The sequence below is a fragment of the Sabethes cyaneus genome, chromosome 1, assembly GCF_943734655.1.
Source record: "Sabethes cyaneus chromosome 1, idSabCyanKW18_F2, whole genome shotgun sequence".
NCBI lineage: Eukaryota > Metazoa > Arthropoda > Insecta > Diptera > Culicidae > Sabethes > Sabethes cyaneus.
The window spans coordinates 21,813,878-22,872,702 of record NC_071353.1 but is presented as its reverse complement, the minus strand read 5'-3'; the positions used below and the strand labels follow the sequence as shown (position 1 = coordinate 22,872,702).

Sequence of the window (1,058,825 nt, the reverse complement as noted above, 5' to 3'; positions counted from 1 at the left end):
CCTCTGCATCCTTGAAGCGAAATTCTAAGCACGGATTCGTTGTAACAGCTAATAATCCTGCCAGCGCTACTTCTTCAGACGCGAATGTTGCTTTTCTTCTAATAAACTACAATCACTCTTCCTGCCTTGGACACCGTGGCAGCTCAGTTCCGAACCAGCTTCGCACCACCACGGCACGTCTGCTACTGGACTGTCTGACTGCCGTCGTTCAACTGTGTATCCTTACGAGCCATAAATCTTCCACTGCCTGTAACAGCAAAAGCAATGGCAAAGTCTTGCTGGAGGCTCTCGCCGGAATCGTCTCAATGCCGACGAACGGCCAGCCCACGGTACGTTTAGGATCAACCGAACAGAGTCGACCTTTTGATGCCACCGTCCGACACCTACTAAACCGGCGTTTGGTGTGGCCGGTCCCACCTACCTGTCTGACTCGATCAATCGGAGGAGGAAAATCGCGGAAAATAAGATACGTGCGATGCAATTCGCTCTCGGCCTGGAAAGCGCCACACCACCCGCTGAGAAAGATTCCTGCACGAAACTAGTAATTGGATCCCGTTCCATGAAGCAACTGGTTGCTTTCCACGCTGAGAGCCGAGCGAACGGCGGTGATTTTATGAATGAAATTCATAACTACGCTCTCTCTCCCATGATTTTCCACCATACACTCTCCTGCTGTTTTCCTTTCCTAATTGCACTCTTTTTTTCTTGTTTGCACACTGTCAACCCACCTCCAATGTAGTAACGGTTTGCTCAGACGAACTGCAAAAACTGGGCCATCCTGCACGAAAAGCATGTGCTTCTAGAGGGACAATCTCAGACCGGCAGGCGGAAGAACACGGTAGCTAGGGATGGTTGAGTTTTACCGATTACATGCAAGGAAAAAAGTGTTTGTCGAATAATTAAATTTTATCATTGAAACATTTCAATCGCATTACGATTTGATCTTGATTTGAGTCTAGATTATTCTTAGAATTTTTGACAAAGCTGATGCGTTAAAAACGAAAATGAAAGTTAATATTCATATATTGTGTTCATTTTATTTTATTTGCAGACTAAAATAACCCTAAAGACTTAAATTTTCTTGAAATCCTAATGAATAATTCTCATAGCTTACCGAAAACTTTACGAATTTCCGAATTTTCAAATGTTTTAGAAAAGCAATTTGATGAACTAAATGATAGAAGCATGAATGCCGACTTGGAGGGGCGGACGTTTTTTGTGAAAGAAAGTACGTTATGGGTGGTAAGAATTTCGTGACAAATATGCACTCATTTTATTTCGATCTATTTTCACAACAACTCCTCTCTTCAGAAGGTCCGTTATTCATGATTTGTTTAACAAATAACCTCTGAAATTTAAAATCTCCAGTGGACACCGAGTAGCGAAAGAAGTGGCGAAATTAATCTCATCTAAATATCAAATTGTTTTAGCCTCAAAGTGGCCTGGGGTGAAATTAACCCCAAGGTATAGGCAGGTCGAGAATATATCCACCAAAATTTCTATGATACAATTTATATTTTATGTATTTGCCATCAAATCTCACATAGAAAAAGCGAAAGAGGGTTTCCCATGAGTTTGCCTTTGGTTTGTTTATAGAATTCACCTTGAAATGTTAAAAAATTGAGTTCAATGCAGCAATATTTAGTATCTAAGTAAAAGCGACAAAAGGAGGTCACAGCTTATTTTCAATCTGTAGGGATCGGCGGAAAGTCCGGCCTCAAAAGATTTTTTCATCGTCCGCTGAAGCTCTGATTCACATCTTCACTACAAAAAACTAATTTATTTATTTACTTTAATACAAAACGATGTCTTTTTACTGACTAAAACTCAATCAAACATCTCATTCACAGTCAATTTTTTGTAATATGAAGAATGCCTGGAAATATCATTGAATTCAGAAGCTTCTTTCTATCAGAAATAAGTTGGTTACAAAAAAAAGTAACGCAAATTTACAAATACCCAAATTAAGAAAGGTTTCTATACGATAGACTTTGCAGCTAGCTGTTAAGAGTATAAAAGTATCAGGGGGCTAGCGCTACTGTCGTATTAACTCTCAATCGAGATTCAAACATGCGGCGGCTGAACTGTTAGACCACTGACCTCCATTTACTCAAAATTAATCTAATTTATACGAGATGGCGTCGGAGATCGGAGCAAGAGCAAAGCAAAATAAACTTATCTAGTAATATTTGTCGCACGACATCGGACAGACGTCGTCCGACACAAGCGAAACTTTTTCTTGCGTTGTTGTTACATCGGATGAAAAGTTATTACTAGGTAGGAACTAAATTCCTTTTTCCAAAATTTGACCTTCTGTTTTACTCGACAGACTTCGCAGCCAATGGTTAGGGTATAGGGCAATTGCCGGGCTAGTACTACAATCCATTTGACTCTAACAATCTATCCCAGCTGAGATTCGAACATACGACAACAGGATTGTTAAACCAGCGTTACGCCACGGGTCACCTGAGGGGAAAGCAAATTCGCTAAAAAACCGTGTTCGACTGTGTTCCACGTAAGGGAAACACCTGGGAACCCATCATTTGATTGGTGTCATACGAGATAAAGCAGGCTTCGTTTTGCTCATCTTATGCATATCATCATACAGAGGCAGAGCAATCTGCTTCTCACAACGATCAACTTCTTCGTTTTCTTTTCAACCGTTTCCTCTCCCTCCGAACGATGCCTGAATACTGTCGTTTCAAAGAGAATATGCGATAGACAATTATATGGACTGGAATGATTTGCTCCGTGACCTTGAGAGCATGCATTCGGTAGCGCTCCGGCAGAACAAAGAAGATGACACCAAACTGATGCTCACTCGCCGGCAGAGCAAAGCACTGCAAAAGTAAAACAAAACTCGTCTCGTCGGAGGAGGTAACATCCGACTGAGCAAATCGATTCGGCTTATGCGCTTTGCCAATAAAACGCCGAGAATTGAGATTTTTTGCGGAGCACGGCAGAAGTCTGTGATAAAGTCATTCAAGGAGACCCATACAACTCAACGGTAGCAGAAAATCAAAGACAGCTGACATGGTAAAGGTCAGGAAGGTGTTGAGTCTGTTCAACCACCGGACGAAACTGTTCATTCGCAATTCAGCGGGAAAAACAACGAAAAAACGGTTTTAAAATCCGGAAGGCACCGAACCGAAACGACAAACAAAACACGGTGACCAAAGTAGCCAAGGGTAGCTGACGAAACCGAGGTGGGTCGTGAGGGACTACAAGAATTACATGAAGGTGGACGCAAAGCAGTTGCCAGTTGCCAAGGCAAGAGTTTTACGTTGCCTCATCACGGTTGGCCATTCTTCAGGAGGCAGGGAAATAGAAGGCGTACAAATTCGCCAACAAATTTGTGGTTTGGCAAGCCTTTTGTGGCTACGGCAGCTGTATCGAGTATGGCGAGTACCAAAGCAAAGCAAAGCCTAGGTGCTACATTCCGTTATCGAAACTTGACCTACTGTTTTTATACGACAGACTTCGCAGCCAGCTGTTAGAGTGCAGAACAATTGCGGGGCCAGTTGCTACGATCCTATTGACTCTAACAGCCTCTCTCAGTCGAGATTAGAACATACGACGACTGGCTTATTAGGCCAGCGTCATACCTCGAAGCCAACTGGGAGGCCATCAACGAGCACATCTACCAATACGAGTGCCTCCCAAGGGCATGCTGCCCTCCCTTCGGTCTCACGGGACAAAACCCTGTTTTGACGAATGAATTATTTCGACAAGACGGAGGCCCGTGGCACACCTCGAACTGTACTCAAAATCGGTTACAGGAACATCTACCGTTCTGGGCTAGTCTATTCTATTTAGTAACTCGGGGCCACTTTGTCGCTCAGTCACTTGTACTACTGTTTTTGTAACAAAAACTGTCATAATGCAAGAAACAAAGTCTTTTTTTTTTTCATTTGTATATGCCATTGTCACTCTCTTTGTCAGTTCCTCTCACGTTGTCCCCCAACCACTTATAAATTTGTCTTCTTCTCGGACACAAATAAACCTTTTTTTCGCTTTTGAACCTCCCCTTTTTTAATGACCACCCTGTTCCCCCTTTCAGAAATAAAAACAACTTGTACAACTTCTATCGTTCCAAATGCAAGAGAAACGCACCCCTTTAACCATTTTTACCTTTCTCCCCCCTTGTAAAAGACCGTCCACCTTTTTTGTCAACCCCCCGGTGCTGATTCTTCACGTTCCTCGTCCCGCTACATGTCGGTTCCTTCCCAGTTAGCTCCCCCTTTTATCATGTAAAGTTTATTTCTAATTCCCGTCGTAGTAAGGATAGCCAGTTTAATTTTCATCATTTCTTAGGTGGATTTAATGAATACTCCAAAAATTTTGCTGCTGATTTGACTCAAACACACATACTTTCCGATCCGTGCCATTTGAATTCACTAAAATGCGATTAATAAAGCATTTTATTCATATTACGCAACTTACTTTATATATTAAATTCGTCGTACCGTTTTAAAATCCGTCCATCAAAATTTTTCATCGACCGAACTAAAAATCACAATAATGTTTACGAAGCTAGTGCGCATGTATTTGTGTAGGACGGCATGACAAATGTTATTCTGCAAAATTTTTGCAGGTCATGCAAGTTTTCCCGGCTGCAGAATAACTACAATGCGTTGCGTGAGTTATTTTCATTTTATGAATGACGGAAACTGAAACGATTAGAAGACATTTTCCTCTTCGTCGCACAAAAAAACGTAGGAAATTTGGCTGCTAGGAGCTCTTTAATGAGAAATCGAATTTAAATAAATCTCAGCTCACTTTGATTGATCGCGTTTGATAGTCACCAAACTAAAATATTACGGAATAACTAATTTTGCATTGTGTGACATAAAAATCGCTGATATTTTTTAATAATTTGTGTTTGGTAGGACGGGAATAGGCAATTACGACGAAGCAGCAACATACCCTAGCTAATTATGCATCGGTTTGCTCAATGAAAATCGCTGTAAAGGAAACGAAACAAAGGTTTATTTACCATATATGAAGTAATTTGCGGTTTCGTCACTAACGAGAATGACATTAGCTGCGGCTCGTTTATGTAGATGTGAGAGGAGAGCGAAGAGTGGAGGAGAGGATCCGGGAGTTTGATATTTGATGTTTTTGATATTATTCCTACTGCAAACAGCCTCAGCGAGGGCCCCAGCTAATGTCAAAAAATCTTTATATGTGTGCGTGGTGGAATATTTCATTCCTCCTCGGTCGAACCCCCCTCTTTTCTCAAAATCAGTTGCGCAACTGCAATCGGTTTAAATGCAAGAGGAATGCAACCCCTTTTTCTTATTTAGATCTACAAACCCCCCCCCCCCCCCCTGTTAGGGATTCCCTCTTTTACTAACTTCCCAGTGTTGATTCCCTTATATCAAGGAATATGTGTGCCAAGTTTCATGGAGATCGGTCAAGGCATTCTGGAGTAATGGTGGAACGTACATACAAACATACTCACGCTAAAAATCGTATGTGTGTCAGTTATATTATCATTATACACGATTGAAAATCAACTTGGGGGCACTCTATTAAGCTTTAGTTACAATGCCGAGCATGTTAAGAGTTATTTACGATTATTTTCCAACATTGATGTACGATTTGGTGCTAGTTGAGTATCAAATCTGTTCTGCTGAGATAGTAAAATATCATTTAAAAAACAAGCTTAATGCAGCTTTTAGCGTGATTTCATAAAACTAAAACGTTCCATTTGAAATACATATAATGCATTACCTCTTCGGTTACGTTGGCAGAATTTGACAGTTTTCGCATTGAGCATTGTTTGAAGCTCCAAAACATAGCTGAAAGCGTGTGCACTTCGTTTGGGTATTCACGCACATGCGCTGAACCTTGTGTTACGATGCACTGAAAAAATAGCGCACTTCAGATAAATACCAAAGCATAATTTTCGATTACTTCATTCGTAAATAAATCACGCCAAACAAATTTGAAAAGGATCAATAATAAACTAAACGTCAGCAAACCGAATGAGAGACCTATGCTAGTCCAGTAAAAAATAACTCAAACTCGATTTGTTTACATTTGGCTTATTGAACATTTTCGAATATAGGCAAGCGGTAAAGCATTATCGTAGAATAGAATAGAATTATTGTAGTGATTAGATATGTTTTTCATTAGATGTCACGATTGTTCTGTTTTATCACTTAATCTATTGATAATAACGACTATACCTTTAAGTTAATCAGTTCTTTTTTATCAATAAATCAAACAAATCAACAAATGATATGTACACTGCAAAAGCCGGTCTGCTATTTTCATGGTTGATTCCTTTCTTATTCAAAATCTATAATCGTCTTGTTTTCAGGTAGGCAAAAAGTTTAGTGCGTGACAGCTTTCACTAAAATAAACCAAACAACCAAACAAAAAGTCTCACGGCAAATTATGAATTGATTTTAAACTCAATTCTAACTTCGTCAAAAAATTGTTTAAGTGACATCTAATTTCTACCATAGTATAAAAAGCAAAGCAAAGCATAGGTGCTACATTCCGTGTTCGAAACTTGATCTTCAACTGCTTTTGTTCAACAGACTTTGTAGTCAGCTGTTAGAGTACAGGACAACTGCAAGGCTAGGGTTAATGCTACGATCTTTTTGACTCTAACAGCCCCTCCCGGCCGAGATTCGAACATACGACGGCTGGCTTGGTGGGGCCAGCGTTGTACCTCGAAGCCAACCAGGATAGCCTAAGCATAGAATACAGTAAACAATTTTCGAAAAAATACAAATCATCAATGTGATGCCAAGATCACTCTTATACCCACCCACGTCAGTTTTTTATTTCTGAACCAATCTTCCAGTAAAAGTAAGTGATTGGTTGCTAGGCAAATAAGGCATTCTTTCAGTTCTAATTACACCATTAAAATCGAAAACCTTCAGCTCATGCTTAGGTCCGTGCGCGTTCAGACAGTCTACTGTTTGCTGGTAATAAACAAATACCACTCATCGCGTTTGTTTATAAACAGAGATAAGTTATGCAACTTGCTCCGAGGCTGATTTCGACGCTAAATGCTTATTGTTTATTGGGTGTGTGTAATCAACCACCTGAGATAATACAAATAATTCTGGTACTTACACGTAAACAAATGTACGTTGATCTGATTAGAATCTTCAACACATTACTCAGCAGACTACACATTTACCGTTATCTCCTGAATCATCCTGGTGCTTACTAAGCGTTGGACCGGGTGCACACTGTCTTGTGAAAAGCACCTGTAGAAGCGCTATATGCAAACACTAGCACTGTAGTTTTAGGAATTATTGTATACGGTAATGTTCATTATATTAAACACGAAGAGATGCGAATTTTATCAGCATTATGTACTGAAATCTCGTCCAATAAAGTCAGATCCTCAGCAAATGCACCATCATCCATTGGAATCAAACTCTTCACAAGGAACGTGTATCTGAACTACCACAAAGTTATTCCAATTGAATTTAGTGCAAATGTGTTTAAGCAGTAACATACCCGAGTGACTATTCTACGTTTGGCAGAATACTTTTCAAATTAAAACATAACTAAACGCGTATGTGTTCAAGTGTGGACCGGTAATTTCAAAATAACAATTAAAGGAATCTCCCGAATAAGGCGATGGGTTGTGCTCTACGTCCACCACGATATCTCAGTTGTACATTAACCAATAAAGGTGATTTTTGGTAGTTGTCTAGATTATAGTAGATACTAAAAATATACCAAAATCCGCTACCACCGCCAACTACCGCCTGCCATCTAACGCAGCAGTCATCAGCCACCCGCGCCCGTTGGAGGAAATGCTTGAAAGTATAAATTAAATAAATTAAATTAATAATAGTTTTTTTTTCTTTTCTTTTCAACGACGTATAGCAGTCGGCTTTTACTTTTCTGTTGGGGAAGAATAAGTGCTTAATGCGAGAAATGAAGATTCAGGCAAACTGAAAATTCTTGATATTAGGCCAAAAATATAGACTTAGCGAAGGTGAGAGTCGAACTCACAGCTCCCAATCTCCAGTTGAGCGTGTTGTTTAACCAATTACACCACTAAGCCGTCTATACTCTGTGGTCTTATATCAAGGTTTTGTTATGACGCTTGCCTGATTCTATCATTCATTCGCACATTTATCCAGCGCGAATATATTTTTGTTGACTGTATGTGTTGCGACCGCACAGATTGATAGACATATAGCTATTCGGTTTGCGCTTAGCAACGTTAGTCGATAACCGTTCGAGCTAGCGGTTACATGTAGTGTGAGGATCCACTACGTATTTTTCTTTTTTCTTTTCTTTTCAACGACGTATAGCAGTCGGCTTTTACTTACTATATTTTTGGCCTAATATCAAGAATTTTCAGTTTGCCTGAATCTTCATTTCTCGCATTAAGCATTTATTCTTCCCCAACAGAAAAAATTAATAATAATAAATTTATCAAGGGGTTGCTGTACAGAGAATTACGCATGTAAGACTGTTGAATAATTCTCATAAGTTTGATTTTTTTCCACTTTTTCGTTTATCGTTCGTTTGATAAACAATTGATAAACTAGCAATATTATTGTAAGTCATTAATCATTAACTGCAGCTAATATTTTATAAATTGAACTGTGTGGTATGTTTAGTACTTTCTGTTTCATGACATATATATATTCAGGAATTAGAAGTACAAGCGCAAGGAATTAGAAGAACGCCGAAACTGTTCCCGAGGTCCATTATAGGTAAAGAGTCCACTGTAGGTTAACTTACCCTAGACTCAGAAGAGTAGGTGCGCCATCGCGTCGGTAATCATCGGTATCATTTAGTTTACGACAGCATTCAAAGACCTGAGTGCTGAGCCGAGTCAGTCATCTGCAGCTGGTTAAACTCGTAAGACTTGTGCGATTTTTCGTGGGAGTAATTTAGGCTTTCACACTTACTTACTTACTAGTAACATGTGCTTCATAAAAAGCAGTTTTGGTGCTACATTCCCACAGAATGGCCAGTGTCCTAACTCGAAATCAACTGGGAAGTATATGTTGCTCACAACTTTCTTATTTGTACGCTTTTTCTTTTTCCCTGGTGTCTCACAGCCTCAGGGTCGGCACATGTTCGCGACTTATTGTTAAGAAAACACTTTTCAAGGAACATTTTTGTTGTATAGCAGCTTACCAAGCGCTTGTTCTACTGGATTAAGATTCCCGTAATCTCAGTGATGTGACCCAACGTGGTCAAACCGGTGCAAGTACTGCCTAAAGCAGCCGCCAGATAAGAACTGTGTCAGATGGAAATGCACCTCTTCATGGTTCCTCCTCATCCTGGTCGATAGAACCGGTGTGAGTCTGTCTGTCCAGCTACCGTTGAAACCGCATCCCATCTTTGTTGACATTTGGCCATGTACTCCTCTCTGACAACTTTCCGGACACCTCTGGTTTCCCGTCGCATATAACACTCCTTGTCTTCCACCAATGAAAAGCCGATAGGGATCATTCCTGCGATGACGCATAGTGCCTCGGATGAAACTGTTCGGTAAGCACTCGCATGACCATGAACTGGAACGTGCCGTTAAGCCTTGCTGGATTTTGTTTGGCCTCCAACGCTGAAATCTAAGCTAGACCTTCATACCTGAGAATGGACAGGACGAGACATTAGCCAGAAGTGGACGCTTCGATCGTCGATCATCACTCCTAGATGCTTCAATACTCGCTTCGTGGCTATGGCGTACTGTCCAACAGTGTTTTCCACTCCTCGCTACACCACTTTGCAATTACTGACCAACAACACTTCCATCTTGTGGTGAGTTAACTGCAGCCTCGCTCTTTGCATCAAAGCATTTCTACCTCTTCTTGCGTTTCGCCTGCTATCGACAGTATGCAGTTGTACGCAAAGCCAACGAACCCGGCCATCTCGTACACCAATGCTCGGTTCTGGAAGTAACTCTTCAGGTTCTTGAACAGGTAGTCAGGGACTCTCATTCTATGCTGTAACGTGGCCATAGTCTCCCAGCTGGTGCTACTGAAGGCGTTTTTGACGTCGATCGTTTTCACCGCGCAAGATCCATCGCCCGTTCGATTTTATTTGGCCAACTTTTCGGCTTTTTTGACTACTGTCCGAATAGCGTCAAATTGTTGACTTCCTTGCCCCCTTTCCGAAATACGAATTACATATTGGACAGACCGTGTGCACTCTCCGCAAACTTCGTCAACCTGTTGAGAATGATCCTTTCCAACAGTTTTCCGATTGTATCTAGCAGACAGATTGGTCTATACGATGCTATATTTCCAGGAGGCTTTACCGGCTCTAGCCTTCTTCTTTTTCAGGCCTCTTGCAACAGCACCGACCTGCTTGTTATACACATGTACACTATCGGCATAGTCCGCTTCGTCTTAGTAAGGAGTAGGTGGCCACCACGCTGGGTCGAGCTCTCTGAACTCGTCTCCTTGCTTTCAGACAGCTACTGGGGAGGTCGATGAACTGCTCGTTCCACCAATAAGCTGGTCACCGTGGGATCTCTGGCATTGATGCGAAACAACACAATTAATTTTGGCATTGATGTGATGCTATGCAACATGCCCTCACTAACGTGTTCGTAAGCCCTTCCACGGTCCGATTTAAGGTTTGTCGTCTTCCATTTTCGCTCACACTTTTCTTTACTCTCTCAATTAGTGAACTAAATCTCGCTTTTCTGTACTGTACTCTTTGACCTCAGACAAGATAATGGCTCTGACTATCTTTTCTCTTATCGACCTATGACTCTTTGCTCCAAGCACTCCACCATCACACGAGAGATGATATCTTACCTCATTATCGCCACTCTCAGTCCACGCTAGTTTTCCATTTGTCGCATCGAGAAAAGCTGCTCGCAATAGGGTGTACCAACTATATAATGAATGAATTATTTCTCAAATGTCTCCACCTAGGAGAATCTTAGGTTCCAAATCTTGTAACCTGCATAACTTAGGTACTTACTTTGAGCTTTTTCATTCGCTTTTTCATGCCAAACGAACGTTCATCACTAAGGGCTGTGGCATCCCTAATAAGCCCTGTTTTTATGATTATAGATTTTTATAGATAACCTCTGTTACGTTGTACCCTACGAATGTACCTCATGAATTCTCTTATTTTGGATGATAGACGGCCTAATAAAATCAATGCGCCTGAGCATGACTGCCTAAGACTCGAAATAAATTACAAATACTATTTACTATGCTACTGTCCCCTCGTAATCTATATACTTTTATTGTATAAATCACCACAGGGTTTTGCACTTTTTAGATTTGAGTTACATAGCATCTCATAACAGAGTGGTTCGCCACAAGTGATCAATAAATAAAACGAGATATTCTAGTTGTATATTTTTCCAGGAAAATGATTACATGAATAGGTTTATCGGTATAGTGTCTGTACATAGGGCGTTTATGTATATAAAACCTAGTCATACCGCACACGAATGGCTGTTTTCTGTTCGTTCTTATCATAACAGATACATGGTTCATCGAAGCTGCTGATACGGTGGGATACTAAGAAACGAGCATTTAGTATCCACCATACCCAGCACTTCACCTCACAGTTAGTGATAATGAAAGGACACTACCTTGAGATAAAATTTACAACAGTTTTGACAATAAAACTTTACGCTAAAAGCAACTATATACAAAAGTTCGTGTTCAGAATGAGGTAGAGTTTCTATATGTATGTCCTCTTTCGGTCCGGGGACGGGCAATTACTTCCCTATCGAGGCAACCTTCTCCATCGCCTTCAACACGGTATCTTCGTTGGCCAGGAACCGTATACCACCGACCATTTTCATGTTCTCGTCAAAGTCGAAGATGAACGGAATACTGTTGGGTAGGTTGAATTTCATAATGTCCGCATCTGAAATTTCTATAGTTCGTTAAGTGTTCATAACCAACGGGGATATATTAAAACAGGAAGACCCAGATTAGCCATTTGTTGTAGATTCAGTTTGCCAAAAGCAATACAAGCACCAATTGGAGAAGAAAAATAGAAATATAAATGAATTATTAATAACCACCACCAAATGAAATAGTTTTTTTGTGAAATTATTGAACACGTTTCCACCCACTTAACGTTCGATTCCTACCTTTAATATGTTTCACTAATCCGCGTAGGCTGGTTCCGTGGGCCACGACCAGGACCTTCTTTCCAGCGCGTACCTCGGGAATGATGGTATCGGTCCACTCGGGCACCACCCGCTGCATTGTCGTTTCGAGTGTTTCCGTTTGCGGAAAGTCAGCCTCGTTGATGTGGCGCAAGTTCGGGTTGTTCCGAATAGCACTGTAGTATGGATTGTTTGCTTCGATCGGTGGCGGTGGAACGTTAAAGCTTCGTCGCCAAATCTGCACCTGCGGTTCACCGTAGATATCCGCCATCTGCCGCTTGTTGAACCCGGTCAGGGCACCGTAGTGCCGTTCGTTCAACCGCCAAAGCTTGTGAACCGGTATGTGGGTAAGATTCAACTCCTTCAAAATAACCTCCAACGTCTGGTTGGCCCGTCGCAGGCAGGAGGTGAACGCCACGTCGAAGGATATGTTTTCACGTTTCAATGCTGCTGCGGACACTTCCAGGGCGTCCCATTCACCTTTTACGGAGAGAGAGAAAGAAAGATTAGGTCATAGCTGACAAAGGTGTACAAACAAATGATTTGCCTCAGTGGACAAACATCCAAATGACGTATCAATAGATGCAAACAACCCAAGAATGGAAATGGCGTATGCTAAATCAGTTGTTGTTGTGGGAGTTGTGCACAGACTATAGATTACAAAAGCGACAAGGCTCTCAAAGCCGCCAAATTTTGAACCAAAACGGAGAGTACCATCACAAGTCAAGGTAACTCTCCGTTTTGATTCAAAATTTAGCGGTTTTTGAGTGCCTTGTTGCCTCTGTAACCTACAGTCTCTGTAGAGTTGTGGCATGCTGGTATTTATACCACATCACAGGATTTTTGCCTGGAATGTGGTATGTTTGTTGTTTATACATTATTTGAGTAGTTGCCGGTACCGTTTAACTGGTATAGAAAAAATTACAGAAGTTTTGGCTTCTAGCTTCCCGTCAAAACTGCAAAAACGATATGCGAGTCAGTCGCGCAGGATAGAGAATCTTGGAATATCACATTGGCGATCTACTGTCAAATTGAACGTACGGTGTTTTTGAGGTGAAAAATATGAAATACATTTCATAGTGCGATATATAAGAGAATGGAGAATGGTTCGGATTTGTGTTGATTTTCGGAGGATTTGGGCTGGGCAATGGTGCAAAAGGGGATCATCTTTTTGCTGTTTTTTGAGCATATCCAACCCTTCAGTTGCCCTGGTCGAAGGGTAGGCATGGATGTACATGTAGCTTGAGCCGACGAAAGACCATGTCCAACGTATATTAAAGCTGAGCCGGGAAAAGGTTATGACCAATGTATATTCCGGTTGATCCGGCTAAAGGCCATGACCAACGTACATTAAGATTGGCCCGGAAAAAGCCTATGGCCAATGTGTATTGAAGTTGAACCGGGAAAAGACTATGGCCAACGCAAATAAGCATTGAGCGAGGGAAAGTTTTTGGTAAAACCATATTGAGGTTGAGTTGGGAAAAACCCATGGCAAACACTTGCTAGGGTTGAGTCGGGAAAAGAAAACGTTAAAACGTTGGAAAGCTAGAATATCATGACCACTCGAATATGCGTGTCATAACAACGATTTTATGATGAGTAGTAATTTCTATTTTAGATGGTCACATTACAAAACGGAGAACGATTTCCCTACATGTAATGTATGAAAGTTAACGAATTTGAATGTAACAAAATAGAAAAAATTGATGACTGCACCAACAATGTGAATAATCTGTAATTGACCTGAAATAATATCAATGTTGAATTGTACATTTTATGGGGGAGGATGTGGTATCTTAGTATTTACACCATATTAGAGAATTTGCCTGGAATGAGTAATATACGTTATTTACGCATTATTTGGGTAGCTGCGAAACATCAAAACAGGGAGCGAATTTTGTTTTTTTTTTGGCAGGACAGTCAATCAGCAAAGCAAAACGACACCTTTATCTTTTCTATGTCCGACGTTTCGATGTATTTGACATCTTTTTCAAGGGGTTAGGACCCGAAAAAAACTAAATTTGTGAATCTCCAACAGTCGATAACCCCAAGTCTAGAACCGGGAGCTATATCGAGAGCTGTCAAAAAGAAACTTCATCGCCGTATGAAACGTCGGCACTGGGAACGCGTTGTTGCGGATGCTTGCAATATGTTGTATGTCACATTGTGTGGCAAAAAAGTGGAAGCGGAATGTTTTAATAAAACAAACGGAAAGTTTACTTAAACAATCGATCACCAGTAACTAGTTAACAAAACTGTTGATAAGATAACACTCAGCGTTGGTTATGGGAATGAAAACGATGATGATAAGCTGACTATGGAGGAGCATTTCGAAAGGAGGCTTCAGTAGCTCCAGCTCCAACGATTACGGCTGAATTTTCAAAAAACTGCAAAACGAATTCACTTGCTTCAAGCGTGAAAGGTTCAAGGGCAGTATTTGACAGTCTTTTTCGATGTTCCGAACATGGTTCGGTCGAACTACGTTAATAGATTCCAAGAGGGCGTACTTGAGTTCCTGGCGATTTTGTTACTAAGATCCTTAGATGGAAGACTGTACATTTAATGTGTAAAGACTGTATTCGATTCCAATTATGTTGGATACACAAAACAGGCTGTTGTTTTTTTCTTTAGGATCGATTAGCTACAAACTTTCTGGAAATTTTCTATCAACCACACACAATTCTAGTTTATTTTTGATTATTTTTGGGCTTTTATGAAGGTTTTTCTTCATGATAGTCCAAAATTTCTCAATAGAGCGAAGTTCCGGAGTGTTTGGAGGGTTATCCTCCTTTGGTGCGAAAACACAGCAGTTTTGTTTTTGTACTGGTCTAAGACAGGCCGCAATAGTGGCTAGATACCAAATATGTCCAACACAGTGTCAGGTCTTTGTGAGGTATCAATAGAACATATATCGGGCCTTTGAAAGGTATCAGGGAGCTAAAAATAGAGAAAATCATGCATACCGCATTCACAATAATAAGTCCGACATCACCCATTCTTAAATTGATGAAGAAAAACCCAGATCCCAGAACTATATCCGCAACGAGTTTTAAAAAACTCTCCGTTGCATGGAAATCAACCAACACGGTGAATTTACGGAAACCGCACTGCACTGTGTAGTGACGTTAATTGAGAAATTACTCAAATCTCGAGTAAATTTTCAAATAGACCTAAGTTCTCTTCGCGTCTCCACTCTTCCGCTTTTTACGGCGATCCTAATGCATTTTAACACATCAGCTTTGCATAAAACGGTTGCCGGAGTCACTAGTTAGCTAAATGTGTTGAAAATTTCCTTTTGTATGCATTTATGTAGCCGTGAAAGACGGAAGAGAGGAGACGCGAAGAGAATCTCTCATTGTTACTTAGGTCTATTTGAAAATTTACCCGAGAAATATTAAAATACGGCACATTGTGCTTTGCTTGATATTGAAGAAGCATATGACTAAACGCCCTTCGTTTCAATTAATACGGCTCTCTTTTAAATCGACCTCACCAGAATGAGCTAGATTCAAGCAATGCTTTCGAGCAGAGAAACCACAGTATCATTGAAAGATACGTCGGTCACGATTTTAAGACTGTCCCAGTGCCCAGTAGTCCAAAAGGGCGAGAAGTGTAACTTTTTTCCTAGTATCTTTTGCATTCATTTTTATCATTTACGATCTTCAGTACTTTTGTTCGTATGAATATCCCCCTTAATCTAAAACTGTCAAAAGTTAGTCATCGCTTACTATAATGAAAATAAAAAAATAACTTTTTTGTGTTAGGAAATATAGACATAGTTTCTTCGGTAAAGTTGTAAATATTGTAAAAACAAGCAACTTTGCCGAAGAAAAAAAAATATATCTTTGTCGAGTGCTGAACTATATGGCATATTCTTCAAAACTTCTTTAAAAATTGGTTTTTCATGCTTAACTTTTGTTAGTTGCATTTTACAGGAATACAATGTTCTAGGAAATTTTCGAAACTCTCAAAATACACGTTTTTGCAGAGGACCACAAATCTCTTGGACCTTTACTTGCTGAGTTATCGCATACTCAAGCTATAAATTTATGAAATCAGCGATTTATCTTAAAGCTTAAGTCGAGTACTCCAAATTTGTAAGGGTTCTGCTTGTCCTCAATCACCCAAATGAGATACCTTTTATGTGTTTCGCGTTCGCGAAAAGCTCGATCGTTCATTTTTTTGCGTTTGTAGATAGACACATGGTTTCTTCGGCAAAGTTATAGAAAATATAAAGATAAACAATTTTGCTAAAGAAATAACATTTCTTACCCTTATTCTGCGAGGCGAGTGACGTGACTATGTTGCAGTCACCGCGAATCAGGTGACAATTGTCACCTAGGTGACTCGCCTTGTCACTTAGGTGACAAGGGTTTCTTACCTAGGTGACACGATTGTCACTTAGGTGACTCGACTGTCGTATTGAGTCATATTGAGTCACTCGCAGAATAAGGGTATCTATCTACATCGAGTGCAGAGCTGCAGAGCATTTTCTTGGGAATTCATTAAAAATAAGTTTCTCATATTTAGCGTATGTTGGTTGCATTTTACAAGAGTATATGGTCCTAAGCGATTATTGAAAGATTCAAAACACATGTTTTTGCAGAAGGTTGCAAATCTCTGTGACCTTTCTTTACAAAGTTATCGCTTATTTAAGTTTTATTTTTCCTTAACTTCACGAGCCAAAAGCGATAACTTTCTAAGGAAAGGTCCTAGAGATTTGCAATCTTCTGCAAAAACGTGTATTTTGAGTCCTTCAAGAATCTCCTAGAACCATATAGTCCTGTAAAATGAACTAATTTTTAAAGAAGTTTTAAAGAATATGCCATATAGTTCAGCACTGGATAAAGATAGAAATTTTATTTTTTCAGTAAAGTTGCTTGTTTTTACATTATTTACAAATTTGCCGAAGAAACTATGTCTATATTTCCTAACACAAGAAAGTTATTTTTTTATTTTTATTATAGTAAGCGATGACGAACTTTCGCCAGTTTTAGATTAAGGGGGATATTCATACGAACAAAAGTGCTGAAGACCATAAATGATAAAATTAATGCAAAAGACACTAGCAAAAAAGTTCCGCTTTCTGCCCTTTTGAACCACTGTGCAGTGGCTTTTCAACCCAATGCCTTTCTGGCAAACAAAAAAGACGTCGCTGCTTTATTTGCACAGGGCCTCGCACGCACACCGGCTCTGTTTACAGGTCACCTCAGTATTCTAAAAACTATTAGCATTAATCCCCTTGTTATCAATAATGAGCACAGGATGGCGAAAAAATACCATTTTAATCTAATATTTCGTGTATTTGAACCCATGTGTGGCCCCGATCTCCGCTCAGGCTCAATTTTTTTCTACACATATGAATCAAGAATCAAGACAATCAAGTGGGATCAGAAGTAACTAGCCCAGGAAAAATTAAAAATATTAAAATTATTAAAAATATCAGCACCTTTATGAAACATAATGCAAAACTAGTTATTCCCTAATATTTTAGTAAGTCTATCATACGTGATCAATCAAAGTGAGCTGAGATCTATTTAAATGCTTTTTATCATTAAAGAAGTTCTTCCAGCCAAATTTCCTACGTTTTTTCGTGCGACGAAGAAGAAAATGACGACTAATCGTTTTAATTTCCGTCATTCATAAATGAAAATAACTCACGCAAGCCATTGTCGTTATTCTACAGCCGGGAAAACTTGCATGGCCTGCAGAAATTTTGCAGAATAACATTTGTCATGCCGTCCTACACAAATACATGCGCGTTAGCTTCGTAAACATTGTTGTGATTTTTAGTTCGGACGATGAAAAATTTTGATGGACGGATTTTAAAACGGTACGACGAATTTAAGAAATAAAGTCAATTGCGTAATTTCAATAATATGCTTTAATAATCGCTTTTCAGTGATTTCAAAGTTCACGGATCGGAAGGTAAGTGTGTTTTAGTCAAATCAGCACAAGAATTTTTGGAGTATTCATTAAATCCATCCAACAAATGATGAAAATTAGAATGGCTTTACTTACTACGTCACTTATAGTCAATTAGGAAACACTAAACTTTTGTTGTCCGCTGTTTCTTCTATGACGACGCTGTTCGCGTCGTGTGCGGTTCTCTTCTGTTTTGACTATAAATATTGTTTAATCTGATGATGGCTGAGTAAAAACAGTAAGCCGAAACGTAGTTTAAAAAAGTTATAAATTTGAATTTTCACCGAGAAACATCAACCCGGAAGCCACAAAATAAACCCTATTTATTCATTCTTCTAACAACATTCTTCTAATAACAAAGAGTAGAATTACTAAGAAAAGTTTCATCCTCTTTGCTTTAAAAAAGCCTGGTACCTCTTTTAAAGCATTTCGATAATCATAAAGTTGTTGGTCTAAAGTTCCATTATACAAAAACGAACTTCGAATGACAGCAAAGCAGTAATGTTTAATTTTGTACTTTAAAACCAACAATCCACTTCATTTTCCACATCTCCGGCAAATCTAAAAATATGTAGATTAGTATTAACGCAATGTGTTTAACTGTTTTCATTTATTTTCCACTATCAAGGACCGAGTAACCGACTTAGGTTTTAACTGAAGTATATTATGACTAAAATTTAATTCCCAGATAGCAAACCGTGGTCTCAAATTAAAATGCAATAGAACACCAGCTAGTCTCAAAGAAGCTTAATTCATTTTTTTTCACATTTTTTCCCGATGGCAAAACGTTCCCATGCTTGTAAGTTTTGTTTACGAAGCAGAGTCTAACTTTCAATCGCAAGCAACTGAGACTCATATGTTACGGTTCGTTTGACAACCCAAACAGCAGCGGTTGCGTGATCTAATTACAGTAACAAATATAGCACTGTCGAATTTAAACCCGCTTCTTGAATCGTAACAGAGAGACTGACTCATTAACGAACTGCTTGCTACTGTAAAGCAATGTCAGGGAAAAAATCAAATATCAACAAAATAAAAACATAGTCGATCGAAACTGGTACAAGGTGTAATACATTATTCATGCAACCAAATAAAACGGAAATTTTCGACGAAATTCCTTTGAAATGAAAAGATACGAAAAGCACTTACCTTCTTCACTGAGACCCACATCGTGCCAACCGCAGAAGAGATTCATCTTGTTCCATTCACTTTCGCCGTGACGAACGAAAACGACACTATATTTTCTCTCCATCACTGGTCAATGCGGTTCAATGGACAGTAAGTAATTAATCGTTTTCTTGGTAGATATCGACGATCACTTGTTTTGCACTTGTTTTCAAAAAAAGCACTACTCACTGGTCCGCTCAGCTATTCAACATTTTATCGACCATTCCGGCAAACATCTGCAAACGAAAGTAGCAAAGTCTCTATCAAGTGCATTTATCTGGACACCAAAAAAGCGTACGTTTTATACGGCAAAAGTAGCTAGAACAGAACAAGTTTCAGCTTCACTTGCGTGTTCGTTTGCTCCAAGCGGTCGACTGAATGTAGCTCGCTAGAATCGAGTGCCTATAAAAACAGACAGCGTCTTATGTTTACCAACATCGTACTGACTACTGATTAAAGTCGCCTACTTCGCTTCTGCTCAAGCTTACGGGTGCGGTGAAGCAACTCAGAGGCAGCGAGGTGGCGTCGGATATTACATATTTGTTGGCAGTACGTTGGTAGGTAGGTACTAGCACAGATTAAAAGACACGATAAATTGAACATCCTGTTGAATGTATGTACATGTAAATACCTAAATGCTATCTACCGGGGGAATGGCACTAGAAAAACAAACGATCGTTAAAAAAATAAGTGGACTCTGATCGCCCGATCATCCGTCAGGGCAGAATCAGAGTACCACAGACGAGTAGTCGTTTTTCGATCAAACTAGTAAAATCACGTGTTACACAGCATTTAGTTCACTACAGATTTAGAGCTGCTTGAAGAATGTGCAAAGCGGTGAAATCTATGGGTAATACCTTATTAGGTTACAAGTTTATTTCTATGTAATACATTTTAGCGATAAGTACTAATTCATGAGGCCAGCTTCTTCGCTTAAAGATTGGCCTTCGCTTATCTTCGCTAGTGGTAGAATATTCGAAATGATGGAATTCAAATAGTGCTCGCTCCTATAGAACTCACTACTTGCAAGCTGATAAAGTACGGTGCTCTTTGCTCAAGCTCAACTCGTATGTCATTAATGTAGGTCAGAAATAATGATGTGATGAGATGCCAGAGAGCCGTCGGAAATCGATTGAGGTGCTTCTTATTGCTGCTTGTCTACAATCGCAAAATGAAGTGCTCAACTCGTCAATATAACGTGATAAATTTGTCGTTCAAATTGTCTTTATAAAAACGGCAATTATAGCATTATGTAATCCTACCAGCAATAAGAAATGCTTGTGATTTTACACTTGCGAATTTCAAATATTTGATTATTGAGAATGGTACAAGAAATTTCCCGAAACAACTGGTTGCTCTTTGCACTGTTCCAGAAAACTTGAAAGGTATTCTGGAATTTTATCATTGTTCAAATGTAAGCTTTTCCAATAATAGAAAAATATTTGGCAAATATTAAGCAGAAATACACAGTCGAAAAGACTAACGGTACGAACACTCTAACCACTCAGTAGTATGGTATGAGCTTTTTCTTTTAAAATGAAATATTTTTAACAATTAGATAAATGACCATGCGTTAGAAAACGCAAAGAGTGAGCGAAGTAGTCTGTCTTCTAAATGCACATCAAATACGACCAATCTGAGACATAGAAGCTAGCTCAATGAAAGGTTGATTGTTTTCGTTTTCTTCTTCTACTTGTTTTTCATACGGAAAATTTAATTCATGAAATCAAACATGCTCGGATTTTTGACGGGTTTAAAACTTTATCGCACTTAAATACTTCCCCTTACTTGCTTACTTAATCAGCTCCAGGCCGTAGTTTCCTCAGCTGTACGAAGAAGTCGTCTCTATTCCACTCGGTCCATGGCCGCAATTCGCCAGCCACGTAGGGTGCGTAGGGTCCGCAGATCACCTTCCACTTGATCGATCCATCTTGCTCGCTGTGCGTCTCGCCCTCTCGTTCCAGTCGGATCGTTATTGAGAACTTTTTTAACCGGGCTGTCGTCCGACATCCTCACGACGTGCCCAGCCCATCGCAGGCGACCGATTTTTGCGATGTGAGCGATGGGTAATTCCCTGAGCAGCTGATGCAATTCATGGTTCATTCGTCTCCTCCACGTTCCGTCTTTCATCTGCACTCCACCGTAGATGGTGCGCAACACCTTCCGTTCGAAAACACTAAGGGGGCGCATTGGTCCTCCATGAGCATAGTCCATGCCTCATGACCGTAAAGGACTACCGGTCTAATCAGCGTCTTGTAGATTGTTAACTTCGTGCGGTGGTGAATTTTGTTCGATCGCAGCGTCCTACGGAGTCCAAAGTAGGCACGATTTCTTGCCATAATGCGTCTTTGTATTTTTCTGCTGGTGTTGTTATCTGCGGTAATCAGTGAGCCCAGATACACGAACTCTTCTACCACCTCGATTTTATCACCGTCTAAATGAATCCGGGGGGAGATCAGCATTCGCTTCTCTAAAACCTCTTCCTTTCATGTATTTTGTTTTCGATACTGGTGTTGTTTTCGACGAGCTCTACTGCGCTCGACCTCGTGGTACCAGCCGGGATACGAGCAACCTTGGGGGAGATCGGGTAACCAACCACGGTGGAAGCAGGCTTTGCAAGCCGCCACCAGGAAACAAACTAAAGCACGGAACGAAGAACAAGAAAATTCAGACTAGAACAATCGGAACAGACCCACGCAACCAAAAAGGACTATGGGTCGGAAACTCGGGACGTGGAACTGCCGATATCTCAAGTTCCAAGGGAGCACCCGAGTGCTCTCCGACGTATTGAAGAGCCGCAAATTCGACGTCTTAGCGCTGCAGGACGTATCCTGGAAGAACTCAACGGTACATACATTTTGAGATGGACATATCATCGACCAGAGCTGCGGCAACACACACGAGCTGGGTACAGCTTTCATAGTGATGGATGAGATGCAGAAACGGGTGATTAGGTGGTGGCCAATCAATCCTCGGATGTGCAGGTCGAGAATCAAGGGCCGGTTCTTCAGTATAAGCATCATCAACGTGCACAGCCCTCACCTCAGAAGTACTGATGACGACAAGGATGAATCTTACGCGCAATTGGAAAGTGAATACGACCGCTGCCCAAAACATGATATCAAGATCATCATCGGGGATTTCAACGCTCAGGTCGGTCAGGAGGAGGAACACAAACCGGTGATTAAAGGGTTCAGTGCACACCAGCTGACCAATGAAATGGGCCTAAGACTTATCGACTTTGCCGCCTCCAAGAACACGGCCGTGCACAGAATCCTACACAAGTACACCTGGGGGTCACCAAATCAGACAGAATCACAGATCGATCACGTTTTGATCGACTGTCGGCACTTATCAGACATCATTGACGTCAGATCCTATCGCTAGCGCTAACGTTGACTCGGACCACTACCTAGTGATGGTTAAGATACGCCCAAAACTCTCCGTTCTGAAGAACATTCGGTACCGACACCAGCTTCGGTTAGATCTCGCGCGGATTAAGCAGCTAGATGTCGTCATTCGAAGCTACGTTGCCGGAAGAGGACGGAAGCTGTACGAAGCCCTCTCGAAGACTGTTGGAAGACCAATAAAACTGCCATCAGCAGTGTAGCGTAAAGCTCCATCGGGTATGTGGCACGGAATCGGCGGAACAATTGGATTGACGGTGAATGTAGGAGGGTAATGGAGAACGGAGAGGAGAACGTTGCGCGGGCGGCCAAATTTCGCAGTGCCACACGTCAGAACAAGGAAAGACACAAACAGAAGAAGATGCAGCGAAACCAAATCTTTCGGGAGAAAGAGCGCTACCTGGAAGAACAGAAATATGCAGAATTGGAGCGGCTGTATCGTTCTCAAGAAACACGAAAGTCTACAGGCAGTAAGGCAGTATTCTGACGGGCGATCGTGAGGTGACCGATAGATTGAAGCAGCACTTCGATGAACATCTGAATGACACCCAGGCGGAGAACCATGGCGGCAAGGAAAGCGATTTCGACGGTGCAACGAACGGGGAAGAGGTGGCAGCACAAACGATAGGTGAAGTTAAGGAGGCCGACTAATTGTTAGAATTTGGGACACGGAACAGCTGGCGGAGTGGAAAGATGGGGTTATCTGTCCTATCTATAAAAAGGGCGACAAGTTGGACTGTGAAAACTATCGAGCGATCACCATTCTCAATGCCGCCTATAAAATGCGGGCTGTCTCAAGTCATTTTCCGCCGACTATCACCAATTGCGAACAGATTTGTGGGAACTTATCAAGCCGGCCTGGTTGAAGGTCGGTCTACAATAGATCAAATATTTACACTGCAGCAGATCCTCCAAAAGGGCCGTGAATACAGAGTTCCCACGCCCCATTTGTTCGTTGACTTCAAAGCCGCATATGATACCATCGACCAGAAAAGGGTACGAAAAATCATGGACGAGACAGCATCCCCAGGAAGCTCATCAAATTCATCCAATCTACGATCTATGCTGTGTTCGGGTTTCGGGTGGATTGTCAAGTTCCTTTGAATGGCACAGAGGGCTTCGTCAAGGTGATGGTCTCTCATGTCTGCTGTTCAACATAACGCTACAAGGTGTTATGAACCGAGCGGATATCAACACGCGGGGCACGATATTCAATAAATTCATCTGCTTCGCCGATGACATGGATATTACCAGCATAACATTTGCGGCGGTGGCTGAACAGTACACCAGACTAAAGTGCAAATCAGAAAAAAATGGGTTAAAGATAAATACGTCTGAAACAAAGTACATGCTGGCCAGCGGAACCGAGGCCGAACGATGCCGCTTGGGCAGTCGTATATTGATCGACGGCGATGAGTTTGAGGTATTCGACGAATTTGTCTACCTTAGCTCACTGGTAACGTCGGACAATGATCCCGGCCGCGAGCTTCGGAGGCTTATTATCAGTGGAAGTCGTGCCTATTATAGACTTCACAAGCAATTGCGGTCGAGCAGACTAAGTCCCCGTACAAAGTGCACCCTGCACAAGACGGTTATTAGACCGGTTGTTCTCTACGGGCATGAAACATGGACAATGCTCGGAGTTTTCGAACGACGACTGCTAAGAACGATCGTCGCGGCGGCGTACAGGAGAAGGGAGTATGGAAACGGAAGATGAACCATGAACTCACACAGCTCTATGGCGAATCCAGTATCCAAAAGGTAGCTAAAACTGGACGGATACGATGGGCAGGGCATGTTGCAAGAATGCCGGAGAACTACCCTGCAAAAATGGCGTTTGCCTCAATTCCGATAGGAACAAGACGACCGCAGCGCAGCGAGCAAGATGGTTAGACCAGGTGGAGCGAGATGTAGCGGAGAGTATGCGGTGTCCAAGAAATTGGAGAGCGGTAGCCCACAACAGAGTTAATTGGAGAAACCTTGTTCAACAGGTTTTGTCTTAGAACGGCAAGCCACCTGAGTAAGTAAGTAGAACCGGATTCGAGCCCACTTCTCCTGTCAGGGCCTGTGGATTGCAGATATTGATTAACCTTTAAAGTACAGCGGACCAGATAAAAAAGCGACTCCACAACCCCTTTATTAAACGTGCGACTCTGCCAACACAGGCGGGTTATTTTTAGACACAACTTGTTCCTCTTCCTCCTTCTATTGTAGTCAAACTAATGGATAAGAAGTTTAATCTAACTCGTTTTACCAACGGGAGGACGAAACTGTACAGGCACTTGCTAGTTACCAGGAACTGGATCAACCTTGTGTTTTGTCACGTGCACGTTACATCACTAAGTACTCGGAATTACAAAACTATTTCGTTTGTTGTCATATTAAATGTTCAGGACCACATTGGTCACACCCGGACACGTTCTGGAAACGATCCTATAAACTGCACACGCCGCTATAAGCTTGAAATAACAAATTACAAATAAAAGCAGAAACGGCTAGGAAGAGATTTCAGTCAAAGCAGTTCAAAGAAAAGCTTAAATACAAATCAAATGGATGATACCTACATTTTATTTAAATCTAAACTTTGAAAATTCGAAGAAATTACACAATTTAACCTTCATTTTTGACATCATTACACTCCTTCACCGTCAGGTTCTCCCAGAATATAATTTTTTTATAATCTATTGCTGGCCGAATAACGTTCAACAAAGCTGCAAAGCATGCTGTAACTGTTTTGCGTTTATTCTTGCACGTTCTTGTGCAAGTTAACCCTTTATAAGGCCGTGGCAACTACGCGTAGAATTAACACAAACTTCAGCGACACATAATGTTAACATTCGGTAGAACCCATTTATATTCTTTTTGTTGAGAAAATTGCTGAAAAACTTGAAAAAATTGGTGGCAATATAGTTGCCACTACCCGTCTAGCGCAAAACGTTGGTGGCAGTGTGTTTGCCGCAGCCCGTTAAGCCCAAAAACATGTTCTCGAATATTGGTTCCACGTTTTTGAATAAATCCGCATAACCTATCACAAAACGCCGTAAACTGAACATTACCATCCAAAAAGTTTCCAATTTAATGGTTTTTCTACGAATTTAAGCCAAATTTACTGTTGACACTCAAAAACCAAGATTTGTTTTCATAAAAGTGGTTCGTAAATTACCATTTTTACAAATTCAGCGATTTAAAAACATTGAGAATGTTGCCAAAGGCTATCAGAACATATTGAGTACATAATATGCTAAAACGATATTGTTAGAAAAGCAAAAACAATATTTTTCGTTGGTGGCAATATAGTTGCCACTGCCTTATAAACGGTTAAGGTGCGTTTAAACTGGGCAATTTTTTGGCAACATGTGGAATGCAACATGCGGTATGCGACATGTAGCTAGTTGTTGGTCAATGTTGGTTCTGTTGCCACCTGAATGTTCGGGATACGTTGCCATGTTGCTTGGAAACATCGGGGAACAGTTTGGAAAAATTGCATGCCACATGTGGCCAATCTAAACGCACCTTTACTTTCAGTTGCACGTTTTTCTACGTGTGACTTCCATTTATGGGCTTAGGTAGGGTCTTGTTCTTGTTTTTGCACGTGTGGCTGATATCGATTTATGGGCTTAGACAGCCTAACAACCACCACAATTTCGCGAATTTCAATCAACTTTTGGCAAATTTTGTCAATTATTATTGTTTATTGAAGCATCATTTACTAACTCTGATTTAATTAATCTCAATCTATAAAATAAGTTGTGCATAGCTTACATTTCAATCTCATTCAACTGTCTAATATCTGATAAGCAAGCACCACACTAGATTAGCCCTTACTGCATCGCTTTTCGTGAGGGTATTTGAATAATATTAGGAAAGAATGTAGTTTCCTTCAACTCACTCCATCATTTTCAATCACACTCACTCATCACACTCAAAAATATTACAATTTCTCACATTTAAAACAAAAATGTGACCATCAGGTTGTATCGGGTTAAAGAATAAAAAGAATCTCAAAAACGCGATAGGGTTTGCTTTGAACAAAATCTGTTGGGTAAGGATTAACATGAATCAATCCTACTACGCCAAATAGGGACAAATTGCAAAGCCTTTTGTTTAATGAAAGGTACGGCGCCGCCAGCTCATATTATGGGATTTCGTTGTAGAATTAAGCTATAATAAAATGCGCAATACTAGACAAACATTGCATTGACTGACTCATTGTGCTGCTACGTGCGGTACCGCCGCATCCGCACGGATTCTATTATGTTTATCCTGTCAGAAGATAAGGCAAGAAAAATAGAACGTTTACGAGTTCGGTAGACTGTCTGCTCTCATGAGATAACGAGCCACTTGGTAGCCACTGCACTGCTATGTCGCAAATCGGGAAATTGTCAGGAAAAAAATGTTCCTCTTAGTTTCATTCCAGTTCGATCTAGATATTTGCCAGCGATACTTTCGTTCGACAAGCTGCCTATATATGTATTAACGTAAGTTTTGTCGTCCATGAGAGCGCATCTTTCGTACTTCGCAAGAACGTCATCGGTACAACTTCCGGGCACGGTTCCTTTTTGGCAGTTTGCTGTGGTTTTACAGGTTACACAATATCTACGTGTCATACGACCTGAGAGAAAAGTAGGGTTCGAATTCGGTTATAATTGGCTCCCATTATAGCTTGGTTCAATCTACAGATCTCCCAGCCTGATAAAAAGAGGACGAACTACGACCCTAGTAAGCGTTGCTTCAATGATCTTCCCTTATCTAATTTTCCGCTCGTTCCGCTTTACGTCTTGTTCCACTCTGTTGAATACTATAAACACATTTGATATCATCACTTTCTTCTACCGTTCCCTCCGTCTATTGGAAAGACTACTGTTACCAACAAAAATAGTTGGAAAGTTTTTCATAGTGGAGGCCAAAATTCGTGGCCAACAAGAGCAAAAAGCAAAGCCTTATAAACGTCTTTATAAGACTTGACCCTTCTTTATCGACAGACTTGATAGCCAGTTGTTAGATTACAGGACAATTACGGGGTTAGTTCAACGATCCTAGTGACTCTAGCAGCACCGCCCAACCAAGATTCGAACATACGACGACTGGCTTGTTAGACCAGCATCGTACCTCAAAGCAAACTGGGCGGGGCCAGCAAAAACAAAAAATATCTTAAAATACTCACTCTCACATTTTCGAAATACGATCACAAAATTGCAAAATTTTCAGGCATATTTTTACTTAATTCAGGGATTCATTCTCAGTCTTCTCACCGAAATTTTATAGGTAGCAACAAAATGTACAATTCTGAAGGTCATCTAGGTGACGTTGGTCATCTAAATGACTGTACAAATGAAGAGCCCTATTCACAGAGTCACCGCGCCTTTTTTTGGTTGATAGCACAATTTGCAATTCTGATTCACCTAGGTGATATCCTAATATAGGCATATTCCTAGTGTGTAGTAATTGTTATTCTGGTAAAATCTAGAAAACCCAACTTCAACTAAGTTAAAATCTTTGACATTTTTAAACCAAAAAATACTCCTAAAAATAAATTATCAGCAATTTCCGAATTATCAATCAGATTGCAGATAAACTCACGTCAAATGCCAATCGACAAGCTTTTTTTTCACTGGAAATGTTGTAAACTTACTTAGCTAATTAGATGCCTCTAAGTAAAGTATTTGCCCCTGAAGAGCAATTTGTTACAATAGTTACTTTGCAACAAGAAATCACCATATGCCAAGTAAATCACCGCTGTTCGTGCCGATGACCTGAAGCTATTTTGAAGGTCAGTCGAATGCAATGTACGTACTGCTTAGTATCGGAAGCACAAAATGTACGTTCACAAATATCTCAGCACACGTGTTATCTCACAGATAACGAAGGCTACCATGGAAGTATCGAAGAAGCAACACCATTCCTATACTTTCAATATTATTTCTACCAATAGATTCAATTCATTAGATAGACGGATTAACATACTACAACCGGTAAGCGCCAGTTGAATGTCCAAGGCTATTGAGAATATTTTAATTTTATTTTTCTTAAACTGTATGTTGTCAGATTCCATTCTTGTCTATAAAACGTACCGCTTGAATAAATTAATTCAATGTTATTGCTACTCACGATTCTCCCGAAGGTATGCTCTGGAATGTGCAGCCAAAACAACAAACAAGACACAGAAAACTACTGCGTAGCAGCACAACACTCCGTCTGCAATCCAAGCGTATAGCGGCACTATTTTCTAGCTCAAACTAAATCGATAGTGCAGTCAAAATCAAAATAGTAGCTTTTTCTCAGAAGCAAAAACTCCACAGACCTAACACTGTTTGTCGTCAGAAGAAAACTGACAGTCAGTGGTAGTCGATAAGTTAGGAAAAATTGACTTTTCCCTACACCGCACACAACTAACCCAGCAAAACAGTCACTCAAAACGTAGCACTCGACTCGGACTCGGGGCGTCTGCAGCGCAGAGCGCACATGCTTCAGAAGCTTCAGAAGCTGTTGTTGATGTTGATGATGATGGTGATTCACCGCGCAGCCGAAGAATCAAAAACATTCCCCGCCTCGTTGCTCGCCACTCCATTCCTCGTTGCTTCTGAGAAACCATTCACCAGCACCACACCTCAACCACAATAAAGCGCAACCATTCTCAGTACGGTACGATAGGTACCGCTACGGAAGGAAGGCTTCCAGTCCAGCAACAGAACTGGTGGCGATGGCGATCCAAAACAAATCGCTCTCTTGCTCTCTCGCCCGTAGCGTATAAATGCTACTATTCATTCGAATAGGTACGCGCTAGTGGTAGTCTGATGATTTTGAAATCATTTACGATAGCATCCGAGCAGAGGGGCTGCCGATACTTTTGTTAATCGAAAAATCCTCTGGATTGTTTTAGTTTTCTTACAAAAATTGGCTATTTTTGATATAGTCAAGTCTCATTATTATTGTACAAACGCTAGACGATTTGCGAGAAACACCTTTCGGTACCTTCGGTTACATAACTCAAAAAGGGCTTCATGGGCAATGGATTCGTTCTATATTTGGTTGATGTTAAATCAGACCGGACCCAGTCGTAAAATTTAAAAGAATAAGTTAATGGCAGCAAACGATTCGGAATTTCCTAAGGTAGGGTATGTTGCTGCTTCGTCGTAATTGCCTATTCCCGTTCTATACAACACAAATTATTAAAAATGTCAGCATTTTTATAACACACAATGCGAAACTAGTTATTCCCTAATATTTTAGTTTGTCGTCTATCATACGCGATCAATCAAAGTGAACTGAAATCGATTTAAATGCTTTTTATCATTAAAGAAGTCCTACCAGCCAAATTTCCAACGTTTTTTCGTGCGACGAAGAATAAACTATCGACTAATCGTTTTAATTTCCGTCATTCATAAATGAAAATAACTCACGCAAGGCGTTGTCGTTATTCTACAGCCAGGAAAACTTGCCTGACCTGTAGAAATTTTACAAAATAACATTTATCATGCCGTCCTACACAAATACATGCGCGTTAGCTTCGTAAACATTGTTGTGATTTTTAGTTCGGACCATGGGCGTAGCGACGCCCCCCGTAGCGTTTTGCGCAGGGCAAAGCAAATTTGATGTCCTGCTTGAATACGCCGCTTGTTGTATCTATGATCAGGTGCGACGGAATTTATTACTGGATTCTCCGTGAAATAAATAGCTTGTTAAATGAAAGAAAATTAGAACAATGTAACGTCCGTATTAATAGAATTTTGTTGTCCGAGATACTTTAGCTGCGTAATATAGATAGTCAAGTACGGTCACGCGTTGTTTTATTTTGCCGAAAATTTTGTCTTTGACGGACAGGGCTGAGACCATAGTTGATCCATCTCGCCTGCCGAAAATTTGTCCCGTTTCGCCTTCCATTGCAAGCTGATACTATTTGTCTTCTAGCCCGCTGGATGAGATACTGGGTATTGTTATTTCGTCTACTGCTGCTGCTTTGTTCATATTTGTGCTGTCCGTAATTGAGGAGCACTCATCTACCACTTTTGATTCGTCGCCGTCAACGATTACCGTCCGCGAAAAAGGCACATTCGTCTCGTTTGAGCTTCTGTCATTCATGTATTTGGTCTTCGACGCGTTTATTTTAGGCCCAATCCTCCTAGCCTCCGCTTTTAGTTTAACGCATATGGCCTCTGTCGTGGCAAAGTTTCTGGTTTTAATATCAAAGCCACCTTCATAGCCAAGAAGTTTGCTACCTTTACTGAAAATTAAATCACTCGGTTCGAAATCTTCGAAATTTTGTTAAAAGAAGAACACTCAATTTCAACAAAAATAGCTTTTAACTGAAAATAATTCCACTTTTCCTGAATAAACTCCTTACAGTTAGGCTATATTACGGTTAGGCCGCGGTGGTGGCGGTACGTTCCGGGTACCAACAGAGTATCGGAGAACGGATTTCAAGAATGATTCTGAAGCTTTAGGTCAATACCTAAATTGTTACGTAACGGTTCTTGAAAATTCGAAAACTTATCAAAATGGCGGCAATTTTTCCAAAAGAAATGTGCTTTTTCAACGAAAATCACCAATTGAAAATTGAAAAATTGAGATACATCAAAAAACGGCTACGTAACCATTTAGATAATTCATTTTTAGAAGCTGGAACAAAACATTTCAGCCAAATCAGATCACTAGATTCTGAGATACACGTATTGCCAGCTAGAAAACATGGTATCGAGAAAAACGCGTTTAAAGTTTCGTACTACGATGCACTTGCCTTGAGGTAACCTTACAGTTTTTGCCGAAACTTTTCAACAAGATCAGATATCAAAAAATCTTCTTGGCATTACATTTCTGAAGGTATAATCCTCTCGAAAATGTAAAAAAAATAAATTCGATTTTTCAGACTTTTTTTATGACTTGGTTCGGTCTAACTTAATACCGACCATTTCAGCCTCGGCAAGGTTCTATAGACCAAATTAAGACGACGTCACGGCTGGTAAACGGCTGGGTAATGCGTGCCATCGGTGCCTTGCACATTGGGCATAAAATAGACCCCACAGTGGTCCTCAGCCTCTTACCCAGCAACTCCTACCCCTACCCCCTCGTGGTACTAGCCGGGATACGAGCAACCTCGGTGGAGATCGGGTAACCAACCCCTGTGGAAGCCAAGGTCGTATGCTGACAGAGGAGGAGGGCTTCTTCGAGCTACGTTGGCCCTCCGGCGATACTGTGGGGTTGGTTGCGGGCTTTGCAAGCCTGAATCACTAAAAAAAAATCAAAGCAATGTACTCCGTAAGTAATAATAATAACTCTAATCGGAACAATCGGCAAAGACCCAGGCGACCAAAACGGACCATTGGAAATTAGGAACATGGAACTGTCGGTCTCTAAATTTCCTCGGAAGTACCCACGTGCTTTCCAAAGAAGTTGTAACATGTGACCATGTCCCATAGTAAAGTAAATACATCGAAAATTGTATTTGTGTTGCATATCAGGAGGTAGGAAAAACAATTGTTAGTTTTTAAGATGAAATTCCCGATCGAGACGCCGCGGTTGCCAATGGCTGTAACACACGGGTCGACCGAGAGCAGAGGAGATGCGTAACGCTGGGGAGTCCTGCCTAAGCCTGCGAGAGGGCGTTGCTAGCCGATTGTAAGGAGTGGGGGCTTTTTGTTCGGTTAGTCGAAGCGATCGGACGTGTCTCCGCTGTTCTGCTATGCTTCGAAGTGCCACGCGGTTACCTTTTCGGTCGTAAAGTGTGGTTGAGAAGCCTGCTATAGTTATATCGCGGAGTGCCGTGCGTGGACGCAAGATAAACTCGTTAGAAGGTTATATAATCATAATCATCCCGTGAAAAAGTTAAATTGGAAGTGTTTAACCCCCCCCCCCCCCCCCCCCCCTACCTTCGATCCGTCATTCCGGACGAGGTACGTGGAAGTCCTGTACAGTGAAATGAGCCTCCGTACGCCGTGTGGCCATGTAGTGCGCGACGGTTAAATCCCCCCCCCATCCGAGTGTCCATAAGCAAAGCATCTGTTTATCTTCCGGTGTGCCAATTGGGATTAATCCACGAATGTAAGCCGTATACGCCACGTGGTTGGGAATTATGTACCAGCGCAAAGTGAAATCCTCTCGTCGACGTGCTGCTTCAAAGTGTGAGCCGTTAACAAACGTCCAAAGGCACCGACAAGCGTCCTCCCGTCGAGCGGCGATCCGGTGCTATTATAGATGCGCCTCCGAAAGTCATCCTCCCATAGTTCTACGGTCACGTATTTAGCCAAACCGTCAAACGCGCGTCCAGGGAAAGCAACGATCGTTAAAATCGGTGAGATAGGCCGCCCCCTGGGATTCAATGGTAAGTCTTCATGCTCGAATCAAGCCGATAAGTGAACCTTTTACTTACAAAGTGAAGAGCCCCAAGTTCGACATTGTAGCGCTGCAGGAGGTATGCTGAAAAGGAACGATGGAACGTACGTATAGAGATGGTCATACCATCTACCAGAGCTGCGGCAATACACACGAACTGGGCACCGCTTTTATAGTGATGGGCGAGATCCAGAATCGGTCGATTGGGTGGTGGCCGATCAACTCCCGAATGTGCAGATTAAGAATCAAGGGCCGATTCTTTATTAGCATAATTAACGTGCACAGCCCTCACCTCGGAAGTACCGACGATGACAAAGACGAATTTTACGCGCAGCTGGAGCGTGAATACGACCGCTGCCCAAGACATGATGTCAAAATTGTCATCGGCGACTGTAATGGTCAGGTTGGTTAGGAGGAGGAACTCAAACCGATGAATGGACGATTCAACGCACACTCGCAAACGAACGAGAACGGCCTAAGACTTGTCGACTTCGCCACTTTCAGGAACATGGCCATACGTAGCACCTTCTTCCAGCATAATCTCTACCATCAGCCAGACATAATCACAATCGCGCTGCCGGAAGAAGTGAGTGAGAAGTGAGAATGAGGAAGTGTTGGAAACAGTCATGAAAACAGCCATTAACAGCGTAGCGGAGAACGTTCTAGGCCGTGTGGCACCGAATCGACGTAACGAATGGTTTGACGGGGAATGCCAGCAGATATTGGCTGAGAAGAACGCAGTGCGAATACAAATGCTGCATAAAGCCCCCCGTCAGAATGTGGAGCGATACAAACAGAAGCGGAGACAGCAAACCCGACTTTTCCCGAAGGAGAAAAAGCGCCACCACGAGAAGAAGGAGCACAAAGGACTCGAGCAGTTGTACCACTTTCACGACACACGGAAGTTCTATCAGAGACTCAATAATCTCGCAAAGGCTTTGTGTCGCGGGCCGAAATGAGATCTTGACTGTCGACCGTGCGGTGACCGGAAGGTACAAGCAGCACTACGATGAACACCTGAATGGCGTGCAGGCGGAAGACCATGATAGCAGAGGAAGTTACCACATTGGTGTGGAAGAAAGATGGACCTCCCCCATTGACAAGCGAAGTTAAAGAAGCCATCCAGCCGCTGAATAATAACAAAGCAGCGGGAAAGGATGACATTGGAGCGGAACTTGCTAAAATGGGCCCGGAAAAGTTGGCAGGTTGTCTGCATCAACTGATTGTCAAGATTTGGGATACGAAACGACTACCGGAGGAGTGTAAAGACGGGGTTATCTGCCCTACCTACAAGAAAGTCCCCAAGTCATCTTCCATCGACTATCGCCAATAGCCAATAGATTTGTGGGAAGTTACCAGGCCGGCTTCATGGCGGGTCGGTCTACAACGGACCAAATCTTCACCCTGCGGCAGATCCTCCAGTAGTGCCGCGAATTCCGAGTCCCCACACATAACCTGTTCATCGATTTCAAAGCCGCATGTGATAGCGTAAACCGACAAGATCTAAGGAAAATTTTGGACGAAAACGGCTTTCCGGGTATGCTTATTGGACTTATCATAGCTACGATGGATGTGATCCAGCGCTATATGAGAATGTCGGGTGGATTGTCGGAGCCATTCGAATCTCGCAGGGGACTTTGACAAGGAGATTGTCTTTCCTGCCTGCTATCCAACATTGCGCTTGAATGTGTTATAAGACGAGCTGTGGTAGAAATGCGGGGCTCGATTTTCAATAAATCCAGTCAATTTATCTGCTTTGCTGACGACGTGGATGCTGTCGGCAGAACATTTGAGGCGGTGGAAGATCAGTACACCAGACTAAAACGCAGAGCAGAGAAGACTGGATTGAATAAGATAAACACGTCTAAAACGAAGTACAGGGCCCGCATGGGCAGTACCGTGGTAATCGACGGAGATGAGTTCGAGGTAGTCGACGAGTTCGTATACCTTGGCTCACTGGCAACAGAGGACAATACCAGCCGTGAGAATAAAAGACGTATTAACAGCGGAAGTCGGGCCTACTACGGACTCCACAAACACTTGCGGTCGAACAATTTGAGCCCCCGTACAAAGTGCACACTGTACAAAACGCTAATTAGACCGGTTGTCCTCTACGAAACGTGGAGACTGCTAGAAGAGGACCTACGAGCACTCGGAGTTTTCGAAAGGCAGGTGCTAAGAACCATCTTTGGCGGAGTGCAAGAAAACGATGTATGTATGGAGGCGAAGAATGAAACACGAGCTCGCGCGTTTCTACGGGAAAGTGGTTAATGCTGGACGGATACGTTGGGCAGGACATGTTGCTAGAATACCGGACCACTATCCTGCAAAAATGGTTCCAGTAGGAACAAGACGAAGAGGGGCACAGCGAGCGAGGTCCTGGAAGCTGTACACGATGATGTTAACGAAGCACTTGATGATTGCTTGATGATGGACGATAAAGCCTAGGTTAAAGCAGACTTCAATTACCCTCCCGGGTAAGAGTTTTATGCGGTAGCAGGAAGAGGAAAGGTGGCAGACATTTTCAAGCATATAAAACTGTAGAATTTCGTTAAGAAATGTCTGGTTCGGTAGGCTATCTGTACCTCCGGCTTAAAACAACATTTTCATTGCAACCGAGACCGTCAGCCGGGAAGTTTATGTGAACGAGTGTCTGGAAAAACATGAAGTAACATGATTGTTCAGTGTTTTTGGTCGGATTTGGCATCACTAATAGAAGTTATTAGTGATGAAATCGAGCTGTTCGCCTAAGAAATAAAAAGGTACTTCAGGCGTTTCGGTCAAACCGAATTTTTCAGTTGGACCATCTTGCTTGCGAAGAGCCTTGGTATTTTCGAACGAACGTATAAAACCGGAAACTTAAAAAGCGCTGAATTTGATCGTTTTTCGGTCTCTTCTTTTGCATCTTTTGGTCATACTTTGACCACTCTTTGGTCATTTATGTCACTTTTTATCACTTGTTAGTTATTTGTATTGTGCTCTATTTTGGGTCTATTTTTATGATTTTTTTGTGTTCTTTTAATCTTATTCTGGTTTTTCCTCCTTTTGGTTGCTTTTTAATAACCACTGAATGAACTGTTGAGCATTTGACAATCATTTTTGGCAGTTTTAGTTTTGGAATTTAGCTAATTTTAAGGCATTTTTGATTACTTTTTAGTCACGTGATCTTTGTATCTTTTTTAAATTGATTTTTGATTACTGTTTAATTTCTTTTGACCAATGTTTAGTTACTGTTTTAATCATTTATGCGATCTTTTTTATCTATTTTTAATTTTGTCTCGATAGTCTTACTTTTTTACCTTTTGGCTTCTTGGGTGACCTTTTGATTACTTTAATTTTAATTTTTAATCACGTTAATAAACATCTTTAATAACTTCCGGTTAAAATTTCGAAACTTGATAGGTTAATTTCAGTGGAAATAACATCATTTGGTGTATCCTATAAGGACCGATTAATGGATGATTTATAGACCTTGTTCTAGTTTGACATTCGGACTGAAACAACTCATATAGGAAATAAGTTTTATGATTTCTTCCGATTTAATTACCACACATTCTAAGACTTAACATAATTCCCGCAAAAACAATCAATACCAGCCATACACCAGCCGATGCTGGCCGGTCACCAATCGTTCCACAATGGTGCAGCAACTGTGGTGAATCTGTATAACCTGCAAACTACTTCGGTGTCATACAGCTCCAGGTTACTTCTGGCCCTTGTATTCTCTCATGTGGGAAACAACCCAGACCGGATAGGCCAGCACACCGCAGAAGATGAAAAGTCCATGGACGCATTTTTCCTACAAAACGCAAACACAACCATGTTACGTAATGAACTTTGACTGCGGATAGTTTTATCAAAACAAGTGATACTCAAATTTACTGCCCGGTTAAATCCCTAAACGGACAATCGGAACATCATGACGGGGGTTGGTAACCAAAAAAAACTTACCCCGAACGAAACTCGCACTTGGGGGAGTCCTCCGGTTACCGAACCAATGGCTCGCTGCTGCATGAAAAATGGTCGGGCCACGGCAGCCAATCGCGGTACGTTGTTCATTTTATTAGTAGGATGAGAATTCCGAGATAATGCTGTAACGATAAGTATAATTAAAGTTCTGGAAAGCAGTATAATTCGTAGAAGTAAAAATTTACTTACATCAAAAACTCTCCCTCGTTAAAGCACCAGCGAAGAAAAATATGGCGATGAAAAATTTAGCAAATTTGACAGCTGTCTTTTTATGCGATGTTATTTGAAGGAGATATCCAAGATATCGTTTGAAAATTACGTAATACACGTGACTTCTGTGAACTCGCCCACCAAGATTCTCACCCGAAAGAAATGAAAGATTTCAATTTCAAACTTGAAATCTTTCATTTTGTAGGGCAGTAAAACATGGTGGGCGAGATCCGCGTTTATAATAGCAGTGTGAATTCACCCACCATGAATTAACCACCAAAACTGACAATTTTTGCACAGCGGCACACATATAAGATAGCGCCTGAAATGGCTAGCACTAGAACTAAAGTTGTGAAGGCACCCACCAAAATTAAAAATAAAATAAATATTCATGTTTACTGCAGTACAGACAGTGGATTACTAAACCAAAAAAAAATCAAATCAAAAACTAGCTAAATAAAAAAATAAGGTAAGAAACAAATTGCTGCAAAAGCATTATCCTATATGTATAATATTATGAGTACAATTTTAGGGATACCTATTTGACTCCAGCCAGGCAAATCAGAGAGTATTTAAGTTGGTCGACCCAAAGCATTATGTTAAAGGACTATAAAATAAAGGACAATAAACTAAATCAAATAAACAATAAAATAAAAACTAATTAAAATGAGGTAAGGTACAAATAGCTTATATTAATCATTTTAGGGATATTCAACCAACGTGCGCTTAATATGAAAGCAAATATATTTCGGAAAACCTAGCCATGAGAAAAGTTAAACTGAAATAGCTAGCTAGGAGCACCTAAAAGTCTAGACAAATGAGAAAATTTTATGATTCTCGGCTCAACACGCTCTAAATAACTAAAAAAGCACTCGAAGAAATATTGAAGACACCATATTCTTGATACTTAAGTCGCACATGGTGGATTATTCGTGACTGCCTACACTAAAACAAGAATCATGGTAATTGTTACCATATTAGAGGGTAAAATTAAGGGGACACACCAGTGAATTTTTGCAGAAAAGATTTCTGTTTAGCTTAAGCAGTGTTCTGGTCAAAATTACTATGCGTTACTTTCGGCGTTACCCCGATACCCGATGGTTTTTGTTTCAGAGTACCGATATCAAAATTCGGTGAATTGGGTCTAGTAGCTAAGACCTCAAGCGACTCAGAAAATACTTAGTTGCTCGGCCTAAACGCCATCTATGAGCACTGAAGCAAAAGAGGAACATTTTCCATACACTAAGTACTTGAGTCATTCTATGGTGGATTACTCGTGACTGCCTACCGATATCAAGATTCGGTGAATTGGGTCTAGTAGCTGAGACCTCAAGCGACTCAGAAAATACTTAGTTGCTGGGCCTAAACGCCATCTATGAGCACTGAAGCAAAAGAGGAACATTTTCCATATACTAAGTACTTGAGTCACTCTATGGTGGATTACTCGTGACTGCCTACCGATATCAAGATTCGGTGAATTGGGTCTAGTAACTGAGACCTCAAGCGACTCAGAAAATACTTAGTTGCTCGGCCTAAACGCCATCTATGAGCACTGAAGCAAAAGAGGAACATTTTCCATATACAAAGTACTTGAGTCACTCTATGGTGGATTACTCGTGACTGCCTACCGATATCAAGATTCGGTGAATTGGGTCTAGTAACTGAGACCTCAAGCGACTCAGAAAATACTTAGTTGCTCGGCCTAAACGCCATCTATGAGCACTGAAGCAAAAGAGGAACATTTTCCATGCACTAAGTACTAGAGTCACACTATGGTGGATTACTCGTGACTGCCTACCGATATCAAGATTCGGTGAATTGGGTCTAGTAGCTGAGACCTCAAGCAACTCAGAAAATACTTAGTTGCTCGGCCTAAACGCCATCTATGAGCACTGAAGCAAAACAGGAACATTTTCCATGCACTAAGTACTTGAGTCACTCTATGGTGGATTACTCGTGACTGCCTACCGATAACAAGATTCGGTGAATTGGAGCTTTCGCCCCTCGAGACGGGATGATGGAGATCAGAGCGAAAATCGACGAGCTCTACGAGTTCGTTAAGGAGAGGCATAACGTCCACACGCAGATCAAGCAGTTGGTGGCGAGCATTAAATCTGCTATGACTACAGTTGAGTGCGAGCATATGAAACTCGAGGCTAGAGCTTTGGCTGCTGAAAACGCACTTAGCTATGCCGCGAAGAGAACGGCTGAACCATCATAGACGAGTAGTGAATTCTCGCACGGACAAAAGGAAGAGGGAAACGCCTGTTGAAGAAGAGGAGCAAAAGAAAGCTAAGAACGAAGAGGAAGACAATCCGGTCCAAAGCAAATGTAGTGGATGGCGTACCGTCGCAAGCAAGAAGGAGAAGCAGAAACAAAATGAAGTGGAGAATGGTGAGCAGAAGAAGCCCAGGCCTCGGCGGGAGAGGATTAAGGGTGATGCGCTGGTTGTCGAAGCGAACGCCAACGTTTCGTACGCAGCGATCCTCCGAAAAGTCAGAGAAGCCCCGGAGTTGAAGGAACTTGGAGAGAAAGTGGTAAGAACCAGGCGAACTCAAAAGGGAGAGATGCTTTTTGAACTGAAAAAGGATCCATCGATTAAGAGCGCGGCTTTCAAGGATCTTGTTGCCAAAGCACTTGGAGACGAAGCAAACGTGAAAGCGCTTTCCCAAGAAACCGTGATCGAGTGCAGGGACCTCCCAGAGTCCCAGTAAACATTTTCATATGCATATCAGAGTAACAAATGGGTTAAATCTACTTATATATACCCTAAAAAATCGTATCTGATGCACAAAACCAGCATATGCGTACTAATTTGGAGGCCATATACGTACTACAAAATATACGTTAACAATTCCGCTTTATTAGTCTTTGTGTGCGATAAGATCCGACTTAAAGCAATTAGTTGCACAATGATATACAATTCTGTACTGGAAGTCGTAAGTCAATCACTTGTTGTCGTCAAATACGATAGAATATAAACTTGTGTGCGTTTCATTAGGCTATTTTTACGATCCTGAATTTATTAAAAGTCAATAACGATAATTTTCGTACATTGATATACGAGTTGGTGTTTGCTGGGCTCTCTTCCAGCCACGACAGAACAGGATGTAAGGAATGCGTTGAAGGTACAGTGCGAATTGGGCGACGTACCGATGGGAATCCGGCTCAGAAAGGCATATGGTGGGACGCAGACGGCGACGATTCGTCTCTCAGCGGTAGCAACGCCCAAATTACTGATGAAGGGTAAAATTAAAGTTGGGTGGTCAGTGTGTGTTCTGAAAGCCATCCCTCGTGTGACCAAGGAAATGGAACGTTGTTTCAGGTGCTGGGGCTTCGGTCATCAGGCGCGCAACTGTGAAGGTCCGGATAGATCCAGATCGTGTCGGAAATGCGGCGAGAATGGCCATTTTGCAAGCGACTGCGCAAAGTCACCGAGGTGTATGCTCTGCAATAATTCAGAGAGAAATGACCACACGACGGGAGGCTTCCAATGCCCAGCGTATAAAAAGGTGACGACGGGTCAGCAGTGATGGAGGTGACCCAGATTAATCTCTATCATTGCGACATAGCACAACAACTGCTGTGGCAGTCGACAACGGAGTCGTGTGACGCCGCGATAATTGCAGAGCCGTACCGAATTCCTCCCGGTAACGGTAACTGGGCAGCTGATAAAGCAGCAATGGCTGCAATACACGTAATGGGCAGTTTCCCCATTGAGGAGGTGGTTTCTAGTTCGTATGAAGGTTTCGTGATTGTCAAAATCAACGGGATCTACGTATGCAGCTGTTACGCACCCTCAAGATGGACCATGGAGCAGTTCCACCAGATGCTGGACGCGCTGACCGAAAAACTCATCGGGCGGAGGCCGATCACCGTTGCGGGAGACTTTAACGCATGGGCTGTGGAGTGGGGGAGTAAATGCACCAACGCCAGAGGATACAGTCTGTTAGAAGCCCTGGCTAAGATGGAAATTGCACTGTTCAACGAAGGTACCTTTAGCACCTTTCGTAAAGACGGCCACGAATCCATCATTGATGTCACTTTTGGCAGTCCATCCCTGATGCCGAACATAAATTGGAGGGTCTGCAAAGGGTATACCCATAGCGATCACTCACTCATTGTGCAAAAAGTGCAACTTTTTTTGTTCAACACAATGAGCAGAACTGCTTTCAGAAATGAGAAATAAATCCACACAATGAGAAACAGACTAAACACAATGAGAAAAACTGACGCGCAGAAAAACTTCTTAATGCGCTCTTTAAATGAGCAACTTTCGGTTTTGCTCCCGGTCCTCTCGGTAGCTACAGCAGTAAACGTGGAAACAAAACAACCGGTGCGCGTACAGCAACTATAGACTCAGAGGCATCAAGACAATCAAAAGTCGTTAAATTTTGAATCTTAGCGGAGAATTGCCTTTGTTTATAATGGGACTTTCCTGTTGGTGCGCGTCAAGAAGCAAATGTATGGGAATTCAAATGTTGCCATATCTAAATAACATTTTTCGCACTGTTGCCGTTGTGGCATGCCTAACCATATGATGCAGTTGCGTTCACGGGCAGCCAAACTCAACTGAATATACTAAATGTAAGAATCATGATTCAACTGCATTAATGGACTAATATTTTTCTGATGGCAATGACCGCTACTGACAATCGCCGTTTTTTCTCAACGCACTACCCATGTTAAAACTACCCGTAGTTGTCATACGTCAGCGCATCGCATCAACGTATTCAAAGTGTATTAACATTCTCCTCAATGAGTAGCACAGTGTGCGGTTGCTCATACAACTGCTTTCAGCAAGAAAGAGCACAGTTAAAATGAAACGGAGCAGAATAAATCGCGTTGAAGACTGAGCACAGTTTGAATTTTTCTCTTCACTTTTTTTCTTCTGAGGAGGTGCCATCCCTGGCGATCACCAGGAGATTAAATTTAGTATCGGCCGACGAAATCCGGCGATAAGACAGAAAGCCAGAACCTACGAGCGGAAGTGGGAGACGACGGCCTTTGATAGGGATCTTTTCGTCGAGGCACTCCGGGTGGACCGACAGTGGAAGATCGATCCTGAATGAGAACGAGTTGACAGATATATTGGTCAGGGCATGTGATGCTACCATGCCCAGAAAACAGGAACCGAGGAAAGAGCGGCGACCGGCTTATTGGTGGAATGCAACAATTAGCAACCATCGTGCTAGTTGTCTCAGAGCCACAAGACGCGTCCAAAGAGCCAGAACTGAAGCAGATCGGAAAGAACGTAGCGCTGCGTTTAGAGTGGCCAGGGCTGCATTGAAACGGGAGATAAAACAAAGTAAACGCAACTGCTTCAAGGAGCTGTGCCGAGAAATAGACGCCAACCCCTGGGATGACGCGTACCGAATCGTTATGGCAAAAGTAAAAGGTCCTGTGACAATTAGGGAGTTGTGTCCGAATGAGCTGAAGGTTATCGTGGAGGGACTTTTTCCGACGCACGCCCCTACGATGTGGCCAACAATACCGTACGGTCCAGAAGAGAGGGCTAGCGCTGATGTTCTGCAAGTCTCAATAGATGAAATAGTAGCAGTGGCAAGACAACTAAAAATTAAGAAGGCCCCTGGTCCTGAAGGGATTCCTAACGTGGCTCTTAAGGCAGCAATACAAGCGTTCCCGGATTTGTTCAGGACCGTGCTGCAGAAATGCTTAGAAGATGGTAGCTTCCCGGACCGATGGAAGATCCAGAAGCTAGTGCTGTTGCCGAAGCCAGGGAAGCCTGCGGGGGATCCAGCGTCATACAGGCCGATATGTCTACTGGATACATGCGGGAAACTCCTGGAGAGGATACGAGTTATACAGAAGGTGAACACGGTCTGTCAAACATGCAGTTTGGGTTCCGGAAAGGGAATTCCACGGTGGATGCAATTCGGACAGTGATCGAGCGAGCCGAGAAGTCGTCCAAACAGAGGCGAAGAGGAGATCGTTTTTGAGCCGTTGTAACGATCGACGTAAAAAACGCCTAACAGTGCCAGTTGGGAGGCCATTGCCGAATCGCTGCATAGAATGCATGTCCCGGGATATCTATGCAGAATACTGAGGAGTTACTTCAGGAATCTGACGCTGGTTTACGAGACCGCCGAGGGGCGCAAGACGATGAAAATTACGTCTGGAGTCCCACAAGGCTCCATCCTTGGCCCAACGCTCTGGAACGGGATGCACAACGGTGTACTGTCTCTGAAGCTGCCTAGAGGCGCGGTGATCGTCGGCTTTGCAGATGACATCGTGCTATCGGTGACAGGCGAGTCACTGGAGGAGGTAGAAATGCTGGTGACAGAGGCGATTAGAACTATCGAGAACTGGATGCATGGTGCAAAGCTACAAATCGCCCACCATAAAACGGAGGTTCTGCTGGTTAGCAACTGTAAGGCTGTGCAACATGCAGTCGTCACCGTCGGAGAGCACATTATTACTTCAACGCGCGCGGTCAAGCATCTGGGAGTAATGATAGACGACCGGTTGAACTTCAACTGCCACGTCGACTACGCTTGCGAGAAGGCGGCGAAGGCTATCAATGCGATAGCCAGAATCATGCCGAATTGTTACGGGCCGAGTAGTAGTAAGCGGAGACTGCTGGCTAGTGTGCCATCATCGATACTGCGGTATGGAGGTCCAGTCTGGATCGCAGCACTACAATCGAAGCGGAATCGCGAGAAGCTGAATAGTACCTTTCGACTCATGGCTGTAAGAGTTGCCAGTGCATATAGAACAATATCGTCGGAGGCAGTATGTATTATCGCTGGAATGATCGCCATCAGCATCATGCTCGTGGCAGATAACGGCTGCTACGGACGAAGAAACATCAGAGGAGCCCGGAAGCTGGCGAGAGAAGAGTCGCTGAGCAAATGGCAGCAAGAGTGGGATAGGGCCGAGAATGGTAGATGGACGCACCGACTCATACCGGTTCTGTCAACCTGGTTGAACAGTAAACATGGAGACGTCGGGTTCCACTTGACGCAGTTTCTCTCGGGTCACGGTTGCTTCAGGCAATACCTGCACCGGTTCGGGCACGCTGCGACCCCATTCTGCCCGGAATGCAGAGAGACGGTAGAAACACCACAGGGTTTTTGAATGTCCTCGATTTGCCGCGATACGAAGGGAGATGCCGCCCCTGATGGTGGAGAACATAGTAGGCGAAATTTGTCGGGAGGAGAGCGTGTGGAATGCCGTCACCGGCGTTGTAGCACAGATTATGTTGCAACTGCAACGACAGTGGAGAAACGACCAGCGAACTAGCGAAATCCCGATTAGCAGACAATCTTGACAGACGCATCGGTGGAGTGACGAGCATGACGGAGCAAACCAAGCTTGGACAGAAACACTACGAGGGCGGCCGTGAGAGGATAGATGTTATTTTGATCGCTATCCCTGGATCGGTTCGCATCTTGATAGTGTAATATCTTCACAGTTCTATTAACGATCATTTAGTGTGTAAAGTTGGGCATAGATGTCCAAATCGATATCTGATATCGATAAGTAAGTTGTCATCTCTCATTGTTATTGTTATTCAGAGTTATAAAAGTTTCAGTTAATCTTGTAAGTTTGAGTCCAGTCGTTTCTGTTGCATTAATACATTTGATCGTCAAACTGGAAAGTCGTATTTCCCTCCGTCCGAACAAGTCATGTAGGTTATTAAAGTGGCGACGAGTAAAATCGGTTGATAACGCGTGTGTCTAGTGAAGTGCAAGTTAGGAATTTTTTCGCTGCACAGAGTGGTGTACAGGCGACATTTCCAGAAATCTTTGGTTGCGTTGTTGAATGCCGAAGTTGAACAGTTTAGCAAACTGCGGACTTGCCAATTAGCCAAAGGGCATTTTGTTTTAAGTCGGTTGCTAGGCAACGCTAATCAGCATCGGCAAAGTTTTTGCATGCTATAGATCAAAGAGTGAATTTAGAAGAAAAATTTAGCTACCCGTGTGATTAAAAAGTGCAAAGAGTGGCAACTGGTATTTTCGCTACACGGTGCTGTACGGGCGATAAATTGATGCCATTCGGTAGCGTTATTGAACGCCGAATTTGGGCAGAATATCGAGTGGAATATCAGTTTCAAACTAGCGCACGGTAAATAAATAAGTCAAAGGGCATTTATTATAAAGTGGAACGCCATTGTAGTGTATTTTAGTGAAAATTTTTAGACAAAGTAGCCTGCAACCTTTTGTTTTTCTTTTCTAATTTTTTCCAATTTAAGTCGGTTGTAAAGCAACGCTATTTAGCATCAGCAACATAGTTGCATGCTATAGATTGGAATTATGCAAAACGCAATCTGAGCTATTCTATCGCTGATTGCTGAGTTGCAGTGTTTAATCAAGGTACAGGAAGTCGACGATCGACCGGGGTTTTTCGTGCTGTTAGCTGGCGATAAACGGAATTGCGGTTTAGGACAAATCGTTCAAATGATTCTAGATCAAAATAGGCATTGTTGGACGGAGCGCACAAAGGCGAACGTGGCCATTTCGTAGACTGTTGAAAGGATTCAGGAAACAAAGGAATCAGGACACAGGCGCTGTTGTTTGAAGCGCATAACGGCGGAGGTGACCATTTAGTAAAGCGGCGAATTAACAGCGCGTCACACTTTTGACGATTTTGTTTCGCAAATGCTTTTGACGGTTTTCTATACACAAAGGTACGTGTTTTTATTTTGTTTAATAATACCTTTTTTATAGTACTTTATACATTGCCTGTATGATCTGGTGCAGGTATGACGTAAATGCAGATGATTTTCGCATACGTTTTGGCACATCGTACACGTTGATTGACTAGAATGCTTCCTAGTGTAAAACAATTTTGTATAATATAAAAACAAAGTTTTTTAAATCTAAAAACCGAGATAAAAAAGTTTAAATATTTAAGATAATTTGGACTATTTTCTGTTTAACAGTTATCTGACGGAGGGAGGAAATTACCTGTTCGTAAAAGCTTTTCACTAGAAGCTAAAATTCTCACAGATTTGACAAACCTTTATAAAACTTTAAAATAATGTTCAAAATCCAAATTTCAAAGATGATATATTCAATACAAAAAGGTATTTAGAGATCCGTTTAATGATCTAGTTTCGGGATGCTAAATTCATTAGGTATAGGAATCATAATACTCGTGAAACACAAATATGTTTAGAGGCTAAATTTGTTAAAAGAACTTCTTTGGATGTTTTACAGATTTCGATTGGTGCAGGCTTGATCTCGGCTCCCAGGGGGCAGATTAAGCTAGTTAAAGGAACTGAACGTAGGCGTGATATGGCGCTTCAGTTGGACCGAGTTACACCTACGCTATGCCAGGGTTCTAAAAGGCGGCATGAAGACTCCGATGACGACGAACCATTTCGGGGATTTTCGCCGAGCTTGGAACCAATGCCTACCAGAAGTGAAGTGCATCCAAATGTATGGCAAATGAATGGACCGGATCCAAGAGTTTTTTTGACTCCTTTCGAAAGAAGAGACTATTGAAGGTCTGCGAAGATCTACTAAACCTAAGATGAGATGTGATAAAAACTATTTCTATTTTAAATGAAATAGTCGTTCATAGATTGAATTCAAATGTTACTAAGTAATATGTAAAGTTTGTACAGATTAAGCTTATCATTTTGTAAATAATGCTTTCAAGTAATGATTAATTTAAACATAAGTTTGATCTAAGGGTGAAGGAATTGTAATATCTTCACAGTTCTATTAACGATCATTTAGTGTGTAAAGTTGGGCATAGATGTCCAAATCGATATCTGATATCGATAAGTAAGTTGTCATCTCTCATTGTTATTGTTATTCAGAGTTATAAAAGTTTCAGTTAATCTTGTAAGTTTGAGTCCAGTCGTTTCTGTTGCATTAATACATTTGATCGTCAAACTGGAAAGCCGTATTTCCCTCCGTCCGAACAATTCATGTAGGTTATTAAAGATAGATGAAGTGGTAGTGTGGTGGCGAACTCGACGGAGCAGTGCTGAGCCCAACAAGAAACCCTGCGAGGGTGGCCGTGAGGAGATGGAAGTCATGACGGTCGCCATCTTTGAATCGGTATACGTCTCGACAGGTGCAAGGAAAGTGAACGGTGAAGGAGAATGTAGTAGCAACAAGAATGGCAAAACCCTGCGAGGGTGAATGTGAAGGAGTGGACGTTATGACGGTCATCTCCGGATCGGGGTGTACAGACACAGCCTCCCCCCGAAGTAATACTTAACGGTAGTTCCGGGGGGGTTAACGTCAGACGCCCGTGAGGTTTTTAGTGGGTTAGAGTCTCACACTGTGCTACGTGATGTAGCAATATATCATTAGTGTGCCTGGCATTTTACGTGAGTTTCCTCCCGTAAAAAAAACACACACACACCCCCAAATGTGATTCAATATAAATATCGGTACATATTTCCCATTTTTCACTTTGATATACGTAAGAAAATGTTAGCTGGCAACTCAAAATGACTTTTTAATTTTCCGCTTTTTTCCCGGTTTTTTCGATATAATTTGTTTGATTTTCCCGGTTTTTTAATCGCGAAAGATAAGAAAAATATTTTTACTTTTATTTATTTTTCCCTGTTTTTAAGAGTTTGTGCAAAGAAAACAATGTTCAATTTTTTTAAGTCGATTTTAATCGAGCATTGCGAATTTTTTCTGTGCGAAATTTAGCTTTTTGCTTTCTAATACGTGTATCATTCTGGACGCGACCAATCACGGAGTGCAACTACGGGCAGTCTCCCTAAGCTAAGCTAATACGTGTATCATTCAGGACGCCTCTCGTATTTTTTCGTTGCCGGCTGCCTTTTTTCGTTGTCGGCACATTTTCAAGTTTCAAATATCAGGAGACCAGCAGCGCCTATAGTTTGTTGTATTAATCGACTTAATTGAAGTAGCAGTCAAAAGTATGAAATACAATTAAGCGCCAGGGATGGACTGCATTTCAGTCGAGATGCTGACCCACCTTTATCAGTGCCCATAGATGGCGTTTAGGCCGAGCAACTAAGTGTTTTCTGAGTTGCTTGAGGACTCAGCTACTAGGCCCAATTCACCGAATCTTGATATCGGTAGGCAGTCACGAGTAATCCACCATAGTGACTCAAGTACTTAGTATATGAAAAATGTTCCTCTTTTGCTTCAGTGCTCATAGATGGCGTTTAGGCCGAGCAACTAAGTATTTTCTGAGTCGCTTGAGGTCTCAGCTACTAGACCCAATTCACCGAATCTTGATATCGGTAGGCAGTCACGAGTAATCCACCATAGAGTGACTCAAGTACTTAGTGCATGGAAAATGTTCCTCTTTTGCTTCAGTGCTCATAGATGGCGTTTAGGCCGAGCAACTAAGTATTTTCTGAGTCGCTTGAGGTCTCAGCTACTAGACCCAATTCACCGAATCTTGATATCGGTAGGCAGTCACGAGTAATCCACCATAGAGTGACTCAAGTACTTAGTATATGAAAAATGTTCCTCTTTTGCTTCAGTGCTCATAGATGGCGTTTAGGCCGAGCAACTAAGTGTTTTCTGAGTCGCTTGAGGTCTCAGCTACTAGGCCCAATTCACCGAATCTTGATATCGGTAGGCAGTCACGAGTAATCCACCATAGAGTGACTCAAGTACTTAGTGCATGGAAAATGTTCCTCTTTTGCTTCAGTGCTCATAGATGGCGTTTAGGCCGAGCAACTAAGTGTTTTCTGAGTTGCTTGAGGACTCAGCTACTAGGCCCAATTCACCGAATCTTGATATCGGTAGGCAGTCACGAGTAATCCACCATAGAGTGACTCAAGTACTTAGTGCATGGAAAATGTTCCTCTTTTGCTTCAGTGCTCATAGATGGCGTTTAGGCCAAGCAACTAAGTATTTTCTGAGTCGCTTGAGGTCTCAGCTACTAGACCCAATTCACCGAATCTTGATATCGGTAGGCAGTCACGAGTAATCCACCATAGAGTGACTCAAGTACTTAGTGCATGGAAAATGTTCCTCTTTTGCTTCAGTGCTCATAGATGGCGTTTAGGCCAAGCAACTAAGTATTTTCTGAGTCGCTTGAGGTCTCAGCTACTAGACCCAATTCACCGAATCTTGATATCGGTAGGCAGTCACGAGTAATCCACCATAGAGTGACTCAAGTACTTAGTATATGGAAAATGTTCCTCTTTTGCTTCAGTGCTCATAGATGGCGTTTAGGCCGAGCAACTAAGTGTTTTCTGAGTTGCTTGAGGACTCAGCTACTAGGCCCAATTCACCGAATCTTGATATCGGTAGGCAGTCACGAGTAATCCACCATAGAGTGACTCAAGTACTTAGTATATGGAAAATGTTCCTCTTTTGCTTCAGTGCTCATAGATGGCGTTTAGGCCGAGCAACTAAGTGTTTTCTGAGTTGCTTGAGGACTCAGCTACTAGGCCCAATTCACCGAATCTTGATATCGGTAGGCAGTCACGAGTAATCCACCATAGAGTGACTCAAGTACTTAGTGCATGGAAAATGTTCCTCTTTTGCTTCAGTGCTCATAGATGGCGTTTAGGCCGAGCAACTAAGTGTTTTCTGAGTTGCTTGAGGACTCAGCTACTAGGCCCAATTCACCGAATCTTGATATCGGTAGGCAGTCACGAGTAATCCACCATAGAGTGACTCAAGTACTTAGTATATGAAAAATGTTCCTCTTTTGCTTCAGTGCTCATAGATGGCGTTTAGGCCGAGCAACTAAGTATTTTCTGAGTCGCTTGAGGTCTCAGCTACTAGACCCAATTCACCGAATCTTGATATCGGTAGGCAGTCACGAGTAATCCACCATAGAGTGACTCAAGTACTTAGTATATGAAAAATGTTCCTCTTTTGCTTCAGTGCTCATAGATGGCGTTTAGGCCGAGCAACTAAGTGTTTTCTGAGTTGCTTGAGGACTCAGCTACTAGGCCCAATTCACCGAATCTTGATATCGGTAGGCAGTCACGAGTAATCCACCATAGAGTGACTCAAGTACTTAGTGCATGGAAAATGTTCCTCTTTTGCTTCAGTGCTCATAGATGGCGTTTAGGCCGAGCAACTAAGTATTTTCTGAGTCGCTTGAGGTCTCAGCTACTAGACCCAATTCACCGAATCTTTATATCGGTAGGCAGTCACGAGTAATCCACCATAGAGTGACTCAAGTACTTAGTATATGAAAAATGTTCCTCTTTTGCTTCAGTGCTCATAGATGGCGTTTAGGCCGAGCAACTAAGTATTTTCTGAGTCGCTTGAGGTCTCAGCTACTAGACCCAATTCACCGAATCTTGATATCGGTAGGCAGTCACGAGTAATCCACCATAGAGTGACTCAAGTACTTAGTATATGAAAAATGTTCCTCTTTTGCTTCAGTGCTCATAGATGGCGTTTAGGCCGAGCAACTAAGTGTTTTCTGAGTCGCTTGAGGTCTCAGCTACTAGGCCCAATTCACCGAATCTTGATATCGGTAGGCAGTCACGAGTAATCCACCATAGAGTGACTCAAGTACTTAGTGCATGGAAAATGTTCCTCTTTTGCTTCAGTGCTCATAGATGGCGTTTAGGCCAAGCAACTAAGTATTTTCTGAGTCGCTTGAGGTCTCAGCTACTAGACCCAATTCACCGAATCTTGATATCGGTAGGCAGTCACGAGTAATCCACCATAGAGTGACTCAAGTACTTAGTGCATGGAAAATGTTCCTCTTTTGCTTCAGTGCTCATAGATGGCGTTTAGGCCGAGCAACTAAGTGTTTTCTGAGTTGCTTGAGGACTCAGCTACTAGACCCAATTCACCGAATCTTGATATCGGTAGGCAGTCACGAGTAATCCACCATAGAGTGACTCAAGTACTTAGTGCATGGAAAATGTTCCTCTTTTGCTTCAGTGCTCATAGATGGCGTTTAGGCCAAGCAACTAAGTATTTTCTGAGTCGCTTGAGGTCTCAGCTACTAGACCCAATTCACCGAATCTTGATATCGGTAGGCAGTCACGAGTAATCCACCATAGAGTGACTCAAGTACTTAGTGCATGGAAAATGTTCCTCTTTTGCTTCAGTGCTCATAGATGGCGTTTAGGCCGAGCAACTAAGTGTTTTCTGAGTCGCTTGAGGTCTCAGCTACTAGGCCCAATTCACCGAATCTTGATATCGGTAGGCAGTCACGAGTAATCCACCATAGAGTGACTCAAGTACTTAGTGCATGGAAAATGTTCCTCTTTTGCTTCAGTGCTCATAGATGGCGTTTAGGCCAAGCAACTAAGTATTTTCTGAGTCGCTTGAGGTCTCAGCTACTAGACCCAATTCACCGAATCTTGATATCGGTAGGCAGTCACGAGTAATCCACCATAGAGTGACTCAAGTACTTAGTGCATGGAAAATGTTCCTCTTTTGCTTCAGTGCTCATAGATGGCGTTTAGGCCGAGCAACTAAGTGTTTTCTGAGTTGCTTGAGGACTCAGCTACTAGACCCAATTCACCGAATCTTGATATCGGTAGGCAGTCACGAGTAATCCACCATAGAGTGACTCAAGTACTTAGTGCATGGAAAATGTTCCTCTTTTGCTTCAGTGCTCATAGATGGCGTTTAGGCCGAGCAACTAAGTATTTTCTGAGTCGCTTGAGGTCTCAGCTACTAGACCCAATTCACCGAATCTTGATATCGGTAGGCAGTCACGAGTAATCCACCATAGAGTGACTCAAGTACTTAGTGCATGGAAAATGTTCCTCTTTTGCTTCAGTGCTCATAGATGGCGTTTAGGCCGAGCAACTAAGTGTTTTCTGAGTTGCTTGAGGACTCAGCTACTAGACCCAATTCACCGAATCTTGATATCGGTAGGCAGTCACGAGTAATCCACCATAGAGTGACTCAAGTACTTAGTGCATGGAAAATGTTCCTCTTTTGCTTCAGTGCTCATAGATGGCGTTTAGGCCGAGCAACTAAGTATTTTCTGAGTCGCTTGAGGTCTCAGCTACTAGACCCAATTCACCGAATCTTGATATCGGTAGGCAGTCACGAGTAATCCACCATAGAGTGACTCAAGTACTTAGTGCATGGAAAATGTTCCTCTTTTGCTTCAGTGCTCATAGATGGCGTTTAGGCCGAGCAACTAAGTGTTTTCTGAGTTGCTTGAGGACTCAGCTACTAGGCCCAATTCACCGAATCTTGATATCGGTAGGCAGTCACGAGTAATCCACCATAGAGTGACTCAAGTACTTAGTGCATGGAAAATGTTCCTCTTTTGCTTCAGTGCTCATAGATGGCGTTTAGGCCAAGCAACTAAGTATTTTCTGAGTCGCTTGAGGTCTCAGCTACTAGACCCAATTCACCGAATCTTGATATCGGTAGGCAGTCACGAGTAATCCACCATAGAGTGACTCAAGTACTTAGTGCATGGAAAATGTTCCTCTTTTGCTTCAGTGCTCATAGATGGCGTTTAGGCCGAGCAACTAAGTGTTTTCTGAGTTGCTTGAGGACTCAGCTACTAGGCCCAATTCACCGAATCTTGATATCGGTAGGCAGTCACGAGTAATCCACCATAGAGTGACTCAAGTACTTAGTGCATGGAAAATGTTCCTCTTTTGCTTCAGTGCTCATAGATGGCGTTTAGGCCAAGCAACTAAGTATTTTCTGAGTTGCTTGAGGTCTCAGCTACTAGACCCAATTCACCGAATCTTGATATCGGTAGGCAGTCACGAGTAATCCACCATAGAGTGACTCAAGTACTTAGTGCATGGAAAATGTTCCTCTTTTGCTTCAGTGCTCATAGATGGCGTTTAGGCCGAGCAACTAAGTATTTTCTGAGTCGCTTGAGGTCTCAGCTACTAGGCCCAATTCACCGAATCTTGATATCGGTAGGCAGTCACGAGTAATCCACCATAGAGTGACTCAAGTACTTAGTGCATGGAAAATGTTCCTCTTTTGCTTCAGTGCTCATAGATGGCGTTTAGGCCAAGCAACTAAGTATTTTCTGAGTCGCTTGAGGTCTCAGCTACTAGACCCAATTCACCGAATCTTGATATCGGTAGGCAGTCACGAGTAATCCACCATAGAGTGACTCAAGTACTTAGTGCATGGAAAATGTTCCTCTTTTGCTTCAGTGCTCATAGATGGCGTTTAGGCCGAGCAACTAAGTATTTTCTGAGTCGCTTGAGGTCTCAGCTACTAGACCCAATTCACCGAATCTTGATATCAGTAGGCAGTCACGAGTAATCCACCATAGAGTGACTCAAGTACTTAGTGCATGGAAAATGTTCCTCTTTTGCTTCAGTGCTCATAGATGGCGTTTAGGCCGAGCAACTAAGTGTTTTCTGAGTTGCTTGAGGACTCAGTTACTAGACCCAATTCACCGAATCTTGATATCGGTAGGCAGTCACGAGTAATCCACCATAGAGTGACTCAAGTACTTAGTGCATGGAAAATGTTCCTCTTTTGCTTCAGTGCTCATAGATGGCGTTTAGGCCGAGCAACTAAGTATTTTCTGAGTCGCTTGAGGTCTCAGCTACTAGACCCAATTCACCGAATCTTGATATCGGTAGGCAGTCACGAGTAATCCACCATAGAGTGACTCAAGTACTTAGTATATGGAAAATGTTCCTCTTTTGCTTCAGTGCTCATAGATGGCGTTTAGGCCGAGCAACTAAGTATTTTCTGAGTCGCTTGAGGTCTCAGCTACTAGACCCAATTCACCGAATCTTGATATCGGTAGGCAGTCACGAGTAATCCACCATAGAGTGACTCAAGTACTTAGTACATGGAAAATGTTCCTCTTTTGCTTCAGTGCTCATAGATGGCGTTTAGGCCGAGCAACTAAGTATTTTCTGAGTCGCTTGAGGTCTCAGCTACTAGACCCAATTCACCGAATCTTGATATCGGTAGGCAGTCACGAGTAATCCACCATAGAATGACTCAAGTACTTAGTGTATGGAAAATGTTCCTCTTTTGCTTCAGTGCTCATAGATGGCGTTTAGGCCGAGCAACTAAGTATTTTCTGAGTCGCTTGAGGTCTCAGCTACTAGACCCAATCCACCGAATCTTGATATCGGTAGGCAGTCACGAGTAATCCACCATAGAGTGACTCAAGTACTTAGTGCATGGAAAATGTTCCTCTTTTGCTTCAGTGCTCATAGATGGCGTTTAGGCCGAGCAACTAAGTATTTTCTGAGTCGCTTGAGGTCTCAGCTACTAGACCCAATTCACCGAATCTTGATATCGGTAGGCAGTCACGAGTAATCCACCATAGAGTGACTCAAGTACTTAGTATATGGAAAATGTTCCTCTTTTGCTTCAGTGCTCATAGATGGCGTTTAGGCCGAGCACCTAAGTATTTTCTGAGTCGCTTGAGGTCTCAGCCTATAGCCAATTCGCCGAATCTTGATATCGGTACTCTGAAACAAAAACCATCGGGTATCGGGGTAACGCCGAAAGTAACGCATAGTAATTTTGACCAGAACACTGCTTAAGCTAAACAGAAATCTTTTCTGCAAAAATTCACTGGTGTGTCCTCTTAATTTTACCCTCTAATATGGTAACAATTACCATGATTCTTGTTTTAGTGTAGGCAGTCACGAATAATCCACCATGTGCGACTTAAGTATCAAGAATATGGTGTCTTCAATATTTCCTCGAGTGCTTTTTTAGTTATTTAGAGCGTGTTGAGCCGAGAATCATAAAATTTTCTCATTTTTCTAGACTTTTAGGTGCTCCTAGCTAGCTATTTCAGTTTAACTTTTCTCATGGCTAGGTTTTCCGAAATATATTTGCTTTCATATTAAGCGCACGTTGGTTGAATATCCCTAAAATGATTAATATAAGCTATTTGTACCTTACCTCATTTTAATTAGTTTTTATTTTATTGTTTATTTGATTTAGTTTATTGTCCTTTATTTTATAGTCCTTTATCATAATGCTTTGGGTCGACCAACTTAAATACTCTCTGATTTGCCTGGCTGAAGTCAAATAGGTATCCCTAAAATTGTACTCATAATATTATACATATAGGATAATGCTTTTGCAGCAATTTGTTTCTTACCTTATTTTTTTATTTAGCTAGTTTTTGATTTGATTTTTTTTGGTTTAGTAATCCACTGTCTGTACTGCAGTAAACATGAATATTTATTTTATTTTTAATTTTGGTGGGTGCCTTCACAACTTTAGTTCTAGTGCTAGCCATTTCAGGCGCTATCTTATATGTGTGCCGCTGTGCAAAAGTTGTCAGTTTTGGTGGTTAATTCATGGTGGGTGAATTCACACTGCTATTATAAACGCGGATCTCGCCCACCATGTTTTACTGCCCTACAAAATGAAAGATTTCAAGTTTGAAATTGAAATCTTTCATTTCTTTCGGGTGAGAATCTTGGTGGGCGAGTTCACAGAAGTATACACGTGACAGTTAATCGAATACTTCACGACAAACATTTGAAAAGGGCCAAGCAAACTCTATGATATAAACACTCCTATTCTGTATTTCGAACAGATCTTTATTTCATTCGATATGTTTCGAACGAGTTGATTTGCCCATTTGATTATGCTGGCGGAATCAAGAATATCACCCACTTTTGTTCGAAAAACCAATCCGTTCGAAATACAGAATAAAGCGGGGTACTCTGCTGAAAAGTAACGGGTAAAAAGATTGTACACGCAGGTGAATTGAAACGTCACTTTTCCGAACGGAATAATATCCAACGCAATTATTACCACAAGAAAAAATGACAGATGGTTGCTTGTATTGGACTTGTCAAAATTTCTTCGGTAAATAGCAAGATTTTTCTTGAGCTGTTTTCTTTTCAGCAGCGTACCCCGCTTAAGGGTGAAAGCACTAACAAACTGAGATGACACATAGAAGAATATCCTTTAAAAACCATCGTCCTACACATTTTGCTTGCACACTAGCATCCTATGTTATGCATGTTGCGGAGCAACTTACATTTGCAGGGTTTTATACTGCAGAGTTTTTATATTTGTATGGCTTTATACTGAAAACTCGAAGCAACACTCGAGCGCCGCGGTGTGGCGATGTTGGGAAACTCGCTTTTTTGAAAAATGAGTGGTTTTTGAATGGACGATGGAGTTAACGCGAGCGTTTCGTCTGTTTGTCTGTGGTGAAAGTATGGCAATCAGAAGTTCTGCAGTTTCTACGATACCGCAACTCGATAACCAAACCAGCAGCCTAACAAAATAAGCAAGAACTAAAGTTAAGCTAACAAAAATCTATTTAGAATTCGATAATATCCGCCAAATTTTTACAACAAAATATCGTAGACGCAGAAGATATAGACAGACGCAAAGAACATAATGATAAATTTTCGTGAACATATCCTGCATAAATTAGAAATTTGGAATAAATAAGAGAAATAATAGACCATAGACAGAAGTTTAACTGCTTTCTCTAACTTGAACTGAAAAATCCCGAGCCAAATAGAGTTTGAAAACTCGGAAATCAAAGACGCATGTTTGAATCTTAAATCATCCGATTTGATAGATATTCTTATCAGAATTGTGTCCATTACAATGTGGAATCTATTGGCGCATCACAATTTGGAATTAATAAGAGAAATCATATGTTTGTTCTGCTACATGTCTGCTCTACACATAGAGAAGTGAAAAGTCTAACTACTTTCTCAAACTTGAACTGAAAAATGCCGACCCGTATAGAGTTTCAATGACTTCAAAAAAGCTTCACTTTATTTCCTGTCGTTTGTTGAGAGTCAAACAAAGAAACGTATTTTTTATATATGTATATATATCGTACGATTGTTTGTTGTATGATAACTACTCTATTGTTTTGTGTTGTCCTTTAGGCAGAAATATTGGTTCCATTCAACAAACTCGATTCAGATAAGCGTTCTGACAAAAAACGAAACGATCGTATCGTTCACTTATATGCTCAACATCAACCTAAAACGTGAGATTATCGAAACAGCTACCCTTAAACAAATCCTACTTGGTGACCCAAACTTCCTGAAAAGCCTTCTTCCACAATAATACAGTCATATGGCAGTGTGGCAAAGAATACAGACAATGGCCATTACGTTAAGAGCAAGCTGCAAGAAGAGTGGATAGATTAGTTGATACAGCTGTATATAGATCTCGCAAGCACTCACGTAGATATAAACCTGGTATTACTGGTCCATCTCGTTCGTCCATTGTACTTCCATGTACGAGCGACAAGAAAGACCGAAAAAACTTTCAGGCGTAGTGTAGGAGGTGTAGGTTCTTGTTCTTCGACCTATCCAACTTATTGTTTTTTTATAATCTTTGCTATCATTAGGTGTTTACCTGACTTTAAGAAACTATAAACAATTTAGTTGGCAATCTACTGTGCGAACTAAACTAAATCTTCTTGTTTTGGTTGATCGAGCAATTTTTAGTTAGATGTTTACAAATGGAAAAGTATAGCAGTTGAGACGTGTTTTTTTTTCTTGGGAGTGTGCAACAGTTTCCCAGTGTTTTCAAATTTTTCCTATCAAAAGTAGTGCTGGGCGATATTTTTGCGCTTCTTATCTATTTATAGTTGTTGGTTTTGTTTTTTACCGTATTTCCTTGATTGAGATAAATCTAGACTAATGGGAAATCTGTTCGTTTAATGCACGTGGCTTCGCGAAAGAGAATATCCAAACGTCAAAACACCTTTCGCACCGAAAGAACGATTCTACACTTGCAAATTGGAGTAGGTTGTTTTGCATTTAATCAATCGAATCGAATTGCATATAGGTTTAAAAAAAATGATTAAAAAGATTCCGACGTTTTGAACATAATTAGTTAACATATTATTTAAATTTCGGAAGAAACTGTGCTTTACTATATTACATAAGGTATATATTTAAGTTACTTTTTAAATGTATCACTTCGACACTGACTACCGTGAAGTACCGCTAACGTCCGTAACGGAAATGACATTAGCTGGAGCCGTTTTGTGTAGGGCTAAGAGGGAGGGGGGTCAAAGAGTGGAGGAAAGAATGCACGTGTTTGGAGATTTGATATTGTTGATATTATTACTGTTGAAGCGCGGTCCCAGCGTGCGTCAAAATTTCGAGCTCCATTCCGTGCACTAATTTTAATATAATATATACATGAAATTATACAGCATTAAATATTCTAACTTTATTTCCGAAAATGTGCACCTTTAGTTGGGGCATGGTTGACTTATTGACACGGTACCAAAAATTAGAGCGCTTCACCGTTACTTGATACTAAAAATAGTTCGAATAAAATGTTTTCATTTGTTAAATAATAAACAAACAACTCCGTCCAATTTGCAAGAAATTACACGATCAGCATTAATTAAGTATGGTGATATCTATCTATCTTTGTGGCAATATAATCTCTGTACTTTCTTTAATTAGTGTATTCTATGGAATCTCGCGTTATTTATATTTTTTTTTCATAGTAAATATTTCTAAACTTCAACTAATAATCGGATCAATGTGTAACTAGTAGTTTTAGTTTTATTAATGTGAATGTGTCCTAAAAAGTTAATGTATAGATTTTTTCACGACCTTGGAATATGTGCCAACGGTGCTAATGCTAACAGAGAAAAAGTCTAGTACACAAATCATGCTCAGTTATCCAGCGAATGTGAGAACGAAGCAGCTTCTAACAGTTGCAATAAATATAATCAAGAATAAAATACTAGTTGAGATCAATTAATTCTGAAACACTTGGACTAGTTGGCTTGTCAAACCTAGCTACGGAGGCTCGAACGAGAAAATCCTACAGCAGCGAGTCTAAAGTTTTGATCGCTTCTAGATGATAGCTTCTAGAAAAACGAATGTTTCCGTTTATTCGAACTGCATTCGCGTACAGAAAACTAGATGGTAATTCGTATGGTTGAAAAAATATATGAATTCTAGCTTTAACGGCAATCAGCAGCGTTTTATTCAGTGCTTGTTTTATGACGACGAAAGTAAAATAGAGTGCGGTTTCTCCACCGTTTAATTATCACAAATTACTGTGAAATTTTGATTTTCAGTTCTTTTAAATGTATTAATCAAATTTCATTGCAGACAGCTTGTCTGAAAGAAACATTCGTCGTTTTCCTTAATGCTAAAGTGGCGTTGTTTAACATACGAGCCTGTACGAAGATGTAATCAGAGTGCCCTTCGTTTTAGTATTCAGATATAGACTGCTCCATGCACCGAAAAAACTTCGGTGTAAGTTCATGTAACATGAAGCGTCATGATTTCATTAGCTTCGCTTAATTTGGCTAGCATCTGTCGCAGAGTCAAAAAAAGCAAAGGCTTGGGCTTCAAACATCTTAAACATCTTCTAAGGCTCAACCCTTCTTTATCGAGAAACTTCACAGTCGGCTATTAAAGTACAGGACTATTATGGGGCTAGTGCAACAATCCTATTGACTGTATCTAGCAGCACCGCCTAGCCAAGATTCGAACATACGACGACTGACTTGTTTGTTAGACCAATATCGTACCTCAAAACCAACTAAACGGTCGCAGAGTCTTTTGGCTCGATTTTTTATAGAATAACTTCCAGCAGTTCTCAACTTCTACAGCCCATGTCATGCTTGAAGCACAAAGGTCTCAAATAAATATGGAAAACGTGCCATCCGAGCCAAAAATTCTAAAACCTGAGGTCATACAACAATTTTGAATAAATTTGCAGCCTAAACATAGGTACGTTTTAAAAATCAAATACCTTCTAGTTTTCTGTGTCGTTGAAATCAACAGTGTATACTCGTCTCGCTCCTATTATCTTAGTTTCTTGCGTTTCGCGTGTCCCACAGAACGGCGTGCGACGTCCAATATTATTTTGTGAGTAGTAATGATTGGTAAAATATTGAATAGGTGCAGTCGCTTCCGAATGATTATGCACTGTACCGAATTGAATAATGAGCAAAGGACGAAGGACGCTCAAAACTCCGTTTTCTCCATTAATGCTCGTACAGCGAAAGCGAAATAGGAGGACGCACAAAATTAAAGCGAATAAATCCGTGAAAACGATCGAATATTTACATTTAACCGCCGGCGAAATTGCTCCAATCGAAACGTAAATATGTGAGTCCTACGCAAGTAACTACATGGTTCCCACAAATGTTAAAAAGAATCTATGAGATCAAACGCGTTGCCAATGCCGTTTACTTGCTCGACCACCTTCCACTTATACTTGAGTGCTTTCTCGGTGAAAGGATCCTCCGTCTGTATGTCAATGTTCTCGCACGAATTCGGCAATACGAGCCGATACGCGTGCAGGAACATCCGTGCTGGTGAAGTATCGTTTTTCAGACTGTATGTGTAATCGCCCACGATCACGTGCCCGATCTGAGAGCAGTGGAGCCGCAGCTGATGCCGTCGGCCGGTTATTGGTCGCAAGAGCACTTTGGTGACCGGTTTCCCATTGTAATAGCCGCGATCCAGCACCAGTAGTTTGGTGATGCTGCGACGTGGGTTTTGGCACAACTCATCCTCCAGGATTGTGCACATTTTCTTGCTGGTGTCCTTAAACCGGATATCGTCGCCTAAAATCAATAAGAACGATTAAACTTCATGCTGACAAACGGCACAAATAAAAAAAATATAAGAGAAATAAAACGATTCTAGAATATGAACTCATCCTTGCTGGATGCTTACCAATAGCAATATCAATCACTTCCTCGTCAAAGTCTGTGTGTCCCCGCAGCAGGGCAACATAGTACTTTCGCGCTCGCTGCTCTTCGAATGCCTGGCAAACTTCCTTGCAGGCATTTTTATTCAACGGAATGCACAGAATCCCGCTCGTGGCAAAGTCCAATCGGTGAGCAAAATAGAAATCGTGCGTTAGATTGTCCTGAACATACTCTGGAAACTGTTTCCGCAAAATTGTCTGAACAGTTTTCTACGAATAAATAAACAGTCATTTAGCATTAGAGGTCTAGTGATGACATAGGCTTTCTACCTTTTTGGTATCGTTCGAGTTGATTAGCAAGTCATGCTTTTTGTTTATTACCAAAAAATTTCCGCTGCTGTAAAGAACATCGAGCGTTTCGTCCTTTTTCTTGTAATTATTGCCCTCGCATAGCGACAGGATTAGGTTCACAAAACGCTCGAACAAGACCAGTAGAGCTTTGATAATTTTTTCCACTAATCCCGTAGCGAAAAACTGCATAATCCTGCTAATTATTTCCTCAATCATACCGAACGGACACAGTAACGAAGAATCCTCCGGCTTGCTCCTGGGGAACATCAAACTCTTATTAACCGTGAGAAAATCTGTTTTTCTTGCTTCAAGCATCGACGTCGAACGTCAATTATTTATTTAAAATGCATTGCACAAACACACTTCCTCAAGGATTGCTTCCCGACACTTCGTCCTTCTCTGTTGATGGCGCACACTGTCGATGTCTTCTCTCCGGTTCTCTCGCAATCTCTCCGTCACTCTCACAGAGGTTTTCCACTGCAAAAACTACCACTCCAGCTTCGAAGAAAATTTTGTCCAGCGCTGCTTGGAAGTCCACAGGTCACAGCGATTTTTCAAACCGATAACCATCTTTGGCAGCCTGGCGAGATACCATAAAACGTTCTACCAAGTCGCGTGTTCTATCTAAACACTGATTCGGTTACGGCCAATGCTTACCACATAGCTAAAATTAAACTTTTTGCAGACATCGAGCAATGATCCTCCGTTCGACTGCAGTTTACACACACATGTACGATACAGGACTTTTTACACTTTACACTTAGCACTGACGGATTTATTTGCATCGCTCTTTGATTAATCTGACACGATGTGATGACAAACGAAAAGGAACGCCAAAACGGTACGCCATCCCAATGGTCGAAGTGACATTGCACCGTTTATTGTTTATTTTCTCAAAGCTCTACACCTTTTTTATATTGTTTATGCAGGGAGAAAATCTTCATAGACAAGCACCTTCACGGTGCCGAATAGGATTCGCAAGGTGCCAACATGCGCCTACCTACTAAAACTCTCCTGCTCCCCATTGCCTGAACCCCTATACCGGAACGTGCATACACATCAAAATTTAAAATTCATTTTCAGCAATATGGTTTACTGAAATAAAGTCAGCAAACGAATTCCTTACTGAATACCTGCAATTTCATTTTTTATTACTGGAAATCAGCAAATGGTCATATTTTGCTGAACGTTTCAGCAATAGCGGCAATAGCCAAATCCGAACTGTCAAAACAGACGTCATTTTGAATATTCGTGTTTAAAATTCGGATTCAAAACGTGTTTCTCTATAAAGCATTGCACGCAGATGTCAGTGCGTTTTTTTTCCTCCCAGGTTTGACAGTGTTGTGGGGTTTGTTTTGATTACTTATTCGCAAGACCCAGAAGCAAAAAACTGCAAAAAGATATGTTGTACAGCACTGTTATCATTTTCCTGCTTCGGAAAAGTCGGGTATTTCCGGTTTCCGCAAACAAGTGGTACGAATTACACGTAATAAACCCACTAGCAATAAAATTAGGTTACAAAGGGAATCAAAACAAAACACACAAAAACGTCAAACCAGAGTTGAGGTTAGGCACCGTGCAAAGGTTTATTTCTAGTTTTACCGTTCAACTAGTGCCATTTAAAAGAAAGTGAGTTTAATATGGATCAAGAACTGGCAGAAGTGCCTCAGTTGCTAAAAAATAATAACTGCGACGTGGAGGAAATATTTAGTAAATTCACTTTTTTACAACCAACGATTTCTTATATTTCAGAAGATTTAAGTAATGGCAGAAGTTTTAAAATGTTTTGCTGCCATCAATTGGTGGAAGGTTTTGTTGATGGCCTTCGACGGCATTTAAAAACGCATACAAACAACAACGACTTCGATAAAAATCTGATATACTAATCATGCACCCAGCATGGATGTCGAATGAGCTATCGGAATTTCTCTGGTCTTAGACAGCACATAATAACAAAACATTCGACGATAAAATCAAATCCATGTCAATCTCAGCAACAAAACCAGCATTTAAATCAAGAAATTCTAATGCTTAGTTTCGAAGATAATATTGATCTTGAAAATGTCCCTCAGATACATTTTGCTAACTCGTCCACTTGTGTGATCTCTGAATAGCACCTTAGAAACTCGCCCAATGTCATCGTCGCTCCTCAAGACAAAATAAAAATGTTTGTTTATTCTCCCGAAAATGTTTTTCTATTCAGTATTCAGGTTGGAACTAGCCCAGGTTTAAACACAAAAACGCTATTGGGAGATTTGCCCAAAGTTAAACGCGGTCTAAAAGAAACACCACGCTTGAAGCAAACACTACCCAAGTAACCAAGAGTTCGAATAATGGTGTCTAACGACGGTTAAACAGCTTTATGTATATTAATCTATAACTTGCTAAGCAGCGTCACTTTTAAGTTATTAACCGAACTTTCAAGCTGTCTTGGGTTCGCTCAAGGGGTTTCCAACAGCAATGATTACTACGCAGCTTTGAAAAAAGTTACTTTTGATTACTTTACTGATTACCTTTGATTACCAGTAATCAATCTCTTATGATTACTATAAACTTATATGAAGATCAAGATGTCACCAGATTGCATTTTCTTTACACCACCATGCATAATTTTAATGGTAGACAAATGACTTTCGATGAATTTTTCAGAACCCTTACAGGATGACAAGTCGCGACAAAAACGAAAGCAATATGCGCATGTGTGAGTACCGGCGTAACCTGCCATCATCATCTGGCTGTGCTGTCAATGGGGGTGGAAAAATAAAAACAAAACCACCCCTTTTGGGTTGCATTCGTGGAGGACGCACGTAGTTTTTCGGCCCGCTGGCAAGTTTGCTCGGACTCGGACGCTAATAAGTGTGTACCTCGTATTCTGGCGTCACAGCTGTGTATTTATGTTGCTGCACTTCACTTTAATCTACTTCCGCTACACTATTTAGTTGCCGTCATTTGTGATTCTGCTGTCAGTATTATTCTGTAAAATGAAGCCGAACAGCTTAGTTGTGGTCAAATTCGCTGTTCGCAAGTGGTTGTAAGTTTATTCGTGTAGATGCGATCCGTTGCGGTAGTGCATTTTTCATTGATTTATTGTACTTCATTATGGTTTTTCAGGACAAAAGAAGAAGTTATACTATTCCGAGAGTGTTAGAAAAGTGTCCTGAGTTCAAAAGAAGAAAATAAAGCAAGTTTAATTTAATTTTTTTAGAATGCTTTTGAAATCTGGTGTAATTGTGAAATGTGCTCGTTGCGAGAAGTAAAAGAAAATCGATAATTATCCAACAAAACTTATACCGTCAAAAGGTATCGGTAAACTTTGAACTGTGCCTTAATACATTATGTTAGTCGGTCTTCATTAATGTTCCAAATTGCTGAAGAATATGCCACGGAAAAGCTACTTAAGAGTGAAAAATCTCCCAAGGACATCCAGCAAAAGTCACCATAGTTTCCTGCTCATTCACTCTCCACCAGCTGGGACGGCAATCGTTTCAGGTGTGTCCCGGAGAATCACCAAAAGTGTTAACACGTGTGCCAGTTATCATAACACGGGGAGTAGAAACATTGCCATCAACAATTAGCTGCTCATGAACGTAATACGGTAAGCGTGAACGTAATAACCATTATAACTACGAACGGTAATGCAATTTTCTACACCTGGAAACAGCAGCGGTTATTTCACGATACATATGACACTATATATTACATTCTGCGGATTTCGAATAATCAAAGGAGGGCTTCTTGCATTGCATAATTACTATTTTCATCTGTAATATAGTAGGTTGACATCGTAAATTAGTGCCTGTACGTCATGTAGAAATAAAATTTAATATTTATTTCGGGTATCCGTATCAGTAAACGAAACTTTATCCAAAAATTGTGATGCAATCTGATGAAACCAAAACCAATCATTTTTTAAATTATTCGTGTTTAAAAACGTACAGCCAACACTACCGAAACATACTGAAAGAAAGCGAAGCTTTTGAGCATCGATCGATTTAAATTTAACTCATAATGAAATTTCCTTCATTCATCGGTGCCCATTCCAGTTCCGATAGCATCTGAACGTGCAACTATTTTCAATGCCACTGTCAACACATTCCCAGTGGCATCATAGGGTAGAATGATTCTCTGCGCCAAACCGATTTGCACTACCAGCTGGCAAATTTCTAGCCGATGAGCCCGCCTAACGTTGTCGCTTCCGTTACGAGTGGGATGGTTTTTTTTTCTTCAGTGGAATGCAGAGAGCCTTTTGGAGTGGAAAACGGCTATGACATCATTATATAGGTACTTTTGCTTTATAATGCATATCCTGCATTGCACTGGAAGCTTTCGTTGTTTCTTCGACATCTTTCCCATACCTACTAGCAATAATGGCGCATTCCTGTGTGAGTCACAGCAAGTGGGAGTTCCCTGGCACTGGTGGCAGTGGAAAACTTTTCGGCGCCACTAGTGTTTCATATGAAACGCTTCTATAAATACATATTAACAATTCTAAACGTAGTTGAGAGAAACATTAAATAATAACTTCATGGAGATTTATTGATTTAGTCTCCAATGTATGGTCTATACCAAGGTGCGCTTAAATAATATAAAGTAAAATTAATTTAAAACGTCAAAAAGAAAATGAAAAAGTACGACAAAACAGCTTAACCAAATTGGTACAGATATAGCATTGACCTAAAAAGTTGTTTGCTAATCTACAGCTTATTTTTTAAACTAAGCCTAAAATATATTTTTATGAGAGGATATAAAGATCTCATATATTTATTATATTTCACTTTAATACCGTGAACGTACCATATTCTGCGCAGTTAAGACATTTTTATGATTCTTCCGCTATTCTAAGTATTCTAGATTTAAATTAACAACGTGGATAGCCTCAACGTGTAGTGCTACGGTCTATGATATCTGGTAAAAAAATATGGGAATTATAAGTCGACCAACAAATGAGTATATTTTTCGTTTTGTAAACTTATCCACGGTGCCTAATTCTGAGCACTTTCTTGCCCATGTTCCTAATTCTGCGTATGTTTGCTCCTAATTCTGCGCACCCAAAAATGAAAATAAATACTCCTGCCATGCTGTTTATGTCTTTATACACTGAAAGCACACCAAAAAATCCGGCTTTAGCCATTACCATAATTAATTATGATAACACAAACATAATTAAATCCATGATCCGGCCTTCTTGTGCTGTCCGGGTGGCAAAGGAATATTGTTATCATTTTGATTGCCTCATTTTAAATATTTTATTCTCTATAACGTGAAGGGCGGATTGATTCGGGCTTTACAGCGAATATTTTTTTCTCCGATCAACCTTTTCGTCGGAAGTTCTATCATTAACCTTCCGTTACTCGCGCCAACTTTTGTAACACGGATACTCGCGCGTTGTATTTTGTACAACACTCTTTATTTCGGAATATCTCGGAATCCTGGCTAAATAGAAAGTTACTGTCTTCAGCAAAGTTAATCAGTAGGTTTCGTTTGGGGGGATAGAATCTTATAAGTTTGTCACCAGGCGGCGCCAAAACCCGCTGTAAATTGTACATCTTACTATTGCGGCCATATATAAGTTGCTGTATTCGGAAAGATCCTTTTATCGTTCCTAAATGATGTAACAGTCTATTGATTAAATTTTTTTCTAGCAGTTATCATGTTTTCTTAGATATTTTCACATCACATAAAGTATGATAACATTTCTGCTGTTAGCAGAAAGGAGGGCATATATGGTTAAAAAGAAGGGCTGATGTGGTGTTTTGATTTACTTGGGCAGAATGTTTAGAAAGTTTTTTTGCACAGTGATGATACATAGTGTGGAAATTGGAGACTTCCGCTCACCAGCCTAGCATTTTTGGTCCACTAAAACATCCCAAGTAACAAATTCAATTTTAAGATGCACTTGAAGAGGTTTCCAGCATTTGCTCCTTAAAACCGAATATAAAACTTGCAATTCTACAAATCTGCGATAAAACAGTCATAAAACCCTTATAAATCTGGGGAGGCCCACACTAAAGAAGGTTCTCAAGAATATTTCTAAAGGTCCTTTTAAAACTTGTAATTCTTATCGATATGTATTTATAGTGACTTCCAAGAGTCGGTTGAAACTAAAAGAAAACCACCACAAGAGTTGATGTTTTTATGGTTGTCGTCTCAAAGAACACTTGCAAGACATCATACACTTTTCACAGTCTTAATTTTTTAAAATTGATAAGAGCTATAAGAGAAAAAGCATTCACAGATTTTGCTTTTCCAAAATGGATATAAATGAAAATTGAAAATAAAAGCAGCTGCTTTGTTGTCAATCAATGAGAAATTTTTCATGTCACGCTCAGTTTGTCGATGTTTTGTGACATGAAAGTTAGACAATTTTAACGCGCCGGTTATTTTCGCTAGATTATTAAAATATTTAATTAATAAAAAAAAATCAATAATTTCATGAAGAAGATGATGGCTACCAAATTTTTAGAAAATTGCGGCAAAAAGTCTTTTAAGTGTCCGAACATTTATTTAAAAATATAAGATCACTTATGGTATTGCATAACAACATATTTATAAACGCCCATATGCAATTGGCTAGAATTTCAAAAGTAATCAAAACAGTCCTGTTCGCCATTTTTTCAATGGTTTTATCTAAATCAACCTGAAAGCGCTTATTAGACTAACATTTCTTGCACAAGACAAAGAAAATTTTTCCAAGAGGTCGATAAGTTCATCTATACTTGTTGTATTCTTGATGAAGACAAGTTGTGCTTGAACAAGAATTGTTTGAATTACTCAAGGGGACCAAGTTTTTTGCAAGATAATCATTCTCGTATAAACAAAGAAAACGTCAACAAAGTGTCAATGTAGAATGTTTGTTGTGCTGGAGGTTCACCTACTTATATTGAGTTCAATTATTTTTTAAGTACAGCAATCATTATGATTACCCATATAAATTGATTTTAAAAAGAGGGCTGCACGGCAGTTCCTTGCGTAAAGTTTAATCTGCAAAATTTTTTATATACCTTGTCGTTACAACCGTCTTTAAAAAAAAATATGCTTCAACTGCTTCAACCCCTTCGAACATTTTCCAACACCGGCTAATGACCTCTACCTATATTCAGTTAAAAAAATACGAATAACTCTACAAACCGGCACCGGCACCGCCTCCGCCAAAATACAATCGAACGAAATTTTCTAATAACATTCAAATCTACCATTGATGCTTCATCACCGGCATAGTGCTTCCTCAGCTCATATACTGGAAATCTTAATTGTTTTTTGATTTCGCTGATTTTTCATATGAAATCTTGCTAAAGTTTCGATTCGATTCGATATTTGTTCAATTTTCTCCTGGTTCAGATGCCCATTTTGACAGTTCAGTTGTTTACGCTCGAATGTTCTTTCTTCAGAGTATGATTTCTCTTACAAGAATATACGGTTTTAAGACGGTTTTATGGTAGCATTGTTAAGACAAACCAATCTTGCAGAAGAATGTCATAAATTTTTGTCTATTGCTATTGCTAGGTTTTAAGGAGCGTCGTTTTTGAGCAGAAATCAAGTATCCTTTAAAACCATTTATAAGGTGAATTACATTTATTGATATTTCAGTTTTATGCGTGTTTCTTCAAGTCTCCTTCAATCATACTTCAGAAATGTTAATCAAATAAGATAACATTCACTTGAGGAAAAACATTATAAATCCTGATAGATTTTGCAATGCTTTGATAAAACTACTATAAGAAATGCATAAGACCAATTTGCTATTGGATTGTTACTTGGGATTTTCTGAAAACAGGATCTTACAAATAAACAGATTCCGTAGATAGAACACAGAAAACTAGCCCATACATTAGCGCCGTGAAGTCACAAAATTATGAACTTTTGCACAGCTGCGGAATACCAAATTACCATCAACTGCTGAATAACTTTGCTGTATACAGAAACCATTTTCTCTTATGAAGAAATAAGAGAAAATCCCAGTAGGGACCAAGTGCCGCCCCTCACGGGCCGCTTGCATCGTTTCTGCGATTTTGGTTTATGCTAATCTATTTTGCTGAACAGTTTAAAGCATTAATGTATTGAATAATTATGTCATTTTGTTCAAAATAAGTTTATTGAAGAATACATTTTGGTTTAACATCGCTCTGTTACTTTAAAACAAAATGGCATCCAAAAATCTACAAGTGTTGTTCAAAATACAACAGCGCAAGTAACGGAAGGTTAAACAGATTAAACATGATAGATCAGTACAAAACAAATGACGTTTGTAGACTTATGATGATTAAAATTTTACGCCTATGAAATAAAAGCATGAAATATGAAATATTTCATAGGCGTAAAATTTCCGTTTATTTCATTTCATTTAATTTTTCCAATATAACTCTATTTTACACCGAATTTATTTGTTCGATTTTTCATCATATAATTTATTAGAATGTAAACATTGCCCTCATAAGCATATGATGTCATGTTGATTGCTTATTTACTTACTTACTTAGATGGCTTGCCGTCCTAAGACAAACCCTGTTGAACAAAGTTTCTCCATGCAACTCGGTTGGAGGCTACCGCTCTCCAATTCCTCGGACACCGAGTACTCTCTGCTAGATCTCACTCCATCTGGTCTAACCATCTTGCTTGCTGCGCTCCTGGTCGTCTTGTTCCTACCGGATTTGAGGCGAACACCATCTTTGCAGGGTAGTTGTCCGGCATTCTTGCAACATGCCCTGCCCATCGTATCCAGCTTTAGCCACCTTTTGGATACTGCGTTCGCTATAGAGCTATGCGAGTTCATGGTTCATCCTCTGCCTTCATACTCCGTTCTCCTGTACGCCGCGAAGATCGTTCTTAGCACTCGTCGTTCGAAAACTCTGAGCACTCGCAGGTCCTCCTCAGCAGGTCCTTAGTCTGCTCGATCTCAATGGGCTTGTGAAGCCCATAGTAAGCACGACTACCACTGATAATACGCCTCTGAATCTCACAGCTGGTATGATTATCCGCCATTACCAGTGAGCCAAGGTAGACAAATTCGTCGACAACCTCAAATTCATCGCCATCGATCAATATACTACTGCTCAAGCGGCGTCGGTCGGTCTCGGTTCTGCTGAGCAGCATGTACTTTGTTCATGTTGATTATGACATTCAAATCACAACCACAGACAAACAGACATATCACTCGTTTTCCATTCTTCGCACCGAATAAACCGACATTTCAAATTTGGGCTTAGTTGGGAATATTTCCGTTTTGGTCAAAGTGGCGCTTTTTAACGAAAGAAGGGAAATGCCCCCATAAAAATACTTACTAGTTTGAGGGATACTCCTGTTGCTATTTGATATTTGTCTATGCCACAACGGAAGGTGCTGCGGATCATCTTTGATGGAACAACAGAAAGTGGAGGTCAGTTATATAGGTGAATAAATCAAGAGTAACAGGTACTGCTCGGATCGAGTTCCATCGTACACCCGGTGAAATTCGGGAAACCACCGTGGGCCGACCAGATTGAAGGTGATTGTAACTTCTGACAAGCCTAGGAAATTGGCGACTATCCCGCCCCGGAACCACCACGGCTCTGTGCTGAGTGATGACGACGAAAATGAAATGAATAGTCAGGGATAATATCAATTATAGAAATGTCCATAAAATTGAGAGACCCTTTGACGATAAAAAAACACCGCCGCTAACCGTATGACTTGCTGGATCAGGAAGTTTTATCATTATCAGCTGTGATTCCTCAACCCTTCTAACTAAACAGTAGATCTTAAATCAACAATCAATCGCACTCGGGTGCCCCAAACCAACGTATAGTAGCGCGTGTAAACGTAAATCAAGAAATAACGAGAAAAGCTTCCATTCCGTCCACGAGAGAAAGGGAGAGAACTCTCCTGGTTCGGTTGTCATCTAACGGACAATTCTTTATTACTGCACTAGGGTACTATACCTACTAAGAGAGCAGTCCATGAAACAGGAGTGTGCTTCGTTACTATAAAAATAAGAGCAACGCCACGTGCTTGCTCACCAGTCAGTCGTCAGTAGTAGCTTGATCAGTGTGGTATGTTTTTTGTGGTTTGATAACAAAGTCGATCTCTTATCAGTATCGATCGGTCAGCGGTACGGGACAAAGTGCGTGAAAGTGGTGCAAGCGTAGCCGGTTAAGCGGAAAACAGTTTATAAACGTGCAATAAATCACGCATTTATTCGTCTTATTATCGCATCGATCGGCAAATTAATAATGCAACGTGTGCTGTTTAGTGTACGTATATGACATTCCACGGTGGGTTCGCAGGAAAAGAATGCTCACGATATAGGTTGTATTGATTCGGGCAAACCCGCCGCGTAGCAGCTTGCAGTGGCATCTACTGAATAGTGAGGCAACTTTTCCTGAATTATTGGAAATACCCACAAACGAGACAGAACGGCGTATCACAGTGGTCGCGATAATGCCGTATTCGCTAATAAGTCAACGAACCAGCGCAGGTCGAGTTTTTGCGAATGTAAGTACGCTGCCACTGTCTGTCCATTGGTCCAGCAGTTAGTAGAAGGTAACGACCGTGAAATGATGCCGGTTTTCCTTGGCAGCAGTCGTTAGGTTTGGCTTACTGGAGTGTCGACGCTTGGGTTGTGTTATGTGTCAGTGATGAAATGCATTTATGCTCCAGCGTTGTGCCCAGTGTTCCAGTAATGAATTTGTTAAAAAAATTCAACCATGTTGGAATAAACTAAAACACCTGTAGCTTCATATCGAGTAAAATGATTTGTAGAGTCATTGTGCTTTCCGGACGCCTAATCTTATCTAAAGAATATAAATAATGACTCTGGCAGAATATAATATCACTAGGTTCAAAATCCTAGTTAAGTGAAGATTGTGACTAATTTCGTTTAAGTAGTGCTAATCGAAACAACGAATGGTACATGCGGGTACAGCGACAACGAAATTTTCACCCTGTTGTGTTTCGATATTTCCGCGACCATTTGAGCTAGCTGACTAAGCACATTTTTACTGTGTCGGTCCGTGCGAACGCCACTCGGTCAATGTGAAAATAGTGCCTTGCTAACTTGTGTTCGGTTGGTTGCTTGTAAATTAACAACAAATATACCGCACTGGTCACTGGTCAAATTAGCGACTGATTTGCGATTCCAATTAGTTTGAATTTCGTCACTTCTTTACACTTACTTTTCCTGTACAGAAATGCCTATGTTTACTTTCTAGAACATTATGAATATGACTGGACATTATATGCGCTTTTACGCATGAGGTCATTACAAAAACAACTCTGTCTTTGTATCATCGAATATGGCTTGTTAATTCTTGATAGGTGTGATATATATTAGATTCTATTTGAATTTATGGTATGGTCTGAACTCCAATATTAATATTAAATTAAAATACATTTTCAAAGTTGGTAATCAAATGGAAAATTTAAACCGAGTGATATAGCGGTGCAGAACTATACACAGTATCGAATCCAGACTAGAAAATGTAATTCAAATTTATTTAGTTCCAAAACTGCATAATCCAACCGCCCGTACCGACACTTTTCTCCAGTCACAAATACACTGACCAGAAAATATCTACCCGGTATGATTGCGAATCAAAATAAAACACATTTTAATAAGAGGAAGTGAGAGTAGCTTGCAAAAAATATGATAAAAAAGCACGTTTAGCAAGCACAATGTATTAGCGGCAGTTGCCTTATTGATAATTAACACTTACCCATTTCGTAAGACCTAGCAATAATGCTTCGAATGTGATATGTAAACTACCGACACATGAAGAGGTTCACGCCTTCTGAGAAACAAATTTGCTGAAGTACATTTTACTGTTGGATAAACGTTTTATCTAGCATTTTTTAAGTTTCTAATTAACAGTCTATGTTAACTGTTGTCTTTTAAGAGAGTATCAGCAACTACATGCGCAGTGCGACATGTTACGCCGTTTTGTCGAAACCACAGCTACTCCACAGGAATAGCACTCAATTCGCTCTGTAAGCACAAACCGATCTCTTGTACTCTTATGCGTAGAAGAATTTTTTTTCGTCAAATATGATCCTCTATCACTCCCTGAAATATCTGCACTAACAAGGAAACATCACTATCGGTCACAGGTTTAGAGCTTAACCATATACACCATAGTGTAGTCCTGTCGATCCAGAACATCACTGCACTGCTCGTATAGGTGTAGCCTATGGAACTTTTTGAAAAAACTTAACTTGAAATTTGTATGAGAATGTGATTCAGTGTAGGCGCAAGGTACATTGTGAATATGCTACACCCTCAAGTAACAGAACAAAAAGAAAATGATATTGTATGAAAAAGGATAATTTTATTATGCAACAAGCTTTTCCAAAATTACTTTATTGTCCGCCTGGAAATGTTATTAAACTTTTCTCCTTGTTACGCTACACTTTCCATGTTATTTCAGACCGCACTTTCCGCTAAACGGGATTCCGCAGTTTGAAAGTGCGACTGTACAGAACTGTGATCGAATTGCGACATACTGAAATCACTGTCGTAAGAAAGAGGAAGAGCAACAACGGCAATTGGCATTAGGGTAAATAATCCAGATTTGGCTGGCAGGCGCAATATTAATTTAAATAATCTCTGACTTAAAGCATGAGTTGTATTTGTAATAAATCTGAATTTATCGCAGCAATTTAAACTAGCAAGCTCACGTTTTACAACACCTTTCTATCCCGATGTTCGAGCACATCATTGAAGCAGTAGTGTAGCTCACAATGACAACGTCTCAAAAAGCAAAAATTCGTAGAAGATTTTTTTTCCCAACACGACGAATCTCCTTTCATTTACTAGCTACTTATGTTACGGATACCATGTCGAGGCGTTTCCAAACGGATGCAATCTGCACCGACCAGAGAGGCTTTTGATAAGTTAAATCATGAAATTTCGATTGCCAAACTCGACAGGATGGGACTTGGCGGCACCCTACTGGTCTGGCTGAAGTCCTACTTGACTGATCGATATCTGGGTGTTAAAATCGGAGAATCAATATCCAGCGAGTTTATTTTTACATCCAGTATACCACAAGGCTCATATTCGTGCTATACTTCAACGATGTAAACTTTCCGCTACGAGGACTCAGGCTTTCCTTTACTGATGATCTTAAGATCTATCTCGCGGTCAATAAAGTAGAAGATGCCGTGTTCCTGCAACAACTGAAGAGCTTTTCTAGATGGTGTAACGAAAATAGAATGAGTTGTGTGGTTCTCCAGCAAAAAACGGCCAATCCGTTTCAACTATCATGTAGGGTCCAGGCGGTGAACTGATTAAAAGAGAGTCTTGCCTCAAGGATTTGGTAGTTCTCCTTGACTCACAGCTCACCAACAAGCAGCACATGCTAAAGCACACCGCAGTCTTGGCCTAATCATGAGCTTCAACGATATATATTGCTCGAAGAATTTGTACTGCGCGCTGGTTCATTCGACGCTGGAATATTGCTCGGCGGTCTGGAATCCCCATTATCTCAACGGCGGTGATCTGTTAGAGAACAACGCATACCTACAACGCAACGCAGATTCATTCAATCGCCCTCCGTCGCGTGGACCCGCTCCAGCTACCAAGATACGAAGCGCGCCCGATGCTAATTGGACTGAACACCCTAGCAACCAGGAGAAATCTGTGCCGTGCAATCCTTGTAACTAATATCCTGATGGCGAGGGTCGGTTACCCATGGCTTCTCAACCATATTAGTCTACGAGCTTAACCACGATCTCTTCGTAGTAGAATCTTCCTCCAAGTACCGTTGCGAAGGACAAATTATACAGCAAACGGGGCCATCGTCGGGCTACAACGAGTTTTCAGCCAAATGTCAGCGGGGATAGACTTTCACCTAACTCGTAAGATTATTCGTAAGAACACCAAAAACCGTTCATAGCAATGAGCCTATCTTGGCAATGGGGAAAATAACGAAGTTTGGCACATGAAAATTATCATAAACTTTGTTTCTTGCTGTTTTATACAACATGATACGTAACAATAAAAAGATGAAGAAGAAAGCTTTATTCGGTTATCTAACAGCAAACGTATTGCAAACATTGTTGAAAGTTTGCCCACAGAGAAGTTTGCCCCAATTATGTCACAGTATCTAGTTAAATAGAGAGAAAATTCCATCCTTTATCGTAAACGAATAACTTGTAACGCAATTAACAAATTATTAGTAGGAGACAAGTTTAATAACACTTCCAGGTGGACAAAAAAGTGATTTTAGAAACGCTTGTTGCATAATAAAATTACCCTTTTTAATCAATATTATTTTCTTTTTGTTGAGAGTGTATCATATTCACAATGTACCTTGCGCCTCCATTGTGTCACATTGCCATACAAATTTCAAGTTAAGTTTTCTCTAAAAAGTTCCATAGGCTACACCTATACGAGCAGTGCAGTGATGTTCTGGATCGACAGGACTACACTATGGTGTATATGGTTAAGCTCTAAGTCTGTGCCCGATAGTGATTTTTCCTTGAAGCTGAGCTACCTAACATCCTGTATAATGGCGGGTGAATTATTAAAATGTCTTCACTGCGCAGAATAGGGTACCTTCACTGTACATTTTTTTTAAAGAAATGAAGATGCGATAATGCAAATAGAGATGTTTTTTACCATAGCCATTAAAATATAATCAGTTACATGGATGAGTATGGGTATGGGTATGAGTATGATAAGACAATATAAGTCCCTCGATAAGTGCATAAATATCGAAAGCTTATTTCCTGTGAGTTCCGTCATCTATCAGTAATCACTCAATTGTGATTACTTGACTGTCAAAATCGAAATTTTGGGCACGTGAAAGATTACAGTGAGTGCCACTTCATGTTGAAGTTGCGTTATCAGTTCTATACCAGCCGCTGATGACCGCGACCATGACCGTGCGGAACGCAAAGGTCATGCGTTAAGTGCGAATCCTTCCCTATCGGATTTGTTGATTATTGTTTAAAAATTTCATCTAACCTTTTCTATGGTTCCATTAAGATAAAAAATAATAATAACAAACGAAAAGTTATCTACGCCGAAGTCGCTCTTTAAAGGCATATTGCCAGTCAGATTAATATTGAACAGATCTGCAACAGAAGCTGATGCTGAATGACGTGAAGCAAATCGGCTCGTGTGCAATCCATAGGTGGAGTTGCGTTGCAGAGCTGACAGAGTAGAATCAATATATATAGAATGCCAGTGTCGCTGTTTTACTACAGGATTCATTGTGGTAAACATGATGCTAACAATCTGTATCAAGTCTGTGAATCGGGAACTTCATTGTCAAAGTTGCTCATTGTTATTTATCTGTGCGCTGGTTGGTGCTGTCATCAGTACGCTCATCGCTGTGTTTTCAAGCCAGTGAAATGTTTTTAAACGTTCTTTTTCTTTTCGTCCGGATGAATTGAATCCCACAACTGCGCCCTTTTGCACCGATTTTTTTCAGAAATTTGCAACAAGCGAAGTTTCCAATCACATTACTTGGCAGCCATATTTGAAATTTTAAACTGGTTGTCAAAGTTTGACAATGAGATTCCCCTTTTGATGAATCTCAGGCACACACACACATATGCATATATAATGTAAATACATTATCTGAACATGTGTGTTGTTTACCACGCGCACTGCAGCGACACTGGCATTCTATATATATTGATTATACTGCTGACAGCGATCACTGTAAGTTGACAGCTGCAAGGAATCATGCCAGGGCTGCAATCTCAGAGCAAAGCGAACAAATGATCATTGCTTGGGCTCTATTCTAGCATGCCAAGTTTCTTTGGTATGGCTACCAAACAACGGAACTGGTAGGGTAACCAACGTATTTTGGACCCCATCAGCAGCTGTACATAATTTGGACACTTACAGCAAAATCAAATGGAAGTGTCCAAATTATGTACAGCTGCTGAAGGGGTCCAAAATAGGTTGGTTACCCTATATGACGTAAACGTAAACAAAATTGTGTATGAAGGATTCGGCTATACAACATTCAGACAGCTCAATCACATGTGACTTATATACCAAAGTAAATCCTAGGTGCTAAATTCCGTTTTCAAAACCCACGATGGAGCTTTCAAACTGTCTACTTATTATCCAGAATTTCCTGGCTAATCAAACGTAAGTTTAACTGTCAAAAGTTATTATTGAGTCTGGCAGCACTGTATTCACCTACATTTTCGACTAGCAATTTCACCTTTATACGTTAGTATTTCCTTTTTCGACGTTTTCCGATTTTTCGAAACGTATTTCCGTGATTTGAAGTTTATTCGGAATCCTTTTCGTTTCTGGGGTTTCCTGGCGTTAGAAGCGTTTTTAGATTTTGCACTAAATTCAAAATCATTTGCTTCTTTGGCCTTTTCTAATCTTCAGAAAGGGTCTCAACGATTTTAAGCTTAATTCGGAATAACATTCTTCCACGGCCCTTTGCAAGGTCTTTCAGCGATTTTAAGCAGCATTTGACCGAGAATCAAGCGGCTTCTCTTATAATTTGGTGTTTCCCATACTGTAGAAAACCGCTGACAACCGGTCATATTAAAAAATCTCTACTGTACACATGATTACGTACCGTACGTACCGGATACAACACTTATTACCCTTACAAAGTTAAAACGGTTAAACGAAAATTACCTTTCTCGTCTACATGTAGACCTCGATAGACGATTATATTTTTTACCGTTTTAAGCTGGTAACAGTATCAATTGTTATGACCACGTTACGCGGCGTGTTCAATCTACATTTTAGCACTATTGTAGATCTTAAGTTAGTACTAAATCATGATAATAACTTGTGCCTACAATCACATTTTGTACTACACCTTCAAGGGTTATTGTCAAACAGGATTCCACAACGACTGGGGCGTGTTCAGGAACGTTCGCTTGGACAGATGATATTTTGTTTGCGACGAAACTGTGGTAATGACAATGTACATATAGCTAATAGATGACTGACTCAAACCAGTTACAGTATTGTTTACATGAGTCGAATCTTGGTGGCAATGATCAGGCACGTCAATCAGTCCGGAAGCTTGTATCTAGATAGCTTTCGTGGTTTGACCACTTTGCAGTAGTTAACATGGCACTGAGTAATGATTCCTAAGCATGTGCCTAAGAACGACTCGCCACAAATATTTTGCAGTTCTCAACTGCGTCGTTGCAGGGCACGGGAAACAAGTTCAATGCCATCATTTCACGTTCATTATGACATTTGATATACTACTCACATTCCGCATGTCGCGGCGGATGTCTGTTACCGTTTCGCTGCTGTTTGATTTCCTCTTACTGATTTACTTCATGAGTTTTAATTACTGTGTGAACCATTCGATCGACTCGACTGCATGCATTGACAATCAGATGATATTTCCATAATTGAATCAATTGAGAGTTATTACTACTATTATCATCATATTCCGGTACGAAGCGGGGCGGAACAGAGAAAAAAAAGCAGTTGAAACGATCGTAGCATTTATCAATTCGTTGGAGCGTTTTGATTACAGCCATTAAAATGTTGCTCGTATGCATTGCAATGCAGCCGCCACGTGTTTGGTGATACGCTGGATAACCCTTTACTGCGCACCATTTTAAATCAAATGATATTCGTAGAGAGCCAACTAACATGCTGTGTATAATTTAAAACACGTGCATGAATTGGAGCTAAATTTCCTGCTTCACGAGCGAAATCGCGCGGATCCATTGCACTTTTTAGTTCACGCATAAAAAGCTGGGATTTAAACGAGTGCTTACTCTAGTTTCTACATGGTTGAAAGCTGGTAAAATTTTATCGTACAATAACCCAAGCTTTCTTGTTTATAAAACTAATTGTCACGGTAGTGGGATATTTGGGTTTAGTTTCCAACCTGGGTATTCGTTCGACCGGTTTTCTGTTATTTTTTTGTGTAACAGGATGAAATCATTTCAATATTGTCGTGTGTCATGAGGTGAGTCTAGAGCAGCTCATTTAAAAACCCTCCTGGTTTGGAAAACATCTTCACGTTGATGTCACACGTGCCCATCATGGCACCACAGTTGACAGTTGAATCAATATATATTTAGATTCTACTCCACAAACAGATGCATGCTGTTACTGGATATACTAAACTTAAACTCTGAGTTCTAATTGCTAGAATGAAATCATTGGAGCCACGCTCTAAGGCTTCCGCTAAGTGATAGTAATTCATATTGTATTGATAAGCTTAGAGAAGGTAAAGCTTTTGCCGACCACTAGAATTTGAGTGTACAGACAACTAACGAAAAATGAATCTGCCAAAGTTTAATAAAAATTTTTCGGTGTCTTCTTAACATTGAAATGTTTTAAATCTACTACTCTCTCCACAAAATCTCATGAAAATGAAGTGTGCGATTTAAAAGTTATCCCTAAAAATATCTGTCAAAGAGACTGGTAGTTATTAATCACAACCCTTGACGACCAAGAATTTTTTTTTTCATTTTAACTTTTCTATTCAACTTTTATTAAAAAAATATAACCATTATTTTTCTTCTGATATTATAGAACCAACGCTGCACTTCAACATCCATTAACAGTTACTGAAAAGGAATTCCAAACTGCTCTCTTACACCCTCTATCTCTTTCTGCGGGCTATCGTAATACTCTCCGGAATCTAAATCATCCAAATGATGGTGACACTAGTGTAAAGTTTCATACCCCATACCCATATTCTAGAGCGTAACTGCCTGCGACGTAATTAGCTCGCAGCAAGGACGAAATACTTAAATTTGCTCAACGGTAAAACAGAATGGATGAAAAGGAGGTCCATTTTTTGCCACGGCCAAAAGTGCCAAAAGCTAAGATTCCCAAGGCAGGTTGCCTGCGGTCGATTGGTGGTAAGTATATAAATGCCCTCAGGCTTAAAAACTCTTTGTCTGAACCTTGGAGTCAGTTCGACAAACTATTCATTGTAAATTAAACCTAATGAATATTGTGATAAAACCTAGCAGTGAAGATTCAAACGCGCTCTTACGCCACATAGGATTGAACTGACCTCCAGATACAGAAAAAGAGTTAAACGTGAATCATAAAGGTTGAACACGCAAAAATTTGGACACACGAAAACAGCTGCTGTTTATTTTTTCTGTAAATTTGAATTTTACTAAATTTTATTGAATTACCTACATTAAGATAATTCAATGAACTTAAGTTCGTTTGTTTCCATCATGACGTCCCGAGTCAATATTGGACGATCGCAGTTAAAAACTTGAAACTGAACATTCGGAAGTAACGAAAAACGGAGGTAGCCAATGTTTAAACTTACCCAAATCCATAATTGTCATCGAGAGATGCTGCGAAAATGGTAGAAGTTTCGCAAACCTACGGTCAGAGAGCAAAGAAGAGGGCTGGTTTGAAAATTTTCAACCCAAATGTACCGGACCTTAACGTGAAGCAAAATCTGGAATCAAGGAAAGGCTCAGGAAAACTCTATAATAATAGAAAACTCAAAATTTGACTAAAAAGAGGTTTAATACACAAACATACAATGATACAGAGTTTTACTCCAACAAGACGTCCGTGTCCGAAGGTTTTCGTGTTCAACCTTTACTGCATCCGTCAGGTTATTAACTTTATTTTTTTAACATGTTTCCCCCGTTCAAACAGACCGGATACCTGCCCGCCTGGTGCTATACTTTCTGTCCTGGTCCGGCTTTCTGGTGTCGTTTATGATGCGCAACGACATCAACTTCGCGCTGGTAGCTATGGTACGGGACGGCAGCTCGAACTCATCGGTTAACGATCACTGCGGCGGACTCTCATCGTCATCGTCAATCGTGAATGGCGTAGACCGTAATTTCTCCGCCATGTTCAATGCCTCCGAAATCGAAGAAGATAGTCGGCCGGATGTGACGAGGGAAATTATAGGTGAATTTGACTGGGACTCGACCGTGCAGGCAGTTATCAAAGGTTCGTTCTATTGGTGCTATGTACTGTCGCAAGTGGTTGGTGGCGTAGCTACGCAGTACTTCGGAACGAAGAACGTATTCGGCTGGAGTCAGTTTCTGACGGCCGCCTGTAGTTTATGCATTCCATATGCGTCGGATGTGCACTACGGTGTAGTGGTTTTGCTGCGATCGATTCAGGGGTTCGCAAGTGGACTGACATGGCCAGCGATGTACGCAATCGTTGGCTACTGGATACCGCCTGTTGAACGAAGTCGGTTCATGTCCAGTTTCCAAGGGTTCAGCATTGGAATTGGGTTAACTTATCCGCTGTGCGGATTTATCATAGCGTACTTTGGATGGCGGTTGGTTTTTTACACGACCGGAACCATCGGAATGATTTGGTGCATATTTTGGTATTTGCTGGCCTTTAACACTCCACAGGAGCATCCCAGGATAACTGCGGAGGAACTAGAATACATAGAATTAAATGTGAGTGAGGATATTAAAAACGGACAAGGAATGAAGGTTCCATGGAAAAAAATCTTCACGTCCATGCCAGTTTGGGCTATAGGATTGACAACGTTTGGTCGTATCTGGGTGCACTATACCTTCATCATGTCCGGACCGGAATATATGCAAAAAATCTTGTGTTTTGACATCAAAGAAAACGGCCTATTGAGCGGAACACCATTCCTCTGCTCCTATCTTTCATCGGTGCTGTTTTGTTACATCGCAGATTATTTGATGGACAAACAACTAATGACGCTAACCAATGTGAGAAAATTATTCACCGCCCTCTCACAGATTGTGCCGGGTGTGCTGGTATTGCTGGTCGGCTACCTAGGATATAACATCCTGGTTGTCCTGATATTGTGGTTTGTAGCTGTCACATTCATCACAGCTTCGTACGCCGGTGCTATGGCTAACATTGTGGATATTGCTCCTAACCTGGCCGGGCCTGTGCTTGCCTTCGCTCAGACCATACACATGACTGCATCGTTTTTGCAGCCTCTCGTGAGTGGCGTGATGGTGACTGATTCGGTAAGATAACATCAAGTATTTCAGGACTGAAAACGATAATTTGATTTCTCATTTCAGCAAAATATCAACCAATGGCAGCACGTGTTCGGTGTCAGCTCGGTGGTTGCTATCAGCAGCTACTTGGTGTTCCAGATTTTCGGTACCGCTGATATTCAACCGTGGAACTATCCGCTGCCGGATCCGGAAATCACCTCTACCGATGATTCAATGGCGATTTCCAAGCGACCGATGCTGACAGTGGAATCAAGCGGTAATGGTGGCGGATCTAATTTCGATGACGAAGATGACAATAACGATGGCAGTGAATATTAAAGCGATTGTATTTGAAGGGTACTTAACAACTACATGAGGTTGTTTTGAAGGCACACTATGTTACTGTTATAGAGATTAGTGATACGTAATCAATTCCATCTGCTAATTCAAATGTTTAAAGTGTAAATAGAAGCTGTTATGTGCACGTTTAGAGTACTTAAAAGTTGGACCTATTCTAGTAAGATATAAGCATTAATGTGCCGTGTATAAAGAATTTTATATTTATCCCTAATGGAAGTGTACAAAAAAGGCAACAAGTAAATAAAACAGTTATTAATAGATTTAATTGTTATTTAGTACATTAAATTTCACGATCTCACCTATAACAAGTAACAATCTTCAGCTAAATATTTGTAACATTTTGAGGAGATCCAATTATACCACTTAAACCATAGCTGTTATTTTTACTGATACTGATCACGAATCCATCTGAGCGAGAAAAAAATCAAAATTCCCTCTTTCAGGTTACATGAATTTTCACTTCACACGTTTTAAGCTTTAAATAACATAGAGGAAATCTTCACAATAAAATGCTGCTCAGATTTAGTATGATCAAAAAAGTGTTTGTTGAAGTGTAATTTAACAATGAACAATGAACGAAGCGAATTTACTTCCGAAATGAGAAACCCCGCCGTTCTAGTAGAATTCTGTCACCCGATCATGTGAGGATGATAGGGCTTGTGAAACTTTCTGCCTACGGTAGGATACCGCGTCTGTTTGACAGGCGAATGATTCGAATCATACTAGAATCTGGCCATTCGATGTCAAATGACCCATACTTAGGATCATTCTTCCTACTTCTTTCTGAATTTTGCATTATCGACCACAGAGCTCTTACCAGGATAGCAGTACCGGCTCGAGGAACGTAATTAGGCTTATGCACTAAATTACAGCGAATCCAATTCCGTGAAAGAAAAATGGTGGCAACCAACACATAAGCATGGATAAGCAAGGGTCATACATCCTTATCCTGTATTCTGACGGATTGATTTTCGATCGAGAGGATGGTAATCTTTATTCCACCATGAGCAAACAGTTTTAATCGAATAATAAATCCGTCTGAATATCATAGCACGGGAGACATTGTTTAGGGAAAAAACGTCTAAAGTGACACTTTTTTCCATAAATTAAAAATAAACTGATTGATAGCTACCAACGAGCACTTCAAAGTATTTACCTTTTTAGTTGTCTGAAAAAAAAAACTTTTATTGGTTTTGATTAGCAGCTAAATTAGCAACAGCAAATGTGAAGTACCTCAGCAAGAGTGAGACGAGTATCGAATACTGAGACACACAGTTGAATTCAATTTAAGCCATATTTTTTTGTTATAGATACTTTACTTAGCTTTCCCAACCGAGTTATTGCTCTTTAGCTGCATGATGACCTCCTTAACTTCGCTTATTGTTGGCCGATGGAGCCCCGCTAATGACTGTTTTGATGGTGTTCCAACAGTCCTCGAGAGGGCGCGTAATTTGCGGCGACGTCTGGCTGCGGTTATCGGTATGTATTACTTCAGGGAGGGGCTATTGTGCTAAACGCACCCTCATAGAGAATTACTGGACTATGGTAGTTCGGCTGTTTACTCGCCGTTGACCGGCTCTGCAGCGGTTTTGTACCTCAAGTACAATCTGGGTAGCAGCTGCATTGACCGCTCCCCAGACGTCCGAGCTAACACATCCTTTGAACTAAGTTATCCGGAGTAGTGTCCTGACCGCTCACTGCCATCATGTTGCTTCTCGTGCCCACGAAACGAGGGCATATGAAGAAAGCATGTTCTGCAGTTTCCTCTGCATTCGGGACTCGCGGGAGACTCCGCATGACCGAACTTGTGCCGGTACTGTCTAAAACAACCATGCCCTGATAGAATCTGTGTCAGTCGATCCACCCGGATACTTCCGGGATAAGTCGATGTGTTCACCGGCCTTTTGTGGAATCAGACCATGCCCGCTGCCATGTGGTCATCGAGACCGATCTTGTGGTACTCCGTATGCCTCTAGTTCCACGTTGGTTGAAGCACTCTACGTCCTCGTTGATGATGATCCCAATAGGCATCATACCCGCTGCTAAGACGCAGATTGCGTCATGCAAAACTGTGCGATACGCACTCGCCACCCTCAAGCACATGAGACGATAGATACTTTCCAGCTTACCTAGGTAGCTTTTGGTTCCTAACGCCGATGACCACACCGGCTCGCCATATCTAAGAATGGACTGGACCGCGTTGGCTAATAACCGTCGCTTGCTGCCAGCTGTGGAAGCCGTGACTCCCAGGAGTTTTAAGGACCGCGTTGGCGAAATAGTACAGCCCCCGACGCTGATCTTTGCTTGCTGCACCGACTTGCGGTTGTTCACCACGATAACTTCCGTTTATGATGCGCTAACTCCAGTTTCCAGGAGCGCATCCACTCTTCAACAATGATAACAGAGTGGGCGGCAGTCAACTCAACTTTTCTGTTAGATTCACCATAGACTTCCAAGGTAATGTCGTCCGCAAAACCGACAATCACAACGCCTACCGGAAACTAGCTTCAACACCTCGTCATATATGACGTTTCACAACACCGGACCCAGTATGGAAACTTGCGGAACACCTGCGGTGATTGGAACGTACTTCTGACCCTCCTCCGTGTTTTAGCATAGCACACTATTCTGGAAATAATTTTCCAGATTCCTGTAGAATGAAGCCGACACTTGGACGTTCCGAAGTGAGTTGGGTATGGAGTCCCAACTAGCGCTATTAAACGCATTTCTCACGTCGGTCGAGCCTGACAACTGCGCAATAGCGGATACCCGTTCTCTTGCGCTGGATTGCTAGTGACAGTGTTAGTGACAGACAAGATGGCATGCACCGTAGATTTACCGTTTTGGAAGCCGAATCGGTATCGGTGTACGAGTCTGATAAGGATAACTCTCTCCAGCATCTTGCCAGCAGTTTCGAGCAGACAGATCGGCCTATATAACGAGGGGACACCTGGAGGTTTGCCCGGCTTCGGCCATAGGATCTGGTTCTGTCGCTTCCATCTGTCCGAGAAATGGTCATCTTTCAAGCATCTACTCATTACAGCCCCGAATAACTCGAAAGCCTCGAAAATAGCCACTTTAATGGCCAAATTCGGGATTCCATCTGGTCCCGGTGCCTTGCTCACCTTTAAGGATTTAGCAATCTCCATGAGTTCCTCGTTCGAAACCGTCGCTTCCTCCCTGTGCACTAAACCGTCGTCGCCCACGTTACTTTGGATGTTCAGCAGGGAAGCCACCTAGCCAAGTTTCGTGCATACGGCGACTGGTTTGTTAGACCAGTGTCGTACCTCGAAACCAACTAAGAACTAGGGTGTTCGATAAGTTGACGTAGGTAGCTCATTTTTCTGTATTCCGCATTTCGCTATTGAGTAGGGGAAAGTGGTCATCAGTGGAAAATACATAGTCATATTGGAAACTCGGAACGTGGAACAGCCGATCGCTCTACTTCCAAGGGAGTACTCGACAGCTTTCTGAAGTATTGAAGAGCCGCAAGTTCGTCATCGTAGAGCTGGAGGACGAATACTAGAAAAGCTCAACGGTACGTACGTTGGGGCCGATACCAGTAAGTTCTTAAATTCGGTAAACTGGCCGCTATGTTATTGGACATGACTCGGACACGATATACAACATCACTTAGGGCTGGCATTTGCGACGAGCTCTCCTAGTAAAGTCGCGTGGTAGCGACTGGAAACGGCGATGTTGCGAACGGTGCATGTGTCTCCGTCCCGTGAAACCTGGTAGGTCTTCAAGTACGTTCCAAATCCATCGGTCGGCGACCACCGGGCGGGAGTAGGTTCAGATGCATTTTCCTGATTTACGCCGATCTGGCTCTGAGGTGCAGTTGCCCACAAGACGCTGCCCCAACCCGCGCATGGTTCTCTCTGTGCCATAGATCGCCATGGGATCATTAAGGCGACTACTTCAAATGGGTTTGGATAACGGCTTGAAGGGGGACCCTTTAGAATCAAAATGAGTCTTCTAAACAAATTTACAGCAAGTGCAGATACAGTGGAAAACCCGTTCGCGGGAGGAGGCACCCAGCGTTCTCCACCAAGGGCGGAGAAGGATGCAACTAGAAGCGCTAGTGTAGATGGCAAGGGCAGCGGTATACCTGCCACAGCAGACACAGCGATAGATGGCCCAGCGCTAATCAGGACGATGGAAAAGAATAGGGACGAACTACCTAAGGTGGTGGCAGCGTCACAGCAGCTCGATATAACCATCGAGTTCACGTCAGGTCGCAGTAATTTCTCCAAAGACCTGAAGTAGAGCTTGCTCATGCTTCGAAGAACCTTGTGTGCAGCGATCAAAACGCACAACGACCTCGTGGTGCGTGCAGGAGAGGTGAAGAAGGGGATCGTGAAGGCGTCGAAGTCAGCGTAAGTTATCTACCAAGCGCCTAAGACAGTCCCCGGGGGATGGCACCCCTGGTGGACCAAAGAAACGCCTAATCGGTAAAAGCCCTTAGGCTAGCGGGCTGGCGGAGCCAACCGATCAACCAGCAGGAAACACCCGGGTTACCCGTGAATCGAGGTCAAGGCAAAGAAGAAAACAACACTAAGCTGCACCAAAAAGAAAGGCCTACCCAAACTGACAGGGAAGCGAGCGAAGAAGGGCGACGCTCTTATCCTGAAAACCGACAGGTCGAAATACTCGGAGGTTCTGAAGACCATGAGAGGAGAGCCCCTACTCTGGACGCGGTTTTGCAGAGTATCCGCCGCTCACGCGGAATGATCCATGAGTTAAAGAAGGGCTCCACCAAGAAGAGTTTTGCATACAAGTCGATAGCGGAAGGAGTGCTCGGGAAGGGAGTGCAGGTACGTGCTCTCACACCATCGGTGACTCTCCAGCTTAAGAACCTGGATGAGATCACCGAAGTGGTCGAGGTCGTACAGGTTCTCAAAGAATAAGGTGGAGTTGTGGTGGCAGCCGAGGCAGTTCGCCTGCACAAGTCCGGCCGGGTCAGGCCACCATACGACTTCCGCTAGCGGACGGAAACAAAGTCCTGACAGCTTCTAGGCTAAAAGTGGGGAGGTCGGTATACCCACTGAGCGTGCTCAAGCAGTCGGAGGCTTGCTACCGGTGCTTCGAGCACGGGCATAAGGCCTGAAACTGCAAGGGGCCAGATTGGAGCCACTGCACGGAGCTTCTCAAGTGCTTAATCTGTATCGGTAAACGGGATGCAAAGCACGTAACGGGAGGTCCATGGTGTCGTGCGAGGAGAATTATGCAAAGAGCTCGTTTGGACGCCCAGTCAGTTTCAAGGTACGATGCTGGTCTAACAAGCCAGCCGTCGTATGTTCGAATCTCAGCTATGCGGTGCTGCTAGATAGTCAGTAGGATTGCTGCACTAGCCCCGTAACTGTCCTGTACTCTAACAGCCGGCGACGAAGTCTGTCGATAAAGAAGGGTAATGTCTAAAGACGGTTATGCCCAAGACTTTTTTTTCGTTCGGACGAAGGGAGGGCTGAATGTCGAGTAGCACTTGTTGCTGCACGCGCAGCGCATAAGGGTGCGATAAAAGCTAGTAAATAAGCCTGCTTTGAAAGGTTATGTTCTAGTGCCAATGCGAACCCGTGGGGAGATGCCTACAGGGTCGTAATGGCAAAGACCAAGGGTGTGATGGCGCCCGCTGAGCGATCGCCAGAGATGCTAAAGCGGATCATTGAGGGCCTCTTTCTGCGCCACGAGCCAAGGCGCTGGCCTCAGGCCACTAAGTCGTCCCACGGCCAATGTTCCAGTATCTCAGACCATAGCGTAAGATGTGGCTGCTAGAAAGAGTAAATAGAATTGTTGCACTAGCCCCGTAGCTCTCCCTTTCTCTAATAGCCGGCTGTGAAATCTGTCGATAAAAAAGGGTCAAGTCTTAGAAAAGACGTTTAAGTCCAAGGCTTTGCTTTTATATCATCTTATCGTACGCTGAGATAATGCATCTCGAGTTTGAACTCGAGGATGCATTGAACGTGAGTTTTTTAGAATAAAGATTACAAAAAATTTTATCAATATGAACTATTTTATTATACAGCTATCATTATTACGCCTATCATTTTCAAAAAATAAAACACTAATAAATTACAATAATCATCAGCATCAAAATCTCAACCTGTACGCTGCTATTTGTTAACTTGCTATTTACGTCTAGCACACAGTTAAGATTACTTCCCGTTCATTAAATGCGACCATACTGGCGAATAACGGCTGGGAATCGAAAAACGCAAACAAACATAAAAAATGAAAATGAGTTTCCATCAGTACGGTGGTTGGGCGCTTATAAAGCGAGACTACTACACACAACCTTTTACATATTACTTGAAAATAACGAGCGGATTGAAGATGACGTTCAGCAGATACTTGATACCGCGCAACAGATCTCGCACCCTGGCGTTAACTTTCAAACCATCCGACACATGGATTGAGGTCAGCTCTGGGTTTTGGCAGTGGATGCAACCAATCGACAGCACCTCTATCAGGGGATTTTTCCTTCCCAATCGCATATTGCTGCGCTCCGATTTGCCTCCGGCAGCATTTAATTCGATGTGAAGGTCCTCGAAATCGCCTCCCGCCGTTTGATGGGAATGTACCGCGCTGGCAGGATTCAAAAAGTTTCGCAAAATCCCAATGAACCATATACGATCGCTGTTGTTGAGACTTCGAGTAAAGTTACCAAATGCATGCACAGCCCGTAGCGTCACTTCGGCCGGTTTCGTTAACAATCCTAGTGATGGCATGCGTACCTTGATTTCGTATTCATAACTACAAATGACAGAAAATAGTAGAAGTTAGTATCATCAATTAGGAGAACCTAACAATAGTTACATGTTCCACTTGTCTAAATGGCATCGCGTGCGCTGCCGCATAAAGCTGTTCATCTCTTCGCAGTGTTGCTGTTCCTCCGATGGATCACACAAAGGTTCAACCCGTTCTCCATAAAAACAAGCGATACGATCCGCCAGCAGCCGTGGCAGATAGCTATGTATTAAATCCGCCCTCAGATTCCGCCGTGTGACAATTTCCAGATCTTGAACGCTACCCTCCCATCGAACGGCTGTCCCGTCTAGATGGGCACATCGCAATTGAGTTCGAATTTTGTTGCCCAATCGATCCCAAGCCGGCTGATGACAAAATTTGTAATATGACTCCCAGCTGAGGCTGCTGGGGGGCTGTTGGCTCTTAGTCTGTGACGCAACGGTGCTAGATTCGTACAAATCGGCGGTTTCCGTCCTGTGCAGCGTTTCAAAGTTGGACATCATGTGAGGCAGAGTTAGAAAGACGGTCGCTATAACGCAGACTGTAATTTGAAGGAATGTGATGTACTTTTCAGTTCTCCGAGATGTGGCCATATAAAATGAGATCAAAATGGCAATGATAGCGGCACTAACTGATGACCACAAGCGAACAGTAGAATCAGTGAGCGACAGCCATTCGATAGTAGCAAACACAGGTATCAGTAAAGTCACAATACCGAACAGAGGTAAAAACAACAATAATCCAGATAGTCCCAGAGCACCACGGACCTAAAAAAATCAAACGAAAATTACTTAATACTTATTTTAACATTTAAATTCACAACTTACCAGTCCGAACATGGTTGCTGATTGAGAACTGATGATGCAGATTTGTAGCCAAGCCAGGGTTACGCAGTGTGGTATCAGATACTGGTACACACCCCGCCAATCGTGTCGTCGAGCAATGAATGTTAGAAAAATCGGAATTATTAAATATAACAGTGCTCGGCAGTTCAGGCAGAATTCAATTCCATTGCCAATTACAAATGTCGAGAAAGCGGGCACTTTTAGGTCCAAGAACCGCCAGCCGGTAGTCACGACCGAGTCCATCTCGTAGGGATATTTGGCCAGCACGTTCAATCCGAACGAAAACAAAATCATTGGGTCCGGAAAGCTTCGTTCCGAAGCAGTATACATAAACGCCAGCATCGTGACAAAGGTCAGAACAAAGGAGACTACCGTAATTTCTGAAAACGGCAGCCACTGATCGTTGATGTTAGGATGTAGCATAACGTTAGTAAAAAACGCAATGAAAAAATACAAATACGGTTTAAGATTATTCCGCAGGTACTGATTTTCAGAATCGTCGGTGTTCAGGTGTTCATCGCCATAGCGCAGAAATAATCCCGACCACATCCGGAAATCAATGAACTCGTGTTTAGATTTTAACATTTTAAAACTGCACAGCACCATGACGATTAAGCTGATATAGTATGCTCCAACGGGTACAAGAGTAAATAGGTTATCGCTGGCAAACAATGAGTAGGCCACCATAACCAAAACGAGCTGTATTCCGGAGAATCCAGAGCCAGGAAACGTGGCAAGCATTGTTAAAAGACGATGATATAGCAGCGAAAAAAACATAATCGGATGAAAGAATGGCCTATGAAAGCACGGTACATGATCCAGGCTTTGTGGATTAGGAACGGACAGAATTAAAGCATTCCCCAGAAAGGGCAATCTTCCATTCGAGTAATTGACAGCGGCCGACAGTAAACTCGCCTCCGAAATATGATTCATCTGTTGAAACTGGCTAGTTCTTCGATTCATTCGACTTCCGCCTCGGTCAGGGCTGGCTTCCATTCTAATCTCGCCAGCTTCGGCCCCATCCGGTCGGGTCCTTTTTCGTTTTTTATCCAGTTTGTAAATCTCACGCATTCGCTTTTCCAACTGTGCCGCCGTCACGTATTCCTCGCCATTGCTAAGAGAAGCAAACAACTCTTGTGCTGCCCTTCGAGCCGATCGTTCGCCAGGGCTCATCGCTAGGCAGGATCGCACATCTTCCTCATTCATCTCGTTTATCCCTCGTCCGGTTCGGTAGCATTCGCTCAACATGACAATCGCTTGTTCATGACCTTGCTGAGCAGCTCGCAGTAACCAGTGCACAGCTTGGGCATGGTTATGAACCGGATCTGCTTCCGCATTCTCCTCCAGCAACTGCTTGGCCAATGTGTACTGAACGTCCGAGCAGCCATCCTCGGCAAAGTGGTATTTTAGATTGCGCAACGATTTTTTATCTGCAAAAGAATTCACAGATGTTTTCGTTTTAAATGAACGATGTATGAGATCATGCTTCACGCAGTAACATGTTCGGTTGATGCCGCATACTGAACTTACCTTCAAGATTCCATTTCTTTCTTGCTGAAGATGGATTATTGTTAGCGGCATCCTTGATAGGGGGTCGATTCGCCCAACTGGCCATGCTGTGGTTAATCTACCTGATTACACTGAGAAGAGAAAACCTTTCTATTTCCAGCACAAAAATAATAAATTTCGACAAAATTTTTGAGACAATCAAGGAAATCTACCCCTGCGACTGGCAAGTGACAAGTTTGATCTGTTTTGTTTTCTTGCGATTTGCATTTTGATTTTTGTTTATTGATTGACAAGGGGCTTCCAGTTGAGTGCACTTGTGCTTAGTAATCAGAGATTACTTCCAAGTGTAAGTTGTATCAAGGGGGTTCCAATGCGCCACAAACCAAGCTGGCAAAAGAAAATGTTGGGCTCGGCGCTCGTCCTGAATGCCCCGCCAACATTTTGTTCATTTCCTACTCAACACACTTCGCCGTGTATACTTATACGAAAATCTATGTGATTTGCTTCGCGATTATGCGAATAACTCTTGGAATAACTAAAATAATTTTCGAATGAGTTTAATTAATGTGATCAATGAAATAAAGAAACCAGAGAAACAAATCGAATATTTAGGGTATGAAAGGGGAAAGGCAATGAAGATGCGTCCAACATAGCTCTACCCATCCCAAGTTCCTATCTACTGTGTTACCTGGCTCATAACGCACCCCTATTTCCGAAATTCTAAAATCTCTCATGCTTTTATTTTTGGAGTAAACATGTAATTTCTTATGTTATATAGCTAATATTTGTATGCTCTATTCGAATTTATGATCAATTAAACGAAAAAACATAAAGTTAGTGAGTTACGCGACTCTCCCCCGTATATAACGTATATTCGTTATGAGTGAGGTAACACAGTAGCAGCTCCACGTGGTTATACCCGGTAATGCTCTTTCCCTAAGGCCCCGTAAAGAGTAAACGCGACACGACTTCGCTCTCATATTGCTAAATGCACAGTCCTGCTTCGGGCGAAAAAGGGCTGCGCGAATAACTTCAGCAAGAAATGTCGCGTCGCGTCGCTTGTCGCTTGCACTCTGGCGGTGCCCTAAGATTAAGTAGCTAAACTAGGAGGTGCGATGCTGCATGGATCCCGGCTGCCATTCGTTATCTCTACAACTGACTGCTCATCATCTCATTTACACGGAAAACGGTTAACCGACTCCCACTTTCTCTCCGTGCCGGTTACATGCTACCGGTGATTGCCCAAATAATAGGTCATTAACGCATATTTCACATTCCAGAAATCTTATAATATGCATATGCAGAATATGCTATAAATATCAAAATGCCAAAACGACGGGCCAACACCCCCTCCCCCTCCCCCCACCATTTTTTGATGGCAGGAACGACCGGCCGGTTTTTGTAATTTTCAGACTTGGCAACCCTAATCTCTATCTCTGTATCCATCTCTCTCTCTATCTATCTCTATCTCTGTCTCTATTTCTCTCTACAGGGATACCTCGATATAAGACAATTTATAATTTCTAAAAGTTGTCTTATATCGAAATTGTCTTATATCGAAACATGGTTTTTTCAAAAAAAAAATTGCATAAGCGGTCGCAAGTTTTGCTCTGTATTACGTGTTTACGGTTTTTGAACTATTTATTATTGTTTAAACTATTAGTTTTTTACTATTTTTGGGGTTATTTTGAAATAATGAACATCTTCATGGACAAAATTGTCTTATATCGAATTGTCTTATATCGAGGTTTTTTTATAACGAGGCTGGCTTATATCGAGGTATACCCAAGGGGTTGGTCACTCGGCACAGCCGTTTTTATGTTAGGCGACTTGAAACGAACCGAACTGTGCCGATGCTGTACCGAAAGTGCCGAACTGCAAGATTTGTTAAATTCGTTCAAATCTGATAGATCTGGCAACCGTGCGAGATGATTTTGACAACTGGCAGTGCTCCCATTTCATATGTAAAATTGCACCGGAAATGTGTAAAGCCCTATAAATGTTATTTTTATAGGGCTTTAGAGGTGTGCCGTTTGATATCTCTGCAGTGCCGGGGCACTATGTGCTGAGTGTCCGACCCCTTGGGTATACCTGTATATCTCTCTCTATATCTTTATCTTTCTCTATAAATCTCTCTCTCTATATCTCTATAAAACAAATAGAAACAAATCGAATATTTTTAAAAGGTGACGTCATGAATGAACGCAATTCATCCATTTGACATCCACTCGTGGTTTGTTTACTATTTGTTAGGCGAACACGATATGCATAAATTGAAGTTAAACGTTTTAAAAACTGTCCAGCAGTGTCGCCCTCCAAGCTACTCGGAATGGCATTTTTTGTGCTTTCCTGATTTGCCGTTAAGGCCTTAAGCAATATTCACTTTCAAAATGTTGACCCACGTTCCAAGTCCGTGTAAACAAACCATGATAGACGTGATAGACGTCAAAGAAGCGAGGTTATGCTCGCCCGTGCAAAACCTTATAGAGCTTTCCAGTTATGTGTGTATTGGTGCTTGAAAATGAGGCAAACAACAACAGTAAACAAAAGAGATGCATTCCTTTGTCACCAAGGTACAGAATGAATTTCGTCTTCCGTTGGCTTAAATAGCAGCAAATTTTCAAAATATGTGCTTGAATTTGGAACAGGATGGAAAATTTGACTGAAATATGTGCTCTGGAGTGTGGCAAACGTAGAAACACAACTAGTAATCGTTATTTTTCGGTTTGTTCCTCCAGCATCAGCTGTTCCCCAAAATTAGGTAAACATCATGTATATACACGTGTATTTCGTGTTCGCTAGTGTGGATGCTTGAGCTGTCAGAAAGCTCTATTGTTTGGTATATTTTTTATTTACTGGCATCTCTGCGTGAGTGATTGTGGTGCAAGTTGTGGTGATTGTGAATGATAGAGAGCCTTAGAGAGTCGCCATCTTAAGCCGAAAATTCCAATCGAGCAGGATTAGTTGTCAAAAGTAAGTCCAATCGAACATAAAAGCTTCAGAGAAAGGTTCCTTGAGTATGTTATTCTATGTAGCATCAAGAAACTCGAAATCTTTAATTGCAATCGCTGGTTCTCAAAAGAATTAGCAATAACACACAACAGCAGCATAACTATTTACGGTACGACTAGAGTGACTATATACAGAGTGGCGACAATGTCAAAATTGGAATGATAATTATCTGTCAGTGTCATTCCAATCGAGCAGACGACCTATCCAACGCGTATGCAGGAAAGAGAAAGAAAACCCTTGGAAAAACCGCATTGCATACATTTGGGATGACTTGTCACCACTCTGTATATAGTCACTCTAGGTACGACCATTAACTATGGTAAAATTATCATTTAAAAGAATTACATATTCAGATTTTATAAAAATTATTTATTCCAAATGTTTGTTGATCACAGTATAATCTGTGTGTGCGGCAACACTGACAGACGCAGCTGCATTGTTGCTAGATTATTTGTTTCAGATGGCGACTCTTTAAGGCAGAGCTGCCATAAATACAGATATTTGTGCATGCATAAATTTGGAACCCTACCGTTTTCTCCGGATTATTTTATTTTCTCGATTTAATCTTTTAAATAACATAAATTGTTTATGAAGTACTTTAAAATTCAAGAACATTAGTAGAGCCAGAAATCACAACAACTGAAATAATTGATGGGTCCCAAATTTATGCATGCACAAATATCTGTATTTGTGGCAGCTCTGCTTTAAGGCTCTCTAAGCGAATGATAGTGAATAAGTCGACCAACATTTGAAAGGCGCGGATAAGCCAACTGTCAAACAGAACGAGTGAGAGTTATTTTTTGCAGGAACAGCATACGCTCAAAATAATTCACACGTCCTTTACACGTGAAAAATCACGTAAATTTCTCTACAGGGATTTACGTGATTTTCAGGTGATTGTTATTGGAAAAAATAATAACATCTATCTGATTTTCACGTTAACTCATTAAGATGCGTGCGAACTACCTGAAAATTACGTAAATAGTACAGGAAAAGCTGGGTGGAAAATATTCACATAACTTTTCAGGTAACTTCGACGTGAAATATATTTTGAGTGTAGGAAAATGAACTCTCACTCGTTCTGTTTGACAGTTGGCTTATTCGCCCTTTTCAAATGTTAGTCGACAAATAAAAGAAATCTGGTACCCCTGAACCCCTGATCGAAGGTGTTTTTTTAGATCAGCCGAACATGGAGCAAGAAGCGAGTTTGTTTATACGGTTTTAAAGTTTTTAAATTTTTCTGAGCACGAATATGCTACGCATTATACCATTTTACAAAGAGTAGCGTAAAACATAAGTAAATTAACGGGAACATAGAAAACACGAAAATGCGCACAACTCCGGCTATGGCGGACGAACGAAACTTTCGTTCCACCTACTATGAAAAGGTAGGTTGTAGGAGTGTAGAAGAACGTAAATCACTCGAAATTCTGCTAAAGGATAAGCCGCTGAATGTGTTGAAATTGAAACAGTTCTGCATCCGTTTCACTGTTCCAAACATTCATCGTAATGTACTATGGAATTTCCTGTTAGGTAAGATTATTTTATGCATTGGTTTATCCTAAAAATTAATCTGACCAATATCTGCGCGCTGAAAGGAGTAACTCCAGCGTACACCGATTCCCGGCAGTACGTGATGACCCAGCGTGAGGCAGTGTATAACGATCTGCAGAGAGCGCTGCAGGTGCTACGAGTCGTAGATGAAAAAACCCCTAAACACCGGGTGTTGTACGCTATGTGGCTCCTGGAAACTAAACAACTATGTCTCGGATATGACCTCAATGTAAGATACCTTTGTTAGACCTTCGGTTCGGTTTATTTTTGTTAAATATGTTTACTTTTTCAGAAAGAAAATCCATTTTCCAAAATCACTGAAGTACTACTACAGATTTTCGATAACGACATCGAAATTTACTGGATGGCGAAAGGTTTCCACGAATATAGTCACGAGATTCAGGAAGAGATGGGAAAACTTTCCGATTTAACTAGTACCATACTCGATAAGGAGGATAATGGAATGTTTCTGCATCTGAAGTCATGTGATATTTTATCGGTGCTTCCGTTAGCCAAATGGTACGGTTCATTTTTTGCTGGCGTGTTGTCGGAACTGGCCTTGATACGGATATGGGATAAAATCTGCGGAGGTTCGATCAAAATTGTGATTTTTGTGTTCATTGAGATTTTGCGCACCCTGCGAAGGCGTGTGCTACGCTCCGTGGATCTAAACTCATTGCTGGAATGTATAGATAGCGTAAGTCAAGCGTGGGAGATGTTGAAAATCAAACAATCAACTATATCTTGTTTCATTGTTAGATACGCGACGAACAGGAGACAGCTGATTTGATCGTTAATAAGGCTATCGAGTTATGGCAGCAAAACAAAGGACACAACGAGTTTATTTTACAGTCAAAGTCTAAAACTCTTATCTGAGATCGTGCTTCGTTAAAACATTTTAATTAGACGCTTTATTTTAACTGCTATCTACAATAATGTAAAAGTGTAGTGTAGTCTGTGTTTAAACAATTAAGTTAAACCTGCATGCTAAAATATATATAAAAAATTACCATTATTCGTTTATAAAACTTATTTGGTTTGGCCTACCTTCTAAACTCCTACCTTTTGACTGCTCATTTGTGTTCGATGTCGCCGGTTCATTTCAACCTGTTTTACACGTGTGTAAAGTCCGCTTCCAATAAGTACGATCGCGTTCGATGTCCACCAGAGGAGTGATTTTGATTCATTATACCAGGAAGTGGCCATCACAGTCTGAGCACATGCTTTCGCCGTTCCAGATATGTTATGTGTTAGCGGAGAAGTTACCTTAATTTGCAGAGCCGTAACGAAGCCGATGGCGAATCCGCACACACCACCAACCATCATTGCACCCCAGAACCATAGTTTGCTCAAGTGTTCGTAGCTCATGACGACCGGGAGTTCCCCGTTAATCAGCATTAGTGGAATGAATATGATGGCTGAATAAACGTTGTTGTAATAACTCAGAAGCCACACTTCTTGGTTTACGTACTGCAATGTTCGCTTTGTGAAGATCGAGTAAAGAGACAAACTAAGCGAACCTAACACTCCAAAAATTGTGCCAACTAGTGAAAACGATTCGGTTAACCTTTCCTGATCTACCCCGATCCAGAAGCCGGATACAATGAGGATACAGCAAAGCACAGCTTTACCGCTGGTCTTTTCCCCTAGCAGAGTGTAAGTGAGCACTACGTTAAATACCGTAGTCAGTGAGCGGCCAATATAGTAGAATGCTACTCCAACGTACTTCAAGCAGAGGTTATTAGTGGCAATCATCGCTGTAAAGAGAAGCGATAACGGAACCACCTTGCGGAATGTGTTCCCATCCAAAGGGTTACCGGCAGGGACGTTTATGACGTTAGGAAACTTCCTGCTCAGTACACCCATAACGAAGCAGATAGTGGAAGACACTAAAACCTGGAACCATGTTACGAATAGTGGTGCATTTAAATCCAACCCGCTCAACAGAGCCTTGTTCACGAAGACTGTCAATATGGAAATTATCCTGTAAAATGCATAGAATGAGCTCGCTTGTGAATCTACATCTATTTATTTGTTTATGCCAACTTACCAATAAGCGGAAACGACAAAAAATATTTTCATATATTTGGCGAACAGGGTCTTCCTGTCGTTATCCAATGGTTGATACATGTTGCACTGGATTGTTCGGACGTTAATTACGCATTCCCTTTGTGTTAATAAATGCTAAGCAAAAATACTGCCCGGTACAAACGAAACAAGGTTCTGTAAATCAAAATTTCTAGAGTATTATCAACATTATCAACACTTGAAATTATCAACCCTTTTCCACACCCTGAGCTATGTATCACAGCTATACGCTGGCTATACCATTAGAAAGATTAGAAATCAGTAGCAATGTTCTCAGCCACAGGTCAAAACAGCTGATTGATCGTGATGATGTCAATGATGATACCCCAAGATTATACCCTGCCTTACGATCAGGGTTGCCAGAATAATCTGTAATTCATAAGTATTACCAGTATTCCCTATTACACATTAAACTTGACATTAAACGTGCTTAATTTAAATTTCAACCAAAGCCTGCAAAAACTTAAAAACTTACATTGAAAACAGATCCATTTTTAAATTTTCAATAAGAAAATGTCCAGAACCTCTGATTGTGCCATTTTGCCCTCTATACCTGCTTAGGTAAACCAGGTAAACAGGTTAAACAGCACCGCTTGGAAGGATACTGGCATCCCTGCTTTCTGACGTCTGTTTGGCTTTGGCTTTCTTCGAGTCTCGCTGCCGCTGAAGTTTGTTTTTAAGGCATTTTGTTAGACCCATTAGACCGGTCGTGGCAACGTGGTTGATTATTGTGTTAAACAGCAGTTTTTACTTTGAATATGTCCATTCAGCTAGGAAAATTGTGTTCCTGCATAGTGCAGCAACATTTCGGAGAGGTTGTACGGATTGTGGCCGATGATCTATTTGCTGCCGTGGCTAAAACACTACCGATGATCGTCAAGAGTACACAACTATCTAAATCAGAGGTAAGATTACGAAGATCATTCTTGTACTGTGTAGAATGTGTTCAGTATGTGTGTTTTCCGTTATTTTAGGTTTGTCGTGCTCTTGCGGTTCTGTTGAAATTTAGCCTAGCTCGATTTCAACCTAATAAAGCCGGAACAACGACGGAATATATCCTGGACCACGAGCGGGTACTCATGGTTCTACGATATCCGCGTTACGTACATCTGATTCAAACCAAATTCGGTCACGAATCAGCCATACTCACCGAGGAACTTTTACGGGCTGGCTATCAAACGGCTTCTTATGTCATTCTAAAGGCAACCTCTATTTCGGATGTTAAGAATAAAAACACTATCACTACTCTACGACAGAAATTTGCTGATATGGTTTCGATGAACTATTTCATGAGAGCTCCTGACGCAAAACCCATTGAGGCGAACAGTGAACTGGTTATGTTAGAATACGAAGATTCAAGGTTGTTTCAAATGCCCGAACTAGATTTACGAAAGCTACTTGACTTGCAGGAAGGCAAGAGCACAAAAGCTCCCGATGAAGGCATCCATTGGGTGGTGAATTTAGAGAAATTTCATTTGGACTTCCGTGATGCGATCATGGTTAACGCTATAGAACGGATGATCGATGCTAATGCCGCCGAATGCTTAAAATTCTTGCTACAGCTGATGTATTCAAGGACCAAACCATGGGAAATGGTTTCCAACCCGATTCCATTGGTCGAATTGAAGCAATTATGCGAAAAAAAGTCCAGCAATTTGGAACTAATCAAGTTTTTGGAGCAGTACATAGCGGCAATCGAATCAGTTAATTTTATTAGTAAATTTGGCGACATGGGAGGGGGGCAGTATACGTTGAATATGAAGAAAATTCACGAGCAACTAATATGGAGCTGCATAGAAAATATAATCACGGAAAAGTACGGCTCAAAATCCGCTCGAATTTTTCGGGTCATAAGGATTAAAAAATATATCGAGCAAGAAGACATCCAAAAGGAGGCAATGGTTCCAGCTAAAGAAGCAAAACAACTAACCTACAAACTGCTTGAGGAAAATTTCCTTCAAATTCAAACATTTCGCAAACCAGGCGGTGGAAACGCTGGAGCTCCAAAATCGTTCTTTTTATTCTACGTCAATCAGACCCAGATTGTATCGATGCTACTGGAGACTTGCTATAAATCGCTATATAATTCTATAACCCGATCTACGCATGACAAGTCTGTTAATAAACGGCTAATAGAAAAAAGTCAACGGTTAGACAGCATAGTGGAAGCAATGAAGGATCGAGGCGAATCGGAGGAGTATATTGCGGAAATTCAGGAAACGTTAACCCCCCCGGAGAAGGAGATTCTGCAGAAGGTGAAGATACGAGTAAAGAGCCTGTACAGCGCCGAAATCGGAATTGATGAAACGATATTTCTGCTCAAGTTGTATCAGCAGTACCAGAAGAAATAAAGATGATAACCGAAACCGTTAGATTTTCAATTTCGCTGCACCTGTTTGGTAAGATTTAATAGGATTGTTTGAAAAAATATGATGATACATATCCAATATCATTTTGAAAATTTGTTTTCCAAAGAACAATTGCTAAAATATTTCATTTTCCTTCTAATACCATAACGGAATTAGAGCACTTTTCGAGCCAAAGTAGGAAGTTTGCCCTAGTGTTCGGATATAGTATCTAAATAACCGTTTAAGTTTTGTCGGTAACTTTATTAACTAGTGTCATATAGTCAGTCAGTCGATTGATTTGATCTTTCTAACCCTATGCGAACGTATATTAAAAATCTATCACTTCTACTGCTAGAAGCTTTCTTCTAAGCAGTCACTCACTGGAAAAGGTGCCTGATCAATCACTAAAATGGCATCTACTCTCTTAGCTATTCTAACCGGTCTGATTTTCTGGTAGGTCTGGTAAAAGACCATGCACATAAAAAACCTAATACAAATAAAATACTCTGAGCTTCTGGAAGCTGGTGATCTTCCTCCTAGTGATTATACTCCTATTCGAAACAAAAATGTAAGCACCTGCTCGCTCTCGGGGAACATTTAGAATATGTCACCATTGTACTTTGCATATTTTGCATCCCAGAAGTGAAGCCTCTCTGCTTCCGGGTTGTTCTGTGGCACTAGTTCGGAAGTTATATCTAAATACGGCAGCTCCGTCATCGTGTGCGGGATTACGTTTGGCCAGCGTACCCCTAGCAGGGTGTCCTCAGAACCGAGGGGAGTGGGATTGCTGCAATTGAAGCGAAATCGTTTAGAGAATCGTCTGGTATGGTTCAAAACGGTAAATGACGTGTATTCAAAGTCGCTCTAATCACTCTATATTTTTTAAGTAACTCGAGAAAATTATGTATTTGAATATTGAGTATACCGATAGATGGGTTGGGAATATGTGGGATTTTATCCGAAAGAATTTCTGAACCTTCTTTTTGACTTTTTCTAGTTGATTATGTTAACATTATGATGTTTAATCAGCATTAGGAAATAAAAACCAGTTCATTAGTGCAGATACCACGGCCTATGGTGTACACGTTTTCGTTTCGTTTCTAATTTCACCATCACCGCGCAATTATGCAAATATAAACTTACAGTCGATAATTTCGTATTATTTTCAAGTAAAACCACCCGTTACAAATTAGATGGAAAACAACTGACAATTTTCCATCGGTGGCTATGTTTATTGTTCCTGCCGTAAATGCTTACCACCACATGCTTACCAGCAGAATGCAGTACTCGCGACATTTTGCGAAAGAGCACCCGCTTTAATTCGAACCGTGACGCAGCGTACTAGTTAATTTATTTTATTATTTTTTCGTCATCGAGCCAACGTTGGTTGTCCACTCGGTGCCCCACTGATTGCCAGTGGTCCACCTACTTTAACGTGCTGCGTTCCCTTTTGCCTGATGAGCGGACGACGAACCCTACCCTGGCCCCGGGGCGTTCAGGTAACGAGGAGATTATGTAATGCTTGCCATGCGCCTCAGCGATGTACGCACGCAGCCGAGCAGGACCAGATTGGTCGTCATACAGTGCTGAAAGTTGTACGCGTTCGGCAATACCTGTCGGACTGAAATTATCTCTACGCATGAGGAACTGACCTAACCACAGAATGAAAGTGAAAAATTCGCTTTGCGCTGCTACTTTATCTGAGTGTGTTGTTTCATCTAATTCTACTAGAATCAATTCATGGTATTCTTGGTTGTAGAATTAGTTTTCCTAAACAATTTCCTCATTTCTTCCGTAATCGTGTTTTTGTAGAAGCGCCGATTTTTGAATGTTTTTAATCCACTTCCCATGGTCGGAGCATTACAAAATTAGTATCAAAATAAGCGAAAAAATTTGTAGAATTGAAATCAGTAATAATAAAATTTTGATTCTTTCAAAAATTTTGTTATTTGTGTCCTTTTTGTGACTCAGTAGAAGCCCAATCAAAACAAGTTTTTTCAATTTCTCAACAGAAAAAAAAAGACTTAAGAACTTAAAAGCAAAAAAAAAAGAATTTTCAGATCGTCAAAACCGTCTTTTATGACAGGCAAACGAAAAGCTAACTAAAACGTGCTGTAATAATCATCAAAAAGCACTATTGACTTCATGCTCAAACACGTGAGAGAAATTTGTTATTAAGATTAGACTCAACAACTTTGCAAAAAATGAACGACCGCGTGAGAGTGTTGAATAAATTATGATTAGGTATCAATGTTGATTCATCATGTGAAAATGAAATAACATGGCAAACGAGTGGTGAACGGGGTTAGTTTTGTCTGCTAGCCAAGTGCCTATGATTATCTATCAACTTTTTATGATTATCTTCAACTATCCAACATCTCTGACCCCTCAGCTTTCATTATCATCATAAATCATTAATTACATAGTATCTGTAATAATCAGTCAAAACGCTCAGCTACTCCGCAACCGGAACAAATATCTGTTAACACAGATGTATTGGATGCATTCTTACATATTGGAGGAATCTCAGATTTGAATTACAGCTCATGATTGTAACAATTCGCACACATTTTAAACAAATTGTAAACAACTTTTTTACAACAATACAAATTTAGTTGCAGCATGCGATACGAAACAAGTTACTTTTGTGCGAGCCAGTAAATTGCCTAAGGAGGTCCAAGTCAATAAAACTTATGTTATAAACTGTTCAGAAATATGCTTTCGTTTTCATCACACCTTGGCAAGCCAACATTAGCTCTATGCTACAGAGACGTGCTGAATTTTTCGTCCAACCCATCATCATTGAAATGAGCCCCTAAAGCTTATTCAATTATTATAGACAGCTGAACATTTGGCTCAGAACCTAAAAAAACATTCAATTGGATGTCTTGGCTTAACTCTTGTCATTGCAAAAAAAACTAACGACAGCCACATTTGATGTTATGTACTCTACCAGACAAAAAGCGAAGTGAAAGATAAACGACAACATTATAAATTGCGCCAGTGACTGTTCAAATCTTAGCCAGTAGCAACCCAATGTTGAAGCCATCGAATTATGCTATCAATTACAAATAATTATAGAGTCGTTACTTTGTGGTTCGGCACGTTTTTGCCCACCAATCACACAATACCGTCCGCTTGAATAATTTCAAAAGTTTTTAGATCTTGCACTATATAAATCTGTGAGCTAAAGCTTACCTGTGCTTTGCAAAATTGGTCCACATTCGGGTCATTTTGGCCATCGTTTGCAGCTCCGTCGACGAATTGTCTAGACGGATGTTGAGCACCCCGAAACGGAACAGATAGCCCAGTTCGTCGCCGTGGCAGGTACCGGGCCAGTCAATCCCCAGTATCCGCTTGTAGATGCCCAGTGCACCGTCGTAGGCGAATCTATACAGCCAGGTAGAATTTTGGCCTTCGCCTGTGGCATGCAACCGAGCAAAATCGATTATACCGTGCAGAAACATAGCGTCGGACATCAGCTGGAATGTGTGAATGTTATCATTACTGTGTTCGCTAAAGTGTTACGAGCGGTTCGTAACTTACGTCCATCATGTTCTGCATTGACGAGTCGCTGATATTTTCACCGTTGAGATAAAAATTGCGCATGTCCTGTGCAACCAAAGCCCCATCGTCGGTGTCTCGACTCACGTGCAGAGTTGCGGGAATCAATCTTTGAAAATCTTCGTTTATGTTTTTCAGCAAATTCGGATCCTTCCGTACCCCTGCAATAATCGAATGGAATCATTATTTTGTACATTAAACTGAACATACAACATACTTCTTATGAACAGCATAGCTTCGTGTGAGTTAAAGCCCGCTATTAGTGGCACGTGATTATAAGAGCCCTTTTGCATGATGTTCATCGGTTCATCGGCGATCACCGGTGCCTCATCGGATGCATCGTCACCGATCCAATTCTCGACGGATGGTACAAAAGGCAAACCGATACTCCTTTTGACGTCTTCCTGCGTAATAGTTTTGGGGGCAGCATTGACAATCTTCTGTGCGGATGCTTTGCGTAAACAACTCAATAATTCATCCGTACTGTTGGTATTACAATTTAACTGATGTCCCAATGAAAACCCGCGCGTTTTGGGATCTTTCGCAATTGACCACGGGTTTAATGCCGTTCCGCTTTGAGCGATTGCTTTGTGGAATAACCCTTTGGCCAGGGGAGACATTATAAGCATATGCACCGAAACGGCACCGGCCGATTGGCCGAATATGGTGACACTGTTTGGATCACCACCGAAGGCAGCTATGTTTTCCTGAACCCATTTGAGGGCCAATATTTGATCTTTCAAGCCGGCATTACCAGGAGCATCTTTACCGACACCTAAAAATCCCAGCGCACCCAGTCGATAGTTGAACGATACCAAGACAACACCTTCTGGCACGAGGTAGTCCGGACCGTAAAGGAATGCATTGCCTGATCCGAAGGAGAAGGCACCTCCGTGGATCCATACCATCACAGGAAAATTTGGGACGCTGCAATTCAGATATGATAAAATCAAATAAACGTCTTATAAAAACAACTTACTAATTTTCAGCCGGTAAATCAGGTGTGTAAATGTTGAGAAACAAGCAATCTTCCGTACCCTTATAGTTATCGAGGATCACACTTCGGTGGGGACACACGGAGCCTTCCCGCAGGGCACTTCGAATTCCTTTCCAAGGTTGTTCCGGAAGTGGGGCCTTGAAGCGGAGATCCCCAACCGGCGGTTGCCCGTAACGGATTCCCTTGAAGGCGTAGAATTCGCCCTTGTTGCTTCCCTTCACTCGTTGAATACGACCCTGAACGGCACCGCCTCGGGTCATCACAATTGCTCGGGATTCTTTTTGTCGCTAGTGGGTGGCACAGTGGAGCGCAATTAGACACTCACTTAGTAGACGGAGTTGATTGTATTGCAGACACGCCACTTACCCGGAATGAGTTGACCACTTCCCGCACGAAGCCCATCGTTGTCTGGGGTATAATCCGCACCAACGAGTTGATTGAATCGGACTCGCGTGCAATGCCGGCGAAGGTTTTCCATGCTGTTGTTTCCTGTAGAAAGCGGGAAAAGCATAAGAAATTGTATACAACAAATGGTGTTGGCTGATACTTTTTTTTCTTGTCTATACTATCAACACACGTAATAATGAAGAACTAAAAAATTTAAGAATAACGCATTTGATGAAAACTGATAATTAACCAAATATTGATGTTTAATGGCTGGCATTGCATTTATTAAAGAATATGTTTAGACAATGGCTGAACATGACCAATGCCGGTTCTTGGATTCGCACCAAAACGGTAATCACACTCGAAGAATGATTGTTAATTGGCGATATTTTTATTTGTTTAACCGCTTAGTTTGTTTCGAGGAACGATGCTGGTCTAACCCCTCTTAAGGGGTGGGCTCCCATACATATAAGAATCATAAGAACCTTTCATAAGCCTATCCCTATCATAAGAACCTTCCCCGGTCCCTAAAAACCCGACATGCAAATTTTCACACCGATCGGTTCAGTAGTTTCCAAGTCTATAAGGAACATATGGACAGACAGACAGAAATTCATTTTTATAGGTATAGATTTTCAGTAACTATTTTTTGTTTCTCTTTTATGATTTTGTGAACATCATTGAAACAAAAAACTCAAATTATTCTAAATCGAAATGGTGACGAACAGGTAGAATACCTGACTGCTGACTCTGATTTGTGGAACATAACAATGAGACAGTCCCCCAAAAGGCCAGGATAGGTTTAACACTACATAGAGGGTGTCCCACATCAAATTGCATTGCATTGTATTTTCTCTTGAAAACTTGAGTAGAAGTAGTTTAGAGTGTATTGTTTACACTCTATTTTTATCGAGGTAAATTCTTGGACAACTGGAAAAAATGGCGTCACCAGAAAAGCAACGTCGCCAATTTATTTTGCGCAAGCACCTGGAAAATCCTCAACTCCCTCATCACGAATGATGAGACTTACTTCAAGGCGGACTTCCGGCAGCATCCGGGGCTACTGTACTTCACCGCCTAGCACAAGTTTGATGTTCCGGAGGAAGTAAAGATGCGGAAACTTTCCAAGTTTGCCAAGAAATACATGATTTGGCAAGTGATCTGCTCATGTGGCAAACGGAGTGCGCCGTTCGTGACTACCGGGACTGTAAACGGGCAGATCTACCTCAAGGAGTGTCTACAAAAGCGTCTGCTTCCTCTGTTGATGCAACACGAGGGCTCTATAATCTTCTGGCCGGATCTAGCTTCGTGCCACTGTTCAAAAGATGTTTTGGAGTGGTACGAAGCCAACGGGGTCACTTTCGTATCCAAGGAGAACGCCCCCAACGCACCGGAACTAAGCCCCATCGAAAAATACTAGGCTATTATCAAGCAGACATTACGGAAACATCCCAAGGAAGTCAAATCTGAGGAAGACTTGAAGAAAAAGTGGGTTTTCGTACAGATGAAGCTGCAGTCAGGTTGTACAAACAAAACTTTTTGAGTGGAGCTAAGCGTAAGGTGCGAGCATACGGCTATGGTGTTGAAGTTAAATGAAATAAATATGCCAAAAGCTTACTAATGGGTTATACTTTGTTTTCTGAAAGTTTGAAAAAGGATCGGTCAATTAGGTAATTTTCTACAGCGTTTCTTCTGTGGTGCAATTTTAAGTGGGACACCCTTTACAGTAGGGTAATGTCGTTATCGTCGGGCCACTGTTATGGTCGACCCACCACGATTTTTTCAGATTTAGTAACTCGTGATACCTATGTACAAGCATTGTAAAACTTCTCACTGTGACAGCTAAATTTTCACAATATCGTGGACCCCCGTTCGTTTGACCGTTTTTAATCTGAACACTTTTTAATTTGAACCCCGTTGGTTTACACGATGTGCAAATTAAAAAGGGTTCAAATGTCATTCTCAATATGACATCATTTGCTTATGCAGACAATGCACATAAAAACGATTTGTTTGTACTGATCTAGCGTGTTTAATCTGTTTCACAATGCGTTTTCCCAACGATTATATCTGATCTGATCGGAGAATGAAATATTCGCTGCTTGCAACTGCCCACTGAATCAAACCACCAAAACAATAACGAAGAACAGGGCAGCCAGTTCACACAAGCTCCAGTATATTTAGGGTTACCAGTTGTTCAAATTAAAAGCTAACCCCGTTAGTTTGCATGAGGAATCGTTCAAACGAACGGGGGTCCACTGTATTGGGAGTTTCAATCGTGTATTCAAAACACGCGTACTGAATTCACTGATTAAATCAGTACTAAAAAAGTTTTCCAAGTGCAGTTAACTTTTCTTCAAGAAATGATTCATGAAATGCAATTATCGGGATAAATATTGTGCTTTGCAGCTGTACCTGGATTAATCCAGATTATTTTCTCTAATGCCTATGTATATGACAATACAAAACAGCAACATAGCAGTTGTCACTCTTTCTCTTTCTCACTCACAGCATTCGCATTGTCGCACTTTTAGACTGAGCACTTTTAGATAATATTTATACTTATATGGGCCGTTGCTCACGAAATTCATTCTTTTGATGTCTCTACATAGAATGAAGTATTCCACCACGCACACATATAAAGATTTTTTGACATTAGCTGAGGCCCTCGCTGAGGCTGTTTGCAGTAGGAGTAATATCAACAACATCAAATTCCAAACTCCCGGATCCCCTCCTCCGCTCTTTGCTCCCCTCTCACTCCTACATAAGCGATCCTCAGCAAATGTCATTCTCGTTGGTGACGAAACCGCAAATTACTTCATTTCAATACGTATTTTTTGGATAAAGAGCGGTGGCCCAACCTGTACAACGTGGCCCGAGTATGACAACACTTTTTGTCTTCACATATATAACTATAACTTTTTTTATTTTTTAACCAATCAGTTCCAGATTTTCCAGCAATATAGCTTATTCTTAGACCTTTACATCGACCTATTTAGATATTAAAAATTCTCTTGGAAACGGAAATCATGGGCGAATGTCAGAAGGCGGCCGAACAACGACGACCTTCGCCTACTAGAATGACTTATTTTCTATCTCAATAAAACGCGTATTAGAGTAAACAATAGACCTACAGTAGAAATGTTTCACATCAAAATAGGTGAACAAGAATGCAAAGAAAATATGTAAATTTTAATGACATATACAACGGTCGCACTAATTGTTAAATTACGATAACTAGACGGCAATAATTGGTGAAGCAGGTTCTGAACAGGTTTTCTGAAAAAAAAGGTTCTGAACAGAAAACTGATTGTTTATCTCCACGCACATTTATCGACTCATTCGTTTGTATTCATTCGATTTCAAGAGAATGGAATTGACTAAACTACCACTAGGTTAGTAACCACTCCGACCGATGTGTCTTAATACCCGGATCACTGTAAGTGGTGACAAAGCAAGTGTAAACACCCAGAGATAACTCAGTCAAAACCACCGATACCTGTTTTATCTTTACCTCTCATCATTAGCATATACGCACAGAACAGAAGTGGAAGTTAAAATCAAAACTCGTAACTCTAACCTTTTACAGATACTAGCGAACCTGGCGGTGGAAAGTGGCTTTTTACACGGAAAATTTACTATACTGTTTTCCCAATTTAGACTAGCTGACCCAAAGCAAAGTTGCCAGAACTATTCTATGGAATTCCTGTACGGAAATGGCAAAAAGGTGTTAATAATCTTTATGCTCACGCGACCAAACCAACAAAAACTCAATCATGCATGTATCAATTTAGTTATATAGAAGTGAAGAATTTTCTAGGAATCTCAAAAACAGTGCATTGGTAACAATAATTTACATTCGTCTAACATAAAACTTCACTTTTCGGGCGAGAAACAGATGACGCCGCTACAAAAGTTAAGTTTGCTGCTGCGGAAATATCGTATTAATCGTTTTTTACACGCACACTAGCCGCGCACTAGCATAAAAGTGATCCAGTGATCCAGATGTGTTGGCTTCATCTATTTTGTTCGAAAACGTCAAAGTTGCCACCGTGTGATTAAAACTAGCATAGGTGTTTTTTCATCTCTCAAACATGCTAATGTAGTTGCCGCTAACCGCAGGTGATCAATAATAAAAATCAAAATCTATACCTACGCGACTTTTGATTTTACTCCTATTTTATACGTTACACCGGTTACGCATGTCGTTGGAAGTTTAGCATAGAGATTGCTGACAAGAATATTACGCACACATCGCCGCGTATACGTATACGCGATTTGTTTGCATCTAGAGTTTTTTTTCATTGCAAAGTGTTTCCCGATGCATACAAACCACCAATACAGTCGCACATCAACAATTCTTATATTGCAAATTGCATTAAAAACGTGAAATGCAAAAATCTTGTAAACAGTTTGCAAGTAAAATTCCAGCGGCGAGCTGTCAAATATTTATGTCAACTTATTGCGAGTGTCAATCCCAATAAATTGACATATGTAATTGACAGCTCGTTGCGGGGCTTTTACTTGTAACATGTCTGCAAGTTTCTTGCATTTCACGTTTTTGATGCAATTCGCAATATAAAATTTGTTTAAGATCACAAGCCGCATGTTGATTTCGATTCTCGTCTCGATGATACATTTTGAAAATTCATAACACTTTTCTTTCTGGCATCCTTGCCAACTCGTCTAAATGCTCCAGTCTCGCCACTAGGGACTGGTGAGGCTGTCAAATTCTACATATTTTCCGTATAGCATTTATCAGTTTTGGTTTTGCTCCCACTTGCTGGTTGGAAGTATTAAACAGGAAGCAATTAAACAGTGTATTTTTATTACAATTTTACTATTATTAGCTGTTGTCTCTGTTATGAAATTCAACTAGTCGAACCAACTGAATCTGTCAGTTCGCTCAGTGAAACCAAAACAAAAACAAAAGTTGGGTATTTTAATCCCCCTGTGTCTAGTCTAATCTGCCTGGACAGTGGGTAAAGTGATGAAATATGTAGTTATGAATTCTTTTTTTTTTTTACGATATTCCTAATTTAAAAAGTTTTTGTATAGTTATCTCCTGTAAGTTATTTCAATTTATTGCTTCTTATAAATTCAAACGATTTGCTCCCGTTGTACAATGCATGTCGTTTGACTCCCCAATTAATTTGTATTATCGGTCCATCTAAACGAAAGCATCATCAAAAAGGACCCAAATTTTGAGCTTGCTCTTTTTCATCCATTTTCAATCCGAACTTCGTTTTCCTTGCCTCGCTTGAAAGGTATGACCCAAAACTGACACCCAAGGTAAATTTCGGAGTATTTTGTACTAATGGCCGCTTCTGCGTCGGCTCCGGAACATCAACCACCTGTCTCCGGGGACATTTTTGTATTTTGAGATAATTCATTTTGCGGCACATCAAATCACATCGGCTTAAAAAGGCTTAGCAAAATAACACTAATGGAACTTCCCGGTGCTTGGGCAGACAGACAGACTTCGCAGCCGGTTATTAGAGTACAGGATAATTACGGGGCTAGTGCAACGATCCTACTGACTCTATAGCAGCACCTCCTAGCCGAGATTCGAATATACGACGACTGGCTTGTTAGGTTAGCATATTACCCCGAAGCTAACTGGGTGGATTATGATTCAGCACATATGGGATTATTCGGGACAAAAATGTGTAATACCTTAGAAGCTATGATATCAGATATGCCTTCAACACATAAGATGGTTTTTATTCCAATGGTGATGGTTGCTTCTAAAACGCATTATTAGTTTGATATATGTATTGTAGTTTTCAGTGCCATAGGATTTTGTTTTAAACCGCCCCAATATAACCAGAACTACCCCGTTAACCGGTTCATTATAAGTTAAATCGCTTATATACCCTAAAATCATCAATTGAACCCAAACCCGGTTACTGAAGTGGCTATTTGGTTCCAAAATGTCTCCATTGTACTTCCATCAATGTCTTTTGATCAAAGCGATATGATTTGATGTGCCTCATGATGCATTATCCCAAAATCCAAAGAATTCCCCTGAACCAGGTACCGGATGTTCCAGATCCGATAGTGATGTGGTCATTTGCTTTCAAAATGTCTTTATTATACTTTCAATAGTCTCATTTTATCAAGATGATGTGATTTGATGTGCCGAAAGATGAATTATCCTAAAATTTAAACAATGTGTCGCGAATCAGGTACCAGATGTTTTTCCGGTGAAGTGGCCATGTTGGTCCAAAATATCTTCATTACTTCTATTAGTCTTATTTCATCAAGCTGATGTGATTAGAGGTTTGCGGTACATCAATTGATGCTTGCGGCAATGAATTATTTCAAAATACAAAACGAAATACGAATTAAAATGAGAATGAGAGCAATCTCAAATCTTTTTTCTAATGCATTGAAGGTTAAGCGGTTATACTTTACACAGTTGAGAGGACTAAACCTTTTAACTGATTAAAGTGGAAATTTGTATACATGTTACGGTAACAGACCAAAAAAAAAAAGAAAAATAATTTTACTCTTCGATTAATCTCTAGAAAATATTTCCAGAAAACTTGTATTAAATCAACAAACGAAAATATAACTTGTTTAAAAGTTTCAAGTGGATCGGTGTAGGTTTTTTCGAGAAATCATGCTCATCGACTTTGGAAATACAGTTTTGAGAAATTCGCTTTCGCAACGTAGCGCTCTGACACGTAACAATCAGCCAAAAAACTATTCGGACGGCAGCGCACAAATTTTTCTCTTGAGACATGAACTGATCGCCAATCGCTGTTTTATCGAATGCTGATGTTTTTTGATATGCGACACGACATACTTTACTGATGCTGAAATGTCCCTTTATGGGAACCGGTTCCGGATTCATAGTGTCCCCCCGGATCCGGACCGTGCGCGCCATGGCTCGTAACTGCGGCAAAGTAACTTATATGTCCACAGTCGATGATACATTTACAAAAATCAACAGATTTCAAACAAATTTTAAATATTTGGCAACTATCTAAAAAAGCCATGTCGCGGTCCCCCAAAGAACTCCGTTATAACTCCGGGGCCATAAGACATATGGGCATTATCTATAGACATTATGAAAATAGAAAAGATCTTAGAGGGGTTAATATGTTATCACAGAACAGAAATGGAAGTAAAAATCCAAACACGTACATGCTACAGATTTCTACAGATACTAGCGAACCTGGCGGTAGCGAGTCACTTTTTTCCACAAAAACACACGAACGTATACGAATGCACACAAAAGCATGTGAAAGCTGCTATGCGATTGGCAGCGAGCGTTCTGCTTATATTGCTGTTATTCGCTTCTATACGAAAACCTTCCCAAAGAAAAATAAAAACAAAAAAGACTTTTACCGCTTTTGTTTTTGCTTAGGTCCAATCTAGGTTCGCTCTAGTTCCAATCGAACGGCTGTCAAAACGTTTGTTTTTTCACTCAGGTTGGTTCGCTCTGGGTTGCACTTTTTAGACGACGGGTTTACACTGAGTTTTTTCAGAGTTTGAACCTCGCAATAAGCAATGCACTGACAACCCGAAAACGTTTGTTTATGCTCGCGAAAATGTTGGTTTATTTAGTAGTCGGTTGCAATAAACCCAGGTTAAAAAAAACAAAAACGCTATTTGTTACCAGTTTTGATCGCCGAATCGTTCGGACTTCCACTTCTGTTCTGTGATGTTATTCTTGTTGACTTATTCGGCGAGAAAAAGTTTATTTCAGTTTCGCTTAAGGTTCTTCAGATAGTCGAATTTACACTTAGTTCTATCCAAAAATATATAAACTTGTTACCTTAGAGCTTTCCATAAAATTTATTGCGGTCGAAGCCATTGAATCTAAATTGGTTTGTGTAAAAAGCCAACGCCAAGGGTTTATACCGTCTTTAGGCATTACCCTTCTTTATCGACAGACTTCGCAGCCGGCTGTTAGAATACAGGAAAATTACGGGGCCAGTGCAACGATCCTACTGACTCTAACTAGCAAGCCCCACCTAAACTCAAAATGTTCTGCACATAACTAATAGTAAATTTCCATATTGCTGATTGCAAGGAAAATTGTACCCTCCAAAGTGCGAAATCGCTCATAAAAGTGCGATCCTGCATTAAATCGTTTTGGTATCTTCGGCGCACTTTTTCGTTACATTCCAAGCAATAAGTGCACCTAAGAGACCGAAACGATTTAAGCCAAAATAGCACTTTTAAGAGCGATTGCGCACTTATTGATTAGACAATCTTCCTTGCAATCAACAATATGAAATTCCATATGATTATCATGAGCCACATATAAACATAATCCTTCCAGAAATACACATAAAAATTAGACGCGTATGAATAGTATGTGCTAATTTATCGCTTGCACATAAATGATAACTGTTTGGCACATAAAAGTTTTCTCAGTGTAGCCGAGATTCGGACGGCTTGTTAGACCAGCATCGTACCTCGACGCTAACTAGGCGGTGCTAACTGGTTTGTGTATGTGACATAAAATTGGTTTGTGTGTGTGACGCCTATGCTTGTATATGCATATGTACATGCGTGCATACATATTTACGTAAACATAATGATAAATATATTTTGTTCTTGTCGAATTGAGTCGAATGACAGTCGCCATTATGGCTCGAAGAAGCTGATGGATATATAAATGCATATCCAGCTTTTTACATGCCATAATGGCGGACGGCGTTCGTAATATTTGGATAGCATTTTTGACATTTCCTAAATACATGGCACGTTTTCTTTCCGCACGTTCCGTTAATTTTAACGTGAACGTGCGCAAAGAAAACGTGCGATGTAATTACGAAATGTCAAAAATACTGTCCAAATATTACGAACACTAACACAGATTATACGGTTCACCAATACGGCTCGTAAAAAGCTAGATAAAATTATTTAAAAATATCCTTCTTTACGGAGAAAATGCTCACTTATGTTAAACAAATAATATTTCATTCAGATTTTCAGGTTTATATACCCACGAACGATAGGATGCTTCTTGAAAACTGCTATCCAAAATAACAGCATACTCTGTGAAAAAAAATCAATCAATCCTGCATAGAACAATACTAACGTGACTAGTAGGCCCTATTGTGATAATAGATACGATATTTTGATAAAATCATACATTTTCCATTTTGGACTTATGGCCAACATTTTGCATCAAATACTCCTATGTGCGAAGTAAAGCTGAAATATTTAGACGAGTTGAGGAATTTCGTTTAGACGAGATTTTGAATGACAAGTGCACTCAAAACAAAAACTCGTCAAAGTTCTTACTTATTGGTAGAGTTTTAGACCAGAGCGTAGATGCCAGGTTTTGCTCGAACGATTGTTCGAACTTCCACTTCTGTTCTGTGATATACGTCAGTTGACGGTTAAGAAAATTTCCCGTTTTCAGAGGACACCGAAGTGTCAGAGGAACGCCAAACATTCCATCATTGATCGCATTAGTTACGCTAGCCACCTGGGAGAAGACCATAGATCAGTGGTGACCACGGTATAAGCATAACGCGGGCTAAATCCAGATCTCCTCAATAGATCCGCGGCCGGAATCACTTCTGACATTAATAATTTCAATCTATAGTTTCCGTCCACCATCCATCAAGCCAGTCCGCGGGCCGCAAGGACCTTATTTAAGAGCCGCATGCAGCCCGCGGGCCGCAGTTTGGCAAATCACCAAGAAGTCGCGTTATCAAGGAACCGTCGCCGTGTTCATCTTAGGGTGTCCTGAGACAACTGGATTGACGGGAAGGGTAAGGTGACCGGATACACTAACGAGGGTTGATTTATTCGGTAAACGTAGCTTCAACGTTCTTCGTTCACAACGTGCCTGCTTTCGAAAAAATCCGGCGAGAAATCGATCAGCTGAAGAATAACAAAGCTGCCGGAACGGACCGACTCCTGGCAGAACCATACAAAAATGGCCAAAAACCACTAGCGACGGCACATCACTGGATAGTTTCAAGGATTTGGGAGGAGGAGAAACTACCGGAGAAGTGGCTGAAAGGCATGGTTAGTCCCATATACAAAAACGGCGATCGGCTGGATTGCTGTAATTGCCGCGACATAACGCTGGTCAACGCTGTTTACAAGGTGATCCCCCTAATTTTGTTTCGTCGTCTATCCCCTATGCCTATAGCAAGAGAATTCGAAGTAGTGGTGGGCAAAACGGCTCATTCGAGTGAGCAGCTCTGAACCGTTCGTTTTCTGCTGCGAACCGATTCAAATCGGCGGCTTGTGGTTCACGGTTCGTTTGTTCGGTTTGTTCGCTATTATTGACAGTTCGGTAGATTACGATCCACGAACTAAACTTCGTGTTACCTTCGGGTGCGTTCGAAGAACCGTGGTTCTTTTTCAAGACTGACTCTATCTGGCAGCACCGCTTAGCCGAGATTTGAACATACGACGACTGGCTTGTTAGGCCAGCATCGTACTTTGAAACCACTACCTAAGCGGTTTATTCATTCAAGCTAGAAATTAAGCCTAGTTTTCCTTCCGCAAGATGCTTTGACTATAAAGCTTTAGATAGTAGTAGACAGACTTTGCTTACGGAGGACATTTCACTTGCCGTATTGAACGAAAGGTGTTGCGGACTATTTTTGGCGAAGTACAAATGGAAAGCAGAGAGTGGCGTAGACGTGTAATCCACGAGTAACAAGCACTACTTGGAGAGATTCCCGTCACACACCTGGCGAAAGTTGAGAGATCACGGTTAGCCGTTCACGTCGCAAGAATGCCGGACTATTGTACAATGAAATCCATTCTCTTCAACAACCCCACTGGCACCATGAATAGAGGAGTCCAACGAGCTAGACTGCTCGACCAGGTTGAAGCCGTCTAGTGTGTACTGTTAGAAGCCAGTAAGAACAACCTCGTGTTTGTGTCTTGACCTTTGTAATGAGATCAGGCATCCGCTTATTTTTCTAACGGCAGATTTTTTTCAATAGATGAAGCGACTTTCATTCGACTGCTTTCGAAAATAGACACTGATGAAGCCTACAAATCGTAGGTGAAATAAGTATCTGTCGTGAATAAAATCAATAGTGAAATTATCCCATGAAAAAAGTTTTTAATACAAGAATGATCAGGAATCCAAACAAGGTTAATGACTTTCAAAATGGTTAGCTTAGAATTAGTCACACACAGGGCCAGCTAGCTATCGTAACGAAAGTTGTCTGAGGCGCAAATTGAATTCTGCACACAACTAGAACAACAGTGCAGTAACTTCCCAGCGAATAGGAGTCCTCCAATTCCAGTTCACGGCAATAAACATCAGCATCCGCCTTAACGCTTCTTTCTGGTTACTTAATGGTTCGCTCCAGTTCGGGAAAGGTTTGTTCTCTGAGATCAAATCATCATTACACGACGTTTTTGATCTAATATGTCGCTTTCATATGAATAAAACCTTAAACTTTTGTAATTGTGTCACGGCCGTCTAGGAAAATTCACAACACCATGTACAATGAGTATCATAATTCAATACTCTGGCAATTAATATTTTTGAAACGGTAGTTCTTTTACAATTGATGAAGGGATGGTAGAAGAAAGTAATGAAATTTTAGAGTGGAGGAGAAAGAGTGGAAAGGTGAGAGAGAGGCGGGGGGGGGGGGTATTAATAGCTATACGCTTAACAAGTAGTCATTGTGACTCCTACTTTTTGTCCAATGCTGGAAGGTGCATTGGTCGAACCAAGCATTTTGTGCAAGGGATAGGCCCATATGAACGGAGCCTTCAACCCGGAGATCCGCGTTGAGAATCGCGGCTAACACGCTAATGAACGAACAACGTCACGTGCAGTGCCTTGTAAGTCTCAAGTACCTGAACAGTTTCCTCGTCCCGAGAGTAAAACGAGTTAGATTACTTCTCAATTCGGTGGTTCGATAACAATAGATTGAGGAAGAGGCATAATTTGTGTCTATAAATAACCCAACCCACCAGATGGTGGAGTTTGAAGATACGTCGCGCGCTGGTTGGGCAGTCTCCTTTTGTCCAACGCCTCTATGGTTCAAAGGTACATTAGTACCAGCGAGCCACATACCCTGGCGAGTGTTGTGGGTTCGAATCCGGATATAATCTCAGATTATAGTTTGGTTCGACCCTTGTACGACTACTTCTTAAGCGTAGCTACTAATAACCCCCTTCCCCCTCTCACCTTTCCACTCTTTCTCTTTCACTCTAAAATTTCATTACTTTCTACCGTCCCTTCATCAATTGTAAAAGAACTACCGTTTCAAAAAATATTAATTTATATGCTTGACCGCATTTCAAGCTCAAGACTTAAACACGCGGTTGGACTATGGCAATGTTAAGAGTATGTATCGTCTTTTGTTAATTATCACATAAGCTCTTCCATTGGAAGATGAAGGTAGAAGGTAATTTTACCTCTTGTGTGAGTCTTTCGTATGATATCAAGTTCTCCGAAAGCGGTTTAACCTTCTGGTAGGAAAATGTGCGACTACTTTAAATTACACAGCCTTTCGTATACCATTCTGGAGGCAGCGGCACTTCCACTAGAGTGGTCACAGCAGATTACAAAGTACAAAGAGCTTTATTTGACCTCCGATTTAAAACATGCGATTCGTTTCAGGGTGTTGACAAATGATCGGTCTAACCTTACTCTCTGTTCTTTTGAAGCAACAGAGCACGTTCGTTTCTCAAGAACCCATTTATGATTTTCAATATGTCAGCGCCGTACCATACAACAGATCGACGGATATCCTGTTACCGTGTAAACTCTTTTGACTCTAAACTCAACCATAAGCTGGCAAATGTAGGCTTTTAATTTTCTTTCTTGCATGCGAGGTAGCAAACTAGGGTGACAAGATGTGTTTAGGCCCTTGTTAAAATTTTCGGTCCGTTTCTTAAAACTCGACAGGTTCGAAATGTTTCGAAAGGAACAAATCGAGGCACTTTTTGATAGATTCGTGACATACATTTAACTAATGGTTAGTCGATGGTTTAAAACCGTCTTACAATAACTGATCTGATCGTTTGGGAAGTACGGAATTACATGCCTAACCACCACGTTGAGCAAATTAATGTTCAAAGTCGTGCTAGTCCGCTGCCTAGTGCCTGCGCATAGCTTTTACCATTTAGGTTGACGGTGAGACGGTGTGCAGCAAATGGCTCAGTCGCATACCGCCAACAGCATCATTATAGGTCACTTACCCTGCTGTTGCAGAAGACTACATTAGTGAACCGCTGTCTGTTATGTGAAACCTAAAGGTTCTGGTTCCATAAATCATTCAACTTCAAATGCTTATTTAGATAAGAAAATTTCGAGATAGACTCTTTGAATGTTAACCGGTAGTATTTGTCCCACCAATTTTTTCTAAAAACATCATTTAATAATGTATATAAATAGTAGAGATACGGTAATGATAAATGTACATATTTAAAAATAACCATATCTGTTAAACAAAGTTCTAGTCCAGCCTGGGTATAGGTATGGTCTTTTCCCCCAAATATATTACCAAATCAGCAGAATGGAGATTACATAACTTCTCTTCAGGTAGACTATAAAACCCACTGGTCAGCATGAAGATTTAGTGTATCGCATTAAAATGAAAAATTAACATTCAGGGCATTTGCCACCATGCCACGAGCCACGAGCCTCTTGCATCGAACACACTCTCGCTCATGAGGTTCCATTGTCATTGCCATGGTCAGCAAACATTGTGATGAAGAGCCGGCATTTTAGTCTATAGTTTTCTTATACCTATACCTGCCTATTTTGACACGCATGCTGTCAATCAACGAATTCCGGTTTCATCCACATCAAAACTTTTCGGTGACGTCTGTTTAACAAATCACTAAGAGCGCTCTTCAAATATCTCATTTTGGCCTCGAAAAGGTGGCAATTGTTGGCTCGTTAGTGGCTTATGCGAAGTACACTTCACTGCACCTGCACCGGCTTCTTGTTCAAAATACTCTTCTCGAGAGAGTACAAATATTGTGCTTCAACTGTTCATTACAGCAATTGTTCCAGTCGCTGCAAAGCGCAAAACCGTATGTAAGTGGCAAATTGGGTAGCAGTCGTTCGGTTAATTCAATTCCGCCGTATGTAAGGAAGTAGTTTACCGCCTATTGGCGGCAAAAAAGTAAGAAATGTCTAGGCCATGGCCACCGTATGCATTCAAGTATTAATTCTTTCGATGCTGTAAGCATTTAGCGTCATTAAATAACAGTGCAGTCTGTAACAATGCATTTATGAGAATAATAAAAATCGTACCTATTTAGGTACATCCTTTGGCAAAGCGGTGGTTAACAAAGGCAGGAAGTTTTATCGATCAACATGTAGGATATAAGCATTTCTGTGTTAATAGCTTAGTTTAACTGTTCTCAACCAGACTATGTAGCTCAGCTTTCGATCATATGATCACAGAATTTTTTGAGCCAATTCATAAAGCAAGGTCAGCAGCATGATAACCCTGAAGTTTTTTCTTCGGTTTATGAGTTGAAAAGAAAATGCTTACCGTCGATGTTTGCTAAAACCATTGCAACTATCTTATTGCGTGATGTTGACTCATGACTGCCTATGGGTCACGCCCCAATGCCAAGTTTCAAACCAATCAGCCAACTAAATTCAACTAAACGGACCTTTTCGTCTTATTTTGAGTGACATTTTTAGCGGATTCGTTTATCCTTTGTGGTGTTAACCCTCGAGTAGTCACGCTGCTGTATTTTGATATATCAAATGTGAGGTTTTAGCTTCTTCTCGGAATATCTTTGGACTTTTGCAATAAATAAAGTTCCTGTTTTCCACAAATTTGATCAGTAGATCTAGACCTTCTGGTGGGGGGGAGGGAGGGGGGGGGGGAAGGGGGTTTCATATGTCGCTAGACTATATTAGGAGTAAATTCTCTATTGTTCATTGCGGAGATTTCACCTACGCGTAACGCCTGTCCAAAATAGAAAAATCGCCCTATGATTGGCTTACTTTATTTAATGAGAAAGCACAGATATTGGCTTCATTATGAGTCAGGACAAAGGTTGGGAATTTGACGTAAGATTACGTCTTTGTTTACTATACCAGGTAGCACTTTGTAATAACGAAAATAAAAGTGCAACATTTGAATGAAAGATGTCAAATGCTAGTAGCTACTATACTACTAACACGAAACATAACTGTTAATATGTCGTTGAATAGATAAAGTGTCTAGAAATTTTATAGTACCACATTTATAACAATCTTTTATACGGTTAGTAGTGAAAATGTATGTAAAGTTTCAAGATAAAATGTCCCCATACAATTTCTTCATGATTTCCTTGCTTCACAGGTAGGGACGACAATTAAATACATCATCTGTTTAGTTTAGTTTCCTTGTACAGTAAAAGTAGCCAAAACTCCCCGTCCCAACAAGTAGAAGATTCTTTACGACGCCTAAACCTATACCAATTTTATATCTGTGCTTGGGAAGTACACCAGAATGCAAAACCACCCTTTTTCTTTAACCACATTTATCGTTTAAACATTGAATCTAGTCCAATTTGATGTCCTGAAAGTGAAACGACATAGAAAAGAGAGCGGTCATCCTTTCCTTTTTATCAGATAGCATCCATATACTGCAAGAATTTGTTCGGAACTATTGTCTTGCCCGGAAACAGGCCTGAAGGGATGTTTGTGCATGTGACGTGACGCAGCCATTCTCAAAGCGAGGAAAATCACCAACTGTCCCAACTGTCACCAACTGACCAACTGAGAAGAGTTTAGTTAGTTGTTAGCAATTCTTTACATAGTTTCAACAGTATTTCTGTCAAGTATGCAATAGCCGTAGAGTGTCGAAAGGAACTGGTAAAATGCATAGGATTTTTAGTTAATTGATAGTTTAACTGGCTGTCCACATGTTAGTTGTAAGACAATTATACTTCAAATCAATCTATCATGATGAATGATGCTATCAACAATGTCGAGGAAATCGCCGAATGCGATCAGTTTTGTAAATGTTAACTTAAAATAGTCATTTATTTTTTCGGTTTAATTGGGTGTACTTAAATTTAGACCAAATGAAGTGAAATTGTGTAATCCTTTATATTATGGCTCGAATTTGTCGGAAAACCCAAAATCGTCATTTGGAATAGTTTCAAGGCCAAAATATCGCTGGTTTTATATTTCACTAGCTGACCCACCAAACTTCGTATTGCCACAAATTAACCTGTGTTGTACATAAATCATGAATCTCTGATGATCTTTGTCACAATCTCGAGTTTTGCAAGTTTCTGAGGAGTTCAACCTTAGATGATTCATTTTAGCAGTTACGTAACTATGAAAGTATCCCAGGTAACCAATAAGCATCACCAATGCTATTCAAATGCAGGCCAATAAGCATTTAAGTCGCCTTAAATGCTACTTAAATGCTATTTTGGCAAAATATACAGCTACTTTACTGGTAACCTTCTTATAGTGCTGACAATACTAATTTACAGCTAATTACCGACACGAAGAAATTGGATACAATTTTGGATGCCAATTTACTTGCCAAATTTGGTTCCATTTTCTTGATTAGTACTCAAGTTATAAGGAAATTTGTATTTCATTTGTATGGAAGCCCCACCTCTTAAATGAGGGAGGGGTCCTAATACACCATAGAAAAAATTTCTACCATCTAAAACTCCCACATGCCAAATTTGGTTCCATTTGCTTGATTAGTTCTCGAGTTATGAGGAAATTAGTATTTCATTTGTGTAGGAGCCCCCTCCTAAAGTGGGGAGGGGTTCCAATTCATCATGGAAAAAATTCTTGCCTCCAAAAACACCTACATGCCAAATTTGGTTCCATTTGCTTGATTAGTTCTCGAGTTATGAGGAAATTTGTGTTTCATTTGTATAGGCGCCCCTCCTCTTAAAGTGGGGAGGGGTCCTAATTCACCATAGAAAATATTCTTACCCTCGAAAATCTTCACATGCCAAATTTGGTTTCATTTGCTTGATTAGTTCTCGAGTTATGGAGTTATCCCCACTGTAGGAGGGGGGGCTCCTATACAAATGAAATACAAATTTCCATTTGTATAGGAGCCCCCCCTCCTACAGTGGGGAGGGGTCCCAATTCATCATAGAAAAAATTCTTGCCTCCAAAAACACCTACATGCCAAATTTGGTTCCATTTGCTTGATTAGTTCTCGAGTTATGAGGAAATTTGTTTTTCATTTTTATGGGAGCTCCCCCCTCTTAGTGGGAGAGGGGTCTCTAACCATCATTAAAACCTTTCCTGGCCTCAAAAACCTCTACATGCAAATTTTCACGCCGACTGGTAGTAGTCAGTAGTTTTTGATTCTATAAGGAACATCCCGACAAACAGACAGACAGACAGAAATCCATTTTTATATATAAGATATGCTCAGTTTCAAACAAACAAATTACAAAGTTTTTTACATATTTCTTATTGAATTTTGTGATAGACTGTGATTGTGAATTGTTGTGGTTTTGTGATATCATTTTACATTTCAGGTAATGTTTCATCACAAAATGTAGACTTTTACATGCGTTTTGGAGACAGTTTTTTTCGCAATTTTTTCAACTTTTTTCCGTCATTTATCGCAACTTTGTACTGTTTAAAATACAGATGAAATGACAAAAACTGACAGGTTATCTCACACATTCATCAGAATGATGTCTTATCTCTCTTGTAGTGATATTTTAATAATCCTAACTATTGAAATTCAGTAGTAAACAGGTTTTGAAGAAAGGGCACAGAGAACAGACTACCAGGTAATCGACAAAAAATGTGTAAAAGGTTTTTATGTAGTCTACGCGTAATCCTTCAATAGAGCACCCATCGAGCAGTAAGTGGCAAACTAAATCTTGATGTCGCTGCCATCGCTGCTATGTAACTCCAGCACAAAGAAATATTGATAAAAGTACATGGATATTTTTTGATGCGTTTGGCAAACTATTTCTGGAGGGCGCCACCGACAGATTTTACACACAAAAAATCGATTACTTCCTTCGAGCCTGTTAATCTGTTCTCTGTGGAAAGGGTATGATATATCCCGCTAGGACATAATGGGTTAAGTAAGCTAACTTCGTCAACTGCATACCAGTTTCAAGCTAGTTACTTAAAGTTAACTAGTGCTACAGGTCATGCAAAAATTGTTCAAATGTGTACTCATCGCCAACCATTCTATTTCAGAAAATTCCACTTTATCTGCAGTTATTACTTGGTGGCCTTTAAAAAAGCCGATTGATGGATGATATTCATATTTGGCCTGAAACATTACTTGGAGCTTTTATGCCATGATAATTATGTGTCTTGAGGGATTTATGGAATTTTTCGAAAATCAAGGCAAAAGTTATGGAGATGTACGCCTTTAATTGTATCAAAGCCGGCTCCGTCTATTCTGACTTATATTCATAATGGTTTCCTACTTTATTCCAGTGTTGCGAAGCCCACACTCGTGTGGTCTAATTTTCTCATACACGCGTACTCATTTCAACGAACACACCGGCATAAGCATCCCTTTAAAACTCCCGCTCTTATGTCTTCATGCACTGCAACGAGCTCTTGCAACTGAGTGTTAAGCTAACAGCTACAGTCGTCCCTCGTCGTTCGTCGTTACCGTTCGCCGATTACTCACGACGGCTCGTACTCCCGCTCGTGAGTAGAATCGAGGGCGGAGATGAAGAAGAAAAAGTAATAATGCAAAATTTGTATCCCAGTGCGCCATCAGCCTCACGGGCAGTTGATTCCCCACGAATTTTTTGACTCGGGAATAAGCTATACAGGAAGACGATGTGAGGATGTGCGTCTATGAGTGTGTGGATAACAGAATGTCTGCACACAGCACCGCCGGCTGTTTCTTTTACGCCTGCGTGTGCGGCGTAAGCGTTGAATGCTGTTTCTCATACTCTTTTGCATGTAAGTAGGCATGGTTGACTTCGCGCTCGATTCACAACATTGTTTATTCTAGGAATTTTGACGTGGAACTACGTTTTTTTTGTTTAAATACAGGTGCAGATATGTAAATCATATCCGAAATTCTAACTAATGTGAAGATGCGTAATTTACTTCCGGCCTTCAAGGCTTCGTATTGTTTGGCTTTATTAATTGCTTTTTTACGGTTTTGCCTTTCTACTATATAAATATATAGTATAAAGGTATAGAAATCACTTGCAAAACCGGAAATGGAAAGAAGGTCCTGCGGGCCGAATGTTATATACCATTCGACTCAGTTTCGAAAACTGAGCATTTTCTGTGTGTGTGTATGTATGTGTGTGTGTGTGTGTGTGTGTGTGTGTGTGTGTGTGTGTGTATGTGTGTGTGTGTGTATGTGACGCTTTTAATCTCACTCACTTTTCTCGAAGATGGCTGGACCGATTTTAATGTTCTTAGTGTCAAATGAAAGGTCTAGGTGTCCCATTGGTCGCTATTGAATTTCATACTGATCGGACTTTTAGTTCAAAAGTTATGTATAAAAATACGAAAAATATGGGACTTCATTATCTCATAGGTCCCTTAACCGATTTGAACAAAATTGATTGCATATGAAAGAGGAGCCTTGCAAACCCTTAACTTCCAAATTTCATGACGATTGGACTTGTAGTTTGAAAGTTACATAAAGAAATGTGAAAAAATAGTATTTAAAACATATTTATGTAACATATAAGCATTAATTTAATGAAAAACATCACACATTTTATGATTATTTGAAAATTACTGCTGAGATCTATCAAACGAAACCGAGTTATTTAAAATCGGACGGTTCATTCAAAAGTTATTCAAACTTTAACACTTAAGCACCGTATATTAAACCGTTAAAACGTGTGAAATCAAAACATATCAATCAAATGTTGATTGTATTCAATGTATGAGATGTTTGTGATGTGTACGTATGTATGTATGTATGTATGTATGTATGTATGTATGTATGTATGTATGTATGTATGTATGTATGTATGTATGTATGTATGTATGTATGTATGTATGTATGTATGTATGTATGTATGTATGTATGTATGTATGTATGTATGTATGTATGTATGTATGTATGTATGTATGTATGTATGTATGTATGTATGTATGTATGTATGTATGTATGTATGTATGTATGTATGTATGTATGTATGTATGTATGTATGTATGTATGTATGTATGTATGTATGTATGTATGTATGTATGTATGTATGTATGTATGTATGTATGTATGTATGTATGTATGTATGTATGTATGTATGTATGCATGTATGTATGTATCTATGTATGTATGTATGTATCTATGTATGTATGTATGTATGTATGTATGTATGTATGTATGTATGTATGTATGTATGTATGTACACGGAGAAAAATGTGGCTAGTTTAAAACAACCATAAATTTGGTTGAAGCCCAAACTAAATTTTTGATTACGATAACATCGGAATTTGTTTAAATTAAATTCACTAATCTAGTTGAAAGAAACGACTTTTCCACATTATTTCAACTTTATTAATTCGCGTTGTTTCAAAATAAGTATCGGTTGATTCAAACTAAAAGTTTGCTTTTTTCAACCATAATCTTGTTTATTTCAACCAAAATTTAGGTTGCAAAATGTAGTTATTTTACCTAAATTCAAATTGAGGTGTTAGTTTAAATTAACACAAACCGTTGGTATAAATAAACTAAATTTATGGTAACGCAAATACCAACCTTAAAGATAGTTCAAAACAAACTTGTTCTTAGTTTGCGTTTACAAATGTGGCTAGTTTAAAACAACCATATATTTGGTTGGAGCCAAACTATAGTTTTGATTACGTTAACATCGAATTTTGTTTGCATTAAATCCACGAATCTAGTTGAAAGTAATGACTTTTACACATTATTTCAACTTGATTATCTCGCATTGTTTCAAATTAAATATCAGTTGATCCAAACTAAAAGTTTATTTATTTTCAACCATAAACATGTTTATTCCAACCAAAATTTAAATTGCGGTGATGTCATTATTTTTTGCCGTGTAGGTCGTCGCGTTTTCGCGGTCTGTTCGTCGTCACAAGTGGAAGACTGAAAAAATAAAGCTTTTGTGGGAAATACAGTTTGTCCTGGGTCGTGTATGAATACTCGGAGGTAGGTTCCGAAACAAGTAACATTCATTAAAGATTTATTCATTCCGTTTTCTCACGTTTTCTTACATGATTTTCCATACGACTTTTCGGTGTCATGCAGATGCATGTATATTCCGTCATGCAACGAGATATCAATCGCGTCTGCGTCACTACTCCCCGCTGGAATGCTGGTGTTCCTGCGACTTTATCCTATATGCCGTCACCGATAGAAAATTCCAGCTCTCCCTGTAGTCCGCTTCCGGGCTGGAGCTTCTACACCACTCCCGACAATCGGATTCTGAGAATCCGGACTGTAGCAAGTTGGTTTCATTGTACCGAATTTACGTCGATAAATGCGATCGGCTTTGGGTTCTGGACGCCGGAGTTATCGACCCACTAACAATTCTGCAGCAAATTTATACTCTCTAAGTGCTTGACCTTCGACCTCCACACCGACATGGTGCTGTTGACGTACGTTCTGCTATCAGATCAAGTCTGGCAGGACTCGTTGAATATGAATATGGTGGTGGACATCCAGGTTGGTCAGTGTAACAATGCCTTTGCCTATGTGGCCGACGTGTCGCGTTTCGGCATCAACTTTTTTAGTTGGTGTGAGTTCAAAAGTCAGAGTATTAGCAACTATTCATACAATTTCAAAATCCCTTCGCCAGAGAGCAAACTATTTTGATTTGAACTTCCATTGATCGGATGGAATATCTAGGATTTCCCTTTCGCCAGTTCATCGTGATGGTTATCGTATGTTTTTTTTTATCATCCGATGTCTAGTTTTACGGCGTTCGAAGTTCTTGCACCGGTACAAGAAAAAGAAACAATCTGGCAAGACTTTGGCCTGGTAAAACCTTTAAACTGATCGGAAGCCGAGACAAGGGTGGTCATTCGTCTACTTCCGAGGTGGCAAAAACGATACGTTCAGTTTATCTCTTTGGTTCAGCAGAGCGGCGTTAATTGTTGGGATCTGGCGAAATCGTGCAATCGTAACAATCTGGCTGTTGTTGAGAAGAACCCGTACAAGCTGACGTACCCGAATGATCTCAAGGTGGACCGGAAGCCGAAGCAGTCGATTTGGGTCACCAGCGACAGGTTGCTGACATAAATTTAAAACTAGTGATTATTTATTACTTTTTATTTTCATGAAATTGTCTCGTCTTCCGAAAATACACTTATAAGATATTGCTGATGCAGTGGAACACCGTAGTAATCGACCTGCGATATTCGGTTTTATTCTTGTTCTGTGTGTCGCAATTAAGACGGAAGTGGAGAGCTGTAATCGCACAGTGATGCGCTATATAGCACACAACTTGCGACGTACAGAACAACAATAAAACCGAATGCCGAATCCGGTTTTAAACTGCAACGGCAATGCATATGTATATTTAAAACCGCAAAAATTGTTTCAATAAATTTCTTGGTTATTGCAAACAACATTTTTGGTTACATTTAACGTTCATTTCAGGTTTATTTCAAAAAGCAATATTAGTTTGTTTCAAACGTTTCAATGTTTGACTTAAACGACGAATCAGTTTGCTTTAAACTAAAGTCTGTTTAGATCAAACTATAAAGTTTGGTTGATATTACCTAAAAGATATCAACTGTCAAAACCAAACAACCAAGATTCTGGTTATTTCAAACAAATATTTGTTGAATTGAAGTTAATTCCTAAAGTAAAAACAACCTAATATTTTAGTTAATTTCAAGCATCACGGTTTGTCAAAGTAACCAAGTGTATATTTACACAAATTTCAATGTGAAAAGCTGGTTGAAGCAACCTAAAATATGGTTGTTTTTGCCATACATTCTTCTCCGTGTATGTATGTATGTATGTATGTATGTATGTATGTATGTATGTATGTATGTATGTATGTATGTATGTATGTATGTATGTATGTATGTATGTATGTATGTATGTATGTATGTATGTATGTATGTATGTATGTATGTATGTATGTATGTATGTATGTATGTATGTATGTATGTATGTATGTATGTATGTATGTATGTATGTATGTATGTATGTATGTATGTATGTATGTATGTATGTATGTATGTATGTATGTATGTATGTATGTATGTATGTATGTATGTATGTATGTATGTATGTATGTATGTATGTATGTATGTATGTATGTATGTATGTATGTATGTATGTATGTATGTATGTATGTGATGACAATTTGCAATTTTAAAATTTGCAATGACATTCAAGAAAAGTGAGAAACATGTCAATTGTCTGAAGTTTTTGAAGCCTCTTAGTGGAATACGAACTCTGAAATTAAAGAAAAGAAAAAACTTTTACCGACTAAATTCCACTATTTAATATTTATTCGCGACAGATACGTATACGCTTTGAAATAAGACACTGATGAAGCCTGCACGTCGTAGGTGAACTACGTATCTGTTGCAAATAAATATTAAATAGTGGGATTCAATCGAAAAGTTTTTTTCTTTTCTTTGATTTCAGATTTCAATTGTCATTTTCTTCGCTTGCTGTTACTCACAATTATACAAGAAAAGCAAAAAGCGAAGAAAAGCAGTTTATTTAAGCATGTAGGTATAGTGGTGTATAGAATCAAAAATACTAGTGAGTTAATTTTTCCAAATAAATTTGTACAAATTCCAAACAAATTCTGAGCATCAATAGATGCTCTTTTCAATCAATAGATACTAAGGCTTAGAAATGTTATATGAAAAATAGGAAGTAAACGTTGCACGGTAGAAATTTTGTAAGATTTGTTTTCGTTAGTGATATTTTAAAGGACAGATGTCTTATGTCATGTATCATGTTTTAATAAATAAAAGCACTGGGAATCATATCGATCGTATTTCCCATTCTCAAGCATATTTATGGCGCAGCTTTGGCACTATTTTTCGACCTCATCTTGTTGTCCTAACCCTCTAACATTGTAAAAACGATGCGATCAAGCTAATGACTATCTTTTCATGAAAGTACATTCAAAAGAAGCTTAAGTTTTGATTTTCATGCAAAAATAATTATCTGAAGGAGTGCTAGCTAAGAAATAGTTTCATTTCTCGTTTTCATATCTAATGCTCTATTAAGTAATTTTTTTCTAATTCAGATATATTGCAAAATTGAAGCCAAGCAAACCAATAGTAAAATTTTGAGATCAATCATTTTGTTGTAGATATCCTTTTTCTTCAAAAGCGAAATATAATAATAATTTTTCTGAACTCTTGTTTTTCAAAGATGCTAACTTTTGAATGCCTGGTATTAATATCAAAATATCAAAAAATCTGCTGTGAACAAATACTTCATATTGTCAATTCAAAACAAGTTTCGTATGTGGCTCTGAAGCCCGAAAGTAGACGTCTGTAGACCCGTTAGAGGGTTAATTTCTAATTTTCTATACATATTCATTCAAGTCTGTAAAAATTATCTTTTGGGTTTACGTTATTTTTCTATAAATATTATAAAACTAAATAAGGTGTTCATCAAGTAACATAAATGACGCTAACATGTATTTACGCACCCAAGGAAAGAAAATATAATTATTCTACACAATACGTTGTGAATTTTACTGGCAAATAAGGATTTTGAGGAATACGGAACGGATATTTAAAAATATAGTCTAATATAACATCTATACATCTACAATTAAGTTCCTGAGAAATTAAATAATGATTATTGTGGCAGTAGAAAGGCTAGGTCACGCCGCTAGGTGGATTAATTCGGGTTTTCAGACAAACTGACCTGGCTGATTAAAGCCTCCTTTCAGCAATTTATGTGCTACGTGCGTGTTTCAGGGGCACTCTTGAGTCCTTTTGAATCGCGTAGAGATTTGCAGCAAGGAAATGGACTACCCTGTATGATCCGGCGAGCACTGGGTGCCCGCGCAACTGGAGACCAGCTGCCATGGACCGAATTAGATGAAGAAATTATAGACCAAACATCGTGTTTTCGAGCATATATTAATATTTTTTGAAACAGTGTTTCTACAATAATTATTGATGAAGGGACGGTAGGGGAAAGTAATGACGAATTTTTTTTTTTTGAATGAGGAAAGAGTGGAAAGGTGAGGGAGGGTGGGGGGTTAATTGGTAGCTACGCTTCTTCATTACTTTGAAGAAATTATGTTACGCAGGCACGTAAGGCCAACTTAGTAAGTGATGAATTCATCATTTGGGGTCTCTGGTCACCGCCGACAACAATACGAGTAAGGAGATTTAACGACGCATTCAAGCTGGAAGTCGACCCAACTTTTCTCTCCGCAAGACGCCGCCTAATCGGACCGGTATAGTGCTCTGCGGAGTTGGGACTGTAACTTTGCTTACGGAGGACATACGTGCACTTACCGTATTGAACGAAAGGTGTTGCGGACTATTTTTGGCGGAGTACAAACGGAAAGTGGAGAATGCTGTAGGCGTATGAACCACGAGTTGCAGGCACTACCTGGAGAGATTTCCAATCGTACATCTAGCAAAGGGGGAAATTGCGATGAGCCGGCCACGTCGCTAGGATGTCGAACGACTATGTAGTGATATCCGTGCTCTTCAAGAACTCCATTGGCACTAGAAATAGAGGAACCCAACATGCTGGGTGGCTCGACCAGGTTGAAGCCGACTTGCGTTTGTCGAGACGATCAACGAATTGGTGACGAGTGGCCCTGGACCGGGTACTGTGGAGGAATTCTTGATACGGCAAGAGCGACCCCGACTCTATGCTGCTAGAAAAAGAAGACCATTTGCTTTTTTACCCAATTCACTTTTTATCGATGTGCTAATTTTTATCAATTTCGGCATCAAACCTTTCCTCTTGCTTTTTATTAGAAATTGGATGTGTAAAAACAACATTCTCTTCTTCGGAATCAGTCGGCTGTTAAGGCGAAAGCATATGTTAGTTTTGTTGCTATAATTTTACTTTTCCAAGCTACTGTGCTGACGCAAGCGCACCGCAATATACAAAAAATATTGACAGACACAACACATGCCACGCTATATGTATAGATTTTCAACGCCAAGGTTGACTAGGCGGCACGCGAACTGATTTGAGAGATGGTGAAGATTTATATTCATGTAAATTATTTAGTTGATTAAAATCCGTCATGTCAAGTACCAACACGGGAAAGCGCAATATCAGAATCAGAAAATGGTCTATTGTTTTCTTCTGCTAAAAATAATGAAATAGTTTACTTGTGGAAGAGAGTAAACTAATTGTAGAAATTAGGACATATTTTAGAAAGACGTCGTTTTCAACTGAACTTTATCACGTTTAATTTTGAACTATAACATCAACGTTCATCCGGAACTTGAGGTGGTTGGTTTTTTTCTGCTTCGTTAACTTTGTAACCTCCAAGTCAGCATTGCAACCGGTGATGCGGCTGGTAAACTCAACGAGAATGCAATTGGCTTGTTAGCCGATACCGGTGGCACTTCTTATTAAGAGTTGCTTGACACTAAACGATGCAGCTCGAGCAATGCACTTGTGACTTTGTCTGTTTTTTGTTTTATGACTGACTTTTTTCCTTTCACGGTTCACATTTGCTGGCAATTTTAAGTTTTAATTCGACTTGAATCTGCTTTCGAAATCATATGTTACTTGAATCTTGCTCCATAGTATAGATCATGTAATTTTTAATTTTAACCTGAAAAGAATAAATTGACTCTTCAAGCTCATTTTCCAGCAATTGGTTTCCCTTTTCGCTTCACTCTGGCTCAACGACAATCAGCAGTGCACGTAATGCAGCAGTCTTACAGCGGTGCATCATCGTTGTGGTGTGAATTGCATGTTTACAGTTCACTTACCTTGAGAAAATTGATTTTCCGTGACACTCTGATGTTGATGAGTTGCACTGTTTCTAGTAACATTTTAATGCACTAGCCCGTTTAGTGGCGAATCAAATTTGGTTGCCTATAAAGCCATGTGCCAATTATTTCGCAAACATAGAAAGTCAAAATTATTTCATAAAATCGAAGCAGAGTAAACTACGAAAACAACACATGCGAAAAACATAAAAATATTACAAAGCATTGCTGACGCAAGATTCCTTCTCAATTTTGTGACGTCAAGGATGCATCATGTAACTTGTTGAAATCAAGTATAATAATGTGCAAATATTGGTAATGCATAATACGTTGAATATTGACATATTATGTATTGTGTATAATCGTTCGCCAGAGTGATTCTATTACACTCAAGTCGCTTATTACGCGAAGGATACGTTCCGCGTAAATCAAAACCGCGTAAATTCCGAAAATCGCGTAAAAAAACCGCGTAAATTCTGAAATTTGCGTAAAAAAACTGCGTGAATTCCGAAATTCGCGTGAAAAAACCGCGTAAATTCTGACATTCGCGTAAAAAACGAACCGCGTAAAAAGCGACTCTTCAGTGTATTTTTCGTAGCAGTGATGTGCACAAAAGCTAGTGGACATGTAAAGCAAGTGCCTCGAAGCCATCCAGGGGTCGTGAATAGCTGGTTCGTGATTTGCAATGCAAGAACAAAATATTTCAGCACCAACTTTTCAAAAGGGGCAATCTGCAAAATGTAAATAAACCGAGTGAGGGTTGTTTTTTGCTGGACTAGCATAGGGAAAGAAACCCTTACTCGGTTTGTTTACATTTTACAGATTGGTCCTTTTGAAGAGTTGGTACCAATTTAACCATGTAAAACATTCGACTGATGCGTCACGTCAGGCGACGAACCTTGAATCAATTTGAGGAGTGCGAAATTTGTCGATTATCAAATCGTGTTTGGTGATGTGAAATTTAACCCCGGTTGTTAAACGCTATTTTTGATACGGCTATTTGATTTGGATCAACTGATTCGCAGGGCGACCCTGTTGGCTCAACGTTGCCCAAGACCACTAAACAAAGTAAGACACTTACCTTCAACTTGTTGGACAGCTCACCGGCGCTTGCTAATGCGTCGCCGAAGGTGGACGGCGGCAGCGCATAGCTTGAGTGCGCCCCGATGTACAGCAGTGACAATACCAGCAACTTGATCATTGTGTGCATTTTTCCGCCTGCATAACTTTTCCGATGCGATCAGATGCGATACGATGCTCCGCTCTGGGCGATGATGTTCAAGTTCGCCAATATTTACCGTTCAAAGTGCCGTTTCGCGATATCTGTCGGCAGGCTGGGAATGCAACGCTTTAAACATTAACACACATAATATGCGATAGTAATCGATACAACAGCCGCCGATGCTACAATGTGCTGTACGAGCTTTTTTTCGATTTTCACACGCTCAAAGCCGGTTTGGACATTGTAAATGATTTTGAAAATACAATTTGCAATTATTGCATTTACTGATTGATTCGTTCTTGTATCACATTTCTTTTGTATCTTCTCCGGTCTTGCGGTGCATTATTTGGCTACCGTCTGTAAGCGCGCATTTGGAACGAACTTGACCACTTTATGGGTGGTAACAAATTTACCCCAGCCTGCAGTGGGGCTTGGATTTGGTCAAACTTACCACGTGAATCAACCACGCTTCTGGTCTAAGCAGCATGGTGGCTCATGCAACAATGAAGATTGATGACTGCCACTGCCAGCCCAGCATGGGTGGAAGCAGACGCCGAACGCGAGCCGACAAAATCTCAGCGAGGCGTTTACATAGAAATCTCTTTCGCTATCGACACACCATCATTGATGGCATTGCGATGCTGTGGTAAATGTATTTCGCTTGTGAAATTTTATGATCTTTTGCGGAAAAATCTGTATGATCTGTATGAATATTGTAAAAGAAGGAAAGCAGCAAGTTACACCTATATGAAATAAATTGACGCCTAATATGCACTAATTGAAACGTTAAACGTCTAAAAAGCGTATTGTCCAACAGTGTTCCCCTCCAAACTAGTTGAAATGGCAGTTTCGTGCCATTCTGACCTGCCGTAAACAACTTTAACAGTATTCACTTCCATTATTTTAACCCGCATTCTAAGTCCATGTAAAGTAAACAAACCACCGATAGACGTCAAAGAAGCAAGGTTATGTTCGTCCGTGCAAAACTCTATACCTACCAAGACAGCAGGGGTAATGACTACATCAGAACAGTGGATAATGGTGATGTGCCGACTCTCACAATAGGTGAAGTGATCGAAGCCATCAAGCAGCTCAAGAACAACAAGGCAACTGGTAAAGATGGCGGCACAGCGGAGCTTATCAAGATGGGCCCGCAAGGTTGGTTGCCTGTCTGCAGGCACCGGTTGAAAGTCAGTCATCTATGGGTAACAGAACAGCTACCGGAAGAGTAGAAGGAGGGGATAATATGCCCAATACACAAGAAGGGTGACAAGTTGGAATGAGAGAACTATCGAGGGGTCACCATTCTCAACGCTTTCTCAAATCATCTTTCGCCGTCTATCGCCGCTAGCAAGTATAGATTCGTGGGAAGTTATCAAGCCGGTTTTGTAGACGGACGAACGACAACGAACTAAATCTTTGTGATGCGGCAGGTACTTCAAAAGTGGTTTGAACATCAAGTCCCTACGCACCACCTATTCATAGGTTTCAAGACTGCCTTTTTTCATGTTGGGTATTTTTATCACTGCGACCAATTGTTTGATCTATTGTGATATATTACCCGTTTTATTATAGCTATGTTGTCAAGATGACGTACCACTATCAGAAGTGATCATCATTGTTTGACTAATAGCATTTGTACAGCCCAGTGATGCACTTCGGATGAAGTGCGCAGTAGTGCTGGGAGTTGTTCTCCAAATATCAGAGGGTTCTAACAGCTCTCTTTCGAAGAACCTTAATCTTTTATTGAGAAATGCCAGTGATCGGCATAGCAGGTGTTTCGAGTTTTCTTTTTCTATGCCACAGAAGCGACATATAAAGTTTTCCCTTGAAGTTTTCCCATTAGCTTCAGATGATAGCGGCTCGGACAATGTCCTGTTATAAGACCAGTATAAATGATTAGATCTTGCTTCGAAAGCTTCAGGATTTTGCGACTCATTGAAATGTTTGGAGAGATAAACCGTTTTGACTGCCTAGCATTGAAAGTGTTATTCCAATTTGATTCCGTATTCGTACATTCCCATGCTTTTAGCTCCATTTTTAAAGCAGAAGCAGATAAACCACAGAAGGGTTCAGATCCTACAAATTGATGAGATGATCCGAGTCCTGCTAGCGCATCAGCTCTTTCATTTCCACCGATTCCACAGTGACCTGGGACCCAGTACAAGTTGACTTGGTTACGACAAGACAATTTTTGGAGTGATTAAATACATTCCCAGACATGTTTTGATGTGCATGTCGCCGACTTTAGAGCGTTAGAGCTGCTTGGATGTCGGACATGATGCATATATTTGAATGTCTATAGTTCCTGCGCAAGCACACAGTCGTGCATTCTAAAATTGCTTCTATTTCAGCTTGGAATACAGTTGGCCATCTGCCCATAGAAATTGACATATCTATTCCTGGGTCAGTCAATCCTGCTCCAACTTGATTGTCCATTTTTGAACCGTCTGTATAGAAAACTGTCGAGCCTGGACGAAAATCGGGACCACCATCTTCCCAAGTATCACGTCTGGGCTCAAATACACGAAATATTCGATTAATGTTGTATTTTTTCTCCATCCAATCTTCATTATTGGTTACAAGAGGATTAATACTAATAGTTTTTAGAATACTGAGATGACCTGTTAAATCACCTTCAAAGAGGTTCATTGATCTTTTGATCCTTAGAGCACTCTTTTCAGCTTCTAGTTGTATAAACTGACACAATGGAAGTATATAGAGTAAAGCATCCAATGCCTACGATGGTGTACTTCTCATTGCACCTGTTATTGAGAGAGAGTGGCTAGCCTTTGAAGTCTTTCCAGCTTTTTTCAGGTAGCTTTCTCTTTCGTTTTTGGCCACCAGACCAACGAAGCATAGGTAATCCTGGGTCTGACAATAGCCGAATAGATCCAATGGATCATCTCGGTTTCAGTCCCCATTGCTTACCAAAAGTTCTTTTACATATCCATAGAGCATTTGTAGCTTTGTTTACTGCTTGCTCTAGATGTGTGTCCCAATTGAATTTTCTGTCAAGAAATACCCCAAGACATTTGACAGTGTCTGAAAGTTTTAAAAGTGTTCCTTTCAATCTGATGTTGGTTAATGTAATTGTTTTCCTTCTCGTAAATGGTATGATAGTAGTTTTATTGGCATTTATGCTGAGGCACTGCCTATCACACCATGATGAAATCAAATTTAAAGCCATTTGCATTCGGTTAGCGATAATAGAATCAAATTTTCCTCGAACAATTATGACTATATCATCTGCGAAGCCAATTATTTCAAAACCTAGCACTGTCAACTTTTGAAGTAGATCATCAACTATTAAAGACCACAATAGAGAGGTGATATAACGCCTCCGTGTGGGCACCCTTTTACTGTTCTAATGCTTGTAGGTGAGCTTCCAAGGTTTGCTGATATCTCCCTTTTTGATAACATTTCGCTAATCTAATGGATAATGGATATAACGAAACCACATTTCGTCAGCCGTAATCATTGAATTATGAGATGAATTATCAAAGGCGCCTTCTATGTCAAGAAAGGCAGCTAGTGAAATTTCTTTCGCTTCAAAAGACTTTTCAAGTTTTTTTACAACAGTTTGTACTGCTGTTATTGAAGATTTGCCTTCTTGATATGCGAATTGATATTTGCTCAAAGGTTCTTTGGCTAAATATGATGACTTTATATGCTCATCAATTATTTTTTCCATTGTTTCTAACACAACAGACGATAAGCTTATCGGCCTGAAGGATTTTGGTGAAGTTTTATCCTTCTTATTAGTCTTCGGAATGAACGTGAGCCATACTTGTCGCCATATTGCTGGTATATGATCTAGTATCAGGCTTGATTGAAAAAGGTTTGTTAGGCTGCCTACGATACTATTGATTGACCGTGAAGAGCTATGAAAAATTATGGACGAAAACGGCTTTCCCGAGAAGCTGATGAGACTGATTAAGGCCACGATCTATAAAAAGGGCAACAAGTTGGACTGTGAGAACTATCGAGCGATCACCGTTCTCAATGCCGCCAATAAAGTGCTGTCCCAAATAATTTTCCGCCGACTATCACCAATTGCGAACAGATTTGTGGGAACTTATCAAGCCGGCTTCGTCGAAGGTCGGTCTACAACGAATCAATTATTTACACTGCGGCAAATCCTTCAAAAGGGCCGTGAATACAGAGTCACATCATTTGTTCGTTGATTTCAAAGCCGCATATCATATCATCGACCGGAAAGAGCAATGGAAAATCATGGACGAGAACAGCTTCCCCAGGAAGCTCATCAAACTGATTAAATCTTCGATGGATGGTACACAGTGCTGTGTTCGGATTTCGGGTGGATTGTCAAGTTCATTCGAATCATACAGAGGGTTTCGTCAAGGTGATGGTCTTTCATGCCTGCTGTTCAACATAGCACTACAAGGTGTTATGAACCGATCGGATATCAACACGCGGGGCACAATCTTCAACAAATCTAATCAATTCATCTGCTTCGTGGATGACATAGATAGTATCGGCAGAACATCTGTGGCGGTGGCTGAACAGTACACCATACTAAAGCGCGAAGCAGAAAAAATTGGGTTAAAGGTAAAAACGACTAAAACAAAGTACATGCTGGCCAGCGGAACCGAGGCCGAACGACACCGCTTGGGCAGTAGTATATTGATCGACGGCGATGAGTTTGAGGTAGTCGATGAATTTGTCTACCTTGACTCACTGGTAAGGGCGGATAATGATACCAGCCGTGAGATTCGGAGGCGTATTATCAGCGGAAGTTGTGCTTACTATGTGCTTCACGAGCTATTGCGGGCGAGCAGACTAAGTCCCCGTACAAAGTGCACCCTGTACAAGACGCTTATTAGACCGGTTGTTCTCTACGGGCATGAAACATGGACAATGCTCGAGGAGGACCTGCGAGTGCTCGGAGTTTTCGAACGACGAGTGCTAAGAACGATCTTCGGCGGCGTACAGAAGAACGGAGCATGGAGGTGGAGGATGAACCCCGAACTCGCACTACTCTATGGCGAACCCAGTATCCAGAAGATGGTTAAAGCTGGACGGACGGACGATGGGCAGGGCATGTTGCAAGAATGCCGGAAAACTACCCTGCAAAGATGGTATTCGCCTCAAATCCGGTAGGAACAAGACGACCAGGAGCGCAGCGAGCAAGATGGTTAGACCAGGTGGAGCGAGATCTGGCGGAGAGTACTCGGTGTCCGAGGAATTGGAGAGCGGTAGCCCTCAACCGAATTACATGGGGAAACTTTGTTCAACAGGCTTTGCCTTAGTACAGCAAGCCTGGTGTTCGCTTCGAATCCAGTTGGTACCAGACGCAGAGATGCGCAGAAGTATGAAGTAAGAAGTATGAATAACTGTATTGTTTTATTACAATATATCGAATGTTTATCAACCGATTGAAGTAAACAGTTTGATACTAACATCAAACTGCCATTAGCGAAATTACATCAGCGCTGTTATTTCACTGACAGCAACTATCTATATATTCTTGGCACAAAGCTACGAATCAACTAGGTATATGCTTTTATTCATGGTAAAAACTTTACACATCATACTTCCAAATAGGACTAAAAGTCAAGTCAAACTTCTCACGATTATTTAGCGTGACGCACGCGATTCATCGTCCGTGTGAAATGCAAATTGAGTCAGTTTCGCTTTCCTTTGAAGTACAATCAGATTTTAAGCTTAGTTTGGAGGGTTATAACCTATTTGTCACCGCTGAGAAATAAGATAAAATGTAGCGCTAAATCACAGTCTCCTTTAGTATTTTATCATTCTTATATAACATTATCTAATATTTGCTAAATTGGTTTTATGACCCAATTCAATCTAAAGCCCAAGTAACTATTTGAATAAACAATCAGTAAAGTCCAATTTCGAAATTTGCAGTTACAATGTTACAAAGTTACAAAAAGACAACAATACAATAAAGCTTTAATTTCTTTCCACAAAAAATCTGACCTCCCACTCAAATTTGAAGTTCCGTGAATAAACCGGTTGGTTTTTAACTATGACTATGATCGCTATTAATCATACAAATTTCTCCCATTGGTTTTAGAAAGTTTCGTTATCAGATGCAGCGCGCACTTCTCATTTGGGGAAACCGAAATTTAAAATTTAAATTTCTATCAAAATATTCGCCAAACTCAAAGCCAAACCCAATCTCAAACAGCACATTGGTTAATCGGTAACAGCACGTGAAGCTGTTGCAACGAAGTGTCCATTTAAAATCCCGCTCGACGATCCATTCATTGCGCACTGACCACTGTTTATAGCAATTTGCGCACTTTACTCTGCTCTCTGGGGTTACTTGTTTGCTTGGTCATATTTTCGAACACTGTTACTTAATCAGCTCCGCTATTAACACATATTTTATGTTCGCCTTGTTCGACTAGGCGCTACCCACGATTTTTATTGGCGACTTTTTATGGTATTATACTTGCACCATTGCACTATTAATTTGGTAATTTTTATTTTATTTCTTAAATGGGAAAATAGTTGACACTTTTTGTTGAATCGAAAAACAATCCTCGGCACGGTTGAAACACAAAATGACGTAAGCGATTCTGTTTTAAAAAAACTGTCTTATTTTGACATATTTTTTGTTTCACCACCCGAGCGAAGTCAGGTACAACATAACCACCGCCGTTTTATCAAACTCATAAAAAATATGCTTTTTATATTAACCGATATCAAAATCTCGTATACCGCACTGATCCACAACGTCTAATACGATTGCACTGTTTTCGAAAACGTACCACGCTACTTGCGGATCTTGGACGGAGCTGCAACAAACAGGGAGTAAACCGACCGGGCCAGCTGACTGCTGGCTAGATACTGAAAGACTCAGTTGCTTCGCTACGAACGCTTATAGCGTCTACTAGATCGGAGGCACGTCAAGTGGTTGGACCTCTCAGGTTGGACCGAGCATTGTGGCTCCAAACTGGTATCGGCTTTTGCCTCTGTAGGTATCAAGCGCGCGCTTTCTATGCGAACACGTGCCAATTTTGGAGAACGTCAATATAAAGGAGAAAATTTGGAAGAAATTTTTTGTTCACCGCTAGGATCATTGACCCTAGGCCTGTATTTTTTCGTTGGGACTGTCGTTAAATGTTGGAAATATTTGCAATGCAAATCATACAGATATACTAGAGGGCTCTTTTAGGGAGTCTATTTTCTAAACAATATAGACCCTCGTATATCATTTTGCCAATTTTAATCCAACTGGGGATGGTAATATCGTTTGATGATTTGAACAAAAAAAATTGATATTTATTATTTATTTATTTACTGAATAACACATTCTATTTAGACGAAAAAAGAAACGTTTGTTTCTCGGATGTTAAAAGCTTAATCAACCTTTAGTGACAATCATTGGTGACTTTTGAATAGTATCATTGTCTTATTAATAATCAAAATAAACTAAAATTAATCATTAGTTTTCAGAATAGAATAAAATTTCATAGATTTTCCGCTCCAAGAAGCTTCTTTCTCAGCACAAATTAAAAACGGTTGTCAAATCATCAGAGGTGGACACCGCTAGCCGCTAAATAAACTACTAGCAGAGGTGAGCACCGCTAATCAGCTAACCGCTAAACTTTTAGCCAGCGAGTAGTGCATTCGTTAGGTTTTAAATGCGTTACCGCTTTTATTAGCTTCAGATAAGTTAAATTGCCACTAAATAAACTACTAGCCGCTAATTTTGAAAATAATAACAAAAATAAGTGTTCGATTTCTTGCAAATTGATAAAATTGCTCGCTGCTGCTCGCGACGCGAGTAAATATAGTTCATTCATGGCTAGTTGTACTATTTCCTAAATTTATTTAGTAGTACTTATATTTATCGGAAGCTAATAGAAGCGCTAGCATATTTAAAACTTAGCGAACGCGCAACTCGTTAGCTAAAATGTTAGCGGTTAGCTGATTGGCGGTGCCCACCTCCGACTACTAGCCGCTAAAACAATAACAAAAATAAGCGTGCGATTTCTTTCAAATTGATAAAATGGTTGGTCGCGACGCGAGTAAATATAGTTCATACATGACTAATTGTACTATTTCCAAAAATTAGTACTATCTGGGTACGTATGTATGTATGTATGTATGTATGTATGTATGTATGTATGTATGGGGGTAGCCATCATCACCTCAAGGGTTTCCTATTGTATGCAAGTAGAATTACTGCAAAATCGAATTTATCTACCCAGCAACTTTCATGTCAATGCTGTTCGTGAAGGACCAAAAGGGGTTGGGTGAATCTATAAGCAATATCGCTTACATGATTCCACGGGAATATAAGACCAGCATAGACCTCCGGTTTCTAGATACATAACTTTGCCATGCAAACTTATCCTGCGTGATGATTTGTGTGCTAGAAGGGCGCATCAAAATCCTCTCCGACCTTATATGACATCCCTCATCCAGTCTTCGATTCATTCGATACCCTGATGCTCCCTCCCCTTTACTATAAGGTTTTGCAGGGTGACGTCACGAATGAACCGGAATGAACGCAATTCACCCATTTGACATCCATTCGTGGTATGTTTACGATTTGTTAGGCGAACGCGATATGCATAAATTGAAGTTAAACGTTTTAAAAGCGTGTTATCCAGCAGTGTCGCCCTCCAAACTACTCGGAATGGCAGTTTTTGTGCTTTTCTGACTTTCCGTTAAGGCCTTAAGCAATATTCACTTTCAACATGTTAACCCACGTTCTAAGTCGTTGTAAATAAACCACTGATAGACGTCAAAGAAGTGAGGTTATGCTCGCCCGTGCAAAACCTTATAATGATGGTATATGGCAATATAATAAAATATGTGTTAGGTATATGAATATGCAAGGAAGACTAATAGGCTCGAAGGAAGTAATCGATTTTTGTGTGTAAAATCTGTCGGTAGTGCCCTCCAGAAATAGTTTGCCAAACGCATAAAAAAATATCCACGTATTGCTGATTGCAAGGAAAATTGTACCATCCAAAGTGCGATAACGCTCATAAAAGTGCTATTTTGCATTAAATCGTCTCGGTATCTTCGGCGCACTTTTTCGTTATATTCCAAGCAATAAGTACGCCGAAGAGACCGAAACGATTTAATGCAAAATAGCAATTTAAGAGCGATATCGCACTTTGGATGGTACAATTTTCCTTGCAATTGACAATACCTTTATCAAAATTTCTTTGTGCTGGAGTTACATCATATAGTTCTATCTTCTTGATTCACGACTGCACTCCAATGATCAAATCGTGATTCGCTAATTAGGCCAACTGACAGTCGATAGAAATTTCTAAACTCGAAAATTCGATAGAATTTTGACATTCGAGTGCTTTTTAGTTGAAACATGGCCGAACTAGCGAACACCCAACTGACGAACGTAAACATTGTTTAGTTTTGCAGAGCAGCTGAAGAAGAACTTAATTGAACGGTTGCAAACTTTTGTGGTTTGTGGCCCTAATTTCCTGAAAGCACCGGCTCAAAATACTTTTTACAATCGTGCGAAATAAACACTCGAGTGCACTCAGAGGCAAACATTAACTTCATTTAGGTCGAACCGTGGCCAAGTTTGCTCTCGAACAGCGTCTCGGCCTAATAAGAAATTTTCCGTTGCGTATTTGAATGTTCTCCCCGAATTTTGCAAAAACTACGAAGCTAAATACAATCCATAAATCTTCTTATCCGTTCAATTATTGCAAATTGCAAAAATGCGAAATACAAGAAACTTGCAGACATGTTGCAAGTATAATCCCAGCAACGAGCTGTCAATTACATATGTAAATTTATTGGGATTGACACCCGCAATAAGTTGACATAAATATTTGACAGCTCGCCGCTGGGATTTTACTTGCAAACTGTTTACAAGATTTTTGCATTTCGCGTTTTGAATGCAATTTGCAATATTATCAATTTCCCACCCTTTCGTACGCGATGAATTATAACCGTCGCGGGCGAAACCGTCGCCAGATTCGTCGCGGGGGCAAATATCGTTTATTTTGTCAAGTAAATCAATAGCTTACGCGCTAGACAAGCATAATATATACTTATAACTTACATACACCCAAGCAGATTCTTTCTGCGACGATTTCAAGCTATCAAAAAAGTTAGCAGCGCGTTTTGTTACCAAAGAAACGGGCAATATGTTCCTCTTCAGCTGTTCTGCGAAAACTAAACAGTATTTACATTTGTCGACCAACATTTAAAAAGGGCGGATAAGCCAACTGTCAAACAGGACGAGTGAGAGTTCATTTTCCTATGCTGCTCCAGCATCCCTCGCTCGGTCTGTGTGACAGTTGGCTCACTGACTAACAGACGTAACACTGAAGCCTCATTCCATCGTCAATAAAAACGATCATTTCAAATTTTCACTTAAGCCAAGACTCAAACAACAGTCGCTGCGCGAGAACGCCGCTCGCCTGCGCTGGCGCTGATGTCAGATATTATACAAGTAAATTTATAGCATTGCTAAATTTATAGCAACCTACTCTGCGTAGCGCGAAGACTGCACCAGGTGATGCTAGTGTTTTTTCCAAGTTTTAGGGGTGTCAATGAAACGATGTTTTGTTAGAAAATTTGTTCGAAGTGTTACGTCTGTTAGTTTGTGGTTGGCTCATCCGTCCTTTTCAAATGTTGGTCGACATTTTTACACTCGAACACCCCATCGACATCTCTATATCGAGCTGCAGTGAACGTCAGCGACAGCATATCCTGGGCTCAAAATTTGACAGCGGGCCCAAATCAGACTGCTGGCATTTGAGTGAAACGCAGTGCTGACATGTTGTGCTTTTGTTATTGCATTTAACTTGTAAAAAGTTACATAAATAACAATTCAGTTTCATAATACAATTATGGCGTACTAGTGGCACTTGAAATATAACGTTTAAGTACGTTATTTTTAGTGACCAAGATTAACGATATTTTCGATACAACCTCGAACCAACACGATCCCGCGAACACAACGCATATTCGCAGTGAGTCAGGTAACACAGTAGTGGAAAGCTGAATACAAAAGAACTTGCAAAAGAATTAAGGAGAAAAGGGCAAAAACAAAAATGTCGACCAACATTTGAAAGGGGCGGATAAGCCAACTGTCAAACAGAACGAGTGAGAGTTATTTTTTGCTGAAGCAGCATAGGAAAATGAAATCTCACTCGTTCTGTTTGACAGTTGGCTTATCCGCCCCTTTCAAATGTTAGTCGACAAATATCGAATGAAATATCGATAATTGCAGCGGGCAAACCATAACGATTATCGATATAACCATAGTATTATCGATGTGCAGCTGAATTCTCCCATCCCTAGCTATCATTGACAGTCCACCTCCACCATGCTGTCTCATTAGTTTCAATGATGGTAAATAATACCGAGTACGAGTGTCGACTTTGTTTTTGAATTTTTAGAGCTCCTGTAATTCACACTATAAAGCGGAAAAATGGTAAAAATAGAACACCAGAGTTCCAGTACAAGTTCCGGTAAACTATAGGATTATGTTGTGCTTTATATAATAGTAATAATTTTCTTCAAAAGACAGCGATAATGGAATTCCTTCGACACCGTTGGCTGCGTCTACGCAGATTGCTACACATGGCAGATTTAAAGGGGACCTAGAAGATCAATCGAGTGAATCGGACCATTCTGATAAGATCGAACAGTTACCTAAGTCAAGCACAGCATCACGGTCCTTAGACAATTCAATGCAAAAATATTTGAACAAATTTTCGAATGTTCGGTTAAGTAAACCTCGGTACAATGTCGATATTGACCTTACTGACCCCGATGATGAATTATATCTGGTCACCTGTCCAACTTCCATTGATGCTAGAAAAGTCTTGCTTAATGCAGAAATAAGCATTCCATTGCTTGATAAAGTTAGCCAAATAGAGTCTGCTTCTGCCGGATCACAACTAGAAGCATATGTGTCCGGAAATTCTGCCAATAATCCGGTAACTATTCTAGTTGGAAAACAACTCAAGTCTTTCATACCTAAAGGAACAATTCAGATTCGGGAAAGCCTGGAAAAGATTCAAGTACCACGTGTAATTAAACCGGAACTTACAACAGATGAAGTACCTTTTCCCGAAGTCATCCGAGAGCGACACCCATTGCTGGGTTTGCACTACAAACCGGCACAGAAAATGCCGAAACACGTTCGAAAGGCACTTTCCGTTGCTCAGCAGCGTGCCAACATGTGGTACTTGCAAAACGGTAAAAACATCAAAACTGACCTCGAAAATGGCTCCGGTAAAAGTAAGAAACGGAAGCGGCAGGATAGTCCTGATCCACTGGCGGCTGGTTATTCGTCAGGCGATGCTGTACCGATGCTCATTAAGCATGAGAAACCATCACCGTCGAAGAAACTTAAAAAAGAAAAGCTCTCCGAACCGGCGGTGGAAGACGATCTATCATGGTTGCAAAATATTTGATGGAAATATAAACGTTGTGATTTGTTAGTTGATAGGCTATTTATTTCAGTCCGAGTTTAACCGACTTTATACGTATTGCATCCGGTTCGTAAACAAGCAGGTTATTTTCCCTTGACGAAGATATATCTCGAATTTAAATCTAGAATCGATCATGACAATTGTAAAAAAATCAATATATGGTTTGAGATGCGAATCAGCATAATTGTTCAGATACAGATGATACTCATACGCTTCTATAAATGCTTTTTTCGATAAGATGGATTTAAATGTAAAATAGTCAAGCTAATGCGTATTTTTCCGATTATTTTGTGTTAAAAATCCAAAGTAATATAAGGTATTTTCGAACCGTTCGAGCACAGGCATCAGCATTATTGCATATTCCAGCAAAATAGTCATACTCATTGAAGCTTGCAATATGCAATATTGAATAAAACAATTGAAAAAAATAATTTTAATTTTCCTGTTTATATAGGATACAGGCAAAAAACTACTTTCTGATAAATCTATTACTTCGTCTATGCAATTTATTACCTTGTAACGTTCTAACGCAAGGTTCTACTGTATAGTGCGAAGTGGGTTGTCTACTTTTAGGAGCTTAAGTTCAGACTGGCAGATTTACGATTAGCATTTTATCAATGGGGTTGTCCATAGTCGACGCCAGATTTCTCGCAGTCAACATCATTGCTATTTTAATCAATGATTCTTTTATGATTCAATTTAGCTTCAAAGCTAATTTTTCTTTCAAATAATTATTTTCACTCTCCAGTTGTTCAAACGACGTCCTTCGTGGTGTTCTAATTATTATGGACGTCTTCAATTTCGTATACAACATTCTAAACGTCTAAACGACCCTAACAAGACGAATTTCGGTCTTTTCTTTGATTGCTTTCGCAGTTTCAGGCTTTATGATCTATACAATTTTTTTGTCTTTTTTGACAGACAATTTTGGGTATATAGAACATGCAGAACTTTTACAGATATTAAAAGAAAATTAAAATACAGAGGCGTTTAATAATTTACTGGTGAATTATTTTCTGCATTTTTCATTCAATAATTTAAGCTTAAAATATCTGGCAACTTTGTGTATCAGTCGTCTCCCGTGTCCCGTCTGCTGAAGTGCTAATCCGGTTTGTAAACAATCCATCTGCTTATGTTTTATAATTTTGAACGGTTTGAATTATTTCGCAGTCTTAAGTTTATATTTTTAGAGAATTTTCATCTGAAACTCGCCTACTGCTTTAGTGAATTAGATGAATCAAGTTGAACCGCAGATATGGCAGAGTAGAACCGGTGGTTTGCGAAAATAATAAGTTGCAAGGGTGTCATCCGAAAACTTCATCGCTATCGCTAATGTAATTAAAGGTATTAGAATCGCTTGAAATAACCTGAGTATCAATACGTTATCAAGTGTAATTATCAAATTACCTATAATAATAACAAGTAACCGGCAGAATTAGAATTTGGCCTAGCCTCTTACGAACGAATTTGTATGTGTCTTTAGAGCTATAATAAAGTAGGTAGACTTCATAACGAAAATACCAGATCCTTTATTTTCAAAAATGACAGAATTAACTGTGATTTAAGTAGATTTAGACTAGTAGATTCCAAAGCAATTGAAAACCAAAGCTAAACACGAATTGCCTTCTAAAACTAAAATTGATTTGGTCAGGTGCAATTGATTAGTAACTCAGTCGTTAGACTTTCCAAGAATTTATAAAAGTATTGCTTCTTAGATTATCAAATAGCTACATATGTCCTCCCCCGGCATCGTCGAACGTGTGTAAAAAGTACGTCGTCAGCTCTATCTACTGGCGACGGAGTTTAAACTATTATGTGCTATTATAGTCTTAGATCTCCCTGTTAGCTTCGAGATACAACGCTGGTACTAAATAACAAGCCAAACGTCGTATTCTCGGTTCTGAGAGGCTGTTAGAATCAATAGGGTCGGGGCAACGTTAGCCCAGCAATTGTTTTGTATTCTCATCTGGCTGCGGAGCCTGTCGAATATAATCAAAAAGTGCAAGTTTCGAGTAACGAAAGGTAGCATGTAGGCTTTTTGGCTTTATCTAAAAAAAATTTAAGCTCTACTGCTGCTCAGTAGATATTTTTTCTTTTGTTTTAAACTGAAAAGAGCACCTTATATTATTAAAGACGGTTTGTATTGTTCCTTTAATAATCTAAGACTGCACCCATTATTAATACATACAAATACAAAAGAAATGTTTATCAACAACAATTATAGTATCTGTGCTTATTGTATATGCAATAAGTGTAGTGACGAATAGTGACCTGAGGTTTATCAGTCAGGCTATCTTCGCAACACCTTGTTATTCAGATACCTATATGTCGATTTTTTGCTGCACACAATAATGTGACGATTTTCAATTATCCAGGTTTCATGACTACTGCGGCATCAGTAAGCTCTGTGTATCGCACCGTACTGATCTTACTCGGATCACTGCCATTGCTGATTTTGGCGGATTGCGGTTGCAACAACCTCAAGCGAAACAGCGAAGATGAAGGCACGCCCACCGATCGGGTGATTTTTCCGGGTCGGGAAAAACGTCAACGTAACACTGCTGATGACAGTTTGTCTGGGATGCTGCAAACGATGAGTTTGATTCCTGGTGGGAAGTATTACGTTGGCACAAACGAACCATTTTTCCCTTCCGACCGAGAAGGCCCCGAACGGGAAGAAACAGTGGAAAATTTCTATATAGATCGGTATGAAGTGTCCAATGGCCTATTCAAGGAGTTCGCCGATGAAACAAATTATGTTACCGAAGGTGAGCGTTTCGGAGACAGCTTCGTCTTTCAAGGTTTTTTAGATGCTGCCACGAGAAAAGAGTACCATGATTATCGTGTTGCTGCTGCTCCGTGGTGGTACAAGGTTAAGGGCGCCAACTGGCGTTACCCCGAAGGAGATATCACAAAAGGTATCAAGCATCGTCTCGACCACCCGGTCGTGCACGTGTCCTGGAACGATGCCGTAGCGTTCTGCAAATGGCAGGGTAAACGTCTTCCCTCAGAAACCGAATGGGAAGTGGCCTGCCGTGGTGGACGAAAGCGAAAGCTCTTTCCATGGGGAAACAAATTGCTGCCTAAGAATGAACACTACATGAATATTTGGCAGGGCGAATTTCCAGGGCAAAATGCGGCTGAAGATGGCTTCGACGGCACGTGCCCTGTTGATCGGTTCCCACAGAACTCGTTCAATCTGTTCAACATCGTAGGCAACGTTTGGGAGTGGACTGCGGATCTGTGGGACGAACGGGATGATTCGAAACCTCCCAATCGGGTCAAAAAGGGGGGATCTTATCTGTGTCATGAATCGTACTGCTACCGGTACCGATGTGCGGCAAGGTCGCAGAACACGGAAGACAGTTCAGCTGGAAATTTAGGCTTTCGCTGTGCTATGGACGCGAAATGAGCTCCACGCTGCGGCGTGTAACTGTTAATCGTGCTAATTAGGGCAAATTCTGTTATATATATATTTATTGTCAATAATAAAAGCTGTTTGATCTGCAAATGAATCAATCTTTGGATTACGTTGGAAAGAACTTAAAAAAAAATACTTTGCATATGACTTTATAACTGAGCATTTACCTTTATCCTAGAACTTGGACAGTTTGTGCTATTCCCCAAAACGTTTTTGTTTAAAAACTTCAATACGTAACGACATTTACTGAAATTTGTGGAAAAATCCGAATCGTGCCTTCCAATAATATAAATATCTGCGTTGAAATTTATAACAGTTTAAGCATGTTTGGTCTTATCTACAAAAACAAATGTTTAAGCTACCATTTATAGTAGAGAAAGATTTTTCCTTTTAATTCTAATCTATATATATAAAAGGGAACATATGTATAACTCCAGAACGTCTTGACCGTTCTCCACCAAACTTGGTAGTGATGGCGAAGCTCAGTGGTCCAAGGATACAAACTGAAAGGTGTCCCGACAACTTAAAAGCCATTGTTGAGGAGCTATTTCCAAAGCATGATCCGATCCTCTCGCCACCTACGCCGTTTGACGAAGTGCAATGCGGCGACGTTGAGCACAGACAGGTTTCCAACGACGAACTAATAGCAGCTGTAACAAACTGAGAGTGAAGAAAGCACCTGGGTCGGATGGAATCCCCAACGTGGCTTTGAAAGCGGCAGTGCAGATGTACCCAAACATGCTCAGGACAGTAATACAGCAATGTTTAGACGAAAGCCACTTCCCAGAGAGGTGGAAGATACAGAAGCTGGTGTTGTTGCCTAAACCAGGGAAATCTCCGGGAGATCCAGCATCGTATAGACCCATATGCCTGCTGGATACGCGTGGAAAACTACTGAAGAGGATCATTTTGAACAAGTTGACGGTATGCTTGGAGGGTGATCACGGACTCTCAGAGAGACAGTTTGGGTTTCGTAAAGAAACATCTACGGTGGACGCCATTTGCACAGTGATCGAGAAGAGCTGAGAAGGCGTCCAAACAGAAGCGTAGGGGTAACCGATACTGTGCAGTTGTAACGATTGACGTTAAGAGCATGTTCAACAGTGCCAGCTGGAAAGCTATTGCTATAGCGCTCCAAAGAATGAGGGTCCCTGACTATTTGTGCAGAATTTTGAAAAGCTACTTCGAGGATCGGGTTCTGTTTTACGAGACAAACAAGGGACAGAGGACGATCAGGACTACAGCCGGAGTCCCGCAAGGCTCTATCCTGGGTCCATCTCTCTGGAACTGTATGTACGACGGTGTACTAAAACTTATTTTGCCTAGAGGTGCGGAGATCACTGGCTTCGCCGACGATATCGTAGTAGTAGTAACACGAGAGTCGCTGGAACAGATAGAAATGCTGGCAGCCGAGTCGATAGACATAGTCGGAAGCTGGATGCAAGGGGTGAAATTGCAAATAACCCAACACAAAACGGAAGTACTGGTGGTCAGCAACTGCAAGGCAGCTCAATCAGCGGAGGTTGAAACACCTAGGTATATGGATTAACGACCGGCTAAATTTCAACTACCATGTCAACTACGCTTGCGAAAAAGCGGGAAAAGCGATCAACGCACTGGCCAAAATTATGCCAAACAACTCTGGTCCAAACAGCAGCAAAAGGCGTATGCTAGCCAGTGTATCCTCTTCGATACTGAGATACGGTGGACCTGCTTGGATAGCAGCGCCCTAAACCCAGCGGAATAAGAAGAGATTGTAAAGTACGTATCGGCTCATGGCAAAGCGGGTCGTGAGCGCGTACAGAACTATTTCTTCGGAAGCGGTCTGCGTCATAGCTAGAATGATTCAGATATATATCATTTTGGCAGAAGACAACGAATGTTATAAGCGGAAGGATATCAGAGCAATTCGTAAAGCTATGAGAGCGGAGTCAATGGCGAAATGGCAGCTAGAGTGGAACTGCGCGACTAACGGAAGATGGACGCATAGGCTACTACCGGTACTCTCAGCCTGAATGAACAGGAAGCACGGAGAAGTGAACTTCTATCTGACGCAATTTCTTTCGGGACACGGTTGCTTCAGACAGTATTTACACCGATTCGGGCAAGCAAGGCCACCCTTCTGTCCGGAGTGTGGCGATGTTGAAGAAACACCCGAGCATGTGGTCTTTGTCTGCCCCAGGTTTGAAGCGGTGCGCGAGGATATGTTCGCTCTAAACGTAGACAACATTGTTGAGAAAATGTGTCTAGATGAGGGCACTTGATACAATGTCAATAGATCGATTTCAAAGATTCTGGTTGAGCTGCAGCGAAAATGGAGGGCAGATCAGCAAGCCGGCAACGCCTAGCTTCGATGGAGTGGTGATGAGCATATAGAGAACAATGTGGCCGACTGAATGGACGTCTCAAGGCTGCATATGACACACAGATTGAATCAATAGGGTCGGGGCAACGTTAGTCCAGCAATAGTCCTGTATTCTAACATCTGGCTGCGGCATATGACAACGCGATTCTGGGTGCGGTAAAACCCTAGACGGAGTCATATGTGAGGTGAATGGGATCTTTTCCAAAATAGTCCCTGTACCTAGATGAACAATATTCAGAGTGGCAATTGAAGAAATTCTTCGATGTTGACTGTGCGGGATGCACGTTATGTTGAAGGGCACTTCCTTATCAGGTCACGTCTCGACAGGTGGAGAAATCCACCACTGCTGATGGCACTGCTGATTTGGCTCACGTATCAACTCTACCCATTGAGACCTCGTGAATGCGGTCGCGATGCTAGCTACACTTACGCAAAAAAAAAATGAAGAGATGGACGTTAAGTTGGTCGCCATCCCGCCATCGGTGCACGTCTCGACAGGTAGCGGAGTAGTGCATAGGCATGCCCTCCTCTCGAAGTAATGCCTAGCCGCGGTCCCGGGAGGATTTGGGCCAGGAGCAGTGAGGTTTTTAGTGGATTAGAGTTCCACGCCTTTCTATACCTTTATACTATGTATTTATATATAGTCTTGCAAAAAGTCTTGCTTCGCTTTCGTTATAGGGATTTTTAATGAGCAAACCTACTCATAAGTGGCCACGTGACAGAAGAGTGAGCTGACATGGAAGTAGCCAATAGCAAGCGCGAAGAACGTGAGTAGGAACGTATGTTCCGCCATAACATAACTGCGGAACCCCTGGACGGCTATTCATCAAACTTGGCACACATGTTTTACATACAATGACATAAAAGAAATAGCCATTGGCGTAGCTAGGAACTTTCTCTGGAGGAGGCCTAGGGGGTGCCTTCCAAAAAAAAATTTGATTATGATCTTGTTACCCTGGCTGTCACCGATAGCACAAGGTATTGTAGGAAAGTACCAGGCGGGCTTGATGAGGGTCCGCGCAATTACCGGATATGTCGGGAGTACAACCTGCCGCGCATCACATCTTTATTGATTTCAAAGCAACATACGATACAGTCGATCGAGACCAGCTATGGCCGATAATGCACGAACACGGTTTTCCGAATAAACTGACGCAACTGAGAGGAGCTACATTGGAGAGAGTGTTGTGTTTCGTATGCATCTCGGGGATACTTTCGAGTTACTTTGAGACGCGGCGAAAGTTGGGACAAGGTGACGGCTTATGTGCATGCTATTCAACATCGCACTTGAAGGGGTGATCCGACGAAATCGGAATCTAGGACAAGTGTTCTAAACGTAAATGAGGCCAAGACCAAATACTCAAAGGAAACAAACGCGTGCCTCTCGCGGACGGTAACTGTTGATGGCGACGAAGTAGACGTGGCAGATGGGTTCGTGTATTTGGGATTGCTGGTGCACACGGACAACAACACTAGTAAGAAGATCTAGTTGCGCATTTAAGCGGGAAATTAGGCTTCCTTAGCCCTTCGCAAAACGCTAGGCATACGCTATTTTCGAGCGGAAGGTACTGCGGACGATATCTGGCGGAGTACAAACTGAAAACTGAGAGTAACGGAGACGTATGAATCATGAGCTACAAACACTGTTTGGAGAGATTGCCATCGTCATCTGGCGAAAATCAGTAGGCTACAGTGCGACGAAAATAGTTCTCTTTAACAACTGCATCAGCATCAGGAACATGGATGCTCAACGTGATGGCTCGACCAGGTCGAAAGTGATTTGCGACTTCTGTGAGTGGGAAATTTGCGACGAGTGGCCCAAGGTGTAGTTGAATGGAGACGAACGCTTGAAACAGCATGAGCCGGGGTGGCTACGAAGCTACTGACGACAACGACAACTACGTTTTTGCGATGCCTAGTAAAAAAGAAAATATCTAAACAGCGGGAACATATATACTGAGTTTTTTCCCGGTTTCCAATTCCAATGAGAAAAATTTCTGGAGGGGGCCTGGTACCCCAGGCACCCCCTCTAGCTACGCCAATGGAAACAGCACAGGTGTTTAAAAAAGGGAGAGACGGTTTCTTACAAGAGGAAGGAAGATTTAAATGGGTGAAGCTTTGCTTATCGTTTGCATTCGGAACAATAGCAGTTGTCCATGTAATTGGACGACAAGAAGAGATTTCTGAAAGGGAAGAATTGGATGGCCATTGACAAGAGGGAGGTTCAAAAACGTAAAAAAGGTTTTGTCTCGCTTTATAGGGATTACCGAAAAGATGACAAATTTACAAGTGGCTGGAGGATAACAGGAGGGAGGAGCTAACCAAGGATAGAAACATTCAAATATGTATTTTTGTTACAATAACAGATGTTCAAGTAGAGATAATGGAACCCCAAGTAAGATCGAACAATCAGCTAGTTCCAATTCAAACAGTGATAAATAGTTTAATAAACGTAAACACACAACACAGGGCGAAATTGGCAACCGCTAATGCAAAAAACAAATTGAAAAAGTTATAATTCGATACAAGACAATTTCTATATAAGACAACTTTTTGTGATGATATATTATCTTATATCGAGAGTAAGTAAAGAGTAAACGTATTCGATTTAAATCTTGCTGCTCATTTCTGGTAAAATTAGAAATGCTTTTAAATTAAGTTGCAACTTAGGAAGAGACACAAATGCACATATGCTGTCCTGTAATCAACCAAAAGCCTCAAGCTAACCAAACCAGCTGAAATGCGGTGACGACAAATTGGATAGTATTTCTCCTACTGGCTGGCATTTATAAACACGCTCTGTTCTCAGTATATTCCAACAAAGTGACTGCTACTAGAAACACAACAAAAGGTACAAAAACTAGTCAGTCCTACTATACGCCTATCTTCTCCGGGGCTTGTCGAGCGACAACAGCCGTGATCGCAGATCAGTCTTGCGGTGGAAGCACGCGCCGGCAGATCGTTTTATTTTTGACCAAACCGCGCCTGGAGGTAGTGATCGAGTGTTGGTCGTTGCAACATTTGCTCTACATACGAATATTTTCGATAGCCTTGAACATTTTTCTTTTCGCAAAGCCGTGAAGGATATAATCGGCAGATAAACATACCAACGTGGACAAAGAAAGTGATCAACAGTCGAGAGTAGTGCCACTCTGCGAACGGTTCGTAGTTCAAAAAAGCAGTATCTAGAATCGTGCCAGGAAATAACTAAGGTTAGTTGAAATATTTTTTTTTAATTTTTTACAGCGTCTTTTGAGGCATAATGTAATTAAATTTGTGGTTAAAAAATTGTTCGACTAGTTAATGTTTTAAAATCTCAATCTCAAAAGCTATGTAAAAGTAAATTCGACAAACAATATATTGGCAACTGTCTGAATTTAAAAAATTTTAACAGAAAATAATATCTTAACAAAGGCTTAGTCAAATAATAACAAAATTATTTATATTGCCATGCAGCCTCGCCGTGAACGGCGCAAACAAGTGCAATATTCAATTAAACATTTGCTGAACCGGCGATTAGCACCAGAAACGACGATGTGATGCACCTAAATGGCCAGGGTCATGCCTAGTGCAGCAATTTGTTGTCAATATTTATCTTCCGACATCGTCGGCTGGCTTAGTACTGAAGGGTGTAGTGCTAAAGTACTAGGTACGAAAGGCGGGACTCTTTGCACACACACACGGGCTGTTCAAGGTTTAGTGCAAAATGTTGACGGGGAAGATTTATGTGTCGATGATTTGCGATGAACCGCGATAGAGAGTCACTCGAGTGGGTTTATAGCTTCATCCCTTTTGAATGAGCTGAACAACAGGAAAGTCGAAAGATGTTCTACGAGCTAAACAATAATATTTCGGGATTACAGATTTAGGATATAAGGTTTCCCGCACTAGTGCTCGGAGCTTATGGTGCCCTCTCCTTACTGCTGAGAGCTTATGGCTGGCTCAAAAGGCATCATTTTTACCTTTAGACCACATTTTAAAAAAATTTTTGAAGCTTATATTAATCTTCTTATGATAAATATTGCATTAATTTTATAATTTATTTTATAATTGCAAAATTCATTTATCATGTAAGGACCAAATACGCTTCAGTTTTGTATAATTTGTCCTGGAATTTTTTCACATGGCATTTTTTGTTGCCATTGAGCTTTTTATATCATAAACTATTTCATTTATGAAATGCTCGAACGAAAAAACTCCGTGTCAATTGAAATGAGGTTGGATTAGTTTGCAATTTTGCATAGCTCAATTGCTAAAACTAAAACATAGCTCATAATGATATTTATCATTTTATGATTCGCGCTAGATAGCCAATGTGGTATTTGCGAAATTTTCGATAACCAGTTTCGGGTCATTGCCTAAGCGAAAATACGATGCATTCGAATTTATTTTACTAAACGAGCCAGATTTGTGGGTTAAATTTGCAGTAGCTCTATCGTAAAGGACCGTTACCACGATTCCAAGGTCTCGTAACCGAAATGATCTTGACCGGTTTTTGGAATCGAATCGCCTTGCGGCTAAACTTGTTTTAGTATTCATTCATTCGGCAGTGATTTGGTTCATTCAGTAAATGATATTTTGGGGAGTTCCGATTTTCAATGCTTACTCCGTTACAGACGGAGAATGTAACTATTTAGATCGTTTCCAGCGGACAACTTTCGCTTTCGACCGCACGTGAGACTCCCCTAGAAAAAGTTTAACGTGACCTTCGCTCTTGAAAAAGCCAGTTGCGTGCTTTTTGCGTATAAAACATGGCTGAACAACAAAGTGCCAGAAGTCAACATTAAATAATGCCATCGACCGGAATGTCGCGGTGAAGTTCATCGAGTGACTGCTGTGTGGTCGTCTTGAGCTCTCTGTTGTTTCTTCTGCTGCGGGTGATTAATCAGCAGAAATGCGACATGTGGGTTACCGGTATCCTCCACTTGCAAGGGCCCGCGTGTTGCCACATACACCGTGGACGATTGTGGAGTCGTCATTACGTAACACACCAGTGACTGCGCGAAAGATGCAATTTAATGCACAAGTATGCAATTCTGACCGTCTCTGGTGAGCTTCAAGCGTCTCGACAGGCAGGACAACAAAAGAAGGTGTTTCAAGTGCAATACGATCTTAGCTCGGGTGGCAATCAACGGCTTCTAGGAAAGGCTGCACTAGGGAGAGCTGATTTTGCAATACAATCTTTACGGGCATAAATTTTAATTTATGTCCAATCAAAATTGCATATCCCTTTGACATTTGCACCTGTTCTGGTGCTTACATGGCTGATTTGTCTAGAATTGCAACAGACCCTTAGATTGTACTGAGCTTTGAGTGACAGCATATGGTGAGCTATAAGTGCTTTTGGTTTATTGGTTTATTCTATCCAAACAATGAATTAGCTGTATAGCTGTAACGGACTTTACTTCATATATTTTGTACTAGCGTCCATTCCATCAGTTTAGCGGCTGGTGCATGTTGCCCAATGATTGACGTCGAGTTGAATTTAAAACTAACTAAGAAGTGTAAAGACTGGAGACTCATTTTGAAAAAAAAAACAAGATTAATTTTGAGGGGGATAATGTAAGACATTTTCGTAGCTAAACCGCTCATAGCTGAGAGAGTTAACTTCAAGTTCAAATTTGAAACTGAGAACTAAAGATGAACATTGTTCACAGTGCTAAAAATAAATAGTTTATTAGTATAAAAATGTATAAACAAACTAAAATAATTCGTAATGTCTTATCTCCAGCCAATTTCTTTCACGAACAAGTTAGTCTGCCAGTATAATAAAAGAGCATAAAAAAAACATGTATGTAAAAGAATGAATAACACATGTTGTTGTGATGTTGATGGTTGAAAAATATAGCATGCTAAGGGCTCATATTGTCACGTTTTATTTTAACTTGTAAACAGTATGTAATGATATTGAAATGTTAAAAAATGCAGGTAGATTCGAAAAACTAAAACATTCACTGTCATCGGAATGTTTTATTACGCAACTCAAATCACTTACGAGCCATCTTACTCGTTTAGCCTATATAGGTATAGTAGAGTAAACATAGATAAGCGACTGCATCTTTTCGTGAAACTGGCAATGAGCCCTCCTGTTCCTGGTTCCGGTGGGTCTGTAGCAGAGAACTGTTTTCGTCGCACTGTCGTACTGCATCCTTACGACGGGTCCGACCCACGTAGCCTACCGACTTTCGCCAGATGCACGATGAGAATTTCTCGAAGCAGTTTCTGCAGCTTGTTATTTATACGCCTCCGCTACTCTCTGCTATCAGTTTGTATTCCACCAAATATCGTCTGCAGTACCTTCCACTCGAACACGGCAGGGGTGCGTTTGCGTATGCCCTCTGTGAGCAGTGTCATGTCTCCAAGTACATAAAGAACTACAGGTTTACTGAGGGTTTTGTACATTGTCAGCTTCATACGGCGGCGTACGCTTCTTGATCGTAGTGTTTTGCGAAGGACAAAGTAGGCCCGATTTCCCGCTTGAATGCGCCGTCGCGCATTCCAATTGCTATCATTAATATTTTTTAGAAACGGTGGTTCTGGCGTTCTGCAATTGATGAAGGGACGGTAGAAGAAAGTAATGAAAATTTTTTGGAGTGGCGGGAAAAGAACGGGAAGGTGAGGGGGTCGGGGTGGTAGCTACGCTTAACAAGTAGTCGTTATGACTTCTACCTTTTGTCCAATGCTGGAAGGTGCATGGATCGAACCAAGCTATAATCTAAGATTATAACCGGATTTGAACCCACAACACCCGCCAGGGCATGTGGTTTACTGATACCCGTGTACCTATGAACCACTGAGGCGCTGGACAAAAGAAGACTGCAAAACACACTTATCAAGGTAGCGATGCGTCTGGTTGGGTTTTAGACACAAATTGTGCCTCTTCCTCCATCTACTGTAGATAACCACCGACCGAGAAGTTTTAATCTAACTTGTTTTTACTTTCAAGACGACGGCACTATGCTGGCCCTTACGACTTGCAAGGTACTGCGTGTGACGTTGTTCCTTGTTCGTCCGTTAGCGTGTTAGGCCGCGATAAAACCATTAAAAACACGAGTTTGGTCTAATCGCTATTAGTGATGTTGTCCGAAATTTTCAATGATTCGATTACCGATTAATCGATGATAGTTGTTAATTGAACTATTCGAGCCAGTGGTGTTCGATTGAAAATTATTCGAATATTCCATGCGTTATTCGATTAGTTGAATTAATTTAACGATTAACGGACATCACTAATCGCTATTATCCTCTTTTAACTTCAAAAATGTTTTAACATCTTCGGATGAATCATTGTTCCGGTCCGTTTCGCGCGGAGCCCGGAAATAATAGAATCTAACGAAAATAGCAACCGGTTAAACACATCCAATAAATTTTAGATGCCGTATTTCTTTTTTAGCATGCTCCTGTACTTTCTCAGACATCCGACCAATTGGCAGCATAGCTTTATTAATTATTTCATGACCATAGGGTAACAAGGGGTAAGAAGGCCCGGCGGGACCACATCGATTTCGCCAAGAAATCCTTAAATTTTCTACAAATGCCCCAGTATGTTTTGTTTATTAGACTATCTAAACACTTTCGAGACAACCTGTGGCACTCGGCCGTATCCAACGTCAAAACTAGAATCAAAACAAACTTTTCGTTCGCAGTGTCTTCATGCGATATAATTTCAGCAGCAACAAATTTAAGGTTATTCAGCAAAAAAAAGCTATGTATTTTGTCGTTTCTCTTACCACTGACTTTAATTGGGCAATTGTTCTGTGTGTGGCGGAACAGGTATATAGAATAGTACGGATTGAGAGATAAAAGCAAAATAATGTAAATTGTCAACTAGGGGTAAGACGGGCCATTTTTCACGGGGTAAAAGGGCCATAGGTTATAGTGTTCCTAACTGCCCAAAGTTCTTCTGTTTAGTGTCTTAACAGATTTTAAAAATATTTAATGAAAAAACCAACTTTTTTCCTGTTGAATTTGGCTAACTTTTTTTTATTATTCTGACAAATACGCATTTCGTTTACGACTTGCAGGCTTCATCAGTGTCTTTTTCGAAATAGAGTACACCTGTAATAAAAATTATTACTGCATCTGAGATCATCCTGTCTAACACAGAGCCTCCCACGTCAAAAGAAGCCAACAAGTGCCATTCGAATAATAAAATCAATGTAAATTTGGATCTAACGGAATCAAAATTCGATGATCAAAAGTCACTTAACGGCTCATTTAATGTGTTGCCCTCTTTGCCTTCACCTAAAGTGAAGCGTATTCAAAGAGTAAAAGTCCTGCTGACAAATCAACAAAATAACGCCAAGAAAAGAGTAAATAAAAACCAGTGGAGTAAAATAACGTCTACTCTTATTTTCAAAATTGAACTAGTAGTAAAATTCCTTCTTTTAGCAGGTCTCTAAATTAAACTATACCTTCTTTTAGCATGTACCTAAAACCCCTTAATAACTTGTCCTTACTTAGTTAATAATATTGAAATTGTGTTTACAACTCAAAGAAACCTTCAAATCTGCCACAATCCGCCTTACTCCGCCATGGGCCGTCTTATCCCTTTGGTGGTCCTTCTTACCCCGCCTGGTTGTGAACGAGTAATTTTTAGACGTTTCGAAAATTGATGAAAAATCACGGAAAAATAGACTAATTAATTCTTTATATAATTTTTAATGGTAGATAAATGAATGCTTTTCCATGTGTGGAACAAAAAAAGGTGAATTTTCGTACACATTTTATGCTAGCAATTTATTTGCTTAGGGGGGCCGTCTTACCCCGTCTTCCCCTATATCAGAACTTTATGCAATGTTGTCGGCATTCGATACTATCCGTACACAGGGATGCCACATATAATTCTGTGTTTTTTGTTGGAAAAATCTGGCAATCTGTACAGCAAGGAAAAATATCTGTGCAAAAATCTGTCCAATGCAAAACAATGAGAATGAAAAAGACGGAGTACCATTTAGCTAACTATTTCCGTCTCTTTCACTCTCATGTAAAAGCTCAAAAATCTGTTTAATCTGTGTAATTTGGCGAAAATCTGTATTCTATGCATGCAGATTCTGTACAAGCGATTTATTTCAAATATCTGTTAAACACAGAATAATCTGTGCATGTGGCAACCCAGGAAATTTTGTCTAGTTTTCAAAAATCATAGGGGCATCTTACGCCGTTTTGCGCCAAGGTCTCCAATTTGATGAATACTGAACAGGCACTGATGATGATGGCACGATCATTTTGACTCATTTCACAGTCATTTGACCATCTCCGGCCAAGCAGAATTTGAAAAAGTTCTAGGGGATTGTCCCCTGTTGTGAAACGGCCCCGGTTGTGAAACACCCGTACTTTTTATTATCATCCTAGTGCTGTCAAGTAACTACTAACGTCTAGTGTCATAGTAGTGTAACTTTTGAACAAATAACGGTTAAACTTCAACATTTACAATGCTTTGTAGGAAAAGTGCTTGAAAAAGCACCCAAAAAAGTTTTTTGCGTGTTTTGCAATTGATTATTTTGTGTACCAAATGAGATAAAAAAGGTGAGGTAAAGGCATATAACCTTAGTTATGGACCTTTATTTCATCACATAGACAAATTTTAGGTGAAATAATTGACATAAAAATTATTACATAATTTTTTTGCAACATGACCACCGCCCCGGTTATGAAATAGTCGAGTTCTCCGGTTGTGAAACATCTAGATAATCAATCATTTTATACTTCAATGATCATACATTACTTCAATTTTTTATGGCAGCAGGATTCATTTGGGTTTAGCAAAAACTCAATTCCTTGTAACACATGTAACAGGAAAGCGCATTTCAAATGCGTCAATGACTGTTTGTTTTTTTACATGCATTTTTTGCGATTCAGATTTAGACGATTAAACGATGAAATTGATTAATGATTTTGTATTTTTAGTATTTTCTATGAATAAATGATTTTAATTTTTGATTTTCCTTCGATCTATATATCTATATCTATATTTTCTTTTCTTTTTTAAAGATTTCTTGAGGTGTTTCACAACCGGAGACACTTTATTTAGCTACAAAAAAACAATGTTTTGAAATTTTGCTATAACTTTTGTGTTTTAAAGTAAAACCATATACTTCCTTTGGCAAAAAGATAACCGTTTAAACTTTCCAATGCTTCAAAAAGATTTAAAATTGGATGATCCTATCAAAAGCTATGGCCAAAAAACAAAACCTGTTTCATAACCGGGGACATTTCCCTACGATGCATTTGTAGAGCTACTTATCTACAATTTTGCTGAATATAGCTAAGTTGTATTTTCTTGTATTTACTGTACTACACACCAAAATTTGGAATTACTTTCAGGAAAACGGTTTGCTGAAATAGTCAGCAAATAAATTCTTTACTGAATATCAGTTATTTGATTTTTGTTTGCAAAATTTGACTGATTTTTGACAAGCTGAATTTTCAGTTATGAATTCAGTAAAAATATTTTACTGAAATGCTCAGTAAATTGAAACGTCAAAATTTTGCTGAAAATTCAGCTCACAGAGTTGATTTGCTGATTAATCAGTAATTGGAATTTGACAACAGTTTGTTGATTATTTTCAGCAGAAATATTAATTTTTTGTTTTTTTTTTAATAAAAAACTGGCAAAATAAATGAAATATTGAATGCTTTATTATTCATACACCGAAAATCATCTACAGAATCCTAAAACCAAACCATAAATTGTTGGCAGAAAGTACATTTCAAAATATCTGTATCGTTTCGGACTTCTGGAAAATAAAAAAGATTGGTTGTGAAAATTGTAACTAATCAAATATTACCTGCGCGTTCAAACCGTACATTTGTAGCATTCAAACAACTTTTGCTATTTTGAATCCATATTTATCTTCATTTTTAATTTTATTTTGTTAAAATGATGTACCCAGCCGTCAAATAAAACTTATATAACTTTTGAGCTTTGTAAACGAAATAGTTTGAGAAAAACGAAAAAGAAGCAGAAAAGATAGTTGGAAAAATAAAATTTTGTCTTCTTTTTCTTTTTTCTCTGGCTGTGTTTCGTTTACGAAGCTCAAAAGTTATAAAAATCTTTGTCATGCTACTACCAATAAAAGAAAACAAAGTTTGTTCCAATACGTTGTGTAGTTTCTGAGAAAAAGGTACATAAAGTTTGAAAATCGTGGTTTTTCAGGAGCGACGTTTTATTCCGTCGAGGTTGTCCTATGCCGACCTGGAACGCTTATGTGTATGATCGTTTTTCGGCCACTTTCCGTGGTTGGATCGTTACAAAATTAGTATCAAAATAAGCGGAAAAGACTGCAGAATTAAAATCTGAAATAAAAAAAAATGAATTTTTCAAAAGTTTTAGTCGTTTATGTCTCCTTGAGCCTCTTCCTTTCAGCTATTTGGCCTTCGACGCATTTAGGGTTTAGGCCAACCCTCCTAGACTCTGTATTCAGGCTGACATAGGTTGCTTCCGCCGTCGCAAAGTTCTTTGCTATGATATCAAAGACATTATTGAGCTAATTGTTGATTCGGTTAAAATCCAAAAGATACAGAATATTCTGCGCTAGTTTACTATCATATTTTTGTTTCGAAGTCTTAGATCTATTTTTCATTTTTCAACACTATCTCTCTTTTTCGCAGAAATGAAATACACCAAGGCCATCAGTCCGCCAGATGACTACGTGTTTTCCTTCTCGGATGAGCTGCGCAAGTTGGCTGAGGATGAGCTGGGCGAAACGGATGACCGGCGAGAGCACGCTTTGAAGATTCTTCGCGAATGGGCCGAGAAGAATCCTCGCATTGCCAAAATCCGAATGGGTCTAGCCGAAAAATTAGTAACATAACTGTAAGCCTTATGCTAATGCTTCATTCTTCCTCCTTGCAGATTCCGTGTTTTTGCTGAAATTCTTACGAGCTAAAAAGTTTTGCATACCGGTTGTGCAGGAGAACATAGAGCGGTATATTTTGCTGAAACACGCGAAGGACGAATTACTTTTCAAAAATCTGGACTGTCATCAACCGAGTCTGTCGAAGCTGCTAAATCTGGGGTTTATGTTTGCACTGCCGCAGCGCGACAAGAATGGGCGGAGAGTGATCTTTTATCGGCCTGGAGTGTTCGACATGAACGAATTCATCAACGCCGATATGCTTAGATTGGCTGGCATTTGTGTGGAAACTCTAATGGCCGATGAGGAAAACCAAATACGCGGAGTGGTTCATGCTGGCGTTGGAACAGGAATTGGATTGCAATATTTGACCCTATTCACGATCAAAGAGGCGGTTAGGCTGGCTAAAAATGGTGAGCGTCTGGTTCCCATGAGACATCGGGAAATGCACGGTTGCAATATCAATCCGGCGCTGAAAATTGCCGTCGACTGGGGACTTTCGTTAATATCGGAAAAACTCAGAAATCGTGTTCGGCTTTACACGGACATAAAGGATATTCAGATGGATAAAAGTCTACTACCAAAAGAGTACGGTGGGGTTATGCCGATAGCGGAAATGATTCGCTTATGGCGGGATGAGGTGGAGGCGTACCGAGCGACACTGCTGAAAGACGACGAGATGTCGGTCCATCTGCATATGTACTCGGACGCGGCACGTAACGGTTCGATACGGTCATTGAAGCAGAACCTGAATGCTTGTTCAGTTGACAGCGCGGATAACAGCACCTACGGTTTAGCGGGAAGCTTTCGAAAGCTGGAGGTCGATTGATGGGCACTTGCTAGATAATTCGACTTAATTTCGCTCTCTCGCTCCCGTTAGCAATTAATGTAATATGTAGAATTTTTACACGAACAGATCTTAATAAGCCTAATAAATATTGAAGTTAATTCTGAATTACATATCTGGAGGTGCAACCTTTATTAAATACATATAAAAATAGCCTGTAGAATCGAATAGTATGTATGATAAATGCATTCAACAAATTTTTTTTGTAATATAAAATACTTGTATTCTTACGAACAATAGAACTTTTAGTGTTTTATTTACGATGACAAATCGTAAAACAGTAATACTTCGATATAAAGCAACCTCGACTTCGATATAACGTAATTCGACATAAAACAACTTTTACCACGATATAATGTAATTTTTAAGAAGTCTTCAAATCAATAAAAAAAACTAAATTAATCTCCTCTACGGTGTGACGACGTGCTGTGCAAACACCATTACTTTATTTTAATTTTTAAGTATTGAATATGATAAAACCGTGTTTTAGATTTTTAAATTTCAACTAACAAAATCTTTACACACCCTCCGTTTCTTCTAATTTCCTAACATATCCGCGTCCAACATATTATTCATCATAAAATTTGGAAGTTAATGGTTTAGAAGCCTCACCTTTATTCACATTAATTTCATCCAAATATAAATTTTGTTTTTGCTTCGACATAATGTAACGAAAATAAAAATAAAGTTGGTTTATATCGAGTTATTACTATAAGGGCTAATCGAGACCAAATGCGAAAGAAAAATGTGTTCGAGCAACTTTTATAACACTTCGATAAACTGGGCCGGCATTTCCCTTATGCACAGCAAGCAGTTGTTTGAGGCACCATTTTAGTAAAAAGACGAATATTCAGGATTTGCCTGAAGCGACAAATTGGCCATATCTTTCTGCTAATATCAGTAGCCATACTCGTTGTCGTTTGATTAGAGATCATAAGATACAGTAAAAGAGTCATTTTGAGGTATAAAATGGAAAACGCAAATGAAAATACACACAAAACAGCTCTGGCCATTCCAAATTCCTACCTAGCGTCTCCAAGAGGCCATACAAGGAATGACGTGGAATGACTATGCTTGTGGATTCACCCACCCATTTTTGGTTCTTCTGTTACTTTGGATCTACTTGAAGTCTACCCACGGTACATTAATAGGACCTTGAATTGATGGTGGGTTTTCTCCCCATACATAGATATATACATACGTAGATATAATAAAAGTGTCAATATGTTTTGTTCCAGCGGTTTTTTTCACTTATAAAAAATAAAGAGATATTTCAATGCATACAGCAATTGCAAAGCAACTTACATTTCAAACCACCGAGAGCATCATTGTTTGCATTCTTCATGGAACGGTTCCAAGGTTCGCAGATCCCTCCACGTGGGCGGCAGAGTATTGTGCAAATGTTTACCGCATTTTTTACACGGATCGGCAAACAGTGTAACATAGCTGCGGAACCAAGTCTGAAGGCAGAAAACAAACAACGTTAAAATTGACACGATCTTCTACAGACTATCACAGTGCACTTACAATGAAACTTCGAATTGCCAGTTCCGGCAGGGTAGGCGAAAAGAAGTGCAACATCGCCGAATGGGCATGGTCTTGCACTTTTCGAAAGACCTGATGCTTCGATTCGGTCCAATGTTCGTCAACTCCATCCATTAGCGACTCGTCGAAACCTTTCACGGTGACCCACTCGATCAGTAGACCTTTCAGAATGACCGCCGCCCGCAGCACGCGAGCTATTGTTATCTATTTAAATTAATCATAAATTAGATCCCAGAACTAGATAATAAAAATTATATTTTCATACGTGTAAGATCGCATTGGTCATAGAGGGACGAACAATTTTGAGGTTCATGTTGTTAAAGTGAATACTGCCAATAAGGTTGTCAACCGTCCTGAAAGGGAAGAAAATTTTGCCGGTTATAACGGGTGAAGAGAACATGAATGCTATTTGATAAATTCAGATTAAAAGACCAAAAGTTACTGTGGAGTAGCCAGATGACTGGAGGGCAGAGACCTCCGCCGCTTGGTATTGCCATAATAGGACCGTTTGAGAGCATTCTGCTGCAGCAATGTGGAGGCAAAGGTACTATACTCGTGCAATTTATCATGCCACTTGTAGCTCTGTACCAGATGCGGATACAGAGCTTGTCGTTCCAGGTTAGTTTCCAACGATAAATATGCAGTGTTGGCCAGATTGAATGGCGCCTGTGGCGGCGTTAGATCATTTATGCATGCTTCGAATTCCCTGAAAATACTCGCACATTTTAATTTTGTTGTGATGCAAAGGGGATTTAACATAGATTTATTACCTTAGATTTGAGTTTACAGAATTGAGATATTCCTGCAGCTCGTGCAGGAACTTTTGTTCTTTGCCTTCTTCACCGTGCTCTGCCCGAACGCCATTGCCGAGCGATTCAAAAACTTGACCGACGCTGGACCGCAATACTCTCAAATGGGATAGAGCATTGTTGATTGGTTCCAAATTCATGTTATTTGAGTAACTTTTTTAATTGCTGATGTATTAACTGATAAAAATTAGATTAACTTTACTCGTAAAAAGCCAAACGCTAATCTCCTTTGATGATGTTCTTAATTCTCGTCGGCTTATGTTAGAAAATGCTAAAAATGAGTTGAACGAATGAAGTACGAGCAGTACGAGTGTATGGATTATGGAAATATTTTGATTTGTTTTCCACGTCCACCTTTTGACAGTTCGTAACGGGAATTCGTAAAAGTGTGTGTGTGTGAGAAACGAATAATGTTACAAGGTACACAGAAAAATGACAAAATCTAAACTTACGTGTTTTTCACTCAAATTGACCCTTCTGCTATTTGGCATAATTTAGGTAAATTTTGCCTAAAAAATAATATGAGCTTGCTGACATTTTATCAAAAACATTCCATCAAGAAGACGGGCATCGCGCCCATTCAAATGACAAGCAACATGCGCACCCCTCTCGTCAAAAGTTGAGCTGTGTGTACAAAAGATGTGTGCGAGTGTGGCAATGCTTTGCATATATACGTATTTGTGTACGTCAAGAGGGAATCACTTCAAATTTATTAAATAGATTTATGCATATTTACCTTCATATTTACATACTTTTACCCGCCCGCTTGGGCGCGTCTGGCAGAAATCGAACAAAAATCTGGCAGCAAAAAACTTTTTCTGCCAGACATTCTGCCGGATTTCCGTCCACCGTCACCCGTGAAAACTAGCAGAAATGGCCGATTCTGGCAGAAATTTCGTCCGGTTTTTCTGCCGGATTTCTGTTCGATTTCTGCCAGAGGTTTCGAATGAAAACCGGTTTTGTACCGATTTAGCTTTCCCTCCTTTTTTGGTGGGTATAGTAGCAGCGGACTGTAGCAGCAAGAAGCGTGCAATAAACAGGTTAACAATTAAATTATACCTGCTTTGTCATGTTCCATATTATTCTCTTACCTTTTGCCCGAAACTGCAAAACTGGTGAACCACTTTTCTCCTGCCTCAAAATGTCACATTTGACATCGAGCGAAAAATGAAGACTGGTTCTGTTCGATTTCTGCCAGGCATCCGACTTTTTCGTAAGCGGGAAAAGGTGGATACTACCCCCGCACCTTGTGTAATTTGTATTGTTCCAATTTTCGTTATTGATCCTATATCGATATTCTTCGTTACTTGTTACGTAATATGTGACTGCGACTACCTTTTGTTTATGTTCAATATCTTTTTTGTTTCATGTTTAATTTTATTATATTGTGAAAGGGCTAACAGGCAATAAACTACTGTGAACAGTCTATTGTACCTAGCATTATATTCTATTGTAGTTTACCAGAGTGTTCAGTTAGTGAATGTCATCTCGCAGCTAGTGTTACAACCTACAACCTTCAAAGATGTTTAAAACGTTGGCCAAAATCGCCGGCATCTGCAGCTACGTGATCCAGTACGGTTGTGTAACACACTGTGCCTTCGAGTATATTGGCGATTTTGTTGTGGTGGGTAACTTCGTATTGATCAGTACCGAACCAATTTTATGAAAATGCTCTTTTGTTCCTCATCAGTGCATAGGTCCTTCGATGGAACCAACGTTGCATACGAACAATGTTCTCGTCACCGATCGACTCAGTCCCCGGTTAAATAAACTGCAGCGGGGAGACATCGTAATCGCACGGAGTCCTACAAATCCGATGCAGCACGTGTGCAAACGAATAGTCGGATTGCCGGGCGATCGCATCTTGACCAAGGCAACCTTCAATCTAAATCCACTGTCCAATACTTACACTGTCTACAGTACCGTCATTTCGGTGAACCCTTCAGCGGCAAAATTGCGCCAACTGGTGGACGTTGTATCCAATTCCGTCGATGCATTCGGTATGGATAACACCGTGGTGGAGGTGGTAAACTCGCCACCCATGCTGGAACAAGGGGAGATTCCGCAGGTACGCACCAGCGTCGTGACGGTCCCGAGGGGTCACGTGTGGATCGAGGGCGACAACGTGCACAACAGTTCCGACTCGCGGAATTACGGTCCGGTGCCGATCGGGATGGTAAAGAGCAGAGCTATCTGCCGGATTTGGCCGCTGACGGAGGCGAAGAGTTTGACTTCACCGAACCGCTAGCTAGCTAGTTGATTGTTTTTGATTGTGCTTTCGGTTGATTTTTTTGAATGTAATTTTTTTTCTTGTGTTTGTATGATAATTGTATTTATTATAAAGTTAGTTAAAAATGATTGCAATTCTGTCGGTCTATAACGCTGTCTTCCAGAACTCAGTAAAGAAAACTACATTATTCTAGCAAGTTCTATAGTCCATGATTTCCATGATTATCGAGGTAATTTTGTCGATTAGCGATCGTTCACCTTGCTACTTAAGCCAAAGAGTGTTTCGATCAAAATTTGGTCAAACAAGAATACGTGTAAATTGATTAAATTATTATTTTTCCTTTTTGAAGTTTAATTAGTAGTATAAAATAACTGGTCAGTTAGTGACGAGGTGCGATGCTGGTCTAACAGGTCAGACCGTCGCATGTTCGAATCTCGGCTGAGCGGTGCTACTAGATAGTAGGATCATTGCACTAGCTCCGGAACTATACTGTACTCTAAAAACCGGCTGCAAAGTCTGTTGATAAAGGAACGGTCAAGTCTTAGAAAGACGTTTACGCCCACGGCTTTGCTTTTTTTAGTAGTATAAAATACAAAAAAATAGCTAAACTTCTGGTTAACCAAATTTGAGCCACCGGCACTAGCGGGTCCAGACAGAAACAAAAGGTGGGGTAGCCAACCTTTGAAAACAACCTTTTGTTTTGGCCTAGAAAATCGAACAATCGTCTGATGAATCTATTAATGCTTATCACAAAAATACCGGACGATTAGGTTGAAAACTCTGAACTTTCGTGTGTAGGTTAAAGTCGAAGTTGAAATTGGACTTGGAACTGAACTAAAAGTAGAGTTAAAATTGGACTTGACATTATGTTTCTGTTTCACTGTTCCGTTTTCTTCGTTTTTTTCTTTTTTTCAGTCCTGGTTTTCCACTTGTTTTTCACTCTTTTTTAATTTTTTTTTATTCCGCCCTTTCTCTTTTCTTTATTCGTTTCCAGTTTTCTACTTTTTCTGACTCTCACCCTCCTGTCACGTTTATTCGGGTTTTGGATTCCCTTTGTTCTTTGCTCTTAGGTTTTCCTTTTTTATCTCCCGTTTTTCGTTTTTTTTCTCTTCAGTTTTGCTTCTTTCTTTGGCCTGTTTTTCTTTTTTCATTTTCTGTCCTATTTTCCTGTCCTGTTCCTCTTTTCCCATCCTTTTCATTGGTTAGCTAACGGAACGCCCCAAGATTGAGGAAGTAATGGGGTGTCCGGTCGTGAATTCACCGCGCTATACAGTAAATCTTCTATCAGGTACAAGTCGCTTCTTGATAGTTCCACCGAATTCTCCTCCTTTTGCTGATATCTTTCGGAATTTTGGACCCTTTGGCTTCTGTGAGACCACGAGTTAAATTTTGCGAAAACATACAAACTCTGCCAGAGGCTACGCGTCAGCAGAAAGCGATGTCCAAGGACCACTGCAATGGTCTAGGGCAATTAAAAAAAGAGGATGGGAGTCTCACTGTTACCACCAGAGAAACTCTGGAAGATCTAATGAACACGCACTTCCCTGGCTCCCCAGTGACCACCGGACAAGACATAGGCGGACAGGAGCGAAATGCCAAATGACTCGGTTCTACTTGCACGCCGATTGTTCACGTAGGCTTCGATCAAATGGGCACTCAACTCTTTTGAACCAATGAAATCTCCAAACCATATTCCGAAGGTGACCAAATCGGTCATCTTCGCATACTTCGGGAATTCAATCTGACACCCTTAGTAACTTCAGTCTCTGACTGCATGGAAGCCAGGCCCATTATGGACGTTCCATATGAGATGATTGAAACAGATCGCTCAATGTGGAATAATGGAGGGCCAGATCTTCCATCCAGAACTATCTGTTTTTTTACAGATCGTTCAAAAATGGGGGCCTGCACAGGCTCCCGAGTCTACGGACCCGGCATCAGGAAAACTATCTCATTAGGAAAGTGGCCCATCGTTTTTTCAAGCAGAAGTATATGCGATATACATCTGTGCAACAATATGCATGAAACGAAAGTACAGGCATGCGAAAATCGGTATCTTCACGGGCAGCCAAGCAGCATTACTGGCACTCAAGTCCGCCAAATGCGTGTCCAAATTAGTTTGGGAGTGCAGCACAGCATTGGGGGAACTCTCCCGCCAAAACAAATTTTTATTACTTTGGGTGCCCGGTCACTGCGGAATCGAGGGCAATGAATTTACTGACAACCTAGCAAGACAAGGATCAGCTCAGCGATTTATTGATCCTGAACCGTTTCTAGGCACCTCCACATCCGCCGTAAAAGGCGAATTGATGACATGGGAAAAGCTAGAAATAGTATCCCGTTGGAATCAAACACAGGGTTGTAGACAAGCTGCCGCTTTTGTAACTCTAAGCCTGCGCTCTAAAGTTCAGCGCATCTGCTCTGCTATTGCGGAGCTCTTGCATTATCAAGGCACAACTACTTAGGAAGTTTCCTTCTTACTCCATATCAGGTATGGAGCCTAAATCCCAAAACGGTCATTGGCTTTATAAACCATGTAGTACCGAATTGGGGCACAGGATTACAACTATCCCGCTCAACTCCATCAATGGATATGAGCGGTCCGTAAACTGTGTACAGCAATCGGGGCCTACCACAAGAGATGATCATTAAGACTGTCGCAGTGGCCTTTTAACCCAATGCCCTTCTGGCATACAAAAAAAAAATCCGTGAGACCAAACTGACTGACGAGTTTCGTTATGTATGCCTGTTGGCTAAACAGTAACCAATAGTAGATTTAATCACCTGAATCCCAAGAAACAGCTGGATGTCGCTCAACACAGGTAACTTAAGACATCCAAGGTTAGTCAAGAGAGATTTTCTGATGTTCAAATTTGTTTATCACCCCTGCTGGGTGTTACCCTTGACGGTCACCGACTTGGTTAAAAAACAAAGTATAAGAAGATATTCCGTTTTTTTCACCATTCACTCTCACGTTCACTTGAAATAGCGGGATTATGATTTTCTTAACGTTCTTCTTTGCATTTTATTGCCCTTTTACCGCACAAAACTTTGTAATCTTAACGTTCGCGAATAAAATTTTTTTGGACCGGAAAATTTTCAAAGGGGAAACTGTTGAATGTTGTTCGCGGTAGCGAACGGAATATTCCATGCAACGTCAAATTCATCTACGCGCAGGAAAGCATCACACCACCGTTGACGCGTCAACGAGGAAGCAAACACGTTCGAACACGTCCAAGTACGCGCTGTTGGACAACGAATGAAAACCTACCACGCATACGATCAGCCAATCAGCCCCCAGCCAATCAGGGACCAGCAGCGTCTGCAGCGCGCAGTTTTAGGTATAAATAGTGGCGCTCTAGTGCAATTTAGTTCATAAGTTTTCTGACCATTATACGGTATACATCGAAAGGATAAAGTGTTCCCTTATTTCAAGAAAGCCGAAGAGAGCCGCATTGGACTAGTGTTTCGTGTAATAGTGGTGAATAGCTGCTCATTGTTTGAAGAGTTTAGGCATCGTTCTTTTAAGAACGTTGCTTCCTGAGTTAGCTATCACTGCTACCCTTTCCGTGTGGCACACCGTTGTCATTATCCTTTGCGTGCTCTCCCCCATCCTGTGTACAGTAGGGTAGGACTGTCCAGAACGCACCGTGGGGGTAGAATGGCCCATGCTATTAATTGCTTAAAAACGCGGAAACTATTTGATAAAATTATGAATGCGCATTTTATTTTGGTGTAAAACACGCTAATTCATAATTATGTAGCATGTAAAAGCATCAAACATAGCCACATCCAATAAAATCAAGCGATTATCCGCGATCTCATTTCACATGTAAGAAATCACGGTTTTCTCTTAAGCTTTTACCACTAGTCGGTATGCAAATTTCATAATAAATACAGTCTATCTAATTGATATACTGTCATACTCGATGATTCATCACAAAAACGGCATTAACTATGCATATTTTTCACATATATTGCAAAAAACTTCAAAATACAAAACAGGGGCAGAATGCATCACAGCGGGATCGAACAGTTATAAAATATTTTTAATTTGCAGTACATCTTTTGTTTCGGATTATTTATTAAAAATTTAGCAATTGTATAGGACTTAGAATTTGCCTTAAACCTAATTGTACATTGTTTAACTTACAATATTTCATCACACATCAGTTGGAGAAAAGTAGATGATTAAATTTTATTGCCAATTATGTTGAGATATGAACCCATTATGTCCCAGCAAACAAGCGTTTGCAACAAACGCTATAACGAACGCTTTCGCCGTTTCGGCAACCTAGTTTTAGGAGTTTATCCAACACGTGATTGAACGGTAAATTTTTTGGTTGCGTTTAACGCCTAGCTGGGCAAACTAGGTGCGTTTTGTCCACGGGCTTTGGCGTTCTGCCTCACATAATGATTTTGACTCTTGCCAAAAATCGTCAAAAATAACAAAAAATACTGGTTTTTGTTAGGAAATTTCACCAGGAGTAAGTGTAAAAAAGATCCTAAAGTCTTCTAGAAGTTGAAAAACGTGGAACAAACACGCGTTGCTCTGCAAAATGATGTTTTGCTTAAGCGGTGCATTCTGCACCACCTTACCCTACTGCGCCGAAGCAGTCTGCCGTGTCCGCTGCGCTGACCCTGTTCAGTTAGCAGCAAGCCAGTAAGCGGTTAGGAGGTACCGCGCACCCACCCACCTCTATATGTTGGCAAAGGCGTCAACAAATGTGTTTAAACAATGTCGATGGTTGCTAACCAATCGCTACGCGCACTGCTGTTGTACAAACTGTGAAAACTAGATCACCTATTTTAACTCACCTTGGAAACATCGTTCCAGGTAGTAAACGATTTCTTGAAACTCCTCCTCGCTGCTGCACGCGACCAGAATATCGTCAAATTCGAATGAACGAGTGCTGGCCATTCTTAATCCGAAGATAGAGGCATCTACAGGTGACTGATGAAATCCAGCTTCCTTGAAGACGTTGTCGATGGTTTTGTTCCACACTCGTGCCGCTTGCTTCAATCCAACCCAAACTGCGTTTGAAATGGCATAACTCCGCTTTTGCACTCGCAACACCACTGGTTTCTTACCCTGGAGGCTCCTTCATGTCAATTTCTTCATCCAATTTACCGTACAGGTACGCTGTTTTTATGTCCAGATACTTCACTATAAGGAGATTCTGTTCTGCAGTGAAGGTTAATAGCGTGCGGAATGTGACTTGACGTCTTTCTTTCTCTTAAACACCCACTTACATCCAACAGGCTTACGGTTCTCGACCAGATCTACAATCTACAAGTGTTATTCTGCATCAATGAACGAAACTCATCGTCCACTGCTGCCACCCAGTATTCATAGTTGGTATCTGGATTACTGGATTCGTTGCAGTTGCGACGCTCACAATCATCGCTTGATGCCGCACCAACTGTCTCACTGTAACGCAGAGATGGAATAGGGTAATCAACCTATTTTGGACCCCATCAGCAGCTGTACATAATTTGGACACTTGCATTTGATTTTGCTGTAAGTGTCCAAATTATGTACAGCTGCTGAGGGGGTCCAAAATACGTTGGTTACCCTACCTTTTGTTTGACGAATTCGGTCGGAGAACTTCCTGAATCATCATCGTCGGAGTCTTCTTTTTCGTCAGTTTCTTTAGCTGGCTCAACGCCAGAATTGACCAGCTTACTTGCAATGTCCAGTTCGACCATTTCTTCGAATGGCACATCATCTGTCGCCTCACACTAGATATTGCCGGCAAAGTTTTCCCATGGGTTTACTGTCAAATTGACACTGATGAATGCGTTGATGCAGCGTTCTGTTTGACCCTTTAGCCACACTTTGGTTATTTTTTCGTCTCCATATGGTAATTTGAAATTTATCCAGCGCCAACCCTTTCCACTTTCGTGATTTTCCCGTCAGTCAAAGTGACGGTCACGGCATACGTGTGCGGATGCGCCCGAATCTACGATCCATTCTCAGCATGGCTTAAAAGTCCACCCAACATCAAAGTAAACGTAACAGTTTGGCGCTCCGCACGGTTTTCGCTTTGCGGAGATTTTTGCTTACCGTCGTCAGATTCCTTCGCAAACTGCTTGCATTCTGACTGCTCCTGTCCGGGCTTCTTGCAGAAACGTTGAAGCAAAGAGATGTTTTTTTAAGATGATTCTTGAGACTATCCAGGCTTTTTTAGCGTTCTTCGTGTTCCGAATCAGCAAATGCTGCTGGTCTTCCACAAGCAACGCGATCGTCGCTCATCGTTGCCTTGCGGTCTCCTGTTTCCCAAGTTTCCGTTACCGATCCTGAAGTCTCGTCCTCCCTGATTCGCAACAGCACCGCCTTGAACTTCCAAATCGTATAATTGGAATTGTTAGCTTCACAATGGACACCTTACTGCCCTCCATGATTCCTTCCAGATTTTGCACGACAGCGGAAATATTCAAACAATTTAAGTTACGCGGAGGTTTCGTTTAACTCCTGCCATCATATTCTGTAGTTAGTGATGGCGCAATATTTGACGTTTGGGCAGAGCTATAACATATTGGACGGGTTCTTGTCCTTAAACACTGCCTGTTACGTTATTAGTACCCATGCCTTTGTTCCGTGATGGCTGGATACCAAATGCAGCGCAAAGCACAGTCGTGTTGCGTCAGAAAAAAGGCAGCAGGCGTTTTCCAAAAGACTCGTTCATCTAAATTTTTTGCTTGACGATCCTGGTTGCAATCAAAATCTCGCTGTCAAACCAGATACTTCTTACCAAACTTCGACATTTTCATATGCTTGAAAATATCTGCACCTTGTAGTGACGCTTGGTACTACCATCCGCCATTTTATCCGAACAGCAAACTCCAGAGAAAAAACACGACTTACTTGCACAACAATATCCAGCAGAATGAGTTTCGACACTTTCGTTTTCTTTTCTGTCCCTTCATATGGCTTCTTTTTATAGCAATGGAAGCTCGCGCGTTTGACAAGCTTCTCTTTCTTGCATGCAAGGGATCGATATATGGTTTGTTTAACTCCCGTAGGATATTAGTATTGGTGTTGATAGGGATACTGTACTGCCACCTACAAAGATTGTTCCACGAGTGAAGCAAGAATGGCAACTCGACAGAGTGCAAGAGACAGAATGTTATGCAAAATATTTTTTTTTACAACATACGGCCAGCTCTATTAGTGTACAAGGGATCGTTTATTTCCGTCAATGCCCGTTTCTCTGAGTTATGTCATTACTTTGAAAATGAGTGAATAATACTCATTTCGCTATTCGATCTGTTATGCACTGTTAAATCTATTTGAAATTTTACCTTTAGTATTAACTGTATTCTCCACACACCTTTCCTTTTCCATTTGCCGCAAAACTCCGCACCGCTTCACCAATTTTCACGGTTCATGGAATCCACGTACTACTGCTAGACTCCTCTTCCACTTCTATGTTGGGCTCATAACTTAAGTAAAGATAAAACACTAATATAATTGGGTACTACAAGTTTCAACGTGTAGTGTAGATAATTTGCTGTTGGTACTGTGTTGACCGGTTGCCACTAGAGTTGCACAGCTAACAATTCCTTCAGTTAAGTAAAGTAACAAGGTTTGCCAACTTTCATTTATCAGAAAGTCTTGGTCCTAAACTAAACATTTAAGTAAAATTTGCTTCAATTACAAAAAACAAAAATCAAACATTTTTATAAAAAATCAAAAGAACAAAGAAAAAGCGAAATTTTCTTCGACTCTTCAAAACTGTGTCCGACAGCAACACGCATTCCCACCGAGCGGTTTTGCTTTTTAATTTTTATATTAACTTCATTTTATTAGAATTTTTTCATCCAAAAACGAAAACTAATAAAATAATAGCATTACAATACACTATTCGGTTACTGCTTTGTTTCTCTTTACTCAACTCTGGTGAATTTTGTGTTATTGTTGTTGTTGTTGTTGTGGTTGATGCTCTCGTTTTGCCGAAGCAAATTTATATGATGTAGTTGATTTAGTTGTCTTTTTTTTTATCAAATCAACTTTTCCTTTTTCTTTATTACCTTTGTCAAAACTTTCTTCCTACATGTATGATGTACAATTTATTCTCATTGGAGTCAAAACTATATCTTCTATATAGTTTCCATTAGGTGTTGTTTATATGCACGATTCGGTTTTTTTTTAAGGTTCATCAGTAACTGCTTGTATCGTTTGCCGGGTTTCAGTGCGGGTATGCGTGGAATTGTTAATTTGTTTGTTTTCGGTAGTAGTGTTAGTTCTTGTTTGCTTCAAAGTAGAAATGCTTTTGGTTTCTTTGCTGGTTATATTGTAATTTTTACGTGTTTATATCTGCGCGCGCGTCACAACAATCAACTTTACGTGAATAACCAGTTTTTCAGTGCTCAGCAGTTGAAGAATTAGTTAAACAACTAAATTGCTTGTTGCATTGCAGCATCGAAGTGTGTGATTGTGTCATATATGGTTACATGTGAGTTTAATACTTACGTTTGATCAGCACGATTGAGTGAGTCTAGACAGAGTTTTGGAAAATAAAGGATACCTAAATACGATTTTATATTTTGTGCGCTGTGTTCCAAACTGGACGAGACCTGGCGGTGTCGAATCTCCGTCTGCAGACATCAAGCTTTTTTTTTCAAAGGGTTGATCAACTTTCAATCGAAATTTTTCGACACCACCCTTTTGTACCTGGAAGCTCGATCAGTTTGGTCATCCGGCAATAATAATTTTTCTTGTAAATCTCACAGTTCACGTAAATATGTAAATAACTATTGAATAATGATCCTAAATTGCAGCTTACAATCGTAGAGCTGGCATGTTTGTGCCACCAATTTAGAGCTGTAATTTGCTACTAGATAAAAAGCTCTTTCTGCGTTTCGTTCAAAACGTTCAAACACTATTATACCGATCAAATCAATTGCTGATTTGATCAATTTAAAAAAAAAGTTAGTTTCGTTCGAACCCAGAATAACAACTATCTCTTATGTGAACTAGCTATGTGATTGGTTTGAACCGAGTTTCGACCTTATTTCACATAGGAGATGGTTCTTGTTCTGGTTAGAGAATCGAAATGGAAAAAAGAGCTGTAATATTGCACAGAATTTCATTACGTTAGTTGTAATTTTAAAACCAGCGCAAAGCAGTAGAAAAGGGTAAAACATTAACAACTAGAATCTAGAACAAAACAAAAACCTATTAGAATTAGAACCGAATCGGGCTGCTGGAACAGTAACACTCGGTAACGGACAAACTTAACAACGATTTTCCTACATCTGCTAACAACTAAGGCCGGACCTCTGGAGTTTGCGAAAACGGTTTGTATTTGTGTACTAACTGTTGATAGCCGTGGGTGGCGAACGCGCACCGCGCGCACGTACGACCCGCGCAGGTGACCTGCCTATTTTTGTGATCTTGTGTGTTTAATTGTTTATATGTTTGTGTCTCTGTGTGTGTTTGTGTGTCTGTGTTTTGTTAAGTTAAACCATTGAACCCTGAATTCTTTTTTTGCTAATAGATTATCTACTACTGTTTGTTTGAAATTTCGATTTCCTTCATACTCTGCTTCAACCACGATCGTATATAGATTAAACATTTTGTGTTTTTTTTTGTTTTTGTTTTTGTTCGGTTTCCGATTCAATAAAAATCTTTTCCTTTTTTAGTCTACCGTTTTCCTTTCGCACTTCGCTGCTAGCATGCATTACGTTGGAATTTGAATTTCTTTGAGTTTCTTTACCGCCTGCTGCCTGGTGATAGCTTTGCTCTCTCTTTTTTTCTATTTCCCTTTCTTTAATTGTAATTTTGTTTATCGTTAATTATTAATAATCATGTTAACATTTGTTTTTTTCGGTTAATATTAAGTCTAACTAATATTCTCCATCTTTTTTATGTTTCAGTTTTGTTTAGCTCCTTTACTTTGCGTTAACGCCCTCGTCCGTGTCCTGTTTCTAGTGTTTGCTCTTGCTACTGTTCGAGTTTTTTTTTGTATTTTTCGCATCTTCTGTTCTACCTTTTTTGTTTTGTTTATTTTTCTCTATCACTTCGTTATTAGTAAATCTTGTTATAAACCTTTCTTTATCTGTAATTTTTTCTCTTGCAGCTCGGTAATCAGTGTGTTTCAGTTGCGTTCCGGTTGTCGGTGCGTAAAAGTGATAAACTTGCTGCATAAGTAATTGTGTGTTTTTGCTTTGTGCTGTTGCTTTTTTGCTGCCTTTATTTGTTTTTTTTTGGTTTTGAAATTCGATGATTTTCCATTGTTTGTTTCCGTATCGAACGTAAATGCATGCGTTTTGTTTGCTTGTGTTTTTGTGTGTTTTGATTACTTTCTCTATGATATTTTAGGTAACAATAAACGGAAACCAAATGATCAGCTAAAATGATGTCTTAAAATGGAATAGTAACTTGTTTTACACGTGATTCAAAACAAATACAGCCATTGATCGATCAAAATAATTTGACTTATTATTCAAAACACATTGAGATACCAATCGTTTTATCCAATGGCATTATCGCAAACTGGACTTCATCTTAATACTGCGTTTTCAAACAATGGTTAGATAAGTGATCTTCTGTGTGATTGAATGTGTGTTATTTTTCGTTATTTCCTTTCGTACTTCGAGGGTGTGGTGTCTTAGAACTTGAACTCTCTCAAGTACCAACAGTGTTGCATTACTTTCAATTGTGTTGTGTATGAAACTGTCTAGTTTATTTTTGCTGCCGTTGTTATTGCTGTTTTAATCTTATTTTGCTTTGGTTGTTGCTGCTCTCCGTTTCGTCATTCCGTGCACTCCGTTTACTTAAGGTCTAGCTCACAGTCACAATCGCAGTCGCACTCCTCCTCCAAACATGCGGGACATTCTAGCTCACTATCTTGTCAGTACAGCCAGGACACCGGCACCCACTGGGCCGTAGAATGCACTTTGTCGATTGCATTCTCCAGCGTTGCTATCGTCTCGCCGATGTCGTTGTTTACGATTGTCAGATCGAAGAAATGCCCGTACGCTTGGCGCAGCATGTCCGACTCCTTAGCCAAGCGCTCGAGGCTGCCGTCATACTGGAAAGAAAAAGCAGCATTTTTTAGTTAAAAAATCCTATTGACCACTTCGGGAAAAACTCACGTCAGCAATGTTCTGCAGCAGCGGGGCGGCGATGAACACAACGTACGGTGTGAATTCGGCTGTGCGCAATATCTTTAAGGCCTGTGGTTCGACATCTAGGATTGCCATCTTGCCGTCGCCGTGGATCCGCCGGATCGTTTCCAGCTTGGTGCCGTACATGGCGTCCTCGTGGGTGCCGTACTCGAGGTACTCGTTGGCCGCAATGTCCGCCATCATTTCGTCGTGTGATATGAAATAGTAACTGCGACCGTTTTCCTCATCCGGCCGTGGCGGTCTGGTGGTGTCTGTTAGGAGGAAAAGACGATTTAGTCACTGTTTCGGACCGCCCAGTCGGACGCTAGTTAATACTTACGTGGTATTGGATAAGCGTATTTATCCGGGTACTTAGCTATGAGGGTATTTTTGATATGACGTCTACCGACACCGTGAGCTCCTAGTAGCACCAGAGTTCTTCGCTGGAAGGCCGGATCACCCACTGTTAAGGGTTAAATGGAAAAGCAATTAGCTACTGGATGTTGAGAAGCAGCTACTCGCAGCACAACTAACCTGGAACTTTTACGACCTCTTCGTAAGTCACAAGATCCAGCTGATCGAACACGGCGTTATGTTTGGCCAGATACTTGTCCCGACACTGCTTCTTTTTGCGGCTAAATATTGAGCAATTAACTGCTTTGAGTTCGAAGAAAATAAAATCAAAGAAAAAAAAAATGATTCCGCTTAGTCATCTTAGGTTTGTCACTCGATAGAGCCGATAGTTTGAGGTGTAAAGTGCATCTTTTGGATGACGTGGTTTGTCAAAAAGTTTTTAATATGATAAACAACCGCAAGCAGGGACATGCAACAATTTAATCTTCTAACTACCTAAAGGAAGCTGGGATTTTGTCTATTTTGTAGCTAAAGTAGAGCGCGCAAAGCGGAGGTGCAGGAATGTGATTAAAGTTTGAGCATTTCATAGCTTCCAGCTAAAGTTCGTTTGCAGCAGAAGGACTGGTAAAGTTATATAGATTTTCTATCGATGATAACAAGTGGGTTCAGTTGAATCGAACTAATGGAAAACTTTAATGAGGTGGTAGAATCGTGACTTTCTGCGACTGCTCGCTTCGAACAGATGATACCTAAATTGTTTCACAATTTTTTTCTTTTTGCTAATACACCCGTGGTTAGCACAACTCGTCTGTATATTTCGTGCTGAAACAATTTCCGATCGAAACAGATTCTGATAATGTTTATTCTGTTTATTCGGAGCAATCAAGGGAAGGAAAATTTAAAAGTCAAATGATGAAACATTCAGAGAACGGTTTTAAGCTTACAAGGAAACATCATTAACGGTCACAGGCTCTGAGCATAGTGTAGTCCTCAATGGGTCAACAATGATTACCAAATCTCCGATCATAATCAGACTCACCGGAGTGAACCACTTGGTCCTACGAGTAATCAGAGCAAGATAGTCTCGAACCTACTGCTTCCAGAAGGTATCTGCTAACACCTGCGTGAAAATATTTTCAGCTGTTCTTGAGTAGGACAGTGTTATAATAGTCCAGAGTGACTCAAGATTTTAAACCGACTACTGATCAACATTTCAGAGGGTACAGCTTACAATGTTCTCAAACTCTACCAAACTGTTTTCCAAGACCTCGTGTGTTGAATGTCTGCTCGTCTGCATTGCTTCGCGGTTCTGCTTTACGCTGCGGATCGTACGTTCCCACGCTCCACGCGTGTGAGGTATGATGGGAGGATTGAAAGACCATTCCGTGTTGCTCGAAATGAACCCACGGCGTTCCAGGACGTCGCGGTCAACAATCTTCAGTCGGAAATTAAGCAGATATCTTCAAAAACGGTCCCTTCAGTCTTATCGCCAGTTCAGCATACAAATTTTGACTCTATTTATCCCGCATTCGTCCGGATGTTACAAATAAACAAATTTCTGCTAAGGTACGAGCAAATCTCGAGATATTCCGAAAAACTGAAGTTGTATGGCTTGTGGGACAACGTATGACGTTCATTCTCTTCAAAGTCGATCTGGCTCTAAAACCTAATGCACTTCACCCATCAACTTGGCCGGAAGGTACTGTATTCCGCGAGTTTGACAATTATTCTGCCAAAAAATTTCGGAAATCCCTAGCTGTAAACCTACTTAGCTTCGAGGTACGATGCTGGTCTAACAAGCCAGTCGTCGCATGTTCGAATCTCGGCTAGACGGTGCTTGCTTGATAGAGTCAGTAGGATCGTTACACTGGCCCCGTAATTTTCCTGTACTCTAAACAGCCGGCTGCGAAGTCTGTCGATAAAGAAGGGTAATGTCTAATGACGGTTTAAGCCCACGACTTTGCTCGACTTTGCTTTTAGCTGTAAACCTGACGCCAACGCTCGATACTCCACCGGAAGTGATGCAGCACTAAATAGTGACATTACGCATGTTACTTTAGATGATAAGAACCCTAAACTTGCCCTTACCGATACCGATGATGTCCTCTGGTTTTATTATCAAGATGTAAGAGGATTGAGGATCAAACTTGACTATATCTTTCTGGCATCTTTCTATTGTAGCTGCGACGTAATTATGCTAACCGAGAATGGGTTAAATGACAGGATCAATTCACTGTAGATTGTTGGTACCTCATTCGATGTTTGCCGTTGCGACCGTTGTGAGCATAGTTTTAGCGGTGTGTTTATCGTTGTTGCCGAACGGCACGGTTGTTCTCGCGTTTACACAAATAACGTGGCAATAGTTTGGAGCAAGCGTGTGTCTCTGCTACGATACGGGGTCATCCTTTCCTGGTGTGCAATATTTACATCCCTCCCGACAAAAGCCGATCAGCTGATGTAATAGAAGAACAAATTAGCACCGTCCGTGAATTCAGCAACAGGGCCTCTCAAGGTGACACTGTTTTTGTGTGCGACGAGCACGATCAACCCGGCCTTACATGGCACAAAAACGAGAACGGTACTCTTTCTAATTACCTGTCGTATTTACAACTAAATAACAACGGCCGCTCTCTTAATTTAGTTTTTGTGTCTGAAGCCAGCCGTACTGTAGTTTGGTTCCGAGGATTCCGACCATACCTGTAGATCTTTATCATCACCCACTGGTTATTCGCATTGATGTTCGTGGCGAAATTTCGGGGTTGCTACCAACGGCAGATACACTGCTGTGAATCGCATAACAGTCCCATTTATATAGGAAACTCCATAGAAAATGGGATTGATATGCGATTCACGGCAGTACAGGAGAGAACTCAATTTCCGGCAAATCGACGGTCTTTCTGCTTATTTATCAGCTGTAAATTGGAACTGTATCCACAATTGCGTTGATGTTCATGATATGGCCTCCTTGTTCGGCAATGTTATCCGTCAATGGCTAAACTCAAACGTTCCTGGGAAAAGAAAACCAGTTTCACCTCCATGGAGTACTCCTCCTCTTCGTCAAGCGAAAGGGGACCGCAATCGTTTGCTGCGTCGTTTGAGGACTAATAAATCAGTGAAGAACAATTTCTAGAGTGCGAGTGACAACTACTGAAAGCTAATTGCTGCACTTTATAAGTCGTACGTTCTATAAGGGTACAGTTTGGTTTGCGTCGGTATCCAAAATCCTTTTGGAGTTTTGTGAATACGAAAAGGAAAACCAGTCAATCCCATCCAACATGGTTTACGATGGCAGAGAATCTGCGAGTGAAGCCGAAGCATGTGATTTCTTTGCGATACATTTTGTTTCTGTCTTTCAAGCCGAACAATCGTCCGATGCAGACGCCGAACTTGCCACGTCTAATGTCTCACTGTAGACCTGTATACGTTTGAAATTTCACCCGCCTTGATTGTCGGTGCCACACGAAAGTTCAAAAGCTTGTAGGTTCCTGGACCGGAGGGAATCCCGGCTGTTGTTTTTTGTCCCTGTGGTAGTACTTCTGCTGAGCCATTAGTCGTCATTTCTAACTGATCATTCGAACGGGAAGAAATTCCTGCGGGCTGAAAGCTGTCATACAATTTCCCCGTGTATAAAAGTGGTGATCGTCGTGACGGCAGGAATTACCGTGGGATTACTAGCCTTTCCGCCGCTTCGAAACTGTTCGAGATTATCGTCAGCGACCGAATTCTGACAAGCCTCCTCTAACCAACATGGTGTCATTCCCCGCAGATCTGTAACTACAAACTTGTTCAACTTCATTACCACTTTTTCGACGCCTATGGAAGGCTTGCGCTCTGCCATCATCTATACGGATCTGAAAGCGGCTTTCGACAAAATTGATCACAAAGTGTTACTCCGTAAATTGTTGCGAATGGGAGAATGCAGAATGCTGTCGTAGCTTTCATTCTATCTAACTGAAAAACGCTTCATGTCAAACACGGCCTATGCATCTCTTCATCGTTTGTTAATATTTCTGGCGTTCCGCCAGGGAGCAATTTAGGACCACTTTTGTTCGTCATTTTCTGCAACGATGTTGCATTCTCGCTTGGCTGTAGAAGCAAATTAATTTACGCCCGATGATTTGAAAATTTACGTAGCGGTGCCTACGTAAATTTTCTACTGAGCCATTGGCAAATGTTGCTAAACGTGTTCATCAATTGGTGTTAGCTGAACAAACTCCGTATCGTCATGATCTTTCATCGTTCTACGGAACCATTCATATCGACGGAACTATTCTTAAACGAATGGACCATGTAAAGGACCTTGGTATTCTACTGGATCCTAAACTTACGTTCCATGCGCACTACATGTGGATCATTTTCAACGCAAACCGACAACTTGGCTTCATCTCCAAAATTGCCAAGGACTTTACGGATTCGCATTGCTTACAGGCATTATACTATTCTCTTGTTAGGCCGATCTTGAAAACGCTTCCATTATATGGACACCGAACGACCGACCGAATCGAGCAAGTCCAAAAAAGATTCATACGGCTATCGCTCTCAGAAATCTTCCGTTGCGTTATCCCTGGAATCTTCTAGCGTATTCAGATAGATGGCAACTGCTTAGTCTCGAAACGCTCGGTCGAAACGCTCGGCACTTTCGTTGTTAAACTGCTCACTGACGGCATCGATTTTAATCGATCGATAATATTTAATTGCATTCTACATTATTTATTAAGACAAATTATCAGTTGGATTATAAATAAATAAACAAATAAACAAATTCCCCTTTTAATTATCTTAGTTATTTCCATTCCGTTATAGCCATAACGCAGGATTCAGTAGTCAGTGTGTCAGCGATCTGCAGGTGAATGGCACGAGTGGTTAAGCGGGTCGTCCACTTGACACCGATATCGGACCGAAATAGTCGACTTCCATGAAGGGCGTCGTGAAGAGTCGACTGAACGCGGGCCGCCGACCTGAAGAAAGGTCACCCATTGATGGAGGGTGTGGTTTAACGAGAAGGATTTTGCACTGCTGACAGTCTTTCCGGATCTGACGATACGCTGCTTTCAAACGAGGAATACAGTATACTGTTATACAGTATTCCGAGGAATACTGTTTCGTAGTTCTGGTGGTTGAACCTTTCATGGACTGATGAGCTAATGAGGCGAGTAGCATGATGATCCCGCGGAAGAATCACTGGTTCAGCTGCATCTCTAGCGGAATGGATTCACCGGCCAATCTTCTTCCTCGTGACGAAGAAATTCCTATAGCTGTCACTGGCTAGGTCAGGTGCTCGGTTCCATTTCGTCCTTTCATCGGTAACATTGTGTTTCGTCGGTATCCATCACCACTCGACTACCATCCTCCCCCTCGCCCCCCTAGTTTGGTCTATCGAGCAGTTTACGCGGATGGTAGACCAAGTATCAGTTGTGCTGACTTTAACGCTTGGGCGGTAGAGTAGGGAAGTCGTCGCACGAACCATAGGGATCAGACTGTGATTGAGGCTCTGGCAAAGCTCAACGTAGATCTGACCAACGTCGGCACCATAAGTTCCTTCAGTAGGAATGGTGCGTAGTCTATCATCGACGTGGCTTTCGGCAGTCCTGGTATGATAGGAAACTGAAGGGTAGATAATGGCTACACTCACAGTGACCATCAGGCGGTCCGCTATGGTGTTGGTCAGATAACGAGGCGGCAGACAGCGAGTAGAGCCGACACTCCAATCACCCGTGGATGAAAGACATCATACTTCGACCCCGAAGTATTTGTGGAAGCAATCCGAAGAGAGTGCAGTGATCGCGGTATGCCCGATCCGAACGCTGATCATTTGATTGAGGTACTTCACGAGCGTGTGACGCTACCATGCCTAGGAAAGGCCGACCTAGGTACGGGAGGTCACCGGCTTACTGGTGGACAGATGAAATTACGGAACTCCGCGGAGCGTGCTTTCGTGCGAGGAGAATTATGCCAAGTGCTCGTCCGGACGAAGGCAGGGCTGAATATCGAGTAGCACTTGTTGCTGCACGCGTAGCGCTTAAGAGTGGGATAAAAGCTAGTAAACGAGCCTGCTTTGAAAGGTTATGTGCTAGTGCCAATGCGAACCCGTGGAGTGATGCCCACAGGGTCGTAATGTCAAAGACCAAGGGCGTGATGGCACCCGCAGAGCAATCGCCAGAGATGCTGGAGCGGATCATCGAGGGTCTCTTTCCGCGCCACGAGCCAAGGTCCTAGACTCAGGCCGCAGAGTCGTCCCACGGCTGACGTTCCAGTATCTTAGACCATAGCGTAAGATGGTCGGCCTCCCTGTCGAACATCCAAAGTAACGTGGGCGACAGTGGTTTAGAGGTCAGGGCGGAAGCGACGGTTACGTTACGAACGAGGAACTCATTGAGATCTCTAAATCCCTAAAGGTGAGCAAGGCACCGGGACCAGACAGAATGCCGAATTTGACCATTAAAGCAGCTATTTTAGAGGCTCCCGAATTATTCGGGGTAGTAATGAGTAGACGCCTTGAAGATGGCCACTTCCCGGACAGATGGAAGCGAGAGATCCTGGTCCTATTGCCGAAGCCAGGAAAACCTCCGGATGTCCCCTCATCATATAGAAAGATCTGTCTGCTCGATACTGCCGGCAAGGTACTGGACAGGGCTATCCTTAACAGACTCGTACAATACACTGAGGGTACAAACGGTTCGTTGAGGAAACAATTCGGTTTCCGAAAAGGCAAATCTACGATGGATGCCGTCCTGTCTGTCACTAAGAGAGCCAAGGTGGCAATCCAGCTCAAGAAAACAGGTATCCGTTATTGCGCAGTTGTCACGCTCGACGTGAGAAATGCGTTTAATAGCGCTAGCTGGGACTCCATACCCAACTCGCATCGGAACGTCCAAGTGTCGGTGTCGCTGTACCGGATTCTGGATAATTATTTTAAGAATCGTGTGCTATGCTACAACACGGAGGAGAGTCAGAAGTGCGTTTCAATCACCGCAGGGATTCCGCAAGGTTCCATACTGGGCCCGGTGTTGTGGAACGTCATGTATGACGAGGTGTTGAAGCTAAAGTTCCCGGTAAGGGTAATAATTGTCGGCTTTACGGATGACATCACCTTGGAAGTCCACAGTGAGTCTATCAGAGAGGTTGAGTTGACGGCTGTCCACTCTATGAGCATCGTTAAAGATTGGATGCGCTCCAGGAAACTGGAGTTAGCGCATCAGAAAACGGAGAATATCGTGGTGAACAACTACAAGTCGGGGAGCAAGCAAAGATCAGCCTCGGGGACTGCACTATTTCGTCAACGCGATCCTTAGAACTCCTGGAAGTCATAGTCGACGACAAGCTCAAGTTCGGGAGCCACGTCTACTATGTCTGCAAGAAGGCTTTCACAGCTATTTCGGCATTATAGCGTATGATGTCTAATAGCTCTGCGGTATATGGCGGCAAGCGAAGGCTATTAGTCAATGTGGTCCAGTCCATATTTAGGTATGGCGGGCCGGTGTGGTCATCGGCGCTAGGAACCAAAAGTTACCTAGGTAAGCTGGAAAGTACCTATCGTCCCATGTGCTTGAGATTGGCGAGTGCGTATCGCACAGTTTCACATGACGCAATATGCGTCTTAGCGGGTAAGATGCCTATTGACATTATCATCAGCGAGGACGTAGAGTGCTTCAACCAACGTGGAACTAGAGGCATACGGAGTACCACAAGATCGGCCTCGATGATTACATGGCAACGCCACACTACCTGAGTTGTCTTCCCAGGTGCTCACCAGAGTGCCCTACTCGTAAAAAAAGACGTTGATCGAAAGCGATTTCGATATCGTAACCGCAAGACACACACCGATGACTGCTGCTTGCAATTCGGAACGGGGAATGAACAAACGACTCTTATTTTTTTGGCGCCTACCAACGCACATTCGACTGTCTCGTCATTTTCGAATCGAAGGTACACCGTTTCTGCAAATTCATTCTCGCTTGCATCGACAGACGTATGCATCTGCCACTACAAAACCTACGGGCGTAAGACTTCCAGCCACGATAGCCATTTGTTGTACTGGGTGTCCTCCATTGGAGCGTCCCGCCTAACCGCCGTTCGCCAGATCTCCTAAAGCAACACCTTTAGAAGTAGCAAAATATACGCGATAAGCCCCAATGGATCAAATATACCATCATCAGCGTTTCGTTAACCGGCGGATCCCTAAGAGGAGCTCCTCGTCATATCTGGCCGAAACCTTGTAGGTGAAGCAGCCCTTCGAGGTATCCCATCGCATCTCGAGAACCCTTTTCGGTGGTACATTCGTCGCCGATGTCAGACAGTGTTGGTTTGGTCCTCTACCCGCATCAGTATCTGGTGGAACATCTCGTGGATGTCTCCACTCACTCACAGCAATCCGGAAGTGTCTGGAATTGCACCAGCACGGAAAAAAGCGATGGCAGCTAGTCAGGGCCCTTCAATAGAAAGGAATTGAGGAATACTCCGTGCATGGTGACCGCTGCATCCCACACCAGTCGCATCGTACTCGGTTTGTTTGGGTTCACGACCGGGAAAATCGGAAGATAATACACGCGAGATCTTGACATTTGGGGTTGTTCTGGTGTCAACTTGCTTGCATAGCCCTTGCTAACGTGTTTGTCGATGTTTCTTTTTATCGCCTCGGTCAGTGTATGATCATTTCTCATCCTACGGACTACTACTACTAAGCATCTCCACCGCTTCAGTGCCATGCTCAAGCAGCAATGTGAGTTTTATTGTACTCTTATGGCAGTTTTCAAGGCCAATTTTGGTCTTAAATGCCATCATAAGAGTGAAAAAACCCAAATTGTTACTTGGGTGACTTTACTGCAGTGCAGTGAAGTTGTAGATCGACAGAACTACACTACCGTTTCTGTGTTAATAGTTGAATGATATAAAATGTACATAAATGCATTATCGGTCCCATTTTAAGAAATGTAATATTCTTCCATCTCCCAGTTGACCTTCGAGGTATGACACAGGTCTAACAAGCCAGCACAAGTAATAATTTGAGTCTTATTGAACTCTTATAGCAGTTTTTATGACCAATTTTGGCCACAAGAACCATTATAAGAGTGTAATAAAAGCCACTTTGTTACTTGGGAGCCGTTCCGTCGGAATGTAGCGCCAAGACTTTACTTTTTTTTGTTAGATCGTCGATGTTGGTGCATCCTCAACGCATATTTGAACAGCATCGAAGGTGCAGAAAAAGAAAACTCCTGCCTAGAAATTATAATTTGACGCTCCGGATCGTTTTTTTAGTTAGACAGTCGACTTATATCTATATTTTTTTTAATGAAAAACAAACAATACTGTGAATAAACGTTAAAAAATTATACACCTGTTTGTGAGTAATGAAGTATCGAATGTTTAACGCTCTGACAAATTACAATATAGCCATTCAATTGAAATATGTATTATAATAATGTGTATAGAATGATGTATAAACTTGCATTTACATTAAAATAAAAGTGATTATTGGCATACAAAGTGGAAAGAAAAACAAAACAGCAGCAATTAAAGAGCAAATAGCACTATCAAGTATGTGTAAAAGTGAAAACTCAAACGAAAAAAACCAAGCATCACTGCGTGGACTCTGGCTCTACTGGTAAGCAATATTTGTAAGCCTATGTTAAAGAGCTGAAAGTTGGATTGTCCGGATTTTTTTTTATTTCAATTTACGACAAGGACTTTAGATATGCTAGGCTAGATATTACTCAAATGGAAGGGCCACTAACGCGGATGTAGCAAATATTTGGGAACATTCTAGACCGTAACGGCGTGTAAACAGTGTTCGGTAGGATATTGGTTTGTTTTTGGTATACAGTCGGTAGAGAGATAACAAGACAGCAAAACAGAGCGAGTGTTTGTGGGCAAAATGGCTAGTACCTGTAGATCCGTCACATCCTTCTGCGTGAGCCGAGCAACCGGGCCCTACCTCTCCTATATGTGGACATTTGCGCGGACATGAAAGTGAGTCGAGTTCGGAACGGCGTTGTTTTAGGTTAGTGTGTATTTTCGCAAGAAATGGCATTAACGAATCGGGAACATTTGCTAGTGCTTCTGGAGTTTGTTGTGTGTGGGTGTGTGTGCGCGATGTTTAATTGCGGAACAAAAGGGGGATTATTTTAACGACATCGATCAATACAAATTTTAATCAAAGTTATGGTGAAGAGAAAATTTGGTTGAACTTTTATTTACAGATTGAACAATGATCGTTTGGAGGATGATATTTAAAAGGAAACACGGCGCACAAGGAACTCATTCACGCACAGCTAAACGAAATCACACATAACTTAACAAACACGTAAAGGTTGAAAAGCTAGAGAAACAGGTCAGAAAATCACACGTACACACTTCATTCACAAACGGCTTGTGAAAAGGAAATGGCAATTCGGAACATCATTCTAGTTCTACTGATGATGAAGGAAACATTCATTGTCACATGGATTTAGGGATTATGTACGAATGTTAAAAATCATGGTGAAGTGATCTGATTCGATTGAGCATTGCTGGGGCACATTAAGTTTGCATACATTCCGGCGAAAAATTTGTTAACTGACGCAAAAGTTGGATTCTGCTCGAGAAATTTGTCAATTTGTTTCCAAACAGCTGTTAAAAACATCTGAAGTATCTTTCAGATAACTAAACCAATCAATACAGTTGATTGCTCTCCCAGATTTACTGCTCAGTAGTTAAAAAAAATCCGTTTTCCATAGAGTGGTATTCTCTACCACTATCGCGGCAGAAAATGTCTTCCTCATGCATCTTTTCACGTTTCCGCTTGGATGGTTTCTTTCCGTGAGCTCGTTCGCCCTCTTCCTGGGCCCGTCTTGTGCAAGTTTTCCACGCAAAGTTCATTTACCAGTCACAATCAGTGAGAAAGCAGTAAAAGCGCCACGAATCGTGCACCGCACTGGACCGGAAATTGTGCCCTGCATACACTGCAACCTGATACGTAGTGCTGTCTGGGGAGTTTCCGTGGAACATTTATCATACCAGCACTAGGGCTGGGACCCTATCGAACGACATCGGAAAGCAGCTGCAGGTTTTTATCTCGCGCGACAGGCTTTATGCTATGCTGGTTCGTTACGTTTTCGCTAAATAAAAGTGAAACGATTCTTGTTGAATTTATCGTCCATAATAAAGGATTTCAATAAAAACAAACTAAAGAATCGTCAAAAAGTAACTAGACAATGCTCGAATGTATGCACTTGATGTTGTTCTCCAGGCAACACTCAACGAATTAAGGTGAGACATTTTTCATTGCTTTTTCGGGGATAAAGACAAGGATGAAACACGCATGAGATGTGGGATTAAATGGATTGTGGCATCACCTACCGGACGCGACGCTCGCTTACCTTGTTCCTTGTGGGTTTTGTCCGCTGACTGGCAGGCAATGCGCCACTCTTGAAGCTCTGGCGAGGGAATTAATCCGGCCGAACCCCCGGCGGCATCGTGCCGAGCCTGCCACCAGTGATGGTCGTCTTTGCTTATAATCTGTGCGAATGAGAAAAGACAACTTCATTAGCAATTGCATATATGTGATGTAAGCTTCAGGTGGAGGTGGAAAAAGGACAAAATGTGTATCAGTTACCTGCAGTATGTCACCAACACGGAAAGCTATCCCAGCCTGGGCGCACGGAATCAGCTCATCGTCGAGCGGGTCGTAGTCAAACTGTGCACGAACGAAAATCTGATCAACCAGGGGGGTGGAAAAAGGAGCAGAAAAACATAAATGCCGGTTAATAGAGTTGTTGATCTGTTTTAATTATTGACTTTCATACACATTCATAGTACTGCTGCTGGCCAATTAATTCTTCAATTACTACAAACAGAAGTGTATGAAAAAAGGATGACATTTGCATGTAAATGATGAAACTCGGCACAGACATTTCGGCAGACCGTATTAATTCCAAATGTACACGCGTACATGTTTGGCTCTGTGATACTGACCCAACGATGGAAAGGAAATCAAAAACGAACTCACTTCCGTTCAGGTTCAGAAGCTTTAAATGCTAATGAAGTGCTGCAGCGGAATCATCTCACGTAATCCGAAAAATTTAATATTCTGCTGGACATTCTATATTTACCGCCAACTCATCGTAGTTAAAAAAAAACATCAACCTGTTTTCGCCAGCCCTGGAATCACGCAGCAAACCTCTCTGCTGCTAATTGGCAATAATGCCAGGCAATCAGCGCCCTGGTTGGCTGGCAACCATGGACCAAAGAGTTCCGATGCACGTATCTCCCCTTGTGGTGTGTAGCCAACCCACGCTCGAATCGACGCTAATGAACTTTTGAATTATCAAGATCCCACACGATGGTTAGTCGGTTTACGATTCGATTACAAACTCGTGTTGTTAGGGTTGTACACCGGTGCGGTGCGGTGGTGGAACAGGATGTATGCGGAATTGCGGATTTGGTCGCACTTTGGTAAAAGGCCTTCGCCACGATGGCATTTTGTATGAAAATCGGTCGCACAATCAATTGCATTGTGTAATTTATATGTTTCTATAGGTATGGTTATTAAGGAAATGTTAGTAATAATTTATTCAGATATTGCTGAATTTGATCTATACAAAAGCGGTGAAAAATCTGAAGTAAAATTTTCGAAGTTGAAAAATATATATGGGACCAATCTGTTTAAATAACCATCTAACAGGCAGCGGATTATCATCACGGTGTTTTTGCTTTCAGCTACAATTCATTGAGTTGAAAAAACAGCGTGTGCCTAGCTGTGTGATAAGTTATAACGTATTTTTCAAGTAATTTTTAAAATATCGCTATAAAATACACAATATCAACTTTTTTATCAAATGATTTTGATTTTGTTACAAATTGTAATCTAAAAACAAGAAAGAAACTGATATGCTATTATGTAATTCATAGTAGTAGCTAAATAACTACATTTAAGTCTTAGCTTTTCTACAGATCGCACATTTTCTAAGGGCGAACGAAAGCAACTTGACAAATGTCACTTGTTTCTTGATCTTATTTCTTTCCATGAAAACAATGCAGCTTTGTTGAATTCAACTACAGCAGCAGTGTAAATGACAATTACCAGCAAAGAAGTTGGAAATTGGACTTGAACTGAATCCCAACATGGCCGGAAAAATGGCGTCCATATGAGGATATGGGTGCGATCGATCTGGCCATGTTGGGATTCAGTACCGTTTCACCTTAAAATTAAACTTAAAATAGGAATCAAATTAGACTTGAAATTGGATATGAACACGAAATTAGACACGAGGTTTTATTTGAAATTTGGATTGACATTGTTCATCTAACTCTCTCACACGCTTTACCTGTTTCCTTTGCCTTTTTTCTATCTCCCAGCCTCGTTTTTCGTCTTTTTCTCTTCTGTTTAACCTTTTTCTTTGGTCTAATTGTCCCGTTTTTCTTTTCTTTTTTTCTATCCCATTTTTCCGGTTTTCATCCCATCATTTTCCTTTTGTCCTGTTTAACTTCTTTTCTCCGTTTACTCTACAGGCTCTCTCTCTCTCTCTCTCTCTCTCTCTCTCTCTCTGTGTGTGTGTGTGTGTGTGTGTGTGTGTGTGTGTGTGTGTGTGTGTGTGTGTGTGTGTGTGTGTGTGTGTGTGTGTGTGTGTGTGTGTGTGTGTGTGTGTGTGTGTGTGTGTGTGTGTGTGTGTGTGTGTGTCTGGCTTTCTCTCTCTCTCTCACACACACACACACACACTCGCTATTATTTTCCCTTTTGGTTTCATCTGTTTTCTGTTTTTATTTTTCTTCTTTTTCTTACACGTTTTCCCACCTTTTCTGATAATTTTTTGTCTATGCCGTCTTCCCTCTATTTGTCTCCTTTTTTCTGAAGTTTTTGGAGTTTCTTAGTAGAATACGAAACCTGGAAATTAAAGTATAAAAACTTATCCAATTTAATTCTGATATGTATATTTATTCTTGACAGATACGTATTTCGCCTACGACTTGCAGGCTTCGAAACCAGACACTGAGGAAGCCGGCAAGTCGTAGGTGAAATACTGTCAAGAATAAATATACATAGTAGAATTAAATAGGATAAGTTTCCTCTTTCTCTGTATCCTTTCTCTTCTTTTCTTATCCTGTTTTTCTTCTTTTTTATTCCTGATTTTCCTCTTGTTTTTCTATTTTCTGTTCCGTTTTTTGTCTTTTTTCCTAATTTTCAGGCCCGTTTTCCTCTTTTATTTCTCGTTTCGAGTCATTTTCTGTCCCCGTTTTAGCTTTTTTCTTTTGTTCCGATTTTTGCTTTGCTGCCTTTGTTATGCTATATTTCATCTGTTCCGTTCTTTCTCTAATTATGTCCTGCTTTCCCTCCTTTTCTGTAACGTTCTGTTTTTCTTTATCGTTTTATGCCTTTTAACTTTCGTTTCTATTTTTTTATTTTATTCTTTTTCTTTTCACGTTTCTCTATTATCCTGCTCCCGTATTTTTCCCCTTTCGTTTTCTCCATTTTGTTTTTACTTATTTTCTGTCCAGTTCGCTCTTATTATTGTTCTCGATTTCTTTACTGATTTTACTTCTTTTCTCCTCCGTTCTTCATCCTTTTCCGGATTTTCCTTTTTTCCCTTCGCTGTTTTCTTTTCCACTTTTCGCTTTTCGCTTTTTACGTCTCGTTTGCCCTTCCATGCTGTCCGGATTTTTCTTTCCTTTTCCCTCTTTTTCTATCCCATTTGTCTTGTTCAGGGCACGTTTTGGTCCACGTGGAAAATTGGAACAAAGGAAACGAAGCAAAAAATAAGTTATTGAGTACAAAAACAGAAAAGAAAGAAAACGACAAAGCAAAGAAGACAAATAAGACATAGGAGAAAAAATGGAACAAAAAACAAATAGGAAAAAATGGCTAGAAAAGGTTGCTTCCTTGAAAAGAGAAAATACAAAAAAGAGGAAAGTGGAGATAAAAAGTGAAAATTGGATAACACGAAAAAAAACGCTTCAGAAAAGGAGGAAAAGCAGAAAAAAGAACGGAACAGAAGAAAACAAAACAGGGAACAGAAAGCAGGAAACTAGAAAAGATGAAACAGGACGATAAAACTTGAAACAGAAAAGAGAAAAGCAAAAGCAGAACTGAAAATGGTGAAAAATGCGACAAAGAAAGAAAAGAAAGAGAACAGCAAAACAAAAAGAAAAATGAGTGAGAAAAGAAGGGAAAACGAAACAAAAAAGGAAAAGACGGTATAAAGAAAGGAACTGCAACTGACAAGGTGGGAAAACGGGAACGAAAAAGACGAAAGATGAGGCAAAATTAAACATAAAACAGGAGAAACCAAAAAGAAAAAAAGAATAGCGGGAAAAAAGAAGGAAAACGATAAAAATGAGATACAAAAGGATAAAGATGGGATAAACCGTGAATGGGATGGGGAAATAGGACAGAAAAAGAAACAAAAACAGTAAAACGGACCCAAGAAAGAGGTAAAACTTAAGGAAAAAAGAAAACATTCCAGTTTTCCAAAGTCCAAAGGTAAAAAACGGAGCCAAGAAAGAATAACATAACAAAAAAAAATTAAATACAACATTGCGTTTATGTTATTAATATTGACTGAGATATATTGCATGGTGGATTTTCGGTTTCGGTTTTATATCGAAAACGGCTTTTTTATACTGCCTGACGTTTCGGCCTTCGGTTTTGATCTTTTTCAAAGGTAACTGCAATTGGTATTTATTGTAAATAACAGAATAAAACACATTAAAACATATTTTGGCTTAAACTCACTATTGTCACGTTTTCTTGTCGATAGTTTGCGATTTAAAACTGACTGTAAAGCCGAAAATTCACCATTAAATACAACGGCGCGCTTGATAGAGGAAAAACGAAACAGACGAATATGAAAAACGAGTTAAAAAAATACGAAACCTGGAAACGAAAAAAGAGAGGGCAGAGAAGGAAACGTGAAAAAATACAATGAATATGAATTTTCACAAGAGAAAAAACAGGACTGAAAATAATAAAAAATGGAACAGAAAACGAAGAAAAACGGAACAATGAAACAGGAACAAAGAAAAAAACGATAGAGCAGGAGGAAAAACGGAAGGAAAAAGAAAAGAAAAAGGGGGCAAACGGTACAGAAAAAAAGAGAAACCGAACAAATAGTCGATAAATGGGACTGGAAAAGAGAAAGGAACAAAATTTCAAATCCAATTTCAAGTCTAATTGAATTCGAATTTCATAAAATTTGAAGTCCAATTTCACAATAAAATATTCAAATTTTCTTTCAATTCCAATGTCCAATGTAAAATTTTAAATAAAACTTCCAGTCCGAATTACTCCAAATTTAAGTTCATTTTGAAGTCCAGTTTTAAGTCCAACTTCCAGTTCAATTTTAAATACAGCTTAAATTACACTTGAATTTGGACTAATTTGGGCTTGAAGTTAGTCCTTTTCCAAGTCTAATTCCTAGGTCAATTTCACCTTTGATTTGTTCGGCGTTAGTTCGGAGTTTTCAATCTATTTTTGTGATAAGTAAGCCGGTATTTTTGTGAAAAGCAATAATAGATTCACCATCCTACGATTACTTGATTTTCTAGGTCAAAACGTTCTTCCAAAACCTCAGCTGCCCCATCTTTTGTCTAAGTCTGGGCACGCTAGTGACTAAATCCATCTATTCTCCTAGAATTGAGTCTCAAAACCTTCAGTTTCTTTGTTGAAACTACGAAAAAAAAATCCGCAGCACTAGCAAAAGCTGGATCGAAAGGTCAGCCTGAATGAAGTGCAACATAATTTAATTGAAAACGCGCTAATGATGGTTAGTGACTACCGCTATGAATGCACAACGAGCGTAAACAATCTGCAAATAGAATTTCAATCATCTCGGTGTGTAGGGTCGTTTTTCGATAACGGAATCATGTTCGATAGAACGTTTTGAAATTGGAGATCCATCATGTTTAATTATGTTGCAGTCAGTCTGCCCAGGAGGCTAATAGTTAGCAAACAGCCGCTCGTAAATATCAATCCGAATGATTCATCTCGCAACAGACGGTCTATTTGGATGGAACAATTCGTCCGTTCGATTGTTGCGCGTTGGGGAAAAAATAGTCCCGATCTATGCTATGAGTGCAGTGTGCAAATGAATGTAATTAATTTTCGATGTTTGAACACGCATGGTGGCTTATTTGTAGGTTTAGCAAACAACATAAATTATTATCCTGCATTAGGAAATGTAAAATGATTGTTGGATTATGTCCCCATACAAACACAGATGTTTATGCGGTAGAAAGTAAATCAATTTTACGAAAAAATAACGTTAATAAATTCCGAAAAAAACGGGACTAGAACCTCGCAGCTGAATGTCAACAATAATACTTACTAAAACAGGCGCCGGTCTTATCCTGAATAGCTGCACGTTTCCGCAAGAATGTAGCACATTTGGTTATAGGAATAGAACAAAATGGAGTTAATTAACCTCAATTGATTTGGCCACGGTTTTTATGGAGTTTATCATGAAAACCCTTCTTGGTAAGAAGGACCAAACGAGGCAGTGCCTAACTATATTCTTTCCATACACAGAGAACAAATGAGATTCATAATTCAGACCACACAGAGTGTGCCTCTCTTTATGTTGGGACTTTTGGGAGGTAAATGTGTTTCAGGCAGTTGAGCAACAGTCAGTCTCATAGATTACAGTAAAGGCGTACAATTTTCCAACCATTTTAACAGTGGATACTAATAGTAGGAATATACGAGGAAAAAAATGGCTTTAAGGATATTTGGTTTCACTCTGCTTCCTGTGCTTTTCTTGAAGCACCTGTAACCTGTATCTCTAGGCGCACTCCCATTATATGTTTGCCGTGTGCAAACGAAATGTTGATACGAAATTGGTTTTCGATTTCACGATGAAAAGACACATAATACGCTTGATTTACCAAACAAACAGCTAGCATTCGATTTCGCCTATACAATGTGCCACTGGATTGGAAACTTTGTTACTTTCCTGGCATTGAAACATGGTTGGGCAATCGAGAATGCAATCTTATCAGTTTGTAAAGTTCATGGGAGGAGATGAAGTTATCTCCTTGTACAATGTATAGATTCGAGCAAGTGAATCCATTTTGGTGTCTATACTATATTCGTCCGTACTTACCTCTACCGGCGGTGGGGCACTTCTATATGAAGGAACTATCTTAAACGTAACGGAACCACGCGCCTCCCGCAGCATCCGCTGTAATTGACTAACGGTCTGGTGCTGCACTGGTTGGCCGTTGATCTCCCGGATCTCATCGCCGACGTGCAGCGTCGCCTGGCGGTGAATCATGCCACCGTGCATGATCCGGGCGACGATGCAGCGACCGTCCTCGGTCATTTTCAGCGTTATGCCCTGGCCGAACGAAATAGGTTTTGTTTTTATAGCGTTGGATGAAACTGTTTGACATTTTACTCACCATTGGTTCGTCGGTGTTCTTCTGGAACTGCACCAGCCGGACGCGTGTGACGTGCTGCAGGTCGGCGGCGTCACCGTTGTCGATCTCGTCGTTGCCTCCATTCAGGTATGGTGCGATCGGTGGTGGTGTTACCCGTAGTGCTTCCTCGCCGTATACTTCTCTAGCTACCACGTCATGCGTGTGTAATAGAGCCTGCCAGGGGTTGAAAAGGAGATAAAAAGAAAATATAGCAAATGTTGGGAGCAGACTGTGTAGACAACCGCGGGAAGTTATTCTAAAAACTAATTGAATTTTCCTCAACAGTCTGGGGGCGGTGTTTTCTGTGCATGTGTTAGACGGTATGATAATATTTATGAGACTACGGTTTTTGTAAGCCAAACCAAGAAGATGATGTTGGATTTCTTGATGCATGTAGATTTGTCTGTTTGCACTTTAATGCTCTTACGAGCTCTGTTGGTACCGAGGGGTGCCCAGAATGGTCAAGTAAAACGTTGCTTCCCGGCCCAGAAACGCCGCTTTGAGTATCCCTAGCGTCCACTGGAAGGAACGTTTCCGAGCAAAATTGTAATTTTACAAATTAAAAATAGTACGGCAATGGAAAACATCCCAACGCAGAGTGAAATAATGGTTCGTTTTTCTGTGTTGAGTTTCACAGCTTGTAACAGCGTACAAAAAGCAAACACTCTGTTAAACTTAGCGAACCTTACGGATCAGGCAGGTCGTACAATGCGGCAGATTGCTGAATGAAAGTGAATTCATTTGTTATTTGGAACTATGCCAGAATGGACAGAGAATTGAATTACTTTCGTTCTGCTCGTACTGGTTTTATTTTGGAAGGTTGTCGCAAAGTATATTCTTCATTCACTAATATACAGCTGAGTCGTAACTGGTTTTCACTAGTAATTTAAATCATTGGAAATACTTTAAAAAATACCAAAAATGAATTGATATTTTAAGAACAGTTGCTCTATAGGTTTAGTAGCTACGATCGGAGTTAGGAAAGCTCAATTGTGTACGATTTGACTGATATTCTGATGGTGAATAATCTTCCCGAGCCCGAGTATACAACATTTTCCCCACAAATTGGAATTATTTAAACATAATTTCCATTGCGTGTCCAACAATAGTCACGAGTTTTCTGCACTAGAAACCATATTGTTCGTGGTTGACAAACATAAAAAAACGATTTTTTTTTTCATTAAAATAATTGAATCTGGTTTATTGTATAACTTCAAAGCCTTTCTCCGGTCGTCAGCTCATTTGCCTACCCATGATGGTTCAAAGTTTAAATTGAATCTGACTGACTGCTGCCTACTGGTGTTGTACCTACTCCTATTGTTTTTGTTTGCGATGATTGCATACATCGTCCTACACGTAGGTTTCCGTTTGTTATGCTTGTTTGTTATTGAATAAATCAAACAAATGGAAGAAAAAAACACCAACGCATTCGACGAAATACCATCGTCCTATGAGTGGGCGCTGTGTTATTACGGGAAGATGATATATCTAGTGAAAGGCATAATATCTTACGAGAAATCAAAGCCCTAGGTCTTCTTCGAAAGACCTGAGTTCACAGACGAGTCTTTCACACCGATAATTATTTTTGTAGGGCAAATTTGTGAATATTGATACAGACTTTGGCTTGAAAGCCAGGTTCATACTTTAATTTAGTCTAAGTTTTCATGATTTGTTCATCCTTATTTAAAAGAGGGCATCCGCAAAACGGTATTAATGGCTATAATACGGTGAGACTTTACTGTAATGAGTGGTGAATGTGAAACGATAATTTATGGATTGTTTGTTTAATTTAACAATCGATGCGAATAAATTGCACATTGATTGTTGGAAGACTTAACATTCCAAACGCAATTGAAACGAATTTGGTTGATTTGAGCGCACGCAATTTATGAGCCCGGAAATCAAAAGCCAAATTGTGTATGGTAATCAGTCAGCAAGCACGGTCAGCACCGATCAGATGTGCATCCTGTGATAGCGAATGCATTCAATTTTAACAGCAAATTAAGCACAATCAATCGGTATTCGCTAGCCCAGTTGGAAAATGCGACGATGAAAAACCAATTGTGTCTACAAAGCAGTTTTGTTTTGTACTGCCCTATGATATTATCCGATTCCGGTGTAAAATGTAGTCATATGGCTGCTATTTAAAAATAAAAAGATTGACATTCACGAAACAGAAAACTATTTTTTTTCTAGGTTAAATGATAATTATTGTGAGAAACTGTATCGGAACAAAAATAGACAACGCTATTTAATCTACTCCGTGCTGAGTATCAATTCCAAGTAGTCGGCAGCGATCAGTGTGGGAAGGTAGGTTGGTAGGATGACACCCCGTTAGGCATACGGACGTTAGGCATACGGACGCAAGGCATAGTACGCTAGGCATAATGGATATAAGGCATACGGATACAAGGCATATAGACGCGAGACCGAATGGACACGGGGCCGAATGGACACGAGGCCGAATGGACACGAGGCCGAATGGACACGAGGCCGAATGGACACGAGGCCGAATGGACACGAGGCCGAATGGACACGAGGCCGAATGGACACGAGGCCGAATGGACACGAGGCCGAATAGACGCAAGGCCGAATAGACGCAATGCCGAATAGACACGAGGCCGAATGGATGCGAGGCCGAATGAATGCGAGGCCGAATGGACACGAGGCCGAATGGACACGAGGCCGAATGTATGCTTGGCAAAACAGATATGTCAAAATCAAATCAGATCACTACAGACAAGGAAACAGTAAAACGATAGCGGCGACAAACGTTCAAGTTTGAATTTAAATTATAAGTTGTTTGTCATAAATTTCTGAGGATGGCTGAATAAAGTAAGCAGAAACGTTAACAATACTAAGTTAATTCAATAATTCACCGAAAAGAGTCAATTTAAATAAAGTCAAGTCTATTCGGCCTCCTGTCGATTCGGCCTCGCGTCCATTCGGCCTCACGTCTATTCGGCCTCTCGTCCATTCGGCCTTGCGGTCACTCGGCCTCACGTCCATTATGCCTTTTGACGGTATGCCTTCAATCCAGTATGCCTCATATCCATTATGCCTGACGTCTGTATGCCTAGCGTACTATGCCTTGCGTCCGTATGCCTAACATCTGTATGCCTCGCGTCCCGTCCCCGGTTGGTAGTGTAGGAAGGTAGGTTGGTAGGTAGACGCCATGGAAGCCAACGAGCCCTCTCGAATCTAGCAATCCAACACCATACCACACCAATTGGACACTAATTATTTTAGTTATCGTGAGATCTGATTCTACTAATGTTCCTGAAATTTAAAGCACTCCTATAAACTATTTTTGTTATACAAAAGATGAGACTGAGAAGTCGCTGTATACCACACTACTAAAGTAGAAAGAACACAGCGGACTGGAAAGCAATCTAACGCCAGGAAACACAGCGAGCCGCGGAAGTCTACAGAGATTTTATTGTAAAGCCAAGTTGTCTGTTAGCTTTCGTCAGAATGTCGTTATAGTGAGGTTTGACAGTCAGCTCGAAGTTAAGCGTAACTCCTAAATCTCTAATGTGATAAACTCAGTGCTGCGGATGATATTTGGCGGAGTACAAACTGAAAGCGGAGAGTGGCGGAGGCGTATGAATCACGAGCTATAGGCACTGCTTGGGGAGACTCCCATCGTACATCTTGCGAAAGTTAGCAGGCTACGGTAGGCCGGACACGTCGTAAGGATGCTGGACGACAGTACGACGAAAATAGTCCTCTTCAACAATCCCGCCGGCACCAGGAACAGGGTGGCCCAACGTGCACGATAGCTCGCCCAGGTCGAAAGCGATTTGCGACTTCTGAGACGACTAGGAAATTGGCGACGAGTGGCCCTAGACCGAGTTGAATGGAGACGAGTGCTTGAAACAGCACGAGCCATCCCGGTTCTATGCTGCTAAAGAAGAAGAAGAAGAAGAAGAAGAAGAAGAAGAAGAAGAAGAAGAAGAAGAAGAAGAAGAAGAAGAAGAAGAAGAAGAAGAAGAAGAAGAAGAAGAAGAAGAAGAAGAAGAAGAAGAAGAAGAAGAAGAAGAAGAAGGTAAACTCACGCCTACGTTCATGTGCCCAAAAATAGAATGGACAAAGATGATCGATTTCTGGCTGCGATGAAAGGTTTATCACATTGCGTTTGCTGATGCTAACATTTAGTTTCCATTATTGGTATTGGTCACAATTATTGATGCAGTTGATGATGTTATATGTTTTGACGTCGTCGGCCTCGGCGTAAAACAGACGACTTCCAGCAGGCAGTATGACAAAAAGCTCCTTGATAAATAGCCAGAACAAAAGGGGTCGAAGATTACTCCCACGGGAGACGCCTGAAACATTCGTAAACACTTCAGAACGAGAAGCTCCGATTTTAACGCAAAGCGATCGGTTTGTTAAATACAACCTAAACCAGACGATCCAGGATCTGTAGACCCTAAGTTTAGTTTGCTCAGGAGGATTGCGTGATCCATTCGAATACTGTCTTGAGGTCAGTGTAGACAGCATCAATTTGTCCACCATTATCCATTTTACGAACGCAAATTTATCGCAACAGACCGCTTAGAACAGATCCCATGCTGAGCAGTTGAAATATAACTCCTACATGAGCATAAAAGCGCTTCATCTCAAATACTTTTGAATAGCAGCATAAGGAGGCGATGCCTCTGTAATTCCGAAAGTCTCTCTTGTCACCAAGGGTTCTTTAGAACTACTCTATTCGTGCCAATTTTGTTCAGTGTGCGCCTTATTGTGCCGATCACTTCAAACTTGTGCTCATTATTGTTCAGTTAGACAATGTCAAAGATAAATAATTGAGGATTTTCTTTTCTCTTATCAAATCCTCAATTATAATCGCACAGTGATTCAAACAACGGGAATAATGTCAAAGATTGTCAGAGCTGCCAGATTCCAATATTTGACAATTTTGATGTAAAATGGTGCCACTTGGGTGCCACAGACTTTGCAATGAATGTACCTGAATTGTGATCAGCGAGGTGAACTGTGTAAGACATCGTTCCGTAGAGGATGCCAAGCACAATGTTCTCAGCGACTTTCCCCTTGCTTGTCACCTTTCTTGTGAACAGGGAACATGAATGAATATTTCCACAGTTCGGGAAATTTATAAGTGGAATTTCGGTAGTTGTAAACTGAGAGAGAGCCTGCTAAATGACAGATTGCTCGTTTTTTGGGCTCCGTAGCCGTAAAGTTACCGAGTCTGCTTTGCAAAAAATGCATGAAAAAGAGCAAGCACTCATTGGCGCATTTGTTACAAGGAATTGAGTTTTTGCTAAACCTAAATGAATCCTACTACCATAAAGACTCATAATGCCCCAATTAAAGTAATACATGATTAATGAAGTATAAAATAATTGATTTTCTAGATGTTTCACAACCGGGGAACTCGACTGTTTCATAACCGGGGCGGTGGCCATATTGCAAAAAAAATATAATAATTTTTAATTTTTATTTTACCTAAAATTTGTCTGTGTGATGAAATAGAAGTCCAAAACTAAGCTTATATGCCTTTATCTAACCTTTTTTATTCCATTTGGTACACAAAATAATCAATTGTAAAACATGCGAAGAAACTTTTTTGAGTGTTTTTTCAAACAAAGCATTGTAAATGTTGAAGTTTGAACGTTGTTTGCTCAAAAGTTATATTACTATGAGACTAGACGTTGGTAGTAACTTGACAGCACTAGGATAATAAAAACGTTAAAAACTATGGGTCTTTCACAACCGGGGCCGTTTCACAACAGTTTTACCCACTGAAACCTCTTGACAATGCAAAAGTCCCTCCCTTCTATAGTTAAGTGTACTGGTCAGAGGAACGAAGCTCCTCGCCAGGGATGGCTATAATATGGGATAGTGCTAGCAGCGAGGAATAAGTGGCTAAAGTAGATCAAGCTTTGAAGAAAGGCTAAACCCTAATACACACAAGCACGCATAAAATTTAAATAGCATATCGCTCACTCAATAGCGATATAGCAAAAAGAAATGCTGTGCAGGTCATACAGCAAACACCCGGGCGACATCACAATAGACCAACTTTACTGGTCCCAGTGATGAGTCCACACATGGAAAAAATAGCCGTCCCTGGCGAGACTAATTGCGTTCTTCTGCCCAGTACATTTTTAACTAGAGTTTATTGCTAATTTTATCCAAGCCTGAAGATATTATTGCTCATTTCCGTCGTAGTAAGGAAAGCTACCTCAATTTTCCTTTAACGAATAATCCAAAAGTTCTTGCGCTGATTGGACTCAAACACGCTTACCTTCCGATCCGTGCACTTTAATTATGCTAAAAAGCGATTATTATAAGCATTTTATTGAAATTACGCAACTAACTTTATTTCCTGAATTCGTCGTACCGTTTTATAATCCGTCCATCAAAATTGTCTATCGTCCGAACCAAAAACCACAACAATGTTTACGAAATTAGCGCGCGTGTGCTTGTGTAGGACGGCATGACAAATGTCATTCAGCAAAAATTTCTGCTGGTCATGCAAGGTTTCCCGGATAACGACAATGTGTTGCGTGAGATATTTACATTTTATGAATGACGGAAATAGAAACGATTAGCCGACATTTTTTCTTCGTCGCACGAAAAAAAGTAGGCTACTAGGAATTCTTTAACGAAAAAAAGCATTTTAATACAACTTAGCTCATTTTTACTGATCACTCTTGAAATACAGGGTGCGTGACGAATTTTTGTAGTAAATTTCAAATAGCAGTTTGTCATGTTTTGAGTAAACTGGAAGATGTAGAAACAAGAAAATAATCGGTCAGCCGTCGTCGTTTTATTGCGCGCCGAAGCAAGCATAAAGGAGATAGTTTGGTCGGTAAAAGTATCGGAAAGAACAGTGTACTATATAAAGAAGGCTTGAGAGAGTGATAAGCTTTCCTATACACCTACCCGGAAGGCATACAAGTGCCGTTCCATTACCGCTGAAGGGAACAGGTTCCAAAAAGTGGAAAGAATGATTAAAAAGAATCCAGCGAGGCCAATAAGGCTCGGGAAATCGGGTGTTCGGATTTCACAATCCGGCGAGTAATGGCCAAAAACCTTGGTTATGGCTCGAGAGTGCGCTATGCAATTGGAGAAAGCTAAAAAAAATTCCGAGTCGGTTGAAGCAGCCTCATCATAATGATTTTGTCATCTTTTCCATTGATGGAAAAACTTTAATCGGGATCAAAAAGTGAATCTATTATTATTTATTTATTTGACTGATGTTAGGCTCTGCCCATTATCGATATTAAAAAAAATGTTACATAGTTATTACCTACTAATTACAAATAATTTACATAAAATATTCTCAGATTATCTCTAATTTGCTTCTTGGTCAAGTCAACATTTATGATGTCACGATGATTGTTAAATGTGGCCATCATTCTATACATTGGCTCATTTCTGGCGTAATTTTGAACTCTATTTGTCAAACGAAAAGGTCTAACACTTCTTAACGACGAACGTCCTTCATTCGCGGTCACTTGGCTTAATAAATATGGCGAATTATACCTGCCGGCGAGTATGTCCTTTAAGAACAGAGCATCTGTCGTACGCCTTCTGCTCTCCAAACTTTCCGTTCCAACCAATAAGCATAACGATTTATAGTTAGGCATCTCTCCGGTCCATTCTAAATTCCGCAGGGCATAGCGAATAAATTTCTTTTGGATTCGCTCAATTCGCTTTTTGTGCACCTCGTAGAATGGTTGCCATATTACACTTGCGTACTCAACACCACTTCGTACCAAGGCATTGTATAATGAGATGATAGTATGCGGATCCTTTAATTCTCCACTGAGTCGTTTGATCACGCCAAATAAAGAATTTGCTTTTGCAACAACCTTTTCAGTATGCCGGATGAAGTTAAGCTCGCTGTCCATTTCTACCCCCAGATCGCATACATGGTCTCTTCTTGGTATTATTTCACCGTCCATGTAATAATCAAATAGCAATTTATTTGTTTTTCGGGTATAGGACACCAGATTACACTTCTTCGTATTAACTTTTAGGCCGAACGTTTTGCAGAATCCGATGAAATGTTGTACACCATCCTGAAGAATTCGACAGTCCTTAACAGATTTCACCGGGAGAAAAACCTTCACATCGTCAGCATAAATTAAGATGTGAACTCCAGGGAGAAGTTCCGGGAGCTCATTCATGACTGTGACGAAAAGCAATGGCCCAAGATGACTCCCCTGAGGGACACCAGACCAGACCGGGAATGGAGCTGACTTGCTCTTGTCAATCTTGACATATTGCGATCGATTCTTTAAATAGTCGCTTATCCACCTCAGATTTATACCGCCTATTCCATATTTTGGCAGCAATGTTGCGATCGCATCAATATTTATTACGTCAAAAGCCTTAGACATATCTGTGTAAATTGTATCTACTTGCCACCCATCCACCATCCATTGCGCAGTTCTCGAAACAAATTCCGCCAAATTAGTTACTGTTGAGCGTCCTTTAAGGAATCCGTGTTGGCAAATTGATATTTTGGGTTCAATCTTACGATACAAATGCTCATAAACCATGGATTCGAACATTTTCGGTATGGCCGAGAGAATGGCAATTCCTCTGTAATTTTCAACCAGTAATTTGGAACCTTTTTTATGAATTGGTATGATGTGCGATATCTTCCATAGTTTTGGAAATGAGCCTGTTGCTAAAGACACACTGAATAAATTATGCAGTGGAAATAAGAAGCCCTCCATACAAGTTTTTAACACAGAATTTGGAATTCCATCTGGTCCACTACTTTTAGATGTATCTAGAGCCGAAATCGCTTTGCGGACATCTGATAACGATAATTCAAATGTAGTAAAATTTGAATCTAGCGGTGGAGCTACACTGGAGGGTTCTGTTCGCTGATCATTATCAAAGACATTTTTAAAATAGTCAGAGAATAATTCTGCAGCTTCAGTGGCGTTTTCAGCTTTCTTGTCTTTATACGTTACATTTGTCGGTAGTCCTTTGTCCTGACGCTTTGAATTGACGTATGTCCAAAAAGTCTTCGGATTTGACTGTATATCTCTTTGCAATCTGTCCATATAAAGGCTGTGTTGTGCTCTGTTTCTGGATTTGAAAGCATCCCTGGCTTGTCTATACGCTAATTCGTCTGAAGAGAGCCTACTCTTTCTAAATTTGTTATACAGTTTCTTCTTCCTTTTTAATAGTGAAATTGTCTCGCTGTCAAACCACGTGGGATAACTGATGTCTACATCACGCTTGCGAACGACTGTACAATACCGAGATAAAATTTCATATAATTTGGCATAAAATGCTATTACGTTGAAATCTAATGCCGTTTCTGCCATTAAAACATTATTGTCCATACGATCAAACGCTTCGAAACGATTTATGAAACTAATCATTTCATCAAGTATCGGTTTCAATCGAGCAACATTGAATGACTCTGTAGAAATAAAAATGTTCTGCCATTCAACATGCAAAAGTTCGTCAGAAATTACGGTATAATCAGCTTGGCGTAAATTTAGCGTTATTTTTGAATCACCCTGTGATCGAGGAGCAACGCTTCGATATGTTTTAACGTTGATGGCAACTGACATTGCGTTGTGATGCAATTCATGCTGAATCAGAGGATGACTCACCTCAATTTGACAGCTATCCTCGTCGTTCGTAAATACAAGGTCCAAAAAACGATTGTTATTATTTGGAATTCCACAGACTTGTGACAATCCACAAGCGGCCAAGTTATCGACAACTACCACTTCTTCAGGCGATCGAACGTTGCAAGGTAAGAGCGATATATCCTCCTCATTTTCATAGCGCCAACAAGTATTTTTCAAATTGAAATCGCCGATAACAAAAATTTTACTTTCAGTTCCCAATGAATCAACAAGTTCGCGGACACTTTCAGTGTGAGACAGACATCGTTGCAAATTTGACCCAGGAGGTAAGTAGATACAACATAGAACAATATAAATATTTCCTATGGATACTTTTACCGAAATTTCTTCATTATTCACAGATTCTCGTACGATGCAACTTGGAAAACGCTTGTTAACGGCTATTAAAACTCCTCCACCAGTCTCTTTATCTGAGTTTGATAACGTTCTATCACAACGGTAAGTAACAAAATTATCTGAGCAAATCATCTGATTTGAAATTGACGAGTCTAAATTTGTTTCACAGAAGATATACACATCGTAGTCGCATTCAAGCGTGGACATGAAGACCATTTCACAGCGTTTTTTGCTACGAATGCTATTCATATTTTGGTAATATACATGGAGAACAGTGTCAACTGCCGCGGCAACTGAGTAATTCTTCTCCTTACTTATTTCAGATGATCGGTTGGAATAGCAAGTGCGAACAATTGCTGTGTCGGACGGGAGCGCGTGCCGAAAAAGATCGGACACATGACTTAGCGGTGTGTGCATTTCTTGTTGCGGCACAACAGCTGCCGAACAAAACGACACCGAACGATTTGTCCCCACAGTGGATGGTAAAGACTCATTACAATATACAGATAACTGCTCATCTCTAACGCATGTGTTAACCTTTGTTTCAGCTTGTCCGTTCTGAGTCGTGAGATAGTTGAATGGAGCGTTCCAGTTAGTTTCCTGCAGTGGGGGTGGCGAAATTATCTGGCTGCGATCTACGTCGCGTCTCGTTTCCACGTCCCGGATCGCGAAATAAAAATACTCTGCGCTCAGTGTCGACAAACTCCCGAAAATAAATTCCCTTTTGCCAGCTCGTTGGCTGCATTGCCTTTTCTTTTAAACGGGGGTCAATTCCCACTTTAAAAGATACAAACTTTAACTCATCCAAGTTTGCATCTTTGCGCACAAGTTTGACAACCTCAACGGATTGGTCGGTTTCTAAATTCTGTTGAACAAATCTCTCAATTTCTTCCACAGTGGCGTGTGGAGAGAAACGAGATAAAAACAACCAGAATTTTGAATCTGCGGAACCAACAACTAAATCATTTTCAGCTTCTTTATTACCACATAGCATTTTAACCGTGTTTGTGTCGTTAGGAGAGGAGTCCACTTGGATGCGCGGTCGTTTGGGTGGTCTATTGCTGATTCTGGGCCACGGGTTATCAGGTTGAGGTGTTAAGGGATGCTTAGTTAAGATAAGGTTGATCTTTTCCGCATTACTCTTAATCTCGGTTTTAAGCTCTTCAAGAATTTGATTCTGCTTACCCCAAGTGGCTTGCAAGTAATCATTTGTTGAGCCTAGAGCATCACGGAAACGGATACTACCCATGAGTTTTCTACATCCCGGGCACATCCAAAATAAACCAGGATTCCGCTTCACTTCCGCCCACATATCTTCTTTAATTTGCGCACAGTTCAAATGAAAAACAGATTTGCAGAAACCCTGACAAATAACTGTTTGCAATTCATCACCAATGTCAGTGGCACACGAATGACACAACGGTTGCATATTCGAAACACAATCACAAGTCACAAAATCGCAAATAAAATACTTAGCGATCTAAATTAGTGAAACTTTAGTGTTTTAGAAAACCTTGACTATTCACAACGGAATTAATCCAAAGAAATTTGATTAAAATACTTGATTTCAAGCAAATTTTCACAAAAACCAGGAACTACAAAGAGCCTATACTAAGCGGTTTGTTTACAAACAATCATCCGTCAATCGAAAGAATGACAGGTGGCTTGCACCAGATCATAGTCAGGTTCATATCGTGAAGTCTATAAAGTTTCCGACCCATGTGATGGTTCTAGGCGTAGTCTTCAGAGATGCTTTAAACAAGGACAAAAGGTAACAGCCGATGTATACCTGAAGGTTCTGAAGGATGTTTTTGTCCCGTGGATGAAGCAGGTTGCTGCTGGCCGTTATTTCATTTTCTAACAAAACGAAGCATCTGCTTGTAATGCCAACAAAACACAAAAATGGCTTGCTGAAACTGTTTCGGAGTTTTGGCAGAAGGAAATTTCCCCCTAGCAGTCCCGATATCAATCCTTTGGATTATTTTGTGTGGGGCATCTTCGAGCGGGATACCAACTGGACGCCTCAAACCACGCTGAGGTCGTTCAAAACTAAGATCATCGAGCTGATGACGTCTATGGATCGAAACATAGTAAAACGTTATAGATGTGGTACTGGCTTTTGGTCACGGGTTTCGTGCGAAAATATTTATATTTCGTTTATTGTCGACGTTTCGATGGGTGTCCCTTCATCCTCAGAACAGAACGTATGCAAATATTTTCTTTGTCAAGTAATTTGTGTCATTTGTGTATATAAAGTTGACTGAAGTTTTTGGAGCGTCTTAGTAGAATACGAAACCTAAAAATAAAAAATAAGAAAACTTATCCAATTTAATTCTACTATGTGTATTTTATTCAATGACAGATACGTATTTCGCCTACGACTTGCAGGCTTCCTCAGTGTCTGTTTTCGACCGGTTCGAAAACAGACACTGAAGAAGCCTGCAAGTCGTAGGCGAAATACGTATCTGTCATTGAATAAAATACACATAGTAGAATTAAATTGGATAAGTTTTCTTATTTTTTATTTTTATATAAAGTTGTCGGTTTCTCTACAACAGATTTTACCCGGGCACATCGAACACAGATTGAAGAATGAAATATTTGCATACATTCTGTCCTGAAGATGAAGGGACACCCTTCGAAACGTCGACAATAAACGAAATATAAATATTTTCGCACGAAACCCGTGACCAAAAGCCAGTACCACATCTATAACAAAACCAACGGTCGTTTTTATTATCATAGTAAAACGTGCATGCGGCACTTTACGGAAGCGTCTATCAACAGTCATTGAAATGACTAACTGGTGTTAATTTTCTAAAACATGTCATTTACTGCAAAAATTCGTCACGCACCCTGTAGGCAATTACGACGAAACAGAACCCTACCCTATAAAAGTGAATTTCGCACTGTCAAGAGGCCTTATCGCGGTAACATAGAATTCACAACAAACGAAGGGTAATGAGGAACCTGAGAATTAATTTATGCTAAAGGTTTTCCAATCGTAGTTCTTTTCTTTCTTTTTCGATATCGGAGCGGACATAATTTTGAAGCGAAGTCCGAAAGAAGAAAAATACCAAAAGTACCGGGTTTTTGGTTTTCCAAACCCGGAATTTCGGTATTCAAAAATTGGCCATTTTTAAAGGTTAATAGGGTTAGATCAGCCTTGTGCTTTTGTCTTGACCTTGTAATGAGGTTAGGCATATAAATATCTACTCTTTTAAGTGCTGCCGATTTGTTCCTTAAGAATGCTCACCAGTTTGCAGTATTACGGCTCTACGATATCAAAACGTGCCGAACGTGATTGATGGTTGGGGAGTTGCTTCGCTAAAATGCCAACTTCTTTTCCGCTTCGCTCAATCTTTTTATCTATATACAAAAGTGAGCGTGAGTATTTTTGTATGTTTGTTTGTCTGTTCCACCATAACTCCAGAACGCCTTAACCGTTCTCCACCAAACTTGGCACGCATCTTCCTTGATATGCGAGAATCAGCACTGGGTGGTTTACAAGAAAGAGAGGGGGGAGCCCATAACCCGGAAATGCCCGAACGGTTCTTCATCAAACTTGGCTCACATGTTCCTTGACATAAGGGAATCAGCATTTGGGGTTGATAAAAAGGAAGGGTCCCCAGCATTGATTACCCAATCTTACTCGGGGCCCCTTTGTCTCGCACTCACTTGTACATCTGTTGTAACGAAAATTCTCATAATCCAAGATACAAAACATTTTTTTTTTCATTTAAAGATGTCTACCCCTTTTGTCAGTTCCCCTCCTGTTCTACCCCAGTCCCTTGTAAATCTGTCCCTTTAAATCGAGACAAAGTCTTTTTACGTTTTGGAACCTCTCCCTGTTAAAAGCGCGACCGTTTCCCTCTTTTGTCAACCCCCCGCATTGACTCTTTTATGGTTGTATAACATTTCGCCGAAGAACATATCGCGGAGTACCGTTTCGCGGAATACCATTTCGCGGAAAACATTTTCGCGGAAAGTACTATTTCGCGGAAAGTACCAAAACGCCGAAAACCCTTTCGCAGCCCCCCCGCAGAGATCACATCTGTCTAGGTCTATTCGTTTTCCTAGATCTACTGACCTCTAGTTAGTTTTCCCTAGTCCTCGCATCGATTTAACTTTCGTTGAATACAAAGCGGCGAAGCCGCTTTTTGCGGCTTCCAAACTGAATGAGCGGTGGTTCTCCGCCAAATAGTACTTTCGGCGAAAATTTTGTCCGCGAAATAGTACTTTCCGCAAAAATGTTTTCCGCGAAATGGTACTTTCCGCGAAAATGTTTTTCGCGAAATGGTTTTCCGCGAAACAGTATATTCCGCGTTATGGTCATCCGCGAATTGGTTTTCCGCGAAATGGTATTCGGCGAAATGTTATACAATCCTCTTTTATGTCAAAAAACACGTGTTTGACAAACGACGCTTGATGAAGAAACGTTCAGACGTTCCGGGGTTATGGCGGAACATACATTCATAGTCACGTTCCGCGAAGCCCCCCCCCCCATTGTGCGGCTCTCTCTAAAAACAACACCAAAACCACCAGGTTTTGAAGAATCATATGCTGCCGTGTAGCGATCAACCGAATTGCTTGTGGTAAAATTGTGGTTCGTCTCATAAAGTAGTTATGCAGCAGTTTTATAACGGTAGTTTTTCACAATCCTTGTAGGGGACGGTAAAAGAAAGTAATGAAACAAGATGTTGATAGGACCCAAACAGAATGGGACCCGGCGTGAAGGGATAAGAACGTAAAATGAGGTAAGGGAGGGTCATTGAAGCAGCGCTTAAGAAATTGTATACGACCCCTTACTATCCATGGGGGATCCACGCATCGAACCAAGCTATAATCGGAGTTATAACAGGATTCGAATCCGGACTCGATTAATATGATGCGAGTTTAGTCTGCGGAGCGAAAAAAGTAGCTCAACAATAGTGTCAATTCTGCGGACGCATTTTTCTTCGCAATTGGAAAGACTGTGCAAATTTTACCTTTTCTTAGACCGCTCTGCACGTCTCACAGTTTGCACTTCAAACAATGCCAGTACGTCCTGGACGTTCGATTATTTTATAAATTAAACTAAGTACTTTTATTATCATCACGGTTGCGAGAACTTCTCCAATATTTCAGGCTTATCCTTCGTGGAAGCGAGAAAAAAACGCACTCTTTTTGTTCGTTTCTTCGCGTTCCTCAGCGGAAGGTACCGGACTAAAAGCGTGATGCATTCTTAACGGAAAGTAACTAAAATTGCTCCACGCCGTCGCCTTTTTGCTGCTGCTGCTGCTGCTGCTGGTGAACTGTGCTTGAGTCATCTTTTATTACTACGAAAGCTTTCGAGGACCCCATTACTGATGGGTTCGGAACCAAGGGAAGGGGGAAGGACTTCCGCTGTGGTTCTGAATAAGTTATGCGGCAGTCAACGAAAGCAATGCACATTTGTTATTTGGAAGAGACAAATAGGTTAAATGATGGAGAGGTTAGTTAATCGATGGGCTAATGGGATAATAAAAATTATCATCCAGTTAATTTGTTGTAACATTTCCCGAGATAAAATTAAGATAGTATGGCAACCTTTGACTATTTTTTTTTTGGTCGTAAATGAGCTACTGATCGATCGGAAGGGAAAGCGAACCTTTTAATTAAATTTTTCTCGAGCAAGTTTTCCCACTTTCATTACAGTGGCGTAGAATTTACTTCTATCTGGTAATGAAATTCTATCCGAGTGGAATCTCATTGCCCTCAATAATTCCGAACTGCCATGAAATGGGTAGGTGAGTGGAAAAAGACAAGCGAAAAATCGCAACATTACCGCACAGCAATCCGTTCTATTGCTCGAGAAGTTGAGGAAAATTAAGGGCTTTGATACATTTACGGAGGAGGCTGGTGCCGGAATCTTTGATCAGTAGTTGCTCATGGCAATGCGGAAGGGCGGCGTTCGTTTGCTGTCTTGGTAATGAATATTTTATCGAGAAGGAATAAAATTTTCATCACCGTTATTGTTATTCCGTTAGGTTTTTGCTCGTTACGCGAAGATTGAGTGCGGTTTTTACGGCGGAAGTGAACGATTCTTTGAAGGGGTACCAACCGCCGCGGCGTCAGTTTGTTTCGTGGCAACCAAAATATTTTTTGCTTGGTCTGGTGGAAAATGGATGGATTTAATGAAACACACAGCAAAGGCTTCGGACAGCAATGGGCCGTTGAGTTTGCGAATAAAAGCTGTTATAATGTTCGTCAAAAAAGTTTTTGGAATAACAACGAGAAAAGTGCACAACCACAGAACGAAGAAGCCATGAACGTGCTTGAGAACTGAGGAGCCAGACTATCTATTGAAAAGCAACAGATTCACGTGCGGACTCGAAGTGGACGTAACGTTTAGAAAAAGTTTTTTTCTTTTTCAGTCAAACAGTTTTACTGCCACCCACGTACACCTAGAGCCGCACAGTGACCATTAAAGTTGATTTGAATTTATCCTCCGCTTCGGTGCGTCGTCGCTGGAATGTTGTCAAAAAGAATTACGATAGAAGTTTTACGTAGAAGGAAATTGCAGTTAATCGAATTAAGTTTGGTGTCTCAGCAATTAGATGCTGGATATTCTGTTATCATATTAACCAGTGCATTACTTTAACATTTATTTTCAGTACATCCTGTAAATTGAATTACCATTCCACTATTCCAGCTATTGAATTACCATTCCACATTCCAGCATATAGAAATAAAATCTTGGGTGTCCCTTACCGAAAAGCTTGGGGTAATTTAAAAAAAAATCAAACCCGGAATCGATTAGTGAAGACCGCAACCAGCTGGGAAGGCTTCATCCTTCCCGTTCGTTAACGGTTTGCCGTTTCCAACCGGTTGTGTGTCGCAAATGTCTTATCAGATTTCAATCGTCCCACCGCCGGTAGAAGCAAACTAAATTGGACCGCATGGACTCGAGTGGGTTTCCGATTTTATTTCATTTATACTTTTCCACATCTGACATTTTCTATTTTCCAAATCTAATTGCGTTGCCTGGAGGTTTTGAATTCTATGCCACTCACGTCAGTTATTGGGATACTGGCGCTCGTAAAAAGAAAAACACACATACATCACAATTTATTAAATAAAACAGGGAACAAAACGTGTGACGTGTGCGCACAGCTGTTTCCTTCGAAGGCGACGTGTGCAAATTAATGATTTATCGCAGCCTGTGTCTGGAAATAATATGTGACAAAGGGTTCGCTTTTCCGCTCCGACAACCACGGATGCAAGCTTCGGCACATCACACACAGACCACACGTAGCAGAAAGGACGAAAAAATCTTGAAGGAACTTAGTTCAATGTGATTGAAAAGTTTATAGAGACGACGCGCGCCCGTCGAGAATACAAAAGTAAGATAAATTCGCTGTCTACGGCGGGCGCCGGGTATGGACTGAAATGAGTTTGACAGTCTGTCGTTCAACCGACCGGCTGGGTTCCTCCGCTCTGGTGTGGTGGAACAGTTAGGAGTGTTATTTTATTAGAATTTCAGCATCGGGCAGGCTAAATCCTTGTTTTAGCTTAATTTATTTTTCTTTCTTTCGGAAGAATTTTGGTCGTACATTTTCTTTTATTTATTTTTTCTACAAGACGAGTAGGGGAAACATTTCCCGAGCCAACGAGTAGTTGTTTGATTTGATTGGACCGATTTTGTGAAGTGAAAAAATACCGAAACTGACTGACAGAGCAAAGGAATGGCACAGGAAATTTTTTCCAGCCAAAAAAAAATAGTTGAGATGCTTTTGGGTACGACTGACCTACTGCCCCGTGATATCGATGGCTGCGGGTTGCTTCTCTGACAACGACTGCAGCTGGATAATTTGGTTTCCGGTGCAAACAAGACTCGGGCCTGTCCCCAATCAGTTATATTGATAAAGGATATACTCGTTATCGACGGAAAGAAAGAAGATGAATCTACTTTGATGTTATGTATTATGCAAGAAAAAACGCAAAATTGAGACGAATATCTTGAATTTAATATGAATAACAAAGGCCGAATATTAATCACAAAGAAGGACTGAACGTTTACTCCATGCTAAGATGACAATATAACAAGTTCGTTGCTCTATGTATGGAAGGACAGCATTCTTATTGTTAGTGAATGAGTTGCAAATTTCTTCTTTGTAAAAGGTCAAGTTGCGAGAACAGAATGTTAAAGTAGATATTAAATAACTTTGAACTTTTTAAGTGACTAGAAAAAACACAGGACGTAGTAGGGTGATCAACCTATTTTCAACAGATCGTTTCGCGTATATATTTTGAACCAACGGATGATCAACACGCCTGAATATAGGCAATTTGTGTCCGCCACCTAACAACTACGTGTGCATGAATAGATAAATATTGAACTACTAGCAGTAGTTTTGTCGAAAAGACACTTGTTTGCTGTGATGATCTCGATTCACTATAACGGAGAAAACCGGAATGTATGACCAAAACGCTTAAATGTGTTTCTAACGCTCGATGAAACTGCGTTACTGATGCTTGTCTGGACTGCAATCTGACATAATTGGCATGGAATCTTCGCTTACTCCGCGCTGGGGTTTTAACCAGGGAGGGCACTGACAGCTGAACACCATTTTGTTAAGAATGTTGTTATGTTTTTAACACAAACTACTTTTTCGGACCCACAGCGAATCCTGCCCCGGATGACAGAGTTCATGAGGTGCTCGCACCAGTTTTAGGTGGCACACATATTAGTTTTAGCTTTATACAAAGCTTGTCGGGAGCGAGCTGCAATTTTTACCACGAACATATGGCGTCCTGGGTATGAAATGGAGAGAGTTACCTGGAAGGAGCGTCAAATATAGCTCTGGCGCTCTCAAGCTTCCACCTAGCGCCTCCACGTAGATCTAAGTCAAATGATGACGGTCGATGGCCTTACCCGGAAATGCTTCAAGTACTTACTGGAGCAGCTAAGCTAGGAGGTGCGAACTAGAGCGGCTGTTTTCCAGGTGAGGGGCGGCTCACACAGCGTCTGTCTCGGAACGGGTGACTGAATATGAAATGCTCTATCCCGCAAGCTATACCTAAGATGACAGACCCATCAGCGAGATGTAGGTATCGCGACCCCGGTGAGGTAGTATACCGAAAAACTCAATTACCACGAATAATGAAGAAAGAAATTCAGGACGGAACAATCGGTATAGGACACGGCAAGGGACAAAGAAAAGATTAAGGGATAATGTTTGAAAACTTGGTACCTGGAATGTCCATACTCTCCATGAACCGACATGGGCTGGCTTGCTTGCTCGAGACCTGCATCAACTCGGAGTGGAGATCGCTGCTATTCAGGAAGTTCGGTGGCCAAATTCCGGCAAAAGGGAGTTCCGTGCAGTAGACCCTATTGCAGGCACTTCGTTCAAGTACCACATCTACTACAGTGGCGGCAAAAAGCAGAACATGGAGTCGGTTTCGTAAGGGCAAATTCTTCAACTATAGCCTAATCAACTTATACGCACCTACAAATGATAAATCCGATGATGCTAAGGACGAGTTTTACGACAGGCTTGAGAGGACCTATGGATAGTGCCCAAAACACGACGTGAAAATCATCATCGGAGAGGCAAATGCGCTGATCGCGAGGGAGGAATTCTTCCGTCCAGTCATTGGAAGACATATCCTTCATCTGTCGACCAATGAATGATAACGGTCTGAGGCTCATAAATTTTGCCGCGGCCAGAGGAATGGCCATCTGTAGCACCACTGTATTTTCCACGTTTGAATATTCGGACACACACCTGGAGGTATCCAAATGGAGACTCTAGCTGTCAGATCGATCATGTCTTGATTGACGGCCGACACTTTTCGGATATTATCGATGTACGGTCTTTGCGGGGACCAAATATCGACTCTGACCACTATCTCGAAGTGAGTAAGATTCGCGCAAGCCTGTCGAACACGCCGAAAGCTCGCACCGAGAGGACGCTGCGTTTCAACATCCAGCGGTTAACGGCAGACGGCGTAGCAGTGGAGTACGGCAGGAAGCTTGACCAACGAATCGCAGAACAGCAGGTAGAAGGAGAAGATTTAAACGTAATCACCGATTATCAACATGGGTTTGTTAAAAATCGCTCCACCATCTCTAACCTCATGTGTTTCGTAACTAACGTGATAAAGCGCATAGAGTAACGTCAACAGGTAGATGCAATTTACATCGATTTCGCTAAGGCTTTCGATAAGGTGCCACACGTGCTAGCAATCGAGAAAATGAAGCGTATAGGTCTACCGGATTGGATATGTAACTGGTTGCACTCTTACTTGACTGGCCGGACTGCTTCCGTGAGTGTTCAAGGAATTAAATCCTACTGCTTTCCTATTCCATCCGGAGTACCCCAAGGCAGTATCCTAGGACCATTAATTTTTGTGCTTTTTGTGAATGATATTTGTAATTGCATCGAATCGGAGAAATTGTTATTTGCGGATGACCTAAAAATCTTTAGAACCATTACATCCTCTCTCGATGGAGATGCTTTGCAACGCGACATAAACAACTTGCTGCATTGGTGCCTTGTAAACGGTATGGAAGTGAACATATCGAAATGCAACATTATTTCCTTCTACCGCCTTCGTAACCCGCATCAGTTCACATACAAGATGCATGATAACGATATAAAACGCTGCAACTCTATCGAGGATCTTGGTGTTACGATCGACAGCAAGATAAGGTTCGACGAGCACATTAGTACAATTACTTCCAAAGCTTTCGCCATTCTTGGTTTTATACGTAGGAATACCACTGATTTCGATGATATTTATGCCTTGAAAACGTTCTATTGCTCTCTTGCTCGCAGTATTCTGGAGTATGCAGCACCGGTTTGGTCTCCATACTGTATCACGCATATTACAAAAATTGAAAGCGTTCAACGTGCATTCATCCGGTTTGCACTGCGCCGCTTGCCATGGCAGAACCCGATACGGCTGCCGTCTTATGAAAATCGCTGTCAGTTAATAAGACTTAGTACGCTAGCAGAAAGAAGAGTGGTATCGCGCAGACTGTTTATATTCGACTTACTAAAAGGGACAGTCGATTGCAGTTACCTCCTGGAGCAGCTAAACATTCATGCACCTCGTCGGAATTTGCGAAATTATACGTTGCTTTGGACTCCAACGCACCGAACATTGTATGGTCAGAATAACCCATTGTACGCTTGTTGTAGGCTTTTTAACGAAGTATCTCATGTATTTGACTTCAATATCAGTAAAAATAGGTTTAGAAAGGTAATTGTTAATTTAAGTTGATAGTACATAGTAATACTAGTCTGTACAGAATTGAAGACTGTGAACAACAATAAATAAATAAATGGGCTGTGGAAGATATAACATCCATGGTGCCATCGAAACAGCTGCGAGAAAGGTGGTAGGCATGATGCGTGGAAGACAGCGTAACAGTTGGTTTGATGCCGAATGCCAGAGAGTGACAGATAAAAAGAGCCAGGCCAGGAGTCGCATGCTCACTGCGGCAGCGCGTCGAAACAGAGAGAGGTAGAGAAACTAGAGCTGCGGAAAAAAGAATCCATCGTCTAAAGAAACGCGAGTACGAGGAGGACCCGCCTCGCCGGCGCAAAAGAGCGATATGCCAGCAACGACACACGGAGTTTCTGGTGATGGTGCTGGCAACCTGCTTACCGACAAAACGACGGTAACAGCAAGGTGGAAGGAGCACTTCCAAACACTGTTGAATGGAGGGGTAAATGCGGAGATCAGCAGGGACAGGATAGGAATTGAAAGCGATAGGCAAGCTGTGGAGCCACCAACACAGGAGGAGGTTAAAAAGGCAATCAGTAAGCTGAAAAACGGTAAGGCTGCTGGGAATGACGGCATTCCGGCTGAACTTCTAAAAGCGAGGAGCGAGCGGCTGTACAAAGTAATCCACCGGATCATTGCCAGGATCTGGGAGGAAGAACAAATGCCGGAGGAGTGGTTAGATGGCCTCATTTGCCCAATTTTCAAAAAGGGACGTTGACTGGAGTGTAAAAGCTATCGAGGAATTACATTGCTCAATTCTGCCTACAAGGTGCTTTCCCGTATCCTGTTCTGCAGACTGAGACCAAGAGCGGAGTCCTTCGTCGGCGAGTACCAAGCTGGTTTTTGTGAGGGTCGCTCCACGACGGATCAGATGTTTATCTTGCGTCAGTTGCTAGACAAGTTCCGGGAGTACAACTGGCAGACACACCATCTGTTTGTGGACTTTAAAGCGGCGCATGATTCAGTTAAACGAAATGAGCTGTGGCAGATAATGCTAGAACATGGTTTTCCGACGAAACTAGTGACGCTGATTCGTGCGAAGCTGGACAGATCCAAATCATGCGTTAGAATAGCAGGCGAGACCTCAGCTGCTTTCGTGACGTTGGATGGACTGAAGCAAGGGGATGCACTCTCTAACCTGCTATTCAACATTGCCTTGGAAGGTGCATATCATCACGAAATCTCACATGCTTCTTGGTTTTGCGGATGACGTCGATATCATCGGAATCAACCGCAGAGCAGTGGAAGAGGCTTTCAGACCTTTTAAAAGTGAAGCGGCGAGATTGGGACTTACCATTAACACCGCCAAAATGAAGTACATGGTTGCTGGTAGGGAACGTGGAGGCCGAAGTGGTTTTGGTGCCGAGGTGGAGTTAGATGGGGAACGTTATGAAGCAGTGGAGGAATTTATATACATTGGTAGACTCGTGACATGTGACACCGATGTAAGCCGCGAAGTGAAACGACGAGTTGCAGCCGCGAATCGGGCTTTCTACGGATTACGTAGCCAGCCGAAGTGCCGTAGTTTGCAAATTCGCACAAAACTGGCGCTCTACAGAACACTAATCCTCCCGGTGACCCTTTACGGACACGAATCATGGACGCTAAAGGAAGCTGATCGAAGAGTGCTTGGGGAGCGTAAAACTCTGCGATCTATACTTGGTGGCAAAATGGAAAATGGAGTGTGGCAAGTATACAAATATGCCAATATAGTGAAGGTAGTGCAATGTGGCAGGCTGCAGTGGGCTGGACACGTGGCCAGAATGCCCGACGAAAGAGTAGCCAAAACTATTTTCAGCAGAGAACAAGGAAGAGGCCGTAGACGCCGAGGCAGGCTCCGCACCCGCAGTATATGGCGTCCTGTCATGTCATGGGCCTGGTTTTGGTTACAGACGAAATAAGATGCTTATATTATTAGATGGTTAAGGCTTTACTAGAATTGGTCGGCGGTTACGTGTGCAAATTAATGATTTATCACAGCCTGTACCCGGAAAATATGGGAAAAAGGGTTTTGGTTTCCGCTGGTGATTGTACTGAAACCGTTATTAATGTGTAGAATCTAACTTGATATTTAGGACTTTTAATAGGTTGTTTTAACGTTGATTCATAAAACCTATAATTTTATTCGTCGAATTCTGGAAGCCACCATTTGTAGGTATTCAAATAATTATTGAGCATTATCAATATAGTTATAATCCACAACATTGCAATACACACCCAATTGACTTGATAATCTTTCTTGTAAAACCAAAATTTGATAAATAGCTCTCATCATAGATGCACCAAAAACACCCATTCCAGATAATATTTCGAATAAAAACGCCTCTTCTATCAATCACCATCGAGTAACTTTTTCCGATCCAAAATAAATATTATCTCCGATCCATTTCGATTGCGCTGAGCTTAGCAGGACCATGGAGCTTACCTTGCCACTCCAATATACCGACAGCCGGCGGCGGCGGCAGCCATAGCTACGCCCACACCCGGAGCCGGACGAACGCAGTCAGTCACCGGACCCCAAAAGGAGAACCCATAAAACCGCACAGACCAGCCAGTGGTGTAATTTGGCTCTCGTCACCGTCGTGTCGGAAACAAGCACGTTCCGCAGAGCCTTGCTGCAGAGCCGGCAACCGGACAAAATTGTCGCCAGCTTCAAAGAAGCTAGATTGACGTTTCTGACCGGCACTTCCCTTTCCCCCGCTGGATGTGGTTAAACAATGAGAATCTCTTTCGATACACAAGTTAACTGCTTGTGTCTGCTGTCAGGGGGTAGTACATTGCTGTGGATTCTGTGTAACGATTAGCTTGTCCAAAACAAGCAACCATAGTGCATGATGTGATTTTCCTGTCCCACTCAATTACAGTGCCATTCAGTCGAATCGAACGGGACGAACCGATCCAGCGACGGAAGCAATAGCCAGTGTAATCATAGTTCGGGTGTTTATTCGGTCGTTTGGCTTTGATGTAACTTCCAGCAGCCAGCAACACAACGTGGTCGTAGATTAGTCGGGTGGTTTGCTTAAGTACAATAACATTAGTCTGCTACAGTGGTTCCATTACCATTGAAGGGTAATAGTAGCGAGTATCCGGAGTTACATTGAAAACGGAACATTATTGCATACGTTTGTAACGGTTTTGCATCTGTGGAAACAATAATTGTTTGATGAAAGCAGAGATACCTGATTTTACTGAAGAAAATATCCAATATAACTACTTTGGTTAGTATTTGGTACGAGAGCACATTCGTAGCACATTTTGCACCAGAACGCATTTGATGTATGATTATTGTTTGGTATCGTTATCGACGAAATCGGGCTGCGAAGATTGTATAAAAGAGAAACTATACTTGTCCAATTATGATCTGCTTCAAATACGGCTGTCGTGGTTCTGTGGTTTGCGGCGTCGTTGGTTGTTCTTACGGTAATATGCTCAAACCAGCTCAACTTCGATTCCCGATCATGTAAGTTTTTCTTTTTTTTATTGAAAAAAATCACAAGCATGCTACTACCAACAAGATTCTACACCATCCCATCAGGCTAAAGCTACACAGGCTTGGTGGCTTCGAAAGAGTGGCCCAGCTCTTCGCCTAATTTGAATCCTCTCGGCTTCTATGCATGGCGTTACATTCTAGGTAAACTAGGGAGCACCAAAGGATTGACTGTTGTGATACTTTCAAGCAACGTTTGGAGAAGATTAAGTAAGACATTCCAGCCTTATGATATCGTGCGTCCTAGCTGTAACACTTGTCAACAAGTACTGCGACTGGTAATTAAAGCAAAGAGAGCATAATTTGAATTGGACTAATTTCAGACAACTGTTATGGATAAACTTAACAAGAAATCAAACAACACTCAAAATTCAAATTTATGTAAGCGTCCTATTTTTGTTAAATACTCACAATAACTGACTCTTTACTGACAGTTATTACTACTCATCCTATATATGAAACAGATCTCGTCGATTACGATGCCAGACAATAACCGTGCATCAAATACGTTCTGGTTCTGGTGCAAAATGTGCTGCGAATGTGCTCTCGTACCAAATACCAACCATTCGTAATAACAACTATTGCGGTAGAAAATAAGGCTGCGACTATTTTTGAACGGCATGAATTTTTTTATCAGCTACAAATATTTTTTCTAAAAAAAACGAAATTATATTCCCAGTGTAGAAAACTCATTCAACTCAGTGTAGACTAGTCGTTCGCAGTTTCGAATATGCATAGAGGAAATAAAAAACCTAGCAAAATCAACAAAGTACCGACGGCGCCGCGACGAATGGTCGTTCGCTGTTGGATACCGGAAAACGAAATATTTGTTTATCCAATGCCGGAGCATTAAATAGAAGCCAATTTATGGCAGCGAGTGTTAGGTGTACGAAAGGGGCACCAAATGCAAGGAATATAATTATTATTTGCGTTTGCACTACAGAAAGAGCGCTATTGCATTGTGTTCGTTTGAGTGAGATTTAATTGAATAGTTCCGCCGGAACAGAGGCTGCGCAGGAAAACCTTTTGCTATCGAACACAGGACTAAAACGAACCCTTAAAAAGTGATAATTTTCAAATAAAATGGTTGTTGTGTATTAAATTGTTTGATTCGCCAAGATTACGGCCTCTAAATATAATGTTAAACGTAATAAATTACTTGAAGGCATGACTTCGACAAACGTAAACTAAACCGATCTACCGGTTTGTGGACGAGCTGTAAAACTTTATCGCAGATCAGAAATCAAAAATCAGTGCGAATCCTTATTGCCCTTTGTTCCCGTTGTTTCTATTCCTGCTGGAGAGGACCAATTAATCGTGGCTAATTTTCTGCTAAAATTGAATCCATGCACAGACACATGCCAGCCAATGCTGACTAATTACCATACGTAACGACGTTTGACTTCCGGGCTCATAAATCGTAAGCGCCCGCCAATTGTAATCAAAGCGACTGCGCTTTAAACCAAGGATAAATTTTCCGCATTTTCCGCTCTTTGATAGTAGGCAGCTGGGGGTACTTCAACAAATAGCGGCAATAAATAATTGATTTGTGGTCGTAACTCCGTAAAGCAGAAACGTTATCACTATATCGTCCATTAATCAATCTTCCTCAAACATCTACCTCAGGTGTTAATGTTATAAGAGATTAACGGTACAATTAAACCTCCATACCAAGCTATAGGCTTAGAATGTCATTAGTAAAATTTCCCATTAAAAGGGTGTGAATTTCTAGGACATACCTATATGGATGAATTCATGTGACGGTCATTAATTTGTCGAAGAGATTTATGTTAATGACAAGCGAACAAATGTAATCGAAAGAATAAGAGTTTTATAAAACTACATCTGTTTGTTTTTTAGTTTAAAATTATCTGGATGTTGGACTTTGGATTCACCTTTAAAAGCCACCGTTTGAGAATTATATTAAAAGCTTGGAATTTACTTTATCCAGTAGGTGTATATTTTGAACTTTAAGCTTGATTTTTCTTACTCATTATATTCCACATCTGCACATGAAGAAGCATTAAATTTCTTGAACAAAGCACACTTGTTTTCCACAATATTTCCTTATAATGCCAAGTGGGCGTGATCCAATCGGAATAATGGCCTTTCGAATGGCGTAGGGTGGAGTTTTTCATTTGTACAAATTTAATACACAAGAACAGAAAAAAACGATGTATGCAATCATCATGAGTGAAACAAAGCACAAATGAAGCACGCTGCTTCAGGAGCTAGTCAGTCAGTTTTAATTTTCATTTTGAGCGGAGTTATAACCAATGAGAAGTGCTTTGAATTTGCGCAACAGATTGAATTTAATTGTTTTAATGAAAATTATTTTGCGCATGAATCAGTTGTTTTCCCCCGCACCGATAATGCCTTCAACTCCAGGATGGCATAAACAGCAGGGTTTCCGGAATGGAAAGCTTGTTATTGCTGCTAGGAATGGAATGAATAATTTGCGCGAATAATTCTGTGCATTCGAAGCCAGCATTCACAGGTGGGTGAGAAATGTTGTAAATTTGTTGTAATTAAACATTTATGCGGTGCAGATTGCGGAAGTTTATTTCCCGTCAGAAATGGTATCAATTTAAAAATAAAGTAAACCGTGTTTCATTCGTGTAACCTTAAACATACGGCAGGAATGATGTTTTGAATAGAATAAACTCAAAGCTATGCACAAGATTGAAACGTCTCTCAAATCGACAACTTGACAGCTTTTCGTAATCATATGCCAAGTAATATTTCATGCGCTGCCATAACCTGAGTGCATATTTGCTGCATTCCCGAAAATGCTATCTAGCTGCGCGTAGTGCAACACAAAGACCCTGTTCGCCCAAAGGGATTTAGCGAGAAAAAATAAGCGTGCTCCATGATAGCACACTTCATTGGAGTAGGATACATAGATATGCATACCAACATCGCCTGTTCCAGAAACACTACCGACCGAAAGCTTCTACAACCGATGATAAGGCGGTACGCAACATTGGAAGCAGCGCCTGTGTATTCTGGTAGCACTCGGCAATCAATGTCCAACCATTGGCAACACACGATTGCTCACATTGTAGAATCGATTTCGTAAGCATAAAATGTTGATTGCATGCTCAATACGTTTCTTGCTTGGCATATTTATATGTTTAGGTCGGTACACTTTTGAACTGGTAGAAAAATAAAAACAGTTTGTTAGCTATTCCGATTGACTAGGTATTATGATTTTCAAGTAAACAAATTGTTATAAAAATTCATAAGTTATCTTTTACAGCTATAAAATTTGAGCCAAACTAATTCGAAAACACTGTTTTCTCATAGAACATGTGGTAACAATTGTGATAACTGGTACAACAGCACATGATATGAGAACGAATACAAAATGGCCGCAGGCAATAAAGGCGACATGTGATAAGTGTTTTGTTTTAATGTTGCAACAATAGCTTCATCGAGAACTATGGTTTTTTTACGAGAGCTCCGATACGGCGTATTACATTTGTGCGCTACAATTGTAATTCACAGTTGCACTGCTCACTTGTCCTATTGTACTTTTTTGATTAATTTTTCTTTCCGTCACTCCGAAGCAAAACTCCCACTGGGCTATCATGGCGCACTATCAGTACGATTCTTTGAGGATGATAAAAACATTAACTTTTTCATGACTAGTTTAAATAAAAAGAACTAATTTTATTAATTATTTTTGAATTTTCCGCGCAGTTTTTGAAAAAAATCGCTTCGTTAACACAGGACTGCGTTACATAGTTTTTGCCATAAAATTTTCAATAAGATAACTTTTTTCACGACTTTGACTCATGTACAGCCATGCCCAAGTAACAAATTTAAGTTTTATTACGTTCTTCTAATGGTTTTCATGACCAATTTCATAAAACCGCTAATAAAACTGTGAGCATCACTAGAACTTCCTGATGACCGTTATAAAACTACTTTCGACCAAGGGGACCACTCTTCAGAAGGGTTTCATAACCTCTTTAAGAATCAAGTTATTAGCTTAAGTAGTCTTATCGCGTACTACAACTTAGATACGCGCACTTAGAAAGCATTAATAAAACCAATCATACTTTTAGTTGCTTGACAGCTATCGCTATAATTTAATGAAACTGTAAAGCACACAGCCCAAGTAGCATAGTATAGAACCATTTAGTTGAAGCCACCGAATTACGACTGGAATTAGTCATATCTCGGTTGTACCAACAACTTTATAACAACCGTGCTGGTAGGAAGCTTGCTCTGGTAAAACACCTAATATCAGCTTTGCTAACTTGAAAATATATCCGTGAGCAGAAAAGTTAAAGTTTTGCTGTCAGACTGTAGTTGTGCAGCATATGCGCATTAAATTTTATCGTGCATATTGTTATGATACGTAGATAAATTCAACACGCCATCAAAATTTTGCGTTTTGACGTAGGACTACGTCTTTGTTTACTATACTGGGACTGCGTAGCACTTTGTGAAAACGAAAATAGAAGTGTAACTTTGAATGAAACATTTCAAATGGTAATAACTACTAAACTACTGAACCCAAATTTCCTCAAAACTCTAGAACTAATCAAGCAAATGGAACCAAATTTGGCACGTGTGGGTTATAAAAGACAGGATTTTTTTCTATGGTGTAATGAGGCCCATCCGTCTTTTAATAGGGAGGGCTCCAATACAAATGAAACATAAGTTTTCTCATAACTGGAGAACTAATAATTAAGCAAATGGAACCAAATTTGGCATGTAGGGGTTTTTGGAGGTAGGATTTTTTTCAATGGTGAATTAAGAACTTTACCTTATTTGAGAAGGGGGGATTCCATATAAATGAAATACAAATTTCCTCATAACTCGAGAACTAATCAAGCAAATGGAACCAAATTTGGCATGAGGGGTTTTTTGGAGGCATGCATTTATTTTATGATTGTTTGAGACCCCTCACGGTGGGAAGATAAGGACTCTCATACAAATAAAGCAGAAATTTTTGCGTATGCGCCATATTTTCTGCTATGTAACAAGTGATAAGCTGTGAAAGTAAACTAGTAAAACCTTCTCGGAGCAAGGGACAGTGAATCGACGCCGCTAATTTACGTGCCTGTTGTCATTCATGTCAAAAGAGAAGGACATTCGAAAGGCACGTCATATTTGCGATGAACATGCTTTGGCTTTAATGTTATTTGTAACTAATGGCCCTTTTAACTACCAGAAGCGAGTTAAAGTAAGATTGTTGAAACATGTCAAGCTTCGCATAATCATATTTGATAGAATAATCTGTGGGCTGGTCATTCATTACTATTTCAACCTCTATGATGTACACAAGAGACTTTTAAAAGAAATCTCTGTCTCAATGGTTGCAGGTGTTGTACTTATGAACCCCAGTCCACGTATTTTCAAACAATGTTGCGAATCGAGTGAGAAGTCAACCAAGCCTACGCACATGCGAAAGAATATGAAAAACATAGCATTCAACGCTTACGCCGCACACGCAGGCGTAAAAGAAACAGCCACCGGTGTTGTGTGCAGACATTCTGCCACCCACACACTCGCGCACGCACATCCTCACATCGTCTTCCTGCATAGCTTATTCCCGAGTCAAAAAACTCGTGTGGAATCAGCAGCCTCTCAGGCTGGTGGTGCACTGGGATACAAACTTTGCATTACTTTTTCTTCTTCTTCTTCTTTATCTTCGCCCTCGATTCTATTCACGGGCGGGAGTATGAGCCGTCGTGAGTAATCGGTATCAGCAGATCGGGCTGCAACGACAAACGACGAGCGACGACTGTAACTGTTAGCAAAACACACACTCGCAAAAACTCGTTGCAGTGCATGAAGAAGTAAGAGCGGGAGTTTTAAAGGGATGCTTATGCCTGCGTGTTCGTTAGAATGAGTACGCGTGTGTGAGAAAATTAGACCACACGAGTCTGGGTTTCGCAACACTGTTTTCAAAGCCACCATTGCATTCAATGAAGAATTGAATTTGATTATTTCGCTCTTCTCTTTCAAAAACATTCACTTAAACAATGGCACTCACAGATTCTTATAAACATGCATATGCCAGAAATGCAGTTTACATTAGTCTTTGATCTATTGATCTGATATAGTCTTACGTCACCCTTTCGTACAACCCTTAGGGCTGTATATCTTGGAGTTTTTCTAGTCATAACTGCATGTTTTAACAAAATAAATATATTCTGGTTTTCAATCTCAATTTCCAGCTAAAGCATTTTAGTTGCTTCCTGTGAAATGAAAACCGATTGATAATAATTTTCTTTCTGTTACACACTTTGCTATGGTTAATTTTTGTTTGCGAGCTAGAAATAATAGAAATTTCAGTGTTGAACTCTAATATTCTTCACAATCTTCACAGCAACAAATCTGATTGGCCAGGGTGTTACCGTTTTAATGCGATTTGACAAAGCAATCGTCATAAGATCAATTTTCATTGGTACGCCATATTGTATTGCTACGCCCCACGTACGGTAAGTTTATGAGAAACGTAGTGCAGCCACAATAAATTTGCTTTATGAACTGTTCTATTGTGGTTTTATAGCAAGCTGTAAGTAGTTTTCGGCTTGTATCATTTTGATATTACGCAATACTATGTTAAAACCAGGGGTAATGATAAAAACCGCAAAAAACCCTTTCTAAAATTCAAATAAAACCAAGTGGCTATAGAATTGTTACTTGGGGGTACATGAATATAGCGTAAATCGAATTAAAGGATTCTTCGCACCGATCGATGTAGTCGTTTTGCCACTGATCTTCTCATTGGATCCTCTTCTCTAACGGGACGCAACGTGGACAGTATTTCGAAAGCCCGTCATCCGTACTAGTATTGGGCATCGAAACAAAAATAATCGATGTTTTTGAATCGATGTCAGTAGTCTCAAAAACATCGGCACATCGATTAAATCGAGTGTGAGACATCGATGTTAATTGAATCGATGTTCGATGTTGGCAAATGAAGGAAACGGAACGGCCGATGCTCCTAATTATTCAGCATTATTCCGACTTTTTTGCGTATTTACTGATATGCTGACAAACCCTTATTTTTTGGCTGATATTGAAAAAAAATCCTGATTTTTTCTGACTTTAACTAAATGAATATATATTGTTGCAAAAAATAAAACAAAGTGACGGCATGGTGTTGTACCTTCTCGCCATTCTCATTAATAGTCCGGTCTGTCGGTTCGCACATATGCGAAGTTCCGATAGAATTTAGAAAAATATTCATACTTCTACAAAAAAGCAGGATTTTAGCACAAAAAAACTATAGAAACAGCAACGCAGCCAACTGCGTTAATTGCGCCATTCTGAGTTGTCCTGATTTCAACGGATTAATTTTATCGGGACATCGATTTGAATCGAAAAACTAACATCGATGTGACCGATTTTCCTGTAAGCTCACATCGAATCGAAACATCGGAAAATCGATGCTGGAACATCGATGTTTCGATTTATCGATGTGACATCGCCCATTACTATCCGTACGACCCAGTTGAGCCTCCCGCAGCCAGGCTTCATCACAGTTGTGCCGGATCTGCAGTTGGGACTGGAGGAGGGCTCTTCCTGCCTGCGGACTCAGGCAAGTGTTCTATCATCTGACGACGTTATATTACCTGAAGTGTCTCTGTCATCTCCTATGAAATACACCACACTCACGCGTTGCACTGAGAAGGAGGGTATGTTGGTGTTTTATCAAAATGTACGGGGGTTGCGGGCCAAAATCGACGACTTCTTTATTGCTGTGGCGGAATCATACTTCGATATCATTGCTCCCACCGGAACGTCGCTACACTCGGACCTTAACCTTTCCGACATCACACTAATATTTGGCGATTATAATCAATCCGGACTCGTTTGGAGTTTTTCTGGGCATACACGATCGAACATTTCAATCTTTCGGTGGCTTGCATTTCGGTGGCTTGCGTTGTTCTCTTAGACGGTTTCGACCTGCAAGGTCAAACGCAGATAAATACGGTAGTCAACAGAAACTCACGCCTGCTTAATCTTGTTTTGGTCAACAAATCTGCAACATAAAGCAGTGAATCCAGCAGTTCCAGTTGACGCCGATCGTCCCGCTGTTGAACTGGATCTGCCAGTTTCCATTGGATTTGCAGATTATTGACGCTTGTGACTTGGATTTTCGGAGAGCAAATTTTCTGCCTTAGCCGGAGCATTCAGTCGAGACGATTGAAGTTACCTTGAACAATTTGCGAGTGTAAACGAGGCTGTTAGTCACACCCAAACTATGAAGCCCCCGATCAATGATTGTGTGCCCGTTCGTAGACTATTCCGGAAACCGGCGTGGGGTGAGCTCGTTTGCAATTTTTAAAGCGCATCAGGTCTTCTGTTCTACGAAAATACTGCAAGCTCCGATATCTATTTTCTAAGCTACAGTTAACATAGCTATAGCAACAATTACCGAGCTTATAGTAGACTCCTGTACAAAACATTCACTCTACGAATCCCAGAAGCCCAAAATTATTCTAGTTGTTCAGAGACTGAAACGGTTACACTTTTTCTATACATTTACAAGCATGCAATGTCATGTCAGACTCTTAACCAATATCATCGCTCTGTACTATTTCTGTACCGACACTCACACAAAATGTCGTATAGAAATGACATAGATTTGCCGCTTTTTGTTTACAGTTGTAGTTGGAATAGTGCGGACAAGTGATAGTGAATGAGGTGTAATTATTGATGCGATTCTGACTTAGCATTTATGTATTGAAAACTAACAGATTACATACTAACAGTTAGTTACCTATACCTATACCTCTCCATTTAATGACCCTGCCTATTATTATGTTTTTAATTAACTAAGCGATTTTAATTATTTAAGCGAATACAGCAGAGGAAAAATGCGAACTTTTCACCACTCACTTCAAGAATTTCTTTAACTTTTTTGTTGCTTCGGAAACGCGGGTTGCTTCTACAATTAGAGATACTCCGTGTGATGCGGCCAACTTGAATATATTTCAAGTGAACGATCAGTTCGTTGAAACCGCAATCAAAAAGCTCAAGCTTGCAGTTGGATCAGACAAATTCGCTTCATGTGTTCTGAAGAAATGAGCGACAGTTATTGTTCACCCATTAGCAATTCTATTCGAAACTTCTCTCTGGCAGAATGTATTTCCTACATCATGGAAAAAATTCATCATGTTTCCCGTCTCACAAAAAGGAGATAAGAGGAACGTGGAAAATTGTCGTCGTATCAAATCACTTTGTGCCTGCTCAAAGGTGTCCGCGGGCGAAATTACGACGACGCGCTTTTTATGTACAGTTCGCAATGTTTATCCATTGATCAGCACAGATTTTTCCCTAGAAGATCAGTTGCTACTAATCTAACACAGTTTGTTTCGTTCTGTGTAAACAACTTAAACAACTACAGACTTAAAAGCTGCATTCGATAGTGTTGACAACGCAATATTGTTGTATCAGATGGAGCAACTGGGAATGACTGTCCCTTTCATCAGATGGATGAAGTCTTACCTTACTGGCCGCAGTTTATGTGTCAAAATCAGTCCGGAAGAATCGGAACTGCTGGGTAATTTATCAGGGGACCCTCAAGGAAGCAACTTGGGCCCTTTGCTTTTTATACTATTCATCAACGAGCTCCCTATACTGCTACTGGTGTACGACTACTCAAGATGTATTTGTTGCTAAACACATGATCGGGAAAATTGACTGTCCACCTGTTCTAGAACAGCTGAATCTTTACGCTCCGAGCCCTTCGAACTAGGAACTTCCGTGATCTTGATGCTCGGAAAGGAACGGTACACAACTTTCTAAGCATTGCTTCAATGATCCTTCATTACTTAATTTTTCGGTCTTTCCCTCTTCACGTCTTGCCTCCCCTGAGCTACTATTAACACCTTGGTTGCATTACTTTCTCCTACCGTCCTCTCTGTCAATAATCAAAAATTACCGTGATGAAAAATTCATTACTTATGATCTTATCATGATCTAATGCAATACCGATATGACGAGTCATACAACACACTTAAAGCTAGCTATAAAATCCAAATTAAACTGTTCCTAAAACCGATTTATGCAGATGGATTTTTGCGGCGGAAATGATTTTATGTTTGCTGTAAAGATTCTTGAAGGGTCATTTCGAATTGCTTCAATGAAACCAAATACTGGTCTAATTGCAAAACCGGTTATTCTCAAGAAAAAGCGTGGTAATACATCTGGCGTAGCAATACAACATACTGGCACCACAATCCAGGAAATTTATCAAAACGAGATGCGTTCAGAAGAGGTTGTTACCTTGTTTGGAGCAGCACAAGGTTAACTGCCATTTCGAGCGCAACTTGGCCAACTGTCATTATTACAATTGGACCAAACGGTGGTACAACGCCAATGGCGTAACTGTCATTCAAAAGAAGTTAAATACGACCAATACTCCCGGAGCTAATGCCGGTTACATTTACTGTCGGCTAAACGCGTTGACAATGACTGATTACATAGTTTGTTTTTCTTAGGAAATTTTCAATCAAAAGTATATTTTCTATGATATTAAGAAACTCTATCAAAACGTTTATAAAGTTTCAAGTCCCTTTGTATGGGAGATAAATTAAACTATGGAGACATTCGAACTTACGCGTGGAGGAGTCCCATTTAAGCTAGTTAGATTGTTTTCGCGCAACTTATTACCTACTATTTCGAAACAGATTTAAAAGGTAAAAACGTCGATGGTTTCACACTGCTTTGGCCACGAGGATCAAGTCATTGGACATTTACACGTTTTCGTAATCAAACCAAATCGCTCTATAAGTCTATATGCACATTAAAATCAGAACTTTCAGCACAAATAATACATCCATACTGATGAATGCCTGCGAAACGTGGTGTATTCGGTGAATCGTAAAAACTGCCGCTTTTCGCTATCTGTGATACATTATTCATGACTTCACATCACTACATGTTTTCATCCCTTTGTACTGCTGCTGCGGAAGGGATATGAGTAGGCAAGCAAGTTGATGCCAATTCACCAATAGTGAATAACCAAAATTTTTTATTGGTTTCTTCAGAGAAACCAATTCGCAGAAAAATTTCTAATTGACATTTTTACCCCGTTAGTTCCGATAAAAGATCAAAAATCCGAAACCACCCTAGTGCCATCTAGGGCGGCTCACTGCTAACCGTCCGAACATCGTCATTATCGGGGCCGCAAATCTAAACATTAGCATACGTGCGCTTGTTTGCTCAAGCTAATCGATGTTTTCCCTAGCCCAGCACCGAGAGTCGGAATCGGGCTCGAAAGAGAAGAGTTTCTCTATTCTGAGCCTCCTTTTGTAAGTTTTCACCGGATGTAGGCAATCTGGCACAAGGTCCTGCCTGCCTGGCTTGGCTTGGTTGATGGAATATTTGATGTGCCAGGGCATTTGTCGTGCGTTGTGCACGCTAAATTCTGTAGCGTCATTTGCAGGGAAAACATCCTCACAATAGTGTGTGTACAACGGAAATTTTGCAACCAGCAGTGCGATCTCATTTTAAGGTTCGAATGCTTGTTTCAGTGTGTAGCTTGTTATTAAACTATGTAAAATGGAGCAAAGACTGAGTACAAATATAATATTTTGCAATTCCACCCTGTATAGGCTGTTTCGAGGGCTTGAGTGGAACAATCGTCGAGGCGACCGGACTTGCAGCAGCTTTTCCGAGTGGTCGAGTGTGCAATATTGTGTTACAATATTGGTTATGTCGTTGACATGCTAATAACAAACTGGTGGAAGATTGGAACCTTTGTGGAACTAATTGATATTGCACCATTCGATTGGATACGATTGGGAGCGGTTTGCTGCGCAACAACTCATGGCAGTTACATTTCGTGGTCGGTTGATCCTGGAATGAGTAAATTTTACGACTGATAAATTAAATTGTCACTCGGAAGATGTGGCAATTATGCTAAGCAGCATGGAGATGAAATCGTGCTTCCGGCGGCACGTATTTAAAAGCGGATCTTGGGGCAATATAGGGATCTATCAATAACCATGATCCAAGGAAAGCCTCATCAATGCTAACACAGTTAGAGCCCGCAGACGGATATCGAATATGTAATCATTCATTCCATCTACCTGCTCTTCGGTTGCTTCTTATTTCAGAAAAAGAATAAGTTGGGGTAAACTTATTCGATTTTCCATGAAACGAAATCCATCTAACTAATTGACGGCCAGTGATTGAAGGATAGAATCACTACGTAACTCAGGATGGGCATACACAAAGTGCCTTCAGTCAATAGAAATGTAGACAGAACTAAGCCCGTTTTGCTCTACTCAACTCATCTGGCAAATGCACGCACCCTCCGCCTCCAGTCCTTACGTTGTCAGTAAAACCAGCGGAAATTGAAGCAGTAAATCTTGGCTGGCATACTGAAGGTTACACCATGCACATTCTCCTTAGTTGCTTTAGAGAGGTAGCTTTTCTCATTCTTAGTCGATATTCTGTTCAAAGATAGATGTTTCTAAGAGCGAGCCACGCAGGGGAGCATAAAAATCAATTCCCCATTAGTAAATTGAAACCAGCCATCGTCTCGTGTTCATGTCCGAGCACCAAAAACCAATATTAACAAATTTTACAAGATAATAACAATCGGTAAAGTTTGCGTCGTTGTCATGGGAAAACGGTCCGCCCTGCCCCGGCCTTTCCGTGGATGCTATGCGGATGTGGTTCGGTCGCATCCGGCTGTTCCAGATCGAAACGATGTAAAGAGAGAATAGGTAATCGATGCGATTATCCGGTAAAGACATCGTCATCATTGGAGCTTCGCTATCATCAGCTGCAAAACACAGCAGTTTCCCGGATTGCCCCAGCGGATAATGCACTGCAACGGAAGCCAACCGGTGCAGGTGCATACACGCGAGTAGAGTAGCACAACCCTCGGTTTCCGTTGCAATACCGGAGCTATAGCTATCAGAGCCTCTGTAATAAGACAAGTGGATTTTCACTCGTCATCGATTGATTCAGCATTATAACAATGTTTGGCAAACTCTTCGTCTACATCCACTGCCGGATTGAGTGTCCTTACGTGCTATCTAATGAAGTTTTCTCGGTTAAGTATTGACTAACATGGAATCAGCAGACTACACTGTTTACCGCGATACTAATTGGTTGCCAACTTGCATACTTGAAATTTGCGCCATATGAGCTTTTCCAGTACATTCCAGTATACTGTCAGTCAATCTGTCCTACAGCGTGCGTGCTATGAGTATAGAAAGTTTTATACTAGGATGTAGTTTCAAAACAGTTCTTTCACGTAATGCCGCTGTAAAATATATTTTAACGTTTTATTAGACATGTATTCACTCGGTAAAGATAAAATCTCTACAGCCGTAGTCGTTCGTGAAGTGCGTACATTTTCAACGAGTTTCCTGTCAGATGACTACCAGAGCTCGTCTCAACGTCTATTTGGAATCGCATCTCCTCGTAACCTTCCCTTATTTCATTCATCCTATTTCACCTGACATGTACGAAGATAGGATTAGGCGGACCTGCAACGTGAGCCGTCGTCGACGAAGGAAGACATTTATAGCGTGCTAACTGAATGTACCCCTACCAGCAGAAAAGCATGAGACGAGGGAATTTTCCCGCGAAACTGATAAAAGAAATCAAGTCTGTCTACAACTTGGGCTGTATATGTGCTCGCACATGACGGATTGTTTTGTTTTCCGAAGCTAAGCTTGAAGATGAAGACAAGAAAAACAACGAAAATTCAGAAAAGACATCCGAAGATTCATTTGCATTCATGAAAAGACCCAACCCAACGAATTTGCTTTTAATTAATATCGCATTACTCATCGGATTTCATGTATTTTCATGTGAAAAGATGCTATCAACTTTGAGAAAGTGTTTTCACAAAATTAAGTCCCTATTTTGTTTGATATACAGGAAAATGTACAGCTCATCCGTTATGTAGAAACTAAAAGCTGACTGAGGCAGGATGGTTGGTATCCGATACGAATTTAAGGCAAAGAAACTTTCAAGACTGTCAAATTAATTAACACGAATAATGTAAACTACACAAAATAAACTGAAATATAAAATCCCTGAGTAAAACTCCAGTACTGTTTCAATAATTTCTTTTAAGTCAACATTAATGAGTTTTAAGCATCTTATCTTGAGCGCACACTATATGTTGGTAAATCCTCATCTATTCAACTGGCAGAATGGACGCGAATGACTGTCGCAGGGATTACATTATCTTCCAAGATGAACCTAAAGCTCGCTTCAGATTATTTTTTATGACATTCTCCCGCTTATGACGAAATTAAGAGTTAATGTTACAAGTTTACCATATGTTTATTGTAAATTTTATCATTTGGGAGTCATTTTCCATTTTCGATCAATTAGAAATTAGGGTTGGTATGGGTATTTTCAGTCTATTAAGTGGTAAGCCTGAAAAATGTTCATGAATTACGCATGAACTATATTTATTCGAGACAAGATTTTCATACCAATTGGTTGGTCGCGAAATTGTCACGAGAAACGTGAGGTTCCTGCGACCATTTCTTTATTTTTTTTATTGTGTCCGTGTGGTTTGAATTACCAGCAGGCCGAAAACGCTCGTATGATATAAACCATAACCCTTAAAAGCAATCCCTCGAATAACTCAATATATGGTACCGCGCGTGCGCCTACCGTAATTTCTTAGTTGCTTAACAATAAAGCTGATTTTTGGCATATTGTTCGAGCTCTTCAAAGGCTTATCGCCTGCCAAAAACCAGCTGTAGCTATTTTAAGAAACCTGAGAAACTGTGATGAGCAAACAGCACCACCCAATAGCGTATTCGGTGGATTACTGCAGTTCAACAGCAAACTAAAAAGGAGCCAGAAGGTGTGAATGTCGGTGTGTTTCAAGTGCTGCTTACATAACGGCAATATAATGGATCATTAAAGATATCGAGTTTTGCAGTGACAGGTGACATAGCCTGCTTCTGACGCTACTTATTGTACAGTCCATATACACTAGCGCCAGAAGGAAATGATTATCAGTCAAAAACTAACTATATTCAATGTTCCATTAATTTAGTATGGAATTTTACTCTATGTGCTGGAAGCGTTCTTGGCGTCTCTACATTAAACTTCAAAATCAAAATTTATGCCTAGTTTCAAGTTCGATCCAAATAAAACTTCAAGTGCAATTTAACGTTAATTAATGTTCAATTTCAATTCCTACTTTAACTTCAATTGCAAGTCCAGTTTTAACATTGCGTCTTTTGCTTTCATTTTATCATTTATGATCTTCAACACTTTTGTTGGTATGAATATTACCCTTAATTTAAAACTGCTAAAAGTTAGTCATTGCTTACTATTATGAAAATAAAAAAATAACTTTTTTGTGTTACGACATATAGACATAGTTTCTTCGGCAAAGTTGTAAGTAATGTAAAAATAAGCAACTTTGCTGAAGAACCAAAATTTCTATCTTTATCGAGTGCTGAGCTATATATTATTCATTAAAATTTGTTTATATTCTTATAAAGAATATTCTTTAAAATTTCTTTAAAAATTAGTTTTTCATTCTCAGCTTTTGTTAGTTGCATTTTACAAAAACACATTGTTTTAGGAAGTTATCGAAGCACTCAAAATATGCGTTTTTGCAGAAGACCGCAAATCTCTTGGACCTTTACTTGCTAAGTTGTCGCATATTCAAGCTTTAAATTTCCATAGCTTCACGAGCCTATGAGGTAAAATGGGGCAAGTGGATTTATGAAATCAGTGCTTCATCTTAAAGCTTAAGTCAAGTACTATAAACTTGTATGGGTGTCGCCATACCTTTGTAAGGAAAGGCCCTAGAGATTTGAAACCATCTGCAAAACATGTATTTTGAGTCCTTTAATAATCGCTTAGGACAATATATTCTTGTAAAATGCAACCAACATACGCTAAGTATGAAAAACTTATTTTAAAAATATTTCTAAAGAAAAGGCTCTACAGGTCTGCACTCGACAAAGATAGAAATGTTATTTTTTTAGCAAAGTTGTTTGCCTTTATATTTTCTATAACTTTGTTGAAGAAATCATGTGTCTATCTACTAACACAAAAAAATAGACGTATATCCAACGCCGTAGCGTGCGGTTGGCCAGACTGGCCCCTACCAAAGGCGCTAGCCTTCAAGGGCGCCAAAAAGGAGATGAGCCTCATTAAGAAACTAACAATAAGCAGCATCGTCAAACAACTACGCTCGATGCTTTGTTCGTACTGCCAGCTCCACGCCGTAGCGAAGAAGTTGGACATGATGAAGCACTTCGTATCCGCTGAATAGAGCTAATCCGGCATTTACTACACCCTCTTTCGCGAGAAAGGCGAAATCGTTGAACAGAAGCCTGGTTCCTGCCGCCTGACAGTGCTGCGCGACGGTATCGTGCAGCAGAAACTACCGATGAAAACCGAAAGCTAGGTGATCTCAATATTCCGCGTCTTGGATCGGGAGATCGGCGTAACCGGCTAAACGGTGAAGTTTTTGGCCAAAATGGGCATTTTTAAGCGAAAGCGTCAGTCGAGACTAGCTGTTTCTGAGTAGCGGGCAATCGCCCTGAGAACACGATGTCGTGGTCATAATGAGCGACGAAAAGTACGAAAACTACTTGACGCTAGACGGCAAGACCGGTAGAGGACCGAGTACTTTATGTCCTCCACCAAGATGGTAGGCGTTAAGTGTATATATCTTCCGCGCCAAGCTCCCGAAGAAGATCCTTCTGTAGCTGACGATCGGCGAGAAGAGCATGTTCAAGTCGTTGTTGTTTCGTTCAGGGCTAGGGGGGAACGAGGAGATACGAAGATGCAGTTCGAAGTACCTACCGGAAGTTATCGCCTTTATCAAGTAGTATCACGCAAAGGATGTGACCTTTTGGCCACTTTACGGCCAACCGAAATTAGTCTATTTTTCTAATACATACGTTAAGTGCAGCGTAGTATTGGATAAAAAAGGGGCGAATGCAAAAAAAAAGATAAACCTGGATGGAACACGGATTTAGGAAACCAATCCGGGGGTGTCAAATTGGGTTTCCGCCAAGAGCGCCACAATTTCACGTTACGGATATGTGTATTGCTCAGGAACTAAACAACGTAGAGCAAGCAGTTTTTCATTCTTAGCATATTTACCGATACCGATAGGCTTAGAAGTAGTCCATCTCCTATTGCTCTATAGATAAACAAGCAGAAAAATGAGAAAAAACCGAAAGAAGCATGAAAAAACATGCTAAGGATTGGACAAACAGGATAGAAGAAGAGGAAAAACGCGAGAGAAAAAAACTGTCATGAAAAAAAAAAAGAAAAAAAAACAAGACAGAACGAAAGAGACATAAAAATAAAAAGAAAAATAAGTGGAAATATAGAAAACAGGGAAGACGAAGCAAAAAACTAGGAGACTGAATACAGAAAGATGAAGAACGGAAGAAAAAAGGAAAAGAGAAATAAAAAAAGGATAAACAGAAAAGGAGAAAAACGGGACAAAAATCAGAGGGGTTGTGTACAAGACACGACCGCATATATAGGTGACGCAGGACTACGTAAGTCTCTTTGTAGTGATAGTAGCATGTATTCATGCTTGTAATCATTCGATTCTTCATGTATACATGCTATATGCAACATATATACATGATACATGCTACGTTGTATGTAACATTTATCAAAGTAGTAACATTGCATACGTTCAATTCTCAAAAGATTGTGCATTTGAAAACAATTTAACAAAATCAAGAACACAAACTATTACTTTCCTGCTACCTTACTGAAATTAAAGATTGTTTTTATTATCCATGGTTTCCCACGTTGAAGGGATTTTACCAATTCAATCCTATTTTATCAACAGCACATCTTTTCACTACACTTCTAATGAAACGGGAAGCATGCGTATTCATACAGAGCCGCACACTTAAAAAAAAGTGCCGAAGTCAGCAAAATTTTGCCGAGATTTGGACAGCCGAGCTTTCGGTAAAATTTTTTATGATGCCAAACGTTAGTAAAGATCCGTAAACGTCGATTTGCAAAACTGAAACTGAAACTGAAACTCAAACGCTCGGCTGTCCAAATCTCGGCATATTTTGCTGAGTTTTTTAAGTGTGCGTATTATAACCGAACACTACAGCTGTAGCACATTTTTCCAACACAGATATCAAATTCGCCGAGGTTCAATCGTCACGCAGTAAAGAATTTGCGATCTGTTTGGACAACGAACTTGTGACATTTTTTCTGGCACACTTCCCTAACACAGACATCAGACTGGACTAGGTTGAATCGCGTTCGTAAGAAATCTGTTGGCACGATGGGGCTTTGTCACTCTTTCTGGCGTACTTCCCAAGCACAGATATCAAATTGGTATAGGTTTAGATCATCGCAAAGAATCTTCCAACCAATCACGAAGCGAGAATTCTGGTAAAACATAGGTTCATTATTTTCAATTTTTCAATAGTTCAACATCAAGAATCCATACTTTTCTTCATTAGGGTCAATTCTTAGAAGATTTTCCGATCGATTGGTGTAAGAATATTGAAAATCGATAGGAAAACCGCTAAGCTATTAGCGCTCAAAACCTTTCATTTTTCGTGACGCTCGCATTTTTCGATTTTTTGGAATGACACCCTATCTCAAAACTTGCCGTAAGACGTAGTCCTACGTCAAAAAGGACAAAAAGGAGATAAAACAGAATAGAGAAGGAGGAAAAAAGGGGAAAACGAAGTAATGAAAAGCCCCGTCCTGTACTCTAATTAGCCGACTGTGGAGTCTGTCGATAAAGAAGGGCCAAGTCTAAGAAAGACGTCTAAGCCCAAGACTCTGCTTTACATTGCTTTTTTGAAGTTATGGAAACAGAATGAGTAATGAAAAAAAGAAAAACGGGAGAGAAAAAGAAAAAAATGAAAACAGAAGACTAAAGATAAAACGGAAAAGAAGGTGACAGAAAAGAAGGAAAAGCGGGCTAGAGAAACGAAAAAAGCCGAAAGCCGGGACCGAAAAACAAGAAAAAAAATAAAATTTGGACAGAAAATGTCAAAAACGAGACAGAAAAAGAAAAAAATGAGCCTCAAAGCGAGGAAAAATTGAAAAAAGTCGAAAAACGGCAAAGGAAAATCAGAACTTAGAAATAGGACAAAAACGGAGAACGAAAAGAAGAAATAAGGAACAGAAAAAGGGGAAACAGCGGACAAAAAAGAAAATTGAGAGAAAAAGGGGGAAAACGAGACAGGAAAAGGAATACAGAACAAAAAACTAGAAAAACCAAAACCAAAGAATGGTTAGAGAGAAAAAAGAAAACCCATAGAGGAAACGGGGAAAACGGGAAAGGAGGCCAAACTGGATATAAAAGAAGAAAGACAAAAATAGGAGATAGGACAGAAATTCTTTTTCAAACAAGAAAAACTAACTAAAGGAAGAGGCAAAAAGAAAGAGAAAAATACGTAAAACGAGACACAGAGGAAGAGTAAAAGTGAACTCAAAACCCGAATAAACGGGACAGAAAAAACGAATAAACAGGGCATCAAAAGAGAGAAAATGAAGCAAACGAAGACGAAATATGAAAAGGATAGGAGACAAATAGTTAAAAACGGAAACTGGAAATGAAAAAAATTAAAAAGCGAAGAAGTAAGACAGAAAACGGGGAAAAGTAATCGAAAAAAAATACCCAAAAAAATATGAAAAAACAGGATTAAAAATAAGATAAAATTGGGCAGGATACGGAGGAAAACGGAACAGTGAAACAGGAAACATGGGTCAAAAAAAATAGAAAACGAGAAAATTAAGAGGAAATATGGAAGAAAAGTGAGAGCAAAAACCAATAAAACGATACAGAAAACGAATAAAAAGGAACAATAAGTGGAAAAACGGTGTTGGAAAAGAGAAAAAAAACATCAGAACAGAAAAAAGGTAAAACGTATGAGAGAAGAAGACGAAAAATTCAATTCACATTTCAAGTAAAACTTCGTGTCTAATTCCGGTCTTAAATAAAACTTCAGATTCAAATTAGTGCAAATTGCAGTCTAATTAAAGGCCCAATGTCAAGCTCAATTCCATGTAACTAATTTCCTTTAAGCAGGATTTGGTTAATTTCAAAAAGCAGGCAGTTTAAAATACTAAGCTTTGAGATCTAAAATATGAGTCAAGAGCAAGAAAATTGACTGACTGGTTAGTCGAGCAACCATTCAGCACTGCAATCCATGAATGAATTGTTGTGGAGGTCTGAAAACTGAGAAAGTCAAACACTGACAGTAGTTCAGTAATCATGTCCATGAGCTGACAGGATAAAAGAAACTAGGCCACGGGTAAAACTATATGCGGTGAATACGTTTTATAGCACAGCTGTCAATTTTTTTCGAGCATTAGAGGCTTTCACCAAACAACGATAACAAAACTTAAAATACGAAAATCAGGCAGAATTAGACAGATATGAAACAAGAAAAACTATGTATTTTAGAGTGAAACATGTATAAAAAGAACGATGAGTACAGAAAAATCAAAAGAAAAGAGAGAACAAACAGGAAAAAAAGAAGAGGCAACATATTGCGACAAAAATAAAATGAAAATAAAACCTTAGCAGATAGGCAACAGAAACAAAAAGAACACGGAGAACAATATATATATATATATATCTATACCTATAAAGAAGGATTTCTGTCTGTCTGTCCGTATGTTCCTTATAGAATAGAAAACTACTGAACCAATCGGCATGAAAATATGCATATAGAGGTTTTTTGGGGCCAGGAAAGGTTTTAGTGATGGTTAGAAACCCCTCCCCCCACTAAGAGGGGGGGCTTCCATACAAATGAAACACAAATTTCTGCATAACTCGACAACTAATCAAGCAAATAGAACACAATTTGGCATGTGGGTGTTTTCGGTGACAAGAATTTATTCTATGGTAAGTTGAGACCCGTCCCCTCTTTATAAGGGAAATTATAACTCCTCTCATCTTTAAAAGGGGGGGCTTCCATACAAATTTCCTCATAACTCGAGAACTAATCAAGCAAATGGAACAAAATTTGGCATGTGAAAGTTTTCGAGGGCAAGAATATTTTCTATGGTAAATTAGGACCCCTCCCCACTTTAAGAGGGGGGGCTCCTATACAAACGCAATACAAATTTTCTCATAACTCGAGAACTAATCAAGCAAATGGAACTAAATTCTGCACGTGGGTGTTTTTGGAGACAAAATTTTTTTCTATGATGAATTGGGACCCCTCCCCAGTTTAGGAAGGGGGGCTCCTATACAAATGAAATGCAAATTCCTCTTATCTCGAGAACTAATCAATCAAATGGAACCAAATTTGGCATGTGGGAGTTTTAGATGGCAGAATTTTTTTCTATGGTGAATTACGACCCCTTTCCCTTTTAAAAGGGGAGCTCCCATACAAATGAAATTCAAATTTCCTTATAACTTGAGAACTAATCAAGCAAATGGAACCAAATTTGGCATGTGGGAGATTTTGGAGTCTTGAATTCATTTTACGATAGTTAGAGACCTCTCACCCCTATGGGATATGGACTCTCATACAAATAAAACAGAAATTTTTGCGAAACTCAAAAACTAATCGAACTCGGGAAATTCGAGACTCTTCCATAAAACATTAGTCAATACAAGACCACAAAAACTATCTATAGTAACACTAGATCATTCAGGACGAGACGGTCGCGAGTGTAGTCGGTGACCCGCCGTCGGAAGCGCCGTCCACTGGGGGGCTTGCAAAACTCGAGATTGTGACAAAGATCATCCGAGATTCATGATTATGTACAACACAGGTTAATTTGTGGCAATACGAAGTTTGTCGGGTCAGCTAGTATATATATATAACTAAAGAAAATAAAGTAAGAAAAGAGACAGCACAGTCGCTGGGGAACAAAGAAATAAGATTGTAGTTTTTAACATCGCAACCGGAGAGAATGGAAGAAGAAAGTAATGAAACAACGGTGTTTATAGTATCTTAAACCAAATGTGAAGGGGAAAGAGCGGGGAAAATTAAGTAAGGGTGAGTCATTGTAGCAACGCTCATTAAATAAGTTACCGTTCCTCTTTAGTTAAGCTCGAACAGATCGAGCCAAATATCCCGAATTTTTTAAAAAAATATTAAATTATTATATAATGGTCAAGAATTATTATATAATGGTCTAGAGAAATAAGAGAAAAATGGATGTGGTTGAGAAAAATACACATCAAAATATGAGAAAAGACTTACATACACACGGATAGAAAAAACAAAAAGAAAAACATGGAGAATAGAGCAGCGAATGAAAATAAAAATAAAAGGGGAGAACAATAAAAGACATTTTGGAACAAAAACTACACAGCGATAGATTAAAATCTTTAACTATGTCTATACCTGTCTGTTTGACCATTATAGACTCGGAAACTACTGAATCGATTGGCGTGAAAATTTGTATGCAGGAGTTTTTGGGGTCGGAGAAGGTTCTTATAATGGTTCGAGTCCCCACCCCTTCTGGAAGAGGGGAGGAGAGGGCTCCCGTACAAATGAAACAGAAATTTCAACCACACATGAGATTTATCCAGGCAACTAAAAGACAAAATGTGCATTTCTCGGGTAAGAAGCATGATGTTCTGATAGAAGTTTGAGCCCCTGCTTAGTCAAGAAAGAAGGGTGCTTGAGCTAATGTCAGTGCTCAAAGTATGCACAAGTTATTCTAAGGTTATGCAAGAGAAAATTACGTTCAAACTGATAAGATACGACGTAGTTTAAAGATAAAATTGTTGTCTATGAAATGCTTCTACACAGAAAGAAAAATCATGGTAGAAACTACCGATCCGACGGGTAACGGGTTCTAAAGGTTTAGCACAGGTGTAAGAAAGAAATGTTCTGTGAAAATCCGGTGGTCAGCTAACAATCTTATCCAAGTATAATTTCTTTAAAAAGTGCAAATCTTAACTTGTATTTGAGTACATACGAAATTTATAATTTACGTTATTTAGCTAAATTTGTGGTAGTACACGGTTTGCCGGTTCAGTTAGTACACGATAAAAATACAGAGAACACAAAAATAATATACAAAGATTAGGCATCTGACAAACGAAAAGGAAACAAGCATGCAAATCAAATCGCGATATATTACGGAAACACACAGATCGAACGAATTAGCCATCGATTTTCGGCAGATACCGCTGCGAAGGTTACATCCTCCGCCAAGAGAGCACGCACGCTTTAACGATCCGTCGGATCACATTATTCCGTGTCAAACCCGGTTTAGGGTTGTGCTTTGAGAAAAGGTGAATGATGGCACGTCATGTTGTGATTAACGATGATGAACAGGGCATGTCTCGTACTGCTGTGGTGATGATGCCATGTGGCAGAAAATTTCCCTAACGAGTTGCACGAAGAAGCTGTGGTTTACAGTCGACTTTAAAAGATTTATTCACATGCCATCCACCAGAGTGATTTCGAAAAAGAAATTTCGTTGAGTTGAAAATTACATCAATCTAATATTTTGTACCCCGCGCCAGCACGTCGATGCTATGACACACAAGAGGTTCTTAACATCCGTTGAAGCCCATCAGCCATATAATAAGGAGGCCACTTATCTTCTCCGCATCATCACAGACAGAGCCGATCAGGACGATAACAAAAGCGGTTTTGCTCCTCCCGCTGCTCTTTAGCAGTGTTGCCACTCGTGATGGTAGCGCGCAGCGGAATCATCATTATCATAAATTTTAATAATGCAAGCCAGATTTTCGCTGGAAGTGGCAGCTTTTAACCAGTTTTACTATCTTTTGCGGTTTTGCCACACATCCCTCGGGAAGCAGAGCGCATAATCTGATAGAAATGGAAAACTAGAACTACCGGGAAGCAATTTGGTTGTTAACGAGATCTACTTTACCGATATCATGCCACGTTACCGTGGCGGTAATTGTTGTTGTTGTTATTGCGAAACGCTGGTATGACAACAGTTGACTCACCTGAAAAAAAAAACAAAAACGAAGAAAAAGTTACTATCTGCATGATTAGTTTCAAACAACATTTTTATAACAATTTTCCTGATGGCATTCGAGTTTAGAGTTCAACTTTCCCAGCTTCATTTTCAATAATAAAAACAAAAACTCGTTACGAAAGACATCCTCAGGGAACGACCGTCGGTTGACCGCCGCCGGTTGTGGCAGCAATTATGCTTTTATTTAACCGCTAATTGCTCTGCGCGCTAGTGGCGCAACAAACCATCCGTTACTGGTGTTCTTTTTCTCTCTCTCTCTGTCTCGCTATCAAAAGCTTTACCATGGCCAATAAATTGCAACCCTTGTCAAAGCAGCTAGTCCCTCTCGGCTAATGCAGTGACTGAAAAACCTGTGAGTGCACTTTGCCCTACTATACCTGTTATGTTAGTACCGGTTGAGCGAAAATATTTCCCCAAAAACATGTCAGAAAACATACTCGTTAGCTTTTTCTTCCAGATCGATTCCCACAAGGACCATACGCAAGTCGAGAGTTTCGTTCCGTTTGCGAAGCGTGAAACGTTTGCGGAGCTTGCAGGGATTTGTTAATTTAAAACCGGGCTTTCACCGAGAAACATAAATTCGGTATCTAGCGAACGGTGACGGCCTGCATCGGCGTTGAAGGAGTGTGCCTTTTATGCTCGGATGGCTGATTCGATTCGGTGACTGTCACAGTTGAATACACAAACCACAATCACGTACAATCGGGAGGAACTTTCGATTCGATTCAGAAAAAGTTTCCATTCGACAATTAGGCCCAATTTGGACTGCATTTGAATGTTGGTAAATTTGATTTATCTTGACAGGTGAGCTGTCAGTCAGGCAGGCACTAGAAATGGCGAAGCAAAGAAACAAGTAGAACGAGAAGAATAGCGGAAACAAGTGTGGAGCATTTTCCTCCCTTTAGCTAACCGCCATATAACTTGTGAGCAAACTACATGTTGTAAATGTGATGTTGCATCCGTCGTTCGTTCGTGTGCGCCAACAACAGGAAGAACAAGCTTGTGAACATCTGCATTATAGTCGTACGAGAAAAAAAACACAAACAAACGACGCTATGACAAAAGCAACCGTTGCCTGTCCAAGGAGAGGCAGAGGATGTGCGGTGGAAAAGTTTCTGGAGCAAATCGGTTGTTCAACTTTTTCTGGGAGAGTTTTTTTTGAGGCAATCGAAAGCCACGGAGGAACTTTTCAGCTGTACTTCCTCCGAGTTAAATCGATGAGAATTAAGGAATGGGCGGAAAATCCGGGATTGCCGTGAGAAAGAAGGGGCCAATGGGCAGTGGTATTCCGGGGAATCAATGAATTGCTTTTCTTACAGTTTAGTTTAGTTACGTCTCGTTCAAAACGATCGTAGCAGTAAGTTTAAATTTTTTATTGGTGTAATTTAAGTCGAGGACAGCTTCAATGGAATAACAACATTGCTGAAATCCCTTTCTTCCGTCCAACGTCAAAGATACTACCATAGACTAACAGACGTAACACTTTGAACAAACTAGCATTTTTAGACCAAACTTGCGTTTTGTCTCGAACGTTGCCGTCAGGCATACAAGTTTTTTACAATTGATGGAAGGACGGTTGACGAAAGTAGATGGATTTCACGCCAACTCGACCAAAGGTTGGCATGTCACTGTCAGAATTCAATGAAACTTTGTGTGTGTAAAGAGTTCATGTAAATAAGCAACTTTGAATACTTAGTTTTTCCAAAATTGGTCAAGACTAACTTTTGGAAAGGGCGCAATTTTTTTTATCTTTTTTTAATAAAAAAATATAACTCGAAAACTACAGGACATTCAAAAAAGTGAACTATGGGTGACTTTTACAGTTATTTTTGAATTTTCATAAAAAAGTACTGAAAAATTTAAAAATTAGTTTCTACACTGAAAAAAAAAAGCATTTTAAAAATTAAAAATCAATTTCCCAAAAAACGCCATCTCAGAAATTGATGAAAATTTTTTTAAAGATAAATAATTATGTGGCCTACAAATCTTTCATATATCGCCAAATAGTCAAACTGAAGCGAAAAAAGTTTTCATAGCAAAAACTTTTTTAAGTGCTTACGGGACAAAGAGATATTTAAGTTTTTTCAAAATTATAGCACCTATAAAAAATGATGTATAAGTGATCTTTAGAAAATTTTCTGAATTTTCATTAAAAAATACTGAAGAATAAAAATTATTTCCTACACTAGAAAAAAAAGCATTTTAAAACTTAAAACTCGATTTACCAAAAAACACCATCTCAAAAATTGATGAAATTTTTTCTGCAGACAGATAATTGTATGGACTAAAAGTCTTCCATACATCGCAAAATGGTCAAATTGAAGAGAGAAAATTTTCCTAACACTGAAAAAAAACTGATATAAGCAGCTAAAAGTTTTGGTTAGAAAAACTTTTTTCTCTTAAATATGACCATTTTTCAATATATTCTGAAAGACTTGTAGGCCACATAATTATCTATCTATAGAAAAAAAATCATGAATGTCTGAGTTGACGTTTTTAGGGAAATCGAGTTTTAATTTTTGAAAAGCTTTTTTTTCCAGAGTAGAAAATAATTTTTATTTTTTTCAGTATTTTTTTATGAAAATTCAGAAAATTTTTTAAAAGTCACCTATACATCTTTTTTTTGGAAATTTTGGAAATACTGAAATATCTTTTTGTCCGGGTTAGCACCTAAAAAAGTTTTAGTTAGGAAAATTTTTTTCCCTCGAGTTTGACCATCTTGCGATATATGAAAGATTTGTAGGCCACGTAATTATTTATCTTCAAAAAAAATTTCATTAATTTCTGAGAAGGCGTTTTTTGAGAAATTGATTTTTAATTTTATAAACACTTTTTTTTAGTGTAGAAATTAATTTTTAAATTTAAACATTTTCCAAAAGTCATCCATAGGTCATTTTTTTGTAGGTCCTATAGTCACAGAACAGAAGTGGAAGTCCGAACGATTCGGCGATCAAAACTGGTAACAGAGACTTTTTTGTTTTTCTTTTTCTTTGGGAAGGTTTTCGCATAGAAGCGAATAACAGCAATATAAGCAGAACGCTCGCTGCCAATCGCATAGCAGATTTCACATGCTTTCGTGTGCATTCGTATGCGTTCGTGTGTTTTCGTGGGAAAAAGTGACCCGCTACCGCCAGGTTCGCTAGTATCTGTAGAAAGTAGCATGTACGTGTTTGGATTTCTACTTCCACTTCTGTTCTGTGTTATAGTGAGTGTTGCCGGCGACCTGCCGTCGAAAGCACCGGTCACTGCAGGGGGCGGCCCTCCGTAGAGATCACCTCTATCTAGGTTCATTTATTTTCCAAGATCTACTGACCTCTATTACTTTCCTTCAGTTGGGTCACTCCTGCGAAATGGTACTTACTACGAAAAGATTTTCCGTGAAATGGTACATCCCGCCGTAAGGTTTTTCGCGAAATGGTATTCCTTGAAACTCTATATTCCGCGTTATGGTCAACCGGGAAGTGGTAGTCCACAAAATGGTATTCGGCGAAATGGTTTGTTATGATGGCGGATATTTAAATGCTATCCGTTTTATTTTATCAGGCTAAGCAATGGGGGCAGTTGTTTTCTACTTTACTGTGAAACTCGAGAATGTGACAAAGATCATCTGAGATTCACGATTTATGTATAACACAGTTTAATTTGTGGCAATACGAAGTTTGTCGGGTCAGCTAGTTTTTTATAAAAAAAGAAAAAAAAAATTGCGTCGTTGTATGCAAAATTGCTTATTTGGATGAACTCTTTATACACACAAAGTTTCATTGGATTCTGAGAGGATGCTGCCAACTCCATGGACGAGTTGGCGTGAAATCCGTCAGTAATGAAATACAGAGGTTAAGTATCCAAACAGAACGGGACAAGGTGCGAAGAAGAAAGAGTGGAAACAAGGTAAAAGAGGGTCATTGAAGTAACGCTTAAAACACATTGCAGCGTGTCCCGTTACGACGAGGACCTGACTTTCATTGACATTTTGCTCCCGCTAGCAAAAGATACAAACGACTAAGTTATTAAACAAGTTTTAAATTATGTCTGTTAAATGTACTTTCTAACGTAGTATTTACTTTTTGATTTAGATTGTTATTTAGGTAGGTATACCAAGTTACATTTCGTAACGGGACACCATCGGATCGCAGAAATACCGCTTTTTCCACCATGTTTTAATATGTGTACAGTTCAATGTGCTAATTATTCAACGTTCTGTATGTTGATTGTGTTGAGAACTACATTTTCTTTGTAGTTCAATAATCACTGGTTCATATCCAGTATAATATGAGTTGAAATAAGCAGTTTTAAATACCGATTTCTTGGTGTACAAGTGCGTGTGTCTCAAGAAGTTATGTACCGCATCTTCTACCCTGGGGGAGCCGCGGATCGAACCAAACCATAATCGGAGACAATAATAACCGGATTTGAGACAATAATAACCGGATTTGAACTTCTTCTCCCAGACCCTTGTAGAACGCAGATGTTGGTCCACTTTTGAAACACAGCAGGCTGGATAAAAGAAGATTCCACAACCCCCTTATTAAGCGTGCGACGTACTTTAAATTTCACCAACACTGGTGAGTTAGGAGTATTTTTAAACACAAATTGTGCCTTTTCCTCCATCTGTTGTAATCAAATCACCAAGCGAGAAGTTTAAGTGTTTTAAAACCAAAGATGCAAAAATATATGTACTACCAAAAACTAACAGGATGTATCTCATTCATTCGATTCACTCGAGCCTCCTGCGTTTATCACAGTCGTTCCCATTCTGCTACTGGAATTGGAATCTGGGAAGTTTCTAATTGTTTCATGTCCGGACTGCCTGAAATGTCTTCAACTTCCAGCGTCCGCTTTCTTCCGCTATCATCTACCAAACAAAATCCACTCATTCTCATAGAATCACCTATTAGTTTTTTAGCAAAACGTGTGTGGATTGCACAGCAAAATTGATGGGGTTTTCATTGCTTTGCAAAATCGAGCCTTTACATTATCGTCCTCACCGAAACGTCAGCTCAGCTAAGTCAGTTGTTGTCAAGGTCAGTTGTTTAGCGGATCATGCACTGTATTCTGTGCACTTGTGCAACTCTCGCAACGATATTTATTTATTTATTTATTTATTTACTATTTGATGGGGCTTTCAACCGTCAACCGGTTCGTCCCAAGCAACGATATTTTATATTGCAAATAAAACTTAATATTACGTGTTTCGCGATGTTCCATTTATGTGCAGGCCAATAAACTTACATTTAAATAATATGTTGAATAATATGTAGATGATTGCAGCCTACTTTTATGACCTTTGAGCTTTGTAAACAATAGACAATTGGGGGAAAAGGGGATATTTTGTTTACAAAGTTTACGATTTAAGCCCTGCTACCAACTGGCAGACAAACTGCCACTTGGCTATCCTCCAGTATTATTACACAACTCGTTAAAGCCTTGCGAAACTGCGGTACAAATTGCTTTCATTTATCATTCCAATAGTGGGGGGAAAACAACAAAAAACCTCTCGAAACTCGTACTACACGATTCGGTTGTCATCGAAAATGTCGTTGATCAATTCTGCGGGAAAACGCCTCTGCAGTAGGTAGATAACGAAGCACCCCGACCGAATGTGGTTTCCTCCCATTTCTTTCCACTCAGCAGCACATCAACCCGAATTTACCTACACCCGAACATGCCAGACACAGGTTCCGGGCCAGGTAAATTGGTGCCACGTAAACATTGTGGTACGGAAAACCAGCTGGCAGGTGTTACTTTCAGCGTATCTCCGTTAGACAGAGATGGGTTTCACAACCTTCTGATTGAAGCAGATATGGGAATATTGATTACTCCGGTGGAAAACATTTTCTCCGCAAGATCTGCAATTGTGTCGAAAGCACGCACGAATGATGGGCACAATTTGTGACGAAGTTCTGTCACATCGAAGCGTGGTAGTTGAAAACTTTGACAACGTGAAATTTTAACAATGTTGCGTCTAGTGCAGGATGCAGCATCAGCGTTGGGTTTTAGAGCTACTAGCCACAGTCTTAATGATCGTCTTTCGTGGTAGGCTCCAGGAGGCAGGATATTTGAGAAAAATGACTTTCGAATTAAAAATAAGTTAACTGTAAATTAATTGGATTCGCATTTGTTCACCATATGCACCATCGCTTGGGATAACCCTCTCCGATTTCTCTCGAAATTCACATTTCATCAGTTGAGGTCTTTTTCATTTTCCCGCCGAATAATGCATCAGGGGGCAAAGCTGCGCCAATGTGGGCTACCGTCTTTGCGGTTTTGATCAAAACTGGCCGTTTTTGTGTTCAACCGTTCGGCCACCACCGACCGGTGCGCAGTACGGCAGAAAGGCTGAATTCGAAATCATAATTGATTTTTCATGTGTACCCACTAGATATGAAGCGGGGTTTTTTTTTCTTCTAGTTATTTTCGAACTAGACCCATTTTTGCGTGCTCACTCTCGCGTGTACGTACGTGGACCATAAATGAAACGATTATTGTGGGCATGAATGACGGGAAGCTTTTTGATTAATAACGGATACGCGGAGCCAATTGGGCTGCGAGCCGTTGCGCACTTTTTCAAGCGAATCGTTTTTTTTTCTGCCTTTTAGATGTGTGGAAAAGTTGCCGGTAGAGCAGCTGTGCAAGTTACGGAAAAAGCCTTTCAACGAAATTGAACACCATTATTGGTTTTGTACATTTTCGATCTTTTGATAGCCTACTTCTCCCATAGATTAAATTGAATTGGTTTTGTCGACAATTAGATGTCATCTCCGGCGTAGCAACAATTCATTTTAAGTTGTCAACTGCTTATAAATATATATTGGATAGTATATACTAGATGGTAACAATATTGATTTTTAATATCGCACTGAGTATCGACGATGACGAGAGGTTGAGAAAAGTTTAATTTTGAATCAATTTTCTGCATAGTTGGTTATGTGCGTGCTTTGCCTAAAAGAAATTTCAACTTGTCCACACAATGAAGTCCTACCAACAAGATTAAAGAAACAATATTATTTTGAAATAAGTTAAACACTACTAAATAAAATAATTGATCTTTAATTATTTCTCCACTTCTTTAGTTTTTTCAGCGGATTTTTAGTTTTATGTTACTTTACTTTCAGTTCTCCTCCGATTTTGTCTTCCCGTCTCAGTTTTCTCCTACTTTTCTTTAGATTCATTAAAATTTTCTTTCAATTTTCTGCGATTTTCTCTCACTTGTTCATAGTTTTCTTAATGTGTCTACTCAGTTTTCTCTTTTCTTCATCTAATTTTTCTCTAACGTTTCTTTTGTTTTTTTTTTCTTTTATTTTCTAACAATCCTTTTTCATCTTTCTCTCTGTTTTCTTCTAACTTTTTCTTAGTTTTCTTCTAATTTTTCCCCAACTTATCATCTTGTTCTCGGCAGTGTTACGAAACCCACACTCGTGTCTAATTTTCTCATACACGCTAGTGCTAGTGCTAACGAACACGTTGGCTTGAGCATCCCTTTCGGATTCTCGCTCTTATTTGTCCATGCACTGCGAAGAGTTTTTGCGAGTATGTATTAAGCTACCAGCCCTAGTAACATTCTGGGTTTCAATTCATTTTCATAATGGTATTTATGACCACTTTTGATCATGAAAACCATCATAAGAGTGTAATAAAACCTTCCTTGTTACCTGGAAGCCACGGTTGTTGCTCTCGGTTGTCATTGCAGCCCGTGCAGCTGATACCGATCACTCGTGGCAGTTCGCATTCGCAGGGCGTAAGATGAAGGGAAGAAAAAACATTGCAAAGTCTGTATCCCAGTGTGCAACTGGCCCTCACAGGTAGCTGGCTACTGACGAGACTCGTAGGCGTACTATGCAGAAAGACGCTACGAGGCAGTGCGTTTGCGAGTGTATAGGCAATTATTTGGTTATCAAATGGAGAAGGCAACTAAGAAGAAGCGCCCAACATAGCTCTAGCCAAGCCCCCACCTAGCGACTCCAAGTGACCATACCTGTAAATACTCCAATTTGTATAATTGAGTAGCGAAGGAGGTGCGGGGTCGTGTGATAAGATCGGTTCCTGATCATAAAACTGTAGTTTTAGACAACCATATATTTTTGGTAGTTGGTGTCTTTAATCAATTTCCAGAGACCGAAATAAGGCGCTATATACTTGGTCAAATGCAGCCTGGCTTCCGGTCTAAATGCCATTATTTTTTATTTATTTTTATTTACTTATTTATTTCTTATAATCATAGCGTACGGATAATCATTTTAATATTGCTATGATCAGTCCATCCCCGAGGGTCCGGAGGGTCACTTCACCTTTATTAGCAAAGATACTTCCAACGATTGTACTGTAAATAAACATATTAAATAAGAAGCGTTTAGTATGGGAGGTCCACGCTTTCTTCCTACCCCTTAATTTCAATTAATTTCAAGAAGTTAAATTGAATTAGGTATCGTTTCTAGTTCTACTTGATTCTTTGAAATTCTCTCTGCGGTACATGCTGCGCAGTTGACCTAGAAAAATTATTAACTCAAGTAATCGTCGTTTTCCCGGATTTTTTTTTTGATTTTCACTTAGTTTATTTCTTGTTTCTTGTTTGAATTGCTGTTGGTAATTTTTATTATTGATACTACAGCACTCGTGCGGTAATTGCACGTCCTCTAGTCGCACCGTCTTTTAATTGCACGTCCGCTAGTTGCACGATCGTGCATCTAAAATACAGTTATCTGTCAAACTACACGTGGTTTCCTGGGTGGTTGCTATAAACAAAAATACAGCGTTGCCGAATAACCCAGATAACACAAAATCGTAATAGAAACTTCACATTAAATCGTTTTCATGTCAATTTCACATTGGAATTGTATAATGATTAGAGCATGTCAAATCGAAGTGAACAATAAGTTGTTTTGCAGTCGTGCGTGTCTTCATATACAATTCATGACTGTGAATTATAAAGCAGTATAGACGATTACAATATTTGATTATATCTTAATCATATATTCAGGAGTATTTAGTTGCGTGTTATAAAAACTACGCAAAATAGAATTACAAATAATTGTCAAAATGTTCGCACGTATAGCGCCTCCACTTTGGTACATATATGTTCTTATATGGCGTGAAATATAACTTTTTCGTTCAGATATGATTTCGTATATCTCAGTTGCAATCGAGATATACAAACCAAATGGTTTACTGGGAAAATCTCTCTCTCTGCATTACGTGGATATATTACAAATTAATATAGGTTTTGCTAAACTTTGACGAATTGGACACGTATTCATTAATCTTTTGGTTCGTTTGTAAAGATTTAAATGTGTTTCCAAAAATCTAGTGCAATGCTATCATCATATTATCTCATTTTTTACCTAGTTTGCATTCATTATCTTATTTTCTGATTCAATTTTCTCTGAACTTTCAATTTTAGTTTAGTCTTGTGTCATATAGTGTTTTAGATGTCTTTTTCAGTTTACTAATGATTTTTGCCTAATTTCATTTCAATTTCTTTCAGTTTTTTTAACTTGCTCTCAATTTGCTGTTGGTTTCTTCTCCGTTTTTTCTCAGTTGCTTTTTACATTTCTTTCAAATATTTTCTGCAGTGTGATCTTTTGCCCCTTTATGTATTTATTTCCTTTTGAAGCGCTATTTTACTGTTCATGCACTAACAGGAATTAGGTTTTTGGTTTGTTTATTTTTCATTTAAGTATAGTTACTATAGTACTATCATTCATAAAACAAATTTATTTTAAAAACCTATTAAATTAAACTTTTTACTATTTTCTGCATTGTTATTCACATTATTTATTATAATTTTTTTTTCTTGACACAAAGTTATTGCTATCCTTATATTATGTCTCTTGTCTTTCTCTTTCCAATAACTGGAATCGTTTTTTTGTGCTTATTTCCAGGGATTACCTACGAATGGCCGAAGCACAAAAGGCCGAAACACGAATGGCCGAACGTCATATTCGACCGAAAGTATTCACGGCCTTCAACCTGCACAAACGATGGGTACATGTTGTCCTTACTCGCTGGCGCTCGTTCGGACTTAACTAAGGGATAATCCCTACTAACAGGTGACAACTAAAATTTTGGAATTTTTTCGAGGCCCTTGTACTCAACAACAAACAAGCTCAGAGAGAGATGAAAGTATGTATGTGTTAGCTCTCTTTCTCTCTCTCCTCTTTCTTGTCAATATTTTTTGTTTTGTATATGCTTGCCAAGTTTTGCTTAAAATGGCGTCGAAACAAGAAGCATTTCGGGAGCGCGTTGTACACTTCTACGAACTGCCACAGAAATCTCGGCAAAAAGTATACGGTACAACATTTGAAAAGCGAATATGTTGCGGCTTCGACTGTTTACCATATCCTAAGATGCCCATTCGCAAGCAAGGTAGTGGAAGACCAGCCAAAAATATAGACGTAGAAGGATGTGCTCCAGACGAAAGTTCGAAGAAACTTTTGATTCTACAAAAACAACATGCAGATAGACAATACGTGGTTTGACCGGACAGAGCATCAACACATTACGCCAAAAAAACACAATCGTTCATCAATTCGATCCCATTTGTACCCAAAAACCACGACCAGAAAAATATGTCTTAGTGCGCCCGCTTCGGGATTTTGAGTTCCTTAGTGAAGAAAAATAACTGGAGAGCTACGAATTGCAAACAGTTGATTGGTAGAATCAAGAGATGCATTCACAAAGTTGACATGCCGGTCGTACAACGCTCCTGTTCCGACAAAAAACGGAAGCTTCGCCGAACAGCCGATTACGGACCGTTTTCAAATGTACACTTTTTTTCGGTAAGTCAAATATTCTTCAAGTATCTTTGAGTAATTCTCGCTAAAACGGGGCCACTACTTACACGAGGTCTTCAAATATTGGGACTTTTGCGCTATATTGGTTGAAAATGGTTAAAAAATAAGAATTACACTTTTGATACCTCGAAATAGCGGACCCCTCGTGCGCCATTGAACCTAACAGGTTCAAAAAAAGTTGAGTTTTGAGAAAACCTTGAGATCTATACCATGTGATATTTGATAAATTTGCCCTGAAACAACTAACAAATGGCCCGGTTCTGTAAAGAAGAAGAACAGGGCTTTCAATTGGGGTAAAAAGTTTTTTGGCGGTCATCTTGGATTTAGTCACCATATTGGATTTTATCAAACAATCGCCATTTTCACCATGAGCCCTCAACCAATTTTCATTCTAAGACCACCATTGGAAAGCTGAGAAAAAAATCTACAAGAAACACTCATAAAATTGCAATGGTATGCAATGGTATTAACTGAATAAAACAACCAGTTATTTGTAGCAAGGTTGATAATTTTTATATAATTATTGTGATATTTCCAAAATTTGCAATGAAACAAACTACAAACGACACGGTTATGTAAAGAGGAGAGATAGGGCTTATAAACAAAGTGAAAAATTTCATGACCAAATGAGACTTCGACCTTCTGTGACTGTTATTGATACTCGGCCTTTTGGATTTCGGCCATTCGTTATTCGGCCGTTTGTGTTTCGGCCATTCGGTACCAGCCCCTTTTCAGCGCTTTTAAAATTTTTGTCCTTTTAAAGGCGTGCCCTTGATTTGGGGTATGAAATGGGAAAGCCAAATGAGGAGCGTCCAATATAGCTCTAGCCATCCCAAGCCCCTACCTAGCGCCTCCACGTGGCCATACCTGGTAATGCTCTATTGAGTAGCCAAGCTAGGAGGTGCGATGCTGGGTGGTTCCCGGCTGCCTGGTCTCAAAACCGCGGTTTTGGGCAGACGACGGGGCCACACGGCCTAGCTAATGGGTAAGCCTAATAAGTTATTTTAATTATTTTGTTTTCGTTTTAGCTTATGAAGCATCTCCTGCTATATAGTAAAAGCTTTGGCTAAAACGAGTGTTAATACTGCACATGGATACCAGAATGAAAAATTAAATTAACTATTAGAAGCACTTATGGAACCTCAAAGGACGCTACTCTATTCCATACGAAGGACTGCTGGTAAGATTGTTCTATTTTTACCATATATACCACATTCCATCTTAATATCATATTATTAATAGTATTATTATTAATATCATATATGCGGAAGGCTGGATGATGGAGTGGATGGCCAACCTGAATCCTTAAGGTCTGAAGCAAATATGGCACTTCTCAATTCAAAACAAACAAATCATCACGTGGGTTAAATTTGGTACAGCGAAATTGATTATTACATGGAAGGATCCTAATGCTGGAAGGCGACTCTTATAACCCCGGAATGCGCACAAGTGCCTCTGCTTGTGGGTCCGCCCAATCCCTTTTGGCCCTTATGTAACAGCATTAGTGTGATATTCATTTGATAATCAAATTTGGATCTAGTGTAATTCTACCCACATACATTGGCAAGTCCTTGAACTGATGGTGGCTTTCCCCTACTACTTCTTTAAAGCAGGCTTCATTTTCGGTTTTTTGCTCAGTAGATGCTCATTTGACTACTGCGGCTCAATGAAACAGAATTCGAAGAAATGGTGTAAAGCGCACTTGTAGATTATCTAGAATATTGTTGAAGAAAATACAGTTTTACCTACAGTTTTTTATTTACGGCGCTATGAGGCTGGTACACAGTTGGTAACAAAAAGAGCGCTCATTTCGCCCTAAATTCAAAAGATAAAGCTATACTTTCTTCAACAATATTGTAGACAATAATTAACTCTACGATTGCCCTTTATACTACCTTTTCGAATTCCGTTTCGCTGAGGCGCTGTAGTCAAATGAGCATCTACTGAGCAAAAAACCGAAAATGCTTTAAAGGTCTACCCTTAATTTGGGTATAGCTTTATTCGCATTTTTGATGCTTCTAATTTAAAAATATTATTGTAGCTGACCAGAAAATCTATGTTAGTACATATGGATAATAGTTTTGTAATAAATTTTAATCATAACAATATTTTTTCGTGAATAGTGATTAGTTTGGATTTTGTACAAATCAGACAGAGAAATTTGTTGAACTTCTGATAGTGCGTGTACTTTCTTAGAATTTTAATGGAGGCGCTGGATGATTTTCAATTTTTAGAAAATTTAAAACAAAAACTACGTGGAAGAACAGTTCCAGACTGTGGTCCCTGATAAACGTTGAAAAAGTTCATGTTGATTTTATATACAAGGAAGTGGTCATGTAATAATTTGTAGTCAGTTTTCCCATTCAATTGAAAAGCTTACACACTCATGCGGAAAGTTTAAGGTCATCGTCGGAAGTTTTCTGGCGCTAAATTTAAACATTTCTTGAAAACAAACTGAATAAGCTTAGTTTAAAATTTTAGAACTAGAATTCTTCTATTAACATGTTTACCGACATGAATTATTAATTGTGTGCATCCTTGCTCAGTCGAGAAAGTTGAATGTCGAGTCGAGTCGAGAATGTCATTTGAACTTCTTTCAGTTATCCCAGAAAGGTGTCAGCATTGAACGAAAATATATAGTTGCCAATTTCAAAAATAAATTCATCCGAAACGTGATAATATTTGCACCCGATTTAAAGTGACAGTGCGAAATAGCAGACAACACCAATTGTCACTAGTATTCCTGGTGTTCGTGACACACTTATCAGTCCGATGGAACATTTTCAGCTCCAAAAGAGCAGAAAAAAATCTTGACAATTTGACATTGACTGATTCTGCATTTCATCAGACAACCGCAAACAGCTGGTATTGTTTATCGGCGGATGAAACGTTGGTCTGTTCTTCCGGGGCGGTTTTCGAGGTGAGAAAAATCAAGTGGCTTATCTTGATTAACACGTAGTTGGTCCGTAATTGGATTCAGCCACAGTGAAAGAAACGCCAAAGTGGCTGAAAAAGCAACGCGGGCGGCCAACATCGGGTTTATCTGGCATTGGACTCTTAAATCTTGTTAGAGCCTGCAGCTTCTCATCTCGGCCTCAACACTCATTCATTGTATTCATACCAATGGAGAGTAGAATTTTGATTAAATGCGAAAATGAGCTGAGCTCTAGGCTGTGTCTAATTGGGATTTATTCCGAGCAGGATTTTTTTTTCTTAACAGTACAGAGCAAACAATGATGGTACTAAATAAGTTCAGAATTGAATCATTCCCATTTAATGAGCTATCTAACTTATTTCTGCTGTAAATTTAACAGGTCTGTTAAAAGGTACATCTCCCTAACAAAAACCCTAAGGATATGCAAATCTAGAATTATAACCGGGTAGAGGCAAGCTCTGGAACGGTTAATTTAGATGCCTTTTCCCTTGGAACCCTCTTTGAAAGGTTATAATTTCTTCTGAACTCCTGTGCTAAAAAAGGAAATATTAAAATATCACGGCATGCTCTGAAAATAAGTCGCGTATTTACGGAAGAGGAAAATAAGGTAAAAACTTTTCCGAGAAGGATACGAGCAGCAAGTTTGAATTGATTGCCTCTATAAAAGAGTACTGCTGGTCCTTTCTCAATAACTGGCTGAGGGAAAAAATATGACAACTCTTTTCTATTACAAACTTTTCAGTAACTGAAAAATCGATAAACTAGAAAACAAGTTTGCTTCATCTCGTTACTGTTCCACTGTTTTCCTTCCTATCTTGCTATTCTAGGGCGAGAAAAAATAATTGAAAACCTGCCCTGAAGGGCTTCCCAGCGTGTTGATCAAAACAAAATCTTTGGCAGTGTATCTCGGCAGATTTCGTTTGAGTTCGGGGTTCGTTTAGTTTAGTACACTCGTCCCCGCCTAAGGCTTAGCAGTAATCCATTTTGGAACCTTTATGTCTTTTAAGCTTGCACTAAACGGGAAAAACCCGTCTTCACTACCGACGAGAATTTGCTTCCCCTCTTGAGATCGACTGCCATTATCCCACTGCTACTAGTGCTTTCCAGCCGAGTGCTTACCGGTGGTAGCGGTCGGTCGCTACTTGTGGTAAAATAGCGGACATGTGAGCGGCTGCCGGCGGGCACAACTAAAACACCACAACCGAAGAAGCACTACAGGAAAATGAAACACCGTTAATCACAGGTCGAGTGGTACGATGCAGTCTCCATAGAAAGTTAAATTATGAGGGCAGCTAGCAGAGGGTAGGGCAGTAGCGCAGTACAAAAAAAAACAGACAAGCAAAAGCACTGCCACTGTATCACGGTTAAGCTTCATTTCCGTTTGGAAAATTTGTTTCATGGTTGTGGGATGGAGAATATTTCCGACGGAAGGAACCCGTACCGTTTCCGGCGGCTTGAGCAGCGTGCATAAAGTGAAAAAATAAAGTTACTCGATTTCGCTGTACGACGGTTCTTCAAGGAAGCCATTCGTGGTAATTAATGTTTCCTCTATTTTGCAAAAAAAAAATGGCAGAGAGTGCTTCTAAACTGTACCCTAAAGTACATCGAAGAATAAAATCGTTACTAATGAAAGTTCTACGAGACAGACGTGAATAAAAATTTTATTAATTTCACTAAAAACATGCCATTCTTTTGTGAGCTACGCTTGTAAGTTGAAGAATATAAATAAGCCGTCAAATCAACTATCAACGATTTGATGAAGGCATATGGTCTTCAGTGTCCATCTTACCATTGTCATTTTTTTAAATTTTGTATCTAATGGGGCTTACCGGAAAAAATTCAAAATCTATAGAATAAAAATAAATGTCAGAGTTAAAACTATATTATCTAGAATTGAATTTAAAAATAAATATCTCCGTTGTAGCAGAGATGGCTTCGCATCGCAAGACTTTCCTGGAAATATAAGAACGAAGCAACAGCCAGCAAAAAGTTTATCTATTGCTGTTTATTACCATAATTAAACTTCTACAATTTAGATGCAAATCTCGTTGGAATGGCACACAACATAATCACAGTCCACATTGAAAAAAAGTAGTTGAATTAAATTTGTCCTTTCCGCCCAGTGACAAATGCTCCCATCAAATAACTTATAAACTCATAAAGCGATACTCAAAAAAAAAAAAAACAAATCGCTTCAAAGCGTACCAGAGAATTTTACCGTGGTAAGTGTACATAAAATATGAAACATGAACGTTAAAGTAGTACCTACCTTCCCACTAATGATTTGCTAGTCACACCGTAACCGCAGTCGTTTGTGATCCGTCAGAAAAAGACTTCCACCAACCGTGCAACCGTGAATGACGCCTGTCACACTCGAAAGTTCCGTTTAATTTCGGCAAGTGCTGACCGAACGAAATCTCGGTCCGATTCGTTTCACGGCAAAATAAAAACCGGTCCACCAGCCGGACACCTCTGTCTTTGTCAGCCTACGCGCACCAACAACGTTTGCTCCCTTTCGGTGAAGTTAATTAAAAACGTCACCAAAATAAGTACACTTTCTGGACAGTTGAAGGTTTTGCCGGACGTGTCGTTTTATTTTTTGCTTGCAAAAATAAATAAATAAATAAATACTCGTCGGTTATCACGACACAGCAATCTCCAAAATGGATCAGAACATTGCGGCAAGTTGCAATTTCGGGTACCGGAGTATTTATATCTGGCAAATAAAAAACGGAATATGATCCCAACCAGAGCGGTTGTCATGTAGGAAAAATTGCGCAACGACAGTTCTATTTGCGGGAGCAGGGGGGTGCGAAATTAACGCCGTTAAAAGGGTCGATTAAATTTCGCTTCCCATAATTTTGTACGTGTTTGTGCCGTTAGGTGAGCTTATCGGGGTGACACCAGCACACGACCAACCAACGCGGGGAACGAACGATAGTAGGTATAAGTTGCGGAAATTGAATCGGAAGGGAAGGGAAGCAGAAAAAAAAGTCGTCCTAATGAAGTCGGCAAACATGAAGGAAACGAAAACTGAAAGATCCGGAGCGCTCGTTTTTCGACAAGCTCCTAGGCAACGTTCCGTTCCGCTGCGCTTCCATGGTACCCGGAAACAGGCAAAGATGTTGTAACTAGTTTTAAACTTTTCCTTACGGAACATCCTGGCGGCTAGTTCAAAGTGTACCTTCATGTTATGGTGGAACCGATGAAGGAACAAGTTTGCTGCTTCAAAAAGGAATTAGCATGGATGACGTTGTTTGTTTTTTTTTACCAAATTTGTTTCTTATCCCGTGGAGAGAAAACTCCCTCCGATTGATGTAGAAAAATGTCCAGGGCAATTTAAATTGTAAATTATTTTTAGCTAGTTTTCTTTTAATTTTTGTTAAGGAAAAACTTCGTTACTTTCTTTTATCGTCATAATCCTCGCATGTGGCTGCTCTTGTGCTGGAAATTATCACCAACTCGGTACAAATGTTTCATAAACCATAAAAAGCTATTCAGCCCACTGGCTTCGGGTTCTTCTTCAAGTTTGTACCCGTTGTCATTTAGGAAACCCTAACGTGCGATCGTTATATAGTTTTCCGCCTCCACCCGCATAAGAACAAAGAGCGCGCTTTCCCTACTTTGTGACACATTCTAGGCAATAGCAAAAAGCGCTTCTTTAGCAGAACTCAGCAGGTGTTATCCGGTGCGATAATCATGGCTCGCTCCAGTTTCGTTCCGAACTTTTCGTTAAGGCACGAAAGGGAACAGAACCGTAAGGAAAACTGGAAGACGTTTCCCCAGATGGGAAACGAAGGATGAGTGAAAGTACGCGTTTGGTTGGGTACCTACTTATTTGCATACAGAAAAACCGGTTGCGCTTCAGTGAAACCATAGGCTTTGCATCATATCGCGGAGCAAACGAAGGAGAGGATTTTTTTTTCAACCTGCCAATGAAATGGAAAAGCCGGATCCGAACTGGTTCGCAAGTACAATTTGGGGATTTGCCTGTCGGTTTGGTTTATGCGCGGTGTCACTCGTTCGATTTTATTTGAATTTCACATTAAGCTAAACGATTCCACACACAGACAAAAATGTTCCTCCGTATGATTTTCTTACTGTTCATAAAATATAAAAAAAGATCCTACTGTTCTATCCTATTTATGTATGTTATGTCTCTGAAGTCCGCTAAAAAATCACTGAATTATGAATGTGTACAGTCTAATCATTTTTCATCACATTTTACAATTTTTGTACCCGCACTACAGTTATATAGTTTTCCTAGGGTTGCATGTGTATTGGGCGCCCAGTTAGCTTCGAGGTACGATGCTGGCCTAACAAGCAAGTCGTCTTATGTTCGAATTTCGGCTGGGAGGCTGGGAGTCAGTAGGATCGTTGCACTAGCCCCGTAATTTTCCTGTACTCTAATAACCGACTGCGAAGTCTGTCGATAAAAAAGGGTTAAGTTCCTCAACAGGATGTTTATACCCATGGCTTTGCTTTTTTTTGCGTGACTGTGGCAGACTGTTAAACCATATGAAAGAATTGTATATATAAATCAATGTTGCAAATCGAGCGAGATGCCATCGTTGTCTACTTTCACGCGCGTGAATATGAGAAGCATAGCATCCAATGTTTACACCGCACACACAAGCGTCAAACAACCAGCCACCGTTGCTGTGTGCAGACATTCTGCTACCTACACACTCGCGCACGAACATCCTCCAATCGTCTTCCTGCATAGCTTATTTGCAAGTTAAATAATTCCTGAGCAATCAGCTGCCCGTGAGGCATAGTGGCGCACTGGGATACTACAGGTTTGGTATTACGTTTTCTTTTCTTCTTCTTTCTCGCCCTCGATTCTACTTACGGGTGGGCGGGAGTGCAAACCATCGCTAGTTTCGGCAGTTCGAGCTGCAACGAAGAACGAGAACGACGACCGTAGTTGTTTACCAAACATACACTCGCAAAACCTCGTCGCAATGCATGAACAAGCACGAGCGAGAGTTCGAAAGGGACGCTTATGCCGGCGTGAGAAAATTAGACCACACGTCTGTGGGCTTCGCAACACTGAAAAAAATACTGGGCAACTCCGAGTACAGAACAAATTAAAAATGCATATGGAATCTTGCAACCAATTTATTTCGGAGAGTTGGTTTTACTTTCGAGCATCCCTATAAATGAAAACTTAACTAAGTAAAATTTATATAAAGAGCAACAATTTTATGTTTGCGTGGTAACTTCTGCGAACAAACCAAAAAAGCACTCATGAGAAACCCATTTGCAGCTTCTCTGTAAGGGATTTTCATGCAAAACATATAGTGTGACACATATGTATTCGAACAAAAACAAAGTCATATATTTTTGTACATAAAGTCTTTATTTCGGATCTTAGTTTTAGAAGTTGTGTACCCATAAATACAGAATGCAACAAACATTCATTATTCTATTGAATCGCCTTTTCCTCGGATAACACACTTCAAACGCTTTTTAAAGTCGTTATATGCGGCACGCACTACTTCCATCGGAATATCATTCCATATCTTGTTGATAACTAACTTAAATTCGTCTAAATTATAATATTTATTCTCCTTGAGCTTCTTCTGCATGTACCACCATATGCAAAAATCCAAAGGGTTCAAATCAGGAGACTTTGGAGGCCATTCGTTTTTCGATATTAACTCAGTCAGATTGGTTTGCACCACTTCTGCACAAAATTTGCAGTGTGGACTGGAACTCCGTCCTGTTGAAAGCTATAATATTCTTCACCATACACTCCCCGAACGTAAGGCATCAAATTTTGTTCTAAGACCATTTCTAGATAATATTTTGCATTACCTTTCACATCCTTGTCAATAAATACAAGAGGAAGATTCCCTTTCTTTGAAGTGCCTTATCATACCATGACTGCTGATGAATTTTGATATCGTGGTACATTCCGATTGTGTTTAAGAACATCGATGATCGAAACCGACCACAACCGATCATTTCAAGCATGATGCGGGGTTTGAACAACAAACAACTTCTCATTAGAAAAGATTACTTCGAAATCACCGTGCCAACGGAGTAGCAGTTTGCATCTTTCCTGCCGCTTCCGTTAATCCATGGATTTTACGTTTTTTGAATGGTTTCACATCCAGATCCATTTTCAAAACTTGACGAAGAGATTTCCTGTTGATATTCAGCTCAACTGCCATTTTCCGTGCGGACCGGTCGCAACTGAGACAAATTCGCTCTCGAGCAACCTTTATGACTTCTGCAGCTCTAACACTTCGTTTTCTTTCGGGTTTTTTTACGGTTTTCAACAGATCGCGTCTCGACAAATCTGTTTACTATATAGTATGCAAGTCCTCTTTTTATGCCGAGATATTTGAGGTCACAAAAAACAGTGCTGCATGCAGTATCGTCTCGGAATTTATTTATTATCAACGACCGTAACTTGAACATTGGTACGTGTACACCGAACGAGACAAAATACGAAAATGAAACTAAGTCAAGTAAGACTTAAGTCATGATGACACACGCACATGATATTAGTTTGATTGTATTAATTGTATATGCGTTTTTGAGCACAGGTGTCTTCGGAGAAGTTACTTAAAATACTGTTTTACATCTTTTCATTTTTTCTTACAATTCGATATTAAGGGGATATCACAAGGGGAAAATCCAATATGTCCAAGCAGAGCCACCCGTGATTTTTAGGCATACTTCTACTTTATTTTATGGCGGTTCAAGCGGTGCCAAGGTTAATAAACTGATTAAGGGTCACAACAGAAAGCCAATTATATCTCGCCAACCATACGACCTAGATACCTAGTATATTCGGTAAAGTTCTAATTCCTACAATTAATTTTTGCAAGTGTGATATCCCCTTAATATCGAATTGTAAGAAGAATTAAAAAGATACAAAAGAGCATTTTAGGCAACTTTTTCTAAGCTCAAAAACGTCAGGAAAGGCGAGAAAAGACTTTTGACCATCTTCTTTCATCAATTGTGTAATCATTCTTCTTTACCAAACTGGAATGATCGAAACTAGATGTGAGACTATCTAATATAGGGTGTCGTGTGCTGCTAGTTTAACTGTCAAAACACTTGGGCGCGAGCTGAGAGAGTGTGGGTTAGAGTCCCATTCAGCAACTGAACTGCGCAATATATTTTTGGCCGCAGTCTACCATTCTTCCCATCAAGCGCTCCTCTACCTTTAATAAAAATAGTTTACGTTGGACCGCTACAGAGTCAGAGACAAGTGTGTTGTTCTTTTAAGAAGTTGCATAGTCTAGAAAATAATCTTACATCCAAAATTCAGCAACTTGAGCACGAGAATCGGATTTCAGTTGACGGTTTTTGTTTCAACTAGCGAGCCGTAATAAAAGAGATAATTAAATGGAGTAAAATACTGGTCACCCATATTTTCCGACGTCAAGTGCTGCCTGGATGAGTTCGCTTTCCTTTGCAACGTTTCACTACTTTAGTCAGGTCAAAGCCCAAACTGCTTTTTTTGCTTCATTATTAATTAATCTAAGGGACCGGCCGCGTTGCTTTCCTATAGTGCACTTATTGTTCCACAGTCAATTCTACTAATACCAGTGACCTTTTTCCCAGAAGGTATTTCTTTAATTTGTCCCTCACTAAGTGAGCCGCTCCGAATTATAGTGGTCTATTGACCATTTAGTTAATTTTACAGGAGACGCAATTGTCTAAAAAACTCTATAATAAATTCTATGCCATTATTTTCTCCAAACCAAGTGTTCTAATGTGTAGTGTATAAAGTGATTCAACATGAGAATACATAAAAATCCCAACTTTTGTCAAAATATACGATTTATTCACACCAATGTACATAGACCACTATGATTTCATATATATTTTCACCGAAATCCCCAAAACGTTCCGCAACATAGTGGTCTATCTCCATGAGATTTGTAAATGGCTGTATCTTACGCTGCTGACCGTCTAGCAAGTTGCGGTCTTCGGGAAGGTTATTCAAATGACTACCAGCTTTAAGGTGGTATGGAAAATAGCGCAGAATTGTCTCACTACGTGGCGCTAGTGTATATGTAATACTCATATACAGGCTGTATCTTGCGTTGCTGACTATCTAGAAAGTTGCAGTCTCCGGGAAGGTTATTCCAATGACTACTAGCTTTAGGGTGGTATGGAAAATAGCGCAGAATTGTCTCACTACGTGGCGCTAGTGTATATGTAATATTCATATATAGGCTGTATCTTGCGCTGCTGATTACCTAGAAAGTTTCGGTCTTCGGGAAGGTTAATCCAATGACTACCAGCTTTAGGATAACATCAAAATAGTACAGAATTGTCTCACTACTACAAGGCTATGAGAAATAGTTAACTTCAACACTCAATTTTTTTTCTCTAGCTGCCGTTAACTGCCCGTAAAAAATCCATCTACTATCTATTAATGGTACTTCTAAGAAGGCCAGAAAAATCCCACCAACTCACTTAATCTACTGGTCTCAGTCACGTGAACACATTCCCAGTTACTTTCTAAACATTTTGCACGATTCATGAAAATTGTATAATTATAGAAAATTCGGTGCCAACTTTTCAAAAGGGTCAATCTGCAAAATGTAAACAAACCGAGTGAGAGTTATTTTCTGCTGGACTAGCATAGCAAAAAACCCTCACTCGGTTTTTTTACACTTTGCAGATTGGCCCTTTTGAAAAGTTGGTGCCGAATTGTTGCATTTTTTCACTAATTCTTTTAAATCGAAACTTGCAAGAACTTAATAGGCAATTATGTCACATAAATAAATAAATCGTAAATAGTAAAATATAAACTAATTTCTAGTTAAATAGCAACTGTAACCTAAACACCCTTTACAAATAAAACAACTTCTTATAGTTATTGCTAAGACACTAGCGCCGCCCATAGTGTAGATTCTTAATTATTTTCCATACCATCTTGAAGGTAAGAGTAATTTTATAATTTGAGTCATAAAAATCCTTTTGTTATAATTTTGTCACTGATGATAATGATGATCATTTAAAAAAAATTCTTCACCCGGTTAATCGAGTCTAAAATCCGGATAATCTTGTACGACGGGGTAGGTGAGGTAGCGTCTCAATTGGCCTCGAGGTACGATGCTGATCTAATAAACTAGTCGTCGTATATTCGAATCTCGGCTTGGAGGCGCTGTTAGAGTTAATAATCAATAGTCGCAACAACTTGCCCTGCAGTTGTCCTGTACTCTAACAGCTGGCTGCGAAGTTTGTCGTGTAAATACAGCAGGTAGTTTCGATAACGGAATGAAAATCAGGAAAATATTGAGATAGAGATGAAATAGACGATAAAGTGGAGAAGAAAGATAACTACACTGTTACACTTAGATTTGTGTAAGAATACATCTTATTAAAGTTTCCAAACGATTTTATATCTAAATACTTTAACTAAACTGTTTTCATAGACTATAGAGGGTAAACTTGAAGCGGAACAGTACATTGCATTACTCTGAGCAATTTCATATTCGTTTAAATGAAAAATTATCTCATACACTTTTGTTTGAACTGCAATTCAAATTTTCCTTCTACTATATTGAAAATAATGTTAAAGTATAAAATAATATTGAATAAATTAAAAATGAGTCATTCCACGTCAAGTGACCAAGAAAAAGTAAAACTTGTAATGGACCTTCTTGGAGTTTTACCAAGTTCGGTCAGAATTCCAAGTTTGATGCCCCGTTTTATATGCAAAAGCCGTCCCAAATATGTTAGTTTTATTGCACTCTTATTGCGGTTTTTAAGACCAAAATTGGTCATATAAACCATCATAAGAGTGTTATAAAACCCAAATTGTTACTTGGGCTGTTTTCGTCAATTCCACTTATTTTCTTTTGCTTATATCTCCGAAAACATTAAGTCTAGAAAGGCATTATTCTCACATTTTCAAAGAAAATTACCCAATGAATTTGAAAAAATAGTATTTTTTTAGTATCAATGCTGCCAAATAGTTTTCGATTCAATTTAAAAACTATTTTTCTCTATTTTTCTCCCAATGAATACAATTTTATCTCAAAAATTCCAACTCCATCCAATTTGCCAGATTTTTTATATGAAAATCAAAAAAAAATTCGACAGTGTTTCCAAATTACAAAATTTAAACTAAAAAGCTGGCAACACTGCTCAGGAAAATGGTACTACATATTGTATACATGCTTTTACAACAGGGCATAGAGACTCACTGCTTCTTAAAAAAATATTTTGCTCTTGGTTTTACATAAGAAATTGGAGGCTGATTGCTTCAAAATGTTGTCTCTGGATCGGCAAGGAATACTTCGTGACGATAAGTAATTCTAATGTAAAAAATATCTCTGGAATACGATGGAGTCGGAACTTTTGAGATTAAAATGTATTCATTGAGAGAAAAATAGAACTTTAGTTTTCAAATCGAATTAAAAAATATTTGGTAGCACTGGTGCTAAAAAATACTACTTTTTTCGAATTTCTTGGGCAATTTTCTTTGAAAATGTGAAAATAGTATCTTTCTGGACTTAGTATTTCCGGAGATATGAGCAAACGAAAATTAGAGGATTTGACGAAAACAAGGCTTTTGCTGATTAGGGGTGGGGGGGGGGGGTCTCCCATAGAGGGAGGGGGAGTCCAATCGGCACAAAAAAAAAAACAATAGTCGACTTACGCTTATTAACTACTTTTACCTAATGCGCAAATTATGGGAGTTTTATCTCAATCTCTGTCACAAGTAAGTCCCATGCACATAGACCACTATAATGCGGAACAGAATGGTCATTCCGTTCCGGACCAAAAATTCATCATAAAAAAAGCAGGTTGGAAACCTACTATTTTGTAATTTTTAGTGTTTATATAGTACATCTATCGATAATGATGCGATTTATGCAAAAATCTCATTTTTGACAAAAATGGTCAATAGACCACTATAATTCGGAACGGCTCAAGTGAATAAATTATTGCTGTAGAAAATTTAGTTGTTCGACTTGGATAAACAAGTTATAACAACTCTTAAGGCATTTTTCGTTTGAACTTGTTGATCATTTTTGAGCTCAAACGTTAACTGATACTTAAAAATTATAACGAATTTTACGATGATGCTACTGGCATAGGTATGAGAATTTTGCTGATTATTATGAACGGTCTTGAAGAAGGAATGATTTTCCATTTGAAATCATCCTTCGTTTGTGGAATTGTGGAACTCTCGAATTCCTTCAGGCCTTTGAATTAATTGAAAGTGCGAAAAACAAAAAATCGCGAGTTGGTTTTAGAAGCTGTTTCACTATATCTGTTTTTCTGTTTTACTTGTCTCAGACTCTGTCGCGGTCCAACCTGAACTATTTTATAAAAGTAGAGGAGCGTTTGGTGGGAAGAATGGTAGACTGGATGAAACTGCGAAACTTCAATTTGAGGCCAAAATATATTGCGTAGTTCAAATGACAGTGGGACTCTAACCCACAATCTCTCGGATGGCGCCCGAGTGTTTTGCCGATTAAACTATCACCACATGACGCGGTATATTAGATAGTCTCACATCTAGTTTCCGTTTCTCCAGTCTAACCATTGGTACGCACACACGTACACTCCTCCCGCCGGCGGTAATTATATTCGTTTGATTGCTCTTTTTGCTTCTACCACCAAGAAGATAGACGATTATCGACTGCATTGTGGTAGGAACTTAGAAGTCTGGTGCCGACCGTCGATCAGCACGCTGGTGTTTTTACCACAAATCTGTGGAGCGTGTCTACCATTCTTCCAACCAAATTCTCATGTAATGGTAAATCTTGCTACAAAAAATTCATTGCTTAATCGCAAAAATTCCACTGCACATTAAAATTATTGAATACTTCGTATAGCATATTTTGTCAGCTTTCCAGTGGTGAGCTTCAAATAAAAAATAAATTGGTGCGCTCATGACAAAAAAGAGGCGATTGTTTCCTTTTTTCGGGTTATCCAACTGGTCGCTTAATAGCGTATAAAACTCTGCGCTGGGCCCTTTTGTGATGTCAACAAAGTGTCAGGGATACCTCAAACATCAGTTCTACCTGACGAGACAGGCAATGTCACCCACTAAAACACAGGTAGAGCCCCAAGCATAGCCGTCACGCCTATACCCGCAGGCGGAGGCGTTCCGGTCCACGAACTGACTCTAAGATCTCTCTGCCAAAGGCCGGAATGTCATATTTTAAATATAATAATGATGATGACGATGATGATGATAATGATGTTGATGAGAAGAAAAATGATAGATCGAATTTGTAAATGTGCTTGGACTTTTTGTACCACTCGAGTTGCAAAATGTGGTATAGTGAACAAGTGGAGGATTCGTCAGCCCCGCCTGACACCGGTCCTCAACCGCGCGCCCGCTTTCAATTTTTCAACACAAACAACTACAAATGAACCAATAGGCAAGACAAATTTCGGAGCATTAGTGGTTATCAACTTATCAGGGCAAATTTAATCTTTCATCCCCCTAGCATTCATGCACTGTCCCAAAATACACAATAAATTGGGCGCAGCACAAGCTGGACGTTCGCGGTAGTCGACAGAACCTTCAAAATATAGAGACTCACCCGCCTTCCAACCCTCGAGACCAAAGAGCTAGTGCAGTAAAGCTGTGGGCTTAAACGTCTCTCTAAGACTCTATCTAGCAGCGCCGCCCAGCCGAGACTCGAACACACAACACGAATTGACCTAATTTTCCCATCTGCTACCTAAGCACTTCTGTTATTAGCCGTAATCCAAAAGACATTTACGTGTAAAATGAAAAGAAGTGGCCCTAAGTGGGTACCTTGCGGAACCCCAGGGATGACTAATCTGGAATGGGGTTAGAGAGGGCGTCATATCTGCCTGAAATGTAAACCATTTCAAGAGTTTCGGTTCTATTTCAATTTTTGCTAACTTTCAGATTAATAATGATATGTCTTACTAAAATCCGTGTAAATAGCGTGGTTGCCATTCTCCATTGCATTTAGAGTAAAATAAAGGTAAAAGATAAAAATTCCAAATAATTTGTGGCAGTAAAGCGGCCTTTAAAAAAACTGTGTTGCTGACTTGTAATTCTGTGTTTTACATGCTGATTTTTTTTTCATTTACAATTGATTCAAATACAATAAAAAAGAAGAAAAACAAAAAGTTATTTATATCCTATATATAAATATAGAGGATATAAATAACTTTTTGTTTTTTTTTTCTTTTTTATTGTTTCAGGTATTCTACTAAGACGCTCAAATAAACATTAGTTAATTTGATTCAAATAGTTTAAGATTGCAAGAGATAATGACAATTCCATGGTAGTTGCGGTTCCTCAGTTTTTCCTCAATTTATATGTTTTTTTTTAATGACGGGTTGGGCACTAGAAGGTTAACCCTAGAGCGGTCGCGTTAAAAAAAGTTACGTAAGCGGTCGCGTCGTGTACTGAGTACACGGCGAATAATACTGCCTATATCTCAGGACTGACATGAGATAGAAGGTTGCGGTTTTCGACAAAGTTGTTTATCTATTCAAGACGCATCTGGAAACGAACAATAAAGTTTGAAAACTGATCCGCTAGATGGCGCAAATGGCGACCAAAACAAATGATTCTAGAATCTCGATGCTAGATTCTCTAATATCTCAGGACTGAGAAGAGATAGAAGGTTGCTGTCTTTGGCAAAGTTGTTTATCTGGACGAGATCAATCTGACTGTGGACAATAAAATTCGGAACTGATACGATAGATGGTGCTTATAACGAGCATATTGATTTTTTTGGAATATCTCAGAGTCGTGACGAGATAGAATGTTATTGTGTTCTACAAAGTTATTTGTTCGAACAAGACACATTTGGTAATGCATAACAACGTTTGAAACTGTCTCACTAGGTGGCGCACGTGGTCAAACTATAATCTTATGATGATATCTCATAACCATGATACGATAGAAGGTTGCGGTTTTTGACAAAGTTGTGTGTCTAGACAAGACGAATTTGAAAATGATCGGTCAAATTCGGAACTGTCCCGTTAGATGTCGCAGTTGGTAAAATCATATTTCTATTTGCGATATCTCAGCTTATGTCGAATAAACGGTAAAATGGCTTATCTGGTCTGGAAGAGAACACCAAAATGTTTGCAAATAGTATTCTTTTGGCGATTTTCCCAAAACAGAGTTTGTGTATCATCGACAATGTTGACAAACTGAATAATGCACATATCTCACCTAGAGATACATGATACTTATTCAACTTACCCAAGTAGCACACTTACGATACTTTTATTTATATCAATTTATTAATGACTCACATTAGTTGTATAACAATTAGTTGTACAGTTTTATAATGAGTATGTTATTAGGGAAGTTTGCTATGGTATGTTGAGGTAATGCTTTAAACATTAGAATGTTAGACACTTACCATTATGTTATGTTGACACTTACCATAAAACAATACAAAACGAGTATTTGTTTGTTTCATTTCCTGCTATGATAATAAGAATGAAAAATGTGCATTAGGAAACAATCCCGTAATATTCTTATTACGGTCACTTATATCATACACGAAATAACACACACGTAATACAAGGAAAGAGTAAAGAACTGGAGCCCAATGAAAAAAGTAAGATGTATACAAATGAGTATCAAGAGAGTGCACTTCAGTCGTGTTGTCACGTTAGCAAAACAAATAGCTTTGGTCCAATCATCACGCCCACGTTAATAAATTGCAAGCATCACGTTAATAAATTGCAAGCATCAACGTTGCCATTAAGCCCGTCAAGTTTGCTCCGGTCTACGATGCTGGCCCAACAAGCCAGTCGTCGTATGTTCGAGTCTCGACTGGGTGGTGCCGCTACAGAGTTAATAGGATCTTTGCACTAGCCCAGTGATTTTCCTGTACTCTAATAACCGGCAGCGAAGTCTTTCGATAAAGAAGGGTCAAGTTCTGAAGGACGTTTATACCCATGCATGGTTTTGCTTTGCTAATAAATCTAGATTTTACCAGATTTTTTTATTGCATGCCAGCCAAAGTTCAAAATCTTCCAGATATTTGGTAATGTCCCAGATTTTTGCCAGATTTCTGTTTCTCCGTTCTGCAAAGGAGTCATCACTCCTAATTTCAGACAACATTTTATATCCACGTTGAACAAAACTGGCAAGACGTTTCCCGAAAAAGTCCTCCCCATCGGTCAAATTGATCGCCAGATTTTGGCCAGACATTTATTCGTGTTTACCAGATTTTCGAATAAACCTTTCAGCGACCCTGGGAAGAATAGAGACTCAAACACTCTAAAATATTTTTGAAGAATGTGATGGAAACGCAGCACGGGTTTCCAGGAATCTTTTCCTGGTGATATTTCTATATAGACGATGTAGACGACGAAATTGCTTCGTCAAAAGCATTTTGATCAGTCTGTGCTCTTCATCTTGTCTTTTGATAAAAGTTGAAGCAATACGTATCAATTGCTTCTGTCAGGAAACTATAAAAATAGCTGTTGATTGGCTGGAATTGACAACGCAGTCAATGATAAAAAGGACAACGATGCGTTATCTAACGTGTTTTGACTACAGAAACCACTTTGTAGCGAACAGCAGTGTTCTATGTCATCATGGTTCCGCAATATTCCGAAAATAATTTGATTTTCTCATCATCTCCACCTACTACTGACTTAATTCCGAATTTTATTTACCATCATCGGAAGTATCTTGACCTGATAAACAACTTTGTCGCAAACATCAACCTTCTATCTCGTCATGGTTCGGAAATATCGCCAAATGAATTAAATTTCACCGTATACTCCATCTAGCGGACTAGTTCCAAACTTCAGAGTTCGTTACCAAATGCGTCTTGGCTTTACAAACAACTTTGTAGTAAATAGCAACCTTCTAGCTCATTACGGTTCTAAAATATTCCAAAATGAATTTAATTTCTTCATTATTAGCGTCATCTAGCAAATCAGTTCCGAACTTTGTTGTATATCACCGGATGTGTCTCAACTAGATAAGCAACTTTGTCGAAAGTCGCAACCTTCTATCTCTTCACAAACTTGAGCTATTGCCCGCCGTGTGCTCAGTACACGACGCGACCGCTTGTGTAACTTTTTTCATTTCAAAAAAGTTACGTTAGTGGTCGCGCTGGTGTACTGAGTACACGCGCGCAGACACACCATTTTCACAAGCACCTTTCGACCACTTTTTTTATTTCTTTTTGCTATATTTTGGCATCATTAGAAAGAGGAAGAGTAGATCTTCGAATACAACCAAAACCTGGTGTAATTTGATTCAAATTTCGATGATTTTTTCGCGTTTTTTGAAAACGCGTGTACTCAGTACACTAGCGCGACCGCTCTAGGGTTAAAACACTTGAACAAGAATACATACTTATAACTGAACAACGCTACCTCCAAAGCTTATTCTCATGAATCTGAAAAAAAAATGTGCGAAGCACGAAGTGAACCTACTTCAAGGCAGTACTTTCTGCTAACTTGATAAAGCTCTCCATTGGAATGACCACCAGTAGAGCAAGCAAGCAATGCAAACAGAACGAATCGAAACTGGATATTGGATACCAGCGCAAATACATTCATATCGCACACGTCCTAGTCGAGCTGGACGAGTTCCAGTGGATACGCTTCCGGCAATGTCCTCGAATAATCCCACGGTTGCCACTATCGGTTATGATAACAAGGTATTGTAGATATTTACACAGTTTGACACCGTGAAATGAATAAAAAAACACGAATGTGAATGCAAGTAAAAAAAATATTCCTGCAGTTCACGGATAAGCTTTAAAATAAATTACTGCTGGTGATACCGTCGGAATGATGGCTATCACAAGTATGCAATAAATACAGTAATCCCTTCCGAACCACCCGCACGCTCGCAGCACGTAGTTGCAATTCTTTTGAAGTTTCGTTCAGCTTAAACAGAACAGTGAGCAGAGTTGCCAACCGGTTTTTTGTACGAAATTCTGACAAGCGAGAACAAAAATGTCTGGGAAAGATGTGGCAGTTATTTGGTCTAATTTTTGTTTGGATTAGCGGGAAAAACTCCGGAAGATCCAGACAAATCTGGCAGGTTGGCAACGCTGATAGTGAGTGAAAACAGTGCCACATGATAGCCGGCCGTCAAATAGTGCTCCAACGAGTTTTGCCATTCGGTAACCCGGCTTTTTGGGTGGTCGGGATCGGGGTCGGGGTTCAATTAGAAGGCACTCTGACTCAGTTAGAAGCGATCCGTGTCTAATTCGGCATTTCGGATCCGTTGCAGAATTTTGCACTCGCACTTTACTGTGCGAGCAGCCGGGCTGCCTGGATTCAGGACCAGCAGCGGTAACATAGCTTTTCACGCTCCATTAATTTCATTCTGTTTGCATCCTGCAGACGATTAAGGTTAGAAGCTGGGAGGGCAGGCTGGTTGTGGTAGATACGGCAGAGTGGTTATCACACAGCCCATGAATCAAATTTCAAGAACGTGCGATACCACTCGAAAAAGTATGCAGCAATGTGCGATCATTCGGTGCAGACGTGTGCAGCAGTGGACGCCCGCGCTGGTGTTGAAACAAACAAGTATGCTCTCCGAATGACAATATCCTAGTGGCGCTTCCGCCGGGGCAAGGAACGGGTACAGGAGTGACGGTCGGATGCCGTGAGACCGCACAGAAGCATAGGGTACAGTAGAATTTATGTGCTGAAATATAATTCGCAAACGCTGTCGGGTACTAATGTATGTAATGCCTAGCCCGTTGTGGGAGGGAAAGTATGTGGGAATCCTTTTTCTGTTTTCTAGCTCACTTCTGTTCGGGTCGAGAGGCGGCGTTTTATTTCAGGCTTAAGGAGGTACTAGTGAAGAGAGAGAAAGCAACGCAAAAAGGTTACATCAGATTATGTTTTGTGTAACGAACTTAATCTGTGTGCGACTTTGTTGCAAACGTTTATCGTAACAGTCACTTTTTACGATAATTCACAAATTGATCGTACTTACTCATTAGAAGGAACATTATATTTACCTGAAAAAGAGAGGAAAATAAAACATCATTAGTGTCGATTGCATCAGTTTTTTGTTTTCAATATGTATCTCATTACTGCGAACAGAGGCTTGTGCATACAAATACATCAATCATTATTTTTTCCCTGCAAGAAAAATTAGACTAATCGATTCGATCCGCCGCACTTGCCGGGCGATTAAACATCACGGTTGAATTCGCACGCCGCACAACACATAGAGGCTTCAATTCCCAATTTCACCGTTTGTATCACGGTTGTGTTACATAGAAATTTATTGTTCCCAAGATTAGTGATCGAATCCCGCTAAAGCCTCTTACCATTAAATATGTTACTAATTTTACATTTCCACAGAAAGGTTTTAAAGTAATTGAATTAACAGCAGAATGTCAGCAAAAAACTCATCAAATGCATAACTTTGTTGAATGTTTGCCAAAAAGTTGTTTGATGTCCGACCGTGTTTGACCGGAACTGGTGTGTCCTTCCCTTCGCGACCACCGACCGAATAGCTACTATAAATAGCTTTGACGTGAAACATCCCCAACCGGGCATCGATGGAATGCGCCCAAACGAAACCTGTCGATATTGAATGTGATTGAATTCTGGTTGCGAAAAGAACGGTATTAATATTCCGTAACTTCAAAGTATTCGATGTTAACAATGGCAAAGGAAGAATAGAAAGACACGATTCTCGCATGGAGAAATCGGTTAGGGACCCTAAGTAGGTGGGGAAATTCACCTGTCATTTTAGGTTAGAACCGAAGCCATTGTAATGAGGTAAATATATTGATTCGGTTTACGATCGTCAACCCTTATGGTTGACGGTACAATTAAATTCCGTTTTTCATTTCCTATTCTAGAGTTAGAAGGAGAACCACGCGTCACCCTTAATTTGTAAGATACAAAAGTTAAAAAAAAGTTTAAAAGTTTACTTGTTTATTGTACAGTAGCGTAAGATTAATATACAATACCTGTCTTTAAATCAAATAGTCGACGCTATCCCATTTATATCACAGAGACTGGTTTTTAGAGATGGTTAATTACTGCAATAATAATTTATTTTTATGAAACAAAAAATGCAAAATTATGCGTTGGAATAATTTATCTTGTTGATTAAAAATTCTTTTAATTTCTTTCATAAATAAAGCGAACATTTCTCTAAAAACACCTAAGATATGTGCTCTCTCTGGTTCTATAACACCAAAGCTATATGTATAACATATGCAAATATCCGAAATCTGCAGGATAGAAACACAAGCGATCAAAAAAACCCTAACTTGAATCCTACCATTGAATTAGCATATCTGAACAAAAGATAACCACTTCCGTAGAAATATTTTATCTAACCGACATTACGATTTGCTTTCCAGGAAACTCTCCAACCCTGCGTGAAGCTGTACCTATATCTACATGGAAAATTCGACCGAGCGAAGCCCCGGTTCCGGTTACTGCCAGAAAGTGGCAGAAGTTCTACCGGAAGCTACGAACAACAACCGGCACAATTGAAGCCACAAATGCCATCGTAAAACCTGAAACGAAAACCATTTTGCCAAAACAGGAATTAATTTCGTTCTCTGGAACAATTCAATCCACAGTTCGGTTCTGCTAGAACGTGCCAGTGTGTAAAAAGGATACCGACAAAGTTTTCCTCTCTGATAACAAATAATAATAGTCTACATACAGACGTACACACCACACTCTCAAACACACCGTCCTTCTCGGTTGCAGATAAGGAAAAGTTTAGACGATGCAGTGCATAGAACTGCAATTATCTGGGTATTGCAACCAGCAGCCACTATCAGTGTCGATTGTTTCTCTATTCGTCTTTCAACAAGGGGAAAAAGTGTAGCATGTAAACAACCGTAATAAAATATCCCATTCAGGCCCAACAACTGTGTCATTTTTGACAAACTGCCTGTTTTAACCCTTTCGAAATCACGGAAACGATTCCAAAATGAACCACACGTTAGGGGCTAACGTCGCAAAGCTCAGTCCGTTCGTTCGTTTAACAGTTCTTCCGACCGAAGGAAGCATTATTTTAAATTATTTCAATGTTAACATCCGAGTGGGGAGTCGTCCTTCTCGAGCCACCATAGCGACAATGATATCTACTGTCCGCTCAAACACTCGCCCCCTACCCCCACACACACCCACACCCACAAGCATTCGCAGTGCCCACTTATTTTTTAGTATTATAAACTTCATTCCATAGCGGAGCACTTAGGACCCGACGAGTAACAAAGGATCTAATCTGGTGTAAAGATGTCTGCCAACAATGGTAGCTTTCACTGTTATTAGAACAAACGATTGTTGATTCATCCTGGGAAGTGCTAGAGATCTAGCAAAGTCTGAACATTGATTTTAGTGAGCATTAAACAATCCTGGCTTGGCTTTAAATTGAAAACTGTTGAATAAGGGAGAAAACGTGTACCGGAAGACTAGACGCTGCGCTGGAAGATTTTCGAAGGAACTCGCTTCGGTCCGGCATTGAAAGAAGATACAGAGCAAGCGGGAAAAAAAGGAAATCAACTTTCCGGCAGCGACAGAGTTCATCAGATGTTCATCTGATCCGCCGGAGGCATCATTAGACCGAAACGCGGGCCGGCATTTTTCCGAGACGAACTGATGGAAGTAATCGTGATACAACATAAACATTTATTGGCAGTCAAATTTTTATTGGCATTTTTACGTTTCGTGTTCTGCAGGAAAATCTCAAGGGCATCATCGGTGTGAACGACGATTTGCAGCATTTAAATGCATAAAAATGTTTAAAAGCCTCTTAGTAAACAGTAATCAGTGGTTTCGGTAATCGGCTGATGTAGTTGTTTTGATTTGGGAGAGAAAATATAAACAAGACAAGAGGTATCTTTAAATTGACTCAAATGGCGAATCCAACCGTGCAACGAGGGTATTTTAAGAGGAATTCCAAAGTAGTTAACGTTTTTGTGTTAATGTGAAGTATTGTACTGTACATCTCATGTGTTCGTTAACAAACGAAACGTTTATCTAATGCAACATAGTATTGATAGAATATGTCAAACAGCGGAGTTTATAAATATAAACACAGCAGTTCTGCTGCGAACTACCGAATGCGAACATTCCAAAATTTGATTTGTTTTCTTTGTCAAGGCATTCGGATTTATTTAAGTTTCACAACTACAACCGCAAAATGCATAAGATGGTAAATTAATTCGGTTGAATTGTGGGCAAGTTTTCGGCTCCCCATCAAATTGATGTGATGAAAGCTCTTTGAAAGCTCGTTGATCTGACCCAACCAAATATCTATTAATTATTTTTCAGAGGTTGGAAAATTCGCAAAATGAATATATACGCCGAGCATGGGCAAACGATTTTATCATGAGAAAACAGAGACGCGAATGGTTCAATACGCCTATAACTCGCTATAACTATAACTATAATGAGCCACATACATTCACGCTTCATAGCATCGCTGAATAAACGAATATCGTGTGCAAAGCAAAAGTGCGAAATAACACCTTATGCTGCTTCTAAAGCAACTAACACTACTTTAAACACTAAACTTCATGGTGATATTATTTTGAACACTTTTCGACGACCCCGGGTATCCAATACCCGCTAAATCGACCACGCTCAATATTCAATTTTTAAACGAATTCCGATGTTCGCAATGAGGTTATACTGATAAAATTCAAAGCCGATGGATGCATTATCGGTGAGGCAGACGAATTGTGTATGTTCATGACGGATGTTCATTTTCGGGAATTTTCCAACCACTGCCAATTTCAGATAATACAATAATCGATTTTATGAACCCCAAGCAGCAAATTGATTTTTTTACGTTCCTCCAGTGGTTTCATGACAAATTTCATCAAATCGCTAGTAAACCTGTAACCTCCACTGGAACCTTCTGATGACTGCTGTAAAGCTTTCTTCCGGACCAAGAGGCTCACTCTTCAGAAGGTTTTAATAGCCTCTTGAAGAGACTGGGCTCGGCTGGGCGGGGTTAGTAGGATCGTTGCACTAGTCCCGTTATTGTCCTGTACTGTAATAACCGGCTGCGAAGTCTGTCGATAAAGAAGGGTAAAATTCTTAAGGACGTTTATACCCATGGCTTTGCTTTTAGGTATATTACGCTCTGCTGAAAACAGCAATAAAACCGATTATGCTTTTCGCTGCGTGATGGCAATAATATAGTGAAGCATTTCGTTTTGTTCGACAGAGCTATAAAACATAAAGATAGCCGTGAGCAGAAAAGGTAAAGTTTTGTTAATCGATTTGATTTACAGCGGCCATAATAGAATACATATTCGAAAGAATATATAATAAACTTTCAGCAGTTTGCGCAGTTGCGCGCATATGCGCATTAAATTTTCTCGTGGATATTGGAATAAGAAGTGCGAAAAGTGGCTAAAATTAACGCACCATCAAAATTTGGCAATTGTTGAAAATTAGTTGCCTAAACAAAACAAATGTTTTCGATTAGTCAACCATAGTTTAATAAACCGATAAAAACCGATTGCTAGAAAACGACAAGATGGCCTCGCATAAAAAATGATTACGGTGTTGAACTTCGATATTCTTCATATTAGCAGCAATAAATCCTTTTTGGACAGGGTGTTATTATACTAATGCACCATAGAACTAATAGTTTTATTGCAGTTTGACAAGTAACAGCAATAAGGTCAACTTTGATTGGTGCGCCATTCTGTATTGCTGCGCCCCACCCATAGTAAATTTGAAAGAGATGTGTGCAAGTCAACCAGTTCTATTGTGGTAATAATATAAGCAACCACAATAAATTTGCTTTATTAGCAGTTTATCTATAGTTTTATAGCTAGCTATAAGTAGTTTTTGACTTGGATATTCTTGATATTGCACAGCGCCATGATAAAACTACAGACGGTATATAAAGGACAGACGCGCAAAGAGCGTAGCATAAAACACCAATCGAACCGTCCAATCGAAGCTCCAAATGAGCAAAGTAAACAAAGTTCCTAAGCAACAATGTGAGTTTTATTGTATTTTTATATTAGTTTTCATGACCAAACTTGGTCTTAAATGCCATCATAATAGTGTAATAAAACCTAAATTGTTGCTTGGGTTGTGTTTCGCATAGGCAGGGAAGACTAAGCTTTGTAATCTATATGAAATGTTAAAACTTTATTAACAACATATGGATTAGTTACACTCAATGTACCATATAATGCTTTAAAAAATTCAATTGGTTTGTTCCATTAGCAAAATGACCGTCGTAATTCGCGAAGTTCCACGGAACATACCTCGTAATTCACGTAACTTACTGCTGATTATAGGAAGATTGATCCAATTCTGACTGGTTGCCAAAACTGTTGAAAAAAAAAACAAAAAAAAATGTGCCCGAATTAGGCAGTTTTTCTCTTTGCGCGTCTGTACTTTATCTCCCGTCTGCAGATAAAACCACAGATAATGATTTATATCGTAATAAAACCTTTATAAAATTCAAATAAAACCAAGTTAATTTAGAATTGCTACTTGGGATCAGGGATGGTTCGATCACTTTGACTCAATTTTGATTCATTTGACAGTACCGTTTCAGCCGAGCCAAATATGACAATGTTATATATGAGAAATTTGTAGAACTAGTTATAATCTACAATTTTTCTGAACAAAGTTTTGCTGTATCGTTTGTAGTTACGGTGCTACAACGCTAGTAACTCATCAGTGACTAAATGAACGTTCATTTAGTCACTAATAAGATACTAGCATTGTAGCGCCGTAACTACAAAAGATACAGCAAAACTTTAGTCAGCAAAATTATAGATAATAGCCTGTTCTATAAATGTCTCTTATGTAACTTTGTCATATTTGGCCCCGTTAAGACGGTACTATCACTGACGAACTGACATGACACATGAAGAAAATCCTTTAAAAACCATCGTCCTGCACATTTTGCTTGCACACTAGCACCCTCTGTTATGCATGTTGCGGAGTAGCTTGCATTTGCAGGGTTTTATGCTGTAGGGTTTTGTACATTTGAATGGTTTTATACTAAAAACTCAAAGCAACAATCGCGCGCCGCGGTGTGGCCAAGTTGCGAAACATGCTTTTTTGAAAAAATGAGTGGTTTTTGATTGGACGATGGAATTAACGCGAGTGTCTCGTCTGTTTGTCTGTGGTACTATCAAATGAATCAAAATTGAGTCAAAGTGATCGTACCATCTCTGCTTGGGATGCATGAAAGATCAGCGTGAAAACTTGCATGTAGGGGTTTTTGGGGCCGGGAAAGGTTCTTATGATGGTTAGAGACATCTCCCCCCACTAAGAAGAGGGGAGGGGGGATAACATACAAATAAAATACAGATTTCAGCATAACTCGAGAACTAATCAAGCAAATAGAACAAAATTTGGCATGTGGGTATTTTGAGAGGCATTTTTTTTCTATGGTGCGTTGGGATCCCTTCCCTCTTTAGGAGGGGAATTATGATCCCTTCCCCCTACAAGAGGGGGGCTCCTATACAAACGAAATACAGATTTCCTTATAACTCGAGAACTAATCAAGCAAATAGAACAAATTTTGGCATGCGAAGCTTTTTGGAAGCAACAATTTTTTCTATAATGAATTGAGATTTCTCCCCACTTTAGGAGGGGGGGGGGGCTCCTATACAAATGAAATACAAATTTCCTCATAACTCGAGAATTAATCAATCAAATGGAACCAAATTTCGCATATGGCGGTTTTTTGAGGCCAGAATATATTCTATGATTCTATGAATTAGGACCCCTCCTCTTTTTAGAAGGTGGGCTCCCATACAAATGAAATACAGATTTCCTGATAACTCCAGGACTTATCAAACAAATGGAACCAAATTTGGCATGTGGGTGTTTTTGGAGACATTTTTTTTTGTATGGTGATTTGAGACCCCTCCTATCTTTAGGAGGGGAATTAAGACCCCCCCCCCTATAAGACGGGGGAGCTCCCATACAAATGAAATAGAAATTTTCCCATAACTCTAGAACTAATCAAGCAAATGGAACCAAATTTGGCATGTAGGTGTTTTTGGAGGCAGACATTTTTACTATGGTGAATTTAAGAGGGAGGAGGGGGGCTCCCATACAAATGAAATACAAATTTTCTTATAACTCGAGAAGTAATCAAGCAAGTGGAAGCAAATTCGGCATGTGGGAGTTTCAGGAGGCAGAAATTTTTTCTATGGCGAATTAAGACCACTCTCTCCTTTAAGAGGGAGCTCCTATACAAAGGAAGCACAAATTTCCTCATAACTCAAGAACTAATCTAGTAAATGGAACCCAATTTGGCTTGTGGGGGATTTTGGAGGCATGATTTTTTTATGATGGGATTGCGGCAATACGATGTATGTCGGGTCAGCTAGTTCATAATAAAGTCAAATCAGAGTTCAAATCGGAGACCAAATCTATGCCCAATGCAGGGGCCGAATCAAAGTCCAAATGAAAATCCAAATCAAAACCCAAATCAAAATTAAAACCGAAGTCCTAATCGGAGTCCAAATTGCAGTTCAAGTCGAAGCCCAGTCCCAGTCCCAGTCCGAGTCCGAGTCCGAGTCCGAGTCCGAGTCCCAGTCCAAGCACAAGTCCAAGTCCCAGTCCCAGTCCCAGTCCCAGTCCCAGTCCCAGTCCCAGTCCCAGTCCCAGTCCCAGTCCCAGTCCCAGTCCCAGTCCCAGTCCCAGTCCCAGTCCCAGTCCCAGTCCCAGTCCCAGTCCCAGTCCCAGTCCCAGTCCCAGTCCCAGTCCCAGTCCCAGTCCCAGTCCCAGTCCCAGTCCCAGTCCCAGTCCCAGTTCCAGTCCCAGTCCCAGTCCCAGTCCCAGTCCCAGTCCCAGTCCCAGTCCCAGTCCCAGTCCCAGTCCCAGTCCCAGTCCCAGTCCCAGTCCCAGTCCCAGTCCCAGTCCCAGTTCCAGTCCCAGTCCCAGTCTCAGTTCCAGTCCCAGTCCCAGTCGCGGAAGTTAGAAGTAATTATTATATGTTATTAGATATATTGTACCATTTCCGAACAATTGAATTATTTCATTATCCTAGCAGGTTTGAATCAACAATTGATGGGGAAGAAAAGTATATCTTCTAATGGTGAATGTACTTTGTACGCCTGACAATGAGCGGCATATCAAATTCGCTTCTTCATCGGATTCAAAACTCAAAAGCATTCGAAGAACAAACAAATCAAACGAATATGAAGTGGTAAAACAATACTTTGGCGTACAACATTATTCGCGCTTATCAAAGATATAACTCTGACATGATTCGGTTGTTAGCGGCACCGGCTGCATATATTTAGAGCTAAAACATAGCTACAGGTGCTTGAGGTTGATATTTCCAACAAAACTCATTGTGTTTTCAAATGGGACCATACAAACAAATTCAGCCAAACACAGAATTTGCAACAGATAGAATGCAACGAAACGCTACCGGCAAGATGAGACCATTTTTGATGTGCTAGGCGTTCCGGAACGTAATGTTTCCTGGAAGCTGTCCCCTCTATGATACCTAGCTGATTTCGAAATTTCGGTAAAAAACACAAGCACCCTGCCCTAACACATCACTAGCCTAACACACTGTGTAAACCCCCAAAAACCAACCTTCACTCAAGTCGGAAAATGTTAAGCTCTGCTTTGTGTTACTGTCAGAACCCGTCACATGCCCACATACTTTTTTGGGGTGCCCACACTCACACAAACCCCCACTGGCGAATTAATCATTTATCATCATCGGTCATCATTTCAACGGTCGCCGCCTTAAACCTTTTACATGAACCGATGTGTGTTGGGCTGACGTTTACATTTTTAATACCTTTTCCATTCGCTGACAGCGAACGGAAAAAGAGCTGGCATTTATTATTACGCACCCTTCGCCTTCCCCCCGTTCCGGCCGGGGTTTATTTGCTTTTGGTCAGTAATTTTCGATATTCGCATACGTGGAAAGATTCATTCCGCAGTAAACCGATAAACAAAATGCCTGCATATTCGATCATGACAGCGCGACAGCGGATGAGCTTTTTTTCCGCAAATACTTCGAATTGAAATTCAATCAATCCTATCGAAAGAAAAATGAAACAAACGGACACACTCATTAAGTGATCTGTTTCATTTGTTTGATACCAATTAAACCGTTTAAATTGGATACAGGCCGCCAACTGCTAATTAATCCTAGGCTTCGGAACTTTTAATTGGTCTAAGACAGAAGACAAAATGGGGTTCAGCTAAATAGCGCGCTTCCGCTCTCACCTTGTTCAATTTAATTGAAAATCCAAATATCATAATTCATGAACTTTGTTCATTTGCAATTTTCTTTCTCCTGCGTCTCCTTCGGTTGGCAGTCCTTTCCGTCGTCGACGTCGTTGTCGCTGAATTTTCCTTCACCCTAAGATAATCCGTTTATGCTGTACTGCTGATGATGATAATCCAACGTGTTGCTGTTTGGTAAAAAAATACTACGAAACTTTTACGCTGCTTGTCCTGGTCATAGCTTTTAACTTCACTTCCAGTCATTCACTAAAGCACATTTGTATTGCAAAAGCCCGGTGTACGTCAATCGTTTTAATCAGTTTTGAGTGGCACAAATACGGATCTTACAACATCGATTTCGCGAACGCGGAGAGATCCCGTCAACGTGTCCGTACGCCGCGAAGAACACACTGTGACTGGTAGGACTGGTGGCCGGGTTATGGGGTTATCCCGATTGCTGTTGACCGATTACAGCAATCCTTATGTGGTGAGCGAACCAGAGTGCTTATGAGAATGCATCGACGACAGGAGCTTTCTACGTTGGATAAAAGAGAGTTCGAGCTTTTCATTCATAACAGTTTAAAAATTAAAAAAAAAATACTAAAGGAAGTTGAACTCAAAATGTATCAATTGTGGTTCGAAAGGTAATGTTGATTGTAATTGAACGTTCAAGGATCTTTGCATCGCGCAAAAAAATTAAAATGATTATGCAGAAAAGCGCTAAAAGCAAATTCTATGTGCAAAAGACGATCCTGATGTAAAAGGGACTTCTACTTCTAATATCTGGCGGTTTCTGGCTTGAAACAAAGAGAGAGAAATGTTTGGAGAGTAAATTAAGCTAGTGGAAAAGTGGAAAATGCTTTTGGATAAATTCACCCCGTAATACCAGTTCCAATGAAAGCTCAATCACAAGGCTTACACGGCCATTCGAAAGCACATATTTTGTTACTGTGAGCTTTCGGATAAATAACGTAACTTTAAAGAAAAAGGTCTTACCGATACGCAGTTGGCGATGAAGCTTCTCCGTATCCATGCTTATGAAAAGCTTACTAAGAATACCAGAAGAACAGTGGAGAAATTATCGTGTGCATCACTCTTCGCCTAAAAGCCTCTTTTCCCGCGGAACAATCGCCATTGCCATAATTTAAAGCCCCATTCAGATCATTATTTTAGCTAAATGCTCTTTTCTCCCACCGTACACCGTTAGTTTCTAAATCAGTTAAATCTCACCGATTGACAGCGATGTAAGTTGTTTAGTGATTTTCATTCGGTTCAGTCCTTTATTGGGCGATGCTGCGAGAAGTATCGATATTCAAACATCGATATTTTTTTAAAAGTATCGATGCGGCTGAAATGTTGAGCGGCAAGTATTGATACACTGACAGGCTGCTTACGATCCTCGAAAACCGAAATATTTATGTATCCTCACATTTTACAATTTCATAACCAGACAAGAATGCTGAAAATGGCGCATTTTTGAACATAAAGCCATCTTAATCATTTCTTATGTGTTTTTAAAATTTTCAAACATCAAAATTACTGAGAGATGTACAATTCTGGTATATTGTAATGGTATTTCATTGACTGTGACTTACGGTCGTTAGGTTTCGGCCTATCGCGAAATTGAAATTGAACTTGAACTTGAAATTCGACTTATTGGTATGATATTGGGCATACAATTGACTGAACTCCAAATAAACTGCTAAAGCGCCAGCGGATACAGTTTATACTAATTTGAAAACCACTTTGATACCGCTAATCATAATATTCGTTCGAACAAGTTGGAGAAACTTGGGTTTGTGGTACACCAAGCTGATGCTTGGAAACTTACCTTACGGATAGGCAACTTTTCGTTCAATTTGATAACTGCCTGTCTGCCCAGTTTACAAATAGTTCTAATGTGCTGTAGGGTAGCAATTTGGGACCACTGTTATTCTGTATCTACATATACGATGCAGCTTTACTAATCAATGAAGGCGGAAAGCTTTCTTTCGCTGATGATCCGAAAATCTGTCTTTAAGTCAGAAGAATCGAGGACTGCAGAATGTTGCGGAAACTCCTGGACTTCTGGCTTAGTGACTGGTGCGTAAGAAATCCATTTTAACTGAGTGCAGAGAAATGGTGCGTTATCAGTTTTCATCGCACTAGAAACGCAATAGAGTTCGATTCCGAAATTTCCGGAGTCAAACTGAACAGGGTAGAACAGGTGAAGTAGTATTACTTGACGAGAAACTCACCATGAAGTCCCACATTTCTGCCATCATTGACAAGTCCAATTGTAGTCTTGGGTTCCTATTTAAGATCGCTGGTGAATTCAACGAGCCCGCTTTGCTTCAAAACTGTTCTATTGCTCTATTGTACGGTCAACGCTGGAATTTGCGAGCACCGTTTGGAACCCGCACGAGTTTATTCGGTCCATTAGACTGGAAAACGTACAGCGAAAAATTGTTCGATATGCACTTCGTCATCCTCCCTGGATGGATCAGCAATACTTAACGCCGTGCGAAGACCGTAGACGTAAACAGGTTTCGCAATCTTTATTCGTCTGCAAGCTTTTAACTGGCGAATATGATGTACCGGACATCCGATCGCAAATCGGAATTTAAGCATCTTCAAGAGTTTTACGACCCAGAATGCTGCTGCAAGAAGACTCCTATTCAACGCAATATGCTGCTAACTCTCCCATCGCTTCCACGTTAATTCCAAAACGCCAGACGATTCTTTAGGAAAAATTCGCACACATGATTCTTGACATAAGGGAATCAGTACTTGGGGTTTGACAAAAGGGTGGATTAATGGGGGTTGCGTTTTTCTTTCATTTACCGATTGCAGTTGTGCAAGTGACTGCTAGAAAAGAGGGGGGTTCCTCCGAGGTGGGATACGTAAAAGAAACCTTTGTTTCGTTTCCATTATAGGAATTTCCATAGCGCAAAGCAATGCATAATTAGCTACGTGACAGAAGGAGGAGCCGACAAAGCGGTGGGGAGGGGTTGTCACGGAGCGTGACTTTGAAAGTATGTGTCGCCATAACTCCAGGACGTCTGGGCGGTTCTTCATTAAACGTCGTTTGTCAAACACATGTTTTTTTTTCGACCTAATAGAACTAGCGCAGGGGCATTCACAAAAGAGGGAGACGGCCTCTTACGAGGGGGAGGAAGGTTCATATAGGATAAGAGGTGCGTTTCTTTTTATAGGGATTACCTACAAGAAGACAGATTTACAATCCAAGTAGCACACTTTAGGTCCATTTAGTTGAAGCAACCGGATTACGACTGAAATTAGTCATAAATCGGTTACCACAACTGCTTTGTAACAACCGTGCTAGTAGGGAAGTAGCTACAGGAGGGTAACTAACAAATGGAGTAGACACATTCAAATGAAGAAAAAATGTTTTATTTCTTGCATTATGAGTATTTTTGTTACAACAGATGTACACGTAACTGTGAAACAAGGGTGCTCTGAGTAAGATAGGCCACTCAGCTAATAACAAATAAAATTTGACATACAGGACTTAAAATTGAACTTGAATTTTTATTTGTTACTAGCTGACCCGACAAACTTCGTACTGCCACAAATTAAACTGTGTTGTACATAAATCGTGAATCGCGGATGACCTTTGTCACAATCTCGAGTTTTGCAAGTTTCTGAGGAGTTCATAGGTGGTTTATTATACAAATTTTTCTCACAGTAAAGTAGAAAATAACTCCCCCTATTGTTTAGCCTGATAAAATAAAGCGGATAGCATTAAAATATTCGCCATGATTATATAACATTTCGCCGAATACCATTCTCGGTTGACCATAACGCGGAATATATTTTCGCGGAATACCAATTCGCGAAAAACCTTACGCGAGATGTACCATTTCACGGAAAATGTTTACGTGGAAAGTACCATTTCGCAGGGGTGATCCTCTTTTTACTTGCTGTCGCTCGTTCGGACCCAACTGAAAGAAAGCAATAGAGGTCAGTAGACCTAGGAAAATAAACCTAGATAGAGGTGACTCTCTACGGGGGACCGCCCCCACAGTGGCCGGCGTTTCCGACGGCGAGTTGCCGGCAATACCGCGGCCTGTGGCCGTCTCGCGCTGAATTATCTAATGTTACTGTTGATAGTTTTTGGTGGTCTTGTTATTGACTAATGTTTTATGGAAGAATCTAAAATTTCTCGAGTTCGATTAGTTTTTAAGTTACGCAAAAATTTCTGTTTTATTTATATGAGAGTCCTTATCCCCCTACCACAGGGGTGAGGGGACTAAAACCATCATAAAAAAGTTTCTGCCTCCAAAACCCCCTACATGCCTAATGTGGTTCCATTTGGTTGATTAGTTCATTAGTTATGAGGAAATTTATACATATTTCATTTGTATGGGAGCGTCCCCTATTATAGTGGGGAGGGGCCATAATTCCCGCCCTAAAGAGGGGAGGGGTCTCAATACACCATAGAAAAAAATGCCTCAAAAAATACCCACATGCCAAATTTTGTTCTATTTGCTTGATTAGTTCTCGAGTTATGCTGAAATTTGTATTTTATTTGTATGTTATCCCTCCTCCCCTCCTCTTAGTGGCGGAGAGGTCTCTAACCATCATAAGAACCTTTCCCGGCCCCAAAAATCCCTACATGCAAATTTTCGATTCCATAAGGAACATACGAACAGACAGACAGAAATCCATTTTTATAGGTATAGATTGGATATGAAATCCGATTTAAAACTGGGTTTTAAATTAAAATTGAAATTTGATTTGAGCCTGAGTCTAGAGCTGGATCTATTTTCGCGTGGTAAGTTTATCGAAATAATGACAGGCTATTAAATTAAACACAGTACTTTCTAATTCCGGAGAGATTCGCGATTAGGGCGCATCCAGCAAAATGTATACAAATCGGTTTATTACTCCATCATTCTTAAAAAGACTGATAATTTCCTTGGCAAGATTCCTTTCTTCTGTAGTAATCGATAGAATTATTTAAAAAAAAGTTTTTAGTGATGGGCGATAAAAGTGTTTAATCAAAACAAAAGACAATTTGCTGTTTACCCTTTTTCATTGTTATGAAGCAACAGGCTCATTTGCAAATCGTTTTGTAAACAGGCGTTAGTTAAGAGCGAAACTACGTTGTTTTCAAAACACAGGCGTATGTAAACTGGCGAAACTAAATAAAAAATCAAAACAAGGCGAATCAGCATTGGGCGAATCTCCTTGTCAAAATGCTATGAGAAGCATTCCGAGGAGCTCAACTAGAAAACTTAGATTTTGAGCATTAATGGACAGGTTTAATGCAATATTATTGGGAAACTATACAATTGCTATATTCTACACGGTTTTATGTCTTTAAACTCGATTTGTCTCACTTTCATTTAAATTACGACTTGAAAATGTACTTGCAAATTAATAAAGTGATATTCCTCATTGTTTACGTTTTCTAGTTGCGCCCTAATCGCAAATCACTCCGGAATTACACCTCTTATTTTAATTTCTATATTATTCTATTCTTTTATTATAAAGGTATCGATACAAACATCGACGTTTGAGTATCGATACTGACTAGTATCAGTGCGCTGAGTATCGATTTAAAATATTGAAGTTTCGGCCCAAACGAATCGATTTTTCCGAGACCGATAGAGTATCGATAGTATTATGTTCGTTTCCAGCAACAAGAAATATATTGTTTAGTAAACTACTTGACCGTTTAATCGAAAACAAATATTCTTTAGGGATCAATGAAGCTGTAATATCTTTTAAACGCCATTAGAAATGAAGAAAGCATCTTATTAGCACGGAGAACAGACATCCAATCAGGAACAATTTTCTTTGGAATGCTTGGAATAAATTGGTTCCTAAATGGATGTCTGTTCTCTGTTCATTCTGGAGAAGGCTACAAGTTTTAGTCGAAATACGCGTATATGTGAAGATTGTAAAAAATATAGTAGAAGTAAAAGAATTGTTTCCACTTAATTCTAGTTTACTCGTCATCCACTGAGACGCTCGAAAATAATTAATAATTATTCATGATACAGAAATTTCCTTGAGCTTTTAACCCATTTCCTCCCAGCGCACAGTGGTCCAAACAGCGAAATACGTGATCGTTTGATATAGCGCCGAAACGTGAAGTTTTTCGCATATAGTGTCTTTAGGAACATTTCTTTGTATAACAAGACCCTTCTTGTGAGAGAAACTTTTGGGTGATTAATTCCCTTAAAAGTGAGATACGAAATTTATTTTATAGTATATTCGAGATACAGGTTTAGTACTTTCGGCAAAGTTGTAGTAAATATCAATACAAACAACTTTGTCAAAGACACCATACTTGTATCTCTTCATGGAAATTGTCTATGAAGCGTTATTCATGGACAGATCCTTCAAAACAGTTTTTAAACCCTGAGTTATTCTGGTCAACTTTTACGTGTTCATAGTGTTCTAGAAAGTTGTTTATCTTGCTAAAATCGACGTTTTTGTAGAACATTGTTATACGTGATTTTCTGAAGTTTCAGAGATATTGAGCATTTTTGATGAAAAATAGTACTACTTTGAGCTTAAATATTTCCCAAGGTGGCAAATGGTGGCAGATCGAACAACTCATACTTAAAAGTGCAACAAAAAGATGAGTTGCTTATTTTATTTTTTGTTTGAGTAAAGTTAATTGTTAACTGCTTGTCCATTCGTGTTTTCTAATTAAATAGACTAAAAAGTCATCCCGAGAAAATTCGGTCTTCTGTGACTGTTGTTGAAATTCGGCCATTTGTAATTCGACCATTTGTGTTTCGGCCATTTGGTACCAGCCCATTATGAGTGGGATCTTTTGAAAAGACTCCAATCGAAGGTATTGAACAAAATAGACTTAAGTTAGTTATTTGGAAGCTTTTCTGTTATTAATTGCGTCAAGTAATTTTCAGTCTACATTCATTTTCGACTCGAAAATAGGCGAAAAAATTGTTGGTAACTCAATTTGTTAGAAAGAGATTGGCAACATAAACAAAATGGCGTTTATTGCATCCGAAGTACATTTTTATTGTTCGATAAACATGTCTGTGAAGGATTTTTAAAACAACTATAACTTTTGTGGATACAATCAGATACAGTCAATTGACACCTGATTTTAAAGGTTTTTTGTTGTACTTTTAAGTAGAAGTTGTTTGGTCTGCCACCATTTGCCACCTTGGGAAATATTTAAGCTCAAAGTAGTACTATTTTTCATCAAAAATGCTCAAAAACTCCGAAACTTCGGAAAATCACTTATAATAATGTTCTACAAAAACGTTCATTTTAGCAAGATAAACAACTTTCTAGAACACTATGAACACGTAAAAGTTGACCAGAATAACTCAGGGTTTAAAAACTGTTTTAAAGGGTTTGTCCATGAATAACGCTTCATAGATAATTTTCATGAAGAGATACAAGTATGTCTTTGACAAAGTTGTTTGTATTGATATTTACTACAACTTTGCCGAAAGTACCAAACCTGTATCTCGAATGTACGAGAAAATAAATTTCTTATCTCACTTTTAAGGGAATTAATCACCCAAAGATTTCTCTCACAAGAAGGGGCTTGTTATACCAAGAAATGTTCCTAAAGACACTATATGCGAAAAACTTCACGTTTCGGCGCAATATCACACGACCACGTATTTCGCAGATTGGACCACTGTGCAGCGTTGCGAAAACGCAACGCACTTTCATTCGTTTCTAGAGAAGGCTCGGTGGAAGATATCAACTTGGACCCTGAGAAACAAAGAAAGACTGGAAAAAAATCTAATCGACCTGTTTTTGCTCAAAGGTCAAATGTTTCATGTAACATAATTACAGCTGTGACAAAACAACAGGTTTTGCTATTTTTCAGACAGTTAAGGAAAAATGCTCATAAAACTCGATTTTACCTCTATTAACGCCTGACCTAGCAATCAGTGTTAGTAAGAATGGGTTGCTTGCCAAAAAAAAACTTTGTTTCATAATTTTGATTATTTTTGTAATTTTAAGATAGGTTTGAAGCTTTGCGTTGCGAAAACGCAACGCTAGGAAGTAACGATATTCAAAATTTGTAATGGGAACATTTGTTTTCGTTCGTTCGCTGCGGTGTTTCATTTGATGTCGTTGCTTTTTAGTAAACAAATAAATGTAAATCTTATCTTTCGCTTATTTAAAATATCCCGGAAACATTATAAAAGTTTACATAACATAGAATTTGCAGCTTCAAACACTGATGGCAGACGGAGAAGCCGTTGTGGTAAGAGCGTAATAAAATTGTTAAAGTACCTCTACCTCTGGAATATCTGCAGGAATTGAGTGATGGCAACGACAGTTTCATGGACCCAAATTTAATGTTGCAACCTTTCCGGAACGTGTTGGTAGGCATTTAATCATCTGCGATGACATGCATTTAGCATTCAAACTGCATACTATGCGTCTAGTGCCAAAATGGTCTCCAACACAAATGTTTCGATATCTATCATAAAACATAACATGTAATACTCTAAGTCGTTCATTTAATCTTTTAATACTCAAAATCACAAAAAAAATCCCAAATTTGATTTGACGGTAAAAAAGTATGAAGCATTTATATGCACAATAATGAAGGTATGCAAAAACGGTATACCTTTAACGCCCAGCGTTGCGTTTTCGCAACGTAGCGTTGCGGGACACAGGGTCCAAATTAAAAATACATGTCAGCGGCTTTTTCTTAGTTGACCTAAAAGAGAATTTTCCTGAAAGTTTCAACTTTCTATCCCTGCTGGGAAAAGTGTGGGGCTTAATGGGTTAAGCACATAACAACTTATCAGTTCATTCGATTGAAGTTTCTCTCATTTCATAAAAAAAGCTCTTTATAATGCTTCTCATTGAGTCCTTATAGCACAGAGAACAGACATCCATTCAGGAACAAATTTTTCGGAAATTCTTGGATAAAATTTCAAATTAAAATCACCCAATATGCTAGCGACACCACCATTATAGTTTCCCAACTAAATGATTCATTTGATTTGCACACTGACAACCTTTGGCTCCTCTGGCGCTAGTATATCTGGACTATATGCGTTATGCTAGCGCCAGAAGCTAGCTGTTGTGAGTTTAGTGTAGAATTTCATGCGCCTTTAGCGCCATCATCACTATAGTTTCCCAATTAATTTGACATAAGTTTTATCCAAGTGGGGACCTTTCGCTTGGATGTCTGTTCTCTGTGCTGATAGTTTGTTCATACTGAAAATTAAAGCTGCTTACCAGTGACAGAATGCTTTTCGCCTTGCTTTTCGATATCGAAATGAACTCGAACGAGAGCTTTCAAGCATTGAAAATCAGATGTCGCTTTCGTAGAGTATGAACTCGAAACGCCCTCAAGAGCAACATTGAAATATTTCTACAGCATGTGGTGAGCTTCGTTTCCAGCACCATTCAAGCAATGTGTGGTCGAAAGCTTTTCATTCGTTGATTCGAGGCGAACCAGAATTCAATGGAAAGCTCATGCGAAGGAGACCCGCGGTAGTTTACTAAAGCTAATGGAAACGCAATGCATTGCGTTAATCTTGAGACGGCAAAATCCTTTCCAGTCGACACAGAATGAAATTACTCACCAGACCCGTTGATACATCCTGCTGCTCGCTGCTTCTTTTCCGCTTTTCTCACATTAGAGCATATAATTGCCCTCATCTAGCAGCGCTATACGGAAAAGCGCGACCATGGCCTGAATCGCAATAGTCACCGACGCGGAAGTCGAGCCAGTGCACTGCTGTGCTGTGTTCGTTAATTAATGCACTACTAACGACTTTTAGTGGATTCTGCGGCAAATTCTGCCTGAGTCTGCTCTTTCTGATTTATAGAGACTGGTCTCGGTACTATCATCGTAAGCCGCAGAACTGACTGGTTTGGTGGCACCGTTTAACGCGTTGGTTATCAGCAGAATATAACTTTTGCTTCGCTGTTGTTTGAGTAGCCGAATCACGCTGACAGGATCGCCCTCAAAGACACAGTCTTACAGTTAACATTTGAATATAATAGCACAATATTTCCTGCACGACTGCGTCTCTGCAAACGATCGACGAACTGCGGTGAGGTTTTCGCTTTTTGACGTCCTCTAGTGGGAGCAAATCGTAAATTGACCACGGGCAAATTCATTTCGGTGCAACGCATGTTCGCTGGTCCAATAAAATGGTTGTGGAATTTGCGGCATAATATCGTCCAGAAAGCAATCCAATTAAAATTGAACTCATAACGGGGAAATCATTAATTTGTATTCGATATTCAAATATACATTTGAGAACGAAACTATAGGTTGTTCTTAATTTCCTGACGCATTACATTGACGCATTGACGAGGACATTATTAATTCTTGTTGACAGATTAAATACAATTTACAACAAACAAAAAAAAAGGAAAATACTACGAATCCAATTACTACCACACCTGTACCGGTAGATTCCGAAGAAAATGACCCCATTGACGCCTGCTTATACACTCATTCGACCATTGACCCGATCAAATGACTATAACAATAAGTAGTCAGCCCGTTTCGGCGCATCACATCTCCTTCCTGTATCAGTACCGTACAGGCGTAGACCCCCAACGGCTAAATAAAACGGCGCTGCTGCTGCTGCTGCTGTACGGTCCTTGTAACGTGCCGGTTATTGCCAATTGATACCGAAAGTAAACAGCAATCAAAACAGGCAGTGAAATTAACGTGGAATGGTTACGATTATTGCGTCTCTCGAAACCGGATACAGGGACTTTCCCCATCGCGGGTTTTTACTGGACTGGGACAAACAAGGCCAACTTTCAGGTACTCTGTCGTTCAATTGATTCATCCGGTTTAATTCGTGCAAAGTGGTACCATTTGAGTATAATTTTATCTAACTTTATCTTACAAAATTACACCTTCCGTACACACGGGCGAGGTAAAAGTTTCACAGGTTGTGGTTTTGTTTAATCAGTATGATGACAGAATACAAGAGCTACATTGAACTTGCGGTGTAAATCCTTGGTCAACAGACGGTCGGCATTGGCTACGTTGTTAAGCCGTACTGGGAAGGAAGGGATTCCGTTCGCTGGAGCTAAGCCAACTGACACCTGTCGAGCATGCATGATGGGTGAGCTTTTGTCTGATTCTATTCAATTAATCCGGAAGCAACTCTAGATGGGTGATTGACCAGGGAAACGAGGGTGGCTCTCGCAGCAAGCGGCCTTTTGTTGTAGTGGCTCCCTTCGAGCAGGAGTTACCCTGGGCAACGACAGCCAGAGAGATGATACAAGAGGAAATTCATTTCCAGATGAAATATATCCTATGCTCGTCCGGTTGGATAGAGAATTACCAACCTATCCATCCCTGTCTACCCGGCCGGGAGTGAGTAAACGTTGCCTGTGTTGCGATAAATTAAATATGGTTTTCCAGGCAGGTCCACCCACCGCAACTAACGGTATTCTGGGCAGTGTATCGGGAAATCAGAAACGAATTGGTTCGCATCGGGGTTGATGAAAATCGATTTTAAACGATGTGTGTGTGTGGTGGTGGTGGTGAGGCATGGGGGGATGGACAGGGAAACACTCGTGTTTTAGTAGCCGAGATGTCAACGGTGGTGTCGTTTCATTGAGTACATAAATCGTCGTCCGTATGCTAGCTAGTTTGGTGTGCGAAACGATCGATTCTCACATTCTTGCAAGGGCAATAGAGAGACTGCTGCAATCGATACCAGGAGGCGAAACATCACCGAGACGGCAACGATTGAACCGATGATCGACACAGCCGTCTCGTCCGGGGGGAATACTGACTGACGTCCAGCAAGATTTGATTTATGCAGCCGCACAGAAAACATGACAACAGTACATAGTACGGAATCGTGCAGGTCTTCGTTTCGGGTGGATTAGGCACTACATTTAACGTATGGCAGTAGGTTTTCCAGTTCTTCGCTTCCCTGGCGAAGCTATTAGGACTAAGGCGTGCTCGATTACCGTTTGTATCAATGTTTGTAATCTTAAATACAAAATAACAACTGTCTGTCGAGGAGGAAACGGAAAGTATAATTTTTGCTGCCAATGTTTGCAATCAATCTGTCGATTGATGTGCTATGTTGAGTTTTGATTTCGATTTTAAATTTAAACGAAGGTAAAGCTTAACAGGTTGTGAGCCCAACAAAAACAATTTTAGAGATTAAATTTTTGGATTGTTGATCTATTAACCCTCTTATGCCCACTTGAATGGTAGCAGTCAATTCGTTCCCTTAATGTTTATATTGGGTATCTCTATATGAAATCCATACAAAGACTCTTGTTTCAGCATTAAGGCGACGAATAGCGTCTACATTCGTAGTCCTACGTCAAACCCTCTAAGGCGTTCGTGCCTCTAAGGTTTTTTTCAGAAGCCATCAGATTAAACTGCCATGTGCTGCAGCTTGACTTCTTGTTGGTAAGATCTGACATTTCTTGTGCTAGATTTCACCTTTTTGCTTTCTAACTAGAAGGTGATGACCAATACAGCAAAGTGACAAACTACCCGAAAAATACGTAATTGGCTCTCAAGGAAGTCATTTGGGATCATTCATTTTTCGTGTACATATTAAGTTTAATTAACTTTGACTAGCTTTTCTATCTAAGCAAACAGATAATGTCTATCAGTCTCATTTTAATTGAATTCAGTTTAAAATTGATGGTTACTTATTACCGTATAATAAGCTTGAATTGTGAAAGAGTAAAATGTTCTATCTTAGAAGATTATGGCTAGAAGATTTGACATTTCTTGTGCTAGATTTCACCTGTATTGTTTTCTAACCAGAAGGTGATGAACAATACAGCAAAGCGACAAAGTAACCGGAAAATACATAATCGAATCTCAAGGAAGTCATTTGGGATCATTCATTTTTCGTGTATATAACAAGTTTAATTAACTTTGACTTGCTTTTCTTTAAAAGCAAATAGATACGTGATCCATGCGATAATCTGGATCTTCGATAAACGATAATTTTTAGACGATAACCAAATAAATTAAAATGCTCTAAAATTTCTACGAAAATGAATGTCAACATGTTTTATTTTAACTCAAATACTATCTGTTTTTTTTCAACAGCTCTCCATCCCCAAGTTACTATCCAACAGCAAATTGGTCTTGTTCATTTCTTATAGTAGTTTTATCAGAGCACTGCAAAGTCTATCAGGGTTTATAATATTTTTCCTCAAATTAATTTTATCTTGTTTGATTTTGAATTTGAAATTTCTGAAGTACAGTATGTTGCTGCTTCGTCGTAATTGCCTATTCCCGTCCTATCCAACACAAATTATTAAAAATATCAGCGCTTTTATGACACACAATGCAAAACTAGTTATTCCCTAATATTTTAGTTTGTTGTCTATCATACGCGATCAATCAAAGTGAGCTGAGATCTATTTGAATGCTTTTAATCATTAAAGAAGTACTACCAGCCAAAATTCCTACGTTTTTTCGTGCGACGAAGAAGAAAATGTCGACTAGTCGTTTCAATTTCCGTCATTCAGAAAATAACCCACGCAAGGCATTGGCGTTATTCTACAGCCAGGAAAATTTGCCTGACCTGCAGAAATTTTGCTGAATAACATTTGTCATGCCACGTCTTCGCCACTCTCCGCTTTTCGTCTGTACTCCGCCAAAAATAGTCCGCAACACCTTTCGTTCGAAAACGGCAAGTGAACGTATGTCTTCCGTAAGTAAAGTTACTGTCTCAAGTCCGTAGAGGACTACCGGTCTGATTAGCGTTTTGTACATCGTTAGCTTTGTGCGGCGACGTATGCTCCTTGATCGAAACGTCTTGCGAAGGTTAAAGTAGGCTCGATTTCCAGCTTGAATGCGTCGTTGGATCTCCTTACTCGTATTATTGTCGGCGGTGACCAGAGATCCCAAATACACGAACTCATCAACCACTTCCAGTTCATCGCCGTCAATAGTCACTGTCCGTGGGAGGCAAACGTTACTATCTCGGGAGCCTCTTCCTACCATATATTTGGTTTTCAACGCATTAATTTGCAACCCTAATTTCGTAATTTCAATAATATACTTTATTAATCGCTTTCCAGTGATTCCAAAGTTCACGGATCGGAAGGTAAGTGTGTTTTAGTCAAATCAGCACAAGAACTTTTGGAGTATTCATTAAATCCGTCCAACAAATGATGAAAATTAGAACCGCTTTACTTACTACGACGGGAATAAAAAATAAACCCTATGTCTGAAGCAGACTTGAAGAAACACCCATAAAACTGCATTATGAATAGGTGTAATTCAACTTATAAGCGGTTTTGTAGGATACTTGATTTCTGCCTAAAACGACGATCCTTAAAGCTCAACAATAGTTTTGACAAAATTTTATGACATTCTTATGCAAGATAGGTTTATCTTAACAATACTGCCATAAAGCTCTTTTAAAACTATATATTCTTGGACGAGAAATCATACTCTTAAGAAAGAACATCCTAGCCTAAAAAACTAATCTGTCAAAATGGGCGCCTGAACCTGGAAAAAATTAAAAAAATTTAAACGAAAATCAAGCAGAAATCTGCCCAATATTCTGAAAACTCTTTCATATGAACAATCAGCGAAGTCACAAAACATTGAAGATGTCAGGACTAGCTGCGCTGGGAAAAGACGGTGCCGGAGATGATGCATCAGTGGTAGATTTGTTTGAAATTAGATAAATTTGCTTCGATTGTGTTTTGCCGGAGGCGGGGCTTGTGTTTCCTCTAGAGTTGGTCGTAAATTTTAAACTTAATATAGAGGTCATTAGTAGGTGTTTTTGTTTGGAAAATGTTTGAAGGGGTTGAAGCCGTTAACGCATTTTTACAAGCGGTAGTAACGATAGAGCAATGTTGCGAATCGAGCGAGAAGTCAACCATGCCTACATAGTATTCAACGCTTACGCCGCACACGCAGGCGTAAAAGAAACAACCGCCGGTGCTGGGTGCAAACATTCTGCCACCCACACACTCGCGCATGCACATCCTCACATCGTCTTCCTGCATAGCTTATTCCCCAGTCAAAAAACTCGTGTGGAATCAGTTGCCTCTGTGGCTGGTGGCGCACTGGGATACAAATTTTGCATTACTTTTCTTCTTCGTCTTCTTCATCTTCGCCCTCGATTCTACTTACGGGCGGGAGTACGAGCCGTCGCGAGTAATCGGTATCAGCAGATCGGGTCGCAACGACGAACGACAAGCGACGACTGTAGCTGTTAGCTAAACACATACTCGTAAAAACTCGTTGCACTGCATGAAGAAATAAAAGCGGGAGTTTTAAAAGGATGCTTATGCCGGCGTGTTCGTTAGAATGAGTACGCGTGTGTGACAAAATTAGACCACAAGAGTGTGGACTTCGCAACGCTGCGATAAAGCATATACAAAATTCTGAAAATAAATTTTCCGCATGGAACTGTCATGCAGTCCTGTTCTAATTTTTAGAATGAATTTATATTGATAATGAACATGACTGCTGGGCTTTAAAAATATTATATTCAGTAGAAGCATATACTACATATATATGAATCTTCAGCACAAACAACACGTTACATCGACACTTCGTTGACGTTTCCTTTGTTTATACTAGAACGGTTGCAAAAAACTTGGTACCCTTAAGTAATTCAAACAATTCTTATTCAACCCGGAGAGAAACGCATAACGAATATTAATGTAAAAACATTACGATTACTATTAATTTTACTGTTTACAACACTTTATGCTGTAACTTCACTGTAAAAGTATTTGAATTTTCTATATTACAGTGAATGTACCACAAAATTAACTGTTTTTGGCATGGGGTCAGTCCCGGCGTAGTGGTTAGCATTCACGCCTCTCACACCGAGGACCCGGGTTCAAATCCCAACCCTGTAGAAGCCACAAATGACCCTAAACTGGTTAAAGTGACTATAATCTAAATAAAATGTTTTTGCATTTTGTATGTATGAAAAATTTACTGCAACAGCACTTAATCACCCCTTTAGGCGTTGTAAAATCGGCGATTTACACTAAAGTTTATTGTGAAAACATCATGGTAATATTCATGGCAACTTCAGTGTAACTTATAGAGCTTTTCACAGTTTATATGAGGTTTTTCGATGCTTAGTAACAGTGAAATTCAATGTATTTTCGCTGAACATTTTTATTCGGGAAGCGCAACTTGTTTTCTTCACGAATACGATAAGTACGGATGAACTTATCGCCCTCTTGGAACCATTTTCTTTGTCTTGTGCAAGAAATATTAGTCTAATAGGTGCTTTCTGGTTGATTTAGATAAAACTATTCACAAAACGGCGAACAGGGCTGTTTTGATTATTTTTAAAGTTGAATATGGGCGTTTATAAATATGGTGTTATGCAATACCATAATTGATATTGTCTTTTTAAACAAATGTTTGGACATATAAAAGGCTTTTTGACAGTTATCAATTTCCTTATGAAATTTTTGAATTTTTTTATTAATTAAATTTTTCAAAAATCTAGCAAAAATAACCGACGCGTTCAAACTTTTATGTCGACAAACTGAGCGTGGCATGAAAAATTTGTCATTTATGGACAACAAAGCAGCTGCTTTTATTACCATTTTTATTTTCATTTTTCATTTATATCCATTTTGGAAAACCTATCTGTGAATGCTTTTTTCTTTTCTAGCTCTTAGTCAATCTAAATACTTTATGGCTGTGAAAAGTGTATGATGTCTTGCAAGTATTCTTTGAGAAGACAACCATAAAATCATCAACAATTGTGGTGGTTTCCTTTTAGCTCCAAACGACTCTCGGAAGTCATTATAAATAGATATCGATGAAAATTACAAGTTTTAAAAGACCCTTGGAGATATTCTTGAGAACTTTCTTTAGTGAGAGCCTCCTTAGTTTTATAAGGGTTTTATGGCTATTTTCCCAGATAACACAAGATCGCAAGAGAAAGTTCACATTAAATCGTTTTCATGTCAATTTTACATTGGAATTGTATAATGATCAGAGTATGTCAAAACAAAATCAACAATAAGTTATTTTGCAGTTGTGCGTGTCGTCATATACAACTCATGACCGTGAATTATAAAGCAGTATAGATGATTGCAATATTAAGTTATATCTTAATCATATATTCAGGAGTATTAAGTTACGTGTTATAAAAACGGCTGTATAAAATGCAAGGTAGAATAACAAATAATTGTCAAAATTTTTGCACGTGTACTACCTCCAGTTTGGTACATATATGTTCATATCTGGCGTGAAATATAACATTTTCGTTCAGATATGATGTCGTATTTCTCAATTGCAATCGAGATATATAAACCAAATGGTTTACTGGGTTATCACCGTTTTGTATAATTACAAGTTTTATGATCGGTTTTAAGGAGCAAATGCTGGAAACCTTTTCAAGTGCACTTTAAAATTGAATTTGTAACTTGGGTCCAGGTCAGTCTCTTTTTAATTAAATTCAATTGAATTGATAGTGTATTAATTTTATTGTCCCTGCAGTTGTCTTCAATAGCGTGCCCAGACATAAACATAAACGACCTTTCAGAAGAATGTTTTGGTCTGGAAAATCACGTAATGGTAGGATGGCGAATCTATTAATACTTATCACAGAAACACCAAACCAGGTGAAGTAGAAAGTTGACTTGAAATTGATTTGAAATCGGACTTCACATAGGGTTTCTAATTAGACCTGAATTTGGACTTGAAATTGGACTAAAATTTGAAATAATTTGGACTGAAAGTTCTACATGAAATTAGACATGAAATTGGACCTAATAGAGAAAATTTTTTAAATTGGAATTGAAATTGCATTTGAAATTAAAATTAGATTTTGAAATTTAGCTCGAAATTGGAATTTAAAATGGACGTAAATTAGATTAAAATCAAATTAAACTTGAAATTGGGATTAAAATCGGACATGTAGTTGGACTTGGACTTGAACTAGACATTGAATTGAACATAAACTTGGACATGAACACGAATTTACACACGAAGTTTTACTTGAAATTAGGATTGCGTCTTACTCTCTCGCTAGTTTTACTTCTGTTCTATTCCGTTTGTCTCCTTTTAAGTCCAATTTTTTCCATTGATTGTTTCGTTTTTTCTTTGTTTCTGCACCGTTTTTCACTTTTCTTTTTCTCTTGTTTTTCTTTTTTTCTGCCCGTGTTCCTATCCCATTTTTTCCCACTTTAAGTCCTGTCTTCCTTCTTGTTTTTCACTCAATTTTTTGTAATTTTCCTTCCAGTTTTCTATCTTTTCTGTTTTCTCTTCCTCTTTTTAGTTTTCAGTTTTCGCCTTTTTCAACTCTTGATCTTCTTTCCTTCTCGTTTTTCGTCTTTATCTGTTCCGTTTATCCTTTTTTTAGATGCCCAATGTTTTCTTCATTTCTTTCACATTTATTATCTTTTGTCCCCTTTGTTTCCTTTACTCCCCTTTTTTCCTATTTTTTCTCCCGTTTCAATTTTTTTCCTTGATCCTTTTTTCTGTTGTTGCTTTTCATCTATTTCTGTTCCATTATCCCAACCCAATCCTGTCCCTTTTCCCAATCTCATTTCTAATATTGTTCTGTCTTTCTCCTTTTATATCCCGTTTGAATTCTTTTTCCCATTTTCTTCGATTTCTCTATCGGGTTTCCTTTTTAGTGTCCCGCTACAACTAAATGTAAACTCGCTAGTTTTCTTTTTCCTTTTGATTGCTCTTGTTTTCTGTTCCGTCTTTCCTTTCTTGTCTCGTTTTCTCTTTTCCTTTTTCGTTTTTTTTAATCTTTTTCTGTCACGTTTTTTTCTTTTTCTATCCCGTTTTCTCTACATTTTTCTTGTTTCCCCTCCTTCACTCTTTTCCTGTTCCATTTTTCGCAATTCCAGTGCGGATTTTTCACTTTTTTGTTCCGTTCTTCGTCTATTTTCTTCCGTTTTTCCTCAGTTCTTACCTCGTATTTTCCTGTTTTAGTATTTTGTCCCGTTAGCTTTTCTTTTTGGTCGTTTTCATCTGTTGCTGTTTTGTTCCCGTAATCTTTTTTCCTTTTTTTCTCTCATTTTTTTTCCTTTTCTCTTCCGGTCTCTTTCTTCTTGTCATCCGTTTTTGCCTCGTTTTCCCTTTGTTTACCAATTATCACTTCCAGTTTTTTCTCCTTTTAGGACCTGTTTTCTCTCCCATTCTGCTTCAGAGCAGGGCTAATCCTGCAAAAATTGTGTTTGTTTTAAATTCAGAGCGAGGGTAGGCCCGTAGCCCCGTAGTCGTAGTCGTACAAACTGTAGAAGGTTTGCAATATAATTACTCTTTTCCCACCAAATAGATGCCCGGCAAAAAATTACTGTTTAATTGGAGTTTCAGGAAGCCTTTCGTCATCTACAGACGATTACAATCTTTTCCGCTTGACAAAGCACCAAACAGCAATCAATTACTCGAATCGTATCTGCATCGGTTACAATTAGGTCAAACGACGACGATAAAATCATTTTAGCCTGCCACCCACAAAAAAAACGAAAACCGAAACAAAACAGATCGGTATTTACTCGCCTGAATAGATCGCAACAAAACAAAGAAAAGTTTAATTTTCCGTATCATGATTATGACCAACGAAGCAACGAAGCAAACAGCGTGCGATTCACTGGGCCGGCTCACCTCGGAGTGGCACTTCTATTTCGATTCGGCCCCGATGATTAATGGTGCTTGATAAGGATCCAAGATGAAATGATATTACATACCCAGAACATCATAAATCTTCCCGGCCATGGCATCCGGGCACGACACCTGAACCTTTCTTCGCCAGGTTCCCGCACAATGTGGCATTGTTTCCGACTCTGGCCGTGCATATTCTACAGGTGAGCTAGATTTATGGCACTTTTGCAAGTCTATCGCCGACGAAAATTTGCAATTTTAAAATTGTTCAAATTAAAACTCATCACAAGTCGGACAGATGAAGCAAGTCACAGCAGTGACAGTAGGCTAGCCATCGAATTGCAGCAGTCGGACGCAAACTGACACATTCAAATTATTTTGTCATGTTTCGCAAATCCGATTGCCGGCAGCGTTACTCTACTACGGGCAGGCTTAAATCGTTACCCTCTTTTCCCTCCCGTACAAAACTGGATTGTCATTTCAATTTCTTCGAACCCGAGGTCCGGAAATAGATGACAATTGTCATGTCGTGAAAATTGTGTAGCACTCAAACTAGCATTTATCTGATCGGTTGTTAAATGAAACGCATCTCACACATCACGTTATTTCTGACCGATCTGGACTGGGTTATTCCCGTTTTATCATCGAACACAATGGTATCCGGGTCGGCTTTTTGTGTGTGTCACTGCAAACTGTCAATCAAAGTGTAATAAATCCATCGTAGAGAACATCAGTTACTGGGTAATAACCATACGAAAACATCCCGTGATACATGTGTTCGCATATAGCGATCCCTCCGACGGACGGCTACAAGCATTTCATATTTCCGGTTCAATCATTTGGAAATGATTTCTCCTTTATCAACTGCTCGTTCCCCCGTCCGTCCGTGTGGTGCGTGCAGCATGAATCGAGAACGCGAATTGCCATTCGCGTGTCCCGGGTTCCGCTTCCCGGAGAAAGTTACATCGTCCCGGTTGGTGTGCGGGACTTTATCTTGCGTAATATCCGGTGCCTGATAACTGTCGACCGACGACGCGACGGCCACCGGGGATGCCGAGACTGCATTTCAGATTCCCCGCCGGGCAACGCTCCGAATGGAATGGAGGATGGAGAACACATAAGCACCAAATATGCGTTTCGATTGTGTCCAGTTATTAACAGGCTTCAGGCTGTATTTTTCGTTAAGCCTGGTGGGGGACGGACAAGGGCGGACAGTGTTCTTAAGGTGCGGTTATTGTTGCAACTCTCAGTAAACAACCAAAAACTTAAGTCTATTTAAGTTTGGCCAGTTTTTTTTTAATTTCAAGTAGAAACACTAAACTAAGATAAATTAATAAAACAATTAAGCAAAGTAAAAAAAACACTGTTAAAATTCAAGCAATAATTGAACATTGTTTAGACAAGGCAGATTTATCCAAACTATTTCAGCTCTTTCATTTTTAAAATAAGAGCAGACAACAACCAGAATAGTTTCTATTACAGTCCATTTCAAATCTAAATCCTATCAAATTTGTTACTCAGAAGCAGGTATCGCACACATCAGACAACGGCAAATCAAGTGAGTTGTAAATTATTCCAGCAATGTGAGTATAATGTGGAAAACCGAATACTCAATACCATGCTGTAGGTAGAACAAAGTTCTAGAATGACAACAATGTAACAAAGGAAAGATTACATGCAGTAATCTTTCCACTCAGAGCCAACCGAAAAGGAGAAGGACCTTACATTTTTCTATAACTGTACTGTGCGTCGAATGCTTCCGAAAGGAATTTTTGCAGTTTGGATATCTAATCCATCTATGCGTTGCTCGTGCGAACTAATGAAATTTCTACTTCAAAGTTGTTTCTTCCCTGTGGCATACGGAACCGAACCGAACCCTGTCCATCCATCAGAGGCCGTACTAATTGATTTCAGATGGACAGAAGGATGAACCAGTAAATAAACTTACAGAGCTGTAGAGCTTCGTTTGAGTACCTACTGATAATAATTCATCCATGTACGAACCGACAGCAGGAAGTCTGTAGGTGGACATAGGCCGGAAAGAATTCATCATTAGTCAATAGCGTACTGGCAGATGCTATCGTAACCATGATGGTATGCCAGCTTTTGTGTCCCGCAGTGGAACAAGGTCCGTTCCAGGAAACATCATGCACGGTAGAGATTACTTACGATTAAAAGCTTCACTGGTTTCGGGATATTACCATTGGTTTGTAGCTTACCTGTAATGAAAGAACGAGAGATTAAGATTAGAAATGTTGTTTAAAGTTCTCTCAATTCAGTAATTTCTGAAATTTCTTAGCTTAAGCATAGACGAAGACGAAGCAAAACGATTTTGAATTCCTGTAGGCAGTCCAGTTCGAGCAAAGAAAACAACAATTTGGAATTTGAACCATGCCATAGATGAAACCATTTCATGTCCCGTATCAAAGAGCATATTGAACGTCAGCGTGCTGTTTGCTTCTATTCATGGAAATCCAGCAGAATTAATGTTTGCCCACATGCCGACTTGCGCTGACAACGCAATTCCACGAAACTGGATCAGTTCGCGATTTCAGAAATTCCACCGCATTCAAAAGGGTACGGTACGGTATGGTGGGAAACTATTCCATTCGTTTCCGTTCCGATGGTGGGGATCCGTTATCCCCGTTCGGGGCTAATAAATTGGTTGGCCCTCTCATCGCAATGGAATTTTCAAAATATCCATTTATTCCATTACGTGTGATATGTACCAACTGGGAAAAACTCATTCGTTTGTGGCATTCAACTGGTCCTGTGCGTGAGTGTTCGGGTTAAGTTGTAGAATCAAGTTGATTTGAATTGCAGGCAATCGTCGATGAGTTATGCTAATGACAATGAAGAAATATTGACAAAACCGTGAAAGGGTTGATTTAACTGGTGCGCTATATTGCATTTGCTAATGAAACAACTGAAAATATTTATTGTTTCTTGATTTACAACCCGATTGAACACGGCCTAGGCATTATTATAGATCATGAAATCCATCATAAATTTACGCCATAAATTTATTTTGTCAACAATAATAATTTATCATTTTGAATGTATTAACATTTCATAGAATTGCAAATATTTGGTCGGTAAATTGAATTTCAGTTACTTTTTTATTATGAGTAGTTCTGATATATTGCAAAGTTCTTTTAAAGCAACTGCTTTTTTGTATGGTCTTCATCACTGCGACCAGGGATGGTTCCTCCTCAGAAGAAAAAACGAGAAGAGAAAAATTCAAACTGTGCTCAGTCTTCAACGCGATTTATTCTGCTCCGTTTCATTTTAACTTTTCTCTTTCTTGCTGAACGCAGTTGTATGAGCAACCGCACACTGTGCTACTCATTGAGGAGAATGTTAATACACTTTGAATACGTTGATGCGATGCGCTGACGTATGACAAATACGGGTAGTTTTAATATGGGTAGCGGTCAATGCCATCAGAAAAATATTAATCCATTAATGCAGTTGAATCATGATTCTTACATTTAGTATATTCAGTTGAGTTTGGCTGCCCGTGAACGCAACTGCATCATATGGTTAGGCATGTCACAACGGCAACAGTGCGAAAAATGTTATTTAGATATAACAACATTTAAATTCCCATGCATTTGCTTTTTGACACGCACCAACAGGAAAGTCCCATTATAAACAAAGGTAATTCTCCGCTAAGATTCAAAATTTAACGACTTTTGATTGTCTTGACGCCTCTGAGTCTATAGTTGCTGTACGCTCCGGTTGTTTTGTTTTCACGTTTACTGCTGTAGCTACCGAGAGGACCGGGAGCAAAACCGAAAGTTGCTTATTTAAAGAGCGCATTAAGAAGTTTTTCTGCGCGTCAGTTTTTCTCATTATGTTTAGTCTGTTTCTCATTGTGTGGATTTATTTCTCATTTCTGAAAGCAGTTCTGCTCATTGTGTTGAACAAAAAAAGTTGCACTTTTTGCACAATGAGTGAGGAAATAACAAGCCTGACTGCGACAAATAAGTAGTGTACCGGAGGGGATTATCAGCACGCTACTAAATTCGGCATACATTCCCTTTTTTGCTGCCGTTTATCAAATAAAAACTTTGCCACTATATAACAATACTGAAACGAATGTAGCACTTATAGGCGTTAATGTGTTATAACTATTTTCATAAAAATGTAAGTAATTTGCTCATTTTTATTTTATAAACAGCAAAAGCACTGTTTCTCCACTAGCGCATAATTAGGCCGAAAAATAGAAGCAATCGCTTACGCGTATCCGCTGTTGATGATGGTTTGTAAAACACACAATTACGATCACGTTTACTTATTCTAGAAATTAAACAGCTGTGAATACGGTATCACAGAACAATTCTACTTCTTTTTATCGCGGAGAAACACAAAAATTCCCCTCTGATATGAAAATATAAATCAATTTTCATTCACTAGCAATTTACAGCATTTTGTTTTTAATTTCAGCCTATAAAAAAGGAGGTGCTCTATTCACACCACTACACATATGCGAGGCAGATGCGCCTGAAACTCTTCTATCGTGTTGACATAGCTCGTTTTTGAGTGACAACCACTTGCTTCTGGTACTAGCATATATGGACGATTTAATGTACACTAGCGCCAGAAGCAAGCAGCTGTTGTCACTGCAAAACTAGTTGTCTTCAATGAGCCGGTATGTAGGCAATACCGATACGTTATTCTTTATCCGTTATAACGTTATCCATCTATCTCTTTTTTGATCTGCTTTTCAAGGACCGTAATCCACCGAATAGGCCCCTGGCTGATGCTATTTTCTCATTGTAATTTCTCAGACTTCTTCAAATAGATACGGCTGGCTTTTGGTAGACGGTAAGCCTTTGATAATTGATGATATGATAACTGAACTGATGATATGCCAAAAATCATCTTTATTGTAAATTGCGCAACTAGAAAAAAACTATGTTGGGTGCACGCGCAGTATCACCTATTGAGTCATTCGGTGGATTGCTTTATAACTGTTATGGTTTGTACCATGCAGGCTTTTTCGTCCTGCTGGATATTTAACCAACACAGACACCACTATAGAAAATGGGCCTAAAATAGCCGCAGCCACTTCATCATTTCGTGCGACTATAACTCAAATTCAGTAGCGTTTCATTAAGACCAAAATGCACTCCGATATTCAGTAAATGTTGCTCTGTAAATTGGTATAAAAATCTTGTCTCGAATATAGTTTCAACGTAATTTCTTGAACATTGTTCAGGCTACCGCTTAAAGGGCTGAAAATACCCTCCCATACTGTTGTTTTATCAGAACGAAATCCATTTCGGTTTGAATGCTCTTTTAAGCAGGCACTTATTATGTGTTGTGTGGTAAGCGTTTAAGATTTCATTTAGTTGCTCGGTCTTCCAGTATAGTATTGAGGAACGAATTAAATTTCAATATATTTTAATTCAGTTTTTGATGCCCAGTTATTATTAACTACTTATTGCTTTACTATACCAATTTAGCTTCTAGAACCAGGAAGTTCGGAAACCAGTTTTAATTTACTCTGAACAAGAGGTCTCATTACGTTCCTTGAGCCAGTACCACTGTCACATAAAACACCCTGGATGCATCGTTGCTAACGAAGGATTCAATACATGCAAAGGATGTAGTTACTCGACACCGAATAGCCTGATTCTTCCTATAATCGAGCCAACGACAAACTGATTGCAACCAGGATCGGTACGGAATATCAGAAATTTCCTTTTCAACGTAGCCTTACATGTAGCTCCTCTCTAGGAGCAAAGTTACTTGAGAAAGTCCTTAACGGAACAGTACCATAAACTAATAACCCATGAACTTTGTATTGTTAGGAGTAAGAGTAAACTTGCGACTAGCAAATTGTGACCACAATGGAATATGACCAATGGAAACATCTACAGACTGCCAGAGAACAGTCGCACAGCAAATATCAGTGCCACAATCGTCAGTAAATATCGAGATATGATGTTAAGAATGACTTCTAAGGCGGCAGTTTGCGTTGTAGTAAATGCTCCACCAGACATTGCCATTAGCTACATTCATTGAAGATGGCTCATCCTTGTCTGAACAGACACAACTTCCTTCTTCTGCCATCCGTCTTACGAGACAGTCATGTGTCAATATTGTATTGGTCTAACAACGACCGTTGCATCACTTATTGAAGCTGTATTTTTACTTAATTTCACGAGCCAAAAGCGACAGCTTTGTAAGGAAAGGTCCTAGAGATTTGCAACCCTCTGCAAAAAAGTGTGTTTTGAGTCCTTCAATAATCGAATAGAACCACATATTTTCGTAAAACATAAGCTAAGTATAAAAAACTTATTTTGAAAGAATTTCCAAAGAAAATGCTCAATAGCTCTGCACTCGATAGAGATAGAAATGTCATTTCTTTAGCAAAGATGTTTGCCTTTATATTTTCTACAATTTTGCCGAAGAAACCATGTGTCTATCTACTAACACAAAATAGTGGACATTTATCGAGCCTACAGCGAACTCATAAAACATATGCATGCCGTACTCTCATGTGGGTGCTTGGGGACAAGCGGCACCTATACAAGTTTGTAGTACTCGACCTAAGCTTTAAGATGAGGCACTGATTTCATTAATCCACTTGCCCCATATTACTCGGTAGGCTCGTGAAGCTAAGGAAATTCAAAGCTTGAATATGCGTTAACTTAACATGTCAAGGTCCAGGAGATTTGCAATCTTCTGCAAAAACGTGTGTTTTGAGTGCTTCGATAATTGACTAGAACAATGTATTCTTGTAAAATACAACTAACAAAAGCTAAATAAGCCTAGGTGCTACATTCCGTTATCGAAACTTGACCTTCTGTTTTTATACGACAGATTTCGCAGCCAGCTGTTAGAGTGCAGGACAATTGCAGGGCCAGTTGCTACGATCCTATTGACTCTAACAGCCTCTTCCAGTCGAGATTCGAACATACGACGACTGACTTATTAGGCCAGCGTCATATCTCGAAGTCAACTGGGAGGCAAACAAAAGCTAAGTATGAAAAACTAATTTTTAAAGTGGTTTCAAAGAATATGCTCTATAGTTCAGCACTGGATAAAGGTAGAAATTTTATTTCTTTAGCAAAGTTGCTTGTTTTTACACTATTTACAATTTTGCCGAAGAAGCTATGTCTCTATTTCCTGACACAAAAAAGTTTTTTTTTTAATTTTTTATTATAGTAAACGACGACTAACTTTTGACAATTTTAGATTTTCATACGAACAACAGTGCTGAAGACCATAAAAGATACTAGGAAAAAAGTTCCACTTTTCGCCTTTAGGGACCACTGTGCACGGGAACAAATTTATATCTAGTGCATTTTTTATGAAAATAGAAATATAGCTTTGACTCTCTCAAGCCCCTACCTAGCGCCTTCTCGAAGATCTAAGTCAAACGATGACGATCGATGGCCATACTTGGAAATGCTTCATGAACATACTGGAGCAGCTAAACTAGGAGCTAGGAGCTAACCTGAGCGCTTATTCGCCAGCTGAGGGGCGGCTCAAGCAGCGTCTGTTTCGGAGCGTGCGGCTGAATGTGAGACGCTGTATTCTGCGAGCTAAACATAAGATGGCAGATCAATCAGCGGATCCATCAAGATGTAAGTATCGCAACCCCGGTAAGGTAGTTGCTACCGAAACTGTCATTTACCACGAAAATGAAAATACGGAACGGATCAATCGGCATAGGACACGCCAAAGAACAGAAGCAAAGAAAGAAATTGGGAAAGTAAAAGCAACTAGTTATCCGATGGAGGACCGTAGATGACCGTTAAGGGCAGATTCTTCAACTACAGTCTAATCAACGTTATTGACACGGCGGATGGCGTGGCAGCGGAATATACCAGAAAACTTGTTCAACGAGTCTCAGAATTAGCAGAAAAGATCTAAGGGGGATGTGGAGGATCCTCCGCGGTGTTATTGAAACAATTGCAAGAGAGATGGTAGGCACGACGCATGGAAGACAGCGTAAGAGCTGCTTTGGTGCCGAATGCCAGAAAGTAACTGTGGGGGTTGAATACCCCTGATACAGAATATCGCCTAGCCAAGCATCAGAACATGTCTCGAGCGATACACTATCTCGGCAGTGTTATGTTGGGTTGAATAATTCGGTGCATCATCATATTGGCAGTCATTCGTATAGTGTATATTCTGACCGCGTTCAACGACCCATTTACCCACTCAAGTAACTAAAATATTTCTGTGTGGTCATAAACTGAAATGATTCGGAACAATCATTTTTGGTGAAGTATATCATATGGTTCGGTACGACCATGGATGAATTAAATGGTTCGGTACGACCATTGGTGAATAAAATGATTTTGTATGGCATTTAACTAAAATGGTTCGGTACGATCTTATAGTCAACTGGTCCTCTTCGTGAGTGTTGGAAAATCAAATCGAGTTAAATTGCAGGCAATCGTCGATGATGTCGATATATGAATCCGATCATATATGACATAAATAGTTCGGTATGACCATTGATAAGTAAAATGATTCGGTACGGTTATTGTTCAATGAAGTATATGTTCCGGTGCGACCATAGATGCATGAAATGGCTCGGTACGTCTATTGGTAAGTAAAATGATTCAGTAATCTTTTTACTTAACCTGCGCGCCCTCGCTGGAGCTTCGAGACAACCCTTAAACGCCCAAGCGGCTAGCGATAGTAACGAAGTCGGTCACGTTGGCCAACTCAGCGTGAATTGAATATTTTTCTTTTTCTGGGCAAACATGGCTCACGGATGAGAAACAGTTTTTGTGTGCCTTTTATTTGGCCTTAATTTTGTCCGCTTTCCATTCTTATAAATGTTGATCGTTCTACTCTCTTAATATGTTTAATATATTGGTTTAATATATGTTTGAAATCCAGGCAACATCTAAACTGGGATGAGTAGTAGGTAGGGTCGCTACACTATTAATAACGGATGACAACTAAAGTTTTGAAATTTTTCGAGGCCCCTATACTCAACAACAAACGAGAGAAAAATGAGAGTAGGGTGATTTATGTATTTCGGACAAGCGCCTCGCCTTCTCTATTTTGGACATTTTCCATTTGATTTTGCCGTAAAAGTCCAAAATGGAGTACGCATAATGCCTGTCCAAAATATATAAATCACCCTAGTTATGTATGTGTTAGCTCTCTCTCTCTCTCTCTCTCTCTCTCTCTCTCTCTCTCTCTCTCTCTATCTCTCTCTCTCTCTCCTCTTTCTGTTAATATTTTTCGTTTTGTTTAAGCTTGCCCTGTTTTGCTTAAAATGGTGTCGACATTTTATGATTTTTATCATGGTTTTGTATTTTATTAAATTTGCAATAACTTTAGAACGGCTGGGCTAACAAAAAAGTTTATATGACATAATTTGTTCAAAATGGTGCGTAGAATTTGATTTTGTTTTAGTTTTATAAGAATTTCTAAAAATAAAAAATAAGAAAACTTATCCAATTTAATTCTACTATGTGTAGACACTGAGGAAGCCTGCAAGTCGTAGGCGAAATACGTATCTGTCATTGAATAAAATACACATAGTAGAATTAAATTGGATAAGTTTTCTTATTTTTTATTTTTAGGTTTCGTATTCTACTAAGACGCTCCAAAAACTTCAGTTATAAGAATTTGCATATTTTTGAAAACCTAGTAAATTTTCAGATTTTTTTAAAAAATCCGGAAAGGGTCCTTCCATAGCTCTTTACCAGATTTTAAGGCATAATTTAAGCTATCTTTAAAAAAAATTAGTCAAATCGGAGGGGATTGTTTCTTATTAAGGCTTTGAAAAGTTTTTTCTTTCGGTGTAATTTTTTCCTGAAAATACACTTAATTTCTTACAACTTTTCGTCATTTTGATCAAATAAGTAGTTTTCAAGATACGATTTTTTGAAAAAAAAGTAATCTCAATACATAAATAAATACGACCTTTTGAAAAGTTACTCTTTACGAAAAAATTCAAGTTTAGTGGAAAATGAACTCTTGCGTGGTATCCAACATATCAGGAAAATTTCATTCCAATCATAAATAGTCGGGTAAAAAAAGGGCTTTTTCAGCGTTTTGAACTGGAATTTCTCAATACACTATCACGGCAGTTTCACGTTGCCATACCGTCGCGAGAAACGGGTTGAATAGTTCGGTGCATCGTCGCATCGGCAATCATAGATTCCGACCGCGTTCAATGATCCGACTGCTGATCTCAGTCAGTCGTCTGCAGTTGGTTAACAAGTAAAACTTGGGCGATTCTTTGTGGATGTAAAATAGACTCCGCACAGTGACAGATAAGAAGATCTACAAAATGGTGAGGTGAAAAAACTTTGCCACGTCTGCGATGTGTAATGATAGTGTTGGTAGCCTTCTTACTGACAAAACAGAAAAAGCAGCCCGGTGAAAGGAGCACTTCAAGATGTTGTTGAATGGAGAGGTAAACACGGTGATCAGTGCAAAAACAGCATAAAAATTGTGAGCGTTGATCAAGCTGTTGAACCACCAACACATGAAGAGGTTAAGAAGGTAATCATTGAGCTGTAAAACGGCAAGGCTGTAAGGTATGACGGTATTCCACCTGAACTTTTAACAGCGAGCAGCTCCTTGTCAGGGTCTGGCAGGAAGAAAAAATGCCGGAGGTGTAGTTGGATGGCCACATTTGCACTATTTTCAAAAAAGAACATCGACTCGAGTGTAAAAACTTTAAACTATAACTAACTATAAGATGTTTTCCCGTGTCCTGTTTTGTAGTCTGACACAGTTAGCGGAGTCCTTCGTCGGTGAGTAGCGTGCTAGCTTTAGTTGCACGACGGATCAGATGTCAACTTTAAGGCGGCGTGCGATTCAATCAAATGAAATGAGCTGTGACAGACAATGCTACAATATGGTTGTCCAACGAAACTAATTACGCTGTTTCGTGCGATGCCGGATGGGTCCAAATCACGCGTCAGAATAGCGGGTGAGACCTCAGCCGCTTTCATCCCGTTGGATGTACTGAAGTAAGGGGATGCACTCTCTAACCTGCTATTCAACATTGCCTTGCAAGGTGCGATACGAACAGCAAATGTGAAAAGGAATGGGACTATCATCATGAAATCACACATGCTTCTTGGCTTTGCGGATAACGTCGATAACACCGGAATCAACCGTAGAGCAGTGGAAGAGGCCTTTAGACCTTTCAAAAGAGAAGTAGCGAGATTAGGACTTACCATTAACACCGCCAAAATAAAGTACATGGTTGTTGGCAGTGAACGTGGGAGTCTAAATAGTGTTGATACCGAGATAGAGCAATATGGGGAACGATGTGAAATAATGTACGAACGGATTACGTAGCCAGCTGAAATCCCGTAGTTTGCAAATTCACACAAAACTGGCGCTCCACAGAACACTAATCCTTCCGGTGGCCTTTTACAGACATGAATCATGGACGCTAAAGGACGGCTGATCGATGAGTGCTTGGGGGGTTTTGAGCGTAAAATTCTGCGATTAACACTTGGTGGCAAAATGGAAAATGAAGTGTGGCCCAGACGCATGAACCACGAGCTGCATCAAGTGAACGTTCACTGAGATACTAATAGGTTAGTATGGCATTGTAGCATTGTAGTAAATAATAACTATTTGTACAAATGTTCCATATATACTGCCAAATGAATCAAAATTGAGTCAAAGTGGTCGAGCCATCCCTGAAATTTATGCGTTACTCTACATGTTCTGTGCAGCATCTACCATAAGTGTACTCGAAACGATTATATTATTTTTCGAATGCTGGTTTCTGTTATTTTATTCAGTAATCACGCACCCCAACAGTTCCGATGGATATGCCATTAGAGTTCAAAGGTATTCGGTTCTATTTCATTTTTGCAATGACTATCATCAAAGCATAGGATCAATCATTTCAGGTGTTGGGATTAAATTTTGCCAAATTCATTCTTCTCACATCATACATTTGGCATTGCACATTTTGCATGGTTTGTGTCTAAATTTATTTAAACTGAAAAAAAATAAAAGTGGATTAAAAATCCTCATATAAGCTTCACCACGTTTGCCATCAGTTTTATTTGTAATCTTCGTTATTTTTTGAAAATTGATCAGTTCAAAATTTTATGTTCCTAAATATTGAGCAGCATCTCGCATTTTCCTAGTTTGTGCAGTTTGTATACCAAACCTAGCTTGCGCAGTTTGTATATATGTATATAGTATTAGCAGAATAATCCCGGGTCCTAAACAAGACAAATGCAAGCGCACCACTCCACGGCTATGAATGTCAAGTGGGTGAAATAAATTGCACCCTTCTGTAGCTAGGACCAGTGTAACATCACCATTACCGCAGCAGCGCTAGTTATAAAAACCAACACCAGAGCGTTTGCAGTAAAAATGTGCAACCCGTGGTGCTTTTTAGCAGAGTCGGTGCAGCCTTTTCAGCTGCTGCCGGTTGGCTACTGATTTGCTCGTTCTTGCGGATAAGCACTAGGAGCAGCAGAAGGCGGCCAGGCGGGTAGTGCATACAGTAGTAGATGATTTTTATGAATAATTCGCTTCACAGCTAATGGATGGATGGAATAATTTATTGTCGGCCAGATCCCAGCGGGATAGTTTGGTGCCACTGCAGTTGCTAAAAGCGAACGATTACAATGAAAAAATGTTTTTTTTCTGCTGCTAAAGGAAAAAACAAAATCAAAACCTGGAAAAAATGCACATTGAAAATAAATGGCTTACTCCTGGGACTTTTCAACAAGTTATAGTTTGAACTCCTGAATGATCTTGTAACGAGATGTAACCGCACTCAACCGCCACTGTTCGATTCCAACATTAGGGACGCCGATGGCAACTGCATTAGTGGCGCATTCTCTTATCCGTCCAACTAATTCAAACAAGCAAATATAGGCCGGCCGGCCGCCCGTGTTTGGGACTGAGAAAACCACAAAGTGCTAGAGCCACAAAGTTATCTTATGCTAGCAGCAATCGTGCTCAGTCAACACAGCGGTAGGAAAATCTGTTTGTTCTAGTCCTACGCAGACAGATAGAGAGCCCCATGTGCAACACGTCCGTAGACGTCGGTTTTCAAAACAAACAAAGCTCCGGCGGTCCTTGGTAGCAGCAGCAGCAGCAGCAGCATGCCAAAGTTAGGACGGTCGATAGAAATAGCTTCGAGCTACTTATTTCTCGTTCGAAGTTCCAATTTCAAACGATTCCAAACATTTCGCCAGATGGTGAGTTCCTGGCTCCTGTACCATTGCGCAGAGACGAGTGTATACGAAGGGAAGATAATTTGCAGGTTTGTTTAAATGCCCGTCCTACGGATACCGCACCGGCAACGACCCTCAAGAGTGGTATTCGAAGTTACAAATTATTGACTACACAGCATCTATCCATCCTTTCTCTGTTTTTGTTTGTTATCGTTAACATAAGCGCAGCTACAGTGTTTGGTCTCAAAATTGGATTCATGTTCCGCAAATAAAAAAACACACACACACACATGCACACATACAAAAATCTACCCAACTCATTAGGTTTCACAACTACGGCAAACCATGCGGCAATTGTTTCCTGCCTGGGTCCAACGGCAGGCAACATATTCGTATGGCTTGCTGCCGATAATGATCCTGCCAGTTAAGTGATACGCTGCTTTATGGAACTCCAGTGCGGGGCGTCCTCTGCCAGTGCAAGCATAAAACTCAAAGCTATTGTACGGTCCATCGGCTTTTGGGCATGTACGTATGCTCGCGAAATGTATTCGATGAACAGTAGTCGTTCATGTTTTGAGTTTCGTGGTGAAACATGTGGAAAATTATGTGCATTGTTTGTAAACTATGGTTTCCATATTTTCTAAACCCTTTTCATGATGATTGAAGTCTGTACACAGCATAATTCTCCGATCTGATGTGCGATGAAAACCGTGCAGTACACATGCATGCTTCCGACAGTTAGAGAATGTTTATAGTACACTGCACCTAACTAGTAAAGTTTCCGATTCTATCGTTATATCGTATCCGATTTTATTATTATATCGTATCAATTTTCGCAGGTGAATGTTTTTACCATTGCACAATGGGAAATATAGCTCATAATCCCAATAAGCAGAATCCGCTGGTTTGAAATCTTACAAGGTACCTATTCCTATATAAAAAAATGCAAGGAATCGATTGGTGATAGCCCCATCTTGCGCAGACCTTGGGAAGTTGTCCATTTTTCCCTGTTATCCCCAAAAATCATGGCAAAAGCTAATTAAAAAATTTAAAAACTTATTTGCCGCCTGCGAAGGGAACTCAAATAACTTTTAAATATTGTCAAAACATCAAAAGAATTAAATCTCGTCCATTCTATACTACGCGAAATGCAAGTCTGTTTTGCCCAATTCACCCATAAATACATAGTAAATCCTAATTGACGCGATTAAAACACGATCCAATTTATTTATTAAAAAACAGTCTTGAAAAAAAAGTCTATTTTAACATACTGAATAACTTTGGAGAGCAGTTGAAAGCAATAAAAAATTTGAGCGCAGAGCTATTGTACAGGATTGATTTTTAAGTGTAATTTTTAAACAAATTTATATCTCGCAACTAGTACAAGATATATAGTTACTATTTTCAGTTAAGTTACCCATTTTAGTGTATTCTACAATTTTTCTGAAGAAAAAAAGTTTCTTGGGCGTATTAAAAAAACTAAAGTTTATTGATAAACCTCTGCGAAGACATCATCGTTGAAAATTTACACGTTTTTATGCAATAGCAAATGAACGTGTTTTTGCGGACCTAGCAGAGGATTAGGCAAAATGGACCGTTTGTGAATTCATGGTACGAAATCGATGACATTCAACACTGCTGATGTTTTTCAAAAAACCTGATGCTATTCGAGCTTAGTTCCCGGCCTTTAAGTTAGTTTTAATCGCTTTAAAATTAGGTTTCACTATGTATTTAGGGGTGAATTGGGCAAAATGGACTATTCTTACATTTCGCACAATATGGAATGGACGGGATCTGATTCTTCTGATGTTTAGACAATATTTGGAAGTTATTTGGGTTCATTTCACGGGCGGCAAATAAGTTTTTATACTGTTTAATTACATTTTGCCATGATTTTTGGGGATAATAGGGAAAAATGGACATCTGCCCAAGGTCTGTGCAAGATTGGGCTATCACCAATCAATTACTTGTATTTTTACATAGGAATAGGTACACACTTAAAAAACTTAGCAAAATTTGCCGAGATTTGGACAACCGAGCGTTCGGTAAAAATTTCAGTTTTGCAAATCGACGTTTACGGATCTTTACTAACGTTTGGCATCATAAAAAATTTTACCGAATGCTCGGCTGTCCAAATCTCGGCAAAATTTTGCTGACTTCGGCACTTTTTTTAAGTGTGTACCTTGTAAGATTCCAGCGGCTTCTAATTATTGGGATCACGAGCTATTTTTGACCGTTGTTTATTGTTGCTCAGCTTGAAAGCTTAGGATTATGATGTTGTCTAATAGAATACGAAATTGCCAGAAGGTTGACAAGAAGAGCAAAAAATGGAAAAACAAAATACGGCATGAAAATTGAAAAAATAGAAAACGGGAAAGGGAAATGAAGCATCGAAAATCATAGGAACAATAGAATGTAAAACAAGAAACATAAATGGAACATAAGTAACGAGAAAACGAAAAAATATAAGATAAAAAGCTTTAGAAAAATCAAGAAAGACAAACCAAAAATTAATTTCTTTTTGGAGAAATAGGAAAATTAGTAGAAAGGGAAATAAAGACCTTTTTACAACGTTAAAGCAAAATCAAAAAGTGTAAAATGTAACAGTAAACGAAAATACATAACAAAAAAGGTCAATCATTCAAAAACACCTAAAACAGATAACGAAAGACGGAAACCAGAGAGGGAAATTGAAAAACAAGAAGGGTACTTCACATTTCAGTCAAAACTTCCAAATGGTAACCTGCAAATGGTTACCTTAATTAACGCATCTGTCAAAGAATATGCGAAATTAAGAAAGAAAATGAATCTAATTTAATTCAACAAAACACTCATGAAGTCGAAAAATCGAAGCGAGTCGAAGCGAAAAATGTATCTGTCAGAACAATAAATAAATGATAAAATTAAAAGCAAAATTGAAACCAGGAGACGAAAAAGTAAAACAGAGCAGCAAAATGATGCTTGTAAAGAAAGAAAATTGAAGCCATGAACGTAAGTTGTCAAAGAGCAATTAAAATAGGAACGAGCAGAAATGCACAAGGAAGAAATTTAATTAATAAACATTCAAAGATTGGAAATTGAGAGAGTGAAATATTTTTTGTCAATTTTGAAATTAGTTTAAAAAATCGGTGAACGACAAAACTTTGATGGACATGAGTTAAAACGTTTTGTATAAAATCAATTGGCTGTACACACTTAAATTTTTTTACCGAATTCTGAGCAGCCGAACGTTCGGTAAAATTCGATGGTGCCAATCGACGTTTACGGATCATTAGTAATGTTTGGCATCATAAAATTTTTTTACCGAACGTTCTGCTGCTCAGAGTTCGGTAAAATTTACGATATTTTACCGAACTCGGTACTATCTGTGTAGGCTAGTAAGTGTGTAAGTGTAGTAAGTGTGTAGGCTCTGGATGCGCGACCCGAGGCCTACGGTCGTTAGGTCTACGGACGATAAGCATACGGACATTAGACATAATGGACGTGAGGCATAACGGATGGTAGGCATAATAGACGTTAGGCATAATTTACAACATTTCGCTTTCGTACGAATAAGTACGCACTTGAGTCAATCATAGCTGCGTCACAATACAGTGAGAATCGGGGCCGCCCATTTAACATAAATTCTGTTGGCATAACGTCGTTTGGCATAAAAACATCAGTATAAACATAGGAAACAATTTACCAGAAAAACATTTGGCATAACTGACTTTTGGTATAATTCCATGAAAATTTCTTAGGACTTTTCATAGACTATTCAGGGAGAGACAGGCGCTGGCCGCGAGGGTTGCCGATGACCCACCGTCGGAAGTGCCGGCCACGGCGAGGGCAGCCCCGTGCAGAAATCACATCTGTCTACTGTGTTACCTGACTCATAACGCACCCCTTTTTCTGAAATTTTAAAATCACTCATGCTTTTATTTTTGGAGTAAACATGTAATTTCTTATGCTATATAGTTGATATTTGCATGCTCTATTCGAATTTATGATCAATTAAACGAAAAACCACAAAGTTTGTGAGTTACGAGACGCTCCCTCGTATATAACGTATATTCGTTATGAGTCAGGTAACACAGTAGGTTTATTCGCTTTGCTAGGTCTGCTGACTACGGTTAGTTTTCCCTGACCCTTGCATCGACTCACCGAGTTGGTAGCGAATGGCCGAGTTTCAACAACTGTTACAAAAAGCCGAAATTGTGTTTGGCCGTCCCATAAGGCCGAACCCTTATTTGATCGAACCATAAAAGGCCGAAACGCGAAAGGCCGAGCTCCTACTTGATACGGCCAAATACAATTTCGGCCCTCTGTGCCAGTTGTTGAAACTCGGCCTTTTGTTATTCGGCCATTCGGTACCAACTCGGTGAGTCAATGCAAGGGCCAGGGAAAACTAACCGTATTCGGTAGACCTAGGAAAGCTAATAAACCTAGACAGATGTGATTTCTGCAGGGGGGCCGCCCTCGCCGCGGTCGGCCCTTCCGACGGCGGGTCATCGGCAACCCTCGCGGCTAGTGATGTCCATTAATCGTTCGATTAATTCAACTAATCGAATAACACATGGAATATTCGAATAATTTTTAATCGAATACTGCCAGCACGAGTAGTTGAATTAATCGAATAGTTCAATGAGCACGAATAATCCCCGAATAATGCTCGTTAATCGTTCGATTAATCGAATTAATCAAAGAAATATTCGAATATTTCTAATCGAACACCACTGGCACGAATAGTTGAATTAATCGATTAGTGCAGACAACGCTCACCGATTAATCGGTAATCGAATAATTGAAAATTTCGGACATCACTACTCGCGGCCTACGTCTGTCTCTCCCTGAATCGTCTATGAAAAGTCATAAAACATTATTCACGGAATTATACCAAGAGGTTGTTATGCCAAATGTTTGTCTGACAAATTGTTTCTAATGTTTATACTGATATTTTTATGGCAAACGACCTTATGCCAAATGATCTAATATCATACACAGTGTGTGCGTACGAATGGTGAGACTGGAGGGACGGAAACTAGATGTGAGACTATTTAATATCTAATATAGGGAATGGCAAAAGCATCCGTGCGTACTTAGCTGAAAAATTAAATTGTGTTTCGGCTCCGCCGCCGGTGGATGCTGTATCAAATCAATTCATGCAGCTGGTTGAAACAGTTGGATCCCTTAGTGATAAAGTGGATCGTCTAATGCAAAGTCGCTACGATCAAAACTCAACAGCTACATGGCCCAAGCTGGGTGTTAAACGTCGACGTGCTGATGATGAGCAAACGGTGCGTGAATCGGCTGACCGTGGCACCAGTACGATCGATTTTAGCGATCTGTCTGTTGCATCTATTACACCCGCCCCCCGTCCTGCTAGGTGGTGGCTGTACCTGTCCGGCTTTCAACCTACAATAACTAACGCCGATGTTATGAAAATTGTCTCTCGCTGTCTCGATCTGGATGAACAAGATAGCTTTGATGTAACTCGCCTGGTGCCAAAAGGGACTGATTCTTCGAAGTTGACGTTTGTTTCGTACAAAATTGGATTGGATCCGCGTCTCAAACAAGTAGCTTTGAGTGCCTCTTCCTGGCCAACAGGATTGTTGTTCCGGGAATTTATCAACACATCAAAAAACCGTTATGCTGGTTCGACTGTAATAATGAATCCACTCGAAGCAGTTTGAATTGGTTTTCACCATTGCTTTTAACTAATGACGATCGGAATGCTTGCATTTCTGATATGCTGACCTCGTCTTCGTGCTTTTGTCATTCGTCTGCTATTGCTGTTTTGGACCCGGGACACTCTTTATCAGGCATTATGGAAGCCCCTTATCCCTCCGACACAGTCGTGCCCGTAGCAGATATCCGCCATCATCGTCGTCGTCCCGGTCCTGTGTTCGGAAGTGGAGACGGGGTCTTCCAGCCTGTACTCTCAGGCAAGTATAATTGTATACCAGAGCGCTCGGTACCTGATGATTGCTTGCATTGTAGTATATCGAATCGTGGGTCAGCTTCTCCATCACATCGGCTGCGGATCTCTGACTACAACGTGCGCAACGACGAATGCTCACCGAATTACAGTGATAATACCAGTCTATGTAACCAACCTGATGCCGAATATCGCGTTATGACGTCTTCTCCACCGGGACGCAATGTGCAAAGTATTTCGGAAGCCCCTGATCCGTCCGACACAGTCGAGCCTCCCGCAGCCTGCGTTCATCATAGTCGTCCTGGTCCTGTGGTCGGAACTGGAGAAGGGGTCTTCCCGCCCTCGTACTCAGGCAAGTACTCATCGTCTGATGACGTTATACTGTCTGAAGTATCTTCATCTTCCAGTACCAATGCACGTGGCAACTTTCGTGCTGCCTCTAATCTACATGTTTTGTATCAAAACGTTGGTGGTATGAACAGTTCCATCAATAATTATTTGCTGGCCAGTTCTCACTGCTGCTACGATATCATCGCGCTAACCGAAACCTGGCTCAACGATCGCACCCATTCATCTCAAGTGTTCGACAGGAGTTACGATGTCTTTCGCTGCGACCGCTGCCGGTTAAATAGTCCAAAGATTTCCGGAGGAGGAGTACTACTTGCAGTTCGTCGAGAGCTGAAACCACGCGTTATCCCGAATGATGCTTGGTTAGGCGTTGAACAAGTGTGGGTTGAAACCAAATTGTCTGATCGTTCCCTCTTTCTGTGTGCGATATACCTGCCACCTGATCGTATCCGCGATGCAGCCCTGTTATCGGTCCATACTGACTCGGTTGCCACTGTGTGCTCTAAACTGAAGCCGTTAGACGAAGTCTTAGTTATCGGTGATTTCAATCTCCCAGGAATCAAATGGCATCCCACGCGATTAGGATTTCTGTACCCCGATGCCGACAACTCGACGCTATCACCAAGTACTGCTGCCCTGCTGGATTCATACAGTACCAACCTGCTGCAGCAAATAAACTACGTCGAGAATACTAACGGACGGATTCTAGACCTCTGCTTCGTAAGCAACACTGAATGTGCTCCAGCAATCTTCGAAGCTGCCGCTCCACTTGTTAAACACGTACCCCATCATCCTCCATTGCATCTTGTCCTTGAAAACCGAGCCGCAAAACACTTCCGCCAGACTGTACCTGCAGTATACTATGATTTTAAAAACGCTGACTATGACACCATTTCTGACGTCCTATCAAGTATCGATTGGGTAGATGTTTTAAATTCGGACGAAATTGATACTGCAGTGCAAACATTCTCCAACATCATGAGTTATGTAATCGACAGGCACGTACCCAAGCGAATGCTTTCAAAGTTTTCGCGTACCCCATGGCAAACAAGAGAATTACGTCAATTGAAAACCGCAAAGCGAGCAGCTTTACGTCGTTTTTCAAGGCACCGTACTGTGATGTTGAGGGATTATTATGTGAAGCTAAACCATAAGTATCGACGTATGAGCCAATTATGCTATCGGTCCTACATCAGCTCTATGCAACGAAAACTGAAATCGAACCCGAAGTCGTTCTGGAAATTTGTAAATAATCAAAGGAATGAGTCTGGACTACCTTCCACAATGATGTATAATGGGCGCTGGAGCTCCGAACCGCAGATGATTAGTGATCTCTTTGCCGCTAAATTCAGAGGTGTTTTTTCGGAGGAGTTTTTGAACCTGGAACAAATTGAATCTGCTGCTGAATCTGTACCCTTTCTTGGTCATTCGTTCACCCAAATCGAGTTAGACGAATCGATGATAAAGTCAGCAATAATTAGACTCAAAGCGTCTTACTCCGTTGGCCCTGATGGCATTCCATCTGCTTTGCTGAAAAAGTGCACTGCCAGCTTGTTGACTCCACTGCATCGTATTTTTAATATGTCTTTGGCCAAAGGCAAGTTCCCGACTTTTTGGAAATCTTCGTTTTTGTTTCCTGTCTATAAAAAAGGGGAGAAAATGCATATTGAAAATTATCGTGGTATATCTGCCCTGAGCTCGGTTGGTAAACTTTTTGAGCTTGCTGTATTGGATTGCATTTTTGGATTTTGCCAACAATACATTGTTGAGGACCAACACGGATTTATGCCAAAGCGCTCAACTGTGACTAATCTTTTATCGTTTACTTCTTATATAACAGATAGCTACAATCATTCTGAGCAAACTGATGCAGTTTATTTTGACCTAACAGCGGCATTCGATAGTATTAACCACGAGATTGCCATAGCCAAACTGGAAAAGCTAGGATTCGGCGGCAGAGTTATCAGTTGGTTGCGTTCGTATCTCACTGGCCGTCGGCTAGCAGTGAAAATTGGTGATAATTATTCTGAAGAATTTTCTGCTCCATCTGGAATTCCCCAAGGCAGCCACCTAGGACCGTTGATATTCCTTCTATACATCAATGATGTGAATTTTAAACTCGAAGTTCCCCGTTTGTCCTTCGCCGACGATTTGAAAATCTTCTATCGTATCAGCTCTATCGCCGACGCCCACGTGCTTCAGCAACAGTTAGACAACTTTGCAGACTGGTGTTGCACAAACCGTATGAAAGTTAATCCGAGTAAATGTGCCGCGATTACATTCTCAAGAAAAAAAGAACCTATCTCTTTCGACTACAAGCTTTTAGATACTAGTATTGGAAGGACTAACTGCATCAAAGATCTAGGCGTGCTATTAGATAGCAAACTATCGTTCCAGCAGCATATTTCATATGTAATCGGGAAATCATCTCGTTGCTTGGGATTCATAATGAGAGTGTCTAGGAATTTTACGGACATTTACTGCCTGAAATCTCTCTACTGTTCACTCGTTCGTTCAGTTCTTGAATATTGCTCGGTAATTTGGAACCCTCATTACCTCAATGGAGTACACAGGATCGAAGCTGTCCAACGAAGATTTGTTCGATATGCTCTTCGGCGGTTACCGTGGAATAATCCACTCCAGCTACCAAGTTACGAAAGTCGTGCACAACTTATGGGACTTGACTCACTGCAAGTGAGGCGTGAGCTTTCACGTGCTATGCTGATTGCCGATCTGCTAACCAATCACATCGATTGCCCTTCGCTTCTCGGCGAATTAAATATCAACGTCCGCTCTCGAGCTCTTCGTGATAGTGCCTTCTTCAGATTGCCTGTTCGACGTACTAATTACGGAACCCACGGTGCTGTCATCGGTCTGCAGCGAACCTTTAATAGAGTTTCTTCTGGATTCGACTACCACATTCCACGTTCTAGAATTAAAGTGAATATTTTAAGTATACTCAAGCATCATTAGGACCATCTGGGTCTGTTGACTGGTAACAAATAAACAAATAAACAAATAGGGTGTCGTGTGGTTATAGTTTAATTTTCAAAACACACGGGCGCCAACCGAGAAAGTGTGGGTTAGAGTCCCACTTACCAATTCAACTACGCAATATATTTTTGGCCTCATATCGAAGTTTCGCAGTTTCATGCTGTCTACCATTCTTCTCACCAAACGCTGCTCCACTGTAATAAAATAGTTTACGTAGGACCGTGACAGAGTCAGAGACAAGCAAAACAGTAATGAAGCATAGGTATTTATCGTAACCCCAGGGCGAGACAACACGTGAAGGAGAAATAGCAGAAAATTAAAAAAAGGAATGGTCATTGAAGCAACACTTCTAGGTTCGCAGTTTGCTCCTTTTTACCAAACCGGAAGACCCGTTAATTGAACCAAATTATTATGGAAGCCAATTATAACCGTAATCGAGAGCAATTTCATATACAACAACTAAGTTCAAGTGTTGCTAAAAAAAATAGCGGCAAAAAATTAAGGTAGAAAAAATTAGAATACAAGAATGAGACAGAAATCGGAAAGCAAAATCAGTAAAGAAACAGCAGATGGGTTTAAAAACGATGAAAAAAAAACTTTTTCCAACAATAATGCAAAATGGATAAGAGAAAAGAAAGAGCAAATGAGAGTGGAAACTACAAAAATCAAAAACAAATAATCTAAGTTAGTTAGATACTGAAAAAGGTTTCACGTCGAGACCGAAATACGTGTTTATTATCGAAAGACACGATAGTAGCATTAAAGGATATCAATAATTTTTATTTTCTCTTTTTATCGTTTCAAAAAGAATAATTTAAACGGAATCAAATATAAGAAAAAATCACATAGAATAGAAATGGATACGGAAAGCTGAAAAAACTTGAATAGGAGAAAAATAAGAAAACGAAAATTCAAATTGGAAACTGGATTTGGAAATGAGAAATTTGGGGTATTGAAAAAAATAAGAATAAGCGTAACAGTGAGGAACTGTTTGAAAATAAAACAACAATGGAAAATTGCAATTGTTAAGTAAATAATAAAGCAAAATGGAAAGGAAAATAAAAAAAGGAGTAATGAAAAAGAGTCAGTAGAGGAGGCTACAGTATTAGATAGTTGCTGAGAATGAGGAGATCAAAGACTAAGAAATCACAAAAGTCGAAAACAAAATGTAATATTCCAAAAACGAGAGATAAACAGCAAATGATGGAAAATTAATAGAGAAAACATAAGAATAATAAATAGGAAATCCCTATGCCAACATCACATAGAATAAAGTAAAGAAAATTATAATAGGATACAGTAGAAAGAAATAAGAAAGGCAAATGGAAAATAAAATAGAGAAGAGAATTGGTAACGGGAAATGGGATCGGGAAATGAGGAAGCAAAATGAAAAAAGACAGAAAAGCGAGAAAACTGGGTAAAATGGAGAAGTAAGGTGAGAGGGTTTTGTTTACAGGACACGACCTCATAGGTGACGCAGGACTACGTAACTCTCTGTGTAGCGATAGTAGCATGTGTCCAAGCATGTAATAATACGATTCTTCATGTATACATGCTACATGCAACATATATAAAGTTTGTTGAGATTAACTGCAGGTTGAGAAACTTCGATTATTTTTAAATGACTCAAATCTTACTTCAACATTTGTTATGTTAAAATGGCTCGGCTGTGCTGTAGGTGGAGAAATCCAAATTTTTGCAAGTCGATATTTTTTTTACATCGTTTTATTTTCGTAATTGAAAACTACTAGTTCTTTGCAAAATGTGTTGTACCTTACCGCCTCATACTGAGTTGACGGTCAAATAAACATTGGCGTCACTAAGGATCCCTCCTACCATGTCTTGACCATCATTTTCGAAAGAAATCAATCTAAATGCTTGACTATTGAAACTATGTACAAAATTGTAAGCAACTAACTGACGCAAAGCAGCAAATGAAACGTTCAAAATTATTCTCGGTTAAGAGAGTTACTAATTTTTCTCGCTTTGAGAATTGTTGCGTTACGTCACATGCACAAATATCCCTTCAGCCCTATTTCCATGTAAGACAACTGTTCCGAACAATTTCTTCAAAGCAAAGCCGTGGGATTAAACGTCCTTTCTAAGACTAGACCAATCTTTATCGATAGACTTCGCAGCTGGCTATTAGAGTACAGGATAGTCACGGGGCTTGTGCAAAAATCCTAGCAGCACCGCCTAGGCGAGATTCAAACGTACGATGACTGGCTTGATAGACCAGCATCGTACCTCGAAACCAACTAAGCGGCAACAAATTCTTGCAGTATCTGGTACCTCTATAGATACAATCTGGCAAAAGAAAAGGGTTACCACTCACTTTTCTACGACGTTTCACTTTCAGGACATCAATTTGGTCTAGATTCAAATTCAATGATTAAATATAAACTCGGATGAAGATAAGGGGTGGTTTTAAACTTTAACAAAATTGTTTACTTTCAGGACATCGAATTGGACGATAACATCGATTAGAGAAGAAGGGTGGTTTTTCCCTCTTGCGCACTTCCCAAGCACAGATATCAAATTGGTATAGGTTTAAACATCGCAAAGAATCTTCGATCTGTTGGGACGGGGAGTTTCTGTCACTTTTTTGCAGAAAACACATTCAAACTTTGATGACGTCTTTTCCAACTAATCAAAATGTGAGGATCTCTAATTGGAAAATGCTTTATTATTTTCAATTTTTCAATATTGTACACTTACGAAATAATAACGTTTTTCATTTGAGCCAGCATCTTTGGTTCGAGCAGCACGCGTAGAAGATGTTCTGATGAAATTGAAGATGGTAAGTAATTGCCAACTACTGAAGTATTTCAAGCCCGTGCGGTTACGTTACGTTATAGTAAAACTTCGAGGATTATCCAAAAAAATTACAGCAAAAATTAACCATATAGACTTCTCAAGACAATTTAACGTTGAAACGACGGACTTTAACAGAAACTGAAACCATGTTCTGCAAATGCTTTGTAGCTCAAATTTTAATCTCTTATCAATTTTTTATATGTAAACTGAAATATTTGCCAGCATTAAGCAATAATTATTCTAAGTGGCTGTTCCGTATTTCATGAAATTCAACCGCAGCGAGAAATTAGTGTTACATGGAGCAGAAGCGAGGCCGAAGGACCAAATTCTTTTTCGTTCATTATATTCGCATTCATATCTGTAATTATGAGAGCCAAGCTGCAACTCGCTGCAACCGATACGCTCCTCCCAAACATCAAAGAACCCTCTCGATAATTAGATTCGTTTTTACGAAGCATAAATTATTCATCAATTTTCCCGAGGCATTGCCCGGTTTTCATTAGCTCGTTAGTGCGCTGCTCGGTACTTTGTTCGTAAATCGGCTTAGGCCTGCTGGTGGAGGAAAACTTTTCTACTGGACGCATAAGCCGCACTTCAAAGGCACATGTTCCATTTTCATGGCGCTAGCCCACTGCAGAGTCGCTTGAGCTGGCTCTGCCTACAGTCTGACTGGCACCCAACGATCGAGAATCAAAAACAACAAAAAATACTACTGAATTATTGACAAAGGATATTTTCGGAGTCCTTTCAACAACAATGAAATTTCTGCAAATTTCAATGGAATGATTAATGCCCATTTCAAAGTGATATTGCTGCATTCATTTGGAATTCATAAAGAGAGATTGCATAACGGTCATGAAAGACTACAATCAATATTAATTTCCATCCTTTTTACCCAGTAATATGAATTTTTCACAGAAAAATTATGACCGCTAGTGAATCTGATACCACAAAAAAACGTATATAACATTTTATTAAATTACAACACTACACGCGAGCTCTTCCATGAAACATAAATTTAGCACACATTTTTTTCATACCCTTGCTGCAGCACCTCCTCATTGAATTCCATTCGCTCACTACAATAGCCTTCCGTCAGGAGGTGACTTCTCCTGGACCCGAACGTATGACGACGATATCAGACAAGTACGGTGGCTGGCTTCCGAAGTAGATTGACAGCAAAATGGGAAAATTCCAAAGCCATTAGATTGTGGATCGTAAAGCTCGGCGGAGTGTACTCCAGAGTGCAGTGCCGTTGTTGGTTTGTTCCGTTGAGAACGGATTTTGCGGTTTCTATTCCTCATCAGTATAAATCTAATTGAAAATTACAATTTGAATCCACTTTAGAGAATCGTCAAATCATTACCATTAAGTGTTTGCAAATCACTGGATAATTAAATAAGCCTGCCCGATATAGCAATAACTTCGCAGCAAGGTTTAACGAAATTCAGAGAAACCACGCACATCCTGCCGAACTAGCGCCCTCTGCCGTTATCTCTGTCCGGCAGATTTATCTCAGTTTTCTAGATTTATGAGACAACCTTTTTTTTGGACATTTACTGTCTACAATCAGGGTAATGGCGTTCACCTGATACGAATGCCGCTGCTGATGTATCATTTAGGCAGTATTTCGTCCAAAGAGAAAGAAAACGCAATCATGCCTACAACGACCATTCAGCCTCGTCGTCCACGGTCGCGCCAGGCACACCATTTTTCGCTTGTTTGCGGCAGTGCCACCTGGCCGCTGAACAGGGCACAAAAAAAAACACACCCAGCTTATCTATCCCAGTTAAAGCGCAATGAACATGAATTAGTAACGATTAGAGCTCGTAAACAGGACGTTAAGTGGGAAAAAATCCGGCATCTGGTTGCTCAATTTGGGCCAAGCACTACTACAGGTGCGGTTTTCTGTGGCACAGTCCTGCCATACCACGGTTCACATAGTTCATCGAAAAAACGGATTTGGCGGAGTGAAAAGTGAAAGAGTATCAGTGCAGCTGCGAACTACAAAATCCGCATCCGGATAGCATTATATCGTCCGGTTGCTCGCTGCAACCGGATGGCCAAGCAGAAACACACCACCCGAGGTTCCGTTGCATATTTTCGGATTTGTGGGAAACGAACTCGACCAACAGTGGCTACCTGCACAATGTTTTCTCCGGGGAAATAACTAAAACATCAGGTTTGAAATGGGAAGACGAAGGTAAGCATCACAACGTAAAATAATAAATGGTATGCTTGTCTTGTAAGAGAACTGATATCCTTGCTTTCGGGACGGTAAAATTATAATTAACCATAATAATTGGTACGGTAATAGTTCCATAGTGCCACAGGGTAGTACTTTGAGATCGTTAATTTTTTGCTGGTTTACGAGTAGACTGAACTATATGATTTGAGTAGACGAGCTATATGAATTATTCGCAGTTACACGTCAAGGTATTCGGGTAAAATGAGAAGTACAAACGTTTAACAAGCGAGTTATCGTAACGGGTGACAACTAAAATTTTGGAATTTTTTCACAGCCCCTATACCAGGCAACAAACGAACTCAGAGAGAAATGAGAGTATGTATGTGTTAGCTCTTTCTCTCTCTCTCTCTATCTCTATCTCTCTCTTGTTTTGTTTATGCTTACCCAGTTTTGCTTAAAATGGCATCGACACAAGAAGCATGTCGGGAGCGCGTTTTACACTTCTGTGAACTGCCACAGAAATATCGGCAAAATGTATACGATACAACATTTGAAAAGCGAATATGTTGCGGCTTCGACTGTTTACCATATCCTAAGACGCCCAACAACTATTCGCAAGCAAGGTAGTGGAAGACCAGCCAAAATTATGGACGCAGAAGGACATTGTTTTCTTTCTCGTGCCTTCAACAAAAAGCCCTCTGGTTTGGCTATCAATTAAAATGTACACCAGACGAATGTTTGAAGAAAATTTTGATCCCGTTTCTACAAAAAACATTATTCAGATGGACAATACGTGTTTTGGCCGGATAGAGCATCAAGCATCATCGCATTACGCCAAAAAACACAATCGTTCCTGAATACCCATTCTATCCCATTTGTACCCAAAAACCGCGACCCGAAAAATCTGTCTTAGTGCGCCCAATCGAAGATTTGTTCGGGATTTTGAGTTACTTGGTGTACACAAATTACTGGAGAGTCACGAATTGCTAACAGTTGATTGGTAGAATCAAGAGATGGATTCACAAAATTGACATGACGGCCGTACAACGCTCCTGTTCCGACATCAAACGGAAGCTTCGTCGAACAGCCGATTACGGACCGTTTTCAAATGTACACTAAATTTTTTTTCAGCAATAGACAATGTATCTTTAGTTTCGGCAAATCAGATCTTCTTCATGTATCTTTGTCTTTTTTGACAGCTTGAGAAATAAATTACAAAATTTTAGTTATCACCCGTTAGATTCAATCCTTGTTAAAAGCTGGCCATTCGATGATATGTGATAGGTACACACTTACACAGTTAATACGCCGTGACGGATGAAAGACCCAGAATAAAGAGTAATTCAGCTGAAACGGGGCTTCTACTGACACGAGGTCTTCAAATATTGGAACTTTTGCGCTCAATTGGTTGAAAATGGTTAAAAAATAAGAATTACACTTTTGATTCCTCGAAATAGTGGACCCCTCGTTCTCCAAAAGGCCTAACAGTTTCAAAAAAAGTTGAATTTTGAGCAAACCTTGGGATCTATATCAGGTGATATTTCGTAAATTTGCCATGAAAAAATTATTAAATGACTCGGTTCTGTAAAGAAGAAGAGAGCCTTTAAATGGAAAAAAACAATTTTTGTCGGCCATCTTGGATTTGGTCGCACTATTGGATTTTATTAAAAAATCGCCGTTTTCACCATGAGCCCCCATCCGATTTTCAGTTTAATCAAGTCAGGTGTGCAATGGCATTAACTAAATAACAATTATTTTTCTGTAGCAAGATATTCCATTATAAGAGAGTACAGATAATTAATTGTTTCGTTTATTTAATACCCCTGCACATGTAATAAAATGAATGTTGTTTATAGCATTTTTTCTCAGCTTTTCGATGGTGGTCTCAAAATGAAAATCGGATGGGGGGCTCATGGTGAAAACGGCAATTTTTTGATAAAATCCAATATGGCGACCAAATCCAAGATGGCCGCCAAATTTTTTTTATTCCATTTAAAAGCCCTGTTTCTCCTTCTTTACAGAACCGGGTTATTTGTTATTTGTTTCATGGCAATATATCATGACATAGATCCCAAGGTTTGCTTAAAATTCAACTTTTTCTGAAACTGTTAGACCTCTTGGCGAACAAGGGGTCCACTATTTCGAGGTATCAAAAGTTAAATTCTTATTTTCCAATCATTTTCAACCAATTAAGCGCAAAAGTTCCAATATTTGAGGACCTCGTGTCCAGTAGCGGTCCCGTTTCAGCGAGAATTACTCAAACAAGAAAAATAGATGCTATGGACAATGAAGAATCTATACCTATAAAAATGGATTTCTATCTGTCTGTCTGTCTGTCTGCCTGTCGGGATGTTCCTTATAGAATAGAAAACTACTGAACCAATCGGCGAGAAAATATGCATGTAGAGGTTTTTGGGGCCAGGGAAGATTCTTATGATGGTTAGAGACCCCTCCCCTCACTAAGAGGGGAGGCTCCCATACAAATGAAACACAAATTTTTGTATAACTCGAGAACTAATCAAGCAAATGTAACAAAATTTGGCAAGCGGGTGTTTTTGAAGACAAGCATTTTTTCAATGGTGAATTGAGATCCCTCCCCTCTTCAGGAGGGGAATTATGACTCCTCTCCCCTTTAAGAGTGGGGGGCTTCCATACAAATGAAATACAAATTTTCTCATAACTCGAGAACTAATCAAGTAAACGAAACCAAATTTGGCATGTGGGGGATTTGGAGGCAAGAATTTTATCTATGATGTACCGAGATCCCTCCTTCGAAGAGGGGGGAGTGGGGCTCTCATACAACTGAAATACAAATTTCCTCAAATCTCGAGAAGTAATCAACCGAAAGGAACCAAATTTGGTATGTAGGGGATTTTGGAGGCAGGAATTTTTTCTATGGCGAATTATGACCCCTCCCCCATTTAAGAGAGGGGGGGGCCCCATACAAATGAAATACACACTTCCTCATAATTCGAGAACTAATCAAGTAAATGAAACCAAATTTGACATAGGGGGGTTTTAGGAAACAGGATTTTTTTCTATGGCAAATTATGACCCCTCCCCCCTTTACGAGGAGGTGCTCCCATTCAAATAAAATACAACTTTTCCCATATCCCGAGAACTAATCAAGCAAACGAAACCAAATTTGGCATGTGGGGGTTTTTGGAGGCAAGAATTTTTTCTATGGTGTACCGAAACCCCTCCTTCTGGAATATCAAAATGGCTACCCTATACCCTGGCCCACATTAGGATTTAGTGCTATTCGCTTTATTTTATCTGGCTAAGCAACGGGAGAGTTGTTTTCTTCTTTACTGTCAGGATTCCAAATTTGTATATTAAACTACCCATGCTTTCATAGCTTTACGTAACTGCCAAAATGAATTATCTAAGGTGGAGCTCAGAAACTTGAACAACTCGAGATTGTGACAAAGGTCATCCGAGATTCATGATTTATGTACAACACATTTTGATTTGTGACAATACGAAGTTTGTCGGATCAGCTAGTGAATAATCAAATAAAAGAATAAAAATTGAAAAATGAAGAAAGAAGAATGACGAATGACGAGTGAAGAATAAAAAAATATGCAGAATGAAGAGAAATAAAAAATGAAGAGGAATGAGAATCGAATGATTAATAGCTATAAATCAACAATGCCAAATTGCAAATGCGGAGTCTAAAAAAATTAATACGGGTACACTTTGAATTTATAATCTTAAAACAACACAACCACAGTATCTACTGCCGAACAGCACACTTTTATTATTTCTACCTATTTGTCTGGTCAGTACAATCGAACTTTTCAATGTTGATCGGACGAAAGGTTATTTTAATAATTCCACCCAGTGTCGGTTTGGTTCGCTTTCCGTTCCGTAAATTACAACAGCAAATATTTGCACTGAAATTTCACTTTTGGTACCGAAATAAAAAATAAATATTCAACCGCACAGTTGAGTTCCCGGGAACACCTCGCCGGTTCACAATGTTTGTGCAAGAGAGTAAAAATTAATCCAACCGAGCAAAAAAAAATCGATAATCGTACAAAATCCGTTAATGGAGAATACACACCTAGCTCTGGCAATCTGAGGATGCTGTACTCGCCAACTGACCGACCGTATGTAACATTTAATCGGATTCCGTTCAATTTTCCCACACCTCGAAACAAAATAACGGTTCGGTTCATGATTGGCATTTTCTCCCCTTCGGCTGTGAGTGCAACATATTGGCAGAAGTAACAATATGTACTCCGCAGAATTACCGAAATGATTTTGTGAGACCAACTTTGCGGGAAAGAATTTCCAGGTGAGGTCAGAATATGCATTTCCTACTTGGTTTACGGAGCACAACAGGTGTGACACTATTAGGTAGCCAAAAAAAATTGATCGGAAATGCGGACTATAACATCCTTGCCGTGCGAGACCTGTAACGGACAGTTGGTTGATAAAATTTAATTAAAAGCTCGGCAGCTCGTTACTCTGAGTAACGGGAAATAATTACATTGTTTGGTGTAGTTAGCCATCCAACCACTAACGCAGTACAAAACACATTGGCTAACTCCAGCGATTGAAAATATATTTCTACTTACTTAAATATTCGATAGTCTTTGTAGTAGATCGATTACCTGAAAAGACAAAAGAAATTACTTGTTAAATCCATGTTGACTATCCAAAACATTAAACAGAACGATATACATTATCGCTAGCACCAATGGATAAAACCTTAAAACATTTTCCTCAAAGAACAGCCCACCTCCCGTTTGAATTCCCTTCGCATGGCAACGGCTGTGGCTTTAACGTCAAAATAATGTCAGACTCGTGTCTTGAAACGACCACATTTCAAATACGTACATAATAGGTAATCCTCTCTCGTACAGAGCTTCGGAAAAGGCAACACACACACACCCGAGATCGCTGCTGGTGGCATCCCGGCGAATTCGTTTGGGTTGGCTTTCTATAAGATTGATGAACATCCTCGGAAGAATTCCTAAGCAAACAAATCGCTTTCGGTACTTTGTTTCGACAGAGGATTTGCAACATTTCTGCTCGGTCGTGTTGGAATTGAATATTCTATTATGTAACACCGTACGAACAAGGCAGCTCTCGTCGAACTTTGTATACTGCTCAATCAGAGCAGATTCTGGCTTTTATAGGATCGAGCCTAATGCATCGGGCAAACATGCGAGAGGAATATGTTGATGCTGGATGGTAAGAATTTGAAGAGTTTTTCAAGCATACCGATCAATGGACGAATGATTAGGTGTTAATGCGCGAAAATGCCGACGTCCCGACGTGATTAATGGATAGGAGTTGGAATGTTCTATAAAACCATGGTTTTCACCGTTGACAGTGCGACTCTAGGTCACACCGTATTGGCAGGAGCCAGCCAGATGGCGTACGCGTCGTTGCTCCATAAAGTTGTTTATAGTAATTAATTTTCGACCAGATGCGACTTTCCAGCAGGGGGGAAGGTGTCAGGTGAAGATTAATTGTGTTATAATTGGAGTTTCCACTTTCGGTCCCGTTTATCGGTGCCAGCAGCTATGATTGTGCCCGGGCACGAACGGCTTTGATGTTGACGGCGGCAGAAATTGACTGCGCTTCAAATGATTACCCAGTGTTGTGTACAGTACAGTGCGCTCAGCTGTTGGGTCTTCCGAAAATCTTAACCGTTTTTCATTGTTTAAAAATAAATATGACAAAATATGACACTAATAAGAGAAGCTTAGTGGCCCATTTAATTTTTAATTTTAATTTTTTCCTTTTCAACTTTCAGTTCAAGGATTCCCGTTTTACCGTTGCTATTTTTCATTTTTTATTCTTTCCATTTCATATTTTTCTTTTTTTCTTTTATGATCTTCACATTGTAGTTTTTTATTCTATTTATTTCTCTCTTATAAACCAGGTGTCGTGAATCTCGACTGGGAGCGGCTGTAAGAATCAATAGGTTAGCACCAATGTTGCAAATCGAGCGAGAAACCGACGATGTCTACAGCCACGCGAGAGTATGAGAAACATAACATTCAACGCTTATGCCACTCAAGCAAGCTTAAAACAAACAGCCGCCGTTGCTGTGCGCATACATTCTGCTACCTACACACTCGCGAAAACGCAGCCTCATATCGTCTTTCTGGCAAGCTTACTCGCGAGTCAAATAACTCCTGAGCAATCAGCTGCCCGTGAGGCCTAGTGGCGCACTGGAATATAGATTTTGCATTACTTTTTCTTTTCTTCTTCATCTTTGCCCTCGATTCATACTTACGGGCGGGAGTGCCAACCCTCGCAAGTAATCGGTTTCAGCAGCTCGGGCTGCAATGACGAACGAGAGTGACGACCGTAACTGTTAGATAAATACATACTCGTAAAAACTCGTCGCAGTGCATGAATAAATAAAAGCGAGAGTCCGAAATGAATGCTTATGCCAGCGTGTTCGTTAGAATGAATACGCGTGTGTGAGAAAATTAAACGAAACCCCATGAGTGTGGGCTTCGTAACACTACCCAAGCAGCACATTTCTGGTACTTTTAGTTGAAGAAACTTATTTACGACTGAAATTGGTTCTAAATCAGTTACCACTACTGCTTTATAACAACTGTGCTAGTAGAGTAGATAGCACTTGGCCCGCAATTGTCCTGTACTCTTACAGCTGGCTGCGAGGTCTGTCGTATAGCAACAGGTCAAATTTTGAAATCAGAATGTAGCACCTGGGCTGTACTTTGTTTAGTTTACGTAATGCTTTATCTCATGTCTTTCCCATATCAAACAGATCTTAATATATCGTTTCTCGTTTAATTGCTCCTTCTTATTTGCCTTATCTTGTCTTGTCTATTTAGGTTGCTCTAATTTTCGAATATTCGCAAGAAACCATAATGCTTTTACCACCTTCTTTGTCTTTATCACTATTCTATTGTTCCGTTTGATGGCGACCGTCATGATTTCCATCTCCTCACGGTCACCCTCGCTGGGTTTCCTGTTGGGCTCAGCACTGCTCCGTCGAGTTCGCCACTGCACTTCCCCTTCACCTGGCGAGACGCGAACCGATTCAGGGATAGCGACCAACATAACATCCACCCTCTTACGGCCGCCTTCGTAGTGTTTCTGCCCAAGCTTGGTTTGCTCCGTCGCGCTCGTCACTCCACCGATGCGTCTATCGAGATTGTCTGCTAATCGGGATTGGTAGTTCGCTGGTCGTTTCTCCACTGTCGTTGCAGTTGCAACATAATCTGTGCTACAAAGCCGGTGACGGCATTTTCCACGCTCTCCTCTCGACACATTTCGCCCACTATGTTCTCCACCGTCAGGGACGGCATCTCCCTTCGTATCGCGGCAAATCGAGAACAGTAAAAAACAACATGCTGTCGTGTTTCTACCGTGCAGGTATTGCCTGAAGCAACCGTGACCCAAGAGAAACTGCGTCAAGTGGAACTCGACTTCTCCATGTTTCCTTCGGTACGTCCATTTACCATTCTCGGCCTTATCCCACTCTTGCTGCCATTTGCTCAGCGACTCTTCTCTCGCCAGCTTCCGGATTCCTCTGGTGTTTCTTCGTCCGTAGCAGTCGTTATCTTCCACGAGCTTGATGCTAATGGGGATCATTCTAGCAATAACAGATATTGCCTCCGACGATATTGTTCTATACGCACTGGCGACTCTTACAGCCATGAGTCGGAAGGTACTATTCAGCTTCATGCGATTTTGCATCGATCGTAAATAGTGCTGCAATCCAGGCTGGACCTCCATACCGCAGTATCGACGATGGCACAGCTCCGCTTGCTACTACTCGGCCCGTAACTATTCGGCATGATTCTCGCAAGCGTAGTCGACGTGGCAGTTGAAGTTCAACCGGTCGTCCATCATTACGCGCGCGTTGAAGTAACAATGTGCTCTCCGACGGTGAAGACTGCATATTGTACGGCTCTACAGTTACGGACCAGCAGAACCTCCGTTTGATGGTGGGCAATTTGTAGCTTTGCACCATGCATCCAGTTCTCGATAGTTCTAATCGCTTCTGTCATCAGCATTTCTACCTCCTCCAGTGACTCACCTGTCATCGATAGCACAATGTCATCGGCAAAGCCGACGATCACCGCGCCTCTAGGCAGCTTTTAAGACAGTACACCGTTGCACATTCCGTTTCAGAGCGTTGGGCCAAGAATGGAGCCTTGTGGAACTCCAAACGTAATTTGTTTATTTGTTTCTTACACGATTTAATTTTTGTGCAAACTTATACGACGGTTCGTTGAACTCAAAAAGACTTTCGACGGCGGAGAAAGTTCAAATGCAGGCAGTTATTGGTTCGTGAAATCGAAAGGTTGTCCGGTGGAATCGCGGTTGCAGTAATCCGGTCGATCGGAGTGAGCGTTGCGACGCACGAAAGTTTAAGACAGACAGGATTGTCGGTGAATCGATCTCGCCATTTAATATCTTCGCCACACACACTGCTTGCTGAACCATCCTACGATGCTCGGAGACCCAGGAGACGCCATCTATCGGGGTACGGCAGTAGATTTGCTGGATCACGCCAAGGTAAATCTCTCAACGCAAGCCTCACAAAACGTTTTGAACTCGTTCGATGCGTAGATTCCATGCCAGCTGGTCAGGGCACCATACCAAGCAAGTATTTTCAATGAGTGGACGTACTAATGAACAATATAGTGCCTTCAGTCACTGAGGATCATTGAAATCACGAGCGACTTTAGCGATGAAAACTAATTGTTGAAAAGCTTTTGCTATTGCAGTGGTGCAATGCAAGTTGAAGGTCGATAACTTCATCAACTCTAGTGAGTGCATGCTCATCTATTTGATAGTTGTAGACGATTGAACTAGCAATGCGGTGGAAAGTCATTACTTGACATTTCGGGATGCCGATCACAAGCCAGTTTTTCCTGCACCAATCTACAAACAAATCTAAGAGCCTCTGCAGCCGGACACAGTCATCTATAGAACGAATCACCAAATATAATTTCAGATCATCTGCATACATCAGTTTACATCCCACTCCAAGTAGCGGTGCAATATCGTTGAAAAACAACACAAACAGAAGAGGTCCCATGTTGCTGCTTAGAGGGACACCCGAGCAGTTGGTGAACTGGGAAGAGAAACAGTTCATCGTTCATCGTCTTGCGCCCCTCAGCGGTCTCGTAAACAACCCAGTAAACCATTTGGTTTGTATATCTCGATTGCAACTGAGAAATACAACATCATATCTGAACGAAAAAGTTATATTTCACGTCAGATAAGAGCATATATGTACCAAAGTGGAGGCAATATACCTGCGAAAATTTCGACGATTATTTTTAATTCTATCTTGCATTTTATACAGCGGTTTTTATAACACGCAACTTAATTTTTCTGAATATATGATTGAGATATAACTAAATATTGCAATCATCTATACTGCTTTGTAATTCACAATCATGAGTTGTATATGAGGACACGCACGACTGCAAAACAACTTATTGTTCACTTTGTTTTGACATACTCTAATCATTATACAATTCCAATGTAAAATTGGCATGAAAACGATTTAAAGTGTACTTTCTATTACGATCTTGTGTTATCTGGGAAGCGTCCGATTGCTAAAGTAGCTTCTCAGTATTCTGCATAGATTTCCTGGGACATGCATTCCATGCAGCGAATCGGCGATGGCCTCCCAACTAGCACTGTTAAAGGCATTTTTTACGTCGATCTTCTCTTCGCTTCTGTTTGGACGACTTCTTGGCTCGCTCGATCACTGTCCGAATAGCATCCACCGTGGACTTCCCTTTCTGGAACCCAAACTGCATGTTTGACAGACCGTATTCACCTCTTGTATATCTCTGCTTCTGGATCTTCCATCTGTCCGGGAAGCTACCATCTTCTAAGCATTTCTGCAGCACGGTCCTGAACAAATCCGCGAACGCGAGCCACGTTAGGAATTCCATCCGGACCGGGGGCCTTCTTCATCTTTAGCTGTCTTGCCACTGCCACTATTTCGTCGATGGAGACCTGCAGATCGTCAGCGCTAGCCCTCTCTTCTGGACCGTATGGTGTTGTTGGCCACATCGTAGGGGCGTGCATCGGAAAAAGTCCCTCCACGATAGCCTTCAGCTTATTCGGACACAACTACCTAATTGTCGTAGGAACTTTTACTTTCACCATTACACTTCGGTACGCGCCACCCCAGGGGTTGGCGTCAGTTTCTCGGCACAGCTCCTTGAAGCAGTTACGTTTGCTTTGTTTTATCTCCCGTTTCAATGCAGCCCTGGCCACTCTAAGCGCCGCGCTACAGTCTTCCCGATCTGCTTTAGTTCTTGTGTGTGTCACAGACGAGATACAATTTTAATTTCTTCAGGAAAATTTCTGCAAAATAAATTATCTACAACTTCGTAGTAGGAAATATTGCTCTATATAACAAGAATAAAAAGTTAAAATTTTTAAAATGAGCAAAAGTGAACCACCCTAGTGACTAATTATATCAAAAGATAGTTACCTGTTTGTAAGCAAAATCTTCTGAATACATGAAATCTGTAGAGCAAATAGTTTTCGAGACATTGATTTTTGTATTGAATTTTTGTTTTTTCGACCATAGTGCAGTGTGGCTCAAATTCCCTGCACAGTTTCATTTTTCTTTTTCATTTCAGTTCCTTTTCATTTCGGTGTTGCCGTTTGAAATTTTCTTTCTCAGTTGGCATCGGCCTTTCGAATCTTTCGAATACCTCTTCTGCTAAATATTTATGATAGATTTTCTTTTTCACTCATAAAAAATCCTCCTGTGACCACAGTCACGCCCCTCAGTTTACCCGTAACATAATGATACGTTGGCATAAATTTTGACTAAGTTGGCAAAAAGTTGTGACACTTCACTCACACTGTTTCCAGCATTACACTACCGTGTGAGAGCCAAGCAAATCTGATCTGGATGAACTTTGTCCTAGAAAGGCTGCAGCACACAGAAGGTGTGGTGACTAAGAGGAAAGTTTTGAAATCCACGAATCATCCGGTACGGTATTTTTTTTTCTTTTTCCCTTTTGGATCCGTCATTTCCGCTTGCACGACGGATGTGTCCACCATCGAACGTGCCCGTTTTAGGCAACGAGAAACTTTTCAACTGCGAACGTTTGGCTATAGTTTGAACCGGCTGCTGCACGAAATGGTATCGTTTCGGCAGGACGTTACAACCGTCGGACACAGCGCAGCAGATGGAGTTTCCTGTGGCTGGCTGCAGTTCAACTTTTAAGCCGAAGGATCAAGTCAAGCGACAATTAATTGGAAGCATTTCGTTTTATTATTCTTTGGTTTGGGTAAGGATTGTTTCAGCCTAAAAAAGGCACGCCCGGTACACAAGAAAACTGTTGAAAAAGATTTTCAAGATGTCTGAAGATTGATTGTTCACCCATCTGTCACTAAAATCAATATAGATAACCTATTTTATAAATAGGGTATTTCCTCATAGCACTACTGTTTAATCCAAATAAATACTAAAATTATTAATTGCACAGGTGTTTCTACTCTGAAATTCCAATTTCGTCGGATTACATTAGTTCAAGGCTTAAAATTATTATAAACGTTCCACCGATAGAGCAAATGAACCCATGGCATCCGTTATTCGACAAACCACTAATGTGGTCCTAGCCTGGCCGACAATATTTCCTGTGAATTCCATTCATTGACCATGTTCATAAATTCGTTAACCGACACTAGCAGACCGAACACAAGCATCGGCAGACAAAAGCGGAAATTCCTCACGCGAGCGCGCTTATTGCAGCCATTGTTCATCTGTATCTAGCCATACACCGCTTCCGTGATATAATCCCTGGACCAGATCCTACTTTAGAGGCCGCTGTTATGGGTATTGTCTCTTTCTGGGTCGCACTCTCTAATCCGGTAGCAACAGCCCCACAATACAGCGCCCGAACGACCGAACTGGTTGAAGTCCATAATTAATTTTATGAGCCTCCTGACTGTGCCCGGTTATTTGTAGTCGAACCGGGGTTAAACAACGTCGTATCCCGATGTTCGATTGATAAAAATAGAACTTGTACCTATTTTATAATCGTAAAATGACGACAAAGTGAGTGGATTAGAATGAATAGACGAATTAAAATTAAAGTTAATTACTTTGAAATTCTGTAAGATTTTGGTAAATACCATGCTGGACGAAGATATAATTTCCCAGTGTTCTGCCTGTACTCAGAAATGTCTATTTTCATCTTCAAATATTAGTCAGTAGATACTAATCAAAGCTTCTAGCAACGAACAAGCAGATTACGCTACGACCGCTTCCACATCAAAAAGGCTAATACTCGGTAAGTCCTTCGAGACGAGCATATCTCTCTCTCTCTCTCTCTCTCTCTCTCTCCCACACACTGCTAACTATACTTTATCTATATATTTGCAATCAATGAGATATAAACAGGTGTTGCAATGACGGTAAAGTGATGTTAGTGCAATTAAGAAATTTCATCATGATGTGGGTGGTAACGTCCTCCCAGTTGGCCTCGAGGTAAGACGCTGGTCTAATAAGCCAGTCGTCGTATGTTCGAATCTCGGCTGGGAGAAGCTGTTAGAGTCAATAGGATCGTAGCACTGACCCCGCACTGTCCTGTATTCTAACAGCTTGTTGTGAAGTCTGTTGTATAAAAAAGAGAAGGTCAAATTTCGGAATTAGCACCCAGGCTTGGCTTGGCTTGTGGATGGTACCGAAAGTCGACCAATTACGATCAAGCGTGACGTCACCCAGATAACACAAGATCGTAATAGAAAGTGCACATTAAGTCGTATGCATGTCAATTTTACATTGGAATTGCATAATGATTAGAGTATATCAAGACGAAGTGTACAATAAGTTGTTTTGCGGTCGTGCGTGTCGTCATATACAACTTATTGCTGTGAATTGTGAAGCAGTATAGATGACTATAACATTTAGTTATATCTTAATCGTATATTGAGCTTTATTAAGTTGCGTGTTCCAAAAATTGTTGTATAGAATGCAAGATAGAATTATCAAAATTTTTGCACGTATATTGCCTCCACTTTGGTACTTATATGTTCTTATGTGGTGTGAAATAAAACTTTTTCGTGCGGATATGATTTCGTATCGCTCAGTTGCAACCGAAATATACAAACCAAATTGTTTACTGGGCAAACCCCTTTTTCGATGCGGTTCGTTTTTGTAGTCTGACGGCCATTGGTGATTCTTCGCTACTAATGCAATCAAATGCCTTCTACTTGCACACCTCTTTATGCCACATTGATTTGCAATTGTCTGTCGAGCGAGATACGCCACGGCCACCAACGTGGACGAGATACTTCCGCTCGCTCTGCCCGCTGCTGGTGTCATAATAATTCATTTGCTAATTAAATATCAGCTTCGTTGACACCGAACCATCCGGTTTCCGAATTCCCATGTTTCGGATCAATCCGATTAGGCCAATTCAATTCAAACACGGCCCGAAGGTAGACACAGATTGAAGTCGAAGTCCTCCGTCGATGCGCTGCATCCAGCGGAACTGGCGGCGGCGGCGGCGATTATCATTCCGGATTGTTTTCCGGTTGACTCTCCAGTTCCGCTGCGCCGTTTCGAAATGCAACCGGAGCGGATAAAACTGATCGCACCATTAGTGTGTGGTCGCAGTCAACCGATGCGGAATCGACCATCCATTTAGCTAATCAAATTAATTGTGCCATAAATTATTCCGCTAATTAATAAAAGCGATAGATCAGACTACTACCAGCGCGTCTGCGCTATACCACAAGCACCTGCAGCACCTGTCAAATAAACAATCCGGTACAGGCTGCTTGTTCCGTAGCTTTAATACCGGTAGAAATTGGTGCCGTCAAGGGTGCCAGGATGCTCTACGATGGCCGTCGCCAGAATTTGCCAGCCTCGAAAACACGCATGAACACGAAATCCACGGCAGTCGGTCCCAGTGGCAAATAATTCGCGCTTGGCAATACAAACACCATGACCGCATTTTGTCACTTCATTTAGGTCGTACGTTGAGCTGCTGCTTGCTGCTGCTCTCGGGACCAATTGTCCGCTCGTCCGTTCATCCGAACATCCAACGCGGAGCCCGGGACAGACGGCAGGTGAAGTACGGTAAGCGTTTAATTAATTATGGCGGAAATAAACAAAGATATTCGTTCGTTGTGTGCTGGTTCGTACCGCGGTCCGGAAGCATCCCGGGTCAGTGTGACAATAAAGGTCCTCTGTCTTCGGAAGCCGGACAGCGTGGAAGTGTTATTTGTGGTTTGGCTGTTTACGGGAGCATTTAAATATAATTTCGGACTATAAAACCCGTACCGAATTTGATGCTTTCGGGCCTGGCAGAACTGTTTTGGACTCTAGCGTCTATTGCACACAGTGAATGATTCATTTTATTTCGTTCGCTGACATGTTTGTGAAAATATTTCCAAAATTGACAGGCCATGTCTGATAAATTGTTTGTTTTCACCATCAAAAAATCAGCCGGGACGACCGCATCATTGACGTAGGTCTGCGTTAGAGGCTTGTGCTATAAAAACTTTAATACGAATTTTTTTTCACAATTCTGATCCATCTAGCAGGATCAGGGCTTCAACCGATCCTTTTTTTCTACCGCATTCTCACCACCGCGCATTCAAATTCATACCGTCTATTTAGTGGTGGAATACGAACGCTATGCATAACGCCACTAGCAGTTTGCTCAGTAATGCCTCCGCAGTGAACGGTAGAACGAACGCATTTTAATCTTTTTTAACATTTTCCTTTGCCTTTACCGTTTGGAGCAGCGAATGTCTGCCAAACAGTCAAATGACTGGCAGTCACCACGCTAACGAAAACCAACCGCGCTATCCTATGATTCACTACTACAAAAAAGCAACCACTACATGTACATGGAAGAAGTCGGTCGGACTCCGTCCAATACAAACGAACATTTTGCTTGCGTCGGACCGAGTCCGGGAGACAAACCATTACTGTGAGCAGCACCGTCATCTTATACTTCCAGTCAGTTTGCAGTTTAGATTCTTCGATATGGACGAAAAGCGGGAGTACTATTGTTGGCCTTTCTTGAGAGGCCGCACGAATTGTAAGACGGCAACAGCGCAAGCGGCAGATTGACTGGATTCAAAAAACAATCAAATGATCGTTCAAAAAGCGCAGGTTGAATGCGGAAAGCGTACGCATTCACGGCAGTCACATTCATCTTGCGATCGCTTTTCAAGCCCTAAACAGCCCTGAGCCGGGGTGGCTTATACTGTATCAACCTCTCCACTGTACTCAGTCCTGAGCTACTCGTCATCGGCTTCAATTTGGTCGAGCCCTCTAGCACCTTGGGCCCCTCTATTCATGATGCCGCTGGAGTTCTTGAATGGAACAGATTCACGACACAGTCGTCCGGCATCCTTGCGATGTGATCGGCGTACCGTAGTCTCTCGACCTTCGCCAGGATAGGAATCTCTCCAAGTAGTGCCTGTATCTCGTAGTTCATACGCGTGTGCCACTCTCCGTTTTCCATTTGTACTCCACCAAGAATAGTCCATTCGTCACGTATATCTCCCAGAAACAATGTTACAGTCTCAAGTCCGCAGAGGACTACCGACTACCAGTTATGTTTCTTGATCGAAGCGTCGTAAGGAGGAGAGAATAGGCACGATTTCCACTTTGAATGCGTCGTTGCATAACCTTACTCATGTTATTGACGGCGTTGACTAGTGATCCCAAATATATGAACTCATCAACCACTTCTAGTTCATCGCCATCAATAGTTACTGCCCGTGGCAGGCGAACATTGTTTCCTCTAGAGCCTCTTCCCACCATATATTTGATTTTTGTCGCATTGGTTTATAACCTTATCCTCCTAGTCTCCGTTTTTAGTCTGGTTTAGATTGCCTCCGCTATCTCAAGGTTTCTAGTAATGATCAAGGTCATCTGCGAAAGCTAGGATTACTTTTGCCGATGAAAGTTCTTCTCGTATCGATACCCGCTCGCCAGATCACTCCTTCAGTAATGATGTTAAATAACATACAAGACAGTCTATCTCCTTGGCGCAACCCTCTGCGCGATTCGACAGGACTCGAGCGTATCCCAGAAACAGGCACATAACGTATCACTCGCCACAGGTGACAGGCAGCTTTGATCAGCCGCTTCAGTTTGTCCCGAAAGGAAAATCGTTCTCGTGCATTACCTGCGATAACTGCTCGCGCTCGAGTGTATCATATGCTACCCTAAAATCTAGGAAAGTACGAAGCGTGGACACGTTATAGTTCCGTCTATAGCTAGGGTAGACGTTCCAGTAGTGGTGGAAACTCGAATTATTCCAATATTTTTTCAGATTTTGGTACAAGTTTGATACTTACCAAATAATAGGGTATTGTCATTATCGTCGGGCCACTGTTATGGTCATGCCATCACGATTTTACAGTTTTAGTAACTCATGATATCCATGATACAACCATTGTAAAACTTCTTACTGTGATAGCTAACTTTTCACAATATTGTGAGTTTCAATCGAGTTTCAATTCAAAACACCCGGACTGAATTCAGTGACTAAATCTTACAAAAAAAAATTTTTCCAGGCGCAATGAACTTTTCTTCAAGAAATGAATCAGGAAATGCAATTATCGAGATAAATTTTGAAAATGTATGAAGTGTGTTGTGCTGCACACGAAGACTATAGAAAAATCCCCTCCAGTAAGGTGTCTGGGAAGGCTAAGGTGAAATACTAGAAAAGGGCTATTTGTAAAGGTCGGGCCACTTGAGTAGTCATGGTTGGGCCACCATAATTTTAAGCGCAGAAGCGTAATAATCGCTAGAGAATGTCAGTCACGTAAAATGTGATGAAATAAAGCAAAATTAATACGATAAAAACTTAGATTTTTGTTGCTTTTTTTTTCATTGTAGTTGTACACTTCGGAAAAGGCGATTGTTTACAAGTTTGCCAAAATTTCACAAAAATACAATTAAAAATAGGGTATTTTTACCTATATGAGCCATTGTTCACGGAATTCATTCTTTTCATGTTTCTATATAGAATTTCAATACGTATGTATTAGATTTTCTGCGGTGGCCCAACCTGTACAACATGGCCCGACTATGACAACATTTTTTGTCTTCACGAACATGCCTATAACTTTTTTATTTTTCAAACAATCAGTTCAAAACTTTCCGGAAATATACCTTATTCTTAGACCTTTGCAACGATATATGTAGATTTCCAAAATTCCTTTTGAAACGAGAGTTATGGGCGAATTCCAAAACGTGGCCCAACCACCACGGCACTCCCCTACTAGTACTGGTAATTTTGATACTTATCAAACATGTACCAAAATCTGCAAAAATAATGGAATAATTCGAGTTTCCACCACTACTGGTACTACCACACCTACTGGAGCATCTACCTTAATATTGAGTAAAAAATCATGAGTTTTCGTGTCTTCTAGAATTGAATACATAGGTTAAAAGCGTTTTGACCGTAATTTTAGAAGGAGAGCTATTTTACATCATCGAATGCTTTTGCTAAAGACGAAATTGGCAAATGTCAAGTTCAAACCCGGTAAGACTTGTCGGCAAGACGTCGTCCAACACAAGCGAACCTTTTGCTTACGTCTGTCCGACGTCGTGCGACAAATTCTTACTAAGAAGTCTCACTTCCACTTTATTATGCCAAAGTGAGCTTTTCCAAAAAAATCTACAAAATACAAATCTTGAAAATAAAATATTAGTGGCAATAGTAAAATAGATAGTCAGACTGAGTACAGTTTTGTCGTCCGTGCTTGGGAAATGGAGATATTGTGAAGAAGATGACTAAAGATTTCAACTAAACCTTCAAAAGCGTTAAAAGTCAGTTTACTTTTCACCAAGCGCACGTTCCGTCTGCAGTTGTACTAGCAATGATCGAAAAGTAAACTGCGTTCCAACTATCGGATGTTATTCCCTTCCGTCCGAATATGTTTTACCCTGTTGCCAGGTATACCAATAACCAGTAAATAATCAGTCTATCCCATCCAACGTGCTGAAAAATGGCAGAGAATCTAGAAGTGAACAGAAGCATGTGATTTCTTTGCAATACACTTTGCTTCTGTCGTCCAAGCCGAACAATCGCGTTCTAATGTCTCGCTGGATTCTGTCGACCCATGCACCTTCCAGCATTGGTGGATACGTCTAAAGTTTCGCCCGCCATGACTGTTGCTGCCTAAAAAAAGTTAGAAAGCTTTTACGTTCCTGGACCGGATGGGAGCCCTGCTGTTGTTTTTTGTTGCAGTGCTAGTGCATTTGCCGAGCCACTAGCCTTCGTTTCCAATCGTTCATTCCATCGAGGAAAATTTCCTGCCAGCTGGAAGCTGGCATACATGTTTCCCGTTATAAAAGTGGGGATCGTCTTATATCTCCTCTGACTAGCATGGTTTCGTTCCAGGTAGATCCGTAAGTACGAACTTTTTGAACTTCATTATCACTATTTCGACAGCTATAGAAGGCAGAACGTAAGTTGATGTTAGCTATACGGATCTAAAGGCGGCTTTCGACAAAATTGATCATAACGTATTACTCCATACATTGTTACGAATGGAAGCATCGAGCAGAATGGTGTCCTGATGTTCGTCTTATCTAACTAGAACAACGCTGCAAGTCAAGCACGGCAAATGCGTGTCTTCACCCTTTGGTAATATATCTAGCTGTTTGTGATCGTCGTTAGGGTGGGTCGGTTACCGGCAGGGTTTTGTAAAAAGAAGATATAGGGTTTATAAACGAAGTGAAATAAACATTTTTTAGCATTTTTTATCAGCTTTCCGACGCTGGTCTTGAAATTGAAATCGGTTGAGGGGATCATGGCGAAGACGGCGATTTTTTGATAAAACCCAACATGGCGTCCAAATCCAAGATGGCCGCCAAATTTTTTCACTTTGTTTATAAGCCCTATCCCTCCTCTTTACATAACCGTGTCGTTTATAGTTTGTTTCATAGCAAATTTTGGACAATATCATAGCAATATCACAATAATTATATAAAGATTGTGAACCTTGCTACAAATAACTGGTTGTTTTATTCAGTTAATGCTCTTGTACACCTAATTTGATGAATGTTTCTTGTAGCATTTTTTCTCAGCTTTCCAATGGTTGTCCTAAAATGAAAATCGGCTGGGGGGCTCATGGTGAAAATGGTGATTTTTCGATGAAATCCCATAATGGGACCAAATCCAAGATAGCCGCCAAAAAATTTTTACTCCATTTGAAAACCCTGTTCTTCTTTTTTACAGAACCGGGCCATTTGTTAGTTGTTTCATGGGAAATTTATGAAATATCACATGATGTAGATCTCAAGGTTTGCTTAAAATTAATCTTTTTTAGAAACTATTAGGCCCCTTGGCGAACGAGGAGTTCACTACCTCGAGGTATCAAAAGTGTAATTCTTATTTTTTAGCCATTTTCAACCAATTAAGCGTAAAACTTCCAATATTTGAACATCTCGTGTCAGTGGGCTCGTTTCAGCGAGAATTTCTCCTACGTCAACTTGTAATTTGAGATAATCACAGTATCAGTCTTGATAGGTAAAAATATTTTTACATCTACATGTATTAAGATTGTAGCATTGGACAACGCATCCGAGAGCCTACTCATCACCAGTATGAAAAGCAACGGACCTACATGACTACCTAGCAGTACTCTCGAATTGACAGAGAACGAAGCGAATAAATACGTCCTTGCGACCGTTTCCTACAGATGATCGAAAACTATTTGATCAAAAAGCTTCGGTATGGACGATTGGATAGTCATTCCACGATTGTCCTCAACCTCTAAGCGAAACCTTTTTTTTATGAATTTTGCGAGACACCTTCAAAATCGAGGGGAAATAATCTGTAGCCAGAGATGCATTAAATAAACACGCGAGAGATGAGAAATTGTTGAGTGAGTGACTCACTCAATGATGATCAATGTTGCTCCATTTTATGGTACAAAATAAATTTAATGCAATGAAATGGGTAGAAGACTTCCGGATCAATTTGTGACAAAATTTCAAAAATCGGTCTGGAGCTTACTAAATAATTAATAGGGTAAGGGATCTATTTTTCGACCCTGTGCTACTTTTCGCACCATTACTGAAACATTCATCAAATAAATTCCTAAGGGAAATGTAGAGAAACGCTATTATTTAGGATATTGTCAAGGTTGTTATTTGCTAGAGATTTTTCAATACCCCACTAAAATTAGGCTCAGTATGTCCAAATAATCAAGACTTTTAAACTGGAACTGGAGTTCGAGTGTTTTCTTTCCGTGTAGTGAAAACAGATAAGGAATTAAACTTTCCATTAATTGTGTATATTAGGACACTGAATTCATGCAATATGTTATTATACAAAGAAAAGGCTATATTTCTGTCTAATTTTCTTTTGTTGCAGTGCATATTTGTTTTTATAATGTAATTGAAGACGTAGTACGTAAGTACGTAAGTACGAAAACTGAAACGCGAAACTGTTTGTGTTCTAGATTTCGACCGGTCGAAACCGCCTGTTGTATGCTTTCAAATCCGCTTGTTTCATTTTTCGACCCATCGTTCAAAAGCCTTGGAAGTGAAAGGTAGCCAGATCTGGAACAAATTGTATGATTTCAGGCGTTTTCCGGGATTGAATTCCAAACATTTTCGATCTTTTCATTCAAAGGAGAAGGGTAATCGAAATACTCTACCAAAAAGGCTTACGGCTTAGTTTTAAAAAAAATAATACCAATGTGATATTACAGAAATGTTGCAGTTATTTTATTGCATTAAATTCATCAATTTAAACGACTCCAAACTTTGAAAATACATTACTTTGTACTTAGGTCGAATATTCAAACACGCAAGGTTCTAAAACTAAAACAAGGGGTCGAAAATGAGCCCAATGGGATATTAAATTGAAACGAGAAAATAAGTAAAAAATATACATCGTCCACTTATTTCCTTTTAAATATTAACTGAATATACATCCTTTTCTACCATTATATCATATTGTCGAAAAAACAGCGCTATTAGGACGATATATTGCAATTTTTTAGCCATGCGTTGGTTTCATAGGTCGAATTATAGTGCCCTTACCCTAGTTAAAATCTAACCACTAGAAATCTAGACCACTAGACTGCTGGTTGAAGTAGTAGAAGCAGAACCGTAGAGCGATCGAAGATCATTGCTAATTAACTAGGCTGTCCAATTTTAGATCCGTCTGGAAAATGAATCCCAGATTCTTCGCACTCTTTGTCCACTCAACAGTTTGCCCGTCGATAGTAATAGAAGGTAAAAAGTTGGTTTGATCTGTGCTTCTACGACGACTCTTCAAAAACATTACTGTGCTTTTCGATTGGTTGACGAACAACTGGTTACGTTGAGACCATTCCGTTATTCTTGCTAGATCTTCGTTCATCATCCTAATAAATTTATGAGAATAAAGACCAAGGCGGTGGATCTACAGCTAAACGTCATCCGCATACATCTGTGTTAAGCAACATCTTAGTATGGAGGGTAAATCGATGACATAACAACAAAAAAGTAGAGGTCCGAGCATTGAGCCTTGGGGAACTCCAGATGGTGAAAATCTCACTGCGAACTGTTGATCTCCACAGAACACGGTTTGGGATTACCGTCGTAAAAATGAATCATTTTAAAAAATTTTATAAAAGGACCTTGTTATTACAATCGTAAAATTCTTGTTTCGATTGTACAAAATTGATTCGAAATGCCTTCGCGTGCACAATTTGAAACAGGATGTATTTGAAATCGCCGATGGAACTAAATTTTGATATTTAATTAGAGAGGCTTAAAACATGTCAAGTTTAATATTATTCCAGCATGTTTTTGCGTACCGTAAGTAATCCTACACGTCAATTTAAACAACATCGCTTTTTTGCTATGATTTCTCCTCGCAATTGCTGCTGGAATCTCATAAATTCAAAACTCCGACCGCGTGTCAACACGTTCAAAATGAAGTTTCACTCCGAAAACCAACCAACCAAAGTTGATTAACAGTGTTGAAATTCACTTTCCTAACACACATCAACCGCAGCCGTCAACCTTCTAACCGAACCCACCAACACCACCACCATCACCCTCCACCGATCAACCACTGCTGCGACACCGTGGGTTGTGTGCAGCGCATCCTACGACGGACGACGAACCGTCGACAGTTGGCTGAGCTGGGAAGGACGTAAGCAACTTTTCCCCGTTTTTTTTGCTTCAGTCAGTCCTGCTTGAAATGCAAATTAAACGTGAGGGAGCTAATCTCCGCTCTGCTGGCAGCAGCGAAAAACATCATCCCGCATCGTTTATCGAGCAACTTTGGCCATCCCACATGGTGTAGTGGTGCTGGATGCGTTCCAGCAACCGTCGAAGGGAAAACGATTCTGTTGCTGCTGCTGCTGCTGCTACTGCTGCAGCGGATCTCCTGGAACATCCTCCGTCCCGGGTATGAATAATGCAGTGAAACCATCCGACTCATACTGGTTGAATGGATGATGTTGGACAAAGTAAGTCGATGAAGTTGGGAGGAAATGAGGCGAAAGTGCGGTCTGATTAAGTTGTTGGAGACGTTGGCTGTTGGTTGATGTACGCTGTTGCATTGATGGTATTTTTTTTCATGGAATGAGAAAAAAAACCAGTTGGAATGACATCATCATGACACATCAATTACAATAAAAGGTAATCAAACAATGTTCATTTGCTGGTTGAGTTGCTGCGAGTAAATATTTTCAATTGTGATGTTGACTATTCAGTTTGTGAACAAAAGCTTGATTTTCTGAAACGAGATGTTATTTTTGTTTGTTTTTTATTTCTGTTTCCATTGAACCACCAACGTTTCCCCAGTAAGTTTTTCTCATTCGCTTCATGCTGGTTCGGATTCTTTCTGAGCTGCTGAACTTTCTGACTTTCGGAAAAACTCGGTCAGACGAAAGTTCTGCATAGAAAATGTCACCTTTCCACTTGATAGGAACCTTGGGAAGGTCCGATCTGTGTCGGCATATGTAAGCCACCATCATCATCGCAACTTATTGCTCTGGTTTCTGGTTGAAAGTGCCAGTCGAGCTGTGTGTGTGTGTACAGTGTATGCTTTTGATGACCTCGTTCTATGCTTTTGCTTGGAAAAGTGGCAGAATTTATGCTTTTGACAGGCGTAAAAACCGAATCAGAGAGCTGATAAATTATGAATCGATTTCCTTCCGCAGCCGAGCTAAGCTCTGGAAGTTGGTTGCTGTTGAACGGAAAGATTTTCTCCGCCTGATGTATTGCATGGACAGGAGCAGTTAGGTTGAAGTAATTCGGCAAGATACCGTACTGAATTCGGTTAAGCTTCTACTTTGACGCCGGCTAGGAATAGTCAGGTTAGATGGTTTGGAAATGAAATCGAAGTAAACTTTCAAGTTAAAAAAAGAAAAATACCGAAAGGTTAGCTGCAGAATGGAACACTGCAGGACGAAATCAAACGCACTGGTTGGGGGGATGACTATCCTGTTTTAGTGCTTTCATGTCCTGATGGTGGACTCCACTTATATAAATTGTTTTTTTCTTCTTCTTTTACTGGCCGAGGATAGCGCACGAGGTGGACATACATTTTCTTTATACGGATTCTGTATGGTTTCGAATGGAGCATGGAATCTTTTTTTTCAACTGACTAAAACGCATATGTTGTTGCACTCCTTTGAACTTTGCACCATGCACCATGTGCGATAATAGTGATAGCCTGAAAAGGGAGCGGAAAATATGTCGTTTATGATATCAAAGTAAATGTTATTACGTGGATTGCTGCAGCGATGTTGTGCTTGATTCTGAGAATATTATCGGTGAATATTGCATCATAGTAATATAATGCACAGTGGGAATGTTTTCGAAAAAAGTCCTTTATCTCTGTAGGAATGCCGATGAGTTAGAGTCCATCTTTTGATATCAGAAGACAGATATTTTCATAAGGATTCCTATGGCATGGTTTTAGCTCACGCCAGGCGTCTGTTTCTATCCATAAATATGAGTTAAACAACACAGGGTGCATTCTTTTTATCAAAAGCTACATAGTAATTCTATTCATTCCTTGTTTGTATTCAAAAGGTGCAAAACATCGGGACTCGAAATCAAAATCTCCATCGAAAAACAGACTGTACTTTGACAGACAGTGCTTCTCTAAGATTTGCTACAACAGTCACGTCAAGGTTCTGGCAATGTTAATGCCAAGTGCGATAAAAAAAGTTGGTATGGTTATTGTTATTAGTGTTTTAACACTTGTGCACGACTGTCAGCGAAGTTGCTTGGGAAAGAACAAACCTGCCGTCTAATGTTGTGTTCATATTGCCAACAACGGGTCAAATTCTGCTTTCTACCTCGTACATTACGGTTTCATTTGCAGTTCGAAACCACCTTCATGTTCGGTTGCCAATATGGCACCTGAATCGCTTTTTTGGCATAATCTCGTTTTTGCCTTTTCCACCCCGGAAATTAGTCCGGTGGCAGGAGCAAGCCGGTTTGATCAGCTGCGCAGATGGTAGCTCGCTCCACAAATGTACGTTCCACTTCCGCCGGCCACACGCTGTACCGCAAAATAAGGTCATAATTTAACCTAGAAGTTCTCTATTCTCGTACGACTAATAAAGATTGCTCCGAATGCCTCCGAACTGTCGCTGAAAATGGCCTACAAAGAGCGTTTCGTAGAAGAAGAAAAAAACTCCCGTTAGTGCAGATACGATAACTGAAAAAGAGGTGATAAAACTGGAATACAATGACCCCGTTGGCCAAATGTCACCCATTTTCACCGTATCACTGGCGTAACGTGTGCTTCCGGAGCCCATCCTGCCATGATACACTGTACGTGTGTATAGGTTAGTGTACGTGTGACCTGTGCGCTGATTTGCTTCACCTTTTAGTTGTGTCCCGGCCTCCTCCGTTAGGGGAACAACGCCTTCAAGTGCGCAGAGTTGCCTACTTTGGATAATGAATGTGCCATTTGCGCTACTCTTTTTTTTTCTTCCCACCTTTCACTTGCTGCCAGACCAGGTGTCAACAGGTTTTCACTTTCTTCTTTGCAATTGTTTTATTTTTTCTGATGATAGTTGAATAATTAGCTGGAAGCTGGAAAATATTTTTTATTAAACATTCCTACAAAAAAGAAGAGTAATGAAAACTTAAAACCGCTACTGCAACCACATTAAAGATACAAAACTAATAACACTACCAAACAGGATAGCAACACAGTACCTAGCAGAGTGGCGAATTCCACAGCCACTAGATTATAAATTCCTGCAAAATATAGTGGGTCATCACCATTTTAAGCGGGTATTTCCTGCTCCCAAGCGGGCTCTCCAGCACCGTGCGAAGCCCTGCGATGGCAGCTCCCGTGTGATTTCTGGATCGTCCGTCCGTCCATCGTTTGCATGCACTATTCAAACGGCAATAACTACTGAACCATCGACCGTCCTCGGTCCACCCTGGCGTTCACTCGCGAGTGGATGTGTGAGTGGCTGTGCGATATACATAATAGATTCATTTAGATGCGACTCATTCAAAGCGAGGATGACGGAAAGTGTTTCTCATCGAAGAAGAAGTGCTATCCCGAGCACCAGAACGACGAGCGAAACTACCGCTGGCAGCACTGCTGGTGCTTGGCCGTGTCGAGTAGGCAACGACCTGTGACCTATTGGCTTTTGTCATAATTTTTTACCGGATAGACCTAGTTTTCATTACGTTCGCTGCCGCTACTGCTGCTGCTGCTGCTCGGCTCTGATAGATCCGTCCGGACCTGTGCCATGTTGAAGCCCCGGGCTCTGTGCTGTGCGCTGAGAATGGTCGCTGGCTGGCCGTGAGCTGGAAGCCCGGATTTATGACGTAACAAACCAGAAGGGCACTCGAACCGATGATGCTTCGAGTTGGTTAGTGAACTACTTTTTCATCCCGAAGATTTGAGCCGTACAGTTAAATTGTTGCGTGCCAGGATAGGGAGACCCGAAAAACACTTATGGCACATGGAATTAGGGTGTTAGAACTGGAGTTGGCACCTGTGGAGTTCAGTGATTTCGAACCACTAATGGTCAAATTGTCCGCGGAAAACACAATATTGTTCTATATTTAATCGAAAAAATCAATAAATTCAAGTGTTTATAACTTGAACGGTGACTAACTCAAACAATACTTTCGTGTTTCCGCCTTTTGTGTTTCGATCAAATACATTTTCGGCCTTCTGGGACGGTTGCCGAATTTCGGTCATTGGTAATTCAGCTATTTGTCATTCGACCATTCGGTACCAGCCCGATGAGTCGATGCTAGGGCTAGCGAAAACTAACAAGAGTAGGTAGACCGGGTTACTTACGAATGGCCGAAACACAAATGACCGAATCACGGTAGACCGAGACACAAATGGCATAATCGATCTAATGGCCGAATCACAAATGACCGAACACGGATAGTCGAAACATAAATCACCGAAATGACGCATGGCATAATGGATCTACTGGCCGAATCACAAATGACCGAAACAAGAATGACCGAATATTATAATCGGCCGAAAAGATTCACGGCCTTCAATCGGCACAAATGTTGGGTATATGCCGTTCTTACTCGCAACCGCTCATTCGGACTTAACCAAGGGATAATCCCTATTAGTCAGTAAACCTAGGAAAATAGGAACCTAAATAAAAGTGGGTTATAAGCACATAACAAAGGCGTTCTTAAAGCCTATTTTTTTTGGTTTTGTAGTCAATAGTGATGTAGGTCTCTCGATTGGCCTCGACGTATGATGCTGCCAATAATAATAAGCCAATCGTCGTATGTTCGAATCCCAACTGGGAGAGGCTGTTAGAGTCAATAGGATCGTAGCAACTGGCCCTGCAATTGTTCTGCACTCTAACAGCTGGCTGCGAAGTCTGTCGTATAAAAACAGAAGGTCAAGTTTCGATAACTGAATGTAGCACCTAGGCTTTGCTTTACTTAGTGGTGTTGCTTATTTTGTTTTTTGGCGTAGAACTACGTTTTACCGCAGGGTGTCAATGCAAAATTTATATTCAACCCAGCGTCACGAAAGAATGAAAGATTTTAACCGTTAATAGCTCTTTCAATTCAGAACGGATTTTGTTGGTTCGCTTACCGTTTGATTCACAAAAGAAGCAGCAATTGGGTGGTTTTTATGAAAAGACAGTTTCACAATCGCTAGATAGTCGAATTTGCACTGCTGCTATTGCTTCAAGAAGCAGAAGAATCAACCTATGACACTTGCGTGGCAACGCCTTCTTCACGTGTAAAGGCTACTGAAATGCTATACAATGTCAGACACGGACTGCTCGACTCGACTGCTTGTCTCAATTGTTCGACTTGACTGCTTGACTCGAATATTCGACTGGACTGCTCTAATCGACTGCTTGACACAACTGCCCGATTAATTTTCGCCTCGACAGTTTGAATTGACTGCGCGCCTCGACTGCCGACTCTGCTGTTAAATTGAACTGATCGACTCGACTACTCGACTTGACTGCTTGATCGTATTGCTCAACTGGATTGCTCAACTCGACCGTTCGATTGGATTGCTCAACTCGACTGCTCGCCTCAGGTACTCAAATCAACTGCTTGATTCGACTTGACTGGCCTGCTCGACTGGTCTGCTCGACATGACTGCTTGACTCGACTGCCTGACTCGAGTGTTCGACTGGAATGCTCGATTGAACTCCTCGACTCGACTGCTCAACTCGACAAGAAGCAAAAATGTTGCTTATATTCAAGTTTTCGTCACAAAACCCGCACAACCTACTTCTACGCTAACCGGTCGTATCTGGAACACAACCCATGTGATTTTTTTCGATTTAAGTTATATGGATATACCAATTAATTTTTTTATTGAATAGTTACTACTTATTAGAGACGCACCCAAATGGGGCTTTGGCCTTTCCTGATTCGGCTAAAAGGGGTTCGGTCTTTTATGATTCGGATAGCGGTTGAAATTCGGTTTTCGACTATTTATTATTCGGCCATTTGTGTTTCGACCTTTCGGTACCAGCTCTGTATGCCAGAAACGTCCGTTTCTTTGCAAGTAAGGGCAAAAGGAAAGAACAAGAGGAAGTAAAGCGGTCTTCCTTCAACTATGTCCCTGAACGATGTTGATGCTTCCTCGGATATTGAGAAGTGCAATATATTTGTGCAACATTTTTCAAGCGTGTTCAACTGCGACTCGATCACTGCTACGCAGATAGAACGGGTTTTATTCGATGTTCCCTCTGCTGTACTTGAAATTGACATTTTTTGCATACACGAGCATATTGTGATGTCTGCTGCTAGCAATCTGAAGTCGTCCTTTTGCGCCCGGGTCTGTTGTAAGTCGGTTGTTGTCCATCAGCACTAATGAAAAAATATCTTGGCAACTTCGTTAACATTTTTTTATTTAATTTTTCACTCCAACAACAAAGATTTCCTAGTGCTTGGAAAAAATCCTGCATGTTTCTGATGTGCAAAAAAGGTGATAAATGTAATGTACAGAGGAATAACCTCTTTGTGTACGGAGTCTAAGGTGTTCGAAACTATCGTGAATGAGCCATTATTTGTTGCCTGTCGGAATTATATCAGTAGGTACAGTGTAATACAGATTTTTTCGTAAACGTGCAGTGGAAACGAACTTTTTGCATCAAAAGTATAAATTCCAAAGCTCAGGCAGGTTAAAACAATATACACCCAATTCTTTTTTTACACGGGGGATGCGTCCCGTGTAAAAAAATACCGTGCAAAAATAAACCGTGTTATTTCGAGAAACCGTGTAAAAAAAATCCGTGTTATTTCGAGAAACCGTGCAAAAAAAGTCGTGCAAAAAAATTCCGCGTACTAGAATCCGTGTAAAAAAAGAATTGGGTGTACAACTGTTGTTGGTAAAATTTTAGAAAAACCGTGTTATTTCGAGAAACCGTGCAAAAAAAGTCGTGCAAAAAAAATCCGTGTAAAAAAAATCCGTGCAAAAAAAGAATTGGGTGTATACTGACCTAAAAGCTGCCTTCGACACTGTTAATCATAAAATACTTATGTGCAAGCTGAAGAGACTTGTCTGTAGTGAGAAGATCTGCAACTTGTTAGAATTATATCTTGTTGATAGAAAACTCTATCCTCGGATTAGAAATAGTCAATCTGTTACATTTACGAATCAGTCAGGTGTACCGCAGGGTGGTAACCTGGGTCCTTTGCTATTCTCAATATTCTTAAATGATGCAGCGCTGATTCTTGATCGATTAGGACGACAGCTTTTTGCTGACGATTTGAAAATATACGTCGTTATCCGGCAAACTGAACTTTGCTTATAACTGCACAATTCCTTAAATCTATTTAGCGTCTGGTGCGAGAGAAATCAGTTTCCATTAAGCGTGTAAAAATGTTTCATTATCAGTTACCATCGTACAAAACATGTTATCCAATTTGACTACAACATTTCCGGCGCCAAACTCAGCAGAGTGAAACAGGTGAAGGATTTACGTGTGAATTACTGAATGAGAAACTAACTTTCAGACCACAAATCTCAACGACTATCGAAAAAGCAAGCCGTCAACTTAAATTTATTTTCAAAAGTGCTCGCGAATTCAATGGCCATCTAAGCTTCAAAGCTTCGTATTGCTCGCTAGCCCGTTCGAAACCAGAATTTGCCAGTTTTGTTTTGTGCCCGTTTCGGGAAATTTGGATTGAGAGATTAGCAAGCATTCAGCGCAAATTCGTTGATTATTCCTTGCGTAATCTTCGCTGGAACGATCTTCATAACTTGCTTTCCTACGAATATCACTGTCGCTTATTGGGCCTCCAGACCTTAGACGAACATCGACAACGTACTGCACAAACTGTATTCATTGTTAAGCTGATAACTGCCGAGTACGGTGCTCCGGATCTGCTAGCACACGTCGGATTCTGCGCAACTTCTGAAGTATTACAACCGCAAACTTCAAGCAGAATTTCAATCCAATCCAGTATGCAGCCATCTCAGCCAGGGATGGTCCGATCTCTTTGATTCATTTGACAGTACCGTCTCAGCCGAGCAAAATTTGGTAACGTCATGCATGGGACATTTGTAGAACTAGTTATTATCTATAATTTTGCTGACTAAAGTTTTGTTGTATCTTTTGTAGTTACGGAGCTACAATGCTAGTATCAATCCGTGCTACAATCCGTGTACAATTTACTGTAGCATGTATTTTTATGAAGCTTTTTAGTAATCCTATTGTAATCTTTATGTGATGTGATATAATATTATGTAAGACATTATAAATGTCGTTTTATATACAGATGGGTCAAAAATGAATAGCTCTACCGGAGCTGGTATCACAGGCCCAGGTATAAATATTTCAATACCAATGGGACACTGGCCCACAGTATTCCAGGCTGAAATATATGCAATCTACGAATGTACACGTGTCTGCCTGGTTAGAAACTATAGATATGCTAACATATGTATTTTTTTTGACAGCCAAGCAGCGCTTAAAGCACTCAAAGCTTGTACTTGTAATTCAAAGCTAGTATGGGAGTGTATCCTCTCACTGACGCAACTGACGGAAAAGAATCAAGTAAACCTTTACTGGGTTCCCGGCCATTGCGGAGTGGAAGGAAATGAAAAAGCCGATACTTTAGCGAGGCAGGGTTCATCTACGGACTTTATCGGCCCAGAACCGTTCTGTGGTGTGTCATCAAGCGCGCTTAAATCCGAACTTCGGGCATGGGAACACAAAACAATAGAGGAAAATTAGAAATCCTCTACAGGACTAAAACAGTCTAAACGCTTTATACAGCCAGACCGTAAAAAAGCCTATCATTGCTTAATTTGAAGAAAACCGAACTAAGCATAATAATAGGACTATTTACAGGTCACTGTCCGAGCAAACACCATCTCAAAACGATTGGTAGGCTGGACAATGATACTTGCCAACTCTGCGAATTCGAAAGCGAAACCGCAGAACATCTGCTCTGCCAGTGCAGTGCACTAACTCTTCGCAGACTAAGAATCTTCGGTAAAGGAACAATGGAGCCTTTCGAAGTCTGGTCTGCAAATCCCAATCAGGTAATAAACTTCATAAGAAGTTCAATGCCGGACTGGGAGAAGAGGTATGAATTGACAATGACAAACACTTCCATCAATTGTGTTATGTCGGCAACTAATACCTAGACAAAAGAAGAAGTATACCACAATAGATCAAAATAATGGTCGCAGTGGTCAAATCTTCCGACATAAAAAAAAGACATTATAAAAGATGGTGAGGTTTTTATGCACATTCAAGGAAGGTCTTATTGTGACCACCTCCAGTGAGCTTTTCCTTACCCCCACCAAACTTAAAAAAAAATCATGCGTTTGGTTCAACAGACGTCAATTTAAAAAAAAATCTACTCGCAAAAATGGCTCCGATTTTGCCATTCCATTTCGAGTGGCTCAAGCATAGAACAATTCTTCCCTCGGAGGAGGGAAACCAGCTCTCGCCAGGGAAAGCCCTAGCGGGAGATAGTGCTGGCTTAGAGGAACGAGCCGAGTCGGTATAGTAGAGCCAGCTTTGAAGGGAGAGTAAACCCAAAACACACACAAGCACGAGTAAAATTTAATAGCATATCGCTCAATCACTAGCGATTTTAGTAAAATCAAATACGGTGCAGAATACAGCAAACACCCGGGCGATATCTGAATAGATCTAAGCACTGTCGACAAAACAAGAAGAAAAATGATATTTTTTTAAAATTTTCATAACAAGTATGCAAGTTGTGGACAAAATCGAATCATCGGATCCGAAATGAATTTGGATTTGATTTGGTTTGGACTTGGATTGCATTTGAATTGAATTTGGATTAGATTTGGATTGGATTTGGATTGGATTCGGATTGGATTTGGATTGGGTTTGGACTGGATTTGAATTGGATTTGGATTGAATAAGCATTGGATTTAGATTAAGTTTGGATTGGATTTGGATTGAATGTGGATTGGATTTGGATTGAATTGAATTTGGATTGAACTTGGATTGGATTTGGATTTGATTTGGATTGAATGTGGATTGGATTGAGATTGGATTGAGATTGGATTTGGACTGAATTTGGATTGGATTTAGATTGGATTTGGATTGGATTTGGATTGGGTTGGATTTGGATTGGTTTTGGAATGAATTTGGATTGGATATAGATAGGATTTGGATTGAATGTGGATTGGATTTGGATTGGATTTGGATTGGATTTGGATTGGATTCGGATTGAATTTGGATTGAATTTGGATTGAATTTGGATTGGATATGGATTTGATTTGGACTGAATGTGGATTTGATTGAGATTGGATTTGGACTGGATTTGGATTGAATTTAGACTGGATTTAGATTGCATTTGGATTGGATTCGGATTGGATTTGGATTGGATTTGGATTGGATTTGGATTGGATTTGGATTGGATTTGAATTGGATTTGGATTGGATTTGGATTGGATATGGATTGAATGTGGATTGGATTTAGATTGGAGTTGGATTGGATTTGGATTGGATTTGGATTGGATATGAATTGAATGTGGATTGGATTTAGAATGGATTTTGATTGGATTTGAATTGGATTTAGATTGAATGTGGGTTGGATTTGGATTGAATTGAATTTGGATTGGATTTCATTTGGATTGAGATTGGATTTGGGCTGGATTTTGATTGGATTTGGATTCAATGTGGATTGGATTTGTATTGGATTTATATTGGACTAGCTGACCCGGCAAACTTCGTACTGCCACAAATTGCACTCAATAGAAAAAGCAAAGCCTTAATGCTACATTTCGCAGCCGGAACTTGATCTGCTATTTGCTGTTCGGCGGATTTCGCAGCTAGTTATTAGAGTACAGAATAATTGCCAGGCTAGTGCCACGATCCTATTGATTCTACAGCCTTTTTTAGTGCAGATTCGAACATACGACGACTGGTTTATTAGGCTAGTGTCGTACCTCGACGCCAACTGGGTAGTTTTTTTTTCAATTAAAATTCAATTTCAATTTGAAAAAATTGACTTCTGGATTTTCACAGAACGTGTGTTTCTTAAAACTTTACTTAACCCTGATTAAAAACGGCGATCTTTTCGCAATCTTAAAATTTATTGCCAAATATCCGCCAAATTATCGCGGCTAACACGCTGACAGACGAACAGCGTCACGCGCAGTACCTTGCAAGTCGTAAGGGCTTGCATAGTGTCGTCGTCCTGAGAATGAATGGCGGGAAAAGTAAAATAATGGTTTTTTACTATTTTCAAGCTTTTCTTTATTTTTTTGCGTATAAACCTGACGCAGACCAAAACACAACTTACATAGAAATGTATCAACTTGGTTTTATTATATAGAAGATAGAAGATTTGAATTGGATTGGTTTTGGATTGGATTTGGATTGGATTTAGATTGGATTGAGTTTGGAATGGATTTGGATTAGAGTTAAATTAGTTAAGTTATAAATTACTACAGAACTTTTTGAATTAATCGCTGTGCGCAAAAGTTAGTTCTTACTCGTCTTTATCGTTGTGGTTTGTGTAGTAAGTATAATTGAAAACCACAAAGTTTAAAGAATAATAAATTTCGCATGTTTTCTATAAACAAACCGAAGGAGCATTCACGAGGAATCCTGTTTCATATTTTTATGCAAGTTATATAGAGAATAATATTTAATTCTTAGTATATTTTTTAACAGTGCTTGAAAAAACCTATTTTCTTACGGATTTACTAGCAAATTATTAACAACCTTGTCGAACAGCATATTTCGACCAGACCTAAAGTTTTCCAGTCAAAATTTTTTTTGATGAAATATTGCCAATTTTGGCAGATGAAAATAAAAAAACAAATCAACCAACATCCAGTGCTGAACTGTTTCAAATTAGCTGTCTAGTCATCCACTAATAAATACCTAATTTCTCAAACAAACGCACTGTTCCCCATGAAGAAACAGAACGTCAAATCCCACATCTGCATCCTTTGCTACATTTACAATCGAAAATTACTTTCCGAAACTACACATTACGTTCCGTTTGAGTGCCCTCTTTTCGCCTACACAGTCCGACCCACCGACACCGACGAGCGGTCCCATTTCTACATTGTAGTTCCGGTTTCTCGAATGTCATCTCGTGTTTAGCTTCTACACAGGTCAGCTTGCGAGCTCTTTGTTTAAACGTCTCCTTCGTTCGTATGTAGCATTTTTCTCTCTCGTACCTTCTCCCTGTTCTACCAGCATCCAACGGAGTATCGGGGTAAATTGTTTTAAAGCACGCTTTGCCAGTAAGTTCCGCATTCAAACGAGCCCGTAGACTCGGTACCTACTGCTAGACCTAACCGTTTTATGCACTGGACTAAAGATAGCATTTGCCTCGTTTTTTGAACCATCGTTTGTATCGTCGTGAGTATGTCGGGCGAGGAGGTTTATGTATTTTATGCTCCAGCAGGATCCGATAAAAAAAGAAACCCCGGCCCCAGTGCCGTTTCCTTGCCCTGCTGAACAATACCGAGGGATGTGCATTCAAGAATTTTCCACACGACTGCCGACGACGTGGCCCATTGTGCTTGGGCTGGGTCACTGTGGTGAGGTGAGGTGCGGTGGGGTAGGACGAGCGGTGCGGGAGCATTATTTTTCCTATTTTTTTTTTTTGCTTTTCGTATCCCTTTAGGCGATAATGAAAGGATGTGCAGTGGCTTTCCATTTGCGCTTGCTTGCTACAACACAACAATAACGGTTCCTCGTAATCGCTTGTGGTTTTGGCTTTTGCTTGCATTATTCTGCGACGACGGTGGTGGTTCCGATGTGGCTTCGATTGGTGGGAAAGAGAAGGCGGGGGGGGGGGGGGGCGGAGGGGATTGTTGGTACATATTTATGGCAATTTGCATCGGCAATTGGATGGACCCCGTGGACCCGACGGGTACATCAGATGCGGCTGTCCTTACGTTGATTGAGAGCCAATTTGAGCTGGTTCTTTGGTACAACATCAACAAAAAAAAAAACGCTCCTCCGTTGAAGAGACATCAGCTCACGAGTTGTATCATTAAGTCGTATACTGCAGTGCAACAACCAGTTAGTGTGGGATTAGAGGAGCATGTCTTACTCAAGCTATTTTCGGCTTTGAACCTACTAACAAACAACCTCAGTACAGACGCAGTTTCAGAAGGAGTCGTTATGGCGTCAAGTGGGTACTTATTTTTCCACCGAGCGAGTGGATCCCACTTAGTTATGGAAATTTTTATTGCGACGCATAAAAAGATCTTACTGAGAGCCTTTGGCTAAGTGTAGTGGCTTTGCACTTCCATTTCGATACACGTGCAAAGGATTTTGCATCTGCTTCGGAAGGTTAGCGGCTCGTTATGGGTCACTTCACCGCAGAATCCAGTTGAGCCGGTCTGTTTGTGTCGAAAATCCTTGCTAAAGCTTGCATTTAAAGTCCAAAAAACGGCGATGAAGATCGATGAACAAATCAGTTTCATCTTGTTTTCAAGAGTAACACATAAATCGAACGAAACGTCAATTCCAAGAAACATTCCATCGCACACCTACAGGTAATCATATTTCATTTTTCAAAACCGGAAAATCCGAGAAAATCCGTACATGATCCTTGGATCTCACTTCGGAAGCGAATTGCAACCACCACTTTCGATTTAACTGCTTCAACCTATGGGTGAATTGTTTTTTTCCCACTTTCGAACTCGTTCCATCAGAAACATTGTTTTCGAGTCGAATTTTGAGGCTGTTTTAAATTTAAACTCTGGTTGGAATAGGAAAAAAAACTTTGCCAAAGCCACCGGCAGCAGCAGTAGCAGCAGACCATGCAGGAAGCAGCCTACGCTGGAAATGAATTATTAAATCAGACCAAGCTCCATTGTGGTACAAAGCTGGGCTTAGGGGGGAAATTATTTACGTGATATACGGGGTACTTTAGGCCTTAATGTCTTTTCCGTGGTGCAATCGTACAGCCTCTGTCTGGGCTGGCGAGTGTAGAACGAACGAACAAACACAGTTTACGATTAACGACGCGTCCCCATCGACATGGTTTTGGAGTGACGTTATACGAGCATACCTGCGTCGCTTGGAAACAATCTCTCGCCGATGACTATTTGTTGTTTTTTTGTCGTTCCATAAACATTGGACGAATAAAATGTTCGCAAATAATCCTTCAACAATGCGGAAAAAATACAATAACAAAAATAAAAACAGACCCCGCAGCGATCGATTGTTATCATTTGAACACCATTATTATAAAGTTCCACCGCAAATCACCCAAACAGTGTGACGCCAGCTTTCTTTCCTGCTGAACCGTCATAGCCTGGATTTTGAGCCGGAAGCATTCTGCCTGGAAAAAAAATGAAAGTGAAATAACTGACACGCTCGCAATTGCCAATCCCATTTTTCTGCGTAATAGAATTTTGAATAAGCTCCAAAACCGCTTTCACGCTTGTGTGTATATGAGTTTTTTTGTCTGCATCCCATTTGATACAGCATCCTCAACCCCGCTGCTTACCAACATTCCGCCAGGCAGGATCGTCGAAGGATACCACATTCTCAGCCGAGCACGCTTCTCCTAACCCACAACAGCCGCGCAGTGAACACACAAATCTCTGCAAAACCTAGGTTATTATTTTTAACCAAACGAACGTGCTCACGCCCACACGCGCAGCCACATACACAGTCAGCCGCTTGGAGCTTGGAGCGAGCATTAAACAATTGAAAGTCAGAACCGCAGGCAGGCCTATACATTTATTATCCTCCCCGCTCGGCTCGTTCCTGTCTCAGCTCAGCACCCGTTTCCTGCCGTTGCGTTGGGTTGTGTCGTCCCCACAATGGGTGGATCAATTTTTAATCGAATTTCAATTGAACACCGCCGCACCGCAACCGACTGCGAGTGGACTGAAATCAATTATATTTTCCGTCGCGGTTTCGATCCTATTATATTGGTGTTGCTTACGCCCCCGACGCTCGTGTTGCTTAATTTTTAGTGCTAGTTTTATGATTGTTCTTTTTTTTTTGTGTTTCGCCCGATCCCAAAACCGACAAAGTTTGATTGGACAATTTAAAAGCTTTTATCATTATTTACACATGTTGGGACATTGGAATTCATGGGGCACGGTGCGAATGACGGAATGGAATGCCACCGTGTCACAAGTGTCACAACAATTTTTGTTTTGCAATACATTTAATTGGGTTGAAGCATAGAAACAATCCAATTGCTTCAGTGACGATAAACAATAATATTTAAGTATACCAATTTTTTTCACGCAGTTTGTTTGGTTGGCCTCGGTGTTTGAATATATATTTTTTTGGTTCCATTTTGCAGTTTGATCAAAAATTTATGCCCATTGCTCACGGCAATCATGCTTTGTTTGTGCTTGTCAGTGGCTTTGTTCGGCAAAACAAATCTATTGGAAAAACCATGGATAACTTTTGAACGCCGCGAGCTGTAGCTCTGTGGTATCAAAATCATCAAAAGAGCAAGATCAATTAGTTGGAAAAAATTGAAACGGTGTTACGGTGTAAAGATGATGCTTTGGAAGTACCTAAAGTAGTTATCCTGAGTGTCTTTTGAGATATATTTTCTAAAGAAATAAAGTTGCCAGAATTGCTAGAGATGTACGTTTCATTTCAGATAAAAACAAAACATCATGCGTCTCCATTGCATTCTAGCAACTTTATTTCTTTGTAAACTTGTACCTTAACCTCAAAAATGATGAGTATGTCTCGCTGAAACGGGGCCACTACTGACACGAGGTCTTCAAATATTGGAACTTTTGCGCTTAATTGGTTGAAAATGGCTAAAAAATAAGATTTACACTTTTGATACCTCGAAATAGTGGACCCCTCGATCGCCAAGGGGCCAAACAGTTTCAAAAAAAGTTGAAATTTGAGCAAACCTTGAGATCTATATCATGTGATATTTCATAAATTTGCCATAAAACAACTAACAAATGGCTCGGTTCTGTAAAGAAGAAGAACAGGGGTTTCAAATGGAATGAAAAAAATTTTGGCGGCCATCTTAGATTCGGTCGCCATATTGGATTTTATAAAAAAAATCGCCGTTTTCACCATGAGCCCCCTAGCTAATTTTTATTTGAAGACCACCATTGGAAAGCTGAGAAAAAATGCTACAAGAAACATTCATAAAATTGTGTTTGCAAGGGCATTTACTGAATAAAACAACCAGTTGTTTGTAGCAAAGTTCACAATTTTCATCTAATTATTGTGATATTTCCAAAATTTGCCATGAAACCAACTACAAACGACACGGTTTTGTAAAGAGGAGAGATAGGGCCATCTTGGATTTGGCCGCCATGTTAGATTTTATCAAAAAATCGCCGTTTTCGTCATGATCCCCCCAACCGATTTTAATTTCAAAATCACCATCGGAAAGCTGAGAAAAAATGCTGTTAGGAACATTCATAAAATTTCATGTGTAGTGGAATTAAATGAACGAAACAATTAATTATTTGTACCAAGGTTTACAACTCTCATATAATGGAATATCTCGCTACAAAAAAATAATTGTTTTATTTAGTTAATGCCATTGCACACCTAACCGTTATAACCTCTTATTTGTCATTCTATTCTAAAACCATTATTTGAATTTTATAAAGGTTTCATTACGGTATTAATCATTACCTCTGGTTTTATTGTGATATTATGCAATACCAAGAGGATACGAGTCCAAACACACTTTTAGTTAGCTATAAAACCATAATAAAACTGTTAATAAAGCAGCTGGTGGTCCAGCATTGGACAAAAGGTAGGAGTCAAAATGACTACTTGTCAAGCATAGCTACCAATACCCCCCCCCCTTCCTTTCCGCTCTTCCCCCCCCCTTCACCAAAAAAAAAAAATTTTCATTTCTTTCCCCTACCGTCCCTTCATCAATTGTAGAACCATCGTTTCAAAAAAAATATCTTATAAACTTGCCGATAAGTGTGGCGTATCAATACAAAATGGCGCACCAATCACAATTGATCTTACTGCGGTTGCTTGTCAAACCGCAATAAATCTGTTAGTTTTCTCGAGCTACTAAAACGGTAATACCCTAACCAAACAGATTTATTGCTGCTATTATGAAGACTGCTACAGTTCAACACCAAAATCATTTTTTGTGCGAGCCCGTATTGCCGTATTCCAATATTTTGTTTTAGTTCCCAAATAAAAATTCATCAAAACAAAGCGTTTTGCAGAAAGAAAGTTTATTATCAATCGGTTTTCCTGTCACAGGAAGCAACTAAAATGATTTTGCTAAAAATTGAGACTAATTGAATATATTTATTTTGTTTTCGAAAATCGCAAAATTTCAGTGGCGCAAGGATTTTATCCCACCGCTGTCACCATAATGAAGGGGCCTTAAGGGCCCCCTCGATAAAATCACACGCCCGCGGAAGGAAATGAAAGAAACAATAATAATCGCGATTTTCCCTTTCCATCGACCTTAGCCGGCCGGTGGTCAAGTCAAAAGCACCCCGTATATTTTTCGATCCATTCGTTTTGTTACTTAAGTCTAATGAGGGGAAAACCCTCTCCTATTCTTAATTTTTCTCTATGACACTAATGCCAACCTACTCTAACGTGTATTAATTTTCGCGTGGCGTCTGAGTGCCATCGTCCTTCATTTTCACTCAGGTGTTCATCCGGTCGCTCGAATTTGCGACGAAAGTGAACCCTGATAAATAATCTGAGTCAGGTTAGAAGCCTCTTGGCTTAACTCTCACGCTGTGCAATGCAACTCTTAGATTCCCAAGAGGCTAGCGACTTGGTTGCGGAGGAAATTTGCATTTCATTTGTATGGGAGCCTCCCTTCCTAAAAATGGGAGGGGTCATAATTCATCATAGAAAAAATTCTTGCCTCCGAAATCCCCTACATGCCAAATTTGGTTCCATTTGCTTGATTAGTTCTCGAGATAAGAGGAAACTTGTATTTCATTTGTGTGGGTGCCCTCCCTCTTAGAGGAGGGAGGGGTCATAATTCCCCTCCTAAAGAGGGGAGGGGTCTCAATTTACCATAGAAAATTTCTTGTCTCTTAAAACCCCCACATGCCAAATTTGGTTCCATTTGCTTGATTCGTTCCCTATATATCAGAAATTTATGTTCCATTTGTATGGGAGCCCCCCTCCCCCTCTTAGGGAGGAAGGGGTCTCTAACTATCATGGGAACCTTCCCTGGCCGCAAAAAACCCTGCATGTAAATTTTCACGTCGATCGGTTCAGCAGTTTCCCAGTCTATAAGGAACATACAGACAGACAGACAGAAATACATTTTTATACGTATAGATGGCGGTGGCTGTCAAGCAGCAAAAACTTATTCGGTTTTATTGCTGATTTCAGCAAGGCGTGATATGGCTACTTGAGCCTATAACCTGATCCTTATAGAGGTTATGAAAACATTCTGAGAACCTCTTTTCTGTTCCGTTTTTTTCGTTTTTCCTGTTCCAGTTCCCTTTTTCTGTACCATTTTCTTGGATTTCGCTCTCACTTTCTTTTTCCACTTTTTCTTTTGTGTTCCTTATTTTCTGTCCCATGTTTCATGTTTCATTGTTCCGTTTTTATTTCGTCTTCTGTCCCATTTTTTCTTATTTTCAATTCTGTTTTTCTTCATATTTTTCATTCGTTTTTCATCTCTCCTTTTTGTGTCTTCTATTTTATTTTATTTTTTATTTCCAGTTTTCGTCTTTTTCTAGCTCTGTATCACCTTTCTTTCTCATTTTCCTCTTCGTCTGTTTCTTTTTTCTTATTTTTGATGCACCGTTTTTCATCTTTTCAGTCACGTTTATTCTGTTTTTATGCCTCTTTTTCTCTTCCATCACTGGTTTTCCTAATCCATTTTTCGTTTTTCGTCCTTTTCTCTTCCGTTTTACCGTTTTATTTGATCCGGTTTTCCGTCTTTTTCCCGTTTTTCTTCGTTTCCATACACGTCCTGTTTTCCAGTCTCGTTTTTTTATTATTTTCTATTCCATTCCGACGTTTTTCGGTCCCGGATTTTGTCTTTGTTTTGCAATTCAACTTCTGTTCTATCCCGATTTTTTTTGTCTGTTACGTACTTTCTTTTATTATAACCTGCTTCTCCTCCTTTTCTGTTTATTTGTTTTTCATTTTATCTGGTTTGCCTTCCTTTTTCATTTTTTTTTATTTTTTATTTTTCTGTCCCGTTTTTCCTTTTTTTCTGTTCTCGTTTCTCTATTTTCCTCCTTTTTTATCAAGTTTTTTGTCCCTCTCTTACTTTTCTGTTCAGTTGACCCTTATTTTCTTTCTCATTTTCATTTCCCTTATGGTTTTCCTCCTTTTCTCAGTGTGCTTTTTTCCTTTTGCATTCTTCATCTTTTCCTGTCTTGTCTCCTTGTTTTTTGCCTTGTTTTCTGTCTTTCTCTTTCCCGATTTTTTGTTTTTCACTTTTTTCTTTCGTTTTTCATGCCAGTTATACTTTTACTCTGTCTCGTTTTTCCCTTTTTCTATTCCGTTTTTCCAGTTTTTGTCACGTTTTCCTTCGGTCACTTTTCCGTTTTTACTCCATCTGTCTCATTTTTCCTTTTATACTTCTTTTTCTGAAGAGCAGCACAAGACGGACTACCTCTAGATCCATCCGTAATCCATCTGTGAGTTTTCATAAGAAACCGTTGATTGGTTCATGAGAAATGAATTTTTGACTTAGGTAAATATTCAGCAAAACCGAGTTTTTCAACCATAGTACAGCAGCCACGGTAAAACTACCCATAGATGTCACTCGTCAACGTGTTAAGGTGTACAAGTGTATTAACATTCTGTCGTGAGGATTTTTCTCTTCTCTGTTTTTTTTATTCTGAGAAAGAATCATCCCTGTTGACAAGAAATACAGATTTTTTTGATTCCTATGTTAAAAAACTTACCCAAATTTAAATTTCCCTTTTCTTTCCTTTTTTGGGGTTACCCAGCTGGTCACTTAATAGCGTATAAAAACTCTGCACCGGGCCCTTTTATGATGTCATCGAAAAAGTGTAAGGGAACCCTCGAACACCAGTTCTACCTGATGAGACAGGCAATGTCGCCCACAAAAACACAGGTAGATCCCTCAGCATAGCCTTTGCCCACAGGCAGAGGCGTTCCGGATCTGCGCGGACTACACGAACTGACTCTGAGATCTCTCTGCCATAAACCGGAATGTCATATTTTAAATATAATGATGATGATGATGATGAATGAATGAAAGTGAATCGCATAACAGTTCCATTTTCTTTGAAGTTTCCTATATAAACGAGACTGTTATGCGATTCACGCCAGTGGAGGTTTCTTCAGCCCCGCCTAACACCGGTTGTCCGCATCCGCGCACCCACCATCAATCCTCCAACACAAACTATCACAAATGAACCAATAGGATGACAAATCTCGGACCATAGAACAAATTTCATCTTTCATCCCCCGGCATTTATGCAGTGTCTCAAGACAGGTCTACTAAGTAAAATGAGCGCTAGACGACCTGGGCATGCGCGGTAGTCGACAGAAGCTATAAAACATAGAGTCACACCCGCCTCCCAACCCTCGAGACCTAAAAGTTAGTGCGCAGTATTTATAATGGGAACCCATCGCCAAACCCCACGCCAAAAACCAACCACATGAAATATTAGTATTGTGAATAAAAATTAATATAGTAAAAGAATTGACTTAATTTTCCCATCTGCTGCCTTAGTACCTCTGTCATTGCCCGTAATCACTGAAGAATGCTCCTTCGGTATCCGAACCGTGTCTGGTATACCGCATACATCCCCTACTAACCCTAAGCTCCCGGCCGACCCAATCAATCCGACATTTTTCGGAGATATTTGTGACAGTTGTGATAAATAGGGATGAGCCATAGAAACATTCATCTATTAATTATCAGAGATCCCCGTGTTGGCCTTATTCTTAAACGGAATAAAAGCACTTTCTGAACAACGCAGCAATCACATTTGGTAAATTTTTACCCCGGGACCTACTTGAAATCACAAAAATATTCTGACACATACCCACCTTCAGAAGAAAACGCGACTGCTGTTCATTTACTGATTAGTTAAAAAGCCATTGGCGGAACTAGCGGTCATTTCTTGGGGGGGCTATAGCCCCCGGCATTTTTTCGACCATTTGATTTCCTCGGCATATTAAAATTAATTGTGTACATTGATGCATGGGAACTTTAAGTTGTGATGCATATAAAAATTACTCTCAAGTTGTTATTATGTAAAGTTATCTAACTATAGTTTTCAACTTAAATTAAAAAAACCAGCTTAAATTTTCTAGGGGGGCTAAAAGTTTCGTAGGGGGGGCTTAGCCCCCCTGCCCCCCCCCCCCCTAGTTACGCCAATGTAAAAAGCCCTACACTTATCAATTTTTATTCGTTTCTTCAATTGGAAATATTGACCTATTTTCCCAAAATATATCGAAAGTAGTTTCGTTCCGGGTTCATATAACTGGTGCTTTCGCTATTATTTGCATGTATAAAAATACGTAACAGGATATCCCATGGAAGCTCCTTTGGTTTGTTTATAAAAATTACCCGGAACTGTTTCTTCGACTAACGTTTAGTTGGCATCAACTACGAATCTGTGTTTTCGTTTTCCAATTGCCATCGCCATAATGCGGTAGAGCAATCAACCAAGGATCATGTCAACTTCAATACTGCCATAGGATTTTAAAATTTTACTTTATTTTCTGCATAAATTGCAACTTCTTTACTAGCCGTTTCTATTTATTGCTATAATTTGCAAATCAGGTGAAATGTTTATGATCTAAAAAACGATTTTTGTAGATGGAAAAACTATACTGTAGAGAAACTGTAGACGGAAAGAAAAATTAAATGTAAAACACCAATAAGAAAATAATCAATAGTAGAATAGTGAAACATAGTTTTTCTGGCACATTTATGGAGTGGTAAGGTTTATGGAAAACTATTTTCAGATAATAATAATATTTACTACTAAGGTTTACTAAGAAAATTTATCTATATTTTCTTAAAAAAAAATTTGCTTTGGGATGTTTGATTCAACAGTTTTCAACAAGGTTTGGAAGTAAGTGATACCCGAGATAACCGAAAACTGTTCATTGGAGTTTTCTGGGAAAATGGAACCTCAATTTAAAACATTGATTTCATTCATAAGTTTCTAACTCTTTATGTCCTTCCGTTCTCATTTTCGTCTTCGTTCAAAAAATTCCAAGTTGACATACTTAGCTATACCTATATAAAAGTAAACGTAGATTTGTTCCGCCACAACTCCGTAGCGCCTGAACGGATGGTGACAGAAGATTTGACTAATGGGGGGGGGTCGGCCCGGCAAGCAAGCGTGCAATTTCGAATATCCATCTAAATTCGTTAGATTGTCCCTTATAGACGATATCATATTGAACGCCCGCAAACAAAACCGGCTTCTCCCAGGGACTTAGTTGAGCAGATTTTAATCCTTTCTAATGAATTCTCATTCCATCATTGCTTGACGGTCGACGGACGCAGGGCTTTTTCCAAAAGAACGAATCTATGAAATGAAAAACTTCAACCTTCAACGGGTTGTTTTTGTGTGTTTGCTTCCGATTTTCAAAAGAAATGGTATCCTTTTGGGGTTAAAAATCAACACAACAAAACAACCAGATGGGGCTGCCTACGTTTTTTTCTTTCGTCCGGTTAAACATCAAGACGAAATCGATTATCCACCCATCAAATGCTTAATGTGTTCACAGTCAACTGAAGCCAAAACTGCGTTTCAGATAAAACTGATGGTTGAAGAAAACGACCGCCGACCGGACCATTTTGTCGGTTAAGGTCTGACGCATACGTACTTAGTGAATCTGCTCGCTCGTCACACAACTCTGATAAAAGCATGAAAGTTTACAGTGCGTCAAAAAAAAAAAAAAAAGAAACAAACAAACAAACGGAAAACAAAATGCGCAAGAAAAGGCACTTTAAATTTCGATCCGTTTCCGCGCGCTGGCAAGGAAAGTACGGCGAAACAAATGCTAGAGCACACGCTTAAAGCTATTTTTACAATCATCCCCAGACCCTGTCGGGTAAGGAAATGAAATTTAATGGTTATGGGTTGCCACATAGAAAATAAGAAGAGAACAAAAAGCTGAAAACAGAAAGAACGGCGAAACGCTTTGTTAGCACTCCTTGCGTCGTATTTCCTTTTTCGTTCAGTTTTTGCCGTTTCCGCTGCGATGGAATAGGCGATGATTTCGTTTAAAAAATTGACTACACAACATTGTTTGGATTGTTTTTTTCTCCGCAACATTCGAAACGATTTGAACATTATTGATTGTGTTTGGAAAGTATTAGAGTATATAAATTTTCAAGTTTGTGTATGAAAAAAATGAAAGTGGAAGGAAGCTTAGATTCGACTTAGTCAATAACGGCTTGTGTAGAATTTCAAAGGTGTAATACTTTAGATTATTACTGTTTAATATTTTCATAGTTTCAATGTTTTTCAAGAAAAAGTCTGCACAAGTAAAACACACATCACCATTAGGTGAATTGAGATCTTTTTTACGTGCTTTCTCTCTGGTAAGGCTAAGTGCCCACGAGTCGGAGCGAATGATTTTACACTGTTGTGTACTCTTTCTTCGCCAATTGCATCTACTAATAGCAAAAGTTACGGTTTTGACACTCGGTACAGTGCTGCTCGTTACAGGGTTTGCTCTTTCACTGTAAATAATTGAGGAAGTCACAACCAAATGGTTGTGGTTTCTTCGTTGTGATAGGAATTCATACTACTAAGACCAGGGAAGAGAACAACCTTGAAGAAAAGTAGGTAATTCATATTTCGGATGGTATAAATAACATTCAGCTAAATCAGCAAACCATAAGCTTCGGGTAGATAAATGACCCATTCTACCATTCGCAGTGGCAATATTAAATGGATATTCCATTGAACTTCCACAGCCATTTTCTGAGAACGAGAACAAAGCCAATTAAAAATAACTACAACACATGGTAGTAGAGAAGCGAACGGCCAAGCTAAGCTGTATAATGAACCATTGTAGTGCCAAAGTCCCTCTGTCTTAAGCTCTATACAGCTACGAGGCATCGGCACACTGAAGAGAATATAACAGTATGGCGGGACAGAACTTTCCTGGTAAAAGCCAGCAACGGCAGCGACAATTTCAAATCAAAGGGATTAACAGAACGGGTAAACGCGAAATGGCTCTAGCGGTCTTCAGGAGCGTTGCATCCTGGGGGAGGGAGATCATCTGTTTTATCATCATACCTAGTGTTAGTTTAGTTAAAATTAGTCAAAAATTAGTACAAAAAATTGGTAACATAAAAAAATCAGTTAGAAAGAATCACAAATGAAAATTGCGGAAAACCAAGAAAATGTTGTAAGAAAACCTGAAACCTGAAAAGCAAACTAAACTAAAATCAACATGAAGAAAACAGTGAGGAAGTTGTGAGACAATTGATATAATATAGAGAAAACTGATAACAGTCTGAAAACAATTGGAAAAAAAGTTATTGCAAAGCAATCTGAGGGAAAATACCCAAAAAAATTAGCGAAAATGATCAAAAATAAAAAAAAAACTTAGAAAACTAAGCTATCCAAAAGAAAAAAGCTGGAAGCTTTCACAAAGTGAAAACTGGTAGAAATTGAAGAAAATACAGGAAAAATGAGAACAATTGAAAGATAACCTAGTGGAAACTGATAGCAAGTTGATAGAAAATTTCAAACATTGAAAGAGGTCTTTCTGCACAACCCACTCGCGAGTCAAACAACTCGTGAGCAATCAGCTGCCCGTGAGGCCTAGTGGCGCACATTACTTTTTGTTTTCGTCTTCATATTCGCCGTTGATTTTACTCCCTGGCGGGAGTGTGAGCCCTCGTCAATGATCGTTATCAGCAGCAGGTTGCAATGACGAACGAGAGCGTCGACCGTGGCTGTTAGCTAAATACACATTCGCAAAAACTCGTCTCAGTGCACGACTGAATAAGAGCCAGAGTTCGAAAGGAATGCTTATGCCGGCATGTTCGTTAGAATGAGTACGCGTGTTAGAGAAAATTATACCACACGAGTGTGAGGTTTGCAGCATTGCATAAAATATAAACATATACCTCGTTGAAAAAAAAACAAAATAAGACAAAACTGAGGGAGAACCGTAGGAAACTCCAGAGAAACATGAGAGAATAACGGATAAATTCAGAGAAAAGTGAAAGCAAAAAAAAAAGCAAAAAAAAGTAACTCCGATAGACAACTGAGAAAAAATCCAAAAAGCGATAGAATGAAAAAGGAAAGAGGAAAAGTGGCAGAAAACCGAAAGGAAACTTTAACAAAATGGAGTTTTTGTCACACTTCTTTGAAATTGACTTTAAAAATCGGGGGGCAAAAAAAATTGTTAGACTTGAGTAAAAAATTGTTGAATGAAATCAGTAATCTGTGGAATAGGCCAACCTCATGTTTTTCACTTGACCTTTTAATGAGCTCAGGCCTATAATTATTTTTTATAACGGTAGTTTTTTACAATCAACAGAGGGAACGGACGGTAGAAGAAAGTAGTGTAACAAAGATGTTGGTAGGATCCAAACAGAATGGAACCAGGCGTGAACGGGAAAGAGCGGAAAAATAAGGCAAGGGAGGGAGCTTAAGATGTTGTGTCTTGTGTGCCGCTCCTTTTTATCCAAGCTGGGTGATCCCCGGATGTACCTCATTTTTCCGCTCTTTCTTCTTCACGCCTGTTCCCGTACTGTTCAGTGATGTTAAAATCTCAAAACTCATCAAAAATCAAAATCAACTGTGAATCATGTCAACTTGATCCTAAATCAGCCGAAAAAGTCACGCGAGAGTTTTTCTGTTTCCATAACAAGAAGCACACAGCCCACGCATATTTTTTCCCGCTTGATCACATTCTGCTTTACTTCAACTACTACCCGGAGCTATGCACATATACATACAAATTCGTTGTTGAACAGCATGGGCATTCTCTCGTGCGATACGTAGCTGTGAGTGAGCGTGAGAGAATGAATTTCCAAATAAATCGCAAAGTTAAACTAAAACACACATTTAAATTACACGTTTATCTAATTCATATTAGGCTTTTTACTTTTTTGTTAAGAAAATATCGATTCCCGCGAAGGAAAAATATAAATTCCGCCAATAGGTTTGTCATCTTAATTCATGAATGTGTGCGGCATTTTTCCCTGCTGATATTTTCCCTGGCGGTAGATTCTCTTTCGCTCTCTGGTTCGTTGTATGAAACGCCAGCTGTGGAAGAATTAACCCTCTAACGGATAAGACCATCTATAGACGGTCTTCGCTTTTGGAGCTCCAGAGCCACATACGAAATTTGTTTTGAATTGACAATATGCAAAATGTGTTCAGAACATATTTCGTGACATTTTGATATCAATATCACAACATTCTGACTATGCATTCAAAAGTTGTCCTCTTTCAAAAACAAAAATTCCGAAAACTTTCGAAAATAATTATTGCGCGAATATTCCCTTTTTTACTTTTGAAGAAAAAGGACATCTAGAACAAAATGATTGACCTTAAAATTTTCCTATGACTAAATTTCATACTTTATTTCAATTTTGTAATATATCTGAATTGAAAAAATATCTGGGTAGAGCGTTAGATATGAAAACCGAAAAAGAAAAATTGGACTTTTTCTAACCTGGCGCTGATCCAGATAGTTATTTTTGCATGAACATCAGAACTTATTTTGGAAGGTTATTTTGAGTGTACTTTCATGATAAAATAGTCATAAGCTTGATCGCATCATTTTTACGATGTTGCCCGTTAGAGGGTTAAGCAAAATGCTCGCAGCTGAATTTGGTTCACATCGCATAGCAAAAGAGACATCGCGTATAATAGCGAGAGACAAATTCATATGTGAGTTTGGCGCATGTGATCAAGGTTGAAAATTCATGTGCTTGAAATCTCATTGAGTTTTTTGCTGCTATGAATTTTTCAATACTGATACTGTTTGGATCCTGCCAGCATCTTTGTTATATTACTTTCTTCTACTGTTCCCTTCGTTGATTGTTTAATAGTACCGTTATGAAAAATCAATTGCTTTTGGCCCCTAAAGCCAAAAGAACTAGAACAATGAATGTACGGAGTAGTATGAAACAGAAGTGGAAGTTCAAGGAATTTAATTTCGGAAAACCAGTAACAAATATTTTTTTCCAGTTTGTTCCCTCTTTTGGTAGGGTTTTACATGGAAAATAAGAACGTAGGTGCGCATGACAGCCAACAATACACTTTGATTGTAAGATTGAACTTTAAGAAAAATGCTTAAAATGCTTAATTTTTGTTTGCTAGTTTAAAAAACTCATGATCTCTTTAGTTGCCCAGCATCGGAAGGATAAAACCTTTATAAAATAATTGTGATGGTCTTAAAGAGAACACAGAAATAAACCAGGAGACAGTACAGTGGAAAACACTGGAGAAAGTAGAGAGGAAAATGTAAAACATCTAAGGGAAAAGTAAAAGTTGAAAGATAACTGTAAAATGTTAAAAAATTAGACTGACATAAACTAGCCAGAAGACCAAGAGAAAACGGAGAAAATATTTGTAAAAAATTAAAACAAAATCGAGGCACAAGGTTTAATGTAAATGGAGAGCACGAGAAAGCTGAAATAAAACGGAAACAAATGACTGCGACAAAACTGAACGAAAACAAATGCACAACAAGGTCACAAAATGACAGAAATATTAAAGTGAACTGCAAGAAAACAGAGAGAAAAAATTACAGAAGAATAAAAAGCTGAGCGAAAAATAAGCGAGAGATAACATAATCTATATCAAGAAACAGTTGGCGAAAACGTATGTTACCCCATAACTCCAGAACGCCTTAACCCATCTCCACTAATCTTGACACACATATTTCTAGATATAAGGGAATCAGCACTGGGAGTTTGATAAAAGGGGGGGGGGGTTCGTAACTGGGGGAGGGGTCATAACTCTGAAATGCCTGGACGGTTCTTCATCAAACTTGGCACACATGTTCCTTGACACTAGGGAATCAGCACCGGGAAGTTGACAAAAGTTGGAAAAAGAGGATGTTTCCACCGAGGAGCAATATATGGTAAATAAACCTTTGTTTTGTTTCCATTATATAGCGATTTTCATTGAGCAAATTAATGCATAATTAGCTACGTGATAGAAGGGGGAGTTGACTAGGAAGGAATCGATGTAGGGGGACGAGAAATCTATACCTATAAAAATAGATTTCTGTCTGTCTGTCTGTCTGTCTGTCGGTATGTTCATTATAGAATCGAAAACTACTGAACCAATCGGCGTGAAAATTTGCATGTAGGGATTTTAGGGGCCGAGGAAAGTTCTTATGATGGTTAGAGACCCCTCCCCGCACTAAGAGAGGGGGTTCCCATACAAATGAAACACAAATTTTTGCATACTCGAAAACTAATCAGGCAAATGGATTAAAATTTGGCATGTGGGTATTTTTGGAGATAAGAATTTTTTATGGTGCATTAAGACCCCTCCCCTCTTTAAGAGGGGAATTATGAACCCTCACCACTTTAGGAGGGGAGGCTCCTATACAAATGAAACACAATGTTTTTCATAACTCGAGAACTAATCAATCAAATGGAACCAAATTTGGCATGTGAAGGTTTTTGGAGGCAAGAAATTTTTCAATGATAAATTAGGACCCATCCTCATTAAGGAGGGGGGCCCCATACAAATGAAATACAAATTTCTTCATACCTCCAGAACTAATCAGCAAATGGAACCAAATTCGGCAAGTGAAGGTTTTTGGTGGCAAGAATTTTTTCTATGGTTTCCTCCCCATTTTAGGAGGTGGGGCTCCCATACAAATGAAATACAAATTTCTCATAACTCCAGAACTAATCAAGCAAATGGAACCAAATTTGGCATGTGGGTATTTTTGGAGGCAATTTTTTTTCTATGGTGAATTGAGACCCCTCCCCGCTTTTGGAGAGGAATTATGACCCCTCCCCACTTCAAGAGGAGAGGGTCTTCTATACAAATGAAATTCAAGTTTCCTCTTAACTCGACAACTAATCAAGCAAATGGAACCAAATTTGGCATGTGATGGTTCTTGGAGGTAAGAATTTTTTATATGAATTATGACCCCTTTTCTTTTTAGGAGGGGGGGCTTCATACAAATGAAATACAAATTTCCGCATAACTCTTGAACTAATCAAGCAAATGGAACCAAATCTGGCATGTGGGGAATTTTGTAGGCAGGATTATTTTTATGATGGTTTGAGACCCCTCACCCCTGTAATAGAGGAATAAGGACCCTCATACAAAAAAACAGAAATTTTTGCGTAACTCAAAAACTAATCGAGCTCGAGAAATTTTAGACTCTTCCATAAAACATAATAGACAATAACAAGACCACCAAAACTATCTGCAGCTTCCCGCAGAAATCATCGCAGTCTAGGTTTATTTGTTTTCCTAGCTCTAAGACCTCTATTACTTTCCTTCAGTTGGGACCGAACGAGCGACAACGAGTAAGGAGAGGATCATCCCGAGGATAGATATGGTACTTTCCTTGAAAAGGTTTCCCGTGAAATGATACATTCCGCGTAAGGTTGTTCGCGAAATGATATTCGGCGAAGTGTTATAGAATCGCGGGCAGGCATGGGTAAAACACCGAACCGAGCTTACACGTGGGCACCATTGCTCAAAACCACTCAACAAACTTAACTTCGTTTTGCACGCCGTTCCCGTACAAGCAAATAAACACGAAGTGTAAGAAGCATTACACCGGTGGCGTTAGGTTTAAAAAAATTTCAGCCTAAGTGTTCAATGGCCTCCGTTTGCACATTTCCGAGTGTTATCGATATCGGAATCCACTGTAGGCGAGTACTTTCAAGCTTGCAAAAACACGCATGGAGGCGCTTCATACTTATTCTAATTGGCCGTGTGAGTGAAAGAAATAGAAAAGCAAAAAGACACGAGTTCACGCTGGTCGTCCAGCATATATCCGAGAAACTTTTACGAAGTAGAAATACACGCCATCCCGAGTGTTTCCGAAGTGTTAAAACCCGGTGTGCAAAAAACAACACTGAAAAGGCTCGCGGTTGCTTTTTCACAGCGTACGGGTTGTTTTATCAGGCACGGCAACAGCGTACCGTCTCAAATAAACTTCGAGGTAGTTTTCAAATGCGGCACGCAGTTTGGTTCAGTTTTTAGACATGCCTGATCGCGGGTAATATTTAAGTGCTATCCGCTTTATTTTATCTGGCTAAGTAACGGGGGGATTGATTTTTACTTTACTGTGAGGAAAAATTGAAAATTTGTAAATTAATCTACCCACACACTTAAAAAACTCGGCAAAATTTGTCGAGATTTAAACAGTCGAAGGTTCGGTGAAAATTTCGATTTTGCAAATTTACTAACGTTTGGTATCATAAAAAAATTTACCGAACGCTCGGCTATTCAAATCTCGGCAAAATTTTGCCGACTTTGGTGCATTATTTTAAGTGTGCATGCTTTCATAGTGATGTAACTGTAAAAATGAGTTATCTCAGGTTGAGCTTCTCAAAAACTTGCTAAACTCGAGATTGTGACAGATTCACGATTTATGTACACAGTTTAATTTGTGGCAATACGAAGTTTGTCGGGTCAGCTAGTGTGAGTATAAATGTAAGTTCCGCCATTGCCATTGCTCCGGAACTTCTGGGCTGTTGGGATCTTTTGGACATCGTTTGTTTTTGACATGTTTGTTGGCATAAAAGAATCACCACCGGGGGGTTGGCAAAAGAGAGAGACGGTCTCTTACAAGGGGAGAGAAAGGTTCAAATGGTTAAAGAGGTGCATTTCTCTTGCATTTGGAGTGGTAGCAGTTGTACAAGTAGTTTTATTTCTGAAAGTAGGAATAGGGTGGCCATTAAAAAGCGGGAGGTCAAAAACGTAAAAAGGCTTTGTGTCGATTTATAGCGATTATCGAGAAGAAGACAGATTTATAAGTGGTTGGGGGACAACGTAAGAGAAACTGACAAAGCGTGTAGACATATTCAAATGAAAAAAAGGGTTTTGTTTCTTGCATTATGAAAGTTTTCGTAACAAAAACAAATGTACAAGTGACTAAGTGACAAAGGGGTCCGAGTGAGATCGGGCAATCAGCTAGTAATATAATAATCTTCATGACACAGGCCTGATTCTATAATTTGGATGAACACTTTGCGCAAAAACGTTGTTCTATGTCAAAAGAAGATGTCCTGCATTCTAATTTAAACTCATTTTTGTCGGTACGAAAAACATTTAAAAGAAACTCCTGTCGACGTGCCTGGGCTCCGCTCATACGGAACAAAGCGAACGATTAAAATAGGGATCACTTTGTAGCTTTTTCCAGTCGGATTGTTCGGCAAAAGAAATTTTGTTACAAAGCGGGTGGGAATGTTCATCGTTATGAGAAGCGATAAGCGCTCCGCTGTACATGGTTGGACATGTATCCATTTTTCGATAGTATCCTTTGTGTCTAGACGCTCCCGAAACAGTTTGCTCGAAATGGGATCATCGATGATTGCCCTTCCAACGGGGACTGACATCCCTGCTGCACGATGGTTGGCATTCGAAATTATTACCACATAATGGACGACGTACCATTTCGAACTTCTGTACAGGTTAAGATAATCGAAAACGTCTAAAATAAATTACAGGCACTGCTGAAAATTAATGTAAACCGTGACAAATTAAAATGAACCTATCATTAGCGCAGATAAATTATTCTTTAAATTTGCTTAATTTGCTTAAAGTACTGCTAAAATTTGCTCCCACTGTGCCCAGTTGGTGCCTGCTCAGAACAGGATATTTTCACACCTGATATAGGAAATGTCATTGCATTTGCGAGTGTCAACTTTCCTTCCCGTAGAAACCCGGCCAGTCACGTTCGGATTGTGTCGTGACTGCGACACGATTCTGAATTTCCGCTCCCTCAGCATCACACAACATTGTTTAATTTAGTGCATTCTGTGGTCCACTTCAAACTACGTCGAAATCAAATGCTTTTGCTTCTAACTTTTCGACAACAAAAATGTAGTCACTTGAAGCCTTTCAAAGGTCTTTTTTTTGTTGTTGTTTTTGATAAACACAAATGTTAAATTGTATGCACACTAAGGGGAAAAAATTGTCTCTCAAATACCTGTATTTTGAGTCCTATACCGGCTGGTTTGTTTTTGCCACTCAGTGAACTCAGTGCAGTGGCAGCGATTGCTCCTGCAATGCACAAATGTATTTCGAATATTTCCCGCGAGGCGAACCAGGCAAACAGGAATTACTCGTGAAATGTTAGTGAGTTGAGATACGGCCGGAATGTTAATTGGATTTTGTGCAAGCCCTGGCTCGAGCCGGGCCGGGCCGGGCCGGGCCGAAATTTCACCCATGCGCAAGGCAAACAGAACAGTAAACAGTGAAAAGGGGTTTCGGTTTGGGGTCAACGTAAGCTGGAAGCGAGGTCAAGTGTGTTTCTATCGCTCTAACCGAAACTGCAATCTTGTTTACATGTAAAAAGCAGCCGCGGTGAATGGTTCTGTAAGTGCACTTCACCTGGGGTTAGTTTTGTTGTAAATGTTTTCATAATTTTTATCTATTCAAATCCATCACATTTTTCCGCAACAGAAAAAAACAAAGATTTAATTAAATTTACTACAGTAAATTTCCATTCGCTCAACCGGAATAAGAAATATTAGTTTAATTGTCAATCATCTACCGACAGCTGTCGCTTTGGTTCAACGGCGGTCTAGCGTCAATCAGGACATAAACCAAAACATCTGCGAACATACCATAAATGCTAATGGACTGCCCTGGTTTGGCGGTTTTGTATCTAATTCCGGTGTAGGCCGAAATTGACGGAGGTCCCCCCGTCGAAACGGACGGAACACAAAGTGAAGCCATTTTGATGGCATCGTTTTGAGCCATTTCAAAGTTTTATATTGTTTCATTTTCAAAGGACTTGTCGACGATTGAACAGATTCCATCCTGACTGCACAGTTTGTCAACTTTGAAGTGCGATAAAATAACGATAAAATTTCACAATCAAAAGGGAGAAAAGTTTTAAATCAGATTTGCAGAGCAAATCCAATAGAAGCTGTCGAACCGAAAGGTATTGCAGATACATCTTCCTGTGCTGCTAAAGATAACTCCTCGCTCGGAACGGCCAGGAAACTGTTCCAATCAAAATTCATTACATAATCGAACATTTCCACTTGACTGACTTTATCGCATTGTCCGTTGCAGGGTTTTCCGGTCAGAACGATGGCACCTTTTGCCTGGTGGCCTTACTCAACGGTTTTCCGTTTATTTTTCGCTTGGGGGAAGGCGTAACATCATCACCCTCGTCACTCGGCCAGTCAGATAACACGCGGTCGTGTGACTATTTCATGAAGCCATGGAGACACAATTGTAACGTGGACAATAGGAACGAGTGAAAATGAGAGAACACCGCACCGGGGGGATATTTCACGCAGTTGTTCCCCGTCGATACCTCCTCCACAGAGCCTTGCACGGCTCCTCTGCTCATACTCGAATTTTGGGTATCAGGTACCGAAATCCTTTGTCCGTGCGTATATTACCTCCGGTGGGACCACTTACCGAACGCCAGCCAACGCGCTTCTTCATCGCCCAAACGGCAGATTGACTGCGAGAAAAGTTGTAAATTGATTTGGGCGTTGTCCGTTGGGGGGGAAACTGGTTTGCATAATAGGCTGCCGAACCCCTTTGAGCGTGTCGAAATGAAATGGCTAACGGTCGATTCCGCCGTCGCCGCTGGTGTCCAGCCGAAACCCGTACCAGGCTTCGTACCTGCGTCATCAGCGAGTCACTTTCGCAATTTTACTGATTTAATTTGGTGGGAGGAAAAAAGTTTTTCTTTTTCTACCCGTTGAGAGTAAATGTTAGATTGGGAGGAGGCTTTCTTGCGAGGCCTTAAACGTTGGTGAAGTGTTTAAAAGACTGACTTTTATCATTTCTTTTGTTCAAAGTTATTCTACTTTAAAATTGAAAAATGCGTTAAGAGGCCATCAAAAGGGATTTTGTGTTAAAAACTTGTCAAAAAAAACGGTCGGTGTTTACTTACTAATAAAATCAGAATTGGTTCCAGCTGGCTACCAGGAGGAACCAATACTCAAATTATTTACAATTTTAATGCTAATAAAGCCAGCTCAGCTTTCCAGTGTAATAAACACTGACATAAAGAAACTGAGTGCCTACTCTACGACAACTACTTCTGAAATAAAGGATTAGCTTTTAGCCCTCGAGGAAAACTCCAGCTGAGCTCGTATTTATCATCGCCACCGGCAAAAGATTCTCTTCGTACATTCGTCGCACAGCAACCTACGACGGTTGCGTGGCTTTGTACAACATCAAAAGAACTTTTCTCCTCTGCCTTCACTTTACTTTTATATTTCACAATATGACCACTGCAACGGAAAGAGCAGTCCATCAAAACCATATTCCGTCCGATATTTGATCTATTTCCCCGGGGGCAAGCCACAATGAACAAAGGCATTATTGGACATAAAATGCCAATGAAAATCCACCTCCAGTGGATCAATCGAACGCCACTCATCGAGCAGCTTTCTTCTTCGGCACATCTAAACCAATTCGGTGGAAGTGGAAGATAACACCTGCAGCTCCGCAAGGCGACCCCCAAGTGTTTGTGTGTGTGTATTGTGTATATGTAAGTGTAGGTATTTGTGGGTACCATGTTTCGATGGCGACAAATATCACACGACACGGCAAACGGACGACGCAGGTACATAAATATTCATCATCGTTATGTGACCTTCCGTTATCCTTCCGCCTCGTTGATGCCGAAGGATCATACGCACACGCAAATACACTCGCCAGCACCAGTGCACGGAGTGGGGAGGGGGGAGCGGCCGGATAACAGATTGGGTCCCATCGACGTCGTTGTAAATGAAAACATGATGACATTTATGGTGTTTATTTGTTTAGGTCGGAAAATCCGAACGGTTCCCGGGGTGAAAATTATCTTCCAGGGGGCAGCTTTTACTGCCAAACCGCACGATAACCCGCACAACACGGGGAAGGACAAACGAGAGAAAGAGAAAAAAACGTTGGATGGGACAGTGTTATTATTCAATTTATCATCTCGATCGAAGTGTGTCTTAAACCTACTCGGGTTGAAGTTCGTTCCGGGGAGCGAACAGCCTCCAGCTGTGAGCTGCGAGCGGTCGACATCAAACGCCCCGGACAATTTATTGAGTCTGCAGTGGGGCCTAATCTGGACCAATAATTTTTACTTTATCGATGTCGTTTGATCTCGGTTGGTCCGCTTTTTGCTGTGTGTTTGATCATGGTGACAGATATGACCCCGTTGCCTAGGGTGCGGAAGAATATGCGGAAGGCCAGGCCGAAGAATGGAATTGATTAGTAGAGGCCACGTAGGACGAGGTAAATATGTATCCTTGGTGATCGATTGTTGGCGCACATCTTCGCCGCTTTCGAACCAACCCGGAAGCTTTGGTTCGAAGGAGATTTGCGCTTGGTTTGAACTGTGATTGCTATGGCGAGGGAGGGCTCAGTTGATTGCTCATTACGTTCGAGTTACTGAGCTGTGATGTAACAAGGTTTGCTTGAACCATATTTAATTTCACATCATTAATGACAAAAAATGCACGACACCGGATGGTCTAGATTGAAGTTCTCTGATATGTGTTAGAATAATATGATGTTTCATTTTGTAGCACCTAATTATAGACATTAAATTATGTCGTAAATCAAACTTAACGAATGCTTTCAAGTAAGTCCTACCTACCTTACAAATAACATATGTCAGATGAAACCACCAACGCGTGCTGTCAATAGTGTTTTCCGTACGTTTCTTAATTTGCTTTAGATTTTACGACAATTTTGTAGTCAATGTAGTTCACGAACAGCAGTTGTTGCACAATAAACCTAGTATCAAAAGCTAATTGCAGTTGCATGATTCAGCAAATACTGTAAATACAGTATAGAAACTCCATTTACTAACCTATACGCTATGCTTGTTGTCCGTACTACTGATAACTTTTGTCACCGTGCTATAATTTGAATAATTCTCGCTTAAACGGGGCCACTACTGACACGAGGTTTTCAAATATTCGTACTTTTGCGCTTAATTGGTTGAAAATGGTTAAAAAATAAAAATTACACTTTTGATACCTCGAAATAGTGGACCCCTCGTCCGCCAAGGGGCCTAACAGTTTCAAGAAAATTTGAATTTGGAGCAAACCTTGAGATCTATATCATGCAATATTCCATAAATTTGTCATGAAACGACTAACAAATGGCCCGGTTCTGTAAAAAAGAAGAACAGGGCTTTCAAATGGAGTAAAAAATTTTTTGGCGGTCATCTTGGATTTGGTCGCCATCAGACATTGTCATATAGCACAGAGACGTGTAGAAAACAAACGTGTATCTATGCAACTTGTCTCAGTCTCCTTTGTTTGCGCCTGAGCAAGTGTATATTGAGAGATGGTATATAAAATTGGGAGACATGCTTTTGGTTAGCTCTCGCACATAGTGAGCACTGTGTTTGGAAAGCTCCCAGCAAGCACCGTGCAATGCACTGTGCTTATTACAGCTTTTTGTTTTGCAAACTTCAACCGTTAGTATGTTTATTAGTGCATCTACTTCTAACGATATTAATATATTTTGTCAATCATAATGCAACATTTCGAGTCACTTAAAAACTTGGTCAATTAGAAACTGAATTTAAGAAACATCTTTTAAAAATGATAATTAAAATATGATAGCAATTACTGTAATTTAGTCCAATGTTTAGAGAAGTATTAAGAGTTAAGTTTTCGATTACGTTTTAAGTCGTTCGTGTCCATAATTTACACCATGCCTTTACCAAACTTAAGTACTTTCCCTAGAAAACTCTTCTAGTTTCGTCACTTGATCCCGATTTATACCGATGTTCCTTGGCGGAATGCCACCTAGGTGTATGTTGAAAAACATCACAGAACACGGATTGAAATCCATTACAAGTTTGGATCGGAAAGGAAATTAGCACATACATATAATGTGACTTATTTCAATTTTCGACACCAAAGCTCCGCAGCTTCTACAAGAGAATAATATTATATTACGATATCGTAGACAGCCCATTTAAGGTCTTTCAAAAGAGTTTCAAAAGGCACCCTAATGTCCAAATATTTTTTCACCACTAGAAAGTGCTTTTTGAATGAAGAAACTTTTCTGAAGCAACTATTATGCTATGTCTTAAGGTTTCGATGCTATATTACTTATGTCCCACTATTTCTGAATCCGTCCTACTGCACAGTGGGCAGAATCGACCGAAAAAACCCGATTTAATCCACCTAGTGGTGAAAGGAACCTTTGGTATACGGTCTTACTTGCTATTTAAGATAGAAATCGACACGTCTTCGGAACTTAATTCATCTATTGGTTATCGTTGCGTAGTACGTTGATTTACATAAAATTTTTGAAAATTGAATAAGTTTACAAAATTTTAGCAAAATAGGAACACTTTTAAATTTTGATAGATCCTTTGTTCATGAAATTGCCGAGTAAGGATAAGTAAGTTGTTATTAATCTGAGTAAGTGCAAATAAAAGTAAGTTGTAAGTGGAAATCTTATCCTTTAGCACAGCGGTTCCCAACCTTTTTTCGGTTCGCGTACCCCCTGACGGATTTCCCTATACTATTCTGAAGCGAACTAAAGTTTTGGCGTACCCCTGGGGGTTCGCGAACCCCCATTTGGGAACCGCTGCTTTAGCATATACGTTGTCTAGTAAAGGTCTAGTTTATAGGTTTTTGAACTATGCATAGTTTCCTGTAATGCCATTCTATTTGAGTCACATCAATAGAGTTTTCTTGAATAATTTTCATCAATTTTTATTAACTCACGCTGTTGTATTTTATACAACACGTGTAGGTTTTTCAACGCCATATTGTTATAAAGTTACAAATCGTTGTTTAACTAACGTATATTCTTCAACAAACTTATTGTGAGCAAAATATCATAATTATTCAATGAATTAATATTTTAAATTGTTGGGAAAATTTATGCAGCAAAACTATCAGCAAATGTAAAATGTTTAAAATGTATCCGTCTGCTGGTAGTCGAGTAATGCGGAGTCAAAATTAGGGTATTTTTTATAATCAAAGTTCCACAGATCCTAAACAAGCAAACATAGAGGTATACTATATTCAGCAAAGTTGTGTGTTTTTACTATTTGTACAATTTTGTAGTACATGAAAAAGTCATTAAATAATTACAAAAAGAGCAAAACTAGAAAAACTGACTTTACAAATTCATATACAATAAATAAGATATTTCTATCTTCGCTGCAAAGATAGAAGGTAACTGCCTTTAGCAAAATTTCTTGTAATAATATGCTCTATAACTTTGCAGAACACATCAATGCGTTATATTGACACTGAAGAAAAATAATTTTTTTATTTCACTTTTAGGGGGATTTATCAAAATTTAAATTCCACCAGACGATAGAGCTTTCAATTTCAAGAAACTCTTACAATGGTTTAATAAACTTAAAACCAAGTTTTCCCAGTCAAAACTCCCTTGCACACGTTTTCTTTGGTTTGGGACTATTTTGCGCGCGAGTAACTGTATTACAAAAGTTGGCGCGAGTGTTCGAGGGTTAATATCTTTTAACCGGTAAAACCAATTCTTATGCAATTTTGCATATATATTCGTAGTGTCAAAACCTCTCGTTTGATATTAAAATAATTCAAATTAGGTAAATTATCTTGGTTAAAATCATTTTAAATTATTGTTAATTTTGGTGTGGTGTATACGGTTGCTCATAACTTTCAAATTAAACGTCCAATCAAAAAACCATTCAATAGTGATCTATTAGGATATATTATCTTTCAAATGAGACTAATAGCGCATAAATCGGTTTGGCCATCTCTAAGAAACAGGCGATAATTATTACCTTGTCAAAACAGGTTTTTTAAGCATAACTTTTAAACTACTTGTTTGTTTTCAATTAAAAATTCCTGAACAATTTAGCTTTAATAAGGGCTTTCATTTGATACTAAGATCGGTGAAATCGGTCATGTATTTCCTGTAGAAACCCGTGTCACGTATTTTTCACATTTTTACTTATAACTTTTAAACGAAACGTCGTATCACGAAACAACTCAATAGTGATCTGCTAGACAATAACACCTTTCAAACAAAAGTAATAGCGAACCATTCGGTTCAGCCATCTCTGAGAAACAGGCGATAGAAAAAATCATTACATACATACACACACACACACACACACACACACAGACATTGCTCAAATCGTCGAACCCTATCGATTGGTATATGTGACTTGGCCCTCCGGGCCTCGGATCAATTTCGTGTTTTTCGACCAATTTTTAAACCTTTGTTATAGTATAACAAAGGTAAAACGGAACTTTTTATTCCCGCTGTTTTTGAAAGTGACTTTTCTTATACAAAAAATCACGAGAAATCGATTGGTGATGGTCTTAATGCGCAGAAATGACGGGAGGTAGCCCATTTTGCCCCATTCTTCCATATTTTTCTAAAAGTTTTGAAAGAATCATATACAAACTTTCTTCAATTTAAGATTCTATGGTTAAAAGAGAAGAAGAATATCGGGGTCGGGGTCAGTTCCGGCGTAGTGGTTAGCATTCACGCCTCTCACGCCGAGGACCCGGGTTCAAATCCCAACCCCGCAGAAGTCACGAATGACCCAAGCTGGTTAAAGTGACTATAATCAAACAAAAAAAGAAGAAGAAGAATGTTTGGAAAAAGGTATATGAATAATTTTATTGTAATGCAAGATAGTCCAATGGTCTGTTTGCCCTATTTTATTCAAGGTTTTTGTATCACAGGCACTTTGCGCCAATCCGACGCTTTAACTAGAGATTTTCAAGAAGGCATCCTTGTTGAAAAAGTCGAATTATCGAACGATGCTCAAACTTTTCACAAAAATGTCGTGTAAGGGAATGTTTTGCCTTATTTTACCCTATAACTTTTACTGAAATATGAGGATTTATTAATGGGAAAACGAGCAAACGTAAAAGTGCACTGATTTCGTTCAGATTTGCCCAAGCAACAATGTGAGTTTTATTGTATTCTTATGGTGGTCTTCAAGACCAATTTTGGTTTTAAATGCCATCATAAGTGTCTAATAAAACCCAAATTGTTACTTGGGTGGTGTGTTTCTTCTTAGTTAAAAAATTCCCGAGTCATATTTTTTTATGGGCCGTTTAGAATGCCCCTTTCTGAGTTAGGGTAGCCACAAAAATCGTCATGCTTTCCGATTTTATTTCATTCAAAACTTCATAACTTTGAACTACTGAACCGATTTTAATGATTTTGGTTCTAAAAAAAGATTTTTCTATCAACTTTTCAGAAAATATATATATTTGCTCCTTTTTCTACTAATATATTCTCAGATTTCAGTAAAAGCTGTAGGGTAAAACCAGGCAAAACATTCCCTTAGACGACATTTTTGTAAAAAGTTTGATCATCGTTCGATCTTCTGACTTTTTCAACCTTCCCAACAAGCATAGGGTAATTGATCTTGAATGGACCTATTTAGCGCTTTTTAACACCACCACTCGCACTCCTGCTCAGTTTACTCGTCATTTATAAATAATATGTGGTGATGTTACTATTTGTTGGAAAGTACCACCTTTTTTCTACATTATCAGTACTTTAAAAATGTATAATTGATGAAACTTTTATTAAATATATCGTTTTTAGCCAAAGCCTATTTTTGATCTTGAATGGACCCAACATGATCTTGAATTGGACCTATTTTTGATTTTGAAATGGACCTAAATTTGGATTGTCATAGTTTCTTCCATGTAAATGAACAAAATAATAACAAAGAACTTTTTTTTAATAGTACAACTATACTACTGCTATTTATTAATAGGACACAAGGTTGAACAACTTTTACCTTTCTTATACTCTGTTAGAAAGGTATGAAAGTCGGTTGAAAAATTTGAAATCAGTCACAGTCGCCGAGGGTCTTGTTTTTATGTCAGCCCAACAATTGAACAATGTTTCAGTGACTAGATATGCGTTATGTATGTATCTGTGTGTGACATTTGTATATTGGAAATTTATTATTACCTGTTGTTCAGATATGGTTGAAACGATTTCTACGTCATAAAAAAATTATGTTGCCTATTAGTTTCAAAAATTTAAACCATTCATTAAAAATATGTAATATAACTTGTATTAAACGTAGTTTATTAAGTACAGTGGGGTTCAAGTTTTTATTTAGTGACTACATATTTCGAAAGGTCAGACTTTTACTGACGTAGGACTACGTCTTACTGCAAAGTATCTAAAGGTTTGCGACAGCCCCTGTCGAACATTTTGAATATAAAACCGTTGCAATCGTGAAAAATTCGTTAATTAGTGGTAATTATTCAATTTTTGACACATTTATATGCAATTTTTTCAGTTAAAAAATGGTCTAGATTTTGCCACGGTTTCGATTTTGGCAACATAGGCGACACGCATTTGTTGTCAAATTCGAAATCATACTGTAAATGGTGCTTGAAAAAATTAGACTTGGTAATTCTACTAGGTTTAAAGGTAAGGTTAGATACAAGGTTTTAATTTTAAATGATAGTCGATGAAGAACTGTACCAGATAGAAAATAGGTGAACCTTCCTATTTTCTATCTGGTACAGTTGAATATTTTAGATCTCAGGGTCACTCAATTTCGGTGGACAAGGAGGTATTAATTTTGTCACAAGTCAGAGGGGAGAGGTGCTTAAAGAAAACTTTACATCCCCCAAGAAAAAAATCAGAGGGGTTGTGTATAAGATGCGACCACGGATGACGTAGTACAACGTTAGTCGGGTTGCATGATTTTGAATATTTTACTAAACTGATTTTTAATCGATCTGTCAATCGATCAAAAGGTGCTGTGAAGTCAACCTGCTTACTTATCGGCGGAATATAAGGTCTTTGCCAAATATTTTTTAAGTTTTTGTCACCCCCCCTTTAGAAATTGGCTTGAAAAATCGGGGGGCTAAAAAAAATTTGTAGGCTATGAGTATAAAATCAATTGTCAGTATGCTCCACAGCCTGAAAAACTCGAAAAATGAGTGTACTTAACACTTCTAGCACGAAACAGAAATGGAAATTCGAATTCGTAGTTTCCGAAAATCGTCCAAAAAAATTCTCTCGTTTTTGTCTTCTTTTCGTACCTTTTTGCATGGAAAATAATAACGTATATATTAAAAGCAAGAACAGATTTGGCTCTTGCCCCTACGGCTCCTTGAAGATAGTCGTTCAAAAAAACCATGAATTGCGGTACCATGGATTGGCGCTGGGGGCTTATCCGAATTGAAAAATTCCAAAACGACATGAAAGAACATTTAATTATCTCGTGTTTGATCCATCCTTTTTTAGAATCCGAACACATAACAAAATGGCGACAATTAATACATAAAAGTATGGTTTTTAAGCGAAAAAATTGACTTTAAACATTTCTAAAAAATACAAAAATTACAATATCAAGAAAAGGATGGGTCAAACACTAGACAATTTTGTTGGCTTTCAAACAAAAAAAGAATCATAAGAATTGCTTGAGCCGTTCTTGAGATATTTATGGTACCGACTTTCAAAATCTGGTTTCGAGAAAAACGACGTTGAAGTTTTTACTCGTTGTTTAATCGCTCCAGACATGCGTGGTACAAATAGCTGTAACTTTGTCAATATTTGGAATTCATGCAAACACATATGGTCAAAATGTTAATCTTTCGAAATAATCAATCAAAAAATTTAGGTTTTAAAAAATTGAAAAGGTACTATGCCCCCTTAACAGAAGACAGTTAGTATCCCTCTTATCTTTTGATCCATATTATCTTTTAATCAATGATGGTTAAAATTTTTGTACAATACCGATTTTGTACAAACTAAGTTTATATTATTTTAGGCATAAAATGACATATGTTAGCTAACTAATTAGGAAGACTTTTTAGTTTCAAAACTAGAGGCTACAATATACAAACACTATGAAGCAACTACGAAAAAGGATGAGTGATAGTTAGTTTTATCAATATAATTAAGTTTTTATTTAGGCTATAAATCAAGCCTACTTTCAATATCCCGTGCTTATAGATTAATTATAAACGGAGATACTATAGTGACAACAAGCAGTTTTATGGAATATACAACGGCGTGTTCGTTGGTGGTAGGCAATGATAGCTACCGGCAGTGATGTCTCGGAGCGCAAAACTAGGTCCATTCTAAAATCAATACTAGGTCCATTCAAGATCAAAAAAGGGGGTTAACATTTTTCAAGAATTTGAAGATTTTACTGGTTTTACTGAACTTTTAAATACCTAAATTGAAATTACACATATTTTAGCATGATTTTAAGAGTATTGTTTTATTTCAAACCAGAAGGGTTCCGGGTAGTAACAGTTTGAAAATACTCTATGGTGACTGCCAAAACGCTGAAAAACAGCTACTTTTAAATACGCGGCAATAAAGTAGTTTTGGCTATAATTTTAATTTAATTTTAGTATATTTACGTTCAGAAATGATTAAAGATAAACATAAAAGCTAAATACAGTACAAAGACTTGATAATTATATCCTAAAATTCTTATTTAAAAATAGGTCCATTCAAGATCAGAATTCGACTAGGTCCATTTCAAAATCATTTACCCTACCTTCTTGAAAATCTCTGGTAAAAGTATCAAATTGGCATTTTGCCTGTGGTGCAAAAGTTTTGCATCAAATTGTTCATAAACCTTTTTCCAAACATTCTTCTTCTTTTTTAACCATGGAATCTCAAATTAGAGAAAGTTTGTGTATGATTCTTACCAAACTTTTAGAAAATAGGGGCAAATGGGGCAAAATGGGATGCTTCCCGTCATTTCCTCGCGTTGCGGCCATCACCAATCGATTTCTCTTGATTTTTTACATAAGAAAAGTCACTTTTTACCCCTTAAAAACAGCGGCAACAAAAAGGTCCGTTTTTTCGGTCGATTTTTCTCACTGTGCACTGTGCGGTGGCACGTCATACACGCCATACACGTCATGCGAACAAGATTGGTTCACGAAAGGTGCGTACTCTCGCTGCGGTTGGATGTGTTGGTGTGGCCCAAAGAAAGGTTGCGACAATACAGTGGTTATTTTTGAAAAAATTCGATTTTCTTTTTACACTAAAGTCGCTTTTTACGCAAAGGATACGTTCCGCGTAAATCAAAACCACGTAAATTCCGAAATTCGCGTAAAAAACGCGTAAATTCCAAAATTTGCGTAAACAAAGCTTGTGCATTTCAACCCCAACAAACATTTTTGTTGAATAACGGCTGTTACCTAGTAATTAGTTATACAACGGTTGAATAAGCTGCTGATAAAAAAAAATGTTTGTTGGGCTAGAAATGCCAATACCGGAGGATATTTCGAAAACCGGTTTTTCGGTATTGATAAATGCAATACCGGTAAAACCGGTAAAAGTTAATACCTTAAAACAACATTTACAAATTATATGATTTGAAGAAAATCTCTCTATAATCAATGGTACTCAATTTCTTTTGACATAACTAATTGATTAGTTCATTAAAAAATAATATTTAAGAACGCGAAGAGAATTTATTGTGTCATCTTAAATTTTAAAGAAAAAACTTCCGGAGGTAGAGAATTCGGTGTTCACAGAAAAAGGAAGTGCAATTCCCAGCAGTAAATTTGATATGTGGCGTAGGAAAACCCTTGTTCAAGAACTTTCAATAAGCGGCTTTGATACTGATTCTTATGATAAATTAATACTGAAAGTCCAGTCATCGCTTAAGTAAAGCGCATGCTTGTTTGTTAGATCGGACTTAGATGTTCGAAGCGCCTATTAGATTAGAGCCTGTATAATTGGCTTAGCCCTGCCAACAGGCTATATTCCAACTAAGCAAATTTTTATTCCAATTTGTACTAGCAACTGAACAAATTCTTCTTCCGTGGTGTATTCTGACATTTCTCTAGAGTAATCCGTTAATTTTCACTGAAGATTTTCTGAACAGCTTTACTGTATATCGTACATTTCTTGTATTGCGCAATATTCTTAATTAATTGGCACATTCAAAAATGAAATCGGACCTACTTTGCCCTTCGCAAAACGCTACGATCAAGAACCATACGCCGCCGTTCTAAGCTGACAATGTACAAAAGCCTTATTTAACCGATAGACGGAGTTGAAGCTGTGATGACGCTCACGGTGGAAATATGCGCCCTTGTCATGTTCGACCAGAAGATGCTGTGGATGACATTTGGCGGAGCATAAACTGAAAGCGGAGAGTGGCGGAAACGTTTTATGAATCACGACCTGTATACACTTCTTGGGGAGATTGCTATCGTAAGCTGGCTAAAGTCAGTAGGCTATGGTGGGTCGGATATATCGTAAAGATGCCGAATGACAGTGCGATAAAAGTGGTTCTCAACAAGCCCTCCGGCACCAGGTGGGATCGACGTGCAAGATGGCTCGACCAGATCAAAAGCGACTTGTGACATCTGAGACGTCTGGGAAATTGGCGACGAGTGGCTCATGTAGTTATCATTTGTAGAACCATCCATCATGAAATTTAGTTCACCCTATAATTTAAAAGTTTTACCAGCGATCCTAGTTTCTTGAGTTGTTATTTGATCATACAAAAAATACCGAAAATACCGGTTTTCGATCGTGGAAAAACCGGTAATTCGGTATTGGAAAATAGCCCGGTAATACCGGTAAAACCGGTTTCGGTAAAACCGGCAAAGCATCCCTAGTTGGGACACTACGCGAAAAAATAGACTATTTGAGCACATTCGCGTAAATTCCGAAAATCGCAAAAACAAACCGCGTATAATCCGAAACTCGCGTAAAATTTACGCGCTTTAAATTGCGAAATTTGCGTTACAAAACCGCGTAAATTCCGAAATTCGTGTAAAAATGGTCGCGAAATAAACAAACTGGGTAACAAAACGCATAAAAAGTGACTTCAGTGTATTTCATGTACACACTACGAGTACATAAATTTAGGTAGGTATACACAAGGAAAATTTCATGCCAATCCGTCAGATATTTACGAATTTATGGTATTGTTTGCGCTGGTATTTTCCCAGAATAGTTTTGGGCTGGTGCCGAATGGCCGAACATTGGACAAATAGCCGAAATCCAAATGACCGAATTTCACGACTGTTACAAAAGGCCATAATTATATTAACAAAAAGTTTTGTTGATCATTTTGCGAGCATCTGATTCCCCCCACAGAAATTACTTCTACTTCTTAGGTGCATGCTTTTTCTTAGGTTTACAGACTAGTTGGGATTATCCCTTAGTTGAGCATATATCCAACATTTGTACAGGTCGAAAGCCGTGAATATGACCTTCGGTCATTAATAATTTGGCCATTAGATCTATTTTGCCATTTGTTTTCTCAACCATTTATGTTACGGCCATTTGTGATTTGACCATTCGTAGGTAATCCCTATCCTGATTAACAGGCAAAATCAATATCAGCGATATATATAGTAGGTTTCCCACCTTATCGAACGCGATGAATTAAACCGTCGCGAACCGAAATCGTCGCCAGATTCGTCGCGAGTGCAAATTTGGTTTATTTTGTCAAGTAACTGTTGATTTTCGACGATTGTTAGCAATGAAACTGACAATACTTACTTACTTTCACCAGTACATATTGAGCAGTAATTCACTGTGGCGTTGGTTGCTTGCGGGGACAAAGTTCAAACCAGTTTATAAAACAAGCCTCGGCTCGAAGGAAACTTTACATAAACCTTTTCATTGTGCACATCGTCGGAATGCAAATAAGCACTAGCATTCAGCAGCCCAGCCTGGCCCAGCTCTGCCGCCCGAGCTCAGCAGCAGTGGCACAAAATGCGTCGTCGCACTTTTCCGGTCTTTGTGGTCCCAGTTCGGATATGAATAAAACAATGATAAATTTCTCGCATAGTTCCTGCGGTGAGCGGTGGCACAGTTCGAAAAACTAGGCTAGGCCAGGGAGTGGATTTTAGCAAATCGTTGCTGTGATAGAAACAACACAGTTCCCAGCCGTGGTTTTTACACAGTGTGGCACACATAACTTGCAGCTAGTAATGCAAAATTTACCGCGTGTCTGAGGCCAGCGATGCAAATGTTGGAATGTGGGACGGTTTGGCTGACAGAAGCAAAGGCGTAAAACAGCTTGTAATTGCTGGTTGGCTTAATTAAAAGAGTACAAGATACGCCGGCTTTGCACTGCTGGTGAACGATAAATTTTACAAAAATGGTGATCTGTCGTAGGACACCCGGAAGATACCGAGAGGGGGTAGTTGAAAACTTTTTGCTCCAACTAGTGTCCGGTAAAAGGTGAAGTAGTAAGCTATGTTTGCTGTTTTCTGAGTAGCTCCGAATGAAAATTTCTTACCAGCAAGCAGCCGGGCAGGAAGAATTTCTGCATAGTTTTAAGTACCGTTGATTAAAATTCATTTCACAAACGAACCGGTCTCGACTCGGCTCGAAATGTCACCGGGCGGGAGTGTGTTTGCGAGATAATTGGAGCGAATGCAGTTTGTCTTTTGCAGAGTTGAAGTTCTAATTCCGGCATGCAGTCAGTCTGCGGTTGTTCTATGACGCTCGAGTGGACGACAATTTTTGCAGGAATATAATTGGATTGTTGATGGTATTGTCGGTGACTCCCACCGGTACTCGCGAGTGCAGTTTTAACGTAGGACTACGTCCTACGGAAGCAAAAATTAAATCTAAAATGGCAAACGTCAACAAAAGTGGTTAGATTTTGCGCGTTCAACGATGTTCTGATCGATATAATTCGATTCCACAATTCGCCTTATTAGCTTCGAGGTACGATACTGGTCTAACAAGTCAGTCGTTGTTTGTTCGAATCTAGACTAAGCGGTGCTGCACTAGCCCCATAATTGACTGTACTCTAACAACCAGCTGGAAAGTCTGTCGATAACGAAGGGTCTTTGGAAGACCTTGAAAGTATTGTTCCAACACCAAACATTCTGCGTTTTATTGTCGTCGGTTGGAGAATACTTTTTCGGAAAGCAACCTACCAATCAACCGGCAACCGGGACGGCTCTACGGCTTGTGACTCCAGAAGCGGTACGATATTGGAAAACAAGCAGTTGTTTTCGGCTCGAGCGGATCACTCCCATCGACCGCCTGTACAAGTGTACGCTCGCTTAGCTGTCCTCGGGAAATAGCGCAACTAATTCCTGTCGCATTTCGGGATGGGTGAACCGGGTTTTATTAGCATTCCGGCGGTGCTGGCATTCGCTGTGCTGTCCGGATAACGAGTTCGGTCTTTCCATCCGTCCTCCAAAGACAGAGGGCGAGAGAGAGCGAGCGAGAAAGGAAAATATGATGCCATAAATCAAAACAATGGACCAAAGGAAATAGCTTTTCTTGCAATGCGATGCCACGGTGTCGGTCGGCCAGTTCCTCCGGTGCGGTTTGTTTTGCAAGAGCACACTTAAGCGCACAAACACATACACACACATAGCAGCTGTTGTTTGCCCATTGAGCCACATGTAGGCTATAGAGATGAGATTTGAAACAATTTGCGTTGATGAGTTTGCATGTTTGGAAGGAAGCGTAAGAAACTCTTTTAGCTGAGTTCGCACACTTGCATGCTTGCAGGATGTGAGATAAGCATTTCTTTGCTGAGTACAGGATCATGCCTTACTTTTGCCCGAGTAAAATTGATATTTCTAATAACAGTGGACTAAAAGTCGAAGAACAGAGCTTCTTCTAGTGAATCCAAACGGTTTTCAGGCAGCTTCTAGGTGACTTCAAGCGACTTCAGGTGACTTTAGATAGCCTCCAGAGGACTTTCAGATAACTTGAATTCAAAACAACCTTCAGACGATGTTCAGATCATTTTAAAACGAGATAATTTAATACGTACGACTCTTAAACGATTTTCGAGCGACTTTTAGATGACGTTTATACGACTTTTAAATGGTTTTGCGATGACTTTTTGATGGCTTTCTGATGACTTTCAGGCATCTTTCAAATAATATTAGGGCAAACAATCGAGCTCCAAACGATTTTCAAAAAAAATTCAGACGACTTTTAAACGACTTTCAAACAACCTTTAGACGATTTTCAGACAACATTCAGATGACTCCTAAAAGATCCTCATACGATTCTCGAACGACATTTAAATATCTTCCAAATGCCATTTAGAAGATTTCTGGTCAACGTTTGGACGATATTTAGACAATTTTCAGGTGACTTTCGGTTGATTTTTAAACGACTTTCAAAAAGTTTTCAGATGTTTTCCAGAGGGCTTTCAGGCGACCTTTAGACGACTTTCAACCCACTCTTAGGCAGCTTTCAAACAACTTTCAAATAATTTTCAGACAACCGTTAGGTTTGGGGCGAAGAATCCTGAAAATGTATGAAATTTTGTATCACAGAACTACCGAAAGAATTCGCTGACGCTCGATCAGCACCAACCGACCGGGCCATGCACACAATGACAGGAACAACAACCAATGCCATTATCGAATGATGCGGAGTCAGTAATTGACGCATCGAACGGTAGTCGCAGGGCGTAGTTTATAGGAGTGAAATAATATTATCTTATAATCTTAATCTACATTTTGCATATATAAGAGGCTTGTCTGTAGCCAAAACCAGGTCTCTGACAGGATCTCATAAGAGGTTTATCGGTAACTAAAAATAGGCTCCTGATAGGACGTCATGGTTCCGTAGCAATGGGTTTTATTCTCAGTTACCTCACTGGTCGACTGCTGGACAGCTCGATTGCTGAACTGTTCGCCTAAACTGCTCGACTTGGCTACTCGAATCAACTACTCGATTCAGCTACTCGACTCAACTGCTCGATTCAACTGCTTGACTCGACTGCTCGACTCAACTGCTTGATTCAACTATTCGAATCGGCTGCTCGACTTACTACTCGATCTGACTCTGCTCGATTCAACTGCTCGACTAGATTACTCGATTTAACCACTCGACTTGACAGCACGACTCAACTGCTCTACTGGACTACTGGAATAAACTACTCGAATAAACTGCTCGAATCAACTGTTCGATTCAACTGCTCGAGTGGACTGCTTGGCTCAACTGCTCGACTTACCACTCGACCCGAGTTCTTGATTCAACTGCTGGAATTGATTACTCTATTGAACTGCTCGACTCAACTACTCGACTGGACTACTCGAATCAACTGCTCGATTCAACTTTTCGACCGAAATGTTAGACTCAACAGACCGATTCGACTGTTCGACTGAGCTGCTCGACTGGACATGACTGAACTGCTTTACTGATTCAACTGCTCGACTCAACTACTTGACTTGACTGTTTGATTCGACTGCTCGACTCGATTGCTCGTCGTGATATCAACATGCCGCTCATATGAATCGGTTCGCGGCAAAAAAATGGACAGTTCAGAGCCACTGTTACAAGAGTTATGTTGCCTACCTATACAATCAACACAGTGACTGAAGATAATGTTTTTATTCAGTTAAACAAAACCCAATGCGAGCATAAAAACTACACTCAAGTCGCTTTTTACGCGATGGATACGTACCGCGTAAATCAAAACCGCGTAAATTCCCAAATTCGCGTAACAAACCGCGTAAATTCCAAAATTCGCGTAAAAAACCAAAACTTCGCATAAAAAAAACTTTGTGGATTACAACACTACGTGAAAAAATAGACGTTTTGAGCACATCCGCGAATTCCGAAAATCGCGTTAAAAAACCAGGTAAATTCCGAAATTCGCGTAAAAAACCGCGTAAATTCCGAAATTCGCGCAAAAATAGTCGCGGAAAAAGCGAGTTCAGTGTATTTGTTTTAGTTTCAGGCTATGACTCTTATATGTACAATATCTTGGAGCTATATTATTGTAATCGTAAGATCCTTTCATGCTGTGATGCAAATAAATTTAATATATAGCTCAATGGACTTTACAAAGAACACCTTCGCAAGCACTGGAAAATGGAATATATCCGCAGTTTTCTCGACAGACATTTTTATTTTCCGGATCGTAAGATTCGGGCGCAACTAGTTTCATAATAAATAATAAATCAATTCGAGATGAGTAGTCGGAAGAGTGAGTTGACCATTTTAAAAAGTCGGAAGCAAACCCGAGTTCATAATTCTAGCGTCATGGAGACTTCTGTTCCGCCTGCCACAATCGAGCTCTTCCTGCCAACTCATATCAGTCGTCCAAGCCCTGTGTGCAGTTGTACGTAACAAAGCCTGCAAAACGTAAACACTAGCAAGTATCAGTGTGAATAAATTCTCACTGCCGCTGATACACACTCTGTTTTCATTTACCTAAGCGTACCGGGATGCAATGATTTCGGTGTTATGGTAGCCTCCGACCTCCCCACCGCAGTCGAGTCATTTTTGCCAGCGAACAACAGTCGTCCTGTTCCTGCGTGTGGGTGTACGGAACGGGGATCGCAAAATTCCACACCAACTCCTACAACAATACTTCCGATGAAGCAGTCCCCGTTTCCAGCTCTGTGCCTGACCCGCAGTAGAACTCCAATCCACTGCTGATTTACCACTGGAACGTGCGTGGACTTCGAACCAAAATTGATGATTTTTTATTGCTGTAACAGAATCGAACTTCAATATAATCATTTTAACGGAAATCTGGCTTGACGAGAGGATTCACTCGCAATAGCTTTTCGGAAGTGCATCTTCCGCCTTTAGTAGTGATCGCAACCGGCGGAACAGTAGAAAATCATCGTTGTACTCCAGCTCGAAAGTGCTCGAGATAGCCGTGAATGACGCTTTGTTTGCTAGCTATTAACACTATATTTCTTCAGACCAGCGTGGGTTTTCTTTCAAAACGTTCAGTCTCTACGAATCTCGTGTTGTTCTGCCTGCGCAACATGAATGATGGACTGCAAATTGACGCAGTGTACGCGGATTTGAAAGCAGTGTTTGATCCGGTGGAGCACGGTATCCTGTTTGCAAGGCTTGACAAGCTGGGATTTTCCGCATCATTCTGCAGGTGCGGGGGGCTTTAATTGTACGTAACACATCGTAGGCTAAGTATGAAAACCGGGTCCAAGTTTTCAAACTCGTTCTGGCGTATCCCAGGGGAGCAACCTTGGACCATGGCTTTTTTCTTGGTTTATAAAAGAACTATCAGCGTTCCAGCCACATAGCTGTCGGTCTTTTAATGCCGACGATGTAAAAATCTTTAAGGTAATCGAAATGGATTCCGACTGCGTTGAACTGGAACGCCATCTCCTTTCACCGTAAAAATAAACCTAAAGCTTTTAACTACAACATGGCAATACATTTGTTACAATGCGTCTATCATATCTTGGTGCCGTCCCGGATATCGCACTAACTTTTCGAATACACTATATTATCATTATCTCCAGAGCCAATAAGCAACTTGGATTAATTTTTAAAATCGCTAAATAGTTCCGAGACCCGTACTGTTTTCGATTATTGTACTACTCACTTGTAAGGTCTGTTTTGGAGTTCGAATCAGTGATCTGGTGTCCTTATTAACCAATTTGAATCAGACCAACCTCGCGTTTTTGTCTTGACTCTTAATGAGCTCAGACATTTATTTAATTTTTTATAAGGCGGAGACAGTTTCTACTACAAGTAATGAAACAAAGCACTGAAAGTAATGAAACAATGATATTGATAGAGTTCCAAACAGAACGGGAACAAGTCGTGAAGGGAAAAGAGCGGAAAATTAGGAGAGGGAGGGTCATTGAAGCAACGCTTAAGTTGTGTACTGCTCCTTTTTGTTAAAGTAGGGCGATCTATGGATCGAACCAAGCTAAAATCGGATTCGAACCCACTACTGCTTCCCACGCAATACTCCTCCTGGTTTGCCGATAGTGAGGATCCTTTGAACCACTCTAGGTCACATAATGAAACTAGATTTTCTATTCAAAACAATGCTTTTGGAAGCTAAATTAGTTACGTAAGTTTTTCACTCAAGGTCCATACTTAATGGATTTTACTCACAAACTAAAACGATACCACGGAAGTACACATATTGTATTGTGGATTTTCGGCTTTCGAGTCGGTTTTATATTGAAAACGGCTTTTTTATACTGCCTGACGTTTCGGCCTTTGGTGTTAGCCTTTTTCAAAAGTAATATGGAAAACGTAACCATATTACCTTTGAAAATGGCCTAAACCAAAGGCCGAAACGTCAGGCAGTATAAAAAAAGCCGTTTTCAATACTAAACCACTTTTAATTGACCTATCAAGTCCCGAACCCTGGGATCACCGTAATTGGCACATTATCGCGAATAATACGCTGTGTTATTTTGACAGAACATCACTCAAAACTTTTTTTTCCATATGAAACACTAAAACGAACGCAATCAAGTGCAACCAATTTCGGTGAAGCGCTGTTCACCTGCGGATGCATAAAAAAGGGCACATGAAGCATAGAAAATATTTTTTCCCCACGGATTCGAAAACAGCTGGTGGTTCAGCTTACGCACGCCCGTCACTGCAGTTGATGTTGGTGCAAACAAGTTATTTGTTCTGTCGGAGCGTTGACTACCACCGGTAGGTATGGGCAGGGCGTTACTCGGCAAACCGTTTTTTTTTCTCGCTGCTTACTTCCGAGGACCAGGACGACGGCTGGAAGCGCGTTTTGGTGGGATGAAAAACTGTTAAATCAGCAGTTTTCTCAGCGGTATAATGCTGTATGATGTGCAAAAGCTTCCAATGAAAAACACAAAAGTGAACCTTGAATGTGGTGTTTGTGTGTGTGTATGTGTTCGGGGGAAAAAGCTGCATCGCCGAGTTACTTTTAACCAAGTGGGACACCCGTCGTCGACAATCGCTGGCGAGGGTGAAACATCAACGTTCGGCCCCGCTTTGGTAATCTACGGAATTAGCGAAAGGATGGAAAATGGGACCAGGAAGCTGAGTGGTTCAGTTGGATGCACCAAACTTTTGCTGTTTGTAATAATATTAAGGATGCAACCATGGAGAATATGTAGAAATGTTTTTTTTTCTGTTTGCTTGAATCAACAGTGTCTTTCGTTCACATGTGCGCGATAAAACAGCATCAGGACCGTGTTGTACTTGTCAGAAACTTTAGAGAAGATGGAAATAAATTGAAGTAATCAAACTTTTGAATTCGAGATGGCACAAGAGTCAACAAGAATATGCTATAAAACGAAGCGTTCTTGGATGACTCCCTTGATGGTGTATGAAGAAATAAATTGTTTGGGAAATGATGATGTTGAACGTGCAGTTGTAAAGAAATTTTTTGCAAACAGTAATGTAAAAAAAATATCATTTCAGTTTTAATTCAGTTCTGTATCCACGAACTGCTTCGCAGAAGACGGGCGTTTACATCAACTTCATTATACCCTTACCTATGGTACGTTGCTTTGTTATTGTTTGCTGTTCCGCTTCGTTAGCAGGCGGCATCGCTCGACGTGGGTGGTAAGAAAATATATAACTTTCCCACGGAAAATAGCATCCAGATGGCTGGATTATTCTAAACATTTCATTCAGTCTCGAGCGAGAAGGATCAAAGCACATGAAGCTGCGGGTGGCACACTGTTCCTGCTGGAACTGGTAAATCTGATTTCTGCCCTGTCAGCGGAAGGGTTTCTCGTTATTGTTTAAAATCTTCCTTCTCTAAGGGATCTACCATTTCTTACCCGTGCCGTGTTAAGCTACGCAATTGCTACAAAGCTCAACCATTTTTCCTTTGTATGGGTGTGTCAATAATTGAATTTCATTTCGTTTGAGTGAACCCGAAACGTCGAAACAATGTTTAGCTTAATCAAACGGGAAACGGAATTTATATTTGCGACATTCCGTTCGATAATGCATTCACACTAAGCTGTTGCATTAAGTTAGTAAATTCCGAATATTTCGTATTCCGGTCATTTAATCTACTTACAGTTGTAGAGGAGAAAAGCAGTATTTCTGAGCAAAGTTTACTTCTATTTGAACTACCAACGCCTTCCATTGAAGTAAATTGCAACCGATATGAAAATGCATATTCTGCGTGCCATTTCCGTAAACGAACAGTGACAGTGACGATGACGATGACGGTGATGATCATGTTGATGACGATGACGCTAATGAGAATATGAAATTAACACCGTGTATGGAAAATTTCCGGCAAAAGTTCGCGCAGTGTCAACGCACCACACCCACTACTGCCACTGCACTCTCTCAGTGGCATGGCGTGGGAACTTCCTGCGCTGCTGACGGCTCGGTACAATGGAAAAGTTTTGCCAACGTCCCAACTTTCTACACACCGGAACCGCGCCAGTACCGTCGTCAGTGCTCAATGTAACAAAACAGATAGATAACTGTTTCAGAAGTCTGAGGCTGAGGAATTGTTGAAGCGTGACACATGAATGGATTCCGCCGAGGAGCGCTTTTTGTGTGCAGCAAAAATAAATGACGACGGTAGAGACGGCGTCACTTGTCAAGGAAAAAGCACCAGCATCTTCGCGTCGTAAGAAGACGGTGAAATTATGGCGTCTGCCACGGGAAACCATATAGGGAATTAATTTTTTGTTGTGCCTTGCCTACAGTTGGCAAGGGAAACAAAAGAAACACAAAACTGCGAGCCATATTTCCGGTCCCGGTTCAGGCTTACCCGGTGCAGTGACGTAAAGTTTGAAGTTGAACTGACCTGGAAAGAAAGACGAAAATGAAAAGTTAGTTATGACTGAGATGGATTTCGATTAGAAATTTTTTGTTATATGTTATCAATGTTTGTCATTTTTGACAATTGAGCCAAAAAATTCCATAATGTCCATTCTCAATCTTACTGAAATGTCAAAAATGCTGTCCAACCATTACGAACACGGATTATGCCGCCCACCATTATTGCTCGTCCCAATGATGGTTGAGTAACTTTAACTAATAACAGCTTAGAGGATTGGCTGTTCAGTCTTTAAATTCAGTGGACGATTTGTTTTATTTTGCGCCAACGTTTCGATTTTTGGTTTCGATTTTCTCCAGGGCTTAAAGTTTAAACCATCTTTGTCTAGTAACTTTTAGCCTATAGTGTTGTCTGTCTTTGGGTTTGGAAGTATAATGGTTCGTTTGTATGTAATCGCTAAAATATGTTAATTGTGTTACAATTTCACTCATTTGTAGCAGTTTTTTGGTCACGATATTCTTAACTCTTGGCTTGATTTTTCCTATTATATTTCCTGTTAGGTGTTTAACCCTGAAGAAGATCTAAAGCAAACATCGAAACGTTGGCGTAGAATAAAACCAATCGTCCACTGCATTTAAAGACTGAACAGCCAATCCTCCAACCTGTTACTATCACAGTCGAAGAAAATCCCAATTAAACTAATAACAATCACAATAAAAAAATTATAAGCACTAACAATTTTATTAGACGTTATTTTGCAGAAAACACAGTAAAATTACAACGGATTGTGTAACGCGACAAATTAAACTCCGCTGCGGAATCACCCAACATATTTCTAGCCACCCCAAGCCCTTACCTAGCGCCTCCACGTGGCCATACCTGGAAATACTTTAATTTGTATAATTAAGCATCCAAGCTAGGAGGTGCGGGGTCGTGTGGTTTGCAGTTCCTAACTTTACAACTGTAGTTTTAGGCAACCATTGAACCACGCGACTTAAATTTACTTTTTTTATTTACTTAAACTTATGTTTTTGGTACATTAATCTATTTTCAGAGAGCGAATTAAGGCGCTATATCCTTGGCCAATTGCAGCCTGGCTTCTGGTCTAAATGCCATTAGTTCATCCTTGAGGGTCCGGAGTATCACTTAACCTTTATTAGCAATGACTGTAAATCAATCATTATCTATATAGGAAGCGTTTGATACGGGAGGTCCACGCTTTCTTGCTTCCCCTTGATTTCAAAGAGTTTCATGGAATTAGCTATTATTTCTGGTTCCATTTGATTCCTTGGAATTCTCTCTGCGGTACATGCTGCGCAGTTGGCCTGGCCGTTGACAAGAAAAAATCGTCATTTTCCAGGATGCTTTGAAGAATTGGCTGCGTTGGTGTGAGATTAGATTAGACAAATTAAACCCAACTGCGGAAGCAACCCGATTAAAACTCGCTGTATACCGGTCAAAGTGCTGTTTTATGCGTTGTTGGTACGTTGAAAAGGTATTCTCAGCATCGAATTATTCCGCAGTACCCTGGGATGTACGATTAGATCAATCGCCCCAAGAATAGCGGAACAGTGAATTCTTCCTTGCAACATATTGACAGCAAAAACAGCTCTTTCAATGTTCTTTCATATCTGCAGTATCTCTAATGTGGATTAATCGGCACCGAATTTCATAACTCGGCGACTGAAACGAGTTTCGTCATAGTAGATGACGGATAGCATAGCGTTAAAAGCAGTGTTGAATCGATTCAATCTATTCATCATATTATGCTAAGATGAACAGTGTAATGCTTTGGCAATATACGGCAGTGAAGCCCACAACGATGCAGAAGACGAAGCCCAAAGTTCTGGAAGTCTTATCCACGATGTAAGGTAAGAAATATACCGTTTAAATGATAACTAACTATCCAAAATAACGCCGAGATCCTTCACCTGGTAGATACGTTGGATTTCTTGTCACCTGGTCTTGAATACGTTGGATACCACAGAGCTAGTGGTCAAATTTGACAGGTTCTCGAATACGGGCGAAAAACACGATGGAGCATTTTTCACTGAAAATTTTTCAGCATTGACGAGCATGCAGTACGCAGATGCGTATCCTCAAGTAAATCTTCAAATCGTCGGCGAAGAATAAACGAAGACCTTTGAGTACGTGGAGAAGATTGACGCTGCTCTACGGCGGCAGCAACCTGGATTCCGTGCGAACCGATCATGTGTAGACTATATCACAACGCTCCGCGGAGTAGATCAAAGAATTCAAGGACTCTCTTCTGCTGGTGTTCGTTGACTTCGAAAAGGCATTCGACCATCTCAGCCACGAAAACATCTGGGACGCACCCAGGCATAGAGAAGTTCCAGATAAGCTAGTCCATCTCATCGAGGATCAGTACAAGGCGTTCTTGTGCAAGGTTTTGCACAACGGCGTCTTGTCCGACCCCATAAGGGTTACTGCTGGCGTGAGACAGCGCTGCATTTTAACATCGTTTCTGTTTCTCATTGTTATGGATTATGGATATTAGTTAGGAGCAATTGACAGTAGACCAAATCAAGGATTGCCTTGGAATCTTCTAACGATGGAGCAGCTAAATGACCTCGACCTAGCCGACAACATTAGGCCGTATGAATAAATGAGTTAGAACAAATGCTCCCAAACGATTTAAACGGGAAAAGCAAAGCAAACTGTTTTATTCATACGGTCTATTGTCTTGCTCGCACAATGCCGAAATGATATGCAGAGCAAGTTAGATGACCTCTCCGAGAGCTCCCAGGCAGAGCAGGTCTCACAGTAAATGCAGCAAAAATTAAGTCTATGGTAGTGAACACTGACAATCCCACCAACTTCACAGTAGCGAGACAACAAGTTGAGCAGGTAGACGCCTTTCAATACCTTGGTAACCAGACAACGCCCGATGTTGGTACCAAGACTGATATAGCCACACGGATCAGGAAAGCCAGGGGTGCCTTTGCAGGTTTGCGAGACATTTGGAGCTCAAACCAGATCACTCTACATACGAAAACCCAAATTTTCAACTCAAACGTCAAATCCTTACTACTTTATGCCTGCGAAACATGGAGCGTCTCAGCGGAGATAACGCAAAAACTGCAGATATTTATCAACCGGTATCTGCGATATATCATTCATGCTTGGTGGCCTGACAACTGGATATCCAATGCGGTGGATCCAGTGGATCGGTCATACCTCGAGGAAAGGAGCGAACGAGATCTGCAGAGAAGCACTCGACTGAAATCCGCAAAGACAGCGTATAACCGGCAGATCCAGAGGCTCATGGTGACGCAGCTTAGCCAACGACATCCAGGCTGTAGACGAGAACCTCTCCTTGCCGCAAGTAAAAGCAATGGCAGGTAACCGTGGACAGTGGAGATCTCTGATTTCATCCCTTTGTTCTGCCGGCCTGGCGGACACATAAGTAAGTAAGTAAGTTTGAGTACGAGGTTGACATTATTGAAGTACAACAGGAAGATTGACGGTCCCAAATGACTACCTTGTGAGGATCACTGAAATCACGAGCGACTTTAGCAATGAAACCTAGTTGTCGAGAAGCGTTTGCTATTGCAGTGGTGCGATGGAAGTTGAAAGTGAGTTTGGCGTCAAACAGGACCCTAAGGTCGCTGACTTCCTCAACTCTAGTAAGTACATGCTCATTTATTTGATAGTTGTAGAAGATTGGACTGGCGACGCGGTGGAAAGTCATTACGAGACATTTCGGGATGCTGATCACAAGCCAGTTTTTCCTGCACCAATCGACAAACAAATCCGAGATGCACCGAGTCGCGAAATTTTCTGCAGCAGTATTTTATGATCAATACGATCGAACGCTGCTTTCAGATCAGTATAGATCACGTCAATGTGTGCTTTTTGCTCCATGTAAGGTATACAGGTGGACGCGAAACCCATAAGGTTCGTGCTTACGGATCGACCATGCATAAATCCGCATTGGTCGGTAGAGATATAGCATTTTGTTCTAGCGAAGATGAATTTTTTTCTTCTATATTTGAGAAGTTTTCAGCCTGCGGATGGTTTGCCTCTTAAGATGAAATTACACACTACTATTTCAAACAGCTTAGATGCAGCAGACAGGCTGGTAATACCAGGATAGTTCCGAACATTCTGACGTTCGCCACTTTTGAACACAGGAAACATGAATGACTGCTTCCAGATATCCGGAAATTTTCCATGCTCGAATGATTTATTGAAAATAAGGCACGAAGGCTCCACTAGCGGTCATTGCAAACGGGCGAAGACTACAGCTGGGATACCAGCAGGTTCAGGTCAGCATGAATCAGATACGGATTTGCCGGCAAAAAACGGAAACGAAAAACTTTGCAAACAACGCTGCCAAAAATTGAGCTCTTGTTTCAATTCACGAAGGCGAGGGTTGGACCATGGAGAAGAGACAGACCTTATCCGATATCGATAGCGATATCCATGCCATCAGCAAAGCACATGAGTTGACTGCAGTTATTTAAGATCGTGCCCACGAGTTGATAGCGCTATGCTGAACATATAAGGCATACTTAACAAAGCCCTTAACGAAGCCCTCTGTGTGATGCGAATAAACTCAACAATCCACCCGAGATCCGAACAGAGCACTGTTTACCATACATCGTAGGTTGAATCAGTTTGATGAGCTTCCTGGGGTAGCTGTTCTCGTCCATGATTTTCCATAGCTCTTTTCGGTCGATAGTATCATATGCTGCTTTCGAGTCAACGAACAAATGGTGCGTGGCAACACTGTATTCATGACCGTTTTAGAGGATAATTCGTTGTTGACCGTCTTGATAAATTTCCACAAATCTGTTCGCAATTGATGATAGACGGCGAAAAATGATTTGGGACAGCACTTTGTAAGGTGGCATTGAGAACGGTGACCGCTCGTTGGTCCACAACTCCAACTTGTGCCCTTCTTGTAGCTCAGGCAGATAACCCCATCGTTCCAGTTCTCCGGGAGCTGTTTCGTATCCTACATTCTAACAATTGGCCGGTGCGGTGGTTGACCTACGTGCGATGAATCCATACTGTCCATCATTCAAGTATTCTTTTCAATGTGACAGCAGTGGACTCATGACTACAAGCTCAAATAACTTGGAAACCAATGGGTACCAATGATGGGACTCCTGGGTACATCTTTGACATCCTTCCAATCCCCTTTTCTATGCATAGGAAATATTTGAGCGGTTTTCCATGCAAGCGGAAGAATCCCGCTTGAGGTAGGTAGACTCAACACGAGCCGGAAAGGGATCTACCACAGACGAAATATCATCAGGGCCAGGTTTAGGCGAAGATTTTAACTTTAAGCTGGTTCGAGAGATCATATCTTCGTCGAAGTTGTGCGTACCCGCAATATTCACAGTCATCAGCGGAACATTGCAAGCATACTGGGTTGTATTCTAGAATCTTGACGCAGGATCAGGACCAGTTCAATGAATACTTCAAACAGAGGTTAGAGCTAGGATATTTTATAATTTAAAATCAGAATCCTAATTTCAAATTGGACTCTGGCCGCTGAATAAAGTACTGATGTTCTGGATATTCCTTAATCGGACTCCGTGCTAGTCGATCATGTGTGGACCATATCATGACGGTCTTTATTACGTTGGAGCAAATCAACGCATTTCAGAAATCTCTTCTTATGGTGTTTAATATCGAAAAACCAAACGACTACTAAACCACGATAAGGACTAGGGCACAGTAAGACACAAAGGAGTCCCAGATATGCTAGTCAAACTCATTGAGTTCAGAATAAAGCGTTTTCGTTTAAAGTGCTGCACGACGGCATCTTGTTGGACCCTATAGCTACTGCTGGAGTGAGACAGGGCAACATATTTTCACCACTGCACTAAGAATAAAACATAATTTATAGAACCTAAAACGAACGTTTATTTTACAAATTCTTGTGTAGTTTTCCTCGTCAAATTAATCTTACTGTGTCGTTCATAAAAAAGGTGTATTCGTACGAGTCATTCTGTTCTAACAAAATGCTTCGTTCTTTATACGAATGTTACAAAACAGATTAAAATGGTATAATACCGACATCTATTAGAAAATCCTGGTGGCTGGTGAAAACCATGGCAGGTAACCGTTGACAGCGAAGAAACCTGACTTCATTCCTTTGTTTTGCCGAACCGGCGTACATGGACACATAAGGAAGTAAGTTCTGGACTGTAGGATAATCTGAATTTTCGAGTTTGCATTGCAATAAGAGTTCTAGATGGACCCCCTACACTTTTAGATATATACAAAAAGGAAACATCTTTTCTAATCTAATCTAAAAGAAAACTTCTGAAGACATGACATTTCCTTAGAAACTATATATACTGACGATGCTGGACTGCGCTAACTTGGTACTACCCAACAGAAGCTGCTTTTAATTAGTAACCAACCGAAGTCTCCCTTTCAGCTTTCAGTGTGTTGCAAAGTTTTCTTGCTTAGTATGGTACTAGTTTGTCACCCCTTAACGACGTTTCAGGCTCAACGCCAGGTCAACCGCACATTGCAACCATTTTTCATCTCATTTAATTTTGTGGTATTTAAACCTAACATTTGACCATATCTGTAACTGCTGCTAAACGTTCACTAGGAAGCCCGTTTTGTACTGTCCCTCGCCAGGCCACGTCCCTGAACCACAACAAAAAGATTACAAACTAGCAAAAGGCACCGAACTACCATTATTGTGCGGAATCATTGTCAGTTTGAGTGTTTTCTTCTGCTTTTACTTCGGCTTTCTGTTGCATGACCATCCTGGGAAGAACTTTTTACTGGCTAACTTTGCCCTTACCGTCGCGCCGTCGGTCATCCGGCTACCCCGTCCAACCCGACCAATTGTAGGTTACGGAAATGGAGCACACTTTTGCCTGCCGGCCTCCTTTTATGGTGGCTCATTTTCTGTTTGTGTTTTATTAAAACTTTCCGGGAAACTTTTTTCCTCTCACTAACCCTCGGCTTCACGTTGTTAGCGAGCTTAAAAAGTACAAATGGAACAGTTGCTCCGATGGATTTTATCTTCGTGTGGCTGCTGCTGCTGCTGCTGAAGCCCTCCGCACTATACCGGGGCGGGAAAGTTCAGGCGAGAGTTTGTGGCAGTCCGGAGATAGTCGGATTACGGTTTGTTATGGGAAGCACTCTAGTGCAGTTTACCCCAGTATGGTTCGTGTGGAAAGTTTGGCCTTTTTACTTGGCAGGTGGTTGGTTAGCGGAGGCGAACCTCGCGCGGTAAGAAACAAAGTGAACAGCTTAGAAAGTTCTTCGCAGGTTGTAATTGAATTTTCACTTCACTTTTGCTCTAGTTTGTTGTTGCCGAACAGATGGCCAAAAAACAAAGGCATTCTAAAAGCGTTCGGAAGATTCAGCATTTTCTATTGCAGGCAAGCATTTACTTACAAACTTGCCATTGATTGCTCAATTTGGTCAAATAGGTTGTAAATCTTTACAAGCGAAGGAAAACTGTTTCGCAGTTTGAGGAAAAGTTTATACATCCTTGCGGGAATTCTTTCTTTGTTCACTCGGTTTCAAGTGGAAAGACCAAGTTTCAAATAACATCTTCGCTTGTTGGTAGGGCAAACTTTATCAAACAAAAATCATCGCAGTGCTGATGAGCTTGTTCCAAGCATTTAATTATCTCAAAATCTTTGTTTTGTTTCAACAATCTCATTTGCTCGTCGACTCGCTACAGTACAGTAATCGTTTTCAATCACCATATTTTTCCAGAAAGAAGGAGCAAAAAACCAACAACGAATCCATATTTGCCGACACAAAGCTGAACAAGCTCACAATAAGCTATCATTCCGGGCCGCTTGCTGAAGCTACTAATTACTACTCGTTTACATACGACACAAGGTCCCCTTCACCTTTTACCGCCTTTCATTCCCAGAACATCAACAGAGCACCGTCGTCGTTGTCGTTATCGTTCGAAATTTTACATTAATTCATGCGTTACGTAAAATATCCTCAATTCCCGTTACATCCGGGCCGTGGAAAATATTAAACCATCATTCCGGAGGCTTCTGCCGACTGATACTGCCAGGCGCGGCAACATGCCATTAAGATTTCCCAGGGCTGTCGCGGTGTGGTCGTGCTACAAATTCGCTGATTAAATTGTAGAAATTTATTCCCTTAATTAAGCCAAAGATGTTGTGTTGTGTTCGTCAGGCAGGCAGAGAAGGAAACCATTTTCTGTTGATCCGGGATGATTTATTTTTTCGGTAGGAAAAAACTGGAGGAATTCTGTGGCCTTTTGAGCCAACCCGAACCGAGCCAGTGTTCGACGCTTCCGTCCGACCCTGTTCAAAAAAAAACCTCGGCAGTTAATTGGATATATCGAGGTGAAGGTTTTTTGGGAGGAAAATTCTACAACTGTTGACACATGGCAGCGCAAAAAGTGTGTGTTTATCTGTCGAGTCGAATCGAGCACGATACACGGTTTGGTGGATACATCAAATGCGGGATTTTAAAAAGTGAAAAACGTACGAAGATAACAGCCGGAAGAGCGAAACTGGATTGAAAAGCCAAACGGGGATGGAATTTTAATTTAATTAAAACATTACCAGGTGACGCACTGGTAACGAAGCTGTCAGGAGACTGATTAAAGATATGATGGTTGGGGAGTTTTTTTTTTGCTTTCAAATTTATCTTCGTCTCTTTGTAGTTGACAAGACCGGACGAGGCTTGTTTCGTCAGCTGATTTTGATTATATTGCACGAATGACAGCTAGCTCGAGGGCTTGAGTTTTGGCACTAAAGGTGCCTCTCAAAGGATGGTGTTGTGAACCATTCGAAGCGGACCGGTGAAACGTTAGTTCTCGTTTGGTGTGGGTGGTTCGCTTTAGAAATGAAGGAGATCGCAGGAGATAGTTATGAACGTAAAAGCGAGAACCATTTTGCACTGTTCCAGTTCGCTCGGATTTTATGAAACTCTAAAGGACGTCAGTTGAGGTAGTAGCTATTGGATGTTTTACTGTTTCACGAAAGAAAATATACACTTTGAACGATTTTGAAAATTCTGTAGTGAATATCAGACAGATGATACCATTAGGATGAGCAATCTTGCCCTATACCGGTTACTTGCTAACAATTATTAGATTATTTGTGATGAAAAATAACTTACTTTCGAAAACCTCCTACTAATGTTTGACGTAGCATTGACGAGTTCGGGATGTCTTTCCTAAAAATCTAAAAATGCGAGCGTCACGAAGTGGTTAGGTTTCATGCCCTCACAGCTCAGGGATTTTGTAATTGATTTTCAATATTTTTGCATCAATCGATCGGAAAATCTTCTGCGCGTCAACAATTGATTTCACATCATTTTACATGCTATTGAAACATTACCAAATGTCATTTGTCAATCTCATCATTTGCATTGCATTTGCTCTGAAAAATTGTCTTTTACTACCACGGACTTCAATATTAACATAGTCTGCAGCGCACCTGCAGATAAACGCGCGCTCGATGGAGAGTAAATAATTTTTTCACTGCTTTTGAAAATATAGTTGAAGTCTACTTCAGAGCCATTTTCTCCACAGTTTTTCAACTTTTCAAACACAGACGATAACAATGTACACGATTAGGCTACTTTATTATTGCCACTAATGTTTTATTTTCAAGATGTAGTAGATTTCTCAGATTTTTCAGTAAAACTCGTTCATGCAACGAAACGGAACAAAAAGACGGAGTGAGATTTCTAATACATTTCCAATCTTTGACGTATGCTTTCCGACTGTAATATGCAATTTTCAGGTTCTGTTTTTCGGCTATGTAGTCTGTATTTAGCAGTCAAAACGATGTTTTGCTTCTATATCCGACGTTTCGGTGGTTTTATTCCACCTTTTTCAAGGAAACTAAAATATTACATATAAATTCGTTTTTTCCGTCTTAGAAGAAGGACTTATTTTTAACTTACAGAGGCTGTACGTTTCGTTGTCTGGTGTATGTGTGTATCTACTTTGTGATCGTCCATGTAATTTACAAATGGCGTCCTCTTTATATTGCTGTGTGAATACTGATAGTGTCACTTTAACAGCTTGGGTCATTCGTGACTTCTGCGGGGTTGGGATTTGAATCCGGGTCCTCAGCGTGAGAGGCGAGAGTGCTAACCACCACTCCGGAACTGACCCGAACAAAGATAATCACCTTTATTCAAATAAAATTTTTGAAGGCAAGATTTTCTTCTATGGTAGTTCAAGACCCCTTTCCCCTCTAGTAGGAGGGGCTCTCATACAAATGAAATACAAATTTCTACATAACTCAAGAACTAATCAAGCAAATTGGACCAAATTTGACATGTCAGAGTTTCTGGAGACAGGATTTTTTTCTATGGTGGTTCGAGACCCCTGCCACATCTAAGAAGGAGGGCTCTCATACAAATGAAACACAAATTTCTGCATAACTCGAGAACTAATTGAGCAAATGGGACCAAATTTTAGATGTGGAGGGTTTTGGAGGCAAGATTTTTTACTATGGTAGTTCAAGACCTCTCCCCTCTCTAAGAGGAGGGGCTCTCATACAAATGCAACACAGATTTCTTTATAATTCGAGAAATAATCAAGTAAATGGAACCAAATTTGGCATGTAGGAGATTTTGAGGCAGGATTTTTTACTATGATGGTTTGAGACCCCTCCCCCTCTAAGAAGAGGGGCTCTCATACAAATAAAACACAAATTTCTGCATAACTCAAGAACTAATCAAGAAAATGGAACCAAATTTGGCATGCGGTGGGTTTTGGAGACAGGAATGTTTTATATCGTAGTTTGAGACCTCTCCGCCCCTCTAAGAGGGGGTGCTCTCATATAGATCAAACACAAATTTCTGCATAACTCGGATGCTAATCAAACAAATTGAACCAAATTTGGCATGTGAGGGATCTTGGAGGCAGGATTTTTTTCTATGGTGGTTTGAGACCTCTTCCGCCTGTAGGAGGAGGGGCTCTCATACAAATGAAACACACATTTCTTCATAACTCGAGAAATAATCAAGAAAATGAAATCAAATTTGGCATGTGGGAGGTTTTGAGGCAGGATTTTTTTTCTATGTTGGTTTGAGACCCCTCTACCTTCTACGAGGAGGGGCTCTCATACAAATGATACATACATTTTTGCATAACTCGAGAAATAATCAAGCAAATGTAACCAAATTTGGCATACGATTGTTTTTGGAGGCAAGAAATTTTTCTATTGTGGTTTAAGACCCCTCCCCTTTCTGGAAGGGGAGAATCTCATACAAATGAGACAGAAATTTCTGCATGAATCGAGAATTAATAAGGCAAATGGAACTAATATAGGCATGTGGAAGTTTTTGGGGGCAGGATTTGTTTTCTATGGTGGTTCCAGACCACCCCCTCAGGGAGAGGGGGAGGAGGGGGGGGGGTCACCCATGCAAATGAAACAGAAATTTCTGCATAACTCGATAACTAACTAAGCAAATGGGACCAAATTTGGCATGTGCAGATTTTTGAAGGGAAGAAATGTTTTTATGGTCGTTGGTTCGAGAGCGATTCCCACTTTGGAAGGGGGCAAAGTGAGAATCGCTCTCGAACCTACAAATGAAACAGAAATTTCTGCAAACTCGAGAACTAAACAAACAAATGGAACCGAATTTGACTAGTCCAGAACTAGGTAAATTTTGGAATACGGAATTTAAAATCTTTTGGTTTTACTCTCAGGCTCCTCCACATCCTTCCTTCATACTGAGTTCTGCATTGACCATCAATGAAGCCTTTTGTCAGGGCAAGTTGAAAGAGTGGTACTGACTCGAGGTGCGTAATGAAACCACATTAAAACTTGTTCCTCTACCTGGTTTTAGGAACGAGATTAGTCAGTAGTAGAGCAGGAGTAGAGTATGAGTAGAGTGGAAGTAGAGCAGCAGTAGAGTAGGAGTAGAGCAGGAGTAGAGCGAGAGTAGAGTAGGAATAGAGCAAGAGCAGGGCCCAGAATCGTCGTAACAAATACATGAAACACGAATTTCTCTTACCTTCTCTTCATACATGAAGTGACTTGGTTTGATTTGTTGAACAGAACGGTTCAAGCAAGCTTCAGTTTAAGTTGGTGACTATTTCAAGTGACGGCGACTGAAAGTCAGGTACGATTTGTCGATGTTGACTAGGTTAATTATAATATGCGTTACATTGTAGGAAATGTTACTCAAACTCAATTCATTTGCACTCAAAGTGGCTGGCCTTCTGCTTAATATTTGATAGAAAAGTTCATGTGAATCTTTAAATCCGGTCGTCACGATGAAGTTAAACCCGTTTCACTGACGCTCATTAAGCTAGTTTTGAAGCGAAGCGGTGCTGCTTCAGTTGAAACTGAAGCTTCATTGCTTCATTGTTGAGTGACGATTTGCAGTTGAAGGTAAAGTTGTCGAACCCTGAGCAAGAGTAGAGTAGGAGTAGTGTAGCAGTAGAGCAGCAGTAGAGTAGGAGTAGTGTAGGAGTAGCGTAAGAGTAGAGTAGGAGTAGAGTAGGGGTAGAGTAAGAATAAAGTAGGAGTAGAGTGGTAGTAGTATGCGTAAGATGAAGCAACTTGTCACTTGTTCCACTGCTTGGTTTCAGGAATGAGATTAGTGAGTAGTAGAGTAAGACTAGAGCTCGAGTAGAGTAGAAGTAGAGTAGGAGTACAGTAGTAGTAGAGTAAGGAGGGGTAAAAGTGCAATGGGGATAAAAGTGCGATTCAATGATTTATCGGTGCAGATTCCGAGAAAATTGACTACATTGGCCTGGATGGGTGACTACTTTGACAGCTTGAATCTAACCTAAACTTTGGTTGCTTACGAATCATAGTTGCTGAGTTATGTGCAAATGTTATTTTAGGGCGGTTGTGATGTAATTGCTTGGATATTACTTGTTGAAAATTTGTAGCAGCGTTCTACATCACTCACATATCTGTTTTGAAAATACGGTGAAAAGAACTTACATAATATATTTCGCTTTTCCGTAATTTAATCAAACCCCGTTAAGCGCCTAGCGGGGTAAAAGTGCGATTCACGGCAGAGGCAAACGTGCGATTCATGGATGAGGCAAAAATGTATAGCTAATTATATACAGCTTTAGGCACTATATTACAGATACTAGAAATGGAAGATCTGCAGAAAACTGTGTGCTCTACAGATGTTGGCCGAAGAAAATCAATATTTTTCCGCTGATGAAACAAAAAGCAAACGTTTGGAAAAGTATCGATCTGACGGAGGCTGCAATACACCAGCGCAAAATAGGAAAGTTGCAAATTAAGAATATTCCTTACCGAAACATACCGAAACATACATACCGAAACATAGATTGAAGATAATATGGTTTTGTTAGCTACTGTGCTAATTTCATGGATTCGACCTTCGCACTTTTGCCCCGGTAGTGGGGTAAAAGTTCGAATCGGCACTTGATCAGAAGAATGAAGATTTTATTTTTTTTGCATAACACTATTATTCCAGATGCTTGAATGTTGAATAGTTGAATGTGAAGACATTGAGTTACTACATCACTATAAAATATATTTTGTTGTTGTCGCGCGAAAATTGATGACAACTTCAAACATCGCACGCATGCCGTGCCCTACTCTATAGTAGGAATAGAGTATCCGAGCATGAGCCAATACCTCATCCATACCTAATGAATATCAAATTCAGCTATCATATCTAAATTTGATATTCATTAGTTATCGCATTTTTATGAAGAATAACTTATGAATATCTCGATGAGATATGATACTTCAATATGTTATTTATAAGTTATATTATATTTTTGTACAATACCAAATGAATTACTGAATCAGCTATGAAGCTACAAAGAATGACTTGTAAATGCCTCATTGAGGTATAATACTTCAATTGATGTCCCGTGAAGCAAAAACATTTGGCATTTAGATATTGTAATAACAAAACCAGTTATTGTTTAGGCGTGTGAAGAACAGTTTTAGCTATTATTTTAGGTATTTTACCTCTTATATCAAGCTCGTCAATACCAAATTCAGATATGCAGTTATTCATCAAAAAATATTTGGATCAGGTAGTCTTCAGTAATTTTCTCCTGCTCGGCTAAGAGTAGAGTAAGAGTAGAGTAGGAGTAGAATAGCAGTAGAATTGGAGTAGAGTAGAAGTAGTGTAGGGGTATTAGAGGAGTAAAGTAAAATAGAACAGAGTAGATTCAAAGGAATCGGAAAAATTTAAAGATTAAAAAAAGTCCAAAGTCAAGATTCAAAAAAGTTAAGATTAAAAGAAATCAAAAGTTAAATTAAAGTTAAAAGATTCAAAATCAAAAGATACAAAAAAGGCAAGAAACGTGTCAAACGTGTCAAAAGTTTCACACATAGACCAGAAATATAAAAATATGTATGAGGAAAGTTAATATTGCTGAGAAAATCGAACAATTCGACGATCCACGAGTAAAACGTTTAACTGGAATTCATAGAATTGAAATCTGGTGATTTGTAAAGGTTGAAGTTACTGCAATTGACATGCACATCAAAAACTTACACTTCTACAAAAGTGTTCGAAGTGTCTGATACCTCTTATAAGGTAACAGTTTACCATGCGTCTCCTTCACACTTTCATTTAGTGGGGTTAGAACGTTTAGAATCAATCTTATCAAGATTGTTTTAGTTTCTTCATTTACATCATTCTATTGAGACAGCTAGAAAAAAAACAACGTCTAGACCTTGGAAAAAACAAAATTTGTTACTTATTTGTTTCATTACAAATGAAATTACAACCAAACGAATAGCAAATCTACTGCTTTTTGTGCTGTTTTTGCTTCTCAAACAATGCCATACCACCAACAACATCATTATTATCATCAACGTCACGCGTCAGCCTGCCTGGGAGACATTATTGCGGACGGCCAACGATGGATGCTACGCCACAATTCAGTCCCCTTCGGAAACGCCCAGGACGCACGGCATAATCTTCATCTCGGGAAAAGAAGCCTCCGCGTGTATCATCCCCCGAAATCATTTTCCTAAAGGCTTCACATTTCATTACAGCAAATTACTTCCACAGTGAGCATCATCCGAAGGATCTCATCCATCATCGGTGGCTTCGGTGTAACTCGTCCTGTTTCCTTCCAGAGGGCTGGCAGAGCAGACCAGCAAAAGCAACAAGCTTAATCATTCTTTGGCCGGCGTAATCCGTTCAGTTAATAACAGTCTCATTAGGTAAACTGATCACACGCTCTATAGTGTGTGTCCAGTAGGTAGTTTCACTTCAATCACTATTGGAATGCCCAGCATGTACTAGAGGGGATGTTCACGTTCACGTGCACACACAGATCTGGCTGTACGGCTATGTTGCTTCTATTTGCAGCACTTGAGCAGAAGAAACCCGACCTCCGGAATGACTTTGGCTCATTTATTTGACTGATTCGGGGTAATCAATCAAGCTCGAAAACGATGACGACGGGCGGGCGGCGTTCACTCTCACTAAAGCCAATTGAAACACTTCGGAGCCGGAAAACCGAAAAGCCGGACTCCCGTCGTCGTCGTCGTCGTTGTCTTCGATAGCATCGTCATAGACGCGAATGGGTAAACAGGAAAGCAGAATGACGCTGACGTAAAAGTTACAGAGCTGTTCGGAGATTTTTTCCATGTCAAAATTCCTTCCTACCTCCGGTAGGCTGGTAGGCTGATGGGTAGCAGAATGAAATTCGTTGCATGGCCGAGAAATGTACTACGGAAATAACTTGCTTTATTGTAATGTAAATTGAGCCCGTTTTGAAATATTGAGTGCGACCTGTGAAAATTTTTTCGAACTAATGAATATTAATCAGGGTCTTGGTGAGGAAAACCGTAAACAAGGGAAACTCAATTTAAATATACTCTAGTCTAATTTATTTCACATCAACTCAGTGAGTTGAGATCTCATGGAACCGAAGCTTGTCATGCACACCTGATTTTATTTTAACTGAAATCAGTGTACTGAAATCAACCCTACCAATCCGTAAAAATAACACCCCGAACAACAAAGTTACAAAGTGACACTTGCTAAACAATTTACTGCCTCACTGACAGTGGGAGTAAATACCATCCGGAACGTGATGTCCTCACCTGTCCGGATTGTATGTATATCCGCTTTGAGATGAGACACACACTCACTCGCCAATTTGATCCCTTTTTGCTCGGATTTAGCTCACTTTACTGCCTGGGACGACCAGACTAGGGACGGTAACTGAAATTATTTCACGTAATTTGAGTAATTTTGTTTTCGCCATTGTACTACATCTGGGCTGGCGTGTGTCCGTTTCGTGCCTTGCTAGACCGGAAGCTGTTCCGGACAAATTCTAATCGAACTGACCGTCCGTTCCGGAACCCCGGGGTCGAGCAGCGGCGCGGGGTTTCCGAATGAAAAGTGACACATTCAGATAATTACGGCAAATCGATTCGGGTAAGGGGCCATTTAGTTTGCTGTTTGTCGCGGTCGATTGGACGGCCGGCGTTCCGGTCCAGTACCGCTTGCTTTGCTTTCCAGGTTGCTACTGCTTGCGGCTCAACAGCCAGCGGTACGTCCGTCCGGATGCGTATCATTTGTCTGTCGCTGACCGCTCCAATCGTCGGCTGGGAATGACAGGCTCGCAAATTGAATGCTCAGCGGATGTTTCCATTTGATCATCCTGCCAATCGGCTGAAAAGGTGGGAAGATGTAATTAATAGTACTTCTAATTAAACGCTGTATCTTTGACCGTCCTTTCGGAAATTTTGGACAAAACTGAAAGCGAGCAGGAACTGTTAGAACTATATGCCCTTAACCCTGGGGCTGGGGCTTAGGTTTTAGTTACGGTGAAGTTTGTCGTCAAATTTGCTCTGCATTGACATACTGGCAATTTACACGCAAAAACTATTCCTCTGACATGTGCCAAATGTTTCATCTGCAGCCTCCGGGCGTTAACGTTCTGTCGAAGCCAAAGTTTCCACGCGGGACAACTCGCTGTTACAATGGCAGTCTACCTACATCATCACTGCATGCCACAATCTCGCTTTGTTTCCAATTGTCTGAGCTAGTCACTCTGCATGTATATTCCTCCCACCTCCCGTTTCGCATCCTGCGTACCGAGCCGTATCATCCTATTTAGTCGTCATTCACATTGGCCACAAAGTTTGGTTCTTCTCGTCGCCGTCGTTCCGTTCGTTCCTGCCTGTCGAGGCGACATATTTATGACGGCCGTGTTTTTTTTCTCTCCCAGCAACACACAAGACTTGTTTTACATCGGAGTACGGGGGGAAACTGAACGAGTTTGTCGGTGTCGTCTTCGTTAGAAATAAAGTTTCCGGAAGGGTTGAATCCGCAGGCGTTATGTAGAAATGAACCTAGCAAACGGATTTGGTTGATGTTGAAATTTACAGTCGACAAATCAAACCGGTAAAGTGCGGTCGATTATGAGGAAACAATGGACTGTGAAAGTTTGTTAGGTACCTACCTACGTGTGATTTGAAGAGGGGCAAAGTTTTAGCTCCCCAGACGATACAGCAGGCTAGAAATTCTGCAATCTTCCATTTTCGGTAACTATAAATGTTTGACATGGTTTGTTAACCGAGATCGCTTGAGCGTCTCGGGTTCTATTATACGAAGTTATCCCTAGGAGTAATTGAATATTAAAATGAGATAAATTCTGTGGACAACGGAAGGTCAGCTGACCCTATGTTGATATGATTATAGGAAATTTTAAGGGTAAAATGAAAATCTAAAAATACGATTCTTAAGAGAAGTGCGTAAAAATCAGTGTTTTCTTGGTAAACTTGAAAAAAATCGCAAAAATGAATTACAGAGAGAAAATAATGTGTATTTTAGGCAAAATATTGGTAAATTAAATAGACAAATCTCAAGATTTTAGTCTTGACCTTGGAATGAGGTCATACATATATTAATATTTTTTTGAAACGATGGTTCTACAATTGATGAAGGGACGGTAGGGGAAAGAAAATGAAAATTTTTGGTGAAGGAGGGGGAAGAGCGGAAAGGAAGGGGGGGGGGGTATTGGTAGCTATGCTTGACAAGTAGTCATTTTGACTCCTACCTTTTGTCCAATGCTGGAATCTAACAGATGTTGTTCAAAAATTCTAAAGGAGACTGCGGCGACAAAATCTGTAAAATATTTCATAAAACTATATTTCTATACTAGCAATAACCCGCGTACGTCGCCACGCGTCTAAGTAAGAGTACATCGGTGGTAGGGTAAGGTCGTAAGGAACGAGTTAAGCAGTGTCACCTGTTTTAATCAGCTGAGGATAAATGAGCCAAAAATTCACTTTTTATTCATATTTTCAAAATCTTTTGATAAGGACATCATCATAAATCACTTAACCATAGTTTTAATTTACAGTGTTTCCGACAGAAAATATGATATAAAAATTGTTGTCCAAAAACGTACATTTTTCAGCTGCTGAAAACAATCGCCACCTCGCTACTAAGCAATTCATCACATTTTTCAACACTGATTTCAGTGATTCTAAAAGTCAAGCACTTAACATTCACATACCAAATTATTCAATACAGTTTTTTCTATAATCTAAAGTTTTGTTACTAGCCGGAAATCTTATTATTTTATAACAAAACTGAAAATAAATTCTGAATCGATGGGACCTGTTCAGCAGTAGCAGCAACGGCAATGAAACTCGTAAACTATCGTGTTGCCAAAAAACTGATTCGATTCTGGAAATAAGAATTATAGGTTTGAAATTAACTGAAACCTCCAATGGTGAAAACGTAATTCAATACTTTCAAGAGAAATGTATGCTCTAAATTAATTTTTCTTTATGAAAAACAACAGCAAAAACAGCTTTTTCAATAATTTTCGACGATTTTCTTTAGTGATTTAATGAAGCAACGATGTGTTTCAATGTTATTTGCTTTGACAACATTGTTTTGTATTCGAACCGTGTGCACTGCTATGTTTGCCTCTTTTGTTCTCCAACTATCCTTATGAACAGCGAGTGAGACGTCAAACTCGCAGTTTCCCGTAAGAACACTAGAGAATAAGAGAGACTACGTATACCGTTTGCCGAGCGGTGCGGTGAGTGTATACCCCGATAAACAATTTAGACAGATGGCATTTTACGCATCTACCGACCAAAAATATCAAATCTATTAATGCAGATGCCGATTAGCAGGTCGCGGATAAGAACGCGAACTTACTGAATTGGGGAAAAAGTTCGAGGGATTTTTTATGGGGACGTATAAAAATTCAGATTTCGGGACTGCTTAAAAAAGCACCTTGAGGGTGAAAATATGTTCGGTTTGATCAAAATTAGTTCCATCGCTCCAACTTTTAAAGCGAAAAATCAAAAATTTAGCTTAATAATAGTGTCTTCTAGTGGTAACAGCTTGCAGAACTAAAGGTAGCAAGAAGATTGGTATGCTGATATCCCCCAATTAGTCAACCCATAATAAGGTGAAACAATCAGTGACCCGCTTAGACCGGTTCTTTACCCTACTCAACCAAATTTTCTGTAACTTCCAAGAATAAAACACCTTCTTGCTGTGATAATTTAGATTCTCTATAACGAAGATAATCGGAATGTATGACAGAAGCGCTTAAATTTTTCTCTAACGCCAGATAGACCTACGCTAATGATGCTTGTCTTGGCTGTAATTTGGTGTAGCTGGTTTGAGTCTTGGCTTACTCCGCGCTAGTGTTTTAACCAAGACACTGACATCTGTACACGAATGTTGTTATGTCTATAACACCAACTTCTTTTTGGGGTCCACAGCAAATCCTGGAAATGTTTCATGTACATACTTAGCTGCCCCAAAGCCTGGAGGTGCAAACTTGAGTGCCTGTACCCCAGGTGAAGGGGCGGCTCACACAGCGTCTGTCTCGGAGCGAGCGGCTGATTATGAAATGCATCACAAAACGATGAGATGCAGGAACGTGCAATGATAGTGCTGGCAACCTGCTTACTGACAAAACGGCGATAGCAGCCAGGTGGAAGGAGCTCTTCCAGACATTGTTGAATGGAGAGGTAAACGCGGAGATCAGCAGGGACAGGATAAGAATTCAAGCTGGTCATGGTCAAGCTGTGGAGCCACCAACACAGGAGCAGGTTAAGAGGGCAATCAGTGAGCTGAAAAACGGTAAGGCTGCTGGGAAAGACGGTTTCCCGGCTGAACTTCTAAAAGCGGGGAGCGAGCGGCTGTACGAAGCAATCCACCGGATCATTGTCAGGATCTGAGAGGAAGAACAAATGCCGGAGGAGTGGTTGGATGGCCTCATTTGCCTAATTTTTAAAAAGGGACATCGACTCGAGTGTAGAAACTATCGAGGAATTATGTACATTGCTCAATTCTGCCTATAAGGTGCTCTCCCGTATCCTGTTCTGCAGACTAAGACCGTTATCGGAGTCCTTCGTCGGCGAATACCAAGCTGGCTTTCGTGAGGGTCGCTCCACGACGGATCAGATGTTTACCCCTCGTCAGCTACTAGACAAGTTCCGGGAGTACAACTTGCAGACACATCATCTGTTTGTGGACTTTAAGGCGGCGTATGATTCAGTCAAACGAAATTCCGACGAAACTAGTTACGCTGATTCGTGCGACGCTGGATGGGTTCAAATCATGCGTTAGAATAACGGATGAGACCTAAGCCGCTTTCGTGACGTTGGATGGACTGAAGCAAAGGGTTGCACTCTCTAACCTGCTATTCAACATTGCCTTGCAATATGAAGAGCAAACGTGGAAAGGAATGGAACTTTCATCACGAAATTTCACATGATTCTTGACTTTGCGGATGACGTCGATATCATCGAAATCAACCGTAGAGCAGTGGAAGAGGCCTACAGGCTTTTTAAAAGGGAATCGGCGAGATTGTTGCTTACCATTAACACCGCCAAAACGAAGTACATGATTGCTGGCAGGGAACGTGGGATACCAACCAAGTGGTGTTGGTGCCGAAGTGGAAGTGGATGGAGAACCTATGAAGTAGTAGAGGAATTCATATACCTTGGTATGCTCGTGACATGTGACAACGATGTAAGCCTCGAAGTGAAACGACAAATTGCAGTCGCGAATCGGGCGTTCTACGGATTAAGTAGCCAGCTGAAGTCCCGTAGTTTACAAATTCGCAGAAAACTGGCGCTCTGCAGAACAATAATTCTCCCGGTGGCCCTTTACGGACATGAATCATGGACGCGAAAATTGAAGTATGGCGCAGACGCATGAATCACGAGTTGTGCCAAGTATATAAATATGCAGGCTGCGGTGGGTTGTGCACGTTGCCAGAATGCCCGACGAAAGAGTAGCCAAAACTATTTTCAGCAGGGAAGCAGGAAAAGGCCGTCGACTTCGAGGTAAACCCCGCACCCGTTGGGTGTGCGCTGTCGAAGACGATGCACGCTCAGCAGGCGTTCGTGGGGATTGAAGAACGACTGCCTAGGACCGACAGTACTGAAGGAACATAATTCGTTTGGCGCAGGATGGGTAACGGCCCCGGATAAGAGAGTATTCGTGAGGTGCGATAGGAGGAAGCTGCGATTCTGGCTACGAAAACATGACGTCCTGTCAGGGGCCTGGTGATGGTTACAGGCGATATAAGGCCCTTATAGTATTAGATTTTCTTTGCTTCCACGAAATAGTTAATAGAGTAAATTGGAGCAAGAATAGGAGCAGGCAAAAATAGTACGCACTAGTCTTTTACAGATCAGCTGATCAAACGTGTAACTTGGGTCGCGCAGAAATGACGGAAGAATGAGGTAAGTTTAATTTTTGCGAATTTAGAAACGTATGGCATTGTGAAACCACAAAAACCTAATATACATAAAGTCTGACTAAAAGTAAATCTTGACGCTTCTCGTGCGTCACCGGTACACGCCTCTTGTGGTAGGAACTCGAATGTTTTGACACAACTCTGTTTACATGTTAATTAAGTACAACTGGTGCAAGTTCCGTCAAAATATTCCACCACGATGCGGACCACAAACACTTGGAAAATCGAAATTCAACAGTGTGTAATGTTCTGAAGGGTTATAAGGAGAGTCTAGGTGTGAAAAGCGGTAAAGAACTTTCAAGAAACCCGAAATTAGGGACCGAGAGCTAACGAGGAAGCTATTGAGGTACGTCAATACCCATGCTGCTATCTCCATCCGGGATATGGCTAGAAGTAGGTACGATGCTAACTATTAAACCACCCCAAATATTCCTCGCTCGAGAAGGCAATAGGTCTTACAATGCCAGTAAATATCCGAATCGGCACTTGAGGCAGAATTTGGTCGTCAAGAAGCATGCAAGGCGTTTGTACGAGCAAGTTTTGACGTCGAAACTTACGGGAAAATGGGTTTCAAGCAACTTTCCGATTAAAAATGTTATATTGCAACTGGGCGTGATGACGTGCCAGGCAAATATAGGTTCGTGTTTTCTGAAAAAATCGCAAAGAAGGCCCATATATGGCAAGGAATATGTAGCTTTGGACTGAAGACTGAGTCTTTCATTACTTCCTCAACAACGACATCAAGTTTATACATGGAAGAATGCTTGAAGAAACGGATTTTGCCATTCATTCGTAAACATAAGGGTAACAAGGGTATATGTAGGCGTCGAGGGCAATGTAGTCGAAGCATCGACAGGATGGTTGGGCAATCATAGCTACCACCGAGGATTTTTTGAGCAGTTCGAGCCATGATATCTTTACGTCGCTTTTCGACGGGTGTAATTCCTATTAGGAGGCCCAGATCAGTATAGGGCGGTAGGTGGTCATAATTTCTTCATGGCAGGGCACGGCAAATCCTTAAAACAAAGTGTTTCTGTTCGCATTCGATTTGCTTTTCCAATTATCATAAAAAGGATCCCAAACAGCGCAGACTGACTCCAAAATTGACCGCACCAGCGAGCAATACAAGGTCCGCAAGGTACCTTGGGTTTTCGAATTCACATGATCAGTCCGAGTTGTCGATTAGCCTTGCTGATAATCATAGAATACTGCTGCCGGAATGGGAGTTGAGCATCCAAGACTACGCCGAGATCGGTGACTACTTCGCAGCGTTGTAGAAGTATTCCATCACTGTGATAGTCATCCACCATAGGCTGCTTTTTACGGTGAAAGCTGATTGCAGTGCATTTAGAAATGCTTAGCGACATGTAATTTCTAGAGCACCAGTCTGCGAATAAATCAATTAGCGCTTGAAGACTATTGCAATCATCGCGAGTTTCGATATACTGAAAGATCTTAGTGTCATCTGCGTACAACAATCGTGTGCCATGTGGTAATAGTTTGGTAACATCGTTGACGAACAATGAAAACAGTAAGGGTCCCAGAATGCTGCCTTGAGGGAGCCCAGAATTGTTACTGAACCAGCCAGATTGAGATGCACCCAACTTTACAGCAATTTTTCGATTGCGTAAGTAGGATTCAAACCATGCTACCATTGCAGCGGGAGCTTCGAGTTTATCACATTTTGCACAAAATAACCCATGATCGACACGATCAACTGCAGCTTTTAGGTCAGTATAGATAGGGTATGTTGCTACATCGTCGTAATTGTCTATTCCCGTCCTATCCAACACAAATTATTAAAAATATTAGTATTTTTATGACACACAATGCAAAACTAGTTATTCCCTAATATTTTAGTTTGTTGTCTATAATATGCGATCAATCAAAGTGAGCTGAGATCTATTTAAAAGCTTTTTATCATTAAAGAAGTCCTACCAGCCAAGTTTCCTACGTTTTTTCGCGCGACGAAGAAGAAAATGTCAGCTATTTGTTTTAATTTCCGTGATTCATAAATGAAAATAACTCACGCAAGGCATTGTCGTTATTCTACAGCCAGGAAAACTTGCCTGACCTGCAGAAATTTTGCAGAATAACATTTGCCAAGCCGTCCTTTACAAATACATGCGCGTTAGCTTCGTAAACATTGTTGTGATTTTTACTTCGGACGATGAAAAACTTTGATGGACGAATTTTAAAACGGTACGACGAATTTAAGAAATAAAGTCAGATGCGTAATTTCAATAAAATGCTTCAATAATCGCTTTTCAGTGACTTTAAAGTGCACGGATCGGAAGGTAAGTTTTAGTCAAATCAGCACAAGAACTTTTGGAGTATTCATTAAATCCATCCAACAAAAGATGAAAATTAGAATGGCTTTACTTACTACGACGGGAATTAGAAATAAACCCTAGCATCTATTTGGATATTCCGTTCCATACCACACAATAGGGAAGAATCTGTGTTGTGCAATAGATATATAGTTTTTTACAGTGAACATCAAATAAATTGTAAATAATAGCTTCAAACACTTTCGAGCAAGCGCACAAACAGGATTGATATGCAACTAATAACATCGATTTCGTGGCAAAAGTGATGATCCCTCCAAATTGACCGGAGTTTCAATCGATTGAAAAATGTTGGGGATTTGTCAAACAACGACTGCGACGAAGCCGCAGGTCAGTCAACAGTGCTAAAAAATGCGTTAAAAGTGGAAGAAACATGCTGATTCAGTCTCATCTTAAACTGAGTTCCATTGAGAAAAAAAGCTCGAGATTTTATCAGAACCAGGGGAAAGGAATAAGGTAATACTGTGAAATTTAAAGCTGAATAATAATACTGCAATCCAGTCATTTATGGGTTTCTTGCGACACTCCGACACTTCCAAATTATAGGTTGATCTATGCGTCCAGGTTAACTTTTAGCCATGCTTTACATGGTAAACGTACATAATTCGCAGCTGTGAAAGCTGCTTTTAACCGCATTGACTACCAAATTCTGCTTCAAAAACTGAACCGCTCAGGAACTTCTGAAAGCTTTATCTGCTGGTTTACTTATCTTACCTAACAAATCGGTAATTCTCAGTTCTTCGTTTTACTGTTACTGACTTTTTCGCGGTCAAACGTAAACTCTATTTTGATTAAAGCAGAGGAGCCGTTTGGTGCGAAAAATGTTAGACTGAATACTGGGAAAATTTCGATCTGCGGCTAAAAATATTGGGTAGTTTGTGGCAGTGGGACTACAACCCACAATTTCTCGATTAGTACTTATTAGTATTAGTACTGTGTGCGAAAGATAGAATGCTTGGACTGGTAGGGACAAAACTAGATCTGAGACTAATTAATACATGGGTGTGGTATAGTTTAAATGCATAACGCACTCGAGTACTAATCGAGAAATTGTGGGTTGGAGTCCCACTGCCACAAACTACCCAATATTTTTAGCCGCAGATCGATCGATTTTCCCAGTATTCAGTCTAACATTTTCCCACCAAAAGCTCCTCTGCTTTAATCAAAATAGAATTCTCAGTTGAATTAAGCTCTACTAAGTCGTACTGCTTTTGCATTTAATATGGCGTTCCGCAGGGAAGCAAGCTAGGACCATTACTGTACGTTATATTTTTAGTAAAATCAGTCCTGAATGTTTCGTGTACAACAAATGCGTTCCGATGCAAAATGTGCTACGAATGTTTTTTCGTACCAATTACGAACCATTCGTAATAACATGTGCAGTAGAAAATAAAATTACGAATGTTTCTAAATGGTATGAAACTTTTGATCAGCTACGAATATAGTTTTACGAATATTTTTTCTAGAAAAATATAAAATTATGTTCTCAGCCTATTGACACCACCGAAGGTTGTTTTCATGATCATCAGCGAGGCATTCTTACTAAAACAATCAACGTTTCAACTACAATGGCGGATGAAGCTGAAAGACCACAATCGAGTAAATTGAAATTGAACAAATGGTCAATAAAATATTTTTCCATTTTATTATTTTCTTCACAATGATGATAACGTTCATTTCGGATATTTTATTTTAAGCAACTGCAGAATGACAACTCTCTATACCGCCTTGTTTCAGCCCTTTCCGGCTCTGTCTCTCACTCCCACCCGGGGAACTACTACCGACATCCATTATACCGGGCTCGAATTCACTTGGTGTTGTTTCTTTTGTTTTCGTTCATAAACGAGAGCCCCTACGGTCGAATGATGCTGCCTTCCATCCCGGGCGGGGAGGCTCTCATGCAATGTGCCTCGGCTTTCGTCCGGTAACTGGCTGGTGCCGTGCAGGAAAAAGAACACATTTGGGGGTCTTCATAATAAGCTCTGCAACCGCCGCCGGCCGCCGTCGCAACCGCTGGTGAGCCATGTTTTTCGGGTACATGGGTTTTTATGGTGCCATTTATGAGAATGAGAACTGTCACCGGCGAACGGAACGGATGAAGTGACTCGTTGAAGCCGCCGGCCGGCCGCAGAAGAATCGAATCGGTGACTGTAAAGTTGCTCTTCCGATGCCGGTTGCTTCGAAGGTTATATCAGGATCCCCGAAATGTAGTACGTAATCCGCTTTACGTCTTGCAGATTGATCTATCTGCCTGCATCGCTGTCAGTGTAATGAAATTTCGACCTTGCTGAGCGTGGTTACCGCAGACAATCGGGATTGATGTGAATAATTTACGTTTGCCAGCTCGGATTCTAGGCGAGCAATTTTCAACTCCTAACAATTGAATATCCTAATAGTGAAATCTAGCGCCAGGCATCGCTTTCGGTTGATCATTGACAGGATTTCCACCGCGTAAAGCTACGCGCCCCGGCAGAGTTGTGCGGCTTTTTGTTCCGATGACTGCGCAATCCGGAGGAAAAAGGATTAAATTTCCGCCAACGTCATCAACGTTCTTGTTGAGCCTCTGTCAGTCCGGTGCTGTCGTGTTCCCAGCCGTACTCAGCCTTTGGTGTTTTTAATGGAACAGGATATCTAAGGACGGATACTAAAAGACGTCAGTGATTGGTAATCATAGGCTGCACTGGATAATTTCTTTCGAGATTGAAGCTTCTATAGAAACTTTTTGGCATCTTTTGCCGTGTGTTGACGGTGAATGATGGCCTAACAATGTGCTTGATTCTATGCTTGTCATCCTATTGATTGTTATGCTTGCGCCAACATGCCGACGGCTGTGTGTATGCGGCCAGAAAGAGGCCTTTGTTTGCGTTTCTGCTCGCGTTCCGGGCCTGCAGTTATGGAAATTTAATTCCATAATCTGACTAATTCTACTGTATGTGTCTGCCGTACCGGTGCGGTGCCGCGGAGCTTCCGCTTGCGGCAATTCTAGGCTACAGATTAGCACAGGTCGCCGCTCCGCAGCCCACAGAGTTTGGCGTGTTTTTGAAACACGCGAGACACAAAGAAATCGATTCCGGCACTTTTTGTTCACTCATTTATGTAATGAGCCATGAAAAGTCTTATCGTAAATGGACTAATTTTTCCAACTTGACTAACTAACCTTCCAGTGGCTCTGGTATTTTAATAGCAACAAAGCAATAAAGGTTGAATTTCAAATTTTAATTTAATGGTTTTTAATAATTCAAAACTAGCATCCGGAATCAAATGAAAAATTCCGCAATGCTAGCTTTATGGACAAGCAATTTTGAAAAATAACATTATACCACATACAGTTGTCATGTGTGTAATAAAAACATATTTCACCGTCTAGCCACTGAGCAGGTATACCCATTTAGAAAATTAAATTTTCCACCAGCACACAACTTTCGGATGAAATTCCCCACCGATGCCGGTCGACTCCAGCTGCAGCTGCACTTCAGAGTTAGCTTCGGTAGTACGGACAGAGGAATTTTGATGAAATATTTTTACTCTTGAGAAAGTCCAATGTAACTGAGGCACTCAAACCGAGAAAACAGTATGTCAAAATTTGAAATCAAAATACAACTTTGAAATTGACTCGTCATAATAGCACCACATCCATAATGAAGTGTTTAATAAACACGATCAAAACTCAAAGCAGAATATCAAAAGACCCCCACCAAACTGTTCTCACCGTTGCTGTTTGAGACTCTGGTGGTTTTGAACCGTTTCCCAGCAACCACCTTCCGAGTGGTGAAACTTTCAGGGCAACCCAGTCAATAATTCCCATTGGGAGTCTCTATCGTCGTGCTGAGCAATGCCACCCGGTCGGTGGGGGAACTTTTCACATCCCAGCCAGATTAATACTTGACAGTACTTGCTGTGGAAAGTAACACATGGAATATTGCGGAGAGTAAATAAGTTGACAGCATACTACACATACTCGTGCACAAATAACGACGAACCCTCACCATACGTATCTGCTTCGGGTAGATACGCAACGGCCCGCTCTGAGGATTGTCGAGGACTTTTCGTTTCCAACGGCAATGTTCGGTGCCAGAAAAATTCACACAAGCTTATGTTGCAACTAAAAATATATTTTCGTAGATCACAGTCACGTAAAAAATTTATACTTAATTAAAATTGCATTTCGCTGCATCTATCATACCCCAAAATCCTCTTTTCGATAACATGTGAGCGAGAGCTGGCGAAAAGTTTTCGCTAGTGTTGGCTTGCTGAATTAATTTTTGGCTGTGTGATAGTCATAGTCACACATTGTACGAGAATGAGAATTGATGCTAGTGTGTGCCAGTTAGCTCGCACTTGTGATAAAGGTTCATCCTTAAGCGAACGAGCCTCGCTGTGATAGCGCAATGCCTAGTAGAAACTTGGGAAACTTCCATACTATTCTATGGATAATCAATGATTCAGGTCAGGTCCTTTTGATGGTTGCTACGACGCTGCTCCTTGTTATGAGAACAGATTCGAAAGCCATCGAAATTCAAATAAAGTGGAAATCACTTCAACCTCAAATGTATTAAAACATGACAAACACGACAAGAAATAAAAAAAAACTAGATTGTAAAGACCGAATATCTCTTCCGTCCAAACATATTAAACACACACATTCCAAGCCTCGCATCTTAATAGCTTAAACCAAGAAAAATCGAAAAATATCTTCCATAAGTTCACACTGACTCCGGCACAGCACCGCACCGACTTCCTGCGGGATGAAGACAGCATCTCCGTAAGGATGCCCTAATTCGACATCTGTAAGCTAATTGATATTCTATCAGAGAGTGACCGTAAATTTGCGCTCTACTGCTGCCACCACTTACTTCTGCCTGCCAGTTTTGCTCCTCTGCTGGCAAACTTCGAGCCCAACCAAGTTAAACAGTTTTTCCATAACAAAAGCAATTTCACCCGTCAGATAATGTACCGTTTTGTATGCAAAACCAATACCAGGAACGCGGTGTGGTGGTGGCACACATACTTACATACACACGGAGGAGACTCGTACCGTAGACACACCCTCATGGACACAAGAATATGGTTATGTTCGAACTTCAGCGCTTTAGGCATCTAGGCAGGAGGCGAAAGTCGAACCACTCACATTCTCAATCTCGCTCGACTCGACTGTGCCCCAGCGCCAGCGTCGTGTGGGTAATAAAAAAGTTCTGCCTTTCCCGCCACCACCATACTGAATGGCTCTAGTAGTGCCGATAAGAGCCATTGAGCAGCCGGTTCGTTTCATTGACAGCTTTGCCGGCTAACTTTCTCGTTTACGGTCGCCTGAGTCCGCAAACGAATAAAACAGCTAGCAACTTTCTGTTCCGGAATCGGTTATTGTGAGAAAAGTATCGTTTTTTTTCTCTCTCAGCCAAGGGCTTTGTGAATAATTGCAGTGAAAAGGCATTCCGCGAAATTCTGATCAAATAGCGATTAAACTTTTAATGATTTTCAAACAAAGTACAAGGCGAAGCATTTATATTTATCACCAAAAAGAATTTCTTGAATTTCGAGAAAACTCCTAATAAATTATTTGCCACTTCGAAGAAAATCGAGTCCAGGAATTTTTGATCAACACAGTCAACACATCAACGCAGTAAAATAAAAATTGGAAAAACGACATTCAGTTTCTTCAATACTTCGCTCCAGTAGCCAAAAATCCCTAATTGATATTAGCATTAGTGTCATATAAAGTTGTACACATTGTACGTGGCTATATAATCGCATTATATACCTGGCTACGTCCAAAAACCACAGGGGATGTGGATAGGAATGTTAGTACAACACACATGTACTTAACAAAGCGCAGGGAAGTCATAATACCTATCTTTCAATATGTCATATGACAGAGTATTAGTAGGGGCAGGCAAATAAGGAAGCATTATTCACTATCACAGGCCTGCATCAAAAAACTGCATAGCGTTTTTCAACTGATTCTTATAGGTTTTTGTCCACTGAGTTCAGAAAAAATAATAATAAAAAATTGTCCATCACGTCCCGTTTTCTTGCTAAACTTGTGGAACAATTCTGAAACTTGGTTTTAGACATATAGCAGTAGAAATTTTTCGCAGGTAGTTTACATTACAATATTAATTCTTTTTAATGATCTAAGTTCTTCCATGTTTTGCAAGAAAACCATATGTGATGAGAGAAAAAATAGAGAATATTATTTTAAAACAGAATTGGTACGCTTAAATACGATCACCAACGCTCATCCGACTGTATTTCCTTATAGAAACAAATCCGGTAAAAGTCATGTATGAAACATTTGTAGAGTTGAATGCATTTGACACTCTCTCTGAACTGAGTACAGCATTATTTTTTCAATTTAGCTGTAATAATGTTGTAACTTTGTCATTAGAAAACAAATGTTCAATTTATATAGCAAGGTTTAATGGCGTTTCCTAGCATATAAGGAGCAAAATAATGCAGTACTCAATTCAGGAAAGTTATCGATTACGTTCAACCCAACAAATGTTTCACACGTGAGTTCTAGAGATCTTGCTTCTATAACGCAACACAGTTCAATGAGCGTAAGTGAGGGTAACTGAGTGCAGCAACCCTGCTGTGAAGCAGAACCGGCGGCGGCGTTTAGGCCAGCAAACCGGTGCGGTCGCATCGCGGTTAGTGATGACAGGAGAACAATTCTAGTGGACTCCTGGCTGTATTACAACACAGAAATATTTGCATAATTTATTTTTCTCTTTCGCATTTAAATGAAATGCAGAGTTTAAAATGTTAAAAAAATCGATGAAATTAGGCCTCACTCCTATGGTATGGGTTGTTACATAATATGCCAAACAATTGTCATACAGAAAATGGACAACGTTATAACATCCGAGCTCATCAACCTATTTCGAGCCATTTTCACTTTGTGACATATTCCGGAGAATTGGCTTCTAATATTAGAAGACGGCACTTTGTGCTTTCCTTGATATTGAAGCAGCTTTCGATTACACGTCCTTTAATTCAATTATTACGGCATTTCTTTAAAATGGAGCCGACCGCACTACAATGAGCTGGATTCAATCAATGCTTTCGAGCGGATAAATCACAGTATCATTGGGAGATACGTCGGTCACGATTTCGATGATCAAAGTATGTCCACAAGGTGTTCTCTCCTCCTTGCTGTGGCCGACAAACTCTTTCACAAGATATCGCAGCTTGGTTATGAGACCATTGCTTAGACCGTCGACGTAGAACTTATCAACAGAAGAAAGTTTGACGCAGTACCGTTAAATTAGGATCTCTAAGCACCACCATGTTATGATGCTTACAAGACTGGCTTAATGTAGACCCTGCAAAAACAGTTGTTATATCATTCACTAGGTGAAGAAAACATACTATTACTTCTCTTATACGATGGATATGTGGTATTGTTTTTTTTTTATCGGATATGTGACTTTTCCATATAAAATGCATATTTTGTAAAAAATATTCAAAAAATGAAGTCTGTCTGTCTATATGACCCTTACGGACTACTGAACTGATCGGCGTGAAAATTTGTATGCAGGGGTTTTGGAGGCCGAGGAAGGTTCTTATGATGGTTCGAGACCCTTTCCTGTCTGGAAAGAGCGACTTCCATACAAATAAAACACAAATTTCTGCACAACTCGAGACCTAATCAATTGGAACAAAATTCGGCATGTGGGGTTTTTAGAGGCAAGAAATGTTTCCATGGTGGTTCGAGACCCCTTCCCCTCTAGGAGGGGGGCTCTGATACAAATGAAATTTCTGCATACTAAGAGAACTAATCAAGCAAGTGGAATCAAATTTGACATGCGGAGGTTTTTGAAGGTAAGAATTGTTTCTCGAAGTGTGGTTCGAGACCCCTCCCTTCTCTGGGAGAGCGGGAGAGGGCTCTCCTACAAATGAAAAATCAGAGCGGTTGTGACAAGACACGACCGCATAGGTGACGTAGGACTACCCAGCGCCGTAGCGTGCGGTTGGCCAGACTGGCCACCGCCAAGGGCATCAGCTCTTGGGGGCACCAAAAGAGGCCCAAATTTCAGTAAGGCATTATCAGTAACGTGCAATAACTTGTACATCGCCAATCGTAGCAACCTTGTTGAGTACAAATAAAATTTGAGAGTGTTATCAGTTGATTTGCATGCAACAGCCATAGCGAAAACAGTCAAACAACTACGCTCGATGCTTTGTTCGTACTACCAGATCAAGCTCGTAGCGAAGAAGTTGGAAATGATGAGACACTTTGTGTCCGTTGGATAACATCGATTCTCCCCTTTCTGGAGAACGGCGAAAGCGTCGAGGGAAGCCTGGTTTCGGCTGCCCGACGATGCTGCGTGACCATTAAGTGTAACAAAAAATGAACAGGAATACGGCGAGCAAGGTGGCCTTATTGTTCCGCGCCTTGAAACGGGAGGTCGAAGCCATCCAACCAATCGGCGAAACTGGCCTAAATTGACATTTTTATGTAGAAGCATCAGTTGAGGCTAGACGTGTCTGAAAAGCATACAATCATCCAGAAGGAAGTGTTGGTGAAAAACATCTTTCCAGCGAAGTGCAACTACTTGAGACTAGACGGCAACGATTGGCAGGGGACCGAGTGCTTTACGTTCTTCACTAAGAAGGTAAGCGATGGCATCAAATATATCTTACAGATATTAAAGATTGTTTTTATTACTAACCAATGGTTCCCCCTCGTTGAAAGGACTTTACCAATTGAATTCCATTTTATCAGCAGCACATCTTTTCATTACACTTCTAATGAAACGGCAAACATGCGTTTCCATACAGAGTCATATTATAACCGAACACTATGTTTGTTCATTTTTATTTTTTCAATAATACGTATTTGATATTTATTGGTGTGGATGCGTAGAAGATTTTCCGATCGATTGGCGCAACAATATTTAAATCGATCTGGAAACCGCTAAGCTATTAGCATTCAAAATCTTTCATTTTTTCGTGACACTCGCATTTTTTGATTTTTTGGAAAGACACTTCGTGCAAAACCTTGCCGTAAGGCGTAGTCCTGCGTCAAAAGGAATTTCTGCATAACTCGAAAGCTAACTAATCAAGAAAATGGAGTCAAAATTGATATGTGGAGGTTTTTGAAGACAAGAAATGTTTCTCGAAAGGTGGTTCCCCAACAAACATTTCATTTGAACAGTAGATTATTCAACCGTTTTATAGCCAATGTTCAGGAATCAAGCGCTTAATTAGCAATTATACAGCAAAAATGTTTGTTGGTTATAACCGAAGTCACACATTAGCAAATAGTATTTTTCGTTGAAACGGGGCCACTACTGACACGAGGTCTGCAAATATTAGAATTTTTTACTTGATTGGTTAAAAATGGTTAAGAAATGAGAATTACACTTTTAATACCTCGAAACAGTGAACCCCTCGTTCGCCAGGGGCCCGACAGTTTAGACAAATGCGAAATTTTTAGTAAACCATGAGATCTGCATCATGTGATACTTCCTAAATTTGCCATAGGTTAGTTGTTTCATTGGTACAGTTCTGTAAAGAATATGGAGTAAATGGAGTAAAGAAAATTTGGCAACCATCTTGGATTTGGTCGCCATATTGGATTGGATTTCATTTAGTTATTGCCCCCGCACATCTGATTTGATAAAGATTTCCTAAAGCATTTTTTCTCAGCTTTCCAATGGTGGTCTTTAAATTAAAATCGGTTTGGGAGATCGAGGCGAAAATGGTGATTTCATGATAAAATCCAACATGGCGGCCAAATCCAAGATGGCCGCCAATTTGTTGTTTCACCTCATTCGTAACCCTTATCTCCTTTCTTCACAAAAGCGTGTGGTTTGTAGTGTATTTTATACCAAATTTTGGAAACATCACAATAATTTTTAAAAACCTTGCTAAAGATAACCGGTTGTTTTATTCAGTTAATATCAATGCACACCTAATTTTATGAATGTTTCCTGTAGTTTTATTTTCAGCTTTCCAATGGTGGTCTTAAAATGAAAGTCGGTTGGGAGGCTGATGGCGAAAATAGCGATTTTTTGATATGGCGACCAAATCCAAGCTGGCCAAGGTGAGATATATGAAAAAAGGCTTTGTTTCTCTTCCATTATTGGTATTTTCAGAGAACAAACAGACGCATAATTGGCTAAGGAGAGCTGACTAAGAAGGAGTTGACAGCAAACACGAGGAACATGATTATGAATGTACGTTCCGGCATAACTCCGAAACGCTCGGACGGTTCTTCATCAAACCTGGCACATATCCTCTTTGACATAAAAAAATCAGCGCACGGGGGTGGACAAAAAGGAGAGACGATCTCTCACAAGGAGGGAGGTTCAAATGGGTAAAGCGGTGCGTTTCTTTTGCATTTGGAACGATAGCAGTTGTAGAAGTGGCTGGACACCAAGAGGGGATTTTCGAAGGGGAAAATAGGGTGGCCATTAACAAGGTGGATGTTAGGAACGTGAGAAAGACCTGGTTTTTGTCTTTGTAGGGACTATCGAAAAGAAGACAAATTTACAAATGGCTACGGGACAACATGAGAGGGAGCTGACAAAGGGTAGACACATTCAAATGAAGAAAAAGGGTTTTGTTTCTTGCATTATGAGAATTTTCGTTACAATAACAGATGTACAAATGGCTGAAAGACAAAACAGCCCCGAATATCAGCTAGTGCATAAGAAAAAGTAAGAATTAAATATTTTAAATTAAACAATAAAAATCCAAAATCGAAAATTATGCATTAAAAATAAAAATAAAAATAAAAATTACAAATCAAAATATTAGATGTCAAACATCAAAACTCAAACAACAGTCAAAAATAAACTAAAAGTGTCGGAAACGTCAAAAGAATTCAAAGAAAGTCAATATAGTCAACAAAACAATCAGAAAAAAAAGGTTCCTAAAAAGTATAAAGTATAAAGTATATAGTGTATAGTATATAGTATAAAGAGTATATAAAATAGTGAAGTGCATCAGGAGAGTTACGAGGCAAAATAGTCAATTTAAGGGGGTCAACAAATTGAGAGATTAAGAGTCCAAACCAAAATCAAATAATACAGATTAATAATTTACAACCGAAAACTTAACATAGAAAGGTCAGAAATCAAACATTAAGTATTGAATCGAGAATAAATAATCAGAAGCCAAAATTTATTAATCGATTTTCATACATTTCATTTAATATTAAAATTCTCTAACCAAAAACCAAATATCAAAACCCAATTAGGAGTGTTAGGAGAGTAAAGAGAGCGAAAAGAGTGAGTTTTTAACGAAAGAATTCTTAGAAAGTCATGAAAGTGGAAAAATCAAATAGTCCATAAAAATTAAGAGAATCAAAGTATGGAAGAAAAATATGAACTTAAATATGAAGAGAACCAAGACAGAGTCGAAACAACCAAAAATATGTCAGGTTTACAAAATAAAGAAAATAACAAAATTCGGAGGCGCGAAAAAAACAAGCAAATCAGATAAATTGGAAGCATCAACACAGCAAAAACATAGAACCAAATACAAATGTTTTGAAATTTGTAATTCTTCAAATCTACGCATATTTTCCGCGGAAGTTTTCCCAACCCAAGCACCCATTATCATCCTACTAAAAGCAATCTTGTTAACGAGTCTCTCCAGAGACTTACCATCTCAGCCATTTTACTGTGTAATAAATTAACAAACTTGGCGGTAAAACATATATTTCATGATAATTCGTCAATCTGTTAAATGCCATCGGAAAGATCTGGCTGCTTCGTTTCCCTGGCGCATCCATACTACGGACTTTTCATTCACATTTTTCCACCTATTCCCCGGTGGCCTCAACCGACGAGACAAATTGGCGAAATATTTTTAGGCCTATCTCGCCATTTTATGAAACCCGCAAATTGATGAAGTGCGTTAGCGGAAGGAAATAAATGATCCTCGTTCTCTTCGGCCGCCGCGCTTTGACCTCTTCACAATGCGTTCATGATGTTACACACCTGTAGGTGTACGCGCTTCGGTTTCATCTCTTCATCTGTGCAGATTAAAATCCATCATGACGCCCCCAAAACTCTGATGGTTCCGATAGGAATTGCACGAACCACGCCAAATGATTGATCGAATCTTGTGGCACAGTTGTCTCGTGGCATGCGATTCCCAGACGTTTTCATAAGGCTTTATCACTCTCACTCTCGCTATCATCATTGCTCATTTTGACACCTTTTTAGAAGCGTATGTACCATGCATCAAATCCAGGGCCCACCTCGAAATCAGCAAGGGAGCAGTTCCGAATCGAAATGGTTTTTGTTTGTTCTAAGCAAATATTAGCATGGATCATGTTGAGATATCCTTCAAACACGCTTTCATCAAAATAAATTTCCTCTCGAACAAAACTTTTCCACGACCGATTGGAAAGATCCACACCAAAACGGTACTTTTTTTCCTATTTTGGATTGAATCCAGGTAACCCACCGTAACCGAAGCGCCGCAAGCCAGATTGGAGATGTTGCGATAAATCATCCTGACTGGCGTCAGCGCGTCGCAGCACAAACCGGGGGAATGTGCCGTGCCTTCAGGTGCTATTGAGTAAAAAAAAGCACAAAAAAACATCATCATCGCCGTTGACAACGTGTGGAAATTTATCACTTGTTCCATCTTTCATTCATGTAAACTTTCACCCACATTTCCCGACATCCCGAGTTGGATAACATACCCAAAAGGGGAGCTGATCGACTCGAGAGTAACTTGTTGTAGAAAAAAAAGTTTCCGTCGTTCAAACTTGTCACCTGTATTGTTGGTTGAATTTTTCCCGTGAGTCGCTAACAAAACAAGTGGCATTTTTTTTTGAAAGAGTTATTAATCTACGTTCTAACCGAATAGAATGAAGTGGCATTCTACACTGACTGCGTGTATAGGGAAAGCAAGTGAAAGACTAGCAACAGTTTGCATTCGTGGAACGACTGCGTCAGTTTCAGGCCTGGCCTTCGTCCTGCCAGCTGTCAGTCAGCCAGGTGTTACTTTCGAATAGTAAAATCCGGTTCGCCTTCAAGGGATGAAAGGACGCACCAACGGTTACGGTTTACGGGGGATGTGATTTGACGACATGTCACACAACGCGATGACGTGCTTCGTACGCACGACTTACGGTCAGTAGTCGTGGACAGAATAAATGATTTCCGGCTCTATTTTGTGAGTGTTAATTTACCTGGCGAATTCCCGTGTTGGCACGTGCGCTGGCAAAACGGAGCGTGCTATCACGTGACGTGTTTTCTTTCTGCTAGGGACAGCAATAATAGGAGAAAACATTCGTCGTGGTGTAAAAATGTTGTGCCAATTTGATTGCAAAGTGAACAGCTTCCTAATTTAGATCGATGAATAATTCATTCAATCACGGCACGACACAGGCCAGCAAGCGGGGAAAAAGTTTTTCGAAAGATTTTCAGTTAGCATAGCGGGTGGGGGTGAAATGTTTTTTTTTTGTTGTTGATTGATCAGTGTGCAATGATCGAATCAATTTAACGTCAATTTCAATAATGGAAGCTAGGGAATAAGTTGATTCGGTTGAGTCGGATATGTCACAAAATTTGATTTTTTAAACTTCGATGCTCTAGCAGCAGGAAAGAGGATGTCATCCTGAAATTTAGGAATTATAATCACCAAACTTTACAAATTTATTTCAAATTATAATTACATTCTAATACCAAGTTGCCAAATCGAAGACAGACATATTCTGCGCAAACACACTCAAATCAGTGAACATTTATGATAAGCATCTCAACGAATATTAATGAGTGCTTTCACAACACCCAACGAAGAAGAAGAGTTCATGTTCTTCAAAGAAACGCAACATACCACCAACCTGGGCACGTCAGGCAATAATTCATTCACACCCAGTTTCGGAGCGACTATCGTCGAGAATCGAAATCTTACCTACCGACGACGCCATTGCGAAGCTTCGAACACGAGCCCTCAGCATCTAAAGAATATTAATGAGTACTTTCAAATCACAACGAACAGAAAATACTATGCTTGGGAAAACGAAACATGCAAACATGGCGTTACACTTTTTGCACCGTTACACACCCATCCCTCTGCTACGTCCCTTGCCAGTAACGGAGACTGGGAAAGCGTACACACTGGCGGGCGGTGAAGGAAGCGTTTGTGTTCTTGCCTTTCCCTGAGGTTATTAATTTGCCTATCTTTGATTTATGGTGCATGCGAGGCTTAATTACTCCCTCGACAGTGTTGTGCAACAAGACTAGATGGTTAGTTCCAGCTCTACGCAGGTAAAAAGATGATGTAATCTTACCGGTTCTGCAGGATTAAAGCGGTTAAAGATGGAATATTTGTAGTTGAAGGAGAATATTCAATCGTAGCTTTACTCAAATTTGTACTCATGCATTTGACAAAGAAGAACAAGAAATATTCGTTTATCACTTAGTAAATTTTTAAATAACTTTTCCATTTTTTTCAGATTTGCTCGAAATTTAAAATGAAAAATTAAACCACAATTGTACCTCAAGTCCAAGCACACCATAAAAGCGAACACCTAAGAATTCATTCAATGACATTTAATTGAAACAAAACTATTAAAACCCCTTCCAACCAGTTGATGGCGCAAGCGAGAAACGTAACTGCCTGTACCAGTTACTCGGGATACGCCACCACCAGGCAGAGGAAGTAAGGAAAAATTAAACTTTTGAATAGGTTTCCATGTTTGTTTCTGTTCATGCTGAGAAGAAGAAAAAATGGTGAAATTAATTGTAGTCACTGCAGGCAAACGAAACCTTACCGCACATGAAGCAAAACTTTGATTGAAAACTGCATTCGAAAATTGAGTTGTGTTGGGTTTTTGTTTGCAGAACAAAATTGTTGGACTATTACAACTTATTAACCTTAGAGCGGTCGCGTTAAAAAAAGTTACATAAGCGGTCGCGTCGTGTACTGAGTACACGGCGAATAATACTGCCTATATCTCAGGACTGACATGAAATAGAAGGTTGCGGTTTTCGACAAAGTTGTTTATCAATTTAAGACGCATCTGGAAACGAACAATAAAGTTTGAAAACTGATCCGCTAGATGGCGCAAATGGCGACCAAAACAAATGATTCTAGAATCTCGATACTAGAATCTCTAATATCTCGGGACTGAGAAGAGATAGACGATTGCTGTCTTTGGCAAAGTTGTTTATCTGGACGAGATCAATCTGACTGCGGATAACAAAATTCGGAACTGATACGGTAGATGGCGCTTATAACGAGCATATTGAGTTTTTTTGGAATATCTCAGAGTCGTGACGAGATAGACTGTTATTGTGTTCTACAAAGTTATTTGTTCGAACAAGACACATTTGGAAATTCATAACAAAGTTTGAAACTGTCTCAGTAGGTGGCGCGCGTGGTCAAATTATAATCTTATGATGATATCTCATGACCATGATACGATAGAAAGTGACGGTTTTTGACAAAGTTGTGTGTCTAGACAAGACGAATTTGAAAATGATCGGTCAAATTCAGAACTGTCCCGCTAGATGTCGCAGTTGGTAAAATCATATTTCTTTTTGCGATATCTCAGCTTATGTCGAATAAACGGTAAAATGGCTTATCTGGTCTGGAAAAGAACACCAAAATGTTTGTAAATAGTATTCTTTTGACGATTTTCCCAAAACAGAGTTTGTGAATCATCGACAATGTTGACAAACTGAATAATGCACATATCACCTAGGGATACATGATACTTATTCAACTTACCCAAGTAGCACACTTACGATACTTTTATTTAAATCAATTTATTAATGACTCACATTAGTTGTATAACAATTAGTTGTACAGTTTTATAATGAGTATGTTATTAGGGAAGCTTTCTATGGTATGTTGAGGTAATGCTTTAAACATTAGAATGTTAGAATTATGTTGACACTTACCATAAAACAATACAAAACGAGCATTTGTTTGTTTTATTTCCTGCTATGATAATGAGAATGAAAAATGTACATTAGATTCCTTACAATTCTATAATATTCTTATTACGGTCACTTATATCATACAGGAAATAACACACACGTAATACAAGGAAAGAGTAAAGAATTCGAGCTCAATGAAAAAAGCAAGCTGTTTTGCAAATGAGTATCAAGAGAGTGCACTTCAGTCGTGTTGTCGCGTTAGCAAAACAAATAGCTTTGGTTTTATCATCACGCACACGTTAATAATTGCAAGCATCAACGTTGCCATTATGCCTGTCTGCCAAGTTAACTCCGGGATACTTTGCTGGCCCAACAAGCCACTCGTCGTATGTTCGAGTCTCGACTGGGCGGTGCCGCTTCAGAGTTAATAGGATCTTTGCACTAGCCCAGTGATTTTCCTGTACTCTAATAACCGGCAGCGATATCTATCGATAAAGAAGGGTCAAGTTCTGAAGGACGTTTATATCCATGCATGGTTTTGCTTTGCTGATAAATCTAGATTTTACCAGATTTTTTATTGCATGCCAGACAAAGTTCTAAATCTTCCAGATATTTGGTAATGTCCCAGATTTTTGCCAGATTTTTGTTTCTCCGTTCTGCAAAGGAGTCATCGCTCCTAATTTCAGACAACATTTTGTACCGGCGTTGATCAAAACTGGCAAGACGTTTCCCGAAAAAGTCCTCCCCATCGGTCAAATTGATCGCCAGATTTTGACATTTATTCGTGTTTGCCAGGTTTTCGAATAAACCTATTAGCGACCCTGGGAAGAATAGGGACTCAAACACTCTAAAATATTTTTTTTAAGAATGTGATGGAAACGCAGTACGGGTTTCCAGGAATCTTGTTCTGGTGATATTTCTATATAGACGATGTAGACGACGAAATTGCTTCGTCAAAAGCATTTTGATCAGTCTGTGCTCTTCATCTTGTCTTTTGATAAAAGTTGAAGCAATACGTATCAATTGCTTCTTTCAGGAAACCATAAAAATAGCTGTTGATTGACTGGAATTGACAACGCAATCGATGATGAAAAGGACAACGATACGTTATCTAACGTGTTTTGACTACAGAAACCACTTTGTAGCGAACAGCAGTGTTCTATGCCATCATGGTTCCGCAATATTCCGAAAATAATTTGATTTTCTCATCATCTCCACCTACTACTACTTCATTCCGAATTTAATTTTCCTTCATCGGAAGCATATTGACATGATAAACAACTTTGTCTAAAACATCAACCTTCTATCTCGTCATGGTTCGGAAATATCGCCAAATGAATTAAATTTCACCGTATACTCCATCTAGCGGACTAGTTCCAAACTTCAGAGTTCGTTACCAAATGCGTCTTGGCTTTACAAACAACTTTGTAGTAAATAGTAACCTTTTAGCTCATTACGGTTTTAAAATATTCTTAAATGAATTTAATTGCTTCATTATTAGCGCCATCTAGCGAATCAGTTCCGAATTTTGTTGTGTATCACGGGATGTGTCTTAACTAGATAAGCAACTTTGTCGAAAGTCGCAACCTTCTATCTATTCACAAACTTGAGTTATTGCCCGCCGTGTACTCAGTACACGACGCGACCGCTTGCGTAACTTTTTTCATTTCAAAAAAGTTACGTTAGTGGTCGCGCTGGTGTACTGAGTACACGCGCGCGGACACACCATTTTTACAAGCATCTTTCGACCACTTTTTTTATTTCTTTTTTCTATATTTTGGCATCATTAGAAAGAGGAAGAGTAGATCTTCGAATACAACCAAAACCTGGTGTGATTTGATTAAAATTTCGATGATTTTTTCGCGTTTTTCGAAAACGCGTGTACTCAGTACACTAGCGCGACCGCTCTAGGGTTAATACACCATTGGAATGAGTTTTTGTACCTCTTATTGGCAGCGACATTTACCGAAATAAATTTCATATTTATGTTTGACGCACAATTTTAATTATTTATACAATACAATTTTAATTGTGCCAATCAAATGTTTCTTTATTTAACATCAAATTATGAATCCCAGTAATTCTGGAATAATGGCATTTTTTTTTTTTTTTTTTTTTTTTTTTTTCCTGTATGGACTCATCACTGCGACCAGTAAGTTAGATCTATTGTGATATCGCCCGGGTGTTTGTTGTATAACCCGCACTGCATTTATTTTAGCTATAGTCGCTATTGAGTGAGCGATATGCTTATTGAATTTCTTTTTTTTTTTTTTTTTTTTTTTTTTTTTTTTTTTATGCGTGCTTGTGTGTAATTGGGTACCCTTCTTTCAATGCTTTACTCTACTTTATCCACCTCGTTCCACATGACAGCGCACAGTCCCCAATTATAGTCATCCCTGGCGTAGCAAACCAGTGCATTTTTACTACAAGGGTCTCATTTTTGCACTGTCAATAGGCCATATCGGGATAATATAGAACTCAGCATGAAGGAAGGGCGATGAGGGGCCTGAGAATAAACCCATGCTAAAGTCACTTTGACATCGAATGGCCTGATTCTACTAAGATTCGAACCCATGACCATTCGCTTGTCAAAGCAGACTCGGTAACCTTGCGGCTACAGAGCCCCCCATAATGGCATTTAAATGTGCATAAACACATTCCACATTTGGGATGAATATCCAGAATTGGTAATTTCAGCAGGCCAAAAGATAATTCAGCACTTTCTACTTTTGTATCGCGTGACCCTGGAGAATTAATTTATCACCAAAAAAAACGGATGTGCAAGCAAAGTAGTAGCTATCGTTACAGAGTATTTGAACATTTTCAGTTTTTAGGTTCTGTTTGCCTTAAATTAGCTCTGGTGCAAAAACTATGCTAGCTAGCTCGATTCTATTACTTTCGAACGAAAACTGCGAAAATTTAGTATTAAAAATTGTTTTTAAACCTCCTGTTTCATGAAATTTTGTAATTTTCTAGAAGCAAAAAGCTTTGAAAAAAGTGTTTCTCAAGGCGTTTTTATCAAATTTCTGCTAAAAAGGTGAGATAAAACTTATTGCTTTTATTAATCACTTTGAAGCTATGGTACCGTCTATCTCTCTTAGTTTCGTTGCAATTTCATTTTAAACGTTTCGTGTTGGGTGTTAAATTAGTATCTGAAAACTGCACGAATTTATACATCACGCATAGCACACTAGATCCCCGCGTGCGACGGACACGGTCTGGCGCATATGGAAAACAATAACGAAACGAAATTTTCATGAAGTGGGAGGTTTAAGAACAATTTCCAATACAAAGTTTCTCAGCTTTCGAATGACAGTTGAACAGACTTGAGCTAACTAGGATAGTTTTTGTGCTAGAGCTAAGTTAAGGTAAACAGTACCGAACACTAAAAATGTTTAATATCGATTGAGATTTGATCATATGCGTAGGATTTTTTTTCGGGTGGTCCTTGATCACCCCCTGTAATAGTGCAAATTAGTGCAAATACTAAGCAACCTAACACCGTGTATATTGGTAGAACATAATAATAGTTTCTCATTTGAATACGGACAACTACAGAGGATAAGCCTAAAATAGAATACAACTAACCCTAAAATTCTGGTAATTTTCTATACATCAGTATATATAAAAATGAAATGCTGCTCGTGTGTCCGGTATAGACTCGCAAACCGCTCGACGGATTTTGATGAAACTTGGCATATACATTGCGTATGATGTGAGGAATGTTGTAAGCATGGTTTTGTTCAATTTCTGTATGTGGAAGTTTTCAAAATTTCGAAAATACTGCATATGGAACAAACTGCATTTCAATCGCATACATTCACTACTGTCGAAAAAGCAAAAACATCAAAGCAATCTCATGTCAACACCAATTAATTTGTTGAATTTTACAAACCTAAAATCAAAGCTTTAGCAGCATTGTCTGTATTTTACAAAACTTAACATAACATTTTAACACTATGCCACTAAAAAGGACTGATCTTGGTAGACATTCGAGGAAAACAGAACGTAGAGGGATTAAGAGAAAAGCTGAAAGTGTTCAGCAGCGAGCGGAGAGAAACGAAGGCAACGGTATAGACTTGCAAACCGCTCGACGGATTTTGATGAAACTGGGTATACGCATTACGTCTGATGTGAGGAATGTTGTTAGCATGGTTTGTGACCCCTCCCCCCTCTAGAAGGGGGGGCTCCCATACAAATGAAACATAAATTTCTGTTAATGAAACTGTTCTGTTCTGAAACATAAACCGACTGTTAATCAAGCAAATGGCCCCAAATTTGACATGTGGGGCTTTCTAGAGACAGGATTTTTTTCTATGGTGGTTTGAGACCCCTCCCCTTTTAGAAAGGGGGGCTTCCATACAAATGAAACAAAAATTTCCTCATAACTCGACTGTTAATCAAGCAAATGGAACCAAATTTAACATGTGGGGGTTTATAGAGACACGATTTTTTTCTAAGGCGGATTAAGACCCCTCTCCCCTTTGGAAGGGAGGGATCCCTTACAAATGAAACACAAATTTCTGCATAACTCGACTGTTAATCAAGCAAATGGAACCGAATGTGGCATATGGGGGTTTTTGAACGCAAGTTTTTTTTCTGCGGTAGTTTGTGACACCTTCCCCCTCTGAAATTTTTGCATAATTCAAAAAGTAATCGAGCTCGAGAAATTTTAGATACTTCCATAAAACATTAGTCAATAACAATACCACCAAAAACTAGATGATTCCGTCCATACGAAAATATTTGGACGAAATTTGGAACAAAATTGTTAATAATAAATCGGTGAAGCCTAGATAATGAGTCAAATTAAATAAATGTGAGAAAAGGTAATAATTATTTTAAAAACAAAATTGAAGAAAAAATACATTGTTGAAATGAAAATATAAAGACAAAAATGTTGAAATTACTCTAAATCTATGGGTTCTGACCAGTTTTCAACTGTTTTCAAACGAACTTCACTGATATTTATTGCGATTTTGACAACCTCGCTATTTTAAGGGTTAGTAATAAAACTAAAATTGCTACGCGGTCTTAGAAATTTGTGGTATGATTTAGGAATATCTTGGTTTGTCAAAAAAAGCTGTTGGTTGCAAGATTACAATTACCTTCAGCATTATGCATCTACCCCCTTTTTAGAATGGCGCAGCAACACGCGATGGGTCCTCTAGTCTTCATATAAACATTAAGGGTACATGAACGACTAAAATTTTTGAAAAAATCATTATTTTTTTTATTCCAGATTTTGATTCTGCAGTCTTTTTCGCTTATTTTGATACTAAATTTGTAATGATCCGACCACGGGAAGTGGCCGAAAAACGATCATACACATAAGCATTCCAGTGCGGCGTGGAATAACTTCGGCGGAATAAAACACCGCTCCTGGAAAACCATGATTTTCAAGCTTTATGTACCTTTTTCTCAGAAACTACACAACGTATTGGAACAAACTTTTTTTGTTTTGTTGGTAGTAGCTTGGTAAAGAGTGTTATAACTTTTGAGGTTTGTACGTCCAAACGGGGAGGGGAGGTTGAGTTTTTTGACACAATCGGACAGAGGGGGGAGGGGGTCTAAAAAGCATAAATTTGGTGGACGTCATATTTGAATCGTCCCTTATGTTACGGTTCGAGCTGTGTTTCAGAAGTTTATCAGTTTTCCATCGAATTTTAGAAACGTAAGTAAAACCATTTGTATTGTTTTCAAGCCTTGAATGAGCTGAAATTGTAGTAACTAGTCATTTCATCCCCCAACAAACACAAAATAGAAGAGCCCGATTTTTTTGTTTTGATTATTTCTTTATTAGCCCGTATGAATAAGAGTCAGAGCAAATGCTCCCATAAGATTTACACGGGAAAAGCAAAGTAAAGTGTTTTATTCATACGGCCTATTATTTTAACATAGCTCTGGCCATGCCAAGCCTAAGCTAGCGCCTTTTCATAGTCATACCTGGAAATACTCTAATTTGTAATTGAGGAGCCAAGCTAGCAGGTGCAAGGTCGCGTAGTTTTTGATTCCAGATCTTACTGCAACTATAATTTTAGGCAAATCATTGAACCACACAACTCTATTGTAAAGTGTTATCCACATGTCATTAGAACCAATATTTATAGCATAGACATAAAACTTCCCAGGTAACCAATAAGCATTTCCAATGCAATTTAAATGCAAGCCAATAAGCATTTAGGTTGCCTTAAATGCTACTTAAATGCTATTTTGGCAAAATATGCGGCTACTTTACTGCTAGCCCTCTTATAGTGCTGACAATGCTTATTTGCAGCTAGTTACCGACAAGAAGATTTTAAATAGAATTGTGGATGCCAATTTACAACAGTTATGCAGTCAAAAGACTGATAAACAGCAACCTGCAGTATAAAACGCCAGGGATGCTAATAAACGATTGATTTACTGCTTATACTAATGCTTATTGGTTACCTGAGTTCCTGAAATATTTACTCAATTTATTAAAGACGTGAATTTAAGAATTTTTAGACGTCTTGATTTCCATTTTTGAATCATTTACGTATGGTATAACAAAGGTTTCTTTCGGCATTTGATGGATTACATTGAGTTTTATCGTTTTGAAGCTATTCTGTTTTCCGTTTATAAACATTTTTTTGTTTCTTTTTCCAATTTTTCCACTTTAGGCTTTACCGCTTGCTTTTCGCTTCAATCTCTGTTATTTTACCTTTATCGTATTTTTCTCTTCTGTTTTAGTCTGGTTTCTGTTGCTTTTTCGTTTGAAAAACTTTTTATTTATTATTATTTTTACATACCAACTTAGGGTCTATTGTCGATCCTGTACCTAAAGAATTATGATCCTCTCCAGTATGTACTAGTTAATGGGAAAATTGCTAAAATTTACCGGGATTGCACGTAAACTGGTTAGTATGAGTGCGAGTTACCAACAATTCACGTGAATGTTACATGAAAAGTGTGATGGATGAGAATTACCTATGTTTTCTCATAAACTTGACGATTTTTTTAGTGTTAACTTTAAGATCTAAAATATCAGTCAAGAGCAAGAAAATGACTGACAAGTTAATCCAGCAATCATTCAGCATAGCTGTTCGGATATGAACCAGTTTTTGTAGCAACCGATTATTTTTCGGTAATGCTCAAACTAGAATATTATATTTGCGTTAGATTAATTATGGAAAATATACATTCGACTTACAAGAAGTGGTTTTACTGTCTATCCTTTACACCTTCTTCCTATACAACGCCGATCGCAGTATACCTATTAATATTCTAATTTCTTTATTTTATTTCACGTTACAATTTATTACAACTTACGGTTTGGTAAGTACGTTTCTGCCTAAGGTCAACTTAGGGTGTGCTACCCTACTTTATCTTTCGCGGTTGTAGATACTATGAACGGATTAAACCAGGTAAGTATACTTTTTTACACTTTTGTTTTATTTGTTTTAGACTACTTACAACGGATTTACGGTTGGTTACGTTGATTATTCTTTACAGGTAAGTATCCCAGGCTACTAGTATTTCGACGTTTGCTGTATCACTCAAAACACTAACTTCTACCACTTATCAGGCGCTGTTTCGCGAACCCGGTGCTATTTCGCACGTTGAAAATGGTAAATAGTCGGTATTATTCAGAATTAGCTTTGAAACACTTTCTATTTGTTTTTCAGAACACTTTTGCGATGGCGTTTTTTATTTATCTTCGCTCTTCTTTTACCCTCTAACCAACATAAACGTCATAAGCGATGTTGGCAGTGTTGCCATATATGCGGTATCGTAACAATAGCAATTCATGAATAAATTGTTTTGAAGAATAGAAAACTGAGAAAAACAAACACTGTCAGCAGTTCAGTAGTCATGTCCATGGGCTGACAAAAGATTAAAGAATACTACCAGGGGTAAAACTGTATGCGCTAAATGCGTTTTATATTCGCCTTCACGCAGAGGGCAATCAATTTTTTCGAGCACTGCGTTAAACAATTTTTTTGCTCAAAGTATGCTAAGTTCACTAACAACTTATGTTCTTTTTTTGCATTTCTAGGGTGGTCATGTTTCTACATACGATGTCTTTAAAAAAGTTATAGAACATACTAAAATAAATAACTTTGTCGAATATAGTAACTATCTCTTATGGTTGTCGAAATATAATGATTTGTATGTAAAAAGCTCTTAAAAAGCACTTAACTTTTCAGGGTACAATCAAATACGGACAACAGATACTTGCTTTAACGACTTTTTTGTTGTATTTTTATGTGTGAGTTATATGATCTGTCACCAATTACCACCTTGGGAAATATTAGGGCTCAAAGAAATATTTTTTTCACCGAAAAAGCTTAATATCTCGGAAATTTTAGAAAATAATGTATAATGATGTACTAACATTACATTATGAACATTATGAACACGTAAGAATTGACCAGAATAAGTTAGGGACACAAAACTATTTTTGGGAGTTTGTCCACAAATAATGCTTTATAGCTAATTTATATGAAGAGATACAGCTATGATGCCTTTGACAAAGTTGTTTGTATTGATATTTATTACATCTTTGCTGAACACATCAAACCTGTATCTTGAATATGTGAGAAAATAAATTTCGTATTTCACTTTTAAGGAGATTTAAGGAGATTAAGAAATATAAAAAAAACTGATATTATCGGAAGTATATATAATCGGGTGTAGATATAATCGGGAGCTGATATAATCGGAACCATACTGTACTTTCAACTTTCAACTTTAAATTTTTGGCATTCTGTTGTTTTTCCCTCGTTTTAGCTTTTTACTGTTTATTTAAGGGGACATAAACGACTAAAAATTTTGAAAAATTCGTTATTTTTTATTTCAGATTTCAATACTGTAATCTTTTCCGCTTATTTTGATACTAATGTTGTAATGATCCGACTACGGGAAGTGGCCGAAAAACGATCATACACATAAGCGTTCCAGTGCGGCGTGGAACAACCTCGACGGTATAAAACGCCGCTCCTGAAAAACCGCAATTTTCAAATTTTATGTACCTTTTTCTCAGAAACTATACAACGTATTGGAACAAGCTTTTTTTTTGTTTTGTAGGTAAGAGCTTGGCAAAGACTTTTATAACTTTTGAGCTTTGTAAACGAAACATAGCCAAAGAAAAACGAAAAAGAAGACAAAATTTTATTTTTTCAGCCATCTTTCTTCTTCTTTTTCATTTTTCTCAAGCTGAATTTCGTTTACATAGCTCAAAAATTATAAAAGTCTTTGCCAAGCTCCTACCAACAAAACAAAAAAAAGTTTGTTCCAATACGTTGTGTAGTTTCTGAGAAAAAGGTACATAAAGTTTGAAAATCGTGGTTTTCCAGGAGCGGCGTTTTATTCCGCTGAAGTTGTTCCACGCCGCACTGGAATGCTTATGTATATGTTCGTTTTTCGGTCACTTCGCGTGGTCGGATCATTACAAATTTAGTATCAAAATAAGCGGAAAAGACTGCAGAATCAAAATCTGAAATAAAAAATAATGATTTTTTCAAAATTTTTGGTCGTTTATGTCCCCTTAACAAACCTAGTTGAGTTTTACTTTCTTACTTTTAAGTTTTCTAAACATCCATTTCAAATTTAAAACATTGTAATAAAACAGCACTCCGAGTTAGCTTCGAGTACAGTCAGTCCACAGTCATGGGTCACACACAATAGTGGGTAATTTTAGCGTTAGCTGCTAATTTCCGCTTGTATAGTGCTACCTACGAGTAATAATTTTATCAATTAATTAGTGTAATATTTATGCATTAATTGGTAGATAAGGCTAAAATGACCCACAATTGTGTGTGACCCATGATTGCAGACTGACTGTATAACACTAGTCTAACAAACTACACTCAAATCTCGTTGTACGTCCACTAAAAAAACAAGATGTTATTTCGAATTTTGCTGAGATTACCTCATGGTATTTGACGAGGACGTTAATTTCTTTTTTTTAAATTTTTTTTAATGTGGTTTTAACCAGTTGGTCATTCACCAAGGGTTAATTCAAATTGTGGACGTAAAAAAGCAAGCATTAACTCAAATGTTTGGGCGTAAAAACAGAGGACGTTGATTCAAATTTTGAACATAATAAAAGTAAACGCTAATTCAAATTTTGGATGTAGAAAAAGAGGACGTAATTCGCTATGCTATTTGACGAGGACACTAATTCAAATTTTGCACGTAAAAGGAGAGGACGTTAATTCAAATTTTGGGTGTAAAAGCAGAGGACGTTAAATCAAATTGTGGGCGTAAAAATAGTAGACGTTAATTCAAATTCAGGACGTAAAACAAGAGGTCGTTAATTCGAATTTTGGACATAGAAAGAAAAGACGTTGTTTCGAATGTTGGAGTTGAAACGAAAGTACGTTAATTCAAAATTCGGACGTACGAGAGGACGTTAATTCAAAATTCGGACGTAAAAAAGGACGTTATTTCAAATTTTGGACGTAAAAAGAAAAAACGTTATTTCGAATTTACTGAGATTACCTCATGGTATTTTACGAAGCCGTTAATTCAAATTTTGGGCATAAAAAATGAGGTCGGTAATTCAAATTTTGGACGTAAAACGAGAGAATTTAAATTCAAAATTCGGACGTAAAAAAAGTAGACGGTAATTCAAATTTTGGACGTAAAACGCGAGGCCGTTAATTTAAAATTTGGACGTTAAAAGAAAAGATTTTATTTCGAATTTCCTGAGATTACCTCATGGTATTTGACGAGGACGTTAATTGAAAATTGGGACGTAAAAAAAGAGAACTTTAGTTTAAATTTTAGACGTAATAAAAGAGGACGTTAATTCAAATTTTGGACGTACAAATAAGAGATTCTAGTGTAGTTGTCGTATGATCGAATCTAGACTGGGATCAATCTAGAATGGGATTCAAGAGGATCGTAGCACCAACCCCGCAATTGTTCCGTACCCTGTTAAATAAAAACTGAAGGCCAATCTCAGAAAACAGAAAATAGGGCAAGCGATGCTATTTTTAGCATGCTTCTAATCATTGTGCCTACTCTATTTTCGTGTTGCACGACCATGAAGAACCACGGTTTTTCACCACGGGGCTTAGCTTAGCATTAGCTTACGAAAGAACCACGGTTTTTCACCACCGAAAGGAAAAATAATAGTAGTATATACTAAATAATAAATTGGTAAGAATTAGTGATAGTTGTTCCTTTCGGATATGGAAAACAGAGGGTAGGCCCAAAATGGAAGTAGGCTGAAGAACTAGCACCGTACCCTAGTGAAGTGGAAGCTCACGGAAAATATGTTCAAGCTCTGCAATGTTCCTTCATATGATTAATAAACTTGACAAGGCCGGTTAGTCAAAAACTAAAAATGTTTAAGTTATATAACACTCTTCGCTATAAACCAGAGAACAGAGAACGAAAAACACTGCATATGACTGCAGAAACAACGACTTTTCACCTTCCTGGGAAGGGTGTGCAAAGCAAACGGTCAGAAAGTTTGCCATATTTCCCGGATATTAATTGTTTGATACAGTGCAGGTGAACACAATTTATCAAAAAGGAAAAAATGTACTGCCACGAATACATACGTGCAAGGAGTTGCTTTGGTCGAATTGCCCTAGACATAAGGTACACAGCTCACACAGAAAAATACAAGTCAAGAACAGAAGCTGAGACAGACAAGAACAGAGAGGATACATAACGTAGCTCGCAACATCTGGGATCAAACCAAAGTAATCATTAAAAAAAAAAGTTGACGCAATTTTGAGCAGCAATAACAAGTAGCAAACTGAAATGGACAGTAACGTGAACTGTGAATGCAGAGTAAATTTGTGTTTGTTAATACAAAAATTTCGGTGTTTCGTTTATTCCCACCCAGTAATAAAGCTCGATTTAAATTTAACACCCACATGCATATATTCCCAAAAATTCAAATAATGTCCATGATAAAACGCCACAACAACAGTTCAGTACCGAATGTGGCCGTTGTTAGAAATGCGGTTGTTTTGATGGGAAATTGCCATTTTATTCGACTCGTTTCGGTCAAGAGTCACTCCTGCCAAATGGAGTGCTTGTGAGGAAAAACGATAAAACATTTTGACTCTCCAGCAGCAGCAGCAGCAGCAGCAGCAGGAAAGAGCATTGGCATATGCATACATATGGGAGCAGCGTATGCATTATTGATGCTTAATGTCACCATCAATGATTTAGGACCCTATTGTTGCCCGGATGCCCGGGGAAAGAGCGTTGCACTTTACGACTGGATGGTAAATGTTTAATTCACATATTTGTGGTGAAATTGCTCCCAGCAGAGCAGAGCAGAGCGGAGCACAACTCGTCTAATACGCTTCGCAACGTATCGTGTCAACAGTTTTATGTGACGAATTTTGCATTCTAAGAGTGTTAAAAAGCAGTTCTAGGAAATACGTCAATTTTGGCTGGTGATTGTAGGTTTGGAACCCTGGTAAAGCGACAGCTCCGGAACTCCAGCGTTACTCACCTGCAATGAAAGAAGAAAGAAAATGCAATCAAAACCTTATAAATTTAATCTTGATCCGAGTAAATTCAACCGCATGATAATCATCCAATTAATTAAACAGTCCTTTTAGAATTAACGGTGTCAACTTCCGAACTTAAACCCTTTCCACCTGCTAACTTTACACATCAAGCAGGAAAGCAAAAAAAATGGAAGCCTTACCTAGGAAAGTTTTCCCCACCACCAGAACAACGGATGAGAAAAACTTTTCCCACCAAGCTTGCACAAGGAAAAGTGTTCCGGTGGGAGTTAATTTCCCCGCCCTGTTGGTCTGGGTGCGGGGTAGGTAGCAAGACGAGCAACGAACATCAGCAAATTTGATATCCAGTCAAATGTGAATTTACGGCCCTAATTTTTTTTCCTCTCACGCTACCCGCCGGTTGAAAGAGGAAAAGTTTTGCCCCCCTGAGACAGCACGCTCGCAGGGGTTGAGTGGCAACAGCACGCGGTTAAATGATAAGTAATGAACAGCAACACTTTTGTCGTAAATTCTGACGTGTGCTTCTTCTTCGATGGCGCACGCGAACGGAGGTTGCATAAATGCAGAGTGCCTTATGGTATGTAATTGGATTCGGTAATGAATATGGTTGCCGACTGTTACATATCGGGAGTGAGAAGCGAGAAAACTTTCGAAAGCCTAATTAAATTGATGTTCCTAATTACTGCCGGTTGATTACATTGAGTAGTCGTTCTTTACGGCGAATAATCTCTTTTTATGTATAAACGCACCGCACGAGAGTAGGTATTAATTTCAAGTACTTAAAAGTCTACACGGGTAGGGATTTTGTACTAAGCATTTGTTAGCACCTAATGGGTACAGCAGATAAAAGACTTTACTCTTATCCTTTTCGGATGAGCCGAAACGGCTTGTGTTTCGAATTCGAAATCTGGTTCACTCAGGACTTCATCGTTCCGGATGCATTGCCCCATTGCGCGTGAATATTCATTACCTACATGAAAAGAGTTTCCATACCGCGAACAAACGAAGAAAGTAAAAACAGAATTCAATTATGCATATCACGTTGCGGAAGGGAAACCGAACGGAATAAATTATGCAGTACAACAGTACTACAAAAAGTAAGCAAACGATGCCAAACGCAAAACTTTGCAAATTTAATATGCATCCTCATTACTTAGATCTGCTATCGGAATGTGCCAAGCCGGTGAAGCTACGATTTGTGTTTCACAAATCACCATACCTACACACATTCATGCCTTCGTGTTACCGTCCATAGTTAAGGTAGGAGGAAACCAGTTTGACGAAACAAATTAGAACATTACCGATTCATGGAACTCCATTATTGCAAACACGAGAAGTATCGTGGCATGTTTTATGGTTGAAGTTGATGGAACGTAAACGGAAGGATCGTTTTGCCCAAGAACAATGTCGTTAAAATCTTGGACGTAAGGTTTAAAGTTGAACTCAAACGCTCAAATGGGAGAAGTTAAATTGCCGATAAACATTTACCGACGTTTTTTTCCTCACGCCACAAAATTGTGCTTCGCTTCAAGCTCCTTTAAATGACACGCTCATTGAACTACATATATCGAGATAAGATAAGCTCCTCTGCAACGGTTTGATGGAATACACTTTTCATGCAATTCGATGCAATCGCAATCGATTCGGAAAACTGGATTTCCATCGCATAAGTAAGAGCATTTGAACGATTTCCTACGGTGATGGTGTCGCTTTGATGTTTCCAGGGTTTCAAGGGACAGCAAGGAGTGAACAAATAAACGAACGAACAACAAACGTTTACCGGGGCCGAGCAAAGCAAGCACTCTGTACCCACTGACTTGTTTTGATCCGGTTGGCTAGTGGCACAACGACAACGACAACGACGGCGAGGACTAGCTTTGAAATGAATGGCCAGGATCGAACATCAGTAATCTCACCACACACACACACACACAAGTCAAATGGGCAGTCAGCTTTTATGGTCGGAAGCCGTGTGTGCGCCTGTATCGATCCACATGAGGATGTAGATTTTTTTTTTCTGGGAAACTCGTTTCATCCTCAAGACAGATAAAGTGCAATAGAAGGGGCTTCCACTAAGGAAAAATGCTGAAAGCTGTTCTGATAACCTAATTTAGTAGTTCCAACAGTTAAAGGTGAAAAACAGTCACTTTTGGCAAAGTAACTAAAATATTCTGCGGATTTTGTGGGTTGTTCCGTTCTGTTGAAAGTGAAATTGAAAACAGAATCTTGAAATATTGTTAATAATTGCTTTCAAAGGCTTTCCCGTTTCAAAATGTAAAAATTTCGTCCGTAGAGCACCACCAGTCGGGAGTTGGAAAAAGATTTTTATGATGAAAAACTCATATAGAAAATGTTAGAGGAGACTTCCCATTGGTACTCATATAGTTTGTTTATAATTGCAATCCTGGAATAAAAAGCAATGTCCAACCTATTCACGTCATTTTCAAATTTACCATTACCAGCGAATTTTTAAATTTTGATTGAAATGCCAATTATATTAGCACCATTTGGTTAATAGTGATAGACAGCTTTTTCACACGAGAAAGTGAACCAAACTCGTAAGGGTTACACACCGACCTGACTCATTGGCGAAGTTGCAAAAGGAGGCGGAACGAAAGTTAACCTAAAAGTGCCCATGGAAGATAGTACTGACCCAACGCCTGATCTCCATGACTTCAAATAAGAAATCGGGTTGCTGAAGACCAGTAAAATTGCTGGTAAAAACCGCCTCTTTCGATAGAGCTTTATAAACATAGCCGAGAAACGCTGACAAAACGACTCTACACTTGGCCATTTCCAAGATTTGAGAGGAGGAGAAACTACCGAAAGAATGGATGAAAGCAGTGGTTTGTCCCATCTACAAAAAGGGGTATCGGCTCGCCTACAGCAACTATGGCGGCATAACGCTGCTAAACACCGCCAACAAGGCACTCTTTCTGATCCTGTTACACCGGCTATCACCGATGGCAAAGGATTTCGTAGTGAATTAGCAGGCGGGGTTAATGGCGGCTTGCGAAACTTAAGGCCAGATTTTTATGTCGGGAGTACAACGTGCCCATGCCCACGCATCACATCTTTATTGATTTCAAAGCAGCATTCGAAACAGTCGACCGAAATTAGATTTTTCGGATGAACCGACGTGACTGATCAGAGCTATATTGGATCGAGTGATGTGTTTCGTGTGCATGCATTTCGGAGACACTCTTGAGTCCTTCCGAGACGCGGCGAGAGTAGTGATAAGGTGACGTGACAGCTTATCCTGCACGCTGTTCAGCATCGCTCTTGAGAAGGTGATGTGACCATCAAGTATTGAAACGGGAGGCATGATTTTCACCAAGCGTAGGCAACTTCCAGGCTTTGCAGATGACTTTGATACTATAGCCAGGAACTTTGCGTCGGCGGAGGCAATCTACGCCAGATTGCAACGTAGTCTAGGAGGATTGGGCTAAGAATAAATGCGTCGAAGACCCACGGAAGGTAGAGGCTCAAAAGCGTACCTCCCACGGACGGTAATCGTTGACGGCGCCGAACTAGAAGTGGTAGATGAGTTCGTATGTTTGGGATCGCTGATGGAACACTAGTAAAGCGATCCAGTGGCACATTCAAGCGAAAAATCGGGCCTACTATGCCCTTTGCAAAACGCTACGATCTGATAATTTACGAAACCCTTATTAGACCGAAGTTCTTTGTGGACTTCAAGCCGTGACGCTGCTCACGGAGGACATACGAGTCCTTGCGTGTTCGACCGGAAGGTACTGCGGACGATATTTGGTGGAGTACAAACCGAAAGCGGAGAATGTTGTAGACATATGTATAATGAGCTACATGCAATGCTTGGAAAGATTCTCATCGTACATCGGGCGAAAGTCAATACGCTACGGTGGGCCGGACACGCCGTAAGGATGCCGGACGACATAGGGACGAAAACAGTTCTCTTCAAAACCCCACCGGCACCAGAAACAAGGGGCTTCAACATGCAAAATGGCTCGACTCGAGTCGAAAGTAATTTGCGACCTATGAGACGACTGGGAAATTGACGATGAGTAGCCCAAGATCGAGTTAAAAGGAGACGGAAAAGAGGAGGAGTTTAAAGGAGTGGGCTGCTGACGACAACGAGGTTTTAGTTATTTGGGTTATGGTGGCCTCGTTTGTTGTCAAACTCCTCCACTACTTCTAAATGTTCCCCACCAGCTTGGACTCCCACGTTCTCTACCAGCAACCATTTACTTCGTTTTGATGGTATTAAAGGTAAGTCCCAATCTCGCTCCTTCCCATTTAAAAGGCCTAAAGACCTGTTCCACTGTTCCACGGTTGATTCATATGATATCGGCGTCATTCGCAAAACCAAGAAGCATGTGATATTTCGTGATGATAGTACCGTTCCTTTCCATGATTGCTCTTCGTGTCACACCTTCCAAGGCAATGTTGAATAGCAGATTAGAGAGAGCATCTCTTTGTTTCAGTCCATCCAACGTCACGAAAGCGGCTGAGGCTTCACCAGCAATTCTGGCGCATGATTTTAACTCATCCAACGTCGCATGAATCAGCTCGTTCGTCGGAAACCAACTAGTTTCGTCGGAAAACCATGTTCTACCCAAGGTGAGTTAAAATAGGTGATCTAGTTTTCACAGTTTGTAGAACAGAAGTGCGCGGAACGATTGGGTAGCAACTATCGACGTTGTTTATACATTCAACAGTTTCCGCTTTGAAAATTTCGGTGACCGTCAAGGGTAACCCAGCGGGGGTGAAAAACAAATTTGAACATCAGAAAACCTCTCTTGACTAACGTTGGTTCTAGCATTATCTGCCACAGTTCAATTCGTTTGATTAAATCGTACGCGGTCTTAAAGTCCGCAAATAGATGATCAATCTGCAAGCTGTACTCCCGAAACTTTTCTAGTAACTGACGAAGGGTGAATATCTAACCCGTCGTGGAGTGACCTTCACGAAACACAGCTTGGTACTCGCCGACGAAGGACTTCACTAACGGTCTCAGTCTACAGAACAGGAGCAAACAGAGCCAGTTTGCCAAACTTCTATTGCAGTAGCTAGCTGAGTACTCGATCTTACTCGGGACCCATTTATCTATCAGATACTTCTACATCTGTTATTGTAACGGATTGTAATTCTCATCTTGCAAGAAACAAAACCCTTTTTCGTCATTTGAACGCCTCTGCTCCTTTTGTCAGTTTTCCCCTCTGTTATCTCCCAGCTGCTTCTAAATCAATCTTTTTTTTTTCGGTATCCCAACAAAGGCTTTTTCGCTTATTTGACCACCCCGTCTTTTTGATATCCCCCTCTTGTCTCTTATTCATTTGTACATCTGTTAGTGATCCGGAAATTCTCATAATGTAATACAAATAAAACGCCTTATTTTTATTTGGCCATTCTCTTCATGTTAGGGACAACCTCCCTTTTTATCAACCATCCTATTCGGATCCTTTTCTGTTTACGAACATGTAAAGGGTGTCCCACATCAAATTGCAGCACGGAAACGCTGTAGAACATTGGGTATTTTATCTAGAAAATTTGAGTAGAAGTAGTTTACAGTGTATAGTTTACGCTCTATGTTTATCGCGGTCAGTTTTCCGAAAAATGAAAAAAAGGAACGTCGCGAATTTATTTTGCGCAATTACCTGGAAAATCCTTAACTCTAGTAAGATTAAGAACTTGAAAAATCGCAAACAAAAGACCCATAAAAATTATAAAAAACATGCCAGTACTGAAAATTTAGCAAGATATTTGGACGTATGCAACCAGCTAAATTTTGCAATCAGCAATGCGTTTGAAGAGTACAATTCAAAAATTGAACTTGAAATAAAGTCCAGTCCTAAAAACTTCTTTAATTACGTGAAAACTAAACTAAAATCTGACAATTTTCCATCCATAATGCATCTTGATGAAAATGTTGGGGATAGCTCGGAAAATATTTGTAAGCTTTTTGCAAAATTTTTTCAAGAAATCTATACAACATTTTCTGAAGAAGATCGCGATCGCGACTATTTTGCATTTTTTCCGGATTCTTCAATGGATATTGGCGTTAACCAACTTCAGGCTCAGGATATTTTGCAGGCTTTGAAAAATGTGGATGCCTCAAAAGGTCCTGGGCCTGACGGAATCCCTCCAGTATTCATAAAAAATCTTGCAATAGAGTTCACTGCTCCTCTGTTTTGGCTTTTTAACTTATCACTAAAATCCGGAATCTTTCCAAAAATATGGAAAAGCTCATTTCTGGTGCCCATCTTTAAATCGGGCCGGAAATCTGACGTACGTAATTATCGTGGTATTGCCATTATCTCTTGCATTCCAAAACTTTTTGAAGCTATTATCAATGAAAAACTATTCCTTCAAATTAAAAACAGAATTACAGAAATGCAACACGGTTTCTTCAAAGGACGTTCGACTACGACAAATTTACTGGAATTCATAGACCACTCACTGAATGCAATGGATAATGGAAACCATGTAGAAGCACTCTATACGGACTTTAGCAAGGCATTTGATCGCATTGACATACCAATGCTGCTTTTCAAATTGCAAAAAATTGGAATTGAGCCAGGGCTCCTGAAATGGCTTGAATCGTATTTAACTAATCGCCAACAAATAATTAAATTTAACGGAAAGACCTCGAATCCAATTCAAGTCACTTCTGGTGTTCCTCAAGGCTCTCATTTGGGACCTCTTCTTTTTATCTTGTATGTAAACGACATTTCCTTCATTCTCAAGGAACTTAAAGTGCTAATATATGCCGACGATATGAAGCTCTTTTTGGAAATAAGAAATGAAGAAGACATCAATGTATTCCAGAACGAAATACACATATTCTACATATGGTGTAAAAAAAGCTTATTAGAACTTAATGTAAAAAAGTGCAACCTTATATCATTTAGCAGAAAAAGAATTACACCGGAAATATCAATCATATTAGGAAATCAAATAGTAGAAAAATGTGAAAAAGTTAGGGATTTAGGAATTATCTTAAACTCCAAACTAACTTTCATCGACCATTATAACACAATAATACACAGAGCAAACAACATGCTAGGTTTTATTAAACGCTTTAGCTATAATTTTTCAGATCCATACACCATCAAAACACTATATATTGCTTATGTGAGGTCAATACTGGAATACTGCAGTATTGTATGGTCTCCTTTTTCAATCACGCACGAAGAAAGAATAGAATCAGTACAAAAACAATTTCTCTTATATGCTCTTCGTAAATTAGGTTGGACAGCATTTCCTCTTCCATCATACGAAGCACGCTGCATGCTTATAAATATACAATCATTAAAAGAGCGTCGTATTTATGCAATGGTCTCATTTGTAAACGATATCGTTTCGCACCGTATTGACTCAGCAACACTTTTATCAAAACTGAACTTTTATACACCTACCCGGCAACTTCGTAATCGAAATTTATTTGCCATAAGCCATTATCGTACTAATTATGCAAAATTCGGTCCACTAAATCGTATGATGGCAGCGTACAATCAATACTGCGAAACCATTGACTTTACAATGTCTCGGCATAGACTTAAACATCACTTTAATTCAATACGTAATCATAACGCGTAGATAACGAAACAAAGGAATAAGAACACTTTTTAATCACCATCTAATTATAAGACTTCTATATAAGAAACTGTATATGCATTATACTAGTCTACATCGGTTGACGAAATAAATAAATAAATAAATAAATAAATAAATAAATAAATAAATAAATGAATGATAAGACTTACGTCAAGGCGGACTTTCGGCAGCTTCCGGGGCTACTGTACATCACCGCCCAGCACAATTTTGATGTTCCAGAGGAAGTAAGGATGCAGAAACTTTCATAGTTTGCCAAGAAATACATGATTTGCCCAAGAAATACATCATGTGGCAAACGGAGTGCGCCGTTCGTGACTAACGCGACTATAAACGAGCAAATCTACCTCAAGGAGTGTCCACAGAAGCATCTACTTCCTCTGTCCAAGCAACACGAGGGCCCTACGATCTTCTGACCAGATCTACATTCGTGCCAATATTCAAAGCATGTATTGGAGTGGTGCGGAGCCAACGAAGTAACTTTCGTACCCAAGGACATGAAAGCCTCCAACGCACCGGAACTATGGCCCATCGAAAAATACTAGGCTATTACCCAGCTAGCATTTTCATATGTATAAAAAAGGTAAAAATCAGCATTACGTACAGCTATACATGCTAAATATATCGTATTTCATGCGCAAAATTGACATATCCGTACTATTTTGGAGACGATATACGTGATTACGAATAATTTTGAGCGTTACGACTATATAAGTATTTATATACGATAATATCCGATTAAGCGCGAGTCGCTCCGTACTACTCTACGATTTTGTGCTGAAAATCGTATGTATGTCAGTCATTATCATCATATACGACAGAAAATCAACTTGATCACACTTTATCCAGCTTTAGTTACGATTTCGAGTTTGTTAGGAGATATTTACGATAGTTTTCATACATTGATATACGAGTTGGTGCTAGCTGGGTATGAAGTAGGCACTACGGAAGCATCCCAAGGAGGTCAAGTTGTTCCAATACTATCTGAAGCAAGCTTTATGTTATTTTATTTTATTTTATTTGATTTTTCACCGCTTTCGACAAAATCGTACAGTCTGAATATACTTATAAAATATGTTACACTATGGTATTTCATTAATTTCAGAAAAACTGACTGAATTGGCAGAAAAATCGAAATCAAAACTGTCACACATATCGTTGAAGGCCCGAAGACACGAATTAATTACGTTGTTTTGACCAAAGTGCGGTTGATGGAAAGATATTGGAAGCAACTGCGTATCATGAAGTCGGCGAGGAGGTACATTGATTGCTACCTGATCTAGTAATGCTGGGTAGTCAATGTTTCCCTGTATTGGGTCAAACACGAACATTCTTTGTTGATTGGTACGTCTTTCCGGCAGTAGATTAAGTTTGATCAGCTAACACCGAATGAATTGCAGAATGTAGAGAATACCTTCGCGGTGCTAATTCCAATGTGTTAATTGAATTTGACTTTTGAGTAAATTGTCAATTGAAGAGCAATGGTCCGAGCACGCTTCCTTGGAGTACGCCAGAAGGAATAAGAAACGTTCGAGGACGAAGGAAATTGTGGCACTCTCTATAAAATCATTCCCATTCTGTCACTTCATCCCGATTGGATACAGTCAATAACCGTAAAACCAATAACAAGACAAAACAAACACATACTGAAACATATTTTAGGTCGCAAGGCTTTAGACATCGATTTTTTCACGTTCCACGCTTCTAAATCACTATTAATTCCGACAGCTTCGCAGTCACATGGAGCCACATCTCTTTTTATATTTTTCCCCCTTCCAAGCAGAACATAATCGACAGGCGTTTTTCTCTCCACTTTCGAGCAACACCATTTTTGCAGAACATCTTGTTTCCATCCGCAGGCATCGCATTCATCGTACATCCCAAATCAATAAACGGGAACACACTGCCACACCATTTAGTAAGTGACAAAAATGGGTCAAAAAAAAAGTAAAAAAGAATAACCGAATTACGCCAGTGAAAAACCAATGTCATCGCGCTTTTTTTTTGTTTATCTATAATCTTCACACGAACCCGGAGAAAGTGCTCGAAATCGTGTTTTCCCGCTTGATTGGAGAAATGTTCTGAATAAGCGAGTCAAGGATAGCGCCGCTTCCTCCGTGTTGCCGACAAACGTTCTGCGCTCGTGAAAGAAGCCATCCAACCATTCGTTGCCGAAAAACCATTTCCACATCATTTTTCAGCATGAAAGGATTTTAGGTCACCTCGGCAAATTTGCACCGAATAGCGCGCACGCGATTCGGAGCGAAAAACCAGTTCGTTTTTTTTCTCGCCATCAGGCACACTCACACAATGAACTCGAGAAAAAATCAACACGATGGGAGGAAAAACCGAAGGGTTGACCGAGCCATTCAGTGCAGTGAACCAACCAGAAACCGATTAGGATGACTCTCTTCGTTGCTCAGATCCGTTCCTCGTTCTAGCCGTTGATTGATGAAGCGGAACTAGGTGTCACAGGTGCTGTGCCAGAGAAAATTTACTTAAAAAGTGTGCCCGTTTGGTACGGGGAGCATAGCAGTAGACCGGCAAGGGCAAGAGCGCTATTGAAAGTGTTCCTAACCGATCAACCGAACGACCGACCGACCGACCCCAAGGCAGGCCATTGCCGTTAGGCAGAGAAACCGCGCAAAAACCTGATTGTTGCACACGGTTAGCACAAACACCGCTGTCGAATGGCGAAAGAGGATTATAAATGCCTTTACTGGCGGCCAAAGTGAAGAAAAACGAAACCGATGAAAATTAGAATTTATGGCTAAGGAAGGGCAAAGCGCAGGAGGACTGCGACAACAAAATGCCGGGGGTCTCCATTGTGCGCCAGAAAAAGGTGAATGCAGCAGAAAGATGGAGATGCATGGTGGTTCTTCATACGATTTTTATTTCAATCTGCAGCTCGTACGGCAGGAACGTGTTTGTGTCAGGTGCAACTAAGAGTCGAAAATTGATTATTCAACGCTTGAGAAATTGGAAAAATTGATTACGGGTCTGCGCGGAACAGAAGCTGCTGCAGAAGCAGAGGTTTCCTTGTGCTTGCCACCAGCTAGGAGCGCACAGTGGTCCAAAAGGGCGAAATGCGGAGCTTTTTTCCTAGCGTCTTTTGCTTTCATTTTATCATTTACGATCTTCAGCACTTTTGTTCGTATGAATATCACCCTTAATGTAAAACTGTCAAAAGATAAAGGTGTGGCTTACTATTATGAAAATAAAAAAATAACTTTTTTGTGTTACGAAATATAGACATAACTTCTTCGGCAAAGTTGTAAATAATGTAAAAACAAACAACTTTACTGAAGAAACTAAATTTCTATCTCCATCGAGTGCTGAACTATAGGACATATTCTTTGAAATTTCTTTAAAAATTAGTTTTTCATTCTTTGCTTTTGTTAGTTGCATTTAACACGAACACATTGTTCTAGGAAATTATCGAATCACTCAAAATACATGTTTTTGCAGAAGACCGCAAATCTCTTGGACTTTTACTTTCTAAGTTATCATATTCAAGCTTTAAATTTCCATTGCTTCACGAGCCAAAGGGGCACGTGGATTGAAATCAGTGCTTCATCTTAAAGCATAAAACAAGTACTATAAACTTGTAAGCGTTCCGCTTGTCCCCAACCACTCAAATGAGAGTACGGCAAGCATACGTTTTATGTGTTTCGCATTTGCTATAGGCTCGATACACGTTCATTCTTTTGTGTTAGTAGATAGACACATGATTTCTTCAGCAGAGTTATAGAAAATACAAAGGCAAACAACTTTGCTAAAGAAATGACATTTCTATCTCTATCGAGTGCAGAGCTATAGAGCGTTTTCCTTGGAAATTCTTTAAAAATTAGTATTTCATACTTAGCTCATGTTGGTTGCATTTTACAAGAATATATGGTTCGATAATTCGATGATTTCCTAGAACACTGTATTCTTGTAAAATGCAACTAGGAAAAGTTAATTATGAAAACCCAATTTTTAAAGAAGTTCTAAAGAAAATGCCCTATAGTTCAGCACTCGATAAAGATAGGACTTTTATTTCTTCAGCAAAGTTGCTTGTTTTTATACTGTTTACAACTTTGCCAAAGAAGCTATGTCTATATTTCTTAACACAAAAAAGTTATTTTTTTATTTTCATTATAGTAAGCGATAACTTATATTTAACAGTTTTAGATTAAGGGGTATATTCATACGAACAAAAGTGCTGAAGCCCATAAACGACAAAATGAAAACAAAACACATTAGGAAAAAAGTTCCACTTTTCGCCCTTTTCGACCACTGTGGAGCGCCAGCGTGATCCGAAAAACAGCGCTGGCAGATGGAATGATAGACCAAAATGGAAGAATCGACACAAGGACAAGGAAGAATGGCATGTTACAGGGTAGTGTGGGTGTGGAACTTTTCATTGAGCCAATGTGGCATTCCATATAGCAAATCTACAGCACCGCGATTTGATGCAGACGAAAAGAGAGAATAGTGACGGGTTTTGTGAGCTGCAAACGTTGCCATTCCATCGTCATTTCTGAGGTTAAATTTGAAGCACGATTGCACTTGGGAGGTTTCGATGTCGATCGATCACTAATTTAAACTCTTGATGTTAGAAGGCGATTGGAAGGTAATTTACAAGAACGAAGGAAGCATGAAATCAAATTCCAGTATAAAAAGTTTCAATTTTCCAACAAATTTGAGCTAAATGTTTCACTTTGCTAACAAGGCGGTCTACGAAAGCTTGCTACGAAACGAAAGCTTGCAAAACAATTAATGAAAAGAGCTGCCAAGGAAGAAAATCCGTCCGTCACTCACAACTAGACTAGAGGTGATAAAGATAAAGTACTTTTGCATACCGAAAAGACACAGTACTCTCAACACAAAGCAGTTATCCCTGCGCTTCTTGTTGGCTCTCCGTTGCTTCCTTCGTTGCAGAAGAAAGTATTTGATCTTCGGCGGAGCCATTTTTTGCCAGCTACTTAGTCTCGAAATTCTTCTCCAAAAAGCGTGCTTTGCTCTGCAAAAAACGTGACCCATTTCCTTCGCACAAAACAATGCGCTAACGGGCGGAAAGTAATCCTACCAAAGTCCGGTCACAATTGCCAGGCACAATTCAAAGAAAGGAAATCTCATAACAGCCATTGTTGCCATTCCTCTGTCCGCTGGGAATTGGGTTTTGCTTGTCTTCTTTCTAATACCGGGAAAAAATAAACCTTTCCCTAGTGGGAGAGGCACGCAGAAGTGAAAAAACCAACAAACCTCACTTGAAGACAACAATACCCACCACCAACAATTCTGCGAGGCATTTCCAGTTCAGGTCCAAAGTAGCTGAAAGATATTCTGACTTTTCGCAGCAAACGTCGTTTATTATTTTTAATTTTTCAGCTGCCGGCATTGTGTGCCTGGGACACCACCGCCATTCAGCGCCTCTTCGGGCTGGGTTCCTTCATGGTAATTATACAAAGTTATGTTTAATTTAGCCGTGTCCCGGAGAGTTACTCATATTTTTTTTTTATTTTTTCTCAACAGAACGCCGCAACGATAATGAAATGCGACGAAACACGGAAGCAGAGAAAGGTCACGGCGGAGAAAGTAGAAAAACGTTTTAATCAGCTTGATGCGTTCGGCTGAGCGAAGCCACGAAACGGAAGAATCGTGCTGCCCTAGTTTAGGACCGTAAACGAGCAAATCAGGACTTTTTTTTATTACTGTCAGTGGGATAATTTTTCAAAGCTTCACCGCAGTTTTTGCTTTCTCCCTACTGTCGGATGGTAATTTCTATCGAAAGTGCTGTTTATATTCGCAGCAGATAGCTGGCGAAAATCAGTATCGTGATTGCGGCAGAAAACCGATTTACTAGCAGTCCAGCCATACTTCACTCCGGCCAGGCAAACCAGCAATGTCATCAGATTAACAGCGAAAGTTGAGCGAACTCGAGTGAACCTCAATTTGTGAAAGATTAACTTTAAAGTACCTGCCTCCCTCCCGGCAACACGGTAATCGCAACTTGCCTTCGAAAGTGGCACAAAGTTCTCACCAAGTTGATTAAAATCCCCACTCGACGTGAATTTACTGCGGTGCACGTTCGCATGGCTCGGCAGGTGCGTCTCTTCTCCCCGAAGAGAAGTCAATTTGTGCCAGGAGTCACGATGAAAATGCAGCCCGGAGCTTCGAGCAGGTGCACATGCCCCCGCCCGGTACTAAACTTAATGAAAAGAAAACACACTTTTATTACATTTTTCACTCTCCAGGTGACCTTCTCTACTTCGGGGGTTGCGCTGCAATTGCGATTACTTTCTCTACTTCTACTTCTACTTGTACCTCTACACCTTAAAAGGGGGAGTGACGGTGAGTTTGAGTGTGTATACACTGAATTAAGTAAGTACTTGGTAAAATAAAGGAAAAAGAAAAGTCGGTGCTAAACTCGCGAATTGGCGAAACTTTCTTTACGAGTGGTAATAATAATCCCGCCCCTAGCATATCCGACCACCCAGTGACAGGGCCCTTCGGGCCGTTCTCTTCGAAAACTGCTTGTTTCGGATTAGGATGAAGTTTAACCGAAGTGTCACAAAAAATGCATTGAAGCTCGGATGAAGTATGGAGCATTTATCTTTCAACTAACATTTTCGACTGGTTGCGCTGTGAATAGAAAGACACATTAATTACGAATCCTTGGAATGACAAAAGCCAATTTTAATTTATTCCAAAACTACTCCATACAGCAGTTCGCTTATTCGACGGAATTTTAAACTAATGCTCAGTGAGAAAAAAGTTTTTCAACAGTTAATCGTCAGAAAATTATGTTCAACATCCTGCACTGCTTTAGTGCACATCCGTGAACCAGCACCCTCGCTAGGGAAAAAAAAGTTCTGAAAATTTTCAATTTAACAACCTCATAGAAGCAGAAAAAAATTGGACCAACTTCATTATGCAATACTGTTTGTGCAACCCCTTCTTCTTCGGGTGGAAGCACCGTGTCCCATTGTGGATAATGTCCGAAGAAAAACCATTAAAGTTCCACTGCTGCTGCTGTAATCCGTTTAGGCAAATGAGCACCTTCCTTATTTTTCAAACGCAGCCTAGCCCAGCCTCAGGCGGTTCCTTCAATGTATTCAAATGATATTCGAACTGAAATTGCCTTACATGGGAAACACCAGAGAACAAAAAAAACAACGACAACAGTTGTTGCTGAACCTAATCCTAATACCGGGCAGAAACAAGACAAAGAGAAAAATCACTGTCTTCCACGTGCAGGTAGCAAGCGAGCATATGTAATTGTGAGCGTTCAAAACCAGAAGACAAGAAACGGAAAACTCTAACGGGACTTTAATTGGAAACGATTTTCAATAAAAGAAAAGCACATCTGAGCCGATCAGGAATCGGTTCCTCCTGGGAAGGAGCGTTAACCTTCTTTCCGTCCTCTTTTGGCAGTAATGTAATCGTTCGGATGGTGGCGAACGTTGTATTTGGAAGCCACCGGCTTCGGTCACGTAGTAGGGATTTGATTGTCGAGCGAGACCGAGCACCGAACCACCGAAAAAGTGTGTCATTCAGCTTTTTCCCTTTCCACGAGTACAATTCCGTTGTTCCGTTGTTTTGTTTTTCCCGTCTACCACAGGAGGATGGGAAGAATGGAAGAAAATCGTCAGGATTATTTTTATTTACATGAGAAAATGCGTCTTACAAAACATTCCAATCCCATTCTTCACGGAGAGGTAAATCTAAGCAGGCAGTGTACTTGAATTAGGGAGACTTATCCCTAGACACAATGGTTTCATTCGAAAACAAAAATTCGAAAAATTAAGACATGATGAAATCTCCCATGTAACAATTCAATTTAAGCAACAAAACCGCTTGGTTTTATTTGAATTTTATAAAGGTTTTATTGCGGCATTAGTCATTACCTCTGGTTTTATTATGGTATTACGCAATACCAAGGTAATACAAGTCAAAAACTACTTATACCTAGTTCTATAAATAAAATAAAATAAAATAACAACAACAACAACACATCAATAAAACTATTCATAAATCAAATTTATTGTTGTTACTTATAATACCACGATAAAACTAGTACGTCACATATCTTATAATAATCAATTATAATATATTCATTTTGTTAAAACTAGTTTCAAAAATTGCAAAATTTTAATGGCGCTTTGATTTACTATCCATCATACTAATATCCACGATTAAATTTAATGCGCATAGGCCGCACAACTACGGAGACTGCTGAAAATTTATTAATTATACTATGGGGTATTTTATTATGGTCGCCATAAACAAAATCGATCAGAATGATCTAACAGTGAAGCTTTAACTTTTCTACTCTCGGATGTATTTTCAAGCTAACAGAGCTGGCTAAATGATTAAACTTTTTATCATAGTAAGTTTTATAGCTTTGTAGCGAAAAACTTCGTTAGCTTATGGTGGTAGCTGTCAAGCAGCGAAAAGAATAATCGGTTTTATTGCTGCTTTCTGCAGAGCGTGATAAGACCACTTGACCTTATATAACCCAAGGTTATAAGAGGTTATAAAACATTTTGAAGAATGGGCCCTTTGATCGGAATACAGTTTTATAGTGGTCATTCGGAAGTTCTGGCTGAGCTCATAGTTTTGTTAGCAGGTTTATAAGATTGGTCATGAAAGCCACTAGAGAAACGTAATAAAACTTGGAATTGTCACTTGTGCTGTTTTCAGCAATCTCAAAGCATTCAAATTTGTGCGTTTTCCTTTTTGAAAAGGAAAAGGGGGCTTCATTTGACATTTTTAGAATTTTGTACTTTAAGAGGCTATAACTTTCATAAAAGCCCCTGCCTAGCGCCTCCACGTGGCCATACTTGGAAATACTTCAATTTGTATAATTGAGTAACCTAAGAGGTGCGAGGCCGTGCGGTTTTCAGTTCCTAACCTTACAAATGTAGTTTTAGGCAACCATTAAACCACACGACTTTTTTTCAAGTATTATATGATTTAAACTAATATTTTTGACAAACTAATCTATTTTCAGAGAGCGAAGTAAGACGCTATACCCTTGGGCAATTGCAGCCTGGTTTCTGGTCTAAATGCCATTAGTTCATCCCTGAGGGTCCGGAGTACCACTTAACCATTATTAGCAAAGATACTCCCAACGACTATAAATAAATCATTATCTATGTATATGGGAAGCGTTTGGTACGGGAGGTCCATGCTTTCTTCCTCCCCTTGATTTCATGAAGTTTAATGGAGTTAGGTATTTTTTGTGGTTCCACTTGATTCCTTGGAATTCTTTCTGCGGTACATGCTGCGCAGTTGGCCTGGCCGTTGACAAGAAAAATGATTGATTCAAGTAATCGGCATTTTCCAGGATGCTTTCAAGAACTGGCTGAGTTAGTGTGAGGTTAGATTAGATTAAGAGGCTATAACTTTCATAATAATAATTAGGATTCCAAAATTCTCTAAGTGGTAACAGTTTGAGTTTTATTGCACTCTCACTGTGGTTTTTATAACCAACTTTGGTCACCAGAACCATCATAAGCGTGCAATAAAACTAGTATTGTTGCTTGGGATGTGCAACATTTATGCAAAATACTACTTGAATTCACTGGAAAACTAAATTCCGTTCTTATAGCAATCATAATAAGTGCTAGGCGCTAGTGTGTCCAGATATAAACAGAAGGTGGGGCACCCAACCCTTCAAAAGAATGTTAGTTTTGGCCTGAAAAATAGAATAAGTAATTGTAGGTTGACGAATTTATTGCTGCTTATCACAAAAATCACGGCTGATTAGGTTGAAAACTCCAGATTTTAGGGTGCAATAGGATATAAAATCAAAGTTAAAATTGGACTGGAATTCAAACGGAAACTGAGCTAGAAATTAGAGATGAAATTTGACTTGAAATCGGACTTAAAATGGGGTATTAAACTAGACTTAAATTTGGACTTGAAGCTTTATTTCAATTAAAACTGAAAATTACACTTAAAATTAGAGTAATCTAGCCCGGTAGTTTTACTAGGAATTAAACATGAGATCGGACTTTGAAATTTTTATTTGAAATTGAACTTGAAATCATAGTTTAAATTTGATAAAAAATTGGTCTTAAAATTGGAATTATTTTGATTTGAAACTGGGATTAAAATCGGACATGCAATTAAACGTGATATCGGAATTAAATTTGGACATGGATTCGAAATTAGACACGAAAATTTACTTGGACATATGATTGACATATTTCATTTCACTATCTCATACGTCTTACCCCTTTTCTGTTCCGTTTTCTCTGTTCCAATGCGGTTTTCCCACTTTTTGTTCCATTTTCTCTTTCTTTCTGTACAATTTTCATGGTTTCTGAACTCACTTTTCTTCTTTTTCTTCTTCTTTTCCTCCTTTTCTCTCACTTTACTATTTCTATGTGCCATGTTTTCTGTTTCATTGTTCTGTTTCATTGTTTTAATGAAAAAAATTTTGTCCCATTATTTCTTTGCTTTCAGTCCTTTACTTCTCGTTTTTCATCTTAGCCTATTCCGCTCTTCCTCTTTTATATGCTTTGTTTTTTCTTCTTTTTGTTATGTTTATTCTGTTTTTGACTCAATTTTTCCCTTGCTCTTCGGTTTCCTTTCTTATCTCCCATTTTTTTCTCTTGTTCCATCTTTTTCTTTGGTCTGTTATACATGTTTTACCTTTAATCTTTTTCTGTCTCATTTTCCCATTCCATTCTCATTTTCTTGCTAATACGCTCTCATGTTAATATGTTTATATATCCCTTTTGACCTCTTCTCATCTCTTTCTTTCACTTTACTTTGCTACTTCCACTTTCAACTCACCTTTTTTTCTGTCCAGTTGTCCCGTTTTCTCTTTTTCTCTATCAGATTTTTCCTATCCACTTTTTCTTCTTTTCTTGTCCCATTTTTCACCCTTTTCACTCCTGATTTACATCATGTTTTTCTCTTTCCAAGCCCGGTTTTCCTCGTCCTGTTAACTATGTCCCATTAATTCCTTTTCTATTTTTTCATATTCATCTGTTCATCTGTTACGTTCTACCTCTTATTATGTCCTGCGTTTCCTCCTTTTCTTTCCCGTTGTTTTTCTTTTCCGTTTTATCCCATTTGTTTTCCGTTTTCATTTCTTTCTCCTCTTTTCCCCCTTTTATGTTCTGGTTTCTCAATTTCGCTACTACCATATTTTCTGCTTTTTTCTATCCCATTTTTTCTCCTTTTCTGTGCACTTTGCTGTCATTTTCTTTCTCGTTTTTCTTATTTTCTTTATGGTTTTCCTTCTTTTCTCTCATTTTACATCTTTCCTGTTCCGTTCTCCATCTTTTTCCGTCCAGTATAGTCTTTTTGGCCTCGCTTTCCCTTTTCTCCCCTTTAATTCTTTTCCACTATTTGCTCTTTTTACGTCCAGCTTTCCGTCCCATTTCGTTTGTCTGGATTTTTCTTTCGTGTTTCTTTTTTCATTTCTCTCTCTCTCTCTCTCTCTCTCTCTCTCTCTCTCTCTCTCTCTCTCTCTCTCTCTCTCTCTCTCTCTCTCTCTCTCTCCCAGACTAACTGCTTCATCAGTAATCCATCTGTGAATATGATGAGGAAATTCACTTACATTTACAGCGCGTACTGTTTGATTCAAGAGGTAAGGATTTTTTTTAATTAATTAAATATTCAGGAGAACCGAGATTTTCGGCTATAACGTTCCTGCGTTCCAAGAAAAAATGTTATCATTAAAATTTTACAAACAAGTGATAGAACATAATTTTTCGATTGTGGGTTTTCCGTCATAACCTAACATAAAATTTAATTATAATTGAGAATAAATATTCTGGATTTGGAATCGGACTTGAGGTTGAACTTCAAAATAAAATTCAATTTGGATTTAAGATTAAGTTTAAATTAAGCTTGAAAATAAACTTGAAAGGTTGTATGTGTTTTAACGACTGGATTCAATAGTTACATAACATCTGGCAGGATCGTCTTCAGAGAAATTTGTCTAGACTGAGATTTGATGTTTTTCCGATGTTTTGACACTTGAAAAAGACACCAACAAAGTGTAGAAACGTCCGGAAAATATCAAACCTCAGTCTAGATAAATTTCTCTGAAGACTGCCCTGCCAAATATCAATAGCTAAACTTATTTATAAAACTGGTTTTGAAATTGAACTTGAAACTGGAACTATTTTTACGTAATTAATTAACTAATCCAAAAGTACTGACCGATTAAATTGAAATCTGCGGACTTCTGGGTTACAGAAATAATTTTGTTTTACAGTAACTTTTAAAGGGAAGGTGGGGCAGGTAGCACAGTGTGCCCCAGCCTGGGCATGCCAATGTAGAAGAACATTTTCTTTCTCTTCAAACTTTGCATGGAAAAAGTCCATTTTAGTTATCGAAACTATGTTTTCAGAAGAGCACTAACTGAGCATTAAATTATTTTCGTATTCAGCTAGTTTTATCTACACCGGAAGTACTACTTTCGGACATTGTGCTGTTAACATTATCCTAAGCTAGCAGCTCGTCGTTATGTTATTCTGCTAATTTTGCAGTTTCAGCTCGGGAGACACCATCACTGTAGACGTCAATAATCCTCGAAGCAATTAAATTTTTTTAAAAGCTGCAACTACCGATTCCGAAAGAAGAAACAATGTCGTGATATATAAAACAAAAAGAGGTTCCAAGCTACTGCCTTACGGTAACCTCCCAAGCAACAATGTGAGTTTTATTGTACTCTTATGGCGGTTTACATGGCCAATTGTGGTCTTAAATGCCATCATAAGACTGTAATAAAACCCAAGTTGTTACTTCGGCTAGGTTTATTGATAAAGGAAAACTTTGAGCTGAGATTCGTAAAGCTATCGCAAAAATTCGAAAGATGTCATCCCAAGTAACGATTCTAAAGCCACTTGGTTTTATTTGAATTTCATAGAGGTTTTATTGCTATAAAATCTTAATAAAACTGTTAATAAAATGAGAAATTCTAGTGAAGATCGTAGTTTTATTAGCGGCTTAATGAAATTGGACAAGAAAACCACTAGTGCGTACGTAATAAAACTTAAAACTGTTACTTGAGTTATGACAAGCTACTGGAAAGAAACTAGCCACGATACTCTGCTAGGCAATTGATGCGATTAAGACCAGAAGTTATTATACGAGTTTCTCGATTCGACATAAATAATTCAAAATAAACCATGTTGATTCGTCTTTACGTAGTCCTGTAAACTACCGGCAAAGTTAATCCAATCGCATCTGAATGTTAGCCTTCTATTATGCAAATATTGCAAATTCAAAAAGTGGAACAACTTGCCAACCAGAAAATGTAAATATTCCTCCCTTTCAAAACACCACTGCAATACCGCACAACAGCTGCAATCATTGCGAAGGTCTAGAGCTTGTAAAGAAGCGCGCATCGATTCAATATAAAATCGAATCGATTTTACAAGGGTTTTGTACATTTTCAAGCGATGACAATTAAATTGTTGCCGACAATCTAACCAGAAGCAGCCATACGGTTAGCTTCGGTCCCGAAGAAGACACAGGAAATTAACTTTCTAATTCGGTCGGGACAAGCTGAATTTTAATTACCGATTCTAGAAACTTACCCAAAGTAACAATTTGGCGCATTTTTAGGCACGTACCTGAAAGTAGAAGAAAAAAAAAAAATAAATGGGTTAATTTTGGTCGTCAATTCAAGACTTGAAGAGAGACTAAATTTGTGCTGCCAAAAATCTGTCAGCCAGTAAAAAATAAGAACGAACAACACATTTTAAATCAACTATGCACGTGTACAGAATTTCATAAAATTCTTCATTTGAATCAGTTTCAGTTTTGCTAACCCGCTCAACTTGTTTTTTTTTTTGTTAGATTATAGTCGTGACTTCTGCGGGGTTGGTATTTGAACCCCGGGTCCTCGGCGTGAGAGGCGTGAATGATAACCCCAGCTACCGTTTTTATATGTATAAAATAGTTAAAAATCAGCATTACGTACATATATACTTGCTAATAAATCGTATTTGACGTGGCAAAACTGGCATATTCGTACTATTTTGGAGGCGACATACGTTATGAGAAATAAATATACGCGTTTCAGCTATATAAGTAATTATATACGATAATATCCGATTAAGCTCGGCTCGCTCCGTGCTGCTATACGATTCTGTGCTGAATATCGTATGTGTGTCTGTTACTGTCATTATATACGACAGAAAATCAGCTTGGGCGCACTTTATTAAGCATTAGTTACGATTCCGAGTTTATTAAGAGATATTTACGATAATTTTTGTACTTTGATATACGAGTTGGTGCTGGCTGGGACCACTACACCGGGCCTGACTCCATTTTTGAATGCTTGAATAATTACAATTTATCTTAATAGCAAAAATGTTGAATACTTTTCCAATAGGACGTAAGTGATAATGATTCTCTTCGTCTCTCCTATCTTCCACTTATCACGACGGATAAAACGTACTTCAACACATCAGCTTTGCAAGAATCGGTTCCTTGCGTTACTAGTTATGTAGCTAAATGTTTAGAAAACTTGCATTTAAATACATTCATGTCGCTGTAATAATCGGAAGAGATAGACGTCAAAGCGAGTCTCTTAATGTCACTTACGCCCTTTTGAAAAAGTACCCGAGAAGTATGAATAGCATTAAGTTTAAGCCGAACGAACAGTGAGGGTAAGTGAACCTAAAAAACTATACCTTTCTACATTATTGATATGCCATGTTAAAAAAATAATGAATAAAAAATGAGTGTTTCAATGAATAGAATTTCAAAGAATAGAAAAATTAAAATGTAAGTTATCAGACTGCCTTTGTTTATTTGGCGTTTATTGACTTTGAGATTAAGTTACATGAGCGCATCATTCGAAGCGAGAGTACATTTCCTTAATGAACAAAAAGTATGAGTAGGCGGAATTTAACGCACCTAACAAGCTTCTATGGTCAGAATTAAAGAATTTTCCGACGGTTACTCCAGTAGGGCGTTGAGCTTGTGCCAGCAAGAAAGCTATTGATTTTTGAACAAACAAGGGTTTATCATACCAGGGGAAACTATATAATGTATCTGATACCGATAAACTCTGCAAAAAGAAACAGATTTTCAGATACTGGTGGACAATATCACGCGGAGTCACCAACAGCTGCAGATAATCGATCTCCAAGCAATGAAAATACTACAATAGCGACGACAGCGTACGACAAAACGATTACCAACCGAATTATCATAAAAGCATCCAACGAAAATATGACAAAACATAACAGTTGTGTACAGATAACGATGACACATCCAATGTAGAGTATCAGCAACAAATTACTAATACTCTCCTCCAGTAGTTCAACACACCTGAAAACAATTTAGAAACTGTTCATTAGAGTGCCCTGAAAGTTGCTCTTCATTTTATATGCTTAAATCTTCTCTAACGTAATAAAATCGGTTCTATTCATACCTGTAGCAACCGTTGTGAAAATCCACAATCTCTGCTAGTTTATTTCTCCATAGAACCCGAGTTTTCTTATCATCTTTTAAAGAATTTACAATGGACAAGTTTTGCAAAAGATGAATTTTACGGTTCAACAATTTAAAACACGCTGTACAGTGGTAGAAAATATTTCCGTAAAATGAGACATTCAGTAAAGTAGAAATGGCTAAGAGACTAATACTTGGAATAAAAAATACCATACAAAATACATACTGCCAGACGTTTGCCTCAGTTTCTAGAAAATAAAAACTGCAACACGAAAATATTATTAACTGGTTATCATTAAATGCACGTAGGAATCTTACTTCATTTCAAAGCCAGTGTAAAACGGAATACGTTCATTGGACAAAAAAATAATACAAAACAAGGTGTATAAAATCGGTGCGATACAATAGGTAATCGTTAGGAAAGATGCAGTTTGTATCATTACATTGGAAATTCGAAGGGAATTCCTTTGAGTACATGAAATCATCGCATGTATTTCCCGATCTTCCTCTTCCTCTATGACTGTAAAAAAAACTAATCAATTCATTGCTGTTTTGTCGACCCGACCAGTTAACCTTTATCAAAAAGAACTTTCAAATCGCTTATCACTTGCTGCAGTTGATGCCTGTAGGAAATTACATACCAAACCAAGATATTATCCAAACCTATGCACCCAAGCTCGCCGAGTGATCGTATCAACGGTGGTCCACTGTTAAGATTCTTTACCAAAGCCAGCAAACCCGGAATTAACACGAACACAATGAAACCTACTAGAGCACAAACGCCACGAGCCGCCGGAAACCTTCCATTGGGTCTCCAGAAACCAAATCGATCGAACCAGACTAGATAAGACTCGAAGCTAGTAAGTTTCACCGCCATTCCGACGGAAGCCGGAAAACAGATTGACCTCTTCCAATTGGTAAAGTTGGGCGAATATCGAATGGCGACTTTTAAAACATTCAAATTATTCGTGTGAACGTGGATGACTCCACAGGCCTAGCACAAAGTTCTAAAAAACAACTTTTAACTATATTATACTGGAAAAATAGAACTTTTTCTATCTTTTACTTAGAGATGCATAATAAATTTCACAACTATGTAAACTTTGTCATCAGTTTCGCAACAGTAAATGTGACACACCTCGTTACTACATGCTAGTTCATGTTAATATGTGTTTCACGCTACTAATAAATTATAAATGGATCGTAAAATCACGTTGTCTAGATACCGAGAGATTGTGAATTAATCCGTCATGGTTTGTCAAGATAAACGATAATGATTTATCATCGTTTCCAACTAAGCTTAACACTCGACAGGGCAGCCATGACGGACCGTGTCTTTTCCTATTGTACACGAATGATGGTAACAATAGGCCGTATGAATAAAAGAGTTACAGCCAACTCTCCCATCAGATTTACACGGGAAAAGCAAAGTGGACTGTTCTATTCATACAGCCTAATATCTTGGATTCTAACAAAAAATCTTACGCTAATAATTTGAGGAAGACTTACGAAATAACCGTCTTAGTTGGAAGAGTTTATGTCTTTCTGGACGCTAAAGGGTGTCCCACCGCAAATTGCATCACGGAAAAAACGCTGTAGAAAATTACCTAATATGGATTTTCTTTGAATTTTGAATCTTTGAAATTTGAATAGAAGTGGTTTAGAGTGTATTGTTCACACTGTATATTTATCGCTATTAGTTTTTCAAAGATTGGAAAAAATGGCGTCACCCGAAAAGCAACGTCGCGCATTGATTTTGCGCAAGCACCTGGAAGATCCTCAACTATCTTATCGGGACATCGTAGAAAAACTCGGAATCGTGCACTCAACTGTGAATTGACAGCTTCCAGCTCAAGTTTGATGTTCCAGAAGCAACCAGAAACTTTCGAAGTTTGCCAAGAAATACCTAGATGATTTGGCAAACAATCTGCTCATGTGGCAAACGGAGTACGTCGTTCGTGACTACCGGGACTTTAAATGGGCAGATCTACCTCAATGAGTTTCTACAGAAGCGTCTGCTTCCTCTGTTGAAGCAACACGAGGGTTCTACGAACTTCTAGTTGGATCTAGCTTCGTACCACTATTCAAAGGATGCCATGGGGTGGTACGAAGCCAACGGGGTTACTTTCGTACCCAAGGACATGAGCACCCCCAACGCACCAGAACTAAGGCCCAATGAAAAATACTGACCTATTATGAAGCAGGCACTACGAAAACATCCCAAGGAGGTCAAATCGGAGGAATACATGAAGAAGAAGTGGGTTTCCGTACCATAGAAGATGCATCCAGTTGTTGTACAGAACCTTATGAGTGGAGTTAAGCGCAAGGTGCGAGCATACGGCTATGATATTAAAGTTGAATGAAATAAATATGCCAAAGGATTACTAATGGGTTATATTTTATTGTCTGCAAGTTTGAAAAAAAAGGTCAACTAAGTAATTTCTTCGGCATTTTTTCCGTGATGCAATTTGATGTGGGACACCCTTTAACTGAACGTTGTTGGCGTTGGTTGCCACTTCATATGACCACTGTTCCATACTGTCAGGTTGCCAACTCCAGCCAAAACAGCACGGAACAACTGCTTCAGTAAACGCAGTTAACGTGTTTCTAATTAAAGTAAATACCAATGATTCTTGGCAATCTTCGACAATTGCATATGCTTGAAAATGTCGGATGTCCACGTTGCCCCTTCCGGTTGCGTATAAAGCTCCTGGGTAGAATGTTGTTTGAAGTCTACCTTGACGAAGGTTTCATCGTCCATTGCTACGCAATCGGAATCATCAGCTTCCAGGATCGTGTTCGTGGATCGTGGAACATCTTGTTGTTTACCGTGCAATTTGGAGATCTAGAGTTTTTAACAATTATACGCTTAATTTGGAGTCATGTTTTGCTCTTTCCAGTCTGTAAAAAGGATTTCTCGACGATTCTGGATCTAATTGGGGATCGCTTTGGTCTTTTCAGTCCATAAGAAGCATTTATGGACGATTTAGAGTTTAATTTGGGGTCTTTTTTGTGGCATTTCGGGTGGTCAGAATCGTTTTTTACGATGCTAGGTTTAATTTTCCCAGACATATCTAAGGTACGATGCTGGCCTAACAACCTCGACTGGGCGGTGCTGCAAGAATCAGTAGGATCATTACATTAGCCCCGTAATTGTCCTGTACTCTAATAATCGACTGTGAAGTCTGTCGATAAATAAAGGTCGAGTCTTAAAGACGTGAACAACCCAAGGCTTTGCTTTTTTGAGTCTAATTTGGGATTTTTTGAGCTCTTTTCAGTACTTAAGAAGCATTTTTCGGCGATTCTGACTTATTCTAGGATCATTTTTTGGACTTTCTCTGTAGAAGCGCTTTTGCACGAAACTGAGCTTAATTTGGAATCTTTTTTTAAACCACAAGAACGGGTTTTCTGTGATTTTTGGCGTGTGTTCTCGATCTTTCTGGTCTACAGAATCGTTTTTTGGCGTTTGAGAGTTTTCTCTCCAGGTTTTTATGCTCTTTAGAAGCGTTTGGCGGCGATTTTGAGCTTAATTTGTGGGTGTTCGATTTTTCTGACCTTTAAAATCGCTTTTTGAAAATTCTGAACTTAATGTGGACTTAAGTTTTGCTCATATTGTGGCGCTCTTGGAGGACGGATTTGGAAGTTCTTGATGCCTACCTGTCGGAAATTTTGTTAGCTTCACCTATGTATTTTTGACAATCCGCAAAATGACTGTATTTTGTAAACAAACAACATGGAAGCCGAAAGAAGGGAAAAAATTGTGCACAGTTATTAGGAAAATCCATTGTGGTCTGCATCTAGACTAGCTAAACTGCTGAAATTGCCCAGAAATACCGCATGGCGCGTTATCAAACGGTATAAGAAAACACTGACGACTATTCGGAAGCCTCAAGCTAATCATCGGAGTTGAACTGCCGATCGGAAACTGCGCAGTAAAATTTTGAAGACCATCAAGAGGAATTCTAATCTGTCGGATCGTGATTTGGCCAGAAAATTCGGTACTGCCCATAGTACCGTGAAAAGAATTCGACTCCGGGAAGAAATCAAGTCGTATCCAGCTAGCAAACTGCCAAACCGAACCATGAAACAGAATAGTGTAGCCAAAATTCGTGCTCGAAATCTATACGACCGGGTGCCAACCAAGTTCGATGGATGTCTTCTGATGGACAATGAAACCTATGTCAAGGCTGACTTCGGACAATTGCCAGGTCAAAAATTTTACTTGGCAACGGCTCGGGGGGATGTTCCAAGCAAATTTAAATTTATTTTTGCCGACAAATTGCACGAAAATTTATAATTTCGCAGTAAATTTGCAACTGCGGCAGAAGAACGAAAGTTTTCGTTACAAATAAGACAATGACGTCGAAACTGTACCAAAACGAGTGTCTCCAAAAACAAATTTTGCCGTTCATTTGATCCCACCACCATCCCGTGATGTTTTGGCCAGATTTGGCAAGCTGTCATTACAGCAAAGTCGTGCAAGAATGATATGCAGAGGAAGGAGTTCATTTGGAGAGAGGAAATGCTTATCAACTTAGGGACTATATTGGCTCGGTTCATTGACATGATTTTGTTTCAAGTTTATCACGTAATTTCCGAGCCACTGTAAATCCCCAGATTAGTCTCATATAACCGGTGCTTACAGTACAGTGAGTATCGTTTCGTTTGGCAATTTAGCATTGTTTGCTTATATACCTCGCTCGTTGCATTTTTCCGAAAGGAGTTGTTTTTGAAGGTCATTTTGCATTAACTTGGGCACACTTAGCAATGACGTGTTTACAAACCGGAACTTATGATGAAGCGTTATAAACGTAGTATTTGTGCATTTGAGTCGTGAAGTCGTGAAACTTGATAGCTTTTGTATAGCTTCCTAATAAAGTAGTCGTGGTCGGGGTCGCTGCGGCTTCCGGTTTTCGATTTGCTCCCAATGCAGGCCGCCAGGCTATTCCCAAATGCTCCCCGAATGCTTGTATTACGTTGGTGACAGTCAATTTAGACACTTTTAACGATTTCGTTATCTCGACGTGCGACTAGTTCAGATATTTGCGATGCGCGTGCAAAAGTTTAATGCTTTGATCTTCTTGGTTGGGGGCCATTTCAAAAATCAAAATAGAGGCATTTCTGATTTCAATTTTCCAACCAAAACCGCAATGTTTATTTTTCCATCTATCGACTTTGGTCTATACGTAGTGAATAGTAACAGTTTAAGTTCAAGTTGTGCTAGTCACATTGCATCATTCTAAGCGCGAGTACATTTCCTTAATGAACAAAAAGTATGAGTAGGCGGAATTTAACGCACCTAACAAGCTTCTATGGTCAGAATTGAAGAACTTTCCGACTGTTACTCCTGTGGGGCGTTGAGCTCGTGCTAACATAAATACTATTGATTTCTGCACATAAATCGGTTTATCATACCAAGGAAAATTATATAGAGCATCCGTAACTGAAAAACTCTGTAACAAAAATTGATTCTGAGAAACACGTGACTTACATCCTGTAGAGATACCAACAGCGGCAGATAAACGATCTCCGAGCAATGAGAAAATCACGATCTCTATGGCAACGTATGACAAAACGAGTACCAACCGCAGTATCATATAAACGTCCAAGGAAAATATAACAATGCATAACAGTTGTACACATATAACAATGACACACCCAATGTAGTGTATCAACAATAAATTGCAAATACTCTCTTCCAATAGTTCAACGCATCTGCAAATAATTAAGAAACTTTTTATTCGAACTACCTAATACTGTATGCTCACCATTTTGGATCCTGCAAACATCTCTAACTCGTCCAAAAACCTACGCCAACGATTAATTAATTTAATTAATTTTTACCTGTAGCTATCGTTGTGAAAATCCACAATGTCCGCTAATTCATTTCTCCATAGAAGGCGGACTTTTTTATTATCTGGTTCAGTGTTTTCGTTGGGCAACATTTGCAGAAGGTGAATTTTATGGTTCAACAGTTCAAAGCACGCTGTACAGTGGTAAAAAATGACTCCATAAAATATGACACACACTAGAGTAGATATAAGAAAAATGGTTGTGGTCGGAATGAAAAGCACCATACAAAATATATACTGCCAGATGTCCGAACCAGTGTTCAGAAAATAAAAACTGCGATATATAAAAAATTAAAAATTCGTCATCAATAAAAATAGTATTTAGAATCTTACTTCATCTCAAAACCTGTAGGATACGGAGTGGGTTCATAGAGCAAAAAACTGATACAAAATAGGGTGTATATGAACGGTGCGATAAAATAGGAAATCGTCATTATATAGGTCAATCGCATTATAACATTACAAACTCGATGAGAATTCTTCTGAATACGTAGAATCATGGCATGATTTTCCAGATCTTCCTCTTTCTCTAGGACTGTAAATAAGATTTAGTCAGTTCACTGCTGCACTGGCGTCTAATTACTTAACCTTGGTTAAAAAGCACTTGCAAATGACTGACTATTTGTTGCAGTTGGCCTCTATAAAATATCGTGCACCAAATCAAGAAGTAATTCAAACTTGTGCACACAAGTTCGCCAAGTGATCGTATCATCGGTGGTCCACCGTTAAGATTCCTAACCAAACCCAGCAGGCTTGGAATGAACATGAATACAGTGAAACTTATCACAGCACAAACACCACGAGCAGCCGGAAATCTTCCATTGGATCCCCAAAAACCAAGTCGATGCAGCCAAATCAGGCAAGGATCGAAGCTTGTAAGTTGCAGCACCATTCCGAGGGAAGTGAAAAAATAGAATGATCTCTTCCGGGTGGAAAAGTTCTCCGAATATCTGATGGCGATAGATTTAAAATATTAAAATCCGCCGTGGGAACGCTGTTGGATTCGCAGGCTAAGCAAAAGTTTCGAAAAGAAATCCACTTACCGCTAAATGTCATGAAAAAATAAACTATTGTGAATGTGGGTGGATCAATTCGCAGACCTTACACAAAGTTTAACAAAAGCAAACAACATGAGATTAAGTTAAATTGCATGAAAAATAAACTTTGCCTTTTGTGTTCACTTAGTCTTTCAACTTGTACTATCAATATAAATAAACCTAGTACGAAATAGATCGGTCGGTGGGAGCAGAATAAAACGTTAAAACCTCCTGCAAAGAACATGCTAGAAACAGTTGAGGGTATCAAAGGAATACCACAGAGCTTAAAGCCATAAGCAGCGGAACGCAAATCGCACTAACCACACAAAAGACCCAAACAGAACACTCCGTCAACACGTTCACATTTCGCACCATTTATTGTGACAGGTTAATTTGAAATAATTTCAACTAACAAACGAACGAGTTAAAATACCATCAATTAGCTAACGTCCTCTGCACATAGTTCTTTCTGAAGCTTTGTTTAGCAGTTATTTCACACTTAACAGCACTACAATCGAAAGTACAGTCGCATACAACTACTTGTAAAGCAACAAATTAAACGCCCAAAATCTATTTTCGGATCAGACAGTCGTTAATTCTTCCTCACTTTAAAAATTGCTGCATCACGTCACATGCATGAGTATTCCGTCAATCTCTTTTCATATTAGACATCAGTTTCGAATACACGCTTGCAGTATGTGAATACACTACGTTACTACGGATGAAAGTTTTACTCTCCGATAAATCCTCCAGAAATGTCGAGAGTACAACGTGCCCACGCGTCATACTTTCGTGGGTTTCAGAGCAGCATACGATATAGTTGAACGCGAAAAACTATGGCAGATAACACATGAGTACGGTTTTCCGGACAAACTTACGCGGCTGATCAAAGCTACCCTGAAGCAAATGATGTGCTACGTGTGCGTTTCAGGGACACTCTCGAGTGCTTTCGAATCGCGCAGAGGGTTGCAGCAAGGGGATGGACTGTCCTGTATGTTATTTAATATCGCTATTGAAGGTTTGATCTCCTAGGCTTCGCAGACGACCTCGACATCATTACTAGAAACCTTGGGACGGCGGAGGCAATCTACGCCAAACTAAAAACGGAGGCTAGGAGGATAGCGCTACAAATCAGTGCGTCGAAAACCAAATATATGGTAGGAAGAGGCTCCAGAGAAAGCAACGTTTGCCTCCCACGGACAGTGACTATTGACGGCAATGAACTGGAAGTGGTTGATGAGTTCGTATATTTGGGATTTCTGGTCAACGCCGACAATAATACGAGTAAGGAGATCCAGGAGATCCAGGAGATCCAACGACGTATTCATGCAGGAAATCGAACCTACTTTCCCTCCGCAAGACGCTTCGTTGAAGGGTCATACACCGCCACCCAAAGCTGACGATGTACAAAACGCTAATCAGACCGGTAGTCCTCTACGGACTTGAGACAGTAACTTTGCGTACGGAGGACATACGTGCACTAGCCGTATTTGAATGAAAGATGTTGCGGACTATTTTTGGCGGAGTACAAACGGAAAGCGGAGAGTGGCGGAGGCGTATGAATCACGAGCTACAGGCACTGCTTGGAGAGATTCCCATTGTACACCTGGCGAAAGTTGGGAGATTACGGTGGGCTTAAGGACATTGAATTGGATTAGGTTTACGCGGTTTTAAGAAATCTTGTTAGGACGAGATTTTTTCACTTTTTCTGACGTACTTCCCAAGCACAGATATCAAATTAGTATTAGTCTGAACGTCGTAAAGAATCTTCGATCTGTTGGGACGAGGGGCCTTTGACACTTCTTTTTTTAAATAAAGTAATCAAAATCACAGTAAACAAATGATGTTTAACTGTCGTCCCTGTGTGTGAAGCAAGATGAATAAAATGCATGGGTATATTTGACCTTGACATTTTTCGTCAATTTTCACTCATTCGTGTATGATTGCTACATGAGTCGATCGGAATCTAAACCATGAAAATTCATTCATAATTGTCCAAGCTCTTTGCGTTCAAAATCTTTCATATTTTCGTGAAGGTAACTAGAATCTTAATTATGGAATGTCACTCTGGGGTAAGATGTAGTCCTACGTCAAAAGTATATCATCAGCTCTATCTACAGGCGGCAGGGTTTACTAGACTAGAATAATCTTTGTATAGCCTTCTGATATAACACAAGGGACAAACAATAGATTTATGTTACATGCGAACGTTTCACGAACACTCTGACAGGTTAGTAAACCATCAGGAATCACTTTACTGACGATTAAATCTACGCAGAGATACGTCACTATATTCTTTAATAATCTAAGCTGAAAAAGACTATTGCAATAAGATGATTTGAAGCAGAAAAATTTTTCGTAATCCAAAAAATGAATCGATGATAACGGGTGACAACTAAAATTTTGGAATCTTTTCGAGACCTCTATACTCAACAACAAACGAGCTCAGGGAGAAATGAGAGTGTGTATTTGTTAGCTCTTTCGCTCCTCTTTCTATCAGTATTTTTTGTTTTGTTTATGCTTGCCAAGTTTTGCTAAAAATGGCGTCAAAACAAGAAGTACACTTCTACGAACTTCCACAGAAATCTCGGGGAAAAAGTTTACGGTACAACCTTTAAAAAGCGAATATGTTGTTGATAAGAGGGGGGTTCGTAACAGGGGGGTGGGAGGTCATAACTCCGGAACGCCTGGACGGTTCTTCATTAAACTTGACATACATGTTCCTTGACATAAAACAATCAGCACTGAAGGGTTAACGAGAAGAGGGGAGGGCGGGGGGTAATGGTTCAAAACAGGGGGGAGGCCATAACTCCGAAACTCCTGGATGGTTTTTAATCAAACTTGGCACACATATCCCTTGATATAAGAAAATCAGAACTCAGGGAGTTGACAAAAGAGGGGGGGGGGGGGTTCATAAGAAGGGGGAAGCCATAACTCCGAAATGTCTGGACAATTCTTCATCAAACTTGGCACACATGTTCCTTGATATTAGGGAATCAGCACTGGGGAGTTGACAAAAGCGGGGAATCCCTAACAAGGGGTACGTTTCTCTTGCATTTGAAACGATAGCAGTTGTACATGTTGTTTTATTTCTGAAAGAGGAATAGGGTGGCCGTTAAAAAGTTTCTTTCGACTTTATGTTGATTTATAGGGATTATCGAGAAGAAGACAGATTTACAAGTGGTTAGGGGACAACGTGAGAAGAAATAAAAAAAGGGTTTTGCTTCTTGCAAACCCTTGGGAGTTTTCATTATAAAAACAAAAAAAAAAGTGACTAAGTGACAAAGGAGCCACGAGTGAGAACAGGCCATCAGCTAGTTTGTAGATAATATTGTTTTGAGTAACTTCACTGAAGAACAAAAATGGCTATCTCTTAACCCTTTATAAGGCCGTGGCAATTATATTGCCACCAACGAAAAATATTTGTTTTGCGTCTATAATGATACCAATATAATTATAGAAGCAAAATAAAAATTTTTTTTTGGTGACAATATAGTTGCTACTGCCTTATAAAGGGTTAAAGGAAAAAAGTTACGGAGCAAAATTTGTGGGGACCCCCTTGATATTAGTTTTTCAACATAGTTATTTAATTTCAACTCCTATTAATATGAAATGTTTTATAAAGTGGTAAACAATGCTAATTTGCATATTTTTGTAGAATTTGTGGAAACGCTATAATATCCGGTTTTCAGGTTGTTTATATTTTCAGTACAAACTTTGTGCAGTAGCAGCTGACATATAATATTTTTACAACATCCACTCTTTATGTATTTGTATAAATGACAGTGAACAGACATCTGTTCCTATCACTTTGTCTATCTCCGCTATATACAGGGTGTTAGGTAGCTAGGTGCAAAAATCCTTCAACACATATGGTCAAATCTCTATCATTACAGAGATATTAAACATTTTTAGTTTTCAGTTCTATTTACCTTAAATTAGATCTAGTACAAAAAGTATGCTAGTAAGCGCAATTCTGTTGCTTTCATTTAAAAGCTGAGAAAATTTTGTACTGAAAATTGCCCTTAAACTTTGCACTTCATGCAATTTAGTAACTTTTCAGAAGCATAAAACTTTGCAATAAGTGTTTCTCAAGGCCTTTTCATCAATTTTTTTCCTAAAAGAGTGCGATAAAGTTGATTGCTTTTATCTACCAATTTGTCGATCTGGTATCGTTCTACAATTTGTTCGTTGACGTTAAAAAAAACTATCTCTTTTAGTTTCGTTGCAATTTCATTTTATAAGAATCGTGTTGAGTGTTGAATTAGAATCTGAAAACTGTACGAATTCATACATCACGCATAGCACACTAGATCACCGCGTGCGACGGGCACAGTCTGATGCGTATGGAAAACAAAAACAACGAAACAGACATCTCGGGCCTTTCTAAAATGTATTCCCTGCAAGAACCCGCGGGCGTTCACCGCAAAGGTGACTTCGTTAATTTTGTAGTAATGACAGCCCAGCAGGAGTATGGTTGAAGATTTTTCGACCGTCGGATACCCAATACAAGTAAGTAAGCACAAATCCAGAAGTGTTGGCTTTGTTACACAATAATTTGAATTTAGGGACATTTACGACAACGTACCGTCGCTCCTGAGAAGGTACGATGTTTTGAACGAGGGAGAGCAGCATCAGCAAGTGCCGTCAGCGAATAACCATGACATTTTGTGGTTCTTGGGAATATAACCCCAAGACAAGTTGCGGCACAGCCCAGGAAGGTTTGAAGCTGAACCGGTAAAAATGCATCCTTGCCATACTACAGGTTCAAGAGTTGCTGCCTGCGGATAAACCTAAAGCTGCGAAATGCCCTGTTTGTTGATGCCGTGAAAGACTTTATCCTCGTGAGGTGTAATTCTATCGAAAGTTTCGAAGGTCAAGTTTCGATAACGGAGTGTAGCACCTAGGCTTTGCTTTACATTTGGATCACTAAGACCAAAATAATGTGAATTGCTTAATGTGTCAGGTTCTAATAGTTCCGAAACAATCTTCTAAACTTCTTGCTGAAAAGATTGTCAACAATTTTATAAAAATTACATATGAAAATATGTCTTGTTTTCTTCCCGCTTGTTCACTTTCAATTTAAGTGAAATTAATAACAATAGCTTGAACTTCACCTTACTTACTTACTTTAGTGGCAACGGTCCGTTACCGATCCTGCGCCGAACGAATTATAGTCCTCCAGTACCGTCGGTCCTGGGCTGCCGTTCTCCAATCCCCACGAACACCAGCTGAACGTGCATCGTCTTCGACAGCACACACCCACCGGGTGCGGGGTCTGCCTCGGAGTCTACGGCCTCTTCCTGGTTCTCTGCTGAAAATAGTTTTGGCTACTCTTTCATCGGGCATTCTGGCCACGTGTCCAGCCCACCGCAGCCTGCCACATTGCACTACCTTCACTATATCAGCATATTTGTATACTTGGTACAGCTCGTGATTCATGCGTCTGCGCCACACTCCATTTTCCATTTTGCCACCAAGTATAGATCGCAGAATTTTACGCTCAAAAACCCCAAGCACTCGCCGATCAGCTTCCTTTAGCGTCCATGATTCGTGTCCGTAAAGGGCCACCGGGAGGATTAGTGTTCTGTAGAGCGCCAGTTTTGTGCGAATTTGCAAACTACGGGACTTCAGCTGGCTACGTAATCCGTAGAAAGCCCGATTCGCGGCTGCAACTCGTCGTTTCACTTCGCGGCTTACATCGTTGTCACATGTCACGAGTGTACCAAGGTATATAAATTACTCCACTACTTCATATCGTTCCCCATCTAACTCCACCTCGGCACCAACACCACTTGAGCTCCCACGTTCCCTACCAGCAACCATGTACTTCGTTTTGGCGGTATTAATGGTAAGTCCCAATCTCGCTGCTTCCCTTTTAAAGGGCCTAAAGGCCTCTTCTACTGCTCTACGGTTGATTCCGATGATATCGACGTCATCCGCAAAACCAAGAAGCATGTGAGATTTCGTGATGATAGTTCCATTCCTTTCCACGTTTGCTCTTCGTAATGCACCTTCCAAGGCAATGTTGAATAGCAGGTTAGAGAGTGCGTCCCCTTGCTTCAGTCCATCCAACGTCACGAAAGCAGCTGAGGTCTCACCCGCTATTCTAACGCATGATTTGGATCCATCCAGCGTCGCACGAATCAGCGTAACTAGTTTCGTCGGAAAACCATGTTCTAGCATTATCTGCCATAGCTCATTTCGTTTAACTGAATCGTACGCCGCTTTAAAATCCACAAACAGATGGTGTGTCTGCAAGTTGTACTCCCGGAACTTGTCTAGCAACTGGCGCAGGGTAAACATCTGATCCGTCGTGGAGCGACCCTCACGAAAACCCGCTTGGTACTCGCCGACGAAGGACTCCGCTAACGGTCTCAGTCTGCAGAACAGGATACGGGAAAGCACCTTGTAGGCAGAATTGAGCAATGTAATTCCTCGATAGTTTTTACACTCCATTCGATGTCCCTTTTTGAAAATTGGGCAAATGAGGCCATCCAACCACTCCTCCGGCATTTGTTCTTCCTCCCAGATCCTGACAATGATCCGGTGGATTGCTTCGTACAGCCGCTCGCTCCCCGCTTTTAGAAGTTCAGCCGGGATACCGTCCTTCCCAGCAGCCTTACCGTTTTTCAGCTCACTGATTGCCTTCTTAACCTCTTCCTGTGTTGGTGGCTCCACAGCTTGACCATCGCTTACAATTTCTATCCTGTCCCTGCTGATCTCCTCATTTACCTCTCCATTCAATAGTGTCTGGAAGTGCTCCTTCCACCTGGCTGCTACCGCCGTTTTGTCGGTAAGCAGGTTGCCAGCACTATCATTGCACATCACAGGCATGGCAAAATTCCTGCTTCTCACCGTTTTATAGAAACTCCGTGTGTCGTTGCTGGCGTATCGCTCCTCTGCGCCGGCAAGCACGTGCTCCTCGTACTCGCGTTTCTTTAGACGATGGATTCTTTTTTCCGCAGCTCTAGTCTCTCTGTATCTCTCTCTGTTTTGACGCGTTGCCGCAGTGAGCATGCGACTCCTGGCCTGGTTCTTTTCGTCTGTCACTCTCTGGCATTCGGCATCAAACCAGCTGTTACGCTGTCTTCCACGCGTCGTGCCTACCACCTCTCTCGCTGTTGTTTGGATGGCACCATGGATGTTCCTCCACAGCCCATTTATATCTTCTTCTTCTACCTGCTGTTCTGCGATTCGCTGGTCAAGCTTCCTGGCGTACTCCACTGCAACGCCGTCTGCCGTTAACCGCTGGATGTTGAAACGCAGCGTCCTTTCAGTGCGAGCTTTCGCCGTGTTCGACAGCCTTGCGCGAATCTTACTCACTACGAGATAGTGGTCAGAGTCGATATTTGGTCCACGAAAAGACCGTACATCGATAACATCCGAAAAGTGTCGACCGTCAATCAAGACATGATCGATCTGAGAGCTAGAGTCTCCATTTGGATGCCTCCAGGTTTGTTTCCGAATATTCAAACGTGGAAAGTAGGTGCTACAGATGGCCATCCCTCTGGCCGCGGCAAAATTTATGAGCCTCAGACCGTTATCATTGGTCGACAGATGCAGGCTATGTCTTCCAATAACTGGACGGAAGAATTCCTCCCTCCCGATCTGCGCGTTTGCATCTCCGATGATGATTTTCACGTCGTGTTTTGGGCACTCTCCATAGGTCCTCTCAAGCTTGTCGTAAAACTCGTCTTTAGCATCATCGGATTTATCATTTGTCGGTGCGTATAAGTTGATTAGGCTATAGTTGAAGAATTTGCCCTTAATCCTCAACACGCATATACGGTCATCTACGGGCCTCCACCGGATAACTCGTTGCTTTTGTTTTCCCAACACTACGAAACCGACTCCATGTTCAGCTTTCTTACCGCCACTGTAGTAGATGTGGTACTTAAAAGAAGTGCCTGCAATAGGGTCTACTGCACGGAACTCCCTTTCTCCGGAATTTGGCCACCGAACTTCCTGAATAGCAGCGATCTCCACTCCGAGTTGATGCAGCTCTCGAGCAAGCAAGCCAGCCCGTGCCGGTTCATGGAGAGTTCGGACATTCCAGGTACCAAGTTTCCAATCGTTATCCCTTAATCGTTTCCTTGTCCCTTGCCGTGTCCTATACCGATTGTTCCGTCCTGAATTTCTTTGTTCGTTGTTCGTGGTAATTGAGTTTTCGGTATACTACCTCACCGGGGTCGCGATACCTACATCCCGCTGATGGGTCTGCCATCTTAGGTATAGCTTGCGGGATACAGCATTTCATATTCAGCCGCCCGTTACGAGACAGACGCTGTGTGAGCCGCCCCTCACCTGGAGAACAGGCGCTCTAGTTCGCACCTCCTAGCTTAGCTGCTTCAGTAAGTACATGAAGCATTTCCGGGTAAGGCCATCGACCGTCATCATTTGACTTAGATCTACGTGGAGGCGCCAGGTGGGAGCTTGAGAGAGCCAGAGCTATGTTTGACGCTCCTTCCAGGTAACTCTCTCCATTTCATACCCCTTGAACTTCACCTACGTAAGTTATATTGGATTACCTACGAATGGCCGAAACACAAATGGCCGAAATAACAAATGGCCTAATATATCTAATGGCGGAATCACGAACGGCCGAATCACAAATGGCCGAATCACAAAAGGCTGAAACACGAATGGCCGATCGTCATATTCGACCGAAAATAATCACGGTACCTGCACAAATGTTGGGTATATGCTGTCCTCACTCACTGCCGCTCGTTCGGACTTAGGTCCTACTAGTCAGTAAACCTAGGAAAATGCATACACGTAAATAGTAGTGGTTTCTGCGGGGTGGGGGGCTGCCCCCCCGCAGTGGTCGGCACTTCCGACGGCGGGTCACCGACGCACACTCGCGGTCGTCTCGCCCTGAACCATCTAGGAAATATTTGCTACTGACACGGTCAATAGACGTCGCACCCTATAATAAACGTAAATCATTCGCGTTTAGAGAAAGAAACAACTATCAATCATCTATACTCTATCTACCAAAATAAAAAACAAGACGCAGAGTAGGTCTTGTTCTTCTGAAACTAAGGTACAGAATTTTTCGAAAAACTTTTTTCCTTCACCTATCAATGACGCGGATCATCACAGAGCTGCGAGTGGAACAAAAGGCAATAGAGGGGAAAATTTTAAAGGTTTTTCAGGGGGATGTTTCAAATTCGCAGAGAGAAATAGATGAAAAAATTTATTCAAACTGTGTAAGGTCTCACAAAATGAGCAATAAAATTTTGGTTGATTTAGGCATTTCGGGAAAATTCAGCCTTTCGTGATTCGCCCACTCGTGATTTGGTCTTTCGTGATTCGGCCATTCGTGATTCGGCCTTTCGCGATTCGGCCTTCTGTGACTGTTGTTGGAATTCGGCCATTCGGTACCAGCCCGTTATATTGCATCATTCTAAGCGCGAGTACATTTCCTTAATGAACAAAAAGTATGAGTACGCAGAATTTAATGCACTAAGTAAACTTCTATGATCTGAATTGAAGAACTTTCCGACGGTTATTCCAGTGGGACGTTGGGCTCGTGCCAACATAAATGCTATTGTTTTCTGCACATATACCGGCTGGTCGTACCAAGGAAAATTGTACAAAGTATCCGCAACCAATACACTCTGTAAAATAGAAACGGATTTTCAGAAATGAGCGGACTTAACGCGGAGGAGTTACCAACAGCGGCAGATAAACGATCTCCGAGGAATGAGAAAACCACAATATCCATGACTGCATACAACAAAACGATTACCAATCGCAGTATCATAAAAGCGTCCAAGGAAAATATAACAAAGCATAACAGGTCGGTACATATGACGATAACACATCCCATGTAGTGTATCAACAACAATTTGTTAATACTCTCCTCCAGTAGTTCAACAGATCTGAAAGCAATTTAGAAACATTTTATTCCAGTGGTTAACATTACTCTTTGTATGTACATATGGTCGTTACTCCTCTGACGACATTCAATTCAGCTCCTACCTGTAGCTATCGTTGTGAAAATCCACGATGTCAGCTAATTTTTGTTTCCACAGAAGCCGGATTTTCCTATCATCTGATACAGAAGTGACGATGGGCAATTCTTGCAAAAGATGGATTTTACGATTCAACAATTTAAAGCACGCTGTACAGTGATAGAAAACACTTCCGTACAAAGTGACAGTGACGAAGGTGGAAATAGCTAAACCCGTCAGACTTGGAACAAAAAGTCCCATGCAAAATATATACTGCCAGGCGTTTGAATGAAAGTCTAGATAGTAAAAACTGCGATATGGAAATATTAATAACTGATACTCATAAAACTACTGGTATGAATCTTACTTTAACTCAAAGCCTGAATGAAACGAAATATCTTCATTAGACAAAAAACTTATACAATATAAGGTATATAGAAACGGTGCGATACAATAGGCAATCGCAAGTATAGATGCAATTCGTATCATCACACTGGAAAATCGCTGGGAATTCCTCTGAATACTTGAAATCATCACATGCATTTGCTGATCTTCCTCTTCCTCTAGCACTGTAAAGAAAACTTGATCAATTCACTGCTGTCTTCACGACCAGCTCTGCCTAACCTTTTTCAAAACGAACTCGAAAAAGACTAACCGCATGCTCTAGCTGGCGTCTGTACAAAATAATGTACCAAGCCAAGAAATTGTCCAAAGTTAAACAAACAGACTCGCCGAGGGATCGTATCATCGGTGGTCCACTGTTAAGATTCTCAACAAATCCCAGCAATATCGGAATTAACACAACCACGAAAAAACATACTAAAGCACAAACGCCACGAGCGGTCACAAGCCTCCCATTGGATCCCCTGAAACCAAGTCTATCCAGCCATACTAAACAAGGATCGAAGTTTGTAAATTTCAGCACCATTCCGAAGCAAGTCGAAAAACAGAGTGATGCGTGAATGGATGAAATGATGTCAAGTATTACTGCTATTAAATGGCGTTCGATTTGAAACGTGAATGGATTCACAGGCCTAACACAAAGTTTAAAGACAATTTCAATTTCAAGCTACATTCTTTATCTGCTACTCAACAGACAACATAGTGAATCTCACACCTCTGTAAACTTTGTCATCTGTTTCACGATAATTAAAGTCACGCACCGTGGATCTAAAAACTTTTAATCATTCATGTAGGTGTCTGCTGGTGCATATGTGCATCTACACCACACTACTAATACCGTCAATAAACACTTTTTCCACAATTACCGGTTACTCAAAGAGTCGTCGCACTATAAAATAAGTTATTATCTGCTTTGAAATTACTGTTTACAAATTCTCTGTATATACCTTGATGAATATTTGATTTCAAATCAGCATATTCATTTTGAAGTTATGATAAATACAGTAAGGAAACAGTCAGCTGAAATTACAATTATGGGTAAAGTTACTAAAACCTAACTTAAACCAGAATTTTGGGTCAAAATTGATACTATAACAATTATTAGTCAATCTGGCGAATGCTATTGGTTACTTGGAGATAATTTATGCACAGTTATTAAATAACAAGCATGTTTGGTAATATTGTTTTCTTTATTTTTCTAATTATGTTCATCCGGTATGCTGTTTTACGCATTTTGCCGGCGATTCTCTGTACTTCGAACCATCAAATCCTCGTGAGCGTATTGCTTACTAGCAGAGGTGTCTTCCAGCACAATGGAGGCAGTCTAATCGGTGAAGAAAACCATTTTACTGGTGTCTCCATCCTCCCCCACGACCAAAAACCGACTGGCTCTTGCTGAACAAAAATAAATAATTCTAAATGGAAGTGTCGTGACGAAAGATATTATTGGACAGTAATGTCTCCCCTGTGGTTGATTAGTTATTCGACGATCATTAAAATCTAATAAATTAGTCAGCTGTTGTGATTGTATGACTTGTAATGTTGAGAAAACTATTTTATTGTCTAACAATTATGTGGGTGTGACCTGTTTACCGTTATTTTTGTATCAGATGGTAAATGATTATTAAATATTTTGCCAGAAATCCCCTGGATTATGTTTTTTTTAGAAAGTGAGCGATAATTTTTAACAATATTATTCGAGAAAATGTATTTTTTTGCGAGTTTCAGCCAAGTAGGGGTTCGGCCTTTCGCGTCCTTTCTATGACAGTTGTTGAATTCCGGCTATTTGGATTTGGATTACATATTTGTTATTCAACCATTCGGTACCAGCCTGGTGAATCGATGCGAGGGCTAGGAACAATTAATAAGAGCCGATAGCCCTTGAAACCCAAACAATTGTGATTCCCATGACGCGACTGTCTCCCGTAATGGCCGACACTTCCGACGGCGAATAAAGCTGGAATCGCTCGGACCGTCAGCAACACGCAACGTAACGGAACGAAATGTCAGTGGTGGTCGCATACATTTTCAATGTGCGCATTCACACGATACCGGAACGTCACGGTACTCGTGTGAATGCGTACAATGAAAATACAGGTGACAGTCACTGACTTTCCGTTTCGTTCCGTTACGTTGCCGTTCCGTTACGATGGTTGCTAATGAGCCGTGTGATCCCAGCTTAAACCCAAACAGATGTGATTTGTATGAAGAGCATTGTCCACCGTAGTGGCCGGCACTTCCGACGGCGGATCGCCGGCAACACTCGTGACCTACTGCCGTCTCGATGCTGAATTTTTATGCCTTTATGCCCAAAAGTCGTTATGTCGAATGTTTTTCTGCCAAATGGTCTCTTATTTTTGTGCCAATGTTTTTTGGCAAACGATGCCAAATTAATTTATGTGCATGGGCAAACGGACAAACCCGATTCCAATTGTATTGTGACGGAGCGATTTCATTCAATTGGTTCAAGTGCGTATTTATAGAAAAGCGAGGTTTTGTAAATTATGCCTAACGTCTATTATGCCTAATGCTTATATGGCTAAAGTCCGTATGCCTAACGTCGCGCACCCGTGAAAAACCGCGTTAGGGGCCCTGTAGCAACAAACAAGATTACCGAGTCTACCTTGATAAGCGAGAGGTCGTAAGTTCACATCTTAGCAGAATCATACTATTCGGTGTTATGTGACCTTAGCATGGGTTTATTCTCAGGCCCCTCTATATATTTCCTTCCAACTGAATTATGCATTTACCAACAAAGAAGCCTCTAGTCGGAGCTAGTTATAAGAATGCTACTTGCTCGAGGTGCGAATGAAGCCCCTTGTCCAAGGGCAATTTATAACTAGTCTCTGGAACTTGCTGGTTCTAGATAGCGAGATTAGTTGAAAAGCAGTAAAAAGCATAAATGGAAAAAAGGGTGAAAACACCGAGCACGGATAATAAACAGCAGTTTATCTATCAATCTATAGCAAAACTGCAAAAAGAACACATGGACAGTACAACAATAGATCAAAATACTGGTCACAGTGCCGTAGTGTCTTCCGACTATTTCAGCTTATAACGAAATCCAAAATGTACGCTTATTTCTCAGGACGCATCATAGGATTTATACCGGAAAGCGTTTATCCCCATAACATGCACGTGGCATACCCTTGAAGTCATCAAAAACTTTAAACTATCATTTTTATCCAGTATCTCTCAAATCAGTTCGCTGGCCGTACGGATCCAATGATAATAAAGCACAGCTTAGGCAGATCGTACAAGCGTCATGGTATCACGCCTCCCAAGTAGCACACTTTAGGTCCATTTAGTAGAAGCAACTGGATTACGACTGAAATTAGTCATAATTCGGTTGCCACAACTACTTTGTAACAACCGTGCTAGTAGGGCTGTATCACACTGTAAAAGCAATCGAAGCACTCGGGAACTACGTCACAACGTTTGTTGTGTTGTTATAGATTGCATAGAAGTTTTTAAACCACGTGGTGTAGTTCAGTTTTCTTTACTAATATAATGAAACACGTCTTTCCTCTTAACCTAACCTCTATTTATTATCATTGGCACGGACCAACTCAAAGGGCTGCAGGGTCATTCACTGTTCTAGATGAATGCAGGACCTCTAAGATAGCAAATAAAAAACATTGAAAATTGGTTCCACGCATAGCGAGATGCATAACAGATCTATTAACAGGTAACTTGACACAAGATTACATGTGTTGCTGCGTTTAGATGCATTTTACTATTCTCCGTTAGAAGAGATTTTCCAGGAAAACGGCCGCAGTTTTCAGAAAAATGCTGCCTCACATGTAGCATTGTTCTAATTCTAAGCATTTCAACATTCAACTTGTTCATCTCAGTAGTCCAGATTTTATTTACCACACAAACAGCCTGTCGTTCACGATACACTCTATAAGCTCGACACGTCTCATCCACGTAAAAAATCACTTGTACAATGTACACTTCTGATATAGCAATTTACATGGACGTGGTAACGGAAAAATTGATAAAATTTACTAGAATCGCACGTAAACCAGTTAGTATGCGTGCCAGCTACCAACAAGTGATCTTTACAGGAAAAGTGCGGATGAGAATTACGTATGTTTTCACGAAAACTTGACAAGCTATTTTTTTTAGTGTAGTCAAAAAAGAAATTCAATGATTGAATTTATTTTATCAGCAGGATTATTCCCCTCACACATAAAACTGTCACGTGTCTTTCCTGATTTTCCTCTTCTTCGAGCACTGTAAAAAAGATTTAGTCATTTCACTGTGTTAATGTGTTGATGAATAAATATTTTACCATCAATGAAGTTACTTGCAAATAGCTAGACATTTACTATATTTGATGCAGGTGATATACGCACAAACCCGTTGAGTGACCGTATTTTCGGTGGTTCACTATTAAGATTGTTAACAAAACTCAGCAAGGTTGGAACTAACATGAAAATCACGAAACATACTAAGTCACGAACACCACGAGCAGTTATATTTAGTTGGGCTCTCAAAGCCCGACTCGATTCAGACATACCCAAGCAGCACACCTTTGGCACTTTTAGTTGCAGCAACTCAATTATGACTAAAATTAGTCTAATAACGGTTGCAACAACTAGTTTATAATAACTGGGCTACTTGTGTATTAGATAAGCGTCGAAACTAGTAAATTTCAGTACCGTCCAGTGGGAAGCCAAGAACCAGTATGAGCTCTTTCGATGGTCAAGTTCGACGAATATCGAATGGCGAAGGATTTAAAATATTAAAATTAAATTGTGCGAACGTGGATGGATTCGCACGCCCGGTTCGCAAAGTTCAAAGACAACTTCAAGCTAAACATGTAAAAATAATCCTCTTTCTTCTGTTCCACGGATATATGACCATTATGGAAACTTTGTCATCTGTTTCGCTAAATTAAAAGTCAAGCCCGATGGAACTGGAAACTAGCAGAAACGAGTGATGTTGCGAATAAAACGAAAGGGTAAAAGGTAGAACACGAAGATACCCGAACACACGATGCCCTATCGGGTACGCATTCGTATAGCACTATTAAAAGCAATGTAAATAAAAATATGGTTCGAATTGCTATTGTTTCTGGGATACAATATTACTACTGGCTAACTGATACTGATGAAGGAGGTATGCTTCGGCCAGAGAAGAATAGGGTTGGAAACCTGTGGTCTAAACCTTTAAGTCTAAAACGCACAAAACTGTATGTATTGCTCGCACCTGAAGTGGATTTTCTTCATAACTTAAAACGATAATTACCGTTTCCGTCACATCCGTTGTTGGAATTTCTTGAGCCTGAACAAGTTATGTTTTCTGACAATCAGTTTAAATTCCGAAGGACTACTTCGAGATCGAAACGTAGCACTTTGGTCGTAAAAGCAAAAATTCAAGACAAAATCAATAGCTCTGTCAAACATCTCAGGGCTATTCGCCGTCAAATCCGTTGTTGGAATTTCTTGAGCCTGAACTAGTTATGTTTTTTGACTATCAGTTTAAAATCCGAAGAAGGACTACTTCAAGATCGAAACGTAGCACTTTGGTCGAAAAAGCAAAAGTTCAAGACACAAATCAATATCTCGAAAACTATTTACTCTACAGATTTCATGCATTCAGAAGATTTTGTTTATAAAAAGAGACCTATCTTTTGGTATAATTAGTCCCTAGGGTGGTTCACTTTTGTTCGTTTTATAAATTGTAACTTTTTATTCTTGTGATACAGAGCAGTATTTCCTACTACAAAGTTATAGATCATTTATTTTGCAGAAACTATGCTGAAGAACCAAAAATAGTGTCTCGTCTGTGTATCGCTATATAACGATTTTTCTAGATTGCGTTAGGGTGGGTCTTAAAAAATCAGTTTTGTTTTTGCTCCAACATTTTTATTTGAAACCCAATTTAGAAACTGTGTTCGGATGACTTTTAGGGTATAAAATGATGCATTTTTTGAAGCTATTAGGTAGTTGTTATCTATTTCCTGAAAGAAGTTATAGTAGTTTTTGTTCCAAATATTACAGTTTTCCACGGCACCTCACACTTCCGTTGTCACATATTTTCAAAATCAGAATGCGTGGTTTAAAAGTACGTATCTGAATCTAGAAAATCCATGTAATGCCATTTTTCCACACTTCTCCTGTTTTGTAGAAAACGCATTCAAAAAGTGAGTGTTTTTACATTTATATGACGGATTTCACGCCAACTCGTTTATGGGGTTGGCAGTACCCTCTCAGAATTCAATGAAACTTTGTATGTGTGTGTGTAAAGAGTTCATGCAAATAAGCAACTTTGCATACTTAGTTTTTCCTATTTTTGTTTCTCAGGCAAAGTTTCTGCAAAATAAATTATCTACAAAGTTGGAAATATTGCCCTATACCACAAGAATAAAAAGTTACAATTTTTAAAACGAACAAAAGTGAACCACCCTAGTGACTAATTATACCAAAAGATAGAACTCTTTTTGTAAACAAAATCTACTGAATGCATGAAATCTGTAGAGTAAATAGTTTTCGAGATATTGATTTGTGTCTTGAACTTTTGCTTTTTCGACCAAAGTGCTACGTTTCGATCTTGAAGTAGTCCTTCTTCGGATTTTAAACTGATAATCAAAAAACATAACTAGTTCAGGCACAAGAAATTCCAACAACGGATTTGACGGCGAATAGCCCTGAGATGTTTGACAGTGATTTTTACTTCTCAAACAATAATGCCTTAAACTATGCCACATTATTCTAAACGCGAAAACATTTCCTTGATGAACAAATAGTATGAATAGGCGGAATTTAACGCACTTAGCAAGCTTCTAAGGTCTGAATTGAAAAATTTTCCGACTGTTACTCCGGTCGGGCGTTGGGCTCGGACCAGCATGATTGCTACTGATTTCTGCACGAATATCGGTTTGTCATACCAGGGAAAATTGTATAATGCATCCGCCACAGATAAACTCTGTAAAATAGAAACAGATTTTCAGAAACGAGAGGACTACATTTAGCAGAGTTACCGACAGCGGCAGATAACCGGTCTCCTAGTAATGAAAACATCGCGATATCCAGACAAATGCATAACAAAACAAGTATCAATTGCAGTATCATAAAAGCATCCAAGGAAAATATAACGAAACATAACAGTTGCGTACATATAATAATGACACATCCAATATAGTGTATCAATAACAGATAGGTGGTACTTTCCTCCAGTAGTTCAACGCACCTGAAAACGATTTATACCAGTGATGAATTAAACATTTAACACCGCTTGTGACAATCGATTCGTTTCGTACCTGAAACTGTCGTTGTGAAAATCCACTATATCTACTAATTTATTTCTCCATAGAAGCCGATTTGTCTTATCATTCGGTCTAGGATTTAAAGTGGACCACATTTTCAAAAGATGAATTTTACGATTTAACAATTTAAAGCATACTGAACAGTGGTAAAAAACATTTCCGTAAAATGTTACACTCACTATAGTGGAAATGACTAACATGGATATGCTCGGAATGAAGAGTGCCATACAAAATACGTACTGTAAGGCATCTGACTCACTATCTAAAAAATAAAAACTGCGATACGAAAATATTAGTAACTGATCATCATCAAAGTGTTGGTATGAATCTTACTTTATCTGCAGGCCTGTATGGAACGCGATATGTTTATTAGACAAGAAAATGATACAAAATAAGGTGTATGTAAATGGTGCGATACAATAGGCAATCGCTAACAGATATGCAATTGGTGTAATTCCATTAGTAACTCGATCGGAATTCCTCTGCACACATGAAATAATCACAAGTGTTTCCTGATCTTGCTCTTCTTCTACGACTGTAAGAAACATTATTGATTTCGAAGCTGTCCCAGCGAGAAATTAGTCACCTTTGTCAAAAAGAGCTTGCAAGTGACTGACTAGCTGCTGTAGTTGGTGTTTATAAGCAATCAAGTACCAAACCAAGAAATTAGTCAAAGTTATAGCCAGAAACTCTCCAAGTGATCGTACCATCAGCGGTCCACCGTTAAAGTTCTTAACCAAACCCAGCAGGGTTGGAATTAACACGAATACAGTCGAACATACTAAGACACAAACGCCATGAGCAGCCGGTGACCTTCCATTGGGTACCCAAAACCCTAGCCGACGCAACCAGACTAGATAGGTATCAAAAACTGTAAGTTTTAGTACCATTCTGAAGAGAACCGAGAAACAGTATGAGCTCTACCGATTGACGATGAATTTAAAATATTGCAAACAACAATCGTGTGAATGTGGAATGCAGGTATTGTGAAAAGTTTTAAATGCAAAAAAATTAAACTAAAGATATCATGAAAAGAAAAAACTTTTTCAAGCTTATACTTCACCGGTACGTGGTAAAATTTTCGACTATGGAAACACCATCATCTGTTTTCCAACAGTAAAAATCACACATCGTACTGCTGGAAAGTTGTAGTAGTCTTTGTGACTGAATATTAGTATCTGTTAGAGCAGGTGCAATTTTTTACAAAATCACTAATATACAGTGTGACACAAATATATTCGAACAAAAATCATTTTATGCTTCCAGCAGCATATACAATTAATACAATCAAGCTAATACCACGTGTGTGTGTCTTCATGACTTAAGTCTTACTTGACGTAGTTTCATTTTCGTATTGTGTCTCGTTCGGTGTACACGTACCAATGTTCGAGTTACGGTCGTTGATAATAAATAAATTCCGAAACGGTGTTGCATGCAGCACTATTTTTTGTGACCTCAAACATCTCGGTATAAGAAGAGGATTTGCATACTAAACAGAAAAAAGATTTGTCGAGACGGGATCTGTTGAAAACCTTGAAAACCCGTGAAGAAAACGAAGCGTTAGAACTGCAGAGGTCAAAAAGGTTGTTCGAGAGCGAATTCGTCGCGGTTGCGACCGGCCCGCACGGAAAATGGCAGTTGAGCTATATATCAATAGGGAATCTCTTCGTCAAATTTTGAATGAAAATGGATCTGGATGTGAGAGCATTCAAAAAACGTAAAATCCATTAATTAACGGAAGCAACAAAACAAAAAACGGCAGGAAAGATGCAAACTGCTGCTCCGTCGGCACGGTGATTCCGAAGTGATCTTTTCTGATGAGAGTTGTTTGTTCTTCAAACTCCGCATCATGCTTAAAATGATCGGTAGTGGACGGTTTCGATCATTAACGTTTCAAAGCACAAACGGAATGTACCACGATACCAAAATTCATCAGCGGTCATGGTACGGGGAGGCATTTCAAAGAAAGGGAAACTACCTCTAGCATTTATTGAAAAGGGTGTAAAAGTTGATGCAAAATACTATCTTAGAAATGGTCTTAGAACAAAATTTGATGTCTTACGTTCGGGGAATGTATGATGAAGAATATTACTGCTTTCAACAGGATAGAGCTCCTGCCCACACAGCAAATCTTGTGAAGACATGGTGCAAAGCCAATCTGATAGATTTCATATCGAAAGAGGAATGGCCTCCAAGTTCTCCTGATTTGAACCTATGGATTTTTGTATATGGGGGTACGCATCAGAAGCTCAAGAATTATAAATATCGTAATTTGGAGGAATTTAAGTTAATTATCAACAAGATGGCAAAAGGCCAGGCAAAAGGCGATTCAACAGAGCAATGATTGTTTGTTGCGTTCTGTATCTATGGATAAACAGCTTCTAAAACTAAAATTCGAAATAAAGCCTTTATTTACAAAAATATATGACTCTCAAGACTCTCAGAGATCTCAAGGTTTGCTAAAGTTCAAGCTTTTTTTAACTGTCCGTCCCAGTTACGAATGACGGGTGCACTGTTTCGAGGTATTAAATCAAGTGAAAAGTTCTAATAATTGAAAACCTCGTGTCAGTAATGGCTACGTTTTAAAGAGAATTACTAATCACTCTTTCCTTACAAGACATCAGTCTTATGCACATTACATCAGCATCGTTCAATGTGGGGGTAGCGTTACGCACTTTCCCAAACTGGTTTACTTCCAGGACATCGTATTGTTGTAGGTTCAAACGATAAAAGAAATATCCCTTCTGATGGAAGGAAGAAACTTTTATTCGCATAATGGAAATCGCTGAAATTCCAGTAACTAAGCTGTGTTATTTGTCTAGGGAGTTTCTTAGTTTCCCAGTTTATATTTTTTGCGTAAAACAGCTGTCGTAGTTCACATGGTTATCAACTTTACTCTACGTCCTTGTAATAGAAGTTAGTAAAACTTTATTTTTTCTTTTGTCTTTTGTATTTAGAACTGTGCGAATTCATTTACGTTCACTCAAGTTTAATTTAAACCTGTCGGCATTCGATACTCGTAAGACTTTTCAACCAGAAGGGCTCATTCTAGTTCTCACTTCTTCTCAAAATGGCGATGAAACTTACCACTTTCGATCCCTATCTAGTATGGATGGATCGATTTGGTTTCTGGAGATCGAATGGAAAATTTCCGGCTGCTCGTGGCATCTGTATTTCACTATGTTTTTTCGTAACCCTCATAGTTCCGTCATTGCTGGGTTTGGTTGAGAATCTCAACAGTGGACCTCCGATGATACGTTCTTTTGGCGAATTCGTATGTATAAGTTTGGACAATTTCTTCGTTTGGTACATGATTGCTTACAGACGCCAACTGCAACAAGTGGTCAGCCATTTGCAAGCCCTTTTCGATAAAGGTAGGTAGTTGGTCGACAGAACAGATGTGAAATGAATATTTTTTTTGCAGTCCTAGAACAAGAGGAAGATCAGGAATCCCTTGCAATGGTCTTATGTCTTCAGAGGAGCTCCTATCGAATTTCTAATGTAATGATACGACTTGGATCTGTACTATCAATTACCTACTGTGTCGCACCGTTTCTGTACACCTTATTTTGCATCTGCTTCTCGTCCAATGAACGTATTACGTTCCATACAGGCTTTGAGATGAAGTAAGATTTCTATCGGCATTGTAATGATGATAAGTTTTTAATATCTTCGTGCCTCAGTTTTTACTTTCTAGACCATCAGTCCGACGTCTGGCAATATGTATTTTGTATGGGACTTGTTGCGCCAAGTCTAACTCTCTTGTCCATTTCTATCGTTGTTACTGGAACATTCTACGGAAATGTTTTCTATCATTGTACAACGTGCTTTAAATTGCTAAATCGCAAAATTCATCTATTGCACAAACTGCCTGGCGTAAATTCTATATCAAATGATAAGAAAATCCGGCTTTTATGGATAAGCAAATTGGCCGATACAGTTGATTTTCACAACGATAGCTACAGGTACGAATTTTATCGGATATTACGGGAGAAATTTTCAAGGCTGCTTTCCCTCACAGGAATAAAATGTTACTATTTTCAGGTGTGTTGAACTACTGGAGGAGAGCGTTAAGTATTTGTTATTGATACACTACATCGGCTGTGTCATCATTATCATTATGCAACTGTTATGCTTTGTCATATTTTCCTTAGATGCTTTTATAATAGTGCAGTTGCTACTTGTTTTGTTATGCGTTACCATGGATATCGTGATTTTCTCGTTGCTCGGAGATCGTTTATCTGCTGCTGTTAGTAACTCCTTTTGATGTAATCATGTTGTTTATGAAAATCTAATTCCCTTTTCAGAGTTTATCGGTGGCAGATGCTTTATATAATTTCCCCTGGTATGATAAACCAGTATTCGTGCAGAAATCAGTAACAATCATGCTGGCCCGAGCCCAACGCCCCACTGGAGTAACAGTCGGAAATTTTTTCAATTTAGACCATAGAAGCTTGCTAAGTGCGTTAAATTCCGCCTATTCATACTTTTTGTTCATCAAGGAAATGTACTCGCGCTTAGAATAATGCGATATAGGCTACATGACTTAAGCCTAAACTATTGTTTTTTACTGCAGATAGATTTGAACTCAATAAACAATGAGCCCAATAGCCTTTCGGTGTGCTGGTGGCCGACCAAATAAAACAAAAAGAAACAATGACTTTGGCACCCAATTCTTATGAACTATAACTTCGGAAAGAACTTGTTCACGGACGGTATTATAATGACCGAGCTCATAAATCTCTTTCGAACCATTTTCACTTTGGGATATATCCCGGAGAATTAGCGATAAGTAAGGACGGTGTCCATACCTAAGGCTGGCAAAAAAGACAATATCATGGCTAAGGCTTTCACACCGATAAGTCTAACTTCAACGCTTCTTAAGCTGATGCAGAAAATCACGAATCTACATCCGCAATGAGTTTTTAAAAAACTCTCCGTTACACGTAAATCAGCATGCATATTAACACGGTAAATCTACGGAAACCGCACTGCACAGCTTAGTGATGTTAATTGAGAAATCGCTCAAATATCAAGAAACAGCGCTTTGTGCTTTTCTTGATATTGAAAGCGCTTTTGATAACACGTCCTTCGCGTCAATTAATACGGCTCTCTGTCAAAAGAGAATCGATCACACTACAATGAGCGGGATTCAAGCAATGCTCTCGAGCAGAGAAATTACAGCATCATTGGCAGATATGTGGGTCATGATTTCGGTGATCACAGGATGTCCACATGGAGGAGTTCTCTCCTCCCTGCTCTGGTCACTGGTGGCCGACGCACTCCTTTACAAGCTATCACAGCTTGGTTATGAGACCATTGCCTACGCCGACGACGTTGTACTTATCGATATCGCCTAGATTATGCTGTTAAGAAAGCAACTTCGGCTTTCTGGGCTTACAGATCACTGTTTGGCAAAACCTGGGAATTGAGGTTTCAGCCTCAGGTTCTAGCCTTTTGGTCATATACTTCTATTGCACGGCCTAGGATAACCTATGCTGCAGTCGTACGGTGGCCAAAGGTGAATGAGGTGACAGCCCAAGCCAAATTAAACAAAGTTCAGCGCCTGGCCTGTCTTACAGTTACCAGTGTCATGTGTACAACAACTACTGCAGCCATGGAGGCAATGCTATGCTTGCTGCTTTTACACCATAAATGGTGCCATACATAGATGTAACCCATGATCTAGCAAGGAAAATGTAGCTGGAGACTGAAGACTGAGCCTTTCAACACTTCCTCAACAATGACATCAAGTTTATGCATGTGGAAGAATGTTTGAAGAAACGGATTATGCCATTCATTCGTTAACATTAGGGAAACATGTTATATTCTGGCCTGATTTAGCTAGCTGTCACTACAATAAAATGGTGCTAGGGTGGTATGCAGCTATGTCCCAAAAGATACTAATTGTCCGGAGTTGCGACTCATTGAAAAATTTTGGGCAATTGTCAAACAACGGCTACGGTGAAGCGGGGGGACAGTCAACAGTGCTGAAGAAATGCATTCAACTGTTTTTATTTTTTACCCAACTATCAGTACGTTTAATATTTTGGACAAAATCAGCATACTTTATTGCGGCAATAATCGTTTTATCTCTGGTGGTTTTCTGAATTAGGTTTCCTTCGTGCGATCCATGTGAGGTAGTCGTAATTTTATTTATAATGACGAAATTAGCGATGCGACATTTGCAATTGCACAAAACAGCTGTCGTAGTTTACATAGTTATCTATATCACCCTGCGTCCTTGGAATAGAAGTTAGAAAAAGTTTATTTTTTCATTTTTTTTCCTTATTTACAATTTGTGCCACGTTCACCCTAGTTTAAATTTATTATTTCAAAACTGTCAGCATTCGATATTCGTAAGACTTTTCAACCAGAAGAGCTCATTCTGGTTTTCACTTCTTCTCAAAATGGTGATGAAGCTTACAACTTTCGATCCCTATGTAGTATGGCTGGATCGACTTGGTTTCTGGCGATGCAATGGAAGATTTCCGGCAGTTCGTGGTATTTGTGTTGTACTATGTTTATTTGTAACCGTGTCGATTCCGTCATTGCTGGGATTGGTTAAGAATCTTAACAGTGGACCTCCGATGATACGTTCTTTTGGCGAATTCATGTGCGTAACTTTGGACAATTTCTTCGTTTGGTACATGATTTCTTATAAACGCCAATTGCAACAAGTGGTCAGTCATTTGCAAACTCTCTTCAATAAAGGTAAGTAGGGTAACCAACGTATTTTGGACCCCATCAGCAGCTGTACATAATTTGGACACTTACAGCAAAATCAAATGGAAGTGTCCAAATTATGTATAGCTGCTGATGGGGTCCAAAATAGGTTGGTTACCCTAGTTGGACGACAGAACAGATACGAAATGAATATTTTTTTACAGTCCTAGAGGAAGAGGAAGATCAGGAATCACATGCGATGGTGTTATGTCTCCAGAGGAATTCCCATCGAATTTCTAATGAGATGATACGATTGGCATTTTCACTAACGATTGCCTACTGTATTGCACCGTTTCTGTATACCTTATTCTGCATCTGTTTCTCGTCTAATGAACGTATTATGTTCCATACAGGCCTTGAGATAAAGTATGATCTATACTAGCATTGTAGAGATGAGCATTTTTTAATATTTTCGTGCCACAGTTTTTATTTTCTAGACCATCAGTCAGACGTCTGGCAATATATAATTTGTATGGGATTTTTTGCTCCAGGTGTAACTCTCTTAACCATTTCCATTTTTGTCAATGCAACATTTTACGGAAATGTTTTCTATCATTGTACAACGTGCTTTAAAATACTGAATCGCAAAATTCACCTATTGCAAAAATTGCCTAGCATAAATTCTGTATCAAATAACAAGAAAACCCGACTTATATGGAGAAATGAATTAGCCGATGTAGTTGATTTTCACAACGATAGCTACAGGTACGAATTTTATCGATTATTAGTAGAGGAAATTTTCAAACCTGCTTTACCTCACTGGAATAATATGTTACTGTTTTCAGATGTGTTGAACTACTAGAGGAAAGTATCAAGTATTTATTATTGATACACTACATTGGATGTGTCATCGTTATCATTATGCAACTATTATGCTTTGTCATATTTTCCTTAGATACGTTTATGATACTGCGGTTGATACTTGTTTTGTTATGCGTTGCCATGGATATTGTGATTTTCTCATTGCTCGGAGAACGTTTATCTGTTGCTGTGGGTACCTCCTTTTGATGTAATCAACTTTTTTCCGAAAATCTAATTCTTTTTTCAGAGTTTATCGATAGCAGATGCTTTATATAATTTTCCCTGGTATGATAAACCAATATTCGTGCAGAAATCAATAGCAATCATGCTGGCCCGAGCCCAACGCCCCACTGGAGTAACAGTCGGAAAATTTTTCAATTTGGACCTCAGAAGCTTGCTAAGTGCGTTAAATTCCGCCTACTCATACTTTTTGTTCATCAAGGAAATGTACTCGCGCTTAGAATAATACCATATCGGTTACCTGGCTTAAGCCCAAAGTATTATCAGTTACTACAGATAGATTTGAACTCAATAAACAGTGACATTTGGCACAAAATTGTCATGAGCTATAAATTTTTTTCATTGAACGGATTAAGATAGGAAACAAAATTGCCTCCACTGAGCCAATGAGAGCCCCCGGAAGGAACTTGTTCACGGTTACAAGGAAACTATTTGTGGTGGTATGTCGGCTAAAACAAATTGGGCCTCTCTTCTTTGAGCATGACGATGGGAATAGCGTTACCGTCCACGATTTGACGGCAGATGCTGAGTAACTTTGAGCTTCAAAAATTTCAAAAATTGAGTAAAAAGATTTGAAACACTTTTTGCTCCACTGTCACCATCAAAATATATATATTTTGATAGCTTTTGACTGAGTTTTTTGTGATCATCTTTCTAATCCTTGAAAAAGATTTATTATAAATCGAAACGTCGGAAGTAGAAGAAAAACGTTCATTTCAAAAGCAATTTGACTGCAAAGCCGAAAACATAACTCTGATAAAAAGAATCGTACTACATATTCAATGATTGGTCATATTTAGCCGCTGTTGTACGGAGGGTCAAGCCGAAATTCGTCGGTAAGCAACATCACTTACACAGATAAATAAAACTAGTTGTTAACAGCAATTCAAATAATATAATTTATATTTTAACATTCCAAGCGCGAGTACATTTCCTTAATAAACAAAAAGTATGAATACGCAGAATTTAACGCACTTAGCAAACTTCTGTGGTCTGAATTGAAGAACTTTCCGACGGTTACTCCAGTGAAGCGTTGAGCTCGTGCCAACATGATTGTTACTGTTTTCTGCACGAATACCGGTTTGTTATACCAAGCAAAATTATACAAAACATCTGCAGCCGATAAGCTCTGTAAAACAGAATTTCAAAAAACTAGAAGTCTGCATACCTCTGGGTTACTAACAGCTGCAGATAAACGATCTCCGAGTAATGAGAAAACCGCAATATCTATGACAACATATAACAAAATGGTTATCAACCGCAGTATCATGAAAGAATCCAAGGAAAACATAACAAAGCATAGCAGTTGCGTGCATATAAGGATGACACATCCAATGTAGTGTATCAACAATATAGTGCTAATACTCTCCTCCAGTAGCTCAACACATCTGAAAATAATCTAGAAAGTTTTTATTCCGATGTTATCAGTTCACTGATAACAGTTGCCTGCTAAAGGCTCGACCTACAAACCACTACCTACGCCACTGGCGACAATTTATCGATCCAATCCTTACCTGTAACTGTCGTTGTGAAAATTCACAATATCGGCTAACTTATTTCTCCATAAAACCCGTTTCTTCTCAGCATCTGGTTCAAGATTTACGCATGCAATTTTACGGTTCAGCAATTTAAAGCACGCTGTACAGTGGTAGAAAAGAATTCCGTAGAATGTGACGCTCACTACAGCAGAAATACTGAGAACGACTGCGCTCGGAATGAAAAATACCATACAAAATGTATACTGCCAGACGTCTGAATCAATGTCTAAAAAATAAAAACTGAGATACGAAAACATCAAAAACTAATCATCAATACACATGACAATCAGAATCTTACTTGATATCAATGCCTGTAGGAAACGGAATGGGCTCATAGAACAGAAAATTGATACAAAATAAGGTGTATATAAAAGGTGCAATACAATACAATCCCGTGAAGAGGAACGTAAATCGTATTATTATATTTGAAACACGATGGGAACTCCTCTGGATATTCAAAATCATTGCATGCGATTCTTGATCTTCCTCTTCCTCTAGGGCTGTGAATAAAAAGTACTCATTTCACTGCTATCGTGATCCATGATGACCAGTTACCTACTTTTGTCAAAAAGAACTTGCACACGACTAATCACTTGCCGTAGTTGGCATCTGTAGGAAATCACGTACCATATTGACAGATATTCCACACTTAAAATGACAAATTCGCCGAATGATCGTACCATCGACGGTCCATTGTTAAAATTTTTCAACAAACCTAGTAAGCTCGGAACTAATACAAACACAAGGCAACCTACTAAAGCACAAATACCGCGAACAGCCGGAAACCTTCCACTGGGTCCCCAAAGCCCGACTTGAGTCAGCCATACTAGACAAGGTTCGAAGCTGGTAAGTTTCAGCACCATTCTGAGGGAAGCCGAGAAAAGCTATGAGCTCTTCCGATGATCTAGGTGTACCAATGTCGGGTGACGATAGATTTAAAATATTACAACTATCCGTGTGAACCTGGAACGCAGGCTCAGTAGAAAGTTTCCAAGTTTCGCATTAAAATAAATAAACTTTTGCACTATCCTACTCCGCGTCGCGGATAAAGTTTTTAAACTATGTAAACTTTGTCATCTGTTTTCCGATTATAAAAGCTACGCTTCGTAGAACTGGAAACTTCCGAATGGATGTCTAAAGAGCCCACGGCACTGTGCGAATTTACAGGCTGCTAGCAAAAACATTCCATCAAGAAGAGTGGCAACTCTGCCAAAAGTCGAGAAACCGTAACAGCAATGCTATCTGCCGAGTTAAAGTTGAACTACCACATACTGGTGTGTGTAAATCAAAATATGGATGTACACAAACACGTATGCAATGCATTGCCACGCTCGCACACATCTTTTCTACCAATACATGTACACACAGCTTCATCTTTTGGTATTTGTCATTTGTATGGGCGCGAGGAAGAGATGCCAGTCTTCTTGATGGAATGTTTTGGCTGCTAGCAAGCGAGTTGATGAACTGATCGTAAACTCTCCCAGTGGTCCATCCTGTCCACTACTAGCTAACTAGCAGACTGTTTGCTAATAGCGTCTAAAGTTGAAAATTGAAATAAAATATTGTACCTTGCAGCAATTTTACGAGCCCTACGCAAATTCGTTTTTTTAATAATTATTATCCTGTACTTACTAAATACATTGAAAATATGCTTGTCTAGCAAGGAGGGGTGGAGTGAGGAGGCAATAACGAAACATTGATGGTTCAAATTGCTAAATTGCAAACATGTGTGGCAAACGCAGAAAATAACCACGCTAATAATTTTCGCGTGGGACTCTAAATAGGTGGAAACTCCGCAATATGTGTTACAAATTTTGACTAAAACTAGATTTTTCCGTATAGGGTAAATTGTTGCACAGCTAAGCACTCGTTTGCAGCAATTTGATGGTTTTGAACAAATGAAAGCAGATTTTTCACGGCAAAACCATAGTAAGAGATAGCCGATAGACTAATATAAAATAGGTTCTCATAGTCATCTGTGTGGAATTCCTTGAAGAACCGAACCGTGTAAACAACGTTTTTTGTAAAGCAATTCTGCACCCAATTATTGCAAACCAAAATGACCTTCAAATCTTATTATTGCTCACCTCACGCCCAGTTGTTGCACAGCTTTTGTTTTGACTTTTCCTCATTATTACATTGGCATTATTGCAAAGTTGTTTTACTTGTGGGCAAAGCCACTTATATCTGCATAGTTTAGGATTACCTTAGCATCCATTATGGACGTGAAAACCTCGCAATAAACGGTGAAAAAAGGGAAAAATCGCGATACGGAAAACATCGGCTCCCACTGCTTGCGTTGATAAACGAAAAGCAACACCGCAGAGAAGTGATGCGTGTCAAATGCGTGTTGCAGTAAAACAGGGGTAGGGACAAGAAATACAGGTGTGCAATAACATTGTTTGTTGTTCCAATTATTGAACTTACGAATTTATCGGCAATTTGTATTATAAAGACCCAATGTTATACACTAAATGAGTATAGTAAGTTTCTATTAATGCTATGAAGCCCAGCCCATAGAACATGTTTATTTGCATCTAACGTTTGGTGAAAGCTTGTTTTGTAAATCAACTTTCCTAATAATTTTGACAATTTTGATGTTTGGTGAAGGCGAAATAGGGACACGCGTAAGAAAATTTATTATTGCGTTTAAAAATCATGTTGATTTACAGGACACAATCGTATAGCCGTTGTTGTTGTCAAATTACATTTAACATAATAAACCGCCGAGAAAAGGTGCAACCCCAAGTAACAATTTGGGTGTTATTACACTCGTATAATGGCATTTAAAACCAAAATTGGTCTTGAAGAACACCATAAGAGTACAATAAAACTCACATTGTTACTTGGGAACACTATAAAGTGTGCAATAATTGGGTAATGTGCCATAATTGGCAAATTACCACATATGGAACCGCGCCGCTAAAAACGTCAAAAACTTTCGCATACCAACTTACTTGAACCGATTATGAATTTGCTAGAAGATTTTACAAAGGCCAGCACCACTTGCGTGCTCGCTAACCAGCAGCTTTTAACTCGTCCTATGACATCGAAGATTAAACGTTGCGGCACAATTAGCCTAGTGAGCGAGCCATTCAAGCCGTAGTGGACAAATTTGGGTCTACGTATTGTGAAAATTGAGCAAAGGCTATCTCTCTTTGTATAGGCAGTTCGAACCGTCATCCACAGCCACGCATGCATGAAGCTAAAAAACATTGCACAGAGCTTCGTCGGAAAGCCATGACCTGGCGTTATCTGCCACAGCTCATTTCGTTTGATTGAATCGTACACCGCCTTCAAGTCCACAAACAGATGATGAGTCTGCAAGTTGTACTCCCGGAACTTGTCTGATAACTGATGAAGGGTAAACATCTGATCCATCGTGAAGCGACCCTCACGAAGAACAGCTTGGTCCTCGCCTACGAAGAACTCCGCTAACGGTCTCAGTCTACAGAAATTGTGGTAATGTAATGTCTGGATAGTTTTTACAGTCGACCCGACTTTTTTGTACTTTTTTGAGGCCATCCAACCACTTCTCTGGCATTTGTTCTTCCTGTCAGATCTTTGCAATGATCCGGTGGATTGCTTCGTATAGTATAGTCGCTCGCTTTTCGCTCTTAGAAGATTAGCCGGGATACCGTCCTTCCGAGCAGATGTACCGTTTTCAGCTTACTGATTGCCTGATCTTAACCACACATCCAATCAGAAGTTCCTAGGTAATACCTAAGGAAAGATCTTGAAAACTGATAAAGCTGAAACTAAGTTCCACGAATCATTTAATTTGATGGCGGAGTATCCTATCGTATTCTTGGCCCCTCTAGCGCACGCCAACATTTAAAGGTTGTAACCTTTTGTATTCACCACAGGGTGATTAGTAGTAATAACTGTCAGTGTTTTTTAAACGTGCTTAATTAAAAATGGATTAATCATAGATATGTGAGCATATTTTTCGTTTAGAGTGTATTCAAGTCTTTTATTAAAGGTGGAGGAGCGTTTGGTGAGGAAAAATGGTAGACTAGATGTTATTGCGAAATTTCGATGCGGAGCCAAAAATATATTGTGTAGTTCAATTACTGAGTGGGACTCTAACCGGTTTCCGCCCAAGTGTTTTGATAATTAAACTATCAGTACGCGACACCCTATATTAGATAATCTCACATCTAGTTTCGATCATTCCAGTCTAACCATTCGTACGCACGCAACATACGCTCCACCCGCCGACGGTAATGGACCAAGTCAACAAAAACAATATTATATCCATTTTGTTTATTTTGCGACATTTTGTTTATTTGTTAAAAAAAAGTCAGCAGATTTCTTGATCCTAATGACTAATAAAAACTACCAGCTAATGTTCTGAAGCGAGATTTCAGCACGTTGCGGCTAACGCCAAAGTCAAAACAGAATACAAAACGGTTAAAATTGCGTTGTAAGCCAGTTATAGTGCTAAAGGTGCTGTAGTTGGTTCTTCTGTGTGGGATACATAAAAATGAATTGTTCCCTGTTAAGCGAGGCGGAGCAGAAATGTCGCTTCTCTTTAATATTCTAGGGCAGTCGATCCGGGACGTCAAAACATCTGATATAAAAATAGCTTTAATTACGTCCCAACGTCTTTGCAGAGTCCAGGTTGATTAGTCTGCACCGCTGTTCGTAGCTTGGTAGTCTGATCGGGTCGTTCCATGGCAGCCGTCAGAGCGCAAAGCGCATGAACCTCCGCTATACTGTCTCGATTCGGGTGACGCCGTTTTGGTAATACGGGCTCCATACGGGTGCGCAGTATTCAAGATTGTAACGAACTAATGCACAGTAGAGCGATTTCAAGCAGTATATATCATTGAAGTTTTTGGCGACACGTATGATGAATCCCAAATTCCTGCAGGCCTTGTCGACAACGAAGGAAACGTGTTGTTTGAAGGTCAGTTTGGAGTCGAGTAGTACCCCGAGATCTTTGACGCAATCTACACGTCGTAAAGGTATGCTTGACAGTCGGTATTCGTAGATTATCGGATTCAGCTTTCTGGAGAACGTAATCACTTTACATTTATTGGGGTTCAATATTAGACGATTGTTTTTACATCATTCGGCAAATATCGACAGCTGGTCCTGGAGTGCGAGAGTGATGAGTCATTTACTTTTGCGGACAGTTTTAAGTCGTCGGCAATCGTAAGCCGAAGACCTTTGAACGTTATGTTGACGTCGTTAAAATAGATAAGGAAAACCAAAGGACCAAGATGGCTACCTTGCGATAGCGATTTGATGATTCTGCTCATCAAAGGCATCATCGTCTGAGAACGGTCGTCGAAACAGTCCGTAAGCCGAAGACCTTTGAACGTTATGTTGACGTCGTTAAAATAGATAAGGAAAACCAAAGGACCAAGATGGCTACTTTGCAGAATTAAAGAGAAGGCGGTGAAAGCCTGCGAAATGAACCCGTCGATAGAAACATTAACGAGACGATTCAACAGATACGATTTAAACCACTGGAGCGGTCCTCCAATGCCGAGTTTATCCAGTTTAGCGATAGCGATTTGATGATTCTGCTCATCAAAGGCATCAGAGAGGACCGTCTGAGAACGGTCGTCGAAACAGTCCATTATGTGAGAAGTGAGTGTTAGTAGATTGGTGGTCGTTGAATCCGTGTTGTTCATCGGCCAAATACTGCTGGACGAACGAGAAAATTGGTGCGATCATGACGAGCTCGAAGAGATTTGATAATGCACATAAGGCGGAGATTCTTCTGTAATTGCCACGTTTCTTTTATTACCCTTCTTATGAACTGGAAACATATAAGCGGATTTTCAGGCAGGAGGAAATACACCTGAGCTAATGGATAAGCAAAATAGACGACGGATTGGGGCTACCAAGGCTTCAATACAGTTCTTCAAAAAGATTTGTAGGTATGCCGTCCGGTCCACCGAAGGAAGAGCTTTTTAACTTCAGAGCGGCCAGCCTAATCATAGCATTGTGAATAGTCAGGTTATTGAGAGAGTCCCCGAGATTGAGAACGCTTTCTAGTGCAGTCGATACTTCTGTGTCAGACAGGCTTTCGTTAACAGAGACACTCGAGAATTTCCGTGAGAATAGCTGACAAACCATATCCATATCAGTAGCAGTGTCGTTTCCAAGGAACATTGCTGACGGAAGATCGTCGTCTTTTCGTTCAGCATTCACATATTTCCAGAACGACTTAGGGCTACGTTTCAATCTGCGCTGAACGTTGTTTAAGTATTTACGGAAGCAGTGACGACTGAACTTTTTGTAACGTCTGTTAAGCGCCAGATAGTGGTTTTGCAGCGATTGGGTCTTGTACCTTGAGTATCTTCTTAATGCAGTTTTTTTCGGATTTGAGGAGACGCAGCGTAGTGTTTATCCAAGTTAGCGACGGTTCTGTGCGTATCGTTTTTTCAGGCACGTGGCGGTCGATAATGTAATTCAAAATATGCGAAAAAGTCAAAGCAGTAGCGTTAATGTCATTAGCATCCAGAGCTGTATCCCAGTCGATACACGTTAAAGTACTTTGGATAAGGTCGAAATCGGCGCGATTAAAATCGTAGTACACGGGCATGGCGTATTAGACATCCTGGATGGTGTATGTTGACGAGTCGAAATTAGTAATGGTGGATGATGGAGGGCGTCCTTGATGAAATTGTCGAGATGCTTTCGAAATAATAGCAGAATAGTGAAGGTTAAACGTAAGTTTGGAGTCGAGAACGATGCCGAGGTCGCTAACGTGATCCACCCTCCGGAGAGTATTTTTCTCTATGTTACAGTCGAAGATAATTCGGCTCTGGATGCGGTGAAATGTGATTACCTTACATTTTGCTATGCTCACTCACAATCAAGTAGTTCAACTTGCACCAGTTCACGAAGACGTCTAGTAATTCTTGCAGCCGGTGACAATCGTCGATGGAACGCACAGCAAGAAACAATTTGAGGTCGTCAGCGTAGATAAGTGCCCATCCGGCTTCAAGCAGTGTGGCCACATCGTTGAAAAATAGTATGAAGAGCAAAGGTCCCATGTTGCTTCCTTGGAGAACACTAGATTTATTGGTAAACACAGACGAAACGGCAGATTCTAATTTGACTTGCAAGACCCTATCGCATAAATAGGAACCAATCCACGACAATAGCCGTTGTGAGGCACCCAGTTGCTGAAGTTTTCGTAGAAGGATGCGGTGGTCGATACGGTCAAATACAGCTTTGTAGTCAGTATATACTGCGTCCATCTTTTTCCTCGACTTTTCCCCGATCTTTTTAAAACTGAGTAGGTTAGTTGAGACCGATCGCCCAGGCATAAACCCGTGCTGGTAGATAGATATAGACGATTAGGAATTTCGCTACTTACGATAATTTCGAAAATCTTGAAGGTAGCAGACAAGCTTGTGATACCTCTGAAGTTCCATACATTTCGGCGACCACCACTCTTATGGACGGGGAACATGAAGAATTGTTTCCAGATATCAGGAAATTTGCCTTGCGTAAAGGACTTGTTGGAAATGCGACACAGTGGCATGGATAATTCTGAAGCGCAGCGGTAAAAAATAACGGCAGGAATCCCATTGGGCCCATCGGAAAAAGATCGCTTCAATTTACATGCTGCTTCAAAAACCATTATTGAAGTAATTTCAAAAGCATTGATGTCGACCAGTAGGGTATGTTGCTGCTTCGTCGTAATCGCCTATTCCCGTCCTATCCAACACAAATTATGAAAAATATCAGCATTTTTATGACACACAATGCAAAACTAGTTATTCCCTAATATTTTAGTTTGTTGTCTATCATACGCGATCAATCAAAGTGAGCTGAGATCTATTTAAATGCTTTTTATCATTAAAGAAGTTCTACCAGCCAAATTTCTAACGTTTTTTCGTGCGACGAAGAAGAAAATGTCGACTAATCGTTTGAATTTTCGTCATTCGTAAATGAAAATAACTAACACAAGGCATTCTCGTTATTCTACAGCCATGAAAACTTGCCTGACCTGCAGAAATTTTGCAGAATAACATTTGTCATGCCGTCCTACACAAACACATGCGCGTTAGTTTCGTAAACATTGTTATGATTTTTAGTTCGGACGATGAAAAATTTTGATGGACGAATTTTAAAACGGTACGACGAATTTGAGAAATAAAGTCAGTTGCGTAATTTCAACAATATGCTTTTATAATCGCTTTTCAGTGATTTTAAAGTTCACGGATCGGATGGTAAGTGTGTTTTAGTCAAATCAGCACAAGAACTTTTGGAGTATTCATTAAATCCACCCAACAAATGATGAAAATTAGAATGGCTTCACTTATTACGACGGGAATTAGAAATAAACCCTAACTCAAAATAAATTATATTGTTGCACTTCTTTCATTCTCCTCTTATGAGTTGCCTTCTATTATTTGAATATTGCAGCATGAAAAGTGGTTTTCCCAATCAGAAAATTCAAAAATTGCTCCCTTCCAAAAGACTACAGTAGGTATCGCACAACACCTGCAATCGTTTCGGAGATTTCAAGCATGATAAGAAGTGCGCACTACATTCGAAAGGAAAGGTATAGTGCCACTTTTGTGATACCTTTTGCCAGGGTTTAACATTTTCAAGCGGTGGTGACAATCAAATCGTTTCCGACTGTGGAACGGCTGCTTCGTCCTTATCTTAATTAGATGAAGCGCACGGTTTGTTCCGATCCCAAAGGAGGCACAGGAAATTAACTTTCTAATTCGGTTCAGGAAAGTTTAATTTTCATAATTTTTATTACCAATTCTAGAAACTTACCCAAAATAATAATTTGGCGCATTTTAGGGCACGTACCTGGAAGTAGAACGAAAAATAAAAGAGGGTTAATTTTCCCGTCAATGCAAGTATGAGTGACTAAATTTGTGCTGCCAAAAACCTGCCTGCTGCCGAAAAAAAACAGGAACGAACAACACATATTAAATGTCAACGTCAGTCGAGTTCAACGAATCGCTCGGGGAGCATCTTTACAGCAGAATAAAAGCGGAAATTTTCGCACAGCACAGCACTAAGAACAATGAACTGCTGTCGACTTTTCCGGGCTCCGCTTGAGACTCCCGGATTCCGAAAGACAAAACTAGGCCTTCCGGCGCGAAATACATTGTCGTTTGTCTACGACACGCGAGAAGCAGTGATGACAAAAGATGGCTTGCATTCCAACCTTGGCGTGCATCCTCTTTCCACATCCGAGATCCGAGGGCCGACTGCGAGCTTAAGTAAACCTCCTGCCGCTCACAACGAAGTCACATTCAGGAGCATGCTCTCAGCGCGAAACAATAACCGAAAGCCCGCACATTTCGGAGGCGACACATTCCTTGGCGACAGGACACGACGAAAACAAGATGACAGCTAGGCAGAAGGCATGATTTTTCAAATTTCGCCACTCCAAAACACGGTACAGAGGAAAACCATTTGGGGCCGTTGTTCTTGGCCCTCAATTTTTTCTCCGGATTCTAATATTGCTCTCGGGGACAATCTCCGGATGACATTGCATGTCCCGTGACAGGTTGTGCAAGTCAGTTGCATTACAGCCACCCTTATGTTGATACATCGTTAAAGTGCTGAACCTTCCGTACTCCCGTAGAGCCGCCGCCGGCCGAATGCAGTTGAGATTCACTTTGTTGAGTTGAGTTGCAGTTGAACATCACGGCACGATACGGTGTGCCGGAGGGGACGGCCATGTTTACTTTTCATTTGAAGCGCACCGGGGAAAATACCGGGGACCGTGAAACTGGCGGTTGCATACTCCCGACCTCGAATCGGTTGAAGCGGAGAACTGGTTGTGCCAGAATTTTGAATCTTCGGATGGTGCTGGCCTGTTGTTGTTCTCGGCAGACAGTTTATTATTCGCTTTTGGAACTTGTATTAGCCGAAATGCGAAAAAATCGAATTTGTGACATACCACTTAATTAAATCCCACAGTTCTGACATCTGGCAGAGTTGAATTCCGAGTAAGAAAACGACATGGGGCACACAATCAACAAAACATGTAAACTTGGTGTAAAAAGAGTGCATGACATCTTTGAGTGGAACGGTCTCATTTTTTTTTGCCGTTCCGCTTTTTCACGATTCGGCAATCATAACTTACAAAAACAGTTTCCTTCAGCAAAGGTTGCAACCAAATCGATCCAATCGATCGGGAAATTGTTCTGTTTCGGTTCGCCTTGTTACCCCGCTGCTGTTGTGACTGCCCACGTTTTCAATCGAATTTTTTCCCCTAGTTTTGCACACCAGAGGAAAAATGTTTACAATGTTCACTCGGTTGGAATTCAGCAGTAAATTGATGACTGATTCAATTATTGTCCGTCCGAACTGGTGCATCGCGCTTCACGATAGTCGTTTATTTCTGCAGGTCAGTTGCAGTCAATCAATCCTTCCGAGAATTCTCCATCCAATTAGGTTGCGGGAATGCTGTGATTACGTTCTCCGGGAAAAGTTTCTCGAAAGAAGGCAAAGCCTTTCAACCGCTTCGACCGGAACTAGAGGGGATTCGTAAATTTATCGCTTTTTCGCCACTACGAACCGATCCAGCACCCAGCACCGTTGGAAGCATATTTATTAAAGGACAATTCCATGAATGAGGAAAAATACAATGTGCAGGACGTCTTTTCTAGCGAAAAAAGGCACTTCAACGTACCCATCTAAATTATTATTTCGTGCAATTTTCGTCCATTCGTGAGAGCAGACAAAGCGAAAAGAAGCTTACCGACGTAATCGTCTTGATGAATGGTGACAGAACCGCACCATCCTCCTTGCCTAGATTTACTACATTCCAGAAAAGCTTCAAGTTCAAAGAACAACAAAATCGAAACCTGAGGCGCGGTTGATAAGGTTAATCAATAACAAGCATAACAGCACCGAAGGCAACAATAACAATGTCACCGACATAATTTCTGCCCTCTGGTGAAGAATGAAACCGATCGATGTGTAGGTCTTAACTGATAAGGTATCCGGAAATTAGACGATATTTTGTGTTGTGATTGAGTTTCGTCACAAAATAGAACCATTTGTGTACGGAAATTGGCTCGCAGAATTTTATTCCAGCAAGGAAATTAGACGTTGGTCGATATTTGAGGATTGTTCGATAAGAAACAGCGATCTAATTCAAAAGGAAAACGGGTGCTTGAATCCTTTTCTTCCTGATACTATTAATTTACAATTTCGATTTTAATTCGAACCTGTCACAAAACTGATCTTAGGATTACCAACAATGTAAAAACTAAGTAAAGCGATTGCTTCAAAGCGAAATAGAACGAGTCAAGCCGATGTTGCAGCAACGAGTTTAAACATTCCCCAATCCTTCGGTCTTGACGATGAGGGAAAAAGCTCTCAAGCTCCGTTCCCAGCGGGACGGCATTAACAATCGAAACGAACGGTTTCACCGGCGCCGCGCCATGTCGAATATCGCGACAACACGAGTTGAGTCGAGCAGGAAGGAAAGCGGCTTATCAAACACTCGAGCAATCTCCACACACAAACGATGGCTAAATTGAAGTGTCTCTACACTCGGCGAGCTCGTCCACCGTCAAAGTACTGTTCCTCAGCGACGACGGCGACGTCCCGGCTCTGCGGTTCACAGCATTTTCAAAGAAACTACATTATCAAAGTCGTGCACCTGAAAGCAGGAAAATTGTGCAAATTGAACGAGTTATAACACCTTCGGGCTTTGCGTTCCGAGCTTTGTGCTGTCTTCCACCACTGGAAGAGGAAGTTCTCCACTCGACACGCACACAGCTCCCGTCCGAGTCCCGTGCCGTTTGAAGTGTGCGACCCGATATGCTGGCTGGCATGGCAAGGATAACGAAGAAGGAAGCAATTTTCACCGACCTATCCACCGAACGCGACTCGTGGTCGTGGGTGGATCGGTAGCGGAGTGCTCGGCGAGTTTATGATTGTTGAAGGGAACAAAAGAAGAAAACGGCGGTTTGGTTTTCGGGAGAAATCATTTCGATCGTAAGTAAATAATTTCTTTTGATTGTTTCCGTTCGTTTGTTGTAGACAAACTGTGCAACGATTCGATCCTACGTCGACTGCATCAAATACACAATCAGACAGTGTTTTCTTAATGCTCTTCTTTATCGATTTTCGACACAGAACACATATTACAAGAGATACTATAGCAAGCCTTAGGCATGAAGGCATGAGCATGAAAGCTGTTTTAAACCAAAAGTTATTTTTGAGCTACTAATAAGATAGTATAAGACAGACGAGTATTGAATGAAAAATTGATTGCTTGACAAACGGCTGGATAATCCCAAGCAACCCAACGTTCGATTTTCACTTAAGGAATTAACTTGGAAGTTCATATTTGGTTCAAATTTAGCTAGACAGAACTTTCTAGCTGAACAACAAGACACTATATTTGTAAACCGAACTTCATTCTTAATAAACTATCTTTAATATTTGTAATAACATGAAAGTTTAGCATGCAGCTGGAAAGTTTAACATGCAACTTGCAGGTAATCAAGAGTTCGAGTTCGCGTCTAAGGAAGGTTAACACGCTTTATGTCTATAAATCTATAGCTTGTTAAGCAGCTTAACTTGTAAGTAATTAACCGAACTTTAAAGTTACCGTGAGTTCGCTGCATAGAACAAAGAACACTAACCAGCTTCTAACGAAACTTTGTTAAAAATGAATAAAATTAAATATTTAGTAAATAAAATTAAATATTTCTATTTTTATACTGTTCTACTTTCTACCTACTCCTAACTTCTGTAAATTCGTTTTATGCGGTAAGATAGACCGTTTAATGCAGTTAAACTATCACATACTGCCGCAGAATTTGAACCCGAGCGTTCCGCGTTGTAAACCTATCCTGATGCATTACGTCATCTCTAACGCTACAAGTGACGTGAATTTTGTCAATAAGTTGTTCTTGAGTGTAAGTTCGTTTCGGGACATACAGGGTATGGGTGGGTCCATTAAGCGGTAGCCTGAACAAAATTCAGGAACTACGTTGAAACTATATTTATTCGATACAAGATTTTTATACCAGTTGATAGAATAACATTTACTGAATATCGGCGTGTATTTTGGTCTTAATAAAACGCTACTGAATTTGAGTTATAGTCGCGAGAAATGATGAAGTCGTTGCGGCTAAATGGAGCACATTTTCTATAGTGCTATCTGTGTTTTTTAAATCCGACAGGCCGAAATAGCTAGCACAGCGATTAAATGCTTTTCAAAAACAGATCAAAAGAGACAAGAAAAGAGAGACCGATGGATAACTTCTCGCTATTGCCTACATTCCGGGCTCATTGAAGATAATCAGTTTTGCAGTGACAACAGCTTGCTGCTGGCGCTAGTGTATCACTGAATCGTTCATATACACTAGCGCCAGTTGTCACTCAAATACCAGATATGTCAGCACATATATTGGTAGTAGTGTAAATAACGCACCATATGCTGGAATTAAAAACAAAATGCTGCTAATGGCTAGTGAATGAAAATTGATTTATATTTGCATATCAGAGGGAAATTTTTGTGTTCTTCCATGAAAAAAAGAAGTAGAATTATTCTGTGATAGCATATTCACAGCTGTTTAGTTTCTAGAATAAGTAAACGTGATCATAATTGTGTGTTTTCCAAACCATCATCAAGAGCGGATACGCGTAAGCGATTACTGCTGGTTTTTTCAGCCTGGTTAGGTGCTAGTGGAAAACAGGGGGTTTGATGTTTATTGAATAAAATTAAGCAAACTACTTACATTTTTATGAAAAGAGTTATAACACATTAAAGCCCACATTAAGTGCTACATTCGTTTCAGTATTGTTATATAGCGGCAAAGTTTTTATTTGGGAAAGTGTAGCCAAAAAAGGTAATGTATGCCGAAATTAGTAGCGTGATGGGAATACCCTCCCGTACCCTATATACGAATAAAAATCATTTTATGCTTGCAACGGCATATACAATTAATACAATCGAACTATGACCATGTGTGTGTGGCATGATGACTTAAGTTTTACTTGACGTAGCTTCATTTTCGTATTGTGTCTTGTTCGGTGTGCACGTACCCGAGTTTGAGTTACGGTCGTTGATAATAAATAAATTGTTAAATGGTTCTATATGCGCAACTATTTTTCGTGACCTCAAACATCACGGAAGAAAACGAAGCGTTAGAACTGCAGAGGTCCAAAAGGTTGTTCGAGAACGAATTCGTCGCAGTTGCAACCGCTCCGCACGGAAAATGGCAATTCAGGAAATCTTTTCGTCGAACTTTGTAAATGGATCTGGATATGAAAGCATTCAAAAATGTAACATACATGGATTACCGGAAGTAACAAAACAAAAACGGCCGGAAAGACGCAAACTGCTGCTCTGTCGGCACGGTGTTTCAGAAGTGATCTATTCTGATGAGAAGTTGTTTGTTCTTGAAACACCGCATCATGCTCAAAATGATCAGTTGTGCTTGGTTTCGATCATGGATGTTCCAAAGCACAAACGGAATGTACCACGATACCAAAATTCGTCAGGGGTCATGCTATGGGGAGACATTTCAAAGAAAGGGAAACTTATTCTATTATTTATTGACAAGGATGTGAAAGTTAATACAGAATACTATCTAGAAATGGTCTTAGAACAAAATTTGATACCTTACGTTCGGGGAATGTATGATAAAGAAGATTAACAGGATGGAACTCCAGCCCATACTGCAAATCTTGTGAAGACGTGGCGCAAAGCCAATCCGACGGATTTCATATCGAAAAAGGAATGATGGCCTTCAAGTTCTCCTGATTTGAGCCCACTTTTAATATTTTTTAAGGTTATTGAAGTTTTTTTTTGAGCTGAACAGTGTTCTATATAGCGACTTAAGTGAACTTTTTGCGAACTTATGAGTTCTATTAGAGTTTGCATTGCATTCCTTTCGAAATGTAATCATCAAATACGAACTTGAAAGTACGGTTAGTTACCTAAAAATTAAGCTGAATATAATGCTATTCATGATTTCATTGGCTGATCAAGTCAAAAATCTCTTTTATCTTCTATCAGAACTTTTGGTTACTTGGGATCGGTGCCTTGCGCACTGGGCTTACAATAATAGACCCTACAGTGGTCCATAGCCGCCGGAAAGAACCGATTCCCAGTAGAACTCGAAAAAAATATCCAAGAACCGCCAGCAATGGCACTTGCTTGGATAACTTAAAGCATTTTGGAGGAAGTAAGACTACCGCAAAAGTAGATGGAATGTGTGGTTTGTGCCATCTACAAGAAGGGCGATCGGCGCTGTAATTACCGCGGCAACGGCTGGTCAATGCTGCCTACAAGGTGCTCTCCCAGATTTTGTTGCATCGTCTATACGCCATTGTAAGAGAATTCGTAGGGTAGGATCAGGCGGGTTTGACCATGGGCCCGTGTTTTTTTTTTGTATGGGCTTATCACTTTGACCACAACATTATTGATCTATTGTAATGTTGCCCGGGTGTATGCTGTATTCTGCACTGCATTTCTGTGCTTTATCGTTATTGAGTAAACGATAAGCTTATATTTTTTTTTATTCGTGCTTATGTGTTGAGGGTTTTACCCATGCTTCGATGCATGTCCTACTATACCAAACCTGTTTCGCCTCGTTATAGTTAGCACTGGTGAGTCCTCCTGAGGTTCAAAACCATTACCTCATTAGGTCCTCATACCAGTATACTAACCATAAGAAGCGTCTTCGGGATAATGTAGAACTCAGCATGAAGGAAGGGTGATGAGGGGCCAGAGAATAAACCCATGTTAAAGTCACTTTGACATCGAATGACCTGATTCTACTAAGATTCGAACCCACGACCATTCGCTTGTCAAAGCAGACTCGGTAACCTTGCGGCTACAGAGCCCCCCTTTGGTCCGTGTTACTACGGTTCAAAAATTTTACTCTACGGCAAATCCCCCGAAAATGTTGGGAGTACAACGTGCCAACGCATCATATTTTCGTGGATTTCAAGGCAGCATATGATGCAGTCGAGCGTGAATAGCTATGACAAATAATACACGAGAACGGTTTACCGGACTGATGCGGCTGATCAAAGCTACCCCGGAGCGAGTGATGTACTATGTGCGTGTTTCGAGGACATTCTGGAATCTATTCGAATCGCGCGGAGGGTTGCGGCAAGGGGATGAACTGTCCTGCGTTATTCAACATCGCTTTTGAAGACGAGCGGGCATCGAAACGATCTTCAGTCAAACTAACCAACTCCTAGCCTTCGCAGACCACCTCGATATCATTACCAGAAACCTTGGGACGGTGGAAGCAATCTACGCCATACTGAAAACGGCGCCTAGGAGGATTGGGCCACAAATCAATGCGTCGAAAACCAAATATATGGTAGGAAGAGGCTTCAGAGAAAGCTACGTTTGCCTCCCACGGACAGTGACTATTGACGGCGATGAACTGGAAGGGGCTGATGAGTTCGCATATTTGGGATCTATCTCTGGTCACCGCCGACAATAACACGAGTAAGGAGTTTCAACGACGCATTTAGGCTGGAAGTCGAACCTACTTTTCCCTCCGCAAGACGCTTCGATTAAGGAGCATACGCCACACACAAAGCTGACGATGTACAAAACGCTAATCAGACCAGTAGTCCTCTACGAATTTGAGTCAGTGGCTCTGCCTATGGTGGACAAACGTGCACTTGCTCAAAAAGTGTTGCAGACTATTTTTTGACGGAGTACAAATGGGTAGCGGAGAATGGTGTAGTCGTATGAACCACGAGTTGCAGGCAGTACTTGGAGAGGTTCCCATCGTACATCTGGCGAAAGTTAGGAGACTACGGTAGGCCGATCACGTCGCAAGGATGCCAGACGACAGTGCAGTGAAATCCGTTCTCTTCAAGAACCCCATCGGCACCAGAAGTGTCGTGAATTCCGATTCCCCACGCATCACCTGTTCATATATTTCAAATCTGCATATGATAGCGTAAACCGACAAGAGCTATGGAAAATTCTGAACGAAAACGACTTTCCGGGAAGCTTACTAGGCTTATTATGGCCACGATGGATTAGATCCAGTGCTATGTGAGAACCTCTGGTTGCTGTCGGCCGTACATTTGAGGCGGTGAAAAATCAGTACACCAGGCTAAATCGCGAAGAAGAGAAGATTGGGTTGAAGATAAATCCATCTAAAACAACAAGGTATGCTCAGGTAGTATAGCAGTAATCGTCGGGTATGAGTTTGAGGTACTCGATGAATTAGAATATCTTGACTAACTGGCAACAAAGCTCAACAATACCAGCCATGAGATTAAAAGGCTTATTATCAGCAAAAGTCGTGCCTATTACGGACTTCTCAAACACTTACCGTCGAACAGTCTGAACCTCTGTAAAACGCTATTAGACCGATTGACCTCTATGGGTTTTGATACCCACTGCCATATGGACACTGCTAGTAGAGTAACTGTGAGTCCTCTAAGTTTTCGAACGGCATCTTTGGCGGCGTGCAAGAGAACGGTGTATGGATACGAAGAATGAACCACGAACTTCCGCGCGTCTATATGGCGAACCCAGTATTCAGTATAGTATATCACTATTCACTATTCGTTGTTAGCAATAGCCCGTGGTAGATCAACGGATCTCGGGGTTGCTCAAGGGACTTATTTCTTCAGTCCGCGATAGCCCGATTGGGGTCGCATTGAATACACTAAGTCTGAAATCGAAATGGCTTGCTTTATTAGTCGAAAGGTTTGCTTTTATAGTTGAATTTTGGTGGAAAATATAGGTAATGCATATCGATATTTTCCCTATTTTAAATGCATTCTTAAAGCTAAAAAGAGATAGACTACTGAGACAGAAAGATTCTTTGTTCGATACATTTGGTTCTGGAATTGTAATTTGAATCCTTACTGAACACCGAGTCACATCGTCCACCGACGGGTCGGAGAAACAGCTCAGCAGAATGCGTGCACTTGTGAAGTGTATGCATGGCACTGGTGCTTGCGTTCGGTGCCCGCCGTGTGTCTCAATACGGTCGGAGTTGTCTGTTTTGTTTTGACCTGTTGCATAATATTTGTTTACATGATGATGTGTATGGCTAGGGTAGAGTACGGATAGTACATCAGTATTAGCGTGGACGGATACGTTTGGCAGGACCTGTCACTAGAATGCCGAACAATTATCCTGCAAAAATGATGTTCGCATCAAATCCGGAAGGAACAAGACAAAGGGGGCACAGCGAGGAAAGTGGCAAGACTAGGTGAAGCGAGATCTGGTGAGCACAGCGTTCCCGCGGAACCAGAAACCAGCTGCCATGGACCGAATAAGATAGAGGAATTATGCTATGTAGGCCTTGTCACAAAACGTAAGGCCAACTGAGTTGGCATAGACCTTCAGGTAACAACATCTTTAACTCGAGCAGCACGTTCCTCACAATCATCTGAAAGATTTATGCCTTCCCCATCTTGCTCGTGTCAATACTTTAGCGAGGCAGGGTTCATCTACGGACTTTATCGGCCCAGAACCGTTCTGTGGTGTGTCACCAAGCGCGCTTAAATCCGAACTTCGGGCATGGGAACACAAAACAATAGAGGAAAATTGGAAATCCTCTATAGGACTAAGACAGTCTAAGCGCTTTATACAGCCAGACCGTAAAAAAGCCTATCATTGCTTAATTTGAAGAAAACCGAACTAAGCATAATAAAAGGACTATTTACCAATCACTGTCCGAGCAAACGCCATCTCAAAACGATTGGTAGGCTGGACAATGATACTTGCCAACTCTGCGAATTCGAAAGCGAAACCGCAGAACATCTGCTCTGCCAGTGCAGTGCACTAACTCTTCGCAGATTAAGAATCTTCGGTAAAGGAACAATGGAACCTTTCGAAGTCTGCAAATCCCAATCAGGTAATAGACTTCATAAGACGTTCAATGCCTGACTGGGAGAAGAGGTATGAATTCCGACAAAAAAAAATTGCTCGTGTAATCATTTACCTGATGAGGACGGGAAGGAAAACAGAAGAAATAGGAATAGGCGTAGACCTTACTGACTTGATATCGAGACTAATTCTGCGAGACTCGGTATAATAGAGAGAGAGTTCAAATAATGTCAAAAAAAGAGATGAATTGAATTGAATAAAATAAATTCATATTTAAACAGTTTGTATTTCTTTCTAATTGAGCCGAAGCACTTCTGATGACGTAACGTACCGATTGATTTTATTCCATATTTTCCCCAATGATTTTGGTGATTTGAAACTATCTGGAAAAAATGGTATGTGTAATGGTAATTGATAGGTACCGCAAGGCAGCAACCTAGGTTCCATGTTTTTTTTCGTCCACATTCTTTTTCAACATAAATTTTATAAAATTCAACCCAAGCGATCAAAGCTAGACAACAGCCATAAACGCTAAAATGCGACTAAAGTTCGAGATAATCTTAACCAACCAACCTGCTGCCTTCTACCGTCCAGCTGAACAAACTAAGTGCCGATTAGCCATCATCCTTCAGTTAAATGCAACATTAAAACTAATGACGAAACAGCCAACCAGCCAGGTATCCGAAAGCACTGATTTGGGTAGCAAAGCAGCATAGCAGTCTGCCGTGCCGGTAAGAAAATGAGAAAACTTTCCGGTGGTGTTTCTTCGCCGTCAAATTCTACCTGGTGAGCTGAATTTTCAGCACAGAATATTGCGCAACAACCAGCCAGCACACAACAAGCAGGTGCTAATGATACCGAAAATTGGAACAATAATTATCACGGCAATTGCGGAGTTTAATTGTGTCTTCTCTGTGGCAGGAGAGGGGCGCGGCCGCCAACGCGCAACGGCCAGCTATCAGACGGAACCGTTCACCGGTTTCTAATTGAAATGTTGAACGTTTTGAGGAACGGTAAAAATTTAATTTTCCCTCCGTCACCCTTCTTGCACCTTACTTTGGACTTCACCGGCAAAGGATAGTTCACATTCCTGAGGGGCAGATTTATTGTTTCCATTCCCAGAAGAAACGTTGCATAAATTCATTCCAGCTGAGCTAGTAGTTGCCACCCTTTCTAGACTTCCCTGTACTCTTGTATTGCTGCAGAAGATGAAGCAAATTGCTCGCCGTTTAAAGGAATAGGTTGACCGTACTGGGCGCGCGTGTGTTACAAAAGCATTTATTAAATGCGAGCTTCTGCCCGGATGGTTCTGGTCCCAGCGGATACCGACGACTTTACCGAAGGAGGGCTTTTGTGAAGCTGAGGCTGTAACCTTGCTATCACTTCCAACAGGAGAGGGTGGAATTTACACCTGGGTGTGCTGCATAGTTTGTGATAAATCTGCCGTAACAAGAGGTATTATATAGTAGCTAATAGCAGCGGCCATCCGGGGGTTAAGTTAAAGCTTCCGTAGGCAGCGTAAATTGAAGATGGGCCTTGCAGCGAAAAAAAAGGTGTGACACACCTGAATTTGAGACTCGACCTGGTACGGAATGAGCGTGTTACACAAGGGTATTTAATAAGGAATACCATTCAGCCACCAGCTGGGAGAATTTCTTCTTGAATTCCACAAACTGTCTAGGGTTCATGCTGCTGTGGGGAGCTAGCAAGGATGGCAAGAAAAAAAACTCTACCATCATCGTTCAGACAATGAAATTATGAAAAATATAACTTTATCGCCAATGTTGAGAGTGCGCATGACTTTGAATTGCATTCAATTAAATGGTAATTATTCGGAATAATGTTTCAGATTTGCGCAACGCATTTAAATAGAAGCAAAAACTGTAAATATTTGCATTCTGTTAGGATCTTTAACCATTTACTCGGTCGCACATTTCCAGCTCGCTAGTAATGTAAAACCGTCCTGCTGTCATTGGGAACGATGTCACTCTTCCCACCTGATGCTGACCCGTCACCGATTGTCGAGCGAACATCAATCATATCAGTGCACTTTCCACTCCGATGGACAACAGCGTTCTCTCATTTTCGTGCTTGTTGTTATTGTTGTAAATGTTGTACCCCGTCCTTCCTGTGTTGTACCGGCTGTCAATCGGGATGGTGCAGGGATTTTTGTTGAAATATTATTATTCACATGTGTGATGTTTCTACCATCAGGCCACTCGGTCGCTATCGAAACGGCCATTATCAGGTTTCAGAGGTCACTGGTGCGGCAGTAAAAGGGTTCGATTCGTTCGTTTTGGATCGTGTGGGATTGTGGTAGGCCATTCATGTTGTAAATTTCATGAAGAAACGTAGAGATAATAATACCGACCGGAGTTTCTTGGAGAATCACAACTTTCAGCTTGATTAACCAGCATTGTGTCTTGCTCCATTCACACTTAACCAATAGAAATTGTAGAAAATTATTACGTTGACATAAAATTTTAATAAGTTATATGGGAAGTACATACATCCCTGAACAAAAGCTCACAAAAAGATAATTTGATTCTACATGTGACAGCATTTCCGAGAGCGAAACATATTTCCAAGCACAGTGTCAATTATGCGAGCACAAAAGAATGTGTTATTTTCGTCTCTAATAAACCTCTCACCTCACCTGGGGACCAGGTATTTCTGCTCATTCAAGAAGCAGGACGGTGTTAACGAGCAGGTATGAAACGCTACCGACCGAAAGTGTCAGCATCTGAAGTATGAAGTGACACCTCCTGCATGTGAGAAAAGTTGCTAAACCTGCCCGCTTTAATTTCGACCCGAAATGTGCGTTATCAAATTTCCAGTTACTTTATCCTCCGGAAACACTCGCTAACGTTCTTCGTCTTACAATTTCAGGTTCATACTGGTAGTTCGTGATTTTGAAAACATTTCAAAAGTGCGTAAATGGGATTTGTTTATCCCTTCGGTAAGCTATTTTCATTAACACTTTACTGCCGCTACTCGCATAACAGTCCCATTTTCTATGGAATTTACTATATAAATGGAACTGTTATGCAAGTAGCGGCAGTTTAGGCCATATTGGTCATAAGTTCAATTAGTTGCCAAGACGGCGATCCTCAAGCATAATCCGATACAGCTCAGCATTTCGTTAAACTGAATCGTACGCCGCATTGAAGTCTATAAACAAATGGTGAGTCTGCAAGTTGAATTCCCGGAATTTAACGAAGGTTTACCGCAAAGTGAACATTTGCTCCGTCGCGGAGCGTCCCTCTCGAAAGTCGCACTGCAAATGCCTTGGTCTATGAAACAGGATGCGGAAGCATTTGAGACCTTCAAAGCAGTTCGCAGGTAATTCCTCCTCAGTCCATGCCTTTAATATAATCTGATGAAACCCGCTTTCAAAAGATCGGCAGGGATACCAGCCTTTTCAGCTGCCTTACCGGTTTTCATCTTTCTAACTGCTTTTAACCTCGTCCAAAGTTGATGGATCCACTGCTTGTCAATGTCCATTCTATTGACAGCTCCACCTTGTTCACCATTCAACGGTACATCGAAATGTTATATCCATCGTCTGGCCACCTACGATCTTTCGGTAGTCAAGTTCGCTCGTTACCGTTACCCATGGCAGGTGTTGGCACGGTCCGGTTTCTGATTCTGTCATTCGTTTTAAAGAAGTATCTCGTAGCGTGTCTCTCGAAGCAATCTTTCGCCTCCGCAAGAAGTTGAAGTCTAGTTTTCGGAAACTCTAGCATCAAGATTTCTCTGTCTGCTCTGGCGTGTTACAGTTCTCGTCAGTCACCCGTTGGCACTCTGCGTCAAACCACTCACTGGAAGTGGCCGCAGCAGTAGTACCGAACACTTCTCGCGCTGTAGTACTGCGTCCACACACAGTTCCCATGTCCACTGATCCGCTCAGTAGTTTTCCGAGAGTACACAACTTCCTCCGCTGATAACCACCTAAGTGCAGTCGTATCTTTCTCATTGATCTCGATTTGAATACGTTGCACAGCCGGGCCTGAATCTTGCTTACTACGAGATAGTGGTCCGAGTCGACGTTTGGTCCCCTTAAAGCCTGCACGTCTGTGACATCCGAAAAGTGCCGGCCTTCAACCAGATCGTGGGCGATCTGAAAGCAGACCTCTTTATTTGGGTCCTTCCAGGTGTGCTTTTGACTGTTTCGTCGTGCAAAATAGGAACTACAGATAGCCGTTTCTCTGGCTGCAGCGAAGTTGATTGTCGTTTTTGGTAGGTGGAGGTTTCCTGTCTTCTTTGGCGATGTACTTTTCCTTCCATTGACGCCGTTATAGAAAACGCAAAGGGCCGCTCAAGTTGTGCCGGTCTGCAGTTTCCAGTAGATTGCAATCACCATCTGCTGAGTAAGAGAAATTATGCTGAACGTGCTAGTGTGGCGGTATATTTTGAAATATTTTGCAGTCAGCGATGGGTCGATCCCATTGAAATTTGAAAAAGGATGGGACATTTTTAGAACTAGTTATTATCTACAATTTTGTCGAATAAAGCTAGGTAATATCGTTTGTATTTATAATGCTATACGGCAGTTATCCGATATGCCGATTTCTGTAGAGCGAAGACTGAACTAGGTGATGCAAGTACTTTTTACCAGAGTATTATTATCATTAAAGCAACGTTTTGTTAGAAAATAAGTTCGCAGTGTTACGTATGTTAATCTGTGGTCGTACTTTTACCCCGTCTTACTCTATTAACGATAATCTCTAAAAAAAATTTAAAGTCCACACCTAAAAAAACTAAAAATATCGTCCATATTTCGCTCCAGACTTGCAACTTAGATTATTATACATTCTTACAGTTGTCAGTTGGTTTCCCATTGCTGTGCCAACGGATTGTTGACAGGAAGTACCCCGAAATCTATACCTATAAAAATATATTACTGTCTGTCTGTCCGTATGTTCCTTATAGAATCGAAAACTACTGAACCGAGCGGCGTGAAAAATGGCATGAAGGGGTTTTTGGGGCCAGCGAATGTTCTTATGATGGTTAGACCCCCACTAAGAGGGGGAGCTCCCATACAAATCTATACCAATAAAAATGAAGTTCTGTCTGTCTGTCCGTATGTTAATTATAAACTCGAAAACTACTGAACCGAACGGCGTGAAAATTTGTATGTAGGGGTTTTTGGGACCGAGGACGGTTGTTATGATGGGTAGAGACCCCCACTCTCCCCACTAAGAGGGGGGGGGCTGCCATACAAATGAAACACAAATTTCAGTCTGTCTGTCCGTATGTTCCTTTTAGAATCGAAAACTACCGAACCGATCGGCGTGAAAACTTGCGTGAAAGGGTTTTTGGGACCGAGGTTCTTATGATAGTAAGAAACCCTCACCCCACTAAGAGGCGGGGGGGTGCGATACAAATGAAACACAAATTTCTGCATAACTAGAGAACTAATTGCGCAAATGGAAACAAATTTGGAATGTGGGTGTTTTTGGAGGCAGGAATTTTTATATAGTGAATAAAGACCCTTAACCTCTTTTTAGGAAGGGAATTATGACCCCTCTTCCTTTTAAGAGGGGGGCTTCTATACAAATGAAAAACAAATTTCCTCATAACTCGAGAACTAATCAATCAAATGGAACCAAATTTGGCATGTGGAGGATTCTGGAGGCAAGAATTTTTTCTAAGATGAATTAGGACCTCTTCTATTTTCGGGAGGGGGTATCCCAAACAAATGCAATGCAAATTTCCTCATAACTCCAAAATTAATCAAGCAAATGGAAACAAATTTGGCATGTGGGTGTTTTTGTAGGCAATTTTTTTTTCAAAGTGAATTGAAACGCCTCCCCTCTTTAGGGGAGGAATTATGACCCCTCTCTTTTCAAGAGGGAGTGTGGGGCTCCTATTCAAATGAAATACAAATTTCCTCTTAACTCGAGAACTAATCAAGCAAATAGAACCAAATTTGGCATGTGAAGGTTTTTGGAGTAAATAATATTTTTTCTATGGTGAATTAGGGCCCCTCCCCTTTTTAGAAGGGGGGCTCCCATACAAATGAAATACAAATTTCCTCTTAACTCGAGAACTAATCAAGCAAATGGGACCAAATTTAGCATGTGGGTGTTTTTGGAGGCAATTTTTTTATCTTATGGTGAGCTGAGACCCCTCCTCTCTTTAGGAGGGGAATTATGACCCCTCCCATCTATAAGATGAGAGGCTCCCATACAAATGAAATACAAATTTCCTTATAATTCGAGAACTAATCAAGCAAATGGAACCTAATTTGGCATGTGGGGGATTTTAGAGGCATGAATTTATTTTATAACGGTTTGAGACCCTAAATGAAACAAAAATTTTTGCGTAGCTTAAAAACTAATAGACATCGAGAAATTTTAGACTCTTCCATAAAACATTAGTCAATAACAAGGCCACCAGAAACTACCTATAGTAACACTAGATGATTCAGGGCGAGATTGCCGCAAACCGCGAGTGTTGTAAGCGACCTACCATCGCAAGCACCGGCCACTGCGGGGGGTAGCCCCCAGGATTTATGTACAGCACAGTTTCATTTTTGGCAATACGAAGTTTGTCGAGTTAGCTGGTATAAAATAATGTTACTACCGTACAAAGGTCAGTTAGCTCTATAATTGCCAATCGTTGTTACTAAATGAGGAAAATAGTCAGCCTTTTAGACGAGCCAACGGAACACTAGGAAATATAGCTGAAGTAGGGTACGGGTGGGTATTTCCAGCCCATTAAGCGGTAGCCTGAACAATATTCAGGAACTACGTTGAAACTATATTTATTCGAGACAAGATTTTTATACCAGTTGATAGAATAATATTTACTGAGTATCGGCGTGTATTTTGGTCTTAATAAAACGCTACTGAATTTGAGTTATAGTCGCGAGAAATGATGAAGTCGCTGCGGCTAAATTGAGCCCATTTTCTATAGTGGTGTGTTTTTTGTGTTTGTGTTTTTTGAATCCGACAGGCCGAAATAGCCAGCACAGCGATTAAATGCTTTTCAAAAACAGATCAAAAGAGACAAGAAAAGAGAGACCGATGGATAACTTCTCGCGATTGCCTACATTCCGGGCGGCTCATTGAAGATAATTAGTTTTGCAGTGACAACAGCTTGCTGCTGGCGCCAGTGTATCATTGAATCGTTCATATACATTAGCGCCAGTTGTCACTCAAATACCAGATATGTCAGCACATATATTGGTAGTAGTGTAAATAACGCACCATATGCTGGAATTAAAAACAAAATGCTGCTAATGGCTAGTGAATGAAAATTGATTTATATTTTCATATCAGATGGAAATTTTTGTGTTCTTCCGTGATAAAAAGAAGTAGAATTGTTCTGTGGGAGCATATTCTCAGCTGTTTAGTTTCTAGAATAAGTAAACGTGATCATAATTGTGTGTTTTCCAAACCATCATCAAGAGCGGATACGCGTAAGCGATTGCTGCTGGTTTTTTCAGCTTGGTTACGTGCTAGTGGAAAAACAGTGGTTTTGATGTTTATTGAATAAAATTAAGCAAACTACTTACATTTTTATGAAAATGGTTAAAACACATTAAAGCCTATGAGTGCTACATTCGTTTCAGTATTGCTATATAGCGGCAAAGTTTTTATTTGGGAAAGTGTAGCCAAAAAAGGTAATGTATGCCGAAATTAGTAGCGTGATGGGAATACCCTCCCGTACCCTATATGTATATCATAACAGGCTACTATTTCTTCAACTGATGAAGTGTTGCGCTTCTGGGTTCTGTTCTGGCTGAACGACTTAGTAACTTTTTCGACATAGAATAAAGTTGTATTAAATCGCAGGCTCGTTTTTCAAGCATTTCCTTTATAGTTTATTTACCCGTTTCGTCTTTTTCTTTAATTATTGTGGGAAAACTTTCACGATATTGTAACCTATACAGTTTTCAATTATTAATACTTGTTTCAGCATCAATTATAGCATTCATTTAATATTTGGTTTTGAGGAATCCATAGTTGATATCCATTTTCAGCGGGTTTTGCTGTTTTTATATTGCTAACAATTCAAAAATATTTTTTATTATCCAGTAAATCATTGGATTCAGTTCAATTGGATTCGGTTCCAACTAATTGGTTCCGCGTGCTGATGGCAAAGCTCGTCTCGTTCACTGTTCCGATTCCACGTGAAAAACTACATTGAAAAATTGAAAAATCAGAGGGGTTGTGTACAAGACACGACCGCATATATAGGTGACGCAGAACTACGAAAGTCTCTTTATAAGGATAGTAGCATGTATTCATGCTTGTAATCATTCGATTCTTCATGTATACATACTATATGCAACATATATACATACATGCTACATGCGTTGAATGTAACATTTATCGAAGTAGTAACATTGCATACGTTCAATTCTCAAAAGATTGTGCAAATTGTTTTCAAAATTTAACAAAATCAAGAACACAAACTATTGCTTTCCTGCTACCTTACTGAAGTTAAAGATTGTTTTTTATACCCATGGTGACCACGTTGAAGGGATTTTACCAATTCAATCCTATTTTATCAACAGAACATCTTTTCACTGCACTTCTAATGAAACGGCAAGCATGCGTATTCACAGAGTCGTATTACAACCGAACACTACAGCTGTAGCACATTTTTCCAACACAGATATCAAATTCGCCTAGGTTTAATCGTCTCGCAGTAAAGAATTTGCGATCTGTTGGGACGACGAACTTGTGTCATTTTTTCTGGCACACTTCCCTAACACAGACATCAAATTGGACTAGGTTTAATCGCGTTCGTAAGAAATCTGTTAGCTGTTAGGGGGCTTTGTCACTCTTTCTGGCGTACTTCCCAAGCAAGGACATCAAAATGGTCTAGGTTTAACCGCGGTGTTAAGAAATCTTGTTGAAATGAGGAAACTTGGTCACTTGTTTTGCCTTACTTCCCAAGCACAGATATCAAATTGGTATAGGTTTAGATCATCACAAAGAATCTTCCAACCAATCACGAAGCGAGAATTCTGGTAAAACATAGGTTCATTATTTTCAATTTTTCAATAGTTCAACATCAAAAATCCATACTTTTCTTCATTTGGGTCAATTCTTGGAAGATTTTCCGATCGATTGGTGTAAGAATATTGAAAATCGATCGGAAAACCGCTGAGCTATTAGCGCTCAAAACCTTTCATTTTTCGTGACGCTCGCATTTTTCGATTTTTTGGAATGACACCCTATCTCAAAACTTGCCGTAAGACGTAGTCCTACGTCAAAACCTTCTTTTTATAGCAGAAGGAGCCGCAATCAGCAGTTGCAAACCGATTGCATTCAAGCTAAATGGTTTGCAAGTCAGTTGCCATTTCGACAGAGTACCTCTTGAGAGTGCGATTCCCATTTTGAAAAAAAGGTCCCTGTTAAAGTTTAAGGACTCTTTTCCGAATGAAGTTGATTTTAGTTTAGATTTTCTTTCTTGTCCTCCTGTAACACGCTTTTTACCTCTGAAAGACGCTCTCTGTGTTCCGAACATTAAGCTAACTCTAAAAGCGTTTCGCTGTGTGCGCTTGCTTTCGTTTTGCTATCTTACACCGCTTCACAGGCTGGACGATGAATTTCCTTGCGATGAACTTTTCATTAGCAAAAAGCAAACATAAATGGATGGAAATTATTTTGCTTTACCAAACAAACTGATTTCAATTTTGCAAACCGTAGCAGCGCACCAAAAACGAGTTTGTTTCCACTTTCTGGCCACGCAATTGTACCGAAAGAATTTTCCGCTCTGTCGCTTGGCCGATGATGCAGGGGGCGGCATTGTGCCGTTTCGTTTGATTGTTCGTTCCATCACGAGCTCGTCGTCCTGCAGATGCTTTCGTCGTTGCTTTCGTCCACGGCAAACGGTCAAACGAAGAAAGTGCACTTCTGAATCTCGGTTCCGTTCTAGCTGTATGCACAAATTACTGCAGCACTTTTCAGAGTTGGTTCACACCGGGGAAGGAGGCGATTGAGCTTGAGGCACTCTGTAATAAATCTTCCGTCTTTTTTTTTTGCTTGTTCGTTCGTTGAAACTAGATGCTGATTTGTATCGCAAAGAAGACGAAGAAATAGTGTGAGGTGTAACAACAATAACATCCTGATCAGGATTCTGGTAGAAGAAAAACTGACTGCAAGTTTCGAAAAACTAGTAAGAATGGCAGTAGCTCACGTAACTTTAGTAAACATGTTTTGACTTTGCTCGTTCGGAGGGTCCGGGGGAAAAAGAAGAATGAAGAATGCATCGACTGGTTTAAGATTTACGTTTTTATCTTCCTTTCGCGTAGGAGTTCCGCGAGCCAACATCCTTCCTTTGAAGTTGACGCGCTGTAAGTTGGCGCACTCGTACACCAAGTCTGGCAATGAGGATCTCACCGGATTTCACCCGAAGGGAGACTTCGAGTTTGCGGACAAAGACGTTACCCGACAAGAGATTTCAATTAAGGCTACCGGGAACGAAAAGGAAGACCGGCACGAATGGATAGAGGCAACCTGCGAAAAAAGCATCATCGCAGGAGATTAGTGGGCACTTTAAAAGCTTTGGGAAATTCATTACGGCTGTAATTGGATGGGCTACGCAGTAGATTCATTGGCTACGGGTGTGTTGACAGTTTTGACAGAGTGGATGGGCTTTCTGCCGACGACCGTGGGCTGCTGTGGTGATTCGCCGAAAATCTAACGCGCTGTCATGATTAAATTGGGATTTACGTCAACCCGTAAAGGTACCCGGTGCTGGACCGGAGTCGGTGTTGACTGGCGTTGGAGTGCTGCCAAATGGTTTAATGAAATTATTTCTCTTGCGCAATTTGACTTATTGAATTCGTTGTTTATTCTGGTTTATTTTCATGTTTCATATATAAAGTTTCGCTCGCTTTTAAGTTGACAATCCTGAACTCTTTTTGCGAGACTACAGCGCCAGCGTATACATTAGAAACAACGTAGTCAGTGATTCTTAGGATTGGATTGGACTTAGGATTTTTTCAATAAACCCATAATCCAATCGATGAAGACACTGAATTGCAAGCAATGGCAGAGAGTATCGGTTGGAGAATGAAGAACAAAGCTTATATCCTACCAGATTCGTTCCGCGTGATAATCGTGTGTGTTTGAGCACGGCCATTTGACGGCGTTTCTGTATTACCTACAAGAATTTTTCCCAGAGTGTATGTTTAAGATCCCATGTCAATTTAGTTGACTTAATATTTAATAAATGAAATACAGTCATACGATGGCATTCTGCAAAATTTTCACATAAGTTTGGATCGAAGACTCCCAGAGTTTCAAAAAATTATGTACATAGAGGAGAAATGAGAAATAGTATTTGAAAAATCAAGATCTCTTATTTTACCAGGACATTCCAAAGGTAATCTTCAGTAGGCCGGCTCATGATTTGAATGACCGAATTTTCTCGGGATGCCTAAATAACTCTTCAATAAAAAAACATGAATTGGCAAGCAGTTCACAAATAACTTTAATCAAACAAAAAAAAACAAAATAAGCAGCGCATCTATTTACTGTAACAAAACACACGTAACAAAAAACACGCATCAAGAACGACTTTATTTAGGACTTAACAAAAGAGCAACTGCGCCAACAATGTTTCTGTTGCTCATGTTTCCTAGATGATTCCCCGTCGGAAGCGCAGGCCACTGCGGGTGGAGGCAGCCCCAATTTACCTAGGTTTACTGATTAGCAGGGATTATCGCTTAATTAAGTCCGAACGAGTGGCAGCGAGTAAGGACAGCATGTACCCAACGTTTGTGCAGGTTGAAGGCCGTGAATATTTTCGGCTGAATACGACATTCGGTCATTCGTAATTCGGGCTTTTTTTGATTTGGCCATTTGTGATTCGGCCATTCGTGATTCGACCATTAGATATATTATACCATTATTATTTCGGCCATTCGTGTTTCGGCTATTCGTGATTCGGCCATTCGTAGGTAAAACCCCACACTTACTACTTACACGGCACTGCATGTTAGTGGTAGAGTCAGTAAACAAGTTAGATAACTTCTCGTTCGGTGGGTGACTAAAATAGTACGTAACTAAAAATACTTCAGCTCTGCCAGTGAGGGCGGAGACTGAAGACATGCGGCACGCCTGTATACAGCCAAGTCAAGCAACAATTCTAATGCAGCTTGGTTTTATTTGAACTTTATGTAGGTTTTATTGTGGTATGAATCATTGCGTCCCAAGTAGCACTTGTAACTAATCATAAAAATAAAAAAATACAAAAAGGTTGCACAGCAGTTACATTTAGGATACTTGTAACGAGTTAGGTTACATAAAATTAAAAATAGTTACTTTTTAGTTTTCTAGTGACAAAAATCTCAAAAAGTTACCAGGTAGTTACCAAATGACCAAATTGAAACCTTTTTTTCGAACTGTCATCAACTTGCTGGTCGCAAAACAGTTAATTTTCCGTTACGAGCAGTTACGAAGTCAAAAAAAGTCGGCTAGTAACATTTTCGCAACAATTTGTTCACTGTTCCTTGTAAACACAACGGATTAAGGAAAAACTAGACCTGAAGAATATTGCTAATGGTAAAGATAAACAATTGGTACACGGGTTGTGAAATGCTCTTGTAAATGCGTTTATTTACTTAATTGATGGTACTTGGAATCTTCTCCGCCCAGACATTGGTATTAAGTAAACAAATGATGATTATTCTCAAACGTCAAAACGATCAAGTTACATCGAAACGAAACCGGCAATGAAAATAGGTTACAGTGTAACTTAGAAATGACGACATAAGAAATAAGTGATACAACAGATTTAATATTGGTTACCGTATAACCGATACCGTAACCAGGTCGAAGGCTAAGGTTACGTACAACTAGAATGTAACTGAAATGTAACCTTCTATGATTAACACTGGTGGTAACTGTTTTATTCAAACTGAAACTATTCTTTGATATTAAATTAACACTTTCTTTTCACAACAATCACTAAAAAATACCTTTTCCCGATATCAACAATGCGAACAATGAACAATGGCTGCTTAAAATGATTTCATGCAAGATGCCGAAAACGATACAAAACTTCAAGGACGATGGTGTAGTAGTTAGAACCAAAGGCAAAATGGCTATGAATTTTACTGTGATAGAAGTGATAGCGAAAACAACTTGATTTTTAATGGTTTCTAGGTGAATGCTCCACTAATTCATTATTGCTAAGAATAAATTTAAAAAATCAAAAAATTAAAATTTAAATTTTTATATTTGATTTACAAAACATCAATTTTGCAAAGCTAGAATCATGCATTTCACCATAAATTTGAAACTGCATTAAAATTTGTGTTGAAATAATAATTTATACACTCTTCTATATTCAACAGTTAAATTTACTGCTTGACGTTGACAGCCATAGATTGAAATAATAAACCTGCTACATTTTCGCTATGCAATAAAAGTTACAAGATAACTAATTTGCCACCAATTGAAAGTCAATTTACAGTTTATGTGTAACTTCAATAGTAACCATTTTGTAACTATACATGTTACATATTGGTTATTGAGTAACTGTTAATGTAACCAGATTTAGTTACATAAGTTGCGCTATTTCGGTTACACAACTGTTATATTTTAGGTTACTGTAACCGAAGTTTTACATTTAAATTTGTCGCATATCAGCCGCTGCGACTCAATTGTGACAACGTGTGCTACTTGGGGTCTGATTTTATCATGGTGTTGTGCAATACCAAGTTGATACAATTCAAAAACTACTTGTAGCTAGGTTATAAAATCATTCTAAAACTGGTATTAAAGCAAATTTATTGTGGTTGCTTAAATTACCACAACAAAACTGGTTGGCTGCAACACAATAGGCAATATAAACTTATAAACTTACTAATGTGCGTTTGGGGCATAGCAATACAACATGGCGCACCTATCTAAGTTGATTTTATTGCATATATGCTGGTCAAACCGCAATAAAACTGATTGTTTTATGGTGCTATTAATATAGTAACATGCTGACCAAACAGTTCTACTGCTGCTATCATGAAAATATAAGGGTTCAACATCGAAAACATTTTTCTAAGCGAGGCCATATTACCGTTTCCTAACATTTTTGGTCGCCAAACAACAATTCATCAAAACAAACTGTGAGTTGTTGAATGGAAGTTATCATTAACCGGGTTTCATGTCAGAATGCAAGTAAAATACATTCACTAGATACTAAGATTTCAAAGTTTTCAAAAATTTCCAAATTTTGAAGGCGTCGTAATTTTAGCTGCTTATTATCACAAGATGTACGACAAAATTTAATGCGCATGTGCTATACAACTACGTAAACCGGTAAAAATTTATTATATATTTTTAGGCTGTTTAATTATGTCCGCTGTACATCAAATCGATTAGGGTGGTCGGACAGTAAAACTTTACCTTTTCAGTTCACGGCTATATATTTTCAAGTTAATAAAGCTGTGTGGGTGACTCAGTTTTACACGCAGCAAGCTTCTTGTTTTATAGCTTTGCCGAACAAAGTGTGAAAAGCTTCATTGTAAATGCTTGACGAATAAAACATAATTATGGCGATTGCTGTCAAGGAGCGAAAAGCATAGTCGATTTTGTTACTTAAGGCTGTGTGAGATATCGCGAAATTTCGTTTCTACCGAAATTAAACGAAATCAGATGAAATTTACCACAGATTCAACTGTCGTTTAACCCATTAATCCCTACCCTTTTTCCGGCAGAGATAAAAAGCTGTAACTTTCAGGAAAGTTTTGGTTTAGATCAACTAAGAAAAAAAAGCAAAAAAGTATTTTTAATGTTGTCCCTATGTCCCGCAACGCTACGCTGAAAAAAATGCAAAAGCAGGGACTTACAGGGGGGTGGAGGGGTGGTATGCAGTTTTTACATAGCTTTGTCGTTGCGGAGAGGTTAGAACATTAGATTCGAATCCAGAAGTACTGTCGTTGACGCTCCCGCTTTTACCGTTTTCGCCTTTTCAATCCGAGGGAAAAGCTACAATTTTGGGATGAATTAAAATGAGCAAGACCTGTTATATTTACAAGGCTGGGAGGAAATGGGTTAACGGAGATTTACCATAAAATCTAAGCTTAATTTCGTATGATTAAGTTAAATTTCGGTAAAAACGAAATTTCGTACAGCCTTATTATTACTGTTTTCAGCAGAGCGTAACAAATTTACTTGATCTTATGACCCGACTCTTCAAGAGGTTATAAAAACCTTCTGAAGGGTGGGCCTCTTGGTCAGAAAGAAGTTTTATAGCGGTCATCAGATTGGTTTAGTGAAGCTCACAGTTTCTTCTAGCGATTTTAAGAAATTGGGCATGAAAACCACTAAAGAAACGTAATAAAACTTAAATTACTGCAAGTGTATATATATATATATGGGTCTTTGCACGCCAAGCATCCGAGACCCATGTAATTTTTCGTTCATCCTGTTGCGAGGAGAATGTTTTAGCACTTTTTCTGGCGTACTTCTCAAGCAGAGACTTCAAATTAGCCAAGGTTTAATCATCGTAAAAAATATTTGTCCTGTTAAAACGAAGAAGTTTTGTCACACACCGACATCGAATCGGTCTTGGTTTAGTAGTCATACGAAAAAAATATTTGACTTGTAGGGATAGGGACGAGAGAATTCAGTCACGTTTAAACTTTAATAAAGTCTTTTCCAACCAATTACGAAGCGAGGATTCCCAGTTAGAAAATATTGAAAATCGATCTAGAAACCGCTAAGTTATTAGCGTTCAAAACCAGATCACTTTTCGAGATAGATTTTTTGGAATCATCCCCTATGCAGGTATACCTCGATAGTACGTACCCTCGAAAGTACGTATCCTCTATAATACGTACATTTTGCCTCGATAGTATGTACATTTTGTCTCGATAGTACGTACATTTTCCAGCAACATTTTATTTGTTTCATTCCAAGCTTCACAAAGGGCAAAATCTTTGATTTAAAAAAAATTAAAAATTAACTGCTATATTATATCAACACCACTAAAATATATATGTATTCAATAGTGTATGCAAGTTTGCAAATTTCATGCAATAATGAGCATAATACAACAATGCTTCAAAATCTATAATTGTGATCTGATTGTACGTACAGTTCGGTTATACGTACGCTAAAGGTGAACGTACTATCGAGGTATACCTGTACCAGCTACCGTCCAGAAAAACGTCGTACGTCCTACGTCAAAACGTCTCTGCGGTTCAAAAGTTGCGCAATATCGGCGAATCATGAGGACCTAGCTGATAAGTTGGTTTCAAATCCGGGTAGGTGAGTGTCGTCGTGGTTAGGCCATGTTTTGAAATTCGTCCATAACTTTCGTTTCAAAAGAAATTTTGGAAAACTAAATACATCGTTGCAAAAGTCTGAGAATAAGGTAGGGTAGATGCTCCAGTAGTTGTGGTAGTACCAGTAGTGGTGGAAACTCGAAATATATCATGATTTTGGCGGATTGCGAGATAATTTCCGTTTTCTATTGTTAAATATATATTTGTTAACAGCTTTATCTAAGATACACAGCTAAAATTCAAGATGTTGGTGCAAAAATTACAAATTCCTTTTCAGCAGTCCAATAGAGTGCAATTGCTTAAGAAATTCGTAACAATCCATAGCATTTTAACAAGCCTACGTTGTTATCCACCTGCTGCCATGCTCATTGCAAGCGTTGCTAAGGCGGTAAACAACATTCCACTATTATAGGCAAATTTTCCACTATTATAGGAACATTACCACTACTTTAGGAGCACATACTAATGTCAGGAAAAGCAATATTTGAGATATAATAACCAGCAGAATTGTATAATTTTGGTATGTATTTAAAGCCAACACTATGGTGCATCATATTATCATGTAGTTCAATTGGAAACTGATAAATTGAGCGTTCAAATTGTCTTTACACACTATCCCCCGACATAATCCCTCCATTACTGGAGCATCTACCCTATATTTCCGGAAAGTTTTGAACTGATTGCTTGAAAAATAAAAAAGTTATAGGCATTTACGTGAAGACAAAAAATGTTGTCCTAGTCGGGCCATGTTGCATAGGTTGGGCTACCGCAGAAAATCTAAGATATACGTATTGAAATTTTATATAGAGACATGAAAAGAATGAATTCCGTGAACAACGGCTCATATAGGTACAAATACCCTATTTTTAATTGCATTTTTGCGAAATTTTGGCGATTTTGTAAAATCAATATTGCTACAATCGCCTTTTCCGAAGTGTACAACTACAATGAAAAAACAGCAAAAATCTAGTTTTTCATCGTATTAATTTTGCTTTATTTCATCACATTTTACGTGACTGACATTCTCTAGCGATTATTGCGCTTCTGCGCTTAAAATTATGGTGGCACATCTTCGTTGCTTGCTACACCAATGTGGTCACTTCCTCCACTTTCATGGTCTTCCGCCTGCACGCCATTCAGGTGTTCATTGTAGTGCTGCTTCCACCTTTCGATCACCGCACGGTCGTCAGTCAAGATACCTCCATCTTTATCTCTGCACATTTCAGCCCGCGGCACAAAGCGCTTTTCTAGTATTTCACCTTAGCCTTCCCAAATACCTTACTGGAGGGGATTTTTCTATAGTCTTCGTGTGCAGCACAACACACTTCACACATTTTCAAAATTTATCTCGCTAATTGCGTTTCATGAATCATTTCTTGAAGAAAAATTCCTTGCGCCTGGAAAACTTTTTTTGTAAGGTGTAGTCACTGAATTCAGCACGGGTGTTTTGAGTACACGATTGAAACTCACATTATTGTGCAAAGTTAGCTGTCACAGTAAGAAGTATTACTATGGTTGTATCATAGATATCATGAGTTACCAAAACTGTAAAATCGTGATGGCCCGACCATAACAGTTGCCCGACGATAACGACAATACCCTACTATTGGCTCCCAATATAACCTGGTTCTACCCACGAGTATCCTAGCTTTTTTTGTTGGGGGATTTGACTACTTTGTCCATTAATTTGAACTTTTGTTGTAGAGTAGTAGTAGTAGTAGTAGTAGTAGTAGTAGTAGTAGTCTAGCTTAGTAAAAACCAACAAGTTACGAATCTAGTAAGTGCTGCTTCAACAACGCTCACTTTGACTAATTTTCCGCTCTTTCCCCTTTACATCTTGTCCAGCTCTAGGGATACTACAAAACACCTTTGTTTCATTACTTTCTTCTATCATTCCCTTCATCTATTAGAGAGACTACCGTTTTAAAAATTATTCGAATATAATGCTTTACTTCATATAAATTGAGATAAAAAAGATGGGGAATCTAAGAACAAAAATATTTTGAAAATTTTCCATCAGGTAGAACTCAACTTTTATTACCTTTCTTTGGAATTTTTCCCCACTAAAAACTTTTGTGATCAACTATGAATATGAATATGATATGAAAATTTTTGCATGTTATTTTCTGAGAAATGTTTTCCTCTGGCCCATACTTGACCGATAATTTTTAGAAATGCCCAGAATCCTAGTTTCAACACGTCCGGTGTCTTCCGCCGAGCCAGCGGTCGTGGCCAAAGGAATAGAGCTACAGGCACAGATACATTCATCGATATACTAAGAATAAAACATGATTTATGGTAGGAAAACGAACGGTTGTAGAATTCGTTTGTTGTTTTTTTACCATGAAGTAGACTCGTAAATCGACCGAATCGACGTACCGAATGGTTTGACGAAGAATGCCAGCAGATATTGGCTGAGCAGAACGCAGCGCGGGTACAAATGTTGCGTAGAGCCACCCGTCAGAATGTGGAGCGACAATCAGAAGCGGAGACAGCAAACCCGACTCTTCAAGGAGAAGAAGCGCCACCAAGAGGAGAAGAAGTGCGAAGAACTCGAGCAGCTGTACCGCTTTCGCAACACACGGAAGTTCTATCAAAGACTCAACGAATCTCGCAAAGGCTTTGTGCCGTGGGCCGAAATGTGCAGAGATAAAGATGGAGGTATCTTGATTGACGACCGTGCGGTGATCGAAAGGTAGAAGCAGCACTACGATGAACACCTGAATGGCGTGCAAGCGGAAGACCATGATAGTGGAGGAAGTGACCACATTGGTGTAGCAAGCAACGAAGATGTGCCACCCCCTTCGATAAGGGAAGTTGAAGAAACTATCCAGCGGCTGAAGAACAACAAATCAGCGGGAAAGGATGGCATTGGAGTGGAACTTATTAAAATGGGCACAAGTGGGCCGACTGCTTGCATCAACTGATTGTCAAGATTTGGGATACGGAACGATTACCATAAGAGTGGAAAAACGGGGTTATCTGCCCTATCTACCAAAAAGGCGATAAGCTGGATTGTGAGAACTACCGAGCCATCACCATCTTGAATGCCGCCTACAAAGTGCTGTCCCAAGTCATCTTCCATCGACTATCGCCAATAGCCATTTGTGGGAAGTTACGAGGCCGGCTTCATGGAGGATCGGTCTACAACGGACCAAATCTTCACCCTGCGGCAGATCCTCCAGAAGTGCCGCGAATTCCGAGTCCCCACGTATTCCCTATTCATCGATTTCAAAGCTGCATATGATAGCGTAAACCGACAAGAGCTATGGAAAATTTTGGACGAAAACGGCTTTCCGGGTAAGCTTACTAGACTTATCATGGCTACGATGGATGGGATCCAGTGTCGTGTGAAAATCTCGGGCGGATTGTCGGACCCATTCGAATCTCGCAGGGGACTTCGACAAGGAGATGGTGATTCCTGCCTGCTATCTAACATTGCGCTTGAAGGTGTTATAAGACGAGCGGCGATCGAAATGCGGGGCACGATTTTCATTAAATCCAGTCAATTTATCTGCTTTGCTGACGACGTGGATGCTTTCGGCAGAACATTTGAGGCAGTGGAAGATCAATACACCAGACTAAAACGCTAAGCAGAGAAGATTGGATTGAAGATAAATACGTCTAAAACGAAGTATATGCTGGCGGGCGGGATCGAGCGCGACAGGGCCCGCTTGGGCAGTACCGTGGTAATCGACGGAAATGAGTTCGAGGTAGTCGACGAGTTCGTATACCTTGACTCACTGGCAACAGAGGACAACAATACCAGCCGTGAGATGGCGTATTATCAGCGGAAGTCGGGCCTACTACGGACTCCACAAACACTTGCGGTCGAACAATCTGAGCCCCCGTACAAAGTGCACATTGTACAAAACGCTAATTAGATCGGTTGTCCTCTACGGACACGAAACGTGGACACTGCTAGAAGAGGACCTACGAGCGCTCGCAGTTTTCGAACGGCGGGTGCTAAGAACCATCTTTGGCGGAGTGCAAGAGAATGGTGTATGGAGGCGAAGAATGAACCACGAGCTCGCGCGTCTCTACGGCGAACCAAGTATTCAGAAAGTGGTTAAAGCTGGACGGATACGTTGGGCAGGACATGTTGCTAGAATGCCGGACAACTATCCTGCAAAAATGGTCTTCGCATCAAATCCGGTAGGAACAAGACGAAGAGGGGCACAGCGAGCGAGGTGGCAAGACCAGGTGGAGCGAGATCTGGCGAGCACTGGGTGCCCGCGGAACTGGAGATCAGTTGCCATGGACCGAAACAGATGGAGAAATTATACTGCGCAGGCCTTGTCATAAGACGTTAGGCCAATTAAGTAAGTAAGTAAGTAAAGCTTAACAGGTTGTGGGCCCACCAAAAAATTTTTAAGAAATTAAATTTCTGGATTGTTGATCTATTAACCCTCTTATGCCCACTTGAATGGTAGCACTCAATTCGATCCCTTAATGCTTTTATTGGGTATCTCTATATGAAATCCACACAAAGACTCTTGTTTCAGCATTAAGGCGACGAATAGTGTCTACAGTCCTACGTCAAACCCGCGTTCGTGCCTCTAAGGTTTTTTTTTCAGTAGTCATCAGATTAAACTGCTATGTGCTGTAGCTTGACTTCTTGCTGGTAAGATTTGACATTTCTTGCGCTAGATTTCACCTTTCTTGCTTTCTAACTAGAAGGTGATGAACAGTACAGCAAAGCGACAAAGTAACCGAAAAATACATAATCGGATCTCAAGGAAGTCAATTGGGATCATTCATTTTACGTGTATATACTAAGTTTAAATAACTATGACTAGCTTTTCTTTAAAAGCAAATAGATACTTGATCCACGTGATAATTCGGATCATTGATTTTTAGACGATAATTAAATAAATTGAAATGCTCTAAAATGTGTGCGAAAATGAATGTCAACATGTTTTATTTTAATTCAAATACTATCTGTGTTTTTCAACAGCTTTCTATCCCCAAGTTACTATCCAACAGCAAATTCGTAGCGCGTCTCTACGGCGAACTCAGTATTCAGAAAGTGGTTAAAGCTGGACGGATACGTTGGGCAGGACATGTTGCTAGAATGCCAGACAACTATCCTGCAAAAATGGTTTTTGCATCGAATCCGGTAGGAATAAGACTCCGAAACTTTTTACTAAGAAACAAAGCTGACATGATCGGGAATCGAAGTTGAGCTGGTTTGTCATATTCCGTAGGAACAGCTAACGATGCCGCAAATCACAGAACCACGACGACAATATATGAAGCAGATCATAATTGCACAAGTATATTTTCTCTTTTATACAACCTTCGTAGCCCGATAACGTCGATAACGATGCCAGATGGTAACAGTACATCAAATATGTTCTGGTGCAAAATGTGTCACGAATATGTTCTTGTACCAAATACGAACCATTCGTAATAACAAGTCTTGCGGCCAAAGATGTTTTTTTCATCAACTACAAATATGGTTTTCTAAGAAAATAAGAATATGGAATATTTATTCTAAAAAAATACGAAATTATGTTCTCAGAAATTGCTCTGCTTGGGCTTTTTTGTCTATGCAAAATCCATACTATGTATTAGTATTAATGATTTTAGTAACATTGCCTATCGAAATAGGGTCTTGTTTTCGCATTGTTTCGCGTTTGTCTTTTTGATAGCCTGTTTAGCCATTCAATGTTCATTTCACTGTGATTTAACGTTATCGTAATGATAAGTAAAATCCTCCCGTAAAGGAACAAATTGCAGCCTAATACATTAACATCCCGGGAAAAGTGGGTTCAACGCTCCCAGCCAGCTGGCTAATTTACCCGCAGAAGCTCAGCTTCCCTGGGCCCGCCTCGGTGTGGTAAATTGAAACACGAAACATTCCGTCACAAACTCTTGGAAAATTCCTCGCTCCGTTGAACGGCGTTCGTCATCGACCAACTGTTAAGCTATTCCTTTTCCACGAGCCGAACCAGCCAGTACCAAAAGCAAATCCGGCGAGCTGTGCTTCTAGAGCAAATTTCAAAAGGAGCACCAGAAGTACATTTTCGGAATTTAATTAACGAGTTTTTAACGCGCCGAGAACACTTTCTCCGCTGCTGGTAAGATTTTCCCATCGTTGTTCCACCATCCGGCTCCGTCCGTTATAATGAAGATTTTATTACCTCGCTCGGTTTTTATTAACTCTGCCCAAACGCTGACGAGGTGCATTTTTTTGTTTCGCTTGCCCCGGTTTTGAGCGAATAACAAATTTGGCGCTCGATTGTGATGAGGTGGGGGTGGTGGAATAACACCAACTTACTACACCCCTCCAATCACCCACGTACACATACACACACATACGCTGACACGCCCGAATATTCACTGGGGAATGTCAGCGCTAATGTTTCTCATCATTCCGGTCACGATTCGGAAAAAAGTATGATTCACGGTGCAGAGTGGAAGGATGAGCGGAGCGGAATACACGGTACAGCGAACAGGGCTGTTGTTGGTTTGCCGGAATCCGAGTCGGGGGGCCATTCATCACGACAGACGACAAACGAACATGATAACGGTGCGCAAAGACGGCTATCGCGACGGGACAAATGGAGGAAAACTCAATTAAATAAAATGAATTTTGCCTTATTTAATTTCCAATGAAATGAAAAAGTGGAAGGTATAGGCGGCAGGGATGCGGAGGGATACAATATCAATGCAAACAAATGTATGTTTTCCTCCCCCGTGAGGGATCTAACGCAAAGGGAAGGTAGTTGGAAGAAGCAGGTGTTTCGGGGTTTCTTATTTTCGTTTATTGGAATGTGAAGAGTCATAAAGTGAGAACGGTCGTAAGTCTCTGCATGCTAAGCCTAATGTTAGGAAAATACATTTAATTGAACTGTTTTTTTTTGGTGATTCAGTCTGCCTTTAGTCAAACCTAAACTAAACGCTAACGAATTTCCGTTTTCGAGGAAAAATTGATCCTACCGGATGGTACAGGCAGAGCAAAAATTGTTCAATCAATTCGTCGAGCATCACTTGACGAGCTAAGCGGAGGCGGAGCACAGTGGAGGGAGATTGTGACGCCTGCCGCTCTCGTTCAAAACTGTAACGAGGAATTGATCACCGATGAAAAATGAACTAACCAATATCCTGGAAACAGTTCGAATTGATAAATTGATGCACAAAGTTGTTGAATGGCACGTACAAACGGATATGTCGAAACACGTTGATTCGTCGGTATAAAGTAATTAAAATTTGACTATTTCGCTGTAAAAATAATTGAATTTTTGCGAAGCTGATAACATTTGTTCGTTAAAATGGAAAAAAAAGTTTAATGGATATTGTTTAAAAACACATGAAATCAGGTAGCAATTTCAGTCAGCCAGAAGTTGGTCTCGTTTCAAATCCGATTCCAAGCGGCGGTTCCGGGAAATAGCCGGCAGCGAGAACTTTATGATCCGTATCAAATCAAGAACGTGCTATTATCAAGGGGACTACTGAAGAGTGCTATATTTTCCATCCGGCACCATTAGACGAAGGAAAAAGGATGAAGCTGGATACCGGATGAATTGGCATGCCTGCATTTGCCTGACCGAACGGAAGGTGATAAATTTGAGTGGTTTCGCTTTTGCTACGCAAAAATAATTGGATGTCGGCGAAAATCTGGCTCTTGAGTGGAAGAATTAACTCAAGATGGAATCGGGAAAAATATTGTTTTCCTTTTTTTCGGAAAAATTAGTAATTTTCGCTCATAAACTAAGCAGCTAATCTGACAACCAAAGGAAATCTCATGTACAGTAATATCACAGAACAGAAGTGGAAGTTAAAATCAAAACTCGTAACTCCAACCTTTTACAGATACTAGCGAACCTGGCGGTGGAAAGTGGCTTTTTACACGGAAAATTTACTACACAGTTTTCCAACTTTAGACTAGCTGACCCAAAGCAAAGTTGCCAGAACTATTCTATGAAATTCTTGTACGGAAATGGCAAAAAGGTGTTAATAATCTTTATGCTCACGCGACCAAACCAACAAAAATTCAATCATGCATGTATCAATTTAGTTATATAGAAGTGAAGAATTTTCTAGGAATCTCAAAAACAGTGCATTGGTAACAATAATTTACATTCGTCTAACATAAAACTTCACTTTTCGGGCGAGAAACAGATGATGCCGCTACAAAAGTTAAGTTTGCTGCTACGGAAATATCGTATTAATCATTCTTTTACAAGCACACTAGCCGCACACTAGCATAAAAGTGATCCAGATGTGTTGACTTCACCTATTTTTTTCGAAAACGTCAAAGTTGCCACCGTGTGATCAAAATTAGGTGTTTTTTCATCTCTCAAACATAGTAATGTAGTTGCCGCTAGCCGCAGGTGATCAATAATAAAAATCAAAATCTATACCAACGCGACTTTTGATTTTACTCCTGTTTTATACGTTACACCAGTTACGCATATCGTTGGAAGTTTAGCATAGAGATTGCTGACAAGAATATTACGCACACATCGCCGCGTATACGTATACGCGATTTGTTTGCATCTGGAGTTTTTTTTCGTTGCAAAGTGTTTCCCGATGCATAAAAACCACCAATACAGTCGCACATCAACAATTCTTACATAAAATTTGTTTAAGATCACAAGCCGCATGTTGATTTTGATTCTTGTCTCGATGATACATTTTGAAAATTCATAACACTTTTCTTTCTGGCATTCTTGCCAACTCGTCTAAATGCTCCAGTCTCGCCACTAGGGATTGGTGAGGCTGTCAGATTCTACATATGGTCCGTATAGCATTTATCAGTTTTGGTTTTGCTCCCACTTGCTGGTTGGAAGTATTAAACAGGAAGCAATTAAACACTGTATTTTTATTACAATTTTACTATTATTAGCTGTTGTCTCCGTTATGAAATTCAACTAGTCGAACCAACTGAATCTGTCAGTTCGCTCAGTCAAACCAAAACAAAAACAAAAGTTGGGTATTTTAATCCCCCTGTGTCTTGTCTAATTTGCCTGGACAGTGGGTAAAGTGATGAAATATGTAGTTATGAATTCTTTTTTTTACGATATTCCTAATTTAAAAAGTTTTTGTATAGTTGTCTTCTGTAAGCTATTTCAATTTATTGCTTCTTATAAATTCAAATGATTTGCTCCCGTTGTACAATGCATGTCATTTGATTCCCCAATTAATTTGTATTATCGGTCCATCTAAACGAAAGCATCATCAAAAACAACCCAAATTTTGAGCTTGCTCTTTTTCATCCATTTTCAATCCGAACTTCATTTTCTTTGCCTCGCTTGAAAGTTATGACCCAAAACTGACACCCAAGGTAAATTTCGGAGTATTTTGTTGACTAATGGCCGCTTCAGCGTCGGCTGCGGAACATCTACCACTTGTCTCCGGGGACATTTTTGTATTTTGAGAAAATTCATTTTGCAGCACATCAAATCACATCGGTTTGGCAAAATAACACTAATGGAACTACCCGGTACTTGGGGGCAATTTTGAATTTTAGGATGATTCATCTTGCGGAACATCAAATCACATCACCTTGATACCATAAGACTATTGAAAGTATAATAAAGACATTTTGAAGGCAAATGGTCACATAAGCATCGGTTCTGGGAATATCCGGTACCTGGTTCGGCGGATAATTTTTTGTGCCTTCTGTTAGGCTCAAGCTTCATGCGGAACATCGAATCACATCGCTTTGATAAAATGAAATTGATGGAAGTACAATGGTGTCAAATAACCACTCCAGTGTCAGTCGCGGGACCCGGATTTAGTGGCCCATTGATGATTTAAGGGTACATAAGGTATTTAATTTATAATGAACCGTAAAACGGGATGATTCAGCACAAAGCAAACCAAAGCCATGGGTATAAACTTCGTCTTGAGAACTTGACCCTTCTTTATCGACAGACTTCGCAGCCGGTTATTAGAGTACAGGATAATTACGGGGTTAGTGCAACGATCCTACTGACTATAGCAGCACCTCCCAGCCGAGATTCGAATATACGACGACTGGCTTGTTAGGTTGGCATCATAAGATGGTTTTTATTCCAATGGTAATGGTTGCTTCTAGAACGCATTATTAGTTTGATATATGTATTGTAGTTTTCAGAGCCATACGATTTTGTTTGGATTTGGTTCCAAAATGTCTCCATTGTACTTCCATCAATGTCTTTTGATCAAAGCGATATGATTTGATGTGCCTCTTGATGCATTATACCAAAATCCAAAGATTTCCCCTGAACCAGGTACTGGATGTTCCGGATCCGATAGTGATGTGCTCATTTACTTTCAAAATGTCTTTATTATACTTTCAATAGTCTCATTTTATCAAGATGATGTGATTTGATGTACCGTAAGATGAATTATCCCAAAATTTAAACAATGTGTCGCGAATCACCCAAGAAACATTTATACGCTGAATAAACATTTTAGCAGCCATAATTATTCAGCCATAGCTGGATATGCATCGAATAAAATTTATGTAAACAACTGTACAATACTTATTCAGCCGAAATTGGAGAACTTATACAACCTATTTTGTTCGAGGCGGAAAAACACTTTTTAAGCCGTTATATCGCCTCTGTGCGCCTTGTTTTCAGCTTTGCGCAAATTGGTTATTTAAAAACGCGCTAAAGCCTCTATTAAGCTACATTACAGCTTCAAAGCAGCTATTAGCAAGCTTGACTTAGATGTTTAAGAGCTGAAAAAAGGTTTTTATTTCTAATACCAAACCATAGTTCAGCCACAGGTTGAATAAATTCAGCTAAAAAACGTTTGATCAGCCTGAAATTTTTACTTGGGTAGCTGCTTTCAAAGCTACAATGGAGCTTAATAGAGGCTTTTGCGCAATGCTGTCAATTCTATTTTTAGAACGAGAAATAGTTTTGCAATGCTTTTTCAGTCGCTTAATCAACGTGTTATCAACCTTTATGCAGCCAAAAAATAATCTATCTTTAAATTTTAAAAAGAATAGGACGCGTCATATTTATTTTGCAATGGCGTCGTATGCTATGTTTTAAATTTTGAATAACTTGAATTCGTATATGCAAGCTAATTAAAATTGCATGTCGTCATCTTTCGGGAATTGAACCGCTATCTTCTGATTCATAAGCTCTCACCGTATGATCCGCCCCATCTGCATCTGCAGAACAGACAGTGAAACTATCTTTACACTTGAGACAGTTGATAATGTCGATAAATGACATATATTTTTGCTGCCAGTCTAATTGCGAAACTCTATGATCTGACAGTATATGTGCTGTAAACCGAATGAAAGCTTGGTATTAGTTTGTAAAGCCACTTTAACACCCTGAAGCAGCTTTAAAGTAGTTTGAAAACTGTGAGCCTAATGAAAGCGTCTACTGGTTTATAAAGCAACTTTAACACCTTTACGCAACCGTAAAACGGTTCTACGTTTATGGCTGTTTAGAAGCGGATTGTTTAGCAGAAAAATCTGCTACTAAGCTTGTTTATCAGCTTGTTTATGGAGAAAAGCTGGTTTGGAAAAACTTAAAGTAGCTTAAACATCGCTTGGTCAAACACCATTTGAGTGCTTACCCAGGTAACCAATAAGCATTAGTATAAGCAGTAAATCAATCGTTTATTAGCATCCCTGGCGTTTTATACTGCAGGTTGCTGTTTATCAGCCTTTTGACTGCATAACTGTTCTAAATTGGCATCGATAATTCTATTTAAATTCTTCTTGTCGGTAACTAGCTGCAAATAAGCATTGTCAGCACTATAAGAGGGCTAGCAGTAAAGTAGCCGCATATTTTGCCAAAATAGCATTTAAGTAGCATTTAAGGCAACTTAAATGCTTATTGACTTGCATTTAAATTGCATTGGAAATGCTTATTGGTTACCTGGGTACTTTATGCAGCTTGATAAAAACCTTTTTTCACCTCGATTAAGCTCCATTGCAGCTTTGAAAGCAGCTACTCAAGTAACAATTTCAGGCTGATCAAACGCTTTTATAGCTGAATTTATTCTACCTGTGGCTGAACTATGGTTTAGTATTAGAAATAAAAACCTTTTTTCAGCTCTTAAACATGTAAATTTGGTGATTTTATCAAGCTTCGTACTTGCTAATAGCTGCTTTCGAAGCTGCAATGGAGCTTAACAGAGGCTTTTGCGCGTTTTTAAATAACCAATTTGCGCAAAACTGGAAACAAGGCGCACGGAGGTTATATAAAGGGCGATATAATCGCTTAACAAGTGTTTTTTCTGCCTCAAGCGAAATAGGTTGTATAAGTTCTCCAATTTCGGCCGAATAAGTATTGTAGAATAGTTTACATAAATTTTATTCGATGCATATTCAGCTATGGCTGAATAATAATGGCTGCTAAAATATTTAATCAACGCATAAATGTTTCGTGGGAGGGCTGTTTATTAAGATGACAAATCGTTTATTCAGCTAGTATAGCACAATTATTGAGAATATTGACGGGTTGTGGAGAGGTTGAAGATGCGCCTAATCTGCTTGTGACACTATTGTGTGAAGCAGCTGATTTACAGCGCATTCGTTGACTGCTTAATCATTTATAGAATACAGAAACCTTTGCTTAAATTTATTCAGCCTCTACCACCTGTATTCAGAGTTAAATCAGCTGTGACCATATCAGTTGCATTTTAATTCAGCTTCAGTGTTTGTTGGGCAGGTACCAGATGTTCTTCCGGCACCGATGTTGAAGTGGCCATGTTGGTCCAAAATGTCTCCATTACTTCTATTAGTCTTATTTCATCAAGCTGATGTGATTCGAAGTCTGCGGTACATCAATTGATGCCATTGATTGATGATGAATGAATTATTTCAAAATACAAAACGAAATTCGAATTAAAATGAGAATAAGAGCAAGCTCAAATCTTTTTTTTAATGCATTAGGAAGGTTAAGAGGTTATACTATCCAGCTTTTTACGAGCCATAATGGCGGACGCGTTCGTAATATTTAAACAGCATTTTTGACATTTCCCTAATACATCGCACGGTTTCTTTCCGTACATTCCTTTAGTTTTACCGTGAACGCGCGGAAAGAAAACGTGCGATGTATTGGGGAACTGTCAAAAATGTTATTCAAATATTACGAACACGTTCGCCATTATGGCTCGTAAAAAGCTGGATACACAGTTGAGAGGTCTAAACCTTTTAACTGATTAACGTGGAAATTTGAATACATGTTACGGCAACAGACTAAAAAAAATAATTTTAACCTTCGATTAATCTCTAGAAAATATTTCAGGAAAACTTGTATTAAATCAAATCGAAAATATAACTTGTTTAAAAGTTTCAAGTAGATCGGTTTAGGTTTTTTCGAGAAATCATGCTTATCGACTTTGGAAACACAGTTTTGAGAAACTCGCCTTCGCGGTTTGCGCTCTGACACGAAACAATCAGCCAAAAAAGTATTCGGACAGCAGCGCACAATTTTTTCTCTTGATAATATTGTTCAGTATTTTTGCAAAGAATCTGTTCCAATCTGTTTGGGATAAAATTAACGTATTTCCAAATATTCCTGTGTGAATTGCTGGCCATTTTTACAAGACTTCTACTTAAGTCATGTTGATTAAAAATCAAATGATTTCTTATTTTAGTTTTGAAATAATCTCAAGAGATGTTCAAACGGGTTCAAAGCTGGACTAAGTGCTGATGTTTTGATAATGCTAAGACAATTGTATTTATGGTACCGACCGCTTACAATGTATATTTAGATTGTTTAAATTCATCACCCCGGTACAATATGAATGTACCATACAACTATAAGTTTACTTTAATATGTTATCACAGAACAGAAGTGGAAGTGGAAATCCAAACACGTACATGCTACTTTCTACAGATACTAGCGAACCTGGCGATAGCGAGTCACTTTTATCCACGAAAACACACGAACGTATACGAATGCACACAAAAGCATGTGAAAGCTGCTGTTTATTTCAGTTTCGCTTAAGGTTGTTCAGATAATCCAATTTACACTTAGTTCTATCCAAAAATATATAAACTTGTTACCTCAGAGCTTTTCATAAAATTTATTGCGGTCGAATCCATTGAATCTAAATTGGTTTGTGTAAAAAGCCAAAGCCATGGATTTATACCGTCTCTAGACATTACCCTTCTTTATCGACAGACTTCGCAGCCGGCTGTTAGAATACAGGAAAATTACGGGGCCAGTGCAACGATCCTACTGACTCTAACTAGCAATCCCCGCCAAGCCGAGATGGCTTGTTAGACCAGCATCGTACCGCGAAGCTAACTAGGCGGTGCTAACTGGTTTGTGTATGTGACATAAAATTGGTTTGTGTGTGTGACGCCTATGCCTGTATATGCATATGTATATGCGTGTATACATATATACGTAAACATAATGACAAATATATTTTGTTCTTGTCGAACTGAGTCGAATGACAGTCGCCATTATGGCTCGAAGAAGCTGGATACATAAATGCATATCCAGCTTTTTACATGCTATAATGGCGGACGGCGTTCGTAATATTTAGATAGCATTTTTGACATTTTCTAAATACATCGCACGTTTTCTTTCCGCACGTTCCTTTAGTTTTAACGTGAACGTGCGGAAAGAAAACGTGCGATGTAATTACGAAATGTCAAAAACGCTATCCCAATATTACGAACACACTAACACAGATAATACGGTTCGCCATTACGACTCGTAAAAAGCTGGATAAAATTATTGAAAAATATTCTTCTTTACGAAGAAAATGCTCACTTATGTTAAACAAATAATATTTCATTCAGATTTTCAGGTTTATATACCCAACGATAGGATGCGTCTTGAAAACTGCTATCCAAAATAACAGTCAATCAAAATATCAATCAATCCGGCAAGAGCACAACTCACGTGACTTGTGCTCTATTGTGATAATAGAAACGATATTTAGATAAAATCATGCATTTTCCATTTTGGACTTATGGCCAACATTTTGCATCAAATACTCCTATGTGCGAAGTAAAGCTGAAATATTTAGACGAGTTGAGGAATTTCGTTTAGACGAGATTTTGAATGACAAGTACACTCAAAACAAGAAGTCGTCAAAGTTCTTACTTATTGGTAGAGTTTTAGACCAGACCGTAGATGCCAGGTTTTGCTCGAACGATTGTTCGAACTTCCACTTCTGTTCTGTGGTAATATGCTTTTTCCCCTAATTTTACCAACCCTCGTGCAGACTCCGGCGCCCGCGCAAAATATGAACAAACCATATTAAACAAACTCTACAGTCGCATTATCCCACACTTCGCTGGAATTACTTAAACCGTTCAAGCTTGATACTGTCTGACAACAAATTCCGAAAAAAAGTCAGTTATCATGACCCAACCCCGCCTGCGGGGACCTCTCGGGAATGTTCATTACAACTTGACTAAAAACATATTACAGTGCAAAACCATATCCGAAATCGACCACATTTTTTCTCTCCTCACGCCCTGCCAAGGGGGGAAAGAAAAACTTTCGCAGCAACGTCAGTTGATTGGATTTCGCTTCGGCGTCAACTAACGAAATCCTGCGGGCGATTTTGCGTCGCTCGTTGTCAGTGGCAGGCACAAAAAAAAACACGAAGATTGTCTCATCTGACACAGCGACAACACAGGAAATGAAAAAGATGGGCGAGAAAATTTCCTTGCCCACAACGAACACGGCAAAACGGAACTGAACCTGTCCGCCGGAAGCCATGTTCGAAATAGCGTGTACACACTATTAATACAATAGAACCGATGCAAATGATGACGCAGGCGGTGCATTTCGAAATCTTGATCTTCGGTCGTGGCAATGCAATCGAAGGACTATGGGGCGCACTGAAGAATAGCAGCAAGAACCAGGCTGTGTTGGACAGCAGCTGGCAGCAAACCGGAAGTAGAAAACAATGCATTGTCTTTCGCAGTGTTCGTTGGCCTGCGGATTTTCAGATTCTGTTCGTTGAATAAAGATGGCCGTTAGGCCCGGAGAACCGGATTGGAAAGTTTTTCTTTTTTTTCCGTTGCACTTGGAAAGTCTGATTTACTGCAACCTCTTCCTTTCGGGGAGGGTCTTGAATTATTAATAAAACAAGCCAGTAAAGGAGGAGAAATGACCAAAAGTTAGATTTACGACAATTTGACAACCAAAATACACTTGAATAAGTTTCTCAAGTAAAGTTAAAACATTCTTGTCGTTGTAATTACTAATGCAAAGGTGCCTCTCTACCGAAACAAATTAGTTGATTTGGATTAATATCGTTGATCACTGGAAAATCACTGCAAATACTAACATCTAGGCTGAATAATTAATTTTCAAAGGCTTCATTTATTTACCGAAAACGGATAAAACATATAATATCTACATTTGGTCTATAAATTGAACGATAATCTTCGAACGAAGATACACAAGATTAAAAAGTACATCAATTATTCTCCCTCGAAACCTCACTTGGGGGCGAACGTGATCTCGGAGCAAGGCAAAAGACGTACGCTTGTAAATATGCTAAGTAAACTAATATCCTAGTCTATCGTGCAGCATTACAGCAGCATGAAACACACGTACCTAGCTACCTATATACGGTACCGATTACTGGTTCTTTCGTCTCCCGACTTCCTATTCGGGGATAATATTGTTTTTCAGCATCAGCATCAGCCTCAGCAGCAGCTTCGAGCTTAGTAAGGGGATTTAACTGCCCCTGGCAGTGATTATGCAGTCGCAGCACATTCATGCTGCAGTAGCACCAACAACCGGCGCAGTATTCGACTCGAAAGTCGGAAGAAAAGCAGTTCGAGATTGTTTACCAACAATACGAGTCAACTTGATGTAATTAAAAATTGCACTCGAGCCAGTACAGCGCGAAAGTGCATTTAAAATGAAATAATAATATTGGCGCGAATACCTTCGAGAATTTCATCATCTCACAAGTAGGATCAAGGATACTAGTACTTAATTACTAGTGCTTAATGGATGTAATTTTAACTCGACTGGATCGACTGCAGCAATTATTGAGGCATTAGGCTCCTCAATTCAGCATATAAAATTCACTCCCGCATCCTGTTTCATAGACTGAGGCCGTTGCAGGAAACCTTTGTTGGGAAATACTAATGTGTTTTTACGGAGAGGGACGCGACGGGCCAATTGTCCATGCAAAATCCTCGATAAATTCCGGGAATTCAACTTGCAGACTCACCATTTGTTTATAGACTTCGAAGCGGCGTACGATTCAGTTAAACGAAATGAGCTGTGGCGGATGTGTAAGCTTGAACATGGTTTTCCAACAAAACTGATTAGGCTAATACATGCTACCCTTGATGGTTCAAAATCAAGCGTCAGAATGGCTTGTGAGACATCGGACTCGTTTGTTTATTTAAGCTTTATTTTTCCTTAACTTCACGAGCCAAAAGCGATAACTTTGTAAGTAAAGGTCCTAGAGATTTTCAACCTTCTGCAAAAGCATGTGGTTTGAGTCTTTCAATAATGGCCTAGAAACATATACTATTGTAAAATGCAACCAACGTACGCTAAGTATGAAACACTTATTTTTCAAGAATTTCCAAGGAAAATGCTCTATGGCTCTGCACTCGATAGGAATAGAAATGTCATTTCTTTAGCAAAGTTGTTTACCTTTATATTTTCCATAACTTTGCCGAAGAAACCATGTGTCTATCTAGTAACACAAAAAAATTGACGTGCATCGAGCCTTTAACGAACGCGAAACACATAAAACGTATGCTTGCTGTACTCTCATTTGGGTGGTTGGGGACAAGCGGAATCCATACAAATTTATAGTACTCGACTTAAGCTTTAAGATGAAGTGCTGATTTCATAAGACAGCTTGCCCCATTTTACCCCATCCCCACAGGTTCGTGAAGCTATGGAAAATTAAAGCTTGAACATGCGATAACTCAGCAAGTAAAGGTCCAAGAGATTTGCGATCTTCTACTGAAACGTGTCTTTTGAAAGCTTCGATAATTGCCTAGAACATTGTATTCTTGAAAAATGCAACCAAGAAAAGCTAAGTATGAAAAACTAATTTTTAAAGACGTTTTAAAGAAAATGCCTTATAGTTCAGCACTCGATAAAGATAGAAATTTTATTTCTCCAGCAAAGTTGCTTGTTTTTACAATATTTACAACCTTGCCGAAGAAACTATGTCTATATTTCCTAACACAAAAAAATTATTTTTTTATTTTCATTATAGTAAGCGATGACTAACTTTTTACCATGGTAATTTTAGATTAAGGGGGATATTCATAGGAACAAAAGTACTGAAAACCATAAATGATAAAATGAAAACAAAAGATACTAGGAAAAAAGTTCCGTTTTTCGCCTTTTTGGACCACTGTGCATTGAAGACACTTCTCTCACTATCTTGGTCTTCAACCTACACGCAATTCAGCTTTTCTTCTGTTCTTCAAATTACTGCTTCCACCTTCAATCTCCGTATGGTTATTTGCCAGAATACCAACGAACCATCTTGTCGCTGCACATTTCGCCTCGTGGCACTTCGCGAATTAAGGTAAGTTTTCGATAGAAATCCATGTATCATAGCTGCTCGATAACTTCACACTCATTCTCCTTCTGGTGGCACTTCTTGTCCTGGAAGAGACGGGTTTGCTAACTCCTCGTCAAAGTATTCTCATTCATGACGTCAATTCGATTCCACGCGATCTATTCAAGACATTCTTCACTGCACTGTTAGTGGCTATTTTACCGGTGCTCCAACAAGCCTCATCCACCAAATAGCCCTTTTCAGGCTGACCATCGGAACCTCTGGATTACAGCCCAGTCGGTGGAATAGCGGAAATGTCGGGAATGCAGCGTGCCCATGCACCTATTATTTCGTGGATTTCAGGGCAGCATACGATACAGTCGAGAACGAACAGCAATGGCAGATAATGCACGAGTACGGGTTTGCAGATAAACTGACGCGGCTGATCAAAGCTGCCGTGGAGCGAGCGATGTGTTACGTCCGTGTTTCGGGGACACTCTAGAGTCTTTTAGAATCGCTCAGAGGACTGTCCTGTATGTCATTTAACATCGCAGTTGAAGGCGGGACACGGAGATCGGGTATCAACTCCTAGCCTTCGCAGATGACTTCGACATCACGACTAGGAACCTTGAAACGGCGGAGGCAATCTACGCTAGGCTAAAAACGAAGGCAAGGAGTATTGGATTACAAATCAATGCATTGAAAACCAAATATATGGTAGGAAGAAGCCACTGGAAGTGGATGATGAGTTCGTATATTTGGGATCTCTGGTCACTGCCGACAATAACACAAGTAAGGAAATTCGACAACGCATTCAAGCTGAAATTCGAGCCTACTTTTCTCTCCGCAAGACGCTTCGAACAAGAAGCATACGCCGCCACACGAAGCTGACGATCTACAAAACGTCAATCAGACCGGTGGTCCTCTACGGTTTTGAGACAGTAACTTTGCTTACGGAACACAACCGTGCACTTCCCGTATTTGAACGAAAGATGTTGCAAACTATTTTTGGCGGAGAACAAACGGAAACAAAGAGTGGCGTAGGCGTGCGAAGCACGAGCTGCAGGCTACGGTGGTTGGCCATCCATGTCAACTGTCACCGGCACCAGGAGTAGAGGGGCCCAAACGTGCTAGACTCAACCAGGTTGAAGCCGACTTGCGATACGCTCAACGAATTGGAGACGAGTAGTCCAGGAATTCTTGATACGGCAAGAGTCACCCCGGGAAAGAAGTAAGAAGTAAACTGAATCCGGGCAGAACGATAAACTTCGCAACAACACGTACACACTTTCACGTACCCAGATGGCAGCACGGCAAGTACTTTCGAAGAATTTATCTACGTTCTTCAGCAGTCTAGTAGAATGGAGGGGCATAGTCCATATTCAATATTATATCCCTACTAGCACTGTTGTTACAAACCAGTTGTAGCAACGGATATATTACTAATTCTAGTCATAAATAGGTTGTTGCAACATAAAGGGCGAAAATTGTGCTGCTTGGGATGTCTTATGATACTGTTTAGTGCAGAGTTATGCACCCAAATCCTTTTACATTATGGACATACTGAGGATGTCTTACGGTCAATCGGAAGTCATCGTACATTCCCTAATTTGAAAGATAAACTTGCTACCGGTAAGACCATGACAATGGATTTTACGTCAACACCAACCAAAGAGACATACAGCAGTCCCCCGAATGAGGCGGTTTCGATTAAGAACGTTTCCAGTATATAAGGACGGTCTTTAGTGATTCCATTAAGGCGGTCGAACGTTCTTATTGGAAATTGACCAAACCTCGTGATTTTAGTCATGACCTTGAAATGCGGTCAGGAATATATTAATATTTTTTGGAACGATGGTTCTACAATTAATGAAGGGACGGTAAGGGAAAGTAATGAAGAATTTTTCTTTGGGAATGGAGGGGAAAGAGTGGAACTTGGTTCGACCCATGCACCTTCCAGCATTGGACAAAAGATAGGAGTCACAACTACAACTTGTTAAGCGTAGCTACCTATTACCCCCCCCCCCCCCCCCCTTCCTTTTCATTCGGGCCTCCCTTACCGTCCCTTCATCAATTGTAGAATCATCGTTTCAAAAAATATGTTCTTATTGGAGTCTACGCAGCATATGGGATTTGACTTAACTGGTTCCAACATGGGTTAACTCGTGATCCTGACCGCATGGAATGTTGCGGTCTTCAGGCAGGTTATTCGCATGACCACCACCTTCCAGAAGGTATAGGAAAAAGTATAGAATCGTCTCGCTACGTGGCGCTAGCGTATATGTAATATTCTTAAACAGACTGTATCTTGCGCAGTTGATTATCTAGCAAGTTGTGGTGTTCGGGAACGTTATTCACATGCCTGCTACCTTTAAGAAGGGATGGAAAAAACTGCAGAATTGTCTCAATACATGGCGCTAGCTTATATGTAATCTTATGCAGGCTGTATCTTGCGCTGCTGACTATCTAGCAAGTTGTGGTGTTCGGGAAGGTCATTCATGTGACTGATATCTTCATGAAGGGATGGAAAAAAGGGCAGAATTGACTCACTACGTGACGCTAGCGTATATGTAATTTTCTTATGCAGGTTGTATTTTGCGTTGCTGACTATCTAGCAAGTTGCGGTCTACGGGAAGGTTATTCAGAAACAAAAAAAATTGAGCCTTCAAATTAGTTATTTCTCATAGTTTTGTAGAAGTGAGACTATTCTACATTTTCCATCCCTTCATGAAAGTGGCAGTCATATGAATAATCTTCTTGAAGACCACAACTTGCTAGATAGTCAGCAGCGCAAGATACAACCTGTATAAGAATATTACATATACGATGGCGGCACGTAGTGAGACAATTCCGAAATACTAAAATCCAACGAAAAACCTCTGATCTACTGAACAACTTTATCGAAGACCTGAAATTAAATGAAAAAGAAAACTTTCCAATTAAACTCTACTATGTTAAATTGGAAAGTTTTCTTTCTCATTTCAGGTTTCGTATTCTACTAAGACGCCCCAAAAACTTCAGTTTGTCGAAGATACCAACGTTCTATAGTGTCAGGATCACGAGTTATTCCATCTTGGAACCAATTCAGTCAATTGCCATATGCTACGTAGACTCCATGAGGGCGGTTTCCATTGAGGCGGTCCCTACTAGCATTTTTAATGGCGGGATTGCTGTCCCCAGTGTGCAAAAGGGCCTGCAAATCTGTGGACTAAACGAATCCACGAATTCTCCAGGGATTCTGGAGTTCGGACGCTGCCACATGTGTTTTCGTCAAAACTGGGGAAGTTGCAATCCTGAGGTGAGGGCGAATCTTATATATAAAAATGGATTTCTGTCTGTCTGTCGGGATGTTCCTTATAGAATCGAAAACTACAGAACCAACCGGCGTGAAAATTTGCATGTAGAGGTTTTTGGGGCCAGGGAAGGTTCCTATGATAGTTAGAGACCCCTCCCCCTCTAAAAGGGAGGGCTCCCATACAAATTGAACAAAAATTTCTGCATAACTCGAGAACTAATCAAGCAAATGGAATAAAATTTGACATGTGGGTGGTTTTGGTGACAAGAATTTTTTCTATGGTAAATTGAGACCCCTCCCCTCTTTAGAAGGGGAATTATGACTCCTCTCCACTTTAAGAGGGGGGGCTTCCATACAAAAGAAATACAAATTTCCTCATAACTCGAGAACTAATCAAGGAAATGGAACCAAATTCGGCATGTGAAAGTTTTTGAAAGCAAGATTTTCTGCTATGGTGAATTAGGACCCCTCTCCACTTCAGGAGGGGGGCTCCTATACAAATAAAATACAAATTTCCTCATAACTTTAGAACTAATCAAGCAAATGGAACCATATTTGGCATGTGGGTGTTTTTGGAGGCAAGAATTTTTTATGATGAATTAGGACCCCTTCCCTTTTCAGGAGTGGGGCCTCCCATGCAAATGAAATACAAATTTCCTCATAACTTTAGAACTAATCAACCAAAGGGAACCAAATTTGGCATGTGAGGGGTTTTGGAGGCAGGATTTTTTTATGATGGTTTAAGTCGCCTCACCCCTGTGGTAGGGAGATAAGCACTCTCACACAAATAAAACAGAATTTTTTGCGTAACTCAAAAACTAATCGAACTCGAGAAATTTTAGACTCTTCCATAAAACATTAGTCAAAAACAAGATCACCAAAAACTATCAATTAGGTTTATTTATTTTCCTAGGTCTACTGACTTCTATTACTTTGTTTCAGTTGGGTCCGAACGAGCGACAGCGAGTAAGGAGAGAATAACCCCTGCGAAATGGTACTTTCCACGAAAACATTTTCCGTGCAATGATACATCCCACGAACGGTTTTTCGCGAAATGGTATTCCGCGAAACTCTATATTCCGTGTTATGGTCAACCGAGAAGTGGTTTGTTTTATTTTAATGCTATCCGCTTTATTTTACCAGGCTAAGCAATGGGGGGTGTTATTTTCTACTTTACTGTCAGGAAATTTTTTATATTAAGCCACCCATGAACTCCTCAGAAACTTGCAAAACTCGAGATTGTGACAAAGATCATCCAAGATTCAGGATTTATGTACAACACCGTTTAATTTGTGGCAATACGAAGTTTGTCGGGTCAGCCAGTGCACACAATAAACTTAACGTGCGACGACACCACGTACAGCATACGGATCCAAGGCCAAGGCATAACGAATATAGGGACTTCAAGTGCTTGGCATATGGGTGCGAGGTCGAATGGACGCGAGGCAATAGATAGGTACTACAGAAATTAGTGCAAGAAACCATCACTGCTTAATAAATATGAAAAACAACGGAAAGTGACTTCGTAAAAAGTGAGCAGTAAGGAGTGAACAACAAATAGTGACTAATGAGAAGTGAGTGACTCATATCAGATTGAGTGTTTTTAGGAAAAAGCCGTACGATGACCAGTTTCATGGAACCGTCAATTAAGCTATGAGCTCCACCAGAATTTCCTTGTGACCACTATAAAACTACCTTCCGACCAAGGGGTCCACGCTTTAGAAGGTTTTTATAACCTGTTCAAGAATCAGGTTATAAGCTTACGTAGTCTTATCACACTCGGCAGTAAGCAGCAATAAAGCCGATTATGCTTTTCGCTGCTTGACAGCTACCGTCATAACTTAATTAAGTTTTTCGTTACAAAGCTATAAAACATACAGCTTGTTCTGGTACAAAGTTCAGCCAGCCGGCTTTGTTAACTTGAAAATACATCCGTGAGCATAAAAGTAAAGGTTTTATTGACCGATCATCCTGTTAAATATGGTTTATAGCGACCACGATAAAATATCCCAAAGGATAACTTTAAAAAAATCAGCGGTTTCCGTTGATTTGCAGCATATGCGCATTAAATTTTAGCACGCATATTGATAAAATCAACGCCCAATCATTTTTTATTTTCAAAAACTGGTTGTTTTAACAAAATCATTTTAGTTTGCTTGCAAGCCTGATCAATCGAAACATTTTAACTCTGCACCCGGTAAACACACTTCCAAAACATAGAAAACCCTATAGAATAGAAGTGCTTACGTCGGCTAAGTGCTAAAGTCGGCGTAGGAGAAACCCGTAGCTTTTAATTTATCAAATTAAAGTTATCCTTTTTTATTATTTCTCGCTTGAAATGGCCATCGGTGACAAGGACCTTATAAATACAGTTAAAACAGGCACCAGCCTGAACCGAAAGCAGAACCAAACAGGCAATGTGTTTTTTGCTGGATTGCCCGCAGTAGGGTACCCGGGCTGTGTCCGGTGTGCCATGGAAGCTGTGCCTGCCTGCAAGAATGCTATGAATTAGATAAGACCTAGTGTTTGTCGACTCTCGGAACGACCACCATCGGCAACACAAATCGGACTCACCTCAACACAACATAGTAGATGAACGCTTGGTGGAAAGATTTATGAGCTGGTTTGCATTTTTATAGTGTTTTTTTCTGTGTGCATGTTTGTGTATGCAACGAGAGTTGTTTGTCCGTTCGGATTTTGCATTCCTGCAAAAAGCGACGTACGTAAACTAGGTCTTTTCCATGTCTCATTCCATGGACGGTCAGCCTAGACAACGAGTGGAATAAAGCTACACGGGTTTTTGATTCGTCCCAAATGAGGTTCGTCGGGGGTCGAATGCATGGTGCGGTCAACCGTCGGAGGATCCGGACCGTTTTATCTGATTTGATAGATCTCGCCCGCCCGAGTGTCTCGGTTTCCGTTCCAAGGCGCCAACCTACAATCAGATTCGTTTAATGAATTCAATTATTTACCGGTATCAACGGAATCTTTGCCATCTCAGCAGCACTACTGTCGTCTTTCCCCTAGTTGTTTTTTTCTTCTTCCTTCAGGCGATGGCGACAACGAGTCGGCCGCTGGATGCTGCTCCGGAGGGTGCTTTTTGCAGTCGCATCCCGCTTGACTTTCTCCGGTAATCGAATAACCATTGCCGACGATAATTGTTGTGATTAAATTTCAATTTTAGAAGAGGGACCCTTTTCCCACTTCAGAAGCGGAAATATTCCAATTTAGTAGCAGATAGCTGGCACTTTTCCAGATTTCTTCTTCTAACTACAATTTACGATGCGTTATTTTTTTTCTCGGAGTAAGCAAATCTGGGTCCTTTTCTTTGTCGGATTTTGTGCTATATTGTAAGCCAACAGCTCTGGTTTTACAGAAGAGGGTGTTGATGGTAAATTTTCACCGAAACAAATCGATGTCACACAATTCTCATTCAGACAACGGAACATTCAGATTGATTTTGTATGTTCGAAGAACTACAAAATGGAACGGAACCCATAATCAAAAACGGCAGCTGCCGAACATGAAACTATGAAACACCATGGATTGACAAATGTTTCACACATCATCATCACTCGAGCAGGCAGCAAAAAAGGCTCAATACATGTATTCTCACATTTCAATCATTTCCAATTTGAGTGAATGTGTTTCTTCCGCTATCAAACGAACACACTACTATCGACTCGCTCGTCAACGATCGTTACCTGAAAAGTGTCAGCAACGTACGTTATCGGTTCACACGGTTACGACTTCCCAAAAGAACTCCCCCATCCTGCCGCCCCCTTCGCTGGAATGCACCCCCTTCTGCTTCTGATAGATTGGGTGATAATCATTTTCTCGCTCGATTTGCGTGCCAGAAATTTATTTCCGCGCGTTTTCCTGTTCTGCTTTTTTTACCTATCACTGCCGAGTCATGTGTCGTTCACTGCGGGAAATGAAAAGTCAGACCGCCATACCGAGTAGAAAGTGACTTTCGATTGGCACACAACCAGTCCCATTACTTGTCACGCAGTCGTCGTTCCCTGGGAGGAGGACCATTGAAGTGTGAATGTTTTCCGACAAGCAGCAAAACGGAGTGCTTTCCACTTTATTTCTCCGTTCGATCCTCAACTCACTTCAACCGCTGATTGAGACAAGTGATTACGGTGAAAATAAAAAACCAACTCATGAAGTGCTGACAAGAGAAGGGGTCCTTATCGGACTCGTTCTCCCCGCTAGCGGGCCAATCGTTTAGGCTGGGATGTCGTCTTCAGTTAGCGTTGAAACAATGCTTATTACAACGACGGTTGGCAACACAGGAAGGGGAACGGCAAAGTAAAAAGCCGTAATTACTCGATAATGGTGCAATATTTATTTCTTTATCCTGCAAGCAGCAGCTGCCGGCAATGGTCGTTACCGAAGAGTCCAAGCCTTCCGTACTGGCAGATGCTCTGCCGGGAACAAACGAGCACCAGAGATAAGCAGCCCGAAGCACCCTTTTCTTTGTTCGTGCAATCAAATTAAACTTTCATTACGTCCCGGTTTCGATTTAACTCCTGCACGTGGTATCCAATTTCCGTAACCGAGCTGCTTCCTTCTTTTTCCCCCGGCGAAGAAATCTGCAGTTTGCAAACAATGAAGTTTCTTTCCCATTTGCGAAGTACGGCTAGATTTTGACATCAAAAATTCATAACTTTTGCGCTGGTGAAAAATGAGCTTCCCAACCGAAAAGGCCGGATCTGATTTCACCCGCAATGCATGCACTTAGAAAACACCCAACTGCCCGGAATAGTTTGCAAAGACCGCCTGTCATCGGTCTGGCCCAAGCATTGACCATAGTGCCTGTGTACGATAGACATGTTTATCGAAAATTTTGCAGCTCCATCAACAGAAACTTATTTCGTACCAGGGCTGCCGCTTGTTATCTATGCTAGCTGCTGCACTGAATTTCCCACCGGGGGAAAGAATAGACTGGTGAGAATGACAGAGCTAGAGCAAGCGGGTATAATTTGTGTGTACCAGCATATTAATAGGGGGAAAGGCTGCGTGTTTCCGAGGAGAGTGCGCAGCAGCGTTCAGTACGGGCAAAACGCCAGCTAACGAACCAAGCAGACGCTGGGATCCTGGTTTCAGGACTAAATTGTCAGAAATGTTAGCCTGCACCGAGCGACAGACAGCCTCGGCGAGCGTAGTGTAAACACTAATGTCGCCCAAAAGGACGACCGGATGGCAGAGCGCGCGTGTGGAACGCAACTAGCTGACAAGTATTTATTTCATTATACCCGAATGGCCTAGATAAATTCCGTTTGAACCCGGAACGCAGCGCTGGGGCCATTTTCGACGGTGCCATGTTGTGTGTCTGTGTGCACACAAAATCGTTATCCTCGAAGGTTGTGAACTTCAAAGCCGGGCCAATCCACTATGCACTCACTGGCTGCAGCCGACAGGAGCACAAGATGCCATGATAGCATCACACTGCATCTTCGCATCGCTGTATTCGAGAAATCCGGCACATTTCCGTTCGGCAAAGGACGGACGGCATAATTTGTGTGCGAAACGTGGCGAAAGGCTGCCGATTGGAGATATGCTGGCATTCCGACCGAATTAGTGGCATTCTTGTGCGGAAATAAATTCTTTGAGTTTTGCTGCGTAATCGGTGCAACTCAACAGCTCCAGCAGTAACAGCCGCCTAATCTGGATTTACCGCCGCAAAGTCCCGGTGGCTTGGCGTAAGACTGGAGATTTCACACATTTCTTGGAACACAAAGCAGGACTAATGTTGGAAATAAATTACGGATCTTCCAGTGAATGATGTGAATGCACGCTTTTGTTCAATTTTCATGATAATTTTTGACTCCAGTCATAACATACCTCAAGTTAAGTAGTTGACTTCTCATCGACACTTTAATTTCATTGTGATTCATGGAAATCCAACTTATCTATCTTCAATGAATAGGCAATTGATGGTAATCAATGGAAAATAACAAGTATTTGCCATAAATGCAAAGGTATCAACATTATTTATAAACGATATTTTCATTATTTTCCTTGCAGTTTTAAATAAAATACTTCGATACCGATACCAATCGTTTCACGTTCACTATTGGGAGAACGTCAAAAAAGCAATGTTGCAAATCGAGCGAGAAGCAAATGATACCTTCTCTCAAGCGAACGAGTATTAGAAGCATAGGATCCAACGCTTACGCCACTGATGCAAGCGTACGACCAAAACTTGCCGTTGTTGTGTGCAGACATTCATTCTGCTAACGGGCGGCAACAAAAAAATTCTGGAATTTATTTCTCAAGCAGTCAAATAAAGGCAAAGATACTTGAAGAAAATCTGATTTACTGAAATGAACACTGAGGCAGATTTGTCGGTTTGTGGTTTTTGGGTTCAAAGGGATCGAATGGGTATTCAGGGACAATTGCGTTTTTTTAGCGAAAGGCAACGATACTTTTCCAACCAAAACACGTATTGTCCATTTGCATGATGTTTTTGTAGAAACGGGATCAAAATTTTATTCAAACATTCGTTCTGGTACACACCTTAATTGATAGCCAAACCAGAGGGCTTGAACCATGGCTTAGGAATACCTCTCTCGGAAATGGCAATTTACAGCATCGCTTTCTGTTCAAACTTATATTTAAACTTGTATTGCATGTTCGGAGATGCAGTAGAACTATCATAACATAACATAACATAACATAGTATCGATCATTTCCGGGAATGTGCGTCTTCGAAAGAGGGAAGTTGAACTGTTTCACGACATCCCGTTGGCTCACGGAATCCTTGTTGTTGAAGGCACGAGAAAGAGAACGAAGTCCTTCTGCATCCATAATTTTGACCGGTCTTTCCCTACCCTGCTTGCGAGTAGTTGTTGGGACCTTAGGATATGGTAAATAGTCGAAGCAGTAACATTTGCGCTTTTGAAATGTTGTTCCGTATACTTTTTGCCGGGGTCTTTGTGGAATTCGTAATAGTCGTGAAACGCTTCTTGTTTTGACGCCATTTTACGCAAAACTCGACGAGCATGAACAAAACAAAAGATACTTGTAGGAAGAGGAGAGAGAGAGAAAGAGAGAGAGAGAGAGAGCTAACACATACACACTTTAGTTTCCCTCTGAGCTCGTTCATTGTGGTGCACAGGAACCTCGAAAAAATTCCAAAATTTTAGTTGCCACCCGTTATCTACACACTCGCGAGCGCCAAAGCCTCGTTGCGTCTTTCTGCATAGCCCGCTTATGAGGCAAACAACTCGTAAGCCAATGTTGTGAAACGAGCGAGAAATCAATCATGCCTACCCACACGCGAAAGAGTATGAGAAACCTGGCAATCAACGCTTACGCCGCATACGCAGGCGTAAAAGAAAGAGCCGCCGGTGCTGTGTGCAGAAATTTTGCTACCCACACACTCGCGCACGCACATCCTCACACCGTTTTCTTGCATAGCTTAATTCCGAGGCAGAAAACTCGCGGGGAATCGCCTGACTGTGAGGCTAGTAGCGCACTGGGATACAAATTTTGCATTACTTTTTCTTCTTCTTCTCCATCGTCGCCCTCGATTCCACTCACAAGCGGGAGCGCGAACCCTCGAATGTAATCGGTATCAGCAGACCGGGCTGCAACGAAGAGTGACAATTGTAGCTGTTAGCTGAACACATACTCGCAAAAACTCGTTGCAATGCATGAAGACATCAGAGCGGGAATTTGAAAGGGATGCTTATTCCGGCGTGTTCGTTAGAATGAGTACGCGTGCGTGACAAAATTAGACCAACCGAGTGTGGGCTTCGCAACACTGGCATAAGCAGCAAGCTACCCATGAGAGTTAGCAGCACCCTGGGATACAGATTTTCTTCATCATACACCCTCGATTCTACACGCGGGTGGGAGTGCAAGCCCTCGCGAGTGATCGGTATCAGCTGCTCGGGCAGCAATGACAAGCAAGAGCGACGACCGTGGCTATTAGCTAGAGAATCTAGAATAAAAGGAAGGCCAAGTAACTCATTTTAAATCAGGTAGAACTCAAGCTTCCAAATCGGTTGCCAGAAACCTTGTCAAGTAACTATAATCGAGTTCAACGAAAATGGGCGACAAAAAATAAATACCGTCAAGCGCCGACAAACCTAACCGTATCACCATGAAATCGATCCGTGCTGCATCATGAAAGCAGCAGGCAATCATATATGTTGCATACAGTTCATAAAATTGCCTAAATGTTGAACTCGAAAAAATATTTTTTGAAATTTTTAGAGCTACATGAACAGAGCCACGCGCAACAATCATTGAGAAGCAAATCTGACGATAACGATGACAGGTAATTGCGAGATACTGTGTTCCGCTGGTCATTCTCTTATTCCTGATTCTCTACTGTTAGCTAAATTAACTAATCGCCAACAAACAATTAAATTTAACGGAAAGAACTCGAATCTAATTCAAGTCACTTCTGGGGTCCCTCAAGGTTCTCATTTGGGACCTCTTCTTTTTATTTTGGGTGTAAACGATATTTCCTTCATTCCCAAGGAACTCAAAGTGCTAATATATGCCGACGACATGAAGCTCTTTTTGGAAATAAGAAGTGAAGAAGGCATCAATGTATTCTAGAATGAAATATACATACTCTATTGGTGTAAAAAGTCTATTAGATGTAAAAATGTAAAAAAATGCAATCTAATATCATTTAGCAGAAAAAGATTTACACCAAGTATATTTTTGGATCCACACATCATCAAAACACTATAGAGTAAGGAGGGGTAAAAGTGCGATGGGGGTAAAAGTGCGATTCAATGATTTATCGGTGCAAATTCCGAGTAAATTGACTACATTGGCATGGATGGGTGACTACTTTGAGAGCTTGAATCTAACGTAAGCTTTGGTTGCTTACGAAGCATAGTTGCTGAGTTACGTGCAAATGTTATTTTAGGGCGGGTTTGATGTAATTTTTCGTTATACGGTAAATAAGATATCAACAGGAGGATATTACTTGTTGAAAATTTGAAGCAGCGTTTTACATCACTCACATATCTGTTTCGAAAATACGGTGAAAAGAATTTACAAAATATATTTCGGTTTTCCATAATTTAATCAAACCCCGTCAAGCGCCTAGCGGGGTAAAAGTGCGATTCACGGAAGGGGCAAAAGTGCGATTCATGGATGAGGCAAACATGTATAGCTAATTATATACAGCTTTAGGCACTATATTACAGATACTATAAATGGAAGATCTGCAGAAAAGTGTGTGCTCTACAGATGTTGGCCGAAGGAAAACAATGTTTTTCCGCTGAAGAACAAAAAAAAACGTTTGGAAAAGTAGGAAAAGAAAGGTGCAAATTGAGAATATTCCTTACCGAAACATACCGCAGATTGAAGATAATAAGGTTTTGTTAGCTACTGCTGTGCTAATTCCATGGATTCGAGCTTCGCATTTTTACCCCGCTAGTGGGGTGGTAATTCAAATTTTGGACGTAAAAACAGGATGTAATTTAATTTTTGGACGTAAAATAAGGGACGTTAATTCAAATTTTGGATGCAAAATGAAAGGATATTAGGTCAAATTTTGGACGAAAAACATGGACGTCAATTCCTATTTTGGATGCAGAAAGAGAATATGTATATGAGAATATAGATAGGACAGTAATTTAAATTTTGGACGTAAAAAGAGCGAACGTTAATACAAATTTCGGACGTTAAAAGAGAGAATGTTGATTCAAATTTCGGACGTAAAAAGAAAGGACGTTGGGGTCAATCCCGGTGTAGTGGTTAGCATTCACACCTCTCACGCCGAGAACCCGGGTTCAAAGCCCAACCCCGCCGAAGTTACAAATGATCCAAGCTGTTAAAGCTATTATAAAAAATTTAAAAAAAGAGAAGACGTTAATTGAAATGGAGGACGTAAAAAGGGTATGTTAATTCAAGTGTTGGACGTAAAACGAGAGGATGGTAATTCAAATTCCAGATGTTAAAGACGTTAGTCCAATTTCGGACGTAAAAAAGAGAACGTTAACTCAAATTTCGGACGTAAAATGAGAGGAATTTAATTCAAATTTCGGATGTAAAAAGAGAGGACATCGATTCGAATTTCGAACGTGAAAAGATAGGACGCTAATTCAAATTGTGGACGAAAAAAGAGAGGACGTTAATTTAAATTTTGGACTTAAGTTCCAATTTTGGACGTGAAAAAAAGGGTGTTAATTTAGGACATAAAAAGAGAGGACTTACTTCGGACGTAAAAAGAGAGAACGTTAGTCTAATTTCGGACGTAAAATGGAAGAACATTAAGTCAAATTTTGGACGATAAAAGAGAGGATATTAATTCAAATTTCGGACGTAAAAAGAAAGGACGTTGATTCAAATTTCAGACGTAAAAAGGGACGACGTTAATTCAAATTTCGGACGTAAAACGAAAGAACGTTAATTCAAATTTTGGACGTAAAAAGAGAGGACGTTGGTTCAAATTTCGGACGTAAAAAGAAAGAACGTTAATTCAAATTTTGGACGTAAAACGAAAGAAAGGTAATTTAAATTTTGGACGTGAAAAGAGAGGATGGCAATTCACAGGTAAAACGAGAGGACGTTGATTTAAATTCTGGACGTACAATGAGACGTGCCTGACTCAAATTTCGGACGTCGAAACAGACGACGTTGATTCAAATTTTGGACGTAAAAAGAAAGACGTTGATTCAAATTTCAAACGTAAAACGAGAGGACGTAAATCCAAATTTCGGACGTAAAAAGAGGAAACGTTAGTCTAAATTTCGGACGTAAAAAGAAAGAACGTTAATTGAAATTTCGGACGTTAATTCAAGTTTCGAACGTAAAAACAGAGGACATATGTAGAGTGTCAGCGTTTTCGTCTCATAAATAAGTATGCAGATGTCAGACGAAACATGAGCTACATACATATTAAAATCCATAAAGTTTTCAAGGGCTATACGATTCTCGTTCTTAATCGAACCTTCAAAAATCTGCCCGCCGAACTATAGCATGAAACACACATGTTTCAGTAGATCCTTGTACAATTTCCTTTGTCTAACGGAAAAACTGCTCAGGTAATCAAATAAGCATTAACATGAGCAGTAAATCATTCGCGTATTAGCATATCTGACATTACTGTATATTAGCATTTGGACTGCATAGGTCTGATAAATTGACATCCAAAATTCTCTTTTAATTCTTCTTGTCGGTAATTAGTTGCAAAGAAGCATTGTCAACACTATAAGAAGGTTAGCAGTAGAGTAGCCGTATATTTTGCCACAGTAGTTTTTGTTAAGCATTTATGGTGACTTAAATGCTTAAGGGCTTGCATTAGAACTGCATTGGTAATGCTTATTGGTTACCTGAGTGATGTTATAAAAAACATTCGAATATCTGACTAAATCAACACAAAATATGGAGGTTGCTTTGCTGAAAATATAACTAGGTAATTTAAAATGTTTATTTTCGTACAAATAGCTCGGTAAACATTTATAATTATTTATGAATATTTGGCAGGGCAGTCTTCAGAGAAAGCTATCAAGATAAAGGTTTGATGTTTTCCCGACGTTTCGACACTTCGTTGGTGTCATTTTCAAGGGATAATGACCGTAATAAGTACACTCTTTAAAATTGAACCAAATACGTAAACGATATTACTTTTTGTAAAAGACATAATCCAGTCCAGTCGATAGAAAACACAAGGTAAATATTAAATGGAAAATTAGGAAAAAGTTTCGGTATCACTTTTATCTTGTGTTGGCCTATGACGAAATATTACTTTCATGTGTTTATCATACTCACGAAATTTCAATGCATTTGGTTATAGATACGTACCTGTAAAAAAAGAAGAAAAAACACAAATTTAATTGACAGCTATCGCAAACACTAATAATGTCGTTTCGAACGAATTCGTTCGACCGACGCAACCATAAACGTACGATGATATTGCTGATTATGAGCCAGCAGCTGTGCCAGCAAAGCGCAAACGTCACCAGCGCAGCGAGGGCTCTTCACACTTTCATGTGCTATCATGGCCAACAAGACCCGAACGCGGCAATCGTCGACAACCGGGACTGTATTGACAGCCGGACAGACGTCGCATGACACACAAAAACAAAATCCTACGACAGAGTGCGCTTAAAATGAAAATTTCAGTCAACTATGAATTCCGTTCACGGCACCGTTCATCGTAGGATCGAAAAACTAGAAGCTTCATGTTTATCTGTTTTTTGTTATCCTTTCGCATGTTGCTCAAAACCTGTGCTCCACCAAAGCGCAATGTATATGGCGTTTCCGTTGCGAGTTAATTTCCGCTGCACAGAACACTGCGGATCGATAACCGACCCCGAGCTCGAATTGGTGCGATCTATCGGTCTTTCCAGCAGGATAATCCCACTCCTGGTGCTAGATTTCCGCAAATGGATACAGAAACCGTCGCAATCGCCAACATTCGCGCCGGATTATCGCTACATTGCGCTTCGCTGACCGATGTCAAAGGTCGATGCCTATGTCACATTACTGTGCTATATCCACCCGAATGGGTCCTTCACTCATTCGCAGCTCTTGCTCAAATAAACAACATCGCGAGCCGCCACATTGCATTGGTTCGATGCAACTGGCGAAGTCCATCGTGCATCGTTCGTAGCGTCCCGTTGCGTTGATCAAATCGAATCACGGTCGATTGGGACTGTAAATTGGAAAATTTTCATCACAACATCTACAAGTGGTGGATGCAACATTCTATTCGACGCCGACGATGACACTAAGTGACTGTGATAAAATAGAAATTATTACCAACATCTTGTAATCGGTCATCAAGAGGACTGGTGTTCTCGATTGTTTCCGTTAATTTCAGAATCGCAAGGCTGCAACTTGAACGAAAGATGACCAGCAATTAGAGACAAGCATGTTCGGTTTAGGTCCGTTAGCTTAGTCGCCGGATGTTAGAGAGACCATAACCAATATGAAATCCGTGTAATATCATTGTTTACAGCATCACTAAAATTGAGTACTAGAAATGAGTACATGATAAATTGTCGAATCAATATGATATACGCCCATTTTATTAACTGCCATTAAGCAGTAGCTCCCAGTAGTGTATTGCCACTTACAAAGGATGTGCAACAGAATATGAAAATCGTTGCAAAACTACTTCTTCATGTCAATGCCTTTGCGTGTAAGCTTTTCGTGTAAATAATCAGGCACAATCGAATTTTTCTTTTTCCAGTTGATTACTACATTTTAGTAGGCAAATGCTTTTAATTTAACTCCTGCCATTAGATTTTCCACCGAACTAGCATGTTCATGTGTATATAAAAGTTAAAAACCAACATTACGTACAGATATGCTAATAAATCGTGTTTGATGCGCAAAACAGGCAGATCTGTACTGTTTTCGAGGCGATATACGAGATAAGGAATAATAATACGCGTTTCATCTAAATATATAAGTATTCCCATACGATAATATCCGATTAAGCGCGACTCACTCTGTACTGCAATATAACTCTGTGCTGAAAATTGTATATGCGTGAGTTATTATCACTATATACGAATGGAAATCAACTTAAATGCACTTTATTAAGCCCTAGTTACGAATCCAAATTTCTTAAGAATTATTCACAATAATTTTCGAACATTGATGTACGATTGGGTGCTAACTGGGTGCCCACCATCCACTTTGTGAACCACAGAACGCCAGGTTGCCTTAAATTGTCTTTTGCTTTTAACTGTTTTTGAGTATTCTAAGTGCAATAGATTCATAAAATCAGAAAATTCCTTTCCTATGGTTTTTTCACAACAAATCCTCAGACAATCAAAACAATTTTTTATAATTTGTTTATTTCTTTTTTCACTTGGTGAATAGATGGATGATGCGCAACATAGACTCACTAGTAGTACTTAGCTTCTTATCCAGCAACTCCCATCCCTACCTGCACGTGCTACCAGCCGGAATACGAGCAATCTTAGTGGAGATCGGGTAACCGACCTCGGTGGGAAGTAAGCTCGTATACTGACAGAGAAGAAGGCACTGTGTTTTCTCGGCACAATACGATGGCTACTACGAACACCCAAGGAAATTGGACTTGGAACATTTGGCATGAACGAAGGCGACGAAATAAGGGTACGGAATGGATGCTTGGAACCTGGAATTGCAGATCGCCCAATTTCGTGGGTGGCGACGGGGTGCTGCACGATCAGTTAGAACCGCGAAAGTTCGGCATCATGACATGGCAGGAGATCTGTCGCAAAGGCGAGCTCGGAAAAAATGACAGCCCTGCATGAAGGCGAATATAAAACGCATTCAGCGCTTACAGTTTTACCCCTGATAGTATTCTTTTATCTGTCAGCCCATGGACATGACTACCTGAGCTGCTGACAGTGTTTATCTTTCTCAGTTTTCTATCCTTCGATACAATTCATTTATGAATTGCAGTGCTCAATGATTGCTCGTGTAACCTGTCAGTCAATTTTCTCGCTCTTGATATTTTAGGTCTCAAAGTTTAGTTTTCAAACTGTTTTCTTTTTAAACTCAACCAAAAACCCTGTTGCAGGAAATTAATTAAAACTCGGAGCAATGTTTACGTTTAATGTAGTTTCGTCTCCTGTTGTCGGCAGTTCAAAATGAATGAATAATTCACATTTTATTTAATTTACTATTGTCGAGAATGAATGATTTCAAGTTCAAGTGTGGAACGACCAACGAGCTCGGAACGGACATCGCACAGTAGTCCAAAAGGACGAAAAGCGGAACTTTTTTCCTAGTGTGTTTTGTTTTCATTTCATCATTTATGGTTTTCAGCACTTTTGTTCGTATGAATATCCTCCTTAATGTAAAACTGTCAAAAGTTAGTCATTGTTTTCTATTATGAAAATAAAAAAATAACTTTTTTGTGTTACGAAATTTAAACATAGTGTCTTCGGCAAAGTTGTGAATAATGTAAAAACAAGCAACTTTGCTGAAGAAATAAAATTTCTATCTTTATCGAGTGCTGAACTATAGCGTATATTCTTTGAAATCTCTTTAAAAATTAATTTTTCATTCTTAGCTTTTGTTAGTTGCGTTTTACAAGAACACATTGTTCTAGGAAATTATCGAAGCACCCAAAATATACGTTTTTGCAGAAGACCGCAAATCTCTGGTACTTTTACTTTCTAAGTTATCATATATTCAGCTTTAAATTTCCAAAGCTTCACCGGTCCATGGGATAAAATAGGGCAAGTGGATTTATGAAATCAGTGCTTCATCTCAAAGCTTAAGTCAAGTACTATAAACTATAAACCCATACATTCTGCTTATCCCCAATCACCCAAATGAGAGTACGGCAAGCATATGTTTTATGAGTGTTTCTCGTTCGCTATAGGCACGATACACGTCCATTCTTTTGTGTTAGTAGATAGATACATGGATTCCTCGGCAAAGTTATAGAAAATATATAAGCAAACAACTTTGCTAACGAAATGACATTTGTATCTCTATCAGGTGCAGAGGTATAAAGCATTTTCCTTGGAAATTCTTTGAACATTAGTATTTCATACTTAGCTTATGTTGGTTGCATTTTAAAGGAATATATGGTTCTAGGCGATTATTAAAGGACTCAAAATACACGTTTGTGCAGAAGATTGCAAATCACTGGGACCTTTCCTTACAAAGTTATCGCTCTTGGCTCGTTAAGTTAAGGAAAAATAAAGCTTAAATAAGCGATCACTTCCTAAAGAAAGGTCCTAGAGATTTACAATCTTCTGCAAAAACGTGTATTTTGAGTCTTTCAATAATCACCTCGTATCGTATATTCTTATAAAATGCAACCAACATAAGCTAAGTATGAAAAAACTAATTTTTAAAAAGTTTCCAAGGAAAATGCTCTATAGCTCTGCGCATGGTAGAGATAGAAATGTCATTTCTTTGACAAAGTTGTTTGCCTTTATATTTTCTATAACTTTGCCGAAGAAACTATGTGTCTATCTACTAACACACAAAAAATGGACGTTTATCGAGCCTTTTGCGAACGCGAAACACATAAAACGTATGCTTGCCGTACTCTCATTTGGGTGGTTGGGGACAAGCGAAATCCATACAAGTTTATAGTACTCGGCTTAAGCTTTAAGATGAAGCACTGATTCCATAAATTCACTTGCCCTATTTTATCCTATAGGCTCGTGAAGTTATGGAAATTTGAAGCTTGAATATGTGATAACTCAGCAAGTAAAGGTCCAAGAGATTTGTAGTCTTCTGCAAAAACGTGTATTTTGAAAGCTTCGATAATTGCCTAGATTGCCTGTATTCTTGTGAAATGCAACCAAGAAAAGCTGAGTATGAAAAACTAATTTTTAAAGAAGTTTTAAAGAATATGCCTTATAGTTCAGCACTCGATTAAGATAGACATTTTATTTCTTCAGCAAAGTTGCTTGTTTTTACAATATTAACAACTTTGCCGAAGAAACTATGTCTATATTTCCTAATACAAAAAAGTTATTTTTTTATTTTCCTTATAGTAAGCGATGACTTTTGACTTTTGACAGTTTTAGATTAAGGGGGATATTCATAAGAACAAAAGTGCTGAAGACCATAAATGATGAAATGAAAACAAAAGACACTAAGAAAAAAGTTCCACTTTTCGCCCTTTTGGACTATTGCGCATCGTAGTGATTGGCAGAATGCAGGATCGCGTGATGGATAGGAAGGCGGTCTTTGAGAGGATTAAAGGCCGTCTCTTCAACCACGCTCTCATTTATGATAGCATTGACATGACATGAAGCTAGACCCAACAAGGAGAAAGACGCGTTCTATGCGAACGACAGCTGCTCGCCACGGGACATCAAGATCGTCATCGGAGATATGAACACCCAGTCCAGATCGGCAGTGAACCAATGAATAAACCGGCGATCGGGCTCCATAGCCTGCACATCGACACGAACAGTAACGGTCAGTGATGCGATAACTTTGCAGCTTCCCGCGGGCTGGTGATCAGAGACGCTTTCTTTCCCCGTAAAGTTATCCACAAAGCCACCTGGAGATCACTTGACCAACGAACATTGCACCAAATAGACCAAATTCTCATCTACGGGTTGCGGATATCGACTCTAATTATTACCTAGAAGCTGGTCTCCTCGGTTAAACATTCGGCAATTAGACAACCCGGGAGTTGCCAAGAACTACGGGCGCGTACTGGATAAGGCACTACCTTCCTCCGATAAGGCACTACCCCCGAAAACGGATGGAGCGGGATATGCTCAGCCGTCTATGAGGCCGCTACTAACAGAAGAAACCACCAGTGCACGAAATGATTGGTTTGACTGGGAATGCCAACAAACGAGGAAAAGAAAAGATGAGGAAATGAGCTTTGAAAAACTAACTAAGCATTGCCACGAGTGCGGAATGAGTTGACCACGATCCTGAGAAAGAAAACGCGCCAGAAGGAGGACAGAGATTGTGAAGAGCTAGAACAACTATTTCGGACTAATGAGACGCGCAAGTTCTAAGAGAAGGTGAAACAATCTCGTAAAGGATACACACCGAAGCCCTATAGGGACGAGGAAGGAAACCTGGTCACAAATGAGCGTGAGATGGTCGACAGCTGGCAGCAAGTCTTCGATGGGCATTTCAATGTCGATATGACAGAGACGATCTCGAAGAAATCCGGAGAGAAATCGGTTAGCTGAAGAATAAAAGAGCTGCCGGAAACAACCGACTCCCGGCAGAGCTCTATAAAAATAACCAAAAATCGCTAGAAACGACACTTTACTGGATAATTTCAAGGTCTTTGGAGGAGAAGAAACTACCGGAGGAACGGATGAAACGTTTGGTTTATTCCATCTGCAAAAAGGTGATCGGCTAGATTGCTGTAATTGTCATGGCATTACGCAGGTGAACGCGGCCTACAAGGTGCTCTTCCAGATTTGGTCACGTCGTGTGTCTCCAATAGCAAGACGCAATACCAACGGGTTTTGTGAAGCCTCGTACTTCTACGGATCAAATTTTGACTCCGCTCTGGAGTATACAGCGTGCCCACACATCACATTTTCGAGGATTTCAGGGCAGTATACGATACAGTCGAGCGCACGAATAGTAAGCTACTCTGAAGCGAGTGATGTGCTAGATGCGTGTATTGGGGGCACTCTCGAGTTCTTTCGAATCGCGTAGAGGGTTGCGGCAAGGGAATGAACTGTCATGTATGTTATTCAAAATCGCTATTGAAGGTGTGATTCGGCGAGCGGGCACCAAATGAGAGGAACGATCTTCAGTAAAAGTAGCCAACTCCTAGCCTTCGCAGACGACCTCAACATTAATAGAAACCTTGGGATTGTGAAGCCAATCTACGCCCGACTAAAAACCAGATGCTAGAAGGAACGAATTACAAATCAATGCGTCGAAAATCAAATACACGGAAGGAAGAGGCTCCGGAGAAACCAACGTTTGCCTCCCACGGACAGTAACTATTGATGGCGATGAACTGGAATTGGGTAATGAGTTGGAACATTTGGGATCTCTGCCTACCGCCGACAATAATACGAGTAAGGAGCTTTATGCTGAAAGCCAAGCCTACTTTTCCCTCCGCAAGACGCTTCGAGTAAGCAGCATACGCCGCCGCACAAAGCTGACGATGTACAAAACGCTAATCAAAACGGATTGACATCTACGGACTTGAGATTGCAACGTTGCTTACGGAAGATAAACGGAAGAAGACTATTTTTGGTGGAGTACAAACGAATAGCGTAGAGTGGCTTAGGTGTATGAACCACGAGCATCAGGCACTACTTAGAGAGATTCCCATCTTACAGATGGCACGTTCTCATCGTGGTGAAAATTGGGAGACTAAGGTGAGCCGGCCACGTCGCAAGGATGCCGGACGACTGTTCAGTGAAATCTCTTCAAGAACCCCGCCGACACCAAAAATAGAGGGGCCCAACGTACTAGATGACTCGACCAGCTTAAAGCCGACTGACGTGTGACTGACATCGTATTTACGACGCTGTCCGTAAGAAGGTTAAAACTTCCATTTCGATATAGTCTCCTACCAGTCTGAATCTATCTAAGCTCATCGTTGATAGTTGCTGCAGGCTGAGGATAACACAGTCAAATCGTATAAATCAAAATTTCCTAACCACCGCAACGTTTCGGGATAGATTGACTGCCCCCTGTGGCAACAGCAACGAAAGCCGACTGTAGAACGACCGGCAATGACGTTACGCATAATTGACGCCCGAGCGGGTTGTTTGTTTGATTGGTTGGTTGAAGCCGCCTCGATAGTGATTCTCATAGTTATAATACCACAGCATTATGTGGGAACATTCATCCGCCGGCCCCCCGAATTATGGTTCGACTGCGTATTCTAACACATAGAGCGAAACTAGTGCCAATAATCTTAAGATTGAAAATTAATATCTAACCATCCGATGCTGCCATGATCCGGCCGCCGCGTCATACAAAATGATGCCTTTGGGTGGAAGCGTTAGAAATTGTCTGATGTATGTTTAGATGAGACTTCCAGATGGTTATTGATTTGTATTGTTGATGGTCTAAAAATATAACAGTATATCCATACTTGAAACCATAAGTTGCATGAACTTTCCGATCGAGTTTTTGGCAGCGGAAATTGAGGCAAACGATGGTTCAACCGAGCTTCTATTTCCATTCAAAACATTTATTTGCATTCCATTACGAAATAAAAATAAAAATGAGATTAGGGAAAAAAGCGAAACCTCCGCAGAATATTGTGGGTGCTGTGTGTTGGTCGGTAGGGGATCCTTACTGACGATTGTATGTAAAGAAACGTTTGTTCCAATTTAGATAACAGATGTTTAAAACTACCGCAAACAAATTAACTGTACTATCAACGCAATCAACTTCAATGGCTCCGACGAAAATAACTGCAAAATTGACTTCGTGAGAATGACAATCATTAAGAAGATTTCAGGAAAATTTGAAACCAGCTCCTTACTACTCTTTGATGTCATTCTTCTTCCTTCTTTCTCGGAAATCATGCATTATGTACGCTACACCTTCCCCCATGGCGTGAACTTTTACTGCGAATAAATCCATCAACTGGACGGACAGCTTGACGGAACCAAACCCATAATTCCGTCGTCCTTTGATGCAAATGAGAATAAGGAAAACCTCCGCAGGATACTAACTAATTGGTACTGCGTACCAAAACGTAACTGCTTCACAGTGCAGCATGCAATGCGACACCACAGTCACCAGCAAACGATACTGTTCTTATAGTTTATCGAAAGCTACCGGCCAAGAGGGAAGCCACAGAGAAAAACACACCAATTGCGGGTAAACTTGGATTTCGATTATCAAATTATCAAGCAATTCTATCGGCTAAAATTGATGCTTCATGTCGTTAACGAGTCTCCTCATCAGCAACTTGGGCACACAAAACGGATCGTTGCACTGATTCACAACAACATTCTCCTGCTGCTTGTGCTTCCCGTGGGTGGCAAGGAATTTCGGAAACTGCAGATTCGGTCAGCAAATGAGAATGGTATGGAAGAATAAATGAATAATTAAACTCAATTAATTTCTATTCACCGTCCGAGGACGTGGGCAGAAACGTGCAGCCGGTGAAACAAAAGACGACACAGAAGCCAGCCTTAGGAATAATTTTAGGGCAAAAGGAAGATGTATTTAATCTCCCAAACTGTCCCAATTGTGTGATGAAAGTGACTGGATGAATGCCTAGACTGATTGAATTAAGTGTTGTCGAGCTCCGACAGAGCCAGATCAATCATGGCACATTTCGGACGGCACTGACTGGCAAGAGGGATCGTTTAGAATTTCAAGAGGCTCTGCTAGGAAGGGGAAAATGAGATTAACGTAATCTTCTCCGACAGAAATTAGAGATTTTATCCGGCATGTTTCTAACAACCAAACTACCGAAGGACGAACATTTTCAAAGCCTCTGATAAAATTGATAATATCCAATGCAGACGACTAACTTTGTGTGGGGATTTTAATGATCATATTTAGATCGATAGCAACGTCTATGTAGAATAGATACCGATTACTAGTCGTAATAATTTTTCTCGGACCCCGGAGATTAAGCCGTAAATCCTACCTCTCCCTATCTCTCTCTTCTCAAAGATTGTTTCCACGAAATGAAAAAACAAGTTTTCAATTTCTATAAATCACCTCCACAGAGGAATAATAAATCGCCCGTATATCCTCGGCTCACCCCAACGTAACACAGGATGAAATGGAAATTTCCTGCTGCAGCATTAGCAATAGCCCGCGATAATTCTGACGCTCATTTGCGTCACAGGACGACGACCAAGTTAAGGGTTTGGGTTCAGTCAAGCTGTCCGTCTAGTTGATGGATTTATTCGCAGTAAAAGTTCCCGCCAGGGGGAAGGTGTAGCGAACATAATGTATGATTTCCGAGAAAGAAAGAAGAAGGATGACATCAAAGAGTAGCAGGAAGCTGATTTTAAATTTTCCTGAAATCTTCTTAATGATTGTCATTCTCACGAAGTCAATTTTGCAGGTAATTTCGTCGGAGCCGTTGAAGTTGATTGCGCCGAGAGTGCAGCCAATTTGATTGCGGTAGTTTTAAACACCTGTTATCAAAATTGGAGCAAACTCTTCCGTGCAATCAGTCAGTAACGACCACCTACCGACCAATAGACAGCACCCGCAGTGTCATTAAAAGTTTTAACGAGTTCGGAATATTTGATTCCTTCTGCAACTCTCTCTCTCATCATCATCTCTGCTTGATAGTTTTTGTTTTAGAGGACCACTCTAGTTGATACCAGTAGAGCGTTGTTTTTTTGGAACTTTGGCTTTTCATACTCCATGCAATGTTGTTGTCAGCCTTTAAAATAACAAGCGAGCAATAAATATTTAATCAATCTACCACAAGCATTTGTGATTCAAGGGTGGTTTTCTACTCTCTCCCCCAACTAACTAATGGTTTTGTAATTTCAAATGCAAACCATAAAAGCCCTCGGATCTGATGAATAATTGTGGTTGATTGCAATTAGCTGGTTTCACTATGAAAACTTATTAAACCTACAAGCATGACGTTTGTCGAACTACTGATCCTTGATGTTATCACTGTGGAATACATACATTGATATCATATTCCCTCCATTCAAGCGTCACTTCAACGGTGCGTTACTGCTGCCGAATGCTGATACACACCTTCGCACAACAACGATATCAACCCAACCCCATGGCAGGCAGAATAAATGGCATCGCTTTACATCGCGCTCCAACCATGCCATCCATCCTCCCAACTTGATGGCAGTTTATCTGCTTCTAACCTCCCCGGCGCCGGCGTTCCAACCACTCACTGGCCTGGCACACGTTTGAAATTCGCTCAGATATGCAAACTGTCTGGAAAGCTGAATGTTTGATGAACTCCGTCAAATGGGCAAATTTGATTGCCTTTCTCCATTGCTGGGGAGTCATCGAGCCCTCGAGCGCGGAGCATTTTCTCAAGCAACACACTACGTGAAAACAAATAATGCAAGCTTCGTTAATGCGTTCACCGACTCGAGTGTCCTTATGTGTACTTTAAAGCATAAATTTTCCGCGAATGAAGAGGCTCTTCGGATTTGCCGGTTCGATTTACGCGAACCAAAAACGTCGTTTGGTGTGGGCGTGGTTGTGAGAAAGCAACGGAACGGATGTTTCATTGTTTGCCAGCATTTATTAATGATCAAAGCAATGAATTTGGAAGATTGAAATGTTCAGCCAAAGAGTTGAGAAATGTTTTCTTTTGAATACGAGTGTAAAGCTTTACCGAAGGTAAGGATTCGTTGGATTAAATGAATGTGACTTTGATGTTAGAAGTTTGCGCTATTACACGAAACTAGTAAAGTAAAGTCAGGCATTCTTGGAAACGATAATTTAAAATAGACGGAAAAACTCTGAGGTAACAGATATGGATATCATTAGCAAATTTTAACATGGCGTGAAATAGAACAAGGTCGCTGCAAGTGCCTAGGTTTTGTCAAACTAGGAGATACGGGAGTTGAACCGGTTTGTACTTTGAATCAATTAATACGAAACTTGAAAAATGAAGAGCTGTACCTAGATCTGCCTGATTTTGCGGTATTCTGTACGTAATTTAATTTTAACCTTGCGATAGATCCCCGACAAATACCGGGAATTTAACTCGCAGACTCCATCTGTTCATAGACTTCAAAGCAGCGTACGGTACAGTTAATCGAAATGTCGATATCGTCGAGTTGAATTTTGTAAGAGACCCATATCTCGAGTTAGAAGGATGCTTGCGCTTATAATAAATTCTGCTAAAAGCAAGTGATAGTGGTTAGCGTAAACCATGGTAGCAATTCGGGTGTTAAAGTTCTGGTGGCCAATTGACAACCATATGAGCACGTTGAGGACTAGAAACCATTCTACTAACAATTTGCTACGCACCAACACGCATCCCTATTAATTAATTTCAAGGCCGCTTATGATACTGTCGATCGTAAAGAGCTAGGGAAAATAATGGATGAGAATTTTCCGATAAGCTGACCAGGGCGATTAAGGCAACGCCGGAAAGTGTACACACTACAGTGCACAGTGCAGTGGTCCAGAAGCGAAAACTAAGTGGAAATTTACGTTTGCGGCCAAGCGGTTCATAACAGCTCCCTACAATGTTCAGCAAAGTTGTTCAACTCTAAAAGACAATTAATATTAAATCAATGATTAAGTTCCAGGTGGGCTTGTAAACACATAACACATAATAACTTTTTATAGAAAAGAGATAGAAGGATAATTTCTTCGACAAAGTTATAGCTAAAGAATATATGAGTAACTAAAGACATAGTAGGCGTATATTTATAGTTTCTATATCACAGGGAGTTTTATATTAAGACCTCTCAGAAATCTCTTTTTCATTGATTACTTCAAATTTATTGGTTATATTGCATCATAATGTTGTACAAAGTTGTTTCTCTTATCAAAAGACATATTTTTGTAGAACATTGTATGTTGAAAACTCATACGTATAACAAGTTCTAACGTTTTTCTTGTATTTTTCTAGTGTTTTTCAGAATAGAATATCTCAGAAAGGGGCAAACGAAAAAATCAAACTTGATCAAATATTGCAATATTACGTGTGGAATTCAAGAATTTTTTTTTTGTTTTTATTTTTGATTGAAAATTGTCTCAAAAAGACATAGACATAGATATTTATCCAAAACAGCTAGTGCAGATAGAAAACTGATGTTATATCGGAAATTTGAAGACTATTTTACGTGACAATCAGAAGAAATTGTGTCATGGTACGACCAATTTCTTTTTGACTATTTACTTGGCTCTAATCGTCTTCAAGAAAATATTCGAATATGCCGCATAGTAGAAAATGGGCAAATATGGAATATCTAAACTAAAATTACTAGAGATGACTAGAGAAAAAAAAACAGTTTTTTATTTTCACATATATTTGAAATAAAATTAAAAGCTTTCAGAAACGGCCAAGTTGGAATTTTTTCATCTGCCCCTTATTTAAATATTCTACTCTGAAAAGACTAAAAAACGCAGGAAAAACGTTAGAACTCGTTATACGTATGAGTTTTCAACATACAATGTTCTACAAAAATATGTCTTTTGATAAGAGAAATAACTTTGTAAAACATTATGATGCAATATAACCAATAAATTTGAAGTAATTAGCGAAAAGGTGATTTTTGAGAAGTTTTTTTATATAAATCACTATGTGACATAGAAACTATAAAAAATATGGCTACTATGTCTTTGGCAAAATTACTTGTATATCCTTTAGCTACAACTTTGTCGAAGAAATCAACCTTCTATCTCTTTTCTATAAAAAGTTATTATGTGTTATGTTTTTACATGCCAAACTGGAACTTAGTCGTTGATTTCTCATTAATTGTCTTTTAGAGTTGAAAAACTTTGCTGAAAATTATAGGGAGCTATTTTGAACCATAAAAAACTTTCCACTTAATTTTCGCTGTTGGACCATTGTGCAGTGGTGTGTGAAGATATCGGGCACGATATCGAACTCATTTGAAACACGTAAGGGACTTCGACAAGGTGACCGTATTTCCTGCCTCTTGCTTGGCATCGCGCTAGATGATCCCAAAATAAGCTCAGAAACGCTCTAAACCCCTTTTAAAGGTCAGAAAAGGCCGAAAAACACGATGATCTCAAATTGAGCTCTGAATCATTCTAAAGCCTTTTCAAAGGTCAGAAAAGCTCGCAAAACAAAATGATCCCAAATTGAGCTCAGAATCGTTCTAAACCTCTTTTAAAGGCCAAGAAAGAATAATAAGAAAATGATCCCAAATTAGATACAGAATCGCTCGTAACCCCTATTAAAGTTCAAGAATGCCCAAAAGTGAAAATGATCCCAAATTGAGCTCAGAATCGCTTTAAACTCCTTTTAAAGACCAGAAAAGGCCGAAAAACAAAATGATCCCAAACTAAGCTCAGATTCGCTCCGAAACTTTTTTTAAATATCAGAAAAGGGTGAAAACGAAATGATCCCAAATTTAGCTCAGAATCACTCTAAACCCCTTTTAAAGGGCAGAAAAGGCCGAAGAAAAAAAATTATCCCAAAATAAGTTCAGAATCGCACGAAACCACTTTTTGCGGCCAGGTAAAGCCACAAAGAATGATTCCAAATTGAGCTCAGAATGGTTCTAAACCCCTTTTAAAGGCTAGAAGATGCCGAAAAACAAAATGATACCAAATTAGACTTAGAATCGCTCTAAGCCCCAGATAAGGCAGAAAAACAAATAAGTCCCAGGTAGCCAGTAAGCATTATATAAGCAGTAAATCAATCGTTTATTAGTATATTTGGCGTTTTTTACAGCTCGTCGCTGTATATTAGCTTTTTAGCTGCATTTCTGTTGTAAATTGGCATCCAGAGTTCTACTTTAATTCTTCTTGTCGGTAATCAGCTGCAAATAGGCATTGTCAGCACTATTAAAAGGTTAGCACAGCAAAGTAGCCGAATATTTTGCCAAAGTAGTTTTTAAGTAGCATTTAAGGTGACTTAAATGCTTAGTGGGTTGCATTTGAATAGCACTGGTAAAGCTTGTTGGTTACCTAGGGTGTATTATGAACGCAAATAAGACCTGTAGTTCTCTACGGACACGCGACGTGGACAATGCAATCTGTAAGAGCTGACCGATTTTTGAATGTCGTATGGAGGAGTCTCCAAAAAGTCAGTAAAGCTCGAAGGATGCAATGGAGAGAACATGTTGTATGAATGGCAGGAAAAAACTTCGCAATAATGGTGCTCAAATGTTTACAATCAGGCAAAAGTTTGAGCTGCAAACCAATATAGGGCAAGTTATTGCCCTAAAATCGACATTTTCAACAAGTGAGGGTTCATTATACGGTTAACAATGTAAAATGTGTCGCTATTAGTGAACCCTCTTCACGTAAAATGAACTAGAATTCCTATAATGGACCCGGTCGCTATCCTATTGTAAATCAAAAGGTCCATAAAAGGCAAACGGACATTCTAATTTGTTTAAAAAAATGTGTAAAATATAGAGATTTTCAACATAAATTGATATTTTTTAGCGTTAATCGAAAGTTACTCATATTGTAAGTGCTATGTGTTGCATGTTTGGCGTTGTCAGTTCAAAATAATTCATGGAAGCCACTCAAGCACTAAATGGTCCACTAATGGTTAATTTATCCTATTTCTTAAAATGCTCATTTGCCATCGAACTCATTATAATCGGTTCAGTGGTTCAGAAGTTATGAATTTCTAAAAAATCTAAGGACAAAATTGATGATTTTTGAGACCACAATTAGCTAGGCACGGTGTTCAAAATACCGTTATTAAAAATAAAATTGGCCATTTAAACGGCAAAACCCAATTGGTTTGCATTGTTATCCTACACCTCTGAGCCAACTTTTAAAAGAATCGACGAATTTTTGAGTTACGCCCTTTTGAAGTTCTGCTCTCACCTCAAATTACGTCAGAATATAAAATCTAGATCAATCGAAGTCAGATCAACTACCTAAAACCACGTTGGTTATACCTGGACAAGTTCCGGGGACTTCCGGGAACACCCAGACAAGTGACCAGTTGCGTCCATGAATAAAAACTTAACGTGGGATGCCTTAAAAGACACTATAATTTAATAACTAGATCAATGGAAGCCAAATCTGCTATCCAGAGGCAGGTTTGGTCGTATCTTGACATGTCTGGGGGACTCCAGGGAACCTCAAGAAATGATCAGTTTCGAACAAGAACAAAAACTCATCATACGACACCTTAAATCACACTAAAACTTTAAAAATAGATCTATGTATGCCAGATTGAGTACCTAGCACCACAATGGCCAATTCCGGACATGGTTTTATTATCAAACATATACTACATTGTGTTATTAACTTCTCCCTAGGTGTTCCCGGAGTCCCTCAAACATGTTCAGATATGACCGAACCTGGAACTAGATAGCAGATTTGGCTTTCATTGACCTAGTTATTGAATTCTAGTGTAATTTAAGGTATCGCACGATAAGTTTTTGCTCATGAACGAAACTGACCACTTATCTGGGTGTTTCCGAAAGTCCCCGGAACTTGTCCAAATGTAAACAACGTGGCGCTAGATAGTTGATCTAACTCTCATTGATCCAGTTTTCAAATTCTAGCTTAATAGGACACCGCCTCTAGTTTCTGATAATAAATAACAGAAGTTGGCGCTAGTGTTTCATCATGCACTATGCGTGAGACTTATGCTTGAAGCAATCAATGTTTCCCTGTTGAATACAACAGATGTCGTTACTTTGTAACGCATATTGTACATTTCGGAAACAGCTCAATTTTGCGCGACAATAAATTTACTCAACGCAGTAACAATACTCTCTCATGCATCTCAGTTTCTTTTGTGTTTATCGCTAATCGCAATATAACGTTTGACACCTGAACCAATAAATAGTTGGTAAACATTGTTTTTATTTATTGTGATCATGTTGGGAAATTCATTTTTTTCGAATTGAAATGTCGCAAACATATTCAGCTCCTGGCTCTCGTACGGTATCAAATCACTTTTCCGGACTCTCGGATGAATGGTAGTAAGATGCTATGGAGAGGTATAGGAAAAGTTTGTTTTTTTATCAAAATTAGGCAGAAGTCATGAAAATTAAGTATAACAGAGTAACTGTACCACAAATAAAATATGATTAGTGATTGTTTTTCAGGTGGGTAAACATAGATAAATGAGAAATTTTGATTTTACTATCACTAGAAAAGCGCAATCTCTTGAAAAGCAACGGTTCGAATGGTGTCTTATTTGAGGTGTCGCTTGATAAGTTTTTGATCATATTCGATACTGGCTATTTCCCCCAGCGCTAACTCAATCCGGAACATTTCCGGTTAGTCCCAATGCAGCGCAAAACTTCTAAAATGGTCGCCAATGGGCATAGCTATACCAATAAAAATGGATTTCTGTCTGTCTGTCTGTCGGTATCTTTCTTATAAAATCGAAAACTACTGTACCGATCAGCGTGAAAATTTGAATGTAGGAGTTTTTGGGGCCTAGGAAGGTTCTTATGATGGTTAGAGACCCCTTCCTCCACTAAGAGGGGGGGGGGGGCTCCCATACAAATGAAACACAAATTTCTGCATAACTGGAGAACTAATCAAGCAAATGGATTCAAATTTGGCATGTGGATATTTTTGGAGATAAGAATTTTTTTATGGTGTATTGAGAGAAGGGGAATTATGACCCTTCCCACTTCAAAAGGGGGGGGGGTCTCCTATACAAATGAAATACAAATTTCCTATTAACTCGAAAACTAATCAATCAACTGGAACCAAATTTGGCATGTGAAGGTTCTTGGAGTCAAGAATTTCTTATATGATGAATTAGGACCCCTTCGCTTTTTAGGAGGGGAGGTTCCCATACAAATGAAACACAAATTTCCTCATAACTCTAGAACTAATCAATGGGGGATTTTACAGGCAGGCTTTTTTATAATGGTTTGAGATCCCTCACCCCTGCGGTAGGGGAATAAGGACTCTCATACAAACAAAACAGAAATTTTTGCGTAACTCAAAAACTAATCGAGCTCGAGAAATTTTAGACTCTTTCATAAACTAAAAACTATCTGCAACCCCCCGCAGAAATCACCTTTGTCTAGGTTTATTTGTTTTCCTAGGTCTACTGACCTCTATTACTTTCCTTCAGTTGGGTCCGAACGAGCGGCAACGAGTAAGGAGAGGATCACCCCGAGGAACGAAATGGTACTTTCCACGAAAAGGTTTTCCGTGAAACGGTACATTCCACGTAAGGTTTTTCGCGAAATGGTATTCGGCGAAGTGTTATACAATCCCGGCGAATATTTAAGTGCTATCCGCTTCATATTATCTGGCTAAGTAACGGGCTGATTGTTTTCTACTTTACTGTGAGGAAAAATTGAAAATTTGTAAATTGAACTACCCGTGCATTCATAATGACGTAACTACCTAAATGAGTTGGTCTAAGGTTGAGCTCCTCAGAAACTTGCTAAACTCGAGATTGTGACAGATTCACGATTTATGTACAACGCATTTCCATTTGTGACAATACGAAGTTTGTCGGGTCAGCTAGTGTTGGATAAAAAATCAATACCGGCTGTGATTTACATTCATTGTGGAAGTGTAATTGAAAATTTTTATTTACTTTGTATGAGCAATGAGTATGAGCAAAACTTTGTTTTATTTTTTATTAACGGTGTTTTAAACACCGTGGTAGAGTGTTTATTTAGAAGATTTGTATGCTGCGTAGGTATTTTGTTTACACCAGGAACGATTCCTTTGGTTAACTATAACGAATAAGTGTGTTAAAGGCACCAATTTGATATAACGGAGAGCAGTAGTTTTACGAACTATTGTGCCCTTTTGAATTATCTTGTTTTCAGTGACATTAATGATAACACTTTTCCGCTTTTTTCTAGTTTAATTTTTTTTCACACATCGTTTAATAAGTTGCCTTTGCATGTTTTCAACAAAGTATCAAGACGATCAAAAATTTTGGGAAAAGGAGAATTGACCATTGTTACTTGCACCAAAAAATACGTGCAATATTTAATTTTCGCAAAATAAAGTAAACTATTTCGAGGCAGCAAGCCCTATGTTGAATGCATGAACCACTCTTCACTTGGTTCAAGCGCAACAAAATATTTTTTTAATTACTTACAACGTCCCTTCCCTTGCTTTCAAAATTTATAGACATTAAGATATTCAAAGTTTAACGAATAAAAAAGTGATGTGGGATCTAGTGAAAATTGTGAAAATTTTTAACGATACTCTTTATAGGTTCGTCATTAATAAATTAGGACGAAACAGCCTTTGGTCGTCGGATTTGAATATTTCTACTATGTGTAAGAGTAGTTAGTGTCTTCTGGCCTTTCAATTCTGCGCAATAATTTCTCCATACAATTGCTGCCAACAACAGAAATGCGATTTTTCTTCCGATAACAATAACTTTGTGCGCAAACAGACCAGTATTACAGCTTTCTAAAAACATAGTCGTAATTCACAACGAAAAATCTCTGCTTCGCTAAAAAACACCTTCAACGCGGAAACAAACGAAAATACTAAAACAATGTGGGAGCATCCTATTTTGGTTGGACTCATTTGATGGCGCGAAATATTTCCACCATCCTGGTGACTAGCGACAGAACGTAGTCTGCTTCCATTTCCCTGCCATCTCTATATGCTAACGACATGCTAAATTACGACTATGTATATCATGATTTATCGTTTGACCTAATGGATGGCCCGATTTTCAATGCACTTTGAATTTTGCTTGGCCCAATTCCAACTAAAAACAATCGTTCGTTAGTTTCTCAATTCGTTCGGTAATGAAAATTGTCCTGAATGATAAAAACAAAAGTTAGTTTGGCTTTGGTTAACAATTGATGTGTTAAATTTTGTTTCATTTGGGACAGCTTTAAACTGTGCGTGCCTGTAAAGTATGTGGATTTATTCAATTTAGATATTTCAACTATCAATCAATTGAGCCGGAAATCGAATTACCCTCAATCCTACCTACCTGATGTCCGGAGCAGATCGATCCGTTCGGCACTCGTATTCGAAATGGACTATGTACAGGACACGATGTTCGCGGACCCCAACGCGACGGTCCGGGTAATGGCACTGAGTTAAAACTATTGGTATTGCTGCAGGGATTACAGAGCCCGGGCGGAACCAGCGGACCGGGGCCACCGTGGAGCGATAGCTGTGACGGTCCGTGCACCAGACCGCTTGTCCCGATTGGCGGATGACCGATCCCAATTCCACCTCCGCCACCGCCGCCTCCTACACCGCCGCCAATCATCATACCTCCTAAAGCACTGATGAGACCCGGCCCGGGACCGGGACCGGGACCGGGCCCAGGACCGGGTGGCCCTGGACCGGGACCATGGTGACACATGGGACCACCGCAGTTCGGAATCGGCCATTGGCCACCAGGACCACCACTGTTCAGTCCGGCGCCGCAATACGGATCCACGGCGAAGTTTTCGGCGCTACCAGAGCATTGCAAGTGCAGGGTCGGTGGCGGCGATGATTGTCTCGAGTATATTTTGGGAGGATGCTGGCCCCCTCACGTATCTTCTTCTCGTAGGTCACTGCCTAAAGCGGAGGTGGTAGGGATGAATTGTTCGACTTTTTTTTTGTCCTCGCGCTTTTTCTCTATATCTCTGCGGCCAGAAATGGGATGGCTTTTATCACTTTCCGTACTGCCGAAACCGGAAGCCAATCGATATTCGACAAAGCATTATCACACCGTGCGGTTCATTGAGCAAATCTCGGTCCGTTTCGGTTCGGCAAATTTTGATTATCAGTTACACTTTTAGCGCACCAACGTCAGAAAAAAACAAACTCTCATAACGGTTCGTAAACATTGAATGATTAAACTATTATCTAAACTCTCTTTCTTTCTCTCTCTCTTAGTATGGTTATATCTGTTAATTTACTTCCTACCAAGGTACGTACAAAAAATATTTGAAAACTCGTTTCATCACTTAACTATTTTTCATCGCAATGAAACGAAAACAGTTCGATTTAGCTTGCACTTCTTGTCAATCTTTTATTTTTTTTGCTTTCTATTTACAGCAAAAGTTACCGATGATGATGTTGATGATAGTGATAGTGACTCTTGTTATTGTATAACGTTGAAATTGTTTTCTCTCCGCTTGCGTCACTTGTTGCTTGTATGCTGTTCTCTGCGAAGGAAATGAGGATAATTAATGATCGTCGGTCGTGAAAATAGGCCGATATTCGATATTTTTTTCGTTTGCCTCAAAACGACGACGATGACGACGAAAACTCTTTTGAAAAAAAAAACAGCAGAAGCCAATTGTTCATTAGCACGAGGTTTCAGTGCGATAATTTAACACCATTTATAACTAGGACACGTCACCCTTTAATAAGCTATTGTTCATTATCGAATGATTCGGGCTCCATTTGTACCAGACGCTGATTAAACGTTCGATCGATATTGCTTTTCTCACCAATATAATAGAATTCAGCAATTGCACAGAGCAAGTTGTAAAACTCGAGTAAAAGTCGCCTAACTGTGGAAAACTTTTTTCATCACTGCATCATAAATTCTTCCGCCAGGTCCGACGCAGGGGTTGACAGTTTCCGGGTATTATCATCTTTTCCTTTTATGCCTTATGACTGGCTATATGTTTAAAGCAGCGGCTAGCAGTCGTCTACGGCAAGAAGACTTTCTATGTTCTCCCACCAAGCGACTTTACCACTACCATATTTGACCCTGCAAAACTGGCTGAGCAACTTTCCCAAGCATCGCGATATAAAGCAAAAAGTCATATCGTCCAAGTTTACCCAACGGATGTTCCCTTCAATTTCGGTACACGCCTGGAAAGGCGGCTGCTTTTTGAATCCTGCAGCCAATCAGCAGACATAGCAATTCAATGTAGCATCACAAAAAAAGTGGAGAAAGTGGAAGAAGCTGGGTAATAAAAACTCGACATAACGCTGATCATTGGACGCAGTCGATTTCAGGCAAAAGTTTTCGATGCTATGAAATTGAACTTTAAGCAATTTTTGATAACTTCATTCTTCTTCTTCGGAAACGGGGCAAGATTAATCAAGTTCACATAAAAAACTAACACAGAGTAACGCTAAAAATGGATACTCTGAATTTGAAAAAAAAAATTGAAAAAACTGGATTAGAATCTCATTAATTGATTAGTGAACCGGTGATAAAAAAAACCTTTTTAAGATCTAAAATCTAGAAACAAATAAAACAAAAGGAAAGAGGACAAGACACTAAAAGGAGAGGAAATCAAAACAATTCCAAAGTATCAACAATTGACAACAATAACATTTCTCTTTAATCATTAAAAACAATAACATTTGAAAACTATGTATGAACAACAATTCGTCTGCTGAACCCCAACCGACTCCCGACTTCATTGGATAATTTCTAGGATTTGGGAGGAGGAGAAACTACCGGAGGAGTGGATGGAAGATGTAGTATGTCCCATTTACAAAAAGGGCGACCGGTTAGATTGCTGTAATTACCGCGGCATCACGTTGGTCAACGCCGCCTACAAGATGCTCTCCCAGATTTTGTTGCGTCGTCTATCCCCAAGAGCAAGAGAATTCGTGGGGCAATATCAGGCGGGCTTTATGAGGGCCCGTGCTACTGCGGTTCAAATTTTCACTCTCCTACAAATCCCCCAAAAACGTCGAGAGTACAACGTACCCACGCATCATATTTTCGTGGGTTTCAGAGCAGCATACGATACAGTTGAACGCGAACAACTACGGCAGGTAATGCACGAGTACGGTTTTCCGGACAAACTGACGCGCCTGATCAAAGTTACTCTGGAGCGAGTGATGTGCTACGTGCGCGTTTCGGGGACACTCTCGAGTCCTTTCGAATCGCGTAGAGGGTGGACTGTGTTCGTATATTTAGGATCTCTGGTCACCGCTGACAATAATACGAGTAAGGAGATCCAACGACGCATTCAAGCTGGAAATCGAACCTACTTTTACCTGTGTAAAACGTTCCGATAAAAAAGCATACGTCGCCGCACAAAGCTGACGGGTAGTCCTCTACGGACTTGAGACAGTAACTTTGTTTACGGAAGACATACGAGCACTTGCCGTCTCTGACCGAAAGGTGTTGCGGACTATATTTGGCGGAGTACAAACGAAAAGCGGAGAGTGGCGGGGGCGTATGACACTGCTTGGATAGATTCCCATCGTACACCTGGTGAAAGTTGGGAAACTACGGTGGGCCAGGCACGTCGCAAGGATGCCGGATGACCATGCAGTGAAATCCGTTCTCTTCAAGAACCCCGCCGACACCAGGAATAGAGGGGCCCAACGTGCTAGATGGCTCGACCAGGTTGAAGCCGATCTGTGTGTATCGAGACGTGCAACGAATTGGCGACGAGTGCAATGGAGAGGAATTTTTGAAACGGCAAGAGGATAGCAGAGGATGCAATTCAAATAAGCAAATGGCACGTGAAATATACCAACCGGACTATCAGTATCGTTCTAAAATTTTTTGAGAAGAAAGCATAACTAACTATGACACAGGAAAAGAATTAATCTGACACTGAAAAACAATAAAAAAAAAGCAGTAAAGTAGTTCCTACGATTTGCAAGATTTATAGCCAAGTTTTTATTATTCTCGTATTAATTTTCTGTCATTCTATTAAAAGTAGAACAGATTTTGTAATCTTTCCAGCGTTTCGAATGTGACTGTAAGTTTTTAGTTTTCTTCTATTTTCTTCTTCTATTTTCTGTAATTTGAGTTTTTTGCTGTATCGCGTAGAATACATTTTCTACGCTTGCTATGATTTCTATGCTTCGTGTGTTTTCTGAATCTTTTCGCTGTTCGCATTATGTTTTGTATTTTCTGGGTTTTTGATGTTTTTGTGTTTTCTATGTTAGCGTTTCGTTTTTATTTTCTGCGTTCTGTTTCCCAAATCTTCTATGTTGGCAGTTTGTTTTTTAAACGAGGCCATTGCAAATTATTTTTAAAGTTTTTGTCAATTTTGTATATTCTGTTTTCCTATGTTTTCTCTGTTTTTAACTGTTAAGATCAACTGAAGTAGTTACATATACTGTATAGGAGATTTTCGGCTTTCCAGTCAGTTTTATATTGAAATATCAACGACCTTCTTGTCTGGTAATATGGTTAACAAGGTAATATGGTTAACCTTTGAAAAAGGCCAAAACCAAAGGCCGAAACGTCAGGCAGTATAAAAAAGCCGTTTTCAATATAAAACTCACTGGAAAGCCGAATATCCACAATACAATGTGTTTTTAACATTTTTATGTATTCTGCTCTTTTATGTATTCTACATTTGCTACGTTTCTGCATTTTCTGCTTTTTCGTTTTTTACTTTTTGTTGTGTGTTTTGTTACTGTGTCCTGTATTCTGTTTTCTTTTATCTGTCTATTGCCTACTGTTTTCTGTTCCTGTTTTTTGTTACCTTTTTAAACTGGTTTCTGTTTACCATTTTCTTTTTGTTTTTTGTTACTGTTTTGATTTCTTTTTTATATTTTCTGTTTGTTTTTTGTTACCATTTTCTGTTAACTATTTTCTGTTCACCTTCTCTGTTTTTTCTGTTCTCTGTTTTTTATATTTTTCTGTTTTGCTTTTTTTGTTTACTATTTTCTGTTTGTTTTTTGTTATTGTTTTTTCTGTTTTCTTTTGTCTGTTAATTGTTCACTATTTTCTGTTTGCTGTTTTTCGATATCTTTTTGTTTTCTATTTTCTTTGTTCTGTTTTCTTTTTTCTGCTTGCTAGTTACTGTTTTTAGTTTACTGTTTTCTTAGAGTGACTGAAATAAAAGGTTTTAATTGCGAACCAAAAATACGATGTTTTTATAAAAGTTGTTGAACATACTAAAATAAGGAACTTTGTCGAATATAGTAACTATCCATCTCTTATGGTTGTCGAAATATAACTACACTGAAGTCGCTTTTTACGCGAATTTCAGAATTTACGCGGTTTTTTACGCGAATTTCGGAATTTACGCGGTTTTTTTTAAGCAAATTGCGGAATTTACGCGATTTTTTACGGGATTTTCGGAATTTACGCGGTTTTTTTACGCGAATTTCGGAATTCACGCGGTTTTTTTTTCAGAATTTACGTGCTCAAAACGTCTATTTTTTCGCGTAGTGTTGAAATCCACAGTTTTTTTACGCGAAATTTTGGTTTTTTACACGAATTTCGGAATTTACGCGGTTTTTTTAACCCGATTTTCGGAATTTGCGCGGTTTTCTTACGCGATTTTCGGAATTTACGCGGTTTTTTTACGCGGCTTTGATTTACTATGAACGCGTAAAAATTGACTGAGTAATTCTCGCTGAAACGGGGCCACTAGTGACACGAAGTCTTCAAATATTGGAACTTTTACCCTTAATTGGTTGAAAATGGTTAAAAAATAAGAATTACACCTTCACCTACACCAGCAAACCTTGAGATCTTTATCATGTGATATTTCATAAATTTGCCATGAAACAAATAACAAATTGCCCGGTTCTGTAAAGAAGAACAGAGCTTTCAAATGGAATAAAAAAAAATTGACGGCCATCTTGAATTCGGTCGCCATGTTGGATTTTATCAAAAAATCGCCGTTTTCGTCATGATCCCCCAACCGATTTTAATTTCAAAACCACCATCGGAAAGCTGAGAAAAAATGCTATAAGAAGCATTGATCAAGTTAGGTGTGCAATGGCTTTAACTAAATAAAACAATTAATTTTTTGTAGTAAGACTTTTTTTTAAAGCTTAGTCCACAAAACAAAGAGATTTTTTTAGTCACGCAAAAAATTAAGATTTGTAGGAAGTTTTACTTGAAGTTTAATTGTGAAACCCAAATTTATTCTTGCTTTTGATATATACGTTGTTATTTTCTATGCAAAACCTTCTAAAATAAAGTCAAAATTGAAAAAAAAATTTTTGCCGGTTTTCGGAAGCTACATTATTTGTACTTCCATTTTTGTTTCGTGCTAGAAGCGTTAACACTCCGTACACTCTTTTTTCGAGTTCTTTAGGCTGTAAAACCCACAGATAATTGATTTTATACAAACAATTTTTACTCAAGTGTAACAAATTTGTTTTTTGCCCCCCGATTTTTAGAGCCAATTTTGAAGGTTCTTTTCACCACCAGGTGGATTAAATCGGGTTTTTTGTTACTGTTTTGTTTTCTGTTTTCCTTTGTTTTCTCTTTCATTTTTTATTTTCTGTTTTCTGTTAACTGTTTTTATGTTTTCGGTTTTCCAGTTTTTTGTTTTCTGTTTTTAGAGTATTTTTTCGTAGCTTTAAAAATATCACAGTTGGAAACAGAATTAACCCATTAAGGCAAAGAACAAAGAAACGAAATCCTGAAAACTTAAAAAATGGAACGTGAACGGTGAGAAATAATTATCCAGTAGGAAATAACTTGTAAAAAGCTAGAAATAATGGGACAAAGTGAAGTGTGAAGTAGAATAACTGAAAGAATTTACTCTTAAAGTAGTAAAATTTAATAGTTGAAAACAAAACACTGTAGACATTACTTCAAAACATAATGATAAAAAAAGAAATTCTTAAAAAGGAGCAAACAAAATAATGAGTTTATAACAAGATTAAAAACCGTATAAAAATTATTAAAAGAACGCGAAGAACGCCTGAGCAAGCAGTTGCCACCTATCGGTATTATCAAACATCAGTGTGCATCAACATTCCATTGCTCGGTGCATTTCACTGCACTTGAAAACGGAACGTACCGAAGCCACGCAAGGAAAATGTTAAGTACTTTTCAGAAGCAGAAACGACCATCAACCATGGACTTACTTCATGGCTCTTCAACAAACTGAAGACTCTCGACGAGCTCTCCGGCATAAAAGTTTTTTCTCCGTGTCCGTCCTCCATCAGTTTCTGTTTCATCTCTTTCCCACGTATTGATACAGCCATACACACACACAGCCAAACAAACCCACGCACATAATCTCGCATATATAGACAAACAATTTTCTCCTACCAAGTGACATTCAGCCACCTTCCCACCGTTCCCACGTTAGCGATCCCTGGAGCAGCACCATTTCCCGGCGCGAAAGCGATTGAAATGAAAATTGAACTTTATTGATTACCCTCGCTCGCGCCGAACTGTAGAAGGCCATCGTTCGGTTTTATTCCAGCGGGATGAGTGGCAAAGCAGCAGCCATTGTGAAAATGCTGAGCCAGGATTTTCGGCTCGTTTGCTCCGTGTTGCATGCGATGCATGCATTACTTTACTTGCAGTGCATTTTTTCACTATTTTTCTTTTCTTTTCGTCGTGTGAAAAATGTGACTTGACGTCGTGTGTCGTGGCGACGGGCTAAAAGAATCTACGTTGCTGCCGGTGGAAGTTTTCGGTTCCAGCCAAATCAGTTTTCCGTTTGCGGATTATTGAATCACGATCCGAAAATTGATTCGCTGACGTATGTTGACTAGTGCGAAAATCAGTGCTATATGTTACATGCCATGAACGAAAGGGTAGTCATCTTTATAGTGAACATAGTTATTCCTTAGTTTCTTAAAAGACTACTTAAAATCAACTAAAAAACACCGAATTAACTTTAAATCGAATCAGAGAATTTAACAAACTTTAACATTCAGTTTTGTTTGAAAGCAACGAACTTGTTTCGAACTGTTCGTTGTTTCCACTAATTACGTCTTCCTTTACCGAAAGTCATACCCTCAGTAGCCGAGTCCCAAAAACTTTTGAAAACATTCTTTATTTGAATCGAATGTAATTTGTACTTCAATACGACGATATTTCTCTACACATGCTCTACAATTCCACATGGTTAGGCAGAAAGTTATCAAAAGCTCTAAACTTTTCTAAAATCGACTGCGAATGACATACTTGAATCCTGAAATCAGCCACCATTCCACTCGTTATACTCGAATACGTTGCAATTCCGATTGGAGAAAAAGTTTTCCCCAATCCATATCGGAAAACCTCCAATGCAATAAGCGACTGCCAAACTAGATTGGCGTGAATTAGTCGTCTCCATGGAAAAGTACTTATACCATACTAGAGCATTGCTTTTATAGGGAAGGAAGCATTCTGTGCAGATTAACAGTGAATAATTTCGTATGGCTGCGGTAAATGCCATCGAAATACACGAGCTAATTCATATTGATAAAACCCAGACCGAAAATCCTGTTGGAGTGTACGTTTTCGTATTCGGTGGAATAAAATGACATTACATTACGTTTTTGTTCCGCACTGAGTGGCGAGGGAACCAGTGCAATAAGTTATTTAATTTATTCGAAATTTTAATGCTTGGCGCTTCAAGTCGTAAAATTTTCCAGCCAGTACTTTGTTCTCATTCATAGCTCTCATTTCAAGGGCTGCACGTTGTTCAACAAGCGACCCCACTGAAGACATAATTGCAATTACAGACGATTCTTTAAGGACTGGTTTTTATGAGGAGTGCCAGCCAACCAACCAACGGGCAGGGGACAAAAACGGAAGGGCTTGTGGAGCGCATCGCCGGAAGACAGCAGCCAACAACAAGCTGCCCACGATCCCAAGGTAAAAAAGCGAAAAACCAAGCAGCTCTTTCGTACTAATGAAACGCAAGCTTTCTACTTCTACCCTTCTTCTGATCACGAAAGATGAAAGCAGCTCCTGAAACAGCATCTGAAACCAAACTTGAGAGGGTTGTAGAAAATGATAATGCTGATGTTGGAAAGCGGAAAAAATGTGCACTTGGAGAAACAAAGCAAACCCATTTCACCCACATCCAACAAACAATATTAAAGGAAGCACGCACATTTCTGCACGAATTGCGAACAACTGATAGGTAATGTGTTTCGTTTATTACTAATATTATTGAGTTTCATTATATGCCAGTAATGAGTGCATAATAAGCGTAACGAATAAATCAACAAACTGAGCAAGCTACCATTTTGGTTCGTTGGGTAGAAGATTTTCTGTAGCACCACATCTAGCTAAAGATGTTTTTTCATATTTTCCTCATCAAAATAATATGAATGAGATTGGTTCTCCTGGGAATCCAGTACTGAAATGAAGTACGTCAGTGACGTACAACGATGCTGACGCATTTTCATGTACATTCGGTAGAACTCAAAAAGAATTCTTTCGTTACTGCTGTTCGAACAACAGTTTAACTAGGACAAGAAAATCGTAGAAACGATCCAAATATTACTATTGAAGTAAAAAGCACAAAAAAGTCACTCATAAAGAATGGAAAACAAATCGGACAAAACACAACAGAAAAATAAATGAATATGAAAATCAGACATAATTTATCTAATTTCTTGGTATACCTGGATCAGTACCTTTAGCACATGGAATTATTCTTTTCTGAGCGAGAGAAAAAATGCAGTAAAACGTTTCGCATTTCATTGCTTTTCAACGATTCACACAGTTAGGTATAAAAGTGTATCGTAACTCTGCGAACAGTTATTTCCTGTCCCAGTTCTGTTGCCAAGTGTGCGCGGTAATAAATTGCAGAGACACTTCAGATAGCAGCAGTAAAAATTTAAGCCTCCGGAAGATGTGCAACTTCAGCTGTGTCGATTTGAGTTACGTTCGATTCGAATTAGATTCACAGGGTGGCAGTAACACAACGGAAGAATCGAACAAACACGTTGACTATGCCCTCGTATCTATCTGTTCAAAGTGACTGAATTATCATTAAATTGTGCTCAGCTCTTGCACGTGATCGATGCCATTTAACACTCTAATTTATGTAAAGATTATATTAAAGGGTGTTACAATCAAAATTTGGGTGACTCGTTTATTTTGATAGTGTCTGTGAAACTCTGCACACCCTTCATTTTTTAGGTGTGTGCGTGTAGAATGCTGTCTCTGTTTTGATTTTGACATTTACTTTTCAGTTAAATATAAAAATGGCATCCAACGCATCAGCAAGTGCAAGTTTACTCACTCATCGGGCCAAAGCCAAATGGTTTCATCAACTGTCACCAACGTAATAAAAGTATTCAGGAAAAGTTTATCGACAGCCATGAAATCTGGATTCGGAGGAAAAACGTAAGCCGGATGTTGTAGCGATGACGAAAAGAGTGGCCAGCACTTTCAAGTGAACATCATCTCCGTTCGAGGCATCGCAAAGAATCTAAACGTCTTATAAGAAGCAGATGACTGCAAATTGTGACGTTTAACAAGAACGACGTACAAAATTTGATCCCGAAAGCTGTGCATCACGATGCCGACGAAGTTTGATTGCGTGGTCATGGACGACAAAACCTGCATCGAGACGGACTACAAACAAGTTCCTAGACAGGAGCTATAAACCGGCAATCGAATGGGGATATGTTGCCGACATTTTCAAGCATATGAAACAATCTTCGCCAAGCAATACAGTGCATTACCGATTATATCTACACCCGATTTTAGGGACCCCAGAGTTTGCCTACCATTTGCATTGCATCCATTTTTATCTACCATTTGTAACTATCATTTTTAATTGTTATTTCAATCACGAAGAATCGCACTAAACCGCCAAGGTCACAAAAGGCCAAAAAACAAAATAATTCCAAGATAGATTCAAAATCGCTCTAAACCTATTTAAAGGTCAGGAAAGGCCGGGATGACAAAATGATCCAAAATTAAGCTCAGAATCTCTCTACGCCTATATTAAAGGTCACAAAAAAAACCGAAAAATAAAATGATACCTAAAAAGAAAATTTACCTTTTGAAACAAAGACGTCATAATTGGGACACCATGATATCTTTACTATTTAGCAATTTACTATTGTCCCATGCTTTCCGAATATTTTGAATAATCTTTGTTTTTGAGAGATCCTAGTGTTTGGCCTAGAGGTTGTCCAGCCATTGGGGACTTTCTCTTAACCCCTCTAAGGTCTACATCATTTTTAGCACCGCAAAATTCACTAAAATGGCCGTAACTTTTTTATCTTTCAATATTTTTTCACCGAATTTGGGAATTTTGCCGAAAATATTTTCTATTTTCATAATATCTATAGATAATGGCCATATGTCATATGGTCCCGGAGTTATTCCGGAGTTCCTTGGGGGACCGAGATATGGCTTTTTTAGATAAAGTTGCCAAATATCTAAAATTTGTTTGAAATCTGTTGATTTTTGTAAACATATCATCGACTGTGGACATATCAGTTACTTTGCCGCAGTTAGGAGCCATGGTGCGCGCCATCCGGATCCGGGGGGACACTATAAATCTGGAACCGGTTCCCGTAACGGGACATTTCAGCATCAGTAAAGCATGTCGTGTCGCATATCAAAAAACATCAGCATTCGACAAAATGGCGATTGGTGACCATCTCATGTCTCTCAGAGGCCGTATGACCGGTTCCGGGTCCGGGGAGGGTTTCTTTTCTGATTCAAGCACGGAACGGATTTCGGAGGAACTTGTCCGGGACCTGGAATCGGCCATATGGCCTCTGAGAGACATGAGATGATCGCCAATAGCTATTTTGTCGAATGCTGATGTTTTTTGTTATGCGACACGACATGCTTTACTGATGCTGAAATGTCCCGTTACGGGAACCGGTTCCGGATTTATAATGTCCCCCCGGATCCGGATGACGTGAACCCTGGCTCCTAACTGCGGCAAAGTAACTGATATGTCCACAGTCGATGATATGTTTACAAAAATCAACAGATTTCAAACAAATTTTAGATATTTGGCAACTTTATCTAAAAAAGCCATATCTCGGTCCCCCAAGGAACTCCGGAATAACTCCGGGACCATATGACATATGGCCATTATCTATAGATATTATGAAAATAGAAAATATTTTCGGCAAAATTCCCAAATTTGGTGAAAAAATATTGAAAGATAAAAAAGTTACGGCCATTTTAGTGAATTTTGCGGTGCTAAAAATGATGTAGACCTTGAGGGGTTAATCTATGGTTGTACCGAACCATATACTTTACTGAGCAATATAGATCATCCACCAATATAGAACCAATATAGAATATATATAGAACTATATGGTGTTCATTCAACAATGATCGTACCGAATCATTTGATTTATCTATGATCATACCGAACCATATATGTAGTTCATTTAACAACGAACGTACCGAATCATTTTACTTTTAAATGGTTGTACCGACCCATATACTTCATCTAATAATGATGCCACCGAGTTATTTTACTTATAAATGATCAGACCGAACCGTTTAAATCAGTGGTGCCCAGGAATAGACATGGTGCGGGCCAAATCAGATCGCCCATGAATGCCGCGAACCGCAATAATCTCTGGCTATTCCAGTGCACAACAAAATGTAAAATATACGAAAGCAAAAACCATTTTCTAGGAATCACCACAAGATTTGAACCGGAAGGCATTCAGATTCACAACATGCACGAGGCATTACAACTAAACTGAGTGACTCTCGTAAGTCCACCATTTTTCAAATCAGTCCGCGGGTCGCACGAATCATGCTGCAGGGCCACATGTGGCCACCAAAGCAAAGCAAAGCAAAGCCTAGGTGCTACATTCCGTTATCGAAACTAAACCTTCTGTTTTTATACGACAGACTTCGCAGCCAGCTGTTAGAGTGCAGGACAATTGCAGGGCCAGTTGCTACGATCCCATTGACTCTAACGGCCTTTCCCAGTCGAGATTCGAACATACGACGACTGGCTTATTAGGCCAGCGTCATACCTCGAAGCCAACTGAGAGGCGGAATGTGGCCACCACTGGCTTAAATAATCTATAATCGTATCGACGAATCATTCAATAGTGATTCCAAATAAAGCTCAGAATCTAATCTAAAACTCTTTTAAAGGCCAAAGCCGAAAAACAAAATGATCCCAAATTAAGCTCATAATCGCTGTAAACTCCTTTTAAAGGCCGAAAGAAAAAATAATCTGAAATTAAGCTTAGAACCGCTCCAAATCCCTTTCATAGCTTAAAGCTGGCTTCATTTAAAATTGGACCAAACTTTTGCTCATATTGTAAGGCTCTTGGTGGACGGATTTGGAAGTTCTTGGCGCTCACTTGTCGGAAATTTTGTTAGCTTCACCTACGTATTTTTGACATTCCGCAAAACGACCGTATTTTGTAAACAAACCAAATGAAAGCCGAAAGAAGGGTAAAAATTGTGCACAGCTATTTGGAAAATCCATTGTGGTCTGCAACTAGGCTAGCTAAACAGCTGAAATTGCCCAGAAATACCGTATGGCGCGTTATCACGATTCCCTTAAGCTAATCATCAGAGTGGAACTGTCGACCGGAAACTGCGTGCTAAGATATTGAAGACCATCAAGAGTAATCCCAATTTGTCGTGATTTGGCCAGAAAATTCGGTGCTGCCCATAATACCGTGAGGAGAATTCGACTCCGGGAAGGAATCAAGTCCATAAAACAGAATAGTGTGGCCAAAATCGGTGTCTTCTGAGGGACGGTGAAACCTATGTCAAGGATGATTTCGGGCAAATGCCAGGTCAAAAATTTTACTTGGCAACGACTCGGGGGGATGTTCCAAGCAAATTCGTTACAAATAAGACAGTGACGTCGGAACTGTACCAAAAGGAGTGTGTCCAAAAACGAATTTTGCCATTCATTCGTTCGCACCACAATTCCGTGATGTTTTGGCCAGATTTGGCAAGCTGTCATTGCAGCGAAGTCGTTCAAGAATGGTATGCAGAGAAAGATGCCCCCAGTTCCGCCCTACTGAGAAATACTGGGCAATCATGAAGAGGAGACTCAAGGCCAAGGGAAAAGTTTGTTTAAGACACCAATCAGATGAAGACCTGGTGGAATAAGATAGACAACACGATGGACGAAGAAAGTGTGTGCCGCCTAATGAGTCATATTACAGGGAAAGTTCGAGAATTCCTTCGAAACCGTGACGAATAATTTTATCCGTATTTTTTCTTAAAGGTAAGAAGAAAATGCAATGTATTTGTATAAGAAAAGATCTTGAATTTAATAATAAGGCCATTACAAATATTTTATAAAGTTTTTGTCCTTCCGGTGTTCGGCCACTGAAGGGGGGGGGGGCGAAAAAAAAACAAAGTGAATTTTTTAATCGAGCAAAAAAAACATGGATTTTAAGAATTTTTATTAAAGGTTTAAACGTGAAAACCGAATCTATTCTTGTTTATAATATATACGTTATTATTTTCTATGCAAAAATATACGAAAAAAGACAAAAACGAAAGAAATTTTTTTTGGACGATTTTCGGAAATTCCATTGTTCGAATTTCCATTTCTGTTTCGTGCTAGAAGCCTTAATTCAACTCGCAGACTCATTTTTCGAGTTTTTCAGACTGTAGAGCCCACAGACAATTGATTTTATAAAAAGAAATTTGACTCATATCCTGCAAATTATTTTTTTGCCCCCCGATTTTTCAAGCCAATTCCAAGGGGGGGGGGGGGTGACAAAAACTTTTATTATTATTTGCAATGGCCTAAATAACTGAAATAAACGCAATTGTTTTTGTTCCAATACTATCTGAAGCAAGCTTTAGAATTGCTCTAAACCCCTTTGAAAGGTCAGGTAAGACCGAAAGAGAAAATGATCCGAAATTAAGCTTAGAATCGCTCGAAACCCCTTTTGAAGGCCAAAAAACGTCGGCAAACAAAATGATCCCAAATTAAGCTCGGAATCGCTCTAAAACCCCTTTTAAAGGTTTTAAAGGCCGGAAAAGGCCGGCAAACAAAATGATCCCAAATTGAGCTCCAAATCACGCTAATCCTCTTTTAAAGGCTAGAAAATGTCGACAAACAATATGATCCCAAATTAAGTTCCGAATCGCTCTAAACCCCTTTTGAAGACCAGAAAAGGACAACAAACAAAAAGATCCCGAATAGAGCTCAGGATCGACCCAAACCCTTTTTGAAGACTAGTAAAGGCCAACAAACAAAATGATCCCAAATGGAGCTCAGAATCGCTCCAATCCCCTTTTGAAGACCAGAAAAGGCCGACAAACAAAATGATCCCAAATTGAGCTCCGAGTCGCGCTAAATCCCTTTTAAAGGCCAGAAAAGGCCGAAAAACAAATTAAGCTCCGAATCGCTCTAAATCCCTTTTAAAGCCCGGAAAAGACCAAAAGAGAAGAGTAAAAGGTCATGGAGTGGTATGCCGACAACAACGTGCAGATAATAGAGAAATATTAGGTCATCATCAAGCGGAACTTGAAACTATTGGAAAAAGGTGACTGTATAGAATTTGAAGGCAAGAATCAAATAAAAGGCCCGGGAATTCGGATTCGGTCAACGGGACGCGACATTTTTTCTGACATTAAAAACAAAAACTAATTAATTTTTTTATTGGAAAATTCAATCAATTTACACGTGCCTTTGTTTGGCCAAATTTTGATCGTAAATCCCTTCAAACGATGGCTATATAATCTTCGTTTATCGTATTTTTCATATTCACTTGCCGAAATTCTAAGAAACGAGTGCTTTTCAAAGAGGGTCGAAGGGACCCAGATTTTCATAAAATTTTGTACGTTGGCTGAGCTAATGAACCTACGAGTGGAAGTAATATTTAAATAATTCGAGGTGTCCTATTTCGCGCAATTTTATCAAATGTTCCACCGTGAGCGTCATATAATGAAAACGAAACGTACTACCTCGCAGTACTTGACGTCGCCGTAATTGACTGCGCATACCTGCGCCATTTTAAACTAAATTTCCTTAAAAATTGTTTGAAAATTACACAAAAACTGTTATAACTCAGGAATCTACAAAGTTAGACCCATACATTCTTCAGCAAAATGATGTAATTTTACACTATCTTAAACTTTGTGGAACATCAAAATCTGTTTAGAAATAAAAATTACCAAATAAACTTAAGAAAACTAACATAACCCTCTAACGGGTAGGGCCGTCTATAGACGGCCTTCGCTTTCGGAGCTCCAGAGCCGCATACGAAATTTGTTTTGAATTGACAGTATGCAAAATGTGTTTAGAACAGATTTCTTGACATTTTGATTTTGATAGTTCCGAGAAAAATCCCAAAAATAGTTACTGCGCGAATTTTTCCTTTTTTACTTTTGAAGAAAAAGAACATCTAGAACAAAATGGTTGACCTCAAATTTTTTGTATGAGTAAATTTCATGCTTTTTTTAAATTTTGTAATATATCTGAATTGAAAAAATATCTGGGTAGAGCGTTAAACACGTAAAACGAAAAAGAGAAACTGGACTTTTTCTTACCTGGCGCTGCTCCAGATAATTACTTTTGCATAAAAATCAGAACTACAGGATCTTTTGATCGCATCGTTTTTAGGATGATGCCCGTTAAGGGTGAGATAAGGAGTTTATTAATTTATTAATAGCACAATAAATTTCTTTATCTCAAAAGATTTTTCCTTTTTCCCTCTATTTCTTTTTTCCAGTCATTGTTTACCTAATAGTTTTGCCACGAAATGCAGATCCACCTTTTTTGAATCCGTCCCACTATGCAGTGGATCGAATCAGGCTATATGAAAATTTCATATAATTCATTATAGTAGTTTATTATTGTAGTTTAGTATTGTAGTTTATTATTGTATTATTTATTATTGTAGACGATCTTTTGCATTATTGTGTCAATCATTTGAAGCTGTTTTTTTAGTTTTAATACTACAATAGGCCAAACTTTCACCTTTTACGAAATTTTACAGATACATCTTCAAGCCCCATTTAATTGCATTGCTGGAAATATCGGAAGCGATTTACAGAGCGAAATTTCTTCATTAAATATTCGAACTAGGTCGAAAAAATCTTAAGAAATTTCGTAATTGCGAAAGATACTCGATTCACTCTAGTCATCATCAATAAATCGCTCCTTCCGCTTGGAGACGGTAGATTCGCGCCATTTAGCGAACTGGAAAAGTTCAATAGCTCCGGAAGTTCAGCATAATTGCGCTACAGCGGAGGACAAAGTTTCTTCCATATGCCTACCTGGCTAGAAAATGGTTTCTCTTTCAGTGCGTCCCCATTATGTGCGTGACGAATGTGCTGGAACGGAAGTCACTAATCAAATCGATGTTTGTTGTTCATCCATCACGCGGCAGCAGGTTGAATGAATTGGAATTGATTTCCGCCCGGAATGTCGTCTGCAATGAATAGTCAACGACTCGGCCGGCCGGTTCTGCCCTTTCGAAGTTATGTGGGTTTGTTTTTTTTTCCTTTTCGCTGAAACCGCATATGCCTACCCTGGCGTGGCGGCAGCAAGCGGAACCGGAGTTTCGGTGTATGCTTATAATACGGCCAACACCGGATTGTGATTGTGGTCGGCAGCAAAGAAAACAAAAAAAAATAGCAGACTAAAAAGCCATTCGGGCCGTGCCCAACCAAGAAAAGGATTGCCCAAAAACAAATGTGTCAGTGACCAGTCAGCATAAAATGCGTTCCACCACGGAATTTGTAGGTCATTTCTGCTTACGTTTGTCGGAAGCTAGGAAAAATATGGAAACGACCCGTCGGCAAGCTGCTGTCGTATGGGGAAATATATGGAAAACAATACTGTGGGCTCGCTCGCTTGTCCCGAAACGAACATTACCCTCAGTCACATCATATGGACGGATGACGCTGAAAACTGCTGGCACCATTTCAAACATCTGCTCTCGCTCTGATCAAATGGAGATGCCTGGTTTCGTTTGATGGTGTTTGGTGGTCTCATATATTATTCAGGTACATTACAATTACGTTAAATGTATCACTCTAGTCAAGAGTAAAAACTTTAATTGAAGTTTACAACTTCCTAGCAGTGATGATGAATAGACACCGATGATTGAGCACGTATCTCACGCGAGTTTCCGCAGGAAACTTTTCACCGCCATCCGATGCTTATGTCGTGATGTGTTTTTCTCTTTGCTTTCCGGGGAATAATCAAGCTTTCGAAATGGCGACACAACCATCGACATGAGTATTATAGTTTTTGCAGCACGTTAACACATAATCATGATTAAGTCTACTGCAAGCGTTTCGCAGGAAACCGGATTTGCATTTTATCATCCTGGCAGTGATTCGAAAAATTTCTACACTACAGGCAGGTTTTTTTGTCTGATGTAGACGAAAATTTTGAGCAAAAAATAAATGTTTCAGTTGGTGCACTCTGTATAACTTTCGGATAACAATTTCAGATAGCATCGTCACACTACCAGTGAGTGTTTAGAGAATGTTAAAAGCTTAGGCTTTGGCAGGATTATTCACCATCTGGAATTTAGCATCCGGACTTTCGAGTAGACAAAGAAGATCTACGTTAGAAGATATCTTTTGCGTAAATTCATCAAACCGCGGTCAGCTCTGCCTTCACAGAAGCTTATGTCGGATTGCGATACGGTCCGATTGCGTGGTTGTTCGGTCCGACGGAAACAGGAAATGGGGTTTTCTATCAGTTATTCAAAACTCATTTCCAAGTTTAGTTAGATTTTCTGCTAATGAAATTCAACACCCAACAAGACGCTTTTCCAGAACGGGATGTCCATCCAATTTTGGGAAAAGTTGAACCACCACCCTTTTCTAGCCAACAAACCAACGGTAGCCACATAAAGAACCCAATTTGTTCTTCTCATTCATACTGCCACTTACAAACCGCCGGAAAACTTTCTCTTCTCTTGAAATTGAGATTTTCCGGTGGAACAATGAAAGAACTCTTCATTATGGAAGTAAAAAACTGTCAAGTTAGTTCCAAACTGCACGCGGTGGGCTGCATAATAAGTAGCAATTATGATTAAAAATAAAAATTAAATCTTAATTACGACAATTATAAACCACTGCAAGCGAACCAAACAGGTTGGGCAGAACCTTCAGGCAACTTTTCACGAGCATTGCGTGCGGGGGCCAACAACAGCGGTGTTCCGTGACAATCAGGGGAGAATCTACCTGCGCAAAAATCACACCATTTTATCACTGTAGCGTGAAAAATGGTACGATATCAACTTGAACGATGATCTCCTCTCATCACACCCGCTCGCGCTGGTGGAAGAAAAAGAACGAAACGCTAAAATTTGTCTGCTTCGTAAGTTTACAAAATATGGTAGACAAATAAAATCCCGTTCAATCACTGCGACTGTTTATTAATCCGGACGCTAACGTTCCGCGTTAGAACAGGAAGAAAAAATTTCCCCGGTAATCACAGCAGAACAATGCAGAAAGAGACCACCCTCGGATAGGTTTTACGACCCGGCCGGTCGCAAAAAAGTAACCGTAAATATTTGAACTGCTGATGCATTAAAAATGTTGAGTCTCATTAATTACACCATGCCAATCACAAAAACCGGCGGTACACCTTCGGCTCTCATCTCGGACTGCCTGTATTTAATTAATCTCGATCCGGCAAATGGTTATATGTAGCCTCGAGATGAATTATTATTATCAGTTCGCGTGTGGTGGTGCTGACGGGCTCGAAACTGACAGAAACATAAATTGAATGGAATCCAGTAGGTGATTGTTACCGGAATCGACATGAAATTAATAACCAGAATTGCACCGTGCGTGGGCCACGTGGACAGCGATTGATTCGGCTTGTGTGGTTTTCCGTCTGGAAGCAGGCATGTCAAACAGAAAAAACATTCGTTGAAATGAGTCCTGTAGCAGACCTCTTTCACTGGAAAAGTTGTTTTTTTCATAAAAACATCAAACGTCACTGATGGCAACGCTTTACGGTTAGTGAGGGTGGTAAACTTGTCATAATCGTGTTCGTAAGTTTCGGGAAGCTCTGGAAAATAATTTAAGCAAAAATTCACATAAATGCTCTTAGCTTACCCTTCAGACCACACCCTCCCCTTAATATAGAATGGTGTAATTCGTTAACTAAGATCATTCGACTGTTAGAAAATGAACACTGAGTTTCTGTAATCATCCGGTATTTGTACTAGAAGGAATGATTAGAAGTGTTCAAGAGATCAGGCAACCAACCCCGATAGAAACTACGGTCATATACCGACAGGAAAGGGTCACTATGTTGTCTCGGCACAATAAGATGCCTGCCCCACCACGAGACTCGATAGCGTGGTCTCAACAAGGTAACCTTCCTAAACCCCTTAAACTACTACGAACATTCGAGGAAATTCGTCCCGGAACATACAGTATGGACATATGTGACGAAATATGGACATGGAATGGATGCTTGAACCAGGGTGCCGCTCGAATAGTTGGTTTAAGTGGCTTGCTGTCCTAAGACAAAACCTGTTGAACAAGGTTTCTCCATATAACTCGGATGTGGGCTACAGCTCTCCAATTCCTACCGAGTACTCTACGCCAGATCTCGCTCCACCTGGTCTAACCATCTTGCTCGCTGCGTTCCTGGTCGTCTTGTTCCTACCGGATTTGAGGCGAACACCATCTTTGCAGGATAGTTGTCCGGCATTTTGCAACACGCCCTGCCCATCGTATCCGTCCAGCTTTAGCCACCTTTTGGATGCTAGGTTCGCCAAAGAGCTGTGCGAGTTCATGGTTCATCCTCCATACTCCGTTCTCCTATACGCCGCCGAAGATCGTTCTTAGCACTAGTCGTTCAAAAACTCCAAGCATTCGCAGGTCCCCCTCGAGAATTGCTCATGTTTCATGTCCGTAGAGACCAACCGGTCTTAAAAGCGTCTTGTACAGGGTGCACTTTGTACGGGGACTTAGTCTGCTTGACCGCAATTGCTTGTGAAGCCCATAGTAGCGACGCCTTCCGCTGATAATACACCTCGGAATCTCACGGCTGGTATCATTGTTCGCCGTTACCAGTGAGCCAAGATAGACAAATTCGTCGACTACCTCAAACTCATCGTGGATTTACAGGAGATCTGTCGCAAAGGCGAGAAGCTGTGGCAGCAATTCACAATTTTACCAGAGCGGCGAAGCGACCAAACTGAGGACGGGTTTTGTAGTGATGGGCAGAATGCAGGACCGCGTGATGGATTGGAAGTAGAGATGGTCGGGTATGAAAATTTGAATACCCGAACCCGACCCGTACCCGATCAAGAAAAAAATTAAAAACCCGTACCCGACCCGAATCCGCAAGTTTATTATTTTTGATACCCGAACCCGACAGCAACCCGACGGGCACGGGACGGGCCCGGGTACCCGACCATCTTTAGTGTTAAAAAGGTCAATAGAGATACCCGACCCGACCCGTACCCGGTTTCAAACACAAAAATTAAGAACCCGTACCCGACCCGAACCCGCAAATCATTTTTTTTCAATACCCGAACCCGACCCGAACCCGGCGGGTACGGGTACGGGTGCGGGTTTCGGGCAAATTTTCCGCTACCCGACCATCTCTAATTGGAAGGCAATCAACGAAAGGATATATATGTTGAGAATTAAAGGTCGTTTCTTCAACTATCATTGGAAGCGTGCTCTGTCTGCACGAAGGTAGACCCGTCGAGGAGCTGTTCGCCACGGGACATCAAGATCGTCATCGGGGATATAAACGCCCGGAACGGTAGGGAAGCGATATATAGATCGGTGATTGGGGCCCATAACCTGGACACCGACGTGAACAAGAACCGCCAGCGCTGCAGCAAATTTGCAGTTTCCCAAAGTCTGGTGATCAGAAGTACTTTGTTTCTCCACAAAAATCCACAATTCCCCTTGGGGAACACCTGATCAACAAACATTAAATCAACAACAATGACCGATTTTTCCCGAACATTACTAACGAGGTGCGAATAACGACTCGAATCATTACCTTATAGTAGTACAGTAGCAGTCCTTTTCGGTTAAACATTCCGTAATTAGACAACCCGCAAGTTGAATGAATCGCTACTTTCCTCTGTAGACCTATATTTCTCGACACTCGAAGACGGATGGAATATACGCTCGGCCGTCAAGGAGGCCGCTGCCGCGGTAGCAGGTAAAGACACCGCGAATGCACGAAAAAAAGAGCTTGGAAACACTACCTATGCATTGTCACGCACGAGGGAGACTTTGGCCAAGTTTCGACCAGCGCGAAATGAGTTGACTACGATCCTGAGGATGAAAAAACGCCAGAAGGAGAAGGAGAAAGAGCTAGAACAACTATTGCGGGCTAATGAGACACGCAAGCTTTGTAAGAATGTGAACCAATCTCGTAAAGCAGCGGTTCCCAACCTTTTTTCGGTTCGCGTACCCCCTGACGGATTTCCCTATACTATTCTACAGCGAACTAAAGTTTTGGCGAACCCCCATTTGGGAACCGCTGTCGTAAAGGATACCCACTGAAGCCTGATATGTATAGATATGAGATGCAAACCTTGTCACTGGTTGGTCGACAGGTGGAAGGGTTCTTCGATTTCAACGGCGATATAATAAAGACGGAACGTAAGTCAACCTAGAAATACCTATCAAACGATAACTCCCAATCTCGAAGAAACCATGTGAGAAATCAGTCAGTTGAAAAACAACAGCACCACCAGAAAGGACCCATTCCCGGAAGAACTCTACAAAAATGGTCAAGAACCACTAGCAACGACACTTCACTGGATAAATTCAAGGATTTGGGAGAAGGAGAAGTTTCTGGAAGAATCGATAGGAAGCGTGGTTTGTCCCATCTATATGTAGAGGTTAGTCGGCTCGATTGATGTAATTACTACGGCATTACGATGATCAACGCCGCTTACAATGTGCTTTCAGAATTCGTAGGGCAGTATCAGATGGGCTTAATGGGGGCCCGTGCTACTACAAATCAAATTTTCACTCCTCCTCCAAAACCTCCAGAAATTTTGGGAGTACAACGTGCCCACGCATCATATTTTCGTGAATTTTAAGTCAGCATACGATACAGTCGAGTACAAACAGCTACGGCAGATAATGCAGGAAAACCGTATTCCAGACAAGCTGACGTCACCGATCACAACTACCCTGGAGCGAGTGATGTGCTATTGCAATATTGCAAATCGAGCGAGAAGCAAACGATGCCGCGAGCGTGTATAACAAGCGTAGCATCCAACGCTTACGCCGTTAACGCAAGCGTACGACAAGCAACGGCCGGTGCTGTGTGCTCATATTATGTTATTTACCTATATACTTGCGAAAGTACAGCCTCGTAGCGTCTTTCTGCACAGCCCGCTCACGAGGATAACAATTCGTGCCAGCAGCCCGTGAGGGCCAACGGCATGCTGGGATATAGATTTTGCATAACTTTTTCTGTTTTCTTCATTTTGGACCCTCGAATAGAGAAAATTAGACCACATGAGTATGGGCTTCACAACACTGGTGATCAGTGTTGCGAAGCCCACACTCGTCTGGTCTAATTTTCTCACACACGCGTACACATTCTAATGAACAAGCCGGCATAAGCATCCCTTTAAAACTCCCGCTCTTATTTCTCCATGCACTGCAAAGAGTTTTTGCAACTGTGTGTTTAGCTAACGGCTACACTCGTCACTTGTCATTCGTCGTTGCAGCCCGATCTGCTGATACCGATTATTCACGACGGCTCGTAGTCCCACCCGTGAGTAGAATCGAGGGCGAAGATGAAGTAGAAAAAAAAGTAATGCAAAATTTGTTTCCCAGTGCGCCACCAGCCTCACGGGCAGCTGATTTCCCATAAATTTTTTGACTCGGGAATAAGCTATGCAGGAAGATGAAGTGAGGATGTGCGTGCGAGAGTGTGTGGGTAGCAGAATATCTGCACACAGCACCGGCGGCTGTTTTTTTACGCCTGTGTGTGCCGCGTATGCGTTGAACGCTATGTTTCTCAGACTCTTTCGCGTGTGAGTAGACATGGTTGACTTCTCGCTCGATTCGCAACATTGCATATAATGCACGAGAACGGTTTTCCGGGCAAACTGACGCAGGTGATCAAAACAACCCTAGAGCGAGTGATGTGCTACGCAATGTTGCGCAATCGAGCGAGAAGCAAACGATGTCTACTCTCACGCGAGTGAGTACGAGACGCATAGTATCCAACGCTTATACCACTGAGGCAAGCGTACGACAAACAATTTACAGGGTGGCAACTCAATGTATGATTTCAAATTCCTGATTTTTTCTCGGTTTTCCTGATCGATTTTTGAAAAATTCCTGGGTTTTGAATAGAACTCAAAATTAGCAACAAGAATGTAAAAATACAAGTTTTTGGTGTGAATTTAATGGAGCGTTTTAGTAGAATACGAAAACTTTCCAATTAAATTCCACTATGTATACTTATTCTTGACAGATACGTATAAGTTTTTTGTGTTTTGTGTTGAAAAGTTTGCCAGGTTATCTATTCCCTTTTGCTAAAAGTGAAAGAGTAAAGAAAGAAATTTATATTTGCTACATTGACTAGGATTGAAACCATAACCATTTAGAGAGAAATTTCGCACTTATATAAAACTTAATCATACTGTAACTCGAACTGAAAGTTTTCTGTTCAATTTTGTAAAATTTAGAGTTACGGAATGTGGCCACTTCACACATGCTTGCCCACCCAAGGAACATTTCTGTAGACTTTTTTGTTTTGCCGAACCAGCGGACATGGTCACACAAGTAATTAAGCAATCAGCAAGCACCCGAATTTTTTTCTCCTGGTTTTGGGTGAAAATTCCTGGTTTTACTGGTTTTACCTGATGAAAAAAAATCCTGGTCTTTTGCTGGTGGTTGAGTTGCCACCCTGAAAGAACAGCCAGTGCTATGTGCTCACATTTTGCTCTCGGAACGTACAGCCTCGTAGCGTCTTTATGCACAGCCCGCTCACGAGGCTACCAACTGGGATACAGACTTTACTTTACTTTTACTTTTGTTCTTCATTGTAGGTCCTCGAATACACACGCGGACAAGAGTGCGAGTCCTCGCGAGTGCGTGTGCCCGCGCGTGTTTCGAGAGCACTCTCGCGGCTTACGGAAAGGGGATGGACTGTCCTGTATGTTATTCAACATCGCTATTGAAGTTGTGATTCGGTGACCAAGCATCGAAACGAGAGGACCGATCTTCAGCAACTTCTTGCCTTCGCAGACGACCTCGACATCATTATTAGAAGCCTTGGGACGGCGAGGACAGACAGTGGGAAGATTTCCCACTTCCCTTTCGACCCATTTTCTAGGATAATTTCGAAAAAAAAAGTCCAATTGCTAATCTAGCAGAAAGAATATCACTTTTTTACTTATTTCCGCTATTCAATAATTTCTCAATCTGACTAAATTCAACAACTGCATCAGAATAACTGAAACATTCATGAGAATCCTTCACTTCAATGGACTAAGCAAAAATGCTCAACTGATCTAAGGATTCCCCTACGAAGGGCATTTTTAAGGATTCATAGAAGAAAAAACTCAAATCAACCATAAGAACTGTCAGAAATCAACTACGGAACAGGGAAAGGAAACCGTTATCATAGCAATTATACGAATTATCCGCCCGTCAGTTTCTTCTGTGGCTCCGGACAGCCGAAACATTACACTGTTGAAGTTGAAGCCGATGCCGACCGTTGTTCGGTTGATTATCCACTGCGAAAGCTCTCACGCGATGTGATAAAACACAGGCGGCAGCAGCAGCAGGCAGGCAGTTTGTCGGGGGAAAAGTAACAGCTGAAAATGGGGAAAACTCCCCAGGCAAAACCGAACGCAAACACAATGGACCAGCCAAACATTAAAAAAAAAGGAAACGCTGCTTCGTTTCTCCTAAACTTGTTCCGCTTGCTGACCGGCCAAATAACATCGCAGGTTCCTGTACGCGTGGTGATATTGGAATGCCCCCGAGACAAGGAAGAACAACGAGTGGTGCGCCGAAGTAGTCTAGCGCGGGCGGTCTCACCGCTACACTTGTTGGTTGGTGGTTGGTGAAAAATCGAAGGACTAAGCCAGTGCTGCCATCATTTTGCAGAACTCAGCATTCGCTGCCGAGAGCGGTACGATCTGATGGAGAGCAAAACATTAGACAACAAGACGGTCGATATTAGCTTCGGCATTGTATCCTGCACGCCGGGTAAGCTTCAATAGCGATAGAAGGAACATTGTACGATGCCTCCAATGAGGTTGTTTTTTCTTTTCTGTTCAATTCAAATGGAATTGTATTGAACTTCGGGAAAAAAATGCTCGCAATGGTGGAGACGGAGGGTAAATTGAGAACACGAAGAAGAAAAGCGGAAAATAAATAACGAGTTGCGGAGGCATTCTTCTCGAAGACAGATACTAGTGGTTATAATAACGATAACTCAAACGGTTGTTGCCGGGCGTGGGTGTTTGAAGCTGATTGCTGCAGGCAGGGTGGCAGGTGGCATTTTTTATTAGCAAACATCGGGACACCGACATGTTAGCTATGTTACCGCAGAGCTGAGTTCGTTCGGTGTAGCTAGCATTCCGGCCTGCAGAAAACGGTCAACTAAAAGTTGAGCTCCTTCTTTCCCGTGGCGTTTCTTCTTCTTTTTGTACGTATAATATAAAATATCATACGTTTTTATAGCTGGGTTCAAGTGTAAAGTAACGGTCGGTTTGCGAAAAAAAAACAAATAACGCTGTCAGTTATTTATGCTATTTGAAACTTTGTTCGCAAAACCAACGGTAAAATTCCGTCGCAAAACGAAGCTCGAAACCACAACTTCAACATTCGAAGAGCGAAGAAGAAAGAAAAAAAAATCAATTTTCAATTGGCTGCCCCGTTCCACCGAGAGGCCTCATATTGTTCGGGTAAATCCTCATCGGGGACTGTCGCTCTGTATTTCTTCCCTCCCAGTGTTGTCTATTTCTTGTACTACGTTCTCTACTTCTCTGCAGCCAATCGATACCGGTTGCTTTCCCGGACGGAAATTCGTTCCAGCAAAGCCGGAAAAGACGTGAATGCCACAACGAATGATAATGATTAAATCAATATTTTACACATAATCTAGATTTAATACGGCCACTAGTTTAGCTTTCAAAAGTCATCAAAACGTTCCCTGTGCTGCACCGCCAAGGAAACGAAGAATCATTGATTCGAAGGTGTGAGGATTTCCAGTGTCGTTATTATTGCTGTTTTTGTTGATGTTGTTCCTGCTGTCGCCGTCGGGAAATGGATGTGAACAAGTTTTTCGATCAAGTGGTGCATATCTGCTCCAGCGAGGACCCTGACGACCATCCGACCGACAACCGAGAGGGACGACGTCGAAGGGAGGATGGCATTTGAGAAATTGCGAAAACTTTTGCCCAGCATGCCTACGTGGTCTATGTGTTTGCCACAGTTGGACCAAGATTCACCTACCGAAGTTCGATAGCTCGAAACATATGGTGGTAGTGCGGGACGGGAGGAGACCGGGAAGCTTTGAGAGATTGCGCATACTTTATTCCTGTAATGACCTGGAAGATACCTGGTCCGGTGGGGGTTAAACGACAAACCTTTAAAGTGACTTCGGTTTTTTTGTGCGGGGAAAGTTTTCTCTTTGGAACGGAACGAACGACAAAAGAAGCAGGTAGCCAACTTAGTTATCTCGTTAACGAAACTTCTTGGACATAAAAGCTGATCGGGAAAAAATGCTGTAATAGTCACGTGATAGATTACTTCGAGAGTGCTTTGCATTTGGGTACAATAAAACGATATCGGTACATTGAAGTGGTGATAAAACAGAGCAAAATAAACAGTATAACGGAACGCGTTTTTTTCTGATTTACAATAACAATTTTTTTGTGGTAATCAACATTTCATTGTAGAAACACATTTCGATCATAGCAAGCATCAAACAAATAGTAGAATTTAACTGAAACTCTAATCTAAACTAATATTCATTTCACCATACCGACATCAACGCACACACCAACACAGAACTTCGGAAAACATAAATTAATATACTTTACTATCTCCGTTTAAAGAAGGTGACAGTGACGACTAGGCGTTCATATAGAAAAATAACAGAGATACCGGTCCTCTTGTCTTTAATTTACTTCAATTTACTCCTGCTTTCAAAGATTGGAAAGCAGTCAATAATTTTTGTAGTTCTATTTATAATACGAGAATATCAATCATTGACAGAAAAGATTCTAATTGTTGGGGTTTGTCACCGTAAAATTCTATATATTACTCTTGTTGACTTTTTCGGTGAGAAAAGATTCTAATTTACTTGCATGCAGAATCTATTCATATAAGAGGCTTGTCTGTAGCCAAAACCAGGTCTCTGATAGGACGTCATAAAAGGCTTATCGGTAATTAAAAACAGGCCCCTGACAGGACGTCACATTTTCGTAGCAATGTGTTCTATTCTCAGTCACCGCACTGGTCGACAGCTGGACTGCTCGAATGCTCAACTGGTTAACTAGACTGCTCGACTGGACTGCTCAACTAAACTGCTCAACTGAACTGTTCGATTCGACTGCTCGATTCGACTGCTTGATTGGACAGATCGACTTGACTGCTTGACTGAACAGCTCGATTTAACTGCTCGACTTAACTGCACGATTGAGCTGCTCGACTGGACTGTTCGATTCGAATACTCGACTTGTCAATTCGACTCAACTGCTCGACTGGATTGCTTGACTGGACAGCTTGATTTCACTGTTCGACTTAAACAATCGACCTGACCGCTCGAATGAACTGTTTGACTTAGCTGTTCCATTCGACTGCTCTACTCAACTGCTCAATTCAACTGCTAGACTAGACTACTCGACTCAACTGCTCGACTAAACTACTTGACTCAACTGCTTGACTCAACTACTCGATTGGACTATTCGAATCGGCTGCTCGACTGGACTGTTCGATTCAACTGCTCGACTGGACTACTCGGCTGAACAGCTCGATTCTACTGCTCGACTCAACTACTTGAACGACTAGACTCGACTAGACTAATTGACATGATTAAACTGTTTGATTCAACTGCTCAACTCAACTGCTCGACTAGATTACTCGACTCAACTGCTCGACTCGACCACTCGATTAAACTGTTCGACTTGACTACTGGGTTAAACTGCTTGACTTGACTGCTCGACCGAACTGCTCGACTGGACGGTTTGACTGAACAGCTTGATTCAACTGCTCGACTAGACTGCTCGACTCGGCTGCTCAACTCGATTGCTTGTCGTGATGTCATATGGTCGATGTTAAATCAGACCGGACCAAGTCGCAAAATTTAGAAACATGAGTTAATGACAGCAAACGATCAAGAATTCTCCAAGCAACATTTTACCCTAATCAAACTACAAAAATGTTGCAAACAGCCTGAGGGGCCATCCATAAAGTACGTCACGCTTATAGGGGGGAGGAGGGGTTAACCTAATCGTGACGCTTTGTGACGTAAGGGGGAGGGGGGGTATGAAGTTATGTGACGTCACATGAAAAAAATCAAGTGGAAAATTTATTCGGGGAATTATAATTTAGCCTTCAGTTTAAGATACAACTGTTGAAGGCTTCTATAAAATAACGTACTAATGGATTTTAAAACAAATAGTTAAATTTTTTGAATGAAATTTTTTTTAACATATATGTGTGAACAGGACTCATTTATTCTTCTATGTAGTATGAACTCTATATTAAGGTTTTACAGAATATGCTGTATACCACTGAAGACCTTCTTGAGTACCGTCCTGCCTAAAAGATTTTTGCAACCGCAAATAGCAGACGTACAAAATCCTGAGGGGTACCAGAGATTAATGGCAATGTTTTCCCTTGATCTTCCCTTGACTCATACCGAAGTTCCATGGCTGTTTTTAAGGGTTTTCGGTATAATTTATACTGCCCTTCACTCAAAAGCTCCCTGAAGGATAGAGTTTATGCCACTTGCGGATTAAATTTCGCATCTAAGGTACTGTTGAATGATTGCAACACAGACAAACAGACATAACTCTTGGAAGAAAAATCAACAAAAATTATCGTACCTCACATTTAGCCTGAACACTAGCACCATCTATGATCGACATTCCCAAATATCAAATAGCAATATGGGTATCCCTCGAAGTAGCAAGTATTTTTTATGGGGAATTCCCCTTCTTTCGTCAAAAAGCGCCACTTTGACCAAAACGGAGACATTCCCAACTAAGCCCAAATTTGAAATGACGGTTTAATCGGTACGATGAATGGAAAACGAGTGTTATGTTTGTTTGCCTGTGATTGCACAATTGAATGAATACACAAAATGACAAAATCCGCAAGAAAAGTTCTTCCAAGACGTCCTGATTTTTTCAACTAGATCAGACGAATTTGAGTTGATGGATGTAAAGGACGTGGATACACGCGAAACATTAATCTACGACAGATTAGCGACTTCTGAGGCGTATCAGATCGCAGCAATTGGAGATCACCTTCAAAATCCATGAATCGTTGACTTATAAGCTCGAAAATTTTCTTTTTTTTTGTATTTGGTGAAATTCATTTGATAGCTTTAAATGAAAAGGTTGTATATTGGAATGACTTAATTTTTTTGTTGGGAAGGCGGGGGGGGGGGGTCGCCGTGACGTGACGTACTTTCTCAGGGGGAGGTCACGAATGAGTGACCAAATGTGACAAGGGGGAGAGGGGGGCTCGATTTTGGCCAAAATTTGCGTGACGTACTAAATGGATGTCGCCTGAGTTATGAAATGATTTCGAACGATTGATAGCTATAAACCATACAGAGCAGCAAACTTTGAAGGCGTTTTTCTCGCAGCCAGAATTTTGTCATTTGGTTCTGCCTGGCTTAACACCGACCATATGAATCGATTTGCGGCAGAAAATGGACGGTTCAAAGCCACTCGCACAAAAGAGCCATTTGACCCACCTATAGAATCAGCACAGTGGAGATAATTGCCCTTATTCTGCGAGTCACGTGACTCAATACGACAATTGTCACTCGCCGTGACTCGCCACTGCGAGTCGAGTCACCTAGGTAAGAAACCCCTGTCACCTGTGACAAAGCGAGTCACCTAGGTGACAAATGTCACCTGATTCGCGGTGACTCCAAATAGTCACGTCACTCGCCTCGCAGAATAAGGGTGAATGGTTTTAGTCAGTTAAATAAAATCCAATGCGAGCATAAAAACTGTTTGTTTCTTTTTCAGTTTCCGGCTAAGACTCTTTTATGTACAACATCTTAGAGCTATATATTATGCAATACAGTAATGTTCCGATTTTGTCTACCCCCGATTTTATCAGCTTTTTATCCCGATTTTGTCAGCCTATAAATTTTGCTTAACTTTTGTGCTTTTAAACATAATTTATAATACTTTTCAGCCTGCTTGAAGCTATCTGGATTCTCTGGAGAGAGTTTTTGAATAAAACGTTGTCTTTTCGCGAGTTATTCGGGATCAAAATTAGGGTATTTTTGTAGTAAAACTTCTATAGTTTCTAAACAAGCAAAGATAGAGGTATACTATATTTAGCAATGTTGTATATTTTTACTATTTGTACAACTTTGTAAAACAGGAAAAAGTCATACAACTACAAAAAAAGCTAAAATTAAAAAACTGATTTTAACGATTTTCATTGATTCATCGGTTCATTGAGCTTTCGGTTGGCCAATTGAGGGTTAAAATTTAATTTTTAGTAGAAGTCTCCGATATTGCAAGGTCTTAAGTCTTGAATTTTGGAAAAAAATCGAAAAAATTTTTTCCCGATCTTATCAGTTTCCCCATTTTGTCAGCCCAAAATTCAACATGGGACTGACAAAATCGGAACATTACTGTATAAGAACTTAAAAAACGAATACAAAGATTAAACATCTTTGCAAAGCCTGGCCAATGGAATGTATCCGCGGTTTCCTGAACACATTTATATTTTACGGATCGTCATGGCGACCGTGACAGAAAAACATTAAAATCACGTCATAAACGAAACCTATTTTTCAATTATTTTTTTACATAGCTTTTGCTCTCAGTGCTTTGGGTAATTTGTTCCAAAGTTTGTAATTATAATTACTTAACATTAAAGAAGAAAAAAAAAAGAATTTGTTTACCCGTACTATAATAGTTTCTTATGGAAATTTTTTAACAAATAGTACTTAATTGGAAAAGAACTACGCGACATTATTTAAATTGAATTTAAAAAAATGTTTAGTTGAAAATAAAAATTAATTAGAAAAAGAGCATTTTTCAACGAAGCGCTTACCTTTACAAGAATTAAGTACAAAGCTCAAAGACAGTATGAACATTATATGGTGAGCGTGAGGTGAAAAATTACAATGACATTTTTCGCTATACAAATTCGTAGCTTAATTTGGACTACTCAGGTATTATTTTATACATTTTAAGCGAAAGTTGGATAAGAAACGATAAGTGAACATACAAGGAAAACAGGTTGTAATGACGCAGTTAATTAGTCGAAATAACAGGTTATTTTTGAAATCAAATTTTACGACACAAACATGTTTCAGCCTATCTATATACAGGGTGTCAGGTAGCGTAGAGCAGATATTTCAGGGAGAAATAGAGGACCATATTTGACGAGGAAAATCCTTCTGCGCATATGGTCTAATCTCATTTGTTACAGAGTTAGTGAACATTTTTAGTTTTCGGTTCTGTTTGCCTTAAATTAGCTCTGGTACATAAACTATGCTAACTAGCTCAATTCAGATACTTTCATTCGAAAGCTGAGAAAATTTTGTACTGAAAATTGGTCTCAAACCTCCTACTTCATGAGATTTAGAAACTGTTTAGAAGCAAAAGGCTATGAAATAAGTGCTTCTCAGGGCATCTTTATCGAATTTCTCCTAAAAATGTGTGTTAAAACTGATTGCTGTTATTCACCAATTTAAGGCTCTGGTAGCTTTCCCCAATTCGTCCTTCGACGTAAAACGCCTATCTCTTTTAATTTTGTTGAATTTGTTTGGTATTGAATTAGTATCTGAAAACTGCAAGAATTCATACATCACGCATAGCACACTAGATAACCACGTGCGATGAACACAGTCTGACACGTATGAAAAACAACAACAATGTTTTTCATAAATTGAAGTTTCGCCCTCACTTTTGCTTGCATAATCTTGCAAAACACAAGCCGCTTAGGTGTATTCGCTGGCAGCAGCTCTTGAGCCTGTACTGTGGCAAGGATGCATTTTTACCCGGTTGAGCACGTTCCACACCTCTATGGTGACAAGGGACTGTGCCGCAATTTGCCTTGTGCTTGTCTTGAAATCATTTCCAGCGATTCGCAAAATTTTATATGGTCAATGGCTGACGCCACTTGCTGATGAAGCTGAGGCTTCCCTCGAAGCATCGTTGAAAACAACGTTCGAAACTGGTTTCCATGTGAGTCTAACCGTGTCCGTCCCGTCGCACGCGTTGATCTAGTGTGCTATGCGTGATGTATGAGTTCGAGCAGTTTTCAGATACTAATTCAACACCCAAAATCATACGATTAACCCTCTAACGGGCAACATAGTAAAAACGATGCGATCGAGCAAATGATTACTTTATCATAAAAGTACACTCAAAAGAAGCTCGAGTGTTGATTTTCATGGGAAAATATTTATCTGGAGGACCACTAAGTATGAAATAGTCCAATTTCTCTTTTTAGTTTTTCATGCCTAACGCTCTACCCAACTATTTTTTCAGTTCAAATATATCACAAAATTGAGAAAAAGCATGTAAATTAGTCACAAGAAAAATTTGAGATCGAACATTCTGTTCTAGATGTCCTTTTTCTTCAAACGTAAAAAAGGGAATATTCGCACCATAATTTTTTCCAAATTTTTCGGAATTCATGTTTTTGAGAGATGATAACTTTTGAACGCATGGTCAGAATGTTGTGATGTTAGTATTAACATGTCAGGAAATCTGTTCTGAACATATTTCTCATATTGTCAATTCAAGACAAATACAGACGGTCTTGCCCGTAAGAGGGTTAAGGTGAAATTGCAACGAAACTAAAAGAGATAGACGTTTTACGTCAAAGAACGAATTGTAGAACGGTGCCAGAGCTTAATAGCTTAAAGCTTAAACAGAAGCAATCAGTTTTATCACACATTTTTAGGAGAAATTCGGTAAAAATGCCTTGAGAAACACTTATTTCAAAGCCTTTTGCTTCTAAAAAGTTACTAAAACTCATGAAATAGGTGGTTTGAAAGCAATTTTCAATACAAAATTTTCTCAGCTTTCGAATGAAACCGAACCGAATTGAACTAGCTAGCATAGTGTTTGTACTGGAGCTAATTTAAGGTAAACAGAATCGAAAACTAAAAAACGTTCAATAACTCTGTAACGATTGAGATTTGGTCATATGCGTAGAAAGATTTTTTTTTCGTCAAAAACGATCTTCTATCACCGCCTGAAATATCTGCACTAAGCTACCTAACACTCTGTATAAAACAGATATGCGACAAAAACAATTTCAATGACAAGTAATTTTTACGAGACACATATATTTGATAAAAAGAAGACAGTATTGTACACATAATTTGAAAACATTTTGTGACAAACTATAAAACAATGTAATAATCCCTGAAGATGACTAAAAATATAGAATGGAAACGTTGGAAAGATTATAAAATCTGTAATAATTTTAATAGACTGACAGCCAATAAAATCAAGAATGTAACGATAAGCAGATTTGCCGAAAAGCCGATGTATTAAATTAGTTGTATCGTTAAATTTTTTACAGTGTGAAACCCACAAATGCTGGTTACAGGTTAAAACTTCAAACTCTTCAGGTTAAACAATCTCCAGGTAAATATCGTACATACAACCTCGCCATGTGTATAACATTTTTAAGACTTGACTAACTTACATCGAAGTTAACTGAATAGCACATGGCGACCGTGACGTACATAATAACATACAGCTTCATTTGACGCAAACTTTTTTCCGTCGTAAGTTGAATCAAATTCAGTTTAAAACATTCTACATACTACCAATGAATCTATCATACCGACGTGTATCACGGGGCGAAACAACAATTCACCGTCGCCATTTGCAGATGGTTTTGAAACTCATTTAGCTTTTTTATTGTCATAACAAGCTACAAAATGTATTCACTATTTAATTTCAATTTAAACACACAATGACAGACCCACAAACGCAGGCAAACGTAATCCCTTCGGTCGGTGTGCACACACAATGCAGCGTCGGGTGGAAATCGGACTCTGCTGTTACAGACTCTGCTCCTGCAGCAATGGCGGAATGCAGTGCAGTGTTTTGATTTTTCCCGAGTTTTGCATAAATTACAGCACAGCGGGTGACATGCAATTTTCCACCGGCGTATACGGTGTGGTGCAGTCGGCGTGGAAATCCTTCATTCCTACACGAGCGAGCCAACATCATTGTAATTAGTTTTCCAGCGTAAAATTGAAAATTGAATGACTGTGAAATTCCTCGATGAATAAACTGACCCGTTTTGCATTTTCCTGGTTGGCCGCAAGCACAAAGTGGTGAATATTATATGATCAGTAAAATACTAATTAAAGGGCACTGAATCGGATGAGGATTGTAATTTGGCTACTTTATCTTACAACAAAGAAAACAAAAACAACCGCTTTCCACTGGAAATGATCGGTATGTTGTTTTACTCGGTTTGCTAAAACATAAATAGAATTCATACCTTTCCAAGAGGGACCTTCTCAGTTGTGTAAACATTATGCCTTCCACTAACGTGAAGCCAAACATTTTTGCTAACATATTTTATCTTCTTACTTTTGTTATGTAGATAATAATAGAAGTATAAAAATCAGTAGAAAAGTTTAAATTTAATACAAGACTTGGAAAGCTCTCATCAAAATTTCGTCTTGACCCCCGAACTAATTTAAAAACTCGAACTATCGGGTAACATTACAAAATTTCAGTCTCCGTTAGTGGGATTAACAACGTTCCTTTCCTACTCGGCAAACCGACAGTCATACATACATAAATTCCGAAAAGGATGGCTCCAGTTGTTGTGTTTCAGCAGTTTCCGGAAAACGGAACTACTGTTAAAATACCAATTCTTCATCGCCTAATGGCGTAGTATGGGTTGTTGGGATGCAACCGGCGTAAGATTTCGGCAACACAGAGGGGCTTGCTGAATTTCACATTCAGAGCATTTCCGATCCCGGGCTAGGCGCCTGCTGTACATGCGTGCGTACGGCCACCGAACGGCAGTTTCTCTGCCCATGTGAGAAAAAGAAAAGCCGGAAAAAGATGGAGTGCGTACCAGTAGCAGTCTATTTGAATTGAAATTTATTTGAAATTGTTTGCGAACCGATCCTTTCGCTGTTTTCACGGACCCATGACCCGAAGAGATTCGGTTCAATACTTCGGATGATGTTACCTCAGGAATTAGAGATAATTCCGGACCGGACGTGGCACATTTTAATATTTATTAACATACGAAAAGGGACCCTCGTTAGCTGCCAGGAGCTGGGTATCCGGCTCGAGATGGAGACGTTTGTTTAGAGACAATCGATTATAGTGCTGCCAATCAGAGTGGGAATGGCACGTATTACTGATGGGACAAGTTGATTGTGTTTATTTTCTTAAAGGACTCCTGTTCACATTGAAACAATCATTGGAATCTTCACTGGCAATAGGATTCACTTCCATCGTAATTCTGCTTAGAAATTATTCATAAATCGTAAAAAGCCAACCCGCGAAAGTGATTGCGAGATGTTTGTGGCTAAGCACTAATAAACAGGTAAACAAACGCTGTGTCGGAAATGTTTATTATACCATAAAAACTTTCCTTAACCTTAAACTCGGAGCAGTTTTTAGTGGAACCACCATTCCCCGTTCGGTCAAAGTTCGAGCGTGGCGAAAATAGTAAAAAAGTTTTTCGTTCAATTTGATAAAGTACCGGAGCATTCTCTCCCTGGATGGTATTGGGTAAATATTTGTTATTTATATTTCCTTATTTATTATTCAATTAACCATTTTATTCCAGGTATTCTGCTTCCTAGCGGAACATGTACTTTCCCGGAATGAAAAGTGTTGTTTAGAGCTTTTCAGACCTTCGTCGTTGTTGCCTTCAGAAACGTGATAAAAACTTTCACCTTTGTTAACGGTGTTTTGTTTCGCTAGTTGTACTTTCCGCGCTTGTTAGTGTTAGTCCTTGTGCTTTTACTGTTAGTGCTTTGTGCTTCTCTCGGTTTAGAATCATTTGAATTGATTTTGTTGCTTCTACTATTGGACAAATCGTAAAACTTATATCATACAGTTAATAATTGTTTTTTCAAGCTGTGTTTACAAAATTAGTATCAAAGCAAGCAAAAAAAGTCTATAAAATAGAAATCTGGAATAAAATATTAGGGTTTTTTAAAAAAAATTCATTGGTTATCACCCCGGAATGAGATACTGAATAACATTGACGTACCCAGGCTGGGACACCTGCGGCACGTGCCCCAACTGTTATAACAAATTTTATATATCTACGATAAAATACTTTCTCAATGTGCAACCGGGAAGTCCGGAGTTGTTAATTCAATATCCCGGTATTGAATAATAAGCTACAAGAAAATTAATTGTGTAAAAATGTAATATCTTATTTTCATTCTCATTTTCAAGTCTAGTTTCAAACTCAAGATCATTTGAAATCCAATTGAGCTTCAATTTCAAAGTCCGATTTTAAGGTCAAATTTAAGTCTAGTTCTAAATGCCATTTGAAGTTCAATTGACGTCCAATTTCAATGTCCCATTTCAAGCCAAATTTCGAGTCTAATTTAGTTTTAATTTTACCTCTGATTTCATGTCTAATTTCAAGCGCAATTTGATGTCCCATTTTAAGTCAAAACTTAAGTCTAATTTAGTTCCACTTTTGCGTCCAATTTCAAGGGCAATTTAATGACCCAAAGCCTTGGGCTTAATCGTTTTTCTAAGACTTGACTTGACGCTTCTTTACCAACAGACTTCGCGGCTAGTTGTCAGAGTACAGGAAAGTTACGGGGCCAGTGCAACAATCCTATTGATTCTATCTAGCAGCACCGCCTAGCCGAGATTCGAACATACGACGACTGGCTTGTTAGACCAGCATCGTACCTCGAAGCTAGCTTGGCGGTACAATTTAATGACCCAATCAAGTAAAATCAATTTCAAGTCTATTTCCAAATGCCATTATTAATCCTATTGCGGTCAAATTTCAATGTCCCACTTTACGTCCAATTTCCAGTCTAATTTAGTTCCAGATTTACTACCGATTTCAGGTCCAATTTCAGGAACAATTTAATGTCTCATTATAAGTCCGATTTCAGATCTAATTTAATTTCAATTTCATCTCCACTTTCGCAATTTCACCCCCGATTTCAGGTCGGATTTCAAGTGTAATGCAATGTACGATTTTAAGGACAAATTCAAGTCTAGTTCCAAATGCCATTTAAAGTCCAATTGAGGTGCTATTTCAATGTCTCATTTCAAACCAAATTACAAGTTTAATCGAGTTCCAATTTTAGCTCCGATTACAGATCCAATTTTAAGGGCAATTTAATGTCCCATTGTAAATCCAGATTCAATTCTAATTTAGTTTCAATTTTGCGTCCAATTTCAAGGGTAATTTTGTGTCCCAATTTATGTCCAATTTCAAGGCTATTTCCAAATGCCATTAGAATTGCCAATTGCGGTCAAATTCCAATGTCCCATTTTAAGTCAGATTTCAAGTCTAATTTAGCTCCAATTTTACCAAAAATTTCAGGTCCAATTTCACCTTCGATTCCAGATCTAATTCCGAAATCAAGGTCAAATTAAAATCTAGTTTTATGAGCAATTTGAGGTTTAATTTTAATGTCCCATTTCAAGTCTAATTTAGTTCCAATTTTACGTTCGATTTCAGGTCCAATTTCAAGTGCAATTTAATGTCCGATTATATTCGTCGAATGTACGAATCTTGGCTTGCTGCTAGATAGAGTCAGTAGAATTTTTCCACTAGCCTCGTGTGGTAACCAACCTATTTTTGACCCCATCAACAGCTGTACATAATTTGGACACCTCCACTTGATTTTGCTGTAAGTGTCCAAATTATGTACAGCTGCAGATGGGGTCCAAAATTCGTTGGTTACTCTCACCGCTATTCTACATTTCGAACGGATTGGTATTTCGAACGAAATTTCCGCCAGCAAAATCAAATGGGCAAAACATCTCGTTCGAAACAAATCGAACGAAATAGATTCGTTCGAAATACAGAATAGGGGTGCCTAACTGTCCTGTACTCTAATGGCCGACCGCGAAGTCTGTCTGTCGAGGATCAAGTCTTAAAAAGACGTTTTGGGCCAACAGCTTTGCTTTTTCTAATGTCCGTTTTGAGGGCCAAATTCAAGTCTAGTCTAGTTCTAAACGTCATTTGAAGTCCAATTGAGGCCCAATTTCAATGTCCCATATTAAATCCAATTTCATGTCCCATTTTGTTCCAATTTTAACTCCGATTTCAGGTCTAAATGCAAGCGTAATTTAATGTCCCATTTTAAGTCCAAACACAAGCCTTATTTAGTTTCAATTACAAGGGCAATTTAATGACCCAAATTCAAGACTATTTCAAAATGCCAATAGAAGTCCAATTGCGGTTAAATTTCAACGTCCCATTTTAAGTCCAATTTCAAGTGTAATTTAGTTCCAGTTTTACCTCCGATTTCAGGTTTAATTTTAAGTGTAACTTAACCCGAATCATCCCAATGATGCCATACGGCATCACTTGACATATTTTATACTTTTCGCCATAAAATAAAAACAAATTGATATTTTTAACATTTAGTAACAATTTTTTGAAGGCAATTGGATACAGTTTAATAAAAAATATCATATTAAGTATTTGAACGTTGTATTTTGATGCAAGAGCATCTCAAAGTTGAAAATTGGACTGATTTTGCGGGGTAATTCTGGGCTGATTCGGGTTAATGTCCCATTTTAAGTCTAATTTAGTGGCAATTTTACCTCAAATTTCAGGTCCAATTTCATCTCCGATTTCAGATCCAATTTCAAGAGCAAATAAATGTCCAATTTTAAGATTAACTTCAGGTCTTGTTTCAAGTGCAATTCGAAGTTTTATGGAAGTCCAATTTCAATGTTCCATTTTAACTCCGACTTCATGTCTAATTTAGTTCCAATTTCATCTCCGATTTCAGATCAAATTTCAAGTACAATTTAATGTCCGATTTTATGGTTAAATTCAAGTCTAGTTTCAAAAAAAATTTGAAGTCCAATTGAGGTCCAACTTCAATGTCCCATTTCAAGTCTAATTTAGTTCCCATTTTACGTTCGATTTTAGGTCCGATTTGAAGTGCAATTTAATGTCCCATTTTAATTCCAAACTTAAGTCTAATGTAGTTCCAATTTCACCTCCGATTACAGGTCCAATTTCACTTCCGAATTCAAATCCAATTTCAAGTGCAATTAAAAGCATGATTTTAGGGGTCAAATTCAAGTCTAGTTTCAAGTACAATTCGAAGTTCTATTGAAGTCATATTTCAATGTTCCACTTCAACTCCGATTTCTTGTTTAAGTTAGTTCCAAATCACCTCCAATTTAAGGCACAATGTCACCTCCGATTTCAGGTCTAATTTCAAGTGTAATTTAATGTCCGAATTGAAGGTCAAATTTAAATATAGTTTCACGTGGAATTTGAAGTCCAATTGAGGTCCAATTTCAAACCCAATTACAAGTCTAATTTAGTTCCAATTTGAACTCCGATTTCAGATTCAGTCCAATTGAGATCGAGCTTCAATATCTCATTTCAAGTCTAAATTAGTTCCCATTTTACATTTGATTTTAGGTCCAATTTCAAGTCTAATTTAGTTCCTATTTTACGTTTGACTTTCCACTGGTCCACTGACTTTGTTGACTGGTCCAATTTCAAATGCAATTTAATGTCCGTTTTGAGGGCCAAATTCAAGTCGAGTTCTAAACGCCATTTGAAGTCCAATAGAGGTCCACTTTCAATGTCCCATTTTAAATCCAAATTCATATCTAATTTTGTTCCAATTTTACCTCCGATTTCAGATCCAATTTTTAAGTGCAATTTAATGCACGATTTTAGGGTCAAATTCAAGTCTAGTTTGAAGGGCAATTTGAAGTCCAATTGAGGTCCAACTTCAATGTCCCATTTCAAGTTTAATTTAGTTCCCATTTTACGTCCGATTTCAGGTCCAATTTCAAGTTCAATTTAGTGTCCGATTTGAAGGCCAAATTCAAATCGAGTTCTAAACGCCAATTGAACTTAAATTGAGCTACAATTTCAATGTCCAAACTTTAAGTCCATTTTAAGTGCAAACTTAACTCTAAACTAGTTCCAATTTTACGACCGATTTCAGGTCTAATTTCAATTGCCTTCTCTAGAATCTAGAGAAGGGTGCGTTGCGTTTTCGCAACGCTGGAAAAAAAATGGGTTTAAGTTAGTTCCAAATCACCTCCAATTTCAGGCCAAATTTCGCCTCCAATTTCAGGTCCAATTTAATGTCCGAATTGATGGTCAAATTTAAATCTAGTTTCACGTGGAATTTGAAGTCCAATTGAGGTCCAATTTCAAACCCAATTTCAAGTCTAATTTAGTTCCAATTTTACCTCCGATTTCAGAACCAATTTCAAGTGCAATTTAATGCACAATTTTAGGACCAAATTCAAGTCTAGTTTCAAGCGCAATTTGAAGTCCAATTGAGGTCCAACTTCAATGTCCCATTTCAAGTTTAATTTAGTTCCAATTTTACGTCCGATTTCAGGTCCAATTTCAAGTACAATTTAGTGTCCGATTTGAAGGCCAAATTCAAGTCGAGTTCTAAACGCCATTTGAACTCAAATTGAGCTACAATTTCAATGTCCAAACTTTAAGTTCGTTTTAAGTCAAAACTTAACTCTAAACTAGTTCCAAATTTTACGACCGATTTCAGGTCTAATTTCAAGTGGTTTCTCTAGAATCGAGAGAAGGGTGCGTTGCGCTTTCGCAACGCTGGAAGGCAACGGGTTAAGTCCGATTCCAAGTCCAATTCAGTGTCCAATTTTAAGTTTAATTCCGAGCCTAATTTAATTCCACAATCGCTGACGATTTCAAGACTCTCTCCTATGTTAAGAGACTTAACAGTACTGTGAGTTCCATCTAGTGTGCCGAGATATAGAACGAATGATCGGGTCCAGTCAAACTAATTTTACTATACAATCCAAAATTAGATTCAAATTAATTCTGATCTAATTCCGAGAACAGCTTGTAGTAAAAAAGGTGTAAATACATAGAATATATCTCATCGATTGATAGCTTTTTAATCTTGATTTTTTACCTTTAATTAAAACTATTCTGATTACCATAGCAGACTCAAAAGCCGGACAAAAAATAAATAGGGTAACCAACCTATTTTGGAACCCATCAGCAGCTGTACATAATTTGGACACTTGCATTTGATTTTGCTGTAATTGCCCAAATTATGTACAGCTGCTGAGGAGGTCCAAAATACGTTGGTTACCCTACATATGTGATGTACGGAGGACGATGCTAGACAATGGATCAGTGTTTTAGAGTTGGACCAAACATTTATATAATTTGATGGACCTATTCTAGGTGCAGGAATTTTTTCACCTTATTGTTCGCAAAAAATTAAATCAACCAGTTGGAATCACATAAGCTCTGGTCAGATCAGTCATAATATAGCGAATATCGATGAAGTATTTGTCATCAGATTACTGTGCGCAGGAAAGCATTTAATGTTTTTTGAAAAAAAACGCAATTTAGAAACGTAAATTAAAAATTCATACTATTGCTAACTAAAATAGTTAAAAACGAATGGAAGACGTACATGAGAAATTCACAATGTTGCACACATTTTTTACAAGACTTGTGACAATTGAATTCATTCTTACTGCATATGGATACAATTGATCAGAAAGAAGATTTACGCATTTTTAAAACACGTTTTACTTTCAGGACATCAACTTGGTCTAAATTCAATTGAACAAACTATTGTTGACCTGTTGGAACAGAAAGACTCTGTCACTTTTCTTTTATCAATGAAACCGCAATATAGATGGTATAACTATCGTAGCGGGACTGCGAAGCATTTATATAACAATTAGATAAATCATGGATTTTTCAATGATGACAAAACTTTCACAAATAGGTACTGACCACAACAAAAAAGTCTATACCCAATCAACCTAAAAAAAATCCGCCGAACTATTTCAGTTGAGGTTAACCTTATCGGATATCGATGCCATGTGATTATTGAAGTGGTTTGGAGATTATCCTGACCGCAAAGGGTGACGACAATCATTCATACGGACAATAATTCAATAGTGTGAGCAACAGTGGAACAGAATGAAATGAACCCTAAAATATTGAACTACAATCCACAATGATTGTTATGCTGAAATTCTCTGTGTCATGTAATCATTCCTGACTCCCTGATCTGGAAAATAAAATGTACGGACTAATGATTCTGCATTGTTCGGCTAGCAAACTAAATCACACCTTGCACTCAAGACGACAGATTTTATCTCTCGACAAACGGGGAATGCAATCAGCTCAATGCAATACAGTACAGTTCGGTGCAATGCAATCAGGGGTAGAAAATTACCGTGCACAAAATTTCTGCTGAATACCGACAAAGAAAGGGCTAAACTTTGTTGGGTATTTTCTTCCCGCTGCGCTGGTTGGAATGCAGGTTGTTGCCGCAGAAATATTTACCAAGAGCTGTAATTCGCAAAAAGCACAGCAAAATCCCCGCCAACAAAAACCTCAGGATTTTCGGTTGATTTATGTTCTCAAAGCAAAGCAACCTGGGGGTTAAAGTTTAGCGTGGGTTCGATACTGAGCAAATGGATTGTCACACAGGTACGATTCGCCTGTTTTTTTTTCAGCACGACCGAAAACTTTTTTTATTATTCAATTCTCCAACGGACGCTTCTAACGTATCAACAGTTTGACTTGATTTCATGAGGCAGAAGTTTGACGTTATCTTTCATTTGATAGTATTTATTTCACTAAAACTGGACGTTTTAAAATAAATAATAAAAGGCAACATTAGGCTTAGCTTCAAATAAATGAAAATTATTTATATATTGCTTAAAAAAATTTCACCACAATTGAAGAAATTAAAGTTCAAATAAAGCAGCGTTATTCTTAATTCGGTTGATAATCGTTACGGCTATCAACAATAGCCGCATGCTACAGGTTTCTCTGAGCAAGCGCGGTTTATCGATCAACTGTGATTTGAATTTTCACAGATAGAAGGAAAAAGCTGATTATTTTTTTCGCAACTTTACTGTTAAATGCAGTGACTACTAACTTTAGTATAGGAAAACAATCTTAAATGTTTTCGAATAACAATATGACTAAAACAGAACATGACTAATGGAGCAGAGTTTATAAACTAGATTATCCGGTGAAAACGGCAATATTAGTATTAGACAAAGAGCTACTTAGTGCGGATTTCATCCTTTCACGAACGAGTTCACAATGCATTAATCCAGTGAGGCGATGAATTCGGTTGATTTCCAAATCCTTTCGAATGGCGCTGCAAAGTTCAGTCCCGGTGCATCGCTCCGCAGTAACCGCTAAAGCCACGCAAACCCCCGATAGGAGCAGGCAATTCTGTCGCAATGAACACCGCAAAAACCACAGGAACTTTCAGCCGCAGAACTTGGAAAACTATTTCCAACCGAGAGGGATCAGGGCCAACCACCACTGTCAAATGCTAAAACTAAGCAAACGCTAAGCCCGCCTACGGTGACAGCCACAAATTCCGCCGGACACACAGACAAAATTTTTATGCCAAACCCCGCAAAGACAGTTAAATTCCGGCAGCTGGAAAAATCTACCCCTTTCGTCCAGTCTGCCGGAACCCATGTAAAAGATGGCGCGCTGCTATTGTCACCAAACTAAAAAAAAAACAACGATATGAAGTGCGGAACGAAAAAAAGGGGGGAAAGTGTAGCAGACACATTCCGTAACATTGTTCGCATCCGTTGTAACGTTAGTTGACACGATTTCACTCTAAATTTAGAACCCCATCCATACTCTAACGACTGTGACAGGTTGTGACAAAAACCCATCACTTGCAGCAGCCGAGACAACAGGATTCACCATTTTCGATGGAAAAAATAAAAAAAAAATCACCGAAATAGACCAATGAAATGGGAATGGTGGAAGAGCTGCCATTGTTAACCCGCCCTTCGCTGGATTAACGTGGGCTCTTCTCGGAATGCGGCCCTCGAACTGTAGCTTCATAGGGCTACTGCTATGGCTGTTGCTGTCGAGTGTCGATGAAGCCTTCAATTTTCATTTTTATTCCACCCGGATGAAACGTTGCCTTAATCCACAAGTTACTCACTGAAACCTCGCGCAGGAAACCACTTTGAAGTTCGCAGTAAGTTGCAGTGCCTTTGTCCATACGGCACATTAAACACAAACACACTCGGAAAAAAACATGCTTCCATTTCATTCTGCAAATATGGAGGCTCGTTGGCAGCTGCTGAATGTCGTCGTCGTCGTCGTCGTCGTCGTCATCGTCTTCCTTGTTGCCGCTGATATTCCACAGTGGGATTTATCCGCACAGCTGTCAAGGAGGCAAATTTTTCCACTGACATTAACGCACTTACAATTGTTTGGTTCACTGCTTGAATTTCTGCGGCATTGCACTGGAGCCGAAAATGCAAAAACTCATTCACAGCGGACGCGGAGCAGGCTCGAAACAAAACTTGAAAATTTTCATCGACAGAAGGCGGAAGAACTAGGATTCTATCAGCTATAGAAGTACGGTATCACTTGAACTTTTTCATTCACTATCGTTTGGCGAAGGTCCTCCTCCGAGTTTGGAAACAGAAAAACAGACTACTGAAACGCAATTGATAAACGAAAGAAAAACCGAAGTCCTAGAAGGCAAATACACAAAATCTGGCTCTGGTGTGTGACAGTAACAGTGTTGCGTTTCCGAAAGAAATAGTCCAGATTTTTTTACTAATACACCCTTTCGGCTGAAGGGCCTCCGCTATACTGGCTCAGAATCCTGGACCGTCAAGAATCTAAGGTATCCGCTGTTGCTTCTCGGTTCCTGAGAAGCAGTTGTCCCCGAACTCCTTTTTTTTGGGGGGCTACACTCTGCTCACACACTCGCTCGAACGACTCCGCGGTCACCGTACGACACAAAATGACTCGAGAACTCGTGCTTTCGATGAGCTATCCGAAACTCCACACACGGCAAAATGGTCGTTCCTGGCTGCTGGGAAAATTCTTTCATCGATATTTTCCGTCATTGAACCATTTTGGGATCGTCATCGAGAGTACTTCGAGCATCCTCTCGCAAATATCTTGCTACAAGAGCAGAGCAGATGAAAGCCTTGAATGATCTCGCACACGTGATATACGAGGCGCCATTGACCACCCACTCCGGCAGAGCCGTAGCCACACTCTTCCAAACCCTTCTCAACGTGAGCAATAACGAGTCCGAAGAAAAACCATCTGTCACAGGATGGTACCAACACATACGCAGCCTCCGCGGGGATTCTTCCAGCTTGCAAGTTACCTAGACGACGCGAAACACAGCATCAACCTCCGGAACAGTGGCAGCATGTGGCCGGACATGCGCCCTAGAAGGTCCTCTCGATGCTCCCGTTTTCAGACACCAACACCGAGAGGATAGCGCTCATCTTGTTCGGTTGACACTCTGGAATTGCAGCAGCAGCATCATCATTGGAAGCTGCGGAAGCTCTCCCGGACGCGCCAATCATCGAGCTTTACACTAGTTGGCCAGTGTGCCATTGCCGACAGACCGAAAGAAAGCTTTCCCGGCTGCGGAAAGTGGAGCAACGGCAAACTCACGGCACACGTGTGGTGGCACGGTCCGAATCGTAGAAGATGCCGGAAAGGTACAATCGGTTAACCCAGTTGTCCGTAAACGAAGGGCAACTGTTCTTTTCCTAAATTTTAATCGCATGAAAACATATGAAATATACAAGTTTTTGCACGGAAAGATTTGTTTATTTTCACTGTAACGATAGAAAAACTAAATAGTTAGTTCTAACCACATTTGCTCATGGAATAAATTTAGTACAGTTGAGTTCAATTTTGGAGTATGCAACATCATACGATTAGGCTTGCTGCTGCAAATTGTGCCCAAGATTTATTACTCTTATCGCAAATATTCACTTTCGAATCAATAGGCATTTCAGTACCAGCAAGGCAAAACTCCCGTTCCTCCCCACAACCACCTGCTACGGAATCTTTTGAAGACAATCGAACATAGACTTTCCCTCTTGAGAATCGACACGAATAAAAGGAATACAATACAGATCCGTGCTGTGCGCTTAGAAACGTACATTTTTGGCATTATGTATTTATCTTCGGCTTATTTTTGCCAATATTGATGAAAGAACCTCAACGTGCATTTCTCAGCATTAAATTTGTAGCTTTGGTCATTCCATAAGCTTAATCAGCTATATAAAAACTCAATTCGTAATGTTCTATTTTTGACGTATGACTACGTCTTCCTGTAAGACGATAAACACGTAGGTAGGTTATCATTGCAAAAAATCTAAAAACGCGAGCCTCACGAATGGACGCAATACCTCAGCGTTTTCTGTTTTATCAATTTTCAATATTTGTGCATCAATCAATCGAAAAGACTTCAATGCATCGACACCTGTAAAAAGAACTATTAATTTTTAATTTCCAATACAATTGTTAAGAAAATGAGGCGTTTTACTACCACAGACATCAATTTGATATTCAGCAGTACAGCTGCAGACACGCGTGCGCTCGATAAAGCGTAAATTAGTTTTCTCGTGATTTTAGGCACAAGCAACCACTATAATTAGTTTACTCTCGATGTTGAAAAAATTTAATCCAAATCTATTTTGGAGTATTTTTTTTCACAATTTCTCAACTATCCATACACGGCCGACCACCAAACTGTACACGGTCTGACTACTGTGAAACCATTTTCGTGCCTTGATAGTTGCCGGCAACCTCAGGAAATAGGACAAAACATGTTCAGACGGAACGGAACAACACTGGATAGTTGGAAAGCAGATTACTTTTCTCGATTATTGTCCGGGTAGCTGCGGTTGACTGTGCGGTTGATGAAGAGGAAGTTTGTTTGTCTCGCTTTGGGAAATTTAATTGAAAACATTGAAGTCGTTTTCTTAATGATATCTCAACTTTCCAAGCATAGCCGATACAACTGTACACGGTTTGACTTCTTTATTTACTGCTATTAATATTTTAATTTCAAAATTTGAGTTTTGTAGAATTTTTTGGTAGAGCACATTTATGCAATAGAACGAAACAAATAAAGTGGGAATGAGATTTTGAATTTGGACTTCCCCGATTTTGTCTCAAGTAAAAGTATTGCACTATAAAATAACTCAACTACCAAAATCTGGTAAAATGCTAGCTACTTTTAAAATAAATATGTAATTATACGTTTAGGATAGGAAACTGTATTGTATCTATTGGTTTTATGTTTTTTAATGACCAATATTCGTCGGAAAAGAGGAGAGTTCCCATACGACAACATAGTTATTCATTGTAATTCTTTTTTTTTTTCAGTATGAATGAAGCGCCTGAGAATGAACTCATGTCACCTAATTTCAAATAGCCTAGCTTTGAGTCCGAAACTATTCACTCGTAAATGTAGACTCTGTACCCTTGCGACTGCGGAGTCCCTTAATTTATCTGTGCTGACAAAGTCCTTAGGAAAACTGACAAAGTCCGTCGTTTTAATATTGTCCCATCCGAACGAGTTCTGCTTCCTTATTGCCGAACAGCAATAGTAACTGTCAAGCCTAAGGCACTGTGAGAAGAATAACGAGATATAGGGTAAGTTAACCTTTAATGGACCCCAGGCTTGATTTGCTCTTTTTACTTTATGTTTGCTCTTTTGCCTATAGCGTCCCAGTCAAACAAAATTCGAAACAGTGGCACATGGGCCAATTATAGAGTTGATTATTATCTACAATATTGTTTAAGAAAGTATAGTTTTATCTTTTATATTTATGGCGCTATGGGGCTGATACCCCGCTGGTAGCCAAAAGAGCACTCTTTTTGCTACCAATAGCATTGCAGCTCTGTAACGCTATAAATACAAAAGATTAAACTATACTTTCTTCAATAATATTGTAGATAATAAGTAACTCTACACTTGTCCTATAAATCACTTTTTCGAATTCTGTTTGGCTGAGGCGCTGTAGTCAAAAGAGCAAAAAAGAAGTAAAAAGAGCAAATCAATCCTGGTGGACCCTTTACCTATAATGGACCTTGAGAGTTTTGGTGTTTATTAGCTTGTGCTTCTTATTTCCGATATATGACATGAAACAGTAAGTACTAAACATACTACACAGTTCAGTTTATATAATTTTAGCTGAACGGTTAATGCCTTAAAATCGACATTTTCAATAGGTTGGGATCCATTTTATGGTTAACAAAGCGAAATGTCACCATTAGTGGACCCTTTTCATGCAAAATACGCTAGAATTCCTATAATGGAAATGTCGCTATCCTATTGTAAACCACAAATTCCATAAAAGGAAAATGGATATTCCAATCTGTTTTAAAAAATATGTAAAATATAAACATTTGCAACATAAATTGATATTTTTTAGGTTTAATCGAAAGTTACTCTTATTGTAAGTGCCACCGGTTGCGTGTTTAGCGTTACCAGTTTAAAATAATTCGTGGACGAAAACTACTCAAGTACTAACTGGTCCACTAATGGTTAATTTACCCTACATAGTTGATGGAGATGGATGAGCTCAAAACGCCTATTTTTGCGCGTAGTGTTGAAACCCACAAAGTTTTTTTACGCGAAATTTTGGTTTTTTACACGAATTTTGGAACTAACGCGGTTTTTTCACGCGAATTTCGGAATTTACGCTGTTTTTTTACGCGGTTTTGATTTACGCGGGACGTATCCTTCGCGTAAAAAGCGACTTGAGTGTATTACGATCACAAATGTGTATCCGTACGATTCATTGCATTTTAAAGAATGATTAAAATAGACCAAATTTTAAAGAATGAATATTATAAAAGCTCAATATAGAAACAATATAATATTCACACATATCAGAAAATAGAGAACTCTCTTTCGTCTCCGATAAAAAAACTTCACATCTCGATCTCTTCGATTAGGATACCAGATAATAAACGTGCATCAAATGCGGTTTGGTGCAAAATGTGCTACGAATGTGCTCTCGCACCAAATACGAAACATTCGTAGTAACAATATTTGTAATGGAACATAAGCCTACGAATGTTTTTGAATGATATTAATTAAAAATTAAAATTTTTTTTTAATTTTAATTAAAAATATCAGCTACGAACACAGTTTTGTGAATATTTTTTAAAAAGAAATATGAAATTATGTAACAATGTCGAACCTGCAGGCCCTCAATAATGCAACAACCATGTGGGTATTTCCCAAAAAAAATCAGTGATTTGCAGTTTCATGTCTCAAGCATCCAATCGTTAGTCCTTTCTCGTTGCTTTGGTCTATGCCGATTGTTCCGATCCGGATTTGCATTATTTGCTTCATATCCCAAGTAACGATTTTAAAGCCACTTCCACTTGGTTTTATTTGAATTTTAGAAAGGTTTGATTGCGTGCCATAGCCTCTATGGTTCAAAGGTACAAAAAAAGGTTCAAAGGGTACCAGCGAGCCACACGCCCTGGCGAGTGTTGTGGGTTCAAATCCGGTTATAATCTCTGATTGGTTTGACCCGTGCACCTTCCAGCATTGGACAAAAGGTAGGGGTCACAACGACAACTTGTTAAGCGTAGCTACTTATTACCCCCCCCCCCCCCATCCTTTTCCAAAAAAAAATTCATTACTTTCCCCTACCGTCCCTCCATCAATTGTAGAACCATCGTTTCAATAAATATTAAGGTGAAATTAGCCGTCATCGATTCTGCAAATTTCAAAAGTAGTTTTTTTGTTTGAAACAAAAATATTGTTCATGAAAATATATTCGCTGTGTTCAGTTTGGCAAAAAGAATGTAGTGAACACATTTTTATGAACAGAACCACGCTTTTGTGCCCAAAAACTGCTTCCGAAATTAGGTTCTCCGGTGAAAAGTGGATGACTGCTAGTTTCCCGTTAATACGAGTAGATGAATTAATCGATTAGTGAAGACTGCGCTCATTGATTAGTCGGTAATCCAATAAAATTGGAAATTTCTGTACATAACGACTATATTTCAAAAAGACCATACCATGAGTCACGCATGCTGTACGGCTACCGGTCGCCATATGGGCCATACTTAAAAATAATGTTATACCTCGTATTGTCGCTTCTATCAGTCATTTTTGATACCAAAAAATAGAGGACCACATTTGACGAAAAAAATCCGTATATGGTCAAATCTCAAGCGTTACAGAGTAATTGAACATTTTTTAGTTTTCGGTTCTATTCTAAATCTGCTAGCTCGATTCTGTTACTTTCATTCGAAAACTGAGAAAATTTCACATCGAAAATTGTCCTTAAACCTCCTACTTCATGAACCTTAGAAAATTTTCAGAAGCCAAACGCTTTGAAATAAGTGTTGATTGATTGATTGCATTTATTTACCAATTTGAAGCTTTGGTACCGTTGTACAATTCGTTCTTTTATGTGAAACTCTTATCTCTTTTAGTTTCGTTGAAATTCAGTTTTAAACGCAACGTGTTGAGTGTCAAATTAGTATCTGAAAACTGCGCGAACTCATACATCACGCATAGCACACTAGATTACCGCATGCGACGGACACGGTGTGAGCCATATGGAAAACAATAACGAAAAAGACTTCTCGGGTCTCTCTGGGACGTTTCTGAAAAAGGCCTGCAGTATTAAAATATATTCTCCGGTAGAACTCGCAGATAGATAACCTTTGTTATGGTTTCGTTAATTATGAAGCAACGACAGCCCAGCAGGAGTAGGTATAGTTGAAGATTTTCTGATCGTCGGCTACCTAATGCAAGTAAGTGAACACACATCCAGAACTGTGCTTTGTTACACAATGATGTTGATTCAGGGATGTCTACGACAACGGACCGTCCCTTTCGAGAAGGGACGTTGTTATAAACGAGACGTCGAGGGAAGCATAATCAGCAAATGGCGTCAACGATTGGCTATAAAATTTTGTGGATCGTGGGATATGATCTCAAGACAAGCACATGGCAAATTGTGACACATTCCAATGTCACACTGGAGGTGAGCAGCATGCTGAACCGGGTTAAAATGCATCCTTTCCACATTGCGGTTCGTTCATTGTGTTCGTCGCATGCGGTGATCTAGAGTGCTGTGCGTGATGTATGAGTTCGTACAGTTTTCCGATTCTAATTCAACACACAACACGACAGGTTTAAAATAAAATTGCAACGAAACTAAAAGAGATAGGCGTTTCACGTCAAAGAACGAATTGTTGAACGGTACTAGAGCTTTAAATTGGTAAATAAAGGTAATCAGTTTTATCGCACGTTTTTAGAAGAAATTCGATAAACACGTTTAGAGAAATATTTATTTCAAAGCTTTTTGCTTCTAAAAAGTTAATAAATTTCATGAAAGAAGAGGTTTAAGACCAATTTTCAGTACAAAATTTTCTCAGCTTTGGAATTAAAGTAACAGAATTGCGCTAGCTTAGCTAGCATAGTTTTTATTACCAGAGCCAATATCAGGCGAACAGAACCGAAAACTTAAAATGTTCAATAACTCTGTAACGATTGAGATTTTACCATATGCGTAGAATTTTTTTCGTTAATTGTGGTCCTCTATCATCTCCTGAAATATCTGCATTAAGCCACCTATCACTGTGTATCACTCACTCATGCTCTTTTGGTTGGTACCCGAATGTTTTACTCACTAAACTACTGCCGCCCGTTATGTTAGGTTGTTTAATCCCTAGTTTTGTTTCACTCTCCCAGCACTATCATTCCGCGCGACAATATTATTTTTGTGTAAGTGCTCTTTGTTTCTACCACCGAGAAACTAGACTGTTATCTACCCGATCAGTGTGTTAGTAACAAACAGTGCGTCGCCAACAGTCGCTCAAGTTCCGCGAAAACAAAAAGCAGTCATACAAAAATAATATTGTCGCATAGGAGTGTGTGGTATGCGGAATGTCCGGTATCGAAAAATTTCAGGGACCCTGATTTTAAGTTTGAGTCTCCTCCTGAGTCAGAGGGTGGTCTCAAAAACGGTCATTGTTGCGCAAAGACATTTTTCAAAAATTCATAACTTTCCAACCACTGTATAGATTTTTATGGCATTGATGGCAAATGGATGGTATTTAAATGGGCTTTCAAAGAAAAAAGAGATATTTGATTGAAGCTAAAATGTTTACATAATTTAGAAATTATTGAAAAATTTTATTTTTCCTTGTTATATTTTCATGATGTAAGGAGCAAAGATGTCGCAGTTTTATTTTTTTCTGGAAAAACTGAGATTTTTTTACATAATTCATCAAAAATTTGGAAAGGTGTAATTTCTTCTTGATTTTACCTTAAGAATTCGAGTGTCTTTGCCGCAATTATATCAGCACAGAAAGAAATGTATGAAGACTCGAAAAATAGAACTTTACTAATGGAACTATGAATACAAGTTTTCCAAATAAACCGAACGTACAAATATTGGCAATATCGTTTGTTGAAAAATTCAAACACAATTTGATAAATAAACGCAGAACAAAATGCATTTTGTTCCGAAACTGCACACCAACGAAGCCATGCAAAACAAATGGAAAGCTTTTTCGGTGTGGTTTGATTCAGCAAAAAATGTGTACTCGTACATGAAACTATTAGCTGACTAAATCAACCCACAAGTGCACGTTATTGCAACTGTTACTCATTATTCAGCTAGGAGTTATTTTTAAGTCAAATAAAACCGCCATTATTGCGCTGTGTTCGACTACGCTGTATTCGCCCTCACATCAGGTTTGGCAACTTTAAATTGCTATCAAAAATGATGCAGACAGCAAAACTCATCCATAAATAACCACGAATGATAATTTTCGATCGATTATACTCTTCAACAGCACTCTATTTTTTGTCCGTTTACTCTCGTCAATCATTACTGCGACGCTTCCTTGCAGCAGCAAGGAGCAGCACAAAAAAAATAACGGTGCGAAACGAACGTTCAACAAGCGAACCAGCACAAGTACTTTACATGCACATCAGTAGGAACATATGGGGAAAAAATTTCCTCTAGAAGCTCACAGGCTTTGTTTCGGCTTGCTTGCTCAGGAGGAAAGGTCGGTGTTTCGCTGTAAACACTTGAAAAAAAAAAACTTTTCAATTAACGCTCTAAATAACGTACGTCAATCAACACTGTTTCGAACGGTTGATTGAATATTGATCGTAAAGGTAATTAATTCAAAAGTTATGTGGTGAGGTTTTACACATTTTAATGTAGGCGCACGGTACTTAGTGCCTGGAAGGGGGGAGAGAATGCTGATATCCAATTGATTTAAAAGAATAAACTTGGATGCAGAGTTTATTCAATATGCACCACCGGTTACGACTCATTTATACTGTAGTTGACATAATCTGATTTACTGTGATATGAACTATCAGAGAAAGGCATACATTCACTGTTTGATGGGTTGAAGAAGATTTTTTTTGCTCCTCTTCACAGTTAAGTCACTTCAATTTAGGTGACGAGGGAATTTTCCATCGTCGCTTCGCAAAGGCTTATGCCTCACGCCGAATGGTGTGGCTTGTGGTGGAAACTTCTCGTGACTGCATCATCAGAATGCAAATCCGATGCAAACATACAGGCGTTCTGTTTGAACAGCAGCACTGTGTCAGTAGGTGTTAGAGCGTTTCATAAGTTCACGATCCCGATCGGCAGGGACAAACGTTTGAACCAGTCTACCAGGGACAACACTTGGACACTGTCATTGTAGTACGAATGGGAAGCATATGGGATGGAATAAGATCGCATTATGTTATCATGCATTTATACTGTCTGTCGATAGCGGCTCCAGTAACAAGAAAATTGATCTGCAACAACTCGAATTGAAGGCTGCAAAAATGGAACAGCATTGTTTGGCAATCATTACTAATGCTATCGAATCAAATGCAAAATGGATAAAATATACCGCCTTGAAAAGAAGATATTTGATTTTTATCATTCATACTTGTTATCGTGAAAAGTTGCTAAGCGTAAAATGACCCATTTCAAAGTACAAATTCATGCCTTCAAAGCGAATGACGGAAAATAAATTGAAAATTTTTCCCACACACGGAAGATGAGGAATACAGCAGTCAATAGCAACAATTACCAGATCGAAACAGATCGAAACCCCGATTACAACGCTTGAAAGGATTATTATTAAAGTTTTTTTTAATATTAACAGAAATTCGGCACTAAAATTGTCAGCATTTATTGAACAAATTTGCACCGTATTAACAAATGTGTTAGTCAAGCAAAATTAGGCAAAATTTGTCAAACAATAAACCGTCGTCGTCGTCAACTGTTTAGCTAAGCATAAAATGCATCGCAAACATCAATTTTGACATCGATTACGTTGCCTACAAACACTCAAGTTGTCGTACGAAAAACCCAAACCTCCAGGCTTACCCTCCTCCTCCTCCTCCCTTTCCAGCTGGGATAATCGTAAAACCTAAGCCGATTATTTAGCGTTGAAGACCCACCATTTCGAAACTCGTCATCAAACTGCCGCTCATTTTACTTTACGACCACGTTCGCGCCGGCAACGCTTCCCTTAACTAGGGCCCCTAAACAATCGCCGGGGTTTCCGGCAGCTTCCTGAGTTTGCTTCTAATAGCGAACCCGATTAATCATTTTACAATCAACCGAAATCTTCAATCTTTGCCTCTTTCGCCCCCTTGAAAGTCAACATAACCTCCCCGGGTGTGGTCGGCTACCGATCCAACCGGCAACGTTTTTGATGGATTTTAAATGACCTCCTGATGGTTACGAACGGGAAGGGAAGGGCGGACGACCGGGTAATGGCACGCAGGGAACATCCCGTAAAGGAAAATTATGGCCTATGATGGCAGTCTCAAGAGTGTGATAGGTGTCTTTCAGATTATAGCAAAGCCCCAGTCCCAGTAAGAAGCACCTCCCAGCGGAGAGGAGAGGGTTGAAGTAGTAATTTTGCAAAATCTAAACTCTCCATCTCCAGTGGATGGATGGTGTGTCTATGCGTTGAAGAACATACGTTTATGTGGCTGAGGGAATATAATCTTCCACCGCACAATGATATGCTGTGATGAGAGAAGAAACGGTAAGTGAAGAATTTCCAATTTGTAGTCTAAGTTTCAGTCGGATGCTATTCATTTGGGAATTGGATTCTACCCTATGTTCGAAGCACAAAGTTTAGGTTACGTCAGGAGACATTGCAGAACCTGTCAGTTATTGCTAATCGCCACATAGCCAAACACATGTTGTTTGTTCTTCTACCAGTAGAAATCCCACAATTTTATTATGAAACCTTCGTACTGGAAATTTAATTAACTTCACCAAATTCAAAGCGCATTCCTCAAATTATGGTTCAACCAAATTAGACTGGGTGCAAAAGTTAAAAAAAAATTATATTGATACTGGTATAGGCAGCATATCTGCCAAACTTCATACTGCCACGAATTGAACTGAAAATTACACATTGTTAATTTTACATGAGCAGAGAGACCTGGCTTTTTAGCAGAAGGAACGTACTCAAGGTATAAGTTAAGTTTTACAGTTCTTCGAGAAGTTCAGCGTTTGGTGCAGTTAATTAATCACCGAAATCTCAGAGAACGTCCATTCCTAACAAATGTTCTATGCCATTAGCCAGTAATGGCAATCTGCCCAAAACCACAATATTTATTGCCACATACAGTCACTCCACAGTTATGAATCAACTAAGGCTGAAATACACCTAGTAAAAAAAATCAACTTTTATGTCACCATAGCTTTGATAGCAAAAACAGAGAGCTAACTGTATGAGCTTTCAAATAACTATCTGTTTTAAATTTTTGTAACGGTAGTTTTTTACAACTAACATAGGGACGGTAGCAGAAAGTAACGAAACAAACATATTGAGTTCCAAACAGAACGGGAACAAGGCTTGAAGAGAAAACGCAAAAAATTGGGTGAGGGAAGATCATTAAAGCAATGCTTAAGAAGTTGTGTACCTCTCTTTTTTGTCCACGCTGAAGGATCCATGGATCCGACGTGGGATTTCCGCAAATATCTATGATTTTTATTTTTTTTTGTAGAAACCTTGTGATCGGTACATAATGTCTCAATCAGCTTAAAATACTCCTGTTATTTAGGAATAGATCTCAACCATTTGAAACTTTTTCACGATTGAATTCCACTAATAATTTTATTCGCGACAGATACGTATTTCACCTACGACTTGCAGGCTTCATCAGGTTTATAGCAAACAAATTAAAATATCCCATAGAATGAATAATAAATTTTCGGCAGTCTCCGTAGTAATGCAACAGATGCGCATTAAATTTTATAGTGCATATTGGTATGATAGGTGAATTACACTAAGGAACAATCGAAATCCCATTTGTATAGGAAACTCCATAGAAAATGGGTCTGTTTTTGCGACCAGCGACAGAATTAGTCAAAATCAATTTCTAGCAAAACCAGTTCAGTTGCTTCCTGTGACCTGAAAACCGATTGATAATAACTTTCTCTCGGCAAAACACTTTGATTTGAAAAATTTTTGTTGGCGAGCGAAAGAAATACTAGAAATTCCGGTGTTAAACTTTAATATTCTTCAGGGTGTTACCATTTTAACAACTCTATAAAACTAACAGATTTATTGCGGTTTGACAAGCAACCGCAATAAGAACCATTTTGTTTGGTGCGCCATATTGTATTGCTACGCCCCACTTACGGTAAGTTTAAAAAATATGTGGCGTAGCCAAGTAGTTTTATCGTGGTAACATACGCAATCACAATAAATTTTCTTTATAAACAGTTTTATTGTGGTTTTATAGCTAGTTTTATAAGTAGTTTTTAACTTGTATCATCTTGGTATTGCACAATGATAAAACTAGAGGTAAAGATCAATACTGCAATGAAACCTTCATAAAAGCGGCTTAAGAATCGTTACTTGGGTAGAGCCGGATCAAGATTTCCTCTCCACTGTGCTCAGTCCTGGGCTACTCGTCGCCAATTCTTCGAGCGTCTCGACACACGCAAGTCGGCTTCAACCTGGTCAAGCCATCTAGCACGTTGAGCCCCTCCATTTCTGGTGCCGGGAGGCTTGAAGAGAATAGTTTTCACTGCACAGCCGTCCGGCATCCTTGAGACGTGGCCGACCTGGCCAGGTGTACGATGGGACTCTCTCTAAGTGGTACCTGCAACTCGTTGTTCACACGCCTATGCTACTCTTCGCCGTCCGTTTGTACTCCGCCAAAAATAGTCCGCAACACAGTTTGCTCAAATACGGCAAGTGCACGTATGTCTTTCGTAAACAAAGTTAATGTGTCAAGTCGATAGAGGACTACCGGTCTAATAAGCGTTTTGAACATCGTCAGCTTTCTGCAGTGGCATCTGCTCCTTGATCGATAAGTCTTGCAGTGGGAAAAGTAGTCCCGACTTCTAGCCTGAATGCGTCGTTTAATCTCCTTATTCATATTGTTGTCGGCGGTAGCCTTGAGATGCCAAATATACCAACTAATTAACCATGTCCAGTTCACCGCCGTCAATAGTCACTGTCCGTGGGAAGCGAACATTATTTTCTCTGAAGCCTCTTCCGACCATATATTTGGTTTTCAACCCATTGATTTGTAACCCAATGCTTCTAGCTTCCGTTTCTTGTCTGGCGTAGATTGCCTCCGCCGTCCCAAGGTTTCTAGCAATGATGTCAAGATCTTTTGCGAAGGTTAGGAGTTGGCTACTTTTGCTGAAGATTGTTGCTCTCGTTCCATACAGCGTTTAAGGACTCGAGAGTGCCACCGAAGCACGCAAGTATCACATCATTCAATCCAGGGTAGCTTTGATCAATCGCGTCAGTTTGTTCGGCAAACCGTCCACGTGCACTATCTGCCATGGTTGTTCACGGTCGATTGTATCGTATGCTGCCCTAAAATTCACTATAATATGATGCGTGGGAAGTGGGAACATTGTTCTCCCGACATTTCTAAAGAATTAGCCGGTGTAAAAATTTGATCAGTAGTAGCACGGGCCCCCGTAAAGCCTGCGTGATACTACCCTACGAACTCTTATGCTATTGGAACGGCGTAAAAAAATCCAGGAGAGCATCTTGTAGGCGGCATTGACCAGTGTAATGCTGTGGTAATTGCCGATCGCCTTTTTTGTAGATGGGACAAACCGATGAGATGCTTATCGAAGAACCGCTTTCAGCTGTCGACCACCTCGTGCTCGTTGTTGCCCAGGTTTCCCGCCTCGAGATTGGTTCATCTTTTCATAGAACTTGATCGTCTCATTAGCCTGGCACTCTATACTCTAGCTCTTCATGATCTCTGTCCTCCTTCTGGTGCTTTTTCCTCTTCAGGATCGTGGGCAACTCATTCCGCGTTCGTCGACACTTGGGCAAATTCTCCTTCGTGGCAATGTATTACAAAGCTTACTTAGTTTTTCCAAGCTCTTTCTTTTCCTTTCCATCACTTGTCACTTAGCACCGCAGATGCGCCCTTATTCACGGCCGAGTGCATCCTACTCCATCCATCCTCCAAGGTCGACGCACCTAGCTTCACAGAGGAAGATAGTCTTCTTACATCAGACAATATGTATGTTGAAGTTTATTATATGTATGTTGAAGCTTAAAATTTTCATTTAGAATATATTTTCACGTATGAGCAAAACAAAACTTAGTGCCACATTCCGTTTTCTTCTATTCTTTTGTGTCACACTTCGTAGCCAGCTGTTAGAGTACAGGAGAATTGCAAAAATAATGCTACAATCTTATCGCTAATGACTCTAATAGTCTCCTCCAATCGCGACTCGAAGATATACCGATACAAAACAAATCAACGTCGTAACTCAAAACCAGCGCGAATTTTCACTTGTCTGCCACTATTAAACTGCATATTTTCGAGAAACAAAAAACATAGTTTAATTTTTATAACGGGAATTTCTACAACCAACGGAGAGAACGGAGGCAAAAAGGAATGTTGCTAATTTTCATCGCGATGATGGCTCATCGCCAGCCCCTCAGCGATTGAAATTTTGACAATTGGTAACTCTTTCTTATCATATTCGCTCACGATGAATCGTCGACGCAAAAGCTGGTGAGAAAAATATGAATAGATTACGCTTGCAAATACTCGCTCGGAATCTCTGTCTCACACTCATTGTTCATCGCTGTCAACAAGCCGAGAATGTATTTTGCGTACAAATGCAAACTAGCATATTTTTTCGCCAAATTACAAAAAAAATATTGCTCAATCAAATATAAAACGTTATTCGTGTCACATATGATAATTATCCAGTCGTCGCACGTCAACATATACTTGCGATGCCAGACACAACCAGTAACTTCAAGCGAAACACGGACAAACAAGATGGTTTCAAGGTCTAGTTTCAATGAAACGAACACCTATAGTGCAATATTCCAAGTTTCTCAGGTGCTAACAGTCGAACTAAAAATGTAACATAATTGCTACAAGTTTTTTTGACGGTCCTATGTAATAAACTTAATATCCTTATTTCTTAAGATTGTTAATTCATCAAAACTCATCGCGATGATTCAAAATGAAGACTATTCGTGTTTGATTGCATCACTTGTGACCTGACCATTTCACGCGAAAATAAGCGTGAGTTTTAATTTGACTTTCTCTCACTCACATGAAATAATTCTTAGCTAGAAACAAATAACCAGAAGACGGGAGTTTTGGAATCACCTTTCAATCGATGAATAGCATGAACACTGGAAGAAAATAATGCAACAAAGGTATTGATAGAGTCCAAACAGCATGGGACAAGGCGTGAAGTGGAAAGAGCGGAAAATTAGGTAAGCGAGAGTCATTGAAGCAACACCTAAGAAGTTGTGTACCGTCCCACTTTACCCAAGCTGGGGGATCCACTGATCGAACCAAATGGAGCCAAGAGTAACCGGATTCGAACTCAACTTCTCCTCGCAAGGTCCTGTGGATCGCAGGAGAGTGTGAAGTTTCCTTTTTATCCAGTTCACAGTGGTTCAAAAGTATAAGAATTTTATATATAAATTCCAAGAAAAAAGACAGTAAAATTTAAAAGTACTCCGATAGTGCATAAAATTAACTGAAGCCAAAAATTTTTAATGGTCGCAAATACTGATCAAAATTTTTGCTATCGTATTTTCATAGTGTGTGTAGACCAGAGACCTCCAGCTTTTATATTTTTTTTTGGAAAACCGAGAATTTTTAAAATTTCATCAAAAACACAGAAAAATATAAGTTTTAGTTTTTGAGATACCTTTTTTGTAAAGAAATAAAGTCCACGGATCCTCAGCTTGGGTAAAGAGTAACGTTATACAAGCAAGGCACAAAGATGAGCCAAAGATGCTGATACCTGATATCTGAACGTTATACAAACTTAATAACCGTTGCTTCAATAAGTTCAATTTACAATTGCAAAAAACTATCGTTATAAAAAATTAATCAAATACCTGGCCTCATTACGAGTTCAGGATAAAAACACGGTTAGGTTTGTTCCACTGCTGTTCCGGTAATTCGCATATTTATCACCTAAACTCCACCCTAATATGGAAACGTATTATGTACACCTCACAAAACGCCAAGAAAGTCAGAATAAAATCTACAATTGAAAGTGTTTTGATCAAAAAATGTTTTCCTATAAAACGTATAAAGCGAAAATGTGCATCACTGATTTCGCCACAGAAACAACAATTGTTAGGAAAATTAAAATAGTAGCGTCTGATTAATTTCACTATTTAGGTGTTTTATTTTTTCCAAACTTAATGAAGGTTGACAGGTATTGTAAAAAAGAAAGAAAGAATTCATACAACAAACATTCGCTTTCGTTAGACAAATTAATTATGCTTTTCTGTTTGGTTATGAGGCGATTGTGAATAAAACGATATTTTTAAATTCCATTTCATAACATTATGTCACAAACCTACTCTAAGATGATAGAGTAAACATATTCCAAAGTTTCAACCAAACCGAATAATTCAGTTGAGCTGGAAATTTCACTCTATTGTTGAATTCCAGCACCTCAGAAATAATTCTATGTCAGATAGCCTACACTTTTCTTTATTAAAAGACGTGTACATGACACATAACTAGAACTAAACCAACAGAAACCCTTATCTCGAAATATCATAAAATGTTTACATAACGATAATGAACATGATTTGTGTGAAATCTGTTTAAACAATAGAAGAGCATCAGTTTCTAGCCCATGATCATCATCATCAACTTCTTCATTGTCATTGTAGCAAACTCTTCTTATTCTTACATACGCCACTCCTACTCCCTTCCCTCACCACAGCCAAAAAGCTAATACTAGTAATACATAAGCGTAACCAGTTAAGAGTTACGTACTAATATTGAATGTAAAATTCCACAGGTTATGATAAATCTCCTGCCTGGCTACGCCACTACCCCAGTCAGTGTTGTGTACGTCCTTACGACGTGTGCAAACTTAAGCTGGAAAATAACGCTTTACGATTTGATGGACGTGTACTTTTTTGGCACCGAAAACCACCACCCAACCCGCAGGGGGGTACGAAATGTAAGTACGCGGTGCTGCGGTAATGTTCCAATGAGAAAAGCACATAAAACACTTGTTTATTGTATTACGAAAAGCATACGGCGGTTAAGGGTGGGTGGCGGACGCCGACAATCGGGCAGAGGGAGGAAAATGAAAAGCAAACTTTTGTTCGTTGCTTAGCACCCGCTTCCGATGCGGGAAAAGGGGGATGAATCCGAACCGAGCCGAGGGGTTCTGCGCTTCAGTGCACAATCTGCCACCACCACGAAGACGGACCGGGATTTTATTATAACCGGAAGCAACAAATTAGCACTGTTTGAATAAATGAACCCTAAGCTAGTACAGATGGGATTATTTTATAGAATTATTTCTTTTTAATACCATACTATTACCCAACATAGGGTACTGTAGGGGACAATTTTGAGTGTAACTGACAGGTTGAAAACCATACGTACATCATTATGATGCTTAGAATTAGGATTATAGTGCTCAATTGAAAACCGTATGTTTGAAACAAATAAAAAATGCTTAATATGCTCCTACATCAAACGACAAAAAAATCAACTGCAGCATTCCTCCGATAGCAGGAAATCAAACACAAAGCACTTGAGATAATTACTGCCGGTCTTTTCCTCATGTCCCCTACCACCAGTGTGAACTATATTTTAGTGCATTCGGAAAACTTTATTGCACATTACGCGGAACTCGAAAACAAAATCCCAAACGTAATGCGAACCGACGACCCACGTATTCACAGCAAACCGTTCTGTAAATGAACTCACCGTAATCCCTGTGGGCTCGGTGGCCAGCAACTGCTAGCTAGCGTCACTGTATGTAGTTTAATACTTCTGGTTGGACAGCTGAACAGTTTTGCTCCTGACAGAGGATTACGTCGCACGCTGAACGTGCTATCTAGACTGGCCAGTTTGCTTATGTTTATTTCGTGCTATTCGAGAGCAAATCCTTATTGAAGAGTCGTCAAACTCGATCATAAAATAAAGTTTGCACTACCATTAAAACGACCTTTCATAATAAATTCGACAGAAGATCCACAAACTGCTGACTAGTCTTGTGATAAATTTAATAGGACTTTGAAGAAGCGGGTACACTTTGCGCCCGGTGGGCGCTCTAATTGAATCATGTGGGTCGCCCAGCAGCTGGTAGTGCAGTGATAATCTTTCACGCGCCACAAAACTGGACCCAAAATGATAAATCCTTACGGACAAACACAACACGGGTGACAAGTTCTAGCGTCAAAATCAACGAAAGGATAACACCCACTTGCTCGCCAACGTAAAATTACCTGCTCGTGGAGGTGTTTTATGTTGTGCTCCATCTTCCAACTGATGGACATGGTTGGTGCCGTAGACTTACCTGCAAAGTAAAAAGAAGAAAAAAGAGGAAAATGAATCTTCAGTTTGGGATCTGTCGTTTCGAAATCGCTTCAATGAATTAATCAGGAAAATGAGTTTCTGCTTGAAGGCAACAAAGGAAGCACAAAAAAAACTACAAATCAATACACCAGCAAACAAAGCTGCAATGCACTTGCGAAAGGATGTGCAATCTTTTCGTCAGTTTGCATCGCAAATCGTTTCAATCCTGATGAAAAATCTGTTGAAAGCTTATTTTTCGTGTTTCTTTCCATGCTGCTCCTAGCCCTGTGGACAGTTTGTTGCTGGGTGGGGTGCAAAAAAATAACAGACAAACAGAATGGGAATGTAAATCTCCGCTTCCGTGTATCCACTGTCAACATATCGGAACCGAAGCTATTGGCCATTCGTACCTACCTGCCGCCCTCATCCTACCCAGCACCGCCGGAACGATGCATATCCATTCGTACTTCGAACGGCAGGCAGAAGATGCACTCCATTCCACCACGCTATCCGGCGTGCTTTAGGATGGTTCTGCACAGTAGGTATAACGTACGGCATTGAGACGATTTCCTTCCGAGGGTGTGTATTATGTTTTCAAAGGCGAACGACGAGGTGCTAATTTTGAATCACGATGCCGGTTTGGAGATTGGTTTTTACGACAGCTAAGCACTCGTAAACAGCAGTCTGATGATTTTGAACAAATTAAAGCAGATTTTTTTTTGGCAAAACCACTTACTATGCCAATAGACTAATATAAAATAGGTTCCCATAGCCATCTGTATGGAATTCTTTACAATAACCTTGTAAAATACGTTTTTTGCATAGCAACTCTGCACCCAATTACTGCACACGAAAATAACCTTCAAATCTTATTACCGCACACATCACACCCAATTGTTGCACAGCTTTTGTTTTGACTTTTCCTCATAATTACATTGACGTTATTCCCAAGTTGTTTTATTTGTGGACACAACCACTTACATATACATATTTTAGGATTACTTTAGCATCAATTTTAGCACTTACTACCAGAATGTGAGAGGATTACGAACAACAATCAACAATTTTTTTGCACGATATTGGACAACGGGTAAGACGTCATCGTCTTAACAGAAACCTGAATGGTGAAATTAACTCTGTGCAGCTATTCGATTACAGTCACAATGTATACAGGAAGGACTGCAAGCGGCATTCCATTGCTCTTCCTGCTTGATTCTAGAACATCTGTGGGTTAACACTGACAACATTAAAAGGTCGGTACCCTAGAGTGTAACATGCATCCCTCCCGGTATGTTGAGAAACCGTTCCGTCACCGAGAAGCTCAACAATTTGGTCTCCACTGTAGCTATATCACCGTGCATCTGCTTTTCAAAGAATTCAACGTTCCGGACCTACGCTGGTATGCTATTGTTGCAAGTTTCTCCGAATTCGCACCCAGAGATTCAACCTCTTTCAGCAATACCCAAATTAATATAGCGTTGCTCAACATAAAACTAAACTTGAACAGAAACTACATGAAGCGCATTTTTGATCTATACTTTTACTGATGTGTGGCCTGGTGGAACCTTCCGAATCGCGTACTTCCTTTGAATCTCCGCATTCGACCCCATTCTTCAATCTCCATCTAAATCCGTCCTCAACAGCTGTTCTCCAGTTCCGCGGGCTCGCCAGATCTCGCTTCACCTGGTCTGGCCACCTCGCTCACTGTTCACCTCTTCGTCTTGTTCCTTCCAGATTCGGTGCGAGCACCATTTTTGCAGAATAGTTGTCCGGCATTCTAGCAGCATCCCCTAGCCAACGTATCCGTCCAAGTTCAACCACTTTCTGAATACTAGGTTCGCTGTAGAGACGCGCGGGTTCGTAGTTTATTCTTCGTCTCCACACACGGTTCTCTTGCACACCACCAAAGATTGTTCATAGCACCCACCGTTCGAAAACTCGGAGTGCTGGCAGGTCCTCTTCTAGCAATGTCCGCGCAACTAGAAAAAGCACCCAACATAGCTTTAGCCATCCCAAGCCTCCACCTAGCGCCTCCACGTGGCTATACCTGGTAATACTTCAATTTGTATAATTGAGTAGCCAAGCTAGGAGATGCTAGGGGTTGTGTGGTTTCCAGTTCCTAACTTAACAACTGATTTTAGGCAACCATTAAATCACACGACTTTATTTTCAAGCGTTATGTTATTTAGACTAATATTTTTGGTAGACTAGCCTATTTTCAGGAAGCGAAATAAGGCGTTATTTCCTTGGCCAATTGCAGTCAGGCTTCTGGTATAAATGCCATTAGTTCATCCCCGTGGGTCTGAAGTATCACTTAATCTTTATTAGCAAAGACACTCCCAACGACTGTAAATATTTAAATCATTATCTATATGGGAAGCGTTTTTGGAACGGGTGGTCCATGCTTTCTTCCTTCCCCTTGATTTCTTGGAGCTTAATGGAATTAGGTATTATTTGTGGTTCCACTCGATTCCTTGGAATTCTCTCTGCGATACATGCTGTACAGTTGGCCGGGCCGTTGACAACAAAAATGATTGATTAAAGAAATCATCATTTTCCAGGATGCTTTCTAGAATTGACTGCGTTAGTGTAAGATTATATGTGCTTTTTGTTCGGAGGCTCAGATTGGTCGACCCAAAGTGTTTGGAGAGACCGTAGTAGACACGACTTCCGCTGATAATACGCCTTTTAATCTATCGGCTGGTATTGTAGTTCTCTATTCCTGGTGAGCCAAGATATACGAACTCCTAAGCGGACCTTGTCGCGCTCGATCCCGCCCGCCCGCTTATACTGCGTTTTAGACGTGTTTACCTTCAAACCAATCATCTCTGCTTCACGCTTCAGTCTAGTGTAATGATTTTTCACTGACCTAAATGTTCTGCCGACAGCATCCAGGTCGTCGACAAAGCAGATAAATTAACTGGATTTATTGAGTATCGTGACCCGCATTTCGATCGCCGCTCGTCTTATAACACCTGCAAGCGCAATGTTGAATAGCAGGCAGAAGATCATCTCCTTGTCGAAGTCCCACACAGCACTGAAACGCACTGGAAAGCCGCTTTCGTCCAGAATGTTCCATAGCTCTTGTGGGTTTACACTATCATATGCAGCTTTGAAGTCAATGAACAGGTCATACGTGTCGACTCGGGATTTGCGGCACTTTTAGAGGATCTACCGCAGGGTGAAAATTTGGTACGTCGTAGACCGACCCTTTATGAAGTCGGCCTAACAACTTTCCACTACAACCGATGGAAGATGACTCGGGAAAGCGCCCTGTATGCGGTATTCACTGGTTGATCTCACAATCCAGCTTATCGCTTTTCTCATAGATAGGGCAAATAACGCCGTCTTTCCACTCCTCCGGCAGTCGTTCCACAACCCAAATCCTGACCATCAATAGATGCAAACAGGTGGCCGACTTGTCCGTCCAATACCACCCTTTCCTACTGCTTTGCTGTTCTTCAGCCACTGGATGGCTTCTTTAACTTCGCACAGCTTCTACATGTTTTAATTAATTGTTTAACATCCAAACACTCGATTTCACAGGCGCCACTGACTTTGAAAATCTAAGAGTGTCTGTTTTATTCGTTGATTAGTTACCAATACAGTAAAACACCTGGACGATATCACAATAGATCAAAATTCTGGTCGCAGTGATAATGTCCATATGGGAAAAAGTGTGCCATTGTTCTCTGCGCACCTTTGATACTTTATTCATTTTATCTGTCATTCAAAATTCGTTTTTAGAATACCTTTTCCTTTTTCCTTTTGTTCGGGTTATCCAGTTGGTCGCTTAATCTATACCTATAAAAATGGATTTCTATCTGTCTGTCCGTATGTTCCTTATAGCATCGAAAACTACTGAACCGATCGGCATGAAAATTTTCATGTAGAGGTTTTTGCGGTCGGGGAAGGTTCTCATGATGGCAAGAGACCCCTCCCCCAACAAAGAGGGGGGGCTGCCATACAAATGAAATACATATTTCCTCATAACTCGAGAACTAATCAAGCAAATGGAACAAAATTTGGCAGGTGGGGGTTTTTGGAGGCAAGAATTTTTTCTATGATGAATTATGACTACTCCTTTTTTTAAGGGGGGGGGGCCTCCCATACAAATGAAATACAAATTTCCTCATAACTCCAGAGCTAATCAAGTGAATGGAACCAACTTTGGCATGTGGGCGTTTTTGGAGGCAAATTTTTTTTTATGGTGAGGTCACACCTCTCCCCTCTTTAGGAGGGAAATTATGACCCCTCCTACCTATAAGAGGGGCGCTCACATACAAATGAAATTCAAATTTCCTCATAATTCTAGAACTAATCAAGCAAACGGAACCAAATTTGACAAGTGGGGGTTTTAAAGCCAAAAAATTTTCTATGGTGTACAAAAACCTCTCCCTCCTCTAAGAGGGGGGCTTCCATACAAATGAAATACATATTTCTGCATAACTCGAGGACTAATCATGCAAATGGGACCAAATTTGGCATGTGGGGGATTTAACAGGCATGAATTTATTTAATGATGGTTTGAGACCCCTTACCCCTGTGGTAGTGGGGGCGGACTCTCATACAAATGTAACAGAAATTTTTGCGTAACTTAAAAACTAATCGAATTCGAGAAATTTTAGACTCTTCCATAAAACATTAGTCAATAACAAGACCACCGCAAACTACCTATAGTAACATTAGATGATTCAGGGCGAAACGGCCGCAGGCCACGAGTGTTGTCAGCGACCTGCCGTCGGAAGCGCTTGCCACTGCGGGGGGTAACACCCAGGATTTGTGTATAGCACAGTTTCATTTTTGGCAACACGAAGTTTGTCGGGTCAGCTAGTAGCATATAAAACTCTATGCCAGGCCCTTTTGTGTTGTTATCATCAGAGTATTAGGGAAACCTCAAACACCAGTTCTACCTGACGAGACAGGCTATGCCACCCACTAAAAGACAGGTAAAAGAGCCCCAAGCATAGCCGACACGCCTATGCCCGCAGGTGGAAACGTTCCGGCCTTGCGCGGACTCCACGAACTGACTCTGAGATCGCTCTGACAAAGGCCGCAATGTCATATTTGAAATTAACTAGCTGATTGCCGATCTCCCTCGGGGCCCTTTTGTCACTCAGTCACTTCTACATCTGTTTGTGTAACGAAAACTCTCGTAATGCAAGAAACAAAACCCTTTTTTAAAATGTCTACTCCCTTTGTCAGTTCCTCTCACGTTGCCCCCCAACCACTTGTAAATCTGTTTTCTTCTCGGTAATCCCTATAAATCGATAATAAGCTTTTTTTACGTTTTTGAACCTCCCCCTTTTTAATGGCCACCCTATTCCTCCTTTCAGAAATAAAACAACTTGTGTGCCTCCCAGTTGGCCTCGAAGTAAGACGCTGGTCTAATAAGTCAGTCGTCGTATGTTCGAATCTCGGCTGGGAGAGGCAGTTAGAGTCAATAGGATCATAGCACGGACCCCGCACTGTCCTGTATTCTAACAGCTGGTTGCGAACCCGAGCAAGGATTGACAACAACAGTATATCAAAATTATTACATATTCTGCTGTTGATATCAACTAGAAAACATGTTTTGTTACCAACTCAAAATGGCACCTTATTGAAATGGCATTTATTGAAAGGAAATGTGTTGACAGATTCTATTTACGCTATAAAAAAACTTCAATATTTAAAATAATCTATCCTCATATAAATTTTTTCTAGCAAAATTGTTGGTTCAAATTATATCTGTGATGATGATGATATGATGATAGCTATAATATGATGATAGCAACATGATGATGATATGATAGTAAAATGACAACTAATTCTGCTTTCCTATTAATATTGTGTAACAGCAAGATTAGTATTCCGTTTGATATTTTTGAGAGCAAGAGTAGTAGTCAATTTAATTTCACGGCGTAGTATTTTTGCAATCAATTCTGATATTTTTACCGCTAAGTCGACCAAAATGAAATCACTCCGAGTATTCAAAATCCGTTACATCAAGATATCAAATTTTGTTTTCAATCTGCTCTAAAACTTTGCTCGGGAAGTCTGTCGTATAAAAACAGAAGGTCAAAGTTTGATAACGGAATTAGCACCCAGGTTTTACTTTTCCTGTGTAACTGCTATTGTTCCATACGCACCGCTTTATCCATTTGAACCTTTCTCTCCCCTTGTAAGAGACCGTCTCCCTCTTTTGTCAACCTCTCGGCATAAAAGAATCATGCCAAAAACATGTATTTGACAAACAACGTTTGATGAAGAACAGTGCAGAAGTTCCGGAGCTATGGCGGAACATACATTCATACTCACGTTTCTCATTCCCTTACATGTCAGGTCTTTCCCAGTCAGCTCCCCCTGTCACATAGCTCATTATGCATCGGTTTGCTCTATGACAATGGAAAATGCTATAATGAAAACGAAACAAAGGTTTATTTACCATATATTCCTCCTCAACGGAACCCCCTCTTTTCTCAAAGTCAGTTGCACAACTGCAATCGGTTTAAATGCAAAAGAAACGCAACCCCTTAGATCTCTCCCCCCTATTGCATTGTTAGAGATTCCCCACCTTTTGTCCACTTCCCAGTGCTGATTCCCTAATGTCAAGGAACATTTGTACCAAGTTTGATGAAGAATTGTCCAGGCATTTCGAAGTTGTGGCCTCCCCCCTCATATGAATTCTCTCCCCTGTTATACCCCGCCCTCCTCTCTTTTGTCAACCACCTGAGTTATGATTCCCTTATGTCAAGGAATATGTGTGCCAAGTTTGATGAAGAACCGTCCAGGCATTTCGGAGTTATGGCTCTCCCTCCCTGTTTCAACCCCCAGTGCTGATTCCTTTATGCCAAGTTTAGTGGAGATCGGCCAAGGCCGATTTGGAATTATGATGGAACATACAAACATACTTACGCTCCTTTTTATATAGATGACGATGATGATGATGATGATGATGATGATGATGATGATGACGATGATGATGATGATGATGATGATGATGATGATGATGATGATGATGATAATGATAATGATAATGATAATGATAATGATAATGATAATGATAATGATAATGATAATGATAATGATAATGATAATGATAATGATAATGATAATGATAATGATAATGATAATGATAATGATAATGATAATGATAATAATAATGATAATGATAATGATAATGATAATGATAATGATAATGATAATAATGATAATGATAATGATGGATGTAAATGTGATTTGCCCTGAACATTTTGTACTATTTGATTTTGTAAAATGTAGTATTGTGAAGAAGTGGAGACTTCATCAGCCCCGCCTAACACTGGTAGTCCACAACTGCGCACCCACCGTTAATTTTTCAACACAAATAACCATAAATGAATTCATAGGAAAACAAATATCCGACCATCATTAGTTATAAACTTATCAGGGCTCGACCCATGAAACAAAGTTCATCTTTTATTAACCTGGGATTTATACATTGTGCTAAGATTAGTCTGTAATAATTGAGCGCAGTACGACCTGGGTCCTGGGTGTCCGCGGTCGCCGATAGAAGCTTTAAACCATAGTGTCGCACCCGCCTCCCAACCCGCGAGACCAAAGAGCTAGTGTGCAGTATTTATAACGGTAATCCGTCACCAAACCCCAAATCCGATGGCTAGAAATATTAGTATTGTGAATTATATTATAGCACCACTATCATTACCCGTAATGAATGTAGCATGATAGTTTAATTGTCAAAACACTCGGGCGCCAACCGAGAGAGTGTGGGTTAGAGTCCCAATTACTAATTAAACTATGCAATATATCTTTGGCCTCATATCGAAGTTTCGCAGTTTCATCCAGTCTACCCTTCTTCTCACCAAACGCTTCTCCAGTTTAATAAAGATTGTAGAATGCTCCTTCGGCATCCAAACCAAGTCTGGTATCCCGCTTACATCCCCTTACTAACCCTAAGCCCCCGGCCGATATTTTTCGGAGATATTTGTGATAGCTGTGATAAATAGGGATGAGTCTGAGAAACATTCATCTATTAATTATCAGAGATACCCCTACTGGCCTTATTCTTAAACGGAATAAAGGCATTTTCTGAGCAACGCAACTATCACATTTGGTAAATTTTTACCCCGAGTGTCACAAAAGGCTCACTAATCACAAAAGTATTTTGACATATACCCACATTCAGAAGTCAACGTTACCGCTATGCATTTAGTCAAAAAGCCCTACACCACGAAAAAGTTAAGTTTAATCGTAGGAAAAATTCGTTTTTTTAAATGCAGGAGGAAATTTGTCATGTTACCGCTGTTAAAGGAGATAAATGCGACGTATTTAAATATCGTGGAGTGACCTCACCATGTCTCAACTTAAAACATTTCGAAATAATAATAAAAAAGGAATTTTTTCGAGTTGCAAAACAGTACATCATACCAGAGCGATTGAAATTTGGTGACTACCATCACCAATCACGTCCAGTGAATTATCTCCATGGATATGGGGATGCAAGTTTATGAGATTCACACCGACCGACCTGAAGGCAACTTTGTATGTTAACAAACCTTGTCTACTGATTTGAGTCGTACCTGACTTTTTGTCGATTGTGCGCCGTAACAAATTGATATCAACAGAAACGGAAAATTTCCTTAACCATTCAGGCGTCCCACAAGGCAGCAACTTAGACCCATTATTGTTTCCCATATTTTTAATTACATTTTTTTCGATTGAACAGTTATTATTTTTTGTCATTTAACAGCTAGGGACATTCCTGACTTCTGCGGTACCCCAATCCTTACCGTGAGATGCACGTATCCATATCAGAAATTCAGAAAAGTTTGATTTTCAGTTTTCGTAATATAATTTTTCAAAGAAATAAAGTAGCAAGATGCACGGACTTTTGTATTGACCTGATGTATTGATAACGAATTATTACTGGTGAAGAAGTACATATTGCTGGTTTGTCTTTGTCAACAATATCCATTTTTTGCAGGTTAATTCAAAACACCATGCATCTTCATTATGCTTATCAAATTTCTAATTCTTAGTATCATTTGTGAAAATATTAGAATTTTAAACAATTTAAAATACTGATTTGTTCCAAAAGACAATCGTCCCAACGAAACAAAAATATGACACCTCCGCCCGATTTATCAAAGCGACAGTAAAACCTCTCAACAACCAACGCTCTTGTCAGTGAAACTCATAAAGTACAACAAACCATTTCCTACCAGGATGCTGCTTCGCTTCGTTGTACAAGCATTTCCTCGTCCCTGCTTTGCCAACTATCTTCGCTTCTGAAGTTCATTCAAACCACCGGCTTGAAGACGATTCCTACTTATTTTACATTCAGCAACATTTTTTCCTTACAAGTAGAAAACCGATACACAGGGCAAGCCACTCCTTACCTCTCCATCCAGTATCCATCCATCCAGCCAATAACAATTCCCGCTACCTCCTCCCGATTCCACTGACATCACAGCGAGTGATCGTGCTTTACAGTACACATTGATTTACTTCAGATAGCGTTCCAGTGAAGAAATTGATTCCGGATCAGAATGGAGTTTAGACGTTGACGACGACAAAGGCGAAACGATCGGTACCCTTTACAATCTGCATTCTCGCAATGTTTAATCTCGATAAAGGGTTCCTCCTCCCCACAGTTGTGTATTCCTCCCTGCCTGCCGTTAACGCATATTCGCGAGAACAAAATTCAATCTCCTCGCGGGGTGCTCGAGAGAGTTGCCTTTTTCGTTTCTTCCAGTGGATGAAGTTTGGTTTGATATATATATACTTTTATTTCCTTATTCAGCGGCGGCCAACAAACGGCAATCGGATAGCGGAAAACTCACGGATGTGCATTCCAATTCCGGTTTATGCGGATCGAGCTATAGCCAGTCACGGAAATCCTGTGAAGTTTCCTACGCTCTAACTCCGTACAATAAGAAAGCCATTCAGCAGATGACGTTTACTCTGTGAAAGAAGTAACTTTCGTCCTTTCAAAAAAAAAAGACGATGCTTGCAGAAAGAGCATCTATTCTAAAAAAATTTCAAGGAAATGAATTGACATTTTAGGTTAATTAAATTTGCAACTATTAAGTTGTCAGTCGAAAAGTATTCGATGATAGTGGAAGGGCAATAAAATGACGGAACGAGATGCAGATTCTTCGGAATTACAAAATTAGAATTACGCATTAGAAAATTAAAATCGAGTTTCATGTACGAAGCTTTTGAACGAATCGAATTTGTTGAGCCGGACCAATGCAATGATTTTTCATAGCCAAACCGGACGTTTAACCTGCGAAAACTTTCCTGGCCAACAACATCCCTCCGTTGAACCATTAGATATTGACAAAATTGTTTCACCTTTTCTTGTAGGGTTGAAACTTTTGACCGGAATTCAATTAATCTGGTCATTAAGTCAAGACCAACTGTGCAAAAGCTTTTTTTGAAACAATCTCATACCGGATATTTGCCGGCGGAGTTCTAGCGCTGCCTGTTGTCAATGTGCTCTAAACAAATCTCATTTCGGTCAGTCCATTCATTAATTCGTCCGTCTAGTTTGGCCGCCGCTGTCCGAGCCATAATTTAATATGCATGATATTTGTGCAGCCTCTTCAAATAGGAAGATTTTCTTAATTATAAATTTGAACTGAACTCAATTATAATAAGTCATTAACTATATAATCAACTTTCATTATATTGCTATGCTGATTATTCTCTACGTATTTTATGTTACATTTTAGTATGCTATTGACTAACTGGTTTTTATTCCAAATTCAAAGCTTGTTTGAATCAGTTTACCGTCTGTGTGTGCGTTAAACCAAAAATCACTAAACCAACTCGCAACAGAAACGTCACCAGATTCCGTACGCTACCGTAATCTCAAACCTACGTGCTCATCATCCCGAGTTCATCCGCATAAAATGGAAAATTTTCCCCACATTTACAAGCCGCACACTTCACACTCCATATTTTACGATCCACTTTGATAGTGCAACGTTCTCGTCTCTCCTGTTCGTTCGTATAATTGAAGCAACTTCAAAAGTTGACCCGACCCACCATCGAACGTCCCTGACACAAATTCGCAGCCTGCCGCAGCACTTGGTCTGATCACACCGGCACGATAGACCCCACCCCAGACTCTCTGCCGTTCACGTCCGATTCCTGTGGGACTTCGTCTTCCGGAAGGGGTTTACTTCTGGATTTTTATCACGTGTGTATGCAGTACATTCCGCGTCTGAAGGAACGAATCGCCACCACTCGGTCGGATGTGTGGCATTGCTGCCGGGTTTACTATTTTTGCGCTGTCCCTCTCTGTCGCTCCGCTACGTGTGCGCGTCCCATTCGGGCACTGCAGTAGCTCTAGCTCTAGGTCGGTCGGAATGCAGGTATGTCGGTCTGCTCGAGGCACCATATATCGGGACGCACTGTGCAAGCCAATGCAATGGCTTCGTCCGAAAGATGACCGGGCGCTCGCACGTAACACGGGAATGCTATTTTCGCACGGTTCCTAGGGTAGAATGCCTATTTGCAGCCTATTAAAAGCGGGTGTTGAAACCCTATTCATTCGAAACAAGTTTTAATACCAATTGGTTTGATAACATTTACTCAATATCTGAGTGCATTTTGGTATTAATAAAACGCTTTTAAATTTTATTTACAGGCGCGATAAATGATGAGCTGGCGGACACTATTTTAAGCCAGTGATTCTATTTTCGGCCTATGTGTATTTTATTTCCAGCAGGCAACAAGCGCCTTTATGATTCAAGCCATGCTGGTGTTCGCCATATTGTAGTATAGATACTACATCTTATTAGTATTGTAATGTAGCTGCAAAATTTTTATTTGGGAAAGAAAAGTAATGTAGTCTGAATTTAGAAGTAGGCGTAAAATACCCTCCCGTACCCTATGTGCGGCATCGATAACCAATGTCGAATTCGTCTCATACTTGTCCGGTCGGCCGACGATTTGATTCAATTCCCCACACGTCCAGCAGCAACGCAGTTGAAGTGACTGCCCACTGGCAGATTTTCGTAAGCTTTGATTTTTGAATTTGGACAACTTCAAAGCTTTAAACTGCAAAGCTTAACTTTTAATTTTTAACTTACTTTATACTTTCTATTTTTGTACTTTTGCCTTTTTACTGTTTATTTTTCAACTTTATACATGTTTTTCACTTTTTACAATTCTATTTTTCTATCTTTTAGTTTTTACTTTTCACGTTTTGCTTTTTTACTTATCACTTTATTACTTATTATCTATTACTTACCACTTCATTACTTTTATTAAAAATGGATGAGCGTTTGGTGAGAAGAATGGTAGACTGTGTGAAATTGCGAAACTTCGATATGGGCCAAAAATATATTGCGTAGTTCAATTACTGAGTGGGACTCTAACCCACACTCTCCCGGTTTGCGCCCAAGTGTTTTGACTAAGGCCTGACATCGTCGAAACAAACAAATGAAGCTGACTTTCCTTTACCTTCGCATCATACATGAAGCGATTGGTTTCATTTGTTGAACAGAACGTTTCAAGCCAGCGTCAGCTGAATTTGGTGACGACGTTTCAAGTGACGACATCTGAAAGTCAGGCACGATTTGTCGATATTGACTAGGTTAAAAATTATATGCATTTTATTGTAGGAAATGATACCCAAATTCAATTCATTTGGGTTAAAAGTTACACTGGCTTTCTACTGAATATTTGATAGAAAAGTAAAAATGACACTTAAAAACCGATCGTCATGATGAATTGAAACCCGTTTTACTGACGATGATTGAAGCCAGTTTTGAAGCGAAGCGGTATTGTTTCAGTTGAAACCGAAGCTTCATTGATTCATTGTCGAGTGACGATTTGCGATTGAAGGTGACGCTGTCGGGCCCTAGTTTTGACAGTTAAACTACCAGCACACGACACCCTATATTAGATAGTCTCACAGACGGATTTCACACCAACCCGACTAGAGGACTAGAGCTTGGCACGACCCTCTCAGAATGTAATGAAATTTTGTGTGTGTAAAGAGTTCATGTAAATAAACAACTTTGCATTCTAAGTACCGTTTCCATCATATTTTTGACGTAGGACTACGTCTTTGTTTACTATACTGGGACTGGGAAGCACTTTGTAAAAACAAAAAAAAAAGTGTAACGTTTGAATGAAAGATTTCAAATGCTAATAACTACTAAACTACTGAACGAAACTGGACAATTTATATGTCGTTGGATAGATAAAACGACCAGCAATTTTATGAAGGGGTAAGAGAGCAATTTTGAGGAGGGTGGAAGAGGGGGGGCTCCTAAATGAAACATTAATTTCCTCAAAACTCGAGAGCTAATCAAGCAAATGGAACAAAATTTGGCATGTGGGGATTTCAGAAGGAAGGATTTTTACTGTAGTACTGAGAACCCTTCCCCTTCTATGAGGTGGGGCTCTCATACAAATGAAATACAAATTTACTCATAATTCTAGAACTAAGACCCCTCACCCCTGTGGTAGGAAGATAAGGACTCTCATACAAATAACACATTTTTGTGCATATTCGCCATATTTTCTGCTATGTTACAAGCGGCAAGCTATGAAAGTAAACTAGTAAAATCTTCTCGTAGCAAAAAACAGTGAATCGACGCCGCTAACTTACGTGCCTGTTGCCATTCATGTCAAAAGAAAAGGACATTCGAATTGCACGTCATAGGGTAACCAACGTATTTTGGACCCCCTCAGCAGCTGTACATAATTTGGACACTTACAGCAAAATCAAATGCAAGTGTCCACATTATGTACAGCTGCTGATGGGGTCCAAAATAGGTTGGTTACCCTATTTGCGATGAACGTATTTTGGCTTTAATGTTATTTGTAACCAATGGCCCTTTTAAAGGCCATAAGTGAGTTAAAATAAGATTATTGAAACATGTCAAGCTACGCATAATCACATTTAATACAATAATCTGTGGGCTGGTCATTCATTACTATTTCAACTACTATTTCACTATTGGTTGCAGGCGTTGTACTTATGAACACCCGTCCACGCATTTTCAAAGCCACCATTGCATTCAATGAAGAAGTGAATCCGAATATTTCGCTCTTCTCTTTAAAACATTCACTTAAACAATGGCACTTACAGATTTTTATAAACATATAGATGCCAGAAATGCAGTTTCTGTTAGTCTCTAATGATCTGATATAGTCCTACGTCATCCTTTCATACAATCCCTAGGGCCGTATACCTTGTAGTTTTTGCCTTATTTCAAATATTTTTTTCCTGATAATGCGAAAGGTGAATCGATCCGGCGTTTTTGCATTCTAAACATTACATTTTATACTAATACAGCAGGATTTCGAATTTGGCATGGTTCGATTTTGGCATGCCTTGATTTTGGCAACAAAAGTATCCGTTTTTGGCAACACAAAATATTTCCCCTGCAATAATATGCTTAAATATCAGTCAGTTTCTGCATACATGCCTTAAAAGACGCAATAATGATGCCTTCAGTGTGTTCATTAAAAAAATTTACTGTTATAGAATGTTTCGAACAATAATATCGTTATTGCCGTAGGACTACGACTTACTGCAAGTTGCGAAAACTTACTTGCACCGGACGGATAGCTCTCGGCGCACTCTTCAAGCATAAAATGATTGCAATCGTTGATTAATAATATTTTCTCAATTTCTAACGCATTTACATTCAATTTTTTCATATCAAAAAAGGGTCTCGAATTTGGCACGGTTTCGAGTTTGGCAACATAGGCGACACGCATTTGTTGCCAAACTCGAAATCCAACTGTATTTACAATTTTGTTTACATGTGGGAACGTGTTCGCCCCTCCCCTAAGACTCCTTGAACACGATCATTCGAAAAAACATGAATTACGGTACCATGAATTGGCACTCGGGGGCTCATCCGAAATGAAAAATTCCAAAACGACATGAAAGTATATTAAATTATCTTATCTTTGACGCGTCCTTTTTCTTAAAATTCGAACGCATAACAAAATGGCGGATATTCATACACAAAATTCAGTTTTTTAATCGAAAAATTCGAATTTTTGTGACTGTGTGTTCAACTAACGGCTGCAGCCGTCGTTCGTCGTTCGTCATTGCAGCCTATGCAGGAAGACGATGTGAGAATGTGTGTGCGCGAGTGTGTGGGTAGCACAATGTCTGCACATAGCACCGGCGGTTGTTTCTTTTACGCCTGCGTGTGCGGCGTAAGCTTTGAATGCTGAATGTTTTTCATACGCTTTCGCGTGTGAGTAGGCATGGTTGGATTCTCGCTCGATTCGCAAGATTGTCCACAGTTAAGTACATATTTTGAAAGGCAAAGCAGAAATTTAGGCCAATTCAATTAACTTTCAGCAGCACACCAACGTGGTTTGGGAATACCCTTCAACGGCGGACGACTACCAGTAGGAAAGGACTCCTAAGGTACCGCTATCACCGAGAGAACCGGTCGATATGGGCCACCGGTGTTCACCACAATTAAGCCAATCAAGGACGAACAAGAACCGTGGATAACCTCTAGAGTCTCTGGAACACATTCAATTGAAACCTAGCGATTTCAAGGCGGGCAGGATGTTGGAGAGTACAAACCGCACTAACGGAGGGACCATTTTACGTGTCATGAGTGACCCGTGATTAAGTGACGCGGCCGGCTTAGAGCACCAACCAACAATATGGCATTGTAAGGCTTTATAACCCACGACAATTGCGGATCGAAAATCTAAATGGACATTGTTTGTGTTTTTTTACGCGAATTTCGGAATTTACGCGGTTTTTTATGCGGGTTTGATTTACGCGGGACGTATCCTTCGCCTAAAAAGCGACTTGAGTGTACTTGGTGAACTAAATATGTATCTTTGTGAAGTGTTAAGTGTAAATATAGTTAGTCTAGTATACAAAATGTGTTGTGTATCGTTATCCCGGAATAACCGGTACGAGCGCGCCACTAAGGAAACCCTTAAGGCCTTCATTGCCTAGGATAGGCAATTCCCCAAGGAATACGAAACATCCCACCGGTAATCTGCCCTGGTGGAGGAAATTTAAGCATACAGTCCACCCGCTCCCAACCCAAGTCTAGACCAATTTTCGAAAAACTAAGTATGCAAAGTTGTTTATTTGCATGAACTCTACACACACAAAGTTTCATCATATTCTGAGAGGGTGCTACCAACCCCATAGACGAGTCGGCGTGAAATCCATCCCCATCTAGTTTCGTTCATTGCCATAACCATTAGGGTGTCGTGTGCTAGTAGTTTAACTGTCAAAACACTTGGGCGCAAACCGAGAGATTGTTGGTTAGAGTCCCACTCAGCAATTGAACTACGCAATATATTTTTGGTCCATATCTAAGTTTCGCAGTTTCGTCTTTCATTCTTCCCACCAAACGCTCCTCCACCTTTAATCGCGACACAGCCAAAGACAAGTAAGACCGAAAAAAACATTATTACTTATTACTCTTAGCTTTTTACTTTTCTTTTTTCTTTCCAATCTTCATTTTTTACTTTTTACTTTCCACTTATATTAAAGCTCTTTCTTGTTTTTTTTTCACGTTACCCCAACTGAAAATGGTATATTCTCAGCCCCACAGCATCCAGCACTTCAGCGTGCTGCATCACGGGCAAAAAGTCTGTCTATCAAGTAAGTGTCCGTTCGGATAGCGAGAGCGAGTAAAGCGCTGACTGTAGAGAAGTCCGTCCCGGATGTTGCCATCGGTTCTGTTATTCCTTCAGTCTCAGTCCACTCCGCTACTGCATTCAGACAAACATACCAGCTATGTGACGTACCGTGACATGCCAAGCTTGAGTCTCGTGCACGGAACAGCAGCCAATACATGCAAAAAGAAGCCAAATATTTACGTTCCAATTTCAATCATCGCCGACACATCTGTTGCGGCCGGTTCAAGTGGATTCAAGACCAGGCAGAAGTTGTGCAATCATGCAACGTATGCCATTCCGGGCCAGGTAGCCGTCAACTGGCCCAAGCTTTACCGCTCACAACGTGACTGTGCTTGACGTTTAGAGATAATGCAGCAGAGCATTTCGACGATGACTTTCTTAAATAACGTCTCAATTCATTGAAACGTGAGAATAGTTTTCAATAGAATATATTTCACGCGTGAATTCGGCTGACTACTTGTCATGCTTTTAACTAATGTTTTAACATCCTTTCGCATTCAATTAAGGTGAAAGTTTGATACACACACAGCATGAACAACAGCATTTTTTTGTACCTCATTACCAGTTACGTCATTGAAGCTGCAAACAACAATAACAGAGCAAACAGTGAAATTTATGACTGAAAACAAAAACCAATATTTAGCTTCGTGCCAGTGTCTGCCCGATGGAAACATTCCAATTCCATTCGTTCGTTTCAACCAACAATAGCTATAAGCAATTACAAATTTATCCTAATTAAAATCGTTCAGCACACTAACACACAGTCCCAACGTACTACGCACACACGACACGACGCAACACAGCCTCATTACATTAAAATCCTAAAACAAACAAATCATCGCCAGCCATCGACTACCACTGACTGCTGTTTGTTTTACCTGCTTCCGCAGGATGTTAATTATTCACGCGTTTGGCTTTTTGTTTTGGAGTGTTCTTTTTTTTGTTTGTTTGCTCAAACAGTGGCCCTACCAACCAGCAGTGACGAACGCTAATTATGACACTCTCGAATTAGTCCCTGCGGTCGGGGATGAGACTAATACAGCGTTGGCGATTTAGTTTTCCCTAAAAATGCCAAAGTCAATGTTGATTAAAATAAACCTTGGTTTGCGAAACGATATTTAAATAACGTTTACTGACTATAATTATAGAATTTCAAAGTCGGTGTTCGAGTCGGTTTGTAAATGACTGCATTGTAATTAGCATTTAAAAAAATCGACGATATCAGAAGTATGAAATTACAGAACAGACGAAAATCACTGAAGCAGGCAAAGAGGCTGGAACACAGCGATATGCTATAAAAAACGATACCATGCTTCGTGCGATGTGATTATCGTATGAAATACTATACTTATTTCAAATTACATAAAAACCCGCACGTTATCAATCCAACCCTCGCTGCTTCTCTCCAATTCATGAAATACGCAGCATTGTAAATCTGTTTCGAAAGTCTACCACCACAATTTGCAAGCCCACTTCTCATCTTTACGAAATAAACTGCATCGAAATCATTTTGTTATTAAAATTTTAATCGTCCTACATAGCATTCATCAGTAGGAACATGTAATTATCCTGTTTTCCCATAGTTAATAATATGTTCGGCTTCCCTCGCAATCCACGGCAACATGTGCATGTAGGCACAATAATATCACAATATAACAGCATATCGGATAAGGGAAATACGCATTACAATTTCGACAGCAGACCACCGTGAAACAAAGTGGATCAAAACCTTCAGATTGAAGGTTAAGTTCTTATCTTTCACGAAAAACTAGCCTGTTCTGTTGTGAACTACCGCATTAAAATGTGTTTTTATATTTTTTTACTCTGTTGTCGAAAGGAAATGTCCCACCATGCGTTATCCAGCGTACCGTGAAGTGAATAATTCCGTCCAATAGTGCACTTAATTAGAGTCCGGATTCGAAATTTTCATCATTGGTGAAAAGCTCATTGTCACAGAAGCGGAAAATCTAGATTAAATAGAAATTGTCAAACCCGAAAACAAAGCCATTGGTTGCGACTAAATCTGTAAATTCACCAACATAATAATAAAGTGCTTGTTCCATTACACGAATTAGGTTATACCTTTTACGGATATGCATAATTAGATAATATCTAATTTAGAAATTTGCAAATCAGGCTAGTGCACTATATAATTCTGACGAAAATCAATATAATAACGGATTCGACCAATTAAATGTAGCCCTGCTTTATTGCCAAGAGGCTCCTATAGTTGAAGCTTCATGAATAATATATGTTGACATAAACACCGCTTTCACTACACTCAAGTACTTTTTTTACACGGTTTAGTTTTTTGAGTGTTAAGAACGGGATAACTTAGAGACCATTCATTTATTTCTCAATACATTTGGGAGTAGCTCGACATTCCTCACGTAGATTGTAAATAGTTCCTTAGCTGCACCGTTTTCGAGTAATCGAAAAAAACAAACCGTGTAAAAAAAGACTTGAGTGTATATTGTTCTCTGGGAACTTCATTGTTGCATTGTTTACTGAAAATTGACATTAAGTTCTTTTTTCCCGGTTTTCCATACTAATTTTGCAGTGAATATGACAAAACAGAGTCAGTATTTGGATTCAACCGGGACAAAATCGAAGTCATTGTTTAATTTGGGCTGCGAGCGTAGCGCAACTGGCATGTCAAATTAACATCCAAAGCTTTTGTAGCCGAAAAATGCAATTTAGTCTTACTTTATAACTTAATATTCCTTATTCATAATATTCTATAACAAAATTTAATGATTTTTAAAAACCCAAGTTAATTCATAAAATACAACTAATATTCGATTAGCCCGTGTTGCCATTCCTGCGAAAATGCTAGCGAACCAGACGGTAGAAAGAGACTTTTTTCCACGAAAACACACGAACGCACACGAAAGCATATAGGGTAAGGAACGAACTTTTTTATTCATATTTTCAAAATCTTTTGACAGGCGGTCCTTCCCGAGGATTGGCAGCACGGTCAAACAAGAGTGACGCGCTTCTATTAACTCAAGCATTTTTTGTGAAATTTCGAGTGTTTTTCTTAATTAAAATTGTTAAAACTCATTATAAACGTTAGATTAGTGTGTGTCGCATTGAAAAAACATAAAGTGAATACCTAATATGTCGATTTTGGTTAAAAAATTGCGTGTGAAAACATCGGGTGATTCTGCAAGTATATCCACAGTAGTGTGTTTGATGCAGTTGGTGTAAGCAAGATAGCACATAAATGCTATCCACAAGTAATGATGATCATTGACGTTTGCTTCTCCGTCATCAATGTGACGCTAACAAGAATGAGGAAGGAGAGCAAAAGAGGAAAAATCAACCAAGTATATTTGTCTCATGCATTCGAGGCATTCGATTTTGCGCGAATGAAATATATCCAGTTGCCGTCTCGGCGACCAGGTGCATCATAAGTACAAGATAAGTTTCCATTTTTATTCTAAATTTATTTTTTAACTTAGTTCGTAATGCTCATGTTAAAATGTACATTTAGCAACCGTCTCTGCGGATCGATGTCAAAGTAAGAATCGCTTATTATTATTATTTCAGATTAGAATCGACACGAAGCCAGGTTAATGCATAAATTCGCTTCGAAATTAAATAGTTTTTCTATCAGCGGAAAGCAAATTGAAGAGGGCATCACGGGCATCACTCATTCTTGTATCTTCGCGATGTTATCTTTCTCTCTTTTTGTTTTTCACGCGATGCTATATTGGTTTTGCCAATACATGCAAAGTAATGTCGAATTTGTTTATTCAGTCCGGGTTGAGACTGGATGAATTTTATCTGTCAGATAGGAGCAAATGAACACAAAAAGTTCATCCAGTTCCAATTCGGATTGAGTGGACAAATTCGACATTAGATATTTATTTATTTGGGACGGGTTCCGATCGCACGGTTGACAGAACGTTTGTTTTTTCCTTCGGATTTCACTTGGTTTCGCTCTCGGTAAATCTTTTTAGAAGATGGGTTCGCCCTGGGTGTTTTTGCAGGTTCAACCCCGCTGTTGGCAATCACTGATAACCCACGGTTCGAGCGTGCGACGGTTGGTTTGTTGGACCGACGTCGTGCCTCGAAGCTAGATAAAATTCATCCAGTTTCAGCCCGGATTGAATAAACAAATTCGACAATAGTTTTCATTAATAATCTTATGCAATGTTAGAATCAATTGAATCAATAGTATTGCATCTTACTGAGGGCTGCGGTTTTCTTTTGATGTTAGATATACTCTATTTATTCATCAATGACTTGATTTAGTATATTACGCGTTATTTGTTATCGAGATCGGCTGGCAGCATGCTTGACAGTTTTCGTTTCCGATTTTATCACATATCATAACAGTGCGCAAATGCCTGCGATTAAGATTCATTATAGCATAGTTTCGGTAATCCGATGTTGGGGAAAAACTGGCAAAATCTTGTTTGTATAATAAAGGTCGAGTCTCCAGTTGGTTCTGTTGCGAGATTCTTTGCTCTATGAGGCCAGCTGCCAGAATGAACCAACGACGTGGAATAGTTCTCGTCGTTACATTAGACTTACGAAGTTACGATGATATGTCCCGCGCGCGTAACTTGGTGATATTATAGTTTTTGTGTAATGTGGAATAGGCAATGCTTGATGGCTTTCGTTGCCAATGTGTTGGGTTTGTGAAGGAGAGGTCGGGTATTCAATGTGTCTCGATGACATTCTAGGACATCACATCGTATGCTAAGTTTACAGCTAAATCACTGAAATATTACGCGCGATTCTCAGATTTGTCTTGAACGGATAGATTTATCGTTGGGTACGCGATGTAGAATACAAAATAATTTCTGTAATAATTATCGTTGTCTTTGTCGGGATGCAGAGGTTAACACGGTCCCTAAAACAACATAGATTACACTAACATTCCTTTCCCAATCCCACCTGATTGCAAGGACGTGGCCGGCGCAGTTATTGATCCTTTAAATATCGAGTCATTGAATTTTGCACAGTGAGAATGATCGGTCAATCCCAACCCCATTCATTTGATTCATTGTGCAACTTCACTGGTTCGGGTCAATCACTGAGTGCAACCATTGATATGTGCAATCAGTCTAAGCTAAGCTAAGCATATTTTCAAAATCTTTTGAGAGGATCATCTTCACAAATCACTTAACCATACATTTGATTCACACAAACACAATTTACTGGGTTTCCGACAAGAAATATGATAAATTAAAAATTGTTGTCCAAAAACGTACATTTTTCAGCTGCTGAAGGCAATCGCCACCTCGCTACTAACGAATCCATCACATTTTTCAGCACTGATTACAACCACTCTAAAAGTCAAGCACTCAATTGTCACATACCATAATATTAACTCTCTTTTTTTCTATTATCTAAGGCTTTGTCACTAGCCGAAAGTTTTATTATTTTCTAACAAAACTGAAAACAAATTCTGAATTGACGGAACCTGTTCACCAGTAGCAGCAGCTGCAGCAAAACTGATAAACTATCGTATTGCCAAGACACTGTTTCGGTTCTGGAAATAAGAATTATAGGTTTGAAATTAACTGAAACCTCCAATGGTGAAAACGTGGTTCAATACTTTCAAGAGAAATGTATGTTCATAATTAATTTTTCTTTATTAAAAACAACAGAAAAGACAGCTTTTTGAATAATTTTCGAAGATTTTCTCAGTGATTTAATAAAGCAACGATGTGTTTCAATGTTATTTGCTTTGACAACACTGTTCTGAGTCGGACCGTGCGTACTGCTATGTTTACCTCTTTTGTTCTCCCACCATCCTTATGAACAGCGAGTGAGACGTCAAACTCGCAGGTTCACATAAGAACACCAGAGAATAAAAGAGTTTGCCGAACGGTGCGGTGAGTGTATGCCCCGATAAACAATTTAGACAGATGGCATTTCACGCATCTATGCCGATACGCTATGCCGATTACGCATCAGATGCCGATTAGTAGGTCGCGGGTAGGAACGCGAACTTACTGAACAGGGGGAAAAGTTCGAGGGATTTTTTACGGGGACGTAAAAAAATTCAGATTTCAGGATTGCTTAAAAAAGCACCTTGGGGGTGAAAATATGTTCGGTCTGATCAAAATTAGTTCCACCGCTCCAACTTTTAAAGCGGAAAATCAAAAGTTTAGCATAACAATAGTGTTTTCCAATGGTAACAGCTTGAAGAACTAAAGATAGCAAGCAGATAGGTATGCTGATATCCCCCACTTAGTCACCCCATCACTTGTAATAAGGTAAAACAATCAGTGACCCGCTTAGACTGCTTAAAACCGGTTCTTTACCCTATATAGCAGTAGGCAACGAGTGTTCTGCATGTGACAACCTTCCGAAAGAAAGACAAAATCGAAAGAAACTTTGTTACCACTTCAACGTCGTGGTATTCGAACTTCCACTTCTGTTCTGTGCTTTTACTGCTATCGACTGTTAAGTTTTCTATTTTTATTTAGCTTTTTCTGACATTTCGGTCGGATTCGGAATTCAGAACAGCTGTCTATTTCTTCCCGACGTTTCGTCTTTTTAAGGCTGCCTTAAGTCTATCTAAATTTAACACTATATTAAATGATAAAATTGAATAAACGACAACTGATAATGTAACGAGCATTATGTTGAGAAATACGTGAGCTAACTTTACTTATCAAATCTGGGCCGAATTTAGAAATTATCTCCATGCTTGTCGCCTTGGCGGTCATGGGCTGCCACTCTCCAATCGCCCCTAACACCCGCTGTTCTAGCATCCTCATCATCCGTCGTTCATCCAACGGTTACAGGGTCTACCTCAATGTCGGCGGCCTCTGTTGGACTCTCTGCTGAATATTGTTTTCGCTGGTCTCTCATCCAGAATCCTTGCTACATGTCCAGCACAGCTTTATTCGCCTCGCAATATCCGAATCTATATATACTTGGCATATTTCTTGATTCATGCGCCTGCAACACACTCCTTCGTCTAATATGCCGCCAAGAATTAATCGCAGGACCTTGCGCTCAAAAACACCAGCTTGTCGGTCGCTCTCTTTTAGCGTAAACATTCCGAGACGGCGGGTCACCGGCAACCCTCACAGCCTGTTCCTGAATCGTCAATGAGAAGTCATAAACATTTGTCACGAAATAATACCAAAAGGTCGTTAAGCGAAATGTTTTCCTGGCAAATTGCCGCTTATGTTTATGCTGATGATTTTATGGCAAACGACGTTATACCAAGCAGCATTATGCCAAATGAATTTGTGTTAAGGAGACATAAACGACTAATTTTTTCGAAAAATTCATCTTTGTTTATTTCAGATTTTGATTCTATAGTCTTTTCCGCTTATTTTAATACTAATTTTGTAATGATCCGACCACGGGAAGTGACTAAAAAACGATCATACACTTAAGCATTCCAGTGCGGCGTGAAACAACATCGACGGAATAAAACGTCGCTCCTGAAAAACCACGATTTTCAAACTTTATGTACCTTTTTCTCAGAAACTACGCAACGTATTGGAACAAACTTTTTTTTGTTTCGTTGGTAGTAGCTTGACAAAGACTTTTATAACTTTTGAGCTTTATCAACAAAACACAGCCAGAGAAAAAAGAAAAAGAAAACAAAATTTTATTTCTTTAGTTATCTTTTCTTTTTCTTTTTCGTTTTTCTCAAGCTGTATATCGTTTACAAAGTTCAAAAGTTATAGAAGTCTTTACCAAGCTTCTACCAACAAAACAAAAAAAAGCTTGTGTCAATACGTTGTGTAGTTTCTGAGAAAAAGATACATAAAGTTTGAAAATCGTGGTTTTTCAGGAGCGACGTTTTATTTCGTCGAGGTTGTTCCACACCGCACTGGAATGCTTATGTTTTTGATCGTTTTTCGGCCGGATTATTACAAAATTAGTAACAAAATAAGCGGAAAAGACTGTAGAATCAAAATTTATGTACCCTTAAATGAGCGGCCTCAGTTTTCATTGTATTATGGCGCACCCAAGTAACAGTTCTAAAGCCACTTGGCTTTACTTGAATTTTATAAGGGTTTTATTGCGGTATTAATCATTACCTCTGGGTTTATTGTGGTATTGCGCAATACCAAAAGGATACGAGTCCAAACACACTTATAGCTAGCTAGAAAACCATAATAAAACTGTTAATAAAGCAAATTCGTTGTGGTTGCTTATATTACCACGTTAAAACTTGTTGGCTGCACCACGTCTCTTATAAATTTACCATGTGTGGCGTAGCAATACAAAATGGCGCACCAATCAAAATTGATCTTATCGCGGTTACTTGTCAAACCGCAATAAATCTGTCTATTAAAATGGTAACACCCTGACCAAACAGTTTTTTTGCAGCTATTATGAAGAATACCAAAGTTCAACACCAAAATCATTTTTTTTATGCGAAGCCATATTGCCATCTTCTAGCATTTTATTTTAGCTCGCAAACACAATTCATCAAAACAAAGTGTTTTGCAGAAAGAAAGTTATTATCAATCAGTTTTCCTGTCAGAGGAAGCAACTAAAATGATTTTGCTAGAAATTGAGATCGACTAACTGAATATGTTCAATTTGTTAAAACAACCAGTTTTCGAAAATTCCAAATTTCAGTGACGCGCTGATTTAATCGACCTATCATATCAATATGCACGATGAAATTAAATGCGCGCTTGCTGCAAACCAACGAAATTGCTTAAAATTTAATAAATATTCTATGGGATATTTTATTCTAGTCGCTATAAGTCAAATCGTTCAGAATGATCTGTCAGTAAATCTTAAACTTTTCTGCTCACGGATATATTTTCAAGTTGACAAAGCTACCGAACTTATTTCGCTTTTGCCAGAAAAGCGAAAAGTTTTTTTAAATTACGGCGATGGCTGTCAAACAGCGTAAGCTCAACCGGTTCTTATAGCGGTTATGAAAACATTCTGAAGAGTGGGTCACTTGGTCAGAAAGCAGTTTTATAATAGTCATCAGAAACTTCTGGTGGAGCTCATAGTTTTATTAGCGGTTTTATGAAATTGGTCATGAAAACCTCTACACAAACGTAATAAAACTTGGAATTGTTACTTGGGCAGCGACGATTGACTCAAGTGCGTGTACGCAGGAAAGCGAAATTTCGTAAATTATGCCTAACGTCCATTAGGTCTACCGTCCATTATGCCTATGTCCGTATGCCTAACGTACGTATGCCTATAACTCATTTCGTTTAATTGGCTCATTTCGTACGCCGCCTTGAAGTCTATAAACAAATGGAATTTGTCGAGGACTTATCGCAAGGTGAACATTTGGTCCGTCGTGAACCGTTCCTCTTGAAAACCACACTGGTATTCGCCAATAACGGTTTCCTGCAACGATCTCAGTCTGTGAAACAGGATGCGGGAGAGGATTTTGTATGCAGAATTGAAGAGAGCAATGCCTCGGTAATTACTGCATTCGAGGCGATGACTTTTTTGTAGATAGGGTACATGAGACCTTCCTTATAACCTGATAGATTGCACAATACAGCCATTCGCACCCGACCTTTCAAACGTTCGCCGGGGATGCCGTCCTGTCCAGCTGTTCTGTCGTTTATCACCTCTCTAGCTGCTTTTTCAACCTCGTCCAAATTTGGTAGATCAACAACTTATCTCTCAATCGTTATCCTGTTTCTGTTGACAGCTCCATCTTGTTCACCATTCAACAGTACATCGAAATGTTGTTGCTTAGATATACTTCCGAATGTTCCGTCGTGCAAAACAGGTACTACAGATAGCCATTCCTCTGGCTGCAGCGAAGCTGATTACCCTCAAGACTATTGTCGTTTGTGGTAGGTTGAAGGCTTTCTCTACCAGTAACGGGGCGAAAGAACTCTTCGCGTCCGATCTGTGGATTTGTATCCCCGATGACTATCTTTATGTCATGTGCTGGGTAATCTCCATATACCCTATCGAGGAGATCATAGAACTCCTCTTTCACGTTAACGGGATTTGGTATTAATCCTCAATACCCATAGACGCACCTAATGACACGCTTCATTTGTTTTCGGTGTAATACGAATCTGACTTTATTGCCGCTACTGTAGTAGATGTGATACTTGATGTCATGCCCGCAATAGGATCTATTGCATAGAATTCGATGATAAAATTCTTCAGCTCAATCGAATCAACCCCACATCCATAAAAATTACAACGAACTTCCTCCAGAATAAGCCACAAGCAAATATCGGAAAATCACAAAATTGAGAGAAATCGATTATTATTAAGAGCATCTGAAAACGACCTGTTTCCATCATTCATCGAACACGAAAACAATGCTACATTCAACTACTCAAATCAAGTAATACATTTGTCGGAATGGTGACTGACACAATCACACACAAACACAAAGCATTCATAAATTTCCATCTCATTTTCATCGATTCCAACGTTCGAAACTATCGCTTCTGACGGGCACAGTCGGTGCCTTGACGGGCACTGATCCAGCCACATCCGTTACCGCACCGAACCGATCCGTAGGCAGCAGATTTTTCCCACACTCACTCTCAACGGGAGTTCGTTTAGCAAATCACACTAACAGCGTGCAGTTCTCGCATGGAGGCAGGCTTTTCACGATGACCAGCTGCACAGGTACATGGGGGGGAGGGGGTAACATGGAGTTGGTTAGGCTACCACACACAAGCCTGTTTCCCGTTCCCGGCTGTACGGGCGTTGAATTTAGAACTTTTACAATCGAAACCGAAGCGATCCAGGAGACATGCCTCCCAGAACGAAACATGGAAGACGAAAACCCGGGTGGAATCATCGAGCCAGGAAAAGTGAATCCTGTCGAGGAAATTAAATATACCACAATATAGATGATGGTATCCGGTGTATTTGCATGCCGGCTGCTGACGGTGAGTCAGACGGAAATGTAACCGACACGTTTGCAGGTATTTATGCAGTTAGGCTCGTTTGCCCGGAGGTGGAGCAATGATATGTTGAAGTTTTCCTTGTTTCAATTCGATTGATCGTCGGATTTAGCTTGTTGCTTGTTAATGAGGTTCTTTTAATCTCGCTTGTTCATTAAAACCTTTAATAAACTTACCGTCCTTCTTAACCCCAGTAATTGGGAAAAAATCGAATAATAACCATAAAATCAACATAGTTAAAAGTTATGAGCAGTATTTTAACTTCGGTACAACGTGGCTGCTTTGAAGCGATATCTAAAATTAGATCTCCAAACAGCAACATCATCGTCGTCGTTGTTCGTTCCGAAGGGCAGGTACACACATCGGAAAATTTGTTTTCTCCTCCTGATATTCTAAACTACGACCAGCCACCCAGCGGTGACAACATCAACCAGGTCCAGTGTTCATCAGAGCCCAGACTCATCGAGGTATTGGAAATGTAAAAACAAAACTTTCAATTAGCCCTAAATGGGTATCACTCAAAGTGCCATTAGGCAGCTCTCTCATAATCGACAGCCATTATCTTAATTAGTTGACATCTCGATGCACAGTAGTCACGTGAAATGAGATGATCGCACGTAATGGAGGAGAAAAGGATTACAGGGGAATGCTTTTGCAGGGAATATAACAACGTAGGGTTCATATTATCGTCGATAGTGCTAGGGAAAGGCTGATTGAATACTTCACGGTTCCAGGGATTCGCAACAATGAGGCACTTGAGAAACTTTATCAATCTAAATAGCGCAAACGACTAGCTTACCATGGTGTACTCACCATAAAATCATAACGTTTATTTGTTTTTCAATGCTGCCTCTGCCCGCACGGCTGTCAGTTGAGTGTTTTAAATAGGCACTTTACCATTAATGAGAATAAAGTAAGCCTAGGCTATCGGATCTCGACGGTTGACTGAATTAATAAACCATCATCCGTCATTCATTATTCATTATGTATCGTCTATTTACAATTACAAACGTCTAGCCACCAACATTGAACTCTAGTTTGTGCTTGCAATGTTTGAATAAACTAACGCAATCCCAAAGCGAAAATTTCAGCTCTGCTAGTCCACGAGATAAGAATCGATAAATTAATTTGAAACTAAATTACCAAACAACGTGCTGAGTAACAATTGCTTCAGACAATAAATCATTTCACTCGTTGTTTCTGTGTTTCGTACCCTCCCACAGGCATTGCTTCGTGCGTCCTTGTACGTGATGCTTCATAAAGTTATGATCCCCACAATTGCAATTGCTATTGCTGCACTATTTCCGAATCATCCGAACACCAGCCAATGAGCCGCTAAAATTCGGCAGTGTTTGCAGTGTGAAGCATTTAAACATTAACAAAATCAAACAAACCCGATAAAACGCCCTGAATAGTTCGAAAAATGATTCACAGCGTGCGACAAAATATTTACTCTCTATCTCTCTGTTCAAAGTCAAAACCACACACCGACGAAGGGAAAGGAGTAGCAACTCTAACTTGTACAGACTCTGCTGCCGGACAAAGTAGTTCGACTGCATGCCACCCGGAAGAGGAAGTTCAAGTTGTCAGAGGAAAGTGCGAACTGCAATTTGCTGTCAACCCGAGCAGGAGCGAAGAGCAAAATAAAATCAAAATGTGTTATGGAAATCGAATAACACATATCAAAATTTGATATTGTTTTGGCTGACATAGTTAGTAAAATAACAGAAAATAATATCAAAATTTTGCTCCTTTAAGGCCAAAAGAATAACTACTTGTGTTATTTGAATAACAAAGCAATAACATGACCGTATTCAGAGTTTAGAATAACATATTTTAGTATTATTAAGGTATTGAATAACAAATGTAGTAGCATATAAGATATTAAAAAATCATTTTATAAAATATTTATAATCCAAAAATTTCTTTAATCATTACAAAAAATTTATGAAATATTTCGAATATCATTTAAGGTATCAGGGATTGATATTTTTTTTTATTCTATATTAGAGAGGTTTTCAGCCTGCGGCTGGTTCGCCTCTTAGGGATTAATATCTATTCAACAACAAAATGTGTTACCGATGTATCTCCTTATCTATTCAATAACAAAATATAGCATTATAACACAGTTTAATATTGTTTTTGTATTATTTTGTACTTCGCTGCTGCTCGGGAAGGTAGCAGTAAGATTTGTTCGCCAGATGTCAAGCTGTTTCGAACCACATCTCCATTTGAAGCTTGATTTTATTGAAAAAATTAGTTTTGATATAAATAAAGTTAAATTTTTCCTTGGTACGTGCAAGCGATGTTGGTTGCCGACCGATTCCCTTTTGTCCCTTCATGCAGGACCTGGTGAACGTGACCAATGGTTATGTTTGTACAATTCCCCTTGTCAGATAAGCCCATTGCTATGAACAGTTGTTCTGCTGCGATAGGTGGTAGTCCCCATACATACATACATACATACAAAGAAAGTTACATTTTTCCAAGCCGCTACAGCAAACAAATGTTCTACTTCAACTGAAGCCAAAGCCTTAAGCTTAAACATAAACGACTGAAAGCCTTTACCTTAAACGCCTTTACAGACTTCTCAAGTAATAAGTAAGTATTAACATAAGCAGTAAATCGATCGCTTTTAGCATATCTGGCCTTTTTACAGCAAGTTGCTGTATATAAGCTTTTTAACAGCATTTCTATCGTAAATTGACATCCAAAATTCTAGTTCTTCTTTGCGATAATCAGCTGAAAATAAGCGTTGTCAGCATTATAAAATAGAGATGAATGAATTTAAAATGTAAAATCTCATTAATCAATAAAAAAAGCTTTATAAAAGGATTATCAGTAAAGCAGCCGTAGGTTTTGCCAAACTAATTTTTAAGTAGCATTCAAAATACTTATATTGGTAACCTGAAATGACTCTTCTTTATCGCTAGACTTCGCTGCCTGCAGTTAGAGTACAAAGTAATTACGGGGCTAGAACAACAACTCTACTGACTCTATCTAGCAGCACCACCCTGCCATAAACGGTTGGTAAACGGCTAGATAATGCGGAATATAGACCCCATAGTGGTCGTTAGCCTCTTATCCAGCAACTCCGATCCCGACCTCCTCGTGGTACCAGCCGGAATACGAGCAACCTTAGCGGAGATCGGGTAACCAACCCCGGTGGAAACTAAGGTCGTATACTAACCGGGAAGGAGGTAGTGAGTCTCGGCACTATAAGATGGCAGCCCCATCACGAGACTCGGTTGTGTTGCCCCAGTACGGCTACACACCTAAACAACACAAACTAACAACATTCAAGCATATTCGGAGCGGAATATTCGGCATCGACCTAGGCGACGAAATAAGGACGACGAATGGAGACTCGGGACTTGGAACTGCAGATCGCTAAATTTCGCAGGTTGCGAGCGGGTGCTGATTGAACAGCTGGAACCCCGCAAACTCGGCATCGTAGCTCTGCAGGAAATCTGTCGCAAAGGAGAGAAGGTATGGAAGATACGTGGCGGAAAGGCCCAGTTTTACCAGAGTGGTGGCGCTACCAACGAACTGGGAACGGGCTTTGTAGTGCTGGGCGGAATGCAGGATCGCGTGATAGATTGGAAGGCGATCAACGAGAGAATGTGTGTATTGAGGATAAAGGGCCGTTTCTTCAATTATAGCATCATTAACGTGCACTGCCCGCACGAAGGTAGACCCGACGATGAGAAAGAAGCGTTCTACGCGAGGCTGGAGGCTACGTACGACAGCTGCTCGTCACGGGACATCAAGATCGTCATCGGGGATATGAACGCCCAGGTCGGTAGGGAAGAAATGTATAGACCGGTGGTAGGACCCCATAGCCTGCACACCGACACAAACGATAACGGCCAACGATGTATAAACTTCGCAGCTTCCCGAGGCCTGGTGATCCGAAGTACCTTTTTCCCGCGCAAGGATATCCACAAAGCCACCTGGAGATCACCTGACCAACGTACAATGAACCAAATTGACCACGTTCTCATAGAGGGCCGGTTCTTCTCTAACATCACGAACGTACGCTCCCGTCGGGGTGCGGATATCGATTCTGACCATTACCTAGTAGCAGTACATGTGCGCTCAAAGCTGTCCACCGTATACCGGACACGTCAAAGCCGCCCTCCTCGGCTGAACATCAGGCAGCTAGATAACCCACAAGCTGCCGAGAACTACGCGCGAGTACTGAATGAGGCACTGCCTTCTTCCGAAGAGTTAGGTGCTTCAAACCTCGAAGACGGTTGGGGCAGAATACGCTCGGCCATCGGAGAGGCCGCTACCGCGGCACTAGGTATTGAGCCTCGGAGTACACAAAATGATTGGTTTGATGGGGAATGCCAACAAGCGGTGGAGGAGAAAAAAAACGCTTGGAAAAATTATCTAAGTATTGCCACTAGAGAGAACCTGGCCAAGTACCGACGAGCTAGGAACCAGTTGACCACGATCCTGAGGAGAAAAAAGCGCCAAAAGGAGGACAGAGATCGTGAAGAATTAGAACAACTATTCCGAGCTAATGACACGCGCAAGTTTTATGAGAAGGTGAACCAAACTCGGAAGGGCTACACACCGAAACCTGACATGTGTAGGGACGAGGGAGGGAATCTAATTACAAACGAGCGCGAGGTGGTCGACAGGTGGAAGCAGTTCTTCGATGAACACCTCAATGGCGAAGTCGCTGAAGGAGGCGGAACGGAAATTAACCTAGGAGCGCCCATGGAAGATAGTGATGTCCTAGCACCTGATCTCCAAGAAGTCAAACGAGAAATCAGGTTGCTGAAGACCAATAAAGCCGCTGGGAAGGACCGCCTACCGGCAGAGCTTTATAAACATGGCGGGGAAACGCTAGCAAAGGCTCTACACTGGGTTATTTCGAGGATTTGGGAGGAGGAAAAGCTACCGGAGGAATGGATGGAAGGAGTGGTTTGTCCCATCTACAAAAAGGGTGATCGGCTAGACTGCTGCAACTATCGTGGTATTACGTTGGTAAACGCCGCCTACAAGGTACTCTCCCAGATCCTGTTACGCCGGCTGTCACCGATAGCACAAGGTTTCGTAGGGAATTATCAGGCGGGTTTCATGGGGGCTCGCGCAACTACGGACCAAATATTTACTATCCGACAGATCTTGCAGAAATGTCGGGAGTACAACGTGCCCACGCATCACATCTTTATCGATTTCAAAGCAGCATACGATACAGTCGATCGAGACAAGCTATGGCAGATAATGCACGAATACGGTTTTCCGGACAAACTGACGCGACTGATCAGAGCTACATTGGATCGAGTGATGTGTTTCGTACGCATCTCTGGGACACTCTCGAGTCCCTTTGAGACGCGACGAGGGTTGAGACAAGGTGACGGTCTATCCTGCATGCTGTTCAACATCGCTCTTGAGGGGGTGATCCGACGAGCGGGCATTGAAACGAGAGGCACGATTTTTACCAAGAGTAGCCAACTTCTAGGCTTTGCAGATGACTTCGATATCATAGCCAGGAACTTTGCGACGGCGGAGGCAATCTACGCCAGACTGAAAGCGGAGTCTAGGAGAATTGGGCTAAAAATAAATGCGTCGAAGACCAAATACATGAAAGGAAGAGGCTCAAAGGAAACAAATGCGCGCCTCCCACGGACGGTAACCGTTGACGGCGACGAACTAGAAGTGGTAGAAGAGTTCGTGTATTTGGGATCGCTGGTGACCGCGGACAACAACACTAGTAAGGAGATCCAGCGGCGCATCCAAGCGGGAAATCGGGCCTACTTTGCCCTTCGTAAAACGCTACGATCAGGAAGCATACGCCGCCGCACGAAGCTAACAATGTACAAAACCATTATTAGACCGGTAGTTCTTTATGGACTTGAAGCCGTGACGCTGCTTACGGAGGACATACGCGCCCTTGCCGTGTTTGAGCGGAAAGTGCTGCGGACGATATTTGGCGGAGTACAAACTGAAAGCGGAGAGTGGCGGAGGCGTATGAATCACGAGCTACAGGCACTGCTTGGGGAGACTCCCATCGTACATCTAGCGAAAGTTAGCAGGCTACGGTGGGCCGGACACGTCGTAAGGATGCCGGACGACAGTGCGACGAAAACGGTCCTCTTCAACAACCCCACCGGCACCAGGAACAGAGGGGCCCAACGTGCACGATGGCTCGACCAGGTCGAAAGCGATTTGCGACTTCTGAGACGACTAGGAAATTGGCGACGAGTGGCCCAAGACCGAGTTGAATGGAGACGAGTGCTTGAAACAGCACGAGCCACCCCGGCTCTATGCTGCTGAAGAAGAAGAAGAAGACCCTGCCATAAAAGGTATAAATTTCAGATTGAAAATAGGTGTAAATGTGGCCAAATAGTTGCATTGCACTGTGCTACTATTGTAGAACCCACATCTCTCGCTTGCCGGGCCAGTGTGTTAGCTTTACACTATCGCCGGACCATTCTATTAAGTTTAATACCTAGTTTTATTTCATTCTTCCAATTCTATCATGCGCACACACGCACCGCACACTTCCTCGGCGGCGATATTGTTTTTGTGTGACTGCTTTTTGCTTATGCCGCAGAGAAAATAGACACGGTCAGTGCGATAGCAACAGGTAATGCGTTGCCGTCGGTCGCTACGGCAAGTCTAGTGATTTACCACCACAGGGTGTGTTTCTTTTTTACTTTTGTTATACCTACTATATAACAAAAGCTTGGAAATTGGTCAAAAAACACAAAAACGCGAAATAGAACCAAGCAAGGCCCGGAGGACCAAGTGCCATACCAATCGATACGGTTCTACACATTGAGCAATGTCTGTCTGTGTGTGTTAATTGTTGTTAATTGTTAATTGTTTAAAAACGTTGAAACTATTTTGTAAAATTATGAATGCGCATTTTATTTTGGTGTAAAACAAGCTAATTCATCATTGTGTAGCATATGAATCCTTCAAACATAGCCACATCCAATAAAATCAAGCGATTATCCGCGATCTCATTCCACATGTAAGAAATCACGGTTTTCTCTTAAGCTTTTACTACTAGTCGGTATGCAAATTTCATAATAAATACAGTCTATCTAATTGATATACTGTCATACTCGATGATTCATGATTCAAAAATGGCATTAACTAGGCATGTTTTTCACATAAATTGCAAAAAACTTCAAAATAAAAAACAGGGTTAGATAGAATGCACCACAGTGGAATCGAACAGTTATAAAATATTTTTAATTTGCAGTACATCTTTTGTTTCAGATTATTTATTAAAAATGTAGCAATATTAAGTATTGTATAGGACTTAGAATTTGCCTTAAACCTAATTGTACTTTGTTTAACTTACAATATTTCATCACACATCAGTTGGAGAAAACTAAAAGAATAAATTTTATTGACAATGTTGAAATATGAACCCATTATATCCCAGCAAACAAACCTATGGACAAACGCTATAACAAACGCTTCCGCCATTTTGGAAGCCTAGTTTTAGGAGTTTATACAACACGTGATTATATGTAAATTTGCTGGTTGCGTTTAACGCCTGGCTTGGCAAACTTGGTGCGTTTTGCCAGCGGGTTTTGGCGTTTTGCCCCACGCCCACATAATGATTTTGACTCTTGCTAAAAATCGTCAAAAATAACAAAAATACCGGTTTTTGTTAGGAAATTTCACCAGCAGTAAGTGTAAAATAGATTCCAAAGTCTTCTAGAGGTTAAAAAACATGGAACAAACACACCGTTGCTTTGCAAAATGATGTTTTGCTTAAGCCGTGCGTTATGCACCACTTTACCCTACAGTGGGATTTCGAATTTAGCATGGCTCGATTTTGGCATGGTTCGATTTTGGCATGCCCCGAATTTGGCAATAAAAGTATCCGTTTTTGACAACACAAAATATTTCACTTCCAAAAATATCTGTCACTAAAATATATGTCAGTTTCCGCATACATGCTCTAAATGACGAAAAAATGCGGCCCTGAGTGTCTTCATGGAAAAAAGTTTGCGGTTATAGAATGTTTCGAGCAATAATACTTTTATTGCCGTAGGACTACGTCTTATTACAGGTTGCCAAACACTTACTTGCACCGGACGGATAGCTCTTGACGAACTTTTTAAACATAAAATGGTTGCAATCGTTGATTAATAATATTTAGTAGATTTCTAACGCATTTACATTCAATTTCTTCATATCAAAATAGGGTCTCGATTTTGGCAACATAGACGACACGCATTTGTTGTATATGTTTACTATTTGTACAACTTTGTAAAACAGGAAAAAGTCATACAACAACTACAAAAACAGCTAAAGTAGAAAAACTGATTTTAACGATTTGTCATATATGAGAAATAGGATTTTTTAATCTTTGCTGAACAGATAGAAGGGTACTGTCTTCAGGAAAATTCCTTGTAATAATATGCTGTAAAACGTTGCAGAACACATCATGTTATATTGAAACTGATTGGATTTTTTTCCTTCGGCTTGATCAGTCTCAAAAATGTCAAAAACGAGCTTGGTCTCTACATCCGACAGTTTCGATGATTTATTTCATCTTTTTCAGAGGAATCTATAAAGTATAACATAGTTTTGGTTTTCCGTTACTATTTGGTCTGTTGTCTATGTGTATTTATGTTTGGTTTACTTACAGAAAATTTATCGTTTTGTCGTTAACTGTGTTAGTGTCTAACATTGGTTGTCTTGGTTGTGTGTATTATTTTAAAAAATGGTGTCCCTCTAAGCTATGGATATTATTCTGTAATTATTTTAATAATTTGGAACTGTTTTTGTCCTGAAATTCTACTCACTGCAGCTGTTTTGATTTCTTTGTGGTTCACTGTGGTTACTGTTCTACGCTGTGTCTGTTCTATTGGCGGTTATCATTCCTACTTGGGGCACTAAGTAGGAATGATAACCATAGCTTAGAGGGACACCATTTTTTAAAATAATACACACAACCAAGACAACCAATGTTAGACACTAACACAGTTAACGACAAAACGATAAATTTTCTGTAAGTAAACCAAACATAAATACACATAGACAACAGACCAAATAGTAACGGAAAACCAAAACTATGTTATACTTTATAGATTCCTCTGAAAAAGATGAAATAAATCATCGAAACTGTCGGATGTAGAGACCAAGCTCGTTTTTGACATTTTTGCGACTGATCAAGCCGAAGGAAAAAAATCCAACAAGTAAATCCCAACAGTCGACAAACATACAATCAATATTGAAACTGAAGAAAATTAATTTTTTATTGCACTTTTAGGAGGATCAATCAAAATTTTAATTCTGCTGGCCGATAGAACTTTTAATTTTAAGATAATCTTCCAAAGGGTCCATAAACCTAAAACCAAGTTTTCCCGCTCAAAACTAATGCGCACCAAAAAAGGTTCCGGACCAGTGCAGTGTGATGTACCCGGTAGTCCGCTTGATTAGATTACCCTGAGCTTTCGGAAGATCAATTGAGGGTTAAAATTTAATTTTTATTAGAAGTCTTCGATATTGCAAGGTTTTAAGTTTTGAATCTTGAAAAAAAATTTCGGAAAAAAATGGCCGATTTTGACAGTTTCCCCAGTTTGTCAGCCCAAAATTCCATTTTTGTGTCGCTATGGTCTCATCTTTTATCTCATCATGTTGTTTCGTGTCGGTTTTGTATTATCTTAGGTCATTTTTATGCCATTTTTGAGTAAATTTTCATTATTTTGCGTCATTCTTGTGTCATTCTTATTGCTTTTGTGTCACATGTGTGAGACACTATTTAATTATTGTCATTTTTGAGTAACTGTCGTATCATTTGGATTTATTTTTGAGGTATTTTTAAGTAATGTATTATTAATTTGTGCCACTTATGTCACTTGCGTATTATTTTTGTGTCATTTGCCACTTTGGGTCACTTTCACTTTTGTATCATGTTTGTGTAAAATTTTATTTTTTTTTGTGTGTTTTTTATTTGTTTAATTTTTGAGGCACTTTTTGTGTCATATTTATACTTTTTTGTAGCTATGATACGTAACTACATCGACATCGTCTAGTATTCTAGATAATGAGCTACCCAATGCCGGGCACCAGTCGACGCAAGATAAATATTTGTATTTTTGTGATAATTTTTATTATTCTATGTTATTTTCATTCTTTTTCGGATTGGTTTTATGTCATTATTTTTTAGTTCCTATTTTATAGGAACGGAGCATTTCTCCGAAAACCCGCGCTGAAAATCGCGGCTAACACGCTGACAGACGAACAGCGTCACGTGCAGTACCTTCGTCGTAGGCAGGAACCGAAGCGGTTACATTTTTTTGTACATTTGCCAGTGTCAGTAAGCAGTGCCATGTCATAATCTTGGCCGATACCGTCGCTTCGTATTGTTTCTGTATCGAGAGAGCTCTCTTGTTGTGTAGAAACTAGCTGGAATACGTACATGATAATAAGCAAACATTCTTATTTCACAGTGACCAGTCGAAAAAAATGTCACAGTACAGAAGTGACAGGCATTCGCCGCTTTTTGCTTACAGTTCTAGCTGGAATAGTTTGGACAAGCACTAGAGAATATAGGTATATAGAGATGCGATTTTAACCTGCAATTTATGTAATGAAAATTGTTGAATTTTTGCACGGTTTTGAAAGGTTTTGTGGTTGATCACTACTTTAAAGATTTTGTAAGAATAAATGCAGTAGAGTTCGTTTTCAATTTTGGGAACGTTCTTCTTTGAATCCGCATTATTTGGGGAAAAGCTGTAGGCATACGAATGAAGCAGCAAACGAGAATACCAAAAACCATTACACCTTTGGTCATGCATGGTGCTAGAATGTTGAATCGTGTCTATGCCGCTCCGAAGTGCGTGCGACACGACGAGCAAGCGATGTTATCGTTATTCTGGCATTTCTTTTCGGTGCGTGTGTACTAGAAATCTGTCGCATGACTGGTCGCAAGAAATAATGTCAAATGTCTTCAGATTTTGGTCACCAACCAGTACATTTTACGTCCCTGGTCGTAGGGGCCTGTATAGTGTTGTTGTCGTCTTGACAGTAAAAACAAGTTAGACTAAAACTTCTCGGTCGATGGTTTCTACACTCGACGAAGGAAGAGGCACAATTTGTGTGTCTAAAAATAACCCAACCAGATACGTCGCTACCTTAATAAGGAGGGTTTTGCAGTCTCCTTTTGTCCAGCGCCTTTGCGGTTCATAGGTACACGGGTACCAGCGAGCCACATGCCCTGGCGGGTGTTGTGGGTTCAAATCCGGTTATAATGTTAGATTATAGCTTGGTTCGACCCATGCACCTTCCAGCATTGGACAAAATTAAAAAAATTAATTAAAAAAAAAAAATAAAAAAAAAATAAAAATGTAGGAGTCATAACAACAACTTGTTAAGCGAAACACTCTTTCTCCGCCACTCCAATTAATTTTCATTACTTTCCCCTACCGTCCCTTCATCACTTGTAGAACCACTGTTCCAAAAAAAATATTAACATTTTTTTGTAATTTTTTCGTTTTGGTTTTATTCTTGTCACTATTATTCATTTTTATGTCATTTTACAATAATTTTTACAACAATAATGTCCCTCTTTTGTTTTATTTAGTGTTACTCGTGTTTTGTTTCTTATTTTTAACCATTTTTGTGTAACATTTATATCATTTTTTCTGCGTATGTATTATTTTAGTGTTAATTATTATTATTTTCCATCTCTCTAGTGTTATATTTGTTACATATTTTTGTCTTTTATGTTATTTTCGATTATTTGTGGTTTTATTTTTGTTAAATTTTCATCACATCTTTTACGTTTTCAAATATTTTTTTATATTTGTGTCACTTTCGTGCCATTTTGAGACAGTTTCGTACAATGTTCGTTTCATTTTTATGAAAATTTTTATTTTGCTGTCATTTTTTGTTATTGTTGTGTCATCTTTATGCCCTATTTTTAACAATTTGTATAATTTTTATTTCACTTTGGCCCATTTTCGTTTTAGGTTTTGTATATCATTTTAATGACATTTATTGGTTCAATTTCGTGCTGCATTTGCGTCATTCGTAATACTGTTCTATCACAGTTAGATTTCATACTCAAAACCGCAGTTGTTTTTGAAGAACTACACCAAGAAATCCTTTCTTAGATTGAATTAAGTGTACATTCCAATGAAATGTATGTCAAATTGGCATACATAACAAATAATACGAGAATAAATAGTCGTGCACAGCTGTGAACTGATTCAAGGAAGTTTCAAATAACCAAACACCCTAATCAACACAATAAGCAGTTATCATTATCGAAAATTGGGTTCAACCGCAAAAAGACGTGCTCACATCACAAATTTCAGGCGCCTTTCCTACTGACGGCCGCACGAAGTTTGTTTCGTACACTTTCGATAGTGATGGAGTAAACTGTTTTAACGAGGCTAAGGTCGCAGCGAATGTTGCCACAATCTGACACTAAACTTATGATATTAAGGCAATGTTCTTACATTTTTGTGGCCTGCCGAAGAACCGGAACGGTAGCTGATTTGAAATTATGGAAAAACATAGCATGGCAGATGGTTTTCCTTGACCGTGGTACCAACAAATGCTGGGGCGTACAGTATTTTTGTCAAACGATGACGACAAACGAAGACACCGACGACGATTGATGGCAAGTAAATCCTTGGAAACCGGCAATTTCTGCAGGTAGCCCATCATTAAGTTTTCCTAAGACCTTAAATCGTGACAAACGAGCGACATCTGTTCTCGCAGAAAACAGGGTCGGCATGTAGAGCAACTGAATGAAGCTTCAAAACCATAATTGAACATACATATTTCTCCGCAATATACTGCCACAAGACTTACGATGAACAAGTACGATACATGACACTGTGCCCCTCGTCCGACAGAGGCTAATCCTTTAATGAACAGTCCCTCTTTTCCATGGTGCACGGTCCAAGGCGGCAAAGGTAGAAGATTTGCACGTCCACCTAGTCAGGAACGAACAATGAACGTCAGTTTTCCGGTGAAACTTCAGTTGCTATGCTATCCGTAAACAATAGTTGAGCAAACGTATCATGTTACTTTTGTTCTCTATCGTACACACATGTCAGAGGGAAGAGGGAGCAGCAGGAAAAGTCCAAAACTTTACCATTACCTATTGCTGATAGGAGTTACTTTGTGATATCGCGAAGGATCTCCAGTAAGAGTCGATGGTGATTTGAATCATACACAAATGGAACACTCAAACCGTGTGTTATATAGCTCAGAAATTGCAAATAATATTTGCTCCCAAAACGATGTTTACTGTGGGAAGTAATTTTAAACCCGGTAAACGTGGTGTTTTTTAACAAAAAATACAGACAGAAAGTATTTCGGTAGTAGATGCAAGAATAAGTAATTTAATCAATAAACAAAGTACTCACGGCTCGAAGAAGATAGCACTGCGTTACCTGAAATTTAGAGATAAACAGATTACAAACGTTGGTAAAAGTTGCATATTCTAATAACACGAAACTAAAGATATATATGACACAGAGTCATGTTTCCCGTACCCTAGCGACAGCACCGCATCACATTATCAATAATACAGCGCAAAAACGCAGTTTCACCACAATTCTCAACTTCATTAAAATCCAGGATTAATATTACACAATAATGCTAACCACATTCCGTCACCACAACCGTCATCGTTTAAATCTGCAGCAGCTCAAAGCGCTAGCAGCCAGTGGTCGGTGGCACAAATGCCACTTCGCATAATTATGTTCACATTTCCGGTAGGTGCAGGTAGAAACGTGGAAAAACCGACCGTCCGTCCACCTAACCAAAACAAACGTTTCGAAGCGGAATGGAAGGTACCTACTGCTGTATCAAATGACAATTAAAATTGGAGCGAAAGTGGAAGACGAGATGAATATTTTCATGAATAGCCAAGCTTAAGGTGTTTTAGGTGCTGCATTGTTTACTATTACAGTTCCAAGTTTTTCCGGTCGTAATAATTCAGACACAGAGAATATCTGCGCTTAAGGCAGCTGATAGCGAATATTCCGAAACATTTGACTTTTATTTTTTCGAGTGATTAGCCGCTTCTTTTAAATGTTCGGTTCTGAAAGAACACAATGTCGTTAGGTCGAGCTGGTGAATCTTTTCATTAAACCTTGATTCAAAACCGGCTATTGCGGTATGTGCTGCTTTCCGTTGCGTTCTACATCTTACCTCGACGCCTCGAGTAACCGACCGATTTATCGATGCTATTGCTTTCGAAATCTGTAGCTTTACAGCACCACAAGAAACAAGGAGATCACCCTGCTGATGTAACAACATAAAAGCTACCTGACTAACCGCAGTCTGAACCAGTCAGGTGGAAACAAGACTTGCGGTCAGCCTTGTCTTCGAGAGTGCGAAGTAGCGATGGGGACGAATTTCGTTCGTTCAGTGGTGCGAAGTTGTCGTTTACCGCAACCCGTCGGCTCTTGTTTTGGGGAATGGTTTGCTGTGGTAAGAGCTCTTACCAGCAGCAATCGAAGATCCGAGAATCGTTCCGTCGATGTGCGTCGTCGTCTGTGCCATGCTTAACTGTTGCACCACTGCGGTTCAGCTGTTCGGCATTTTTATGTATTACTAGATCTCCCAAGGCTGCGAGCCTAAATTACGGTTTCTTCCAGCTAGCTGAAAACATAAAGAAAAATGATGAGGAGAGGCGATTGCATCGACAACTCTGATTGCGACGCAGGGAGTTCATGCGCGCTAATAAACAGTTTGTAACAGGATCAGATTCGGCTCAATGTGCCGACTAGAACGAACGAAGCAGGTACGGTTGCCGGTAGGATTAGCACGTTGATGGCGCACCGGGGAATCAAACACCTCAAAAAAACATAGAACACATCACGCCAACCAGCCAAATAGATTGCCAGCATGTCGCAGGACATGCAAATCAGCACGATTCGTCTTGTAGCCGAATTATTCGTGTGAACGAACCCAACACCGACGTTTACTTTTTCTCTGAGCGAACATTCAAAGGCAAAAAAATACCAGTTGTGATGCTACTAAATCCCAAGTTGGCAATTTTCACCGACTGACTGGCTGAAACACGTGACCTGTTTGGATTCACCGTGCGTCCTTTTTGAACAACGTGCGAAAAACTAACGAAAACTACACATCTTTTGCATGCGAATGTCGCTCTTGCCATGCTTCAGTCCATGTTCGTTAATAAAAACGTTAAAGCCCTAACTACTGATACTTTGGAACTGGAACTTTAAAAGCGGCACAGTAAGCCCATTGTGGCAATTGTAACAAACACTATCCGAAAGCTAATCTGGATAGCAACTGCTTGGAATTGTACTAAACCCTTACAGCTGCAAGATTTCCGAACGAAAAACAAAACGCATATCCTCCATCGATTCCCCTTTTGTGACTGGCCGCTCGGAAAAATAAGATCATTCGACTCAAAGGACTGGATTTAATTAAGCACAGGCAGCACAGAGATTTGCCTCAGCCACCTTGCTGCTCCCCGCGGAACGGCACTGACATATACGTGCCGAGTCACCCTGCTCAGCTCAGAACCTGTGAAGGTAATTATGAACGCTCGAGAAAATCCGATGACCACAAACAAGTCGAATAATTGCTTCCGAATGATTTCGCCTTTTCCTCCCGTTGTTCTGCTCATCTTACGTCACATTCCGGTGCGGTCATGCAAACTCACTGTCATTCATTCAAACCGAACGGAGCTGATTTTGTCTCTCATCGTTCACGTCCTGTCTGTTCGCATTTTGGGGGGTTTATTTTCCGACCAAACTCCAAGGCGGTTCGTTCCTGTATCGATATCCCAGTTGCAGGCAAATCAATGCGCACGGATACCGACAGGACAGGTGCCAAGGGAACGTGATTTTCGGTAATTGCCACTTGCATCCACAATCGGAGAAGAACGTCGTCGGTGTGTTTGCAAAATATATATGTATAGGTAACTGGAAAATGGAAAATGGAAAACGGTACTCCTACTTGCTAACCTTCATCTTCATCCCGCTGTGTCGCCAATTGCACGTTTCAAAACTAATATGCTCGCATCTTGATTCGACCACAAACAATCGACCTCTGACGAGGGCTTTCGATGTGAAACGGTCCAAAGTCATTGGCACGAACTGTACAAGGACTCTTCTCGATGCTGACCAACAACGGCACAGCGGCATATAGCGGCGTGTACGTCTAGTGCGTCCCGCTTGAGATGATGTCGCACGTAAACCAAAGAGCTTCCCTGTTCAGTGTGCTTATCACAAATGAATCAATATACCCACTTGTCTCCCCATCTATTCTATTTGGTTGCTTCGGATGTGGTTCGAAAGCACAACAATCTCGCAAGCAACAATCACAATCTTCATTTGATATATTTGTATGCTGGTATAAATACCAGCGAATTGCTTCACATTGTTACGCACCGTTTCATGTGGTGTCGAAGCTAACTTTACAAAATAGTCTATGCTAATTTCATTGATTTAATTCGATTCTACAAAATAGTACAAAATGTTGCTAAAGGCCAACAAGCAATTTCAATTTGTCTCTTTCAATCACGACGAGAGCGCCTACCAGTTGCCAGTGTGAAATATACAGACACTATTGTGTGAAAAAAAACCATCAACCGTGCTGTCAAAATCAGACAGCAAATCCTCGATCATTTGTTTACCATTTTGTATTGCGCGAATTTGATAAATTACAAAAACGATGTCATATAAGTTTTCAATAAAAGAAGCTTCAAATGGCTCTGCCAATTTGTTCCGTAACTTAATACAGCAGAGTAAAATTATAATGTAAGTGAAGCAAGTGAAAATATCGTCGGTCTAAAGAAATTCGCACGCAATACATAATCTTCTTTGTAAGGTTAGAAAACGTTGCCCCTATGAGGAAAAGAGAACGCTTTGGCTTTCTCTAATATTAACGGACAAGTAAAGTAACTGTTAGAGTTTAAGCCAATAATTTAAAGTGCACCACAACGGGACATTGAAATTGTTTTTTTTTTTTCGGATCTTCTCGTTAGTATTATTACATTTGTACCTTAATGTTTTCTTATGTGATTCATTCATAACCGAACAACACCAGATTAAAATATCAATTTTCAATATTAGTTCAAGACCAACATCTGAACCTTCTGACTGAGGGGTTTTTTCCTACCGGAATGCACTCCTAAATATTTCTTTTTTATTTTTACTTGTATACGACTCTATATACGGTCATGACGTAAACTTTTTTTTTTTGGCAGTGAGGAAGTATCTGGTGCGAAGAATGATAAACTGGATGAACTATAAAAATTTTGACATATAGGTCAAAATTATGGCAATGGCAGGTGGGGCTCGGTTGGTACCCGAATGATTCACACACTAAACTACTGCCACACCTTTATGTGCACAGAACAGTTCCAATCTCATGGCGGGGAGGGGGATGTCGATCGCTGTTCATCGAAGAATCAAGGCACCAATCGTGGAGAATAGTGCTTGGACAAGTATCGAGCAAGTCTGGGTGGAACTCAAACTAGCTATTCGCTGTACCTGTGTATGCTCTATTTGCCACCTGACCGAACGCGTGACCTCGCGCTTATTAAAGCTCATACTGTCATGCCTGTCGACGAACTGGTGGTCCTCGGCGACTTCAATTTTCCTAGCTTCAAGTGGCAGACCACTACTAATGGATTCTTGTATGCAGAAGACTGAGACCGTTAGCGGAGTCCTTCGGCGGCGAGTACCAAGCTGGTTTTCGTGAGGATCGCTCCACGACGGATCAGATGTTTACCCTGCGCCAGTTGCTAGACAAGTTCCAGGAGTACACCTTCCAGACACACCTGTTTGTCTGTTTGTGGACTTTAAAGCGGCGTACGATTCAGTTAAACGAAATGAGCTGTGGCAGATAATGCTAGAATATGGTTTTCCGACGAAACTAGTTACGTTGATTCGTGCGACGCTGGACGGATCCAAATCATGCGTTAGAATAGCGGGTGAGACCTCAGCTGCTTTCGTGACGTTGGATGGACTGAAGCAAGGGGATGCACTCTCTAACCTGCTATTCAACATTGCCTTGGAAGGTGCATTACGAAGAGCAAACGTGGAGAGGAATGGAACTATCATCACGAAATCTCACATGCTTCTTGGTTTTGCGGATGACGTCGATATCATCGGAATCAACCGTAGAGCAGTGGAAGAGGCCTTCAGGCCCTTTAAAAGGGAAGCTGCAAGATTGGGACTTACCATTAATACCGCCAAAACGAAGTACATGGTTACTGGTAGGGAACGTGGGAGCTCAAGTGGTGTTGGTGCCGAGGTGGAGTTAGATGGGGAACGATATGAAGTAGTGGAGGAATTTATATACCTTGGTACACTCGTGACATGTGACAACGATGTAAGCCGCGAAGTGAAACGACGAGTTGCAGCCGCGAATCGGGCTTTCTACGGATTACGTAGCCAGCTGAAGTCCCGTAGTTTGCAAATTCGCACAAAACTGGCGCTCTACATAACACTAATCCTCCCGGAGGCCCTTTACGGACACGAATCATGGACGCTAAAGGAAGCTGATCGGCGAGCGCTTGGGGTTTTTTAGCGTAAAATTCTGCGATCTATACTTGGTGGCAAAATGGAAAATGGAGTGTGGCGCAGACGCATGAATCACGAGCTGTACCAAGTATACAAATATGCTGATATAGTGAAGGTAGTGCAATGTGGCAGGTTGCGGTGGGCTGGACACGTGGCCAGAATGCCCGACGAAAGAGTAGCCAAAACTATTTTCAGCAGAGAACCAGGAAGAGGCCGTAGACTCCGAGGCAGACTCCGCACCCGGTGGGTGTGTGCTGTCGAAGATGATGCACGTTCAGCAGGTGTTCGTGGGGATTGGAGAACGGCAGCCCAGGGCCGACGGTACTGGAGGACCACAATTCGTTCGGCGCAGGATCGGTAACGGACCGTTGCCACTAAAGTAAAGTAAGCAAGTTACGTATTTCGATGGTATAAAAAAGTTTGTAGAACACGCCAAACCAGTTAGATAAGGTTTAAAATATTAAAAAACTGATTTTAAGGGAGTCACGACAGAAAGCCTATACTTAGTACCTTCGGCAAAGTTTAATGAAATTGATAGTTCTACAACTTTGCTGAATACATGAGCCTGCTATCTAGTTCCAACAAAAAGTTAATTTTTCGAGTGTGATCCCCTTAATATCTAATATGAAAAAATCAAAAGATGCAAAGAAACTTCTTCGAAGACTCCTACCTAAGCTCGAAAATGTCAGGAAAGCCGAGTAAAGACTTTAAACCGTGGTTCATGCGTTTGCGCCACACTCCATTTTCTTTTTTGCTATCAAGTAGGTATAGATCGCAGAATTTTACGCTCAAAACCCAGAAGCACCCGTCGATCAACAACTTTTAGCGTTCATGATTCATGTTTTGTAGTGAGTCCGTTTTGTGCGAATTTACAAACTACGGGACTTCAGCTGGCTACGTAAACCGTAGAAAGCCCGATCCTTGGCTGCAGTTCGTTGTTTTACAACAATGTGGTCACATGTCACAAACGTTCCAAGGTAGGACACGGGAAGGTATTTTCGGCCCATTGCTTCTATTTTTTCGGCCTATGGCCTAGCTATAGTAGAAGAACAGGTGGTTTTGAGGCTCGCTTTTAATTAAGAAAACAGTAGATTACTTACTGTCTTGAGAAAATAGTTTATAATATTAAAATTGTATGTTGGCAAAGTATTTTTATTAGCGAAAGAAAAGGAAAATAGGCTGAATTTAGAAACCTGCCGAAAATACCTTCCCGTACCCAATATGAATTCATCTACTACTTCATATCGTTCCCCATCCAGCTCCACCTCGGCACCAAAATTATTTGGACTCCCACGCTAGCTAACATATACTTTGTTTGGCGGCGTTAGTGGTTTCAATTAAAGTCTAAATCTCGCTGCTTCCAATTTCAAAAGCCTAAGGGTCTCTTCTGCTGCTCTTCGGGTACTTCCGATGATATTGACGACATCCATAAAACCAAGAAGCATGTGAGACTTCGTGAAGACAATCCCGTTCCTCTCCCCGTTCACCCTTCGTATTGCACCTTCCAAGGCAATGTTGAATAGCAGGTTAGACGTCCATCCAACGCCACGAAAGCGACTGCGGTATTCTATTCGCTATTCTGTGGCTGTTTATTTGCCACAGCTCATTTCGATTGACTGAAACGTACGCCGCCTTAAAGCCCACAAACAGATCATGAGTCTGCGAGTTGTGCTCCCGGAACTTGTCCCGTAACTGATTCAGAAATTGTCCCGTGACAATGATCCGGTGGATTGCTTCGTACAGCCGCTCGCTCCCCGCTTTTGGAGGTTCGGCCGAGTTGCTTCAGCTCCTTATGTGTTGGTGATTGCGCAGCTTGGCCGATGGAGTCGGACTCTATGAACTCCACCAAAAATTGCAACTCTATACTTGATCTCGAAATCGGTAATGTTTGAATCAAGTTTCAAATGGTAAGGCTTCGGAGGATCCGGAGGAGGAAAATAATGAACGTAATGGGAAATCAGGGCTTAGAAAAACTGACAATACTGTTAGAACGGTAGCATCGGATTGATTCTAAAACTAAGCGAACTAGAATCAAGCAGCAAATTGTTTTACCAAACAATACTGCAAAACTAATAACATAAGCCGAAGCCTTGAAATACAGCACAAACCAAAGCTCCCGACAATGAGGTTACTATTAACAACAGGAAATAGCAATCCTTTATGCGAGTTTCCGCAGCACGCACAGCGAGTAGAAATAAATTCTCCTGCCATTATTGTCGTCGAGCAGATTTTTTTCCTACGCTCCTACCAATAAAGGAGTTTTCTGCAGAGCTTTTTTTTTGCTTGCTTTCGCTCTTTCTTCTTTTTCGCTCATAATAATTACTGCAACAGTGCGCGCTTAAGCTGAAATTAATTATTCCGCTGCCATGGCTGCCGCATTCTGAAGCTCCCACTCGTCTCACCCGGAATATCGACCAAGCAAAAGAAACACCCTTTCGAGATGATGTTTAAGAGAACATCTACTTTCCGGGGACGTTCCATTATTTGGTAAAAGTCCATAGTGGCTACCTGTCTCAAGAGGTTGGCACTTTTCCCTCCACCCGCACCCGCGCAACGGGATAATTACTATTCACGACAGTTGGCAGTTGGATTTTGTCCGGTGCTGGAAGGAAAGGGACGGAAAGGTACGCTTTTATGAAACTGTGGCAATGACAATGAACGCAATGTTTCATGATAATTGGAAGAATAAATATTTCATTTTATTCCACCGCGGGTAATGAATTATACTGCTGGAATAAACTACAGCCCTTGATGTACGTTGTAATTCATTCATCTGTCTGCACCTTGCGTGCACCAATTTAACCGCGGGCCACTTTTTATGATTTAATCTAAATTTTTCGCGATAAACTAAGGACACTGGCCAGTTGAAGAAAACACAGCAAAATAGTAGCTTAGCGTGAAGAAACTGAATGCGAAAACTCTGCGTAATATTGAATAGAAACTAGGGTAATGTTAGAGTCGGGTCGGGTCGGGCTAGGGTAGGGCCATCGCGATTTTTCAATTTTAGTAGTCCGTATCATCTATGCAGTCTCTGTAATGTTATCTCTGTGACTGGTAACTTTCGAGTAAGTTTTGATTGTGTTATAAAACACGGATTCAAAAATCAGGAACTAAAACATACACAAAAAGTTCTCCTGGTTTCTAGCTTTCTACCCTGTTTTGCAACTGAACTCTTGAAATCCGCTGTAGATTTACTACCAGAATATACGTGGACTTCGAATTAATCTTTTTAAGAGCAAGCCTGGCTCACTCACAACAGTTGTTCAGAAGCGTTTTTTTTCGGTGTGGACGTGATCGCAACAATCTCGTGTTAAAGCTGTTTTCATTGCCGTCTTTATCAAGCCTAGCTCTGCACCATCGACTCTTTCCCTCCAACTAGCTGAGTGCCCGTTCTAACTCGGGCATCGTTGTCTCTGCGTCACTTATACATTATACGGAAGCAAGCAACAATACCCAAAAACACAAAAATAGCCAAATTAACCTTAAAATCACTGCAAAATGCCCAAGCGTGAAGTTAAAGGAGACTGAAATTTAAGCATATAAACCAACCAAACTAGCTGAATATTGCGCTAGGAACCGATGTTCGCTTGCGGTGAAAGTCGAATAATCACGAAACTCCGAGAGTTTATTGTTTCCCAACTCCCATCGGCAGTAGTCGCAATCCATTTGCCCAACGACCAACGATGAAATGGATTACGAGCTGCCCAGTCCATCCGGGTAGACCACACAGGAATACTCCATCTCACACGGCTGTAGACATACATCCGGACCTGTCAGTTATCCTTGCTTGCTGCCAGCGGAGGGATACCCATTCCGAAGAGAAAGCAACGCGAATTGCCGATTGTTCGCGTAGCAGCACCAGCTGCCATAATGCGGGAAAAACTATTTCCATATTTCGTATTTAATCCCCAACAGCACACATACGCCCCCGGTTCCTCCGCGCTCGCTTCGGGTGAGCTGAGCTCGCGCCGAATTTACCGACTGGCGAGTTATTGCATTATGGCAGCAATACACACGACATCGCTGCTGGTCGAAAACCCCGAAAGCTCATTACGGCACAAAGGTATTCGCCCAGCGAAACAATCCTATCGAGCAACGCAGATTCCCGCGAAATTTGAAAACTTTTACGCCTTTTTCCGACCGGCTGGAAAATCTATTAATCTCGCCGAGTCTATTGTGGTTGGACTGTTCAAAACGCTTCTCGCCACTTGTGCAACTATTAGATGTGGGTGGGGGTGTGTGTATTTGCTAAACCTAGTGAATGGGAAAAACCGTTCTCCGTGCTACATAGTCTACCGCCCTCCCGAGGTTTGGATCAAGTGGATAAAGATAAATCTTGCAACGGTTTATTGCATTACGGCCGCGCTGGGCGAATTTATGCTCCTAATATGGCAGTGCCGGCAATAAGTTGGGAACTGGCTTATTTTAGGACGATTTTCTGCGATAGATTTTGGAATCGTTACTAAGCACAAACCCATCGAATCGTAGCAGTTTTTGGTATTTTTTTAACAGAAACTAACAGAACAATTTTTTTGGCAAATAAAAAATATAACGAACTGAAAGCAACTTTTGAACAAATAAAATCTTCGATGAAGTGAACACTCCGAGCAGGTTTATTTTTATTTGCTTTCGACTGCCCCCTTGCTGAACAAAAATTGTTTATGTTTTAACAACAAAAAGCGCCCACTATAGATTTAACACAACGCTCCCGGCTTCACTTGAGTGAGTTGACTAAAAATTGACACATAGTTTGACCAAAATTGATGAACAATCAGGTTGCTATTTTTGTTCGAGTTTGGCTGAAAACGTTTCTTACTGCAGACACACGCCGCCCATAACAGTTTTTGATGTGGTTCCACTTATTCAGTAGTATTGCAAAAGATGTTTGCAGATTTTATTCCGACTCCAACCCGGCAGGATTTGAAGCATAAGTTGAAATGTAAAGTTTGAGTCGATTCAAGGAGGAAAAAGTTAACAATCATAAATTATTCTGATTTATAGATTGTGCCGAGAAGATAACTCTTCCGATCTTCTCCGCTGAAGCTGGCTGGCGTTCGGTTCGACCGGAATATCGCAAAAGGAAGCAACAGAAAGAAATACGGAAACTTTTATCATTCTGCATACTTTCCCTTCTGAAGAGAGGAAATAATTTGTAACACTTTTCCTTCGGAGTGAAAATAAGTTCTACCATTTGTACTCAAATCGGAACTGAAATTGGTAATGGATTTCCACCATATAATAATTGCTTTGGGAAATTCATGATTTTTGGTTTGGAGAGATGAAACTTTTAGGGCTTTCCTTATACGAGTTATGGCTGATTGCCAAACAGTTTTGCAGCTGCCGAAGGCCTTATTGCATTTAATAGAACCGAAATACAACCATAAAATTTGGTTAGAACAAACATAAATATTACTTTTTTGTTTCTCACCAAACCATTAAAATGGAGCTGTAGGCTAAGGGGTAATAAGGCAACATAATTAATATAAAGCAACCCATATTTTCAATCCGTGAAACAAATGAATACATTATTCATCGACATTGTTGAAAGTTAACCAGTTAAATTCAACTATAAACCGTGTTTATTTTCCACTCGGTGAATCGAAGCACGAAGGACACAACGGCGAGCGGGTACACAGTGCTGTCCCTTCAACATTCACTACAATCACCATTTCAGCAGCTTCCGAGCGGAAAACTTCCCCTTCAACCTTTGATGTACAATGGAAGTCTCATTTTTGACCGGTTCTAACTGGGGCGCGTGCCCCAGTGTTGCCATCAAAGTTGGCAGAAGTTTTCTTGCCTTTCCATAAAACAATTTGGTACAATTCGGAAATACCGCCAACCCTGCCAAATCCAGCTCACCAGGAAAAGTTCTGTTTCATTCGGCAAGCAAACTTAACTACTCACGAAAACTTTGCGCCGCCTGAAGGGTACGTCCGTAATTGAATATTAGGCGAAGAGGTTATGCTCCTCGGTTTGCACTTTGCAATAGAGTAGGTTTTGCCAATTTGTCAGGTTCTTACAATGCAATTCATGACGCGATGATGGCAGGCAGGTGTAAGACAAGGCAGGCAGGTGTAAGACAAGGCAGCCAAGTGTGCCTCGTCCGTAACCACAGCTCCAGCTCGAAGTTTTTAAAAGTAGTTTTCTAATGGGCCGTGGTTTGAACTAGAAGCAGAACAATACGCCACGAATCAGACAGAAGGATACGAAGTGCATTTGATTGTACATTCAGCCATATGGTTGAGTCGATTGTTTAGACTTTAAATATCCAGTTTGGTTCAGTCTATTTATTTCTGTTGATTGATTTTGTTCTGTAGAAATAGGAAAAACTTTTTGCCACACCGAAGTGGTTCATAATTGTATTGTAGCTGTAGCTTATTGTCCCAGTTTGGCTAGTTGTAATGCTGCTGAAATATCTGATTTCAAAGATTGATTGAAAAATTATCTCAGCATTGCCACTAGAGACTATTCCGGGCTAATAGAGATAATAGTCGCCGGAAAGAACCGACTCTCGGCAGAGCTCTACAAAAATGGCCAAGAACCGCTAGCAACGGCACCTCATTGGATAATTTCTAGGATTTGGGATGAGGAGAAACTACCGGAGTAGTGGATGGAAGGTGTAATCTGTCCCTTCTACAAAAAGGGCGAACGGCTAGACTGCTGTAATAACCGCGGCATCACGTTGGTCAACGCCGCTTACAAGGTGCTCTCCCAGATTTTGTTGCGTTTATCCCCAAAAGCAAGAGAATTCGTAGGGCAGTATCAAGCGAGCTTTATGGGGGCCCGTGCTACTACGGATCAAATTTTTACACTCCGACAAATCCTCCAGAAATGTCGAGAGTACAACGTGCCCACGCATTATATTTTCGTGGATTTCAGGGCAGCATACGATACAGTTGAACGAGAACAGCTATGGCAGATAATGCACGAGTACGGTTTTCCGGAAAAACTGACGCGGCTGATCAAAGCTACTCTGCAGCGAGTGATGAGCTACGTGCGCGTTTCGGGGACACTCTCGAGTCCTTTCGAATCGCGCAGAGGGTTGCGGAAAGGAGTTGGACTGTCCTGTATGTTATTCAATATCGCTATTGAAGGTGTGATCAGACGAGCGGGCATCGAAACAAGAGCAACGATCTTCAGCAAGAGTAGCCAACTTCTAGCTTTCGCAGACGACCTCGACTTCATTACTAGAAACCTTGGGACGGCGGGGGCAATCTACGCCAGACTAAAAACGGAGGCTAGGAGGATAGGGTTACAAATCAATATGTTGAAAACCAAATATATGGTGGAAAGAGGCTCCAGAGAAAGCAACGTTTGTCTCCCACGGACATTGACTATTGATAGTGATGAACTGGAAGTGGTTGATGAGTTCGTATATTTGGGATCTCTGGTCACCGCCGACAATAATACGAGTAAGTAGATCCAACGACTCATTCAAGCTGGAAATCGGACCTACTTTTCCTTCCGCAAGATGCTTCGTTCTGGGAGCATACGCCGCCGCACAAAGCTGATGATGTCCAAAACGCTAATCAGACCGGTAGTCCTCTACGGACTTCAGACAGTAACTTTGCTTACGGAGGACATATGTGCACTAGCTGTATTTGAACGAAACGTGTTGCGGACTATTTGTGGCGGAGTACAAAGGGAGAGCGGAGAGTGTCGGAGGCGAATGAATCACGAGCTACAGGCACTGCTTGGAGAGGTTCCCAGCGTACACCTGGCGAAAGTTGAGAGACTACGGTGGGCCGGTCACGTCGCAAGGATGCCGGACGACTGTGCAGTGAAATCCGTTCTCTTCAAGAACCCCACCGGCACCAGGAATAGTGGGGCCTGACGTGCTAGATGGCTTGACCAGGTTGAAGCCGACTTGCGTGTGTCGAGACGCGCAACGAATTGGCGACGAGTAGCCCAGGACCGAGTACACTGGAGAGGAATGCTTGATACAGCAAGAGCCACCCCGGCTCTCGGCTGCTAAAGAAGAAGAAGAAGAAGCCACTACAGAGTACTTGGGTCACTATTTTTAGTTGGCCAGGTCGCTTCCAGCCCTGCAAGAGCTAACATCACTGCGGACTCAGGAGTCGTGGGCCCTACTGACAGGTGAAGAGCTAACTTGTGTGAAGAGTAGCAAATATATATTATCTCGTTTACGCTAACGCTAACATGTTGGCAACGAAAACATGGCTGCCTGCCAGCTGCTTGGCTCAAACGTCTTTCTAAGACTTGAACCTTCTTTATCGATAGACTTCGCAGCCGGTTGTTAGAGTACAGGACAGTTAAGGGGCTAGTGCAACAATCCTACTGACTCTATCTAGCAGCACCACCTAGCCGAAGACTCCTATAGTACATCTGACGAAAGTCGGTGGGCTACCAGGCCGAAAGTGATCTGCGAGAGAGACGACTGGAAAATTGGCGACGACGAGTGGGCTAAGATCTAACTGAATGGAGACGACTGTTTGAAACAGCACGAACCACCCCAGCTCTATGCTTCTGTATGTAACCGAAACCAGGTCCCTGACAGTACACCATATTTTCGTGGTAAGAATCGCATTAAGCGAAGACTGAAACCAATTATTCCAGATTGCAGACCAGACAAGCATCAATGACGTAGTTACACCTCATCAAGTGGTGACCCTACTCAGGAAGGTCGAAAAATAATGGATTTTCGTACATTTTTTTTCGCATGTTGGAGTTAATGTTAAGTGTAATTGCCTATTCCCGTCGTATCCTACACAGATTATTAAAAATATCAGCGATTTTTATGACACACAATGGAAAATTAATTATTCCCTAATATTTTAATTTGTTGCCTCTCGTACGCCATCAATCAAAGTGAGCTGAGAACTATTTAAATGCTTTCTTTCATTAAAGAATTCCTAGCAGCCAAATTTCCAACGTTTTTTCGTGCGACGAAGAAGAAAATGTCGACTAATCGTTTCAATTTTCGTCATTCATAAAATGAAAATAACTCATGCAACGCATTGTTGTTATTCTGCAGCCGGGAAAACTTGCATAACCTACAGAAATTTGGCAGAATAACATTTGTCATGCTGTCCTACACAAATACATGCGCGGTAGCTTCGTAAACATTATTGTGATTTTTAGTTCGGACGATGAAAAATTTTGATGGACGGATTTTTAAACGGTACGACGAATTTAAGATATAAAGTCAGTTGCGCAATTTCAATGAAATGCTTTATTAATCGCTTTTTAGTTAATTCAAAGGGCACGGATCGGAAGGTAAGTGTGTTTGAGTCAAATCAGCAGCAGAGCTTTTGGAGTATTCAATAAATCCACCTAAGATATGATGAAAATTAGAGTGGCTTTCCTTACTACGACGGGAATTAGAAATAATCCCTAACATCCAAACCAATCTATTTTTCGGAATTTTTTTGAATAGCGGTTATAACGACAATATTTACAGGTGAACAGACGAAAAAAATGGCCGAAGTAAAGCAATGAATAACTAGATAATTCCAGATTACTTTTGAGTGTTTCAGCATGACTCGCGAATCAAGCAGGAAGTAAAGAAGATACTTCATTTAATTCTACTCCTCACTTCCCCCTTGAAATAAATTTTTAAATCAATACTAGTTGAGCCCGAAACTTACGATCCGGAAAAAATAAATGTCTGTTCAGAATTCAGAAAACTGCGGATACATTCCATTGGCCAGTGTTTGCGAAGATGTTTAATCTTTGTATTAGCTCTAAGATGTTGTACATGAAAGAGTCATAGCCGGAAGCTGAAGCAAATAGTTTTTATGCTCGCATTGGATTTTATTTAACTGAATAAAAACATTATCTCCACTGTGCTGATTCTATAGGTGGGCAAAATTGCTCTTTTGTGTCCATTATCTGCAAATATTGCAAATGGTCGGTGTTAAGTCAGACAGAACCGAGTGACAAAATTCTGACCTCGAAATCATCTTCTAACTCTGGTTGTTTGCAACATTTATAAAGTAGTCTGATTAGAGTAAAATGTTGCTTAGAAAATTCTTCATCGTCTGCTGTCATTAACTCATTTTGTAAAATTTTGCGACTTGGTCCGGTCTGATCCGACCATGTGATATCGCGACAAGCAATCGAATTGAGCTGGCGAGTCCAGCAGTCTAGTCGAGCAGTTAAGTCAAGCAGCTGGATCAAGCAGTCAAGTCGAGCAGCCAAGTCGAGCAGTCAAGTCGAGCAGTCCAGTCGAGCAGTTGAGTCGAGCAGTTGAGTCGAGTAGTTCAATCGAGTAGTTGAGTCGAGCACTCGAACCGAACAGTTTAGTCAAGCAGTCTAGTCGAGCAGTCGGGTCAAGCGGTTCAGTCGAGCAGTTAAGTCGAACAGTGCGGTCGAGCAGTTATGTCGAGCAGTCGAATCGAGCAGCCAAGTCGAGCAGTCAAGTCGAGCAGTCCAGTCGAGCAGTTGAGTCGAGGAGTCCGGCCGAGCAGTTGAGTAAAGCAGTTGAGTCAGGTCTAGTCTAATCGAGCAGTCGGATCAAGCGGTTCAGTTGAGCAGTTAAGTCAAATAGTTGAGTTGAGCAGTTCAGTCGAGCAGTCGAGTCGAGCAGTTGAATCGAGTAGTCAAGTCGAGCAGTCCAATCGAACAGTTTAATCGAGCAGTTGAGTCGAGTAGTCCAGTCAAGCGGTTGAGTCGAGTAGTTGAGTCGAGTAGTCCAGACGAGCAGTTAAATCGAGCTGTCGATTCAATCAGTTAAATCAAGCAGTTGAGTCGAGCAGATGAAACAAGCTGTCCAGTCTAGTCCAGTCCAGTGCATTGCTACGAAAGCATGACATTTTGTCAAGGACCTGTTTTTAGTTACCGATAAGCCTCTTATGACGCCCTGTCAGAGACCTGGTTTTCGGTACAGACAAGCCTCTTATATAAATAGAATAGTATTCTAAGAGTAGGGCATATCACAACACAACGCTTGATACTAAACACCCACTACGTCACAGTTGTAGTTATAGTTAGGTACTACTACTAGGTCACAATTGTAATCACAGTTAGTATCATTAAACCTTTTAACGGATAACTCTTTTTGAGACTCAGAGCCCCATATAAATAAAATGGAATTTTGAATGGACAATATGAAAGATGTATCCAGAACAATTTTTCTAACATTTTTGCACCAATAGCGCAACATTCTGACTCATGACTGTGTAGTCCATTCATCACGATAATACATTTGCGATTCGAAGCCAACAAAACGTCTAGAAAAGTTATGAACTACCGTTAATTTAGCTATGTGCTAATCCCGAGCTGAGAACTCTGCTGTAGTAAGTAGAAATAAAAATCCCATATAAATCCGTTTAATTAAACAAAAGCCATGATTTATCATGTGCCGAACGGGGCTACGCGTGCCGCTGCTGGTTGCCACGATAATCGAGAGTCGCTCTGGCAGTGTGGCAGAAGCAGAAATTTCCAGTACCGAGCAGAGGAGCAGCGGTGACGGTTGATTTTAATTGTGAACTCAACCGACGAACCCCGATATTGTTCGCAACAGGGCGAAGTTCATAAATAATCGGACGGGATCGGCGAGGATACCCCCCTTTCGCTGAAGAAGAAAGTCATCAGCTTAAATTTTGAATCACTCGGACTCTCCGGTAAAGCGCGGGCTGCTGTCGATAACGAGGACGACTAAGGGCGACGAAACGTTATCGAGCAAAGTTTTACGATTTCGGCACAAGTGCTGCTGCGAACTGCCAGTAACCCCTTCGGGCGAAGAAACTCGTTTGCAAGTTGGGAAATTATTTTCTTTAATTTAAATCCCACCAACCCCGCGTTTCTGTTACTTTGTTTTATGATGTTTCAGCCGGCTACTTCGTGCAACGATGGGGAATGATTTCGATTTGCTATCCAATCAGAACAAAAATACTAGAGAGGCTTTTATTGCCATTTTTATGAGAAAGTTATCACCCTTCAATGCAAAGAAATGGTCAACTCTACGCAGTTGAAAAACTACCGAAAAGTACTTTGAAAGGAGCGTACTTTTTCACCTTTAGTTTGGCACAGGAAACCATGTAGCATAACTTATTTCCGAGGTATTTTTTCATTACATTGGAAAAGTTTCACCGGGTAAATAAGGAGCGATGAAATAAGCGCATTATACGATGCACAAAAAGTTGCCAATGTTATGCAGCGGTTCCACAACCCCCTGATTCCATCGGTTATTGCCACATAAGTCATGCCATTGAAGGCTGTCACTCTCACCAATTTGCATCAAATTGAAATGAGCAGCGTGGAGCAGTTCAGGTTGTCAATATAATTGCTTCTCAAGCAGCAGACAAAATCAGAGTTCCCGTCACGATGCCCGATCGGTGATACCATCCTAGCTCGTTTGCGACAATTTGGGCAGCAAATAATTCAAAAATACTTCATCCCAAAGCATCACGACGAGTGAAACTCATCTATAATAGCGTGGAAGTAATATTTTATAACCAACTTTTCATGCATCGACAAAAAGCACAGCGACTGATACTCAAGATGAAAGCGGTTGCCAACCCCCCGACAGGTCGGGGGGAAAGTGTGCCGTACTTGTTCCGACAGCAAAATAAACTGCAGCAACCAATGCAGTGAAGCGTACCGTGATCCTACTAGCGGGGGTACAACAGAGCATGAACAAATATTTCATCAGTTTGAGTGAATCAGGGTTGGATTGCTACGGTCAGGTCATTCCATTACATTACATTTCCATCGGTTCGAATCGGTCATTTTCTATCGCAAGACGACCAACCACCGTCATTTATTAAACCACAACATTAAAGCGTTTAGTTTTGGAAATCTGGCCAACCCTAACCGAAGAGCTAATTTCTTAAATGCAAAAAATATCCTTCAGATGCAGCAGAGTGAACCCACCATAATCCGATTGCTGTCAACTTTTTGTTCTGTGTGTAGCCTTGCCTTCGTTTGAGAACTCTTCCCCAACCGGTTTTTCATTTCCTCGCGCATAGGTATTTTAATAAACAGAAACATATTTAAAAAAATAACTGCAAACGACAAGCAGTCGGAGGATTTGAATTCCTCTACCGGCAGCTGGTCGGTTCGTGTCTGCCCTCTGCACGATTGTTTTCGTTTATTTGTCGGGTGCTTTTTCCTCTTCCAGAACTACACCACCATTGGCAACTCTAGTGCCATGCAGGAATGAGTAAGGTTAGAGTTCTAAAACGGGGCCAACCAAATGCCGCAGCAGCAGCGGTCCCAGCGCCGTTGCCGATGCAAGATATGATGGTAATAATGACGAAAAATGTCATAGTGACTCGCAACAGAAAAACGGACAGATTTCTGTCCGGTGCCTGCCGGTTCAGCAATGTTCCTTCCGTTCATGGCAACGGCGAAGGAGAGTCGTTTGAAATTAGTTTTCCCTAATGTTCATAGTTTAAACAGCCGCGCTACAGCTGGTAATAGTGCGGATAGTTCGTTTTTCGGATCTGCACACCAGCACAAACGCTAAGCTTAAAACGATAAAGAAATAAAATAATAAAAGTATTCTTGACAGCTAGCATTATTCATCCACTTTTAATTGCATGGATGACTGTTTGATAATAATGAAAGACGTCGATTTGAAAACTTCAATTAATGAATATTTATTATGAAAAGTAAAAAATAAAAAGTAAAATGTAAAAAGTCAAAAGATAAAAGGAAAGAAGAAAAAATAAATAGCTTGAAAAAAGGAAAAGGCAAAAGGTATAGAAGTAAAAAATAAAACGCAAAAGGTCAGTGGAGTTAAGTAATGGAAGGTTTTTCGATCGAATGATGTCAAAATATTAAAAATTGATAAAAAAATAAACCGTAAAATACGAAGCAACTGAAAAGTGGAAGTGCTGTGTGTTTCAGGGCACAAACGCAGGCTTGGCGTAGAACTAAGAATGTGTACTTCTATAGGTACAGTCCCTCCCCTTAATGTTGATACTACAGATTTCTAACTTGTGGTTAGACGATCTAACCTGTGGGTTTTCAATTATTACTTAATTCTGATAGATTTATTGCAAGCTTTATTTTGATTTGATATATTGTCCAAAATCAAGCCACCGTGCAGTTTCAGTGATTAGCTTTTAAATAGCGAAGGAGATTTGCGAAGCTTCCAGCGCTCTGCATAGTCAACATTCAATAAATAACACAGAACTATGTGTTAATCAACATCATGTTCGTGCAGCTGATTAAAATAGTTTGCACAAAAAATGTACCCAACTGATCCGTTGTGATCCTGTAATCAAGCAGAAATTTGTGAGTATTTAGAGCACATAAACGAACTAACTGCTCCTTCTGCCTATCAACAAAGCAAAAAATAAACCTCTCTCAGCGGAGGAGAAAAGGTACCAAAAACTGGGTATTTACATCTCCCAAACTCGCTGTTTACAGCCCAATAGTATCAGGGAAACAGTCTTTAGTTGATGTTTTGCGAATCATTACTCATAGAGATCATAGCATGTCTTATATTTGTAGATTAAAATCGTGCGATTTTGAGCCCTGATGCATTAATATTTAAACCGAACCACGAGAAAACATTACAGTTGTCCTTGTGAAAATGTGCATTGGGAAACAATTCAAAAAATCAAGAAAAAAAAGAGAAACAACTGCTGCCCGTAACCTCGGTGAAATCAAAGATTGTTTTTATTGCCAACTCTTTCCCACGTGGAAGACATTTTACCAATTTAATCCTTTTTATCAGTAGCACATCCTTGCCGCAATACAATAGGGGGAAGTCGTCTATGCTCGGAAATTTTAGGTTTTTAAAATAAAACACAATAACAACCGGCTTCATTACCTCTATTTACACTTTAATATAGGGAGAAACAATATTATAAGCAAAAAAAATACAAGCCAACAAGATTTGCGCTGCAAGGTTGATTTTGAAAGTAGATAGTATTTTGAGTATAAATTAGCTCAAATCGAAAGCGGTTTTCTATGCTCGGGCATGATAAACTGATCTATTAAAACCCGCATCAATGGAAGAGAGAGATCCTAGAACAATTTAAAACTTTAGCACAGGCCTTGTGACTCCAGCACTGGCAGGTTTGCTGTATAAAAGTTGAATAAAGTTCTATTCACATAATTTTGTTGTTGAGAGTGCTGGTAATGTGGAATGCATGCAAAAATATACGCGGAAACTCCATTTACAAAGCATATCGATAGGATGACATTTTTGCTGATATTTTATTGCTATTTTTTCTGATTTTTTCTAAGTTTTGCATTGCTTAACTAGTTTTATTTTACATAGGAATCAAAGATATGGAAATTCTATTGTCCGGCTATAGAGGACACGACACAGTTTCAAAAAATTAAATTTTTTCTTCAAAATCTTATATTTTCATGTCAAATTTAAACTGTTTTGAACAAATAACTTTATCAAGCCAACGTTCGTTCAGAAGTATTGCATCTTTTATTCATTAAAAACATTTACAACTGCACTTGTATGAAATTTACTCGATTCTCTTTGTTTTAATGGTTGAAAGAAGCAAATCAATTCGTATCCCGTTTGGTCTGGTGTACCCCAAGGGAGCCATCTTGGACCTTTACTTTACCTAACTATCATAAACGAGCTTCCGGAACTACTTCCCGATGTTTACGTCCTAATTTATGCCGACGATGTTAAGATTTTTCTCCCAGTAAAATGCATGAAAGATTGTCGCATACTTCAAGATACCGTCGATCGGTTCGTCGGCTTTTGCGAAATGTTTGGTCTCAAAGTGAATACAACGAAGAGCAGCGTGGTTTCGTTCACTCGAAAATCAAACAAATTGTTGTCTGAGTATCTAATAGAAGGTGACGTAATTCCTAGAAAGGATTGTGTATGTGATCTTGGAGTAGAAATAGATAATGAACTCAACTTTGTTCGTCATGTGGAAAAGATAGTGGCAAAGGCAAATTCACTGTTCGGTTTAATCAAACGCCTTAGTGGAGATCTGAATGACCCGTATACTATCATTACTCTATACAATGCCTTAGTACGCAGTGGTATTGAATACGCGAGAATAATTTGGCAACCATGCTATGAAGTGCATAAGAAACGAGTCGAACGAATTCGACTTCGGAATTTAGGATGGTCTGGAGAGATGCCCGATTATAAGTCGTTATGCATGTTGATTGGAACGGAAAGCTTAGAGAGCAGACGACGTACCACAGAATCTCTTTTCTTAAAGGATCTACTCAGCGGCAGGTATAACGGTGTCGTGGTTTCTAATCCGGTTATAATCTCTGATTATAGCTTGGTTCGACCCATGCACCTTCCAGCATTGGACAAAAGATAGGAGTCACAAAGACAACTTGTTAAGCGTAGCTACCTATCACCCCCCCCCCCCCTCCTTTCCACTCTTTCCCCTCCATTCCCAAAAAATTTTCATTACTTTCCCTTACCGTCCCCCCATCAATTGTAAAAACCATCGTTTCAAAAAAATATTAATGTTAATGCCTGACCGCATTTCAAGGTCAAAGACTAAAACACGAGTTTGGTCAACAGATATCAAATTGGCCTAGGTTTAATCGTCGTAGAGAATCTTCGACGTGTTGGGACAAGTTTTTCTGGCGTACTTCCCTAGCTGAGACATCAAATCAGTCTAGGTTTAATTGCCGTCGTAAGAAACCCAGTGTTGTGAAGCCCGCATTCGTGTGGTCTAATTTTCTTACACACGCGTACTCATTCTAATGAATACGCCGGCAGAAGCATCCCTTTAAAACTCGCGCTCTTATTTCTTCATGCACTGTAAGGAGTTTTTGCGAGTGTGTTTGTTTAGCTAACAGCTACAGTCGTCGCATGTCGTTCGTCGTCGCACGTCGTTCGTCGTTGCAGCCCGATACCGATTACTCACGACGGCTTGGACCCCCGCCCGCGAGTAGAATCGGGGGCGAAGATGAAGAAGAAGAAAAAGTAATGCAAAATTTGAATCCCAGTGCGCCACCAACCTCATGTGCAGCTGATTTCCCACGAGTTTTTTGACTCGGGAGTAAGCTATGCAGGAAAAAGATGTGAGAATATGCGCACGCGGTGTGTGTGGGTAGCAGAATGTCTGCACAAAGCACCGGCGGCTATTTCTTTTACGCCTGCGGTGCAGCGTAAGCTTTGAATGCTATGTTTCTCTTTCGCGTGTGAGTAGGTATGGCTGACCTCTCGCTCGATTCGCAACATTGAAAAAACCTTGTTGTGTTGAGGGCATTCTGTCACTTTTAGACGCACTTCTCTAACACAGACATCAAATTGATCTAAGTTTATTCGCGGTCCTAAGAAATCTTGATAAGATGAGAAGGTGTTGTCATCTTTTTCTAGTGCACTTTTCAAGCAGAGACATCAAATTGGTCGAGGTTTAATCGTCGTAAAGAATCTTAGACCTGTTGGGACGAGGAGATTCTGGCACTTTTTTTTTCGAAAAGTAAAATAATCAAAGTCACAGTAAACAGATGGTGTATATAACAGTCGTCCTTTCCTGTGAAGCAAGCCGATCATGAAAAAAATGTATGGGGATTTTCGTTAATTTTCACTAGATTGGAAAAGCAAGTTATAATAAAAATCACATAAAGTTGCTACATCTATTATGAGTCGATCAGTATCTAAACCATGAAAATTCATTCATAATTGGCGGAGGTATTAGCGTTAAAAAATTACTTGGTAAAAGAGTGCCTAGAAAACATTAACATATAAGAAAAAAATCCTAAGTATAATCCCAGCAAAATTTTTAATTTGGATTGAATTAATTGCAGACGTTATCGTAATGTGGCTGAAGTCATTTCGTAGTTTTGCTCAATTTAACCTTTACACGAACAAACAAGACACATCACTTACGTTAAGCAAAAAAGTCAATTTATAAGTTAACCTTTACATCCCCGACATCAAATATGAAGGTACTTGCAGTTACACGTTTGGCTCTATCTCCACTGATTTGCAATCGATTTTTATGTAACTATTCTTAAAAGAACTACATTAGATTGGCCTTCAATGGAAATATATGTTGGTAAACTTGAGTTCCATTTTCCCGGGGATATTCCAGATCGCAGTGGGATTTTTTTTTGATCGTAAGTAGCAGATGAAATTAAACTAGAAATCTGATTAATTGACTGCGCAAAAGATATCCATTTTATTTATAGCCACTAATAATGACTCTTACACTATCCTGTAGAGCGCTGGCTTAAGCCCCACACTCCAGAACATCCGGTATCGGTTCAACCGGAACTCAAAAAAAGTGGCCATTTTGAATTTTCGTTGGAAATACGGCATGATTGGCGATCTGGAATATCTCCGGGCAAATGGAGTCATAATTTACCAACGTATTTTTCCATTAAAGACCCATCTAATGTGGTTCAAGACTTTCAAGACTAGTTGCATAAAACTCGATTAAAAATCAGTAGAGATAGAGCAAAAAGTGTAACTGCAAGTACCTTCATTTTTGATGACGGGGACGTAATTTAACCTATTATACCATTGAACGCCTAATAAACCATTTTTTTCCAGTCACTCGGTTTTTATTAGTTTTATGCTCGATTCAAGAATCCATACTACACAAGTCCTTTCAAAAGTTTTTATGATTTAAAAGAAAAATAGCAACATTCATTAATGTGCATGTTTTATCTCGAATCAAATATTGGAAAAAATATTTGCTGATTGGATAGAACGAAAAAAAAAGCAATTTATCAGTTATAAGTAATGATTCGCGTTGTTTTCAATTCCACTCTTCTTTTAGATAGATTAGCACAGGAAAAAAATCTTGGTGCTGCTTCGAAAAACAAATCGTTCATTCCAATGGACAACGTCACAAACAAATCTTCGAAATTGTGGCACTAAGACACGAGCACAATATTTGCCGTTTACGATAAAGCATCGCAAGCGTTCGCTTTGCACCGATTTTCATTTGTTAATGTACCAGATTGCGACCAGTTATTTCCATTTTCCACCAAAGATCCATTTTCAATTATTGCACAAATCTGTCGCCTCCGATTTATGTTTCTTCTCCAAGGGCTGTTTTTTTCCTTTTCGTCTTCAACCCGACCCACATTAGTTTTGTGCACTGGATCTCGGCATCACCGAACTGGACCAAAAGGCAAAATCATCAATTGCAAGAAGTTTTTAATTAAAAACATCTCCTGGCGGCCCCCCCACCCAAAGCAACCCACCACACCAGAAAGAAACCGTTTATTTTTCTACTCGTGATTTTTCAACTATTCCGGAAAAATCACGCCGAAATTTCATTTCTCTCAAAAATCAAATGCCTCGCGGCTTCTAGCTTTCGTTTCGTGCCTTCTATTTCGCAGTGACATTCACTGCGCTTCGAATTGCTGGTTGTGCCTACAGTCCGTTTACTTTCTAAAACGGCGACATTTCCGAACAGCCAACGACAATCTCCCTTTCCCCCCATAAACCTTCCAATATCTTTCTCACTACAGAAAATTGAAACATTTAAACATAATCAGATAAATTGCTCGATCGGCATTCTGCTTCACCATTCCAGAAATCATCAACTGCCAATAGAATTATTGGACTGTGCGTTTTAAAACAGCTGACTGCTCTGGCAGCTAGAAAGGACAAAATGGGTCACTTTATTCGAACCACCCTCAGTTTTCGCGGTACAAGTTCGTGTAACGTGCCGCAAATAGAAAAAAAAAAAAGCAGAAAAAGAGCCGGTTATTCACAATTTTCGTTCGCTTCCCTTATTTTCCGCGTATTTAGCCTCTGGCAGATTCAGATTGCATTGTGTACTGGCCATATCACATTCTAGTTAGTTTTGCTTGACTGCAACCGAGAAACCAGTCAGACGGTTACTTCGGTTGGATAATTTTGGAGGTTTTATGTGCAAACAACAGAGAGGAAGTTTTTTTCGATACGCAAAACGTACAGGGCATCATTCTATTGCTATTATGGTAACAGAAATACAATTCTCTCCAACACCCAAACCAGCTGAAAGCTGTCATAAATAGATGTTGTTTCACGATATTGCTGGTTGAGCTGAAAAAAAAATTCAACGGAAAATATCCTTCCCACTTTAAAGCGATCCAACGCGACACTCCATCATTACTATACAGCTCCTCAGCGCATCAATATCAACGTCATTATATGTGGCTCTTATGCTCTCGTGGTGATCAACTTTGACGTTAAACGAGCCGCACTTCCTCCGCGTTTCCGTACTGAAACGTATCATCTTTCAAGCCATACTACTTGCACTTGCGCTGCTACCGTGCCGACGCCATAGTGAGTGTAGTGAAGATGGCGGTTGTTGCGGAGGTTATGAAGGCCACAAGACAAGGTCGAACCGGGAGGAGAAAATACGCTACCCATTCCATGCGCGGCAGAATTCACGTAGAACAAGCTCGCAACGATGACAAACGATGACACTGCTGAAAATGCTCAACGGAAAATGGCCACCCAACCTTTCTTTCATCATTACCCTCCCGGTGAAATTCACAGCTTTAGAGGAACACAGTCTGCACTTTTTTTTAATCCTTCACTCCGGAAAGTTCTGAGACACTTAGCAGGGAGCTAAACCACTGACCTCGCTTGTCGAAAGTTGCAAGTTCGATTCCCAGTACAAAAACCTGCAATTATCGTGCTAAAAGCTATCAAAACAATTCACCACAATCCTCCCCTGGGGAAATATTTTTACGGGTCAGGACTGTATATTTCGCGTTTTTTTTTAGGTTTTTCACAAAGCAGTACGATAATAGTTTGCTGACGGTAGGTGTACCGATTAACACGTAGCCGTCAACAAATTTGCCCTGACAACTATTGCCGATGGAGCACGTGACGGGATGCTGGCAAGTTAGTTTGCTCAAAACAATTTCTTAGCGGCGTTGTGGTGGTTATTCTGCTAACGAATAAGGCGTGAACTATATTCACCTTTGATTATTTATAACCCCTAATATGGGTTCATTATCCCCTCAGAATAAATATATTTAAAAGCTTCGGGGATTATTGGGTTTTGGACATTTGATATCACTTCAATAGCATATTTGTTTGTGAGATGACAAAATCAAAGATAAATCACCCGTGCGAATCGGAACACTAAAACAATCACTTTTGCAAGTAGTAAGAGCAAATTTTAAAATTTTTCTACAACCGATAGCATAGTCTTTAAAATCTTTTAAAGAAAAATGTCTACTATATGTTTACAGAAAGATGATTCTATGTTTCCTACGGGCACATAGCAGACCGACTGTGACCTGAACAAAAACCACGAAATACATTTGCTTCCAAAAATGGGCAAGGATTCGGTTGATAGTTTTGTTTCATATTTTATCTTATATCAGCAATTCCATGAAAAAAGTAGAATCCGAATTTAAAAGAACCCCTGATTTTGTTTAAGTACTATGTACTTATTATTTTGGACCCGTTTTTATTATTTACTAGCTGACCCGACAAACTTCGTATTGCCACAAATTAACCTGTGTTGTACATAAATCATGAATCTCGGATGATCTTTGTCACAATCTCGAGTTTTGCAAGCCCCCCAGTGGGCGGCGCTTCCGACGACGGGTCACCGGAAACACTCGCGACCGTCTCGTCCTGAATGATCTAGTGTTACTATAGATAGTTTTTGTGGTCTTGTATTGACTAATGTTTTATGGAAGAGTCTTGAATTTCTCGAGTTCGATTAGTTTTTGAGTTTCGCAAAAATTTCTCTTTTATTTGTATGAGAGTCCATATCCCCCTACCACAGGGGTGAGAGGTCTCTCGTAAAATAAATTCAAGACTCCAAAATCTCCCACATGCCAAATTTGGTTCCATTTGCTTGATTAGTTCTCAAGTTATAAGGAAATTTGAATTTCATTTGTATGGGAGCTCCCCTCATAAAAGGGGAAGGGGTCGTAATTCACCATAGAAAAAATTTCTGCCATCTAAAACTCCCACATGCCAAATTTGGTTCCATTTGCTTGATTAGTTCTCGAGTTATGAGGAAATTTGTTTTTTATTTGTATAGGAGCCCCCCCTCTTAAAGTGGGGAAATCCATAGAAAATATACCATAGAAAATATTCTTGCCTACAAAAACACTCACATGATAAATTTGGTTCCATTTGCTTGATTAGTTCTTGAGTTATGAGGAAATTTGTATTTCGTTTGTATGAGAGCTCCCCCTCTTAAAAAGGTAAGGGGTCCTAATTCATCATAGAAAAAATGGTTGCCTCCAAAAACACCCACATGCCAAATATGGTTCCATTTGCTTGATTAGTTCTCCATAATTCGAGAAAGGAAATTTGTATTTCATTTGTGTAGAAGCACCCCCTCTTAAAGTTGGGAGGGGTCCTAATTCACCATAGAAAATATTTTTGCCTCCAGAAACCTCCACATGCCAAATTTGGTTCTATTTGATTGATTAGTTCTCGAGTTATGAGGAAATTTGAATTTCATTTTTATAGGAGCCCCCCCTCCTAAAGTGGGTAGGGGTCCCAATTCATCATAGTAAAAAATTTTGTCTCCAAAAACACCCACGTGCCAAATTTGGTTCCATTTGCTTGATTAGTTCTCGAGTTATGAGGAAATTTGTATTTCGTTTGTATAGGAGCCCCCCCTCTTAAAGTTGGGAGGGGTCCTAATTCACCATAGAAAATATTCTTGCCCTCGAAAACTTTCTCATGCCAAATTTGGTTTTGTTTGCTTGATTAGCTCTCGAGTTATGAGGAAATTTGTATTTCGTTTGTATAGGAGCCCCCCCCCCCCTCTTAAAGTTGGGAGGGGTCCTTATTTACCATAGAAAATATTCTTGCCCTCGAAAACTTTCACATGCCAAATTTTGTTCCATTTGCTTGATTAGTTCTTCAGTTATGAGGAAATTTGTATTTCATGTGTATAGGATCCCCCCTCCTAAAACGGGGAGGGGTCCCAATTCATCATAGAAAAAAATTTTGTCTCCAAAAACACCCACATGCCAAATTTGGTTCCATTTGCTTAATTACTTCTCGAGTTATGAGGAAAATTGTGTTTCTTTGGTACAGGAGCCCCCCCTCTTAAAGTGGGGAGGGATCCTAATTTACTATAGAAAATATTCTTGCCATCGAAAACCTTCACATGCCAAATTTGGTTCCATTTGCTTGATTAGTTCTCGAGATATGAGGAAATTTGTATGGAAGCCCCCCCTTTTAAAGAGGAGAGGAGTTATAATTCCCCTTATAAAGAGGGGAGGGGTCTCAATTTACCATAGAATAAATTCTTGTCACCGAAAACACCCACATGCCAAATTTTGTTCTATTTGCTTGATTAGTTGTCGAGTTATGCAGAAATGTGTGTTTCATTTGTATGGGAGCCCCCCCTCTTAGTGGGGGGAGGGGTTTCTAACCATCACTAAAACCTTTCCTGGCCCCAGAAAACCTCTACATGCATATTTTCATGCCGATTGGTTCAGTAGTTTTTGATTCTATAAGGAACATAGGGACAGACAGACAGACAGACAGACAGACAGAAATCCTTCTTTATAGGTATAGAAGATTTAGCGCTTAGGGTGCTCCCTTCCGAGTTATGGTGGTCTTCGGAATCGCCATTTTTTCCATTCCATGCCTGTCGACCGCCATGTATATAATTATAGGCATAATATTTTTTTGGAATAAGCATACAACATTTAAACAAAATCGGAGCACTTTTTAATATCGATATGTCTGCTTTTCATCGAATTGCTATAAATATTTTTACTTGTATGACGGTCATGACGTAAATTATTTTTTTGGGGAGTGAGGAAGTGTCTGGTGCAAAAAGTGATAAATATAAAATATCGATATATAGGCCAAAAAGCAATCATACAAAAACTAAATATCGTCGAGGCGAGTGGGTGCAAGAAGTGATAGAACTGGGAGAATAAAACAAAATTGGATATTAGACTACTTAATATAAAACTGCAGCAATAGTTTAGTTAGTAATACATTCGGGTACCAACCGAAAGAGCGTGGGTGCGAGCATTAATTCTGCCATTAAATGACGCAATATATTTTTTGATTATAGGGTTCGGGAGGGTATTTTCAGCAGGTTTCTAAATTCATCCTATTTGCCTTTTCTTTCGCCAATAAAATTACTTTACCGACATACAATTTTAATCTATACCTATAAAAAAGGATTTCTGTCTGTCTGTCTGTCTGTCCGTATGTTCCTTATAGAATCAAAAACTACTGAACCAATCGGCGTGAAAATTTGCATGTAGAGGTTTTTGGGGCCAAGAAAGGTTTTAGTGATGGTTGGAGACCCCTCCCCCATTAATAGGGGGGCTCCCATACAAATGAAACACAGATTTCTGCATAACTCGAGAACTAATCAAGCAAATAGAACAAAATTTGGCATGTGGGTGTTTATGGTGACAAGAATTTATTCTATGGTAAATTGGGACCCCTCCCCACTTTAGAAAAAGGAATTATGACTCCTCTCCCCTTTAAGAGGGGGGGCTTCCATACAAATGAAATACAAATTTCCTCATAACTCGAGAACTAATCAGGCAAATGGAACCCAATTTGGCACGTGGGTGTTTTTGGAGACAAAATTTTTTTCTATGATGAATTGGGACCCCTCCCCACTTTAGAAGGGGAGGCTCCCATACAAAAGAAATACATATTGCCTCATAACTCGAGAACTAATCAAGCAAATAGAACAAAATTTGGCATGTGGGTGTTTTTGGTGACAAGAATTTATTCTATGGTAAATTGGGACCCCTCCCCACTTTAGAAAAAGGAATTATGACTCCTCTCGCCTTTAAGAGGGGGGGCTTCCATACAAATGAAATACAAATTTCCTCATAACTCGAGAACTAATCAGGCAAATGGAACCCAATTTGGCACGTGGGTGTTTTTGGAGACAAAATTTTTTTCTATGATGAATTGGGACCCCTCCCCACTTTAGAAGGGGAGGCTCCCATACAAAAGAAATACATATTGCCTCATAACTCGAGAACTAATCAAGCAAATGGAACAAAATATGGCATGTGAAAGTTTTCGAGGGCAAGAAAATTTTCTATGGTGAATTAGGACCCCTCCCAACTTTAAGAGGGGGGGGGGGGCTTCCATACAAATGAAATACAAATTTCCTCATAACTCGAGAACTAATCAAGCAAATGGAACCAAATTTGGCATGTGAAAGTTTTCAAGGGCAAGAAAATTTTCTATTATGAATTAGGACCCCTCCCCATTTTAAGAGGGGGGGCTCCTATACAAACAAAATACAAATTTCTTCATACCTCGAGAACTAATCAAGCAAATGGAACAAAATTTGGCACGTGGGTGGGAAGCAAGAATTTTTTCTATGATGAATTAGGACCCCTCCCCACTTTAGGAGGGGGGGGGGCTCCTATACAAATGAAATACAAATTTCCTCATAACTCGAGAACTAATCAAGCAAATAGAACCAAATTTGACATGTGGGTGTTTTTGAAGGCAACCATTTTTCCTATGATGAATTAGGACCCCTTACCTTTTAGGAGGGGGGGCTATCATGCAAACGAAATACAAATTTCCTCATAACTCTAGTTCTAGAGGGCAAGTTTTCGAGGGCAAGAAAATTTTCTATGGTGAACTAGGACCCCTCCCAACTTTAAGAGGGGGGGGGCTTCCATACAAATGAAATACAAATTTCCTCATAACTCGAGAACTATCCAAGCAAATGGAACCAAATTTAGCATGTGGGTGTTTTTGTGGGCAAGAATATTTTCTATGGTGAATTAGGACCACTTCGCACTTTAGAAAGGGGGGCTCCATACAAATGAAAAACAAATTTCCTTATGATTTGAGTACTAATCAAGCAAATGGAACCAAATTTGGCATGTGGGAGATTTTTGAGTCTTGAATTTATTTTATGATAGTTAGAGACCTCTCACCCCTGTGGTAGGGGAATATGGACTCTCATACAAATAAAACAGAAATTTTTGCGAAACTCAAAAACTAATCGAACTCGAGAAGTTCGAGACTCTTCCATAAAACATTAGTCAATAACAAGACAACAAAAACTATCTATAGTAATACTAGATCATTCAGAACGAGACGGCCTCGAGTGTTGCCGGTGACCCGCCGTCGGAAGCGCCGCCCACTTTGGGGAGGCAACTCCCCGTAGAAATCACTACTGTCTAGGTTTATTTGTTTTCGTAAGTCTACCTGGGTTTCTGGAGTTCTACCTGGGAGTAAGGAGAGGATCGCGAAATGGTACTTTCCAAAAAAAAGTTTTCCGTGAAATGGTACATTCCGCTGAAGGGTTTCCGCAAAATGATATTCAGCGAAATGTTGTACAATCATGGCGAATATTACTATCCGCTTTCTGGCTATGCACTGAGGGGACAGGGGAGTTGTTTTCTACTTTACTGTGAGGAAAAATTGCATATGCATATGCAATTGAAAAAATTGTATATTAAACTACCCATTCCTGGTAACTAATAAGCATTAACATAAGCAGCAAATCAGCGTATCTGGCATTTTATACTGCACGCTTTTGTATATTTCTTTTTGACTGCATAGGTGTTGTAAATTGGCATCCAAAATTGTATTCAAATTCTTCGTGTCGGTAATTAGCTGTAAATTAGCATTGTCAGCACTATAAGAAGGTTATCAGTAAAGTAGCTGTATATTTTGCCAAAATAGCATTTAAGTAGCATTTAAGGCGACTTAAATGCTTATTGGCCTACAGTTGAATAGCATTGGTGATGCTTATTGGTTGCCTGGGATGCTTTCATAGTTACGTAACTGCCAAAATGAATCATCTAAGGTTGAACTCCTCAGAAACTTGCAAAACTCGAGATTGTGACAAAGATCATCCGAGAATCATGATTTATGTACAACACAGGTTAATTTGTGGCAATACGAAGTTTGTCGGGTCAGCTAGTATGTTATAATTATTTTCTCAAGACTGTAAGTAGTCTACTATTTTTTATTCAAAGAACGTCAAAACCACCTATTCTTCCACTAGAACTAGGCCATGGACCGAAAAAATAGATGCCATCGCTCAATGGACTGAAAATACCCTCCTGTGCCCTATATCGAAATTTTCTAGATTGCACCAGACACTTTCTCACACTCCAAAAAAGAGCATGGGACGCGTTTGAGGCGATGTCAAATCTAATAATTAAAAATCGTAAAATAAGCCCTCTGTAAAAGTATTATGTAGTAATGAAAAAAGTAAGTTAAAGTTAAAAGTAATGAGCGTTAACTCGTCTTGCACGAAACAAAAATGGAAGTTCAAACAATGTAATGACCAAAACGCAGTGAAAATGCTTTCAATTTTATAACGTGATAACCTGAACTATGAAGAGCAAGAATAGATTTGCTTTTCACGATTAAAATTTAGGTAAAAACGGTTAACTTTAAGATTAAGATCATAACAGACCTCTTTAAGATCAGAATCGCAAGTGGTTTTATCACGCTTTGCTGAAAGCAGCATCAAAACCGATTATACTTTTCGCTGCTTAACAGCAACCGCCATAATAACTGAAGCTTTTCACTTTCACCATGCCTAGAACTTGCTCTGGTAAAAGCTAAATCCGTTAGCTAGTTTTGTAACTTGAAAATATATATTCGTAAGCAGAAAAGTTAAAGTTTAACTATCAAATCATTTTAATCGATTCGGTTTATAGCGACCATAATAAAATAAACGATAGAATAAACAATTAAATTTCGGCAGTTTTCACTGTTGTGTAACATATGCGCATTAAATTTTATCGTAAAAGCAAAGCCATGAGTATAAACGTCCTTCAGAACCCTTCTTCATCGACAGACTTCGCAGCCGGTTACTAAAGTGAGTACAGGAAAATTACGGTGCCAATGCAACTCTGTATTAACTCTGTAGCGGCACCGCCCAGTCGAGAGTCGAACATACGACGACTGGCTTGTTAGGCCAGCATCGTACCCCGGAGCTAACTGGGCGGACCCAGTATCGTGCATACTGGAAAAAGTGAATAAAATCAACGAGCCTTCGAAATTTTTGCAATTCCGGAAAACCAGTGATTTAAACAAAATAAATATTATTAGTATTAGTCGATTAGTCAATATCACTGTCTTGCAAATCATTCTAGTTTATTTATTATATTTATTTACTTTTTAATGGAGCTTTTACTCATCGTTCTAGTTGCTTGCTGTGACATAAAACCCGATTGATACTAACATTCTTGCTACAATTCACACTTTGCTTTGATGAATTTTTGTTTGCGAGCTAAAACAAAATACTAGAATATACCATGGTCTCACAAAAAAATGATTCCGGTTTTGAGCTTTAATATTCTTTATAATAGCAGCAATAAATCGGTTTGGTAGGGTGTAATCATAATTATAGCAGTACATTGGTTTATTGCGGTTTGACAAGTAAACACAATAAGATCAATTTTTGTTGGTACACCATATTGCTACGCTTCACTTATACTAAGGTTATAAGAGATGTGGCGCAGGTGTGGTAGTTTTAAAAGGTGGTATTATAAACAACCACAATAAACTAGCCTTATTAATAGTTTTATTATGGTTTTATAGCTAGCCATAAGTATGTTTTGACTTGTAGCGTCTTGGTATTGTGTCATACCACAATAAAACCAGAGGTAATGATTAATACCGCAATAAAACCGTTATAAATTGTAAATAGACCAAAGCTGCTTCAAAATTGTTACTTAGAATCCTCACTACTGCAAATTCTATTATAGTAATGTTCCGATTTTGTCAGCACTCGATTTGGTCTACCCCCAAATTGGTCAGCTTATACACAGATTTCAAATTGATCTAGGCTTGATTGTCGTACTTGAAAAATTTTCGACCTGTTGGGACGAGGAGGTTTTGTTATTTTTTCTGGTGTACTTCCCAAGCACAGACATGAAATTGCTAGAGGTTTAATCGTTGTACCTGTTGAGATGAGGAGACTTTGTCACATTTTTTTAAAGAAAAGCAATCGAAATCACAGTAAACAGGTAATGATTTATCTGTCGTCCCTGCCTGTGAAGCAATGCGGTCACAAAGGAAATGTATGGGAAAATTTGATCTTGAAACTATTTGTTAATTTCCACTATTTAGTATGTATAATTTTTAAAAAAATATAAAAACCACATAATTGCTACATCTGATCTATTATGAATGAATTGGTATCCAAACCATCAAATGCATTCATAATTGACAGTTCAAAATCTTTCATATTTTCGTGACGCTAACTAGAAAGTAAATTATGAAACACCCTGCGGTAAGACATAATCTTACGTCAAAAGTTCAAACTCAGGAAAGTTTAGTTTTGGGCCAATACTCATCAAACTGCTGCACCGCAGGGTCAGGGAAAACGCTAGCTTTTAGAAGTTGCTTACAAAATCATTTATTTATCATTAGAGCCAAAGAAATGTGAGTAAAATTAACAGCAAAAAATAATTGCTTCAGGATAACGAATCGATTTCCAATTAAAAGTACATTGCATAGTTTCATTGGACTACTCAACCGGAAAATCAAAGTAACTTTTCTCTATTTCCACCTAACCGCTGCGGTTGGGGGAATAATCAAAAATAAAACTAATCAGCGACTCGAAAAGCTTTCTCCAACGCCACGAATCACGTACAACTTTCGTAATACGAAAGCTCAAACTACTAATCAGGCATAAGATAAACTTACGCTCGATTCGTGTATGCTTTGAAAATATCTAGATAACTTTGAGAAACCCCCACTAGAAAACTCACCACTAACTATTGCGGAAAGAGACTGAAGTGCGCAGGTCCGAAACTGCGCCATCGGTTGGCGAAACGGAAAGCTTTCGCCGACGAAAGCCACAAACAGCTGTAGTAGCTTTTAATTGGCCCTAACAGCATAGCCAAACAAAAAAGTAAACAGCCAGAGAATCGGACAGCCAAGGTTCAAAACTTACCTGTATGTGTGACGATCCTAGCAGGTTGATGAGTTCGGCCTTTTCCCGGCCATATTTGTGGCCCGGAGCAGAACTGACAGCATCGATAACGTCCCGGCAGCGGTTGATGGCATCCCCAGGCGGGGCCCGTGACGGATTAATAACAGAACTACTAACTCTATCGTATAACTGCACGGTTGCGGGATGCGGGTTATCCGAGTCGAAATCCCCAGAGCAAACAGAAGCAACGAACAACAAAGTAGAATAAAATCAAAAGTAAAAAAACAGAGACAGAAAAGTAGAATCAATCAATTGAACAAAAAAAATCCGTGTGTTAATGATGTGATGATGGCGATGGGTCGATGTCATGTGTGTGTGTGTGTGGATCATTAGGAAGAATCATGACGTGCGAGGGGTTTTACCTGTAACAGCTCGTGCAGTTTGATGTCGCGCAGCATACTAGCCAAAACTTCCGGATCGCAGTGTGCATCTTGCAAAGCAATGATATCGTCCAGCGAGTCTAGGATTTTCTGAATCGCCTCCAGTCCCGCTTCTTCGTCAGCCCACTCATTCAAACTCTCGGATGCGGTCCCGATCGCCACTGTAATGAAAAAGGAAACGGGAAGAAATGGAGCGAACAGACAGAGAAAGGGAACGACGGTGGGTGTGTGAGTGCGACAGAGATAGATAGCGAATTGGAGGGGTGACATGGGCGGATTGTTTGTGCCTTGAGGGAACTGTAGAAACTGCGACAGTCAGCGGGCAGTTGCGTTGCGAAAAATGTTTGTCGATGTGATTGAAGGGACGATGTGAAAATGTAATACATAGCCAAATGTCATGATCATCAATCTGGGTCCACTATAGCGAAAAATACCGTCGAATGGATCTCGGCTGTTTGCAACAAAAGCTTATTTTTTCGTCTATAGTATCCCACTGTATTCGGTAAGAGCTACAGTCATGATATTCGGCGTCCCTAATAGCAACAATATGGAAACTAACTGAAAGAAAATCAATTAAAACAAGCATTAGGCCAATTTTAAGCTTCTCTTAGCAAACTAACAGCGAGCGTCAAGCAATCTTCATCATGAGGTAATATAACATCTTCGACAGTGAACCAGCTATTTAGAAGTCCCCTCCTGAGCAGACTTCTACTTCTACCGTTAACGACCGTCAATTTATCAACACGCCCAAAGCAGTAGATCGGTAATAACTCTCGAATGGAAGACAAAATGTTATCGATTCTTTCCGCATGATTTTGCTTCTAAATATTATCTCCCAGTTTATCTCATGAATGAAATAAAAACGAGACCAAATGATTTAAGCGATTTTCTCAAAGATTTCCGATACGAGCGCCAGCCTAAGGCATCGGTTGCTTACTGACGAACCAAACCGAGCATTCTTACGACCGACGACGGTGTACCGACGGAGATCAACCAGAATTCATGAAGCTTTCTTTCCCTTCGATAAATAACAAAAGCGGACAAACATTGCCAGAAAAACATCACAGAATTTCAATTCAGCTTGGCAACAAGTAGCGCCAAATGATCATAAAACCTTTACGACATAAATCTCGTATCAGCAAGAAGACGAAAATAGAGCCTTCGGCAACGAAGCAAAAACGTTAAAACGACTTTTAAGCTCTTCCTAACACTGCTATAATGCTTTCAATATTTCCCCCCGCTAGTAAAAGGGCGCCATTAAACCCGGCAAGCGTGACTTTGCTTCAAACTTCCGAGGTACTTTTTACAACAATGGCGAGAGGTGTTCAGCTTCCGCCACGGATAAGGAAAAATAAGAGGTACTCGTAGGTCTCCCGAAAGTTGTCCATCCACCTTCATTCATCACGCACACGCTAAACAGTTGCATGTGTGTGTGTACATGTAAGTGTGTTTTTCTAGTTTGTTCATACTCGTGGAAATGGGCAACCGAGAATGTTTGTGCGAGAGAGAGAAAGAGACAAAGACAGAGTGAAAGCTTTCAAGATCGCGCTACATCAAAAACGATTTACCCAACCGGGCGGAAACTTACTTGAGTCGGTATCGGCACAGCAAAGTGGATCCAGGGCGACCCCACCGGCAACCGCCTGCACCGCGCCTTTCAGCTTGCGACGGGCATTGTAACGTTTCAGCTCTTCAACCGTGTCTCCCAGATGGGTCCGCTGAAGTTTATCACGGTCCTGCAAAAGGATGAAAAATAACAGGTTAGTTCTGTTGAGCAGCAATGTGGCTCCCGTATTCCCCTCCCAATCGAATCCACGCCTACCCTCATCCAGGGATGTTCCAGAATTTCCGATATAGTGGGCCTATTGATTGGATTCGCTGCGAGCATCTTTAACACCAGGTCCTTAGCGGTGGAGGAAACATGTTTCCATTCCGGTGTGTCAAGCTGAAATAAAAAAAAACGGTTTGCTTGGATTAAAGTGGTGGAAAAGCGAATGAAAGCGGAAATGGTGCGGTGCACACAAGTCAACAATTTAAGCACAGAAGCAGATTGACGTTCCGTGAACAACAAGAAATGGTGTTTTTATTATTTTTTTATCCGCCGCGATGCTTTGACATTGATTTCACAAAAGGTAACAACAACGTTAGCAGCCGGTTACTTCCAAAATCACCGTAAAAATATCGCGTTAATTCAAAAATCGTCGAAAAAACTACCCTTATGAAAAAACCGCTGCGAAAACAACTTCGAAAATCTTGTAAAAACCGCATTAATTAAAAATCCTGAAAATAAAAAAAAGACTTTTGTGTATTGTGTAAAATGTGTTTAACCCAGAGCACGTACAAATTTAGTAGATCAAATTGCAGTTAGCATTGAATAAATTAGGTTAGCTTCCATTTGTTGAATATGCAGCGAAACCGCTGCTGAACTTCTCGCTTCCTATCCTTACACGTGGATAAATGAACAAAGTTTTCATTCATACAGCACTTACCAACCTATTTGTTGACCGAATAATAAAACTTGCCACGCGCTGTCACGCCTCATGGGCGCAACACAAACAATTGAGTGGTTCTGTTCTAACCGTTGTTGTTCGAACAAAACTATGGGCTGCTTGGAAAAGTGCACCTCCGGAAGACGTTTAATGCTTTTGTGCGACTACAAAGACACTTTAGAACCCACTTTATCCTGACCCGTAAGTGCTGTTATCGCGTTTTTGATGAAATTCCACTTTATACCGCCAAATAGCGCAGAAATCACCGAGCAGTTTCTTGTGAAAACATTTGAACTATATAGGTACTGTATAATATAATGTATGGATGCAAAACTTTCAGTATACTAATATTATCTACAGTGGTTTTTTTCGGGAAAGATACGTTTCGCGTAAATCAGAACCGCGTAAAAATAAACTGCGTATATCCTGAATTTCGCGTAAAAAATTACGTAACGTAAATACAAAATTTCACGTAAAAAAGCACGTAAATATCGATCATCGCGTAGATTCCAAAATTCGTGTAAAGATAGACGCGTAGAGCATGTCCGCGTAAATTTATGAATTTTTCATGTGGAAGTACCACCCATACTTTCCTACTTAAATAAAGGAAATTCCCGATGCAGTCAGTGATTCCAATCTAACTGTCAAGAACCTGCTCTGCTTTGGTATTGGCCGACTGAACCATGCCAATACCGGACCAGTACAAATACTAGATCCTATCCAATTGCAATCAGTAGCGCTCGACCGGGGTACCAAGGTATACACATACACGGGTGACTTTCCCTTCCTCAAATAACCATTAGTGGGTGTCATCTGATGAATCAGATTTTGACTATCAGCTTGAGAGACCTTTACTTTTGTCGATGCTATAGTGGATGCGTGGATAGTGTACTTATAAATTTAATTGGCTTACTCGGCTGTGGGGTACCACTCTCCAATTCCTCGGACACCGTGTACTCTCCGCCAGATCTTACTTCATCTGGTCTAATTATCTTGTTTGCTGCTCTCCTGGTCGCCTTATTCCTACCGGATTTGAAGCAAACACCATCTTCGCAGGGTATATGACCGGCATTCTTGCAACATGCCCTGCCCATCGTATCCATCCAGCTTTAGTCACCTTTTAGATACTGGGTTCGCCATAGAGCTGTGCGAGTTCATGATTCATCCTCCGCTTCCATACTCCGTTCTTCTGTACTACACCTAAGATCGTTCTTAGTACTCGTCCTTCGAATACTCCGAGCGCTCGCAGGTCCCTCTCTTGCATTGTCCATGTTTCATGCCCGTAGAGAACGACCGCTCTAATGAACGTCTTGTACAGGGCCCACTTTGTACGGGGGCTTAGTCTGCTCAATCGCAATTGCTTATGAAGCCCATACTTAGCACGACTTCCACTGATAATACGCCTCCGAATCTCACGGTTGGTGTCATTGTCCGCCATTATCAGTGAACTAAGGTTATAATAGTGATCAAACGGCGTCACTCGACCTCGGTTCCGCCACAGATGTTCTGCCGATAATATCCATGTCATCGGCAAAGCAGACGAATTTACTAGACTTGTCGCAGATCGTGGCCCACGTGTTGATATCCGCTTGGTTCATAAAACCTTGTAGCGCAATGTTCAACAGCAAGCATGAAAGATCATCACCTTGACGAAGCCCTCTGTGTGATTCGAATGCACTCGTCAATCCAACCGAAATCCTAATACAGCAGACTGTGTACCATCCATCATGGATTGAATTAGTTTGATTAGCTTTCTGAGGAAGTTGTTTTCGTCCATGCTTTTCCATAGCTCTCTCCGGTCGATGGTATCATATGCGGCTTAAAAATCAACAACGTACAAATGATGCGTGGGAACTCTTTATTCGTTATGGATCGCACATGACAGGGTCTGAGAGGAGACGAGCATTCGAATCTGATTATAATTGGTTCCAATTATAGCTTGTATCGATCCGCGGATACCCAACTTTCGTAAAGCGGAACGGTATACAACCTTTTAAGCGTTCTTTAAATGACCCTTCTTCTTCAGCATAGAGTCGGGGTGGCTCGCGCTGTTTCAAGCACTCGTCTCCATTCAATTTGGCCTTGGGTCACTCGTCGCCAATTTCCTAGTCGTCTCAGAAGTCGTAAATCGCTTTCGACCTGATCGAGCTATCGTGCACGTTGGACCCCCCTGTTCCTGGTGCCGGTGGTGTTGTTGAAGAGGACTATTTTCGTCGCAATGTCGTCCGGCATCCTTACGACGTGTCCGGCCCACCGCAGCTTGCTAACTTTCGCAAGATGTACGATAGGAGTCTCCCCAAGCAGTGCCTGTAGCTCGTTATTCATACGCCGCCGCCACTCTCCGCTTTCATTTTATACTCCACCAAATATCGTCCGCAGCACTTTCCGTTCGAACACGACAAGGGCGTGTAGGTCCTCCGTGAGCAACGTCACGGCTTCAAGTCCATAAAGAAGTACTGGTCTAATAAGGGTTTTGTACATTGTTAGCTTCGTGCGGCGGCGTATGCTTCCTGATCGTAGCATTTTACGAAGGGCAAAGTAGGCCCGCTTGGATGCACCACTGGATCTCCTTACTAGTGTTGTTGTCCGCGGTCACTAGCGATCCCAAATACACGAACTCCTCTACCGCTTCTAGTTCGTCGTCATCAACGGTTACCGTCCGTGGGAGACGCGCGTTTGTTTCCTTTGAGCCTCTTCCTGTCATCTATTTGGTCTTCGACGCATTTATTTTTAGACCAATTCTCCTTGACTCCACTTTCAGTCTGGCGTAGATTGCCTCCGCCGTCGCAAAGTTCCTGGCTATGACATCGAATTCATCTACAAAGCCTAGAAGTTGGCTACCCTTGGTAAAAATCGTGCCTCTCGTTTCGATACCCGCTCGCCGGGTCACCCCCTCAAGAGCGATGTTGAACAGCATGCAGGATAGACCGTCACCTTGTCTCAACCCTCGTCGCGTCTCGAAGGGACTCGAGAGTGTCCCAGAGATGCGTACGAAACACATCACTCGATCCAATGTAGCTTTGATCAGTCGCGTTAGTTTGTCCGGAAAACCGTATTCGTGCATTATCTGCCATATCGATCGATCGACTGTATCGTATGCTGCTTTGAAATCAATAAAGATGTGATGCGTGGGCACGTTGTACTCCCGACATTTCTGCAAGATCTGTCAGATCAAGAGCAACATGTGAAAAGGGCCTATGTGCAAATAAGAGATTCTCTTCGTGTCTCCTCTCTTGCGTTTACCACTGCGACATGAATGCATTCCAATGAAATTTTTCGTTACCAATAGCTAGCATATAACGCCAGCAACCGTTTCATGCAGAGTTAATCCGTTCAACGCCATTTGCAACGCCGTGATAAGCGGAAGAGAGGAGACACGAAGAGAATCTCTCATTTGCACATAGGCCCTTTTCACATGTTGCTCTTGAGATAGTAAAAATTTCGTCCGTAGTTGCGCGAGCCCCCATGAAACCCGCCTGATAATTCCCTACGAAACCTTGTGCTATCGGTGACAACCGGCGTAATAGGATCTGGGAGAGTACCTTGTAGGCGGCGTTTACCAGCGTAATACCGCGATAGTTGCAGTCTAGCCGATCACCCTCTTTGTAGATGGGACAAACCACTCTTTCCATCCATTCCTCCGGTAGCTTTTCCTCCTCCAAAATCCTCGAAATAATCCAGTATAGAGCCTTTGCTAGCGTTTCTCCGCCATGTTTATAAAGCTCTGCCGGTAGGTGGTCCTTCCCAGCGGCTTTATTTGTTTTCAGCAGCCCGATTTCTCGTTTGACTTTTTAGAGATCAGGTGCTAGGACATTACTATCTTCCATGGGCGTTCCTAAGTTATTTTCCGTTCCGCCTCCTTTTGCGACTTCGCCATTGAGGTATTCATCGAAGAACTGCTTACATCTGTCGACCACCTCGCGCTCGTTTGTGATTAGATTCCCTCCCTCGTCCCTACACATGTCAGGTTTCGGTGTGTAGCCCTTCCGAGTTTGGTTCACCTTCTAATAAAACTTGCGCGTGTCATTAGCTCGGATTAGTTGTTCTAATTCTTCACGATCTGTCCTCCTTTTGGTGCTTTTTCCTCCTCAGGATCGTGGTTAACTGGTTCCTAGCTCGTCGGTATTTGACCAGGTTCTCTTTAGTGGCAATACTTAGATAATTTTAATGACCCTCCCTTGCATAATCTTCCACTCTTTCGCCTTCACGCTTTGTCCCGTCCTGTTTCGATACTATCAACACTTTGTTGCATTACTTTCTTCTACCGTTCCCTCCGTCGATTGTAACAAACTACCGTTATGAAAAAATCAATAATATGCCTGACCTTACTGAAGGTCAAGTCAAAAACTCGAGGTTGGAATATGCTCAATCGTTGAAAGTAAAAATCTTCGACCGATTGGGACGAGGAGACTCTGTCATTTGTTTTCTAAAAGGAGATATCAAAATCACAGCAAACAAATGATGCATTTAACTGTCTGTATCCCTGTCTATGAAGCAAGGCATTCACGAAGAAAGTATATTGGGACATTTGACCATGAAACTTTTCGTTAATTTACACTATCTAGTGTTTGATGAAGAAAATTATTATAAAAAACCATAATTTCTGCGTCTACTATCAATCGATCGATGTTCAAACCAACAAAATCTATTTATAATTGGCAGAGTTATTATCGTTCAAAATCTTTCATATTTTCGTGACGGTAACTAAATTATGGAATGACACCCTGCACGCACGTAAGACGCAGTCCTACGTAAAAAACAATTTACAAAAATTGCTTTAGATTTTATATCTTACTTTTTGGATGGAAAATAATAACGTACATATGAAAAGTAAAAATATATTTCGTTTTCTCGATTAGACTTAAAAAAAATACAAGAAAAACGCTAGTATGTAGTTGCACAACATCGAAAATACAAAAACTTTATAAAATACTAGTTGAGCCCGAATTTTACGATCCGGAAAATATAAATGTCTGTTCAGAATTCAGAAAACTGCGGATACATTCCATTGGCCAGTGTTTGCAAAGATGTTTATTATTTATATTAGTTCTTGGAGTGTTTATGTTGCATAATATAGAATAAAAACTGAATATAAACATTATCTCCACTGAATAAAAACATTATCTCCACTGTGCTGATTCTATACGCGGGCAATATGGCTCTTTTGTGTGAGTGGCTCTGAACCGGCTGTTGTTTGCCGCAAACCGGTTCATGTGGTGTGGACAGAACCGAGTGGCATAATTCGACTCGACTTCGGCTGACTTCGAGAAAAACGCATTCAAAGTTTGCTGCATTCGAAATCATCTTCTAACTCTAGCTGTTTGCAACATTTATGTAGTCTGATTAGAGTAAAATGTTGCTTAGAAAATTCTTGATCGTTTGCTATCATTACCTCATTTTTTTAAATTTTGCGACTTGGTGCGGTCTGATTTAACACCGACCATATGACATCGCGACAAGCAATCGAGTTGAGCAGACGAGTCGAGCAGTCGAATCAAGCAATCGAGTCAAGCAGTCGAGTCAAACAGTCAAGTCGTTCAGTCAAATTGAGCAGTCAACTCGAGCAGTTAAATCAGGCTGTTCCGGTCGAGCAGTTGAGTTGAGTAGTCGAGTCGAGCAGTCAAGTCGAGCAATTAAATCGAACAGTCCAGTCGAGCAGTTTAATCGAGCAGTTAAGTCGAGTAGTCCAGTCGGACAGTTGAATCGAGTAGTCTAGTCAAGCATTTGAGTCGAGCAGTCGAATCGAATGATTTAGTCGAGCAGTTGGGTCAAGTGGTTCAATCGAGCAGTTAAGTCGAACAGTTGAATCGAGCAGTTCAGTCGAGTAGACCAGTCGAGCAGATCAGTCGAGTAGTCCAATCGAGTAGTCCAGTCGAGCAGTTAAGTCAAGCAGTTGAGTTGCTAAGTCGAGCAGTCTACTCGAGCTGTTGAATCAAGCTGTCAGTTGAGTCGAGCAATCCAATCGAGTAGTCTAGTCGAGCAGTTGAATCGAGCAAACGGGTTGAGCAATTGAGTCGAGTAGTCCAGTCGAGCATTAGAATCTACTAGTTGAATCGAGCAATTGAGTCGAGCGTCGAATCGACCAGTTGAGTCGAGCAGATCCAGTCCAGCAGTCAAATCTAACAGTCCAGTCGAGCAGTTCAATTGTGTAGTTAAGTCGAGCAGTCGGGTCGAGTAGTAAGTCAAGCAAATGTGTCAAGCAGTCGAATCGAGTAGTTAAGTAGATCTGTCCAATCAAGCAGTTGAATCGAGCACTCGAATCTAACAGTTCAGTCGAGCAGTTCAGTTAAGCAGTCCAGTCGAGCAATCAAACCGTGCAGTCTAGTCGACCAGTCCAGTCGACCAGTCTGGTCAACCAATTGAGCAATCGAGCAGTCCAACAGTCGACCAGTGAGATGACTGAGAATACAACCCATTACTACGAAAGCATGACGAACTGTCAGGGACCTGATTTTAGTTACCGATTAGCCTCTTATGACGTCCTGTCAGAGACCTGGTTTTCGGTACAGACATAAGCCTCTTATATAAATCGATTTGTAATGCCCTTGCTTGACTAAAACATGAGATTCAGTGGTAAAAAGCTTCGTAGCGATGAAAGCGAATGGCTTATAGTTACTTCATGCCATTTCGAAACTAAAGAGCGATAGTTATTCAATCTATTTTTAATGATTTTCTAGAGGAACCTTTAAAATATGCACTTTATTGAAAAGTTAGAAGTCAGTTTTGACTGTCAGACGTAAAAAATCGCAGCATGGCGCCATTATGAAAGCCAAAATGCCAACATAACTCATTCAGTTTTTCTGTCTTCAACAGATGAAAGGGACATTATTCGAAATGTAGTCGACATTATTCGAACTAGACAGCGAGATTACCGAATCGTGAGTCGGCTTTAATTCGAGTCAACAATACCAGCCCATAAAAAACCAAAACTTCAGTTTCTATAATTTTTACAGTTCCGAGCCAAGTAACCCCATTTTCAAGTTAAAAAAAAAACAGTATATATAGCTATTAAAAAAAGAAATCCAAACCTGTTTAAGAAGTTTATTAACTAGTTTTTCTAAAAATATTCTTTCTAATAGTGTCTAATGGTTTAAAAAAAGCATACAAATATATTTTGAGGGATTTTCGTGTCCGTAACATTTGCCTTAAGAAATATCAGTTGCTTTAATTAATCGTTGTTGAAAAGCGTTACAGCTGGTACACACGATATCCTGAGGCATTTCATCCCAAATCTTCACCAAACGTTGCTAGAAACTATCCACAGTCAATCCTTTGGTGCTCCCTAGTTTGCCTAGCATGTAACCCCATGCATCGAAGTCGAAGGAATTCAAATCAGGCGAAGAGACGGGCCACTCTTTCGAAGAAATAAAATCCGGAAAATTGTCCTCATGCCAAGCCTGTGTAGCTTTCACATGGTGAGACGGTGTAGAATCTTGTTGGAAGCAGTATGGCGCATTCTTGTAGTGTTTTTGACGATTAGAAGAAAATAGCACTTCAAAACATTATCGATGCAATTTTTTTTAGTTTAGTTTAGTTTATTCGCTCACAAAAAACTTAAAACTATTGTCTTAAGATTATATTTAGTGTTGATGTTAACACCAAGTTCAATGAGCAACAGTGGAAACTTCAAATTTTGGCAGAAACATTCCCTTACCATCAACCTGGAACCTTTGAACCGTCAGTTTGTCAAGAGGAGTATCAGAAAGATGTGCTGCATATATCCGATCGGTTTGTTGATTGTGGTGATCCTGTAGCAGGAACATTTTTTTCGTCCGAAAACAGAATTTCACAATCACCGTGCTACTTGAGCAGCTACCGACAACTTTCGACTCTTGCAACCTTCTGCTTTTCAGTCAAATAGTGCGCCCATTGTTTTTATATGGAATCAATCAAAGATCAACTTGCAAAATATTCTAAATATTCTTCATCGTTGACAGTGAAATTCCCAGTTCCTTACCCATCCTACTTCCAGACTGATCTGGATTCCGTCGAATTCGCACTCTTACACCTTTGATGGCTTCCAGTGTCCTTACAGTGCGTTTACGGTCAGATTTGAGGTGTATTTTCCAAGAAGCGGTTTCCTTGGTATTACTTGATGGTACAAAAAATGAATATTTCGTTTATTTCAAGGGACTTCAGCTTTATTAAAATATCACAGTGGAAAATTTTAAAAAACCAAACTTATCACAAGTTCCGTTTTTGCGCTCATGATGATCACAACTTTAAAACGAATGAAAATTCAAAACAAACTTGCAAACTGTGTTGACATTTGAATACACTCTAAGCGAAAAATAGGCAGACACATTTATGATTAATCAATTTTTAATTAAACACGTCCAAAAACAGTGACAGGTAGTAATACCCCTGAATCCTCACCCTGTAAAACAACTGTGTTTCGTTACTTTCTTCAACCATTTTCTTCGTCTATTAAAAAAATTGTGGTAAACAATTATTCTAATGTCCGACAGTGTCCGACTGTGACAGTGTCTGTTTTTCTCAGTTTTCTACCCTTCAAAGCAATTGATTCATGAACTGCAGTGCTGAATGATTGCTCAACTAACTCGAGCTTGACTTGAGTTATTTAAGCTACCTGCCTTTAGAAATCAACCAAAACCTGGCTGAAGGAAATTTATTAAAACTTTGGAGCAATGTTACGTTTATTGTAATTTCGTTTACCGTCGTCGGCAGTTCAAAATGAATGAATGAATGATTCCCATTTGATTTCATTCACGCTTGTCGAATGAACGAATGAATATAGAATATAGAACAACACGAACATGCATATTTCTAAGCACTGGGCTTCATTTAAAATAGTTAATACAACAACAAAGCGACAAAAAATCATATTTGATAGTTCTCCAAAAGAAAGTCCACAACAAAACTTCTTGAAAGTTATAAATGTGAAGTCAAATATCTTGCAGAAGTATTCCAAAATACGTGAGGCACACGTAGCAACATTGTTCCGTTATGTCTAATAATATTCTTCCACATTATTTTTTTTATTATATTGAAGTTCAAAACGCTACACTAACTAACGGACAAAGTTCTATTGAAATTGGAGAATATCGGGCAGCAAACGGACAATATCGTTATAACCCAACGCTCAACATGGTGGCATATTGTTTTAATATTTTAATGTACCTACTTCATAACTTTGATGAAACATGATCTCACAGCCATAAAATTCAGTACTCGTTTTCCCATAAAAAAATTCCCACGTCAATTCTATCCATTCACAAACCCGAGCTAAGCTCATTGAATAACACCCATTCTAGACGATTACTTCTTCCTCCATGAAGAAGCATTTACGAGGCTGGCAATGGCGACGAACCCAGAGCTCACCTGCCACGTATTGGAAGTGACGTGTCTGTCTCAGCCAGCGTAAAAACACGATAAATCACTAATCCTCTCTCCAGGTGGGCTCTGCCACCAGCCACCTCATCAATTCAAGCCAAGATACTCACCATAACGCGACCGCGTGCGATCGCCTCTTGCAGCCGCTTGCCGGAACCTTGGAAGGGCAGCCGGCCCGACAGCAGGACATGCAGCATCACGCCGGCACCCCAAACGTCGCAAGCCTTGCCATACATCCGTCTCGTCACCACCTCCGGCGCGATGTAGTGTGGACAGCCAACTCGACCTGTCAGAAAACAGATAAAGAAAGAAGAAAAAATGGAAACACATGTCAAAGCAGGATTCGATTCCGGATTGTATCGCTCGGCCTCTGGCCGTTCGTTTCGGCTCTTATCATACGGACAGGTCAGTTTTGCTTTGCTAGAGCGGATCAATACCACCGGTCGGCAGTGAAACGTATTTATCGAGTCTACTTTGAGCACAACAAAAAACATTCACAAAAGGATTATAGTTGTAAGATATTGTCTATGCGGAATCCTTTTCGCAATCTAGTACAAGTCACGTATTGAACCAGAGAACGTTATTTCCGAATGATTGTAGCCCTCCCTTTTCACGACAAAGCGCCCATACGAGCCGGATCGATTAAGCATTAGGATGGCAACAAAATAATTATACTAGCTATGCTTGAGTGGGTCGGCTCAGACCCACTTTGTGTGTGATACTAATCTTCTTAGGTCCGGTCCAGCTGTTATATCCAAAGACACGTACAACATTTTTATTCATTTCGAAAGAATCCCATCCAAACAACGCACAACGCCGAGAGGATGCTGTTTCTCAGCCTCAGCCAGTGTGTTCTTCTTTTCAATTATGAAACTTTTCAAGTGTATGAGGACACCAGCCAGTAAGATGAGTAGGCGTCCCTCATTACGATGGACGGCCAAGTATAATGAGGGACGGATGAATATTCCATCTCGGTCGGTCAAAGAAAGTATGCAAATTTGATTGCTCAGACTATTGACACAGGGTGCGATGGGAATGGCATTGTCCGAAAAAATTTCGAGGGTGCCCTGCTGGTCAGTCGTCGCCTAGTAGATGCCTTAACATGCTTGTCGTCTTACAGTCACGGTTGAAAGCTTCGAGGCGATGTTAAGTATGGGCCCTCAATTTGTTGGAAAATGGCGACAATGTAACAACACCTGTTAGTCAAATGGCGTTCGTGTGCATTATAAACCCAGATTAAACTGGATGAATAATGGTTATTTGAAGAGACAATGTTCAAAAAAAAAATGGGACGGTAAAGTTACAGATAATCTGTCAAAAATGAACTTCAATCATACTCCAAAAATTACTGCAGTAATTTTCACATTTTGACTGAAAGACACAGTTTCCGTTTGCCGCAGTTGTATTGAGAGAAAGCTGAAAGCATAAAATCTATTTCTTAACTACAAAAATTAACGTCATAAGTTAACCCTCTCTGTCCCAGGGGTGTTTTTGAGCCCTATGGGACAGAGAGGGTTAAAATAAAAACCACATTGTTTTACCGAAAGAAAAATCATCAAATGGCGAGCCTAAAGACCAACTCCATTAACACAAAAATGCAAAAACCCGAAGAAGAAGAAGAAATCAAAAGGCAAAAGCCAAAAGTTAAATGACAAAATCAAGAGTCATAAGTAAGTATAAAAAGCAAAAATTAAACGCAAAAGTTGAAAACAAGAATCAATCAAGTTAGTGAAGTCACAAATCTTCCACATGATTGTTTGTTTATTTGTTTATTTATTTGTATTTGTTCATCTGAGCTCTGTGGGTCTTAATGAAACTTGGGAGTGGGGGAACCACTCAACCCTCAAGTGCGCGTAAAAACCCCGCTTAAAACCCCCCCATGTTTTGACACTGTTACAAATCTGACGTACATACTACATAAAATTACACAACTTAGCTTAACATTGACACATTTCTAACATAGCATATTACATTATTTGCCTTAGTCTATTTTTAAAACTATCAATAGATAAATCAAAGTCAAACAATTCGAACACGTTATCAAAGACGACACACATCGCACTAAGGGGTTCGTTTTGGCCATAATCTGTGCAGTGGAATGAAAGGCGCAGGAAATCACGGGATCCTAGGTTTCTGGAGGGCACATTCAAATCGATTTCGGATAGTATATTGGGAGCATCAATTTCTCCGGTTAATAGCTTTCCCACGAAAATTGCTTGAAAAATATTTCGCCTCTTTGCCAGTGTGTCGATTCGGAGCAGTCGACAACGGTCAGCATAAGGCGGCAAATGATTGGGGTTTGGCCACGGTAAAAACCTAAGAACGAAACGTAGGAATCTGGCCTGTACTGCTTCAATCCGGTTGCTCCAAATTTCGGTATAGGAACTCCATATTATGGCCGATGACTCCAGAATGGAGCGGACAAGTGAGAAGTACAATGACCGCAGGCAAAACGGGTCGGTAAACTCTCTGGCAATCCTCATAATAAAGCCAAGGTTTCTATTAGCACGTGCTATGATATGAGAATAGTGATGTTTAAAGGAAAGTTGGGAGTCTAGTAATACACCAAGGTCCTTAATTACTGTGACTCTTTCAAGCATTTTTTCCAGATACTGTATAGTTAAACAATATTGGAGTTTTCTTACGTGTGAAAAAAATTACGGAACATTTTGACACACTAATAGTCAGTAAGTTTCGCAAGCACCAATCAGAGGAAGAATCCAAGAATCGTTGCAGTTCAATGCAGTCCGTCATAGTCCGGACGACAAGAAATAATTTAAGATCGTCAGCGTAAATGAGTTTACAACCAGGCGGGATGATAAAGCACACGTCATTGAAAAATAGAGAGAACAGAAGCGGTCCCAGGTTACTCCCTTGCGGAACACCAGACAGGATAATAAAACTGTCTGACTTGATGTGGCCTAATTTAACAGAGAGCGGTTAACGAGATGAGACTGCAGCCACCCAGTAAAGAGTGTTGAAGCTCCGAGACGTTCAATTTTAGCTACTTAGATGGAGTGATCGACACGATCGAACGCAGCTTTCAAGTCGGTGTAAATAGTGTCTACTTGCACGCTATTTTCCATGCTTTTAATGCAATGCGATGTGAACTGCAGTAAATTTGTAGTTATGAATCTGCCAGGAAAGAAGCCATAATAATCCAAGGAGATGTATGACTTGAACTCACGTAGTACTTTCCCAACCAGTATTTCAAATAATTTTGATCCAGCAGAGAGAGAAGTAATTCCGCGATAATTAACTATATCGTGTTTGTCCCCTTTTTTGAACACAGGAAACATGAGCGATTTTTTCCAACACTCAGGGAATTTTGCTTGCGACAACGATTGGTTAAATATAATTCTTAGCGGGACACATAGCGCAGTCGCGCATCTTTTAAGAATAACAGCTGGAATGCCGTCTGGGCCATTTGATGTAGAGGGTTTTAACTTTTGCATAGCCTCAAGTATATCTTCGTTGGAAAAATTAATACCGGGACGTCACGAAGGGCCTCTTCTATTTGTGTCCAACTAGCTGAAGTCGAATTAAACACGCTCGACAAGTGTTTCGCAAACAAGGTACAGATTCCATCAGATGTACTCGAGCTTATTGTTTACGAATGACCAAAACCGTTTCGGATTATGACTGAGTTCTGACTGCGTGCGTAACACATACCTAGAGTACAGAACACGGTAGTAGATTCTATAATTCTAAGAAGTTTTGTCGTCGGATTTCGTAGCTTTGGTATAATTTCGGAGCGCAGCTGTCCTTAACCGCTTCAACTTTCGAAGCCGTCGGTTAGACCATGAAGGTTTTGGCCGAGGACGTGACGAAGGCACAAAAACTTTGGTCAATACGAGTGTTAATACTGCACATGGATACTGGATACCAGAAAAAAAATTAAACTAATTATTAGAAGCACTTATGGAAACTAAAAGGACGCAACTCTATTCCATTCGAAGGACTGCTGGTAAGATTGTTCTATTTTTGTTCATATATACCACATTTCCTAAATAAACTAGAATGGGGAAGAGGGAGGGACCATCAGAGCACTTATTTGAAGCGGTGGGCCTAGGAAGAGTGAAACAGTCAACTTTCTAGGGTTAATCTTGGCCCGATTAACAACACATCGTGGATAATGAGCGGGCTCTTCTCCCCACCTGCTGGAGTCATTCTGCATTAAGACGGTTTATTCAACGATTGACTCAGGCGACTTAGCCCTTGGAAGGAGATTCTCCAAATCCGTGGCACGTGTAAGTGATGTTGCTTATCGACCAATTCCTTTTTGGCCCTTCATACAAGAGGTGGGAAACATGACCAATCGTTGAATATCTTCAAGTCTTTTTGACATGATAGGCTCATTGCTATGAACGGATGTTCTGCTAAGGCAGGTGGTAGTACCATATATTTATATATTAAGGACGTGGCGAAGGCACAAAGTTATTAAACTGCTGTTTCACCGTCGACGAAAATAATTCTACTCTACCATCGACATCAGTTGCTTGGTTCAGTAAACTTTCCCAGTCAATTGTAGACAGAGTATTCTGGAGCCCAGTAAAGTCGGTTTTAAAGAAGTTGAATTCTATCTGATAGCTATTCAAAGCGGGTTGTGACGAACGTGCTGCTCGAGTCACAGATGCAGCTGACATCAAAGGAGTCAAGAAAGTCAAGTGATTCTAGAGAATCAAAAGAGTCTAAAGAATCAAGAGAGTCAAGAGAGCCAAAAGAATTGAAAAAGTCATGAGATTTAGAAGAGTCAAGAGAATCAAGAGAAAGCGGAAAAATTGAAATGTAAAAAGTGGAGAGTAAAAAGTGAAAAATAAAAAGCAAAAAGTGAAAAATAAAAAGTAAAAAATAAGTAAAATGTAAAATGTAACAGCAGAAAGAAAAAAATTAAAAGTAAAAATTAAAAAGTAAGAAGTAAAAAGTGAAACATAAAAAGTAAAAAGCAAAAATTCAAATGTCAAAGTAGAAGTAAAAGATGAACAGTAAAAAGCGAAAAGTAAGTATGAAATGAAAGGACGAGCTGTACGACAGGCTTGAGAGCCAGTTCTTGGAAGACATAGCCTTCATCTGTCGATCAATGATAACGGTTTGAGGCTCATAAATTTTGTCGCAGCCAGAGGAATGGCCATCTGTAGCACCACTGTATTTTCCACATTTGAATATTCGGAAACACACCTGGAGGCATCCAAATGGAGACTCTAGCTCTCAGATCGATCATGTCTTGATTGACGGTCGACACTTTTCGGATGTTATCGATGTACGGTCTTTTCGGGGACCAAATATCGAAACTGACCACTATCTCGTAGTGAGTAAGATTCGCGCAAGGCTGTCGAACATGGCGAAAGCTCGTACAGAGAGGAAGCTGCGTTTCAACACCCAGCGGTTAACGGCAGACGGCGTAGCAGTGGAGTACGCCAGGAAGCTTGACCAACGAATCGCAGAACAGCAGGTAGAAGTAGAAGATATAAATGTGGAGAAACAACCATGGTGCCATCGAAACAGCTTCAAGATAGGTGGTAGAGTAAGCACGACGCGAAGACAGCGTAACAGCTGGTTTGATTCCGAATGCCAGAGAGAGACAGATGAAAAGAACCAGGCCAGGAGTCGCATGCTCACTGCGGCAACGCGTTAAAACAGAGAGAGGTACAGAGAGATTAGAGCTGCGGAAAAATGAATCCATCGTCTAAACAAACGCGAGTACGAGGAGCACGTGCTCGCCGGCACAGAGGAGCAATACGCCAACAACGACACACGGAGTTTCTATAAAACGGTGAGATGCAGGAATTTTGTCATGCCTGTGCTGTGCAATGATAGTGCTGGCAACCTGCTTACCGACAAAACGGCGGTAGCAGCCAGGTGGAAGGAGCATTTCCAGACACTGTCGAATGGAGAGGTAAACGCGGAGATCAGCAGGGACAGCATGCGTCAGCAAGCATGGTCAAGCTGTAGAGTCGCCAACACAGCAGGAGGTTAAAAAGGCAATCAGTGAGCTGAAAAACGGTAAGGTTGCTGGGAAGGACGGTATCCCGGCTGAACTTCTAAAAGCGGAGAGCGAGCATTGTCAGGATCTGGGAGGAAGAACAAATGCCGGAGGAGTGGTTGGATGGCCTCATTTGCCCAATTTTCAAAAAGGGACATCGACTGGAGTGTAAAAACTATCGAGGAATTACATTGCTCAATTCTGCCTACACGGTGCTTTCCTGTATCCTGTTCTGCAGACTGAGACCGTTAGCGGAGTTTTTTACCAAGCTGGTTTTTGTGAGGGTCGCTTCACGACGGATCAGATGTTTACCCTGCGTCAGTTGCTAGACAAGTTCCGGGAGTACAACTTGCAGACACACCATCTGTTTGTAGACTTTGAAGTGGCGTACGATTCAGTTAAACGAAATGAGCTGTGGCAGATAATGCTAGAACATGGTTTTCCGATGAAACTAGTTACGCTGACGCTGGACGGATCCAAATCATGCGTTAAAATAGCGTGAGACCTCAGCTGCTTTCGTGACATTGGATGGACTGAAGCAAGCGGATGCACTCTCTAACCTGCTATTCAACATTGCCTTAGAAGGTGCATTGCGAAGGGCAAACGTGGAAAGGAATGGATCTATCATCACGAAATCTCACATACTTCTTGGTTTTGCGGATGACGTCGATATCATCGGAATCAACCGGAGAGCAGTGGAAGAGGCCTTCAGGTTTTTCAAAATGGAAGCGGCGAGATTGGGACTTACCATTAACACCGCTAAAACGAAGTACATGGTTGCTGGTAGGGAACGTGGGAGCCCAAGTGGTGTTGAAGCCGCGGTGGAGTTAGATGGGGAACGATATGAACTAGTGGAGGAATTTACATACCTTGGTACACTCGTGACATGCGACGTAAGCCAATGTAAGCCGCGGAGTGAAACGACGAGTTGCAGCCACGAATCGGGCTTTCTACGAATTACATAGCCAGCTGAAGTCCCGTAGTTTGCAAATTCGCACAAAACTAACGCTCTACAGAACACTAATCCTCCCGGTGGCCCTTTACGGACACGAATCATGGACGCTAAAGCTGAAGCTGATCGCGAGTGCTTGGGATTTTTGAGCGCAAAATTCTGCGATCTATACTTGGTGGCAAAATGCAAAATGGATTGTGGCGCAGACGCATGAATGTAGTGCAATCCTCCCGGCAGGCAGGCTGCGGTGGGCTGGACACGTGGCCAGAATGCCCGACGAAAGAGTAGCCAAAACTATTTTCAGCAGAGAACCAGGAAGAGGCCGTAGACTCCGAGGCAGACCCCGCACCCGGTGGGTGTGTGCTGTCGAAGATGATGCACGTTCAGCTGGTGTTCGTGGGGATTGGAGAAAGGGAGCCCAGGATCAACCATACTGGAGGACCATAATTCGTTCGGCGCAGGATCGGCAACGGACCGTTGCCAAAAGTATAGTAAGGTAAGTAAGTATGAAATAAAAAGAACAAAGAAAAAGAGGAAAAATAGAAATGCATAAAGTAGAAAGCGAACATGCACAATTGATTCATTATAATCATTTTAAATGTTCAGTGTATGGAAACGTCAAATTGAATCGACTAAAAAAAGCCTGGATCGATTATTTCTTGAATAACAACAAACCACTCAATGTTTAATAACGCATCAATAAGTAGATTACCGGATGTTTCCAATCAACAACATCAACCATCCACCTTCAAGATATACATTCAACACTCGAGAGAAACACCAGGGATTTAATCCTACTAGAGGCGTCGAAATAGTGGGATGGTGGGTAGCGATAATAACGCTAAACAAGACGCATCACGCCGCTGCACTTTTAAGACAGAGAAAGTGTTCGCGGAAGCACACAGCTTCTGTTCTATAATTAGTACAACGGAGAGGTGGCAGATAGTAGGTGCTGGTAAAGTTTATTAAAGTGATCAGCAAAGACGTTCACTTCTACTCTGCTTCTGAAAGATTAAAATAACCATCATTGGGATGTAAATAATCTTCCTTTTTGCTTTGGGAAACCCAATTCCAGCGTCCAGCAAATACACAAAGTAACCGCTAACCAACCGAGTGCAATTCAATGTCGTTTGCAGAAATTCCAAATAGGATTTTCACCACATTTTTTACCCCTAGCATGCGAGCAAATATTTAGTTGCAAAGCTTCCTGTCAAAACCTATTTTCTTTGACACATTTCAATTTCGAGCTTATTTTAAACCCTATAACAGCACAGCACAGGTACAGCATAATTTACACCCAAATTACATGTCAACCCAAAAGAGCACTTCGTTGCAAGGTTTACGTGTAGCAAGCATTTGTTTTCGCTTATTCATAAATCCATCGTTTCTAGCATTCATGCTTTCGGTTGCTGCCAGTAGTGCTGCCTAGTGTTTCTCGCTGTCACGCCTCGCACACATTGTTTGAATTTAATCCAGAACTAATTGCAATGCTGTTGAGCTGTTAATGAAGTTGTTCTGAATGCAGCATACAGACGCCAGAGACGCTAAACCGTAGAGAAAAGTATGGGAAAATTATAATGAACAAATGCTCGTAAAGTCTGTCCTACGAATTTACTACTTGCGGTGGGGGAGAGTGAAGAATAGGGATCGCCTGGAGCAAGCATGTAAACACATTCTCTACCATTACGACAGGTAAACTTGAACATAGGTTGCAGACTGTTGCACAAGTTCAATCTACTGAGAAAATTACACATTTCAAAGAAAATTATCAAAGCCTTTCAAAGCTCTCTACTTTCCTCACGCACGAAACCCGACTCGACATGTTTTTGTTATCGCAAATATGATGTCGCCAGCATTTGATCATCTGTCCAATAAATGCACGCACATGCACCCACTCCCAAACGACCGAGTTCGAGATTATTCCTTGGCGTATTCGAAGCGGCTAGTAGTATACGACAAGCACACTGGCGAGATTGATAGAGTGCTACTGACCGGCTCGAATTTCATTGGTTTCACAGACACAGACAGACGCCGCCAGGAGGCGGGGACACCCAACTCAGTGTGTAAACACTTCCGATTTGATTTCGTCAACAAGGGTTCCGTATTGCTTCGTTATAACGGACCATGCAGTATATAGAGTTAAGCTTCGAAAAGATGAATGGTTTCTGCCGGGATGTTTTTGTGTGCTTCCGATGTCCCAGGACATCCAAGACTGGAACATAATACTTCGTTTTACCATTCAATGTTTTTCGAGTGTGTGAGCAGGATGATTTGATGCCTGACAGGTTAGTAGAAAATCGAAACGGTAAAATAAATTGTACATTCTTGACTAGTCTAGCTAGAGGCTGAAGGAAAGAGGGCGAATGTAGCAATTTGGAACACAGATTCCCTGTTACCGGATGCTGACCTGACCTTTCGCTGAGAAAATGAAAGAATTGCTCATCATCCAGGATAAAATGAACTTTTAAACCGCGTTTGTAGTTGGGGTTTTGTCGTTCCAATCGATTCGCCTCAAATTTAATACTCGACTCACCGTACGTAATACAATATGGCAACGTATTTGAGTTGTAATCATACATGAATGCACACTAATCTGCGGTTTTTGGATTATAGAAATTAAATTAATCCGAATGCAGATTGTTTCTAACGTCAATCTAGTGGTTGATTTCCCATTATTTGTTAGAATAGATGTTGTTTCCATCCATTATAACTATGTTATGCAGAGCACGACGTGCTTTGGGATAGAAATACTGTAATCCCTTCCTGACCGAGAATTCCATTAATTAGAAGCTTTCTGTTTAAAAACAGAAAGTTTTGCATTTTTTGAATCAAAACATTGAATCGTTTTGTGAATGAGGCACTCAAATCGCCAAATTTCAAAATAAAAAGGAAAGTTACTTCGTCCTGACCCGTTTATGACCCTTCTTGTGAATTGGAAAATAGCTAAATTTACATAACTACATCGTATCTACTAATTGCTTGCTAAGTGGGATATTCAAAACGTCAATGCATTTTTCCCCAAAATGTTGGAGGGAATTTCTTTTTGATTATGAACAATGATTAGAAACATCTCGTTTATTTGCTTTCTGGTAGATTGAAAAGATCGATTTAGAATCTTTGCAAGTGGGACACTCAAAACCTGAATGCAGTGTTGCCAGGCATTGCTGAGGAAAAATCCATAGTTTTATCACCGATCAAATGCGTGATCACTCTTTATCACATTTGTTTTAAAGGTATGTCCTTGATTGTATTTAAAGTAAATTAGTAGTTTTTTGAACCCTCAATCAATTTCATCGGCCTCTTATCGTTGTTGTAGTCTATGTTTGTTGCTGTTTTGGCATTTTCAATTTGGCATCGTGATTTAGTCTATTTTCTTAGTTTTTTGTCATCTTCCCATTAACAGTAGTTGCCTTTCGTTCACCTTTTCTCGTCATCCTGTTTGTTGTCAAGAAAACCAAAACTGTCACAAAAGACGATCTTTAAGGCTGTTGCAGTGGCCTTTTAACCTAATGCCCTTCTAGTATATAAAAAAGACAACCAAAATGTTATTTTCTTTATTGTCGTTTCGTCGTTCTGTTGTCGTCATCCTGTCCTAGATTCGCAGCAGTGTTGAAAAGTTCATAGCAGCAAAAATCTCAATGAGATTTCAAGCACATGAAATTTCATCCTGTATCACAAACGAGAAACTCACATATGAATTTCTCTCGCTATTATACGCGATGCTTCTGTTGCTATGCGATGTGAACCAAATTCAGCTGTGAGCATTTTGTTTAATTCTTCCACAGCTGGCATTTCATGCAACGAACCAGAGAGCAAAAGAGAATCTACCGTCAGAAAAAACATCAGCAACGAGAAATGCGGCGCACATTCATGAATTAAGATGGCAAACATATTGGCGGAATTTACGTTTTTCCTTCGTGGAAATCGACATTTTCTTAACTAGAAAGTAACAAGCCTAATATAAATTAGGTAAACATGTAATTTAAATGTGCGTTTTAGTTTAAGTTTGCAATTTATTTAGAGATTCATTCCCTCATGCTCACTCACAGCTACGTATCGCATGAAAGAATGCCTATGCTGTTCAACAAGGAATTTGTATGTATATGTGCACAGCTCCAGGTAGCAGTTGAAGCAAAGCAAAATTTGATCAAGCGGGAACAAGTACGTGTGAGTTTTGTGCTTCTTGCTATGAAAACAGAAAAACTCACGTGTGATTTTTTTAAGCACAGTTGATTTTGATTTTTGATGAGTTTTGAGATTTTGAGTTTTTAACATCACTAATTCGCAGTCCTTTTTTGCATATTTTATCGCCTTCTGGACGCTTTTTTGTCGTTTTATGTCGTATTTCCTGTTTTTATTTATTTTTTGATGCCCTTTTGCCATTTTTGTTGCCGTTTTGGCGTGTTTTTGTCGGATTTATGTCGTATTTTCGTAATATTTTCGTCGTTGTTTTGCATATTTTGTCGTGTTTTTGACGTTTTTTAAATGTCTTTTTATCGTGTTTTTTTTTGTCTTTTTATCGCAGTTTTGGCATCTTTTCGTCATCTTCATCATGTTTTCATGTTACTTCCGTCGTTTTTTGACATTTTTCGTTTATTATTTCGGCAGTTTTTTGACATTTTTCGTTTATTGTTTCGGCAGCTTTTAAACGGTTTAGTCGTTATTTTGTTGTTGTTTTGGCTTGTTTTTGTTTTGTTTTTTTTATTGTCATCTTTACCATCGGTTCCCCATTTTTTCGTTATCTTTTTGTCTATTTTTGCAATATTCTCATTGCCAAGAAAACGAAAAGCTATCGTTTTCTGTCTTTTCGTTGTTCTGACGTGTGTATTAGCCATCTTTTCATGGTCTTTTTGTGTATTTTGTCGTTTTTTTAGGCTTGTATGTTGTTATTCTATTCTATTTATCTATTTATATCTATTTATATTTATTTCTTCGTTTTGTATTGTCTTTTTGGCATTTTTTTGTTGCTGCTCTAGCGTTTTTTCATCGTATTTTTGCCGTTTTCATGTTTTTTTTGACTGACTTTTAGACGTCTTTTTATTGTGTTTTTTTTTTGTTGGTGTCTTTGTCGTATTCCATCATGTTCTTTTGTCATTGTTTTGACTGCTTTTCGTCTTCTCATTGTTGTTTTTTCGACAGCTTTTCGATGCCTTTTGTCATCTTTTTGCTGTCTTTTCGTATTCGTCATCTTTTTGCAACCTATTTTTGTTCTTGCTTTGCGCCGTTTTTATTGACATTTTTAGATGCTGTTTTGGCGTCTTTGCGTCGTCGTTCAGTCGTCTTTTTTATTTTTATCATCTTTCTATCGGCTTTTGTCGTCATTTCGCTGTTTTTTGTTGTCTCTTCGTCGCTTTTTTGCCAATTTTACGTCATTCTGTCAAGACAACAAAAATGTTACTTTTTTATTATCATTTTATCCTCGTTTGTAGCAAATTTTGTCGCCCTTTTGAGGCTTTTTAAACTTTTTTTGTCGTTTTGTTCTTTTTGTTGCTATTTTGACGTCTTTCCATCGCATTTTCATGTTATTTCTATCGTATTTTTGTCGCTTTTTGTTGTCTTTTCTATCGTATTTATGCCATCTTCCCTTTACTTTTTTCATTTTTGCATCGCATTTTCGTCGACTTTACGGCGTCTACTCATTAGAGTAGTAAACCCTCTTAAAACTATATGCGTTTCTTTCTCTCTATAGAACTCTATAAGATACCTTCATTATTGCAGCTTGCAAGAAAAATCATACCGTTGCGGTTATCTTGATTGTTAAACCATACTACCAAAAGATTAGCGCAAAACTGATTTCAGCATTTTATGTATGAAAATTTACAAAATTAATTGTTTTTTATCAAAACTATGCTACAAAACAATTATTTTGTCGAACCGCAAACCATAAAACCTAAGTTTGAACTGTACCTGAAAGAAATTTTCAACCATTTCCATCAAGTTTATGAAAATCGGTAGATTCGATCTGGTGATCCATATCTCCGTAGAAAATTATTAAATCCGTAAATCTAGCATTACTGCCCGAATGTTTTACTAACTAAACTACTGCCGCTCGTGATATTAGGTACTCCAATTCTATCATTCTACACATTCGTACCTAGAGCCGGTGTCGCTGTACAGGATTCTGGAAAATTATTTCCAGAATCGTGTGCTATGCTACAACACGGAGGAGGATCAGAAGTGCGTTCCAATCACCGCAGGGGTCCCGCAAGGTTCCATACTGGGCCCGGTGTTGTGGAACGTCATGTATGACGAGGTGTTGAAGCTAAAGTTCCCGATAGGGGTGGTGATAGTTGGCTTTGCGGACGACATCACCTTGGAAGTCTACGGTGAATCTATCAGAGAAGTTGAGTTGACGGCTGCCCACTCTACAGCCCAAAAGTCAGAAAATTCCTTTCTTACGATTTTTTCCACTGATGATTTTTTTTGGTACCATATTATTTTTTGTATGTTATGTTTTTCAATATTTAGGTATTATAAACGTTTTTTTATTATTGATCAATCTCCCCTAAAGTCATAAAATTCCTTTTTTGCAATTTTTTTTATTGATGATTACAATTGTGATGATGATGGTAATGGTGATGATGATGATGATTTTTAAGTAAAAAAATTGATTCCATCATCGCAGGATTTATTTTTGTTTTGCTCGCCGATAACAGGCGTTTATTTCTAGGAATAGGAATCGTAGTCTGTTACCAACCATATATCTTGGCCCGAGCACTGTTGAATATATTGACAAGTGTTCTAACCTCGGTTTCATTCTAACCTCTGATCTCGATTGGGACAGTCACCTTTACACTATGTGCTCCAAGGTGTACAATGTTCTAAGGCACCTATGGCTAACGTCTAGTATGCTTAAATCAGATGTGAAACTGAAACTATTCAAGTCATTAATTTTTCCACATTTTATTTACGGTGCCGAGTTCCTCTTGAATGTTTCCGCAAGAGCTTTCAATAAATTACGCGTTGCACTGAATAGCTGTGTCAGGTACGTTTATAATCTTAGTAGATATTCCCGAGTTAGCCACCTCCAAAAGCACTTACTTGGATGTCCATTTGAAGAGTTTTATAAGCTACGTGCATGTTTGACTATATATAAAATCAAAAACTTTCCTTCTCCTCAATATTTAAAAATAAGTTGCATGCGTTTCGAAGCTCTCGAACAAGAAATTTTTTAATTCCGCAGTACAATACAGCGCATTACGGCAATACTATATTTGTTAGGGGCATTGCTTATTGGAATCTACTTCCAAACGAAATTAAAAACAGTTACACATTCATTGCATTTCGGCGAGATTGCATGGCCTGGTTCAATAGAGAATATCAGCAAAATTAAAATTATTTTTTACGTATAAAGTGTACAAATAGGAAGAACTGATTTAAAAACTAGTTGTAGTAATTTAAAAGGTTTACCTTACTCTGCAACAATTAAAGATAATAAAGATAAAGATAAAGATAAGAAAGGAATTTTGTAGCTTTAGGGAGGTGTATCAATACTTATCAAGTGGGAATCATCATGTAGCATGAAAACTATAACATTAAGGTTTAAAATAAATCATTGAAAAAAAAATAATTTTTTTTTTCACCCGGATAATCGAATCCCCGGATAATCGAATCCGGCCTGTATAAGCATTGTTGAAGATTGGATGCGATCCAGGAAGCCGGATCTAGCGCATCATAAAACGGAGGTTATCGTGGTGAACAACCGCAAGTCGGTACAGCAAGCAAATATCAGCGTCGGGGACTGCACTATTTCGTCAACGCGATCCTTAAAACTTCTGGGAGTCATGGTCAGGGATACTACATGCACAGATTATTCTGTGTTTAACAGATATTTGAAAGAAATCGCCTGTACAGAATCTGTATGCATAGAATACAGATTTTCGCCAAATTACACAGATTAAACAGATTTTTGAGCTTTTACATGAGAGTGAAAGAGACGGAAACAGTCAGCAAAATGACTCTCTATCTCTTTCACTCTCATTGTTTTGCATTGAACAGATTTTTGCACAGATATTTTTCCTCGCCGTACAGATTGTCAGATTTTTCCAACAAAAAACACAAAATTATATGTGGCATCCCTGGTCATGGACGTCGACAAACTCAAGTTCGGGAGCCACGTCGACTATGCCTGCAAGAAGGCTTCCACAGCTATTTCGGCATTGTCTCGTATAATTTCTAATAGCTCTGCGGTATATGGCAGCAAGCGAAGGCTATTAGCCAACGTGGTCCAGTCCATACTTAGGTATGGCGGACCGGTGTGGTCATCGGTGTTAGGTACCAAAAGCTATCTAGCCAAGCTGGAAAGCACCTATCGTCTCATGTGCTTGAGAGTGGCGAGTGCGTATCGCACAGTTTCACATGACGCAATCTGCGGTCAATGCGGCTGCTACCCAGATTGTACTTGAGCACCAAAACCGCTGGAGAGCCGGTCAACGGCGAATAAACAGCCTAACTACCATAGTCCAGTAGTTATCTAAGCGAGTGCGTTAAGCAAAATAGCCCCTCCCTGAAGTAATACCGATAAGGTGGTGCTAGGGGGGATTGAGGCTGGAGACTCGAGTAGGGGTTTAGTGCGTCGGTATCCTCACGCCCCATTAGGGGGGTCGGGATACCTAAACCCCACTCCCTGAGTTGTCTTCTCAGGTGTCTGATAGTACCGTATCTTCTAAGGTGCTCAGCAGATTTCCCTACTCGTAAAGAAAAAAAACCACATTCGTACCACACACTTCTCTTACTTTTACATGACTGCTCTTTGCTTCTACCGATGAGAAGATAGGTTGTTATCTACTCGATCAGTGCGATACAAACAGGCAATGCATTGCCGACAGTCGCACCGGCAAGTCTTCATGTGGTTCGAAACTATCTTTTCGGCGGTAGAAATAAAAAGTACTTAGCAATGGGAAAACAACAAAACCAAATATACGGTAGGAAGAAGCTCCAGCGAAAGCAACGACGATAGTACGTGTAAGGAGATTCAACGACGCATTTAAGTTGGAAATCGAGCCTACTTTTCCCTCCGCAAGACGCTTCGATCAAGGAGCATATGCCGCCGCACAAAGCAGACGATGTACAAAACGCAAATCAGACCGGTAGTCCTCTACGGACTTGAGAGAGTAACTTTGTTTACGGAGGACATACGTGCACTAGCCGTATTTGAACGAAAGGTGTTGTGGACTATTTTTGGCGGAGTACAAACGGAAAGCGGAGAGTGGCGGAGGTGTATGGATCACGAGCTACAGGCACTGCTTGGAGAGATTCCCATTGTACATCTGGCGAAAGTTGAGAGATTACGGTGGGCCGGCCACGTCGCAAGGATGCCGGACGATTGTGCAGTGTAATCTGCTCACTTCAAGAACCGCATCGGTACCAGGATCGGCCCAACGTGCTAGATGGCTGGACCAGGTTGACGCCGACTTGCGTGTGTCGAGACGCGCAACGAATTGGCGACGAATAGTCCAAGACCGAGTACAATGGAGAGGAATTCTTGATACGACAAGAGCCACCCCGGCTTTCCGAATAATTCTACGAGTGAGAGCATCAAAACATCAACATGCTTTTATTGCAGAATAGAAATTCTTTTAGATTCTTTTACCTTTCGTCTTACACATTAAAAAAAAAATAGGAAAGACATGACTGAATTGAAGAACTAAATAGCTCTGCCAATGAGACACTACATTTCTTTTTCCTAAACACAAAAATTAGTGACATTCAAAACGCCACTGGTTCAGGGAAATAATTTTTTTACCAATAATTTAATCAAATAAGAAACGTTTACCATTAAACTTTCGCATGCGATATGTGGCATTTTGCCAATTTTGCCAGGGATATTCAAAACAAAACTAACAAAGAAATTTTTGCTTGACCGATAACTAAATTAAATGCTCCACGGCATTGCTAAGCCAAAGGATTAAATTAAATAATTAGATAAGTCGTGTTTATGAAACAGGAGTCATCGTCAAATTCGTCGTCATGTCGAGTTCATAAACGCTGTTAACAAGTGTTATTTGACGGCACCTCAAGGAAGCCTTTTGAGGCCCATACTATTCTTAATTTTCTTAACAATATTTGTCTATTTTTTTGGAGGATTTTAATGAGTGGAACAGATTAATGAAGTGATTTCACTGCCTACTCGATCTATGACGCAATCAAGTGACGCTTTGATAAACTTTGATTTTGGTGTCATTGTCAAGGGATGTAGACTTTTGTTAATCACAGACCTTGGGAATTAGCGATACTATCTAATGTGATAAATAAGATCATAAAAAACTGCCTGCAAATAAATGATTCATTTGTTTTCAATGATTCCTCAAACCACAGCCTGTAATTTGAAAAAGTACAGCAGTATCAAATGAATCACTCCCAGAGAGAGAATACACACCATAGGCTATTTAGGGTTCCAAAACTGAATACCTAATAACATTGTAAAATCCGTACGACCCCTGCTGCTTCACCTCTGTCAGTCTTCTAGCTATGGATCGTTAAACATTTAACGAGGAGCAAAGCTACGTAACACTACGTTGGGCTTTTTGTTGCTTGCAATAATAAAACAAGTGGGTGCTGCACAACCAACCATATATTAGAGAGAAAAAAGTCCATGCGGTGGCGCAAAAAGTGGGCACTCTCCGTAAGGTTGCTAATTTAAAGGTAAACCGAAAACAAGTGGATGCCAGCTTTGTACTTCGTTACAGGTACTGTCATTTTCCCATGATACAGGAAAAGGCAAAGCCATTACTATACGGTTAGAGTTCTTTTTCAACCGTGGCTTTGAGAGTGTTTACACGCTGTTAGGTGGTTTGGTTCCCGTTCGTTGCAGCGCATAATATGGTTGGTGTTTACCTTGGCATAAAAAATGCATCTTTCGGACAAAAACAAGACTCTAACCGCTGTCGAACTTCCGTATGCAAGTTTATTTCTCCTGTCATTCAGCTAACTGTAAAACACTAAAATGAAGTTAGCGTTCATTTCAACGAAACCAACATATCAGCGGTTGCAGCTACTTCAGCATTGTTGCCTGTGATTTTTATCGAGATATTAGGTAAAATGAATTTTAGATTCAAATCTAACCAGCTAGAGAATTGCTCCGAAACTTTATCTCGAAAATGACAATTTAATTTGAGAAATATCTCGTAGCCTCCACTAGGCAACAGCACTGACAGAAATAAACCACGCCATGAAACAAACGCGCCCTCTACACCTCCCCCCTCACAAACTACGAAGAGTAATAACGAACGCTTGTCATACGGCTTCTCGTTACTAGACAACCCGTAAAATGTAACAGACGAGTAAAACCGAGTACAGAAATAAATCCACCTAGTGTTGCGATCTGACCTTTCAAACAATTAATCCATACTCTCAAACGGAAAACTAAAATAAACAAACAATATCTTAAACTAACATTGAGCTCGGGAAAACTCTAGGTAAAACTTTTTTTAATGTAATTAGCATACGTACAACGAAAACGGTTGAGTAGATATTTAGTTTGGCTCCCTCCAGCGCAATTTATTCGCTATTCTATACACACGAAAAGCACCGGAAAAACGTACATACCTACCATCGCCGCTTGAAGCGTTGCAGGGCAATATAGCATTTTGTTTTTGCCAGGCTGCCAAGACAAACATTTGCAATTGAATTATTCACGTGAAATATGCTGCATGATGGCTGGTTCCGGTAGAACTAGACCCCGGGACAGTCCACAATGTGGCACACCGCAGTGATTCTCCGCCAAATTGCCCGAAATCGGAGCCAGTAGTAAACTGTTGCAACAATGATTTAAAGTGAGTTTGCCTAAATCATAGTTGGGCACATGATAAAGGAAATGGTAAACACTCGAGTAAAAGTTTATCCGACTAAATTTAAAAGCCAATACAAGAACATCACTCATCTCAGTATTATCCCGTAGCGTTGCTAACACTGTTTCCGTACTCGAAGGAAAGACGACGATCCTGATCGAAATAGACGATTCTATATTTCACTTGTTTTTTTTTCCCAGCTGTCTAAACTTTACGTTCGTAAGCACCCGAACACGAAAACCGGCTTTGAAAGTTTTCTGACCCCGGCGCAATATTATGAATAAATTGTTGCTTATTCTGACTTACCGAATGGAAAATTCTTCCTAATGATACAGTTAACAATCTCACAGGACCAGAACTGACAAGCGTCGAAATAGGAGTCGCGTCGGGCGGTGGGGAAAAGTTTGATGGCTCTCCAAACGTATCAGCTAATAATCCAAGTTGAACGGAAAATCCCTGGAAACTTAAGCTCCTATTTTCCATGTTTGCAAGCTCGCTCTTCATTCCTTCTTTTCTTTTACTTTCACTATTGCTTCGAGCTGAATTCGGAACGAGCTTCTAACGCTCCCCGAACGAGAAATATTTATTTAAACTTCGAACGCCTACGAACTTTCCCTTTCTCAAGAGGAGCCTCTTCTGCCTTTGAGGATCAAACGGCAGATGCTGCCGTCCAATGAAATCAGCACTGTAGGGGAATATTGTATTACTACTTGTAATTTTCCCCCAACCAGCCGGTAGCAAAAAAAGGGTCAAACTGTACCAATCAGCAAATGAGTGTGTCTGGCTCGTTCACGAGCAGCATCATCTCTTCCGGTTACTAATCCGTTGATATCGATCCAAAACAATACATAGTGGTTGACCGCTTGAGGCCTCAAAACTGCCCGGCAAAAATAAGTTTTCCAACATCTAATGTCTTATCTCCCATCGGTGGCAGCAGTTAGGAAATTGCTAGCCAACTGGGAAGACATCCTAGCGAATCAAAAGAAGAAAAAAAAAACTTTCGTTCCAATTTCAGGAGAAAAAAAAACTCAGACTCAGACAGAAGCGGAAAAGAAAAACCCAATTTTCTCGTCTGTTTGTTTTCGGTGGCACACTGACTGTCGTCGCAAGCCAGTCGAGATGGTTTGTTTTAGTTCAGTTTTGTTTTCCGTAGAATGACTTACTTTTAAACGATTGATATGTATCTTTACCCGGGAGAGTAAGTTTCGGTAAACAAGTAGCGTGTCCGTGGCCTGTGGCCGCTGAAGTTATTCCTTTATCTGTTTTTTTTTTTGCTTTTATTGAAATGCAGCGATTGAAGAAGATAAATTGAATTTCTTCAATGTCCAGAAGGTTGGACAGCAATTATCGTCACGGTTAGCGTTTACATGTTTATTCACCATTTTCTTAAATGGAAATAATCAAAAGTAGGGTATGAAATAAGGACCGCTTAAAAAACGATGACCACTCGACGAAAATACGATGAAAAATGGCAAAGGATTATGAAAAGATAACAGAAATACGACAAAAAGATGACATAATCACGAAGAATACGAAGAAAAGAAAACAAAAAATGACAAAAAGGCGTTGTTAAGATACCAAAAAAATGAAAACTTTTTTCACGATTAAATTTCACTACTAGTTTTATTCACGATAGATACGTATTTCGTATTTCAATGTATGAAAATTATCGTAAGTATGTCTTAACAAATTCGGAATCTGTGCTAATGCTTAATAAAGTGTGCATAAGTTGATTTTTAGTCGTATATAATGATAATAACTGACACACATACGACTTTCAACACAGAATTGTATAGCAGTATGGAGTCGGTCGCGCTAAATCGGATGTTATCGTATATACATACTTATATAAATGAAATGCGTATAATTATTCCTCATCACGTATATTGCCTGCAAAATAGTACGGATATGCCAATTTTGCGCATCAAATACCACTTATTAGCATACATATCTGTACGTAATGTTGATTTTTTACTTTTATATACATACAAAAGTGCTAGCTTTATCAGTGTCTGTTTTCGAAATTCGAACAACGTGAAAAATGTTTCCTTTTTTTTAATTTTAGTATTCCACTAAGACGCTCCAAAAACTTCAGTCGATAAAATTACGAAACAAAAATTACGAAACGACGGCAGAAAACAATGACAAGACGATACAGAAACGAAGGAAAGACGACAAAAAAGACGCCATAACAGCAATAAAGAAGACGACAAAAATGGTAAAAGGCGTCGAAAAAAAACCAAAAACAGACGAACACATGACGAAAATACTACTGAACAAGAACAAAAAGATAGTAAAAAAGCGGCAAAAAGGCGACGAAAAGACGACGGATACCCTACAGCTAGAAGACGAAAGAACGACGAAAAAGCAGTTAAATAGACAACATTTTTGTTGCATTGACAGCTAATAGAACGAAGAAAAAATGGGAAATTAGTGAAGAAAAAACGAAAAAACGCTAAAAATTGGCGAACATTCGCCATAACAATAAAAAAGAACTACAAAAACGACAAAATATCGTCGAAAAAAGCGACAAAAAAGATCCACTTAAAAAACTTCGACGAAAGTACCTTGAAAACATGAAAAAAGATCATGAAAATGTAACAAAAATACGACAGAAAGATGACATAACGTCGAGGAATACGAAGAAAAGTAAATAGAAAATTATTAAAAGGCGTCGATAAGTCAACAATATAATGACCAAAGAACAACGTAAAGACAGCGAATAGACGACGAAACGACGACGAAGAAACGGCGAATATACGAAGAAAGAAGAACACAGAGTCATCAAAATGACAACTGCTAACAAACAACAAAAATGTCAAAAAGATTATAAGACTATGAATACGAAAAAAGAACAAAGAGGTGACAAAAAGAACAAAGAAGTGACAAAAACAACACCAGAAATACAGCCACAAAGCCGACGGAAACATGGCGAAAATGATAATGACAAATATGCGGAAAACCCACAAGAAAAATACAGAAGACGACGAAATAAATGAGTTGTAAAACTGCCGAAAAAACGCCAAAAAAGACGATAAAGTATGATAACAAATCACTTGTATTGCCACACGAAAATATAATGAAAAAACAGCAAAATAACAATAAAGAGAACAAAAAATACGACAAAAAATAATAAATACGAAACAGAAATGACAAAAAGACGATGAATACGACGGAAAAGACAACTAAAAGGGGATAAAAAAGACTGCAAAAACCAGCGAAAATTAAAAACTTGACAAAAACAAACAAAAAACACATCAAAAAGCCGTTTGAAACGATGACCAGACAACGAAAATAATATGAAAATACGATGAAGACGACGAAAAGACGCCAAAACAGCGACAAAAAGCCATCAGAACACCAACAAAAACAAACACGACAAAAGATCATTTAAAAAGCGTCAAAAAGGCGATAAATATATAAAAAAAATAACGACGAGTATTGGAGAGACAACGAAAAACAACAGTAAAAACCAATACTTTGGTGAGTGTTTTTCCCTATGCCAGAAGAGCATTGGGTTAAAAGAACATCAGTCTTACTGATCATACTTTGCGGTAGTTTTGGTTGTATTGACAACAAATAGGACGATGAGAAAACGGGCCGAAAAGGTGATGAAAAGACAACAAAAACGGCAAAACGACGACAAAAAATGATGAAAATATGACAAAAACGAAAAGAAAATCGACAAAACAACGATGCTAAAGTTAAGGCGACAAAAACGGTGAAAAGCCGTTCAAAGAGCAGCGAAAATGCAAAAAACTGAGATCAACAACTGCCAAACAGACGACAAAAATAATAGGAAAAGATGGTGAACAGGCCATGAAGGACGATAACAACACACAACAGAGAGCTGACAAAAAGACCATGAAAATGCATCGAAAAAACTACAAAATCATTGCGAAAAAAAAACGATTTACCTAAGAGCGGCGAAAAAACCGCGAAAGAACGATAAAAAAGTATGAAGGTTCGTGCCTAGGGGCACAAACGAGGGACGTAGGACTACAAGTGCACGTTCAATTCGACTAAGCTTGATATATCAAATTATTATAAGTCTGAACGTCGTAAAGAATCTTCAACCTGTCACTTTTTTATAAAAATAAAGAAAAAATGGAGTCACGATTGGATCATGCTGGTTAAAGTGACTATAATCTAACAAAAAATGTAACGAGAATCATTAAATGCAAGTGTAGAAACTGGAATTAGTATAAATTTAAGTACGGTTGTGTACTGCTTGTGGTATGGAAACAACATTATCGCTATGGCAAATCAGCACTACTTATTCCGACCAATCACAGAGTGTGGATTTTTAGTTAGACAATCGCTAACATTTTTCAATTATTTAAAAGTTTGCGAGAGAAACATATATTCTACTGTATTGTAATGGATTCTTAAAAAAATTTCTAATCGATTGATACCAATATCTCTAGAATCTATTGAGGGATGGCTGAGCTATAAGCGTGCAAACTATAACCACTTTTCGTTACATGTTCCCTTTTCGTTTTTCTAAAGTGCACCCCAATATAGAAATCAAAGAAGTAGTCCCACTTCAAAAATGACAGAAAGACGACGAAGGAACGCTATTAGTGGTAAGAATCTTTCGTTTTTCTCGAGATGCTAGCCTGAATCAAAATTTTGGATTGGCGCCCTGCGGAAAGACGTAGTTCTACGTCAAAACGCAACTCCGAACGCTGTCACAAGCGAAAACTCCGCTGATTCTATTCACAGATGTAGCCGCTTTGGTCTCGCGCAGATATCCCGAACCGACTTACATAAATTTCCTTGTAGTGAAAGATAAAGGAGATAAAGCAAATACAGAGGAATTGAGAATTGGTCGTACAGTCGCCAAATAAAATAGACGTGTTGCTTTACTTTAACGCCAACGTTTCGATCCCGGTTTTGGATCTTCTTCATGGCTTCTAAAAATTGTCTTTTGTTAGTTATTGCATGATTTGTGCGTGAATTACAAAGTTTTAAACGCCTTTGTATAGTTACTTAGCTAAAAGTTAGTTCCAAAACCAGGATCGGAAGGAAGACGTCAAAGTAGAACAACACGTCTACTTTATTTAACCACTGAACGGTCAATTCTACAATCTATCATTAATGATGTAAGTCGAAAAAAATTCCAAATATATACGTGAATATAGAAGTGTACATAAGAATTTTAAATAAGTGTGCCCTTCGGTGGACTGATACGGCACTACAAACCGGAGTCGAACATGGTATTTCAACAAGTTGGAGCTCCATGCCACACCTCGAACCGCTTTTAGGAGTGATTGAAGGATCATCTACCGGGCGTGCAGGGTGGATGTGGCCATCTGGATGGAGCCCTGATCTTGTGACAACCAATATATGCCTTGTTCTGAGTCATAACTAACTTGTTACAACTAGAAGTACAAAAAGTGAAAGATATAGCGCAACATTTTATGACGTTAAATATGCATGCCGTTTAATGTACACCATCGAATCAATATTTGTACAACAACCATGTCTAGTCTTAATTTTAGTGAAATATATTTAAGTCAATGGCGAACATAAGCGTAGCTTTGCTCACACGAAATATAATTCTCGTTAACGAATGGAAGAAATATCAAAGGTCCCAGATGACTACCTTGGAGTACGCCAGATGGTATCTCAAAGCAACACTAGGTAATACCATTGATGCTTACACATGCAGGCAATACGTCTACTGCGAGCTCTTTTCTATACAGCTGATCGGCGAGTTAACGAATGCCATTGAATTTGTGGTTGAAGAGCGTTTTTTGATAAAGCCATGTTCGGAAATTACCAACCACCAACCAGTAACCCTCTATGGTCACAAGATATGGGCCATGTTCGCGATGGATCAACGTGACTTTAATGTGAATGAATGTGAATGAAGGATTTTGAGCATCATATACGATGGAATGTAGATAAACGAAACGAAACATGGGCAAGACGGACGAACCGCGAACTACACCAGTTGCTAGGAACACGTACGATGTATCGTACACACCGTGAAAACCGGCTGACTGTGGTAAAGTAGGAACGTCACAAGAATGCCGGTTGACAGCTCAGAGAAAAGGGTCCTCGATAACGGGCCGCCCGAGACGAAACAACAAGGCGTACAACCGAGTAGAGTGCCGATAATTTCTCAGTACAACAGAGGACACGCCGACCTTGATCTGATCGGTAAGGTAGGGTAGAAATGGTCAGCAAGAAAAAGCCTAGAACTAGAAATCTCGTTTAAGTAAATGAGAAATATCAGCGGACCAACATGACTGCCCCGGGGAACGACGTAAAAGACGTCATCGACTGCACGCAATCAAGTTTTTTACAGCTGCTTGGAACAAGGTACTCACTTAGGACAAAGCGCGTGTCCCGGTTCTTCTGCGTTCCGTCGAGTTTAATTATAAAAGTTTATAGCCTCACGACTTTGTACAATACCGGTAAACTCGTAAAAACATAAACATAATTGTTCTTGAAACTTTTTATCAATTTTATTACATTCCAGTTCACTCGAACCAAGCTCATCCAATCGGCATCGGGCGATTAAAAGTCTTTGGACTGTCAAATTCTGTTTTCAACAAAACGGCAGCTCCTTCGGTGGCATATTGCCGCCGACATAAACTTCACCGCAAAAACTGCTGCTAGTTGCTCGAGGCACAGCACTGTGAAGCACACATACAGTTGTCTTAGCCCATGCAATCGCATTGCACGCTCGATAAGCGTTACCCCTGAAAACCGGGCGCGGAAGTACGGAACGACACGGTTCAGATATCCGGTTTATTCCATCGTCAGTTACTTCTGAAAACTTCTTCACCGCCGTCCCGTGTCGCGTCGGAACCAGTTTAATGGCTCAATAGCGGCGGGTTTGACTGTGGTAAAAGGAAATGCCACTGCATCACAATCGATATCGTTCCACCAAATTAGGAAACTCGTTCGCGGTTGACTGTTCGGTTGCGGAACTGAACACAACGGGAGTTAGCCTAGGGTGGATATAAATTTCCCAGGAAACCAAGTCTGAGTGCTGATTGTCGTATTTTCCGTTCAACCAACAACGTATAAACTTGACCGACTCTGCTCCCAGGGGTTTGGGATTGGCAACCAGCATCGCACCACCCACAATTGCATTGCTTCCGGACAACAGTGGAACAATTTGTCCTTCCAACCACCCCAACATTTGCATTTCGATTCTGAAGAAAGTAATAGCGAATGCAAAACAAAAACCTAGAAAGCAGAGACGGTTTATATCGGAAAAAGTTGCACTCGACGATACATTTCCATGCTAAGCTTGGATTTAGATCTGCTGGTGGAAAACAAGAACGCAAGAATGGTTTCGAACCAGACCGTTCCGGTGGTATTGAATATTTGAAAGCCAGTTAAAAACACTTACGGTTTGTTTTCTTTGGAAAAAATCGATTTTCGGAAATCTTTTCGATTCTAAAATTCAATTCTGAACTTTGAAACTTACATGTCTGTAAACTACAGTCAAAAGGATAATGTACTAGCTTAATGATGATAATCAGGAAAATTAAAACAGTGTTATTCCAAGAGGTAATGGAAACATGTTCAAATATCGAAAACACGACAAACCGGACAACGATCATAGGAAACAAGTCAGTTGTTAAGCCCATTCAAGAGCCACAGTTTCGTTCCGGTTCCTATTGTCGGAGCAAATATTTACCAGATGATGGTGCTAATGCTGAAATCATCCATTTTGCTAGCGTAGTCCTTCTAAAGTTTCCAAGCACAACCGAAGAGAAGGTACCTGTGGTCGGCACGACAGGGTGAGGGTCAACAGGAAAACTTTACATTGAGTAAATTTGTCATCTTTTGGTTTTATTGGAATGGGCAACAGCGGAACGGTAGCTTCAGACAACAATGAGGGGTGGTTGTTGAAAAGCATTCCCAGTTTTATCGTTTCATTCAACATCAAAATGACGATCCCTTTGCAAGAGCAGTCGACCGAAGTTGAAAAGTGTGCTTGGTCCAAAGGCAATACTGACAACTTCTGGAATTAATTCAATTACAATCTTATCATGTTAATCTTTTCGTTAGTTTCGTTGAGCCTAAGAAAATATGTATAAAATTTTGGTTCAAACAGCAGCAGGAACAGTTTCGGCCCACTTGAGCGTGTTAATTCAAAGCCTACGTTCAAATGTGAAATGTTAAAAATATCATCTATCATTTCATCACGTTACATTCAACACCTGTTCAGAAATTAGGAGACCGTACCATTATTTCAGTCACATCAAACAGTGCCAGCACACGAGCTTACCACAACAATGGGGTGTTCTAATTACCCAACTTCAATTTATCCCAATTTTTCGGCAACTCATCTACTATACATCGTCTGCATCATCTGTAGGGCAATAAACCTGTCCCTCTTGTTCTGAGAAGGGGAATCCCGGACCGTCACGTGCCACATACATTGCAGCATTCCATTTGCCGCTCACTTACTGTACAACAAACGGTAAGTCGACCATTAAAGCCGATCCGGTTTTCGTCCGGATCCGGCCAGAAGTGAACGTGTTCCGTTTCGGGTAATCCTTTAGGAAAGAAAGTTTTCTCTGAAGAAACTCGGTAATAGCTTTCACCTTTGGCACCTTTGCTGCATTCCAGTTCACCCGTGCTCGAGCATGCCGCTCGTAACGTTTGACCCTAACCTCGAAGAGCAGGATGAAAATTATGCCGTTCGAGGACAGAAAGACGACTAAGAAAAGACGGAGAGGACGACCAACGTGTGAGTGGCAGTGCCAAGTCAAGAAAGCACATTTCCTTTTCGGTTGGTGATTTTTCGACCTGTGAACACCAGACGACAGGTGGGAGTTTCTGCGGACTATGTGCTAACCTCCATTTGCTCCGGTAAAAAGATTCGATACTCGATGGAAATTGGAATTTAATCACCAAAAATTGTCCTTTTCTCCACTAGTGGTTTGGTTTGTCAGGTTAGATAGAAAGCACGTTATGTTTTGGTCGGACAAAAAAGAATAAAAAGAATCAGCTCACATGAAAAACTTTTTTTAAGATATTTCGTTTAATAAATCATAGCTTATAGTTCATTACGGAAGCAATACTTAATCAAGTTAGTTGTGAGATAATTGCTTGAATTGTGTGTGTGAGGTTCCATAGTAGGGAAAGGATTCATTACTGTTTCACATACCCGATAAATAGGCGTTTTTACATTGTCCTTTTGTCTCCTTTTAGCGAATCATAGCCATTTTTCTATCAACATTTGTAGTCGTTTTTGGTCACAACATTGAGGTGGTGGCGATTATCTGAAATCAACGTGTTTGGCATCTCTTGTCGCTGTTTGACCCACTTTTCATTATTTCTTCAACACCATTTCTGCATTTATTTAGTCTTTTCGTCGTATTTTATTGTCATTTTTGGCATTCTTTGTCCCGTTTTAGGCGCCTTCTTATCGTATTTTTGCGGTCTTTGGCTTTTTATCATCGTCTTTCCGATTACTTTTCATCACTTATTAGTCATTTTTCTGTCGTTTTTTCACCGCCTTTTCATCGTCTTTTTGTCGACTAAAACTTGCTTCATTTAGAATTGGAACAAACTTTTGCTCATATTGTGGCGCTCTTGGTGGCCGGATTTGGAAGTTGTTGGCGCCCACGTGTCGGAAACTTTGTTAGCTTCACCTATGTATTTTTGACATTCCGTCTGTATTTTGTAAACAAACAACATGGAAGCCGAAAGAAGGGAAAAAATTGTGCACAGTTATTTTGAAAATCCATTGTGGTCTGCATCTAGGCTAGCTAAACAGCTGAAATTGTCTAGAAATAGTTCACCCCGGTTTCGTCAGATTCTTCTTTACGGATTGGTTTAGCTTTTCCCAGGCTCCTCTCAAATGAGGAAATACTGAAGACAAGAATGTCCAATCGATTTCGGTACAGTAGATTGCTTTTCGTTCACGTTTTCATTTCTTTACTTATTGCAGTGAAATTTGAGCCATATCAACATGAATTTTTCTTGGTACGTCACGCCGCACCATAAATTTTTTTTAGCGCCATTTCGAGTTTGCACCAAGTGAATTGCGATATTTCTATGTGTTCCGCCATTATACTCAGACAAGTTATGGGTATCCCCACCACTATTGAGTTCTGCGCCCGACTACAACTAACATCGGCCCAAAATAATCAATCGTGTCTCAGGGAGATCGTCCATCATGCGCGGTTAAGGTACAGCCCTTTGATTCTTGTACTCCTGACAACTTGCTCTGACGTGGTGAAATAACTGTATGGCGCGTTATCAAACGGTATAAGGAAACATTGACGACGATTCGGAAGCCTCAAGCTAGTCATCGGAGTGGAACTGTCGACCGTAAGCTGCGTGGTAAGATTTTGAAGACCATCAAGAGGATTTGGCCAGAAAATTCGGAGCTGCCCACAGTACCGTAAGGAAAATTCGACTCCGGGAAGGAATCAAGTCGTATCGAGCTAGCAAACAGCCAAACCGAACCATAAAACAGAATAGTGTGGCTAAAATCCATGCTTGAAAGCTATACGACCAGGTACCAACCAAGTTCGACTGGTGTCAAAGCTGACTTCGGGCAAATGCATAGTGGTTTAAAATGCGAAAAACGCGAACCTCAGCATTTTCAAAGGGAAAACGTGATAAAAAGCTACACTCTTATTAGCAAAGTTGTTGTATATCATTAAAGCCAACTTTTGACAGGAATAAATTTTTGATTAATCCACCCTAAAGGGAGATAAAAAAATTATTTTTTTAATTATTCGAAAAAACAAAATATGTCCTTTAGCAAACTTGTAGAAAATAAAATTTAGAGAAATTTTGTCGAAGGTACTTTGGCTCTATCTCTTTAAACAAACGGTCTGCAGTATGTTTTATATTATCAGCACCTTAAAACTAAAAAAATACACTTTACTCGTTTTGATGATATTTTGAAGGCCCACTATGTTCTAGAAAGTTGCTTATATTTTAAAAACACACCATTTTGCTGAAAGTGTCATAATAATATCTTGAAGTTTTATGCAGGTTTTATGACTTTTTTGATGAAAAATAGTGCTTTTTCATACCACAATATCTCGAAAAGTGGTCAATAGTGGTAGAAAAGATGATAAACATATGAAAGGGTAACATTTTGCCTACCACATCCTGGTAAATTCATTAGTATCCCTTAGTTTCTTCGGGGCAAAATCGTCTCTCGAAAATTGTCATTTTCAACATCTTATCGATATTTTTTATCATGGCATTGCAAGACTGCTCGATGTATTCACATACTATTTATGATAGCTCTTTTTTTAGTGAACTCTAGTGAGAGTAGATGGAAAAGAGAGCTAACAACAGTTCTAGGTCTCTTTTTCATTATGAATATTCAAATAAATTACAAAAGTGTGTGCACACAAGAGCAAATTGGTTGCATATTTCTCTTTCTTGCACAGGAGCAGTAAAATAGACATTTTTCTGTTTTGCTTGCTTACTTTTTTACAGTACGTCTTGTTTTTATTCCAGTACATATAACACATAGAACATTATTAACATAGAAATGCCGGAATGCTACTAACTCTTTTCTTATTTCACAGTAGATAATTAAACTGGAGTTATACTAGAAGGAGAGGTATAAAAGATCTGGCGCGAACAAACAATAAAAACGGCAGATTTTCCATTTTATTGCTCCTGTGCAAAAAAAAAGAAATATGCTACATATTCACTCTTGTGCGCACACGTTTTTGCAAAATATTTGAATATTCATTATGAAAAAGAGACCTAGAACTGTTGTTAGCTCTCTTTTTCATCTACTCTCACTAGAATTCACTAAAAAAAGAGCTATCATAAATAGTATGTGAATACATCGAGCAGTCTTGCAATGCCATGATAAAAAATATCGATAAGATGTTGAAAATGACAATTTTCGAGAGACGATTTTGCCCCGAAGAAACTAAGGGATACTAATGAATTTACCAGGATGTGGTAGGCAAAATGTTACCCTTTCATATGTTTATCATCTTTTCTACCACTATTGACCACTTTTCGAGATATTGTGGTATGAAAAAGCACTATTTTTCATCAAAAAAGTCATAAAACCTGCATAAAACTTCAAGATATTATTATGACACTTTCAGCAAAATGGTGTGTTTTTAAAATATAAGCAACTTTCTAGAACATAGTGGGCCTTCAAAATATCATCAAAACGAGTAAAGTGTATTTTTTTAGTTTTAAGGTGCTGATTATACAAAACATACTGCAGACCGTTTGTTTAAAGAGATAGAGCCAAAGTATCTTCGACAAAATTTCTCTAAATTTTATTTTCTACAAGTTTGCTGAAGAACATATTTTGTTTTTTCGAATAATTAAAAAAATAATTTTTTTATCTCCCTTTAGGGTGGATTAATCAAAAATTTATTCCTGTCAAAAGTTGGCTTTAATGATATACAACAACTTTGCTAATAAGAGTGTAGCTTTTTATCACGTTTTCTCTTTGAAAATGCTGAGGTTCGCGTTTTTCGCATTTTAAACCACTGTCAAATGTCCGGTCGAAAATTTCATTTTTTTAGACAGGAAAAACGTTAGAACTCGTTATACGTATGAGTTTTCAACATACAATATTCTACAAAAATAGGTCTTTTGATAAGAGAAACAACTTTGTAAAACATTAATAATGCAATGAAACCATTAAATTTGAAGCAATTAGCGAAAAAGTGGTTTTTGAGAGGTCTTCATACAAAACACCCTGTGAGATAGAAACTATAAAAAATACGCCTACTATGTCTTTGGCAAAGTAACTTATATAATCTTTAGTTACAACTTTGTCGAAGAAATTATCCTTCTATCTCTTTTCTACAAAAAGTTATTATGTGTTATGTGTTTACAAGCCAAACTGGAACTTAGCCGTTGATTTCACATTATCTTTTAGAGTTGAAGAAATTTGCCGAACATTAAAGGAGCTATTATGAATCGCTTAGCCGCAAGAGTAAATTTCCAGTTAGTTTTCGTTGCTGGACCACTGTGCAATGACGTCGGAACTATACCAAAAGGAGTGTCTCCAAAACACGAATTTTGCGGTTCATTCGATCCCACCACCATCCCGTGATGTTTTGGCCAGATTTGACAAGCTGTTATTACCGCAAAGTCGTTCAAAAATGGTATGCAGAGAAAGGGGTCCAGTTTGTTCCGAAAGAGCTTAGCCCACCCAATTGCCCCCAGTTCCACCCTATTGAGCAATACTGGGCAATCATGAAGAGAAGACCCATGGCAAAGGGAAAAGTTGTCAAAGACATCAATCAAACGAAGACCTGGTGGAATAAGATGCCCATAACGATGGACGAAGAAAGTGTGCGCCGCCTAATGCGCCATATTACAGGAAAAGTTCGAGAATTGCTTCGAAACTGTGACGAATAATTCTATCCGTATTCTTTCTTAAAAGTATGAAGAAAATGCTACATTTGTTTAAGAAAAGATTTTGAATTCAATAATAAATAACTGAAATACACGCAATTGTTTTTGTTCCATTACTATCTGAAGCAAGCTTTATATGCTGTCGTTTCGTCGTCTATTGGACAACTTTTTACCATCTCATTGAAGTCGATTCGACGTATTTTCACCGTCACCGTCGTTTTGTCTTGTCTTGATATCCTATTGTTGTCCTATTTTAGTCGTCTTTTCGTGGTCTTTTTGCCACTTTTTATCTCACTTTCATCGTCTGTTCACCTTTTCTGATGCCTATTTCACTGTTTTTTCGAAACAGTTTTTCACGAAAAAACGACGGTTTTTGCGGTTTTGCGGCTTGTGTTTCCTTTTTTTATGTCTTTTCGACGTCATTTTATCATTTTTAATCGTATATTCGTCATCTATTCCTCTTCGTTTTGCACTTTTGTTGTGTTTTGAACGATTAGGCATCTTTTGTTTTTTATAGTCGTGTTTTACGTATTTTGTTTTTTGACGTAGGACTACGTCTTTGTTTACTATATTGGGACTGGGTAGCACTTTGTAAAAACGAATAATAAAAATTTGTAAAAATGATAATAACAACTAAACTACTGAACGAAACTGGACATATTATATGTCGTTGCACAGATTAAATGATCAGCAATTTTATGGAGGGGGTAAGAGAGTAATATTATGGAGGGCTCCCATACAAATTAAACACAAATATCCTCAAAACTTACGAAGCAAATGGAACCAAATTTAGCATGTGGGGGTTTCAGAAAGCAGAATTTTTTCTATGGTGAATTGAGACCCATCCCCTCTCTAGAGGGGGTGGGGAGGGGCTCCCATACAAATAATATACAAAATTCCTCATAAATCGCAAATTAATCAAGCAAATGGTACTAAATTTGGCATGTGGGGGTTTTTGGAGGTAAGAATTTTTTCTGTGGTGTACCCTTACCCTTCCAAGAGGGGGGGCACCCATACAAATGAAATACAAATTTCCTCATAAATCTCGAACTAATCAAGCAAATGGAACCAAATTTGCAATATGGGGGTTTGCTTTGGCTTTAATGTTATTTGTAACCAATGACCCTTTTAAAGGCCAGCGAACGAGTTAAAGCAAGATTATTGAAACATGTCAACCTGCGCATAATCAAATTTAATACAATGATTTGTGGGCCGACCATTCATTACTACTTCAACCTATATGATCGACACAAGTGATTTGAAAAGAAATCTCTATGTCTCAATGGTTGCTTATGAACCCCCGTCCACGTTTCAAAGCCACCATTGAATTCAATGAAGAATTGAATCTGAATATTTCGCACTTCTCTTTTAAACATTCACTTAAACAATGGCACTAACAGATTTTTATAAACATACATATGCCAGAAATACAGTTCACATTTGTCTTTGATCTAATGATCTGATATAGTCCCTTTCGTACAACCCTTAGGGCTGCATACATTGTAGTTTTTATGCAAACTAAAGTAAAAGCTGAGTTCTCACTCTTTTCCAGCGCCTGCTGATTCCTTACAAGGAGTCCTACAGTACAATGTCATACCTCACGGGATAGAGGGCATTCTAACGAACACGACGGTGTACAATAAGCGTAATATTTAATCATATTAGCGATGATAACGCGAATTTTATTTTGAAGTGTTCGAAGTTTGAGACTGTTCTAAGTTTGAATCAGAACGGTATTCATTGTATTTTCGGCATCTTTATGCCATCTTTTTGCTATCTATACACTGTCTTTTCGTTGTACTTCCATTGCCTTTCATCATTTTATTATTATTTTTGACGCCTTTTCATTATCGACAAAAGTGTGTTCGTCCATTTTTGACGTCTATGTTTGACAAATTTTGTCGATTTCCCAACTATCGTTTTTGTCGTATTTTTTGCTATCTTTTTTGTTGTCTTTTCTTCACTGATTTGTCATTTTGTCGTCGTCTTGTTTGCGATCAAGACAAGAAAAATGTTGCATTTTTCTGTCTTTCGTTCGTTTTTTCTATGTTTTGTCCCCTTTTTGACGCTTTTTAATCGTTTTTTGCTATTTTTACCGTGATTTTTTTTTGCCTTTTTAGTCTTTTACGGAATTTAGAACTGGCTTTTTCAATTCACTCCGACGTTTCGACTATTTATTTTAGTCTTTTTCAAGGATAGAGTTAAATAGTTGAAAAAGACTAAAATAAATAGTCGAAACGTCGGAGTGAATTGAAAAAAACCAGTTCAAAATTCCATAAAATACTGAAAAGGCAAAAAAAGCACGGTAAAAATTACGAAACTAGCAGTCGACAGAGTCTACGGTTTTTTGTTATGTTTTTTTTTATTTTTTCCCCAGTTTCACTATCTTTTAACCGTCTCTACATCGCATTTTATGCATCACTTCATAGTCTTTTCATCATTTTTTATTGTTTTTTGTTACTCTTCTGGCGCTTTTTTTGGCTTTCATCGTATATTAGCAGTCTTTTTTTAATTTTTTCATTGTCGTTTCACCGACTTGTCATCACTTTTTCATCATCTTTTCGCCGCACGGGAAACTTTGCTATGCTATGCTTTGTTTACATCGTCTATTCGCCGTTTGTTCGTCATCTTATTGTTGTCTTTTCGATATGATTATTATCATCTATTCGTGGTCTTATTTTTTTTCCTTTCCTGTAGAGCCATATCACAACTGCGTTCCAAATTACCCGAAGGTCTTTTTTACTAAGATTTAATCAGATCCGGGCTTTTGCTGCACTTGGTCTTATGAATCTTTTTGCCTGTCTGGATGTATCCGTGGCGTTCCAATTTGGTTCTACCATGGACGTTTCCCATGTTCTTATTTCGGTCTTTAGAGCACACTCCGGGACTCCACAAAAAGGTTCCGGACCAATAAAATTTGATGCAGAACCTTCTCTAGCTAGACTGTCGGCTTCGTTCGTTTCCTTTAAAACCACAATCTTTGTATGCGACGTCTTTTTGTCATCTCTCTATTATGCAGCAACTTTATTTTTATTTTCGTTATGTTACATCAAAGTTACGTTATATCGAAGCAAAAACGAAATTTATTCCTATTCGAACGAAATTAATTGCAAATGAAAGGGAAGCCTTTCAAACCGTTAACTTTCAGTTTTCACGATGGTTGGTCTTGTACTTTCGTTTCGTTAACAAATGCGAAGAAGCGAAGAATGTGTAAAAATTTTGTTAATCGAAATTTGAACATCTAAATAACGAAATTGTAACATTTAAGAATTAGAAATAATTTTCTCACAGTAGTAATGCAAGGTCACACCACAGTGAAAGTTAATACAGATGTGTTTATAAGTTTTAAAAAGTTAAATCGAGGTAAAAATTATCTTATATCGAGCTACGTTATATCGAAGTTGCTTTGAATCGAGGTTGCTTTATATCGAGGTATTATTGAACTTCTGTCGTCTTTTCGTCATCAATTCAACGTATTTTCATCGCCTGTTGGTCGTTTTTTCGTCGGTTTTACCGTTTTTTCGTCTCTTTTGATGAGATGCCTTTTTGACACTGACATCTTTTATTCGTGTTTTTCGCTTTCATTTTCGTTTTTGTCATGTTTTTCGTCGCAGTTTTAGCTTCTTTTCGACACCCTATAGTTGTCGTTTCGCTACCTTGTTGTCTCTTCTTCGTGTTCATCGTCTTCTTATTATCTCATTGCCGTATCAGCTATCAGGAATCAGTAAGGGGGCTCAGGCGGCACGTTCTAGATTTGTGCCTCGCCAAAAACATAATCGCCAGCGCCTTTTCATCATCTACCCGTTTAGAAAGAGAGGGAGGGGAAAAAGGAAATAGAGGAAACTTGGATTAAGACTTGGGAAGGAATGCGGGAGGAAGACTAGCAAATGATGATATTGGACAAGGAGAGGAAGAGGGGCAGGAATGTAAAAAGAATTTGCTGAACAAATCCCAAGCTAATTGAGAATACCTGACGATCCAACTTTAATGTTGATTATTGAGATCTGAATATAAAATATTGAACTCATTTCTGTACTTATTTATGTACATGATCATTGAGGTTTACTCAAAGAATTAACGCTGTCGCGAAGAACACAGTTGTGAGTCGGAACCACAAACTTCTCGTTTCACGACGAAAATATGGAAACCTATGGAATGGTCATAATGATGGCTTTCGCTTGAAAGGAAAATAAATCAAAGCATCACTTGCTTGAAGTTATTTATTTATACAATAAGTTATTTCTAAGAATTGTTTTCTTTTCTCGTGAATCGTAAGCCTCAGGTAGGAAAATCTATAAAAAAAAATCCATACCATTTTTCACTAGATCTCGTACTGTATTTTCATCCATTCCAAAAACTAAATTTTTACGGCCACTAGAATCATTTGTGACGGCCAAAATACGCCAACCATCCGTATGAATTCCTGGATTGAGACGCTGGATATTATTTATGATTTCAGCGTAGTTCAGCCTTTTTGGACCACAAGGTGGAAGGGTTGCTACCACTCGTCGCAGCGGTGGTGGTGGTGTATAAGGTTTTACAAGAAATTTTTTACCCGCGGAAACTGCGTTCAGCGTGTCAATTACAGCTTTAAGCCAACTGTTCAGTTGCTTCAATCCACAATGCTTTCTGTTGGAACCCGCAGCCGGTGAACGTAGGCTGAGAACTTTCAATCGGAACGTTGTCTTGGAGTACCGAAAGTTTCCTGAACAAAAATGAAGCCACACTTTCGTTCATAACCTCATCATTGCGGACAATGATTGCCTTATAAACTGGCCTGCCTCGGAGTTTTTTATCCACGTTGGGCTTCGGCGTAATAGCTACGCGTTTGCGATGTGCATTCAGTGCATCATCAGCGGCCAAGTTTTGCAATCCACAAACTTGACCGGAAAGATTTATAAGACTTTTCTCTGCTTCTACGGCTGCTACCTTCACTGCACCATTCGCTACAGCATCACAAGACATCTCGTTGTGGTTGCCTGGCACCGAATCTAGCATTTTAGCACTACCGATAAACTCGTCACCGCTTGATAATAAAAGCGCATCTTCATCTTGCAGCATTTTACGCCAAAACTGATTAAAATAGCTAAACCGAACACTCGAAAAATGTACACGATCGAACAGATTACGGTATGTGGATATGAAATGGGGAAGGCAAACGAGAAAGTGACCAACATAGCTTTTGCCAGCCCAAGCTCCTACCTAGCGCCTCCACGTGGCCATACCCGGTAATAATTGAGTAGCTAAGCTAGGAGATGCGATGCCGCGTGGTTCCCAGATGCAGACGGCTGAGCCACACGGCCTTGATAGCAGGTAAGTACAATGTTATTTTAATTATTTGTTTCGTTTTAGCTCAAGCACCTCCTAACCGTAACAAGCTTAAATAATGCACATGGATATCGTAAGGAAAAATTAAATTACTTATTGGTTATTAGATGATGGAAACTGATGCAATTTTTTTTTCATTCGAAGGATTGATGATGAGATTGTTCTATTTTTCCCATATATGCTTCATTTAATTTTATTTGTAATATTTTATTCATATCGTATATACTGGGTACAAGAACACCTATGAAGATTGCGTGAGTTTTTGCGCATCCTCTTAAAGTAGGTGGTCAACTAACGTACCCATTTCTACAATCGTAAGGACATGGCCAGGTGCTATGCTACGGTCGAACAGATTACGGTATGTGCCGAGCTTTGTTCGCGGACAATAGACTGAACAATTCCAGGTTAACTGGATGCGTGTGCGCAATAGACAATGTGCGATATAGCTAACGCGATCGAATGTGTGGGTGTATGTACTCTAATAGCAAAAACCACAGTGTACTCCAACATGATCTGAATAGGCTTCTACTGTGTAGCGAAGTAGAACACATATATTGCATCGTTATAAGATGAACAAATTCAATTGACCAATACTTATCTGCAATATGGCGTCCGCTCTTAAGCCTTTTAGTCCAAGGTAAATTTTTAACTGTTTTTGCTTTTTAATACAAGTTTTGTCACCGAAAACTTCACTTGGTAGCACTTGGTAATCATAAGTATATGAATTTATGCAATCGCACCACAAAGATATCACGTATTTATTTCCTTAAATTGAAATTAATCAGAGCTTATAACTAAGCTGAACCTTCCCATAGGAGTGTCTGTGTCTGTCAATTGCCGTAATTTTGTTATTGCTTTTTGCCATTTTTGTTGACTTTTTTAACGCTGTTTTGGCGTCTTTTCTTTATTTCTTTATCATCTGTTCATCGTCTTTTATCGCAGTTTAGCTGTTTTTTATTGACTCTTATTTTTTCATCATCCTTTTTGTTGTCAAGACACTTTTTATTATTTTTTCATCGTAGCTTGTAGCACGTTTAATCGCCCATTTGACGCTTTTTTAACCTCTTTTTGTCGTGTTTCTGTTCCTTTTGTCTTCATTTTGGCGTTTTGCATCGCATTTTTAAGTTGTTTGCGTCATATTTTTGTCGTTTTTCATTGTCTTGTTATCAACTTTTCATCCTATTTTCGCCATCTTTACGGCGTCTCTTCATTATCTTTTTATCGTAGACAACTTTTAGTCGTCTTTTCGTTTGTTTTCTGCATGCTTAGAGGTTAAATAGTTTTCAATTATCGCGTAAAAAGAGTAATGCAAATAGGAGAAGAGTACCAGCTACTTGGTTATAAAGAACAACCTTATTTGCTGTGACAGTGTTAAAGGATTTTAAAGTTCTATTTGACTGCGAAAATTTTTTTTGGGAGCTATCAAAATGTGCGAAAAATGTGAAACGAAAATGTTTTGCCTTTTGCCATGCGCCAACAGGGAAAATGAAGGTGTGAGCACTAGCGTGCCCAGGCTGAAGCACTCAACCCATGCAACAATGTGAGTTTTATTGCACTTTTATTGTGGTTTTCATGACCAAATTTGGTCTTAAATGCCATCATAGAAGTGTAATAAAACCTACATTGTTACTTAGATAGGGCATGTTAGTCCAATACTTGTTACTACTAAAGACCAGGGAATTCTCTGCATCTTCACGAGGCATCAGATCAAGCTTGAAACTAAATATAAAATTAGACTTGAAATAGGACCTAAAATTTGATTTGAAATTGGAACCATTTTTACCCAGTTAGTATCCCAAATAGTATTGTAAGTTTATTGCACTTTCATTGCGGTTTACCTAATTTCGGTCATAAGAACCATCATAAAAGCAAAGTCTGGGTGCTAATTCCGTTATCGAAATTTGACCTTCTGTTTTTATACGACAGACTTCGCAACCAGCTGTTAGAATACAGGACAGTGCGGGGTCAGTGCTACGATCCTATTGACTCAAACAGCCTCTTCCAGCCGAGATTCGAACATACGACGACTGACTTATTAGACCAGCGTCTTACCTCAAGGCCAACTGGGAGGCAGAACTATCATGAGAGTATAATAAAACCCCAATTGTTGCTGGGCATGCTAGTTGCACTTTTAGAGATTATTTTTTACGTTAAATTTTATAGAGAAGATAGAACACATGTCCATCCCAAGCAACAAAGTGAGTTTTATTGTACTCTTATGGCGGTTTTCATGACCAATTTTGGTCTTAAATGCCATCATAAGTGTGTAATAAAACCCAAATTGTTACTCGGGGTAGCGTATTCGTGAGTTTTGTTTCTGAAAGAAATTGTAAGCCTTTTACGTGAAACTTATAAAAATCCGTAGATACGAGCACTTGAACCGTAGGTCCATAAAAAATATTCAAATCCGTAGAACTGGCCTTTGTGTGACCATAGTGCCCTTCCTGTAAACTTCCTGACAATTCTCTTCTCGTGACACCGTGTTACAGTTTCTTCCAGTAAGTGAAAATTAGTGGATATAGATGATGCATCCTGCTGAAGAACGTTTCGTGGACAGGAAGTGTTTTTGTGCAATCAATTTTATATTTTGCGGAAAAAGTGAAAATTTGTTTATTGAAGTTTTGTTCAATGACATCGATAAGTAGGAGAGGGTTGTTTTATAGTTAATGATAAAGTTTGGTTCACTCATTTTTCTTCGCTCGAATTTCTTTAGCTACAAACAAATTGCACAGTCCGTTTTAAGCTTTACTGAAGGAAAATGCTAGCAGATGGTAAAGTTTATTACGCAAGACTAAATTCCTTGGACATTTTTATCTCAGTTTTAAAAACTCAAATGCACATTTCTGTGTCCAGCTGTTTTGGAGATGGCCATGGAGACGGACGGAGTCATTTCGATCATCTTTTATCTGTTACCTAGAAGACAACATTCCTAATGACGACGATAACATAAACATATTCCGTCTTAAAATCAACCTCCACTACAACAGACAAGCACAAAAAAAGAACTGTCTCACTTGTCAAAAAGTTTCCACCAGTAAAATCATACTAAAATGTGTCCATGAACCGCACAGTTTTCTGTGCTCCGCAAAACTTTTCCCGCCGTCGGGTTTTCGAACGAGAATAAAATTATTCTCGTTAATCCTCGTATACAATCGAACCGTAAACTCCAGAACAGATACACATAGAGATACAATAACAGGAAAACACACAGTAAAGTAAACATTAAATCCACATTAACGATGATGAAAGATGAAAGATGGTTATATTGTGCTGACGAGCGAAAAAAAACAGCGAAACGAAAAATGAAACAGTAAACGAAACATTGCGGAAAATGCGAACTCAAGCAGGAAACTTACGCAAACTTTGTTCGAAAGTTTGCAATATAGGTTACGAAGAGAAGCGAACAGAAATCATCCGATTGTGCTGCCAGATTTTTGTTCAACTGCGTGAGGAGTAATGTGAGCGAGAAGAAAACTTTACCACCCTACCGCTTTTGACAGCAGCTGTTGCGAATCGGGAATTTATCTCCCGTTTTGATTCCAGCTGTAATCAAATTATTGTCAAAAGCGCAAACCAATGAAAAGTAAAGCAGATGCCGTGAGACTGTGTGAAGCTTGTTTGTGTGTCTACAATAAAAGCCGAGCAAGAATTGGTTGATCAAACATCGCGCAGCACTGGATGATTGAGAATAAAATACCAACAGCAGAGCAACAAACTAATCAACGAATTCGTTCAAAGGAAAAATTTGCGTTTAAGTGGGGTTTCTTTTGCTTTGAACTTTAATGAGAAGAATAATCAAAGATTGTTTGCTTACCCTCGCCGTCGGACTTTAGATAGAGCTTTCCTCGGGGACTCAAGTATGAACGGAGCGGTTCTGTCATTGTTGATGTTGTTGTTGTTGTTTTGGTTGTTGTAGTTGTTGTTAGATTTTGTGGTTTAATTTGTACGTGTTTGTTCATTCGGTTTCGGTTGGGAAATCAAGAGAGCAGGACAAGCGGAGAAAAGAGAAAGAGAAAGGGAAGAGAAAAATAGTATGATCACAATGAACGTATGCAACATTTTAATGAAGGATGCTCTAGTTTTAGTGAATTATTCGAAACCCGTAGAATGACCTCCGATTACACATTTTACTTATTTACTGAAATATACTTCGTTGGTAGTTGATTCTTCCATTGAACCATTGTTCAAGTCCAGTGTGCCTTTTTGCTTGGGTCTTAATGGTTGTGACATCACAACAAAAACGATCAATATGTCATCACTCTTTATCCAAAAGTATTATATGTATATCTTTTTTACTTTTACTTAAAAAGTCCACCGCAGAAATACCAGCATTCTCTTTCTGCTAAGCACATAGTCAATGCCGCATTCAAAAATAAAATTCCTCAAACTTTTCATGCACATTTTGACGAAAAAAACGATCACACACAAACAAATTCCATTATAAACCCTTTCTCGTTTGGTCTTCCTCACACCCTAGCTATTTTTCTTCATTAGCGCCATAAATCCTCCCCAAGCCTGAGAAGGGATTTTCCCATTAGGGAAAAACCTCAATTTATGTGCGTGAGTACGTATGTGTGTGTGTGTGTGTACGTCCGTGAAGTTTCATTTAATTGGGATTTTTCGCCTAATGCGTTCAGTATCCAGCCTCGAATCTCAGTTGCGGGTTGAAATTTTTCTGAAAACGACTAATAGGAAAGCGGACTCGGTGAAATGAACAGTTAGCGAACGAATAAATTTTCTGACCCGTACTAATTGGGTCGCAGATTGTGTTTTGAAATTGTAAATCACTAATTGGTGCCACTAAATCTAACGCATGCGAACAGTTAAGCTCTGACTACGTGACTTCATAGATGCCCTAATTTTTACGTTCATTTATGTCAATTGTATGTTCATTTATGTTGTAGCTGTTGTTGTATCGCAAATCAGTAAAACAAATCATTTTCATTTTATTAACTGCAACCAATGCACTATGGGCCAGAAATTAAAATTTCGGGACAAATATATTTGCGGTTAAACAGCATGTCTCAAGTCAATGTGGTCTTCGTAATTTTTGGAATGAAAAAATGATGCATCTTTTGAAGGGGTCGTCCAATATTTAGGTGTTATTTTAACAACAATTCCAGTAATAACTTTTTGAGTAAATTTTTTTTCACCTTTTTGGTTTCAAAATATTAAAGATAAAAAAATTTCAAGTATTTTTTCTGAAGATATCAAACTTCTACCTTTTACCCATTTTCAGCAATAGACCTTTGTTTATAAACGACCCCACAAATCACATTTCTTCTTGTAACATGTTTATTTCAACAGACAGCTCAATGTGATGTTCTAGAAAATATTTTGCACATAAAAGAGGAATATTTTTGGTTAAGAGTTGAAGACTGTTTTGCTTTTTCTGCATAATTAATAAGATATAAGGCCATTGCAAATCATATTTAAAGTTTTTGTCACCCCCCCCCTTGGAAATTGGCTTGAAAAATCGGGGGGCAAAAAAATAATTTGTAGGATATGAGTCAAATTTCTTTTTATAAAACCAATTGTCTGTGGGCTTTACAGTCTGAAAAACTCGAAAAATGAGTCTCCGAGTTGAATTACGGCTTCTAGCACGAAACACAAATGGTAATTCGAACAATGGAATTTCCGAAAATCGACCAAAAAAATTTTCCTTCGTTTTTGTCTTTTTTCGTATATTTTTGCATAGAAAATAATAACGTATATATTATAAGCAAGAATAGATTCGGTTTTCACGTTTAAACCTTAAATAAAAATTCTTAAAATGCATGTTTTTTTTTTGCTCGATTAAAAAATTCACTTTGTTTTTTTTTCGCCCCCCCCCCCCCCTTTAAGTGGCCGAACACCGGAAGGACAAAAACTTTATAAAATATTTGTAATGCCCTAACTGTTTCTAGGTTAAAAACCGTCTGATGAAAAATGTGTATTTTTTCAAGGGTGGTGTCTTCGGAGAAGTAAAATAATAAAATATAACGCATCTTCCTGCACTATTAGGGTGATCATGAATTCACCTATTAGGGTGATACAAACTTTTGTTTTTTTAAATAATTCAAAAGAACAGTTTTTTTCTCCAAAAGTTGCAGAACATACTAAACTAAGCAATTTTGCTGAATAAAGTAACTATCTATCTCTTACCGGTTGCGAAATATAATGATGTGTTAAAAAAGAGCACTTTAAAATCAATTACACTCAATAACTTTGCACACGATTATTTTACTTGCTAAATATTCCACATGCTTTTAAGCTGTCGGGCCCCTTAGCGAACGAGGGATCCACTGTTTCGAGGTATTAAAAGTGTAATTCTTATATTTTAACCATTTTCAATCAGTAAAGTAAAAAAGTTCTTATAATATTTGAAGACTTCATGTCAGTAGTGGCCCCGTTTCAACGAGAAATACTCAATAAATTTGCAGCAGTCTCCGTTGTGGTGCGGCATATGCGCAATAATTTATCTTTCTGCAACAAACGTTGCTTTGACGGATTTTTGTTTTCAAGCTAGTAAAAAATACTAGAATATGGCAATATGGCATCGCATAAAAAATGATTTCGGTGTCAAACTCTAATATTCTTCGTAAAAACAGCAATAAATCTGATTGGTTATGTTGTTAACATTTTAGTAATTAACTGAATAAAACAGATTTATTGTGGTTTAACAAACAACCGTGTTCCGATCAATTTTGATTATGACACCATATTGTAGTGCTACGCATCACGTATAGTAAGTTTATAACGTATGTGGCGCAGCCAACTAGTTTTATCGTTTTAATATAACAGGGTGTCTACTACCTAAAAAAACCTGGAAAACCGAGAGTCCTAAGGAATTTTCATTTACTCTGGCAAAACCTAAAATTCTCAGGGAATTTCACCCAACCTTAGGGAATTCTTGAAATCTATCACAACGTTTTCCTCACAATACTGTACCCAGAGGACCCTATCCTCTATTTAGTCCCATTAAAAAATCTAGTTTGAACCCAGAGGATTTAATCCCGGTGAATCCATGCAGAGTAAAACCAGCCACGTTGGTCAGAAAGTAGAACGACCGACGTTGGCATGAAAATGAAAAACATCTTCGGAATGCGCGGACCGGTTTCTCCAAGGGTGCGCGTAACGAAATTAAAGTTAAAAAAAAGCTTAAACTCTGTGGTATCGAACGCCTTGCGGTTCGGAGAACGAAAATTAAAAATATAAACATTGACGCGTGCTTTGCGGAAAAACACCACGGCCACAATGGGCGCTAGAATTCGGTGCTGCGAGAACACTGCACGCATTGGTAATCGATGTAAGTGCGGGTGATGCTCTTCGCTTAACCAACATTGTTTAATATTTTTTGAAACGGAGGTTCTACAGTTGATGAAGTAACGGCAGGGGAAAGTAATGATTTTTTTTTTTTTGAAGGAAGGAGAAAAAGCGGAAAGGCGAGGGGGGGGTTATATAGTAGACGGAAGAGAGGCACAATTTGGGTCTATAACCCAACCAGATACGTCGCTACCTTAATAAGGGAGTTGTGCAGTCTCCTTTTGTCTAGCGCCTCTGTAGTTCAAAGGTACATGTTCCAGCGAGCCACATGCCCTGGCGGGTGTTGTGTGTTCCAATCCGGTTATAATCTCAGATTATAGCTTGGTTTGACTCATACACCTTCCAGCATTGGACAAAAGGTAGGGGTCACAACGACTACTTGTTAAGCGCAGCTACCAATAACCCCCCCCCCCTCTCCTCTTTCCGCTCTTTCCCATCTATTAAAAAAAATTTACTTTCCGCTACCGTCTTGTATTCAATTGTAGAACCACCGTTTCAAAAATTATTAATATATGTGCCTGACCGCTTGTCAAGGTCAAGACTAAAACACGAGGTTGGCCAACTTTGTTTATAAATGTTTCGCCCTTCGCTTGCAAATGAACTTGCGCGAGAAATAACAAGGAAGCAACAGATAAGAAACTCGCGCGCGGAGTGCAATTTCCCGATCGGCAGAATAAAAGAAAGCAATTTTCGCCTGGAGAACTCGCCTAGGGAAATAGAGCAGGTGGGGAAATTTCCCCGTTTCAGTAGCTGATGTTAAGTTCTGCGGCATAGAGAAAATATACAAGAGTTGACTGAAGTTTTTCTTAGTAGAATACGAAACATAAAAATAAAAAAGAAGAAAACTTATCCAATTTAATTCTACTATGTGTATTTTATTCACGATAGATACGTATTTCGCCTACGACTTGCAGGCTTCCTCAAAAGTTCGAAAACAGACACTGAGGAAGCCTGCAAGTCGTAGGCGAAATACGTATCTGTCGTGAATGAAATACATATACTAGAATTAAATTGGATAAGTTTTCTTCTTTTTTATTTTTAGATACAAGAGTAGACAAGTCCAGCCGGATGGTTAGCACACGGAGGAAATACGTTTTTAGTCTCCGGGATACCCTTCAACAGCAAAGAAGACACATTTATGAATATGGGATGTCTTAACATTTCCCCTGCGATCTGAAATCTATCTGCGGGCCTTATTCTGTAAGTCACATTGAGTGACACTTTGCTCGACTGCTTTGGTCGACTGCTACTTTTGGTATCATGTAAGTCACAAGCGACATGATTTTGTCGCGAAACTCGGCTGACTCGACCGCTAAAAAGACACAGTGACAAGAGAACTTGTTTTATTTTGATTGCGCATTGAGCCGCTATGCTGCCCGTTCACCCTGCACTCGACACTCGACAGTGATTGAATCGAGTCGAGTTGCTCGATGCGACTTACAAAATAGGCCCATAAATGATCTCCAATGATTTGGACTGGATTTTGAGAAATTGGAGTATTATTGATGGTAAGAAGTATGGCTCTGTTTCATCGATTACCATATAGTTCGACAATATTTATTTGAAGGTAGTTCGCAGAAACTGAAGTTTTTCGTCACCAGAAATCATAAGATGTTTAATGTTTTTATCGTTGGCATATTGTTAAAATATCTTAATACTATTTGCCGAAAATGTTTATTGTATAACATGATTTAAGTAATCTGGATTATTTCCTCCAATCCTGAAAAAAACCTGGAAAACTCAAGGAATTCTTTTTTCGAAACTGTGTAGACACCCTGTAAAACAATACGTTTGATTTGATTAACAATTTTATTGTGGTTTTCTAGCTAACTATAAGCAGTTTTTGACTTGAATCATCTTGGTATTGCGTAATACCACAATAAAACCAAATGTAATAATTCATACCGCATTAAAACCTTTATAAAACTCAAGTAAAACCGAGCGGCTGTATTTGTTACTTGTGATTGTTACTTGGGTTGTTACCAATTATAAGAAAAACTGAACAATTGACAACACTGTTAAGAAAACCTATATTACATACTTTCTGTTTGCTTCCATAATAGCGCAAAGCGCCTTTACATTGGATGGGGATTCAGTGTTTTAAGAAGATTTAATTCTGCTATTGATTTTACATGAGAAATGGACAGTTGTTTACTTTTAAACGCTTTATTTCGGGATCAGCGCAAAATACCTTGGAGCGATAAATAATTTTGTTTTAAACAAGTATAGAGAACATAATGGTGTATGAGTTTATTTTAAAGTCGATAAAAATCGTCGTAAAAAACTTTTTTTTTTAAATAATGCCATTACAAATATTTTATAAAGTTTTTGTCCTTCCGGTGTTCGGCCACTGAAGGGGGGCGAAAAAAAACAAAGTAAATTTTTTAATCGAGCAAAAAAAACATGGATTTTAAGAATTTTTATTGAAGGTTTAAACGTGAAAACCGAATCTATTCTTGCTTATAATATATACGTTATTATTTTCTATGTAAAAATATACGAAAAAAGACAAAAACGAAGGAAAATTTTTTTGGATGATTTTCGGAAACTCCGTTGTTCGAATTTCCGTTTCTGTTTCGTGCTAGAAGCCGTAATTCAACTCGGAGACTCATTTTTCGAGTTTTTCAGACTGTAGAGCCCACAGACAATTGATTTTATAAAAAGAAATTTGACTCATATCCTACAAATTATTTTTTTGTCCCCCGATTTTTCAAGCCAATTTCCAAGGGGGGGGGGGGGGGGGGGGGGTGACAAAAACTTTAAATATGATTTGCAATGGCCTACCCTAAAGAATCGATTACCAAACTTGGATTTTTTTCTTTTCGATTGATTCACGCCCGAGAAGGTCGATTATACGTTTAAACATTTTTCACGGTCACGTAGATCAGTTCTGTATCGCCTTGGGAATAACGAGTCTAAAAAAGTTGACAATCACTTCACCTCAACTTCAACTCTATTTCTCAAAACTGTACTCTTAGATATAACCCATTTCGGTATCTGCGCTTCTGGGGAGTAATATGGGACCGATGCTGTTTTTTATATTGCGAAAATTTCAATTTAATATGAGAAAACTTTTTCATAAAAATATCATTTGTAAGATACAAACTACAGTCTTCTATCGGGAAATTGTTGAACAGCTGAATGGTGAAAGAATCCTGCCTGGTATTAATTCTGATGGACATTTTCTAGCAGCACCTTATTGGTTCATAGGACGTATATAATGACGTATTAAAAATCAACAATTTATCAACAAATAAAACAGTTTAAAAACATTTTCTCGACAATTAACTACGATTTGAAAAGATATCTGCAATGAAAAAACTATACAACTCACGGCATTTCCTTTAAGGACTGCTACAAGTTTCTCTGTACGTGAGAAAAGCACCAACCTCCTTCCCTTTAAACTTTAAAACATATATCTCAGTACTTGACTGATCCATCCAACGAAAAAAAAACAACCAACCCTAAACCGCTTATATCCTCTTCCCGAACTTAATGAATCATTCGTTGTACCGCTAATGAAAGCTGTCAGTTTCCAATTCCAATATAGTGGCCTGCCGCTGTGGGCACCACACATTCTATACATATTTGCCCCTTCCCCTTCCACATGCACAACCCACATCCTTCCGCTAAACTTTTCAACACCGAACAACAGCACCCAATTTAATATGTTAATGAACTGCTAGAACGAAACCATGAGCCTGTGATAGTGGGAGAAAGTGTTCGGAGCGAAACCTCCGCGGTCGTTTAGTTTTACCGCGCCACCTACCTTTCATACCTTACACGCTATTGGTTTGATTTTAATTCAGTGGTTTCCGGAATTAAAAACGCGCTTTCGCAATTTGGTTGTTTTACGCTCATCAACACCCGTAGGAATATCAAAATGTGTTACAATAATTTTTTGCTATAGCAAAAAACTCGTTCCAGAGTCTGTTCTTTTGTGGTCAAAAAACAATAACAATGTTCAATTCAACAATTGCCAATATACCTAGCGGCGTAGAACTGAAAGGCATTTTGTTTACCTTTGTGGACCAAAGTCAACTTATCAATTAGTCGATGCCAATCGGCTTGACCAAACAACAGGGATGAAGATGATGATGATGATGATGATAATTATGAGAAGTGAATGATGACGATGGCTAAAACTGCAATGTAAATGATGACGACGGGAATACACACTTACCGTGCGTCTCCACCGAGTCACGCCCGTTCGGAAGCTGAACAGCCGATCCGAAACCGCCTAGTTTAACCGGGGCTGAGTTGTCTGCGGTCGCGAGCAAAGCACACGCCGGCCGTACGTCCCGATGGATGATGTCGTTCTCGTGGCAGTAACGAAGAGCCTCCAGGATCTGCCGCATGTAATGGCTGCGGAACAGTGAAGAAGAGAAAATACACGCCCAAGTGGGCGCGTGATAATTAACGGATTACTGAGGGATAACCATTTCGATAAGCAAGAGAAACAAGTGGGAATGGGCATCCGCTTTAGTGCATTCATACGGTAATTATACTAGTGGAAATGCGGTTGCAGGTTTGCTATCAGGTGTTTTCGAAACTGCGGAATAATGGCTTCAGGCGTATTCTACGGGTCGGTAATTTCATTGCTTGGATTTCAGCATCTGATTAAAGCCTAGGCAAGTTGTGTTTATCCGATCAACGAGCATTAATTATTTAACGGGGCATGTTGCTTATCCATCGAATAAAAGCGTATTTCATTACATAATTGCACTAATCTTGATAGCCAACAGCAAATACGGCTTAGTCACGGTAAAACCATACCCGTGAAACGAACTTCTGCCACGTTTTTCATATGGTCTCAAAACATTATTTCGAATGACTAGCAATTTGTTAAACTGCAGCTCTAAAGAATCTTTCTTTTCCCTAAAGCGGTAAAAACAACCTGCAATATTCGAACCAACATCCGGACATTTCCACACATTTCCCAGGGGAAAAACAAGAAAAGTAAAAACCATTTACTCACCACGCCACTGCCTCGCTGTACACGAATCCGGCCACGGCACGTCTGACCACTTCAAAGCAGATGTCCGATCCTTCCATGCTGTGCGATTGACGGCAAAAGAAAAGAAGAAAAAACAGATATAATAAAAATTAACACTGATACAGACAGCGCACAATGACGGCTGGAATGAGGCACATTCAAAACCGACGTCCACTCTCGATCATCGTTGCTCTTCGTTGCTGAGTGGGGAAAAATCAATAGCATACCACTGCCAAATGGATCGAAATCGAACGCCATCGCCGAGTGCCATCAATCATGGGCAGCGAGTAGTTGAAAAACATTTTCCCGACACAGACAGCAGTGAGGATGAAAAGTGCAATTGAAGCTGAAAAAGCTCCTCCCCGTTTCTGACCGTGGCCGAGTGATAGAGCCAGAAACCTGGGGGCCGCTGTCGACGACGACGACAAGAACGACGAATTTTTGCGAACTAGAGCCTTACTTCAATTTACAGCGGAAACAGCAACGGAGGGTGGAGGTGCCAAACTTTTTCCATTAGAACTGCTATTGTTGAAATCGGGATAGCGATGACTGTGGGTGTTATCCGCTGGCAATCATTCGTGCAGATTAAACAGCCGGTGGTATTACGTTCTAGACTGCTACGGTCTGAGAGATAAAATCATTATTTCAATTGAAGTACTTTTTCTTTCTAAAAATAGTCCTAAAGCGGACAGTTCCCGGTAACTGGACATTTGTTAACAGTTCAAAAATTGTTTGTGACAAATTAACAACTGGTCATATACTGCCCACAATCCCGACTTTTCTTGAAGTTTTCCACCGCTTTCGAAAATTTCGTTGAATACTTTTTCAAATAATTTCTTTGTTGGATTGCTGGAAAAGTTTGCCTTTATGTTTATTGAAAAATTTCGATTCTACAATGCGTCATTTAAGGATTATACATTTTCAACTTGGGCGCTGCCCCAGGAGATAAAAAGATTTCAGTGCTCTACACGGCTATCAATCAAACCCAATAATGTGAGAAATACTGAAAAATTTTATAGGTGCTGCTCGCTCACTAAGACAATATTAGGCGAAGATATATTACAAATTACAAATTAAATTCAAATCAAATGTTTCACCTTACAATATCCGACTTGATAACCAACTTTGCCGAAGAAACAAATACTCAAAGTCCATTTTCATCGAAGATAGACTGCACTTTCAACTGTGCTGCTCGTTAGATCACTAATCTGATGAAGCCAGCCCGTTGTCATCAATACACTCTCACATATGATTTAACAGTAGGCTAATGTCGTAGTGGTTGGGTCACCTTTTGGCATTCGTTCATAACTTCTGTTTCAAAAGGAATTTTAGAAATCTAAATACATTGTTGCAAAGGTCTGAGAATTAGGTATATTTCATGTAAATTACGTGAAGACAAAAAATTTGTCATAGTCGGGCGATGTTGTAAAGGTTGGGCCACCTCTGAAAATTCAAGAAATACCTATTGAAATTCTATGTAGAGATATGAAAAGAGTAAATTCCTTGAAAACCGGCCCATATAAGTACAAATACCCTAGTTTAAATTACATTTTTGCGAAAATTTGGCGATCTTTGAAAAATGTTGCACTGTTGCTTTTGATCGCCTTTTCCGAAGCGTATTACTACAATGAAAAAACAACAACAATCTAGGCCTTTATCGGATTAATTTTGCTTTATTTCATGATTTTTTTCCTTTTCCGTTAAACCAAAAATAATTTTGTATTCAAATGTTTACATGTAAGGTACCCCGGGGCAAGTGGGAATACGGGGTAAGTGGGAACGGAGCTCATAACTCTCTTCAACCTCATTTTCTCCAACCGAACCTTTCTAAAAATGAAAGATACAACTCAAACGCATGCATTAAAATTATAGATTATTTATAACTGGCATTCCAAACATCCAAATTGGACTTTAAACTTGAGCGTTATTTTCAATTTGCGTTGTAAGTTTGACGCACTTTCCTATAAATGATATTTTGGCCACAGGCATTTCGTAAAAGTACATGTTTTCCAGACAGTAGGTAAACATAATAAATGTATTAATAAATTACACCCGAAAACTAGTTGTTTAATTTGACAACATTAAAAAAATGGGTCGAAATAAGGTCGGCACTTCAAAGCACCCGGGGCAAGTGGGACCTATTAAAAATAAGGGTTTCAGCATAGAACTACCTGTCTTAATGCATTTTTTAGATATACTACCGAACATTTTCAGTTCAATTACATAATATTTATATCAGTTAGGCTTTAAAATAAAACCGAGAAGGACTAAACCAAGGGGACCTAAAAAAGAAGTCCATTAGCACAGCTTATGAGGGAACAAACAGTTTGGTCACATTTTGGTTACACCTAAACGATGTTAATTGGAAGGCAAATTTGATATAATTAAGCAAATCTGCAACTGAAATTGAAACAATAAAGTGTTGTGGTTATTATAGCATCACTATCTCTGAATAACTCTACCGAATTGGGCTTGGTAGAACAAACAGATCATAATCGCATTTTCGAACTGTTAAACAATGGTTAATCCTAAATTACGTCTCGCAAGAATTGGATACAGCGACATATTCAACTACATTTCATTACAATAATGCATTATAGCGTGATTGCTCACGATCTGTGTTTTATGTAAATTATAAAGTCGCCCGATGTGATCTGATTCTGTTACGCTAGTTTTGGATGAACCATTTGTACAAATATTGTCTTTGATTGCTTCTTGCAATGCTTTAACTTTATAATAACTTACAGCATTTTCTGTTATTTTATGCTTTTTAATCAAATTTGAAAATCGGTCCCACTTGCCCCGGTAAATCACCATAGTTTTGAAAATTCTCCTTCATTTCATGTAAATTGATAGGCCTTTTTCGAAATTAAACCTTCGAAGAGATACCACTGAAGAGTTTCTGGGCTGAAAGAATTTTGAAATAATCATGGGTATAGATAACACAGTGGAATAAACCCAAACTATGTATTTTTTAGGTCCCACTTGCCCCGGGGTACCTTACAAAACAATTTTATAGATGCTGCTCGCTCACTAAGACAATATTAGGCGAAGATACATTCGAGAAAATTACCGAATAGTTTCAAATTACAATGTTAGACTTGATGAACAACTTTACCGAAAACACAATTTCTCAAAGTCTATGAGTTTTACGGAAAATACGCGATGCGCAGAATTAGGAACCATGCGCAGAATGCTATTGGCAGGCGAGTCAATTGAAACGCTCAACAAATGCTGAACAAGTCTACCGGAAATATGAACACAGGTAATAAATCTAGAGTCAATTACTTTCGTTTTGGGTTTATAATAGTTTTATTAAAGCAATTACCTTTTGTTTCTTGCTTGTCTTCCGTAATAGAGTTTTTCACAGAACATACAAATTCATGATTGGCTACCTGACAGAACGGATAGTTGACTGATAGGAAGCCAACAGGGGGAGGGGGACGAGGAACGTGAGTATAAATGTATGTTCCGACCAGTTAGTGCTTAGAAATATCATATTCAATTTATGTCACCCCTGAATTGATGCAATATACTGCTCATTTTTAAATGCTGCTTATACAGATGAAGTGAACTTAGCATTGCCAACCTGAAAACAACGATTCGAGCGAATCACTTGCGTTCGTGTTCGTGTTGTTCTCTACATTCAATCATTCTCGATAATAGTGGATGAAATCAAATGAGAGTCATTCATTGAACTGCCGACAACCGCAAACGAAATTACAATTACAACAAACGAATAAACATTGCTCCGAAGTTTTATTTAATTTCCTTCAGCATGGTTTTGGTTGATTTTAAAAAGTAAACTATTTGCTAAACTTCGAGATCTAAAATATCAGTCAGCACTGCGATGCACTAATGAATTGTTTTGAAGGGTAGAAAACTGAGAAAGAGAAACACTGTCAGTAGTTCAGTAGCCGTGTTCATGTCGATATACATGAGATGACAGATAAAAGAATACTACCAGGGGTAAAACTGTAGGGGCGTTTTATATTCGCCTTCATGCAGGGCTGTTAATTTTTTCGAGCAGAGGTGTTGACAAAAGCGTGGGGTTCCCTTCTCAAGGAGCAAGGACTAAATAAGTAAAAGTGGTTGCATTTCTCTTGCACTTAGCCCGATTGCAGTGACGAAGAGAGGAAGAAGGAAGAGAGGAGGAGGGTTATGCAGGAATGTTCCACCGAGGAAAACAAACAGATTCATAATTGGCTACGTGACAAAAGAGAAAGCTGACTGGGAAGGAGTTAAAGGGCGACGAGGAATGTGATATAGAATGAATATTCCTCCATAACTCCGAAACGCCTGGACGATTCTTCGTCAAACTTGGCATAAATTGGGGTTGGGGCTGACAAAAGAGGTAGGTCCAAATAAACATTCAGACCAATAGCAGTTGACAGTTGTGCAAGTGACTGGGCGACAAGAACGGGGAAGGTATTATGGCGAAGGGGTTCCACCGAGATGGAATACATAAAAATGGCTTTATTTCGCTAATATTTCTGATGAAGGGACGGTAGGGGAAAGAAATTGAAATTCTTGGAATGGTGGGAAAAGAGGGGAAAGGAAGAGGGGGGAGGCGGTAATTGGTAGCTACGCTTAACGCGTTGTCGTTGTGGCTCCTACCTTTTGCTTTTATTTCGCTACCGCTGTAGAGAGCAAAAAATGCATAATTGGCTACGTGATAGAACGAGGAGCTGACTGGAAAGGAGCCAACAGGGGTGAACGAGGAATGTGAGTATGAAGGTATGTTCCGCCATAACTCCGGAACGCCTGAACGGTTCTTTATCAAACTTCGCGTACATGTTTTTGACATGAAAGAATCAGTCCAAGAAGGTAGACAAATGGGGGAAACGGTCTCTTACAAGGTTGGATATCAGTTCAAATGGGTGAATGGGTGCGCTTCTCTTGCATTTGGAACGATAGCACTTGTACAAGTGGCTGGAAGAGGAGAGGGGATTTCTAAAAAAAGGAGATGGGGTGCCCATTGATAATAGGGAGGTTTCAAAACGTAAAAAAGCTTTGTCTTGCTTTATAAGGATTACCGAAAAGAAGACCGATTTACAAGTGGCTGGGAGACAACAGGAGGGGATGCTGAAAAAGGGAGTACAGATAATCAAACGAGAAAAACGGGGGCTTGTTTCCTGCATTATGAGAATTTACATCAATAACAATAACAGTTACAATAACAGATATACAAGTGGTTGAGAGACAATTCCGAGGCAGATCAGGCTCTCAGCTAGTCTATACGTATAAAAAAGGATTTCTGTCTGTCTGTCTGTCTGTCCGTATGTTCATTATAGAATCGAAAACTACTGAACCAATCTGCGTGAAAATTTGCATGCAGAGGTTTATGGGCCCAAGAAAGGTTTTAGTGATGGTTAGAGACCCCTCCCCCCACTAAGAGGGGGGAAGGGCTCCCATACAAATGAAACACAAATTTCTGCATAACTCGAGAACTAATCAAGCAAATAGAACAAAATTTGGCATGTGGGTGTTTTCGGTGACAAGAAGTTATTCTATGGTATATTGAGACCCCTCCCCTCTTTATAAGGGAAATCATAGCTCCTCTCCCCTTTAACAGGGGGGGCTTCCACACAAATTACCTCATAACTCGAGAACTAATCAAGCAAATGGAACCAAATTTGGCATGTGGAGGGTTTCGAGGGCAAGAAAATTTTCTATGGTGAATTAGGACCCCTCCCCACTTTAAGAGGGGGGGCTCCTGTACAAATGAAATACAAATTTCCTCATAACTCGAGAACTAATCAAGCAAATAGATCAAAATTTGGCATGTGGGTGTTTTAGGTGACAAGAATTTATTCTATGGTATATTGAGACCCCTCCCCTCTTTATAAGGGGAATTATAACTCCTCTCCCCTTTAAGAGGGGGGCTTCCATACAAATTTCCTCATAACTCGAGAACTAATCAAGCAAATGGAACCAAATTTGGCATGTAGGTGTTTTTGGAGGCAAGATTTTTTTCTATGATGAATTAGGACCTCTTCCCACTTTAGGAGGGGGGGGGGCTCCTATTCAAATGAAATTCAAATTTCCTCATAACTCGAGAACTAATCAAGCAATTAGAACCAAATTTGGCATGTGGAGGTTTTTGGAGGCAAAAATATTTTCTATGATGAATTAGGACCCCTCCCCACTTTAGGAGGGCGGCTTCTACACAAATGAAATACAAATTTCTTCATAATTCGAGAACTAATCAAGCAAATGGAACCAAATTTGGCATGTGGGTGTTTTTGGAGGCAACCATTTTTTCCATGATGAATTAGGACTTCTTACCTTTTTAGGAGGGGGGGCTCCCATAGTAACGAAATACAAATTTCCTCATAACTCTAGAACTAATCAAGCAAATGGAACTAAATTTAGCATGTGGGTGTTTTTGTAGGCAAGAATATTTTCTATGGTGAATTAGGACCCCTCCCAACTTTAGGAGGGGGGGCTCCTATACAAATGAAAAACAAATTTCCTCATAACTCGAGAACTAAACAAGCAAATGGAACCAAATTTGACATGTAAGTGGTTTTGGAGGCAAGTTTTTTTCTATGGTGAATTGAGACCCCTCTCCTCTTTAGAAAGCGAGTTATGACCCATCTCCTCTTTAAGAGGGTGGGCTTCCATACAAATTAAATGCAAATTTCCTCTTATCTCGAGAACTAATCAAGCAAATGGAACCAAATTTGGCATGTGGGAGTTTTAGATGGCAGAAATTTTTTCTATGGTGAATTACGACCCCTTCGCCTTTTAAGAGAGGGGGCTCCCATTCAAATGAAATACAAATTTCCTTATAATTTGAGTACTAATCAAGCCAATGGAACCAAATTTAGCATGTAGGAGATTTTTGAGTCTTGAATTTATTTTATGATAGTTAGAGACCTCTCACCACAGGGGGTAGGGGGATATGGACTCTCATACAAATAAAACAGAAATTTTTGCAAAACTCAAAAACTAATCGAACTCGAGAAATTCGAGACCCTTCCATAAAACATTAGTCAATAACAAGACCACAAAAACTATCTATAGTAACACTAGATCATTCAGGACGAGAGGGCCGCGAGTGTTCCCGGCGACCCGCCGTCGGAAGCGCCGCCCACTGTGGGGAGGTAACTCCCCGCAGAAATCACTACTGTCTAGGTTTATTTATTTTTCTAGGTCTACCTGGGTTTCCTGGAACGAGCGACAGCGAGTAAGGAGAGGACTGCGAAATGGTACTTTCCACACAAAATTTTTCCGTGAAATGGTACATTCCGCTTAATGTTTTTCGCAAAATGATATTCATACAATCATGGCGAATATTACTATCCGCTTTCTGGCTATGCAATGAGGGGACAGGGGAGTTGTTTTCTACTTTACTGTGAGGAAAAATTGCAAATTTGTATATTCAACTACCCATTCCAGGTAACTAATAAGCCTTAACGTAAGCAGCAAATCAACATAACTGGCATTTTATACTACACGTTGTTGTATGTTAGCTGCACACTGCACAGGTGTTGTAAATTGGCATCCAAAATAGTGTTCAAATTCTTCGTGTCGGTAATTAGCTGTAAATTAGCATTGTCAGCACTATAAGAAGGTTATCAGTAAAGTAGCTGTATATTTTGCCAAAATAGCATTTAAGTAGCATTTAGGGCGACTTAAATGCTTATTGGCCTATATTTGAATAGCATTGGTGATGCTTATTGGTTACCTGGGATGCTTTCATAGTTACGTAACTGCCAAAATGAATCATCTAACTGCTCAGAAACTTGCAAAACTCGAGATTGTGACAAAGATCATCCGAGATTCATGATTTATGTACAACACAGGATGATTTGTGGCAATACGAAGTTTGTCGGGTCAGCTAGTGCCTTATAAGACTCATATAAGTACTACCACTACCATAAGAATGTATAGCAACACGAAACTGACATTATTACGGTTACATTAAACCCTCTAACTCTTCGATCTTAAAGCGACCAAATGCGAAATTTGTCGCGACTAGCTTTGTTAGACCAGCGTTGTACATTGAGATCATCTGGAATCGAGATCTTCCAGTGGAGGGCATCTAAATGAGGGAAGGGATGGAAGTAGCAATGAAAGGAAGGAGGAAATGAAATGAAGGAAAGAAGGAATTACTAATTCAAATGATACCGAAAGGATGTCAAATTTATTAAACTGAATTGTATAGAAAATCCATTTGGTTGCTTAACCTCCATATAACAAAATGATGTGCTGCTATTTTAGACCTAATTAACCCACTTTTAAGCTGAAATAGAAACCCTTTCTCAGCAAAGAAGGTAAAATAAAACGCATTCAATTTTGACAGTTTATCGCTCTTGAGTAATCGTTGGTCGCTGCATAAGGATCGTGCAGTGGCGTGTCGTAAAAGTGGCACTATAAAAAGCTGCCCTTGCGATACATATGCCGGTGGCAGAATAACAACATGAAGTACTGACTTCCCCGGCCCATCAAAGAGGGAGGAATCCTTTGATCAACGAACGAACCATGCGGCCGGGCCATCGTCGATATTGATGAGTTTCTCTGTCTTTTCGAAACACACAGAGTAGCAAAGGTCGACCCGGGATCGTATGATTCTATGGAGGAACCGATATGGTAGACTGCGGTTCCGCACATAAAAGCTGCCCTGATGAAGAGGAAAGCTCTCATCAGGATAAAAACGGAAGTAAACCGTTGTTGCAAAACCCGAGTACGTTCATAAATTTCCATTACCAGAACGAGACCGAGAGAGCAGCAAGAGCCGAACTTCTGAACGAAGCGAAATCTTGTTACCTTCAACGATGGCATTCAATTGCAACACGTGTTACATGCCAATTAGGAGCAACCGGAAGCCTAAGCAACAATTGCTAGGTACGTTATTGGTGGTAAAGTGGAGGGATTTTGAATGTGTAGATATAATTAACAACACAGGTCCAGTATGGCGATGCTGCACTGGGAACACGTGATACACTTTGATAAACGTCTGGAAACCGAACTGTTTCCTCGTATTCGACAAACGTACGTTCTTTTCCAATTGAGGAAAATGCTTTTGGTTACTATTGACTCCACCGTTGATTGGTATGATGTAATTTATTACACTAAGAATAAAGCATGATTTATAGAACGAAAGCAAACGTTTGTTTTACGAATTCTTCTGTTGTTTTTTATTACAAGATAGCATGTGTATTTTTATAACAATATAACTTATGGTAAATGAGTGAGCATTCGTACGGACTATTGTGTTTAAAAAACGCATCGTGCATTATACGAATGTAGTGTTGAAAATAGTATGATACCGAAAGCATATTCGACGACTACGTAAATCACAGAACCGCGACGACTGCCTTTCAAGCAGGTTTCAAGAGCACAACTATAAGCCCAATCTCATCGATAACCAAGCCAGCCAATTATCGTGCATCAAATGCGCTCTGGTGCAAAATGTGCTACGAATGTGTTCTCGGACCAAATAACACCCTACGAATGTTTTTAAATGTATGAAAGATTCTCATCAGTTACGAATATTGTTTTACGCATATTTTTTCTAAAAATATTACGAAATAATGTTCCCACTCTAATATTTGTTTATAATGGTAAAGCTCAATGAAAAAAATTGTCGTGGTGTGGTACCGTGCAGCTTTTCCAACAATAAATTAAAGCGTCAAAGCCGCGACATTCGATCCGAAATGAAATATTTCAGCAACAAAAGCCAACCCGAACAGGTGGTCTGCTATCGTTGTGGAGGTTGCTCGAAAATATCTTAACGGGGGAAAAGTGGTTCAAATATTCATTCCTACCTGCAATTCCCTAAACACAAAGTCGAGGGCCTTTAATTTAAATTCAAAATTCATGTTGATCGAGATCAACTTATTTTTTGACTGCTTGCTAGATGGTGGTAATCATTATTATGGGACATACATTACTAAACAGAATGGATTTCCCAAGTGAATTCTTTGTAGAAAGTTGTAAACGAAAACGGTTCGGGTGGCATCTTCAGCTTATACACAACTGAAAAATATCGATTATTTCTATGATTACGCTTGGTATTTTCCGTCTGTGTTGGAGTTTTTCAAAGTGTGTATAAAAAAGGAGTCACCACGAGGGCTGCAACATTGAATTTGAGTTGCAATTATTTCTGCTGTACAAATTGGAGGATCGGAGGAGCGCGATTGAAACAAAGCGTGTTACAGGATATGTTTTTGGAAAGCAACAGATACTATTACATGTAAACCTAATAACTATTGCATTGCTGCTTCACGCAGTTTGATTACAGATTACTGATAATAGGAAACCTTTTACTATTCCAAATAATTTTCATTTTCATTTCTTCAAATTTGCCAAAACTGACCGATAACGATGGTTTCCATTTCGCATAAAGCCTACACTATTATTGCCATGTTACCAACGTACCGAATCCACTACATCCTCTCTATTTGACTAATTTTCCCGGTGCTGCCGTTGAAATAAAAAGGAAACATTTAAAAGCAACAAAACTGCAAAAGCGCTAATGAAATGCTGCCGCGTCTCGTGGGAAAAGTAATTAATTTAACATTCTTGGCAGCGAAATACGACTGCTGTGCATTGAAGAATCGTCTTGATTATGGTGGTTTGTACTTTTTTTTATCTGCATTCTGGGGTTCTGGTAAAAATTACGAGAATCAAAATATAGATACATTGCGAACACACTGCTGTACATCAAAACCGGTTGCTTGCAACGATGTAGAAAGGATTATAACCGTATCAACTACGACCGTGGCTTCGCTATATTTAAGGATGAAGAAGCAATTTTGACCTGCTACAAATAATGATGTAAAATGATGTTACGAGCGCAACAAGAAGCTCTTTCGAAGTGTTCCGGAACAGATTGCATTTGCACCAGCTGAAATGACAATTAGCTGGATGTAGAGTCCTAAGTTGGACATTTTTCCGGACCATTTCCGAACGATGAAGCAGGTATTGACCTTTTTTCTGCTTGGCTTAATACTTTGTTGGTTTGCCATAGGCTGACAATGGAATTCTTGCTACGATTGAAAGTACCGTAGCAAAATCGTCCACATACAATCGAATAACGTACACAAAACACCATTGTACTCGATTGCATGCCCTGTTATACCTGATGCTTTTGTTGGTAATGCTGATTCCAGGACAATGTTTATTACGGGGTTGAAGCTCAGTTTATTCGCTGCACAGAGAGTATTGCTGATTGCCCAAGGGTCAGATCAAGCATGTAGGCAATTTCTTCTGTGACAAAGAGTAAACTTACTGCCTACCGCAAAACAGTGAGCTTTCGTTCCGCAAAGAGATTAGTTCATTTTTTCTCAGTCAAGTTTAAGGCATCCTTGTTGATTTTTCCGAAACAAAATTGTCTCCGAAAACGTTAACATGCAATAGAAACCTTGGCACTCTTGACTGGCCACTGGCAGGGACCTTCATCGTTGCTACTGCCTACCACTGCCGAAACAAACAAGTGCGCAGCAAAAACTGTTGTTTCACTCGTGGAAAATACCGCTCTAAGCTTCCCTCGAGCTACGGCAGGTTTTTTCCACGGACCACTAGCTAAATGGATGCAACATCAAGGGGGTTCATATCGCCGGCAAGCCGGTAACCGGAATTTGCAACAAAATCATCGATTCAGGGATTAGCCGGGCTTGGTACCGGTGACTTTTATCGTGTCTGTCGGTCGGCGAAGGTCAGCTTGGGAAGTAAAAAAAATAGCAAATACTAAAATGAAGCACCATCCGAGATTGAGTGCCAGTTAGGATGGGAAAAATCACTGGAACAACATTGGCAGAAGGGACTGCGCTGTTGTTGTACGATGCGGCGATAAAAAAACACAAGCATATTGACAGTGACGTACTTTTTGCCAGCATCACACTCGTGCTCTTTTGAAATTCTAGATCATTCAATTAGCAATCCGTACGGTATGCAACGAAATTGGACGTTGTTCCGTTTTTGGTGCCGTACTAGAGTTTTTTTTTTTATAAACTGATGACTAGTGTTCGAAGTGTTTCCCTTAGATTACCGTCTGTGGTGTCGTTAAAGATAGGATGAAAAGTTTCCTGCATAACAAGTATGCTGTAAATGTATTCTTAACACATAGAAACAGTGTTATCTGGTACAGATTTAAAAGACGTTCAACTCTATCACTGACTACGGGATTAAAATACGATTAGTCACCAAAAAAATTACCAAACCAAATAGAAACATAATCTTTATCAAGATTACTCAAAATCTATTAAAATAAAAAACATGAGATGCACAAATTTATAAGTTTTACCGAATTACTCAATAATTTTTACAAATGTCAAACGTCAGAAAAATTTAAAACGTCAAAGTTGACATTGAAATTCAAAAACATCGAAAATGCAAAAATCCGAAAATGTGGCGAATGTAAAAATGTTAATTGTCAAACATGCGTGCCAATAATGTCACTGTCATGAATAGTAGAAAAGTTAAAAATGACACAAATGTCAAAAACATTATTAATGTCAAAAATGTAAAAAAGACAAACATGTCAACGATGTAGATGAGGTTAAATTATTATAAAATGCTGATCGCCCGATTTTACTCGAACCCCTTTATCTCTCAGCTAAATTATTATAATACAAGCAACAAAATCCTTTTCTTTCTTTTGAACATGTCTACCCTTTCTCGTCTCCCTCATCCTGGTGGTGAAGGACCGTCCAAGCGTTTCGGAGTTATTGCGAAACATCGGTCTAAATGTAAGAGAAACGCAACCTATTTTACTTGTTTGGACCTTGTTAGGGACCACCGCCCCCGTTTTGTCAATCCCCTAGTGCATCCCCTAGTCAAGTCAAGTTAGTCAAGTTTGATGGAGAACGGTCAAGCCGCTCGGAAGTTCTGCCGGACCATCCGAACGTATCTTTTATATGCAAAGTGTTAGGTAATTTGGTGCAAATATTACAGAGGATGATAGAGGACCATATTTGACAAAAAAATCCTTCTACGCATATGGTCAAATCTCAATCATTGGAGATTTATTAAACACTAGCTGACTCGACAAACCTCATATTGCCACAAATTAAACTGTGCTATACATAAATCGCGAATCTGACTTTTGACAGAATCTCGAGTTTTGCAAGTTTCTGAGGAGTACCATTTCGCAGAAAATATCATTTCACGGAAACCCTTTTCGCGGAAAGTACCATTTCGCGCGTGTGATCCCCTTCTTACTAGCTATCGCTTGTTCGGACCCAACTGGAAGAAAGTAATAGGAGCCAGTAAACCTAGAAAAACCAATAAACCTAGACAGAGGGCTACTCAAATTATGAGGAAATTTGTGATTCACTTGTATGGGAGCTCCCCCTCTTAAAGAGGGGTGGGGTCCTAATTCACCATAGAAAAAAATCTTACCTCCTAAGACCCCCACATGCCAAATTTGGTTCCGTTTGCTTGATTAATTCTCGAGATATGAGGAAATTTCTATTTCATTTGTATGAGAGCACCCCTCTTAAAGGGGGAAGGGGTCATAATTCTCCATAGAAAAAAATCCTGCCTCCTAAGACCCCCACATGCCTAATTTGGTTCCATTTGCTTGATTAGTTCTCGACTTATGAGGAAATTTATATTTCATTTGTATGGGAGCCCTCTCTTAAAGGGGGAAGGGGTCATAATTTGCCATAGAAAAAAAAATTTGCATCCTAGAACCCCCACATGCCTAATTATTGTTCCATTTGCTTGATTAGTTCTCGAGTTGAGGAAATTTGTGTTTCATTTGTATGGAAGCCCCCCGTCTTAAAGAGGGGAGGGGTCATAACTCATCATAGAAAAAATTCTTGCCTCCTAAAACCCTCACATGCCACTTTTGGTTCCATTGGCTTGATTAGTTCTCGTGTTATGAGGAAATTTGTGTTTCATTTATATGGAAGCCAACCCTCTTAAAGGGGGAGGGGTTACAATTCACCATAGAAAAAATTCTTACATCCTAAAACTCTCACATACCAAATTTGGTTCCATTTACTTGATTAGTTCTCGAGTTATGAGGAAATTTGTATTTCTTTTGTACAGGAGACCCCCTTCTAAATAAGAGAGGGGTCCCAATCCACCATAGAAAGAAAATTCTGCCTATAAAAACCCCCACATGCCAAATTTGGTTCCATTTGCTCGATTAATTCTAATATGAGGAATATGTATTTCATTTATAATGGAACCCCCTTCTTAAAGGAACGAGGGGTCATAATTCGCCATAAAAAAATTCCTGCCTCCTAAAACCCTCACATGCCAAATTTGCGTCCATTTGCTTGATTACTTCTCGAGTTATAAGGAAATTTGTATTTCATTTGCATGAGAGCCCCCACTCCTAAAGGGGGAGGGGTCCTAATTTACAATAGAAAAATTTATTGAATCTAAAAACCCCTTCGTGCCAAATTTGGTTCCAGTTACTTGATTACCTCTCGAGTTATGCAGAAATTTGTGTTTCATTTGTATGGGAGCCCCTTCCCGTTTTTTTTACTTTATTTATTATATTTGCAGCTAAAAGTTTAAAACAAACTGTAATTAGCTACCTCAAAGGCGAACTCGTACTGTCAGTACCTGTAGTACTGTCAGCTATTAACGATGTCTTAATTTTAATTGTACAATTGTCGACGTAATCTTCTCTTAAATAATCTTATGTTTAAAGTTTTCATTCCTGACGGTAAAGCATTATACATTATTACACCTTGGTAGAATAGGTTTTTAGCTGCATATGCAGTTCTTGGACCACTAATATACATGCGATCTTGTTGTCTAGTAGTGTATGAATGTACATTTGATACATAAACTAGGGTTACATTTATTTGCTTATTTAGATCACCGTGACACACACCGTAAATAAATTTTATAATTGTTTTGTAGACGTCTGAGGATGGCCGAAGGAAAACAGTAGGCAGAAACGTCACACCAAATCAATAGTTTTTTGATTTTCACCGAAAAGAATCAACAAGTTCTAATAATAATAGGGTTACATTTGTTTTGATCAAATTCTGACGTATTTTATGAATATGCAAAAGCATATTATATTTGCATAATAGCTTAATAGATAATGTATTTTCGTCGTATAACTTCATCGATGGAAAACGCAATGGAAGGCGACGAATGGTTTTGATCACTCAGTTCTGTATTACTTTTAGAGGCCTCAAATGAACTTCAGCAGCGTATCCCCAAATACAGCTCATATATGTGAGGTGTGGTAATATGAAGGAATTGTACAGTTTCCAACCAGTATCTTCGCTAGTAAATGGTCTTGCTTTCTTAATTGCAAATACATAAGGTGTTATTTTCTTCACGATATGATCTATATGGTTTTTCCAAGATAGGTTTGAATCTATCACCAATCCGAGAAAATTCACTAGAATCTACTTTTTTTAGGGTATCGAGTTAATTTTTATATCTAGAGAGGCAATATTATTTACTATCATATAACATGATTTGGCAATATTTAACATTAATCTGTCATTCATCTAACCATGGAGACAATAAATTTAGATCGCATTGCATGTTTAATTCAAGCTCTTCGAGAGTTCTTCCCTCATAGACAAGACAGGCGTCATCTGCATACAGCTGTAAGCGGCCTTTCAAAGGCAAACTCCACAAGTCGTTAATAAATATTAGAAATAATAAGGGCCTCAAAATTGAGCCTTGTGGCACACCGGTTTTAATCAAGCTTGATGAACTATAACAATTATTGACGAAAGTGTACTATGGTCTTTGATCTAGATAAGTTTCTAACAACTTTGACGCCGATGCAGTAAAGCCACACATTCGTATTTTTTGTAACAAAATCGAATGAGACATACAATCGAAGACTTTGCTAAAGTCCAGAAATATAACTGTGACTTTTAATCCTTTATCTCTTGCACTGAATATAATATTCATAAGATCTGCTGAGGCTGCCACGGTGCTTGACTTTTGCAAAAATCCATACTGGTTTTTGTTTACAATTGCATTTTCATTTAGATACAATTTCATTTGTTTACTAATAATACTTTCAAACACTTTTGATGTAGCTGGTAGAATCGGTATTGGTCTAAAACATGTTTTTGAAGTAGAATCTCCTGACTTGAATAAGGGAATAACTTTGGCTACCTTTAGTGAATTTGGATAAACACTCGTTCTTATCAATTTGTTCACTAAATTTGTTAATGTTGCTTTTACAAAATCCTTCGTTCGGTAAAGAAATTTTACAGACAGACCATCCTTTCCAACTGCTGCATTACGATTAAGATTAATTATTGTTTGTTCAACAACCACCTCTTCAACTTGACTAAAGTGGAATTCATTGTTGGAACAAGTACGTTGAGCGACAGACAGATTTGTCTGGAGGAAGGGGTCTCTTAGTGGAGAGAGGGGTCTCTTACCATCATAAAAACCTTTCCAGGGCCCAAAAACCCCTACATGCAAATTGTTACGCTGAACGGTTCAGTAGTTTTCAATTCTATAAGGAACATACGGACAGAGAGACAGACAGAAATCCATTTTTAATATATAAGAATTTTTAAGTTTTCGGTTCTGTTTGTCGTAGGTAAATAAGCTCTTGTGCATAAAGTATGCTGGTTAGCAATTCTATTGTTTTCATCCGAAAGCTGAGAAAATTTTATACTGAGAATTGTACTTAAACTTCCTACTTAATGAAATTTAGTAACTGTTCAGAAGCAAAAAGGTTTCTCAACGCGTCGCCATCAAATTCCTCCTATAAAATGTGATTGTTGTGATAAAGCTGATTGCTTTTATTTACCAATTTGAAGCTCAAGTACCGTTCTACAATCCGTTCTTAGACGTGAAACGCATCTTTTCGTCTCGTTGCAATTTAATTTTAAACGCATCGTGTTGAATTTTGAATTAGTATCCGAAAACTGCGCGACTTTATACATCACGCATAGCACACTAGATCACCGCGTGCGACGGACACGGTCTGATGCGTATGGAAATCCTGCAAAATTCATACCGCATAGGTTTATCTGCAGGCTCCACACCTTCCAGTGTGACACAAGACTGTCCCTTGGACTTGCTTTGGAATCATTTCCCACAATTCGCAAAATTTCAATCCCAACATGGACGAGTGAGTCCCTACTTGAATATTTTACTTCTAACGATGTCAATGTAATCAATGCAAGGAATGACCCCACCTTTGTAAACACTATCAGGCAAGAGGTCTTAGACCACACTCTGTGTAGCACCTTTTTTGGCGAGAAAGGCAAAAATTGGCATGTCTCTGATGACTTATCAAGTTTATCAGACCACCGGCATATTCTTTTTGACATCGAGGCTGATCCTAAAAAGAGACAACAATTCAGGAATTCGAAGAAATCCAGTCCAGCTCCAGCTCCTTTAGCGGTTCCCTCGCGTAATTCCTGTCACAGCAGAGGGCAATTGAGAAGATAAGTGTCTCACTGTTACCACCAGGGAAGCCAGGGTGAAAGTTCTTATAAACAAGCACTTCCCAGACTCGACAGTGACAATTGGATAAGGCATAGGCGAGCATCAGCGGATTGAGCCGTTACATAATGTGTCCAGCTACTCGGTTCTGCTTGTACGCCGATTGTTTAAGAGACTTCAATCAAATGGGCAGCTCTTTTGAATCAATGAAGTCTCCAGGTCCGGATGATATTCTACTCATTTTCTTGCAAAAAGCGGACGGTGTCATAATGTCCGAGCTTATCAAACCTCTATCAAGCCAGTTTCACTTTGGGACATATCTCGGAACGCTTACGGATAGTTAAGGGGGTGTTCATACCTAAGGCTGGTAGAAAAAAACAAAATCATGTCTAAGGCTTTCAGACCAATAACACTGACTTCAACGCTTCTGTAGCTGATGAAGAAAATTACGAATAACTACATTCGCTACAACGAGTTTTTAAAGAACTCTCCGTTGAAGGGAAATCAACATGCGTACCAACACGGTAAATCTACAGAAACTGCATTGTACTCCTTATGAAAAAAGGGCACTTTGTGCTTTTCTTGATATTCAAGGCGCTTTCGATAACACGCCCTTCACATCAATTAATATAACCCACTTCCAAAAGGGAATCGACCGACAAGATACCTCGGTCACAAGATGGTTAGAGGAGGTGGAGCAAGATCTGGCCGGGAGCACTCGGTGTCCGAGGAATTGGAGAGCGGTAGCCCTCAACCGAGTTACATGGAAACACTTTGTTCAACAGGCTTTGTCTTAGGACGGCAAGCCACCTAAGCAGAAGCAGCTTTGACCATTGGGCAAACTAAACAAAGTTCAGCGTCTGGTCTGTCTTTCAGTTACCATTGACATGCGTACAACACCTACTGCAGCCGTGAAGCCAATGTTATGCTTTCTGTCTTTACATCTACGTGTAAAGAGGGAAACAGAGCTCGGCGCATGACGTTTACAAAGGAATAAAACTATACTCGAAGGAGATATTAACGGGAATCTTCGCATACTTCGGAAGCTCCATCAGACAGGGGCGCAGGATTACAACTATCTAGTTCAACTCTAGCATCCATGGGTATCAGCCATCCGTAAATGGTGTACAGCAATCGGGGCCTGCCACAAAAGATGATCTTTAAGCCTGTCGCAGTGACCTTTTAACCCAATGTCCTTTTGGCATACAAAAAAAAAGATATTCAAGCGAATTGCCTTCTAAAATCTGTTAGTTTTTGTCAAGTAAGATCCATTATATCTCTTTAGTGTTATATAATTTTGGGTTAATCCAGTTTTTTTTAGTGATTTTTTCTCACAAACTACATTTACAGCAATCATGAACACTAATTAATCATCGATCCAGTAATACAAATCTTGAAGCAGGATGGGTCGTAAAACTCTCACGACATCGTTTGGTTTATGTTCATGCCCACCAAGAGCAGAAACCAAGAGGATAAAGTTTTTTGTTCCGAACTTTTTCGAAGCCCGAAAGCTACGTACAAACTACAACTTTAAAAAAATAAGTGCGGCACATATGCCAGAGTTTGTTCCACTTCTGGCACGACAGACTACAGTTTTTACGAACGTGTAACGAATGCGAAAATAAAAGGATAAATTCTGTTCTGCTATTGACGAAAATAAGACCTATAACATTTCAAATCCTTCAAATGCACTGTCCTGCACTGTTAGGCACCGGCCTTTAAAGCTGACTTCATATTATTCTCATTCTACTGCAGTGAAAAGATCAACAACCCGCAATAGCCGTGTTGTCTACCGGTAGGAATGTGCATTTGGTCCTATCACCTCTGCACAGGACCCCACCGAGTAACGCTCACTCGCTATTACAAACGCTATTGCGCTAAATTATTCGGTCGACTTCTTTCATTGCGAAAAAAAGGATAATAATTTCATTCTCCATTCAGCCATCCAGCACTCGACTCGACAAAGCTGATGATGGAGGTCAGGCCAAGAGTAAAGAACATAATGCATCATGCTGTACGCCATCCTGGATTATGAACCTCCGGCAACAATATGGCATACACACTCACACAACCCTCCATACACACACACATACCTACTCACCAAAGTTTACACGCACTGTAGCAGCTTGTATACTTACAATTCGAAAACCATATAGAGCATGCCTTCGGAGCTGTACGTTTCCAGCAGCTCGACAATATGCGGATGTTTCAGCATGTGACATATTGTTGCTTCTCGTTTCAGATCTGTGTTGAGAGAAAAAAAAGAACGATGGAAAAAGCGTCGTTAAAAAGTGAATCATAATCAAAAACAACATATGGCAGCGCACGATGTGCCACGCGTTCATGAAGATTTCAAATACTGGGAAAGCAAATTGAGTTGCTTGAATATCGTTACGCATTATTATTTCATCGGAAGGACACACCGGTTCGGTGTGGTGGGTGGCAGGAGGTTACGGGAAAGCACACGATGGCTGTGATCCCCGGCTCCGCCTTTTACCCAACTGTGAGCTGATAGATAGCATTAGGCTTCACCAACTTTGCAAATTAAACTACACCGATCAGCTTTTCATGCTTGTTCTAGGGTGATTCAATGGTTGTTTGCTGAATGCTCAAACGAATGAATTTAGAAAATTTCAAATACAGAAGGAACCAACCTAACCAACCGGGAAAGAAAGCATCGTCCGTCTATTTGCCTTTCAACTGGCACTTACAACGAACGAAAGACAAATAGTTACAAAGTTAAACAATTTTCCGCACCAGTGAAATTTTCCAACGCAGCAGAGAGACAGAGAGAGAGAGAGTTCGGCCCGGTCCTACCCAACTGCTGATGGATTGTGGACGTCGTTAATGAAATTACGGTAAATCTTGCAGGTAGCACATCAAGCGAAGAATTCAGAAGTTCCAAGCGGTGCTGATAGTTTGCTAAAGAATGCCGGCTGAAAATGCATTATAGCGAATTGCTGGAGCATTCTTGTGTGATCTCGTTCATGAATAGCGACCGTACCAGTTCTAAATAATTTCGAATATTTTACATTACAGATTGTATATAAATAGCTTAGAGAATTTCATTCATTTTTATGCAACCTCCGCTCGAACGTCATTCGCATTCAATAATTTATTTCCAATCGATTAAATTTGCAAGTGAAATTGACGTAAAAATGGTTTCAATCTATTTTTGTTTTTCTGGCACATCACGTCCATCATCAATCATCATGAATTCGGGCGGTATTTTTCGAAAATTTTTGGAATTCTCGTATTTTTTTAGGGATTTTTCAATTTACGTGGTTTTTAAAGACAATTTTTGAATTACTGCGTACTTTTTTACACGTTTTTTACGCGCCGCGTATCCCCAGCGTAAAAAAAGTTTGGAGTGTAGTTCAATGTACTAGGTAAATTAAGCGTAACTCATTTCCCGTTATCGGAAAGTCGATGATTCAAGCCGCTTTCAACGATAAACAGTTTCAAGCATCCACACAATGCAAGTATGGATACGAATATATGATCACGAGGTATAAACTAGACATTTAGTGTTAATAACAAAATGTAAAAACATAATTAACGACTCCTTCTGGTCTGGAAATTTTATGCGAGGCACCGGTCCCATATTGGCTGTAAGCTTCGCACCTTTATTAAATACTAGATCGTCCGCTCGAATTGCCTGTCCTTCTGTGCCTGGTGCCTGGTTTCTCTACCGGTCGACCAATGACCGACCGTCACCCACTGACTGGTGATAAAATGGTTGTACGTGTTCGGTCTCGCCGGTAAACAATTAATACGGATCCTGCTTATCTGCACAGCAAGTTTCACAGCGTTCGCCGCTTGTCAACACACTGCACCCACTGCCCGGGCCTCATTTTTACCGCCCACCACCGGCCGGAGCGGCAACGACTGTTTGATTGGTCTGCGATTGGTTTGACTGTCGCTGTTCGGGCGTGATCGGCATTGGATTTTCGCTATCAGGTCGTCAGGATTTTCAATTGCTTTTATCTTTAGCGCTATTTGTTGTAGAACAAAAGGTAAATATTAAACATTTCCGGAAAATGGATAAACGTGCGAGCTTTATCGGCGATGAAGCGACAGTAGAAAGGAAAATCCACGGTTGAAAAATTGGACGAGAATTGAACTCAATAGGAAAGCTGGTAGAATGGTAGAAGAAAGTAAAAGTAAAGTAGGCCTGCAGAATTCCTCTGTGTGTTGCATCCCAGGTACTAAATGATTTTACTAAACGACAATCCTCGAGCACATATTGCGCAAATTGTCCTATCTGGAAACTAGACATCCTTCTTTTACTTTACTTTTTCGGTGACATTCCGCTAATCAAATCCATGCCGAATTCAGGAGTCGTCTCCATTTTTCTCGGTCTTGGGCTGCCGCTCTCCAGTCGCCTCTAACGCCCGCTGCTCTAGCATCCACGTCAACAGCGCCCATCCAAAGGGTACGGGGTCTGTCTCGAAGTCATCGACCTCCGTCGGGTTCTCTGCTAAATAATGTTTTCGCTGTTCTCTCATCCGGCATCCTTGGTACGCGGCCAGCACATTGTAGACTGCCGTGTTTTAGTCGCTACATTTCATGATTCATTCGCCTGCGCCACACTCGCTAGTCTAATATACTGCCGAATATATGTCTAATATATAAATAAGAATTGATCGCAGGATCTTACGCTTAAGAACGCGAAGAGCTCGTCCGTCGCTCTCCTTTAACGTCCACGCTTCGTACCACCAGGAGAATTAGCGCTCAAACAGTCCGTAGGTAGTTCCGCCTCAGTCCGTACCTTTAGTATAATCTGATGGAGTGCACAATACAGCCGTTCGCTCCCGACTTTCAAAAGTTCGGCGGGGATGTCGTCCTTTCCAGCTGCTTTACTGTTTTCAACTGTCTCGCTGGTTTTTTTACCTCGTTCAAAGTTGATGGATGCACAGCTTGTCCATCATCCTCAATCGTTAATCGTTATCCCATTTCTGTTAACCGCTGTTAGCAGCAAAATTTCCTATGTTTTTTCGTGCGACGAACAAGAAAATGTAGACTAACCGTTTCAATTTCCGTCATTCATAAAATAAAAATAACCTACGCAACGCATTGTCGTTATTCTGCAGCCGGGAAAACTTGCATGACCTGCAGAAATTTTGCAGAATTTGTCATGCCGTCCTACACAAATACATGCGCGCTATCTTCGTAAACATTATTGTGATTTATAGTTCGGACGATGAAAAATTTTGATGGAAGGATTTCAAAACGGTACGACGAATTTAAGATATAAAGTCAGTTGCGTAATTTCAATAAAATGCTTTAATAATCGCTTTTTAGTGAATTTATAGGGCACGGATCGGAAGGTAAGTGTGTTTGAGTCAAATCAGCAGCAGAACTTTTGGACTATTCTTTAAATCCACCTAAGAAATTATGAAAATTAGAGTGGCTTTCCTTACTACGATGGGAATTAGAAACAAACCCAATGTTCTCAAAAATAATTCCCTCCTTATGACAAAGTTACAAAAGAAGGCGGAACGGAAGTTAAACTAGCAGTGCTCGTGGATGTCACTAATGTCCTAGTCCTCTGATCTCCAATTAAGTCAAACGAGAAATCAGGATACTGAAGACCAATACAGCCGCTAGTAAGAATCGTCCACCGGCAAAGCTTTCTAAATATGGCCGAGAAATGCAGGGAACGGCTCTACACTGGATTATTTCCAAGATTTAGGAGGAGCAGGAGTAACTACCCGACGAACTGATGGAAGTAGAGGCATAACCAGAGCCATCCTATGCACCGGGACCAGATGGAGTACCTTCAGCAATTCTAAAAACTTGTATATCTATGGTCAAAATTCCTTTGTTACGGATTGTCAACCTTTCAATGGAGCAGGTGAAATTTCCTTTAAAAAAAAGACTGAAAAAAAGACTTCCTTTTAAAAAAAGACTACCGTGGAATTACATCACTCTGTTCCGGTTCTAAGCTTTTGGAGTTAATTGTCTGCGACGTCATTATGTTCAACTGCCGTGGTTACATCTTCTTGCAGCAACATGGGTTCATGCCTGGTCGTTCAGTGAACACTTATTTAATGTAGTTTACTAATCACTGCAGTGAAGCGGTCTATACGGACCTAAAAGCTACTTTTGATCGCATTGGTCATGACATTGTCATTAAAAAGCTTAGACATTTAGGTTTCTCCTGGCAGCTTTGTGCATGGCTGGAATCCTATCTTAAAAATAGAACCCTACAAGTCAACGTTGGTACTGCCTTATCGCATGAATTTTCTAACTGCTCCGGAGTTCCACAAGGCAGCAACCTTGGACCTAGCTTGTTTGCCTTGTCTTTCAAAGATGCAGCGAATTTATATAACGTCTGCATCGTTTTGCTGAATGGTGTAAAGTAAACAGGATGACCGTTAGCGTAGAGAAGTGCGTCGTTATATCTTTTCATCACAATAGAAGCCGAGAAGTATACAGCTTTGACTATTCAATTGGAAATCATACCTTGGAGCGGACAGAAGTAGTAAAAGATTTAGGAGTGAACCTACACTCGAAGCTTACGTTCAGACAGCAACAAGCATCAGTGGTTGACAACGGTAATCGGTAACTCGGGTTTATGTTTAAGATAGCTCAGGACTCAGGAGCTCGATTACCCCCTCTGCTTTCCGGTCGCTGTACTATGCGTTAGTTAGGTTCCATCTTGAATCTTCCACTATTATTTGGTCCCCGTATCATATGAATTGGTTCCGTCGCATCGAAAATATTCAACGGAAGTTTGTATAGTACGCCCTTAGAAACCTACGCTGGATCAACTTCAACCCTGACCACTTGCCGCCGTATGAATCCCGTTGTCAGCTGCTTGGTATAACTTCACTCGAGAATAGGAGAAAAATCGCTAAAGCTGTTTGTGCTAAAATTATTTCATCCGAAATTGATTGTCCCAATCTTTTGGAACTACTTCGTTCTGAGGTCCAACCTAGACATTTAAGAGCTCGTGATGGCTTCTTCAGCCTTCCTTTCGCTAGATCCGAGTGCTTACGTAACTCTCCGTTTTATTCTATGTGCACAGTATTGTATACTTTTAAGCTTGTATGTTAGTTTTTAAGTTTGTTTTGTTAAGTTTAATGCAACCAAAAAGAAGGGTTTTTTATGCCTTCCCGGTTTTTTGCCCAAATTCATGAAGACACAAGTCAGATGAATAAAATCAATAAATAAAATAAATAAATAAAATAAATAAATAAAATAAATAAAATAAATAACGCAGGTAAAGCCGCCTGCTAAGTACTCTCTCATATCTTGTTAAACCGGCCGTTGCTGATAGCACATGGTTTCGAAGGGAATTACCAGGCAGGTTTCATGGGGGCTCGGGCAACTACGGACCATATTTTTACCCTCCGACAGATCTTTCAGGAAAGTCGGGAGTAAAACGTCCCCACGAACCACATCTTTATTTATTTAAAGCAGCATACGATACAGTCGATCGAGACCATTGAGACGCAACGAGTGTTGAGACATGGTAACGGTTTATCCTGCATGCTGTTCAACATCGCTCTTGAGGGTAGATCCAACGAGTACCGAAACGAAGGCACAATTTTTACCAAGGGTAACCAATTTCTAGTCAGTAACTTTGCGACGCAAAACGCTACAATGAAGGAGCTACGAAACTGACAATGTACAAAACCATTATAAGATCAGCAGTTCAAACTTTTCTTATAAGATCAGCAGGAGTTGAAGCCGGGACGCTGCTCACGGAGGACATACGCGCCATTGTCGTGTTCGAGCTCGAGAAAATGTTGCAGACGAGCAGACGTGTTGGCGGAGTACACAAGCTACAGGCACTACTTGGAGAGTTTCCCATCGTACATCTGATGAAAGTCGGTAGACTACGGTGGTCCAGACACGACGTAAGGTTTCCGGACGACAAAGCGATGAAAATAGTTCTAAACAACCCCACGTGCAGGATAGCTCGATCAAGTCGAAAGTGATTTGCAACTTCTGAGACGACTGGGAAATTGTCGACGAGTGGCCCAAGATCGAATTCAATGGAGACGACTGCTTGAAACAGCACGAGCCACTACGGCTCTATGCTGCTGACGACGAAGACGCTTATATAAAGTGATTTTTTATGGCAACCCCTAGACCCCTCCCAGAGAAATTTTCTAGCTACGCTAATGACCGCCTCCGATCTTGTGGTAATCAGACTCCCCATTTTGTCGTTGCACTTAACAGTAGTTGGCACAGTCCGGTTCCTGATTCCGTTGATCGCATTGAAGAAGGTTCTCGTATCGTGCCTCTCGAACATCATCCCCATTAACCGTATTTCTAGACATCAAGGCTGAAGGTGCATTTAAACTGGGAATTTTTTGGTAGCATGTTTATCATTTTTTATTATTAATTTTATTTATTATTTATCATTTATCAGCAGTCCAGCCTCCCAGTTGGCGTCAAGGTACGCCGCTGGTCTATCAAGCCAGTCTTCGTATGTTCGAATCTCGGCTGGGAGATGCTGTTAGACTCAATAGGATCGTAGCACTATAGCCCTGCAATTGTCCTGTACTATAACAGCTGGCTGGGAAGACTGTCGTATAGAAAATGAAGGGTAAAGTTTCGAAAACGGAATGTCATAAATCCCATAATCAAACCTTGGGTATGAAATGGGGACAGTTACCTGGAAGGAGCCCCAAAAAGAGCTCTCTTTCTCTCAAGCCCCTACTAAGTACCTCCTCGAAGATCGAAGTCAAAAGATGACGATCGACGGCCATACCTGGAAATGCTTCATGTACATAGTGGAGCAGCTAACCTAGGAGGAGCCAATTTGAGTGCCTGTTCCCCAAGCAAAGGGCAGCTCAATAACAGCGTCTGTCTCGGAGCAAATGATTGAATATGAATGCATCCCGCACCTAAGATACTTAAAATGGCAGAACCTCCAGCGGGATGTAGATATCGCGACCCTGGAAAGGTAGTATACCGAAACTTTACCGCGAACAACAAAAATGGAAAAACGGAACGGATCAATCAGTATAGGACAGCGCAAATAGAAAGGAAACGACTAACGGATTGGAAACTTGGTACTTGGAATGTCCGAACTCTCAAGAACCGGTACGAGCTGGCCTGTTTGCTCTAGAGCTACATCTATTCAGAGTGGAGATCGCTGCTATTCAGGAAGTTTGGTGACCAAATTCCAGAGAAAGGGAATTCCGAGCAGGAGTAATAGACTCTTTTGCAGGTACTTCTTTCATGGACCACATCTAGTACAGTGGCGGTAGAAAGGCAGAAAATGGAGTCGGTTTGCAGTGTTTGTTGGGAAAGTAAAAGGAACGAGTTGTGCTGTGGAGGAAACTTATGGAGAGTGCCCAAAACATGACGCGCAAATCGTCATCGGAGACGCAAATGCGCAGATCGGGAAGGAGGAATTCTTCCGTCGTCATTGGAAGGCATAGCGTTCGTTTGTAGACCAATGATAACGGTTTGAGGCTCATAAATTTGGCTCATAAAATGGCCATCTGTAGCACCTACTTTCTATGTTTGAATATTCAGAAGTATTCCTGGAGGCATCCAAATGGAAACTCTAGCTCTCAGGTCGATCATGTCTTGATTGACGCTCGACACTTTTCGGATGTCATCGATGTACGGTCTTTTGAGGTACCATATACCGATTCTGACCACTATCTCGTCGTGTGTAAGATTCGCGTAAGGATGTTGAACGCGCCAAAGGCTAGCAATGAGAGGACGCTACGTTTCAACATACAGCGGTTGACGGCAGCGTAATACGCCAGAAAGCTTGATCAACTTGAAGAAAGGAAAAAGATATAACTTGGCTGTGGAGGAACTCCACGACGGATCAAACATTTACGTTGCTTTGGTTACGAGATAAGTTTCGGAAGTACCAATTATTTAAAAACAACAATAGGCGATGGGCAAAAATAGGCGAATTACCCTATTTCGGGGTATTAAGCGTCAAATTCTGCTTTCTATACTTGCTGGAAAAAATGGAAAATGGAGTGTGGCACAGAGGCATGAATCACGAGGTCATTAATGTATACAAATATGCTGAAAGTAGTATACTGTGGTATGCTGCGGAGGGCTGGTTACGTGGCCAGACTGCCTGACGAAAGAGTGGCTAAAACTATTTTCAGCAGAGAACCTGGAAGAGCAACTGATGGATGTGCGCTGTCGACGACGATGCACGTTCAGCTAGTGTTCGGGGGAATTGGCGAACGACAGCTCAGTATTGAACTAACAGTACTGGAGCCACAATAGATCAAATTACTGGTCGCAGTGGAGAATGTACCTAACAGGGAAAAAACAGTACTGGAGGACCATAATTCGTTCGGCGCAGGATTGATAACGTACAGTCACCACTTAAGTAAAGTAAGTAAGCAATATTAAAACATGTCACAAATATCACAGTCAAACATTAGAATTAAAAGGATACATTTCGTTTTGAATTCTAGAAAAAAAGCTATTGCAGTCATATAGAAAATATATTACTTTGAGCTTAACAAATGATGACTTGACGGAACGGTTAAAACCGCAAAGAAAGGCCAACACTGAGAGACCTTACATCGAGCACCATTTTGGCAAAGAAAACCCACATTTGAATTATAGCTTTGCCTCGGGCGTCTAAATTTGAAACCGCGCTCCTGTTGTTTATTGAAAAAATATATATAAATGTGAGCTCCTCTGCAAATGGATCTCCATTTTAGATCAGCTGCAGGAAATCAATCTCGCTCGAATTGGTATTCAGTATGCATTTCCCGATGGAAAAATATTGCAACATCCTACAGGTTTGCTGTACTGTACAGTAGAGAAACTCCCACCATGCATTCAACGTCCAGATAGAGAACACAACATGATAAATGGGTTCCAAAACGCTGCTCTGTTTTTGTTCCGAGTACAACAAAGTACCCAACTACGGGTATCGCCGAAGAAACAATCTGCCATATATTGAAAGCGACAGATGAGCGGCAATGCTTTGGGCTGATCTAAATGCACATTTTCATCGTTTTTTTTTTATCGCTATTGAAGACTCCCGTGCATGTATATTTGCAATCTCAGCAGCGCCAAACAATCGCGCTCGATATGGGAGGGAAATTCAGCCCACCATCATGCCCAAGTCGAAAAGTCGTTGACAGCAACAGCGAGGCGCGCAAAGGAAGCGAATGGGCCAGGCTTGCAACATACTATACCGAAGGAATCGAAGCTTATGCATATGAATGAGTGATTCAGCAGTGCCTCCCCCATCAATCGACTTCATCAGCATATTGTTCAGTCAATGTCGTTTCCCGTGAATTTTCGCTAGAACTGATCTCCACCGAAAACCGGTTATTTGTCATCTCTTTCCACTAGAACAACAGCTTTTGCTGACAAAAAATATTCCCAGGGTCATGTAAGCTAACGAGACAAGAACAACATCATTAGCAGATTTTTGCCTTCTGCGGGAGCGATAAGCGGTTGAGAAAATGAAAACACAGATGGGTGTTGGAAATATTCAATCACAATTGGCCGCCGCCGTTTTCCTACCATCGGAAGTACCAAGCTGTGTTTCCATAAATTTCGCTTTCGTTTCGAATTATTTATGCAAATTCGATTGTCGGTAGGCACATCCGGTGATAACAGGTGGCGGAGCGCCGGTAGTCGAAGTTCCATTCCAGTATTGTGCAAAAGAAATCGAAGGAACGGCGGTGAGTGAAGTTGTTCTGAGGACGAAATTTACAGCCCAATTACTTGATCAAATCAGTTTTTCCTATCACTGGAGAAGAATTTATTTTCGCTTTAAATGTCAAAAGTTAAATTGCTGTCGGAAGGTGAGATTTCCAATTCAGCAGAGTTTTCATTTCATCGATTAAGTTTTATCCTAGCTTAGATGTTTCGTAACATCTCATGGTGGGGAAATTGGACAATACGTTAAATTTATTTTAATGGAAGTTTTTTTGCCTTATCATCAAATATCATCAAATTATTGAGAACTATTGTTAATATCAATCGAATTGTTGTTCAGAAACCCGTTACCAACTAACAATACAAAATAAATCGTAAATTCCATTACCGATAAAAATACGTCGAGTGTGACTTTTCGAAAACTAACAAAAATGCACACTCACTCATGAGAACATCGCATTCTCCTTAGGCGGACAAAAAAGGTCCATTATCAGCAGAATAGATCTACTTCATCCACAATCCTCCTATTCTCCAGCATTCCACAGTACGGTTCTCGTTTATCGCGAGAAACCGCTGAGTCCTCTAGTGGCGGTCAATTAGGTATAATTTCTCTTCAGATCTACCACCGTTCGTTCACCGCTGGCCGGATACACTAGCAACACTTAGAGCAATATAATTCAATTCAATTCCTGTCCGAAATGGTGTGGCAATAGAATCTGCTATTATTCTGAGAATCTTAAGCTCTTAACCCAGGCTTTATCGAAAGCTGTTAGTTTTTTTTCAATTCTTTTTTTTTATTTTCCAGCAAATTATGACTACTTTCTACTACCTAGCAGTTTCGAGCGATTAGGCAGAAAAGATAAGATTAATCGAACCAATCAAATGATGCGTAGGTTAATTAAAAAAAACCAGCCAGGCCTAACTCATGGTGTTCCTGAAGACTAACGTGCAAAGCAATCTGAATCAATATATAATCGATAGTGGGAAAATTGTTTCTGAACTAATTGCTGCCGGCCATTGATTGAAGTGAATCTCAGCCGTATGATGGAGGCACGTGGTCATTAGATAAATTTATGGTTCAGCATAGCACATTTCCGTTGCAATATGTATGTTCGACGCTAGTCAAGCATAATTTGATCTTCGCATGGGATTCGCCAGCTGATAATTAACTTAGTTTCCATAGGGCACTTTACGGCCGGCACGTGGAATCGAACCCTTATTAATATCAATCTAACGGAATAATCACCCAACCGGACAGAGTCCGATTCACCAGTTCGCAACGGTTTCGACATTAGTTATTCGTCTCACACGCGCAAGGCAGGATGGGCTACCGAAGAAATTGCCTCCCCTTCCAACTGTCCGTTTGCTGCCTTCATCCTTCCAACAATTACGTACAACAAAATGTGGGCGCCTCCTTTCGTCCCGAAAACCTACCGACGACACAAATTTTCATATCTATCCAACAAATTTTTCACCAATCTCGAACCAATAAAATATTTACCACTCTGTAGCACCTGTGATGGCAAACTGTTGTGAATCGTTACGTTGAGAATTTTATCGAAACGTGTGGTGAATGAACCAACTTCCAGTTGCACCGATTTCTTGTGGACAAAATGTCGTCCAAACACTGAACCGAAACACACTGTTGTGCCTGTGCAAAAAAAAACTTTCCTTTCAGGTGTGGGTAAGCCAATTTCCATTCCACTAGGCCGTAAATTTCAGCGCACAAAACTCTCAACTCGTATGGCGTTCCAGCAGAGGCTTGGAGGGTAACAGTTCTGCGCCCAAAATAGAACTTTTGCAATACCTCTCGTACACCTGCACCGATCAAGTGGAGCGTAGTGATGCCTTCCGAAAGTTTATTGGCAGCTGCAGGCTGTAAACTTTTCGCGAGGCAAAAAAGAAAAGCAATCACATGCGATATTGCCAGGATGCCGCGCGTCGCATTGCAATGGTAGTAAACCGTTTCTATTTTGCCGAAAAATAGGATAGTATCCCAGGCAAGTTAGAATATAGAAGAAAGTGACGTTCCTAGGCGAAACGTTCCTCAATCGAAAAGTCACAATGGTACTATAATTTTGTCGATAGATGATATCGTTGAATGCACTTTAACGATTCCATTTAGTAGAGATAGACCATGATATTGCCAAAAATAGTCTTGATCTTATATCGACAATTTTCCAATTAGCTGCGGGGTACAATGCTGGTCTAACAAGGCAGTCGTCGTATGTCCGAATCTCGGCTGGATAGTGCTGCTAGAGTCAGTAGGATCGCAACACAAGTCCCGAAATTGTCCTATACTGGCGAAGTCTGTTGTATCACCCTAAAAAGTGAATTCACGGTCACACGAACAGTGTAAAAAGATGCACTATATTTTACTAATAAACTTCTCCAAAAGCAGCACTGTTCAAATATTACACATACACAGTTTTTGCGATTCGGCACCACATTGTCACGATATCTCTGGACACCCAGCCAGCATAAGATTCATTACTGTAAAATTTTACGTTTTTATGCTTCGCAACGATTTTGCCTTTGTATTTGTGTGATCAAAACAACTAGGCCAATAGTCATCGTTCCGATTCATAAATAAATCTGGCGTATCACAAGGCAATTACTTGGGACCATTTTTGTTTATTTTATGTTTTAAATATTTATTTATTGGTAACTAGCTGACCCGACAAACTTCGTATTGCCACAAATTAAACTGTGTTGTACATAAATCGTGACTCTCGGATGACCTTTGTCACAATCTTGAGTTTTGCAAGTTTCTGGGGAGTTCATGGGTGTTTCAATATACAAATTTTACTCACAATAAAGTAGAAAACAACTCCCCCCATTGCTTAGCCTGATAAAATAAAGCGGATAGCATTTAAATATTCGCCATCATTACAAACCATTTCGCCGAATACCATTTTGCGGAACACTAATTCTCTGTTGACCATAACGCGGAATATAGAGTTTCGCAGAATAGCATTTCGCGAAAAACCTTACGCGGGATGTACCATTTCACGGAAAATCTTTTCGTAGAAAGTACCATTTCGCAGGGGTGACCCAACTGAAGGAAAGTAATAGAGGTCAGTAGATCTAGGAAAATAAATAAACCTAGATAGAGGTGATCTCTACGGAGGGCTGCCCCCCGCAGTGGCCGGCGCTTCCGACGGCAGGTCGCCGGCAACATTCGCGGCCTATGGCCGACTCGCGCTGAATTATCTAATGTTAGTGATAGTTTTTGGTGGTCTTGTTATTGATTAATGTTTTATGAGTCGAGTTTGATTAGTTGACATATAGACGACCATAGAAAACATTCTTGTCTCCAAAAACACCCACACGTCAAATTTTATTCCATTTGCTTGATTAGTTCTTGAGTTATGAGGAAATTTGTATTTCATTTGTATAGGAGCCCCCCCCCTCCTAAAGTAGAGAGAGGTTTCAATTCACCATAGAAGAAAAGCTTGTCTCCATTTGCTAGTTCCATTTGCTGGATTAGTTCTCGAGTTATGAGGAAATTTGTATCTCATTTGTGTGGAAGCCCCCCTCTTAAAAGGGAGAGGAGTCATTATTCCCCTCCTATAGAGGGTAGGGATCTCAATTCACCATAGAAAAAAACTTGCCTACAAAAACACCCACATGCTAAATTTGGTTCCATTCCCTCGATTAGTTCTGGAAGTATAAGGAAATTTATTTTTTTGTATGGTAGCCCCCCTCCTAAAAAGGTAAGGGGTCCTAATTCATCATAGAAAACAATCATGCCTCCAAAAACACCCACATGCCAAATTTGGTTCCATTTGCTTGATTAGTTTTCGAGTTATGAGGAAATTTGTATTTCATTTGTATGGAAGCCCCCCCTCTTAAAAAGGAGAGAGGTAATTATTCCCCTCCTAAAGAGGGGAGGGGTCTAATTTCACCATAGAAAAAAAATTGCCTACAAAAACACCCCCTCCTAAAGTGGGGAGGGGTCTTAATTCACCATAGAAAAAATTCTTGTCTCCAAAAACACCCACATGTAAAACTTTGTTCCATTTGCTTGATTAGTTCTCGCGTTATGCAGAAAATTATGTTTCATTTGTATGGGAGTCCCCCCTTTTAGTGGGGGGAGGGGTCTCTAACCATCATAAGAAGCTTCCCTGGCCCCAAAAACCCCTATATGCAAATTTTCACGCCGATCGGTTCAGTAGTTTTCGATTCTATAAGGAACATAGAGCAGACAGAAATCCATTTTTAGAGGCATAGACTAGCTGACCCGACAAACTTCGTATTGCCACAAAATAACCTGTGTTGTACATAAATCATGAATCTCGGGTGATCTTTGTCACAATCTCTAGTTTTGCAAGTTTCTGAGGAGTTCAACCTTAGATGATTCATTTTGGCAGTTACGTAACTATGAAAGCATCCCAGGTAACCAATAAGCATCACCAATGCTATTCAAATGTAGGCCAATAGGCATTTAAGTCGCCTAAAATGCTACTTAAATGATATTTTGGCAAAATATACAGCTACTTTACTGATAACCTATATAGTGCTGACAATGCTAATTTACAGCTAATTACCGACACGAAGAATTTGAATATAATTTTAGATGCTAATTTACAACACCCATGCAGTCAGAAAGCTAATATACAACAACGTGCAGTATAAAATACCAGATACGCTGATTTGATGCTTATGTTAATGCTTATTAGTTACCAGGAATGGGTAGTTTAATATACAAATTTGCAATTTTTCCTCACAGTAAAGTAGAAAACAACTCCCCGCTCCCCTCATTGCATAGCCAGAAAGCGGATAGTAATATTCGCCACGATTGTACAAAATTTCGCCGAATATCATTTTGCGAAAAACCTTAAGCGGAATGTACCATTTCACGGAAAACTTTTTTGTGGAAAGTACCATTTCGCGATCCTCTCCTTACTCGCAGTCGCTCGTTCCAGGAAACCCAGGTAGACCTAGGAAAACAAATAAACCTAGACAGTAGTGATTTCTGCGGGGAGTTGTCTCCCCCCAGTGGGCGGTGCTTCCGACGGCGGGTCACCGGCAACACTCGCGGCCGTCTCGTCCAGAATGATCTAGTGTTACTATAGATAGCTTTTGTGGTCTTGTTATTGACTAATGTTTTATGAAAGAGTCTCGAATTTCTCGAGTTCGATTAGTTTTTGAGTTTCGCAAAAAATTCTGTTTTATTTGTATGAGAGTCCATATCCCCCTACCACAGGGGTGAGAGGTCTCTAACTATCAATAAATTCAAGACTCCAAAATCTCCCACATGCCAAATTTGGTACCATTTGCTTGATTAGTTCTCGAATTATAAGGAAATTTGTATTTCATTTGTGTAGAAGCCCCCCTCTTAAAAGGGAGATGGGTCATAACCCGCTTTCTAAAGAGGAGAGGGGTCTCAATTCACCATAGAAAAAAATCTTGCCTCCAAAACCACTTACATGTCAAATTTGGTTCCATTTGCTTGATTACTTCTCGAGTTATGAGGAAATTTGTTTTTCATTTGTATAGGAGCCCCCCCCCCCTCCTAAAGTGGGGAGGGGTCCTTATTCACCATAGAAAATATTCTTGCCTACAAAAACATGCTAAATTTGGTTCCATTTGCTTGATTAGTTCTCGAGTTATGAGGAAATTTGTATTTCGTTTGTATGGGAGCCCCCCCTTTTAAAGTGGGGAGGGGTCCTAATTTACCATAGAAAATATTCTTGCCCTCGAAAACTTTCACATGCCAAATTTTGTTCCATTTGCTTGATTAGTTCTCGAGTTATGAGGAAATTTGTATTTCATTTGTATGGAAGCCCCCCTATTAAAGGGGAGAGGAGTCATAATTCCCCTTCTAAAGAGGGGAGGGGTCCCGATTTACCATAGAATAAATTCTTGTCACCAAAAACACCCACATGCCAAATTTTGTTCTATTTGCTTGATTAGTTCTCGAGTTATGTAGAAATTATGTGTTTCATTTGTATGGGAGCCCCCCCTCTTATCACTAAAACCTTTCCTGGCCCCAAAAACCTCTACATGCAAATTTTCACGCCGATCGGTTCAGTAGCTTTCGATTCTATAAGCAACATATGGACAGACAGACAGACTGAAATCCATTTTTATAGGTATAGATTTTACTATTTATCTTACACCTAATTAGTTTCTACGATTCACGTTTTGTGTTTCTCCCGCTATAACGTCAACCGTTACTTCTTGGCGTATAAGTCCACTGCTACCACGTACTTGGTATCGAAATCTGGGATTTAACTTTAGTTATTTCAGAGTCTGTTTTCAAATTTTGAAACAAATCTTTACCTCACTTCCGATAGATCAGCAAATTTAGTGATACACCAAATGATACCGCAATTCAATATAAATCTGTGATGTTAGAATTAAGTTTTAGGTTAACTGCATGCGCTAGGTAATTTTAACTATTAGATTTTTACCCCTTTTAAATCCTCCGTACTACCAGTATAAGCAATTATCAAATTTCACTTTTGGCCACTTTTAATTTTTAAACTGAGCTTAGGATTAGGATCATTTATTCAATTTAGCATTAAATTTAGGGATTAGAAGAATTTACGCACGCTTTAGCTCGATTAAAATCATCTTTCGTTTGTCGGTTTACTACGTGACAGATCTCGATCCTAGTCAACCTTACTAGTCAGTGCTGCCGATAGTACCGATTCCCGAGGATAGTTTCGGTACATCGGAGGCGCGTTTTGTAGAGCGCGTAACATTACCCCCCATTATGCAGGGTCCTGGTTCCTGCTTACTCAGTGTTGCGCCGACGTCCAAAACTGCCAGCTTTATCACAAGTCGTTCAAAGACAATGACCGCAGTTTTCGCCGTAACGCTACGTACTTGACCGTCTTTACCGCGTTTGACATCTACAACTCGTCCCTTGGGCCATGAGTTGGCTTGGGCTAGATCCGGATCTGTGGCTATCACTGTGTCGCCAATCTGGATTGGTTATACCGGGTAATACCACTTTGTGAGCCGACTTATCGATGGCAAGTACTCCTGCAGCCATCTTTTCCAAAAGAGGTTAGTGTAGCTCTGCAAAGTTCTCCAGCTGTTGGATAGCGTAGCGAGGCTGTCGTTGTATGGGACAGGAGGTTTGGAATCGCTGGATGATCCCAACAAAAAATGATAGGGCGTTAGTGCTTCTTTCTCGCCATCTTCGACTGGTATGTACGTGAGGGGGCGTGAGTTGATGGTCTTCTCAATCTCTAGCAATTTGTTCCTGAGTACTTCGTCTGTGGGTAGCCTAGGAAGATTTATATGGTCCAATATCTTCTTTACCGATTTCACCTACCTCTCCCAGCTTCCACCCATGTGGAGACTGCTTGGAGGCAAAAAAGTCCATTTAGTCTCTGGTGTCACAATCTCTTCCATTAATTTACTCTGGTCTATGGAACGCAAAGCTTCACGCAGCTCACGTTCCGCTCCAACGAAATTCGTTCCACTATCGCTGTATGTCTCTATCGGAGTTCCTCTTCTGGTTATCAAGTTTTGCAGGGACAAAATACACAAGCTTGTGTTGAGCGAGTGTACGGTTTCGATGTGAATGGCGCGTACCACCAAGCACTCTTCTCCGTGCGTCTACCAACATCTACTTCGTACGGGCCGAAATAATCAATACCGACATAGGCAAAGGGTCGGGTGTATCCAACGAGCCGTACTAGCGGAAGATCGACCATTAGGGGCGGTTGCGGACTATCTCTAGCATTCTAGCAAGCCTGGCAGTCTTGCCGGATTTTGTAGCAAACACTACGAAGCCTTGGGATACGACATTTTTGGCGCAACTCATTAACTACGGTTTCGTGGTTGAGATGATAGTACCGTTCGTGCACCGATTGTACGACGCAAGTAGTAACCGGATGCTTCCTTCACAGCAGAATAGTATGAGCATTAGTCGGTTCAATGAAGTCGCAACTAATTGTTCTTCCACGCATGCGCAGTACACCGTTCTCTTCCAGGAAGAGCGACAGTTTATAAAGCGAGCTATCTTTTGAAGCCAATGCTCCAGAATGCAATAACGACATTTCTTCGCTGAATCCCTCCAACTGCGCTTGTCGATAAATAAAGTTCTCGGCTTCGAAGAGCTCCGTCTACTCGAGGATACCAATCGTAGGTTGGCTGTGCTGATGTTTAGCACTAGTATTTCTCAGAAACCGGAGCAGCCAGGCAATGGTCCGAACGAGCTTCCACCACTTCGAGAATTTTGAAAAATCGATGAGAGTATCACGGACAACGTGTACGTTTATTGATGGCTTCATCTCGTTAGCGGTTGAACTACGATCCAACGGCTGGGTTGGCCACGCACTTCGCTGTTGCCACAGGAAACCAGGTCCTCTAAAGCACCGAATTAATGGGGAGAGATCAGGAATCTTCTGCCACTTCGTTCTTTCATCAGCAACATTGAACTTTGTCGGTACCCAGAACCACTCCGTTAGTTCAGCCTTCTCTAGAATTTCGCCAACCTTTGGCCCGACAAATTTACTATATCTTATGTTATCTGAACGTAGCCAGCGTCCCTCGAGTCGGTCCAGAAAAACCGTTTTCGCACTGAAACTCCATGCGTTTCTTCGATGTAACCTGCCAAACGCGTTCCAATTACTGCCGCTTGAAGCTCTAATCGTGGAACCGAAACGTATTTCAAGGGAGCAACACGGGTTTTTGCTGGTTTTTTTTTAACAAGCACTTTAGAAAGCTGAACTTTGAGAGCAGAAATATCAGGCTAGAGCCTGAAAATTGACTGACAGGTTCATCGAGTAATCATTCAGCACTGTAATTTATGAAAAACTGAGAAAGACAAATACTGTCAGTAGGTCAGTAGGCATGTCCATGGGCTGACATATAAAAGAATAATACCAGGGGTAAAACTGTATACGCTGAATGCGTTTTATATTCGCCTTCATGCATGGCAGTCGAATTTTTCGAGCACTGATCCTGATTCCTTTAGTGATTGGATCGCTATATCCAAACGGAGCCCGTTGAAACTGCATTAGCACTAGTACCGTTGATCATAATGGTCTTTGTGATGCGCGAAAATTAATCAAGTCAAGTAAATGGCGCTTATCTACGTAAGTAGGCAAGTTATCAGGATGTTGTCAGGGCAGATGTCACAATGCTAGTCGGACAAATCTCCATTGGACACGTTCGATCCGCAGGTTCCAAGTTAGCTGCTTGGGAAACCAAACCAGACTACAATTCTCCAGTAGTGGTGGATGCACTAGGGCGCAGTTCAATGAATGTCTTAAAGAATCCTTAAAGTCCGGCCAATTTTGAAGATAAAACCAAGTTGTCGATATGCTTTGGAGATGAATGACTGACTTAAGTTTGGTGTCCAGCAAGACGCCAAGGCCACTAACTCGGTCCACTCTGCGTAATTCAATATCGTCGACGGTGTTACTAAAGGTGATCGGGTTTTTAATGCAGTGAAAACTCATAACTCCACATTTGGCTATGCTTACAATGAGCCAGTTTCATTTGCCAGTCAGTAAATACATCAAGCTAATCTTGTAAGCAGCGGCAGTCGTCTATATTTGCAATTCAAGCAAACAGTTTCAGGTCATCGGCGTACACTGACTTGCAGTGAACACCCTTGCAGTTACGCAACATCGTTAAAGAATAGCAAGAAAACCAAAGGTCCCACGTTGTTTCCTTGAGGAACTCCAGTCTTACTGGTAAACACCGACGAAACACTGCTTCCGAGTTTCACACCAAGCACCATACCACTGAGGTATGAGTTCAGTTGTTGGGAGACACCAAGTCGAGAGAATTTCTGTAATAGTGTTGTGTGGTCAGTTCGATCGAAAGCTGCCTTCAAGTCAGCAGAAAACGCCGCTTCTGCCCCTTGGTATTTGCAGTATATGTACCTGCTTTTAGATATTTACACATTTTAGATTTTAGTTTAAGTCGAAATGAGCAGTCATTAGATTTTCGTCGGGAAGCCCAATTCCGGAAGCAGGTTTTGGGCCCAAAACAGGGGCTCTGTCTTTAGAAATGCATTCACTGCATTCTTCTTGCCAAACTAAACTAGAACAAACTCATCAGCAATCCTTCGAATGCCATTTAATTGCGTCATTTGAGTTGCCATCAGTGCATCTAATATTAAAAAAAAACAATTTAATTTTTCTTCTGACATCCATGTGCGTTATTTGAAATTGGTTTTGAAAAAAAAAATATTCAAAGAAAAATTGCCAAAGAATATCGCTCTTTTTAGACATCAAAAATCGTAGTTTAACCGCAAAATTGAATTCAGCAACGGGACACATTGTTGACATGACGGTTTTGTTAACAAGCAAAACTACAGTATCCAGGTATCGAGCTATCGAGCCATACTACGGAATTTTAGAGATCTGTGTGGCATCATTGCCTGAGCAAGGACATTTGCCTTGGGTAGAAACGTCTTTGAGACTAATATCCTTTTTTATCGACAGACTTCGCAGCCGATTCTTAGTGTACAGGGCAATTACTGGGCTACAGCAACGATCCTACGGGCTCTAGCAGCACTGCCCAGCCGAAATTTTATTATGGAGTAATTCTCGTTGAAACGGGACCATTACTGATACGAGATCTTCAAATATTGGAACTTTTGCACTTAGTTGGTTGATATAGATTACAGTTGTATAGTTGATATACATTACTAAAAAAATACTAAAAAAATATAGATTACAGAGGCGACAAGGCACTTAAAATCCGCTAAATTTTGAATCATAACGGAGAGTTACCTTTGTTTATGATGGTACCACAGACAAACAGACATAACACTCGTTTTCTATTCTTCGTACCGGTTGAACCGTCATTTCAAATTTGAGCTTAGCTGGGAATGTTTCCATTTTGGTCAAAGTGGCGCTGTTTAACGAAAGAAGGGGAATGCCCCATAAAAAATACTTGCTAGTTCAAGGGATACTCCTGTTGCTATTTGATATTTGGGAATGTCGATCATAGATGGTGCTAGTGTTCAGGATAACTGTGAGGTACGATAATTTTTGTTGATTTTTGTTCCAGGAGTTAGGGTAACCAAAGTATTTTGGACCCCATCAGCAGCTGTACATAATTTGGACACTTCCATTTGATTTTGCTGTAAGTGTCCAAATTATGTACAGCTGCTGATGGGGTCTAAAATACGTCGGTTACCCTATGTCTGTTTGTCTGTGATGGTACTCTCCGTTTTGATTCAAAATTTAGCGGTTCGTGAGTGTCTTATCGCCTATGTAATCTATAGGCTCTGTGGATTTTCGTTTTAAGACCACCATTGGAAAACTGAGAAAAAATGGTACAAGAAACATTCATAAAATTAGGTGTGCAATGGCATTAACTGAATAAAACAATCAGTTATCTGAAGCAAGGTTCACAATTTTCATATAATTATTGTGATATTTCCAAAATTTGCTATGAAACAAACTACGAACGGCACGGTTTTGTAAAGAGGAGAGATAGGGCTTATAAATGAAGTGAAAGAAAAATAGCGACCACCTTGGATTTGGCCGCCATGTTGGATTTTATTAACAATCGGCGATTTCACAATGATCCTTCAACCGATTTTAATGTTAAGACAATCATCGGAAAGCTGAGAAAAAAACATTCATCAAATAAGATGTATATCGACATTAAATAAATGAAACAAACTCGCATCCTTCTGGTATTGCGTATTACCATAATAAAACAAGAGGTAAAACTATTAGCGCAATAAAATTTTTATAAAATTCAAGAAAACGAAGTGGCTTTAGAATTGTTACTTGGGATGATTATCAATTTTTAACCTTTACTTCCCCGACATCAAAAATAAGCCGTTACACTTTTGACTCAACATCCATTGATTTTTGATCAATTTTTATGTAACTAGATAGTCATAACAGAACTAAAATTTAATTAAATTTTGCCGGAGGCATTCTGGATCGCAGTGATATTACTTTTTACGCCAAAGTCATCGTCTTAAAGAACCAAGATTTTGCCATGTTTTTAGAAAAAGAAAATGAATAGATTTGGCTCCCGTTAATACAGTTCACAGATGTTGGAGAGTGTGCAACCAAGTCTGTTAGGTAGCAGACTATGACTATGAAAAATAATTCCGCTACAATCCGGAATATCTTCGAGAAAATAAAACCTAATTCAGTCAATATATTTTTTCAATAAAGACCACTCTATAATGTGTTGTTTTTTTAAACTAGCGGCATTGTAAGAGTAATGAATTCAAGATATAACTGTTTCTGGAATTTGATAACCATCTGAAAACAGATGCTAGGACACGTACTTATTCTTTACCAAAACTATGATACGAATATTGTGAACCATTTTTCTAAATGTAAATTGAACCATCAACAGACTACAGGAAATTGAATCAAAGCGAAGACAATACATTAAAAGATACAGCCAGCCATTGGCAGCATTCCCCATTCCGGCAAAATAAAAGCCATTCTGTGTAAGTTAGACCGTAACAGGCCCCCAAGGAGAATGCCGTCCTACTAATCAGATTCCATTTCGAGCCGCAGGCTTCGAAAACCTCACACTGCTACATAGTAGCCTAATGTCAAACAGGAAAGACCGCAACGGCAGAAGGATCGGTAAGGCGACAATGATAAATCCGCTTCCTTCCTGAGGCAGCAGAGCACATAAAACGGCTCCCGGTGGTTGCGTAAGACGTGTCTCCGATGCTGCCACCAAGATAGATAAACCAACTAGTCGGCTCGAATCATTTTAATAAATGCGGTGATAGCGGTTCATCAATCTCTACCTCTTTAATGGAACTCGCCAAAAAGGTGGTGCACAGATAATGACACTCCGATGATAAGCCACATTTCTGGCTTTCTATTGTGTGCCGTGTGGACACATCCACACAATACACTTTGGCTTCGCCAAAAAGACATAATATTTTGACAAATGAGTCTCTATCAGAAGCAGGAGTATAAAGTTCCAAACTTCTGTGTCATCTGCCATTTAGTCCATCTAGTTTATCCTTCGTGATACGAACGCGAGCGGTTGGGTCCAATGGAACGACAAAGATCGACGCAGTTTTTCACCACTCTCTAATCTGTTCTGAGGTCGAAGAGACTGCTTTATTCACGCACCGCACATATTCTAGACAGGTATTTCAAGTCTGACGTCACGGTTCGTCGCAGTGGTAGAGCCCAAACAAAGCAGCAGTAATACAATCGTAAAATTTTAAAGATAAATTACAATGAAAACACCGTTGAAAGACACCTGCTTCTACAGCAGACCAAACTTACGATGATTCATAGCTGCCATGGGCTCGTAAAAAGGATTCAGAAAAGGGTAGAGATATCATACGCATCATTTGAGTTATGATGTGTATAATAATAACGAAACACAAGTACGATATAAATGGCTGGGTGGTTGCCTCAGTGACAGGCAATATGCTGCGAAGGATGACAAACATAAAACGCTCCGATTACATTACTGGTAGCTTTTTTCAAGTGACTGAACAATAACGATGTTAGGATGCTCGGTTCACGGTAATGCTACGATGATAGCATTTGTTGCCTTTTAGTGGTAACTGGGTAAAGATGTTTAGACAAAACGCTTGACTTATTACCAGGTACTTGAACCAGACGAGATCAAAGCGGTTGAATTTCGTTACTTTTCTCCTCTAAAGAAAACAAGCCATTTCAAAGGAACATTGGCAGGGAACCGGCCGGCGGAAAATAAACTTACCGGATGTGCTGAGACCGGGACTGGCGGTGAATTTTGCAACGTCCACAATTTTAACTGCAAACTGCTGATTGGACTCCCGGTGGATGCAGCGACGGACGATCGAGAAGGGACCCCTGGAAGCAGAAATAAGATAAAAGCTTTGTTAAACATCTCAACTCAATAAGAAGATGCACTGTTTTGTAGTGGGTTTAGTGGAGTACCAAGAAGATGCCGCCACGCTAGCGGGCTGGTTTCAGTAAAATGATTGAACCTATAAATTTTATTCTTTCTTAATGTGGTTTTCGTTGAGAAGCATAAAACGCCGGTACGATACTTACCTACCGCTCTTCCGTGTTTCAACTTGTCGAAGGATAATTCTCAATTGAAGATTCGATTTACCGAATGGATTATTTGTTTATTAACTAAAAGTTTGATTTAGGTATAGATATTTCAGTTTAATTTTGAGTTGACATATTTTATCTCTCTACACTGCTTATGTGTAAGATTGCAAGAGGAAATAATTCACAGCAAACTAATCTTCAAAAACTTCTATAGAATACTACAAACAAACAACCAAAATACTGAGTAAAACACACAAACCACTCCCAAATAAATATACAGTTAGTGGCTTTTCCGCTACTTTCCTCATTATCAAACACCCAACAAAATCATAGTTGAGCAGCGTCCCTTAGCAACCGAAAGTGGGCACTCAACAATGAAACTCCCAATTCCCAGCAACCTTTCTTGTGTACATTTGTGCAGAAATGACAATTTAATTAGCTCGCCCCACCTACTGAGCAAACAAACCCACCAAAAGTGGCGCACTGCTGGTTCACCCGGAAGCAGTGACATTCGAGATGAAAACTCGGACGGAGAGGATGCGATGGGCACGATACCGCTCAAAATATGGTCCGACAGATTTGGTTTCTCGCATTCCCTGCGAATGCGACCTACACACACTAGGATGTTCTAATTTGTAAGGTTTAATAATTCAGAGCAAACAGCCGCACAAACATGGCTTGACAGTCGACGGCAAAGCGCATCCTCCCGCTTCCTCTGATCCTTTTTTCCAAAGTTCCGTTTGATGTGATGCGAGTTGTAATGCTACACAACCGGCGTCTACAATGTAGCAGATGAGAACCGGGAATGGCGCTTTTTCCGACAGTGATAATGGAAACGGACTGATGGTACCGTTCCCTGAAAGACAATCCTGCCGAAGTGATGAACGGAAACGAAAATGTGCACGATTTGTATTGCAAAACTTTCGCAGGATTGCTTATTTCGCGACGAAAATGATACAGTCTGATGCTTAGTTGTTTGCTGAACTCACGCTCGCTTATTTACTCTACGAGTATTTTAGTTTGTTTGCCAGGAAGACTCAGACCGAGTGAAAACGGAACTCAACAGCAACAATGCCAGAGTTTGTTGCATATTGGTGCGGTTGGCTACCCAACCGTGCAAATCAAACTATTTCTGCAGGTGCAGTTTTCCAACCAACAATAATGAGTTGATAATGAAAACTGCTGCGACAATCGGAAAACTGCGGCAAAATCTGCGTTACCTGACGCTTTCAACTGTTTTGCATTGCTTCATATGTGACGTTTCCTGCTGGATCGATTTTTTCAAACTTAAACTCGCGGTGAATTTTATGTTCCGTAGCGCATTGTTTATTGCAATGCCTTAAAATATGGACTTAATAACGGGTGACAACTAAAATTTTGGAATTTTTCCAAGACCCCCATACTCAACACCAAACGAGCTCAGAGAGAAATGAGAGTATGTATGTGTTAGCTCTCTCTATCTTCTCTGTTTGTCGATATTTTTTGTTGTGTTTGTTTTCCTTGGAATGGCGTCGAAACAAGAAGCAGAAGCATGTTGGAAGCGCGTTGTAAACTTCTACGAACTGTCACAGAAATCTCGGCAAAAAGTATACGGTACAACATTTAAAAAGCGAATATGTTGTGGCTTCGATTGTTTACCATATCCATAAGATGCCCAACAATTATTCGCACGCGAGGTAGTGGTAAACCAGCCAAAATTATGGACGCAAAAGGAAATCGTTCTCTTTCTCGTGCCTTCAACAACAAGACCTCTGGTTTGGCTATCAATTAAGATGTGCACCAAACGAATGTTTGAAGAAAATTTTTATCCCGCGCGATCTGCTGATGTGGCGGGACTGTAAACGGGCAGATCTACTTCAAGGAGTGTGAACAGAAACGTCTGCTTCCTCTGTTGATACAACACGAGGGGGCTAAGATCTTCTGGCCGGATGTTCTGGAGCGGTACGATGCCAAAGGGGTTCCTATCGTACCCAAGGACATGAACACTCCTCCCCCAGTAAGGCAGACACTACGGAAGCATCCTAAGGAGATCAAATCTGAGGAAGACATGAAGAAAAAGTGGGTTTCCGTACAGAAGAACCTGCAGCGAGATGTTGCACAAAACTATTTGAGTGGAGAGTAAGGTGCGAGCATACGGTTATGGTATTTTCTTTTTATCAGAGTGGTTTTTGCCCAGAGGGTCACCAATTATGGTATTGAAATTGAATGAAATAAATATGCAAAATAGTTATATTTTAATAAACAAGTTATATTTTATTGCTATATTGTTATATTTTTATTTCTTTTCCAAATCCTTACGTCTATTATGCCTCATGCCTGTTACTGCTACTAATTCGAATATCTTGGCGACGACGACTATCACGTTCGCCACGACCTTTGCGATCAGCAACAACTTCATGCTCCGGGAATTTAGTACGAGATCGCTTTTTCGGTGGTTCCAGCATCTGCAACGAAGAGGTGGTGGCCTTAACCTTACGCACCGGTGGTGGGGTCCGTGAACGGTATCGACGCCTAGTGCCGCGTTCTACATCACGGCCCCGGTCGCATTCTTCATAGCGTTTTTCATCCGGCGAACGACGTCGTTCCGGTGTGCGAGCTCTAGGTGATCTATGCCGACCGTGTTCACTCGAACGGACACGTCGATTACCCGAAGCATTCTCAGACGATCTGAAGCGCCGATTTCGATCAGCCGCATGGGATGATTGGTGACGATTAGTTTGCTTGGCTTCCTGTTCTTTGCGACGGTCTTTTTCGCGCATAATGCGATTAAATGCTTCCAACGGATCATCTATAATGCGCGGACCAACATTCGGAACGGCAGGGTATCCTGCTGGAGGATTATGTGGAGCATATCCACCTCGAGCTGGATACTTTATTCTTAGTCGCTCACCATGATACGTTTCTCCGTGATGTTGATATGACCATTGTGGAGGATAGCCGTGTTGCATTCCATAGCCTACCGGGTATGGATGCGGACCCGTATGTGGCGGGCCAGGGTACGTATGATGCGGCTGAGGCATATATCCTTGATGCGGTGGACCGCCACCCATTGGTGGCTGATGATTATGTGGTGGTATCGACATCCGGCGATTATAATCCGGCGAACGAGTGTCATACTTGTGCGTTGTATTTTGTGCACGAATTGTCTCATTGTTCCGAACACCTCCAGTACTATTGCCGCTATTGTAATGCGATGGGTGGTCATGACAAGCCGGTGGTGTGTCGAATCGATAATAATGTGGTGGACGTTCATTGTACTGTTCCAGATATGCACCACGCTTCTGAAGTTGGGCTGGCGGTACATTCATTTTTATGTTGTCTTCGTAGTCTGACTTATTGTCAACTGCTCTGTCATCTTCTGGCGATCCTATATCTGCATGTTGAGATGCCTCCTCGTAGGTTTCATGTAAGTCACAATGGTCTGTAGTTTCCGGTTGTTTTTCAGTGTCAGCATCTGCCTTAGCTGGCACCGTACCCTCCTCCACTTCGTTAGAGTTGGTTGTTGATGAAGTAATATTAGTAGAAGAAATAACCGGAGTTGCTTCTACTGCAGCCGTCGTTTGCGGTTCGTCAGTAGGCCGTTTGATGTAACCAGTCTCGTTGCGAAACGCATTCACTGAGTTCCGCAGAAATCTATTAGCTATCAATGAAGCAGGAAACGAACCTTTCTCCTTACAGTTCGGGCATTCAATATCTGCCGATTCCAGCAGAGCAGTGCGGATGCACTCGTCGCAAAATGTACTTCCGCAGCATGGTATCATTACCGCATCAGTTAACAGATCCTTGCAAATTCCGCAAATCAATTCTTCTGGAATGACCTGCTTTTCTTGCCGGAACACTTGGGGTAGCTTAATAAACGGATTACTTTCCGAATCTTCATCCCGTTTGATAAATGAGCGCGGAATACCTGAAGTACGTTTCTGGTCCATGGGTTCTTTCGGCATAGCCTGTTCTTCTTTCGAGAGGACATGAGGTAGCTGAATAATCAAATTATTTTCCGGATCTTTATCCCGCATGAGGAATGAGCGCGGGATACCGGAAGCACGTTTCACTCCCATAGGTAAGGGGCAATTCTTAATCCAATGCCCTGGTATGTTACACCGATAGCACCTGTAGTTGATGGGCACTTGACCTAGTTGCGATGTACCACGAAGTTTTTCGTAATTATTTGCATTATATGCCGCTGTGCTTTGAAAGATCATTTCATTAATTTTATCCTCCTCAGATCCGTTCATCGAGGATATGTCGATATTCGATTGGGCTGTGCTGCTGTCGAGACTCTTCCTAGCTAATACCGGTTGTATGTTATTGTCACCCTTTGGTTCCCAATTTTTCTTCGGTGCATTCTTGAGTGGAACCCGCGCAATGGTTAGTGAGGTGTTTTTTGGTATTAAGCACGTATCATCGCTATATTCTTCTTTCGTTTGCGCGTTGGTAATTTGCAATTCAAAATGCATTGTATTTCCTAGCCTCTTCTGATGAATAATGGCCTTTCTAAGGTCTGCCACCGATATATGTAACCCATCGAAGCTGATGGTGTTGAAATCCAATGCACTTTTAAATTTATAATGGACCGACATCCTGATTAAATACTCTATCCACACTATATTTCTACACTCCGGATCAATTAATCCTCAATGTATATTAACTAACGGCAGCAAAAATCACTAACCACGATTTCGGGTATTGCCTTACACCAGCGAAAAGCTCAAAATTTACTAGATACTGATTCTATTCACTATGTACTTGAGCAGCAGAAAAAACAATTGCGGCCAATCACTTTGACGATCACAGCTGTTTGTTTCAGCTTGAAGTGACGCTTCGATGTTTTATAACAGCCGCCAGGTAAAGCCTATACCTCTACCAAAAAACTACCTAGCGCTACGTAAATAATAAAATAGAAAAAATAGGTAAAGTTTACTATTTTACTATCTCCTTGTTTTGCGGTGCCTGTTGGTTAGGTTACCTATAAATTCACTACGTGTGTAATCAGTCTTTCTAAAGACTTCCAGATTTTATTTATCCATTTTGTTATTCTAAATGGCATTTATATACCTTTTTTGACGTAGGACTACGTCTTACGGCAAGTTTTGAGATAGGGTGTCATTCCAAAAAATCGAAAAATGCTAGCGTCACGAAAAATGAAAGGTTTTGAGCGCTAATAGCTATTCTTATTCTTATACCAATCAATATTCTTATACTATTCAATATTCTTATACCAATCGATCGGAAAATCTTCTAAGAATTGACCCAAATGAAGAAAAGTATGGATTCTTGATGTTGAACTATTGAAAAATTGAAAATAATAAACCTATGATTTACCAGAATTCTCGCTTCGTGATTGGTTGGAAGATTTTTTACGATGATCTAAACCTATACCAATTTGATATCCGTGCTTGGGAAGCAAGCCAAAACAAGTGACAAAGTTTCCTCATTTTAACAAGATTTCTTAACAATGCGGTTCAACCTAGACCATTTTGATGTCCTTGCTTGGGAAGTACGCCAGAGAGAGTGACAAAGCCCCCCCGTGATAACAGATTTCTTACGAATGCTATTAAACCTAGTCCAATTTGATGTCTGTGTTAGGGAAGTGTGCCAGAAAAATGACACAAGTTCGTTGTCCCAACAGTTCGCAAATTTTTTACTGCGAGACTATTAAACCTCGGCGAATTTGATATCTGTGTTGGAAAAATGTGCTACAGCTGTAGTATTCGGTTATAATACGACTCTGTATGAATACGCATGCTTGCCGTTTCATTAGAAGTGAATTAGTGAAAAGATGTGCTGTTGATAAAATAGGATTGAATTGGTAAAATCCCTTCAACGTGGGAAACCATGGATAATAAAATCAATCTTTAATTTCAGTAAGGTAGCAGGAAAGCAATAGTTTGTGTTCTTGATTTTGTTAAATTGTTTTCAAATGCACAATCTTTTGAGAATTGAACGTATGCAATGTTACTACTTTGATAAATGTTACATACAACGCATGTAGCATGTATATATGTTGCATATAGCATGTATACATGAAGAATAGAATGATTACAAGCATGAATAGCATGTCTATCACTACAAAGAGACTTACGTAGTCCTACGTCACCTATATATGCGGTCGTGTCTTGTACACAACCCCTCTGATTTTTTTCTTCTAAATATCAGGTCAAAGTAAGAAAGCTCGCCTCGGCAAAAGAAAGACCCTCTTTAAATTCTAGGGTTGCTAGTGATAATCAATTTTCTATCCTCTATATTTTCCGTATAGGTATATATGAAAATATAAATAGGTATATATAGGAAACTATTTTCACATTCCAATCAAAAATAGCTTTTTTAGCTATATGTTCATATAGAAATCATATGTCTTCGGAACTTAGGTCAACTGTTTGTCGTATTCTACTAAGACGCTCCAAAAACTTCGTTGAAACGCTATAGTTGATTATCGCATTTTTGAGATTTGGTCCCACAGATTGATAGCAGTAAAGTTTTCTTCGATAAATATCATCAATTATTTTTAAATATCTTTTGACCGATAAAACCAATTCTTATGAAATTCCGCAAATATATTGTGCAGTGTTGAAACCGTTCATTTGATACTAAAATATGTGAGTTCGAAAACAGTGAATGGTGTGAGAGATTTTTTTCTTAAAAATGTCGGTAGCATAGCACATGCATTCCAAGTAAAAAAGTTGTAGGGACCTAAATTGCCATTTTTACGAGAAGATTAGATTCCGATACTATTTCGTGGTTACCGAGTTCTGAAATAATAAGTGATACAGATTTGGATTATTATCCAAATCCGAGTGACATGCAAGTAAAAAGCAAAATTCAAATGAAGGTTTAATTACACGTTTATGGTTCTCTAAGGTGATCCTGTAGCACTCCACTATTTTCAAGTTTATTCATCTCTGCCAGAATACTTACTTTATGTGCTTGGATCAAAAATTTTTGAAAGTTGTTTTGGTTTGAACTAAAATTTAAGTACTGTACAACTTTTTTGTATTAAACTTTTATTAATCTGGAAAAAATAAACACTGGTTTCTTCTCCTTTGTTTAGTTATTGAAGGTTTGATGTTATTATTTTTTTCTTGCCCCCTCCTTGAACAATACTTCGAGACCAGGACATAAACATTTTTTCCAAATTTGTATAAGCCTTATTTGCTTTCAATAAAATTTGATGAAAAGTTTAGCAATAGCAAGAGCTTTCGTTTGGTACCAAGATCGTTGAAATCGATAGTGTGGTTCCGGAGAAAATCGTGTCACGTAATTTTCACATTTTTGCTTATAACTTTTAAACGAAATGTCGGATCACGAAACACAATTCAATAGTGAGGTGCTCTAATTCCGTGCGATGCCTAAAGGTGGCGGTTTCCTAACGGTCCATGCAGAATATTTTCGAAAAAAATGTTTAAACGTATACTTCTTCAAGCATTCAAACATTGCAGGAGGAAATGTGCATGTTTTGTTGAGAGATTTTTATGATTAAATACCAGGTGCACGGAATTAGGAACCAAAATTAACCGCACGGAATTAGGAATTAGATTGCATATGAAAGAGGAGCCTTTCAAAACCTCAACTTCCAGATTTCATGACGAATAGACTTGCGGTTTGAAAGTTACAAACGAAACCAAGTTACTGAAAATCGGACGATTCATTCAAAAGTCATTCAAACTAAACCGAATATTAAAGGGTCCATTGAATTCAATGTATGTATTATGTATGTGTAAGTATACATGCATACGAGTATGTATGTATGTATGTGTGTATGTGTGTGCGTTTTGCAATTTTAAAATTTGCATAGAAATACAAGAAAAGTGAGAAACATTACAATTGTAATTTCCTTTACTTGCTCTTACTCGCAATCGGGCGAGCAAAGCAAAAAGCAAAGAAAAGTAGTTGCTAGAGCTTAGAAATTAGGCCATTACAAATATTTTATAAAGTTTTTGTCCTTCCGGTGTTCGGTCACTGAAGGGGGGGGGGGCATAGAGCAAAAAAAACATGGATTTTAAGAATTTTTATTTCAGGTTTAAACGTGAAAACCGAATATATTCTTGCTTATAATATATACGTTATTATTTTCTATGCAAAAATATACGGCAAAAGACAAAAACGAAGGAAAATTTTTTGACGATTTTCAGAAAATCCATTGTTTGAATTTCCATTTCTGTTTCGTGCTAGAAGCGTTAATTCAACTCGGAGACTCATTTTTCGAGTTTTTCAGACTGTAGAACCCACAGACAATTGATTTTATAAAAAGAAATTTGGCTCATATCATACAAATTATTTTTTTGCCTCCCGATTTTTCAAGCCAATTTCCAAGGGGGGGTGGTTTGACAAAAACTTTAAATATGATTTGCAATGACATTATTTACAAATTTGAAATACAAATATTTTAAAAAGTTTTTGTCCCACCGGTGTTGGGCCACTGAAGGTGGGAGGGGGGTGGGGCAAAAAAATATGGATTTTAGGCATTTTTACTTAAAATTTAAACGCGAAAACCAAATCTATTCTTGTTTTTAACCTATACGTTACTATTTTCCGTGCAAAAATCTACGAAAAAAAGACAAAAACGAAAGAAAATTTTTTTGGCCGATTTTCGGAAATTCCGTTGTTTGAATTTCCATTTCTATTTCATGCTAGAAGCGTTAACTCAACTCGTACACTCATTTTTCGAGTTTTTCAGGCTATAGAGCCCACAGACAATTGATTTTATAAAAAAGAATTAACTCGTGTCCTAAAAATTATTTTTTTGTCCCTCGATTTTTCAAGCCAATTTCCAAGGGGGGAAGGGGGGGTGACAAAAACTTTGAAAATGATTTGCAATGACTTTATTTAACTGACTGATGCTAGGCACTGCCTGTTATCGATACTTAAAATTATTACATAGTTATTACCTACTTATTACAAATGATTTACACAAAATATTATAGATTATCTCTAATTTGCTTCATTTTTAAATCCAACATTTATAATATCACAATGATTGTTAAATTTGGCCATCATTCTATACATTGGTTCATTACTGGCATAATTTTGAACTTTTTGTATATCAAAAATAGGAAGAAAAAGTTATTAATAATTTTGTACGCTTTGTTTTCGCTAGTGTCACTTTAAAAGAAAACAACGCATGTCATGTAGGTATCATGTTTTAATAAATAAATCCACTCAAAATAGCAAGCACCGGAAATTATATTGATCATATTTCCCATCCTCAAGCGTGTTTATGGCGCCGCTTTTGCACTATTTCTTCGATTTCATCGTTTCCTAAACCCTCTAACGGGTAACATCGTATAAACGATACGATCAAGTTAATGACTATTTTTTCATTAAAGTTTATGAATTAAAAGAAGCTGAAGTTTTGATTTTTACGCAAAAATAATTAACTCAAGGAGCACCACTATCTAAGAAAAATTCCTATTTCTCTTATTCGTTTTTCATATCTAATGCTCTACTCAGTTATTTTTTCAAAATCAGATATTATCTTCTGTGTTTACATATATGTTCACGTATAGGAAGCAGTACAATATGTGTCGATAACTCAACCAAACGCGTCGCTATTTTTGAGAAGTGGACTTTGCGGTCTCCTTTTGTCCAGCGCCTCTATGGTTCAAAGGTACAAGTACCATCGAACCACATGCCCTGGCGGGTGTTGTGGGTTCGAATCCGGTTATAATCTCAGATTACAGCTTGGTTCGACTCATGCACCTTCCAGCATTGGACAAAAGGTAGGAGTCAAAATGACTACTTGTCAAGCATAGCTACCAATACCCCTCCCCCCCTTCCTTTCCGCTCTTCCCCTCCTTCACCAAAAAATTTTCATTTCTTTCCCCTACCGTTCCTTCATCAATTGTAGAACCATCGTTTAAAAAAATATTAATGTATATGTATGACCGCATTTCAAGGTCAAGACTAAAAACTTGAGATTAGTCTAAATATGTTATGTTCAGCATCATTTTGAATTTAGGTCACCAGTTTCTATAGATATAATAAATTTTCACAAATAATCAGTTTTGGTTTTTGGCATAATCTCACCCCCGTGGCACAATCACACCCCGGATGGCGGTACTAGTTTTTTCAAATTCAGATATAATACAAAATTAAAGTCTAGCTAATTCATAGTGAGGTAATTTGAAATTGATGAAATTACTTATCCCGAACATTTATTCAATACGTAATAAACTTGTATCTGAAGAAAATCAGACCTTGGGAGATTTTGCGACAAACAGATCTTTCAGGCACATCAGCATTAACGAGATTTTCGAATGATTTGTGAAGCGTTATGGGTACAAACGAGGTTTGATAATTTAGTCAAATATGTTTGACAAACAGTGTGAAATTTACTTTGGCAACCTTGCGGTAAACTGTGTTTGGTCAAAGATGGCGTGCAAATAAATTTGGACTATTTCATCAAATATTTGGCTTTTATGCAGTCATATATGTACCTGCTCAGAATCTACGAAATATCTGCACACTGTTTCTTTGCCTATATCGGTTTACAGTTTGAGTTTGAGTTAAGAAACCAAACTCAATTTTTCTTCATTCTCCCGTTGAACGCCTCACTTAGTCAGCAAAAACAACAATAATTATTACAAAATTATTACATACGCGTTCCAATTAGAAATTTCACAGCACAAACATAACGGAATATATTTGCGCTACGTGCACGGCAGAATTATTCTGCTCTTCTCTTGCTTCTTGCTATATCGGATTGACAAATTCACTTACACTGATAAGAAATTGCGCACTGCTAAACGCGCTTTCACTTTTTCACTCCTAAAACTTAACGGTGCCGCACTTATATAGGTAATGGCCATGAATGACACGATCGCCAATATTACCCATTCATTCACTCACACTCACCCCATTTGCTTCGACTTTTACCGTTTTTTTTCATCTGCCCTAGAAGCCCACGCACTAAGCTGCAACTTCACTAGGATAGCCAATTTTTTCCATAGCAAAACTTATCCCCCCGCTTACTTTAGCCATCACCATAAACTGCGGCTTGATTTTGATTGGGAGGCAACTTTTTCCTTCCACTGCGCACCAGAAATTCACTAAAATCACACCTGTGCTTTCCTCCCTCGTGTCGAACAGGCGTAATTTACTCCCGTTCAAATCGCCATCAACAAAGGCCATATCGGCCAAGTATCGCAGGTTTCCAATATTAACCTTAAATTTGCACTGCCGCACTTTAATCTAGCTAAACTGTGAGATAACTAGCCTGCCCGCGGACTCCGGTTTCACTCCGATTCAATAGTGCTTAGCACACGCGGTACGCGTCTAAACCGTTCGGCTTGAAGTTTGAAATTGATGCAGGCAGTAACGCCGAAGAACGAAAAGACGCTTTGACTTGACTTGACGATGCTATGCCGTTTGTTGCAGACGAAGTGACACACACGATCGCGATTGATACCTAGATAGATAGAGGCAATTCGTGTACGTTTGCCTCTCTGTTGCCAATAGGAATGTTTTGGGGACATCCATTTAGCACGTTACGCAAATTTTGACCAAAATCGACACTATCGTATAGCGGCTCCAACAAGACTCGGGGAAGCTGAGCGCTGATTCGCTGAGTGATTTGTTAAAGATGATGTTCAAAGGAGCTGCAAGAGAGCAATTCTTAGAAAACGGCTGGAAGTTTTATGGCAGTGTTAAAGATAAACCTTACAGATGTCGTATACCTTTGTTAAAACTATTGTTAAGTTTTACGAAAACTTCCAACGGGAATCAAGTATCTATTATAACTGCTTATGAGGTGAATTACACTTATTGATAATGCATTTTTGTGGGTGTTTCTTCAAATCTTCTTCAACCATACTTTAGAATTGTAAATGAAATAAGAAAAATTCACTTGAACAAACCATTTTAAAACCCTGTTTTTCTGGGTTTTCTTGCTTGGATCATAAACTGCTGTGCTTTGAAAGATCATTTCCTGAATTTTATCATCCTCAGTTCCGTTCATCGTGGATATGTCGATATTGGATTGCATGGCCGTGCTGCTATGTAAACAATAACGAAAAAATAGGTAAAATTGAATATTTTACTAGCTCCTGGTTTTTGCCCAGAGTTTAAAATTACACTCAAGTCGCTTTTTACGCGCAGGATACGTCCCGCGTAAATCAAAACCGCGTAAATTCCGAAAACGCGTAAAAAAACCGCGTAAATTCCGAAAACCGCGTTAAAATAGTCGCGTAAAAACCGCGTAAAAAGCGACTTCAGTGTATACCATATACCCTCTTTAAATTCTAGGGTTGCTAGTGATAATCAATTTTCTATCCTCTATATTTTCCTCATAGGTAGGTTATACAGTGGGATTTCGATTTTGGCAACAAAAGTATCCGGTTTTGGCAACACAAAATATTTCCCTTACAAAAATATACTTAAATACCAGTCAGTTTCCGCATACATGCTATAAATGATGCGCTCAGTGTGTTCATGAAAAAAAAGTTTGCTGTTATAGAATGTTGCGAACAATAATATTTTTATTGCCACAGGACTACGTCTTACTGCAGGTTGCCAAAAACTTACTTGCACCGGACGAATAGCTCTTGGCGGACTTTTCAAACATAAAATGGTTGCAATCGTTGATTAATAATATTTACTCAATTTCTATCGCATTTAAATTCCATTTTTTCATATATATAAAAAGGGTCTCGATTTTGCCAACATAGGCGACACGTGTTCCCGGCCACCCTAATAGCGCAAGAAAATTTAATTTAATTTAATTTATTAATACTGGTCTTCGAAGGTATCGAGCAGACAGTTCTAAAATATACTAATTCTAAGTTTAAAACTAGTTCTTGCAATGTTGGTGATCCGCGAGAAAACTGCGAGTGGCATTCAACTTTTTCTCGGTATATGAAACGACATCGTCTATCAGTGTATTGCTATATTCATCGTACGATGCTGCTCCGTGTGTGAGCACAATCGGCAATCCTGTGAGTTAGTTCTCTCTGTATTGTATCCTGAACGTATACGCGCCATGGGGAATGCGATTCACTCTCTCGTGATTCGCTCTGTGTGTAAATATCACGGAAAAGGATCGCCAGGCGATAATTTTCGCAGATGAGAAAGGATTGCGATCATTAGATGATTATCGTTCTTTTTTCGATTGGTAAAAAATGTAAGACTTTTCGCTTATGGATATTTTTGTTGCAATTGTGTTGGCGAATGGAGGATATGGTGATGTCTGATATTGTTTTAATATAAATACAAGGCAGCAACTTGCTGTTTAGTAAAATGTTTGCAAAAAAATATTATGGCTGAATTAAAGAAATGTTCAGCAAGTTTTGCAATTTAAGAACGAGGTAGCGCGTGGAAAGCAAAGATTTGAATGGCACTGCACGTTTATAAAACCGTTTTGCGTACTCAGTTGTGTTGATACACTGTTATTCTGGTTATCCATATCACCACCTCTGTGAATTTAGGGCCATTATACAGTGGGATTTCACATTTGGCATTTTAGTAACAAAATAATCCGTTTTTGACAACATACAATATTTCACTTCAAAAAATATACTTAAATAACAGTCAGTTTCCGCATACAAGCCTTAAATGACGAAAAAATGAATGTTACGAACAGTATTATTTTTATTGCCGTAGGACTACGTCTTACCGCAGGTTGCCAAAAACTTACTTACACCGGACGGAAAACTCTTGGCGGACTTGCAATCGTTGATTAATAATATTTAGTCAATTTCTAACGCATCTACAGTCAATATTTTCATATCCAAAAAGGGTCTCGATTTGGCACGGTTTCGATTTTGGCAACATAGGGAACCTGCATTTGTTGCCAAATTCGATTAGAAAAACGCGTGAATTCGCGTAAAAACCACGTAAACCTTGTAATTTTCAAACCTAGGTACGTATAAAAAAGACGTTTTGAGCACATCCACGTAAATTCCGAAAATCACGTAAACCGCGTAAATTCCCAAATTCGTTTAAAAAACCGGATTTAATCCACCTGCTGGTGAAAGGAACCTTTGCTATACCATCTTACATGTTATTTGATACAGAACTCGAAACATCTTGGGAACATAATTCAACTGTTAGTTGACACTTTACAATTTATTCCATATAACTTGGACTGACTTTTAAATATAAAGAATGACAAAACCATTTATTTGGTAGTAAAATCATTAAAATCGATTTGGTTGTCCAAAAATTATTTGAAAATAAGTTTGGCAAAACAATGATTTTTGGGAGAGGGCCTTAGAAAAAGCCAACCTAAACGCCAAACGAAAAAAAATACAAATCTAAAATTATTTTAAAAACGAAACAGTTTACTAAATTTGAACATAATCAAAGCACTTTTGAATTTTGATAGATCATTTTTACAATAAATTGCTGAGTAAGTATAGGTAAGTTGTATTTAGTTACGTCCTTTTAAAGTTTTAAAGGCCAGATTGCTCATATAAAGTAAATAAAAATCATCAATTACACTTCCGCAATGAACATAAATCGCAGCCTGTATTGTACATAATGGTTTTGCAAACTACAGTTGGATTTCAAATTTGGCAACAAATGCGTGTCGCCTATGTTGCCAAAATCGAAACCGTGCCAAAATCGAGACCCTTTTTTAAGATGAAAAAATTTAATGGAAGTGCGTTAGAAATTGACTAAAGTAAGGTTATTAATCAACGATTGCAACCTTTTTATGTTTATAAAATCCGCCAAGAGCTATCCGTGTGGTGCATGTCAGTTTTTCGCGACCTGCGGTTAAACGTAGTCCTACGGCAATAAAAATATTATTGTTCGAAATCGCAAACTTTTTTTCATGGACACACTTAGGGCAATAATTATTCGTCATTTAAAGTATGTATGCGGAAATTGATTGATATTTAAGCATATTTTTAGAAGTAAAATATTTTATGTTGCCAAAAATGGATACTTTTGTTGCCAAAATCGAGGCATGCCAAAATCGAACCATGCCAAATTCGAAATCCCACTGTATGCCCATTGGCAAGAAATTTTGAGCCGGGTTAAGTTGCCGTCGAGGGAATGACTACTTCACGACCTGAACCGAATCACATCATCCGTGATCTCAAATCACACTAGAAATATTCAAAATTCAATTTTCATCTCTTCTTCTTTTGCATCCGCCAACGCGGTTCGATACAAATCCACCTGCAAAGGCAAATCACACCTTAAGATAGCAATTTCAAACCTAGTAAAATATTTTAACATGAAGTCTATTATGTTAAAAGACGTAGTCCTACGTCAAAATTATCAAGCTCATTTTTATGTAATAACGGACATCTTAGTGTTTACACAGCTGTGCTAGTGGTATACGGCTTCTATTTGCCAATTTCAATTCAAAATTATGCGTAGGTATCCGCCGCTCGTGGATTGTTTCCTGTGTTTGCTGCTTGCGATAAAATTTTATTCCGATCGCTGTACTGCATTATCGCCAAGTGATTCGATCGGAAGTTCAAGACTCATCACTCACTCGTATCGGGAAACGATAATTATCGCCGATCAGTTCACTCGGAGAGAATCAAATATGACACACGCAAGCAGCGATACACACACAAAGCTTTATCGGCGATAGAGGTTCACGTGTTGTTTTTTCGCCTCATTCTTTTGCGTCTTTGGTTCTCTTTTCGCAAGAAGATACAAGCGTGCCGTGATCTGCATGTATTGAATCGGCAAATGAATGGGGAGTGAGTGAGTTTTGATCCGATTCGAACCAACCTTGAGTTCTTGTCACATTATAGTCAAAACAGTCAGATATAACATTAAACTCGCGACAACACACATCAATAGGATTATTCCTGGCAAACAAAGTACGGTGCATTGAAAGTCTAAAGAAGTCCGCTCGTCAGGTACGCCTTGGCGGGACGTTGAGTCGAAGCTGTCCTAAACATCTCCGGGCTATCGACATCGTTTTGCAGGAGGTCGAAGATAAATAGTCGTTGCAACATACTCCTCCTATTTGCCAAAGTGGGCAGACGTATTAGGGCGCAACGGTGCTCGTAGCGAGGTAAACGGACTGAGTCATTCCAAGGCAGCCTTCGAAGAGCGTACCGGATGAAATTACGCTGAATTCGTTCGATCCGGTTGATTTGAACTGCATGATAGGGCGCCCATACAAGCACCCCGCACTCAAGAATACTGCGCACAATCGAACAGTAGAGGGACTTTAGGCAGTAGACATCCTGGAACTGCTGTATATTCCGTTTGATAAAGCCTAGTACAGCATAAGCTTTAGCAGTAGTAACTGCGACGTGCTGCGCAAAACAAAGTTTGCTATCCAGAAGAATTCCCAAATCTTTTAAGGTATCGACCCGGGTGATACTGGCTGTTTCCATCTTATATTCGAACGAAGTGATCTGTCTATTTCTGCAGAATGAGATGACATTACATTTCTGCACATTCACCTCCATTCCGTTCAGAGTGCACCAATTTAGTAACGAATCAATGTCAGATTGTAAGGCACAGTAATCAACTCTCGAAGCTATTACACGGTAGAACTTCAGGTCGTCGGCAAACATACACTTAGGGGACACAATTGTAGAGCACAAATCGTTCACAAAAAGCATAAATAGCAATGGGCCCAGATGGCTTCCTTGGGACAAACCTGATTGCATTTCAAATGGAGGGAAACTGGCTCCATTTACACGCACAAACATTCCGACTCGTAAGGTATGACGATATCCACCGTGTCAGCCACACAGGAAATCCCATTCTGTCTAGCTTCGTTACTATTAACAGGTGCGGCACCCTATCAAAAGCTTTAGCAAAATCAACATAAATCGCATCGATTTGCTGTCGCTTTTCAAGCGCTCTCGTCAGTGTTGAAACATACGCCATCAAGTTTGTGATCGTTCGAACGTTTTTTCACGAATCCATGCTGCCATTCCGAGATTATATGATGAACCTTCGGGTAAACTGAATCGTGGATAAGACTTTCAAAACCCTTTGGTAAACAACTAAGAATCGAGAAACCGCGGTAGTTCGTAACGTCATGGGTACTACCTGCTTTATGTACAGATGTAATTGCAGCAGACTACCAAACACTCGGAAAAATTCCTTCCGTCATAGATGGATTAAAAATAATCGTTGCAGGAATCGTAAGTGTTGCAGAGCAGTTTTTAAAAAAAAGCGGTGACAGGCTGTCAGGTCCGGTGCCTTTCGATCCATCCATTGATTGTAGCTTAGACGCCACATCGGTGATCGTAAAGTTGAACGGCGACATGTTTAAGTCGAATAGCAGCAAACTGCTCAAATACGCTTCAGACGAAGGTGGTAAGTTATTACTATATGCCCTATATTTTATTAATAAACTGCTCCAAAAATACACCCGTTGAAAAACTACGCATTTTTACGCTATAGTTGATTATCGCGTTTTTGAGATTTGGTCCCACAGATTCATGGCAGTAAAGTTTTCTTTAATAAATTTGACCGATGAAACCAATTTTGATGCAATTCCGCAGATATTTTCGCAGTGTTGAAACCGTTCATTTGATACTAAAATATGTAAATTCGATAAATTATCTTGGTTAAAATTCTTAAAATTTATTGTTAATTTTAATGTATTGCACACGATTGCCCATAACTTTCAAATTAAACGTCCAATCAAAAATCATTCAATAGTGATCTCCGGCTATATTACCTCCAAATAAGACTAATAGTGAATAAATCGGTTTGGCCATCTCTTAGAAACAGGCGATCATTTGAACCTTATTAAAACAGGTTTTAAGGCTAACTTTTTAACTGATTATTTGTTTTCAATAAAACTTGGTGAAAAGTTTAGCAATAGCAAGAGCTTTCGTTTGGTACCAAGATATCAAGTAGATCAAGCTTTGAAGAAAGGGTAAACCCGAATACACACAAGCACGCATAAAATTTAATAAGCATATCGCTCATTCAATAGCGATTATAGCAAAAAAAAATGCAGTGCAGGTCATACAGCAAACACCCGGGCGGTATCACATTAGATCAATTATGCTGGTCGCAGTGATGAGTCCACACAGGAAAAAAAATCTGTACACTTGGTCTAAAGGTGACGGTTTCCTAGCGGTCCATGCAGAATATTTTCGAAAAAAAAATGTTGGAACGTATACTTCTTCAAGCATTCAAACATTGTAGGAGGAAATGTGCATGTTTTGTAGAGAGATTTTTATGATTTAATACCAGGTGCACGGAATTAGGAACCAAAATTAGCCGCACGGAGGTGCGTCGTCCACGTATCGCCACCATCTTTTTGGGAGTACCTGGTTTTGTTCCAGCTTACTTTCAATGTTAGCCATGAACAGTTCACACAGGAAGGTTGATAATGGATGGCCCATCGGCGCACCTTTCAACTGTCTATAGTAGTCTGAATGTGAAGTAGTTCTTCTCCATACACAAACGTGTTAGCTTTAAGTAATCTCCCACCTTTTTTCTCCATGCGTTGTCCTCATGTTGTTTCAATAGCCAGTCTTCCAAGAGGCTTATCGATTTTTTTCACGGGGACGCTGGGGAATAAAGCCGTACCATCGAAAGAGACCATTATGTCGTCTTCTGCTAGTTCTCCCAATGTTAACTTCAGTCAATGACTTTAAATAATTCAATTAAATTTTAAGATTGGAACGCTCGCTCATTAAAAGCGAGCGAAGATGAGTTGTACAATTGTTTAACGGTTAATAAAGTACACATTACAGTTATTGTCAATTGGGAAAGATATAAGGCCAATTGGGAATCCATTTCCATTCTTGGTGACCGTAGTCATCTCACTTGACAATTCGATCACCAGCGTGCATTCCAAAACAATATTTTTCAACTCTTTAGTATAGTCTCCATCACTCAAATCGTCATCGCCTTATCTTTTGTATATTGCTGTATATTAGCTCTCCGGCCGTACTAATGTACTAGGTTCGAACGGGCTGAAACCTGTCGATGAATTTGTTGTGGTAATAAACTCAAAGGTAAAAAATGATAGAAGCTGGTCCCATGCGCGGGGTTTTCCACTAGCATACTGCCTCAAATATGTTTTTAGTTCGCGATTTGACCGCTCCGCCAAGTTCGCCTGTGGATGATACGGACTTACCCATTGGGTATTTTCTCTTGAAAATTTGGGTAGAAGTAGTTTAGAGTGTATTGTTTACACTGTATTTTTATCGCGATCAGTTTTTCGAAAATTGGAAAAAATGGCGCTACCCGAAAACCTGGAAAATTCTTAACTCTCTCATCATGGATGCTGAGACTAACGTCAAGGTGGATTTCCGGCAGCTTCCGCCCAAGTAACTTGGTTTTAAATAAAAATGGACAACAGATTTAAAACAAATTGCTGAGCTTTCGTTTACCCATACTTAGTTACAACCTGATTACGACTGAAACAGCGCAGGAAACGAGCTAAAAAATAACATGTTTGTGAAATATTTTAAAGTGACGGCTATGCGTTGCATGGTTTTCGTATTACCAACAGAACGCTTAATCGCACTGTTAGCAGAAGTTTTTTCTGATATTTCCCTGAAGTTACAAGCAGAAGTTTCGCAAGATAAAATGGCTAAAATATATTTCGGCAATTCATCAATCACTCAAAGCAACTTTGTAGCCTTCAAATAATCCATACTTAAGTGCGATTTTAAATTTATTGTGAGCTTTGCCATACTACTTCCGAAAAATTGATGCGCTTAAGATACGCTTTGATAAGCAAAAGTTGAGTGAAGTCGAATCAGATATCTTTTTTTTTTGACAATCTCATAAAACATGCTAATCTCTTAGAAAACCTGTGAGATATTTTATATTAATTATGTTATATGACCCTTTTATACATAAAATCATTCTACGACACAAAAATAATGATCTATTTTATTATATTTTAGCGCTGTCATGGGCCATGTTTATACAAGATTGCATACAAATGAGCACACCGACAGCCGAGAAATTCGAAACCAATGAAAAGCTTTACTGTATGAATTTTGTTTTACGTTAGCTTACAACTGATTCATAGTTTTACAAAAGAATTGTAAAAGATACTCGGAAAACACATAAATGGGAACATTTAAGCTCAATAAAATATTGCAATGTTGCGAAAATGTGTCAAAGTTATTGATCTGAGCTGTGCGTCATCGCTTCACCTGGTATTCAATGCCGGTAATTCGCGACCACGAAGTTGCTGATATTTGTTTGATTCTTGTGTGAGAAAAAAAAGAGAAGAGAAAGTATTTTTGCTTTTGTTTTCATGCAAGTTTTGACAATTCGGCATGGGTTTCGTGTAAGTGCGAACAGCTTAAAAATCTCTTTCACTTTCGTATTCGCGAATACGGTTGCCAATAAACATAGTGTACCGATATGTTTAGATAAGGATAACAATTCAACGACAGAATATAATGCACATAATCTATATTTTCGACGTTTAATAAAACAATAATGGTTTGTAAGTAAGAGTTATTTATTGCAAAAAAAAATTTCTAACTTTCAAACCCATATATAATGTTATCTCAGTATTGTTTCCTCTTTGATTAAATGCCTAAAAATAATTAAATCTGTCAACCGTGAAACTGAAAACCTGCGCATTATCTTGCATCAATACTCATTGCATCGATAAAAGTTTAGCTTTACAACCGAAATACAAATTCAATTATAATTTAAATGCAACTGTTTTCCGAATATTTTTCTAAAAAACATGCTCCAAGTGCTATTTGGACGGTGCTACCGTAGTTCACCACCCAACACAAGTTTAATGTTCCGGAGGAAATAAGGATGCAGAAACTTTCAAAGTTTGCCAAGAAATACATGATTTTGATTTGGTCGGTACTTTCGTACCCAAGAACATGACCCCCCCCCCCCCCCCCCACACATCGGTACTACGGCCCAATGAAAAATACTGGCCTATTATGAAGCAGGCACTGCGGAAGCATCCTAAGGAGATCAAATCTGAGGAAGACATGAAGAAAAAGTGGGTTTCCGTACAGAAGAAGCGACAGCGAGATGTTGCACAAAACTTTTTGAGTAGAGTTAAGCGTAAGGTGCGAGCATACGGTTATGGCATTTTCTTTTTATTAGAGTGGTTTTAGCCCAGAGCGTCACCAATTCTGGTATTGAAGTTGAATGAAATAAATATGCAAAATAGTTATATTTTAATAAATAAGTTATATTTTATTGCTATATTGTTATTTTTTTTCTTTTCCAAATCCTTACGTCTATCTGTTCTTACTCCTTATACCATTTATTGCTACTAATTCGAATATCTTCGCGACGACGACTATCACGTTCGCCACGACCTTCAGCACGACGATCGGCAATAACTTCATGTTCCGGGAATTTAGTACGAGATCGCTTTTTCGGTGGTTCCAGCACCTGCAACGAAGAGGTGGTGGCCTTAACCTTACGCACCGGTGGTGGGGTCCGTGAACGGTTTCGACGCTTAGTGCCGCGTTCTACATCACGGCCCCGGTCGCATTCTTCATAGCGTTTTTCATCCGGCGATCGACGTCGTTCCGGTGTGCGAGCTCTAGGTGATCTATGCCGACCGTGTTCACTCGAACGGACACGTCGATTACCCGAAGCATTCTCAGACGATCTGAAGCGCCGATTTCGATCAACCGCATGGGGTGATCGGTGACGATTAGTTTGCTTGGCTTCCTGTTCTTTGCGACGGTCTTTTTCGCGCATAATGCGATTAAATGCTTCCAACGTATCATCAATAATGCCCGGACCAACATTCGGAACGGCAGGGTATCCTGCTGAAGCCATTGGTGCCATATGGCGTGGTCTCATGTGTGGCGGATGTGGAGCATATCTACCTCGAGTCATTCTTGGTCGCTCACCATGATACATTCCCCCGTGATGTTCATATGACCATTGTGGAGGATAGCCCTGTTGCATTCCATAGCCTACCGGGTATGGATGCGGACCCATATGTGGCGGGCCAGGGTACGTATGATGCGGCTGAGGCATATATCCTTGATGGGGTGGACGGCCACCCATCGGTAGCTGATGTGGACGATGATTATGTGATGGTATCGGATTCGAATTTCGACTGCTTGGTTGATGATAATCCGGCGATCGAGTGTCATACTCGCGCTTTGTATTCTGTGATGGAATTGCGTTGTAGCTCCTTTCAGTGTCATCTATTTTCGGTGTATGCGAATCACCATCTTCGGCAATTGCCTCGTCATTGTTCCGACCACCTCCAGTACTGTTACCGTTATTGTAATGCGATAGGTGTTCATGAGCGGCCGGTGGTGTGTCGAATCGATAATGATGTGGCGGATCTTTATTGTACTGTTCCAGATATGCACCACGCTTCTGAAGTTGGGCTGACGGTACATTCACCGTTATGTTGTCTTCGTAGGCTGACTCATTGTCAACAGCTCTGTCATCTCCTGGCGATCCTATATCTGCATGTTGAGATGCCTCCTCGTAGCTTTCATGTAAGTCACAATGGTCTGTAGATTCCGGAAGTTCTTCAGCCTCAGCATCTGCCTTAGCTGGCACCGTACTCTCCTCTACTTCGTTGGAGTTGATTGTTGATGAAGTAATATTAGTGGAAGAAATAACCGGAGTTGCTTCAACTTCAACGGCAGCCGCCGTTTGCGGTTCTTCAGCAGGTTTTGCATGTATATTTGAAGCAGTTTCTCGAGTCGCCTTGATGTAACCAGTCTCGTTGCGAAACGCATTCACTAAGTGCCGCAGAAATCTGTTTGGTATCAATGAACCAGGAGACGAACCTTTCTCCTTACAGTCCGGGCATTCAATATCTGCCGATTCCAGCAGAGCAGTGCGGATGCACTCGTCGCAAAATGTACTTCCACAGCATGGTATCATTACCGCATCAGTTAACAGATCCTTGCAAATTCCGCAAATCAAGTCTTCAGGAATGACCTGCTTTTCTTGCGGGAACACTTGGGGTAGCTTAATAAACGGATTACTTTCCGAATCTTCATCCCGTTTGATAAATGAGCGCGGGATACCTGAAGTACGTTTCTGGTCCATGGGTTCTTTTGGCATAGCCTGTTCTTCTTTCGGGAACACTTGGGGTAGCTGAATAATCGGATTATTTTCCGGATCTTTATCCCGCATGATGAATGAGCGCGGGATACCAGAAGCACGTTTCACTCCCACAGGTAAGGGGCAATTCTTAATCCAATGCCCTGGTATGTTACACCGATAGCACCTGTAGTTGATGGGCACTTGGCCAGTTTGCGATGCACCACGAAGTTTTTGATAATTGCTGTGGTCATATGCTGCAGTGCTTTGAAAGATCATTTCATAAATTTTATCCTCCTCAGTTCCGTTCATCGAGGATATGTCGATTTTGGATTGCACGGCCGTGATGCTGTCGGGACCCTTCCTAGCTGATACCGGTTGTACGTTATTGTCACCCTTTGGTTCCCATTTTTTCTTCGGTGCATCCTTTAGTGGAACCCGCGCAATGGTTAGTGAAGTGTTTTTCGGTATTAAGCACGTATCATCGCTATATTCTTCTTTCGTTTGCGCGTTGGTAATTTGTAAACCAAAATTCATTGTTTTTCCTAGCCTCTTCTGATGAATAATGGCCTTTTTAAGGTCTGCCACCGATATATGTAACCCATCGAAGCTGATGGTGTTGAAATCCAATGCACTTTTAAATTTATAATGGACCGACATCCTGATTAAATTCTCTATCCACACTATATTTTTACACTTCGTATCCGGATAAATTAATCCTCAATTATATTAACTAACGGCAGCGAAAAATTTACTAGGTACAATCTCAATTCACTATTTACTTGAGCAGCAGAAAAAACAATTGCGGCCAATCACTTTGACGATCACAGCTGTCTGTTTCAGCTTGAAGTGACGCTTCGATGTTTTATGACAGCCGCCAGGTAACCCCTATGCTCTACCACAAAACTACCTAGCGCTACGTAAACAACGACGAAAAATAGGTAAAGTAGGTACTAGCTCCTGGTTTTGCGGTGCCTGTTGGTTAGATTACCTAAGAATATAGCTTTTTTAGCTATATGTTCATATAGAAATCATACGTCTTCGGAACTTAGGTCAACTGTTTGTTGTCACATACTTTGTCATACTGATTAACTTTGTACAACATATGAGATCAATAAAGCAAACTTGATTTTCAAGTGGGTTCTTTAAACAAATTATTATATTTCGCGATCAATAAAAGATAGATAGTTACTAAATGCAGGAAAGTTGCTTTTTACGCTATAGTTGATTATCGCGTTTTTGAGATTTGGTCCCACAGATTCATAGTACCTAGTAAAGTTTTCTTCAATAAATTTCATCAATTATTTTTAAATATCTTTTGACCGATAAAACCAATTCTTATGAAATTCCGCAGATATATTCGCAGTGATGAAACCGTTCAGTTGATACTAAAATAAGTGAAACTAGATAAATCATCTTGGTTAAAATTCTTTTTATAAATTATTGTTAATTTTGATGTGTTGTACAGGGATACCTCGATATAAGACAATTTATAATTTCAAAAAGTAGTCTTATATCGAATTGTTTTATATCGAAACATGATTTTTTGAAGCATTTTTGCATTAGCACTCGCCAATTTTGCTCTGTGTTGTGTGTTTACGTTTTTTTTTGATTTTTAGCATTATTTAGAAATAATGAACATCTTTATGGCGCCGCTTTTGGATTGGAAAATTGGCTCAGGTGTCGCTACAAACTATATCAAAGGAATTTGTCTTATATCGAGGTAAAAATTGTCTTATATCGAATTGTCTTATATCGAGGTATCCCTGTACTCGATTGCCCATAACTTTCAAATTAAACGTCCAATCAAAAAAATCATTCAATAGTGATTTATGATCTAGTTCTCCTCCATATACAAACGTGTCAGCTTTAAGTAATCTCCCACCTTTTTTTCTCCAAGCGTTGTCCTCATATTGTTTCAATAGCCAGTCTTCCAAGAGGCTTATCGTTTCTTTCACGGGGACGCTTGGGAATAAGGCCGCAATATCGAGACCAATATGTTGTCTTCTGTTAGTTCTTGGATCTCCCTCCCGGAAGACTAATCCCTTTGCCGAAATGGTCAGACGTGTGGATAGAACTATCCAGGATCACAAGAATATTATTAGTGATACCGGGAAATTCCCTAGTATTCCGGTCAACGAAGCCGTAAACCTTTTAGAAAATTGGCTACTTTTACAACGTAGGGGAAATGAGTGGAGAATAAAGGTTAAGGGCTACTTAAGATTAACCCAACTTTGTATGGAGGAAAATTATTTTGAATTTACAGGCAATTTTACAAGCAGATGAAGGGAGCCCCAATGGGGAACCCCCTGTCACTTTTCTTATATGAGCTATTTATGGCAAACATAGAAAACAAATTAAATTAAATGAATGTTTTACTAGATCGCTGGTGGAGATATGTGGATGACATATTTTGTATTTTAAAACAAGAGGACTTTTACCTAAAATTAAAAAAGAAGAAAACTTATCCAATTTAATTCTACTATGTATATTTTATTCACGACAGATACGTATTTCGCGTATTATTTAATTTTAGGTTTCGTATTCTACTAAGACGCTCCAAAAACTTCAGTCAAGAGGACTTTGATACTCTCTTACACATACTCAATAACTTCCACCGAGATATTAATTTTACATTTGAGAAGGAACATAACAATAAACTTCCATTCTTAGAGGTTGTTGTCATAAGGAATTCCACAAAATTTGATTTCGAAATTTATAGCTTTCCACCACATGATTCACCGTGTGGAAACTCTTCCTTTGAGTAAGGAAGGAAAAGATAATGAATTAAGTTATATTTTCGAGATTGCCAGGCTGAATGGTTATAAACCATCCAAGCCATTTTGAATAAAAAAAGGAAATTATTACTTCGAAATGCTTTTACGACACTAACCCCTATAGCAGAAGATCTGAAAAAGGTAGTTGTCGAGTATGATAGTGGTTTAACACATCAGCTTCATACTAAATTTAAAAAGGGTGGAATGGATATCGTCTACACTAGTAGAAATAACCAGCTCCAAACACGATTAGGATCCACAAAAGATCCTATCGATAAATTGAACAAAGCAGGAGTCTACAAAATTGCATGTAGTCACTGTAATAAGATTTTTATCGGACAAACAAAAAGAAATTTTGGAATCCGATTCAAGGAGCATGTTTGAAAAGTAACAAAAGCTAGGAAAGAACTACAGGAGAAAGAATTTTACCACTTTAAATCCAAAGTAGCCGAGCACATTTTCGAAGAAGAACATCCCATTACTTCTGACAACATTAACCTTTTCCGCCCTGTCAATAATATTTAGAAGCTGAATGCTGCCGAACCTCTTTAAATTTTTAAAGCAACCGGTGTTCCTTACGATAATGGTAGCTAAAACCCTAAACCGAGTCAAGTGTGGGATGGTATCTGAATCACAGCGAGGTGATGTAGCGTGTTTTCTTAACAGTCTGATGTTTTATCAAGGACACATTCAAACTTTGATAGTAAAAAAAGACAGAATAAAAGAAATCGACATGTGGTTTATGTGGAATGTTGTTACATGATTTTGCTGCTAGGTTGATTTACGAACGCGACCTGAAATATCTCATTATAAAATAACATATTTAGGTTCTAACTTTAAGAATTTAGTAAAAGTAGCTTTAGACGTTTACTGTAAAGTACTTTATTTAAAGTGTTTTAGAAATGTTCTAAATTTTTTCAAAGATTGGCTCGCAAAAAAAAGGCCGTCGAAATCTATATCATTCAAAGACGTTGTCTTGCGTTGACTTGATTTCAAGCAAATAACTAATCCAAAAGTATGTTTGTTTAGTAAACCGGTAGTTGTGGTTCAGCGAGTAGTAGCGGATTAGATAACAAACGACTGTTCGAAATAATGCAAACAGTATTTACTGCAATAATAGTATTGGCGACACCGATTTTTAATTTTATCTAGGTTCTAAAATTAAGTACTTCTTCAAAATGTTCTGCCTTGAGCAGCACGTTACTCACAATTCGCAGATTTTCACACTTTATGTCTAAACACCGTTTGTTTCGTTTGAAGATTACATGTGTTTGAATTAATAGAACGGTATATTTTTTTGAGATATTTGATTAATAAATTGTAATACGTGCTATTGAATTGTATATTACATTTTCAAAGGTTTTGGTATCGTGGCTAGCCACGACGGGTCAACCTAGTAGGTATATATGAAAATATTTGACTTAGAAGGAAACTATTTTCATATTCCAATTTCAATCATTCCAATCAAAAATAGCTTTTTTAACGTTTTGAGCTGGAAATGTTCATATAGAAATCATATGTCTTTGGAACTTAGTTCAACTGTTTGTTGTCCTTGAGTTAGTTTATCATCCACATGCATCCTAGCAATAAACAATCTTTAGAGTCTGAAGTTTTTGGAGCGTCTTAGTCTTTAGAGTGTAGTTTAACATACTGATTAACCTTGTAACGCATTTTTTGTTCCCACAGATTCATAGTAGTAAAGTTTTCTTCAACAAATTTCATCAATTATATTTAAATATCTTTTGACCGATAAAACCAATTTTTATGAAATTCCGCAGATATATTCGCAGTGTTGAAACCGTTCATTTGATACTAAAATATGTGAAACTAGATAAATTATCTTGGTTGAAATTCTTATAAATTACTGTTAATTTTGATGTGTTGTACACGATTGCCCATAACTTTCAAATTAAACGTCCAATCAAAAAATCATTCAATAGTGATCTACACTCAAAATAAATTTCACGTCGAAATCATAGGAAAAGTTATGTGAATATTTTCCATCCAGCTTTTCCTGTACTATTTACGTGATTTTCAAGTAGTTCGCACGCATACTAATGCGTTAACGTGAAAATCAGATAGATGTTATTATTTTTTCCAATAACAATCAGCTGAAAGTCACGTAACTCCCTGTAGAGAAATGTACGTGATTTTTCACGTGGAAAGGACGTGTGGATTATTTTGAGTGTATGATCTAGTTCTCCTCCATACACAAACGTGTCAGCTTTAAGTAATCTCCCACCTTTTTTCTCCATGCGGTGTCCTCATATTGTTTTAATAGCCAGTCTTCCAAGAGGCTTATCGATTCTTTCATCACGCACAATTTCTAATTTCGGTGACTTTGATGCTAAACACCGATCATGGAATAATGCTGATGACCGTAGTCATCTCACTTGACAATTCGATCACCTCGTAGGATCCACGCCAATTGCTTTGCCATTTCTGGCCTGTGCCTGTTGCGTCGGTTTTTACTAAGACTAAACGTTGACGAACTTTTGACGTAGGACTACGTTTTTCAGGAAGGTTGCTGGTATAGGGGGTAATTCCAAAAAATCTTTCTCAAAAAGTGGTCAGGTTTTGAACGCTAATAGCTTAGTGGTTTCCCGAACGAATTTCAATATTCTTACACCAATCGACTGGAAAATCTTCTCAGAATTGACCCAAATGAAGAAAAGTATGGATTCTTGATGTCGAACTATTGAAAATGTGAAAATAATGAACCTTTGTTTTACCAGAATTCTCGCTTCGTGATTGGTTGGAAGATTCTTTACAATACTCTAAACCTATACCAATTTGATGTCTGTGCTTGGGAAGTAAGCCAAAACAAGTGACAAAGTTTCCTCATTTCAATAAGATTTCTTAACACCGCAATTGAACCTAGACCATTTTGATATCCTTGCTTGGGAAGTACGCCAGAAAGAGTGACAAAGCCCCCTCGTGCCAACAGATTTCTTAGGAACGCGATTAAACCTAGTCCAATTTGATGTCTGTGTTAGCAAAGTATGGCAGAAAAAATGACACAAGTTCGTTATCCTAACAGATCGCAAATTCTTTACTGCGAGACGATTAAATCTAGGCGAATGTGATATCTGTGTTGGAAAAATGTGCTACAGCTTTAGTGTTCGGTTATAATATGGCTCTGTATGAATACGCATGCTTGCCGTTTCATTAGAAGTGTAGTGGAAAGAGGTGCTGTTGATAAAATAGGATTGAATTGGTAAAATCCCTGCAACGTGGGGAACCATGGGTAATAAAAACAATCTTTAATTTGTGTAAGGTAGCAGGAAAGCAATAGTTTGTGTTTCTGATTTTGTTAAATTCTTTCCAAATGCATACATAGCAATAACTCTGAAATCTTTTGAGAATTGAACGTATGCAATACTACTACTTTGATAAATGTTACAGACAACGCAAGTAGCATGTATATATGTTGCATATAGCATGTATACATGAAGAATCGAATGATTACAAGCTATCATTACAAAGAAACTTACATACGTAGTCCTGCGTCACCTGTATATGTGGTCGTGTCTTGTATACAACCCCTCTGATTTTTATCATATATTTCTTACCGGTTTTCTTTGGGCACAATTAAATCACCCTGCCGCAGCGTGAATTGCAAAAAATATTTTTCAACTCTTTAGTATAGTCTTCATCACTCAAATCGTCATCGCCTTGTCTTTTATATATTGCTGCCGGGATATATTAGCTCTCCGGCAGTACTAATGTACTAGGTTCGAACGGGCTGAAACCTGTCGATGAAGTTGGTGTGGTATTATACTCAAAGGTAAAAATGATAGATGCTGGTCCCATGCGTGGGGTTTTCCACCAGCATACTGCCTCAAATATGTTTTTAGTTCGCGATTTGATCGCTTCACCAAGTTCGCCTGTGAATGATACGGACTTGTGATTATCTTGCACACATCTTTCATTAGCGTGCTGACAAAATTCGTGACTAAAGGGTGTCCCACGTCAAATTGCATCACGGTAGAAACGCTGTAGAAAATTACCCATTAGGCCGTATGAATAAAAGAGTTAGAGCAAACTCTCCCATAAGATTTACACGGGAAAAGCAAAGCAAACTGTTTTATTCATACGGCCCATTGTGAATTTTCTCTTGAAAATTTGGGTAGAAGTAGTTTAGAGTGTATTGTTTATAATAGAGGGGCTCTGCAGCCGCAAGGTTACCGAGTCTGCTTTGGCAAGCGAATGGTCGTTGGTTCGAATCTTAGTAGAATCAGGCCATTCGATGTCAAAGTGACTTTAGCATGGGTTTATTCTCAGGCCCCTCACTTACCCTTCCTTAATGCTGAATTCTATGTTATCCCGATAAGGCCTATTGACAGCGCAAAATAAGACCCTTATAGTTAAATGCACTGGTGTGCTGTGCCAGGGATGGCTATAATTGGGGACAGCGCTATCATGTGGAACAAGGTGGGTAAAGTAGAGAAAGCATTGATAGAAGGGTAAAACCCAATTACACACAAGCACACATGAAATTCAATAAGCATATCGCTCACTCAATAGCGATTATAGCAAAGAAATGAAGTGCAGATCATACAGCAAACGCCCGGGCGATATCACAATAGATCTAACGATACTGGTCGCAGTGATGAGTCCATACAAAAAAAAATTAATATTTTTTTTTGAAACGATGATTCTACAATTGATGAAGGGACGGTAAGGGAAAGTAATGAAGAAGGATTTTTTCCGAGAATGAAGGGGAAGGGTGGAAAGGAAGGGGGGTGGGGTAATAGGTAGCTATGCTTAACAAGTTGTCGTTGTGACTCCTATCTTTTGTGCAATGCTGGAAGGTGCATGGGTCGAACCAAGCTGTAATCAGAGATTATAACCGGATTTGAACCCACAACACCTGCCAGGGCGTGTCGCTCACTGCACTGCACCGTTGCATGGTTTTCGTACTACCAACAGAACAACTTAATCGCGCTGTTGACAGGATTTTTTTCTGACATTTTCCTGACGTTACAAGCAATATAATGTCAGACATTTTTCGCAAGATAAATGGCTGAAATATATTTCGGTAATTCATCAATCACTCAAAGCAATTTTGTAGCCTTCAAATAATCCATACTTAAGTGCGATTTTAAATTTATTGTGAGCTTTGCCATACTACTTCCGAAAAATTGATGCGCTTAAGATACGCTTTGATAAGCAAAAGTTGAGTGAAGTCGAAATAAACATCTTTTTTTGACAATCTCATAAAACATGCTAATCTCTTAGAAAACCTATGAGATATTTTATATTAATTATGTTATGTTATAAACTCAATTATAATTTAAATGCAACTGTTTTCTGAGTATTTTTCTAAAAACCATGTTGCAAGTGCTATTTGGACGGTGCTACTGTAGTTCACCACCCAGCACAAGTTTAATGTTCCGGAGGAAATAAGGATGCAGAAACATTCAAAGTTTGCCAAGATATACATGATTTTGATTTGGCAATCGATCTGCTCAGAGTGCGCCGGTACTTTCGTACCCAAGAATGAAAAATATTGGCCTATTATGAAGCAGGCACTGCGAAAGCATCCTAAGGAGATCAAATCTGAGGAAGACATGAAGAAAAAGTGGGTTTCCGTACAGAAGAACCTGCAGCGAGATGTTGCACAAAACTATTTGAGTGGAGAGTAAGGTGCGAGCATACGGTTATGGTATTTTCTTTTTATTAGAGTGGTTTATGGCCCAGAGGGTCACCAATTCTGGTATTGAAGTTGAATGAAATAAATATGCAAAATAGTTATATTTTAATAAGTAAGTTATATTTTATTGCTATATTGTTATTTTTTTTTTCTTGTCCAATTCCTTACGTCTATCTGTTCTTACGCTTTATACCTGTTACTGCTACTAATTCGAATATCTTCGCGACGACGACTATCACGTTCGCCACGACCTTCAGTACGACGATCAGCAATAACTTCATGTTTCGGGAATTTAGTACGAGATCGCTTTTTCGGTGGTTCCAGCTCCTGCCCCTGCACCGGTGGTGGGGTCCGTGAACGTTTTCGACGCCTAGTGCCGCGTTCTACATCACGGCCCCGGTCGCATTCTTCATAGCATTTTTCATCCGGCGAACGACGTCGTTCCGGTGTGCGAGCTCTAGGTGATCTATGCCGACCGTGTTCACTCGAACGGACACGTCGATTACCCGAAGCATTCTCAGACGATCTGAAGCGCCGATTTCGATCAGCCGCATGGGGTGATCGGTGACGATTAGTTTGCTTGGCTTCCTGTTCTTTGCGACGGTCTTTTTCGCGCATAATGCGATTAAATGCTTCCAACGGATCATCAATAATGCCCGGACCAACATTCGGAACGGCAGGGTATCCTGCTGAAGCCATTGGTGCCATATGGCGTGGTCTCACGTGTGGCGGATGTGGAGCATATCTACCTCGAGTCATTCTTGGTCGCTCACCATGATACATTCCCCCGTGATGTTCATATGACCATTGTGGAGGATAGCCCTGTTGCATTCCATAGCCTACCGGGTATGGATGCGGATCCGTATGTGGCGGGCCAGGGTACGTATGATGCGGCTGAGGCATTGGGGGTATCGTATTCGAATTTCGACTGCTTGATTGATGATAATCTGGCGATCGAGTGTCATGCACCAGATATGCACCACGCTTCTGAAGTTGGGCTGGCGGTACATTCACTTTTACGTTATCTTCGTAGTCTGACTTATTGTCAACAGCTCTGTCATCTTCTGGCGATCCTATATCTGCATGTTGAGATGCCCCCTCGTAGTTTTCATGTAAGTCACAATGGTCTGTAGATTCCGGTTGTTTTTCAGTGTCAGCATCTGCCTTAGCTGGCACCGTACCCTCCTCTACTTCGTTGGAATTGATTGTTGATGAAGTAATATTAGTAGAAGAAATAACCGGAGTTGCTTCAACTGCAGCCGTCGTTTGCGGTTCTTCAGTGGGTCGACACTTAACCACACTATATTTTCTCTATCCACACTATATTATCACACTTCGTATCTGGATTAATTAATCCTCAATGTTTGTTGGCAATATATTTCACAAATACTAACGGCAGCAAAAATCGTCTACCACGATTTCGGGTATTGTCTTCCAACAACGAAAAGTTCAAAATTGACTAGATACTGATTTTATTCACTATTTACTTGAGCAGCAGAAAAAACAATTGCGGCCAATCACTTTGACGATCACAGCTGTCTGTTTCAGCTTGAAGTGACGCTTCGATGTTTTATGACAGCCGCCAGGTAAAGCCTATGCTCTACCGCAAAACTACCTACGCTAAGTAGCGCTAGGTAAACAATAAAATATAAAACAATAGGTAAAGTTGAACGTGTACAGTGTGTGAACGGGTGCGTTCGAAGAACCGTGGTTTTCTTTTTCTTGTTTGAACACTCTTTTTTGTGGACCGGTGCATTTGAACGTCTCGTGAGCGTTCGCCCATCTCAAGGTTGAAGCGTGTTATTCATGTATTCTTATATTTCGTAGGAGAGCCCATTTTCGGAGACAGTTTTTAGGCCCAAAAGCGGGATTCTGTTTATAAAAATGTAAATACTGCATTCTTCTAGCCAATATAAACACAGCGAATGTGTTTTCATAAACAGAATTTTTGTTTCAAACAAAAAACTGCTGAAATTGGCAGAATTCGTGGGGACTAATTTCACCTTAAATCTTGCTGCAGAAAATTATCTTGTAACAAAGATGAGAAGCAATATTTTGATGCTAAGCTCTTAAAAATATGCAAATATATATTGCAAGAGATATGCGTATGTATTGCAATTAGAGACAAATAAAAACAAGAAAAAGGGGAACGGTGGGTAAGACGAACAGGGTGGATAAGACTGATAGGTGGTTTATTCTACCAGTTGCATTAAAATTCGAAATGTTTTGATGGGCATTCAACCATCTTGTTATCTAATGATGTCTGAACGTTTCCGTTATCATTTAGAACTTTCAGATTTCGATTTTGTAGTACAGAAAAACTGAAAATTGGAAGAGATTCTGCGGGCTGATGTAACTTCCATGACATCGAAATTAAGCTTTTGAAGTGGTTTAATTCTAAAATGTTATCAATAACACCAAATACTTCGATTTGATACCTTTGAAAAAGTCGGTAACTTTATTGGCATGTTAAAAATTGTCAACGCGCTCAAAAAATGTATAACGATAGGGTGAAAAGGACAAATGGTAATGTGGGTAAGATGCTAAGATGGCTTCTTAGTATGAGATATTACTATATACATGCACACTACTAAAAATTTAACCGGCAAACGTGGACTTAAAACAAATTAGTAGCGGTAAAAAAGCAAAGCGAAGCCATGGGTATAAACGTCCTGTTGAGAACTTGACCCTTCTTTATCGACAGACTTCGCAGCCAGCAGCACAGAACAATTACGGGGCTAGTGCAACGATCCTACTGACTCTATAGCAGCACCTCCCAGCCGATATTCGAACATACGACGATTAGTAGTAATTAATTATTTCCTGAGCTAAAATTTTTTGAAATAATTGCAATCCGAGAAAATCGGATTGTTTCCTTCTAGTTTCCTGGGAAACAAAGGACCTTCAATTCATCTGTAACCCGATAAACTATACCACTGGTAAAAATTCCATGGAAATTTGCGGCCAAGATAGAGCTTTATCACAGTGAAAATGTAACCCTTGAAGGAAAGGGTTAAAAATATTGTACATATTTCTAGGAAGTCACATCGCACCGCATCTATTAGTTTCAATATTATCAATGCGCTTTAAGCAATAGTGTAGTCAGAAATCAATACATAGTAGAAACCAACAATCAAACATGCCAAACCGTTAGCTAGCATAATCATTTCTTCGGTTTGCTGCTTGTTGGTGCAATTTTATGAAAATCTGAACAACGGGACGGCATTAATGGCTACGCACTATGGGGCAGAACCCGAAAAAGCTCGGACAAAACCTCAAAATTTTTATTTGAGATATTCTATCAAACTTAATATTCTACGTATAGTAGACACATAATCTATAAGAAATATACATAAATTGTTTTAATAAGTAGTTTTTCAATAGGCATTAAAGAAGGTGAAACACAGTGTAAAAAAATTTTGGAAAATGAAAAAATAAATATCATTTAATCTTTTAGTATCTGGCTACCATGCTGCTTAAAATTCTATACTTTTAAAGGACAATTCACATTAAAGGGATTATAAACTAATAATATTAAGACAGATTTTTTACTAGTAGGCTTTGTTCTGACGAAGTGTTTTAGAACAAAATATTTGTTATTTTTGTCAATTTTCAATAGCGTGTAGAAAAAGATTTCCACAGATTTCCGCTCTGTCACTACCATAAAATCAACATTCAGGGTGTTAACTAGTAACAAGCAAAAAATTAGCTGCTACTAGTTGCGATGTTCGGAGATATTCAAGTTTTTCGAATGCATGTTTTCCGGCATTTTAGGCTACAAATTAGTAAATGCGCGCGCCAGTACGAAGTTCATTCCTGCTGTACATTAAATAGTCATGCTTGTGTATGTAAGACATAGCATTATTATCGTTATGAGATACATCGGAGTCGATAAGGGGAATTCAGGACATTGTAAAGGCGACTACTTAACAGCTTTTTCCCAATTAGCTCTGTTTCAAGTCAAGTTGGCAGTAGAATATGTTCGATTGGACTTTCAGCTCGATTCAACTAGCCTCCATTTTGTTTATTTAGAGTCGAACATGTTGATACGTGTTTGCAGGATAAACAGATTGCTATACTCTGTCAGTTACTCGTTATTTTGTGTGCTTTCTGCCAGGATTTGGCTGAGGCCGGTGACAGCCTATCTCGCCACTCATATCCTTTTGCTGCGTATGGCCAAACTAATGAATTAAAAAAATTACATGAATGCACTAAAGCAGATAGTAGGGTAAGTTAACCTATATAGTAAACCCTCTACCTGTAATGGACACTCGGATAAAATTTCGGTATTTATTAGCTTATACTTCTTATTTCTGAGGATATATAACATGAAACAGACCGTACTAAACATAACACACATTTGAGTTGATAAAATTTTAGCTGCATTTCATTATTAATGCTTTAAAATTGACGTTTTCAACAAGTGGGTCCATTATATACAATGCAAAAAATGTCGCCATTACCGGACTCTCTCCATGCAAAATACACTAAAATTCCTATAATGGACCCGGTCGTTATTCTATTGTAAACCGCAAGGGTCCATGAAAGGAAAATAGACATTCCAATCTGTTTTAAAAAATCTGTAAAATATAGATTTGCATCAGAAATTGATATATTTAGGCTTATTCGAAAGTTACTAATATTGTAAGTGCCATTGGTTGGGTGTTTAGCATAACGAGTTCAAAATAATGTATAGAAAGGTCCACAAATGGTTGATTTACCCTATACCAGAATAATAATACTAAATTACTCTTGATATACAGATTGTGATAATTTGTATAGGAGGTCGTCAGACTACCAATTTCGACTACTTAAAAAATGTGTTTGAGTATTTAAAATATTTATAACTTGATTCCCGTAAGTCCTACAATTTTGGTATGTTCAGTAACTTTACGTAACTTTATAAGACAAACAACTTTTCTGAAGACACAATATTTCTACAGTCATTATTTAAAAAGTTAGATCTCAACGCCATCTATAGGAATAAAAATACAACTACTTAAAATTCACAGAAAGATGCGCAATTTTATTACAAACAATGTTGCTGAAGACAATAAAGCTTTACGAAGCATATGAAATAAGTTATGAGATTTTGTCCGAGCGCGGGACCAATCTGCCCCACTGTGCTACGGCGATTACCGCAGTTTATGCGCCGAGCATTGTGCTTCGGAAAAATGGACGAAAACGAGAATACAGAACGAACCGTGGTCGGTTGGTTCATCATGAAATTGATTGGCTATTTTGTTTCGTCGGTTTGTTCACAAGCTTTCCACTGCTGAAGAGCTCCGTTGTAACCAGTTTACTCCTCCTGGGCTCAAATAGGCGAAACAATTCCAATTTCCGGGAATAAAATAATTTTCCAGTTGTACTGTAAACATTTACTATTTCTTTCGTTTCTTTTTAGCTCTCGCTGGTAATGAGTTTTTCGTATTGTTTAACGATTGCAAATGCACAGAACTGTATTCTGAGAATTCACTAATTTGAAAGTGATTGCCGATTTGGTAGGTATTCCGAGCGTTCAAAAAGCAATGTCAACTCTAATTACTGCTTTGTTACAAGCAAGTTCCATGACGCAAGCTATTCGAATTGGAACAAATTATACATACGAAATTGTAATGAAGTTGAAGTTCAGCAATGACTTTAAATAATTCAATTAAATTTCTAAATCGGAACGCTCGCGCATTAAAAGCGAGCGAAGATGAGTTTTACAATTTTTTAACGGTTAATAAAGTGCACATTCCAATTATTACCGAAACTTTTTTGAAGCCAGATATCAAATTAAAAAATGACCCCAACTACGTGGTTCATATGTTTGATAGAATTCATAGTTCTGGCGGTAGAGTTCCTATTGTCGTCGGCCTCTGTCGGGATCTCTGCTAAATATTGTTTTCGCTAGTCTTTCATCCGGCATCCTTGCTACGTGGCCAGCCCATTGCTGCCTGCCGTACTTTAATCGCTTTACAATATCCGCATCTTTGTTTACTTGGTTTACTTTGTTTTGGTAGAATTTATGACAAGCCCTATCCTCGTAGCGCCCTCCTTAAGATGCGTGTACGCTTCTTCCACAGCTCTACGGTTAACACCGATGATATCGATGTCGTTTGCGAACCCTACGAGCAAATGAGATTTCGTGATGATGGCGCCGCTTCTCTGCACGCCTGCCCTGTGAATAACACCTTCCAATGCAACAATGGATTGAACAGCAAATTAGATAGTCCGTCACCTTGCTTCAAACCATCTAACGTCACAAACGAGTCCGGTGTCTCACCCGCTATCCTGACGCTTGATTTTGAACTATCAAGGGTAGCACGTATCAGCCTAATCAGTTTTGTTCTAAAACCATGTCCAAGCATAATCTGCCACAGCTCATTTCGTTAAACTGAATCATGCGCCGCCTGTAAGTCTATAAATCAATGGTGAGTCTGCAAGTTGAATTTACCGAGGATCTGTCGCAAGGTGACACGACGGTTTGGTCCGTCGTAGAGCGTCTCTCTCGAAAACTGCACTGGTATTCGCCAACAAAGGTTTCCTGCAACGGCCTCATTCTGAGAAACAGGATGCGGGAGAGAAATTTGTATGCAGAATTGAGAAGAGTAATGCCTCGATAATTGCTGCATTCGAGTCGATGGCCCTTTTTGTAAATAGAGCAAATGAGACCTTCCAACCAGTCCGTAAGTAATTCCTCCTCAGTCCATACCTTTAGTAAAGCTTGCTTTAGATAATATTGAAACAAAAACAAGTGCGTGTATTTCGGTTATTTATTATTGAATTCAAGATCTTTTCTTACACAAAAGAAATCATTTTCTTCATATTTTCAAGAAAAGAATACGGATAAAATTATTTGTCACGGTTTCAAAAGAATTCTCTAACTTTTCCTGTAATATGGCTTATTAGGCGGCACACACTTTCTTCATCCATTGTTTGGCTTCTTATTCCATCAGGTTTTCATCTGACATGTCTTTGACAACTTTTCTTTTTACCTTGAGTCTCCTCTTCATGATCGCCCAGTATTTCTCAATAGGGCGGAACTAGGGGCAATTGGGTGGGTTAACTGGACAAACTGGACCCCTTTCTCTGCATACCATTCTTGAACGACTTTGCTGTAATGACAACTAGCCAAACCATCACGGGATTGTGGTGGGATCGAATGAATGGCAAAATTCGATTTTGGAGACACTCCTTTTGGTACAGTTCCGACGTCATTGTCTTATTTGTAACGAAAACTTTCGTTTTTCTGCCACAGCTGCAAATGCCCTGCCAAATCATAAATTTTCGTGTAAATTTGTCGGCAAAACAAATTTAAATTTGTAACAAGTAACATTTTTGACCTGGCCTTTGTCCAAAGTCAGCCTTGACATAGGTTTCATCGTCCATCAGAAGACACCCGTCGAACTTGGTTAGCATCCGATCGTATAGTTTTGGAGCACGGATTTTGGCCGCACTATCCTGTTTTATGGTTCGGTTTGGCGGTTTGCTAGCTCGATACGACTTGATTCCTTCCCGGAATCGAATTCTCCTTACGGTAGCATGGGCAGCACCGAATTTTCTTGCCAAATCACGATCCGATAGACTGGGATTCCTCTTGAAGGTCTTCAAAATTTTACCACGCAGTTTCCGGTCGACAGCTCCACCCCGATTATTAGCTTGAGGCTTCCGAATCGTCGTCAATGTTTCCTTATACCGTTTGATAACGCGCCATACGGAATTTCCGGACAATTTCAGCTGTTTGGCTAGCCTAGATGCAGACCACAATGGATTTTTCAAATAACTGTGCACAATTTTTTCCCTTCTTTCGGCTACCATGTTGTATGTTTACAAAATACAGTCGTTTTGCGGAATGTCAAAAATACATTGATGAAGCTAACCAAATTTCCGACACGTGGGCGCCAAGAACTTCCAAATCCGTCCACCAAGGGCGTCACAATATGAGCAAAAGTTTGTTCCCATTCTAAATGAAGCAAGCTTTATAACCTGATGGATTGCACAATACAGCTGTTCGCTCCCGACTTCCAAAAGTACAAAGATACAAGCATTTCCGTAAAAGGAAAAAGTCTGTGTCATATATATATTCGACAGCAGAAAAGCTTGGATATTTTCTCCAAATAAAATTGCAAAAGTGGAAAATTTCTCCCAATGCATCTAAAACTCAATTAATTATTTTCCCTCATAAACCTAGAGATTCTTCTCTCAAGCCAAATAATAATCACATTATCAAGATGAATGGAGTTGCTTTGAGTTGGTCTCACCACGTTAAATATTTAGGATTAATTTATGATAAAAAAAACTTAGGTACTTTTAAAGACCACATTGAAAGTGTACAAGCAATATGTAATAAATATATGAGATTTGTTCTAGTTGTTGTATTACAAGGAAGAAGACTCTTCAGAGGATTCAGAATAAAATTTTGAAAATGATTTTGAAGCGTTCTCCTTGGTTTAGTACATTGGAATTACATGGTTGGACTTACTGGTGTAGAAACCCTAGAAGCAATGTCAAGCAAAATTAACAGTAAGAAAATTTGTTTGTTTTGAGCTTTAATGCGAAAAGAACCTTGCGGTTCATTAAACTCCAACAGCAAAATTTCCGATGCATAAGTCATTCTCTTTTTATCTAATTGAATACGTGATCTCCTTCTCATCACCCTAGGCAACAGCCGAAAACAGCAACAGTTGTTCCGCTTGCGACCATTGCCGTCAAAATTAGTCTCGCTATCGATCGCTTGGCATCGACTTCCGATTGGTAAGTGCCACTTCTGCTGCCATCTAAACTAATTAGGTCAAAGTCATTAATTGATGGAATTCAATTTCTAGCATCTATTAGTACTTTTCTCGCCAAAAGTCAAAGTGTATCGCTTTCCTGCTTTTGTCAAGGACCGCCACGCGACTGCTTCTACCCGTCACAGCCGAAAAATTCCCAAGCATCTTATTCGCTTTTAATGGAATTTTATCGAGCAATGGTGTGATGATGGACCCAGTTACCTTCCCGGGCTAGCATCGAGGGAAAACGGATGTACTTCAAACCATGATTGCCTTTTGCTCCGAATCATGGCGGGTTAAATTACGGTAGACAAAATACAATGGAATTTCTCTGGAGCTTTCAAAGTTAGTTTTTCAATGGCAAACAGGTCAATGCGACCTAAGCAGATAATTTGAAAATCAGGTCTTTTGCATTGATTCGAAAATGATATCGTAACAGCGAGGACATTTGCATATCACGCGCATCCTGCTTAATTCACTTTGCGCTGTTATATGAAATATTATTAATAAAATTCTAACGTTCCTACGAGAGTCGTTTATCGTACCATGCTTGCTGTTTTTGGCTGCCGTGGGATGGGTTTCATGAATATTAAGTGCTCTTTTTCCCTCGAACCTTGCATGTCAGGTCAGTCGATTCGACAGGTCGTAATTTGCAAATCATAATCAACTATGTTCGCCTAAATCTTCCACAGCAGTTTTGTAATTATTTTGTGAAATCACGCACTTGCCAGGTGTATACTTGTAGCCAGTTATTACCTTTTATATTTACGTAATGCTGGCGTTTAAGTAACAAAATCTATGCGAATACAGATACAGATTAGGCGACATCCATTTAGTACGTCACGCAAATTTTGACCAAAATCAACCCCCCTTCCCCCCTCGTCACATTTCGTCACACATTCGGTGACCCCCCTGAGAAAGTACGTCACGTCACGGCTACCCCCCCTCCTTCACAACAAAAAAATTAAATATTCATTTCAACCTTTTTATTTAAAGCTATCAAATGAATTTCAGCAAATAAAAAAAGGAAAATTTTTGAGCTTATAAGTCATCGATTCACGGATTTTGAAAATATCAGAAGTCGCTGATGTGTCGTCGATGAATGTTTCGCGCATATCCACGTCCTTTACATCCATCCACTCAAATTCGTCTGATCTAGTTGAAAGAATCAGGACTTCCTGCTGACGTCTTGCAGCAACACGCCTTGGAAGAACTTTTCTGACGGATTTCGTCATTTTGTGTATTCATTCAATCGTGCAATCATTCAACACTACCTTAGATGCGAAATTTAGTCCGCAAGTGGCATAAACTCTATTGTTCAGAGAGCTTTTGAGTGAGGGGCAGTATAAATTATACTGAAAAACCTTAAAAGCAGCAGTGGAACTTCGGTATGAGTTTATGTTAATCGATTGAGTTCAGCACGAATATCAAGGGAAAACATTGCCATGGGTCTCTGGTAGCACCCCGTAGCCTCTCAGGAGTTTGTGCGACTGCTATTTGCGGTTGCAAAAATCTTTTAGGCAAGACGGTACTCAAGTAGCTCTTCAGCGGTGTACTGCATATTCTGTAAAGCCGTAATGGAGAGTTCATACTACATAGAAGAATAAATGAGTGCTGTTCACACATATATGTTGAAAAAAAGTTTTCATTCAAAAAATTTTACTATTTGTTTTAAAATTCATCAGAACGTTAATTTTATAGAAACCTTCAATAGTTGTATCTTAAAAGGAAGGCTAAATTATAATATCCCGAATAAATTTTCCATTTAATTTTTTTTTTCATGTGACGTCACATAACTTCAAACCCCCCCTCCCCCCTACGTCACAAATCGTCACGATTAGGTCTACCCCCCCTCCCCCCTATAAGCGTGACGTACTTTATGGATGCCGCCTTACGGTGACTACTGGTACACAGATTACTAATTAACGGCTCAAAATGACCGTGTAGCCCATCAGGCTATGACTGCGGGTTTTCTCCGCTGCTTATTACCCTTTGCTGGGGGACAGGATTGTTTCATTCCAGTGCTATCGTTCTATGAATTTATGCATATCAGCACAAAGTAAAATTAATTAAATATGTACATCACTTGGGCCAACATTGAACGGCCCGTTCCGTGCAACTCCTGTTTGCCGCTGGCAGTTGTGGACGTTACTGACCTGGACATTATCGCGAGTATAATTCTGCTCTGGCAAATGCATACATTTTGTTTAACTTTTAACTGTCAGTACATGCTGTGCAACTGTTCGGATGATCATTTTTATTCCAATGGAAACGATAAAAACAACGAGTGTTTTTCTATGTGTATAATTATAATGATTTTGCTCGTTCAATTTACTCATACAGAGTTTACTGGCTGAACAAATCGTTGAGAAATTTGATGTGGCTTTTGGTCGAAAATTAGGCTGGATGTCTGCAACAATTTCGTTTCTATCAAAGCATAATTTTTTATAATTGTAAGAAGTGGCCATCGCTGAAGTAGTCGAGGAAGATCAAAGATCCAAGATGGCTGCCTTGGGGGATTCCAGAGATGGTGAGAAATGTGTTAATTTTCGTCCGAAACGAAAAAATATCTTTTCTTCAGTTGACTTTCACTATTGTTACTGCTTCTTTTTGGTGGAGTCATGTACCATCAGGACAAGAAGTCATTATTAGGAAACACGCAATTTAGCCAAATGTCGTAAATCACTGGACTCCAACAACCGCAAACAACTAATACTGATTATTTCGGCAATCATTTACTACAGTTGGCCATTAAGCACGTCAGTTACATCTCCTACATTCTGGTAATCAGGCACAGCCCACCTGCTGCTAATGATTCAACATACATTTAATCCTGCCCAGATTAGATTACGCCTCTTCAGTATTACCTGTAATGGGAGACAAGAGAACGACAAACATAAATTAGTTTTCGCAGGTATAATACATTTTTAATAGACTACTATGTAGAGCAACTTTGTCTCCTAAACATCACTTCGAAGCATCCGCAAGGCGAAAAGGATTACGTTGGTGCCAGCATAGGCATAAACTAAGATAGCATCCCGGTTTTTTTGCAGTGCTTCCCATCCGGTGTTTCATACGTGCTTACAATCACTGTGCCCTCCAGTAATGAAGATAAATGAACATCCGAACTTCGTACACTTCGGCGCTCATAAAGCAGAACACTCAAGATAAATGGGATTTTTTTCCATGATGCATACCTTCTGGAACGTTGAAGCATCCGCTCGTCATTTGGCGGGTAGCTCGCGTAAATCAAAGTCAGGTATTCGAAAACTCGCGGAATTTAACAGATACCTAGATGGAAATGGTGCGAATCTTTCTTATAAAATATTACCTCCCCAAATCCAATTAATCATAAGTATCTTCTAGCTAGGTGATGCAATGGATTTCATCGATGAGAGACACATCCGGTTTGATGTGCCCCAAATGAACAAGGTCAGATAATTTCTGAACGCCCAAGTAAAAAGGGATTATTTTCGGCAAATCTGGTGTGAGCACATCGAATAAAGGCCAGATGACGGGGTAATGGTGAAGATAATTAGGAATAGTTGCTTTGTTTCTTATCCTTTCTTCTCATCCGTGCGGGTACCAATTGAACCCAAGAGCAGGGCGGTATCAAATATTTACTTGAGCTTTGAGATTTGATCGAAGGAAAAACATTGCAAACAAATTATTCTTTCGGAAAAATTGTAGTCCGTAATGTTTACTTATAATTTATTCAAATGTGTACCAACTAAACTCTCAAGTAAACACAACTGAGTCGAAAAATCATTTCACATGATAAATTCTCAAAAGTTAAGTCTCCCTGAAATATATATAGCCATATTAATATTACTCAAAGTACAACACCGTAATCACTCGACTACTACTGAAACCACATTCCACAGAGTGGATTTATCCTGCTAGCGAATCCGTACGGTTGCACTTCAATCATGGTCGTTGTGCACATACGAGCTCCTAAGCACACAAGAAGTAGCCCGCTTCGTCGTAGTAACGAAAACCGGTGGCATCCAGATAACAATAACAAAAAATATTTCTCCATTGAAACTCACTCGCCTACACGTACACAGCAAACACAACAAAAAACTAACATCAATTCGGTCGTCTTGCTGCTCACTGGTGTATATTTTTTTCCCCTTTCACTCATATCAGCCCCGACCCCGAGGACAAGACTTTCCAGACGACCAGACGAACGGTTGTTCTTTACCAGCCTTTAATGTATGTACTGTACCGAGTACCGGGTCTGCACTCCCTTCGGCAAAGCGACAAATATGACGTGACGTACGTGGCAGAGAGTACCAGACCGGTAGGTTTTAGAATGGTCTCGGCCCACCAAACGCAACCTCGTCCTATCTTGCCAGTTGCACCTTGCTACGCTATTTAGCACGAACGAAGCTGAGACTGTTTCAGAGTCTAGCCCTGGGAAGGCCCCAAAGAAAGCATATCGTAATCCGAAATGGCCGTTTGAAGGCTGGCGAACGTAAAGGAAAAAGGAATTTACATCTTCATGTGGAAGATATCGCTACGCTGGTTTTTCCTAATGTGAAAATAAGATCAGTTCAAGTATGAATGTTCCATACAGCACTGACGACTTGTCTTCGCATTAGCACCCGGTCGACCCTATTCTGTTTCGTTGCGTTCCGAACGAATGGAACGCCAGTTCACAGTAACGACACCTCACAGTACACTTGGAAGCATGAATAGAAAATCTGCAGTGAGCCTGGAAGGCTTCATTTTACGCTCCTGCATCGCATATTGCCACTGCGCCGGCACAGGTAGGTACCAACCCATCGCGAACCTACAGGCACAGCTCGAAACGAGAGCTACCTTTCATCATAGGCATTTCGGTGGAAAACGATAATCTTTGACTTTGGAAGGATATCCCACTCTGGCAGCTCAGTGTCGATGCGAGCGTGTCGGTCCGCTCGTATGCCAATAACGGTGTCGAACATTATTGGAGTGAAACTTAATCCAGGAAAAAATCACTACATGCAAGATTATTGGATGATATTGACAGGTGAGCAAAAGATGCTTGCGATGTTCGGTTGAAAACGGGCATGTTTTAGAGAATGAAATCTAGACTGATTTTTATTAACTACCAGGAAACTGCGGGTCACAAATTTAGGCTAAAAGCTTCAAAGTTTTAGCTTAGTTTAAAAGTTTAGTGCAACTTCTGCAAGTTGTAGTGTATCATTGCGCAGTTTACTTCGCATGGCATTGGGGACATGAAAGTAGTAGCCCAAGTCGATCCTTTATATATATACAGATTTAAAGGCGGCATTCGATCGCGTTGAACACTCTATTTTATTAGAAAAATATGAACGCCTTGGCCCTATGTATATGGTAACATGATTTAAATCATACCTTGTGGACCAAACTCTATCTGTAAAAATAGCAAATCATCAGTCGCAATGTTTCAAAAATGCTCGGGCGTGCCTCAAGGGAGTAATCTGCGGTCATTACTTTTTCAATAATTTTTATACTATCAGGCCGATTTCTTATCTATGCCGACCGACGATATCAAGCTCTACCTCGTCGTACGTTTGTATGGACGACAAATGAAAGGTCTAGTTATCCCATAGGTCGCTAATGAATTTCATATTGATGGGACTTTTAGTTCAAAAGTTAAATATAAAAATATGCAGAACTCGAGATTTCATTTTCTCATAACATCCTTAACCGATTTGTTACCGTTTGTAACTTGTAACCGAATGTTAGGTGATAAGCGTGATGGATTAGAATCAACTATGTTTTCACGTAAACTTGACGTGCCGATTTATTTGAGTGACACTAGAGTAATTCTCGCTGAAACGGACCCACTACTGACACGAGGGCTTTAAATATTGAAACTTTTGCACTTAATTGATTGAAAATGGTTGAAAAATAAGAATGGCACTTTTAATACCTTTTGTTCGCCAAGGGCCCGCAAGCTTCGAGAAAAGTTGAATTTTTAGAAACCTTGAGATCTAAATGATGTAATATTTTCTGAATTTCCAATGAAACAACTAATAAATGACATGGTTCTGTAAAGAAGAAGAATAGAGTATTCAAATGGAATAAAAATATTTTTGGCGGCCATCTTGAATTTGGTTGTCATATTGAATTTTATTAAAAAATCACCGTTTTCGCTAAGAGCCCCCCAACCGAATTTCATTTTAAGACCACCATTGGAAAGCTGAGAAAAAATGCTACAACATTCATCAAATGAGGTGTGCATTGGCATTAACTAAATGAAACAATTAATTATCTGCAGCAAGACATACCATTACGTGACATTTGTAAACCTTGCTACAGGTAATTGCTTGTTTCATTTAGGTAATGCCTATGCAGACCTAATTTTATTAACGTTTCTTGTAGCATTTTTTCTCAGCTTTCCAATGGTCGTCTTAAAATGAAAATCGGTAGGGGGGCTCATGGCGGCGAAAACGGCGATTTATTGATAAAATCCAATATGGCGACCAAATCCAAGGTGGCCGCCAAAACAAATTTTACTCCATTTAAAAGCCCTGTTATTCTTCTTTACAGAACTGGGCAATTTGTTAGTTGTTTATATGCAAATTTATGACATGGTAGTAGAATTAAAGGATATAACTAACTCTTGTTTTGTCTTCTTTTTTATCGTTTGTAAGAGACTGGATCGAAAAATATCAAAGGTGTTATTGACCGTTGAATTAAAAAAAGATAAATCAGGTGGGAAGAAGGGAAGGAGGTTCATTCCCTGGGTGGGAAGAAGGGAAGGAGGCATGTTCCCTGAAATTCATAATTATTTTTAGAAAAACTTTCACTTGATATTTATGAGGTGTCGATTTTACCCTGACAGGGTGTCGAATTTACTCGCACTGCTGCTTGTTACACCTGAAGATATAGAATTTTCTTTTCATTACAACATTCAAAATATGTATCAAACAGACCTCGTGGAATGAAAAATTTAGAGTTAAACTACGATTCTGGGAGGTTTGCAGGACAATTATTGACGTACAAATATGGAATTTCTGTCAAAATTGATAGGGTGTCGGTTTTACCCACAGTTCCTCTAATAGTTATAAAGGACGAAGCAGTGAGAATAGATTTCCAACGTAAGTTTTTTTTGTATGGGCTTATCACTTTGACCACAACATTATTGATTTATTGTAATGTTGCCCGGGTGTATGCTGTATTCTGCACTGCATTTCTGTATCGTTATTGAGTAAACGATAAGCTTATATTTTTTTTTATTGCTTATGTGTTGAGGGTTTTACCCATGCTTCGATGCATGCCCTACTATACCAAACCTGTTTCGCCTCGTTATAGTTAGCACTGGTGAGTCCTCCTGAGGTTCAAAACCATTACCTCATTAGGTCCTCATACCAGTATACTAACCATAAGAAGCGTCTTCGGGATAATGTAGAACTCAGCATGAAGGAAGGGTGATGAGGGGCCAGAGAATAAACCCATGCTAAAGTCACTTTGACATCGAATGACCTGATTCTACTAAGATTCGAACCCACGACCATCCGCTTGTCAAAGCAGACTCGGTAACCTTGCGGCTACAGAGCCCCCCAACGTAAGTTTATCTTGACGATAGTAAATTGTGTGAAATCTATACCTATGAAAATAACATTCTATCTGTCTGTCTGAATGTTCCTCATAGAGTCTAAAACTACTAAACCGATTGGTGTGAAATTTGTATGGAGGGGTTTTTGGGGCCAGGGAAAGTTTTTATGATGGTTAGATACCCCTCCCATATAAATGAAACAGACATTCCTGCATGACTCGAGAACTAATCAAGCAAATGGAACCAAATTTGGCATGTGAGGGTTTTTGGAGGCAAATTTTTTTTTCTATGGTGTACTGAGACCCCTCCCTCCTCTAAAAGGGGGGGGGGCTTCAATACAAATGAAACACAAATTTTTGTATAACTCAAGAACTAATCAAGTAAATGAAACTAAATTTGTCATGTGGGGTATTTTAGAGGCATTTATTTTATGGTGGTTTGAAACCCCTCAACCCTGTGGTAGGAGGGGAGGAGTCTCATACAAATCAAACAGAAAATTTTGCGTTATTCAAAAACTACTCGAACTTGAGAAACTTTTTTTTTGTGTGTGTGGATATTATCACTACGACCAGCATTTTGATCCATTGTGATCTTATCCAGGTGTTGTTCCGCACGTCGTTGTTATTACAGTATCGCTATAGAGTGAGCGAACTGCTTATTATCCGTGCTTAAAGTGTCGGTGTGTTTTCACACCTTTTGCCCTCTACGCTTCTTACTACTTTTCAACCAATCTAGCTCTATAGCCAGGAAGCGCGGAGACTAGTTATAATTTGTCCTTGGACAAGATGCTTCATTCGCACCTCGAGCAAGTATCATTCTTATAACCAACCCCGGCTAAAGGCTGCATGGTCGGTAAAGCAGAGTTCAGCACAGAGTGAGGGTGTGTATGTGTGTGTGAACGTGTTCCTTACTACTTATGCATTACCAATCTCGTTCCTAGAACCAGGAAGCGGAACAAGCCATAATTTGCCCTTGAACAAGAGGCTTCATTCGCACCTTAAGCAAGTACCACTCTTATAACTTGCCCTGGCATTGTTAGTAAATGCAGAATGTAGTAGGAAGGATGTGGAGGAGCCTGAGAATAAACCCTTTCTAAAGTCACTTAACAACGAATGGCCTGATTCTATTAAGATTCGAACCCACGACCACTCGCTTGTCAAGGCAGACTCGATAATCTTGCGGCTACAGGGCCCCCTTGAGAAACTTTAGATTCTTCCATAAAACAGGTGGCAACTCGATACGAAAAACAATATTACAGATTTTTCCAAGTTTTTCCAGGTGTGCCTAATAAAATTTCAGGTTTCATATTGCGATATAATTTTAACTGAAAATGTGTTTCGCTCATTCATATTTGAGTTAGTGTAAGTGAAAAATATTACCCTATTACTGAAATTTTTTCGTCCAACTTACTCATTTCCATCTGTGCTTTTACATCACGTATCCGCTTCTATAGCAGTAGCTTCTGTTCCCCATTCTTGTTGTCTCCAATGACCATTGAATGTACGGAAATTTCATATCAGACGAAGTGACCTCTCTTCCAGTTACATCCAAATTTTCCAGTCATCGATGTTAGCTAAAGCTGATGGAAAAGAACAAAAAACTTTGATCGAGGAAAATTTTGGACAATCCATTTACCCAATGCTATCTTTACAGATATCCAAGGCCCAAGGGTGCTAGTCCGGTGCTACCCTACGAATATTAAAAATTTGGGGTACAGCCCCGGCTATGGAAAACGCATTTTCTCCGTATGCCAACCATCCTGCTAGACTTGTCAAAAACAACTGTCGTATATTTTCTCCATAAACCAACCCACCGAAACAGGGAAATTTCCCCACCTATTCTATTTCACTGGGCGAGTTCTCCAATTGCTTTCTCCTGTTCTGCCGACCGGCAAATCACACTCCGTGCGTAATTTCCTTAACTGTTCTTTTTCCCGCCCAATGTTATTCGCAAGTAAACAAAGTTTGTTCGGCGGAGAGCGTCGCTCCCACTCTCATCTTCTCGCAGCACCGAACTCTGTAGCGCCCATTTCGGCTTACTTTAGAATCGGACGTGGTGTTTTTTCTGCAAACCACGCGGAAATGTTCATATGTTTAATTTTCGTTTTCCGAGCCCCAAGCTGTTCAATTGAGCTTGTGTTTAATTTCAATTTCGCTGCACGTCCTTGGCAAACTGGTCCGCGCATTCTTGAAAATGTTTTTGTTACTTTATACCACCATTGACCGTTCTACTTTCTGACCAATGCGGCTTATTTAACTTTGCATGGAATGAGCGGGATTTACGGGATTCCGACTCCAAACTAGAAATTCGTAACGTGGAAGGTAGGGTCACTTCACCCATATTTCAGTTATAACTTGTAACCTTCACCAGTGTGGCAGGTTTAAAGACTGCCGTGAAACACGCCGTGTTAGTCCAACATTTTCCATTTGTCTAACTTTTTTCTCGACTATTCGTGAATACTACATAGACATATGATTTATAATTATTCTATAAAACGTTGTTTAGCGTTGTTTGGGGTCTGTTCTACGAAGCGAGTTACGTGAGGTGCCAAATTTCGCTGCGCTGCCACTGGCATTTACTTCGATGTTCTGCGAATCGCGTCACATGGCGCAAAAGATCCGTCCTAAAACTTTAATGTCATTCGATTCGGCTTGACTAACGCCGAACGTAGTGCGAGTGGCAGCAAAATAAAATTTGCTGTATCCCAACACTAGCCTCGCAGAATAAGGCCATTTGCAAATCGCGGAGCAACTTATCGATGACCCAACCTATCGCTTGATTCAATTCCGTATTGTTTCCGCAGTTTCTGATTTTTCACGAATTTTTTAGTCTATAGCCTCTGTAAAAGCCCGCTTTTGAGTTAATCCAATGCTAATTAATAGTTCATGAGCGCGAACGGCACACTAGGATAAATCTTACACCTTCGCTTACACACGCGGGTAAGAGTGTGGTCCTCGCGGGCGATGCGGTAGGTATCAATTACAAACACACGTGCAAAAACTCGTAGCAGTGCATGGGAGAACAACAACCGGAGTCCAAAAGTGAATGTTTTTCGGAATGTAATGCAAATTGTTGGTCCACTGTTGGATTTGACTCACAGTTTTGTTTGTTTACATTCTACTAAACTAAGCCAAATGTGCCATAATTAGTTAAAGTTGATATAAATTCTATTCCAGAAAACAACTTTTTTGAACCAATATATAATCGAGTTGCCAGCTTGCACTGGTTTCAGTTTAACATTTTAAAAACGTACAGCTGAACAATAAACATCGTAATGAACGAAACAGAAGGAAAAAATTAACAAACACATCATCTGTAGATGGAACAAGTAAACCGGCAAGAGGCAACAGGCTACCAACAGGCAGTTTTTCAAACTAAATGTGGCTACTCTAACTACCATTAGAAAAGCGATGTGTATCTAGAGAGTTAGCTTGCGGGCTAATAATGAGAGCAAAAAAAGTTAAAAAATGAAGTTTTTCTCGTGATTTGCATTCCCACTGCGAACCATCCGAGGAGAATGTTTTTTCCTTTCGTTGTTCCTGAGCGTTTCGCATAATGCACGCACAAAACATACACGTCGTTACGCAGGCAACTCTGCCAGCAGCAGTGGGGACTAATGCATATTTAATAAGTTCAATTTTATTCGAGTCATGATCTTCGGTCCTGGTCTTCGCATCAGAACAATGAAACACACATTTGCATTATGTAGAGACAGTTGGCACTCCGTCGGTCCGTACACTCAGCAGTGCTACAGTAAGTAGGAACTACGAATCCTTTGGGTATCGATGACAAAACATGGTGAAAACTGTTACTCTAACGAATACTGGGATCGACCGCACCTCGGGGGGAGTGTCAACCGGGTATAATATAAATGCGATACTCGTACAGTGCTGGCTGTTGCTTTTCACTTTTCGTTGAATATACTTTAAATTGTTAGAAACACAACTTAATCATTCTAATTTTCTACTGTTGCGCATTTCATAACTGTAGAACAAGTTTTACTAATTTTGCAAAGCACTCTACTGCATACCGCCTGAGGCACTGCGATAACAGGGCACTTCTAAAGTAACCACTTGCCGGCCAAGTCCCTGATTGGTTGCAATTTCGACTTGCATTCGGAGTGTGCCAATTGTGCTTCATTCTATCAATTGCGGTGTGAAAGTTTATCGAAGCGTTAAATTGAGTGCGTGAAACGCGATTACCGGCTGTCACGATTGCCCCACTGCTGAACCGGTGCAAAACTAGGCGGTCTTGGCTTCGGCTTCGGCAATGACAACACCATACCGCACATAATATCATCATCATTATGGTTGGATCGATGCGGCTCTAGCTGTCACGTTTGACCGCCACCACGTTCTCAGTCGCATCTAATCAAATATAGCCATCCCAGCCATCCCACTTGGTACGGTACAGCGGCTGACAACGGTTGTTGTACATTATCGAACACCCGGACCGAGGTCCTTTCCGGCGACGATTGATGTGAAGAAAGGCCAAAAAAAATGGAAAATTATCGCTGATTTTGACCGTTTGCCTTCGAGTTCTTGACGGGACCTTTTGTTCACGCTGCTGCAAATGACGTTACCGCAGTGAATTTCAATTTCCGACCCATTTGTGTTGATGCGGATCGCTTGAAAATTTGTTACAATTCACAATGAGTACTGCTGTGGGTTTTCATAGCAGCAGGTGTTGAAAAAGCGGGGTTTGTTGGTTTCTGAGGTGATGTTTTTTTTTCTCTCTTCTGCAGAATGAGAGGCAATTTTCCTGTGCACTGGTATTACCACCGGTGTTAATGACGCGATGTGTATCGGTGGAATGGACCATGCAAGTCTGGAAAGCGAGAGAACCTTTTCAGCATTTCCCTACAGTGGTTCTTCACCTTTATTCAGATTTCCCGGTTGAATATTCATTCTTTTCAGCGCTGCACTGATTACATCAATTATTAAGTGTGGGAAATAATTTTCAACGAATTTTCTGCAGAGCTTGTTGGGAGAAGGGAAATCATATTAATGAAAAGCTTTGAAATTTTGAATGCTCTTTCAAATTAAAAATAAAATTGTAAGTATTGTTGTAGTCGGTCGGCATCGGCTAAAATCTTCATGGACCATTTGTTACATTTCACATGTATCAAACTAAATTACTTTTACATGATATGACTAAATTATTTTTGCTATGACCAAACCCAACAAAACCGACTTGATTTTGTATTTATAACATCTACCATTTACAGGTTTTCAAATTTGGGATGTAAATATGTATTAATTTTTGACATAATGCTTTGAATAAATATAGGATTGGGGACTTAACTACAAACATGTGAATGTTGATATCTTCCAGAGGGCCCAAACACTAAAAGCAAAACCAATTATATCCAAATTTAACCCAAAGCAAATCTAACGCACCTCGGTATAAAATCACCAACCGATCACTACGCAGGTAACACCAATTTATATTCAATCTAAATCCAATCCAAGCCCAATCCAAAGATAACCCACATCCAAACCAATCTAAGCCCAATCAAAATCTAATTCTAATCCAATGCAAATCAAACTCAGCCCAAATGATTATTTTATTTTTTTGTTTTGTTTTGTATTGTTAGAGTTTGTCATCATGAATTTCATATAGAGTTTATATAGAGTTAGTAATAGTTATAGAGGACGACGCAGTGAGAATAGATGTTTAATGCGTAGTCAATGACTGAAGGATAGTAAGTCGAAACGTTCGCTGAAAGCATCATAGTTTATATTTTCACTGAAAAAATCAACTAAAGTGATATATATCTATCCAAATGATATTCAAGTCCAATCTAAATCCAATCGTAATCGAACCCAAATTCAACCCAAATCGAATCCAAACCTAAACCAAATTCAAATCCAATCCAAATCCATTTCAAATTAATCCCAATACAACTTACTTATTCAGCCGAGAGCCGGGGAGGCTATTGCCGTATCAAGAATTCCTCTCCATTGTACTCGGTCCTGGGCTACTCGTCGCCAATTCGTTGCGCGTCTCGACACACGCAAATCGGCTTCAACCTGGTCGAACCATCGTGCACGTTGAGCCCCTCTATTCCTGGTGCAGGTGGGAATCTTGAAGAGAACGGATTTCACTACACAGTCGTCCGGCATCCTTGCGACGTGGCCGGCCCAAATCCTATCCAAATCCAATTCAAATCCAATATAAATCCTGTGCAAATCAAATTTAATCCAAAACCTAGCCAAGTCTAATCGGAATCTAATCCAAAACCCAATCCATTTAAAAAAATCCAAATCCAATCCAAGTCCAATTCAAATTGAATTCTAATTCAACCCAAATCCAGTCCACATCCGATCCAAATCCAATCCAAACCCCAAATTAAATCTACTCCAAATGAAAAGATAAGAAACAAATTGTTAATGTTAATGTATCGTAAACGTAATCCGAGGATAGTTGCAACTCTTTTGAACTTTGGCTTGGTATAACTTTTGAAGTTTACCGTTTAGTTCCAAGTGTAAGTATTCAAAACTAGTATAGTGATTAGTATTTTTGAATTATGATTATGATCCAATCCAACATAGCCAATCTATATCCAATTCCAATCCAATCCAAATCCAATGCAAATCAAATCCAATTCTAACCAATACAAATCCAATGCATATCAATCAAAATCCTAATCAAGTCCAATCATCATCTAATCCTTGTCCAACCCAAACCTTATCCAAATCTTATCCTAATCCAATCCAAATCCAATTCGAATTCAATTCAAATTAAAATACAGTTGCCATCCAATATGCATAATATGCATATTGGATATGCAAATCCCATCCCAAACTAATCCTATTTAATTCAAATCCAATCCTAATCCCAATCCAGTTCCAAATCCTAGTGAATTGCGGATGCCTGTCATAGACGACGTCTAATAACTTTTGGGATTGACAGTCGTCCTCCTCGACTGATCATCGGGCAGCTAGATAACCCGCAATCTGCCAAGAACTACGCCCGAATACTGGATGAGGCACTGCCTTCTTCCGAGGAGTTATGTGCTTCAAACCTCAAAGACGGTTGCCGGCACTAGGTGAAGAGCCCCGGAGTATATACAAAATGATTGATTTGATGGGAAATACCAAGTTGTTTAGAAAAATTATATGACCACTGCAATGCCACTAGGGAGAATTTGGCCAAATACGGACGAGCAAGGACCCAGTTAACCACCGTTCTGAGACAGGATAATTAGAACAACTTTTCCGAGCTAATAACACGCGCAAATTTCACGAGAAGGTGAACCACACTCGTAAGGGTGACACAACGAAACCTTACCTGTGAAGGGATGAAGGAGGAAATCTAATCACAAGCGAGCGCGAGATGGTCGGCAGACGCGATGCAAGCAGTTTTTCGAAGAACACTGCAATGGCGAAATTGCAGAAGGAGGTGGAACGGAAGTTAACCTAGGAGTACCCATGGAAGATAGTGATGTTCCAGCACCTAATCTCCAAGAAGTTAAACAAGAAACCGCTGGTATGGATCGCCTACCGACAGAGTTTTATATACATGGCCGATAACGGCTCTACACTGAATTATTTCCAAAATTTGGGAGGAGGAGAGGCCTCCCCGCCTACAAGGTACTCTCCCAGAACCTGTTACGCCGGCTGTCACTGATAGCATAGGATTCCGTTGGGAATTACCAGGTGGACTTCGTAGGGGTTCACGCTCCGAACAACCTTGCAGAAATGTCGGGAGTACAACTTGCCCACGCATTCCATCTTTATTGATTTCAAAGCAGCATATGATACTGTCGTTCGAGACCAGTTATGGCAGATAATGCACCTACACGGTTTTCCGGTCAAACTGACGCGACTGATCAAAGCTACATTGGGTCGAGTGATGTGTTTCGTGTGCAGTTCGGGAACACTCTGGGCCTCTACGAGACGTGGTGAGAGTTGAGACAAGATGTTGACTTATACTGCATACTGTTCAACACGATTGAGGTACGATTTTCACCAAGGGTAGCCAATTACTAGGTTTTGCAGATGACTTTGATAAAATAACCAGTAACTTTGTGACGGCAGAGGCAATCTACGCTAGACTGATAGCAGAGTCTAGGAAAATTGGACTAAAAATAAATGTGTCGAGGAGCAAATACATGAGAGGAAGAGGCTCACAGGAAACAAACGCGTCCCTACCACGGACGGTAACCGTTGACGACGATGAACTAAAAGTGGTAGATGACTTCGAGACTTGAGATCGCTGGTAACCGCGGACAACAACGCTAGTAAAGAGATCCAGCGGCGCATTCAAGCGGGGGATCGAGCCTATTTTGCCTTGCGTAAAACGCTACGCTCAAGAAGCATACGCCGTCGTACGAAAGTGACGATGTGTAAACCCCTTATTAGAGTAGCCCGATTATCTAATACAAGGTGTCGTGTACTGATAGTTTAATTGTCAAAACACTTGGGCGCAAACCGAGAGAGTGTGGGTTAGAGTCCCACTCAGTAATTGAACTACGCAATATATTTTTGGCCCCACATCGGAGTTTCGCAATATCATCCAGTCTACCATTTTCCTCACCAAACGCTCCTCCACCTTTAATAAAAAAAATTGGGTAATGTAAATTTGTCGATTTACTCGGACTTCGCCTATTTTAAAAATTCAGAGCTTTTGAACAATGATTTTCTTATGAAATTGGAAGCAAATGTTCTCAGCAATCGATTGAATTTTCTCTGGAAAAAATTTACATAAAATTTTCCACTCAAACGCTATCGGAAAATCGGAAAAACTGTGTTTTACCTCACGGAAAATATTCAAAATATGTTTGCTTGTTCGTCAACTGCTAATTTTTGTTTATTTGTTTATTTATATTTTATATCATCTGACAAATTTGTCTTAATGAACTAACATAACAATCAAAATGCACTAGACCTAGTAATTTTACTTTTAAACAAGTGCGAAGGTTCGCCGAACCCGAACAGATGCTCAATACTAGTGAATAACCTCACACTGAACGCTACGGGTTCGAAAAAGCCAAAGTTTGTACGGTGAAAATCGTTTACTAGCATGGAAGATGGTCTTAATACACGTAGCGATGCACGGAAGTTCATCATGGACAGGAGCTTCGGCGAGTCAATGTCGCCATTCAGCACTTTGGCCACGAGTAATACCTGTTGAAGTTTGCGACGCCGTTCAAGGGTATCCAGTCCAAGCAGACGACAGCGATCCGAATAAGGTGGAAGATTATTTGGATCTCGCCAGGGTAAGTCCCTTAATGCCAGGCGTAGAAATCTTCTCTGTACACGTTCGATGCGCAAGTTCCGTGAAAGCTGGTGTGAAGTCCAAACCACGCATGCGTTTTCAAGCAGAGGACGTACAAGGGAGCAGTACAAAGCTTTTAAACAATGAGGATCTTTGAAATCCCGGCCTATTTTTGCGATGAACCCAAGTTGCTTGCTCGCTTTAGAAACAATTTCCGTTCGGTGCCTATCAAACGTCAGCTTACAGTCCAGGATAACACCAAGATCGTTGACGTAGTCGACTCTATTTAACGCTTGCCCATCAATACTGTACTCAAAAATAATAGGCGATTGAATTCGGTGAAATGTAATCACCTGGCACTTAGCAATGCTTACTATTAGCGAATTTAGTTTACACCACGTCACAAATTTATCTAATAAAAACTGGAGACAATAACAATCCTCGATGCAACGAATCGTCAGATAGATCTTTAGGTCATCGGCGTAAACTAGTCGGCAACTGTTTCCTAAGACATTTGCTGCGTCATTGAAGAAAATGATAAAAAGGAGAGGGCCGAGCGTGCTACCCTGCGGTAGACCAGATTTGTTTGTAAATGTAGTTGATAAAACCGATCCAAGTTTAACTTGCAGAAATCTATCACACAAGAATGATTTTAACCACGAAACAAACCGCTGTGAAGCTCCCAAACGTAAAACTTTTTTTAGCAAGATGTGATGATCAATTCGGTCGAATGCAGCTTTCAGGTCTGTATAAATTACATCGACCTGCGCTTTTTGTTCAATATCCCGAATGCAGTTTGATGTGAAATCGAGCAGGTTAGTTGTCACGGAGCGACCAGGGACAAATCCATGTTGATCAGAGGAAATGTAATTCCTCGTGCTACTTAGCAATATTTTAGCATATTTTAGCGATTAAAATTTTAAAGTAGTTGTTTGTTATCCTGAACTTGCGGCCATTTGTTAGTGTATAGCAATAGGACAATTGCGTAACTAGTGCTACGACCCCATTCACCATAGCAGCCGCTCCCAGTCAAAATTCGCTCGTACGACGACTGGTTTATTAAACCAGTGTCATGCCTCGAGGCCAACTGGGAGGCACCTTCGAAATACCTATTCGATTATTTTCACCAACACTCAAATATCCCCAATGACATCTTCTTTAGCAGCAATAGCGCCATCTAATATTAAAAGATCCTAACCGGCTGCTGAAAATTAATTAATTTCATTAGGTTATCTCAGATGCTCTACACCTCTATACCCGCTCACATTTCCACACATACACATTCACATGTCTTTCCCCGGCGCACTAGAGTACTACATAAAGACACGAAATATGGTTCACCAAGACCATGCGAAGTGAGACCATTCCGCATTCAAACCGCAGAAACATGAAAAAGCTGGGTGTTTGAAGGCCCAGCACATGGTGGCGGTGGCCGGCGGGTGGTGACCGGTAATGCGGTTTACACGACGATAAAACGATGACTTTCATCATCGTCACTATCGTCGTACGCGCCACCATCAACATCATCATCATCGTCGTCTTTTCGTCATAGTCACGAAAGCAATATGCCGTGTGGTGGAATTGTTGCACGTGCCATACTTCCAGAACGTATTTGCCAGAGATTAGAGTCATTCAACGATCTTAGGATGTTCTAGTACTAAGGTAATGATGACTGAATTGTTATATTCACTCAATTTACATTTACCGTAAATTAGCGGTTTTAAGGATGTGATTAACATTTTACATTGGTCCCATCAAACAAAGCAGCCGGACTGAATGGACCATTCTAACTTTGAGCGCAACAAGCTATTTCTCTATACGTATAGCAGTGGATGAATTATCAGATCATTTTACACGATACAGCATCTGACGCGACGGTGAGCTGTCAGCTTCGAGCCGCCGCCGCCGCCGCCCATGCGAACCAGTCAGGCAGTAACCTCAGTCAGTCGAAAAGGAGAAGCAATCAGACAGCAACCAACCAATGAATGCAATGTTGGTGAGAAAATAATGGAGCATGGGGCGGGGGTTAATTGAACAGGTTAAGACCTTTGATGGCACTATTTATTGCTGGAGGCAAAAGTGAAACGTATCCCGGCTTGTACTAGACAGAAATATTTGCTAATAGCGAAATTCTTGAGTAAGATGCCACCACGATTGGCTTCAACAAGGAGCTTTAAGTTGGGTTTTAAAAACCATGTAAAATGTAAATGTAAAGATAATTGAAAAACAAAAGCTGACTGAGGTTGAATTGATTCAATATATAATTAGTCTTGAGGAATTGGTAGAAATCGAAGGTGCAACCAGATTGGATCAATATGATAACAGATCGGATCGGAGGAAAGCAAATAACGGAACATGAAAAGCAAAACATAATCTCAGATTGACGGCATTGATGCTGAAATGGAATCGTTATTCATTGTGACATCTCAGCAGATCAATAAATCATTACGCAGAGCTTCAGCTCAGAAAATAGGCAGTATATTTATACTCAAGTATACTTTACTCGAATAAACATAACGAACCTATCTTCGGAGAGCAATTTTTGCTTCGAAATCAATCGAGGAAATTCGAGGTTAAAATAAGCTCATTCAAGCGAACAGCACGATTGATATTCGTTACCGTATATTGGTACTTGCCTCGTATTTTCGAATGAGTAAACTTCCTATCGAAGCATATTATTTTGTTGGGCTAATCGCGTAAAATAAATGTGCTTATGAGTATTATTACAAATTCCGTTTCTAAGAGCCAAGAGCGTGACTTTAATTTTTAATTCTGCAGACATAACTCTTGGAAGAAAAATCTACAACAATTATCGTACCTCACATTTAGCCTGAACACTAGCACCATCTATGATCGACATTCCCAAATATCAAATAACAACAGGAGTATCCCTTGAAGTAGCAAGTATTTTTTATGGGGGATTCCCATTTTTTCGTCAAAAGGCGCCACTTTGACCAAAACGAAGACATTCCCAACTAAGCCCAAATTTGAAATGACGGTTTAATCGGTACGAAGAATGAAAAACGAGTGTTATGTCTGTTTGTCTGTGATCATATTATTACAAATGTATTTTTTATTATTTTTGTTACGGGAACGGAGGGCGACGGAAATATATCCATGGAAAAAGACTTTCTGTCGAAACGAAAACGATTTATTTTTGTTACGAGATACCCGCAGTTTGCCCAACAACGAACTCTAGTTATTTATTATGAGCTGTACACGAGTGGTTCTTCTTACGGGTTTTCACATCGCCAGTGAGGGTGAAAATCTGTATAACAACAGCGTTAATTTGCGAACGCTCTCCGTAGTGTGAAAACGCGAGAAAATATGTTCTGTCTTCTCACCTATTAAATTAAATCCGCATTAAAACATTTCTGTCATTATTGCTGTTCTTTATTTTCACTTCCGAGCACGAAAAACAAGAACAGAAGTAATAATAAAAAAGTTGAAGAAAGAAATGGAATATGAAAATGATTAAAGTGCAAACGATAAATAACAAATGTAAAATAAAATTGGGAATAGGAAGATGAACAGAAAAGGAAACAACACAAAAACGGGGTTTGCAAAAAAAATTAAAAATAAAACGATAAAAAGAAGAAGGAAACTTAAAAGTTAACTTGCAACAAATGAAAAGTAACGTAACAAACCAAATAAGAGGAAAGAAGAAAGCGAAAAATAAGAACGATAAACAGGATAATAAAAATAATTGAAAAATCTACAACTATAAAAATGAATTTCTGTCTATCTGTCTGTCTGTCTGTCTGTCGGTATGTTCCTTATACAATCGAACCGATCGGCGTGAAAATTTGCATGCAGGGGTCAGGGCTTCGATCGATCCTTTTTTTCTACCGCAGTCACACCAACGCACATTCAAGTTCACACCGTTCGTTTAGAGGTGGAATACGAACGCTATGCATAACACAACTGGCAGTTTGCTCAGTCAAACGCCGATTGCACGCAGCAGAACGAACGGGTTCTAAAGCTTTTTGATATTTTCGTTTCGATCAAGTTGCCTTTACCGTTTGGAGCATCGAATGACTGCAAAACAGTCAAATAACTGGCAATCACCACGCTAACGAAAAGCAACCGCACAATCGTATGATTCAATACTACAAAAAAACAACCACTACATGTGCATGGAAGAAGTCGGTCGGACTCCGCCAATACAAACGAATATTTTGCTTGAGTCGGACCGACGTCCGGGTGACAAACTATTACTGCGAGCAGCCGATTTGGAGACAAAAAGAGAAACAAAAAAATACGTCACCGTATGCTTCCAGTCAGTTTACAGTTTATATTCTCAAAGCGCAAAGCAAAACGGAAGATCGACGGTTTGCTTTTGCAGAGATGCCGCATGAAGTGTAAGACAACAGCAGCGCAAGCGGCAGATTGACTGGATTCAAAAAACAGTCAAACGATCGTTCAAAAAGCGGAGTTTGAATGCGGAAAGTTCGCATTCACGGCAGTCACATTCAACTTGCGATCCCTTTTCAAGCCCTGGCAGGGGTTTTTGGGGCCAGGGAAGGTTATTATAATAGTTAGAGACCCTCCCATCACTAAGAGGGGGGGGGTCTCATACAGATGAAACACAAATTTCTGCATAATTAGAGAACTAATCAAGCACATGGAACCAAATTTGGCATGTGGGTGTTATTGGAGGCAAAAAATACCCATGCTTTCATAGTTACGTCACTACCCAAATGAATCATCTAAGGTTGAACTTCTCAGAAACTTGCAACGCTTGAGATTCTGACAAAGATCATTTGAGACTCATGATTTATGTACATCAGTTTAATTCGTGGCAATACGAAGTTTGTCGGGTCAGCTAGTATAAATATAAAAGATCAGAATTTCCAGTCTCTTACTTAGCGGGGAACCTTCCAAGACCATCTCAGAAAGAAAAATTGTATAACATCTCTCTTCCCTATTGTGACGTCGGTAAGAGAGTAAGATGGCGGAAAGCTTAGCTGCAAACGGTGGTGGATGCACTCCTTACTACGCTTATGTAAGGCGAGTAGTGGAAGGTCGAACTCGGACGCCGGATATTTATGCATTATGATCAGAAGCAAAACCTACGGTGGCTAAACTGCAATAAACCGCATAGAGTAGAGCGGGGCATAAGTGCGATGTTTGAAGTTGTTATCAATTTTCGTGAGATATAAAGAAGGACAACAACATAATATATTTTATAGTGATACAGTAACTCAATGTCTTTACATTCAACTATACATCATCTGCGGTAATATTGTTATGCAAAATAAATTAAAATAAATGGTTCTTTCTTCTGATCAAGTGCCGATTCGCACTTTTACCCCACTAGCGGGGCAAAAAGGGGAAGCTCGAATCCATGAAATTAGCAAAGTGATGTGAGTGATGTAAAACACTGCTACAAATTTTCAACAAGTAATATCCTCCTGTTGATGTCGTATTTGTCGTATAACGAAGAATTACATCAAAACCGCCCTATAAAATAACAGTTGCACAAAACTCAGCAACTACGCTTCGTAAGCAACCAAAGTTTTCGTTAGATTCAAGCTGTCAGAGTAGCCACCCATCCATGCCAATGTAGTTGATTTACTCGGAATCTGCACCGATAAATCATTGAATCGCACTTTTACCCATCCTTACTCTATTGCTTACGCAGCGACAAAGGACTGCATTGCGCAACACAGAATTGTGATTGGAGAGAACTTAGCAAACTATTCTTAGTTGAACCACCAAACGAACAGGATGATTTATTGAATATAATCTTAACCAAGGCCTCATAGAGTAAAACAAAGCAAGGCGATCCTGCCAGGAGTTGCAGTTTGTCTTCTCACGCGGAAAGAAAAACAGAAGAGGTGAAACACGTCGCAGGGATGCTGGACAACTGTGCCATAAAACGTGTACTCTTCAAGGACACCAGGAATAAAGGTACCCAGCGAGCTGACGGTGGGTAGTTCAGAACCGAGTACAATGGAGACACATTCTTGATACAACACGAGCCACCTTGGCTCTAAGCTGCTACAGAGAGAAATTAATAAATAGAAGAAAACAAAGCAAAAGAAAATGCCAACTGTATTTTTGAATCAATTGGTCAGAACGTTCAATGTAGCAAAATGTTTGAAGATTCGACTTACTTACGAATCATGATTTAAATTTTTCTATTAATTCAGTGCTTTTGGTAGACCTCATCACAAATATATTAACACCAGAATAACTCAGGAACCATGCGACATATGGCCATGATTTATAGGTATTATGAAAATTGAAAAGTTTTTCAGGAAAACTCTCCAATTTGGCAAAAAAATATTGAAAGATAAAAAAAATACTGTGTAATTACTGTTTTAAAACATATTAAAGGGGAAACGGGTGAAAAAAATGACGATAAAAGAACAAAGAACTGAAAGATCGAAGTGAAAATGGGGCAGGAATATGAAAAAAAAAGGATTTGAAAAATAGAAATGCGCGGAGAGGAAAGATTGTTGAAAATAAAGAAAAGGGAACTGTATATGAGAAACAATAAATAGGGCAATAGAGAAAGTGAGGAAAAGCAATGCAACAGGAGGCTGAAAATAAAATCGTATAAGGCGAATTAAAAAGGAATTGTGTGAAAAAAGAAAAGGAATAAGAATTGTGAAAAAATTGTATAAGAAAAATGGAACAGAAATATAAATAAGAAATTTTAGCATTGGGATAGAAAAGACCTTACGAAAATAAGAAATCCAATTGAGAAAAAATGAGAAAAAAATATTTATCAAACCCTTTGGTGAGACAAACGTCGAAGGAAAAGCCGATGATAACATTAGATTATATCAAATCAGGCTGTAAAAATACCATGATAAAACAATGATAAAACTTGGATAAGTTTGACAACTGAAAAGAGAAATTGTTTGTGTCGATGTAACACCAGTTTTGATAAAAGAATTTTTATTTAAATAAAATAGTTAAAAACGGTTTATACTACACATTAATTCTGATTAATATCGATTCTAAAATAAACAACTTTTTGTTGAAAACATTCTGCTGTTAAATACCGGAACAGCTTACTTTTGATACTTTTGATATCCATTGATTGATTGCAAGGGTGTTGTTGTTGTTGTAATAGTTATCACCTTAGAATTTATTCTGGATTAAATTCGATTTCATATCAGGGTAATCGATTGAAGCGTTAGTCCGATTGAAATGCTGAACGCCGTGCCATTTCACATAGCAATCGTGTCCGAAGATATGCACCACCGATATCAGTTGCCGTCTGGCCATGGCCGACTCATAATGACTTGCGAATTGTATGATGGCATATTTCTTGAGATCTCTTCTGCGATATCCAATGGAAACCTGAACAATAAGGACAGTCATCATTAATAGTCCTGCACATAAAAATAGCACCACTTACGCAAACTCCCCCGCAGGCGGCGTCAACAAGTTTTCTAATACCATCGTGTGTAATGTTTTGGTCAATGTTGAGCAAAACTAGTTTACACAGATTTAAACTTTTACATGCGTACAGTACGAAGCGCGGCGAGAGCGGCAAATTATTAAACAGAAACACGGCTCGTCGGAAGTCCCACTCGTTGGTGTAACGTACGTAAGCGATTCCGCGATTCAATCCGCTGAAGCACATCAAAAGTCGTATTTGGTAGACGAAGCCGGCGGATGAGAACAGTGGAACCAGCTCCTGCTCGTAAAGATTTCGTGGCAAATGTTTAACAAACAGTTCAAAGTCGTATGTTGGTTCCAATAAGCAGTTCGAAACCGGAGGACCAATGTAGCGCTGTCCATTCACCTGAACGGTACGGTACTCTAGGCCATACCAAAACACGGACATTTTGAGAACTTTTTTCTTTAACTCGAAGTCACACGTCGAACCCGAAATCACTGCAACCGTTTGAAGCAAGCACTTTTCATGAATGAATTCGCCCTCTGCACATTGCATAACGAAGCGTGCGCTTCTGCGTGCTACCTGAAGCTATTACCAATACATTCAAGGTCAAGTGCAACTGCAAGCGTCAATACAAGTGCTAAATTAGCTTCTTTCATAGCCAAGTACCGTGCAGCGGGGAGCTAAATTAGCCGCCGTCACCATGTAATTTGGTGTTAACGTTAAAATTATTATTGTTTTGACGTTAGATATTTGAAGATTTCATTTGCAGGTCACAACCTTAGGTACGTGGATCATGGAAATGAAAATTAGATTTTCATCTTTTTGTCGACCTACTCCTTTCCACGGTAAATATGTGGTGCTTAGACATTATAGTGTTGGTGTAAGAAAAGAACCGAACAAAATGCAAGCAAGAATGGACATGAAAAATGCACTTGAAAACAAAGCCGGTGCTTGTGGTTGTATTGTAGGTTCATATGATGCAAGCGCAAGTGCGCCTGCGTATGCGTTGATCGTCTGTGTACCAGATTCGACCAGATTTTGGGGGACGATTACCGCTTGCGTAACCGTTGATCAATGCACTATTTGCAAGGCCAAGAATCATAAGTATAGCCTTTACAGTCACTTGAAAAATTCGCATGTTCTTATCGATATGCAATGGCAAAGTAAAAAATACGAAATTGTAGTGAGAAGCTCGCCAAAACTATCATAATATTATATAGAGTCTTGATAATAGAGCACAGGTTGTATTGTATAGAGAAAAGCAATTGGAATGATCGGTGATTACGTCGCTTTTTTTTGTTTTTGTAAATTGTGCTGCACCACTTGGTATCAGAGCAGAAATAAATCATTCCGGTTTTAACATATTATTGAAATCTACCTTCCCTTTTTAACCCTGCGCGACCTTGCAGAGACTATAGATTACTATAGACTAAATATAGATTCACACAAAGGCGACCATTATTCATTGTGTGTTGTGTGGTGGGAATGCCGATATTAGTGTCGTTCACAAAAACTCATGGTATACCTACCCGAATAAAAATATCCAAAGAATAAGCATCTCATCGCAGCCCGCCCGAATGCCCGAATGTTCCTTATAGAATCGAAAACAACTGAACCGATCGGCGTAAAAATTTGCATATAGGGGTTTTTGGGGCCAGGGAAGGTTCTGATGATGGTTAGAGACCCCTCCCCCACTAAGAGGGGGGGGGGGGGGCTCCCATACAAATGAAACACAAATTTCTGCATAACTCGATAACTAATCAAGCAAATGGAACAAAATCTTACATGTGGGTGTTTTTGGAGACAAGAATTTTTTCTATGGTGAATTGAGACCCCTCCCCACTTTAGGATAGGGGGCTCCTATACTAATGAAATGCAAATTTCCTCATAACTCGAAAGCTAATTAATCAGATGGAACCATATTTGGCATGTGGGTGTTTTTTGAGGCATGAATTTTTTCTATGATGATATGTGACCCCATACCTTTTTAGGAGGGGGGGGGCATACAAATGAAATACAAATTTCCTCATAACCCGAGAACTAATCAAGCAAATGGAACAATATTTGACATGTGGGTGTTTTTAGAGACAAGAATTTTTTCTATGGTGAATTGAAACCTCTCCCCATTTCAGGAGGGGGGGGGCTCCTATACAAATGAAATACAAATTTCCTCATAACTCGAGAACTAATTAATCAAATGGAACCATTTTTGGCATGTGGGTGTTTTTGGAGGCATGATTTTTTTCTATGATGAATTAAGAGCCCTTATCTTTTTAGGAGGGGAAGCTCCCATACAAATGAAACACAAATTTCCTCATAACTCGAGAATTAATCAAGCAAATGGAACCAAATTCGGCATTTGAAGGTTTTTGGCGGCAAGAATTGTTTCTATGATGAATTGCGACCCCTCCCCAATTTAGGAGGGGAGGGGGCTCCTACACAAATGAAATACAAATTTCCTCATAATTCGAGAACTAATCAACCAATTGGAACCATATTTGGCATGTGGGTGTATTTGGAGGCAAGAATTTTTTCTATGATGAATTAGGACCCCTTACCTTTATATGAGGGGGGCCTCCCATACAAATGAAAAACAAATTTTTTCCTAACTCGAGAACTAATCAATCAAATGGAGCCAAATTTGGCATCTGAAGGTTTTAGGAGGCAAGGATTTTTCTATGGTGAATTACGACCCCTCCCCACTTTAGGAGAGGGTTCCTATAGACATGAAAAACAAAGTTTCTCATAACTTTAGAACTAATCAAGCAAATGAAACTAAACTTGGCATGTGGGTGTTTTGGGAGGCAAATTCTTTTTCTATGGTGCATTGAGACCTCTCCTCTCTTCAGGAGGTAAATTGTTGCCCCTCCCGGCTATAAAAGGGGACGCTCCCATACAAATGAAATATGTACAAATTTCCTCATAACTAGAGAACTAATCAAGCAAATGGAACCAAATTTTTCATGTCGGGGGTTTTGGAGGCAGTCGCCTCACCCCTGTGGTAGGGGGATAAGGACTCTCATACAAATAAAACAGGGAGAGGGGGGGGGTCTAAAATAGCAGAAATTTGGTGGACGTCATATTTGAATCGTCCCTAACACCAGTTGTCCTCAATCGCACACCCACCATCAATTTTCCCACACAAAAAAGCCTAAATGAACCAATATGAAGACAAATCTCGGACCATCGTTGGTTGTCAACTTATCAGGGCTCGACTTATGGAAAAATTTTATCATTAATCCCCCTGTAAATTGAGCACAGCACGACCTGGGCGTTCGCGGTACTCGACAGAAACTTAAAACTATAGAGTCGTACCTGCCTCCCAACCCTCGAGAACAAAGAGCTAGTGTGCAGTATTTATAACAGGAATCCGTCTCCAAACCCAAAAAACCGACCGCTGTAAATATGATTGTGAATTAAATGTAATATAGCATTAGAATTGGCATAGTTTTCGCATCTGCTACCTTCGCATCTATCATTGCGGTGTGTTTTTGATCGTCAAAAACACAAAGGTCTGTTTCTTCAATAATGGCAAGCCAATCGTTTTGATACCGCAACATCATTCAAAAACAATTTCTTATAAAATTATGTGTAGAAAGCTTCGTGAAAATTTAATTTTCAAGGATTCTATTCAAAACATTGTAGGAGTATGAGACTAGCAACACTTTCGCCAGAGAATATGCCAGAGGCTAACAAAACATTAGAAAGAATGGCGTTCAGTCGTTGCTGGCAAGCAACCTGATGCAGTTGTAAAATTTAATTGATAAAACTTAAAACGGTAGCTTCAAAATTCTTCCTGCCAAAGGGCGAACCATTTGAGTATTGCTGCGGTAAATAAAATTATCGAACGTCAACCACCGACCAGGCAACTTCCATTAGAAGTAAATAACCACAACTTAACACAACAAATTTCTTAGCAAAACACATCTGCAACCAACCCACAATGGGCAAAAACAAGCTCCTAATCCCAAGAATTAGAAGCCGCTGGTCAGGAATCTTACAAGATATCTATTCTTACGTAAAAAATGCAGGAAATCGATTGGTGATGCTTTCATCCTGCGCAGACTTCGGGAAGTGGTCTATTTGGCCAGATTTTCCCCAAAAATCACGATAAAAACTAATTAAATAATATAGGAACTTCTTTGCTGCCCGTAAAATGAACTCAAATAGCTTCCAAATGTTGTCAAAAAATCAGAAGAATCAAATCCCATCCATTCCATACTGTGCGAAATGAAAAAATAGTCCATTTTGCCCAATTCACCCCCGTGTACATAGATAACTTAATTAAAGCGATTAAAACTATCTCAAAGGCAAAAACAGTCTTCAGAAAAAATGAGTATTTTATCATACTGAATAACTTTGGAGAACAGTTGAAAGCAATAAATAAATTGGATGCAAAGTTATTGTGCAGAATTGGTTTTTAAGTGTACTATTTAAACAAATCGTTATATCTCGCAATTAGTAAAAGGTATATAGTTACTATCTTCAGCAAAGTTGCTCATTTTAGTGTTTTCTATAAATTTTCTGAAAAAAAAATTTGATGGACTTATTCAAAAAAACAAAAGTTTGTATCACCCTAAAAGACGAATACAAGATCACCTATTATTTACCACCTATTTTAGGCTAAAAAGATGAGCTGTATGTTATTGATAAACGTGTTTTCGTAGATCTAGGAGAGAATCAGGCAAAATGGACCGATTGTGAATTTATCATGGTGCTAAATCGACTCTAAATCGAGACATTCAACTCTTCTGCTCTTGTCTTTCGAATGAATTGGTGCTATTCGAGTTCATGCCCCTGTCTTTGTATTAGTTTTATTCGCTTTAATAAGTTTATGTATTTAGGGGTGAATTGGGCAAAATGGAATATTCTTGCATTTCGCACAGTATGTTTCTTCTGACGTTTTGATAACGTTTTCTAAGCTATTTAAATTCATTTCACGAGCGGAAATGAAGTTTCTATATTATTTAATAAGCTTTTATCACGATTTTTGGGAAAAATCGAGCAAAATTGACCACTTCCCGAAATCTGCGCAGGATGAAACCAACACCAATCGATTTTCTGCATTTTTTACATAGGAATAGGTATCTTGTAAGATTCCAAACCAGCGGCTTCTAATTCTTGGGATTATGAGCACGTTTTTGCCCATTGAGTGCAATCCATCAGTGTTGATTTGAAGCTGACATGGCATTCTTCACAATAAAACACTAAACTATCCTAAATATGCGTACTCCACACAAGATATTTTTCGATATTCCTATTTCTTATGCAAAACATGTTATTCAGTTACTGTGGAATGCATTTCTTACAAACTTTAATATGAATTCTATTCAATCTACGATGCGCTCTAGGTTACACTAATTCTACTGGCTACCAATCAAAGATTCCTCGAAATAATAATTCAATAGGACCTCGAGTGCAATGTCAAGCATTGACAGCACATACATTTGCTTTCCGAAGCATTCCCTTGCCCTTGATTACGCACTTGTAATTAGCAGAGCTTAACTTCAGTGCCAGCAGCAGTAGCAGCAGCAGCGGTACAGCTGGCAATCAAACTGACGTCCACTAATTAAGACACAACAAAGCATGCAGCAACAATCTGGTCCCATCAATTACTTAGAGTGTTGGACGTAAGTCTACCCGGAGGTATCGATCTGATTCAAACTTCCGTCATTCGAATGGAAGGCACTAACAGGGTACGAAACTAGAATAAGTGATTATTATATATAATTCGATTTGTCTGAATTTTCCTTTCCAGGTGATGTATAATTAACATGGGGCATGGGAGAGTTACGGACAAAAAACTTACGACCGGTCATCTGTAACCGTTAATTATTAGTTTTTTAGCTATAACTCCAGAATAAAAAATAAATTCATTGACTATGCTTGCGTACAAAACTTTATGAAATGCTAGGACAGTTCCCCCATTTTATACGACAATCTTGAAAAATGCCTAGCTAATTGTAATTATGTAGACTGTTAGTATTAGCTCTGCAATCACTTTCAAAGCATGTAATGAAAAAAACATATACCAATTAATTTAAATATGATACATAGAAAAACAGAAATGGCTTCGTATCATTATCAACGAACATAGATTCCGACATCTCTTTTGGATGTGAAAAATATGCATTTTAATTGAAGTACCAGATTCGAAAATAAATCGAGATCATTACGCCTGTTTCATACAAAATCAAATTCACCACAGCCGAACAAGTAAACAACCGTACAAACTCAATCAATCGGACAGTTCAGTAAATATTTACAGCCCAAAATCACAGACAGTAAATGATAATAAAAACCCGATCAAAAAAATATCTATCATTTATCCCCTCGATGGCACATTTTAAACAGCTCACCGTCCTTCCAAACTGCATGGACGCGTCCGCTCTGCCCAAAATATATTACGGCGCTAACGGCGGAAATTATGCGGATCATAAATTACAGCCCGGTTGAAACTTTAAAGGCACAAATGGAGCATAGAGGGACCACGCGCGACGAGGCGGGAAAATGGAGCAAAGGCGACAGATATAGCACTGACTGTGCGGCAGCTGACAAAATGCAAACGGCTAGACCCTAGCGGCTGGCGGAGGAAAACATTACTGCGAATGGGGAAAAGCCTTCCGAAGGAAGAGGTCTTGAATTTTGTAAATAAATGCCGTCGCTGCGCGGGGACCGACCATCGAAGCATCGAAGGAACGGAAGGCCCCACTATAGAGGTGAGAGATGATTACTTAATGATCCATTAATAATAGAATAAGCTTGCGTTCGGGTTTTTACTTTATTACTTTGAATTTGCTTTCCTGCTTGTTTTTCCCTATTTTCTCTGGAGAGCAATCCCCACTTTTGCTACTTTGGACGGCAGATTCATGATCGGGTTTGAAAATTGGGTGGTACAAAACATCGAGTGACGAACTAAAATGTCGGTGTTATTTACAAATCGAAATTGCGGTATAATAGTTTGGTTTTTGAAGAAAATCTACTTGTTCCCGCAAACACGGCAACAAAAGGACACATTAAAATGCAATTTTTCAACGTACAATCGCAGTGAAACACTACGCAGTACATACGTCTATTCATCGGGTTCTTGGCCTGCTGATGCTGAATATTTCATCCCTTGTAAATAATTTTCCATCGCGAACAAAAACACAAATTTCAACCTGCGATTTGACGTAAGTTCATGACTCAACATATTTCCACTTAGGTTCAAAGTTTAGTGTATGTTGATTGTATATTTTCCTCTATTCAACAGTGAAGGATGAATAAATAAAAATAATGATAAAGTATCCAGAAAATTGAACGAGATAACGAGGAATAATAGAAAAAAACTGCACGTCCTTTAGTTTCCATGTAAAATCGGCTAACAATCTCCGACAAGCTTACATAGTCCCCTCGATGCCTACATCGTCATCACAAACCCACCGAAATCCACAAACACACTTTTCCAGCTGAAACATCGGAAAGGATGATTCGCTCCACTCCAGCTGGTGAAGCCGTTTAGCAACCAGACGGGAAAAAGGCTCATATCTGAAGCAAAAGGCAACCGGGTCTTATATCGAACACATGCCTACACTTATGAGTATGATAGGCTTACGCATTCGGGAGAAGAAATCCGGACCAAGGAATCTTTTCCATTAAAAATTCATTGCCCAATCAAATATTCAGCACAATTGGAACGGACCCGAAATGAGAGGTTGCTATGGTTGCTATGGCGGAAGCTTCGGCATGTTTATCCGTCCGGCGTGGGGCTGGTTGCTGGATCGCTAGCATAGCAATCGAATTGACAGTATGAAGCCATTTTATCACAAACAAACAAATGTATGTTTGTTAGCATCTTGTGTTGTGCAATTTTCCAGCCTTTTGAAGTTCACACACAACCAAATGAATGCACAACAGGCAATCCAATTGATTTCAATTTTAGCTCAACTATTCCTTTCCATCAATTGCAGCCATGACTCTTTCTCGTCCAAGGATTCAACTGACTCGAATGAATGGGAAAGAAAGGGTCTCATCACCGTTTCCATTTCCGCTGCAAAAAGCTTATCGCTCTGTCACCCATCCGTTCTCCCATCAGCAGCAGGCGGCGCGTGCTGGCTTTGAAGTCGTTTGGCTTAAATGTAATGCTACTTGTCATGTATATTTATGGGAGACAATATCCCATCGAGTTTGATTTCGCTTGGTTTTGTTATGGTGAAAAAAAAAACTTTAGGACAGGATGGCCTTCGTAGAAAGCTAAGTCTGACAGGCTAAAATGAACCGTAACAAAGGGTATTTATAATATATTTTTCAGTATCACCAATCCGGGATTGAATCATCCGCACATGCAAAATAAGCGCGTTCGTGCACTGAAATAACTGTTGGCGACGTTGTTCAGATAAATTAGGGTTTATCCTATCGATTCTTTGCAGGGTCTCTGCAGTCTCAGTAAGGGATCAGAAAAAATAATAGTTGGAGTACTTACTTATGAAGATTAGGTAAGTTCTTATCTTAGTTTTAGTATTGAGCAATACCCCAAGGTCTTTGACACAGTTTACAAGACGTAGATATAGTTTGGACAAGGTTGTTTTCGCGACTCCAACTTCACTGGTTTGATTTTCCATTCTTTTCCCTCTTCACGTTTTGTCACGCCTTAGGGATACTATAAACAACAAAGTTTCGTTACTACTGTTTACTATTTCCGTCGTCTCCTGGAAAGACTATCGTTATAAATTACTTTTCAAAAACGGTTTCAAGACCTTTGAGCATTCTATTGAAATCGATAAAAAACAATGGTCCGAAGTAGCTGCCTTGAATCCCCAAAAAAGCAGTAATAGACGGCCAAAGGAACCCGTCGATAAATACATTAAGCAGGACCAAAATGAACCACCGGAGCTTCAACAATTCCATACAAATTGATATGCAAACTAATTGCAGATACTTGAAGATGGCTAAGATATTCGGATTTTTCATCAGACGGTTTTTGACCTAAAACAAGTTATATCTTATTAATTAATGCAGATAAAGCAAAACAGTCTTCAACGAAAATATTCTTCTTTTATGTGCAAAATATTTTCTAGAACATCACATTGAGCTGTCTGTGGAAATAAACATGTTACAAGAAGAAATGTGATTTGAGGGGTCGTTTATAAACAAAGGTCTATTGCTAAAAATGGGTAAAAGGTAGAAGTTTGATATATTCTGAAAAAATACTTGAAATTGGTTTATCTTTAATATTTTGAAACCAACAAAGTGAAAAAAAATTACTCAAAAAGTTATTGCTAAAATGGTTGTTAAGGTAACACCTAAATATTGGATGACCCCTTCAAAAGACGCATCATTTTTTCATTCAAAAAGTTGCCGAAGACCACATTGAGCTGAGACCGCGTTTAACCGCAATTATTTTTGTCCCGAAATTTTAAATTCTGGCCCATAGTGCAATGAGGATTACCTATGTAAAAAAATGCAAGCTAATAAGCATTCAAATCAAAATTCTGGAACAAGAACTTTACTCATAAGAATAATTCGAATAGAAATTTGGATGCCAATTTACAAAAGCTACACATTTTTTGAAAAGGGAGGAACAGTCTATCTTCTCGGCAATAGAAACAAAGAGCAGTCATTCAAAAATAATATCGTCGCAAGAGGAGTCCTAAACTAAACCAGATATTAGACTAATTACTATAACGGGGCAGCGGTAATTTAGTTAGTGAAACACTCGGGTACCAACCGAGAGAGCATGGGTGCAAGCTCCACCTACCATTGCTCAATCAATCCAATATATTTTTGGTTTTTGGTCTATATCGTCTATAGAAATTTTCCTGTTCATCCATTTAAACCATTCTTCGCATCAAACACTTTCTCCCTTTCCAAAAAGACTTTACGTCATGATCGCGTATAGAGTCATATACAAGTAAATAAATGATAAGTGATAAGTAAGCTTGAAGCGTATAGTATAATAATAAAACGGGGCATACCACAATAGTTCAAAATAATGGACGCAGTGGTAAGGGCACCCAACAGAAGGGAAAATAAAAAAAATAGCTACGCCGTCAAAAAGCTAATAAAATCTCGCCTAACTTTTCAAATGGACCTAAGTAACAATGAGAGATTCTCTTTGTGCCTCTTCTCTTTCACCTCCCACAGTAATGCAGATGCACTTTAAAACACCAGCTTTGCATGAATCGGTTGCTAGCGTCACTATCTAGCTAAACGTGAGGAAAATTTTTGTTGGAATGCATTTATGTCACCGTAATAAGCAGAAGAGAGGGACGCCAAAGAGAATCTCTCAATGTTACTTAGGTCCTTTTGAAAAGTTACGCGAGAAATGCTAATAAACGGTTGATTTACTGCAAATATTAATACCTATTGGATACCGCATTAGAGCATGACAAGCATTGTGCAAATCATTACACTATATAATCTAACCATTTCAAAATTATACACTCAAGTCGCTTTTTACGCGAAGGATACGTCCCGCGTAAATCAAAACCTCGTAAATTCCGAAAACCGCGTAAAAAACCGCATAAATTCCGAAAACCGCGTAAAAAAACAGCGTAAATTCCGAAAAGCGCGTAAAAACCGCGTAAATTCAGAAAACCGCGTAAAAGAAACCGCGTAAATACCGAAAAGCGCGTAAAAAAAACCGCGTAAATTCCGAAAACCGCGTAAAAATAGTTGCGTAAAAAACCGCGTAAAAAGCGACTTCAGTGTATACCTACCTTGTACATAGGGTAAGCGTACCAGTAGTGGTGCATTTAGCAGTTGAATTTCAAATTTTTGGTCAAAATACAGTGATATTAGAACAAATATAGATGCACACGCGCACGATATGATTGAAACATTCTTAATCTTACTAAAAATGACGGTTAGAATCATTAAAAATTCGAATTTTGTTAAAGAGAAAGATTTTTACCTTTAGGAATTGGTTGAAAAACACGAAATCGAACCGAGGCCCGGAGGGCCGAGTCACACATACCAATCGATAGGGTTCGACGAACTGAGCAATGTCTCTGTGTGTGTGTATGTATGTATGTGGGTGTGCGCTTCATTTTCTATCGCCTGTTTCTCGAAAATGGCTGAACCAATTTGTTCAATTTTACTTTTGTTTGAAAGGTATTATTGCCTAGTATATCACTATTGAGTTGTTTCGTGGTCCGACTTTTCGTTTAAAAGTTATTAGTAAAAATGTAAAACTACCTGACACGATTTTCTCCGGAACCATACAACCGATTTCAATGATCTTAGTACCAAATAAAAGCGTTTGCTATCATAAAAATTGTCAGAAAGTTTTATTGAGAATAAACGAGTAGTTTAAAAGTTAACCTTAAAAACCTGTTTTGACAAGGTAATAATTATCGCCTGTTTCTCAGAGATGGCTAAACCGATTTTTGCGCTATTAGTCTCATTTGAAAGGTAATATATCCTTACAGATCAGTATTGAATTGTTTTTTGATTAGACGTTTAATTTGAAAGTTATGAACAATCGTGTACAACACATCAAAATTAACAATAATTTATAATAATTTTAACTAAGACAATTTATCAAGTTTCAATTATTTTAGTATCAAATGAAAGGTTTTGACACTGCGAATGTATCTGCAAAATTTCATAAGAATTGGTTTTGCCGGTCAAAAGATATTAACCCTCGAACACTCGCTCCAACTTTTGTAACACGGTTGCTCGCGGGAGACAATAGCCCAAAACCAAAAAAACGTGCGCATTATAGTTTTGACTGGAAGAAATTGGTTTTCGATTTATCGAACCTTTGGAAGAGTTGAACCAAACTCGGAAGGGCTACACACCGAAGCCTGACATGTGTAGGGACGAGAGAGGGAACCTAATTACAAACGAGCGCGAGGTGGTAGACAGGTGGAAGCAGTTCTTCGATGAACACCTCAATGGCGAAGTCGCAGAAGGAGGCGGAACGGAAATTAATCTAGGAGCGCCCATGGAAGATAGTGATGTCCTAGCATCTGATCTCCAAGAAGCAGAGGTTGGAAAACTCGCAAAATGAATAGATACGCCGAGCATCGGCAAACGGTTTTTATCATGATAAAACAGCTACGCGAGTGGTTCAATTCGCCTATAACAATGAGCATCATACACTCACGCTTCATAGCATCGCTGAATATACGAATATCGTGAGCAACGCAAAAGTGTAAATTATTGCTTTCTGCTGCTTGTAAAGCCACTAACACTACTTTAAACTATTCCCTTTTCGTGGTAATAATATTTTGAATACTTTCCGGCGTCCCCGGACATTCTATATCCGATAAACCGAACACACTCAATGTTCAATATTCAATTTTTGAACGAATTCTGATGTTCACATTGAGGTTCTGTTCGTGATAAAATTCAAAGCTGATGCGTGCATTATCGGCGAGGCAGGCGAATAGTGTGTGTTCATGAGGGATGTTCATCGATTCAAACGATCACTTTTTCGCGAATTCTCCAACCACTGCCAAGAAGTCAAACGAGAAATCAGGTTGCTGAAGACCAATAAAGCCGCTGGGAAGGACCGCCTACCGGCAGAGCTTTATAAACATGGCGGAGAAACGCTAGCAAAGGCTCTACACTGGGTTATTTCGAGGATTTGGGAGGAGGAAAAGCTACCGGAGGAATGGATGGAAGGAGTGGTTTGTCCCATCTACAAAAAGGGTGATCGGCTAGACTGCTGCAACTATCGCGGTATTACGCTGGTAAATGCCGCCTACAAGGTACTCTCCCAGATCCTGTTACGCCGGCTGTCACCGATAGCACAAGGTTTCGTAGGGAATTATCAGGCGGGTTTCATGGGGGCTCGCGCAACTACGGACCAAATTTTTACTATCCGACAGATCTTGCAGTAATGTCGGGAGTACAACGTGCCCACGCATCACATCTTTATTGATTTCAAAGCAGCATACGATACACTCGATCGAGACAAGCTATGGCAGATAATGCACGAACACGGGTTTCCGGACAAACTGACTCGACTGATCAGAGCTACATTGGATCGAGTGATGTGTTTCGTACGCATCTCTGGGACACTCTCGAGTCCCTTCGAGACGCGACGAGGGTTGAGACAAGGTGACGGTCTATCCTGCATGCTGTTCAACATCGCTCTTGAGGAGGTGATCCGACGAGCGGGCATCGAAACGAGAGGCACGATTTTTACCAAGAGTAGCCAACTTCTAGGCTTTGCAGATGACTTCGATATCATTGCCAGGAACTTTGCGACGGCGGAGGCAATCTACGCCAGACTGAAAGCGGAGTCTAGGAGAATTGGGCTAAAAATAAGTGCGTCAAAGACCAAATACATGAAAGGAAGAGGCTCAAAGGAAACAAATGTGCGCCTCCCACGGACGGTAACCGTTGACGGCGACGAACTAGAAGTGGTAGAAGAGTTCGTGTATTTGGGATCGCTGGTGACCGCGGACAACAACACTAGTAAGGAGATCCAGCGGCGCATCCAAGCGGTAAATCGGGCCTACTTTGCCCTTTGCCCCTGCCGCTACGATCAGGAAGCATACGCCGCCGCACGAAGCTAACAATGTACAAAACCATTATTAGACCGGTAGTTCTTTATGGACTTGAAGCCGTGACGCTGCTTACGGAGGACATACGCGCCCTTGCCGTGTTTGAGCGGAAAGTGCTGCGGACGATATTTGGCGGAGTACAAACTGAAAGCGGAGAGTGGCGGAGGCGTATGAATCACGAGCTACAGGCACTGCTTGGGGAGACTCCCATCGTACATCTAGCGAAAGTTAGCAGGCTACGGTGGGCCGGACACGTCGTAAGGATGCCGGACGACTGTGCGACGAAAATAGTCCTCTTCAACAACCCCACCGGCACCAAGAACAGGGGGGCCCAACGTGCACGATGGCTCGACCAGGTCGAAAGCGATTTGCGACTTCTGAGACGACTAGGAAATTGGCGACGAGTGGCCCAAGACCGAGTTGAATGGAGACGAGTGCTTGAAACAGCACGAGCCACCCCGGCTCTATGCTGCTGAAGAAGAAGAAGGGAAGAGTTTCTTGAAATTGAAAGCTCTATCGTCTTGTAGAATTTGAATTTTCATTAATCCCCCTAAAAGTGAAATAAAAAAATATGTTTCTTAAGTTTCAATATAACACATTGACGAGTTCTGCAAAGTTTTAGAGCATATTATTACAAGAAATTTTGCTGAAGACAGCAACCTTCTATCTCTTCAGCGAAGATAGAAAAACCGGTCAAGAGAGACAATTCCGGTTGGAGTCAATTGCGGTACACCTCACATGCAGCTTACTTCATTTCTGTGATGTCGGTTTATGCTGATGTATTTTCCCAACAATTTAAAGTAGGGTATTGTCGTTATCGTCGGGCCACTGTCATGGTCGAGCCATCACGATTTTACAGTTTTAGTAACTCATGATATCTATGATATAACCATTGTCAAACTTCTTACTGTGATAGCTAACTTTTCACAATATGGTGAGTTTCAATCGTTTATTCAAAACACCCGTACAGAATTCAGTGCTAAATCTTACAAAAAAAGTTTTCCAGGCGCAATGAACTTTTCGTCAAGAAATGATTCATGAAATGCAATTATCGAGATAAATTTTAAAAATGTATGAAGTGTGTTGTGCTGCACACGTAGACTATAGAAAAATCCCCTCCAGTAAGGTGTTTGGGAAGGCTAAGGTGAAATACTAGAAAAGCGCTATTTGTAAAGGTCGGGCCACTTGAGTAGTCATGGTTGGGCCACCATAATTTTAAGCGCAGAAGCGCAATAATCGCTAGAGAATATCAGTCATGTAAAATGTGTTAAGATAAAGCAAAATTAATACGATAAAAACCTAGATTTTTGTTGTTTTTCTCATTGTAGTTGTACACATCGGAAAAGGCGATTGTAGCAATATTGATTTTACGAGATCGCCAAAATTTCGCAAAAATGCTATTAAAAATAGGGTATTTGTACTAATATTCCGTTGTTCACGGAATTTATTCTTTTCATGTCTCTATATAGAATTTCAATATGTATGTCTTAGATTTTCTGCGGTGACCCAACCTGTACAACATGGCCGGACTATGACAACATTTTTTGCCTTCACGTAAATGCCTATAAGTTTTTTATTTTTCAAGCAATCACTTCAAAACTTTCCGGAAATATACCTTATTCTTAGACCTTTGCAACGATGTATTTATATTTCCAAAGTTCCTTTTGAAACAAAATTTATGGGCGAATTCCAAAACGTGGCCCAATCACGACGACACTCCCCTATTAATGCATTGAATAGTTATGACATTTTGATCATAAAAAGTTTATTGAAGAATATACGTTAGTTAAAAAACGATTTGTAACTTTGAGTAACCGAAGGTTAATACAAATTGATGAAATTTACTTAAGAAAACTTTATTAATGTGAATCAAACACAATAGCATTACAGGAAATATGCATAGTTCAAAAACCTATAAACTAGACCTTTGCTTCGCAATGTATATGTTAAAGAATAATATTTCCTCTTACAACTTACTTTTACTTGCATTTACTCACATTAATAACAACTTACGCAGCAATTTCATGAAAAAAGATCTATCAAAATTTATAAGTGGTCCTATTGACGTAGGACTACGTCTTACGGCAAGTTTTGAGATAGGGTGTCATTCCAAAAAATCGAAAAATGCGAGCGTCACGAAAAATGAAAGGTTTTGAGCGCTAATAGCTCAGCGGTTTTCCGATCTATTTTCAATATTCTTACACCAATCAATCGGAAAATCTTCTAAGAATTCACCCAAATGAAGGAAAGTATGAATTCTTGATGTTGAACTATTGAAAAATTGAAAATAATGAACCTATGTTTAACCAGAATTCTCGCTTTGTGATTGGTTGGAAGATTCTTTGCGATGATCTAAACCTATACCAATTTGATATCTGTGCTTGGGAAGTAAGCCAAAACAAGTGAAAAAGTTTCCTCATTTCAACAAGATTTCTTAACACCGCGGTTAAACCTAGACCATTTTAATGTCCTTGCTTGGGAAGTACGCCAGAAAGAGTGACAAAGCTCCCTCGTGCCAACAGATTTCTTACGAACGCGATTAAACCTAGTCCAATTTGATGTCTGTGTTAGGGAAGTGTGCCAGAAAAAATGACACAAGTTATTTGTCCCAACAGATCGCAAATTCTTTACTGCGAAACGATTAAACCTCGGCGAATTTGATATCTGTGTTGGAAAAATGCGCTACAGCTGTAGTGTTCGGTTATAATACGACTGTATGAATACGCATGCTTGCCGTTTCATTATAAGTGTAGTGAAAAGATGTGCTGTTGATAAAATAGGATTGAATTGGTAAAATCCCTTCAACGTGGGGAACCATGAGTAATAAAAACAATCTTTAATTTCAGTAAGGTAGCAGGAAAGCAATAGTTTGTGTTCTTGATTTTGTTAAATTGTTTTCAAATGCACAATCTTTTGTGAATTAAACGTATGCAATGTTACTACTTTGATAAATGTTACATACAACGCATGTATATATATGGTGCATATAGCATGATGAACCGAATGATTACAAGCATGAATACATGCTACTATCACTACTTAGAGACTTACGTAGTCCTGCGTCACCTATGTATGCGGTCGTGTCTTGTACACAACCCCTCTAATTTTTTTGTTCAAATTTTGTAAACTTGTTCAATTTCCAATATTTTTTATGTAAACCAACGCACTACCCAACGTTAACCAATTACTACAAAAGTTCATTTCATTGGACAAAGTAGTCTAAGTCCCCACTTAGACCAATTTATGAATTATGTTTCGAAGACGTATCGATTTCTATCTCAAATAGCATGTAAGACCGTATAACAAAGGTTGCTTTCACCAATAGGTGGATTAAATCGGGTTTTTCTACTATCATTGGTTTGCCTATAGTGGTGTTATGGTGGCTACCGAGGTCCCTAGATTGGAGGCATCGCGAGCCCATAATGGAGGCAACACATTAAACATTCAATTACTGCATTAAAAATTTATACAAACTGGCTCTGCTTGTTTGCATGAGATTACGTACTCGCTTTATATGTTCGACAGATTTAAATTTCTTGAATTCATAAATAAATAATATCAGAAAAAGATAAAATTCAAAATCTATTTTAGCACTTATGCAAAATTAAATTTTAATCAGAAAATCTTAACAAAACCAGTGGAATATTTCTACAAATTTCATTTTACCACTAAGAGAAGAGACGATTATTCCAAGTAAACCTGTAAAACCCAGGTGCAGATCATATAAACGTTATTTAGAAGCACAATTGCGTTTTATCTCATAAAGGGCGTATTTTATTCAAGTACCACTACTATTGGTACTACCTCCACTTGAATTTCGGAATTTGAGCGTTTTTTCCGAGACTTGTTGAACTTACGCAAGTTTTTACGCAAATTTGAGAATTTAGGTCTTTTTCAAATCAATCTCGAAATACTCTAAAAAATAAGAAAATCCTATAACCGAGCTGATTTGTTAGTTAGTTTACAATGCTAACTATAACTAACAAATCGACTCGTTTTTAGGTGGACCAGACTTTATTGAGACTCAAGCTTGAGCATGCTGAAAATTAACTTATGCTTGAGCATGCTGATATACTCTGTTTTCAGCAAGATGGCACGACATACCAAATTATGGCTCTATTGTCGAAAATGTTTCCGAAAAAATGGATATCGAAAAACGGCGTTTATGACTAAAGTCACCGAATTTGACTGACTTCTTCCTTTTCCGACATGGAGGGGGTAGACAAAATGCCTCAAGCGTTCATAACTTCTCCCAAAAAGATTTATTTAGATGCAATCGGTTCATTCAATGGAAAAAATTTGCTAGTCTTTTTTTAACCCTTAAATGCGCTCGCTGAAAAAATTCATTTTAAAGAAAAACTTACTTATCTAAAGGCGGTAAACACAATTTACTTTGGGGATGTTTTTCACTATGTTGTTTTAAAGTAACATTGCGTATTTAAAGGTTAATATTTACAAATCCATTTAAAATCTTAAATTTTGACCCCCTTATTTGTAAAGAATTGTAACCTGCCAGTTGGCATCAAAGCACTACGATGATCTAACAAATCAGTCGTCGCATGTTCGAATCGCGACTGGGAGAGGCTGTAAAAGTCACCAGGATCATAGCACTAACCCCGAAATTGTTATGTGTTCTAACAGCTGGCTGCGAAATCTGCTGAATAAAAACAGAAGGTTGAGTAATAGCGATAACGGAATGTAGCACCTAGGCTTTGCTTTGCTTCGCTTACTGCATGGCTCAAATACTTGGCATGAAAACCTAGATTTCAAATTATAAATTCTCTACTGATCCATGAAAGGAAAACACACCGTCAAACTCCTAACGTAACCACTATGTACGAGGGAAACATTCCAAAACAATAACCATCAATAACAGGACCAACAGCGGAAAAGCTACCTCACAAAACACACGATAGTCGAAACACCGCAACAAACAGCTCCAGAAGTCAACCGACCTCTAAAATTGTCATAATTGATGGGAAAATCCTTTCTCTCCTTCGACCCAAAATCCGGCTTTAGTGCACCTGTGAAAAACAAAAAAAAACTATAGGCAGAAGATTTTTGGCCAACTGTCAGCAAACCAAAAAGCATACGGTTGACAGTCGTCATGCCTGGAACACCACTAAATCCTGCCTGAATACCGTACAAAATTTGACCCTTTGTCGGTTGTTATCGCATCGCACCAGCATGGACCGGCTAGTTGGTATAAAGCGGGTCAAATTTCTCAGCAGCCTGGTAACACGGAATCCTTGACGACAGGACTGTTCTGCAGAACTGGAAGCGGATAAAAAATGTTCCTTATAACGAAAGATTCGCACATCAAGCCTGTACGGTGCAACCGAAACGGACTCAGCCTCAGTATGCAGCTAAAAATCAATATCGTACTGTGTATTAATTATAAATATTAGAAACTGGTTAGCCATTTGAAGTAAATGCGATGTCAAAAATTCATCGTTTTATAGTGTAGAGAGAAAAAAAATCAATTTCACACCAGACAGGTATATGAATTTTCATACATTCTTGTGCACAATCAAGATGTCTTCGCCCTACGGATATGAAATGCCACTTTTCTGTTGTCGGTTCGAGACAACCCGGGCAAAGTTAAACCAGGACAGTTTTGTGTCACTGCAGTAGCACGGGCAAATCGTTGTCGTCTTCGTTCGCTGTCGTTGGCCCAATCAACGACGTCTTATTTTTTTATTTTTTGCTCGACTCTAACAACGCCGAACATGATGGGGTTTAGGACACGGTGAAGCAGAGCATTCCCATTTCCAATCAAGCTTGCAAACATGAGTCAACATCATTGTTATTGACACCCCCGGTATTGTGTGCTCTGGTGTTGTTCACCGCAAAGAATAACGATCCGATGGGACTTCATCATATAGGTAGTGTTCAGGCTGAATAGCTTTCAAATCCTAAAAATTTTGCAAAATTTCCAATATTCAACTTTACCGCAAAACCTCGGCATCAAATCAACCCGTGCTTCATAGACGAAATACTTACCCAGTAACGTGCTTAAATCGTATTGGCACGTCTTCTGAACATATTTCATTGCAATCAGATTAACCTTGGAAAAGTTTATCGTATGCAATAATAAGGAAGCATCAAAGACTGATCTCAACGACTCACTATATTAGAGCGAGAAATAATTCTACACTCGCTCCATACCACGGCTTGAGTTTTTTCATAAATTATCACTAATTTTTGAGTTTTAGGCCACAATCACCAATAAATCACTGAAATTATATTCCACCAAAATTATACCGTCACTATTCTTCTCCTCATCAAAAAATAAACTCTGAAGCTGTGCCCAAAAACAAACAGGAGGAAACAGCATCCCACCAGCCAGCCAACATAGACCGAAAGCATAGACATAAATTTTCCTCGTCTAGCGCTTCGGTTGTTATGATGACACACAACATTTTAAAACCTTATTTTGTCAGTCACGTACTCGGGCTACCGTAGCTCGCATCGTGCCTCCGGCTCCAGCCCGTGCTGGCCTGCCCGGTTCGATTCGCCTTCGGGTTTTGGCTCTTGTGAGCTTTGCCACTGGAACTGGAAGCCTTTTGCATGCCGGCGTCACATCACGTCGTGAAGCATACTTTTCAATTTCCAATCATCAGCAGTCGTGTTCGCTTGGGGCTGTATTTTTTTCTGTCTCGCCTAGTTTGTCGGCACTGAGAGTGCTGAGCAATTCTATCTTCAGCTAAACTGCCACGAGGGTTTTTTTTCGGTGATGCATTGATTGAAAATGATAGCGCTTCTACGTTTCGGCACGGAATGATCCGTTCTGATGGAGGCGGTTGGTACTTTTCGCGCCGATGATTTGCCTCAACCGTGAACTTCGTTCAAGTATTTTTTTTTGTAAGTTGAAAAAAAATTCTTTTCCAACGGATTATACGCGTAGCTCCCATCGAAACTTTTCCGTGCGGAAATAAAAACCATGATACTAATAAATCACGTAATCCTTCCTTGAATGCCTCTCGTACCCGACTCAGCAATATAATAATTCTTCTCATCAAACGGCGAGAAAGCGGTCAAGCTTTTTTGCTCGCCTGGTGAACGCTATTTCTTGAGCACTGGTTAACGATACAAAGTTGCCGAAGTAAGTAGCTTCGGTTTTCAAACATTTTTTCCGTCTTCTTAATAGCCCCTATTCTTCCGGTGCTGGATCAAAGACCACTCTCTGACCACAACCCAACCGCAGCAGCACCGATTTGCTCAGTTTTTGTTACCCAGACCGGAAAAGTGAGTACACTTCTGAAACCGGTAATATGGTTTGAGGCTCTTTTTGCCGGAAGATTATCATTCCGTCGGCAGAGACCGTTTCATGTTTAGGATGTATTCGAAAGGGTTTCAACATTGTGTCCTTAGTCCCAGACCAGTTTCGAAAAATATACATATTACGCCAAGTGCAACGAGAAAAAGTTTTCCAATGTAGTTTGTTAAAAGTTCAGACGAAAAACAGTGCTCCTTGTCTTCCTAACTATTAGAACAAAATTAACTGATCGCTTTGGATTAGTTCTCTGAACTAGGACATCTGAAATCGGCATGAATCTGTCTACATAAACGATTTGACGAAACCAATCGAATAGTGTTTATAGACTATATGAAAACCCGGTTTTTAAAAATTAATTAAAAATTATTTTCAAGTATCTTAAGGTAGTAGAAATAAATAGAACTTTTTCCTAACTTCCTCGTTGAGGTTCTTAAAATCTAACCTGTAATTCAACATATGGATAAATATCAAAAAAATTCAAAACCTATCATTACAAAAATTCTAGGCTTAGATGCATAAAAACACAAGACAACTCACGAACAATTTTATGCAACACTGAGCTAATCTTGTAAGGAAGATGTATTATTTGGAAATGACAGCAAGTATTATCGGACAGCCCTGATGCGCGGCATTTCGGCCTGGGAACCCACGAGAATAATCCGCACAACTTCCTGCGCTCCCCTTCGATTCAGAGTTATTATGGAATAGGTGGGCAGAAAAAAAATCTGCTTAGGTGCTATTTAACAGCTAATTATCTGAGCTAACTGATAAGCTGATTGAGCTGATTTACCACCGATTAGAAATACCCAGCTCGCATTTTCATACCTGTATTCAACAAGTTTCACTCGTGTACCGTGAATTTGGATGAAATTGATCACTTTTTCGAGTAGGGCAGAAGCACCGGTTTTAGCCATAGCACCTGTTTTGGCCACACTTGTGTTTAAGTGTTAATGGATGAAATATATGGCTTATAACACAACTTTAGATGAAACTAAATCAAATTTCTGATATTTTTTCGTATAACTTATATGAAAACTAATACAAGAAAACTATTATTCTATGAACATCGCAGAAATAAAAAGAGCCGCCCTTAATTTCCCACATAACCTACTACCAGCATAACACGAGAGCAGTTTTAAGTACGTTACATTTATTATCCAAAATTATTTATTTTTCGTTGGGTTTCACATAAGATATAATGGATTATTTTTCAAACTATATCGATCATATGTTAAACGTAAAGCAGACATTTTTATAAAAATAAAAGATGTTTAGTCAAAGGAGGCCAAAAGCGTTTACTGTACCGCTTTTGGCCATACGTCAAAGCTGTTTCATATTTCATATGCCCGTTTTCGCCATACGAAAAGTCTATAGTTATTTAGTTCTAAAATTGTGGTCGCGGATTTCCAAAATTTGTTTTTGTTTTACCGCTGGAAGACAGTGAGTTCCTAAATTGAATAATTTATCAATAAAGTTATTAATTATTTGATATTCTTTGTTCAAGATTGTACACAAAACAATGGCTTTATCGAAAAACATTGCCTGTCAGGCGTACACTCAAAGTACGCTTCAATCCTGTGTTCAGGATACATCAACGTCTTTGGAACACGTGGCCCGTAAAATATACGGTGTCTAAGGTCTACAATTTGATACCGTGGCAAGTGGCGGAAAACCACAACACGGGATACCAGAACGATACTGTCTAAGGAGGAGTAAAAGATTATTTCCTTGCTTATAAAAATGCTACGTCGCGATTTTCCAGTGTAGCGCCGTTCGTAGTTATTCAATGTGAAGGATTTTCTTACCAAAAACCCTCGTGATACTCCATTCATAAACAATTTTCCATGTAATTTCCATATTGTTCAAAATATTCACATTTTTGGTAACTTTTATTTACGTTTATGGCCCGTCATTAATTCTATCAATTCGGACTCCCGAAACTGTAACTTCAGCCAGCGCCCGAGCTAGCAAGGCGGACGTGGAAGCTTTCACGTAGTTAAACCACGAAGGAATCATGATTATTTTGATAAATGATTTGATTATCCTTCAGGACAGCGTATCAGGAAAAAAGTCGCTCAAGCTTTGCTCTGTACATGGGGACTTGGTCAAAGAGAACGGGGTTGAATGACCACTTATAATTTGAAAAGCCATTTGAAAGCCATGTAAATACTGGAATATATTAAATAACACATATAGTTTCCTCAAATGGAAGGTCAAGTTTTACTTTCAGATCTCGATAGGTTCTAATGTTCCACGATTACATAGGGAAGTACTGTATCGGGCTTCAAAATATTGTTTGGAATATAATCTATTTCTAGAATAGCTTAAACATGTTTTGATAATTTTCGGTATAAGCGACGATTTTTCTACACAGGGGTTGAGAGGCTCAAACAACAGCATCGTTAGAAAGGCTAATTGCTTTTTTCTTTACGATATCTAGTGATAATTACTCTTCACTATCACAAGATTTTAAGTAAATTGTCATAAGGATGTTACACACTTTTCACATGTTTGTAGGTAATGCATCAATATATTTATTACGACAACTTAAGAATCTGTCCTATGGACAGCTGAAAGTTGAATGCCATTTTTTGCAGTAGTGGTTTATGGTAAACGCTCTTAATTTACGGTGTCGTAAATCGGATAACTTTGTTTGACTGAATGCATTCATAGCAAGCAATAAAGTAAAGCAGAAGTTGTTGAATCACCGACCATGAAAATTATCCAAAAGATTTCCCATACTTGCTTATATTGCTCCAAAAACGCATTTATAACTGAAAACTGCTTAAACGATTAGAAATAATTTCAAATAAACTTGAGCATAAAGAAAAAATAATTGTTGTTTTGACTTTTTTCTCGAAAACCAATTTTTGCAAACTTGCACAAATAATGAGGGCGAGTAAAGGTTAAAATTCCTGGAGCATTACTGATCCGTTGCAATTGCATATTAAAAGATAACTAACTCAGTAAAATAGATTACATGGTTGTTTAACATGTTTTGCAATACATTGTCAGCAGGGTGGCCAAAATAGGAACACAGAGTGGCGAATACAAGAACGCTATGGCCAAAATAGGAACCCAGCAGAGGTTTTTCATTCGACAAAAATTAAAACAAAAGAGTAAATTTCCCTCAAATAAACTTATACATTATGAAGATTAAGACTAAAATTACCTGTTAATGATATTAAACATATTTAGTTTATTCGTTTTTTTTAAACATGATCGATATCCTTGAAAGTTTGACAAACTATGGCCAAAACTGGTGCTTTTACCCTAGTTGTTAAATTTTTTTGAATAGACATATATTTAACAGGATGATTTAATTTTGAAATAAGTACTGTAGTGCTGACTACACGACAGTGTCATGTACATCTTAAATAGTTTTATTTTAGATACAACTTAATGTAATCGTGAAATTGAAAAATTACATTGACTGGTGAAATTTATCACGTTGAAATCAAGACAATAATCCATGTACACTCAAGTCGCTTTCACTTCACTTCAAGTCACACTTCAAGTCGCGAAGGATACGTCCCACGTAAATCAAAACCGCTTAAAAAAATCGTGTAACTTCCGAAAATCGCGTAAAAAACCGCGTAAATTCCGAAAATCGCGTAAAAAACCGCGTAAATTCCAAAATTCGTGTAAAAAAAACCAAAATTTCGCGTAAAAAAACTTTGTGGATTTCAACACTACGCGAAAAAATAGACGTTTTGAGCACATCCGCGTAAATTCCGAAAATCGCGTAAAAAAACCGCGTAAATTCCAAAATTCGCGTAAAAAACGCAATTAATTCCGAAAATCGCGTAAATTCCGAAATTCGCGTAAAAAACCGCGTAAATTCCGAAATTCGCGTAAAATAGTCGCGTAAAAAACCGCGTAAAAAGCGACTTTAATGTAAACCATATGCTCTAACAGCAATATACTAGCGTGCAGTATAAAATCCGATGTAATCGAGATAGGTAACATAACATCCTGCATGTAGGCAGCAATGTCGCGTATAACAACTAATCGAAAAATGAACCAGTCATCCCCATATTAGCTGGGTTGACACGTCTGCTGAATAAACATGAACGATAAAAAGGATATTAAGCAAATTTTAGTATCGTAATCGCGTTGTTTTGTTTAAACATAGCTATATATATATATATATATATATATATATATATATATATATATATATATATATATATATATATATATATATATATATATATATATATATATATATATATATGTGTGTAAATGTACGATTTCCAGATACAATCTTCACCTATCTAGTAAAACCGATATTTTAATTATCCTCATATACGGAAGCTTGACTGTCTCTTTGAATGTGTAGTTGCATTTCGCTATGTAAGCACAAACCGATCTCTTGCACTCTCATGCAACTGCCATATGGAGTGTTTGTAAAATTTGTGCGAAGTATTGTCTGTCTTTTGCACTCGTTTATAAATCTCTATTCTGCTTCATAGAAAGAACAAAATTTCGCAGGTGGCCATTTTGCACCATTTCGCACCCTTAGCGATTTAGAAATCAATGTTGTTTCAGTGCGTGAGGTTATGAATCGTTTTTTTTTGTAAAAGGTAATCCTTTCGCATTATTTTGTTCACGGAAACTATCGAAGCACAGCCAGATAGTTAGAGAACCGAATTAGTTCTATTAAAACTTCCTTCTGCAACGAGATTTGTGTTAACGGAAAGGAGTTTTATCGGGCATGTTGAAAATTGCGATTCAATCAAAATAGTAAATTTTTAAAAATCAAGCCTTTTACAAGATCGATCTTGTTGAAATCCAAATGACTTTGATCTTTAACTATAAGAAACCCAGCTGTGAAGAAGCTCTAGTCACTACGTATGAAATGTGGTCCTTGAATGTTACTTTAGTGTCCAGTAGAATTCTTAAATCCTTGACTGTGGATTCACGATGCAAACGTGCGCTTTCTAAGGCATAGTCAAAGTGAAAAAGCGAGCGTTTTCGGCCAAATGAGATTACCGAGCACATACATTCAGCGATAAACGATCGATTTGACACCATTCGGCGAAGACTTTCAACCTTTTTCTGTAGAAAGACTGCGTCTTGGGGCTCCTGTATCGTATGGTAAAGTTTTAAATCGTCAGCATACGAGAGTTTCAGGCATTTTAAGATAAAGTTCACATCGTTCATGTGCAGCAGGAATAAAAACGGCCCAAGGTGGCTTCCTTGTGGGACTCCAGAACAAACTGAAAATGGCGTTGAAATGTGATCATTGATTTTGACAGACATGCTTCGTCCGCTAAGGTCTGGTTGAAGCCAGAGAGAGAACCATATGTTCATTCATGCCAAGTCGTTCAAATTTAGCAATTGCGATTTGATGATTCATTTTATCAAATGCTGCGGATAGGTCAGTGTATATAGCGTCTACTCGATGCCCCTTCTCTGTTTGGCGTATTACTAACGTGGTGAAACAGGTCAAGTTGGTTGTTACAGATCGTTTGGGCATAAATCCGTGCTGATCCGACGAAATGTAGTGATTGTATCTCTGAGCCAGCTCCTGAAGAATAATCAGTTCAAACAATTTAGACGTGGCTCTTAATGCAGCTATACCCCGACAGTTCGACTGTTTCCAGCTGTGTGGAAATACGCCAGTAGCCAAAGATAGGTTGTATACTGTTGTAAAAGGTTTAGCAAGTGTCTCCATACAGCGCTTCAAAATGATTGAAGGGATACCATCAGGACCATATCCCATGAAAGATGTTCCGTATAAAGTCAGAAACTACTGAACCGATCGGCGCGAAAATTTGAATGCAGGGGTTTTTGAGGCTGAAAAAGGTTCTTAGTTCTCTAGAAGTTTATACAAAAAAGCAAAACTGTGGGCTTAAACGTCTCTCTAAGACTTGACCCTTCTTTACTCGTTCGAAAACAGACACTGAGGAAGCCTGCAAGTCGTAGGCGAAATACGTATCTGTCATTGAATAAAATACGCATAGTAGAATTAAATTGGATAAGTTTTCTTATTTTTTATTTTTAGGCAATCAAATGGAACGAAATGTGGCATGAGAGGGTTTTCGGAGGCATGATCCCTCGCCCCTCTAAGAGGAGGGGGTCACATACAATTTACTTACTCACTTACTTTAACAGCCGAGAGCCGGGGTGGCTCTTGCCGTATCAAGAATTCCTCTCCATTGTACTCATTCTTGGGCTACTCGTCGCCAATTCGTTGCACGTCTCGAAACACGCAAGTCGGCTTCAACCTGGTCGAGCCATCTAGCACGTTGAGCCCCTCTATTCCTGGTGCCGGTGGGGTTCTTTCTTGAAGTGAAAGGATTTCACTGTACAGAGGTTCGGTATCCATGCGATGTGGCTGGCCCACCGTAGTTTCCCAACGTTCACCAGGTGTACGATGGGAATCTCTCCAAGCAGTGCCTGTAGCTCGTACGCCTCCGCCACTATCCGCTTTCCGTTTGTACTCCGTCAAAAATAGTCACAAGTCCGTAGAGAACTACCGGTTTTGTTCATCGTCAGCCTTGTGCGGAGGTGTATGTTCCTAGATCGAAGCGTCTTGCGGGGGGAAAAGAAGGCTCGATTTCCAGCTTGAATGCGTTGTTGGATTTCCTTACTCGTATTATTGTCGGCGGTGACCAGAGATCCCAAATATACGAACTCATCAACCGCTTCCAGTTCATCGCCATCAATAGTCACTGTCCGTGGGAGGCAAACGTTGCTTTCTCTGGAGCCTCTTTCACTCATATATTTGGTTTTCGTCGCATTGATCAGGGACTCAGGGTTCTTCATTTGATTTGATCGAATTGAAATAAAAGAAAAAGTTAAATGTTGAAATTGCGCCTCCCAGTTGGCGTACGCTGTATATTCAAATCTCGACTGGGAGAGACTATTAGAGTCAATAGGATCGAGTCCCTTCGAGGCGCGGCAAGAGTCGAGACAAGTTGACAGCTTATCCTGCATGCTTTTCAACATCAGCCTTGAGAAGATGATCCGGCGAGCAAAATCGAAACGAGAAACCCATTTTTCAGTGAAGGTAGCAAGCTTCTTGGTTACGCAGGTAACCAGGCCGAAACTTCGCAACGGCGGAGGCCATTTGCGCTGGACTGAAAGCGGAGGCTAGTAGGATTGGGCGTCGAACGTTCACTTTTCGTGGGCGGTAATTGTTGGCGGTAACGAACCAGAAGTGGAAGATGAGCTTGTGAATTTGGGATAGCTAGTGGCCGCGGATAACACAAATAAGGAGATCTTGCGGCACATTCAAGCAGGAGATCGAGTCTATTTTTCCCTTCGCAAAACGCTACCATTCGCTAGCAAACGATAGCCACCGTACGATGCGGACCATAAGTAAAGCAAAGCAAAGTCTAGGTGCTACATTCCGTTATCGAAACTTGACCTTCTGTTTTTATACGATACACTTCGCGGCCAGCTGTTAGAGTACAGGACAATTGCAGGGCCAGTGGCAACGATCCTATTGACTCTAACAGCTTCTCCCAGCCGAGATTCGAACATACGACGACTGGCTTATTAGGCCAGCGTCATACCACGAAGCCAACCGGGAGGGACAACCGGACCAAGTACACAGTCCTTATTAGACCGGTAGTTTTTATACATTTTGACGATGCTCACGTAGGACATGCCCGCCTTTGCGGACAATATTTGACGGAGTAAAAGCTGGAAGCGGAGTGCGGCGGATGTACACTAGAATCTCTTTCTACGTGATTTCCTTTTGCGTCAACATTTTTACGTCCGAAATTTGAATTAACATCTTCTCGTTTTACGTCTAAAATGTGAATTTACGTCCTCCTTTTTTATGACCCCCAATAGTGAACGTAAAACGAGACTTAAGTGTATATGAATCACGAGCAGCAGACACTACTGGTGAAAGTCGGTAAGCTACTGGATCAACTTGGTCTTGCGACTTGTTCCTTCTAAGAGGCCTGAGAAATTGGCGACGAGTAACCCAAGATTGAATTGAATGCAGCTGACCAGTTGAAACAGCACGAACCATCCCATTTCTAGCTTTAAAGTGTAGAACAAACTTCCTTCTGGTGCGGGTGGGGGAGAGTTTGAACCCCCAAACCACTCCCCCCTCCCACGCTACGCCAAGCTCGAGTGTCCCCGAAATGCGCACATAGCACATCACTCGCTCCATTGTAGCTTTGATCAACCGTGTCAGTTTGTCCGGAAAACCGTACTCGCGCATTATCTGCCATAGCCGTTCTCGTTCAACTGTATCGTACGCTGCCCTGAAATCCACGAAAATATGATGCGTGGCACTTTGTACTGCCGACATTTCTGGAGGATTTGTCGGAGAGTAAAAAGTTGATCCGTAGTAGCACGGGCCCCCATAAAACCTGCCTGATACTGCCCTACAAATTCTCTTGCTGGTGGGGATAGATGACGCATCAAAATCTAGGAGAGCACCTTGTAGGCGACGTTAACCAACGTGATGCCGCGGTCGCCCTTTTTGTAGATGGGACAGACTACACCTTCCATCCACTCCTCCAGTAGTTTCTCCCGCTCCCAAATCCTAGAGATTATCCAGTGAAGTACCGTTGCTAGCGGTTCTTGGCCATTTTTGTAGAGCTCTGCCGGGAGTCGGTCCTTTCCGGTGGCTCTATTATTCTTCAGCTAACGAATTTCTCGCCGGATCTCGTGCTATCGTTTGTAGGCACTCCGAGTTTAACTTCCATTGCGTCTCCTGCTGCTATATCACCGTTGAGGTGCTCATCGAAATACTGCTTCCACCTGTCGACCACCTCGCGCTCGTTTGTGATTAGATCCCCTCCCTCGTCCATACACATGTCAGGTTTAGGTGTGTAGCCCTTACGAGTTTGATTCACTTTCTCGTAAAAGTTGCGCGTGTCGTTAGCCCGGAATAGTTGTTCCAGCTCCTCGCGATCTCTGTCCTCCTTTTGGCGCTTTTTCCTCCTCAGGATCGTGATAAACTCATTCCGCGCTCGTCGATACTTGACCAAATTCTCTCTCGTGGATATGCTTAGATAGTTCTTCCAAGTTCTTTTTTCCTCTGTATCCCTTGTTGGCATTCCCCGTCAAACCAATCATTTCGTGCACTCGAGGTTTCCACTCCTTGCACCGCGGCTGCGGCCTCGTTGACGGCCGAGCGTATCATACTCCATCCGTTTTCGAGGGTCGAACCATCTAGCTCCACAGAGAAAGGCAGAGCTTCATCCAGTATGCATGCGTAGTTTTCGGTAACTGGCGGGTTGTTTAGCTGCCAAATGTTTATCCGAGGAGGGTGGCTTTGTCGCGAGGTATAAACTGTCGATAGTTTTGAGCGTACGTGTACTGCTACTAGGTAATGGTCCGAGTCGATATCCGCACCCCGTTGGTCCGGTGATCTCCAGGTGGCTTTGTGGGGAAAGAAAGTGCTTCTGACCACCAAGCCTCGGGGAGCTGCAAAGTTGATGATGATACAGCGAGTGTCTCACTGTAGGCGTTTCTCCCCTATACATCAGCATTCAAGAACTACTATTTTCATGACATTTGAACAATTAGGAATGTTTTATGTCATAGAAACTTTCTCTAAGCTCTGACAGTGACTTAATGGATTTGGAAGAAAAACAAAAATAAATGAGTGTTTAATTTATTTCCTGTGAAGTATAAAAAGTGTAATGAAAAAACAACAGTGGCTTTTCTTATGGAAAGAGGAACGCAAGTCTCCGCTTGCGGTCGACGAAACAAGAACAGAGTCGGTTCACCCAACTGAAAACAGTATCGTATCTCGTAAGATCTAGTCATTTTTCTGCAGGACTGCTTTCGTTGGAGCCTTTGCCGTTTAACAAAACTGCGCACCGAAAACGAAACTGTCCATCTGGCACACACAGGGGAGCCACAGCCGCTGCTGCTGCTGGAAGTAAAGAAGCACATAGCAAAATCGCTCGTTTAGCCATTTACCATCCTTTATCTGTATTTCTGTTTCCGGCTGCAGCGCCATTTTTCTTTCATATCTTTGTTTGCGTGCGAAAATAGCCTTTCAAGATTCTCGGCATACAATCGTCAACAACAATCCTGGAACAATTTAATGTCAGAAGCATCCAGGAATTATCCAACTCATTTACAGGACCCAGCCTCAATTTGTCAGGTTCCGGGCCAGTAACATTGTCCTTACTATGTTGGCCGTCGTTCTCCACCTGCACCGTTACCGTTGTACCCCTGGTGTATTAAGTAACTGTGCACTCGAGCTGCATGAGCTGCAATGTGATTCCTGCATAGCCTTACTGCACTATGTATAGCTATATGTGACACATATCCCGGCGGTCGGCAATCGACAGAAAAGCGTCCTACTGCCACCCTTTGCGCATGTTCTATTGCTTCGAACGCGCGACGAATCCATGCAGCAGTATTCGTGCGACCGCGGACTGACAACAAAAGCCTTCCAAGTGTGCTGGAACGGCGTCGTACAACCGAGGTGCTCAAACAACAGCATTTTTCACCCACACGTCCGGTTCGAGCACATGCTTCGGTACGGTCTGTGTATGGGTGACCGACCGTACGAGCTTCGGTTGTTTACCGATCGGGGGTGGTTTGAGGAAATACGCGCGCATATTGTACAAAATGCACGGTTATTACGTTAGTCATTTCTACTATGCACCCGCACCGTTGCTGTCTATTTTTTTTTGTTGTTCTCGTTCGAAGCACACCAGCCACACAACCAGGCGGATACGTGCGTAGAAATGCTTGGATTATAGAACTGTTAACAATACAGTGCAAAGAAAAAATAAAATCCTACGGTGGTAAGTCCAATTTCCTTCCAGTTGCTTGCATAGAGTAAAACATGATTATGTCAGCTAGAATAATGACTGTTTCTGGTTTCTGCTGGTTTAACTGAAACGGTTTTGTTTGGATTTCATAGGGGAACCAAGAGTGATGAAGCAAGTCTGAGTCATTCGTAAATTTAATATTTATTACTGTTATTTGTCATGTAAACAACTTAAGTGAAGCCCCCAGCTAATGAGCCTATGAAACAAAGTAATATAATATACCAGAGAAGTGGGCGCTGCTAACCCAAAATTTCACTTCGCTAACAGCTAATCCGCTAATTCAAAACGCTAGCTTCGATAACTGCTATCCGCTAAACTAACCAATAGTATCTGCTATAACTTCCTTAAAACTGATCAACTAAGCATCAATGATTTGTTGTCCAGTCAATACTGGACTGGTCAATACATACTCGATCCTGATGAAGTTGAGGCTGCATTTTTTGATATATGCTATCGATCAACACGTACCGAAAAGAAATTCCCGCAGTACTTCTTATCCTTCTTGACACACGTATGAGCTACGCACGATGATGTCATATTAAAGAGCAACATTAAGACGATTCAGGAAGTATTGCACGCTTTCACTAGACACTTTACTTCTGTTTTTGACGTTTGGTAGCCATATTCAGCTTTTCTTTGGGGGTTCATTCTCCTTATTGTGACCTTCTTGCATTGCTGTACGACCACCAGCATGAATTTTCAACTTCTTCAGACGTTTTGGTGTGATGTTCTGACCTTCGTTTTTCCGCTTTTCGTACTCATTGATGACTTCAACCGTAATGCTGGATCCAGCCGAAATATCAAGCTTCTTCCGTCTCTTCCGTGTTCTGCCCTCCAGGACAATTGCTCGCATCAAATTCAGACATCCCTTGAAACTATCTTCGATGGCTTCAGAAGAACTAGATACAGCGTTGATGCTTTTCAGCAGAGGTTCTTCTACGCAGGTTGGGTAAATACCACATTTCTTAAATCCAACCTTGAGATTGCCTTCTTGGTTCTCCTTAAGGCTGTCCAAGAGATTCTGAAGCAAAAGTGGGAAATCTGCCTTTCTTTTTGAAATCTGTCGATGCAGAAGTGTTATTTTGTTCTTTATAAACTCGCAGAAGTTCTCACCAGTTACGTTTCACTGACCCAAAGAAGGATACATCAAGTGGGAAGTGGCTGTGTGAGATGGATCGAATTCGGAGGAAGGCACGTGAACATTATATTGTTCGATTCACACAACTGACTTTATCCTCAAACAGAACTTCTTTCCCGTCCAGTCTCTTCAAGATAGGAATCATATGAAATTTTCGAAAGTCGCTCCATCGAACGTTCCACTCTTTGAGTTATTATACCTTGTTCCAGGTGACCCGTTCTCAGGCCAGGTGTTCCAAAGCTTAGCCGATTTCTAGACCGCGTAGTGCTTTTCCGTGAAACATTTCCGAGTACCAGAATCGTCCGTCAGGTTAGTCTCATCATAATTGATGATATTTTGCTGGGGAACACCGGCTGTCACATTTCCTTATTTATTAATAAATCCGTCTTGATCTCAGATGTCATAACTGCCCGAGTCTTTTTTATGTTAGAAACGATGCGTACGGAAAGCTCGGAGTGCCGATTGAGGAACGATTTAGTCCATTCTGGGCCAGAATAGTTGTCTTTGAAGCGATCAATGGTTCTGCCGATCTTGACGAGGCAGTCATGGACAACATGCCGTAAATCTTACTCGTTCACAGGAGATCCCGTGTCACACACAGCTACCAAGCATTTCACAAAAAGGTCCTCTTCCTCCGGTGAGAATATGGTTTGACTACCGGCTAGTTTTTCATGATTCGCATGGATCTTGTTGAAAATGATGTTCCTTGGAATTCTGCCCTTTTCGGCCGTTTCCCGGTGAGTCATACCATTTTTGACCGCCTTAAGACACAAATCCAACTTGTCCTTGGGCTAATTTAGGTAAGACCGTGACGCAGGAATACCCCAATGCTTGCGAACCATTTTCTATAAATTAAACAATACTTTTTAATTAATTTAATATGAATTTAAATTTATTACTTAGCAGACTCACGCTTTTTGTTCCAAAAAGGATGATGCAATGTAATCTGTCAAAATATTGTACTCGTTAGTAAGCAATACGAGGGGGCTCTGTAGCCGCAAGGTTACCGAGTCTGCTTTAACAAGCGAATGGTCGTGGGTTCGAATCTTAGTAGAATCAGGCCATTCGATGGCAAAGTGACTTTAGCATGGGTTTATTCCCAATCCCCTCACCAGCACCACCCTTCCTTCGTGCTAAATTCTATGTTATCCCGTTATGGCCTATTGACAGTGCAAAAATGAGACCCTTATAGTTCAATGCACTGGTTAGCTGTTTCAGGGATGGCTATAATTGGGGACAGCGCTGTCATGTGGAACGAGGTGGGTAAAGTAGAGAAAAAGCATTGAAGGAAGGGTACTCAAATTACACACAAGCACGCATAAAATTCAATAAGCATATCGCTCACTCAATAGCGACTATGGCCAAAATAAATGCAGTGCGGGTTATACAACAAACACCCGGGCGATATCACAATAGATCTAACCATACTGGTCGCAGTGATGAGTCCATACAGGAAAAAAGCAATACGAGTGTATTGGTATACGTTGGCATATTTTTGTGGTGCCTGTGAATTCCACACACTGGAGGGATCATTACAATTTGGCACAATCTCACCCCAATGCGCAATAACCTTTCAATACATTCTAAACAAATCCGGAGCGATTCGCGATTAGCACGCAACTAGCAAAACGTAAACAATGAGGAATATCACTTTGATAATTTGCAAGTACATTTTCAAGTCGTAATTTAAATGAAAGTGAAAAAATCAAGTTTAAAGACATAAATTGGGGCAGAATAAAGCAATCTTACATTTTTCCAACAATACTGCATTACATCTGTTTTTTTTATGTTCAAAATCGAAGTTTTCTAGTCGAGCCACTCGGAATGAGCCTCAAAGCATTTTGACGATGAGATTCGCTCAGTGCTGTTTCGCCTTGTTTCGATTTCTTTATTTAGTTTCGCCTGTTTACATCCGCCTGTGTCTTGAAAACAACGTAGTTTCGCTCTTTACTATCGCCTGTTTACAAAACGATTTGCAAATGAGCCTGTTACTTCATAACAATGAAAATGGCTTCCCTGCAAATTGTCTTTTGTTTTGATTTAACACTTCTATCGCCCATCACTAAAAACTTAAATAATTCTAACGATTAAAACAGAAGAAAGGTTTCTTGCCAAGGATATTATCAGTCTTTTTAAGGCTGATGGTGTAATAAAACGATTTGTTTACGTTTTGCTAGTTGCGCCCTAATCGCGAATCACTCCGGAAATACTTTATACACATTCAGAATAGCAAGTTGATGCGGTTTCATATATGAATTGGTTTATGTGGGACATTTTTTAGTAACGTTTTTTTTCGAGTATTTTTGACCCTGAACTATGAAGCAATATTTACGCCAAATCGTTCTTTGATATTAACCGTGCTCCATTCCAAGTTATGAATAAACTTGACTCGATAATCCGGCAGTCAAACTAACGTCAGTGGGGTTTTGAAATGTCGTTTTGTTTACATCAAAACGTAAACAACTCCAGAAATTTCCGAAAAAATTGTCGTAAATACGCAATTAATTTGTGTTGTACTAAGTAATGCTCAATTTATTCTATAAAATACTTTTAAATTCTTGTTTAGCTTAGAAATAAGTGCAAAAACGTTAATCTTTCTCCGCCTTTCTACCGCCGATATGTGGATGACTGCCTGTGCATCGCAAAGAAGGAACACATTCAAGCAATCTTGGAAACATATAATGCGTTCCATGAAAGGCTGGAGTTTACCATTGAAAAAGAACAGCATGGAAGGATCAAGTTTCTGGATATGATGCTAACCCGGGACAACGGAAGGATTTTAACAAATTGGCTGCCTAAACAAACCAATGGGAGATACCTGGACGCCATGTTTTTGACTTTAAAAATACGCGCATTTTGGAAAAAATCGAAAACAAGGAAACCCGTCTCACAGCCGAAATGTTTCACATTAAAGTAAAAGGACAAGAGCGGACCGTACAACGGTCTAATGACAAAACTGCGACAATTAGAAGACAAGAAAAAACGATAGCTTAATAGATAGATAGATAGTTTGAAATTAATTTGTGTAAAATAGTTAAATAAATGTAATTATGTTTTAGGCGTAGTCAATGACTGAAGGATAGTAAGTCGAAACGTCCGCTGAAAGCATAATAGTTTTTATTTTCACCGAAAAAACCAACTAAAGTGAGATATATGTTAATCTATCTCAACAGGGTGATGAAAAATGGAGCTCCTGGTAAAATTGAACGGTTGAAAAAAGCTAAGAACAATGCTTTTTAATTCGGAATTTTCCGGATTAGCGAGATACGGACTATCGAGTCGCCGGATTATTGGGTGTCGGATTAGCGCGGGTATACTGTAGATCTCTTCATAAACGATGCGCCTCGCCTCACATTGATACAACATGAACATGACCTTCCCTGCGCACTTTTTCTCAACAATCTGAGAGGTATGGAGATTGCATAAAGCATGTTTTTTTTCTTAGACGAACATTGAGTAGGAATCAAATTTTATTTTTAGCACAATCACTCTCTAGTCAATCATCTTCTTGTGTTTAGTGTAATAAGAGTAGGGGAATGTCGTCGAGGTTGGGACATCTTTTGGTCCACAAATCTCATTTCAAAAGAAACTTTGGAAATTTAACAAAGGTCTTATTAATAGTTCGTATTTAGACCTTTGTTAAATTTCCAAAGTTTTTTTTTGAACGACGACGACATTCCCCTACCTATCAGAAATTTTTTTTACCTAGCCGAAAACGTTCGACTGCGGCTGCCTTAAAATGTTGCTTTTAAATGAGAAAACTTTAATGTTTCATATTAACAGGAAACTAGCAGTCAATAAGTTTTCGTCGAAGAGCGCAATTTCGGAAGTCGTTTTTGGGTCCAAAAGCGGGGTTCTGTTTATAGAAATGTATTCACTGCATTCTTCTTCCTAATCTGAACACAGCGAGTATATATGTTCATGGACCAAATTTTTGTTTCAAACAAAATAAATGCTTTCGTATTTTGCAGAATCGATGACGACTAATTTCACTAAAGCCATACCTAGCAGAGAGTGCAGAAAATTCGCATGCTTATCCCGAAAATCGAACTGTATTTTTCTAATTGGAAATTATTATAGTCGTGTTGGAATGAACCAAAAATCCACCTGTTTATCGTAGTGGTCTACATCTAGAGCCTAAATGACGCTATAGTCATTTATAATAAACTATTAATTGGATTGACTTATTTTACTGTAGTTGTGTAATTGAGTTGACAAAACTCGTGATCGTGAAACAGTTGCAATACTTTCAATGTTACATATTTGGAAAACTTCACCTACCTTCCAATCACCTCGCACAGCTCGTAGACGTCATCAAACAGAATCTCATCGTCAGCCATGGTGATAGCGCCTTCGTTCTGTTGTATCAATTCAATTCGTTCTTTATTCTTATTTTTCTTATTGACTAAGCCAGTTTTTTCTTCCAAAAAAAAAAATTCACTTTATTTAATCAATTTAGTTGTCGTCCCTCTCTTGCTTTCCTTCCAGCACTATTCTATTCTGTATTCACTCAAAATTCCTTATCACTTATACGCGATGCACTGTCCATTCGCTTGAATTTAGATAATATTCAACGTAACTCATATGCACGGCTATAAATAGTCACTGGACGCACGCTGATACTCATTCAGTTTACTACACAATGCGGTGGCCACCCTGCAAGTTTCCAATCGTTTTCAGGTTCGATTTCCTCCGAACGAACTAATCTATGCGTTGCGTCACTTTTGGCTCTATTCACACGTTCGGCGGCAGCAGGGCAATCAGAATACCATCAAATTTTCACCCGGAGCCAGTAACGCATATTTTATTACCGATTTTCGCTGATTCTCAGCTTCGCGCACGTTTCAGTTTACCGAAACGAAAGTAAACAACTTTTTTCCTTGTAAATAAATCACTGTCGAGACCAGCACGAAGCGTAAACGGAAACAAATAGTGAAGATACAAAAACACACGCGAGATAATTCAAGTCACGAACGTCGCCAGTCCCGTCCTAAACTGCCAACTCAGGTGGCGCCACCGGTAACTGGTGATCTTCAATTTGGCCGCACTGGAGGCAGCTCCCTTTTTTGGAGCTGCTGGGTAATATCCGCTTTGTCCAGCAGCTGCAGCAGCAGAGTGGGCTTACCACACCGACACACCTGAGGGACAGGCGCTGGAGCCGGTGTGTCTGCTCGATATGGATTCTCCTGTAACACTGACCGAGAAAGTAGCAACCCGATGGAGCAACCCGGCCTAGTCCGCTGATGCCACAGCTTCCTGATCCTGATATGGTCGGGATGCCGACGCTTAACTTCAGCCGAAGAGTACCGTTCGACTGGTAACGGAACTCAACACTCACACTACTAAGCAACGGACGAAACACTTTTACAACTTACAACTCGCTGTTCAGCAGCACGTGCGCGTGTATGCGCTATCGAATTGTTTACTGCGATTGGGAACTTCACTCGTGGTAACTCACGGAGCAGAGGAGCTTCCTTGAGTATCCCACTGCTAGGGGGTGGTTTTTCCGACCGTCTCACCACCACGGTGGCGCTTTTCTTTCCCCACACAAATACACACGCAAGTAAGAACACTACTATGGACTACAATCTTGCTCCTGTCAAATTTTGTACTAACCACTGATTAACTAATGTCAATGTCCAACAAATTAATCAAGATCACACATTAGCAGAACCAGTGAAAATACCGAATATACTGGTAGCTGCAAGCTGAAATTCACCATTGATGCTAGCCACACTCTAATATGTTGTTCAACATCCATGTACCGTGCTGAGTAGACTGGAGGGTGGGGCGTTTTTTTCCTCACAACTTTTCTGGCTCGTCCCTGGAAAAATCTCCAGCAGAGCTTCTCTTTTACAACAATCGAAGGCTGATGAAAAAACACACCTTTCTGAAACTTTCCGAAGTATCCTATTAAAGATAGGAATGAGATTCACAGCAAGCACCAATTAAACACAATAATCAGTACAACTTATGCAAAACATTTTTCAATGACATTCCATCGTTGAAACGCCCAGCAAACTTTTCAGGAAGCGATTGGCAAAGCGGGAAGCAAAATCACTGGCAAAGTGCGACTTTCTGTGCACACGGCCGCCGCAAAATAATTAGAACCAAATTTTACACTTTGCACGTCAAAGGAAAAGCACACGCATCCCAAACGCACCGGGGGAAACCGCACTAGTCACAGGAAGAAGCTGGCTATCTGCTGCCAAATCTCTAGCAAGATTCCCAATGCCTTTTGCCTCTCACCGAGTCCAGTCAGATCCCATCACAGTGAGCCACTCGTTCACTCATTTTCATCTAATATGCGTAAAGGGAGTGGCACTCACATTTCCCAACCCGCACGTTCCTGCACTCAAAACATTACATTATTACAATCACCACTAGTTACCTCAGCCGTACGTACACATACCAAAAACAAAAACAAAAAAAACAGAACTGTCGAAAAGTAATGTTACACTCTAGCTAAACAAACAACCACTTTGTATTTCGTTTTGCACAAAAGCGAGTATAATATTCTGTGTACAGTTCGGGGTTCGGGCAGGTAGTATATCCAGATCCACTGTACCTGTACCTGATCGGAACCGGAATCCTGTTTGAATCCAGTAAGAATCGTACGGTACCGAATTGATTCGCAAAACTCCGGTCGAGAATGACAACTACTGACTGACCGACGGACCCGACGGCATACAAGAAAATAATGGCTACGAATTTCCAGATGTAAATAGACGAAAAAGATAGCTGAATGTTGATTCAGCCTATATGCCTACAGTAGTCGGAACGAGACAAAACAAATACAGCGGTTTACTCGCACGACATGACATGATGACTTTCTCAAATGAGACGTGAACCCAATCATCGTGAGAATATCTTTCGACTGAAGTCACGGCAATCTAATTCGAAACGGTTACCGTCGTCCAGGGTGGAATCACCTGCGCGTAGGGCGTTTTAATGCTAAATGAGGTTTTAGCACTGGGTAAATCACTTCCTGCATAAAAATTCAATCCAGCTTTTTACGAGCCATAATGGCGGACGTGTTCGCAATATTTGAACAGCATTTTTGACATTTCCCTACACTCAAAATATATTTCACGTCGAAGTTACCTGAAAAGTTATGTGAATATTTTCCACCCAGCTTTTCCTGTACTATTTACGTGATTTTCAGGTAGTTCGCACGCATACTAATGCGTTAACGTGAAAATCAGATAGATGTTATTATTTTTTCCAATAACAATCACCTGAAAGTCACGTAAATCCCTGTAGACAAATTTACGTGATTTTCCACGTGGAAAAGACGTGTGGATTATTTTGAGTGTAATACATCGCACGTTTGCTTTCCGCGCGTTCACGGTAAAACTAAAGGAATGTACGAAAAGAAAACGTGCGATGTACTAGGGAAATGTCAAAAATGCTGTTCAAATATTACGAACGTGTCCGCCATTATGGCTCGTAAAAAGCTGGATATGTGATAAATATATTTACTATTTTAAATGTGTCCACCTTATCATAACAACTCTTATCATAAACTATGTATCAATACCGGTAGATATATTTAGCACCCGGGTAAAAGATGTAAGTATGCATAAATATATTTAATAAATTTGAAGTGATTCGCCCCGTGGGATTTGGTAAAATATTTTACTGAAATTGTTATGTGTTCACTTAGTAAACATTAGAAAAAGAAAAAATTACATTGAATTTGTGGGATTGACGGCTAGCTGTCTGTGCACGATTCTGGTGTCCGTCATTTTACTACTTTTAAAGTGTAATTTCAGTGTAATTGTGGCTGAAAATAGCGGAAAACATTTTGATTAAGTGTGATGAATGAAAGGAGAGTGAATTTTTGTTCGAAAAAGTGCAATCAAACGGTGAAAATTAAATTGGAAGATTTGCTTCGTGGCTCCTATTTGCTGTGTTATGCTTGTATAGCTCACAGGGTGTTACACACACTTGTGCATGTTGATGCTCTGTTTCGCTTCGCGACGTGCACGTGGACTGTTGGGAGTGCAGACCAATGGATTAGAGAGGACTGCTACCAGAACAGTTCAGCTAAGTACACTTGGATCCTTGTATTTCAAAACATATAGACATCCAGGTGCGATCAGCGTAGTTGCATTCGCCCAAATCAGCGGGGCTACCAGCGTCAGCGCTTGGTTTGACTTTTCCGGTCAATAAGTGTTGATTTCGACATGCTTGCATTCGTATGATAACCTTTATTGTTGTTGTGTGGGTGAGAGTTTAGCTGCTTTTGCTGCTGTCAGCATTATGTTTACTGGTGCTCGTTGGTTTTCGTTTTGGAGCAATCCGACTGTTGCGCGATTCTAATTGGAAATTATATGTGATGAAAGAACTTTTTATTTTCATATCCGGAGTGATTCGCGATAGGGGCGCAGCTGGCGAAGTGTAAACAATGAGGAATATCACTGTGATAATTTGCCAGTACATTTTCAAGTCTTAATTTAAATAAAAGTTACATAAACAAGTTAAAGTTACATAACAAGTTTAAAGACATAAATTGGTGTAGAATAAATCATTTTATAATTTCACAACAATACTGCATAAAATTTGTGGATTCAAGCTCAAAATCTAAGTTTTATAGTTGAACCCCTTGGAATGAGCCTCAAAGCATTTAGACAATTAGATTCCCCCAGCCCTGTTTCGCCTTGTTTTGATTTTTTTGTTTAGTTTCGCCTGTTTACAATGCGCCTGTGTTGTAAAAACAACGCAGTTTCGCTCTTTACTATCGCCTGTTTACAAAACGATTTGCAAATAAGTCTGTCACTTCATAACAAAGCAAGGGGCCAAACTGCAAATTGTCTTTTGTTTTGATTAAACACTTCTCTCGCCCATCACTAAAAACTTGTTTTAAATAATTCTAACGATTAAAACAGAAGAAAGAATCCTTGCCAAGGATATTATCAGTCTTTTTAAGGCTGATGGTGTAATAAACCGATTTGTTTACAGTTGGCCGGTTGGGCCCCAGTCGCGAATCACTCCGGATATACATTGATACAAAATGACATATTTTTCCAACGTTTCTCATATTTTATAGTATATGAATTTGATTGTGATACATAAATGGAATATTGCCAAATCGGCCTTAACAACAAACCGGGTTGATTAAATAATTACCATTCATTTAGTTCCCTTTCAAAGACAGTAATACGGTTGCCGACTGCCACAGGCCGAAGTTGATCTGAAATTGTTATTTTTTGAAAGGCCTTAAGGTCGTGCGCGTGCTTTACGTGGGTATATTCTATGCATCGGGAAAAATAGTAAAGCTTCTGAATTCAAGGCCTCGCCTCCGAGGGTTTTTTAGCAAGGCGTATTAGTGCGTGCGTATAACCGGGGGCTACTTTTGTAACCTTTTACGTCTTAGTTGAGTGATCAATGGTAACCAGTGTGATTATCAATGATAGTCTTGGGTAATCATTGGTAGTTATTGTTAATTTTTGATGATCGCAGGAGTATGGTTGCCGGAAATTAATAGTATTCAAAAGTAATCAAGGGTGGCTTCTTTGAAGGTGCGTAGTAATCGGGGCAGTTGGAGGCCCCTTGATCCCTCCTTTCGCCCATTTATTGTACTTTCGAAAGCTTATTGCAGGGTTTTTATATCGTGGATATGAAAATATAGCAAAACTCCCTACGGCCGGCTGTTTGAAGTTCAATTTGCTACTAATAATGACAATATATATCGGTAAGGGCCCAACAATATTCCGACTGTTGGTTTAAACTATCTCCAAACATAAATCTGTTCACATAACTAAATTATCTTAAACAAGCTTCTCGAAACAGCCGGCTCAATAAAAGTCGAATATAAGAATAACGCTAAAAAAATAATAAAAAATACATAATATCTTTATAAAAAAAACAACCGATCACATCACTTATCAAGGTGAATCCCGGTCCAACCAAGCCTACCTCACTAACAAAATTCAACTCCTTCCTGTAATCTTTGCTGGGATGCAGAGGTTAACACGGTCCCTAAAACAACAAAGATTACATTAACACTCCTTCCCCAATCCCACCTGATTGCAAGGACGTGGCCGGCGCAGTTATTGATCCTTCATATATCGAGTCGCTGAATTTTGCACAGTGAGAATGACCGGTCACTCCCAACCACATTCGTTTGATTCATTGTGCAATTTCACTGATTCGGATCAATCGCTGAGTGCAACCATTGATATGTGCAATCAGTCTAAGCTAAGCTAGCTAAGCTAATTAGAAAAAGAAAAAATTACATTGCTTTGTAGGATCTACGTTCTTCCTACTTTTGACGTAGGACTACGTCTTACGGCAAGTTTTGAGATAGGGTGTCATTCCAAAAAATCGAAAAATGCGAGCGTCACGAAAAATGAAAGGTTTTGAGCGCTAATAGCTCAGCGGTTTTCCGATCGATTTTCAATATTCTTACACCAATCGATCGCAAAATCTTCTAAGGATTGACCCAGATGAAGAAAAGTATGGTTTCTTGATGTTGAACTATTGAAAAATTGAAAATAATGAACCTACGTTTTACCAGAATTCTCGCTTCGTGATTGGTTGGAAGATTCTTTACGATGATCTAAACCTATACCAATTTGATATCTGTGCTTGGGAAGTAAGCCAAAACAAGTAACCAAGTCAGCATATTTCGACAAGATTTCTTAACACCGCGATTAAACTTAGACCATTCTGATGTCCTTGCTTGGGAAGTACGCCAGAAAGAGTGACAAAGCCCCCTCGTGCCAACAGATTTCTTACGAACGCGATCAAACGTAGTCCAATTTAATGTCTGTGTTAGGGAAGTGTGCCAGAAAAAATAACACCAGTTCGTTGTCCTAACAGATCGCAAATTCTTTACTGCGAGACGATTAAACCTAGGCGAATTTGATATCTGTGTTGAAAAAATGTGCTACAGCTGTAGTGTTCGGTTATAATATGACTCTGTATGAATACGCATGTTTGCCGTTTCATTAGAAGTGTAATGAAAAGATATGCTGTTCATAAAATACGATTGAATTGGTAAAATCCCTTCAACGTGGGGAACAACGGGTAATAAAAACAATCTTCAATTTCTGTAAGGTAGCAGGAAAGCAATAGTTTGTGTTCTTGATTTTGTTAAATTGTTTCCAAATGTACATAGAAATAACTCTGAAATCTTTTGAAGCTTGAACGTATGCAATGTTACTTCTTTGATAAATGTTACATACAACGCATGTAGCATGTATATATGTTGCATATAGCATGTATACATGAAGAATCGAATGATTACAAGCATGGATACATGCTACTATCACTACAAAGAGACTTACGTAGTCCTGCGTCACCTATATATGCGGTCGTGTCCTGTACACAACCCCTCTGATCTTTTTCTTTCATATTAATTTACTTTGGTGAATTAGCCGAGGGCTGAAGCTTTTAAACACAAAAAGTAGACATTTTTATCAAGCGTGTAGGGCGCTATATCTCTGCATATTAGCGTTGATAGGAGGAAATGCTTATCAACTTAGGAACTATATTGGCTTGTTTCATTATGCCTGATTTTTGTTTTCAGGTATAATAAATTCAAATTTGTCACGAGGTTTTCGAGTCATTTTAAATCTCGCATGTGCATAATATTTTTAGATATAAATTATATTATGGCATTATATTAAATTTATAAAAAGGTATTTTTTAAAGGTATCTTAATTTTCGTAATTACTGGCTTTACCAGAAAATTTTTGAATAGTCAGGTTAGTCTTATATAACTCCCCCCATCTACTAACAACAATTCCTTTCCCGAAATACTTGTGAAGATGCAGAGGATTCCCTGGTCTTTAGTAGCAACAAGTATTGGACTAACATTCCTTCCCATCCCACCAGGACCCGCATTCGGACGTGGCCGGCGTCGGTATTGATCAGCATGCAGGGACCTGATAAGGTTGCACAATGAGGAATAGCGTGCTGTCCCAAGTATGCTCTTTCCAGCCATCATTTTGCAATTTTCATCGGTCCTGGTCAATAACGGAGTAGCAGCACACGGGCGGTATCTTATATGCTTATGCTTATGCTTATGCTAAAAAGTAGACATTTTTAGGCTACTTAGAGTTAGAAGGTTTAAGCTCGGGTAGCCCGTCAAATGTCCATCAGAGAGGAGAGAGTACCACAGGCATTTTGCTTCGCACGAGAAAAGCGCGACTGTAGATTACCGATTTACATTTCATAATACAGCTCCTCCCTCCTCCCATAAATGTGAAATCCCATAGTGGATCTTCTTGTATCTAGATCTCCACTGCCAGCACTCCGTAGAATATGTAATCCGTTTTTCAGCTGTGCCGCGTACGCGCATGCCCTCTCCGTGGATTGCTGCTAAACTCCTCCGTCCCCCTTGAAACCGCTACGAAAATTTTCATTTAAATACGTACTCAGTCTTATTCGCCCATTGACTTGAACTTGATGTATGCTTCAAATGCCATTTAATGGCATGTTTTTCGGCTTCAATATATATAAAAATACTTTTCAGCTTGCATCATCAATAAAAGTCATTTAAAATAAGTTTTCACGTTCCGCCTAGTGAAGGAATTTCCACCGGACCGACTACATCCGAGTACAGTAAACGGAACGATTTACGGATATGCTTGCTATCTACGCCAGAAATAGATGCGGTAATTTCATAATTAGTTATATCGATACCATCTGCCATTCTTGACAATTTTAACACTTGTTATTAACAGCAAGACCTCGTCTTATTGAGTTAACATTTTGCTTACGAATCGTTAACTTTCGTAACAATGTGATTTTTCGCGTTAGACCTTCCTTCCTTCTTGCCTTTTTTCTAGTAGCATAGTGCCGGGGTGGCTTTTGCCGTATTAAGAATTCCTCTACACTGTACTCGGCGTTGGGCTTTAAGTCGTGAATTCGTTGAGCGTGTCGACACACGCAAGTTCGACTTCTACCTGATCGAGCCATCTAGCACATTGGGCCGTCCTATTTCTGGTGCCAGTGGGGTATATGAAGAGAACGGATTTCACTGCACAGTCGTCCGGTATCCTTGCGACGTGGCCGGTCTACCTGTAGTAGTGCCTGTAGCTCGTGGTTCACACGCTTACGCCATTCTCCGCTATCCGTTTGTACTTCACCAAAAATAGTCCACAACACTTACTTATTCTAGCTCGCTGTCCCTCAGGATTTGACCTACATACAGTATAATGGTCCGCCATCGAACTAACTCGGTCCATGGCTGTGCGTCTCCAATTTCTCGACTGTCCCACACTTTCCTGTTCCTTTCCGAGCACGCTGCGCGTCTGGTACCAACCGGATTCAAGGCGAAAACCATTTTTGCGGGGTTGTTGTCCGGCACTCTCACAACATGTCCCGCCTTTCCAGCTTTAGCAACTTTCTGAATACTGGGTTCGCCGAAGAGCTGCGCCAGCTCGTGTCGTGGTTGATCCTTCTCCTTCATACACCATTCTCACATTCACATACACCGCCAAAGATGATCCTAAGCACATGACGTTCAAAAACGGCCAGTGCTTTCAAGCCACCACACATTTGTCCACTTTTGGTGCCCGTAGAGGACTACCAGTCTTATTAGCGTTTTGTAAATGGTAGATTTCGCCCGTACGGACTTCAGAGAAATCCAAAGAACTCTGACAGGCATCACCTGGGATGTAGTTTTGGACAAAGAAGATGTTAATTCTGCCGCAATGACATTCTCCAATATCCTGAACTACGCTATCGACCGACATGTCCCAAAAAGAACCATGCCCGCTCTGAAGCAGATACCCTGGATAAACAACGTACGTTACGACGTCTGAAATCCGAGAGGAAGACCGCTCTCAAGAAATTTCCAAAACATAGAACGTTGCCACTCCGTAACCACTACTTGTCGATCAACACGCGTTACAAACGATTGAATCGCTACTGCTTCCGGAACTACCTGAGCAATATCGAACGCAGATTAAAAAGAAATCCAAAATCCTTTTGGAAGCACGTCAACGAACAGCGGAAGGACAACGGGCTTCCTTCGGTAATGTTCCTGGGTAGTGAAACTGCCATTAACACAGAACAGATTTCCAAACTATTCGCGCGAAAATTCTTCAGTGTATTTACTGACGAAAGGTTGACAAGAGAAGAAATTTCCGCAGCTGTCCAGTGCGTCGGTGGTCATATCAGCTGCCGCGAAGCTAAAATCCTCTCGTTCTTTTGGACCGGATGGTATTCCGTCTCTTCTGCTGAAATAATGCATCAACACCTTGGCTGCTCCGATGAGCCACCTGTTCAGTTTATCAATCAGTACAGGTGTCTTCCCAACAATATGGAAATTGACATACATGTTTCCAGTTCAAAAAAGGGGAATAGGAGAAAGGTGAATAACTATCGCGGCATCTCTGCACTAAACTCAATATCAGAACTGTTCGAGCTTGTCGTATATGCACCTGTATTCGCATTTTTTAAGCAATATGTCGTAGACGATCAACACGGCTTTATGCTCAAGCGGTCCACGACAACCAATCTTTGAACTCTTACGTCCGACGTGATAAAAAGTTTTGAAGACCGGTCACAGACGGACGTTATTTACACGGACCTTTCCGCTGCTTTCGATAAATTGATCCATCGAATCGCCATCGCCAAACTGGACAAACTCGGAATCGAAGGCTCGTTGCTGCGATGGTTTAATTCTTACCTCTTCGACCACCTAGAAGTTAGCATCGACGGGTTTACCTCCAGACCGTTCACGGCTAACTCTAGAATTCCACAAGGTAGCCATCTCGGACCTGTGGGTTTCCTCATCTACTTCGACGATGTCAACTTCCTGCCTAAATGCCCGCGACTCTCTTTTGCTGACGATCTGAAGCTGTATGCTAAAGTCGATAGTCCGTCCGATGCCGCGTTCCTGCAAGAGCAGCTAATGATTTTTGCGAAATGGTGCACAGATAATCGCATGCTGCTAAACTCCGACAAATCTCGCGTAACTTTTCAAAATGACCTAATTAACATTGAGAGACTCTCTTTGGTCTCCCTCTCTTTCGATTATTACGACGACATTAATGCATTTTAACAAAAGTTTTCTTGACGATTAGTTAGCTAGTGACACCAGCAACCGATCGCCGCGGCAACCAAAAGAGAAGAAACACAAAGAGAATCCCTCATTGTTACTTAGGTCCTATTGAAAAGTTACGCGAGAAATGTGAAATAATTACATTCTCAAGGAAATTGAAGCCTCTCGTTTTCGACTACATGCTATCAGACGTGCCTTTACGCCGCGAAAACTGTGTCAAGGACTTGGAAATACTGCTTGACTTCAAACAGCACATCGCATATATTGTCGACAAGGCCTGCAGGAATCTGAGACTTATCATTAATTGGCGGATCGCCAAGAACTTCAACGACATCTACTGCCTCAAAGCTCTCTACTGTGCTCTTGTCCAGTCCAACCTTGTTGACCTTGAGTTGACCGAATCGAGTCAGTGCAGCGCCGATTCATATACGTATCGCACTTCGGAGATTGCCCTGGAACGACACCTTTCAGCTGGCCTGCTATGAACAACGCTGCAGACTCATCGATCTTGACCTGTTGAACACTCGTCGCGACGTGATCAGAGCAATGGCTATCGCCGACATGCTGACCTCGAGAGTGGATTGCCCAGGTCTACCCGCGAACCTCAACATATTCGCCAAAACCGTGTTCTAGGTAACGGTCCATTTCTGCGTGTACCGCATCGGCCAACCAACTATTATAGCACCTTTAGCACAATTACCGGTCTGCAACGCCACGCAATGCAACGCAACGCGAGGTACTGAAAACTCGTTTCCTGGCACTAGCACGTAGATTCTAGGTTATATGTATCAGTAGGGCAGAAGGCCTGTTGATATTTTTATTCAAATAAACAATAAACATTTGGTACGGTGGTGAAGCTTACCAGACCTTAAGGTTTTGTGGAGTCCGTAGTAAGCACAACTTCCGGTAAGAATATATCTGCGTATTTCGCTGCTGCAGTTGTTATCCGACGTCATCAATGACCCGAGGTATACACATTCGTTCACCACCTCGAACTCGTCCCCGTCCCACATATTACCTATGCGAGCTCGATCGCGCTCGGTTTCTCGTGCTAACAAATACTTGGTTTTGAACGTATTCACCACTAATCCAACCTTTACTGCTTCATATTTCAGTTTGGTATACTGCTCAGCAACCGCCTGGAACGTCCTTCCGACAATGTCCACGTCGTCAGCGAAACAGATAAATTGGCTAGATTTGTTGAAGATCGTTCCCCGCAGGTTAAACCCGCATGTTATGAAACACCTCCTAGCGCGATGTTGAATAGGAGACAGGAAATACCATCGCCTTGTCGAAATCCCCTGCTCACACAGCACTAAACACCATCCATCGTAGCCTTAAGCAGACTTGTTAACATCCATAGCTATTCACGGTCGATAGTATCGTAGGCGGCTTTGAAATCTAAGAATAGCTGGTGCGTTGCACCACAAAGATTTTGTCCGTTGTTTCGCAAACACAGCAAGTGCAAGGATGTTTTCTGTAAGCAAAGTTACAGTCTTAAATCCGTTGATGACTACCGATCTGATTAGCGTTTTGTATAGCGTCAGCTTTGTGCGGTGGCGTATGCTCCTTGATCGAAGCACCTTGTGGAGGAAAAAAAAGGCTTCACTTCCAGCTTCAATGCGTCGTTAAATCTCCTTGCTTGGTGACCAAAGATACCATTTATATGAACCGATCAACCACTTCAAATTCGTCACTGTCAATAGTCACTGTCCGTAGGAGGTTTTCTCATGAGCTTCTACTTATCATTTTCATTTCCGATACATTGGTGTTTAGCCCAATTCTTCTAAGTAGCCTTCACTTCTAGTCTGGCGTAGATTGCTTCTGCTGTCGCAGTTTCTAGCTACAATATTGAGGTCGTCTACAAAACCTGAATGAAACTATGTGGGCACTTTGCACTTCGGAAAGTTCTTAAAGAGTCGCGGGATAGTGTAAAATGTAATCGGTTGTAGCACGGGAGAGGCTGTGAGAATCAATAGGATCCTAGCACTAGCTGCGCAATTGGCTGTAAAGTCTGTCGAATGAAAAACAGAAGACCAAGTTCCGAATGCGAAATAGTACCAAGGCATTTTTAATAGTGCGGGTCTGTGTGACACTGCCATGCAAATACTCTTGCTATTAAAGAACAGCGTAACCCCGGTAATAATAACAATCAAGTCGATCGCCCATTTTGTCAACGGGACAAGTAATTCCTTCCATCCCTTTGTCCGCTATTACATTTTCCTTCAAATATGCTGAATTTCGGTGAAGCCTCTTGACTTGACAGAGAAAGTCACTCTTACTGTTAGTGACTGGTAAAGGAATGCAATAATTACTCGCCAGGATCAGCTCTAACTAAAAGTAACCACCGTTATTCTTATTAACGGACGGATGCTATATTAGCGCGAATAATGAGACTCGAACAAATCAGGAGCTAATACTTTCGTATCAAAATAAATTCATATGCATATCGCTTACTCAATAGCGACTGCAGCAACGAAATGTATACATTTATCTTATGTTTCATCAGCTTTGAACCCTTTTCAACCTTGTTCATGTTAGGAAATTTAAGAAAAATTGTACCTAGACTTTTTCTTCCTGGAAAAGATAGTTAAACAACATAATATCCTGTTGAGTCACTGTACTGTATTATATTTGGATCGATAAATCTGATATTCTTACACATGTACGTAGATAGTTCCTTTCTTACTGTTGTTGAGAAACACAAACATAAGAAATAGTCAAACCAAGCAGAGGACCGAAATGATCCCTGGATTCCGTTCGATTGGAATTGCTTACATTTAAATCTATGAATGAATTTATTAATAAGATGTATAAAGAAAAAAATACGAGCGTTAAAAGAACAACCTTTAATATTAATGGTTACTTTAATTCCGGTCGAACAGAATTAAAAACTATTTGTTGGTTCTGTCAGCGACATTCTATTGATCAACGGTAGTGAGAAAAAACAAAAGCGATTTAGCGCAATATCCTCCTGCAAATAATACAAATAGCGCGGAATGGCGCTACATACTGGACTATTCCAAACACAACAGGACTGCATTGTAGATAAGAGATTTGTCTATACAGAATTTTCGCGAGAAAAGCTGCAAATCGCACAAGGAACACGCATTATCGCATTCCGAAAGCGACTTCCCGATTTGTCAATTATTGCATCCAAGGTTGTTGCTGGCCACGGTTCGCCGCACTGAGCAAAACAACACACAAAATTAGAGTTTTAGTTTCCCACTGACACAGTTAGATAAACTTACCGAGGTGGATCGCTTCCTAGCGGCGGAAAAGCTTGATTGTAATTGGAGGATTGGTAAGTACCGTGTGCGCTTCCCTGATTGAATCCTCCACGGCTTCCGCTAAAATTTAATGATTTGATTTCGATTGTGATAAAATAATTTGAAATTGAGTTTTAAAAAACAATCTTTAAAACACTCACTATCCGCTAGGTGCAGCGCCATCCACGGTCCTACGCGTGAACGGGTCATTCTGAGCGCTGATGGCTAATCCGCTGTGCTGAGGAATTCTTCCGGCACCAACTCCACCGGCTGCACCTCCAGCAGCAAAACGTCCGCCACCCTCGTTAGGAAGAGCGAAACCCCGTCTATCTTCGCTATTAAATTGTTGTCCACCAGAGAATCGATTGCCGCCGCCGTTGTAGCCGCCTCCCCGTCCGCCGCTGCCACGATCGTTGGAACCACCACGACCTCCACGGTTGAAATTTCCACGATATCCTCCACCGCCACCACCGCCGCCGCCTTGGTTTTGTCCATCAAAGCCACCACCGCGGCCACCACCTCCGTACGGTTGATTTCGGAAATTTCCTCGACTCTGATTATTCCTCATTGGGCCTCCTGACTGATTATCTGCAAAAAAAAAACTCACAATAGCAAACGCCAAACATAAACAAAAAACACACCATTGAAATTTGACCGATCCTGTTGCCGGAATCCTCCGCCTCCGCCTCCTCCTCCTCCACCACTTCCACCGCCTCTGGGAGCACCACGATTGCCGCCACCACCGCGGCTAGAGGATCCACCGGTTCGCTCCTTGCTACGACCATGTTCGACGTTAATTGTGACTCCTTTAAATGTGGAATTGTGTAATGCTTGTATTGCGTTCTCCACCATATCCGGACTCTGCATGTGTACAAAAGCACACCGGTTCATCACATCACATTCCGTCACAACCCCGTAGTTTTCAAATAGACGCCGTATTTCCTCCGGTTTGGTGGACGGCGGTAAGCTGCCTACGAATATTTTATTTCTCTGCGCCATCAGCATCGAACAATAAACGACATTATTTTGGATTCTTCCCTTAGATTCTTCCGAGGTTAGATTAGAGTTCACTTTGTACACTTACCGGTATCATAGCCAGTTCGGTGGGAGAGGACAGCGTCCGCCGGACGGTGTACTAACTAAATATGCAGGAAACGTAAATAAATAAAGCTCAAAAACAGTCCAGCAAGCAAAATTTGCTTGTTTTTGCGCGAGTCGCGGCGAAAAAGCGCACCGCAAAAAATCACACAGAGCTGAACGGCACGGAATTATCGGTATTGTTTTAAGTGTGTGAAATACTTCTCAGCTCATTCTGGGCTCACTGCCAAAGAGCTCACGAAAGAAACAAACGAAAGCGTTTGGGCGCGTTTAGTACGACTGAAAATCAGACAAACGCATACGCAGGTTTTGGGAAAACACCCCATAAAAAGTTTGGTCAATGGCATTTTACGCATCCGGCAAGATAGGGTGACTGACCAACCTACTGATCTGCCTACGTCGTCGGATTTCGTTAGCAATACTCAGAGTATAGGTATACGTGGAAGCAGCCTTCTTGAGAGCCAATAGAGCAGCGGTAATTGTCAAAAGGAAGCCAATTGAACACACATACTGTTTGCTTAAATGTTTGATTAACTAGTATTGAGATAGTTATGAAATTTACTTAAGCTATTGTCACGCACCTTGAACATTATACTCAGACACAGTGTGTATAAAGTTTGAAATGCGTTTAACAGTGTCTATCGGTATTTAATAACTGACCGCGCGCGATTTCAAACGAATCGAATATGTTTATGGCCCATAACTTTCGGTGCGGTAAACTGATTTCTCGTAGTTTTTTCTTATACTTATACCGTGGACCCCCGTTCGTTTGACCATTTTTAATCTGAACACTTTTTAATTTGAACCCCGCTGGTTTGCACGACGTGCAAATTAAAAATGGTTCAAACGTCATTCTCAACATGACATCATTTATTTATGCAGACAATACACATAAACACGAATTGTTTGTACTGACCTAGCGTGTTTAATCGGTTTCACATGTCGTTTTCCTAACGATTAAGATAGAAATCCGATCTGAAAATGCAATATTCGCACTTGCAACTGCCAACTAAAACAAACCACCAAAACAATAACAAAGAGCAGGGCGGCCAGTTCACACAGGTTTCAGCATATTTCGGGTTACCAATTGTTCAAATTAAAAAGTAACCCCGTTAGTTTGCATGAGGAATCGTTCAAACGAACGGGGGTCCACTGTACTTATATGTATCGGTATGTCGAATCTCCACTAATTGTTTCGCAATGGCCACGTAACCAAAAACGTCCTCAAATCGTACGCGAGCTTGATTGACAGTGATCGCATCACCTACCTCAGTGGATCCAGATCAATTCCTTTCTACTAACAACAACTCCTTCCTGTGACACTTGTGGATGATGCAGAGGATTCCTCGGTCTCTAGTAGCAGCAAGTGTCGTACTTACATTCCTTTCCCTCCCAAATTGCATCCTGCATGGGCGTGGCCAGCTTTGCTATTGATCATTACAAAAAATTAGATCACCAGAAAACGCACACTGAGAATGATCTGCTACTCTCAAGCATCATTCTGGTGGTTCTTTGTGCAATCTCAGCTGATCTAGATCAATTGCGGGCAACTCGCGGGCGGTCAAACTCTGCTATGCTATGCTATTAATCCAGGTACAGCTGCAAAGCATAATAGCAATGATTCATAATCTTCATTTTCATAAAAATCGCAAAAATTTTATACTGTTTTGCAGAGGTTATTAACCTTAAATTATTTTCTCAGTTTTCGCTAGTGGTGCTGAGGTGTTCAGGCTCTGAGTATTTTCATGTAAGGGATCAGCATTGCTTGCTTTCATGCCTCGTTCGTTGCAAACATATTGACAACTCTTGCCGTGACAATTACGCAGTTTTAAATTCGAGCCAGCAGATTTGAACAATGCCTAGTTTGTGTTATTGAGCACGTGAACCAACGTCATGTGGTATAATTTACCATCGTAAGTACTAACACAGACAAACAGACGAGACACTCGCGTTAATTCCATCGTCCATTCAAAAACCACTTATTTTTCAAAAAGCGTGTTTCGCAACATGGTCACGCCGCGGTGCAAGCTACTCCGCAACATGCATAACCGAGGGCGCTAGTGTGCAATCAAAATGTGTAGGACGATGGTTTTTGAAGAATTTTCTTCAAAGTGTCATGTCAGTTCGTCAGTGGTACTAATAAAACGTGCGAACGCTGAAAATACTACTTAAACAGTCACTAGTGCAGGCGACATTCCCAACGCCTTGGAAAAAATTGGTTATGTTTCCAGTTTTTGAAAAGGCGATAAACAAAATATAGTAAATTATCGAGGAATTACGTCTCTTTGTGTGGGCTCAAAGCTGTTTGGAATTTTGATGGGTGTAGTTCAATTCCGAGAGGCTAAAGCATATATACTCATACTCAACAGACCAACAAGGATTTTTGCCAGACAGACCAACTACGACAAATTTAGCACAATTTACTTCGCACTGCATTAGAGCTATGGAAAACGGAGCTCAAATAGATACTGTGTATACAGATATAAAAGCAGCATTTGATCGCGTAGACCACCTCATTCTATTGGCGAAAATCGAGCGCCTTGGAGCCTCTTCCAACATAATTGAATGATTGAAATTATACATTATTGGCCGCACTTTATCCGTAAAAATAGGTGGTCCTGTATCACAATGCTTCGAAAATTTGTTAGGCGCACCACAAGGGAGTAACCTGGGACCATTTCTTTTTTTTTTTCAACGATGTCTGTAAGATAATACTATCAGGCCGATATTTAATTTATGCTGATGATCTAAAGTTTTACCTTGCAGTACGCTCGACAGTTGCCTGCATCCAACTTCAGCGATATCTGAACTATTTTGGCGATTGGCGTGCTCGAAATTTGCTTATCCTGAATGTGTCCAACTGCTCTGTGATATTTTTATTACGCAAAAGAACCCAATTCACTGGAATCATTCCATATCAGGAGCACCACTCAGCAGATTAACGGTAGTCAAGGATCTAGGTGTACTTCCGAATGATCAAATATCCTTCAGGTATCACTATTCCCATGTCGTTGCACAGGTGAATAGAAATTGTGGGTTTATTGTAAGAGTCGCCAAAGGATTTAAACAGAATCGAAGCTATTCAAATAAGGTTCCTGCGCTACGCATTAAGAAATTTGTCTTGGACCTTGGAGAAACTCAATGAAATTACCGCCATATGTAGTAGAATCAATATATATAGAATGCCAGTGTCGCTGCAGTGCTCGTGGTAAACATCACACATTTGAAAATTATGTATTTACATTGTATGCGCATATGTGTGAGTGATCGATTCGAAACGGGAATCTGATTGTCAAACTAAAAAGGCAACCCAATAAAAAATCGTTCTGCTTTTCCGTGAATCACGTAGGATAAACCACCCGATTTGATCGTTTTGGGGTATTTCATCGGCAGGAAAATTTTCTATTGGGCCATTTGACAATGTAGTTCCCGCATCCAAGACACGAACCAGCAACATGTTTGCCACCAAAATATCCATGAAACACCAGCGATACTGGCATTCTATATATATTGATTATGCTCCATATGTCGAGCGCTACCGCTTCCTTGATATGAATACCTTGGCTAAAAGAAGAGAGCAGTTTTTGTGCCAAAACTCAACATTCCAACCAGAAACTTTAGGTCATGACCTCATGGGATTTTTCAAGACTGCAATATCAGCGCACTGATTACGCACTGAACTGATCTGTATCATCCTTCACTAACACAAATCCTATCCCGTGATGCTTGTGGAGACGCAGTGGTACCCGCGGTCCCTAGCAACAACAGGTATCGAGCTAATATTCCTTCCTTTTCCCATGTAGTACAGCCGTTTAGTCGTGGCGGGTGTCGTTATAGATCAATTACCAAGAATTGAATCAGCAGAAATTACACAATGAGAATATCATGCTACTCCCAAGCACCATTTATTTGGTTCTTTGTGCAATCTTACTGGTTCGTCCAACCACGCCCAGGTAACCAATAAGCATTTTCAATGCAATTTAAAAGCAAGCCAATAAGCATTTAAGTTGCCTTAAATGCTAGTTAAATGCTATTTTGGCAAAATATGCGGCTACTTTACTGCTAGCCCTCTTATAGTGCTGACAATGCTTATTTGCAGCTAGTTACCAACAAGAAGAATTTAAAAAGAATTGTGGATGCCAATTTACAACAGTTATGTAGTCAAAAAGCTGATAAACAACAACCTGTAGTATAAAACGCCAGGGATGCTAATAAACGACTGATTTACTGCTTATTTTAATGCTTATTGGTTACCTGGGCGGAGTGCAATTACGCCCGGTATACCTAACCTATCCTACTAAGCTAAAATAACTTTTGAACGAAACGCCCAACTTCCAATAACACTCGAATGTCAAAATACTGTGGAATTTTCGAATTTAGAAATTTTTATCAACTGTCAGTCGGCTCAATTAGCGAATCACGATTCGATGGTTTGAGTGCAGTCATGACTCGATTAACGAATTCAGGCTGTACCTACTTTAAAGTACACTTTTTATTACCGGTTAGCGTTCAGAGTGAGAAATAAAAATACTGAGTGAGTTTCATATTGGTATTATTTTATTAGAGAGTGGTTTTAAACGTATAGGAGTTCATACTATTTTACACAAATTTTGGAATTTACGCGACTTTCGGAGTTTAGACGTTTTTTATGCGAATTTCAGACTTTCAGCAGTTTTCATTTATGCGGAATGTATCCTTCGTGCAAAAAGTGACTAGAGTGTACTGTAAATTATTTCCGGTGAATGAATTTAAGAAATTTATATCTACGATTTTGTGCCATGAGATAAGATAATAAATTAATAATCATACTGAGATAATTGTGCGTATTCACGCTGAACAGAGCAAAATCATTTTAAACTATTCCATCACTCAGGTTCAACGAATTGGCTTATCTATATTTATTATGTTCTATTTTGTTTTCGGAAAAAGAAAACGAAATCGATAACTAAAATGCATACAATCAACATTTGTGTCTAGCCGTATTCGATCATAAGAAAATGATGTAATCGCCGAAAAATAACTCCCACTCCTGCCACATGTTTGCTCCAACTGTAGGGTTGAGTGCATCCGACAAGAGCGTGTGTGTGAGTATTTTATAATAATATAATTCTTAATACTGAGTTCAATATGATAAATCTATATACCTACATGTTTACTCTTCGCATCGGGGTAAAACATTTTTAGGGAATCTTATAATTAACGACCCGATAATCAGATATAAATTTTGGTACATAACAGGTATCTATTTTCAGGTAAATGTGTGACTCTAACTTTCAATTAGCAAAGGTATAAAAATAAATGTATAACAGAATAAGATTGATAAATATAATTTGTTTATACCTAGTTAATTTCATAATTTTGCCATTCAATGTGCTGACAACTAAATAATTTTTCAATGCAAAGACATTCGATCAAATTAACACGATATTCCAAAAAAATCATCAAATTTTGCACAGCGAAGTATTCAATAATAAAACTAATATACACTAATAATAAGGTTTTATTACCTTGATTTTCTGTAAAAATTATTAAATTTCTCAAGAACGCATTCACCGGATAGTCAGCTTTACGCGGTTGCCTCTGCTGCCTTTTTTAAAATAGATAAAATGCTTCCAGCCTACGCACGCGTTCTCCGATAGCGCGTACGCGTACGGTGTAAAGGTATAGACAGACGATCGACAGCCTACAGTAACCAGCCGTTTTTGGTTGGGTGTTGTAAACAACCAGTGGACAAAACACAGTGGACAGATTATAATCAAACGTAAAAAAAAACTTGGAAAAAAAAGTGATTTCAGTTACATAAAACTGAATTCTATATGTCATTGTAGATCACCAGCTTTTATGGAGTTTTTTTATGTCGGTCTCTCACTGTTAGGTACCGTGCGTGGTGTCGACTGTCGAGCTCGAGATCAACACATGCATCAGAATACCGTTCGTTTGTTTCTTTAACCAATCAACACAGTGTTGCGCTGCAAGCAACCGAATCAACTTTTAGAATTCTCCAGTTCAGTTAGTACCATATTTACCGTTCAAGTGGTCGGTGGGTGGAAGAAAGAAACATAATCGGAAATAACCTGTGGAGCGAAGGCTTTTTGGCACCGTGAACGAAACTTTCTTTTGTGGCACCTTGCTGTGGCTGTTTGCTTGATCGAGAGTTTGAGGAAAACAAAGCAAAACATGAGCTTTAAGGGGAAAATTTTGAAGACGAGCCTATTCGTAATGATAGTAGCCGTTTTGCCGGGATTACCGCCATACCCGACGTTTCCCTTCAAATCGTTTAGGTAAAAATTTGTGTGTACATATTTTTTGGAACGATAGTGATGAAATTGATATGTGCTAATTGATTTCCAATTTAAACATGATTTTACTGTGGGCATACTTTTGGTTGAAATAAAAATCTCGTACAGGAAAACAGCGTGACTTTTTGATTCGACCACATTGAAGGTCACGGTAGAATCTTGCGCGATCATCATTAGGCAAATAAGAGTTCGCAGACCGAATTCAACCCAGCCTGATCAATAATTACTGCAAGCTCATTGAAATTCTCTATTTTCGATTCGGATTGTTTATAGGGCTTACGTCATTCTGCGGTATGTACTCTGTGCACATGGTGTTACGGGGCAAAATTAGAAACTCATCAAAGGTTATTACATGCAAAATCAGTTTTTTTTTTCGCGGTTTGAGCTTGAACTGGAGCTACACGAACTTTATTCGTTCCATCGACTGCGATTTCACTTTGAAAGTGAGATTAAAATACTAGACAATAAGCCCAGTTTCGAAAATTAAGTAAATTTGTGCCCAACGCTGAACGTCTTACGGAAAGGTAGCAATTGCTCTTTAAAGATAAGGGGTCATTCTAAAAAAAATCAAAATATGCGAATATCACGAAAAACGATAGATTTTAAGTGCTAATATTTCGGTTATTTCTAAGCCAATTCAAAAGGCATTTATATCAGTCGTTCAGAAATCTTTCTACAATTTGAACAGTGTACTGAAAACGATTTACTTATTCATAACGACATACTGTCAAAATTGAAAAATCAACCAATCACGTGTAAGCGCATTTTTGCTTCCCAGGTCTGCGACGACAACCATATACACCCGCGTTTCCAATTCCGTGCCAATAGATCACGAATTCTTTCCCTTTTATGTCAACCTAAATCAATGTTATGAACGTAAAATTTGTTCGTAAAATGTGCAACCATTTCTTACATTCAACAGTTTGCATCGATGTAGTGTTATACAACGGTTACAACCTAATCAAAATTGATGTCTTATGCGTAAACTTGGATGATAGAATATTAAATTTGTGTATCGTGAACCTTTAAGCCCTGTGATTTTAAAGCGAAGTGAAAATGCCATACAAAATATTCAACTTTTTCACCAGTGTGAGATATAATGTATTTCACTTCGCTCGAGAAGTTGACGTTTCAACTCAATTTAATGTTATTGTTATTATTATTATTTATTTAAGTAATTCATCCGACTTTACGTCTTAATGAACTTTGATTGGACTGGGAAAAGCCACCTTGAGTAATTTACATACATACTTTATTTTTTTATTTAATTCCATTTGGCCGGCCGCCAGCACAGCTAGGGCTATATGGGCACATACATACTGAAAGTGGCACAAAACCCCAGTGTCTTTCGATCGATATACATTGTCTTTCGATACGATATACGTACATCGAAATACAATAAAAATACATCAGAATCAGTAAAATAACTTAAATACACAAAAGAACATTTTAAAACCTGCACCTGCACCTGCAAGTCCACGCTATTTCCGCGACGATTGTACTCCAAAGCCATACGACGTACTGGTTCATGAAATCCATAGTTAGTGCGGTGTGAATCGACGCGTAGGAACTGTTGCGTTGGTTCCTTTGAGGCCGAAAGGGATAGTATAGCTGCAGCTGCGACAGAACAGCAAGGTAATCAAGAGCACCCAACAGGATCTTATGAGCAGTCTTGGCGATGATATCCTTTCGTCGCTGCTCAAGAGGTGTAATCCCAACTAGCAGACAAAGTTCCTCATAAGGCGGAAGAGCATCAGGGTTTCTCCAGGGTAGCCTGCCGCAGATCTCACGTATGAAGTGTTTTTGTGTCCGTTCAATGCGATGTATCCAATAATTATAATAAGGATCCCAAACTGCACAGCTAGTCTCAAGAACGGAACGGACTAAGAAGCAGTAGAGAGTACGTAGTGCGCCTGGATCAGAGAAATCTCTTCCGATTCAGGATATAATACCAAGCAGCCTATACGCTTTGTTAATAATACAGGTATAATGTTGTCTGAACGACATCTGGCTATCTAGTACAACGACTACATCCGTGACGTTGTTACTCCGCTGTAGAGACGTTCCGTTGATGCGGTAATCGAACACCAGAGGCGGTTTCTTACGAGTGAACAGTGAAGCTTATAACGGTACATTTCTTAGTGCTGATAAGCATACGATTGGAGTTGCACCATTCCACAAACAAATCGATCAATTTCTGAAGCTGCAAACAATTTGTGATGGTTTCAATTGGCAGATAAATCTTTATATCATCAGCGTAGCACAGCCTTGTTCCAGGAGGCAACAGTCGAGTAACGTCGTTCACGAACAGGGAGCATAGCAAAGGTCCAAAAATGCTACCTTGTGGAACTCCTAGAACCATTGTGGAACCATCTCGATTGGCTGGGACCCAATTTAACAGCGATTTTACGACTGCGTAGATATGAGGTATGAAGTAGATATGTAGGTATGAGGTATGAGCCATGAAAGCAAATTAGTTGACAAGCAAAATATCATGATTGACTCGATCGAAAGCCGCTTTCAAATCAGTGTAAATGGCGTCGATCTGATTGCCCTGTTCTATTGTACGCAGACAAAGCGAGGTAAACTCCAACAAGTTGGTTGAGCCATAGACCGTGGCTTCAAATATCTTGGAGCAAGCACACAATGAAGTGATTCCACGGTAGTGCTCCACACTATGCTTATCACCTTTCTTGAACACAGGGAACATAAACGTATGATGATTTCCAGCATTCAGGAAATCTTTGGCTTCGTAAAGAAAGGTTGAAAATAGTGGCTATTGGAAATTTCACAGCCTCGCAGCATTTTTTCAGTAAAGCAGCAGGCATCAAGTCCCGGGTAGTATGATTGTTTCGCACTACGAATGGCATTAGTCACGTTTTCAGCAGTAGCCAAGTAAGATTCAACTGAAATTTCATCTCTTGGACGAAAGACAAAGCCTCGGTTACTATATCTAGTGTATATCTAGGTATCTACATCTAGTTCAGGGTTTTGTATTTCTGACAGCCAACTTGAACAAATAACGATTCCGCGCACTTCTAGATGTGTGGTAAGCGCGCAGGTAGGCATTTTTCTGACGTTTAAGATGGCTCAATCCCCGGTTCCCCCAAGAGGGGTTGCGGCACGGACGAACACGAGGGATATGTTGTAACATTAACTCTTGAATAGTGCTAGTGAAACCAGCAACTGCATCATCGACAGACGAGCTCTCAGCCAAAAAGGACCAATCGGTATTATAAAAGGCCACTTCAATTGCATAAAAATCGCGTCGTCGGAAGTCCAGTGCATTCGGATCGAATTCGTCAAAAAACAAAGCATCGATAGGCTTGTCATAACTAAGTACAACTGGAGGGTGGTGAGGGTCAATATTGCTAAGCTCGTCAAATGCGTTAGTTACTGTGCAGTGCAGGCTACCAATGCTGGGTGGTTAGCGAAAATAAGGTCCAAGAGCCGACCATTGTGATTGTGCACCGGATTGATCTGCTGAAGACCATTCAATGCAACGCCATCTAAAAGACAGGAACTGCCATTATTTATACTGGAAGACTGGTCATCGACGACTAAGTATTTGTTGCTTGCGTGCAACTTCCAAGACAGGTCAGCGCGGTTGTAATCACCAAATAGCAGTAGATCATCATGCTAGTTGAAAGCGTCATTGACTCTAGCAATTGACGAGATATGCCGATCGATTACCTCTGCTTAATCGCGTAAATTAGGTGGAACGTAGATGACACCAATCGCTAATTTTGTAGTTCCTGCAGAACGTTAATGCAATTATGAAATGTTTGGGTTTCGATCTAGGGTAAGTCGTTTAGAACATTCTACGCACCTCATTCGTACCAACATATGCTCCGTTGTTCAGTTTGACAATATCCAAATTGGCTGAGCTGCCAGATTCCAATATTTTAATGGTTAGTTGTTAAAAAGGTGCCACAGTGTCCAACAAACTGTGCAATGAATGCACATCAATTGCGATCAACGAGGTAAACTGTGTAAGACATCGAAAACAATGTTCTCAGCGACTTTCCCCGTGGTTTGAATCCAATATTATTCAAAACAATTTCGCACTTTTGAATGTAAAATTTTGTATCATAAAATGTCATAATGTGGAATGTGTCATAAAACATTTGATAATTATCTCTTCCCAATATTACTCAGTGTCACCCCATCTCGTCCCCTGGAAGGAGTCCTGGCACCGAATAAACTTCTAAACAACGCAGAACACTATCTGAAAGATCAACTCCTTTCCCCGGAAACCATTCTGGTACGGGGTAACACGACATACGCTTCGGTGTACGGTGGAAAGATACTGGAAATATCGAACAACGATCAGATTCGAGTGGTCACCAAATTCGGAAAGAAATGCCGTAAGTTAAGCATCGTTTTAAATGACTACAATAAAATAAATGTTTTAACATTTCACCAGAGGGCACCTACGATGAGCGAGAATGCGGCCGTCCCCTCGGGATGGCATTTGATACACAAGGTAACAATCTGATTGTGATTGAAGCATATTCAGGCATCTGGCAAGTGCAAATTAAAACTGGCGAGCGGAAGCAGTTGATCTCGGTGGATCGTGTAATTGAGGGTGGTAAAGTGTCCCGAAAACCGAAGATTCCTAATGGTTTGGCAGTTGCAAAGAACGGCGATATTTACTGGTCGGATACATCGTCGGATTTTATTTTCGAGAACCTAATGATGGGAATGCTAGTCAATCCTTCCGGTAGGCTGATACACTATTCACGATCAACTGGCAAAAATAAAGTGTTAATTGATGAAGTCTACGGTGCGAACGGCATTGCTCTGAATCGTGATGAGAGCTTTGTTTTAGTCGCAGAAACCGGTGGCCAACTTATTCGACGATATTACTTGAAAGGTACGAAAGCGGGTACACATGACATCTTTGTGGACAGTCTGCCCGGATCGTTAGACAACTTACTGGCTGATGAGAAGGGTATTTGGGCAGCAATCGTCATTGCAGCTGATCGGGACCATCCTTCACTGTTAGCATTGCTAGCGCCTTTCCCGAATTTGAGACAATTCTTTGTCCGAATGTTGTGCCTTCTAGAGTTTCCGTTTGAGTTTATCTATCAAAAAACAGGAAATCACCTTGCTCTTCACGTTTCACACTACATTGGGAACCTGGCCAGTATAAAAGCTTTGTTCCCTAAACGAGGAACCGTCCTGCGATTGGATTGGGAGGGAAATATTATTGCAGCCTTACACAGCGACGATGGTGTTACGAATTTAATATCACATGCCGTGCTAAGCGGAAAATACCTGCTACTCGGTTCCCCCGTTTATCCATGGATAGCAAAGGTACAACTTGATGAGGAAATCCTAAGGACTGTTGGACTCTCGGCAGAACAAAAGGACAAACCGGTCCAGCAAAAGGTGGTAGTGGAAAAGAAACAGGATTCTAGAGTCAAACAAGAGTTGTAGTATGGTGGTTGCTATTCTAATAGATAATAAAGTTATTTCCGAAATTAAAAAGTGAACAATTACTCATTTATAACAGTGCCTATACTTCTACATTCTAAAAAAACTTTTTCACGATTAAGTTCCACTAGTTATATCCGCGACAGATACGTATTTCACATACGATTTGCAGGCTCCCATCAGTGTCTGTTTTCGAACTAAATTCAACCATAGAGTAAATTTACCGTTAGCGCATGGTTGTCATTGAAGATATGTTCCGCCACTGTTGATCTAAAATGGTGTGACAGACCTTTCTATCCCTAGATGCTTTCGCTAAGTGTTCGATTGTACGTGTTTCCAGCTATCTTCTCGTCTTACCGATGTAAACCATTTCGCAATCGCAATGTGGGCAACTGATTACATAAATTCCTGATTTTCAATGTTCCTCAATCGGGCCTTTAGTTGATCCCAGCTTCCTTTTGAGCTGGTTATTTCGGTTGGTCTTTTGACGAGGTCGATTTCGAATTTTTCATTTTTCAACGGAGAGGACGTATTTTCGTTGTATTCTACTGCCACTCTCTTAAGTTCGGGTGTTGTTGGTGTTGGTGAATTTTTGTATTCTTCCCATCTCGTCAAGCTTTGCCGGCATCATCCACCTCTATTGTTGACACTGGATTTGAAAAACGAGTATCGCTTCTTAGACCATGCTGAAACCGTCTATTACGACTTTTACAGAGCAGACTTTGAGGCTATGAACAGTTTTTTGGCTAACTTGGACTGCAATTCGTTACTCGCTAGTGACGACATTAACGTTTTGGAACTTTGTGAACGACCAACGGAAAGAATCTGGACTACCTTCCCATATTACTGACGGCGTTGAAGTAGTGGATTCAGTCGTAGATATTGCCGACTTGTTTCGCACGCAATTCAATAGCGTTTTCTCTGATGAGATCGCCAATGCTCATGACATTGTGGCTAGCACAATTAACGTTACTCGTTACGTTAGTAACGATGTGGTGATCTCTCCTGGGAAACATTTGAAATCCTCAACTGGATGCGGCCGAAATGGCATTCCTTCTATGGTCTTGAGTTAAGGTCTTCGATGTATCATTGACGACGGGAGTTTTCCCCGAGTGCTGGAAGGATTCCTATGTTTTCCCTGTGCACGAAAAGGGGTGCAAAAGAACCTTTGCTAATAACCGTGGTATTGCCACCTTAAGTGCTGTCTCTAAACTATATGAGCTAATCGTTCTGGAAAAGTTGATCCAATATTGCTCACACTGCATCTCTCCTAACCAGCATGCCAAAGCGCTCAACGACAACCAATTTAATCGTCATTACATCGTTCATCATCCGTGCAATGTAAGAAGGAAATTAAGTTGACGCCATATATACGAACCTCTCTGCAGCTTTCGACCGTATAAACCATGAGATAGCCATCTCAAAATACCACGAATTGGGCATTCACGACAATTTGCCGACTTGGCTTCGCTCCTACCTCATCGGCAGAACTAATGTCAGTCAAAATCGGCCAGTAACCTCCGGCGTTCCCCAAGGCAATCATTTGGGACCGTTCCTGTTTCTTCTGTACATGAATGATATGAACATGATCCTCAAATGTTTGAGATTATCTTATGCTGACGATTTGAAAATGTACTATACCGTAAAAAGCCCTAATGACGCCCATCTCTTGCAACAGGATCTTGAGACCTTTGACGAATGGTGCCGAATTAACAAGATGTCACTAAATGTGCCCATGTACTCTGCACGATTACATCCTTCGTGAGTTGTATCCAGAGCTTTCTCGCAACTAGGATTTCTGTTCCGCTTTACTAAAAGCTTCAAGGATGTATATTGCTTAAAATCTCTATAATGCTCGCTGGTTCGTCCTATACTGGAATACTCCGCCATTGTTTGGTCATCTTTTTTACCAAAATGCAATTCATCGGATTGAAATAGTTCAGCAAAAAATTTATTACGTTTGCTCTGCGACACGTACGCTGGCGTGGCCCATATAATCTACTGAGTTACGAAAGCCGTTACAAGCTGATTAATTTAGAACTGCTGGGAGGAAGGCGCAATGTAGCTAAAGGCCCAAACAGAATGCTGCGTCAACGCATCCGTCAGCGTCAATTTGACAGTAAACCCATTAGAAAACTGTCAGAATAATGCTGGCGGACGCGGGGGTATTCTGTATATTTCAAATTCTAAGGTTTCCAATCAATGTTGCAAATCGAGCGAGAAGGCAACCTTGTCTACTCTCACGCGAGTGAGTATGAGAAACATTGCATTCAACGCTTACGCCGCACACGCAAGCATGAAACAAACAGCCACCGTTGCTGTGTGCAGACATTCTGCTACCTACACACTCGCACACGCACATTCTCACATCGTCTTTCTGTATAGCTTTTTCGCGAGTCAAATAACTCCGAGCAAACAACTACCCGTGAGGCATAGTGGCGCACTGGGATACAGGTTTTGCATTACTTTTTCTTTTCTCCTTCTTCTTCGCCCACGATTCTACTCACGGGCGGGAGTGCGAGCCCCCGCGAGGAATCGACATCAGCAGCTCGGGCTGCAACGAAGAACGAGAGCGACGGCCGTAGCTGTTAGCTAAACACACACTCGCAATAACTCGCTACAATACCTGAATAAGTACGAGCGAGGATCCGAAAGGGACGCTTACGCCGGCGCATTCGTTAGGATGAGTACGCGTGTGTGAGAAAATTGGACCACATGAGTGTGGGCTGCGCAACACTGTTTCCAATGTCCAAGAAAGGAAGTTTTCCTTCTTTTCCTATTTCGCAGGTGAAGTATATGTTCTATGGCTGCTAGAATGGTTTCCAGTTGTCCTTTTTCGAGTATGCTGAAACGTCGTCAACGCATCGCCACCATCTTTTCGGGAGTAACTGGTCTTGTTCTTCCAGCTTACTTTCAAGGCTAACCATAAACAGTTCGCACAGGAACGGTGGTAGTGGATTGTCCATTGGTGCACCTCTCAACTGTTTGTAGTAGTTTTCCCTCCCTCTTCTATATACAGTCGTGTCAGCTTTTTCCTCCATGCCTTGTCCCTATGTTGTTTCAACATATGACCATTAAGTCTCTCGATATTTTTGGGTGCTCGACGAATCCAACGAATGTGTTGCCAAAGTTTAAATAGATATCTTTTTGATGCTAGTAAACACTTAAACAGATGCTTAGCTGTACTGTGGAGTACAAAAGGGACTCCTCGAAAAGGGTTAAAACGTAAAAAGTATGTTAGCCAGGAGCGAATTTCGGCACTTGCTATAGCTTTTAAATACATTACAAATATCTGGAACAGACACATATATGTTATATTGCATGAAAAATTGGGTCATTAATACCGCGTTGTTATGAACGCCAATATGACGAGTCTTCTTAGCTTAGAACCTTTTTGTTTACCTTAGTGTAAAGAAGTTTAAAATTAACAGAGTCATGTCAGGGATTGATGACCTGTAGACACATCAACTGCAGCCGCATATTGTTTTTGATTTGCTTCACCGATTCTTGAGTTCTGCCGAAGTAATAAAATTTAGTATGAATAAGAAAAGGATCAAACGATAACGAACTTACCGCTCCTCGCTCTCAGGAACCTGAGGAATTGCTTCCAATGCCTCGACGAAAAACGATCTAAAATTGAAACAAAAAAAAACAATCATTCAGGAATTGTGAGTCGTATTGAGTGTTTTTCCGTACTTCGCGGTATCGTTACTGTAAACTCGAACCGCATCACGAATCACGTGAATATCAATTTTCGCCTGCAAAGCTCCGTTCACGTTGAACTTCTGTACACAGGTCATTAGCCGGGCAAGCTCTTCGGCAACGGTTTGTACAATTGGCTCCAGAACGGGTCGAAGCAACACAGGGGAAATGGAAAATATCTCCGAATATACGGAAACAAGATTATCGCAACATTCATGTGCATATGGGCTAAGTTTATCAGAAGGACCGACCTGATCCCACTGAAACCGTCCAATGTACATGGAAGGTTCAATTGTACCAACCAATGGGTCGCTCTTATGCTCCACGTACATATCTAGAAGGCTGCTGAAAAGAATGTTAACGGTGCTCCGCGAATTTTCAATTGCAATCGTTGGAACCGGATAACCATATTTACTAAACAGCGTGCCCAGCTTGGGGAAAAAGATCTTGTTGCAGTATATACAATTGGACAGGCAACAAAGCAAACGATGCTCCCAGGTAATGCTGGAGCCCCAACTTTTGTCACCGGACACCTGTTGCTGAAGTAATGCAGCCGGAAAACCGATTAGCTGCGACAACATTGGCGGTTGTTGCGGGTCCTCATCCGAACGCTGCAGTGCCAAGGTCTCTATTACTCCACTGAAAGTGGCTAACATTTCCTGAATCCGTTTGGACATTTCTCGCTGTCCATCAGACTGCGGTTCAAGTAGCGACGATTCTCGGATCTCTGGTGTTAGGCAAATTGCTTGAGCATCGTCAATTGCTTCAGTAAGAATTTCTTCCAACTTAGATGGCTACAAAGTTATCAATAAATGAAAGAACTGCAACTTTAATATATACTTATACCTACCAATGACGTTGCTCCAGCAAACTCGGGCACTGTGAACTCCCATGTTTCTTTTTCATGAAGCTTTTTCACTTTTTCATTAGCTTTCTTGAGGATTGTCGACAAACAGTACATACGAAGTTCATCGATTAATTTAAGCACTATATCGAGTGCTTCCCCAGGTAAATCAAGCCGAATCAAGGTTGCGTAAGACACCCGAACATAACGCAAACAGTGTGGCATCCAAGTAATCAAATAGTTTAACGAAAGGTTTGTGGCCGGCCATGTGGGTAGACCTTTTAAGTTACCAGTTAGCAGTGATCTGTGACTATTCGACGGAAGCAATGCCATTTTTAAGTAACAACAAAATTGTTCAATAACCGTTAAAATGATTCGTTTAAAATTACCCGGCTTGGGCTGACCAACGGCCCGCAATTCTCCAGTAAAATAGGCTTGTCCCAAACGCCACAGGTCCGGAAATTGACTGGCCGCTATCTCATTCATCTCTTCACAAAACTGCACCCGGTTGGGTGTAACGTTTGGATCGGCACGGGACTTGGACTCTCCAGGTGCACCCTCTTTGGCAGAGTATTGCTCGTAAGACTTTAGGAAAGTATCCTCCAAATATTTGGCGCGTGCTTCTATAGCATCCCAAGCAGGATCTTCAATCGAAAATTTGTTGGATCCTGTTGTTCCTGCTTGTTGAACCTCTAGACTGATAAGTGCTTTTACTAATTTTTTCTGCTGTTCAACGCCTTGAGGCATTTCCTTAATTTTGCCATGCAGTTGCTGTCGAATAGCCAATATCTTGACATCTACCTCTTCAAGAACTTTCTTAAAAATCTGCAATAGAAACACAATAAGAAATGAACGCTTTTACTAAGACCAACAAGCTTACGGGCACTTCAGTTTTTCCGAAAAGATTCTTTACTCTCGCATAATCGTTTACTACGATATCAAATTCGTTTCGCATTGCACTTTTTTCGATCGAGTTGGGCAGACAGAACAAAAATTTATGTCTTGACAAGGCCGATAAAGCAGCCCGAGTTGCATCCGCTTTTTCTTTTCTTGCCAACACGTCATCAAACAGTTCCTGTGAAGCTGTTATGGATTTTTTTATTGCTATCTCTAGATCCTTAACCTGATCTTTGCCATGCAATTTAGTATCTTGTGTAACGCGATCCCGCAACGCCATAAGCGTGTCTAGCTGATCGATCACCGATCCAGCATTGGATTTCAGAAACGATAGCTGGCCTTCCTTTTGACTTTCGACCCTTCTCCTTAAATATGACAAACCAGCTTTCAAATCTTCAAACGACGTTGCATGGTGGTTTTCTAACAGGAACCAACCAGGTAAGAAGTTTTCTTGTGACAAATCACCAGATCCATCAGGAAAAATATCACGCAAATCCTCTGGAAATTTTTTGTCGTTGCCTTCGATCGATAAGCCTAATGGATCCTCCTGAATATAACCGGTCGGTGCTAGCGATCTTCTACCCCAGGCCAATGACTGCATTGGAGACTCTTCGATCCACACAGCAGATTCTTTCATTGGTCCAATGGTCTCATGGTAAGCACGAAATTGTACGGTAGATGTTCCCACACCACCATTTCTGGTAGTAACAATGATGTCACCCTTGCCTTTAGCAGCTCCGGTACGAGCAATGATTTTTTTATCGGATTTCCATTCGGCAGACAACAAACAATCACAGCCACAGATTGTAAGTCCTATAGTGATTGAGCAAAACGCGAATATTTTTGCAATAATTTACGCTTAGATTTAGAACTTACCGACCAAATCACTTGCTTTGGAACCGAGGAATTCACCACGTATTGTAACACGAGTTCCAGGCGGACCTTCCTTTGGGGATAGTCCCGTAACTACGGGACGGTTAACCATTGTACGTTATTGTCAATTTTTCCTTGATTTTCAGTGACAATTTTAATAATATTCATTTATAATTTGGACATCTTCTTCTTCTTTCTCTGCGTGGAACTGCGTTTTTGACAGCTCCGGTAGGGCTCAGTAACGATGACTATATAGCCCTGTGGTTTTCTATTCTTACGGAGCATTTTTCGTTTTGCGGGAGCATTAATAAACCATTGATGTTGAGTACCTTGTTTAACACCCGATACTTTGAGCAGTTTGCTTACTACCTGATGAGGTTTTATTTGAGAGAGCTAAAGTTAATCCTTTATAGTATTTAAACTTCGATTTAGATGTCCATCTTAGTTTCGTTTAAAAACTCACAGATTTCCGTGAAGTAGTTCAAATTTTTTGTGTTAAAAAGTTCAGTTAAGGTTTTAAATCTGCAATCAAATGTATACTTAGCGCGAATCGGCCCGAATCTGCTACAGTGCAGCACTATGTGTTCGCCGTTTTCCGGTTCATTGCAGGTTTCACAGTTTTCATCGTCGGTAATACGCATTTTGGCTTTCCAGTATTTTGACCAGTCGTGCCCGGTGAGCAACCTGTTCAACAACCTAGTTTGTTGATTATTTAAATTTTTGTGGAAAAACCATGATTCTTTTTCTATAGTATTTTGAAATTTATAGAAGGTCTGTCCCTTTGTCGCGGAATATTCTCGATACCAGTCATTTGTTTTGTCATACATTTTTCGTTTGAATATATCGTAAGCATCGTATAATAAAATGCTGTTTGATATGGTTCTAGTTTCAGTTACACCAAGTTTAGCTAGTTTGTCTGCAACTTCGTTCCCTAAAATATTGACATGACTTGGTACCCATTGAATAGTTGTTTTCAAAACACAAGCCTTTGTGATTATTTGTTTGATTAACATTGGAATTAGATTACTTTGTAAACCGGTTTTTAAAATCTGACAGGCCGATTTTGAATCCGTATAAATCACGGCATTTGAGATTTGGCTTAGTTCTAGTAATTGGAGGGCTGTATCTATTGCGATTATTTCTGCTGTAGTAATACACGTTTCGTTATCTAGTTTGTATGAATATCTCTGCTTATTATAAGCATTGAATATTCCTATTCCACAACCATTAGTGTCTTTAGACGCATCTGTAAACACTGCTGGTCGGTTGTAGTATTTACCACGTATTAGTCCTAAAGCTGCCTGCCTCAATTCAACTGGATTTGTGTTGTTTTTCGACGTAGTCACATTTGGTAATTGTGTTTTAATTTCAACTTGGCAGGAGTTTTTGCCCATTTCAACTAACGGCGAAATCTTATCAAAAGTGGAGATCTCTTCTAAGTACACGGACTCTAAGTACGTGACCTGGTCTGTGACATTTTGTTCTCTAATCGTTATCAACTGTTTAGCTATTATATTTTGGTTACATATGTACCTGGCTATTTCTTTACAAGCAACGAAGTGGTGTCTAATTTCTAGCGGTTCTGTTGCTGCTATTGCTAACAATGAATTGATTGGCGTAGTCTTAGTACATCCTGTAATTTTACGTAAGCATTGATTATTTATCGTTTTAAGTATTTGTTTATTGGTTTTAGATGCATTGTTGTAAATCGGTGACCCATATTCTATTACACTTCGGAATATTGCTAAGTATATTTTTATCAAAGTCTCCGGGTGAGCGCCGAGTTTTACGCCACTTATGACTTTTATCATGTTTAATCGATCTATTATTTTCTGTTTTATGTTTTTAATGTTGATACCGAAACTTAGGAATCGGTCTAGGATTATGCCTAAATACATATGACATTTTACTGTTTCTATGTCTTCACCGTTAACTTTAACCGATAGAATGTTATTGCTGTTTTGGAACAAGATTATCTTTGTTTTTTGGGGGTTAACACTGAAGTTCAGTTCGGTGAGCTCGTTTGTCAAAATGTCTGCTTTTTCTTGAAGCTTTCGATTTAATGCTTCAAGCGTTTTTGCTTTAACTATGAGGCCGAAGTCATCTGCATACTGTACTAGTATAGTATCATCACTTGAAATCTTATGCAGAGTGGCTGTATACATATTGAATAAAGTTGGAGATAATACATCCCCTTGTGGCAAACCGTTTGATACCAAACGCGACAAGGTATTATCATTGGTTTCAAATATTATTTTTCTATTTCTAAGAAATTGAACGATCCACAGTGTAATTTCCTCAGGAACCCGGGCATGGTGTAAAACCCATTCTAGTATATCTGTTCTAACGGCATTGAAAGCGTTAGAGAGATCTAGGAAGAGTATTGCTGTTAACATTTTTTCTCTTTTATTAATTTTAATTGCGTTTATGACGAAATTTGTACATGAGATAGTTGAGCTACCCTTACGAAAGCCAAAAGATGTGTCCGGTATCAAATTATGGTCATTTAAATGTTGTGTTAGTTTGTCTAATACTGCTGAATTCATTATTTTAGTTAGTGTAGGAACTAATGACACAGGTCTTTTACCGTCAATAGAAGCTTGATCTTTATTCGGTTTCGGTAACGCAACTACTTTGATCGTTTTTAGAGACAATGGGAGGTGGCATTCCTTCCATATTATATTCAATAGTTTTATTATTCCGACTTTGATTTCAGGTTTTAATTCTTTGAGTAATGTATATGAGATCTTATCATTACCAGGGGCACTGTTTTTCTTTTTCCTACAAATTATGCTATTAAATTTTTCAAAATTTAATAGGTCGTAATTTATTCTAAAACGCGACGCGGAGTTGTAGTACGGTTCATGTGGACCGAAATGCTTAGCGAGGAAGGTTTCAGCCAAGTCCGGATCCTCTTGTAAGAGATTGTTAGTTTGAATTCTTTTTCGTTTGCCAGTCAACTTTCCAATTTTGAGCCACAATTCATTGGAGCTCATAAGAGGGTTAATTTCTTGTACAAAAGTTTGGAAACTATTACTTTTTGCTTCTTTTTTAATTTTATTAAATATTGCTTGTTTTTTCTTGAATACGATAAGATTTTCTATCGATGAACATTTGTTAAAGGTACTACGAGCTTTTTTCTTTTCATCCCACGCTTTGGAGAGCTCTTCCGACCACCAATGCTTAGGGGTGCGCCTGTTTTTTATCCTGTTTTTATGGTGAATATCAGAAACTTGTTTTTGAAAATTCTCGATATCTGTAATGTCTCCCGCATCTAACTGATTTAAATCCTCTTTGATTTTTTTGTAATTATACGTAAATTGGGGTCTTTCTGCTACCGTTTTAGTAAATTCTATTTCTATTAACAAGTGATGGCTCCCAATACTATCATTCAGAGTTTTCCACGTAAACTCATTGAACAAGTTTGGTGTACAAAGTGTAAGGTCTATTGCTGTATTTTTTTTGTTAAATTGGATCGGCACAAAGGTTTTTGATCCATCATTAAGTAATATAATGTTATGATCATTTATTAAGTTCATGATTATTTTGCCCTTTACGTCGTTGAAGTCATTACCCCATGCTATGTGATGAGAGTTGAAGTCTCCCGCGATAAGAACTCTATCGAATTGTCTCAAATAACATAATAGATTATTCATATCCAATTCTAAGTCGGTTTTGGTAATTGAGGGACTAATATAAACTGAAACTAGAACCATATTCCATGTATAAACCTTAATTGCTATTGTTTGCATGAGCTCAGATGTTATTGGTAGATTGACTGCAGAATATCCAAAATTGTTTTTTAAAAAGATGGCACATCCACCATAATTATCTGATCTAGATCTTACAAATTTTTGGTATCGAGTAATATTATACTTACTAGTGTTTTCTAATTCCACGTTCGTCCATGTCTCTGAAACTATGGCTGCTGAATAGTCGCCCACCGTTAGAACGCGTTGTAATTCTTCTTTATTTTTCGTTAGGCTTTGAATGTTACACTGTAGCAGTTTGTAATGAGCCATTTTTAGAACACGAGTAGACTAGAGTTAAACTTTACTAAGTGGGCATCCATTTTATATGCAGACCTAAAATATGACAGAATCAAATTTAAAATGTTTTCTTGTGCAAGCTTTGATTTGTTCTTTAACTCCCTCAGTAACCTCAGGCATTTGTAGCAGATCTGTATAGAAGTTCATGAGTTCTCCTCGCACGCTACGAAAGGCAGCTTCTTGAGCATGCGTCTTTCCTTTTTCATACATCGCTTGTAATCTCTCTGTATAGGTAGTGACATGTGGGTTAGCTAGACCGGTTCCGCGGGCCGCGTCGGTCTGTTTCTTTGTGGTTGATGTCGTTACTGTGGAGGTAGATGGAACTGCGCTGTCAAGTTTTGTATTTTCTTCATCAATCTTCTTCCTTTTTCCAGCGTTGTGATTTTGTTCTTGTGTTGTATTATTCTGAATCTTCGTCTTGTTGCTGTTATCGATTTGCTTATACCCATACTTTCCCGCTGTCATTTTGGCAAAACTTTCCGAAATTGTGGGATAGTCATCAGCATATGTCAAAAGTTCGTATCTGTTGCTTGATAGAGCGGGTGCTACCAGCTCTCTTGCTTCCACGTATGTAAGGTTTTGTCTAGCCATCAGTTTCTTTATTCCAGCTTCACGCTCTCGTGCTGGGCATTCTTCATCTATGCTTCGATGGTTGGAATTACGGCAATGCAAACATTTCACGTCGTTCTGACACTGACTGGAATTCTCGTCATGTACTCGGGAGCATCTCTCACATCTCTTCTTCGACTTGCAATTTGCAGATTTGTGTCCATAACGGTGACAGTTAAAGCACAATTCTGCTTTACGCACAAACGGTTGAACCTTAGCCGTGATTCCAAATAGCTTTATCTTCTCCGGTAGGTTTCGCGCTCTGAACGTCACACTTACACGATTTGTGGCTTCCTTCTTATTTTTTTCTCGATCCCATCGATTTAGTCTGTATACATTTTCCACCTGAACGTTGCTTTCGATTTCCTGCTTGATGTATTCTATGTCGATGTCAGAATCTACTCCATTTATCACTCCGGTTATGCAGACAAGATGGCGCGGTATGTATGCGATATAGCCTTTTTCGTTGAGAGATTTTTCTTTAATGAGAGAATTTGCTTGTATCCAAGAACGGAAAAATAGAATAATTTTGGATCTTCCAAGGTACTTCATATCATCTATGGAATTTCGATATGCCGGAATTTTCCTCAGCAATGCTCCTAGCGAGAACTTGTTAATGGGCTTTGCTTTGTTAAGTATTTCTATATAAATCCTATAGGGGCCTTCATCATTTTTCGTGTACAGGTATGTTTCGTGTTCGTCGTCCATTTTGTTTTCTGCGTTTCTAGCGTTTTCGTCGGGGGGCTCCGGTCCCCCGCCACCTGACGCCATTTTGAGGACACTCAATTACTTTTCTTTGTGGCGTGTTCTATCACTAATGGGTTTTAAAAAATGCACTATTTAACAAAAGACAACTTTCAAGACTATTGAGAACGTTTTTATATAAACCGAAAAAAAACTCGATAAGTAAGCCGCAACTAGCGCTCAGCACAACCGTCCGCAATGGCGTCTCCAGATCGAATGATAATTTGGACATGAGCGATAACGAGATAAGCAAAAACGCAAAAAATTACATCTTTGGAATTTGTCGACATAAAGACATAACCACGGTCCTGCTAGGCAGCCATGTTTTTGGAATCAACATCTAACCATTTGCGTAAATGAAACAGCATGACACCGTTATACATTCTGTTCGTTTCACTCTGCAAAGCCGGTATGCTGGCAGACGGGTAGTATTTTCAAATCTTAGCCAGATTTTTGCAAATAATACCCACGCCGGCAGTAGATGTTGGCTACTGTCAAACACATTGAGTAGGGATAGGGTTGCCAGTCCCTTGGACATAACAGATCGAAATCGACTTCGACGACCCCATAAAAAAATCATCTTACTCGGAAATTTGCACGTCAAAAATGCTGGTCAAATATTACGAACACGTCCACCATTATGGCTCGTAAAAAGCTGGATAACTGGGGGGAAAACAAAAACAGACGTGTAAAATCAATGTGAAATCAAACAACAGCAACAACAAACCACGCGTCGATGTGTGCGTGCGGCAAACACTTCTGTGAACTCGCCCACCAAGATTCTCACCCGAAAGAAATGAAAGATTTCAATTTCAAACTTGAAATCTTTCATTTTGTAGGGCAGTAAAACATGGTGGGCGAGATCCGCGTTTATAATAGCAGTGTGAATTCACCCACCATGAATTAACCACCAAAACTGACAATTTTTGCACAGCGGCACACATATAAGATAGCGCCTGAAATGGCTAGCACTAGAACTAAAGTTGTGAAGGCACCCACCAAAATTAAAAATAAAATAAATATTCATGTTTACTGCAGTACAGACAGTGGATTACTAAACCAAAAAAAAAAAAAAAAAAAAAAAAAAAAAAAAAAAAAAAAAAAATCAAATCAAAAACTAACTAAATAAAAAAATAAGGTAAGAAACGAATTGCTGCAAAAGCTTTATCCTATATGTATAATATTATGAGTACAATTTTAGGGATACCTATTTGACTCCAGCCAGGCAAATCAGAGAGTATTTAAGTTGGTCGACCCAAAGCATTATGTTAAAGGACTATAAAATAAAGGACAATAAACTAAATCAAATAAACAATAAAATAAAATCTAATTAAAATGAGGTAAGGTACAAATAGCTTATATTAATCATTTTAGGGATATTCAACCAACGTGCGCTTAATATGAAAGCAAATATATTTCGGAAAACCTAGCCATGAGAAAAGTTAAACTGAAATAGTTAGCTAGGAGCACCTAAAAGTCTAGACAAATGAGAAAATTTTATGATTCTCGGCTCAACACGCTCTGAATAACTAAAAAAGCACTCGAGGAAATATTGAAGACACCATATTCTTGATACTTAAGTCGCACATGGTGGATTATTCGTGACTGCCTACACTAAAACAAGAATCATGGTAATTGTTACCATATTAGAGGGTAAAATTAAGAGGACAAACCAGTGAATTTTTGCAGAAAAGATTTCTGTTTAGCTTAAGCAGTGTTCTGGTCACAATTACTATGCGTTACTTTCGGCGTTACCCCGATACCCGATGGTTTTTGTTTCAGAATACCGATATCAAGATTCGGTGAATTGAGCCTAGTAGCTGAGTCCTCAAGCAGCTCAGAAAATACTTAGTTGCTCGGCCTAAACGCCATCTATGAGCACTGAAGCAAAAGAGGAACATTTTCCATATACTAAGTACTTGAGTCACTCTATGGTGGATTACTCGTGACTGCCTACCGATATCAAGATTCGGTGAATTGAGCCTAGTAGCTGAGTCCTCAAGCAACTCAGAAAATACTTAGTTGCTCGGCCTAAACGCCATCTATGAGCACTGAAGCAAAAGAGGAACATTTTCCATGCACTAAGTACTTGAGTCACTCTATGGTGGATTACTCGTGACTGCCTACCGATATCAAGATTCGGTGAATTGGGTCTAGTAGCTGAGACCTCAAGCGACTCAGAAAGTACTTAGTTGCACGGCCTAAACGCCATCTATGAGCACTGAAGCAAAAGAGGAACATTTTCCATATACTAAGTACTTGAGTCACTCTATGGTGGATTACTCGTGACTGCCTACCGATATCAAGATTCGGTGAATTGGGTCTAGTAGCTGAGACCTCAAGCTACTCAGAAAATGCTTAGTTGCTTGGCCTAAACGCCATCTATGAGCACTGAAGCAAAAGAGGAACATTTTCCATATACTAAGCACTTGAGTCACTCTATGGTGGATTACTCGTGACTGCCTACCGATATCAAGATTCGGTGAATTGGGTCAAGTAGCTGAGTCCTCAAGCAACTCAGAAAATACTTAGTTGCTCGGCCTAAACGCCATCTATGAGCACTGAAGCAAAAGAGGAACATTTTCCATGCACTAAGTACTTGAGTCACTCTATGGTGGATTACTCGTGACTGCCTACCGATATCAAGATTCGGTGAATTGGGTCTAGTAGCTGAGACCTCAAGCAACTCAGAAAATACTTAGTTGCTCGGCCTAAACGCCATCTATGAGCACTGAAGCAAAAGAGGAACATTTTCCATATACTAAGTACTCGAGTCACTCTATGGTGGATTACTCGTGACTGCCTACCGATATCAAGATTCGGTGAATTGGGTCTAGTAGCTGAGACCTCAAGCGACTCAGAAAATACTTAGTTGCTCGGCCTAAACGCCATCTATGAGCACTGAAGCAAAAGAGGAACATTTTCCATATACTAAGCACTTGAGTCACTCTATGGTGGATTACTCGTGACTGCCTACCGATATCAAGATTCGGTGAATTGGGTCTAGTAGCTGAGACCTCAAGCGACTCAGAAAATACTTAGTTGCTCGGCCTAAACGCCATCTATGAGCACTGAAGCAAAAGAGGAATATTTTCCATATACTAAGTACTCGAGTCACTCTATGGTGGATTACTCGTGACTGCCTACCGATATCAAGATTCGGTGAATTGGGTCTAGTAGCTGAGACCTCAAGCAACTCAGAAAATACTTAGTTGCTCGGCCTAAACGCCATCTATGAGCACTGAAGCAAAAGAGGAACATTTTCCATATACTAAGTACTCGAGTCACTCTATGGTGGATTACTCGTGACTGCCTACCGATATCAAGATTCGGTGAATTGGGTCTAGTAGCTGAGACCTCAAGCAACTCAGAAAATACTTAGTTGCTCGGCCTAAACGCCATCTATGAGCACTGAAGCAAAAGAGGAACATTTTCCATATACTAAGTACTCGAGTCACTCTATGGTGGATTACTCGTGACTGCCTACCGATATCAAGATTCGGTGAATTGGGTCTAGTAGCTGAGACCTCAAGCGACTCAGAAAATACTTAGTTGCTCGGCCTAAACGCCATCTATGAGCACTGAAGCAAAAGAGGAACATTTTCCATATACTAAGTACTCGAGTCACTCTATGGTGGATTACTCGTGACTGCCTACCGATATCAAGATTCGGTGAATTGGGTCCTAAAATTTGTGATAAAAAGATGATTTTTTTAGAAGAAACGATAAAGCTTCCCATTATGACTACCAGAGTATAGTTTTTTATTTTTAAAAAAGATGCAGAGCACTAAAAAATTAAAAAACAAAAATATTGTAATTTATTCTCCCTTGACATTAGAGATCTTCCTTGACATAACGACAATAACACGTTTCTGGCAACAATGATAACTTTTTCTCACTGGCAACTCTGGTTTGACATTAGAGCAGCTGATCGTTTTGACAGTTACAGCTTCGCAGTTGTCTCTTGTGCTTGTCTGCGTTTTGCTGGTCGTGAGGAAGTGGAACATCAAATTTGTACTAGTTATCGGATAAAAGTTTTGATTCGGGCAATGTATTCCAATCCATCGATTCACGGTGCTAGACTTTGTCCAAATCTAGTTTGCGCTAAGAATGACTAAACGATGTCAAACTGATGGCCAACAGTATAATCTCGGTACAATCAGTATGAAAAAAAAAACGCCAACCGAAACTGGCACCGTATTATCAATCAGATTGGTATGTTCTGCTACTCCGACGTGAATCAGCAGTAGGGCGAACGGCGGACCAAAAATTTCTGTGCGTTTCTAACCAAACACGGTCGCATCTCGATGGCGGGTGTTGCATCCGAAAACTGAAGCCATTCACGCTGTGACCAAGTGCAGTCACTACGCTTATTGCTGATTTTGACAAAGGCCTTAATTAAACTAAGATGACCGGAACCGGAAAATGTGCTGTAAACTCAGAAAATGTTTTAGGTCGCGATTGCCAAGCCATTTTCTGATTTTGCAACTTTTGACTTTTTGACACACTATCACATGAGCGTGAAAGGTAAACAAAAAGTTTTCCGTGACATTTCAAGACATACTATGGTTTCTTTTTATAATTCGTGTTGTCTAGACACCGCTTGACACAACCATGCACAACTATAGTTGGTCTATATAAGGTTGCCCAAATGTTTATTTTTTGTTCAAAATTTCACAAAATTAAAAAAAAAGGTTTTTAACGGCAATAGCCTAAAAATATAAAATTGAATATCAAAATATGTGTTCCTAACCCTAACCTCATCGATTCAAGCTAAAAACGACACAGGGCTTTAGGACCCAATTGGGTCTAGTAGCTGAGACCTCAAGCAACTCAGAAAATACTTAGTTGCTCGGCCTAAACGCCATCTATGAGCACTGAAGCAAAAGAGGAACATTTTCCATGCACTAAGTACTTGAGTCACTCTATGGTGGATTACTCGTGACTGCCTACCGATATCAAGATTCGGTGAATTGGGTGTAGTAGCTGAGACCTCAAGCGACTCAGAAAATACTTAGTTGCTCGGCCTAAACGCCATCTATGAGCACTGAAGCAAAAGAGGAACATTTTCCATATACTAAGTACTTGAGTCACTCTATGGTGGATTACTCGTGACTGCCTACCGATATCAAGATTCGGTGAATTGGGTGTAGTAGCTGAGACCTCAAGCGACTCAGAAAATACTTAGTTGCTCGGCCTAAACGCCATCTATGAGCACTGAAGCAAAAGAGGAACATTTTCCATATACTAAGTACTTGAGTCACTCTATGGTGGATTACTCGTGACTGCCTACCGATATCAAGATTCGGTGAATTGGGTCTAATAGCTGAGACCTCAAGCTACTCAGAAAATGCTTAGTTGCTTGGCCTAAACGCCATCTATGAGCACTGAAGCAAAAGAGGAACATTTTCCATATACTAAGTACTTGAGTCACTCTATGGTGGATTACTCGTGACTGCCTACCGATATCAAGATTCGGTGAATTGGGTCTAATAGCTGAGACCTCAAGCAACTCAGAAAATACTTAGTTGCTCGGCCTAAACGCCATCTATGAGCACTGAAGCAAAAGAGGAACATTTTCCAGGCACTAAGTACTTGAGTCACTCTATGGTGGATTACTCGTGACTGCCTACCGATATCAAGATTCGGGGAATTGGGTCTAGTAGCTGAGACCTCAAGCGACTCAGAAAATACTTAGTTGCTCGGCCTAAACGCCATCTATGAGCACTGAAGCAAAAGAGGAACATTTTCCATATACTAAGTACTTGAGTCACTCTATGGTGGATTACTCGTGACTGCCTACCGATATCAAGATTCGGTGAATTGGGTCTAGTAGCTGAGACCTCAAGCGACTCAGAAAATACTTAGTTGCTCGGCCTAAACGCCATCTATGAGCACTGAAGCAAAAGAGGAACATTTTCCATATACTAAGTACTTGAGTCACTCTATGGTGGATTACTCGTGACTGCCTACCGATATCAAGATTCGGTGAATTGGGTCTAATAGCTGAGACCTCAAGCTACTCAGAAAATGCTTAGTTGCTTGGCCTAAATGCCATCTATGAGCACTGAAGCAAAAGAGGAACATTTTCCATATACTAAGTACTTGAGTCACTCTATGGTGGATTACTCGTGACTGCCTACCGATATCAAGATTCGAAGAATTGGGTCTAGTAGCTGAGACCTCAAGCTACTCAGAAAATACTTAGTTGCTTGGCCTAAACGCCATCTATGAGCACTGAAGCAAAAGAGGAACATTTTCCATATACTAAGTACTCGAGTCACTCTATGGTGGATTACTCGTGACTGCCTACCGATATCAAGATTCGGTGAATTGGGTCTAGTAGCTGAGACCTCAAGCAACTCAGAAAATACTTAGTTGCTCGGCCTAAACGCCATCTATGAGCACTGAAGCAAAAGAGGAACATTTTCCATATACTAAGCACTTGAGTCACTCTATGGTGGATTACTCGTGACTGCCTACCGATATCAAGATTCGGTGAATTGGGTCAAGTAGCTGAGTCCTCAAGCAACTCAGAAAATACTTAGTTGCTCGGCCTAAACGCCATCTATGAGCACTGAAGCAAAAGAGGAACATTTTCCATATACTAAGTACTTGAGTCACTCTATGGTGGATTACTCGTGACTGCCTACCGATATCAAGATTCGGTGAATTGGGTCTAGTAGCTGAGACCTCAAGCAACTCAGAAAATACTTAGTTGCTCGGCCTAAACGCCATACCGATATCAAGATTCGGTGAATTGGGTCTAATAGCTGAGACCTCAAGCTACTCAGAAAATGCTTAGTTGCTTGGCCTAAACGCCATCTATGAGCACTGAAGCAAAAGAGGAACATTTTCCATATACTAAGTACTTGAGTCACTCTATGGTGGATTACTCGTGACTGCCTACCGATATCAAGATTCGGTGAATTGGGTCTAATAGCTGAGACCTCAAGCAACTCAGAAAATACTTAGTTGCTCGGCCTAAACGCCATCTATGAGCACTGAAGCAAAAGAGGAACATTTTCCAGGCACTAAGTACTTGAGTCACTCTATGGTGGATTACTCGTGACTGCCTACCGATATCAAGATTCGGGGAATTGGGTCTAGTAGCTGAGACCTCAAGCGACTCAGAAAATACTTAGTTGCTCGGCCTAAACGCCATCTATGAGCACTGAAGCAAAAGAGGAACATTTTCCATATACTAAGTACTTGAGTCACTCTATGGTGGATTACTCGTGACTGCCTACCGATATCAAGATTCGGTGAATTGGGTCTAGTAGCTGAGACCTCAAGCAACTCAGAAAATACTTAGTTGCTCGGCCTAAACGCCATACCGATATCAAGATTCGGTGAATTGGGTCTAATAGCTGAGACCTCAAGCTACTCAGAAAATGCTTAGTTGCTTGGCCTAAACGCCATCTATGAGCACTGAAGCAAAAGAGGAACATTTTCCATATACTAAGTACTTGAGTCACTCTATGGTGGATTACTCGTGACTGCCTACCGATATCAAGATTCGGTGAATTGGGTCTAATAGCTGAGACCTCAAGCAACTCAGAAAATACTTAGTTGCTCGGCCTAAACGCCATCTATGAGCACTGAAGCAAAAGAGGAACATTTTCCAGGCACTAAGTACTTGAGTCACTCTATGGTGGATTACTCGTGACTGCCTACCGATATCAAGATTCGGGGAATTGGGTCTAGTAGCTGAGACCTCAAGCGACTCAGAAAATACTTAGTTGCTCGGCCTAAACGCCATCTATGAGCACTGAAGCAAAAGAGGAACATTTTCCAGGCACTAAGTACTTGAGTCACTCTATGGTGGATTACTCGTGACTGCCTACCGATATCAAGATTCGGTGAATTGGGTCTAATAGCTGAGACCTCAAGCTACTCAGAAAATGCTTAGTTGCTTGGCCTAAACGCCATCTATGAGCACTGAAGCAAAAGAGGAACATTTTCCATATACTAAGTACTTGAGTCACTCTATGGTGGATTACTCGTGACTGCCTACCGATATCAAGATTCGGTGAATTGGGTCTAATAGCTGAGACCTCAAGCAACTCAGAAAATACTTAGTTGCTCGGCCTAAACGCCATCTATGAGCACTGAAGCAAAAGAGGAACATTTTCCAGGCACTAAGTACTTGAGTCACTCTATGGTGGATTACTCGTGACTGCCTACCGATATCAAGATTCGGTGAATTGGGTCTAATAGCTGAGACCTCAAGCTACTCAGAAAATGCTTAGTTGCTTGGCCTAAATGCCATCTATGAGCACTGAAGCAAAAGAGGAACATTTTCCATATACTAAGTACTTGAGTCACTCTATGGTGGATTACTCGTGACTGCCTACCGATATCAAGATTCGAAGAATTGGGTCTAGTAGCTGAGACCTCAAGCTACTCAGAAAATACTTAGTTGCTTGGCCTAAACGCCATCTATGAGCACTGAAGCAAAAGAGGAACATTTTCCATATACTAAGTACTCGAGTCACTCTATGGTGGATTACTCGTGACTGCCTACCGATATCAAGATTCGGTGAATTGGGTCTAGTAGCTGAGACCTCAAGCAACTCAGAAAATACTTAGTTGCTCGGCCTAAACGCCATCTATGAGCACTGAAGCAAAAGAGGAACATTTTCCATATACTAAGCACTTGAGTCACTCTATGGTGGATTACTCGTGACTGCCTACCGATATCAAGATTCGGTGAATTGGGTCAAGTAGCTGAGTCCTCAAGCAACTCAGAAAATACTTAGTTGCTCGGCCTAAACGCCATCTATGAGCACTGAAGCAAAAGAGGAACATTTTCCATATACTAAGTACTTGAGTCACTCTATGGTGGATTACTCGTGACTGCCTACCGATATCAAGATTCGGTGAATTGGGTCTAGTAGCTGAGACCTCAAGCAACTCAGAAAATACTTAGTTGCTCGGCCTAAACGCCATCTATGAGCACTGAAGCAAAAGAGGAACATTTTCCATATACTAAGCACTTGAGTCACTCTATGGTGGATTACTCGTGACTGCCTACCGATATCAAGATTCGGTGAATTGGGTCAAGTAGCTGAGACCTCAAGCGACTCAGAAAATACTTAGTTGCTCGGCCTAAACGCCATCTATGAGCACTGAAGCAAAAGAGGAACATTTTCCATATACTAAGCACTTGAGTCACTCTATGGTGGATTACTCGTGACTGCCTACCGATATCAAGATTCGGTGAATTGGGTCTAGTAGCTGAGACCTCAAGCAACTCAGAAAATACTTAGTTGCTCGGCCTAAACGCCATCTATGAGCACTGAAGCAAAAGAGGAACATTTTCCATATACTAAGTACTCGAGTCACTCTATGGTGGATTACTCGTGACTGCCTACCGATATCAAGATTCGGTGAATTGGGTCTAGTAGCTGAGACCTCAAGCGACTCAGAAAATACTTAGTTGCTCGGCCTAAACGCCATCTATGAGCACTGAAGCAAAAGAGGAACATTTTCCATATACTAAGCACTTGAGTCACTCTATGGTGGATTACTCGTGACTGCCTACCGATATCAAGATTCGGTGAATTGGGTCAAGTAGCTGAGTCCTCAAGCAACTCAGAAAATACTTAGTTGCTCGGCCTAAACGCCATCTATGAGCACTGAAGCAAAAGAGGAACATTTTCCATATACTAAGCACTTGAGTCACTCTATGGTGGATTACTCGTGACTGCCTACCGATATCAAGATTCGGTGAATTGGGTCAAGTAGCTGAGTCCTCAAGCAACTCAGAAAATACTTAGTTGCTCGGCCTAAACGCCATCTATGAGCACTGAAGCAAAAGAGGAACATTTTCCATATACTAAGTACTCGAGTCACTCTATGGTGGATTACTCGTGACTGCCTACCGATATCAAGATTCGGTGAATTGGGTCTAGTAGCTGAGACCTCAAGCGACTCAGAAAATACTTAGTTGCTCGGCCTAAACGCCATCTATGAGCACTGAAGCAAAAGAGGAACATTTTCCATATACTAAGTACTCGAGTCACTCTATGGTGGATTACTCGTGACTGCCTACCGATATCAAGATTCGGTGAATTGGGTCTAGTAGCTGAGACCTCAAGCAACTCAGAAAATACTTAGTTGCTCGGCCTAAACGCCATCTATGAGCACTGAAGCAAAAGAGGAACATTTTCCATATACTAAGTACTCGAGTCACTCTATGGTGGATTACTCGTGACTGCCTACCGATATCAAGATTCGGTGAATTGGGTCAAGTAGCTGAGTCCTCAAGCAACTCAGAAAATACTTAGTTGCTCGGCCTAAACGCCATCTATGAGCACTGAAGCAAAAGAGGAACATTTTCCATATACTAAGTACTCGAGTCACTCTATGGTGGATTACTCGTGACTGCCTACCGATATCAAGATTCGGTGAATTGGGTCTAGTAGCTGAGACCTCAAGCAACTCAGAAAATACTTAGTTGCTCGGCCTAAACGCCATCTATGAGCACTGAAGCAAAAGAGGAACATTTTCCAGGCACTAAGTACTTGAGTCACTCTATGGTGGATTACTCGTGACTGCCTACCGATATCAAGATTCGGGGAATTGGGTCTAGTAGCTGAGACCTCAAGCGACTCAGAAAATACTTAGTTGCTCGGCCTAAACGCCATCTATGAGCACTGAAGCAAAAGAGGAACATTTTCCATATACTAAGTACTTGAGTCACTCTATGGTGGATTACTCGTGACTGCCTACCGATATCAAGATTCGGTGAATTGGGTCTAGTAGCTGAGACCTCAAGCGACTCAGAAAATACTTAGTTGCTCGGCCTAAACGCCATCTATGAGCACTGAAGCAAAAGAGGAACATTTTCCATATACTAAGTACTTGAGTCACTCTATGGTGGATTACTCGTGACTGCCTACCGATATCAAGATTCGGTGAATTGGGTCTAATAGCTGAGACCTCAAGCTACTCAGAAAATGCTTAGTTGCTTGGCCTAAATGCCATCTATGAGCACTGAAGCAAAAGAGGAACATTTTCCATATACTAAGTACTTGAGTCACTCTATGGTGGATTACTCGTGACTGCCTACCGATATCAAGATTCGAAGAATTGGGTCTAGTAGCTGAGACCTCAAGCTACTCAGAAAATACTTAGTTGCTTGGCCTAAACGCCATCTATGAGCACTGAAGCAAAAGAGGAACATTTTCCATATACTAAGTACTCGAGTCACTCTATGGTGGATTACTCGTGACTGCCTACCGATATCAAGATTCGGTGAATTGGGTCTAGTAGCTGAGACCTCAAGCAACTCAGAAAATACTTAGTTGCTCGGCCTAAACGCCATCTATGAGCACTGAAGCAAAAGAGGAACATTTTCCATATACTAAGCACTTGAGTCACTCTATGGTGGATCACTCGTGACTGCCTACCGATATCAAGATTCGGTGAATTGGGTCAAGTAGCTGAGTCCTCAAGCAACTCAGAAAATACTTAGTTGCTCGGCCTAAACGCCATCTATGAGCACTGAAGCAAAAGAGGAACATTTTCCATATACTAAGTACTCGAGTCACTCTATGGTGGATTACTCGTGACTGCCTACCGATATCAAGATTCGGTGAATTGGGTCTAGTAGCTGAGACCTCAAGCAACTCAGAAAATACTTAGTTGCTCGGCCTAAACGCCATCTATGAGCACTGAAGCAAAAGAGGAACATTTTCCATATACTAAGCACTTGAGTCACTCTATGGTGGATTACTCGTGACTGCCTACCGATATCAAGATTCGGTGAATTGGGTCAAGTAGCTGAGACCTCAAGCGACTCAGAAAATACTTAGTTGCTCGGCCTAAACGCCATCTATGAGCACTGAAGCAAAAGAGGAACATTTTCCATATACTAAGCACTTGAGTCACTCTATGGTGGATTACTCGTGACTGCCTACCGATATCAAGATTCGGTGAATTGGGTCTAGTAGCTGAGACCTCAAGCAACTCAGAAAATACTTAGTTGCTCGGCCTAAACGCCATCTATGAGCACTGAAGCAAAAGAGGAACATTTTCCATATACTAAGCACTTGAGTCACTCTATGGTGGATTACTCGTGACTGCCTACCGATATCAAGATTCGGTGAATTGGGTCTAGTAGCTGAGACCTCAAGCTACTCAGAAAATACTTAGTTGCTCGGCCTAAACGCCATCTATGAGCACTGAAGCAAAAGAGGAACATTTTCCATGCACTAAGTACTTGAGTCACTCTATGGTGGATTACTCGTGACTGCCTACCGATATCAAGATTCGGTGAATTGGGTCTAGTAGCTGAGACCTCAAGCGACTCAGAAAATACTTAGTTGCTCGGCCTAAACGCCATCTATGAGCACTGAAGCAAAAGAGGAACATTTTCCATATACTAAGCACTTGAGTCACTCTATGGTGGATTACTCGTGACTGCCTACCGATATCAAGATTCGGTGAATTGGGTCAAGTAGCTGAGTCCTCAAGCAACTCAGAAAATACTTAGTTGCTCGGCCTAAACGCCATCTATGAGCACTGAAGCAAAAGAGGAACATTTTCCATATACTAAGCACTTGAGTCACTCTATGGTGGATTACTCGTGACTGCCTACCGATATCAAGATTCGGTGAATTGGGTCAAGTAGCTGAGTCCTCAAGCAACTCAGAAAATACTTAGTTGCTCGGCCTAAACGCCATCTATGAGCACTGAAGCAAAAGAGGAACATTTTCCATATACTAAGTACTCGAGTCACTCTATGGTGGATTACTCGTGACTGCCTACCGATATCAAGATTCGGTGAATTGGGTCTAGTAGCTGAGACCTCAAGCAACTCAGAAAATACTTAGTTGCTCGGCCTAAACGCCATCTATGAGCACTGAAGCAAAAGAGGAACATTTTCCATATACTAAGCACTTGAGTCACTCTATGGTGGATTACTCGTGACTGCCTACCGATATCAAGATTCGGTGAATTGGGTCAAGTAGCTGAGACCTCAAGCGACTCAGAAAATACTTAGTTGCTCGGCCTAAACGCCATCTATGAGCACTGAAGCAAAAGAGGAACATTTTCCATATACTAAGCACTTGAGTCACTCTATGGTGGATTACTCGTGACTGCCTACCGATATCAAGATTCGGTGAATTGGGTCTAGTAGCTGAGACCTCAAGCAACTCAGAAAATACTTAGTTGCTCGGCCTAAACGCCATCTATGAGCACTGAAGCAAAAGAGGAACATTTTCCATGCACTAAGTACTTGAGTCACTCTATGGTGGATTACTCGTGACTGCCTACCGATATCAAGATTCGGTGAATTGGGTCTAGTAGCTGAGACCTCAAGCGACTCAGAAAATACTTAGTTGCTCGGCCTAAACGCCATCTATGAGCACTGAAGCAAAAGAGGAACATTTTCCATATACTAAGCACTTGAGTCACTCTATGGTGGATTACTCGTGACTGCCTACCGATATCAAGATTCGGTGAATTGGGTCAAGTAGCTGAGACCTCAAGCAACTCAGAAAATACTTAGTTGCTCGGCCTAAACGCCATCTATGAGCACTGAAGCAAAAGAGGAACATTTTCCATGCACTAAGTACTTGAGTCACTCTATGGTGGATTACTCGTGACTGCCTACCGATATCAAGATTCGGTGAATTGGGTCTAGTAGCTGAGACCTCAAGCTACTCAGAAAATACTTAGTTGCTCGGCCTAAACGCCATCTATGAGCACTGAAGCAAAAGAGGAACATTTTCCATGCACTAAGTACTCGAGTCACTCTATGGTGGATTACTCGTGACTGCCTACCGATATCAAGATTCGGTGAATTGGGTCTAGTAGCTGAGACCTCAAGCGACTCAGAAAATACTTAGTTGCTCGGCCTAAACGCCATCTATGAGCACTGAAGCAAAAGAGGAACATTTTCCATATACTAAGCACTTGAGTCACTCTATGGTGGATTACTCGTGACTGCCTACCGATATCAAGATTCGGTGAATTGGGTCAAGTAGCTGAGTCCTCAAGCAACTCAGAAAATACTTAGTTGCTCGGCCTAAACGCCATCTATGAGCACTGAAGCAAAAGAGGAACATTTTCCATATACTAAGCACTTGAGTCACTCTATGGTGGATTACTCGTGACTGCCTACCGATATCAAGATTCGGTGAATTGGGTCAAGTAGCTGAGTCCTCAAGCAACTCAGAAAATACTTAGTTGCTCGGCCTAAACGCCATCTATGAGCACTGAAGCAAAAGAGGAACATTTTCCATATACTAAGTACTTGAGTCACTCTATGGTGGATTATTCGTGACTGCCTACCGATATCAAGATTCGGTGAATTGAGCCTAGTAGCTGAGTGCTCAAGCAACTCAGAAAATACTTAGTTGCTCGGCCTAAACGCCATCTATGAGCACTGAAGCAAAAGAGGAACATTTTCTATGCACTAAGTACTTGAGTCACTCTATGGTGGATTACTCGTGACTGCCTACCGATATCAAGATTCGGTGAATTGGGTCTAGTAGCTGAGACCTCAAGCAACTCAGAAAATACTTAGTTGCTCGGCCTAAACGCCATCTATGAGCACTGAAGCAAAAGAGGAACATTTTCCATATACTAAGTACTCGAGTCACTCTATGGTGGATTACTCGTGACTGCCTACCGATATCAAGATTCGGTGAATTGGGTCTAGTAGCTGAGACCTCGAGCAACTCAGAAAATACTTAGTTGCTCGGCCTAAACGCCATCTATGAGCACTGAAGCAAAAGAGGAACATTTTCCATATACTAAGTACTCGAGTCACTCTATGGTGGATTACTCGTGACTGCCTACCGATATCAAGATTCGGTGAATTGGGTCAAGTAGCTGAGTCCTCAAGCAACTCAGAAAATACTTAGTTGCTCGGCCTAAACGCCATCTATGAGCACTGAAGCAAAAGAGGAACATTTTCCATATACTAAGTACTCGAGTCACTCTATGGTGGATTACTCGTGACTGCCTACCGATATCAAGATTCGGTGAATTGGGTCTAGTAGCTGAGACCTCAAGCAACTCAGAAAATACTTAGTTGCTCGGCCTAAACGCCATCTATGAGCACTGAAGCAAAAGAGGAACATTTTCCATATACTAAGTACTCGAGTCACTCTATGGTGGATTACTCGTGACTGCCTACCGATATCAAGATTCGGTGAATTGGGTCAAGTAGCTGAGTCCTCAAGCAACTCAGAAAATACTTAGTTGCTCGGCCTAAACGCCATCTATGAGCACTGAAGCAAAAGAGGAACATTTTCCATATACTAAGCACTTGAGTCACTCTATGGTGGATTACTCGTGACTGCCTACCGATATCAAGATTCGGTGAATTGGGTCTAGTATCTGAGACCTCAAGCAACTCAGAAAATACTTAGTTGCTCGGCCTAAACGCCATCTATGAGCACTGAAGCAAAAGAGGAACATTTTCCATATACTAAGCACTTGAGTCACTCTATGGTGGATTACTCGTGACTGCCTACCGATATCAAGATTCGGTGAATTGGGTCTAGTAGCTGAGACCTCAAGCAACTCAGAAAATACTTAGTTGCTCGGCCTAAACGCCATCTATGAGCACTGAAGCAAAAGAGGAACATTTTCCATATACTAAGCACTTGAGTCACTCTATGGTGGATTACTCGTGACTGCCTACCGATATCAAGATTCGGTGAATTGGGTCTAGTAGCTGAGACCTCAAGCAACTCAGAAAATACTTAGTTGCTCGGCCTAAACGCCATCTATGAGCACTGAAGCAAAAGAGGAACATTTTCCATATACTAAGTACTCGAGTCACTCTATGGTGGATTACTCGTGACTGCCTACCGATATCAAGATTCGGTGAATTGGGTCTAGTAGCTGAGACCTCAAGCGACTCAGAAAATACTTAGTTGCTCGGCCTAAACGCCATCTATGAGCACTGAAGCAAAAAACTACAAGGTATGCAGCCCTAAGGGTTGTACGAAAGGGTGACGTAGGACTGTGTCATATAATACTCATTACATTGATAACATGTTTTAATCGATGAAGTATAACTTTATGTCTGATCATTAGATCAAAGACTAATGCAAACTGCATTTATGGCATATGCATATTTGAGTATCTGTGAGTATCATTGTTTGAGTGTTTATTTGTAAAAGAAGAGCGAAATATTCTGATTTAATTCTGCATTGAATCAATGGTGGTTTTGAAAAAAACCGTTTGAAATTGTTTGGTGGCCCTGAAAAGAACTATGTTTGAGCTGATAACACTTCTTAAAAATCAGTACTATAATTACTGTTGCCAATATATAGATGGATGTCGCTATTCGGTCTTTTAGACTCTAGAATGATGGTTGCTCGCTAATACAGGAGTGATAGGAAATACCAAATCACTGTAAAGTAGAAATGGATTAGTTTTATCGAAATACTGACCGTCCGTCAGTGCGATCGTGCGATAAATGAGCAGACGGCGAACCTAGTGTGTTACTTTATAGTCACTGGCACTGCCGTTGCTACTTGTAAGCTAGTGTAGGTGTGGGAGAAACCAGGTCGGCTGCTGCTGCTGCTCAAATAATTATCCGAATGGAACGTTAACCATTTAAAAAGTGTAGAAAAATCTTTCCATTCTTCAATTACTATAGCTCTTATAAGAACTGTTTAAGACCACAACGGCCTGCTGCTGAATTTACTGCCAGTCAGTCGTTCCGTTTCCGTTTGCCATCAGTGTTGGTTTACGATAATTGCGATCGAAGTTGCCGTCAAAATGCCATCGGCTTTGCCTCCAATTACCATTAATGTTATCACTAACAACCGGTGTTGCCGCGAAATGTCCTTGGTCTTGCCACCAATTTCCATCCCAAGCCGTTGGTTTGCCTCCAATTGCCGGTGTTTCCGCCGAAATTCCATCGTTTTTGCCTCCATTTGCCATCGGCGTTGCCGCCAATTACTGGTGTTGCCCTACCAATAGCCGTCGACGGTAAATACTGACCGTCCGTAAGTGCGATCGTGCGATAAATGAGCAGGCGGCGAACCAAGTGTACCATTTTATAGTCACTGGCACTGCCGCTGCTACTTGTAAGCTAGTGTAGGTGTTGGGGGAAACCATATCGGCTGCTGCTGCTTAAATGATTGTCCGACACTGATTGAGCAAGCTATCGAACAATTTCGCATGTCTGCGATGGGGATAATGCAAAACGTAACGTAAAGTGCATCGTGTGGGATTCACGTTGGCCATTGCCCGCTGATTCCGCTTGTCTTCGGGGTCGGTGTTGCCGTCAATAGCCATCGATGTTGCCAATTGGATTGGACAAGGGGTGTGGCTTACAAAGTGGCCTCAAAGGTTATCATTTGGATCCAAATCCTTTGGTGTATCTAATTGTCGTCCGTGCTTGTGAAGCTAGGCGATCACAAGGGAAATGTATGGGAAAATTCGACCTTAAAACTTTACACACATTTTCACTATTTAGCGTATAAAAAATTATTATTAATATGTTACTATAAAATTACTGGATATTTTATCTATCCAACGACATATTAATTGTTATGTTTCGTTCAGTAGTATAGTAGCTATTAGCGTTTGAAATATTTCTTTCAAACGTTTCACTTCTATTTTTCGTTTTTACAAAGTGCTACCCAGTCCCAGTATAGTAAACAAAGACGTAGTCCTACGTCAAAAGGAACATTTTCCATATACTAAGTACTTGAGTCGCTCTATGGTGGATTACTCGTGACTGCCTACCGATATCAAAATTCGGTGAATTGGGCCTAGTAGCTGAGTCCTCAAGCAACTCAGAAAATAAGTTGGTCGGCCTAAATGAGTGCGAGCTACCAACAATTCACGTAAATGTTACATGAAAAGTGTGATGGATGAGAATTACCTATGTTTTCACGTAAACTTGACGTGCCGATTTTTTTGAGTGTATCTCCATGAAGGATAGGGGGAGTGTCCCTAGCCATGGCCTCCCTGCTTGCATAGATCACTATGGGATCGTAAAGGCAACTACTCAAATACGAGCGGAGATAGCGGCCTAGAGTTGGGACCCAACAGAAATGATTAATTCAACCAACCAACACAATGAAGAAGGAGATAGCGGCACGAAGGAGGGACCCAAGAGTATGAGTACACCTCAAAACAGAAACAGCAACGGCTGTACGCCACAGGAGGAGACGAACGTGTTTACGAGAAGTGGAAGGCTACAACGATCACCAGTGCCGAACAAGGATATATTGACGAGTAGAAGCAGTAGTGTGCCTCCAGCAGAGCAGAAAGGAGGGCACATGACGCAGATTCAGATGCTCACGCCAAAGCCTGGAGCTTTCGCCCCTCGAGACGGGATGATGGAGATCAGAGCGAAAATCGACGAGCTCTACGAGTTCGTTAAGGAGAGGCATAACGTCCACACGCAGATCAAGCAGTTGGTGGCGAGCATTAAATCTGCTATGACTACAGTTGAGTGCGAGCATATGAAACTCGAGGCTAGAGCTTTGGCTGCTGAAAACGCACTTAGCTAAGCCGTGAAGAGAACGGCTGAACCATCATAGACGCCTAAAAGACCTCCAGTAGTGAATTCTCGCACGGACAAAAGGAAGAGGGAAACGCCTGTTGAAGAAGAGGAGCAAAAGAAAGCTAAGAACGAAGAGGAAGACAATCCGGACCAAAGCGAATGTAGTGGATGGCGTACCGTCGCAAGCAAGAAGGAGAAGCAGAAACAAAATGAAGTGGAGAATGGCGAGCAGAAGAAGCCCAGGCCTCGGCGGGAGAGGATTAAGGGTGATGCGCTGGTTGTCGAAGCGAACGCCAACGTTTCGTACGTAGCGATCCTCCGAAAAGTCAGAGAAGCCCCGGAGTTGAAGGAACTTGGAGAGAAAGTGGTAAGAACCAGGCGAACTCAAAAGGGAGAGATGCTTTTTGAACTGAAAAAGGATCCATCGATTAAGAGCGCGGCTTTCAAGGATCTTGTTGCCAAAGCACTTGGAGACGAAGCAAACGTGAAAGCGCTTTCCCAAGAAACCGTGATCGAGTGCAGGGACCTCCCAGTAAACATTTTCATATGCATATCAGAGTAACAAATGGGTTAAATCTACTTATACCCTAAAAAATCGTATCTGATGCACAAAACCAGCATATGCGTACTAATTTGGAGGCCATATACGTACTACAAAATATACGTTAACAATTCCACTTTATTAGTCTTTGTGTGCGATAAGATCCGACTTAAAGCGATTAGTTGCACAATGATATACAATTCTGTACTGGAAGTCGTAAGTCAATCACTTGTTGTCGTCAAATGCGATAGAATATAAACTTGTGTGCGTTTCATTAGGCTATTTTTACAATCCTGAATTTATTAAAAGTCAATAACGATAATTTTCGTACATTGATATACGAGTTGGTGTTTGCTGGGCTGGAAGAGATCACGACAGAACAGGATGTAAGGAATGCGTTGAAGGTACAGTGCGAATTGGGCGACGTACCGATGGGAATCCGGCTCAGAAAGGCATATGGTGGGACGCAGACGGCGACGATTCGTCTCTCAGCGGTAGCAGCGCCCAAATTACTGATGAAGGGTAAAATTAAAGTTGGGTGGTCAGTGTGTGTTCTGAAAGCCATCCCTCGTGTGATCAAGGAAATGGAACGTTGTTTCAGGTGCTGGGGCTTCGGTCATCAGGCGCGTAACTGTGAAGGTCCGGATAGATCCAGATCGTGTCGGAAATGCGGCGAGAATGGCCATTTTGCAAGCGACTGCGCAAAGCCACCGAGGTGTATGCTCTGCAATAATTCAGAGAGAAATGACCACACGACGGGAGGCTTCCAATGCCCAGCGTATAAAAAGGCGACGGCAAGTCAGCAGTGATGGAGGTGACCCAGATTAATCTCTATCATTGCGACATACAGTCAACCAAAAAAGTATTCGGACAGCAGCACATAAAATTTTCTTTTAGTAATTTTGCACAATATTTTTACAAAGAATGGTAATACATATTTTTTAAAACAATGTTTAACTAAAGCATATTTAGATGCACAACAAAAATTCGGGGAAAAGCTTTCCGTTTTGAAGATAGGGTACATATAGTTTGAATTGCTCAAAAATGCAGCCAAAAAAGTATTCGGACAGTTAACTATTAGTTGAAACAAATGTCCTTTCTCGCTCATCTACTACCTTGTAGGACCATTTACATTCTTGATGACCTGTTTTAATCTGTTTGGGATAAAATTAACAATTTTTCAAATATCCCTTTGTGAATTGCTGACCATTTTTTTACAAGAGCTCGGTTTAAGTCATTGTGATAAGAAATCGAATGATTTCTCATTTAGAAATGAAATTATCTAAAAAGATGTTCAAAAGGGTTCAAATCTAGACTGAATACTGATGTTTCGATAGCGCTAGGACAATTGTATGGTGCCTACCGCTTATAATTATCGACAGTATGTTTAGATTCAACATCCCGGTACAATATGTATGTACCACACAATTACAATTTTGCTTTAATTTCACCTAAAATTGTTCAGATAGTTGAGCTTACATTTAGTTCTATCCAAAAATATATATCTTTGCTGCCTCGGAGCTTTCTATGCACCCCAACAAGGCATGACATCAACAACCCCTATGCAAGAATAACTAAAAGAGAAGGATTACAAGAGAAAAATCACTCATCAGCAAGTAAACAAGCAATGCGGTTAGTGTACTATATGTACCTATCTTCAAATAGGTACTATATGTACCCTATCTTCAAAACGGAAAGCTTTTCCCCGAATTTTTGTTATGCATCTAAATATGCTTTAGTTAAACATTGTTTTAAAAAATATGTGTTACCATTCTTTGCAAAAATACTGTTCAAAATTACTAAAAGAAAATTTTATGCGCTGCTGTCCGAATACTTTTTTGGTTGACTGTAGCACAACAACTGCTGTGGCAGTCGACAACGGAGTCGTTGTGCGACGCCGCGATAATTGCAGAGCCGTACCGAATTCCTCCCGGTAACGGTAACTGGGCAGCTGATAGAGCAGCAATGGCTGCAATACACGTAATGGGCAGTTTCCCCATTGAGGAGGTGGTTTCTAGTTCGTATGAAGGTTTCGTGATTGTCAAAATCAACGGGATCTACGTATGCAGCTGTTACGCACCCTCAAGATGGACCATGGAGCAGTTCCACCAGATGCTGGACGCGCTGACCAAAAAACTCATCGGGCGAAGGCCGATCACCGTGGCGAGAGACTTTAACGCATGGGCTGTGGAGTGGGGGAGCAAATGCACCAACGCCAGAGAATACAGTCTGTTAGAAGCCCTGGCTAAGATGGAAATTGCACTGTTCAACGAAGGTACCGTTAGCACCTTTCGTAAAGACGGCCACGAATCCATCATTGATGTCACTTTTGGCAGTCCATCCATGATGCCGAACATAAATTGGAGGGTCTGCGAAGGGTATACCCATAGCGATCACCAGGAGATTAAATTTAGTATCGGCCGACGAAATCCGGCGATAAGACAGAAAGCCAGAACCTACGAGCGGAAGTGGGAGACGACGGCCTTTGACAGGGATCTTTTCGTCGAGGCACTCCGGGTGGACAGTGGAAGATCGATCCTGAATGAGAACGAGTTGACAGATATATTGGTCAGGGCATGTGATGCTACCATGCCCAGAAAACAGGAACCGAGAAAAGAGCGGCGACCGGCTTATTGGTGGAATGCAGCAATTAGCAACCATCGTGCTACTGTTTTACCTGACTCACTGCGAATATGCGTGTTGTTGAAATAAAACGTCACCATGCGTTTTATTCGTTTATAACGCATATGCAGCTAATATCGATAACAACCGATTTTTTATAAGTTGTGCTTTTGTTATTGCATTTAACTTGTAAAAAGTTGCATAAATAACAATTCAGTTTCACAATACAATTATTGCGTACTACTAGCACTTGCAATATAATGTTTAAGTACGTTATTTTTAGTGATCAAAATCAACGATATTTTCGATACAAGGGCGATATTTTTCGAAACCTTTCGAACCAACACGATACCGCGAATACAACGCTATGCGCAGTGAGTCAGGTAACACAGTAGTTGTCTCAGAGTCACAAGACGCGTCCAAATAGCCAGAACTGAAGCAGATCGGGAAGAACGTAGCGCTGCGTTTAGAGTGGCCAGGGCTGCATTGAAACGGGAGATAAAACAAAGTTAACGCAACTGCTTCAAGGAGCTGTACCGAGAGATAGACGCCAACCCCTGGGGTGACGCGTACCGAATCGTTATGGCAAAAGTAAAAGGTCCTGTGACAATTAGGGAGTTGTGTCCGAATGAGCTGAAGGTTATCGTGGAGGGACTTTTTCCGACGCACGCCCCTTCGATGTGGCCAACAATACCGTACGGTCCAGAAGAGAGGGCTAGCGCTGATGGTCTGCAAGTCTCAATCGTTGAAATAGTAGCAGTGGCAAGACAACTAAAAATGAAGAAGGCCCCTGGTCCTGAAGGGATTCCTAACGTGGCTCTTAAGGCAGCAATACAAGCGTTCCCGGATTTGTTCAGGACCGTGCTGCAGAAATGCTTAGAAGATGGTAGCTTCCCGGACCGATGTAAGATCCAGAAGCTAGTGCTGTTGCCGAAGCCAGGGAAGCCTGCGGGGGATCCAGCGTCATACAGGCCGATATGTCTACTGGATACATGCGGGAAACTCCTGGAGAGGAGTAATCCTGAATAGGCTTACGAGGTATACAGAAGGTGAACACGGTCTGTCAAACATGCAGTTTGGGTTCCGGAAAGGGAATTCCACGGTGGATGCAATTCGGACAGTGATCGAGCGAGCCGAGAAGTCGGGGGGGGGGGGATGCACAACGGTGTACTGTCTCTGAAGCTGCCTAGAGGCGCGGTGATTGTCGGCTTTGCAGATGACATCGTGCTATCGGTGACAGGCGAGTCACTGGAGGCGGTAGAAATGCTGGTGACAGAGGCGATTAGAACTATCGAGAACTGGATGCATGGTGCAAAGCTACAAATCGCCCACCATAAAACGGAGGTTCTACTGGTTAGCAACTGTAAGGCTGTGCAACATGCAGTCGTCACCGTCGGAGAACACATTATTACTTCAACGCGCGCGGTCAAGCATCTGGGAGTAATGATAGACGACCGGTTGAACTTCAACTACCACGTCGACTACGCTTGCGAGAAGGCGGCGAAGGCTATCAATGCGATAGCCAGAATCATGCAGAATTGTTACGGGCCGAGTAGTAGTAAGCGGAGACTGCTGGCTAGTGTGCCATCATCGATACTGCGGTATGGAGGTCCAGTCTGGATCGCAGCACTACAATCGAAGCGGAATCGCGAGAAGCTGAATAGTACCTTCCGACTCATGGCTGTAAGAGTTGCCAGTACATATAGAACAATATCGTCGGAGGCAGTATGTGTTATCCAGCGGGGTGCTATCCCTATCTTAACGAACGACGTTCGACAGTCGACTTAACAAAGGGCGCTATTGCAGGAAAAGCGCCCGTCTGACAGGTAAATTTGCTGCCAACCTTGTCGAGATGGTGCTGAGATGTTGGCAACAAAAACATGGCACCCATCGCAAGCCCCTGGTGTTATCGCTGGAATGATCGCCATCAGCATCATGCTCGTGGAAGATAACGGCTGCTACGGACGAAGAAACATCAGAGGAGCCCGGAAGCTGGCGAGAGAAGAGTCACTGAGCAAATGGCAGCAAGAGTGGGATAGGGCCGAGAATGGTAGATGGACGCACCGACTCATACCGGTTCTGTCAACCTGGTTGAACAGCAAACATGGAGACGTCGGGTTCCACTTGACGCAGTTTCGGGTCACGGTTGCTTCAGGCAATACCTGCACCGGTTCGGGCACGTTGCGACCCCATTCTGCCCGGAATGCAGAGAGACGGTAGAAACACCACAGGGTTTTTGAATGTCCTCGATTTGCCGCGATACGAAGGGAGATGCCGCCCCTGATGGTGGAGAACATAGTAGGCGAAATGTGTCGGGAGGAGAGCGTGTGGAATGCCGTCACCGCCATTGTAGCACAGATTATGTTGCAACTGCAACGACAGTGGAGAAACGACCAGCGAACTAGCGAAATCCCGATTAGCAAACAATCTTGACAGACGCATCGGTGGAGTGACGAGCGTGACGGAGCAAACCAAGCTTGGACAGAAACACTACGAGGGCGGCCGTGAGAGGATAGATGTTATTTTGGTCGCTATCCCTGGGTCGGTTCGCATCTTGATAGATGAAGTGGTAGTGTGGTGGCGAACTCGACGGTGCAGTGCTGAGCCCAACAAGAAACCCTGCGAGGGTGGCCGTGAGGAGATGGAAGTCATGACGGTCGTCATCTTTGAATCGGTATACGTCTCGACAGGTGCAAGGAAAGTGGACGGTGAAGGAGAATGTAGTAGCAACAAGAATGGCAAAACCCTGCGAGGGTGAATGTGAAGGAGTGGACGTTATGACGGTCATCTCCGGATCGGGGTGCAGACACAGGCTCCCCCCGAAGTAATACTTAACGGTAGTTCCGGGGGGGTGAAGGTCAGACGCCCGTGAGGTTTTTAGTGGGTTAGAGTCTCACACTGTGCCACGTGATCTAGCAATATATCATTAGTGTGCCTGGCATCTTACGTGAGTTTCCTCCCGTAAAAAAAAACACACACACACACACACCCAAATGTGATTCAATATAAATATCGGTACATATTTCCCATTTTTCACTTTGATATACGTAAGAAAATGTTAGCTGGCAACTCAAAATGACTTTTTAATTTTCCGCTTTTTTCCCGGTTTTTTCGATATAATTTGTTTGATTTTCCCGGTTTTTTAATCGCGAAAGATAAGAAAAATATTTTTACTTTTATTTATTTTTCCCTGTTTTTAAGAATTTGTGCAAAGAAAACAATGTTCAATTTTTTTAAGATTTTTATCGAGCATTGCGAATTTTTTCTGTGAGAAATTTAGCTTTTTGCTTTCTAATACGTGTATCATTCTGGACGCGACCAATCACGGAGTGCAACTACGGGCAGTCTACCTAAGCTAAGCTAATACGTGTATCATTCAGGACGCCTCTCGTATTTTTTCGCTGCCGGCTGCCTTTTTTCGTTGTCTGCACATTTAAAAGTTTCAAATATCAGGAGACCAGCAGCGCCTATAGTTTGTTGTATTAATCGACTTAATTGAAGTAGCAGTCAAAAGTATGAAATACAATTAAGCGCCAGGGTCCAGGGATGGACTGCATTTCAGTCGAGATGCTGACCCACCTTTATCAGTGCCCATAGATGGCGTTTAGGCCAAGCAACTAAGTATTTTCTGAGTCGTTTGAGGACTCAGCTGCTATATCCAGTTCACCGAATCTTGATATCGGTAGGCAGTCACGAGTAATCCACCATAGAGTGACTCAAGTACTTAGTATATGGAAAATGTTCCTCTTTTGCTTCAGTGCTCATAGATGGCGTTTAGGCCGAGCAACTAAGTATTTTCTGAGTCGCTTGAGGTCTCAGCTACTACACCCAATTCACCGAATCTTGATATCGGTAGGCAGTCACGAGTAATCCACCATAGAGTGACTCAAGTACTTAGTATATGGAAAATGTTCCTCTTTTGCTTCAGTGCTCATAGATGGCGTTTAGGCCGAGCAACTAAGTATTTTCTGAGTCGCTTGAGGTCTCAGCTACTAGACCCAATTCACCGAATCTTGATATCGGTAGGCAGTCACGAGTAATCCATCATAGAGTGACTCAAGTACTTAGTGCATGGAAAATGTTCCTCTTTTGCTTCAGTGCTCATAGATGGCGTTTAGGCCGAGCAACTAAGTATTTTCTGAGTTGCTTGAGGTCTCAGCTACTAGATCCAATTCACCGAATCTTGATATCGGTAGGCAGTCACGAGTAATCCACCATAGAGTGACTCAAGTGCTTAGTATATGGAAAATGTTCCTCTTTTGCTTCAGTGCTCATAGATGGCGTTTAGGCCGAGCAACTAAGTATTTTCTGAGTTGCTTGAGGTCTCAGCTACTACACCCAATTCACCGAATCTTGATATCGGTAGGCAGTCACGAGTAATCCACCATAGAGTGACTCAAGTACTTAGTATATGGAAAATGTTCCTCTTTTGCTTCAGTGCTCATAGATGGCGTTTAGGCCGAGCAACTAAGTATTTTCTGAGTAGCTTGAGGTCTCAGCTACTAGACCCAATTCACCGAATCTTGATATCGGTAGGCAGTCACGAGTAATCCACCATAGAGTGACTCAAGTACTTAGTGCATGGAAAATGTTCCTCTTTTGCTTCAGTGCTCATAGATGGCGTTTAGGCCGAGCAACTAAGTATTTTCTGAGTCGCTTGAGGTCTCAGCTACTAGACCCAATTCACCGAATCTTGATATCGGTAGGCAGTCACGAGTAATCCACCATAGAGTGACTCAAGTACTTAGTATATGGAAAATGTTCCTCTTTTGCTTCAGTGCTCATAGATGGCGTTTAGGCCGAGCAACTAAGTATTTTCTGAGTAGCTTGAGGTCTCAGCTACTAGACCCAATTCTTCGAATCTTGATATCGGTAGGCAGTCACGAGTAATCCACCATAGAGTGACTCAAGTACTTAGTATATGGAAAATGTTCCTCTTTTGCTTCAGTGCTCATAGATGGCGTTTAGGCCGAGCAACTAAGTATTTTCTGAGTTGCTTGAGGTCTCAGCTACTACACCCAATTCACCGAATCTTGATATCGGTAGGCAGTCACGAGTAATCCACCATAGAGTGACTCAAGTACTTAGTATATGGAAAATGTTCCTCTTTTGCTTCAGTGCTCATAGATGGCGTTTAGGCCGAGCAACTAAGTATTTTCTGAGTAGCTTGAGGTCTCAGCTACTAGACCCAATTCACCGAATCTTGATATCGGTAGGCAGTCACGAGTAATCCACCATAGAGTGACTCAAGTACTTAGTGCATGGAAAATGTTCCTCTTTTGCTTCAGTGCTCATAGATGGCGTTTAGGCCGAGCAACTAAGTATTTTCTGAGTTGCTTGAGGTCTCAGCTACTAGATCCAATTCACCGAATCTTGATATCGGTAGGCAGTCACGAGTAATCCACCATAGAGTGACTCAAGTGCTTAGTATATGGAAAATGTTCCTCTTTTGCTTCAGTGCTCATAGATGGCGTTTAGGCCGAGCAACTAAGTATTTTCTGAGTAGCTTGAGGTCTCAGCTACTAGACCCAATTCACCGAATCTTGATATCGGTAGGCAGTCACGAGTAATCCACCATAGAGTGACTCAAGTACTTAGTGCATGGAAAATGTTCCTCTTTTGCTTCAGTGCTCATAGATGGCGTTTAGGCCGAGCAACTAAGTATTTTCTGAGTAGCTTGAGGTCTCAGCTACTAGACCCAATTCACCGAATCTTGATATCGGTAGGCAGTCACGAGTAATCCACCATAGAGTGACTCAAGTACTTAGTATATGGAAAATGTTCCTCTTTTGCTTCAGTGCTCATAGATGGCGTTTAGGCCGAGCAACTAAGTATTTTCTGAGTAGCTTGAGGTCTCAGCTACTAGACCCAATTCACCGAATCTTGATATCGGTAGGCAGTCACGAGTAATCCACCATAGAGTGACTCAAGTACTTAGTGCATGGAAAATGTTCCTCTTTTGCTTCAGTGCTCATAGATGGCGTTTAGGCCGAGCAACTAAGTATTTTCTGAGTTGCTTGAGCACTCAGCTACTAGGCTCAATTCACCGAATCTTGATATCGGTAGGCAGTCACGAATAATCCACCATAGAGTGACTCAAGTACTTAGTATATGGAAAATGTTCCTCTTTTGCTTCAGTGCTCATAGATGGCGTTTAGGCCGAGCAACGAAGTATTTTCTGAGTTGCTTGAGGACTCAGCTACTAGGCTCAATTCACCGAATCTTGATATCGGTATTCTGAAACAAAAACCATCGGGTATCGGGGTAACGCCGAAAGTAACGCATAGTAATTTTGACTAGAACACTGCTTAAGCTAAACAGAAATCTTTTCTGCAAAAATTCACTGGTTTGTCCTCTTAATTTTACCCTCTAATATGGTAACAATTACCATGATTCTTGTTTTAGTGTAGGCAGTCACGAATAATCCACCATGTGCGACTTAAGTATCAAGAATATGGTGTCTTCAATATTTCCTCGAGTGCTTTTTTAGTTATTCAGAGCGTGTTGAGTCGAGAATCATAAAATTTTCTCATTTGTCTAGACTTTTAGGTGCTCCTAGCTAACTATTTCAGTTTAACTTTTCTCATGGCTAGGTTTTCCGAAATATATTTGCTTTCATATTAAGCGCACGTTGGTTGAATATCCCTAAAATGATTAATATAAGCTATTTGTACCTTACCTCATTTTAATTAGTTTTTATTTTATTGTTTATTTGATTTAGTTTATTGTCCTTTATTTTATAGTCCTTTAACATAATGCTTTGGGTCGACCAACTTAAATACTCTCTGATTTGCCGGGCTGGAGTCAAATAGGTATCCCTAAAATTGTACTCATATTATACATATAGGATAATGCTTTTGCAGCAATTCGTTTCTTACCTTATTTTTTTATTTAGTTAGTTTTTGATTTGATTTTTTTTTTTGGTTTAGTAATCCACTGTCTGTACTGCAGTAAACATGAATATTTATTTTATTTTTAATTTTGGTGGGTGCCTTCACAACTTTAGTTCTAGTGCTAGCCATTTCAGGCGCTATCTTATATGTGTGCCGCTGTGCAAAAATTGTCAGTTTTGGTGGTTAATTCATGGTGGGTGAATTCACACTGCTATTATAAACGCGGATCTCGCCCACCATGTTTTACTGCCCTACAAAATGAAAGATTTCAAGTTTGAAATTGAAATCTTTCATTTCTTTCGGGTGAGAATCTTGGTGGGCGAGTTCACAGAAGTGCGGCAAACGTTAGCAAGCTCAATAGCTATTCGTTACATAATAAATAGCATTCCCCAAGTATTCGATCTAATCGTCAAGTCCCTTTGCCGGCAAATATCTGACACTGACAGTCTTGACTGACAGTGACTGTTTTTTTTTCGGATATTCACATTTCTGTGTTTACGACATTCTCACCATATTGACAACATTGCCGCGAGCTGCGTTATTTTAATAAATGTGATTATTCCATAAAAATTGTGGACAATAAGAATAGCACTGCCTCGAAGCCCGCCCGTTACAGAATCGGAAAAAATGGAACGTAACCATCGGGAGGACCAATGCAACGAGATCGAAGCCCTGGATTCGATCTACTGCGGTGAATTGGAAGTGCTAATGAGTGAACCGCTGCACCGCTTCAAACTGCCTATAGCGACTGCCACCGAGTATGACACGGAGGTGGAAACCGAAGGCCTATCCTGCAAACTAGTTTTTACCTATACTGAGAAATATCCGGACACAGCGCCTTTGGTAGAAATTGAAGATCCGGAAAATTTTCGCGATGGTTATGAAGAGGGCCTATTGGAGCATATCAAGCAAACGGTTCGTATACAGTCAGTCAAAAACGTATTTGGAGACCCTGTATATTAGATTTTTTTTGGATAATACTACACATCTATCTTTGCAATTCATGGTACCTAATTTAAATTTTCAAGCCGCTATTAAAATATTGGTACTCATACTGTTGTTTTTCGTTTTAACCTACCTTGTACGACATCAAATTTTGATTCTTGATCACTTTTTTCATTCTGTTTTGCTTTAACTGAATATTTAACGTACTGGGTGTCCGAATATTTTTTTGACCAGCTCTAGTTGTAAATCGGTGTATTAACAGCATTTCTTTTTTCTAAAACAGATTGAGGAAAATATCGGTATCGAAATGATATTTTCGCTTGTCAGTTCGGCTCAGGAGTGGCTAAATTGCAAGTATGACGAACTAAAAAGTGAGGCCGAAAACGAGAAAGAGTTGGCTAAGCGAAGAGTAGAAGAAGAGGAACGTAAAAAGTTTGAAGGCACCCGAGTTACGGTGGAGTCGTTTATGGCGTGGAAATCCAAGTTTGAGTTGGAACTTGGCATCACTGAACGAAAAGAAAAGATTGCTGCTGAAAGTCGGAAACTAACCGGAAAGGAATTGTTCCTCCAGGATAATACACTGAACGAGTCAGATCTTAAGTTCCTGATGGACGCCGGTGAACCGATCGAAAATGTACGGATTGATGAATCGCTGTTTCAAAATATTGAGGATCTGGAGCTAGATTCGGATGACGATGATGATGATGAAGACTATGTGCCCGAGGGCAAATAAGAATGAAGAAAATTTGTTTCTTTTTTTCGCTTATACATTGCCTAAGTTATAATATAGGTTCGAAAACTTCTAGCTAGTGTTTGAGAAAAAACAACTGTTTTGAAAATTGTCCATTTATTAGTAACTTTTAGAAAGCCAAAGTTATCAATTTACATTAAGGAACATGAAAAACATATAATCACTAAAAATATCTAAGTTATACTTTCATTCGGATCGCTATTTGATTTCTTTCAATGAGGCTGAGCTAAAGGCCGGTTCGATATCATCGAGATCTACATCTGAGTCGGGATCATCGGAAGTTGATCGCTTCTTATCTTCTTCTGCTATTTGTTGCTCTGCAGTCACTTTCTTCTCCCGAGGAAAATCTAATTTAAGCCACTGACCTGGTTCTGCCTTTACGAGGGTCACTTCCACTTTTGTGCCAAACATTTGTACACTGGATTTGCTAACGTCAATAATCTGAAATGATCAAACAATGAATATTCATATAGGCGAGTTTTTGTAACGCTCAATGAATGGAAACTTACTCCTCTGAGTTCCAAGTCGGCATTGTATTCCTGATTGTTTTGCTGAGGAAACACCAAACAAACAGCGAGCCGAATGGGATTCAGCGAAACCGTACTAAGTTTATAGTGATACATTTTTGCATATATCGTAACGACAACCTGCGTTGCAGTCTGATGCCAGTCCAACCGGCAGTTGACAGCTTTGGACCGCTCTTCGTCACTGGTCCACTTGTGAGACCCAGTTTCACAACCGGGCTGATTCATAAAAGCTGTGAAATCTGAGGTTCTTCGTTGACAACACGACCAAAATTTGAGACCCTCGTGGAAAATAGGAACACCTGGGTGATAAACACATGGCTTGTTGTCATCTAAATTTCCTTCGTATGCATAGTTGCATCCACCATGTTTGCAAAGTGTTCCGGACTTTATTTCAGATGGATCAGAACTGGTTCTGGGTGATGTTACCAACATTTCTGGAAGGTCATCGATTTGCTTGCGGAAAGACGGTGTTACTGTTGGCTCCATCTTTATCAGCGGACTATCCCATGGAGGTCGCACTAAAGTAGACTTTTTCTTAGGTTCCGGCATCTTTTCCTGAGGGATCTCCTCGACAGCTGGATCTTTGGTGAGTTTTTCCGGTTCCGGTGGTTTTTGATTCGAATGTTTTCCGGCAGTGCATCCTTTGATGTTTAGAAACTCAGTAAAGTCAACACTTTTTCTGTTACAGCAGGTCCAACCTTTATAGGCATCGTGAAAAAACGGAACACCTGGATGGTGTATGCAGTTATCTACGCAGAACAAAAAGTATAATTAAATATATATATTCAGAGGGTCTGAAGAATTTGAACTACCTTCGGTATTGTTACTAGGATCAAATTTTTGACCACAACCTCGATTGTAACATGGCAATAGCGCCATGTTTGCACTAAAAATACTTCGTTCAAAAATGCAAGGCAAAGCTTTTGCAGACGTTTTATTCTTGACACCAAGGTATCCACAAAAAATGTCAGGAATCCGAAATCTATTTCAAATAAATGTGAACTTTCCAGAACAAATAGGTTTAAACAAGCACAAGGTTACTGAACGGAACGGGTTGACGTTGGCTTGACGGGTTTTGTAGGTTTTGTACAAAATGAGTAAAATGACAGACTAGGCCAGGTGGGCCAGGCCGGTTGGTCGGGTGCTTGCGTGCCGGTGAGAGGAGAGGGTGGCAACGATAATCGTGGTAACGAAGTTACTACGGTTACTACCGTTACTACCCAATTCGCGTTGACGAGGTTGACAGCGGGGTGCTATCCGTATCTTAACGAACGGTGTTTGACAGTCCACTTAACGAAGGGCGCTATTTCAAAAAATGCAAGAAATAGCGCCCGTCTGACAGGTAGATTTGCTGCCAACCTTTGTCGAGATGTGCTGAGATGTTGGCAACAAAAACATGGCACCCATCGCAAGCCCCTGGAGGTTGACGAACGTCAACCACCACCACCAAGGCTGCCACCTCGAAAAGTTTACTGTTAGGGTACCGCCGGTACCGCCAGAGTGCAAGCGACTTGCGACGCGACGCTACATTTTTTGCTGTAGTTATACGCGCAGCCCTTTTTCGCCCGAAGCAGGACTGTGCATTTAGCAACATGAGCAACAGCAACATTCGTTTAAATACGCAGCCCTGCGTCCGGCGAAAAAGTGCTGCGTATTTAAACGAATGTGAGCGAAGTCGCGTCGCGTCGCTGTCGCGTTTACTCTGGCGGTACCCTTAGGGGCACCCCATCGACATCTCTATCCCGCTTAGGCGCGTCCGGCAGAAATCGAACAAAAATCTGGCAGCGAAAAACTTTTTCTGCCAGGCATTCTGCCGGATTTCTGGCCGCCGTCACCCGTGAAAACTAGCAGAAATGCAACAACCGTTTCGGGCAGAAATTTCGCCTAACGGTTTTGTTTTGATTTTTCTGTCCGAGTTCTGTTCGATTTCTGCCAGCCATTTCGAACAGAACCGGTGCAGGAACCGGTTCGGCTGATTTTCCTTTTTTGTATTATTTTTCATTATTAAAGATAGAATGTCATCATACAAATTACGTTAAACCAAATTTATATTTATTTTTCTAGCTTTTTATTTACATTATCATAAGCACACACACATAAAGCGCATAAATAGCGCACAAAAGAACACCGGTACTGGAAACAATTTTCTGAAAAAAGGTCTGGTTATTAATGTATGACACTAAACAAAACAAACATTTTTGTGATTAGTTATAGATGCCGATTGTTTGATTTGTTTAGTGTGGCTATACGAACAAAAACTGAAGTTTGCAGATATGAATTTCTAATTTCCTTACCTATAGAATCGGAAACTGCAACGAGCAGCGCGTGTCATCTCTTGTCACTTGTTCTGACATAAAGAGAGTAGAGCGAAAAACGAAGAAGATGAACCGGTTCTGAATGTCAAATTCAGCCGGCGCCATATTGGTTCTGTTCGATTTCTGCTAGGCATCCGACTTTTTCGTAAGCGGGATAACGAGCTGCAGTGAACGTCAGCGACAGGATGTCATGGGCTCAAAATTTGACAGCGGGCACAAATCAGACTGCTGGCAGTTGAGTGAAACGTAGTACTGACATGCTATCTCATTTTCACACACACGAGATGTTGGCAGCGAAAACAAGGTTGCCTGCCGATGGGGTGCTTAGGGGTGAAGCAGAATTATTCTAGATAGAATTAACAAAAGGGCGAATGTCGCAAATGTAAACAAAACGAGTAAGAGTTATTTTTTGCTGGACCAGCATTGGAAAATCAACCCTCACCCGGTTTGTTTACGCTTGCGACATTCGCAATTGGCCTTGCCAGCGTTGCTGATATTGTTTAGGGTTTTGCGTGAGAAAAAAAGAAAGAGAAGTATTTTTGCTTTTGTCAACACTCACGCGTTGACAGTTCGGCACGAGATTTCTTGTAAGGCTGTGAACCATTTCGCGAAATTTTTAACTTTTTGGTTAAAATTTGACAGTTCGATGGTTTTCCGAAAATAACCCTGCTCGGGAGCATGGTTAGTTTTAACCAAGTTCTGAGAGCCAATGAGATATGCACAGGTGAGGAAGAGAGCTTCGACAAGTTTCACTGACTTTTCGTTAGATTTTTTTTACATTGGTATGGATGCTTATTGCATTATAAATTTGTTCAAACAACTCGGGTTGAAATGAGATGAATTTTATCTATCGAATAAAAGCAAATGAACATCAAAAATTCCTCCGATTTTAACTCGGACAGAAAAAACAATATTTTCATCCTCACCTTATATGCTCTCATTGAGCAAAAAAACTATCAATCCGTCAAATATGAAATGGTTCACATTCTGAACTGATTTTAACCACTCAAGGAGAAATAACCATCGAACTGTCAAATTTTGACCAAAAAGTTAAAAATTTCGCGAAATGGTTCACAGCCTAAGTGTGAGCAGCCTATATTTTTGCTTATACCACAGACAAACAGACATAACACTCGTTTTTCATTCTTCGTACCAATTAAACCGTCGTTTCAAATTTGGGCTTAGTTGGGAATGTCTCCGTTTTGGTCAAAGTGGCGGTTTTTGACGAGAGAAAAGGAATTCCCCATAAAAATACCCAGGTAACCAATAAGCATTTCCAATGCAATTTAAAAGCAAGCCAATGAGCATTTAAGTTGCCTTAAATGCTACTTAAATGCTATTTTGGCAAAATATACGGCTACTTTACTGCTAGCCCTCTTATAGTGCTGACAATGCTTATTTCCAGCTAGTTACCAACAAGAAGAATTCAAATAGAATTGTGGATGCCAATTTACAACAGTTATGCAGTCAAAAAGCTGATAAACAACAACCTGCAGTATAAAACGCCAGGGATGCTAATAAACGGCTGATTTACTGCTTATTTTAATGCTTACTGGTTACCTGGGTACTTGCTACTTCAAAGGATACCCATGTTGCTATTTGATATTTGGGAATGTCGATCATAGATGGTGCTAGTGTTCAGGCTAAATGTGAGGTACAATAATTTTTGTTGATTTTTCTTCCAAGAGTTATGTCTGTTTGTCTGTGCTTATACTGTCATATTATCGTTATTAATTATTCCGCATTTTGCACCTTACTGGACACCGCAGTCTAAAAGTGCGACAATGCGAATGCTGTGAGTGAGAAAGAGAAAGAGTGACAACTGCAATGTTGCTGTTTTCTTTTGTCATATAAATTGGCATTAGAGAAAATAATCTGGATTAATCCAGGTACAGCTGCAAAGCACAATATTAACGATAAGAAAACCTAGAGTGACTATATACAGAGTGGCGACAAGTCATCCCAAATGTATGCAATGCGGGTTTTCCAAGGTTTTTCTTTCTCTTTCCTGCATGCGCGTTGGATAGGTCGTCTGCTCGATTGGAATGACACTGACAGATAATTATCATTCCAATTTTGACATTGTCGCCACTCTGTATATAGTCACTCTAAGAAAACCTTATCAATAATCGTTATATTGCTGATTGCAAGGAAAATTGTACCATCCAAAGTGCGATATCACTCATAAAAGTGCTATTTTGCATTAAATCGTTTCGGTATCTTCGGCGCACTTTTTCGTTATATTCCAAGCAATAAGTGCGCCGAAGAGACCGAAACGATTTAATGCAAAATAGCACTTTTATGAGCGATATCGCACTTTGGATGGTACAATTTTTCTTGCAATTGACAATAGTAGATTTTGACCGGCATTTCCCATCATTACAACTCTCCCATCTGAGCTGACTTGGATTTAGCAGTGGCGCCAGTACCAGTTGTAGGAAAAGTAAATAGTATTTAATTTCATTTATGGATCAAAAGGTCTGTGTCATAAAGGAGAAAGAAAGTATCCAGCTTTTTACGCGCTATAATGGCGGACGCTATAAATTGTGTTCGTAATATGTGATCAATCTTTTTGACAACTCTGTATCCATCAAAACTGGGCACTCTTCTCCTGTACGGCAGTGTTGCTCTTTCTTTCGTTTACGCAAAAGAAGGAAGGCAATAGTTTTGTTTACATTTCGCACAATTTTGCTTTCCTTCTTTGATGTAAACGAAAAAAAGAGAACGGTAGTGTTGCAAGAGAAGAGTGCCAGATTTGATGTATATGCAGACTTGTCAAAAAGATTGTTCGCATTTTACGAACACAATTTATAGCGGCCACCATTATAGCGCGTAAAAAGCTGGATATAATATTTTATTTACTTCATATATGCTGCATATTTGTACAAGTTATGAATTATGCGTGGAATTATGTATTTAGAAACTATTTTTATACTATTCTTAAGGCCCAGACACAATGCATACGGATTTTACTACGTTACGGCAATTTGACAGTTTTTCCATGGGTTTTCTGTCAAATATCCGCAACGTAGTAAAATCCGTATGCATTGTGTCTGGGCCTTTAGCGTCGGTAACAACTCTACGTAAGCATTAGAATTCAAATAAGAATCAACCAAGATTCATGGGTTTTTTCCACGAAATTTTGGCAACTTTTCTCATCTACAAAATGTGTGACTGAACAAGTGTGTTCAAAATCCAACTTTCAAAGCAAAGAGCAATAATTTTAATTTTGCTAATTGCAAGAAAAATTTTCCAATCTGGCGCTAGCATAACGCTTATAGTTTATATATACTAGCGCCGGAGGAGCCAAAGGTTGTCAGTGTGCAAATCAAAAGAATCGTTTAGTTGGGAAACTATAGTGGTGGTGACGCTAGCATATTAGATGATTTGAATTTGAAATTTTATCCAAGAATTCCCGGAAAATTTGTTCCTGAATGGATGTCTGTTCTCTGTGGTACAGCTGCAAAGCACAATATTTTAGCTTAAATCGTTGTGGTCTCTTCGGCACTTTGATGAGCGATTGCGCACTTATTGATTGACAATTTTTCTTGCAATTGACAATATTGCTGATTGCAGTGAAAATTGTACCATCCAAAGTGCGATATCGTTCATAAAAGTGCTATTTTACATTAAATCGTGTCGGTATCTTCGGCGCACTTTTTCGTTATATTCCAAGCAATAAGTGCGCCGAAGCAACCGAAACGACCCAGGTAACCAATAACCCAAGCAGCACCATTTGTTGCATGAAGGGTTACGCAACTATAATTGAAACATTCAAAGATGGTAAAAGTTCGCATCAGTTACCTTTATCTAACTGTTATGTGATTGAAAAAGCGCAAGAGGTGGAGTCTATATGCAACCAATTGTTACACAGATGTTTTATGGAACATCAATGCGCGTTATCTATCCATTCGCGACTACAATACTAAAGAGATTTTAAGCCTGTTCGCACTCCCACGAAATCCTATGCCGCGTTGTCAAAACTTGCGTGAAAACATAAACAAAAATACTTCCTTCTCTTTTTTTCTCGCACAAAAACCAATGCGCGTTATCTAAATACAAGCAGGTATTCGCGACTACGATACTAAAAGAGATTTTATGCCTGTTCGCACTCACACGAAATCCTATGTCGCGTTGTCAAAACTTGCGTGAAAACAAAAACAAAAATACTTTCTTCTCTTTTTTCCTCGCACAAAAACCAAACAATTAAATATGAGCAACTTCATCACGAATTTTGTTTAGCGGGAACCGGGATTTCCTCTCTGGGCTCCAAGACGAAAATTATTTACATTAATATCCTTAATGCGACTTTAGTTTTTTGGGCCTATCATGAGCTCATCTCCATGCCATTCAAAATTTATCGTGCAAAATATAATTTTGCTTTGTATTATTTGATGCGCCTCGTGAAAGTTATTAATTTATTAATTTTCAAGTTTAAAGAATTAACCCAGCCAGATTAAGAATTCGTTTACGATGGAAAAATGCGGTGTAAAATCGAACTAGATACTGTAATCAAATAATATTTTAGTAAATGCCATGGATTCCTGATGAATGTTCGTGTAATTATTGTTAAAATAAAAACATTCCTTCGTTGAAAAATATTTTTTCATAAAAATATGGCGGAATATGATGTTACATTGGTTGTATTTGTTTGGTTACATTTTATTTAACAATATGCCGTAATCAACATGATGCAACATCATGTGACATGCTTGTTTAGCAATGGCATTATAATAACACGATGTTGCGATGAAGTTTCATGTTACTAGATATAGACTAATATATTTGTGACAGCCAGTATAAGTATTGGATAACCTGAATCCAACATATTAATAACATGAAGTTGCTTATTTGTTGCGTGTTTCAATACTGTAACCGGTGAAGTTTTTTGCAATTCAAACAAGACTTAATAGCCACATGGAAGATGTTGCAAGTGCTGCTTGGGAAGCATTTCCAATGCAATTTAAAAGCAAGCCAATGAGCATTTAAGTTGCCTTAAATGCTACTTAAATGCTATTTTGGCAAAATATACGGCTACTTTACTGCTAGCCCTCTTATAGTGCTGACAATGCTTATTTCCAGCTAGTTACCAACAAGAAGAATTCAAATAGAATTGTGGATGCCAATTTACAACAGTTATGCAGTCAAAAAGCTGATAAACAACAACCTGCAGTATAAAACGCCAGGGATGCTAATAAACGGCTGATTTACTGCTTATTTTAATGCTTACTGGTTACCTGGGGATTTAAGCTCAAATAACACTTATGAGCGATTGCGCACTTATTGATTGGACAATTTTCCTTGCAATTAAAAATATTGTGCTTTGCAGCTGTACCTGGATTAATCCAGATTATTTTCTCTAATGCCAATGTATATGACAAAACAAAACAGCAACATTGCAGTTGTCACTCTTTCTCTTTCTCACTCACAGCATTCGCATTGTCGCACTTTTTGTGCCAGTCGCACTTTTAGACTGCGGTGTCCAGTAAGGTGCAAAATGCGGGATACCATATTGATTCGCGACTACCGTGACTACGAAGCTAACGGGGTGAAGTGGCTGTCAAACTAAACATTTTCGATGTCCCACGTGTCCCACGCATAGGTACCAAACGTACCAAACTGTTAATTTTGACAGGAACCAAAAAATTTGCAGGGAATTCCTAGGGACTGGCAACCCTATCCCAACTCAATGTGTTTGACAGTAGCCAACATCTACTGCCGGCGTGGGTATTATTTGCAAAAATCTGGCTTAGATTTGAAAATACCAAGGGAATGCTCCATTAACGAGAGCAGCGAGTACAACATCGAACAAAGAAACTCGATGTTTTGCTTTTTTCTTTTTTTTTCTCGCTATGTTACTGCATTGAAATTTGACACTTTTGGAAGCGCGATGTTATCCTCTGACAAATACATAGCAAGGGATAGCACAGCGCATTCTCTCGGAAAATACTATTGTTGTTGTTGCAATTGAAAACTCTCGTCGCTTTTCTCGTCTTTCTCATCGCAACTACGTCGCAGGTGGTGCGCTGTATAGTGCATCAATGTGCGAACACAGCGCACCACGTGCGACGTAGTTGCGACACGCAGATCAAGAATAAAACCGAATGTCGCACGTCGATTATTACGATTTTCAACTGCAAGAGCAATACCCGTCTGCCAGCATACCGGCTTTGCAGAGTGAAACGAACAGAACGTATAGCGGTGTCATGCTGTTTCATTTACGCAAATGGTTAGATGCACCCCATCGGCAGACAACCATGTTTTCGCAGCCAACATCTCGTGTGTGCAAAAATGAGATAGCATGTCAGCACTGCGTTTCACTCAACTGCCAGCAGTCTAATTTGGGCCCGCTGTCAAATTTTGAACCCCGGACATGCTGTCGCTGACGTTTACTGCAGCTCGATATAGAGATGTCGATGGGGTGGTTAGATGTTGAATCCAAAAACATGGCTGCCTAGCAGGACCGTGGGGAATTCCAGTAGAATCAATATATATAGAATGCCAGTGTCGCTGCAGTGCTCGTGGTAAACATCACACATTTGAAAATTACGTATTTACACTGTATGCGCTTATGTGTGAGTGATCGATTCGAAACGGGAATCTGGTTGTCAAACTAAAAAGGCAACCCAATAAAAAATCCTTCTGCTTTTCCGTAAATCACGTAGGATAAATCACCCGATTTGGTCGTTTTGGGGTATTTCGTCGGCAGGAAAATTTTCTATTGGGCAATTTGACAATGTAGTTCCCGTATCCAAGACACGAACCAGCAACATGTTTGCCACCAAAATATCCATGAAACACCAGCGACACTGGCATTCTATATATATTGATTATACTGGAATTCCCCTTTACCGAGAAACTAGAGTGACTATATACAGAGTGGCGACAATGTCAAAATTGGAATGATAATTATCTGTCAGTGTCATTCCAATCGAGCAGACGACCTACCCAGTAAACCATTTAGTTTGTATATCTCGACTGCAACTGAGGTATACGAAATCATATCTGAACGAAAAAGTTATATTTCACGCCATATAAGAACATATATGTATCAAAGTGGAGGTGATATACTGTGAAAATTTTGACAACTATTTGTAATTCTATTTTGCGCAGTTTTTATAACACGCAACTTAATACTACTGAATATATGATATAGATATAATCAAATATTGCAATTGTCTATCCTGCTTTGTAATTCACAGTCATGAATTGTATATGAAGACACGCACGACTGCAAAACAACTTATTGTTCACTTCGATTTGACATACTCTAATCATTATACAACTCCAATATGAAATTGACATGAAAACGATTTAATGCAGCTAACTGGCACCTTTATCTCATTTGCTTTGCGTTGACGAGAGCTAACATCAGGCGGGCTCAGGAGTCGTGGGCCCCACTGACAGCTGAAGAGCTAACTGGCGTGAAGAGTGGCGAATATATGATTTCTCGTTTACGCTAACGCTAACATGTTGGCATCGAAAACATGGCTGCCTGCCAGCTACTTGTTTTAATTAGAGTGACTATATACAGAGTGGCGACAATGTCAAAATTGGAATGATAATTATCTGTCAGTGTCATTCCAATCGAGCAGATGACCTATCCAACGCGTATGCAGGAAAGAGAAAGAAAAACCTTGGAAAAACCGCTTTGCATACATTTGGGATGACTTGTCGCCACTCTGTATATAGTCACTCTAGTTTTAATGTGAACTTTCTATTACGATTTTGTGTTATCTGGGTATCCAACGCGTATGCAGGAAAGAGAAAGAAAAGCCTTGGAAAAACCGCATTGCATACATTTGGGATGACTTGTCGCCACTCTGTATATATAGTCACTCTAGTGGGCCCACTGACAGCTGAAGAGCTAACTTGTGTGAAGAGTGGCGAATATATGATTTCTCGTTTACGCTAACGCTAACATATTGGCATCGAAAACATGGCTGCCTGCCAGCTACTTGGAAAACCCGCATTGCATACATTTGGGATGACATGTCGCCACTCTGTATAAGTCACTCTACGAGAAACATTTGAAAGTTGAAGATAGAATTCTCGCGTCACTTTTCATTTCGTCCAATGTAACAAATGTAAACAAATCCGGTTCATCACAACAAATTATTGCTCTTTTTAAACTCTATGTTATACAAAAACACCTGCCCAAATAGAATTATTTTGAGGTTAAAAAATTAGCATTATCAAAATGTCCAATGTGCACATTCGAATTACGGATGACTGACTGTTACTTCGGTCGTTCTCATCTGATGTCCAAAAAAAAATCAAAACAAACCCAATCTGTACATTGGACGTTTAGCAAGTGAAAGTTTTTTTTCGCATTATTTATGCATTTTAAGTGAAACAAGCGGCCTAATATTGAAAAATAGCCTCGAAAATAGCGTAGCACGGCAACGCACGTATTTTACGGTGATCTCGCTTAATTTAGTGCAATAGCCTGGAAAAATAAAAACGTCCAAAGTACAGCATGAGATGGTAAACAGTCCAATGTAACTTTTTCCATAATAAACCAAAACTGCTTAGTTTTAATTAGATTTTTAAAATCTCCGTTAAATATTGAATGTTATTATTCATCAACCACGTTGAGTGAATGACTGAAAATTATTTCATTTTGAAACAATTTAAAGTTCAATTCGAAGAACTTCGATCTAGTTTTTCTCAATATGGTGGAGTTGTTACATTGGACGAAATCAAAAGTGACGCGAGAATTAACAAAAGGGCGAATGTCGCAAGCGTAAACAAACCGAGTGAGGGTTGATTTGCCTATGCTGGTCCAGCAAAAAATAACTCTCACCCAAGGGTAAGTCGCTTAGAACATTGAGGCAGGCTCAATTTAGGGAACAGCTGACCTCATTGATTGCAATTGCGGTACACTCATTTCACAGTTTATGGCAAACTGTGGCCCACATTTTTGACATTTAAATTTTGAAATATCTGAAATTGGCAGCCCTGCCAATGTTTGTTAATGTCAAAACGATCAAACGGTCAATCTGAGCGCTGGCGAATTTGACAGGTTTCACATGATCAGCACCTCGGCAGCACTAGAGTGACTGTATACAGAGTGGCGACAATGTCAAAATTGGAATGATAATTATCTGTCAGTGTCATTCCAATCGAGCAGACGACCTATCCAACGCGTATGCAGGAAAGAGAAAGAAAAACCTTGGAAAAACCGCATTGCATACATTTGGGATGACTTGTCGCCACTCTGTACACACAGAAAAATTTCATGGTAAATTCTACCATTTTAGGGGTAAGCTTGACCAGAAAAGTATGGTGGTTTTCAACCGACTGGGAAAACTGGTCTAGACAACATTTTCATGGTTATTTCGACTATAAGCTTGAACAATGGACGCATGGTACGGTTGACCACGCATAGTAGGCATAACTATAATCTGTATACCATAAAATTGTCATCATTACAATGCTTTAGTTATCTTAACCACTTTTTGTATAGTTTTACTGACAAGAAAATAGTCATCTTGGACAAAAAAATAAACGGAACTAGCTGGTTGCAGTGACAATTTTATGGTAAAAATGACCATGTATGGTTGGGACAACTATAATTTAAAACTATACAATTGTCATCATGACAATGGTTTTGTTATCATGACCAGGTTTTGTATGATATTGCTGACAAGAAAATAGTCATCTTAAACACGCAATGAACGGGACGAGTTGGTTGTCGTGACAATTTCGTGGTAAAAATGACGTTATTAACTATTGTTGAAATAACCATGAACGTAGTCATCTCAACTATAAATTTTATAGTATTTATGATCATTCACGTTATACTTACTCCGAATGAATCAAACGAATCTTTTGCAATAAATGAATGTGGTGCACCTGCAGGTATACTTGCAGAGAAACTTTCAAGTATACTTGCAGATGCACCACATTCAATTATTGCAAAAGATTCATATGATTCTTTCGAAGTAAGCATAATGTGAACGGTAATATATAAATAAATTAGACGGATTTCTCATTATTTCACAATCCAAATAACAAACAATCGTTTATGTCTATACATATATATCGTAGATTACTATAATTTTAACAGGAATTTTACGTACGTTTTTGGTGTGGCTCTGCAGTGTAGGTTTGCTGACTGTGGTTACCTGCATTCCGAGTATAGATTCATCCGCGGCTAAAACCACAATTTGCGATGTTCAGCCTGCAGCAGAGCCGGTCAGATCTGGCATATTTAGCTGGAATATACTGAAGTGAAACCACTGGCTACCTATTAGTTTGAACTGCCTGAACATTAATCGAATGTGGCATAGACTTCACGTTATCCTATTTGGGATGAGAAGCGGTTTTAGACGTGTGCTAAACTAACACATACCAATATTTACCTCAAAGTTGTCGAGCCCGTGTAGCTGCTACTCTAAAAATCCTTATCATGATGGCACATCCAATGACGATCATCAGTTATTGGGACTTCGAATAAATTGGAAACATCTCCCGGGGGCATTATGCAGCAGAATCCTGTACGGATGGGAAAATCGATAATCCTGGAAATAGTTTTCTGGACATATGCCGTATTCTTGACTGCAGACAACACGTCTAACTTAAGCCTATCCATGATGCCAATTAACTACAGGATAAGATTCTCCACCGTGCACCATGCATTGAAAATATTGTTATTTCAACTGTTATAAACGGCAAGCAAAGGTGATCTCCGTCAAGTAATTTTACAATTGGTTTCTGATCAATTTCATCAGAACAGGTTGGTACAACCGACATAATTAGCATTTTATATATGTTCGGTTCTAAGGGAAAGTCTGTCATACGGCAATCTAATCATGCCGGCTGTCTTTCGTTGTCTAATGCAGATAAAGAGTGCAATAGGTCTGAAGCAGGCAACAGTAATTCAACTAGCGGAGCATCCATAAAATCAAACTGCAGGAAATCGTTAATTCCCAGCTGAAATATCATTGTGGTCAAATCGGTACGCTAAATTTTTGGAACCAGCATCGGAAGCGTTTTACGTTCCATTCTAGTTTTTGAGATGAAGACTTTTTGCTCAACAAATCCTGCCCAAGTAACCACAAGCATTAATGCATAACCCCATATTGGCTGTAGCTCGGCATCGCTAATACCAGACAGCGGTATATCAGCAATTCGCATGGTTAAAACTTTTGTATAAACATTGCTAATGCGTTTAAGCATTATCGTAAATTAGCATTATTAAAAACACTATTTGCGTATATAATGTTACAATATGTTGCTTGCAAGCTTTAGGACAAATCTTTAAAACGTACCGTAAATGTTAATAAAATGCTTATACCTGACTTCGTTTTTGCTTATTTACGGCCACTACTCATACTCTGTTTCACCTAACTGCTGCTGTCTTTTTTCAACCAATTGAATTCTAAAATCAACTACGAACGACGATTTAAGTACGACTAATTACAACCCACTCATCTATAACAGCTGTGGTTAAGATATCAAAGGCGCCAGCAAATGAACCATGCAGGGATACACGCACCCATCAGGTTCAAGTCTCATTAAAGGTAACATTTGAAATGCAAAAAAAATCCATTCGTCGTAAATAATGAAGTAACGCATAGCTTGAGAAGCTGCTAGAACCAGCGGACTTAAAAAATAAATATGAAATATATTTATTTTTGTCTTTTGACACGCCGGCCGAATTGATGTTTTTATATTTTTTTCGCAAACAGGCTAAAAATAACGATATGTCGATAATGCAGGCGAAGCGATGTTTAATTCATGCCGTAATGGTGCTTTAGCAATTGCTATTATAATGCAGCTTTAATTTGACAATAGTGGGGCCCTTTTCCACTTTATTACTGCATTTATTGTACATGTAAGAAAATAATACATTATATGATATGCTTTGTAGCGCACTATAAAGCATTACAATTGAATTGATATAAAGCTTCGTGGTTACTTGGACTAAACCGATCGGAGTGAAAATTTGTATGCGGTTTTTAGGGCCAGGGAAGGTTCTTATTGTACTAGCTAGTGCTGCTAATGAAAATACGTCTGTGCCGCCCAGTTGTAAAGTTTGTACTTCCCAGTATGTAGATTAAATAGCATATCCAAGAATCTATGTTTACTAGATCAACGGATAATAGAGTTTATAAATATTTTACTATACTAATACTACACAGGGTGGCTCCCATACAAATAAAACTTAAATTTTACATATCTCGAGAACCAATCAAGCAAATTGAACCAAATTTTGGATGAGGTGGGGTTTTCCCTTCTCTGGAAGGGGTTGTACTCACACAAATAAAGCGGATATTTTTGCAAAACTCAAAAACTAATTGAACTCGAGAAAAATTCTTCCATAAACATTAGTCAATATCAAGATCACTAAAAACTGCTTATATACACTAGATGATTCAGGGCGAGACGGCCGCAGGTCGCGAGTATTGCCGGCGGAAGCGCTGACCACTACGAGGTGGGGCAATCCCCAGAGAAAACACCTCTGTCTAGGTTTATTTGTTTTCCTAGGTCTACTGCCCTCTATTACTTTCCTTCAGTTGGGTCCGAACGAGCGACGGCGGGTAAGTGAGGATCGCACCCGCGAAATAGTACTTTTCGCTAAAAGGGTTTTCGCGAAATGGTATTCCGCTAACACTATATTCCGCATTATGGTCAACTGAGAATTGGTTTTCCGCGAAAATTCGGCGAAATGTTATATAATCACGGTGAATATTTAAATACTGTTTCAATTGTTTTGGTCACCGTATTCCTTTGTATTTTCTTTCTAATTGATGTAAATCGGTGAAACTTTTAAACTTTCCTCTACGTTTCGTTTATTACGTTTCGGCTTACTTTATAGCTGTTCAGCCATCATCAGATTTATATAAACAGTTTTTATAAAAAAGTGCAAAACTTTTGTTGTCCGCTGTTGTTCTTTACGGCGACGCTGCCCGTGCCGTGTGTGGTTGTCTTCTCATATATATTTAAATATATATTTAAATACTATTAGCTTTATTTTATCTGCCGTAATAATAATGGTGGGAGCAGCCACGTAGCCAGGGGGGCCTGGCGGCCTTGGCCCATCCCCCGAAATATTTTGGCTCACATTTTTATCGCGGCACTGCAAGAGATCTGTCGCAAAGGCGAGAAGGTGTGGAGGATCCGTGGCGGTAAAGCCAAATTTTTCCAGAGCGGTGGAGCGATCGACGAGCTGGGAACGGGCTTCGTAGTATTGGGAAAAATGCAGGATCACGTAATGGACTGGAAAGCGATCAACGAGAGAATGTGTGTGTTGAGGATAAAAGGCCGTTTCTTCAACTACACCATCATAAACGAGCAATGTCCATACGAAGGTAGACCCGACGATGAGAAGGAAGCGTTCTATGTGCAGCTGCAGGCAACGTACGACAGCTGCACACGACAGGACATCAAGATCGTCATCGGCGATATGAACGCCCAGGTCGGCAGGGAAGCAATGTATAGACCGGTGATCGGGTCCCATAGCCTGCACACCGATACGAACGACAACGGCCAGCGATGCATGATCACCAGCGATGGTGATCAGAAGCACTTTCTTTTCCCACAAAGATATCCAAAAAGCCACCTGGAGATCACCTGACCAATGAACTTCGAACGAAATCAACCATATTCACATCGAAGGCTGGTTTTTCTCGAATATCACCAACGTACACTCCCTACGGGGTACGGATACCGACTCGGACAATTACCTAATAGCAGTACACGTGCGCTTAAAGCTAGATGCTTCGACCCTCGAAAACGGGTGGAGTATGATACGCTCGGCCGTCAACGGGGTCGCAACCTCGGCGCTAGGAGTGGAAACCTCGAGCGGAACCAAAAAAGTGGTCTCTAATAAACTCCGGTAATATACGTGGGAAAGGCGAGACCACACGAAGCCAGCTCCCCCTCGATCCAAAGTGTGTTCGGCTACTGGTAGTAAGAAAACTACGGCCTCCATGAGGCCAAACCTCCGGTAATTCCGTCTCTCCTAAATGCCGGTGAGCGGAAAAATCACAAAAATGCAGTGCAGATAAACCTTCCACTTGCGAAAGCTGTTTCGGGCGTAATTTTCAGGAGGTTTATCGAACACGGTGTGGACCTGGCCCTGGGGTGACATTGCGATTCTCGTTTCGAGTGATTTTGGTTCGTTTCGACCACGTTAAATGAATGGGCGAAACGAACTAAAATCACTCGAAACGAAAATCGCAATACCACCCCTGATTCAAGAGCCCTGGGTCTACAAAGGAAGAATACAAGGTATTCAAACAAGAACATGTAAGTTCTTCTATGATGACAAATATGATCCTCCGAGAGCTGCTGTCTTGGCCAACGCAAACATTAATTGTTTGCCCATTACAGAGTTCATCAAACGAGACATAGTGGCGATCAGAGTTGAGGTATCAATCGCCAAGGGAAATCCGATATTATCGTAGCATCGCCCCATTTTCCTGGAGACGTTCCTAAGGTTGCAACTCAAGAGGTTGCGGCGTTCGTCAAATTCTGCAGAGAAGTCAACAAAGACTGTATTATCGGCTGCGATGCCAACGCTATCGCATTTTGTGGGGAAGCACCGACCAGGGGTGTGAAATTGTCAAAATTTTGCGGACTAAACATCCATGAATGGCGACAATTTGGAACCAGCCAGCGTATCGAAAATAACAGCTAATAATAGTTAAATTATAACTAAAAGGCTACGTTTAACTGCTTTCTAATTAATTTCAGTTGTTTTAAAACGAATCAACCTTTAAGTAGGTCCCAGCACCAAAGGTATTAAAACCAATGAGTGGGACATGGACAATGTATGTGATTTGACAGCCACACCACCTCGCTGGCACCGACATCAACAATCGAGATGAGTGCCTTTTAGAATTTCTCTCGTTAAACAATATCGACATTGCTAATAAAAACAATGAACCTACATTCATGAATGCTATGAAGCAGGAAGTCTTGGACCTGATCTTGTGAGAAGATAAGAGGCAAAAGGTTTCGAATTTGTGGGTTTTGCTGATGATTTGGTCATCATGGTTCTTTGAAAATTCGACGACGTGATATCGGATAGAATGCAGAGGGCCTTGGTGTAGTAAAGAAGGCCTGGGCATCAATCCCTCTATAACAACAATTGTTTGTGTTGTTTCACTAGGAAGAAGAAACTGAAATTACAATCTCTACACCTTAAGGAAGAAATTAAATGTAGAGTCTCGTCTCAGGAGTAATCCTATACGCTAAACTATCTTGGCACGCACACTTAGATTTAATAATTAGCAAGGCAGACTGCCTTATGGGTATGTTCTAGACTGGTAGGAAAAAAATGGGTCCTCAAACCAAAAATGGTGATGTGGGTCTATACCGCCGTTGTGAGACCTAAGATAGCTTATGCCTCGTAGGTATGGTGGCCAAAAGCTAATAAAAGCCACAGCTATTGAAAATTTGAACAAACTTCAACGATTATCATACATGGCCGTAACTGGAGCAATGAAAAGCACACTTTCAAAGGTTCTAGAAGCTATCCCCCAGCTAGCATTTTCATATGTATAAAAAAGGTAAAAATCAGCATTACGTACAGATATACATGCTAAATAAATCGTATTTCATGCGCAAAATTGGCATATCCGTACTATTTTGGAGGCGATATACGTGATTACGAATAATTTTGACCGTTACGACTATATAAGTATTTATATACGATAATATCCGATTAAGCGCGAGTCGCTCCGTACTACTCTACGATTTTTTGCTGAAAATCGTATGTATGTCAGTCATTATCATTATATACGACAGCAAATCAACTTTATCCCACTTTATTTAGCTTTAGTTACGATTTCGAGTTTGTTAGGAGATATTTACGATAGTTTTCGTACATTGATATACGAGTTGGTGCTAGCTGGGCCTCCACTTACTACCCCTGAACCAACATGTTCAGTTAGAGGCTAAGAAAAGTGTCCTAACACTTAAACGATTGAAGACAATACTCGACGGAGATAAAACCGGTCACTTGAGTATCCTGAATCTTCTACCTGTTTGTCGGTCCAGCTGCGGAAATGAATAGTGATTGGATGGAAGCTAGAACCAACTATGACATCCCATACACATTAAACGAACCCTCACGTTCGGTATGAGTTGGGGAGGGACCTAGCCTCCACAGTGGTTCAATCAAGTTCTATACCGACAGGTCAAAAATGGAAGTCAAAATGGGTGCTGGAGTGTACGGTCCCAGAACAAGAATATCTGTAGCTATGGGAGACTGGCCCACAGTCGTCCAGGCAGCGATAACAGCTATAATAGAATATAGGGTCAGGTGGAGCAAGACGGGTCACCTAAGGAAAGTACCCGATGCGTTTTTCTACGAATTCAATTTTAAGCAGCTTATCATTTATTTAGATAAATCACTAATAATATAAATCCAAAAATAACCAAAATAAATAAAACGAAACAAAATAAAAGTTATATCAGACAAAAAGTGAAATGTCGGAAAACTACCCTTTTGCCGCATTAACTGTTTTGTGGATAAAATATATGCCGGGCCAGCTAAAAACTTATTTAATAACAACAATAAATAAACTCAAAAATATAGATATATGGACAAACATAGAGTGCCACACAAATCTTTTTCAGTCTAACCCATCTTGCCCCTATTGAGCTGGTAGAACAAAATACATGTTTATTTAAAACTGTAGTATATAACAAACTAGCTGACCCGACAAACTTCCCCCATTGCTTAGCCTGATAAAATAAAGCGGATAGCATTTAGATATTCGCCATCGTTGCAAACCATTTAGCCGAATACCATTTTGCGGAACACCAATTCTCGGTTGACTATAACGCAGAATATAGAGTTTCGCAGAATACCATTTTGCGAAAACCCTTACGCGGAATGTGCCATTTCACGGAAAATCTTTTCGTAGAAAGTACCATTTCGCAGGGGTGACCCAACTGAAGGAAAGTAATAGAGGTCAGTAGATCTAGGAAAATAAATAAACCTAGATAGAGGTAATCTCTACGGGGGGCTGCCCCTCACAGTGGCCGGCGCTTCCGACTGCAGGTCGCCGGCAACACTCGCGGCGTGTGGCCGTCGCACGCTGAATTATCTAATGTTACTATTGATAGTTTTTGATGGTTAATCAATAACAAGATTAATGTTTTATGAAAGAATCTAAAATTGCTCGAATTCGATTAGTTTTTGAGTTACGCAAAAATTTCTGTTGTATTTGTATGAGAGTCCTTATCCCCCTACCACAGGGGTGAGGGGTCTCAAACCATCATTAAAAGAATGCTGGCTCCAAAACCCCCCCACATGCCAAATTTGGTTCCATTTGCTTGATTACTTCCCGAGTTATAAGGAAATTTGTATTTCATTTGCATGGGAGCCCCCCCCCCCCCCCTCCTAAAAACCGAGAGGGGTCCAATTTCATCATAGAAAAAATTCATGCCTCCAAAAACACCCACATGCCAAATATGGTTCCATTTGATTAACTAGTTCTCGAGTTATAAGGAAATTTGTATTTCATTTGTATAGGAGCCCCCTCTCCTGAAGCGGGGAAAGGTTTCAATTCATCATAGAAAACATTCTTGTCTCCAAAAACACCCATATGTCATATTTTGTTCCACTTGCTTGATTAGTTCACAAGTTACGAGGAAATTTGTGTTTCATTGGTATGGGAGCGGCACTAAAAGCCTTTAAAGTTTTTAAGTGCTCCTCAAAAATTGTCTGGGATTGCAATTGCTTCTTACGGCAACTGAGCCAAGTGAACTCGGTAAAATTGTACTAGGTTCCTGGTCATTGCGCTATAGAGTGGAATGAACTTGCAGACGAACCAGCCAGATGTGGATCTAACCCTCCATTCACGGTTCCAAATCCATTTAGCTGCATCCCTGACTGTGTGCTGAAAAGTGAGCTGACACAACGGGAGAGCCGAACAGTCATGGCCAATTGGATGGCCGTATAATCCCTCAAACAATCAAAAAAATTATAACGCCGTGTATTAGGGTTACTCAAAAGTTGACATCAAGAAATCTCAGCACGCTTACCGGTCTTGTGACAGGACATTGTGCGAGTAAATACCATCTTCGGAATCTCGGTTTCGTACAAGATAACATTTGTCGCTTGTGTAATGCCGAGCGTGATACCTCGGAACACTTGCTCTGCAATTGTGGAGCACTAATAGGACGTAGAGTGCAGTATCCCAAAAATGGTCTACCAGAGCCAAGGGAGATCTGCTTTGCGTCGCCGATCAAGGTAACAACGTTCAAAAACCAAGTCATCCCTGATTGGTACCTGTCTCGCTCCAGCTACGAGCCTATTACTTACTTAACAAGTGATAGGTAAGCTTGAAGCGTACAGTAAAAGAAATAAACGGGGCATAGCACAATAGTTCAAAATAATGGACGCAGTGGTAAGAGTACTCAACAGAAGAGGGAGTTTCCTAACGCAATTCTTGACAGTTATTCAAGATCAGTGTTATCGCTCAGAAGTACGAAAAATCGAGCAGATATAGTATAATGGGGACATGGCAATCGTTCGCATTATTCCAATTTTTCTCGGTGACGGTAATTGCGGCTTTTAAAAGTAGAGAGTGTTGGTTATTGGGTTATTAGGTTAGGTTACATGCTATACATGAAACTAAAACTGGCGGTTGCTGAAGGACTCAACAAACCACCTACTCATGGAAGAGAAATTAATGTATCTAAAGTAATTGCTCAGATTGAGTAATTTTTATAAAAGAGAATTTGAAATCAAAGCATATTAATAGCTAATACACACTTAATCGGTTCGGTAAAATTTTACCGAAATCTAAACAGCAGAACGTTCGGTAAAATTTTTTAGTGCACCAAACATTATTAATGATCTGTAAACGTCGCACATAGGAGTATTTGACCCAAAAAGTTGGCCATAAGTCCGAAATATGAAATGCATGACTTTTATTTATATGTAGTATCTGTAAACTCAGCATAGTCTACTAGTCACGTTAGTATGATTTTGAACTGAATTCATGCTTTTCTTCGCTCAGCAAGCTGCCTATTTAGAACGCCATTCGGCAGTAAATTTTTTCGCTTTTAAAATGCGTTCTTCCGCTCGTTGGTGCAAAGAGCTAAAAATCCGAGTGAAATAGTGTCTATTCACCATGGGTAAGAATTTATCAGCAAAGAAGAATGTTTTTCAATAGTTTTCATGAATAATTGCATAAAATAAATGAATGTCTTCGATACGAATAGTGATTACGAAAATTACCCCAAAAATAGTGGTAAGATCTTGATACTTTAATCAATGTTTTAGTAACCTTCCGAGCATGTCCCGGCAAAATTTCAATCACCATTAGATAGGTCAAACATCACAGAATATAGTGGTATCGAAAAATCTTCCGCATGGTTCCGCTTTGTCGTTTTTTAGACATTTAATTATTTTAAGGTAGGAGTCCTGTGGGTAAGACCGGCACAGGGAATAAGACAAGCACGCATAGAGTTTTACTAGAATGCATTAATCAATTGTGTTATTAAACACTCAACATATTTGTATTCATTATTTCAGATGTTTTAAAACAGATTGAGCTTACTATAAATCGTCAAATATCAAAATAATAAACAAAATAAATGCGAGTGTCGCTGATGCGTAGCCCGTTGTAACTTTTCGCGAGTAGGTTTTAAGCTCTATTTCCCAGAAGAAGTTTCAAACTAAATTTTAAGATTTTATATATTCTAGCTAGTATTGTTTTTCATCGGGGAGATTTAAGTAGAAATATGATTAATAAATGTATAAAAATTGTCTTCTTAAAAAACGTGCCATGAGAGTAAAACCGGCACCTTTCGAACGGGGTAAGAAAGGCATACTTGCAGGTCGCCGGCAACAGTCAGAGTCTGCGTTTGTCTCGCTCTGAATCATTTCACACACTCGTTCAAAGTCATTTATAGAGAAAAAGATGTTATTCAATGTTACGGAGAACCCTCATTATGGTTACCGTACATGTACCGTATTAATGACTATCGTCCGATCATCAAATCAGTAAACTGACCACTTTCGCGCAGGTTAACGGAAGCTATTCAGCTCTGGTCATTAAGGTATAGGGGAACTGTGGGTAAAATGAACAGGGGAGGTAAAATGAACAGGCAGCCAAATTCCCAGTAAACCGATTAAATCTGTTCCAGATCAATAGGTATCTTCTCCTAGAAGTATTTCAAGCTGTTTGAGACAATATGTGGTGATCATAAGCTTTCCAATGTGAAAAAAATGGAAAAAGTAAAAAATATTTGCAGAAATCTGACGCCGATGGTAATTTCCATTATTAGTAAATAAGCTATTTTGGTGAAACAATTTAAATTTCGACTATTGGTATCATTTAGTGTTGTTTGCTTATCACTATCCTGCGGATCTGTCGAAAATTCCAAATATTTTTATCAACTGTTTGTTTATAATAAACACTTGAAAACAATTTGTGTTTTGGGGGTAAAATAAACACTTCACTATGGGGGCAAAATGAACAGTGTGTATCATGATGTTTTACTTTCCATTTATCAGCAGCTACGAAATAATTGCAATTCAAACAACAAAAATGATCGAGTCTCTCGAAAAATGACGGAAAATGACCGAGTGCTGGAAAATCCTGCGAGCTAAAAGTCAAGCATTGTATGAACGTGGCGAAGATACATTATGTTAACTTTGTGGAGTCCCATTTTAATTCCAACAGCCCTGTTGAATACCTACGGCTTATGTAGAACAATGATAATGTAAAATAATGTTTAATTTAACCAAACTGCATGTTAACTTTAGTTTTCGATGACATGTTCATTTTGCCCTCACTGCATGTTCATTTTACCCACATGAAAAAAATCAGGCTCGAATGTAACGCTTTCGAAAAAAAGGAATTTTTCATGACAAATAGTCCTTTTTTAAACATCTTTATATATTGCTACGTGGAATATGAATCCAGCTTTCAATTCATATAGTGCGATCAGCATGTGGTTGGTTCCTGGAGGAAAAAATGGCGAAATTGCTAAGGGTGTTCATTTTCCCCCCAGTTCCCCTATGATTTGACTTCTATTGGGTTTGCCATCGACTTCTAGAGTAATTCGAGGAAGTACATGATGGACTTAGTTAATTTTAATTTTCTTTTATTCTCATATTATGTATTCACGGTTTCAAACACTTTCGAAATTACAGACTAAACTTCGGAAGATATGTTTAAATTATTCTCAGTAAAAAACAATATACTGTACTAAATAAAACTTTGGCAGGAAATTTTCAAGAACACAATGCAACAGAGGTGTTTTGAATAGACTTCTGCTTAGTTCGGATCCATTGCTTAGTAGTTCAAGGCCGATACCCAGAAAAAAAGCAAACCTTTTTCGACCGAAACGTTGAAGATGTTGGAGGCAAATCAATTTCAAACTGAAGAACATGAGGAATGCAGCGACTATGAAACAGAAGACTAGAATGTGATGCTTCTATACGTATATGTACACACCTACACATTTACATACATACATACACTTTTACATCACACATACACCTTTACTAGCTCACATACATACAGACACACATACATACACACATCCCAACACCTAATAAATGGTTATGTTCTTAATCGGTTTTTTATAAACATAAGAGAAAGATACGAAACAGGGGATTAGTTGGCAATTTCTTTAACTCTATATGCAGAATTGGGAAATATTTAATTTCTGATCATGTTTTATCAATATCGACTGGAAAGAAGCTATTTAGAATTTTGGCCAGCTTTTTAGGGCAAATACTCCTATGTGCGTCGATTGGCACCATCGAAATTTTTACCGAACGTTCAGCTGTTTAGATTTCGGTAAAATTTTACCGAATTCGGTGCTTTTTGTTTAGTGTGTACAATAAAAACATTAAATGCATACCTGTCTGCAAGATTCTTGTGTTTCGCAACTTTTGATGCAATTTGCAATCTATGTTCAGTAATGATTCTCTGCTCAATCGCTTGCGATAGTGCTTTTCCACTCGCGCCTCCACATATTGCGATCTCTCTAAGGCCTAACTCAAGAGCATGTTTGTCGCTTAAGGATTACTCGATCTGTATAAAACATTTCAATTAAATTATGACTATTAAATTTTCAACCGTTACTCACCAGGTCATTGACTAATTCACAAGGGTATATTTTACGCTCAAGGATTGCAATTGGCAATCGTAAAGCCATAGCTTAGCCAGTACATTTCCTAAAAAAGTTATTTATCACAATTTGCTCCTAGTAGTTTGCGTCTCATGTGTAGTAATCCAAATATACCTGACGAATATTAAAGAAAAGATAATACCAATAATTCATACAATCAAAAAATATCGAATACTACCTATAGATGATGGTCTGCATGCAGATAGGATATATAAATTGCCTTTATTACAGTTCCAAATATACGTTTCCAACAGTCTATCCCGCAGCTCCCTCGCCGCAGTCAAGTTAAATGGAAATATTTGGACATCATTTCGCGTTTTATCCAAAAACACTTCACGGACACGTCTAAACCACCGATTGAACTGTTTAGAGCGGAAGTCCAGCACCATCCGCAATTAAAAAAATAAAACAGACAAGCTATAAATAACACCGATTACACCATAACAGTTTAGCAGTTTGTTTTTGTTAGTACACTACACAGTAAAATAATTCAACCTGTTTTCACGTACACAGAAAATAATTTAATACAATTTGTCACTTAAAGATTAGATTTTTTTTATTATTTGTTTTGCACTAACAAACTGTTCATAATATCAAAAAAATTTTAATAAAAACAAAAAAACTCACAACTAAGCACATCACTCGTGACTCAAATTTTTCGTAATGGCGGTGCGGTTTCAAATGACAGAAAGAAAAAGGGCAAAATAAACATAAAATTGTCATCAAGAAACGCGTTTCTATAGTCGGTTGAAAAGCACTAAACTTATACTGTTACAATAACCCCTAAAAATGTTAAAACTACCATGATATTCTTACAGTTAGTAAGTTACCAATTTTATGGTCCTGTTGACAATTCAATATTGTTATATCAAGCTGCAAAAATATTGTCATTAGAAGTATGAGAGAAAAGTCAATTTAACCACGGAAATAGTCAGCGATTTGCTTGTTGTCATAGTAGTTTTAACCACGAAACTTCTCAAGTTGACAATAATCATGGTAAGCGCTACAATATTGCAATATAGTTAAGATGACCATGCATACATGTTTCGCATTACCATGGTTTTTTTCTCAGTGTATATAGTCACTCTAGCAGGGGTTTGAAACGAACGTCAAATGCATATGATTGCAGTGTAACCGTTTTTTCTGACGTTTCGGTCCGAGTGACGGCTAACGCTTTATTCAATGGAAATTCTAATTGCCGGCGAACTAGTTGAAGGATGCTCTCTTCACTCCTACATGAGAAAGAGATAGCATGATTACATACCCTTGCACTCTAGGCAGCACAGTAAGGCACAGACTGAACAAAATTTCCATGAAAGAGGTGAACGGAATGTTCTCAGTGACTTACCCTTGCTCTCACCCGTTTTGTTTACATTTGCGACATTCGCCCTTTTGTTAATTCTATCTAGAGTTGCTCTCTTCACTTCTACATGAAAAAGAAATAGCAACACACCATGCCCTTTACTACCTTTACTACGAAGTTGCTGATAATGGTTTGGTTTTTGTGTGAGATAAAAAGAGAAGGAAGTATTTTTGCTTTTGTTTTCACGGAAGCTTTGCCAATTTGGCATTGGTTTTCGTGTAAGTGCGAAAAGGCTTAAAATCTCTTTTATTTTCGTTTTCACGTATATGTGCAATGCTACGAGTATAAAAGAGATCGCGCGCTGCCGTCATAACGAATGGCACAATGCGTTACTGATGTTACTATCCCAAAAGTTCCACCCTGTAAAGAGGAAAGCAAACTGTTTGTGGTGTTTGTGCCATTTTTGACAATAGCTGTCACATTCTCTCTGTCAGGTTGAGTTCAAGAAAGAAAGGGAACGCTAATAGGTAGAGCGGCGAGACCGTCGGTAAACCGAAACTAAACCGTATAAATTCGATGCATTGTTTGACAGAAAGAGTCAGAAAACGGATATACGATCATTCTCTTGCTAGTCTTAACGTGGTGTAAAAGTGCCGTGTTTCTAGTTGCTCTGCTGCGAAAAATCTGCACTGGTCCCGGAAAAAGCGCTAAAATGGCTGATGAATATTTCTATGGTAAGCGAAAACTATTTCTGTATATTTCGTAATATTTGTTGATTGAGTGCATTTCGTAGTTTGTGAGTTACGTGGAAATAAAGACGTTCGTAGTTCGGCGTCTCGCTGCCATTTCATAATGGTGGTAAAGAATGGCTGCCGCATCATTTTTTTGCGAATGATGCGGCGGTTTATGATAAATTTGTTGGTTCGAATGTTTTCTTTATATCGCTTGTTGCCCTAATAAAAACGGATTGTAACGCTGTGTGTTAATTCACGGAAAGCAAGTCTCGTACTTTCTCGGTTAAATTTGGTTAGCGCTATGCATTTTTCTCCTTCCAAGGCATTTTGCCGGCTTGAAGTTCCCCACCTCAAGTTTTACCGCGTCTTCTGGATTGTATCTACCTAGTGTGCAGAGTTTTAGTAGATTTATTAAGCATCGAAAATATTGAAGTTTTTTTTATAGAAATGAATTTAAATGAAATTTGCTACTCTAGACCATGCCAGATATAATGCACGAAACGTGTATATGTTTTCAAGGCTTGTTTTTGCAGATGTAACTGAAGTTAATTACATTCAGTTACAAATGTATTAGAAAACGATCTATACGACACGTGATTAAAAAATTGCACCTTTTAAAACTAATTTTATGTATCTATTGCTTACAGGAGCTACCTTGAAAGAAGGCAGTAAGACGGTGACTTGGGATCCGGATAACAAAGCTGACGGCTTTCCGCGAACACACAAACTCATCATTAAACAATGTATTCTTGGCCATGAGGCAGCAGCCGACGAGTTCAATGTGGTACAAGTAGAAACAATGACTATCCGGGACACATTACGCACTCCAATTGCGGTTTTAAAGGTTGGCGAGTCACGACAATGCCGGCTGGATCTGGAGTTCTCCGATTCACCCGTCACATTCACACTGATCGAGGGTAAGGGACCGGTACACATCCACGGACAACATCTGCTCGGTTCGCTGGTCGAAGAGTTTGAGGATATGGAAGAGATGGAAGAAGAGGTTCCCGATGAGGAGGAAGACGATGAAGATGACGATGAGGAGGGAGGACCACAGAAAAAGAAGCAGAAGCTGACCAACAATTCAAAGGGCAAACCAAACGCGGTACAGGCTGCTAGTAATAGCGCAAAAAACAGCAAAAAGAAATAAGCTGCCCCTCATTCCTCCCGGAGGTTGACGAATAAGGTGATACGCAGTAAGTGTATTCCGTTCGTTATCCTACTTCCCCCGAGCATCTTTCCCATTTAAGTACACATAAACAATCTACACATCTAATACAACAACACAGCAAAAATTACGAACGAGTTGAAGATGAAAGTGGTAAACCGTCAACGCTTCAATACGATTCTGTCGTTCCTTTTTCATCAGAGAAAACCATTAATGACGAAGGAAGCAAATTCCTTCTTTAATAAAAACTAAATAAAAGCAGGATATCTTAAAAACACACTAGTTTGTAAGATCACTCACGACGCCCAAGTTCTACGCTCTGTTTTACTTATTTTTTTGTAAGATTTCCGATCAGCGCCGTCTAGAGAAGAATGTTTTATTTGTCCAAGCCCTAAAGAGATGATCGTTTCTTGTGGGGTTATCATGAATTTTTTTTCTTTCAAGACACGTGCTTAAATTACAAAATAAAACAGTCTTTTTATACTAAAACAATTACTATTCCCATATAGAATATCAATGGATTTTTTTTCAACTTGTCGCGAACTAATTCCGACTTGCAAGGGGAGCAAGAAAATGGCTGTTTTGTTTTCTTCTTGAAAACGTTCATGCAGTGAACCGGCAGATTTAGATCGAAAAATTTATAGGAGCTAACGAAATTTCTGCGTCAAGGGTAATGTGGTACAAGAGAATGTGAAGAAATAAATGATATACTATGGAATGATTGATTTTTGCTTTCATCAAAAGTTGTATGTAAACCGGACAGAAAAATAGACGAAGAGAATTTTTTTTAGTCCAGCCCAACAGCATGCAAAGATAACGAAATGTTTTTGGCAATGTTAGGTATCATTGCAAGATTCTTCGTTGTATTTTTATGTGAAACATTCCGGTTTTGCCAATACTTTCGCAGGAACCCGTTTTCTTCAAAACATTCATTCAATTTTTCAGGTAGGTTACAAATATGTCTGAAATTATTTTTTACCGTCAACAGGTAAAAATTAACTAACATTTACGAATTAGAAAACAATAGTATTTCAAATAAACACGTCTAAACTAAACATAGTCCGTTGAATGAATAGACGAGTCATGCTGCGCACGGGCTCATGTAGACCATAATTCGTCCTAGCTGGAGTGCGAGTTCGTTCGAGCTGGATCGAAGAGTTTGCGGCGACATATATTGATATCCAACATACTGCGAAGTGTGGCGCAATCAACGTTTATTTGCGGAAGATCGCCAATCAAACATGCTTTTGCGTATCCCCTCTATCTAGTAATCCTTGACTGTAGTCATAGTGAATGTTTTCGTCCATATGAGATTACCGAGCACAGCGATTATGAGGATGTCGTCGGTTTGTTCTATGTCAAGGTAAAAGCCATGTGGGCTTAAAACTGTCGTTGGACATTACCCTTCTTTATCGACAGACTTCGCAGCCGGCTGTTAGAGTACAAGAAAATTACGGGGCCAGTGTAACGATCCTACTGACTTCTATCTAGCAAGCACCGCTTAGTCTAGATTCGAACATACGCCGGCTGGCCTGTTAGTTAGACCAGCATCGTAGCATCGTTGTCAGTCAACGTTTCATAGGCGATTCCTAAATCGTGTTATTTCATGTTTCAAACCCAGCAATCGGCTAGTCTTAATCTTACACAGTTTAAATATTTTTCTGGGGACACATAACTCTATGTGGAACACTCCTTTGAAAACCAATAACCCCCAACCAAATGGAACTTATGTTCACATAGTCTAGGCTGTGACACAAAAAATCTAAATTTAATTAAAAACAGGTTTTATTTTTTAAGTTGTGACACTCCGTAAAACATTGTTAAATATTAATTATCCAAGCTGCGGATATGTCTGTGCCCACACGAACCGGCAAACAGATGGATTTTCATCATTTTCTTACATTTTTACACATTGGTTCGTTTGGGTACGAAAGTAACACCGAGAATTGGGCTACGATGCAAACAAATAAAGCATAGGCCTAGCATGGTTTGCTGTATCCGTCAATAGCGCTGATCTAGGTGATCTAGACACTGAGATGGCATTGTGATGAGCTGTATGCTCAAGGTTGCTCTGCCAACCATGCTGTCGTTAAGCAAACTTCCAACCAGAGGGTATTCATCATTGACCTAGGTATGTGTAATTACCCCTAATTCCAAACCTCAATGAACTTTGCCGGAATATCTTCTCTACTCAGAATGTACCCGTTCTTAGTTCGGTAGAAAATGTGCCCCTCTGGAGGTCTGATCCTCAAAATTCGATACCGAACCGAAGTTTTCGCTGGCGGTGTATCGTACAAGTGGATGTAGTGCCGACCCATCCTTTTCAGTGCATCGCTCATGATCAGCGCCGCTGCCCGATTGTTTGTGGCATGGTAGAGGAACGTTGGAGGCGACTCAAGGATTTCATAATTTTGACAGAAATGCACACTGTGCCCGTTCACGGCTCGTACTTCAGTGCCACGCACTTCATAGCGACCTTTCCGATCTTCAGTGGTTATAATTTGTTGCATTCGATCCCGACTAGCACCGCTAATGCGCTCAAGTATTTCGAATTGCACAAAACCGTCCAAATCCATATGCTCAGCAACGGCTGGCGAGTGGCGCAGCAGCCAAGAAAACTTCTGCGGTGTTAACCTGGCCGTATTAGCATTTTTTGAATCGGATTGTTGAATTTGAAACAAATATTTTCGTTTGGTGTCAATGTCCATGTCCATGTTCTGAAATCGAAGACAAATTTATTAAGTATGCGAGGTAAAAACACGTATTAAGCCGGTTTTGAAACCGTGCTCTTACGAAATGTTTAGTTATTACTCGAATTAGCCGAACAGCGTGAATTTGTTACAATTAATTATATTTATATGTCATCATCATTTTATTTAAATGATTTCCAATTCGAACCTTATTTCGCAAAAACGACAAAAACCCGCAGAGCAATATCGCACCTTCAGCAACACTGCCACTATAAACCACAGAGAACAGACATCCACGCTAGAACAAATTTTTTGCAATATTATGTATAAATTTTTCTATTCTCGAGTAAATTTATTATTTTGCGTGTAAAATTCGAGCAGCTGTTAGCGCCGCCTAAAGTCACATCGAACCGTCAGCAACAGGCAATTGCATGCATTTTGAATGTGCGCATTCACACGCGTCCGGAACCTTAAGGTACTCGTGTGAATGCGCACATAACTGCCCAGTTAGCTTCGAGGTACAATGCTGGGGTGACATTGCGCATCTCCTTTCGAGTAATTTTGGTTCGTTTCGACCACGCTAAATAAATGGGCATCTCGAACGAAAATCACTCGAAACGAGATGCGCAATGTCACCCCTGGTCTAACAAGCTACTGTTTTACCTGACTCACTGCGAATATGCGTATTATTGAAATAACACGTAACCATACGCTTTATTCATTTATAACGCATATGCAGTTAATATCGATAACAAACGATTTTTTGTAAGTTGTGCTTTTGTTATTGCATTTAATTTGTAAAAAGTTGCATAAATAACAATTCAGTTTCACAATACAATTATTGCGTACTACTGGCACATTAAATATAACGTTTAAGTACGTTATTTTTAGTGATCAAAATTAACGATATTTTCGATACAAGGGCGATAATTTTCGAAACCTTTCGAACCAACACGATCCCGCGAATACAACGCATTTCGCAGTGAGTCAGGTAACACAGTAGTCGCCGTATGTTCGAATCTTGGCTCCCGGCGTCAAACCGACGCAAATCTTCACCTGCGCGGCTTCATCGTACTCTTCGACCCTCAGATTGACGCAAACGACCATCCGTACCTGGCCTTCGTCACCCAAGCAGCACTTGCAACATCTTCCATGTGGCTATTAAGTCTTGTTTGAATTGCAAAAAACTTCACCGGTTACAGTATTGAAACACGCAACAAATAAGCAACTTCATGTTATTAATATGTTGGATTCAGGTTATCCAATACTTATACTGGCTGTCACAAATATATTAGTCTATATCTAGTAACATGAAACTTCATCGCAACATCGTGTTATTATAATGCCATTGCTAAACAAGCATGTCACATGATGTTGCATCATGTTGATTACGGCATATTGTTAAATAAAATGTAACCAAACAAATACAACCAATGTAACATCATATTCCGCCATATTTTTATGAAAAAATATTTTTCAACGAAGGAATGTTTTTATTTTAACAATAATTACACGAACATTCATCAGGAATCCATGGCATTTACTAAAATATTATTTGATTACAGTATCTAGTTCGATTTTACACCGCATTTTTCCATCGTAAACGAATTCTTAATCTGGCTGGGTTAATTCTTTAAACTTGAAAATTAATAAATTAATAACTTTCACGAGGCGCATCAAATAATACAAAGCAAAATTATATTTTGCACGATAAATTTTGAATGGCATGGAGATGAGCTCATGATAGGCCCAAAAAACTAAAGTCGCATTAAGGATATTAATGTAAATAATTTTCGTCTTGGAGCCCAGAGAGGAAATCCCGGTTCCCGCTAAACAAAATTCGTGATGAAGTTGCTCATATTTAATTGTTTGGTTTTTGTGCGAGGAAAAAAGAGAAGAAAGTATTTTTGTTTTTGTTTTCACGCAAGTTTTGACAACGCGACATAGGATTTCGTGTGAGTGCGAACAGGCATAAAATCTCTTTTAGTATCGTAGTCGCGAATACCTGCTTGTATTTAGATAACGCGCATTGGTTTTTGTGCGAGAAAAAAAGAGAAGGAAGTATTTTTGTTTATGTTTTCACGCAAGTTTTGACAACGCGGCATAGGATTTCGTGGGAGTGCGAACAGGCTTAAAATCTCTTTAGTATTGTAGTCGCGAATGGATAGATAACGCGCATTGATGTTCCATAAAACATCTGTGTAACAATTGGTTGCATATAGACTCCACCTCTTGCGCTTTTTCAATCACATAACAGTTAGATAAAGGTAACTGATGCGAACTTTTACCATCTTTGAATGTTTCAATTATAGTTGCGTAACCCTTCATGCAACAAATGGTGCTGCTTGGGCATCAAAATAATTCTTGGACAGGTGCGTGATTTTCGAATCACGATAGGGAGTCTTCTTAGAGCTTCCGGTCATTTAATTTTCACGCAATATTTCCAAGTTCTCGGCGTCATCTAGCTGTTATTTAGATTCCTAGCCTCGTGCAGCCGGCGACCGGTGTTACCGGTCTTATTAGAACACTCACTGCCCGTTAAATCTACCAGCGACAGCTGACTGAAGGTGATGCTTGCCCGATCCTGAGCCTCGTGCTCACTCTGACTGTCGACGGCTTGCATTAACCGAACAGTAGACACCGAATGCAATGGACTCAACTCGACATTCAAAATCGTGTGACCGACGGGCTTTCTTGTCTGACCTACGACGAACACATCTAGTGCTTTTTGTATCATTTCGACCTCAAGCTCCGTAACATCGTGCACAAACATGTTGGGGCTGCCAACTTCTCGAATCATTTTACTTTGCATCGTCCTAAAAATGAACAATAAAATATCATAAAACTCCTACTAAACCGATTCCAAGGCCTCACTTCGGAAATGTCATTTCCTCGAGCAGATGGTACACGCAACTGTTATACACCTCAACGCATGTGATAATAACGGAATAAATATTATTGCTTAGCCGCTAACCTCGGACGGTTCGACCGATGTCTTCGACGCCAGCTCCGGATCGATGTCCTCTCGTTTCATTCGATTTATCCGCGAGTGCAGCTCGGCCTGCCGCATGGCATCCATTTCCGACAGGATGTCGAACCTGTTCAGCCGGACCGGCTTGAAAACGAACTTCTTCGCCCGATAATTCGAGATGGTACGAAACAGGGTATCGAAAGAGCGCGGCATTATGCCGCGATACTGAATATCCCCGGTCATGGTATACGTTTTCCCATTGCCTGTTACTCCATAGGTTAAGAGCAGCCCATTCTTCATACGGATCAGCGCTTCAATCAACGCCGGAACAGGTACATACAGTGGACCCCCGTTCGTTTGTACGATTCCTCATGCAAACTAACGGGGTTACTTTTTAATTTGAACAACTGGTAACCCGAAATATACTGAAACCGCTGTGAACTGGCCGCCCTGCTCTTTGTTATTGTTTTGGTGGTTTGTTTTAGTCAGCAATTGCAAGTGCGAATATTGCATTTTCCGATCGAATTTCTATCTTAATCGTTAGGAAAACGAAATGTGAAACCGATTAAACACGCTAGGTCAGTACAAACAAATCGTGTTTATGTGCATTGTTTGCATAAACAAATGATGTTATGTTGAGAATGACATTTGAACCATTTTTAATTTGCACGTCGTGCAAACCAGCGGGGTTCAGATTAAAAAGTGTTCAGATTAAAAATGGTCAAACGAACGGGGGTCCACGGTATTAGGGTGGGTTTGAAATCTTATAGTTGATCACAATTTCGGACGGTGCTAAGACAACCATATTGTGAGCGGCCTCCCGCAGACAGGAAAGATCAGATTCGCACCGTAATGGAAATGGATCAGATTCGCAAGGTGCTGGTTTTCAAATATTCTGGAAAAAGTCTATTATAATAAGTTAAAAAAACTTAATAAATATACTTCCAAATCTCTTACACACTTTCACACGACGAAAACGAAATTGCTAGCGCAATGCCAAACAAAAATAATGAAAGGCGCTGGCTGGGCTGACGAAGTGACGAACGAAAAAAACGTTTGACATTTCTCGCTGTCCCGTGCATTTACCGGTTTATGGCAAAGCCTCAAAACTAAGTGTGTAGGCGGTGCTTGCTAGATAAAGTCAGTATATAGGATCATTGCACTGGCCCCATAATTTTCCTGTATTCTAAAGGTTGTTGTTGTTGGGTTTATTATAGAGTGGTTTAACCGACGGGTCATTCACCACTCATGTATTCTAAAGGCACGAGATGAACCAGCCCACGGCTGAAAATCTCGATAATAAAGAGAAAAAAAATATTCTAAAGGCCCCCCATACACGTACGTGCATGTTGGCCGAAAATGTTGGTGAATTCATGTTCGTCCAACACGCTCGCCGGTGTATGAGTG

At 40.0% G+C, this 1,058,825-nt stretch overlaps 21 protein-coding genes, 1 long non-coding RNA gene and 1 pseudogene across 38 annotated transcripts; 10 read left to right on the top strand and 13 right to left on the bottom strand.

The window, feature by feature from the left end:
- Window positions 1–11,284: 11,284 nt before the first annotated feature.
- LOC128742033 (2,3-bisphosphoglycerate-dependent phosphoglycerate mutase-like) lies at window positions 11,285–29,129 on the bottom strand. 2 transcript variants are annotated; one of them, XM_053838216.1, is made up of 4 exons: window positions 28,693–29,129; window positions 19,160–19,413; window positions 12,068–12,565; window positions 11,285–11,838 (listed from the first exon to the last, which is right to left on the bottom strand). In XM_053838216.1, exons 2-4 carry the CDS (start codon window positions 19,260–19,262, stop codon window positions 11,687–11,689), a joined length of 753 nt encoding a protein of 250 aa, XP_053694191.1. In that variant the 5' UTR covers window positions 19,263–19,413; window positions 28,693–29,129; the 3' UTR covers window positions 11,285–11,686. The 2 variants fall into 2 exon arrangements, with proteins under 2 accessions (XP_053694191.1, XP_053694198.1); XM_053838223.1 differs by lacking the exon at window positions 28,693–29,129 and adding an exon at window positions 19,476–19,524.
- A 7,303-nt stretch (window positions 29,130–36,432) lies between these two features.
- Window positions 36,433–37,167, bottom strand: LOC128732659 (uncharacterized). Its single transcript, XR_008411827.1, has 3 exons — window positions 37,069–37,167; window positions 36,862–37,001; window positions 36,433–36,709 (listed from the first exon to the last, which is right to left on the bottom strand). It is a non-coding gene; the product is annotated as an uncharacterized LOC128732659 (long non-coding RNA).
- A 19,553-nt stretch (window positions 37,168–56,720) lies between these two features.
- Window positions 56,721–61,637, bottom strand: LOC128738930 (RNA pseudouridylate synthase domain-containing protein 1-like). The gene is made up of 4 exons (XM_053834425.1): window positions 60,918–61,637; window positions 60,614–60,857; window positions 57,131–60,501; window positions 56,721–57,070 (listed from the first exon to the last, which is right to left on the bottom strand). The coding sequence occupies exons 1-3, from the start codon at window positions 61,251–61,253 to the stop codon at window positions 60,080–60,082; spliced, it is 1,002 nt and encodes a 333-aa protein (XP_053690400.1). The 5' UTR covers window positions 61,254–61,637; the 3' UTR covers window positions 56,721–57,070; window positions 57,131–60,079.
- Window positions 61,638–63,798: 2,161 nt separating this feature from the next.
- On the top strand, window positions 63,799–82,692 carry LOC128733643 (sialin). Of its 3 annotated transcripts, none has more exons than XM_053827390.1 (4): window positions 63,799–64,533; window positions 79,405–79,736; window positions 80,506–81,827; window positions 81,885–82,692. In XM_053827390.1, exons 2-4 carry the CDS (start codon window positions 79,649–79,651, stop codon window positions 82,137–82,139), a joined length of 1,665 nt encoding a protein of 554 aa, XP_053683365.1. In that variant the 5' UTR covers window positions 63,799–64,533; window positions 79,405–79,648; the 3' UTR covers window positions 82,140–82,692. The 3 variants fall into 3 exon arrangements, with proteins under 3 accessions (XP_053683365.1, XP_053683357.1, XP_053683373.1); XM_053827382.1 differs by lacking the exon at window positions 63,799–64,533 and adding an exon at window positions 70,922–71,405; XM_053827398.1 differs by lacking the exon at window positions 63,799–64,533 and adding an exon at window positions 78,981–79,096.
- Window positions 82,693–88,204: 5,512 nt separating this feature from the next.
- Window positions 88,205–91,468, bottom strand: LOC128740983 (wolframin). Its single transcript, XM_053836562.1, has 4 exons — window positions 91,283–91,468; window positions 89,735–91,182; window positions 88,977–89,674; window positions 88,205–88,913 (listed from the first exon to the last, which is right to left on the bottom strand). Exons 1-4 carry the CDS (start codon window positions 91,365–91,367, stop codon window positions 88,466–88,468), a joined length of 2,679 nt encoding a protein of 892 aa, XP_053692537.1. The 5' UTR covers window positions 91,368–91,468; the 3' UTR covers window positions 88,205–88,465.
- A 3,995-nt stretch (window positions 91,469–95,463) lies between these two features.
- On the top strand, window positions 95,464–96,832 carry LOC128737263 (TBC1 domain family member 7). The gene is made up of 4 exons (XM_053831870.1): window positions 95,464–95,806; window positions 95,872–96,056; window positions 96,120–96,524; window positions 96,587–96,832. Exons 1-4 carry the CDS (start codon window positions 95,602–95,604, stop codon window positions 96,701–96,703), a joined length of 912 nt encoding a protein of 303 aa, XP_053687845.1. The 5' UTR covers window positions 95,464–95,601; the 3' UTR covers window positions 96,704–96,832.
- On the bottom strand, window positions 96,678–98,157 carry LOC128737252 (GDP-fucose transporter 1). The gene is made up of 4 exons (XM_053831860.1): window positions 98,108–98,157; window positions 97,878–98,050; window positions 96,875–97,811; window positions 96,678–96,814 (listed from the first exon to the last, which is right to left on the bottom strand). Exons 2-3 carry the CDS (start codon window positions 97,955–97,957, stop codon window positions 96,878–96,880), a joined length of 1,014 nt encoding a protein of 337 aa, XP_053687835.1. The 5' UTR covers window positions 97,958–98,050; window positions 98,108–98,157; the 3' UTR covers window positions 96,678–96,814; window positions 96,875–96,877.
- Window positions 98,158–98,618: 461 nt separating this feature from the next.
- Window positions 98,619–100,266, top strand: LOC128745175 (DNA-directed RNA polymerase III subunit RPC3). Its single transcript, XM_053842188.1, has 2 exons — window positions 98,619–98,820; window positions 98,890–100,266. The coding sequence occupies exons 1-2, from the start codon at window positions 98,674–98,676 to the stop codon at window positions 100,264–100,266; spliced, it is 1,524 nt and encodes a 507-aa protein (XP_053698163.1). The 5' UTR covers window positions 98,619–98,673.
- Window positions 100,267–100,860: 594 nt separating this feature from the next.
- LOC128732699 (juvenile hormone esterase) lies at window positions 100,861–133,206 on the bottom strand. The gene is made up of 7 exons (XM_053825999.1): window positions 133,078–133,206; window positions 105,191–105,313; window positions 104,807–105,111; window positions 104,045–104,754; window positions 103,810–103,988; window positions 103,462–103,745; window positions 100,861–101,050 (listed from the first exon to the last, which is right to left on the bottom strand). Exons 1-7 carry the CDS (start codon window positions 133,204–133,206, stop codon window positions 100,861–100,863), a joined length of 1,920 nt encoding a protein of 639 aa, XP_053681974.1.
- An 11,371-nt stretch (window positions 133,207–144,577) lies between these two features.
- On the top strand, window positions 144,578–145,631 carry LOC128732514 (uncharacterized). The gene is made up of 2 exons (XM_053825780.1): window positions 144,578–144,680; window positions 144,736–145,631. Exons 1-2 carry the CDS (start codon window positions 144,641–144,643, stop codon window positions 145,629–145,631), a joined length of 936 nt encoding a protein of 311 aa, XP_053681755.1. The 5' UTR covers window positions 144,578–144,640.
- Window positions 145,632–146,733: 1,102 nt separating this feature from the next.
- On the top strand, window positions 146,734–149,132 carry LOC128744033 (formylglycine-generating enzyme). Of its 3 annotated transcripts, XM_053840784.1 has the most exons (3): window positions 146,734–146,758; window positions 146,820–146,993; window positions 148,025–149,131. In XM_053840784.1, exon 3 carries the CDS (start codon window positions 148,030–148,032, stop codon window positions 149,059–149,061), a length of 1,032 nt encoding a protein of 343 aa, XP_053696759.1. In that variant the 5' UTR covers window positions 146,734–146,758; window positions 146,820–146,993; window positions 148,025–148,029; the 3' UTR covers window positions 149,062–149,131. The 3 variants fall into 3 exon arrangements, with proteins under 3 accessions (XP_053696759.1, XP_053696766.1, XP_053696752.1); XM_053840791.1 differs by lacking the exon at window positions 146,734–146,758 and having other exon boundaries at window positions 146,767–146,983; window positions 148,025–149,132; XM_053840777.1 differs by lacking the exon at window positions 146,734–146,758 and having other exon boundaries at window positions 146,767–146,993.
- A 5,261-nt stretch (window positions 149,133–154,393) lies between these two features.
- On the top strand, window positions 154,394–164,306 carry LOC128745265 (alpha-tocopherol transfer protein-like). Its single transcript, XM_053842293.1, has 3 exons — window positions 154,394–154,647; window positions 163,049–163,225; window positions 163,293–164,306. Exons 2-3 carry the CDS (start codon window positions 163,051–163,053, stop codon window positions 164,120–164,122), a joined length of 1,005 nt encoding a protein of 334 aa, XP_053698268.1. The 5' UTR covers window positions 154,394–154,647; window positions 163,049–163,050; the 3' UTR covers window positions 164,123–164,306.
- Window positions 164,307–165,381: 1,075 nt separating this feature from the next.
- On the bottom strand, window positions 165,382–166,773 carry LOC128745310 (mediator of RNA polymerase II transcription subunit 27). Its single transcript, XM_053842348.1, has 5 exons — window positions 166,456–166,773; window positions 166,128–166,391; window positions 165,951–166,038; window positions 165,668–165,889; window positions 165,382–165,600 (listed from the first exon to the last, which is right to left on the bottom strand). Exons 1-5 carry the CDS (start codon window positions 166,632–166,634, stop codon window positions 165,466–165,468), a joined length of 888 nt encoding a protein of 295 aa, XP_053698323.1. The 5' UTR covers window positions 166,635–166,773; the 3' UTR covers window positions 165,382–165,465.
- A 1,165-nt stretch (window positions 166,774–167,938) lies between these two features.
- Window positions 167,939–168,773, top strand: LOC128745314 (mitochondrial inner membrane protease subunit 1). The gene is made up of 2 exons (XM_053842354.1): window positions 167,939–168,118; window positions 168,185–168,773. The coding sequence occupies exons 1-2, from the start codon at window positions 168,017–168,019 to the stop codon at window positions 168,740–168,742; spliced, it is 660 nt and encodes a 219-aa protein (XP_053698329.1). The 5' UTR covers window positions 167,939–168,016; the 3' UTR covers window positions 168,743–168,773.
- A 7,809-nt stretch (window positions 168,774–176,582) lies between these two features.
- LOC128732679 (peripheral plasma membrane protein CASK) lies at window positions 176,583–957,139 on the bottom strand. Of its 11 annotated transcripts, none has more exons than XM_053825970.1 (21): window positions 956,890–957,139; window positions 954,780–956,408; window positions 853,284–853,396; window positions 830,141–830,246; window positions 810,630–810,707; window positions 809,835–810,016; window positions 802,161–802,220; window positions 761,058–761,233; window positions 750,927–751,049; window positions 750,693–750,840; window positions 749,087–749,265; window positions 748,686–748,853; window positions 198,560–198,751; window positions 198,262–198,495; window positions 197,488–197,517; window positions 191,784–191,891; window positions 191,548–191,686; window positions 180,374–180,496; window positions 180,180–180,302; window positions 179,828–180,111; window positions 176,583–179,763 (listed from the first exon to the last, which is right to left on the bottom strand). In XM_053825970.1, exons 2-21 carry the CDS (start codon window positions 954,836–954,838, stop codon window positions 179,584–179,586), a joined length of 2,805 nt encoding a protein of 934 aa, XP_053681945.1. In that variant the 5' UTR covers window positions 954,839–956,408; window positions 956,890–957,139; the 3' UTR covers window positions 176,583–179,583. The 11 variants fall into 11 exon arrangements, with proteins under 11 accessions (XP_053681945.1, XP_053681948.1, XP_053681949.1 ...); XM_053825973.1 differs by having other exon boundaries at window positions 954,780–956,124; XM_053825974.1 differs by having other exon boundaries at window positions 954,780–955,154.
- Window positions 957,140–968,132: 10,993 nt separating this feature from the next.
- Window positions 968,133–970,056, bottom strand: LOC128745129 (uncharacterized). Of its 2 annotated transcripts, XM_053842121.1 has the most exons (5): window positions 969,874–970,056; window positions 969,431–969,779; window positions 968,951–969,377; window positions 968,772–968,870; window positions 968,133–968,707 (listed from the first exon to the last, which is right to left on the bottom strand). In XM_053842121.1, the coding sequence occupies exons 1-5, from the start codon at window positions 969,880–969,882 to the stop codon at window positions 968,668–968,670; spliced, it is 924 nt and encodes a 307-aa protein (XP_053698096.1). In that variant the 5' UTR covers window positions 969,883–970,056; the 3' UTR covers window positions 968,133–968,667. The 2 variants fall into 2 exon arrangements, with proteins under 2 accessions (XP_053698096.1, XP_053698097.1); XM_053842122.1 differs by lacking the exon at window positions 969,874–970,056 and having other exon boundaries at window positions 969,431–969,788.
- Window positions 970,057–976,064: 6,008 nt separating this feature from the next.
- On the top strand, window positions 976,065–981,628 carry LOC128745475 (adipocyte plasma membrane-associated protein Hemomucin-like). Its single transcript, XM_053842550.1, has 3 exons — window positions 976,065–976,168; window positions 980,345–980,553; window positions 980,613–981,628. The coding sequence occupies exons 1-3, from the start codon at window positions 976,065–976,067 to the stop codon at window positions 981,626–981,628; spliced, it is 1,329 nt and encodes a 442-aa protein (XP_053698525.1).
- A 3,298-nt stretch (window positions 981,629–984,926) lies between these two features.
- Window positions 984,927–988,129, bottom strand: LOC128739418 (exocyst complex component 2). Its single transcript, XM_053834907.1, has 6 exons — window positions 987,945–988,129; window positions 987,052–987,881; window positions 986,178–986,996; window positions 985,322–986,121; window positions 985,199–985,255; window positions 984,927–985,139 (listed from the first exon to the last, which is right to left on the bottom strand). Exons 1-6 carry the CDS (start codon window positions 988,051–988,053, stop codon window positions 985,064–985,066), a joined length of 2,691 nt encoding a protein of 896 aa, XP_053690882.1. The 5' UTR covers window positions 988,054–988,129; the 3' UTR covers window positions 984,927–985,063.
- A 34,240-nt stretch (window positions 988,130–1,022,369) lies between these two features.
- On the top strand, window positions 1,022,370–1,023,687 carry LOC128733140 (RWD domain-containing protein 1). Its single transcript, XM_053826809.1, has 2 exons — window positions 1,022,370–1,022,810; window positions 1,023,124–1,023,687. The coding sequence occupies exons 1-2, from the start codon at window positions 1,022,523–1,022,525 to the stop codon at window positions 1,023,571–1,023,573; spliced, it is 738 nt and encodes a 245-aa protein (XP_053682784.1). The 5' UTR covers window positions 1,022,370–1,022,522; the 3' UTR covers window positions 1,023,574–1,023,687.
- A 1-nt stretch (window position 1,023,688) lies between these two features.
- Window positions 1,023,689–1,025,195, bottom strand: LOC128733065 (cysteine and histidine-rich domain-containing protein morgana). The gene is made up of 3 exons (XM_053826690.1): window positions 1,024,931–1,025,195; window positions 1,024,101–1,024,867; window positions 1,023,689–1,024,032 (listed from the first exon to the last, which is right to left on the bottom strand). Exons 1-3 carry the CDS (start codon window positions 1,024,995–1,024,997, stop codon window positions 1,023,790–1,023,792), a joined length of 1,077 nt encoding a protein of 358 aa, XP_053682665.1. The 5' UTR covers window positions 1,024,998–1,025,195; the 3' UTR covers window positions 1,023,689–1,023,789.
- A 25,264-nt stretch (window positions 1,025,196–1,050,459) lies between these two features.
- Window positions 1,050,460–1,052,253, top strand: LOC128740089 (nucleoplasmin-like protein). Its single transcript, XM_053835604.1, has 2 exons — window positions 1,050,460–1,050,589; window positions 1,051,237–1,052,253. The coding sequence occupies exons 1-2, from the start codon at window positions 1,050,568–1,050,570 to the stop codon at window positions 1,051,737–1,051,739; spliced, it is 525 nt and encodes a 174-aa protein (XP_053691579.1). The 5' UTR covers window positions 1,050,460–1,050,567; the 3' UTR covers window positions 1,051,740–1,052,253.
- A 1,329-nt stretch (window positions 1,052,254–1,053,582) lies between these two features.
- LOC128732572 (probable RNA 2'-phosphotransferase) lies at window positions 1,053,583–1,054,652 on the bottom strand. Its single transcript, XM_053825846.1, has 2 exons — window positions 1,054,551–1,054,652; window positions 1,053,583–1,054,474 (listed from the first exon to the last, which is right to left on the bottom strand). Exon 2 carries the CDS (start codon window positions 1,054,469–1,054,471, stop codon window positions 1,053,905–1,053,907), a length of 567 nt encoding a protein of 188 aa, XP_053681821.1. The 5' UTR covers window positions 1,054,472–1,054,474; window positions 1,054,551–1,054,652; the 3' UTR covers window positions 1,053,583–1,053,904.
- Window positions 1,054,522–1,057,754, bottom strand: LOC128745474 (kinesin-like protein KIF23; annotated as a pseudogene).
- Between the last annotated feature and the right edge of the window lie 1,071 nt (window positions 1,057,755–1,058,825).

Coding starts and splice junctions, on each gene's coding strand:
- LOC128742033 (XM_053838216.1), bottom strand. CDS start 19,262: ATGGAGAGAAAATATAGTGTCGTTTTCGTTCGTCACGGCGAAAGTGAA. Junction 12,566..19,159: donor TGTGGGTCTCAGTGAAGAAG/GTAAGTGCTTTT, acceptor TCTCCGTAAAAG/GTGAATGGGACGCCCTGGAA. Junction 11,839..12,067: donor ATTAGTGAAACATATTAAAG/GTAGGAATCGAA, acceptor TAGAAATTTCAG/ATGCGGACATTATGAAATTC.
- LOC128737252 (XM_053831860.1), bottom strand. CDS start 97,957: ATGTATCAACCATTGGATAACGACAGGAAGACCCTGTTCGCCAAATAT. Junction 97,812..97,877: donor TTTGTCGTTTCCGCTTATTG/GTAAGTTGGCAT, acceptor TGCATTTTACAG/GATAATTTCCATATTGACAG.
- LOC128745475 (XM_053842550.1), top strand. CDS start 976,065: ATGAGCTTTAAGGGGAAAATTTTGAAGACGAGCCTATTCGTAATGATA. Junction 976,169..980,344: donor TTTCCCTTCAAATCGTTTAG/GTAAAAATTTGT, acceptor AATATTACTCAG/TGTCACCCCATCTCGTCCCC. Junction 980,554..980,612: donor CAAATTCGGAAAGAAATGCC/GTAAGTTAAGCA, acceptor ACATTTCACCAG/AGGGCACCTACGATGAGCGA.
- LOC128739418 (XM_053834907.1), bottom strand. CDS start 988,053: ATGGTTAACCGTCCCGTAGTTACGGGACTATCCCCAAAGGAAGGTCCG. Junction 986,997..987,051: donor TCGGAAAAACTGAAGTGCCC/GTAAGCTTGTTG, acceptor TTTCTATTGCAG/ATTTTTAAGAAAGTTCTTGA. Junction 985,256..985,321: donor TACAGTAACGATACCGCGAA/GTACGGAAAAAC, acceptor TTTCAATTTTAG/ATCGTTTTTCGTCGAGGCAT.
- LOC128732699 (XM_053825999.1), bottom strand. CDS start 133,206: ATGCACACAATGATCAAGTTGCTGGTATTGTCACTGCTGTACATCGGG. Junction 103,746..103,809: donor CAATGCAGAACATGATGGAC/GTAAGTTACGAA, acceptor CACACATTCCAG/CTGATGTCCGACGCTATGTT. Junction 101,051..103,461: donor ACCAATTTTGCAAAGCACAG/GTAAGCTTTAGC, acceptor CTTCAATTGCAG/CAATCCCACTCCCCTCGGTT.
- LOC128740089 (XM_053835604.1), top strand. CDS start 1,050,568: ATGGCTGATGAATATTTCTATG. Junction 1,050,590..1,051,236: donor GGCTGATGAATATTTCTATG/GTAAGCGAAAAC, acceptor TATTGCTTACAG/GAGCTACCTTGAAAGAAGGC.
- LOC128733643 (XM_053827390.1), top strand. CDS start 79,649: ATGGATGAAAAGGAGGTCCATTTTTTGCCACGGCCAAAAGTGCCAAAA. Junction 79,737..80,505: donor TTGCCTGCGGTCGATTGGTG/GTAAGTATATAA, acceptor CCGTTCAAACAG/ACCGGATACCTGCCCGCCTG. Junction 81,828..81,884: donor GCGTGATGGTGACTGATTCG/GTAAGATAACAT, acceptor TTCTCATTTCAG/CAAAATATCAACCAATGGCA.
- LOC128733140 (XM_053826809.1), top strand. CDS start 1,022,523: ATGGAACGTAACCATCGGGAGGACCAATGCAACGAGATCGAAGCCCTG. Junction 1,022,811..1,023,123: donor TGGAGCATATCAAGCAAACG/GTTCGTATACAG, acceptor TTTCTAAAACAG/ATTGAGGAAAATATCGGTAT.
- LOC128738930 (XM_053834425.1), bottom strand. CDS start 61,253: ATGCTTGAAGCAAGAAAAACAGATTTTCTCACGGTTAATAAGAGTTTG. Junction 60,858..60,917: donor ACTCGAACGATACCAAAAAG/GTAGAAAGCCTA, acceptor ATTTATTCGTAG/AAAACTGTTCAGACAATTTT. Junction 60,502..60,613: donor AGTGATTGATATTGCTATTG/GTAAGCATCCAG, acceptor TATTGATTTTAG/GCGACGATATCCGGTTTAAG.
- LOC128745314 (XM_053842354.1), top strand. CDS start 168,017: ATGTTTAAAACGTTGGCCAAAATCGCCGGCATCTGCAGCTACGTGATC. Junction 168,119..168,184: donor ATATTGGCGATTTTGTTGTG/GTGGGTAACTTC, acceptor GTTCCTCATCAG/TGCATAGGTCCTTCGATGGA.
- LOC128740983 (XM_053836562.1), bottom strand. CDS start 91,367: ATGGCCAGTTGGGCGAATCGACCCCCTATCAAGGATGCCGCTAACAAT. Junction 89,675..89,734: donor CAGCAACCATGTTCGGACTG/GTAAGTTGTGAA, acceptor TGATTTTTTTAG/GTCCGTGGTGCTCTGGGACT. Junction 88,914..88,976: donor CATTTAGACAAGTGGAACAT/GTAACTATTGTT, acceptor TGTCATTTGTAG/TTATGAATACGAAATCAAGG.
- LOC128745265 (XM_053842293.1), top strand. CDS start 163,051: ATGAAATACACCAAGGCCATCAGTCCGCCAGATGACTACGTGTTTTCC. Junction 163,226..163,292: donor CATTGCCAAAATCCGAATGG/GTCTAGCCGAAA, acceptor TCCTCCTTGCAG/ATTCCGTGTTTTTGCTGAAA.
- LOC128745129 (XM_053842121.1), bottom strand. Junction 969,378..969,430: donor GGATCGGTCAAATTTCAATG/GTGTGTTTTTTG, acceptor TTTTTTTTGCAG/ATAATCAGTCAGGAGGCCCA. Junction 968,871..968,950: donor GGCGCTGCACCTAGCGGATA/GTGAGTGTTTTA, acceptor ATTAAATTTTAG/CGGAAGCCGTGGAGGATTCA.
- LOC128732572 (XM_053825846.1), bottom strand. CDS start 1,054,471: ATGGACATGGACATTGACACCAAACGAAAATATTTGTTTCAAATTCAA.
- LOC128745310 (XM_053842348.1), bottom strand. CDS start 166,634: ATGAATTTGGAACCAATCAACAATGCTCTATCCCATTTGAGAGTATTG. Junction 166,039..166,127: donor AGTCATCTGGCTACTCCACA/GTAACTTTTGGT, acceptor CTTCCCTTTCAG/GACGGTTGACAACCTTATTG. Junction 165,601..165,667: donor TGGCAATTCGAAGTTTCATT/GTAAGTGCACTG, acceptor TTCTGCCTTCAG/ACTTGGTTCCGCAGCTATGT.
- LOC128744033 (XM_053840791.1), top strand. CDS start 148,030: ATGACTACTGCGGCATCAGTAAGCTCTGTGTATCGCACCGTACTGATC.
- LOC128737263 (XM_053831870.1), top strand. CDS start 95,602: ATGCGCACAACTCCGGCTATGGCGGACGAACGAAACTTTCGTTCCACC. Junction 95,807..95,871: donor ACTATGGAATTTCCTGTTAG/GTAAGATTATTT, acceptor GCGCGCTGAAAG/GAGTAACTCCAGCGTACACC. Junction 96,525..96,586: donor TGCTGGAATGTATAGATAGC/GTAAGTCAAGCG, acceptor TTTCATTGTTAG/ATACGCGACGAACAGGAGAC.
- LOC128732514 (XM_053825780.1), top strand. CDS start 144,641: ATGGTAAAAATAGAACACCAGAGTTCCAGTACAAGTTCCG. Junction 144,681..144,735: donor GAGTTCCAGTACAAGTTCCG/GTAAACTATAGG, acceptor TTTCTTCAAAAG/ACAGCGATAATGGAATTCCT.
- LOC128745175 (XM_053842188.1), top strand. CDS start 98,674: ATGTCCATTCAGCTAGGAAAATTGTGTTCCTGCATAGTGCAGCAACAT. Junction 98,821..98,889: donor CACAACTATCTAAATCAGAG/GTAAGATTACGA, acceptor CCGTTATTTTAG/GTTTGTCGTGCTCTTGCGGT.
- LOC128733065 (XM_053826690.1), bottom strand. CDS start 1,024,997: ATGGCGCTATTGCCATGTTACAATCGAGGTTGTGGTCAAAAATTTGAT. Junction 1,024,868..1,024,930: donor TCCTAGTAACAATACCGAAG/GTAGTTCAAATT, acceptor TGTTCTGCGTAG/ATAACTGCATACACCATCCA. Junction 1,024,033..1,024,100: donor CCGACTTGGAACTCAGAGGA/GTAAGTTTCCAT, acceptor TGATCATTTCAG/ATTATTGACGTTAGCAAATC.
- LOC128732679 (XM_053825969.1), bottom strand. CDS start 954,838: ATGGCTGACGATGAGATTCTGTTTGATGACGTCTACGAGCTGTGCGAG. Junction 761,234..802,160: donor TCTAAAGTCCGACGGCGAGG/GTAAGCAAACAA, acceptor GTTTTCTGACAG/GTCGAGTTGGCTGTCCACAC. Junction 751,050..761,057: donor TCGCACGCGGTCGCGTTATG/GTGAGTATCTTG, acceptor TTTTTATTTCAG/CTTGACACACCGGAATGGAA.